The sequence below is a fragment of the Ranitomeya variabilis genome, chromosome 4 (assembly GCF_051348905.1).
Source record: "Ranitomeya variabilis isolate aRanVar5 chromosome 4, aRanVar5.hap1, whole genome shotgun sequence".
NCBI classification, from domain to species: Eukaryota; Metazoa; Chordata; class Amphibia; order Anura; family Dendrobatidae; genus Ranitomeya; species Ranitomeya variabilis.
The window spans coordinates 621,729,092-622,882,524 of NC_135235.1; the positions used below are offsets into that span (position 1 = coordinate 621,729,092).

At 44.5% G+C, this 1,153,433-nt stretch overlaps 8 protein-coding genes and 3 long non-coding RNA genes across 24 annotated transcripts; 6 read left to right on the forward strand and 5 right to left on the reverse strand.

The window, feature by feature from the left end:
• Window positions 1–2,836: 2,836 nt before the first annotated feature.
• On the reverse strand, window positions 2,837–949,753 carry LOC143766102 (coilin-like). 4 transcript variants are annotated; one of them, XR_013213533.1, is made up of 6 exons: window positions 949,629–949,753; window positions 22,978–23,187; window positions 4,308–4,383; window positions 4,164–4,231; window positions 4,006–4,088; window positions 2,843–2,915 (listed from the first exon to the last, which is right to left on the reverse strand). XR_013213533.1 is itself a non-coding variant. In XM_077253502.1 (3 exons), the coding sequence occupies exons 1-3, from the start codon at window positions 23,229–23,231 to the stop codon at window positions 15,048–15,050; spliced, it is 438 nt and encodes a 145-aa protein (XP_077109617.1). In that variant the 5' UTR covers window positions 23,232–23,629; the 3' UTR covers window positions 14,397–15,047. The 4 variants fall into 4 exon arrangements, 1 of the variants encoding a protein (XP_077109617.1); XR_013213532.1 differs by lacking the exon at window positions 949,629–949,753 and having other exon boundaries at window positions 22,978–23,349; XR_013213534.1 differs by lacking the exons at window positions 4,006–4,088; window positions 949,629–949,753 and having other exon boundaries at window positions 2,837–2,915; window positions 22,978–23,626.
• LOC143766095 (E3 SUMO-protein ligase ZNF451-like) lies at window positions 155,026–178,472 on the forward strand. Of its 2 annotated transcripts, XM_077253485.1 has the most exons (4): window positions 155,026–155,373; window positions 163,329–163,455; window positions 174,363–174,510; window positions 176,310–178,472. In XM_077253485.1, exons 1-4 carry the CDS (start codon window positions 155,297–155,299, stop codon window positions 176,357–176,359), a joined length of 402 nt encoding a protein of 133 aa, XP_077109600.1. In that variant the 5' UTR covers window positions 155,026–155,296; the 3' UTR covers window positions 176,360–178,472. The 2 variants fall into 2 exon arrangements, with proteins under 2 accessions (XP_077109600.1, XP_077109599.1); XM_077253484.1 differs by lacking the exon at window positions 163,329–163,455.
• Window positions 270,523–313,120, forward strand: LOC143766097 (uncharacterized). Of its 2 annotated transcripts, XM_077253487.1 has the most exons (5): window positions 270,523–270,740; window positions 277,026–277,063; window positions 303,384–303,701; window positions 309,910–309,974; window positions 312,694–313,120. In XM_077253487.1, the coding sequence occupies exons 1-5, from the start codon at window positions 270,694–270,696 to the stop codon at window positions 312,703–312,705; spliced, it is 480 nt and encodes a 159-aa protein (XP_077109602.1). In that variant the 5' UTR covers window positions 270,523–270,693; the 3' UTR covers window positions 312,706–313,120. The 2 variants fall into 2 exon arrangements, with proteins under 2 accessions (XP_077109602.1, XP_077109603.1); XM_077253488.1 differs by lacking the exon at window positions 277,026–277,063 and having other exon boundaries at window positions 270,538–270,740; window positions 312,694–313,000.
• On the reverse strand, window positions 312,053–355,190 carry LOC143766096 (uncharacterized). Its single transcript, XM_077253486.1, has 7 exons — window positions 355,128–355,190; window positions 333,887–333,959; window positions 322,310–322,576; window positions 317,920–317,943; window positions 315,222–315,493; window positions 313,878–313,963; window positions 312,053–312,312 (listed from the first exon to the last, which is right to left on the reverse strand). Coding segments are annotated over exons 2-7 (714 nt in total). The 5' UTR covers window positions 333,951–333,959; window positions 355,128–355,190; the 3' UTR covers window positions 312,053–312,311.
• Window positions 392,671–394,719, forward strand: LOC143769261 (uncharacterized). The gene is made up of 3 exons (XR_013214312.1): window positions 392,671–392,937; window positions 393,632–393,758; window positions 393,853–394,719. It is a non-coding gene; the product is annotated as an uncharacterized LOC143769261 (long non-coding RNA).
• On the reverse strand, window positions 396,369–464,624 carry LOC143766099 (uncharacterized). Of its 2 annotated transcripts, XM_077253489.1 has the most exons (7): window positions 464,502–464,623; window positions 410,005–410,108; window positions 408,513–408,815; window positions 405,837–406,106; window positions 401,534–401,659; window positions 401,209–401,244; window positions 396,369–399,108 (listed from the first exon to the last, which is right to left on the reverse strand). In XM_077253489.1, exons 2-7 carry the CDS (start codon window positions 410,069–410,071, stop codon window positions 399,050–399,052), a joined length of 861 nt encoding a protein of 286 aa, XP_077109604.1. In that variant the 5' UTR covers window positions 410,072–410,108; window positions 464,502–464,623; the 3' UTR covers window positions 396,369–399,049. The 2 variants fall into 2 exon arrangements, with proteins under 2 accessions (XP_077109604.1, XP_077109605.1); XM_077253490.1 differs by lacking the exon at window positions 401,209–401,244 and having other exon boundaries at window positions 464,502–464,624.
• Window positions 468,667–470,032, forward strand: LOC143769262 (uncharacterized). Its single transcript, XR_013214313.1, has 3 exons — window positions 468,667–468,804; window positions 469,663–469,722; window positions 469,814–470,032. It is a non-coding gene; the product is annotated as an uncharacterized LOC143769262 (long non-coding RNA).
• On the reverse strand, window positions 476,090–477,350 carry LOC143769263 (uncharacterized). The gene is made up of 3 exons (XR_013214314.1): window positions 477,273–477,350; window positions 476,273–476,362; window positions 476,090–476,198 (listed from the first exon to the last, which is right to left on the reverse strand). It is a non-coding gene; the product is annotated as an uncharacterized LOC143769263 (long non-coding RNA).
• On the reverse strand, window positions 501,836–557,620 carry LOC143766100 (uncharacterized). 8 transcript variants are annotated; one of them, XM_077253495.1, is made up of 8 exons: window positions 557,535–557,620; window positions 547,070–547,331; window positions 508,077–508,181; window positions 507,727–507,780; window positions 506,666–506,974; window positions 506,135–506,395; window positions 504,103–504,258; window positions 501,837–503,393 (listed from the first exon to the last, which is right to left on the reverse strand). In XM_077253495.1, the coding sequence occupies exons 3-8, from the start codon at window positions 508,147–508,149 to the stop codon at window positions 503,335–503,337; spliced, it is 912 nt and encodes a 303-aa protein (XP_077109610.1). In that variant the 5' UTR covers window positions 508,150–508,181; window positions 547,070–547,331; window positions 557,535–557,620; the 3' UTR covers window positions 501,837–503,334. The 8 variants fall into 8 exon arrangements, with proteins under 8 accessions (XP_077109613.1, XP_077109606.1, XP_077109607.1 ...); XM_077253498.1 differs by lacking the exon at window positions 507,727–507,780 and having other exon boundaries at window positions 501,836–503,393; XM_077253491.1 differs by lacking the exons at window positions 547,070–547,331; window positions 557,535–557,620 and adding an exon at window positions 518,243–518,314 and having other exon boundaries at window positions 501,836–503,393.
• On the forward strand, window positions 557,914–568,226 carry LOC143768133 (uncharacterized). Its single transcript, XM_077256820.1, has 3 exons — window positions 557,914–558,393; window positions 558,512–558,563; window positions 568,194–568,226. The coding sequence occupies exons 1-3, from the start codon at window positions 558,041–558,043 to the stop codon at window positions 568,224–568,226; spliced, it is 438 nt and encodes a 145-aa protein (XP_077112935.1). The 5' UTR covers window positions 557,914–558,040.
• On the forward strand, window positions 925,975–932,876 carry LOC143766101 (urotensin-2 receptor-like). The gene is made up of 2 exons (XM_077253501.1): window positions 925,975–927,081; window positions 927,976–932,876. The coding sequence occupies exon 2, from the start codon at window positions 928,057–928,059 to the stop codon at window positions 929,170–929,172; it is 1,116 nt and encodes a 371-aa protein (XP_077109616.1). The 5' UTR covers window positions 925,975–927,081; window positions 927,976–928,056; the 3' UTR covers window positions 929,173–932,876.
• Window positions 949,754–1,153,433: the final 203,680 nt, after the last annotated feature.

The following is a 1,153,433-nucleotide window of genomic DNA, read 5'->3' on the forward strand; positions in this document are numbered from 1 at the left end:
CCCCAGGCAGAGCACAGTGGCCCCAGGCAGAGCACAGGGGCCCCAGGCAGCATATGGGGCCCCAGTTAGAACACAGTGGCCCCAGGCAGAACATGTGGGGCCCCAGGCAGAGCACAGTGGCCCCAGGCAGAACATGGGGCCCCAGGCAGAGCACAGGGGCCCCAGGCAGCATATGGGGCCCCAGGCAGAGCACAGTGGCCCCAGGCAGAGCACAGGGGCCCCAGGCAGAGCACAGGGGCCCCAGGCAGCATATGGGGCCCCAGGCAGAGCACAGGGGCCCCAGGCAGCATATGGGGCCCCAGTTAGAGCACAGTGGCCCCAGGCAGAGCACAGGGGCCCCAGGCAGCATATGGGGCCCCAGTTAGAGCACAGTGGCCCCAGGCAGAACATGTGGGGCCCCAGGCAGAGCACAGTGGCCCCAGGCAGAACATGGGGCCCCAGGCAGAGCACAGGGGCCCCAGGCAGAGCACAGGGGCCCCAGGCAGCATATGGGGCCCCAGGCAGAGCACAGGGGCCCCAGGCAGCATATGGGGCCCCAGGCAGAGCACAGTGGTCCCAGGCAGAGCACAGGGGCCCCAGGCAGCATATGGGGCCCCAGGCAGAGCACAGTGGTCCCAGGCAGAGCACAGGGGCCCCAGGCAGCATATGGGGCCCCAGGCAGAGCACAGTGGCCCCAGGCAGAACATGGGGCCCCAGGCAGAGCACAGGGGCCCCAGGCAGCATATGGGGCCCCAGGCAGAGCACAGTGGCCCCAGGCAGAGCACAGGGGCCCCAGGCAGCATATGGGGCCCCAGGCAGATATATGGATTCTAGACTCCCGATTCTTTAGAATCGGGCTGCCATCTAGTACATAATAAGAGGGCACTATGTAATAGGGGACAATAGTATATATAATGAGAGGCGACTATGTAATATGTACAGTATATATAATCTGCAGCTTAGCCCCATAAAGGAAGGGGGCTCAAACCCATTTCATGCACAGGGGCCTCAAGCTGTTATTGTCTGCCTCTGACCCTCTTTATTATAATAACACTCCTGAACATGGGCGTACATAGAAATAACAGGCGTTCCATAGTAAAAGTCCTATGATATCATAGTCAAAGAAGGGCATATCTCGCAACTTTTTAAGAAAGGGATAAGGATATAAATTGCAGCAATTAGTTATTTTGCTCCTACTAAAGCCCCTAAGTTTCCTCACCTACTATAATACCCCTTTCATGACCCCCATAGAGTATTATCCCCCAAACAGTATGATAGCCCCACAAACCCCACTCAGCCGAGGTTGTGAGTGCCGGGATTTCTGCATCTGATGCTCATACTTCATACTGAATAAATCGAGATGTGTAGAAAGTTTCGTTTCTATTTCTTTGTCAGTTGCAGACCAATAACCTGCCTATCCATCCTGTGGTTTCTGCGACTCTTTCTTCTTAGTGTTGTAATGTGAATGCTGAGGAGTGGACATGCGCCACAATCTCCTCCTGACAGTAGACATTACTGGGTCTGCAGGGGCCGCAGCGAACATTGATTCTGCCTTCTCTTCATCTTTAAGGGGTTTTCAACAATTTCAGAAGGGAAGCAACTTATATTTCATTATTATTGAAGTGTTATTTATCTCCTCCAGGTCCCTGGATAAGATTTATTTATTAACTATTTTGTGTCACATATCTCTCTTGTTTAACAGAATATAAATTCAAAATGTGAAAATTGCGCCAAATTTCCATTTGTTTCACAAATACTAAGTACTAAGGGTACCGTCACACAGTACCATTTTAATCGCTACGACGGCACGATCCGTGACGTCGCAGCGATCGTATGATTATCGCTCCAGCGTCGTAGACTGCGGTCACACGTTGCAATCACGGCGCTGGAGCGATGCCGAAGTCCCCGGTAACCAGGGTAAACATCGGGTAACTAAGCGCAGGGCCGCGCTTAGTAACCCGATGTTTACCCTGGTTACCAGCGTAAACGTAAAAAAACCAAACAGTGCATACTTACATTCCGGTGTCTGTCCCCGGCGTTCTGCTTCTCTCCACTGTGTAAGCGCCATAGCCGGAAAGCACAGCGGTGACGTCAGACGTCACCGCTGTGCTCGCTTTCCGGCTGGCAGACGCTCACACAGTGGAGAGAAGCTGAGACGCCGGGGACAGACACCGGAATGTAAGTATGTACTGTTTGTTTTTTTACGTTTACGCTGGTAACCACGGTAAACATCGGGTTACTAAGCGCGGCCCTGCGCTTAGTTACCCGATGTTTACCCTGGTTACAAGCGAACACATCGCTGGATCGCTGTCACACACAACGATCCAGCGATGTCAGCGGGTGATCAAGCGACGAAAGAAAGTTCCATACGATCTGCTACGACGTACGATTCTCAGCAGGATCCCTGATCGCTGCTGCGTGTCAGACACTGCGATATCGTAACGATATCGCTAGAACGTCACGAATTGTACCGTCGTAGCGATCAAAATGGTACTGTGTGACGGTACCCTTAGTGCATGCACTGCCAGATTATCCAGGACCATTCTACTTTCATCTCCTTTTTCAGGTATGTGACGAGGACATCACATATGAGAATAACCTCATCGGACACCATGGGTACAATAGCATTCTGTAACCTCTGGTCACATGGTCACCTCATCACTAAGGACCTTTATCGGTTTACATCATACTATATACTGCTGCAAATTAATATTATGTTTACTTTACTCTGCAATGCCTCATGCTGACATGGACTTATTATATTTATATATCACCACTTTAGTATAGAAAAGGGAACAAAACCAAAGCAAACTTCATTTTATTTCGAGAAGCAAACATAATAAAAGTATATTTGTTGTTATTCCTCTGCTTTACAGCAATTGCATGGCTGCCTTTCTCCATCTTCATTATTGCCGCTTTGTGAATCGGTATCCGAGCTGGGGAGAAAAGAAAAATGTGATCAATATTGCCCAGTGCAGCATTCTGCATATGACCTGGTATGGCACCTCGGCGACATTGTCACCTCCTAAAATATTATACATTATATACTATAATCGAAGAGGCTTATAGGCTGTGAGTCAGATCACAATAGTAGAAGATAGCAATGGAGATAAGAGTTGAGGGGTGTACAAAAATATGCTATGTGGAGTTTGTCCATTTTATTTTATAAAAATGTAATGTCTACCCCCTCTGCATAGCAATGTTTTCTACACACCAATTCTTATCTCCTTTGTTATCTGGGAGCTTCTGAGATGTCTGTGCCTGCAATCAGAAAGGTCAAGTGCAGACAACCTGGCTGTGGAGATGTGCAAGTTTTTGTCCAACTGATTGTCTTTTTTTTTTCCCTTCATTACCTCTCTTACCACCTCCTGCCCCGTCAGTGAACAACTTTAATGTATTCTGTGCTGATAGGCTGTGTACCTTCAGAGCAAAATACATGTATTACTGCCCAAGATGGCTGATCTAGAAGTTGCTCAGGGTTCATTGTCACTTTTTTATTTTTTTTTATCAAAGGGTGGCTTTAGTCACCTGAACGACACCACTGCTCAACAAGGCTTCCTGCAGGACCCTCAATGATGTTGGAGATCAACTGATCTCTGAGTGTTAAAGGTCCTGATGTACTGCAGGAAGCCTGGGTCAGCAGTGGCAGCATTCGGGTGTTTAACCCTTTCAATGCTCCAGTAGATGATATGTGGTGAACGGTCATATACCGGAGTACAAACCTCTTCACAGTGCTAATGCACTGTTCCCCAGCCAGTGTGCTAATTAAATATTGGCCGGAGCATGAACTCAGTTGGACAAAACAACCCTGCATGATGTGAGGGACTATCGTTTAGTGTCCGGTGATTGGATGTGCACAATTGGAACGATAGTGGCTCATCACCAACTACTGAGCGACAGTTGCTTAATGGTTGTGTGTAAAGTCGCCTGATGCTAAAATCCCATTGACAATCGAGGTGCTAGATGTGGGTGATAGCATGATAAATCATCCCTTGTAAAAGTACTTTCACAGGACTCTGCACCTACACTTTCATCTGGTTTGCTTCATCCTGTTTTTCCAGGTCATCGATTATTATTGTTAGAATTCTGTACACACGCCGACTTTTGACCTACAGAAAGAGTAATATGATTAAGAGGATGGAGAACAAATGGGAACGTGGATAAATATGTGGGCAGGACATTACCTGAATGGTAAACACCTCTTCCTCACTGGAACACTTCTTTTCTTGTTCCCCATTTTCCACAGAAATAGCTGAAACCCAATATGAAATGCTAGTGAATATTGCATGTGACACCATGGCCTCATGTTCTTTTATGATTCCACCCACCTCTTTTTTTGGTCACAGGAACCAATGATTGTTGAGGAGAACGTTTGAAGAAGTCATAATTGGACTGTGCAGAATCCTAGAAAAAATAGACATCTTAACCCCTTCCCGATCTGTGGCACAGCGTATGCGTCATGAAAGTCGGTGCCAATCCGACCTGTGACGCATATGCTGTGTCACAGAATGATCATGTCCTTGCAGATCAAGTGAAAGGGTTAACTCCAATTTCACCCGATCTGCAGGGACAGGGGGAGTGGTACTTCAGCCCGGGGGGTGGGGGGGGTAGCTTCACACCCCCCCCGTGGCTACGATCGCTCTGATTGGCTGTTGAAAGTGAAACAGCCAATCAGAGCGATTTGTAATATTTCACCTATGAAAACTGGTGAAATATTACAATCCAGCCATGACCGATGCTGCAATATCATCAGCCATGGCTGGAAACCCTGATCAACCCCCCCCCCCACCGCCTCCGATCTCCTCCCCAGTCCTCCGTCCTGTGCTCCGCTCCCCTCTGTCCGCCTGTCCGCTCCCCCGTGCTCCGATCCCCCCCTCATACTTACCGAGCCTCCCGGTGTCCCTCCGTCTGCTCCATGGGCGCCGCCATCTTCCAAAATGGCGGGCGCATGCGCAGTGCGCCCGCCGAATCTGCCGGCAGGCAGATTCGTTCCAGGTACATTTTGATCACTGTGATAAAACCTATCACAGTGATCAAAATTTTAAAAATAGTAAATGAACACCCCCCTTTATCACCCCAAAAGGTAGGGACAATAATAAAATAAAGAAAATATATTTACATTTATTTTTCCACTAGTGTTAGGGTTAGGGTTAGAACTAGGGCTAGGGCTAGAATTAGGGTTAGAATTAGGCTATGCGCACACGATACGGATTTGGCTGCGGATCCGCGGCGGATTGGCCGCTGCGGTTTCGTAGCAGTTTTCCAGCAGGTTTACAATACCATGTAAACCTATGGAAAACCAAATCCACTGTGCCCATGGTGCGGAAAATACAGCGCGGCATCGCTGCATTGTATTTTCCGCAGCATGTCAATTCTTTGTGCGGATTCTGCAGCGTTTTACACCTGTTCCTCAATAGGAATCCGCAGGTGAAATCCGGACAAAAATCCGCGAAACGCAGTGCATTTTACCTGCAGATTTTTCAAAATTTGTGCGGAAAAATCTCATTAGGGCTAGGGTTGGAAATAGGGTTAAGATTAGGCTTGTGGTTAGGGGTATGCTGGGGTTAGGGTTGGGATTAGGGTTAGGGGTGTTTCGGGGTTAGGATTGTGGTTAGGGGTTAGGGTTGTGATTAGGGTTATGCTAGAGTTGGGATTAGGGTTAGGGGTGTGTTGGGGTTAGTGTTGGAGTTAGAATTGAGGGGTTTCCACTGTTTAGGCACATCAGGGGTCTCCAAACGCAACATGGCGCCACCATTGATTCCAGGCAATCTTGCGTTCAAAAAGTCAAATGGTGCTCCCTCCCTTCCGAGCCCTGACATGCACCCACACAGTGGTTTACCCCCACATATGTGGTACCAGCATACTCAGGACAAACTGGGCAACAACTTTTGGTGTCCAATTTCTCCTGTTACCCTTGCAAAATTAAAAAATTGCTTGCTAAAACATAATTTTTGAGGAAAGAAAAAAGATTTTTTATTTTCATGGCTCTGCATTGTAATCTTCTGTGAAGCACTTGGGGGTTCAAAGTGCTCACTACATATCTAGATAAGTTCCCTGGGGGGTCTAGTTTCCATAATGAGGTCACATGTGGGGGTTTCTACTTTTTAGGCACATCAGGGGCTCTGCAAACGCAACGTGACGCCCACAGACCATTCCATCAAAGTCTGCATTTAAAAACGTCACTACTTCCCTTCCGAGCCCCAACGTGTGCCCAAGCAGTGATTTACCCCAACATATGGGGTATCAGCGTACTCAGGACAACTTTTGGGGTCCAATTTCTCCTGTTACTCTTGTGAAAATAAAAAATTGAGGGCTAAAAATTTTTTCTTTCCTCAAAAATTATTTTTTAGCTTCACGGCTCTGCGTTATAAACTTCTGTGAAGCACTAGGGGGTTTAAAGTGGTCACCATGGGAGGTCTAGTTTCCAAAATGTGGTCACGTGTGGGGGAGCTCCAATGTTTAGGCACACATGGGCTCTCCAAACGCGACATGGTGTCCGCTAACGATTGGAGCTCATTTTTAATTCAAAAAGTCAAATGGCGCTCCTTCCCTTCCGAGCCCTGCCGTGTGCCCAAATAGTGGTTTACCAACACATGTGAGGTATCAGTGTACTCAGGAGAAATTGCTTAATAAATTTTAGGATCCATTTTATCCTGTTGCTCATGTGGAAATGAACAAATTGAGGCTAAAAGAATTTTTTTGTGAAAAACAAAAGTAGTTTTTCATTTTTATGGATCAATTTGTGAAGCACCTGGGGGTTCAAAGAGCTCACTATGAATCTAGATAAGCTCCTTCGGGGGTCTAGTTTCCAAAATAGGGTCACTTGTGGGGGAGCTCCAATGTTTAGGCACACAGGGGCTCTCCAAACGCGACATGGTGTCCGCTAACGATTGGAGCTAATTTTTAATTGAAAAAGTCAAATGGCGCTCCTTCCCTTCCGAGCCCTGTCGTGCGCCCAAACAGTGGTTCCTCCCCCCATATGGGGTATCGGCGTACTAAGGACAAATTGTACAATAACTTTTGGGGTCCAGTTTCTCTTTTTACCCTTGGGAAAATAAAAAAATTGTTGCTAAAACTCATTTTTGTGACTAAAAAGTTAAATGTTCATTTTTTCCTTCCATGTTGCTTCTGCTGCTGTGAAGCACCTGAAGGGTTAATAAACTTTGTGAATGTGGTTTTGAGCACCTTGAGGGGTGCAGTTTTTAGAATGGTGTCACTTTTGGGTATTTTCAGCCATATAGAACCCTCAAACTGACTTCAAATGTGAGGTGGTCCCTAAAAAAAAATGGTTTTGTAAATTTCGCTGTAAAAATGAGAAATCGCTGGTCAAATTTTAACCCTTATAAATTCCTAGCAAAAAAAATGTTGTTTCCAAAATTGTGCTGATGTAAAGTAGACATGTAGGAAATGTTATTTATGAACTATTTTGTGTCACATATCTCTCTTGTTTAACAGAATAAAAATTCAAAATTTGAAAATTGCGCCAAATTTCCATTTGTTTCACAAATAAACGCAAAAATTATCGACCTAAATTTACCACTAACATGAAGCCCAATATGTCATGAAAAAATAATCTCAGAACCGCTAGGATCCGTTGAAGCGTTCCTGAGTTATTACCTCATAAAGGGACACTGGTCAGAATTGCAAAAAACGGCCATGTCATTAAGGTCAAAATAGGCTGGGTCATGAAGGGGTTAATAAGGACAAGGAATCTGAGTCAATTTGAATTGTACATCAATCAGACCATGTGCCATTTTGAAGCCTCTCCGTAAACCGTGCTATAAATTATAGGAAGCATGCTCATCAACATATGTAAGTATTAAATGAATGGGATTCTTCATAGGGAGCTAAACGATTATATTTCTGTGGCTGATGCACACAGCCACTAGGTCTTTAACAGGGTTAGAGTACAGAGTCTCCCACAAATTTTAAGACCCCCATCGCCCTGCTGCGACTTGTGGTTCCAGAGAGATTTGCCAAAAACAGAGACCCCCCATCCAAAATGCTTCCAATGCATGTCTGTGAGAAAAAACATGCCCAAACTCTGGGGTCACAGCTCTGTGGTTGTAAGTCCTGAAAACTAGCCCTTTTAGGGGAAGAAAGCCCAGGGTCTGCCCTAAAAATAGACATCAAAACCGGGTTACTGATTTATGCACTTACAGTTTGTCTCCCAGCCATCTTTCCTCACAGGCAGTGTGAAAGCAAGTAAAGACATGCCCCATAGGCAAATCCTCACCTCAGCTTCCTCCTCTAGATTGGCGGTGCTGTCACTACTCAAGTTTAAGACCACACCCCTTAAAGAAATAGAAAAAGAAATGATATTGAATCAAACAGACAATAAAGTATTTGAACACTAGTCACTGCAAGCAAGAGTGGAAACACTACAGGCTGAGCCATCTACATTCATGGTGTAGTGCAGTGTTCCCCAACTCCGGTCCACAAGAGCCACCAACAGGTCATGTTTTCAAGATTTCCTTAGTGTTGCACAGGTGATGGAATTATTGCCTGTCCATGCCACCATTTTTGGAAGTTGGAGTGCGTCCAGCAGGCCCTTGATGGCTCCATGATGCTTCACGGTTGTTCTGCTTGCTGTGATGAAGTCCCTTGCAGCCCAGATGGGTCTAAAGTGGTGTGCTATGCCATGCGAGTACCTTGACTCGGTATATATGTTCGCAGTTTTGCCTTCTGCAATCTGGCAGGCCTTCGTCAGCGCTATCAGTTCTGCTTCCTGGGCTGACAGACTAGGCGGCAGACTTCTGGACCACAGGATTTCTTGATTGCTGGTCACTGCACATCCCGTGTGGAATCGTTCTTCATCATCTGCAAATCTGGAGCCATCCATGTAGAGGATCATCTCTGGGTTGGTCAGTGGCTCTTCTGCTACATTGGGTGGTCCTGCTGTTAACTGTTGCATGATGCTGAAGCAATCATGGTCATCCGTCCGGAGCAAATCCAGATCCATGTGGAAGGTATCATGCAGATTTTGTTCAGAATTTTGATCTGAAGGGTCCATATTCTTCATATCTGTATCCCCCCCTTGGGAGTGGGAGTAGAGTGGCCGGGTTGAGGATCGTGCATCTGGAGATGGTAACATTGTCAGGCAGGAGTAGAGAGCACTGGAGGCGAAGATGCCTGGCGGTGGAGAGATGTTTTGGCTGGGTATGGTTGGGAATTGCTGAGATGTCATACGGAGCCAGGATTTCCAGTGGATGTCCAAGAAGGATGTCAGAGGTCTTGTCCAGGAGGGCGTGTGCTGCAAATACTGCTCTCATGCAGGAGGGGGCTCCTCTTGCTACTGGATCCAGGCGAGCTGAAAAGTAGCCTAAAGGTCTCTGCTTATATGCTTGTTAGCAATAATGTTATATGAAATTTCATATATGGTAATTGATATATCTTGATGCTCTATTACATTAATCTACAGCCATGCTGCATAATATGTTTCTGAATCGCACAGCTTCATAGCCTTGATTTTATTACATATTGTTATTTTTTGTCCCAATAAAGTTTGATTTATGTTAAAGTCGTGCTCTCTTATTTTTTTTTAATGGGATTACATTATTGTATTTTTATTTTTTTTTTTTTGGGGGGGGAGGAGATACTAAAAATAAGAATACAATATTTTGGTGGCTCAATTATCGGTTATTTATGAAATGGAGTCCAGGTCAAAGATTGAGAACTTAAATTTCCCTTTTTACAGATGATATTCTCCTAACTCTCTCCAATCCTCATCGTTCTCTCCCTAATCTACACTCCATTTTATCAGAATTTGGCACCTGTCAGGCTACAAAACAAATACAACTAAAACTGAAGTTCTTTCAATAAATATACCAGATCCACAACTGAATCTTCCCCGTAACAACTTTAGATACCAATGGAGAGACACCACTCTTAACCCCTTCATGACCCAGCCTATTTTGGCCTTAATGACCTTGCCGTTTTCTGCAATTCTGACCAGTGTCCCTTTATGAGGTAATAACTCAGGAACGCTTCAACGGATCCTAGCGATTCTGAGATTGTTTTTTCATGACATATTGGGCTTCATGTTAGTGGTAAATTTAGGTCGATAATTTCTGAGTTTATTTGTGAAAAAAACGGAAATTTGGCAAAAATTTAGAAAATTTCGCAATTTTCACATTTTGAATTTTTATTCTGTTAAACCAGAGAGTTATGTGACACAAAATAGTTAATAAATAACATTTCCCACATGTCTACTTTACATCAGCACAATTTTGGAAACAAATTTTTTTTTTTGCTAGGAAGTTATAAGGGTTAAAATTTGACCAGTGATTTCTCATTTTTACAACAAAATTTACAAAACCATTTTTTTTAGGGACCACCTCACATTTGAAGTCAGTTTGAGGGTTCTATATGGCTGAAAATACCCAAAAGTGACACCATTCTAAAAACTGCACCCCTCAAGGTGCTCAAAACCACATTCAAGAAGTTTATTAACCCTTCAGGTGTTTCACAGCAGCAGAAGCAACATGGAAGTAAAAAATGAACATTTAACTTTTTAGTCACAAAAATGATCTTTTAGCGAAAATTTTTTTATTTTCCCAAGGGTAAAAGGAGAAACTGGACCACGAACGTTGTTGTCCAATTTGTCCTGAGTACGCTGATACCTCATATGTGGGGGTAAACCACTGTTTGTGCGCACGGCAGGGCTCGGAAGGGAAGGAGCGCCATTTGACTTTTTCAATGAAAAATTGGCTCCAATCTTTAGCGGACACCATGTCGCGTTTGGAGAGCCCCCGTGTGCCTAAACATTGGAGCTCCCCCACAAGTGACCCCATTTTGGAAACTAGACCCCCCAAGGAACTTATCTAGAAGCATAGTGAGCACTTTAAACTCTCAGGTGCTTCACAAATTGATCCGTAAAAATGAAACAGTACTTTTTTTTCACAAAAAAATTATTTTAGCCTCAATTTTTTCATTTTCACATGGGCAACAGGATAAAATGGATCCTAATATTTGTTGGACAATTTCTCCTGAGTACACCGATACCTCACATGTGGGGGTAAACCACTGTTTGGGCACATGGTAAGGCTCAGAAGGGGAGGCGTGCCATTTGACTTTTTGAATGGAAAATTAGCTCCAATCGTTAGCGGACACCATGTCGCGTTTGGAGAGCCCCTGTGTGCCTAAACATTGGAGCTCCCACACACGTGACCCCATTTTGGAAACTAGACCTCCCAAGGAACTAATCTAGATGTGTGGTGAGCACTTTGAACCCCCAAGTGCTTCACAGAAGTTTATAACGCAGAGCCATGAAAATAAAAAATAATTTTTCTTTTCTCAAAAATGATTTTTTAGCCCACAATTTTTTATTTTCCCAAGGGTAGCAGGAGAAATTGGACCCCAAAACTTGTTTTCCAATTTCTCCTGAGTACGCTGATACCCCATATGTGGGGGTAAACCACTGTTTTGGCACACGTCAGGGCTCGGAAGGGAAGTAGTGACGTTTTGAAATGCAGACTTTGATGGAATGCTCTGCGGGCGTCAGGTTGCGTTTGCAGAGCCCCTGATGTGCCTAAACAGTAGGAACTCCCCACAAGTGACTCCATTTTGGAAACTAGACCCCCAAGGGAACTTATTTAGATGTGTGATGAGCACTTTGAACCCCCAAGTGCTTCACAGAAGTTTATAACGCAGAGCCGTGAAAATAATAAATGTGTTTCCTTTCCTCAAAAATATTTTTTTAGCCCAGAATTTTTTATTTTTGCAAGGGTAACAGGAGAAATTGGACCCCAATATTTTTTGCCCAGTTTGTTGTGAGTACGCTGATACCCCATATGTGGGGGTAAACCACTGTTTGGGCACACGTCAGGGCTCGGAAGGGAAGTAGTGACATTTGAAATGCAGACTTTGATGGAATGGTCTGCGGGCGTCACATTGCATTTGCAGAGCCCCTGATGTGCCTAAACAGTAGAAAACCCCCACAAGTGACCCCATTTTGGAAACTAGACCCCCCAAGGAACTTATCTAGATGTGTGATGAGCACGTTCAACCCCCAAGTGCTTCACAGAAGTTTACAACGCAGAGCCGTGAAAATAAAAAATCATTTTTCTTTCCTCAAAAAAGATGTTTTAGCAAGCAATTTTTTATTTTCACAAGGGTAACAGGAGAAATTGGACCCCAACAGTTGTTGCCCAGTTTGTCCTGAGTACGCTGGTACCCCAAATGTGGGGGTAAACCACTGTTTGGGCGCACGTCGAGGCTTGGAAGGGAGGGAGCACCATTTGACTTTTTGAACGCAAGATTGGCTGGAATCAATGGTGGAGCCATGTTGCGTTTGGAGACCCCTGATGTGCCTAAACAGTGGAAACCCCTCAATTCTAACTTCAACACTAACCCCAACACACCCCTAATCCTAATCCCAACTGTAGCCATAACCCTAATCACAACCCTAACCCCAACACACCCCTAACCACAACCCTAACCCCAACACATCCGTAACCCTAATTCCAACCCTAACCCTAATCCTAACCCTAATCCCAACCCTAACCACAACTGTAACCCCAACACACCCCTAACCCTATCCGTAACCCTAACCACAAGCCTAATCTTTACCCTATTTCCAACCCTAGCCCTAATTCCAACCCTAACTCTAATTCCAACCCTAACCCTAAGGCTATGTGCCCACGTTGTGGATTCGTGTGAGATTTTTCCGCACGATTTTTGAAAAATCTGCAGGTAAAAGGCACTGCGTTTTACCTGCGGATTTACAGCAGATTTCCAGTGTTTTTTTGTGCGGATTTCACCTGCGGATTCCTATTGAGGAACAGGTGTAAAATGCTGCGGAATCCGCACAAAGAATTGACATGCTGCGGAAAATACAACGCAGCGTTTCTGCACGGAATTTTCCGCACCATGGGCACAGCGGATTTGGTTTTCCATAGGTGTTCATGGTACTGTAAACCTGATGGAAAACTGCTACGAATTCGCAGCGGCCAATCCACTGCGGATCCGCGGCCAATCCGCTGCGGATCCGCGGCCAATCCGCTGCCAAATCCGCACTGTGTGCACATGCCATAACCCTAACCCTACCTCTAACCCTAGTTCTAACCCTAACCCTAGTGGAAAAAGAAAAAAAAATATTTTCTTTATTCTATTATTGTCCCTAAGTATAAGGGGGGGAGATCGGGGCACCGGGGGGGGGGGGGCGTCGGAGCACGGGGGGTGACATAGGAGCACGGGGGGGAGCGGACAGGAGGACGGGGGAGCGGAGTACATGACGGAGGGGACTACGGGACAGATCGGTGGCTTGGGGGGGCAATCGGTGGGGTGGGGGGGTCACTTCAGTATTTCCAGCCATGGCCGATGATATTGCAGCATCGGCCATAGCTGGATTGTAATATTTCACCAGTTTTTTAGGTGAAATATTACAAATCGCTCTGATTGGCAGTTTCACTTTCAACAGCCAATCAGAGCGATCGTAGCCACGGGGGGGGTGAAGCCACCCCCCTGGGCTGAAGTACCACTCCCCCTGTCTCTGCAGATCGGGTAAAATAGGAGTTAACCCTTTCACCCGATCTGCAGGGACGCGATCATTCCATGACACCACATAGGCGTCATGGGTCGGATTGGCACCAACTTTCATGACGCCTACGTGGCGTCAAAGGTCGGGAAGGGGTTAAATATTTGGGAAGGTGGTTTGACTCACCCTTAACACACCTAGCCCCTGATGCCATAATTTTCTCAACTGCGAGATATAATCCCTGAGGTTTATCTTCTTCAGTACATGAACGTGATGCTTTACGTGGACTCAGGAATATTTGATTATTCTAACCTGAACTGTTACATACTCAGAACCTTCATAAAGAACTTCTTGGTTGATGGTGCAATGCTGCTGAGAGTACGTTATGTTTAATGATCTATTTTACTTATTGTGTTTGTTTGTTTTATCATTGAAAGTATGATTATGTCATTGATATTGTGGATGATGATTTGATGGATTATTCTGATTTTATACTGCAATGTCACATGCTTGTTATATCATTTTGTGAAATCTTTCAATAGAAAGATTTTAAAGGGACTCTGTAACCTGAATTTGGAGGGAACAATTTTCAGCCATAGGGGTGGGGTTTTCGGGTGTTTGATTCACCCTTTCCTTACCCGCTGGCTGCATGCTGGCTGCAATATTGGATTGAAGTTCATTCTCTGTCCTCCATAGTACACGCCTGCGTAAGACGAGATTGCCTTGTGCAGGCATGTACTACGGAGGACAGAGAATGAACTTCAATCCAATATTGCAGCCAGCATGCAGCCAGCGGGTAAGGAAAGGGTGAATCAAACACCCGAAAACCCCGCCCCTAGGTCTGAAGATTGTTCCCTCCAAATTCAGGTGACAGAATCCCTTTAAAAAAAAAATTAATTGTTCCCTCTTGACGGATCTCAGCAATAAAAAGGACCATGGCAACACAAGATCTACTCAATAATAAACAAAAAACGCAACACAGAATTTATTTAGTGGAAGAAAAATGGCCGTGATGTTTATTTAGGGTTAAACCAGTTAATACACAGTTTAAATAAGGTAATCATATAAACTTCCATATTTCCAAAAACACCAATACCAATCCGCCCATACCAATGGGCGATTTTCCCAAAAGCCAAGCCTCAAAGAGGCGAGGCCCCCCCAAAACCACACAGCCACTTTTTGACCATCGTTTGTAAATTTAAATTAAAAATATCCAACCTGATATCCGATAAATAGACAAAATCATTCCGAAATAGACCTGGTAAAAACCCTTCCAACTCCTCATGCCGAAAAGAAAAACCGCCAATTAACGGCAAAAATTTACTCATACTCCTATTAATTCTTTTACGAATCTTATCCAAAAATAAGAACTTAGCATCTGTCCATAAGATTCTAGGGATTATCTCAGAAAAAACAAAACCCACAGGCGGAAATGACTGTCTAAGGCTGCAAATATCTGATCTCATAAAAGCTAGTAAATCTAAAGTTCTCAATTTGCCAAGATCGTTACCGGACAGATGAAAAATCACCAAGTCTGGAAAAGGAAAAATTTAAGCACATTTTCTAAATTCAAAACTAAAATTGGACCACTTCATGCCCCGAATACTGTGCCAGAAGATCTGAACTTCAGCTGAATTAAATGATAGATTTTCAGAATAGACTCTCTGGCCCTCTTCTCTGCCCAAAATATAAACGAGGGTCCAATAATCCAGACTATGATTGGACCTGAAAAATAAATGAATAATTAGTAATCATAAAGTTATATCTATCTATCTATATATATATCTATATATACGGAGGCAGCACACCAGTAGTAGTGGAGAAAGCAGGAGCTACTTCTATTAGCCCATCTCAGCAACGTTTTGGTTCTAATAGATGTGAACCTTTTTGAAGCAATGAATAGGTGCATGTGACAAGTGTATATAGGGTGCAGACAATTATAATCTATAGGATCAATTACATTAGAGCATATTTGATCATAGATAATACATAGAACGTGCAAAATGTGACCTGTATCAATTATGTCAACATAAAGTGCAGTGCCATAAAGTGCGTATAGTAAACTTCATATAAAAACATTTCCAAGTCAGTTAACAATCAGTGTACAGCTGTATTGCATTACTGAAATCATCACAGCCATGGCTCGCCCCACTCAGAATATGTAAACACACGCGCTGCACAGTATAAAGGCACATATTCTGCCATTTCAACTATTGGCGCTGCGATAGTTATATTACGCACGCGCTTAGGGTATAATTGTTTCAAGAAGTTGTTCAGTACCTGTGTGCAAGAAGTCAGTGCAATTCTACCGCCATATCTTGCATAAAAACGCATGTCAAGTATGCAAATCCTTATATATAAGGGACCTCATAATATTGACATCCTTTATATGGTACACATATGAGGCACATATCCCGCCAAGAGGATGCACCTCGACTAGTGTTGAGCATTCCGATACTGCAAATATCGGGTATCGGACGATATTCGCTGTATCGGAATTCCGATACCGAGCTCCGATATTTTTGCGATATCTGTAATCGGAAGTTCCTATCGTGAAATTATGCAGTAAAATGAAGTGTGGGCGGTGCGTGGGCGGAGACTGCGTGCGCGGGCGGTGTCTGTGTGTGACCGTGGGGCTCTCTGCGTGTGTGCCGGGGCTCTATGCGGCGTGCAGGGTGTCTTTGTGCGGCGTGTCTCTGTGCAGCGTGCGGCGTGTCTCTGCGGCGTGCAGGGTGTCTCTGTGCGGCGTGTCTCTGCGGCGTGGGGGGTCTTTGCGGCGTGCGGGGGTCTCTGCAGCGTGCGGGGTGTCTCTGCGGCATGCGGGGGGTCTCTGCGGCGTGTCTCTGTGTGACGTTGCTTGCCTGGGACTGCGTGTTGGAGGGGCCTGCCTGGGGAAGGGGGGCTGCGTGCTGGGGGTCTCTGGGGAAGGGAGGCTGCGTGCTGGGGGTCTCTGGAGAAGCGAGGCTGCGTGCTGGGGGTCTCTGTTGGGAAGGGGGTCATGTTGCATGCATGGGGGATCTGCGTGCAGGGGGGTCTACCTGCAGATAAGTATAGTGCTACATGGGCGAACAGGGGAGGGGATGAATGATGTTGGAGATCTGAGGGATTGATATTACTTAACATGACAATCTCTGCCTGATGGTGAGGAGTCAGTCCTGTTTTTGTTTAGTTTTTTTACATAAAACGTTTTCTCATTAATATTATTGGGTACACGTGATGTCAGGTTGATGACTGACCTATGACCACTGGGAGCGAAACTGCGTAACAACAATGTCTCCAGATCCTGGGCTTTATTCTCTACTTGCACGCAGTGCTGTTTAGTATTAGCCTGGTGGCCACTGGTGTCAGCCACTACTTGTATCTAGTTTTCTGCATGATTTTTTCTGTTTTATTCTAGGTATTGTAGCTTTTCCCCATCCTGTGCCCCCCAGAGCAGTGACCCCCCTGCAGATTTCATTTCATCACTTGATTTCTCTTCACCAAGTGGAATACTGCTGCCCCCACAATCCATGTGAGGACCCAAAGGGATGACACTGTGGGCATCTGATAATGTCAAATAGATGAGTATAATTCCTAAAAAAAACCCTCCCTTTTTTCTCCATTTATATTGGCTTGCTAGGGTCTGTCCCCTTCCTGTCCTCTGTCTCCCCGTCCCGTCCGGTCCTCTGTCTCCCCGTCCCGTCCGGCCCTCTGTCTCCCCGTCCCGTCCGGCCCTCTGTCTCCCCGTCCCATCCGGCCCTCTGTCTCCCCGTCCCGTCCGGCCCTCTGTCTCCCCGTCCCGTCCGGCCCTCTGTCTCCCCGTCCCGTCCGGCCCTCTGTCTCCCCGTCCCGTCCGGCCCTCTGTCTCCCCGTCCCGTCCGGCCCTCTGTCTCCCCGTCCCGTCCGGCCCTCTGTCTCCCCGTCCCGTCCGGCCCTCTGTCTCCCCGTCCCGTCCGGCCCTCTGTCTCCCCGTCCCGTCCGGCCCTCTGTCTCCCCGTCCCGTCCGGCCCTCTGTCTCCCCGTCCCGTCCGGCCCTCTGTCTCCCCGTCCCGTCCGGCCCTCTGTCTCCCCGTCCCGTCCGGCCCTCTGTCTCCCCGTCCCGTCCGGCCCTCTGTCTCCCCGTCCCGTCCGGCCCTCTGTCTCCCCGTCCCGTCCGGCCCTCTGTCTCCCCGTCCCGTCCGGCCCTCTGTCTCCCCGTCCCGTCCGGCCCTCTGTCTCCCCGTCCCGTCCGGCCCTCTGTCTCCCCGTCCCGTCCGGCCCTCTGTCTCCCCGTCCCGTCCGGCCCTCTGTCTCCCCGTCCCGTCCGGCCCTCTGTCTCCCCGTCCCGTCCGGCCCTCTGTCTCCCCGTCCCGTCTGGCCCTCTGTCTCCACCTCTCGCCGGCCCCCTGTCTCCCCTCCTGTCCGGCCCTCTGTCTCCCCGGCCCTCTGTCTCCCCGTCCCATCCGGCCCTCTGTCTCCCCGGCCCTGTCTCCCCAGCCCGTCCGGCCCTCTGTCTCCTCGTCCCCCTGTCTCCCCGTCCCTTCCGGCCCCCTGTCTCCACCTTCCGTCCGGCCCCCTTTCCCTTACCCACGCTTGTGTCTTATAGTGTATTCAATGAGAGAGGAATTTTCTGTTAAGCACCACAATAAAATTTTTGCAGCTAAAGCACAGGGGACTTTGGTACAAAATGTGTTTTGCTTTTTTGTCATTAATGTCTTTAACCCCTTCACGTCGTGGCCCTTTTTCGTTGTTTCACTCCCCTCCTTCCCAGAGCCATAACTTTTTTATTTTTCCGTCAATATGGCCATTTGAGGGCTTATTTTTTGTGGGACGAGTTGTACTTTTGAACGACACCATTGGTTTTACCATGTCTTTCACTAGAAAACAGGAAAAAAATTCCAAGTGCGGTGAAATTGCAAAAAAAGTGCAATCCTACACTTGTTTTTTGTTTGGCTTTTTTGCTAGGTTCACTAAATGCTAAAACTAACCTGCCATTATGATTCTCTAGGTCATTACGAGTTCATAGGCACCTAACATGTCTAGTTTATTTTTTATCCAAGTGGTGAAAAAAAATTCAAAACTTTGCTTAAAAAAAAAAAAAAAGCCATATTCCGATACCCGTAGCATCTCCATTTTTCGTGATCTGGGGTCGGGTGAGGGCTTATTTTTTGCGTGCCAAGCTGATGTTTTTAATGATACCATTTTGGTGCAGATACGTTCTTTTGATCGCCCGTTATTGCATTTTAATGCAATGTCGCGGCGACCAAAAAAACGTAATTCTGGTGTTTCGGATTTTTTTCTCGCTACGCTGTTTAGCGATCAGGTTAATGCTTTTTTTTAATTGATAGATCGGGTGATTCTGAACGCAGCGATACCAAATATGTGTAATACAGCGCCGGAGCCCACATCAAAGGGGGATTCACGGAATGCGCAGTACATGTACGGCGCATGTCGTGAAAGGGTTAATGTTTAATTCGTTGTTTTGATTTTTGTGAATGTTTTTCCCAGCAATATGCGCTCCTGAAGGATGATGATGGAACTCGATATTCTTATTCAAGGATGATTTTTATTTCAAACTAAAATACAACCGGTTTCGACTTCTTGGAGTCATCCTCAGGTTTAGGCATGACATTATACCTGAGGAAGACTCCAAGAAGTCGAAACCGGTTGTATTTTAGTTTGAAATAAAAATCATCCTTGAATCAGAATATCGAGTTCCATCATCATCCTTCAGGAGCGCATATTGCTGGGAAAAACATTCACAAAGTGTTATCGCCTATGAAAGCACTGTTCAGTGCGCTCATCAGTTCCCAGATCTTTGCAGCAAACTGAGTGGAAAGAGGAATGGAGTGATCCATGGATTGAATCTATACACAGTATATCAAGACACCAAAAAGGTGAGTGGATTCACTGAGTACACACCTTTGGAAACTAACTACTACACTCAGACTTCTGCGCTTCCCATTTCTCTCCCTATAATCCCCTCCTGTTTTGATTTTTAAAACTCTTTAATATTCATTTGTATGTATGCATCTATTTATTTATCTGTTCTCTGACTGCCTCCTTGAGGGTCTCCTTCCCCTTCTTCTTGGGTCGCTATCTGTGACTTCCACCTCAGGCTGTTCTCTGACTTCTTCCTCAAGGGTTTCCTGCCTCTTCTTCTAACCTCCATATCTGGATTCTCCTTCCCCTTCTTGGGCCGCTCCCCGACTACCTCCTTCTCCTCAGGGTTCCCTTTCTTCTTGGGCCTCTGTCTCACCTCCTTTCTTGGGGGCCACCTCACCCTTAACCTTCTTGTTTGGCCTCACTGGAACCTCATGCTCCGTGGGTGACGCCTCCCTGCTGTTCTCAGGGCTCCCTCTGTGGACACGTCTTACATTCTTGAGGTCTCTGTAGTCAGTCTCCTCCACGACCATAGGACTCACCTTGGCTGTCTGTTGTAAGCTGTCCTCTTGGTGACTCTTCCCATTTCACACTGCAGACAGAAGAAGCATATTAAGAAGAGGTTGACAACACATGGCACTGCAGGGTGTGCTGCTCTGAGGGAGTGATTACATTTTATATATTATTCCAGGGAGCTCATTATTTCTGGAAGCGGACAGCATCTCTGGTGACTTATAACAGGGCTGGTCATAGATGTGGCTAGTTCTTGTAGAAAAATGTGGGATACACGACTTCTATGATACCATCGCCCCTGGAGGTCCCAGGTGGGAGATATTACTGTCATTATTCATATCACGATGTCACCTTTCTCTAGATCGGAGACGTAGCATGGATAGCATCATCCATCTGAATATTAGTTTGAGAGAGGTTGCATGGATGGCATCATCCATATGATATATTAGTTTGGGAGACGTTGTCGCTACCGCCCAGTGACATCAGACAATGTGTTACGTTCAGAGTGAAAATAAAGTCTATAGCGGTCATATTTACACTGTAACAGACTGAACTTTCAGAACTGGAGTGTGCACTTATGGAATCTGCTGGTCTCCGTTCACAATGAGACTTAAGGTGACAAAGTGTCTCCACCACTGTTTATATGAGCCCTCAGATAACCCTCTGTAATTACCTGATCACAGTGGGGGCTCCTGCTGCATAAGGGTCATGTAGAGGTTAATAGGGAGCGAGCCTTGCTCAAATATTCACTGTCATACATACCAGTACTGACACTGAGGCACAGATCTCACCATCAGGCAATGCACTCAGCTGTATGTCCTCAGAGCAGCGCTCCCCACAGTGTGACTCCAGACCTCTCATCACTCCACAGTCAGCTGTACATCCTCAGAGCAGCACTCCCCACAGTGTGACATCAGACCTCTCATCACTCCACAGTCAGCTGTACATCCTCAGGACAGCACTCCCCACAGTGTGACATCAGACCTCTCATCACTCCACAGTCTGCTGTACATCCTAAGAGCAGCGCTCCCCACACTGTGACACCAGACCTCATGACTGCAGTCAGCTGTACATCCTCAGAGCAGCGCTTCAAACACTGTGACACCAGACCTCTCATCACTGCACAGTCAGCTGTACATTCTCAGAACAGCACCCCCCGCAGTGTGACGTCAGATCCCTCGGCCCCCCGCAGTGTGACGTCAGAGCCCTCGCCCCCCCCGCAGTGTGACGTCAGAGCCCTCAGCTGTCCTCAGTGTGACGTCAGAGCCCTCAGTCCCACCGCAGTGTGACGTCAGAGCCCTCAGCTCCCCGCAGTGTGACGTCCAGGGGTGAACCTAGCCACACTGCTGCCTGAGGCGAACTTCAAAACGGCGCCCCCCCAAACACATATACAGTACTGCCCACCTATAGGGCTCCCATCTCATATACAGTCCCCCTTACATTACATGAGTGATAACTATTGTACATTCTACAATAGGTCATAAATCAGACAGTATAGTCCTCCATACAGAATAATGAGCCCCATATATTGCTCCATACAGTATGAGCCCCATATATTGCTTCATACAGTATTGTGGGCACTGCACAGCGCCCCATACAGAATAACATGCCCCATATATTGCTCCATACAGTATAATGAGCCCCATATATTGCTCCATACAGTATGAGCCCCACATGATGCTCCATACAGTATAATGGCCACACAGTGCTCCATACTGTATAATGGTCACACATTATGCTCCATACTGTATAATGGTCACACATGATGCTCCATACTGCATAATGGGCCCACATGATGTGCCATACTGCATAATGGGCACACATGATGCTCCATACTGTATAATGGGCACACATGATGCGCCATACTGTATAATGGGCACACATGATGCTCCATACTGTATAATGGCCACACAGTTACTCCCACACACACGGCTGTGCTCCGTACACCTCATACACAGCCGGCTCCGCTCCGTACACCTCATACACACCCGGCTCCGCTCTGTACACCTCATACACATGCAGCTCAGCTCCGTACACTGAACACACACCCGGCTCTGCTCCGTACACCTCATACACACCCGGCTCTGCTCCGTACACCTCATACACACCCGGCTCTGCTCCGTACACCTCATACACACCCGGCTCTGCTCCGTACACCTCATACACACCCGGCTCTGCTCCGTACACCTCATACACACCCGGCTCTGCTCCGTACACCTCATACACACCCGGCTCTGCTCCGTACACCTCATACACACCCGGCTCTGCTCCGTACACCTCATACACACCCGGCTCTGCTCCGTACACCTCATACACACCCGGCTCTGCTCCGTACACCTCATACACACCCGGCTCTGCTCCGTACACCTCATACACACCCGGCTCTGCTCCGTACACCTCATACACACCCGGCTCTGCTCCGTACACCTCATACACACCCGGCTCTGCTCCGTACACCTCATACACACCCGGCTCTGCTCCGTACACCTCATACACATGCAGCTCTGCTCCGTACACTGAATACACACCTGGCTCCGCTCCGTACACCTCGTACACACCTGGCTCTGCTCCATACAGCTCGTACACACACGGCTCCGCTCCATACATGTCGTACACACCCGGCTCCACTCCATACACCTCATACACATGCAGCTCTGCTCCGTACACCTCATACACACCTGGCTCCGCTCCATACACCTCGTACACACACGGCTCCGCTCCATACACCTCATACACTTGCAGCTCTGCTCCGTACACCTCATACACACCTGGCTCCACTCCATACACACCTGGCTCCGCTCCGTACACCTCATACACACCTGGCTCTGCTCCATACAGCTCGTACACACCCGGCTCCGCTCCATACACCTCGCACACACACCATGGCAACCAGCACAGCAGAGTCCTTCAATCCATGGACGTCCCGATGATGTGACCTCATCACAGGTCCTGTTTGCACAGAGCAGCCAAGGTGCAGGGATGACCGGCTGGTGGGTTGTGAGCAGGGGCGCGCTAGTGACTGCAAGTGTCAGGGACTATGGAGAGTCGGCACCAGGTGTTCTGACCGCCGCTCTGCCGCCCCCTGTCTTTCAGTGACGACTGCCGTCTGAAGCAAAGGGCTCAACTTGCCCCATGATAGCGGCGCCCCTGGTGACGTCAGACCTCACCTGATGGTGTCGTTGTCCCGGATGATGCGCATGTTCTCCCTGGGGTGCAACAGACGTCCGTCCAGGTACAGGGACAGCGCCCCCTGGCGGCCGTAATAGAATCGCTTCCTGATGATGGCACTCACATCGGTGACGGCCCGGCAATTCTCCGAGTCCAGCAAGAACCAAAAGTCGCTGCTCTCCGGGATCGCGGGCGGCGGGTAATCAAACCTGAGCCTGATCCGCAGCTCTGTGGGGCTGTATGGAGCCGCCATGTTCAGCGCACACTGATGACAACTGACACAACGGGTTGCTAGGAGACACAAGTCAGGTGGTGTGAGTCACGTGACAGCGCGGAAACCCCCAAGACCTGACGGCAGATCACATGACCGGCAACATGGCGAGCGGCCTACGCAGTAGCGTAGCTACTGGGGGGGGCAGAGGGGGCCATTGCCCCGGGCCCAGTCACCTGAAGGGGCCCTCCGGGAGATCCACTGCCGAGTCTAAGGTGTCAGGGAGAGAGCAGCACAATGCCGGCTGCAGAGCCTCCCTCCGTGCAGAGTGCAATGTGGTCTCACCAGAGGAATCTCTTCCTGGCTGGCAGCAGCAGCAGCTGCAGTTACTTTCTGGCTGTGCAGTCAGGGTAGATGCTAGAGTGTATGGGCTCCTTCCAGGTGTGACGTCATTTCCGGGGGCGTGTCCTATCGGGAGGGGGCGTGTTCTCCAAGGCGGCAAAGGAAAGCAGCATGACAGCTTGTGGACGCCATGGAGGTTTGTGGTTTCAGGGTGAAAAATGCTACTTGCCGATCGCTATTCGCTATTGGGGGGAGGCCCTGTGGTGGTCGACCTACTTGTCTGTGTGGGGAGTGACCCGTGGTGGGATTTTGGGGGGCTCTGCTGCTGCTGGCTATTGTGGGGGACCCCTGTGGTGGGATTTTGGTGGGCTCCGCTGCTGCTGGCTATTGTGGGGGACCGCTGCGGTGTGGTTTTGGTGGGCTCCGCTGCTGCTGGCTATTGTGGGGGATCCCTGCGGTGGGATTTTGGGGGGCTCCGCTGCTGCTGGCTATTGTGGGGGACCCCTGTGGTGGGATTTTGGGGGGTCCGCTGCTGCTGGCTATTGTGGGGGACCCCTGCAGTAGGATTTTGGGGGTCTCTGCTGCTGCTGGCTATTGTGGGGGACCGCTGCTGCTGGCTATTGTGGGGGACCGCTGCGGTGTGGTTTTGGGGGGCTCCGCTGCTGCCGGCTATTGTGGGGGACCCCTGTGGTAGGATTTTGGGGGGCTCTGCTGCTGCTGGCTATTGTGGGGGATCCCTGTGGTGGGATTTTGGTGGGCTCCGCTGCTGCTGGCTATTGTGGGGGACCTCTGCTGCTGGCTATTGTGGGGGACCGCTGCGGTGTGGTTTTGGGGGGCTCCGCTGCTGCTGGCTATTGTGGGGGACCGCTGCGGTGTGGTTTTGGGGGGCTCCGCTGCTGCCGGCTATTGTGGGGGACCCCTGTGGTAGGATTTTGGGGGGCTCTGCTGCTGCTGGCTATTGTGGGGGATCCCTGTGGTGGGATTTTGGTGGGCTCCGCTGCTGCTGGCTATTGTGGGGGACCTCTGCTGCTGGCTATTGTGGGGGACCGCTGCGGTGTGGTTTTGGGGGGCTCCGCTGCTGCTGGCTATTGTGGGAGACCCCTGTGGTGGGGTTTTGGGGGGCTCCGCTGCTGGCTATTGTGGGGACCGCTGCGGTTTTGGGGGGCTCCGCTGCTGCTGGCTATTGTGGGGAACCCCTGCGGTGGGATTTTGGGAGGCTCTGCTGCTGGCTATTGTGGGGGACCCCTGTGGTGGGGTTTTGGTGGGCTCCGCTGCTGCTGGCTATTGTGGGGGACCCCTGTGGTGGGATTTTGGTGGGCTCCGCTGCTGCTGGCTATTGTGGGGGACCGCTGTGGTAGGATTTTGGGGGGCTCTGCTGCTGCTGGCTATTGTGGGGGACCCCTGTGGTGGGGTTTTGGGGGGCTCCGCTGCTGCCGGCTATTGTGGGGGACCCCTGTGGTAGGATTTTGGGGGGCTCTGCTGCTGCTGGCTATTGTGGGGGATCCCTGTGGTGGGATTTTGGTGGGCTCCGCTGCTGCTGGCTATTGTGGGGGACCCCTGCGGTGGGATTTTGGGGGGCTCCGCTGCTGCTGGCTATTGTGGGAGACCCCTGTGGTGGGGTTTTGGGGGGCTCCGCTGCTGGCTATTGTGGGGACCGCTGCGGTTTTGGGGGGCTCCGCTGCTGCTGGCTATTGTGGGGAACCCCTGCGGTGGGATTTTGGGAGGCTCTGCTGCTGGCTATTGTGGGGGACCGCTGCGGTGTGGTTTTGGGGGGCTCCGCTGCTGCTGGCTATTGTGGGAGACCCCTGTGGTGGGGTTTTGGTGGGCTCCGCTGCTGCTGGCTATTGTGGGGGACCCCTGTGGTGGGATTTTGGTGGGCTCCGCTGCTGCTGGCTATTGTGGGGGACCGCTGTGGTAGGATTTTGGGGGGCTCTGCTGCTGCTGGCTATTGTGGGGGACCCCTGTGGTGGGGTTTTGGGGGGCTCCGCTGCTGCCGGCTATTGTGGGGGACCCCTGTGGTAGGATTTTGGGGGGCTCTGCTGCTGCTGGCTATTGTGGGGGATCCCTGTGGTGGGATTTTGGTGGGCTCCGCTGCTGCTGGCTATTGTGGGGGACCCCTGCGGTGGGATTTTGGGGGGCACCGCTGCTGCTGGCTATTGTGGGGGACCGCTGTGGTAGGATTTTGGGGGGCTCTGCTGCTGCTGGCTATTGTGGGGGATATCTGCGGTGGGATTTTGGGGGGCTCCGCTGCTGCTGGCTATTGTGGGGGACCGCTGCGGTGTGGTTTTGGGGGGCTCCGCTGCTGGCTATTGTGGGGACCACTGCAGTTTTGGGGGGCTCCGCTGCTGCTGGCTATTGTGGGGGGACCCCTGCGGTGGGATTTTGGTGGGCTCCGCTGCTGCTGGCTATTGTGGGGAACCCCTGCGGTGGGATTTTGGGAGGCTCTGCTGCTGGCTATTGTGGGGGACCGCTGCGGTGTGGTTTTGGGGGGCTCCGCTGCTGCTGGCTATTGTGGGGGACCCCTGCAGTAGGATTTTGGGGGTTGCTGCTGCTGGCTATTGTGGGGGACCCCTGTGGTGGGATTTTGGTGGGCTCCGCTGCTGCTGGCTATTGTGGGGGACCCCTGCAGTAGGATTTTGGGGGTCTCTGCTGCTGCTGGCTATTGTGGGGGATCCCTGCGGTGTAGTTTTGGGGGGCTCCGCTGCTGCTGGCTATTGTGGGATTTTGTGGGGGGGGACTGCTGCTGGCTGTTGTGGTGGACTTCTGTGGTAGGCGACCTGCTTGTGTGAGGGGGGGCTGCAGGCTATTGGGGGACCCCTGACCTGCTTGTGGGGGGGCGACCTGCTGCATGCTATTGGGGGTGACCCATTTTAGTGGGGGGTGACCTGCTTGTGGGGGGGGGGGACCTGCTGCTGGCAATTAGGGGGACCCCTGTGGTGGGATTTAGGGGTGACCTGCTTATGGGGTGACTTGTTTGGGGTGGGAGACCTGCTGCTGGCTATTGGGGTGACCCCTATGGTGGGACCCCTGTGGTGTGATTTGGGGGCGACCTGCGTGCAGGGGACCCCTTTTATTGCGGGTGACCTGCTTATGGTTGGGTTTGGGGAGGCGACCTGCTTGTTGCGGGACCCCTTTTAGGGGAGGCGACCTGCTTGTGGAGGGGTGACCTGCTGATGGCTATTGATGGGCCCCTGTGGTGGGGTTTGGGGGTGACCTGCTGGCTATTGAGGGGGACCCCTGTGGTGGGGTTTGGAGGTGACGTGCTGCTTACGGGGTGGACCCCTTTTAGTGGGGGCGAACTGCTGCTGGCTATTGGGGAGACCCTGGTGGTGGGGTTTGAGGGCGACATGCTTGTGGTCGGGTTTTGGGAGGGCGTGACCTGCTGTCTATTGGGGGGGCTCCTTGTGGTGGATGTGGGGGGAGACCTGCTGCAAGCTATTGGGGGACCCCTGTGGTGGGATGTGGGGGTGACCTGCTTGTGGTGGGATGTGGGGGTGACCTGCTTGTGGTGGGATGTGGGGAGGCGACCTGCATGTGAGGGGTGACCTGCTGCAGGCTATTTGGGGGACCCCTGTGGTCAGATTTGAGGGCGACCTGCTTGTGGGGAGGCGACCTGCTTGTCGTTGAATGTGGGGAGGCGACCTGCTTGTCGTTGAATGTGGGGAGGCGACCTGCTTGTCGTTGAATGTGGGGAGGCGACCTGCTTGTCGTTGAATGTGGGGAGGCGACCTGCTTGTCGTTGAATGTGGGGAGGCGACCTGCTTGTCGTTGAATGTGGGGAGGCGACCTGCTTGTCGTTGAATGTGGGGAGGCGACCTGCTTGTCATTGAATGTGGGGAGGCGACCTGCTTGTCGTTGAATGTGGGGAGGCGACCTGCTTGTCGTTGAATGTGGGGAGGCGACCTGCTGCTGACTATTGGGGGGATCCCGTGGTGGCATTTGGGGATGACCTGCTGCTTACAGATGGAACCCTTTTATTGGGGGGTGACCTGCTGCTTACTGGGGGATCCCTTTTATTGGGGGGCGACCTGCTTATGGGTTGGGTTTGGGGGGGGCTGAAGAGGGTTTAAGCTGGGTGGGGGGTGGACATCGAAGGGGGTGTGTGCTGGGTGGGGGGATCCACGTCCGATGGGTGTTGGACGTCCGATGGGGGTTTGTTGGGGTTGGACGTCCGAAGGGGGTGTGTGCTGGGTGGGGGGTCCACGTCCGATGGGGGTTTGTGCTGGGTGGGGGGGGGTCCACGTGTGATGGGGGTTTGTGCGGGGTGGGGGGGTCTGCATCTGGGGGTTTCTGCTGGGTGGGGGGTTCCGCGTCCGGTGGGGGTTGTACGTCCGATGGGGGTTTGTGGGGGTTGGACGTCCGATGAGAGTTTAAGCTAGGGTGGCGTTCGATTGGAGGGGGTGTCTGATGGGATTTATGGTTGGGGCAGGGGGCGTCATATTTGGATTTACGCTTGAGGGGAGGGAATGTCTGTTGGGCTTTGGATTTATCCTGTGGGGGTCCGCTGGTTAATGTGAGGTGGATGTTTCTGACTGGGGGAGCGAGGTTATGCTGTGTGGCCCGCTGGTTAATGTGAGGTGGAGGTTTCTGACTGGGGGAGCGAGTTTATGCTGTGTGGCCATCTGGTTGATGTGGGGGGGGCTAATGCTTCATTGGGGTACACAAAAAAAATATGAGTGTATGCTGCTTATGCTATGCAAAAAAATTTTTGAGGTATTTCCCTGTAGAGTAGGCCACACCACCAACTGGCACGAAGCTAATCCTTTTTAGCTTAATGTCAGTAGGAGGCAGACATGGGTCTGGACCACCCAGCCCAGTTCTGACTTAGGTTTTGGGGGGTTTTTTTATTAACGATTTTCCTTTTTCTTTTCTTTTTTTTTCAGATACGGCTTTTGAGGGCGACAGTGGAATTGTCACTCTAATCTCCCACCTAGAATTGTCACTACCGTATCATCTGTGGTCTACGAGGCAAGGCCCTAACACATCAAGAGTGTTTGTGGTTCCCCAGAGGACGGTCCATGCCACGAATCCCCCTACCCTCCGGCCCCCCCAGAGCCAGATAGAGTAGGGAGGGAAGACTAATCCGTTATGTGCCAGCCGCCGAAAGGTCTGCGTCCAGGTTATTCCATGCCCATCTTCATCATCGGTCTGTGAAGAATGATGTGTGATCTTCAGGACACATACAGGTCCTTCTCAAAAAATTAGCATATAGTGTTAAATTTCATTATTTACCATAATGTAATGATTACAATTAAACTTTCATATATTATAGATTCATTATCCACCAACTGAAATTTGTCAGGTCTTGTATTGTTTTAATACTGATGATTTTGGCCTACAACTCCTGATAACCCAAAAAACCTGTCTCAATAAATTAGCATATTTCACCCGTCCAATCAAATAAAAGTGTTTTTTAATAACAAACAAAAAAACCATCAAATAATAATGTTCAGTTATGCACTCAATACTTGGTCGGGAATCCTTTGGCAGAAATGACTGCTTCAATGCGGCGTGGCATGGAGGCAATCAGCCTGTGACACTGCTGAGATGTTATGGAGGCCCAGGATGCTTCAATAGCGGCCTTAAGCTCATCCAGAGTGTTGGGTCTTGCGTCTCTCAACTTTCTCTTCACAATATCCCACAGATTCTCTATGGGGTTCAGGTCAGGAGAGTTGGCAGGCCAATTGAGCACAGTAATACCATGGTCAGTAAACCATTTACCAGTGGTTTTGGCACTGTGAGCAGGTGCCAGGTCGTGCTGAAAAATGAAATCTTCATCTCCATAAAGCATTTCAGCCGATGGAAGCATGAAGTGCTCCAAAATCTCCTGATAGCTAGCTGCATTGACCCTGCCCTTGATGAAACACAGTGGACCAACACCATCACTGACTGTAGGTACTTGACACTGGACTTCAGGCATTTTGGCATTTCCTTCTCCCCAGTCTTCCTCCAGACTCTGGCACCTTGATTTCCGAATGACATGCAAAATTTGCTTTCATCAGAAAAAGTACTTGGGACCACTTAGCAACAGTCCAGTGCTGCTTCTCTGTAGCCCAGGTCAGGCGCTTCTGCCGCTGTTTATGGTTCAAAAGTGGCTTTACCTGGGGAATGCGGCACCTGTAGCCCATTTCCTGCACACGCCTGTGCACGGTGGCTCTGGATGTTTCCACACCAGACTCAGTCCACTGCTTCCTCAGGTTCCCCAAGGTCTGGAATCGGTCCTTCTCCACAATCTTCCTCAGGGTCCGGTCACCTCTTCTCGTTGTACAGCGTTTTCTGCCACATTGTTTCCTTCCAACAGACTTACCATTGAGGTGCCTTGATACAGCACTCTGGGAACAGCCTATTTGTTGAGAAATTTCTTTCTGGGTCTTACCCTCTTGCTTGAGGGTGTCAATGATGGCCTTCTTGACATCTGTCAGGTCGCTAGTCTTACCCATGATGGGGGTTTTGAGTAATGAACCAGGCAGGGAGTTTTTAAAAGCCTCAGGTATCTTTTGCATGTGTTTAGAGTTAATTAGTTGATTCAGAAGATTAGGGTAATAGGTCATTTAGAGAACCTTTTCTTGATATGCTAATTTATTGAGACAGGTTTTTTGTGTTATCAGGAGTTGTATGCCAAAATCATCAGTATTAAAACAATAAAAGACCTGACAAATTTCAGTTGGTGGATAATGAATCTATAATATATGAAAGTTTAATTGTAATCATTACATTATGGTAAATAATGAAATTTAACACTATATGCTAATTTTTTGAGAAGGACCTGTATTGTCACTTTTTGTAAAAAGAATAATTACACACAGCATTGTTCAGTTTTGGCCGAATTTGACTTTTACTGTATTCCAACCAGTCCCAGCTCCAACATTCCTGGAGTGGGTGGATCTAGACCGGCTGACAACCTCTGAAGGATCATGCGACTTTTGCCATTTGTTGTGTGCCTGATTTTGCCTATCGGGACTTTGCAACGCTTCGGAGCCTTCTGATGAAGATGTGGAGAGGCATCCAGAGGCCGAGATCTGCGGCGGCTCGTATGTGGTGGTATAGGGAGGAATGACTTTTAGAGGGATAGGAGAAATGTTGGCGGGAATTATTAAATGATTGGGAAGGCGTGTGGCATCTACGCTTGCGTCCGCTGTGGCTATGGGGTATGTTGGGGTAATTGAATCGGCAGCCAGGGGTGGGTTACTAGCCATAATCGGTAACGTTGTGCTGTTTAGCATTGGGGGTGTTATAGTGCTACGCTACTGTAATCAACATTATTGTTGGGATATGAAAGAGCGGGGTTAATAGAAATTCTTTATTAGCTATTTGGGCTATAGGGAATGTTGTAGGATGCCCCAAAATTGCCATAGAAACACAGCTGTGACCTAATAAAATAGTCTGTAGGAGGAAAAAGATCTACATTATTGCAGACCTATTATTGTGGCTATTTGTGTAAATACTTCTGGATTTTTTTTTATAAAGATTTTGCAAAACACGTTTACATACCTTGATAGAGATCAAACAGCCAGTAACCTGTCATTAATGCCCCAACAAGCTTTTCTCAAACTGTTTAATTATCCCCTTAGTGACAGAGCCAATTTGGTAGTTAATGACTGAGCCAATTTTTACAATTCTGACCACTGTCCCTTTATGAGGTTATAACTCTGGAACGCTTTAACGGATCCCGCTGATTCTGAGATTGTTTTTTGGTGACATATTGTACTTCATGTTAGTGGTAACATTTATTCAATATTACTTGCCATTATTAATTAAAAAAATGGAAATATGGCTAAAATTTTTAAAATTTCGCAATTCTCAAACTTTGAATTTTTATGCCCTTAAATCAGAAAGATATGTCACACAAAAAAGTTAATAAATAAATTTTTAGGGACCATCTCACATTTAAAGTCACTTTGAGGTGTGTACATGACAGAAAATACCCAAACTTAACACCCTTCTAAAAACTACACCCCTCAAGGTGCTCAAAACCACATTCAAGACGTTTATTAACCCTTTGCACAGAGCCTAATTTTAACCCCAACCCTAATTCTAACCCTAATTGCAACCCTAACCCTAATTGCAACCCTACCCCTAGTGGAAAAAAAAAATATATATTTTCTTTATTTTATTATTTTGCCTACCTATGGGGGTGATAAAGGGGAGGGGGGTATTTACTATTTTTTTTTTTTTTTATCACTGTGATAGATTGTATCACGGTGATCAAAATGTACCTGGAATGAATCTGCGGGCCGATTCGGCGGGCGCACTGCGCATGTGCCCGCCATTTTGGAAGATGACGGCACCCATGGAGAAGACGGACGGACACCCGGACTTGGTAAGTATGGGGGGGTGGGATCGGAAAGCGGGGTGGGCGCGGGCGGAGAGAAGACTGATGGCGGCGGATCGCCGCTGTCAGTCAGTGGAGGGGGCAGATCGGGGTCTCCAACCATGGCTGATGATATTGCAGCATCGGCTGGATTGTAATATTTCACCAATTCTGCTAACCCTTTCACCCGATCTACAGGAATGCGATCCTGCCATGACGCCACATAGGCGTCACAGGTCGGATTGGCACAGGTCGGATTAACTCTCTATGTACCATTTTATTATGTTCATTACTAGGGTTGAGCGAAACGGATCGGACAAATTCAAAAATCGCTGACTTTCGGCAAAGTCGGGTTTCATGAAACCCGACCCTAGTGTGGGATCGGCCATGAGGTCGGCAATCTTCGCGCCAAAGTCGCGTTTCATATGACGCGTTCAGCGCCATTTTTCAGCCAATGAAGATGGACGCAGTGTGATGACATAAGTCTCGGTCCCCACCATCTTAGAGAAGGGCATGACCGTGATTGGCTTGCTTTCTGCGGCGTCACAGGGGCTATAAAGGGGCGTGCACGCCGACCGCCATCTTACTTCTGCTGATCTTAGCATAGGGAGAGGTTGCTGCAGCATCATCAGAAGGGGTATAGTTAGGGAGGGAAGATTAACCCCAAGCAGGGACAGTGGAGGCTATATTTTTGTGCATCAGCTCTGTAGCTTATTAGGCTGCCTTATAAGGCTCCGATAGCTGCATTGCTGTTTGCACGCTGCTGTGCAAACCAACTGCTTTTTTAAAAGCAAAAATCCTGTTGCTCCTTTCTGCAGTTATCTTGTTTATTTGTCCACACTTGTGTGCAGCAGTCCTTTTTATTGCTGCCATAATTGTCCTGAGATCATTGTAGGGAGATTGAAATTGTACTACAGTCCTTGTATTTTTTCATATATCTTCCAGCCACTTACATTGTGTTGTGTTATACACTGGGCCTGAGTTTTGGTGCAGTCTCCCCCCAAAAAAGTGAGATTCAAATTGTCACAAAGTGGATGTACTTCAGTCCTGTTAGTTTGTCGTATATCAGCCAGCCACTTTCTGCCACTTACATAGTGTTGTGTTATACACTGGGCCTGAGTTTTGGTGCCGTTTTCCACCCCCCAAAAAAGGGAGATTTAAATTTTCAACAAGTTTATATACACCTTCTACCTTGCTTTACAGTACCATATAACGGTTGTTATTTTGGTTAGATTTTCCCAAAAATGAGGAAGTCCGGTGGAAGAGGCCGTGGGCGGTCATTGCCAGCTGGTACTGATGGTGGTGGTGGAGCATCTGGTGGTAGTGGGAAAAGCAAAATAGCGCCTAAGGCTGGAGGTGTTGAGCCAGCATCATCGTCTGGCTATACAAGGCCTCGAAGGCTCCTTTATCTGGGAGTAGGAAAACAGCTTTTAAAGCCGGAGCAGCAGGAAAAAGTTTTGGCTTTCCTTGCTGACTCAGCCTCTAGCTCTTTCGCCTCCTCTTCAGAAAGTTCCAAATATAAAAGCAGCGAGTCGTCAGTGGATGCTCCGGGTCAGGAACAAGTCGCTTCCTTGTGTCCTTCACCCAAACCAAAAGTGAAGGATGAGTCAGGCAACACTACAGTTTACTCCATGGAGCTCATTACACATACCGTGCCTGGGTTAGAAAGGGAAATTGTTAACTGCCCATTACAAGACGAATCGGACATGGAGTGCACTGATGCATAGCCACAGCTAGATTATTATGCTACTTTTCCTCCCTTATCGATGTTCTCCCTCACAGGTCATTCGCCTTTGATTAATGGACATCTAAGGCTACGTTCACATTTGCGTTGTGTGCCGCAGCGTCGGCGACGCAACGCACAACGCAAACAAAACCGCAACAAAACGCACGCTAAAACGCTGCGTTTTGTGACGCATGCGTCCTTTTTGGCCGAAAGTTGGACGCAAAAAAAATGCAACTTGTTGCGTTCTCTGCGCCCAACGCTTGCGGCCATGCGTCGCAAAATGCAGCACAACGCATGTCCATGCGCCCCCATGTTAAATATAGGGGCGCATGACGCATGCGGCGACGCTGCGGCGCCCAACGCTAATGTGAACGTAGTCTAAAATAGACACCTGGCCTGAATTGGCAGACTATGCATTGCAGGAGCTCGCTTGCCCTTCTGCTAGTGTGCTATCCGAAAGTCTTCAGTGCTGCTGGTTCAATACTGACCGAAAAAAAGGACACGTCTGGCTACCCGAAATGTCGATGATCTAACCTTCATTAAAATGAACCAATCATGGATTTAAAATTATTTGGCCCCACCTTCCCCTGCTGACACATAGCTTGCCTGAAAAATGTCTTGCTTTTGGCCTCCTCTTACTGACTGCTCCAATTCCTCCATTTGCAGCTGCTGAATGTCCACCATAGGCCATTTTTATACCTCTCTAAATGGGCTAACTACCCCCACAGGGCCGTGGTCACCACCTGGCGCAAGCACCCGTGCGAGTGCCGTTTGCCTGGACAGGTGGGTGTGCCCACTCTTGGGCGACGGCACTGGCACAGGGTCCCTCGTAGTACAATGAAGTGTCTCTGAAGGTGTTGGTGCACAACCGTCAGACACACCGTCGTAATATGAGGGGCCCTGTGCCAGTACCGCCGCCCACGAGAGTGTTCCCCCCAGCTAGAACAGTGCTCTACCACTTGCAATACTTACCTCTCCCTGCTCCACTGTGTAGGCTGTGCTGATAAATACTTCAATGGCACTGCCAATACAAATTTGTTGAAATGATAGATGATAGTTAAAATATACAGGGGCCCTGGCCTCCATTTAGAGCAGTTAATACTTTGCGCCTACTACCACTGTCTGCTACTCAGCAGAGGAGCCCACCCCTGTACCTAGCTATGCCCCCTGTTTATTTATGAACAATTTTTTGGCAGACATTTAGCCTACTTAATTATTTGGGCCTACTAACTGTGTCAGTCACTCATTACAGTTGTCCTCCACTGAACAAAGCAATGCCGCCTGTTTAGTCCTGTTACCACATTTGAACTGCATTTAGCCCACTTTATTATTAGGGCCTACTAACTGTGTCAGCCACTCATTACAGTTGTCCTCCACTGAACAAAGCAATGCCGCCTGTTTAGTCCTGTTACCACATTTGAACTGCATTTAGCCCACTTTATTATTTGGGCCTACTGTGTCTGCTGCTCATTACAGTTGTCCTGCACTGAACAAAGCAATGCCGCCTGTTTAGTCCTGTTACCACATTTGAACTGCATTTAGCCTACTTATTCATTTGGGCCTACAAACTGTGTCAGCCACTCATTACAGTTTTCCTCCACTGAACAAAGCAATGCCGCCTGTTTAGTCCTGTTACCAATTTTGAACTGCATTTAGCCTACATAAGTATTTGGGCCTATATCTGTTTCCTCCTCATCCTGCCCATTAGATGAGTCTGCTGGTACATTGACCCAGACCACTACATTCCCCTTGCACGCTACACAGCCAGAATCTGACCCTGCTGAAAGTCAGGTTCCCCTTCCCGCATACTATACCACCTTACACGGGGACAAAGAGGAAGGTGCAGATGAAAGTGCAGGTTCCTTCATCAGGTGTGTGTGGGGGGGTGCGGGCATACTCGTTGGCAACGTCACTGGCAGAGGGCCCCTCATAGTATGCAAAAGTGTCTCTGCCGGTGGGAGGCGCCACCCGTCAAACACACCGCCGTACTATGAGGGGCCCTGTGCCAATGAGTGGGCCCCCACTGCTTGCTCAGGATCAGAGCACTTGCAAAGTTGAAATACTTACCTCTCCCCGCTCCACTGCCGTGACGTATTCCGCGTTTCCTGGGCCCACGAAAATCTTGAGCCAGCCCTACCCCCCCAACTTTAGCCAAATGACCACCAGTTTTCAATGCCTAACTATTATTATAAAGTAAATTAAGATTGACAAGCTTCAGTAATAAGAATTGATGTTTTTGGCATTAAAATGGGTACTGTTGGTGTTCTCCTGTCCTCCACTCACTACAGACTTTTGATTCCCCATTGACTTGCATTGGGTTTCGTGTTTCAGTCGGCCCTCGACTTTTCGCAATAATCGGCCGATTTCACCCGACCCGACTTTTGACAAAGTCGGGTTTCGCGAAACCCGACTCGATCCAAAAAAAAGTAAAAGTCGCTCAACTCTACTCAATACTAAACATCGGGCTTGGTATTATCTATCTATAGATTCATCTATTATCTATCTATGTGTGTGTAAACATTCTTCAATGGAGTATATAAAGGAAAAGGTTGAACAAAAAATTACATCACTTTTTTTTGGGGGGTTAAATAATAGATCTTTATTTAGCTTACAAAAACGCACACAAAGCCGCATGAAAATCAGCATCAGATCTGCACGGATTTTTCTGCCAAGAGATGCCGAATCTGCACAGAAAATTCCACAGGCAGAACTGCAACGTGTGCACATACCCTAACGCACATTCCCCCCCCCCAAATTGGTGCGAAAACAGGGTGCATCTTATCTGAACCTTTAAAAAAAAAAAAAAAAACTTACTGAGGGGGGTTGCGGTGGTGGAGCAGTGATGCATGCCCCCTCACACCAGCCCCCTGGATGCCCCTCTACATAACCCATGCCCCCCTCAAACTATGCAACACAGCCCCCTGGATGCCCATCTACATACCCCCTCACACCAGCCCCCTGGATGCCCCATACCCCCTCATACCACCCCCTTGGATGCCCCTCTACATACCCCCTCACAACAGTCTCAAGCCCCCTGGATGCCCCCTCACCTACATACCCCATGCCCCCTTACACCAGCCCCCTGAATGCCCCTCTACATACCCCCTCACACCGGCCCCTCACACTATGCAACAGAGCCCCCCCCCGGATGCCCCTCTACATACCCCATGCCCCCTCACAACAGCCACAAGACCCCCTGGATGCCCCCCCTCACACCAGCCACGACACTATGAAACACAGCCCCTGGATGCCCCCTCACCTACAAACCCCATGCCCCCTCAACAGCCACAAGGCCCCCTAATTTCCCCATGCCCCCTCACCTACATACCCCATGCCCCCTTACACTATGCAACAGCCCCCTGGATGCCCCCCCTACATACCCCTTTCCCCCTCACACCAGCCCCCTGAATGCCCTTCTACATACCCCCTCACACCAGCCCCTCACACTATGCAACACAGCCCCCCCCCCCGGATGCCCCTCTACATACCCCATGCCCCCTCACACCATCCACACAGCACTTTGGATTCCCCATGCCCCCTCTACATACCCCATGCCCCCCTCACAACAGCCCCCTGGATGCCCCTCTACATACCCTCTCACAACAGCCACAAAGCCCCCTGGGTGCCCCTCCACATACCCCATGCCTCCTCACACCAGACAAAAGGCACCCTGGATGCTCCTCTACATACCCCATGTCCCCTCACAACAGTCACAAGCCCCCTGGATGCCCCATGCCCCCTCAACAGCCACGAGGCCCCCTGGATGCCCCCCTCACCTACATACCCCATGCCACCTTACACTATGCATCAGCCCCCTGGATGCCCCATGCCCCCCCTACATACCCCTTTCCCCCTCACACCAGCCCCCTGAATGCCCCTCTACATACCCCCTCACACCAGCCCCTCACACTATGCAACACAGCCCCCCCCCCGGATGACCCTCTACATACTCCATGCCCCCTCACAACAGCCACAAGGCCCCCTGGATGCCCCCCCTCACACCAGCCCCCTGACACTATGAAACACAGCCCCTGGATGCCCCCTCACCTACAAACCCCATGCCCCCTCAACAGCCACAAGGCTCCCTGGATGCCCCCTCACACTATGCAACACAGCCCCCTGAATGCCCCTCTACATACCCCATGCCCCCTCACACCAGCCCCTTGGATGCCCCTCTACATGACCCATCACACCAGACCCCTGAATGTCCCTCTACATACCCCATGCCCCCCACAACAGCCACAAGGCCCCCTGGATGCCCCTCTACATACCCCATGCCCTCTCACACCATCCACACAGCACTCTGGATGCCCCATGCCCCCTCTACATACCCCCCTCACATCAGCCCCCTGGACGCCCCTCTACATACCTCATGCCCCCTCACACCATCCACACAGCACTCTGGATGCCCCATGCCCTCTCTACATACCCCCCTCACATCAGCCCCCTGGATGCCCCTCTACATACCTCAAGCCCCCTCACACCATCCACACAGCACTCTGGATGCCCCATGCCCCCACTACATACCCCATGATCCCCTCACAACAGCCCCCTCGATGCCCCTCTACATACCCTCTCAACAGCCACAAGGCCCCCTGGATGCCCCTCTACATACCCCATGCCTCCTCACACCAGCCCCCTGGATGCCCCGCTACATACCCCATGCCTCCTCACAACAGAGACAAGGCACCCTGGATGCCCCTTTACATACCCCATGCCTCCTCACAACAGACACAAGGCACCTTGGATGCCCCTCTACATACCCCATGCCTCCTCACAACAGAGACAAGGCACCCTGGATGCCAGCTACATACCCCATGCCTCCTCACAACAGACACATGGCACCCTGGATGCCCCGCTACATACCCCATGCCTCCTCACAACAGACACATGGCACCCTGGATGCCCCGCTACATACTCCATGCCTCCTCACAACAGACACGAGGCACCCTCGATGCCCCCGCTACATACCCCATGCCCCCTCACACCAGCCCCCTGGATGCCCCTTTACATACCCCATGCCCTCTCACAGCAAATTATAATCTCAGAGCACTCACACTGAGTTCTGTGCCCTCATTCCCTTGTACAGCCCCTCGGTCCTCTCCTCACACGGCTCCATGCTGCAGCTCCTCGGTCCTCTCCTCACACGGCTCCATGCTGCGGCTCCTCGGTCCTCTCCTCACACGGCTCCATGCTGCAGCTGCTCGGTCCTCTCCTCACACGGCTCCATGATGCAGCTGCTCGATCCTCTCCTCACACGGCTCCATGCTGCAGCTGCTCGGTCCTCTCCTCACAGGGCTCCATTTCATTTTCCCGCGTCTCTTCTCCAGCAGCAGCCTCAGCAAAACGCAGCTTCCAGCTATCGGCTCCTCATTGGACTAAAGGAGGCCCCGCCCTTTCCGGTTACATCATGATTTCATGCAATCACTCCTCCCCCTCAAGAAATCAACTCCAATCTAGACGCTACCGAGGAAGCTGTGGATGTCATGGCGGGATACGATGCTGAAGTTGGTTTCTTATTCAGCAGTTTCTTATTCGGCTATTTTTTATTTTCTGTTTTTTTCAGGTTTTTCAATAAAAATAAACCATTCTAAGTATATAATATTATGCGGTCATGTGTCCTTTTGTGAATACACTTAAAAACAGATAAAAATATTAGAAGGCTGGCACAAAAATGGGGATCAAAGTGGGCACTGAGGTATGGTATTAAAGGTGTTAAATGGCTTTGTGCCACTGATCTGACACCTGACTTGCATACCTTGTGATGCCACACATCAAGTTCCTGTCAATCCAGCCTGGCACAAATGGGTTCTGGGCATCAGAACTGGCATCAAAGTGGGCAGAGAACCAATTTTCACACATGCGAATAAGTAACAGCTATATTTAAGGGGTTAAATGCCTTTGTGCCACTTATTAAACACGTGATTTACATACCTACTGATGCCCCACATGAAATCCATGTCACTGCAGCCTGGCACAAATGGGTTCTGGGCATCAGAACTGGCATCAAAGTGGGCAGAGAACCAATTTTCACACATGCGAATAAGTAACAGCTATTTTTAAGGGGTTAAATGCCTTTGTGCCACTTATTAAACACGTGATTTACATACCTACTGATGCCCCACATGAAATCCATGTCACTGCAGCCTGGCACAAATGGGTTCTGGGCATCAGAACTGGCATCAAAGTGGGCAAATCGTACATTTTCACTGATTTGAATAAGTAACAGCTATTTTTAAGGGGTTAAATGCCTTTGTGCCACTGATCTAACACCTGATTTACATACCTACTGATGCCCCACATGAAATCCATGTCACACCAGCCTGGCACAAATGGGTTCTGGGCACCAGAACTGGCATCCAATTGGGCAAATTGCACATTTTCACAGATTTGAATAAGTAACAGCTATTTTTAAGGGGTTAAATACCTTTGTGCCACTAATCTAACACCTGATTTACATACCTACTGATGCCCCACATGAAATCCAAGTCACTCCAGCCTGGCACAAATGTGTTCTGGGCATCAAAACTGGCATCAAAGGGGGCAAATCGCCCATTTTCACAGATTTGAATAAGTAACAGCTATTTTAAGGGGTTAAATAGCTTTGTGCCACTGATCTAACACCTGAATTACATAACTACTGATGCCCCACATGAAATCCAAGTCACTGCAGCCTGGCACAAATCGGTTCGGGGCATCAAAACTGGCATCAAAGTGGGCAAATCACCGATTTTCACAGATTTGAATAAGTAACAGCTATTTTTAAGGGGTTAAATAGCTTTGTGCCACTGATCTAACACCTGATTTACATACCTACTGATGCCCCACATGAAATCCATGTCACTGCAGCCTGGCACAAATGGGTTCTGGGCATCAGAACTGGCATCAAAGTGGGCAAATCGTACATTTTCACAGATTTGAATAAGTAACAGCTATTTTTAAGGGGTTAAATGCCTTTGTGCCACTGATTTAACACCTGATTTACATACCTACTGATGCCCCACATGAAATCCATGTCACTCAAGCCTGGCACAAATGGGTTCTGGGCATCAGAACTGGCATCAAAGTGGGCAAATCACCCATTTTCACAGATTTGAATAAGTAACTGATGCTTTTAAGGAATTAAATGCCTTTGGGCCACTGATCTGACACTTAAAATACACAGACAGTGATGCCCTGCATCAAACCCAGGTCTCTCCAGCCTGGCCCAAATGGGTTATGGGCATCAGAACTGGCATCAAAGTGGGCAGACAGTCAATTTTGGCCATTTGAATAAGTAACTGATGTTTTTAAGGGGTTAAATGCCTTTGGGCCACTGCTCTGACACTTAAAATACACAGAAAGTGATGCCCTGCATCAAACCCAGGTCCCTTCAGCCTGGCCCAAATGGGTTCTGGGCACAAGAACTGGCATCAAAGTGGGCAAACAGCACATTTTCACAGATTTGAATAAGTAACTGATGTTTTTAAGGGGTTAAATGCCTTTGGGCCACTAATACGACACTTAAAATACACAGACAGTGATGCCCTGCATCAAACCCAGGTCTCTCCAGCCTGGCCCAAATGGGTTCTGGGCACCAGAACTGGCATCAAAGTGGGCAAACAGCCCATTTTCACAGATTTGAATAAGTAACTGATGTTTTTAAGGGGTTAAATGCCTTTGGGCCACTAATACGACACTTAAAATACACAGACAGTGATGCCCTGCATCAAACCCAGGTCCCTCCAGCCTAGCCCAAATGGGTTCTGTGCACCAGAATTAGCATCAAAGTGGGCAAATATAGTGGGTTGGTGTCGGGAATGCCTTGGTTACAGCATCAAAACCCTGTTATTAACCCCTTCCCGACATGTGACGGTATAGTACGTCACATGTCGGGACCCCCGCTTTGATGTGCGCTCCGGCGGTGAGCGCACATCAAAGTCGCGACATGTCAGCTGTTTTTTACAGCTGACATGTGCGCGCAATAGCGGCGGGTGAAATCGCGATCACCCGCCGCTATTAACTAGTTAAATGCCGCTGTCAAACTCAGACAGCGGCATTTAACTACCGCATCCGGCCGTGCGGCCGGATATGAGCGCATCGCCGACCCCCGTCACATGATCGGGGGTCGGCGATGTGTCAGGAAGGTAACCATAGAGGTCCTTGAGACCTCTATGGTTACTGATTGCCGGTGGCTGTGAGCGCCCCCCTGTGGTCGGCGCTCACAGCACACCTGCAATTCTGCTGTGTAGCAGCGATCTTATGATCGGTGCTGCATAGCAGAGCCGATCGGGCTGTGCCTGCTTCTAGCCTCCCATGGAGGCTATAGAAGCATGGCAAAAGTAAAAAAAAAAAGTTTTTAAAAATGTGAAAAAAATAAAAAAAATATAAAAGTTTAAATCACCCCCCTTTCGCCCCAATCAAAATAAATCAATAAAAAAAAAAACCAACCTACACATATTTGGTATCGCCGCGTTCAGAATCGCCCGATCTATCAATAAAAAAAAAGCATTAACCTGATCGCTATATGGCGTAATGAGAAAAAAATTCGAAACGCCAGATTTACGTTTTTTTGGTCGCCACGACATTGCATTAAAATGCAATAACGGGCGATCAAAAGAACGTATCTACACCAAAATGCTATCATTAAAAACGCCAGCTCGGCACGCAAAAAATAAGCCCTCACCTGACCCCAGATCACGAAAAATGGAGACGCTACGAGTATCGGAAAATGGCGCAATTTTGTTTTGTTTTGTTTTTTGCAAAGTTTGGAATTTTTTTTCACCACTTAGGTGAAAAATAACCTAGTCATGTTAGGTGTCTATAAACTCGTAGTGACCTGGAGAATCATAATGGCAGGTCAGTTTTAGCATTTAGTGAACCTAGCAAAATAGGCAAGCAAAAAACAAGTGTGGGATTGCACTTTTTTTGCAATTTCACAGCACTTGGAATTTTTTTCCCGTTTTCTAGTACACGACATGCTAAAACCAATGATGTCGTTCAAAAGTACAACTCGTCCCGCAAAAAATAAGCCCTCACATGGCCAAATTGACGGAAAAATAAAAAAGTTATGGCTCTGGGAAGGAGGGTAGCGAAAAACGAAAATGGAAAAACGGAAAAAGCTCCGGGGGTGAAGGGGTTAATTGGGTTACTGAGGAAATTGTTCAATGGTCCTTATCTAAGTCCTTGAAGTCTGTTTCTGTTGTCTGTCGGTCTGGAAGCTATTCCGGAGTATCTGAAGGTCTTTGAAGACGTGTTCTCTGAAAGCGAAGCTGAGGTTCTACCGCCACATCCATCTTGTAATTGTGCCATCAATTTAATCTGTCTTGTCCTGAGCGGCTGGCCATGAAGGAGTATATTGCCGAGAGTCTTCGTAAGGGGCATATCCGCCCTTCTGTTTCTCTTGTGGCAGCTGGCTTTTTCTTTGTAAAAAAAAAAGATGGTGGTTTGAGTCCTTGCCTCGACTTTCGGGAACTCAACAAAATCACTGTGAGAAACACTTACCCACTTCCTCTCATTCCTGACTTGTGTAACCAGTTGTCTGGGGCCAAATGATTTTCAAAGTTGGATTTGTGGGGAGCCTATAATTGGATAAGTGTTTGAGAGGGAGACGAGTGGAAGACGGCGTTTCTCACGTGAGAAGTTCTTTTTGAGAATCTTTTTACGTCCTTCGGGCTAACAAACACCCCTGGCCATTTTTCAAAATTTTATTAATATTGTGTTTGCTGATCTGATCGGTCACTTTGCGGTTATTTACCTTGACGACATCTTGGTTTACTCCCCTGACAGTGAAACCCATTTTCACTATTCGCGTACTGTTCTTCATAGACTCAGGGAAAAACGACTTTTTTCAAAATTTGAAATGGTAATTTTTTGTACAGGAGTTATCATTTTTGGGTTTGATTGTTTCCAATGAGGGGTTTCGCATGGATCCCAAGAAGGTGCAGGCTATTAGTGATTGGGTTCAGCCCCGTGACTTGAAGGGTTTGCAACTAGTGATGAGCGAGTATACTCGTTACTTGGGTTTTCCCGAGTACACTCGGGTGGTCTCCAAGTATTTATGTCTGATCAGAGATTTAGTTTTCCTTGCCGCAGCTGCATGATTTACAGCTACTAGACAGCTTGATTACATGTGGGGATTCCCTGGCAAACAGGCAACCCCCACATGTACTCAGGCTGGCTAGCAGCCACACATTATGCAGCTGCATCAACAAAAACTAAATCTCTGAGCAGTCACAAATACTCGGGAGACCACCCGAGCGTGCTCGGGAAAGCCCGAGCAACGAGTATACTCGCTCATCACTATTTGCAACGCTTCTTGGGGTTTGCAAACTACTATCGAAAGTTCATCAAGTGTTTTTTGCAGGTAGTTAATAGTGATGAGCAAATATACTTGTTGCTCGGGAAATCTCTGAGTATTTGTGACTGCTCAGAGATTTAGTTTTTGTTGACGCAGCTGCATGATTTATGGCAATTATGGCACTTAGCCTCTCTCTTCCCACTGCCCTGTAGCGGTGGCAATGGGGTAATAGTTGGGTGGTTGATGTGACCTTTGAATTGTAAGGTCACATCAAGCCCGGCTTAGTAATGGAGAGGTGTCAATAAGACAGCTATCCATTACTAATCCTATAGATCTCCTGTAATGAATAAAAAAAAAACAAACAACAATATACCTGTCCGTTGTTCTGTCCCACGCAGTAATCCATATCTGGGGAAAATACAGTTTGCAACCAGGACTGTGCTAAGATGCTACCAGCCCAGCTGCAAACTACTGGGGAATGAGGAGATGCTGCCAGCGCAGCCTCAGTGACTAGCGGTGAAGTCACTGAGTCTACCCTCCCTGCTTGCCTGACCCGCGCTGAACTCTGGAGCGTGGGAAAATGCCAGTTCATTTTCCCACGCTGCAGAGTTCATTGCAGTTCAAGCCGGAAGGGAGGGCAGACTATGTGACATCAGCACTAGTCTCTGTAGCTGCACTGGCAGCATCTCCTCATTCCCCAGTAGTTTGCAGCCATGGCGGTTGCATTTCAGCACCGCTCCTAGTTGCAAACTGTATTTTCCCCAGATATTGATTACTGCGTGGGACAGAACGACTGACAGGTATGGTATATTGTTGGGTTTTTGTTTTTGGTTTTTTTTAATTACAGGAGAACAAGGGCGTTGTATGTATTAGCTGCATAATAAGGATGAAAAACTGTGTTTAGTGTTTTATTTCATTAAAAGACTTTATCCTGGCTGCGTCTTTATTGAACCTGTAACAACTATAGGATTAGCAATGGATAGGTGTCTTCTTGACACTTCTCCATTACTAAGCCGGGCTTGATGTGACCTTACAATATAAAGGTCACATCAACCCCCAAACTATTACCCCATATACCACCGATACAGGGCAGCGGGAAGAGAGAGGCTAAGTGCTGAAATTGGTGAATCTTAAAAATGCGACATTTCTGGGGAGGCTGAGAGCTAGTGTTTGTAGCCATGAGGGGGTCAATATCCATGGCCCCTTCCTAGGCTATGAATATCAGCCCGCAGCTGTCTGCATAGCTTTTTCTGGAATTTAATTATAAGGGTACCCCATGTCATTTTTGGGGGGCCACCCTATTTTAATAGCCAGTAAACACTAAAAATACAGCTGTGGGCTCATATTCATAGCCTGGGGAGATCCATGGGTATTAACCCCTTTTTAGGCTATAAACATTGGCCTCCAGTCGCTGGCTTTCCCTCTCTGGATTGGAAAATTATGCGGGAGCCCGCAACATTTTTTCCCCCCAAAATAATCTTTTATTAATTACATACATGTCCTCTAATTTGCACACACACTATACTAATTGTATTGATCACTGACATATACAGTACATATCTAACTATTCTGCATCTACTTAGTGTATGTAAACCATGTCTTCTATCCTGTCGGCTCCAGCAGTGATTTTAGAGAGGCTGACAAATGAATTACCGGCTATTCTTCTATGTATCTCTCTCTGCAATATAAAGACTATATATATACAGTGTGTGTATATATATATATATATATATATATATATATATATATATATATAACCATATGCAAGAAGAAAGAGAAGGCACTCACCGATCTAAATTTCCCAACTTTATTTCATCTTAATGTTAAAAAAATTCCATGGCCGGGGGAGTGAGGAGCGGAGTTCTTGTGAGCAGGGATAGACGACGGCCGTTTGTGCTTGCGCTTCCACGGGTCAGTATTTTTTTAACATGAAGATGAAATAAAGTTGGGAATTTTAGATCGGTGAGTGCCTTCTCTTTCTTCTTGCATATGGTCATGGATTTTCGTGTATTTTCAGAAGAGCACCTATGATCTTGATGCATGGCTGATGCTAGGACTATTATTCATTAATACCTGAACCCGAAATTTTTGGATAACCTCGTTTCACAGACAGTGCCGTTCGTTTTTGGTCTTCTTGGCGTTAGATATATATATATATATATATATATATATATATATATATATATATATATATACACACACCCACTAGCTATTGAACCTGTTCTACGCCCGGGTGGCGAGCATTTATATTGGTATATGGTCTCCATCCTGGTATGCGCCTCTTCCATCCTGCCCCCTAATCTTGTCATGTGCTGCTACCATCTTGCACCCCCATCCTGTCATACGCTGCTCCCATCCTGCGCCCCCTTCCTGTCATGTGCAGCCCCATCCTGCGCCCTCATCCTGTTTTGTGCGCCTCCATCTTGTCATGTGCTACTCTTTTCCTGTGCCCTCATCCTGTCATGTGCTGCTCCCATCCTGCGCCCCCATCCTGTCATGTGCTGCTTTCATCCTGCGCCCCATCCTGTCATGTGCTGCTCCCATTCTGCGCCCCCATTCTGTAATGTGCTGCTCCCATCCTGCGCCCCCATTCTGTCATGTGCTGCAACCATTCTGCGCCCCCATTCTGTCATGTGCTGCTCCCATCCTGTGCCCCCATTCTGTCATGTGCTGCTCCCATCCTGCGCCCCATTCTGTAATGTGCTGCACCCATTCTGCGCCCCCATTCTGTCATGTGCTGCTCCCATCGTTGATGGCCCCCATAAGATGCTCCATAGCATAATATGCCCCGTATGCTGATGCTGCGATTTCAAAAAAAAAAAGACAGACTCACCTCTCGTCGCTGGGCGCCGAGTGCCTAAGCAGGCGGGAACACCAGCGCACTATGGGGGTCAGGTGCTGGAGTCGCCGCTGGCTAAGGCCCCCGGTGTAACAGCATGTCCCTCCCCCGGCCTGTGTCCCTGGACTGCTATGTAATCAGGCTTGAGTCAACAACCAGAAGGGGGAGCTTTCCCTCATGGAGGGATGGATCCCAGGACACAGAACAATAGACTCATGTGTTGGCTGATTCAATTGTGTGTTGACTTGCGAAGGGCTGGGATCGTATGCTGAGGCGAGATCCTGGTGCCCGTGTGTGGAGGATTAAAAGCTGCCACGTGGAATGGTGTTGTGTCCCTCATCTGCTGGATCCAGTAAACCCATCCCAGGATTATTTTTCTTTTCCCTGGCTTCGGATTGCCAGGTGGCGCCCCCGGATCTGCTCCCTTTGTGTGGACTCATTGTAGACTAATTACGGACGCTGCAGAATTACTTTGATTTGTGTTGTCCCAGTTCCCTGTTCCGATAAATTTTATTGGATTGATTACTGGCGTGGTGTCTCTTCCTGCTCTGTCGCATGCCCCATCACACCCGGCACTTGCGATATTCACCTGTCCCTGTTCCACCGCCGCGCGCCACTCTGTCATCCGTGTCCTCTGGCTGTGACTGTTGAGGCAGGGGGCGCGCACTGACCACGTCATCGCGCCCTATGACCTGAACGTCACAGCCAGAGGATGCGGAAGACCCGGCGGTGGAACGGGGACAGGTGAATATAGCATGGCTCACCCTCCCCCTTCATACTCACCCTCCTGGTGCGTCTCTGCTTCTCCGTTGGAGATAGCGGTATGCGTTCAGTGCTTACTCATACCGCGATCTCCTGGGCCACAATCCTCCTCCCCGGATGCGTCACACTGTGGGATCCAGACTGTGCAGACGCGTCGCGCTTGCGCAGTCTATAAAGGCTTTGGACAGAGTGACGCTATCAGCGTTATAATATATATATATATATATATATATATATATATATATATATATATATATATATATATATATATATATACAATGGTGTTCAAAAGTCCTGCATAGGCGTGAAGAAAACTATATGTTTCATACTTCTGCATCTCTACAGTGAAACTGGTGGGACATATATGTTTTTGTAATCCCTCATCGTATGCCATACTCATTTTTGAATGTCCCAAGTGTATAAATTGTTATGGTATGCGCATTTTTGATAATTTTTTTTACAGCATAACCATACCTACACCAGTACAGTGTGCAGAATGGTGAACAGGTTTCTAAGTTCATTAACTTCCAATGCAAGTTCACACAGACTTAAATTTAACTTTTTAAGATTTATTATTTTTTATTTAATTCAGAGTCCTGAAAAGGGCCTTTAGAGTGCATCTTTAGCAGTTCTAATACTTTATTGGCCAGCCTTTGCTCTTGAGCACCAGCTTGCATCTCTGTGGCATTGAGTGAACAAGCTTCTGCAGATGTTCACGAGTGATGATGTGGTTCCAGGCCTGTATCAGAACCTCAATCAACTCACTCTTGGTCCTTGGCTGTTTTCTAGATATCTCTAATGATACCTTGTGCCACAAATTTTCAATTGGATTGAGGTCCGGGGACTGAGCTGGCCAGTCAATAGTAGCCACCTTGTTCTTTTTTTTCCTTTCCGTTACTGTCTTAGCTCTGTGACAAGGAGCATTATCATCCTGGAAGATGTAATCCCCTGAAAAGAGGTGTTGAGCAGAAGGAAGCATTTTCTTATTAAGGATGTCTATGTATTTTTTTGCATTAACCATACCCTCCACAATATGAAGCCTTCCAACACCATTGGCTGCCATACAGCCCCAGACCATTACTTTGATCGGATATTTCACAGAGAAGCTCAAACACTCTGGCTTGTACTCTTCATGTGGGAACCTTCTCACATAAGACTTGCCATCATTTCCTAAAATGCAAAAAGTGCTTTCATCACTAAATAGCACTTTTTCCCACTCCTCCTTCCTCCATTTTAAATATTTCAATGCCCACAGTTTTCGCCTTTGTCTTTGTATGGATGTCATCAATGGCTTCTTTCGGGCCTTGCACCCTCTCAATCCTGCTTCCAAACATCTCTTCCTAACAGTTGATGTTGCTACCTCAATATTGCACTTTTCTTGCCATTCTCGCAGAAGCTGAGGAGAGGTGAGTTTTCGATTGGCAAGGGATGTTCTTATGAGTACTCTATCCTCCCTTTTAGTTGACTTTCTGGGCCGACCAGATCTGGGCCTGTCCTGGGTAATTCCAAGCTGCTTATGTTTCTGCAAAATTCTTACGACTGTACTCTGATTACAGCCGACCTTCCTTGCGATCTGGGGGCCAGTATAACCCTCTTCATGTAGCACCACAACTCGCACACGATCCTCCGCTGACAAAAATCTGAAGGCTCCCATCATAAAACTCTACAGTATGATTCAGCTAGATAGACCAACAGATAAAACAAACAAACAAAGCAGCAGATGGGATGTAATGTGATTGGCTGCCATATCCAGGTTATGATTGGTCACAAGAACCTCATCTGTGATTGGCTAATTTTGGATCTGAAGCTGTACAATATTTAGTTGTGCTTTCAATTCCCATATTGTTGCAATAATATCAGGCAAAACTGCTTCAAAAGCTAAAAATATTACAGGGAGAGAATGCAAAATTGTATTCTGAACAAAACCATATACAGGTCCTTCTCAAAAAATTAGCATATAGTGTTAAATTTCATTATTTACCATAATGTAATGATTACAATTAAACTTTCATATATTATAGATTCATTATCCACCAACTGAAATTTGTCAGGTCTTTTATTGTTTTAATACTGATGATTTTGGCCTACAACTCCTGATAACCCAAAAAACCTGTCTCAATAAATTAGCATATCAAGAAAAGGTTCTCTAAATGACCTATTACCCTAATCTTCTGAATCAACTAATTAACTCTAAACACATGCAAAAGATACCTGAGGCTTTTAAAAACTCCCTGCCTGGTTCATTACTCAAAACCCCCATCATGGGTAAGACTAGCGACCTGACAGATGTCAAGAAGGCCATCATTGACACCCTCAAGCAAGAGGGTAAGACCCAGAAAGAAATTTCTCAACAAATAGGCTGTTCCCAGAGTGCTGTATCAAGGCACCTCAATGGTAAGTCTGTTGGAAGGAAACAATGTGGCAGAAAACGCTGTACAACGAGAAGATGTGACCGGACCCTGAGGAAGATTGTGGAGAAGGACCGATTCCAGACCTTGGGGAACCTGAGGAAGCAGTGGACTGAGTCTGGTGTGGAAAGGCGTGTGCAGGAAATGGGCTACAGGTGCCGCATTCCCCAGGTAAAGCCACTTTTGAACCATAAACAGCGGCAGAAGCGCCTGACCTGGGCTACAGAGAAGCAGCACTGGACTGTTGCTAAGTGGTCCCAAGTACTTTTTTCTGATGAAAGCAAATTTTGCATGTCATTCGGAAATCAAGGTGCCAGAGTCTGGAGGAAGACTGGGGAGAAGGAAATGACAAAATGCCTGAAGTCCAGTGTCAAGTACCCACAGTCAGTGATGGTGTGGGGTGCCATGTCAGCTGCTGGTGTTGGTCCACTGTTTCATCAAGGGCAGGGTCAATGCAGCTAGCTATCAGGAGATTTTGGAGCTCTTCATGCTTCCATCGGCTGAAATGCTTTATGGAGATGAAGATTTCATTTTTCAGCACGACCTGGCACCTGTTCACAGTGCCAAAACCACTGGTAAATGGTTTACTGACCATGGTATTACTGTGCTCAATTGGCCTGCCAACTCTCCTGACCTGAACCCCATAGAGAATCTGTGGGATATTGTGAAGAGAAAGTTGAGAGACGCAAGACCCAACACTCTGGATGAGCTTAAGGCCGCTATTGAAGCATCCTGGGCCTCCATAACATCTCAGCAGTGTCACAGGCTGATTGCCTCCATGCCACGCCGCATTGAAGCAGTCATTTCTGCCAAAGGATTCCCGACCAAGTATTGAGTGCATAACTGAACATTATTATTTGATGGTTTTTTTGTTTGTTATTAAAAAACACTTTTATTTGATTGGACGGGTGAAATATGCTAATTTATTGAGACAGGTTTTTTGGGTTATCAGGAGTTGTATGCCAAAATCATCAGTATTAAAACAATAAAAGACCTGACAAATTTCAGTTGGTGGATAATGAATCTATAATATATGAAAGTTTAATTGTAATCATTACATTATGGTAAATGATGAAATTTAACACTATATGCTAATTTTTTGAGAAGGACCTGTATAATATGTCATATTAGCATTGAAGATATTCGACAGAAAACGTTTAAAACTTGAAAAATCAATTTATCCTATACCTATGCAGGACTTTTGAACACCACTGTATATATATACTGTATATATGTATACACACACACACACACCACACATTTATTCTATGTGTATATCTCTATTCTATCGTAATCTAACCTGTCACTCTGATTAAAATGTACGTGGCTGATCATTTGCCGGCTTTTAATCTATCTATCTATCTAGAATATATATATACATTTTGAAGAATATTACGTTTTAAAACTATGTGTAAATGATTAATAACATTTCTGTATGTAAAATCTCATGTTAAAATCGCACTGCAGTCGGATGTAGATCGGGTGTTAGGTGTGAAAAGTCAGATTGTACTCACACAAAAAACGTCTGACACTCACATTGCATTCGTCAGACTTTCCTGCAATAAATAGAACAGATTTTTAAATCGCTAGTGTGTCTCCAGCCTGTGTATGTAATAGTGGTGTGAGATCAGTGGCCAAGGTCATTTAACCCCTTAAAATTCAGTTACTTATTCAAATCATTAAAATCAATGCCAACTTTTATGCCAATTCTCACGGCCAGAACCCATTTGGGAAAAGCTAAAGTGACATGAATTTCATGCAGGGCATCAAAATGCATGTAATAATGGTGTCAGATCAGTGGCCCAAAGTCATTTAACCTCTTAAAAAATCACTTACTTATTCAAATATGTGAAAATGGGCTGTTTGCCCACTTTGATGCCAGTTCTGATGCCCAGTACCCATTTGGGCCAGGCTAAAGGGACCTGAGTTTGATGCAGGGCATCACTATCTGTGAATTGTAATCGTCAAATCAGTGGCCCAAAGTCATTTAACCCCTTGAAAACACCAGTTGCTTATTCAAATCTGTGAAAATGGGCTGTTTGCCGACTTTGATGCCAATTCTGGTGCCCAAAACCCATTTGGGCCATGCTGAAGGGACCTGGGTTTGATGCAGGGCATCACTTTCTGTGTATCTTAAGTGTCAGATCAGGGGCCTAAAGGCATTTAACCCCTTAAAAACATCAGTTACTTATTCAAATCTGCGAGAATGGGCTGTTTGCCCACTTTGATGCCAATTCTGGTGCCCAGAACGCATTTGGGCCAGGCTGGAGGAACCTTGGTTTGATGCAGGGCATCACTGTCTGTGTATTTTAAGTGTTGTATCAGTGGCCCAAAGGCATTTAACCCCTTAAAAACATCAGTTACTTATTCAAATCCGTGAAAATGGGCTGTTTACCCACTTTGATGCCAGTTCTGATGCCCAGAACCCATTTGTGCCAGGCTGAAGAGACCTGTTTTTGATGTGGGGCTCCCTGTTTTATATGTATGCACTGTGGTATCAGTGGCCCAAAGGCATTTAACCCCTTAAAAACATCAGTTACTTATTCAAATCTGCGAAAATGGGCTGTTTGCCTAAATTGATGCCAGTTCTGATGCCCAGAAAACATTTGGGCCAGGCTGAAGGGACCTGGGTTTGATGCAGGGCATCACTTTCTGTGTATTTTAAGTGTCAGATCAGTGGCCCAAAGGCATTTAACCCCTTAAAAACATCAGTTACTTATTCAAATCTGCGAAAATGGGCTGTTTGCCTAAATTGATGCCAGTTCTGATGCCCAGAAAACATTTGGGCCACGCTGAAGGGACCTGGGTTTGATGCAGGGCATCACTTTCTGTGTATTTTAAGTGTCAGATCAGTGGCCCAAAGGCAATTAACCCCTTAAAAACATCAGTTACTTATTCAAATCTGTGAAAATGGGCGATTTGCCCACTTTGATGCCAGTTTTGATGCCCAGAACCCATTTGTGCCAGGCTGGAGTGACATGGATTTCATTTGGGGCATCAGTAAATATGTAAATCAGGTGTTAAATCAGTGGCACAAAGGCATTTAACCCCTTAAAAATAGCTGTTACTTATTCAAATCTGTGAAAATGTGCAATTTGCCCACTTTGATGCCAGTTCTGATGCCCAGAACCCATTTGTGCCAGGCTGGAGTGACATGGATTTCATGTGGGGCATCAGTAGGTATGTAAATCAGGTGTTATATCAGTGGCACAAAGGCATTTAACCCCTCAAAAATAGCTGTTACTTATTCAAATCTATGAAAATTGGTGATTTGAGTACTTTGATGCCAGTTTTGATGCCCAGAACCCATTTGTGCCAGGCTGTATTGACATGCATTTCATGTGGGGCATCATTAGGTATGTTAATCAGGTGTTAAATCAGTGGCACAAAGGCATTTAACCTCTTAAAAATAGCTGTTACTTATTCAAATCTGTGAAAATGGGTGATTTGTCCACTTTGTAGCCAGTTTTGATGCCCAGAACCCATTTGTGCCAGGCTGGAGTGACATGGATTTCATGTGGGGCATCAGTAGGTATGTAAATCAGGTGTTAGATTAGTGGCACAAAGGCATTTAACCCCTTAAAAATAGCTGTTACTTATTCAAATCTGTGAAAATGTGCAATTTGCCCACTTTGATGCCAGTTCTGATGCCCAGAACCCATTTGTGCCAGGCTGAAGTGACATGGATTTCATGTGGGGCATCAGTAGGTATGTAAATCAGGTGTTATATCAGTGGCACAAAGGCATTTAACCCCTTAAAAATAGCTGTTACTTATTCAAATCTGTGAAAATGGGCGATTTGCCCACTTTGATGCCAGTTTTGATGCCCAGAACCCATTTGTGCCAAGCTGGAGTGACATGGATTTCATGTGGGGCATCAGTAGGTATGTAAATCAGGTGTTATATCAGTGGCACAAAGGCATTTAACCCCTCAAAAATAGCTGTTACTTATTCAAATCTATGAAAATTGGTGATTTGAGTACTTTGATGACAGTTTTGATGCCCAGAACCCATTTGTGCCAGGCTGTATTGACATGCATTTCATGTGGGGCATCAGTAGGTATGTTAATCAGGTGTTAAATCAGTGGCACAAAGGCATTTAACCTCTTAAAAATAGCTGTTACTTATTCAAATCTGTGAAAATGGGTGATTTGTCCACTTTGATGCCAGTTTTGATGCCCAGAACCCATTTGTGCCAGGCTGCAGTGACATGGATTTCATGTGGGGCATCAGTAGGTATGTAAATCAGGTGTTAGATCAGTGGCACAAAGGCATTTAACCCCTTAAAAATAGCTGTTACTTATTCAAATCTGTGAAAATGTGCAATTTGCCCACTTTGATGCCAGTTCTGATGCCCAGAACCCATTTGTGCCAGGCTGGAGTGACATGGATTTCATGTGGGGCATCAGTAGGTATGTAAATCAGGTGTTATATCAGTGGCACAAAGGCATTTAACCCCTCAAAAATAGCTGTTACTTATTCAAATCTATGAAAATTGGTGATTTGAGTACTTTGATGCCAGTTTTGATGCCCAGAACCCATTTGTGCCAGGCTGTATTGACATGCATTTCATGTGGGGCATCATTAGGTATGTTAATCAGGTGTTAAATCAGTGGCACAAAGGCATTTAACCTCTTAAAAATAGCTGTTACTTGTTCAAATCTGTGAAAATGGGTGATTTGTCCACTTTGATGCCAGTTTTGATGCCCAGAACCCATTTGTGCCAGGCTGGAGTGACATGGATTTCATGTGGGGCATCAGTAGGTATGTAAATCAGGTGTTAGATTAGTGGCACAAAGGCATTTAACCCCTTAAAAATAGCTGTTACTTATTCAAATCTGTGAAAATGTGCAATTTGCCCACTTTGATGCCAGTTCTGATGCCCAGAACCCATTTGTGCCAGGCTGGAGTGACATGGATTTCATGTGGGGCATCATTAGGTATGTAAATCAGGTGTTATATCAGTGGCACAAAGGCATTTAACCCCTTAAAAATAGCTGTTACTTATTCAAATCTGTGAAAATGTGCAATTTGCCCACTTTGATGCCAGTTCTGATGCCCAGAACCCATTTGCGCCAGGCTGGAGTGACATGGATTTCATGTGGGGAATCAGTAGGTATGTTAATCAGGTGTTATATCAGTGGCACAAAGGCATTTAACCCCTTAAAAATAGCTGTTACTTATTCAAATCTGTGAAAATGGGCGATTTGCCCACTTTGATGCCAGTTTTGATGCCCAGAACCCATTTGTGCCAGGCTGGAGTGACATGGATTTCATGTGGGGCATCAGTAGGTATGTAAATCAGGTGTTAGATCAGTGGCATAAAGGCATTTATCCCCTTAAAAATAGCTGTTACTTATTCAAATCTGTGAAAATGTGCAATTTGCCCACTTTGATGCCAGTTCTGATGCCCAGAACCCATTTGTGCCAGGCTGGAGTGACATGGATTTCATGTGGGGTACCAGTAGGTATGTAAATCAGGTGTTATATCAGTGGCACAAAGGCATTTAACCCCTCAAAAATAGCTGTTACTTATTCAAATCTATGAAAATTGGTGATTTGAGTACTTTGATGCCAGTTTTGATGCCCAGAACCCATTTGTGCCAGGCTGTGTTGACATGCATTTCATGTGGGGCATCATTAGGTATGTTAATCACGTGTTAAATCAGTGGCACAAAGGCATTTAACCTCTTAAAAATAGCTGTTACTTATTCAAATCTGTGAAAATGGGTGATTTGTCCACTTTGATGCCAGTTCTGATGCCCAGAACCCATTTGTGCCAGGCTGCAGTGACATGGATTTCATGTGGGGTACCAGTAGGTATGTAAATCAGGTGTTAGATTAGTGGCACAAAGGCATTTAACCCCTTAAAAATAGCTGTTACTTATTCAAATCTGTGAAAATGGGCGATTTGCTCATTTGATGCCAGTTTTGATGCCCAGAACCCATTTGTGCCAGGCTGCAGTGACATGGATTTCATGTGGGGCATCAGTAGGTATGTAAATCAGGTGTTAGATCAGTGGCACAAAGGCATTTAACCCCTTAAAAATAGCTGTTACTTATTCAAATCTGTGAAAATGTGCAATTTGCCCACTTTGATGCCAGTTCTGATGCCCAGAACCCATTTGTGCCAGGCTGGAGTGACATGGATTTCATGTGGGGCATCAGTAGGTATGTAAATCAGGTGTTATATCAGTGGCACAAAGGCATTTAACCCCTCAAAAATAGCTGTTACTTATTCAAATCTATGAAAATTGGTGATTTGAGTACTTTGATGCCAGTTTTGATGCCCAGAACCCATTTGTGCCAGGCTGTATTGACATGCATTTCATGTGGGGCATCATTAGGTATGTTAATCAGGTGTTAAATCAGTGGCACAAAGGCATTTAACCTCTTAAAAATAGCTGTTACTTATTCAAATCTGTGAAAATGGGTGATTTGTCCACTTTGATGCCAGTTTTGATGCCCAGAACCCATTTGTGCCAGGCTGGAGTGACATGGATTTCATGTGGGGCATCAGTAGGTATGTAAATCAGGTGTTAGATTAGTGGCACAAAGGCATTTAACCCCTTAAAAATAGCTGTTACTTATTCAAATCTGTGAAAATGTGCAATTTGCCCACTTTGATGCCAGTTCTGATGCCCAGAACCCATTTGTGCCAGGCTGCAGTGACATGGATTTCATGTGGGGCATCAGTAGGTATGTAAATCAGGTGTTAGATTAGTGGCACAAAGGCATTTAACCCCTCAAAAATAGCTGTTACTTATTCAAATCTGTGAAAATGGGCGATTTGCTCACTTTGATGCCAGTTTTGATGCCCAGAACCCATTTGTGCCAGGCTGCAGTGACATGGATTTCATGTGGGGCATCACTAGGTATGTAAATCAGGTGTTAGATTAGTGGCACAAAGGCATTTAACCCCTTAAAAATAGCTGTTACTTATTCAAATCTGTGAAAATGGGTGATTTGCCCACTTTGATGCCAGTTCTGATGCCCAGAACCCATTTGTGCCAGGCTGGAGTGACATGGATTTCATGTGGGGCATCAGTAGGTATGTAAATCAGGTGTTAGATCAGTGGCACAAAGGCATTTAACCCCTCAAAAATAGCTGTTACTTATTCAAATCTATGAAAATTGGTGATTTGAGTACTTTGATGCCAGTTTTGATGCCCAGAACCCATTTGTGCCAGGCTGTATTGACATGCATTTCATGTGGGGCATCATTAGGTATGTTAATCAGGTGTTAAATCAGTGGCACAAAGGCATTTAACCTCTTAAAAATAGCTGTTACTTATTCAAATCTGTGAAAATGGGTGATTTGTCCACTTTGTAGCCAGTTTTGATGCCCAGAACCCATTTGTGCCAGGCTGGAGTGACATGGATTTCATGTGGGGCATCAGTAGGTATGTAAATCAGGTGTTAGATTAGTGGCACAAAGGCATTTAACCCCTTAAAAATAGCTGTTACTTATTCAAATCCGTGAAAATGTGCAATTTGCCCACTTTGATGCCAGTTCTGATGCCCAGAACCCATTTGTGCCAGGCTGAAGTGACATGGATTTCATGTGGGGCATCAGTAGGTATGTAAATCAGGTGTTATATCAGTGGCACAAAGGCATTTAACCCCTTAAAAATAGCTGTTACTTATTCAAATCTGTGAAAATGGGCGATTTGCCCACTTTGATGCCAGTTTTGATGCCCAGAACCCATTTGTGCCAAGCTGGAGTGACATGGATTTCATGTGGGGCATCAGTAGGTATGTAAATCAGGTGTTATATCAGTGGCACAAAGGCATTTAACCCCTCAAAAATAGCTGTTACTTATTCAAATCTATGAAAATTGGTGATTTGAGTACTTTGATGACAGTTTTGATGCCCAGAACCCATTTGTGCCAGGCTGTATTGACATGCATTTCATGTGGGGCATCAGTAGGTATGTTAATCAGGTGTTAAATCAGTGGCACAAAGGCATTTAACCTCTTAAAAATAGCTGTTACTTATTCAAATCTGTGAAAATGGGTGATTTGTCCACTTTGATGCCAGTTTTGATGCCCAGAACCCATTTGTGCCAGGCTGCAGTGACATGGATTTCATGTGGGGCATCAGTAGGTATGTAAATCAGGTGTTAGATCAGTGGCACAAAGGCATTTAACCCCTTAAAAATAGCTGTTACTTATTCAAATCTGTGAAAATGTGCAATTTGCCCACTTTGATGCCAGTTCTGATGCCCAGAACCCATTTGTGCCAGGCTGGAGTGACATGGATTTCATGTGGGGCATCAGTAGGTATGTAAATCAGGTGTTATATCAGTGGCACAAAGGCATTTAACCCCTCAAAAATAGCTGTTACTTATTCAAATCTATGAAAATTGGTGATTTGAGTACTTTGATGCCAGTTTTGATGCCCAGAACCCATTTGTGCCAGGCTGTATTGACATGCATTTCATGTGGGGCATCATTAGGTATGTTAATCAGGTGTTAAATCAGTGGCACAAAGGCATTTAACCTCTTAAAAATAGCTGTTACTTGTTCAAATCTGTGAAAATGGGTGATTTGTCCACTTTGATGCCAGTTTTGATGCCCAGAACCCATTTGTGCCAGGCTGGAGTGACATGGATTTCATGTGGGGCATCAGTAGGTATGTAAATCAGGTGTTAGATTAGTGGCACAAAGGCATTTAACCCCTTAAAAATAGCTGTTACTTATTCAAATCTGTGAAAATGTGCAATTTGCCCACTTTGATGCCAGTTCTGATGCCCAGAACCCATTTGTGCCAGGCTGGAGTGACATGGATTTCATGTGGGGCATCATTAGATATGTAAATCAGGTGTTATATCAGTGGCACAAAGGCATTTAACCCCTTAAAAATAGCTGTTACTTATTCAAATCTGTGAAAATGTGCAATTTGCCCACTTTGATGCCAGTTCTGATGCCCAGAACCCATTTGCGCCAGGCTGGAGTGACATGGATTTCATGTGGGGAATCAGTAGGTATGTAAATCAGGTGTTATATCAGTGGCACAAAGGCATTTAACCCCTTAAAAATAGCTGTTACTTATTCAAATCTGTGAAAATGGGCGATTTGCCCACTTTGATGCCAGTTTTGATGCCCAGAACCCATTTGTGCCAGGCTGGAGTGACATGGAATTCATGTGGGGCATCAGTAGGTATGTAAATCAGGTGTTAGATCAGTGGCATAAAGGCATTTATCCCCTTAAAAATAGCTGTTACTTATTCAAATCTGTGAAAATGTGCAATTTGCCCACTTTGATGCCAGTTCTGATGCCCAGAACCCATTTGTGCCAGGCTGGAGTGACATGGATTTCATGTGGGGTACCAGTAGGTATGTAAATCAGGTGTTATATCAGTGGCACAAAGGCATTTAACCCCTCAAAAATAGCTGTTACTTATTCAAATCTATGAAAATTGGTGATTTGAGTACTTTGATGCCAGTTTTGATGCCCAGAACCCATTTGTGCCAGGCTGTGTTGACATGCATTTCATGTGGGGCATCATTAGGTATGTTAATCACGTGTTAAATCAGTGGCACAAAGGCATTTAACCTCTTAAAAATAGCTGTTACTTATTCAAATCTGTGAAAATGGGTGATTTGTCCACTTTGATGCCAGTTCTGATGCCCAGAACCCATTTGTGCCAGGCTGCAGTGACATGGATTTCATGTGGGGTACCAGTAGGTATGTAAATCAGGTGTTAGATTAGTGGCACAAAGGCATTTAACCCCTTAAAAATAGCTGTTACTTATTCAAATCTGTGAAAATGGGCGATTTGCTCATTTGATGCCAGTTTTGATGCCCAGAACCCATTTGTGCCAGGCTGCAGTGACATGGATTTCATGTGGGGCATCAGTAGGTATGTAAATCAGGTGTTAGATCAGTGGCACAAAGGCATTTAACCCCTTAAAAATAGCTGTTACTTATTCAAATCTGTGAAAATGTGCAATTTGCCCACTTTGATGCCAGTTCTGATGCCCAGAACCCATTTGTGCCAGGCTGGAGTGACATGGATTTCATGTGGGGCATCAGTAGGTATGTAAATCAGGTGTTATATCAGTGGCACAAAGGCATTTAACCCCTCAAAAATAGCTGTTACTTATTCAAATCTATGAAAATTGGTGATTTGAGTACTTTGATGCCAGTTTTGATGCCCAGAACCCATTTGTGCCAGGCTGTATTGACATGCATTTCATGTGGGGCATCATTAGGTATGTTAATCAGGTGTTAAATCAGTGGCACAAAGGCATTTAACCTCTTAAAAATAGCTGTTACTTATTCAAATCTGTGAAAATGGGTGATTTGTCCACTTTGATGCCAGTTTTGATGCCCAGAACCCATTTGTGCCAGGCTGGAGTGACATGGATTTCATGTGGGGCATCAGTAGGTATGTAAATCAGGTGTTAGATTAGTGGCACAAAGGCATTTAACCCCTTAAAAATAGCTGTTACTTATTCAAATCTGTGAAAATGTGCAATTTGCCCACTTTGATGCCAGTTCTGATGCCCAGAACCCATTTGTGCCAGGCTGCAGTGACATGGATTTCATGTGGGGCATCAGTAGGTATGTAAATCAGGTGTTAGATTAGTGGCACAAAGGCATTTAACCCCTCAAAAATAGCTGTTACTTATTCAAATCTGTGAAAATGGGCGATTTGCTCACTTTGATGCCAGTTTTGATGCCCAGAACCCATTTGTGCCAGGCTGCAGTGACATGGATTTCATGTGGGGCATCACTAGGTATGTAAATCAGGTGTTAGATTAGTGGCACAAAGGCATTTAACCCCTTAAAAATAGCTGTTACTTATTCAAATCTGTGAAAATGGGTGATTTGCCCACTTTGATGCCAGTTCTGATGCCCAGAACCCATTTGTGCCAGGCTGGAGTGACATGGATTTCATGTGGGGCATCAGTAGGTATGTAAATCAGGTGTTAGATCAGTGGCACAAAGGCATTTAACCCCTCAAAAATAGCTGTTACTTATTCAAATCTATGAAAATTGGTGATTTGAGTACTTTGATGCCAGTTTTGATGCCCAGAACCCATTTGTGCCAGGCTGTATTGACATGCATTTCATGTGGGGTATCATTAGGTATGTTAATCAGGTGTTAAATCAGTGGCACAAAGGCATTTAACCTCTTAAAAATAGCTGTTACTTATTCAAATCTGTGAAAATGGGTGATTTGTCCACTTTGTAGCCAGTTTTGATGCCCAGAACCCATTTGTGCCAGGCTGGAGTGACATGGATTTCATGTGGGGCATCAGTAGGTATGTAAATCAGGTGTTAGATTAGTGGCACAAAGGCATTTAACCCCTTAAAAATAGCTGTTACTTATTCAAATCTGTGAAAATGTGCAATTTGCCCACTTTGATGCCAGTTCTGATGCCCAGAACCCATTTGTGCCAGGCTGAAGTGACATGGATTTCATGTGGGGCATCAGTAGGTATGTAAATCAGGTGTTATATCAGTGGCACAAAGGCATTTAACCCCTTAAAAATAGCTGTTACTTATTCAAATCTGTGAAAATGGGCGATTTGCCCACTTTGATGCCAGTTTTGATGCCCAGAACCCATTTGTGCCAAGCTGGAGTGACATGGATTTCATGTGGGGCATCAGTAGGTATGTAAATCAGGTGTTATATCAGTGGCACAAAGGCATTTAACCCCTCAAAAATAGCTGTTACTTATTCAAATCTATGAAAATTGGTGATTTGAGTACTTTGATGCCAGTTTTGATGCCCAGAACCCATTTGTGCCAGGCTGTATTGACATGCATTTCATGTGGGGCATCAGTAGGTATGTTAATCAGGTGTTAAATCAGTGGCACAAAGGCATTTAACCTCTTAAAAATAGCTGTTACTTATTCAAATCTGTGAAAATGGGTGATTTGTCCACTTTGATGCCAGTTTTGATGCCCAGAACCCATTTGTGCCAGGCTGCAGTGACATGGATTTCATGTGGGGCATCAGTAGGTATGTAAATCAGGTGTTAGATCAGTGGCACAAAGGCATTTAACCCCTTAAAAATAGCTGTTACTTATTCAAATCTGTGAAAATGTGCAATTTGCCCACTTTGATGCCAGTTCTGATGCCCAGAACCCATTTGTGCCAGGCTGGAGTGACATGGATTTCATGTGGGGCATCAGTAGGTATGTAAATCAGGTGTTATATCAGTGGCACAAAGGCATTTAACCCCTCAAAAATAGCTGTTACTTATTCAAATCTATGAAAATTGGTGATTTGAGTACTTTGATGCCAGTTTTGATGCCCAGAACCCATTTGTGCCAGGCTGTATTGACATGCATTTCATGTGGGGCATCATTAGGTATGTTAATCAGGTGTTAAATCAGTGGCACAAAGGCATTTAACCTCTTAAAAATAGCTGTTACTTGTTCAAATCTGTGAAAATGGGTGATTTGTCCACTTTGATGCCAGTTTTGATGCCCAGAACCCATTTGTGCCAGGCTGGAGTGACATGGATTTCATGTGGGGCATCAGTAGGTATGTAAATCAGGTGTTAGATTAGTGGCACAAAGGCATTTAACCCCTTAAAAATAGCTGTTACTTATTCAAATCTGTGAAAATGTGCAATTTGCCCACTTTGATGCCAGTTCTGATGCCCAGAACCCATTTGTGCCAGGCTGGAGTGACATGGATTTCATGTGGGGCATCATTAGGTATGTAAATCAGGTGTTATATCAGTGGCACAAAGGCATTTAACCCCTTAAAAATAGCTGTTACTTATTCAAATCTGTGAAAATGTGCAATTTGCCCACTTTGATGCCAGTTCTGATGCCCAGAACCCATTTGCGCCAGGCTGGAGTGACATGGATTTCATGTGGGGAATCAGTAGGTATGTAAATCAGGTGTTATATCAGTGGCATAAAGGCATTTAACCCCTTAAAAATAGCTGTTACTTATTCAAATCTGTGAAAATGGGCGATTTGCCCACTTTGATGCCAGTTTTGATGCCCAGAACCCATTTGTGCCAGGCTGGAGTGACAAGGATTTCATGTGGGGCATCAGTAGGTATGTAAATCAGGTGTTAGATCAGTGGCATAAAGGCATTTATCCCCTTAAAAATAGCTGTTACTTATTCAAATCTGTGAAAATGTGCAATTTGCCCACTTTGATGCCAGTTCTGATGCCCAGAACCCATTTGTGCCAGGCTGGAGTGACATGGATTTCATGTGGGGTACCAGTAGGTATGTAAATCAGGTGTTATATCAGTGGCACAAAGGCATTTAACCCCTCAAAAATAGCTGTTACTTATTCAAATCTATGAAAATTGGTGATTTGAGTACTTTGATGCCAGTTTTGATGCCCAGAACCCATTTGTGCCAGGCTGTGTTGACATGCATTTCATGTGGGGCATCATTAGGTATGTTAATCACGTGTTAAATCAGTGGCACAAAGGCATTTAACCTCTTAAAAATAGCTGTTACTTATTCAAATCTGTGAAAATGGGTGATTTGTCCACTTTGATGCCAGTTCTGATGCCCAGAACCCATTTGTGCCAGGCTGCAGTGACATGGATTTCATGTGGGGTACCAGTAGGTATGTAAATCAGGTGTTAGATTAGTGGCACAAAGGCATTTAACCCCTTAAAAATAGCTGTTACTTATTCAAATCTGTGAAAATGGGCGATTTGCTCATTTGATGCCAGTTTTGATGCCCAGAACCCATTTGTGCCAGGCTGCAGTGACATGGATTTCATGTGGGGCATCAGTAGGTATGTAAATCAGGTGTTAGATCAGTGGCACAAAGGCATTTAACCCCTTAAAAATAGCTGTTACTTATTCAAATCTGTGAAAATGTGCAATTTGCCCACTTTGATGCCAGTTCTGATGCCCAGAACCCATTTGTGCCAGGCTGGAGTGACATGGATTTCATGTGGGGCATCAGTAGGTATGTAAATCAGGTGTTATATCAGTGGCACAAAGGCATTTAACCCCTCAAAAATAGCTGTTACTTATTCAAATCTATGAAAATTGGTGATTTGAGTACTTTGATGCCAGTTTTGATGCCCAGAACCCATTTGTGCCAGGCTGTATTGACATGCATTTCATGTGGGGCATCATTAGGTATGTTAATCAGGTGTTAAATCAGTGGCACAAAGGCATTTAACCTCTTAAAAATAGCTGTTACTTATTCAAATCTGTGAAAATGGGTGATTTGTCCACTTTGATGCCAGTTTTGATGCCCAGAACCCATTTGTGCCAGGCTGGAGTGACATGGATTTCATGTGGGGCATCAGTAGGTATGTAAATCAGGTGTTAGATTAGTGGCACAAAGGCATTTAACCCCTTAAAAATAGCTGTTACTTATTCAAATCTGTGAAAATGTGCAATTTGCCCACTTTGATGCCAGTTCTGATGCCCAGAACCCATTTGTGCCAGGCTGCAGTGACATGGATTTCATGTGGGGCATCAGTAGGTATGTAAATCAGGTGTTAGATTAGTGGCACAAAGGCATTTAACCCCTCAAAAATAGCTGTTACTTATTCAAATCTGTGAAAATGGGCGATTTGCTCACTTTGATGCCAGTTTTGATGCCCAGAACCCATTTGTGCCAGGCTGCAGTGACATGGATTTCATGTGGGGCATCACTAGGTATGTAAATCAGGTGTTAGATTAGTGGCACAAAGGCATTTAACCCCTTAAAAATAGCTGTTACTTATTCAAATCTGTGAAAATGGGTGATTTGCCCACTTTGATGCCAGTTCTGATGCCCAGAACCCATTTGTGCCAGGCTGGAGTGACATGGATTTCATGTGGGGCATCAGTAGGTATGTAAATCAGGTGTTAGATCAGTGGCACAAAGGCATTTAACCCCTCAAAAATAGCTGTTACTTATTCAAATCTATGAAAATTGGTGATTTGAGTACTTTGATGCCAGTTTTGATGCCCAGAACCCATTTGTGCCAGGCTGTATTGACATGCATTTCATGTGGGGCATCATTAGGTATGTTAATCAGGTGTTAAATCAGTGGCACAAAGGCATTTAACCTCTTAAAAATAGCTGTTACTTATTCAAATCTGTGAAAATGGGTGATTTGTCCACTTTGATGCCAGTTCTGATGCCCAGAACCCATTTGTGCCAGGCTGCAGTGACATGGATTTCATGTGGGGTACCAGTAGGTATGTAAATCAGGTGTTAGATTAGTGGCACAAAGGCATTTAACCCCTTAAAAATAGCTGTTACTTATTCAAATCTGTGAAAATGGGCGATTTGCTCATTTGATGCCAGTTTTGATGCCCCGAACCGATTTGTGCCAGGCTGCAGTGACATGGATTTCATGTGGGGCATCAGTAGGTATGTAAATCAGGTGTTAGATCAGTGGCACAAAGGCATTTAACCCCTTAAAAATAGCTGTTACTTATTCAAATCTATGAAAATTGGTGATTTGAGTACTTTGATGCCAGTTTTGATGCCCAGAACCCATTTGTGCCAGGCTGTATTGACATGCATTTCATGTGGGGCATCATTAGGTATGTTAATCAGGTGTTAAATCAGTGGCACAAAGGCATTTAACCTCTTAAAAATAGCTGTTACTTATTCAAATCTGTGAAAATGGGTGATTTGTCCACTTTGATGCCAGTTTTGATGCCCAGAACCCATTTGTGCCAGGCTGGAGTGACATGGATTTCATGTGGGGCATCAGTAGGTATGTAAATCAGGTGTTAGATTAGTGGCACAAAGGCATTTAACCCCTTAAAAATAGCTGTTACTTATTCAAATCTGTGAAAATGTGCAATTTGCCCACTTTGATGCCAGTTCTGATGCCCAGAACCCATTTGTGCCAGGCTGCAGTGACATGGATTTCATGTGGGGCATCAGTAGGTATGTAAATCAGGTGTTAGATTAGTGGCACAAAGGCATTTAACCCCTCAAAAATAGCTGTTACTTATTCAAATCTGTGAAAATGGGCGATTTGCTCACTTTGATGCCAGTTTTGATGCCCAGAACCCATTTGTGCCAGGCTGCAGTGACATGGATTTCATGTGGGGCATCACTAGGTATGTAAATCAGGTGTTAGATTAGTGGCACAAAGGCATTTAACCCCTTAAAAATAGCTGTTACTTATTCAAATCTGTGAAAATGGGTGATTTGCCCACTTTGATGCCAGTTCTGATGCCCAGAACCCATTTGTGCCAGGCTGGAGTGACATGGATTTCATGTGGGGCATCAGTAGGTATGTAAATCAGGTGTTAGATCAGTGGCACAAAGGCATTTAACCCCTCAAAAATAGCTGTTACTTATTCAAATCTATGAAAATTGGTGATTTGAGTAATTTGATGCCAGTTTTGATGCCCAGAACCCATTTGTGCCAGGCTGTATTGACATGCATTTCATGTGGGGCATCATTAGGTATGTTAATCAGGTGTTAAATCAGTGGCACAAAGGCATTTAACCTCTTAAAAATAGCTGTTACTTATTCAAATCTGTGAAAATGGGTGATTTGTCCACTTTGTAGCCAGTTTTGATGCCCAGAACCCATTTGTGCCAGGCTGGAGTGACATGGATTTCATGTGGGGCATCAGTAGGTATGTAAATCAGGTGTTAGATTAGTGGCACAAAGGCATTTAACCCCTTAAAAATAGCTGTTACTTATTCAAATCTGTGAAAATGTGCAATTTGCCCACTTTGATGCCAGTTCTGATGCCCAGAACCCATTTGTGCCAGGCTGCAGTGACATGGATTTCATGTGGGGCATCAGTAGGTATGTAAATCAGGTGTTAGATTAGTGGCACAAAGGCATTTAACCCCTCAAAAATAGCTGTTACTTATTCAAATCTGTGAAAATGGGCGATTTGCTCACTTTGATGCCAGTTTTGATGCCCAGAACCCATTTGTGCCAGGCTGCAGTGACATGGATTTCATGTGGGGCATCACTAGGTATGTAAATCAGGTGTTAGATTAGTGGCACAAAGGCATTTAACCCCTTAAAAATAGCTGTTACTTATTCAAATCTGTGAAAATGGGTGATTTGCCCACTTTGATGCCAGTTCTGATGCCCAGAACCCATTTGTGCCAGGCTGGAGTGACATGGATTTCATGTGGGGCATCAGTAGGTATGTAAATCAGGTGTTAGATCAGTGGCACAAAGGCATTTAACCCCTCAAAAATAGCTGTTACTTATTCAAATCTATGAAAATTGGTGATTTGAGTACTTTGATGCCAGTTTTGATGCCCAGAACCCATTTGTGCCAGGCTGTATTGACATGCATTTCATGTGGGGCATCATTAGGTATGTTAATCAGGTGTTAAATCAGTGGCACAAAGGCATTTAACCTCTTAAAAATAGCTGTTACTTATTCAAATCTGTGAAAATGGGTGATTTGTCCACTTTGTAGCCAGTTTTGATGCCCAGAACCCATTTGTGCCAGGCTGGAGTGACATGGATTTCATGTGGGGCATCAGTAGGTATGTAAATCAGGTGTTAGATTAGTGGCACAAAGGCATTTAACCCCTTAAAAATAGCTGTTACTTATTCAAATCTGTGAAAATGTGCAATTTGCCCACTTTGATGCCAGTTCTGATGCCCAGAACCCATTTGTGCCAGGCTGAAGTGACATGGATTTCATGTGGGGCATCAGTAGGTATGTAAATCAGGTGTTATATCAGTGGCACAAAGGCATTTAACCCCTTAAAAATAGCTGTTACTTATTCAAATCTGTGAAAATGGGCGATTTGCCCACTTTGATGCCAGTTTTGATGCCCAGAACCCATTTGTGCCAAGCTGGAGTGACATGGATTTCATGTGGGGCATCAGTAGGTATGTAAATCAGGTGTTATATCAGTGGCACAAAGGCATTTAACCCCTCAAAAATAGCTGTTACTTATTCAAATCTATGAAAATTGGTGATTTGAGTACTTTGATGACAGTTTTGATGCCCAGAACCCATTTGTGCCAGGCTGTATTGACATGCATTTCATGTGGGGCATCAGTAGGTATGTTAATCAGGTGTTAAATCAGTGGCACAAAGGCATTTAACCTCTTAAAAATAGCTGTTACTTATTCAAATCTGTGAAAATGGGTGATTTGTCCACTTTGATGCCAGTTTTGATGCCCAGAACCCATTTGTGCCAGGCTGCAGTGACATGGATTTCATGTGGGGCATCAGTAGGTATGTAAATCAGGTGTTAGATCAGTGGCACAAAGGCATTTAACCCCTTAAAAATAGCTGTTACTTATTCAAATCTGTGAAAATGTGCAATTTGCCCACTTTGATGCCAGTTCTGATGCCCAGAACCCATTTGTGCCAGGCTGGAGTGACATGGATTTCATGTGGGGCATCAGTAGGTATGTAAATCAGGTGTTATATCAGTGGCACAAAGGCATTTAACCCCTCAAAAATAGCTGTTACTTATTCAAATCTATGAAAATTGGTGATTTGAGTACTTTGATGCCAGTTTTGATGCCCAGAACCCATTTGTGCCAGGCTGTATTGACATGCATTTCATGTGGGGCATCATTAGGTATGTTAATCAGGTGTTAAATCAGTGGCACAAAGGCATTTAACCTCTTAAAAATAGCTGTTACTTGTTCAAATCTGTGAAAATGGGTGATTTGTCCACTTTGATGCCAGTTTTGATGCCCAGAACCCATTTGTGCCAGGCTGGAGTGACATGGATTTCATGTGGGGCATCAGTAGGTATGTAAATCAGGTGTTAGATTAGTGGCACAAAGGCATTTAACCCCTTAAAAATAGCTGTTACTTATTCAAATCTGTGAAAATGTGCAATTTGCCCACTTTGATGCCAGTTCTGATGCCCAGAACCCATTTGTGCCAGGCTGGAGTGACATGGATTTCATGTGGGGCATCATTAGGTATGTAAATCAGGTGTTATATCAGTGGCACAAAGGCATTTAACCCCTTAAAAATAGCTGTTACTTATTCAAATCTGTGAAAATGTGCAATTTGCCCACTTTGATGCCAGTTCTGATGCCCAGAACCCATTTGCGCCAGGCTGGAGTGACATGGATTTCATGTGGGGAATCAGTAGGTATGTAAATCAGGTGTTATATCAGTGGCACAAAGGCATTTAACCCCTTAAAAATAGCTGTTACTTATTCAAATCTGTGAAAATGGGCGATTTGCCCACTTTGATGCCAGTTTTGATGCCCAGAACCCATTTGTGCCAGGCTGGAGTGACATGGATTTCATGTGGGGCATCAGTAGGTATGTAAATCAGGTGTTAGATCAGTGGCATAAAGGCATTTATCCCCTTAAAAATAGCTGTTACTTATTCAAATCTGTGAAAATGTGCAATTTGCCCACTTTGATGCCAGTTCTGATGCCCAGAACCCATTTGTGCCAGGCTGGAGTGACATGGATTTCATGTGGGGTACCAGTAGGTATGTAAATCAGGTGTTATATCAGTGGCACAAAGGCATTTAACCCCTCAAAAATAGCTGTTACTTATTCAAATCTATGAAAATTGGTGATTTGAGTACTTTGATGCCAGTTTTGATGCCCAGAACCCATTTGTGCCAGGCTGTGTTGACATGCATTTCATGTGGGGCATCATTAGGTATGTTAATCACGTGTTAAATCAGTGGCACAAAGGCATTTAACCTCTTAAAAATAGCTGTTACTTATTCAAATCTGTGAAAATGGGTGATTTGTCCACTTTGATGCCAGTTCTGATGCCCAGAACCCATTTGTGCCAGGCTGCAGTGACATGGATTTCATGTGGGGTACCAGTAGGTATGTAAATCAGGTGTTAGATTAGTGGCACAAAGGCATTTAACCCCTTAAAAATAGCTGTTACTTATTCAAATCTGTGAAAATGGGCGATTTGCTCATTTGATGCCAGTTTTGATGCCCAGAACCCATTTGTGCCAGGCTGCAGTGACATGGATTTCATGTGGGGCATCAGTAGGTATGTAAATCAGGTGTTAGATCAGTGGCACAAAGGCATTTAACCCCTTAAAAATAGCTGTTACTTATTCAAATCTGTGAAAATGTGCAATTTGCCCACTTTGATGCCAGTTCTGATGCCCAGAACCCATTTGTGCCAGGCTGGAGTGACATGGATTTCATGTGGGGCATCAGTAGGTATGTAAATCAGGTGTTATATCAGTGGCACAAAGGCATTTAACCCCTCAAAAATAGCTGTTACTTATTCAAATCTATGAAAATTGGTGATTTGAGTACTTTGATGCCAGTTTTGATGCCCAGAACCCATTTGTGCCAGGCTGTATTGACATGCATTTCATGTGGGGCATCATTAGGTATGTTAATCAGGTGTTAAATCAGTGGCACAAAGGCATTTAACCTCTTAAAAATAGCTGTTACTTATTCAAATCTGTGAAAATGGGTGATTTGTCCACTTTGATGCCAGTTTTGATGCCCAGAACCCATTTGTGCCAGGCTGGAGTGACATGGATTTCATGTGGGGCATCAGTAGGTATGTAAATCAGGTGTTAGATGAGTGGCACAAAGGCATTTAACCCCTTAAAAATAGCTGTTACTTATTCAAATCTGTGAAAATGTGCAATTTGCCCACTTTGATGCCAGTTCTGATGCCCAGAACCCATTTGTGCCAGGCTGCAGTGACATGGATTTCATGTGGGGCATCAGTAGGTATGTAAATCAGGTGTTAGATTAGTGGCACAAAGGCATTTAACCCCTCAAAAATAGCTGTTACTTATTCAAATCTGTGAAAATGGGCGATTTGCTCACTTTGATGCCAGTTTTGATGCCCAGAACCCATTTGTGCCAGGCTGCAGTGACATGGATTTCATGTGGGGCATCACTAGGTATGTAAATCAGGTGTTAGATTAGTGGCACAAAGGCATTTAACCCCTTAAAAATAGCTGTTACTTATTCAAATCTGTGAAAATGGGTGATTTGCCCACTTTGATGCCAGTTCTGATGCCCAGAACCCATTTGTGCCAGGCTGGAGTGACATGGATTTCATGTGGGGCATCAGTAGGTATGTAAATCAGGTGTTAGATCAGTGGCACAAAGGCATTTAACCCCTCAAAAATAGCTGTTACTTATTCAAATCTATGAAAATTGGTGATTTGAGTACTTTGATGCCAGTTTTGATGCCCAGAACCCATTTGTGCCAGGCTGTATTGACATGCATTTCATGTGGGGTATCATTAGGTATGTTAATCAGGTGTTAAATCAGTGGCACAAAGGCATTTAACCTCTAAAAAATAGCTGTTACTTATTCAAATCTGTGAAAATGGGTGATTTGTCCACTTTGTAGCCAGTTTTGATGCCCAGAACCCATTTGTGCCAGGCTGGAGTGACATGGATTTCATGTGGGGCATCAGTAGGTATGTAAATCAGGTGTTAGATTAGTGGCACAAAGGCATTTAACCCCTTAAAAATAGCTGTTACTTATTCAAATCTGTGAAAATGTGCAATTTGCCCACTTTGATGCCAGTTCTGATGCCCAGAACCCATTTGTGCCAGGCTGAAGTGACATGGATTTCATGTGGGGCATCAGTAGGTATGTAAATCAGGTGTTATATCAGTGGCACAAAGGCATTTAACCCCTTAAAAATAGCTGTTACTTATTCAAATCTGTGAAAATGGGCGATTTGCCCACTTTGATGCCAGTTTTGATGCCCAGAACCCATTTGTGCCAAGCTGGAGTGACATGGATTTCATGTGGGGCATCAGTAGGTATGTAAATCAGGTGTTATATCAGTGGCACAAAGGCATTTAACCCCTCAAAAATAGCTGTTACTTATTCAAATCTATGAAAATTGGTGATTTGAGTACTTTGATGCCAGTTTTGATGCCCAGAACCCATTTGTGCCAGGCTGTATTGACATGCATTTCATGTGGGGCATCAGTAGGTATGTTAATCAGGTGTTAAATCAGTGGCACAAAGGCATTTAACCTCTTAAAAATAGCTGTTACTTATTCAAATCTGTGAAAATGGGTGATTTGTCCACTTTGATGCCAGTTTTGATGCCCAGAACCCATTTGTGCCAGGCTGCAGTGACATGGATTTCATGTGGGGCATCAGTAGGTATGTAAATCAGGTGTTAGATCAGTGGCACAAAGGCATTTAACCCCTTAAAAATAGCTGTTACTTATTCAAATCTGTGAAAATGTGCAATTTGCCCACTTTGATGCCAGTTCTGATGCCCAGAACCCATTTGTGCCAGGCTGGAGTGACATGGATTTCATGTGGGGCATCAGTAGGTATGTAAATCAGGTGTTATATCAGTGGCACAAAGGCATTTAACCCCTCAAAAATAGCTGTTACTTATTCAAATCTATGAAAATTGGTGATTTGAGTACTTTGATGCCAGTTTTGATGCCCAGAACCCATTTGTGCCAGGCTGTATTGACATGCATTTCATGTGGGGCATCATTAGGTATGTTAATCAGGTGTTAAATCAGTGGCACAAAGGCATTTAACCTCTTAAAAATAGCTGTTACTTGTTCAAATCTGTGAAAATGGGTGATTTGTCCACTTTGATGCCAGTTTTGATGCCCAGAACCCATTTGTGCCAGGCTGGAGTGACATGGATTTCATGTGGGGCATCAGTAGGTATGTAAATCAGGTGTTAGATTAGTGGCACAAAGGCATTTAACCCCTTAAAAATAGCTGTTACTTATTCAAATCTGTGAAAATGTGCAATTTGCCCACTTTGATGCCAGTTCTGATGCCCAGAACCCATTTGTGCCAGGCTGGAGTGACATGGATTTCATGTGGGGCATCATTAGGTATGTAAATCAGGTGTTATATCAGTGGCACAAAGGCATTTAACCCCTTAAAAATAGCTGTTACTTATTCAAATCTGTGAAAATGTGCAATTTGCCCACTTTGATGCCAGTTCTGATGCCCAGAACCCATTTGCGCCAGGCTGGAGTGACATGGATTTCATGTGGGGAATCAGTAGGTATGTAAATCAGGTGTTATATCAGTGGCACAAAGGCATTTAACCCCTTAAAAATAGCTGTTACTTATTCAAATCTGTGAAAATGGGCGATTTGCCCACTTTGATGCCAGTTTTGATGCCCAGAACCCATTTGTGCCAGGCTGGAGTGACATGGATTTCATGTGGGGCATCAGTAGGTATGTAAATCAGGTGTTAGATCAGTGGCATAAAGGCATTTATCCCCTTAAAAATAGCTGTTACTTATTCAAATCTGTGAAAATGTGCAATTTGCCCACTTTGATGCCAGTTCTGATGCCCAGAACCCATTTGTGCCAGGCTGGAGTGACATGGATTTCATGTGGGGTACCAGTAGGTATGTAAATCAGGTGTTATATCAGTGGCACAAAGGCATTTAACCCCTCAAAAATAGCTGTTACTTATTCAAATCTATGAAAATTGGTGATTTGAGTACTTTGATGCCAGTTTTGATGCCCAGAACCCATTTGTGCCAGGCTGTGTTGACATGCATTTCATGTGGGGCATCATTAGGTATGTTAATCACGTGTTAAATCAGTGGCACAAAGGCATTTAACCTCTTAAAAATAGCTGTTACTTATTCAAATCTGTGAAAATGGGTGATTTGTCCACTTTGATGCCAGTTCTGATGCCCAGAACCCATTTGTGCCAGGCTGCAGTGACATGGATTTCATGTGGGGTACCAGTAGGTATGTAAATCAGGTGTTAGATTAGTGGCACAAAGGCATTTAACCCCTTAAAAATAGCTGTTACTTATTCAAATCTGTGAAAATGGGCGATTTGCTCATTTGATGCCAGTTTTGATGCCCAGAACCCATTTGTGCCAGGCTGCAGTGACATGGATTTCATGTGGGGCATCAGTAGGTATGTAAATCAGGTGTTAGATCAGTGGCACAAAGGCATTTAACCCCTTAAAAATAGCTGTTACTTATTCAAATCTGTGAAAATGTGCAATTTGCCCACTTTGATGCCAGTTCTGATGCCCAGAACCCATTTGTGCCAGGCTGGAGTGACATGGATTTCATGTGGGGCATCAGTAGGTATGTAAATCAGGTGTTATATCAGTGGCACAAAGGCATTTAACCCCTCAAAAATAGCTGTTACTTATTCAAATCTATGAAAATTGGTGATTTGAGTACTTTGATGCCAGTTTTGATGCCCAGAACCCATTTGTGCCAGGCTGTATTGACATGCATTTCATGTGGGGCATCATTAGGTATGTTAATCAGGTGTTAAATCAGTGGCACAAAGGCATTTAACCTCTTAAAAATAGCTGTTACTTATTCAAATCTGTGAAAATGGGTGATTTGTCCACTTTGATGCCAGTTTTGATGCCCAGAACCCATTTGTGCCAGGCTGGAGTGACATGGATTTCATGTGGGGCATCAGTAGGTATGTAAATCAGGTGTTAGATTAGTGGCACAAAGGCATTTAACCCCTTAAAAATAGCTGTTACTTATTCAAATCTGTGAAAATGTGCAATTTGCCCACTTTGATGCCAGTTCTGATGCCCAGAACCCATTTGTGCCAGGCTGCAGTGACATGGATTTCATGTGGGGCATCAGTAGGTATGTAAATCAGGTGTTAGATTAGTGGCACAAAGGCATTTAACCCCTCAAAAATAGCTGTTACTTATTCAAATCTGTGAAAATGGGCGATTTGCTCACTTTGATGCCAGTTTTGATGCCCAGAACCCATTTGTGCCAGGCTGCAGTGACATGGATTTCATGTGGGGCATCACTAGGTATGTAAATCAGGTGTTAGATTAGTGGCACAAAGGCATTTAACCCCTTAAAAATAGCTGTTACTTATTCAAATCTGTGAAAATGGGTGATTTGCCCACTTTGATGCCAGTTCTGATGCCCAGAACCCATTTGTGCCAGGCTGGAGTGACATGGATTTCATGTGGGGCATCAGTAGGTATGTAAATCAGGTGTTAGATCAGTGGCACAAAGGCATTTAACCCCTCAAAAATAGCTGTTACTTATTCAAATCTATGAAAATTGGTGATTTGAGTACTTTGATGCCAGTTTTGATGCCCAGAACCCATTTGTGCCAGGCTGTATTGACATGCATTTCATGTGGGGCATCATTAGGTATGTTAATCAGGTGTTAAATCAGTGGCACAAAGGCATTTAACCTCTTAAAAATAGCTGTTACTTATTCAAATCTGTGAAAATGGGTGATTTGTCCACTTTGATGCCAGTTCTGATGCCCAGAACCCATTTGTGCCAGGCTGCAGTGACATGGATTTCATGTGGGGTACCAGTAGGTATGTAAATCAGGTGTTAGATTAGTGGCACAAAGGCATTTAACCCCTTAAAAATAGCTGTTACTTATTCAAATCTGTGAAAATGGGCGATTTGCTCATTTGATGCCAGTTTTGATGCCCCGAACCGATTTGTGCCAGGCTGCAGTGACATGGATTTCATGTGGGGCATCAGTAGGTATGTAAATCAGGTGTTAGATCAGTGGCACAAAGGCATTTAACCCCTTAAAAATAGCTGTTACTTATTCAAATCTATGAAAATTGGTGATTTGAGTACTTTGATGCCAGTTTTGATGCCCAGAACCCATTTGTGCCAGGCTGTATTGACATGCATTTCATGTGGGGCATCATTAGGTATGTTAATCAGGTGTTAAATCAGTGGCACAAAGGCATTTAACCTCTTAAAAATAGCTGTTACTTATTCAAATCTGTGAAAATGGGTGATTTGTCCACTTTGATGCCAGTTTTGATGCCCAGAACCCATTTGTGCCAGGCTGGAGTGACATGGATTTCATGTGGGGCATCAGTAGGTATGTAAATCAGGTGTTAGATTAGTGGCACAAAGGCATTTAACCCCTTAAAAATAGCTGTTACTTATTCAAATCTGTGAAAATGTGCAATTTGCCCACTTTGATGCCAGTTCTGATGCCCAGAACCCATTTGTGCCAGGCTGCAGTGACATGGATTTCATGTGGGGCATCAGTAGGTATGTAAATCAGGTGTTAGATTAGTGGCACAAAGGCATTTAACCCCTCAAAAATAGCTGTTACTTATTCAAATCTGTGAAAATGGGCGATTTGCTCACTTTGATGCCAGTTTTGATGCCCAGAACCCATTTGTGCCAGGCTGCAGTGACATGGATTTCATGTGGGGCATCACTAGGTATGTAAATCAGGTGTTAGATTAGTGGCACAAAGGCATTTAACCCCTTAAAAATAGCTGTTACTTATTCAAATCTGTGAAAATGGGTGATTTGCCCACTTTGATGCCAGTTCTGATGCCCAGAACCCATTTGTGCCAGGCTGGAGTGACATGGATTTCATGTGGGGCATCAGTAGGTATGTAAATCAGGTGTTAGATCAGTGGCACAAAGGCATTTAACCCCTCAAAAATAGCTGTTACTTATTCAAATCTATGAAAATTGGTGATTTGAGTACTTTGATGCCAGTTTTGATGCCCAGAACCCATTTGTGCCAGGCTGTATTGACATGCATTTCATGTGGGGCATCATTAGGTATGTTAATCAGGTGTTAAATCAGTGGCACAAAGGCATTTAACCTCTTAAAAATAGCTGTTACTTATTCAAATCTGTGAAAATGGGTGATTTGTCCACTTTGTAGCCAGTTTTGATGCCCAGAACCCATTTGTGCCAGGCTGGAGTGACATGGATTTCATGTGGGGCATCAGTAGGTATGTAAATCAGGTGTTAGATTAGTGGCACAAAGGCATTTAACCCCTTAAAAATAGCTGTTACTTATTCAAATCTGTGAAAATGTGCAATTTGCCCACTTTGATGCCAGTTCTGATGCCCAGAACCCATTTGTGCCAGGCTGAAGTGACATGGATTTCATGTGGGGCATCAGTAGGTATGTAAATCAGGTGTTATATCAGTGGCACAAAGGCATTTAACCCCTTAAAAATAGCTGTTACTTATTCAAATCTGTGAAAATGGGCGATTTGCCCACTTTGATGCCAGTTTTGATGCCCAGAACCCATTTGTGCCAAGCTGGAGTGACATGGATTTCATGTGGGGCATCAGTAGGTATGTAAATCAGGTGTTATATCAGTGGCACAAAGGCATTTAACCCCTCAAAAATAGCTGTTACTTATTCAAATCTATGAAAATTGGTGATTTGAGTACTTTGATGACAGTTTTGATGCCCAGAACCCATTTGTGCCAGGCTGTATTGACATGCATTTCATGTGGGGCATCAGTAGGTATGTTAATCAGGTGTTAAATCAGTGGCACAAAGGCATTTAACCTCTTAAAAATAGCTGTTACTTATTCAAATCTGTGAAAATGGGTGATTTGTCCACTTTGATGCCAGTTTTGATGCCCAGAACCCATTTGTGCCAGGCTGCAGTGACATGGATTTCATGTGGGGCATCAGTAGGTATGTAAATCAGGTGTTAGATCAGTGGCACAAAGGCATTTAACCCCTTAAAAATAGCTGTTACTTATTCAAATCTGTGAAAATGTGCAATTTGCCCACTTTGATGCCAGTTCTGATGCCCAGAACCCATTTGTGCCAGGCTGGAGTGACATGGATTTCATGTGGGGCATCAGTAGGTATGTAAATCAGGTGTTATATCAGTGGCACAAAGGCATTTAACCCCTCAAAAATAGCTGTTACTTATTCAAATCTATGAAAATTGGTGATTTGAGTACTTTGATGCCAGTTTTGATGCCCAGAACCCATTTGTGCCAGGCTGTATTGACATGCATTTCATGTGGGGCATCATTAGGTATGTTAATCAGGTGTTAAATCAGTGGCACAAAGGCATTTAACCTCTTAAAAATAGCTGTTACTTGTTCAAATCTGTGAAAATGGGTGATTTGTCCACTTTGATGCCAGTTTTGATGCCCAGAACCCATTTGTGCCAGGCTGGAGTGACATGGATTTCATGTGGGGCATCAGTAGGTATGTAAATCAGGTGTTAGATTAGTGGCACAAAGGCATTTAACCCCTTAAAAATAGCTGTTACTTATTCAAATCTGTGAAAATGTGCAATTTGCCCACTTTGATGCCAGTTCTGATGCCCAGAACCCATTTGTGCCAGGCTGGAGTGACATGGATTTCATGTGGGGCATCATTAGGTATGTAAATCAGGTGTTATATCAGTGGCACAAAGGCATTTAACCCCTTAAAAATAGCTGTTACTTATTCAAATCTGTGAAAATGTGCAATTTGCCCACTTTGATGCCAGTTCTGATGCCCAGAACCCATTTGCGCCAGGCTGGAGTGACATGGATTTCATGTGGGGAATCAGTAGGTATGTAAATCAGGTGTTATATCAGTGGCACAAAGGCATTTAACCCCTTAAAAATAGCTGTTACTTATTCAAATCTGTGAAAATGGGCGATTTGCCCACTTTGATGCCAGTTTTGATGCCCAGAACCCATTTGTGCCAGGCTGGAGTGACATGGATTTCATGTGGGGCATCAGTAGGTATGTAAATCAGGTGTTAGATCAGTGGCATAAAGGCATTTATCCCCTTAAAAATAGCTGTTACTTATTCAAATCTGTGAAAATGTGCAATTTGCCCACTTTGATGCCAGTTCTGATGCCCAGAACCCATTTGTGCCAGGCTGGAGTGACATGGATTTCATGTGGGGTACCAGTAGGTATGTAAATCAGGTGTTATATCAGTGGCACAAAGGCATTTAACCCCTCAAAAATAGCTGTTACTTATTCAAATCTATGAAAATTGGTGATTTGAGTACTTTGATGCCAGTTTTGATGCCCAGAACCCATTTGTGCCAGGCTGTGTTGACATGCATTTCATGTGGGGCATCATTAGGTATGTTAATCACGTGTTAAATCAGTGGCACAAAGGCATTTAACCTCTTAAAAATAGCTGTTACTTATTCAAATCTGTGAAAATGGGTGATTTGTCCACTTTGATGCCAGTTCTGATGCCCAGAACCCATTTGTGCCAGGCTGCAGTGACATGGATTTCATGTGGGGTACCAGTAGGTATGTAAATCAGGTGTTAGATTAGTGGCACAAAGGCATTTAACCCCTTAAAAATAGCTGTTACTTATTCAAATCTGTGAAAATGGGCGATTTGCTCATTTGATGCCAGTTTTGATGCCCAGAACCCATTTGTGCCAGGCTGCAGTGACATGGATTTCATGTGGGGCATCAGTAGGTATGTAAATCAGGTGTTAGATCAGTGGCACAAAGGCATTTAACCCCTTAAAAATAGCTGTTACTTATTCAAATCTGTGAAAATGTGCAATTTGCCCACTTTGATGCCAGTTCTGATGCCCAGAACCCATTTGTGCCAGGCTGGAGTGACATGGATTTCATGTGGGGCATCAGTAGGTATGTAAATCAGGTGTTATATCAGTGGCACAAAGGCATTTAACCCCTCAAAAATAGCTGTTACTTATTCAAATCTATGAAAATTGGTGATTTGAGTACTTTGATGCCAGTTTTGATGCCCAGAACCCATTTGTGCCAGGCTGTATTGACATGCATTTCATGTGGGGTATCATTAGGTATGTTAATCAGGTGTTAAATCAGTGGCACAAAGGCATTTAACCTCTTAAAAATAGCTGTTACTTATTCAAATCTGTGAAAATGGGTGATTTGTCCACTTTGATGCCAGTTCTGATGCCCAGAACCCATTTGTGCCAGGCTGGAGTGACATGGATTTCATGTGGGGCATCAGTAGGTATGTAAATCAGGTGTTAGATTAGTGGCACAAAGGCATTTAACCCCTTAAAAATAGCTGTTACTTATTCAAATCTGTGAAAATGTGCAATTTGCCCACTTTGATGCCAGTTCTGATGCCCAGAACCCATTTGTGCCAGGCTGGAGTGACATGGATTTTATGTGGGGTACCAGTAGGTATGTAAATCAGGTGTTATATCAGTGGCACAAAGGCATTTAACCCCTCAAAAATAGCTGTTACTTATTCAAATCTATGAAAATTGGTGATTTGAGTACTTTGATGCCAGTTTTGATGCCCAGAACCCATTTGTGCCAGGCTGTGTTGACATGCATTTCATGTGGGGCATCATTAGGTATGTTAATCACGTGTTAAATCAGTGGCACAAAGGCATTTAACCTCTTAAAAATAGCTGTTACTTATTCAAATCTGTGAAAATGGGTGATTTGTCCACTTTGATGCCAGTTCTGATGCCCAGAACCCATTTGTGCCAGGCTGCAGTGACATGGATTTCATGTGGGGTACCAGTAGGTATGTAAATCAGGTGTTAGATTAGTGGCACAAAGGCATTTAACCCCTTAAAAATAGCTGTTACTTATTCAAATCTGTGAAAATGGGCGATTTGCTCATTTGATGCCAGTTTTGATGCCCAGAACCCATTTGTGCCAGGCTGCAGTGACATGGATTTCATGTGGGGCATCAGTAGGTATGTAAATCAGGTGTTAGATCAGTGGCACAAAGGCATTTAACCCCTTAAAAATAGCTGTTACTTATTCAAATCTGTGAAAATGTGCAATTTGCCCACTTTGATGCCAGTTCTGATGCCCAGAACCCATTTGTGCCAGGCTGGAGTGACATGGATTTCATGTGGGGCATCAGTAGGTATGTAAATCAGGTGTTATATCAGTGGCACAAAGGCATTTAACCCCTCAAAAATAGCTGTTACTTATTCAAATCTATGAAAATTGGTGATTTGAGTACTTTGATGCCAGTTTTGATGCCCAGAACCCATTTGTGCCAGGCTGTATTGACATGCATTTCATGTGGGGTATCATTAGGTATGTTAATCAGGTGTTAAATCAGTGGCACAAAGGCATTTAACCTCTTAAAAATAGCTGTTACTTATTCAAATCTGTGAAAATGGGTGATTTGTCCACTTTGATGCCAGTTCTGATGCCCAGAACCCATTTGTGCCAGGCTGGAGTGACATGGATTTCATGTGGGGCATCAGTAGGTATGTAAATCAGGTGTTAGATTAGTGGCACAAAGGCATTTAACCCCTTAAAAATAGCTGTTACTTATTCAAATCTGTGAAAATGTGCAATTTGCCCACTTTGATGCCAGTTCTGATGCCCAGAACCCATTTGTGCCAGGCTGGAGTGACATGGATTTCATGTGGGGTACCAGTAGGTATGTAAATCAGGTGTTATATCAGTGGCACAAAGGCATTTAACCCCTCAAAAATAGCTGTTACTTATTCAAATCTATGAAAATTGGTGATTTGAGTACTTTGATGCCAGTTTTGATGCCCAGAACCCATTTGTGCCAGGCTGTGTTGACATGCATTTCATGTGGGGCATCATTAGGTATGTTAATCACGTGTTAAATCAGTGGCACAAAGGCATTTAACCTCTTAAAAATAGCTGTTACTTATTCAAATCTGTGAAAATGGGTGATTTGTCCACTTTGATGCCAGTTCTGATGCCCAGAACCCATTTGTGCCAGGCTGCAGTGACATGGATTTCATGTGGGGTACCAGTAGGTATGTAAATCAGGTGTTAGATTAGTGGCACAAAGGCATTTAACCCCTTAAAAATAGCTGTTACTTATTCAAATCTGTGAAAATGGGCGATTTGCTCATTTGATGCCAGTTTTGATGCCCAGAACCCATTTGTGCCAGGCTGCAGTGACATGGATTTCATGTGGGGCATCAGTAGGTATGTAAATCAGGTGTTAGATCAGTGGCACAAAGGCATTTAACCCCTTAAAAATAGCTGTTACTTATTCAAATCTGTGAAAATGTGCAATTTGCCCACTTTGATGCCAGTTCTGATGCCCAGAACCCATTTGTGCCAGGCTGGAGTGACATGGATTTCATGTGGGGCATCAGTAGGTATGTAAATCAGGTGTTATATCAGTGGCACAAAGGCATTTAACCCCTCAAAAATAGCTGTTACTTATTCAAATCTATGAAAATTGGTGATTTGAGTACTTTGATGCCAGTTTTGATGCCCAGAACCCATTTGTGCCAGGCTGTATTGACATGCATTTCATGTGGGGTATCATTAGGTATGTTAATCAGGTGTTAAATCAGTGGCACAAAGGCATTTAACCTCTTAAAAATAGCTGTTACTTATTCAAATCTGTGAAAATGGGTGATTTGTCCACTTTGATGCCAGTTCTGATGCCCAGAACCCATTTGTGCCAGGCTGGAGTGACATGGATTTCATGTGGGGCATCAGTAGGTATGTAAATCAGGTGTTAGATTAGTGGCACAAAGGCATTTAACCCCTTAAAAATAGCTGTTACTTATTCAAATCTGTGAAAATGTGCAATTTGCCCACTTTGATGCCAGTTCTGATGCCCAGAACCCATTTGTGCCAGGCTGGAGTGACATGGATTTCATGTGGGGTACCAGTAGGTATGTAAATCAGGTGTTATATCAGTGGCACAAAGGCATTTAACCCCTCAAAAATAGCTGTTACTTATTCAAATCTATGAAAATTGGTGATTTGAGTACTTTGATGCCAGTTTTGATGCCCAGAACCCATTTGTGCCAGGCTGTGTTGACATGCATTTCATGTGGGGCATCATTAGGTATGTTAATCACGTGTTAAATCAGTGGCACAAAGGCATTTAACCTCTTAAAAATAGCTGTTACTTATTCAAATCTGTGAAAATGGGTGATTTGTCCACTTTGATGCCAGTTCTGATGCCCAGAACCCATTTGTGCCAGGCTGCAGTGACATGGATTTCATGTGGGGTACCAGTAGGTATGTAAATCAGGTGTTAGATTAGTGGCACAAAGGCATTTAACCCCTTAAAAATAGCTGTTACTTATTCAAATCTGTGAAAATGGGCGATTTGCTCATTTGATGCCAGTTTTGATGCCCAGAACCCATTTGTGCCAGGCTGCAGTGACATGGATTTCATGTGGGGCATCAGTAGGTATGTAAATCAGGTGTTAGATCAGTGGCACAAAGGCATTTAACCCCTTAAAAATAGCTGTTACTTATTCAAATCTGTGAAAATGTGCAATTTGCCCACTTTGATGCCAGTTCTGATGCCCAGAACCCATTTGTGCCAGGCTGGAGTGACATGGATTTCATGTGGGGCATCAGTAGGTATGTAAATCAGGTGTTATATCAGTGGCACAAAGGCATTTAACCCCTCAAAAATAGCTGTTACTTATTCAAATCTATGAAAATTGGTGATTTGAGTACTTTGATGCCAGTTTTGATGCCCAGAACCCATTTGTGCCAGGCTGTATTGACATGCATTTCATGTGGGGCATCATTAGGTATGTTAATCAGGTGTTAAATCAGTGGCACAAAGGCATTTAACCTCTTAAAAATAGCTGTTACTTATTCAAATCTGTGAAAATGGGTGATTTGTCCACTTTGATGCCAGTTTTGATGCCCAGAACCCATTTGTGCCAGGCTGGAGTGACATGGATTTCATGTGGGGCATCAGTAGGTATGTAAATCAGGTGTTAGATTAGTGGCACAAAGGCATTTAACCCCTTAAAAATAGCTGTTACTTATTCAAATCTGTGAAAATGTGCAATTTGCCCACTTTGATGCCAGTTCTGATGCCCAGAACCCATTTGTGCCAGGCTGAAGTGACATGGATTTCATGTGGGGCATCAGTAGGTATGTAAATCAGGTGTTATATCAGTGGCACAAAGGCATTTAACCCCTTAAAAATAGCTGTTACTTATTCAAATCTGTGAAAATGGGCGATTTGCCCACTTTGATGCCAGTTTTGATGCCCAGAACCCATTTGTGCCAAGCTGGAGTGACATGGATTTCATGTGGGGCATCAGTAGGTATGTAAATCAGGTGTTATATCAGTGGCACAAAGGCATTTAACCCCTCAAAAATAGCTGTTACTTATTCAAATCTATGAAAATTGGTGATTTGAGTACTTTGATGACAGTTTTGATGCCCAGAACCCATTTGTGCCAGGCTGTATTGACATGCATTTCATGTGGGGCATCAGTAGGTATGTTAATCAGTTGTTAAATCAGTGGCACAAAGGCATTTAACCTCTTAAAAATAGCTGTTACTTATTCAAATCTGTGAAAATGGGTGATTTGTCCACTTTGATGCCAGTTTTGATGCCCAGAACCCATTTGTGCCAGGCTGCAGTGACATGGATTTCATGTGGGGCATCAGTAGGTATGTAAATCAGGTGTTAGATCAGTGGCACAAAGGCATTTAACCCCTTAAAAATAGCTGTTACTTATTCAAATCTGTGAAAATGTGCAATTTGCCCACTTTGATGCCAGTTCTGATGCCCAGAACCCATTTGTGCCAGGCTGGAGTGACATGGATTTCATGTGGGGCATCAGTAGGTATGTAAATCAGGTGTTATATCAGTGGCACAAAGGCATTTAACCCCTCAAAAATAGCTGTTACTTATTCAAATCTATGAAAATTGGTGATTTGAGTACTTTGATGCCAGTTTTGATGCCCAGAACCCATTTGTGCCAGGCTGTATTGACATGCATTTCATGTGGGGCATCATTAGGTATGTTAATCAGGTGTTAAATCAGTGGCACAAAGGCATTTAACCTCTTAAAAATAGCTGTTACTTGTTCAAATCTGTGAAAATGGGTGATTTGTCCACTTTGATGCCAGTTTTGATGCCCAGAACCCATTTGTGCCAGGCTGGAGTGACATGGATTTCATGTGGGGCATCAGTAGGTATGTAAATCAGGTGTTAGATTAGTGGCACAAAGGCATTTAACCCCTTAAAAATAGCTGTTACTCATTCAAATCTGTGAAAATGTGCAATTTGCCCACTTTGATGCCAGTTCTGATGCCCAGAACCCATTTGTGCCAGGCTGGAGTGACATGGATTTCATGTGGGGCATCAGTAGGTATGTAAATCAGGTGTTATATCAGTGGCACAAAGGCATTTAACCCCTTAAAAATAGCTGTTACTTATTCAAATCTGTGAAAATGTGCAATTTGCCCACTTTGATGCCAGTTCTGATGCCCAGAACCCATTTGCGCCAGGCTGGAGTGACATGGATTTCATGTGGGGAATCAGTAGGTATGTAAATCAGGTGTTATATCAGTGGCACAAAGGCATTTAACCCCTTAAAAATAGCTGTTACTTATTCAAATCTGTGAAAATGGGCGATTTGCCCACTTTGATGCCAGTTTTGATGCCCAGAACCCATTTGTGCCAGGCTGGAGTGACATGGATTTCATGTGGGGCATCAGTAGGTATGTAAATCAGGTGTTAGATCAGTGGCATAAAGGCATTTATCCCCTTAAAAATAGCTGTTACTTATTCAAATCTGTGAAAATGTGCAATTTGCCCACTTTGATGCCAGTTCTGATGCCCAGAACCCATTTGTGCCAGGCTGGAGTGACATGGATTTCATGTGGGGTACCAGTAGGTATGTAAATCAGGTGTTATATCAGTGGCACAAAGGCATTTAACCCCTCAAAAATAGCTGTTACTTATTCAAATCTATGAAAATTGGTGATTTGAGTACTTTGATGCCAGTTTTGATGCCCAGAACCCATTTGTGCCAGGCTGTGTTGACATGCATTTCATGTGGGGCATCATTAGGTATGTTAATCACGTGTTAAATCAGTGGCACAAAGGCATTTAACCTCTTAAAAATAGCTGTTACTTATTCAAATCTGTGAAAATGGGTGATTTGTCCACTTTGATGCCAGTTCTGATGCCCAGAACCCATTTGTGCCAGGCTGCAGTGACATGGATTTCATGTGGGGTACCAGTAGGTATGTAAATCAGGTGTTAGATTAGTGGCACAAAGGCATTTAACCCCTTAAAAATAGCTGTTACTTATTCAAATCTGTGAAAATGGGCGATTTGCTCATTTGATGCCAGTTTTGATGCCCAGAACCCATTTGTGCCAGGCTGCAGTGACATGGATTTCATGTGGGGCATCAGTAGGTATGTAAATCAGGTGTTAGATCAGTGGCACAAAGGCATTTAACCCCTTAAAAATAGCTGTTACTTATTCAAATCTGTGAAAATGTGCAATTTGCCCACTTTGATGCCAGTTCTGATGCCCAGAACCCATTTGTGCCAGGCTGGAGTGACATGGATTTCATGTGGGGCATCAGTAGGTATGTAAATCAGGTGTTATATCAGTGGCACAAAGGCATTTAACCCCTCAAAAATAGCTGTTACTTATTCAAATCTATGAAAATTGGTGATTTGAGTACTTTGATGCCAGTTTTGATGCCCAGAACCCATTTGTGCCAGGCTGTATTGACATGCATTTCATGTGGGGTATCATTAGGTATGTTAATCAGGTGTTAAATCAGTGGCACAAAGGCATTTAACCTCTTAAAAATAGCTGTTACTTATTCAAATCTGTGAAAATGGGTGATTTGTCCACTTTGATGCCAGTTCTGATGCCCAGAACCCATTTGTGCCAGGCTGGAGTGACATGGATTTCATGTGGGGCATCAGTAGGTATGTAAATCAGGTGTTAGATTAGTGGCACAAAGGCATTTAACCCCTTAAAAATAGCTGTTACTTATTCAAATCTGTGAAAATGTGCAATTTGCCCACTTTGATGCCAGTTCTGATGCCCAGAACCCATTTGTGCCAGGCTGGAGTGACATGGATTTTATGTGGGGTACCAGTAGGTATGTAAATCAGGTGTTATATCAGTGGCACAAAGGCATTTAACCCCTCAAAAATAGCTGTTACTTATTCAAATCTATGAAAATTGGTGATTTGAGTACTTTGATGCCAGTTTTGATGCCCAGAACCCATTTGTGCCAGGCTGTGTTGACATGCATTTCATGTGGGGCATCATTAGGTATGTTAATCACGTGTTAAATCAGTGGCACAAAGGCATTTAACCTCTTAAAAATAGCTGTTACTTATTCAAATCTGTGAAAATGGGTGATTTGTCCACTTTGATGCCAGTTCTGATGCCCAGAACCCATTTGTGCCAGGCTGCAGTGACATGGATTTCATGTGGGGTACCAGTAGGTATGTAAATCAGGTGTTAGATTAGTGGCACAAAGGCATTTAACCCCTTAAAAATAGCTGTTACTTATTCAAATCTGTGAAAATGGGCGATTTGCTCATTTGATGCCAGTTTTGATGCCCAGAACCCATTTGTGCCAGGCTGCAGTGACATGGATTTCATGTGGGGCATCAGTAGGTATGTAAATCAGGTGTTAGATCAGTGGCACAAAGGCATTTAACCCCTTAAAAATAGCTGTTACTTATTCAAATCTGTGAAAATGTGCAATTTGCCCACTTTGATGCCAGTTCTGATGCCCAGAACCCATTTGTGCCAGGCTGGAGTGACATGGATTTCATGTGGGGCATCAGTAGGTATGTAAATCAGGTGTTATATCAGTGGCACAAAGGCATTTAACCCCTCAAAAATAGCTGTTACTTATTCAAATCTATGAAAATTGGTGATTTGAGTACTTTGATGCCAGTTTTGATGCCCAGAACCCATTTGTGCCAGGCTGTATTGACATGCATTTCATGTGGGGTATCATTAGGTATGTTAATCAGGTGTTAAATCAGTGGCACAAAGGCATTTAACCTCTTAAAAATAGCTGTTACTTATTCAAATCTGTGAAAATGGGTGATTTGTCCACTTTGATGCCAGTTCTGATGCCCAGAACCCATTTGTGCCAGGCTGGAGTGACATGGATTTCATGTGGGGCATCAGTAGGTATGTAAATCAGGTGTTAGATTAGTGGCACAAAGGCATTTAACCCCTTAAAAATAGCTGTTACTTATTCAAATCTGTGAAAATGTGCAATTTGCCCACTTTGATGCCAGTTCTGATGCCCAGAACCCATTTGTGCCAGGCTGGAGTGACATGGATTTCATGTGGGGTACCAGTAGGTATGTAAATCAGGTGTTATATCAGTGGCACAAAGGCATTTAACCCCTCAAAAATAGCTGTTACTTATTCAAATCTATGAAAATTGGTGATTTGAGTACTTTGATGCCAGTTTTGATGCCCAGAACCCATTTGTGCCAGGCTGTGTTGACATGCATTTCATGTGGGGCATCATTAGGTATGTTAATCACGTGTTAAATCAGTGGCACAAAGGCATTTAACCTCTTAAAAATAGCTGTTACTTATTCAAATCTGTGAAAATGGGTGATTTGTCCACTTTGATGCCAGTTCTGATGCCCAGAACCCATTTGTGCCAGGCTGCAGTGACATGGATTTCATGTGGGGTACCAGTAGGTATGTAAATCAGGTGTTAGATTAGTGGCACAAAGGCATTTAACCCCTTAAAAATAGCTGTTACTTATTCAAATCTGTGAAAATGGGCGATTTGCTCATTTGATGCCAGTTTTGATGCCCAGAACCCATTTGTGCCAGGCTGCAGTGACATGGATTTCATGTGGGGCATCAGTAGGTATGTAAATCAGGTGTTAGATCAGTGGCACAAAGGCATTTAACCCCTTAAAAATAGCTGTTACTTATTCAAATCTGTGAAAATGTGCAATTTGCCCACTTTGATGCCAGTTCTGATGCCCAGAACCCATTTGTGCCAGGCTGGAGTGACATGGATTTCATGTGGGGCATCAGTAGGTATGTAAATCAGGTGTTATATCAGTGGCACAAAGGCATTTAACCCCTCAAAAATAGCTGTTACTTATTCAAATCTATGAAAATTGGTGATTTGAGTACTTTGATGCCAGTTTTGATGCCCAGAACCCATTTGTGCCAGGCTGTATTGACATGCATTTCATGTGGGGTATCATTAGGTATGTTAATCAGGTGTTAAATCAGTGGCACAAAGGCATTTAACCTCTTAAAAATAGCTGTTACTTATTCAAATCTGTGAAAATGGGTGATTTGTCCACTTTGATGCCAGTTCTGATGCCCAGAACCCATTTGTGCCAGGCTGGAGTGACATGGATTTCATGTGGGGCATCAGTAGGTATGTAAATCAGGTGTTAGATTAGTGGCACAAAGGCATTTAACCCCTTAAAAATAGCTGTTACTTATTCAAATCTGTGAAAATGTGCAATTTGCCCACTTTGATGCCAGTTCTGATGCCCAGAACCCATTTGTGCCAGGCTGGAGTGACATGGATTTCATGTGGGGTACCAGTAGGTATGTAAATCAGGTGTTATATCAGTGGCACAAAGGCATTTAACCCCTCAAAAATAGCTGTTACTTATTCAAATCTATGAAAATTGGTGATTTGAGTACTTTGATGCCAGTTTTGATGCCCAGAACCCATTTGTGCCAGGCTGTGTTGACATGCATTTCATGTGGGGCATCATTAGGTATGTTAATCACGTGTTAAATCAGTGGCACAAAGGCATTTAACCTCTTAAAAATAGCTGTTACTTATTCAAATCTGTGAAAATGGGTGATTTGTCCACTTTGATGCCAGTTCTGATGCCCAGAACCCATTTGTGCCAGGCTGCAGTGACATGGATTTCATGTGGGGTACCAGTAGGTATGTAAATCAGGTGTTAGATTAGTGGCACAAAGGCATTTAACCCCTTAAAAATAGCTGTTACTTATTCAAATCTGTGAAAATGGGCGATTTGCTCATTTGATGCCAGTTTTGATGCCCAGAACCCATTTGTGCCAGGCTGGAGTGACATGGATTTCATGTGGGGCATCAGTAGGTATGTAAATCAGGTGTTATATCAGTGGCACAAAGGCATTTAACCCCTCAAAAATAGCTGTTACTTATTCAAATCTATGAAAATTGGTGATTTGAGTACTTTGATGCCAGTTTTGATGCCCAGAACCCATTTGTGCCAGGCTGTATTGACATGCATTTCATGTGGGGTATCATTAGGTATGTTAATCAGGTGTTAAATCAGTGGCACAAAGGCATTTAACCTCTTAAAAATAGCTGTTACTTATTCAAATCTGTGAAAATGGGTGATTTGTCCACTTTGATGCCAGTTCTGATGCCCAGAACCCATTTGTGCCAGGCTGGAGTGACATGGATTTCATGTGGGGCATCAGTAGGTATGTAAATCAGGTGTTAGATTAGTGGCACAAAGGCATTTAACCCCTTAAAAATAGCTGTTACTTATTCAAATCTGTGAAAATGTGCAATTTGCCCACTTTGATGCCAGTTCTGATGCCCAGAACCCATTTGTGCCAGGCTGGAGTGACATGGATTTCATGTGGGGTACCAGTAGGTATGTAAATCAGGTGTTATATCAGTGGCACAAAGGCATTTAACCCCTCAAAAATAGCTGTTACTTATTCAAATCTATGAAAATTGGTGATTTGAGTACTTTGATGCCAGTTTTGATGCCCAGAACCCATTTGTGCCAGGCTGTGTTGACATGCATTTCATGTGGGGCATCATTAGGTATGTTAATCACGTGTTAAATCAGTGGCACAAAGGCATTTAACCTCTTAAAAATAGCTGTTACTTATTCAAATCTGTGAAAATGGGTGATTTGTCCACTTTGATGCCAGTTCTGATGCCCAGAACCCATTTGTGCCAGGCTGCAGTGACATGGATTTCATGTGGGGTACCAGTAGGTATGTAAATCAGGTGTTAGATTAGTGGCACAAAGGCATTTAACCCCTTAAAAATAGCTGTTACTTATTCAAATCTGTGAAAATGGGCGATTTGCTCATTTGATGCCAGTTTTGATGCCCAGAACCCATTTGTGCCAGGCTGCAGTGACATGGATTTCATGTGGGGCATCAGTAGGTATGTAAATCAGGTGTTAGATCAGTGGCACAAAGGCATTTAACCCCTTAAAAATAGCTGTTACTTATTCAAATCTGTGAAAATGTGCAATTTGCCCACTTTGATGCCAGTTCTGATGCCCAGAACCCATTTGTGCCAGGCTGGAGTGACATGGATTTCATGTGGGGCATCAGTAGGTATGTAAATCAGGTGTTATATCAGTGGCACAAAGGCATTTAACCCCTCAAAAATAGCTGTTACTTATTCAAATCTATGAAAATTGGTGATTTGAGTACTTTGATGCCAGTTTTGATGCCCAGAACCCATTTGTGCCAGGCTGTATTGACATGCATTTCATGTGGGGTATCATTAGGTATGTTAATCAGGTGTTAAATCAGTGGCACAAAGGCATTTAACCTCTTAAAAATAGCTGTTACTTATTCAAATCTGTGAAAATGGGTGATTTGTCCACTTTGATGCCAGTTCTGATGCCCAGAACCCATTTGTGCCAGGCTGGAGTGACATGGATTTCATGTGGGGCATCAGTAGGTATGTAAATCAGGTGTTAGATTAGTGGCACAAAGGCATTTAACCCCTTAAAAATAGCTGTTACTTATTCAAATCTGTGAAAATGTGCAATTTGCCCACTTTGATGCCAGTTCTGATGCCCAGAACCCATTTGTGCCAGGCTGGAGTGACATGGATTTCATGTGGGGTACCAGTAGGTATGTAAATCAGGTGTTATATCAGTGGCACAAAGGCATTTAACCCCTCAAAAATAGCTGTTACTTATTCAAATCTATGAAAATTGGTGATTTGAGTACTTTGATGCCAGTTTTGATGCCCAGAACCCATTTGTGCCAGGCTGTGTTGACATGCATTTCATGTGGGGCATCATTAGGTATGTTAATCACGTGTTAAATCAGTGGCACAAAGGCATTTAACCTCTTAAAAATAGCTGTTACTTATTCAAATCTGTGAAAATGGGTGATTTGTCCACTTTGATGCCAGTTCTGATGCCCAGAACCCATTTGTGCCAGGCTGGAGTGACATGGATTTCATGTGGGGCATCAGTAGGTATGTAAATCAGGTGTTAGATTAGTGGCACAAAGGCATTTAACCCCTTAAAAATAGCTGTTACTTATTCAAATCTGTGAAAATGTGCAATTTGCCCACTTTGATGCCAGTTCTGATGCCCAGAACCCATTTGTGCCAGGCTGGAGTGACATGGATTTCATGTGGGGTACCAGTAGGTATGTAAATCAGGTGTTATATCAGTGGCACAAAGGCATTTAACCCCTCAAAAATAGCTGTTACTTATTCAAATCTATGAAAATTGGTGATTTGAGTACTTTGATGCCAGTTTTGATGCCCAGAACCCATTTGTGCCAGGCTGTGTTGACATGCATTTCATGTGGGGCATCATTAGGTATGTTAATCACGTGTTAAATCAGTGGCACAAAGGCATTTAACCTCTTAAAAATAGCTGTTACTTATTCAAATCTGTGAAAATGGGTGATTTGTCCACTTTGATGCCAGTTCTGATGCCCAGAACCCATTTGTGCCAGGCTGCAGTGACATGGATTTCATGTGGGGTACCAGTAGGTATGTAAATCAGGTGTTAGATTAGTGGCACAAAGGCATTTAACCCCTTAAAAATAGCTGTTACTTATTCAAATCTGTGAAAATGGGCGATTTGCTCATTTGATGCCAGTTTTGATGCCCAGAACCCATTTGTGCCAGGCTGCAGTGACATGGATTTCATGTGGGGCATCAGTAGGTATGTAAATCAGGTGTTAGATCAGTGGCACAAAGGCATTTAACCCCTTAAAAATAGCTGTTACTTATTCAAATCTGTGAAAATGTGCAATTTGCCCACTTTGATGCCAGTTCTGATGCCCAGAACCCATTTGTGCCAGGCTGGAGTGACATGGATTTCATGTGGGGCATCAGTAGGTATGTAAATCAGGTGTTATATCAGTGGCACAAAGGCATTTAACCCCTCAAAAATAGCTGTTACTTATTCAAATCTATGAAAATTGGTGATTTGAGTACTTTGATGCCAGTTTTGATGCCCAGAACCCATTTGTGCCAGGCTGTATTGACATGCATTTCATGTGGGGCATCATTAGGTATGTTAATCAGGTGTTAAATCAGTGGCACAAAGGCATTTAACCTCTTAAAAATAGCTGTTACTTATTCAAATCTGTGAAAATGGGTGATTTGTCCACTTTGATGCCAGTTTTGATGCCCAGAACCCATTTGTGCCAGGCTGGAGTGACATGGATTTCATGTGGGGCATCAGTAGGTATGTAAATCAGGTGTTAGATTAGTGGCACAAAGGCATTTAACCCCTTAAAAATAGCTGTTACTTATTCAAATCTGTGAAAATGTGCAATTTGCCCACTTTGATGCCAGTTCTGATGCCCAGAACCCATTTGTGCCAGGCTGAAGTGACATGGATTTCATGTGGGGCATCAGTAGGTATGTAAATCAGGTGTTATATCAGTGGCACAAAGGCATTTAACCCCTTAAAAATAGCTGTTACTTATTCAAATCTGTGAAAATGGGCGATTTGCCCACTTTGATGCCAGTTTTGATGCCCAGAACCCATTTTTGCCAAGCTGGAGTGACATGGATTTCATGTGGGGCATCAGTAGGTATGTAAATCAGGTGTTATATCAGTGGCACAAAGGCATTTAACCCCTCAAAAATAGCTGTTACTTATTCAAATCTATGAAAATTGGTGATTTGAGTACTTTGATGACAGTTTTGATGCCCAGAACCCATTTGTGCCAGGCTGTATTGACATGCATTTCATGTGGGGCATCAGTAGGTATGTTAATCAGGTGTTAAATCAGTGGCACAAAGGCATTTAACCTCTTAAAAATAGCTGTTACTTATTCAAATCTGTGAAAATGGGTGATTTGTCCACTTTGATGCCAGTTTTGATGCCCAGAACCCATTTGTGCCAGGCTGCAGTGACATGGATTTCATGTGGGGCATCAGTAGGTATGTAAATCAGGTGTTAGATCAGTGGCACAAAGGCATTTAACCCCTTAAAAATAGCTGTTACTTATTCAAATCTGTGAAAATGTGCAATTTGCCCACTTTGATGCCAGTTCTGATGCCCAGAACCCATTTGTGCCAGGCTGGAGTGACATGGATTTCATGTGGGGCATCAGTAGGTATGTAAATCAGGTGTTATATCAGTGGCACAAAGGCATTTAACCCCTCAAAAATAGCTGTTACTTATTCAAATCTATGAAAATTGGTGATTTGAGTACTTTGATGCCAGTTTTGATGCCCAGAACCCATTTGTGCCAGGCTGTATTGACATGCATTTCATGTGGGGCATCATTAGGTATGTTAATCAGGTGTTAAATCAGTGGCACAAAGGCATTTAACCTCTTAAAAATAGCTGTTACTTGTTCAAATCTGTGAAAATGGGTGATTTGTCCACTTTGATGCCAGTTTTGATGCCCAGAACCCATTTGTGCCAGGCTGGAGTGACATGGATTTCATGTGGGGCATCAGTAGGTATGTAAATCAGGTGTTAGATTAGTGGCACAAAGGCATTTAACCCCTTAAAAATAGCTGTTACTCATTCAAATCTGTGAAAATGTGCAATTTGCCCACTTTGATGCCAGTTCTGATGCCCAGAACCCATTTGTGCCAGGCTGGAGTGACATGCATTTCATGTGGGGCATCAGTAGGTATGTAAATCAGGTGTTATATCAGTGGCACAAAGGCATTTAACCCCTTAAAAATAGCTGTTACTTATTCAAATCTGTGAAAATGTGCAATTTGCCCACTTTGATGCCAGTTCTGATGCCCAGAACCCATTTGCGCCAGGCTGGAGTGACATGGATTTCATGTGGGGAATCAGTAGGTATGTAAATCAGGTGTTATATCAGTGGCACAAAGGCATTTAACCCCTTAAAAATAGCTGTTACTTATTCAAATCTGTGAAAATGGGCGATTTGCCCACTTTGATGCCAGTTTTGATGCCCAGAACCCATTTGTGCCAGGCTGGAGTGACATGGATTTCATGTGGGGCATCAGTAGGTATGTAAATCAGGTGTTAGATCAGTGGCATAAAGGCATTTATCCCCTTAAAAATAGCTGTTACTTATTCAAATCTGTGAAAATGTGCAATTTGCCCACTTTGATGCCAGTTCTGATGCCCAGAACCCATTTGTGCCAGGCTGGAGTGACATGGATTTCATGTGGGGTACCAGTAGGTATGTAAATCAGGTGTTATATCAGTGGCACAAAGGCATTTAACCCCTCAAAAATAGCTGTTACTTATTCAAATCTATGAAAATTGGTGATTTGAGTACTTTGATGCCAGTTTTGATGCCCAGAACCCATTTGTGCCAGGCTGTGTTGACATGCATTTCATGTGGGGCATCATTAGGTATGTTAATCACGTGTTAAATCAGTGGCACAAAGGCATTTAACCTCTTAAAAATAGCTGTTACTTATTCAAATCTGTGAAAATGGGTGATTTGTCCACTTTGATGCCAGTTCTGATGCCCAGAACCCATTTGTGCCAGGCTGCAGTGACATGGATTTCATGTGGGGTACCAGTAGGTATGTAAATCAGGTGTTAGATTAGTGGCACAAAGGCATTTAACCCCTTAAAAATAGCTGTTACTTATTCAAATCTGTGAAAATGGGCGATTTGCTCATTTGATGCCAGTTTTGATGCCCAGAACCCATTTGTGCCAGGCTGCAGTGACATGGATTTCATGTGGGGCATCAGTAGGTATGTAAATCAGGTGTTAGATCAGTGGCACAAAGGCATTTAACCCCTTAAAAATAGCTGTTACTTATTCAAATCTGTGAAAATGTGCAATTTGCCCACTTTGATGCCAGTTCTGATGCCCAGAACCCATTTGTGCCAGGCTGGAGTGACATGGATTTCATGTGGGGCATCAGTAGGTATGTAAATCAGGTGTTATATCAGTGGCACAAAGGCATTTAACCCCTCAAAAATAGCTGTTACTTATTCAAATCTATGAAAATTGGTGATTTGAGTACTTTGATGCCAGTTTTGATGCCCAGAACCCATTTGTGCCAGGCTGTATTGACATGCATTTCATGTGGGGTATCATTAGGTATGTTAATCAGGTGTTAAATCAGTGGCACAAAGGCATTTAACCTCTTAAAAATAGCTGTTACTTATTCAAATCTGTGAAAATGGGTGATTTGTCCACTTTGATGCCAGTTCTGATGCCCAGAACCCATTTGTGCCAGGCTGGAGTGACATGGATTTCATGTGGGGCATCAGTAGGTATGTAAATCAGGTGTTAGATTAGTGGCACAAAGGCATTTAACCCCTTAAAAATAGCTGTTACTTATTCAAATCTGTGAAAATGTGCAATTTGCCCACTTTGATGCCAGTTCTGATGCCCAGAACCCATTTGTGCCAGGCTGGAGTGACATGGATTTTATGTGGGGTACCAGTAGGTATGTAAATCAGGTGTTATATCAGTGGCACAAAGGCATTTAACCCCTCAAAAATAGCTGTAACTTATTCAAATCTATGAAAATTGGTGATTTGAGTACTTTGATGCCAGTTTTGATGCCCAGAACCCATTTGTGCCAGGCTGTGTTGACATGCATTTCATGTGGGGCATCATTAGGTATGTTAATCACGTGTTAAATCAGTGGCACAAAGGCATTTAACCTCTTAAAAATAGCTGTTACTTATTCAAATCTGTGAAAATGGGTGATTTGTCCACTTTGATGCCAGTTCTGATGCCCAGAACCCATTTGTGCCAGGCTGCAGTGACATGGATTTCATGTGGGGTACCAGTAGGTATGTAAATCAGGTGTTAGATTAGTGGCACAAAGGCATTTAACCCCTTAAAAATAGCTGTTACTTATTCAAATCTGTGAAAATGGGCGATTTGCTCATTTGATGCCAGTTTTGATGCCCAGAACCCATTTGTGCCAGGCTGCAGTGACATGGATTTCATGTGGGGCATCAGTAGGTATGTAAATCAGGTGTTAGATCAGTGGCACAAAGGCATTTAACCCCTTAAAAATAGCTGTTACTTATTCAAATCTGTGAAAATGTGCAATTTGCCCACTTTGATGCCAGTTCTGATGCCCAGAACCCATTTGTGCCAGGCTGGAGTGACATGGATTTCATGTGGGGCATCAGTAGGTATGTAAATCAGGTGTTATATCAGTGGCACAAAGGCATTTAACCCCTCAAAAATAGCTGTTACTTATTCAAATCTATGAAAATTGGTGATTTGAGTACTTTGATGCCAGTTTTGATGCCCAGAACCCATTTGTGCCAGGCTGTATTGACATGCATTTCATGTGGGGTATCATTAGGTATGTTAATCAGGTGTTAAATCAGTGGCACAAAGGCATTTAACCTCTTAAAAATAGCTGTTACTTATTCAAATCTGTGAAAATGGGTGATTTGTCCACTTTGATGCCAGTTCTGATGCCCAGAACCCATTTGTGCCAGGCTGGAGTGACATGGATTTCATGTGGGGCATCAGTAGGTATGTAAATCAGGTGTTAGATTAGTGGCACAAAGGCATTTAACCCCTTAAAAATAGCTGTTACTTATTCAAATCTGTGAAAATGTGCAATTTGCCCACTTTGATGCCAGTTCTGATGCCCAGAACCCATTTGTGCCAGGCTGGAGTGACATGGATTTCATGTGGGGTACCAGTAGGTATGTAAATCAGGTGTTATATCAGTGGCACAAAGGCATTTAACCCCTCAAAAATAGCTGTTACTTATTCAAATCTATGAAAATTGGTGATTTGAGTACTTTGATGCCAGTTTTGATGCCCAGAACCCATTTGTGCCAGGCTGTGTTGACATGCATTTCATGTGGGGCATCATTAGGTATGTTAATCACGTGTTAAATCAGTGGCACAAAGGCATTTAACCTCTTAAAAATAGCTGTTACTTATTCAAATCTGTGAAAATGGGTGATTTGTCCACTTTGATGCCAGTTCTGATGCCCAGAACCCATTTGTGCCAGGCTGCAGTGACATGGATTTCATGTGGGGTACTAGTAGGTATGTAAATCAGGTGTTAGATTAGTGGCACAAAGGCATTTAACCCCTTAAAAATAGCTGTTACTTATTCAAATCTGTGAAAATGGGCGATTTGCTCATTTGATGCCAGTTTTGATGCCCAGAACCCATTTGTGCCAGGCTGCAGTGACATGGATTTCATGTGGGGCATCAGTAGGTATGTAAATCAGGTGTTAGATCAGTGGCACAAAGGCATTTAACCCCTTAAAAATAGCTGTTACTTATTCAAATCTGTGAAAATGTGCAATTTGCCCACTTTGATGCCAGTTCTGATGCCCAGAACCCATTTGTGCCAGGCTGGAGTGACATGGATTTCATGTGGGGCATCAGTAGGTATGTAAATCAGGTGTTATATCAGTGGCACAAAGGCATTTAACCCCTCAAAAATAGCTGTTACTTATTCAAATCTATGAAAATTGGTGATTTGAGTACTTTGATGCCAGTTTTGATGCCCAGAACCCATTTGTGCCAGGCTGTATTGACATGCATTTCATGTGGGGTATCATTAGGTATGTTAATCAGGTGTTAAATCAGTGGCACAAAGGCATTTAACCTCTTAAAAATAGCTGTTACTTATTCAAATCTGTGAAAATGGGTGATTTGTCCACTTTGATGCCAGTTCTGATGCCCAGAACCCATTTGTGCCAGGCTGGAGTGACATGGATTTCATGTGGGGCATCAGTAGGTATGTAAATCAGGTGTTAGATTAGTGGCACAAAGGCATTTAACCCCTTAAAAATAGCTGTTACTTATTCAAATCTGTGAAAATGTGCAATTTGCCCACTTTGATGCCAGTTCTGATGCCCAGAACCCATTTGTGCCAGGCTGGAGTGACATGGATTTCATGTGGGGTACCAGTAGGTATGTAAATCAGGTGTTATATCAGTGGCACAAAGGCATTTAACCCCTCAAAAATAGCTGTTACTTATTCAAATCTATGAAAATTGGTGATTTGAGTACTTTGATGCCAGTTTTGATGCCCAGAACCCATTTGTGCCAGGCTGTGTTGACATGCATTTCATGTGGGGCATCATTAGGTATGTTAATCACGTGTTAAATCAGTGGCACAAAGGCATTTAACCTCTTAAAAATAGCTGTTACTTATTCAAATCTGTGAAAATGGGTGATTTGTCCACTTTGATGCCAGTTCTGATGCCCAGAACCCATTTGTGCCAGGCTGCAGTGACATGGATTTCATGTGGGGTACCAGTAGGTATGTAAATCAGGTGTTAGATTAGTGGCACAAAGGCATTTAACCCCTTAAAAATAGCTGTTACTTATTCAAATCTGTGAAAATGGGCGATTTGCTCATTTGATGCCAGTTTTGATGCCCAGAACCCATTTGTGCCAGGCTGGAGTGACATGGATTTCATGTGGGGCATCAGTAGGTATGTAAATCAGGTGTTATATCAGTGGCACAAAGGCATTTAACCCCTCAAAAATAGCTGTTACTTATTCAAATCTATGAAAATTGGTGATTTGAGTACTTTGATGCCAGTTTTGATGCCCAGAACCCATTTGTGCCAGGCTGTATTGACATGCATTTCATGTGGGGTATCATTAGGTATGTTAATCAGGTGTTAAATCAGTGGCACAAAGGCATTTAACCTCTTAAAAATAGCTGTTACTTATTCAAATCTGTGAAAATGGGTGATTTGTCCACTTTGATGCCAGTTCTGATGCCCAGAACCCATTTGTGCCAGGCTGGAGTGACATGGATTTCATGTGGGGCATCAGTAGGTATGTAAATCAGGTGTTAGATTAGTGGCACAAAGGCATTTAACCCCTTAAAAATAGCTGTTACTTATTCAAATCTGTGAAAATGTGCAATTTGCCCACTTTGATGCCAGTTCTGATGCCCAGAACCCATTTGTGCCAGGCTGGAGTGACATGGATTTCATGTGGGGTACCAGTAGGTATGTAAATCAGGTGTTATATCAGTGGCACAAAGGCATTTAACCCCTCAAAAATAGCTGTTACTTATTCAAATCTATGAAAATTGGTGATTTGAGTACTTTGATGCCAGTTTTGATGCCCAGAACCCATTTGTGCCAGGCTGTGTTGACATGCATTTCATGTGGGGCATCATTAGGTATGTTAATCACGTGTTAAATCAGTGGCACAAAGGCATTTAACCTCTTAAAAATAGCTGTTACTTATTCAAATCTGTGAAAATGGGTGATTTGTCCACTTTGATGCCAGTTCTGATGCCCAGAACCCATTTGTGCCAGGCTGCAGTGACATGGATTTCATGTGGGGTACCAGTAGGTATGTAAATCAGGTGTTAGATTAGTGGCACAAAGGCATTTAACCCCTTAAAAATAGCTGTTACTTATTCAAATCTGTGAAAATGGGCGATTTGCTCATTTGATGCCAGTTTTGATGCCCAGAACCCATTTGTGCCAGGCTGCAGTGACATGGATTTCATGTGGGGCATCAGTAGGTATGTAAATCAGGTGTTAGATCAGTGGCACAAAGGCATTTAACCCCTTAAAAATAGCTGTTACTTATTCAAATCTGTGAAAATGTGCAATTTGCCCACTTTGATGCCAGTTCTGATGCCCAGAACCCATTTGTGCCAGGCTGGAGTGACATGGATTTCATGTGGGGCATCAGTAGGTATGTAAATCAGGTGTTATATCAGTGGCACAAAGGCATTTAACCCCTCAAAAATAGCTGTTACTTATTCAAATCTATGAAAATTGGTGATTTGAGTACTTTGATGCCAGTTTTGATGCCCAGAACCCATTTGTGCCAGGCTGTATTGACATGCATTTCATGTGGGGTATCATTAGGTATGTTAATCAGGTGTTAAATCAGTGGCACAAAGGCATTTAACCTCTTAAAAATAGCTGTTACTTATTCAAATCTGTGAAAATGGGTGATTTGTCCACTTTGATGCCAGTTCTGATGCCCAGAACCCATTTGTGCCAGGCTGGAGTGACATGGATTTCATGTGGGGCATCAGTAGGTATGTAAATCAGGTGTTAGATTAGTGGCACAAAGGCATTTAACCCCTTAAAAATAGCTGTTACTTATTCAAATCTGTGAAAATGTGCAATTTGCCCACTTTGATGCCAGTTCTGATGCCCAGAACCCATTTGTGCCAGGCTGGAGTGACATGGATTTCATGTGGGGTACCAGTAGGTATGTAAATCAGGTGTTATATCAGTGGCACAAAGGCATTTAACCCCTCAAAAATAGCTGTTACTTATTCAAATCTATGAAAATTGGTGATTTGAGTACTTTGATGCCAGTTTTGATGCCCAGAACCCATTTGTGCCAGGCTGTGTTGACATGCATTTCATGTGGGGCATCATTAGGTATGTTAATCACGTGTTAAATCAGTGGCACAAAGGCATTTAACCTCTTAAAAATAGCTGTTACTTATTCAAATCTGTGAAAATGGGTGATTTGTCCACTTTGATGCCAGTTCTGATGCCCAGAACCCATTTGTGCCAGGCTGCAGTGACATGGATTTCATGTGGGGTACCAGTAGGTATGTAAATCAGGTGTTAGATTAGTGGCACAAAGGCATTTAACCCCTTAAAAATAGCTGTTACTTATTCAAATCTGTGAAAATGGGCGATTTGCTCATTTGATGCCAGTTTTGATGCCCAGAACCCATTTGTGCCAGGCTGCAGTGACATGGATTTCATGTGGGGCATCAGTAGGTATGTAAATCAGGTGTTAGATCAGTGGCACAAAGGCATTTAACCCCTTAAAAATAGCTGTTACTTATTCAAATCTGTGAAAATGTGCAATTTGCCCACTTTGATGCCAGTTCTGATGCCCAGAACCCATTTGTGCCAGGCTGGAGTGACATGGATTTCATGTGGGGCATCAGTAGGTATGTAAATCAGGTGTTATATCAGTGGCACAAAGGCATTTAACCCCTCAAAAATAGCTGTTACTTATTCAAATCTATGAAAATTGGTGATTTGAGTACTTTGATGCCAGTTTTGATGCCCAGAACCCATTTGTGCCAGGCTGTATTGACATGCATTTCATGTGGGGCATCATTAGGTATGTTAATCAGGTGTTAAATCAGTGGCACAAAGGCATTTAACCTCTTAAAAATAGCTGTTACTTATTCAAATCTGTGAAAATGGGTGATTTGTCCACTTTGATGCCAGTTTTGATGCCCAGAACCCATTTGTGCCAGGCTGGAGTGACATGGATTTCATGTGGGGCATCAGTAGGTATGTAAATCAGGTGTTAGATTAGTGGCACAAAGGCATTTAACCCCTTAAAAATAGCTGTTACTTATTCAAATCTGTGAAAATGTGCAATTTGCCCACTTTGATGCCAGTTCTGATGCCCAGAACCCATTTGTGCCAGGCTGCAGTGACATGGATTTCATGTGGGGCATCAGTAGGTATGTAAATCAGGTGTTAGATTAGTGGCACAAAGGCATTTAACCCCTCAAAAATAGCTGTTACTTATTCAAATCTGTGAAAATGGGCGATTTGCTCACTTTGATGCCAGTTTTGATGCCCAGAACCCATTTGTGCCAGGCTGCAGTGACATGGATTTCATGTGGGGCATCACTAGGTATGTAAATCAGGTGTTAGATTAGTGGCACAAAGGCATTTAACCCCTTAAAAATAGCTGTTACTTATTCAAATCTGTGAAAATGGGTGATTTGCCCACTTTGATGCCAGTTCTGATGCCCAGAACCCATTTGTGCCAGGCTGGAGTGACATGGATTTCATGTGGGGCATCAGTAGGTATGTAAATCAGGTGTTAGATCAGTGGCACAAAGGCATTTAACCCCTCAAAAATAGCTGTTACTTATTCAAATCTATGAAAATTGGTGATTTGAGTACTTTGATGCCAGTTTTGATGCCCAGAACCCATTTGTGCCAGGCTGTATTGACATGCATTTCATGTGGGGCATCATTAGGTATGTTAATCAGGTGTTAAATCAGTGGCACAAAGGCATTTAACCTCTTAAAAATAGCTGTTACTTATTCAAATCTGTGAAAATGGGTGATTTGTCCACTTTGTAGCCAGTTTTGATGCCCAGAACCCATTTGTGCCAGGCTGGAGTGACATGGATTTCATGTGGGGCATCAGTAGGTATGTAAATCAGGTGTTAGATTAGTGGCACAAAGGCATTTAACCCCTTAAAAATAGCTGTTACTTATTCAAATCTGTGAAAATGTGCAATTTGCCCACTTTGATGCCAGTTCTGATGCCCAGAACCCATTTGTGCCAGGCTGAAGTGACATGGATTTCATGTGGGGCATCAGTAGGTATGTAAATCAGGTGTTATATCAGTGGCACAAAGGCATTTAACCCCTCAAAAATAGCTGTTACTTATTCAAATCTATGAAAATTGGTGATTTGAGTACTTTGATGCCAGTTTTGATGCCCAGAACCCATTTGTGCCAGGCTGTATTGACATGCATTTCATGTGGGGTATCATTAGGTATGTTAATCAGGTGTTAAATCAGTGGCACAAAGGCATTTAACCTCTTAAAAATAGCTGTTACTTATTCAAATCTGTGAAAATGGGTGATTTGTCCACTTTGATGCCAGTTCTGATGCCCAGAACCCATTTGTGCCAGGCTGGAGTGACATGGATTTCATGTGGGGCATCAGTAGGTATGTAAATCAGGTGTTATATCAGTGGCACAAAGGCATTTAACCCCTTAAAAATAGCTGTTACTTATTCAAATCTGTGAAAATGTGCAATTTGCCCACTTTGATGCCAGTTCTGATGCCCAGAACCCATTTGCGCCAGGCTGGAGTGACATGGATTTCATGTGGGGAATCAGTAGGTATGTAAATCAGGTGTTATATCAGTGGCACAAAGGCATTTAACCCCTTAAAAATAGCTGTTACTTATTCAAATCTGTGAAAATGGGCGATTTGCCCACTTTGATGCCAGTTTTGATGCCCAGAACCCATTTGTGCCAGGCTGGAGTGACATGGATTTCATGTGGGGCATCAGTAGGTATGTAAATCAGGTGTTAGATCAGTGGCATAAAGGCATTTATCCCCTTAAAAATAGCTGTTACTTATTCAAATCTGTGAAAATGTGCAATTTGCCCACTTTGATGCCAGTTCTGATGCCCAGAACCCATTTGTGCCAGGCTGGAGTGACATGGATTTCATGTGGGGTACCAGTAGGTATGTAAATCAGGTGTTATATCAGTGGCACAAAGGCATTTAACCCCTCAAAAATAGCTGTTACTTATTCAAATCTATGAAAATTGGTGATTTGAGTACTTTGATGCCAGTTTTGATGCCCAGAACCCATTTGTGCCAGGCTGTGTTGACATGCATTTCATGTGGGGCATCATTAGGTATGTTAATCACGTGTTAAATCAGTGGCACAAAGGCATTTAACCTCTTAAAAATAGCTGTTACTTATTCAAATCTGTGAAAATGGGTGATTTGTCCACTTTGATGCCAGTTCTGATGCCCAGAACCCATTTGTGCCAGGCTGCAGTGACATGGATTTCATGTGGGGTACCAGTAGGTATGTAAATCAGGTGTTAGATTAGTGGCACAAAGGCATTTAACCCCTTAAAAATAGCTGTTACTTATTCAAATCTGTGAAAATGGGCGATTTGCTCATTTGATGCCAGTTTTGATGCCCAGAACCCATTTGTGCCAGGCTGCAGTGACATGGATTTCATGTGGGGCATCAGTAGGTATGTAAATCAGGTGTTAGATCAGTGGCACAAAGGCATTTAACCCCTTAAAAATAGCTGTTACTTATTCAAATCTGTGAAAATGTGCAATTTGCCCACTTTGATGCCAGTTCTGATGCCCAGAACCCATTTGTGCCAGGCTGGAGTGACATGGATTTCATGTGGGGCATCAGTAGGTATGTAAATCAGGTGTTATATCAGTGGCACAAAGGCATTTAACCCCTCAAAAATAGCTGTTACTTATTCAAATCTATGAAAATTGGTGATTTGAGTACTTTGATGGCAGACGCGGTACTGTATAAGGTGCGCGTCTCTGACTGGGGAGCACCTAGATAGAGCAGCATTAAATGATGTCAGTGCCAGTCCCCCCCTGGCATCACTCCCCCATGGTGATGCACTAATGGGAAGACCCCCGGCCGGCTGGTGGTCACTAGAGGGGAGGGGGGGGGAGCTCCTAGTTAACCCCCCTTGCATCACTCCCCCTTAGTGATGCACTGACCGGAAGGCCCCCAGCCGGCCAGTGGTCACTAGAGGGGTGGGGTCCTACGGCCACTCCTACAGGGGTTAAAGCTAGGCGTCCGGCCGGGAACTTCCTCTTTTCCTCCCGGCGGACGCCTGGAAGCTGTTGTCTGCCCCTGCAGTAGTGATGTCGGATCCCCTGTTCTAGGCCCTACAGAGGAGAGCGGCGCAGGAAGGTGAGAACTGGCTTCAGGCCCCTCTTTACCGATGTCAGGGCTCAGCTTCCTGCGCTCTCTCCCAACCCCCTGCCCACAATTCCCGTAGCTGGTCCGGCCGCGGCCTCCCTCACGCTCGCTCTCCCGGGGCCCCTTGTGGCCAGCTCACCTCTGCTGCTAACCAGCTCGCCAGCTGGGGGGAGTCCTGTGCTGCGTCCCGGGGGGACTGAGTCTAGGTCCCCTGCGCAGGACCCTCTCTGGGTCACGCAGAGAGCAGAGGGTTTCGCAGCGGCGGACATCAAGGTGGCCTCCCGGAGGCGGTGGGGGAGGGCCGGGCGCCGCACCCGCCAAACAAGCCAGCTGTTCCCCCATTGTCGCCGAGCCGTCGGCCCGCGCCGGGCGGTGTCTCCTGCTCCGGTGAGCGGCGGCGTGCAGGATGGCGGCGCCGGGCATTGCTCCCTCCCCTGGCCCGCTCCAGCTGATCTCCCAGCTGTGCGGGGTGGGCGGGCAGTCTGCCCGCTTACTCCGCACCCCGGAGCGGCTCCGGGGAGAGGGGGGGGGGTGGCGTGCAGGATGGCGGCGCCAGGCAGCGCGTTGCATGCTTCCTCCCCTGGCCGCTCCGGCGGATCTCCCAGCTGTGCGGGGGGGGCGGGCGTTCGGCCTGCTTGCTCCGCGCCCCGGAGCGGCTCCAGGGAGAGGAGGGGGCGGCATCGCCACTTTGCAGCGGCCGGCGTCTTCCTGCTCCCTCCTCCTGCTCGGTCCGGCGCTCGGAAAGCTCCGCCTACCCACTTCCTGCTCCCGGGCGCCGGTGCGGCGGAGGGGAGCAGGCGCGTCCATCTCGCCATGCTCCGTCCTCTGCCCCTCGTGCGGCTTCGGGGGGGCTCGGCGGGCGTCGCGACGGCAGAGCCGGGCGCCGCTGCCCGCCGGTGTCGGGCGCCGTGCCTCCGGTCCCTGCTCCCCGGAGCAGACCGGGGCCCGGCGCGCATGGCGGAGGCCCCGTCCACTGACGCGGGTCGGGCCCGCCGTGCCGCTCGGAGTGCAGGGCGGGGATGGGAGCGCCCACTTCCGGCTCCTCCTCCGTTCGGGCCCGGGGCGCCGGGCGGCTGCACGACGCCTCCGTGCTTTCGGCGGCAGTCCGGCTGCTCGTCAGGTCCGGGAGGCGGCGCAGCCAGTCAGCCCCGTAGGTCCCCCGCAGCTCCGGAGAGCATCCCCTCCCTGATGCCTACCTGGCACCACCAAGCCCCGCCCACTTTCGCTGCTAGCGAGCGCTAGGGTCCCCGCCCACTCACTTCAGGTCGCAGCATATCAGGGCTGTGTTCAGCCAGTTCTCCGGTACCTTCCCTGCGGGCGCATGTATGCTGCCCGCAGGGGGTAACCTGGAGGCTGGCATTAACCCCACCAGGTCCCCAGAGTCCGCTGATCGGTCACACCCGACCGATCAGCAAGCTGATTTATCACCCGGCCTGACATCCAGCCTACCCCTGGCAGACGCAGCACGGATGCCTGCAAGGGGGTATCTGGGGTCAGGTCGTAGAGGTCACAGTGCTGCTGAAGAGCGCATTGTTCGGTCCCATAGGACCGATCAAGGCGCTCAACAGCAGTACAACGGGAATCACAGCGACATATCTGTAAACGCACCAAACACGGACACATTTACACCTCTCCCCACCGCCCAAATTCCTATTAAAAATTATCCGGTTAAAGCCGCCCCGCCAATTCCCAGCGTTGGGAGTGAAAACAGTTACCTCCTAACCCCCCCCCCCCTTCTAAGTAGCACTGCGGGACCGTATTCGGTTAATAATCCCCGCAATAATGTTAGAATCCCCCCCCCCCCCCATTACACCGCGAAGCAACGGCGGACGAAGGCGGAGACGCCAAAACATCCTCCCAATCTTCCTCCGATAAACTCCCATCACCATTTGCGCTACCCCTCTAAAAGCTCCCATAGGATCCGCCGTAGACCCCGGGCCTCAGAAGGGCTGTTATCAGCAACATCTGAGGGGTCCGAGGTATCGCAGAGCCCGGATAGGAGGCTTCACGCACGGGACAAATTTTCTAAAATCACGGCACTCTCTAGGGCTTTCAGCCGGGAAGAACAATCCCCCGCGGCTTACAGCCACAACTGCCACGCAGTCACGGAAGAAAGAGCCGTTAATCCGCCACTATGTGGTTGTAATCAGGCTCCAACGCACGATACTCAGTGCATCGGCCAGCACATCGGCCAGTCCCTCGCTGTAGCAGGAGCCAGAGTTTCCCCATCCTGCGACATCACCCCGTCAACATCTACGGGGGTTCCTCCAGGATCGGAGTACACTCGTCCAGAATCACACAGCGGTGAGTGTTCCAAGGGTAACAAGGAAATGTTACACTAAGGGGTTAACTTAAAAGAAATGGAGCTAACTACAGCGGTAAAGGAGTGAATCTTACAATTATCTAATTCAAAAGGAAAAGTGGACCAGTTAAGCTGGTGGCTGAGTGGTTAAGCTCTTGGTTTACGGAATAGTAAAGTTTAGAGTTCTAGCCCAAAACATCCGGAACGTTGCTCTGAATCGTTTATATATCAGGACAGGGTTAACAGAAGAACACAGTAGAATTGGGTAGGATAGCAGGCCCCTTTAAGCCGCTCCCCTTCAAAACATGAAAATATCTCCGTTAGGCATTATACCAAATAAGGAACCCGGTAAATACCGCCTAATCCATCATCTAACTCACCCAAAGGGCGATTCGGCTAACGACGCAATTTCCCCAGAAGAAGCTTCCGTCTCATACGCGTCTTTTGATAAGGCGGTAGAGTTAGTCCGGGCAGCCGGACCTGGCGTCCTGCTAGCCAAATCCGACATTGAATCGGCATTCCGTTTATTACCCGGGCACCCCGAATGTTTCTACCTTCTGGGCTGCAAAGAGGACTAGCTCTATTACTTTGACATGTGCCTTCCAATGGGATGTTTCCATTTCATGTCACTAGTTTGAGCTATTCAGCACCTTTATAGGTTGGGTACAAAACGGGCAGTAAATCCCTAATTCACTACCTCGACAATTTCCTGTTCGTCAGCCCCAGTAATTCTAATCTCTGCTCCGAGTTACTAGAAAAATTCAAAACTATCTCACAAAAATTTGGAATGCCAATGTCACCGGAGAAAAACAAAAGGCGCTTCTCAGCCCGGCCATAGAATTAGATTCACCCGTCGCTAAAAGCAGAATCTGCTAGTATGGCAGACGTTCCTACAATCGTACAACGGGCACACGTGCGTCATGGCTAGAGAGACCGCAAGCAAGGAATTAGAGCTGACAATAGGGTGGAACAAAAACGAGGGTTTGCAGTCTATAATAACCAATGGTGCAAATTTGGTTGGCCAGAGAAATGGACGACAACAAAGTGGGGGCAAGACCCGGCCCTATGGGAATTGTTTGCGGTAGTAGCAGCAATGGAGATATGGGCCGATCAGTTGAGAAACATGAACATTCGTTTCCAAACAAAAAACGAGAAAACAGCGAAGAGATTAAATCGCATATCTTATTCAATACTTCAAAAATTGTGTTAATACTATGATACACTTCTTCCCTACAAAAAGTGGTACACAGACAGGGTGTTGGATAGAGAATGCTAATAATAATAATACTAGTACTCTGTAGAAAGGAATAATTCCTTCATAGTGCTACCTAGAAAGTAATAAATCCCCTTTTTTCTCTTGGACATACTCGCTCTTTTGCGCCAGCTAGCGCTGATATGCCTAGAAAACAATATTTGGTGTAGAGCCACCACGGTGGCGGAAGTAGATGATAATATCATTAACCCACTGTTATTTTCCAATTGGCAGGCTTTCAGAATCCAGCAGCCCAACGCGCAAACCTGGGGTATTCGGTGTCCACGGTCCCTGAGGGACCCAGTGGCCAATCATTGATGCCCTTAATACGGGCCTCCGTTTCGCCAGCTACCTGGCAGGTGTATGGTAAGGCTTGGGAGGAGTGGTGCTCACTAATTCAGGGTAGGCCAGTCGGCGAAAGTGACGGAGCACGAAGCGAGGTGACAACTGATGTTCTATTACGGTTGAGAGAAGGCGGGGCGTCGGGCACCTCGGCACAACGCAAATTTATCAGGGCGGGCATTTTTCTTTCAATTATTGGGATGGGTAGAGGTAACTAAATCCTTCTGCATAAGACAAGCCATAAAAGGTTGGAAAAGGCTTCAGCCAAGCCAAGAATGTCGCCACCCCATTTCTCTGGGACTACTGCAGGACCTGATTGCGATATCCCCGTCAGTCTGCTCATCGCAATATGATGTAGCCCTCCTGCGTAACAGCTAATCGCTACCGCGGTCAAAAAAAAAAAAAAAAAAAAAAAAAAAAAAAAAACACATGGGAAGGAGGCCTAATTAACGAGGACATAGTTATATGCAGCGACGCCCTGCGCATCAGGGTTAGAAAATCCAAATGCGACCCACCGGTAGGGGCACATGGGTCCTGGTTAACTCTACAGAGGGCCCAGCTTGCCCGTTAAAAATGGTTAAAACATACGCCGTAATAAGACACGCTGGGAGATTTTTCTTCACGCATACAGACGGGTCCCCTTTAACCAAGTACCAATTCCAGGCAAGGTTCAAGCTATGCATACAAAAAAAAAAAAATAAAAAATAAATAAATAAAAAAAAAAAAAAAAAATAAATAAAAAAAAATAAAAATAAAATAAAAAAATAAAAAAACACGGCGCAAATCAAAAGGAGTACGGAACACATTAGTTCCGGATAGGGGCGGCCATAGAGGCAGCTAAGGCAGGAGTGTCAGAGGCCGAAGTGCTGAGAATGGGGCGTTGGAAGTCCGCATGCTTTGCCCTGCTTAATTAACAGGTGTTGTCTCTTACAGAGGTTGAAGTTTGGGGTGTAGGAGATTCCTACGTATACTGGGCCAAAAAGAGGGCCAAACTGCGGCCAGGAGCAACAAATCTTCACCTCCCGGGCATAAAAGTTAACTGGAGGTGGAACAGAGGCCTTCGGTGGAAACAGGTGTTCAAGGAGATGGTTGGCATGGCAAGGAGGGCGGAACGCCCTGGGATAATGGTGTTACACCCGGGTGGCAATGACCTTGGCAAACAAAAGGTGGCCGAATGGTACAAATGGGTGACAACGGATATGGAACGGTTCAGCTGTCTGTTCAGGAACATGATACCGATGTGGTCGGAGATAACACCACGGGCCGCATGGCGCGGCGCAAGAGATAAAAAAGCCATAGAGTGAACAAGGGGTAAATTCAATGCTCGGAACGGAAAATATGTGAGAGGAAGAGGCGGTATCGTGATTCGTCACCACCTGCTACAAGGGGACAACACGCCACAATTAAGACCGGACGGAGTTCACCTGACAGACATTGGCCTCGATAATTTTTTTTTGTTGGTTGGGTTTACAGGATGGGGTTGAACAGGCCCTAAAAGTGTTGGGTGGGGTCGGAGTCCCGCGTAGGTAATACACGGGATCCTCCGTGGCGGAAGAAGCGGAGGAGGGCAAAGGTCGTAACCGCTCGTTGGGCCAATTACCCTGTCGATCACGGACAGAAGCTCAGCGCGAGCGCCCGTTACGATATGTAATTGCCTTTCTCTGCTTATTTAATTAATAAACTGTGACCGACCTGTTCAACCCACCTAGGACTGTGTGTGTTTCATTACGGGATTGATGGGAGGGGGGAAGGCACTGGTTACGACACCCAGGTCTCCACAGTCTGGCAGACGCGGTACTGTATAAGGTGCGCGTCTCTGACTGGGGAGCACCTAGATAGAGCAGCATTAAATGATGTCAGTGCCAGTCCCCCCCTGGCATCACTCCCCCATGGTGATGCACTAATGGGAAGACCCCCGGCCGGCTGGTGGTCACTAGAGGGGAGGGGGGGGGAGCTCCTAGTTAACCCCCCTTGCATCACTCCCCCTTAGTGATGCACTGACCGGAAGGCCCCCAGCCGGCCAGTGGTCACTAGAGGGGTGGGGTCCTACGGCCACTCCTACAGGGGTTAAAGCTAGGCGTCCGGCCGGGAACTTCCTCTTTTCCTCCCGGCGGACGCCTGGAAGCTGTTGTCCCACCCTCCCTTCCCTTTTAAAGGCTAATTGATGATACTAACCCGAGGGATGAGGTAAATTTGTAAATGCTATTATATTTTATATATAAAAAAAAAAAAAAAAAAAAAAATGTATATACGTATGTGATATAACCAACCATAGTAACCTTTTATTAAGTCACAGCGGAAGAAGCGGAGGAGGGCAAAGGTCGTAACCGCTCGTTGGGCCAATTACCCTGTCGATCACGGACAGAAGCTCAGCGCGAGCGCCCGTTACGATATGTAATTGCCTTTCTCTGCTTATTTAATTAATAAACTGTGACCGACCTGTTCAACCCACCTAGGACTGTGTGTGTTTCATTACGGGATTGATGGGAGGGGGGAAGGCACTGGTTACGACACCCAGGTCTCCACAGTCTGCCAGTTTTGATGCCCAGAACCCATTTGTGCCAGGCTGTATTGACATGCATTTCATGTGGGGTATCATTAGGTATGTTAATCAGGTGTTAAATCAGTGGCACAAAGGCATTTAACCTCTTAAAAATAGCTGTTACTTATTCAAATCTGTGAAAATGGGTGATTTGTCCACTTTGATGCCAGTTCTGATGCCCAGAACCCATTTGTGCCAGGCTGGAGTGACATGGATTTCATGTGGGGCATCAGTAGGTATGTAAATCAGGTGTTAGATTAGTGGCACAAAGGCATTTAACCCCTTAAAAATAGCTGTTACTTATTCAAATCTGTGAAAATGTGCAATTTGCCCACTTTGATGCCAGTTCTGATGCCCAGAACCCATTTGTGCCAGGCTGGAGTGACATGGATTTCATGTGGGGTACCAGTAGGTATGTAAATCAGGTGTTATATCAGTGGCACAAAGGCATTTAACCCCTCAAAAATAGCTGTTACTTATTCAAATCTATGAAAATTGGTGATTTGAGTACTTTGATGCCAGTTTTGATGCCCAGAACCCATTTGTGCCAGGCTGTGTTGACATGCATTTCATGTGGGGCATCATTAGGTATGTTAATCACGTGTTAAATCAGTGGCACAAAGGCATTTAACCTCTTAAAAATAGCTGTTACTTATTCAAATCTGTGAAAATGGGTGATTTGTCCACTTTGATGCCAGTTCTGATGCCCAGAACCCATTTGTGCCAGGCTGCAGTGACATGGATTTCATGTGGGGTACCAGTAGGTATGTAAATCAGGTGTTAGATTAGTGGCACAAAGGCATTTAACCCCTTAAAAATAGCTGTTACTTATTCAAATCTGTGAAAATGGGCGATTTGCTCATTTGATGCCAGTTTTGATGCCCAGAACCCATTTGTGCCAGGCTGCAGTGACATGGATTTCATGTGGGGCATCAGTAGGTATGTAAATCAGGTGTTAGATCAGTGGCACAAAGGCATTTAACCCCTTAAAAATAGCTGTTACTTATTCAAATCTGTGAAAATGTGCAATTTGCCCACTTTGATGCCAGTTCTGATGCCCAGAACCCATTTGTGCCAGGCTGGAGTGACATGGATTTCATGTGGGGCATCAGTAGGTATGTAAATCAGGTGTTATATCAGTGGCACAAAGGCATTTAACCCCTCAAAAATAGCTGTTACTTATTCAAATCTATGAAAATTGGTGATTTGAGTACTTTGATGCCAGTTTTGATGCCCAGAACCCATTTGTGCCAGGCTGTATTGACATGCATTTCATGTGGGGCATCATTAGGTATGTTAATCAGGTGTTAAATCAGTGGCACAAAGGCATTTAACCTCTTAAAAATAGCTGTTACTTATTCAAATCTGTGAAAATGGGTGATTTGTCCACTTTGATGCCAGTTTTGATGCCCAGAACCCATTTGTGCCAGGCTGGAGTGACATGGATTTCATGTGGGGCATCAGTAGGTATGTAAATCAGGTGTTAGATTAGTGGCACAAAGGCATTTAACCCCTTAAAAATAGCTGTTACTTATTCAAATCTGTGAAAATGTGCAATTTGCCCACTTTGATGCCAGTTCTGATGCCCAGAACCCATTTGTGCCAGGCTGCAGTGACATGGATTTCATGTGGGGCATCAGTAGGTATGTAAATCAGGTGTTAGATTAGTGGCACAAAGGCATTTAACCCCTCAAAAATAGCTGTTACTTATTCAAATCTGTGAAAATGGGCGATTTGCTCACTTTGATGCCAGTTTTGATGCCCAGAACCCATTTGTGCCAGGCTGCAGTGACATGGATTTCATGTGGGGCATCACTAGGTATGTAAATCAGGTGTTAGATTAGTGGCACAAAGGCATTTAACCCCTTAAAAATAGCTGTTACTTATTCAAATCTGTGAAAATGGGTGATTTGCCCACTTTGATGCCAGTTCTGATGCCCAGAACCCATTTGTGCCAGGCTGGAGTGACATGGATTTCATGTGGGGCATCAGTAGGTATGTAAATCAGGTGTTAGATCAGTGGCACAAAGGCATTTAACCCCTCAAAAATAGCTGTTACTTATTCAAATCTATGAAAATTGGTGATTTGAGTACTTTGATGCCAGTTTTGATGCCCAGAACCCATTTGTGCCAGGCTGTATTGACATGCATTTCATGTGGGGCATCATTAGGTATGTTAATCAGGTGTTAAATCAGTGGCACAAAGGCATTTAACCTCTTAAAAATAGCTGTTACTTATTCAAATCTGTGAAAATGGGTGATTTGTCCACTTTGTAGCCAGTTTTGATGCCCAGAACCCATTTGTGCCAGGCTGGAGTGACATGGATTTCATGTGGGGCATCAGTAGGTATGTAAATCAGGTGTTAGATTAGTGGCACAAAGGCATTTAACCCCTTAAAAATAGCTGTTACTTATTCAAATCTGTGAAAATGTGCAATTTGCCCACTTTGATGCCAGTTCTGATGCCCAGAACCCATTTGTGCCAGGCTGAAGTGACATGGATTTCATGTGGGGCATCAGTAGGTATGTAAATCAGGTGTTATATCAGTGGCACAAAGGCATTTAACCCCTTAAAAATAGCTGTTACTTATTCAAATCTGTGAAAATGGGCGATTTGCCCACTTTGATGCCAGTTTTGATGCCCAGAACCCATTTGTGCCAAGCTGGAGTGACATGGATTTCATGTGGGGCATCAGTAGGTATGTAAATCAGGTGTTATATCAGTGGCACAAAGGCATTTAACCCCTCAAAAATAGCTGTTACTTATTCAAATCTATGAAAATTGGTGATTTGAGTACTTTGATGACAGTTTTGATGCCCAGAACCCATTTGTGCCAGGCTGTATTGACATGCATTTCATGTGGGGCATCAGTAGGTATGTTAATCAGGTGTTAAATCAGTGGCACAAAGGCATTTAACCTATTAAAAATAGCTGTTACTTATTCAAATCTGTGAAAATGGGTGATTTGTCCACTTTGATGCCAGTTTTGATGCCCAGAACCCATTTGTGCCAGGCTGCAGTGACATGGATTTCATGTGGGGCATCAGTAGGTATGTAAATCAGGTGTTAGATCAGTGGCACAAAGGCATTTAACCCCTTAAAAATAGCTGTTACTTATTCAAATCTGTGCAAATGTGCAATTTGCCCACTTTGATGCCAGTTCTGATGCCCAGAACCCATTTGTGCCAGGCTTGAGTGACATGGATTTCATGTGGGGCATCAGTAGGTATGTAAATCAGGTGTTATATCAGTGGCACAAAGGCATTTAACCCCTCAAAAATAGCTGTTACTTATTCAAATCTATGAAAATTGGTGATTTGAGTACTTTGATGCCAGTTTTGATGCCCAGAACCCATTTGTGCCAGGCTGTATTGACATGCATTTCATGTGGGGCATCATTAGGTATGTTAATCAGGTGTTAAATCAGTGGCACAAAGGCATTTAACCTCTTAAAAATAGCTGTTACTTGTTCAAATCTGTGAAAATGGGTGATTTGTCCACTTTGATGCCAGTTTTGATGCCCAGAACCCATTTGTGCCAGGCTGGAGTGACATGGATTTCATGTGGGGCATCAGTAGGTATGTAAATCAGGTGTTAGATTAGTGGCACAAAGGCATTTAACCCCTTAAAAATAGCTGTTACTTATTCAAATCTGTGAAAATGTGCAATTTGCCCACTTTGATGCCAGTTCTGATGCCCAGAACCCATTTGTGCCAGGCTGGAGTGACATGGATTTCATGTGGGGCATCATTAGGTATGTAAATCAGGTGTAATATCAGTGGCACAAAGGCATTTAACCCCTTAAAAATAGCTGTTACTTATTCAAATCTGTGAAAATGTGCAATTTGCCCACTTTGATGCCAGTTCTGATGCCCAGAACCCATTTGCGCCAGGCTGGAGTGACATGGATTTCATGTGGGGAATCAGTAGGTATGTAAATCAGGTGTTATATCAGTGGCACAAAGGCATTTAACCCCTTAAAAATAGCTGTTACTTATTCAAATCTGTGAAAATGGGCGATTTGCCCACTTTGATGCCAGTTTTGATGCCCAGAACCCATTTGTGCCAGGCTGGAGTGACATGGATTTCATGTGGGGCATCAGTAGGTATGTAAATCAGGTGTTAGATCAGTGGCATAAAGGCATTTATCCCCTTAAAAATAGCTGTTACTTATTCAAATCTGTGAAAATGTGCAATTTGCCCACTTTGATGCCAGTTCTGATGCCCAGAACCCATTTGTGCCAGGCTGGAGTGACATGGATTTCATGTGGGGTACCAGTAGGTATGTAAATCAGGTGTTATATCAGTGGCACAAAGGCATTTAACCCCTCAAAAATAGCTGTTACTTATTCAAATCTATGAAAATTGGTGATTTGAGTACTTTGATGCCAGTTTTGATGCCCAGAACCCATTTGTGCCAGGCTGTGTTGACATGCATTTCATGTGGGGCATCATTAGGTATGTTAATCACGTGTTAAATCAGTGGCACAAAGGCATTTAACCTCTTAAAAATAGCTGTTACTTATTCAAATCTGTGAAAATGGGTGATTTGTCCACTTTGATGCCAGTTCTGATGCCCAGAACCCATTTGTGCCAGGCTGCAGTGACATGGATTTCATGTGGGGTACCAGTAGGTATGTAAATCAGGTGTTAGATTAGTGGCACAAAGGCATTTAACCCCTTAAAAATAGCTGTTACTTATTCAAATCTGTGAAAATGGGCGATTTGCTCATTTGATGCCAGTTTTGATGCCCAGAACCCATTTGTGCCAGGCTGCAGTGACATGGATTTCATGTGGGGCATCAGTAGGTATGTAAATCAGGTGTTAGATCAGTGGCACAAAGGCATTTAACCCCTTAAAAATAGCTGTTACTTATTCAAATCTGTGAAAATGTGCAATTTGCCCACTTTGATGCCAGTTCTGATGCCCAGAACCCATTTGTGCCAGGCTGGAGTGACATGGATTTCATGTGGGGCATCAGTAGGTATGTAAATCAGGTGTTATATCAGTGGCACAAAGGCATTTAACCCCTCAAAAATAGCTGTTACTTATTCAAATCTATGAAAATTGGTGATTTGAGTACTTTGATGCCAGTTTTGATGCCCAGAACCCATTTGTGCCAGGCTGTATTGACATGCATTTCATGTGGGGCATCATTAGGTATGTTAATCAGGTGTTAAATCAGTGGCACAAAGGCATTTAACCTCTTAAAAATAGCTGTTACTTATTCAAATCTGTGAAAATGGGTGATTTGTCCACTTTGATGCCAGTTTTGATGCCCAGAACCCATTTGTGCCAGGCTGGAGTGACATGGATTTCATGTGGGGCATCAGTAGGTATGTAAATCAGGTGTTAGATTAGTGGCACAAAGGCATTTAACCCCTTAAAAATAGCTGTTACTTATTCAAATCTGTGAAAATGTGCAATTTGCTCACTTTGATGCCAGTTCTGATGCCCAGAACCCATTTGTGCCAGGCTGCAGTGACATGGATTTCATGTGGGGCATCAGTAGGTATGTAAATCAGGTGTTAGATTAGTGGCACAAAGGCATTTAACCCCTCAAAAATAGCTGTTACTTATTCAAATCTGTGAAAATGGGCGATTTGCTCACTTTGATGCCAGTTTTGATGCCCAGAACCCATTTGTGCCAGGCTGCAGTGACATGGATTTCATGTGGGGCATCACTAGGTATGTAAATCAGGTGTTAGATTAGTGGCACAAAGGCATTTAACCCCTTAAAAATAGCTGTTACTTATTCAAATCTGTGAAAATGGGTGATTTGCCCACTTTGATGCCAGTTCTGATGCCCAGAACCCATTTGTGCCAGGCTGCAGTGACATGGATTTCATGTGGGGTACCAGTAGGTATGTAAATCAGGTGTTAGATTAGTGGCACAAAGGCATTTAACCCCTTAAAAATAGCTGTTACTTATTCAAATCTGTGAAAATGGGCGATTTGCTCATTTGATGCCAGTTTTGATGCCCAGAACCCATTTGTGCCAGGCTGCAGTGACATGGATTTCATGTGGGGCATCAGTAGGTATGTAAATCAGGTGTTAGATCAGTGGCACAAAGGCATTTAACCCCTTAAAAATAGCTGTTACTTATTCAAATCTGTGAAAATGTGCAATTTGCCCACTTTGATGCCAGTTCTGATGCCCAGAACCCATTTGTGCCAGGCTGGAGTGACATGGATTTCATGTGGGGCATCAGTAGGTATGTAAATCAGGTGTTATATCAGTGGCACAAAGGCATTTAACCCCTCAAAAATAGCTGTTACTTATTCAAATCTATGAAAATTGGTGATTTGAGTACTTTGATGCCAGTTTTGATGCCCAGAACCCATTTGTGCCAGGCTGTATTGACATGCATTTCATGTGGGGCATCATTAGGTATGTTAATCAGGTGTTAAATCAGTGGCACAAAGGCATTTAACCTCTTAAAAATAGCTGTTACTTATTCAAATCTGTGAAAATGGGTGATTTGTCCACTTTGATGCCAGTTTTGATGCCCAGAACCCATTTGTGCCAGGCTGGAGTGACATGGATTTCATGTGGGGCATCAGTAGGTATGTAAATCAGGTGTTAGATTAGTGGCACAAAGGCATTTAACCCCTTAAAAATAGCTGTTACTTATTCAAATCTGTGAAAATGTGCAATTTGCCCACTTTGATGCCAGTTCTGATGCCCAGAACCCATTTGTGCCAGGCTGCAGTGACATGGATTTCATGTGGGGCATCAGTAGGTATGTAAATCAGGTGTTAGATTAGTGGCACAAAGGCATTTAACCCCTCAAAAATAGCTGTTACTTATTCAAATCTGTGAAAATGGGCGATTTGCTCACTTTGATGCCAGTTTTGATGCCCAGAACCCATTTGTGCCAGGCTGCAGTGACATGGATTTCATGTGGGGCATCACTAGGTATGTAAATCAGGTGTTAGATTAGTGGCACAAAGGCATTTAACCCCTTAAAAATAGCTGTTACTTATTCAAATCTGTGAAAATGGGTGATTTGCCCACTTTGATGCCAGTTCTGATGCCCAGAACCCATTTGTGCCAGGCTGGAGTGACATGGATTTCATGTGGGGCATCAGTAGGTATGTAAATCAGGTGTTAGATCAGTGGCACAAAGGCATTTAACCCCTCAAAAATAGCTGTTACTTATTCAAATCTATGAAAATTGGTGATTTGAGTACTTTGATGCCAGTTTTGATGCCCAGAACCCATTTGTGCCAGGCTGTATTGACATGCATTTCATGTGGGGCATCATTAGGTATGTTAATCAGGTGTTAAATCAGTGGCACAAAGGCATTTAACCTCTTAAAAATAGCTGTTACTTATTCAAATCTGTGAAAATGGGTGATTTGTCCACTTTGTAGCCAGTTTTGATGCCCAGAACCCATTTGTGCCAGGCTGGAGTGACATGGATTTCATGTGGGGCATCAGTAGGTATGTAAATCAGGTGTTAGATTAGTGGCACAAAGGCATTTAACCCCTTAAAATAGCTGTTACTTATTCAAATCTGTGAAAATGTGCAATTTGCCCACTTTGATGCCAGTTCTGATGCCCAGAACCCATTTGTGCCAGGCTGAAGTGACATGGATTTCATGTGGGGCATCAGTAGGTATGTAAATCAGGTGTTATATCAGTGGCACAAAGGCATTTAACCCCTTAAAAATAGCTGTTACTTATTCAAATCTGTGAAAATGGGCGATTTGCCCACTTTGATGCCAGTTTTGATGCCCAGAACCCATTTTTACCAAGCTGGAGTGACATGGATTTCATGTGGGGCATCAGTAGGTATGTAAATCAGGTGTTATATCAGTGGCACAAAGGCATTTAACCCCTCAAAAATAGCTGTTACTTATTCAAATCTATGAAAATTGGTGATTTGAGTACTTTGATGCCAGTTTTGATGCCCAGAACCCATTTGTGCCAGGCTGTATTGACATGCATTTCATGTGGGGCATCAGTAGGTATGTTAATCAGGTGTTAAATCAGTGGCACAAAGGCATTTAACCTCTTAAAAATAGCTGTTACTTATTCAAATCTGTGAAAATGGGTGATTTGTCCACTTTGATGCCAGTTTTGATGCCCAGAACCCATTTGTGCCAGGCTGCAGTGACATGGATTTCATGTGGGGCATCAGTAGGTATGTAAATCAGGTGTTAGATCAGTGGCACAAAGGCATTTAACCCCTCAAAAATAGCTGTTACTTATTCAAATCTATGAAAATTGGTGATTTGAGTACTTTGATGCCAGTTTTGATGCCCAGAACCCATTTGTGCCAGGCTGTATTGACATGCATTTCATGTGGGGCATCATTAGGTATGTTAATCAGGTGTTAAATCAGTGGCACAAAGGCATTTAACCTCTTAAAAATAGCTGTTACTTGTTCAAATCTGTGAAAATGGGTGATTTGTCCACTTTGATGCCAGTTTTGATGCCCAGAACCCATTTGTGCCAGGCTGGAGTGACATGGATTTCATGTGGGGCATCAGTAGGTATGTAAATCAGGTGTTAGATTAGTGGCACAAAGGCATTTAACCCCTTAAAAATAGCTGTTACTTATTCAAATCTGTGAAAATGTGCAATTTGCCCACTTTGATGCCAGTTCTGATGCCCAGAACCCATTTGTGCCAGGCTGGAGTGACATGGATTTCATGTGGGGCATCATTAGGTATGTAAATCAGGTGTTATATCAGTGGCACAAAGGCATTTAACCCCTTAAAAATAGCTGTTACTTATTCAAATCTGTGAAAATGTGCAATTTGCCCACTTTGATGCCAGTTCTGATGCCCAGAACCCATTTGCGCCAGGCTGGAGTGACATGGATTTCATGTGGGGAATCAGTAGGTATGTAAATCAGGTGTTATATCAGTGGCACAAAGGCATTTAACCCCTTAAAAATAGCTGTTACTTATTCAAATCTGTGAAAATGGGCGATTTGCCCACTTTGATGCCAGTTTTGATGCCCAGAACCCATTTGTGCCAGGCTGGAGTGACATGGATTTCATGTGGGGCATCAGTAGGTATGTAAATCAGGTGTTAGATCAGTGGCGTAAAGGCATTTATCCCCTTAAAAATAGCTGTTACTTATTCAAATCTGTGAAAATGTGCAATTTGCCCACTTTGATGCCAGTTCTGATGCCCAGAACCCATTTGTGCCAGGCTGGAGTGACATGGATTTCATGTGGGGTACCAGTAGGTATGTAAATCAGGTGTTATATCAGTGGCACAAAGGCATTTAACCCCTCAAAAATAGCTGTTACTTATTCAAATCTATGAAAATTGGTGATTTGAGTACTTTGATGCCAGTTTTGATGCCCAGAACCCATTTGTGCCAGGCTGTGTTGACATGCATTTCATGTGGGGCATCATTAGGTATGTTAATCACGTGTTAAATCAGTGGCACAAAGGCATTTAACCTCTTAAAAATAGCTGTTACTTATTCAAATCTGTGAAAATGGGTGATTTGTCCACTTTGATGCCAGTTCTGATGCCCAGAACCCATTTGTGCCAGGCTGCAGTGACATGGATTTCATGTGGGGTACCAGTAGGTATGTAAATCAGGTGTTAGATTAGTGGCACAAAGGCATTTAACCCCTTAAAAATAGCTGTTACTTATTCAAATCTGTGAAAATGGGCGATTTGCTCATTTGATGCCAGTTTTGATGCCCAGAACCCATTTGTGCCAGGCTGCAGTGACATGGATTTCATGTGGGGCATCAGTAGGTATGTAAATCAGGTGTTAGATCAGTGGCACAAAGGCATTTAACCCCTTAAAAATAGCTGTTACTTATTCAAATCTGTGAAAATGTGCAATTTGCCCACTTTGATGCCAGTTCTGATGCCCAGAACCCATTTGTGCCAGGCTGGAGTGACATGGATTTCATGTGGGGCATCAGTAGGTATGTAAATCAGGTGTTATATCAGTGGCACAAAGGCATTTAACCCCTCAAAAATAGCTGTTACTTATTCAAATCTATGAAAATTGGTGATTTGAGTACTTTGATGCCAGTTTTGATGCCCAGAACCCATTTGTGCCAGGCTGTATTGACATGCATTTCATGTGGGGCATCATTAGGTATGTTAATCAGGTGTTAAATCAGTGGCACAAAGGCATTTAACCTCTTAAAAATAGCTGTTACTTATTCAAATCTGTGAAAATGGGTGATTTGTCCACTTTGATGCCAGTTTTGATGCCCAGAACCCATTTGTGCCAGGCTGGAGTGACATGGATTTCATGTGGGGCATCAGTAGGTATGTAAATCAGGTGTTAGATTAGTGGCACAAAGGCATTTAACCCCTTAAAAATAGCTGTTACTTATTCAAATCTGTGAAAATGTGCAATTTGCCCACTTTGATGCCAGTTCTGATGCCCAGAACCCATTTGTGCCAGGCTGCAGTGACATGGATTTCATGTGGGGCATCAGTAGGTATGTAAATCAGGTGTTAGATTAGTGGCACAAAGGCATTTAACCCCTCAAAAATAGCTGTTACTTATTCAAATCTGTGAAAATGGGCGATTTGCTCACTTTGATGCCAGTTTTGATGCCCAGAACCCATTTGTGCCAGGCTGCAGTGACATGGATTTCATGTGGGGCATCACTAGGTATGTAAATCAGGTGTTAGATTAGTGGCACAAAGGCATTTAACCCCTTAAAAATAGCTGTTACTTATTCAAATCTGTGAAAATGGGTGATTTGCCCACTTTGATGCCAGTTCTGATGCCCAGAACCCATTTGTGCCAGGCTGGAGTGACATGGATTTCATGTGGGGCATCAGTAGGTATGTAAATCAGGTGTTAGATCAGTGGCACAAAGGCATTTAACCCCTCAAAAATAGCTGTTACTTATTCAAATCTATGAAAATTGGTGATTTGAGTACTTTGATGCCAGTTTTGATGCCCAGAACCCATTTGTGCCAGGCTGTATTGACATGCATTTCATGTGGGGCATCATTAGGTATGTTAATCAGGTGTTAAATCAGTGGCACAAAGGCATTTAACCTCTTAAAAATAGCTGTTACTTATTCAAATCTGTGAAAATGGGTGATTTGTCCACTTTGATGCCAGTTCTGATGCCCAGAACCCATTTGTGCCAGGCTGCAGTGACATGGATTTCATGTGGGGTACCAGTAGGTATGTAAATCAGGTGTTAGATTAGTGGCACAAAGGCATTTAACCCCTTAAAAATAGCTGTTACTTATTCAAATCTGTGAAAATGGGCGATTTGCTCATTTGATGCCAGTTTTGATGCCCAGAACCCATTTGTGCCAGGCTGCAGTGACATGGATTTCATGTGGGGCATCAGTAGGTATGTAAATCAGGTGTTAGATCAGTGGCACAAAGGCATTTAACCCCTTAAAAATAGCTGTTACTTATTCAAATCTGTGAAAATGTGCAATTTGCCCACTTTGATGCCAGTTCTGATGCCCAGAACCCATTTGTGCCAGGCTGGAGTGACATGGATTTCATGTGGGGCATCAGTAGGTATGTAAATCAGGTGTTATATCAGTGGCACAAAGGCATTTAACCCCTCAAAAATAGCTGTTACTTATTCAAATCTATGAAAATTGGTGATTTGAGTACTTTGATGCCAGTTTTGATGCCCAGAACCCATTTGTGCCAGGCTGTATTGACATGCATTTCATGTGGGGCATCATTAGGTATGTTAATCAGGTGTTAAATCAGTGGCACAAAGGCATTTAACCTCTTAAAAATAGCTGTTACTTATTCAAATCTGTGAAAATGGGTGATTTGTCCACTTTGATGCCAGTTTTGATGCCCAGAACCCATTTGTGCCAGGCTGGAGTGACATGGATTTCATGTGGGGCATCAGTAGGTATGTAAATCAGGTGTTAGATTAGTGGCACAAAGGCATTTAACCCCTTAAAAATAGCTGTTACTTATTCAAATCTGTGAAAATGTGCAATTTGCCCACTTTGATGCCAGTTCTGATGCCCAGAACCCATTTGTGCCAGGCTGCAGTGACATGGATTTCATGTGGGGCATCAGTAGGTATGTAAATCAGGTGTTAGATTAGTGGCACAAAGGCATTTAACCCCTCAAAAATAGCTGTTACTTATTCAAATCTGTGAAAATGGGCGATTTGCTCACTTTGATGCCAGTTTTGATGCCCAGAACCCATTTGTGCCAGGCTGCAGTGACATGGATTTCATGTGGGGCATCACTAGGTATGTAAATCAGGTGTTAGATTAGTGGCACAAAGGCATTTAACCCCTTAAAAATAGCTGTTACTTATTCAAATCTGTGAAAATGGGTGATTTGCCCACTTTGATGCCAGTTCTGATGCCCAGAACCCATTTGTGCCAGGCTGGAGTGACATGGATTTCATGTGGGGCATCAGTAGGTATGTAAATCAGGTGTTAGATCAGTGGCACAAAGGCATTTAACCCCTCAAAAATAGCTGTTACTTATTCAAATCTATGAAAATTGGTGATTTGAGTACTTTGATGCCAGTTTTGATGCCCAGAACCCATTTGTGCCAGGCTGTATTGACATGCATTTCATGTGGGGCATCATTAGGTATGTTAATCAGGTGTTAAATCAGTGGCACAAAGGCATTTAACCTCTTAAAAATAGCTGTTACTTATTCAAATCTGTGAAAATGGGTGATTTGTCCACTTTGTAGCCAGTTTTGATGCCCAGAACCCATTTGTGCCAGGCTGGAGTGACATGGATTTCATGTGGGGCATCAGTAGGTATGTAAATCAGGTGTTAGATTAGTGGCACAAAGGCATTTAACCCCTTAAAAATAGCTGTTACTTATTCAAATCTGTGAAAATGTGCAATTTGCCCACTTTGATGCCAGTTCTGATGCCCAGAACCCATTTGTGCCAGGCTGAAGTGACATGGATTTCATGTGGGGCATCAGTAGGTATGTAAATCAGGTGTTATATCAGTGGCACAAAGGCATTTAACCCCTTAAAAATAGCTGTTACTTATTCAAATCTGTGAAAATGGGCGATTTGCCCACTTTGATGCCAGTTTTGATGCCCAGAACCCATTTGTGCCAAGCTGGAGTGACATGGATTTCATGTGGGGCATCAGTAGGTATGTAAATCAGGTGTTATATCAGTGGCACAAAGGCATTTAACCCCTCAAAAATAGCTGTTACTTATTCAAATCTATGAAAATTGGTGATTTGAGTACTTTGATGCCAGTTTTGATGCCCAGAACCCATTTGTGCCAGGCTGTATTGACATGCATTTCATGTGGGGCATCAGTAGGTATGTTAATCAGGTGTTAAATCAGTGGCACAAAGGCATTTAACCTCTTAAAAATAGCTGTTACTTATTCAAATCTGTGAAAATGGGTGATTTGTCCACTTTGATGCCAGTTTTGATGCCCAGAACCCATTTGTGCCAGGCTGCAGTGACATGGATTTCATGTGGGGCATCAGTAGGTATGTAAATCAGGTGTTAGATCAGTGGCACAAAGGCATTTAACCCCTTAAAAATAGCTGTTACTTATTCAAATCTGTGAAAATGTGCAATTTGCCCACTTTGATGCCAGTTCTGATGCCCAGAACCCATTTGTGCCAGGCTGGAGTGACATGGATTTCATGTGGGGCATCAGTAGGTATGTAAATCAGGTGTTATATCAGTGGCACAAAGGCATTTAACCCCTCAAAAATAGCTGTTACTTATTCAAATCTATGAAAATTGGTGATTTGAGTACTTTGATGCCAGTTTTGATGCCCAGAACCCATTTGTGCCAGGCTGTATTGACATGCATTTCATGTGGGGCATCATTAGGTATGTTAATCAGGTGTTAAATCAGTGGCACAAAGGCATTTAACCTCTTAAAAATAGCTGTTACTTGTTCAAATCTGTGAAAATGGGTGATTTGTCCACTTTGATGCCAGTTTTGATGCCCAGAACCCATTTGTGCCAGGCTGGAGTGACATGGATTTCATGTGGGGCATCAGTAGGTATGTAAATCAGGTGTTAGATTAGTGGCACAAAGGCATTTAACCCCTTAAAAATAGCTGTTACTTATTCAAATCTGTGAAAATGTGCAATTTGCCCACTTTGATGCCAGTTCTGATGCCCAGAACCCATTTGTGCCAGGCTGGAGTGACATGGATTTCATGTGGGGCATCATTAGGTATGTAAATCAGGTGTTATATCAGTGGCACAAAGGCATTTAACCCCTTAAAAATAGCTGTTACTTATTCAAATCTGTGAAAATGTGCAATTTGCCCACTTTGATTCCAGTTCTGATGCCCAGAACCCATTTGCGCCAGGCTGGAGTGACATGGATTTCATGTGGGGAATCAGTAGGTATGTAAATCAGGTGTTATATCAGTGGCACAAAGGCATTTAACCCCTTAAAAATAGCTGTTACTTATTCAAATCTGTGAAAATGGGCGATTTGCCCACTTTGATGCCAGTTTTGATGCCCAGAACCCATTTGTGCCAGGCTGGAGTGACATGGATTTCATGTGGGGCATCAGTAGGTATGTAAATCAGGTGTTAGATCAGTGGCATAAAGGCATTTATCCCCTTAAAAATAGCTGTTACTTATTCAAATCTGTGAAAATGTGCAATTTGCCCACTTTGATGCCAGTTCTGATGCCCAGAACCCATTTGTGCCAGGCTGGAGTGACATGGATTTCATGTGGGGTACCAGTAGGTATGTAAATCAGGTGTTATATCAGTGGCACAAAGGCATTTAACCCCTCAAAAATAGCTGTTACTTATTCAAATCTATGAAAATTGGTGATTTGAGTACTTTGATGCCAGTTTTGATGCCCAGAACCCATTTGTGCCAGGCTGTGTTGACATGCATTTCATGTGGGGCATCATTAGGTATGTTAATCACGTGTTAAATCAGTGGCACAAAGGCATTTAACCTCTTAAAAATAGCTGTTACTTATTCAAATCTGTGAAAATGGGTGATTTGTCCACTTTGATGCCAGTTCTGATGCCCAGAACCCATTTGTGCCAGGCTGCAGTGACATGGATTTCATGTGGGGTACCAGTAGGTATGTAAATCAGGTGTTAGATTAGTGGCACAAAGGCATTTAACCCCTTAAAAATAGCTGTTACTTATTCAAATCTGTGAAAATGGGCGATTTGCTCATTTGATGCCAGTTTTGATGCCCAGAACCCATTTGTGCCAGGCTGCAGTGACATGGATTTCATGTGGGGCATCAGTAGGTATGTAAATCAGGTGTTAGATCAGTGGCACAAAGGCATTTAACCCCTTAAAAATAGCTGTTACTTATTCAAATCTGTGAAAATGTGCAATTTGCCCACTTTGATGCCAGTTCTGATGCCCAGAACCCATTTGTGCCAGGCTGGAGTGACATGGATTTCATGTGGGGCATCAGTAGGTATGTAAATCAGGTGTTATATCAGTGGCACAAAGGCATTTAACCCCTCAAAAATAGCTGTTACTTATTCAAATCTATGAAAATTGGTGATTTGAGTACTTTGATGCCAGTTTTGATGCCCAGAACCCATTTGTGCCAGGCTGTATTGACATGCATTTCATGTGGGGTATCATTAGGTATGTTAATCAGGTGTTAAATCAGTGGCACAAAGGCATTTAACCTCTTAAAAATAGCTGTTACTTATTCAAATCTGTGAAAATGGGTGATTTGTCCACTTTGATGCCAGTTCTGATGCCCAGAACCCATTTGTGCCAGGCTGGAGTGACATGGATTTAATGTGGGGCATCAGTAGGTATGTAAATCAGGTGTTAGATTAGTGGCACAAAGGCATTTAACCCCTTAAAAATAGCTGTTACTTATTCAAATCTGTGAAAATGTGCAATTTGCCCACTTTGATGCCAGTTCTGATGCCCAGAACCCATTTGTGCCAGGCTGGAGTGACATGGATTTCATGTGGGGTACAAGTAGGTATGTAAATCAGGTGTTATATCAGTGGCACAAAGGCATTTAACCCCTCAAAAATAGCTGTTACTTATTCAAATCTATGAAAATTGGTGATTTGAGTACTTTGATGCCAGTTTTGATGCCCAGAACCCATTTGTGCCAGGCTGTGTTGACATGCATTTCATGTGGGGCATCATTAGGTATGTTAATCACGTGTTAAATCAGTGGCACAAAGGCATTTAACCTCTTAAAAATAGCTGTTACTTATTCAAATCTGTGAAAATGGGTGATTTGTCCACTTTGATGCCAGTTCTGATGCCCAGAACCCATTTGTGCCAGGCTGCAGTGACATGGATTTCATGTGGGGTACCAGTAGGTATGTAAATCAGGTGTTAGATTAGTGGCACAAAGGCATTTAACCCCTTAAAAATAGCTGTTACTTATTCAAATCTGTGAAAATGGGCGATTTGCTCATTTGATGCCAGTTTTGATGCCCAGAACCCATTTGTGCCAGGCTGCAGTGACATGGATTTCATGTGGGGCATCAGTAGGTATGTAAATCAGGTGTTAGATCAGTGGCACAAAGGCATTTAACCCCTTAAAAATAGCTGTTACTTATTCAAATCTGTGAAAATGTGCAATTTGCCCACTTTGATGCCAGTTCTGATGCCCAGAACCCATTTGTGCCAGGCTGGAGTGACATGGATTTCATGTGGGGCATCAGTAGGTATGTAAATCAGGTGTTATATCAGTGGCACAAAGGCATTTAACCCCTCAAAAATAGCTGTTACTTATTCAAATCTATGAAAATTGGTGATTTGAGTACTTTGATGCCAGTTTTGATGCCCAGAACCCATTTGTGCCAGGCTGTATTGACATGCATTTCATGTGGGGTATCATTAGGTATGTTAATCAGGTGTTAAATCAGTGGCACAAAGGCATTTAACCTCTTAAAAATAGCTGTTACTTATTCAAATCTGTGAAAATGGGTGATTTGTCCACTTTGATGCCAGTTCTGATGCCCAGAACTCATTTGTGCCAGGCTGGAGTGACATGGATTTCATGTGGGGCATCAGTAGGTATGTAAATCAGGTGTTAGATTAGTGGCACAAAGGCATTTAACCCCTTAAAAATAGCTGTTACTTATTCAAATCTGTGAAAATGTGCAATTTGCCCACTTTGATGCCAGTTCTGATGCCCAGAACCCATTTGTGCCAGGCTGGAGTGACATGGATTTCATGTGGGGTACCAGTAGGTATGTAAATCAGGTGTTATATCAGTGGCACAAAGGCATTTAACCCCTCAAAAATAGCTGTTACTTATTCAAATCTATGAAAATTGGTGATTTGAGTACTTTGATGCCAGTTTTGATGCCCAGAACCCATTTGTGCCAGGCTGTGTTGACATGCATTTCATGTGGGGCATCATTAGGTATGTTAATCACGTGTTAAATCAGTGGCACAAAGGCATTTAACCTCTTAAAAATAGCTGTTACTTATTCAAATCTGTGAAAATGGGTGATTTGTCCACTTTGATGCCAGTTCTGATGCCCAGAACCCATTTGTGCCAGGCTGCAGTGACATGGATTTCATGTGGGGTACCAGTAGGTATGTAAATCAGGTGTTAGATTAGTGGCACAAAGGCATTTAACCCCTTAAAAATAGCTGTTACTTATTCAAATCTGTGAAAATGGGCGATTTGCTCATTTGATGCCAGTTTTGATGCCCAGAACCCATTTGTGCCAGGCTGCAGTGACATGGATTTCATGTGGGGCATCAGTAGGTATGTAAATCAGGTGTTAGATCAGTGGCACAAAGGCATTTAACCCCTTAAAAATAGCTGTTACTTATTCAAATCTGTGAAAATGTGCAATTTGCCCACTTTGATGCCAGTTCTGATGCCCAGAACCCATTTGTGCCAGGCTGGAGTGACATGGATTTCATGTGGGGCATCAGTAGGTATGTAAATCAGGTGTTATATCAGTGGCACAAAGGCATTTAACCCCTCAAAAATAGCTGTTACTTATTCAAATCTATGAAAATTGGTGATTTGAGTACTTTGATGCCAGTTTTGATGCCCAGAACCCATTTGTGCCAGGCTGTATTGACATGCATTTCATGTGGGGTATCATTAGGTATGTTAATCAGGTGTTAAATCAGTGGCACAAAGGCATTTAACCTCTTAAAAATAGCTGTTACTTATTCAAATCTGTGAAAATGGGTGATTTGTCCACTTTGATGCCAGTTCTGATGCCCAGAACCCATTTGTGCCAGGCTGGAGTGACATGGATTTCATGTGGGGCATCAGTAGGTATGTAAATCAGGTGTTAGATTAGTGGCACAAAGGCATTTAACCCCTTAAAAATAGCTGTTACTTATTCAAATCTGTGAAAATGTGCAATTTGCCCACTTTGATGCCAGTTCTGATGCCCAGAACCCATTTGTGCCAGGCTGTGTTGACATGCATTTCATGTGGGGCATCATTAGGTATGTTAATCACGTGTTAAATCAGTGGCACAAAGGCATTTAACCTCTTAAAAATAGCTGTTACTTATTCAAATCTGTGAAAATGGGTGATTTGTCCACTTTGATGCCAGTTCTGATGCCCAGAACCCATTTGTGCCAGGCTGCAGTGACATGGATTTCATGTGGGGTACCAGTAGGTATGTAAATCAGGTGTTAGATTAGTGGCACAAAGGCATTTAACCCCTTAAAAATAGCTGTTACTTATTCAAATCTGTGAAAATGGGCGATTTGCTCATTTGATGCCAGTTTTGATGCCCAGAACCCATTTGTGCCAGGCTGCAGTGACATGGATTTCATGTGGGGCATCAGTAGGTATGTAAATCAGGTGTTAGATCAGTGGCACAAAGGCATTTAACCCCTTAAAAATAGCTGTTACTTATTCAAATCTGTGAAAATGTGCAATTTGCCCACTTTGATGCCAGTTCTGATGCCCAGAACCCATTTGTGCCAGGCTGGAGTGACATGGATTTCATGTGGGGCATCAGTAGGTATGTAAATCAGGTGTTATATCAGTGGCACAAAGGCATTTAACCCCTCAAAAATAGCTGTTACTTATTCAAATCTATGAAAATTGGTGATTTGAGTACTTTGATGCCAGTTTTGATGCCCAGAACCCATTTGTGCCAGGCTGTATTGACATGCATTTCATGTGGGGTATCATTAGGTATGTTAATCAGGTGTTAAATCAGTGGCACAAAGGCATTTAACCTCTTAAAAATAGCTGTTACTTATTCAAATCTGTGAAAATGGGTGATTTGTCCACTTTGATGCCAGTTCTGATGCCCAGAACCCATTTGTGCCAGGCTGGAGTGACATGGATTTCATGTGGGGCATCAGTAGGTATGTAAATCAGGTGTTAGATTAGTGGCACAAAGGCATTTAACCCCTTAAAAATAGCTGTTACTTATTCAAATCTGTGAAAATGTGCAATTTGCCCACTTTGATGCCAGTTCTGATGCCCAGAACCCATTTGTGCCAGGCTGGAGTGACATGGATTTCATGTGGGGTACCAGTAGGTATGTAAATCAGGTGTTATATCAGTGGCACAAAGGCATTTAACCCCTCAAAAATAGCTGTTACTTATTCAAATCTATGAAAATTGGTGATTTGAGTACTTTGATGCCAGTTTTGATGCCCAGAACCCATTTGTGCCAGGCTGTGTTGACATGCATTTCATGTGGGGCATCATTAGGTATGTTAATCACGTGTTAAATCAGTGGCACAAAGGCATTTAACCTCTTAAAAATAGCTGTTACTTATTCAAATCTGTGAAAATGGGTGATTTGTCCACTTTGATGCCAGTTCTGATGCCCAGAACCCATTTGTGCCAGGCTGCAGTGACATGGATTTCATGTGGGGTACCAGTAGGTATGTAAATCAGGTGTTAGATTAGTGGCACAAAGGCATTTAACCCCTTAAAAATAGCTGTTACTTATTCAAATCTGTGAAAATGGGCGATTTGCTCATTTGATGCCAGTTTTGATGCCCAGAACCCATTTGTGCCAGGCTGCAGTGACATGGATTTCATGTGGGGCATCAGTAGGTATGTAAATCAGGTGTTAGATCAGTGGCACAAAGGCATTTAACCCCTTAAAAATAGCTGTTACTTATTCAAATCTGTGAAAATGTGCAATTTGCCCACTTTGATGCCAGTTCTGATGCCCAGAACCCATTTGTGCCAGGCTGGAGTGACATGGATTTCATGTGGGGCATCAGTAGGTATGTAAATCAGGTGTTATATCAGTGGCACAAAGGCATTTAACCCCTCAAAAATAGCTGTTACTTATTCAAATCTATGAAAATTGGTGATTTGAGTACTTTGATGCCAGTTTTGATGCCCAGAACCCATTTGTGCCAGGCTGTATTGACATGCATTTCATGTGGGGTATCATTAGGTATGTTAATCAGGTGTTAAATCAGTGGCACAAAGGCATTTAACCTCTTAAAAATAGCTGTTACTTATTCAAATCTGTGAAAATGGGTGATTTGTCCACTTTGATGCCAGTTCTGATGCCCAGAACCCATTTGTGCCAGGCTGGAGTGACATGGATTTCATGTGGGGCATCAGTAGGTATGTAAATCAGGTGTTAGATTAGTGGCACAAAGGCATTTAACCCCTTAAAAATAGCTGTTACTTATTCAAATCTGTGAAAATGTGCAATTTGCCCACTTTGATGCCAGTTCTGATGCCCAGAACCCATTTGTGCCAGGCTGGAGTGACATGGATTTCATGTGGGGTACCAGTAGGTATGTAAATCAGGTGTTATATCAGTGGCACAAAGGCATTTAACCCCTCAAAAATAGCTGTTACTTATTCAAATCTATGAAAATTGGTGATTTGAGTACTTTGATGCCAGTTTTGATGCCCAGAACCCATTTGTGCCAGGCTGTGTTGACATGCATTTCATGTGGGGCATCATTAGGTATGTTAATCACGTGTTAAATCAGTGGCACAAAGGCATTTAACCTCTTAAAAATAGCTGTTACTTATTCAAATCTGTGAAAATGGGTGATTTGTCCACTTTGATGCCAGTTCTGATGCCCAGAACCCATTTGTGCCAGGCTGCAGTGACATGGATTTCATGTGGGGTACCAGTAGGTATGTAAATCAGGTGTTAGATTAGTGGCACAAAGGCATTTAACCCCTTAAAAATAGCTGTTACTTATTCAAATCTGTGAAAATGGGCGATTTGCTCATTTGATGCCAGTTTTGATGCCCAGAACCCATTTGTGCCAGGCTGCAGTGACATGGATTTCATGTGGGGCATCAGTAGGTATGTAAATCAGGTGTTAGATCAGTGGCACAAAGGCATTTAACCCCTTAAAAATAGCTGTTACTTATTCAAATCTGTGAAAATGTGCAATTTGCCCACTTTGATGCCAGTTCTGATGCCCAGAACCCATTTGTGCCAGGCTGGAGTGACATGGATTTCATGTGGGGCATCAGTAGGTATGTAAATCAGGTGTTATATCAGTGGCACAAAGGCATTTAACCCCTCAAAAATAGCTGTTACTTATTCAAATCTATGAAAATTGGTGATTTGAGTACTTTGATGCCAGTTTTGATGCCCAGAACCCATTTGTGCCAGGCTGTATTGACATGCATTTCATGTGGGGTATCATTAGGTATGTTAATCAGGTGTTAAATCAGTGGCACAAAGGCATTTAACCTCTTAAAAATAGCTGTTACTTATTCAAATCTGTGAAAATGGGTGATTTGTCCACTTTGATGCCAGTTCTGATGCCCAGAACCCATTTGTGCCAGGCTGGAGTGACATGGATTTCATGTGGGGCATCAGTAGGTATGTAAATCAGGTGTTAGATTAGTGGCACAAAGGCATTTAACCCCTTAAAAATAGCTGTTACTTATTCAAATCTGTGAAAATGTGCAATTTGCCCACTTTGATGCCAGTTCTGATGCCCAGAACCCATTTGTGCCAGGCTGTGTTGACATGCATTTCATGTGGGGCATCATTAGGTATGTTAATCACGTGTTAAATCAGTGGCACAAAGGCATTTAACCTCTTAAAAATAGCTGTTACTTATTCAAATCTGTGAAAATGGGTGATTTGTCCACTTTGATGCCAGTTCTGATGCCCAGAACCCATTTGTGCCAGGCTGCAGTGACATGGATTTCATGTGGGGTACCAGTAGGTATGTAAATCAGGTGTTAGATTAGTGGCACAAAGGCATTTAACCCCTTAAAAATAGCTGTTACTTATTCAAATCTGTGAAAATGGGCGATTTGCTCATTTGATGCCAGTTTTGATGCCCAGAACCCATTTGTGCCAGGCTGCAGTGACATGGATTTCATGTGGGGCATCAGTAGGTATGTAAATCAGGTGTTAGATCAGTGGCACAAAGGCATTTAACCCCTTAAAAATAGCTGTTACTTATTCAAATCTATGAAAATTGGTGATTTGAGTACTTTGATGCCAGTTTTGATGCCCAGAACCCATTTGTGCCAGGCTGTATTGACATGCATTTCATGTGGGGTATCATTAGGTATGTTAATCAGGTGTTAAATCAGTGGCACAAAGGCATTTAACCTCTTAAAAATAGCTGTTACTTATTCAAATCTGTGAAAATGGGTGATTTGTCCACTTTGATGCCAGTTCTGATGCCCAGAACCCATTTGTGCCAGGCTGGAGTGACATGGATTTCATGTGGGGCATCAGTAGGTATGTAAATCAGGTGTTAGATTAGTGGCACAAAGGCATTTAACCCCTTAAAAATAGCTGTTACTTATTCAAATCTGTGAAAATGTGCAATTTGCCCACTTTGATGCCAGTTCTGATGCCCAGAACCCATTTGTGCCAGGCTGGAGTGACATGGATTTCATGTGGGGTACCAGTAGGTATGTAAATCAGGTGTTATATCAGTGGCACAAAGGCATTTAACCCCTCAAAAATAGCTGTTACTTATTCAAATCTATGAAAATTGGTGATTTGAGTACTTTGATGCCAGTTTTGATGCCCAGAACCCATTTGTGCCAGGCTGTGTTGACATGCATTTCATGTGGGGCATCATTAGGTATGTTAATCACGTGTTAAATCAGTGGCACAAAGGCATTTAACCTCTTAAAAATAGCTGTTACTTATTCAAATCTGTGAAAATGGGTGATTTGTCCACTTTGATGCCAGTTCTGATGCCCAGAACCCATTTGTGCCAGGCTGCAGTGACATGGATTTCATGTGGGGTACCAGTAGGTATGTAAATCAGGTGTTAGATTAGTGGCACAAAGGCATTTAACCCCTTAAAAATAGCTGTTACTTATTCAAATCTGTGAAAATGGGCAATTTGCTCATTTGATGCCAGTTTTGATGCCCAGAACCCATTTGTGCCAGGCTGCAGTGACATGGATTTCATGTGGGGCATCAGTAGGTATGTAAATCAGGTGTTAGATCAGTGGCACAAAGGCATTTAACCCCTTAAAAATAGCTGTTACTTATTCAAATCTGTGAAAATGTGCAATTTGCCCACTTTGATGCCAGTTCTGATGCCCAGAACCCATTTGTGCCAGGCTGGAGTGACATGGATTTCATGTGGGGCATCAGTAGGTATGTAAATCAGGTGTTATATCAGTGGCACAAAGGCATTTAACCCCTCAAAAATAGCTGTTACTTATTCAAATCTATGAAAATTGGTGATTTGAGTACTTTGATGCCAGTTTTGATGCCCAGAACCCATTTGTGCCAGGCTGTATTGACATGCATTTCATGTGGGGTATCATTAGGTATGTTAATCAGGTGTTAAATCAGTGGCACAAAGGCATTTAACCTCTTAAAAATAGCTGTTACTTATTCAAATCTGTGAAAATGGGTGATTTGTCCACTTTGATGCCAGTTCTGATGCCCAGAACCCATTTGTGCCAGGCTGGAGTGACATGGATTTCATGTGGGGCATCAGTAGGTATGTAAATCAGGTGTTAGATTAGTGGCACAAAGGCATTTAACCCCTTAAAAATAGCTGTTACTTATTCAAATCTGTGAAAATGTGCAATTTGCCCACTTTGATGCCAGTTCTGATGCCCAGAACCCATTTGTGCCAGGCTGTGTTGACATGCATTTCATGTGGGGCATCATTAGGTATGTTAATCACGTGTTAAATCAGTGGCACAAAGGCATTTAACCTCTTAAAAATAGCTGTTACTTATTCAAATCTGTGAAAATGGGTGATTTGTCCACTTTGATGCCAGTTCTGATGCCCAGAACCCATTTGTGCCAGGCTGCAGTGACATGGATTTCATGTGGGGTACCAGTAGGTATGTAAATCAGGTGTTAGATTAGTGGCACAAAGGCATTTAACCCCTTAAAAATAGCTGTTACTTATTCAAATCTGTGAAAATGGGCGATTTGCTCATTTGATGCCAGTTTTGATGCCCAGAACCCATTTGTGCCAGGCTGCAGTGACATGGATTTCATGTGGGGCATCAGTAGGTATGTAAATCAGGTGTTAGATCAGTGGCACAAAGGCATTTAACCCCTTAAAAATAGCTGTTACTTATTCAAATCTGTGAAAATGTGCAATTTGCCCACTTTGATGCCAGTTCTGATGCCCAGAACCCATTTGTGCCAGGCTGGAGTGACATGGATTTCATGTGGGGCATCAGTAGGTATGTAAATCAGGTGTTATATCAGTGGCACAAAGGCATTTAACCCCTCAAAAATAGCTGTTACTTATTCAAATCTATGAAAATTGGTGATTTGAGTACTTTGATGCCAGTTTTGATGCCCAGAACCCATTTGTGCCAGGCTGTATTGACATGCATTTCATGTGGGGTATCATTAGGTATGTTAATCAGGTGTTAAATCAGTGGCACAAAGGCATTTAACCTCTTAAAAATAGCTGTTACTTATTCAAATCTGTGAAAATGGGTGATTTGTCCACTTTGATGCCAGTTCTGATGCCCAGAACCCATTTGTGCCAGGCTGGAGTGACATGGATTTCATGTGGGGCATCAGTAGGTATGTAAATCAGGTGTTAGATTAGTGGCACAAAGGCATTTAACCCCTTAAAAATAGCTGTTACTTATTCAAATCTGTGAAAATGTGCAATTTGCCCACTTTGATGCCAGTTCTGATGCCCAGAACCCATTTGTGCCAGGCTGGAGTGACATGGATTTCATGTGGGGTACCAGTAGGTATGTAAATCAGGTGTTATATCAGTGGCACAAAGGCATTTAACCCCTCAAAAATAGCTGTTACTTATTCAAATCTATGAAAATTTGTGATTTGAGTACTTTGATGCCAGTTTTGATGCCCAGAACCCATTTGTGCTAGGCTGTGTTGACATGCATTTCATGTGGGGCATCATTAGGTATGTTAATCACGTGTTAAATCAGTGGCACAAAGGCATTTAACCTCTTAAAAATAGCTGTTACTTATTCAAATCTGTGAAAATGGGTGATTTGTCCACTTTGATGCCAGTTCTGATGCCCAGAACCCATTTGTGCCAGGCTGCAGTGACATGGATTTCATGTGGGGTACCAGTAGGTATGTAAATCAGGTGTTAGATTAGTGGCACAAAGGCATTTAACCCCTTAAAAATAGCTGTTACTTATTCAAATCTGTGAAAATGGGCGATTTGCTCATTTGATGCCAGTTTTGATGCCCAGAACCCATTTGTGCCAGGCTGCAGTGACATGGATTTCATGTGGGGCATCAGTAGGTATGTAAATCAGGTGTTAGATCAGTGGCACAAAGGCATTTAACCCCTTAAAAATAGCTGTTACTTATTCAAATCTGTGAAAATGTGCAATTTGCCCACTTTGATGCCAGTTCTGATGCCCAGAACCCATTTGTGCCAGGCTGGAGTGACATGGATTTCATGTGGGGCATCAGTAGGTATGTAAATCAGGTGTTATATCAGTGGCACAAAGGCATTTAACCCCTCAAAAATAGCTGTTACTTATTCAAATCTATGAAAATTGGTGATTTGAGTACTTTGATGCCAGTTTTGATGCCCAGAACCCATTTGTGCCAGGCTGTATTGACATGCATTTCATGTGGGGTATCATTAGGTATGTTAATCAGGTGTTAAATCAGTGGCACAAAGGCATTTAACCTCTTAAAAATAGCTGTTACTTATTCAAATCTGTGAAAATGGGTGATTTGTCCACTTTGATGCCAGTTCTGATGCCCAGAACCCATTTGTGCCAGGCTGGAGTGACATGGATTTCATGTGGGGCATCAGTAGGTATGTAAATCAGGTGTTAGATTAGTGGCACAAAGGCATTTAACCCCTTAAAAATAGCTGTTACTTATTCAAATCTGTGAAAATGTGCAATTTGCCCACTTTGATGCCAGTTCTGATGCCCAGAACCCATTTGTGCCAGGCTGGAGTGACATGGATTTCATGTGGGGTACCAGTAGGTATGTAAATCAGGTGTTATATCAGTGGCACAAAGGCATTTAACCCCTCAAAAATAGCTGTTACTTATTCAAATCTATGAAAATTGGTGATTTGAGTACTTTGATGCCAGTTTTGATGCCCAGAACCCATTTGTGCCAGGCTGTGTTGACATGCATTTCATGTGGGGCATCATTAGGTATGTTAATCACGTGTTAAATCAGTGGCACAAAGGCATTTAACCTCTTAAAAATAGCTGTTACTTATTCAAATCTGTGAAAATGGGTGATTTGTCCACTTTGATGCCAGTTCTGATGCCCAGAACCCATTTGTGCCAGGCTGCAGTGACATGGATTTCATGTGGGGTACCAGTAGGTATGTAAATCAGGTGTTAGATTAGTGGCACAAAGGCATTTAACCCCTTAAAAATAGCTGTTACTTATTCAAATCTGTGAAAATGGGCGATTTGCTCATTTGATGCCAGTTTTGATGCCCAGAACCCATTTGTGCCAGGCTGCAGTGACATGGATTTCATGTGGGGCATCAGTAGGTATGTAAATCAGGTGTTAGATCAGTGGCACAAAGGCATTTAACCCCTTAAAAATAGCTGTTACTTATTCAAATCTGTGAAAATGTGCAATTTGCCCACTTTGATGCCAGTTCTGATGCCCAGAACCCATTTGTGCCAGGCTGGAGTGACATGGATTTCATGTGGGGCATCAGTAGGTATGTAAATCAGGTGTTATATCAGTGGCACAAAGGCATTTAACCCCTCAAAAATAGCTGTTACTTATTCAAATCTATGAAAATTGGTGATTTGAGTACTTTGATGCCAGTTTTGATGCCCAGAACCCATTTGTGCCAGGCTGTATTGACATGCATTTCATGTGGGGTATCATTAGGTATGTTAATCAGGTGTTAAATCAGTGGCACAAAGGCATTTAACCTCTTAAAAATAGCTGTTACTTATTCAAATCTGTGAAAATGGGTGATTTGTCCACTTTGATGCCAGTTCTGATGCCCAGAACCCATTTGTGCCAGGCTGGAGTGACATGGATTTCATGTGGGGCATCAGTAGGTATGTAAATCAGGTGTTAGATTAGTGGCACAAAGGCATTTAACCCCTTAAAAATAGCTGTTACTTATTCAAATCTGTGAAAATGTGCAATTTGCCCACTTTGATGCCAGTTCTGATGCCCAGAACCCATTTGTGCCAGGCTGTGTTGACATGCATTTCATGTGGGGCATCATTAGGTATGTTAATCACGTGTTAAATCAGTGGCACAAAGGCATTTAACCTCTTAAAAATAGCTGTTACTTATTCAAATCTGTGAAAATGGGTGATTTGTCCACTTTGATGCCAGTTCTGATGCCCAGAACCCATTTGTGCCAGGCTGCAGTGACATGGATTTCATGTGGGGTACCAGTAGGTATGTAAATCAGGTGTTAGATTAGTGGCACAAAGGCATTTAACCCCTTAAAAATAGCTGTTACTTATTCAAATCTGTGAAAATGGGCGATTTGCTCATTTGATGCCAGTTTTGATGCCCAGAACCCATTTGTGCCAGGCTGCAGTGACATGGATTTCATGTGGGGCATCAGTAGGTATGTAAATCAGGTGTTAGATCAGTGGCACAAAGGCATTTAACCCCTTAAAAATAGCTGTTACTTATTCAAATCTGTGAAAATGTGCAATTTGCCCACTTTGATGCCAGTTCTGATGCCCAGAACCCATTTGTGCCAGGCTGGAGTGACATGGATTTCATGTGGGGCATCAGTAGGTATGTAAATCAGGTGTTATATCAGTGGCACAAAGGCATTTAACCCCTCAAAAATAGCTGTTACTTATTCAAATCTATGAAAATTGGTGATTTGAGTACTTTGATGCCAGTTTTGATGCCCAGAACCCATTTGTGCCAGGCTGTATTGACATGCATTTCATGTGGGGTATCATTAGGTATGTTAATCAGGTGTTAAATCAGTGGCACAAAGGCATTTAACCTCTTAAAAATAGCTGTTACTTATTCAAATCTGTGAAAATGGGTGATTTGTCCACTTTGATGCCAGTTCTGATGCCCAGAACCCATTTGTGCCAGGCTGGAGTGACATGGATTTCATGTGGGGCATCAGTAGGTATGTAAATCAGGTGTTAGATTAGTGGCACAAAGGCATTTAACCCCTTAAAAATAGCTGTTACTTATTCAAATCTGTGAAAATGTGCAATTTGCCCACTTTGATGCCAGTTCTGATGCCCAGAACCCATTTGTGCCAGGCTGGAGTGACATGGATTTCATGTGGGGTACCAGTAGGTATGTAAATCAGGTGTTATATCAGTGGCACAAAGGCATTTAACCCCTCAAAAATAGCTGTTACTTATTCAAATCTATGAAAATTGGTGATTTGAGTACTTTGATGCCAGTTTTGATGCCCAGAACCCATTTGTGCCAGGCTGTGTTGACATGCATTTCATGTGGGGCATCATTAGGTATGTTAATCACGTGTTAAATCAGTGGCACAAAGGCATTTAACCTCTTAAAAATAGCTGTTACTTATTCAAATCTGTGAAAATGGGTGATTTGTCCACTTTGATGCCAGTTCTGATGCCCAGAACCCATTTGTGCCAGGCTGCAGTGACATGGATTTCATGTGGGGTACCAGTAGGTATGTAAATCAGGTGTTAGATTAGTGGCACAAAGGCATTTAACCCCTTAAAAATAGCTGTTACTTATTCAAATCTGTGAAAATGGGCGATTTGCTCATTTGATGCCAGTTTTGATGCCCAGAACCCATTTGTGCCAGGCTGCAGTGACATGGATTTCATGTGGGGCATCAGTAGGTATGTAAATCAGGTGTTAGATCAGTGGCACAAAGGCATTTAACCCCTTAAAAATAGCTGTTACTTATTCAAATCTGTGAAAATGTGCAATTTGCCCACTTTGATGCCAGTTCTGATGCCCAGAACCCATTTGTGCCAGGCTGGAGTGACATGGATTTCATGTGGGGCATCAGTAGGTATGTAAATCAGGTGTTATATCAGTGGCACAAAGGCATTTAACCCCTCAAAAATAGCTGTTACTTATTCAAATCTATGAAAATTGGTGATTTGAGTACTTTGATGCCAGTTTTGATGCCCAGAACCCATTTGTGCCAGGCTGTATTGACATGCATTTCATGTGGGGTATCATTAGGTATGTTAATCAGGTGTTAAATCAGTGGCACAAAGGCATTTAACCTCTTAAAAATAGCTGTTACTTATTCAAATCTGTGAAAATGGGTGATTTGTCCACTTTGATGCCAGTTCTGATGCCCAGAACCCATTTGTGCCAGGCTGGAGTGACATGGATTTCATGTGGGGCATCAGTAGGTATGTAAATCAGGTGTTAGATTAGTGGCACAAAGGCATTTAACCCCTTAAAAATAGCTGTTACTTATTCAAATCTGTGAAAATGTGCAATTTGCCCACTTTGATGCCAGTTCTGATGCCCAGAACCCATTTGTGCCAGGCTGGAGTGACATGGATTTCATGTGGGGTACCAGTAGGTATGTAAATCAGGTGTTATATCAGTGGCACAAAGGCATTTAACCCCTCAAAAATAGCTGTTACTTATTCAAATCTATGAAAATTGGTGATTTGAGTACTTTGATGCCAGTTTTGATGCCCAGAACCCATTTGTGCCAGGCTGTGTTGACATGCATTTCATGTGGGGCATCATTAGGTATGTTAATCACGTGTTAAATCAGTGGCACAAAGGCATTTAACCTCTTAAAAATAGCTGTTACTTATTCAAATCTGTGAAAATGGGTGATTTGTCCACTTTGATGCCAGTTCTGATGCCCAGAACCCATTTGTGCCAGGCTGCAGTGACATGGATTTCATGTGGGGTACCAGTAGGTATGTAAATCAGGTGTTAGATTAGTGGCACAAAGGCATTTAACCCCTTAAAAATAGCTGTTACTTATTCAAATCTGTGAAAATGGGCGATTTGCTCATTTGATGCCAGTTTTGATGCCCAGAACCCATTTGTGCCAGGCTGCAGTGACATGGATTTCATGTGGGGCATCAGTAGGTATGTAAATCAGGTGTTAGATCAGTGGCACAAAGGCATTTAACCCCTTAAAAATAGCTGTTACTTATTCAAATCTGTGAAAATGTGCAATTTGCCCACTTTGATGCCAGTTCTGATGCCCAGAACCCATTTGTGCCAGGCTGGAGTGACATGGATTTCATGTGGGGCATCAGTAGGTATGTAAATCAGGTGTTATATCAGTGGCACAAAGGCATTTAACCCCTCAAAAATAGCTGTTACTTATTCAAATCTATGAAAATTGGTGATTTGAGTACTTTGATGCCAGTTTTGATGCCCAGAACCCATTTGTGCCAGGCTGTATTGACATGCATTTCATGTGGGGTATCATTAGGTATGTTAATCAGGTGTTAAATCAGTGGCACAAAGGCATTTAACCTCTTAAAAATAGCTGTTACTTATTCAAATCTGTGAAAATGGGTGATTTGTCCACTTTGATGCCAGTTCTGATGCCCAGAACCCATTTGTGCCAGGCTGGAGTGACATGGATTTCATGTGGGGCATCAGTAGGTATGTAAATCAGGTGTTAGATTAGTGGCACAAAGGCATTTAACCCCTTAAAAATAGCTGTTACTTATTCAAATCTGTGAAAATGTGCAATTTGCCCACTTTGATGCCAGTTCTGATGCCCAGAACCCATTTGTGCCAGGCTGTGTTGACATGCATTTCATGTGGGGCATCATTAGGTATGTTAATCACGTGTTAAATCAGTGGCACAAAGGCATTTAACCTCTTAAAAATAGCTGTTACTTATTCAAATCTGTGAAAATGGGTGATTTGTCCACTTTGATGCCAGTTCTGATGCCCAGAACCCATTTGTGCCAGGCTGCAGTGACATGGATTTCATGTGGGGTACCAGTAGGTATGTAAATCAGGTGTTAGATTAGTGGCACAAAGGCATTTAACCCCTTAAAAATAGCTGTTACTTATTCAAATCTGTGAAAATGGGCGATTTGCTCATTTGATGCCAGTTTTGATGCCCAGAACCCATTTGTGCCAGGCTGCAGTGACATGGATTTCATGTGGGGCATCAGTAGGTATGTAAATCAGGTGTTAGATCAGTGGCACAAAGGCATTTAACCCCTTAAAAATAGCTGTTACTTATTCAAATCTGTGAAAATGTGCAATTTGCCCACTTTGATGCCAGTTCTGATGCCCAGAACCCATTTGTGCCAGGCTGGAGTGACATGGATTTCATGTGGGGCATCAGTAGGTATGTAAATCAGGTGTTATATCAGTGGCACAAAGGCATTTAACCCCTCAAAAATAGCTGTTACTTATTCAAATCTATGAAAATTGGTGATTTGAGTACTTTGATGCCAGTTTTGATGCCCAGAACCCATTTGTGCCAGGCTGTATTGACATGCATTTCATGTGGGGTATCATTAGGTATGTTAATCAGGTGTTAAATCAGTGGCACAAAGGCATTTAACCTCTTAAAAATAGCTGTTACTTATTCAAATCTGTGAAAATGGGTGATTTGTCCACTTTGATGCCAGTTCTGATGCCCAGAACCCATTTGTGCCAGGCTGGAGTGACATGGATTTCATGTGGGGCATCAGTAGGTATGTAAATCAGGTGTTAGATTAGTGGCACAAAGGCATTTAACCCCTTAAAAATAGCTGTTACTTATTCAAATCTGTGAAAATGTGCAATTTGCCCACTTTGATGCCAGTTCTGATGCCCAGAACCCATTTGTGCCAGGCTGGAGTGACATGGATTTCATGTGGGGTACCAGTAGGTATGTAAATCAGGTGTTATATCAGTGGCACAAAGGCATTTAACCCCTCAAAAATAGCTGTTACTTATTCAAATCTATGAAAATTGGTGATTTGAGTACTTTGATGCCAGTTTTGATGCCCAGAACCCATTTGTGCCAGGCTGTGTTGACATGCATTTCATGTGGGGCATCATTAGGTATGTTAATCACGTGTTAAATCAGTGGCACAAAGGCATTTAACCTCTTAAAAATAGCTGTTACTTATTCAAATCTGTGAAAATGGGTGATTTGTCCACTTTGATGCCAGTTCTGATGCCCAGAACCCATTTGTGCCAGGCTGCAGTGACATGGATTTCATGTGGGGTACCAGTAGGTATGTAAATCAGGTGTTAGATTAGTGGCACAAAGGCATTTAACCCCTTAAAAATAGCTGTTACTTATTCAAATCTGTGAAAATGGGCGATTTGCTCATTTGATGCCAGTTTTGATGCCCAGAACCCATTTGTGCCAGGCTGCAGTGACATGGATTTCATGTGGGGCATCAGTAGGTATGTAAATCAGGTGTTAGATCAGTGGCACAAAGGCATTTAACCCCTTAAAAATAGCTGTTACTTATTCAAATCTGTGAAAATGTGCAATTTGCCCACTTTGATGCCAGTTCTGATGCCCAGAACCCATTTGTGCCAGGCTGGAGTGACATGGATTTCATGTGGGGCATCAGTAGGTATGTAAATCAGGTGTTATATCAGTGGCACAAAGGCATTTAACCCCTCAAAAATAGCTGTTACTTATTCAAATCTATGAAAATTGGTGATTTGAGTACTTTGATGCCAGTTTTGATGCCCAGAACCCATTTGTGCCAGGCTGTATTGACATGCATTTCATGTGGGGTATCATTAGGTATGTTAATCAGGTGTTAAATCAGTGGCACAAAGGCATTTAACCTCTTAAAAATAGCTGTTACTTATTCAAATCTGTGAAAATGGGTGATTTGTCCACTTTGATGCCAGTTCTGATGCCCAGAACCCATTTGTGCCAGGCTGGAGTGACATGGATTTCATGTGGGGCATCAGTAGGTATGTAAATCAGGTGTTAGATTAGTGGCACAAAGGCATTTAACCCCTTAAAAATAGCTGTTACTTATTCAAATCTGTGAAAATGTGCAATTTGCCCACTTTGATGCCAGTTCTGATGCCCAGAACCCATTTGTGCCAGGCTGTGTTGACATGCATTTCATGTGGGGCATCATTAGGTATGTTAATCACGTGTTAAATCAGTGGCACAAAGGCATTTAACCTCTTAAAAATAGCTGTTACTTATTCAAATCTGTGAAAATGGGTGATTTGTCCACTTTGATGCCAGTTCTGATGCCCAGAACCCATTTGTGCCAGGCTGCAGTGACATGGATTTCATGTGGGGTACCAGTAGGTATGTAAATCAGGTGTTAGATTAGTGGCACAAAGGCATTTAACCCCTTAAAAATAGCTGTTACTTATTCAAATCTGTGAAAATGGGCGATTTGCTCATTTGATGCCAGTTTTGATGCCCAGAACCCATTTGTGCCAGGCTGCAGTGACATGGATTTCATGTGGGGCATCAGTAGGTATGTAAATCAGGTGTTAGATCAGTGGCACAAAGGCATTTAACCCCTTAAAAATAGCTGTTACTTATTCAAATCTGTGAAAATGTGCAATTTGCCCACTTTGATGCCAGTTCTGATGCCCAGAACCCATTTGTGCCAGGCTGGAGTGACATGGATTTCATGTGGGGCATCAGTAGGTATGTAAATCAGGTGTTATATCAGTGGCACAAAGGCATTTAACCCCTCAAAAATAGCTGTTACTTATTCAAATCTATGAAAATTGGTGATTTGAGTACTTTGATGCCAGTTTTGATGCCCAGAACCCATTTGTGCCAGGCTGTATTGACATGCATTTCATGTGGGGTATCATTAGGTATGTTAATCAGGTGTTAAATCAGTGGCACAAAGGCATTTAACCTCTTAAAAATAGCTGTTACTTATTCAAATCTGTGAAAATGGGTGATTTGTCCACTTTGATGCCAGTTCTGATGCCCAGAACCCATTTGTGCCAGGCTGGAGTGACATGGATTTCATGTGGGGCATCAGTAGGTATGTAAATCAGGTGTTAGATTAGTGGCACAAAGGCATTTAACCCCTTAAAAATAGCTGTTACTTATTCAAATCTGTGAAAATGTGCAATTTGCCCACTTTGATGCCAGTTCTGATGCCCAGAACCCATTTGTGCCAGGCTGGAGTGACATGGATTTCATGTGGGGTACCAGTAGGTATGTAAATCAGGTGTTATATCAGTGGCACAAAGGCATTTAACCCCTCAAAAATAGCTGTTACTTATTCAAATCTATGAAAATTGGTGATTTGAGTACTTTGATGCCAGTTTTGATGCCCAGAACCCATTTGTGCCAGGCTGTGTTGACATGCATTTCATGTGGGGCATCATTAGGTATGTTAATCACGTGTTAAATCAGTGGCACAAAGGCATTTAACCTCTTAAAAATAGCTGTTACTTATTCAAATCTGTGAAAATGGGTGATTTGTCCACTTTGATGCCAGTTCTGATGCCCAGAACCCATTTGTGCCAGGCTGCAGTGACATGGATTTCATGTGGGGTACCAGTAGGTATGTAAATCAGGTGTTAGATTAGTGGCACAAAGGCATTTAACCCCTTAAAAATAGCTGTTACTTATTCAAATCTGTGAAAATGGGCGATTTGCTCATTTGATGCCAGTTTTGATGCCCAGAACCCATTTGTGCCAGGCTGCAGTGACATGGATTTCATGTGGGGCATCAGTAGGTATGTAAATCAGGTGTTAGATCAGTGGCACAAAGGCATTTAACCCCTTAAAAATAGCTGTTACTTATTCAAATCTGTGAAAATGTGCAATTTGCCCACTTTGATGCCAGTTCTGATGCCCAGAACCCATTTGTGCCAGGCTGGAGTGACATGGATTTCATGTGGGGCATCAGTAGGTATGTAAATCAGGTGTTATATCAGTGGCACAAAGGCATTTAACCCCTCAAAAATAGCTGTTACTTATTCAAATCTATGAAAATTGGTGATTTGAGTACTTTGATGCCAGTTTTGATGCCCAGAACCCATTTGTGCCAGGCTGTATTGACATGCATTTCATGTGGGGTATCATTAGGTATGTTAATCAGGTGTTAAATCAGTGGCACAAAGGCATTTAACCTCTTAAAAATAGCTGTTACTTATTCAAATCTGTGAAAATGGGTGATTTGTCCACTTTGATGCCAGTTCTGATGCCCAGAACCCATTTGTGCCAGGCTGGAGTGACATGGATTTCATGTGGGGCATCAGTAGGTATGTAAATCAGGTGTTAGATTAGTGGCACAAAGGCATTTAACCCCTTAAAAATAGCTGTTACTTATTCAAATCTGTGAAAATGTGCAATTTGCCCACTTTGATGCCAGTTCTGATGCCCAGAACCCATTTGTGCCAGGCTGGAGTGACATGGATTTCATGTGGGGTACCAGTAGGTATGTAAATCAGGTGTTATATCAGTGGCACAAAGGCATTTAACCCCTCAAAAATAGCTGTTACTTATTCAAATCTATGAAAATTGGTGATTTGAGTACTTTGATGCCAGTTTTGATGCCCAGAACCCATTTGTGCCAGGCTGTGTTGACATGCATTTCATGTGGGGCATCATTAGGTATGTTAATCACGTGTTAAATCAGTGGCACAAAGGCATTTAACCTCTTAAAAATAGCTGTTACTTATTCAAATCTGTGAAAATGGGTGATTTGTCCACTTTGATGCCAGTTCTGATGCCCAGAACCCATTTGTGCCAGGCTGCAGTGACATGGATTTCATGTGGGGCATCAGTAGGTATGTAAATCAGGTGTTAGATCAGTGGCACAAAGGCATTTAACCCCTTAAAAATAGCTGTTACTTATTCAAATCTGTGAAAATGTGCAATTTGCCCACTTTGATGCCAGTTCTGATGCCCAGAACCCATTTGTGCCAGGCTGGAGTGACATGGATTTCATGTGGGGCATCAGTAGGTATGTAAATCAGGTGTTATATCAGTGGCACAAAGGCATTTAACCCCTCAAAAATAGCTGTTACTTATTCAAATCTATGAAAATTGGTGATTTGAGTACTTTGATGCCAGTTTTGATGCCCAGAACCCATTTGTGCCAGGCTGTATTGACATGCATTTCATGTGGGGTATCATTAGGTATGTTAATCAGGTGTTAAATCAGTGGCACAAAGGCATTTAACCTCTTAAAAATAGCTGTTACTTATTCAAATCTGTGAAAATGGGTGATTTGTCCACTTTGATGCCAGTTCTGATGCCCAGAACCCATTTGTGCCAGGCTGGAGTGACATGGATTTCATGTGGGGCATCAGTAGGTATGTAAATCAGGTGTTAGATTAGTGGCACAAAGGCATTTAACCCCTTAAAAATAGCTGTTACTTATTCAAATCTGTGAAAATGTGCAATTTGCCCACTTTGATGCCAGTTCTGATGCCCAGAACCCATTTGTGCCAGGCTGTGTTGACATGCATTTCATGTGGGGCATCATTAGGTATGTTAATCACGTGTTAAATCAGTGGCACAAAGGCATTTAACCTCTTAAAAATAGCTGTTACTTATTCAAATCTGTGAAAATGGGTGATTTGTCCACTTTGATGCCAGTTCTGATGCCCAGAACCCATTTGTGCCAGGCTGCAGTGACATGGATTTCATGTGGGGTACCAGTAGGTATGTAAATCAGGTGTTAGATTAGTGGCACAAAGGCATTTAACCCCTTAAAAATAGCTGTTACTTATTCAAATCTGTGAAAATGGGCGATTTGCTCATTTGATGCCAGTTTTGATGCCCAGAACCCATTTGTGCCAGGCTGCAGTGACATGGATTTCATGTGGGGCATCAGTAGGTATGTAAATCAGGTGTTAGATCAGTGGCACAAAGGCATTTAACCCCTTAAAAATAGCTGTTACTTATTCAAATCTGTGAAAATGTGCAATTTGCCCACTTTGATGCCAGTTCTGATGCCCAGAACCCATTTGTGCCAGGCTGGAGTGACATGGATTTCATGTGGGGCATCAGTAGGTATGTAAATCAGGTGTTATATCAGTGGCACAAAGGCATTTAACCCCTCAAAAATAGCTGTTACTTATTCAAATCTATGAAAATTGGTGATTTGAGTACTTTGATGCCAGTTTTGATGCCCAGAACCCATTTGTGCCAGGCTGTATTGACATGCATTTCATGTGGGGTATCATTAGGTATGTTAATCAGGTGTTAAATCAGTGGCACAAAGGCATTTAACCTCTTAAAAATAGCTGTTACTTATTCAAATCTGTGAAAATGGGTGATTTGTCCACTTTGATGCCAGTTCTGATGCCCAGAACCCATTTGTGCCAGGCTGGAGTGACATGGATTTCATGTGGGGCATCAGTAGGTATGTAAATCAGGTGTTAGATTAGTGGCACAAAGGCATTTAACCCCTTAAAAATAGCTGTTACTTATTCAAATCTGTGAAAATGTGCAATTTGCCCACTTTGATGCCAGTTCTGATGCCCAGAACCCATTTGTGCCAGGCTGGAGTGACATGGATTTCATGTGGGGTACCAGTAGGTATGTAAATCAGGTGTTATATCAGTGGCACAAAGGCATTTAACCCCTCAAAAATAGCTGTTACTTATTCAAATCTATGAAAATTGGTGATTTGAGTACTTTGATGCCAGTTTTGATGCCCAGAACCCATTTGTGCCAGGCTGTGTTGACATGCATTTCATGTGGGGCATCATTAGGTATGTTAATCACGTGTTAAATCAGTGGCACAAAGGCATTTAACCTCTTAAAAATAGCTGTTACTTATTCAAATCTGTGAAAATGGGTGATTTGTCCACTTTGATGCCAGTTCTGATGCCCAGAACCCATTTGTGCCAGGCTGTAGTGACATGGATTTCATGTGGGGTACCAGTAGGTATGTAAATCAGGTGTTAGATTAGTGGCACAAAGGCATTTAACCCCTTAAAAATAGCTGTTACTTATTCAAATCTGTGAAAATGGGCGATTTGCTCATTTGATGCCAGTTTTGATGCCCAGAACCCATTTGTGCCAGGCTGCAGTGACATGGATTTCATGTGGGGCATCAGTAGGTATGTAAATCAGGTGTTAGATCAGTGGCACAAAGGCATTTAACCCCTTAAAAATAGCTGTTACTTATTCAAATCTGTGAAAATGTGCAATTTGCCCACTTTGATGCCAGTTCTGATGCCCAGAACCCATTTGTGCCAGGCTGGAGTGACATGGATTTCATGTGGGGCATCAGTAGGTATGTAAATCAGGTGTTATATCAGTGGCACAAAGGCATTTAACCCCTCAAAAATAGCTGTTACTTATTCAAATCTATGAAAATTGGTGATTTGAGTACTTTGATGCCAGTTTTGATGCCCAGAACCCATTTGTGCCAGGCTGTATTGACATGCATTTCATGTGGGGTATCATTAGGTATGTTAATCAGGTGTTAAATCAGTGGCACAAAGGCATTTAACCTCTTAAAAATAGCTGTTACTTATTCAAATCTGTGAAAATGGGTGATTTGTCCACTTTGATGCCAGTTCTGATGCCCAGAACCCATTTGTGCCAGGCTGGAGTGACATGGATTTCATGTGGGGCATCAGTAGGTATGTAAATCAGGTGTTAGATTAGTGGCACAAAGGCATTTAACCCCTTAAAAATAGCTGTTACTTATTCAAATCTGTGAAAATGTGCAATTTGCCCACTTTGATGCCAGTTCTGATGCCCAGAACCCATTTGTGCCAGGCTGGAGTGACATGGATTTCATGTGGGGTACCAGTAGGTATGTAAATCAGGTGTTATATCAGTGGCACAAAGGCATTTAACCCCTCAAAAATAGCTGTTACTTATTCAAATCTATGAAAATTGGTGATTTGAGTACTTTGATGCCAGTTTTGATGCCCAGAACCCATTTGTGCCAGGCTGTGTTGACATGCATTTCATGTGGGGCATCATTAGGTATGTTAATCACGTGTTAAATCAGTGGCACAAAGGCATTTAACCTCTTAAAAATAGCTGTTACTTATTCAAATCTGTGAAAATGGGTGATTTGTCCACTTTGATGCCAGTTCTGATGCCCAGAACCCATTTGTGCCAGGCTGCAGTGACATGGATTTCATGTGGGGTACCAGTAGGTATGTAAATCAGGTGTTAGATTAGTGGCACAAAGGCATTTAACCCCTTAAAAATAGCTGTTACTTATTCAAATCTGTGAAAATGGGCGATTTGCTCATTTGATGCCAGTTTTGATGCCCAGAACCCATTTGTGCCAGGCTGCAGTGACATGGATTTCATGTGGGGCATCAGTAGGTATGTAAATCAGGTGTTAGATCAGTGGCACAAAGGCATTTAACCCCTTAAAAATAGCTGTTACTTATTCAAATCTGTGAAAATGTGCAATTTGCCCACTTTGATGCCAGTTCTGATGCCCAGAACCCATTTGTGCCAGGCTGGAGTGACATGGATTTCATGTGGGGCATCAGTAGGTATGTAAATCAGGTGTTATATCAGTGGCACAAAGGCATTTAACCCCTCAAAAATAGCTGTTACTTATTCAAATCTATGAAAATTGGTGATTTGAGTACTTTGATGCCAGTTTTGATGCCCAGAACCCATTTGTGCCAGGCTGTATTGACATGCATTTCATGTGGGGTATCATTAGGTATGTTAATCAGGTGTTAAATCAGTGGCACAAAGGCATTTAACCTCTTAAAAATAGCTGTTACTTATTCAAATCTGTGAAAATGGGTGATTTGTCCACTTTGATGCCAGTTCTGATGCCCAGAACCCATTTGTGCCAGGCTGGAGTGACATGGATTTCATGTGGGGCATCAGTAGGTATGTAAATCAGGTGTTAGATTAGTGGCACAAAGGCATTTAACCCCTTAAAAATAGCTGTTACTTATTCAAATCTGTGAAAATGTGCAATTTGCCCACTTTGATGCCAGTTCTGATGCCCAGAACCCATTTGTGCCAGGCTGTGTTGACATGCATTTCATGTGGGGCATCATTAGGTATGTTAATCACGTGTTAAATCAGTGGCACAAAGGCATTTAACCTCTTAAAAATAGCTGTTACTTATTCAAATCTGTGAAAATGGGTGATTTGTCCACTTTGATGCCAGTTCTGATGCCCAGAACCCATTTGTGCCAGGCTGCAGTGACATGGATTTCATGTGGGGTACCAGTAGGTATGTAAATCAGGTGTTAGATTAGTGGCACAAAGGCATTTAACCCCTTAAAAATAGCTGTTACTTATTCAAATCTGTGAAAATGGGCGATTTGCTCATTTGATGCCAGTTTTGATGCCCAGAACCCATTTGTGCCAGGCTGCAGTGACATGGATTTCATGTGGGGCATCAGTAGGTATGTAAATCAGGTGTTAGATCAGTGGCACAAAGGCATTTAACCCCTTAAAAATAGCTGTTACTTATTCAAATCTGTGAAAATGTGCAATTTGCCCACTTTGATGCCAGTTCTGATGCCCAGAACCCATTTGTGCCAGGCTGGAGTGACATGGATTTCATGTGGGGCATCAGTAGGTATGTAAATCAGGTGTTATATCAGTGGCACAAAGGCATTTAACCCCTCAAAAATAGCTGTTACTTATTCAAATCTATGAAAATTGGTGATTTGAGTACTTTGATGCCAGTTTTGATGCCCAGAACCCATTTGTGCCAGGCTGTATTGACATGCATTTCATGTGGGGTATCATTAGGTATGTTAATCAGGTGTTAAATCAGTGGCACAAAGGCATTTAACCTCTTAAAAATAGCTGTTACTTATTCAAATCTGTGAAAATGGGTGATTTGTCCACTTTGATGCCAGTTCTGATGCCCAGAACCCATTTGTGCCAGGCTGGAGTGACATGGATTTCATGTGGGGCATCAGTAGGTATGTAAATCAGGTGTTAGATTAGTGGCACAAAGGCATTTAACCCCTTAAAAATAGCTGTTACTTATTCAAATCTGTGAAAATGTGCAATTTGCCCACTTTGATGCCAGTTCTGATGCCCAGAACCCATTTGTGCCAGGCTGTGTTGACATGCATTTCATGTGGGGCATCATTAGGTATGTTAATCACGTGTTAAATCAGTGGCACAAAGGCATTTAACCTCTTAAAAATAGCTGTTACTTATTCAAATCTGTGAAAATGGGTGATTTGTCCACTTTGATGCCAGTTCTGATGCCCAGAACCCATTTGTGCCAGGCTGCAGTGACATGGATTTCATGTGGGGTACCAGTAGGTATGTAAATCAGGTGTTAGATTAGTGGCACAAAGGCATTTAACCCCTTAAAAATAGCTGTTACTTATTCAAATCTGTGAAAATGGGCGATTTGCTCATTTGATGCCAGTTTTGATGCCCAGAACCCATTTGTGCCAGGCTGCAGTGACATGGATTTCATGTGGGGCATCAGTAGGTATGTAAATCAGGTGTTAGATCAGTGGCACAAAGGCATTTAACCCCTTAAAAATAGCTGTTACTTATTCAAATCTGTGAAAATGTGCAATTTGCCCACTTTGATGCCAGTTCTGATGCCCAGAACCCATTTGTGCCAGGCTGGAGTGACATGGATTTCATGTGGGGCATCAGTAGGTATGTAAATCAGGTGTTATATCAGTGGCACAAAGGCATTTAACCCCTCAAAAATAGCTGTTACTTATTCAAATCTATGAAAATTGGTGATTTGAGTACTTTGATGCCAGTTTTGATGCCCAGAACCCATTTGTGCCAGGCTGTATTGACATGCATTTCATGTGGGGTATCATTAGGTATGTTAATCAGGTGTTAAATCAGTGGCACAAAGGCATTTAACCTCTTAAAAATAGCTGTTACTTATTCAAATCTGTGAAAATGGGTGATTTGTCCACTTTGATGCCAGTTCTGATGCCCAGAACCCATTTGTGCCAGGCTGGAGTGACATGGATTTCATGTGGGGCATCAGTAGGTATGTAAATCAGGTGTTAGATTAGTGGCACAAAGGCATTTAACCCCTTAAAAATAGCTGTTACTTATTCAAATCTGTGAAAATGTGCAATTTGCCCACTTTGATGCCAGTTCTGATGCCCAGAACCCATTTGTGCCAGGCTGGAGTGACATGGATTTCATGTGGGGTACCAGTAGGTATGTAAATCAGGTGTTATATCAGTGGCACAAAGGCATTTAACCCCTCAAAAATAGCTGTTACTTATTCAAATCTATGAAAATTGGTGATTTGAGTACTTTGATGCCAGTTTTGATGCCCAGAACCCATTTGTGCCAGGCTGTGTTGACATGCATTTCATGTGGGGCATCATTAGGTATGTTTATCACGTGTTAAATCAGTGGCACAAAGGCATTTAACCTCTTAAAAATAGCTGTTACTTATTCAAATCTGTGAAAATGGGTGATTTGTCCACTTTGATGCCAGTTCTGATGCCCAGAACCCATTTGTGCCAGGCTGCAGTGACATGGATTTCATGTGGGGTACCAGTAGGTATGTAAATCAGGTGTTAGATTAGTGGCACAAAGGCATTTAACCCCTTAAAAATAGCTGTTACTTATTCAAATCTGTGAAAATGGGCGATTTGCTCATTTGATGCCAGTTTTGATGCCCAGAACCCATTTGTGCCAGGCTGCAGTGACATGGATTTCATGTGGGGCATCATTAGGTATGTAAATCAGGTGTTATATCAGTGGCACAAAGGCATTTAACCCCTTAAAAATAGCTGTTACTTATTCAAATCTGTGAAAATGTGCAATTTGCCCACTTTGATGCCAGTTCTGATGCCCAGAACCCATTTGCGCCAGGCTGGAGTGACATGGATTTCATGTGGGGCATCAGTAGGTATGTAAATCAGGTGTTAGATCAGTGGCACAAAGGCATTTAACCCCTTAAAAATAGCTGTTACTTATTCAAATCTGTGAAAATGTGCAATTTGCCCACTTTGATGCCAGTTCTGATGCCCAGAACCCATTTGTGCCAGGCTGGAGTGACATGGATTTCATGTGGGGCATCAGTAGGTATGTAAATCAGGTGTTAGATCAGTGGCACAAAGGCATTTAACCCCTCAAAAATAGCTGTTACTTATTCAAATCTATGAAAATTGGTGATTTGAGTACTTTGATGCCAGTTTTGATGCCCAGAACCCATTTGTGCCAGGCTGTATTGACATGCATTTCATGTGGGGTATCATTAGGTATGTTAATCAGGTGTTAAATCAGTGGCACAAAGGCATTTAACCTCTTAAAAATAGCTGTTACTTATTCAAATCTGTGAAAATGTGCAATTTGCCCACTTTGATGCCAGTTCTGATGCCCAGAACCCATTTGTGCCAGGCTGGATTGACTTGGATTTCATGTGGGGCATCAGTAGGTATGTAAATCAGGTGTTAAATCAGTGGCACAAAGGCATTTAACCCCTTCAATACCATACCTCAGTGCCCACTTTGATGCCCATTTTTGTGCCAGCCTTCTAAATTTTGTATCTGTTTTTAAGTGTATTCACAAAAGGACACATGACCGCATATTATTATATACTCAGAATGGTTTATTTTTATACAAAAACCTGAAAAAAACAGAAAATAATAAATAGCTGAATAAGAAACTGAACGAATAAGAAACCAACTTCAGCCTCCTGACTCCGACAGTCTCTCTCTTCTCAGTATCCCTGCCCTGATTTAAGCCCCGCCCCTCCCCGCTCAACAGAAGAGGGGAGAAAAGCTGAGCTTCTGACAGCAGCCCCCTGCATTGCCTGGTATAACATAGGGTGGGGGCAGGATCTCTACCGTCTCTCTCCCTCCCCCGGGTCTCTGGCTAGGATGGGGGGAGGGAGGCTCAGCACAGCCATTTCCCTGAGCTGCACTAGATGCTGCTGGAGCCGCTCACTGCAGTAAGCCCCGCCCACCAGCTGTGACCGGGTCAGGCGGCGGGAGCGCGGGAGAGCTGTGTGCCGCCACTGCTGAAGGAACAGAACATGGCCTCTTTCCCACGCTGCTGTCGGCACGGTCAGGAGGGGGAGGGGAGCTCCAGAGGACACAGTGCTGACCTGAAGTGAGTACTGGAGCTTCCTGTTTAGGTCTCTGTCCTCCACCCCACAATAGCTGTTTTTCCCGTTTGCCCCACACATCTGCGCTCTCCCTGCCCCCTCTGCCTTCTAGTTGCTGATATGTCTCCCCCACTGCTGTCCTGTGATGGTGACAGGAGATCCCCATCTTCTTCACAGCGAGCTCCATCTCTCTTATTTCTGTGTGTATAAGGCTATGTGCACACATTGCTGATTTTGATGCGTTTCCGCAGCGTTTTTGGATGCGCGGCATTGCCTCAAATCCGCAGTGCGTTGTGCACACAATGTTAATCAATGGGAAATCCATAAACGCTGTACACATGCTGTGGAAAAAACGTGCGGAATCGCTGCAGGTTTTTTTCCGCAGCATGTCAATTCTTTGTGCGGAAACGCAGCCTTTCTGCACCCATTGACTATAGACTGAGTAAGGCAAATCCGCACATCAAAAAACGCATAACAATCCGCAACAATTCCGCATGACATCCACAAGCATTTTGGCCTGCATTTTCTGCAAGAGAAGCAGATTCTGTGCGGGAAATTCCACAGGCCAATCCGCAACGTGTGCACATACCCTAAATGTATACACACATGCACACCTATACACTATATAAATAAGTGCAATGCATGTATGTAAGTGAATGTGTATACAATATATTTGCCATTTTTAGTGATGGATTCAGACATAAAAAAGCATATATGCTCTAGTTAAACGCGCCACAAAAAAATGCTCATGTACCTTTAAAAAAACCTTGCACTTTTAAATGCAGAATGAATAATATATCTATAATGTTATTTATAGCAAAAATATAATAGTAAAAAAAATTACCAAGGGTTGTCCCATTTTAAAAATTACTTCATAATCTTCAGGGTATAAAAAAAAAAAAGGTAAAAAACAACTGAGTTTTAGGCTGTGTGCCCATGTTGCGTTCTTTATACATTTCTGCCGCGTTTTTGCTGCAGCGGAAACACTTAAAAAACGCATTCCCATGCAATCCTATGGGATTCCGCAGTTGCTGTGCCCATGCTGCGGATTTTCCCGCTGCGGAATCACATAGCGCTAAAATCCGCAGCATGTTTATTATTTCTGCGGAATCGCGGCGATTCCGCCACCATAGGATTGCACTGAAACGCTCACTTTACGCATGTGGCTTTGCCCACCATGTTTACAGTGAGCGCTTCATGTGCAGATGGTACCCAGGGTCTGGAGGAGAGGAGACTCTCCTCCAGGCCCTGGGTACCATATTCATGTAAAAAAAAAAAAAGAATTATAATAAAAAATAGGGATATACTTCTCTTCTGATGGCCCCCGAGTCCTCCCGACTCTCAGCGGTGCACGCGGCCGCTTCCGCTCCCAGGGATGCATTGTGCGAATCACCTGGGATGACGTTGTGGTCATGCGACCGTGACGTCACAAAGGTCCTTCGCGCAAAGCATGCCTGGGAACAGAACGTACTGGGAGCGCCGCTGAGGAGATCGGGGGCCGTCAGAAGGTGAGGATAACCATATTTTTTTCATTTTTTTAAAATTATTTTTAACATTCTATCTTTTACTATTAATGCTGCATAGGCAGCATCAATAATAAAAAGTTGGTCACACTTGTCAAGCACTATGCTTGACAAGTCTGACCAACCTGTCAATCACTTTTCCAAGCGATGCTTCAAATCGCTTGGAAAAGCGCAAGAATTCTGCAAGCTAAAAACGCTTGTAAAACGCTTGTGTTTTGTGGGAAAACAGCAGGGATTTGCGGAAATGCGGACATTTCCGCAGCATTTCTGCAACGTGGGCACATAGCCTAACTTTTTAGCTTTGTTGATTGGGTGCAGCTGTGAAGTTGTCTGCTGCGCTGAGGTCAATCACTGAACTCAGTGTCTGATGATGACGTCACAATCTACTGAGTTCGGTGATAGATTACAGCACAGTAGACATGAGTCTCATTAGAGGCGAGAACAGCGGAAAAAGGCCTCGCTGGACCCCGATAGTGACCTTATGTACACACGGTGTCTTTTTCAGGATTACCGATAGTTTGTTTGGAAAACACCTGAAAAAATGATAAAAAATAAAATGATCCACAGTGTAAAAATGACTTGTACATAAGTTCACTCTTTTTCAGCTTCTTCTAACAGCTTTAGGTTTTCAAAGATGAAAAATGGCTGAAAGAAGGCAGCAAGAAGCTCACTATTAACACTCATAATAATAATAAGAAGAATAATAATGCCTGTTAAAAAAAGAAAATCTTAAAGGGAACCTGTCACCCCAAAAATCGAAGTTGAGCTAAGCCCACCGGCATCAGGGGCTTATCTACAGCATTCTGGAATGCTGTAGATAAGCCCCCGATGTATCCTGAAAGATGAGAAAAAGAGGTTAGATTATACTCACCCAGGGGCAGTCCCGGTCCTGGTCTGGTCCGATGGGCGTCGCGGTCCGGTCCGGCGCCTCCTATCTTCATCAGATGACATCCTCTTCTTGTCTTCACGCTGCGGCTCCTGCGCAGGCGTACTTTGTCCTGTTGAGGGCAGAGCAAAGTACTGCAGTGCGCAGGCGCCGGGCCTCTCTGACCTTTTGCGGCACCTGCGCACTGCAGTACTTTGCATTCCAGAATGCTGTAGTTAAGCCCCTGATGCTGGTGGGCTTAGCTCACCTTCGATTTTGGGGGTGAAAGGTTCCCTTTAAGGCTGTGTGCACACATTGCGTTTTTTTTGCATTTTTTTTTTGCTATAAAAATAAGATAAAAATGCATACATATGCATCCCATCAATTATAATACATTCTGCAATTTTTGTGCACATGATGCTTTTTTTTCAGCAAAAAAAATGCATTGCGGTAAAAAAATGCAGCATGTTCATTCATTTTGTGGATTTTTTGCGTTTTTCCCACTATTTAATGCATTGGGAAAAAACGCGGAAAAAAAACACGAAAAAAACGCATGCGGATTTCTTGCGGAAAATGTCCGGTTTTCTTCAGGAATGTTTTGCAAGAAATCCTGACATGTGCACATACCCTAAAAGATGCTTCAGGAAAAACAGCTACAGTGGGGCAAAAAAGTATTTAGTCAGTCAGCAATAGTGCAAGTTCCACCACTTAAATAGATGAGAGGCGTCTGTAATTTACATCATAGGTAGACCTCAACTATGGGAGACAAACTGAGAAAAAAAAATCCAGACAATCACATTGTCTGTTTTTTTATCATTTTATTTGCATATTATGGTGGAAAATAAGTATTTGGTCAGAAACAAACAATCAAGATTTCTGGCTCTCACAGACCTGTAACTTCTTCTTTAAGAGTCTCCTCTTTCCTCCACTCATTACCTGTAGTAATGGCACCTGTTTAAACTTGTTATCAGTATAAAAAGACACCTGTGCACACCCTCAAACAGTCTGACTCCAAACTCCACTATGGTGAAGACCAAAGAGCTGTCAAAGGACACCAGAAACAAAATTGTAGCCCTGCCCCAGGCTGGGAAGACTGAATCTGCAATAGCCAACCAGCTTGGAGTGAAGAAATCAACAGTGGGAGCAATAATTAGAAAATGGAAGACATTCAAGACCACTGATAATCTCCCTCGATCTGGGGCTCCACGCAAAATCCCACCCCGTGGGGTCAGAATGATCATAAGAACGGTGAGCAAAAATCCCAGAACCACGCGGGGGGACCTAGTGAATGAACTGCAGAGAGCTGGGACCAATGTAACAAGGCCTACCATAAGTAACACACTACGCCACCATGGACTCAGATCCTGCAGTGCCAGACGTGTCCCACTGCTTAAGCCAGTACATGTCCGGGCCCGTCTGAAGTTTGCTAGAGAGCATTTGGATGATCCAGAGGAGTTTTGGGAGAATGCCCTATGGTCTGATGAAACCAAACTGGAACTGTTTGGTAGAAACACAACTTGTCGTGTTTGGAGGAAAAAGAATACTGAGTTGCATCCATCAAACACCATACCTACTGTAAAGCATGGTGGTGGAAACATCATGCTTTGGGGCTGTTTCTCTGCCAAGGGGCCAGGACGACTGATCCGGGTACATGAAAGAATGAATGGGGCCATGTATCGTGAGATTTTGAGTGCAAACCTCCTTCCATCAGCAAGGGCATTGAAGATGAAACGTGGCTGGGTCTTTCAACATGACAATGATCCAAAGCACACCGCCAGGGCAACGAAGGAGTGGCTTCGTAAGAAGCATTTCAAGGTCCTGGAGTGGCCTAGCCAGTCTCCAGATCTCAACCCTATAGAAAACCTTTGGAGGGAGTTGAAAGTCTGTGTTGCCAAGCGAAAAGCCAAAAACATCACTGCTCTAGAGGAGATCTGCATGGAGGAATGGGCCAACATACCAACAACAGTGTGTGGCAACCTTGTGAAGACTTACAGAAAACGTTTGACCTCTGTCATTACCAACAAAGGATATATTACAAAGTATTGATATGAAATTTTGTTTCTGACCAAATACTTATTTTCCACCATAATATGCAAATAAAATGATAAAAAAACAGACAATGTGATTTTCTGGATTTTTTTTTCTCAGTTTGTCTCCCATAGTTGAGGTCTACCTATGATGTAAATTACAGACGCCTCTCATCTTTTTAAGTGGTGGAACTTGCACTATTGCTGAATGACTAAATACTTTTTTGCCCCACTGTATGTTGTGTTCCTGAAAACACTTCCGGTAACAAAATCAATGTGTGCAGGCTGGCGTCTAAAAGACATGTGCACAACCTAGGAGCTCAGTTTTTTTGTTTTATTTGTTTTTGTGTCCCTAAGCCTACAATAATCTTTTATGTGGGACCACCCGTTTCAATGATATATATGCATCCTCTGTTGACAGCATTGTCAAAATCAAGCCCTTATACAAACTTAAAAATAGAAAAAGATTGATCTCTGGGAAACTAAAAAAAAACAAACTAAATCTTGACAGCTTAAAAGTGAACGGGTGTAGCTAAGGATCACATTGGTATTCAGGTTTTTTTTCTTTGTATTGTTATAGTAACAGAAAAATTAAACTAAGGCCATGATCACCCGCTCAGTATTTGGTCAGTATTTTACCTCAGTAAAGGTCCTTGAGACCTCTATGGTTACCATACAAGAAGCATATACAGTACATATAAATAATAGTATATGACCTATTGTACTTAGGCTGCCCAAATCCCCTAAGGGTTAATGCCTCTAGTGCACCAGTGTGCTTAAACGCCGTAGGTATCCATGAGATAACATATACATGTAAGTAAATAAGTGGTGTACGACCTGATTAGGCTGTCCAAGTCCCCGACGCGCGTTTCGCGTGCAGCTTCTTCAATGGGGGTTTCATGAAAGCCTATACTATTATTTGTACGTATATGCTTCTTTACTCTGATACCTAAGGATACTCAAGGTGCCGAAGCACACTGTTGCATTCATGACTCATGTTACTGTGGCACTTTCTTTATATGATGGGACCTATGTACTATAGATTTAAGCACTATGCACTTTATTCAGATCTAATTAATTAGGATTTATACTGAGTAAATAGCGGTGAACATCAGTAAAGTTACCTATGTGGTATTGAGATGCAATATACTGACATTAGTCTACTATGGGCGCTTAGATGATCTAGCACTTTTTTTTATGTGTATTAAAAATTGATTATCCTCTTGGCATAGGTATATGTATATTATCAGATATTACTTTAGCTTGAGATGCAGATTAATCTACTTGCCACAAAAGGGCCATTAATGGATTTTTATTGAGAATTTGAGGGATAAGTTGCTCATTATGATATTTGTTACCTGTGGGTGTACTATGTGACTGGGCAGTCCTATCTGTATTGTATCTCCATCTTTTACTTGGTCGTGTACCATTTTAGATTCTTGTGTTAATAAAATTGATGTATTTTACTTCTTGGCATCTGCTTCTGCTTTCTATTTGGATTTTTTACTAGGCTGTTAATTGCAGGTTCAATAAAATCAGTGTTTTATCAGCAGAGTATTATCACTACAGGACTAGTTGTCGCATGGCATGTAGTCTCCTTCTGCTCTGTAGAACCCCACGCCTACCACTGATTGGCAGCTTTCTGCCTATGCAGTGTACAAAGCTGCAAGTCAGTGGAGTGAGTGGGATTATACGAGCTTAGCATTCAGACAACTGCTAGAGGCAGCCCAGTAATGATACATCCCTGGAATCAAGGTCTCTGCCTCTACATCATGCTGATCTCAGATTACATAACAAACACCTGCTGTCAGATTTTCTATACCTTTCACAGCATTTAGCCTTTTTTTTGTAATTGGACACCTTGGACCCTCCACTCCTTGTTCGCGTAAAGGAAATGGACTGCGTGGCTCATGCATCGGTTATTTTTCCCAAGACCAGTTTTGGCAGGAATTAACCATTGTATACAAAGGACGGCATACAAGACCTGTAATTTTGGAAATATTCTGGCCCTGTCTTCTAACCATCATAATTTCGCCCTTGTCATAGCCACTCAAGTTTTTACTCTTGCCTATTTTCTTGCTTCCAATGCTTTTTATTTAGTTTTTTTTTTCTTATTGCCCATAGAAGAAAGGGGAAAAAACTAAATTTTCTTTTTACACATCTTTGATATGATTGTTCCAACCAGCATGAAATTGTTTTATTTTTGTGAAAAATGAATATTCTGACTTAATATTGTCTGGAAACTAATGTTGATCACATATATGGTCTTTATTTTAAGATTATTTGTCACAGTCTTTTTTTTTTTTTTCTTTTTTCTTTACATAAAATATATATATATATATATATATATATATATATATATATATATATATATATAAAATCAGCTACCGTATTTTTCGGACTATAAGACGCACTGTACTATAAGACGCACCCCAAATTTGGGGTGAAAATTGCAGAAAAAAAGATTTTTTTATAAGATGGGGGTCCGTCTTATTGTCCGAATTTAAGATTTCTTACCTGAGGGCAGGCAGTGGCAGAGCAGGGTCACAGGAGGCATGGTGGTGGCAGAGGTGAGGTGATGCTGAGGTGTGGTGGGCGGAACGGCGTGCACCTGAGCAGGGTCCCATCCTGCTTAGGTGGGCGACGCCATGGCCTGGTGTCCATGGGGAGGTTGCTGTGGCGGTGGCAGATGTGCGGTCACTTCCTCAGGTGGCGGCGGCCAGGGTCCCTTCCACATTTGAGGTGACGCCACAGCAGTAGTGAAGGAGAGCAGCAGAGCTGGGTGAGTCACGGTTTTCCTGGTGGTGGCAGGCTTACCGGCATTGTGGCGGCGACAGAGGTGCGGGGATGATGTGGCGCGGTGAGCTGTATGGCGTGAGCAGGGTCCCGTCCATATTTGAGGTGAATCCGCGGCCCGGTATTGATGGAGAGCAGCAGAGCAGGGTGAGTTAAGGATTTTTCCGGTGGCGGCGGCCATCTTGCTGAGGCCGCGGGTGCGCAGATTCACTACTCTGCGTCCCAGGGCTTCAGGAAAATGGCCGCGGGTGGCCGCGCGTGCGCAGATGGAGATCGCGGCGGCCATTTTCCTAAAGCCGAGATCTGAATCTGCGCACGCGCGGCCTCAGCAAGATGGCCGCCGCCACCGGAAAATACCGTAACTCACCCTGCTCTGCTGCTCTCCATCAATACCGGGCCACGGATTCACTTCAAATGTGGACGGGACCCTGCTCACGCCATACAGCTCACCGCGCCACATCATCCCCGCAACTCTGTCGCCGCCACAATGCCGGTAAGTCTGCATTCCAAATATAAGACGCACCCCCCATTTTCCTCACAATTTTTTGGGGGAAAAAGTGCGTCTTATAGTCGGAAAAATACGGTAATTGTGTTGTGAGGGGTAAAATATTAAAGGGGCTCTTCCCTTTTAGTAACTTTTTGTTTCTAAATGAACCTCACACACAATGTGAACGTACCCAATTATAAGGGAATTGGGCGTCATTTGCCATAGGTCGTTCATTAACCATTACCATATTCTTTTTCCCAAGGTTCGACCATTCCCCCTGCGACCCCTCCATTGCTCTTCATGGTGTATGTGACAACTCCTATGCCTGTCTTCTATGTGTCAAGCTATTTGGAAGCATTCAAGCGAATGATGATTATGTTGCAGAAAAGGTTCGTTCTATCACACAAATGGAAATCCTCAGTTTTGTGGATTGGACTAACATTTTCTTTTTGATGATAAAAAAAAGACTGTGCTACTAAACAAAGTAATATAAACCCTTTATTGCTTAAGACCTGTTCAGATGGCCATATCTACGGTAAGAAAAAACCCACATGGCAATATGTGATTGTGATCTCCCCTCTGTACAGCTCCTTGTGCATGTCACTGATTAGCCACCTCATGCCATCATGCATGCTGGGTGCCACCAATGGATTACCCTCTATCTGCTGAAATTACAGCATCCCTATATAATGCGGTATCCTAAGGAGCTCCTCGGAGCCCAACTGTCAGTTGCCCTGTTCAATCACGTGCCCTAAAGAAGCTTTGCCATCAAACTTTTTATCCTTTTAATGTATTGCAGTCAACATGTCATACTGCACTGTGTACTTACCATTGCTCATTTTGCTTTTCTACCCAGTTAATTCTTCTCTTTTCTCCTCTCTATGTAGAAACAGGAAGTCTCTCGTCCCTGCATGAGTCATCACCCCCCCCCCCCTTCAACTCCTGACCCAGGTGCTCCCTCCTCTCACCTGCCATGGGTTTTACAGTGATGACTCATGCAGGGAAGAGACTTCTGGTTCCTACATAGAGCTTAGGGGGGGTTCAGCTAGTTAGTGTTTAACCCCTTCACGACTTACGACGTATTCCTGTCATTGGTCGTGTCCCTGCATTCCATGCGGGCTGCGGTCCTGAGTCCTCATGTTTTCAGGCACATGTGTTGTGAACTCTGTTCTCGAGCTCCCTCCTGTGGTCAGGAATGGTATTTCTGTGAGTTCTGTCCGTGGGTTCCCTCTGGTGGCTGAAAGTGGAGCTGCTGGTCTGGAGGTGGCTTCCTCAGCTGCATCGTTTAAGACTGGGCTGGTTCCTCTATTTAACTCTGCTCAGATCGTTACCTGATGCCAGTTGTCAATGTATCTGTACTGGTTCAGATCTCACTTGGATCTCCTGATGACCTGTCTACTTCAGCAGAAGCTAAGTCCCTGTTAAGCTCATTTGTTGTTCATTTGTGTGCTGAATATATTTCTGAGTACCTGCTAAGTTTTGTCCAGCTGGCTATCATGATATTGTCTCGCTAGCTGGAAGCTCTGGGTTGCAGAGTGGCACCTACCGTGCCGTGAGTCGGCGCGGGGGGTTTCTTGCTCACTCTGCGTGGCTTTTTGTAGTTTTTTGTGCTGACCGCAAAGATCCCTTTATCTATCTTCTGTCTATTTAGTAAGTCGGGCCTCCTTTGCTGAAACCTGTCTCATTCCTGTGTTTGTGCCTTCCTCTTAACTCACAGTCAATATATGTGGGGGGCTGCTCGTTTCCTTTGGGGAATTTCTCTGAGGCAAGGTGAGGCTATATTTCTCTTTAGGTGTAGTTACCTCTCAGGCTGTGTAGAGTCGTCTAGGCAGAGTCGGGTACGATCCACGGCTAATTCTAGTGTGTGTGATAATAGATTAGGGCTGCGGTCAGCAGAGCTCCCACTTCCCAGAGCTCGCTCTATTTTGCAGTTTTGACTATCAGGTCATTCCCGGTGCTCCTAACCACCAGGTCCAGCCATAACACACATGACAGCTGATTTGAGGAGGAAGAGGCCTAGAGTTCTAGTCCTCTTCCTCTCTGAAGAGACAATTTGAAGGGTCAACAGAAATTTCTGCAGTGTAACCCCCTTTGCGACCTATGACGTGTATATATACACCATAGGTCATGTACCCCCCCTTGGATGCGGACTCATGCGCCATGCCCACATCTTTTCCAACTCATGACAGCTGATTTGATCCTCTGTCATGTGCCCCTAACAACTGCAGGTGTAATCTCGAGCCACCCGCAGCTGTTAACTAGTTAAATGCCCCTGCCAATCTCTGACAGCGACATTTAACTTGCGCTTACCAGAAGCACGTCACTAATCCCGCCCATAGGTCCCTATGTCACATGATCATGGGGTGCTGATTGGTTGGCATGACAACCAGGGGGTCTGCATTGTGCTTGACATTGTGTATCTGCGTTCACAAACGCCCGATCTGTCAAGATATAAAAAAATTAATCAGATCGGTAAACGGCATAATGAGAAAAAAATCAAAATGCCAGAATTAATGTTTGTTTTTTTTTTGGTTACCGCAGCATTGCTATAAAATGCAATACCGGGCGATCAAAACACTGTATCTACCCCAAAATTGTATCAATAAAAATGTCAGCTCATTGTGCAAAACGTGAGCCCTCAACCAGCCCCAGATCCTGAAAAATAGAAATGCTACAGGTCTTGGAAAATGGCGGGGTTTTGTTTCTAAACTTTGGATTATTTTTTTTCACCACATAAATAAAACAAGAACCTATACGTGTTTGGTATCTGAGTACTTGTATTCACCTGGAGAATCATAGTGGCAGGTCAGTTTTAGCATTTGGTGAACATAGTTAATAAAAAAAATCCGAAAAAACATTTTGGAATTGCACTTTTGCAGTTTCACCGCACTTGGATTTTTTCTTTCCTGTTTTCCAGTACGCTATATTGTAAAGTCAATGGTGTCGTTCAAAAGTACAACTCATCCTGCAAAAAGCAAGACCTCGTAGGGCCATATTGATATTGAAATAAAAAAGTTATGGCTCTGGGAAGAAGGGGAGCAAAAAACAAAAATGCAAAAAGTGTAAAATCCCAAGATCAAGAAGGGGCTAAGAGACTGCAGACTGCCCAATCATGACAGTGTGCGCACACCACTGCGATTTTCCTCCATTTTCTGCCGCTTTTTTCAACAGCGCTATTGAGAGGAGCTGATGAGCCTAGTTGGCACATGACCACAACTACGCACTCAGTGTGACCGCTCACTCCACCTGAAGATGGGGTATAGTGTTGTTAAAGGGAACCTGTCACCCCCAAAATCGATGGTGAGGTAAGCTCACCGGCATCAGGGGCTTATCTACAGCGTTCTGTAATGCTGTAGATAAGCCCCCGATGTTACCTGAAAGAGGAAAAAAAGAGGTTATAATATACTCACCTGGGCGGTCCCGCTGCTGGTCCGCGGTCAAATGGGTGTCTCGGGTCCGCTCCGGCGCCTCCCATCTTCATTCCATGACGTCCTCTTCTGGTCTCCTCGCCGCGACTTCGGCGCAGGCGTACTTTGTCTGCCCTGTTGAGGGCAGAGCAAAGTACTGCAGTGCGCAGGCGTCGGGCCTCTCTGACCTTACCAGCGCCTGCGCACTGCAGTACTTTGCTCTGCCCTCAACAGGGCAGACAAAGTACGCCTGCGCCGGAGTAGCGGCACGAAGACCAGAAGAGGACATCATGGAATGAAGATAGGAGGCGCCGGAGCGGACCGGAGACACCCATCCGACCGGACCGCAGCGGGACCGCCCCTGGGTGAGTATAATCTAACGTCTTTTTCTTCTCTTTCAAGTAACATCGGCGGCTTATCTACAGCATTACAGAATGCTGTAGATAAGCCCCTGATGCCGGTGAGTTTACCTCACCATCGATTTTGGGGGTGACAGGTTCGCTTTAAGGGAAATGGATGAGAATCTAGTTTGTGACCTCCCACCCGTGCTGGATAAGGAGCCGAAACCGGACAGTGTGCGCACAAATGATCACTTTACTTTTCCATTGCTAACTAGTGAGTGGGCTTACTTCTTGACGTGCTGGTTTCATATTTACTTTCTTCTAGGCAAAGTTGGCTGATGGCCATGAAACACGCATACCCTCGCTGCATAGCCAAAGTTTTGCCTGTCCGAGCTGTTTTCTGCTGTTTTACCAGAGGGATGAATGCCTGAAACACATGTCTGCCAGGAATCACTCGAAGCGATCAATTGTCATTAAAGGGAACCTGTCACCCCGTTTTTTCAGTATGAGATAAAAATAGCGTTAAGTAGGGCCTGAGCTGTGCTGGACAATAGTGTATTTTTTGTCCCCTGATTCCCCACCTATGCTGCCGAAATACCTTACCAAAGTCGCCGTTTTCGCCTGTCAATCACGCTGGTCTGGTCAAAAGGGCATGGTGAAATGGCTTTTTCTCCCCCACCTCTTGCTTATCTTCCCGGCGTTGGCGTAGTGGTTCGCGCATGTGCAACTGCCGAACGCACTGCGCAGCGGCAGACAAAGTGCGCGATCTGCGCTATTCACTGGCTTTTCCGTGGCGGCGGCCATCTTCCTGAGGCCGCGCGTGCACAGATGGAGTCCTCTGCTTCCCGGGGCTTCAGGAAAAAGGCCGCGGGATGCCGCCCATGCGCAGATGGAGATCACAGCGGCCATTTTCCTGAAGCCGAGTTCGCATCTCTGCTTCAGGAAAATGGCCGCCGCGATCTCCATCTGCGCACGCGCGGCCTCAGGAAGATGGCCGCCGCCATGGAAAAGCCGGTGAATAGCGCAGATCGCGCTCTTTGTCTGCCGCTGCGCAGTGCATTCGGCAGTTGCGCATGCGCGAACCACTACGCCAACGCCGGGAAGATAAGCAAGAGGTGGGGGAGAAACAGCCATTTCACCACGCCCTTTTGACCAGACCAGCGTGATTGACAGGCGAAAACGGCGACTTTGGTAAGGTATTTCGGCAGCATAGGTGGGGAATCGGGACAAAAAATACACTATTGTAAAGCACAGCTCAGGCCCTATTTAACGCTATTTTTATCTCTTACTGAAAAAACGAGGTGACAGGTTCCCTTTAAAGGTGTGCTGCCGAGATGTCACGTCACTATCACAGCTGAACGGACGTCCATGGAAATGTTCCTATTGTTTTGTAATGTGCAATGCTCATTGTATGTGAAAGGAATAAGATTACAAGGCAGAGGCTGCCCCATCACTAAGCACACCGCTGAGAAGTGCGCCCTTCATAGAATTCAGAGGAACTTTTAGAGACAGTGAATATACTTTCACATATCCATACAGGTGGGCTTCCCAAATGTCAGATTATTTGAGGATCTGTCGGCTCTCCAGACGCTTCTGTGCTAGCAAATACTTGTATTCTCCATTTTTTAGAATTATTTTTTCTTAAAGGGATTGTGCCACCTTAAAGAATACACTTAAGTAAGCAGAAAAGGTGGAAATAAATGGTTTAGCAATTTACAGTTATTAAAAGTGATGCTCCATTCAAAAAATAGCAAACTTTCATCTTCTGAAGTATGCTCCCTGGCTTTATTCCATTGCATCCTCCCAGGAGCCGATCAGCTGGCCGAGCATGCGCTGTTCCTGTCATCATAAGTTCCCCAACCTCTCCACCCCCAGTGTGCGCAACCAGTGGCGTAACTAAAAAGTTATGGGCCCCGGTGCGAACTTTCAAATGGGGGCCCCCCCCCACCGTGCCAAAATATTTTCTACCCAAATTCACATTTTCCCTGTTCATTTTGCACACCATAGCTTTGTTGCAATGTTGTATAGTCTGACCTCGTAACTATCCGGTGCCCCATCCTGGTATATATTTGTCCCCCGTACTGCCGTTGTTATGTAAGGTATAAAAGAAAATAAACCATTATACTCATCAAGGGCTTACATAGAAGTCATGGGGATCCATATAAGAAGTATAATGCACCCCCATTGTTCTCCTTATAATATAATGCACCCCCATAGTCCTCTATATAATACTCTGCACAGTTCATAGTCATCGATGTAGTATAATCAAATGCACCTCCATAGTCATCCATAAAGTATAATGCACAGCTCATAGTCCTTGATAAAGTATAATGCACCCCATAGTACTTCATAGTAGTAAAATCTACCTCATAGTCCTCCTATAAAGTATTATGCACCCCATAGTCATATATAGTATAATGCAGCAGCCCCATAGGAGTATAAAATGCAGCAGCCTCATAGCAGTATAATGCATCCCCTTCCCCTCCCATAGTAGTATAATGCACCCCCATACCAGTATAATGTGCCCCATACCGAGGCTTTACAAGAAGAAAAAAAAAGTCTTTCCTTACCTGGCCGAGCTCCAGCGATGTCCTCACCCACGGTTCTGCTTAGGCATGCTGCGTTCCAGCGTATGACAGTACAGTGACATTATACGTTGGCGACATGCGCGCTGACGTCAGCTGCCGGCCTGTGATTGGCCGGCGGCTGTTAACTGTTGCCAGAGGTGTATCTAGGTTTTCTGGCACCCGGGGCAAGAATTTAGTTTGGTGCCCCCTCCCCTAAGCACATATGCGATTGGCACACTTGGTCACGTGATGGCGAGCTGCTCTCCCTAATTCAATGTTCAGTTAAAAACTGAGAGAAGCAGGAAAAGAAGCTCGTTGTTACCCAACAGTATGAAAATCACATGAGTGAAGCGGCGATGTGATGACTGCTGGAACCTGCGAGCAGAGCTGAATCCTGACAGTGAGTATATTTCAGGCTGCTAGGATTGGCTGCAGGGCTTCTTTTTATAATTAAAGGGTGCGTCCAGGTTTGAGATGAAAGTCTGCAGTCACTATATGTGGCTGCAGGCTTCGGAATTCTCACAGCGCAGGCACTGCACGCATTTAGGATTCTCCTTTGCACAAGTATGTGATTTGGATACTTATGGCCACTAGACGTGCCCGGCCTCTCTCAATTCATTTTCATAGAGTGAGGCCACATATGTCTTGTCAGCACGTGACCACATGCATGCCAATCACCAGCACCAGAGAGTATGCAGTGTGTGCACTGTGAGAATTCAGAAGTCTGCAGTCACATAGAATGACTGCAGACTCATCACAAACTTGGACAACGCCTTTAATATCCCTAACATAAATATAAATATGAGAATTAGTCAGTATAACAAAAAACATGTACATCCAAGGTACCTTATAAATTATGTCATCTCTGCAGTCGTTCTCTTTCTTTTCTTCATCATCTTGTCCAGACTCCATGACTTTTCTCATCCACAGCTGTCTGCAGACTTCCATCTTCTCCGGTCTTGTGCAGCACCTCCCCACATGACGCCCTTAAAGATAGCAGTGTCATTATAATGCTCCTGAATAAAAATATCTGCCTTACCTTGAGCACCTGAATAAATAATTGCCCCTTACTATATGCCCTGCACAGAATATGACCCAACACTGTCCCTCTTATGGTGCATGCTCTCCACACTGCCCTCTCCTTTCCATACTTCACGCTGATCTCTCACACTGAGTCACCCCTATAGGGCCTAGTCTCTATACTGTGCCCCATTAGCACAGTCCCCCTCCTTGGTATACTGTTGCCTCCTGGCTATGCCCTTACACTGTTCCCCAGGCTACACACTGCTCAGTCTCTATTCTGTGCCCACTCACACTTTTCCCACCGTACTGTCTCCTTGCATGTTTCCTCCTCATACATTTACCTTCTTACTTTACATACTGCCTCCACACATCCTTCCGACTTCCCATATCATGTCTACACCCATCCCATCACCCTCACTTCCCATACCTTGTCCTCATACATTTTTCCCTCGCTCCTCATGCTGTATCCACACCCATACCACCACTCACTATACTGTGTCTGCACTCATCCCCCATACGTGCCCCCGTCTCATACCTTCCTCCTCATATTGTGTCTTCAAATTTCTCTCGCTCCCCATATTGTGTCTGCACCTGTCCCTTGATTTTTTTCCCCAAATTTGTATCCTCAAATCATACCTCGTTACACAAAATCTCACCCAGCCCAGCTATACTAAATACCCCCATCACAGTAAATCTCCTTCTGCGTGTTACAGTAAATACCCCATCACACATGCAGTAAATATACACACAGAGTAAATACCCCCTCATACACACAGTAAATACCCCCCCCACACACAGTAAATACCCCCTCATACACACACACAGTAAATACACCCTCATACACACACAGTAAATGCATCCCCATACACTAAATACAACACACACACAGTAAATGCACCCCCCCAGTAAACACCACCCACATCCAGTAAATACAACACACACAAACTAAATAGCTCGCCGCACACAGTAAATACACATAAACAGTAAACCCCCCCCCCCCCCCCCCCCGGGAATGAGGGAATAAAATACCCCTGCGCAGCTCTACTAAGTGGAGCACTTGCCACCAATCTGCGACCCGGCAGGCAGTGCTTCAATTGTACACGCTTCTGTAAGATGCGAGTGCCACAGAGAACAGCCGACTCCTGGGGAGGAAAAATGCAGCCGCCGCATTAGGAGGCCCGACTGCACCTCCCTGCCGGCACATGCCATGGCTGCCCCCCTCCCGCTAGATATGGAATCTCCTGCTCTGCAACATGGTGTCGGGTGCCTCTGGCCTGATGGGCCCCTGACCTGCCAGGCCCGGTCGCAGTAGCGACCGTGGTAGTTACGCCACTGTGCGCATCGTATGTAAAGCACTGACATCTAGGTGAGACAATGTCTGCAATCGCACTCACAGCTCTGACTGCGCTCATATGAAGCAGAGCGATCTCACCCAGATGTCAGAGCTATGTGAGCGCACAGGGAAAGATCACTGCACACACTTTTGTGCTTCTCTGCATTCTGCATCCTGCGCACTCTGGCAGTGCTGTGTGAGTGGAACGCCCGCCAGGGCCGTGGGGTACTCGGTACCGGGTCCGGTACTTAAAGGGATGTGTCATGGCGGCGGTGACCCGGTCCGTGGCCCTGGGCGCCCATGTAAAAGGGAATGTCTTTTAAAGGGGGTTTGTCAAATAACAGTTCATGACGCCACTTGTGGTATTCTGTCAGGGATGACCGACGCTGCATAAAGGGGTCCACTGGGGTGATGTTATGAAGCTGGGTCCCCAGGGCTCCCAGTGTAGTAGATAAAGATGGTGAATGATGTAGCAAGAAACGGAGGACACAGGGTTGCAGTCTCTTTGCCTTTTTACTGAAGGCTCAGGCAGCCACAGTCCAGGGTACCAGATCACAGATGCAGGTGTGGTCCGGCCGGCTTGGAAGCGAATCTGGAATCCCCCTTACCAGGTGGGGTTGGAAGCCTTCCTACTAGCGCTGTGGTGTTGTAGTCCCTTGCTGCCTTAGGCCTCACACAAGGTCCTCACGTTATGTCTCTGTCCCCCTAGGTAGGACACTACCCATACAACAGGTAGCTTGAGCCTTTTTACAGGATCTCTATCACGACCCGGGCTCTATTTGCTACTGTGTCTTCAGGTGTCAATGGTGGACAGGAAACTTGCAATCTGCTGTCCCGCCGGTTTCTGCTGTGAGACGTAGAGTACTGCACAACCTCTGTCTTCCGGCTACCGGTATCCGCGCTCAGCATGGAGGAAGCCCAGTCACAGCTTCTCTCTCCTGCTCTTCACTTCGCCTTTACTTCTTTCCTCCTTCACGCTCTCTACAAACTGTTCCTTTCTTTTCCTTCCTTTCCAGGAGCTGTAGCACCTCACGTGGCTGCACGGCCCCTCTGACTTCCTGTCTCCTCTGTCACTCTGACAGACTGCTCTGTGACAGACTACTCTACTTTCCCTCCAGTCAGAATATATATAGGGGAGCCACCCACAAACTGGATCAGAGCTCCCCCTTCTGGCATGGAGTAAGAACATGTTGCATGTTTGTGATTACCAGGTAAAAGGAATCCTTCCTCACTTCCAAGCGTGACATCACTCTCCCTGTAAGGAAAGCAATGCCACTGTAACACTGGGGGTGGAGAGGTTGGGAAACTTACGATGACAGGAACAGCGCATGCTCAGCCAGCTGATCAGCCTCTGGGAGGACGGAATGGAATAACGTCAGGGAGCATTCTTCAGAAGATGAAAGTTTGGTTTTGTAATTTACAATTATTAAAAATGATTCTCTGATCAAAAATAACATTTATTTTGATGTTTTCTGTTTAAATGTATTCTTTATGGTGGCACAACCCCTTTAACTATACATTGTGTTGTTTCTCCAAGACATGGATGCTACCAGTTGAGGGGTGTTCTTAAACACTTTGATACTAGCACTATCTGGATAATATCAGACTGAGTAGTGATGGGCCCCTTTAATAAGGGGAATGGTAATTTACAGATTGAATTTTGGTCCCAAATACTTTGGCAAAAAGCAGACTTTATAGTGGAACTGACAGGCCCCTTTAGACGGTATATCTTTAAATTACCATTAATCTGTTTCATGATCTGATGTTTTTCAGATCTGCACATTAACCGCTTATCTTGTTGAGATATATATATAGATAGGTAGATAAATAGATTACAAGGGTTCAGTAACTAGCTGTTATTAATCTACAACTCCTAGTGTGCCCTGACAGCCTGCAGCTGCACAGCATGCTGGGATCTGCAGTTTCTCAAAAGTTGGTGTGCTGTGGAATTCCTTTTATGAGATCAGCCGTGAGTGCATTGAGAACGTAGACGATTGCTTATTTTACAGCTTCTGCTTTCTGTGAGGTAAAACCAAACAAAATATTTTACCTCACAAAAAGAATCAGCTGTGATCCTGTGCTGTCTGTATACTCTCTTTTGCTTCCTCCACTGCCCAGGAGCTGTGGTATCATCAGTCTATGTTCCTGCACAGACACAGCCATTACACAGTACACAGCAGGGGCACATTTATAAGATTATCTCAGCACGGGAACATTTTATTTTTAGCACATCCAATTGTGGAAATTATTATTATTCCAAGATCTATGGATTAAAGTGTACTTTGTTCTTGGGAAAACCCCTTTAACTGATATCAAAACTGCACCAGTTATCATGCTACTTTTTTACCAGTTACTGCCAGAACAACATGGTGTCAGTGCAAGAAAAGCCAGATAGCTAGATAGGGGCCTAAAAAGACACAAAAAAGAGCAACATGATGGTTGTCACTTTATGTATTTTTATTTTTTGCTGCAAAAATGCCCCAAACTGACTTAAACAATGCCAATATCTTCATTAAAAAACCTTCTCGATTTACCAATCTGTGGCACGTTTTGTAATGTCTGGGGTCTATAGCGCTACATGCCAATATTTTCCTACATTTACATTGTTTCCTGTGTTTCTTTCAGACCAGCAGGGCCCAGCATATCCTATACCTATGCCAGCATATGCGAGAAATGTCCTTATTGGCCCATGTAAAGATGTTCACTTTCAGATTATTTGTGCATCGTGTCGTCTGGAGCTGCACTCTTACACCGAACTCAAGGCTCATTTTAGGTGCGTGTCTTATTCCTATCGAACATTAGTATGTAATTTGCCTTGAAACTTTTAGGTACATTTAGTAATGCAAAAATCAATGGCATCTATGTGCTGTACTGGAGGCAAAAGTAGTGTCAGCTGAAGTGTTATTGATCTGCCTGCTTCCCTGCCTTGATCTGCCTGCTTTCCTGCCTTGATCTGCCTGCTTTCCTGCCTTGATCTGCCTGCTTCCCTGCCTTGATTTGCCTGCTTCCCTGATTTGATCTTCCTGCTTCCCTGCCTTGATCTGCCTGCTTCCCTGCCTTGATCTGCCTGCTTCCCTGCCTTGATCTTCCTGCTTCCCTGCCTTGATCTTCCTGCTTCCCTGCCTTGATCTTCCTGCTTCCCTGCCTTGATCTTCCTGCTTCCCTGCCTTGATCTTCCTGCTTCCCTGCCTTGATCTGCCTGCTTCCCTGCCTTGATCAGCCTGCTTCCCTCTCCAGTCTTATTTAAGATGATAAAAGCTTTGAACTGAAACTTTTATGATTGGGGTGAGCCAAAATTGATTTTGGTCCCACAGTTTGCATATTGTTGCCATCACACTTATAATGGTGCTGCCACCCAATCCTTTGGCTGTTTATAAAGGTATTTTGATTACTCGTCCTTCTGTCTCTTATGTTCTGAGCATTGTCATTGCTAGTTATATTATCAGCTCTTAGCTCTGTGTAATCTCTTTTGGTAACAAATATGTATATCTGATGTATTGCCCCTCGAATGGGAACAGAAAACTGGTAATGTCCCCTGACTGAGGTGTTGGAGAGAACACAATTCTCAAGCCAGCTTTAGATCTGACTACAGATGTGTGCACAGCACTCGACTGCCGTCACTGAATGACCGACGATCAGCTACTTGTTTGCTGATTGAATCGGCAGCCATTTAGTATTTTTACGCAGGCAGACTGCATTTCATATGTGCACAGAATGATCAGGAATAGATCGTTCAGGGCACGTAGCCTGTCATTGTTCTCAGCAGCACAGAGCAATTTTGCTGCCAAGAACGATGATCTTTTAAGAAAACCAAAAGATCATTGTACCTGGCGACTGAGCATTTTGTTCATTTGCTGGGTGATTGGCAGCCTTTTTATACTGCTTAATTATCCGTAAAAAAGTGTTTCTTAGCAAGCTTTTTCCCAGTATTTGTGCAGTGTAAAAGCGCCTCAGGGAATTATCACTAGGTTACTGCTACCCCATCTGTGGGGACAGAGACCATGCATCCAGTGATGGATCACTTAATCAAAACTGCAGTAAAGGAAAAATTGATTTGCTGCAGATCTACCAGTTTTTTGAATGCTGAGTTCTGTATAACCACACTGCCAGCTTTCTATGTTCAACGTGCATAGGCAGAAGGCTGCCAATCACTTTTTTGGGGCAGCAGGCCCAGTAGCCCTCCAGTGATAATCTGCTGATTAAACAGTGACTTTATAAAACCTACACTAAGCAGGCCAGTAACAATGCTGGAATCAGTGTCTCTGGCCTAGGCAGTCTCTGAGCTCAGCAGCTCATGCTTTGAGATCAGCATTGCGCATTTTCAGCAATTCACGAGCACTGAGCGCGCTGCTCTTGTGATGACACCCCTCATCCCAACACTGGGGCCACGGCAGATGAGTTTATTTTATGTACAGTACTTTACACACTTAGGGGACCACTCTATCGAAGCGGGACATTTCCTTTTTAATATGCCTAAATATTTTGTATACTTGTGTAAAAGTGTATTTGCAATCTGTCGTCATGTGTGTTTTGTTTATTTATTTATGTTTATATTCATTCTGTTTAATTTAGAACCTGGTGCAGAAAATCCGGTCCTGTCTCCCTTTCTGATAAAAGCATAGCAGATGTGGCTGCACTATTCCACCTGAAGGCCTATTGTCCATATTGTAGACAAGCCCTAAATACTGACACTCACATTGTAAAGCACGTGGCCAAAAATCCTCATAATATAAAACGTATTACTTCCATAGAAGAATCTATACTGGCCTTCTGTTACATCAATGAAAGAACTAAAACTCCCTCTGAGATCTGTTTGTCCGCAGCAAACGCTAGACTTAAACCCTGCATACTTAAAAGGACTTTACCAGAGATTGACACTTACCGCTCGGAAAAGTACAAAAAAGAAAGCGACACGGCCACAATTGGCGCCAGCCGGGTGAAGAGTGAGCAAGATGTACCAGTAAAGGCATGGTTCTGTGAATGTGTTGCGCAGTTCCCATCTGAGCAAGCCGCTAAAAAGCATATAATGATGGCCAATAGAATTTTTCACACATGCATGGTGTGTGGCAAGATGGCCGAAGACTTGGGCATTATTCAGCTTCATATGAGCAGATTCCATGGTGGGGCACATCTGAGTAATTTCCGCTTCTGGTGCCAAATATGTCACACAGAACTGGTGAGAATTGAACATGTCATGATGCACCTTTCCGATTGTCATGGAGGTCATTCATTTTATTATGAAGATGATATTTTGGAGCAGCCATCTACATCTACTGAACCACAGATGACTCCTATGCCACTGGAAAAAAAATCCCAGCTGTGCCACCCCAGCAGTCTGCTAGACCTGCCTGCTTCCCTGATTTGATCTTCCTGCTTCCCTGCCTTGATCAGCCTGCTTCCCTGCCTTGATCAGCCTGCTTCCCTGCCTTGATCTTCCTGCTTCCCTGCCTTGATCTTCCTGCTTCCCTGCCTTGATCTTCCTGCTTCCCTGCCTTGATCTTCCTGCTTCCCTGCCTTGATCTTCCTGCTTCCCTGCCTTGATCTTCCTGCTTCCCTGCCTTGATCTTCCTGCTTCCCTGCCTTGATCTTCCTGCTTCCCTGCCTTGATCTTCCTGCTTCCCTGCCTTGATCTGCCTGCTTCGCTGCCTTGATTTGCCTGCTTCCATGCCTTGATTTGCTTCCTTTCCTTCCTTGATCTGCCTGCTTCCCTGCCTTGATCTTCCTGCTTCCCTGCCTTGATCTTCCTGCTTCCCTGCCTTGATCTTCCTGCTTCCCTGCCTTGATCTTCCTGCTTCCCTGCCTTGATCTTCCTGCTTCCCTGCCTTGATCTGCCTGCTTCCCTGCCTTGATCTGCCTGCTTCCCTGCCTTGATCTGCCTGCTTCCCTGCCTTGATCTTCCTGCTTCCCTGCCTTGATCTGCCTGCTTCGCTGCCTTGATCTGCCTGCTTCCATGCCTTGATTTGCTTCCTTCCCTGCCTTGCCATTTTTGTGAAGAAGCGAAACAATCCAGCGACAATAGTTTTGTTATAAAGTGCAGCATTTGCCCAAAGTTCTTCTCCGATGTTGATGGTGCCCAAAGCCATTTTCATAAAAAGCATTGTTTCCTTGAGACACCTCACATTACTATCAAGCCTTGGGAATCCAAGAACGAGGTGTTTAACTTCACAGCGAGTGCTCCTGTTTCTAAGAAGTCATTGATGATGGAGAATGAACACCCTCCCGTTAGTGAAATCTCAGGGGGGGCGCATGATAACATGGCCACCATGAAAACAATCTATTTTTTACATGTTTGATGGTACAGCATTAGTTCCCTACAAAGGGTTAATTTATTTCTCTGGTAAGCTGTGTGACACACGAGCAGGTTATTTCTGGCATAAAACGGTTTCTCTCAGGTGTTCTTCCCGCAGTTTTTATGGACTCTGGTTAAACGGCTCTGAGCGGGAAGAATTTGGATCTATAAATACAGCTGTTCGGGGGCGCTGAGCGCAGTTACTTCAAGCAAGTTTTGAAGATCCCACCCTCCCTCCCCTTTTTATTGGTTCCATACTTTTTTGTCGTGTTGTTTATTTTGTGGGAAAAATCGCCCGGATTTGGGTGGATTTGGACATTCTATGGTGAAGTTTATATTGTTTTATGGTAATATTATAAAGGTTATCTTGGTTATTCATTTTATTAAATTAAGTTCCTGTTTGGTTACCTAAAAATAAACGCCGCGGCCAATCTTTATTCCAAAGTAATTACTGTGTTCTGTGTCTTTATTTTATGGGTGATGTGTGGGGATTGTGTTACCATGTACCTACCAAGAAGTTACATTCTGAAGCGCTTGGTAGATCTCTAGAGGTCCATAAAGATCTGCCAGGGTCATCCTCTGTAAACACTGAATATGGAACAGAGTTTATGGATTTTATCCCTGCAGAAAAATGTATTTTACGTTTCATTTTATCACATAAAAAAATATATTTCTCCTTCGCCTCATTGGGGGGACACAGGACCATGGATGTTATGCTGCTGCCACTAGGAGGCTTACACTAAGTAGGCACAAAAAAAATTAGCTCCTCTGCAGTATACACCTCACACACTGGCTCCAGCTGAACCAGTTTAAGCTTAGTGTCAGTAGAAGTCACATGTGTTCTTCAGAACACATCTATAGGTTTTTTATTTTAGTCTTATTTTTATTCTCAAAAGATTTTTTCCCTTAGGCTGTGTGCACACGTTCAAGTTTTCTTGCGTTTTTTTCCACATTTTTCCGCTATAAAAACGCTATTAAAATGCAAAAAAAAACTTGCTTACCTTAAGCATTCTATTTACTAGAATGCAATCTGTAATTTTAGTGCAAATGCTGCTTTTTTTTCCGGAGCGGAAACACATTCTGGAAAAAAACGCAGCATGTTCATTATTTTGGGGAATTGCGGCGATTCCGCACACATAGGCATGCATTGTTCCGCTTACTTCCCGCATGGGGTTATGCCCACCATGCGGGAAGTAAGCGGATCATGTGCGGACGGTACCCAGGGTGGAGGAGAGGAGATTCTCCACGGACTGGGTCCCATATTTTGTTAAAAAAAGAACTAAAATAAAAAAATATTGATATACTCACCTTCCGATGGCCCCCGGAGTCCTCCCGCCTCAGCGGTGCACGCGGCGGCTTCCGTTCCTAAGGATGCTTTGCGCACAGGACCTGCGATGACGTCATGGTCACGTGACCGTGACGTCACAAAGGTCCTTCACGCATAGCATCCTTGGGAACGGAAGCCGCCGCGTGCACCGCTGAGGAGATCTGGCGCCGTCGGAAGGTGAGAAAAACAATTTTTTTATTATTTTTAACAGTCTTTTTACTATTGATGCTGCATAGGCAGCATCAATAGTAAAAAGTTGGTCACACTTGTCAAGTGTGACCAACCTGTCAATCAGTTTTCCAAGCGATGCTACAGATCGCTTGAAAAACGCTAGCATTCTGCAAGCTAATTACGCTTGCAAAATGCTAGTGTTTAGCGGGAAAACGCATGCCAATTTCGCATGCGTTTTACCCGTGGCAAGGAGTCCCGGAATTGCCGCGGAAATTTCCGCGGCAATTCCGGACGTGTGCAAGTAGCCTTAAGGGCTCCGATCTCTCTAAACCTACATCAGGCGGAAACATGGAGTGTCGCCTCCACGTACCCTGTCCTGCATCATTACTACGTTATGCCTGAGATCGACAGGGCACCGTTCTCCCCACACCAAGAACAGATGGAAACATGGAGTGTCACCTCCATGTACCCCCCTCTGTATCCAGGGTTATTACAGCCGGACCAACGGCCCTGTCCCATCCTGGGGGAGTTAACCCCTATGATGTGTAGAGGCATTTATGGCTTCCATGCGGCTCCCACTGCATCACCACTGATAAACTGTGGTGATGGAAGGAGGCGGACGGTCCCTCCACCTGGGATAATAAGATGGCGGATGGAGGGTCCGTGCACCGCCCACGCTACAGCACCCTGCGGCCAGCTGACCTGTAAGCAGTGTTCATTGCCCGGGTAGTGCGCTTCATCTCCTGTGGAGGTTCCATGCCGGGACGCACACTGTGGTTAAGTGGGGACCTGGACACAAAAGGGTTAGCAACCCCAGCGGAAGGCTCCTGCAAGGGCACTTTAAGCGCTATCCCTCACGGGCTCCCCTCCCGGACGCATTCCGGCTGATGTAAACAAAATTAGGCCCTGACTTCAGTCTATTCTCGGCCGCAACTCAGAAGCTCCGACCAATTTCCAGCAGCGGTTCTGCCCACGTTTTCGCACTTCTCGCTCACGGCGAGATTCTCTTGGACAAATCCTGGCGGCTATCTAAAGTTACTGGCTGCCTCTCCTCATGTGCTGCTGACTTCCACAGCACAGTGAGACTTCTCTATCCCACGCTTCTCTCGACCACGCTCCATCAGCAACTCCTGGTGGACATCGCCTGTTCAGAGGAGCACAGTGCACTGAGAGGACCATTCCACAGGGCCACAGGACCCGGGTAAGGTTTCTGAGTTGCGACAGAAACACTCATTGGCCCTTCTCTGCAGTAGTCACCGGGGTAGTCACCGGGGCAGTCACCGGGGCTTACAAGTCAATCCTCACTATTGGAGCATAACAGCAGGAATTGGGGACATACTAGGGTACCCCATGCCACTCTCTAAGACATCCAAGAAGGCTAACAAGCCACATACAGTGTTGTTCACCTCATGTACCACCTGCCAGACTGCCTTGCCACGGGGACAGAGTACGCCACTTTGCAAAACCCGTGATCTCTATTGCGCTCAGGAGCCCTCTGCCGACAAAAACCCAGTGTCCCTAGCCCCCATGAGTGGGCTTCGACACTGTTGCAGCCATTGGCTTCTCTGACTAAAGCAATTGAGTCCCTCCAAGACACCTCCATGGGTCGGGGCATTTGTCTGCCTGTCTTAGAAGGTTCCTCTACCTCATGGGAACCGTCGGCCAGCAGGGGCCATTCTCAGTCAAAAACGCCACAGGCGTCTAGGAAACGGGTGCATAGCATGTCCCCCCCAGGCCTTCTCACGCCTCGGTGTCTGTGAGCTTCATTTCCCACTCCCCCGAACCCGAGATTCACAGTAAACAGGACTCTGAGTCCGATATGCCGCTTGATCTTGACTCATGGGATTATCAGGCGAAGGTGGATAGTCTCATTGAGGCAGTCAACCAAACTTTCAAGATTGATGATGACTCTAATTCTATCCCGGATCATTCGGTGTCCTTTAAGAGGACCATACGCTCTCATAGGGCTTTTCCCAGCCATCCTGAGTTTCAGGACATAGTTCGGCGGCATAGGGAGCGACCGGACAAACGCTTCGCAGGTCAGAAGCCATTTGAGGCGAGATACCCATTTTCAGCGGATCTGCGGAAGGAATGGGCATAATCCCCTCCAGTTGATACACCTGTATCACACCTGTCCACCAAAACCCTCCTATCCTTGCCAGATGGTTCTTCCATTAAAGACCCCACGGACCATCAGATAGAGAATCTTTCCTGTACAGTTTTTGAAGCTTCGGACTCGGCACCCTCCCTCTTTCGCCGTGGCGTGGGTAGGTAAAGCTATGGTCTTTTGAGCAGATACCCTGACCAGAACCATTCAGGATAGTGACATTCCCCCAGAGGCAGCGGATATGGCATATCAGATATCCTTAGCCGGGGACTATTTGGTGCACTCTTACCTGGATTCGGCCAACTGCGCCAATCTTGCAGCCTCAAACGCCATCTCCATTAGACGGGCACTGTGGCTCAGGTAATGGCGAGTGGACTCTGAGTAAAAAAAAATCCCTAGCGTTGCTGCCTTACCAGTTTATTCAGAGAGAAGCTGGATCAGCTTATCTTGGACACCACAGGAGGGAAAAGTAAATTCCTCCCCCAGCAGAGGACTAGGCAACCTTTTTGTTGGCAACAGCAGATGCATTTCCGATCCTTTTGCAGCAATCTCGGTTGGTCCAATACGACCACCTCTTCTGGATCGGGATGCTCCTCTCATGGTGACAGAAGCCCCCAGGTTTCTTATAAGTCCAACCAGCCGTGGAAGAACCATCCCAAGCAATCCAGATCTAAGGGAGCCAGTTCCCATAGATTCTCGGCTCAATGACTCGCGGCATTATCCGGCCGACACCAGCAGAGTAGGCGGTCGTCTACTCCTATTTTGTTATATCTGGGTCTGCGTCGTTCACGATGAATGGGTCAGGTACCTGGTGTCTTCCGGATACAAGATAGAATTTTCTTCCTGCCCTCCAGCACGGTTCTTCCAATCTGGCCCCCCCAAAACAGAGGCGCAGGTGTAGCGCCCCCACTGCCGCAGGGCCGAGGGGTACCCGGTACCGGGCCTCTGAGTCTCTGCTTCTGGGGTTGTCACGGCGGCTAGGCCCCGGTCCGTGACCCTGCCGTGGGGCGCACAGTGAATGTTCGGTGTGGATGTCGGTGCAGTTGTGGGGTGCAGGTCGCGGTAAATAACGAGGACACCAGGTTGCAGTCTCTTTACCTCTTTACTGGAGATCTCTGAGTCCTCAGTCCAGAATACGGTTCACCAGGCTGCGCAAGTCCGGCCGGTCCAATGGCACTTCCAGAGTTCTCTTCACAGGTGGAAATCGGTGCCTTCCTTCTTAGCGCTATGTGTTGTAGTCCTCCCCTGCTGTGCTTACGGAAAGTACCCCACAACTGTTGTGTCTGTTTCTTAAGTTCCCTCACAACTCGATTAAATGATGTTCTTCTAATCGTCCGTCCCTCCCTGATGTTACGGTTAGAACGGCACCCGTTTGTCGGGTAGGCCTGGAGTTCTTCCGGGACCCTAGAGACGCCCCTCTCCCGCAATTGCCTCCCAAGACTTCATAGGTGATATGTGTTAGACAGCCCGCCTTAAACTGACTGTCCTGCCGCTGTTTGGAGTATTGCTTGAAGCTGAATGTTATTCTACTCCCTCGGCGTTCCGGCCACCGGTAGTGCGCCTCAGTAGGGTGTTGCTTCAGTCTTACAGCACGACCCCTACTGGAATTCTCCTATTGCTTGATCTCGTTTCTCACTCAGCACAATCTATCTCGCTTCTAGTCCTTTCTTAGGGCACCGCCGCTATTCTGAGCAGGCACGGTCCCGTTACGTTCTTTCCAATGCCAAGCCTCTGCCAGGATCCCACCCCTGGCAGAGACCCTACTGTCTCTTCCTCCACAACACCCTCTGCCACAAGGTGTTGCTTCGTTCAATCCAGTCAGCTTTCTGATCTAACTTCCTGCCTGACCCCCGGTTTACCCACTATGGTGGGGAGTGGCCTAATGAATAGCACCCTTGGCTCCCCCCGGAGGCCCTGCGGTGAAATGTATTGGTGTCTGTGATACCTGATCAGATGAACTCCTTCAGTGCCATCGAACGCACCATGGCTCCCCATAGTGGCGGAGCCACAGTACTGCAACGACCAGGACTCTGGGGCGCTGCACTCCCCCCTGGTTAAACACAGTACTCCGGGACTGGGAAGAAAACAACAATACAAGTTAGCAAAAAGACATACAATTTTGTTGAGTGCAAAACAATAAGTATACTTGAACAGGCTTCCCTTTATGGGAGGTGAGGACACTTTAACGTTACAAACATAATTAAATATCATAGCAACATGCTATAATTAGCTTTTCTTACCCAACCGGGTATTCTACTAAGTGCAAACATTATTGACCAATAATTTAACTTTGCCTTTAAGGATATACACTCTTAATCCGCTAAAGACCTTCCTATAATCACATTATAAGGTATTTTAACTTTTACATTCTCCTACTTTGAATCTGCAGGACCGCCTGTCCCTATGGCACCAGACCTACTGCCTCTCCTTTCTTTTACAGGACCGCCCCGTTCAGCCAGGGCCTACTGCCTTTCTCTACTATACATGGTATAGACATAACATTCCTTTCAATTAGAGAACATGGAGCCGGCTCTACTTGGCTCCTATTAGGACTCACTCACTAACCCCTACGGGTCCACTTTCTGTCCTTAGTAACACATTTCTAACTTTCTATGGGGACTCAGGGCTTACCTTCTATCCTCACCTTCATTATTACTTTCTTACTTTCACTTTAGCAGAACTCTAAATCTACCCCTACGGGCTTTCTGCATCTTTCCTTTTAAAGAACATTATCTAGGTTTCACATCTTAAACAAATTGAACACACACAACTTTCCTATATGCAAAGCAGTTACATTTCTTCCAGAGCATCATCATCAGCATTTCTTCACATTTAACTAGTTAAAACACATACAACTTTTCTCATTCCAACATTACCATGGCATTACTGTTCTTAAAACAGTATCTCTCGTAAGTACGCTGTTGGACATCCCTTTTAAAAGAGGATCAAGTCTTTCTGAGGTAGCTCGTCTTCTCAGCCTACCAGTCTTTGTTCAGCAAAGGTTCCAGAATGGTATCTTCGCAAAGAGTCTTTAAATAAAACCAGTAGGAAGCGCCTTTAATAAGGTGCAAACTATTTACAAGAAAGTTTGGATCATGCACTGTTCATGATTTCTCAGTTTGTAAAACTTGTAGAAAAACAAACAATAAGGATCCCGGGTCAACTAAGGGATCCATAAAGAGTTAACCCTGGACGGGTTTAGCAACAACAATCAGGAACAGTAACTATTTACATTTTCAGAAGCATTAAAATCTCAGAATCCCCCACGAGGCGCCACCTGGCGGGGGAACCCCTGCAATACAGGCAGTTCAGGTCCCAGGTTCACTCCCACGGCCAGGTACACCCCATGGGTGCGGGTCTGTTGCACAACCAGATCGTGTGCGGTGATGAGGGTCTGCGTTCCTACTTCCTTCTGCGCTGGTACATCAGGAGCATCAGTTACTTGAAAAGACACTTCTTTGGCCGCTGCGGTGGTTGCGGGGGTCATGTGGCAGATCGCAGGTTCCGTGATCAGACAGGTGGGGGTGACCAGGGTGGTTGCAGATCGGTCACACGGGGGCACTTTGGCTACAGGGGCTGGTTTCTCTTTCTTGTAGACGTTCAGAGCGAACCACCCCTTTTCCCCAAAATGCCGGGTGTAAGTAACGCTGTCCCCCGGGTAGAGGTCTCGATCGGGGTGGCCCTCTCTGAGGTGCGACTCGACATCCCGTCGGTTAACAAAGACCTCCGCGTACAGCCCCGGTTCTTTAATAAAGCCCCAGCCTCCTCGGAGTTTAAAGGTGGTGACGATGCCCTGCCTGCGCGGGGCCTGGTGAGTGGTGGGGTCCTTACGGGCCCGGTCCTTAACCGCCAAATCCTTTTGATGGTGGGCCTCCCGCCCAGCCTGATGTATTTTCTCTTCCTCTCGCCACCGTTGTTCTAGCTGGACCCGGTATTCTTCCCAGCTTAGGGCCTGTACCATCTCCCCCTTCTGGGTCTCCACCCCGGGGAACCCCATAAGATTGGATCCGGGGTTCACCCAGCGGCACACCGTGCGCTCCGCATGGACCTCACACAGCAAGGGAGTAGGGGTGATTGGGGCTCGCATACGGTGTTCCATGCCCGTGGCTTCCTCCCATGGTAGTAGGCGCTGGAGTCTATGGGTTCCCGGGAGAGGTGGTGCCGCTACGGGACCCACTAACACACCCTCGGCTGGCGGGGCAGGATCGGCGGACTCACCAACTGGTACAAGTTCACTTTCTGCAGCAGGTCCTGCTGGTTCTTCCGGTGAGAACTCCGATGTCCGGGAACCCTCTGCCGGCACCACCGGGTGCGGAGCCTGGACTCTCACATTCAGTTGGAGGAGCTGGTTATATAAGTCCTCCATCTCGGCTCTCAGGAATCTGGTGTTATCCACGGAGGACGGGTTGCTGGGCTCATCCAGGTAGTCGGGGGAGACTTCCACTTCAACCCCACTGTCGGGTTCGGAGCTGCTGGCCATAGCGTCCTCCACGTGGGTCACTTCCTGGTCTTTTTCCCGCTCTCTCCTTCGGGAGCGGTTTCGTTTTCTCTGCCTCCGCCCCCCATTAAGGATTAGGAGGCGGATCTCTGCTGCTGACGGACACGTCCTCACCGTGCAGAAATATTTAGACTGGGCGGCCATTGCTGTTCGCGCTCTCCAGCTTGCCTACGCCCCCTTCACGCCCCTCTTCTCTTCCTGCGCTCTCCTCAGCGCTACAATGGCGGCGGATTTTGGCGGCAAATGGCACAACACACAGTCCTCTTAATAAAGTACAGTCCAAGCACAACAAATCACAGTCTCCAGGCACACATGACCTGATTCTTCAGGCTTAAGTAGATCCTGTTCGTGACGCCAAGTTTGTAGCGCCCCCACTGCCGCAGGGCCGAGGGGTACCCGGTACCGGGCCTCTGAGTCTCTGCTTCTGGGGTTGTCACGGCGGCTAGGCCCCGGTCCGTGACCCTGCCGTGGGGCGCACAGTGAATGTTCGGTGTGGATGTCGGTGCAGTTGTGGGGTGCAGGTCGCGGTAAATAACGAGGACACCAGGTTGCAGTCTCTTTACCTCTTTACTGGAGATCTCTGAGTCCTCAGTCCAGAATACGGTTCACCAGGCTGCGCAAGTCCGGCCGGTCCAATGGCACTTCCAGAGTTCTCTTCACAGGTGGAAATCGGTGCCTTCCTTCTTAGCGCTATGTGTTGTAGTCCTCCCCTGCTGTGCTTACGGAAAGTACCCCACAACTGTTGTGTCTGTTTCTTAAGTTCCCTCACAACTCGATTAAATGATGTTCTTCTAATCGTCCGTCCCTCCCTAATGTTACGGTTAGAACGGCACCCGTTTGTCGGGTAGGCCTGGAGTTCTTCCGGGACCCTAGAGACGCCCCTCTCCCGCAATTGCCTCCCAAGACTTCATAGGTGATATGTGTTAGACAGCCCGCCTTAAACTGACTGTCCTGCCGCTGTTTGGAGTATTGCTTGAAGCTGAATGTTATTCTACTCCCTTGGCGTTCCGGCCACCGGTAGTGCGCCTCAGTAGGGTGTTGCTTCGGTCTTACAGCACGACCCCTACTGGAATTCTCCTATTGCTTGATCTCGTTTCTCACTCAGCACAATCTATCTCGCTTCTAGTCCTTTCTTAGGGCACCGCCGTTATTCTGAGCAGGCACGGTCCCGTTACGTTCTTTCCAATGCCAAGCCTCTGCCAGGATCCCACCCCTGGCAGAGACCCTACTGTCTCTTCCTCCACAACACCCTCTGCCACAAGGTGTTGCTTCGTTCAATCCAGTCAGCTTTCTGATCTAACTTCCTGCCTGACCCCCGGTTTACCCACTATGGTGGGGAGTGGCCTAATGAATAGCACCCTTAGCTCCCCCCGGAGGCCCTGCGGTGAAATGTATTGGTGTCTGTGATACCTGATCAGATGAACTCCTTCAGTGCCATCGAACGCACCATGGCTCCCCATAGTGGCGGAGCCACAGTACTGCAACGACCAGGACTCTGGAGCGCTGCACAGGCACGGTCTTTCTACCGAGCCATCGATTTGCTACTCCAAAACAGAGTTATTATTTTGGTCCCAGAAAATGAGAAGTTCGAGGGGTTCTACTCGAACTTATTTGTGGTTTTGAGGAAAGACGGGATGGTGCGGTCCATTCTGGATCTGAAGCTCCTAAACAAGTTTGGCAAAGTCAGGCACTTCAGGATGGCATCCCTCCATTCTGTCATCACTTCGATGGAGAAGGGGGAGTTACTAGCATCTATTGACATCAGGGATGCATACCTTCATATCCCAATCTTTCCCCCTCACCAAAGGTTCTTGCGCTTCGCTGTCCATGAGGAACATTTCCAGTTTACAGCTTTTCCTTTCGGCCTAGCCACCATTTCCAGAGTGTTCACGAAGGTCATGACGACCGTCATGCCCATTCTGCGCTCTCAGGACATGGTCGTTTTGCCATTCTTGGACGACCTTCTAGTCCATAGCCCATCTTTCTAAGCCTGTGCGGAGTGCGGCCGTATCACTTTGGATACACTGTCTCGCCTAAGCTGGTTGATAAACAGACAAATCTTCTGTCCCAGCTCAGCAGATTTCCTTTTTAGGAATGACCCTGGACACCTCCCGAGTGTTGTATATTCTCCCTCGAGACAAGGTCTTATGGCTTCAACAGGAAGCCCGGGCACTTTGTCGCCCATGTCCTCACTCCATTTGATTCGGCATGGGGGTCCTGTGCAAGATGGTGGCAGCGATGGAAGCTGTTCCCTTCGCCCAGCTACATCTTCGGCCTCTACAGTATGCACTTCTAGCAGCTAGAGACAGGAACCTGTTCTCTCTTGACTGGCTGTGCCGCTGGTCTCCTCGGGTCAAGCAGGTGCTCAGGTGGTGGATATTGCCTTCGTCCCTCATCCAGGGGAAATCCTTCCTTCCAGTCCAATGGCTGGTGGTCACCACTGACGCCAGTCTTCTTGGCTGGGGGACTGTCTTTCGACATCACACTGTCCAGGGGTGCTGGTCACATCGGGAGGCACTTCTCCTGATCAACATTCTATTCAGTTAACCCTGCGGCGGTTCCATCACCTCCTGGTGGGTCGCCACATCCAAATACAATTGGACAACGCCACAGCTGTGGCATATATCAACCATCAGGGCGGCACCCGCAGCAGGGCGGCAATGTGTGAGGTGACGCACCTCCGCTGGGCCGAGAAGAACCACTCCGTCATCTCAGCAGTTCACATCCCACGTGTGGAAAACTGGGCAGCAGACTTTCTCAGCCGCCAGGGTCTTGCTTCCGGGGAGTGGTCACTGCATGTGGAGGTCTTTCAGCAGATTTGTCATTGCTGGGGACTCCGGACATGGATCTGATGGCATCAAGACTAAACGCCAAGGTGCTCGAGTTCATAGCTCAGTCTTGGGATACAGATACGATTGGAGCGGATGCACTGGTCATTCCGTGGCATCAGTTCTGTCTTCCGTACGTGTTTCCCCCACTTCCCTTGCTCCCAAGGGTCATCAGGAAGATCAATATAAAACAGAACCCGGCACTCAACTTTGTGTTAAGGTTTAAGGCGATTTTATTCAATCCCAATTAGTATTAAACGTTTCGGTCCCAACAGGAGACCTTCGTCAGTTACTGTAGAAATACACATAGATATAGAACATATCAATTGTACAGAAGGGATAAACCAAAACAAACCATATGGAAAGCAATGTATATACAAGAAAATATACATATATATTTTTGTATATTTTCATAATAGCAAACAGGTGAATAAGGATGGTGCTGGTGTAGAAGAATATATACCGAGGCACAGTCAAAGTATATGTATAAAGACAAGATACCGTACTAAGGGCTATGGTATAATGCACAGTTATACCGAAGTCAAAGGATCTAGTAGCAGAAAAATGCCTATAACAAGAATCGAATGCTCCAAGTTAGTGCGCGGTCATAAGAGGTGTACTGAGTGGGGAAGGTGAGAACCTACCAATAGTCTAAATTATAGTCAGACAAATACCATCTGTGCAGGGTGGGTGCAGCCTGGATAAAGACAGATATGGTCTGAAATAAGGAAGACAACATCCGCAATGTGCGGGAGAACGAGGGTACATTTTTACCTGGAGAGTTGCTGATGCGGCATCCACCGCTGGTCTAGGGCAGTGTTGTAAGAGCAGCATAATGAGGCCGGCCATAAAGTCGGATATCTTCTGCATGTCAGGCTGATTGCTAGCATTCCAGCGCTGTAGGCAGGAAGCGGAAGTGACGTAATTAATATGGCCGTGCGTTCCACCAATGCATTCCATGCGTACCACTCATTAAATAGCAGTGACCGGGTATAATGTGTGTGAACTCGAAAATGTGAAACCACACTTGTATGGTATGGACGATCTGATTATGAGGACACATTGTCTTATAGGAGAAGTGGCCAAAAGAAGTGAACATGATAGTAGTGCAAGAATAGTTGAGACAGGAGCACAAAAACTATCCGGAGCAGGGTGATGGTGTAATATTCGTTAGGATATAAAGGTGCTCGTGACAAACTGTGTCCGGTGGTCAGTAGAGGCGACTCTAGGAAAATAGAGATAATAGTATTAGTGACAATATGTATCAACATAAACATGCATTTATATAAATGCCATAAGTTCGTAATCTCTTTTCAGTCCTTTGGGAACAAGTATCTCCAACGTATGGATCCAGTTCGCCTCTTTTCTTCATTAAGGAGATCCTGTCACCACCTCGTCTGGGTGGTGGTGCATAATCAATCACCTGATATTTAAGTTGTGACACTGAGTGACCCTGGGAGTGAAAATGGTTAGGAATTGGCAAGAGTAAATTTTTACAGCGTATAGTGGACTTATGTTTAGAAATCCTATATCGTACTGACTGAGTGGTTTCGCCAATATAAAGTAAACCACAGGGACATTTAATAAGACATACAATGAAGGATGATTCACAGGTGAAAAAAATCTTTGATGTGAAAGCTTTTGCTGGACCTTGGATGTTGTTAGGTGCTACCTTTTTGAACATTGCTACATTGAGCACAATGGAGGCACGGAAATCTGCCAGATTTTGGTCTGGATAAAAAAGTTGTTTGTGGGCCGATAGAGCCAATGTCAGCTCTAACTAGATTGTCCCTCAAATTAGATGGTCTTTTGAAGCACGGTAAAAAGGGTTCCTTGAACTACGGTATATTGGGGTGTGAGGTGGATAGTAAATGGTAGTGTTTCCTGATTGATTTGTGTAAAATAAAAGAAAAAGGATGGTAGGAGTGAACAAAAGGGATAGGTTTACTGGGGTCCCTTTTCTGAGTATTGGGCGGAGGATCCTTAGATTTCTCTAGGATGGTAGCAGGATAGCCGCTCTTAGAAAATTTAGAAGATATGTCATGAAGGCATTGGGTACAAAGAGTGTCGTTTGAGACAATACGTTTAACCCGTTGAAACTGCGATATAGGTATCGAATGTTTGACTGAGGAGGGGGGTGAAAACTATGATAATGTAGCATGCTGTTCCTATCCGTAGGTTTAATATAAAGATCTGTGGTCAAAAATCCCTCAGAGTCCTTGAGGACCATAGTGTCCAAAAAATTAACAGCATCTAAATTGTGGGTCATAGTGAACTTTATTCCTGGCCAGGCGTCGATGAGAAAATAAAAAAACTGCTGCAAGGACTCCAATGAGCCACGCCAAATACAAAAAATGACATCAATACAGTATAGCTTTTCCATAGGAAAATATTATTGATGTAAAGTGGATGCTTGTAAATGACAGAACTCTCAATCTCTGCCATGTACGTGTTAGCATAAGGGGGCGCTACATTGGAGCCCATTGCGGTCCCCTGGGTCTGAAGAAAAAAGCTATCTTGGAAAAGAAAAAAGTTATTAACCCCTTCACCCCGAAGCCTGTTTTCGACTTCCTGACCAGGTCATTTTTTTCAATTCTGACCACTGTCAGTTTGAGGTGATAACTCTGAAACGCTTCAACGGATCCTGGTGATTCTGAGATTCTTGTCTCGTGACATATTGAACTTTATGGTAGTGGTAAAATTTCTTCAATTTGACTTGCTTTTATTTGTGAAAAAAATGGAAATTTGGCAAAAATTTAGAAAATTTTGCAATTTTTAAGCTTTTAAGTTTTATGTCCTTAAATTAGAGAGTCATATCATACAAAATAGTTAATAAATAACATTACCCACATGTCTGCTTTACATTAGCACAATTTTGGAAACATAATTTTTTTGTGTTAGGGAAGTTATAAGGGTTAAAATTTGACCAGCGATTTCTCATTTTTACAATAAAATTTGCAAAACCATTTTTTTTTAAGGACCACCTCACACTTGAAGTGACTTTGAGGGGTCTATATGAAGGAAAATGCCCAAAAGTGACACCATTCTAAAAACTGCACCCCTCAATGTACTCAAAACCACATTCAAAAAGTTTACTAACCCTTCAGGTGCTTCACAGGAATTTTTGGAATGTTTAAAAAAAATTGAACATTTAACTTTTTCACAAAAATTTAATTCAGATCCAATTTGTTTTATTTTACCAAGGGTAACAGGAGAAATTGGACCACAAAATTAGTTGTACAATTTGTCCTGAGTATGCCGATACCACATATGTGGGGGTAAACCACTGTTTGGGCGCATGGCAGAGCTCGGAAAAGAAGGAGCGCCATTTGACATTTCAATGTAAAATTTGCTGGAATTTAGATCGGACGCCATGTCGCGTTTGGAGAGCCTCTGATGTGCCTAAACAGTGGAAACCCCCCACAAATGACACCATTTTGGAAAGTAGACCCCCTAAGGAACTAATCTAGATGTGTGGTGAGCACTTTGAACCTCTAAGTGCTTCACAGAAGTTTATAATGTAGAGCCGTAAAAAAAAAATCATTATTTTTCACAAAAATGATCTTTTCGCCCCAAATTTTTTATTTTCCCAAGGGTAACAGGACAAATTGGACCCCAAAAGTTGTTGTCCAATTTGTCCTGAGTACGCTGCTACCCCATATGTGGGGGGGAACCACCGTTTGGGTGCACGGCAGAGCTCGGAAGGGAAGGAGCGCCGTTTGGAATGCAGACTTAGATGGATTGGTCTGCAGGCGTCACGTTGCATTTGCAGAGCCCCTGATGTACCTAAACAGTAGAAACCCCCACAAGTGACCCCATATTGGAAACTAGACCCCCAAGGAACTTATCTAGATGTGTTGTGAGAACTTTGAACGCCCAAGTATTTCACTACAGTTTATAACGCAGAGCCGTGAAAATAAAAAAATATTTTTTTGTTCCTGCCTGAGTGTGAGTAGTTATATCGCCTCGCTGCAGCGTGCCCAATAGCCAGTACCTAGCAGGCAGCCTTTCTGGTGACTAATTACTCTAGGTGCAGTACCTTGTCTGACCTGAGGGTAAGGGGGGCGCCAGAGAGCTGCAAGTTTTCAAGCAGAACTGTAGAGCGGGATATACATAAATCCCTGCAGTTCGTGGTATATTGTAGAGCAGTGGGATAACTAAAATAAGCCCCTGCTGTAAATCGATAGGTCAGTAGCCTTGTGTGTGTTTTCATCACAGTGCAGCAGTGGAGGGATAACTAAGATAAGGCCCCCTGCACATGTGATAGCCGTCTGTTGTCCTAAGGTCACCCCGATCAGTGACGTAGGGGTGACAGTAACCGTGTGAACCGTGACAAATTGTATTCAAAATTTAAAAAAAAAGGTTTCATGCAGGGACCCAAAATAAAAGAGCCCCGAATTTTGCAGTATTGCAGCACAAGGTGGATCTTTCAATGAAAAACGCATGAGGGTGGGTGACATGTTACCTTTTTATTACATGTTAATTAGTACGTTTTAATCATGGGAAATCAAACAAAATAAAAAAAAAATTCATAATTACAAAGCTATTGTTTTTTTATATTTTTTGTTTCTGAAGCCATATTACTTTATTTTTTGGAAATCCTTGTGTATCTTTAAATTTTATTTTTTTTGTTTGTTTAAAAACAAATTTTGTTACATTCATAAAACAAAACATTCTTAAATGAAATGACAAAAAAAAAAAAACAATACAAATGTAATGTCCATTATTTTTCAATCGCATTTCTCAATCAATTTTTTGGGGGGGATTTCAGTCTTTATTTGACGAGGAAGCACATCATGTTGATAATTGTACCGAAAATTTGACTTTGGATAATTAAGTAACTAACTCAATTGCTAATATTTCGTTAGAAAATGCTGAAATGAACTTGGAGCAAGCATATGATAGTGATGAAGAGGTATGTCTAACTACATTATAACACTATATAATGTACTAGATGGTGCCCGGATTCTCACGCATTGCATATTTTAGAATATGTATGTAGTTTACTTATGAAGATTTTGTAATAATACATTGAATACACAGGATTCGGCCGGGGCACGACCAATTTGTGAAGCGTGGTTTGAATCCCGCGCCAATTTGCGTCCGGACTGTGACTGTCGCTGATTGTTTGCATCCGGCGACGTAGTATATAGCACAGCCACGTAGTATATAACAGCCCACGGAGTGTATAGCACAGCCACGTTGTATATTGCAAAGCCACTTAGTATATAGCAATGTGGGCACCATATCACTGTTAAAAAAATAATTAAAATAAAAAATCATTATATACTCTCCATCCGACGGCCCCCGGATAGAGCCCATGCGTTCAGTGATGCTCCGATCCCAAGAATGCATTGCGGTCTCGTGAGAATATAACTTTTTTTTTTTTATTATTATTATTATTTATTATTATTATTATTATTATTATTACATCTTTTTACTATTGATGCTGCATAGGCAGCATCAATAGTAAAAAGTTGTTCACACAGGGTTAATAGCAGCGTTAACGGACTACGTTACACCGCGGTGTAACGCATCCATTAACTCTTTGTGAGCGCTGACTGGAGGGGAGTATGGAGGGGGTACTGACTACGGGAAGTAAGTAGCGGTCATTTAGCTGCCGGACTGAGCCCGTCGCTGATTGGTTGCGGCCTCGGGGCGCGTCCAATCAGTAACGTGGGATTTCCGTGACAGACAGAAAGACAGACAGACGGAAGTTACCCTTAGACAATTATATAGTAGGTTTGTATGGGGTAACTTTTTTGTCTCTTAAATTTGCATATACATTTACACATAATTTGTAACCATCTTATTCAACATAATTTTAAGTATTGAAATACAAATAATATTTATATACTCTGTTGCAATTAAAGGAACAGCTTTATAAAAAATTTGCCTGTATTGTATCCCCATGGCAGTGTATGTTGCTAGATCACGCAAAATGATTGTACCATTAACCAAAAAACAAACCTTAAAGGGAACCTGTCACCCCCAAAATCGATGGTGAATTAAGCTCACCGTCATCAGGGGCTTATCTACAGCATTCTGTAATGCATTCTGTAATGCTGTAGATAAGCCGCCAATGTTACCTGAAAGAGGAGAAAAAGACGTTAGATTATACTCACCCAGGAGCGGTCCCGCTACGATGGGTGTCTCAGGTCCGGTACAGCGCCTCCCATCTTCATTCCATGACGTCCTCTTCTGGTCTTCACGCCGCGGCTCCGGCGCAGGTGTACTTTGTCTGCCCTGTTGGGGGCAGAGCAAAGTACTGCAGTGCACAGGCGCCGGAAAGGTCAGAGAGGCCTGGCGCCTGCGCACTGCAGTACTTTGCTCTGCCCTCAACAGGGCAGACAAAGTACGCCTGCGCCAGAGCCGCGGCCTGAAGACCAGAAGAGGACGTCATGGAATGAAGATGGGAGGCGCTGTACCGGACCTGAGAGACCCATTTGACCGGACCGCAGCGGGACCGCCCCTGGGTGAGTATAATCTAACCTCTTTTTCTCCTCTTTCAGGTAACATCGGGGGCTTATCTACAGCATTACAGAATGCTGTAGATAAGCCCCTGATGATGGTGAGCTTACCTCACCATCGATTTTGAGGGTGACAGGTTCCCTTTAAGTTATATAGTACTATCATAGTCTAGACCTTACTTTTTTTCTGTTTCTTTGACAAAAAATTAACTGTACGCTATAACTTGGCATAAAATAAAAACATTGCAAATTTTAAGGACTCTAGCAATGGTAAGCCATGAGTGCACCATACTACAGTTTTCTCTAATAAAAAACGTTGTGTACAGACCATAAAACACTTAAAACAAAAAAAAAAGGTTTGAAACATTATATATTACAGCAGTGTGAGAGTTCTAATATATATATATATATTTTTAAATAGAATTTTTTGAAATATAAACATAATTAATTAGCTTATGATGTCCCTTTAAGCTGAACAGCGAGTTAACATGCTGGCTGGACTTCAACATAATCACCTCTAAATGCTTTATCAACGTCAACGCCCCTGCGATCAACCCCCTTTGCCACTTTAGCCTTTAGGGTTAGTGGTACAATTAGGGTGAGGGTTATGGATTAGGGGTATTGGTAGGGTTAGGGGTATTGGTAGGGTTAGGTATTGATTATGGTTATGGTTTGAGTTAAAATTGGGTGGTTTTTAAAACGTAGGGCTCATACTCACTTGTGCGAAACTATGATGAGTCTCGCACAGCAAAACCCGGCTCTGCACCGCGAATGGAGGAGCGGAGCAGAGGGCTGCATGAATTCCTATGCGTCCGCAAGCTCCGATCTGAGTGCCGCCAGCAGTGCCGGGTATTGCGGTGCGAGACTGATTCGAGTATCGTGCAAGTGAGTATCAGCCTCCCCATATACAGCATGAGCCCCACACAGCCTCCCCATATACAGCATGAGCCCCACACAGCCTCCCCATATACAGCATGAGCCCCACACAGCATCCCCATATACAGCATGAGCCCCACACAGCATCCCCATATACAGCATGAGCCCCACATAGCCTCCCCATATACAGCATGATCCCTACACAGCCTCCCCATATACTGCATGAGCCCCACACAGCCTCCCCATATACTGCATGAGACCCACACAGCCTCCCAATATACAGCATGAGCCCCACACAGCCTCCCCATATACAGCATGATCCCCACACAGCCTCCCTATATACTGCATGAGCCCCACACAGCCTCCCTATATACAGCATGAGCCCCACACAGCCTCCCTATATACTGCATGAGCCCAACAGTCTCCCTATATGCAGTATGAGCCCCACAAAGCCTCCCCATATACTGCATGAGCCCCACACAGCCTCCCCATATACAGCATGAGACCAGCCTCTCATCTCCTCTCAGCAGCCTCCCCTCTCCTCACCAGCCTCTCATATCCTCCCCTTAGCAGCCTCGCCTCTCCTCACTCACATCAGCAGCCTCTCATCTCCTCACCAGCCTCTCATCTCTCCTCAGCAGTCTCCCCTCTCCTCAGCAGCCTCCCCTCACCAGCCTCTCATCTCCACTCCTCAGCTGCCTCCCCTCACCAGCCTCTCATCTCCACTCCTCAGCTGCCTCCCCTCACCAGCCTCTCATCTCTCCTCAGCAGCCTGCCCTTACCAGCCTCTCATCTCCTCTCCTCAGCAGCTTCTCATATCCTCCCCTTAGCAGCCTCTCCTCTGCAGCCTCCCCTCTCAGCAGCCTCTCATCTCCTCAGCAGCCTCCCCTCACCAGCCTCTCATCTCTTCTCCTTACCAGCCTCTCATCTCTCCCTTCCAGCCTCTCATCTCCTCTCCTTACCAGCCTCTCATCTCCTCTCCAGCCTTTCATCTCCTCTCCTTACCAGCCTCTCATCTTCTCTCCTCTCCAGCCTCTCATCTCCTCTCCTTACCAGCCTCTCATCTCCTCTCCTTTCCAGCCTCTCATCTCCTCTCCTTTCCAGCCTCTCATCTCTCCTTTCCAGCCTCTCATCTCTCCTTACCAGCCTCTCATCTCCTCTCCTTGCCAGCCTCTCCTCTCCTTACCAGCCTCTCCTTACCAGCCTCTCATCTCCTCTCCAGCCTCTCATCTCCTCTCCAGCCTCTCATCTCCTCTCCAGCCTCTCATCTCCTCTCCTTACCAGCCTCTAATCTCCTCTCCTTACCAGCCTCTCATTTCCTCTCCTTTCCAGCCTCTCATCTCCTCTCCTTTCCAGCCTCTCATCTCCTCTCCTTTCCAGCCTCTCATCTCTCCTTAGCAGCCTCTCATCTCCTCTCCTTAGCAGCCTCTCACCTCCTCTCCAGCCTCTCATCTCCTCTCCTTAGCAGCCTCTCATCTCCTCTCCTTAGCAGCCTCTCATCTCCTCTCCTTAGCAGCCTCTCATCTCTCCTTACCAGCCTCTCCTCTCCTTAGCAGCCTCTCATCTCTCCTTAGCAGCCTCTCATCTCCTTAGCAGCCTCTCATCTCCTCTCCTTTCCAGCCTCTCCTCTCCTTAGCAGCCTCTCATCTCCTCTCCTTATCAGCCTCTCATCTCCTCTCCTTAGCAGCCTCTCATCTCTCCTTTCCAGCCTCTCTCCTTTCCAGCCTCTCCTCTCCTTTCCAGCCTCTCATCTCCTCTCCTTAAAAGCCTCTCATCTCTCCTTTCCAGCCTCTCATCTCCTCTCAGCAACCTCTCATCTTCTCTCCTTAGCAGCCTCTCATCTCCTCTCCTTAGCAGCCTCTCATCTCCTCTCCTCTCCAGCCTCTCATCTCCTCTACTTAGCAGCCTCTCATCTCCTCTCCTTACCAGTCTCTCATGTCCTCTCCTTTCCAGCCTCTCATTTCCTCTCCTTACCAGCCTCTCATCTCCTCTCCAGCCTCTCATCTCCTCTCCTTACCAGCCTCTCATCTCTCCTTTCCAGCCTCTCACCTCCTCTCCAGCCTCTCATCTCCTTACCAGCCTCTCATCTCCTCTCCTTTCCAGCCTCTCATCTCCTCTCCTTTCCAGCCTCTCATCTCCTCTCCTTTCCAGCCTCTCATCTCCTCTCCTTAGCAGCCTCTCATCTCTCCTTAGCAGCCTCTCACCTCCTCTCCAGCCTCTCATCTCCTTACCAGCCTCTCATCTCCTCTCCTTTCCAACCTCTCATCTCCTCTCCTTTCCAGCCTCTCATCTCCTCTCCTTTCCAGCCTCTCATCTCCTCCTTAGCAGCCTCTCATCTCCTCTCCTTAGCAGCCTCTCACCTCCTCTCCAGCCTCTCATCTCCTTACCAGCCTCTCATCTCCTCTCCTTTCCAGCCTCTCATCTCCTCTCCTTTCCAGCCTCTCATCTCCTCTCCCTACCAGCCTCTCATCTCCTCTCCTTTCCAGCCTCTCCTCTTCTTTCCAGCCTCTCATCTCCTTTCCAGCCTCTCATCTCCTTTCCAGCCTCTCCTTTCCAGCCTCTCATCTCCTCTCCTTACCAGCCTCTCATCTCCTCTCCTTACCAGCCTCTCATCTCCTCTCCTTAGCAGCCTCTCATCTCTCCTTACCAGACTCTCATCTACTCACCAGCCTCTCATCTCCTCTCCTTAGCAGCCTCTCATCTCTCCTTTCCAGCCTCTCATCTCCTCTCCTTACCAGCCTATCCTCTCCTTTCCAGCCTCTCATCTCCTCTCCTCTCCAGCCTCTCATCTCCTCTCCTTAAAAGCCTCTCATCTCCTCTCCTTAGCAGCCTCTCATCTCCTCTTTAGCAGCCTCTCATCTCCTCTCCTTACCAGACTCTCATCTCCTCACCAGCCTCTTATCTCCTCTCCTTACCAGCCTCTCATCTCCTCTCCTTACCAGACTCTCATCTCCTCTCCTTACCAGACTCTCATCTCACCAGCCTCTCATCTCCTCTCCTTAGCAGCCTCTCATCTCCTCTCCTTAGCAGCCTCTCATCTCCTCTCCTTAGCAGCCTCTCCTCTCCTTAGCAGCCTCTCATCTCCTCTCCTTATCAGCCTCTCATCTCCTCTCCTTAGCAGCCTCTCATCTCTCCTTTCCAGCCTCTCTCCTTTCCAGCCTCTCCTCTCCTTTCCAGCCTCTCATCTCCTCTCCTTAAAAGCCTCTCATCTCTCCTTTCCAGCCTCTCATCTCCTCTCAGCAGCCTCTCATCTTCTCTCCTTAGCAGCCTCTCATCTCCTCTCCTTAGCAGCCTCTCATCTCCTCTCCTCTCCAGCCTCTCATCTCCTCTACTTAGCAGCCTCTCATCTCCTCTCCTTACCAGTCTCTCATGTCCTCTCCTTTCCAGCCTCTCATTTCCTCTCCTTACCAGCCTCTCATCTCCTCTCCAGCCTCTCATCTCCTCTCCTTACCAGCCTCTCATCTCTCCTTTCCAGCCTCTCATCTCCTCTCCTTTCCAGCCTCTCATCTCCTCTCCTTTCCAGCCTCTCATCTCCTCTCCTTTCCAGCCTCTCATCTCCTCTCCTTAGCAGCCTCTCATCTCTCCTTAGCAGCCTCTCCTCTCCTCTCCAGCCTCTCATCTCCTCTCCTTAAAAGCCTCTCATCTCCTCTCCTTAGCAGCCTCTCATCTCTTTAGCAGCCTCTCATCTCCTCTCCTTACCAGACTCTCATCTCCTCACCAGCCTCTTATCTCCTCTCCTTACCAGCCTCTCATCTCCTCTCCTTACCAGACTCTCATCTCCTCTCCTTACCAGACTCTCATCTCACCAGCCTCTCATCTCCTCTCCTTAGCAGCCTCTCATCTCCTCTCCTTAGCAGCCTCTCATCTCCTCTCCTTAGCAGCCTCTCCTCTCCTTAGCAGCCTCTCATCTCCTCTCCTTATCAGCCTCTCATCTCCTCTCCTTAGCAGCCTCTCATCTCTCCTTTCCAGCCTCTCTCCTTTCCAGCCTCTCCTCTCCTTTCCAGCCTCTCATCTCCTCTCCTTAAAAGCCTCTCATCTCTCCTTTCCAGCCTCTCATCTCCTCTCAGCAGCCTCTCATCTTCTCTCCTTAGCAGCCTCTCATCTCCTCTCCTTAGCAGCCTCTCATCTCCTCTCCTCTCCAGCCTCTCATCTCCTCTACTTAGCAGCCTCTCATCTCCTCTCCTTACCAGTCTCTCATGTCCTCTCCTTTCCAGCCTCTCATTTCCTCTCCTTACCAGCCTCTCATCTCCTCTCCAGCCTCTCATCTCCTCTCCTTACCAGCCTCTCATCTCTCCTTTCCAGCCTCTCATCTCCTCTCCTTTCCAGCCTCTCATCTCCTCTCCTTTCCAGCCTCTCATCTCCTCTCCTTTCCAGCCTCTCATCTCCTCTCCTTAGCAGCCTCTCATCTCTCCTTAGCAGCCTCTCACCTCCTCTCCAGCCTCTCATCTCCTTACCAGCCTCTCATCTCCTCTCCTTTCCAGCCTCTCATCTCCTCTCCTTTCCAGCCTCTCATCTCCTCTCCTTTCCAGCCTCTCATCTCCTCTCCTTAGCAGCCTCTCATCTCTCCTTAGCAGCCTCTCACCTCCTCTCCAGCCTCTCATCTCCTTACCAGCCTCTCATCTCCTCTCCTTTCCAGCCTCTCATCTCCTCTCCTTTCCAGCCTCTCATCTCCTCCTTAGCAGCCTCTCATCTCCTCTCCTTAGCAGCCTCTCACCTCCTCTCCAGCCTCTCATCTCCTTACCAGCCTCTCATCTCCTCTCCTTTCCAGCCTCTCATCTCCTCTCCTTTCCAGCCTCTCATCTCCTCTCCCTACCAGCCTCTCATCTCCTCTCCTTTCCAGCCTCTCCTCTTCTTTCCAGCCTCTCATCTCCTTTCCAGCCTCTCATCTCCTTTCCAGCCTCTCCTTTCCAGCCTCTCATCTCCTCTCCTTACCAGCCTCTCATCTCCTCTCCTTACCAGCCTCTCATCTCCTCTCCTTAGCAGCCTCTCATCTCTCCTTACCAGACTCTCATCTACTCACCAGCCTCTCATCTCCTCTCCTTAGCAGCCTCTCATCTCTCCTTTCCAGCCTCTCATCTCCTCTCCTTACCAGCCTATCCTCTCCTTTCCAGCCTCTCATCTCCTCTCCTCTCCAGCCTCTCATCTCCTCTCCTTAAAAGCCTCTCATCTCCTCTCCTTAGCAGCCTCTCATCTCCTCTTTAGCAGCCTCTCATCTCCTCTCCTTACCAGACTCTCATCTCCTCACCAGCCTCTTATCTCCTCTCCTTACCAGCCTCTCATCTCCTCTCCTTACCAGACTCTCATCTCCTCTCCTTACCAGACTCTCATCTCACCAGCCTCTCATCTCCTCTCCTTAGCAGCCTCTCATCTCCTCTCCTTAGCAGCCTCTCATCTCCTCTCCTTAGCAGCCTCTCATCTCCTCTCCTTACCAGACTCTCATCTCACCAGCCTCTCATCTCCTCTCCTTAGCAGCCTCTCATCTCCTCTCCTTAGCAGCCTCTCATCTCCTCTCCTTAGCAGCCTCTCATCTCCTCTCCTTACCAGTCTCTCATGTCCTCTCCTTTCCAGCCTCTCATTTCCTCTCCTTACCAGCCTCTCATCTCCTCTCCAGCCTCTCATCTCCTCTCCTTTCCAGCCTCTCATCTCCTCTCCTTAGCAGCCTCTCATCTCCTCTCCTTAGCAGCCTCTCATCTCCTCTCCTTAGCAGCCTCTCATCTCCTCTCCTTTCCAGCCTCTCATCTCCTCTCCTTTCCAGCCTCTCATCTCCTTTCCAGCCTCTCCTCTCCAGCCTCTCATCTTTTCCCCTTAGCAGCCTCCCCTCTTCTCACTCACATCAGCAGACTCCCGTCTCCTCTCTCACCTCACTCCTCTCTGCAGCTTCCTCTGAGTCCTCACACACTGCCCGCCTCCTCTCCCTGCTCACCGCCGACTTCAGTATCTTCTCCCACAAACATGACCTGCTTCTCTGCAGTCGGCTCCAGTGCTCCTACATTAAAGGGAACCTGTCACCTGAATTTGGCGGGACCAGTTTTGGGTCATATGGGCGGGGTTTTGCCTTGCGCTGGCATGTACTCCGGAGGACAGAGAATGAACTTCAATCCAATATTGCGGCCAGCATGCAGCCAGCAGGTAAGGAAAGGGTGAATCAAACACTCGAAAACCCCGCCCATATGACCCAAAACTGGTCCCGCCAAATTCAGGTGACAGGTTCCCTTTAAGAAGAGCGCGCAGCGTGTCACATGACCGGAGTCAGGACCATGATGCACTTGGGCCTGTTGCTGCTTAAAGGTACAGCACCCATTTCTGCCCCATACAGTAGTCAGGAGAGTAATGCCCTGATGGCGGCCCTGCGCACGAGACTCCCTCCCCCCGCAGCAGCCGGGAATGAGGTGGGTAGGCGGGGCGACCCCGGACTTTTAAAAAAAAAATAATTAATTTTTTTAAAACTTGCTCAGGTGCCGCACCCCCCCCCCCCCCCCCGCATCATCCTGCCCTAGCCATGTGCCCTCAAGTGCCTAATGGCAAATACGGCCCTGTACCAGTCATTTATGTGGTTTGGTCCCCAGCGCCATTTACAGTACCGTATATACTCGCGTATAAGCTGAGATTTTCAGCCCATTTTTTTAGGCTAAAAGTGCCCCTCTCGGCTTATACTCGAGTCATTGTCCCAGGGGGAGCGGCGGCTGTCACATCATACTCCCCTGCTCCAAGCGCGGTCCCTGCTTCTCAGATGGTCTCTTTTGCCGGCAGCTTGTTCCTGTGCTCAGCGGTCACATGGTACCGCTCATTAAAGTAACGAATATGGACATGACTCCACTCCCATAGGGGTGGAGCAAAGTAACGAATATGGACGCGACTCCACTCCCATAGGGGCGGAGCGCATATTCATTACTTTAATGAGCGGTACCATGTGACCGCTGAACACAGGAACAAGCTGCTGGCGCCAGAGACCATCGCATCGGAGAAGCAGGGACCGCGCCAGGAGGGTGAGCCAGGAGGGTGAGCCAAGAGATATTCTCCTGTCCCCTTTCCACCACCAGGCTCCATTTTCGGCATCCTCTGGCTGTGACGTTCAGGTCAGAGGGCGCGATGATGTGGTTAGTGCATGCCCTCTGCCTGAACAGTCACTGCAGAGACCCGGAAGACACAGCAGCACGCGGTGGTGAAACAAGGACAGGTGAATATCGCAAGTGTCGGGGGCCTGAATGACGAGAGGTGAGTATGTCATTTTTTTTTTTTTAATCGCAGCTGCAGCAGCATATGGGGCATAATGTGCTATGGAGCATCTTATGGGGCCATCAACCTTTGTGCAGCATTATATGGGGCTTAATACTCTATGGAGCATCTTATGGGGCCATCAACCTTTGTGCAGCATTATATGGGGCATAATATTCTATGGAGCATCTTATGGGGTCATCAACCTTTGTGCAGCATTATTTGGGGCATAATCTATGGAGCATTTTATGGGGCCATCAACCTTTGTGCAGCATTATATGGGGCTTAATACTCTATGGAGCATCTTATGGGGCCATCAACCTTTGTGCAGCATTATATGGGGCATAATATTCTATGGAGCATCTTATGGGGTCATCAACCTTTGTGCAGCATTATTTGGGGCATAATCTATGGAGCATTTTATGGGGCCATCAACCTTTGTGCAGCATTTTATGTGGCATAATACTATATGGAGCATCTTATGGGGCCATCAAACTTTGTGCAGCATTATATGGGGCATAATATTCTATGGAGCATATTATGGGGCCATCAACCTTTATCGAGAATTATATAGGGCATAATATTCTATGGAGCATCTTATGGGGCCATCATTAACCTTTTATGCAGCATTATATGGGGCATATTTTAATATGGAGCATCTTATTGGGCCCATCATGATCTTTATGGACCATTATATGGGGCGTATTTTGTATGGAGCATCTTATGGGGCCCATCATAAACTTTATGGAGAATTATATGGGGCGTATTTTGTATGGAACATCTTATGGGGCCCATCATAAACTTTATGGAGCATTATATGGGGCGTATTTTGTATGGAGCATTTTATGGGGCCCATCATGAACTTTATGGCGCATTATATGGGGCTCCTGGTTCAATATGGATATTCAAAAACACTTAACCTACTGATGTCTCAATCAATTTTAATTTTACTAAATTTTACTGGTATCTAATTTTATTTTTGAAATTTACCAGTAGCTGCTGCGTTTCCCACCCTAGGCTTATACTCGAGTCAATAAGTTTTCCCAGTTTTTTGTGTCAAAATTAGGGGTCTCGGCTTATAATCGGGTGGGCTTATACAAGTATATACGCTATGTTGTTCTCTGATGCACCTCAGCGTTTCAGGATCAAACATACCTAGCTGAGATCATACAGCCAGCGGCTGATACATGCTGTCTGATCCATTGGTAGCATGTATCAGCTGTCATGTTCTCTTTAATATGTTAAGTGTTACATGTATGTGTATATCTTAGCCACCGCAAGGCGTTGCTTCATTATTTTATGTCTTTGCATTATAGGATTTCTACCTGCTACTTTGTTAGCACCTTCTTTTTGCATAGGTCAAAAAGAGCCATTTTTCTTTCTGTTGTCCAGCTTTGTGCAACACATTTGTCATTTGTTTTAATGCTGCCAAGGCTTGTTCTAGGCAGGATGACTAATGTAAAAGAGTTCCTATGAGTGCCCTCCCTCTCACAGACAAGACCCATGGGAATCTTTGATTTATGGAGGAGATTTAAAAGGCAACTACAAGGGTCTTTTTTTTCCTTGTTATTTTAACCCCTTAAAGACCGCCAATACGCCTTTTAACGGCGGCAGTTAAGGGTACTGAAACCACAGTGCCATTAAACAACGGCGCTGTGGAAAAAGTGAATAGCGCCCCCCAGAGTCGGATTTTCTCTGGGGTCTCAGTTGTCGGGGGTAGCCGGGACCCCGGAGAACATGATTCGGGGGGTTTTCACCGACCACCGGGTTGCGATCACCGGTAATTAACCGTTTACCGGCGGTCGCAAAAAACCCACCAAAAAACCCAATTTCCCATTTAATTTCTCTGTCCTCCGATGTGATCGCACATCATAGGACAGAGAAATGGGGTCCCCGATAGCCCCGCGATACTAACCTGTCTCCCCCGGTGCTCCTCGTGGCTCCCGATGGGCGCCGCCATCTTGTTCCGGCCATCATGTGAGTTGAGATAAGATCTTGCAATGTGGACTAATCTTGCTATTGTCTTAACAAGTTTTATCCAATTGGAGAAGCATTCAAGGTGCTGGCAACCAAGGGTGGAGGTTGGTTTAGCTTTCGTGGCTAGAGCACTGACCTCGGAGCGGACTTCTGGATCATCATCCGGATCCTGGATGCTGAAGACTTCCTGGTCACATTCACTTCACTTCTGTTTCAGCAGAAACTTTGGACCTGAAAGTCAAGAAGAATTAGCAAAGGAATTTATAGACATAGGTTTAGTGGCATGGCCGGCTGGATTAAGTTCAGATGGGATATAGTGCCACTGTTCAGGTTTGGAAGACCTTCTTATTCTCTCAATGCGGTTACTGACGTACACATAGAAGTGCCTCGTTTGTTTGTAGATGTAACCTAAGACAACTTTACTGTCACTGTAGTATTGTACGTCATCTATGTGAGTGTCCAGCTCATGCTGAATAAAGTCGGCAAGTTCTACTGCAAGCACGGTCCCACAGAGTTCAAGCCTGGAAATAGTGTGGTCAGGCTTGGGAGCCAACTTAGCTTTGCTGAAAGCGAAACCAACGTGATCTTGATAGTCGGATCCCGTCACCTTCAGGTAGGCAACAGCTGCAATGGCCTCCGTGGATGCATCCGAAAACACATGGAGTTCCATCCTAGTGCTAGCAGCAAGTGAGATTCCGGCATAGCATCTCGGTATATTGATTTTATCCAAGGCACACAAAGACTGCTTCCAGGTTTCCCATTTTGGTTCCTTATCAGGAGGTAGTGGGGCATCCCAGTCCTTAATGGTTCCGGATAGCTGTCTCAGAAGGGATTTACTTTGTATGGTAATTGGTGCTACAAATCCCAGTGGGTCATATAGGCTATTTACCACTGACAGGACACCACGTTTAGTGAATGGTTTGTCTGCACAGTTGATTTGGAAACTGAAGGTGTCGGCTGAAAGGTTCCACCTCAGGCCTAAGCTTCTCTGCACAGGTGGACGGTCTGGTCCTAGGTCTATGTCCTTGAATCTAGGTGCGTGGTCACTTGACTCAAAGGCTCTCATGACAGCCAGGCTGTTTGAAGCAATTTTGTGCAGTCTAAGCTTAGCTCGGTACAGCATATGTTGTGTCCTTTTAAGTAGGTCAATTGCCACTTCTGTGGGAAGAGATTTTAGTCCATCTTCTACGTAGAAGTCTTTCTCTACAAAGTCTCTGGCATCTGTTCCATACTCGGACTCTCCTTTTTGTGCAGTTCTCCACCATCTCTTTGCTGGGGTAATTGTCCTTGTACCACAGGAACCTGAGGAAATTCCTGTGGTCCTCTCTGACTATGAAATAGTGAAACATCTGTACAATTTCGGCAGTGATGGCGATGGGCTCTTTCCTGAACCTCATCAACACTCCTACTAGGTTGTTTGTCAGATTAGGACCTGTGAGGAGGACATCATTGAGAGATACGCCTTGATGTTTGGCGCTTGAATCAAAGACAACTCTAATTTGCTTAGGTTTCTTTGGGTGATATACTTCAAATGAGGGTAGGTACCAGAACTCCTCGTTTTCCTTTAAGGGAGGCACTGGCTCCGCATGGTTGTTATGGAATATTTTGCCCATAAAGGTGACGATGTGTTCTTTCATCTCCGGTTTATTGCTTAGTGTGCGCTGGAGAGAGTTGAATCTGGACAAGGCTTGTTCACGATTGTTCGGGAGCCTTACCCTGGTAGCTCGGAAGGGTAGGGGAAAAACCCAGTGATTAGTCTCATTTTTAAGGAACTCATTGTCCATTATCCTGACGAATTCCTTGTCTTCCATATATGGGGCTACTTTGTTGTCATCCTTAGTGGTACGAAACACCGATCTTCCCAGTTTGTCTGCATAGGGAGAAGGGATAACATCAGACAGCTGTACAGGATCTGGAAGCTTTTCCTTCACCTCATAGTGATGAGGACATGGTTTGCAGAATTTAGTGCGCCCGTCTCGGCATACGTAGGTCTTAAAGGAATGGACTCCTGTTCGATCCAAGCATACATTTCCTATGACTACTCACACCAAGTCAAGTCTCTGGGCGTAAGGGGCGTAGTCAGGACCATTACACTGTTGGCGGACCTTATGTATACTCAAATTGTCTCTGCCGAGCAGAAGTAGGATTTCAGCATCTGTGTCCAAAGGTGGGATAACGCTGGCTAGGTGCCTTAAGTGTGGTTGGTGGAAAGCAGCTTCCGGGGTAGGGATGTCATCCCTTTGGTCTGGTATTTGATCGCATTTGATTAGCATAGGTAGGGGTATTTCTATGTCTTCATTGACAGGAGAAGCAATGAAACCTTGTGCTCTTCTGCTGCTAGTCTGTATGCTCCCTGAGCAAGTATTCAGAGTGTAGGGCATTGCTGGTCCCTTGATTCTAAAGGCTTCAAAGAACTTAGGTCCAGCTAGGGATCGATTGCTCTGATCATCAATGATGGCATACATTTTTACTGCCTTCTCTGGTTGCCCTTCTGGATAAACTCTGATTAGGCATATCCTGGCACAGCATTTAGCACTTTGATTCTCCCCACATACCTCTGAGCATGAGCAGGAAACAGCTGTGGTGGACTTGGCGTGATTCTGTGGCTCCCCGCCATGGCTTGTAGCGGGACTAGAAGTAACTGCGACTGCTGGATCGCTGGTGGCTGAGGCTGGGTGCAAGGCTGATGGGTGTCTGTCGCTGTGACACTCTTCACACTTAATGGCAGATTTACATTCCTTGGCCATGTGTTCTGAGGAAGCGCAGCACTTGAAACAATACCCCAAGTTCGCTGAGGATTTTCTTGTGCTCCTGCATGGTTTTCGACCTGAAGCCTCTACATTTGTTCAGTGAGTTTGGTCTTTTGTGAATGGGACACTCACGATTGAAAGACTTATCCCTCGATGGAATAGTGTACTGCTTATTGGCAGGTACTGCTGGTGATGGCAGGTTAGTCTTTCTGACTCTTACATTGTTCCTCGAGTCCTTGCGTCTATGTGCGACGCTTTCATACCTTGATGAAGGTGTTGCTGGAGCTGCAGTGTTAGACTCCAGGAAGGCAAGGCTAGCGTCGTTCCTCATTTGGGCTTGTTCGTCAATGAACTTGCAGAACTGAATAAATTGAGGAAAGGTGACGTCATGTGACCTTTTATACCTGGAGACGCACACTGCCCACTTCTCTTGCAGACTATGTGGCAGCTTTGAGACGATTGGGTTCACCCCATGGGCAGTGTCCAGGTAGCTCAGTCCAGACAGACGAGGGTCTCTTTTAGCAAGTTCCAGCTCCATAAGCAGATCACTTAAGTCCAGAAGTTTGTGGGCTTCCTTAAGGTTGATCCGTGGAACGTTCTGCAGTCTCTTGAATAAGGACTTCTCTATGGTTTCAGCGCTGCCGTAGGTTCTTTCGAATCTCTGCCAGGCAGCTGCGAGTCCTGCTTCAGCTTGCCCCACATAGACGGTCCTAAGACTCTTGATACGGTTTGTGGATTCAGGACCCAACCATTTTACCATGAGGTCAAGCTCCTGCTCCGCGGATAGTTTGAGATCAGCAATGGCAGCCTTGAAGGTTGCTTTCCAGGCTCTGTAGTTCTCTGCACGGTCGTCGAATTTTGAGAGGCTAGTGCTGATTAGCTCCCTGCTCACCATGAACCTGGCAAACTCGGACATGTCCGATCCTTCACTCCTTGTTACCGTATTAGCTTGTGGTGCCCCTTGGGCGTATAAGCTGTGTGGCATGGAAGGGTGAATTGTTCCGGGTAAAATGATGTTGCTGCAGGGTTGAGCTGTGGTTTAACCTCTGGAGATTCTGATGACTGCTGCTTGAACTGTGGAGGCAGGCTGGAGTGTGCCTTGCGGACGTCTTGCGGTGATGACTGCTCCTGAGGGTGTGCATCACGGCGTTGGTCTTGGGTCTCTGTAGGGGCTTTGGGCGATACTTGCACCATAGGTCGGGCTGACTTGGACGTTTCTGCAATGTTGGGTTGAACGTTGCTGGAGAAGGTGTGTGCTGCAGGTATCTGTTTCTGCACGTAGTCGCTGGTACGAACAGCTGGGTCGTCTTCTTTCTGTGGGGCAGGCAAATCGGGTCGAGGTTTTGCTTCAATGCTTGCTCGAGTATTTTTACTTCGGCTAATGCGATTTCTTCCTCCATTTCTGTTTAAAGAATCTTTGCTTGAGCCTCTGCTTCTGCTCTCTTCGCTTCTGCTTCTGCTTGAAGAATCCTTGCTCGAGCCTCTGCTTCTGCTCTCTTCGCTTCTGCTTCTGTTTGAAGAATCTTTGCTCGAGCCTCTGCTTCTTCTTTCCTGGCCTCTGCTTCTGTTTGAAGAATCCTTGCTCTAGCCTCTGCTTTCTTTTTTGTGTATGAACGTCTTAGTTTGGACTGCTCTGCATTTAAACGGGCCTCTAGAATTCTGTCGCTGAGGGCTGAAGTTCTTGAGCAGGATGAGTTGTATGATCGAACAGAGTGTTTAGACGAGGCTGACCTGTGTGATCTAGTTTCTTGCAGATGGGCGATACGAAGCTCCGCTTTATCTTTGGCAACTGGCACGGCGGCATCCCTTTCTCTGTCTGTGGAGTCTGCCTTGCTTAACTCTGATAGGGCTTCGTCGATTTTAGAGTCTTTTAGGAAGGCAGCATACTTTGTAGACAGTCTCTTGTATCTGCCGTGGGCCACGTCTAGCTGTCTTATTGTGTCCTGTAAACTCACTGCATCATTTTTGTTGCGTTGGAATGCTTGACATGAGGGAGGCGACTCGTTCCCATAGGTCGTCCAGGTTGTCATTGAACTCATCCCTTGTGGAACGGTAATTCTCAAGGACCTTTAATGTTGGCTTGAGGGAGCGTACTGGTCGTGCATCTGGGTCTGCTGCGGAAGCGGGCTCCGCTTCCTGGTCTTCATAATGGGCCGTATCATGTTGTATTTGCTCTGTTTCAGCATTGGGGAACTGCGTAAGGTCCTTTTCAGCCATTTTGATTTAAGGTGCGCTGTCCCTTTAAGAAACTGAACTTTTGAATTAGGGACTGGAAATCACGGTGCAGCTTAGTTGCGACCCCCTGATAAGATTCTCAAGGTGTTTTTGGAGAATTGTGGGGTTCTGCAGTCCAACAATCTGCAGCGATGTGGTATAATACACAGAGAGTCTTTATGCACAATGTGGTCTGAGGTGATGCTGCAGGAGATTTCTTAGCAGAGCAGGGCTGCAGTATGTGAGCAGGCAGAGCGTGGGCACATGGATAGGGATGTAAGGATGATTCTGGCCGGGCTTCAAGACAGTCTTTCGACTGTTCTGTCCCCACATGAGGCGAATGGAGGTATGGTTGATTAATAAGCATTGTGAGAGAGAGAATCGTACCTTCAGTATTTCCTTGCTATAGGGCAGACAGGACCGATGCTGCTCAGTGTCCGGAGAGATAATGCACACCAGGGATTGTGCAATCCAGACTTGTTTATTTGGAAATCTGGACATACAGAGTGTAACTGGTAATACAGTACTTTCTCCAGAAATGCTGGTGTAGACCAGGTACAGTAAGATGTAGCACCAAGTATGACTGCAAGTGTGAACAACAAAAGGTCGAAAGACTGATGCCTTCCTAAGCCCGGTTAAAGCGTGTCCTCTCACAACAGCATGAAACTGAAATGGCTGCCAGAGGAAGAGAAGACTTGACCCCTGAACCGGAAGTGGAAGACATGCCCAAATGAATAATTAATAACAAGCTGCCATACGGAAAAAGGCCATTGGGTGGCAACAGAGTAAAATATAACAACATACATAGAAACTGAAGAACATAACTTACACGGAACAGCACAGTTAGGCTATGTCTCCACGTTCAGGATGGCCGGCGGTATCGCCGCAGCGGCGAAGCCGCTCGGCGCTAAGCCCCGCCCCCTTTCTGGGACTCGATCATGCCGGATGTGTTAACTCTTCACATCCGGGATGATCGCTCTCTCCCATAGCGCCCTGTGATATGCCTTGTGGGGACGCTGCGTCCCCGCAAGGTGTACGGACATGCTGCGATCTGAAAAGACGCGCAGCATGTCCGTAGTCGCAGGGCCGCCGCGTGCGGGTTTCCACGCATAGTGGAGACGGGATTTCATAAAATCCCCTCCACTATGCTGGAACATCTGGACGCTGCTTGTTTGACGCTGCAGCTCTGCGCAGCGTCAAACAAGCAGCGTTTCCTGACCGTGGAAACATACCCTTAGGCCTCTTTCACACTTTGGGGTCTCTCCACCGGCGGGATCCCCTTTTCCCTCCCCCCCTTGTTGCATGGGTAAGCATATTTTTGACTTTATTTCTGTTGTGCCTTGGGTCATTACTTACAATTAATTAGTGCACTTGCCTTAGACTGTCTGTTGTATACTGGCACAGCGGTTACTCTTTTCTCTGCTTCCTATGCAACTATTATCTTGTGCTATATGGTGTTTACCATCCACCTTGGATTATCCCCTATAGCGGCTGCTATATGGTGGATACTATCCATAATTATTTACACAACTATTCCCTATAGCGCTGGGGCTTTTGAGGGTTAGGGTTTATTTTTTCTTCCCCCGCCATGTATTGTTGTGGTATACCTGTCATGGTAATTTATGTCCTGATTTTAATATTGTGTATAAATAAAGACTTTTCCATTTATATATTTATATGTCTGGCTCCCTTTTCTTCGTTTTTCTGATATCTAATGTTTGGAGCGGTGATTTGAGTAATCCGGGTTATTACCTTACCCACACTAGTGCTTTTTCCCGGATTAGTTTATTATGTATTCGGATTCCTGTTTATTATTAACTCTTTCACACTTGTGTCGGTACAGGGCCGTCGCAATGCGTCGGCTCGACGTACCGACGCATGTTGTGAAAATTGTGCACAACGTGGGCAGCGGATGCAGTTTTTCAATGCATCTGCTGCCCAGTCTATGTCCTGGGGAGGAGGGGGCGGAGTTACGACCACGCATGCGTGGTCGGAAATGGCGGATACGACGTACAAAAAAACGTTACATTGAATGTTTTTTGTGATGACGGTCCACCAAAGCACAACAGATCCAGTGCACGACGGACGTGACGTGTGGCCATCCGTCGCGATCCATCGGCAATACAAGACTATGGGCAAAAAATGCATCCTGCGGGCACATTTGCAGGACCGTTTTTATTTCCAAAACGATGGATGCGACGGATGCCACACGATGCAAGTGGGAAAGTAGCCTTAGAGCTAGGGTTAGGGGCTAAAGTTAGGGCTAGGGTTAGGGTTGGGCTAGCATTAGGGTTGGGGCTAAAGTTAGGGCTAGAGTTAGGGTTGGGGCTAAATTTAGGGTTAGGGCTAGGGTTAGGGTTGGGGCTTAAGTTAGGGTTAGGGCTAGGGTTGGGGCTAAAGTTAGGGCTAGCGTTGGGGCTAAAGTTAGGGCTAGGGTTGCAGCTAAAGTTAAGGTTAGAGTTGGGGTTAGGGTTTGGATTAGGGTTGGTATTAGGGTTGGGATTAGAGTTAGGGTGTATTGGGATTAGGGTTGTTTTGGGGTTAGGGTTGTGATTAGGATTATGGATCGGGTTGGGATTAGGGGTGTGTTGGGGTTAGGGTTGGAGTTAGAATTGGGGGGTTTCCACTGTTTAGGTACATCAGGGGGTCTCCAAACACGACAGACAGTTTTGCGCTCAAAAAGTCAAATGGTGCTCTCTCCCTTCTGAGCTCTGCCGTGCGCCCAAACAGTGGTCCCCCCACACATGGGGTACCAGCATACTCAGGACAAATTGGACAACAACATTTGCATTATAAACTTCTGTGAAGCACTTGGGCATTCAAAGTTCTCACCACACATCTAGATACGTTCCTTGGGGGGTCTAGTTTCCAAAATGCGGTCACTTGTGGGGGGTTTCTACTGTTTAGGTACATCAAGTGCTCTGCAAACGCAACTTAAAGCCCGCAGACCATTCTATCAAAGTCTGCATTCCAAAACGGCACTCCTTCCCTTCCGAGCTCTGCCGTGCGCCCAAACAGTGGTCCCCCCACACATGGGGTACCAGCATACTCAGGACAAATTGGACAACAACTTTTGGGGTCCAATTTCTCTTGTTACCCTTGTTGAAATAAAAACTTGGGGGCTAAAAAATCTTTTTTTGTGGAAAAAAAATATTTTTTATTTTCACAACTCTGCATTATAAACTTCTGTGAAGCACTTGGGCATTCAAAGTTCTCACCACACATCTAGATAAGTTCCTTGGGGGGTCTGGTTTCCAAAATTGGGTCACTTGTGGGGGGTTTCTACTGTTTAGGTACATCAGGGGCTCTGCATAACATAACACCTGCAGACCATTCTATCAAAGTCTGCATTCCAAAACGGCACTCCTTCCCTTCCAAGCTCTGCCATGCGCCCAAACAGTGGTCCCCCCACATATGGGTATCAGCCTACTCAGCATAAATTGCACAATAAATTTTGGGGTCCAATTTCTCCTGTTACCCTTGTGAAAGTAAAAATTTGGGGGTGAAAAGATCATTTTTGTGGAAAAAATGATTTTTTTTATTTTCATGGTTCTACATTATAAACTTGTGTAAAGCAGTTGGGGTTCATAGTGCTCACCACACATCTAGATAAGCTCTTTGGGGGGTCTAGTTTCCAAAATGGGGTCACTTGTGGGAGGTTTCTACTGTTTAGGTACATCAGGAGCTCTGCAAATGCAACATGACGCCCACAGACCATCCCATCAAAGTCTGCATTCCAAGCGGCGCTCCTTCCCTTCCGAGCCCCGATGGGTGCCCAAACAGTGCCCCCCCCACATATGGGGTATCAGTATACTCAGGATAAACTGGTCAAGAGATTTTGTGGTCCAATGTCTCCTGTTACCCTTGAGAAAATAAAAATTTGGGGGCAAAAAGATCATTTTTGTAGAAAAAATGCGATTTTTTATTTTTTATTTTCACGGCTCTACGTTATAAACTTCCGTGAAGCACCTGGGGGTTTAAAGTGCTCACCACACATCTAGATAAGTTTCTTAAGGGGTCTAGTTTCCAAAATGTTGTCACTTGTGGGGGGTTTCCACTGTTTAGGCACATCAGGGGCTCTCCAAACGCGACATGGCGTCCGATCTCAATTCCAGCCAATTCTACATTGAAAAAGTAAAACGGCGCTCCTTCTCTTCCAAGCTTTGCGGTGCACCCAAACAGTGGTTTACCCCCACATATGGGTTATTGACGTACTCAGGAGAAATTGCATAACAAAAGTTATGGTTAAATTTCTGTTTTTACACTTGTGAAAATAAAAAAAAATGGTTCTGAAGTAAAATGTTTGCAAAAAAAAGTTAAATGTTCATTTTTTCCTTCCACATTGTTTCAGTTCCTGTGAAGCACATAAAGGGTTAATAAACTTCTTGAATGTGGTTATGAGCACCTTGAGGGTTGCAGTTTTTAGAATGGTGTCACGCTTGGTTATTTTCTATCATATAGACCCCACAAAATGACTTCAAATGTGATGTGGTCCCTAAAAAAAAATGGTGTTGTAAGGCCATGTGCACACGTTCAGAATTTTTCGAGTTTTTTTCGAGTTTTTTCGCTATAAAAACGTGATAAAAATGAAAAAACGCAAAAAACCCGCTAACATATGCCTCCTATTATTTACAGGGTATTCCGCATTTTTTGTGCAAATGCTGCATTTTTTTTCTGCGAAAAAATCGCATCGCGGAAAAAAAAGCAACATGTTCATTAAAATTATGGAATTGCGGGGATTCCGCACACCTAGGAGTGCATTGATCTGCTTACTTCCCGCACGGGGCTGTGCACACCATGCGGGAAGTAAGCGGATTATGTGCGGTTGGTACCCAGGGTGGAGGAGAGGAGACTCTCCTCCACGGACTGGGCACCATATAATTGGTAAAAAAAAAAAGAATTAAAATAAAAAATAGTCATATACTCACCCTCTGATGGCCCCCGGATTGTTCCCGCCTCTCCGATGCATGCTGCCGCTTCCGTTCCTTTAGATGGTCTGTGTGAAGGACCTGCGATGACGTCGCGGTCTTGTGATTGGTCGCGTGACCGCTCATGTGACCGCTCACGTGACCAATTACAAGCCGCGACGTCATCGAAGGTCTTTCACACACACACCATCTATAGGAACGAATGCCGCCGAGGAGATCGGCTGTCTGCAGGTGAGTATAACCTTTTTTTTTATTTTTTTAATTATTTTTAAACATTCTATCTTTTACTATTGATGCTGCATAGGCAGCATCTATAGTAAAAAGTTGGTCACACTTGTCAAACACTATGTTTGACAAGTGTGACCAACCTGTCAGTCAGTTTTCCAAGCGATGCTACAGATCGCTTGGAAAACTTTAGCATTCTGCAAGCTAATTACGCTTGCAAAATGCTAAAAAAAAAAACTTAAAAAAAACGCAAAAAAAAAATGCGGATTTTCCGGTTTTTTTCAGGAAATTTCTGCAAGAAATCCGGACGTGTGCACATACCCTAAGAATTAGAAATTGCTGGTCAACTTTTAACCCTTATAACTCCCTAACAAAAAAAAATTTGTTTCCAAAATTGTGCTGATGTAAAGTAGACATGTGGGAAATGTTATTTATTAACTATTTTTTTGTGACAATTTTCTCTGATTTAAGGGCATTAAAATACAAAGTTTGAAAATTGCAAAATTTTAAAAATTTTCGCCATATTTCCGTTTTTTTTTATAAATAATCGCAAGTAATATCGAAGAAATGTTACCACTAACATGATGTACAATATGTCACGAAAAAACAATTTCTGAATCAGCGGGATCTGTTAAAGCGTTCCAGAGTTGTAACCTCATAAAGTGACAGTGGTCAGAATTGGAAAAATTGGCTCAGTCATTAAGTACCAAATTGGCTCTGTCACTAAGGGGTTAATGTGCAGCCTGTTGTACTGAATGTTATGTGGTGGGAAAATCTGCTCTCTCTGGACTTGTATATATAAATAGGAGAACAAAAGAGTTTTACTGAACATATAATTTATTGAATTCAAAGAAAAATAACAAATTTACATAGTAAAAATGGATAATACATAATGCGAAATGCAAGAAAAGTGAACTACCCAGGTGAGTATAACATGACCTATGGGCCACACAGGAAATCAAGACAAAACCTGCTTGTGCACAATAATAATATCCCAATGTCTCAATGTGATATGTGTGATTGGACCTTACACCTATCCCTAAACGTTATTCTGGTAGGCCACTCATCACTACATTACAACCATATTGCATTGGCAAATGTCCATATAAAGATATTAATCATAATATTTACCCATGTGGTGTTTGTCAGATTCCTGTGTGGGCCTCAGTCTCCCCAACGCGCGTTTCGCGTGCTATCAATAGCCTCGCGTTTAGGGATAGGTGTAAGGTCCAATCACACATATCACATTGAGACATTGGGATGTTATTATTATTGTGCACAAGCAGGTTTTGTCTTGATTTCCTGTGTGGCCCATAGGTCATGTTATACTCACCTGGGTAGTTCACTTTTCTTGCATTTCGCATTATGTATTATCCATTTTTACTATGTAAATTTGTTATTTTTCTTTGAATTCAATAAATTATATGTTCAGTAAAACTCTTTTGTTCTCCTATTTATATAAACTATGTATGAGTAATCTGAAATGATTGGATAGTATTTTATAGCTGGTACTCTTTTCAATGATCTCTCTGGACTTGGTAGCCAGTGGGAAGTCTGAAGTCAGAGGTTCTAGGTCAGCGCTGTGAGTATGGGTATTGAAATAAGCAGGGATGTGCTTACATAATTTTATTCCTGTAATTTTTCAATTTTGTTTTTATTTAAGCACTTGACACTTTTTCAGGAACACCCTCTTTGGTACCAGAACCTGTTTCAACAACTAGCAATTGCAAAATGGAAAATAATGAAAACCTATGGAAATAGATGTTGTATTTTTTATTTTATTTTTATAACAAACAAAATGTTTTCTAGTCATATATGTTGTAAAATATCATGTAAGGCTTACGGTATGTTCACATTTGGCAAATCAAATTTGATGCTGAAAAATGCTCCATACTTATAAATGTGGTTGTTTCTGCAAACCACATTCAGATACACTTTACATTTGCACCTGTCTCTACACCAAATCTGCTGGGTGTGAATATCACCTTACAGATACTGCAGTCCCCGGATTGTTGTCATGAGAGATGCAAGGTAAATAAATAGCCAGCGGTTTGAGTTTGATTGCCGGATCCTGAGGATCAACAGCTAACCAATGTATATAGACACTTTTAATGTTGGACATAGCAGCAGAGGAAAACACTTGTACATGGCAGACCAGAGAGGAAAGAGAGATGCTCCGCTTCCAAATTCTGAGTTAGGGCTGATCATAAAGGCTGTGGAAAGGGAGGAAAGCACAGGGGGAGGGGCTGGGTCACATGCGCTGTTCACAAGTACAGCGCGAAACAGAGCACTGTCCTCCACAAGAGGAGAGAATATTGCATACTCCTCAGTATCTGTTAGCATGGAGGAGAGGAGACCGTCCATGGGTTGGAGAAGAGTGAAACTAGTACTTACTCCCTGATTCATCAAAGCAATTATGACAGAATTATGGTGTAAACCGCTTTGAAAAGTCACATTTTTGCACAAAGCTGATTTCCAATAAAATGTTGTGACTTTTGGCATTGTCAAAGAGCTGGGGCGGTACAGAGACATGACTCCACCGTTTGTCTAATTGCCCAAACATCTTACTCCAGTCTTTGATTCTCCTGCTTGCCACTTGTCAGACACTCTAAATTCATTAAGAAGCATCCACCTATATCCGGCGTCTGACTCGATACACCTCTTCTTCAAGACCATCCACCTATATCCGGCGTCTGACTCGATACACCTCTTCTTCAAGACCAGCGCGAACATCGCCATCGTCTTGATTCTGGGCTTTAGGGTACGTACCCATATGCGAGAAAAAAAACTGTCTGATTTCCGGACCGAAAAAACGGACGAGTGCTATGCGAATGTAATGCGATTTTTTCATGGAACATCCGTATGACATGCGTATGCAATGCGATTTTAACATGAGGTTTTACATATATCAGTTCTCTGTATGTAAAAGCTCATGTTAAAATAGCATTGTAAAATACAACTGTACACGTCGTTTTAAAAACAAATAATCTTCAAAACATACATACAGTACAGACCAAAAGTTTGGACACACCTTCTCATTCAAAGATTTTTCTGTATTTTCATGACTATAAGGCAAGAAATCCCACTTATAAAACCTCTTATTACACCTGTGAAGTTTAAACCATTTCCGGTGACTACCTCTTGAAGGTCATCAAGAGAATGCCAAGAGTGTGCAAAGCAGTCATCAAAGCAAAAGGTGGCTACTTTGAAGAACCTAGAATATACGACATAATTTCAGTTGTTTCACACTTTTTTGTTAAGTATATAATTCCACATGTGTTAATTCATAGTTTTGATGCCTTCAGTGTGAATGTACAATTTTCTAAGTCATGAAAATACAGAAAAATCTTTGAATGAGAAGGTGTGTCCAGACTTTTGGTCTGTACTGTATATATATTTTATATATATATATATATATATATATATATATATATATATATATATATTATAGATAGATAGCAAAAAAAAAAAAAAACAGTACAAAAATACATATATAAAAATTTTTTACTTTAATGCCCAATGGCGTGGCGACGTTTCAGGTAGATAGATCTATAGATAGATAGATAAATAGATTAAATAGATTAAAAGCCGGCTGATGCCGCGTACAGAATAGGATAGAATAGATATATACACATAGAATAGGTATATATATATGTGTGTATGTATGTGTGTGTGTGTGTCAATGACATTATATATATATATATATATATATATATATATATATATATACATATATATATATATATAATGTCATTGACACACACATACACACACATATACATATATATATATATATATATACTAGATTGTGGCCCGATTCTAACGCATCGGGTATTCTAGAATATGCATGTCCCCGTAGTATATGGATAATGATTATTCCAGAATTCGCGGCAGACTGTGCCTGTCGCTGATTGGTCGAGGCGAATTCTCGGCAGACTGTGCCCGTCGCTGATTGGTCAGCGAATGAATAAACGGGACAGACAGAGAGACAGACAGAAAAACACTTAGACAATTATATATATAGATATACACATCTCTTTATATTTCATACACTCCCTGACAGAATTTATGTCGCTTATCCATGTTATGTAAATAAAAGCTTATAACCTGACGTTAAATTCATCCATTGGTGTATAAATTATTCTTTTGAAGGCTGAAACCCTCCGAAATGTGGTTTAGGTTAAGAAAACAAATTGGCATCAATGCAACTTTGTAATGTATTTTATTGGGGAAATCCGCTTCTTTCTCCTCCTGGACTAATCGTTCATTCGCAACTCCCAGGGTAAAATCTGTGTTGCCAGCGCGGGTACAGTCACCACTGTGGGTATGGAGAGCTGCGACTGTAACCACGCCCCATCACTGATTGTCAAACAAAGACAAACAAAAGATGTCTTAATCTCTTAACGACAGCCAATATGCTTTTTAACGGCAGCAGTTAAGAGTACGTATTCCTGAGCGCCGTTTTTTAACGGTGTTCAGAAATAAGGGTATAAAGCCCCCCAGCGTTGGAAAATCTCTGGGGTCTCGGCTACCACTGAACATGATCAGGGCTGTTTTTTACGGTCCTCTGTCACATGATTGCTGTTATTCACCGAGTAACGGCGATCACAAAAAAAGTCCCAATTTACAAATAATTCTTATAGTAACATATTTAGCAAGGCCGAAAAAAGCCATTTGCCAACCAGTTCAGCATATATTCGGTCAGAATAAATCCCCAGATCTATGTCCTTCTAATGAACCTAATAACTGTAAGATACAATATTGTTACGCTCCAGGAAGACATCCAGGCCTCTCTTGAACCCCTCAACTGAGTTTGCCATCACCACCTCCTCAGGCAAGGTATTCCAGATTCTCACTGCCCTAACAGTAAAGAATCCTCTTCTATGTTGGTGGACAAACCTTCTCTCCTCCAGACGCAAAGAATGCCCCCTTGTGACCGTCACCTTCCTTGGTATAAATAGATCTTCGGAGAGATATTTGTATTGTCCCCTTATATACTTATACATGGTTATTAGATCACCCCTCAGTCGTCTTTTTTCTACATTAAATAATTCTAATTTTGCTAATCTCTCTGGGTATTGTAGTTCCCCCATCCCCTTTATTAATTTTGTTGCTCTCCTTTGTACTCGCTCTAGTTCCATTATATCCTTCCTGAGCACCGGTGCCCAAAACTGTACACAGGACTCCATGTGCAGTCTAACCAGGGATTTGTACAGAGGCAGTATAATGCTCTCATCATGTGTATCCAGACCTCTTTTAATGCACCCCATGATCCTGTTTGCCTTGGCAGCCGCTGGCCGGCATTGGCTGCTCCAGGTAAGTTTATCATTAACTAGGATCCCCAAGTCCTTCTCCATGTCAGATTTACCCAGTGGTTTCCCGTTCAGTGTGTAATGGTGAAATTTTTTTTTGTTTTAAATCAAATACTTTTTATTGAGGAAAGCAGAAAGGATAACATTACATGCATAAGCTTGCATTAGAGTACAAATGATAATACTTTCCCCATTTTTAAATAAATTTAAATACACCAAACACATCCCTCCCCCTGCCCATAACAAGAACCCCCCCCCCCCCCCCGTCACGCTTCTACAATCCTTATCCATGTATTACAATGTTGTACACTCTTTTATTCTTTTATAACCCTAATATCCTATTTTTGAGGAGTTCTGCGGAAGCCAATCCGGTAAAGTCCAACCAGCCCCCCAGATATTTTCATAGTGGTTCATCTTGCCTCTTTTCATGTGTACGCTTTGCTCCGTAAGGATTACAAAATTAACTCTATTTACAAATTCCTTCCTAATAGGAGGATTTTCATCTAACCAGTGCAATGTGATAGTTTTCCTTGCAACATAAAGCAGTCTGGTTACTGCCAGCCTGCCCCATTCATTCAACGCCACGTCCTCTACATGTCCTAAAATACACGTCAATGGATCTCGAGTAATGGTTGCTTCTGTCACTCTTTCCACTAAATTTAGGACCACAATCCAAAATGCCTGTAATCTCGGACAAGACCATAGCATATGAAGAATATCTGCTTCATCCATCGTACATCTCGGGCATCAAGAGTCCGCCCTTAGTCCAGCCTTTTTCATCCACACAGGGGTCCTGTATACCCTATGTATAGTGAATAACTGCGACACCCTCCCAGATTCACTTATAGATATTCTAGGGACATATTGTAAAATCGACTCCCACTGATCATCCGATATGTCTCCCAAATCCCTTGTTCATTTGGATCTAGCCATCAATGGGTGTCTATCCAAAAACGTATCCAGCAATCCCCTGTAAATTAGCGATATAAGACCCCTAGTACCCCTCTGTGGACCAAGTATATTCAACATACTGTCACTCTGTATCACTATTGGTGACCTTCTTCACTGTCTAGAGAGTGCGTGTCGCAACTGCAGATACTGGTAGAACATAGTATGCTCCAAAGCGAACTCCTTCCTGAGTGTTTCAAATATTTTAAATGTTTCACCATCTAGCAGCTGCGACACATACCATATACCTATTCTTCTCCACTGTCCAAAATTCCGTAGACTTAGCAGTTCAGTCAGCCGGGGATCATACCAAATGGCTGTGTATCTTGTGTATTCCCCTATACCCCTCCATAGCTTAAAGTTGGAAACCTTTTAGGATTCAGACAAAATTTACCCGCCTCCAGAGCAGCCAACAGCGGACCCCTCACCACCACATGAGAAATAACCTTCCCCACTGAGCCTACAAGATCATGAACCCCCCATCCCACCAAATGCTGGCATTCGGACCCAATATAATACAGCCATGGGTTGGGAACCGCCAAACCTCTATCATCCTTTGGACGCTGCAACAGTTCTAACTTAATACGTGCTCGACCTCCTTTCCATATCAAATCACGGAAAATGGCGTTAATTTTATAAAATCTATTTTGAGGCAGCCAAACCGGTGCATTGTGTAGCACATACAAAAGCTGAGGCATAAGTATCATCTTTATTAAGTTAGCACGTGCGGCCATTATTATAGTGCTTTGGAACAAAGCACTATACTGTTATTCCACCGTGGTAAACTTCTTCTTATTCTTATTATTCAGTCCGCACGTAATGCGGCCCGAACCGCTAAACTCACAGACTCCAGTGAGGTGTCATTTCGAAGCCAGCGTTCCTGAGAGGTGTGCTAAGTATTTTTCGTGTCGATCGGATTTGTAGTTTTTGCGCAATTTGTGTTTGAAAAAAGTCTTTCAATGCGTTTCAATGGAGAAATTTTCCTATACGTTTATAATGGGCTGGTTTCTGAGGCAATTTCTAAAAATAACTGCCACCTGGCTGATTAGCTCATTGATATGCGCAGTCAGACCCAGTTACTATGCCAACTCCTATGAAATCTACATCAGCTCACCAGGTCACAAGTTTTGTCAGATAATATCAGCTCTTAAAGTGACAGTACAGCACAATTCCAAACCACTATCCGTAGTCTTATGATTATTAGACTGTGGCCCGATTCTAACTCATCGGGTATTCTAGAATATGCATGTCCACGTAGTATATTGCACAGCCACGCAGTATACAGTGCAGAGCCGTGCAGTACACAGCGCAGAGCCGCGCAGTACACAGCGCAGAGCCGCGCAGTACACAGCGCAGAGCCGCGCAGTATAAAGCGCAGAGCCGCGCAGTACACAGCGCAGAGCCGCGCAGTACACAGCGCAGAGCCGTGCAGTACACAGCGCAGAGCCGCGCAGTATAAAGCGCAGAGCCGTGCAGTACACAGCGCAGAGCCGCGCAGTACACAGCGCAGAGCCGTGCAGTACACAGCGCAGAGCCGCGCAGTATAAAGCGCAGAGCCGTGCAGTACACAGCGCAGAGCCGCGCAGTACACAGCGCAGAGCCGCGCAGTACACAGCGCAGAGCCGCGCAGTATAAAGCGCAGAGCCGCGCAGTACACAGCGCAGAGCCGCGCAGTACACAGCGCAGAGCCGTGCAGTACACAGCGCAGAGCCGCGCAGTTTAAAGCGCAGAGCCGTGCAGTACACAGCGCAGAGCCGCGCAGTACACAGCGCAGAGCCGTGCAGTACACAGCGCAGAGCCGCGCAGTATAAAGCGCAGAGCCGTGCAGTACACAGCGCAGAGCCGCGCAGTACACAGCGCAGAGCCGCGCAGTACACAGCGCAGAGCCGCGCAGTATAAAGCGCAGAGCCGCGCAGTATAAAGCGCAGAGCCGCGCAGTACACAGCGCAGAGCCGCGCAGTACACAGCGCAGAGCCGTGCAGTACACAGCGCAGAGCCGCGCAGTATAAAGCGCAGAGCCGTGCAGTACACAGCGCAGAGCCGCGCAGTACACAGCGCAGAGCCGTGCAGTACACAGCGCAGAGCCGCGCAGTATAAAGCGCAGAGCCGTGCAGTACACAGCGCAGAGCCGTGCAGTACACAGCGCAGAGCCGCGCAGTACACAGCGCAGAGCCATGCAGTACACAGCGCAAAGCCGCGCAGTATAAAGCGCAGAGCCGCGCAGTATAAAGCGGAGAGCCGCGCAGTACACAGCGCAGAGCCGAGCAGTACACAGCGCAGAGCCGCGCAGTAGACAGCGCAGAGCCGTGCAGTACAGAGCGCAGAGCCGCACAGTATAAAGCGCAGAGCCGCGCAGTATACCGCGCAGAGCCGTGCAGTACACAGCGCAGAGCCGCGCAGTACACAGCGCAGAGCCGCGCAGTACACAGCGCAGAGCCGCGCAGTACACAGCGCAGAGCCGCGCAGTACACAGCGCAGAGCCGAGCAGTACACAGCGCAGAGCCGCGCAGTACACAGCGCAGAGCTGCGCAGTACACAGCGCAGAGCCGCGCAGTATACAGCGCAGAGCTGCGCAGTACACAGCGCAGAGCCGCGCAGTACAGAGCGCAGAGCCGCACAGTATAAAGCGCAGAGCCGCGCAGTACACAGCGCAGAGCCGCGCAGTACACAGCGCAGAGCCGCGCAGTACACAGTGCAGAGCCGCACAGTACACAGCACAGAGCCGCGCAGTACACAGCGCAGAGCCACCCAGTATACAGCGCAGAGCCGCGCAGTACGCAGCGTAGAGCCACGCAGTATGCAGCGCAGAGCCGCGCAGTATACAGCGCTGAGCCGCGTAGTATACAGCGCAGAGCCCCGCAGTATACAGTGCAGAGCCCCGCAGTATACAGCGCAGACACGCGCAGTACACAGCACGGACACGCGCAGTACACAGCGCAGAGCCGCGCAGTACACAGCGCAGAGCCGCGTAGTATACAGCGAAGAGCCACGCAGTATATAGCGCAGAGCCGCGCAGTACAAAGCGCAGAGCTGCGCAGAGCTGCGCAGTATACAGCGCAGAGCCGCGCAGTATACAGCGCAGAACGCGCAGTACACAGTGCAGAGCCGCGCAGTACACAGCGCAGAGCCGTGCAGTACACAGCGCAGAGCCGCGCAGTACACAGCGCAGAGCCACGCAGTATACAGCGCAGAGCCGCGTAGTATACAGCGCAGAGCCGCGTACTATACAGCGCAGAGCCACGCAGTATACAGCACAGAGCCACGCAGTATACAGCGCAGAGCCACGTAGTTATACTGCCCAGTCACGTAGTATATTGTCCAGTCACATAGTATACTGCATATCCCTGTTAAAAAAAAAAAGAATTAAAATAAAAAAGTTACATACTCACCTCCTGGAGCGGCCGGTATCTGATGGTTGTTGCACCTCCTAGAGCGGCCGGTACACGATGCTTGTTGCACCTGGAGTGGCCGGTACCCGATGCTTGTTGCGCGCTCCGGTCCCAAGAGTGCATTGCGGTCTCACGAGATGATGACGTAGCGGTGTTGTGAGACAGAAAGACGGAAGTGCCCTTAGATAATTAGATAGTAGATTACCCCGCTCACCAATTCGGAACCCGAGAGGCCCGGCCCACCAAATCGGACCCCGAGGGGCCCGGCCCACCAAATCGGACCCAGAGTGACCCCGCCCCCTAAATCAGACCCAGAGTGACCCCGCCCACCAAATCGGACCCAGAGTGGCTCCGCCCACCAAATCGGACCCAGAGTGACCCCTTCCACCAAATCAGACCCAGAGTGACCCCTTCCACCAAATCGGACCCAGAGTGACCCCTTCCACCAAATCGGGCCCAGAGTGACCCCGCCCACCAAATCGGACCCAGAGTGACCCCACCCACCAAATCGGACCCTGAGGTGCCCAGCCCACCAAATCAGACCCTGAGGTGCCCAGCCCACCAAATCGGACCGAGTGACCCCACCCACCAAATTGGTCCCTAAGGTGCCCCGCCCACCAAATCGGACCCAGAGTGGCTCCGCCCACCGAATCGGACCCAGAGTGGCCGCGCCCACAGAATCGGACCAAAAGTGACCCCGCCCACCGAATCGGACCTAGATTTACCCCGCCCACAAAATCAGACCCAGATTGACCCAACCCACCAAATCGGACCGCCTGAGGGGCACCCAAGTGTGAAAGTCTTGCAGGGGCAGCCCGGGCACCATTCCAAAGCACTATCTGTAGTTCCTTCAGGAAATACCCATCTAGTTCTTATTATTATTATTCAGTCCGCACGTAATGCGGCCCGAACCGCTAAACTCACAGACTCCAGTGAGGTGTCATTTCGAAGCCAGCGTTCCTGAGAGGTGTGCTAAGTATTTTTCGTGTCGATCGGATTTGTAGTTTTGGCGCAATTTGCGTTTGAAAAAAGTGTCTCAATGCATTTCAATAGGGAAATTTTCCAATACGTTTATAATGGGCCTGATTTCTGAGGCAATTTCTAAAAATAACTGCCACCTGGCTGATTACCTCATTGATATGCGCAGTGAGACCCAGTTACTATGCCAACGCGTATAAACTCTACCAGCCCACCAGGTCACAAGTTTTGTCAGATAATATCAGCTCTTAAAGTGACAGTACAGCACAATTACAAAGCACTATCTGTAGTCTTATCATTATTGCCCCGCTCACCAAATCGGACCCAGCCCACCAAATCGGACGAGAGTGCCCCCGCTTGCCAAATCGGACCCAGAGTGCCCCCGCCCGCCAAATCGGACCCAGAGTGGCGCCGCCCGCCAAATCAGACCCAGAGTGGCGCCGCCCGCCAAATCGGACCCAGAGTGGCGCCGCCCGCCAAATCGAACCCAGAGTGGCGCCGCCCGCCAAATCGGACCCACAGTGGCGCCGCCCGCCAAATCGGACCCAGAGTGGCGCCGCCCGCCAAATCGGACCCAGAGTGGCGCCGCCCGCCAAATCGGACCCAGAGTGGCGCCGCCCGCCAAATCGGACCCAGAGTGGCGCCGCCCGCCAAATCGGACCCAGAGTGGCGCCGCCCGCCAAATCGGACCCAGAGTGGCGCCGCCCGCCAAATCGGACACAGAGTTGCGCCGCCCGCCAAATCGGACCCAGAGAGGCGCCGCCCGCCAAATCGGACCCAGAGTGGCGCCGCCCGCAAAATCGGACCCAGAGTGGCGCCGCCCGCCGAATCGGACCCAGAGTGACCCGGGCCGCCAAATCGGACCCAGAGTGACCCGGGCCGCCAAATCGGACCCAGAGTGACCCGGGCCGCCAAATCGGACCCAGAGTGGCGCCGCCCGCCAAATCGGACCCAGAGTGGCGCCGCCCGCCAAATCAGACAAAGAGTGGCGCCGCCCGCCAAATCGGACCCAGAGTGGCGCCGCCCGCCAAATCGGACCCAGAGTGGCGCCGCCCGCCAAATCGGACCCAGAGTGGCGCCGCCCACCAAATCGGACCCAGAGTGACCCGGGCCGCCAAATCGGACCCAGAGTGGCGCCGCGCGCCAAGTCGGACCCAGAGTGGCGCCGCCCGCCAAGTCGGACCCAGAGTGGCGCCGCCCGTCAAATCGGACCCAGAGTGGCGCCGCCCGTCAAATCGGACCCAGAGTGACCCGGGCCACCAAATCGGACCCAGAGTGACCCGGGCCACCAAATCGGACCCAGAGTGACCCAGGCCACCAAATCGGACCCAGAGTGACCCGGGCCACCAAATCGGATCCAGAGTGACCCGGGCCACCAAATCGGACCCAGAGTGACCCGGGCCACCAAATCGGACCCAGAGTGACCCGGGCCACCAAATCGGACCCAGAGTGACCCGGGCCACCAAATCGGACCCAGAGTGACCCGGGCCACCAAATCGGACCCAGAGTGACCCGGGCCACCAAATCGGACCCAGAGTGACCCGGGCCACCAAATCGGACCCAGAGTGACCCGGGCCACCAAATCGGACCCAGAGTGACCCGGGCCACCAAATCGGACCCAGAGTGACCCGGGCCACCAAATCGGACCCAGAGTGACCCGGGCCACCAAATCGGACCCAGAGTGACCCGGGCCACCAAATCGGACCCAGAGTGACCCGGGCCACCAAATCGGACCCAGAGTGACCCGGGCCACCAAATCGGACCCAGAGTGACCCGGGCCACCAAATCGGGCCCAGAGTGACCCGGCCCACCAAATCGGGCCCAGAGTGACCCGGGTTGACCAAATCGGGCCCAGAGTGACCCGGGCCACCAAATCGGGCCCAGAGTGACCCGGCCCACCAAATGGGACCCAGAGTGACCCGGCCCACCAAATGGGACCCAGAGTGACCCGGCCCACCAAATGGGACCCAGAGTGACCCGGCCCACCAAATGGGACCCAGAGTGACCCGGCCCACCAAATCGGACCCAGAGTGACCCGGCCCACCAAATGGGACCCAGAGTGACCCGGCCCACCAAATGGGACCCAGAGTGACCCGGCCCACCAAATGGGACCCAGAGTGACCCGGCCCACCAAATGGGACCCAGAGTGACCCGGCCCACCAAATCGGACCCAGAGTGACCCGGCCCACCAAGCCTCAACCCTGAGGGCTACAACTACCAAACCAGCGCCTGAGGGGCACCCAAGTGTGAAAGTCTTGCAGGGGCAGCCCGGGCACCATTCCAAAGCACTATCTGTAGTTCCTTCAGGAAATACCCATCTAGTTAAATTTAATTTCCTTCATGCCGTAATCTTATGTTTAAATTTACCTAGCAGCGGTATTAGTCTTTCATAATCTTCAATATTATTTGACACCCTAATGCCTGGGTAAGTGAATTCTGTAACCACTTGAACCGGAGTTGGCTGATCTCCTACAACAAGAGTCCCACAATCCAGCGGTAACAAAACGGACATCCCAGTTAATGCAGATCCCCGATATACCAGCATATTCGTCTAGAACCTTCATCACCGTCCCCAGGGAACCCACCGCATCTCCCAAAAATAGCAACATGTCATCAGCATAGAGTGCCACTTTTTCCTCATGTATCCCATATTTAAATCCTACAATATTTTGATCCCTTCTAATCACTGCCGCCAGTGGCTCTATTGCTATAGCAAACAATAAAGGAGATAATGGGCATCCCTGTTTTGTGCCTCTAAACAAGGAAAACCCCTCAGACATTCGCCCATTAACACGTACCTTGGTCCTAGGAGCAGTATACAACAACTGAACCCATTTGGTAAACACTTCCCCAAAGCCCATGTGCTGCAACGTAGCCCACAAGTATTTCCACTCTACGCTATCAAATGCCTTGGCCGCATCCAACGACAAGATCGCTCTATGCCCTTCACTTGCATGTTAATAAAAACTCTCCTCAAATTCGTCGCTGTGGATTTGTTAGGCATAAAGCCCACCTGATCCCCATGCACTATAGATGTTATAACTTTATTAAGACAGTTAGCCATCATTTTAGCCAGAAGTTTTGCATCCGTTGTTAGCAGTGAGATTTGGCGATACAAGGCCGGCTCAGTAGGGTCCTTGCCTTTCTTAGGGAGCACAACAATAGTTGACTCCCGCATGGACCGTGGGAGTTCACCTCTATCCAACCCTGCCTTATATACTTCCAGCAAAGCAGGTAGCAAAAATTTCCCATATTTTTTGTATACTTCATCGGGCAAACCACCCCCCCCCCCGGAGCCTTTTCATTAGCCATAGAGGCCAGCACTATCTCCAAGTCCTCCAAGCTAAACGGTCTATCCAATAATTGCTGACTCTCTACAGACAATCTGGGAAGCTCAGCTCTGACCAAAAAAATCATTAATCTTTGTATCTGTCGGCTGTGCCTGTGATCTATATAGATTAATATAAAAGGCCTCCATCACCTCCAGTATGCGTGCAGTATCTCTAACCTCCTGCCCATGCTCACCAAGTTGTCACGGGGTAATATGGGTAGACTAAGGCTGGTTACCAGGGCCTCTGCAATATCCATCAGACTAGGGAAAACCCTGTCTGTCCCTCTCCCAGAATTTACACTAATGGTGTGCTTGTCTGGGCCACCAGGCCTGACCCTGACTCCTGTTTCAGCCCTATGCTGAAACCACCACCCGCCACCCAGTGAAGAGACCACGCACCAATCCCCACATAAAGCACAGACAGGGTAAACTGAAAAAACGCACCACGTCGCAGATACACAGGAAAACACTAAAATGTGCACAGGGCAAAACAAATACAAATATAGGAAGGAGAAATATGACAAAGGATAATACACCACCAGATACGATATTTCTACACCAAGACCTTCACTCCAGACCAGAAACACCAGGTGCGAGGCACAAGCTATAATCGGCGACGCCCAAAGTCCAGAATGACTATTTAAAGGCCACGGGCGTGACCCAGCCTCCAACCCGATTACCAGCTAGATTAACCCTGGAAACCCTGGATAAAATCTAGCTGGCGCCACTAAGCATATAGTGGACGAATGTGGAATTACCGCTTTCTGAGGGACGCCCTAGTGTGAATAGCATCTGACATGACACAAGTACGACATACACTGGAGAATGGTCAGAAACCGTTCTAATCAAATATCCCACATCTGTCACAAGTCATCCCCTAACGCCAAATTGATCCTCGACAAGGAAGAAAAAGTCACTGAGAAGCATGAGAATCTATGCACCCCGGGGTTACGGACCCTCCGGAGATCAATCATAGATGTTTCTCTCAATAAAGCACCAAATGAAGTACACTTACCCCCGGTTTTATGTCCTCTCCCTGTCAGGACTCTGAACATTTTTTACCTTTTGTGCATTACTGCCCTTTTCCAAGATGGCGTCTTTGGTCTCATGTGCACTGTGTCTTCCTGCTATAAAACTCCACCCCAGCCTTCAGTCTGTGCTAGAGTATTCTGCCTTGCATCCAGTTCCTGACCTCTGATTACTCCCTGGCTATATACCTGCTCCTGTGAACCTGTGTGGTGATCCTGCTACTCTGCTCTGAGTTCCTGCTGCATACACCAGTTCTAGTAATCCTCCTTCATCTGCTGCTCGTGTTTACTTCCATCTGCATTTGCTGGACATGTAAATTGTTGCTGCTCTGCAAAAACCTGAGACTATTAACCAGGCCTCCCTGGTTGAGCTAAGATATGATTTGAACTGCCTTATAAGCTTATCTATCTGTGTTTGGACTAAGACAAGGATTTATTCGTGTCAAGTATCCTCAAGAATAACTGTGCTTCATAGACTTTCTGATTGATTGCATTTTCCCCTGAAGTTTCCTATAGACTGCTAAGCTGCATTTAAAATTTACACCAAGTGTTGTGGACTTGAGTTTCTCTCTGCACCTGTTTGAATCACCGTGTGATAATATAGACTTTACCACTTATAAAACTGTGTCCTCTAGTAGTCTTGTTCCACGCAAAGAGTCTCCTGAGTTATCCCCTATAATTATTACAGGATACTCTAGCCTAAAAAAAAAAAAGGAGACCGCTGGAACAATGACTGCAGAAAGCAGATTAGAGCAGGTGTTTTCCATAATTAGATCACTGCAGAAAGATGTGGAAGGTCTGCAAAATAAGTTTGGAAGCTTTGAACACAATCAACAAGTGTTTGGACAAACTTTGCAGGACTTAAGCAACCGCATGGCAGCCCAGGAAAACAATTGCTGGCATAGAGTCCCAGTATGGACGGGCTTTTCAGGACATAAGCACGCAAATAGCTGCACAAGTGACTTTACCCTCTGGGCAACCGCCACCAGCTAGCCCTGCTAAATTGCCCCCATTCAGATTTAGTGGTGATCGCGACAAATTTTGTGGCTTTGTGAATCAATGTATGCTATATTTTGATGTGCATGCTGACCATTTTTCTACTGATAGATCCAAAGTATTGTGCGTAATAATGCTACTGACCTCACGAGCGCTCGCCTGGGCGAATCCGATGATTGAGTCTCGCGACCCACGGTTAAATGACTTGGATGATTTCTTGGCTGCTATGGCATTATTGTTTGATGACCCTAATCGCCGTGCAACCGCTGAATCTGCTTTGTTGTCTTTACGCCAGGCTAAACGTTCTGTTATTGAGTATGCCACTGAATTCAGGAGATTAGCCGTAGATACCAATTAGGGCAGTTATGCACAATTGCCTATTTTTAAATGGGGTCTGCCTAGTATTGTAAAAGATGAACTAGCTCGCTCTGAGTCACCACAAGAGCTAGAGACATTTATACAGCATTGTGTGCGCATAGACATTCGCCTTACTGAGCGTAGGCAGGAGAAATTTGCTGCATATAACCGTATTTCTAACTTTACCCTTCCTTCCAAAGAGCCTGCAGGTAAAACCTCTCAGGAGGTGGAGGAGGTGCCCATGCAAATTGATTCCGTCTAGAGGCGCGAGATCAATGAGTGCCGGGAGTATCGCCTTCGTGAAAGTCTATGTTTCTACTGTGGCCAGTCTGACCACTTCTTGATCAATTGTCCTAAGTGTCCTAGACAGCCTAACAAGGTGCTAGCAGCAGTAGGGGAGTATGACAACTGTGATGATGAATCTGACATCTCTGAATGTAGCCTGCCTTTAAACGCTGTATTCCATTCACTTTCTATGACTTCACCCCCCAAGAAGCTGAAGGAGAAGAACTCTCACTGTTTTCTCCCTATTAAGATCCTGTGTTCAGGACAGTGGATTTCCAGTGCAGCTATGATTCACTCTGGTGCATGTGGCAATTTCATGGATATCGCATTTGCCAAGGAACATGGTATTGAAATTCAGCAATGAGCCTCTCCAATTACCATGGAAACAGTGGATGGGTCACCTTTAATCTCTGGGCCTGTGGATCAGGAGACCGTACCCCTTGAAATTTTGTTGGAGCCTAATCATCAGGAGCAACTTTCTTTCTTGCTAATTTCTTCTCATTTTCCTGTGATTTTAGGCATTCCTTGGTTGCGTTCTCAGAACCCAATTGTCAACTGGGAGACCAAGGAGATTATCTTTCCAACAAGGAGCAACTCAGCGTTAACAGAAGCTGTCCCTGAGTCCACGGCTACGGAACCACATGTACAGGTATTTTCTTTACCTCCAGCTTATAAAGAGTTCTCTGACATCTGTGACAAGAAGAATGCAGATCAGCTTCCTCCACACAGGCATTATGATTGTCCCATTGAGCTGCTTCCTGGGGCAGCTATTCCTTTTGGTAACGTATACCCTTTGGTGGCACCTGAGCTTCAAGCTTTAAAGAAGTATATTGATGAAAATCTGGCCAAAGGCTTCATACGTCCTTCTTCCTCACCAGCAGGGGCACCTATATTTTTTGTAAAAAAGAAGGATGGGACCCTGAGACCCTGTGTTGACTATCGGGAACTCAATAAGGTAACCGTACGAAACCGTTACCCTTTGCCTCTGATTCCCGAATTACTGGAAAGAGTCTGCCATGCTAAGGTGTTCTCTAAGCTGGATCTTTGTGGAGCTTATAATTTGGAGCGTTTTCGTCCAGGGGATGAGTGGAAGACAGCATTCAGATGCCGGTATGGACACTTTGAATATCTTGTGATGCCCTTCGGGCTTTATAACGCCCCTGCAACGTTTCAAGACCTTGCTAATGACATTTTCAGAGATTTGTTGGATCAGTTTGTGGTGATCTGTTTGGACGATATATTAATCTTTTCTGACTCTACAGGAACATGAAGAACATGTCAAAACTGTTTTAAGACGTCTAAAAGAGAGCCATCTGTATATTAAGCTGGAGAAATGCGAGTTCCATCGTTCTGAGATTCAGTTCTTAGGTTATATCATCTCTCCCCAGGGGTTGAACATGGAATCTGGTAAGATTCAGGCTATCCTTGACTGGCCGGTACCCAAGAACGTTAAGGAGGTCCAATGTTTTATTGGTTTTGCAAATTTCTACAAACGCTTCATTCGAAATTTTTCTGAGATTGTCCGTCCCATTACTTCCTTGACAAAGAAGGAAAAGCCCTTTAAGTAGTCGTCACAGGCTCAAGAAGCTTTTGATCGGCTTAAGATCTGTTTCACATCAGCACCGCTGTTGATACACCCAGATCCAACACTTTCTTTCATTGTGGAGGTGAACGCTTCTGATAATGCTTTGGGGGCTATTCTCTCCCAAAGAACTGGGGAGAAGGGTCTGCTACATCCTTGTGCTTTCTTTTTCCGTAGACTAACCTCAGCAGAGAAGAATTACGACGTGGGAGGCAAGGAATTGCTGGCTATTATTGCGGATTTCAAAGAATGGAGGCATCATCTGGAAGGAGCTGCACAACAGATCATAGTGCTAACTGACCATCGCAATTTAGAGTTCCTTAGATCCGCTAGATGTCTTTGTCCTCGTCAGGCTCGTTGGAACTTATTTTTAAATCATTTTAACTTTGTTATCTCGTACCGTCCAGGTTCTCGTAATGGGAAGGCTGATGCTTTATCCCGAATCCATGCTTCGGATTCCGTACCTGGAGCCCTGTCCAAGATCATTCTATCTGATGCCAATTTCATCGGCGTTATCCATGATCAGGACTTGTGGAAGGAGTGCAGGGTGGCCTATGACGGTGATGTATTTCTGGCCAACCCACCTGTGGATATTAATCTTGTCTTTAAGGGTGGCATGTGGTTCAGAGATTGACGTATCTACGTCCCTGGAGTCGTCCGTCTGCAGATCCTCAAGTTGGTATGCAGTGTCCCAGAGTCCTGGTCGTTGCAGTAATGTCATTCTTCCACCAGGGGGAGTGATATTACGTCTGAAGGTAATAAAGGAGTCCATCCTTCCAGGTATCACCAAACATACACCACATTTCACACTCCAATCCACCAGGGGGAGCCTTGCTCCTATCTAGTAGGGCACTCCTCACAGAAGGGTAAAACTGGTTTGAATAGAAAGTTAGTGAGACGCTGCCTGGGTTTGACCCAGAGAGGACCTGTCAGGCAGACAGGGGGAGAAGGAGAAACATCTGAGCTGCAGACAGAGGGTCCCTGCCAGGAGTGGGATCCTGACAGAGGCCTAGCGGGATAGAAAGCTACGGAGCTGCGCCTGCCCCATGTGCGGCAGCATCCAAAGAAAGGACACGAAGAGAACTGTGCTGTAGAGAGTGAGAAACGAGATCACAGCACAAGGAGAAAACACCGGGAGGAGTTCAGCCCTGAGATAGGTTGCCTCCTTCTGAGGCGCGTAGCCGGTGGCCAGAACACCGAGGGAGTAATTGACTCTACGCATTACTTCAGAGACCGGCAGGACAGTCAATTCCAAGTTGGCTGCCCGACCTTAATACCTATGAAGACACAGTGGCAAATTGTGGGGGTCGGGGCATCTCTAGGGTCCCTATAAACAAGCCTCAGGCCATCAGTCAAATGGGTTTGTCCTACCCACACCACCTGGGGGACAGAGAGGAAGACATCAGAAACATCCACGAAAGTTGTGAGGACCTTACCGAGTTGCTCAGCAGGGAGGTACTACAATACACAGGTGCTAGTAGGAAGGCTACTGATTTCCACCTGGATAAGGGGACTCTGGACGTGCCTTCAGACTGGCTGGACTCTGCCTACCCTGTGGTCTGTACCCTGGACTGCGGATGCTGAAACTTCCAGTAAAAGGTAAAGAGACTGCAACCTTGTGTCCTCGTTATTCACTGCGCCTTACATCTTCTACCATCATCATCTACACTTCAGGGAAGCCCTGGGGATACACTTCACCTGTGGGAAGGTATACCATCCAGCTGCCATAACATCACCCCAGCGGACCCCTAAGCAGCGCCAGTCACCCTGACCGAATACCACAGGTGGCGTCACGAACACCGTACAAACCTACACCTTTAATTGGGCGCCCCTCAAAGGGCCACGAACCGGGTTGGGCCACCATGACATTCCCCCGAACCAAAGGACCCGGTGCCGAGTACCCCATTGCCCTAACGTGGGGGCACTACAAATTCTTGGCGTCATGAACAGGATCTACTTAAGCCTGAAAATCGGGTCATGTGTGCCTAAGAACGGTGCCAGAATTGTGATTGGAACTGTGACTTGCTTAGAGACTGTGTATTGCCATTTGTCACCAAAATTCCCACCAAAACTGCCGGCATTACAGCGCCACGAGGAGCACAGGAGAAGAAGAAGGGCATGGAGTTGTGGGCGTGAATGAACTGAGAATGGCCGCCCAGTCTAAATATCTCTGTACCTTGAGGACGTGTCCATCAGCAGCCGAGATCCGCCTCCTGATCCTCAATGGTGGGCGGAGACAACAAAAGCGAAACCGCCCCAGAAGGAGAGAGCGGGAAAAAGACCAGGAAGATGCCAGCCACGTGGAGGACACCATGGAGAGCTGCCCAGAACCAGAGCATGGCGTCGGAGCAGAGGACTCCCCCAGCTACCCGGAGGAGCGACATGACCAGGCCTCCACCGCTGATGCTGTTGTTCTGCAGTCTGGAGTGGATGAGCTAATTGACCAGCTTTTGCAGCTGCGGATAAAGACCAAATCCCCGCACCGGACCATGCCTGCGGAGGATCTACTGGTACAGCCATTGCTCCCTATACCGCTGCAAGAGTCATTGTCAGCACCGCCACAGATGCCGCCGCCTTTGGAGCCAGTCGACACCGAGGATACCGCTGCAGCAGGTAGGAACATTGACCCTGCCCCGATGACGGAAGACCTCCTGATAGGCCCCGTCGCAGCGCCACCTTCTCCTGGCACTCACCGCCTGCAGCGTCTCGAACCTCGGGACCGGGCCACGGGGATGGAGCAGTTCATGCTGGCCCCAATCGTGCCCACCACCCTGCCGGTTGAAATATACGCAGAGCGGACTGTGTGCCGCTGGGTGAGCCCCGGACCAGACTTCATGGGGTTTCCCTGTGCAGACACACAAAGAGGGGAGACAGTTGAGATTCTGAGTTGGGAGGACTACCAGGCCCAGCTTGCCCGTCAGTGGGAGGAGAAGGAAGAGAGACACCAGGCCCAACGCAAGGCCCATAACGAACGTGATCTGATGGTCAAGGACCAGGCCCACAAGGACCGCGCTACTCACCAGGCTCCGCGCAGGCAATGTGCCGTTGTCACATTCAAACTCCGAGGGGGATGGGGCTTCATTAAGGAGCCAAGCTTGTATGCAGAGGTTTTTGTGAACCGGAGGGATGTGGAGTCCCACCTCTGGGAAGGCCACCCAGACCGAGACCTTTACTCAGGAGACACCGTTACCTACACCAGACTTTTCGGTGAAAAGGGCTGGTTCGCCTTAAATGTGCACAAAAAGAGGGACATCCTACTAAGGCACCAGTTAAGTTGTCTCCTGTAGCAGCGGTGCCACCCTGTGCCCAGGTCACTGCTACCACCAAGACCACGACTGTCACCCCGACCTGTACTATCATCCGGACCACCACATGCACCGTTGCAACTACTACCCTTGTAGCAACTAAAGAACTGACCCCAGTGATGGCCTGTGCTTTGACTGTTCCTGAACGAAGAACAGTGAGTACGCAGACTCCTCAACGGAACGAGGGACCCCCTATGTAGTACCAGGCGGTAGCCAATACCCGAAAGGACTACCCCCGCCAGTACTACCTCCGGAGTGGTTTAAATAAACCTCGAAAACCTGAAAGATGTACATAGTTAACTGTTTGTTCCTGCTGCTAAAACCCGTCTAGGGTTAACTCTTAAAGGGATCCCTTTGTTTACCCGGGATCCCTATTGTTTCCAGTTTGCACAAAGTTCATGACTGTTTTAAAGAACTGCAGAACCATGGATGGTGAATGATTCACAAACTTCTTGTATATAGTTTGCACCTTCTTAAAGGTGCTCTCTACTGGTTTTACATAAGAGGCTTTTATAGAGACTGCCTCTTAACAGAAACTGCTGTAAATTATGCTTTGCCTTACAGACCTGAAGAAAAACCCGTTGGTGTGGCCGAATTCCAGGGCAGAATTACACGTCTTGTAGCCCACCCAAGACCAACGTTCGGGGGTTCGTAACGGGTCCCTCATCTTGCATCACGTCACCTTTAACCCCTTCACCCCCGGAGCTTTTTCCGTTTTTCCGTTTTCGTTTTTCGCTCCCCTCCTTCCCAGAGCCATAACTTTTTTATTTTTCTGTCAATTTGGCCATGTGAGGGCTTATTTTTTGCGGGACGAGTTGTACTTTTGAACGACATCATTGGTTTTACCATGTCGTGTACTAGAAAACGGGAAAAAAATTCCAAGTGCAGTGAAATTGCAAAAAAAGTGCAATCCCACACTTGTTTTTTGCTTGCCTATTTTGCTAGGTTCACTAAATGCTAAAACTGACCTGCCATTATGATTCTCCAGGTCAGTACGAGTTCATAGACACCTAACATGACTAGGTTCTTTTTTACCTAAGTGGTGAAAAAAAATTCCAAACTTTGCAAAAAAATAAATAAATAAAATTGGCCCATTTTCCGATACCCGTAGCGTCTCCATTTTTCGTGATCTGGGGTCGGGTGAGGGCTTATTTTTTGCGTGCCGAGCTGGCATTTTTAATGATAGCATTTTGGTGCAGATACGTTCTTTTGATCGCCCGTTATTGCATTTTAATGCAATGTCGTGGCGACCAAAAAAACGTAAATCTGGCGTTTCGATTTTTTTTTTCATTACGCCGTTTAGCGATCAGGTTAATGCTTTTTTTTTATTGATAGATCGGGCGATTCTGAACGCGGCGATACCAAATATGTGTAGGTTGGGTTTTTTTTTTATTGATTTATTTTGATTGGGGCGAAAGGGGGGTGATTTAAACTTTTATATTTTTTTTATTTTTTTCACATTTTTTTTTACTTTTTTTTTTTACTTTTACCATGCTTCTATAGCCTCCATGGGAGGCTAGAAGCAGGCACAGCCCGATCGGCTCTGCTACATAACAGCGATCATCAGATCGCTGTTATGTAGCTAAAATGCAGGTGTGCTGTGAGCGCCGACCACAGGGGGGCGCTCACAGCCACCGGCGATCAGTAACCATAGAGGTCTCCAGGACCTCTATGGTTACCTTCCTGACTCATCGCCGACCCCCGATCATGTGACGGGGGTCGGCGATGCGCTCATATCCGGCCGCACGGCCGGATGCGGTAGTTAAATGCCGCTGTCTGAGTTTGACAGCGGCATTTAACTAGTTAATAGCGGCGGGTGATCGCGATTTCACCCGCCGCTATTGCGCGCACATGTCAGCTGTAAAAAACAGCTGACATGTCGCGACTTTGATGTGCGCTCACCGCCGGAGCGCACATCAAAGCGGGGGTCCCGACATGTGACGTACTATTCCGTCACATGTCGGGAAGGGGTTAAACTGACTTGCATATTGTTAATGTGATCATTTTTGCACTACCTCGAAAAGACTTGGGTTTTCCCTTAAAGGGGATGTTATTAAACAATGTTGCCTTAAGCAGTTTAATAGTAATAATGTTTTTACATAGCTGATAGTATGTAGCCAAGAATAGGAAAAGTTAATAAATAAATAAAAGAAACTGAAGAAAAATGCAGTGGGCCTGTGAGGGGTAGACAGATAGTCCTGCATGTGAAAGGAAAAAATGTTAAATTGCACTTTGAAGTTTAATAGCATACCCTTAGGGGGTACTCGCACTTGAATAAAGAAAGACACCGTTTATACTTGCACTTAATAGATAGTATACCCGTATGGGTAATGGTCGTTCATAGTAAGTCAAATTTAATAATTGTTATTTAAAGTCATGTGCACAATGTAAATATGTTTTTGTTTGCAACTTTCAAGTGTTCTCACCTCCCATAAAGGGAAGCATTGTTATACTGTTCTGTTATACAGCATTCCAAAAAATTGTATGTCTTTTTGCTGATGTATTGTTGTTTTCTTTTCCCAGCCCAGGAGTGCTGGACTTAACGGGGGGGGGGGGAGTGCAGCGCCCCAGAGTCCTGGTCGTTGCAGTAATGTCATTCTTTCACCAGGGGGAGTGATATTACGTCTGAAGGTAATAAAGGAGTCCATCCTTCCAGGTATCACCAAACATACACCACATTTCACATTCCACATTCCAATCCACCAGGGGGAGCCATGCTCCTATCTAGTAGGGCACTCCTCACAGAAGGGTAAAACTGGTGGTTTGGATAGAAAGTTAGTGAGAAGCTGCCTGGGTTTGACCCAGAGAGGACCTGTCAGGCAGACAGGGGGAGAAGGAGGGACATCTGAGCTGCAGACAAGGGTCCCTGTCAGGGGTGGGATCCTTACAGAGGCCTAGCGGGATAGAAAGCTACAGAGCTGCGCCTACCCCACGTGCGGCAGCATCCAAAGAAAGGACACGAAGAGAACTGTGTTGTAGAGAGTGAGAAACGAGATCACAGCACAAGGAGAAAACACCGGGAGGAGTTCAGCCCTGAGATAGGCTGCCTCCTTCTGAGGCGCGTAACCGGTGGCCGGAACACCGAGGGAGTAATTGACTCTACGCATTACTTCAGAGACCGGCAGGACAGTCAATTCCAAGTTGGCTGCCCGACCTTAATACCTATGAAGGCACAGTGGCAAATTGTGGGGGTCGGGGCGTCTCTAGGGTCCCTATAAACAAGCCTCAGGCCATCAGTCAAATGGGTTTGTCCTATCCACACCACCTGGGGGACAGAGAGGAAGACATCAGAAACATCCACGAAAGTTGTGAGGACCTTACCGAGTTGCTCAGCAGGGAGGTACTACAACACACAGGCGCTAGTAGGAAGGCTACTGATTTCCACTTGGATAAGGGGACTCTGGATGTGCCTTTGGACTGGCCGGACTCTGCCTACCCTGTGGTCTGTACCCTGGACTGCTGATGCTGAAGCTTCCAGTAAAAGGTAAAGAGACTGCAACCTTGTGTCCTCGTTATTCACTGCACCTTACATCTTCTACCATCATCATCTACACTTCAGGGAAGCCCTGGGGATACACTTCACCTGTGGGAAGGTATACCATCCAGCTGCCATAACATCACCCCAGCGGGCCCCTAAGCAGCGCCGGTCACCCTGACCGAATACCACAGGTGGTGTCACGAACACCGTACAAACCTACACCTTTAATTGGGCGCCCCTCAAAGGGCCACAGACCGGGTCGGGCCACCGTGACATTCCCCCGAACCGAAGGACCCGGTGCCAAGTACCCCATTGCCCTAACGTGGGGGCGCTACAGGTACATGACTCCAAGTTGGCTGGTCACAGGGGGGTACAGAAGACACAAGAGTTCCTGAGCCGATTCTGGTGGCCAACTTGCCTGAAGGATACCAAGGACTATGTTCTCTCTTGCGAGGTATGTGCTCATTACAAGACTCCTCCTGTGGCACCTACGGGTCTTCGACAACCATCACCTGTTCCGTCCCGCCCTTGGGGGTCTATATCAATGGACTTTATTGTGGAGCTGCCTACATCGGGGGGCATGAATACAATCATGGTGGTAGTTGATCGCCTGACTAAAGCTGCTCATTTTGTTCCGTGACCGGCCTCCCCTCAGCTAAAGATACAGTGAACTTGGTTATACAGAATGTCTTTCGGTTGCATGGGGTTCCGGACGAGATCATCTCTGATCGTGGAGTACAGTTCACTTCAAGATTCTGGAAGGGGTTTTGCTCTGCACTCAATATTAATGTCTGTCTCTCTTCTGCTTACCATACCTAGACAAATGGTCAGACTGAGCGTACCAACCAGACGCTGGAACAATATCTAAGATGCTATGTCAGCCATCTCCAGGATCATTGGTTGGAGTTGCTGCTGTTAGCTGAATTTTCATATAACAATTCTCAGAGCGCCTCCACTAAATTTACACCTTTCTTTGCCAATCTGGGTTATCATCCATGTATCTTACCTAGGTCTCCAATTAATTCTCCGGTTCCGGCAGTGGAGGAAAGGCTGACTGCGATGAGGCAAAATCTGGAGGTTCTGAAGGAATCCCTGACCACAGCTCAAGAACGTTATAAGAGATTGGCTGATTCCGTAAACCTGCACCCATGTTCAAGGTAGGAGATTCCATGTGGTTAGCAACTAAGAATCTGAAGTTAAACGTTCCTTCACAAAAACTTGGACAGAAATTCATTGGCCCTTTCAAGATCAAAGGTATTGTTAGCTCTGTGGCCTGCCAGCTGAAGCTGCCTAGGACTATGAAGGTACACCCAGTTTTTCATGTATCTTTACTAAAGCCTGTATCTCCTAATACCTTCAAGGGACGTGTTGTGCCACCTCCGCAGCCTGTGGTGATTGATGGGCAGGAACAATTTGTGGTGGAGGAAATTGTTGATTCCAGGATTCGCAGGAATCAGCTCCAATATCTGATAAGATGGCAGGGATATCCCCCTGAGGAAGACTCTTGGGAACCTGTGGAAAACATCAATGCCCAACAGAAGATTTCTCATTTTCATCAGAGATTCCCTGAGAAACCAGGTCCAGGATCATCCTGAGGCCGCTTCTGAGGAGAAAGTAATGTCAGAACTCTGAACATTTTTTATTAGATTTTGTGCATTACTGCCCTTTTCCAAGATGGCGTCTTTGGTCTCATGTACACTGTGTCTTCCTGCTATAAAACTCCACCCCAGCCTTCAGTCTGTGCTAGAGTATTCTGCCTTGCATCCAGCTCCTGACCCTGGTGACTCCCTGGCTATATACCTGCTCCTGTGAACCTGTGTGGTGATCCTGCTACTCTGCTCTGAGTTCCTGCTGCATACACCAGTTTCCAGTAATCCTTCTTCATCTGCTGCTTATGTTTACTTCCATCTGCATTTGCTGGACATGTAAGCTGTTGCTATGCAAAAACCTGAGACTATTACCCAGGCCTCCCTGGTTGCGCTAAGATATAATTTGAACTGCCTTATAAGCATAGCTATCTGTGTTTGGACTAAAACAAGGACTTATTCGTGTCAAGTATCCTCAAGAATAATTATGCTTCATAGACTTTCTGCGTGATTGCATTTTCCTCTGAAGTTTCCTATAGACTGCTATGCTGCGTTTAATATTTACACTAAGTGTTGTGGACTTGAGTTTCTCTCTGCACCTGTTTGAATCACCGTGTGATAATATAGACTTTACCACCTATAAAACTGTGTCCTGTAGTTGTCTTGTTCCATGCAAGAGTCCCCTGAGTTATCCCCTATAATTATTACACTATGAGAAATAAGATTCTCTGGTCTGATGAGACAAAGATAGACCTTTTTGGTGAAAATTCTAAGCGGTATGTGTGGAGAAAACCAGGCACTGCTCATCACCTGTCCAATACAATCCCAACAGTGAAACATGGTGGTGGCAGCATCATGCTATGAGGATATTTTTCAGCTGCAGGGACAGGACAACTGGTTGCCATTGAAGGAAATAAGTACAGATATATCCTGGATGAAAACCTCTTCCAAAGTGCTCTGGACCTCAGACTTGGCCGAAGGTTCACCTTCCAACAAGACAATGACCCTAAGCACACAACTAAAATAGAAAAGGAGTGGCTTCAGAACAACTCTGACCATTCTTGACTGGTCCAGCCAGAGCCCTTATCTAAACCCAATTGAGCATGTCTATAAAGACCTGAAAATGGCTGTCCACCAAAGTTCACCATCCAACCTGACGGAACTGGAGAGGATCTGCAAGGAAAAATGGCAGAGGATCCCCAATTCCAGGTGTGAAAAACTTGTTGCATCATCAAGAAGACTAATGACTTATGGCTTACAAGCTCAAAAGGTGCTTCTACTCAATACTGAGCAAAGGGTCTGAATACTCATGACCATGTGACATTTCAGTTTTTCTTTTATAATAAATTTGCAAAAGTTTAGACATTTCTGTTTTCTTTCAGTCAAGATGGGGTACAGAGTGTACATTAATGAGAAAAAATGAACTTTTTTGAATTTACTAAATGGCTGCAATGAAATAAAGAGTGAAAAATTTAAAGGGGTCTGAATACTTTTTGTACCAACTGCAATTGTCTGATGTAACCCTCTGGCTTAGTTTCGGCCTCCGTTGGTAAATTAGATTAGCTAGTCAGGATAAAATGTAATCTCATATAATAGGAAACAACACTCCATGATATATATACAGCAACACTTTGTGTAGGTTGTATCAGGATTACTGAATAGAATGATGCTAGATATAAAATTATATCCTGAATTGTTACAAGGTTAGGACCGAGGCGTAGAAGGGGTACAACTTTTAAGCTAATATGAAATCAGCTTCCTGCAATTGTTTTCAAGAGACCTAGATGACACAGGAATAGATGATATTTTGGGCTTATGGGGTGATGGAATCTTGCTGTATTGAATTACTCACTATTCACGTAAAGTTCCATTGTGTACATAAGAAATATTAATATAGTAATATTGAAAAGTGAACGTGATTATGAAAGATTATATGTGTTCCTGGACTGTAAAATCCACGGGGTTAAAGCACACAGACCTCACATCCAGCCTATGTTACTGGGAGGGGCATACAAACCTCACATCCAGCCTACATTCCTGGAATGGACACACAGACCTCACTTACAGCCTATATTACTGGGAGGGACACTCTTATTGGAGAAAAATCTGAAACTTAAAACTAGCTGCAAACTGTAAGGAAGACGAAATGAAGATTGCAGACTGAAAATTGCCATTTTTATTAACTAGAAGTAACCACTAACATGAACCATATATTTTCCATGTACAATGACGTTATGTTATTAACTCATTTAGAAATCCGCAAAATCATTTTTTATAACACTCTCCATGTTCATGGTGATTAGAGTAGACCCAAGCTTTCAAAAAAACCTAAACTACAGGCAACTTTATATGTAGTTGGTGCTATTTTGTATCTTTATGAGTTGGAAACATTCTTTGTACTCATTAACAATAACCTATTAGCATTGATATGAGGCTATTATCAGTACTCCTGCTGTGAATTATTTTCCTTCATCTCTTTGTGCATTTGTATTACTGTCTATTACAAAGACTAAGAATAAGGACTCATGTAGACATCAGTGGATTTCAGACTGAAATGCACAGACTGTCAGCGGGTCTTGGCTTCATGAAAATATATGAATCTGTCATACTCGGATTTGGAGAGCTGTGGCCAGTCCTTGCATTAGCAATCCTTTGCCGGTCACATTGGCATGGACGTCTGAATGAGCCCTTACTCTGTATATCCAAAATTTAGTTCACATACAATTACAGGTGCTTCTCACAAAATTAGAATATCATCAAATAGTTAATTTATTTTAGTTCTTCAATACAAAATGTGAAACTCATTGTTAGGGCTAGCGGAACGCACCAAATAATTAGAAAGATAGAGTAAGGTGTATTCGCAGCCCGGGGTCCACCGTGCAGAGATGGAACCTGCTAAGTAATGACAGACTATATGGCGGTACAATGTGGATACACACACGGGTTAACTTCACCCTGTGTGAAGGAAGCAAACCCTGTTGCATCACAGGGCCGCCGTACCGCACCAAGAGTGCAAGCAAGGAGTCTCAGAACTCAATCCCAAGACACAGGATTTGAGTTCAAATAGACCTCTTGCGCTCGACACCGCAACTTGGGTGTCAGAGTGAAAGAAATAATATTAATAAAGATGCACGAGAGTGCGTGTGGTGCCGCACTGGCGGACACCACTAACTACCCAGGCTTGGGTCAGGAAAGCGCTGTAAAAGCGCACAGCGCCGCACTGGCGGTCACAGCAATAGACGCTGTTTTATGTGTTACGTGCTGATGGCTAAGTCAGGCGCTAGATAGCAATCATCCACCTTTACGCGAGCAGTCATACAATAGGGATGGGATATTTAAGGACGACTTGCACTCATCAACACACACACGAATACAAATGTACACTAGAGCATGGCTGTGCCGTCATGCGAAACTTTTATAGCTGCAGCATGTACCGGACCTTCCCAGAAGGACCAATGGGAGGCTGCCACAGAAGTTGAGCACCTTCAGGACCTTCCTGGAGGACCAATGGGATCTGCTGCAATATCTGAGCATGTGACCTTCAATCTCTAATGGGAGATCTTGCCCTGGGCATGCTCAGAAGGGGAAAAGCAGAACTTAGTCGCAAAAGCGTCTGCTCGCCTCTGCCCGGCACTGGCTTCAATGGCAGAAGCTGGAAAAGCAGCAGGAACCCTATGCACAGAGTGAGACTTAGCAAGATGCTGGGACTGACATCTCCACTGAGCAGACTCCACTGCGGCTGGAGAAGAATGGGAGACCACAGCGGAGATGGTTCGAGAATCTCCCCGTGCAGAGGTGGGAACTCGACACCCAACATTACCCCACCTCCATGGACCTCGCCATGCTCGAAGTCAGCAATGAGCCGCGGAGCTCGAATGTGTCCAGCAGGCTCCCAGGACCTGTTCTCTGGGCCATAACCCCTCCAATCCACCAAATAGAATTTTTTGCCATGTACCACCTTGCACCCCAAAATAGCGTTCACCTCGTAATCGTCCGTAGGAGAACCCGATGTCCCGGCAGATGACTCAGAAAACTGGGACATGTATACGGGCTTCAAGAGGGACACATGAAGGGTGTCGGTGATACCCAGGGGTGGAGGAAGGGCCAGACGGTAGACCACAGGGTTAATCTGTTCGAGGACCTTGAAAGGGCCCAAGTAGCGAGGTGCAAACTTAGTGGACTCAACACGCAGCCTGATGTTACGGGGGGAGAGCCACACTAAGTCGCCAGGAGCAAAGGTCGGAGCGGGGTGCCGATGAGCATCGGCGGAGGACCTCATTCTCTCCTTGGAGGCCCGAATGGCATCCGGAGTGCGGTCCCAAATGTCCCATGCCTCCACAGCTCAGTCTGCCAACCCATTCGTCTCGGGATGATATGCCGAAGAGAGATTCAACTCAATACTGAGTAGACGACAAAGCTCTCTCCAGAATCGAGACTCAAACTGGGGACCCCGGTCACTGACAATTTTATCCGGCATACCGTGTAGGTGAATGATATGTCTGATGAACAACGCAGCCAGAGCCCATGCAGAAGGTAGCCGTGGAAGAGGCACCAAGTGCACCATTTTTTGAAAAATGGTCGATGATCACCCAGATAATGGTGCAGCTACGAGACTCGGGTAAGCCCACCCCAAAGTCCATCCCGACCATCTCCCAGTGCCTGTCCACCACCGGCAGGGGGTAAAGCAACCCAGCTGGCCGTTGCCGAGACTTGTTCATGGCGCAGGAGACACACGCCCGAACATAGTCTGCGATGTCACGAGCCATATGCGGCCACCAGTACGTCCTCGCCAAGAGCTCAGATGTCCTCTTGGTCCCAAAATGTCCACCCACCCTGGACGAGTGAGCCCAAGAGAGAACCTCCGGTCGCAAATTAGATGGAACGAAAGTCTTGCCTGGGGGCACAGACTCTAGCGAAACCAGAGCCACAGTTCTCAGGCTCTCTGAAGGGACATCAAGCCGAGGCTCCTCCTCCTCCTCCTCTGATGACACTACAGAGCGAGAGAGAGCGTCGGCACGAACGTACTTCGAAAGAAAATGGAGGGTGAAATGGAACCGGGAGAAGAACAGGGACCATCTAGCCTGACGAGAATTTAGCCTCTGGGCTGTCTGTAAATACACCAAGTTATTGTGAAAGCGAGCTCCCTCCAGAAGATGTCTCCACTCTGAGAAAGCCAACTTTATAGCTAGCAACTCCCTGTCCCCGATGGAATAATTCCTCTCCGCTGGTGAAAAGGTCTTGGAGAAGAAGAAGCAAGGATACTTCTGACCTTGAGCATCCTTTTGGAAGAGGACTGCTCCAGCACCAACGGATGAGGCATCCAACTCCATAATAAATGGCTTATCTACATTGGGGCGATGTAGGATGGGAGTGCTAGCGAAGTGTGACTTAATCGAGAGAAAGGCCTTGGAGACCTCCTCCGACCACAACTTGGGATTTGCTCCCTTCTTGGTGAGGGCAACCAAGGGAGCTACCAAAGTTGAGAAGTGTGGGATGAACTGGCGATTGTAATTAATGAACCCCATAAAGCGCTGCACTGCTTTAAGAGAATGGGGTTCTTGCCAGTCCATCATAGCCTGTAGCTTGGCAGGATCCATAGCCAATTCCTGGGCAGAGATGATATAGCCAAGGAAAAACTTGGCGTAGAGGGAGTTTGTCTGTAAGAGGTCAAAAACTTTGCGAACATCTCTCCGATGGGAGTCAATATCTGGAGAGTAGATGAGAATATCATCCAGATAGACTACGACCGAGGTGGTGAGCATCTCCCGGAAGATGTCATTCACAAAGTCTTGGAAAATGGCTGGGGCATTACAGAGCCCGAAGGGCATAACCAGATATTCATAGTGCCCATCCCTGGTGTTAAAAGCCGTCTTCCATTCGTCCCCCTCACGGATGCGAATCAGGTTGTAAGCACCCCACAGATCTAACTTAGTAAATACCCTTGCTCCCCGTAGCCTATCAAAAAGCTCAGATATCAGGGGTAGTGGGTATTTATTCTTAACGGTGATGGCGTTAAGTCTCCTGTAGTCTATGCATGGACATAGTTCTCCATTCTTCTGCACGAAGAAGAACCCAGCCCCTGCAGGTGACACTGACTTCCTAATGAATCCTCTTGCCAAATTCTCTTGAATGTACTGGGACATTGCCTCCTTCTCTGGGAGAGATATCGGATAGACTGGACCCCGGGGAGGCTCTACACCAGGCAAGAGGTCAATAGAACAGTCATAGGGGCGGTGAGGTGGAAGGGTCTCCGCAGCCCTTTTGGAGAACACGTCCGCATAGGACCAATAGTGCTTGGGGAGAGGGGAAAGATCTGCGGGTACCTCTGTAGAAGCTACCTGAACGCACTCCATCTGACATCTACCCTCACATGATTTACTCCATCCCAAAATTTTCCCTGAAGACCACTCTATATGAGGAGAATGATAGCTAAGCCATAGTATCCCCCAACAGAACCTCATCAATTCCCTCAGGAATGTCTAATAGGGAGATAATCTCCTGATGTGATGGAGACATAGAAAGAGTAAATGGAATGGTCTGATGTGTAATCTGTGAGGGTAGTGTCGACCCATTTACCACTCGAACGGTCACAGGTTTGGCGAGCATCACCAGGGGTATTGCGTGATGCTGGGCGAAAGCAGATGACATGAAATTGCCTTCCGCCCCAGAGTCCAGGCAAAGCTCTACCATAAGAGTGGATGGGCCTATGGTTTTTGTCCCCTTGAAGGACAATTTAGAGGAAAACGTCTCCGTGTCTAGTGTACCTCCTCCAACTACCACTAGACGCCGACGTTCCCCCGACCGCTGAGAACACTTGGAGGCAAGATGTCCTGACTGTCGGCAAACATGACAGACCATAGGTGCACGAGCGGTCCGGGACTTAGATCCAGCACGCAACGCCTCTATGGCCTCATGTGACTCGGACACCTGGACCCGAGATTCCTGAGGTTTGGCGAAGGTGGGAGCCAGCCGAAACCTCTGCCTACACTGGGCTTGCTCCAACCTTTGCTTGTGAAAACGAAGGTCGATGCGGGTTGATATAGCTATGAGCTCCTCCAGTGTGGCGGGAATCTCCCTAGTGGCCAAATCGTCCTTCACATGGTCAGCCAGCCCTCTCCAAAATACCAGGATAAGGGCTTTATCCGACCATTCCAGATCAGATGCTAATGTCCGGAAAGGCAGCAGTAACCCTTTGCACAGAATAAGACTGAGCGAGAGACTGAGCGAGACACTGGGACCAACGCCTCCGCTGAGCAGGCTCCACTGCAGCTGATGCAGAATGGGAGACCGCAGCAGACATGGTTCGAGATTCCCCCCTGTGCATCGGCGGGAACTCGACTCCTAACAACTTGTTGTGGGATCAGTGATTTAACCTCCAAGCAGTAATTTTAGTACAATTCTATTTCACACTTTGAAACCCACCGATATGTGCATATTTCTCCAATGAATTGACTTTTATTGCAATTTGTCTTTGAGAACTCCAAAGTATTTTGAAATACAGTTACATCCATATATGTTTCAACAGAGACAACATTTTTCTAATTTTGGTTATAGATATTACCACAATTAATTGAGAATGATATAACGAGGGGATTGCCCACACCTGTCCATGAAATAGGCTTGGAGTCAATTGGCCAATTACTTTTGATCCCTTTAAAAACAGGGTGGCACATGTTAAGGAGCTGAAACTCCTAAACCCTTCATCCAATTTTAATGTGGATACCCTCAAATGAAAGCTGAAAGTCTGAACTTCAACTGCATCTTAATTGTTTTGTTTAAAATTCATTGTGGTAATGTCTATAACCAAAATTAGAAAAATGTTGTCTCTGTCCAAATATATATGGATGTAACTGTATATGCAGAATAATCTAAAGCGCATGGTGATATGAAACTTTTTTTTTTTACAATGAGCCCCTTTATATGGCGATATTTTTGCCCTTTTGTGTAGCAATGTTATCTTCCCCTTTGTAAGGCCATTTTATGTACAGCCTGGATGGGTCTACTTCTTAGTTATTTTTGCCTGTTTGTTTCTATAATTAAGCCAACGAATTTAGCTGCAGCCAATGGCCACCAGGGGCCAACATCAACCCTTTAAGGTGAGGAAAGCCAAATGTCCCCGAGACGTAGCTATAGAGGTTGCATAACTTGCCACCACCAGAACCAGCCACTCTTGACCGATCTTCTTCTTGGAACCAATCAGTATCACCTTTTTATCACGCCTCTTAAAGTTTACCATCACTTCTTTACCATCAGCTTATTGTGTTTTTCAATAACACATTTAGCGACTTAAAAGGTTATTTGCCTAAGGCTGTTTGTGTCATCTGAAATTTGTTATATTTGGCCACTTGCCGGGATGTCACCATGAAGGAACACTGTAGTCATGAAATAACAGATGTGGAGGTTGAGTTACTTTTCTAGTTTTGCAGGTAGCTGGGCACATAAAACAGCTCTGAAGGAAGGAATTGAGGAACCCGCCAAAAAGCTCCTCAACTCTCAGTTTTCTATGAGTAGGACTTGGGTGAATGAGGGAAATTGGTTGCACTGGCTTGCTACTATCGCAAAATTATTGTTAGTTTTTATATGATAGTATTATGACCCCCAGCAATCGACTGTAATCTAAGGGGGACCCTAGCAGCAACTATTCAAGTTCTCCAAGAGTCACACCATAGGAGAAATGAAGCAATACATGATGTCCATTGAGAGTTAGGTTGGCTTCATACATCTCAGTTTAAAGGACTTTGATTTCCTGTCTGGTCTTCGGTCTCCTAACCTGAACTCAACAGTCTCATATACTGTTTGTCTAAGAGTCTGGTAAGTCCTGGTCCGGAGACCTGTGCCCAGTCTGTAAATTGTGGTCTCAGATATATGAAATTATGATTAATCGATTGAGGTTTTCACTGACAATTTGTCCTCGAGGAGGCATCATAGCAAAGATCAAAATCATATAAAAATCAGCACTACTGCGCTTCTATATACCGCTTGTACCATACAATTGGCATAAATAGTACACAGTATCTCCCTTACCCTACTAAGGAGTAATCGTTAATTTTTATTTTTATTTCTTAAATCAATAGTGCACATGAAAATAAGCAACTGTGTAATATATCTTATCAGAAAAATCAGCTTCTGTCTCCTCCTGGACTGATCTTTCATTCTCAATTTATGAGCAAAATCATCATTCAGTGAAGACACATTTCCCAATACTGAGATAAAAGGTGACACTTGGTGCTTTAAAAATTCTATGGAGGGGAGGAGCTAGACACAAGCCGACACAGACTTTCTGCTGCAAGTTCTCCTGAAACAACAGTTACAGTTTTCCATACAACTTTATGAGCACCAACTGCCATCTCCTATCTCAGTAATAGCAAAATCTGCAATCACTGAAAAGAGATTTTACTTATGAATTGAGAAATTTGAGAAAGTACAATCAATTCAGGAGAAAAAAAGCAGATTCCAAAATCACTGACAGATTGAAACAGGTTTTGCTCTAGAATATCACTGTATTTTGCACCATCAATCTAGGATCATTTTCCCCTGTCCCTGCTGCCGAAAAACATACCCACAGCAGGATGCTGCCAGCACCATGTTTCACTGTGGGTATGGTGTTCTTAGGGAGCTGTGTTGGTTTGGCACCAGACATTACCTTGTGGGCAAAAAAATTCAATTTTGGTCTCATCTGAGCACCTTCCTTCCAAATGTCTTTTGTCAAACTCAAAATGAGCCTTATAATTTTTGTGTGTAAATAAAGGCTTTTTTTCTACCCACTCTTCCATAAAGTCCACCTCCAGGGCTTTATGTCAAAAGGGGTGATATGCATATGCCAATTTTTAGTTATTTGAACCCTTAAATTTAATTTATGTCAATATTTTTCTCACTACACTTCACCAACTTAGATTATTTAGTGCTGATGCATTACACACAAATCGGATTACAAAAATATTTAAACACAGGTTGTAATTAGTGATGATCGAGTATATTCGTTGCTCGGGTTTTCCCGAGCACGCTTGGGTGATCTCCGAGTATTTATAACTGCTCGGAGATTTAGTTTTCATCGCCTCAGCTGAATGATTTACAACTAGTTGCCAGGCTGAGTACATGTGGGGGTTGCCTGGTTGCTAGGGAATCCCCACATGTAATCAAGCTGGCTAGTAGCTGTAAATCATTCAGCTGCTGTGATTCTGGAAAACCCGAGAAACGAGTACACTCACTCATCACTAGTTGTAATGTAACAAAATAGGTAAATAGCAAAGGGGTGAATATTTTAACTCAAAAATGTTTTTTTTTCTGCTTTTATTTGTTTTAGTAATTATATGGTAAACTAAATGGCTGCATTGCAAATTACATCTTAGCACGCAGAAAAAAATCCCTGATATTTATCAATGGGGAAATATTAGTGATGAGCGAACATGTTCGGTGACTTTCGGATATCACCCAAGTATCTGAAAGCTCGGATATGCTTGGCACCTTATTGCCTATTACACAGCCAATAAACATTTGGGGATTGTCTGCCAGTCACTGTAATCCCATAGCCATCTTTGTAGTGACGTGATTGGCGGGCCTCATTACCTCATCAGAGGTCATAAAGGGACTGGCACCACCATGCTCGGTTCACTGACGTCATTACACGGCTCAGGGACAGCTGTGATTGGAGGGAGAGCGTGTTTGTTCAAGCCTTTTTTTTGCAAATCCTCTAGTGGTGCTACTGGTGCAAATGCTGACCCATCACACTCAGTAGTGTAACTACTGGAAGTACAGAGGGAGCAGTCACCGCGGGCCCCAGGCTCTGAGGGGCCCATCCGGAGCTACGCTATTGTAACTGTATCAGCATGCACAGCATATCCATACAGTTACACCCTGTGGCAGAGCAGAGACTCGATCCCCTGTACTGCCACTCGACCGCTATGGGGCCCTTGGGCAGGAAGCACCAGGCCCTCCACCCATCATCGCAAGTTCAACTGTATTGGCTGCAGTTGATAGCAATGATGAGAGAGGAAGCTTCACACTGAGATTTGTCCTGAGATGTGTGGATGCTCGGAGCAGCAGTGGAAAGAGGAGGAGAGGTGAGTAATGTAGTTATTTATTACTTTTTGCACAGGGCAATAATATATTCTAGAGATTTGTTTTACCATTTAGAGGACAAACAGTACCACACAGCAGGTGCAATAATAGGGACACATATGGCAGCAGCTCAGTATTGGGGTATTAGGTGCAGTAATAGGGACATATGGCAGCAGCGGCTCAGTATTGGGGTATCAGGGGCAGTAATAGGGTCACATACGGCAGCAGCGGCTCAGTATTGGGGTATCAGGTGCAGTAATAGGGACACATACGGCAGCAGCGGCTCAGTATTGGGGTATCAGGGGCAGTAATAGGGACACATACGGCAGCAGCGGCTCAGTATTGGGGTATCAGGGGCAGTAATAGGGTCACATACGGCAGCAGCGGCTCAGTATTGGGGTATCAGGGGCAGTAATAGGGACACATACGGCAGCAGCGGCTCAGTATTGGGGTATCAGGTGCAGTAATAGGGACACATACGGCAGCAGCGGCTCAGTATGGGGTATCAGGGACAGTAATAGGGACACATACGGCAGCAGCGGCTCAGTATTGGGGTATCAGGGGCAGTAATAGGGTCACATACTGCAGCAGCGGCTCAGTATTGGGGTATCAGGTGCAGTAATAGGGACACATACGGCAGCAGCGGCTCAGTATTGGGGTATCAGGTGTAGTAATAGGGACACATATGGCAGCAGCGGCTCAGTATTGGGGTATCAGGTGCAGTAATAGGGACACATACGGCAGCAGCGGCTCAGTATTGGGGTATCAGGTGCAGTAATAGGGACACATACGGCAGCAGCGGCTCAGTATTGGGGTATCAGGTGCAGTAATAGGGTCACATACGGCAGCAGCAGCTCAGTTTTGGGGTATCAGGTGTAGTAATAGGGACTAGGGTTGAGCGACTTTTATTTTTATAGGGTCGGCTTTCACGAAACCCGACTTTCTCAAAAGTCGGGTCGAGTGAAATCGGCCGATCCTATAAAAAAGTCGGGGTCGGGGTCGGCCGAAACACGAAACCCAATGCAGTGCAATGGGATACTATGGTTCCCAGGGTCTGAAGGAGAGGAAACTCTCCTTCAGGCCCTGGGATCCATATTTAAGTGTAAAATAAAGAATTAAAATAAAAAATATTGATATACTCACCCTCGGACGCAGCCTGGACATCGCCGCTGGTAACCGGCATCTTCCGTTCCTAATAATGGCGCTTGAAAGACCTTTCGATGACGTCACGGCTTGTGATTGGTCGCGGCGGCCCACGTGACCGCTCAGCGACCAATCAGAAGCCGTGACATCATCCCTCAGGTCCTAAATTCCTCATTCTAGGAATTTAGGACATGAGAATTACGTTAAGGCTTGTGATTGGTCGCTGAGCGGTCACGTGGGCCGCCGCAACCAATCACAAGCCATGACGTCATCGAAAGGTCCTTCACGCGCTCATTCTTAAGAAGGAAGGCTGCCGGAAAGAAGCCGAGGGTGAGTATATTCCTATTAGGTATATACTCACCCTCGGACGCGCCATGCTTCTTTCCGGCAGCCTTCCTTCTTAAGAATGAGCACGTGAAGGACCTTTCGATGACGTCACGGCTTGTGATTGGTCGCGGCGGCCCACGTGACCGCTCAGCGATCAATCACAAGCCGTGACGTAATTCTCATGTCCTAAATTCCTAGAATGAGGAATTTAGGACCTGAGGGATGACGTCACGGCTTCTGATTGGTCGCTGAGCGGTCACGTGGGCCGCCGCGACCAATCACAAGCCGTGACGTCATCGAAAGGTCTTTCAAGCGCCATTCTTAGGAACGGAAGATGCCGGTTACCAGCGGCGATGTCCAGGCTGCGTCGGAGAGGTGAGTATATCAATATTTTTTATTTTAATTCTTTATTTTACACTTAAATGTGGATTCCGATACCGATTTCCGATATCGCAAACATATCGGAACTCGGTATCGGAATTCCGATACCAGATTCAGAAGATCGCCGACCTCATGGCCGACCCCACACAGGGGTCAGGTTGGGTTTCATGAAACCCGACTTTGCCAAAAGTCGGCGACTTCTGAAAATGGCCGACCCGTTTCCCTCAACCCTAATAGGGACACATACGGCAGCAGCGGCTCAGTATTGGGGTGTCAGGTGCAATAATAGGGACACATACGGCAGCAGCGGCTCAGTATTGGGGATCCAGGGGCAGTAATAGGGACACATACGGCAGCAGCGGCTCAGTATTGGGGTATCAGGTGCAGTAATAGGGACATATACGGCAGCAGCGGCTCAATATTTGGGTATCAGGGGCAGTAATAGGGACACATACATCAGCAGCGGCTCAGTATTGGGGTATCAGGTGCAGTAATAGGGACACATACGGCACCAGCGGCTCAATATTGGGTATCATGTGCAGTAATAGGGACACATACGGCAGCAGCGGCTCAGTATTGGGGTATCAGGTGCAGTAATGGGGACACATACGGCAGCAGCGGCTCAGTATTGGGGTATCAGGTGCAGTAATAGGGACACATATGGCAACAGTGGCTCAGTATTGGGGTATCAGGTGCAGTAATAGGGACACATGGCAGCAGTGGCTCAATATTGGGGAATCAGGGGCAGTAATAGGGACACATACGGCAGCAGCGGCTCAGTATTGGGGTATCAGGTGTAGTAATAGGGACACATACGGCAGCAGCGGCTCAGTATTGGGGTATCAGGTGCAATAATAGGGACACATACATCAGCAGCGGCTCAGTATTGGGGTATCAGGTGCAGTAATAGGGACACATACGGCACCAGCGGCTCAATATTGGGTATCATGTGCAGTAATAGGGACACATACGGCAGCAGCGGCTCAGTATTGGGGTATCAGGTGCAGTAATGGGGACACATACGGCAGCAGCGGCTCAGTATTGGGGTATCAGGTGCAGTAATAGGGACACATATGGCAACAGTGGCTCAGTATTGGGGTATCAGGTGCAGTAATAGGGACACATGGCAGCAGTGGCTCAATATTGGGGAATCAGGGGCAGTAATAGGGACACATACGGCAGCAGCGGCTCAGTATTGGGGTATCAGGTGTAGTAATAGGGACACATACGGCAGCAGCGGCTCAGTATTGGGGTATCAGGTGCAATAATAGGGACACATACGGCAGCAGCGGCTCAGTATTCGGGTATCAGGTGCAGTAATAGGGACACATATGGCAGCAGCGGCTCAGTATTTGGGTATCAGGTGCAATAATAGGGACACATACAGCAACAGTGGCTCAGTATTGGGGAATCAGGGGCAGTAATAGGGACACATATGGCAGCAGCGGCTCAGTATTGGGGTATCAGGTTCAGTAATAGGGACATATACGGCAGCAACGGCTCAGTATTGGGGTATCAGGTGCAGTAATAGGGACACATACGGCAGCAGCGGCTCAGTATTGGGGTATCAGGTGCAGTAATAGGGACACATATGGCAGCAGCGGCTCAGTATTGGGGTATCAGGTGCAATAATAGGGACACATACGGCAACAGTGGCTCAGTATTGGGGTATCAGGTGCAGTAATAGGGACACATATGGCAGCAGTGACTCAGTATTGGGGTATCAGGTGCAGTAATAGGGACATATACGGCAGCAGCGGCTCAGTATTGGGGAATCAGGGGCTGTAATAGGGACACATACGGCAGCAGCCGCTCAGTATTGGGGTATCAGGTGCAGTAATAGGGACACATACGGCAGCAGCTACTCCGTATTGGGGTATCAGCAGGATGAGGAGTTTGTGCAGGTTGGGGATAGATGGGGCGGAGCAGGAAATGTGAGAAGTTAAATGGGTCTTTGTTGTAATTTCTGCAGATGAGTTCTGGCTGGAAGAAGTTGTCATGTCGGTCTGGGCCAGATGGAAAAGACGGTAAAAGTGAACGATTCCATCAGAAAGAACGTCATCTGTAAGTCACTATCTGTAACCGTACTGTAATCATTTATATGTTCCGTAGGACAGGTATCCACTACTATATGGTCACCATATGGCGGTAATATCAGTGTTGGTCTTTGTATAGAGATTATTTTCAGTAACAGCGCGGTCATCTGGTCAGGTTCTCATACATCCACTTGTAATCAAGGTTAGCTGATTACGGGCCCAAGTAGAAGTATGCTCCCCTCCAATCAAAACCCTAGCTATGCCTCTGATCATACTAAAAGTCCTTCTGAGGCCTAATCTTGTACTTTTTCTGTTTCTATGTGATACATTTTGCATTTAGGCTAGGGACAACTGCTGGAGCAAAGAAACTGTCTGAATATAGCCATTAGCAAATAGATCAATGGCTGCACTCAAAATTTACTGTGCTAAGGCAAGGAAATGTGCAATACATGAAATGTGAATAGCATAATGGCTTGGAAAATTTATGAAAACACACATGAGATTCTTAGCACAAGATTTGGCCAAAAGTTGTGAGCCCATCCACCAAACATCAAGGTAATCTCAAAACGGATGGGTACCTGAGCTGACTGCCTAGTGTGAACACTTACCTATGGCTAATAACATGGTAAAGCCTGCTTTTATAGGAAGCTCAGAACCAACTGTGTCTGGATGTAGTTAAAATCACAGCATGGTGAAGGGCGGGGCATTCAAGTCAGAAAAAATAGTACATAGTAAATATAAGAAAACTGACTGATGGGCTCACAACTTTTGGCCAAATCTTGTGCTAAGAATCTCATGTGTTTTTTCATAAATTATGCTATTCACATTTCATGTATTGCACATTTCCTTGCCTTAGCACAGTAAATTTTGAGTGCAGCCATTGATCTATTTGCTATATGACTTTTCTGGTTATGCACCAGCTCAGACTATATTGCTGTTCAGTCAGTTTTCTTATATTTACTATGTACTATTTTTTCTGACTTGAACGCCCCACCCTTCACCATGCTGTGATTTTAATTACATCCAGACACAGTTGGTTCTGAGCTTCCTATAAAAGCAGGCTTTACCATGTTATTAGCCATAGGTAAGTGTTCACACTAGGCAGTCAGCTCAGGTACCCATCCGTTTTGAGATTACCTTGACGTTTGGTGGATGGGCTCACAACTTTTGGCCAAATCTTGTGCTAAGAATCTCATGTGTTTTTTCATAAATTTCCCAAGCCATTATGCTATTCACATTTCATGTATTGCACATTTCCTTGCCTTAGCACAGTAAATTTTGAGTGCAGCCATTGATCTATTTGCTATATGACTTTTCTGGTTATGCACCAGTTCAGACTATATTGCTGTTCAGTCAGTTTTCTTATATTTACTATGAATATAGCCATTAGGCAGTGCTTAGGGCTTTGTAGTCCGCTGCTAAATATATAGCTGCTGCAGGTGACACTTTCTATTTGGGTGAAAAAAATTGACTGTATTGTCATTATTGGAGTTTAACGCGCTTTGTACAAGATTATGGTGGTTTAAAATTTTTAAAAACCGCTTGGCCCGATACAGCGCACAATTTTTTTTTCAAAAAATTGACTATTGTAATTTATACAGTTGAACTTGCTTTGTGTAAAATTACGGTGGTTTAAAATGTGCAAAAACCGCTTGGCCTTATATAGTTCACAAAATATTTTTGCTCCAAACATTGACTATTGTCATCCATACAGTTTAATGTTCTGTGTGTAAAATTACAATGGTTTAAAAATTTTTAAAACTGCTTGACCTGCTACAGGTGACCATGTTTTTTGATCCAAAAATTGACTGTTGACATTCATACAGTTTAATGTGCTTTTTGAGAAATTACAGTGGTTTGAAATTTTCAAAAACAGGTGACAATTTTTTTTGTAATTAAAAATTTTGTAGCTTCAATTAATCAAGGAAACTTGGTTTCCAGAAACCTAACAATTACAAAATTCGTAAGGTGTGTGGTAATGGACGGGAAAGTGGAAGTGCTGATGATGGTACGTGCAGACTATGAGACCGTGGGGAAGTTGCTACTGCACCTGTTGCTGGAGCACAAGCAACACGCCCATCCACGACACATAGCTTCCTGTTCCACTTTGCAGGGAGGTATGGGACACCACTTCTGCAGCCACACCAGTGCAAACAGGTGGTTGGTTGGAGGGCAGATAATGCTTCCAGCATGCTTGCCAGCACCACTCAGTCTTCCACAAGGTCCAGTCCCACCTCCCAAGACTCTGAATCACTTAATCCTCACCCTGATCCTCCTTCCTCCCACCATGTCACGTCTCAGGAGACCAGTGATCCCACACTAGGACACTCCAAGGAGCTCTTTACATCCTCATTTCTTAAATGTGGCCTCTCATGCTGCATGTTCCAAGAGGGAAAGGAGGACATGCTGTTTAGTGATGCATGAAACTTAGAGCAGCCACGGTCACAAGAAGATGATGGTAGGAAATGGCAAATTTTTTCTGAGGTAGATGAAGATAAAACAGTTGCCGATAAGTCAGGTTGTTGTTAAGTCACCCAGTCAGGTGGACCAGGGTGCGGCAGTGGAAGACGAGGTGGTGGATGATGCCGTCACTGACCCAACACAGAAGTGTTGAGAGGTAGGGATCAGCAGCACTGAAACAGGCAGGATGAGGCAGTGGCGTGACCAGAGGGAGAAGGCGGTTAAATGTTCCGCAGAGCACCGACACTCGTCAAATTCTCCGTCAAAGAGTTAGGTGTTCCCCAGTCTGGGACTTTTTTAAAGAGAGTTCTGAGACCAAAAAAATGGTCATTTTCAACCTGTGTCATGGCAAGATCAGCAGGGGCCTGACTACTTAGAACCTAACCACCACCAGCATGATCAGGCACATGTCATATAAGCACCCGACTCGATGGGCCGAACGTCTGGGTCCACAATTGGTGCCAGCGCATGACACTACTGCCTCTTCCCCGGGCTACATGCTTGCCAATGCTCTGTCCATGACATTGGTGCAAATGCCTCCCGCCCTGCACCTGTCCTTCCACATTCTGAGTCACCATCATCAGGCACTTACAAATCCTTTCCCCAGCATAATGTCAGCTGGCCTTGCTACCCCAGGCCTCGGAGCAAAAAAACACAGCACACAGCTAAAATAACAAAGGAGTGGCTTCAGGACAACTCTGTGACCATTCTTGGCTAGCCCAGCCAGAGCCCTTATCTTCCATAAACCCAATTGAGCATCTGGAGAGACCAGAAAATGTCTGTCTACCAACATTCACCATCCAAACTGATGGAACTGGAGAGGATCTGCAAGGAAGAATGGCAGAGGATCCCCAAATCAGGTGTGAAAAACTTGTTGCCTCATTCCCAAGAAGTCTCATGGCTGTACTAGCTCAAAAGGGTGCTTCTACTCAATACTAAGCAAAGGGTCTGAATACTTATGACCATGTGATATTTGTTTTTATTTTTTAATTAATATGTAGAAATTTCTACCTTTCTTTTTTTTCAGTCAAGATGGGGTGCAGAGTGTACATTAATGAGAAAAAAATGAACTTTTTGAATTTACCAAATGGCTGCAATGAAACAGAGTGAAAAATTTAAAGGGGTCTGAATACTTTCCGTTCCCACTATATGTCCCTACTTGTTGGTGCATTACATTTTGAGTCCATTTACATTTTTGTTAATGAAAACCTGTTGCCCTACATGTCTTACCATGTAAACATAAATCGATTATTGATTTGCACCAGGGTGATATTGTATGCTGGAACATTGGGTGTCAGAAGAAATGTATGTCTTTATCTGTCTAAAGTCATGCCCAGTGGATTACCTGCCCCAGGTAATTTTGCTATTTTTCTTATGTATCGGAATAAGAAAAATTACCCACACACAAAAATGATCATTTCCCCATTGACCTGGTATAAAGATTTAATCTCCCAAGAGTGCACTATATAATATTTCTGGTGTAGAACATCAGGCCATGAAAAATTATATACAGTAGCAGATAGCCTGCAACATGGGTTCATCAACTGTCCTCGTCACGAGCAGGTGTAGGTTTCTTTTTTGGCATTAAAAAAGATTGTAGTTTCAGACATGTATTGACTATTAGAAATTAACAAAAGAGAGACAGAAGAATCAGTATCCTTTGCCACTCCTCCGTCATCTCTATAACCAGCTGTTGGGTGCCCGTTGGTTACCCAAACTTGATCTCAAAGGTGCATATAACCTGATCCATATAAGAGAAGGAGACAGGTGGATGACGTCATTTAACTTACCTGAGGGTCACTATATGAGTATCACGTGATACTTTTGGACTACGTAACGCCTTAGCTGTTAAGCCAAATTTTGTCAATGACATATTCAAAGATTTAAGTGGTTAATATATAATGACCTATCTGGAAGACATCTTGGTTTATTCAACTGATTATGAGTCTCACATCTAACATTTGCACCCTGTACTCCAAAGATTCAGAGACAATTTTTTGTTTGCTAAGCTTGAAAAATATATTTTACTTGTTCGAGTATATCTTGTCTGTAAATTTATTAAACATTTTTCTAAAGTTGCCAAACTATTAATTGACTTAACTAAATAAGGAGCAGACGTGGTTTGCTGGAGACCTGAGGCGGCCCATGTCTTCACTGAGCTGAAGGAATGCTTCACATAAATTGTTGGCTTCATTTCTTAAACAGTGCTAGGCATAAAGTCACTGAAGAAACAACCAAACAACTCAACCTCAGGCCAGCGAGATGGGATTTGTTCTTTTGTAGCTTTAATAATAATAATTACAATAATAATAATCATAATAATTTTATTGATATAGCGCCAACATATTCCGCAGCACTTGACAATTAGGTGGGGAGCTTTGACTTTGACATTCAGAATTGGTGATAAAAACAAAAGCCAATGTGATCTCAACAAAGTTCTCTCTGTCCTTAAACAAGTTCCTATTCTTGCTTTTTCTCTAGATCTGACTGAAGAAATCTATAGATCTCAAGATCTAGCCCTGTACAATTCTCTCACCTTAAAATTGTTTATTCCTTCTCATTTCCTTCTGCGAGTCCTATCGAAATCACATGACTCAATTTTCACAGATCAGCCTAGGATTAATTATACTCATGGACTGGAAGCCAGGTATTTTTGGTGGCAAGCTATAGTTCGGGAGTGTAGGAAATGCGTGGTTTCATTAGGAATCTGCTCAAATTTTAGAGATATTAAAAGCATATGTATGATAAAGCTGAAAATGTACCTGTTCTGGACTGACTAAGGTTCTTTGTGCCAAGCTGATTCCAAAATGTATTGCTTCATATAAAATAATTGAGTTCATTTACCCTGTATCTTTACATTTGATACTTCCGATGTAATTTAAGAAACCAAACGTTTTTTACAGGTTCATTCTCAAGGTAAAGTGTTCACCTGTTCACCCTTTCAAAGATCCTTCTCCTCACGTAATAATCAAAGGCAACTTGGAGTAGCTACATAGAATTTTAGATTCATGTATAATGAGGAGCTCATAACAATATTTGGTTATCTGGAAGGGGTTATGGTCGAGAGGAGAGATCCTGGGTTTCCGTTGAGCAACATTAATGATAACAACCTAAATAGATTTCATCTATTGCTCCAGGATGAACCTAGGGGTCCAAAGAGGCCCCTCTTAAAATGAGGTTTACTGCCACATCTCCACCAGAACATGCTCCTGCAATGTCTTGTTCTGTCACCAGGCGCCTCTGTATTCATTATGTTGGTGATGCTGGTGATGGGGGACATGTCAGGGCCAGAAGCTCTGACGATGCAAGATCTATCCACCAAGAGCTATAGTGTCCCAGTGTGTGCTGTCCAGCAGGAGTAATCAGCTTCCTGTTGTGGCCAGTGATATAGCACCACACCCTAATTAAACTTCCAGCATACTGCTAGTAGGTGCCAGTTATAGTTTATACTTGCACTGGTTTTCTCCTGCTATTTAGCTTGTTTGTTTTCAGTTTCTGACCTCGACCCATGTTTAGACTATCAGTCTGACGATTCTCTTCCTGTCTCTGACCTCCTGGAATTGGAGTGACTACCCTCTGCCAGGTCGCTCTCTTGTCTCTTGGCCAGCATCCATTCCTTACTGCTTTGTAAGTCCAGATATCGGTATAAGAGTTAAAGGGTGAAGGCCAGGGTATTGCTTGGGATCTGTTAGATGGCATGGCAGTGCAAAGTCTGTCTGTGGAAGTACTTTTTAGAGGTGCCAGCCTTTCATTGACAGTGCTCCCTAAAATTCATTATATCAATCATCTGATCAGCATGCTGATGCAGCCGTGCACATTGTAATCCAAATTGGCTGTTACAATTAGACAATGGGCAAAGGAAAAAAGATCTTTCTAGGAATGTTCTTTCAAGTAATGATTTTTCATGGAGCAGTGACTATTGGAAAAATGTTAAACATGACTATTCTTGATGATGGAGGTTTGCTGTCGATTGACTAAGTAATTGCTCATTGTTACATCTCACATTACAAATAATCATTTTGGTTGAGATTGTTGTTTCCAATCATAGAATTATGTATTTGACCAGCCTTATGTTTGACTCTTTCTGGTCAGACACAAACATAGTAATCTGCTTCTAATGCAATTCTGTAAAAAGTTGGCTCATAATTAATTCCCTTAATGGCTGATATAGCACACAATAGAGTGGATATAACAGAATGAAAGAGATTGAACAGGATTAAGGAAACACTTGAACAGCAGGTGCCAGTTGTTACATACAGTTAACACCCTGATGCAACTACCCAAGTCATTGCTAGTACTAGTTGAACCCTTCACCCCCCGGAAAAATTTTCATTTTTTTTCTTGTTGTTTTTTCCTTCTCCTTCTTCCAAGAGCCCTGAGCTGTCTTCTTACTGATATCATTTTGGGGTAGATACAATGTTTTGATTGCCTCATTGCATTTGATAGCAATTTTGCAGAGGTCAAAAAACTTTATTTCAGGTGTTTTAATTTTTTCTTCCATTCTAAGCTCAACCGTGTGTCCAAGCAGTTGTATGTGGCCTGATATAGGGTACTGCCTTACTAAGGAGAAGTTGTACAACGAACTGTATGGTGTTTTTTCTCCTAAATTTTACTGTTAATTCCCGTGAATCACCTAAAAGGTGAACAAACCTCCTAAACACAGTCGGTCTCCGTAAGGAGAAACGATACTACTTGGATCCCAGTCAGACGCCTCTCACACAGCCAAACGAAATCTCCGCTTTGCACTGACGAGGGGCAGTACCCCGAAACACAGTGTCTGCAAATTGAGATTCTGGTTTGGCTATTATCCTAAGTCATGTGACAAGGCTCGTTAAAGGGTCAACATTGACTTGTAGGATTGCTACCTTCCTATAGGTGGCACTAGAGTTCTAGCTCTCTTCCTCTCTGAAGAGACAATTTGCATAATTAGCATATTACCCAGAGGAGCATTGCAGCTTTAAGTCTCCTCATCTCGGCAAGCTTAGCATGTCGGTCTCCGTAAGGAGAAATGATACTTCTTAGATAACGGTCTGACGCCTCTCACATAGCCAAACCAGATCTCCTCTTTGCACTGATGAGGGGCAGTACCCCGAAACACAGTGTCTGCAAATTGAGATTCTGGTTTGTCTAATATCCTAAGTCATGTGACAAGGCTCGTTAAAGGGTCAACATTGACTTGTAGGATTGCTACCTGCCAATAGGTGGCACTAGAGTTTTAGCTCTCTTCCTTTCTGAAGAGACAATTTGCATAATTAGTATATTACCCAGAGGAGCATTGCAGCTTTAAGTCTCCACATCGCGGCAAGCTTAGCATGTCGGTCTCCGTAAGGAGAAATGACACTTCTTGGATAAAGGTCTGATGCCTCTCACATAGCCAAACCAGATCTCTGCTTTGCACTGACGAGGGGCAGTACCCCGAAACACAGTGTCTGCAAATTGAGATTCTGGTTTGGCTATTATCCAAAGTCATGTGACAAGGCTCGTTAAAGGGTCAATATTGACTTGTAGGATTGCTACCTTCCAATAGGTGGCACTAGAGATCTAGCTCTCTTCCTCTGAAGAGACAATTTGCATAATTCCCTTGTATGTAGTAATATTCGGTCACTGTATGGTCTGGTCATGGTGTGGTCTGGTCATGGTGTAGTTGTATTACTTCCTGTATGTGGTGGTATTTGTCTTAGTATAGGACATTGTATTGGTGTTATGTATGGCAGTAATTCGTTCTCTCTGATATTAATTAGGAGAAGATTCTTTATTTCCATTAAGGTACCGTCACACTGAGCAACTTTCCAACGAGAACGACAGCAATCCGTGACGTTGCAGCGTCCTGGATTGCGATCTCGTTGTGTTTGACATGCAGCAGCGATCAGGATCCTGCTGTGACATCGCTGGTCGGAGCTAGAAGTCCAGAACTTTATTTCGTCGCTGGATCACCCACTGTCATCGCTGGATCGGTGTGTGTGACACCGATCCAGCGATGTGTTTGCTTGTAACCAGGGTAAACATCGGGTTACTAAGCGCAGGGCCGCGCTTAGTAACCCGATGTTTACCCTGGTTACTATTGTAAATGTAAAAAAAAAAAAAACAGTACATACTTACATTCCGGTGCCTGTCATGTCCCTCGCCGTCAGCTTCCCGCACTGACTGTGAGCGCCGGCCGTAAAGTAAAATCAGAGCACAGCGGTGACGTCACCGCTGTGCTTTACGGCCGGCACTGACACAGTCAGTGCGGGAAGCTGACGGCGAGGGACGTGACAGACACCGGAATGTAAGTATGTAGTGGTTTTTTTTTTACATTTACAATGGTAAACAGGGTAAACATCGGGTTACTAAGCGCGGCCCTGCGCTTAGTAACCCGATGTTTACCCTGGTTACCCGGGGACTTCGGCATCGTTGGTCGCTGGAGAGCTGTCTGTGTGACAGCTCTCCAGCGACCACACAATGACTTACCAACGATCACGGCCAGGCCGTATCGCGCGGTCGTGATCGTTGGTGAATCGTTTAGTGTAACGGTACCCTTAGAGATTAGATACTTGGAACACAGCAGCAGAGATGCACTTCCAGGGGTTTCCTGTGGGAAAAAGTAATCACCTCTCCACAGGATAAGTGATAACGTATTGATTGGTGGGGGTCTGACTGCTTAGACCCATTCAGCAAAATGTGGAACTTTTTATCCCCATTAGACTGGAGTGGCATGTCTGACTAGATCACTGATCTATTCATTCTCTCAGTGGCTGCACTTGTTTTTTTCTAGAAGCCCCAAAGAGAATGAATGGAGCTGCTGTCAGATATTCCACCTGCCGCTCCATTTTAACCCTTTCACCCCCGGAGCTTTTTCCGTTTTTCCGTTTTCGTTTTTCGCTCCCCTCCTTCCCAGGGCCATAACTTTTTTATTTTTCTGTCAATTTGGCCATGTGAGGGCTTATTTTTTGCGGGACGAGTTGTACTTTTGAACGACATCATTGGTTTTACCATGTCATGTACTAGAAAACGGGAAAAAAATTCCAAGTGCAGTGAAATTGCAAAAAAAGTGCAATCCCACACTTGTTTTTTGCTTGCCTATTTTGCTAGGTTCACTAAATGCTAAAACTGACCTGCCATTATGATTCTCCAGGTCAGTACGAGTTCATAGACACCTAACATGACTAGTTTATTTTTCACCTAAGTGGTGAAAAAAAATTCCAAACTTTGCAAAAAACAAAACAAAACAAAATTGCGCCATTTTCCGATACTCGTAGCGTCTCCATTTTTCGTGATCTGGGGTCAGGTGAGGGCTTATTTTTTGCGTGCCGAGCTGGCATTTTTAATGATAGCATTTTGGTGCAGATACGTTCTTTTGATCGCCCGTTATTGCATTTTAATGCAATGTCGTGGCGACCAAAAAAACGTAAATCTGGCGTTTCGATTTTTTTTCTCATTACGCCGTTTAGCGATCAGGTTAATGCTTTTTTTTTATTGATAGATCGGGCGATTCTGAACGCGGCGATACCAAATATGTGTAGGTTGGGGTTTTTTTTTATTGATTTATTTTGATTGGGGCGAAAGGGGGGTGATTTAAACTTTTATATTTTTTTTATTTTTTTCACATTTTTTTTTACTTTTTTTTTTTACTTTTGCCATGCTTCTATAGCCTCCATGGGAGGCTAGAAGTAGGCACAACGCGATCGGCTCTGCTATGCAGCAGCGATCATAAGATCGCTGCTACACAGCAGAAATGCCGGTGTGCTGTGAGCGCTGACCACAGGGTGGCGCTCACAGCCACCGGCGATCAGTAACCATAGAGGTCTCCAGGACCTCTATGGTTACAATGTACAAGCATCGCCGACCCCCGATCATGTGACGGGGGTCGGCGATGCGCTCATATCCGGCCGCACGGCCGGATGCGGTAGTTAAATGCCGCTGTCTGCGTTTGACAGCGGCATTTAACTAGTTAATAGCGGCGGGTGATCGCGATTTCACCCGCCGCTATTGCGCGCACATGTCAGCTGTAAAAAACAGTTGACATGTCGCGACTTTGATGTGCGCTCACCGCCGGAGCGCACATCAAAGCAGGGGACCCGACATCTGACGTACTATAACGTCAGATGTCGGGAAGGGGTTAAAATGGGGATAATTGTCCTATCAGCGATAAAATTTCCTAATTTTTCCGATCGGTGCAGTTTGTAATGGTCAGACCTAAGTGATCACCTATCCTGTGGAGCCCATGGATCTGTGATAACTTGTTTTAACCAAAGAACCCCATTAATGTAAACTACCATAATTATACATCCCATGTATGGGGGCGCACAGTAGATGTGCAGGAGCCCCCTGTGTTTTACAGCCGATGCACCACTATAATGGGGATAATGACTGACAGATATTTGCATTTAGCTGTACCCACCCTGGACTCCAGGTGGGCCCCAGACACCCCAGTCCGACCCAGCATTTAGGCCTCACAGGCTGTTCACAATAGCACAAGCAACATACAGCCTAGGGTTGTCATGTTGAAAAATGACTCCTTGGACGCTTTGGAGAAATGGCAGTTCCACTGGTTCCATGATTGATCCATTATGTACTGCAAGGGAAATTTGACATTACATATCAATATAATTACACACTAATGTCCCAATGATATTCACCCGTATCAATTTTGGGTGAAGTACCCCTTTAATTCATTAATTCCATCACACAATGTTACCAGACCTCATATTAATCATTAGTAACACAAGGTACTATAAAAACGGTAATATTTTATTGAAAATTACAGAAATAAGAAGACAAAAATATGAAAGGTGCTGAGTTATAAAAAATGGAGACACAATGCCATAGGATACCTCAAAGACCAAGCTTATTACAAAAAAGTATAAACATAGCTGCCCTGAACACGTTTTTTAGTTATGATGCAAAGGAACACAGCAAATGCAACATAAAACAAAATACATGTTTTTGTGGCTACATAAACGGCTGTAATAACAACATGCCATATATAAAGTGCCTAAACACGCATTATTAAATAGCAAATAGAATGTGCGAACACTGCTGTCCTACTGATAAGTATATATAAAGTGCAAATAAGGAAGAGGGCATACATTACCTATAAAAGTGTATATATGTGGATACCCCGGGCGTCCCTCTGCCCCGACGCGTGTTTCGCTCTGCTTCTTCGATTACATATCAAGATATGATTACATATCAAGTCTAAGGCATCAAACAGAGTCTACACAAACCATCAGAAGGCAATTGCATTACATTTGGCTGACGTCCAGCTACACATGTTCAATTGACCTTGTAAGAAGAGGGACTGGACCGGGGGTACCTTTCTTGCGCCGGTTCCGGAACTGTCGGTACTGTCCACCTTTGTTGTTGGGGGAAAGCTTAGAGACCCGGACCAGCCTTTGCACTCGACAGCAGGGGGCGTAGCTAGGATAAAAAGGACAAAAAGGAGAGGAAACTTGGCAGGAGCATGCAGCATGCAGCAGGGGAAGTTTGGTGTTCCGTCCTCTGAGCACTGTGACAGTGCAGGTCCGACCTATGTTGTCCCTGCTGCCACTTACAAAGACTGTGACCAGAGAATTGTATTTTGCCCTCTGGCTCCCGCAGCTCAAGGTACACAACGCTGCTGGTCAGTAAATAACGCTTGCGTGCTGCCTGAGAAACACCAGGTGACTTGCCGAGAACTGTTCCCTCTCTCACCCACATACTTCTGCCGAGCCTCGTCAAGCCCCGGCAGTGTTGAGATTGCTCTCTGCTCTGCAACCCATATCCTGGACTAAGGTCCCCATGCAAGACGTCATGGACTCATCATCACTGCCAGGAACCGGATCATCAAGGCCTGCAGGACGACACCAGATTCATCACGTGCTGAACACGTCGGCACCACCGTTAGAACCTAAGACTCTGCAGTCAGGAAGCCGTCAGACTTATAACTTTACCCTTAATGAACAGGTGTTATACTTATTGCCCTCATTACCTCTCTCAACACACCAATTGTGCTCATATCACCTGCCATATCTCTGCCTCTACTTTTCCCTCCCTGCGTGGAGTATACCCCTGTTATAGTAAAATTAACTTTAACCCTTGCTTTGCCTCCTGTCAGTTACTGCAACCTGCTCACAACCTCACTCCACAGCTCTCAAAGGCTGTCATGGTGCAGGGCAAGATGGCAGTGGAGGCTGTAGTAAAGGTCTATCGTTTTCAGCAATGAGTTTTTGTCTTGGATGCAATGATAGCTGGAAATTGGTCTAAAGACCACTTTGGGTACCAACATGAAGAGGCCTTCATGAGGGAGCGTAATACTGGTCATATTCCTGGGATCATGGTGTGGAGTGGCACAATGGACAGAAACTACACCCTTTAAGTCTTCATTCCAGGTACACTAACAGATTAGCATTACATTGATTTGATCGTGGAACTAGTGGTACTGCCATTTCTCCAAAGTGTATTTCAACATGTCACGTCAACCAGGCCACATGTTTCTTATGCTAGTGTGAGCAGCCTATGTGGCTTAAACATACTATCAACGCCTGCAGTGTCTCCAGACTTGTCTCCCATTGAGCACATCTGGGATGCCATTGGTCAGAAATTGTGATGGAAGCTGCCAGCAGTGGATCTTGATGATTTTCATTTCCAAGTGCATTCCGATAGGCAGAACCTTTCTCAGATGACCATTAATAACCTTATCAATAGCAGTCAAGGCTGGAAGTGCGGGGATTTCTGTACATGGCGCTTGTACTCAAGACTGAATAGGACCAAATTTTATTTCTACTTTTTCATCATTGGCATATTATTAGCATGTCTGTCCATCCTGTAATTTCCATAATTCCACAACTTTTCCTTCTTGGTGTTGTAATCTCAATGTTCAAGAGTGTATTAAGTGATTATGTAAAAGAAAGTTCTGTACATTGCAGTTTTCACATTGGCCACTAGAGAACCCCATTTTAACTTCATGTCTTGGGAGTAATTCTTAACTCTGGTAAATTCAGGAAATAGGGAAGGTTACCGGATTCTTCCAAAGGAATGGATTTCCTGCGCCATCAGAGTATAGCAGGAGTTCATCTATACAGTCATCATTTCTTCAAGGAGTTCGCAAGGAGTTGGATACAATGATCCTGTCTTCTTTGCTATGTCTTTACATCTTGCAGATTTCGATGGTAGCATCATGCACGTTAGGTAGGTGATTTGTTTTTCTTTATACTGTTTATTTTCTGGATGAAAAGCTTTTTTGTGTCGAGACTTGTTTTGCCTTGAACGGAGACATACCAGCTGTATTTATACGCAGTTGGGAAGTTCCACGCTCACATCGTACTGCTGTTTAGGTATTTAGAGTAAAAAATGAGAGAAACTGATATATTTACCTAATTTTTTTTAAAACTTGTATTATTTCACATTTTCATTCTTTTTTTTTCATATTGTAAGAAGTTAGAAAAGACTAAAAGTGTCACAATTAGAACTTTGTTGGATTTATTTTCTCCCAGTAACTGATAGCCAACTGATTTCTTGAGATGACAGCTGTTATGTTGCAGTACAACATCTTTTACAGTGCAGGACAAAACCATTCAGTAAGGGGTTACGTAGATGTTATTATTATAAAAAGTTCTTATCACTAGCATGATTATAATCAAGTGAATGTGAATGTAATCCAAAAATAATTATTTTTGATAATCCATTTCCCGAACCAGAACGACAAAACTGCGGATATGAGTTGTGTCCTCGGCATCTGCAGGAGGGTGACAAATAAGATACAGCTGACGTGCTGCTGCGATGCTTAGGAAAGAATACTACCCTGTTTAACCACATAGATGATGTGGATGTACATGTTATTTCTTGATTGCCTTCTGTTCCATTATTTTGGTAGGAGGATGAACAAACTCGTAAATTCTATAAAAATAATGTAATATTTTTATAGATCGGGTTGGTAAGGATGTGGAAATACTATTTTTTTAAAAAGAAATCTCATAGAACAATGGTTTAGGGGAAAGGGCAATCTGATTTTTTTTTTTCCAATTTTTATTTTTATTTTTACTTTAGTCCCATTAGTGGACTTGAACTCGGCTGAGTCCGGACACAGATTCAATGAAATGCTTCTGTATAAAATTGACATGAATCATGTTGTATTTCTGTTAAAGAAGTAGCGCAAATATGGCAGTCATAGGGGCAACACATCATTGCCCTTCCCTTGTGAGCTGATTAGTTGAGAGACAGAGCCCCGTCTTCCTAAACTTACAAGGATCAGTGTTCTCCCAGATTTCTGCAGTCTTTGCAGTATCAGGAGCCTGGCTATATGTGTCAACCTGATCTAACAGATGCCACTCTCCCACTTCCAGTCTCAATAGGTGCTGCCAGTGGCATACCATGGTTTGCCTGTTTTCCGGTCAAGCGTTTTGTGCCTCATAACTTGTAGACCATTAGCTTTCCCAGAGTAATTTTAATATTAAAAAAATATAGAGTACATTCTTATAGTACTTTTTTCCTTTATTTTTCATTACATTTTGGGTTTTTTATATAGCGATTGTGTTATCCTTGCCCTAGCAATATCCCTAGTTCTAACACTAACCTTAGTCATATTCCTAACTCAAGTTCTATCCCAAACCTTAGCTCTAACCCCAGTCTTAAGCATAGTCTTAACCTTAGTTAAAAATTGCATAGGTAGTGTTTTTTTGTTTTGTTTTTTTTTTTACAGGGGATGCTTTTTAACATTTGGCAGAGCTCCCCCGGCTATTTTAATAAATTGTCTCTAAACCTAACCCTAGCCAAAGTCCTAACACTAAACATAGTCATTTCCCTAACTCAAGTCTAAACCCAAACCCAAGCCCTATCCCTAATACTAACCCTAACCATAGTCTTAAACCTTGGTTAGGGTTACAAAAAACAAAACACACAGTATAATTAAATTTTAGTTTTTGCATACTTTTTCATACAGGATACACTTTTTTACATTTGAGACAGCTCTCACAACAGGATTCTATCTCTCCTTTCACAAAATTATAAGTGAGAGGAGAAGCAAAGAACTGTGGGAAAACACAATGCAGCCTTTCTCATTATTATAGTCTTTTTAACTTTATTCTTTATTAACCTTTGCGTATTTTTTAATATGACTAATTTATTAATTTGGCTCCAAGTTTAACCCCAGCAATATCTCTAACCCTTGTCTTAACACTAAACCTATCAAACCCAAATCCTAACCCAAACTGTAACCCTACCTCTAAGGCTACTTTCACACTAGCGTCGGGCACTGCACGTCGCAATGCGTCGTTGTGGAGAAAAAACGCATCCTGCAAAGTTGCCCGCAGGATGCGTTTTTTCTCCATAGACTTTTATTAGCGACGCATTGCGACGCAGTGCCACACGTTGCAACCGTTGTGCGACGGTTGCGTCGTGTTTTGGCGGACCGCTGCCACAAAAAAAGTTACATGTAACTTTTTTGTGCATCGAGACCGCCATTTTCGACCGTGCATGCGCGGCCGAAACTCCGCCCCTCCTCCCTGGACCTTACAATGGGGCAGCGGATGCGTCCTAAGACTGCTTCCACTGCCCACGTCGGGCATTTTTTTCACAGTATGCGTCGGTACGTCGGGCCGACGCTAGTGTGAAATCAGCCTAACCCACGTCCTAACCCAAACCTTAACCCTAACTCTAACCCACGTCCTAACCCAAACCATAACCCTACCTCTAACTCACTTCCTAACCCAAACCGTAGCCCTAACTCTAACCCACATCCTAACCCACACCGTAACCCTAACTCCAACCCATGTCCTAACCCTAAACCGTAGCCTTATCTGAAGCCCTACTCCTAACCCTAACCATATTCTTAAGCCTTGTTAGGGTTAGAAAAAGTATGTAAAATCTTAAAATTTATTTTATTGCCGATGTGTTTTTTTTCCCAAGCACAATTTTTTAAATTTAAGACAGCTCCACCAGCAGGTTCCTGTCTCAGGTTTCACAAAATTACAAGTGACTAGAAAGGCAAGGAGCTGTGGGAAAGCAGAATTCAGCCTTTGTCACCCTTATAGTTTTTTTTAACTCTCTATCTTTTATGAAATTTTTGTTTTTTTTTTATATATATATAACTATTTTATTAACATGGCCCTATACCTAACCCTAGTATTATCGCTAACTGTTGTCCTAACCCTAAACCCTAAATATACAGCTCTGGCAAAAATTAAGAGACCACTGCACAGTTTTATAAAAATCAGCTTTTCTACATGGCTGACAGCCATTCCATTCCAGTGTCAGATGAATTCCAACCAGAGTACACCTCATTCTACTTAATGTTCTTCTGATTAGGTGATCACCTGAACCAAATCTTATTTAATGAAGGAAAGTATAAAAAACCCTGCTGTGGTGTTCACAATCCTCTTGCAATAGGACAAGCTGGATGGCAAAACAAGCGCTAGAAATATCCCAAAAGAAATAGGAATGGAAAAAATAACTTTTAACCATGCCAAAGAGGAGTTGAAAAGAAAAGTCTTGAGTGAGGAAAAGAAGGGCTCAATTCTGGCTTTACTAGCAGAGGGACACAGTGAGCATCATGTTGCCTCCATCCTTAAAATTTCTAAGACGGCAGACCATTACAACAAGGTCAGGCAGCAGACATTAGGAACAACAAAGCTACAGACCGGCAGAGGGCGAAAACGACTGACCGGGATGACCATCATCTTCTTCGAATGTCACTCAATAACCACAGGATGACATTAAGTGACCTACAAAAGGAATGCAAAAGGCATTTGGTGTAAAGTGCAAGGCAGAAACATTTCGTAATAGGCTCCTAGAGGCAGGACTCAAGTCATGTAAAGCTAGAAAAAGCCTTTCATCAATGAGAAGAAAATGAGAGCCAGGCTGAAGTTTTCCAAAGACCATAAGGATTGGACCATAGAGGACTGGAGTAAGGTAATCTTCTCTGATGAGTCTAATTTTCAGCTTTGTCCAATACCTGGTCGTCTAATGGTTAGACAGAGACCTGGAGAGGCGTGCAAGCCACAGTGTCTTGCACCCTCTGTGAAATTTGGTGGAGGATCGGTGATGATCTGGGGATGCTTCAGCAAGGCTGGAATTGGGCAGGTTAATCTTTTTGAAGGACGAATGAATCAAGCTGCATAAAAGGTTGTCCTGGAAAAACAGTTGATTCCTTCTGCTCAGGCAATGTTCCCCAACTCTGAGGACTGTTTTTTTCCAGCAGGACAATGTGTGGATAAAGGACCACCACAAATCCCTGTCATGGGCAGCCCAATCTCCAGACCTGAACCCCATTGAAAACCTCTGGAATGTAATCAAGAGGAAGATGGATAGTCACAAGCCATCAAACTGCTTAAATTTTTGTACCAGAGGTGGCATAAGGTTACCCAAAAGCAGTGTGAAAGACTGGTGGAAAGCATGCCAAGATACATGAAAGCTGTGATTAAAAATCATGGTTATTCACAAAATATTATAATACAAACACTGGCGCTCACCCAAAAAAAGACTAGCGGTCTTCAGCTGCTGGCATCAATCAGGGTAGTGCCCCCCTGTGTAGCAATATAAATCAGTGAAAAACAAATAGATGCCGCGCTTGAAGATGCAAAAACAAATACCAAATGACACGAGGTGGAAACCTTGAAAGCAAGAAATAAACAGCCTCTACGTGGATTCCCAGTACCAAGGGCTCCCTAAACAGGAACAGGTATTCCCCTCACAAACACAGTAACATACCAGCCACACAGTCTGTCTAACAATTATTCAGGTGCCGATACCTCTAGCTTACCTATTGTGAGACTGTCACAGCTGAGTGTGGGTCCGCACTGATTAAGGATAGATATTCCCCTGTCCGGTATGAGCCACCGGGGTTTCGGCGTGGTAAGTATCAGCTGTGACAGTCTCACAATAGGTAAGCTAGAGGTATCGGCACCTGAATAATTGTTAGACAGACTGTGCGGCTGGTATGTTACTGTGTTTGTGAGGGGAATACCTGTTCCTGTTTAGGGAGCCCTTGGTACTGGGAATCCATGTGGAGGCTCTGTTTATTTCTTGCTTTCAAGGTTTCCACCTCGTGTCATTTGGTATTTGGTCTTGCATCTTCAAGCGCGGCATCTATTTGTTTTTCACTGATTTAGGGCTGTCCCACACGTCCAGATAATTCCGGTACCGGAATAAATCGGTAACGGAGTTATCCGTGTCCGTGTGCCTGGGAACTCACGGAGGCCATACGTGCGGCACACGTGTGCCGCCCGTATGGCGAGTGGGTACCACACGGAGCGTGTGGTACCCACTCTGCATGGTGCTGAAGCTGCTGAAGCTGCGATTCATATCCTCTCTGCAGTAGCGTTTGCTGCAGAGAAAATATGAAGAATAGTGTTAAAAATAAAGATTTAGGTGTCCGCCGCCCCCCCACCCCCTGTGCGCCCCCCCGCTGGTCAGAAAATACTTACCCGGGTCCCCCGTCGGCTGTCGCTCCTTCCTGGTCTGGCCGCGGCTTCTCCTGCATGCGGTCACGTGGGGCCGATCATTTACAGTCATGAATATGTGGCTCCACCTCCCATAGGGGCGGAGCCGACTATTCATGATTGTAAATGATCGGCCCCACGTGACCGCATACAGTAAGCCGCGGCCAGACCAGGAAGGAGCGAGGGAGCGGGTGAGTATTTTCTGACCAGCGGGGGGGCGCACAGGGGGTGGGGGGGCGGCGGACACATGGATCTTTATTTTTAACACTATTCTTCATATTTTCTCTATAGCAAACGCTGCTACAGGGAAGATATGAATACCGGCTTCAGCACCATGTGGGGGGGACAGCGCTTACTGTAGCGCTGTCTCCTGCACGCACACGGACCCCAGACGGAGAATGTCCGTGTGAGGTCCGTGTTTTACGCGGACCCATTGACTCTATTGGGTCCGTGTAATACGTGCGCTCCCACGAACACTGACATGTCTCCGTGTTTGGCACACGGAGACACGGTCCGCAAAAAATCAATGACATCTGAACAGATGCATTGATTTTTATGGGTCTACGTGTGTCAGTGTCTCCGGTACGTGAGGAAACTGTCACCTCACGTACCGGAGCCACTGACGTGTGAAACCGGCCTTATATTCACAAAATATTGTTTTCTGAACTCTTCCTGAGTTAAAACATTCGTATTGTTGTTTCTAAATGATTATGAACTTGTTTTCTTTGCATTATTTGAGGTCTGCAAGCAATGCATTTTTTTTTGTTATTTTGACCATTTCTCATTTTCAGAAAAAAAATACAAAATTTATTTCTTGGAACTTCGCAGACATGTTATCAGTAGTTTATAGAATAAACCCTCATGACTAAGGGTGCTATGTCACCAGAAACGCGTAGATAGTGTTTTTAATTATATTGTGCTGTTGTTTTATCCTCTATTTTTTGATATGAAGTGAATAAAGTACCTAGACTTTGCTTTTTCACCACCTCGTTGAGCTGGATTTTTTTCTATTTCCTGCATTCCTCACGCCTTGACACAGTGTTTCCGTGCTCCGAGCCTCCAGGGACTACAACTATGGTGAGCTGGATTTTTTCTTTTGTCTTTAGAAAAAGTATGCAAAAACGTATAATTTATTTGTATAGATACTGTTTTTTTTGTTTTTTTTTACAAAAAACAGCAGGTTTCTGTCTTGCATCTCGCAAAATTACAAGTGAGAAGAAATGCAAAGGCATGAGCTGTGGGAGAGCGGAATACAGCAGTTAAAAAGAGTTAGTCATCAGCAGCTGTACTCTGCATAGGCAGCCACTGAGATGATAAATCTCACTTCATGATGATTGATGCCTTTGCAAAGCACAGCAACTGATGACAAACTCCTCTTAACTTAACTGTTGTGATTTGAATAGAAACCTTTAGTCCTTTGTCACTGATTTAGATATAAAGTATTCTCTTACTTTTTTAACCCAGTAACGACCAGAATTTTTTTTGTTTTTGTTTTTTGCTCCCGTTTTTCCAACAGCAATAACTTTTTTTATTTTTCTGTCAAAATGGCCATGTGAGGGCTTGTTTTCTGCAGGACGAGTTGTACTTTTGAACTTTAACATATCGTGTACTGGAAAATGGGAAAATAAATTCCAAGTGGTGTGAAATTGCTAAAATAGTGCAATTCCACAATTGTTTTTGCTTTTTTTTTTTTTTTTTTTACCATGTTGACTAAATGCTAAAACTGACCTGCCATTATGATTCTCCAGATCATTACGAGTTTGTAGACACCAAACATGTCTAGGTTCTTTTTTATTTAAGTAGCGAAAAAAAATCCAAAGTTTGTTAAAAAAAAATAAATAAAATTGCGTAATTTTCCAAGACTTGTGGCATCTCCATTTTTCGTGATCTCGGGCTGGTTGAGGGGGTATTTTTTGTGCGCTGAGCTAACATTTTTATTAATACTATTTTGGTGCAGATATGATCTTTTGATCACCCGTTATTGTATGTTAATGCAATGTTGCAGTGACCAAAAAAACTAACTTCTGGCGTTTTGACTTTTTTTCTTGTTACGTCGATTAGCAATCGAATTAATTCTTTTTTAATATTGATAGATCGGGCGATTCTGAACGCGGCCATACCAAATATGTGTATGTTTCATTTTTTTTATTTGTTTTATTTTGAATGGGGTGAAACGGGGGGCGATTATAATTTTAATTTTTAACTTTTTTTTTATATTTTTAAAAACTTTTTTTTAACTTTTTGCATGCTTCAATAGTCTCTATGGGAGACTAGAAGCTGCACAGTACTTTGATAGACTCTGCTATACACAGGCGATGATCAGATCGCCTGTGTGTAGCAGAAATGCTCATTTGATATGAGCGCCGACCACCTCTGGTTGCCTTGCTGACCCATTGGTGACCCGTGATCGGATTTCTGATGCGCTTCCGGTAAGTGAGCACATATCAGCTGTATAGATCAGCTGACATGTGCCCGGAATGGTGTGGGCTCCGGCAGGGGGAGTCCGACGTGGGTGTATTATTACCCCCAAGGTTGGACAGGGGTTAACCATTTAGTTCACTAGCTGTGGGTGGGTATTCATTGACCCCCTGTGCAGCTCCAAGAAGAAACAGCAGTGTTCTGGCAAATTAACATTTACACCTCCATAGAATACAGTGCCTGGGGCAACCGTCCCTCTGGCCACCTCCAAGCTATACCACTGAGTGCTGCAATTACTATTTACCAAAAAATGGAGTTATCTTCAATCCTGTCTTAAAGGGATTGTTCGATACTAGTGCAACCCTTTCTCAATCTGAATGTTTGCTCCAGTTATAATAAAAACACCTATACTCACCTCCTCGGCTGGTGCCTTTCGGGCGGTAATGGCATTTGTGTTCCCGGGGCTCACGTGAGGTTGTTACAAAAAGCGCCGGCTTTGCTGTCCCAGTGTTTAGACCAAGTAATCAACAGGAAGTCAGAGCCGCTGACTTCCTCTTGAATACTCATACACCTGAAGATGTGGACAGTGAAGCTAGTGCTGATTGGCCTCAAGGCTGACGTGACATAAAAACCTCCCATGAGCCTCAGGAATGTGAGTGCTGACACTGCTGGTACGCAGTAAGTGAATATATATGTTTTAGTTGTAATTAGGGCAGACAATAAGATTGAGAAGGGGTTGCCCTAGTAGTAGAAAACCTTTAAGAAGATGTCAGCTGCATACAACCATGCTACTGCAACCATCTCCTGCTTTATGGCATTGGCATCACAATACCCTTAATGGTATGGTTTAGTGATGAGCGAATATACTCGTTACTCGAGATTTCTCAAGCATGCTCGGGGGTCCTCCGAGTATTTTTTAGTGCTCAGAGATTTCGTTTCTCTTGCCGCAGCTGAATGATTTACATCTGTTAGCCAGCATAAGTACATGTGGGGGTTGCCCGGTTGCTAGGGAATCCCCACATGTACTCATGCTGGCTAACAGATGGAAATCATTCAGCTGCGGCATGAAAAACTAAATCTCCGAGCACTAAAAAATACTCTGAGGACCCCCGAGCGTGCTAGGGAAATCTCGATTAACAAGTATATTCGCTCATCACTAGTATGGTTGTTTCCTGGAATAAGGAGCTAAAGAATGTAAAGTGTTAAAGATAAAGAAATTTCTTGAATATCCTTGCACAAGGTAGTACAAAAGGAATTAGGGCTGGCCCCTCTCTGGGTAAACATTTGTAGCAACACTTAAGGCCCCGTCTCACTAAGCGATTTACCAACGATCACGACCAGCGATACGACCTGGCCGTGATCGTTGGTAAGTCGCTGTGTGGTCGCTGGGGAGCTGTCACACAGACAGCTCTCTCCAGCGACCAACGATCAGGGGAACGACTTCGGCATCGTTGAAACTGTCTTCAACTATGCCGAAGTCCCCCTGCAGCACCCGGGTAACCAGGGTAAACATCGGGTTACTAAGCGCAGGGCCGCGCTTAGTAACCCGATGTTTACCCTGGTTACCAAAAAAAACAAACAGTACATACTCGCCTTTCGGTGTCCAGGTCCCTTGCCGTCTGCTTCCTGCTCTGACTGAGCCGCCGTACAGTGAGAGCAGAGCGCAGCGGTGACGTCACTGCTGTGATCTGCTCTCACTGTATGGCCGGATCTCAGTGAGAGCAGGAAGCAGACGGCAAGGGACCTGACGGACATCAGAAGGCGAGTATGTACTGTTTGTTTTTTTTTACATTTACGCTGGTAACCAGGGTAAACATCGGGTTACTAAGCGCGGCCCTGCGCTTAGTAACCCGATGTTTACCCTGGTTACCAGTGAAGACATCGCTGGATCGGTGTCACACACACCGATTCAGCGATGTCAGCGGGGCCTCAACGACCAAAAAAAGGTCCAGGCCATTCCGACACGACCAGCGATCTCGCAGCAGGGGCCTGATCGCTGGTACGTGTCACACATAGCGAGATCGCTACTGAGGTCGCTGTTGCGTCACAAAACTAGTGACTCAGCAGCGATCTCGCTAGCGATCTCGCTATGTGAGACGGGGCCTTAAGGAGGATTTGTTAGATCCAAGGAATTTAACTCTGCTGGGTATGACTGGCCAACAGTGAAGAAACCTTATTAGTCAGTTCTATAAATTATACATACATGAGATCAACCTTTTGTAATATTATTAACTTTCTGATTATAATAGCTGCACAATAAGGAGTGAAACATATTTTGCTTAGATGAAAAAGGTAATAAACAAAAATATAAAAAATATTTTTTGTCCTTAAAAAAAAGTTATATAAACAAAAAGGATCACATAGTTTTTAAAAATTAACCAAATGTTAAAGTTTTTAACCCCTTTACCCCCAAGGGTGGTTTGCACATTAATGACCATGCCAATTTTTACAATTCTGACCACTGTCCCTTTATGAGGTTATAACTCTAGAACGCTTCAATGGATCCTGATGATTCTGACACTGCTTTCTCATGACATATTGTAATTCATGATAGCGGTAAAATTTCTTTGATATTACCTGCATTTACTTGTGAAAAAAATGGAAATTTGGCAAAAATTTTGAAAATTTAGCAATTTCCCAACTTTGAATTTTTATGCCCTTAAATCACAGAGACATGTCACACAAAATACTTAATAAGTAACATTTCCCACATGTCTACTTTACATCAGCACAATTTTGGAACCAAAATTATTTTTGTTAGGGAGTTATAAGGGTTAAAATTTGACCAGCAATTTCTCATTTTTACAACACCATTTTTTTAGGGACCACATCACATTTGAAGTCACTTTGAGGGGTCTATATGATAGAAAATACTCAAGTGTGACACCATTCTAAAAACTGCACATCTCAAGGTACTCAAAACCACATTCAAGAAGTTTATTAACCTTTCAGGTGTTTCTCAGGAATTTTTGGAATGTTTAAAAAAAAATGAACATTTAACTTTTTGTCACAAAAAAATTACTTCAGTTCCAATTTGTTTTATTTTACCAAGGGTAACAGGAGTAATTGGACCCCAAAAGTTGTTTTCCAACTTGTCCTGAGTACGCTGATACCCCATATGTGGGGGTAAACCACTGTTTGGGCGCATGGCAGAGCTCGGAAGGGAAGGAGTGCCATTTGACTTTTCAATGCAAAATTGACTTGGAATTGAGATGGGATGTCATGTCGCGTTTGGAGAGCCCCTGATTTGCCTAAACATTAAAACCCCCCACAAGTGGCACCATTTCGGAAATTAGACCCCCTAAGGAACTTATCTAGATGTGTGGTGAGCACTCTGACCCACCAAGTGCTTCACAGAAGTTTATAATGTAGAACCGTAAAAATAAAAAATCATATTTTTTCACAAAAATGATCTTTTCACCCCCATTTTTTATTTTCCTAAGGGTAACAGAAGAAACTGGACCCCAAAAGTTGTTGTGCAATTTGTCCTGAGTACGCTGATACCCCATATGTGGGGGTAAACCACTGTTTGGGCACATGGCAGAGCTCGGAAGGGAAGGAGCACCATTTGACTTTTCAATGCAAAATTGACTGGAATTGAGATGGGACGCCATGTCGCGTTTGGAGAGCCCCGATGTGCCTAAACATTGAAACCCCCTACAAGTGACACTATTTTGGAAAGAAGACCCCTCAAGGAACTTATCTAGATGTGTTGTGAAAACAGTGAACCTCCAAGTGTTTCACTACAGTTTATGACGCAGAGCCGTGAAAATAATTTTTTTTCCACAAAAATTATTTTTTTAGCCCCCAGTTTTGTATTTTCCCAAGGGTAACAGGAGAAATTGGACACCAAAAGTTGTTGTCCAATTTGTCCTGAGTACGCTGATACCCCATATGTGGGGGGAAACCACCGTTTGGGCGCATGGCAGAGCTTGGAAGGAAGGCATGACGTTTGGAATGCAGACAGATGGATTGGTCTGCAGGCGTCACGTTGCATTTGCAGAGCCCCTGATATACCTAAATAGTAGAAACCCCCCACAAATGACCCATAATGGATACTAGACCCCCAAGGAACTTATATAGATGTGTTGTGAGAACTTTGCACCCCCAAGTGTTTCACTACAGTTTATAACGCAGGGCCGTGAAAATAAAAATTCTTTTTTCCCACAAAAATTATTTTTTAGCCCCCAGTTTTGTATTTTCCCAAGGGTAACAGGAGAAATTGGATGCCAAAAGTTGTTGTCCAATTTGTTCTAAGTATGCTGATACCCCATATGTGGGGGGAAACCACCGTTTGGGCGCATGGCAGAGCTTGGAAGGGAAGGCATGATGTTTGGAATGCAGACTTAGATGGATTGGTCTGCAGGCGTCACGTTGCATTTGCAGAGCCCCTGATATACCTAAATAGTAGAAACCCCCCACAAATGACCCATAATGGATACTAGACCCCCAAGGAACTTATATAGATGTGTTGTGAGAACTTTGAACCCCCAAGTGTTTCACTACAGTTTATAACGCAGGGCCGTGAAAATAAAAATTATTTTTTTCCCACAAAAATTATTTTTTAGCCTTCGGTTTTGTATTATTTTTTAGCCCCCAAAAGTTGTTGTCCAATTTGTCCTGAGTACGCTGATACCCCATATGTTGGGGTAAACCCCTGTTTGGGCGCACGGGAGAGCTCGGAAGGGAAGGAGCACTGTTTTACTTTTTCAACGCAGAATTGGCTGGAATTGAGATCGGACGCCATGTCGAGTTTGGAGAGCCCCTGATGTGCCTAAACAGTGGATACCCCCAAATTCTAACTGAAACCCTAACCCAAACACACCCCTAACCCTAATCCCAACCATAACCCTAACCACACCCCTAACCCTAATCCCAACCCTAATCGTAATCCAAACCCTAACTTTAGCCCCAACCCTAACCCTCACTTTAGCCCCAACCCTAACCCTAACTTTAGCCCCAACCCTAACCCCAACCCTAACTTTAGCCCCAACCCTAACTTTAGCCCCTACCCTAACCCTAAATTTAGCCCCAACCCTAAACCTAACCCTAACGTTAGCCCCAACCCTAACTTTAGCCACAACCCTAACCCTAACTCTAACTTTAGCCCCAACCCTAACCCTAATGGGAAAATGGAAATAAATACATTTTTTACAATTTTATTATTTTTCCCTAGCTAAGGGGGTGATGAACGGGGGTTTGATTTACTTTTATAGCATTTTTTTGGCTGATTTTTATGATTGGCAGCCGTCACACACTAAAAGACGCTTTTTATTGCAAAAAATATTTTTTGCGTCTCCACATTTTGATAGCTATGATGACTTTTCCATATTTTGGTTCACAGAGTCATGTGAGGTCTTGTTTTTTGCGGGACGAGTTGACATTTTTATTGGTACCATTTTCAGGCACGTGACATTTTTTGATCGCTTTTTATTCCGATTTTTGTGAGGTAGAATGAACAAAAACCAGCTATTCATGAATTTCTTTTGGGGGGGCGCTTATACCGTTCCACATTTGGTAAAATTGATAAAGCAGTTTTATTTTTTATTTTTTTATTTTTTACTTTGCCCCAGGGGGGACATCACAGTAAAGTGACAGATCGCTGATCTGACACTTTGCTGTGCACTGTGTCAGATCAGCGATCACACAGGCACAGCAGGGAGGCTTCCCGGCTCCTGCTCTGAGCAGGCGCTTGGAAGCCACCTCCCTGCATGACCCGGAAGGCCCCCCGCAGCCATTTTGGATCCGGGCCTGCAGGGAGGAGGTAGGAGACCCACGGAGCAACGCGATCACATCGCGTTGCTCCGAGGGTCTCAGGGAAGCCCGCAGGGAGCCCCCTCCCTGCTCGATGCTTCCCTATGCCGCCGGAATGCAGCGATCATCTTTGATCGCAGTGTGCCGGGGGTTAATGTGCCAGGAGCGGTCCGTGATTGCTTCTGGCACATAGTGCCGGATGTCAGCTGCGATAGCTGACACCCGGCCCCGATCGGCCGTGCTCCCCCCGTGAGCACTGCTGATCGGTGATGACGTACTATCCCGTCGGTGGTCATACGGACCCATACCACCTTGACGGGATAGATAATCATATGTCAAAAAGAGGTTACATCAGCACTTCTGTAACTATACCAGTTTATTAAGTGATTTTTGGTTTGGTGGCAAACAACCACAAGTTTTTCTGAAGTCCCTCCAAAAACTGTTAACATTAAGGATATGTGCACACGTTGCGGATTTTTATGCGTTTCCACAGCATTTTTTGGACGCGCGGAATTGCATCAAATCCGCAGTGTAGTGGACAAGCAATGATAATCAATGGAAAATTGAGAATTCTTGTGCACATGCTGTAGAAAAAAGCATGTGGATTTGCAACATTTTATTTTCCGCAACATGTCAATTCTTTTTGTGGATCTGCAGCGTTTCTGCACCCATTGACTACCATTGAGTCAGTCAAATCTGAAGCAAAACTGCAGGTTTAAAAAGTTCTGCAGTTTTGCTGCGGAGTTGCCTGCAAAAAATGCTGCAGATTGGAAGGTGGAAGAGTGTGTGGGCGGAGTGTGGGCAGAGACTATGTGTGTGGGCGGAGACTGTGTGTGTGCGGAGAAGATGTGCATTTCTGTGTGCGGGTGTTTGTGTGTGTCTGCGGGGCTGTGTGTGTGTGTGTGTGCGGGTCTGTATGTAGGCAGGAATCGCCCGATGGGACTACTAGTCCCATCTGGCTATGCCTACCACAGTGACAGCTAGCCAATGATGGGACAGCAGTTATCCCATCATCTTGCTACTGTGTAAAAGAACAAACAATAAAAACCAACCACATATACACACACAGTATAAACTCACCAATTACCTAGTCCCTGACACCCTTGATCACCTGTAAAAAAAAAAATTATAAACCAACAGTATACTCCCTATTCCAATGTAATCCATTTAATAACGAGTGTCCCACGATGATCGCCCATGGACAGCTGTCACATCGGCAGATGTGACCGCTCTCCGGGGGCTCCGGTGATACAGTGACAGGAGATAATCCTCTGCATTATATCCCTCTTCCACTGTGAGTTCAGCAGAGTTCATACTGTCACTTGCAGCACCGCTGCATGGGAAAATTCTAATACAGGAGTGCCGTAAAGTGAGAGTATGAACTCATTGAACCCTCAGTGATAACACTGCAGCCATTGTCTCCTGTCAGTGTGTCACTGGAGGCCTATAGAGTAGTCACATCTCCTTCTCTGCAATCAATCCACTATGCAAAAAGATCCAATGAAAATAGAAAAAGAAGGCACCACTCCTTTCTTTAGGTGAAAAACTGTGGTTCTTGAGAAAGGCTCAACAGGAGCCGAAACGTCGCCTGCCATGTGGGTCTGAATTAAACCACAGTTTTCACCTAAAGAAAAGAGTGCTGCCTTCTTTTTCTATCTATAGATATATCTATCTATTTATCTATAAATATATCTATCTATATATCTGGCAGGACTCTGAACATTTTTTACCTTTTGTGCATTACTGCCCTCTTCCAAGATGGTGTCTTTGGTCTCATGTGCACTTGTCTTCCTGCTATAAAACTCCACCCCAGCCTTCAGTCTGTGCTAGATTATTCTGCCTTGCATCCAGCTCCTGACCTCTGATTACTCCCTGGCTATACACCTGCTCCTGTGAACCTGTGTGGTGATCCCGCTACTCTGCTCTGAGTTCCTGCTGCATACACAAGTTTCCAGTAATCCTCCTTCATCTGCTGCTCGTGTTTACTTCATTTGCATTTGCTGGACATGTAAGCTGCTGCAGCTTTGCATTAACCTGAGACTATTAACCAGGCCTTCCTGGTTGAGCTAAGATATGATTTGAACTGCCTAATAAGCATATCTATCTGTGCCTGGACTAAGACAAGGATTTATTTGTGTCAAGTATCCTCAAGAATAACTGTGCTTCATAGACTTTCTGCTTGATTGCATTTTTCTCTGAAGACTGCTAAGCTGCGTTTATTATTTGCACCAAGTGTTGTGGACTTGAGTTTCTCTCTGCACCTGTTTGAATCACCGTGTGATAATATAGACTTTACCACTTATAAAACTGTGTCCTGTGGTTGTCTTGTTCCACGCAAAGAGTCTCCTGAGTTATCCCCTATAATTATTACAATATCTATGTATCTATAGATAGTTATATCTACAGATAGATAGATGGATCGATATATCTATAGATAGATGGATAGATCAATCTAAAGATAGATAGATAAATAATAGATAGCTAGATACACTCACCGGCCACTTTATTAGGTACACCATGCTAGTAACGGGTTGGACCCCCTTTTGCCTTCAGAACTGCCTCAATTCTTCGTGGCATAGATTCAACAAGGTGCTGGAAGCATTCCTCAGAGATTTTGGTCCATATTGACATGATGGCATCACACAGTTGCCGCAGATTTGTCGGCTGCACATCCCAAAGATGCTCCATACAAGGCAGGATGGATCCAAGCTTTCATGTTGTTTACGCCAAATTCTGACCCTACCATCCGAATGTCGCAGCAGAAATCGAGACTCATCAGACCAAGCAACGTTTTTCCAATCTTCTACTGTCCAATTTCGATGAGCTTGTACAAATTGTAGCCTCAGTTTCCTGTTCTTAGCTGAAAGGAGTGGTACCCGGTGTGGTCTTCTGCTGCTGTAGCCCATCTGCCTCAAAGTTTGACGCACTGTGCGTTCAGAGATGCTCTTAGGCCTACCTTGGTTGTAACGGGTGGCGATTTGAGTCACTGTTGCCTTTCTATCAGCTCGAACCAGTCTGCCCATTCTCCTCTGACCTCTGGCATCAACAAGGCATTTCTGCCCACAGAACTGCCGCTCACTGGATTTTTTTTCTTTTTCGGACCATTCTCTGTAAACCCTAGAGATGGTTGTGCGTGAAAATCCCAGTAGATCAGCAGTTTCTGAAATACTCAGACCAGCCCTTCTGGCACCAACAACCATGCCACGTTCAAAGGCACTCAAATCACCTTTCTTCCCCATACTGATGCTCGGTTTGAACTGCAGGAGATTGTCTTGACCATGTCTACATGCCTAAATGCACTGAGTTGCCGCCATGTGATTGGCTGATTAGAAATTAAGTGTTAACAAGAAGTTGGACAGGTGTACCTAATAAAGTGGCCGGTGAGTGTATATCTATAGATAGATAGATAGATATATTGATAAAGTTCAAAAAAGAAGGCAGCACTCCATTTTTCTTAATAAATGTGCAGGATTTAATCAGACCCACGTGTGAACTTTATGGACTTTGGATAACCAGTGGACAGGTTACTTGGAGGCTTTGCACCCAGAGTTAAGTAGAAGTGTTGTGCTGTTCCTTTTTTCTTATGAATAGATATATTGATAGATAGATAGATAGACAGATCTATCTATCTATCCATCTATATATTCATCTATCTATTTGTGTGTGTAAACATTATTCTTCAATAGAGTATGTAAATGAAGAGGTTGGATAAGGAAATTACACAATTCTTTTTTTCTGTTAAATAATAGATCTTTATATAGTTTGCAAAAACGCAGACAAATCCGCATGAAAAAAAAGCATGAAAATCCGCATTAAAAAAACGCATCAAATCCGCTGATTTTTCAGCTGGTTTTTACTTGCGTTTTCTGCCAAGAGATGCAGAATCTGCACAGAAAATTCCACAGGCAAATCTGCAACGTGTGCACATGCCCTAAAGGCAAAATATGATGTAAAATAGTAAATGGCTATGGGAACCTAGGGAAATAGTGCAATTTCACCCCACTTGTCCTTTTATACATTATTTTGTGTCTGTAATATGTATCCCAGTGTTAGCAAGCTCTCCTCCCATCAAATTTTTTTATCCTCTTAATACATTGCAATTGTTATATTAACCCCTTCAAGTCGCGGCCCTTTTACGTTTTTGCGTTTTCGTTTTTCACTTCCCTCCTTGCCAGAGCCATAACTTTTTTATTTTTCCCTCAATATGGTCATGTGAGGGCTTATTTTTTGTGGGACGAGATGTACTTTTGAATGACACCATTGGTTTTACCATGTCTTTTACTAGAAAACAGGAAAAAAATTCCAAGTGGGGTGAAATTGCAAAAAAAGTGCAATCCCACACTTGTTTTTTGTTTGGCTTTTTTGCTAGGTTCACTAAATGCTAAAACTAACCTGCCATTGTGATTCTCTAGGTCATTACGAGTTCATAGACACCAAACATGTCTAGGTTATTTTTTATCCAAGTGGTGAAAAAAAATTCAAAACTTTGCTTAAAAAAAATAAAATAAAATGCCATTTTCCGATACCAGTAGCGTCTCCATTTTTTGTGATCTGGGGTCGCTTGAGGGCTTATTTTTTGCGTGCCGAGCTGATGTTTTTAATAATATCACTTCTGTGCAGATACATTCTTTTGATCGCCCGTTATTGCATTTTAATGCAATGTCGCGGCGACCAAAAAAACGTAATTCTGGCGTTTCTAATTTTTTTCTCACTACGCTGTTTAGCGATCAGGTTAATGCTTTTTTTAATTGATGGATCGAGCGATTCTGAACGCGGTGATACCAAATATGTGTAGGTTTGATTTTTTTTTAATTGATTTATTTTGATTGGGGCGAAAGGGGGGTGATTTAAACTTTTATATTTTTTTTTATTTTTTTTCACATTTTTTTTTACTTTTTTTTTACTTTTGCCATGCTTCAATAGCCTCCATGGGAGGCTAGTAGCAGGCACAGTGCGATCGCCTCTGCTACATAGCAGCGTTCTGCTGTTCGCTGCTATGTAGCAGAAAATCAGGTGTGCTGTGAGCGCCGACCACAAGGTGGCACTCACAGCTGTCGGGGATCAGTAACCATAGAGGTCTCAAGGACGTCTATGGTTACAATACTGAAGCATCGCCGACCTCTAATCATGTGACGGGGGTCGGCGATGCTATCATTTCCGGCCGCCCGGCCGGATGCGGTAGTTAAATGCCGCTGTCTGCGTTTGACAGCGGCATTTAAGAATAGCAATTTCACCCGCCGCTATTGCGCGCACATGTCAGCTGTACAAAACAGCTGACATGTCGCGACTTTGATGTGGGCTCACCGCCGGAGCCCACATCAAAGGGGGTGACACGGCATGCACAGTAATAGTACGGCGCATGTCGTGAAAGGGCTAAATAGCACTGTTTACTTACAATTGTTAATTTTGCCCTTTTGACCAGTTATTTCTTCTCCTTCTCATTAGGTCTATGACATCACATCACTAGCTGAATCCCTCAAAGCTCTATGTATAAAAAGGAAGTCTCTTTTTCATGCGTGAGTCATTATTAGAACTATAATTCTACATCACTGCAAAGTCCTTGCCAGGGGGAGGAGCGGGGTAGCCAAGTCATGAATTAAACAGGGGGTGCAGCTGGGCTGCCAATGACTTTGCAGTGATGTAGAATTGTAGTTCTAATGATGACTCATGCACTTCCTGTTTCTACAGTTGTGCTCAAAAGTTTACATACCCAGGCAGAATTTTTGCTTTCTTGGCCTTTTTCCAGAGAATATGAATGATAACACCAAAACTATATCTCCACTCGTGGTTAGTGGTTGGGTGAAGACATTTATTGTCAAATACTGTGTTTTCTCTTTTTAAATCATAATAACAACCCAAAACATCCAAATGACCCTGATCAAAAGTTCACATACCCTGGTGATTTTGGCCTGATAACATGCACAGAAGTTGGCACAAATGGGTTTGAATGACTACTAAAGGTAACATCCCAACCTGTGACCTGTTTGCTTGTAATCAGTGTGTGCGCATAAGAGCTGAGTGAATTTCTGGGATCCAGACAGACTCTTGCATCTTTCATCCAGCCGCTGACATTTCTGGATTGTGAGTCATGGGGAAAGCAAAAGAATTGTCAATGGATCTATGGGAAAAAGGTAATTGAACTGTATAAAACAGGAAAGAGATACAAAAAGATATCCAAGGAATTGATAATGCCAGTCAGCAGCGTTCAAACTGTGATTAACAAATGGAAAATCAAGTGCTCTGTAAAATCAAAACCATAGTCAGGTAGACCAACAAAAATTTCGTCCACAACTGCCAGGAAAATTGTTAGGGATGCAAAGAAAAACCCACAAATAACATCAGCTGAAATACAGGACTCTCTGAAAACTAGTGATGTGGCTGTTTCAAGATGTACAATAAAGAGGCACTTGAAGAAAACTGGGCTGCATGGTCGAGTCGCTAGAAGAAAGCTATTACTGTGCAAATGCCACAAAGTATCTAATCTCGCCTACAATATGCAAAACAGCACAGAGGCAAGCTTTCTGGAACAAGGTACTTTGGAGTGATGAGACCAAAATTGAACTTTTTGACCACAACCATAAACGTTACATTTGGAGAGAGTTCAACAAGGCATATGATGAAAGGAACACCATTCCTACTGTAAAGCATGGAGGTCGATCGCTGATGTTTTGGGGATGTGTGAACCACAAAGGCACAGGAAACTTGGTCAAAGTTGAAGGAAAGATGAATGCAGCATGTTATCAGCAAACACTGAAGGCAAATTTGCAATGATCAGCCTAGAAACTGCGCATGGGATGTACTTTGATGTTCCAACATGACAACGATCCAAAACACAAGGCCAAGTCGACCTGTCTACAGCAGAACAAAGTAAAGGTTCTGGAGTGGCCATCTCAGTCTCCTGACCTCAATATCATTGAGCCACTCTGGGGAGATCTCAAGCGTGCAGTTCATGCTAGAGAGCCCAGGAATTTTTGCCAAGAAGAGTGGGCAGCTTTACCATCTGAGATAAAAAAAAAGCTTATCAACAACTACCACAAAATACTTCAATCTGTCATTGATGTTAGAGGGGGCAATACACGGTATTAAGAAATGGGGTGTTTGGGGTCGAGTTCCCGCCTCTGCACAGGGGGAATCTCGGGCCACCTCCGCTGCGGTCTCCCATTCTCCGGCCGCAGTGGAGCCTGCTCAGCGGAGACGTCGGTCCCAGCGTCTCGCTCAGTCTGACTCAATGCAAAGGGTTACTGCTGCCTTTCCAGCTTTGCCATTGTAACCAGTGCTGGGCAGCGGTGAGCAGACGTTTTTGGGACTAAGTCCTCCTTTTCCACTTCTGAGCATGCCCAGGGTGAGATCACTCGTTGGAGATCAGGGGTCACATGCTTAGATACTGCAGCAAATCCCATTGGTCCTCCAGGAAGGTCCTGAAGGTGCTCAACTTCTGTGGCAGCCTCCCATTGGTCCTTCTGGGAAGGTCCTGCACTTGCTGCAGCTATAAAAGGTTCGCATGACTGCACGGCCATGCGCTAGTATCAATTCATGTGATGAGTTTTGCGCCAATGTGGTCATTCATGTGTGTGTATATTCAGGGCCCCGGCTGAAATAAGCCACTAGAATACCGGCACCTCCGGTGAGGAGATTGTGTGTATGCATTCAGGGCCCCGGCTGAAATAAGCCACTAGAATACCGGCTCCTCCGTTGAGGAGATTGTATGATTGCCTCTTTGACGGTGTGACCACAAACTGCTATCTGCTCGGCAGTTGCTGTGTACCCCTGTGAGCTAAACAGGACACAGTGCTTTCTTTATAGGCGACTCTGTGAAGTAACAGAGTTCGCTTCTACCGCCATATAGGGCTGCCATTTGCCAGCAGCAGGCTCTCTCCTGCACGGTGGACCCCGGGCTGTGAATGCATCAAATATCATCTCACTATTTACTCAGTGTGTTCCGCCAGCCCTAACATGGGGTATGTGAACTTTTGATCAGGGTCATTTGGATGTTTTGGGTTGTCATTATGATTTAAAAAGAGAAAAAACAGTAGTTTCACAATAAATGGCTTCACCCAACCACTAACCATGAGTGGAGAAAAAGTTTTGGTGTTATCATTCTGCCGGGGTATGTAAACTTTTGAGCACAACTGTATATACAGCTCTGGAAAAACTTAAGAGACCACTGCAAAATGTTCAGTTTGTCTGATTTTTCTCTTTATAGGTATATTTTTGAGTAAAATGTAAATTGTTCTTTTATTCTAGAAACCTCTGACAACATGTCTCCGAAGTTCCAAGCAAATACATTTTGTATTTTTTTTCTGACAAAGAAAAAAGGTCAAAATTAATAAAAGCCTAGTGCTTTCAGACATTAAATAAGGCAAAGAAAACAAGTTCATAATCATTAAGAAACAACAATACTAATGTTTTACCTTAGTTCAGAAATCAATATTTTGTGGAATAACCATGATTTTTAATCACAGCTTTCATGCATCTTGGCATACTTTCCACCAGTCTTTCACACTGCTTCTGGAGCAAAAATGTAAGCAGTTCTTTTTTGTTTGATGGCTTGTGACTATCCATCATCCTCTTGATTACATTCCAGAGGTTTTCAATGGGGTTCAGGTCTGGAGATTGGGCTGCCCGTGACAGGCTTTTGATAATAATAATCTTTATTTTTATATAGCGCTAACATATTACGCAGCGCTTTACAGTTTGCACACATTATCATTGCTGTCCCCGATGGGGGCTCACAATCTAAATTCCCTATCAGTATGTCTTTGGAATGTGGGTGGAAACCCACACAAACACGGAGAGAACATACAAACTCTTTGCAGATGTTGTCCAAGGTGGGATTAGAACCCAGGACTCCAGCACTGCAAGGCTGCAGTGCTAACCACTGAGCCACCATGCTGCCCAATGTTGTGGTTAATGTGGTGGTCTCTTAATTTTTGCCAGAGCTGTAGAACTTAGAATGATGCAGCTGTTCAATTTTTAACCCCTTTCTGACCTTGGACAGGATAGTACGTCCAAGATCAGAACCCCCACTTTGATGCGGGCTCCGGCGGTGAGCCCGCATCAAAGCCGGGACATGTGAGCTGTTTTTTACAGCTGACATGTGCCCACAATAGCGGCTGGTGGATTCGCGATCCACTCACCGCTATTAACTAGTTAACTGCTGCTGTCAGACGCTGACAGCGGTATTTAACTAGCGCTTCCGGCCATTGGGCCGGAAATGTGCACATCGCTGATCCCCGTCACGTGATAGGGGGTCAGCGATGCATCAGCATGACAAGCAGAGGTCTGGACGGCGCTCATAGAAATGCAGTAATTCAGCTACATAGGAGCGATCTATGCATCGAGCCGATCGAGTTGTGCCAGCTTCTAGTCTTCCATGGAGGCTATTGAAGCATGGCAAAAGTAAAAAAAAAAAAGGTTTAAAAATATGAAAAAAATAAAAAATATATAAAAGTTTAAATCACCCCTCTTTCGCCCCATTCAAAATAAAACAATTAAAAAAAAATAAATATATACATATATTTGGTATCTCCGCATTCCGAATTGCCCGATCTATCAATAAAAAAAAGGATTAACCAGATTGCTAAACGGCGTAGCGAGAAAATTTGAAACACCAGAATTAAAATTAAAATGCAATAACAGGCGATTAAAGGAATGTATCTGTACCAAAATGGTATCATTAAAAATGTCAGCTCGGCACGCAAAAAATAAACCCTCACCCAAACTCAGATCATGAGAAATGGAGACGCAACGTGTATTGGAAAATTGCGCAATTTTTTTTTTTTTAGCAAAGTTTCAAATTTTTTTGTACCACTTAAATAAAAAATAACCTAGACATGTTTGTTGTCTATGAACTCGTAATAACCTGGAGAATCATAATGGCAGGTCAGTTTTAGCATTTAGTGAATCTAGCAAAAAAGCCAAGCAGAAAACAAGTGTGGGATTGCACTTTTTTTGCAATTTCACCACACTTGGAATTTACATGATATGCAAAACCCAATGGTGTCATTCAAAAGTACAACTTGTCCCGCATAAAAATAAGCCCTCACATGGGCATATTGATCTAAAAATAAAAAAGTTATGGCTCTGGGAAGGAGCGGAGCGAAAAGCGAAAACGCAAAATCGAAAAAAGCTGGGGGGTCGTGATGTGATGTCATAGGCCTAATGGAAAACAGAAGAATTAACTTGGTAAAAGGGCAAAATGAGCAATTGTAAGCACATAGTGCCATATTGTATGATGATTGCAATATATTAAGAGAATAAAAGCTTTGTTGGGAGGAAGGCTTCTTTAATCACATCAATAGAGGAGGACCATGGACATGTGTTTACTCCTGGTTTTGGGTTCCCTTTCATTTTTTCTCAAGTGCTTACACCAACCTTAATTCATCCCATGAGGAAAGTAACTTGAAAAGTATGGGTCTCATGGTAAACTTGTGACAGATTGCGCACAATTTGGGGCTGCACATAGGAAGAGGGATGACCCAGAAAAAGGAAATAGAGCACCAGCTTAAAAAAAGTCTCAACTGATTTTCCCGATCTATTGGTATTTTAGGCCGGTTTCACATTTGCGGTTGTGTCCGCAGCGTTTCTTCCGCAAATATCCGCATGCGTTGTGTATTCCTATATTTAACATTAGGGACGCATGCGTCTGCGATCGTTTGCGTTTTGCCGCGTTTGACGAAGCATGCGTCGTTTCGTCGTCTGCGGTTTGGCGCGGTAAACGTTACATGTAGTAATTTTAGAGGCGTCAATTTGCCGCCTGGAAACGTATGCGGTCGATTGCGGCAAGAATGCGCCCAAAAAACGCATTGCTGTCTATATGAACTCATGCGTTCACAAACACATGCGTTTGCTTGCGTTTGTGAATGCATGCGTTACACCACAGAAAAACATGTCTAGACACTAATTAGTCACCCCCCACATACAAGGTGATAAAGGGAGGGAGTGGACATTTGCAGGTCACTACTCAGCAGACACTGAAGCAGACGAGACGCAGGCTACATCCTTGGAGGAAAACAAGACACTGAACAATGTGAGTATATCCTATCCAATGCCTTTATTTTCTATTTTCTGTCTCTACATGTCCTAATTTCTGCCATTTCTTTCTTTCTGCATGCATCAGAATGTCTTCTTCTTCTTCTGATGAGGATCAAACGCCTGGGCCTGCACAAGCGGAAAATGTCAGCGAAGTGAGAACTCACCTCCTCAGATTGGTAAGTATTCACTGTCACATCTACCCATATGACAATTTTTGTTTTTCATTTTTTTAGGGCTCTTCTTCTACTGCGGCAGAGACTGGGCAGGAGGAGCGGGGTCACGGTCGGGTGGCACGGCGGCAGCGTGTAAGTATACCTGGCTGACTGTTTATTGTATCCTCACTTTACAATTCTTGAATCTTCATTTCTTTACTTTTCTCTTTCTTTCCCTTTTGCTTCTGCACTAATTTTTTTTTTTACTTTCAATATTTATGCCATTTCTCTGCTTCTGTTTTCTTTCTTCCTTATGTTAATGTCTCCAACATTAATGTCCTTTTTTTTTTTAGGTTCCAGAACGGGATGAGGACCTCATAGATAATGACCACCTCATCTCCCTGGTCCATGAGCGAGTCCCATTGTGGGACACCCGGGATCCACTGCACTCCAACAACGTGACGATCTGGCGCCTATGGAATGAGGTGGCCACAGCGTTGTGGGATGGCTGGGACAATGCCCCGACTCGGGTCCGAACTGCATTTGGTAAGTATTGCAATGCAGTGTGATGCAGCCAAGACCTTGGCCGTGCTCACACAACTGTGTATGATGAGAGAAAGTGATGAAATTTTCTCTCAGCACACACAGTTGTGTGAGCACAGTCAAAAGACCATTGCCTAACCATTATGTTTTGTTTTTTCAACAGTGGCCAAAGTCAAAACACGTTGGCGATCGATGAAGGACCGCTTCAACAAGGACCTGCGCCAAGAGAGCCGTGTTCCCAGTGGTTCTGGAGCAAGGATCCGAAAATACAAATACCACCGCATCCTTGCATTTTTGAGACCGGTCCTTGCACAGAGAACGTAAGTATATTGTTGGTGAAAAAAAAAAGATGTTTTGTAATGCATTTGGCTGCCGTCACACTAGCATTTTTTGGTCACTATTTTGCATCAGTATTTGGAATCCAAAATCAGGAGTGATTGATAAATGCAGAAGTGGATATGATTTTATTATACTTTTCATCACATAGTTCCACTTCTGTTTTTGGCTTACCAATAGTGATGTAAAATACTGACCAAATAATGTTGGTGTGACAGCAGCCTACACAACAGATCTATAGTCATCAAGTCAGGTGTCAGAAATAATGAATTCATGATGCACAAATAAATGGCTCATGAATTCATTATTTCTGACACATGTCCTGGTGAGTAATAGATATGCTTTGTATCACCTCCATCGTCCCTTCATATTTTGCATCAGTATTTGGAATCCAAAACCAGGAGTGGATGATTAATGCAGAAGTGGTGCATATGTTTTTATTATACTTTTCCTCGTACTGTAGTACTCCTGATTTTAGCTTGCAAAGTCTGATGTAAAACTCTGTCCAAATACTGCTAGTGTGACCTCAGCCTTAATCTCTATGTTTATATTCCACAGGACTTTGCATTTTGTAAATGTTTGGTCTTACATTTTTTTCATTCTTTTTTCACAGCACATGGAGCACCACTGTTGGCCCAGGTTCTGGAGCGGTCCTTCATCAGTCAGCCATGGACCCGTCCTAGCCATCCTCCAGCGCTGCAGCAAGTGGGCCTGCCACATTAACTGGAGACCAGGAAGCTGGTCCATCAGGTGATCTCCTTCCCCAGTCCTCTGCCTCTACCCATTTTTTGGGGGGCTCCTCCCGGCAGCGGCAGAAGGCCGTGGACAGGTCACTCATGCCTGAGTTTTTGCACTTGAGCTCGGTCTTCCACGAGGGACTCAAGGCGATGGGTGACCGAATGGATACTGCCATTAGCCATATGAGTACACGTATCTATGAGGTTACCACAGCTCTTACCCAAGTGAAAGCCGACCTCCAGAGGCCAGCACATCATTTTTTTAATCAAATTGAACAGGGCATGTCGGAACACCTTACTCCCGATCTCCAGATTAGTGTTATGCAGGCCTGCAATGCTGCTTACGTGCAGGCTATGCAGCAGAGTCGGTATTTTCAGCAGACAGTGGGGGCATTTCCACCTGTGCCCACACTGTCATGCTTTACCTCAATGCCGAGCTCTGCTGCATACCACTGCATGGCCACCTCCATTCCAAGCACTGCCGGACACCACTGTAGCACCACCACCATGCCGAGTGCTGTAGGACAGCCTACCACCATGACAATCGCTGCTCCTGCTTGGACCTCCTCCAGTGCCACCACCATGTGGCAGCCACAGGACCCTGCCCTGGTGTTCCCAGCCACAACAGCAATGCCGCTGCTGGACGCTGCCCTGGCGTTCCCAGCCACCACAACAGCAATGCCGCTGCGGGACCCTGCCCTGGCGTTCCCAGCCACCACAACAGCAATGCCGCTGCCGGACCCTGGCCTGGCATTCCCCTCCTCTACCACAACAGCAATGCCGCTGCCAGACCCTGCCCTGGCGTTCCCTGCCACCACAACAATGCCGCTGCACAGGCACACGGACCGTGACAGGTCGGCCACCACGGCCAGGCCAATACCAATGAGCCCAACGAGGCTCCCAGGACAGCTGTGCCGATCCAAGAAAGGGAAAGGCAAAAAAACAAACAAAAGACAATAGCTATCCCTTCCCCCTCACCTCCCAATGTGTCTGTAATGTCTGGTTTGTCTCACCCTTCCAGTGTGTCTCTGCCCTCTCATGTGACTAGTCCAATCCCCGAATTTCCAGACCCCAGTAATTTTATAGCACCTTCTCCAGCCACCCCTGCGTTGTCCACAGTTAGCCAGCCCTCACAGCTCCACACCCCCCAATTTCGTCAATCAACCCCAAGCAGGCGCAGTTAATTTTTTATTTTAGTTTGTTTTGTTAAAATAAATCTTTTTTTTTGCCCCCAATAAGGTTTGGTTAATTGTGTATTTCGCCGCCGGCAACACACACCGTGGGCCAAATCCATAAATGCGCCGAACACTTTTTTTTGGACCACCTCCTAGCTCCAGTAATTAGTTAGTACAACACTGAAGCTTTGTGTGTGTTTGGTATACAGATGAGTTTGCCCCCCCCCCAAAAAAAAAAGTATTTTCTCCAAAACCTCTTCTTTCTGTTTACTCTGAGAATTTTTGTCACAGACTAAAGACAAAATGGTGGTAATACACAGCAGAACTATACTCAACAGGTCGTGTCTTCAAAAAATCATTAGTTATGACACCTGACCTGGTGAGTTGAGAAATGCCTTGTATTACCTCCATTTTATCTTCTTTGTACATTAAATCTATTTCACACAAAGTGAAGGAACGATGGAGGTGATACAAGGCATATCTATACTCACCAGGACATGTGTCAGAAATATTGAATTCATGAGTAGTGTTGAGCATTCCGATACCGCAAGTATCGGGTATCGGCCGATACTTGCAGTATCGGAATTCCGATACCGAGATCCGATACTTTTGTGGTATCGGGAATCGGAATCGGAAGTTTCCAGTGTATGGTTCCCAGGGACTGAAGGAGAGGAAACTCTCCTTCAGGCCCTGGGATCCATATGAATGTGTAAAATAAAGAATTAAAATAAAAAATATTGATATACTCACCTGTCCGGAGGCCCCTGGACATCACCGCTGGTAACCGGCAGCCTTCTTTGTTTAAAATGAGCGCGTTCAGCACCTTCCATGTCGTCACGGCTTCTGATTGGTCGCGTGCCGCTCATGTACCGCCACGCGACCAATCACAAGCCGCGACGTCATCCCTCAGGTCCTCAAATTCCCTTCTAGGAATTTAGGACCTGAGGGATGACGTCACGGCTTCTGGTTGGTCGCGTGGCGGTCACATGAGCGGCACGCGACCAATCAGAAGCCGTGACGTCATGGAAGGTGCTGAACGCGCTCATTTTAAGCAAAGAAGGCTGCCGGTTCACTGCGGTAAGGTCCAGGCTGCGTCGGAGAGGTGAGTATATCAATATTTTTTATTTTAATTCTTTATTTTACACATTAATATGGATCCCAGGGCCTGAAGGAGAGTTTCCTCTCCTTCAGACCCTGGGAACCATCAGGGATACCTTCCGATACTTGAGTCCAATTGACTTGTATTGGTATCGGGTATCGGATCAGATCCGATACTTTGCCGGTATCGGCCGATACTTTCCGATACCGATACTTTCAAGTATCGGACGGTATCGCTCAACACTATTCATGAGCCATTTATTTGTGCATCATGAATTCATTATTTCTGACACCTGACTTGATGACTATAGATCTGTTGTGTAGGCTGCCGTCACACTGTCAGCATTTGCTCAGTATTTTACATCACTATTGGTAAGCCAAAACCTGGAGTGGAACAATGTGAGGAAAAGTATAATAAAAACATATGCACCACTTCTGCATTTAACAACCACTCCTGGTTTTGGCTTACAAATAGTGATGTAAAGTGCTGAACAAATACTGCGAATGTGACGGCACCAAACAGCCATCGTTTCTACAGTCTGCGTCAAATAGCTACTGGTGAACCGAGTCAGGACGCAATGACGTCAACAACCTAAGCCCAAAAACCCAAAGTGGTTTGTAAAGGAAATACAGTACAGACCAAAAGTTTGGACACACCTTCTCATTTAAAGATTTTTCTGTATTTTCATGACTGTGAAAATTGTACATTCACACTGAAGGCATCAAAACTAGGAATTAACACATGTGGAATTATATAATTAGCAAAAAAGTGTGGAACAACTGAAATTATGTCTTATATTCTAGGTTTTTCAAAGTAGCCACCTTTTGCTTTGATGACTGCTTTGCACGCTCTTGACATTCTCTTGATGAGCTTCAAGAGGTAGTTGCCGGGAATGGTTGTCACTTCACAGGTGTGCCCTGTCAGGTTTAATAAGTGTGATTTCTGCCTTATAAATGGGGTTGGGACCATCAGTTTTGTTGTGCAGAAGTCTGGTGGATACACAGCTGATAGTCCTACTGAATAGACTTAGAATTTGTACTATGGCCAGAAAAAAGCAGCCAAGTAAAGAAAAACGAGTGGCCATCATTACTTTAAGAAATGAAGGTCAGTCAGTCCGAAAAATTGGGAAAACTTTGAAAGTGTCCCCAAGTGCAGTGGCAAAAACCATCAAGCGCTACAAAGAAATTGGCCCACATGAGGACCGCCTAAGGAAAGGAAGACCAAGAGTCACCACCTGACTTATCCGAGTCACCAGCCTCAGATATGGCAGGTTAACAGCAGCTCAGATCAGAGACCAGGTCAATGCTACACAGAGTTCTAGCAGCAGACACATCTCTACAACAACTGTTAAGAGGAGACTTTGTGCAGCAGGCCTTCATGGTAAAATAGCTGCTAGGAAACCACTGATAAGGACAGGCAACAAGCAGAAGAGACTTGTTTGGGCTAAAGAACACAAGGAATGGACATTAGACCAGTGGAAATCTGTGCTTTGGTCTGATGAGTCCAAATTTGAGATCTTTAGTTCCAACCACCGTGTCTTTGTGCAACGCAGAAAAGGTGAACGGATGGACTCTACATGCCTGGTTCCCAACGTGAAGCATGAAAGAGGAGGTGTCATGGTGTAGGGGTGCTTTGCTGGTGACACTGTTGGGGATTTATTCAAAATTGAAAGCATACTGAACCAGCATGGCTACCACAGCATCTTGCAGCGGCATGCTATTCCATCCGGTTTGCGTTTAGTTGGACCATCATTTATTTTTTAACAGGACAATGACCCCAAACACACCTCCAGGCTGTGTAAGGGCTATTTGACCAAGAAGGAGAGTGATGGGGTGCTACGCCAGATGACCTGGCCTTCACAGTCACCAGACTTGAACCCAATCTGGAGCTGGACTTGCAGAGTGAAGGCAAAAGGGCCAACAAGTGCTAAGCATCTCTGGGAACTCCTTCAAGATTGTTGATAGACCATTCCTGGTGACTACCTCTTGAAACTCATCAAGAGAATGTCAAGAGTGTGCAAAGCAGTCATCAAAGCAAAAGGTGGCTACTTTGAAGAACCTAGAATATAAGACATTATTTCAGTAGTTTCGCACTTTTTTGTTAAGTATATAATTCCACATGTGTTAATTCATAGTTTTGATGCCTTCAGTGTGAATGTACAATTTTCATAGTCATGAAAATACAGAAAAATCTTTAACTGAGAAGGTGTGTCCAAACTTTTGGTCTGTACTGTACATAGGAGACATGGGGAAGATAATAAAACACAATTATTTTATTACAAGAAACATTAACATTTAAAACATAACTGTTACAGACCTGAAGCCAACAGGACATTTTACACCATATTGTCCTGCCATGCCACACGTCCAATGTCAGAATCAAAAAAGGCAGCAAATTGGTCCCGCATGTGGCCAACTTCAACAGTTGACCGCAGCGGATGATGCCGGTAATCAGGCAAAGGGTTTGCAACTTGTTCATCAAGTTCAATGGTGGGTTGCTCCTTAGCCAGAATGTAATTGTGGAGAACCACACAGGCTTTTACCACCTCATCAACTGTCTCCATTTTATGATTTATGGCTGTTGCAAGAACACACCATTTGGACACCATAATCCCAAAGGCACACTCTACTGTTCTGTGGGCCCTGGTTAGTCTGTAGTTATAAATCCGTTTTGTGCGGATTAAGTCCCGACTTGAATAGGGCTTCAGTAGATTTTCACTCATCTGAAATGCCTCATCCCCAACCATTACAAATGGCATCGGTGGGCCTTGAGTGTTGGGGAGAGGTCATGGCTGTGGAAAATTAAAATTTTTGCCATAAACACGTCGGCCCATATCCGAGTTTTTGAAAGTCTGTGAATCGTTGCCATGGCCAAAAGCACCAATGTCCACGGCAATGAAGTGACAGTCCGCATCGGCTATTGCCATGAGAACTACTGAAAAATATTTTTTGTAGTTGAAGAACTATGATCCCGTTCTGGCTGGTTTGATAATCCGGATGTGCTTCCCATCCACCGCACCCAAACAGTTGGGGAAATCACACACAGTCCAGAATTTATCAGCTATTTCCATCCACATGTCCTCGGTGGGTATGGGTATAAATTCTTTACGGAGAACATTCCACAGAGCCCGGCAGGTGTCAAAAACTGTTCCAGACAGGGTGGAAATTCCAAGGCTGTACTGGAAGTGGAGGGATGACAAGCTCTCTCCAGTTGCAAGAAATCTGTAATAAAATAAAGAAAAAATAATTTACAAAAATGCAAAGAATACATGTCAGACCAACAATAATTATGACTGGCATTTGTTTAGAATTATTACGTACCTTAAGGTAATCAGGAGACGTTCCTCTGATGGAATTGCTCTAAGGAGCTGGGTGTCCTGTCTCCTGATGACTTCTTGAACACGAGCAAGCAACTCCAAAAAAGAGTCTTGCGACATCCTGGTATATTCCGGGAATTTGTCCGGGTTGTCATTGAGTTCGCCATACAGTGTGTGATATGCATCACGGCAAAACGCACAGGCAATAAAAAGCTTGATGCTTAGATCCAGGTTGAAGTAAAAGCTATCCATGTGAAGATCCATCATGACACAGTATACATGACATATCATGAAAAGATACAGTAGCACACTGGTAAGATTTCAGCAGTCCGAGGGTCTATATATAGAGATCCCATAATACACGCCCTCTGTAGTCCCATTGGCGGGGTCTGGTTATCTAGTTTTTTCTCCTGTAAAATTTTACACCATGCACACTAAAACGCAAACGCATGAAAAAAATGCATAAAAAAGCATGTAAACGCAGCGTTTTAAAGCCGCATGCGTTTACGCATGTGCATAAAAACCGCTGCATTTGTACGCGCTTTTATGCGTTTTTCCTGTACTTGCATTTGCGGATTAAACGCTGCGGATTCTAACGCAAATGTGAAAGTAGCCTTAATAAGCAGACATGAAGTGGGATAGGAAATTTTTGGTGGACTACTAGATCTCCAATATCATAGAGGTCACAGGAGACTTTTCCTATGTGTTGTCTCTATTATCCAGCCTTGAGTAGAGTAGTTTGACTGGTATGGACCTTGAGATGGATTAAATATATCTTGATCAACTTTTAATGACATTCACTTTTTTTAACATGATTTCTGTTTCCCCTGTAGAAATTAACCAGAAACCGGATAAGATAAATAATGTTCCCCTAAGAAGTCAAGTCAAATTCACCTGCACCACTCAAGGCACGTGTGATGTTGACTTCATATCTATAGAAATAAGCAAAAACCTGCCAGCGTTGATGAAGCGGAACTCCACTAAATACTTCATTGAAAATCCAGACATCACTTTTAAAGGAACTTTAACCGATTACACAATTGAAATGAAAGTCAACAAGTCAAATGATTACTACTGTGTGGCAATAGCGCAAAGAGATGGCATTTCAACCCGTTTTCAATCTAAAGGAACCCAAATAATTGTTGCAAATGGTAATTTTGATCTATATTAATATTTTTGCACATATATTTTGATGCCTTTAAAAAACTGGGCATTGTGTTTTAGACTACATGGGGGGAAAAATTGGCCTAACCTCTCAATATAGGGGGAATTAACGAACGATCCAGTTCGCATGTCCGGCCTCTGACTGTGCTCCTGGGGATTGGGCATGCTGGATTCTAGATACAAATAATAGGATTAAAATATAACTTTTACTGGATTCACATAAAATACTATATTTAATAAAAGTGCAAAAAAGATCAAACAAACAAACAAACACAGCGTGGGTGGCGCTCTTGGACAAAGGCTATAGTATTGCCTCAAAAAGTCATAGCATTCCATCCACCAAAGTACTACTACTGTAGCCAGGTATATGTATATTCGCCACTTAAATCACAGCCTGGCATATGTAATGTACGGTACTTAAATGCGCCAATATGCGCTACCAGGTTCATTTACACCTCTATAGGGGTATCGATCCTAAATCCTTCATAGGGCCCCTTAATGTGAAACAGAACACTGGGATTTAATACAATAAATACTCTCCTGCCATATCACATAGCGTCTAGCCCACAGGAATTAAATACTGTATATCGTCATCGTATACCCATAAACAAAGCTTGGACATATACAAGGAACGGTCTCACCCGGAGCTGTATCAGTCACTTTCTTTCAGCTCTCCTCATAGCGGTGGACCTCCTCCCCTCCTCTTCCCGACGCGTTTCGATATTTCTCATCAGGGGATAGCGTTGGGGTTAGCTCATATCTAGCGTCCAATCGACGCTGCCATACCTGTGCGCAGTAAGTTTGCTCTTTTTTGAAGTCGCGCCTGGTGTGCCTACATCCGGTCCGGGTGACGCGCTCCGTCGTCCACGTGACCGGAAGTGAGCTAATGGTAACACACCAGCTGACTGAAGCCTCGACCTGCCGTATGCTAAACCTCCACTGGAGCGCCGTGGCTTGCACTGCGCCTGCGCTCCACAGTGGACTAGTAAGAAGGGATTCAGAGACACATTATCAGTTATCCAGAATTCTGACCTATAGTTTAGTGCATCTCTCCCCACATTGGGCGCATGGCTTTATTGCTACTAAATCAAAAGCAAATATCTCCATATGTCCCCACTTTTTACCACTATTATTATGTGCAGGTTCACAATCTTTTGGTAAGACATCTCAATAAACTCAAAAACGGAGACCAAAGCTGACAGTGTTGGAAAATACAGAAAAAAAACAGAAAAAATATACCCTCACAGAACGCTAGATTTTTAGCCAGATTATATTGAATTTTTACATAGATGTTGTGTATATTACGGACAACGATGAGGACAACCTCAGGAGATCGACGGCTGGAAATTAAAGAAAAGAGTAAGAAAAAGGGGTGACCATAGAGGAAAGCCTATTAACGATCTAGGGTGCCCTATTCTTGCTGTCCCCTGCCTAACGCGGAGGTTGGCACCCTAAGACCTACGCAGCGGCGCCCCCACTCGTCGGCGGCTGCCCCTAACTACACACCCTGGCTCACCCTACATCAGAGGAAGGAAGCAAAGGAGAGCTGGTCATTAAGACCGAATGGATGAACCGTATTTAACCAGAAAATCCATTTACATTCTCTCTGCAAGATGATTTGATCCCAATTGCCTCCTCTCGTAGGGGGTTTGACTCTGTCAATGCCAATAAATTTGATCTTCTTTTCATTACCCTCATGCTGCCTATTGATGTGGTTAGATATAGCTGTATCCCTCTTATTCTTGATGTCACGTATATGTTCTCCTATTCTTATACAGAAATTTCTCTTCGTCTTTCCCACATATTCAATGCCGCACTCACATGTAGCTTTGTATACTATGCCCTTTGTTTGGCAGTTGATAAAATGCCTTATCTGATATATCCTGCCTGTATTGTTACTGACAAATGTCTTACTTGTCTGTAAAGAGGCACATGCTTTACATTTGCCGCATTTATAGCAGCCTACTGGTTGCGTACCAAGCCACATGTGACTCTTCGGACCTTGGTAGTGGCTATGGACAAGTCTGTCTTTTATGGATTTTCCTTTTCGGAATGTAATTTGGGGTGTAGAGCTGACACTGTCTTTTATGTCTGGGTCCATACACAAAATTTGCCAGTGCTTCTGAAGAATTTTTCTAACCTCTTTTGCTCCATTTGAAAAGCGTGTTATGAAGCATGTAGTACCCTCCTCCAATTTGGGGGGTTGTTGTACCAGGAGATCTGTGCGTTCCTTACCAAGTGACGATTCATAGGCTTCATTCAATATATGGTCAGGATACCCTCTTTCACGAAACCTCTCCCTAAGGTCATCCGCTTGCTCCTTAAAGTTGTTAAGGTCGGAGCAATTGCGGCGCAATCTTAGATATTGACCTTTTGGTATACCTCGTTTCAGAGGTCTGGGATGATTGCTCTCCCATCTTAGGAGAGAGTTCGTTGCAGTGGGTTTACGGTAGTTTTTCGGCACAATCTCTCCATTCGTACTTTTTTGGACCAGTACATCGAGAAAGGACAAGCTGTTCTTATCCATCTCACATGTAAAGTGTAGGCCCAGACAGTTGATATTCAGATTATCAACGAATCCCCGAAATTCGGATTCGTCACCCCTCCATATTACAAAGATGTCGTCTAAGTATCTTAGCCATAGCGCCACCTTGTCTTCCAAGTCACTTGGCATATCGTTAAATACGATACATCTGAGTATAGATCACTATGTATGAATTTGCTCGGGGACTCTGATGGGTATGAAATCTTATCTCATGTCATGATCCGAGTAGAACCATTATGAGTAATCTCACCAGTATGGTGAATGAAGGATTTGAGTTAGGGGTGATAGACAAGAATGAGAAAGATTTTTTGACCCCACTTTATCCGGTAATGGCTACTTTTTACTGCTTACCAAAAGTCCACAAAGGGGTTAATCCCCTTAAAGGGAGACCCATAGTGGCCGGTATTAATAGTATTACACAAAATCTGGGTCTATATATTGACAAAGTACTCAGACCATTTGTTTTATCACTTAATTCATACGTGCGTGACACGACGGACTTCCTCAGGAGATTGGACGGCATTTGTATGGAGACAGGCATGATTCTCTGTAGTATTCTTCTATCCCCCATGATGTTGGTCTCAGAGCTGTAGATCATTACCTACAGACAAGGGGTGTACAGTACAGGAGACACAGCGAATTTATACTCAGAGCTCTACAGTTCTGCCTGACGAATAATGTTTTTCTGTTTGACGGGAAGTACTTCCACCAGCTCAGGGGCACTGCAATTGGGAGCCCCTATGCACCAACTTATGCAAATTTGCTCCTGGGCTGGTGGGAGGAAAAAATCGTCTTTAACGATATGCCAAGTGACTTGGAAGACAAGGTGGCGCTATGGCTAAGATACTTAGACGACATCTTTGTAATATGGAGGGGTGACGAATCCGAATTTCGGGGATTCGTTGATAATCTGAATATCAACTGTCTGGGCCTACACTTTACATGTGAGATGGATAAGAACAGCTTGTCCTTTCTCGATGTACTGGTCCAAAAAAGTACGAATGGAGAGATTGTGACAAAAAACTACCGTAAACCCACTGCAACGAACTCTCTCCTAAGATGGGAGAGCAATCATCCCAGACCTCTGAAACGGGGTATACCAAAAGGTCAATATCTAAGATTGCGCCGCAATTGCTCCGACCTTAACAACTTTAAGGAGCAAGCGGATGACCTTAGGGAGAGGTTTCGTGAAAGAGGGTATCCTGACCATATATTGAATGAAGCCTATAAATCGTCACTTGGTAAGAAACGCACAGATCTCCTGGTACAACAACCCCCCAAATTGGAGGAGGGTACTACACGCTTCATAACATGCTTTTCAAATGGAGCAAAAGAGGTTAGAAAAATTCTTCAGAAGCACTGGCAAATTTTGTGTATGGACCCAGACATAAAAGATAGTGTCAGCTCTACACCCCAAATTACATTCCGAAAAGGAAAATCCATAAAAGACAGACTTGTCCATAGCCACTACCAAGGTCCGAAGAGTCACATGTGGCTTGGTACGCAACCAGTAGGCTGCTATAAATGCGGCAAATGTAAAGCATGTGCCTCTTTACAGACAAGTAAGACATTTGTCAGTAACAATACAGGCAGGATATATCAGATAAGGCATTTTATCAACTGCCAAACAAAGGGCATAGTATACAAAGCTACATGTGAGTGCGGCATTGAATATGTGGGAAAGACGAAGAGAAATTTCTGTATAAGAATAGGAGAACATATACGTGACATCAAGAATAAGAGGGATACAGCTATATCTAACCACATCAATAGGCAGCATGAGGGTAATGAAAAGAAGATAAAATTTATTGGCATTGACAGAGTCAAACCCCCTACGAGAGGAGGCAATTGGGATCAAATCATCTTGCAGAGAGAATGTAAATGGATTTTCTGGTTAAATACGGTTCATCCATTCGGTCTTAATGACCAGCTCTCCTTTGCTTCCTTCCTCTGATGTAGGGTGAGCCAGGGTGTGTAGTTAGGGGCAGCCGCCGACGAGTGGGGGCGCCGCTGCGTAGGTCAACCTCCGCGTTAGGCAGGGGACAGCAAGAATAGGGCACCCTAGATCGTTAATAGGCTTTCCTCTATGGTCACCCCTTTTTCTTACTCTTTTCTTTAATTTCCAGCCGTCGATCTCCTGAGGTTGTCCTCATCGTTGTCCGTAATATACACAACATCAATGTAAAAATTCAATATAATCTGGCTAAAAATCTAGCGTTCTGTGAGGGTATATTTTTTCTGTTTTTTTCTGTATTTTCCAACACTGTCAGTTTTGGTCTCCGTTTTTGAGTTTATTGAGATGTCTTACCAAAAGATTGTGAACCTGCACATAATAATAGTGGTAAAAAGTGGGGACATATGGAGATATTTGCTTTTGATTTAGTAGCAATAAAGCCATGCGCCCAATGTGGGGAGAGATGCACTAAACTATAGGTCAGAATTCTGGATAACTGATAATGTGTCTCTGAATCCCTTCTTACTAGTCCACTGTGGAGCGCAGGCGCAGTGCAAGCCACGACGCTCCAGTGGAGGTTTAGCATACGGCAGGCCGAGGCTTCGGTCAGCTGGTGTGTTACCATTAGCTCACTTCCGGTCACGTGGACGACGAAGCGCGTCACCCGGACCGGATGTAGGCACACCAGGCGCGACTTCAAAAAAGAGCAAACTTACCGCGCACAGGTATGGCAGCGTCGATTGGACGCTAGATATGAGCTAACCCCAACGCTATCCCCTGATGAGAAATATCGAAACGCGTCGGGAAGAGGAGGGGAGGAGGTCCACCGCTATGAGGAGAGCTGAAAGAAAGTGACTGATACAGCTCCGGGTGAGACCGTTCCTTGTATATGTCCAAGCTTTGTTTATGGGTATACGATGACGCTATACAGTATTTAATTCCTGTGGGCTAGACGCTATGTGATATGGCAGGAGAGTATTTATTGTATTAAATCCCAGTGTTCTGTTTCACATTAAGGGGCCCTATGAAGGATTTAGGATCGATACCCCTATAGAGGTGTAAATGAACCTGGTAGCGCATATTGGCGCATTTAAGTACCGTACATTACATATGCCAGGCTGTGATTTAAGTGGCGAATATACATATACCTGGCTACAGTAGTAGTACTTTGGTGGATGGAATGCTATGACTTTTTGAGGCAATACTATAGCCTTTGTCCAAGAGCGCCACCCACGCTGTGTTTGTTTGTTTGTTTGATCTTTTTTGCACTTTTATTAAATATAGTATTTTATGTGAATCCAGTAAAAGTTATATTTTAATCCTATTATTTGTATCTATTGGAATTTGAGGATTATACCACAGCTAAGTCAAATGCTGGATTCTAGAACTTAGCCAAACCATTTGCTGGACTCGGACTGAGCGGTCATGTTGGTAGCCTGTGGCTGCCGGACAAGAGCATTGCGAACATCCTACTTCCTACAGGATCTCTAGTGCCTCTTCTGATTAATACACACCATGGTGTTATTACATTGGGTCAGGGGACCCTACTCATCAGAAGTGGTCCTGTGGATGCAACAGGTATTAGGAGTCTTGTAGTGCGTTAGTCCAGCAGATAGAGGCTACCAGCTGCGGGCACTTGACCAGTGCCCTTGACATTTTTTTACTTGACTGTTATTCATACTTTTTTATTTTGCAGCTGCTGTAATGACCGCCTCTATGCTGCTTCTCTTCTTATCTCTTCTATCGCTGGTCTGTATCCATGTAAGTAGAGATATTATATGTTATAACACAATAGAAGATGATATTTGAGAATGTCTGGGGGAAAAACTTGGACATTCTCACTCCACAGCAACAATGTGACTTATACTTATCGAATCTTATTATTATTTGTCACATTCTAAACAATCAGCATAAAGGCTAATCAAAGACTTATGTTCACACTCTAATTAACTAAGGAAATAAGAACTTGCTTGGATTTACCCAAGGTCATTCTCACACTATGAAAAGTCTCAGGCATTGTATTCGCTAATCTTCAATTTGAGTGGGATTGAATATGTCCACACTGCAGATGTCGCCATCTCTCCTCCAGATGAGAAAAAGATTATAAAAATGTATTACTTAAGACTGGATCTAACTGAAGAAGCCTCCCCCATGTCGGCCATGTTTGCATATCTATGAAGCCTAGCCTGTGTCTAAGCTTCATAGGAGATCTGTAATGTTAGAATATAATTCAATATCACTGTATTGCAGTGTACCGTACAAGCGATCTAAGGCTCAATTTCCAAAGGGGGACTAATAAAAAATGCTATATCTATAATGCTCAGTATAAATGAGTACACCTCCTTTGAAAAGTAAGATTTAAATCAATATCTCATTGAATACAAGAACAAGTTCCTAAATTTTGACAAGACTGAGATGCATAGAGCATTTTTAACCCATAACATGAAAGTAAGGTTAATAATATAACTTGCTACAATTTTTTTTAGTTTTACTCAAATTAATTGATGCAAAACATAGATACAACCCACATCAAAAATTACTACATCTAGTTTTTTGTATGACCTGCAACATTTATAAGGACAGCATCAAGTGTTATAGGCCTGAAATGAACTAGTTGGTGGCATATTGCAACATCACTCTTTTTCCATTCTTCAAGAACAAACTTTTTAGAGTCTGGATGGAGAGAGATGACAACTTGTCTCTTCAGAATTCCCCATAGGTGTTCGGTTGGGTATTAAGCCATTGACTATTGGGTATAAATAAAAGTAGAATTTTCTTCTATTAGGCTTTAATCATCCCTAGATAATTGTGAAATGACAGCCTAAGGTTTAACAAAAGTCAAAGACATGACCCGTGAGGATGCCTGTTAGAAGACCCTGTGCTGGACTATACAGAAATTCCAGAAATTCCAATACAGTAGTTAAATAATGCTGCTAAACGTCATAAATTTAAGGTAAAATAGGACCAATCTCTTAAACCATCTCTTGAGAGGGAAGCTTTAACAGTCATATTGGGCATAGAAGTATAGCTTCTTTATAAATTGTAAAAGAGCTAGCACTCCATTCCAACCCTTTGCTCCATGACCCCACGCTGTGATGTAGCTACGTCCTGTGGAGTGATCAGTGGGAAAAGTTTATAACAGAGTGTAATGATTATAAGTCCTTCCTGTCTACAAAGAACTACACAGAGCGAGGGTTTAGTTGGGACAGAGCCAAATACCAGATATGAATAGGGTTTATTGTGACAGGTGTAGAATCTATGGTTATGGTAGACATATGTTCCGCATCGCGGCGCAATGTGCAACGCAATGCATTCACTTGCATCGCTGTGTGGTCAGCCCATCATCCCAGAATTAATATTGGCCACATGAATAAAGTTGTATATGCCATGCCTCATATGTATAGAAAGCTAAAATGATGATCAGAAATATGGCATTAATATCTCCCGCCTGGGACCTCCAGTGGGACAAATATCTTTCAGATCAGTGATCTTCTAATTTTTGGTACCTGGAGTCTCATGAGGCCACACATCACCAGTAACAAGCGACCAACTGGCCTGTAATAAACAATTAGTGGTGGCAGCTTGTTTTTCGTTGATTATTGTGAAGCTAGGTAGCGACCGTACAGAGGTGTATATATAACCATGTGTCAAAATCGGATGTGAATATGCTATACATTCACTGGGAAGCTCTCAATAACCTGCATAGTAGTAATAGTAGGCATTGCCTCGTTCATCAATCATCAGTAAATGGTGTGATTGTCAGGACGACGAATTGGAGGCAGCAGTGTGCTGTTTTCTGACAAAGAAAAATATACTAAATTATTTTTCAATATATTCAAAAACATAAAAAAGAATGAGTACTATTTGTTTTATTTTTTTTCCATTAAACAATTATAATCTTAAAAAAACACATATTGTATATCTGTACCTCCAAAAGTGTACCAATCTATAAAATTATTTTAGTTACCATAACAGCGTCTTTTTTTTCTTGCAGTCCCTTACAAAAAATATCTAAAAATTCAGTGCAAACTTTAATGTAAACCAGTAGATGAAAACACTTTCTCATTGAGATTTCCTTCATTCTTGCAGCTTTGGTCATCTAAAAGAAATGCCAAAAAGGAAGCTTAGAAAAATAACCAAGACATTCCCAGATAGGAAGTGTAGAATAAATTCCATTCATAATCAGCCCTTATTTATGGAGAAAGCCGCTCTTCAATGAATGAACTTCTGTATTTATGAAATAGCTCCAAAAACAGCATTGGACATTTAGTGGTAGAAATACTAATTTTTGTAAAGCATTTCACACACACACATCATATTAATAAAAAATAATAGGGGTGGGGGGAGATGGGTAAATATATTAAATATTAAAACATTATTTGATATAAAATATATATTTTATATATTTTTTTAATATATACAAAAATCATTAGTTTTGACTTTTCATTCTTATGATACTTGTATATTTATTCTTTTCTAGGTTGGAATATAATTTACATCCCGATCTTAGCATACTGACGATCCGAAGTCTCAAAGTCTTAAAGGATTGTAATTTTTTTGTTCAACTAATTAAAATCTTTACTAACAAATTTTGCTAAATGTTTTAATTTTTTTTGGGGGGGTAGTTGTTGCTTTTTTATTTTATTGATTTTCATTTTTTATTATTTACTGAAAATAAAAGGCATAATAGGCCTCTTGACTTTTGTGGGAAAGTGAAGTGAGCATGCTCATTTTTATGTGCAGTGGCACAACGGAGAGAGGGTGGAGGACAGAGAAGGAGCTTCCTTATTGCCTTATTCCAGTCTGAACTTTAGGACCACATCTCCTGGCCTCCAGGACCATTGCGACCTGAACTTGTAATGACCTGGAGAATCATAATGGCAGGTCAGTTTTAGCATTTGGTGAACATTGTATTAAAAAAACAGTTGTGGGATTGCATTTTTTTTACATTTTTTTTACAATTTCACTGCACTTGAAATTTTTTTCCCGTTTTCAGTACAAGATATGGTAAAACCAATTGCGTCATTCAAAAGTACAACTCGTTTTGCAAAAAACGAGCCTTCACATGGACATATTGACCGAAAAATAAAAAAGTTATGGCTCTGGGAAGCAGGGGAGCAAAAAAACAAATGCAAAAACGAAAATGGACTGTGGCGTGAAGGGGTTAAATTTACGGGATCTGGTCGAAGGTCTGTATTTGTTTAGGGGTCTGGGTTAGGTTTGTATTCATTCAGAGGTCTCAGGCACTCAATTTGGTGTGTTTTCACAGGAGTTATATTAGGCTCTTCTTGAAATCCTATAGCTACTGCTATATTGCATGTATAGTGGACAATAAAAGGATTGTCTCTAGGTATTCTACCCTTATGCAATTAATGTCCCAGATAAGGCAACCCTTTTAACCTCAGTGAAAGCTGTATAAATGGGTGCATAAACCAGCTTTCCATAATGTCAACGGCAGGGATTTGCAATGACAGTGTCACAAGGAGCAGAGGCACAGTTCAGCACCAGGTCCCCTTAAGCTATGGGCTTCCTAGCTGGTGTAGGTAGACCCATGAGTTGGGTATGATTGTGGTCACTCTACATAGAAATCAACTGGAAATAATAATATGAAAACAGGAAGAATGGCACCAACACATTACATCTGATTTACAGTACAATACTTACCAAGGCCAATAAAATAAAAATATAGATGCCAATGCCACGACAAATGCCAATCCCATATTGCCAGTGTATATGCCAATTCCATGATCCTAAGGAGGACAGAATGTTAATCCATCAGACGGCAGTGCTAACAAACAGGTGTTAGAAACCTAAAGTAAAATACTAATTACGATGATCAACTTGACCCATGCTATCTTCTATATAGATTCCAGAGATTGTTTTGGACCCTCCTTTCTGGTGTTGGCTCATGCCACCACATTTTTAATTCTGGCATAGAAGATCCGGATGCTTCTTTGATCCACCCTATTTCATTATCCACTACCGCTTTGCCCCAGTGCAGGTCACAACCCTCAATTCAAGTGGGAGGTAGAGTCAATCTTGACCCCTTATCTCATAGAGTCATCTAGATGTTACAAAGCTACCACAAAAGTAGAAATGCCAGTTTAAAGGCAGTACAAATGTAGAATCAGACTACAAAGATTTGCTTAAGGTACCTTCACACTAAACGACGCTGCAGCGTCGCTGTTTGGTCGCTGGAGAGCTGTCACACAGACCGCTCTCCAGCGACCAACGATGCTGAAGTCCCCGGGTAACCAGGGTAAACATCGGGTTGCTAAGCGCAGGGCCGCGCTTAGTAACCCGATGTTTACCCTGGTTACCAGTGTAAAATGTAAAAAAACAAACAGTACATACTTACATTCGCGTCCCCGGCGTCTGCTTCCCTGCACTGACTGAGCGCCGGCCCTAACAGCAGAGCGGTGACGTCACCGCTGTGCTGTGCTTTCACTTTACGGCCGGCGCTCAGTCAGTGAAGGAAGCGGACGGCGAGGGACGTGACGGACATCAGAGGGTGAGTATGTAATGTTTGTTTTTTTTACTGTTACGATGGTAACCAGGGTAAACATCGGGTTACTAAGCGCGGCCCTGCGCTTAGTAGCCCGATATTTACCCTGGTTACCATTGTAAAACATCGCTGGCATCGTTGCTTTTGCTGTCAAACACAACGATACACGGCGATCTGACGACCAAATAAAGTTCTGAACTTTAACCAACGACCAGCGATATCACAGCAGGATCCTGATCGCTGCTGCCTGTCAAACTCAACGATATCGCTAGCCAGGACGCTGCAACGTCACGGATCGCTAGCGATATCGTTTAGTGTGAAGGTACCTTTAGTCTTTTACATTGAGACTCATTTATATGCGCAAAACGGTAGTATATTTTTCATTAAAACTATGGGCAAAATTAGTCCTTTTCTGAAACAATTACACAAATGGTAGTAAAAGGGGAAGCGCTCTTATGTGTAATTTTAAAAAGCGATCATATATAGGCCGTCATTGTACTTACTCTGACGGTAAGAAAAGTAGGCGTTCCAATTAACTCTTCTTCTATGCCTTCTGCTTTTCCTGTGCATTCATATGAACCAGTATCCTTTTTATTCAGATTATTCAGTGTTATTTTGAGATTCAATAAAGTACCAGAGATATTTATGCGACTGCGATTATCTCCGGACTTTATCCAAAAAGATGCAATTTGCTCAAGTCCATTTTTAAGAAATAAGAAGGTTGAGTTCTCATTTGGTAAAGGGCAGTCAATCTGGTTTGCTCCTTCACGTCTCTCTATTATGGAAAAAAAATCAATGACTATTACAATTTTAACAGAAATTGTAATTCTAATTTCACAACCATTGGAAAGCTACAGGTTGGGGACTAAAATGATACCTTCGTATTTGTGATCTGGTGTTTTGTTCCAGAGAAATCCACGTTTTTCATAATATGTAAATAAGCTGTTAAGATCTATGGGCTGGACATAGATCTCCCCGAGAATCTGCCTCTGGAGCTTATTATAAATGAAAGGTGGCGTTACCAGTGGGAGACATGTAGATCATGAGGGCGGACTGTCAGTCATTGCATGTCTCACCATTTCATGTAAAATATTACATATTAAGAAAAAAGATGATTTCTCTGGAATAAGACATCGGACTGCAGACACTAAGGTATCATTTTATTCAGCTTCCTATGACCTACATATAGACAGCTTAGAAGGCTTGAGCCTACTGACAGCGTCCCTTATGTATGGCAGTGGTGACATAACAGTATAGGTGCTTGTCATCCAATAAATATGATACATTATTTTTAGAGATCTGATGTACCAATCTTAAGAAACGAGGAGTAAAAGTCACATGCAAATAAGACAGAAAGTGCAATGGGGGTGTGATAATGTTCTTGGACTTCTCCCGTTCACTTCCTGCCTGACTCGCATATGGCTTCTTTGTTAGATTATTCGTGACTGGCATATTGGATTTCTTCAAAAAAGGTATACTTTCTATTAGGAGATGAGGAACTTTACAACCATACTATGACTTATAGATGTAAAACATGCTGACAGGTTCCCTTTCAGTGGCATTACAAATAATGAATCAATCTTCAAATGTATGGCATATTCATTCACATTTAAATTACAGGTAATGTCCTGATATTTATCATCTCATCATAGCCACCTCCTACTTAAAGCGGTATTCTCAACTTATTAAATTGCATTAATCAGTTAAACAGCATGGAGATAAGCAAATTTGAAATTGATTTACTTTCACCATTTATTTTCATTTTCCTGCAATGCTATTATCTTACATGATGAACAGATTGTTTCCATGGCGCTCGACCACTAGAGCCTGGCCAGGACAGGAGTTATCTCCAAACATATCAGTCAGTTCTCTCCAGCCATTATTTTCTATACTGCAGTTAGCCTCTCATCTTCCTCCCCTTCTTTTCAACTCCTGACAAGCTGCTCTTATCAGTCCTGTAGAATCACATTCCAGTTCCCTGCGCACAATGTCACAGCTCTTAAGGTACCGTTACACTAAGCAACTTACAAACGATCACGACCAGCGATCGTGATCATTGGTAAGTCGTTGTGTGGTCGCTGGGGAGCTGTCACACAGACAGCTCTCTCCAGCGACCAACGATCAGGGGAAAGACTTCGGCATCGTTGAAACTGTCTTCAACAATGCTGAAGTCCCCCTGCAGCACCCGGGTAACCAGGGTAAACATCGGGTTACTAAGTGCAGGGCCGCGCTTAGTAACCCGATATTTACCCTGGTTATCATTGTAAAAGTAAAAAAAAAAACAGTACATACTCACCTTCTGATGTCTGTCACGTCCCCCGGCGTCCACACTGCTGCCAAGAGCTTCCTGCACTGACTGAATGTGTCAGCTCCGGCAGCAGCGGTGACGTCACTGCTGTGCTCTGCTTTACGGCCGGCCGGCGGTGACACAGTCAGTCAGTGCAGGAAGCTCTCTGCAGCAGTGTGGATGCCGGGGGACGTGACAGACATCAGAAGGTGAGTATGTAGTGTTTTTTTTTTACTTTTACAATGGTAACCAGGGTAAATATCGGGTTACTAAGCAAGTGATAACCGTGTAGAAGAAAAACCAATCATAGAACTTGTGCAGAGCTTTATAGCTCTGCTAAGGCTACTTTCACACTAGTGTCGTACGACGCACGACGAATTATGTCGTTGCGACGTACCGACGCAAGCAGTGAAAGCGCCGCACAATGGGGGCAGCGGATGTTGTTTTTCAATGCATCTGCTGCCCCATTGTGAGGTGCGGGGAGGCGGGGGCCGATGCACCAAAAAACGTTACATGCAACGTTTTTTGGTAGCGATGGTCCGACGCAACACGACGCAACCGTCGCACGACAGTTGCGACGTGTGGCAATGCGTCGCTCTGCATCGCTAATGCAAGTCTATGTAGAAAAAAGGCATCCTGCAAGCACTTTTGCAGGATGCGTTTTTTCTACAAAATGACGCATAGCGACGTGCAGTGCACGACGCTAGTGTGAAAGTAGCCTAATACTACAGCTCTGCTGCTCACCAGAACTATTACTCAAGGAGAAGAGCCCCTCCAAGAGAAAAGGAAGTTAGGAGACTGCAGAGTCCTTAGCTGCTCAAGAGATAACTTGAAAATAACCCTTTAAGAGTTGACTGGACTGAAAACAGAATATTCATTATACAAGATCACAGGAAATCTCTGTTTTAACATACCTAATTTCTCCAACTCATTCATTTCTAAAAGAATAAGAAAAGAGTTAGAAGCAATTCTATGTCTATTTATTACAACACCGCCACCCTCCTCTCTTCTACTATTGCTAATTTTAAAGCTAGCATGAAAAAAGCTGAAAAAGTTGGCAAAGTGCTACATGACAGTGATTTGGTCAACAAGTTTTAGATTTACTAACACCTTAAAACCCAGGGACTATATATATATATATATATATATATATATATATATATATCTAATATATAAAGCTGAATGTGTGTGTGTGTGTATGTATGTATGTATGTATGTATGTCCGGGATTGGCATCTGAACCGTAGCAGCTACAGCCACAAAATTTTGCACAGTCACACGTCTGGACCCCGAGAGCGTCATAGGCTATGTTGTGAGGTGAAATTTTAACCCCGCGCTTTCCAATTCACCAAACAATTTTGCCCCTATCTACATAATGGGGAAAAAGTGAAAGGAAAAGTGTTGGAGGCGTCGCAGCTACAGGCACAAAATTTTGCACAGTCACACGTCTGGACCCTGAGAGCGTCAAAGCTATATTGTGAGGTGAAATTTTAACCCCGCGCTTTCCAAGTCACCAAACAATTTTGCCCCTATCTACATAATGGGGAAAAAATGAAAGGAAAAGTGTTGGAGGCAAATTAACAGCTGCCAGATGTGAACAAGGGGGACTTAAAGAATGACAGCGATGGCACCAAAGAGTATATACTGTACAGTTGCTAAGGTGGGGCCCCAACATGGGATAATCACACCACCACGGGGATATGAACACACACACAAAATGCGCCACACACTACCACGTGCTCGAACACATATACCACCCTCAGTGCACATTTCACCACACATACACCAACCTCGCCACATAAAAGTAGAAACACAAAAGTCGCCGCTCAAAACTCGCCACGCGCAAAACTCTCCACATGCAAAACTCGCCACACGTGCAAAACTCGCCACACGCAAAACTTGCACACGCAGAAAAATTGCCACACGCAGAAAAATTGCCACATGCACAAAAGTTGCAACACATGCAAAAGTTGCCTCACACAAAACTTGCACATACTCAAAAGGCACCACACATAAAACTCGCCACGCGCAAAACTCGCCATGCGCAAAACTTGCTGCACACAACTTGCTACACTAACCTGTCACATGCAACTCGACACACAAAAAGTTGCTACACGCATGTCGCCACACAAAACTCATCTCACAAAAGTCCCTACATGCATGTCGCCACACGCAACTCAACACACACAACTTGACACACGAAACTCGCCCTAAAACACACACAAGTCTGGTATCCTTCAAAAATAAAAATCTGATTAATAAGCAGACAAACTACAAGAGCAACAAATGTACCATATAGGAATCCGGCAGCTGTCAGTCACATGACCAGTCTATTATGTGTATGTGTGAGCTAATATATACTGCCAGGGGGTGGGCTTACTGTTGGCTGGGGATTTATCAGGCTGCCATTTTAGCTTACAAATACTGAGGTAAAAATACTGACCAAATAACGTGTGAACGAGGGCTAATACAGGAGGAGATGGCATACAGCTATATACTATATACAGGAGATGACACACAGGTATATACTATTTACAGGGGAGATGACACACAGGTATATACTATATACAGGAGGAGATGACACACAGATATATACTATATACAGGAGAGATGACACACAGGTATATACTATATAGAGGAGGAGATGACATACAGGTACATACTACATACAGGAGGAGATGACATACAGGTATATACTATATACAGGAGGAGATGACACACAGGTATATACTATATACAGGAGCAGATTACCTACAGGTATATAGTATATACAGGAGGAGATGACACAGGTATATGCTATGTATAGGAGGAGATGACATACAGGTATATACTATATACAGGAGATGACACACAGATATATACTATATATAGGTGAGATGACACACAGGTATATACTATATACAGGAGATTACATACAGGTATATCTAATATATAAAGCTGAATGTGTGTATGTATGTATGTGTGTATGTCCGGGATTGGCATCTGTACCGTCGCAGCTACAGCCACAAAATTTTGCACAGTCACACGTCTGGACCCCGAGAGCGTCATAGGCTATGTTGTGAGGTGAAATTTTAACCCCGCGCGTTCCAATTCACCAAACAATTTTGCTCCTATCTACATAATGGGGAAAAAGTGAAGGGAAAAGTGTTGGAGGAAAATTGACAGCTGCCAGATGTGAACAATGAGGACTTAAAGAATGAGAGCGATGGCGACAAAGAGTATATACCGTACAGTTGCTAAGGTGGGGCCCCGACATGGGATACTCACCACACACGGGGATATGAACACAAACACAAAATGCGCCACACACTACCACGTGCTTGAACACATATACCACCCTCAGCACACATTTCACCACACACACACACCAACCTCGCCACATAAAAGTCGAAACACAAAAGTCACCACTCAAAACTCGCTACATGCAAAACTCGCCATATGCAAAACTAGGCTCACGCAAAACTCGCCACACGTGCAAAACTCACCTCATGGAAAACTCACCTCATGCAAAACTTGCACACACAGAAAAATTGCCACATGTACAAAAGTTGCACCACATGCAAAAGTTGCCTCACACAAAACTTGCACATACTCAAAATGCACCACACATAAAACTCGCCACGCGCAAAACTCGCCATGCACAAATCTTGCTGCACACAACTTGCTACACTAACCTGTCACATGCAACTCAACACACAAAATGTTGCTACACGCATGTCGCCACACAAAACTCATCTCACAAAAGTCGCTACATGCATGTCGCCACACGCAACTCAACACACACAACTTGACACATAAAACTCGCCCTAAAACACACACAAGTCTGGTATTGTCCTTCAAAAATAAAAATCTGATTAATAAGCAAACTACAAGAGCAACAAATGTACCATATAGGAAATACGGCAGCTGTCAGTCACATGACCTGTCTATTATGTGTATGTGTGAGCTAATATATACTGCCAGGGGGGAGGGCTTCCTGTTGGCTGGGGATTTATCAGGCTGCCAATAGCAACCAATCACAGCTCAGCTTCTATTTTGCTACAGTTAATTAACCTGAGCTCTGATTGGTTAATATAGGCAACAAAGACATTCTCAGTATAACAAAGCTAATATATGTTGTGAAATGCTTCTATTTGCTTAGTTTTTGCCTTTTAATAATTACATTTCTATCTATTTGTTTTGTGGTTTTTGTGTGCAGAATAAATTTTTGTTAACACATTCTATTTTGCTAACAGCAGTCATTAACCCGGGCGAAGCCGGGTAGTACAGCTAGTATATATATAATTTTTAAATGAGTGAATGTTATGTCCTGCACCATTTAACACAAGCAATCAGTGCTTGATATGATAATTTTGGGATTAGAGATGAGAAAATTATCCATGATGAACCTAATTCATCACGAATTTCCTCAAAATGTGAGTTTCTGGGAAATTTTGTTTTTTTGAAGATTTTGATTTGTATGATTCCAGATGTTTTTTGAGGGCTGAGAAGTGGTTAAAATACTAAAATACCTAACACTCACCTATCCCAAGCCCTTCCCTGTCCGTATGTAGCTCCTCGGGTTTTCTACTCAGGTCTTTGATTCTTCCATTACTCCTTTCAAGGAGTGACTCCAGTGATTGACCTCACTCAGTCCTATGGAGGGGTCATCATTGCCCCAAATTAATGTGCGCTGCTCTTTCCCCCCTCCCATTTGGCCTTAGCACTGGAAGGGAGCACCTGAAGAACCAAAGATTTGCATGGTAGACCGTGAAATGTCGTAGTGGCTGGTGAGGCATAAGGATAGGTGAGGACCCATTACAGGTTAGTATAGTATGTTTTAATATTTTTTAACCCTTTTTCTCCCCTCCCTTTATTATGGGGTTTGGAGAGACCTTAGAACTTAATAAGCGTCTTTCCACGTCAATCAGGGCATTTTCAATTTAGATCTATTTAATTTACACCAAGTCATAGCTCTGGGATTAATCGACTGAAACTGCCCAAAATGAACTTGGGGGATTTGCTCATCTCTAATTTTGTGTTTTGATACATACCCACTAATGCCTCCATTTAACGTCAAGAGTACCTGATACTTTTTAACCACCTACTACTACTACTTCTGTGTAGAAGAAGGGCTGGGCAAAGCCATCACAGTTTTTCAGCCTGAAGCTACTTATCAGCCAACTCTGATCCTGACATGGTTTACCATTTCGGAGGGTCTTCATAGTGGTGGAATTCTTATGACAAATGCCCCTTGAGGCCTTCTATGAATGGCTCTGTTTTTTTACCATAATATTAAACAAATCTTCCCCCAACTTTGATTTACCTGTTTTATCGGTACACACATATGAACTTGAATTTTCTTCTTTTATAGTCCAAAGGAACTTTTCAAAGTAACCAGAAAAGCTCAATTTGGAGGTAATACCATTTTTGTCCATTGTCAGATTGAGAAACTTTTCCTTGGTTTTAGATGCCCCGAACTGTAATTCTCTGATGTCAATAGGCTCTGTAATGATGCAGGAGAATGTGGCCGACTGTCCGACTTTTCGGTCAAGGTTGGGTGGTGATCCATTAATGTAACTAATAGGCATCACTGCAATTCAATAATATGAGAAAATCAGAGTTCACTGAGACAAGTGTAATACCTCATTCCACCTGGTGTGACACTGTGAGCAAATCAAGCACTCGTTTAATGCTTCAGAGCTGATCAGTGGTGATCACAGAATCTGGACTCCTGACCCTATGATCAGGTTACTGTCAGGAGACCTTTCAAATTTTAAGGCTTTGCCAAAAAGGAGCAACAATTGAATGTGGATGATTAGAAGATGCTATATGATAATGTATATTATGCAAATAGTATTGTTTTATGAAAAAGCGTATAGGCAAGAGTCTTCTTACATGCAGGAAAAAGTAGCTTTATGCTATACAGCTGTAATATGTGGCTTCCACTTTGTTCTTCTTGATCATGTTATCTATCCATACCCATCAACAACATACTATACAGTATATCCATAACCCTTATTTCGCTCTCTGGCTCTTTAAATAATAACAACACAAAATCCACTAGATGGCGCACTTATTCTAGCAATTCTGAGCTCCTAAGTGTTATTTTCTGTGTGAACATTTTCACTTTCATGGATGGTTTGTATTCTTTGTACTAGTTTTTCTATGGTTATGTTATTGCAGAACTTAGAACAGACACCACTTCTAGGGAAATTTCAGACTAATGAACTAAGTTAAAGAGAACCTGTCATGTCCCCAAATGCTATTAACCTGCAGATATAGGGTTAATCTGCAATAAATAGTGTTATAATGCTATTCGTTCATCTTATTAAAAGTCCAGCTATCGGGGGAAAATTAACTTTATTCCTCCTGGGAGCCGCAGACTTTCAGTCCTACAGATGGGGCGGCGCAGCTACAGTGACCACTCAGAACACAATGAGCAGTGGCTGTCAGTGCGCCCCAACACTGCGAATGACATCTCTGCAGCACATCTATGCAGAGCAAGCTGTCAATCAAAGTGCCAGGGCGTACTTACTTCTGTGGCTCACAATGTTGTGAGCGATGACTGTAGTTGTTCTAGGCACTCCTCTATGACTGAAAGCAGCCAGCTCCTGCGAAGAATAAAGTTAATTTTCTCCCAGAATCCACAATTTCAGTACTGCAGCCAATTAACTGCTGCAGCCAATCAAATGTTGCTGATTGGCTGCAGCAGTCACGTTCTGGCTTAGCAGGATGTAAAAAGAGCAATGAGACTGTTTCTTCTGGCTCAGACAAAACATCATCGACCTCCGGTTGACTGCAGGGATCACCTAACATCCTATGCCAGGAAGTCCAAAGAACAGCAGGGACATCAGCAGCAGCACTGAGGAATGACCAGGTTTTTGTAGGGCCCATTTTAACTAAAAACATATAGTGGACAACTCATCTAATTTCTTCAAATATGTCTCAAATGGCTTTGATGAAGTTGGTGCTGTGGATATCGCCTATAGGGATTTCTGAACAGCCTCTTATTAAGTCCCAAATGTCTTGCAGAGTATTTGTCACTTTCTCAAAAAATTGAGTTAAATATCTTATAAAAATCTCTGGGCTCCCCTGAGTTGGCTGCACTTTTCTATATTGGTCTGCGTGGCTCAATTGCAGAATTATTCACATTTGATTCTTCTGAGGGCAGTATGTGAAATTTTTGCTTGCAGTCCAACTGGATTTTATTTTGATTTTTTTCTAGGAGTGTGTGCTTTCACCCCCTCCCTTCCAGATGCTGCAAATCACAGCTCGGAGGCTGATCTAGCAATCTTAGAGGCTGCCAAGCTGTGATTGCGATTGGCTGTATCTGTGAGGGAGAGATGAAAGAGTACGTCCCAGAGAACACTCTGAAGAAACACCCAGTTAAACTGCAAAGCAGAGATTTCACATAGTGTGCTCCAGAAGAAATACAGGGATTTTTAAAAGGTATATAACTTGATTATTTTGAGCAAGTAACAGGTTCTCTTTAGCTAAACTGATTAAATTGAAGCATGATGAGAAGAAATTCCCTGTCCCAGGATCACATTGGTAGTTTTGTTTAGATTTAGGGATACTAAATTTTGACAGTTTTCTAAACACTGATAAAATAGAACAAGTCCAAAGATGGGCTACAAAAGTGGTTAAATGCCTCAAGTTAGACAAGCCACCATCAAAGATGTCTGTCAGCAGCTGTCTTTTAGGAAACACTGGAGTAGTCAAGAGAGATAGTCGTTGGCTGAATTTTTGACCAAACCCATTATTCAGCCAACAGCTATCTAATGTGTATTGGGAATGCCTAAGGGAATGAAAACTAAATACATCAGGTGGTTCAGAAGCCACTTGGAGCTGCGGCTCAAGTTGATAAGCCCAGGGCTCTTCAATATTTTATTCTCTGGGTAGAATAGCTCCTCAGGGGTGTGGCACAACAGGTATTTAAACATGTATACTTGGCGCTGGAACTTTTTAATGCACTGCAGGCACTTGTTCATAATTTCCCTGGTGTTGGATGAGACTCAACACTGATTGCGCTCAGCAATATTGTGCGACATAGTAGGGTAAGCGTGAGACAATACCTTGGGTCAAGGTACTTCCGTACTAAGCATGTGCAGCTGCATCTCCGATCTAGCCAGCCCAAGATGGGCCTCTCTTCAAGAAAGACATCTATCAAACATTTTTTGGAATATCCTTTAGATATAAGGATCTGAGGTGGGGAAATCCTACCATTGTGCAAACTAAACACATTGACAGCAGGAAATAATTGACGTAGAAAGATGTTAAAATATGACTTTCTGGAAATCGTTCCCTTCCAAACATTTTTTAAAAATTATGCATAATGGATTCATATCTGTACTTGTTTTTTTATTATGTATACCCCTCCTCACATGTAAAGCGCGATGGAATAAATGGCGCTATAATAATAAATAATAATGATAATATCTCGTTTAAAAAAATATTATGAAAGTGTCCCTTTAAAGAAATTAATTTATCTTGAGGAAAGAACTGAGGGGCATACGACAAAAACATTTACCTGAGGTTGTAAATATGTTTCCTAAGCGTAAATTTATGTTGAATTATATGGACACTTTTAGGAACAAACTTTTTAATTCATTTTTGGCAACAAAAAAAAAGATGCAAAAAACAAGATCAATTTTGCATTTGGGTTTAATTAAAAAATATATTATATAGCCTCTGTGTTGCACTCATTATTTCAGGCTGCAGATTGAGTTAACTGATAATCTATCAGAGCAAATTTAAAACTCTTATTAACACATGAAAGTTAAGCCGAATTTTGAGGTCTTGAATGAGCTTAGAGGAGCTTAAAAAAAGAATATAATAGTTATAAACTCTTCCATCAAAACAAGCTCAATGACAGGCTCTCAGTTAAGTTATTTTGCAGCCAGTAATTAACAGTGCAACGCATAGTCTATAGATGACAAACAGTGGAAATTATTTAATAAAATCCAATTGCATAAAATATTTTTAGTCAAAATACATGCATTTAAAGAGAACATGTGACTAGGTCATAAATGGCCAATTCTAGCTCTTTTTTTTATTCCCACTGCTCCCCTGAGTACTTTTTATTTAAAATCAACCTTACAGTTCTAGAGATGTTGGCCTTTTATTTAGTGCTATTTTTTATGGTCTTTACTAATGGAACGTGGCTCACAGGGTAATAACATAGAGCAGCTTAAAGACACGCCCCAGAGGATCCTTGTGTGCAACACCCATTTGGTAAAGACTATACAAATTAGCACTGAATTATAAGGTCCATATCTTTGGAATTGTAGGGGAGATTTTGAAAAAACAAAAAACATAATATTCAAGGGAGCAGATGGAAAGGCAAAAACTGATGACAGGTCCTCTTTAACAAACTATTGCCCTCAAAGGTGTCCACACAATATAATGTAATGCTATTTTCTGCTTTTAGGTGAAATATACAATGGTGATTATTTTGTATAGAGGACTATTAGAGTGATAAGTAAAAGTCTCATTCCAGTCTGTCCATTATTTTGGTGTGGTTTCTGACAGCATCACTAACCAACAATGCTGTGAACAGATCTCTGAACCTATCGGATGTCCTCTGTCTTTTGCTGCTCCTTCTCCCCTCTCATAACACACACACAGTTACATAGAAACAGCGAGGGCCTTCAGCTTCACAAACAGTATGGCATCCACAAATTGCAAACATGCTTTTCAGGTGGGCCTCCTTGCCCATACTGCTTCTTAAAGAAGATATATATATATATATATATATATATATATATATATATATATAGTACAGACCAAAAGTTTGGACACACCTTCCCATTTAAAGATTTTTCTGTATTTTCATGACAATAAAAATTGTAAATTCACACTGAAGGCATCAAAACTATGAATTAACACTTGTAGAATTACATACTTAACAAAAGAGTGTGAAGCAACTGAAAATATGTCTTATATTCTAGGTTCTTCAAAATAGCCACCTTTTGCTTTGATGACTGCTTTGCACACTCTTGGCATTCTCTTGATGGGCTTCAAGAGGTAGTCACCGGGAATGGTTTTCACTTCACAGGTGTGCCCTGTCAGGTTTATATAAGTGGGATTTCTTGCCTTTTTAATGGGGTTGGGACCATCAGTTGTGTTGAGCAGAAGTCTGGTGGATACACAGCTGATAGTCCTACTGAATAGACTATTAGAATTTGTATTATGGCAAGAAAAAAGCAGCTGAATAAAGAAAAACGAGTGGCCATCATTACTTTAAGAAATGAAGGTCAGTCAGTCCGAAAAATTTTGAAAACTTTGAAAGTGTCCCCAAGTGCAGTTGCAAAAACCATCAAGTGCTACAAAGAAACTGTCTCACATGAGGACCGCCCCAGGAAAGGAAGACCAAGAGTCACCTCTGCTTCTGAGGATAAGTTTATCCGAGTCACCAGCCTCAGAAATCGCAGGTTAACAGCAGCTCAGATTAGAGACCAGGTCAATGCTACACAGAGTTCTAGCAGCAGACACATCTCTACAACAACTGTTAAGAGGAGACTTTGTGCAGCAGGCCTTCATGGTAAAATAGCTGCTAGGAAACCACTGCTAAGGACAGGCAACACGCAGAAGAGACTTGTTTAGGCTAAAGAACACAAGGAATGGACATTACACCAGTGGAGATCTGTGCTTTGGTCTGATGAGTCCAAATTTGAGATCTTTGGTTCCAACCACCGTGTCTTTGTGCAACGAAGAAAAGGTGAACGGATGGACTCTACATGCCTGGTTCCCACCGTGAATCACGGAGGAGGAGGTGTGATGGTGTGGGGGTGTTTTGCAGGTGACACTGTTGGGGATTTATTCAAAATTTAAGGCATACTGAACCAGCATGGCTACCACAGCATCTTGCAGCGGCATGCTATTCCATCCGGTTTGCGTTTAGTTGGACCATCATTTATTTTTCAACAGGACAATGACCCCAAACACACCTCCAGGCTGTGTAAGGGCTATTTGACCAAGAAGGAGAGTGATGGGGTGCTATGCCAGATGAGATGGCCTCCACATTCACCAGACGTGAACCCAATCGAGATGGTTTGGGGTGAGCTGGACCGCAGAGTGAATGCAAAAGGGCCAACAAGTGCTAAGCATCTCTGGGAACTCCTTCAAGATTGTTGGAAGACCATTTCCGGTGACTACCTCTTGAAGCTCATCAAGAGAATGCCAAGAGTGTGCAAAGCATTCATCAAAGCAAAAGGTGGTTACTTTGAAGAACCTAGAATATAAGACATATTTTCAGTTTTTTTCACACTTTTTTGTTAAGTATATAATTCCACATGTGTTATTTCATAGTTTTGATGCCTTCAGTGTGAATTTACAATTTTCATAGTCATGAAAATACAAAAAAATCTTTAAATGAGAAGGTGTGTCCAAACTTTTGGTCTGTACAGTATATATATATTAAATTAAAAGGGTTATTCAGGATTCATGGCTTTTTACCTATTTTGTTACAACCTGTGTTTAAATATTTCGGTAATAGGATTTGTCTGTGATGCATCAGCACTAAACAGTCCAAGTTGGTGAAGTGAGAAAAATATAGGCATAAATTAAATTTTTGGGATCAAATAGCTAAAAATTAGCAACTGCATATGTACTGGCCCCTTTTGCGATGAAGAACCTAAAACTTTCTGGTGCAAGAAATTCCCTTCATAAGTCACATGCTTAGTGAAAGGAAGTCCACCTGTGTGCAATCTAAGTGTCACTTTTGTGTCAGTATATAAACTTTACCTTTTCTGAAAGGCCACAGAGGCTGCAACACCATTAACAAGAGGCACCACTAACCAAACAACACCATGAAGACCAAGGAGATCTCCAAACAAGCCAGGGACAAAGATGTTGAGAAGTACAAGTCAAGGTTGGGTGATAGAAAAATATATCAATCTTTGAAGATCCATTGGAGCACCATAAATCCATTACACTGGGGAACACAATTTTTTAAGAGTTAGGTCAGACAACTGTTCTTAATTAATTTTTGGATGCTGAATCCAGAAATGATCTCAGTTTTTCTCTATCACGTCAAGTTTTTGAACTATAGGATTTTTGTCTTCTCAAAACTATGTAAACTACTGTACCTAAAAAGTGTTTTGTTTTTTTTTAAATAGTACAAATATGAACAAAAAATGAAATATATAAGAAATAGGCATGACAAAGTAGTGACTACTCTTACAAGTTGCCACGTAGCTCTATATGAGTCGAATTGTAATCAGATAACAAGTCTTATTACAGATATCAGTGCAATTGTGCTTCTCTGGCAGGTAAGTTGTGTAGGAAAAACTTGACGTGCTAGAAAAAAACTGACTACATTTTTGGAATCAGCATGCCAATTTTAGTATAAATCAGCTCAAAAACCTAACTCAACAGAAATTTTTTTCAAATTGTTCCCCTGTGTTATCAAATGGAAAGAATATGGTATCACAACAAACCTGCCAAGAGAGGGCCGCCCACCAAAACTGTCAGCACTGGCAAGGAGGGCATTAATCAGAGAGGTAGCATAGAGACCAACGTTAACCCTGAAGGAGCTGCAGAGTTCTCAAGTAGAGACTCAAGTAAGTGTCTGTCCGTAAGACAACAATAATCTGTATACTCCATAGAGGTGGCCTTTATAGAAGAGGGGGCAGAAGAAAACTTTACTCACACACAAAAAATTATAAGGCACATTTTGAGTTTGCCAAAAGACATGTGGGATATACTCCCTAAATGTATGGAGGTAGGTGCTGTAGTCAGATGAGAACAAAATTGAACTTTTTGTCCACCAAAAGGTAAATCCTGTGTCTGGCACCAAACCAACACAGCTCATCACTCCATTAACACCATCTCTACAGTGAAACACAGTGGTAGGAGCATCATGCTGTAGGGATGTTTTTCATCAGTAGGGACAGGTAAAATGATCCGAGTCATGGTTAGGATGGATGGTGCGAAGCATAGGGACATTTTTGAGAAAAAAACTTGTTTCAGTCAGCCAGTGATTTGAGACTGGGATGGAGGTTCACCTCCCAACCAGACAATGACTCAAAGTATACTGCTAAAGAAACACTCGAGTGGTTTAAGACGAAATGTGTAAATGTTTTAGACTTTCCTAGTTAAAGCCCAGACCTTAATCCAATTGAGAATCTGTTTTTAGACTTGAAGATTGCTGTTCACCAGTGTTACCCATTTAACTTGAAGAAGCTGAGGCAGTTTTGCCTTGAGAAATGGACAAAAATTCTAGTGGCAAGATTTGTAAATATTCAGAGACTTATCCAAAGCGACTTGCCGTTATAATTGCTGCAAAAAGAGGCTCTACAAAGTACTGACTTTAGTGGCCTGAATAGTAATGCACACCAAAGTTTTCAGTAATTTTCTCCTATTTGTTGTATGATTCACAAGAAAAAAATCAATCAAATGTTCAGAGTTGTAGGCATATTCTTTACATGAACTGAAGCAAACCATAAAATAACAGTGAAATTCCAGGTTGTGAGGTAGCAAAAAGCAAAAAATGCTAAGAGTGGTGAATAATTTCACAAGCCACTGTATATCCTTTCAATAGAATGGAGTTGCAATAGCAAATACAATACATGTAAGGCCGGCCTCACACTGGGCGTAAGACAATACGCCACGTATTATACGTCCGTACTACGGCCGTAATACGGAGAAATGTTCCCAAAATATTGATCCGTAGTCAGGGTGTGTCAGCGTATTTTGCGCATGGCATCCTCCGTATGTAATCCGTATGGCATCCATACTGCGAGATTTTCGCGCAGGCTTGCAAAACCGACATCTAATGGATTTATGTGCTCAAATGTTCGGGAAAACATATATACAGTATATATATATATATATATATATATATATATATATATATATATATATATATATGTCATTGAGACACATATATATATATTCTGTATTTAGATTTCATTCAGCGCGATATCTGTGAACAGCCGGTAATTCAATTGCCGGCTTCTCATTTCTCCTGCACAAACCCGACAGGATATGAGACATGGTTTACATACAGTAAACCATCTCATATCCCCTTTTTTTTTGAATATTCCACACTACTAATGTTAGTAGTGTGTATGTGCAAAATTTCAGCGCTGTAGCTGCTGAAATAAAGGGTTAAATGGCGGAAAAAATTGGCGTGGGCTCCCGCGCAATTTTCTCCGCCAGAATGGTAAAGCCAGTGACTGAGGGCAGATATTAATAGCCAGGAGAGGGTCCATGGTTATTGGCCCCCCCTGTGGCTAAAAACATCTGCCCCCAGCCACCCCAGAAAAGGCACATCTGGAAGATGCGCCTATTCTGGCACTTGGCCACTCTCTTCCCACTCCCTGTAGCGGTGGGATATGGGGTAATGAAGGGTTAATGCCACCTTGCTATTGGAAGGTGACATTAAGCCAGATTAATAATGGAGAGGCATCAATTATGACACCTATCCATTATTAATCCAATTGTTGGAAAGGGTTAAAAAAACACACACACACATGATTTAAAAGTAGTTTAATGAAATAAACACAGCGGTTGTTGTAATAATTTATTGTTCTCTCAATCCATCAGGAACACCCTCGCTTGGAAAAATAATAAACGCACAAGATACATACCTTCTGGTGAACCGTCTCGTCCCACTAAATAATCCATCTGAAGGGGTTAACTAATATTACAGGCAGGAGCCCTGCTAAATGCAGCGGTGCTCGTGCTTGTAATAACCCGGCGAATGAATGAAATGTAGGTCATTGACCTACATTTCCTTCAGTCGCGGTGATGCGCCCCCTGGTGGATGTCCTCATATGACCTGGAGCGTGGGAAAAAGTTCCCAGGCTGCAGTTCATGAGAACATCCACCAGAGGGCGCCTCACCGCGACTCAATGTAAGTACAGATCCTGCTTTCCTTTCAGCACCCGGGGATTACAGGCACGAGCGAGTGGTTTATCGCAGCTCGTGCCTGTAATATTAGTTAACCCCTTCAGATGGATTACTTCGTGGGACGAGACGGTTCACCAGAAGGTATGTATCTTGTGCGTTTATTATTTTTCCAAGCGAGGGTTTCCTGATGGATTGAGAGAACAATAAATTATTACAACAACCACTGTGTTTATTTCATTAAACTACTTTTAAATCATGTGTGTGTGTGTTTTTTAACCCTTTCCAACAATTGGATTAATAATGGATAGGTGTCATAATTGACGCCTCTCCATTATTAATCTGGCTTAATGTCACCTTCCAATAGCAAGGTGGCATTAACCCTTCATTACCCCATATCCCACCGCTACAGGGAGTGGGAAGAGAGTGGCCAAGTGCCAGAATAGGCGCATCTTCCAGATGTGCCTTTTCTGGGGTGGCTGGGGGCAGATGTTTTTAGCCACGGGGGGGCCCAATAACCATGGACCCTCTCCTGGCTATTAATATCTGCCCTCAGTCACTGGCTTTACCATTCTGGCGGAGAAAATTGCGCGGGAGCCCACGCCAATTTTTTCCGCCATGTAACCCTTTATTTCAGCAGCTACAGCGCTGAAATTTTGCACATACACACTACTAACATTAGTAGTGTGGAATATGCAAAAAAAAAGGGGATATAAGATGATTTACTGTATGTAAACCATGTCTCATATCCTGTCGGGTTTGTGCAGGAGAAATGAAAAGCCGGCAATTGAATTACCGACTTTTCACTAACACCGCTGCGTATTTCTCGCAAGTCACACTGCAGGTCCGTGTGGAATCCGTATTTTTCTCGCCCCCATAGACTTTCATTAGCGATTTTTTTGTGCAATACGCTGACAAAAGCAGCATGCTGCGATTTTGTACGGCCGTAGAAAGCCGTATAATACTGAACCGTAATATACGGCTAATAGGAGCAGCCCCATTGAGAATAATTGTGCCGTTTATTTTGCGAGTTTTACGGACGTAATTTCTGCGCTCTTACGTCTGTAAAACTCGCTAGTGTGAGGCCGGCCTAAGGGAGTGGCACCTATTTCTAAAATAAGCTGACATATTTTTTCTTTAAATCATAGATAACCCCTTTAATTGGGCATTAGAAAGTAACCAGAACTTATTGGTTACCAATAGTGTTGAGCATTCCGATACCGCAAGTATCGGGTATCGGCCGATACTTGCGGTATCGGAATTCCGATACCGAGTTTCGATACTTTTGTGGTATCGGAAATCGGAATCGGAAGTTCCCAGTGTATGGTTCCCAGGGTCTGGAGGAGAGGAGACTCTCCTTCAGGCCCTGGGATCCATATTAATGTAAAAAATAAAGAATTAAAATAAAAAATATGGATATACTCATCCCTCCGGTGGCCCCTGGACCTTACCGATTGTAACCGGCAGCCTCCGTTCCTAAGAATGAGGAGTTTAGGACCCTCGATGACGTCACGGCTTGTGATTGGTCGCGTGAGAGGTCACATGAGCGGCACACGACCAATCACAAGCCGCGACGTCATCAAGGGTCCTAAACTGCTCATTCTTAGGAACGGAGGCTGCCGGTTACAATCGGTAAGGTCCAAGGGCCACCGGCTGGGTGAGTATATCCATATTTTTTATTTTAATTATTTTTTACATGAATATGGATCCCAGGACCTGAAGGAGAGTTTCCTCTCCTTCAGACCCTGGGAACCATCCAGGATACCTTCCGATACTTGAGTCCCATTGACTTGTATTGGTATCGGGTATCGGTATCGGCGATATCCGATATTTTTCGGGTATCGGCCGATACTATCCGATACTGATACTTTCAAGTATCGAAAAGTATCGCTCAGCACTAGTTACCAAATGTCAGAATATCTCCCTTTGTCCATAGCAATCCATAGAACTATAAGCATCCAAGAAGGATTTTTTTTGTACACCGATGATGCTCAAAGTAGCATCAAACGTGCCAATCTACAAATAAAGTCATTAGTATAGGACTTACCTTCACCAGGAACCAGGATGAAGATTAGTAAGACTGGGACCAATGAACTCACAAACATTTTCATGTCTTCTTCCTGTTGACAATCCACAAGGTTTCATAATTAGTGCTCATGTTGTAAAGATATGCAGCTTATTTGGCCAGGACACTGTCATCAACATTTCTAGTGTAAAAGTATGGTCACACCAGTGTCCATTACCCTACTCGACCCTTCTAGGAGGTTCCTAAAATATAATTTACCAAAGGTAAGACAATTAACAGGAGCAAGGTCAATTAAAAGTCTATGATTCTACTCCTTTTTATTAATACATCTGTAAGACAACTTGCGCCAGCAGAATCCCTTCTCTGCTGTTCTGTCTGTAATAGGAAAATTTGACTATTGGCTAAGTCTTACCTCTGGGCTTTTCCATAATTTTATCTCTTGAATTCAGATATTAATATAAAAATATTTAGAATTGAGAGTCCTCAGTGGTTGATACCTTTTAATGGCTAACTGAAAAGATGGTAACAAATTGCAAGCTTTCGAGACTACATACGTCTCATCTTTGCCTCTCACAAGATCTCCTTCTCTACTCCCCTCTTATCTCCTCTTCCCACAATCGTATACAAGATTTCTCTCGCGTATCACCCCTACTCTGGAACCCTCTACCACAACACATCAGACTCTCGCCTACCATCAAAATCTTCAAAAAGAATCTGAAGACTCACCTCTTCCGACAAGCCTACAACCTGCAGTAACCACCAATCAACCAAACCGCTGCATGACCAGCTCTACCCTCACCTACTGTATTCTCACCCATCCCTTGTAGATTGTGAGCTTTCGCGGGCAGGGTCCTCTCTCCCCCTGTACCAGTCGTGACCTGTATTGTTTAACATTATTGTACTTGTTTTTATTATGTATACCCCTCCTCACATGTAAAGCGCCATGGAATAAATGGCGCTATAACAATAAATAATAATAATAATCTTTGCCTGATGAAGAGACGTATGTAGTCTCGAAAGCTTGCAATTTGTTACCATCTTTTCAGTTAGCCATTAAAAGGTATCAACCACTGAGGACTCTCAATTCTAAATATTTTTCTATCTACTGGCTAACACGGTACCAAGATATATTTCTTTCCGATATTAATATAATGCTTCTCACCTCGTGTGGATAGGTGATAATTTATGATCCCTCAACAATCCAAAACAGACAGCTCTGAAATGCCCCATTATAATGACGCTGAGGACCACTTTGGAACGTTATTTCCAGAAGTCCCGAACACAACTTTGTTTTTTGACAAGCAGTTGGACGCCCACTGATCATCAAGTGACTTACCAAGTGGGGAATAACCCTTTGACTGCCACTCTTATTGGCTGTTGTAAAGTAGGTGCTAAGATCGAGCTGGAAATTATTCAAAGGGCCAATGATGTTGGTGGACTGAGTGGTCTCTATTCCTGAAATATTTTATTTGGTAGCACAAATACAAGGCTTATCGTAAAGAAAAATAAAATACAGACCATCTATATAAGTGCTTAGGCTATGTGCACACATAGTCTTTTTGCAGAGTTTTTAGAGCATAAACTGAGCAGTACCTTCAAGTTTTTGAATCATAGAATCCTAGAATATTAGAGTTGGAAGGGACCTCCACGGTCATCCCCCTGCTCAATGCAGGATTCACTAAACCATCTCAGACAGTATCTGCTTCCAAACCTTCTAAAAAAAACTCTGTGTACAAACCTTTCCATTATTTGGGTATGTGCACACGTTCAGGTTTTTTCGCATTTTTTTTCGATATTAAAAACATACATTATGCATCCTATCATTTAGAATGCATTCTGCATGTTTTGTGCACATGGTGTGTTTTTTTCCACGAAAAAAACTCATTGCGGTAAAAAAAAGCAGCATATTCATTAATTTTGCGGATTTTCCGCGTTTTTCCCGCAATTCTATGCATTTGGAAAACATTGCACAAAAACGCATGAAAAAACGCGAAAAAAACGCATGCAGATTTCTAGCAGAAATGTCCGGTTTTTGTCAGGAAAATTTCTGCTAGAAATCCTGACGTGTGCACATAGCCTCTGTCAAACAACTGACATTCGTTGTGGGGGGCGGAATTGGAAGCCGCAGGGGGAGGACTATGTATATCTTTGTACAGGATACTGCCTTTCTGGTGGAACTGTTAGGACAGTTGTAAAATATGAGAATATGTTACGCTCGCACATTTTATCAGAGATAAAAAGAAAAATGTTCACTTTTGCAATCTGAATTTTCTTTTCCTTAAAATCATTTTAAGATTTTTTTTTCAGTTTTGTTAATTTCCTTCCACTTTCTGAGAAAAACGTGAATCCTATTGGAAAGGGAACTAGTTAGGAGAACCGAATGCTGGAGATAATCCTTAGTCTGTCGTGTTGAGTTTTGCACTTACAAGTGATTCTCTTGGACTTCTTTATTGTTTTTGTGATATCAGTGCTTGTGATTCACCCTTATGTCTCAGATATAAAATAATGAAAGCAGACCTCAAACATATGACTGGCCGTGTCCAGACCTCCTCTATTAGTAACCATAAAAATTAAACTGCACATGACAAAATGAAAAAAAAATTGCATATATTAGGTAAATGATTTTTTTTTAAAAGCTGACATTGCAATTGCTTTTTTATTGACCCAGGTGCCGGAGCCTGGAGTGGGCTTACTAATTAACAAATTATGCTGTTCAAATAATCAGCGTACGGTAATCATATGAGTTATTGACAAGTTGCCAAAAGGCAAATAAACCCTAACTAAAGACCATAAAATGTAACTTTTATTAAAACTATTAAAGGATTAAAACTTTTAAAATCTGCATAGTCAGTATATGTCTGTGAACATAGGTATACTGCTTATTCTATTAGAGTCATAATGACTGACTGATTGCTCTTTCCGCTTAATGAATTATGTACTGGAGTATGAAAAGCAAAATCTAGTAAAAATAAATATACAGTTAGAGAAGGAAGTACATGAGATATGTCAATTGTCAACACACCCTGATTTTGCCAAATTGGAATTAAACTTACAAAGACATCTAGAAAATTTCAAAAGGGAAATTAAGGAACTTGAACATAACAAATATATAAAGGATCTGGGGGACTTTGAAACAGGACAGGTCTACACCCAAATGTATGGGGGACCAAGATATAACAATTCTAGAGGACCAAAATACAATAATCCCAGGTCTACTGATATCTCCGAGACTGATTTTTCCCAAGCTGATAGTTCCACCGGTGGAACATCTACAGTATTTCTCCGTGGGGTACTAAGAGGAAGAGTGACTCTAGGACAAATTATAAACAAAGGAAGAAATCTTTTTCTAAATCATGGATGAATTTACTGGTGGAAAATCCACATCCAAAAATAAAAGCATTTTCATCAATAGATGGGTCTTCCTCCTCTTTATGCTCCTCTCTTGTGGGGTCCAGAATGGATCCGATGCAACATTGTTACAGATAGGAAATCTTGTGGGTATGGGTCAACCAACAGTACTACCTAAAGAGGGAAGGTAGATTCAGCTTACCACGCCGTATAATGCAAAGTCTCGGTTGAAAGTTCTCTCTGGAGGGTGCTTGTCCTGACCGTGATTGCAGCCAAATGGAAGCAAGGAAGGGAGGGAGGAGCGAGCTCAGCACCGCCGTCCAGGTAATCATAAGAGTAGTTTTATTCAGTTCTTAAAACATAGTACCTCTCAGCAGGATTGTGCAAAGTAACCTACAGACAGTGTCAGATCGGCGCCGTTATACTGATTGAAATGATACCTCGGTTAATGAAATCCATCTTGTGGTTGTTGTTTAATCTTTATTTTCAACTTTGAGTTAATGATATGCTTGTGCTCTAGGGCGGCCTGTGGGGGGGTCTTCATGTGATGCTCTGATTAGGTATTCATCAGTATGGCTTCTGACAGGTCACTGATCCCTCAGTGACCTGCCCCCTAGTTTACATAATGAATATTATATATATATATACAGTACAGACCAAAAGTTTGGACACACCTTCTCATTTAACCCATTTACCCCCCAAGGGTGGTTTGCACGTTAATGACCAGACCAATTTCCATCATCATCAGTGTCTGTAATCATGGGCATGTACACAGTCCCAACGGCAGGAATCAGGTTAAATGGCTCCCTCATGGAATCGTTCCAAATATTTAATGGAACGAGACAGTGCTGTCCCTTGTCCCCGCTACTCTTTGTTTTATCCCTTGAACCCCTTCTACAGGCTATACAACAAAATTTAGAAATCAAAGGTCTGCAAATACAAGGCACACATTACAAAACAGCAGCGTTTGCAGATGACATCTTGTTAGTAATAACCAAACCCTTAAGCAGTATACCCGCGATATTAAAAGTTCTGGAAAGATACAGCAAATTAGCCAATTATAAAATCAACTAAACCAAATCTGAGATACTAAATTTAGGCCTACCTAAGGATATAGTGGGGAAGCTCAAGACCACCTTCCCCTTTCCCTGGCAACCTAAAAGTTTGACCTATCTGGGTATCCAGATAAGTGCTTCCCATAAAGACCTCTTTGAGCTTAATTTTAAAAAGTTATTTCAGACAGTGTCCGCTAGCCTTTGTACCTGGAAGGATACCTTTCTATCCTGGATAGGTAGGAAGAACATATTAAAGAGCCTTATACTTCCAAAATTTCTCTATGTTTTCAATATGCTCCCAATACAAATACCCACCTCCTTCCTAACTAAAGTCCATTCCCTTTTCTTTAAATATATATGGCAAAAATGCAAACCACGTATCAACTCTAAATCCCTTACCTTGCCAAAAGACATGGGTGGAATGGGTGCCCCGGATATAGTTAAATACTATCAAGCTGCCCATTTAGCTAGAACAATATACTGGATTAGAAACTCAGAAAATAAGCAATGTCCCCTCACCCTCTACGCACTATTATGTTAGGACATAATAAATTACAGAACCTAACCGAATACAAATGCAGCGCCCCAGAGTCCTGGTCGTTGCAGTACTGATGGTCCGCCGCTAAGGAGGGCTATGGTACGTCTGATGGCACTGAAGGAGTTCACCTGACCAGGTATCACAGACACCAATACACTTCACAGTCTGGCCTCCAGGGGGAGCTAAGGGTGCTATGTATTAGGCCACTCCTCACAATCTGGTAAAACTGGGGGTTGGATAGGAAGTTAGGAAGACGCTGACTGGGAATCGAACAGGCAACACCCTGTGGCAGAGGGTGTTGCGGGGAGAGACTCAGGGGGGTCCCTGTCAGGGGTGGGATCCTGACAGAGGCCTAGCGAACAGAGAGAACGTTACGGGACCGCGCCTGCACCTGATCACGGCGGTGCCCTAAGAAAGGACAAGAAGTGAGGTATATTGTGCTGAGTGAGAAACGAGATCAACGCAACAAGGAGAAATACCAGTAGGAGTCGTGCTGTAAGACGAGGCAACATTCTACTGAGGCGCGTAGCCGGTGGCCGGAACGCCGAGGAAGTACTAGGCTCCAAGCAATACTTCAAACCTACGGCAGGACAGTCAGCTATAGGCGGGCTGTCTCACACAAATCACCTACGAAGAAACAGGGGGCAACAACAGGAGAAGGGCGACACTAGGGTCCAGGAAGAGCTCCGAGCCTACCCGTCATACGGGTGCTTCCTAGCCATATCATCTGGGGGACGAAGAAGAACATCAGAATCGAGTTGTGAGGGAACACGAGAAACAGACACAACAGTTGTGGGGACTATCCCGTAAGCACAGCAGGGGAGGACCACAACACACAAGCGCTAGAAGGTAGGCACAGATTTCCACCTGCAAAGGGAACTCTGGAGGTGCCATCGGACCGGCCGGACTTGCGCAGCCTGGTTAACCGTATTCCGGACTGAGGATCCTGAAGCCTTCAGTAAAGAGGTAAAGAGACTGCAACCTGGTGTCCTCGTTATTTACTGTGACCAGCACTGCACCGCACTACCACCACCATCCACACCTTTCATTGGGCGCCCCTCAGCAGGGTCACGGACCGGGTCTAGCCACCGTGACAACCCCAGAGCAGAGACCCAGAGGCCCGGTACTGGGTACCCCTCGGCCCTGCGGCAGTGGGGGCGCTACAACTTGGCGTCACGAACAGGATCTACTTAAGCCTGAAGAATCAGGTCATGTGTGCCTTGGAACTGTGATTTATTGTGCTTGGACTGTGACTTAGTGCAAAGACTGTGCACTGCCATTTGCCGCCAAAACCCGCCGCCATTGCAGCGCCACAGAGAGCGCAGAGGAAGAAGAAGGGCGTGCCTTGGGAGGAGATTACCAAAGCGGCGCCAAAAGCAGTGACCGCCCCCTCCGACTTCTGCTGCGAGATGATGACCTGCCCAGAAGCAGAGGAGAACCACCCCCTGATTTGCAACGGCGGGAACGAGGCGAAGAGGGAGCTCGACCTTGGAGAAATGGCGGAGCCAAGTGTATGCGGTGCCGCCGAATGCCGGACAGCGACGATGAGCAGCAAGTGCCCGAGCGACGGCGAAGTATTCCCGGCTTGTCCTCACCCACCGGAGACGGACCCGAATCCACCGCAGCTGAAGGACTCGAACTCCTTGGAGCCGTCGGCGGAGGAGCCGAGCCTACCTATCCCAACCACGGAGCCATGGAGAGCGGAACCACATCAAGAGGCCACCGTGGAGGAACCGCGGTCCGGGTTGCGGCCGATTCCAGTGTCCTTGTCAGCGGAACGGATCGACATCGGTGGAATCACATCAGGCGCAGGTATGGAAGACGCACCTGCTCTCCTGACCGATCCTGCTCCCCTGACAGATCCCGCTCCCGCGACCGCTCCTCACCCCAACAATAACCGTTTCCTCTCGGCGGGGTTGGCGGTGCTCACCTCGGCGGGGTTGGCGGTGCTCACCCCCGACACGATGGGGAAGCTGATACCTCCACTACCGACCACGATGGGGGAACCCATAGATGTGAGCCCAGAAGGGGTGATCCTCCAGTGGGACACTCCCTGGACCGGGCCAGAAGGAGCGCGGGAAGAAGGCCTCACCCATGCTGTGCTCACTTGGGAACAATATAAACAAGGCCTAATCCTACATTGGAAAAACCGAAAAGACGCAGAACAAACTAATGCGCCAAAAGTACAACGCCCGAAGCCTGCGTGCGGCAGGAAAGACGTGGTAAAGCGGGGAACTGTGCTGGCCTTTCACCCAAAGCGGGGTTGGGGCTCCATACAGGAACCGGGACTACCGACTGACATCCTCGTTACCAGTTACGATGTGAAGTCTCCCTTCCGCAACCGATATTGTGACCCATTATTACAAAGGGGGGACCAGGTGACCTACACCCGCCACCGGAGTGCGCAAGGATGGTGCGCTCAGAACGTCCAACGATGTGGGCCTGAGAGGGTGTCACCTGTTGCCCCGACCATGACCGAGCCAGACTTGACAGATCTTGTTACTATCGCCACTGTACGCCTTGTTGCGGCTACCGAGCTTGCAGCCAGGGTTAGCCTTCGAATCCAGACACCGGGTGATCTGACTGCACCCGAGAGACCAACCATTGACACTGACACTACATCAGCCGCAGACCAGGGGCCGAAGCTTGAACGGTCGAGGTGTCCACTATCGGCTGATGTCTTGCAACTTACTATGAAGCCCTAAATGCTTTACAACATGTAAATAGTTAACTGTTTGTCCTCTTGCTGCTATGACCCGATCAGGGTAACTCTTAAAGGGATCCCTTTGTTTACCCGGGATCCCTTCTTCTGCTTTTGTTTTTGTTTCCTGTTTTATCATTGTTGAAAGAACTGCTGGATCATGAACACTGCATGATTACAAACTCCTTGTAAATAATTTGCACCTTCTTAAAGGTGCCCTCTACTGGTTTTATAAAAGAAAAGGACTCTTTGCGAAGAAACTGTTCCTGGAAGCAGTACCGGAGTCCTTGCTGTGTATGGACTTGCAGCTTGAGAGTTGCACTACCTCATAGAGACTTGGTTCCTTCTTAAAGGGAACGTTCATCGATAGCTCTTAAAGAATGATGATGCTTTAAAAGAAAGTACTGATAATGCTTACGTATAAAAAGTTATCTGTAGTGAGCTAGTTAATTGTGAGAAATGTTTAATGATGTTGCTAGCAGAGTGAGGACAGGAAGTGAACCCATATGGGGTTAATCGGTGAGTCCTCCTAGGAGCCATACAGAGATGGCTCGGTGATCCTGAACTGAGAGATGGATGATACGTTCTATACTGTGTATAGTAGCAGAAAGGCAGTAGGCCCGGGTGGAAAGGGGCGGTCCTGCAACAGAACGAGAGGCAGTAGGCCTGGGGCAGATAGACAGGCGGTCCTGCAGCTGTAAAGATGGAAAATGAAGGAAAAGTTGATTAGCCTTATAGTGTTTTATAAGAAGGTCTTTAGTGGATTCAGCGTGTATGTCCTTAAAGGCAACGTTAAATTATTGTTCAAAATTTTGCACCTAGTAGAATACCCGGTTGGGTAAGAAAAGTTATTTATAGTATGCTATTTAAAGTATCCAACCATGTTTGTAACGTTCAAGTGTCCTCACCTCCCATAAAGGGAAGCTCTGTTCAAATTTACTTATTGTTATTGCATTTCAAAATTGTATGTCTTTTTGCTGACATGTATTGTTGTTTTCTTCCCAGTCCAGGAGTACTGGATTTAACCGGGGGGAGTGCAGCGCCCCAGAGTCCTGGTCGTTGCAGTACTGATGCTCCGCCGCTAAGGGGGGCTATGGTACGTCTGATGGCACTGAAGGAGTTCACCTGACCAGGTATCACAGACACCAATACACTTCACAGTCTGGCCTCCAGGGGGAGCTAAGGGTGCTATGTATTAGGCCACTCCTCACAATCTGGTAAAACTGGGGGTTGGATAGGAAGTTAGGAAGAAGCTGACTGGGAATCGAACAGGCAACACCCTGTGGCAGACGGTATTGCGGGGAGAGACTCAGGGGGGTCCCTGTCAGGGGTGGGATCCTGACAGAGGCCTAGCGAACAGAGAGAACGTTACGGGACCGCGCCTGCACCTGATCGCGGCGGTGCCCTAAGAAAGGACAAGAAGCGAGGTATATTGTGCTGAGTGAGAAACGAGATCAACGCAACAAGGAGAAATACCAGTAGGAGTCGTGCTGTAAGACGAGGCAACATTCTACTGAGGCGCGTAGCCGGTGGCCGGAACGCCGAGGAAGTACTAGGCTCCAAGCAATACTTCAAACCTACGGCAGGACAGTCAGCTATAGGCGGGCTGTCTCACACAAATCACCTACAAAGACACAGGGGGCAACAACAGGAGAAGGGCGACACTAGGGTCCAGGAAGAGCTCCGAGCCTACCCGTCATACGGGTGCGTCCTAGCCATATCATCTGGGGGACGAAGAAGAACATCAGAATCGAGTTGTGAGGGAACACGAGAAACAGACACAACAGTTGTGGGGACTATCCCGTAAGCACAGAAGGGGAGGACCACAACACACAAGCGCTAGAAGGTAGGCACAGATTTCCACCTGCAAAGGGAACTCTGGAGGTGCCATCGGACCGGCCGGACTTGCGCAGCCTGGTTAACCGTATTCCGGACTGAGGATCCTGAAGCCTTTAGTAAAGAGGTAAAGAGACTGCAACCTGGTGTCCTCGTTATTTACTGTGACCAGCACTGCACCGCACTACCACCACCATCCACACCTTTCATTGGGCGCCCCTCAGCAGGGTCACGGACCGGGTCTAGCCACCGTGACAACCCCAGAGCAGAGACCCAGAGGCCCGGTACCGGGTACCCCTCGGCCCTGCGGCAGTGGGGGCGCTACACAAAAATGATCACACTCTAGCCATGATCAAAATTTGGAAGAAATTTGGTTCTGCCCTGGTTCCTGCTCTTTCACCTCTAACCAAAATCACTGATATATTAGACTCTCTTCCTCTCCAAGCCACCCATGTTCCGATAGAGCAACTGTTTGAAAATGGGACACTTCTCCCATTACAGGAATTACGCAAGATTCCTGGGTTGTTGGGCCTCACATTCCTCCAGCATGGAAAACTTTCCCACATTCTCTGCCAACGATCCCATTCAGTCGACCTGGACAGAGCTCTATCTCCCTATGAGATCTTATGCCCCAGATTGAAGCCCCTACTAAAATTCTCTCAACGATTTACCAACTCCTACTCAAAATAGATACACCTCTGAAGAGGGCATACTTAGCCCGTTGGGAAAAAGACATAGGCACAACTCTCTCTGAGAAGCAGATAAAACAAATATATAAAAACTCGCACAGTCCTTCAAACTGTGTACGTATCCAGGAAAAATCTTACAAAGTCATTACTAGATGGTATATCACACCAAAACAGATTCAAAGTTGGAACCATAGCTCAAACACTGATTGCTGGAGATGTGGAACTAGTGTAGGTGACTATAAACACATCTGGTGGTCTTGCCCACATTTAAGTCCATTCTGGAAAGAGGTGGCCTCGGTTATAAGTAAGTTGCTGGGGAAAGGTATCACTCTGAAGCCAGAAAATGTTTTCCTAAATCTGCCAATCTGGCCTAATGATGTTTGTGCCACTAAGCTAGCTCAATTCATTCTTGCAGCTGGGAAATTTTTGATTCCGATTAACTGGAACTCATCAACAACACCCACGAGCCAGCAACTGTACTCTAAAATCGATCAATTATTTCAGGTGGAGGCGTTAGCGGCAAAGGTTAACCACACCGTCAATGCATTCCTTAACGTTTGGGCACCATGGTCCCAATTTAGGTCTCAGTCAACCCATCTTGAGACAATCTCATCATAATCACGTCCCATCCCAAGGTGTCTTCTTAACCCCCCATCTCTCCTTCTCTCCTTACCCTCCCTTGCTACCACCTTATATCCTATAACTAGAGGTCTTTCTATATTTTCTTCTTCTCTTAATTTGAAGTTGTAAAATATGTTTGTAAACAAAAAGATTACTGTAAATTATAATAATACAGGATTCGGTGGAATAATACTTGACATACGATGATTTCTAGGCCTGTATTATATTTAGTTGACAATAACTTGTTACAGTTATTTCATGAAAAATTTGTATTACGCTGATTAATTCTTAATAAAAAGAACATTGAAAGAAGAAAGACAAGGCCAATTTTTACAATTCTGACCATTGTCCCTTTATGAGGTTATAACTCTGGAATGCTTCAACGGATCTAGGTGATTCTGACAAAGTTTTCTCGTGACATATTGTACTTCATGATAGTGGTAAAATTTCTTTGATATTACCTGCGTTTATTTGTGAAAAAAACAGAAATTTGGGAAAAATTTTGAAAATTTCGCAATTTTCCAACTTTGAATTTTTATGCCCTTAAATCACAGAGATATGTCTCTGTGATTTCCCACATGTCTACTTTACATCAGCACAATTTTGGAACCAAAATTGTTTTTTGTTAGGGAGTTATAAGGGTTAAAAGTTGACCAGCAATTTCTCATTTTTACAACACCATTTTTTTTAGGGACTACATCACATTTGAAGTCACTTTGAGGGGTCTATATGATAGAAAATACCCAAGCGTGACACCATTCTAAACACTGCACCCCTCAAGGTGCTCAAAACCACATTCAAGAAGTTTATTAATCCTTCAGGTGTTTCACAGGAATTTTTGGAATGTTTAAAAAAAAATAAACATTTAACTTTTTTTCACAAAAAATTTACTTCAGCTCCAATTTGTTTTATTTTACCAAGGGTAACAGGAGAAATTGGACCCCAAAAGTTGTTGTGCAATTTGTCCTGAGTACGCTGATACACCATATGTGGGGGTAAACCACTGTTTGGGCGCATGGCAGAGCTCGGAAGGGAAGGAGCGCCATTTGACTTTTCAATGCAAAATTGACTGGAATTGAGATGGGATGCCATGTTGCGTTTGGAGAGCCCTGATGTGCCTAAACAGTGGAAACCCCCAATTCTAACTGAAACCCTAATGCAAACACACCCCTAATCCCAACCACACCCCAAACCCCAACCACACCCCTAACCTCAACACACCCCTAACCCTAATCCCAACCATAACCACACCCCTAACCCTGACACACCCCTAACCCTAATCCCAACCGTAAATGTAATCCAAACCCTAACCCTAGCCCCAACCCTAGCCCTAGCTATAACCCTAGCCCTAAGCCTAACCCTAGCCCTAATCCACATGTGTTAATTCATAGTTTTGATGCCTTCAGTGTGAATGTACAATTTTCATAGTCATGAAAATACAGAAAAATCTTTAAATGAGAAGGTGTGTCCAAACTTTTGGTCTGTACTGTATATTTCTTGGAAAAAAAACCTTCTGCAGGCAGGCGCTGTCGGTGGAGCCTACGCTGCAGTATGATCGCATATGTAATGTGTATATAATCACCGTGTTTTGTGGATTATAAGACGCACCCCAAATTTTAATATTAATATCAATAATAATCTTTATTTTTAATAATCTTTATTTTTATATAGCGCTAACATATTCCGCAGCGCTTTACAGTTTGCACACATTATCATCGCTGTCCCCGATGGGGCTCACAATCTAAATTCCCTATCAGTATGTCTTTGAAATGTGGGAGGAAACCGGAGTACCTGGAGAAAACCCACGCAAACACGGAGAGAACATACAAACTCTTTGCAGATGTTGTCTTGGGTGGGATTAGAACCCAGGACTCCAGCGCTGCAAGGCTGCTGTGCTAACCACTACGCCACATTTTTTTAATTTTTTTTTTTTTTTCCCTAACAAAGGGGGTGATGAAGGGGGGTTTGATTTACTTTTTATAGCGGGATTTTTAGCAGATTTTTATGATTGGCAGCCGTCACACACTAATATTTTTTGCGTTACCTGTTATGATCCTACTGGCAAGGATCGCAGGTCGGACTAGCTAAGTAACTGAACAGACTACTAGCTCTGGGGAAGTGGTAACTAGATTGACCGCAACCTGATCCTATCCGCAAACAACTATAGGCAGCCGTGGAACGTTACCTAAAAATCCTAGACGTCTCGTCACGGCCTGAGAAACTGACTATTCCTGGAGGGAAAGTAAGTCCTAACTTGCCTCAGTGGAATACCCCAAAGATATAGAATAGCCCCCCACAAATATTAACGGTGAGTTAAGGGGAAAGCACAAACGCAGAGATGAAGTCAGATTTAGCAAATGAGGCCCGCTAATACTAGATAGCAGAAAATAGGAAGGAAACTGTGCGGTCAATAAAAAACCCTATTCAAAATATCCACACAGAGATTGCTCGAGCCCCCGCACCAACTAACGGTGCGGGGGAAGCAACTCCGTACCCCAGAGCTTACCAGCAAAAAGAAATCACATGTTAACAAGCTGGACTAGACTCATCATACACAGAAATCATATTGCAGGCAGATGAGCAAAAAATATTCAAACAGAACTTAGCTTATCCCGAAGAGGCAGAAAACGAGATAATCAGGAGTAATCAGAATAGCACTGAATACATTGACAGCCGGCAACAAGTGGAAGTGAAGCAGAGCTAAATAGGAGCCTCCCTGGTGAATAACGAGGCAGCTGATCCAGCAGACCCGCAGGATAATAAACCAAACCACCAGGGGGAGCCAAAAAACCAAAGTCACACAATACCATCTGTGACCACAAGAGGGAGCCTGAAAACGGAGTTCACAACAGTTACCACATTTTGAGAGCTATACGTTTTCCATATTTTGGTCCACAGAGTCATGTGAGGTCTTGTTTTTTGCGGGACGAGTTGACGTTTTCATTGGTAACATTTTTGGGCACGTGACACTATTTGATCGCTTTTTATTCCGATTTTTGTGAGGCAGAATGACCAAAAACCAGCTATTCATGAATTTCTTTTGGGGGGTGGGCGTTTATATCGTTCCGCGTTTGGTAAAATGGATAAAGCAGTTTTATTCTTTGGGTCAGTACAATTACAGCGATACCTCATGTATATTTTTTTTTATGTTTTGGCGCTTTTATACGATAAAAACTATTTTATAGAAAAAATAATTATTTTTGCATCGCTTTATTCTGAGGACTATAACTTTTTAATTTTTTTACTGAAGATGCTGTATGGTGGCTCGTTTTTTGCAGGACAAGATGATGTTTTCAGCAGTACCATGGTTATTTATATCCGTCTTTTTGATCTCGTGTTATTCCACTTTTTGTTCGGCGTTATGATAATAAAGCATTGTTTTTAGCCTCGGGTTTTTTTTTTTACGGTCTTCACTGAAGGGGTTAACTAGTGGGACAATGTTATAGGTGGGGTCGTTACGGACGCAGCGATACTAAATATGTGTACTTTTATTGTTTGTTTTTTTTTAGATAAAGAAATGTATTTATGGGAACAATATTTTTTTTTATTATTATTATTATTTTTTTTTTTACACATCTGAATATTTTTTTTACACTATAACATTACCCCAAGGGGGGGCATCATGTTATAGTGTAAGATCGCTGATCTGACACTTTGCACAGCACTGTGTCACATCAGCGATCTGACATACAGGGCTGCAGACTTACCAGCGCTTGATCTGAGCAGGCGCTGGTAAACCACCTCCCTGCAGGACCCGGATGCAGCCCCATAGCCATTTTGGATCCAGGGCCTGCAGGGAGGAGACGCTCGCTACAACGCAAGCACATCGCGTTGTACCAAGGGTCTCAGGGAAGCCCGTAGGGAGCCCCCTCCCTGCGCGATGCTTCCCTATGCCCCGGAACACTGCAATCATGTTTGATCGCAGTGTTTCAGGGGTTAATGTGCCAGGGGCGGCCCTTGACCGCTCCTGGCACATAGTGCCAGATGTCAGCTGTGATAGTCAGCTGACACCCGGCTGCGATCGGCTGCGCTCTCTCGTGAGCGCGGCCGACCGCTATGACGTACTATCTCGTCGGTGGGCATACGGGCCCACCCCACCTCGACGGGATAGTACATCACATGTCAGAAAGGGGTTAAAGATTTTTCAAGATTTTTCAAGACTACCTCTTGAAGCTCATCAAGAGAATGCCAAGAGTGTGCAAAGCAGTCATCAAAGCAAAAGGTGGCTACTTTGAAGAACCTAGAATATAAGACATAATTTCAGTTGTTTCACACTTTTTTGTTAAGTATATAATTCCACATGTGTTAATTCATAGTTTTGATGCCTTCAGTGTGAATGTACAATTTTCATAGTCATGAAAATACAGAAAAATCTTTAAATGAGAAGGTGTGTCCAAACTTTTGCTCTGTACTGTATATTTCTTGGAAAAAAAAACCCTTCTGCAGTCAGGTGCTGTCGGTGGAGCCTACCCTGCTTTATGATCGCATATGTAATGTGTATACTGTATAATTACCTTGTTTTGCGGATTATAAGACGCACCCCACATTTTGAGGAGAAAAATAGGAAAAAAAGTTTTTTTTTAATAAAGATGGTGATGATTCTTATAATCCATGCATCTTATTGCTTATCGGGGTGGTGGCTGCGATGAAGTGGGGAACCAGGGTCGCTGCTGGAGGAGGCAAGTGTGGAACGCTGAGGGTGTTCGGTGCTGTTTGGGCTCTGCCAACATTTTGTGAAAGCCCAGAGCCCCCACAGTTACATGGTTTCCTCTGCAGTGAACTGCAGGAAAATGGCTGCCGGAGGCAGCGCATGCGAAGATGAAGATCTCGGCACCAAGATCTCGGGAGATGAGATCTCAGCACTGAGACCTCATCTCCCGAGATCTTGGTGCCGAAACCTCCATCTGACAATGCGCCGCCCCCGGCAGCCATTTTCCTGGAGTCCACCGAATAGGAAACCATGTAACTGTGGGGGCTCTGGATTTTCACAAAATGATGGCAGAGCCCCCACAGCACCGAACACCCACAGCGGTGCACATCCGAACACCCCTTCATCCCAGCCTGCGGGCCTGCAGCAATGCTTCACTATTGCCTCCTCCATCAGCGACCCTGGGACCTTGCTCCACCGCGGCCGGTAAGCTATATCCGCATTATAAGACACACACCCATTTTCCCCAAAATTTTGGGGAAAAAATTGCATCTTATAATCCGAAAAATACGGTAATTTGTTTGATGTAATCCTGATATTCATCTAAAAAAATCTGTTTGAAAATGGTGCCGGCTGCATTTGCGCAGTAGCCACTATCGGTGATCCGATAGCGGCTACTGCTCAGGCATCATCTTGGAGGAGGAAATAGAGATTAAACAACCACAAGATAGATTTCATCAACCAAGGAAATATTTTAATCAGTAAAAAGGTGCTGACCTGACACTGTCTGCAGGTTACTGTGCACAATCCAGCTGACAGGTTCCTCACAACTTGTGATTTGTTCTCATTGATGAAAATGCATTTCTTTTATAATTTCTTCTAGGGTCACTCTTCCTCTTAGTACCCCACTGAGAAATATATGTTCCACCGGTGGAACTAGCCGATTGGGAAAAATCAGTCTCGGAGATATCAGTAGACCTGGGATTATTGTATTTTGATCCTCTAGAATTGTTATATCTTTGTCCCTCAGACCTTTGTAGACCTGACGTGTTTCAAAGTCCAACAGATCCCTTATATACTTCTTATGTTTACGTTCCTTAATTTCCCTTTTCAAATTTTCTAGATGTCTTTGTAAGTTTAATTCCAATTTGGCAAAATCAGGGTGTGTTGACAATTGACATATCTCATTTGCTTCCTTCTCTAATTGTATATTTATTTTTGTTAGATTTTGCTTTTCATACTCCAGCACATAATTCATTAAGCATAAAGAGCAATCAGTCAGTCATTATAACTCTTACAGAATAAGAAGTATACCTATGCTCATAGACATATGCTGACTATGCAGATTTTAAAAGTTTTTTTCTTTAATAATCTTATTAAAAATTAAATGTTATGGTCTTTAAGGTACCGTCACATTAAGCGACGCTGCAGCGATATAGACAACGATGCCGATCGCTGCAGCGTCGCTGTTTCGTCGCTGTGTGGTCGCTGGAGAGCTGTCACACAGACCGCTCTCCAGCGACCAACGATGCCGAAGTCCCCGGGTAACCAGGGTAAACATCGGGTTACTAAGCGCAGGGCCGCGCTTAGTAACCCAATGTTTACCCTGGTTACCAGTGTAAATGTAAAAAAACAAAACACATACTTACATTCCGGTGTCTGTCCTCCGGCGCTGTGGTTTCCTGCACTGACTGTGAGCGCCGGCCGGAAAGCACAGCGGTGACGTCACCGCTGTGCTTTACGGCCGGCCGGCGCTCACAGTCAGTGCGGGAATCGGGAAGCTGACGGCGAGGGGACAGACACCGGAATGTAAGTATGTACTGTTTGTTTTTTTTTACATTTACAATGGTAACCAGGGTAAACATCGGGTTACTAAGCGCAGCCCTGCGCTCAGTAACCCAATGTTTACCCTGGTTACCAGTGAAGATATCGCTGGATCGGTGTCACACACACCGATCCAGCGATGTCAGCGGGAGATCCAGCGACGAAATAAGGTGCTGGCCTTCTAGCACCGACCAACGATGTCACAGCAGGATCCTGATCGCTGCTGCGTGTCAAACACAACGATATCGCTATCCAGGACGCTGCAACGTCACGGATCGCTAGCGATATCGTTGTTAAGTCGCTCAGTGTGAAGGTACCTTTAGTTAGGGTTTATTTGTCTTTGGCAACTTGTTAATAACTTATATGATTACCCTACGCTGATTATTTGAACAGCATCAGTTGTTAATTAGTAAATCTAATGGAGTCGTTAGTTAACTCCATCTAGTCTGTTCTTAATAGCATAGCAGGTTTCCTTTCACAAAAACAGAATTTAGAGGGATTGTTATTGGAGGCTACACAGATTTTCTCAGCTACGATTAAAGATTCAACAACAACCACAAGACGGATTTCATCAACCAAGGTATAATTTTAATCAGTATAACGGCACCAACTTGACACTGTCTGTAGTTTACTGAGCACAATCCAGGTTCCCTTTGAAACATGGGTGGAGACAATTAGATTAGTTAATGCAGATATGGTGTGTAGTATCAGGAGTATTTGAAATTGTCTAACTGCAGGAGAAAACAAAAAGTGGAGAATAAAAACACATGTAAGATACTATGAATATACTGTATTATGATTGTACAAAAACTAGAGAGTGTCCCATATATGTATTTTATACAGCCAGCAATGTCATCAGCTGGTCAGTCTAATATATTTAATAGAGGTCATTTATATAGTTCATACCTCTTGGATACTTAGTATCCAAGTGAAGAATCCAATAAACTTCGCGTAAAGTTAGTTTATTTTGCCAGTTACCTCCACGAATTGAATTAGTAACTTTCTCAACTCCGAAGAAGGAAAACCTACATGGATCCCCCTGGTGAATTAAAGAAAAATGTTTTACCACCCCAGAATAGGTGCTGTTGTTACTCTTAGTATTGGCATTATGTTTAGCAATTCTTTTTTTCAGTTTTCTTGTTGTGCATCTGATGTATTTCATGTCACAGGTGCGACACTCAATGCAGTCTACTATATGATCGGAATCACAGTTAATAAATGAATTGATATTGTGTGTGTGACCACGGGGGGAACAAGGTTTTCTTTTTATTATCAGCAAATATACAGACGTCTCAATGATCTCCAGCACACTTGAAAAACCCTATGCTTGATAGCCAAGTGGAAGGAGGACGCGCCGTTGTGAATGTGCTGGGAGAAAGTATGTTACCGAGTGACATGCCACTTCTGACTACACATCTAACCCCATTATCCAATATTTGTCGCAGTATGTCACCTTGGTTTGATACAGGTAAATATTAAAGAATAATTATTTTAATGTCATTGAATTGTTTGCTGAAAGGAGTGGAAAAAGTGATGGGTGCACTAGATTCGCAAGTGTTAGTATCAGGGAATCTCTTGTTTCTGTTATGGAGTAAGTTGGTGCATGTTTTCTTATTTTTATCTTTGAAGGCTCGATTAATGTAGGTTGTTTTCTAACCCTTTTCCATCAAGCTGTTTTGTATGATGTGTGCTTCTGAGTGAAATGCTTTGTCATTGGAGCATATTCGTCTTGCTTTGGTGAATTCGCCATAAGGGATAGCAGCACATATAGTGTGCCGTGGGTGTGAACTGGCAAGGAGGGAGGTACTGCCTGCATTTTCTTTTCTGAAGACTGAAGTTGCTATTTAAGATGAAGCAGGATTGCCGCTTATTAGAATGTCCAAAAAACTGACTTGGTTTGCAGCATGATTGAGGACAAAATTCAGATTGTATACATTATTGTTTAAATAGTTGTTGAATTTTGGCACTAATTGGACGATCCCTCTCCAGACAAGGAGAAGATCGTCCACAACAGTACTACCATCTTCTGGCAACTCTATAGCGAGTACCTCTGTAATATTAGGTATGAGCAATGTAGCACCACCAGCTACCCTTCTCGGAGCCATGATCAGCCTTATTAAACCTGTCTCAATACGAAGGTGGCCGACTTACAGATCTTTACTTGTCATCACAAGTCTTGAATGAGGCACATGTTTCCCTTTTGAAGAAGGGCCTCTCCTTTACTCCTATTCCTTGTTTTGATTCCTTTAGTTGGACTAAGGATCATAATTTGTTCGCATGCAAGTTGGCGTTGCATAATTATCCAACTAATAAAAACAAAGATGGAATGGATTTAAATAGGAGGGAGATGGAAGTGATCCAGATATTAGAAGAACTGGAGTACGATCATCCTAACATACAGTTTCTTCGCCTTTTTCCTCTCTGAGACCTAAGAGCAAAAACACTCCAGCCTTTTCTCAGTACCATAACATAGACATGTTTGTCAGCATGGTAGAGCAAGATATAAGGAAGTTGTCAAGGAGTTAGGGGATTAGATCTACTAATCTGAGTCGAGAGGAAACTATCGCCTTAAGGGAGTTACAGGACATTAAGAGTTTAATCATTAGGCCCTCCGATAAGGGGGGCAACATAGTCATGATGGATGTGGCAGACTATGTCTGAGGATGAATTTAAGAAAATAATCCACACCCTACAATTGCAACCTTTTATGCCTTGCCAAAGGTACACAAATAGATTAGACCTATACCAGGAAGACCTATAGTGTCTGGTAATAATTCATTGACAGAGGGTGCCAGTCAGTAGCTAGATGAATTATTATCTCCTTTTGTTCTGACTCTGCCATAGGGCCATAGGGCAGAGCAAAGTACTGCAGTGCGCAGGTGCCAGGAAGGGTCAGAGAGGCCCAGCGCCTGCGCACTGCAGTACTTTGCTGTGCCCTCAACAGGGCAGATAAGTACGCCTGTGCCGGAGCGCGATGTCAGGGAGCCATGAAGCAAACAGGAGGGCGGCATCGCAAGAAGATGGGAGGTGCCGGACCCGGACCTGCAACACCCATCGGACCGGACCGCCACCCAGGTGAGTATAATAAAAGTTATATTTCTTCTCTTGCATGTCGGATCGGGGGCTTATCTACAGCATTATAGAATGCTGTAGATCAGCCCTGAAAGGTGGTGGCCGTATCTCATATCGGCCAAACGTAGTGACAGGTTTCCTTTTAAGTATTTGATGTTTTTTTTTACCTCAGTATTTGTAAGCCAAAAGCAGGAGTGGAGCAGTCAGAGGAAAATTATAATAGAAACACGTCACCACTTTTGCAGTGTTCACCCACTCTTGGTTTTGGCTTACAAATACTGAGGTAAAAAACTCACCATATACTCAATGTGTTCACATGGTCTAATGGTCTAACAGCTTTCAAGGTTGTCTTTAAAGAACAATGCCACGTATTGTAGAACTTTTGGAGTTTGTTGCCCAATGCATTTTTTTCTGCTTCCTTCAGCTCTACAGAGAATTGGGTCAACATTTGCATTTTAAAACATTTTTCAGACACTGAATTATTTCAGCACCAATATCTGTAAATTGAGAAACTTCTATCAGTAATTACACTTTTATGATGATTTCAGGATTTGCTTACATATCCATAACAACTGTTGGGTGTGATATCCCTAAAGAAAATCACTAATTATGGCAAAAGGACGTAGTCAACAGGACAGAATTGGACAAAAACGTTAACGTTTCAGACAAAACTGTCTAACAACATATGGTCTCAATGTAAAATTAGTTTCAGGGCGCCTGGAAACTGGACCATTGTCTCTTCTTGCATGGAAGCGAGACTACTAAGGCTCCAGAGAAAAGGAATGACTTTTATCCCATCATCCACTACAGCTACACCCTCGAAAACAGCAACATCATACAATGTGTTGCTTTTTTTATATAGGACTGAGAGCTTTATACAAATGTACATATATAAGCTTTAAAAGAAATAAATAAGTCCTCCGCTCTTACCTAACAGTTAGATCTTCAGAGACTTTTTCTTCTGAACAAAGTCCCAGATGGTGAAAGCTTAAGATGCATTTTCATTTCCTTTTTGAAACTTTTTGAAACTTCCTCTTTTGAAGCTTATGATATAAAATGAATACCAATGGCAGCAGTACGTACAGACCACAAATGCAGACTGTGCAGCCGTGGTAAGGCCTTTATCAAGAGAGGGCTCAGACATTCACATTCATCTAGTGTCCATGCATGCAACTTTGCTATATTTTCGATTCAGGACTCAGGAGGTATCCAAAGTCACAACTGATAACAATGACAGGTTTAGTTTTGTCATGGGGTACAGACGTTTGGGTAAAAAATAGTGGTGAGTGGTTGGATGAAATTGGCAGGTTGCTTGAATTGAAGTTAGTATATGCAAATCTCATGTTACTTATCATGCTTTGGAGTCTCGCCAGGACCCCAGATTTTAGTAATAAGAGAGTATAAAAAAAATTGATCCCTTACTATTTACCTATCCTACACCAATCTAGCTCACATCTGGATCCTACACCAATCTAGCTCACATCTGGTACTCCTTTTTGCCTGGCCTCTTCTTTGCTTTAGCGCACAACAATCTTTTAACATCCAGTCCAGTTCCTTTCCCTTCTGTTTCCACTTCGGCGCAGATGACAAGGGGTAACGTTGCGGCAGTCCTGTTTAATTCCTGGAACTTTTGTTGCTGCTCAGTCAGGGAGCTATGACATTAATTCTGGCTGTTTAGAAGCCTCATTTCTGTGAGCCCTGGGTGGGATTGTCTTCGATTAAAACTCCCACTGTCGATTAAAAGTTTACTATGGTTCGGTCACGTGCTTTCAAATCCTGTTTATTTTGTTTGTACTCTTGTTGCCTTATTGTGGTATGCATATTAACCTTCTTTTGCCATCTAATTTGTATCGACTGCCCTCCTGTTTCTGATCCGGCAACCTGATCACTCCTGTCAACCTGCATCATGGTAAGCAGCTGACTCCATTCACCACAATCCAGAGGCCCCTATGTAAGTTCAGATCCATATACATGGCTAGAGAGTAAAGTCCAAGGAACCCATTGGATCTGGTAAACGGAGTAGAATACTCCCCTAATTCTGTCCATCACTGTCATTCTTAGAGGTGACCACTGACAGGACCACGTTACAGTCCTCTTCAGGGATCTTCACTCAACACTGTGCATCACTGTAAGCATAGTTAGGCTTCAGGTGTTACATGCGTTGTGACGTCTACTTGGCACTGGAAGCCCAAACACACAGAGAAGATACAATCAAGATAAAGTTGTTCAGCACCTCAATAATATATAATTTCCCTTTATTTTAAATAATTTAAAAAAAAGGAACAGTGGTCCTCATAATCTTTTTTAACGCATTTCACAATTTTTATAATTGATAAACAGTATGATATATTACTAGTTGGTTTTCTTAGCTACCTTAGATAAAGATGCATCTTCTTTGGAAGGGGTATTTAGTGGGTTGTAATTGGACCCTTCTGCTATATTGATTGCAATATATCAGCACTAATGTGCTTAGTGCTAGGTGTTGTTAAATGCAGTAGGGTTTGCCTTTTTGTATTGCAAATAATCCTTGTAACTTTTGTTGCAAAGAAATATTTAAGCAACTTAAACAAAAACAGGAGCTGAGCGAATTAGTTCCCTAAAATGTCATCATAAATATACACTGCTCAAAAAAATAAAGGGAACACTTAAACAACAGAACAGAATATAACTCCAAGTAGATCAAACTTCTGTGAAATCAAACTGTCCACTTAGGAAGCAACACTGATTGACAATCAATGTCACATGCTGTTGTGCAAATGGAATAGACAACAGATGGAAATTATTGGCAATTAGCAAGACACCCTCAATAAAGGAGTGGTTCTGCAGGTGGGGACCACAGACCACATCTCAGTACCAATGCTTCTGGCTGATGTTTTGGCCACTTTTGAATATTGGTTGGGCTTTCACACTCGTGGTAGCATGAGACGGACTCTACAACCCACACAAGTGGCTCAGGTAGTGCAGCTCATCCAGGATGGAACATCAATGTGAGCTGTGGCAAGAATGTTTGCTGTGTCTGTCAGCGTAGTGTCCAGAGGCTGGAAGCACTACCAGGAGACAGGCTAGTACACCAGGATATGTTGAGGGGGCTGTAGGAGGGCAACAACCCAGCAGCAGGATGGCTACCTCAGCCTTTGGGCAAGGAGGAACAGGAGGAGCACTGCCAGAGCCCTGCAAAATGACCTCCAGCAGACCACAAATGTGCATGTGTCTGCACAAAAGGTTAGAAGCTGACTCCATGAGGATGGTCTGAGTGCCCGACGTCCACAGATGGGGGTTGTGCTCACAACCCAACACCGTGCAGGACACTTGGCATTTGCCACAGAACACTAGGATTGTCAAATTTGCCACTGGTGCCCTGTGCTCTTCACAGATGAAAGCAGGTTCACACTGAGCACAAGTGACAGATGTGACAGAGTCTGGAGATGCAGTGGAGAGCAATCGGCTGCCTGCAATATCCTTCAGAATGACCGGTTTGGCAGTAGGTCAGTAATGGTGTGGGGTGGCATTTCTTTGGAGGGCTGTACAGCCCTCCATGTGCTCACCAGAGGTAGCCTGCCTTCCATTAGGTACCGAGATGAGATCCTCAGACCCCTTGTGAGACCATATGCTGGTGCTGTTGGCCCTGGGTCCCTCCTAATGCAGGACAATGTCAGACCTCATGTGACTGGAGTGTGTCAGCAGTTCATGCAAGATGAAGACATTGAAGCTATGGACTGGCTGCCTGTTCCCCAGACCTGAATCCAATTCAACACATTTGGGACATCATGTCTCGCACCATCCACCAACGTCATGTTGCACCACAGACTGTCTAGGAGTTGGGAGATGCTTTAGTCCAGGTTTGGGAGGAGATCCCTCAGGAAACCATCTGCCGCCTCATCAGCAGCATGCCCAAGCATTGTAGGGAGGTCATACAGGCACGTGGAGGCCACACACTACTGAGCATCATTTGCTTGACTTGAGGCATTTCCACTGAAGTTGGATCAGCCTGTAACTTCATTTTCCACTTTGATTTTGAGCATCGTTCCAACTCCAGACCTCCGTGGGATATTAGTTGTGATTTACGTTGATCATTTTTAGGTTTTATTGTTCTGAACACGTTCCACTATGTAATGAATAAAGATTTACAACTGGAATATTTCATTCAGTGATATCTAGTATGTGGGATTTTAGTGTTCCCTTTATTTTTTTTAGCAGTGTATATAGAAGGTTTCCTCTGATCATTTGTGGAACCAACTTCCTTTTTTTATCTTCTACTGGCAATTATGACTCCGCTTGTAGAGAGCTACGATAACTACTTGCGGAATTCAAGCTTTCAAATGCAGTCAAGATAAAGTTTTTTTCAGAACCTCAATAAAATATCCTTTTCTTTTTCTGTAGGTGGTTAAAATGTGGTACAGTGGTCCTTACCATTTCTGATCATGCGTTTCGAGCGCAAAATGTTCTGAATCTTAGAATATCATATGCTGACCAGGTACTGCTATTTAAAAACTATGAATAATAATGAATCCACCCCATGTATATGTATGTAATAGGTCTGGCTTCTTCTACCTGTGTGACCATGTAACTCGTATACCTGCGTTGTTAACCCTATAGGGGTTAACTTTTACATACCTAAGAGACTTTCTGTCGAAAACACATCTAAGGCACTTCTATATATTTAATAATAACACAGGTCAACAAAAAAAAAATTTTTTTCTGGTGTCCAAAATATTTTAATGAATTTGGGGTATTTTTGGGGTGCTGATTCTGAATATGCTATCAGTTTTGCCAGATTGGCTCAAGTTTTTGAGATTTTTGGTATCTTATTTATAGCACTTGTTGGTAAATGCGACGCATCATCTCATTAATTTCTTTGGATTAGTACTTGAACTGAGCAGTTCTCAATATAGTTTTGTGTTAATTAGTGTTCTAAAAGTTTGTTCATAGCTTGACTTTTGCACTAACTTTATGTTGTTGTCTGTTTTCCAGTGAAAAGCATGAACTCATCAAGAAGAAGTTGTCTTAACGATCCAGACTCATTCTGTTACATTTGTGGTGAATACACACTGCCAAAACATAGAAGAAACATAACAGACTTCGTAAAAAAAAGTGTATTTTGCCTATTTTGGGGTTATGCTTGGGGACCAAGACAAGTTTTGGGCACCACACATAGTGTGCAAAGCATGTATCGAATTATTACGAAAATGGAGCAAAGGACAAAGAAAAAGCTTCAAATTTGGTGTTCCAATGGTGTGGAGAGAGCCAAAAAATCATCATGATGACTGTTATTTCTGTGCAGTGCAAGTGCAAGGATTCAATAAGCATAAGAAACGAAAATGGGAGTAACATGGAATCTGCAAGAAGGCCTGTCCCTCATTGTGAAGATGTGCCTGTACCTGTGTTTACCATAAATAACAGTCATCATGATGATTTTTTGGCTCTCTCCACACCATTGGAACACCAAATTTGAAGCTTTTTCTTTGTCCTTTGCTCCATTTTCGTAATAATTCGATACATGCTTTGCACACTATGTGTGGTGCCCAAAACTTGTCTTGGTCCCCAAGCATAACCCCAAAATAGGCAAAATACACTTTTTTTACGAAGTCTGTTATGTTTCTTCTATGTTTTGGCAGTGTGTATTCACCACAAATGTAACAGAATGAGTCTGGATCGTTAAGACAACTTCTTCTTGATGAGTTCATGCTTTTCACTGGAAAACAGACAACAACATAAAGTTAGTGCAAAAATCAAGCTATGAACAAACTTTTAGAACACTAATTAACACAAAACTATATTGAGAACTGCTCAGTTCAAGTACTAATCCAAAGAAATTAATGAGATGATGCGTCGCATTTACCAACAAGTGCTATAAATAAGATACCAAAAATCTCAAAAACTTGAGCCAATCTGGCAAAACTGATGACATATTCAGAATCAGCACCCCAAAAATACCCTAAATTCGATGAAATATCTTTGGCACCAAAAATGCTGTTGACCAGTGTAATAATAATAATAATAGTAATAATCTTTATTTTTAATAATAATCTTTATTTACTGCATTGACCTTTTTTTTTTTTTTTTTTTAGAAGATCATCTCTGTAGGTAAGGCCATGTGGTAATCTGGCATTCAGAATAAAAAGCCAATGTTCTTATCATGTAATTTTTTACTCCAATTTCCACCCCTATGTGTTGTGAATATATTGTTTGTAATAGAATTAAGCAATTGGAATTAGGTAAAAAAAAACCCACAAAAACTAATACTCACCTAACTATTCACCACTAGGGTTGAGCGAAACGGGTCGATCATTTTCAAAAGTCGCCGACTTTTGGCTAAGTCGGCGTCTCATGAAACCCGATCCGACCCCTGTGCTTGTCGGCCATGCGGTACGCGACTTTCGCGCCAAAGTCGCGTTTCAATGACGCGAAAAGCGCCATTTCTCAGCCAATGAAGGTGAACGCAGAGTGTGGGCAGCGTGATGACATAGATCCTGGTCCCCACCATCTTAGAGAAGGGCATTGCAGTGATTGGCTTGCTGTCTGCGGCGTCACAGGGGCTATAAAGGGGCGTTCCCGCCGACCGCCATCTTACTGCTGCTGATCTGAGCTTAGGGACAGGTTGCTGCCGCTTCATCAGAAGCAGGGAGAGCGTTAGGCAGGGTCCACTAACCACCAAACCGCTTGTGCTGCAGCGATTTCCACTGTCCAACACCACCTTCGGTGTGCAGGGACTGTGGAAGCTATTTTTTTTTTTTTTTCCCCTCAGCGCTGTAGCTCATTGGGCTGCCCTAGAAGGCTCCGTGATAGCTGTATTGCTGTGTGTACGCCACTGTGGAAACCAACTGCTTTTTTCAAAGCACATATCCTCTTGTTCCTTTCTGCACAGCTATCTTTTTTGTTTGTCCACACTTTTTATTTAATTTGTGCATCAGTCCACTCCTATTGCTGCCTGCCATACCTGGCTTACATTACTGCAGGGAGATAGTAATTGTAGGACAGTTTTTTTTTTTTTTTTGTTTTTTTTTTGTGGGAGATTAAGATTGGCATTTCTGCTACAGTGCCATCCCTGTGTGTGCCATCTCTCACTGAGTGGGCCATAGAAAGCCTATTTATTTTTTCCGTGATTTGTGTTCTAAAATCTACCTCAACACAAAAACACTACATCAATCAGTGGGAGAAAAATATTGGCCTCAGTCAGGGCTTGTGTGCCACTGCTGTGTGTGCTATCTCTCATTCAGTGGGCTATAGCAAGCCTATTTTTTTTTTTTTTTTTTTTTTTAATATTATTTGGTTTCTAATTCTCCCTGAAAAAAAAAAAAAAAACCTAAAAAAACAGTGGGAGAATAATATTGCCCTTTCAGCTTGTGTGCCAGTCTTGACTCCTGGGTGTGCCACCTCTCTCCCTCTCATTCAGTGGGCCATAGAAAGCCTATTTATTTTTTTTTTTTAATATTATTGGGTTTCTAAAGTCTCCCTGAAAAAACAAAAAATACATAAAAAAACAGTGGGAGAGTAATATTGCCCTTTCAGCTTGTGTGCCAGTCTTGACTCCTGGGTGTGCCACCTCTCTCCCTCTCATTCAGTGGGCCATAGAAAGCCTATTTATTTTTTTTTTTAAATATTATTGGGTTTCTAAAGTCTCCCTGAAAAAACAAAAAATACATAAAAAAACAGTGGGAGAGTAATATTGCCCTTTCAGCTTGTGTGCCAGTCTTGACTCCTGGGTGTGCCACCTCTCTCCCTTTCATTCAGTGGGCCATAGAAAGCCTATTTATTTTTTTTTTTTAATATTATTTGGTTTCTAATTCTCCCTGAAAAAAAAAAAAAAAACCTAAAAAAACAGTGGGAGAATAATATTGCCCTTTCAGCTTGTGTGCCAGTCTTGACTCCTGGGTGTGCCACCTCTCTCCCTCTCATTCAGTGGGCCATAGAAAGCCTATTTATTTATTTTTTTAAATATTATTGGGTTTCTAAAGTCTCCCTGAAAAAACAAAAAATACATAAAAAAACAGTGGGAGAGTAATATTGCCCTTTCAGCTTGTGTGCCAGTCTTGACTCCTGGGTGTGCCACCTCTCTCCCTTTCATTCAGTGGGCCATAGAAAGCCTATTTATTTTTTCCGTGATTTGTGTTCTAAAATCTACCTCAACACAAAAACACTACATCAATCAGTGGGAGAAAAATATTGGCCTCAGTCAGGGCTTGTGTGCCACTGCTGTGTGTGCTATCTCTCATTCAGTGGGCTATAGCAAGCCTATTTTTTTTTTTTTTTTTTTTTTTTTTTTTAATATTATTTGGTTTCTAAAGTCTCCCTGAAAAAAAAAAAAAACCTAAAAAAACAGTGGGAGAGTAATATTGCCCTTTCAGCTTGTGTGCCAGTCTTGACTCCTGGGTGTGCCACCTCTCTCCCTCTCATTCAGTGGGCCATAGAAAGCCTATTTATTTTTTTTTTTAAATATTATTGGGTTTCTAAAGTCTCCCTGAAAAAACAAAAAATACATAAAAAAACAGTGGGAGAGTAATATTGCCCTTTCAGCTTGTGTGCCAGTCTTGACTCCTGGGTGTGCCACCTCTCTCCCTTTCATTCAGTGGGCCATAGAAAGCCTATTTATTTTTTTTTTTTAATATTATTGGGTTTCTAATTCTCCCTGAAAAAAAAAAAAAAAACCTAAAAAAACAGTGGAGAGTAATATTGCCCTTTCAGCTTGTGTGCCAGTCTTGACTCCTGGGTGTGCCACCTCTGTCCCTCTCATTCAGTGGGCCATAGAAAGCCTTGTTTTTTTTTTTTTTTTTAATATTATTTGGTTTCTAAAGTCTCCCTGAAAATAAAAAAAAAATACATAAAAAAACAGTGGGAGAGTAATATTGCCATTTCAGCTTGTGTGCCAGTCTTGACTCCTGGGTGTGCCACCTCTGTCCCTCTCATTCAGTGGGCCATAGAAAGCCTTGTTTTTTTGTTTTTTTTTTAATATTATTTGGTTTCTAAAGTCTCCCTGAAAATAAAAAAAAAAAAAACATAAAAAAACAGTGGGAGAGTAATATTGCCCTTTCAGCTTGTGTGCCAGTCTTGACTCCTGGGTGTGCCACCTCTGTCCCTCTCATTCAGTGGGCCATAGAAAGCCTTGTTTTTTTGTTTTTTTTTAATATTATTTGGTTTCTAAAGTCTCCCTGAAAATAAAAAAAAAATACATAAAAAAACAGTGGGAGAGTAATATTGCCATTTCAGCTTGTGTGCCAGTCTTGACTCCTGGGTGTGCCACCTCTGTCCCTCTCATTCAGTGGGCCATAGAAAGCCTTGTTTTTTTGTTTTTTTTTAATATTATTTGGTTTCTAAAGTCTCCCTGAAAATAAAAAAAAAATACATAAAAAAACAGTGGGAGAGTAATATTGCCATTTCAGCTTGTGTGCCAGTCTTGACTCCTGGGTGTGCCACCTCTCTCTCTAATTGTGGGCCATAGAAAGCCTTTTTATTTTTTTCCTTCATTTGTGTTTTAAAATCAACCTCAACACAAAAACACTACATCAATCAGTGGGAGAAAAATATTGGCCTCAGTCAGGGCTTGTGTGCCACTCCTGTGCGTGCCATCTCTCATTCAGTGGGCCATAGAAAGCCTTGTTTTTTTGTTTTTTTTTAAATATTATTTGGTTTCTAAAGTCTCACAGAGAAAAAAAAAAAAAAAAATTAGGTGGGAGATTAATATTGACATTAGTGCTTGAGTGACAGTCCTGCGTGTGTGTCATCTCTGTGATTTGGTGTCACAGAAAACAGAGTGTGTAACATTGTGCCTGATTTTCCTTGTGGTCTCACCAACCTGTTAAGGGATATTGAAATCATACTGAAGTTATAGCTCACCGTGTAAGTTGTTTGACAGCAACAAATAAAGTTAGTTTGGTTACGATTTTTAAACAATGAGGAAGTCTGGTGCAAGAGGTCGTCGTGGGCGTTCATTGTCAGCTGGTAATGATGGTAGTGGTAGTGGAGCATCAGGTGGTCGTGGGGATAAAAATATTCCACCTAAGTCTGGAGCTGTGGAGCCAGTTTCGTCGTCAGGCTACACAAGGCCTCGAACGCTCTCTTTTCTGGGAGTAGGAAAACCGCTTTTAAAGGCTGAGCAGCAACAGCAAGTTTTGGCTTACATTGCAGACTCAGCCTCTAGCTCTTTTGCCTCCTCTTCCGAAACTGGTAAATGTAAAAGCAGCGCGTCGCTTGTGGATGTTCACGGTCAGGGACAAGTCGCTTCCTTGTCCTCCTCAGCAAAAACTACAACAAGAGAGAAGGATGCAGCAGGCGACACAACGGGTCACTCCATGGAGCTCTTTACACATACCGTCCCTGGCTTAGAAAGTGAAACATTTAACAGGCCATGCCCATTACAAGTAGATTCTGACATGGAGTGCACTGATGCACAGCCACAGCCAGAGTACTATGCTGCTCCTTTGACTCAGACCACCACATTGCCCTCTCAGGGTACAGATCCACAATCAGACCCTGATGAGACTATGTTGCCCCGCCACGAACGCTATACCACCGACCGACACAGTGACACAGACGAAGTTGCACACGAGCTCGAAGAGGAGGTAATAGATGACCCAGTTATTGACCCCGATTGGCAGCCATTGGGGGAACAGGGTGCAGGCGGCAGTAGTTCAGAAGCGGAGGTGGAGGAGGGGCCGCAGCAGGCATCAACATCGCAACAGGTTCCATCTGCCGGGCCCGTATCTGGCCCAAAACGCGTGTCAAAGCCAAAACCTGTTGGAGGACAGCGTGGCCATCCGGTTAAAGCTCAGTCTGCAATCCCTGAAAAGGGATCCGAGTCTAGGAAGAGTGCAGTCTGGCATTTTTTTAAACAACATCCAACTGATCAGCGCAAAGTCATCTGTCAAAAATGTTCAACTAGCTTAAGCAGAGGTCAGAATCTGAAAAGTCTAAATACTAGTTGCATGCATAGACACTTAACCACCATGCATTTTCAAGCCTGGACTAACTACCAAACGTCCCTTAAGGTTGTAGCACCCTCGGCCAATGAAGCTAGTCAGCAACGCAACATCCCTTCCGTCACTGTAAGGCCACCATTTTCCGCACCACCGGCAGTATCTGTGCAGGTTTCTTTGCCAGCCAAAAGCAGTCAGGGTCAGGGAATCACCAGTTTAGTAGGAGGAAATATTGCATCTAGGGCACCGGCGGAAACAATACCGTCTCCAACCGTCTCTCAGTCTGCCATGTACACCGGCACACCCGAAAGTTCCACGATCTCCTGCTCTCCAGTCCAGCTCACCCTACATGAGACTCTGGTTAGAAAAAGGAAGTACTTATCCTCGCATCCGCGTACACAGGGTTTTAACGCCCACATAGCTAGACTAATCTCGTTAGAGATGATGCCCTACCGTTTAGTTGAAAGCGAAGCTTTTAAAGCCCTGATGGAGTACGCTGAACCACGATACGAGCTACCTAGTCGACACTTTTTTTCCAGAAAAGCCATCCCAGCCCTGCACCAGCATGTTAAACAGCGCATCGTCCATGCACTTAGGCAATCTGTGAGTACAAAGGTGCACCTGACTACAGATGCATGGACCAGTAGGCATGGCCAGGGACGTTATGTGTCCATCACGGCACACTGGGTGAATGTGGTGGATGCAGGGTCCACAGGCGACATCAATTTAGGGACAGTTGTGCCTAGCCCACGGTCTAGGAAACAGTTGGCTGTAGGCGTTCGCACCCCCTCCTCCTCCTCCTCGTCCTCCTGCAGAAGCTACAGCTCTTCCACAGAACGCAGTCGGCCAACCACTCCATCGGCAGATGACACTGTTGCACACCAGTTGTCCCATTATGGGCCAGCTACTGCCAAGCGTCAGCAGGCTGTATTGGCTATGAAGTGTTTGGGCGACAACAGACACACCGCGGAAGTTCTGTCCGAGTTCTTGCAACAAGAAACGCAGTCGTGGCTGGGCACAGTAGATCTTGAGGCAGGCAAGGTAGTGAGTGATAACGGAAGGAATTTCATGGCTGCCATCTCCCTTTCCCAACTGAAACACATTCCTTGCCTGGCTCACACCTTAAACCTGGTGGTGCAGTGCTTATTGAAAACTTATCCTGGGTTCTCCGACCTGCTCCTCAAAGTGCGTGCACTTTGCTCACATATCCGACGTTCGCCTGTACACGCCAGCCGTATGCAGACCTATCAGCGGTCTTTGAACCTTCCCCAGCATCGCCTAATCATAGACGTTGCAACAAGGTGGAACTCAACACTGCACATGCTTCAGAGACTGTGCGAACAGAGGCGTGCTGTTATTTATTTGTGGGAGGATACACGGGCAGGCAGTAGGATGGCAGACATGGAGTTGTCAGGTGTGCAGTGGTCGAAGATACAAGACATGTGTCAAGTCCTTCAGTGTTTTGAGGAATGCACACGGCTGGTTAGTGCAGACAACGCCGTAATAAGCATGAGCATCCCCCTAATGCGTCTGCTGATGCAAAGTTTGACGCACATAAAGGAGCAGGCGTCTGCACCAGAGGAAGAGGGAAGCCTTGATGACAGTCAGCCATTGTCTGGTCAGGGCAGTGTACAGGACGAGGTAGCGGGCGAAGAGGAGGTGGAGGACGAGGAGGATGATGGGGATGAGTATATTTTTAATGCGGAAACTTTCACGGGGGCACAGGAAATTGGTTGCGTGTCACGGCCGGGTTCTGGTTTTTTGAGGGACACAAGTGACGTAGATTTGCCTGCAACTGCCCCTCAACCAATCACAACCGGAGATTTGACAACTGGAACTTTGGCCCACATGGCGGATTATGCCTTACGTATCCTAAAAAGGGACACACGCATTACGAAAATGATGAACGATGACGATTACTGGTTGGCCTGCCTCCTTGATCCACGCTATAAAGGCAAATTGCAAAATATTATGCCACATGAGAACTTGGAACTAATATTAGCAACCAAACAATCAACTCTTGTTGACCGTTTGCTTCAGGCATTCCCAGCACACAGCGCACGTGATCGTTCTCACACAAGCTCCAGGGGGCAGCAGACTAGGAGTGTTAGGGGTGCACACATCAGAAGTGGCGTTGGACAGAGGGGTTTTCTGACCAGGTTGTGGAGTGATTTTGCTATGACCGCAGACAGGACAGGTACTGCTGCATCAATTGAAAGTGACAGGAGACAACATTTGTCCAGTATGGTTACTAACTATTTTTCATCCCTTATCGATGTTCTCCCTCAACCGTCATTCCCATTTGATTACTGGGCCTCCAAATTAGACACCTGGCCAGAATTGGCAGAATATGCATTGCAGGAGCTTGCTTGCCCGGCAGCAAGTGTCCTATCAGAAAGAGTATTCAGTGCTGCAGGTTCAATATTAACCGAAAAAAGGACTCGTCTGGCTACCCAAAATGTTGACGATCTAACATTCATTAAAATGAACCACAACTGGATTTCGAAATCTTTTGCCCCACCTTGCCCGGCCGACACCTAGCTTTCCTATGAAAAGCTCTTGCCTGTGAATTACTTTTCTAATGTCTAATTTGCTGCAGCTGATTGTACAGCATACGACATGTTTACACCTCCCTAAATGGCAAAACTCCCCACACGGGGCCGTGGTATCGCGACTTGGCGCAAGCACCCGTGAGACTGCTGTTTGTCTGAAGAGGTGGGTGTGCTCGCTTTTGGTTGACGGCATTGCTACTGGGTCCCTCATAGTACAATGTAGTGTCTCTGGCGGTGGTGGTGCGCACCCAACGTCAGACACACCGTTGTAACATGAGGGGCCCTGGGGCGGTCCCGCCGGCCTCAAGAGAGTTCCCCCCTACCCCAGCTCAAAATGTGCTCTACCACGTGCAAAATTATGTCGCACAGCTCCACCAATCTTTAGTCTATTCGCTGACATCATTCAATGTCTGGCACTGACAATACAAATTTGTAGACATCTATGATGCAACTTAAAGTAGTCTGTGTCTGTGTCCTATATTGGCACCATTAAATAGTTACTGCCAAATTACTATGTCAGAAACTCAGTAGATGAGCCCACCCCTGTACCTAAGTATGCCACCTTTTTTTTTTGTTTTGGTTGTTTTGCGAGACATTAACATCTATTTATATTTTGGGAGTACTGGGACAGACACTCCTTGCACTACTCCTCCACTCACCACCAAGCTGCCTGTGTATCCATGTAACCGCTGTAAAACTGCCATGAGCCTATTGTTTGTTATTTTAGGCCTTTGATAGCCTGTCTGCGGTCCCTACTTTAAATACTCCTCCACTGACCACCAAGCTGCCTGCCCGTGTATCCATGTAACCGCTGTGAAACTGCCATGAGCCTATTGTTTGTTATGTTAGGCCTTTGATAGCCTGTCTGCGGTCCCTACTTTAAATACTCCTCCACTGACCAGACCACTGCTGCCCGTGTACCCCTGGAACCAATTATAAAGTGCCTACAGCCAGCCCATTTTCTTATGTTAGGCCTTTGAAGCCTGTCTGCGGTCCCTACTTTAAATACTCCTCCACTGACCAGACCACTGCTGCCCGTGTACCCCTGGAACCAATTATAAAGTGCCTACAGCCAGCCCATTTTCTTATGTTAGGCCTTTGAAGCCTGTCTGCGGTCCCTACTTTAAATACTCCTCCACTCACCACCACCAAGCTGCCTGCCCGTGTATCCATGTAACCGCTGTGAAACTGCCATGAGCCTATTGTTTGTTATTTTAGGCCTTTGATAGCCTGTCTGCGGTCCCTACTTTAAATACTCCTCCACTGACCACCAAGCTGCCTGCCCGTGTATCCATGTAACCGCTGTGAAACTGCCATGAGCCTATTGTTTGTTATTTTAGGCCTTTGATAGCCTGTCTGCGGTCCCTACTTTAAATACTCCTCCACTGACCACCAAGCTGCCTGCCCGTGTATCCATGTAACCGCTGTGAAACTGCCATGAGCCTATTGTTTGTTATGTTAGGCCTTTGATAGCCTGTCTGCGGTCCCTACTTTAAATACTCCTCCACTGACCAGACCACTGCTGCCCGTGTACCCCTGGAACCAATTATAAAGTGCCTACAGCCAGCCCATTTTCTTATGTTAGGCCTTTGAAGCCTGTCTGCGGTCCCTACTTTAAATACTCCTCCACTGACCAGACCACTGCTGCCCGTGTACCCCTGGAACCAATTATAAAGTGCCTACAGCCAGCCCATTTTCTTATGTTAGGCCTTTGAAGCCTGTCTGCGGTCCCTACTTTAAATACTCCTCCACTCACCACCACCAAGCTGCCTGCCCGTGTATCCATGTAACCGCTGTGAAACTGCCATGAGCCTATTGTTTGTTATTTTAGGCCTTTGATAGCCTGTCTGCGGTCCCTACTTTAAATACTCCTCCACTCACCACCAAGCTGCCTGTGTATCCATGTAACCGCTGTAAAACTGCCATGAGCCTATTGTTTGTTATTTTAGGCCTTTGATAGCCTGTCTGCGGTCCCTACTTTAAATACTCCTCCACTGACCAGACCACTGCTGCCCGTGTACCCCTGGAACCAATTATAAAGTGCCTACAGCCAGCCCATTTTCTTATGTTAGGCCTTTGAAGCCTGTCTGCGGTCCCTACTTTAAATACTCCTCCACTCACCACCACCAAGCTGCCTGCCCGTGTATCCATGTAACCGCTGTGAAACTGCCATGAGCCTATTGTTTGTTATTTTAGGCCTTTGATAGCCTGTCTGCGGTCCCTACTTTAAATACTCCTCCACTCACCACCAAGCTGCCTGTGTATCCATGTAACCGCTGTAAAACTGCCATGAGCCTATTGTTTGTTATTTTAGGCCTTTGATAGCCTGTCTGCGGTCCCTACTTTAAATACTCCTCCACTCATCACCAGCTGCCTGCCCGTGTATCCATGTAACCGCTGTAAAACTGCCATGAGCCTATTGTTTGTTATTTTAGGCCTTTGATAGCCTGTCTGCGGTCCCTACTTTAAATACTCCTCCACTGACCACCAAGCTGCCTGCCCGTGTATCCATGTAACCGCTGTGAAACTGCCATGAGCCTATTGTTTGTTATGTTAGGCCTTTGATAGCCTGTCTGCGGTCCCTACTTTAAATACTCCTCCACTGACCAGACCACTGCTGCCCGTGTACCCCTGGAACCAATTATAAAGTGCCTACAGCCAGCCCATTTTCTTATGTTAGGCCTTTGAAGCCTGTCTGCGGTCCCTACTTTAAATACTCCTCCACTGACCAGACCACTGCTGCCCGTGTACCCCTGGAACCAATTATAAAGTGCCTACAGCCAGCCCATTTTCTTATGTTAGGCCTTTGAAGCCTGTCTGCGGTCCCTACTTTAAATACTCCTCCACTGACCAGACCACTGCTGCCCGTGTACCCCTGGAACCAATTATAAAGTGCCTACAGCCAGCCCATTTTCTTATGTTAGGCCTTTGAAGCCTGTCTGCGGTCCCTACTTTAAATACTCCTCCACTCACCACCACCAAGCTGCCTGCCCGTGTATCCATGTAACCGCTGTGAAACTGCCATGAGCCTATTGTTTGTTATTTTAGGCCTTTGATAGCCTGTCTGCGGCCCCTACTTGCAATACTCCTCCACTGACCACAATGCTGCCTGGAGTGCCTGCCTGTGTATCCATGTAACCGATGTAAAACTGCCATGACTGCCTACTGTTTGTTATTTTAGGCCTTTGATAGCCTGTCTGCAGCCCCTACTTGCAATACTCCTCCACTGACCACACCAATGCTGCCCGTGTACCCCTGGAACCTATTTAAAAGTTCATAGAGCCTAGTTATATATTTTATTTACTATTAATAAGGCCATGATGGACTACGCTGTACCACGCTACAAGCTAACCAGTCGACACTTCTTTTGCGAGAAAAGCCATCCCAACCCTCCACCAGCATGTAGAAGACCGCATTGTCCATGCACTCTGGCAATCTGTGAGTACAAAGGTGCACCTGACAACAGACGCATGGACCTGTAGGCATGGCCACGGAAGATTACGTGTCCATTACGGCGCAATGGGTTAATGTGGTGGATGCATGGTCCACAGGGGACAGCCTACTAAGTCTGTCTGCAGTCCCTAATTCAAATTGTCCTCCACTGTCTAAATCGGAACTTCCACCTTCTGGCTTTCGGCCTATAGTATCAGAAATTAAACTGCATTTGGCCTTCAACTTTGGTTAGGGCCTACTAACGGCTTCTGCCCCTCCCTGGTGTTGTCCTCAACTAAATAAAGCTGAGCTTCAACCTTCCGGCTCTCATTATGTGGTTTTAAAAAAAAAAATGGTGGTTAGGGCCTACTAACGGCTTCTGCCCCTCCCTGGTGTTGTCCTCAACTAAATAAAGCTGAGCTTCAACCTTCCGGCTCTCATTAAGTGGTTTTAAAACAAAAATGGTGGTTAGGGCCTACTAACGGCTTCTGCCCCTCCCTGGTGTTGTCCTCAACTAAATAAAGCTGAGCTTCAACCTTCCGGCTCTCATTATGTGGTTTTAAAAAAAAAAATGGTGGTTAGGGCCTACTAACGGCTTCTGCCCCTCCCTGGTGTTGTCCTCAACTAAATAAAGCTGAGCTTCAACCTTCCGGCTCTCATTAAGTGGTTTTAAAACAAAAATGGTGGTTAGGGCCTACTAACGGCTTCTGCCCCTCCCTGGTGTTGTCCTCAACTAAATAAAGCTGAGCTTCAACCTTCCGGCTCTCATTATGTGGTTTTAAAACAAAAATGGTGGTTAGGGCCTACTAACGGCTTCTGCCCCTCCCTGGTGTTGTCCTCAACTAAATAAAGCTGAGCTTCAAACTTCCGGCTCTCATTAAGTGGTTTTAAAACAAAAATGGTGGTTAGGGCCTACTAACGGCTTCTGCCCCTCCCTGGTGTTGTCCTCAACTAAATAAAGCTGAGCTTCAACCTTCCGGCTCTCATTATGTGGTTTTAAAAAAAAAAATGGTGGTTAGGGCCTACTAACGGCTTCTGCCCCTCCCTGGTGTTGTCCTCAACTAAATAAAGCTGAGCTTCAAACTTCCGGCTCTCATTATGTGGTTTTAAAAAAAAAAATGGTGGTTAGGGCCTACTAACGGCTTCTGCCCCTCCCTGGTGTTGTCCTCAACTAAATAAAGCTGAGCTTCAACCTTCCGGCTCTCATTAAGTGGTTTTAAAACAAAAATGGTGGTTAGGGCCTACTAACGGCTTCTGCCCCTCCCTGGTGTTGTCCTCAACTAAATAAAGCTGAGCTTCAACCTTCCGGCTCTCATTAAGTGGTTTTAAAACAAAAATGGTGGTTAGGGCCTACTAACGGCTTCTGCCCCTCCCTGGTGTTGTCCTCAACTAAATAAAGCTGAGCTTCAACCTTCCGGCTCTCATTATGTGGTTTTAAAAAAAAAAATGGTGGTTAGGGCCTACTAACGGCTTCTGCCCCTCCCTGGTGTTGTCCTCAACTAAATAAAGCTGAGCTTCAACCTTCCGGCTCTCATTAAGTGGTTTTAAAAAAAAAATGGTGGTTAGGGCCTACTAACGGCTTCTGCCCCTCCCTGGTGTTGTCCTCAACTAAATAAAGCTGAGCTTCAACCTTCCGGCTCTCATTATGTGGTTTTAAAAAAAAAAATGGTGGTTAGGGCCTACTAACGGCTTCTGCCCCTCCCTGGTGTTGTCCTCAACTAAATAAAGCTGAGCTTCAACCTTCCGGCTCTCATTAAGTGGTTTTAAAAAAAAAATGGTGGTTAGGGCCTACTAACGGCTTCTGCCCCTCCCTGGTGTTGCCCTCAACTAAATAAAGCTGAGCTTCAACCTTCTGCTCCAAATTACCATTTTAAAAAATGCAATAGGCTTTTCCGGCCTACTAAAGGTGTCTGCCACTCCCTGGTGTTGTCCTCAACTGAACAAAGCTGAGCTTCCACATTCTGGCTTTCGCCCTATACTATCAGATATTAAACTGCATTTGGCCTACTAGTGTGGTTAGGCCCTTGAAACAGTGTCTGCTGCTCTTGGGTTTGCTACTCCACTGAACAAAGCAATGCCGCCTGTTTAGTCCTGTTACCAATTTTGAACTGCATGTAGCCTACTTTATTCTTTGGCCCTATATCTGTTTCCTCCTCATCCTGCCCATTGCCCAGCCACTGCTAAATGAGTCTGCTGGTACATTGACCTAGACCACTACATTCCCCTTGTACTCTACACAGCCAGAATCTGTCCCTGCTGAAAGTAAGGTTCCCCTTCCCGCATGTTATACCACCTTACACAGGGACAAAGAGGAAGGTGCAGATGAAAGTGCAGGTTCCTTCATCAGGTGGGGGGGCATACTCGTTGGCGACGTCACTGGCACAGGGCCCCTCAGAGTACGCAAAAGTGTCGCTGCTGGTGGGAGGCGCCCCCGCCATGCAAACACACCGCCGTACTTTGAGGGGCCCTGTGCCAGTGGCAATGCGAACGAGTGGGCCCCCCCCCTGCTTGCTCAGGATCACAGCACTTGCAACTTTTAAATACTTACCTTTCCCTGCAACACCGCCGTGACGTAGTCCGCATTTCCTGGGCCCACGAAAAACTTGAGCCGGCCCTACTCCCCCCACAACTTTTGCCAAATGACCCCCAATTCCCTATGCCCAACTATTATTATAAAGTTAATTAAGATTGACAAGCTTCAGAAACAAGAATGGATGTTTTTGGCATTAAAATGGGCACTGTAGGTGTTTTCCTGGCCTCCACTCACTGCCGACTATGCTTCCCCATTGACTTGCATTGGGTTTCGTGTTTCGGTCGATCCCCGACTTTTAGCGATAATCGGCCGACTGCACTCGACTCGACTCTGGACAAAATCGGGTTTCCCAAAACCCTACTCGATCTTAAAAAAATGAAAGTCGCTCAACCCTATTCACCACTACTGCCTTTTCCGTTGCTCGCTTTGCACCATATGGTCCTCAGCACCTACATGGTCACACATGTAGAGTGAACCACTCTTAATAGAGGCCCATACATTGAATGGGAAGATTCTTTTTTTAAATATATATGTATATATATATATATATATATATATATATATATATATATATATATATATATATATATACTGTATATATCAGCACTTGGTTGGTATGTTAAAGAGGACATTTCAACAAATTTTTCATGTTGAACTGGAAAGACAATGTAAATAATAGTGGTTGCAAAGCAGAAAAAAATATTTTTCTTTTTTGCTTGTTTTTTAATTTTCACCATTATGTTGTGGAGATAGTTGCCATCAAAGTATTTGGTACCTACTGAGTTAATTTTCATTAAGTACAAGTAGACAGGATCATATAGTTTTCACTGGGGGTGGGTACTTCTTTCCCCTGCATGACTTTGTCCAATGAAAAGCAGACACCAAAACTCAGGTGTAAAAGAACACACTTATGAGCAAATGAGCAACGAATTTAAAGCTAAACATTTAGTAGAATAATAAAAATGTAAAATTACATAATACATAAAAGACATACAAGAAACCAGAGACCAAACAGACCTGTCTATAATTACAGGCTGGTTGGTGTAAATGTTGCAGTAAAGAGGGTATTAAATGATTTAAACAGAACTAATCCCATTAACACTTTTCCAACATTAAATGGATATTGTAGGACCAAGGTCTAATATCTCAATATAGATAAGATAAGGCAGGATATGCTGAATTTCAGTATTTAAATGACAAGGAAAAGGAATGGTCTCACCCAAATGTAAACGGAACACTCACAGGCATCCGACACCAGTCCTCAGGATTCCTAAGGGATGTGGGCATGAAAAGTGGCCATCTGTCATCCTGTACCAGGAAAAAAGGGACCATCATGGGAGGGTGGTCTTTAGTCCCTTTTTCCTGGTACAGCCTTGCTATACAAAGGGGGCCAGGCAAACCATATACTGTGGAACTACCTTCCCAAAGTTATACTGACCCAAATACCAATCAGACAAGCCTAATAAAAGACATGGGTCAAGATAGATAAGCGGATCTGGCAAGATTCAAATTTGCCAAATCCAACAGATTTTACTGGGAAATTCGATTTACTGCAAATTATTGTCTGAAAACTGAATGTTCCTTATAATGCTCTGGGGTCTACAAAGACCCTATGGCGTAATATTTGTAATTTGTAGAAAAAGAAGACAAAAAATAAACAACCAAATATCACCTCACCGGTCACCTCGCTGTTCATTGTCCAGTATATTTCCGCATGGTTGTTTGCTGTCCGTAACCATGGAGTCACATAGGTCTGCGGGAGAGCTGTAGATGCAAAATGGTAAAGTCACTTAATTTTATCGAATTAGAAAAATAAAAATGTAGTGAAAGTGGACATAGCTTTTAAGGAATGGAAGTAAGGATAAAGTAATGTTACGTGTAGGGTTGAGCGACTTTCATTTTTTTAAGGTCGAGTCGGGTTTTGTGAAACCCGACTTTGTCCAGAGTCGAGTCGAGTGCAGTCGGCCGATTATCGCTGAAAGTCGGGGATCGACCGAAACACGAAACCCAATGCAAGTCAATGGGGAAGCATAGTCGGCAGTGAGTGGAGGCCAGGAAAACACCTACAGTGCCCATTTTAATGCCAAAAACATCCATTCTTGTTTCTGAAGCTTGTCAATCTTAATTAACTTTATAATAATAGTTGGGCATTGGAAATTGGGGGTCATTTGGCAAAAGTTGTGGGGGGTAGGGCTGGTTCAAGGTTTTAGTGGGCACAGGAAACGTGGACTACGTCACGGCGGTGGAGCAGTGAGAGGTAAGTATGTCAAGTTTGCAAGTGCTGTGATCCTAAGCAAGCAGGGGGGCCCACTCGTTGGCATTGGCACAGGGCCCCTCAAAGTACAGCGGTGTGTTTGCACGGCGGGGGCGCCTCCCACCAGCAGCGACACTTTTGCGTACTCTGAGGGGCCCTGTGCCAGTGACGTCGCCAACGAGTATGCCCCCCCCACCTGATGAAGGAACCTGCACTTTCATCTGCACCTTCCTCTTTGTCCCTGTGTAAGGTGGTATAACATGCGGGAAGGGGAACCTTACTTTCAGCAGGGTCAGATTCTGGCTGTGTAGAGTGCAAGGGGAATGTAGTGGTCTGGGTCAATGTACCAGCAGACTCATCTAGCAGTGGCTGGGCAATGGGCAGGATGAGGAGGAAACAGATATATGGCCAAAGAATAAAGTAGGCTAAATGCAGTTCAAAATTGGTAACAGGACTAAACAGGCGGCACTGCTTTGTTCAGTGGAGTAGCGAACCCAAGAGCAGCAGACACTGTTTTAAGGGCCCAACCACACTAGTAGGCCAAATGCAGTTTAATATCTGATAGTATAGGCCGAAAGCCAGAAGGTAGAAGCTCAGCTGTATTCAGTTGAGGGCAACACCAGGGAGGGGCAGACACCGTTAGTAGGCCCATAACCACCAATTTTTAAAAACACAGCACTTAAAGAGAGCCAGAAGGTAGAAGCTCAGCTTTATTCAGTTGAGGACAACACCAGGCAGGGGCAGACACCGTTAGTAGGCCGGAACCACCAATCTTTTAAAAAACAGCACTTAATGAGAGCCAGAAGGTAGAAGCTCAGCTTTATTCAGTTGAGGACAAACACCAGGGAGCAGCAAACAGAGGTATTAGGCCCCATCCAGCAATTAAAAAAAAAAAGAAAAAAAAAATGCTTAATCAGAGCCAGAAGGTAGAAGCTCAGCTTTATTCAGTTGAGGACAACACCAGGCAGGGGCAGACACCGTTAGTAGGCCCTAACCACCAATTTTTAAAAACACAGCACTTAATGAGAGCCAGAAGGTTGAAGCACAGCTGTATTCAGTTGAGGACAAACACCAGGCAGGGGCAGACACCGTTAGTAGGCCGGAACCACCAATCTTTTAAAAAACAGCACTTAATGAGAGCCAGAAGGTAGAAGCTCAGCTTTATTCAGTTGAGGACAACACCAGGCAGGGGCAGACACCGTTAGTAGGCCGGAACCACCAATCTTTTAAAAAACAGCACTTAATGAGAGCCAGAAGGTAGAAGCTCAGCTTTATTCAGTTGAGGACAACACCAGGCAGGGGCAGACACCGTTAGTAGGCCGGAACCACCAATCTTTTAAAAAACAGCACTTAATGAGAGCCAGAAGGTTGAAGCACAGCTGTATTCAGTTGAGGACAAACACCAGGCAGGGGCAGACACCGTTAGTAGGCCGGAACCACCAATCTTTTAAAAAACAGCACTTAATGAGAGCCAGAAGGTAGAAGCTCAGCTTTATTCAGTTGAGGACAACACCAGGCAGGGGCAGACACCGTTAGTAGGCCGGAACCACCAATCTTTTAAAAAACAGCACTTAATGAGAGCCAGAAGGTAGAAGCTCAGCTTTATTCAGTTGAGGACAAACACCAGGGAGCAGCAAACAGAGGTATTAGGCCCCATCCAGCAATTAAAAAAAAAAAAAAAAAGCTTAATCAGAGCCAGAAGGTAGAAGCTAAGCTTTATTCAGTTGAGGACAACACCAGGCAGGGACAGACACCGTTAGTAGGCCCATAACCACCAATTTTTAAAAACACAGCACTTAAAGAGAGCCAGAAGGTAGAAGCTCAGCTTTATTCAGTTGAGGACAACACCAGGCAGGGGCAGACACCGTTAGTAGGCCGGAACCACCAATCTTTTAAAAAACAGCACTTAATGAGAGCCAGAAGGTAGAAGCTCAGCTTTATTCAGTTGAGGACAACACCAGGCAGGGGCAGACACCGTTAGTAGGCCGGAGCGACCAATCTTTTAAAAAACAGCACTTAATGAGAGCCAGAAGGTAGAAGCTCAGCTTTATTCAGTTGAGGACAAACACCAGGGAGCAGCAAACAGAGGTATTAGGCCCCATCCAGCAATTAAAAAAAAAAAAAAAAAAAAAAAAAGCTTAATGAGAGCCAGAAGGTAGAAGCTCAGCTTTATTCAGTTGAGGACAACACCAGGCAGGGGCAGACACCGTTAGTAGGCCCTAACCACCAATTTTTAAAAACACAGCACTTAAAGAGAGCCAGAAGGTGGAAGCTCAGATTTATTCATTTGAGGACAACTTGAATTAGGGACTGCAGACAGACTTACCAGGCTGTCCCCTGTGTGGACCATGCATCCAATACATTAACCCATTGCGCCACAAAGGACACGTAACCTTCCGTGGCCATGCCTACCGCTCCATGTGTCTGTTGTCAGGTGTACCTTTGGACTCACAGATTGACAGAATGAAAGGACAATGTGGTCTTTAACATGCTGGTGGAGGGGTGGGATGGCTTTTCTCGCAAAAGAATTGTCAACTGGGTAGCTCATAGCGTGGTACAGCGTAGTCCATCATGGCTTTATTAATATTAAATAAACTAAAAAAATAGGCTCTATGCACTGTAACATTGGTTCCAGGGGTACACGGGCAGCAGTGGTCAGGTCAGTGGAGGCCTAGTGGAAGGAGGGACCGCAGACAGGCTTCCAAGGCCTAACATGCTAAAATGGGCTGGCTGTAGTCACTTTATAATTGGTTCCAGGGGTACACGGGCAGCAGTGGTCAGGTGAGTGGAGGCCTAGTGGAAGGAGGGACCGCAGACAGGCTTCCAAGGCCTAGCATACTAAAATGGGCTGGCTGTAGGCACTTTATAATTGGTTCCAGGGGTACACGGGCAGCAGTGGTCAGGTGAGTGGAGGCCTAGTGGAAGGAGGGACCGCAGACAGGCTTCCAAGGCCTAACATACTAAAATGGGCTGGCTGTAGGCACTTTATAATTGGTTCCAGGGGTACACGGGCAGCAGTGGTCAGGTGAGTGGAGGCCTAGTGGAAGGAGGGACCGCAGACAGGCTTCCAAGGCCTAACATACTAAAATGGGCTGGCTGTAGGCACTTTATAATTGGTTCCAGGGGTACACGGGCAGCAGTGGTCAGGTGAGTGGAGGCCTAGTGGAAGGAGGGACCGCAGACAGGCTTCCAAGGCCTAACATACTAAAATGGGCTGGCTGTAGGCACTTTATAATTGGTTCCAGGGGTACACGGGCAGCAGTGGTCAGGTGAGTGGAGGCCTAGTGGAAGGAGGGACCGCAGACAGGCTTCCAAGGCCTAACATACTAAAATGGGCTGGCTGTAGGCACTTTATAATTGGTTCGAGGGGTACACGGGCAGCAGTGGTCAGGTGAGTGGAGGCCTAGTGGAAGGAGGGACCGCAGACAGGCTTCCAAGGCCTAACATACTAAAATGGGCTGGCTGTAGGCACTTTATAATTGGTTCCAGGGGTACACGGGCAGCAGTGGTCAGGTGAGTGGAGGCCTAGTGGAAGGAGGGACCGCAGACAGGCTTCCAAGGCCTAACATACTAAAATGGGCTGGCTGTAGGCACTTTATAATTGGTTCCAGGGGTACACGGGCAGCAGTGGTCAGGTGAGTGGAGGCCTAGTGGAAGGAGGGACCGCAGACAGGCTTCCAAGGCCTAACATACTAAAATGGGCTGGCTGTAGGCACTTTATAATTGGTTCCAGGGGTACACGGGCAGCAGTGGTCTGGTCAACGGAGGCCGATTGTAATGAGTGTCTGCCAGTTAGTAGTCCAAAACAACAAATAAATGTGAATGTCTCGCATTAAAACAAAACAAAAACACTAAAGGGTGCAATCATTAGGTTCAGGGGTGGGATCCTCTGCGTTGTTTCAGACCTACTAATTTAGCGCAAAGTATTTACTGTGGTAAATAGAGGACACTGCCCCTGACTATGTTAAGTACCATCATACATGTCAACACAATGGTATTGTCAGTGGCAGGTATGGAAGGATGTCAGCGCATAGACTAAACATTGGTGGAAGTGTGAGAGATAACTGTGGAAGTGGTAGACCAATGTTTGACCTGGGGGTGGGTGAACTCTCTTGTGGCCGGCGGTACAGGCCCAGGGCCCCTCATGTTACAACAGTGTGTCTGACGTTGGGTGCGCACCACCACCGCCAGAGACACTTTATTGTACTATGAGGGACCCAGTAGCAATGCCGTCAACCAAAAGCGAGCACACCCACCTCTTCAGACAAACAGCAGTCTCACAGGTGCTTGCGCCAAGTCGCGATACCACGGCCCCGTGTGGGGAGTTTGGCCATTTAGGGAGGTGTAAACATGTCGTATGCTGGACAATCAGCTGCAGCAAATTAGACATTAGAAAAGTAATTCACAGTAGTCCACAGGCAAGAGCTTTTCATAGGAAAGCTAGGTGTCGGCCGGGCAAGGTGGGGCAAAAGATTTCGAAATCCAGTTGTGGTTCATTTTAATGAATGTTAGATCATCAACATTTTGGGTAGCCAGACGAGTCCTTTTTTCGGTTAATATTGAACCTGCAGCACTGAATACTCTTTCTGATAGGACACTTGCTGCCGGGCAAGCAAGCTCCTGCAATGCATATTCTGCCAATTCTGGCCAGGTGTCTAATTTTGATGCCCAGTAATCAAATGGGAATGACGGTTGAGGGAGAACATCGATAAGGGATGAAAAATAGTTAGTAACCATACTGGACAAATGTTGTCTCCTGTCACTTTCAATTGATGCAGCAGTACCTGTCCTGTCTGCGGTCATAGCAAAATCACTCCACAACCGGGTCAGAAAACCCCTCTGTCCAACGCCACTTCTGATCTGTGCACCCCTAACACTCCTAGTCTGCTGCCCCCTGGAGCTCGTGTGAGAACGATCACGTGCGCTGTGTGCTGGGAATGCCTGAAGCAAACGGTCAACAAGAGTTGATTGTTTGGTTGCTAATATTAGTTCCAAGTTCTCATGTGGCATAATATTTAGCAATTTGCCTTTATAGCGTGGATCAAGGAGGCAGGCCAACCAGTAATCGTCATCGTTCATCATTTTCGTAATGCGTGTGTCCCTTTTTAGGATACGTAAGGCATAATCCGCCATGTGGGCCAAAGTTCCAGTTGTCAAATCTACGGTTGTGATTGGTTGAGGGGCAGTTTCAGGCAAATCTACGTCACTTGTGTCCCTCAAAAAACCAGAACCCGTCCTTGCCACGCAACCAATTTCCAGTGCCCCCGGGAAAGCTTCCGCATTAAAAATATACTCATCCCCATCATCCTCCTCGTCCTCCACCTCCTCTTCGCCCGCTACCTCGTCCTGTACACTGCCCTGACCAGACAATGGCTGACTGTCATCAAGGCTTTCCTCTTCCTCTGGTGCAGACGCCTGATCCTTTATGTGCGTCAAACTTTGCATCAGCAGACACATTAGGGGGATGCTCATGCTTATTATGGCGTTGTCTGCACTAACCAGCCGTGTGCATTCCTCAAAACACTGAAGGACTTGACACATGTCTTGTATCTTCGACCACTGCACACCTGACAACTCCATGTCTGCCATCCTACTGCCTGCCCGTGTATGTGTATCCTCCCACAAAAACATAACAGCCCGCCTCTGTTGGCACAGTCTCTGAAGCATGTGCTGTGTTGAGTTCCACCTTGTTGCAACGTCTATGATTAGGCGATGCTGGGGAAGGTTCAAAGACCGCTGATAGGTCTGCATACGGCTGGAGTGTACAGGCGAACGTCGGATATGTGAGCAAAGTCCACGCACTTTGAGGAGCAGGTCGGAGAACCCAGGATAAGTTTTCAATAAGCACTGTACCACCAGGTTTAAGGTGTGAGCCAGGCAAGGAATGTGTTTCAGTTGGGAAAGGGAGATGGCAGCCATGAAATTCCTTCCTTATCACTCACTACCTTGCCTGCCTCAAGATCTACTGTGCCCAGCCACGACTGCGTTTCTTGTTGCAAGAACTCGGACAGAACTTCCGCGGTGTGTCTGTTGTCGCCCAAACACTTCATAGCCAATACAGCCTGCTGACGCTTGCCAGTAGCTGGCCCATAATGGGACAACTGGTGTGCAACAGTGTCATCTGCCGATGGAGTGGTTGGCCGACTGCGGTCTGTGGAAGAGCTGTAGCTTCTGCAGGAGGACGAGGAGGAGGAGGGGGTGCGAACGCCTACAGCCAACTGTTTCCTAGACCGTGGGCTAGGCACAACTGTCCCGAAATTGATGTCCCCTGTGGACCCTGCATCCACCACATTCACCCAGTGTGCCGTGATGGACACATAACGTCCCTGGCCATGCCTACTGGTCCATGCATCTGTAGTCAGGTGCACCTTTGTACTCACAGATTGCCTGAGTGCATGGATGATGCGCTGTTTAACATGCTGGTGCAGGGCTGGGATGGCTTTTCTGGAAAAAAGTGTCGACTGGGTAGCTCGTATCGTGGTTCAGCGTACTCCATCAGGGCTTTGAAAGCTTCGCTTTCAACTAACCGGTAGGGCATCATCTCTAACGAGATTAGTCTAGCTATGTGGGCGTTAAAACCCTGTGTACGCGGATGCGAGGATAAGTACTTCCTTTTTCTAACCAGAGTCTCATGTAGGGTGAGCTGGACTGGAGAGATGGAGATCGTGGAACTTTCGGGTGTGCCGGTGGACATGGCAGACTGAGAGACGGTTGGAGACGGTATTGTTTCCGCCGGTGCCCTAGATGCAATATTTCCTCCTACAAAACTGGTGATTCCCTGACCCTGACTGCTTTTGGCTGGCAAAGAAACCTGCACAGATACTGCCGGTGGTGCTGAAAATGGTGGCCTTACAGTGACGGAAGGGATGTTGCGTTGCTGACTAGCTTCATTGGCCGAGGGTGCTACAACCTTAAGGGACGTTTGGTAGTTACTCCAGGCTTGAAAATGCATGGTGGTTAAGTGTCTATGCATGCAACTAGTATTGAGACTTTTCAGATTCTGACCTCTGCTTAAGCTAGTTGAACATTTTTGACAGATGACTTTGCGCTGATCAATTGGATGTTGTTTAAAAAAATGCCAGACTGCACTCTTCCTAGCATCGGATCCCTTTTCAGGGATTGCAGACTGAGCTTTAACCGGATGGCCACGCTGTCCTCCAACAGGTTTTGGCTTTGACACGCGTTTTGGCCCAGATACGGGACCGGCAGATGGAACCTGTTGCGATGTTGATGCCTGCTGCGGCCCCTCCTCCACCTCCGCTTCTGAACTACTGCCGCCTGCACCCTGTTCCCCCAATGGCTGCCAATCGGGGTCAACAACTGGGTCATCTATTACCTCCTCTTCGAGCTCGTGTGCAACTTCGTCTGTGTCACCGTGTCGGTCGGTGGTATAGCGTTCGTGGCGGGGCAACATAATCTCATCAGGGTCTGATTGTGGATCAGTACCCTGAGAGGGCAATGTTGTGGTCTGAGTCAAAGGAGCAGCATAGTACTCTGGCTGTGGCTGTGCATCAGTGCACTCCATGTCAGAATCTACTTGTAATGGGCATGGCCTGTTAAGTGTTTCACTTTCTAAGCCAGGGACGGTATGTGTAAAGAGCTCCATGGAGTAACCCGTTGTGTCGCCTGCTGCATCCTTCTCTCTTGTTGTAGTTTTTGCTGAAGAGGACAAGGAAGCGACTTGTCCCTGACCGTGAACATCCACAAGCGACGCGCTGCTTTTACATTTACCAGTTTCAGAAGAGGAGGCAAAAGAGCTAGAGGCTGAGTCTGCAATGTAAGCCAAAACTTGCTGTTGCTGCTCCGGCTTTAAAAGCGGTTTTCCTACTCCCAGAAAAGAGAGCGTTCGAGGCCTTGTGTAGCCAGACGACGAAACTGGCTCCACAGCTCCAGACTTAGGTGGAATATTTTTATCCCCACGACCACCTGATGCTCCACTACCACTACCATCATTACCAGCTGACAATGAACGCCCACGGCCATGACCTCTTGCACCAGACTTCCTCATTGTTTTAAAAACTTAACCAAAGTAACTTTATTTGTTGCTGTCAAACAACTTACACGGTGAGCTATAACTTCAGAATGATTTCAATATCCCTTAACAGGTTGGTGAGACCACAAGGAAAATCAGGCACAATGTTACACACTCTGTTTTCTGTGGCACCAAATCACAGAGATGCCACACACGCAGGACTGTCACTCAATCACAAATGTCAATATTAATCTCCCACCTATTTTTTTATTTTTTTTTCTCAGGGAGACTTTAGAAACCAAATAAGATAAAATAATTTTTTCAGGGACAATTTAGAAACCAAATAATAATAAAAAAAAAAAAAAAAGTGGCACACAAGCCCTGAGGCCAATATTTTTCTCCCACTGATTGATGTAGTGATTTTTTTTCAGGTAGATTTTAGAACCCAAATCAAGCAAAAAAATTAATAGGCTTTCTATGGCCCACTGAGTGAGAGATGGCACACACAGGAGTCAGGAGTGGCACACAAGCCCTGAGGCCAATATTTTTCTCCCACTGATTGATGTAGTGATTTTTTTTCAGGTAGATTTTAGAACCCAAATCAAGCAAAAAAATAAATAGGCTTTCTATGGCCCACTGAGTGAGAGATGGCACACACAGGAGTCAGGAGTGGCACACAAGCCCTGACTGAGGCCAATATTTTTCTCCCACTGATTGATGTAGTGATTTTTTTTCAGGTAGATTTTAGAACCCAAATCAAGCAAAAAAATAAATAGGCTTTCTATGGCCCACTGAGTGAGAGATGGCACACACAGGAGTCAGGAGTGGCACACAAGCAGAAAGGGCAATATTAATCTCCCACTGTTTGAATTTTTTTTTCTTTTTTCAGGGAGACTTTAGAAACCAAATAATAAAAAAAAAGGCTTTCTATGGCCCACTGAGTGAGAGATGGCACACACAGGAGTCAGGAGTGGCACACAAGCCCTGACTGAGGCCAATATTTTTCTCCCACTGATTGATGTAGTGATTTTTTTTCAGGTAGATTTTAGAACCCAAATCAAGCAAAAAATTAAATAGGCTTTCTATGGCCCACTGAGTGAGAGATGGCACACACAGGAGTCAGGAGTGGCACACAAGCCCTGACTGAGGCCAATATTTTTCTCCCACTGATTGATGTAGTGATTTTTTTTTCAGGTAGATTTTAGAACCCAAATCAAGCAAAAAAATAAATAGGCTTTCTATGGCCCACTGAGTGAGAGATGGCACACACAGGAGTCAGGAGTGGCACACAAGCCCTGACTGAGGCCAATATTTTTCTCCCACTGATTGATGTAGTAATTTTTTTTCAGGTAGATTTTAGAACCCAAATCAAGCAAAAAAATAAATAGGCTTTCTATGGCCCACTGAGTGAGAGATGGCACACACAGGAGTCAGGAGTGGCACACAAGCAGAAAGGGCAATATTAATCTCCCACTGTTTGAATTTTTTTTTTTTTCAGGGAGACTTTAGAAACCAAATAATAATAATAAAAAAAGGCTTTCTATGGCCCACTGAGTGAGAGATGGCACACACAGGAGTCAGGAGTGGCACACAAGCCCTGAGGCCAATATTTTTCTCCCACTGATTGATGTAGTGATTTTTTTTCAGGTAGATTTTAGAACCCAAATCAAGCAAAAAAATTAATAGGCTTTCTATGGCCCACTGAGTGAGAGATGGCACACACAGGAGTCAGGAGTGGCACACAAGCCCTGACTGAGGCCAATATTTTTCTCCCACTGATTGATGCAGTGATTTTTTTTCAGGTAGATTTTAGAACCCAAATCAAGCAAAAAAATTAATAGGCTTTCTATGGCCCACTGAGTGAGAGATGGCACACACAGGAAGCAGGAGTGGCACACAAGCAGAAAGGGCAATATTAATCTCCCACTGTTTGAATTTTTTTTTTTTTTTCAGGGAGACTTTAGAAACCAAATAATAAAAAAAAAGGCTTTCTATGGCCCACTGAGTGAGAGATGGCACACACAGGAGTTAGGAGTGGCACACAAGCCCTGAGGCCAATATTTTTATCCCACTGATTGATGTAGTGATTTTTTTTCAGGTAGATTTTAGAACCCAAATCAAGCAAAAAAATTAATAGGCTTTCTATGGCCCACTGAGTGAGAGATGGCACACACAGGAGTCAGGAGTGGCACACAAGCCCTGAGGCCAATATTTTTCTCCCACTGATTGATGTAGTGATTTTTTTTTCAGGTAGATTTTAGAACCCAAATCAAGCAAAAAAATAAATAGGCTTTCTATGGCCCACTGAGTGAGAGATGGCACACACAGGAGTCAGGAGTGGCACACAAGCCCTGACTGAGGCCAATATTTTTCTCCCACTGATTGATGTAGTGATTTTTTTTCAGGTAGATTTTAGAACCCAAATCAAGCAAAAAAAATTAATAGGCTTTCTATGGCCCACTGAGTGAGAGATGGCACACACAGGAGTCAGGAGTGGCACACAAGCAGAAAGGGCAATATTAATCTCCCACTGTTTGAATTTTTTTTTTTTTTTCAGGGAGACTTTAGAAACCAAATAATAATAAAAAAAAGGCTTTCTATGGCCCACTGAGTGAGAGATGGCACACACAGGAGTCAGGAGTGGCACACAAGCCCTGAGGCCAATATTTTTCTCCCACTGATTGATGTAGTGATTTTTTTTCAGGTAGATTTTAGAACCCAAATCAAGCAAAAAAAATTAATAGGCTTTCTATGGCCCACTGAGTGAGAGATGGCACACACAGGAGTCAGGAGTGGCACACAAGCAGAAAGGGCAATATTAATCTCCCACTGTTTGAATTTTTTTTTTTTTTTCAGGGAGACTTTAGAAACCAAATAATAATAAAAAAAAGGCTTTCTATGGCCCACTGAGTGAGAGATGGCACACACAGGAGTCAGGAGTGGCACACAAGCCCTGAGGCCAATATTTTTCTCCCACTGATTGATGTAGTGATTTTTTTTCAGGTAGATTTTAGAACCCAAATCAAGCAAAAAAATTAATAGGCTTTCTATGGCCCACTGAGTGAGAGATGGCACACACAGGGATGGCACTCTAGCAGAAATGCCAATCTTAATCTCCCACAAAAAAAAACAAAAACCAGGGACTGTCCTACAATTACTATCTCCCTGCAGTAATCTCAGCCAGGTATGGCAGGCAGCAATAAGGAGTGGACTGATGCACAAATTAAATAAAAAGTGTGGACAAACAAAAAAGATAGCTGTGCAGAAAGGAAGGAACAAGAGGATTTGTGCTTTGAAAAAAGCAGTTGGTTTGCACAGCGTCGTACACACACAGGCACAGCAACGCAGCTATCAGGGTCAGGGAGCCTTCTAGGGCAGCCCAATGAGCGACAGCGCTGAGGAAAAAAAAATGTAGCTTCCACTGTCCCTGCAAACAAAAGGTGGTGTTGGACAGTGGAAATCGCTACAGCACAAGTGGTTTGCAGCTTTATGTACCCTGCCTATCACTATCCCTGCTTCTGAAGAAGCGGCAGCAACCTCTCCCTACACTCAGATCAGCAGCAGTAAGATGGCGGTCGGTGGGAACGCCCCTTTATAGCCCCTGTGACGCCGCAGAAAGCAAGCCAATCACTGCAATGCCCTTCTCTAAGATGGTGGGGACTGAGATCTATGTCATCACGCTGCCCACACTCTGCGTTCACCTTCATTGGCTGAGAAATGGCGCTTTTCGCATCATTGAAATGCGACTTTGGCGCGAAAGTCGCGTACCGCATGGCCGACCCCGCACAGGGGTCGGATCGGGTTTCATGAAACCCGACTTTGCCAAAAGTCGTCGACTTTTGAAAATGAACGACCCGTTTCGCTCAACCCTAGTTACGTGTATGATCTTGGTTAAATGTGTAAAAGATGTATCTGGATTCTAGTTGCTGAGTGTTGAGCTTCGTATATGGATATCAGGCTGCAGTACCCTGCAGTGCTGCCACATATAGAGAAATAAGAGTCTTCGGGCTGTTAGCAATATGCAGAAAAATTGTTTTATTGTCATACCATTTTTGCTAGAATTAGACAGTGTAACAGCAAGTTATATACAATGCTGTTTATGCTGCCTGTAGCAACCAATCAAAACTCTGCTTACATTTTACCAAAGCAGTTTAAGAGATGAATGCTGAGCTTTTATTGGTTGCTATGGGCAACAGAGACATATTTTCTTTCATTCAGTCCACTGAGGCCTACGACACTTACAGTAAGCCTTGCCATTTTGAATTGTGCAAGTGGGTTCACTCACGGTATTATAGAGTGCAGCCATTATTTGGGCTGTTGTAGTGGACGTGTCAGCTCACCCGGTTTTAGCAGGAGTCATACATTTTTTTAAGGCACCTGTTAAATAGTTGTTTTCCAACCTCATGACTACATTTTTTGTCTAACAAACAGGCAATCCCCACATGTATTCAGGCTGCCTAGCAGCCGCAAATCATGCAGCTGCATCGACATAAACAAAATCTCCGAGCACGCTTAAATACTCGGAGACCACCTGAGACTCCTCCTGATCACTTTTGCTTCCTTTACTCCAGATCTTGCTATCCACTGCCTCGGTCTCCACTCACATCAGGGACACCCACATCACGCGGCTCTGCTGACTAGTCTGCTTCTCTTGAACACTGGGCCTTATCTCACTTTTTGACAGGAAACTGTCTCTGTCCCTGCACCTTACCCCTTCCCACTCTGGGCTAGTCCCAATCATTAACCCTAACTTTCTATTTTTTTTGTCAAACTACAGCGTCATCACTAATAATGCATGTCACAATACACATTACAGATCATAATAATACGCGTGTCTTCAAGGGGAACATGGGCAAGATGTCCATCTTGTTACAAGTGTGTCATCAAGTGTGTGTACCATTATCTACTGTGTGGGAAGCAGAGCGCACAATAGGGTGATACCCTATGGAGGGAGAGTAGGTGAGTGCTGGTTATGCTCACCTGATGTAGTTGTGATAGGCACAATTCCTATGTAGGCATGAAGAAAACTAGCTCGTGCTGCCCTGTGGCTGGTGGATAAATCCTCCATATAGGATATTGGATACAGTTGTATGGACACATAGGTGGGTTGCACTGCTGGAGTGAATCAATTCTTCAGAAATGATGATGTGGAAAAGGCTTTTTATTCACAACGCGTTTCACCGCCATATCGGCGTTGTGCAAAGAAGAATGGGCAAACATTTCAGTCTCCCGTTGTGCAAAGCTGGTGGAGACATGCTGTACCCCAAAATACAAATACAGTAATTACAGCAAAGGAAAAGGTGGTCCTACAAAGTATTAACTCACAGGGGGCAAACACAAATGCACGTCACAATTTTCAGATTAATATTTTTTAAACAATTAGGAAACCATGTATACTTTCCCTTACATGTCACAAATACTTGCCACTGTGTGTAGGTATAGCACATAAAATCTCAATAAAATACATTTAAGTTAGTTGGTGTAAAGTGAAAAAATATGGAAAAGTTCACAGGGCATGAATACTTTTTCAAGGCACTGTATGGTTGCAGATTTGCTGCGTTTGTGTGTGATAGGGACATTTGCTGATTTGACTAATAATAATTTCTATCCTGTAAACTTCCTTTTCTTTTTATTGTACAACTCTGTCATGTTGTGCATTTGTCACATGCTGTGCGTCTTCCATGATATTTGATATATGACATCTATATACATGTATGATTATAACACTTGCTTTATTGCTTTATTATGGCCTTTTATACATCTCTAGTCGTGTGCCCTTTTTTACCTTTCACCATATTTACATGAGATAATAATAAACAATTGCCATATACATATTAGATTGTAATTAACTAGTGCCTTATTCACATAAAATTATACTTATTACTACTTACTGAATATATGTGTGATGATTATAACTAGTGATGATTGAGTACTAAAATGCTCAAATGATCGGTACTCGAAGCGAGCAGATCGGACGCTCGGCCGGGCTCGACTCGAGTGCTAAGTATAATGGAAGTCAATGGGAAACTCGAACATTTTTCCAGAAGACCCTAACAGGAGGGCTCAGGAGGCAGGAAAATAGCTGAAATGGATGCACACAGCGCTCATATGGAAAGGGTATAGCATGGGGAAGACGCCTGAATGGATCTCTGGTTAATACGATTAATCCCCAATCCCCACAGTTTTAAGCGTGGCTTAAAAACGCATTTCTTCAGACTGGCCTACCGCCTCAACACATTAACCTAGCTATCCCTGTGTTGCCTATTCAAAATTTTTACCATAATCAGGTTCCTCGCATCATGTTCTCACACGCTTTATGCAGTTAATAGCCTCTGTGTCTGTACTGCTACATACTTAGGCAGTTAACTGGTTCGTGCAGCTTTACATGAACACCTGAGCCTTACACTATGGCTGGTCCAAATAACTAAAGCAATTGTTACCATCCACCTCTCGTGTCTCCCCTTTTCCTCATAGATTGTAAGCTTGCGAGCAGGGCCCTCACTCCTCTTGGTATCGGTTTTCATCTGTGTTTATTGTTATGCTGTAATGTCTATTGTCTGTACAAGTCCCCTCTAAAATGTAAAGTGCTGCGAAATATGTTGGCGCTATAGAAATAAAATTATTATTATTATTATATTATTATCTCTGACTCCCAGGTCGCTGATGGGAACAATGTTGTCAGAGTATTACTCCACTTTTACGGATTGACAATAAAACAAGAAAAAAGATAAAATGGATTTTAGATGAAAATAATGACTTGTATTTAAGGCAAAACTATAAAGAGAAAAAACTTCTCCACCACCCCTTAATAGCCGGGGCATCTCTCAATATATTTCCCCATAGCATATGATTACAGTAGATGATATAGTGCAAGCACTCCAGACAAGTAAACAAATACAAGAAAAGTGTAAAAAGGTACATGATAGCACCAATCACATCACACAATACCCTATAATTATAGCAGTATAGTGGTAAGTATGCATATAATATACTAAATATATCAGACAATGCAACAAAACGAGAGACCTGAAGTGTAACACATGGGCATCAAAGAGAAGAGGTATAGTCACCTAGGAATGGTAAATGTGGGGACCCACCACACCCGATGCGCGTTTCGCTGGAAATGCTTCGTCCAGGGATGGTTGGATACTGGCCAGATACGTATTTATAATTTTGATAGCCAATCAGCTTACTTTCAGTCAGGTGTCCCTTGTTCCCACTTACTATTTGTATAGGTTTTCTGCCAGTTTCCACTTCCTTACCTGCCGTGCTGAAACAGTACATCAATGGAGTACTGTATATCGTTGGAGACATTTCCTGCACATTCTACTATAATATGCAGGATGTGTTGACAAAGATACCGAAAAAATCACAATATTTTATTGTAATGGATGAAAAAAAATTTTTTTATATAACTTAAAATGTCTAACTAATTTTTTTTATATATTATTAATATGCACTTTCTAATACATATTTGATTAATATTTGTTTATATATTGGGTTTGTTCTGATATCACATGAGCAATTTTTATATTATTTCTCTAGTAACATGTTTTGATTATGTCGTTATTTTACTTCTTTCAGTCTTTGCCATTATTAATAATCTTTTTTGTAAGTATAACTCGTATTATGGTATTCTTTAGTTTTATTTTCAATGTTTCCACAGTAATAACGCTTTTTGTGTTTTCCCACCTACTTTGTGTGACCATGTGATGGACATCCTCACTGTAGTACTTTATTCACTTATTTTGCACCTTTATACTTACCGTACGTTTACTGTTATGTTTTTTCATTAATTTCTGTTAAATAATCCACCCTTGGTATAGCCTACTTTAACTACCACACAGCCCATGATGATTGATAACTGAGGCGTGCAAACACAATTTGACCGGCACTGTGAACAACATCAGTGATGCCACCTGGTAACCATGAAGTGACGTATCGAGAATTCTCACTCCGGTCACACAATGGCGCACTATCGCAGCACACTTCTTCTGCCACGACAACGTGGTACGTCAACCAGGCAACCCCACATGTACTTATGCTGGCTAACAGATGTAAATCATTCAGCTGCGGCAAGAAAAACTAAATCTCCGAGCACTAAAAAATACTCGGAGGACGAGTATATTCGCTCATCACTACTTACCAGGCTTTTCCACTACCATTTTTTCTGGGTGTACCCACCTTTCGTTCCTTGATACCTGTGGTAATTTGTCTGACTTTTATGATTCTTTTATATGAAATGTTTAATAAACTTGTATCTTTTAATTGTTACTTTGGCCTTTGTTAAAGTGTTTTTCTTTTACTTCTACTCATGTTCTTGCTTTATGGCTTAGTAGATAGGATAATTTTGGTGTGTCAATGATAATAAGGTGCAGCAAGGACCGAACAGGTGTGGTGAGGAAGAAAGGTGTCGGAGGTGAACGGTAGAGTGAGCATTGGTATTTTTTATATTTTATGTCTTATATTTATTGTGCTCTGGGATAAATTCCTCTTAAGATCCACACAAATAGACAATTTCGAACATTTGCCTGATCCGCTGATGTTACAGCCTCTCATCAGCAAAAATAATTTCCGAGGTCAAAGATGCATCTAAATATTAATGGAAATCTAAGATCATGGACTTTACTAATACGATCTTCTCACATATATTTGAGACCTATCCGAAGATTGTTTTGACCTTTTAGTAAATAAATGGCGAGGACACGATTTCTTAAGTATGTGAAAACTTGTGCAGCCAGTTAGACAACACTAGAGCTCTACTTAGCTACTTAAGGCTATTTGGGGTCAATTATACTTCATTTGTCAGGATGCCACTGCTGACTCCTGCACATTTCTGAATAACTTAAAAAATGTCAAAAAGTATATACCTGTTGTGCTGAATGTTTATAATTACAGAGCACACAGGGTGACAACCACAAATCTACATAGCCTTGTGCTTTCAGTAAATGATATTAGGCCTTTGTCAAACCAGTCATCTTTAACCCTCCCTACAGTAGGCTAAGCTTTGTACATTCACTCCCTGACGAAGCGGCAGCGAAACGTGCGTTGGAGAGGTGTGTGCGGGGGCAGCAGTGCGTCATACCGGTTGGTATTTGTGGCTGTTTTTTTTTATTATTTTGTCTCCCTGTTCATAGTATTGCACCTTTATCAGGAGAGGTTTTATGCCCTGGCACTTTCCTAATGGATATCACTATTATTTTTTTGGTTACACATATATGAATATTTTATACATGTGTGTATATATATATATATATATATATATATATATATATATATATATATATATATATATATATATATTCCCTTCCTTATATGTGCACTCTTGTTTTTTATGAATTGTTTATGGGTAATATTGCACTTTATTTAATTATTTAGTAATAGTGTGTTGTATTCATATAAATATATTTAATATATTTTTAATACCAGTCATCATTTAAAATAAGAAAACTTCTAATATCTAACATCTAATATATATACGTTCTTTATAATTGGATGTATTTTTTTATTTTTTTTTATTTTTTATCAATTGGTCTGACGTACCCTGCCCTCCGCATACAGGTCCTATTATTTTTCTTTGTATTTTTGTTTTTAAAGTATTTTAATAAAATTCCTTGTTTTTATTATATTTTTTCTTATGTATTGTGGTGCCATTTGTGCCTTATATGCTAATAAAATAATTTTTACGTGCTTGATGAATATTTTCTTAGGTTTATATGTTTTATTTATATTCATTAATTTTATATTTATTAGATATTTTTGGTATTTCTTTTCTATGTAGGATTAAGCTTTGTACATTGCCTGTGACATGCATGCTGCTGCATTAGGCACAGTCCGGAGCCTTTCCTGTGCATTAGCATACTGGAGGCAAAATGAACCTGATAAAAGTGGCAGGACTGGCTGACCAGGTAATGTATATTTGGGTGTCATGACTTTTCCCTGTCAGGCAACAGAAGAATAAAGCCATTAGACTTAAACATGCCTTATCCTTTTGTTTTCAAGGAAGAACAGTTGCGAACAGAGGTCTAGCAGCATCTTCCTCCCCTTTCTCCATTTTTAACATATTTGGCCAACACCAATCTAAAGAGTATAACCATCAATAGATATGTGGTTTTCCAGCTTCTGGCTCACAATTAGTGAAAATCTCTTTAATTATATCTTCTGTTCTTTAGTTTCTCCCCAGTTGATATCTGGACAATGTACCAAAGCTACTGCCTACAGGCAGCAATCTTACAGTCAAAATGGAGATCGTATAGTCTTAAAAACAATTGCGAGGTGGTTTTGAAGTTGAAGCAATATCACAATGAGGGGGTTAATAAAGTGGTCATAAACTCATAATTACTTCTTGTAGCTGCTTGAGCTTCTCTTCAAGATGAGGACAAGTGCCTACTGACTCATGGTATGTTACCTTCGCCTAGGTCAACGCTGCAATCCTACAGGTTAAACTAGAGGAGTTTGAGTTCTTTTTATGCCCCATCTCCAGGACTGGAGCAAAACCACCCAATTTTAAGTGAAGTTTACATAAACTCTTCCTCTTTTGCTCCTATGGGTCTTTATTGTGGCTCATATTAAGGAGGAGACATCATATGTGACTTTCAGGTCTTTTGGGCAGTTCAGTAAGTGGAGGAACTGGGAAAGGGGCACAAGATCAGAAAGCAAAACCTTACAGACCTCACACACACAGGGGGAAAGCAGTTACGTGATAGGCTTACTAATGATCCTCCAGGGGAGAACGCTATTAGCTGTGTAAAAATAGTCTGCTGATTGAATTGAATATAACTTTGAAAGACCGGATAAGCCCTTTAGCGTAAGCAGGATATTTAACCAGCTTCCTGAAAAAAGGAGACAATACAGAATATCTGCTGCTGAATAATATTGGGAACCTAAAGTCATTGTTATTCATAGTTCTACAGAAATGTCAAAAAATGTTGTGAAAATCGAAAGTGAAAGAGGTTGTAATTAGCTAAAGTACTTGTGTCTAAGGATACGAAAGTTATTTTTTTTTAATATAGATGTTGGGTGATTTTCCATTACATAACTGATAACTCAGACAATTTGAAGTTTTACAATAATGTATACTCCATGGCTACTTTATGATATAAATGTCATGATCTAGGTCGGGGTTTGCTTCTTGCTTTTCTTTCCCTGGCCTGGTTACGGAGGGGTTAACCTTTCCTGCCTCTCTTTGGTTCGTGGGTGGCTATTTATTGGTTCCAATTATTAGGAAGTTGTGTCAGTAATAGTTCCAGTCTCTGGCTTTGAGTAGTTGACCCATATGTCCTAGCGATCCTTCTGCCTCTGACTACCCATATTTGTGCCTGACCCGTTCCCTGTCCCTGACTTAGTGTGTGTTTGGTGGTTCCCTACAGTGTATGACCCAGCTTGAATTCTGAACCCAGCCTCCTGCTTTCTGTCTCTGTTACTACATTTCCCATCTGGCTTTGACTCTTTGGCTCGTACCCTGACTACGTCTTCTGTCTCACGTTTTGGATCCCGAGCTCCCATCTGGTTCCAATTTCTGACTTGTCTCTGACCACGTGCATTGCTGTGACCTCTGGTTCTTCGTCTTCCTGTTTGTTGCTGACTGGCCTGTCTGACTACTCTGCCGCCTCCTAGTGGCACTCCATGCTTTACACTGTGGTGCTACCCAGTTAGTGCTACCTTTTTCCCCTTACCTGCGCCCCCTGGTGGAGGTTGCGTGCAACTGCCTTGCAGTTGCATTACAATAAAACAGCTCTTTTGTACTGACCAACATTAATCCTGCCCTCAGGACCACCATGGTAAAATCCTTCAAGAATGTTCTAAATTTTTTTCTGAAATTTCGGTACAGTCCTGGCAATTTCAGGACAGTTGGCAATGTTGCAATAAGAAAAAAACTCTAGTCATGGCCACCATCAGTGATGGACAAAAACGGTAAAAGGCATCTCATGATAGAGCAACTGTTTTATCTCCAAAACTGTGTACAGACATTGCCGAAAATGTTGGCACCCTTGAGTTTATTCCAGAAAATGAAGTATTTCTCCCCTAAAATTATTGCAATTACACTTATTTTGTTACACACAAAGTAACTAAACATGTGTTTATTGGAACAACACAAAAAAACAGAGAGAAAAAAGGCAAATTGTACATCATTTCGCAAAAAAACCAAAGATGGGCTGGTCAAAATTGTTGACACTTTTTTAAAATTGTGGGTAATCAACTTTGTTTGTGATGCTCATTCAAACTTGTCTGTGTCTAAAGACTTGAGAACCAGAATTGTTGAAAAATGTCAACAATCTCAAGGTTGCAAGTCCATCTCCGAAGATCTTGATGTTCCTTTGTAAACGGTGCTGCACATAATCAAGAAGTTTACAACCCATCACGCTTGTAGCTAATCTTCCTGGACGGCAGAGGAGAAATTGATGACAGTGGACCCCTAACCTATTGAGCCCCTGAGTGCAGAGGTTGTACCGATGGTATGTCCACCCTGGCCACCATGATTTTTAAGGAAATGTGAAGACGAAAAAAATGAAAACACATAAAATACTTAGCTTTATTCAATACAATTCATATTCAGTAGAAAAAAAATATACGCAAACATTTTGGATGTGAGATTGCTGACATACGTGTGCATGATTATACAAATTCACTATACAGTGTATATACATGTACATTAAGTGCTCAATATTAATCATTTACCCGTAACCTGTTTGATATTGGACTTATTTTAGGAGACTTTTTCTAATTTCTTACTATTTTTGAAAAAATAATGTTCCTAAATTTTTTATAGACATTTTTCCAGAGTACTTCTTTACACAAAAATTCACATTTTGGGATTCCTATACTTATATATCCTATGCCTGCTACCACGTGCAAACTTTCAGGGTTATTTACAGTGGAATAACTATATTGTCCTATTACACGATTTACAGATATGTCTGCCATTACTTGTTCTTTGGGAGGCTGGTGGCTGACAAATCAATCGCAGGCATTCATCAAAACAATGTATATCTAGTAGTGATGAGCTCGGATGTGACGTTGTCTGAGCATGCTTGTGTGCTAACCGAGTGTATTCAGCGTGCTCGAAAAATATGTTCAAGCCTAACTAACAGGCAATCCCTACATGTGTTAAGGCAGTCGAACAGCCGTGAGACATGCAGCCGCGGGGACTCGAACATATTTTTTGAGCACTCAGCACCTTAGCATGCTCGGATAACGCCTTATCCGAGCACGTTCTCTCATCACTAACAGCCATTAAAAAAATGTATATGTCAACGTATACCTTTTTATAACATGGGACCTTTGGGGTGATGGATGGCCAATAGATGGCATCCATTGGACGTATTTGATGGCATGAATCTCTAGATTAGTCAGGTTTAGAAACAAATTAAGGAAAGCATGTCTGTAGGTCCTATTATAAGCATCCATGAGCTTGTACGCTACAATAACAGCAGGGGTGGGCATACAATTGGTGCAACCAGTACAGCTGCACAGGGGCCTAAGAGATAAAGGGGCCATTTCCATCTCGAAAGGCGCAAGCAAAGACACTTAAAGGGGCCCATGTACTGTTCTTGTACAAAAAGCCATTTTCAGCCCGTGTCCAGCACTGAATAACAAGGTCGTGTAGCTACACTATTTGCATAACACACTAGTGATGAGCGAGTATACTCGTTGCTTGGGTTTTCCCGAGCATGCTCAGGTGATCTCCGAGTATTTTTTAGTGCTCGGAGATTTAGTTTTCCTCACCTCAAGCTGAATGGTTTACAGCTATTAGCCAGCTTGATTACATGTGGGGATTCCCTAGCTACCAGACAACCCCCACATGTACTCAGGCTGGGTAGTAGCTGTAAATCATTCAGCTGTGGTGATGAAACCTAAAGCTCCAAACACTAACAAATACTCGGAGACCACCCGAGCATGCTCGGGAAAACCCGAGCAACGAGTATATTCGCTCAACACACCAATGCACTATGCTATTAACTGTGAACGCCAGCTACATCTGTTAATTCATGAGCCATCTATTGAGTCCCAAGGCTACACCCTTTATAAATTGATATTATTTAATATTAAAATGTAAGATACTTTTTTTTAATCTTGTGATACATGACTGAGTCACATAACATACGTGACTTTAGTTTATAAAACCATTTCATGGCATACAGATACTGTACATAATATGTAATTGAGGCAAGATTCTCTAATTTTATGGGAAAATGGGAAAACATACATCTTATGAATTAAGACCAGCAGACACTAGATGTATTGCCAAATATGAAAACTAATGCAAAACTAAGGCATCATAATGTAATACTTCAGACTACTTTGATGCCCCACTATTCTATGTATGATGGCAGGTAGGTACTAAATGAATATGTGCTGATCAGCCTGATTCACGTTAATAAAAATGAGCTGAAACACCTGACACAGCCCATGAACAGAAGTAACAGTGTTTCTAGGAAAAAAAGGAAATTTTTTTTTTTTTTAAATCCCGGACCTACCCCCAATTTATCAGATTGAGCAGTTTGACACATTTCTGCTGGGTATGTTGGACGATTTGATGGTGGTATTCTATTTTTCTCGTTATGGAGATATGGTGGAGGTGCTTTCTTTTCAGGACAGGAGGCAGAAAAGCTTAAAGTAGCTCTTCAATGAAAATAAGTTATCACCTATCCACAAGATAGAAGATATCTTGCTGATCGGACCTCCCCGACCAGAAGAATAGGAGGCTTTTTTCCCTGATAGAGATGAAGGAGCAGGACAGGGGCTCTCTGAAAAAGCTGAGGTTGAATGAAGAGCTCAACAGCCTCATAGGGAATGAATGGAGTGCAGGTCGCATTTGCGCACTGCTACACATTCTAACAGGGACAAAAAGTCTCTCATTCTGCCAATTTATGCAGATCTCAGCACTTGGACCTCCACCAGTCAACAAGTAGATAGGTGAAAACTGTTTTTTTCAAAGGACAGCCCCCTTAAACCATCGGATTACTAAAGAGGGTGGATGAAGGTGACTCCTTTAGATAACAAATGTAAAATATGTCTTTACAAAAAGTAGAGATGTATCAACCTCATGGAATAGGTTACATCATTTAAGATCACCAGTCCTATGATTTTCTTTAGTCCAGTGTAAAGTGCCCATTTTCTACCAACTTAACATGGGTCACACATGGTATTTTATTAAAGTAACCACGGTTCTTCTTTGATTCCTCACACGTTATTTCCCTTAAACAGTTTGTGGTTGCAGTAATGGTGGTATAGGTGTGTTCCCTTCTTGCAGGACTTCTGTTTAAAAAGAAAAGAAAATACCATTTAGGAAAGTGATATATAACCCGAGCTGCCTCATGGGTGACACAGAGTATTGTATGGTAAGATTCATTGATCACATATAACCATATTTTTTTTCAATGATCCCGTCTTGACAGGTGTTCTCCATGATTTGAAGGATTTTTGGAAAATCATCCAAACCAGACCTGAGCAAAATGTGGGCCACATCCAGTCCTTTCGTTGTTCCTGTGCGACCCTTGGGACAGAATAGCCCTCAGAATAGGATAGCCAAAGGACTGAAAATAGTGGCCCATGGGCTGCACTATTCAGTTGTCCTCCACTGCCCCATGTCTCAATTTCACCAATATCGAGATTTTTAGGATCCAGATATTGATGTTTATAATTGTGGAGCAGGCAGTGCAGGCTCCTTCTTCCACTATTTAGCATGTGTAACTGAGTCGTGGGCAGGAGAAGCGATGACGTCACTAGATGGCATCTATTATACGGAGCCTCAGTGCACACAGCAAAGACCCGTGAATAGTGCCAGGGGAACATGAGCAAGGCTAGTTTATATTTTTTCTAATTGTCAGTAACTTAAGGGTGAATATGTGAGATCATAATACTGTGGGATGGGTGTGCGGAGGACTGTGCATAGGGCTGCTGTGAGGACCATGTATGGTGAGCTGTGAGGACTATCATACCATGTGTGTTGAGCTGTGAGGACCATCATACTGTGTGTGGGGAGCTGTGATGACTGTATCACCGTGTGTGGAAGGCTGTAGGGACTGTTATACCATGTGTGGGGTCTGTGAGGACTGTCATACTGTGTGTGGGGCTCATTATACAGGCTGTGGGGGTCATCCTATTGTGTAAGAGACTGTGCGGTCATCATTAAAGGGAAGGCTGAGGGGATCATACTTTTTGAGTGGCTGTGAGGACCATCATACTGTGTTTGTGAACCTGTGGGGTTTATCACTCTTTGTGTTGGGGGACTTTGTGTTGGGGGACTTTATGTGAGGGGCTATGTGGATCATACAATGTGAGGGGCTATGAGGACCATCATAACATGTATGGGTGGCTGTGAGAACCATAATACTGTGAGTATGGGGGGCTGTGGGGGCCATCATACTGTCTGTGGGGAGTTGTAAGGGCTACCATACTGTGGGCTGCTGTGGGAGCCATCAGACTGTGTTTGGAGGCTATGGGGGCCATCACACTGTGTTGGGTGACTGTGAGGGCATCAAACTGTGAGTGGGGGACTGTGAGGTCCATCACACTGTGTTGTAGACTGTGTGTGTGGGAGGACTGTGGGGATATCATACTGTTTGGGGGCTTGTGTGAGCATCATATTGTGTTGGGAGAGCTACTGATTATGGTACAAAGACTGAATAACACGAGCATATGATTTATAAACTTTTTAAAAAGCAGTAAATTATATGGTTCTGATTAGCAGCTACTGGTAAGAACACAAGGTACAATTAAATCTATCATAATATATAGTATCAACAGTATCAGCTATATTAAGCAATGACATGAATATTAATATAAAACAATTATATGTAATATATTAATATTAATATTGAGAGGAATCAATTTTAGCCAATTGCTTCAGCCATGCACAACAATTATGGTTTCTCATGTGGCCCCTCAGGAAAATTAACTGCCTATCCTTGCTGCAAACAATGGGACATTTGGCATTGGACTATAAAGCTGGGGTCATAAATTGTCTGGCTTACCCTTAACAAAATTGGCTGTCTTCCAGGGCTGGACCTTGACCAATTAGGTGAACAGCCATGGCCGATGTAAATGTAGGATACCAAAAGTAATTTTTTAGAACCTATTAATTGATATCTTCTCATCTCTCCACTACTCAAGAGACGTAGCTTTTAATTATTTTAATAAAGCTTTAAAATATTTCCCATTAATCTAAAAATTTACAGGTAAATTTAAGTTTTTGGGTCATCCACATATGTCAATTTGGTTGTTTTTCTTAGTTATTTGGGTTTTTGAGAAACCTATGTATTCCCATCTGTGTGCTTACTGTAGTGTGGGGGGTCTTTTTTGCCCCAATTGTTCTTTGGGAAGGTGAAAATTAATTTTATTAACTGTGGTACTCACCTTGCCCCAGGAGGGATGCTATTGAAAGACGTTGAGCTAGAAGGAATTAAAATACTCTGTGAATGATATATAATAGTTATAATAAAGCTCGTAATTTTATTTTTAATTTTTTTAGTGGATTTTACTTGTTGCAACTTTTTTTTTTTTTTTTAATCAATCTGATTGGTCAGGTTGCTTGGAATTAAACCATCATAAATCAGGTAATGATGGCCTTACTTAAGGGAGGGCCATTCATTTTATAGAAAATCTCTTAAAATTAATGAAAGCTTGTTGGTATAACAGTTTAAATCATTTCAAAATTTTGTGAACTGTAGAATATATTTACCTCTCAAAATGATCCTATTTCGCCTTTTCATTAAGTAACCAACTCCAGCAGCGACCAAAGCAACAACTACAAATATGGCGACTATTGAGACAGTAGAATTCTTGCTGTTTAATGGGGATAGTATTGCTGAAAAGAAAGGTTCAGGTTGTTTAATACATTTTTCTATTCACTATAGTCCATTGGTCTTAATAGTAAGAGACTATTTGATATAGTTATTTGTTCACTACTGCTAATACTTGAGTATTGTATGGTAGTGTGGCAATTAGAGATGAGTGGATATTTTGAAATTCGAATTTTTATATTTCCCTGAATTTTCCCTCAAAAATTAGATTTGCGGTGAGTAAAGTTGTGTGAATCTCAATACTGTAAAGATTGTAATTGTTCAGAAAAACACATGGGGAGAGGAGAGAGAGAACCCTGCAGATCTGCTGACCATAAGAGATTACTGACTACGAGAGAAAGATTGTGAGAGGACCCTGCTGATCATAAGAGCTTGCATTCTACAAGACAGGACCCTGCTGACCAAAAGTGCTTACACTCTACAGGAGACAGAGAGGACCACACTGTTAAGCGCTTACACTCTACAGGAGAGAGAGAGAGAAAGAAAGAGATGATCCCGCTGACCATAAGAGCTTACATTCTATAAGAGAGAGAGTAGACCCTTCTGACCATAAGAGCTTACATTCCACAAGAGAGAGAGGACCCAGCTGACCATAAGAGCTTCCATTCTACAAGAGAGAGAGAGGACCCTACTGACCATAAGAGCTTCCATTCTACAAGAGAGAGAGGACCCCGCTGACCATAAGCGCTTACACTTTACAGGAGAGAGAGAGGACCCCGCTGACCATAAGCGCTTACACTTTACAGGAGAGAGAGAGGACCCCGCTGACCATAAGAGCTTACACTCTACAGGAGAGAGAGAGGATCCCGCTAACCATAAGAGCTTACATTCTACAAGAGAGAGAGAGAGGACAATGCTGACCATAAGTGCTTACAGTTTACAGGAGAGAGAGAGGACCCCGCTGACCATAAGAGCTTACACTTTACAGGAGAGAGAGAGGATCCTGCTGACAATAAGAGCTTACATTCTACAAGAGAGAGAGAGAGGACCCTGCTGACCATAAGAGCTTCCATTCTACAAGAGAGAGAGTGGGAGGACCTGTTGACCATAAGAACTTATACTCTAAAGGAGAGAGAGACTTAGCCAGTGCATATGGAGATGGAAACTGTGCTCCACTGGGAGCCGCTGACGTCTGATGGCCCAAGTACAAACCACCATTGTACAACATACGATAATCCACAAGATGTCATAGCTGTAGGGCATTATGGTGAGGTCACTGCGGCCACGCAAAATTACATTTGTCCACTCTCTGCTTCAGCAGTGTGGGACATGGTGCCAGGCTAACTTGTTTTTGTGAACAGCTAAACGAATTTCAAAATATTCAAATTTGAGTGAAACTGTGATTTTTAGGAAATTCAACTCCAACTCGATCTTCCAAAGATCAATCTCTCTCATCTCTAGTGACAATGTTACTTATGGTGTTAAGCACTGTGCAGTTTATGAATTTTTTTTATTTCGACAGCTGTATGGAAGTATTATTTGTTTATTATTTGGCACTATAATTTGGACACCATACTGTAGTATGTTTTTACTTCGGTACTGTTTGGTCCTACTAATAACCGCATTATATTAGTGTAACACAATACTGTTAGTTTTTGTTATATATTATCGCTTCCCCCTAAATCCCTTTCCTTTGTGTTGTTTCCTAATGAAGTGAAATATTTCTCGACTTTACCTTGATCCCCTTTCCCTCTTTCACCTGTTTATGTTGAAAATTTTAATAAAGTTGTTTGAAAAAGGTACTGTTTGGTATGGTTATTTTGCACTGTATGTAGATATTTGAGCACTGTATGGTATGATTTGCATAGACAGTCTGTGAAAATTGTACAATATATCACTTTAAGGCTAAGTTCACACTGGCCGTTTTTTGCTGCGTTTTTTATGTTATTTTTCAGCTGCTTTTTACAATACCAGCAAAGCCTATGAGATTTCATAAATCTCATGCACACACATTGGTATTTTGCACTTTGCATGTTTTTTTGGACATCGAGCGTGTCACATCTTTCAGCGTAGTATCATTTTTTGTAGCGTTTTTGATGCAGAAAAGTCAATGACTGCAGGATGAGACCTCACAGCTCTGCTACTTGTAGATGGCAGGCTGCATGGTTGATGGTTGCATGATGCGACCATACAGCCTGTCATCCAGCAGAGACATTGAGCAGCATTTGCTATCGCAGCTCAGTGTCTCACGGTAAACTCCTATAACCTTCCTGACAGCACCTTGACGCCTCTCCATTACTAACCTCTGGGCTTGATGTCACCTGACAATACAAAGGTCACATCAAGCCCCCCCCAACTATTACCCCACTTGCCCCCGCATCAGGGCAAGTGGGAAGAGCGAGGCTAAGTGCCAGAATTGGCACATCCTATAGATGCGCCTTTTCTAGGGTGGCTGAGAGCTGATGTTTTTAGCCTGTGGGAGGCCAATATCCATGGCCCCTTCCTAGGCTATTAATATCAGGCCGCAGCTGTCTGCCTAGCCTTTGCTGGTTATTAATTATAGGGGGACCCTATGTCATTTTTTTGGGGGGTCCCCCATCTTAGTATCCAGTAAAGGCTAAGTATACAGCTGTTAGCTGACATTAATAACCTGCGAAGCTCCATGGGTATTACCCCCATCTCAGGCTATTAACATCTGCCCCCAGCCGTCGGCTTTCCCTGTGCTGGTTAAGAAAACTATGTGGGAGCCTACACCATTTTTTCAGAAAAATAATCTTTTAATAATTAAATACATGTACAATAGGCTGCACACACACGGTACTAATTGTATATGTCACTGACATCTATATATAAATCTATTCTATGTGTATATACTGTATGCAATCCATCTTTTCTATCCTGTTAGGTCCTGCTGTGATTTTACTGTACACGGCAGCTGAATTGCCGTGTACTATCTATCTATCTATCTATTTATCCCATATCTATCTATCTATCTCTCTCATATCTATCTATCAGTGTCACTGTCATCTTTATATCTATCTATCTATTCTATGTGTATATACTATATGTAATTTATTCTTTCTTGTCGGGTCACGCTGTGATTTTACTGTATGCGGCTGCTGAATTGCTGGCTTTTCAAAGGACATCAGTATGTAAAAATCAAGCAGCACTTGCATGGTCCAAGAGCTATGCAATTTTTTTCCAGTCCGATCATGATCTACAGGCATGGTTGTACAGAAAGTATTTTTTTTTCTCTGGGGGCACTAAACTTTATAAGCATGCACAAAGAAACACAAGTTAGCCCAAAAAACGCATGAAAAAAACTCACCAAAACTGCAACAAAAAATGCTCCAAAACATGCGCTTTTGCAGCAGCTTTTTTCCTGCCAAGAAATCAGGTTTTGTTGCAGAAAAAAATGCAGCAAAAATGTCCAGTGTGAACTTAGCATTACAGTGTATAGTAGTGATCTCAGCATTAATATTTTAACAACTACTGTATATTATTTGGTCAATGGATGACACTGCTTGGACACCATAGTCTATGGTATAAACAAAAGATATCACATAGGGATCATTAAAAAGAACCTGTTAGCAGATTTTGTCGCCAAAAAATGCGGCCACTGCCTTTTGGGGCTTATCTACAGCATTCTATAATGCTGCAGATAAGCCCCCTGGTCCAACCTGCAAGTGAAGAAAAATAAGTTTTATTATACTCACCCAGGGGCTGTCCCGTCCTATGGGTGTCGCAGGTCCGGGTCCAGCGCCTCCCATCTTCTTGCGATGCCGCCATCCTGCTTCATCATCGCTCCCGGGCATCGGCACTCCTGCACAGGTGTACATCTCTGGGCGCTGGGAAAGGTCAGAGATGCCCAGCACCTGCACACTTTAGTACTTTACTCTGCCCTCAACAGGGCAGAGAAGTGTGCCTGCGCAGTAGCACGATGTCGGGAACAATGAAAAAGCAGGTGGGTGGCGTCACAAGAAGATGAGAGGCGCCGGACCCAGACTTGCGACACCTATCGACCGGACTGCCCCACGATTGAGTATAATAAAACTTATTTTTCTTCACTTGCAGGTTGGATCGGGGGCCTATCTACAGCATGATAAAGTGCTGTGCAGTGGCTGCACCTTATAGCGGCAAAATCTGCTGACAGGTTCCCTTTAAATGTATGTTTCGGTCTAGTTTTTTATTTCTCTTCACAAGACTCACGTCACAGAACAATCAAAATGTAGCGGTATTCACCTGATGTTTTTGGAAAGCATACTTCTTTCTCTTTATATAAACCATCTGAGGCAGCACAGCATAGTTTGTTATCTTCCATCTCAATCTCCTCCGTCAATTTCAGAGTACTCCTTAGCTTATAACCTTGAGTTAATTTTTTGGTTGTTTTGTTCATCTTGTACACATATCTATGATCATTCCTCCAGATTATTGATGAATTACTTTCACTCTCTACTTCACATACAAGCTCTTTTGTTTCAAGGATTTCAGAAATCTTTGGCTCACACATACCTGGGGAGAACAATGAAATATATAGACATGTTAGATAACTTGCACTGGGGTAGTGCCAGGGGTACAGTCCTTCTGTTTTCCCTGCTTTTTTAGAAAAATACAAACTTTCCTGAAAAATCCAGGAGATTGTTAGAGTTGGCAAATCTCCCAAGTGTATGCTAAAATCTCCCAGATAATGTGTTTTCTATTTGTCACCGGTTCTTCCACATTCTTATGGCCCTTGAGTGAAAAGGCTTGGTGGACCGCAATGCTCAGTAGAGCCCCCAAACTTTACTATTGTTGCAAATGAGCTTGACAGGTGTCCAGGCAAGCAAGCAGAGAGTAATGGTGAGCATTGTGGTGGTGAGATCTGTCTCGCAATGTTGGTGAGAGACAACAAGGCAAAAGTCCATAAGAAATGTGCTTGCACCAAGGAATGTTTGTGTGAGTTTCTAGGAGGCCCAAGCGATACTGCACAAAGAGAGAGACTTGGGTATTTCTACCATGAGGGCACCGCTGAGCTCAAAGAAAGGGAGGACTGTAAGGCCCAGGGTCACACGACCGAGAAAATTGGCTCGATTATGGTAGTGACACTCGTTTCAAACTCTGATCCGAGTTTGATCACAGGATCAGTTTACTGTGATGTGATCCTCTTGAACGAGAGAATTGCAGCACACGTGCTGACTGCTGAGGAGACTGAGAACTTAATTTTTCCATCTTCTTCATTGTCTGTGTCTGCGTAAATTGTTTTACACAAACCCATAGACTTGAATGGGTGCATGTCATCTGATTTGTGGAAGAAATTGCAGCAGCGATTTGGTCTGTGGGAAAAAAATGCAAATCTGCAATGCCTCGTTGTATTACATTTAGTGATGAGCGAATATACTCGTTACTCGTGATTTCCCGAGCATGCTCGGGTGTCCTCCGAGTATTTTTTACTGCTCGGAGATTTAGTTTTCCTCACCTCAGATGAATGATTTACATCTCTTAGCCAGCTAGATTACATGTGGGGATTCCCTAGCAACCAGGCAACCCCCACATGTACTTATGCTGGCTAACAGATGTAAATCATTATACGCAGCATCAGTAGTAAAAAGTTGGTCACACAGGGTTAACAGCTGCATTGACGGAGTGCATTACACCGCGGCATAACGCGGTCCGTTAACGCTGCCATTAACCCTGTGTGAGGGCTGACTGGAGGGGATTATGGAGCAGGCACTGACTGCGGGGAGGAAGGAGCGGCCATTTTGCCGCCGGACTGTGCCTGTTGCTGATTAGTCGTGGCAATGGTCGTGAGCATTTTGCTACGACCAATCAGCGACTTGGATTTCCGTGACAGACAGAGGCTGCGACCAATGAATATCCGTGACAGACAAAGAAAGAAAGAAAGAAAGAAAGAAAGAAAGAAAGACAGAAGGACAGACAGAAAGACGGAAGTGACCCTTAGACAATTATATAGTAGATTATCCCAACATTAAACATTTTTTTAAACACGTCCAATGTGGAACTTATTATTATTCCAAGATCTATAGTTTTGTGAGTGGACTTCTGTGTCCCATGAGGAATTGTTATAGGATCTGGGAATGTTTGGCTTGCAGAAACCTTTTTGACAGTGAGGGTGATCAATGAGTGGAACAGTCTGCCACGAGAGGTGGTGAGTTCTCCTTCCATGGAATTCTTTAAGAGGCTGGAGAGACATCTGTCTGAGATGGTTTAGTGAATCCTGCATTGAGCAGGGGTTGGACACAATGACCCTGGAGGTTCCTTCCAACGCTAACATTCTATGATACTATGATTAAAATGAACTTGGTTTGTAGGACAAGCCCTTAAAAAAGACTGCACATATGCACCTCAGTGTAAAAACAACCTGCTGTGCACGTTCATTCTTTTTTAATGTCTTTTAACTGCTCCACTTTTGTAGAGGTGTGAAGCTGTTAAAAAGCAGTGACCGATCCATTCTTCAGGACACTCACTAGTGGAAAAAAACAAAAGCCGGTGGCAAAGCCATTAACTACACAAGTAGAAAGACACACAAAAAAAAGATGCTTCAAGAACAAGTGACCCAGCTTTTTTTTTTTTTTGAGAAACTCATTGGGTGTGTGGACATTTTAAAAAGGTCACCATGTGGTTAGGGTTTGCCTTGATTTTGCTAGCCTTATTAGGGAGAGTGACTGAAAGCTGATCTGAGATCTAGAGAGGACCCAGTAGTCCCAGTCTCATAGCGTGGAGAACTCATTACGACTTGGCTGGCACTTATGTACAAACACCAAATGCTTATGGAAATTATCAGTTTTTCTATGAGGGCAGCATTTTCTAATTCTATGGGAGGCAGCACTTTCTAATATGCACGGCTAAAAGGTCATATGGCCAAAGCAGAGGGCTGAACAAACAAATTCTTCTTATTACTATAGTAAAAAAAATTCTTACCAGAAACTTTGAAATCAATGTATTGTGTTTGAAATCCTGAATCTGCGGACAGATGCAGAACATATTTGTGTATATCAGAAAACGTAACTTCGGAGATGGTCACCATCACTTTGACATCTGTCCATTCAATAGAAATCTTTCCATCTTCTGGCTTCTTCTTTGTAAAGAAATCACTTTGAAGAAATGTCTCTTCAGTGTCTTCATTTTGTACTTTGATGTTCACAAGCTTATCGTTCAGGTCACAAGTGATGGTCACGGATTCCCCACATGGACAAATCTCACTTCTGCAATTGGCATTAAATACTAGTAGAAAGGAGAAGGAGGAGACATGTTAATGTCCTATTTGTTAAAGGGTACCCATCTTGTTGAAGACACAGTCCAATTTTTTGTCAGCACGTTAAAGAGCTGTGTAGACTGATGTATGTTTTTGTTCTAAAATATTTAGTACAAATGATAATTTATTCATTAAATATCTGCATATTCACAGTTTAGGAGTCCAGTAGGTGGTCCTACTCAGTGACTGACAGTCCACTGGACTCCTAAGCAAAGAATAATCAGAAGTTTAAATTAACTTACTATTTCTACTAAAACTTTACAAAAAATATATAGCATGATATTTTCAGTGAATTTAGCTCTTAAACATGGTGTTTGGTGGTATGCTGATCATCATAGGTTCGCTTTAAGTTTCTGCTGCATAGAAGAAGTCAGACAGTACTGTACTTTTGGGTTTACAGCAGCACAATACAACATATCCTTACATGAGTAAGGATCTCATGTGCATGCTCTTCACAGATATAGTTGATTTAGTAAGGGTCTCATGTCCAGATCTTCAGTGTACAAAGTACTAATGTCTCCACCAGAAGGTTGAAAACTGTCTATCTAATGCCCCCTGTAGGTGGGTACAATACCCTGTAAGTCAATGCCCAAAATTTGAAAAAGCTATGTCAGAAATTTCTGCTCCTCAACAGGACAGGGTTGGGTTCTGGTTGGCTGTGTATCAAGGCCTTCTGAAAAGTCAAATACGGAATTACAGAATAACCCCGTATAGAAGGAGCTATGGAGTTTTCTTCATTCTGGTGAGGAGGAAAATTTCAACCCATTAAGTATGAAAATGTGACATTTAATTGGGCATGGGCATTTTTTTTAAATCACCTAAACAGTGCCAACTCAACATGTCCCAAGAGTAGTGCTGTGTGAGTGTGTCACCAAACATTGTGTAGAAAATTAAAGAGACACTTCAGCCAGTAATATAGAGGATCAGCAATTTAGGGGCTCCCAAAAAGCTATACCAGATCTACCTCATTTTTAGATATGTCCCCCTGCATAGGTTCTAATATTATCAAAATTTTACACCATGATTATAACATGCCCGTGTATTGTTCCATGTCTGATTATGCACAAGATACAAAATTAGTTCCCATGAGACACCTGGCGCCACCACATGTAACCCAAACCTCAGCACCTTCTATAGCTGTTCTGGAAGCATACTTACGATCACGGCAGGATACTCCATGGATGATGAGCAATAGCACAAGTGATCTTGTTTGATCCCAAACCATTTCAGATGTTTGTTTTTTTTTATTTGTAGGCAAGGACCTACAGAGAGAACAAAAAAAAACCCACAAAACATTTCAGTGATGCTGCACAGAACAAAATGTAAATACTTTGAGTAGACATGAACACTGGGTGAATATTACTGATGGCATTAGCACATAATTAACATTACTTACTGAGCTTAGCGGGGGCCCAGTGAGATCAGGGTAAATAGGTAAGAGGGTACATAGAGATAAGGAAACACACCTAAAGGTACCGTCACACTCAGGGACACTGCAGCGATATAGACAACGAGCCGATCACTGCAGCGTCGCTGTTTAGGTCGCTGTAGAGACGTCAAACACAGCAGCTCCAGAACGATGCAGGAGCGATCCTGTGATGTAACGGCGACTCACTTATCGTTCTCGCAGGTCGTTAGCTCCATGTAAAACATTGCTGGCATCGTTGCTTTTGCTGTCAAACACGACAATACACGCCGACCTGACGACCAAATAAAGTTCTGGACTTCTAGCTCTGACCAGCGATATCACAGCGGGATCCAGATCGCTGCTGCGTGTCAAACACAACGATATCGCTATCCAGGACGCTGCAACGTCACGGATCGTTGTCGTTCTCGTTGTAAAGTTGCTGAGTGTGAAGGTACCGTATTTTTCGGACTATAAGACGCACCGTACTATAAGACGCACCCCCAAATTTGGGGTGAAAAATGCAGAAAAAAAGATTTTTTATAAGATGGGGGTCCGTCTTATTGTCCGAATTTAAGATCTCTTACCTGAGGGCAGGCAGTGGCAGAGCAGGGTCACAGGAGGCATGGTGGTGGCAGAGGTGAGGTGATGCTGAGGTGCGGTGGGCGGAACGGCGTGCACCTGAGCAGGGTCCCATCCTGCTTAGGTGGGCGACGCCATGGCCTGGTGTCCATGGGGAGGTTGCTGTGGCGGTGGCAGACGTGCGGTCACTTACTCAGGTGGCAGCGGCCAGGGTCCCTTCCACATTTGAGGTGACGCCACAGCAGTAGTGAAGGAGAGCAGCAGAGCTGGGTGGTTTTCCTGGTGGCGGCGGGCTTACCGGCATTGTGGCGGCGACAGAGGTGCGGGCATGATGTGGCACGGTGAGCTGTATGGCGTGAGCAGGTCCCATCCATATTTGAGGTGAATCCGCGGCCCGGTACTGATGGAGAGCAGCAGCGCTGGTGAGTTACGGTATTTTCCGGTGGCGGCGGCCATCTTTCTGAGGCCGCGCGTGCGCAGATTCACTAGTCTGCGTCCCAGAGCTTCAGGAAAATTCCCTTCACTGGCTCCCCATTGCCCAGAGACTCCAGTACAAAACCCTAACCATGACGTACAAAGCCATCCACAACCTGTCTCCTCCATACATCTGTGACCTCGTCTCCCGGTACTTACCTACACGCAACCTCGATCCTCACAAGATCTCCTTCTCTACTCCCCTCTTATCTCCTCTTCCCACAATCGTATACAAGATTTCTCTCGTGTATCACCCCTACTCTGGAACCCTCTACCACAACACATCAGACTCTCGCCTACCATCGAAGCCTTCAAAAAGACCCACCTCTTCCGACAAGCCTACAACCTGCAGTAACCAATGATCGACCAAACCGCTGCATGACCAGCTCTATCCTCGCCTACTGTATTCTCACCCATCCCTTGTAGGTTGTGAGCCTTCGCGGGCAGGGTCCTCTCTCCTCCTGTACCAGTTATGACTTGTATTGTTTAAGATTATTGTACTTGTTTTTATTATGTATACCCTTCCTCACATGTAAAGCGCCATGGAATAAATGGCGCTATAACAGTAAATAATAATAATAATAGTGAGTGCAGCTCTGGGGGTATAATACAGGTTGTAACTCAGGATCAGTATGAAGATAAATAATGTAATGTATACACTAGCCAAGTCTACCAGTACATACAGTATATCCTATGTCTATTCATGCACTGCTCTAAGTATTTAAAAAATTATGAGAGTGTTATTACAAAAGCTAAAATTGTAGGTTTTATTGACTTCTGCTTCTAGGTAATATTTTAGTCTTTGACCTGAGATATATTTTCTGAGACTCATCATAATATACAGCATATTATACAGCATAATAGTTCACCAACATATTTCCTAGTAAATTCCTCCCCAAAGTATGGATATTAATGAGTGTTTTCATATGGTGGTCTCCTTTTTGGCTAATAAATGTAAACTAGGAAATCTACTTTATCGGATTATCCTTGCTATTGAAGGTTCTAGGGTGAGATAAATGCCTTTTCAGCTCCTACTTTATAATTACTAGCCTCCATTGTATCTACGTTGTATTAAACCGTTAATTATGGGGGGTGAGTAGGACTGTTGTGGGTTGGTTCTATCGAAAAGAGAAAAGAAAGCTCCTCATAGCATCATCGAAGAGCCATAGGTTGCAGTATGGGTCTCTCACCTTAAGGTTGCCGTCACACTAGCAGTATTTGGTCAGTATTTTACATCAGTATTTGTAGCCAAAACCAGGAGTGGAACAAATAGAGGAAAAGTATAAAAGAAACATATGCACCACTTCTGCATTTATCGCCCACTCCTGGTTTTGGCTTATAAATACTGATGTAAAATACTGACCAAATACTGCTAGTGTGATGGCAGCCTAACTCTTCTGAACCAGCATGGATATCTGGAGAACTGGGAAAAGTCCCAACTAAGTCCATGTACCAAAATAATTCTTGGTATGATGGACCCCATATTCTTGGGCTCCATAAAAAAGTTTGCAGACATGACTTTTTCTTTGTCTCCAGACAGAATTCTGAATCTGGAGACAGCACTGAAGAATGCAATTCGTCATCCATATCTGTCAATAAGACCAGTCATGAAGCTGCTGGAGATATTAACATCTTCGCTAGAAGCTGTCCACTGAACACAAGCCCACTTCAGGAAAGTTCAATATAATATTATTCTCCAATAGTCCAGACACTCTATTTGTCTTGATCATATGATTAGACTCCATTATGAGACAATCCAAAATCTAACAGGGGCTAAAGCTAATTTTCAGAGCAAGAATTTTCAGGCCATGTAGGTGCAGCGCCCCAGAGTCCTGGTCGTTGCAGTACTGTGGCTCCGCCACTATGGGGAGCCATGGTGCGTCTGATGGCACTGAAGGAGTTCATCTGATCAGGTATCACAGACACCAATACATTTCACAGCCGGGCCTCCGGGGGGAGCTAAGGGTTCTATTCATTAGGCCACTCCCCACCATAGTGGGTAAACTGGGGGTCAGGCAGGAAGTTAGATCAGAAAGCTGACTGGATTGGACGAAGCAACACCTAGTGGCAGAGGGTGTTGTGGAGGAAGAGACAGTAGGGTCTCTGTCAGGGGTGGGATCCTGACAGAGGCTTGGCATTGAAAAGAACGTAACGGGTCCGCGCCAGCTCCGGGAAGCGGCGGGACCCAAGAAAGGACTAGAAGCGAGATAGATTGTGCTGAGTGAGAAACGAAATCAAGCAATAGGAGAATTCCAGTAGGGGTCGTGCTGTAAGACCGGAGCAACACCCTACTGAGGCGCACTACCGGTGGCCGGAACGCCGAGGGAGTATTATAACATTCAGCTTCAAGCAATACTCTAAACAGCGGCAGGACAGTCAGTTTAAGGCGGGCTGTCTAACACATATCACCTATGAAGTCTTGGGAGGCAATTGCGGGAGAGGGGCGTCTCTAGGGTCCCGGAAGAACTCCAGGCCTATCCGACAAACGGGTGCCGTTCTAACTGTAACATCAGGAAGGGACGGAAGATTAGAAGAACATCATTTAATCGAGTTGTGAGGGAACTTAAGAAACAGACACAACGGTTGTGGGGTACTTTCCGTAAGCACAGCAGGGAAGGACTACAACACATAGCGCTAAGAAGGAAGGCACCGATTTCCACCTGTGAAGTGAACTCTGGAGGTGCCATTGGACCGGCCGGACTTGCGCAGCCTGGTGAACCGTATTCTGGACTGAGGACTCAGAGATCTCCAGTAAAGAGGTAAAGAGACTGCAACCTGGTGTCCTCGTTATTTACCGCGACCTGCACCCCACAACTGCACCGTTACAACACCACTTATTGCACCGGACGTCCCCCACTGACAGACAGGGCCACGGACCGGGTCTAGCCACCGTGACAACCCCAGAGCAGAGACCCAGAGGCCCGGCTCCGGGTACCCCTCGGCCCTGCGGCGGTGTGGGGGCGCTCCAAACTTGGCGTCACGAACAGGATCTACTTAAGCCTGAAGAATCAGGTCATGTGTGCCTTGGAATTGTGATTTATCGTGCTTTGACTGTGCTTTATTACAAAGACTGTGTGCTGTGCCATTTGCCGCCAAAAATCCGCCGCCATTACAGCGCTGAGGAGAGCGCAGGAAGAGAAGAGGGGCGTGAGGTGGGCGTAGACAAGCTGGAGAGCGCGAACAACAATGGCCGCCCAGTCCAAATATTTCTGTGTCTTGAGGACGTGTCCGTCAACAGCTGAGGTCCGCCTCCTGATCCTGTTTGGAGGGTGGAGACCATGGAGACGGGGCCGCCCACGAAAGAGACCGCGGGAAGAAGACGCGGGAGAAGAGACAAAGATGGCAGCGCCAGAAACCCCGCATGAGAAAGATCGGGCGCGGAGAGAGGTTGGGCAGCCCGATGTAGCCCGGGGTACACCGTCACCGTGGGAGCTGACCCTTGCCGGGCCAACGGTGGGCCGACCTCCCCGGCCGCCGTTGGAAGAAAGCATGGCCACGGCAGAGGCCCGGCAGATTGCTGCCCGCCTGGAGGCCGACGCCCGCGTGATTGCTAGGCTGGGCCAGCCCACAGAGATCTGCCTGGTTCCAGTGCCCCCTGCTTCTCCCAACCTGGCCGCGGCTGAAGGTGCGCCGCAGGCATCGGGCCTAAAGATCACGCCTGAGGCCGAACACCTGCGGCGCTTGATGGCTGCATGGCGAACCCGACCTCGGCCGGCCGTGCAGGTGGACCTGACCCCACCGCGGAGGTTCCCTCATCCCACTGGGGGGTCGTGATTTCTTTTAACCCCCAATATGGACGCGGGGTTATCCAGGAAATCGGGGAGCCGCTACAAATCCATGTGGATCGGGAAGAGGTGGAGCCCTGCAGCGGAAGATTCCCCCGCGACCTAGAACCCGGTGACGCGGTGACCTACACCAGATGGAGGAGGGCTACGGGAGAGGCTGGCTGGGTAGCGTGGGGCGTGCAGCGATGTACTGCCTTCCAGGCTGCTGCCGGAACACCGGAGGAAGATGATCCCGTGGGGAAAGCAGCAGAGCCCGGCCCCGCGGAACCTCGAGAAGCCCGGTCTCGCTGTGCCCCGGAGGGACGTGTGCGTCTGCCAGTGAGAAGGGCCTCCCGGCGAGGGATTTTATCACTGCTGGGACCGGAACGGCGTCCTGGCTCACCAGTGCGATCTGTTGGCCTGGTGAGACCGGATAGGAGACCCCCACAGTAAGATTTTACTGCATTTCTTTTACTGTAAATAGTTACTGTTTTATTGCTTTTATGTTGCTGATAAACCCGTTCAGGGTAAACTTCTAAAGGGATCCTTTTGTTGACTCGGGATCCCTATTGTTTTTAGGTTATTTTCTATTTTTCCTACGTTTTTCAAAAAAGACTGAGAAATCATGAACTGTGCATGATCCGAACTTCTTTGTATATAGTTTGCACCTTATTAAAGGCGCTCTCTACTGGTTTTACTTAAACAAGGACTCTTTGCGAAGATACCGCACTGGAACCTTTGATGAGTATAGACTGGTAGCTTGAGAAGATGTGCTACCTCACAGAGATTTGGTCCCCTCTTAAAGGGGATGTTCATTTGTTGCACGTAAATGGTGATATTGCTTTAAGACCGGTAGCAATAATGTCAATGGAAGAAAATGCTGATAATATTTACATGTAAAAGTTATATGTATGCCATTTGTTAATTGTAAAGGAATGCTGATAATGTTCTCTGAAAGAAAAAGTAAAAGGAAGTAATGAGAAAGTTTAATGTTGTGAAAAGAAGATAGTTGATAATGTTGATAAGAAAAGGGGGGGGATAGAAGGTAAACCCTGCGTTCCCCATCGAAAGTTAGTAATGTGTTACTAAGGACAGAAAGTGAACCCGTAAGGGTTAGTGGGTGAGTCCTTATAGGAGCCAAGTATACCCGGCTCAGTGTTCTCAAACTGAAAGAAAAGTTATGTTCTATACTGTGTATAGTAGTTGAAAAGGCAGTAGGCCCTGGCTGAACGGGGCGGTCCTGTAACAGAAAGGAGAGGCAGTAGGTCTGGTGCCGATAGGACAGGCGGTCCTGCAGATCCAAAGTAGGAGAATGAAAAAGTTAAAGTGCCTTATAATGTGATTATAGGAAGGTCTTTAGTGGATTTAGAGTGTGAGTCCTTAAAGGCAATGTTAAATTATTGTTCAACAATTTTGCACTTAAGTAGAATGCCCGGTTGGGTAACAGAAGTAAATTATAGCATGTTGCTATGATATTTTTGCCATGTTTGTAACGTTCAAGTGTCCTTACCTCCCATAAAGGGAAGCCTGTTCAAGTATACTTATTGTCATTGCACTCAACAAAATTGTATGTCTTTTTGCTAACTTGTATTGTTGTTTTCTTCCCAGTCCCGGAGTACTGTGTTTAACCAGGGGGGAGTGCAGCGCCCCAGAGTCCTGGTCGTTGCAGTACTGTGGCTCCGCCACTATGGGGAGCCATGGTGCGTCCGATGGCACTGAAGGAGTTCATCTGATCAGGTATCACAGACACCAATACATTTCACAGCCGGGCCTCCGGGGGGAGCTAAGGGTTCTATTCATTAGGCCACTCCCCACCATAGTGGGTAAACTGGGGGTCAGGCAGGAAGTTAGATCAGAAAGCTGACTGGATTGGACGAAGCAACACCTAGTGGCAGAGGGTGTTGTGGAGGAAGAGACAGTAGGGTCTCTGTCAGGGGTGGGATCCTGACAGAGGCTTGGCATTGAAAAGAACGTAACGGGTCCGCGCCAGCTCCGGGAAGCGGCGGGACCCAAGAAAGGACTAGAAGCGAGATAGATTGTGCTGAGTGAGAAACGAGATCAAGCAATAGGAGAATTCCAGTAGGGGTCGTGCTGTAAGACCGGAGCAACACCCTACTGAGGCGCACTACCGGTGGCCGGAACGCCGAGGGAGTATTATAACATTCAGCTTCAAGCAATACTCTAAACAGCGGCAGGACAGTCAGTTTAAGGCGGGCTGTCTAACACATATCACCTATGAAGTCTTGGGAGGCAATTGCGGGAGAGGGGCGTCTCTAGGGTCCCGGAAGAACTCCAGGCCTATCCGACAAACGGGTGCCGTTCTAACTGTAACATCAGGAAGGGACGGAAGATTAGAAGAATATCATTTAATCGAGTTGTGAGGGAACTTAAGAAACAGACACAACGGTTGTGGGGTACTTTCCGTAAGCACAGCAGGGAAGGACTACAGTAAAGAGGTAAAGAGACTGCAACCTGGTGTCCTCGTTATTTACCGCGACCTGCACCCCACAACTGCACCGTTACAACACCACTTATTGCACCGGACGTCCCCCACTGACAGACAGGGCCACGGACCGGGTCTAGCCACCGTGACAACCCCAGAGCAGAGACCCAGAGGCCCGGCTCCGGGTACCCCTCGGCCCTGCGGCGGTGTGGGGGCGCTCCATAGGGGCCAAATAGATACACCAAAGATGGAAGTCTCAAGATTGAGCCATCTCTACACATCTCATAGGAATCAGTCTGGCTTTGCATTGCTTACAGAGTCTTCTTTACAAACAGGAGGATCTAGTACAAATGGACAATCTATCTGTGTCCTTCTACATGAACAAGTAAGTTGGAGTAGGGAGCAAATCTCTATCCAAAGAATGTGCTTGATCATTCTACATGAACAAGTAAGGGAGGATAGGAACCAAATCTCTATCCAAAGAATGTGCTTGATCCTTCTACATAAACAAGTAAGGGAGGATAGGAACCAAATCTCTATCCAAAGAATGTGGTGAATAATGTCTTGGGCAGTGATGTATCAGAGGGACTCCAAATATGAGAGAGGACAGTTTGGGTTGGAATGTTATCAGACCACAAGAGACCAGTTCCAACTCCTTCCATACATATTATTGGAACCAAATTCAGCAGTGAGATTCCAAGTTTTTGCTCTTTCCAAAAATTGGACAATTCTATAGCCATAGACAGTCTAACCATCTATTGGGTAAACCAGTTCATTTATCTGTTCTCTCCATTTCTCTTCAGTCCAAACATTCTGCAGAAAATCAAGAAAGGGCAACAGCTATCATGGTTGATCCCTTTTGGCACCACATGGCTAAGCTCCCTCTCTAATTCAATATTTGGATTGAGGAGAAATTATCTATGGCTTCTGGTCCAGTCAGATCTGCTTATGTAAGAGAATGTATTTTACCCAGACACAGCTTGTCTTCTGCTCACAGCCTGGAAACTGAAAGGAAGAGTTTAATCAACTCAGACTTCTCGGAAGAAGCAATTTCCACCATTCTTGGTGCTCATTGTCCCTTTACTACTAAAATATATAGTGGAATTCAAAGGATCTTTCCTGCTTGTTATTCTGACAAGAAAGTTTCCACACTTATGATGCCAAATGTTCTTCAATTCTATATAGAAGGATTTAATAAAGGCCCTAATGTAAGTGTAATACTCAAAATTCAGTTTTCTGCGATTTACTTTGCATTTCCTGGAAATTTGCCAGAACTATTTGGTCACAAAATTATTTTAAGCCATGCCCAACCTTCGTCTAGCAATTCATTTTTCAACTCCTTCGCTGGATTTGTAAGATGGTGGTTGAGGACTACTCCGTTGTTTTACAATGTGTGAATGTGTTTTATATTAATCTATAGTGTGGTAGTATGTTTATAGGTCAGCAGATGGCAGTGTTGATTTAATTGTCATCTTTGAGTCACAGTCTCTGTGGGGTTTGTATAGAGGGTTAAATGTAAGTCCGGCCCAGACTGGAGTTTGTGGGTTAGTGCCAGGAATAAGAAGTTAAAGCAGTTAAAAGGGTTTTCCACTACTAGGGCAACCCCTTCTTGATCGAAATGCTTGCCCCCCTCAAAAACTAATAAAACCTATATTCATCTCTCGTGCCAGCGCCATTCCCACATTGTTGGCACTCAGAGTTCTCATGCGGTGTTGTGACACGTGAACATCAGTGCCCAATCAGCGCTGGCATCACTGTCGCCTTCTTGCAATGTTTAGAGCATGAAGAGGAAGTCCGGGCAGCAGCTAAACTCTGACTTCCTCTTCCTGCTCAAAATATCCGAAGGCAGGGACAGCGACGCCATCACTGATTGGTGCCCTTGTCACATATCACAACACCGAAGGACAGCCCCGGGAGAATGAGAGCCTGCACTGCGGGAACAGTGCTCACATGGGAGGTGAGTATACGCTTTATTATATTATTGGGGCCAAGCGAGGGATATGAGAAGTTGTCTAGTGTTAGCAAGGCAAGTACAGAATACCCTCAGTAAAGAAGAAGATCATTCTTGGGTGTATGGGAATTAGGGACAAAGGAAGCAAGTGTCCTCAACAACATTGGTGGCAGTGTTCAACCTGGCACAGGCAAGTTGGGGAACCTACAGTGAGAGAAAAGAGGAACATCTCTAAGAGACTTGGTGAGAATGGCTCTAGCACTGGACTGGCCTGAGTGAAACGGTGTCAGTGGGTCTGGGCACGTATAGGAAAAAGATAGTGGGAGAATCTCTCTTTACTTCTGTTTCCAAGGAAAGATTGGTCTGAGTGCAGTTCCACAGTGAAACCGTCGACCCGGGTAGCGCTACCCTAGTAATATGGATGTCCTTTGCTTAAACTGTAAACTTTTAGCAACGTTTATCCAGTAGTAACATGCCTCTGGTGCAGAAGTGAACAAGGGTAAATCCTGCTACCTTTCTATGCCGGTTGTTTGAGTAATAAAATATACTTTGTTTTTTAACAAACTGTCTGGTTTCCTTGTCATGGGAATGGAAGCATCAGGTGCCACATAGACTGTGGCATGGAACAACCTGAAGGTATCTAAGGTAACCGCATCACACACACACCCAATGATCCTGTTTTTCTGTAACGTGTCGGGTTGTTGGACTAATGACACTTGCCTACGGCTACCGCCCTGGACACGTTTACAGATTTATCATTAATTCTCAAATAGCTTCTCCTTCCATCATCTGAAGCATAGGAAGATGGTAGGTTAAGTTGTTTTTCTTGAAAGGCAGCATTTTTGTGACAATTGCTTCAGCAAGATGGTGAAAGCGCTATCATCTAAAGCCACTTATTTTAGAGATTTTAAAGATAGTCTGGGGGTGAGAACGATAAGTCACTTCTTGCCATAGATGTATTCTGATCTTTGAATTATTTTTCTAGGTCTTCATTTCTTTGACTTTCAAGATCAATGTGTTCATTGGTTGGATGTACAGTAAGGAGAATCCTTATATACTGAGGGAAGGTGGCCAGTTTGAAGAAAGGAGAAGCTTTATTCTTTTAAGACTTTGATCTCAATAAAGGAAGAATAGTATGCACATCTACAGCTGCTTCTCACAAAATTAGAATATGATCGAAAAGTTCATTTATTTCAGTTCTTCAGTACAAAATGTGAAACTCATATTATATAGAGTCATTACAAACAGAGTGATCTATTTCAAGTGTTTATTTCTGTTAATGTGGATGATTATGGCTTACAGCCAATGAAAACCCAAAAGTCATTATCTCAGTAAATTAGAATAAATAACAAAAAAAACCTGCAAAGGGCTCCTAAGCGTTTAAAAAGGTCCCTTAGTTTGTTTCAGTAGACTTCATAATCATGGGGAAGACTACTGATTTGTCCAGAAGGCAGTCATTGACACACTCCACAAGGAGGGTAAGCCGCAAAAGGTCATTGCTAAAGAAGCTGGCTGTTCACAGAGTGCTGTATCCAAGCATATTAATGGAGAGTTGAGTGGAAGGATAAGTGTGGTAGAAAAAGGTGCACAAGCAACCGGGATAACCGCAGCCTTGAAAGGATTGTTAGGAAAGGGCCATTCAAAAATTTGGGAGAGATTCACTAGGAGTGGACTGCTGATGGAGTCATTGCTTCAAGAGCCACCACACACACACACACAGACGTATCCAGGATATGGGGTACAAGTGTCGCATTCATTGTGGCCACTCATGACCCATAGACAATGCCAGAAGCCTCTTACCTGGGCCAAGGAGAAAAAGAACTGGACTATTGCTCAGTGGTCCAAGGTGTCATTTTCAGATGAAAGTAAATTTTGCATTTCATTTGGAAATCAAGTTCCCAGAGTCTGAAGGAAGAGTTGAGAGGCACACAATTCAAGCTGCTTGAGGTCTAGTGTGAAGTTTCCACAATCAGTGATGGTTTGGGGAGCCATGTCATCTGATGGTGTAAGTCCACTGTGCTTTATCAAGACCAAAGTCAGTGCGCAGCCGTCTACTAAGAAATTTTAGAACACTTCATGCTTCCCTCTGCCGACAAGCTTTTGGATATGGATATTTCATTCTCCAGCAGGACTTGGCACCTGTCCACACTGCCAAAAGTCCAATACCTGGTTTAAAAACAACAATATCACTGTGCTTGATTGGCCAGTAAACTCACCTGACCTTATCCCCACAGAGAATCTATGGAGTATTGTCAAAAGGAAGATGAGAGACATCAGACTCAACAATGCAGATGAGCCAAGGGCTGCTATCAAGCAACCTGGGCTTCCATAACATCTCAGCAGTACCACAGTCTGATCGCCTCCATGCCACGCCACATTGATACAGTAATTGACGCAAAAGGAGCCCTTACCAAGTATTGAATGTTTTTACTGAAAATACATTTCAGTAGACCAAAATTTTGTATTTTAAAATCATTTTTCAAGCTGTGTTATTTAAGTATTCAAATTTACTGAGATAATGACTTTTGGGTTTTCATTGGCTCTAAGCCGTAATCATCAAAATTAACAGAAATAAACACTTGAAATAGATCACTGTTACTGTTTGTAGTGGCTCTATATAATATATGAGTTTCATTTTTTGTATTGACGAACTGAAATAAATTAACTTTTCGACCATATTCTAATTTTGTGAGAAGCATCTGTACATTGGCATAGGTGGATCAGCACTATAAGGCCCATCTTCTGCTCTTCAGATTAAGGCTCATTCCACATCAGCATTCTAGGCTGAATCTGGTAATCCATCTTTGAACTAGATTTGTAAAGCAGTAACTTAGTTGTCTCCGCTTAACTTCACCAAATACTGCAGGCTGGACATTTTCCTGTCCGAAATTTCCTTTTCCTGTAGTCCAAAGGCAAGTCAACTTTCACTTCTTAAATACATTTAACACAAGAGCATAACACAATAGTGTCAGGAATCTTCTTTCCTTTAATAAAGTGTTATTTGTCACTAGATGGTGGCCCGATTCTAACGTATCCGGTATTCTAGAATATGTAGGTAGTATATAGCACAGGCTACGTACTATATTGCACAGTGACGTAGTGTATAACACAACCGACAAAGTATATAACAGAGCTACGTAGTATGTAACACAGCGTGCGTAGTATATAGCAGAGTTACGTAGTATATAACACAGCCACGTAGTGTATTGCACAGGTATGTAGTATATTGGTCAGCCATGTAGTATATAGAAAACTAAGCTAGTACACAAAGGAAGTAGCTCTTGTAGCATCGATACGCGTGGGGCTTCATTCCCTCCCAGCACGAGCACCTTGTATTGCATTTTCTCATCCCTACCCGGCACTTTTTTTGAGCCTCAGGTCTCTTGGACTTGTCCTTATCTTTGGGTTCTGGGCTATATGCCTCTGCGTAAGTGTATGGTCGCCTCTGTGTGGTATTCCTTGATTTAGAATGGAATTATCCTAGTCCCAGGCTTCTGGGCAGTGCTATACACATTTTGGAAGCACTGATAAGGTTGCACAAAAGCTGTAATTTAAGCCCATAGAGTATAGCTGGCAGTGGATGAGTTTGCATATCTGAAATTGTATATATGTGCATTGTTTTGTATTTGATATTAGACTTTGTGTGGTGCTCATTGGCATTTATTTCCTTCTGTCTGGGGGGGTAGCATGTGGCTTACTGGCCATATGCTGTTCTTTGGGTTTTTTAAATTTTTTTAAATGTATGTCTTGTTTTGATATGCCTTGTATTAATAAAGTTGTTGTTTATTTTGATGGTTGATCCCAGTGTTATGCATATCCTTTTTTCTTAGCGTTCTTTGAATGTACTGTTCTATATGCATATGGTTGATCCCTCATTTATTTATAGCTGTGGTGCCCGCTACTTCCTTTGTGTACCATGTAGTATATAGCAGAGCCACGTAGTATATAACATAGCCACGTAGTATATTGTAGAGCCACGTAGTATATTGCACAGGCACGTAGTATATTGCACAGCCACGTAGTATATAACACAGTCACGTAGTGTATTGCACAGCTACGTAGTGTATTACACAGCTATGTAGTATATTGGTCAGCGACGTAGTATATAGCAGAGCCACGTAGTATATAACATAGCCACGTAGTATATTGTAGAGGCACATAGTATATTGCATAGCCACGCAGTATATTGCACAGTCAACGTAGTATATAACAGAACCTACACAGCCACATAGTATATTGCACAGCTACGTAGTATATAACACAGAGCACGAAGTATATTGCACAGCCACGTAGTATATTGGACAGCCACGTAGTATATTGGACAGTCACGTTGTATATTGCACACAGTCACATAGTATATAGCACAGAGATGTAGTATATAACACAGCCCATGCAGTATGTAACACAGCCCACATAGTATATAGCAATGTGGCCACTATATGCGTGGTTAAAAAATACTTAAAATAAAAAATAAACATATACTCACCTTCCGAAGGCCCCTTGAAGTACTGGCGCCTGTGTGCGGTGCACGTGGCAGCTTCCGATCCCAGGGTTGGTAAGAGCGCAGAACCTGTGATGACGTTGCGGTCACATGACCGTGACGTCATGTCAGGTCCTTCTCGCATAGCATCCTTGGCATCGGAACCTGCTGCTTGCACTGCCGGGGACAGCACGCAACGTCGGAAGGTGAGAATAACCTATTTTTTTTTCATATTATTATTATTTGTAACATTAGATCTTTTTACTATTGATGCTGCATAGGCAGCATCAATAGTAAAAAGTTGGTCACACAGGGTTAATAGCTGCGTTAATGGAGTGTGTTACACCGCGGCATAACGTGGTCTGTTAACGCTACCATTAACCCTGTGTGAGGGCAGACTGGAGGGGATTATGGAGCGGGCACTGACTACGGGGAGGAAGGAGCGGCCATTTTGCCACTGGACTGTGCCCGTCGCTGATTGGTCATGGCTGTTTTACCGCGACCAATCAGCGACTTGGATTTCCATGACAGACAGAGACCGCGACCAATGAATATCCGTGACAGACAGACAGAAGGACAGACGGAAGTGACCCTTAGACAATTATATAGTAGATTACTCATTAATTTGCATTCCTAATTGTTCTGTTCCTCTGTCCAAAAGGGCCACACCCTAGCTTAACCCTTAGTCTGCTGCCTCTTTCTTGGTACAGGCAAATATTATAGTAGTCTATTAGTAGTTGTATTCTTGTACGCAGGGGCAGTATTCTAGTAGTTATATTTTGTACATAAGAGGCATTATTAAAGTAATTATATTCCTGTACATTGGGGCAGTGTTAAAGTCATTATATTCCTGATCATACAGGAAGTATTACAATAGTTATATTCTTGTACATAGGAGTCGTAATATAGTAGTTCCATTCTTGTACATAGGGGACAGCATTATAGTAGTTATATTTTTATACATAGGGGCAGTGTTATAGTAGTTATATTCTTGTATATAGGAAGAGTATTATAGTAGATATATTTTTGTACATAGGGGCAGTATTATAGTAGTTATACTCTAGTAAATTGGAGGCAGTATTATAATATATTCTTGAACATACAGACAGCATTATAGTAATTATATTCTTGTACATAGGGGCAGTATTATAGTAGTTATACTCTGGTAAATAGGAGGCAGTATTATAATATATTCTTGTACATGCAGACAGTATTATAGTAATTATATTCTTGTACATAGGGGCAGTATTATAGTAGTTATATTCTTGTACATAGGGGCAGTATTATAGTGGTTATAATCTTGTACATAGGGGCAGTATTATAGTAGTTATATTCTTGTACATAGGGGCAGTATTATAGTAGTTATATTCTTGTACATAGGGGCAGTATTATAGTAGTTATATCCTTGTACATAGGGGCAGTATTATCTATATATATAATTGTCTAAGGGTTTTTCCGTCTGTCTGTCTGTCTGTCTGTCTGTCTGTCTGTCTGTCTGTCTGTCTGTCCTGGAAATCACTCCATATAAGGTATGGTCTACAAACAGGATACCTTATATGGAGTGGTCGGCGGTTTGTAGACCATACCTTATATGGAGTGGTCGGCGGTTTGTAGACCATACCTTATATGGAGTGGTCGGCGGTTTGTAGACCATACCTTATATGGAGTGGTCGACGGTTTGTCGGGCGGCCTCGACCAATCAGAGATGGGCACAGCATGGCGACGATGATGTCATAATGGTTGCCATGGCGACGATGATGTCATAAAGGTTGCCTCGACCAATCAGCGACGGGCACAGTCTGCCGCGAATCACATACTACGGGGACATGCATATTCTAGAATACCCGATGCATTAGAATCGGGCCACAGTCTAGTAGTAGTTATATTCTTGTACATAGGGACAATATTATAGTAGTTATATTCTTGTACATAGGGGCAGTATTATAGTAGTTATATTCTTGTACATAGGGGCAGTATTATAGTAGTTATATTCTTGTACATAGGGGCAGTATTATAGTAGTTATATCCTTGTACATAGGGGCAGTATTATAGTAGTTATATTCTTGTACATAGGGACAATATTATAGTAGTTATATTCTTGTACATAGGGGCAGTATTATAGTAGTTATATTCTTATACATAGGGGCAGTATTAAAGTAGTTATATTTTTGTACATAGGGGCAGTATTATAGTAGTTATACTCTTGTAAATAGGAAGCAGTATTATAGTATATTCTTGAACATACAGATAGTATTATATTAATTATATTCTTGTACATAGGTGCAGTATTATAGTAGTTATATTCTTGCACATAGGGGCAGTATTATAGTAGTTATATTCTTGTACATAGGGGCAGTATTATAGTAGTTATATTTTTGTACATAAGGGCAGTATTATAGTAGTTATACTCTTGTAAATAGGAAGCAGTATTATAGCATATTTTTGTACATACATATAGTATTATAGTAATTATATTCTTGTACATAGGGGCAGTATTATAGTACATATATTCTTGTACATAGGGGCAGTATTATAGTAGCTATACTCTTGAACATAGGGGGCAGTATTATAGTAGTTATATTCTTGTACATAGGGGCAGAATTATAGTAGTTATATTCTTGTACATAGGGGCAGTATTATAGTGGTTATATTCTTGTACATAGAGGCAGTATTATAGTAGTTATTTTCTTGTACATAGGAGCAGTATTATAGTAGTTATATTCTTGTACATAGGGGCAGTATTATAGTGGTTATATTCTTGTACATAGAGGCAGTATTATAGTAGTTATTTTCTTGTACATAGCGGCAGTATTATAGCAGTTATATTCTTGTTCAGTTGGGTGAAGAAGCACTCATCCTCCGCAAGCGCAGTAATTGTAAAAATGTACACTGTCTACAGGAAAAATTTCACTACAGGAGAAACATGAGATAAGTAACACAATGGAGAGAAATAAAATGTACTAACAGATACAGGATAATTACTCTCTATCTCATATCTATCTGTCTTTTTCTGTCTACTATCTCTCATATCTACAATCATGGTCAAAAGTGTTGACACTCTTGAAACTGTGTTGGCTACTAAATCATTACCTTTTCTATTAGGCTGAGTTCACACGTAGCAGAATTGCCGCGGAAATTTCCGCGGCAATTCTGCGCCTCCTGCCGCGGGTATATCGCATGCAGAATTTGCATGCATATACCCGCAGAAAACTAGTGTTTTGCAAGCATAATTAGCTTGCAGAATGCTAGCGTTTTCCAAGCGATCTGTAGCATCGCTTGGAAAACTGTTTGACAGGTTGGTCACACTTGTCAAACATAGTGTTTGACAAGTGTGACCAACTTTTTACTATAGATGCAGCCTATGCAGCATCTATAGTAAAAGATAGAATGTTAAAAAAAAAAAAAAAAAAGGTTATACTCACCTCAGCGGCTTCCGTTCCTAATGCTGTGTGTTCAGGACCTTCCATTGACGTAGCGGTCACGTGACCGCGACTTCATCGCGGTCATGTGACCGCGACGTCATCGCAGGTCCTTCACACACACCTCGGAAGACGCTGAGAAGGTCGGGCCGCCAGAAGGTGAGTATATCGCTATTTTTTATTTTAATTCTTTTTTTTTTACCACTTATACGGTGCCCAGTCCGTGGAGGAGAGTCTCCTCTCCTCCACCCTGGGTACCAACCGCACTTGATCTGCTTACTTCCCGCATGGTGTGCACAGCCCCGTGCGGGAAGTAAGCAGATCAATGCACTCCTATGTGTGCAGAATCGCCGCGATTCCACAATTTTAATGAACATGCTGCGTTTTTTTCTGGATTGCGATTCCGCTCAGGAAAAAAATGCAGCATGTGCACAAAAAATGCGGATTGCATTCTATTACATAGGATGCTTAATGTTAGCGTTTTTTTCGCGGTTTTATAGCGTTTTTATAGCGAAAAAACGCGAAAAAACGCAAAAAATCTGCTACGTGTGCACACAGCCTTATTCCAATTAGTGTGCTGCCTCCATTTTTATCTATCTTCTATCTCTGTATCTATCTGTATATCTATTATAGGGAAGTAAATGTTTCTAAAGGTACCTTCACACGAAACGACTCTACAACGAGAACGACAACGATCTGATCGCTGCAGCGTCGCTGTTTACATCGCTGTAGAGATGTCAAACACAGCAGCTCCAGAACGACGCAGGAGCGATCCTGTGACGTAGCGGTGACGCACTTATCGTTCTCAAAGGTCGTTAGCTCCATGTTTAACATTGCTGGCATCGTTGCTTTTGCTGTCAAACACGACGATACACGCTGATCTGACGACCAAATAAAGTTCTGGACTTCTAGCTCCGACCAGCGATATCACAGCAGGATCCAGATCGCTGCTGCGTGTCAAACACAACGAGATCGCTATCCAGGACGCTGCAACGTCACGGATCGTTGTCGTTCTCGTTGTAAAGTCGTTTCGTGTGAAGGTACCTTAAGCCATGAAGTTGTGCAAACAAAACAGTTACGGTAAGTCATTTGCCATCTGGCAAGTTTTGTTGTGGTGGACACATTGTCATGTCTGTGGGGGAGGGAACAGAGATTATAATGCTAACTAGAGCTAACTAGTAGTGTTGAGCGATACTTTCCGATATCGGAAAGTATCGGTATCGGAAAGTATCGGCCGATACCGTCAAAATATCGGATCCAATCCGATACCGATACCCGATCCCAATGCAAGTCAATGGGACGAAAATATCGGAATTAAAATAAACCCTTTATAAACTTGTAGGTTCATTCTACATGAAGGAAAACAACTAAGAATAATGTAGGATGTATTGGGGGACGTGGCGGAGATATTAAAGGGACAGAGGTTTCGCCCAATGTAATAGAATAGCATGATTTTTAATTTTTTTTTATGAAGTTCGGCGTTAGAAAGAATTTGACTATGTAATTTTTTTTTTTTTTTATGTCAGATATTGATGTTTCACTACTTCCACGCCCTTCACCTTCTTTTTTACTTCTCCCACGCTTTCTTCTTAATTATCCTCATCATCAGCTTCTTTGACATCAACTTCTTCACCTTATTCATCTTCTTCTTCATCTTCTACCTATTATTTTTTGGGTTACATTGTTCATATTCTTTTTATTTTACTATTATCTTCATCATATTCAACTTCTTCATCATATTCTTATTTGTGACAGGCATTCCCGTAGTTGTTATCTATAAAAGTTTGAAGATTACACCTTCCGTTCTGCCTGTCACAAACCAGTTACATTTGTCCGCGTTCAGTTTGGCCTGCAGCATCAGGCTTTATCCAGGGGCACCACGAGGAGGAACGGACTCACCCCCATACACTGCTTAGTCTTCTTCTGCTTATAATTTACATAATATTTTTTTGCTCTGATATTTTGTGTTATGCTTAATGTCCTTCTGCTCTTTGTTCTGCAGCCTCTTGTTCTTCTGCTTCTCGGTCTTCCAGGTCGTCGTCGTCTCCAGGGTCGTCGTCTCCGGGGTCGTCGTCATCGGGGTGGTCTCCGGGGTCGTCGTCATCGGGGTGGTCTTCAGGGTCATCGTCTCCAGGGTCGTCGTCATCACGGTGGTTGTCGTCTCTGGTGTCGTCGTCATCTTAGGGGTGTTCTTCCGGGTCATCGTGTTTAGTCTCTTGAACTTGGAAATGTAGCAGAAGGTACAAGAAGGCTGAGAAAATGCCGAGAACCAGCTGATGGAACTGGAACTCGGATGGCTACCCGAAGGTCCAAGAGCCAATGGAACTACCGAGGACCAGCTGACGTTACTGGAACCCGGTTACTAAGCAGGAGGTACCCGTGCCTGAAAGCACTACCAAGGACCACCTGACGTTGGTGGAACTCGGATACCCAGAGGGAGGCACCTAAGCCAAAGGCTCTGCCCGGAACCAGCTGACGGTACTGGAACCAGGATGGGGAGCAGAAGGTACAAGAGCAAAAGACACTGCCGAGAACCAGCTGACGGTGCTGGAACCCGGATGGGTAGCCGAAGGTCCAAGAGCCAATGGAACTACCGAGGACCAGCTGACGTTACTGGAACCCGGTTACTAAGCAGGAGGTACCCGTGCCTGAAAGCACTACCAAGGACCACCTGACGTTGGTGGAACTCGGATACCCAGAGGGAGGCACCTAAGCCAAAGGCTCTGCCCGGAACCAGCTGACGGTACTGGAACCAGGATGTGGAGCAGAAGGTACAAGAGCAAGTGTCTGCGTGGCTTTTGCAGGACACGTTGCCGGCTGCACAGCAGGGGAACAGCTGGCGGTGCTGGACCCCACTGACACATTGGCGAGGTGTTTGGCTCTGTGCAGCCAGCACTTCCGGACAGCAACGAGCGGTGTTGTAGCCCGGGCTCTGCAGGGGGAGCAGAGTGTAGGCCGAAGCCTACTTGAACCAATTTCAAAGGTAACCTTTAACCCCCCCTCAGGGGTTAGAAAGTAGAAGAGCCACAGCTTATGCAGCAGTAGTGCTGCACAAGTCAAAGGTTGCTCTTTTAATTTCGCTCCTTGCACACGCTGAATGAAACACGTATAACATTTAGCCCTTTATACAGTCAAACTGTGTTGGAGGCGCGAGTTCCCTTTGTAATGAGACGCAGCACAGATGTCAAGAATCCCACCTTGGTGCTGGGTGCAGCCTCCTGAGCGTTGTTATTTGCTGTACAGGAGTCTGCGCTGTCGTGTTATCCCCTGGCCTAGCGCTGTTAGCGCTGCCCATCTTCTGACCTCATTTAATGTTGGCCGGTGCGGTTCGCGATGCCCATGAATCCCAGCCCCGCAGTGTATTGACATAGTTTAAACACTGCGGGGCTGGGATTCATGGCCTGGCGCAGTACATATGTTCGCCTCTCGCTTGGGTTCTTACACCTGCTTCAGACTATGTGGCGTCAGCTGATCCCTTATCGCATGCCACGGCCATGAAGCCGCACAGTCCGAAGAAGGCGGAAGGAGATGAGGGACAGGCGAAGTGATGCACTGCTCCTGCCCATCAAACACACCCTCGCAGTCCCAATAAATAAGACACCGAGGGGCGTTGTGTGGGTCAGGGCGGCCGCAGAGGCGCAGGCAGCCAAACAATGATGCCAGAAGACGGGCAGCGCTACCAAGGGGGTTGCAGCGTGTCATTACAAAGGAAAGTCACACCACCGGGACGGTTAAATGGTCACACAGAGGACACATTGCAGACGTGTTTTCAGTTCCACATGTGCGAGGAGAATACGTTTCTGAGCCACCTTGCACACATGCAGCATTACCGCTGTACAAGGTGGCTGGATAACGTAAAAATGCCTGGGGGAGGGGGGACAGGTTCCCTTCAATTTCAGTTCTTGTGTCTGCGTGGCTTTTGCAGGACACGTTGCCGGCTGCACAGCAGGGGAACAGCTGGCGGTGCTGGACCCCACTGACACATTGGCTGGTGTTTTTCTCTGTGCAGCTAGCACATCTGGGCAAAAACTGGCGGTGTGTTAGAGCCCAGGGACAGCAGGAGGAGGAGCAGGAGGAGGAGGAGCAGGGGGAGGGGAGTGTAGGCCGAAGCCTGCACAGGCGGCAGCTTTGGGTGTGTTGTGTCTGCGTGGCTTTTGCAGGACACGTTGCCGGCTACACAGCAGGGGAACAGCTGGCGGTGCTGGACCCCACTGACACATTGGCGAGGTGTTTGGCTCTGTGCAGCCAGCACTTCCGGACAGCAACTAGCGTTGTTGGAGCCCGGGCTCTGCAGGTGGAGCAGAGTGTAGGCCGAAGCCTAATTGAACCGATTTCAAAAGTCACCTTTAACCCCCCCTCAGGGGTTACAAAGTAGAAGAGCCACAGCTTATGCAGCAGCAGTGCTGCGCAAGTCAAAGGTTGCTCTTGTAATTTTTCTCCTTGCACACGCTGAATGGAACACGTATAACATTTAGCCCTTTATACAGTCAAACTGTGTAATGGAGGCGAGAGTTCCCTTTGTAATGAGACGCAGCACAGGTGTCAAGAATCCCACCTTGGTGCTGGGTGCAGCCTCCCGAGCGTTGTTATTTGCTGTACAGGAGTCTGCGCTGTCGTGTTATCCCCTGGCCTAGCGCCGTTAGCGCTGCCCATCTTCTGGCATCATGTAATGTCGGCCGGTGCGGTTCGCGATGCCCATGAATCCCAGCCCCGCAGTGTCTTAACATTGTTAAAACACTGCGGGGCTGGGATTCAGGGCCTGGCGCAGCACATATGTTCGCCTCTCACACTCGGGTCCTTACACCCGCTTCAGACTGTGCGGCGTCATCTGATCCCTTATCGCATGCCACGGCCATGAAGCCGCACAGTCCGAAGAAGGCGGAAGGAGAGGAGGGACAGGCGAACTGATGCACTGATCCTGCCCATCAATCACACCCTCGCAGTCCCAATAAATAAGACACCGAGGGGCGTTGTGTGGGTCAGGGCGGCCGCAGAGGCGCAGGCAGCCAAACAATGATGCCAGAAGACGGGCAGCGCTACCAAGGGGGTTGCAGCGTGTCATTACAAAGGAAAGTCACACCACCGGGACGGTTAAATGGTCACACAGAGGACACATTGCAGACGTGTTTTCAGTTCCACATGTGCGAGGAGAATACGTTTCTGAGCCACCTTGCACACATGCAGCATTACCGCTGTACAAGGTGGCTGGATAACGTAAAAACGCCTGGGGGAGGGGGGACAGGTTCCCTTCAATTTCAGTTCTTGTGTCTGCGTGGCTTTTGCAGGACACGTTGCCGGCTGCACAGCAGGGGAACAGCTGGCGGTGCTGGACCCCACTGACACATTGGCTGGTGTTTTTCTCTGTGCAGCTAGCACATCTGGGCAAAAACTGGCGGTGTGTTAGAGCCCAGGGACAGCAGGAGGAGGAGCAGGAGGAGGAGGAGCAGGGGGAGGGGAGTGTAGGCCGAAGCCTGCACAGGCGGCAGCTTTGGGTGTGTTGTGTCTGCGTGGCTTTTGCAGGACACGTTGCCGGCTACACAGCAGGGGAACAGCTGGCGGTGCTGGACCCCACTGACACATTGGCGAGGTGTTTGGCTCTGTGCAGCCAGCACTTCCGGACAGCAACTAGCGTTGTTGGAGCCCGGGCTCTGCAGGTGGAGCAGAGTGTAGGCCGAAGCCTAATTGAACCGATTTCAAAAGTCACCTTTAACCCCCCCTCAGGGGTTACAAAGTAGAAGAGCCACAGCTTATGCAGCAGCAGTGCTGCGCAAGTCAAAGGTTGCTCTTGTAATTTTTCTCCTTGCACACGCTGAATGGAACACGTATAACATTTAGCCCTTTATACAGTCAAACTGTGTAATGGAGGCGAGAGTTCCCTTTGTAATGAGACGCAGCACAGGTGTCAAGAATCCCACCTTGGTGCTGGGTGCAGCCTCCCGAGCGTTGTTATTTGCTGTACAGGAGTCTGCGCTGTCGTGTTATCCCCTGGCCTAGCGCCGTTAGCGCTGCCCATCTTCTGGCATCATGTAATGTCGGCCGGTGCGGTTCGCGATGCCCATGAATCCCAGCCCCGCAGTGTCTTAACATTGTTAAAACACTGCGGGGCTGGGATTCAGGGCCTGGCGCAGCACATATGTTCGCCTCTCACACTCGGGTCCTTACACCCGCTTCAGACTGTGCGGCGTCATCTGATCCCTTATCGCATGCCACGGCCATGAAGCCGCACAGTCCGAAGAAGGCGGAAGGAGAGGAGGGACAGGCGAACTGATGCACTGATCCTGCCCATCAATCACACCCTCGCAGTCCCAATAAATAAGACACCGAGGGGCGTTGTGTGGGTCAGGGCGGCCGCAGAGGCGCAGGCAGCCAAACAATGATGCCAGAAGACGGGCAGCGCTACCAAGGGGGTTGCAGCGTGTCATTACAAAGGAAAGTCACACCACCGGGACGGTTAAATGGTCACACAGAGGACACATTGCAGACGTGTTTTCAGTTCCACATGTGCGAGGAGAATACGTTTCTGAGCCACCTTGCACACATGCAGCATTACCGCTGTACAAGGTGGCTGGATAACGTAAAAACGCCTGGGGGAGGGGGGACAGGTTCCCTTCAATTTCAGTTCTTGTGTCTGCGTGGCTTTTGCAGGACACGTTGCCGGCTGCACAGCAGGGGAACAGCTGGCGGTGCTGGACCCCACTGACACATTGGCTGGTGTTTTTCTCTGTGCAGCTAGCACATCTGGGCAAAAACTGGCGGTGTGTTAGAGCCCAGGGACAGCAGGAGGAGGAGCAGGAGGAGGAGGAGCAGGGGGAGGGGAGTGTAGGCCGAAGCCTGCACAGGCGGCAGCTTTGGGTGTGTTGTGTCTGCGTGGCTTTTGCAGGACACGTTGCCGGCTACACAGCAGGGGAACAGCTGGCGGTGCTGGACCCCACTGACACATTGGCGAGGTGTTTGGCTCTGTGCAGCCAGCACTTCCGGACAGCAACTAGCGTTGTTGGAGCCCGGGCTCTGCAGGTGGAGCAGAGTGTAGGCCGAAGCCTAATTGAACCGATTTCAAAAGTCACCTTTAACCCCCCCTCAGGGGTTACAAAGTAGAAGAGCCACAGCTTATGCAGCAGCAGTGCTGCGCAAGTCAAAGGTTGCTCTTGTAATTTTTCTCCTTGCACACGCTGAATGGAACACGTATAACATTTAGCCCTTTATACAGTCAAACTGTGTAATGGAGGCGAGAGTTCCCTTTGTAATGAGACGCAGCACAGGTGTCAAGAATCCCACCTTGGTGCTGGGTGCAGCCTCCCGAGCGTTGTTATTTGCTGTACAGGAGTCTGCGCTGTCGTGTTATCCCCTGGCCTAGCGCCGTTAGCGCTGCCCATCTTCTGGCATCATGTAATGTCGGCCGGTGCGGTTCGCGATGCCCATGAATCCCAGCCCCGCAGTGTCTTAACATTGTTAAAACACTGCGGGGCTGGGATTCAGGGCCTGGCGCAGCACATATGTTGGCCTCTCACACTCGGGTCCTTACACCCGCTTCAGACTGTGCGGCGTCATCTGATCCCTTATCGCATGCCACGGCCATGAAGCCGCACAGTCCGAAGAAGGCGGAAGGAGAGGAGGGACAGGCGAACTGATGCACTGATCCTGCCCATCAATCACACCCTCGCAGTCCCAATAAATAAGACACCGAGGGGCGTTGTGTGGGTCAGGGCGGCCGCAGAGGCGCAGGCAGCCAAACAATGATGCCAGAAGACGGGCAGCGCTACCAAGGGGGTTGCAGCGTGTCATTACAAAGGAAAGTCACACCACCGGGACGGTTAAATGGTCACACAGAGGACACATTGCAGACGTGTTTTCAGTTCCACATGTGCGAGGAGAATACGTTTCTGAGCCACCTTGCACACATGCAGCATTACCGCTGTACAAGGTGGCTGGATAACGTAAAAACGCCTGGGGGAGGGGGGACAGGTTCCCTTCAATTTCAGTTCTTGTGTCTGCGTGGCTTTTGCAGGACACGTTGCCGGCTGCACAGCAGGGGAACAGCTGGCGGTGCTGGACCCAACTGACACATTGGCTGGTGTTTTTCTCTGTGCAGCTAGCACATCTGGGCAAAAACTGGCGGTGTGTTAGAGCCCAGGGACAGCAGGAGGAGGAGCAGGAGGAGGAGGAGCAGGGGGAGGGGAGTGTAGGCCGAAGCCTGCACAGGCGGCAGCTTTGGGTGTGTTGTGTCTGCGTGGCTTTTGCAGGACACGTTGCCGGCTACACAGCAGGGGAACAGCTGGCGGTGCTGGACCCCACTGACACATTGGCGAGGTGTTTGGCTCTGTGCAGCCAGCACTTCCGGACAGCAACTAGCGTTGTTGGAGCCCGGGCTCTGCAGGTGGAGCAGAGTGTAGGCCGAAGCCTAATTGAACCGATTTCAAAAGTCACCTTTAACCCCCCCTCAGGGGTTACAAAGTAGAAGAGCCACAGCTTATGCAGCAGCAGTGCTGCGCAAGTCAAAGGTTGCTCTTGTAATTTTTCTCCTTGCACACGCTGAATGGAACACGTATAACATTTAGCCCTTTATACAGTCAAACTGTGTAATGGAGGCGAGAGTTCCCTTTGTAATGAGACGCAGCACAGGTGTCAAGAATCCCACCTTGGTGCTGGGTGCAGCCTCCCGAGCGTTGTTATTTGCTGTACAGGAGTCTGCGCTGTCGTGTTATCCCCTGGCCTAGCGCCGTTAGCGCTGCCCATCTTCTGGCATCATGTAATGTCGGCCGGTGCGGTTCGCGATGCCCATGAATCCCAGCCCCGCAGTGTCTTAACATTGTTAAAACACTGCGGGGCTGGGATTCAGGGCCTGGCGCAGCACATATGTTCGCCTCTCACACTCGGGTCCTTACACCCGCTTCAGACTGTGCGGCGTCATCTGATCCCTTATCGCATGCCACGGCCATGAAGCCGCACAGTCCGAAGAAGGCGGAAGGAGAGGAGGGACAGGCGAACTGATGCACTGATCCTGCCCATCAATCACACCCTCGCAGTCCCAATAAATAAGACACCGAGGGGCGTTGTGTGGGTCAGGGCGGCCGCAGAGGCGCAGGCAGCCAAACAATGATGCCAGAAGACGGGCAGCGCTACCAAGGGGGTTGCAGCGTGTCATTACAAAGGAAAGTCACACCACCGGGACGGTTAAATGGTCACACAGAGGACACATTGCAGACGTGTTTTCAGTTCCACATGTGCGAGGAGAATACGTTTCTGAGCCACCTTGCACACATGCAGCATTACCGCTGTACAAGGTGGCTGGATAACGTAAAAACGCCTGGGGGAGGGGGGACAGGTTCCCTTCAATTTCAGTTCTTGTGTCTGCGTGGCTTTTGCAGGACACGTTGCCGGCTGCACAGCAGGGGAACAGCTGGCGGTGCTGGACCCCACTGACACATTGGCTGGTGTTTTTCTCTGTGCAGCTAGCACATCTGGGCAAAAACTGGCGGTGTGTTAGAGCCCAGGGACAGCAGGAGGAGGAGCAGGAGGAGGAGGAGCAGGGGGAGGGGAGTGTAGGCCGAAGCCTGCACAGGCGGCAGCTTTGGGTGTGTTGTGTCTGCGTGGCTTTTGCAGGACACGTTGCCGGCTACACAGAAGGGGAACAGCTGGCGGTGCTGGACCCCACTGACACATTGGCGAGGTGTTTGGCTCTGTGCAGCCAGCACTTCCGGACAGCAACTAGCGTTGTTGGAGCCCGGGCTCTGCAGGTGGAGCAGAGTGTAGGCCGAAGCCTAATTGAACCGATTTCAAAAGTCACCTTTAACCCCCCCTCGGGGGTTACAAAGTAGAAGAGCCACAGCTTATGCAGCAGCAGTGCTGCGCAAGTCAAAGGTTGCTCTTGTAATTTTTCTCCTTGCACACGCTGAATGGAACACGTATAACATTTAGCCCTTTATACAGTCAAACTGTGTAATGGAGGCGAGAGTTCCCTTTGTAATGAGACGCAGCACAGGTGTCAAGAATCCCACCTTGGTGCTGGGTGCAGCCTCCCGAGCGTTGTTATTTGCTGTACAGGAGTCTGCGCTGTCGTGTTATCCCCTGGCCTAGCGCCGTTAGCGCTGCCCATCTTCTGGCATCATGTAATGTCGGCCGGTGCGGTTCGCGATGCCCATGAATCCCAGCCCCGCAGTGTCTTAACATTGTTAAAACACTGCGGGGCTGGGATTCAGGGCCTGGCGCAGCACATATGTTCGCCTCTCACACTCGGGTCCTTACACCCGCTTCAGACTGTGCGGCGTCATCTGATCCCTTATCGCATGCCACGGCCATGAAGCCGCACAGTCCGAAGAAGGCGGAAGGAGAGGAGGGACAGGCGAACTGATGCACTGATCCTGCCCATCAATCACACCCTCGCAGTCCCATTAAATAAGACAACGAGGGCTGTTGTGTGGGTCAGGGCGGCCGCAGAAGCGCAGCCAGCCAAACAATGATGCCAGAAGACGGGCAGCGTTACCAAGGAGCTTGTTGCGTGTGTCAATACAAAGTCAAATCACACCTGAGGGACGTTTTAATGGTCACAGAGGACACATTTTAGACGTGTTCACTTCAACATGGGCAAGGAGAATAAGTTTCTGAGCCACCTTGAACACATGCAGCATTACTGCTGTTCAAGGTAGCTGTAAAACATAGAAACACCTGGGGGAGGGGGGACAGGTTCCCTTCAATTTCAGTTCTTGTGTCTGCGTGGCGGTCGCAGGACACGTTGCCGGCTACACAGCAGGGGAACAGCTGGCGGTGCTGGACCCCACTGACACATTGGCTGGTGTTTTTCTCTGTGCAGCTAGCACATCTGGGCAAAAACTGGCGGTGTTAGAGCCCAGGGTCAGCAGGAGGAGCAGGGGGAGCGGAGTGTAGGCCGAAGCCTGCACTCGAGCAAGTTGAAAGGAAACCTTTAACCCCCCCCCCCCCAGGCGTTTGTAGCTGAAAGAGCCATTGTGTACAGCACTAATGCTGGAAAAGGTAAACTTAGCTCTTTTAATTATGGTCCTTGTACATGCGGAACCTAACATTTATGAAATGTGTCCCCACACAGCGTTAAACCGTCCGGTAGGTGGAACTTTCCTTTGTCGTGTGACGCAGCACAGCCATCATTTTTACCCCCTTGTCGCCGTTCGCCCCCTCCTCAGCGTTGTTTGAATCTGTCCCGGAGCCTGCGCTGTTAGGTTAGCCCATGGCCATGCACACATGTTGCGCTGCCCGTCTTCTGACCTCATTTGGTGTCAGGCTGGCTGCGCCTGTGCGGGTGCGCTGGCCGAGATCCCGCCTCGCAGTGTCGTCTAATGTAATCCCACCGCAGGCCTGTGATCCGTGCCCGTGCGCAGTGCATATCCTCTCCTCTCACTCCCCTCCCTACGGCTTTTTCAGACTGTGCGGTGTCACGGCCGTGGCATGCTATTAGGGACCAGCTGACATCGCACAGTCTGAAGAAGCCGTAGGGAGGGGAGTGAGAGGAGAGGATATGCACTGCGCACGGGCACGGATCACAGGCCCGCGGTGGGATTACATTAGACGACACTGCGAGGCGGGATCTCGGCCAGCGCACCCGCACAGGCGCAGCCAGCCTGACACCAAATGAGGTCAGAAGACGGGCAGCGCAACATGTGTGCATGGCCAAGGGCTAACCTAACAGCGCAGGCACCGGGACAGATTCAAACAACGCTGAGGAGGGGGCGCACGGCGCCAAGGGGGTAAAAATGATGGCTGTGCTGCGTCACACGACAAAGGAAAGTTCCACCTACCGGACGGTTTAACGCTGTGTGGGGACACATTTCATAAGTGTTTGGTTCAGCATGTGCAAGGAGCATCACGAAAAGAGGCACTTTTTCCCTTTGCATCATTACTGCTGCACAAGGTGGCTCCTTCAGTAACAAACGCCTGGGGGGGGGGGGGTCAGGTTCCCTTACATTTAACTTGTTGTGCCTGCGTGGCGGTCGCAGTACACGTTGCCGTATACACAGCAGGGGAACAGCTGACGTTACTGAACCCCAATAACAGAGGAGGGACTGTTGACTGTGCGTACAGCACTTCTGGACGGCAACTGGCGGTGTTGGAGCCCAGGGACGGGTGGAGGAGGAGGAGGTTGGAGGAGGTTGGAGGAGGTAGGAGGGATTGCCACACACACAGCAGGGGAACAGCTGACGTTACTGAACCCCAATAACAGAGGAGGAACTGTTGACTGTGCGTACAGCACTTCTGGACGGCAACTGGCGGTGTTGGAGCCCAGGGACGGGTGGAGGAGGAGGAGGTTGGAGGAGGTAGGAGGGATTGCCACACACACAGCAGGGGAACAGCTGACGTTACTGAACCCCAATAACAGAGGAGGGACTGTTGACTGTGCGTACAGCACTTCTGGACGGCAACTGGCGGTGTTGGAGCCCAGGGACGGGTGGAGGAGGAGGAGGTTGGAGGAGGTTGGAGGAGGTAGGAGGGATTGCCACACACACAGCAGGGGAACAGCTGACGTTACTGAACCCCAATAACAGAGGAGGGACTGTTGACTGTGCGTACAGCACTTCTGGACGGCAACTGGCGGTGTTGGAGCCCAGGGACGGGTGGAGGAGGAGGAGGTTGGAGGAGGTTGGAGGAGGTAGGAGGGATTGCCACACACACAGCAGGGGAACAGCTGACGTTACTGAACCCCAATAACAGAGGAGGGACTGTTGACTGTGCGTACAGCACTTCTGGACGGCAACTGGCGGTGTTGGAGCCCAGGGACGGGTGGAGGAGGAGGAGGTTGGAGGAGGTAGGAGGAGGTAGGAGGGATTGCCACACACACAGCAGGGGAACAGCTGACGTTACTGAACCCCAATAACAGAGGAGGGACTGTTGACTGTGCGTACAGCACTTCTGGACGGCAACTGGCGGTGTTGGAGCCCAGGGACGGGTGGAGGAGGAGGAGGTTGGAGGAGGTAGGAGGGATTGCCACACACACAGCAGGGGAACAGCTGACGTTACTGAACCCCAATAACAGAGGAGGGACTGTTGACTGTGCGTACAGCACTTCTGGACGGCAACTGGCGGTGTTGGAGCCCAGGGACGGGTGGAGGAGGAGGAGGTTGGAGGAGGTAGGAGGGATTGCCACACACACAGCAGGGGAACAGCTGACGTTACTGAACCCCAATAACAGAGGAGGGACTGTTGACTGTGCGTACAGCACTTCTGGACGGCAACTGGCGGTGTTGGAGCCCAGGGACGGGTGGAGGAGGAGGAGGTTGGAGGAGGTTGGAGGAGGTAGGAGGGATTGCCACACACACAGCAGGGGAACAGCTGACGTTACTGAACCCCAATAACAGAGGAGGGACTGTTGACTGTGCGTACAGCACTTCTGGACGGCAACTGGCGGTGTTGGAGCCCAGGGACGGGTGGAGGAGGAGGAGGTTGGAGGAGGTTGGAGGAGGTAGGAGGGATTGCCACACACACAGCAGGGGAACAGCTGACGTTACTGAACCCCAATAACAGAGGAGGGACTGTTGACTGTGCGTACAGCACTTCTGGACGGCAACTGGCGGTGTTGGAGCCCAGGGACAGGTGGAGGAGGAGGAGGTTGGAGGAGGTAGGAGGGATTGCCACACACACAGCAGGGGAACAGCTGACGTTACTGAACCCCAATAACAGAGGAGGGACTGTTGACTGTGCGTACAGCACTTCTGGACGGCAACTGGCGGTGTTGGAGCCCAGGGACGGGTGGAGGAGGAGGAGGTTGGAGGAGGTAGGAGGAGGTAGGAGGGATTGCCACACACACAGCAGGGGAACAGCTGACGTTACTGAACCCCAATAACAGAGGAGGGACTGTTGACTGTGCGTACAGCACTTCTGGACGGCAACTGGCGGTGTTGGAGCCCAGGGACGGGTGGAGGAGGAGGAGGTTGGAGGAGGTTGGAGGAGGTAGGAGGGATTGCCACACACACAGCAGGGGAACAGCTGACGTTACTGAACCCCAATAACAGAGGAGGGACTGTTGACTGTGCGTACAGCACTTCTGGACGGCAACTGGCGGTGTTGGAGCCCAGGGACGGGTGGAGGAGGAGGAGGTTGGAGGAGGTAGGAGGAGGTAGGAGGGATTGCCACACACACAGCAGGGGAACAGCTGACGTTACTGAACCCCAATAACAGTGGAGGGACTGTTGACTGTGCGTACAGCACTTCTGGACGGCAACTGGCGGTGTTGGAGCCCAGGGACGGGTGGAGGAGGAGGAGGTTGGAGGAGGTAGGAGGGATTGCCACACACACAGCAGGGGAACAGCTGATGTTACTGAACCCCAATAACAGAGGAGCGACTGTTGACTGTGCGTACAGCACTTCTGGACGGCAACTGGCGGTGTTGGAGCCCAGGGACAGGTGGAGGAGGAGGAGGTTGGAGGAGGTAGGAGGAGGTAGGAGGGATTGCCACACACACAGCTGGGGAACAGCTGACGTTACTGAACCCCAATAACAGAGGAGGGACTGTTGACTGTGCGTACAGCACTTCTGGACGGCAACTGGCGGTGTTGGAGCCCAGGGACAGGTGGAAAAGCAGAGGAACACAATGTAGGCCGAAGCCTGAGAAAGTCGAAAGGGAACCTTTAACCCCCCCCCCAAGGCGTTTGTAGCTGAAAGAGCCAGCTTGTGCAGCACAAAAGATGCAAAAGGAAAAGGTGGCTCTTTTCATCATGCTCCTTGCAAACACAGAACTAAACACTTATAAAATGTGTCCCCTGCAACCGTAAAACCGTCCCGGAGGTGGGACTTTCCTTCGTAATGTGACGCAGCCCAGCCGTCATTCCTACCCCCCCCGGCGCCGCGCACCGGCTCCTCAGCGTTGTTTTATTCCGTCAAGGAGCCTGCGCTGTTATGTTATCCCGTGGCCAGGCACACTTAGCGCTGCCCGTCTTCTGGCATCATTTGGTGTCTGGATGGCTGCGCCTGTGCGGCCGCGCTGGCAGAGAGCCCGCCTCGCAGTGTCTTCTGATTTAATCCCACTGGGGGCCTGGGATCCATGGACATGCGCAGTGCATATCTGAACCTCCACCTCTCACTCATCTCCCTATGGCTTCTTCAGACTGTGCGGTGTCACGGCCGTGGCATGCTGTTAGGGACCAGCTGACACCGAACAGTCTGAAGAAGCCATAGGGAAATGAGTGAGAGGTGGAGGTTCAGATATGCACTGCGCATGTCCATGGATCCCAGGCCCCCAGTGGGATTAAATCAGAAGACACTGCGAGGCGGGCTCTCTGCCAGCGCGGCCGCACAGGCGCAGCCATCCAGACACCAAATGATGCCAGAAGACGGGCAGCGCTAAGTGTGCCTGGCCACGGGATAACATAACAGCGCAGGCTCCTGGACGGAATAAAACAACGCTGAGGAGCCGGTGCGCGGCGCCGGGGGGGTAGGAATGACGGCTGGGCTGCGTCACATTACGAAGGAAAGTCCCACCTCCGGGACGGTTTTACGGTATCAGTGGACACATTTTATAAGTGTTAAGTTCTGCGTGTGCAAGGAGCTAAACAAAAATAGCTACCTTTTCCTTGGGCAGCATTACTGCTGCACAAGGTGGCTCTTTCAGTAACAAACGCCTTGGGGGGGGGGGGACAGATTCCCTTACATTTCAGTTGTTGTGTCAGCGTGGCGGTCGCATGACACATTGCCGGCTACACAGCTGGGGATCAGCTGACGTTACTGAAACCCAATAACACTGGGTCGTATGTTTTGACTGTGCAGACGGCACGTCTGAGCCTCAACTGGCGGTGTTGGAGCCCAGGAATTTAAGTTCAGGTGGTAGAAAGATGAACACAACAGGAGACCTGGATAACGTATACAGTGACCTAATTATTCAATCAGGAGGAGGAGTGGCAAATTCCGGCGAGATCCAGGCCTTGTTCATTTTCAGGAAAGTAAGCCGGTCAACGTTATCGGAGGATAGTCGCATGCGACGGTCAGTTAGTACACCACCTGCAGCACTAAAGACACGTTCCGATAATACACTGGCCGCAGGGCAAGACAGCACCTCCAATGCATACTGGCTTAGCTCTGGCCATGTATCCAGCTTTGAGACCCAAAACTTGAAAGGGGAAGAGCCGTCTGGGAGTACAGCAAGAGGGCAAGACATGTAGTCTGTCACCATCTGACGGAACCGTTGCCTCCTGCTGACTGGAGCCGTCTGTGATGGTGTAGACTTTTGTGGCGGGCACAGAAAACTGTGCCACAGTTGGGCCATACTGGTCTTGCCTTGGGCAGAGGCACTGCTTCTGCTCCCTCTTTGTGCAGAGCCTCCACCACGGCCTGGACGCACTGAGCTGCTTTGGAATGCACTAGCAGCACTTCTCTCAGTTGGAATGGAGAAGATGATGGAATTGACCAGTGTGTCTTGGTACTCCCGCATTTTTCGCTCCCGGTTCAACGGTGTGATGAGGCTTTCTACGTTGTCCCGGTAGCGAGGATCGAGGAGGGTGAACACCCAATAATCAGACATGTTGAGAATGTGGGCGATGCGGCGGTCGTTTCTCAGGCACTGCAGCATGTAATCCACCATGTGCTGCAGACTGCCAACTGCCCAAGAAACGCTGTCCCCTGCTGGAGGCGTGATCTCTGCCCGCTCGTCATCACCCCACCCTCGCTGTACACACTGAGTACTGGACAATTGTGTAACTCCCTCCTCTGGACGGATGTCTTCCTCCTCCATTGACTCCTCCTCATCCTCCTCACAAACGGTCCCCTGCCTACGCGTTTGTGAGGAACCACGTGGCGCTGACTGTCCAGAAGATGATGGAAATGGTGAATCCTCATCCTCCACCTCTTCCACAACATCATCCCTTAGCGCTTGCAGTGATTTTTCAAGCAGGCAGATAAGGGGGACAGTCATGCTGACTAGTGCATCATCTGCACTCGCCATCCGCGTGGAATAATCAAAGGGACGCAAAACCTGGCAGACGTCATTCATAGTGGCCCACTCTGTGGTTGTGAAGTCTGTACGGCGCTGACTGCGACTTTTTTGCGCCTGAAGCAGCTGGTACTCCATTACAGCTTGCTGCTGCTCACACAACCGCTCCAACATATGTAACGTGGAATTCCACCTGGTAGGTAGGTCACATATGATGCGATGTTCCGGCAGGCGGTGTCGGCGCTGCAGAGCCGCAATGCGCGCTTTTGCCGTGCTGGAACGCCGCAAGTGAGCACACTCTAGGCGGACCTTGTGCAGCAGTGCATCAAGATCCGGATAGTCCCTCAAAAAGCTCTGCACGACCAAATTGAGCACATGTGCCAGACATGGGATGTGAGTGAGGTTGCCGAGGCCCAGAGCTGCCACCAGATTTCGGCCATTATCACACACTACCATGCCTGGCTGGAGATTCGCTGGCACAAACCACACATCGCTCTCCTGCTTGATGGCATTCCAGAGCTCCTGCGCTGTGTGGCTACGATTCCCCAAGAAAATTAATTTCAAGACGGCCTGTTGACGTTTGGCCACGGCTGTGCTCATGTCGGTCGTAACAGGTACACGTTCATCACGGGTCCATGTGGAGGTGGACTGTGACGGCTCCTGCAGCGATGATTCTGAGGAACTGGTGTAAGAGGAGGAGTCAATGCGTACAGAATGGATTCCTGCAATCCTTGGAGTGGGCAGGACACGTCCTGCGCCACTCGCACGGTCTGTACCCGGCTCAACGACATTAACCCAATGGGCAGTGAGGGAAAGGTATCGCCCCTGTCCATGTTGACTGGTCCACGCATCGGTGGTGAGGTGGACCTTGCTACTGACGGCGTTCAGTAGCGCGTGTTTTATGTGTCCCTCCACATGCTTCTGCAGGGCAGGGACGGCTTGCCTGCTGAAGTAAAAGCGGCTGGGCACATTGTACTGTGGGACTGCCAATGACATCAAGTCACGGAAGCTGTCAGTCTCCACCAGCCTGAATGACAGCATTTCCAGTGACAGAAGTTTGGCAATGCCTGCAGTCAGAGCCTGTGCTCGTGGGTGGTTTGACGAGAAAGGCCGCCTTTTCTCCCATGCCTGTACTACCGATGGCTGTAGACTGGGCTGGGAGTGTGTGGATGACTGGGAAAGTGGCGCTGCGGGTGGAATTACAGCGGGTCTCTGGACAACAGGGGCAGAGGTTCTTCCACGGCGATCCTGGGAGGACGCCGAACCAGCTGCGTGTGAGGTAGAGGAAGAGGCAACACGAGCTGAAGAGGTGGTAGCTGCCGCTGTTGGTTGGCCTACCTCTTCAGTGTGTTTTTCTAACTCCGCCGGGTGCCTGTTGCGCACATGTTTCCACATGTTGGAGGTATTGAGGTTGCTGACATTTTTCCCTCTTTTGACTTTTTGATGACACACGTTGCATCTGACATAGCAAATGTCATCTGCAACTGTGTCAAAAAAGGACCAGGCACTGCAAGTCTTGGGAGCGCCCTTTTTGGCTTTTGGAAGAGACATGCTCCTAACGGGTGCCAAAGCGGAGGCTGCAGGATCCGCAGTCTTCCCCCTCCCTCTCCCTCTTTGGGCCGTACGGGGAATCTCTTCCTCAGAGCTGCTCCCACCACCTTCCTGTCCCTCACGCCAAGATGGGTCGAGGACCTCATCATCTACACTACCCTCTGCCCCCAACTGCTCCTCCTGGGTAGTCTCAGCAGCAGAGCACGCACCAGTAAGTGGCACCTGAGTGTCATCATCAGCTGATGCGGCCTGCGATGTGGTGACCGGAGCCACTGGCCCACCCGCCTCTTCAGAGGAAGACAGAAAAAGCTGTTGGGCATCACTGCACCCTGCCTCTTCTTCCATTTCTCCAATGCTGCTTGGCTGGCCCCCTGTTTCCAAGCCAAGAGATTCAGAGAACAGAAGTAGAGACGGCTCCTGTCCTGGGCTCTCTGTCTGCCTGGGCAATTTGGCAGGTGGTGAAGAGACAGATGGCTGCTCTCCAGTGCTCTGTGTCTGAGAGGATGTGGCACTAATGGAAGTTGATGCATTAGCTGCCATCCATCCGACAACAGCTTCAATTTGTTCTTCACGCAGCAGCGGTGTACGGCGCTCGGACACAAAGCTTCGCATGAACGACTGTTGCCTGGTGAAAGTGGGTGCTGATGAGTCACCGGTGCCCGCAGCAGGCACAGAATCCCCACGTCCCCTCCCTGCTCCGCGACGGCTCCCACGCCCCCGTGCCTTACTCACTGCCTTCTTCATCTTGGTTGACTGATAAAGATAAGCAGAAAAGTACTAACGGATTTGTGTGCTTATTCCTGAGCAACTCCTCCTAACAGGTATAAGAAGCACTAATTATCTAAAGTGTGGACTAGACTTTAATATGAGCTAATGTGGCCTACAGAAATGTAAAGTGGTGTAACTGGTGTGTTTGGTGAACTTTATTATTTATTTATTTTTTGGGGGCTGAGCTGACAACAGATAGAGCTGCAGTCACACGGAGACCGTGCAGACAGACGTAAACGGCGCTACAAGGCCCAAAAACCCTCCTCTACTTTATCCTATGTAGTGTTTTTCCACAAATTAGCTGGAGACGGGTGGAAAGACACTAATAGGATTTTTTTGAATAAATTAGCAGCAGACTACACTATTTGGAAAAAAAAGAAAATTGATTTGGCGGTATGACGCAGTGAAAAACCCTGAGCTGGAGACAACCAGGCTATAGCTGCTCACAGATTACAGGGCGAGCTGCAGTCACACGGAGACCGTGCAGACAGCCGTAAACGGCGCTGCAAGGCCCAAAAACCCTCCTCTACTTTATCCTATGTAGTGTTTTTCCACAAATTAGCTGGAGACGGGTGGAAAGACACTAATAGGATTTTTTAAAATTAATTAGCAGCAGACTACACTACTTTGAAAAAAAAGAAAATTGATTTGGCGGTATGACGCAGTGAAAAACCCTGAGCTGGAGACAACCAGGCTACAGCTGCTCACAGATTACAGGGCGAGCTGCAGTCACACGGAGACCGTGCAGACAGCCGTAAACGGCGCTGCAAGGCCCAAAAACCCTCCTCTACTTTATCCTATGTAGTGTTTTTCCACAAATTAGCTGGAGACGGGTGGAAAGACACTAATAGGATTTTTTTAAATTAATTAGCAGCAGACTACACTACTTTGAAAAAAAAGAAAATTGATTTGGCGGTATGACGCAGTGAAAAACCCTGAGCTGGAGACAACCAGGCTACAGCTGCTCACAGATTACAGGGCGAGCTGCAGTCACACGGAGACCGTGCAGACAGCCGTAAACGGCGCTGCAAGGCCCAAAAACCCTCCTCTACTTTATCCTATGTAGTGTTTTTCCACAAATTAGCTGGAGACGGGTGGAAAGACACTAATAGGATTTTTTAAAATAAATTAGCAGCAGACTACACTACTTTGAAAAAAAAGAAAATTGATTTGGCGGTATGACGCAGTGAAAAACCCTGAGCTGGAGACAACCAGGCTATAGCTGCTCACAGATTACAGGGCGAGCTGCAGTCACACGGAGACCGTGCAGACAGCCGTAAACGGCGCTGCAAGGCCCAAAAACCCTCCTCTACTTTATCCTATGTAGTGTTTTTCCACAAATTAGCTGGAGACGGGTGGAAAGACACTAATAGGATTTTTTTTAATAAATTAGCAGCAGACTACACTACTTGGGAAAAAAAAAAAAAAAAAGGAACAGTATGAGGCAATGAACCACCCTCCCTGAACTGAATACAACCAACTATGGATGGCCTATGTGGCTGCACTCAGACTGGAGACTGGGCTGCACTCACACACACACACACACAGACCCTGCAGATCGCTGTGAAAACAGCGCTACAAGGCAAAAGCAAGGTGAATAGTAGGTGAACACAGCGGTTGCTAAATTAGCCTTTGGAAAGCACAAAGAAGCAAATCGCTATCTCTAAACTGTCCCTCAGTCAGCAAACAGCGTCCTGTCACTAACTGAATTCACAGCAGAGTGATCGCAAAATGGCGCCAGCGACTTTTAAACTGCATCATGACATCATTACACCAGCCAATCACAGCCTTGCCAGTAGTTTCATGCCCTCCATGCTAAACAGGATGTGCCCACACTTGGAATCAATCTCATTGGCTGAATTTCTGCTTTTTGAATCTTAGAACTTCCGATTCCGGTATCCGATACGCGGCAAGTATCGGAATCCCGGTATCGGAATTCCGATACCGCAAGTATCGGCCGATACCCGATACTTGCGGTATCGGAATGCTCAACACTACTAACTAGAGCACTTACTTTGCAAACAGACCTAACAATAAATGTATTGTATTAAGATTGTTGTTTTTGTATTGAAGTATTGCAGTCAATCACATGCAGTATATATGGGGAATAAAAGATTAAGTGAAAACTAAAAACAAAACAAAAAACTTCTAAAATAAAATCAAAAATAAAAAGTTTGAATTGCTCCTCTTTTCCTTCATCCCAAAGAAAAAAAATAAAGGAAGAAAGAAATAAAGAAGATTTGCATTATCACTGAATCTATAAAAGTCCAATGGATCAAAATATAAAACTATTTAGGCTGTAAAAGAAAAAAAACTGAAACATCCGAATTAACCCCTTTCTGACATTGGACGTACTATCCTGTCGAGGTGGGGTGGGCCCGTATGACCACCGACGGGATAGTATGTCATAGCGATCGGCCACGCTCACGGGGGGAGCGCGGCCAATCGCGGCTGGGTGTCAGCTGACTACAAAGTAAAAAAGTGTATGCAGCTGACATCCGGCACTATGTGCCAGGAGCGGTCATGGACCGCCCCCGGCACATTAACCCCCGGCACACTGTGATCAAACATGATTGCAGTGTTCCAGCGGTATAGGGAAGCATCGCGCAGGGAGGGGGCTCCCTGCGTGCTTCCCTGAGACCCCCGGAGCAATGCGATGTGATCGCGTTGCTCCGAGGGTCTCCTACCTCCTCCGTCCTGCAGGCCCTGGATCCAAAATGGCCGCGGGGTTGCATCTGGGTCCTGCAGGAAGGTGGCTTACCAGCACCTGCTCAGAGCAAGCGCTGGTAAGCCTGCAGGAGTGCACGTCAGATCGCTGATCTGACACAGTGCACAGCAAAGTGTCAGATCAGCGATCTTACACTGATGATGCCCCCCAGGGGCAATGTTATAGTGTAAAAAAAAAAATATTCACATGTGTAAAAAAAAAAAAAATCCAAAAAAAACCAAAGTTCCCATAAATACATTTCTTTATCTAAATTAAAAAAATAACAATAAAAGTACACATATTTAGCATCGCCGTGTCCGTAAGGACCCAATCTATAAAACTGTCCCACTAGTTAACCCCTTCAGTGAACACCATAAAAAAAAACGAGGGAAAAAACAACGCTTTATTATCATACTGCCAAACAAAAAGTGGAATAACACGCGATCAAAAAGACGGATATAAATAACCTTGGTACCACTGAAAACGTCATCTTGTCCTGCAAAAACAAGACCTCACATGACTCTGTGGACCAAAATATAGAAAAATTATAGCTCTCAAAATGTGGTAACGCAAAAAATATTTTTTGCAATAAAATGCGTCTTTTAGTGTGTGGCTGCCAATCATAAAAATCTGCTAAAAAACCCACTAAATGTAAATAAAAACCTCTACATCACCCTCTTAGAGAAAAATTAAAAAATTAAAAAAATGTATTTATTTCCATTTTCCCATTAGGGCTAGGGCTAGGGTTAGTGTTATGGCTAGGGCTAGGGTTAGGGTTATGGCTAGGGTTAGGGCTAGAGTTAAGGCTAGGGTTAGGGCTAGGGTTAGGGTTAGGGTTAGGGCTAGGGTTAGAGCTAGGGTTATGGCTAGGGTTAGGGCTAGGGTTAGGGTTGGGGCTAAAGTTAGGGTTAGGGTTGGGGCTAAAGTTAGGGTTAGGGTTTGGATTACATTTACGGTTGGGAATAGGGTTGGGATTAGGGTTAGGGGTGTGTCAGGGTTAGGGGTGTGGTTAGGTTTACTGTTGGGATTAGGGTTAGGGGTGTGTTTGGATTAGGGTTTCAGTTATAATTTGGGGGTTTCCACTGTTTAGGCACATCAGGGGCTCTCCAAACACGACATGGTGTCCGATCTCAATTCCAGCCAATTCTGCGTTGAAAAAGTAAAACAGTGCTCCTTCACTTCAGAGCTCTCCCGTGCGCCCAAACAGGGATTTACCCCAACATATGGGGTATCAGCGTACTCAGGACACATTGGACAACAACTTTTGGGGTCCAGTTTCTCCTGTTACCGTTGGAAAAATACAAAATTGGGGGCAAAAAAATAATTTTTGTGGAAAAAAAATGATTTTTTATTTTCACTGCTCTGCGTTATAAATTGTAGTGAAACACTTGGGGGTTCAAAGTTCTCACAACACATCTAGATAAGTTCCTTGGGGGGTCTAGTTTCCAAATATGGGGTCACTTGTGGGGGGTTTCTACTGTTTAGGTACATTAGGGGCTCTGCAAATGCAATGTGACGCCTGCAGACCAATCCATCTAAGTCTGCATTCCAAATGGCGCTCCTTCCCTTCCGAGCTCTGCCATGCGCTCAAACTGTGGTTCCCCCCCACATGTGGGGTATCAGTGTACTCAGGACAAATTGCACAACGACTTTTGGGGTCCAATTTCAACTGTTACCCTTGAGAAAATACAAAACTAGGGGCTAAAAAATAATTTTTGTGGGAAAAAAAGGAATTTTTATTTTCACGGCTCTGCGTTATAAACTGTAGTGAAACACTTGGGGGTTCTAAGTTCTCACAACACATCTAGACGAGTTCCTTAGGGCTCTACTTTCCAAAATGGTGTCACTTGTGGGGGGTTTCAATGTTTAGGCACATCAGTGGCTCTCTAAACACAATATTGCGTCCCATCTCAATTCCAGTCAATTTTGCATTGAAAAGTCAAATGGCGTTCCTTCCCTTCCGAGCTCTGCCATGCGCCCAAACAGTGGTTTACCCCCACATATGGGGTATCAGCGTACTCAGGACAAATTGTACAACAACTATTGTGGTCCAATTTTTTCTCTTACTCTTGGGAAAATAAAAAATTGGGGGTGAAAAAATCATTTTTGTGAAAAAATATGATTTTTTATTTTTACGGCTCTGCATTATAAACTTCTGTGAAGCACTTGGTTGGTCAAAGTGCTCACCACACATCTAGATAAGTTCCTTAGGGGGACTACTTTCCAAAATGGTGTCACTTGTGGGGGGTTTCAATGTTTAGGCACATCAGTGGCTCTCCAAACGCAACATGGCGTCCCATCTCAATTCCAGTCAATTTTGCATTGAAAAGTCAAACGGCGCTCCTTCCCTTCCGAGCTCTCCCATGAGCCCAAACAGTGGTTTACCCCCACATATCATGTATCGGCGTACTCAGGATAAATTGTACAACAACTTTTGGGTTTCAATTTCTTCTCTTACCCTTGGGAAAATAAAAAAATTGGGGCCGAAAAGATCATTTTTGTGAAAAAATATGATTTTTTATTTTTACGGTCTGCATTATAAACTTCTGTGAATCACTTAATGGGTCAAAGTGCTCACCACACATCTAGATAAGTTCGTTAGGGGGTCTACTTTCCAACATGGTGTAACTTGTGGGGAGTTTCAATGTTTAGGCACATCAGTGGCTCTCCAAACGCAACATGGCGTCCCATCTCAATTCCAGTCAATTTTGCATTGAAAAGTCAAACGGCGCTCCTTCCCTTCCGAGCTCTCCCATGAGCCCAAACAGTGGTTTACCCCCACATATCGTGTATCGGCGTACTCAGGATAAATTGTACAACAACTTTTGGGTTTCAATTTCTTCTCTTACCCTTGGGAAAATAAAAAAATTGGGGCCGAAAAGATCATTTTTGTGAAAAAATATGATTTTTTATTTTTACGGTCTGCATTATAAACTTCTGTGAATCACTTAATGGGTCAAAGTGCTCACCACACATCTAGATAAGTTCGTTAGGGGGTCTACTTTCCAACATGGTGTAACTTGTGGGGAGTTTCAATGTTTAGGCACATCAGGGGCTCTCCAAACGCAACATGGCGTCCCATCTCAATTCCAGTCAATTTTGCATTGAAAAGTCAAACGGCGCTCCTTCCCTTCCGAGCTCTCCCATGAGCCCAAACAGTGGTTTACCCCCACATATCGTGTATCGGCGTACTCAGGATAAATTGTACAACAACTTTTGGGTTTCAATTTCTTCTCTTACCCTTGGGAAAATAAAAAAATTGGGGCCGAAAAGATCATTTTTGTGAAAAAATATGATTTTTTATTTTTACGGTCTGCATTATAAACTTCTGTGAATCACTTAATGGGTCAAAGTGCTCACCACACATCTAGATAAGTTCGTTAGGGGGTCTACTTTCCAACATGGTGTAACTTGTGGGGAGTTTCAATGTTTAGGCACATCAGGGGCTCTCCAAACGCAACATGGCGTCCCATCTCAATTCCAGTCAATTTTGCATTGAAAAGTCAAACGGCGCTCCTTCCCTTCCGAGCTCTCCCATGAGCCCAAACAGTGGTTTACCCCCACATATCGTGTATCGGCGTACTCAGGATAAATTGTACAACAACTTTTGGGTTTCAATTTCTTCTCTTACCCTTGGGAAAATAAAAAAATTGGGGCCGAAAAGATCATTTTTGTGAAAAAATATGATTTTTTATTTTTACGGTCTGCATTATAAACTTCTGTGAATCACTTAATGGGTCAAAGTGCTCACCACACATCTAGATAAGTTCGTTAGGGGGTCTACTTTCCAACATGGTGTAACTTGTGGGGAGTTTCAATGTTTAGGCACATCAGGAGCTCTCCAAACGCAACATGGCGTCCCATCTCAATTCCAGTCAATTTTGCATTGAAAAGTCAAACGGCGCTCCTTCGCTTCCGAACTCTGCCATGCGCCCAAACAGTGGTTTACCCCCACATATGGGGTATCGGCGTGCTCAGGACAAATTGTACAACAACTTTTGGGGTCCATTTTCTCCTCTTACCCTTGGTAAAATAAAAGAAATTGGAGCTGAAGTAAATTTTTTCTGAAAAAAAGTTAAATGTTATTTAAGCATTCCAAAAATTCCTGTGAAACACCTGAAGGGTTAATAAACTTCTTGAATGTGGTTTTGAGTACCTTGAGGGGTGCAGTTTTTAGAATGGTGTCACACTTGGTTATTTTCTATCATATAGACCCCTCAAAATGAGTTCAAATGAGATGTGGTCCCTTAAAAAAAATGGTGTTGTAAAAATGAGAAATTGCTGGTCAACTTTTTAACCCTTATAACTTACTAAAAAAAATTTTGGTTCCAAAATTGTGCTGATGTAAAGTAGACATGTGGGAAATGTTACTTATTAAGTATTTTGTGTGACATATCTCTGTGATTTAATTGTATAAAAATTCAAAGTTGGAAAATTGCAAAATTTTCTAAATTTTCTCCAAATTTCCATTTTTTTCACAAAAAAACGCAGGTAATATCAAAGAAATTTTACCACTATCATGAAGTACAATATGTCACGAGAAAACAGTGTCAGAATCACCAAGATCCGTTGAAGCGTTCCAGAGTTATAACTTCATAAAGGGACAGTGGTCAGAATTGTAAAAATTGGCCTGGTCATTAACGTGCAAACCACCCTTGGGGGTAATTAGGGAGGTTTGCAGTGCCGCCCTAATAAATACATTAAAACGCAATCAACACATACTGTATGTTTCTAGAATTGTATCAATAAAAACACTAACATTTGCTGAACTAAACCATGGCTTATCGATGCAAAAATCGATATAAAAATGGTGACACAAACCATTTCTTTTTTTTTTCCTTTTATAAATTTCTGATTACACTGAGCTGAAAAATATATTATATATTATAAAAACAAAAGCTACAAAACTATGCCGAAATTCCTTTTTCTCTCACCATTTCATTGTTTTCAGTAGATTATAAAGTAAAATGAATGGTGTAATTCAAAACTACAGCCTGTCCTGAAAAAAAAAAATCAAGCTCTCATACTGCTAAGTTGATGGAAAATTTTAAAAAAGTTAGGACTCTGGGAAGAAGTAAATGAAAGGAGGACTCTGGGAAGAAGTAAATGCGGATGGAAGAGTCGTAAGATTACGCTGCATATATAATTAGACCCTAGTGATCTACATTGTATCCTCATGATTATAAATTACCGTACTTTTTGGACTATAAGACGCACTTTTTGCGCCATGGGCGTGGAAAGGAGTGATTTATTTTTGTTTAATAGGGTACACACTGTTAGCCTCAGCAGCCGGCTTCTTGCAGCTGCCAGGCGTTCGAGTGTGCCGGATACTTAAGGCAATGAATATTCACTGCATTCCACTCCCATAGGCAATGAATATTCCTTCCCTTTAGTAGCGGGGACATGTGAAAGCCCGGCAGCTGCAGTAAACCGGCAGCTGTGGCGGACACTGTGCTCGCTAAAAAGCAGTAAATACTTAATGCGCTCCACGCACATAGTTTGGGTGTGTAGAGCAGTGAGTATTCCGGCAGCTGTCCTCTGTGGCTTGTAAGCAGCGCATTACTTCCCTGCCATGCGCTGCTTACAAGCTGCTGCTGGGGGGCCATCCATGTTAGGATGGGGAAGGGGGCAATCATACCAGGATAAGGATGGGGCCATGCATACCAGGACGGAGATGGGGTCCCTGCATACCATGATGGGGATGGCGGCCAATCATATCAAGATAAGGATGGGGCCACGCATACCAGGATTGTGATGGGGGCCAATCATACTAGGATAAGGATGGCGCCCTGCATACCAGGCCAAAGATGGTGTCCCTGCATATCAGGATAGGGATTGGGGTCATGCATACACGGAGGGAGATGCGGGCCATGCATACCAGGGTAAGGATGGGTCCCTGCATACCAGGATAAGGATGGGGCCATGCATAACAGGACAGAGATGGGGGCCCTGCATACCAGGATTGGGATGAGGGGGCCATGCATACCAGGTTAGTGATATAGGAGCCATGCATACCAGGATGGGGGAAAGGATGGGTCCCTGCATACCAGGATAAGGATGGGGCCATGCATAACAGGACAGAGATGGGGGCCCTGCATACCAGGATTGGGATGAGGGGGCCATGCATACCAGGTTAGTGATATAGGAGCCATGCATACCAGGATGGGGGATATTAGGTATAGAATTGACCACATTTTTTGCTTCAATTTTTTTTCTAATTTCCTCCTCTAAAACCTAGGAGTGTCTTACGGTCCAGTGCATCTTATATTCCGAAAATACGGTATGTAATGAGTCAACATAAAAAAAGAAAAATTTAAAATTTTATCTAATTTCAATTTAATAAGCCAATGGGCAAACTCAAACTTTGTTTCCCTTTTTGTGCTGATATCAGTCAGCCAAGACTGAATTGTGATGACGGGTCATTCTTATACACAACATGATAAAAGGAAAAGCTGACTCCAGCAACAAATCATTTCGATAAGGAAACATAGCAAATGGGACAATACTTTCTGTTATTTATTTACATTCTGTCTGTTTTATTGATGCCCGTACGCCTGAGTAAGCTTTCACTGTACATGTACTTATCCATCTCCTCTTTGTAATGTTCCTTGCATTAATGAGTCACCTATTATAAAGCTTTGCAATCATATCATTATTGGATACATACACTAGTAGGTACATAAACTTTCATGCATTGTCTCCTTTTATAAAAATACAGCAGGTGCCAAGAGGAGGCGAAACTTGAAACTCCAATTAAAAAATGTGTAACAGAGCTCCCCTCTATAAAACTGGTGTTGTCTACCATCACATCTAGTTACTCCTCTACTGATTCATTATAACAGAGAATGGTTGAACTTGATGGACTTAGGTCTTCTTTCAACCTACAGTTGAAGGTGAAGGCTCTGGAGTGGCCATCTCAGTCTCTTGACCTCAAAATCATTGAGCCACTCTGGGGAGATCTCAAGCACGCAGTTCATGGTAGACAGGCCAGGAATTTACAGGAACTGGAGGTTTTTTGCCAAGAAAAATAGGCAGCTTTACCATATAAGAAAATAAAGAACCTCATCCTGAACTACCAGAAAAGACTTCAAGCTGTCATTGATTTTAGAGGGGGCAATACACGGTATTAAGAAATGGGGTATGTGAACTTTTGATCAGGGTCATTTGGATGTTTTGAGTTGTCATTATGATTTAAAAAGAGAAACACAGTAGTTTGACAATAAATGGCTCCACCCAACTGCTAACCATGAGTGGAGAAAAAGTTTTGGTGTTATCATATTCTGTGAAAAAAGACCAAGAAAGCAAAAAGTCTGCCGGGGTATGTATACTTTTGAGCACAACTGTATGTAAGATACAGCAGGTGCCAAATAAAACCCCACTTATTACTCTGTGCCACTTATGCCTTGAGAAGCTATCATCGAGAACACATCTATGCAATGCTTACTGAAACCTATTACATCCAATTACAAGTTGATATTTAGGCAGGGTAAAGCATTAGTGAACTGGCACCCATTATATTAATACCAGGACTTGGGTGCAATTGCTACCTTGTACCCTTATACCCTGGTGCCAACCAAACCCTTGTCTTCTGCAAATCTTTTGCTATGATCTAGGGTGTTGCAAATTACTGGTAATGGCTCTTCTTAATTTTGTGTCTCACATTATTATTATTATTTATTTATATAGCACCATTTATTCCATGGTGCTGTACATGAGAAGGGGTTACATAAAAATTACAGACATCACTCACAGTAAGCAAACTAACAATTATAGACTGATACAGAGGGGCGAGGACCCTGCCCTTACGGGCTTACATTCTACAGGATTATGGGGAAGGAGACAGTAGGTTGGGGGGTTGTGGCAGCTCCGGTGTTGGTGAGGGGGTAGCTCCGGTGGTAGTGAGGAGAGAGCGGGGTTATTCGAGGCTGTAGGCTTTCTTGAAGAGGTGGGTTTTCAGGTTCCGTCTGAAGGATCCGAATGTGGTTGATAGTCGGACGTGTTGGGGCACAGAATTCCAGAGGATAGGGGATATTCAGGAGAAGTCTTGGACGCGATTAGGTGAGGAGCGAATAAGTGTGGAGGAGAGAAGGAGGTCTTGGGAGGACCGGAGATTACGTGAGGGAAGATATTGGTAGATTAGGTGAGAAATATATGGAGGAGACAGGGTGTGGATGGCTTTGTAGGTCATTATCAGTAATTTGAACTGGGTACATTGAGTTTCCATTAAAAAAAATTGTGTAAATATTTAGATGTTGGCAAGCTGGCTCCTATTGTATCAGTGAATTTCAGTCCAAATCTTTAGGTCCACAGTCTATCAAGCGCAAATATTAGTGGTGATTCAAATCAATTCACAGGATCTGACTGAGTGGTCATTTTAGTAATCTCTGGATGTCAGATAGGAGTCCTGTGAACTGCCACTTCCTAAGGTACCGTCACATTAAGCGACGCTGCAGCGATATAGACAACGAGCCGATCACTGCAGCGTCGCTGTTTATGTCGCTAGGAGACGTCAGACACCGGCAACAGCAGAACGATGCAGGAGCGATCCAGTGACGTACTTATCGTTCTCGCTGGTTGTTTGCTCCAGTTCGCTCCATGAAGAAACATTGCAGGCATCGTTGCTTTTGCTGTCAAACACGACAATACATGCCGATCTGACGACCAAATAAAGTTCTGGACTTCTAGCTCCGACCAGCGATATCACAGCGGGATCCAGATCGCTGCTGCGTGTCAAACACAAGGAGATCGCTATCCAGGATGCTGCAACGTCACAGATCATTGTCGTTCTCGTTGGAAAGTTGTTTAGTATGAAGGTACCTCTACGTGATTACCCATCCTGACGTCAACTCAATGTTGCAGTGAAAAGCACATGTGATGATGCACCAGGCCGCGGATGCTTGTAGGTAGTACTAGGTTCTAAAACCTTCCATCTGATGTCTACAAATTACTGATGTGGCCACTAATAATAATAATAATAATTTTTATTTATATAGTGCCAACATATTCCGCAGCCACTGGACAAGTTCCTACAAATCAATTTGCACCAATTCTATCAAGTATCTAGATTATGGTGTATATTCACTGCCATTTCCTCAGAAATTCTTTATTACCAGATACAGTGCCTTGCGAAAGTATTCGGCCCCCTGGAACTTTTCAACCTTTTCCCACATATGATGCTTCAAACATAAAGATACCAAATGTAAATTTTTGGTGAAGAATCAACAAGTGGAACATAATTGTGAAGTTGAACAAAATTTATTGGTTATTTTAAATTTTTGTGGAAATTATTGAAACCTATTTCATCCTAAGAGAAATTGATTGCAGATTTAAAAAGTGTCAATTATCAAAATGGTATCCATTTTATCTCTTTTTGCAAACCCTCTTGAAATGTCAGGGAGGCTTCTGCAAAGGAGAGACACCTCCTACAGTGCTGGAAGAGTTGGAAAATCTCCTGGACCATGATGAAACCTTGAGGAAATAAGAGTTTTACATGGGTTTTTTTGTATCCCAGCTTATCAGGAGGACCAGGTCTAAGGGGTAAGGTTTCTCCTTGTGGAAAGTGACATACCAGCTCTGGCTCGTCAAGGTAAAGAGGCTAATTCACTGTGCAATGCTCCTCTGAAAAATTTAATATGCAAATTGCCTCTTCAGAGAAAAAGAGGACTTGAACTCTATAGCGTCACCTATTGGAAGTAGCGATCCTACAAGTCACAATCAACCCTTTAACGAGTCGTTGGCAGGGTTGGAGAATATGAAAGTGAGGTGGCAGAACGGACATTGAGGAGTGTAGAATAGGCTTGCTGGAGTCATCGCAGCTTAGAATTCCTGGCAGGGCTCTTTGGTTTATGTAATATTGACTGGCTTCATGATGCCAACTTTCAAAGTTGGAAAGCATGTAACCATTATTCTATCCTTAATGCATTGACCCCATTTTTCATTGCTCCTGTATTTGCACAATTTATCAGCCGTCACCATATCTCGTTTCTGACAGGTCCTACCTTTTCTCGGAAGATCTGTCACATATTTAGTAAAGGTGTGTCATCATCATTATAGTCTCTCTTGGTTTTCACAACTGAGTTTATCTGGGTTATGTAAGGTAATCATGCCGTGTACATAGGACCTCGAGGGCCCCTGTGAAGACTCTGCACTGGGGCCTCGGAGCTTCAAGTTACACTATGAACTATGCATTCTTCATTGAGCCCTATTGTAACCAATCATAAAACGTTGGCTGGTTTCAAAGGGGCAACTTGGTGACTTAGCACCCATTATATTAGTGACAATACTTTATACTTAACGCCTTGAGCTTGTATTTCTTTGCCGTTTATTACCATTGATCATCATGGCCCATGCCTATCTTTACTTTGAAGACCTGCAGGATATTTACTAAAGGTGTTGGCGACTTGGCACCAGTTATATCAATAGCTCATTTTCGATTCCTTATGCCTTCAGCTTGTTTTCCTTTGCTCTTATTTTTATTTACTACATGCCTATTGCCATACCTCATTCTTACCCATTCCTACTTTTTTAAAAAAACCTGCCAGATATTTACTAAAGGTGTGGCAGCTTTAATATACCGGTAGTTCCTTTAGGATATCTAGATTTCTTTCAATAGTTACTAGCACAGAATATGACAAACTAAGTAGACCACAAAAAGTTTTGATGCCTTTCTAGATTCCCAGATTTGCAAGAAAAAGTGGAAAAAATCTCGAGGAAAGTGGGGCCTGAGGTCTCCACACAAAGTTGGAGAAGTGGTGGCCACCATCATATTTCTTACTCATTGTAAACACAGTGAAAAGACAAGAAGTTCCTTGGAAATCAATGTTCATAAATGACCCTAAGTCGAAATTGACAATGCCTTAGCTCATCTGTAAATGCTTACCTCCTGCTGGTTCAGTGGTTGACCATCAATGCTGCTAGTTTAGTGAATGTGGTGCTCTACCTAGTAGGAGCTTCTAATGAGTAGTAAATATGCATGAAGGGCAGGTCTTTGTCTATTATAGCAATCATCTCACACATCGGAACTGCCCAGAGTGCCAAAAATTACATACCGGTATACAAAAATTCCCCTAGGTGCCCACATAAAGGTAGGAAAGGTTCCCAGGATATTTCAATGCTATGATGCAACCTGCACACAATGTAGGATCATGGCGTAATAGTGATAATATTACATCTGAATTATTTTTGGCAATGTATCATATTGTTTAAGCGGTGTATGGCTGTATTAGTTGGGCACTATTCGGTAATTTTAATAATTGGGCAATGTATAGCAGCATTGTTTTACGATATATTGGCTATATTATTTGGGGACTATTTGGTCATATTATTTAGAAACTGTAGCAGTAGGGCAATGTATGGTAGCATTATTTGGGGATTCTATGGCTGATTTATTTGGATTCTATTTGGGAATTGTAGTAGTTGGACAATGCACAATAAGTTAGTATTACTTTATGTTTATATGGCTGCATTATTTATATCATTTGGAAATTATTATAGTTGGGCAAAATATGGCAGTATTATTGCAGATTATATTACTTGGGTATTCTGCAGCATTTGGAGGAGCAGGTCGTAGTAGTTGAACAATATATGACAGCATTATTTTGGGATTGTCTGTCCATCTTAATTAGGGGATGCATGAAGTATCATTTACACATTGTACGGCAGTATAATTTGGTCGGTGCTTATCAAAATCAGTTAAACGGCAGATTACCTAATTTTGGATCTTCTGTGGAGTGTAATATTGTATCTATATGTTGCAAAGAGTTGAGGATTAAATGTCATTTTTTTCAGTGTATAGTAGTATTGTCACTACACAATATTATTTTGTGATTATGTAGTCATTTAACAAAGTATGAGCATTAATATAATTAGTGCTGTAAAGTACAGCACATTCTGCTCAAATGTTATCTTTACATTCACACTACAAATTATATTATAAGGACTAGAGCTGCAATCATATAGAGATGTACAGACTTTTTATACATTTTACTTTTATCTTTACTTTTTTTCAAGAATTCTATTCCCATTATAATCTAATCACATTCATTGGCAATACAATCTGCTGGTGCAGTCACTGTGTACATACATTACATTACTTATCCTTTACTGATCCTGAGTTACATCCTGCATTATACTCCAGAGCTGCACTCACTATTCTGCTGTGCAGTCACTGTGTACATACATTACATTATTTATCCTGTACTGATCCTAAGTTACATCCTGTGTTATACTCCAGAGCTGCGCTCACTATTCTGCTGGTGCAGTCACTGTGTACTTACATTACATTACTTATCCTTTACTGATCCTGAGTTACATCCTGTATTATACTCCAGAGCTGCACTCATTATTCTGCTGGTGCAGTCACTGTGTACATACATTACATTACTTATCCTGTACTGATCCTGAGTTACATCCTGTGTAATGTTCCAGAGCTGCACTCACTATTCTGCTGGTGCAGTCACTGTGTACATTACATTACTTATCCTGTACTGATCCTGAGTTACATCCTGTATTATACTCCAGAGCTGCACTCGCTATTCTGCTGGTGCAGTCACTGTGTACATACATTACATTACTTATCCTGTACTGACCCTGAGTTACATCCTGTATAATACTCCAGAGCTGCACTCACTATTCTGCTGGTAGAGTCACTGTTAATAATAATAATCTTTATTTTTATATAGCGCTAACATATTCCGCAGCGCTTTACAGGTTGCACACATTATCGTCGCTGTCCCCGTTGGGGCTCACAATCTAAATTCCCTATCAGTATGTCTTTGGACTGTTCACATACATTACTTATCCTGTAATGATCCTGAGTTACATCCTGTATAATACTCCAGAGCTGCACTCGCTATTCTGCTGGTAGAGTCACTGTTCACATACATTACTTATCCTGTACTGATCCTGAGTTACATCCTGTATAATATTCCAGAGCTGCACTCACTATTCTGCTGGTGCAGTCACTGTGTGCATACATTACATTACTTACCCTGTACTGATCCTGAGTTACATCCTGTATTATACCCCAGAGCTGCACTCACTATTCTGCTGGTGCAGTCACTGTGTACATACATTACATTACTTATCCTGTACTGATCCTGAGTTACATCCTGTATAATACTCCAGAGCTGCACTCACTATTCTGCTGGTAGAGTCACTGTTAATAATAATAATCTTTATTTTTATATAGCGCTAACATATTCCGCAGCGCTTTACAGGTTGCACACATTATCGTCGCTGTCCCCGTTGGGGCTCACAATCTAAATTCCCTATCAGTATGTCTTTGGACTGTTCACATACATTACTTATCCTGTAATGATCCTGAGTTACATCCTGTATAATACTCCAGAGCTGCACTCACTATTCTGCTGGTAGAGTCACTGTTCACATACATTACTTATCCTGTACTGATCCTGAGTTACATCCTGTATAATATTCCAGAGCTGCACTCACTATTCTGCTGGTGCAGTCACTGTGTGCATACATTACATTACTTACCCTGTACTGATCCTGAGTTACATCCTGTATTATACCCCAGAGCTGCACTCACTATTCTGCTGGTGCAGTCACTGTGTACATACATTACATTACTTATCCTGTACTGATCCTGAGTTACATCCTGTATTATACTCCAGAGCTGCACTCACTATTCTGCTGGTGCAGTCACTGTGTACATACATTACTTATCCTTTACTTATCCTGAGTTACATCCTGTATTATACTCCAGAGCTGCACTCGCTATTCTGCTGGTGCAGTCACTGTGTGCATACATTACATTACTTACCCTGTACTGATCCTGAGTTACATCCTATATTATACCCCAGAGCTGCACTCACTATTCTGCTGGTGCAGTCACTGTGTACATACATTACATTACTTATCCTGTACTGATCCTGAGTTACATCCTGTATAATACTCCAGAGCTGCACTCACTATTCTGCTGGTGCAGTCACTGTGTACATACATTACATTACTTATCCTGTACTGATCCTGAGTTACATCCTGTATTATACTCCAGAGCTGCACTCACTATTCTGCTGGTGCAGTCACTGTGTACATACATTACATTGCTTATCGTGTACTGATCCTGAGTTACCTCCTGTATTATACTGCAGAGCTGCACTCACTATTCTGCTGGTGCAGTCACTGTGTGCATACATTACATTACTTATCCTGTACTGATCCTAAGTTACATCCTGTATTATACTCCAGAGCTGCACTCACTATTCTGCTGGTGGAGTCACTGTGTACATACATTACATTACTTATCCTGTACTGATCCTGAGTTACATCCTGTATTATACCCCAGAGCTGGACTCACTATTCTGCTGGTGCAGTCTAGAAGGAAGGCCAATACAATGCACTGTATGAAATGGTTGATACCAGAGAACACAGTGCATCTGTGTTAAGCATATACGTATTTGATGAGTGGTGGATTTATGTAGCATTAGTATACACAAACTCTTAAAGGGAATCTGTCAGCAGGATTTTATTCCCAAACTATTTACATATGCATGTAGGGCTTTATAGTAATAGAGCTGGAGTGACAGAAGCTGCAGATCTACCATACACTGATTTCTCAGTAATGGAGGAACGGACTGGCCATGTAAAGCTATTTCTGGACTTGTCTTTGAACGAGTTACGTGTGCTTATAAATAGTTTGAGGGGAGAAATCCTGCTGACAGATTCCCTGTGAGGGTCTGTCGTTTCCTGGGGAAGCTGGGTGAAGAGCATTATTATGCATCGTCACAGCTTTCCAGGATCATTATAAAATATTATTCCGCGCTGCCATCCTAGTACACAGCCAGGCAGACTTTGGAACTAACATAATTTCAGCCATGTTGCTTTTAACCAGCTGTCACAAATCACAGAAACAAATATGACCGAGGGTGTCGTGCCATCCCTAAATGTCTTCTTCCAGCTGAAGTAGTATTTAGTCACGTTGTATGTGCAAATAGGTGAGTCCTAAAATGTCAAATTGTCCACAAAATGCAAACTTGAATAAGAACAGCTGATAACAGAGGTCAATAGCTCGCATGCAGAATATATAGGGAGAAGACGGCGGGATTAGTGGACTAGGAGCACGGTCAGCTCTCAGGGTGGTGAGTATTATTGGATACCAATAAGCTGATCTTCCAATAACCATTTTCTGAAGACCCATACTGAGCTGCGGCTAGTCTCTCTGCAGGTCTAGTGTCCTCACTGCAAAGTCACAATCCATGTATCTTACCTGAGATGTGTGTGGTCAGTGCAGGCGGGAGGGCGTGGGATTTACTTCTCCCTTGTGGGGTCTGTTGCAGGATTACACAGGAGCTCTGCAGGGGATAAAGTCCCGTCACCAGACTGGTTTGTGTTCTGAAGTCCTCGGTGTATTAAATATTGCAATACTACTTTCACTTTCCTCTTGATTCCGATCACAGTGTAACAGCCCTCACATATCAATGTGGAATTCAGTCTGGGGCTTTCTCCTGTCCTACGGCATTTAGAAATGGAAAGTTGTCACATTCTAATCGAAATACTTCACCTCACAATACCTAGATTGGGGCTGTAACCCCAAATTCTCTCAAAGCCAAAGATTGCCCTATACATCTCTTAGCTATGGAAGCCCTATAAATACCTCAAGAATATATAGGCTCCATACTACCTTCACCCTAAAAGGTTTACATATGCGTCCCAGCCAGAAATATGTCCATAAGTTCTCAGCCAAGAAGAAAATTCCCATAAATGGAGATGTCTCATGGCCAAAAATGCCCTCAACCGACGACCCTTATAAGCGACTCGGTCATGGATGCCTGCTAACCCCAGCTACAAATCCCCTTTTTAGCATCCCAATTGGGAAAGTGCTTATGAGTATGTCGCTCAAATGATCCTCTAAAATCTCTAGCCACAATAGTGCCCATACCTTTGTCTTCAAAGTGCCACAACCCTCCAAATGGGTCAGTCACAGTTATAAGGACCTCAGTAACAGATGCCCTTATAAGTGATTAAGCTATAGATACCCCCATAGTTAGCTAAGCCATAAATACTCCCAAATGGAAATGTGCTCATAAGTGCCTCAGCCAAAAATGCCCCTTCAAAAGTTCACAGCATAGAAGTGCCTATAAGTGGCCCAGACACAGACACCTCCAGATGCATCCCAACGTCAGCCACAAATGCCCCCTTAGCATCAGATGTAACCACACATGCCACAGCCGCATTTGCCTCCTCCATGGGTACTTTGGTCATAGAGATGTGCTCCAAGCCTTCGCCATAGATGTCTCCATAAGTAATCCAGCCATGGTAGCTTCATACTGTAAATGCACCATAAGTACCTCAGACACAAATGTCTATGTAAGTGCCTCATGTAGATAGACCTCCATAAGGGTCTCAGCCATAGCTGTGCCACAAGTGTCCCTGACACACTTGCCTTAATGTACGTCTCACATGTACCACAGCCGTACAGTCAGTACCCGACCCATAGATGCTCCGTAAAGTGTAAAAGTGAGGTGCTAAGTGCACCTCTACACTAGTCCACACATCTACACTAAACTTCTTGCTGCCACTAGGAGATTCTTACTTTGGGGAACACACCAGTACTCGTATGTGCACTCGGGTCCATGGCATCAAACACGTCTGCTTCTTGCCTGCCGGATACAGAGAGTTCCATGGTTGGGGTGGACACAAATTGAAACGGATCCCTGTGCCGGAACGGTCAGTGTGACCTTTGCAGTTCAATAATGTTTCTGAGACTGAAAGTATTGGATGTGGAAGTAGCCCCCAAGGGCAGGTTGTAAAGGTATGTCCGCCCGTGCGTCTAGGCTACACTTACTAATTTGAAGAGTTAATTAATAAACATACGATCCTTGGGAAGGTAATAGTCATGCAGATGTTATCCGAATATTCAATTGTGTTTTTTCCTACAAATAGAACACTCCTTACTACGCTCTGGGGGTTAGTGACACATAAAATGAAAAACAAAACTAATTAAAAAAGGTTGCACAACAAAAGTCAAATTTATGTCATATTTTCCAAACAAGAAGATAAATTATCCTTAATTCAGAATGATAGTAAAGTGGCTCTGCCCTGTATTTTATACTGCAAACTATTTTACACTGCATTGATAAGTAGATCTTCTAGTCCTGATGAGACTGATCTCCTTACTCTGAAACTTTGAGTCAGAATAATTACATCAATATTTATGAGAGTTTAAAGGGAACCTGTCACCCCCCTCAGGCATTTGTAACTAAAAGAGCCACCTTGTGCAGCACTAATGCTGCATTCTGACAAGGTGACTCTTTTAGTTATGCTCCCTGCACACGCTGAAATAAAAGCTTATAAAATGTGCCCCCTCATACCGTGAAATCGTCCCGGGGCGGATCTTTCCCCCCTAATCAGACGCAGCACAGTTGTCACTCCGGGCCTGTGCGCGCCGGACGCTGCCTCCTCTTGCTTCATTAGCGTGCCTGGCGCCTGCGCTGTAAGTTCGAAGGGCAGCGCAACTGCGCATGCCCGGAAAAAAATACTTACGGCGCAGGCACCAGGGACGCTAATGAAGTGATGTCTTGAGTCTGGAGGAAGTGTGTGGGCGGAGAGTAGAAAAAATGGAGTCGTACCGTCGCATGGGGATAGATGTGAGGCGTCTGGTAGAAATGGTAAATATAGTGTCTGTGTGTGTCTGTGTTTCTGTTTGTCTGTGTGTCAGTCTGTCTGTAGTGACTCATTGTAGTCATTCGTCGGCTGGGACTACTTCTCCCATCCAAATATGATGATGGGTTAAAAACACAAACACACATTAACATACAGTACATACAACATAGAACATGTAGTACATACTCACCACATACTCCCCGAAGGCCACCCTCGATCATCCATTAAAAATGAAAAAAAAAAATCCATTAATAGGCTGTCCCACGACGACCTCCGGTGATACACTGCAAGAGTTAATCGCTGCTGCAGTGTATCTGAGCTGCCCAGTTGTTTGCTGGAGTTTAATGAACTCTGGGATCTCACTTAATGCCACTTGACCTGCTGAGAAATTTTCTCACACAGCAGTGTCATTAAGTGAGAGTCCCTGAGTTCAATGAACTCCGGTAAACTCTCGAACATGCGCTTTTGCTCCTGTCAGTGTGTTTTGGAAGCCGTGGAGAGCAGTCACATCTCCTGATGTGATTGTTCTCCACGGCAGATCGTTGTGGGACACTCGATATTAATGGACTACGTCGGAAAAGACTACAGCTGATTGAGGGATTTGTAAGTATGGTAAAACATAGAATATTAAAATACTTTTTTCTGTGTCTTTTTTTTTTACTCTCTCACTACTTTTGGATTAGTAATGGATAGGTGTCTTATTGACGCCTCTCCATTATTAACCCAGCTTAATGTCACCTTACATTAGTAAGGTGACATTAACCCCTTATTACCCCATTTCCCACCGCTACTCGGGAGTGGGCAGAGAGAGGCTAAGCACCAAATCTGGGGCAGCTGTGTGCTGGTATCTGTAGCCGGGGGGGGGGGGGGGGCAATATCCATGGCCCCTCTCTAGGCTGTGAATATCAGCCCGCAGCTGTCTGCGTAGCCTTTTCTGGCTATAAAATATAGGGGGACCCCATGTCATTTTTTTCTGGGGTCCTCCTATTTAATAGCCAGTAAAGGCTACGCAGACAGATGTGGGTTGATATTCATAGCCTGGGAAGATTAACCCCTTCCCAGGCTACAAAATATCAGTACACAGTCGCTGGCTTCCCTTTCTGGACATGAAAATTGGGCATGAACCTACGCCATTTTTTTTAGGATTAATAATGGATAGGCGTCTTATTGACGCCTCTGCATTATTAACCCGGCTTAATGTGACCTTACAATGGCAATAGTAATTACAACATTTGCCACCGCTACCAGGCAGTGGGAAGAGAGGGACTAAGGCCTGGATCAGGCTGGTTTCACACTTGCGTTTTTATCTACATGCGTTTTTTTAAAAACGCATGTGTGAAAAAACGCATGTAAACGCGGTAAAACGCATGCGTTTTTTAGACGCATGCGTTTTTATAGAAAAACCCAAGAAAACAAGAAAAAAACAAAAAACCCTAACCCTAACCCTACCCCTAACCCTACCCCTAACCCTAACCCTAACCTGAAATGCGTGGCACTGAAATATGTTTATATGCGTATATACGTATATATGTATACTAGATTGTGGCCCGATTCTAACACATCGGGTATTCTAGAATATGCATGTCCCCGTAGTATATGGACAATGATGATTCCGACTGTGCCCGTCGCTGATTGGTCGAGGCAACCTTTTTGACATCATCGTTGCCATGGCAACCATTATGACATCTACGTCGATACTGAGCCCGTCGCTGATTTTTGTCTTTTAGACTGAGATTTTTGTCTTTTAGAGCCGTCTGTATTAATGATGATTGGCACATCACGAACGATCACCAGAGCAAGCACCACCTGTCGTGCCACCTTTCACCACGGATACGTGTTCTTATGTGAACGGCACCTCGGTCACGGACTTTTCCCACTCTCATATGTCCATTTCCATAGACCACTAGGTACCGCACAGCACGTACGCATCACGTTCAATACTCCACAGGCACTTTAAGTACATTACGTATAACACCCTATACTCTTTAGTCTATCTATCCCAGTGGATGCCTACTCCTGTTTATCTTACACTCCTCCCCCATGCTCCTCCCATTCCAAGTCCCCTCCCGCCCCCGAGAAATAACTATACTTTTTACATAAAAACATACACTACACATGCCCACAGCCACGGTTTTATTTACAACGTGCCCACACATATTAAATATACTTTTACAAAGGGCAACGCTACAGCGCTGTCACAGTGGAACGCATATCCACAAGGTGAAACGCACGGCCATGCACTTCCGCCCTGACTGGACGCTAGAACGTCACATCTGGTCTCGGCGCCCTAATACGGCGCATGAGCGGTATTTAAATAGCGCGTACTCCACAGACACCACAGACTAGCGGTGGACACCGCGTCTGAGAGGATAACTGACACACAAGTCGAGGCGGCTCCCCTCCAGGTATGTTCTGACACGCTCAAGCGTTACATATGCATTTGGCTTTATTGAGACTGATGGATTTTATTGCATTCCCCCCTAGCCCCCACTTCTATGCTGGCAACTCCCCTCCAGGTATGACCTGATACGCTGTTACACAGCATTTGTAAGTAGCTTCATATATACAGATAATCCTCTTTGTTACATTCCTCATAGCCTCTACCTAAGTGCTGGCCCTCCCCATTGAGGCCACTTCCTCTAACAACATATATGACATATATGAGGTAATAACTTTCAAAAGGGGTGATGACGGAATATAGACCCAATATAATATATAATAAACCTACATGAACCTCTCTCCTCCTCTGTTATTTTCAATTCCAGCTCCTATGCACTTTGCATACCACCAATATACACCACGTTATCACAAGGCAGCCATCTACTGTGAGTATTCACTCCATTCTGTTTGGGCTACAACACATATAGCCCCTGCTATACTATGACACAATTCTGTCCTCTTCTTATGCTCCATTAGGCACAATTCATGATCTGTATTCTAACTAAAGATATGGTTAACACACACTAAAAGGCACAGCACGGTATGTGTATTCTTTGAGTTAATAAAGTATCGGACTAGAATGTATATGCGCGTACCCACTGCAATACTATATCTATGATGTTTTTTGCATATTTGGCTACTGTTGGATCCTATGAAATTATGTATATACTTTTGTTTTTTTATGTATTTTTTGGTTTACACACTGTATACTTTTTATTTTGAATATTGTAGTGACTGATGAAAGCTCGTTAAGGGCTGAAACGTTTCCAGTGCTACTCCAATACCATTAAATTTATCAATCTAAAAGATTTAAGTTGAGTGCGAGACTTCTTTATTATTTACTGTATGGTTTGGGAACCTAGTCTCTGCACCGAAAATACAGCTGTGCGCACGGCGTTTATATATACATAGACAGCAATGCATTTTTTTTGCAGCGAAAAAAAAACGCATGCGTTTTTTCGCGGCAAAAAAAACGCGCAAGAAAATGCTACAGGTTGCATTTTTGAAAATGAACGCATGCAGAAAAAAACGCATGCGTTTACAAACGCGACCAAACGCGTACAAAAAACCGCATGCGTTTTCAATGTTAAAGATAGGGAAAAAAACGCATGCGTTTTTTGTGCAAAAAACGCTGCAGACAAAAACGCAAGTGTGAAACCAGCCTCACACATGCGATAAACATGGCCGATTCTCGCCTGTTAATACCCGGCATTGCCGCCGTTACTCATGAGCGGAGCGTGCGGCCTCAGAGTAATACATGGAGCTGTACGCTATGCTCCGGAGTGCATGTGGCAAGGCCGGGTATTAACATGCACAACTTGGCCGTGCTTCTCACATGTGTGATCCCGGCCTAAGGGGCATGTTACTTCTGTGCCTTTTCTGTGTTGTCTGGGGGCCGATGTTTTGAGTCCTGGGATTTTCCAAAACCATGCTACCTTTTTTGGCTCATATCTCCCCTCACTCATCTATCGTATACATATGTGCTAGAATATACACTCACTGGCCACTTTATTAGGTACACCTGTCCAACTTCTTGTTAACACTTAATTTCTAATCAGCCAATCACATGGCGGCAACTCAGTGCATTTAGGCATGTAGACATGGTCAAGACAATCTCCTGCAGTTCAAACCGAGCATCAGTATGGGGAAGAAAGGTGATTTGAGTGCCTTTGAACGTGGCATGGTTGTTGGTGCCAGAAGGGCTGGTCTGAGTATTTCAGAAACTGCTGATCTACTGGGATTTTCACGCACAACCATCTCTAGGGTTTACAGAGAATGGTCCGAAAAAGAAAAAAAATCCAGTGAGCGGCAGTTCTGTGGGCGGAAATGCCTTGTTGATGCCAGAGGTCAGAGGAGAATGGGCAGACTGGTTCGAGCTGATAGAAAGGCAACAGTGACTCAAATCGCCACCCGTTACAACCAAGGTAGGCCTAAGAGCATCTCTGAACGCACAGTGCGTCGAACTTTGAGGCAGATGGGCTACAGCAGCAGAAGACCACACCGGGTTCCACTCCTTTCAGCTAAGAACAGGAAACTGAGGCTACAATTTGTACAAGCTCATCGAAATTGGACAGTAGAAGATTGGAAAAACGTTGCTTGGTCTGATGAGTCTCGATTTCTGCTGCGACATTCGGATGGTAGGGTCAGAATTTGGCGTAAATAATATGAAAGCATGGATCCATCCTGCCTTGTATGGAGCATCTTTGGGATGTGCAGCTGACAAATCTGCGGCAACTGTGTGATGCCATCATGTCAATATGGACCAAAATCTCTGAGGAATGCTTCCAGCACCTTGTTGAATCTATGCCACGAAGAATTGAGGCAGTTCTGAAGGCAAAAGGGGGTCCAACCCGTTACTAGCATGGTGTACCTAATAAAGTGGCCGGTGAGTGTATATACGTTATATATCAATATATAACATACGGTATATAGGTGTGTCTAAATTTAATTTATTTTTTTAATACATTTTTTGTATGTTAACCTAATAAATATGAGTATGTTATTTAATTACATATTGGTATCCATTCTAGATAAGGGACATGCCAGCCATCTGGGACCCGGCCGATGAGGCCTACAAAGACAAATTTGCAAGGGATAACTGCTGGACAAGATTATTCCAGGACCTATTTCCTGATTATGATGGCTACAACAGTGCCCTGCTGCAGAAGATTAGTAATTTTTTTTAATGGCCTTTAAACATTGCTAACAATCATTTTTTAATGGAATGTAATGATCATATTTTTTTTTTTTCAGATAAAGGTGCCAAACAACGGTGGAGGTCGGTGTGAGATCGTTTCCAAAAAATCCAGAACAACCTTGGGAAGAGTGGATCTTCACCGGCCAAAGTGAACTTTACTCTATATGAAGATTTGAGATTTTTGGTCACCAGCAGGACTTTGAGGAGGTGATTTGTTATAAATAATTTGAATGTAGTAATGATGAATATAAATTGATTTAAGAGTGAAGACTTCTTTTTCTTTGCTTTCACAGCACTGAAGGGAACATTTCTGCTCCTGAGCCCGCAGACGACGCCACCCAAGAGACGTCAGGAACATCACAGTTGACAGATGATGGCTCTTCATTTGGCGGACCTGCCTCACAATCTTCCCCAATTGTAGCTAGAACTTCTGCTGCATCATCTTCAGGTTCCGCATCTTCAGGGACGGCATCTGCTTCTGCGGACCAAAATTATGCCACCCCAAACACACAAAAATCTGTCAATCCGGTGCCATTAACTGAGCCTCCACCCCCCCCAAAAAAAAGCAAATCCAAAGAAAAGATCATACAACTGAAAGGGTAAGTGACACCATAGATCTCCTTAACAAGTCAGCCAGGGAAGATTATATGGATTTATTCGGCTCTAGTATATCCAGCAAGGCTGTTATTGGCTCCGGATAGACAGACAAAGTTTATGACCAGTGTGCATGCTCTGCTGTCTGCCTTTGAAGACCCTGCACCAATCGCACCAATAGCGGACATGATGGGGATGTGATGGGGGTCACGCAGAGTGTGCGGGCAAAACCACCACCACCACAACCGCAGCATGACCGACGTTATCACCGGCCTCCCAGCAATTATTACTACTCTGATTCAAACTCAGAAAGCTTTTGTTATAGCCCTGACTACATTATTTTAAATTAGTTAAAAGTGTCGCAGACAAGTTATAAAGCAGGTCCATGTTATTACCATCTGCAACACAGTTTATGGTTGCCAACACCAGACCTGGTTCTCTAACAAGAGACAAAGCACCTTATTGTTCTAAAGACAACATTCTTGTTCTTTATTTAAAGTAATAAGTTATTTTGAAAAAAGCTGATTTTCAATTTTGATATAAGCTAAGAAATGACTATGTTTGTCATAAAGTGTTTCTACGTTTTTAATAAAGTTATATTTTCAACATTTCATGGCGTATTTAATCTACATTAACATAAGGGGTATATACCATTGCTCTTAGTAAAAATGAAAACTTTTTTACACAACTCCAGAAAATTTCCTGGAGTGGTGATTCAAATGTATTCTGTGACCTATTGAAGATATGAGATTAAAATATCTGCCTAGGGCCACACCTCCTGACAGGGCCCCGATGAAGCCACTATGGTTACCCTCAGGTCACGCCACCGCAAACACCACCCCACAAAACAACAATTGGCCCTCAGCATCATATAAGATGATCAACCAAAAAGTGATTGAGAAGAGACAGTAATGTGACACTCTCTCTCCCATCACTCATAATTATACTAATATAAAAATAACAGTATAATTTAAAAAACAATATAACAAAGTAAGATGAGTAATGTTTTTTAATAAATGAAAATATAATACAAAGTTTTGCACAAAAAATTGAATTATTTTTCTTGGTCTTCGGTTTAGTTTTCTTCCCTTCTCTGCTGGTCCGGCTGCACATCACCGATACAGGAGTATTGCCAGTGCACGGCACCTTCTGGACTCAAAGTAGTCAACAAAGGTTTCTCTCACACACGTACCAGAGCTGGATGGTCTTCCCTGAAACACGTTGGTCACTGGATTAAATACTGGCTGCTGGTACTCCAGTGCTACGTCAGTGCTGTAGTCACGAACATAGTTGTGGAGTACACAGCATGCCTTAATCACAGCGTCAACGGTATCAGTATCCAAATGGATGGGTGTGTGAAAGATCCTCCACTGACTACTCATGATCCCGAAGGTGCTTTCCACATATCTTCGTGCACGACTCAGCCGATAATTAAAAATCCTCCGTCGGGCATCCAGTCCCCTTCATGGGTATGGGCGCAGCAGGTTGGTCATTAAGGCAAAGGCCTCATCCGATACCATCACAAAGGGCACTGAATGTGTGGAACTCGGCAAAGGTTGTGGGGCTGGGAGCATTCCGCCATCTTGAAGAATTTGCGACGTTCGCAACACCCGAGTATCCCCAGTACTACCATAGACACCAACGTCAATGGCAACAAATTTGTAATGGGCATCAGCCACTGCCATCAGGACCACAGAAAAATACTTCTTATAATTAAAGAAGCGTGATCCTGATCGTGGTGGTTGCTGAACCCTTACAGGTTTACCATCAACTGCACCTATTTGGTTTGGGAAATTGGCCACAGACTGAAAGCCTGCTGCAACCTGCAGCCAAGTCTCCTCGGTTGGGGAAGGCATCATGATGGGCTGCAACTTCTGCCAGATGACGATACATGTGCACCTCACAATTTGAGAGATGGTGGATTTACCAACGCTAAGGCTACTTTCACACTAGAGTCATTTGCTGTACGTCGCAATGCGTCCTTTTGGCGAAAAAACGCATCCTGCAAAGTTGCCCGCAGGATGCGTTTTTTTCTCCATAGCCTTGCATTAGCAAAGCATTGCGACGTATGGCCACACGTCGCATCCGTCGTGCTATGGATGCTTCGCGTTTTGGTGGACCGTCGGCACACAAAAAGTTACATGTAACGTTTTTTTGTGCGTTGTGCCCGCCATTTCCGACCGCGCATGCGCGACCGGAACTCCGCCCCCTCCTCCCCGGACATTACAATGGGGCAGCGGATGCATTGAAAAACTGCATCCGCTGCCCCGTTGTGCTATTTAACACACTGTCCGTTGGTACGTCGGGCCGACGGTTTGCGACGGCCCGTACCGACGGACTAGTGTGAAAGTAGCCTAAATTGGAGGTGTAGGGATGTATAGCTCTCTCCTGTGGCCAGAAATCTGCAAGGAAAAGAAAAGATGATTAGTAATGTCATCCTAAAATTAAAGGTAACCTGTCAGCAGTTAGGACCGCTATGCCAACAAAAATAATTTAGAGCTGACTTACCTGCGGGGAACTGACCAGTCAGATGGGTTTTGCAGGTAGTTGTCCAGCGCCTCCCCGACGCCATCTTGCTATGTTCATGGTTCTACTGCGTAGCCGTACTTATCTTTCTTGTTAAGGGCAGAGCAAATTCCTGCAAAGCACGGGAAAACTTAGGAGTCCCAGCACATGCGCACCTCCGTACTTTGCTCTATCCTCAGCAGGGCAGAAAAGTACGCATGCACATTACAACAATGAAGCAAGCAGGAGAGTGGCATCGCAAATACATAGGAGTCGCGTGAGCTAGACCTGAGTCACCCATCCAAGCATGCAGACCCACAGGTAAATATGACAAAAGTTATTAATCTTAGCTTGGTTGTTTGACCTGGGTGGCTAAACAATCTATTTAACATTGCAGTAGATACGCCCATTGTCCACATGTTATATAGCAGCCAAAAAGGCTGACTGGTTTGTTTCGCACGTCACAATATTAACGGTAAAGAAAAATCCTTACCAGAGATATCTGTGTACAGGTGTGTAACTATGTGTGTGATCCATTGTTAACACATGGATGGCCACCATGGAAGAAGCAAAGTGCTGTTCACCGGCAGCAGGTGATAAAGAGGTCATGGGCTGAGCCGGGGAGAATAATGAGATCCTCTTCATCACCTTCCGCCGGGGAACAGCGCTTACTGTGGAGCTTTTGTAACCGCGCCAATGTGTGTCACACGGAGGACATCCATGTGTGTACGTGTGTGTGACGGTTTGTGAACCATGTGCCCCGGAAAAAAAATTAACGCAGATACACACTATCCATGAAACCACGCTGACATGTGCATAGACGCAATTATTTGAATGGGTCTCTACGTGTGTCAGTGTCTCCAGGACATGGGAAAACTGTCACCACACATACCAGAGACACTGACGTGTCAAAGAGGACTTATGACATACAAAACAAAAAATCCAAAATTACTTACCGCAAGGTGATGAGCAGCCTTTCCTCAGCAGAGATGGACTTCCTCATCACTGTGACGGTCAAAATCTGAGATGGTGAGCCGACAAAAGGACACAAATTTCTCTGGATATCTGGAAAAAAGGAGTAAGGTTCGGTCAGACATGGATAATTTTACCGGAACACATTTTACATAAGAAAAATTTACCTCCTCAAATCTTGGTATAGAACCCTTTCCAGTCCGTTCGGCAACAATGAGGTGGACCCACATTTTTCGGGTTCTCCTTCTGGACTGCGACTAAGATAAAAATATGGGTTAGGCTAGTTTCACATTTGTGTTTAAAAGCGCAGTGTTTCTAACGCAAACGTATGTGGTGAAAAAACGCATGTAAACGCGTGCAAACGCTGCGTTTTTTAGACGCATGCAGAAAAAAAACGCGGCGTTTTGCCGCGTTTACATGCGTTTTTTCCTGCGTTTGCGTTTTTGAAAAACATGCTGAGAAGTGTGTGACAGCTGCCAATCATCAAAATCAACAAGAAAACCCACTATAAATAGAAATAGCTAGGGTTAGGGTTAGGGTTAGGGTTAGGGGTAGGGTTAGGGTTAGGATACCTAGGGTTAGGGTTAGGGGTAGGGGTAGGGTTAGGGTTAGGATCCCTAGGGTTAGGGGTAGGGTTAGGGTTAGGATACCTAGGGTTAGGGGTAGGGTTAGGGTTAGGGGTAGGGTTAGGGTTAGGATACCTAGGGTTAGGGGTAGGGTTAGGGGTAGGGTTAGGGGTAGGGTTAGGGTTAGGATCCCTTTATCACCTTGATGGTGGGGGGTGGCTTATAAGTGTGTATTCTTGTTTTTTTCTATAAAAATGCATGCGTTTTTAACGCAAACAAACGCATGTGCTTAGAAACGCATGCGTTTACATAGACAGCAATACGTTTTTTTGCCGCAAAAAAACGCCTCTAGAAATTACTACATGTTGCATTTCCCCAACAAAACGCAAGCATGAAAAAAACGCATGCATTGTCAAACGCGGCAAAACGCATGCAAAAAAAACGCATGCGTTTTTAATGTTAAACATCGGGGAAAAAAATGCATGCGTTTTTTGCGGAAAAACGCAGCGGCAAAAAACGCAAATGTGAAACCAGCCTTAGTGCACAACACAGTCAAAAAACAAAAACATGTAAATATTATTTTACACATAGTGTAGCTTACCTGGAATCTTTGCTGATTCATATAATCGAGCAATACTCCCAACATCTGGAGGCGTTGTGGCCTGCGTATACGTAAATTACTTTCCACACGCTCTTCTCCATGCTGTGGGGTCCGTTGTTCGCTCCCCTGTGCATTAGCATGGTTACTACTCATGGTGATGAAGGCTTTCACAAAGTGTGCTATGATGCTTTCCAAAATGGAGATTGAGAAGAGGTTGGACTAGGAAATGACATCACCTTTTTTTTTTAAGTTTGTCAAGTTTGTCTCTTTATTTAGCTTTACATTAACGCTGACAAATCTGCATGAAAAACGCATTGAAAACCGCATAAAAAAACGCATAAAATCCGCATAGAAAACCGCACAAAAAATGCATCAAAAACACATTGAAAAAAATGCACTAAAAACGCATAAAAAACGCATAAAATCCACAGGAAAAGTTGGTAAATCCGCAGCTGCGTTTTTTGCCAGGAGATGCAGATTTTGTGCAGAAAATTCTGCACCCAAATCTGCAACGTGTGCACATAGCCTTATGGTGCTTTATATGTTTGCTCTTTATTATATTCACTATGTAGGTATTGTCTGGCAGTATTACATGTGCACTGTTTGGTTGCAATATGTTGATACAGTATGTATGGTTCTGCATACAGTATGTTTCCAGTATATTGCATTCACTATTATGGACTATTATATTGGGTTCTATATAGCAGTATTATATGTGCACAATTTGGCAGTATAACTTTAATACAATATATTTCATATCATACTTACGTGCTGGACTATTATATCTAAAAAAAAAACCTCGAGAACACAGAAAATAGAAACAAAATGAACATATACCATGCTGTAAGTAAAAAGCAATAGTCCATATAAGTAACATAGGGGACTTATCAAACACTGCTTTTATTTAAAAAAAATAATAATAAAAGAAAACCCATCCTACCAGTGCCAAGGTGTACCCAACTGGGACTGTCCTAACCTCTAGTATTAAAACCGTCCAATGTGTCAATAATTATCTAAATGTGAATAAGGGCCGAGCAGGACCAGGGTCCAACTGTGGACATCTAGCAATGGGAATATATACTGTATAAACGTTAAACACAGATAAAAAAAAGAAGGTCACACCATTACTGCACTGAGTGTAAGAATCTAAAGCAAAACCGAAAGAAATGAACTGGAGTTGGTATGCATGCAATGTGTAGGAGCATGTTAACACAGGCTATTAGACAGACAGATAGAAACATGAAAAACATATACCCTGCTGTAAGTAAAAAATGTTTTTGATCACAAAAGCATAAAATCCATCCCATCGCTTAAAGGTGTACCCCAATCAGGATGGTCCTAACCTCTAGTATTAAAACCATAGCTCCCCATAGCTGGGTGTCCACATTTGGGCCCCGGTCCTGCACCAGCCCCATTCACATTCAGATAATTTTTGACACATGGTAAGGTTTTAATACTAGAAGTTAGGACCATCCCAGTAGGGTCACCTTGACGTGGTGGCATGGCTTTTGAGCTTCTTTTTTTTAATCAATAATAGTGTTTACTAAGTACCCTATGTTATTTACATGCACTATTACGTTTTACTTACAGCAGGGTATATGTCCATTTTGTTTCTGTCTTAGGTTTTGTCTGTTTAATGGCCAGTGTGTATACCATGTTGCATGTATACCAACTAATACTCCAGTTCATTCCTTTCAGTTTTACTTGATGTATTATCTTACAATATGTTTTCCCTATAGTATATTCACTATATTGGACTATTAAGTATGTACAGTATGGTGGTGTGCACTGTTTGGTTGTATTTTTTGACTCCTTATATATCAGCATCCTATAGCACTGTATATCTTTACTGTGGTATACATATGATACTGAACTTCAGCGTTATGTACAGTGTGGTGCAGTGCTCGTATATGGCACTGTATGGATTCACTATTTAGGCATTGTATGGATTATACCAGAAGTCTTCGTATAAAAGACATTTCAGATTTCATCACTCAGTCATGTTTGGATACGTTAGTTGCTACCATGGGGACACATGCAAAAACTCTGCTTCAGCCTTATAGACAATGCAAGAATATTGGTTGGAGTAAATCCCTTATTGTTCTCAGTGTTGTGTATATAAGGACAGGACAACCGTCTTTTGATGGATGCAAAGACCTGTGGACATGAGAGAGAAAACCATTGTACTGAGGAACAGAAATGGGGGATTAAGGGAACTAAGCATTAACCCCTTCACCCCAGAACCTGTTTTCACCTTCCTGAAGCCAGGTCAAATTTAGCAACTCTGACCACTGTCACTTTATGTGGTAATAACTCTGGAACACTTAAAGGTATCCCACTGATTCTGAGACTGTTTTCTCATGAAATATTGTGCTTCATGATAGTGGTACAATTTGTTTGATATGACTTATTTGCGAAAATATCAGAAATTTTGGCCAAATTTTTAAAATTTAGCAATTTTAAAACTTTTAATTTTTATGCCCCTAAATCACAGAGATATGTCACACAAAATAGTTGAAAAATAACATTTCCCACATGTCTATTTTGCACCAGTACTATTTTTGAAATATTATTTTTTTGTTAGGAAGTTATAAGGGTTAAAAGTTCATCAGTGATTTCTCAATTTTCTAACAAAATTTTCAAAATCATTTTTTTAGGAACTTTCTCACATTTGAAGTGACTTTGAGGGGCCTATATGACAGAAAATACCCATAAATGACACCATTCTAAACACTGCACCCCTCAAGGTGCTCGAAACCACATTCAAGAAGTTTATTAACCCTTCAGGTGCTTCACAGGAAATAACAGAATGTGAAAGGGGAAAATTAACATTTAACCTTTTTTCACAAAAATCTTTGTGAATGTTTTTCCCAGCAATATGCGCTCCTGAAGGATGATGATGGAACTCGATATTCTGATTTAAAGAAGATTTTTATTTCAAACTAAAATACAACCGGTTTCGACTTCTTAGAGTCTTCCTCAGGTATAATGTCATGCATATAAACAGATCTATCTGAACACATTTTATAGCAGATATCCCTGCATGTCAATTTGGGTGGGGGCTGACAGATTTTTTTTTTTTATTTTTTTATTTTTTTTCCTTCTCCTTCTTTCCTCCCTCTTCTCTTCCCACACAAGGAAGAAAAAAAAAAAAAAGTGTTAAAAAATTCCACACTGAAAAAAAAAAAAAAAAAAAATGTACCCACAAATTCTTCACTAAAATGATTTTTTCTTTTCTAAAAACACTATAAATATAATTATGCTATATATAAAATTTCTTTTAAAATGTTATTAAACATACTAAAATGTGATTTCATACTAAAATGTAAAATCCTAGAAACATGTTTGAAGCATAACAAAACATTCAATATTTCTGTAACCCCGTTGGAGCAAATACCTGTGAATTGTACTAATAGAGTACAAAAGTTAAACTGGAAAGAATCATATTGGATCTTCCGTCTGGGTACATTATACCCAGATGGATTAAATGATGTTATAGAAGGTATATGATGTACAAAGCAAATAAATTGACAGGTACAAAATTGCATATTAGTTTTTTCAGTTTTGATATGAATGAAATTTCAAAAATTTGTATTTGGCATTTGGAAATAGTCCCAATATGAAAAAGGGAGTTGTTTTTTGTTTTTGTTTTTTTTGTTATTATGTATATAATTTAAAAAAATAAAAAAAAAATAAAAATCTGTCAGCCCCCACCCAAATTGACATGCAGGGATATCTGCTATAAAATGTGTTCAGATAGATCTGTTTATATGCATGACATTATACCTGAGGAAGACTCTAAGAAGTCGAAACCGGTTGTATTTTAGTTTGAAATAAAAATCATCTTTGAATCAGAATATCGAGTTCCATCATCATCCTTCAGGAGCGCATATTGCTGGGAAAAACATTCACAAAGTGTTATCGCCTATGAAAGCACTGTTCAGTGCGCTCATCAGTTCCCAGATCTTTGCAGCAAACTGAGTGGAAAGAGGAATGGAGTGATCCATGGATTGGATCTATACACAGTATATCAAGACACTAAAAAGGTGAGTGGATTCACACTGAGTACACACCTTTGGAAACTAACTACTACACTCAGAAGTCTGCGCTTCCCATTTTTCTCCCTATAATCCCCTCTTGTTTTTCACAAAAATGTTACTTTTGACCCAATTTTTTCTTTCTCACGATCGCGGTGACATCAAACATAACTTCATAGCAACATATTGTGATTGTGTCTAATTGTGTTTGCCAGTCTGCCAGTGTTTGCCAGTTTGTGTTTGCCAGTTTGCCAGTGTTTATGTCTGCATACATGCATTTTTTTTATCATGCCCAGGGATGCCAGACTGTTGGAATTTTACTGTTTAATAATTGAAGTTGTTCATTGATATTGAATGCATCTTAAGTAAAGCATTTCCTAGAACTGGTATTAGAATGACTTCTTCTAAATTATTAGGAAATTCTACCTGCTGAATGAAAAGGATTATGTCTTTAAAAGAAATATTCATTTGGTGCCAAAATGTAAAACACATTGAGTAAAGCCATACAATCATGATTCTTAAGAAATATACACTGCTCAAAAAAATAAAGGGAGCACTAAAATATCACATCCTAGATATCACTGAATGAAATATTTCAGTTGCAAATCTTTATTCATTACATAGTGGAATGTGCTGAGAAAAATAAAACATAAAAATGATCAATGTAAATCAAAATGAATATCCCATGGAGGTCTGGATTTGGAATGATACTCAAAATCAAAGTGGAAAATCAAATTACAGGCTGATCCAACTTCAGTGGAAATGCCTCAAGACAAGGAAATGATGTTCAGTTGTGTGTGTGTTGCCTTCATGTGTCTGTATGACCTCCCTACTAAGCCTGTGCATGCTCCTGATGACGCGGCAGATGTTCTCCTGAGTGATCTCCTCCCAGACCTGGACTAAAGCATCCACCAACTCCTGGACAGTCTGTGGTGCAACGTGACGTTGGTGGATGGTGCAAGGCATGATGTCCTGGATGTATTCTATCGGATTCAGGTCTGGGGAACGGGCGGGCCAGTCCACAGCTGCCTTCATCTTGAAGGAACTTCTGACACACTCCAGCCACATGAGGTCTGGCATTGTCCTGCATTAGGAGGAACCCAGGGCCAACCGCACCAGCATATGGTCTCACAAGGGGTCTGAGGATCTCATCTTGGTACCTAATGGCAGTCAGGCTACCGCTGGTGAGCACATGGAGGGCTGTGTGGCCCTCCAAAGAAATGCCACCTCACACCATTACTGACCCACTGCCAAACCGGTCATGCTGAAGGATGTTGCAGGCAGCAGATTGCTCTCCACGGCGTCTCCAGACTCTGTCACGTCTGTCTCATGTGCTCAGTGTGAACCTGCTTTCATCTGTGAAGAGCACAGGCGCCAGTGGTGAGTTTGCCAATCCTGGTGTTCTGTGGCAAATGCCAAGCATCCTGCACGATGTTGGGCTGTGAGCACAATCCCTATCTGTGGATGTCGGGCAGTCAGACCATCCTCATGGGGTCGGTTTCTAACAGTTTGTGCTGACACATGCACATTTGTGGCCTGCTGGAGGTCATTTTACAGGGCTCTGGCAGTGCTCCTCCTGTTCCTCCTTGCACAAAGGCTGAGGTAGAGGTCCTGCTGCTGGGATGTTGCCCTCCTATGGACCCCTCCACTTCTCCTGGTGTACTGGCCTGTCTCCTGGTAGCGCCTCCAGCCTCTGGACACTACACTGACAGACACAGCAAACCTTCTTGCGACAGCTCGCATTGATGTGCCATCCTGGATGAGCTACACTACCTGAGCCACTTGTGTGGGTTGAAGAGTCCGTCTCATGCTACCACAAGTGTGAAAGCACAACCAACATTCAAAAGTGACCCAAACATCAGCCAGAAAGCATTGGTACTGAGATGTGGTCTGTGGTCCCCACCTGCAGAACCACTCCTTTATTGAGTGTGTCTTGCTAATTGCCAATAATTTCCATCTGTTGTCTATTCCATTTGCCCAACAGAATGTGAAATTAATTGTCAAACAGTGTTGCTTCCTAAGTGGATGGTTTGATTTTACAGAAGTTTCATTTACTTGGAGTTATATTCTGCTGTTTAAGTGTTCCCTTTATTTTTTTGAGCAGTGTATTTCAGTGTAATTCAATTCTACTTGAATATTATGAAAATTCACATTCATCAAAATGATGGTTTCAAGGGTTGATCCGGAGTATCAGAAGTAGAGAAACATGGCTGCTTTCTTTCAAAAAGCAGTGGCACAGCCATTCAATTTTTATACACTACCACATACAATCCATGGACAAATATTTAAAGATATTTATTTCTAATGCTGAACAACACAAGGGTTACAAAATTCTGAAAACACATTTTGGAGACACATTATGGAAACAAATTCTGGAGAGTAGAAAATAACAGAGATGAGCTTATCCAGGAATAGTGAAGGTAAGTATTGTATGCACTCAGATCAGACCAGAGTTCATTACATACATAGATACAGGGTACAGTATTCAGGCAAAGGTCCATAAGCACAAGATACACCCCCTGATTCTAGGCAACGGAGCTGAGAACACAGTGACACCTTAATACTTAGTGATCAGATGGTGCCCGGGGTCCAAACCCACATTGAAGAGATGCAAAGGACAAGGAATAGGGAGAAAGGTGTGGCCTAAAAAGTGGGCACGGCTATGGTGTCTTCAGGAACGGCATCCAAAATCTCAAAGGTTCACCAATATCTTGAAATGGCAATTTTAACAACAATAAGGTCAACATGACTAACTGAGGTCAGTTATTAGGTATCATAGACATGTGTCAGGGCAATATACTGTATTGTGGATGGTCTCCCTCTCATCTTAAAGTCAGGGAAAATGGACCAGAGAACCATGGGGCTAGCATAGGGTTAATCAGGGCAGAACCATAACTTGCAGCTCATGGGACACAAATGTGAAATCTGTATCAGGTTTCTTTCCCATATACCTTTTATGATTCTGGAGTCTTGAACCATCTCAGACTCCATACCTTGGTACAATTGTTTCTTCCACATGCCCTAAAGCTACACCCTTAAATGTGGAACTGGAAAGAAAAGTACAGCATTTTAATTAATATCACTTTCAGCGGCATACAGTGGGGAAAAAAGTATTTAGTCAGCCAACAATTGTGCAAGTTCTCCCACTTAAAAAAATGAGAGAGGCTTGTAATTGACATCATAGGTAAACCACAACTATGAGAGTCAAAATGAGAAAACAAATCCACAAAATCACTTTGTCTGATTGGCAAGATTTATTTTGCAAATTATGGTGGAAAATAAGTATTTGGTCACATAAAAACATGCAAGATTTCTGGCTCTCACAGACCTGTAACTTCTTTAAGAGGCTCCTCTGTCCTCCGCTCATTACCTGTAGTAATGGCACCTGTTTGAACTTTTTATCAGAATAAAAGACACCTGTCTACAACCTCAAACAGTCACACTCTAAACTCCACTATGGTGAAGACCAAAGAGCTGTCAAAGGACACCAGAAACAAAATTGTAGCCCTGCACCAGGCTGGGAAAACTGAATCTTCAATAGCCAAGCAGCTTCATGTGATGAAATCAACTGTGTGAGCAATAATAAGAAAATGGAAGATATACAAGACCACTGATAATCTCTCTCGATCTAGGGCTCCATGCAAGATCTCAACCCATGGGGTCAAAATAATCACAAGAACGGTAAGCAAAAATCCCAGAACCACATGGGGGATCTAGTGAATGACCTGCATAGAGCGGGGACCACCGTAACAAAGGCTACCATCACTAACACACTACGCCGCCAGGGACTCAGATCCTGCAGTGCCAGATGTGTCCCCCTGCTAAAGTCAGTACATGTCCAGACCTATGTAAAGTTTGCTAGACAGCATTTGGATTATCCAGAAGAGTGTTGGGTGAATGTCATATGGTCTGATAAAACCAAAGTAAAACTGTTTGGTAGAAACAAAACTCACCAGGTTTGGAGGAGGCAGAATGCTGAGTTGCATCCAAAGAACACCATACCTACTGTGAAGCATGGAGACATCATGGCAACATCATGCATCAAGGCTATTTCTCTGCAAAAGGACCAGGAAGACTAATCCGTGTACGTGAAAGAATGATTGGGGCCATGTATCGTGAGATTTTGAGTACAAACCTACTTCCATCAGCAAGGGCATTGAAGATGAAACTTGAATGGGTCTTTCAGCATGAGAATGGTACTGGAGTGGCCTAGCCAGTCTCCAGATCTCAACCCCATAGAAAACATATGGAGGGAGTTCAAAGTCTGTGTTGCCCAGCGACAGGCCCAAAACATTACTGCTCTAAAGAAGATCTGCATGGAGGAATGGGCCAACATACCACCAACAGTGTGTGCCAACCTTGTGAAGACTTACAGAAAACGTTTGATCTCTGTCATTGCCCACAAAGGATGCATAACAAAATATTGAGATTAACTTTTGTTAATGATCAAATACTTATTTTCCATCATAATTTGCAAAATAAATCTTTCACAATCAGACAAGGTGATATTCAGGATTTGTTTTCTCAATTTGACTTTCACAGTTGTGGTCTACCTATGATGTCAATTACAGGCTTCTCTCATCTTTTTAATTGGGAGAACTTGCACAATTGGTGGCTGACTAAATACTTTTTTCCCAACTGTATAAGTGGCTGCTTTATAGCTTCAAGAGATGGAGACATTGATTCTCAGGACCACGGTCCAGCAGCCAGGTCAGTATTCTGTGACTGCTGGATGGGAGCCCTGTCAACCGCCTCTTACGTGATAGCATCCATAGCACCTGTTCTAATTACCTAGGCTTGCGCAACATCATGTATGTACGCATAATCCGGCAGAGCAGCATGGGTGATCAAAAGGAGAGCCGTGGATGCCATGGGCGAGGTACCCGTCTTCTGTGCCTCGGCATGCTACAGAAAAATGGGGTGCGGAAATGTTTCAATACCTCCCAGCTCTGGTCTGAGTCTCTTGGTGTTTCTTGAGGTTTCTGCTGTCTTCGCCCAAACACACACCAAGCAAAGATCACCTTTTTTGAGGGTGCCGTGCCCTAACTTCTTTCTCTCTCTTTCCTAACTGACTACAGAAACTGAAAGTTAACTCTTGTCACACCTGACGTGGAGGCACTACAGCCTAACAGGAATATGACAATAAACCACAGTACATTTTGTGCAATTTCTCATGAGTTTGCCAATATTCTACATGTGGTCGGAAACTACTTTATAGGCACAGTGCAAAGCTCAGAAGAGAAGACGTGCTATATTGAAATGACGATATTGCTGGAATGCTTTGCCGGTGCCATGTCACATAGACAGAGCCCCTAAGGTACTAAAACAACAGAACCCTCTATGAGTGACCCCATTTTACAAACAGCACCCCTCTGTGACTACATAACATATAGTGATGCAGTGAGGATATAGACACCACAGGTGTGTCACAGAGTTTTGCACCATTGAGTGATGAAGAACTAATAATTACATTTTTATCACTAAAATACTGTTTTAGCACCAGATTTTTCATTTTCACAAGGAGAAATGGGTAAAAAGGCACCATAATTTGTTGCAAAATTTCTCCTAAATGTGGCAATACCTCGTATAATGCTGTACAGTACTGTTAGACAACATGTTAGAGCTCGGGAGGGAAGGAGCGCTATTTGACTTTTGAGGAGCTGATTTTTACAGAATAGTTTGTGGACTCCATTTGCAGAGTCCCTGATGTGGAATCCCCCCTCAACTCACCCCTTATTTGAATTTTCACCCCTTATTGTACTATTGTACAGGTGTAGTGATGATTTTGACTTTCTGGAGGTTTTCCAGAAACAAACACGCAGTGGAAGTTGCAGAGTGAAAATTTCAAATATGCCAATGTAGTGCCAATAAATTTTAGTGCCCATACATGGATTTACACAGAAACCCCGGTCTAAGCGCAGAGCACAGGATAAATGTATAAATGTTAGCCGAGTCTTACTGCAATCTTTTGTAGGCAGAGTAAACAAATCAACAGCAGGTCAAGAATTGGTTTTATTCATTTTTACACTTTTGCTCTTGCAGTATCAGTAATTAGATGACTTTATTATTCGGATCATTGTGATTACAGCAATGACAGATAGTCATAGAGAAAAATTGTAAAATCTATAAAGACCTCTTCGGTGAGGGGACTAATAATATCACCAGAACAGAGACCATATCAATGTATATACATATAACATGTACCCTGCGCCTAATCATAAGGCCTAATTATAAGGACCTAATAGATCACTAGATAAGGACACTCCAGAACTAAAGTAAATGCTGAAAATAAGAAGTAAAATGTCCAGAATATATTGCAAAAACTTTTATCAAACTTACAATAGGCATGTACATATACATACAGTGCCTTGCGAAAGTATTCGGCTCCCTGGAACTTTTCAACCTTTTCCCACATATCATGCTTCAAACATAAAGAATACCAAATGTAAATTTTTGGTGAAGAATCAACAAGTGGAACACAATTGTGAAGTTGAACGAAATTTATTGGTTACTTCAAATTTTTGTGGAAAATCAAAAACTGAAAAGTGGGGCGTGCAATATTATTCGGCCCCTTTAACTTAATACTTTGTTGTGCCACCTTTTGCTGCGATTACAGCTGTCAGTCGCTTGGGGTATGTCTCTGTTTTGTACATCAAGAGACTGAAATTCTTGCACATTCTTCCTTGGCAAACAGTTCGAGCTCAGTGATGTTTGATGGAGATCGTTTGTGAACAGCAGTTTTCAGCTCTTTCCCTAGATCCTCTATTGGATTGAGGTCTGGACTTTGACTTGGCCATTCTAACACCTGGGTATGTTTATTTGTGGACTATTCCATTGTAGATTTTGCTTTATGTTTGGGATCATTGTCTTGTTGGAAGACAAATCTCCGTCCCAGTCTCAGGTCTTTTGCAGACTCCAACAGGTTTTCTTCAAGAATGGTCCTGTATTTGGCTCCATCCATCTTCCCATCAGTTTTAACCATCTTCCCTGTCCCTGCTGAAGAAAAGCAGGCCCAAAGCATGATGCTGTCACTACCATGTTTGACAGTGGGGATGGTGTGTTCAGGGTGATGAGCTGTGTTGCATTTACGCCAAGTATATCGTTTGGCATTGTTGGCAAAAAGTTTGATTTTGGTTTCATCTGACCAGAGCACCTTCTTCCACATGTTTGGTGTGTCTCCCAGGTGGCTTGTTGCAAACCTTAAATGACACTTTTTATGGATATCTTTGAGAAATGGCTTTCTTCTTGCCACTCTTCCATAAAGGCCAGATTTGTGCAGTGTACGACTGATTGTTGTCCTATGGACAGACTGTCCCACCTCAGCTGTAGATCTCTGCAGTTCATCCAGAGTGATCATGGGCCTCTTGGCTGCATCTCTGATCAGTCTTCTCCTTGTTTGAGATGAATGTTTAGAGGGATGGCCGGGTCTTGGTAGAATTGCAGTGATATGATACTCATTCCATTTCAATATGGTCGCTTGCACAGTGCTCCTTGGGATGTTTAAAGTTTTGGAAATCATTTTGTATCCAAATCCGACTTTACACTTCTCCACAACAGTATCACGGACCTGCCTGTTGTGTTCCTTGGTCTTCATGATGCTCTCTGTGCTTCAAACAGAACCCTGAGACTATCACAGAGCAGGTGCATTTATATGGAGACTTGATTACACACAGGTGGATTATATTTATCATCATTAGGCACTTAGGACAACATTGGATCATTCAGAGATCCACAATGAACTTCTGGAGTGAGTTTGTTGCACTGAAAGTAAAGGGGTCGGATAATATTGCACGCCCCACTTTTCAGTTTTTGAATTTCCACAAAAATTTAAAATAGCCAATACATTTAGTTCAACTTCACAATTGTCAATTGTGTTCCACTTGTTGTTGATTCTTCACCAAAAATTTACATTTGGTATCTTTATGTTTGAAGCATGATATGTGGGAAAAGGTTGAAAAGTTCCGGGGAGCCGAATACTTTTGCAAGGCACTATATATATATATATACTAGCTATTGAACCCGTTCTACGCCCGGGTGGCGAGCATTTATATTGGTATATGGTCTCCATCCTGGTATGTGCTGCTCCCATCTTGCTCTCCCATCCTGTCATGTGCTGCTCCATCCTGCGCCCCCATCCTGTCATGTGCTGCTCTATCCTGCGCCCCCATCCTATCATGTGCTGCTCCATCCTGCGTCCCCATCCTGTCATGTGCTCCCATCCTGCGCCCCCATCCTGTCATATGCTGCTCCATCCTACACCCCCATCCTGTCATGTGTGTGCCCCCATTCTGTCATGTGCTGCTCCCATCCTGTCATGTGCTCCCATCCTGCGCCCCATCCTGTCATGTGCTCCCATCCTGCACCCCCATCCTGTCATGTGTGCGCCCCCATTCTGTCAAGTGCTGCTCCCATCGTGCGCAATCATTCCGTCATGTGCTGCTCCCATCCCGCGCCCCCATTCTGTCATGTGCTGCACCCATTCTGCCTGTTCTGAGTGCGGGCGGCTGTGCGTGGCGGTGCCGAGTGCGGGCGGCTGTGCTGAGTGCGGGCGGCTATGCGTGGCTGTGGTGAGTGTGGGCGGCTGTGTGTGGCGGTGCTGAGTGCGGGCGGCTGTGCTGAGTGCGGGCGGCTGTGCATGGCTGTGGTGAGTGCGGGCAGCTGTGCATGGCTGTGGTGAGTGCGGGTGGCTGTGCGTGGCTGTGCTGAGTGCGGGCGGCTGTGCGTGGCTGTGCTGAGTGTGGGCGGCTGTGCATGGCTGTGGTGAGTGCGGGCGGCTGTGCGTGGCTGTGGTGAGTGCGGGCAGCTGTGCGTGGCTGTGGTGAGTGCGAGCATCTGTGCGTGGCTGTGGTGAGTGCGGGCGGCTGTGCGTGGCTGTGGTGAGTGCAGTGGCTGTGCGTGGCTGTGGTGAGTGCGGGCGGCTGTGCGTGGCTGTGGTGAGTGCGGGCGGCTGTGCGTGGCTGTGCTGAGTGCGGGTGGCTGTGCGTGGCAGTGCTGAGTGCGGGCGGCTGTGTGTGGCTGTGCTGAGTGTGGGCGGCTGTGCATGGCTGTGGTGAGTGCGGGCGGCTGTGCGTGGCTGTGGTGAGTGCGGGCAGCTGTGCGTGGCTGTGGTGAGTGCGAGCATCTGTGCGTGGCTGTGGTGAGTGCGGGCGGCTGTGCGTGGCTGTGGTGAGTGCGGTGGCTGTGCGTGGCTGTGGTGAGTGCGGGCGGCTGTGCGTGGCTGTGGTGAATGCGGGCGGCTGTGCGTGGCTGTGGTGAGTGCGGGCGGCTGTGCGTGGCTGTGGTGAGTGCGGGCGGCTGTGTATGGCTGTGCTGAGTGCGGGCGGCTGTGCTGAGTGCGGGCGGCTGTGCGTGGCTGTGCTGAGTGCGGGCGGCTGTGCGTGGCTGTGCTGAGTGCGGGTGGCTGTGCGTGGCTGTGCTCAGTGCGGGCGGCTGTGCGTGGCTGTGCTGAGTGCGGGCGGCTGTGCGTGGCTGTTGTGAGTGCGGGCGGCTGTGCGTGGCTGTGGTGAGTGCGGGCGGCTGTGGTGAGTGTGGGCGGCTGTGCGTGGCTGTGCTGGGGGCCTGAGCAGGCGGGGACACCGGCGCGCTGTGGGGGTCAGGTGCCGGAGTCGCCGCTAGCTCAGGCCCCCGGTACTTGCTATATTTTCCTGTCCCCCGTTCCATCTATGCGCGCTGGTCCATCCACCACATCCTCTGGCTGTGACTGTTCAGTCAGAGGGCGGCGCGCATTAAGCGCGTCATCGTGCCCTCTGAACTGAACGTCACAGGCAGAGGATGTGGAGGACAGAGCAGCATGCATCGATGGAACGGAGGACAGGTAAATATTGCATGCTCACCCTCCTGGCTCGTCCCTGCTTCTCCGTTGGCCTCGACCAATCAGCGACGGGCACAGCATGGCGACGATGATGTCATAAAGGTTGCCTCGACCAATCAGCGACGGGCACAGTCTGCCGTGAATTCGCCTCGACCAATCAGCGACGGGCACAGTATCGACGTAGATGTCATAATGGTTGCCATGGCGATGATGATGTCATAAAGGTTGCCTCGACCAATCAGCAACGGGCACAGTCTGCCGCGAATTCTGGAATCATCATTGTCCATATACTATGGGGACATGCATATTCTAGAATACCTGATGCATTAGAATCGGGCCACAGTCTAGTATATATATAACTCATTTTTATATATATATATATATATATATATATATATATATATATATATATATATATATATATATATATATATATATATATATATATATATATATATATAATGAGTTAATCTGTTGCAGTGTCAATTATAGCAAAGGTCAGGTAGAAAAGAGCATGTACATCTCTGACTGGGGGAACATGAAGTGCAAATTATAAACGGTGCATAGTGTTAGGTGCCAGGATTCTCCTGCTGTGCAGGGTAGATCCAAAGCCTTGTCTGCCTCTGCGGTCTCCCATTCTGTTCCGGCCGCAGTGGAGGCTGCTCAACAAAGATGTCAGTCTCAACATCTTGCTCACACTCGTGTTGTTTGCTTGGTTGCTGTTGGTCTTCCAGCCAAGTCTATGGTAACCAGGAATAGGGGCAGCAGCGAACAGATGCTCTGGAGGCTAAGTCCAGAAATCACCCTACTGCTCGTGTGACGACCTCTCATTGGTGGTCTGTGGTCAGCTGCTCTGGTGATGCAGCAGTTCTGGATTGGCCCACAAGCTAGGTTCTGTGTGACTGGACATAAGCGGAGGATATAAAGGGGTCCTTGGGGCGCACATCGGCGCGCTAAGATTTTTTATGCTAAGTGTGTGTTTGTGGATATGTTACCACTCCTTGTACACGTGTGCTGCCTCTAGCATGGGGACTGTGTGTCTACGCAGGCAGTGTATGGTGGGATCTCCCGCTTGGCTCAGCATCTGACTCCGGGCATCCTAAGTCGCGTGTGCCATTAGCACAGCCGAGTGTCAGAGCAAGCACAACCACCAGCCTAGATTTCCCTGGGGGGAAGCTATAGGGACCCCCAAGTAGTGTTATTATCTGCTGTACAAGAGGACGGTATCCAGAGCCTTCCAACGGGCTAGAAGTCTGAATCAAACCTCTCTTCTGACAACACACCCTCAATCGCAGGAAACCACTGTGAGGTTTATCACGGAATTTAGTACCAACTGGCACCAGGTGAGACACATTGTTGCTAAAAACTGGGATATCTTGACCTTGGATACCCAGACATCAGCATGTGTGAGCCCTAAACCCTTAATGACGGCCAAAAGGGCTCCCAATCTACGTGACATATTAACAAAGTCATTTCTCACGACCAGTCACTAGATTGATCGGGGTATCCGCCTCAGGGGATCGTTTCCTTGTGGCGACTGTACCATTTGTTCGTATATGCCAACCACAAAAAATCATTTTATTAGTCCTCTTGATGATCAGGACTTCCCACTTTATCACTATATCAATTGTAAAACAAGCTCTGTGGTTTATGCTATTGTTTGCCCATGTCATAAAATTTATGTTGGGCAAACTTCGCAGGAACTTAGACGACGTGCGCAAAAACATCTATCTACAATTAATTTGGCCCGCTCTGATTCTAAAAAGGGCAAAGTCCTGACTCCCGTAGCAACCCACTATCTTCATTGCCATGATGCTAAACCTACTAACACACGTTTCTTCGGTCTACAGAGGATTTTTACAAATGAGAGAGGTGGTGATCGGCACAGGCTACTGCTACAGAATGAAGCCCGTTGGATTTTTCGTCTCAAATCCCTCTCGCCTATAGGCCTGAATGAGGAACTTGTGTATACAGGCTTCCTGGGATAATCTCGAGAATCTTGGAAGTCCAGGATTTATCACCATCCAGTGGAGACTCCAGGATAACTGGATTGGGTCCGCCTACATCAGTATCACTTTATTGTTGACGTCGACTTTGAGTGTTCTCACATGAACTATTGGGTTTCCTTTGAGGATATAGAAATGACAACATTCGTATGGATATGAGCCCTGGGACTAATTTTGTGATGGGGACTGTATAGTCTTTTCAAGGACTGAGTAGATATTGATATATATGTAATTATCCCAAAAGTCCTAAAAAAATGATTATTTTTGGGAAATATGGATATTATATTATTCTATTTCTTTTTCATTGTTAATATTTATGGACTATTTAGATTTGAAATATACCCCCCTATAAATATACAGCAGCTTGCTGAGTTACATTCCTGCATACATGGCTTTAGCTGTTTGGGACCCCCATGTTTTCTGTATTTTATATAGGTGATTATGTATTATATATTAACCTTTTGATGTAACATATGGCTATACTATACCATCATGCATGCTTTGATTGAGATATATTCATCTGTATGCTATATTACTGTCCGGATACATTATACAACTAATACTATGATTGCTGGGTATAGTCATATCTTTTATGTTACCATATGTTTAATACAGGATCCATGCTGGTTTTCCTTATATGCTTCTGGGATCTCCCCAGATCCTTTTGCCTTCTTTATCCTCTCGGCATATGTAGTGCCCTTCACCTTGAGGGTGCATGCGCTCTGCCTTCTAATTCTGTACGGCCGCACACAGCGCTCATTCTGAGCGCTCTCTCTCATTCCTGTTATTCTGCGCAGGCGCCATTCAATCTATCCAGCAAGCGCTATTGCGCCCGTATCCCTGACTTCCCTCCCTCACCTCCTATCTGATGTCAGCAATTGCAGACACCGGTGAGTCTTCATTTTCTTGGTATATAAGACAGGACACCTTTTGTAAGTACGCACTTTCCCTGACGAAGCCGCCCAGGAGCGGCGATATGCGTGGGATTCATCCACACCCTCCTTCCTTCTTCCCTCCCTCCCTCCCTCCCAGTCCTCATACTGGAGCCGGATCATCCAGAGACTTTCTCTGCACACCACCAAAAAAAATTTGTCCTTTCTCATTGCGGACTCTGGGATCCAGGAGTGCTCTGCACTAGGACAGGCTGGTTTGTATTGTATGCCTAGTCCAATTGTCTCATGCAGAGACCACTGAATTTCAACACGGGTGTATCCCATAGGTCCTTTATTCACCATATACAACTCTGCAGCATGCTTTTTCTATGACTCCAGTAGGGACTTCATTTATATCTACTTTCCCTCATACTTACATGGGTTGTGACCACTGTCCTTCAGCAAATTTGGGGACGCCCTTATTTTGCTCTCTCACACAGTATTAGGGATTTGGTCATTTATATATTAGGGTATAATTGTTTGGGTACACCCTCTTTGGGGGGAGTTTGTGTACATATGATTGTTATTTCAGCACAATTTGGATTATTTTCCTGCGAAGTGCAATTCTAATATGTATGTATTTAGAGGGCATTATATTGTACATCTTTATATGGGGAAGGGTGTATTGTTGTGGTTTTAATTGGTTTTATATTTTTGTGTCTTTTTGGTGTTCATACAAATAAATTTATACATTTTCAGTATTTTTGGAACAGGTGTGCACATTTTTATGCATGGGCTTTCTTCTTTTGTTTGACAGTGCTTACGCATACCGCGATCTCCTGGGAGCGTCACTCTGTGGGGTCCAGAATGCGCCGGCGCTTGCGCAGTCTATAAAGGCTTCGGACAGAGTGACGCTCCCAGCGTTATATTATAGATATATATATATATAACTCATTATATATATATATATATATATATATATATATATAATGAGTTAATCTGTTGCAGTGTCAATTATAGCAAAGGTCAGGTAGAAAAGAGCATGTACATCTCTGACTGGGGGAACATGAAGTGCAAATTATAAACGGTGCATAGTGTTAGGTGCCAGGATTCTCCTGCTGTGCAGGGTAGATCCAAAGCCTTGTCTGCCTCTGCGGTCTCCCATTCTGTTCCAGCCGCAGTGGAGGCTGCTCAACAAAGATGTCAGTCTCAACGTCTTGCTCACACTCGTGTTGTTTGCTTGGTTGCTGTTGGTCTTCCAGCCAAGTCTATGGTAACCAGGAATAGGCAGCAGCGAACAGATGCTCTGGAGGCTAAGTCCAGAAATCACCCTACTGCTCGTGTGATGACCTCTCATTGGTGGTCTGTGGTCAGCTGCTCTGGTGATGCAGCAGTTCTGGATTGGCCCACAAGCTAGGTCCTGTGTGACTGGACATAAGCGGAGCATATAAAGGGGTCCTTGGGGCGCACATCGGCGCGCTAAGATCTTTTATGCTAAGTGTGTGTTTGTGGATATGTTACCACTCCTTGTACACGTGTGCTGCCTCTAGCATGGGGACTGTGTGTCTACGCAGGCAGTGTACGGTGGGAACTCCCGCTTGGCTCAGCATCTGACTCCGGGCATCCTAAGTCGCGTGTGCCATTAGCACAGCCGAGTGTCAGAGCAAGCACAACCACCAGCCTAGATTTCCCTGGGGGGAAGCTATAGGGACCCCCAAGTAGTGTTATTATCTGCTGTACTCCTGTGACATCTAACAGGGTATAGCTCCGAGTGCTCTCTGTATTTTACCACTCTGTGGAGCAACCGAGCAGGTACTTTGCACTCTCTCCACATGGAATTACTTTTAACTCCATGTGTTTACTACGGTGCTTGTACACAGCTTCGTTCCGCCATTGTTCTCCAGCTGCGGTTTAACATCACTGCACGGTGGACCCCAGGTTGCGATCGCACTTCATCATAATTTATATTTAGTGCGATCCGCAAACCCCAACACATAGTGATTATGTAAACTTCATAGTCACGTATCTCAGGGATTGCGGGGATAGCAAAGTATGACTACATAGTATAAGAACAATTCATTTAACACATATGCTGTAGACTGAATTTTACACTGACACCATCCCAACATACACACTGAGAGACTCTTACCCATATTCAGTCATAGATGATGGCACCCGCACAGCCCTAACCCGCATTTCATGTTGGCTTCCTCAGGGGGCCATGATCTCTTGTGGCACACTCACTGAGATATGTGACTATGAAGTTTACATAAGCACTATGCAGATTTTTATAAATTACACTTTGTATTCCACCAGTCAGAGATATACAGTACCTGCTCTTTTCTACCTGACCTCTGCTATAATTGACTCTGTAACTGATTACCTCATTTTTTATATATATATATGTATGTACATGCCTTTTGTAAGTTTAATAAAAGTTTTTGCAATATATTTTGGACATTTTATTCGGTGAGGGGACATACCACCCTCATATTGAACATATTGGATTAATTATAACTGGTGAAGTGAGCAAGAGCTGACACTTAAACCTCCCTCTATTGAAGTAGGACCTCCTGCCGTAATTAAGTAATTGCAACAAGGGATCTGCTGAGAACTAGCCAACAAGTCTAGGATTTGTATACTCAGAGGAGCAGTATATTGGCTTCCTCTGTTTAAAGAAAATATCTCAGACTCTCTGGAGCCAGTGGTCATTGATGAATATTGGAGTCTGCATCTATCCTAAATTTATGGAAGATATATTTTTATGCTTCGTAACAAAGGGACGAACATAACGCATTCACTCACATCACCGTAAGGCCGGCTAAACACTTCCAACTAAATGGAAGATACTATCCACATCCATATGTTTTATCTTTATAGAAAGGTAAAATCTTGATAATAACATGACAACAATATCTCCTGCCTGGGAACTCTATGGATGAAGATATCCTGAAATTTGGGTATCACATAAACTTCTAAAAGACGTTGCACATCCCACAACCAGCCCTCCATATGAGCTCACCAAGGGGAGGTATGTGGGCGTAACCTTGATCTAATAAAAAAAAACAGTTTATGGATTTTTGTCATTGGTCAGTTCTTGAAGACACAATATTCAGTGGTTCTGTCTGTTGCTCTAAGAGGAGTTCTAAGAAGTGTTTCCCTCCGCAAAGCTCTGATCCATTTCCATGACACATGTTTAGTACTTCTTCTTTTGTTTTCCCTTTTATTCCATGTGATTCCTTATACCGTATTGTTACGTTCCCATTTTGGTGCGAGGTTATATGCATTCAGTGATGGCTGTTATTGATGACCACTGACCAGCACTATTAGTATCCCTGGACATTGAAGTTACTTATTTTCTCGAGCCTCTCACACACACTGGTGTAGTAGTTTTTATTAAGTGAGGGATGTATGTCCTTTATGGAGTGTTCCAGGGGTTAAAGATTGAGCGTCGCTTAATTATACACATATCAGCCACCCTGGTAGATTGGTGTCTGCTCCCCATACTAACATCTTATATACTATAGGGAGACAGTGTTGGGCCTGCACGTTTCGTATTTACATGGTGGTATTTGTATTGTGACCTATGCCATTTTCCCCATTTTTTGTTCCATCGTTGTCTATATATTTTATAACATTTGTATTTAATAAAGAGCTGTTTTTATTACTTATAGTTCTTCCGTATGGTCGTTTTTTTGTGGATTCCACATCTCTCCTATATCATCCAGCGCAACTGGGGTGGTAATAGTCCGGCAAGTGAGCAGCAGTGAGTGCTTGTACTCTTCTAACTCACGTTATGTTGCCATATAGTATCGCCATCTGGATATTACGTTCCCATTTTGTAACATCCATGTGTATATTTTTTTATAAACACTGCCTACCTTTCCGGATTCATTATGTAAAATGTAATAGTTCCATTTCTCTTACTCTGTAAATAGCACCCCTGAAGCAATATGCTACCTGTAATTGGTGTCCAAGCAGCCTGTATAAATGATTGCTGGTTGCAGCTAGTTGTTCCTTTTGTTATTGTGCAGTTGGCAGGGATCTATGGGGGTATATGCATATATATAGTATATATATAATACTTTTGGTTTTGCTCCCATTTTTCATGAGCCGAACTTCTGACTTTTCCTTTGTACACAAAAGGCCTTTCTCTCTCAAATATTCACACTTTTGTCTAAATCTGTGATAGTGAGCACTTCTCCTTTGCCGAGATCATCCATCCACCTCACAGGTGTGGCCTATCAAGAAGCTGATTAGACAGCATGATTATTCCACAGGTGTTTTCCTTAGGGTGGTCACAATAAAAGGCCACTCTAAAATGTACAGTTTTACAATATTGGGAGGTCCAGGGGGGGTTCTGAAAAGATGTTGGTATCTGATGTAACTCCCATTTGCCTCACACAGTGCAACACATCCCCTTCGCAAAGAGCTGATCAGGTTGTTGATTGTGGCCTGTTGAATGTTGGTCCACTCTTCTTCAATGGCTGTGCGAAGTTCTTGCATGGCCAGCATACTCACCAGACATGTCACCCATGGAGCCTGTTTGGGATGCTCTGGATCGGCATATGCATCTGTGTGTTCAAGTTCTTGCAAATATCCAGCCACGTCGCACAGCCATTGATATTGATTAAAATGTTAATTAAAATTAACTTTGTTCTTGGGAAAAACCCCTTTTAAGTTGAAGAAAACTTGCCCAACCAGTTAGACACCACTAGGACTCTTCTTAGCTACTCATGCTACTTTTATTTGGCTGTCAACTATGTTTCATTTGTCCCCAAAAACCATATGACTTCTGATCTGTAATCACGATGAGATGAAAACCTAAGATAGACAGAAAATGAGCCAAAACCCACCTGTACTGTAAGTAAAAATAGTACATATATGTAAAATAGGGTACTTAGCAAACATTGTTTTTGATCGACAAAAGCTTAAAAGCCATCCCACTACGACAAGGTTCGAACATGCTCCTGTATATTGCATGCATACCAACTTACGCACCTGTGTCTACTGCCTCATGATATTGTGTTACTTTCATGTAGGTCACCAATGGAAAGCTATTGGTTAAACTAGAGGTGTTTAAGTCCTTTTTAAGTCCCATCAACAGAACTGGAGCAAAACCAACCAATTTTGGGTGGGATTTACATAAACTCTGCCACTTTTGCTCCCATAAGTCTAAATGATGGCTTACAGAGAGAAGATGTAATGTGTGAATTTCAGGTCTTGGGGCACTTCGGGCAGATGAGGAACAATTACATAATTAGTGACATTTTGGAGTGTTGGTAAAGGGGCGCATGATCAAAAAGCAAAACGTTACTGACCAGCAGCGCACATATCGAGATAGTAGACATGTGGTAGGATTACAAAGCATCGTCCAGACAGGAACGCTAATAAAGACATAAAAATGGTTTGACAGTTGAATTAAATATAATTTTAAAAGGCAGGAGAAGGCCTTTAGCATAAGGAGGATATTCGGAGGAAAGCATTTAACCAGCTTTTGGAAAAATGGAGACAAGAGGGATATCTGCAGCTGAATAGGAATGTGAACCACAAGTAATTGTTAATTATAGTTCTAAAGAAATCTTGAAAATCGAATTAAAAATCGAAAATGAAAATCTAAAAGTACAGTTAGCTACAGTACTTGTTACAAGGGGCAATGAAATGTTTTTTCTTAATATGGGTACCTGGTGATTTTGTCTTTATATAACTGATAACTTCGCCAACATTGTCTCAATTTATATTTTGTTTAGAAGCAAATTAGAAGTTTTACAAATGTCTATACTAAGTTGTTACTTTATTATATACTGTGTAACAGCTCCTTCATACTCACCAACATTGGTCCTACCCCCCAGGAACGCCCATTTTCTTCCCCAAAAATGAAATACAGTCCTGGTAAATTCAGGACTGTTAGCAACAATGCTATTAAAAAAAACCTCAATCATTACCCCCATGATTTTTAAAGAAATGTGAGGAAGAAAAAAATGGAAACAAATAAAATATTTCATTTTATTCAATGCCTATTCAGTAGAAAAATATATACAAAAGTTTTGCTTGTGAAATTTCATATATCTGTGTGTCATTGACCCATTGATTTTGAAAAACCCATCTTTATATATTTGACTTATTTTTTGACTGTTATTCCACCCTAACAATTTTTTTTTATAGAATATATAATATATATATACATATGTATATATATATATATATATATATATATATATATATATATATACACAGTCATGGCCAAAAGTATTCACACCTCTGCAATTCTGTCAGATAGTACTCAGTTTCTTCCTGAAAATGATTGCAAACACAAATTCTTTGGTATTATTATCTTCATTTAATTTGTCTTAAATGAAAAAAACACAAAAAGAATTGTTCTAAAGCCAAATTGGATATAATTCCACACCAAACATAAAAAAGGGGGTGGACAAAAGTATTGGCACTGTTCGAAAAATCATGTGATGCTTCTCTAATTTGTGCAATTAACAGCACCTGTAACTTACCTGTGGCACCTAACAGGTGTTGGCAATAACTAAATCACACTTGCAGCCAGTTGACATGGATTAAAGTTGACTCAACCGCTGTCCTGTGTCCTTGTGTGCACCACATTGAGCATGGAGAAAAGAAAGAAGACCAAAGAACTGTCTGAGGACTTGAGAAACCAAATTGTGAGGAAGCATGAGCAATCTCAAGGCTACAAGTCCATCTCCAAAGACCTGAATGTTCCTGTGTCTACCGTGCGCAGTGTCATCAAGAAGTTTAAAGCCCATGGCACTGTGGCTAACCTCCCTAGATGTGGACGGAAAAGAAAAATTGACAAGAGATTTCAACGCAAGATTGTGCGGATGTTGGATAAAGAACCTCGACTAACATCCAAACAAGTTCAAGCTGCCCTGCAGTCCGAGGGTACAACAGTGTCAACCCTTACTATCCATCGGCGTCTGAATGAAAAGGGACTGTATGGTAGGAGACCCAGGAAGACCCCACTTCTTACCTGAAAAAGCCTAAAACATTTTGGAATAATGTTCTCTGGTCAGATGAGACAAAAGTAGAGCTTTTTGGGCAAAGGCATCAACATAGAGTTTACAGGAGAAAAAAAGAGGCATTCAAAGAAAAGGACACGGTCCCTACAGTCAAACATGGCGGAGGTTCCCTGATGTTTTGGGGTTGCTTTGCTGCCTCTGACACTGGACTGCTTGACCGTGTGCATGGCATTATGAAGTCTGAAGACTACCAACAAATTTTGCAGCATAATGTACTGCCCAGTGTGAGAAAGCTGGGTCTCCCTCAGAGGACAGGGGTCTTCCAGCAGGACAATGACCCAAAAAACACTTCAAGAAGCACTAGAAAATGGTTTGAGAGAAAGCACTGGAGACTTATAAGGTGGCCAGCAATGGATCCAGACCTGAATCCCATAGAACACATGTGGAGAGATCTAAAAATGGCAGTTTGGAGAAGGCACCCTTCAAATATCAGGGACCTGGAGCAGTTTGCCAAAGAAGAATGGTCTAAAATTCCAGTAGAGCATTGTAAGAAACTCATTGATGGTTACCGGAAGCGGTTGGTCGCAGTTAGTTTAGCTAAAGGTTGTGCAACCAAGTATTAGGCTGAGGGTGCCAATACTTTTGTCTGGCCCATTTTTGGAGTTTTGTGTAAAATGATCAATGCTTTGCTTCATTCTCTTTTGTGGTTTTTCATTTAAGACAAATTAAATGAAGATAATAAAACCAAAGAATTTGTGTTTGCAATCATTTTCAGGAAGAAACTGAGTATTATCTGACAGAATTGCTGGGGTGTGAATACTTTTGGCCATGACTGTATATATAAAATTTGTAAGAATATATTTATTTATTTATTTTTTTTACTGTTTTATAGACTACTTTTTTATACAAAAGTTCACATCTTGGATTCCTATACTTATATGTCTTATGCATACTACAATGTCCAAGCCTTCAGGGTTATTTACAGTGGGATAATTATGTTGCCCTATTGCGTGATTTATAGATCTGTCTGCCGTTAACGTTTCTTTTATTTTGTAACGTTAAAAAATTGGATTTGATACTATCTTGCTCCACTCAATCAAAAAAAAATATATACATCAATATATGTGCTTTATTTAATTTTTTTAAGGGAGCCTATGGGAGGCCAGTGATAGAGAAATGGCATCCAGTAGAGGCATTCATCAAAATGATGTACATCTATCTTTTTATAACATGGGAGCTTTTGGGTGATGGATGGCCGATAGATGGCATACATTGGACGTATTTGAGGGCAACCATCTCAGGTTTAGGAACAAGTTAAGGAAGGTAGGTACGTCTGTTGGTCCTATCATACGTACTTGTTGGCTGCGGTTAGCTACAATAACAGGTTTACGTTGCTAACACATTTATATGGCGAGACTTGAGCCCAAGAAAACACCCTTTCACGTTCACATTATTAATATTAATATAAAAAATATTGGTCTCACTTTTGTAATACATGAAAAATAATGATATATCACTTCAGTTTATAAAACCATTTAATAACATTACGATACTGTATGTACTATGTAATTGAGACAAGATTCTATAATTTTGGGGGGAAATCCTACATCTTATGCCATCATATTGCAAACACCAAGTGATCAGCAGACACTAGATATATTGCCAGATATGAAAACTAATGTAAAAATAAGGCATCATCATGCAATATTTCACAGTACTTCGATTAACCACTATGCTATGTAACTTTTATCCCGAATGGGGAAATTTTATTCTCAATCCAATATCAGGTCATATGTCCGACCATGACTCCATTCATTCTCTATGGGGTAAGCAGTAAAAAAGCAAGCTCAGCCCTTGGAAGCCCCATAAGAAATGAATGGTGCACAGGTCGCACTGCTACTTAATTATAACAGGGAATAAAAATTCATAATTCTGCAAATCAATGTGCCTCTGAGCAGTAGACCCCCAACAATCAACATTCTAGGGATCAGCTGTAGACCCCCAACAATAACCATCCTAGGGATCAGCAGTAGACCCCCAACAATCAACATCCTAGGGATAGGTAATAACTTGTTTTCACCAGATAACCCCTTTAAACCATTGTGTCGCTAAAGAGGGTGGATGAAGGTGGCACTATGAGAAGACAAATGGAAAATGTGTTTTCTTTTACTAAAAGTAGAGATGTATTGGCCTCATGGAAATAGGTTGCACCATTTAGGGTCACCAGTCCTATGTATTTCTTCTTGAGTCCAGTGTAATATGGATATATTCTGCCCATTTGGCATGCGTCATACTTGTCATATCTTAGAGTAACCACATTTCTCCTTTGATTCCTCACAGGTTATCTCCATTAGACAGTTTGTGGTGGCAGTAATGGTGGATTGGTTTTGCTTTCTTCTCCAGGCACATCTGTTTAGAAAGGAACATATCATTAGGCAAGTGAGAGGTAACTTGAGCTGCCTTACGGGTGACAGAATATTATGCGATTGAGTCATCATTCAGTCACTTATAAGCATCATTTTTTGAATGATCGCCTTACTTATCAGGTGTTCCTCATGGTTTGAAAGATTTTTTTTGGAGAATCCCCCAAAACATGAGGCATTTGGTTATGGACACCAAAAATGGGGTCGTGAATTGCTAATTTGACCGCTACAGAGTTCATGTCTAGTTTATCCTTACAAAATTAGCTGTTTACTGTAGATAGACCAGCAGCAATCAGGTGAACACAATGACATCTCCAATGTAGGGGGGTCTTTTTTAGCCCACTTGTTCTTTGAGGGGTGAAAGTATATGTTATTTGTGGTACTCACCCATGAGGGGTGCTTGTGAAAGACAACGAGCCAGAAGGAATTAAACATAATAGTGATTATAAAGGAAGTAAAAAATGTGCATTTTTGTAGTGGATTTTACTTCTTGCAACATTAATTTTTTGGAACTTTTAAATCAATATCTAATTGGCCCCGGATGTCGGAAATTAAACCAGCATCAATCAGGTAATGATGGCCTTACCTAAGGGAAATCCATTACTACTATAGAAAATCCCTTAAAACCATTGAAAGCGTATTAGAAATAAAGTTTGGAACATTTCAACATTTTGTAAAATGTAGAATATATTTACCTCTGATAACGATCTTATTTCGCTTGTATATCAAGAATCCAAGTGCAACAGCGAACAAAGGAACAACTAGAAATAACTTGACTATTGAGGAAGTTGAATTCTTGGTCTTTGATGCAGATGGTGTTGATGAAAAACTTTTTAACGGAGATGGTGTTGCTGAAAAGAAAGGTTCAGTTTATTTAATACCATTATCTATTCACTATAGTCCAGTGGTCTTAATAGTAAGTAACTATTTGATATGGTTATTTGTTCTCTATTGGTATCTCTTGAGTACTGTATAGTAGTATGGCGCTGTTACTTATGGTACCAAGCACTGTGCAATGTATGCAGGTGGTGGTAATATTTAGCATTTTTAAAATTTAGACAGCTGTATGGAAGTGTTATTTGTCTGGATTATGGCATTTTTATTTGGGCAAAATACTGTAGTATGTTTCTACTTACAGTTTGTGCAAAGTAATAACAGTCTAATATCACTAATGTGTTTATGTCATGCCTCAGTTTTGGGACTTGATGGTGACTTTTTGCTGGGTGGTCGGTTTTCCTTTCTGCTAAGCTACAGCCTGTTTGGTCTCTGTCCAACTGCTGATGGTTCTTTCCTCCTTTCTTTAGTTTGCTTCTATACATGTGTTTCTCACTTCCCTATTTAGTTTTGTCTTACTACTTCTTGGAAGTTTCTATTTATACTCACCTTTATACTCGTCTGCCTTTTTTGCAGGCTATACTTCAAGGTAGATTGTGTTTGGAGTTGCAGCTCCTAATCTAGTGATTATTTTTCCTGGTTAAGCGCTTTTCCTGTGATTTGTTTGTGAGTCTTCCTTCCCAGCACCTTTTCCTTTCTTTTACATTTAGAGTCTATGAGATTTCCACATCTTTCATTTGCCTTTTTTGGTTCTTCTTATCTTCCTCTGTCTTTCCTGTGTGACTATGTGAACTTTTTCATAGACCTGTGCCTCATCCTCTAATTTATGTGTATTTAATGTTATAGTTACACTTGTTTTTGTGTTGAACATTATCTATAAAGAGGGTGCACTTAAGGATACTCAGGGTCAGTTGACACTAAGTAAGGACACCATTTTGTAATCTTAGGGTGTCAACCTCTGTGGTCAGGCAGGGACAGATGAGGGTCAGATTAGGGACTTTCTTAGTCTGAACAGAAATCTGTGTGCAATTGTTGCCTCTCCCCTGGTTAATATGTTACACATGTGAGTGTGTTGGCACAGTGATAACAGTTTAATTATTGTTTTTGGCAGAAAAGATCATACATCATGGGAAGAACTTCAAGACTAGATGTAGGCGAGTAATAGGCAACTAACAGAATCAACAGTTATGACATGCACACTGCTTATTGGGTTATACTGACACATTTAATGAATGGGGGTGTTCTAATTAAGAGCAGTGTGGAGTTCAATTACTGAGGTCATTCTTTCTGTGAAGAAGCATGTGTCAATTATGGCCCTTATCTAAAGAAGAAGGGCTGAAAATGTTGTACCTGCTGGTTTTAGCCCTTGTTCCGTGAATAAAATGGGTTGTTCATGACATTGTACCAAAGGAGAAAGAACTTTGATCAAGAAGTTGATTGGAGAGGGGAAAACATATAAAGAAGTGCAGAAAATTCTTGGCTGCTCAGCTTAAAAGATTTCCAGTTGTTTAAAATGGCAAACAAAACCCAAAACATGTGGTAGGAAAAGAAATACTATCATTCACATACATCATAGAACCACAAAAATGGCAAAGAAGCATCCAATATCAGTTCGAGGGAGATCAAAGAAGATCTTCAGCTACTTGTGTGCCCTCCAACCATGAGAAGATGCCTACGTGAAGCCAAACTAATTGGAAGAAACCCTCTTAATGTACAAATGCTTTAAAAAGACGTGTTGAAAAGGCCGCTCCCAGTGCCTTTTTGTATATGGAGATAAATGCTATTATGAGGATTTAGCACTGCTTGGTCACCATAGTGTATGGTATAAACAGAAGATATCGCATAGGGAAACATGGCATGTATGTCTGGCTCTAGTTCCTTATGTCTTCTCACCTTCACCTAAGCATTTCTTTTTTTCTTCATATACACCATCTTTATTGTATGAAACAACACAACATATGTCCATGTCCTTGTTCTCAGTCAAGTTCAGAGAAATCCGTGACTTTTGTTCAGAAAGTTTTTCTCTTTTGGTCGGCTGGTACACATGACTATGATTAACCATCCAGTGCATGTTTGCATTCGGTGACATACTCTCTGCTTCACATATAACCTCATTTGTATCGTTGTTTTTAGAAATCTCTGGATTACATATACCTTGGGGAGAAAAAGGAAACAAATGAACGACATGATAGATAATTTGCACTTGGGTAGTGCCAATGGTGTTAAGGGAGAAAGCTTCACATTTTCCCTCTTTCTGAGAAAATTATCAACTTTCAAAAACTTTCACAAAATGCTCATGGACATTGTCAGTCTTTCTATGGGGGCAGCACTTTCTAATATATCCTGTTAAATGGGCATGAAGTCCTGGTAGACAAGATCCTCTTAGTTTGAGGGTAAGGTAAAAAAAAAAAATAGGATTCTTACCAGAAACACTGATGTTGATGAATTTGTAGAGATAATTGGAGTTAACTGAATCCAGAAACAGCCAATATTCCTTTACATCAGAAAACCGAACTTTGGAGATGGTCACCATCACTTTATCTTGTGTATACAGAATAGAAAGTGTTCTATTTTCTGTGGTCTGAGCTTTCTTTGTAAGCAAATCCCATTCAAGGATAGGAGAGCTCTTATTATCTTCCAAACTGATTTTCCCAAGTTTGTGTGTCACATTACAAGTGATGGTTACGGATTCCCCACAAGAGCAACTCCCTGTACTGCAACTGGCTTCAAGAACTGGGAAAAAAAGGAGACGGAGGAGAAACATTAATGTCCTAATGGTTAGGAATGATAATCCATCTTGTTTAAATTGCAGTCCTCTTTTCAGGCAGCAAATTACAGAGCTGAGCAGCCCGGTGGGTGGTCCTACTCAGTGACTGAGCATCAACTGGAGTCCTAATCCCAGAAAAATCAGATATTCAAGTACATTTATGACCAGTTTTGCTAAACCTGTACCCACAATATATATATCAAATTTTCAGTGCATCTAGTTTCTAAATTTGATGTTTGTAAAGTGCATGGTATTTTCAACATTTAGGTTCCCTTTAAGGAGCCACCACATAACAGACGTCAGAAACTTGTTTAGGCGTGAATATCTGCTGCTGCCGTCCTGAGGCTGGAGGCGATATCTTCCAGGTGTGTATTTACCAGAATGCAGAAAATCACCTTAGGCGGGCTGAGCCGCGGGAAATGAGGAGCCTTGGCGCTTCAGATAAGGTATTTATAAGTACCAATGCATTTCAGTGCTGGACTGGCGCCTTTTTCAAGGTCCAAAAACCAAATTGAAATGTCTGGTGCTGAAACGCGTTGGTACAAATAAAACCCTTATCTGAAGTTCCAAGGTTCCTCATTTGCCACAGCACAGCCCACCTAACATGATTCTCTCCGTTCTGGAAAAATAAGAATGAAAACTATCTCTTTAGTGCCCCCTATAGGTGGGTCCACTGTACGTCAATGACCAAAACATGAAAAAGCTTTGTCCCACTCACATTTGTACTTCTCCCAATGATAGGGTTGAGTTCTGGTTGGCAATGTCTCAGGACCTGTTGAAAAATTGAAAAATCTGTTCCTTTTTTTAAATTTTCGAAGCAGTGCCTATGTTCATCACAGGCTCCATCCGGTAATGCAGTTTAGCCACATTCAAATGAATAAAGCTGAACCCAACATGTCTAATATTATCACATACTTGCACCGTTACCATAATATTGTAACTCAATCATTGCCCATATCTTGGTCCTGCTATGCACCAGATACACAATTAGTTTCCTTTAGACACCTGGCACCACATACAACTCCAACCTCTGCCATTTCTATAACTGTTTCACAGAAGCATACTTACGACTAATGCAGGATACTCCATGGATGATGATGATGATCAGTAGCAGAAGTGACCTTGTTTGACCCCAAAACATTCCAGATGTTTTTTTGATTTGTAGACAAGGAACTGAAAAGGGAACACAAAAAAACCCACAAAACATTCAGTGATGCTGCACAGAACAAAACGTATAGGCTGGGAGTAGAGTTGGTGTGATTTCTATTAGCACGTCCCAGTCCACTGGTCACGATAAAGGACAGAGGCCACAGGATGGGAGCAGAAGAACAACCTCTTAGCTGAAAACATCGGCAACACTTCTTTTGATTAGCTGGCCTGGTGAGACATCATTGCTGCAGCAGTAAGCACAAGTGATATTGTGCCAGGCTGGGTAATCAAAAGAAGAGCCATGGACCGACAGATAAGAGGTGTCCAGAGCCCACTGACCTCATTTGTGGACGAGGGACTGGGACGTGCAAATCGATTTACACCAACTCTAACTGAGACTTGTACAATGGGTAAATATAAAAGAATATCATCACCTGACAAACCTTGGCGAGTGCTCAATCTCATTGGGTTTAGACGGGGGCCCAGTGGGATTTGGCTAAATACCCAAGAGGGTACAAAAGGAATTGATAGGGGGACTGAACATATCAGACATACTGAGATAATGCATGGCACTGGCCACCTCTTCATTCAGATAAATGTGAGTCCCATAGATGACATTTACGGCACAGCGTTTGTATGACAATGTACCATATAGAAGAATGTCTTGCCTATTTACCAATTTCTATCTATCTTAGGCTATAAGCCATGGCTCTAACTGCAATAATTAACCGCAATCATTAGGTGTGTGAGGCAGGTTAGAACCTGGTGTGAATGTGCCTTTCAAAGACCCTACAAACATGACCTATTTTCATAGTGATCTATTTTGTTATTGTAACTTTGAACATGTCTACACATACAGTATATCAATCACTTATTAGTGAAGCTTGACTCTTAGAAGGGAGTTATAACATTTTTCATAGATTCATAGAATGATCCACTTATCCATCGATTAAGATCTACCAGCAGAATAGTGAGTGCAGCTCTGGAGTATAATAAGGGATGTAACTCAGGATCAGTACAGGATAAGTAATGTAATGTATGTACACAGTGACTGCACCAGCAGAATAGTGAGTGCAGCTCTGGAGTATAATACAGGATGTAACTCAGGATCAGTACAGGATAAGTAATGTAATGTATGTACACAGTGACTGCACCAGCAGAATAGTGAGTGCAGCTCTGGAGTATAATACAGGATGTAACTCAGGATCAGTACAGGATAAGTAATGTAATGTATGTACACAGTGACTGCACCAGCAGAATAGTGAGTGCAGCTCTGGAGTATAATACAGGATGTAACTCAGGATCAGTACAGCATAAGTAATGTAATGTATGTACACAGTGACTGTACCAGCAGAATAGTGAGTGCAGCTCTGGGGTATAATACGGGATGTAACTCAGGATCAGTACAGGATCAGTAATGTAATGTATGTACACAGTGACTGCACCAGCAGAATATTGAGTGCAGCTCTGGAGTATAATACAGGATGTGACTCACGATCAGTACAGGATAAGTAATGTAATGTATGTACACAGTGACTGCACCAGCAGAATAGTGAGTGCAGCTCTGGAGTATAGTACAGGATGTAACTCAGGATCAGTACAGGATAAGTAATGCAATGTATGTACACAGTGACTGCACCAGCAGAATAGTGAGTGCAGCTCTGGAGTATAATACAGGATGTAACTCAGGATCAGTAGAGAATAAGTAATGTAATGTATGTACACAGTGACTGCACCAGCAGAATAGTGAGTGCAGCTCTGGGGTATAATACAGGATGTAATGTAATGTATATATAGACTTACCCAAGTCTGTATACAGCTTATGTCAATTAGTACATGTTTATAGGTGGATTTATTCTTCGGCTGTGTTTATTGTGAAACTTGTTCTAAGCATAAGAAAATTGATTAATGTGTAATTGTAGGTTTTAATCACTTTAGCTTTTAGATAGTATTTTATTATTTGACCCAAGATATCTTGCATGAGATACTTGATAATCAAACCACATTATACAGGCTAATACTTCACCAACATAGCAAATTCTTCCTCAATGTATGGATATTAATGGGTTCCTTTATAAGGTGGCCTCTGCTTTAGCTAACTGCTGTGATCGAAATGCGTCGCTCTGTCTGCATATGTGTCATCTAATGTCCCGGATTTTCACATGCAAGTTTTAATAATTTTCTAAATAAAGGAGCGTTCATTTTTTATTCAAGGAGCTGGAAGAATTCTTTCTTATTTGTCACTTGAGGAAACTTTAGATTCATATTTTTCTCCATCAGTCTATACACCCTCTTGGCTTGGATTCGATTTCATAATGTGTTCCCATTATGAGATGATCCAAGATCTTACATGGTGGCTAAGGCTAGATTTCAAGGTTCAGCTTCTTCAGTCCCCAACTCCAGTAATCTTCAAAAAGTATGAGTCAAACTGAGGTTGGAGTGCCCATGTAGGTACCAAATGGGTGTAGCAGAAATAGAAACAAGATCTATCCATCTACTCACATCTCAAAATCCTTGGAGCAATCAGGCAGGCTTGCATCACTTTTAGGATCTTCTTTACAGGAGGGTCCTAGTATAAATGGACAATCTATCTATCTGCCTCCTTCTACCTGAACAAGCAAGGAGGGAACAAGGAACAAAACACTAGCTAAGGAATGTGCTATATTACTATCTTGAGTACAGAAGAATCTAATCCTTCTAAAAGCAGACCATATCAAATTAATCTTCCAATATGAGAGAGGACTGGTTGAGTTGGTGCAGCGCCCCAGAGTCATGGTCGTTGCAGTACTGACGCTCTGCTGCTAAGGGGAGTGATGGTACGTCTGATGGCACTTAAGGAGTTCACCTGACCAGGTATCACAGTCACACACTACATTTCACACTGTGGCCACCAGGGGGAGCAAAGGGTTCTATGTACTAGGCCACTCCTCACAATCTGGTAAAACTGGGGGCTGGATAAGAAGTTAGTCAGAAGCTGACTGGGTTGGATCCAGGCAACATCCTGTGGCAGAGGGTGTTGCAGGGGAAGATTCAGGGGGGTCTCTGTCAGGGGTGGGATCCTGACAGTGGCCTAGCAAACAGAACAGAACGTTACGGAGCCACGCCTGCACCCGTTGCGGCGGCATCCTAAGAAAGGAAACGAAGAGAAGTTTATTGTGGAGAAGTGAGAAACGAGATCACAGCAAAAAGGAGATAAAGCCAGTAGGAGTTGTGCCGTAAGATCGAGGCAACATCCTACTGAGGCGCGTAGCCGGTGGCAGGAACGCCGAGGAAGTATTAGGCTCCAAGCATTACTTCAAACAGCGGCAGGACAGTTAATTTTAGGTTGGCTGTCTCACCTAAATCACCTAAGCAGACATAGGGGGCAATTGTGGGAGAGGGGCGTCGCTAAGGTCCCTGAAGAACTCCAGGCCTACCCGTCATACAGGTGCGTCCTATCCATATCATCTGGGGGACGGAGAAAGAACATCAGAATAGATACGAGTTGTGAGAGAAGAACATCAGAAACAGACACAACAGTTGTGAGGACTATCCCGTGGTGCTCAGCAGGGAGGTACAACAACACACAGGCGCTAGAAGGTAGGCACTGATTTCCACCTGCAAAGGAAACTCTGGATGTGCCTTCGGACCGGCCGGTCTCAGCCAGCCCTGTTAGCAGTGCTCTGGATTGAGGATCCTGAAGCCTTCAGTAAAGAGGCAAAAAGACTGCAACCCTGTGTCCTCATTATTCACTGCGACTTGCACCACGCATCACCATCACATCTTTCATTGGATGCCCCTTAGCAGGGTCACGGACCGGGTCTAGCCACCGTGACAACCCCAGAACTGAGACAGAGAAGCCCGGTACCGAGTACCCCGCGGCCCTGCGTCTGGGGGCGCTCCATTGGAATGTCATCAAACTAAGAGAGCGGACCCTGAAAAATAAGATCTCCTTTTTAATCACATCCAAGATGAGTACTCCTTCCATGGATTGTTTTGCAACCAAACAGCAGTCAACCTCCCAAGTTGTTGTTCTCTCTAAAAATTGGATAATCCTATAGCCCTAGGCGGTCTAACCATCAATCGGACAAACCAGTTAATTTATCTGTTTCCTCCATTTCTCTGAATCCTCATTCTATAGATTCTGCATAAAATCAAGAAGGAAATCACAAAAGCCCTCATGGGTGCTCCTTTTTGACCATTTAGGGTTTGGTTTCCTTTATTAGCTTTTTTGAAGGGAAATATCGGTGGTGGTCCAGCCAGATAAACTAATACAAAATAATTTGCTTCATGCAGGCATAGTTCATCTTTGGATCACAGTCTGGAAAATGAAAGGAGGAATTTAATCAACCTAGGCTTCTCAGAAGAAGCAATTCCACCATATTTGCTGATCATCATTCCTCTGCCACTTAAGTATAAGAATTCAAGGGATCGTTTCTGCCTGATGTTCTGGCAAGAAAATGTCATTATTATGTAAAGAAGGACTTAATACTGGACTTAAATATAATACTATTGAAGTTAACATTTTTTTTGCAATTTTCTCAGCATTTCCAGGAAATGTTACCTTTAACTGTATGGTCAGGAAAACTTTTTAAATCCATTCATAACTTTGTCTGTTCATCCTCCAGCTCCTTTGTAGAATTTATCAATAGTTCTCAAACAGCTTCTCCTGACTCTATTTTAAACTTTGGAAGATGTTGGCTTAAAATATGTGTCTTGGAAGGCAGTATTTTTGGTGGAAATCATCTCAACGAGATGCGTGAGTTGCAAGCCCTAGTATGTATAACCCCTTATTTTAGAGATTTTAAAGTTCTTATTCATCTGGTGTGACAAACCATGACTTCATTCTTGCCAAAAGTGCCTTCTTATCTTTCTTTGGATCAGGATTTTTTTCCAGTTCTTTATTCAGATTGCTCTGACCCCCAAGATCAGGATGAGCATCCTGTGGATGTGAAGAAAGTAGTACTTATATTCCCGGAGAAGGTGGCCAGTTTCAGAAAAACAAATGCTCTAGTCTATTCCTTCACTACATTGGTCCCAATAAAAAAAAATCCAGCAAACTTACATTGGCTTATGAGGCTCATATTCTGTTCTTCTGATTAAGGTCTATTCTATGTGTTCCACTTGAATTTTCTAATCTGAATCTACTAAACCATCTTTGGACCAGATTTGTTAAGCAGCAACTGGTTTGACTCCTCTTACCTTTCCCAAACACGACAGGCTGGACATCATGACTGAAGAATGTTTTGACTAACCCAAAAGAAAGCTTGGAGAACCTAGTTCCTGTCAATCCCTTTAAATGTCTTATTGCTTCTTAATTCCCTTTGTTTGCTGTCTCAAAGATGTCCAGAAAGAATATGGACCTGTCCGAAATTTCTTTTTCCTGTAGTTCAAAAGCAAGGCCACTTTCACTCCTTAAAAAATATTAATGCTGATCATAAATGATCATCAATGATTAAGATGCACGTTCTTGCATTGAAACGCGTATGATTTTAATGTCTGGACTATGAATTGTTTTTATTTGAAGCTATGGATTAAAAGAAAATGGATTTTATGGACATACAGAGCTGGACTTATTTCTTTCAAGTTCAGTATAATAGTAGTTATATTCTTGTACATATGGGGCAATATTATAGTAGATACATTCTTGTACATAGGGGCAGTATTATAGTTGTTATATTCCTGTACTTATTGGACAGTATTATATTAGTTATATTCTTGTACGTAGAGATAGTATTATAGTAGTTATGTTATTGTACATAGGAGCAGTATTATAATAGTTATATTCTTGTATATAGGGGACAGTATTACAGTAGTTATATTCTTGTACATAGGGAGCAGTATTATATTATACTCTTGTAACATACGGCATAGGGAAGTATAGTGTTTGACCAGCTCAGTTGGCAGTAGTTAGCGTTCACGTAGGCACTGGATTGTTGTATCAGAACAATGTGATGTTTATTTTTCACTGGTTGCACAGTACCACACAAAGCCATAAACATAAATCCATAGCCTTGTCCAGGCACTAACTAAACAACACAGACCCTGACTACTCATACATGGCTGAGCTAGTCCCAATCTGGGCAAACAAAACAGCTATTGTCCATAGCAACCTCTGATATTTGCAGTTTGACACAAACATCCTGTAGAGTCTCATTTTAGAGACATTCTGGCTTGTTTCTCTCTTCAGCTCCAACACAAATCCACTCTGGTCAACTGAACCAACTGACTGACTAAGGTGATCACCTTGCCTTGTTATATTCAGAGTAAGCTAAGTGCAAATAAACAGAGCCTGTAGAGTTAGGATATAACCTTAGCCTACCTGGCTTTACTACAGCGGTGTTATGGTAGTTATAATCTTGCATATTGATGGTAAAATTATAATAGTTATAGTATATTCTGTTACATGGGGCCAACTCCTAATCTTTAGCAAACAAATATTATAATTATATTCTTGTATATAGGACCAGTATTATAGTAGTTATATTCTTGTACATAGAAGACAGTATTATAGTAGTTATATTCTTGTACATAGGAGGCAGTATTATAATAGTTATATTCTTGTACATAGGGGCAGTATTATAGTAGTTATATTCTTGTACATAGGAGCAGTATTATAGTAGTTATATTCTTGTACATAGGAGCAGTTATATTCTTGTACATAGTATAGTATTATAGTAGGTGTATTCTTGTACATAGGGCAGTATCATAGTAGTTATATTCTTGTATATAGGGGCAGTATTATAGTAGTTATAGTCTTGTACATAGAGACAGTATTATAGTAGTTATATTCTTCTACAAAAGAGCAGTAGTATAGTAGATACATTCTTGTACATAGGAGACAGTATTATAGTAGTTATATTATTGTACATAAGGACAGTATTGCAGTAGTTATATTCTTGTACATAGGGGCAGTATTGCAGTAGTTATATTCTTGTGCATAGAGAGCAGTATAATAGTAGTTATATTCTTGTACATTGGGACAGTATTATATTAGTAGTTATATTGTTGTACATAGGAGCAGTATCATAGAGGGAAATATAGAATCCGCTCTATATAACACCACAATAGCTGTAGCTTTGGAATCTCTTGCCCCTCTCACACATACCAAAGCTCACAAAATCAACAGACAGCCCTGGCACACCAGCCTGACCAAAGAACTGAGGCGAGCTTCCAGGGCTGCTGAGCGCAGATGGAAAAGATCCAACTCCAACGATCACTTCATCGCATTCAAACAGTCCCTCACTACTTTCAAGACCACACTCGTGACAGCAAAACAAACCTACTTCTCATCTCTCATATCCTCCCTGTCTCACAACCCTAAACAGTTATTCAACACCTTCAATTCTCTCCTCCATCCCCCAGCACCTCCTCCCTCCCCACTCATCTCAGCTGAAGACTTTGCCTCATTTTTCAAGCAGAAGATTGAGAACATCAGAGACAGTTTTAGTCGACAACCCTCAGAGCCCTTCCTCCCAACTACCCAGCCCTCCACCTCCAAAATCAACTTTTCCACCATTACAAAAGATCGACTCTCCATTCTACTCTCAAGATTGCATCTCACCACCTGTGCACTTGACCCGATCCCTTCCCACTTCATCCCAAACCTCGCCACAGTCTTCATCCCAACCCTAAACCCATCTCTTTAACCTATCACTAACAACTGGTGTTTTCGCCTCAAGCTTTAAACATGCCTCAATCACACCTATGCTCAAAAAGCACTCTCTTGACCCATCCTCTGTATCTAGCTATCGCCCTATATCACTTCTCCCCTATGCCTCAAAACTACTGGAACAACACGTCCATCTTGAACTGTCCTCCCATCTATCTTCCTGCTCTCTCTTCGGCTGCTTACAATCAGGCTTCTGGTCACACCACTCCACTGAAACTGCCCTAACTAAGGTCACAAATGACCTATTAACTGCCAAGAGCAAGCGACACTACTCTATCCTCCTCCTCCTGGACCTGTCCTCTGCCTCTGACCCGGTGGACCATTCCCTGTTGCTGCGGACACTCTCATCCCTTGGCATCACAGACTTGGCCCTATCCTGGATCTTGTCATACCTAACTGACCGGACATTCAGCATCTCCCACTCATACACCACTTCCTAACCTCACCCCCTATCTGTCAGAGTCCCGCAAGGTTCAGTTCTCCCGCCTCGACTACTGTAACCTCCTTTTCTGTGGCCTCCCCACTAACACTCTTGCACCCCTCCAATCTATTCTAAACTCACCTGCCCGACTAATTCACCTGTCCCCCCACTATTCCCCGGCCTCGCCCTCTGTCAATCCCTGCACTGGCTCCCGATTACCCAGAGACTCCAGTACAAAAGCCTAACCATGACATACAAAGCCATCCACAACCTGTCTCCTCCAAACATCTGTGACCTCGTCTCCCGGTACTTTCCTGCGCGCAACCTCCGATCCTCACAAGATCTCCTTCTCTACTCCCCTCTTATGTCCTCTTCCCACAATCGCATACAAGATTTCTCTCGCGCATCACCCCTACTCTGGAACTCTCTACCACAACACATCAGACTCTTGTCTACCATCGAAACCTTCAAAAAGAACCTGAAGACTCACCTCTTCTGACAAGCTTGCAACCTGCAGTAACCACTGATCTACCAAACCGCTGCACGACCAGCTCTATCCTCACCTACTGTATCCTCATCCATGCCTTGTAGATTGTGAGCCCTCGCGGGCAGGGTCCTCTCTCCTCCTGTACCAGTTATGACTTGTATTGTTCAAGATTATTGTACTTGTTTTTATTATGTATAACCCTCCTCACATGTAAAGCGCCATGGAATAAATGGCGCTATAATAATAATAATAATAATCCAGCTCACTTGCATGCACTATTTGAAGATCTGGAGCAAAAGAAGCCTCTGTGCTTTGGATGAAAATAATTGTAAGGAAAGAAAATCCAGCTCCAGGAGAATCCAGAAACTCTTCTTTATTGGTGTGAATAGAAAACACTCCAGCTGGTTAGTTAAAATGCCATGGTAGTGAAGCCCTTAATCATGACAACGGTCAACAAAACAGATTTCTCTCTGAAGTCCCCCATACACAGAAATGCTGGGCTTCTTTGTTCTTTATGGCAGTGGCTAATTGCCCAGAGAACAAAAGAATTACCATAGCTTTTGAAAATCCAACAGGCTGGAGAAGTCTCTCCTTTGATATCTGTTGGGGGAGAGTGGACGCCCCTGTACACTTTACAGTAGAATAAAGTAGCCTGGACCCACTGATAACAATGGCATGAGCTTAGGGCCCCTTCACACTGTGCAATCAAAGTCTGAACGAGCGTTCGATTTGTGACGTTTATCCGTCCTCGTTCCGAGGTTGCAAAGTGTGACATGGCGTTACGATTTGCGACGCAGCCCAGCATCGTACGATGTGAAAGAAAGAGCAGAACTTTCTTTCGTCGTAAATGTCCCGCTGTGGCGGTCGAAATCGTAGTATGTGACGGCGGTCATACGAGCTCGTAATGCGACTACGTGGGTTGGGCTTCCGCATACCTGTCTCCTGATTGGGCGTGACGTTTTAGCACGCCCATGCTGGTAATACGTCACGCTCGGAGTCGTAGGACTATGGCGGTGTGAAGGGTAGCGTACGATTGCGACGCGTGACGTTCACATCGCAACTACGTCAGAAAAAGCGTTAACATCGTAGAGTGTGACCGCTGGCTACGAGCTCGTACTGCGATGTCGAATATGACGCAAATGCGTCGTAATCGTAGCAGAATCGACCAGTGTGAAGGTACCCTTACTTTACTTTAGTCTAAAGTGTATATGGGTTTTGAGATTGTCAATGGAAGGCACATATTATTCTATTATTACTATTCGGTGTAGGGTTCAAGGACTTTGGATAGTAAAGAGAGTATAGCCATAAAATATTATGTGCTGAAAAGGCAATAATCATCCTCCACATAGAGTAACATTGTATAATGTCTAGAGTAAAAACTGTGTCAATACAATATCTCATTATCTATCTCATATCTATCTATCTACAAAAAGAGAGCACAGCAGCACTCTATAAAGGCCAAAGTATATGCAAACACTGAAGACATGATATCTGAAATGTATTGTTGCTTAATAAAATGTACTTACAAAAATAAAGGTTCTTAGCGCATAAATTGGCCAATTCATGTGTGCCCATCAACCATGGCAAGGTGACCTCCGTCTGATGGGTAACTAACTACTTATGAAACATGCCTCTCCTGGGCTATAGGCCTACATTTTAAATGGGCAGGTAGAAACCAAGACCAATTAAAGGCACCCTTGGGCTAATGGGAGGAGTGCAGAGTCAGAAAAGGAGGCAGTCACCACCTCCAATAGTAAACTACAGACAAAAAAACCTGACCAGCACCTCCATACAATGTGAATAGGTGCTATCTATCTATCTATCTATCTATCTATCTATCTATCTATCTATCTATCTATCTATCTATCCAATATCTATCTATCTATCTATCTATCTATCTATCTATCTATCTATCTATCTATCTATCTATCTATCTATCTATCTATCCCATATCTATCTATCTATCTATCCCATATCTATCTATCTATCTATCCCATATCTATCTATCTATCTATCTATCTATCTATCTATCTATCTATCTATCTATCCCATATCTATCTATCTATCTATCTATCTATCTATCTATCTATCTATCTATCTATCCCATATCTATCTATCTATCTATCTATCTATCTATTTATCTATCCCATATCTATCTATCTATCTATCTATCTATCTATCTATCTATCTATCTATCTATCCCATATCTATCTATCTATCTATCTATCTATCTATCTATTATCTATCTATCTATCTATCTATCTATCTATCCCATATCTATCTATCTATCTATCTATCTATCTATCTATCTATCTATCTATCTATCTATCTATCCATCTATCTATCCATCTATCTATCCCATATCTATCTATCTATCTATCTATCTATCTATCTATCTATCTATCTATCTATCTATCCATCCATCTATCTATCCCATATCTATCTATCTATCTATCTATCTATCTATCTATCTATCTATCTATCTATCTATCTATCTATCTATCTCCCATATCTATCTATCTATCCCATATCTATGTATCTATCTATCTATCTATCTATCTATCTATCTATCTATCTATCTATCTATCCCATATCTATCTATCTATCTATCTATCTATCTATCTATCTATCTATCTATCTATCTATCTATCATGAGGATGTACGGTAAATGTTTTTAGGTTTCCACTAATTTGCACCATGGAGTTGTAGAAACAGATTAGTCCGATGCTGTCTGACAAGTTTTGTTGTTGGGGCAGATTGTCATGTTTGTGGGGGAGGGGAGAAAATAAAATGCAAATTACTGCGCTTCCTCTTCACACAGACTTAACATTAAAGGTACCTTCACACGAAACGACTCTACAACGAGAACGACAACGAGCCGATCGCTGCAGCGTTGCTGTTTAGGTCGCTGTAGAGACGTCAAACACAGCAGCTCCAGAACGATGCAGGAGCGATCCTGTGACGTAGCGGTGACGCACTTATCGTTCTCAAAGGTCGTTAGCTCCATGTTTAACATTGCTGGCATCGTTGCTTTTGCTGTCAAACACGACGATACACGCTGATCTGACGACCAAATAAAGTTCTGGACTTCTAGCTCCGACCAGCGATATCACAGCAGGATCCAGATCGCTGCTGCGTGTCAAACACAACGAGATCGCTATCCAGGACGCTGCAACGTCACGGATCGTTGTCGTTCTCGTTGTAAAGTCGTTTCGTGTGAAGGTACCTTTAGGTATTGCGATGAGATTCTACCTGCCGTGTGATAATGTGCCGATTGCTGTGAGCTTAATAAGAGATTGTTATTTGTATACTTAGACTTTGCAGTATATAGTAGAATAAATAAATGCAGTCCTTTTAGGGACTAGAAAAATAAAGGGAAATGTAAAAAATACAAAATATATATAAAAAATTTTTTTGGATGACTTCTCTTTTCCCCATCCAAAAACAAAGAAATTAAAGGAATAAATAAAAAATGAGGATATTCAGTATAGCTGCATCACTAAACTGAATCTATCACCAGGCTTTTGCTATGTAAAGAGAACAGCATGATGTAGGGACAGAGACCCTGATTCCAGTGATGTTTCATATAAAAAGCTGCTTACTGTAGGTTCAATAAAATCAGTGTTTTATCAGCAGGAGATTATCACAGTTGTCTTGTACCATATTGTCCCCTGCTCTGTGTAACCTCACCCTCACAATTGATTCTCAGTTGTCTGCCTATGCACAGCGTACACAGAAAGCTGCCAATCAGTGGTGTGGGTGGGGTTATACAGAGCTCAGCATTCAGAGTGCTGCTAGATCTGTAGCAGAGAAAACTGGGATTCTATCAAAACTCCACCAAGCAGCCCAGTAAGTGACAGATCACTTGAATCAGGGTATCTGTCCCTACATTATGATGCTCTCAGATAAAACAGCAAAACCCTACTGACAGATTCCCTTTAAAAGTCCAATGTTTCAAAATATTAAATTATTTAAGTAAAGAAAAAATTGAAAACAACAAAATTGTTATTTTTTAGGTTGTAGCGCCTCAAAAAAAAATATGGACGGTATTTTTAAACTGTGCCAATAAAAATTACAGCTGACACATGCTAAAAAAAAGCCCGCACAGCTCAGTCAGCAAAAACAAATTTGTGGGTCTTAGAAGTTGGTAACACAAACCTGTTTTTTTTGTTTTTTTTTATATATACTTTTTTTTTTCAACACTTAAATAAAAATGATCACACTTTATACTTTTTACTGAAAAGTGAAAGTAAAGCCCATGAAACAATGGCGAAACTCTTTTTTTTTCCATTGTTTCATCTCACTTTTTTCCCTGATTTCCAGTACATTATATGGTAGAAAAAGAAAAAACAAAAGTGAAATTAGCCGCTGAGGGAAAAGGTTAAAAAGAGAGTTAATAGACTAAACAACTAAAAATTAGACCTGTTACCTACATTATATCTTCACAAGTATTGTTTGTGAGTGAATGAAAAGTAAAATAGAAAAGGCATTTCTTACTAATTGCAATTTAACAAACCAAACTGCAAACCCATACTTTTGTTCCCCTTTGTGCTGGTATCAGTCGGGTCATTCTCATAGACAACATAATAAAAGAAAAAGCTGACTCCAGCAACTGAACATTCCGATAGGGAAAGATAGCGAAGAGGAAAGTACTTTGTGTTATTTATTTACATACTGTGATTTATTACCTCGCTGTATGCCTGAGTAAGCTTTTCACTTATTGTCTCACCTTATGGGAGTGCATGTGTCAGGTCACCTCCTGCACAACCTGTTTAGACTTTCACTACGTCCCAGTCATATGCTTATTTATATCTCCTTGTTATGACATTGCCTCCATTAATGTGTCACCTATTGTACAGGTTTACAGTTGCATCCTTATGGGATACATTACTAGATACATAAACTGTCATACATTATCCACTTTTACAAAAATAAAGAAACTTAAAACTCAAGGAACACCAATATAAAATGTGTATCTATAATACTTGGTATTCATATAAAGTAAAAGAAAAATGCGGCACTCACCCTTTAGTTGCTGTGCTTGCGTGTTCTTTATTGGATGAGGAAAAAATTAATCACAAACGTCCATTAGGACTACAGATGAGCGAGAGGGTGCGGGAGTGTGGACGACGGCCGTTTCGCACCAAATGTGCTTCGACGGGTCCACATTTGGCACATTTGGTGCGAAACGGCCGTCGTCCACACTCCCGCACCCTCTCGCTCATCTGTAGTCCTAATGGACGTTTGTGATTAATTTTTTCCTCATCCAATAAAGAACACGCAAGCACAGCAACTAAAGGGTGAGTGCCGCATTTTTCTTTTACTTTATATGAATATCTAGTCTATTATTCTATGCTGAGCACCATATACCCAATCAGCTCGTGTTCCCTGCACAACAGTGGTTAATCTACTCAAGACTGAGAAATTTTGCACGCTTCTAGTGCCGTCTGACTCTTGTCTCATGGACTGAATCTATAATACTTGGGATGTCTACTATCGCACATCCCAATTACTCCTCTACGGATTCTTATCACAAAGATACAGAAGGTGCCAAGTAAAAAAAACGACTTATTAGTTGGCGCTACCTGTGCCTCGAAAAACTGTAATCAAGAACACATCTATGTAATAGCACATTGGTAGCCGATTGATAAGGGTTTAATTTTCGACCTAACAACCTTTCTATATACCAGGACTTGGATATCTTTGTACCCTGGCACCAAGTATGCCCTTGTCTTCAGCTAAACCTTTTGGTAGGATCTAGGGTTTTGCAAATTAATGACTACTGTTAATTTTCCGTCTCACATTGAGTTTCCATGTATTGTCAATTTTTAGCAGCTGGTAAATTGCTAATATTTAGGTCCAACCCATGTTCATATAATTAAGTCCAAGAGTTAGCGATGGTGCGAATCAATTTGCAGCGATCTGTGGCTGTCAAAAGGGAGCTATTACGTGATGGCATCCTTAGCTCGTCTTTTGGTTATCTAGTCTAGCGTGACCTCATTGTTGGGACATGACGCACATTTGACGTTGCACCAGTTCATAAAAAGAAGAGCCACAGATGCTGCCAGGTAAGAGGAGATTCCCAGGAGATTTGGCCATTTATTGCCATTTGCCAATTCATTCCTTATTACCATTTGCTGTAGCTGGAGTTAACAGTTGGCATAATTTGCTTCTGCTGTGGTCAAATGGCCCCTTTGCCATAAAACAAGATGCCAGTATAATAAAATGCACAAGGTAGGTGGAACAGATCTTTCACGAGGCCCCAGGAACTTTGAGATTCACCTAAAGACAAACCGATTATAGGTTTTAAATAGTTCCAACTATCCACCTGGCATCTGTTATATGCCTACTTGCCAATTCTCTTGAAATTTCTGGGAGGCTCCTAAAAAAGGTACACTTCTTTAAATTCTAGAAGAATTGGCAAATCTCCCAGACTCCGATGAAACCTTCAGAAAATAAGATATTCTAGATGTTTTTTTGTGTCCTGGCTTCTCAGGGGGCCAGGACTGAGGTTTTGAAGTGTAAAGAATATGTAAGGGATGGGGGGAATACACATGGAGGGGAAGAGAATAGGCATGTTGGGTCTGTAGCCAACCACAATTCCTGGCAGGGCGCTTTTAGATTCTGTGATATGGACTGGTTTCTTCTAAAAGTCAGAAAGCATGTAACCATTATTCTATCCCTAATGCATTGAACCTGTTTCTTGGTGCTCCTATATTTCATAGTAACATAGTTACCAAGGCCGAAAAAAGACATTTGTCCATCCAGTTCAGCCTATATTCCATCAGAATAAATCCCCAGATCTACGTCCTTCTAGAGATCCTAATCACTGTAAGATACAATGTTGTTCTGCTCCAGGAAGACATCCAGACCTCTCTTGAACCCCTCGACTAAGTTCGCCATCATCACCTCCTCAGGCAATTTCCACTAGTTACCACCTGTCACAATATCTCGATTCTGCCAGTTCCTACCTTTTCTTGGAAGATCCATCAAATATCTAGTAAAGGCTTGTTGTCATCATTATAGTCTCTAGATTTTCATACAGTTTATCTGAGTCATGTAAGGGTACCTTCACACTGGTCGATTCTGCTACGATTACGACGCATTTGCGTCATATTCGACATCGCAGTACGAGCTCGTAGCCAGCGGTCACACTCTACGATGTTAACGCTTTTTCTGACGTAGTTGCGATGTGAACGTCACGCGTCGCAATCGTACGCTACCCTTCACACCGCCATAGTCCTACGACTCCGAGCGTGACGTATTACCAGCATGGGCGTGCTAAAACGTCACGCCCAATCAGGAGACAGGTATGCGGAAGCCCAACCCACGTAGTCGCATTACGAGCTCGTATGACCGCCGTCACATACTACGATTTCGACCGCCACAGCGGGACATTTACGACGAAAGAAAGTTCTGCTCTTTCTTTCACATCGTACGATGCTGGGCTGCGTCGCAAATCGTAACGCCATGTCACACTTTGCAACCTCGGAACGAGGACGGATAAACGTCACAAATCGAACGCTCGTTCAGACTTTGATTGCACAGTGTGAAGGGGCCCTAAGTTAATCACACCGTGTACATAGGACCTTGAGGGCCCCTTCACAGACTCTGCACTGGATCTCCACCTTCTCTAATTATTTCTAATAGAGATAAAGCTGGTGCTAAGAATAAATCTTCTTATTACTCAGTGCCACCTTCCAGCCCGTGCTCATCTTTTCTTCGAAAACCTGCAGGATATTTACTTAAGGTGTTGGCAACTTGGCACCAGTCATATTAATAATCATTCTTTATGCCTTGATCTTGCTTCACTTTGCTATTGTATTTACCACCTCTCACATTTCTCATCCTTGACCACACTTACTTTTTCTAAGAAGATCTGTCAGATATTTAGTAAGGTGTATCCATCACCAGGATAGCCTGTGCACTCGTTGGTTTGAGGGCACCATTACAGATTCTGCACTGAGGTGGGTCCAGGAGCTTCATGATACGCATGTGCTAATTCTTTATAATATCAATAGGTAAGAAGCACAGGATTAACACATATATCCCAGTGTAGAAAAGGAAAATGATGGTTTATCTTGACTCGTTTCAAAGTAATAAGCTACTTCTTCAGGAAAAATCACATGCATAACGAGTCAGAAGGGGTATCACACATATCTATAATATAACGCTGGGAGCGTCACTCTGTCCGAAGCCTCTATAGACTGCGCAAGCGCCGGCGCAGTCTGGACCGCACAGAGCGACGCTCCCAGGAGATCGCGGTATGCGTAAGAGCTGAACGCACACCGCGATCTCCACCGGACAAGCAGGGACGAGCCAGGAGGCGGAGGGTGAGTATACTTACCTGACCCGTTCCACCGACGCGCTTCCGGGCCGTGACTGTCCCCCTGCTCCCGGAATCGGCGCCTGCGCAGTCCGCGCTTTCCGGCGCCATTTTCTTGAAGACACATTGCAGTGTCTTCAAGAAAATGGCGCCGGAAAGCGCGGACTGCGCAGGCGCCGACTCCGGGAGCAGGACCAAGAAAATGGCCGCACCCAGCACAGCCGCCGCGCCCAGCACAGCCACGCACAGCCGCCCACAGCAACGCACAGCCGCCGCACCCAGCACAGCCGACCATAGCCGCCCACAGCCACGCACAGGCGCCCACAGCCACGCACAGCCGCCGCACCCAGCACAGCTGCCCACAGCCACGCACAGCCACCCATAGCCACGCACAGCCGCCGCACCCAGCACAGCCGACCACAGCCACGCACAGCCGCCGCACCCAGCACAGCCGACCACAGCCGCCGCACCCAGCACAGCCGCCCACAGCCACGCACAGCCACGCACAGCCGCACCCAGCACAGCCGACCACAGCCACGCACAGCCGCCGCACCCAGCACAGCCGCCCACAGCCACGTACAGCCACCCATAGCCACGCACAGCCGCCGCACCCAGCACAGCCGACCACAGCCGCCGCACCCAGCACAGCCGCCCACAGCCACGTACAGCCACCCATAGCCACGCACAGCCGCCGCACCCAGCACAGCCGACCACAGCCGCCGCACCCAGCACAGCCGCCCACAGCCACGCACAGCCCACAGCCACGCACAGCCGCCGCACCCAGCACAGCCACCCACAGCCGCCGCACCCAGCACATCCGCCGCACCCAGCACAGCCATGCACAGCCGCCACAGCCACGCACAGCCGCCTAAAGCCACGCACAGCCTCCCACAGCCACGCACAGCCGCCCACAGCCACGGACAGCCGCCGCACCCAGCACAGCCGCCGCACCCAGCACAGCCGCCCACAGCCACGCACAGCCGCCGCACCCAGCACAGCCGACCACAGCCGCCGCACCCAGCACAGCCGCCCACAGCCACGCACAGCCGCCCACAGCCACGCACAGCCGCACCCAGCACAGCCGACCACAGCCACGCACAGCCGCCGCACCCAGCACAGCCGCCCACAGCCACGTACAGCCACCCATAGCCACGCACAGCCGCCGCACCCAGCACAGCCGACCACAGCCGCCGCACCCAGCACAGCCGCCCACAGCCACGCACAGCCGCCGCACCCAGCACAGCCACCCACAGCCGCCGCACCCAGCACAGCCGCCGCACCCAGCACAGCCATGCACAGCCGCCACAGCCACGCACAGCCGCCTACAGCCACGCACAGCCTCCCACAGCCACGCACAGCCGCCCACAGCCACGGACAGCCGCCGCACCCAGCACAGCCGCCGCACCCAGCACAGCCGCCCACAGCCACGCACAGCCGCCCACAGCCACGCACAGCCGCCGCACCCAGCACAGCCACGCACAGCCGCCGCACCCAGCACAGCCGCCCACAGCCACGCACAACCGCTGCACCCAGCACAGCCACCCACAGCCGCCGCACCCAGCACAGCCGCCGCACCCAGCACATCCGCCGCACCCAGCACAGCCGCCGCACCCAGCACAGCCACGCACAGCCGCCGCACCCAGCACAGCCACGCACAGCCGCCTACAGCCACGGACAGCCGCCGCACCCAGCACAGCCACCGCACCCAGCACAGCCGCCCACAGCCACGCACAGCCGCCGCACCCAGCACAGCCACGCACAGCCGCCTACAGCCACGCACAGCCGCTGCACCCAGCACAGCCACCGCACCCAGCACAGCCGTCCACAGCTGCCGCACCCAGCACAGCCGCCCGCACCCAGCACAGCCACGTCACATACAGCCGCCCGCACTCAGCACAGCCGCCCGCACTGATGGGGGCGCAGGATGGAGCAGCACGTGATAGGATGGGGGCGCAGGATGGGAGCACATGACAGGATGGGGATGAGGATGGAGCAGCACATGACACGGTGGAGCAGCACATGACAGGATGGGGGCGCAGGATGGAGCAGCACATGACACGGTGGAGCAGCACATGACAGGATGGGGATGCAGGATGGAGCAGCACATGACACGGTGGAGCAGCACATGACAGGATGGGGGCGCAGGATGGAGCAGCACATGACACGGTGGAGCAGCACATGACAGGATGGGGGCGCAGGATGGAGCAGCATATGACAGGATAGGAGCAGCACATACCAGGATGGAGACCATATTCCAATATAAATGCTCGCCACCCGGGCGTAGAACGGGTTCAATAGCTAGTATATATATATGTGCAAAAGGAAAAAAAAAAAAGAGCATGAACCGCACATCCCAAAATCATACGTTGATCTAAAGCCGCTAGGCAAAAATTTAAATACTGAACATGAGGTTTTCAGTTTAACATTCTGATCAGACTGTATGAAGCCCACTGCCCCTTCACGGCAAACCTCGTAGTGGGTCCTAACGCCCTAACGGAGCGGAGCCGTGCGGCGACCACCGCCGCAGCGGCCATGCACCAGCAGGGCGGACGGCCTGTTGCCCCACAGCACCCATGCTGCGAGACTGAGCCCCCAAGACTCCAGACCGCGCCGCCCCACCAGCACAAAGCCACAGCAACAATGGCCGCCACACAGCACCAGCACCAAAATGAAAAGGAGTATTTAACCCTTGTCAGGCTGCATAATTTTACAACCTTAACAGGCTGCATAGGTACAATTGTACCTTCACATATACCTCCACTGTGGGAAGACTTTACTTGGTTTCAGAAACTAAAGTTCATTCAGCTACAAATGTTATGCTGATATCTATTGTTCAGTGTTGTTACTGGTCACTTATGTTGCTGTCAATTAAGTTAATTCAAACTGGGAGTGGCTTCTACTTGTCTTCCTGCCTCCCTCCTCTCATTAGCCATTTTGCTGTTCATCTCATTGCTGTGAGCACACATTTCTAGGCTTGTGAAGTCTTCAATTTCTTGGAAACGAAGGTAGGAAAGTCTCACAGCATCTAACAGCCAGTTATACCTTTATTCTCATTATGTGGGGACAGAACAGTCAAATTGTCTTTCAGCCTGGACTTGGCTTACATATATTTTGTATGAAACTTATCACTATAGGTATAATTTTTATACGAAAAATGGATAATAATTAGTATCTACATATTGTTTTACGATGTTTTATTTATATTCAGCACAAAATACGAAGCCAAAATTCATCTAGCAAGTCATCATGAGTGATAGTAATGCTGGATCTAGTTTCCGCCATAATCCAAGAAAACGTGTTTGCAGGTTAGTATAATTTTGTGAAAAGCCAATAATGTAGTATTTCGGAAAATTATTTATTTTACATTTTTTCATATTTACAGATTTACGTCTGACGAAATAATGCGAATGCTAGAAGAATCTGATTCTGAGCATGAGGATGAACCATATGTTGCATCTGATGATGAAAACTATGTACCACAAGTGGATGTTACTGAAGAAGATTCAGACATTGAACAAGAAATGGTCATAGAGCATGAAAATGAATACGAATCAGACGAAAGTGTTGAGGATGATTCTGTGCCTCAAAGTGCAGGCGACATTTGGACTGCTAAGGATGAAACTCAATGGTGCAGTAATCCACTGCCAAATGCACAAACAAAATCTCGTAATGTCCTACGACAAAGAGGTGGCCCTGCAGCAATCAGCAACCTATATACAGCAAAAGAGCTATTCAAGTCCATCATGACTCCCGAGATGTGTGACATCATATTACGGGAAACGAATCGAAAGGCCAAGAGAGTTTGTGATGCTTACAACAACGAACTGGTACAACGTTTTCCTGATTCTTCCAAACGGCCACCACAAAAAACATTCAAGCAATTTACTGAAACTGAACTTCATGCATTTTTGGGCATACTGATTGCTGCTGGTGTGCACAGAGCCAACAAAGAGAATCTGGAGGAAATGTGGAATGTTGCTGCTCTGCCTCTTATACGTGCAGCCATGTCTCGTGACCGCTTCAAGATGATACTCAGATTTATCAGGTTTGACAACGAAAATACACGTGCAGAACGTGTGCAAACAGATAAAGCTGCACCAATACGGGACATCTGGACAATGCTGAACAGTAATCTGGAGAGAGCCTACAAGCCATATCATTGTATCACCGTCGACGAGCAATTATTTCCATTTAGAGGTCATACTAAATTTACCCAGTATATACCTTCAAAACCAGCTAAATATGGCATAAAGATTTTCTGGGCTTGTGACTCATCAAATGCCTACCCTTTACAAGGTCAGCTCTACACTGGGAAACCAACTGATGGTCCTCGACAAGTAAACATTGGAGAACGAACAGTATTGGACCTAGTGAGCTCGTATAAAGGCTCTGGAAGAAATGTCACCACCGATAACTTCTTTACAACCATGTTACTAGCTAAGGTATTGAACTCCTGGAACATGACACTAGTTGGTACAGTGAGAAAAAACAAAAGGTTCCTACCTAACAACATGCAGCCTGCCAAAGAAAGGCCTGTAAACTCGACAAATTTTGCCTACAATCATGATGCAACAGTCTGTTCATATGTACCAAAGAAGAACAAATCAGTCGTGCTTCTATCATCTATGCACATGACGGGAGAAGTTGAAGAGACACTAGCAGCCAAGCCAGAGATAATAAAATACTACAACATAACAAAAGGTGGCGTTGATGTTATGGATAAAATGTTGGGAGAGTACACTGTGAAACGACGAACATCACGTTGGACTTTGGCATTTTTCTACAATATGATTGATGTCAGTGGGTTAGCATCCTACATCATCTACAGAGAACACAATCCAAGCTTCAGGGCAAAGGATCAACGAAGAAAGTTCCTGAAAGATCTCGCAAATCAGCTGTGTATGATTGCAATTGAAGATCGTAGTACAAACAAAATGATAATGAGAAACCATTTTCTTCGAGGTGCAGTAGAAATGGTGCTTGGACGATGCATTGTGGTAGCATCGCAGCCAGCAGCTGGCCCCAACATACCTCATGGTAGTCGTGGACCCTCCCCTGTTGTTGGTAGTTGCTATGTCTGCAGAGACCTGAGGCGAAAACAACGCAAGACTAGAAAGTCTTGTGTGGTTTGTGTGAAACCCATTTGCGATGAACACTCTGTAGCAAAGCCAACATGCATTACTTGCAAAGAAAATCAATAAAAAAAAGTTTCTTACATTTTCTTTTATAATGTAAATGAACAGTTTTTTACTTGTTTATAATAGTTAAATAGCATTATCATTAAAAAAAAATTTATGCTTTTTCCCTTGCATTATCTTCATTCAAAATATATGAGGTACATTTGTACCTATGCAGCTTGTTATGGATGCAAAAAGATCTCGACCCCTTATCTCGGAAGCGGGTGGAGATATTTTATTGAAATTTGGCCAATATATTCTGGACCAAAAATGTAGAGATGTCACGAAATTTCAGCCCTCTACGTCTTTTCAAAAAAAAGTTATTGCAATTTTAAAACGGAATAGTTACAATTGTACCTATTCAGCCGGATAAGGGTTAAACTCACCATATATATATATATATATATATATAGGTTAATATTTTGAATGTGAGTGCCAAAAAAATGAAACACGTGACCACATGTCATAGCTCAGTCAAGTCCCACATGATGTGGCACATGACATATAAAGACATTAGTGAAATTCCGTATAATACAATCACGCCATTTAAAACTCTACAATATAAAAATTGATTTTAATAATAGGAATCACAATTGGGTTTCCTATTATTTAAATAATTTTTAATAAAGGTACAAATTGGCCACCTGGCACCCAATCTATCAGTAGCAAATGCTCCATACCTAATGCCTTAATCCGGCTTTATTTTGCTTTTGTACTTAAGACTTATCACCATGTATTCACCTTTCTTCCCCTGTGCCCATCTTTTCTTAGAAAACCTGCAAGATATTTGCTAAAGGTGTTAAAGGCAACTTATCGCCAATTATATCAATAACCAATTTTCTTTTCCTTATGCCTTCAGCTTGTTTCCTTTGCTGTTTTTATTTACAACCTGCCTGTCGCCATATGTCATTCCGGCCCTTTTCTACCTTTTCTTGTAAAACCTGCCGGATATTTACTAAAGGGGTGGTGGCCTCAATATAATTTATTTTAGCACTGTTTTTCTGGGTCATGGGAGTCTGGTATAAATACATTGACAACACAATTATTTGTGCTACCTACTACCTGCAAAATAATACATATTTTTGGAGTATCTAGGTTTCTCTCCATAGATATTTCCACTGAGTATGACTAACTAAACGGGAAAAATTATTGATTTTTGACACCTTACTAGATACTCAGATTGGCCAGAATAAAAAGTGGAAATAATCTTGAGGAAAGTGGAGTTTGCGTTATCTATGCTCAGTTGGAGAAGTGGTGGCCACCATCATAATTATGGCCCAATGAACCCAATGAAAAGACAAGAATTTCCTTAGAAACTAATGTTCCATACATGACAATAAGTCAAAATTGACTATGTCTTAGCTCAACTGTTAACGCTTACCTTCTGCTGGTTCAATGGTTGACCATCAATGTTTAGTGAATCTGATGATCTATCTACAGTACAAGGAGCTTCCAATGGTTGGTGAATATGTATGAAGGGCAACTCATGTCAATTATAGCAATCATCAAAATGGCCCTGAGTGCCAAAAATTACATACAAGAATTCCCCTAGGTGCCCACATAAAGGTAGAAAAGGTTCCCAGGATATTTCAATGCTATGGTGCAACCACTAACGCAATGTAGGACCATGCAGTGATAGAGATAATATTATATCTGCATTATTTGGGCAATGAATCATATTGTATGGCTGTATTATTTAGACATTACATAGCTAAATTACCGTATATACTCGAGTATAAGCCGAGATTTTCAGACCAAATTTTTGGGCTGAAAGTGCCCCTCTCGGCTTATACTCGAGTCACGGTCGGCAGCAGGGTAGGCGGGTGAGGGGGAGAGAGGTCTGAGGCATACTTACCTGCTTCCGGGGCTCCTGGCGCTGTCCCTGCAGTCCCACGGTCTTCGGGTGCCGCAGCTCTTCCCCTGTTTAGCGGTCACGTGGGACCGCTAATTGAAGTCATGAATATGGACTCCACTCCCATAGGGGTGGAGCCGCATATTCATTTCTCTAATGAGCAGTGGCAGTGACCGCTGACAGAGGAAGAGGCTGCGGCACCCGGAGACCATCTGTCCGGGAGAAGGAGCCAGGGACGCCGGGAGCAGGTAAGTATGTCATAGTTACCTGTCCGCGTTCCACACGCCGGGCGCCGCTCAGTCTTCCACGTCTTCTTGCTCTGACTGTTCAGGTCAGAGGGCGCGATGACGCATATAGTGTGCACGCCGCCCTCTGCCTGAACAGTCAGTGCGGAGAGATGCCGAGATGGGACGCTGAGGAGCTGCGGGCGGCAAGAGAGGTGAGTATGTCATTTTTTTTTTTTTATTTCAGCAGCAGCAGCATTATAGATGGGGCACAGCTTTCTATGGCACATCTATGGGGCAACAATGAACGGTTCAGAGCATTGTATATGGGGCACAGCTTTCTATGGCACATCTATGGGGCAACAATGAACGGTGCAGAGCATTGTATATGGGCCACAGCTTTCTATGGCAATTCTATGGGGCAACAATGAACGGTGCAGAGCATTGTATATGGGGCACAGCTTTCTATGGCACATCTATGGGGCAACAATGAACGGTGCAGAGCATTCTATATGGGCCACAGCTTTCTATGGCACATCTATGGGGCAACAATGAACGGTGCAGAGCATTGTATATGGGGCACATCTTTCTATGGCACATCTATGGGGCAACAATGAACGGTGCAGAGCATTCTATATGGGGCACAGCTTTCTATGGCACATCTATGGGGCCATAATGAACGGTACAGAACATTGTATATGGGGCACAGCTTTCTATGGCACATCTATGGGGCCATAATGAACGGTGCAGAACATTGTATATGGGGCACAGCTTTCTATGGCACATCTATGGGGCAACAATGAACGGTGCAGAGCATTGTATATGGCACAACTTTCTATGGCACATCTATGGGGCCATAATGAACGGCGCAGAGCATTCTATATGGCACAGCTTTATACGGAGCATCTATGGGGCCATAATGAACGGTGCAGAGCATTATATATGGCACAGCTTTATATGGAGCATCTTATGGGGCAATAATGACCGGTGCAGAGCATTATATATGGCACAGCTTTATATGGAGCATCTATGGGGCATAATGAAATGTATGGAGCATTCTATATGGCACAGTTTTATATGGAGCATCTATGGGGCCATAATGAAATGTATGGAGCATTATATGTGGCACAGCTTTATATGGAGCATCTATGGGGCCATAATGAAATGTATGGAGCATTCTATATGGCACAGTTTTATATGGAGCATCTATGGGGCCATAATGAAATGTATGGAGCATTATATGTGGCACAGCTTTATATGGAGCATCTTATGGGGCAATAATGAATGGTATGGAGCATCTATTTTTATTTTTGAAATTCACCAGTAGCTGCTGCATTTCCTACCCTAGGCTTATACTCGAGTCAATAAGTTTTCCCATTTTTTTGTGGCAAAATTAGGGGGGTCGGCTTATACTCGGGTCGGCTTATACTCGAGTATATACATTTGGAAATTATAACAGTTGGGCAACATATGATGGTATCACTAGTGGATTATATTATTTGGGCATTCTACAGCATTTGGGGAAGGAAAGAGTTGTAATATTAGGGCTCATTTCCACTTGCGAGGAAAACGGACGAGTGCAATCCGATAAAAAAATCGGATTGCACTCAGACCAATGTTATTCAATAGGTGTGTTTTCATTTGCGATTTTTTTCTCAGCCGAAATCGGACTGAGAAAAAAATTGCAGCATGCTGCGTATTGCTGCGATTCTCGGACGAGACTCGCCAATGCAAGTCAATGGTTGCGAGAAAAAAAATCGCACAGCACTCGCACCATGCGAGTTCTGTCCGATTTTTACGCACCGGTGTCCTTTGAAAAGCCGGCAATTCAGCGCGGTGTACAGTAAAATCACACTGACAGGTTAGAATAAACTAGATATATACACATACAGTGGGGCAAAAAAGTATTTAGTCAGTCAGCAATAGTGCAAGTTCCACCACTTAAAAAGATGAGAGGCGTCTGTAATTTACATCATAGGTAGACCTCAACTATGGGAGACAAACTGAGAAAAAAAAATCCAGAAAATCACATTGTCTGTTTTTTGATCATTTTATTTGCATTTTATGGTGGAAAATAAGTATTTGGTCAGAAACAAACAATCAAGATTTCTGGCTCTCACAGACCTGTAACTTCTTCTTTAAGAGTCTCCTCTTTCCTCCACTCATTACCTGTAGTAATGGCACCTGTTTAATCTTGTTATCAGTATAAAAAGACACCTGTGCACACCCTCAAACAGTCTGACTCCAAACTCCACTATGGTGAAGACCAAAGAGCTGTCAAAGGACACCAGAAACAAAATTGTAGCCCTGCACCAGGCTGGGAAGACTGAATCTGCAATAGCCAACCAGCTTGGAGTGAAGAAATCAACAGTGGGAGCAATAATTAGAAAATGGAAGACATACAAGACCACTGATAATCTCCCTCGATCTGGGGCTCCACGCAAAATCCCACCCCGTGGGGTCAGAATGATCACAAGAACGGTGAGCAAAAATCCCAGAACCACGCGGGCGGACCTAGTGAATGAATTGCAGAGAGCTGGGACCAATGTAACAAGGCCTACCATAAGTAACACACTACGCCACCATGGACTCAGATCCTGCAGTGCCAGACGTGTCCCACTGCTTAAGCCAGTACATGTCCGGGCCCGTCTGAAGTTTGCTAGAGAGCATTTGGATGATCCAGAGGAGTTTTGGGAGAATGTCCTATGGTCTGGTGAAACCAAACTGGAACTGTTTGGTAGAAACACAACTTGTCGTGTTTGGAGGAAAAAGAATACTGAGTTGCATCCATCAAACACCATACCTACTGTAAAGCATGGTGGTGGAAACATCATGCTTTGGGGCTGTTTCTCTGCAAAGGGGCCAGGACGACTGATCCGGGTACATGAAAGAATGAATGGGGCCATGTATCGTGAGATTTTGAGTGCAAACCTCCTTCCATCAGCAAGGGCATTGAAGTTGAAACGTGGCTGGGTCTTTCAACATGACAATGATCCAAAGCACACCACCAGGGCAACGAAGGAGTGGCTTCGTAAGAAGCATTTCAAGGTCCTGGAGTGGCCTAGCCAGTCTCCAGATCTCAACCCTATAGAAAACCTTTGGAGGGAGTTGAAAGTCCGTGTTGCCAAGCGAAAAGCCAAAAACATCACTGCTCTAGAGGAGATCTGCATGGAGGAATGGGCCAAAATACCAACAACAGTGTGTGGCAACCTTGTGAAGACTAAGGGTACCGTCACACAGTGCAATTTTGAACGCTACGACGGTACGATTCGTGACGTTCTAGCGATATCGTTACGATATCGCAGTGTCTGACACGCAGCAGCGATCAGGGACCCTGCTGAGAATCGTACGTCGTAGCAGATCGTTTGAAACTTTCTTTCGTCGCTGGATCGTTGTGTGTGACAGCGATCCAGCGATGAGTTCGCTGGTAACCAGGGTAAACATCGGGTAACTAAGCACAGGGCCGCGCTTAGTAACCCGATGTTTACCGTGGTTACCAGCGTAAAAGTAAAAAAAAACAAACCGTACATACTCACCATCTGATGTCTGTCAGGTCCCTTGCAGTCTGCTTCTTGCTCTGACTGTGAGCGCCGGCCGGAAAGTGAGAGCAGATCACAGCGGTGACGTCACCGCTGCGCTCTGCTCTCAGTGTACGGCCGGCACTGTCAGAGCAGGAAGCAGACTGCAAGGGATCAGATGGTCAGTATGTACTGTTTGTTTTTTTTTACTTTTACGCTGGTAACCACGGTAAACATCGGGTTACTAAGCGCGGCCCTGCGCTTAGTAACCCGATGTTTACCCTGGTTACCAGCGAACCTCGGCATCGCTCCAGCGCCGTGATTGCAAAGTGTGACCGCAGTCTACGACGCTGGAGCGATAGTCATACGACGCTGCGACGTCACGGATCGTGCCGTCGTAGCGATCGTAATTGCACGGTGTGACGGTACCCTTACAGAAAACGTTTGACCTCTGTCATTTCCAACAAAGGATATATTACAAAGTATTGAGATGAAATTTTGTTTCTGACCAAATACTTATTTTCCACCATAAAATGCAAATAAAATGATCAAAAAACAGACAATGTGATTTTCTGGATTTTTTTTTCTCAGTTTGTCTCCCATAGTTGAGGTCTACCTATGATGTAAATTACAGACACCTCTCGTCTTTTTAAGTGGTGGAACTTGCACTATTGCTGACTGACTAAATACTTTTTTGCCCCACTGTAGAATAGGTATACTGTATATACATATATATATGTCAGTGAGACACCTACAGTGGGGCAAAAAAGTATTTAGTCAGTCAGCAATAGTGCAAGTTCCACCACTTAAAAAGATGAGAGGCGTCTGTAATTTACATCATAGGTAGACCTCAACTATGGGAGACAAACTGAGAAAAAAAAATCCAGAAAATCACATTGTCTGTTTTTTATCATTTTATTTGCATTTTATGGTGGAAAATAAGTATTTGGTCAGAAACAAAATTTCATCTCAATACTTTGTAATATAGCCTTTGTTGGCAATGACAGAGGTCAAACATTTTCTGTAAGTCTTCACAAGGTTGCCACACACTGTTGTTGGTATGTTGGCCCATTCCTCCATGCAGATCTCCTCTAGAGCAGTGATGTTTTTGGCTTTTCGCTTGGCAACACGGACTTTCAACTCCCTCCAAAGGTTTTCTATAGGGTTGAGATCTGGAGACTGGCTAGGCCACTCCAGGACCTTGAAATGCTTCTTACGAAGCCACTCCTTCGTTGCCCTGGCGGTGTGCTATGAATCATTGTCATGTTGAAAGACCCAGCCACGTTTCAACTTCAATGCCCTTGCTGATGGAAGGAGGTTTGCACTCAAAATCTCACGATACATGGCCCCATTCATTCTTTCATGTACCCGGATCAGTCGTCCTGGCCCCTTTGCAGAGAAACAGCCCCAAAGCATGATGTTTCCACCACCATGCTTTACAGTAGGTATGGTGTTTGATGGATGCAACTCAGTATTCTTTTTCCTCCAAACACGACAAGTTGTGTTTCTACCAAACAGTTCCAGTTTGGTTTCATCAGACCATAGGACATTCTCCCAAAACTCCTCTGGATCATCCAAATGCTCTCTAGCAAACTTCAGACGGGCCCGGACATGTACTGGCTTAAGCAGTGGGACACGTCTGGCACTGCAGGATCTGAGTCCATGGTGGCGTAGTGTGTTACTTATGGTAGGCCTTGTTACATTGGTCCCAGCTCTCTGCAGTTCATTCACTAGGTCCCCCCGCGTGGTTCTGGGATTTTTGCTCACCGTTCTTGTGATCATTCTGACCCCACGGGGTGGGATTTTGCGTGGAGCTACAGATCGAGGGAGATTATCAGTGGTCTTGTATGTCTTCCATTTTCTAATTATTGCTCCCACTGTTGATTTCTTCACTCCAAGCTGGTTGGCTATTGCAGATTCAGTCTTCCCAGCCTGGTGCAGGGCTACAATTTTGTTTCTGGTGTCCTTTGACAGCTCTTTGGTCTTCACCATAGTGGAGTTTGGAGTCAGACTGTTTGAGGGTGTGCACAGGTGTCTTTTTATACTGATAACAAGTTTAAACAGGTGCCATTACTACAGGTAATGAGGGGAGGAAAGAGGAGGCTCTTAAAGAAGAAGTTACAGGTCTGTGAGAGCCAGAAATCTTCATTGTTTGTTTCTGACCAAATACTTATTTTCCACCATAAAATGCAAATAAAATGATAGAAAAACAGACAATGTGATTTTCTGGATTTTTTTTTCTCAGTTTGTCTCCCATAGTTGAGGTCTACCTATGATGTAAATTACAGACGCCTCTCATCTTTTTAAGTGGTGGAACTTGCACTATTGCTGACTGACTAAATACTTTTTTGCCCCACTGTATATATATACAGTTATATGAAAAAGTTTGGGCACCCCTATTAATCTTAAGCTTAATGTTTTATAAAAATTGTTTTTTTTTCAACAGCTATTTCATTTTCATATATCTAATAACTGTTGGACACAGTAATGTTTCTGCCTTGAAATGAGGTTTATTGTACTAACAGAAAATGTGCAATCTGCATTCAAACAAAATTTGACAGGTGCATAAGTATGGGCACTTCACCAGAAAAGTGACATTAATATTTAGTACATCCTCCTTTTGCAAAAATAACAGCCTCTAGTCGCTTCCTGTAGCTTTTAATGAGTTCCTGGATCCTGGATGAAGGTATTTTTGACCATTGCTCTTTACAAAACAATTCCAGTTCAGTTAAGTTTGATGGTCGCCGAGCATGGACAACCCTCTTCAAATGATCCCACAGATGTTCAATGATATTCAGGTCTGGGGACTGTGATGGCCATTCCAGAACAGTGTAATTGTTCCTCTGCATGAATGCCTAAGTAGATTTGGAGCGGTGTTTTGGATCATTGTCTTGCTGAAAGATCCATCCCCTGCGTAACTTCAACTTTGTCACTGATTCATGAACATTATTGTCAAGAATCTGCTGATACTGAGAGGAATCCATGCGTCCCTCAACTTCAACAAAATTCTCGGTGCCGGCATTGGCCACACAGCCCCAAAGCATGATGGAACCTCCACCAAATTTTACTGTGGGTAGCAAGTGTTTTTCTTGGAATGCTGTGTTTTTTGGCCGCCATGCATAACGCCTTTTTGTATGACCAAACAACTCAATCTTGGTTTCATCAGTCCACAGGACCTTGTTCCAAAAAGAAATTGGCTTCTCCAAATGTGCTTTTGCATACCTCAGCCGACTCTGTTTGTGGCGTGCTTGCAGAAAAGGCTTCTTTCGCATCACTCTCCCCATACAGCTTCTCCTTGTGCAAAGTGTGTTGTATAGTTGACCGATGCACAGTGACACCATCTGCAGCCAGTTGATGCTGCAGCTCTCTGGAGGTGGTCTGAGGATTGTCCTTGACTGATCTCACCATTCTTCTTCTCTGCCTTTCTGATGTTTTTCTTGGCCTGCCACTTCTGGCCTTAACAAGAACTGTACCTGTATTCTTCCATTTCCTTACTATGTTCCTCACAGTGGAAATTGACAGGTTAAATCTCTTAGACAACTTTTGGTATCTTTCCCCTGAACAACTATGTTGAATAATCTTTGTTTTCAGGTCATTTGACAGTTGTTTTGAGGAGCCCATGATGCCACTCTTCAGAGGAGATTCAAACAGGAGAACAACTTGCAAGTGGCCACTTTAAGTAGCTTTTCTCATGATTGCATACACCTGGCTATGAAGTTCAAAGCTCAATGAGGTTACAAAACCAAAAAAAGTGCTTTAGAAAGTCAGTAAAAAGTAGGTAGGATTATTTAAAACAAGAAAATGATAAGAGTGCCCATACTTATGCACCTGTCAAATTTTGTTTGAATGCAGATTGCACATTTTCTGTTAGTACAATAAACCTCATTTCAAGGCAGAAACATTACTGTGTCCAACAGTTATTAGATATATGAAACTCAAATAGCTGTTGCAAAAAACAATTTTTATAAAACATTAAGCTTACGATTAATAGGGGTGCCCAAACTTTGTCATATAACTGTATATATATTTATATTTAATGCAGCGCTAGATATCATAAAAGCCGCTAATTCAATTGCCGGCTTTTGCTCTCTCCTTCACAAACCCGACAGGATATGAGACATGGTTTACATACAGTAAACCATTTCATATCCCTTCTTTTATTACATATTCCTCTTCACTAATGTAAGAAGTGTCTGTGTGTCAAATTTGGGGGCTCTAGCTATTAAATTAAAGGTATATGAAGAGACCAGCGATATAAAAAAAGTTACATCTATCAACTCAATATTAACTAAATTAATTTAAACAGCACCTGAGTTGTTTTTATAAAAGATATTTTATTAGACACATGTATTAAAAATATACCACACAGGGTAATAGTGACAAAGAAATATACATTAGGACACAAAACGAATGTAGTAACATGGACTTAATTGTATGTATGTGAAAAAAATCCCAAGTAATGTGCTATAGAACACACAGCGGTCCAGAAATCATGTAGCAGCAAAAAGTACATATGGATATAAAGGCATCAAATAATACTACCAAAAATGGCGCTTGCAGGAGACACCCTCATAACTATGTAACAATAAAGGTACCTTCCGCACCTAATAAAACAATTCAATGGGGTGTCACCGTGTGCCCATATCAAAGAAAGTGCTGCTGCTAAAGAATCACAGTTAAATAGTAAAGAGTCAATAGTTAATTACCCATATAATCTGTGAGATGAAGAGGGACCGGACCGCTGTTCCCCAAACAGCGGTCCGGTCCCTCTTCATCTCACAGATTATATGGGTAATTAACTATTGACTCTTTACTATTTAACTGTGATTCTTTAGCAGCAGCACTTTCTTTGATATGGGCACACGGTGACACCCCATTGAATTGTTTTATTAGGTGCGGAAGGTACCTTTATTGTTACATAGTTATGAGGGTGTCTCCTGCAAGCGCCATTTTTGGTAGTATTATTTGATGCCTTTATATCCATATGTACTTTTTGCTGCTACATGATTTCTGGACCTCTGTGTGTTCTATAGCACATTACTTGGGATTTTTTTCACATACATACAATTAAGTCCATGTTACTACATTCGTTTTGTGTCCTAATGTATATTTCTTTGTCACTATTACCCTGTGTGGTATATTTTTAATACATGTGTCTAATAAAATATCTTTTAGAAAAACAACTCAGGTGCTGTTTAAATTAATTTATTAAATTAAAGGGTTAAATCGCAGAAAAAATTGGCGTGGGCTCCCGCGCAATTTTCTCCCACAGAGTGGTAAAGCCAGTGACTGAGGGCAGATATTAATAGCCTAGAGAGGGTCCATGGTTATTGCCCCCCCCCGGCTACAAACATCTGCCCCCAGCCACCCCAGAAAAGGCACATCTGGAAGATGCGCCTATTCTGGCACTTGGCCACTCTCTTCCCACTCCCGTGTAGCGGTGGGATATGGGGTAATGAAGGGTTCATGTCACCTTGCTATTGTAAGGTGACATTAAGCCAGATTAATAATGGAGAGGCGTCAATTATGACACCTATCCATTATTAATCCAAAAGTAGGAAATGGTTAATAAAACACACACACATTATTACAAAGTACGTTAATGAAATAAAGACACAGAGTGTTGTAATATTTTATTATTCTCTTAATCCACCTGAAGACCCTTGTTCTGTAAAAAAGTAAAAATAAAAAATCAACAATATCCCATACCTTCCGATGATCAGTCACGTCCCACGATGTAAATCCATCTGAAGGGGTTAAATCTTTTTACAGCCAGGAGCTGTGCTGATGCAGTCACTCCTGTCTGTAAAATGTTGTGAATGAATGGAATGCAGGGGAATGTACTGTAGTTACCTTGAGTCATGGTGATGTGCCACCTGCTGGATGTCCTCATATGAACTCGAGCGTGGGAACTTTTCCCAGGCTCGAGTTCATATGAGGACATCCAGCAGGGAGCGCATCACCACGACTCAAGGTAACTACAGGACATTCCCCTGCTTTTCATTCATTCCCCGGGGTTTTACATCCACGAGCGCTGCATTAGCAGAGCTCCTGGCTGTAAAATGATTTTTTTAAATCATGATAATGAATGATTTCATTAAAGTACTTTGTAATAATGTGTGTGTGTTTTATTAACCGTTTCCTACTTTTGGATTAATAATGGATAGGTGTCATAATTGACGCCTCTCCATTATTAATCTGGCTTAATTTCACCTTACAATAGCAAGGTGACATTAACCCTTCATTACCCCATATCCCACCGCTACACGGGAGTGAGAAGAGAGTGGCCAAGTGCCAGAATAGGCGCATCTTCCAGATGTGCCTTTTATGGGGTGGCTGGGGGCAGATGCCAAGAGTCTGCAAAGCAGTCATCAAAGCAAAAGGTGATTACTTTGAAGAACCTAGAATGTAAGACATAATTTCAGTTGTTTCACACTTTTTTGTTAAGTATATAATTCCACATGTGTTAATTCATAGTTTTGATGCCTTCAGTGTGAATGTACAATTCTTATAGTCATGAAAATACAGAAAAATCTTTAAATGAGAAGGTGTGTCCAAACTTTTGGTCTGTACTGTACATATATTTGCATTTTTCAGTGAGAAATAAGTGTTTGATCCCTCTGGCAAACAAGACTTAATACTTGGTGGCAAAACCCTTGTTGGCAAGCACAGCAGACTTTTTTTGTAGTTGATGATGAGGCTTGCGTACATGTCAGGAGGAATTTTGCTCCACTCCTCTCTGCAGATCATCTCTAACTCATTAAGATTTTGAGGCTGTCACTTGGCAACTCGCAGCATCAACTCCCTGCATAAGTTTTCTATGGGATTAAGGTCTGGAGACTGGTTAGGCCACTCCATGACCTTAATGTGCTTCTTTGTGAGCCACTCCTTTGATGCCTTGGCTGTATGTTTTGGGTCATTGTCATGCTGGAAGACCCAGCCACGACTCATTTTAATGTACTGGTGGAGGGATTTTACAGTACATGGGTCCATCCGTTCTCCCATTAATGCGGTGAAGTAGTCTTGTTTCCTTAACAGAGAAACACCTCCAAAACATAATGTTTCCACCTACATGCTTGACAGTGGGGATGGTGTTCTTAGGGTCATAGGCAGCGTTTCTCTTCCTCCAAACATGGCGAGTTGCATTAATGCCAAAGAGCTCAATTTTTGTCTCATCTGATGACAGCACCATCTCCCAATCAATCACAGAAACATCCAGGTGTTCATTGGCAAACTTCAGATGGGCCTGCACATGTGCCTTCTTGAGCAGGGTGACCTTGCAAACACAGCAGGATTTTAAACCTTTATGGCCTAATGTGTTTCAAATGGTTTTCTTGGTGACTGTGGTCCCTGCGGCCTTGAGATTATTAACAAGTTCCCCCTGTGTAATTTTAAGCTGATCTCTCACCTTCCTCATGATCAAGGATACCCCACGAGGTGAGATTTTGCATAGTGCCCCAGATCGATGTTGATTGACAGTCATTTTGAATTTCTTCCATTTTCTTACTATTGCACCAACACTTGTCTCCTTGTCACCCAGCATCTTACTTATGGTTTTGTGGCACATTCCAGCTTTGTGCAGGTTTATGATCTTATCCCTAACATCTTTATAAAGCTCTTTGGTCTTACCCATGTTGTAGAGGTTAGAGTCTGACTAACTGAGTCTGTGGACAGGAGTCTTTTATAAAGGTGACTATGTAAGACAGCTGTCTTTAATGCAGGTAACGAGTTGATTAGGAGCGTCTAACTGGTCTGTAGGAGCCAGAACTCCTAATGGTTGGTAGGGGATCAAATACTTGTTTCTCTCTGCAAATGCAAATAAATTTATATAATTTATACAATGTGATTTTCTGGATTTTTTTATATTCCATCCCTCAATGTTAAAATTAATCTACCCTTAAAATTACAGACTCTTTATGTCTTTGTCAGTGGGCAAACTTACAAAATCAGCAAGGGATCAAATACTTATTTCCCCCACTGTATATGAAATAGGAGTTGCATGAAGTATCATTTGCACTTGGTATGGCAGTGTTATTTGGAGGGTGCTTATCGCCATTACTATTAAGGGAGTTAAATGGCAGAGTAATTTGGGGGTTGATTGACTTTTTCCTATGTGGAGTGTAGTATCGCATCTATGCATTGCAAGGCAATGATCATCACAGCTGTATTCCATGTGTACTACGGTAGTATGGCGTCACTCTATGGAATATTACTGTGAGATTGTGTATTGATTTAACACCTTATGAGCCATAATACAAGAGTAATAAATGCTGTACAGTACAGAACATTCTACTCAGAAATGTTATCTTTACATTTACACTGTGAAAATTGTGTTTTATAGACCAGAACTGCAATCATGTAGAGATGTAGACTTTTATACCTTTTACTTCTACCTTTAACAGTTCAAGAAGACTATTATCACGATAACGTAAGTGTAGTCTTTGGACTTTGGACTCTAAGCACAGAATAATCTATATGGGGGTTTCCAGGAGCTCAACTAGCAGCCAATTTGGACTGAGAACTTTAATATAGTCTACATGATCTGCATAGGGGCAGAAGTCACTTTTTTGTCGTGTTACATTACTGATTCTGAGCTACATCCTGTTTGACACTCCAGAGGTGCAGTCACTAATACTGCACTCACTATCCAGTGGAGTCACTGTGTGCATACATTACATTATTTATCCTCTACTGATCCTCCTGAGTTACATCCTGTATTATACTCCAGAGCTGCACTCAGTATTCTGCTGGTGCAGTCACTGTGTACATACATTACATTACTTATCCTGTACTGATCCTGAGTTACATCCTGTATTATACTCCAGAGCTGCACTCACTATTCAGCTGGTGCAGTCACTGTGTCCATACATTACATTATTTATTCTGTACTGATCCTGAGTTACATCCTGTATTATACTCCAGAGCTGCACTCACTATTCTGCTGGTGCAGTCACTGTGTACATACATTACATTACTTATCCTGTACTGATCCTGAGTTACATCCTGTATTATACTCCAGAGCTGCACTCACTATTCAGCTGGTGCAGTCACTGTGTCCATACATTACATTATTTATTCTGTACTGATCCTGAGTTACATCCTGTATTATACCCCAGAGCTGCACTCACTATTCTGCTGGTGCAGTCACTGTGTACATACATTACATTACTTATCCTCTACTGATCCTGAGTTACATCCTGTATTATACCCTAGAGCTGCACTCACTATTCCTCTGGTGCACTCACTGTGTACATCCATTACATTACTTATCCTCTACTGATCCTGCATTACATCCTGTATTATACTTTAGAGCTGCACTCACTATTCTGCTGGTGGAGTCACTGTGTACATACATTACTTATCCTGTACTGATCCTGAGTTGCATCCTGTATTATACCCCAGAGTTGCACTCACTATTCTGCTGATGCAGTCACTGTATACATACATTGCATTACTTATCCTGTACTGATCCTGAGTTACATCCTGTATTATACTCCAGAGCTGCACTCACTATTCTGATGGTGCAGTCACTGTGTACATACATTACATTACTTATCCTGTACTGACCCTGAGTTACATCCTGTATTATACCCCAGAGCTGCACTCACTATTCTGCTGGTGCAGTCACTGTGTACATACATTACATTACTTATCCTGTACTGATCCTGAGTTACATCCTGTATTATACTCCAGAGCAGCACTCCCTATTCTGCTGGTGCAGTCACTGTGTACATACATTACATTACTTATCCTGTACTGACCCTGAGTTACATCCTGTATTATACTCCAGATCTGCACTCACTATTCTGCTGGTGCAGTCACTATGTACATACATTACATTACTTATCCTGTACTGATCCTGAGTTACATCCTGTATTATACTCCAGAGCTGCACTCACTATTCTGCTGGTGGAGTTTTTAAGGGAAGCCTGTACAATGTATTGTACGCTCCTTAGTATAAAATAGTTGACTGCTCTAAATGCATCTGTGTTAAGTATATATATATATATATATATATATATATATATATATATATTGGATGAATGGTGTATTCATGTAGCATTACCAGGCTTAAAAGGGGTTGTCCAGCTTTGACATAAACGTCTGCAAACACTTTATACTACTGGACACTTCTGAATTGTGACAGCGTGTTGTGTGCGCACTGTCAGGATTCCCTGGTTTTGCTGTTGCAAGTGAACAGACCTGTGACCGCATTCATGTGATTTGCATATTTGTGGACTCAAGCCTGTAAAAATTGTTAAAGGGGTTTTCCCACGTACAAAGTTCATTGTAATCATTAGATCTTGAACTAAATATTAGTTCCACAACTGAATGTATTAAAAAAATGTTCCTGTGCTGAGATAATCTTATAAATGTGCCCCTGCTGTGTATTGTGTAATGGCTGTGTTTGACCGCACAGGACATGGTCTGATCATATCACTCATACTGAGCTGCGGATAATCTCTCTGCAGGTTTAGTGTCCGCACTGCAAAGTCACAATCCATGTATCTTAGGCCTGTCCCACACGTCCAGATAATTCCAATACCGGAAAAATTGGTACCGGAGTTATCCGTGTCCATGAGCTCACGTAGGCCATCCGTGCGGCACACGTGCGGCAGCCGTGTGCCGCCCGTGTGCCGACTGGGTACCACACGGACCGTGCAGGAGACAGCGCTAGAGATAAGCGCTGTCCCCTGCATCTGGTGCTGAAGCCGCCATTCATTTCTTCTCTCCAGCAGCGTTCGCTGGAGAGAAGATATGAAAAATCCTTTTTTTTTTTTTTTCGTGTTTAAAATAAAGATTCCTGTCACAGCGGGCGGGTGCAGAGGGGGTGGGAGGGGGTGGGGACAGGGATCTTTATTTTAAACACGAAAAAAAAAAAAAAAGATTTTTCATATCTTCTCTCCAGGCTGCTGGAGAGAAGAAATGAATGGCGGCTTCAGCACCACGTTGGGGGGACAGCGCTTACTGTAGTGCTGTCTCCTGCACTGCACACGGACTGCACACGGACAGCATCCGTGTGCGGTACGTGTTTTACACGGACCCATTGACTTTAATGGGTCCGTGTGATCCGTGCGCTCCCACAAACACTGACATGTCTCCGTGTTTTGCACACGGACACACGGTCCGCGAAAACACGCTGACATGTGCAGAGACACATTGATTTTAATGTGTCTACGTTAGTCAGTGTCTCCGGTACGTGAGAAAACTGACACCTCACGTACCGGAATCACTGACGTGTGAAACCGGCCTTACCTGAGATGTGTGTGATCAGTGCAGGCAAGAGGACGTGGGATTTACTTTTCCCTTGTGGGGTCCGTTGCAGAGAGCAGGATTACACAGGAGCTCTGCAGGTGATAATTTCCGGTCACCTGACTGGTTTGTGTTCTGAAGTTCTCAAAGTATTAAATGTTCTACTACTGATTTCACTTTCCTTCTTGGTTCTTCTGCGTGTCATAACACAGTGTAACAGCCCTCACATATTTCTGTGGATTTTATTCAGGGATTTTCTTCTGCCCTAAAGCATTTAGAAATGGAAAGTAGTTACATTATAATCCCAATACTGCACCCCAGAATGCCCCATAGGTGCTGTAATCAAAACTTCTTTCAAAGCCGCAAATAACCCTATAAGTACCCAAGGCATGGATACTCCATAGGACCCTCACCCCAACAGGTTTACATATGCACATTGTGCACAATTCGGCCAGGGGTGTGTAACATTTTTTCTGGTTGAAAAAAATAATTGTTGCAGAATTTTAACTTCACTACCCATGTCTGCGAGAACCAGCTTTTTTCAAACGGTGTTGGATAACCCCTAGCATTAAAATGTGATCCCATTTCTGCCAGTGTATGTTCACACAATATTGGGTCAGTAACAATTCTCTGGATCCTTGGGATTTAGGTATTGCCCTTTTTAATAAATACAGCTGCTCACTATTGAAGTGTAGCAAACTAGTTTTATCTGTACTTCTTTTCAAAAGGTCAGTATTGAACCCATTACAGTTATTCTTAACAATCATGGTACTTTAAAAAAAAAAAACAGGTGTAAAGTAGTGGCGAGCAGAAAATGTGGGTAATCAACGTTATACAGTACTCACTATCGAATGTCACCATCTGCTGATCGAACCGAGCAGGCCGGAACTGAAGGATGGGGAAAGCATCCCCGAAGGGAAGAATTTGAAGGGAATGCCAGGTCAGGTGATAGTTGTGGCCCAGATGTTAAATATGAAAGTCTGGGGCGACGAAGTGGGAAATCAGTCAACGCCAGCATGTGAAAAGGATAGGAAACATGAATAGTAGTGAAATAGTGTTCCACCCAGAAGCAGAGCAACTGAAGAGTGGTTTGATACTGAGGCAGGTGAGAGGTAGTTGCTCAAGTTGGTGAAGCCCAAACTTCGCCAGTCAAAACCCATGGCCGAGACTTTGTTGGTCAAGACCTGAAGTAGTAGACAGGACCTGCTGCATCCGGTACGTAAAGTTGATCCATCTGACATCCCAATGATCATTGGTACTTATGATAATCAATTGAGGACTATGTACAGTACCATCAGGAGACACTGGGGAGTCCTTAAAGCTGACCCTGACTTAAAGGACTACCTACCACCTGTCCCCAAAATAACCTAAAGGAAGGGTAGATCAATACAGGATTGGCTGGTCCACAGTTTTTTTTCAAAGGCCCGCTCAACCAGGTGCTTCGCTGGACTGTAAACCCTGTGGGACATTCAGGTGCGGTGATTACAAATTCTGTACCTGGATCAGAACATGCAAGCCCTTCTCAGGAACTACCTGTGGGAGAGTCTATAACAGCAGAGATTTTTAGCAAAAGTTATATTTTAAAAGCTTTTTTTGTAAGTTAGCTGTTTATATACACCTTATTCAGATAAGTACTTTTGATAGCTCATCAAGACCTGAAGCCCAGACTTCACCAGCTAAAACCCAACATCTAGTCTTCGCAGGTCAAGCACCAAATATCGGACCCTGATCTTTGGACAAGACAGGACTTCTGCTGTGCTGAAGAGAATTCCTGAGTGAACCGGGCCGTTACTTTCAGAGCAGATGTATGGTATAGGGTGTGGGCCGTGAGCGCGTGTCAGTAAATGAAGCGTCGAGTAAAACGAACACACGGGGTTACCAAGTGATTCACATATTGATGACTTTCGGCCTAATGGGAAGTACTAGTGACGTCTGTTAGTGCCAGTGTAATGACCAAAGGCGCTTGTAGAGAATATGACAGCATCGGGCCTAGCGTTATAAGTGAAGCCAGTTGAGTTAAGATGGAAAGACATCAATATTATTTTATATAGGGACAGTATATGCAAATATAATGTTGTATAAGATATAGCATTTAGTGTAGTAAGTGTTGAAAAGTACTGTACTGCTCTTATTGTTAATACTCCTAAACATTGTGTTCACCAGCCTACGTCTGTATGTATGCAGCGCCCCAGAGTCCTGGTCATTGCAGCACTGAAGCTCTGCCGCTAAGGGGAGCTATGGTACGTCTGATGGCACTGAAGGAGTTCATCTGACCAGGTATCACATACACCAATACATTTCACAGTCGGGCCTCCAGGGGTAGCTAAGGGTTCTATTCATTAGGCCACTCCCTCACCTGGTGGGTAAAACTGGGGGTCAGGCAGGAAGTTAGAGAGAAAGCTGACTGGGTTGGAACCAGGCAACACCTTGTGGCAGAAGGTGTTGTGGGGGAAGATTCGGTAGGGTCCCTGTCAGGGGTGGGATCCTGACAGAGGCCTGGCAACGAGAAAGAACGTTACGGGACCGTGCCTGCTCAGCATAGCGGCGGTGCCCTAAGAAAGGATAAGAAGCGAGATATATTGTGCTGAGTGAGAAACAAGATCAAAGCAAGAAGGAGAATACCAGTAGGAGTCGTGCTGTAAGACCGAGGCAACATCCTACTGAGGCGCACAGCCGGCGGCGGGAACGCCGAGGAAGTATTTATATATCTAGCTCTAAGCAATACTTCAAACCAACGGCAGGACAGTCAGTCACAGGCGGGCTGTCTCACCTAAATCACCTAAGAAGACATAGGGGGCAACCTGTGGAGAGGGGCGACTCTAGGGTCCCGGAAGAGCTCCGAGCCTACCCGTCATACGGGTGCGTCCCAACCGTAACATCAGGGAGGGACGGAGGATTAGCAGAACATCATCTAATCGAGTTGTGAGGGAACACGAGAAACAGACACAACAGTTGTGGGGACTTTCCGTAAGCACAGCAGGGGAGGACCACAACACATAGCGCTAGCAGGAAGGCACAGATTTCCACCTGCAAAGAGAACTGTGGAGGTGCCATTGGACCGGCCGGACTTGCGCAGCCTGGTTAACCGTATTCCGGACTGAGGACCCAGAAATCTTCAGTAAAGAGGTAAAGAGACTGCAACCTGGTGTCCTCGTTATTTACTGCGACCGGCACTTCACAACTACACCACCATTCACCACCCTTGCACCGGACGTCCCCGCGCAGGCCCCGCGCTGGACCGGGTCTAGCCACCGTGACAACCCCAGAACAGAGACTCAGAGGCCCGGTACCGGGTGCCCCTCGGCCCTGCGGCAGTGGGGGCGCTCCATGTACATCTTTATGCTTCTATAGTTAGATTCTCATTCTGTGATAGAAAAATAAATAGTTTTGGTTGACTGCTTCGGCATCTTCGTTATCTGCTTCCAAGTACCTTGCTCACACCGGGATGTCCGGGACTTGGTCCCGGCCAAAAGCTCCAACTAAGAGAGAGAGAGCCAGAAATGTGATGTGCAACAGTGAAAGGAGATGCACGGAGGACCAAACGGAGAGCAGCGGACGTGGCCAAAAAAGTGAGCGGAGAGGTGAGTATTCGTTTTTTTAACTTTTTGCTGTCCCTCTATGATGCTGATTGCAAAAAAATCCGTAGTCTGATGAATAATATTTTTGTAAAATTTGAGAATTCAGTTTCACCCAAATAAATCTGCTCAGCTCTGATGAAATGGGATAAAATGAAGAAACTTCTTACTAATCAGAATAACCAGAGATGTGAAATTTGGACAGATCTATTATCCTGCTAACATCTCTTGGGTCAGACCCTTGAGTGGCGTTAAAGGGAACCTGTCAGCAGGATTGTGCACAGTAACCTACACACATTGTCAGGTCGGCGCCGTTATACTGATTACAATGATACCTTGGTTGATGAAATCCGCCGTGTAGTTGTTCTTCAATCTTTATTTTCAATTTGTAGTTAATGAGATTCTCATGCCCTAAGGCGGGGATGGTGTATGTGGTGCTCTGACTAGATATCTATAATGCAGACTGCTAACAGGTCACTGATCCCTCACTTACCCGCTTCCTAGATTGCATAATAAATACGTAACATACTGAAGAAAGAGACAAAACAAAGCTTCTGCAGACAGGTGCCGGCCATGGCAATAATATATTTCCTTGATGTTATCCAGCTAGGGGAAAAAAAAAACAATTTGAAAATGGCGCCCACCGTGCCTGAGCAGTAGCTGCTATCGCTGTCTATAGCAGTGATTCAATAGCTACTACTGCACATGCGCCGGTGGCGCCATCTTACTGGAGAAGAAAAAAAGGTCCTCCTCCAAGATGGCACCGCCGGCACCTGGGCAGTAGCACCTCTCGGATCACAGCTAGACACCAAGAGCTGCTGCTGCACAGGCGCTGGCGACGCCAACTTGGAGGAGGAATATATTTTTTCGTCTCCAGTAGGATGGCGCCGCCTACGCATGGGCAGTAGCAGCTCTCGGTGTCTATAGCTGTGAGCTGAGAGCTGCTACTCTGCAGGCGCGGGCGGTGCCATCTTTGAGGAGGATTGTTTTTTCTTCTCCAGTAAGATGTCGCCGCCGGCGCATGTGCAGTAGCAGCTATCAGATCACAGTTATAGACACTGACAGCAGCAGCGGGTGCCATTTTCATATTTCAACATGCGATTATGCTGCAGAGCAGGGACCATGGCCGGCACCTGCCTGCAGAAGGGTTATTTGTCTCTTTCTTCAGTATGTTAGGTATTCATTATGCATACTAGGGGGCAGGTCAGTAAGGAAGCAGTGACCAGTCAGCAGTCTGCATTATGAATATATAATCAGAGCACCACCTATACCAACCCCACCTTAGGGCACGAGAATCTCATTAACTCCATCTGATTAACTACAAACTGAAAAGAAAAATTAAAGAACAACCACAAGACGGATTTCATCAACCAAGGTATCATTTTCATCAATATAACGTCGCCGATCTCACACTGTCTGTAGGCTACTGTGCACAATCCTGCTGACAGGTTCCCTTTAAGGATCCCAACCAGACCTGTTTACCTTCTTCTATTGCCAGGTGAGAGGCGGATTGTCTAAAAGACAAGAATGTTGCAACTGCGAATCGTAGCTTATGTCATATTTTCCACACAAGAATCCACTAGGAGTGTAATATACTGGCATCTTCTCAAGCATATTTTTACCAGCCCAAGCCATACAAATATAAATTATTCATTTAGGCTGATATTAAAGTGAATCTGCCCCTGCATTTCACACGACAAAATGCATTGCTAAATACACAGTATTCAAGTCCTGATGAGCTGGACTCCTTACTCTGGAACTGCAAGTAAGATTGGCTTTATCATTAATTATGAAAGATTAATCTCAATCTACACCCTCTTAGCCTCATTGATATGTTTGTCACTTTCCCTCCACCCTACTGATGAATGTCCAAATATCTAGGTTGACTGACAACTCCAAAGTGTCCCTCCTCCCTGCTGTTGCTGCTGAATCTCCACCCTACAAGGTTTGATTGAAATCTCCTTAGTGCCCTTCCTCCCAGATGCCACTGAATTTCTGCCCATTGAGCTTGATTGACACGTGGTCAATGTCCCTTCTCCCTGTTGCTGTTGAATTTCTGCCGGTCTATCCTGATTAACTCATTTAGAAATGAATGGCAGCAACACATCTCAAAACAGTTGGTACAGGGTTAACAAAAGGCTGGAAAAGTAAATGGTACTAATGAAAAACAGCTGGAGGGTCAATTTTCAAGTAAGTCGCATTACTATTTTCGAGAAGATCATGCTAGAGGCAGAGTCTCTCAAAAGCAAAGCTGGTCAGAGTTTTATGAAGACGAACAACTTGTGTTAAAAAATTGAGGAACAATTTCAGAAAAATGTTTCTCAATGTAAAATGAAAAAGGCTATGATTGTCCCACCATCTACAGCACGTAATATCATCAAAACATCGGATTCTAGAGAAATTCATGTACACAATGGACAAGGCCAGTAGTCAAATAATAGATTCTTGTGATCTACATGTAATTAGGTGGTGCTGCATTGAAAACAGTCATGATTCAGTTGTGCAAATCACTAAATGTGCTCAGGGATACATCCAGAAATCATTGTCTGTGAACTGTGAGTTGTGTTCCAGATTCTGTTGGGAATACAATTTACATATAAGAGATTTCTAAATAATTGCATTCTTGCTTTCGTTACATTTTACACAGCGTCACAACTTTTTGGGAATTGGGATTGTATAAACATGGTACATTTTGAAGTGGTGTCCTCTTTGTGTCTTGGTTGGCTCCCTCTGCTCTTTTCCACTTGGGTTTCCATGACCAACCTGGTGTGCTCCTGTGATATCACTTTCTCAGGCTGGCTCTGCCTGCAGGACACCACATGAGTATTCAGGTAGGTGGTATTCTGAACCTTAGTTTTTTGGATTTTGAAAAAAAACAGCTTTGTTAAATCGCTGGGTAATCCTGCTCTTTTGACCCAAAGGCTTTGAATATGCATCTCTCCAGGTGAGACACGACACCTTTACTCTCCAAACAAGGTCACCTGTGTAGTTACAAACAAATTTACATTAAGTAAAAAATGGTTCACTCTTTAACCAGAGACTTTTGTGGCCACCAATAATGGCACAATTGAGGTCGGTCCTCATTGCTGCCCCTTACTTGCCCTTCCTTGTTATCCATTTACTTCCCTCCTTCCTTTATTACTTTCATCTCCACTATCTGAGAGCATTCTTCACCATCAACGCATTTTCATACAGAAAGAGGAGTCTTCTTGTAGTGGTTATTATCCAACCTACCATTGTATATCCACAACAGGAGTGCACATAAGTATGAGTGGGCTCCAAAACGAAGAATGAAATGAACCCCCTTTCTTCTGCTTCTCACCTCAATGCTCCTAATCAGACGGAGGTATTACTTAGAAATGTACATTGTTACAGAAGTTGTCCTCTTTTATCATTTTTTTGCGAGTTGCTATCCAATAAGGCAAATATTACAGCTCCAAAAGGTGCAGAGTCATTTGCAATGGGTGATAAACTGGGAAATTTCCTAGTAAGCTCCCAGGAGCAACTTCAGTTTACCCATCAACTCCTCTACTGCCTCAAGCCACCAGTGGTTTATTCAACAATCTGTTTATTGCCTGGGTTGGGCATTCAATAGAATCAATATTTGGCAATGGTTGAAGTATTTTTGTTTTATCAATGAAGTAAAAATTACATATTCAATAAATCTGTGTTAGATGTGTAGAAAATTGTCTTGGCCTTCATTTTCTATAAATATGTTCCCCGTTTTTCAGCTCGAGCTCCAAATATGAAGTCGCACAGCGTGATGAAACTTTTCTGTTCAAGGTGCAGGAAACCACAGTGGCTAATTGTACTGTGGGGCGGGATGTTGTGAAAGCCATGAGGGTTAGTTATTAGACAAAAACAATAAATGCATCATGGAATGCAATTATTATACAGTGTATCTGTCTATACTCGTCTACAACATGTTTTTCTATGCTTGCCTGTAACTTTCTGTTACTGCTTGCTTAAATGACTTACTGTGCACTTTCTTCAGGATAATAACATCTAAGAAGAGACTATGGGCACCATATGGTGCACGGGTTTACATACCGTAGCAACTGATGGGAATAAATATTGCTATTAAAATGCCACAGGGTATATGAACAGAAAGAGAAATATCTTAGTGTTGCGTTATAGGCAGAGAAAGAGAGGATATGACACAAGGGATGGAGATGATCAGTGTAATCATAATCGTCTGATCTGTAACTGATGGTGGTCGTGGTCAAACCATGTCCCATCCCACTTAATTCAAAGTACCATACAGAACACCCATCAGTCCTAAAATAAAAAAGACTAAATGGTTAAAAATGGGAAAAGATGGGTCACGGCCTACTGTGCATGTGGTGAGGACGTGTCTCCAGAGAGATCCCGATGTACTCATCCCATAAGGCACATCCTGAGCTGCAATTTCGGGGAGAAAAGACTTCTACCCAGTGGCTGACGGGCCCTGGAGGCTGGAGGTTCTTTTTCCAAACTGTGGTGGTGAACATGATATGAAGCAGAAAGATCAGGGAGGACGGAGCGGCACCATCAGACATCCAAGATGGCAACCACGCATCCTGTGTTCAGAGGCAGAGAAATATAGAAGTCCATCCAGACTGGAGCAATACGCTCATAGAGCATTCACCCACAGCCTACAGAAGCTGAAGTCAGTGACAGGCACTCAGGGGAACAAAAAAAAGGATCTAGATTTGCTGCATTAATTCTAGAGGAGAAGGAGGAGGAGGAAGAGGAGAAGGGGAAGGAAGAGTTGGAGGCAGAGGAGGAGGATGTCCCTCATGACACAGCATCAAACTCCCAGGTGCACATTAATGTAGCGCTGACTTCCAAGCACACATAGAGCACCCTTGGTGTCCTTAGGTGAATCCCCATCTTTGGAAGTCCAACACAAAAGATGCGCGTACATAGACACTAGAAGAAGTATGAGGACACTTGGGCTGCAATATTCCATGATTTACCCATCGAAGCTGCAAGTGATTGTTCTGGGTTCCACTTTTGTCTTTGATTCCCCTAAACAACTCTGAGCTGGCTTTACTGTCATGATCGGCAAATCCTACAGGAGGCTCTAAAAGTTAAAAGAGCTGAACTTACTTAACCCTTTGAAAGTACTGGTGGTTTGGTGACTAAAATGTGTGGTGATGAAGGCTATGTCACATAAACTTTCTCCCTGACAGGTTCAATGTGGAAGTTGCGAGTCATAGTGTGTTATGGTCAGGGTTTTAGATAATTTGGGGCCCTGGGCAAAATTTAAATTGGGGCCCCCAATCCTGAAATAGCCCAACAACACTGTTTAGGCCCCCTTCACACTTTTGTAGTAAACACATATATGTTACGCCGGTACCGGTGTCATCGGTGTTTTGAATCAGTGTGCCGTCCATTTTTCTGGTATGAATACTGGAAATTAAATTACAAAGCTTCTCATATACTTTCAATATTAAACATGTACAGGATATGGACGGCACATGGATGGCACACGGACGGCACACGGATGGCACACGGACGGCACACTGATGTCATGTTTACACAGATCCATAGACTTGTATTGGCCCTTGCCATCTGTGCTTCCGGGAAAACACCGACATGTGTGCAGCACCATAGGTTAAAATGGTGCTTGTGGCATCTGTGAAAAAATGTTACACGTGCAGACACTACACGTACCGGAAAAACGGTAGAGTGAAGGGGGCCATACAGTCACATTATAGAAAACATTAGCAGAATTGCCGTCTTGTTTTACATCCTACCTCACAAACGGCAGAATAAAAAGCGATAAAAGCTGTCCTATATGCCCCCCAAACCCTGCTAAATCCCCTCTGGCTTCGGTGCCAATGCTCCAGTGTTCCTTATGGTTATTATGCATTTTGCAGCTATAATATAAGGTGCAGCAACAAGACCCCTGCAGCCCAGTGCTAAGACTAGCAGAGACCACCAGAGCATCACTGCCGGAGCAGTGGGGATTTATAATTTCATTATTTTTACATTCTAGTGTATGTTCACACGTGCCGTTTTTGCTGCGGATTGTTCTGCATAAAAAAAGAGTGTTGGGAGGTAAAATTCAACTTTTTTTTTTGCAGCTTTCTCACTTGCATTTTTGATTCCCATTCATTTGAATAGGGAATACAAGCTGCAAAAATGTTGAAAAACTTGACATGCAACAGATTTTTTTTTAAAAAGTGTCTTCTGGCCGGTGTCTGTGTCAGACATGAGACATGCAGACATCAGACATGCTTAGAGTCCATGCTTATTATGGCAACACTACAATTACAGAACTATATATGCAGCACATTACAGATATACACTATACATGTACATACATATTTTATATATACTCTATACATATATGAGCATACACTATATACTGTATATATATAAATAGATATAGACACATACAGTATTCACAAATACATATATAAAGTATATACACACAGAAACACAAATTCAGTTTATACTTATATTTACCCAATATACTGCCTATGTGCACACATACAACATACAGTGCACATACATATAATATATATATATATATACACACCAGATATACACAATCAAACTATATACTGTATCACCAACACCAGAGTTACTGCAACCCTCAACCTACTGTCTCCATCCCCACCATCCTGTAGAATGTAAGCCCGCAAGGGCAGGGTCCTCACCCCTCTGTATCAGTCTGCCATTGTTAGTTTGCCTACTGTAAGTGATATCTGTAATTTGTATGTAACCCCTTCTCATGTACAGCACCACTGAATCAATGGTGCTATATAAATAAATAATAATAATAATATTTTTACACTTACAAACACATAATATATACACATATACCAACACACACAGTGTATACTGCAGAAGTACACACACAGATATATATATATTATTTATATATATATATGTATACTTACCAGGTCCTGCTGCTTCACTTGCTCAGATCCCAGGAAAGTGATTTAGGGGCAGCCAGGATGAGGAGGAGGGGACACATACAGGGCTGCAGGCATCTTCCTGCCCATCCCCCACCCATTGTCTAAACTTTCTGCAAGACGGCCCCTCCCCCTCACTCTCAAATTCTAACTGGACACTCTGCACTCAGTAGGCTTCCTTCACACTTCAGTTGTTTGGCGTCAGTCACCTCCGACATCGTGACGGATCGACGGATCCGTCAAAATGGTTAGGAAAACGGTTCCGACGGATCCGTTTTTTTGACGGATCAGTTATATTAATCCGTCACAAAAACGGATCCGTCGGAACCGTCACGTCCGTTTTTTCATCCGTTGGATCCGTTTTTTGACTGATCCGTTTTTTAGAAGGGGAGGATCTCAATGTGATTGGCTACTGGAAACTACTGGAAAACTATATATACTGTGTATTTACATCACATCTTTGAAAGGGTTTATTAGAGAAAGTGGCAGCGATGGAGCAAGTACTGGCAAACATAGCGAAGATATGTGCGGATTTTACTTTTGAGGCAAATCAGTTGGCAGTCATCGTTCGGGACAAGGAGGAGGAAAGCATGCGGATCCTGCGGCAGCGGCGGAAGAGAAGGCTGTGGATCCATCCCATCACAGCCCAACGCATGACCCGTGGTGTTTATTCAACACTTTACCTTGAACTGAGGGAAAACCCTCAGAAGTTCTTCAACTATGTGAGGATGAAGGCTGAAAATTTTGAAATTTTATTGGGTCATGTGGAAGACTCTATACGGAGACGAGACACCCAGATGCGCTTCTCCATATCACCAGCGGAGCGTCTCATGGTGACTATTCGGTAAGTTATTTTTTTATTTATTTTTATTTTTTTTTATTATTCTCATTCATCAGACTTATAACTGTAATGATGTTTTTTGAAGTTTTTATTAATTATTGTCTTTTCGTTTTGTTAACAGATTCCTTGCAACTGGAGAGTCGTTCTCATCGCTACATTTTCAGTTTAGGCTTGTGATATCCACCATCTCAGGGATCATCAGAGATACCTGTCGGGCATTGTGGGAGTGCTTACAAGCGGAATATATTCCAGAGCCATCACAGGAGAGGTGGCTGGAGATTGCACAAAATTTTCTACAAATATGCCAGTTCCCAAATTGTGTCGGCGCAGTTGATGGGAAACATATAAGGATCGTCAAACCTTCTGGCTCTGGATCAGAATTCTACAATTATAAGAAGTACTTTTTAATTGTTTTGATGGCCATAGCCGACGCACACTGTAAGTTCATCGCTGTGGATATCGGTGCGTATGGACGCGCAAATGACTCACAGATTTTTAAAAGTTCACCAATGGGGCGTCGGTTGTATGGAGAGACATTTGATTTTCCGCCCCCTAGACCTCTCCCTGGAACCACCGGTCCACCGTTACCATTTGTTTGTGTTGGAGATGACGCTTTCCAGCTTTCCCCACATTTGCTTAAACCCTTTGGAAGTAGTGGACTGACCCAGAGGAAGAAAATTTTCAATTACCGTTTAACCAGAGCACGCAGAGTAGTGGAATGTGCTTTGGGCATCCTAACTGCCAAATGGAGAGTGCTACTGACTGCCATTAAACTGCAGACTGAAACTGTCGATGATGTGGTGAAGGCTTGCGTGGTACTTCACAATTTTGTTTTATCAAAAGAACATGTTTCCCTGGAGGATAATTTTTCAGAAAGCAACTTGCGGGATTACGACAACACAACTTTTCGCAGTCCAGTAGCAGTCTCCAGAATGCGGGACAGTTTTGCAGACTACTTCATGTCTCCTGCAGGATCAGTTGACTGGCAGTATCAAATGGTTTAAAAAATTTTTTTCAAACTTTTAAAAATACCATTTTTTTGTTTGGTTAACCTTGCTGTATTTTGTATGTTTTGTACCGGTACCCTTTAAACATTTTGTAATGTTTACTATTACCATAACCTTGGTGGTTTTAATACAGTTTTTTTTTTTTAAGAAAAAAAAAGACAGACAATAAAATTGTTTTTAAACCACAAAAAGTTTTATTTATTTACATATAGTTTTAAAGGTTCTCATAATTTGGGGTGGAGATAGTAGCGGAGGGGCTGACAGGGCGGGCCACGTCGATAGGGGGGGACAGGACATCACGGGGAGGAACAGAAGTGGAATGGGTGGTGAAAACATGAGGTTGGGCAGGGAGTTGAGTTACAGATGTGGTTTGTGGGAGGTATGGTGAAGGTGTTGGCGGGATTGGGAATGGTGAAGTTAAAGGGGAAGAATGGAAAGGGGAAGGTAGGAACTGGGAAATACTGATGGGGAAGAAAGGTATGGCGAAGGAGTAGGATGGACGGGAGGAGGATGGACGGGAGGAGGATGGACGGGAGAAGGATGGACGGGAGAAGGATGGACGGGAGGAGGACGGACGGGAGGATAGATGGCGACTTGAGAGGGGAAAGGTGTTGAAACATGAAGGGTGGGTGGAGGGGCTTGGGACATCGCCTGCACTAGAGCAGTGTGGCAGCCTTGCATCACATGCATCTGCAGGTCAGGAGTTAGATTCTCCATGTGCCTGAGGACTGACTGAAAAAAGCAGTGTCTTGGTGACTGGTTTGCATCTGACTGCAGTCTATCCAGACGACTGCTGAGTTCCAATATGCATTTGTGAAGCATATTGTACCCAGCAGACGTTTGCTCACCCAAAAGCTTGATGGCATTCTGGAAGGCTGCATTCAAATGCAAAAATTCAGGCGCATAGCTCCTTTCCTGACCTCTCTGGCGCTGCCGTCCTGACCCCAAAGGTGGTCTAGATGTTGCGGCAGTGTCAGAGGGGTGGGGTAAAGGGAACTCCATCTCATCACCTGCAGCTTCAAGTGACGAAGTCCACCCTGCTGCTCCAGCGCTGGTGGATGGGGCCGAGGGATCACACAAAAGGGAAGGTGCAGACACAGAAGGGTCGACGTGGTCCCCGGTGGCGGACCCCTGAGGGATCGCTCCAGAGGGGTGCAACTCTGATGCAGGCTCCCGAGTGCTGCTGACAGTACTGTTAAAGAAGAAACAAACAAAAAAATTAGTATCTTGATATTACAATTGCCCTTGCTGCCAAAAAAAAATAGAAGGTTACACATTTTAACAGTTTGACTGAAAACTTGTGGTGTTGAATATTTACCTTCTGCTCAGCAGCGTCGACCGGAGGAACGACAGGGCTCTGGAATGCTTATACCTGCTCCTGCGTCCTCTAGATCCACTCGGGGCCTGCATCTCCTTATTGAACTCCCTCTTAAAGCGATCCCTCAGTGACCGCCACCGCACGATTACCCTGTTACCTGGAAAGAGAAATCAAAAAAAGGTTACTATACAACACATTAAATCATGCTAACACACGTTAATGAACTGTGAATACTTACGTGCTAGATCCTGGGCCCCAGCATCGAGTTCCTCCCAGTTATCAATGACAGCATTGCACACTTCCTCCAATAGCCGTCGGGTGACGTACTGGTCAGCATGGCGGCGGTCCGACATCTTCCATAGCGGCTCCCGACTTTGGACCGCTTGGATGAGGGTGTCCACGTCTATGCCCTCGTCCTCTTCCTCATCCTGTTCGGGAGCACGCTGTGAAGCCTTTTAACAAAAAAAAAAAAAGAATAAAAAGGGAAAGATTATAACACATGAATTTTACAGTTTGCTAAACACCAAACCAAAAAAGGAACTTACTCTGCGGTGACTGCCGCGCCTAGCATTCCGACGGCTATGGTAGGTGCTCTGAGGAACTCTACGTCGAGCCCCGGATTGTGAAGACTAATAAAAAAAAAAAAATAATAAATAAATTATGTGCTTGGATGGAAGCATATGTACCGTGTGTGTGCTGTGCTGAATTTTTGTGTTGAGTGTAGTGTGTTTTATGTGAGGATCTGTATCTGCAAAACTTACACTATGCGCTCCCGCTCCTCTCATTTCTCCACCCTGCCCGTCTCCTTCATGAAGCTGCTCCTCTGCTGCTGCTGCTGCTGCTGCTCCTCCTTCTTCTTCCTGTGAAAACAGAATAAATACATATAGGGTTTAAAAACATTACCAGAGATGTAACAAAAAAAATTTAGGAATAAAAAAAAACAAAACCTCAGGTGCCTGACGATGTGAGGGGGGGCTCTCAGATGAAGACATTGTTATTCTGCCTGAGTCTGTCTTGGTCCCTAGAATCTGCAAGTATAAAGAGAGTTCTAAGCTACTATACAAAAGGATAGACGCAGCTTTTCGGGACTTTATACTTACATGTTTTCAAAACTTTGGGGGTTCTGCCTGCGTCGTCTTGGTCCCTAGTTCCTTGGTCCCTAGAATCTGCAAGTATAAAGACAGTTCTAAGCTACTATAAAGTGTAACTACAAAGTTATGGGCCCCGGTGCAAACTTCCAAATGGGGCCCCCCCGCCAAAATATTTTCCACCCAAATCCACATCCTGCCCCATCCATCTCCACATTCTGCCCCATCAGGTTTGCATTCTGCATTTAGATATAGAACCTCAAACACCTTTATTGAATGTAGACCAGTTTTAAATTTATCTTGAAATCATACTACGGACAGTTTTGTGTAATTTTTATTACAAATTTTTTTTTTTTCATTTTTTTTTTTGTTTGGACAGTAGGAGCTACACTGCTCTTTATTTGAAATACCAGTACAGTATGTTAATGTATGAAAAATCACCAAAAAAATGCAGAACACATCACACAGCATTTACAAACACACACACACACACACACACACACACACACACACACACACACGTCACATCACAGCCATTAAAAATACCAGCAGAGTATGAAAAATAAAACACATGTCAGGCAGGCAGGCGGTCTGGCACACATCACACGGCATACACACACACACACACGTCACATCACAGCCATTAAAAATACCAGCAGAGTATGAAAAATAAAACACATGTCAGGCAGGCATACACACACACGCTGGATGGCAGTACTCACATAGCAGTCTCTGGCAGGGTCTCTCTTGCTGGCAGGATGTCTCTCGCTGACAGGATGTCTCTTGCTGGCGGGATCTCTCTTGCTGGCAGGATGTCTCTTGCTGGCAGGATCTCTCTTGCTGGCAGGATGTCTCTTGCTGGGATCTCTCTCGCTGGCAGGATGTCTCTCGCTGGCAGGATGTCTCTTGCTGGCAGGATGTCTCTTGCTGGCAGGATCTCTCTTGCTGGCAGGATCTCTCTTGCTGGCAGGATGTCTCTTGCTGGGATCTCTCTCGCTGGCAGGATGTCTCTCGCTGGCAGGATGTCTCTTGCTGGCAGGATGTCTCTCGCTGGCAGGATGTCTCTTGCTGGCAGGATGTCTCTTGCTGGCAGGATCTGTGTTCTCTCTTCATGGCACATTGAAAAATGAGGCCCACCTGTCCTGTTTATATAGTTTTGGGGTTGTCTGGGAAAAGTATCAACTTTTTGGAGCATGCTCAGTTGAAAAAAACGGATTGGGGCGACGGATCCGCCAAAAAACGGATCGCGACGGATCCGTCGTCCATAGGCGCCCATTCTATAAAATGACGGACGCGACGGATCCGTCGCGGACCGTTAATTAGGCGGCGACAAAAAACGTTACAAAGTCCGTCGATGTCTAGACAACGTCCGCCAAATTTCGACGGATCCGTCGCATGACGGATAGAACGGATGGCCATCCGTCACAATCCGTCGTTAATGCAAGTCTATGGGGAAAAAAACGGATCCGTCGAAAATAAAAACGGATCCGTTTTTTGAGGAAAATGGCGGATTTAGACTGACGCCAAAAAACTGAAGTGTGAAAGAGGCCTTACCTGTATTAATTGCACTTGTTTGAACTCGTTACCTGTATAAAAGATGCCTGTCCACAAGCTCAATCAGCCACACCTCAAACCACTTTACCTTGGACAAAAACAAAGAGCTGTCTAAGAACAAAAGGGACAAAATTGAATACCTGCACAACGATGGGATGCGCTACAGGTCAATAGGCAAGCAGCTTGTTGAGAAGGTAACAACGGTTGGCTCAATTATTAGAAAATGGAAGCAACACAAGATGACTGTCAATCTTCCTCATAGGGTAAGGATGATTCTTAGAAAGGTCAGGAATCAGCTCAGAGCTACCTTGAAGGACCTGGTCAATGACCTGAAGAGAGCTGGGACCACAGTCTCAAACATTACCATTAGTAACACACTATGCCATCAAGGATTAAAATCCTGCAGGGCACACAAGGTCCCCCTGCTCACGCCAGCACAGGTCCAGGCCTTTTTGAAGTTCACCATTAACCATCTAGATGATCCAGATGCAGTATGGGAGAAGGTCATGTGGTCAGATGAGACCAAAATATAACTTTTTTGTATCGACTCCTCTTGCCGTGTTTGGGGGAAGACGAAGAATGAGTACAACCCAAATACACCGTCCCAACTGTGAAGCATTATGGGAGAAACATCATACTTTGGGGGTGCTTTTCTGCAAAGGGGACAGGATGACTGCCCTGAATTGAAGGAAGGATGAGTGGGGTCATGGATCGCAAAATTCTGGCCAACAACCTCCTTCCCTTGGTAAAAGCATTGAAGATGGGTCATGGCTGGGTCTTCCAGCATTAAAGAGGACCCAAAACACATGGTCTAGGTAACTAAGAAGTGGCTCCATAAGAAGCATTTCAAGTTTCGGAAATGGCCTAGCCAGTCTCAAGACCTGAACCCAATAGAAAATCTTTGGAGTGAGAGGAAACTTAATGTTGCCTAGCGACAGCCCTGAAACCTGAAAGATCTGGAGAATATCTGTATGCAGGAGTGGGCTAAAATCCCTGCTGCAGTGTGTGCAAACTTGGTCAAGAGCTACAGGAAACGTCTGACCTCTGTAATTGTAAACAAAGGGTTCTGTACCAAATATTAAGTTGTCTTTTTCTATTATATCAAATACAAATTTCTGGCAATAACATGCAAATTCATTATGTTAAAATCATACAATGTGATTTTCTGTATTTTTTGATGCTTGTAAGTGGCTTCAGGCCCCATCCCTTACTGCTAGGGAAGGGGGGTGTTTGTTAGTTTGGTTGGGGGAAGAGAATGCCTATCTGCTGGGCAAACCTGCTAAAGTCTGGATTGTATGTATGGTAGGTAAAATAACTCTCAGAATGTTCTCAGAAGGAGACTCCATATGGTTACTCACGGTCAGCGGCAGGCACAAGCATTAGAATTTCTGTGCCTGCCACTGAAAGGGAGTGGACTATGAAATCTCATTCTGAGAACTTTCTCAGAACGAGACTCCATAGGATTCCATGGGCGTCATGGGACATTTCATTATTTGATTACTGTAGGAACTGGATTTATTTTTAATTAACTAATGGGTAAACGAGGGAGTGTGGGGTAGTCTTTATTCAAATAAAGTATTTTTTTCTGTGTGTTTATTTATTTTTACTGGTAGGTTAGTAATAGGGGCAGAGTTGGACTGGCCTTGCGGGATATCGGGGAAATCCCCGATGGGCCCTTGTCTCTGGGGGCAGGAGAGGAAGAGAAGGAAAGAAGAAAAAAAGTGTCTGCGGTTTTTAGGGGCGTGGGCCCTTTAAAAGCGCAGGCAGAGTATATGCAAGGATGCGCGCATGAATTTCTATCTCCAAGGGGCCAGGATGGCGACACATGAGGGGGGGACCAGGATGGAGACGCATGGGGAGGGGGGACCAGGATGGAGACACATGGGGAGGGGGGACCAGGATGGAGACACATGGGGAGGTGGGACCAGGATGGAGACACATGATGAGGGAGGGACCAGGATGGAGACACATGATGAGGGAGGGACCAGGATGGAGACACATGGGGAGGGGGGACCAGGATGGAGACACATGGTAAGGGGGACCAGGATGGAGACACATGGGGAGGGGGAAACCAGGATGGAGACACATGGGGAGAGAGGACCAGGATGGAGACACATGGGGAGGGGGGACCAGGATGGAGACACATGGAGGGGGGACCAGGATGGAGACACATGGGGAGGGGGACCAGGATAAAGACACATGGGGAGGGGGGCCAGGATGGAGACACATGTGGAGGGGGGACCAGGATGGAGACACATGGGGAGGGGGGACTTGGATGGAAACACATGTTTGGGGGACCAGGATGGAGACACATGGGGAGGGGGGACCAGGATAGAGACACATGTGGAGGGGGGACCAGGATGGAGACACATGGGGAGGGAGGACCAGGATGGAGGCACATGATGAGGGGGGACCAGGATGGAGACACATGGGGAGGGAGGACCAGGATGGAGACACATGGGGAGGGGGGACCAGGATAGAGACACATGATGGGGGGACCAGGATGGAGACACATGGGGAGGGGGGACCAGGATGGAGACACATGGGGAGGTGGGACCAGGATGGAGACACATGATGAGGGAGGGACCAGGATGGAGACACATGATGAGGGGGGACCAGGATGGAGACACATGATGAGGGGGGACCAGGATGGAGACACATGGGGAGGGGGGATCAGGGTGGAGACACATGATCAGGGGGACCAGGATCGAGATACATAGAGGAAGGGGGACCAGGATGGAGACACATGGGGGGAAACCAGGATGGAGACACATGGGGGGAACCAGAATGGAGACACATGGGAGGACCAGGATGGAGACACATGGGGGGACAAGGATAGAGACACATAGGGGGCCAGGATGGATATATGAGGTGGCAGGACATGTGGCCAGGAAGGATACATATGGTAGAGCCAGGATGTATATATATATATATATATGGGGGGCCAGGATGGATTTATGGTGGGGTGGGGCAGGACAAGGGACCTGTATGCATGTATTTGGGGGGCCAGCATGGATACATGGGGGGCCAGGATAGATATATGGGGGTGCCAGGATGGATATATATGGGGTAATATCAACAAAAGTCCCTACATGTACCAACAAATATGGCACTTCATACAATGCACTAACACAAGTGGACATACTACAGCAGTAGTCCAAAGAAGCAAACCATAATATAAAAAAACAAGTTTTTATTTGAAATCATAAAATATACAGGACAAAAAAATAAAGAAACAGGAATGTCCAATAAGGTAAGGGGGGGGGGGCTCTAAAACGGCATCAATAATATATTAGATTAGATATTATATATATACTAGATGGTGGCCCGATTCTAACGCATCGGGTATTCTAGAATATGCATGTCCACGTAGTATATTGCCCAGCCACATATTATATTGCACAGCCACGTAGTATATTGCCCAGCGATGTAGTATATTGCACAGCCCACGTAGTATATAGCACAGGCCACGGAGTATATTGCAGAGCCCACGTAGTATATAGCACAGGCAACAGAGTATAGTGCAGAGCCCACGTAGTATGTAGCACAGCCCATGGACTATAATGTCCAGCCACGTAGTATATAGCACAGGCCACGGAGTATATTGCACAGCCCATGGAGTATATTGCACAGTCCACGTATTATATAGCACAGCCCACGGAGTATATTGCACAGCCAAGTAGTATATACTCACCTTCCGTCCGCAGCTGTCACCACCGCATGTGCTGCGCTGCTTCCTGCTGTCGCAGCCGTCATCACTGACCGCGGCCGTTAATTTAGTCCCTGGCTTTTGGCCGCGGTAGGCCCAACAGCACCCATGGTCCCGGCCGGCTCCGCCTTCCTCACAGCGACTCCACCCCCTTTGCAGTGCTTCTGGCTGGGCCTGTACGGAGTGGGCGAGGACTCGCTCTGCATACTTCCTGGCCTCCCCTGCCCTTTTGTCTCTGCTCACTGGCTGGCCGTGACCCACAGCCGCTAATTTAGTCCCCGGCTTTTGGCCGCGGCAGGCCCAACAGTGCCCATGGTCCCGGCCGGCTCCGCCCTCCTCATGGCGACTCCACCCCTTTGCAGCGCTTCTGGCCGGGCCTGTACGGAGTGGGCGGGGACTCACTCTGCATACTTCCTGGCCTTTCCTGCCCACTGGCTGGCCACGACCAATGAATATCCGTGACAAACAGAAAGACAGACAGAAAGACGGAAGTGACCCTTAGGCTACTTTCACACACAGCGTATTTGCTGCGTATTTTTACGCGCGCGTATTTTGCTGCTGCTTTACCTGCGTTTTTTTACGCAGGCAAAAAACGCAGCTGCTTTCACACACTGCGTTTTTTGCTGCGTTTTTTGCAGCTGCGTTTTTTTCAGCATTGTGTACTGAAAATAAAGTTTGTTTGAAAAAAAAAAAAAAAAAAGGGGAAAAAAAAAGAGTCATTGAGGTCATTTCCTGTCTTTATGACTCAGAATACAATACATAATTTGGTGGATTAAAACACACTTTATCGAATAATATGAATTCTTCCCTTAATTTCTTGTTCAATTTGTCGCAGAACTCGCTCATCAATTTGTCTATAGACGCTATAGTGAGAGCTTTTGTTTCTTCAACGTTCGGTAATTCCAATATGGGAACTTCCCCCCCCTTATCAAAACAAACATCAGGGCTCTGCAATTGTACACTGTCTATTTTTAAGCCTGTATACAGTGCACCGTCTGGTTTGGCTGAGATTGATTTCGGGCTGGCAACTTTTAGCCCCTCCATCTTCTGAGTAATGGGATGGGGCACAAATTCTGGGGCATCATAGTTCAACGCTCTTTTAATTGATTTTTCCCCTGCATCCCTAGATGCAGCAATCATATTACAAGCTGCGTGCATAGTGGGCGGAGTCTCATCATTTCCCCTGCTCCCCCTCCCCGCCGGCACAAATGCAACTGCTGATATCTTAGGAGATGTGCCGGTCTGGGGGGCCAGGACAGGGTGATTAAGGGGCTTCAGGATAGGTGACGCTCGCTTTAAGCGCTCACCTGAAATTGCATTTCCATCTGCAGCAATCCTCTCTTCTCCGGGAGCGGTACCGCCGCTAGCGGTGGGCGGAGCCATGGGTGGAGCCTCCTCCCTGTCTCCTCTCCCCGGCTTCTTCACTGTGTGAGTAAACGCAGCTACAGTTCCGGTCCCCAATATCGCGCCGGACTGTAAGCTGCAAGCTGAGGATCCCGGGAGTCCTGCAGCTCTGGGTAAGTGAGGCATCGGCTCACCTGTCTTCGCCGCTGAATGGTTGTGGCTCTGTCCTCTGTGAGCGGCGCCGCTGCGCAACGTGGGCGTGGATGGCTCTGTGGGCGTGGTCACCTCACCTCTCCTGCTTCCTAGGACGCCCGATGTCTTCACCGCTGGCTGGATCCATCACGTCCGGTCCTGGGTGTCAACCCCTCCGTACAAAGACGCCGACACCCAGGACAAAGGCGCTGTGTGTGGACGGTAATATGGGGCCCTATGGGGATACGCAGACACGCCGCTGCGTAAAGAATTGACATGTCAATTCTTTTTACGCCGGCGTGTTTGCAGACAAAAGCGCCGCGTTTTTTTGCGGTGTGTCTGAACGGCAAAGTGAATTTCTCATTCACTTTGCCGGCAGACGAAAATGACATTGCGCATTTTTGAAAAGCGCCCGCAAAATAGCGCTCAAAAATGCGCTATGTCTGAAAGGAGCCTTAGACAATTATATAGTAGATTATTCTAGAATATGTATAGTAGTATATAGCACAGGCCACGTAGTATATAGTACAGCCCACATAGTATATAGCAAAGCCCATGCAGTATATAACACAGCCCACGTAGTATATAACACAGCTACATAGTATATCGCCCAGCCACGCAGTATATTGCACAGCCACGTAGTATATAACACAGCCACGTAGTATATAACACAGCCCACGTAGTATATAACACAGCCACCTAGTATATTGCCCAGTCACTCAGTATATTGCACAGCCATGTAGTATATAGCACAGGCCACGTAGTATATAGCACAGAGACGTAGTATATAACACAGGCCACGCAGTATATAACACAGCCTACACAGTATATAGCAATGTGGGCACCATATCCCTGTTAAATAAAGAATTAAAATAAAAAATAGTTATATACTCACCTTCCGTCGGCCCCCAGATCCAGCCCAAGTGTTTAGTGATGCTCCTCGCGACGCTCCAGTCCCTAGAATGCATTGCGGCAATAACACGTGATGATGTAGCGGTCTCGCGAGACCGCTACGTCATCTCCGGTCATTGCCGCAATGCATTCTTGGGACCGGAGTGTCACGAGGAGCGGTAAAGGCGCCAGAAGGTGAGAATATAATTTTTTTTATTTTTGCTATTATTTTTAACATTATACTGTACGTTTTTACTATTGATGCTGCATAGGCAGCATCAATAGTGAAAAGTTGGTCACACAGGGTTATAGCAGCGTTAGCGGACTGTGTTACACCGCATTATGCCGCGGTGTAACGTAGTCCGTTTAACGGACTGCTAAAACCCTATGTGGCCGCTGACTGGAGGGGAGTATGGAGGGGGCACTGACTGGAGGGGAGTAGGGAGGGGCCAATTCGCGGCCGAACTGTGCCTGTCGCTGATTGGTCGCGGCCAGCAGTTCGTGACCAATCAGCGACCCGGGATTTCCGCGACAGATAGATGGAAGTACCCCTTAGGCAATTATATATATAGATATAGTATATTTACTATTAAATATCAAATTATCAAATTATGCACGTCCACATCATTTTGAGTGATTGCCATGAGTTGCCCAAGGTCACTGAAGTCATCTAGACATTTCTGTGTGTGGGCACTGCCCATCCACTCCCCAGGCATGCGCACTGACTCTGGGTGGACAGCTCCAGCTTCATATCAGATGTGTGCATGCTCTAGAGCGCAGAGTGGAGGGGACACAGTGGCGTGCAAAGCATGCGCAATCACACGCCATATAGCCTCTGACTCACAGCGGATTTGGAGTGTGCGCACATCTGACATTAAGCTGAGGCTGTACACCCAGAGTCAGTGCGCCTGCCTGGGGACCGGATGGACAGTGCGCGCACGCGGGATTTGCCAGGTGCTTGCCATGACGTCGGCAACTCACGGCAATCAATCGAAATGATGTGGATGTGCATAATTTGTAAAAATATAAATATAATTTGGCCTGCACTCTAAATTTAGATCGGGGTGCTGGTGAGACAGACCGTAAGGTCTAGTATCAGTATTATTGAAATCCACCGCACTCCCTGTGTGGGATATCTTAGAAACAAAAGGATTTTTTGAAACTTGCTAATTTATTCAAGTAAAAAACAGAAATCAATCAAATGTAACAGATCAAATAGTAGGCACTTGTTAAACAATCGTACAAGCGACTCAGTGATTTGACGTTTCGACCCTCCCGGGTCTTACTCTAAAGTCGCACTTAATCCAGGATTTATGAGTGGTTCTTATGGTAAAGAGGATGTTGTCCCTGTAGTGTCAAGGGGCAGGTACAGTCTTTTTGATACCAAGTATGGCCTAATAGTTGATTTTTCTCTGAGTATGACCTTGCTGAGGAATAGCAGCAGTGTATCAGTGTCTTGCTGCTGTTTGCATATGTGATTCAAATAGAAAGTTGGTATGTCACTGGAGACAACCTTTTTTGCAGGTGCCAATGTATCAGCCTTAAATTGCTGGTAAGTTGTATGTAGTTTAATGGATTTGTCAGTTCTGGATAAAGCCTTGTAGAGGGGTAACAGCGGCGCATCTGCGTCTTGCTGGTGGACATGTAGGCTTAATACCCTTAGTGGATGGGGGATAGCGCTCCTGCGTCCTGTGGACGCTGGTCTGGTCATATGGGCGTGGTGACAATGCTGTTTCTCCCCCAGATCCTGCTCATCATTCCGTTGGTGGCGTAGTGGTGTGCGCATGTCCAAAAGGCGAATCCACTGCCCAGGTGATGAAAAAGAGCGCGATCTGCGCTATTCTGCCGTTTACCGGTGGGCGCGGCCATCTTTCTGTGGCCGCGCGTGCGCAGATGGAGCGCTCTGCTGCCCGGGGCTTCAGGAAAATGGCCGCCACGATCTCCATCTGCGCACGCGCGGCATCCCGCGGCCATTTTCCTGAAGCCCCGGGCAGCAGAGCGCTCCATCTGCGCACGCGCGGCCACAGAAAGATGGCCGCACACCACTACGCCACCAACGGAATGATGAGCAGGATCTGGGGGAGAAACTGCGTTGTCACCACGCCCATATGACCAGACCAGCGTGAGTGACAGCCCAAAACGGCGACTTTACAAAGGTATTTCGGCAGCATAGGTGGGTAATAAAAGCACACAAAAGACACTACTGTAACGCCCAGCTCTGCCCCTATTTAACGCTATTTTTATCTCATCTTCAAAAAACGGGGTGACAGGTTCCCTTTAACACATAAATCATCTACTTGCTCTCGTTTTCATGAGTCTGATTAAAAATTGCTGTCTTTGTTGTAGAGAGTTTCAAATCGCCTACACTCTAGTTTCCCTGAAGCAAATCCCATGTGTTGGCGATGTGGAAACGAGGAAGGTGATCTGATAGATATTTTTTTGGTCATGAAAGCTCCTTACTCCTTTTTGGGTGAAGAATAGTTGCAACTAGTCTTGTACATCTCCATCATTGTGACATTCCCAAATAAAAACATATAGGCAGGCACTCTATATTAAGACATTTAATTGCGACTGCTCCAGCATGTATTCCTCTGTTGTGGAAAAAAGACTATTCCAACAGTTTCCCTCTGGTTTTCTAAAATGAATGAAGTGATGTTAATGGAGGAACTGAACTCTACTGTCAATAATTCCTAAGATCGTTTTTACAAAACCTAGTTTCATTGGCTGGAATTCAGATCCTCTGTGGAATACCGGGTCCTTATTAGGGAGAATTGAATTAGCAAGTACAGGTCATCATCATGCCTGCTCACCTCCTCTCACTCCAGCTCTTCTTCTGCCTTTTGCTTTTCTCTGCTTTCCTCTTTTGTTAACCTTATTATGGCTATGATCTCTTACTGTCTTGGACTATCCTGATGGTTTTACAGTTCAGACATTAATTCCTGTTCTTTATTATAGTTTTTATTAATGCTACAAAATTTATTTTATTTTTCTGTTGTTTTGCAATCTTGGCATATTCATTGCCTTGTGATTGTATTACTTCTGTCTTAAAATTCAATAGATAAAGATAAATTAAAAAAAATAATAATCACAACTTGTCTCTGAAAAGAACAAGCCCTCATACGATGAAGAAAAGAGGAATAGATCGCTATGAGCACAAAAATCTAAAAAACAACTGTATTCTTAAGAAGTTAAGGGGAACCTGGCAGCTTCCCTAAGACCCCCAAACCGCCACCATGCATTGATTACTATCTTAAAACCGTTCCGAACGAGCCCTTTTTATTTTCTTATTAATTACTGCATATGCTAAAACCTACTATAAAACAATACAATTTTTTTGTGCTACTTTGAGAAACTTGGATCGGGTTCATCCATTGAAGAGAACTGAAAATAGAATGATTACAGCTTTATACAAATGAGTGAAATGAGGAATGCCAGTATAAAGATATAAGGGTATGTGCACACATCAGGATTTCTTGCAGAATTTTTCCTGACAAAAAAACGGAAATTTCTGCCAGAAATCCGCTTGCGGTTTTTTTTGCGTTTTTTGACGTGTTTTTGACGCGTTTTTGATGCGTTTTTTGTGTGTTTTTTCCCAGATGCATAGATTTGCGGGAAAAACACAGAAAATCCGCAAAATTAATGAACATGCTCATTTTTTTTACCGCGATGCGTTTTTTTCGCGGAAAAAAACGCATCTATGTGCACAAAACATGCAGAATGCATTCTAAAGGATAGAATGCATAATGCATGCGTTTTTAATGAGTTTTTATAGCGTTTTTTAGCGCGAAAAAAAGCTAAAAAACCTGAACGTGTGCACATAGCCTGACAGTAGATTTTTTTACTTATCATCAGTATACTCATCTTGAAATTAAAAATCCTTTTCTCATATGATAAATATTTTTTTTTTAATAGTTTTTGAGCAATTCCTGTTACATATCTATGCAGACATTTTCTTACAGGATATTATTTATCTTTGGGAAACATACATTTTAGAGTTAACAATTAATCTTTCATTTTGTGTACTATTTTCTTTTTCCTGTTTTGTTTTTGGATTTTTTTTTCTTTTTTCCTCCCTCTCCTTTTTTTATTCTCTTTTCTCCTGTGTATACATAGTGTTAACAATTAATATTAATATTATTATTATTTATTTGTATAGCACCATTGATTCCATGGTGCTGTACATGAGAAGGGGTTACATACAAGTTACAGATATCACTTACAGTAAACAAACTAACAATGACAGACTGATACAGAGGGGCGAGGATCCTGCCCTTGCCGGCTTACATTCTACAGGATGGTGGGGAAGGAGACAGTAGGTTGAGGGTTGCAGGAGCTCCGGTGTTGGTGAGGCGGTAACTGCGGTAGTGATGAGGAGGCAGCGGGGTCAGTGCAGGCTGTAGGCTTTCCTGAAGAGGTGGGTTTTCAGGTTCCATCTGAAGGATCCGAATGTGGTTGATAGTCAGACGTGTTGGGGCAAAGATTTCCAGAGGATGGGGGATATTCGGGAGAAGTCTTGGAGGGGGTTGGGTGAGGAGCTGAAAAAGTGTGGAGGAGAGAAGGAGGTCTTGGGAGGACCGGAGATTACGTGAGGGAAGATATCGGGAGAATAGTTCAGAGATGTATGGAGGAGACAGGTTATGGACGGCCTTGTAGGTCAGTATTAGTAATTTGAACTGGATACGCTGAGGGAATGGGAGCCAGTGAAGAGATTTGCAGAGGAGGAAGTGGAGGAGTAGCAAGGAGAGAGATGAATTAGTCGGGCAGCAGAGTTAAGGATGGACTGGAGAGGTGCAAGGGTGTTAGCACGGAGGCCACAGAAAAGGAGTCACATCTGTGATTTGCCTATTCCACATCTACTTTCTACGCTATATATTTTCATAGCTCCTGCATGAAAAGCGTCGACTTTTGCGCTATCGTGTTTTTTAAACTTTACTTTTTCATGTTTTAATCTACAAATAAATGTGATGTTTTAATGAATTTTGTGATTGCTGGATTTTCCCCTTTTTTCCATGCTAAAAAACAATTTTATAACTGCAGTGGCAATATACTACTTGGTGGGGGACATTGTTTTCCCCGAACTAGTCATCCTACTAATCATGTGGGGGTGAGTAACATGATTTACAAAAGCAGCACCACCACTGGCTTTTTGTAAATCCCTATAGCTCTGACAATGCGCACTAAGTTGGATATACGCACCCTGGCTTCAATGCACGTGGCCAGGGAGGCAACGGTGACGCCGAACTCAGACTGCCGTTACCACCAACTCGTTGCAAATTTCTGCCTCCTGACAATGTGAAGTAAGTCAAGTTTTCCCCTCCTGCTTCTTCAGCGCACTGAGCATGCTCAGAGAGGCAGTGGTTACGCAGGACTTACCCAACCATTACTGCTAGCTCTGCAAATCTCATGGATGGTTGTGTCCTATGTCACAGCTACCTCCTTGGGCATGTGCAGTGTGCCAACGAAGCAGGGGTGTGTATACCGGACTCACTGAGCGTAGTCAATGAGGAAGAGATTTGCAAAGAACCGGTGGTGATGCAATTCTTGCATGCCACAATGTTCATGCACACAGGGTGTAATAGCATGATTAGTAGAAGGACAACAAAGAACAAAAAGACAGCGCCACGTGTGCTTGATAAAGGTCTGTTGACCGAAACGTCGATACAGGAGGCAGAATAAATGTAAGCTCCTATTTTTTCACCATCCATTGTGGCGCTGTCTTTTTGTTCTTTGTGGTCTTGATACTGGCCAGGATGGGCTCCCTGGTTTTGGATGTGCGCCCTTGTGTCCGCTGAGACCTTCAATTTATATATGAAAGGGTGCGGTTTTTACTTTCTTTTGTTTTGACTCTGATAGTAGAAGGACAAGTCTAGGGAAAACAAGACCCCCACTACTAGTAATCCACTAATTAGCATGTCACCACTACAGTTCTAAAATAGTTTTTTACATTTGAAAATATCAATAAGACAAAAAAAGAGCTTGTAAGAAAGGGAATAAAGATAAATACAGTACATGCTGTGGGTTTCGGGAATCTGGGAAACCTGTAAGATTTCCTTTTAGTAAGTGTTCTCTCTGGCTATGTGTTGGTGTTGACCCTTAGTAAATTAAAGACGTCATTTCATCTTGGCCTCATTCTTCCTTTCAATTTCTCTTGATTTTGATGTTGGATTGGATCCTAGTCACGTAACACTCTTCTACTCTTGGATTGGATCCCAGATTAGATATTAACCATTATTGTGTTGTTGTTTTTTTCATTTTTTCAGATATAAAGGTAAAAAAACAAAAGCATACAAACCCAAATCGAATATACAAGCAATTTGTAGTCTGACTTGTGGCCCCATAAGAAGGATAACTCCCTCTACATACAGTGGGGCAAAAAAGTATTTAGTCAGTCAGCAATAGTGCAAGTTCCACCACTTAAAAAGATGAGAGGCGTCTGTAATTTACATCATAGGTAGACCTCAAATATGGGAGACAAACTGAGAAAAAAAAATCCAGAAAATCACATTGTCTGTTTTTTTATCATTTTATTTGCATATTCTGGTGGAAAATAAGTATTTGGTCAGAAACAAAATTTCATCTCAATACTTTGTAATATATCCTTTGTTGGCAATGACAGAGGTCAAACGTTTTCTGTAAGTCTTCACAAGGTTGCCACACACTGTTGTTGGTATGTTGGCCCATTCCTCCATGCAGATCTCCTGTAGAGCAGTGATGTTTTTGGCTTTTCGCTTGGCAACACGGACTTTCAACTCCCTCCAAAGGTTTTCTATAGGGTTGAGATCTGGAGACTGGCTAGGCCACTCCAGGACCTTGAAATGCTTCTTACGAAGCCACTCCTTCGTTGCCCTGGCGGTGTGCTTTGGATCATTGTCATGTTGAAAGACCCAGCCACGTTTCATCTTCAATGCCCTTGCTGATGGAAGGAGGTTTGCACTCAAAATCTCACGATACATGGCCCCATTCATTCTTTCATGTACCCGGATCAGTCATCCTGGCCCCTTTGCAGAGAAACAGCCCCAAAGCATGATGTTTCCACCACCATGCTTTACAGTAGGTATGGTGTTTGATGGATGCAACTCAGTATTCTTTTTCCTCCAAACACGACAAGTTGTGTTTCTACCAAACAGTTCCAGTTTGGTTTCATCAGACCATAGGACATTCTCCCAAAACTCCTCTGGATCATCCAAATGCTCTCTAGCAAACTTCAGACGGGCCCGGACATGTACTGGCTTAAGTAGTGGGACACGTCTGGCACTGCAGGATCTAAGTCCATGGTGGCGTAGTGTGTTACTTATGGTAGGCCTTGTTACATTGGTCCCAGCTCTCTGCAGTTCATTCACTAGGTCCCCCCGCGTGGTTCTGGGATTTTTGCTCACCGTTCTTGTGATCATTCTGACCCCACGGGGTGGGATTTTGCGTGGAGCCCCAGATCGAGGGAGATTATCAGTGGTCTTGAATGTCTTCCATTTTCTAATTATTGCTCCCACTGTTGATTTCTTCACTCCAAGCTGGTTGGCTATTGCAGATTCAGTCTTCCCAGCCTGGTGCAGGGCTACAATTTTGTTTCTGGTGTCCTTTGACAGCTCTTTGGTCTTCACCATAGTGGAGTTTGGAGTCAGACTGTTTGAGGGTGTGCACAGGTGTCTTTTTATACTGATGATAACAAGTTTAAACAGGTGCCATTACTACAGGTAATGAGTGGAGGAAAGAGGAGACTCTTAAAGAAGAAGTTACATTCTACAATCTTGATTGTTTGTTTCTGACCAAATACTTATTTTCCACCAGAATATGCAAATAAAATGATAAAAAAACAGACAATGTGATTTTCTGCAATTTTTTTTCTCAGTTTGTCTCCCATAGTTGAGGTTTACCTATGATGTAAATTACAGACGCCTCTCATCTTTTTAAGTGGTGGAACTTGCACTATTGCTGACTGACTAAATACTTTTTTGCCCCACTGTACATGTCTGTAGTCTAATGCAACATTCTGGTCTGGGGTAGGTATAAATATAGGAGTTCAGTATAGGATTTGTATCCTTCTGTAATGTGGTCTAAGGTCTCTCTCACTTTAGGGGATCTAGTCACTAAGATTATCTAGGGGTTCTGATATGTATTTGTCTGGAGGATCTGGTCTAGGGTCATTATTTATTTTTTAGTCTGGTCTTCAATCTGTATTAGTTTAAGGAAGGTGGTGACTTGTGATAATTTATGGGATACGGTCTGGGGTCTGATAAGGGATCTAGTCTTTGGCCTGTATTTATTTTACAGTATGGTCCGGGGTCTGATTTAGTTTGTGGGGTCTGATGACTGGTCTGCATTAGTTTATGTGGTGTGGTGACCGTGATCATCTATTGGATCTGGTGTGGGGTTTGTGTTTGTCTAAGGGGTCTGATCTACGGTCTGCATTAATTTTAGGGTCGGTTTGGGGTCTGTATTAGTTCAGAGTATCTGGTGACTGCGATTATGGGATCTGGTCTGGGGTCTTTATTAGTTCAGACTATCTGGTGACTGTGATTATCTATTGCACCTGGTCTTGGGTTTGTATTAGTTTACAAGTCTGGGTTATAAATTTATTAGGGGTCTGCAGGAAACCTGCAACATCAAGCCTCATGTATTTGCATAGAAGAAAGTAAAGATATCTGTCTAATATGCATACTGTTCATTTTCTGTGCCGCTCTAGTTAGTCCAACCATAAAATCCACCCTTGTTGTCAAACCCACACATATTTAACGATATAGCAGTAACACAAACAGTTGTAGTAAAGCTGAAGTTGTTTTGCAAGTGATTGTGAAATTCCTCCTCCCTTAAGAATAGCCGTCTTTTTATATTTCTTGAGTCAATAGTGCAGTACATAGGAAAGATATATATCTTTGTACCGTGTTAGCCAGTAGATAGAAAAATATTTAGAACTTGCTGAAGAGCCCGGCATTGCCCGAGCATAGTAACTAACTTAGGTTAGTTATAACAAATTATAATAATTATCCTCAGGGCCGGACTGGGACTAAAATTCAGCCCTGGCATTTGAAGTTACACAGGCCCACTTGTCACATGGTGACTGTATAATATCTTTGTACACTTGTAGGCAGGGCCGGTTTTAGGCAAAGTGGGGCCCTAGGCAAAGTTTAAAATGGGTCCCCAAATGCTAACATATTGCACATCACACAGAAGCCTTTCTGTTGTATTTACGTGCGCTGAGTTCAGGCCGCTAAACGAGTTTGATCGACAATACTGAAGTTGTTCAACGCTTGTTTCCCGGCCTCTTTCCACCAGCTGAGGAATAATGATGAGACAGAACGATCACTAATAGATCACCATACAGTATCATGTTTTCAGCAGCACATCTACAGTTTACACTGGCAATGTGCTGCTGACAACAAGGCTTTTTGTTCCAGCAAAAACAATCCGAATATGCAGCATTTTACTTGTTTAGTAAAATACACCCCATAGTCCTCCATATATTATAATGTGCTCCATAGTCCTCCATATAGTATAATACACTCCCTATAGTCCTCCATATATTAAAATACACTGCTCAGTCCTCCACATAGTATAATACACTCCTCATAGTCCTCCATATAGCATAATACAATCCTCATAGTCCTCCATATAGCATAATACAATCCTCATAGTGCTCCATATAGTATAATGCACCGCCACAGTCATCCATGTAGTACAATTCACTTCCCATAGTATAATGCACCCCATAGTTCTTCATATAGTATAACGTATTCCCCATAGTCCTCGATACAGTATAATGCAGCCCACATATAGTATAATGCAGCCACCCCAGAGTATAATGCAGCCACCCCAGAGTATAATGCAGCCACCCCAGAGTATAATGCAGCCACCCCACAGAGTATAATGCAGCCACCCCAGAGTATAATGCAGCCACCCCAGAGTATAATGCAGCCACCCCACAGAGTATAATGCAGCCACCCCAGAGTATGTAACCCCCATAGAATATAATACAGCCCACCTCCCCATAATATATAATGTAGCCCCCCATAGAATATAATGCAGCCCCCCATAGTATATAACGCAGCCTCCCCCATAGAATATAATATACCCCCACAATAGTATATAACACAGCCACATAGTACATAACATGGCCTCCCCATAGAATATAATATACTCCCCATAGTATATAGCAAAGCCCGCATATTATATAGCACAAACCGCATAGTATACAGCACAGCCTGCATACTATAGCACAGCTCGCGTAGTAGATAACACAGCCCACACAGCAGTATTCAGCACAGACCACACAGTAGTATACAGCACAGACCACACAGTAGTATACAGCACAGCCCACGTAGAAGTATACAGCACAGTCCACACAGTAGTATACAGCACAGCCCACAGAGTAATATATACAGCACAGCCCACAAAGTAATATATACAGCACAGCCCACAAAGTAATATATACAGCACAGCCCACAGAGAACTATATACAGCACAGCCCACAGAGAACTATATACAGCACAGCCCACAGAGAACTATATAAAGCACAGCCCAGAGTACTATATACAGCACAGCCCAGGGTACTATATAAAGCACAGCCCAGAGAGTACTATATACAGCACAGAGAGTACTATATACAGCACAGCCCAGAGAGTACTATATACAGCACAGCCCACAGAGTACTATATACAGCACAGCCCACAGAGTACTATATACAGCACAGCCCACAGAGTACTATATACAGCACAGCCCACAGAGTACTATATACAGCACAGCCCACAGAGTACTATACACAGCACAGCCCACAGAGTACTATATACAGCACAGCCCACAGAGTACTATATACAGCACAGCCCACAGAGTACTATATACAGCACAGCCCACAGAGTACTATATACAGCACAGCCCACAGAGAACTATATACAGCACACAGTAGTATACAGCACAGAGCACAGCCCACAGAGAACTATATACAGCACAGAGCACAGCCCACAGAGAACTATATACAGCCCACAGTAGCATACAGCACAGAGCACAGCCCACAGATAACTATATACAGCCCACAGTAGTATACAGCACAGAGCACAGCCCACAGAGAACTATATACAACCCACAGCAGTATACAGCACAGAGCACAGCCCACAGAGAACTATATATAGCACAGAGCACACAGTAGTATACAGCACAGAGCACAGCCCACAGAGAGCTATATACAGCCCACAGCAGTATACAGCACAGAGCACAGCCCACAGAGAACTATATACAGCCCACAGTAGTATACAGCACAGAGCACAGCCCACAGAGAACTATATACAGCACAGAGCAGTATACAGCACAGAGCACAGCCCACAGAGAACTATATACAGCCCACAGCAGTATACAGCACAGAGCACAGCCCACAGAGAACTATATACAGCCCACAGCAGTATACAGCACAGAGCACAGCCCACAGAGAACTATATACAGCCCACAGCAGAATACAGCACAGAGCACAGCCCACAGAGTACTATATATAGCACACAGCCCACGGTAGTATACAGCACAGAGCACAGCCCACAGAGAACTATATACAGCCCACAGCAGTATACAGCACAGAGCACAGCCCACAGAGAACTATATACAGCCCACAGCAGTATACAGCACAGAGCACAGCCCACAGAGAACTATATACAGCCCACAGTAGTATACAGCACAGAGCACAGCCCACAGAGAGCTATATACAGCCCACAGCAGTATACAGCACAGAGCACAGCCCACAGAGAACTATATACAGCCCACAGCAGTATACAGCACAGAGCACAGCCCAGAGAACTATATACAGCCCACAGCAGTATACAGCACAGAGCACAGCCCACAGAGAACTATATACAGCCCACAGCAGTATACAGCACAGAGCACAGCCCACAGAGAACTATATACAGCCCACAGTAGTATACAGCACAGAGCACAGCCCACAGAGAGCTATATACAGCCCACAGCAGTATACAGCACAGAGCACAGCCCACAGAGAACTATATACAGCCCACAGCAGTATACAGCACAGAGCACAGCCCACAGAGAACTATATACAGCCCACAGTAGTATACAGCACAGAGCACAGCCCACAGAGAACTATATACAGCCCACAGTAGTATACAGCACAGAGCACAGCCCACAGAGAACTATATACAGCCCACAGCAGTATACAGCACAGAGCACAGCCCACAGAGAACTATATACAGCCCACAGCAGTATACAGCACAGAGCACAGCCCACAGAGAACTATATACAGCCCACAGCAGTATACAGCACAGAGCACAGCCCACAGAGAACTATATACAGCCCACAGTAGTATACAGCACAGAGCACAGCCCACAGAGAACTATATACAGCCCACAGCAGTATACAGCACAGAGCACAGCCCACAGAGAACTATATACAGCCCACAGTAGTATACAGCACAGAGCACAGCCCACAGAGAACTATATACAGCCCACAGCAGTATACAGCACAGAGCACAGCCCACAGAGAACTATATACAGCCCACAGCAGTATACAGCACAGAGCACAGCCCACAGAGAACTATATACAGCCCACAGCAGTATACAGCACAGAGCACAGCCCACAGAGAACTATATACAGCCCACAGCAGTATACAGCACAGAGCACAGCCCACAGAGAACTATATACAGCCCACAGCAGTATACAGCACAGAGCACAGCCCACAGAGAACTATATACAGCCCACAGTAGTATACAGCACAGAGCACAGCCCACAGAGAACTATATACAGCCCACAGTAGTATACAGCACAGAGCACAGCCCACAGAGAACTATATACAGCCCACAGCAGTATACAGCACAGAGCACAGCCCACAGAGAACTATATACAGCCCACAGTAGTATACAGCACAGAGCACAGCCCACAGAGAGCTATATACAGCCCACAGCAGTATACAGCACAGAGCACAGCCCACAGAGAACTATATACAGCCCACAGCAGTATACAGCACAGAGCACAGCCCACAGAGAACTATATATAGCACAGAGCACACAGTAGTATACAGCACAGAGCACAGCCCACAGAGAGCTATATACAGCCCACAGCAGTATACAGCACAGAGCACAGCCCACAGAGAACTATATACAGCCCACAGCAGTATACAGCACAGAGCACAGCCCACAGAGAACTATATATAGCACAGAGCACACAGTAGTATACAGCACAGAGCACAGCCCACAGAGAGCTATATACAGCCCACAGCAGTATACAGCACAGAGCACAGCCTACAGATAACTATATATAGCACATAGCACACAGTAGTATACAGCACAGAGCACAGCCCACAGAGAGCTATATACAGCCCACAGCAGTATACAGCACAGAGCACAGCCCACAGAGAACTATATACAGCCCACAGCAGTATACAGCACAGAGCACAGCCCACAGAGAACTATATACAGCCCACAGCAGTATACAGCACAGAGCACAGCCCACAGAGAACTATATACAGCCCACAGCAGTATACAGCACAGAGCACAGCCCACAGAGAACTATATACAGCCCACAGTAGTATACAGCACAGAGCACAGCCCAGAGAACTATATACAGCCCACAGTAGTATACAGCACAGAGCACAGCCCACAGAGAACTATATACAGCCCACAGCAGTATACAGCACAGAGCACAGCCCACAGAGAACTATATACAGCCCACATCTCTTCTCTTCCTCCCCTCACCTCCTCCGAGAATGGCCCCACAGTCCAGAAAAAAAAAAAAACTCTCCTCACCTCTCCTCATGCCCAGCGTTGCTTCCTGGTTCCTGCTCCTGTCTCAGCAGCTGCAGTCTGCCCGGGACACAGCAGGTACGTGATGATATGACATCATCGCGCACCCGCAGTGTCAGAGGCAGAGCGGGGAATGATGGGAGAGGAGCGTCTGTAGACGCTCTCTCCTCCATCATTGCATTCAACTGTACCGGCGTCTATACGCCGGTATAGTTGAATGCGACGGCGGGGGCGGCGGATTGAGCGGCCCACCACTGGCACCGGCCCTTCTGGCATTTGCCAGAAGTGCCCTATGGCCAGTCCGGCCCTGATTATCCTCCATCCCATAGTCCTGTGCCCATATACCCATAATACATATCCTCCATCCCATAGTCCTGTGCCTATATACCCATCATACATATCCTCCTTCCCATAGTCCCGTGTCCATATACACATCAAACCCATCCTCCATCCCATAGTTCCATGCCCATATACACATCATACGCATCCTCCATCCCATAGTCCCGTGCCCATATACCCATCATATATATCCTCCATCCCATAGTCCCGTGCTCATATACACATCATACGCATCCTCCATCCCATAGTCCCATGCCCGTATACCCTTCATACACATCCGCCATCCCATAGTCCAGTGCCCACATACCCATCATACATATCCTCCATCCCATAGTCCCATGCCCATATACCCATCACACATCCTCCATCTCATAGACTCCTGTCTGTTAATTTATCCCATTCTTTAAATTGTCCTACCTGTCTCCCTGTGTCTCCATCCTTCTGTTCACATGTGGTACCTTTCATATACAATTAAAGACATAATAATAATAATCTTTATTTATATAGCGCCAACATATTCCGCAGCGCTTAGACATAGGTCTATGCGTGCATCTTCTTAAGTGCAGCTTTTCAGTTCACATTAGAAATATACCAGAAATGTCCCAGAAGTGACCAGAAGAGCTATAACTGTTTATTAGCTGTGCTTTCCCCTTCATTATTATTATTATTATTATTATTTATATAGCACCATTAATTCCATGGTGCTGTACATGAGATGGGGTTACATCAAAATACAAATATCACTTACAGTAAACAAACTAACAATTACAGACTGGTACAGTCACTTACTTTTCACCATGCTATTTTATGCCCTTAAAGTTTTTGCTCCACTAATACACTACTTCACTATCCCCAAACCCCAGCAGTTTCCAAACAAATTTTTATCTCACCTTCCCTCCTACCTCGTCACCTGACCTTATCTGCAGACCTCCTCCTTAACCTCATATGGCTTCTACTAAAACACAAGACAAGTCAGCCCCTCTGCTTCTCCCACCTCCAATCCCTCTCTCCTTCTCCTTCCTGCTGACGATATATGCCCAATCCTGGACCTCCACAGCTGATACTCCTTCCTATCACTTCCCACCTACAAGACACCACCACAATATCTGCAATTTTAAACCCATTCCTTTGATCCCCCACTCCACCACACATCCCCTCTGCCAGGGCCGTGGTCCCTTAAGTTGGCATCCTGTAGAATCCAAATCCGTGTCCCCCTTGATGGAGCCATGTTGTCCTGGTAGAGTGTTCCTTTATGGAGTCATGATGTCCTGGATGTTGTTCTGTCAAGTCACTGTTAGTACAGAGGCATATCCACTTTATATAGTTCACAACTGTCCTTAAAACCATAATCAACAGGTCAAGGGGAAGGTGAGATTATCTGGCATTGCTCGAGTATTTAATCAATCTGCCTAATTTTTCCTCCTCTGTTTTGCAGGGCAACAAACTAACTGGCCTTGTACATTGTGTAATCAACATATTCACAAATATTTATTGTTCAATAACCTTATGTCCCTGTCCCTCTAAGATAGCAGACAATGAGTTGCAGCAACCAGCAACTCAAAAGTCAGTATCCAGGCTAATACGAACAATAGTCTGTGTTTCTTGACCAATTAAAGAAAAAGACACATAGTCAACATTCAGACAATGGCATGTTTTCTCCTGGCCTAATCAAAATAAATGTCTAGATAACTAATATTAAATGCTGCATCACAGGTCATCAAATTTGTTGAAATATTTTGAAAATGTATTATTGCTGTAAATTTGTTTTGTTTTAGGTTTTTTTTTACCACCGTTGAAATGGTTTGTAAGAACTAGGGGTGCATTTGGCCCCCATAGCAGTCCCACAAATCCTCCATCAGAAAGTTGTCTTGTTCATATGATATTATCGTATTTTTGGCCCTCTTGACTACTCTTTGAATTGTACATTGGAAACTGATGGACAGTCGAGAACCTCATTATAATTTAAAACAACTATTCTTTATTGGTACTGTATACATTAAAATTTATGGTCCAATATGATCTGTGTTTCAAGAGTCACCACTGATACTGTATGTTCTACATATTCTCATGTACATTGGCACTGCCATGACTTTGAAAACTTCTTCATACCCATTCCAATAGTAGTAGTACAAACCACGGCATTGGCTGAACAGAAATACATACAATATTTATTTGTAGCACTGAGGACCTGCTTTCCAAGAACAACATATTGTAATTGTGTAAAATTGTGTATGCACGTGTATAGCTATTTATTTAGGCATGCAGGCTTTTTTTTAAAAAAAAGACCAATTATTTTAAGCTCCTGCAAAGTTGGGACTCTTTCCCAAAAATCAACATATATTATGTATAATAATCATTTCTAATAACCACATAGTATAAATATTTTGAAAATGAATTGTTGCTGTTAATTTAAATGTGTTCATTACACCTTTGATGAATGATGGCAAAGTAGGGGCATATTTGGCCCCCATAGCAGTTCCACAAAGATAGTTGTCTTGTTTATATTATGTAATATTCTTGGACTCCCTTGACTATTGTTGCTTTAATGCAATTGAGGCACTGATGGAAGTCCAGAACTTCATTATTATATAAAGCTATTCTTCATTATCTTAACAGTTATAAAGAGTCACTACTCCTACACAAAGATAACTGATATATATCAGACAAGTTAAAGTACATTGGTACTGAAATCCCTATAACAATATTTCCACATCAATGTCAATGACTTATAGCAGCAGCATTTAACTCGCACTTACGGCAATCGCGCCGGAAATCCAGCCCATCGGTGACCCCGTCATGTGATTGTGGGTCACCGATGGCTTGGTATGACAACCAGAGGTCTCCAGCAGACCTCTATTGTTGTCACTGCCAGATTGCTATGAGCGCCGCCGCTAGTCGGCGCTCATAGCAAGTCAGCATTTCTGCTACATACAGGCAATCTGAGCATTGCCTGTATGTAGCAGAGCCGATCGGGATATGGCATCTTCTAGTCTCCCATGAAGGCTATTGAAGCATGCCAAAATTTAAAAAAATGTTTTTAAGAATATTAAAAAAATAAAAATATAAAAGTTCAAATCACCCCCCTTTCGACCCGTTCAAAATAAAATAAAAAAATACACATATTTGATATCACCACATTCAGAATTGCCCGATCTACCAATATAAAAAAAGAATTAACCCGATCGCTAAACGGCGTAATTATTTTTTGGTCACTGCAATATTGCATTAAAATGCGATAACGGGCGATCAAAAGATCGTATTTGCAGCAAAATTGTATCATTAAGAACATATTCAGAAAGACTTGGCACTCAAAGGAATTGTGTTGAAAGGAAAAGTTCCATTTTATTTTGCATATAGAAGTTTGAACGTTTTCGGTCTGAACTTAGACCTTCATCAGAAACTACTGTATTTTCTTTACTGGTCTGAAATATTTTTACAAGCTGCAGTGATCACATCATTTCATTTCATTTCATCATCTCATCAATAGAACACACATGACCGCTGCAGCCAGTCAATGAGTTCCGCAGCTATGATTAAAGTTGCTGAACCCAATGATTGGTTGAAGTGATCAAGTGTGTTGCAGTGGGGACATCACCACCGCAGCCTGTAAACATAGCCAAGAGGCATCGCTGGACCTGGGTCGATGAGTAACTATGATTTTATTCATTCTCTCTAGTGCAAGTCTATTGACAAACTGTATAAAACATTAAAATGGAAAACCCCTTTAAGTGGGGTGGGACCATACACAGCTCTATATCTGAATGGAAACATCTATTTGGCATATCCTCTGGATATTTTCTATAAATGTATTTTACGGAAATACCCTTTTGATAATATATTTACAAAAAAATGTCAGAAATTACCTTGAAGGGATACTAATTTCAAAATATGACAGAATACGACAAATTTGTTAAAAATAAAATAAAATGGAAAATAATTTTCTGTTCTATAGATTGAAAAAGACATTGTGAAATATTGTAGTTATTCACAAAGTACTGACATCCAGAGGCCAAAGAAGCCGTCAGTCTTCAAGGAAGGAAGCCGTCCTCAGTCTTCTACCAGCATCCAGTGAATAGAATTAGGAGATTAGAGGGAATATGTTTAAGAAAAAAATAAAAGAAATAATGAGTAAAGAGAATTAAGCACTGATAAGTGTTTATTATGGTGAACGTTGACATAGTAAAAAAAAATCTTTACTCATCAATTGAAACCTCAGCAGCTCCCGCAATGATGTTTCGGTGATGTCTACTGACTTTGTTTATTTTCCTGCAGTGATGACATCACGTACATGCATGTGACCATGGCATCCAATCACTAGCCTCACTACATCCATGTGACTGCAGCAGCAACCAATCAATCTCACCAAAGATGCTGCCAAAAATGGTACAAAAGGAAATAAGAGACCATTGATGACTACTGGAGCTTTGGCTCTAGAGCATAGGGGACACTAATCAGAGTTTTTTCAATTTCATTTTTTTATGCAATTTTTCTGCTTGACTTTTTGAAATGCCAAGCCACTCCCTGTAATATGCCTCTTTGAAAGATTTCTTACAACTGTATTAGTTTAAGGAGCTCTAGAAGATTAACAATCCCTGGGGGCTAGGGCTGGTGATATTACTGTACCTCTCACAATTTCCAAATTCTTTTGACTTGAAAAAGAAATCTCTTGTGCTATGAAAACATTGTGCTGAGCATTTGTCTTAAAATGATAGTCTCATTAGAAAATTATCTCAAATTTACATCAACTTTTTAGTTGAATCATATTTTACTGTAATAAAAAAATATTTCCTAGTCCACGGATCTGGTCTAGCTTTCAGTATTAAAAATACATGGCTGCTTTTTCCTGAAAATGGATCTAGATCTGTCAATGGGTTACCTCTGGTATTGCAGCTTAGTTTTATGTATGGCAAATGTTGGGTGAGCATGTGCAGGAAGATGGACTGGGCTAGTGGTCCTGCTTGCGTATCTGGGCCGGAACTGTCGGGGCTGTCACCATTGTTGCCGGGGGAAAGACTTTCTGACCGGAGCAGACCTTTGCACCTGACTGTTGGGGTGGATCTGACATAAAAGGGCCTGAGCGTGCGAGAATGGGGCTTTTGGCGGGCACTCAGTGTGTGCTGCAAGAGAAGGTTGATTCCCTCTCTGCTGACCGATGCCAACTGACAATGCCGAGTGATTCGATTACGGCCCCCACTCCGACAGACTGTGTATCTCAAGGGAACATTTCCACACCACCCTCTGACCTCAACAGCACTATGCAGTCTGTACCGCTGACAACTTCAGACACGCAACACAGTACCGATCCTACGGTGCACGCTGAATGCAGTAGCGAGACTGCGGCCTCCGCTCCGGGACATTGTACATCACCTGCGGTGCTTCAGACTTGCTTGTAGACAGCACCCCATTCCAGGACAAGGAGACCACGTGTAGGAAGGTCAGGATACTTCACCGCCGTGCAGAGACAGTGCTTCACTTATCTTCAGAGAAGCAAGGAACCTTAGTTCTCGCGTCACCTACGGCGCCATCATGGGATTTTCCAGCCTCCACCATCCAGGAAGCAGAGACTGATAAGTTAACTTGTTATTTGACCCTCTGTTATTTCCCTGTTACCGTTAACACTTTGTGTTTTCTACATATTTTCACACCCCATACTCCCTGCGTGGAGTTTTACTGCTGTATTAACTATATATAAAAAACCCGTTAACTCTTGCTCGGTCTGCTGCTTGTCACTGCATCCCGTGTGCCTGCTAGAACTTTACACATGTATGGAGCTGAGCCTGCACCACACAAAGCAGGGCTTTGATAATATAGGAGGCACCTCTCTCTGTAAGCAGCAATAGGATATTGCTCCAGTCCATGCTATTTAACAATTTAAATGCCACTTTCAATTCCTGATGGGGACATTTAAGTGTTGTGATCTGGGGCAAGGAACCTTACTGATGCCCATTGGCATCCACAAAATGTGATTGCAGAATTCAAAGGATTGAAGCCTTCATACAGGTCATCGATGGAAAAGTAGAAAAGTAATGGTGACACAAACCAAATGTTTTTTTAAGAAATTAGTTTTTTTTCCAACAGTAAAGTAGTAAATAAATTATAAAAGTTTGTTATTGTTGTCATCATAATGTCCTGGAGAAGCATGTTGCAAGGTCATTGTAACAACACATTAAACAATTTAAAATTGACTTTAGCATCCCCTTTGGATAAAGTTAAAGGGAACCTGCCCCAGCCCCCGATCTGACCCAAAAGATAAGAAAAATAAATTATATTATACTCACATGGGGGGGGGTCCGGTCCAATGGGTGTCGCAGGTCCGGGTCCCGGCGACTCCCATCTTCTTGTGACATCGCCCTCCTGCTTCTTCACCGGTCCCCGGCATCGGCACTCCTGCGCAGGCATACTGATCTGTACTGTTGATGGCAGAATAAAGTACAGCAGTGCGCAGGCGCTGGGTCTCTCTGACCTTTCCCTGTACCTACGCACTGCAGTACTTTACTCTGCCCTCAACGGACAGCATTTAAAAATGGAACGTTTAAAATGCAGCGTTTGAATAGTCCAAATGACGTTGGAAGCCCAGCCAATCACAGTAATGCCATACCAAAGATGGCTTCGGCATTACCGTGTTTGGCAAGCCAGCCCAGCATGTTCATTGGCTACAAATAAAGCTCCAAATATGCTTGGCGGGTCACTGGAATATACCGAAGCGAATACGTAATTACTCGCCGAGTAACGAATAGCCCGAATACCATACTATTCGCATGAGTATGTATTCGCTCATCACTAATGGTATTCACCTTTCAGATTATGGCAAAATACACAGCAGAGAATGCGGCAAAATCCATCTCTGTGAAATGATGGTGAGATAAAAAAACAACCTGAGTAAGGAAAATGGTAATACACTATAAATACATCTATATAAATGTACAAGCACAGTCTAGACATCAGAAGGAAGTCAAGCTACGCTGGATGACACCAGCAAGAAAAAAAAAGAATATGGTAAATTACTTTGAAGTGACGTTGTTTTAATAGATGCTGTTGACTTGGTTGTAACCGCCATCCTACTCACTGCTCTTCAGACTGTGTAACCATCTGGCTGAGCACTGCTACATTCTCCAGTTGCTGGAGAGTCTCCATGATAGGGAGGCACGGCCAGATTCTGCATGAATTTAATACCACTGTGTTTTGCAGAGTTTTGCTTCCCTGGCCTATCTCTTCCAGGGGTGGATCAGTAAAGCAGCTCCTACCTTTGACGGTGGCATGTAATGGTGGACATGGTGGCCGAGGGCTGACTAAAGGCCTATGTCACTGTTTAGTACTCCTGTAGCTGGGCTCCAAAGAAAATCGGTATAGAACAAGGGATAACTGTTCAAGTTCCTTAAGGAAACTAACAAAAGATAAACTTTAAAAGAAATTGTACAAAATAAATAAAAGTTTAACACCATAAATAAATCAAAAGGTCAGTAGTGCGGTTTTTTGGTACCAATAAAAACAACAGTTTGCCATAAAAATAACAAGTTCTTACGCAGCTCCATTGGAACATTAAAAAGGTTTTGGATCCCAGAAAATTAAGACACAAACCAACATCTTTTTTTTTCATAAAATTCACAATGTTTGTCATCACCATGAAAATGTTTAAAAAATCATGACATTTTTTTTTATTACCGCTATTATACTGAGCTGGAGAACGAAGTTACTGGTTCTTTTTTAATTGCATACAGAAGACTTTAAGAACTCACCTGTAGTAAATGTTTGAGGTTCTATTGTAGCGCCCCCACTGCCGCAGGGCCGAGGGGTACCCGGTACCGGGCCTCTGAGTCTCTGTTCTGGGGTTGTCACGGTGGCTAGACCCGGTCTGTGACCCTGCTGAGGGGCGTACAATGAAGGGTGTGGATGGAATGATGATGTTGTGGTGGTGCGGTGCAGGTCGCAGTAAATAACGAGGACACCAGGTTGCAGTCTCTTTACCTCTTTACTGAAGGTCCCAGGATCCTCAGTCCCGAATACGGTTAACCGGGCTGCGCAAGTCCGGCCAGTCCGATGGCACCTCCAGAGTTCCCTTTGCAGGTGGAAATCCCGGCCTACCTTCTAGCGCTTGTGTGTTGTGGTCCTCCCCTGCTGTGCTTACGGGATAGTCCCCACAACTGTTGTGTCTGTTTCTGAAGTTCCCTCACAAATCGATTATGATGTTCTTCTTCGTCCCCCAGATGATATGGCTAGGACGCACCCGTATGACGGGTAGGCTCGGAGTTCTTCCGGGACCCTAGAGTCGCCCCTCTCCTGTTGTTGCCCCCTATGTCTTCGTAGGTGATTTGTGTGAGACAGCCCGCCTATAGCTGACTGTCCTGCCGTAGGTTTGAAGTATTGCTTGGAGCCTAGTACTTCCTCAGCGTTCCGGCCACCGGCTACGCGCCTCAGTAGGATGTTGCCTCGTCTTACAGCACAACTCCTACTGGTATTTCTCCTTGTTGCGTTGATCTCGTTTCTCACTCAGCACAATAAACCTCGCTTCTTATCCTTTCTTAGGGCACCGCCGCTATCTCGTGCAGGCGCGGTCCCGTAGCGTTCTCTCTGTTCGCTAGGCCTCTGTCAGGATCCCACCCCTGACAGGGAGCCCCCTGAGTCTCTCCCCGCAACACCCTCTGCCACAGGGTGTTGCCTGTTCGATTCCCAGTCAGCTTCTGTCTAACTTTCTGCCTAACCCCCAGTTTTACCAGATTGTGAGGAGTGGCCTAATACATAGCACCCTTAGCTCCCCCTGGAGGCCAGACTGTGAAGTGTATTGGTGACTGTGATACCTGGTCAGAAGAACTCTTTCAGTGCCATCAGACGTACCATAGCCCCCCTTAGCGGCGGAGCATCAGTACTGCAACGACCAGGACTCTGGGGCGCTGCACTCCCCCCCAGTTAAATCCAGTACTCCTGGACTGGGAAGAAAACAACAGTACATGTCAGCAAAAAGACATACAATTTTGAAATGCAATAACAATAAGCAAGTTTGAACAGAGCTTCCCTTTATGGGAGGTGAGAACACTTGAACGTTACAAACATGGTTAAATACTTTAAATAACATACTACAAATAACTTTTCTTACCCAACCGGGTATTCTACTAAGTGCAAATTTTGAACAATAATTTAACGTTGCCTTTAAGGATGTACACGCTGAATCCACTAAAGACCTTCTTATAAAACACTATAAGGCTAATCAACTTTTCCTTCATTTTCCATCTTTACATCTGCAGGACCGCCTGTCTATCTGCCCCAGGCCTACTGCCTCTCGTTCTGTTGCAGGACCGCCCCTTTCCGCCCAGGCCTACTGCCTCTCTGCTACTATACACAGTATAGAACATATCATCCATCTCTCAGATCAGGATCACCGAGCCATCTCTGTATGGCTCCTAGGAGGACTCACCGACTAACCCCGTATGGGTTCACTTCCTGTCCTCGTTCTCTGACACATCATTAAACATTTCTCACAATTAACTAGCTCACTACATATAACTTTTTTATACGTAAGCATTATCAATACTTTCTTTTAAAGCATCATCATTCTTTAAGTGCTATCAATGAACGTTCCCTTTAAGAAGGAACCAAGTCTTTATGAGGTAGTGCAACTTCTCAAGCTGCAAGTCCGTACGCAGCAAGGACTCCGGTACTGTTTCCAGGAACAGTTTCTTCGCAAAGAGTCCTTTCTTTCATAAAACCAGTAGAGGGCACCTTTAAGAAGGTGCAAACTATTTACAATGAGTTTGTAATCATGCAGTGTTCATGATCCAGCAGTTCTTTCAACAATGATAAGACAGGAACAAAAACAAAAAGCAGAAGAAGGGATCCCGGGTAAACAAAGGGATCCCCTTAAGAGTTACCCTGATCGGGTCATAGCAGCAAGAGGACAAACAGTTAACTATTTACATATGATGAAGCATTCTTGCTTACTCAGCTCCTGGCTGCCCCCACCGAGGTTTGACCTGGCAGGTGGCCCTCTACGGCTGATGTAGTGTCAGTGTCAATGATTGGTCTCTCGGGTGCAGTCAGGTCACCCGGTGTCTGGATTCGAAGGCTAACCCTGGCTGCAAGCTCGGTAGCCGCAACAAGGCGCACAGTGACAATAGTAACAAGATCTGTCAAGTCCGGATCGGTCATGGTCGGGGCAACAGGTGACACCCCCTCAGGCCCACATCGTTGGACGTTCCGAGCGCACCATCCTTGCGCACTCCGGTGGCGGGTGTAGGTCACCTGATCCCCCCTTTGCAATAGTGGGTCACCATATTGGTCGCGGCAGGGAGTCTTCACGTTATAACTGGTAACGAAGACGTCAGTCGGTAGCCCCGGTTCCTGTATGGAGTCCCAACCCCGCTTTGGGTGAAAGGCCAGCACAGTTCCCCGCTTTACCACGTCTTTCCTGCTGCACGCAGGCTTCGGGCGTTGTACCTTTGGCGCATTAGTTTGTTCCGTGTCTTTTCGGTTTTTCCAATGTAGGATCAGGCATTGTTTATATTGTTCCCAGGTGAGCACAGCAAGGGTGAGGCCTTCCTCCCGATCTCCTTCTGGCCCGGTCCAGGGGGTGTCCCACTGGAGGATCACCCCTTCTGGGCTCACATCTATGGGTTCCCCCATCGTGGTCGGTAGTGGAGGTCCCAGCTTCCCCATCGTGTCGGGGGTGAGCACCACCAGCCCCACCGAGAGGAAACAGTTATTGTTGGGGTGAGGAGCGGTCACGGGAGTGGGATCGGTCAGGGGAGCAGGATCGGTCGGGGGAGCAGAATCGGCCGGGGGAGTAGGGGTGCCTTCCATACCTGCGCCTGATGTGATTCCACCGATGTCGATCCGCTCCGCTGACAAGGACACTGGAATCGGCTGCAGCCCGGACCGCGGCTCCTCCAAGGTGGCCTCTCGATGTGGCTCCGCTCTCCATGGCTCCGCACCTGCTAGCTCCGTGGTCGGGATAGGTAGGCTCGGCTCCGCCGCCAGTGGCTCCAAGGAGTTCAGATCCTTCAGCTGCAGTGGATGCGGGTCCGCCTCTGGTGGGTGAAGGCAAGCCGGGATCTCTTCGCCGTCGCTCGGGCACTTGCTGATCGTCATCGCTATCCGGCATTCGGCGGCAACGCATGCACCTGGCTCCGCCATTTCTCCAAGGTCGAGTTCCCTCTTCACCTCGTTCCCGCCGTTGCAAATCAGGGGGCGGTTCTCCTCTGCTGCTAGGCAGGTCGTTGTCTCGCAGCAGAAGTCGGAGGGGGCGGTCGCCACTTTTGGCGCCGCTTTGGTAGTCTCCTCCCATGGCACGCCCTTCTTCTTCCTCTGCGCTCCCTGTGGCGCTGCAATGGTGGCGGCTTTTGGCGGGAACTTTTAGCGGCAAGTGGCAACACACAGCCTTTGCAATAAGTCACAGTCCAATCACAATAAATCACAGTTCCAAGGCACACATGACCTGATTCTTCAGGCTTAAGTGGATCCTGTTTGTGATGCCAAGTTGTAGCGCCCCCACTGCCGCAGGGCCGAGGGGTACCCGGTACCGGGCCTCTGAGTCTCTGTTCTGGGGTTGTCACGGTGGCTAGACCCGGTCCGTGACCCTGCTGAGGGGCGTACAATGAAGGGTGTGGATGGAATGATGATGTTGTGGTGGTGCGGTGCAGGTCGCAGTAAATAACGAGGACACCAGGTTGCAGTCTCTTTACCTCTTTACTGAAGGTCCCAGGATCCTCAGTCCGGAATACGGTTAACCGGGCTGCGCAAGTCCGGCTGGTCCGATGGCACCTCCAGAGTTCCCTTTGCAGGTGGAAATCCCGGCCTACCTTCTAGCGCTTGTGTGTTGTGGTCCTCCCCTGCTGTGCTTACGGGATAGTCCCCACAACTGTTGTGTCTGTTTCTGAAGTTCCCTCACAACTCGATTATGATGTTCTTCTTCGTCCCCCAGATGATATGGCTAGGACGCACCCGTATGACGGGTAGGCTCGGAGTTCTTCCGGGACCCTAGAATCGCCCCTCTCCTGTTGTTGCCCCCTATGTCTTCGTAGGTGATTTGTGTGAGACAGCCCGCCTATAGCTGACTGTCCTGCCGTAGGTTTGAAGTATTGCTTGGAGCCTAGTACTTCCTCGGCGTTCCGGCCACCGGCTACGCGCCTCAGTAGGATGTTGCCTCGTCTTACAGCACGACTCCTACTGGTATTTCTCCTTGTTGCGTTGATCTCGTTTCTCACTCAGCACAATAAACCTCGCTTCTTATCCTTTCTTAGGGCACCGCCGCTATCTCGTGCAGGCGCGGTCCCGTAGCGTTCTCTCTGTTCGCTAGGCCTCTGTCAGGATCCCACCCCTGACAGGGACCCCCCTGAGTCTCTCCCCGCAACACCCTCTGCCACAGGGTGTTGCCTGTTCGATTCCCAGTCAGCTTCTGTCTAACTTTCTGCCTAACCCCCAGTTTTACCAGATTGTGAGGAGTGGCCTAATACATAGCACCCTTAGCTCCCCCTGGAGGCCAGACTGTGAAGTGTATTGGTGACTGTGATACCTGGTCAGAAGAACTCCTTCAGTGCCATCAGACGTACCATAGCCCCCCTTAGCGGCGGAGCATCAGTACTGCAACGACCTGGACTCTGGGGTGCTGCACTATACTCACACTGGCTCTTTATGCATATATGGTGGCAGTGTGATGTATTTAACTTGAATCTTTCACCATTTGTTACATCATGATAAAGTGGTTCAATATCTGAATAAAATGTACTTTATTTTGCCTTTTTTTACATCTCTTTAGCAGAGATATTTGCTTGTAAACCATATATGCTAATGTCTACTATAATAGAGCGGGCATAAGCACAGATTCCTCTCCAGGGTTGTTACCTTTTCACCTGCATGAAACTGCCCAATCACAATATTGTCAGTGGCATACAGGGAAAAACTCCCATAGAGAAAGTCAGAATAGGCTTCCTAAGTAGAGATGAGTGAACTTGTTCAGAAAATGTTCCCTGGCCTACCCCTGCCAGCGATGGATAGGTTAAGCAGCTTCTACCTCCACACCTTACCTGAGCTTAAGTCCTAGTTGCAGTTTGTTTTTAGCTCCCAGTCAAGGTACTTTATTGTTTAGTCTCTCCTGTTACCAACCCGGCTTGTTTTTTCATTTTGTCTGACCTCTCCGCTCCTGATCCTGGCTTGGTATTCTGAACCTGTGCTGCCAGCCCCAATCTCGGACGTTCTGACCAAGTCTCCGTCTTTGCCGTCGGTTCTGCCCTGGAGTGGAACCTGGTGACCACCCTAATGGCTAAGTCTATTCTGACCATCAGAGGTTCTAGTGAGGACCAGGTAGTCACTTAGTTACGTACCTCCATGGTAAGCCCGGCTAGTGGTGCAGTGGGTCCACACCCGCCGCCATAACAGCCGTAAGCAGCAGAATCATGGGCAGGAGTGGTACGTGACCACTCTGAGCTGGGAAAAAATTGGCACTGAGCAGAACGGGCAGATAGTTCATAACTACCTGCTAGTAAGTGTTCGCCCCATAGAAAAAAATCCCAAAGTCTCAGTAATCTGCCTGGAGTAATAAATTACAAAAATATCTGCATTCTGGATAGTATGGATTCTGATAAAATTTGAGCAGAATTAAGTTCCACTAATTCACCGATCTCTACCTGTAATATGCCTCTTTTCTCAAAGATTAATTAAAAGTTTGTTTATTTTCAGAGCTGTTGAAGATTGACAATCCCTGGGGGGATGAGAGCTCATAGTTTTACTGCGCCTCTCACAAATTCCAAATTCTATTGACATCATGAAAAAAAACAAAAACAAAACCCTTTTGCTATGCAAAAATTGTGAAGAGCAGTCCTCTTAAAGGGAAAGTATCCTCAGAAAATTAGCTTTAATTTTCATAAACTTTTTTTTTCCATTCAGCACATTTTCAAAGACTGTATTTTTATTTATATTTTTTCAAATTTCGTGCTACTTCATATAATAAAAAAATATTCCTAGTCCAGGGTGGGTGGAGTCTCATGAACCCTTTTGTCCAGAAACAGTGCCACATTCGTCCATGGGTTGTCTCCAGTAATACAGCTTAGTTCTAGGTATGAGTGATATTGGTGCCTGTGTATAACGCAGGGTCAGGAGCTGAGCCCACACCATACGCGGTGTGTGCCAGTTGTTATACTGCTGTTGCCTGAGCTACAGTAGCTACGATTGCTGCTGTTTAACCACGTATATGCCATTATCAATCTCTGACAGTGACATGTAAGTGTTGTATACCAAGATGGTGGTTATGGCAGCCGAGGGTCACTGCTTTGTACTCCTGTGTCTGGGCTCCATAGGAAATCGGTATAGTACAAGAGATCAGATGTTCAAATTCCCTAAGGAAATTTAAAAAAAAGAGTAGCTTAAAAAAAATTTAAAAAAATAAATAAAAGTTTAACATCTTAAAAAAATCGAAAGGTGAAAACTGACAGTTTACCATGAAAATATCAGGTTCTTACTCAGCTAATTGCTAACTTCTAGTATAATAGAGGGGTGCATAAGCAGATATTCTTCTCCGGTGTGGATACTTTTTCACCTGCATGACACTGCCCAATCGACACTTATAACACTTGATGATGTCACACGGCCAGCCAATCACATTAATGCCACAACCAAGATGGCTACAGCATTACATTGACGCACAGGCAAAAATGCGAGGCGAGGATTCAAATTTTACATAGAGCGCCACCCATTACTCGCCGAGTAACAAGTACATCCAAGCACTGTGATACTCGAGTGATAACCGAGTCGAGTATTACCGAGCACATTCGCTCATCCCTATTTACTAGCCCTGCAGTGAGGAGGAGTTTTGGGAGTAAATAAGGAGTTTCTTCCTGGTTAGAAGAGTCCGCAGTTATTAAAGAAGTGAAGTGACTGAAACCAATCACAGGGAGTATGACAGACTAAGGGTACCGTCACACATTGAAATTTCCATGGCTACGACGTTACGATTTGTGACGTTCTAGCGATATCGTTACGATATCGCTGTGTCTGACACGCTACTGCGATCAGACACCCTGCTGAGAATCGTACGTCGTAGCACATCGTTTGGAACTTTCTTTCGTCGCTTGATCACCCGCTGACATCGCTGGATCGTTGTGTGTGACAGCGAACCAGCGATGTCTTCGCTTGTAACCAGGGTAAACATCGGGTAACTAAGCGCAGGGCCGCGCTTAGTAACCCGATGTTTACCCTGGTTACAAGCGTAAACGTAAAAAAACAAACCGTACATACTCACCCGTCGGTGTCCTTCAGGTCCCTTGCCGTCTGCTTCCTGCTCTGAGTGCCGGCCGGAAAGTGAGAGCAGATCACAGCGGTGCTGCGATCTGCTCTCACTGTACGGCTGCACTCAGAGCAGGAAGCAGACGGCAAGGGACCTGAAGGACACCGACGGGTGAGTATGTACTGTTTGTTTTTTTACGTTTACGCTGGTAACCAGGGTAAACATCGGGTTACTAAGCGCGGCCCTGCGCTTAGTTACCCGATGTTTACCCTGGTTACCCGGGGACTTCGGCATCGCTCCAGCGCCGTGATTGCAACGTGTGACCGCAGTCTACGACGCTGGAGCGATGATTATACGACGCTGCGACGTCACGAATCGTGCCGTCGCAGCGATGAAAATTTCAATGTGTGACGGTACCCTTAGCCACATACTTGGTGTGTGAGCAAGGAATAGGATTTTTGAGATAACTGTACTAGATAAAGTGGCAGTCTGGATCTTAATATGATATACCGTACATAAGAACCAAAGAAAAGAGCTTTAAATTCCCAAATATAACTCAATAGTAATAAATAGTTAATCACAAATGTCCAAAACGATTTTTTCCATACAAAATATATCTTTATTGGTAAGTAAATACAAACAGGGCAAAGCAGTGCTTACAATAAAAAAGCAAGAAATACTGGACCGATCTATGAACAATGATGCTAACTGGCAGGGGCAGGCAATCCATAAAAATGAGAGCACTCAAAATAACCCCACATGTGTGCGTATAAAGGGGAGAGTGGCCACATTGAAAGCTTAATAAGAGATGGGCTGGATATATAATACCCCTTAAAAGGACATGCTTATTATTCAGTATAGGGTAAACAAACATCCCCACATTCCTTAAGGGTTAAAAGTAAAGTGCATAAATATCCAAGGTAAACAAATCTCACCCATAGGATGCCGAACGCCGCTGCACAGGTACCCCAACGCGCGTTTCGCTGCTGCTTCTATGGGGGGCAGTGCATAAATGTGCCATTCTACAGGTTTAAATATCCCACTATGAGGCCGGGAACCAATCCCTCGCAGGGGGACAGATTAACACCGGCCGCGTCTGACGAGCTCATGGGGGTGAGACCAACATCAACCCATCATCACGCATGGCGTCACGGAGCAGTGAGTGCTGGGAAAAGGTTCCCATAGCAACGTGTATACTCAATGCCTCATATAGACACCATTTGGGATAGAGGACGGTGAAGGTAACCGCGTGCATGCGCTACCCGCGGCAGGAAGTAACCTGGTGCCAGGGGGCAGAGAGTGCTAGGAGCATGAAAGGGACGATCATGCGCCTGTGCTGCCCGCACCAAGAGGTAATCAAATAGCCATATTTAATGTGGGCAGCAATAAAAGGTGAAACACATAATGGAAAGCAGATACATCAATAAATCCCCAGAAATAAACATTATCAAAATACAAAAATAAAAAAGGGGGCAGAGTAACTATATAACAATTAATGATAAAGACATAATAATAATGTTCCAGTGTCTATGATGTTCTGCAGACTCCAAAAAAGGTTCACCAGAAATCTTAATATGACCAGAACATCCAACATCCTGGCAAGTGGAAGAGACAAAAGGAAGGAGAGTTCAGCTCCAGTGAGTATGACCAGGAGCCCTAGGAGATAGAGGAGTAGGTTGTGGGTAATGTGTAGGGCAGACCTGGGAGTGTTATTGAAGAAATACTGAGCTTGCCAGTCTGAGATATAGACACTGGTGAAGAGAGATGTGCCGATAAAAAGAATGGAGTATTCAAGTCGAGTTTTTTTTTAACATAGAACAAGAACAATTAAATATTGCATGTCTTAGATCTTCAACAACAAAAATGGAGGAAAGTCTTGGTGCTACAGATCTAGTGATCCCAGGTAAACTGTGTGACCTCCAGTTATAACGAATACAACCCTATGGTCACAGAAACCAGACCATTGTTATCGTTTTAGGGAGGGATGAATGAATTTATCACATTAATCCCTATGAGGAATGGCTGTTTGATCCTCTGCCTAAACTTTACATAGACTCTACCCTATCAAAATCTTCCTCACTCTCTAGCCTGCATATCCATAGTTACGTGGGTTTATGCCTAGTGTCTGGGGCCTGGGCTACATTCTTTTTTTATTTTATAGTTTCTAGTTAAGAGAAGCCCTTATCAGGAAACTACTAAGAGATAATATGTTGTCTGAGAAGGAGTGGATTAGGTTACAAACATGGAAAAATATCTTCTTCTAAAGCCCCACACAGCAGAAAGGCAATGGAAGCTTATGATATAACTTGGAGACGGTCATATAAGATTATAAAAAAAGACAATTATCTTTTTTATAGCCATGGACAGTACCTATCTGACGATGATGTATGCCTGCCAAATGATAGGATTTGGAAATTGCCTATCAACAAAACAGCGGTGACATATTACATAAAGACGTTTCAATAAAAATACCTCACACAGCCCCCTTACCCAGTCACCAGACATATCTATCCAGCCTGTGTAAAAGTAGTGGTGTCAACAACCTAAATGTTTGAAGTTTTGAAAAGCGAAGAAGATACTCACATTTTTTCGTAAGTGGCAAATGATGTTTGGAATTTGGAAAAGGTTTGCTCAGCATCCGACCTCTCAAATATTTTAGATGTTCTTACAAGTTGTGTAAATATAAATCTGGCAGAATATTTCCAAAATCCAATTTGGGCCTCTGAAGCACTATTATGTATTGTTATACTATCTGACGTGCTTTGGATTGTGATCATTGAATTTTGGCACCGTTTTCTTCCTGATCATTTTTCTTGATAAATCCCTGGATGCCTTCTGTGGCTTGACCTTTGACTGTCTTGCTATTCTGTTTGCCTGACCTCCTGGACTCTGACCTGGCTATTCCTAACTACATTTTTTAATCAAATTTCATCCTTTCTTCTGATTTTGATTATAGTTTTGAGTATGCTACACTGGTCAGCAGCTACTTTGCAGACACAACCTGCGGACCCAGCATCGGAGACTAGTTTCTTGTGTAGGGAGTCTCTTTGGCTCTGCTAAACAAAGTGTCCAGCACCGAGCTTGGCAATAAAGTGTCCCTTTTAAGAGCAGTACAGAAATCTTGCTACATATTTATGTAAGGCCCCCAGATACATTAGGCTAAAGATGTACGAACCGGCTGATATCAGTGTGATCTCAGCCAACGATCTATTTGTGTATGTTGGCAAATGATGTTGAAGGAGGGAAAGATCCAGCACTTTGCTTTTCCAACGGATGATCGTTTTGATCTCTGGATGATAAGGCACCACCTGAGTTTTTCAGTCCTTGCTTTATATGGGGGAGTCAGGAATGATGGCTGTCGGCCAACCAAACATTTGGTCAAGAGTTATCTAATGTGCATGGAGGATTTTATATGTGTTAAATTTTGCGGAAAGCACTTTCTTGCTGATCTAATGTCTTTGTTGATACAGCTATTTCCACCATGATTGTGTAAGGAGAAGACCCGGATCAGGCGTACCTACTCCGTGATGGATCCGGAACTGTCGGGGCTGTCACCCAGGTTGCATGGGGGAAAACATAAGGCTCCAGACCGACCTTTGCACCCGGGTGTAGGGGGTGCGGCTAAGTTAAAAGAGCTGCAGCACACGGGAAAGCAGTCAGAGCGAGAACGCACAGCGCGCAGGAGGGCAGTGTCAGGGCTCTTGCTGTTGAACCTCCAGAAAAAACAGACCACAGTTAGACGGGTCTGCGAGCCGTGACCAGATACTGCCGACAAGGACGTATCCGGTCCCCTCTTACAGCATTGACCGTGAGTGAACTGCCCCGTAGTCAGGGCGTAGACGCGCGCACTTCGGGGAAATCGGGACACCTGCCGTGAGAGGTTTGCCATTACACCTTCTTAAAAACCAGTTACTGCCTGTGGACTCTGACAAGACAAAGTACTGTGTTCCTTCCTGCTTACCACTTCTAGACCCACCAAACACAGACCGGACCACAAGGATTCCCCGCCGCCGCCAGGATCCAGAACGCCATCTTCTCCAGGACTACACCGGACTCCTCATGCGCCAGGGCCTTGGCGCCAATGTACAGTGCTCAGAAACTGTGTTCTAAAGTCGTCAGACTGATAAGTTTTGCCATACTTGAACTTTCTATCATATCCCCTACACCTGATTACCCTGAGCTCCAAACCCCTTATTCTTTATGCTGTTTCTTACATTTTCTCCCTGCAAGGAGTATATCTGTTAAAGTAAACCCCACGTTAACCCTTGTTCTGCCTCCGACCATTTACTGCATCTTGCAACCTGCTCACATTTGTAGGGTCTGTCTCTTATACCTCTGCTTCCATTATATTAGGACTGTTATTCTTCCTGGATCTAAAAGTCAATAAAACTTTTTATCTACTGTGTAGATCCAGGAACCACCCCAGAAAGTGGTTTCTGGATAATTTGACTTCTACTCTCTTTTTGATAATCATGATTTTCAGGCCACTGGCAGATAAAACATATATGCTACATATGTGAATAATTCTGCTAATTTGTATGGGAAAGCAACTTTCGTGCTAGCACTTGATAGATATAAAGACCTGTTCAAAGGTATGAACTCCTTTTGGGTTACTACCTTGTAAAATGAAGTCTCATTTCATGTAAAAATTCCCAGCCTAAGACTTCTGAATTCACCTCATCATTATTGGTGGTCCTCATCCAGTAGATAAGTGTTAGGCCGGTTTCAGATGGCCATATTTCATGGTCTGCATAAGGACCACAATTAGTGGACTGAACGTGGGTTTGCCAACATTAGCCTCAAATGTGCCTGTCAGGCTGTAAGTATGGATTGCGAGACCTACATTCAGCCTGTGCATTGCAGTCCATATACAGGCTGTAAAATACGACCGTCAGACCCCAGCCTTAAGGCACCCATAAACAATAGACTCAAGGGTTGGCCGAACATACCGATATCAATGGGTTCATCCAACAATCTAATGTGCCTGGGGGCGCCATCTGACTGATCACCGGGGAGATGTAGATTGCATATGTCCAATCTCAGACTGATGATCGCATTGTTCTCCCACTGGCTGACATGTCGGCCTGTCGACCAAGCGCTTTTGTGTATGGGAGAGTCAGCCCAGATGGCTGTTAGCTTAGTTTGGCCAACAGCCATCTAATGTGTATATGGGCCTTTACTCTGTATTCTAACCAAGTATAGCTCTGTTACGCCGCTTCCTTATACTTACCTGTCCGGCCGGCGTGCTCTCGATGCTCCCTCCTGCTCTCCGTCTTCCAGCTTCTCTGGCGCTCGTCCCTTTGGCAGTCCGCGCATGCGCAGATGCGCTCCTTTCGTCGCTGGGGCTTCTGGGAGGTCGTGACCCGGCAGCTCTGCCTCCAATATGGCGGCGCCCGTCCGGTACTTCTTCCCAGCGCCTGCCCTGCTAAGATGCCTTTGCGTCTATTGCGTTCGCTGGCTTAGTGCCAGCGTCACCTTAGGTTCCTAGGCTTCGTTCTTTGTATCTTAGCCTGTGACTCTGACTGTCTCTGTTTGCCGTCCCTGCCAGTCCTGTGCTCCTGCCATGTCCTGCCTGTCCAGTGTTCCTGCCGTACCTTGCCAGCCCTGTGTTCCTGCCGTTTCCTGGCAGTCCCATGTTCCTGCCGTACCTTGCCAGCCCTGTGTTCCTGCCGTTTCCTGGCAGTCCCATGTTCCTGCCGTACCTTGCCAGTCCTGTGCTCCTGCCAGTCCCATGTTCCTGCGGTACCCTGCCAGTCCTGTGTTCCTGCTGTATCCTGCCGGTCCTGTGTTCCTGCCGTGCCTTCCAGTCCTGCGTGCCTGCCGTTCCTGCCAGTCTAGAGTCTCCTTATTTCCATCTTACGTGTGCTTCCATCCTACCGGTCAGTACTTTGTCTTTGCTGCCTCCATCTGTCCAGTACCTCCGCCATTCTAGTCTCTTCAGTAGCTCCGTCTTTCCCCGTCTTCCATTGTCTCTTTGTTCTATCTTCAGTCGTCCCTTTCGCTCCGGCAGTTGCGACTTCACCCTCCTTGGGCCTGTCCATAACTCTCCCTGTATAGGGGGTGGCATCATCTGGTTCACTCGTCCTTGGGGGCTCTGAAGCCGTGACCCAGAGGGTCCACTTCCTTAGTCCTGATAGTCTGTACATAAACATAATTTAATTATTGGAAATCCAATGAATACAAGCGTGAAGTTCACATGCAGGCCAAGCCTTCTGTGAAATATTAGACCACATGTAAGAAGATGACAGGTATTTTTGACTAAAGCCCATACACACTATGAGGTTTATAGTGTTTAACATGGACATCAAAGCCACAAATATAGTTGCTCATAGGGCTGTAAAGTGTAAAGACAATGGTTACAATTCTGGGGGCTCTTTAGTCCACTACATGACTTTATGGTAGGTCCACCACAGCAAACCAAAGTCATGACCCAAACTGAACCATTCATTGAGCTCACAGCAGAGAATAGAGGCTTGTAGTAGGCAACACAATTCCATATACCAAACACTTGAGGTCTGAAATTGGTTCCCCAAAAATATTTTATAGTATCTTTTTTTTCCCCAAGATTTTCATGAATTTGCTTCAGTTGAAGTAGTTTATTGATTCATATTGGAAATTGCTTTTTTACTGCAGGTACTGTATATCTGTTGGTTATAGGGTTTAGTGCTTATCACCATCTCACTGTTGTCTCTTAACACCCAAGGTCATGTAATTTCTGTAATCATAAAAGGCAAATACAACAACAGTTTTAGATTAGGTGCACCACCTCCACAAGAAGAAGGAACTCCACTTCTGTAGTAGGGACTGATAGCGACTTTGGTAACTCTGTTTATTATCAGTAGAAAAGTAGCTTCCTGGTTCAATAGCCGTAAAATCAGTCACCATTAGTGTTGAGCGATACTTTCCGATATCGGAAAGTATCGGTATCGGAAAGTATCGGCCGATACCGTCAAAATATCGGATCCAATCCGATACCGATACCCGATCCCAATGCAAGTCAATGGGACGAAAATATCGGAATTAAAATAAACCCTTTATAAACTTGTAGGTTCATTCTACATGAAGGAAAACAACTAAGAATAATGTAGGATGTATTGGGGGACGTGGCGGAGATATTAAAGGGACAGAGGTTTAGCCCAATGTAATAGAATAGCAGGATTTTTAATTTTTTTTTATGAAGTTCGGCGTTAGAAAGAATTTGACTATGTTATTTTTTTTTTTTTTTATGTCAGATATTGATGTTTCACTACTTCCACGCCCTTCACCTTCTTTTTTACTTCTCCCACGCTTTCTTCTTAATTATCCTCATCATCAGCTTCTTTGACATCAACTTCTTCACCTTATTCATCTTCTTCTTCATCTTCTACCTATTATTTTTTGGGTTACATTGTTCATATTCTTTTTATTTTACTATTATCTTCATCATATTCAACTTCTTCATCATATTCTTATTTGTGACAGGCATTCCCGTAGTTGTTATCTATAAAAGTTTGAAGATTACACCTTCCGTTCTGCCTGTCACAAACCAGTTACATTTGTCCGCGTTCAGTTTGGCCTGCAGCATCAGGCTTTATCCAGGGGCACCACGAGGAGGAACGGACTCACCCCCATACACTGCTTAGTCTTCTTCTGCTTATAATTTACATAATATTTTTTTGCTCTGATATTTTGTGTTATGCTTAATGTCCTTCTGCTCTTTGTTCTGCAGCCTCTTGTTCTTCTGCTTCTCGGTCTTCCAGGTCGTCGTCGTCTCCAGGGTCGTCGTCTCCGGGGTCGTCGTCATCGGGGTGGTCTCCGGGGTCGTCGTCATCGGGGTGGTCTTCAGGGTCATCGTCTCCAGGGTCGTCGTCATCACGGTGGTTGTCGTCTCTGGTGTCGTCGTCATCTTAGGGGTGTTCTTCCGGGTCATCGTGTTTAGTCTCTTGAACTTGGAAATGTAGCAGAAGGTACAAGAAGGCTGAGAAAATGCCGAGAACCAGCTGATGGAACTGGAACTCGGATGGCTACCCGAAGGTCCAAGAGCCAATGGAACTACCGAGGACCAGCTGACGTTACTGGAACCCGGTTACTAAGCAGGAGGTACCCGTGCCTGAAAGCACTACCAAGGACCACCTGACGTTGGTGGAACTCGGATACCCAGAGGGAGGCACCTAAGCCAAAGGCTCTGCCCGGAACCAGCTGACGGTACTGGAACCAGGATGGGGAGCAGAAGGTACAAGAGCAAAAGACACTGCCGAGAACCAGCTGACGGTGCTGGAACCCGGATGGGTAGCCGAAGGTCCAAGAGCCAATGGAACTACCGAGGACCAGCTGACGTTACTGGAACCCGGTTACTAAGCAGGAGGTACCCGTGCCTGAAAGCACTACCAAGGACCACCTGACGTTGGTGGAACTCGGATACCCAGAGGGAGGCACCTAAGCCAAAGGCTCTGCCCGGAACCAGCTGACGGTACTGGAACCAGGATGTGGAGCAGAAGGTACAAGAGCAAGTGTCTGCGTGGCTTTTGCAGGACACGTTGCCGGCTGCACAGCAGGGGAACAGCTGGCGGTGCTGGACCCCACTGACACATTGGCGAGGTGTTTGGCTCTGTGCAGCCAGCACTTCCGGACAGCAACGAGCGGTGTTGTAGCCCGGGCTCTGCAGGGGGAGCAGAGTGTAGGCCGAAGCCTACTTGAACCAATTTCAAAGGTAACCTTTAACCCCCCCTCAGGGGTTAGAAAGTAGAAGAGCCACAGCTTATGCAGCAGTAGTGCTGCACAAGTCAAAGGTTGCTCTTTTAATTTCGCTCCTTGCACACGCTGAATGAAACACGTATAACATTTAGCCCTTTATACAGTCAAACTGTGTTGGAGGCGCGAGTTCCCTTTGTAATGAGACGCAGCACAGATGTCAAGAATCCCACCTTGGTGCTGGGTGCAGCCTCCTGAGCGTTGTTATTTGCTGTACAGGAGTCTGCGCTGTCGTGTTATCCCCTGGCCTAGCGCTGTTAGCGCTGCCCATCTTCTGACCTCATTTAATGTTGGCCGGTGCGGTTCGCGATGCCCATGAATCACAGCCCCGCAGTGTATTGACATAGTTTAAACACTGCGGGGCTGGGATTCATGGCCTGGCGCAGTACATATGTTCGCCTCTCGCTTGGGTTCTTACACCTGCTTCAGACTATGTGGCGTCATCTGATCCCTTATCGCATGCCACGGCCATGAAGCCGCACAGTCCGAAGAAGGCGGAAGGAGAGGAGGGACAGGCGAACTGATGCACTGATCCTGCCCATCAATCACACCCTCGCAGTCCCAATAAATAAGACACCGAGGGGCGTTGTGTGGGTCAGGGCGGCCGCAGAGGCGCAGGCAGCCAAACAATGATGCCAGAAGACGGGCAGCGCTACCAAGGGGGTTGCAGCGTGTCATTACAAAGGAAAGTCACACCACCGGGACGGTTAAATGGTCACACAGAGGACACATTGCAGACGTGTTTTCAGTTCCACATGTGCGAGGAGAATACGTTTCTGAGCCACCTTGCACACATGCAGCATTACCGCTGTACAAGGTGGCTGGATAACGTAAAAACGCCTGGGGGAGGGGGGACAGGTTCCCTTCAATTTCAGTTCTTGTGTCTGCGTGGCTTTTGCAGGACACGTTGCCGGCTGCACAGCAGGGGAACAGCTGGCGGTGCTGGACCCCACTGACACATTGGCTGGTGTTTTTCTCTGTGCAGCTAGCACATCTGGGCAAAAACTGGCGGTGTGTTAGAGCCCAGGGACAGCAGGAGGAGGAGCAGGAGGAGGAGGAGCAGGGGGAGGGGAGTGTAGGCCGAAGCCTGCACAGGCGGCAGCTTTGGGTGTGTTGTGTCTGCGTGGCTTTTGCAGGACACGTTGCCGGCTACACAGCAGGGGAACAGCTGGCGGTGCTGGACCCCACTGACACATTGGCGAGGTGTTTGGCTCTGTGCAGCCAGCACTTCCGGACAGCAACTAGCGTTGTTGGAGCCCGGGCTCTGCAGGTGGAGCAGAGTGTAGGCCGAAGCCTAATTGAACCGATTTCAAAAGTCACCTTTAACCCCCCCTCAGGGGTTACAAAGTAGAAGAGCCACAGCTTATGCAGCAGCAGTGCTGCGCAAGTCAAAGGTTGCTCTTGTAATTTTTCTCCTTGCACACGCTGAATGGAACACGTATAACATTTAGCCCTTTATACAGTCAAACTGTGTAATGGAGGCGAGAGTTCCCTTTGTAATGAGACGCAGCACAGGTGTCAAGAATCCCACCTTGGTGCTGGGTGCAGCCTCCCGAGCGTTGTTATTTGCTGTACAGGAGTCTGCGCTGTCGTGTTATCCCCTGGCCTAGCGCCGTTAGCGCTGCCCATCTTCTGGCATCATGTAATGTCGGCCGGTGCGGTTCGCGATGACCATGAATCCCAGCCCCGCAGTGTCTTAACATTGTTAAAACACTGCGGGGCTGGGATTCAGGGCCTGGCGCAGCACATATGTTCGCCTCTCACACTCGGGTCCTTACACCCGCTTCAGACTGTGCGGCGTCATCTGATCCCTTATCGCATGCCACGGCCATGAAGCCGCACAGTCCGAAGAAGGCGGAAGGAGAGGAGGGACAGGCGAACTGATGCACTGATCCTGCCCATCAATCACACCCTCGCAGTCCCAATAAATAAGACACCGAGGGGCGTTGTGTGGGTCAGGGCGGCCGCAGAGGCGCAGGCAGCCAAACAATGATGCCAGAAGACGGGCAGCGCTACCAAGGGGGTTGCAGCGTGTCATTACAAAGGAAAGTCACACCACCGGGACGGTTAAATGGTCACACAGAGGACACATTGCAGACGTGTTTTCAGTTCCACATGTGCGAGGAGAATACGTTTCTGAGCCACCTTGCACACATGCAGCATTACCGCTGTACAAGGTGGCTGGATAACGTAAAAACGCCTGGGGGAGGGGGGACAGGTTCCCTTCAATTTCAGTTCTTGTGTCTGCGTGGCTTTTGCAGGACACGTTGCCGGCTGCACAGCAGGGGAACAGCTGGCGGTGCTGGACCCCACTGACACATTGGCTGGTGTTTTTCTCTGTGCAGCTAGCACATCTGGGCAAAAACTGGCGGTGTGTTAGAGCCCAGGGACAGCAGGAGGAGGAGCAGGAGGAGGAGGAGCAGGGGGAGGGGAGTGTAGGCCGAAGCCTGCACAGGCGGCAGCTTTGGGTGTGTTGTGTCTGCGTGGCTTTTGCAGGACACGTTGCCGGCTACACAGCAGGGGAACAGCTGGCGGTGCTGGACCCCACTGACACATTGGCGAGGTGTTTGGCTCTGTGCAGCCAGCACTTCCGGACAGCAACTAGCGTTGTTGGAGCCCGGGCTCTGCAGGTGGAGCAGAGTGTAGGCCGAAGCCTAATTGAACCGATTTCAAAAGTCACCTTTAACCCCCCCTCAGGGGTTACAAAGTAGAAGAGCCACAGCTTATGCAGCAGCAGTGCTGCGCAAGTCAAAGGTTGCTCTTGTAATTTTTCTCCTTGCACACGCTGAATGGAACACGTATAACATTTAGCCCTTTATACAGTCAAACTGTGTAATGGAGGCGAGAGTTCCCTTTGTAATGAGACGCAGCACAGGTGTCAAGAATCCCACCTTGGTGCTGGGTGCAGCCTCCCGAGCGTTGTTATTTGCTGTACAGGAGTCTGCGCTGTCGTGTTATCCCCTGGCCTAGCGCCGTTAGCGCTGCCCATCTTCTGGCATCATGTAATGTCGGCCGGTGCGGTTCGCGATGACCATGAATCCCAGCCCCGCAGTGTCTTAACATTGTTAAAACACTGCGGGGCTGGGATTCAGGGCCTGGCGCAGCACATATGTTCGCCTCTCACACTCGGGTCCTTACACCCGCTTCAGACTGTGCGGCGTCATCTGATCCCTTATCGCATGCCACGGCCATGAAGCCGCACAGTCCGAAGAAGGCGGAAGGAGAGGAGGGACAGGCGAACTGATGCACTGATCCTGCCCATCAATCACACCCTCGCAGTCCCAATAAATAAGACACCGAGGGGCGTTGTGTGGGTCAGGGCGGCCGCAGAGGCGCAGGCAGCCAAACAATGATGCCAGAAGACGGGCAGCGCTACCAAGGGGGTTGCAGCGTGTCATTACAAAGGAAAGTCACACCACCGGGACGGTTAAATGGTCACACAGAGGACACATTGCAGACGTGTTTTCAGTTCCACATGTGCGAGGAGAATACGTTTCTGAGCCACCTTGCACACATGCAGCATTACCGCTGTACAAGGTGGCTGGATAACGTAAAAACGCCTGGGGGAGGGGGGACAGGTTCCCTTCAATTTCAGTTCTTGTGTCTGCGTGGCTTTTGCAGGACACGTTGCCGGCTGCACAGCAGGGGAACAGCTGGCGGTGCTGGACCCCACTGACACATTGGCTGGTGTTTTTCTCTGTGCAGCTAGCACATCTGGGCAAAAACTGGCGGTGTGTTAGAGCCCAGGGACAGCAGGAGGAGGAGCAGGAGGAGGAGGAGCAGGGGGAGGGGAGTGTAGGCCGAAGCCTGCACAGGCGGCAGCTTTGGGTGTGTTGTGTCTGCGTGGCTTTTGCAGGACACGTTGCCGGCTACACAGCAGGGGAACAGCTGGCGGTGCTGGACCCCACTGACACATTGGCGAGGTGTTTGGCTCCGTGCAGCCAGCACTTCCGGACAGCAACTAGCGTTGTTGGAGCCCGGGCTCTGCAGGTGGAGCAGAGTGTAGGCCGAAGCCTAATTGAACCGATTTCAAAAGTCACCTTTAACCCCCCCTCAGGGGTTACAAAGTAGAAGAGCCACAGCTTATGCAGCAGCAGTGCTGCGCAAGTCAAAGGTTGCTCTTGTAATTTTTCTCCTTGCACACGCTGAATGGAACACGTATAACATTTAGCCCTTTATACAGTCAAACTGTGTAATGGAGGCGAGAGTTCCCTTTGTAATGAGACGCAGCACAGGTGTCAAGAATCCCACCTTGGTGCTGGGTGCAGCCTCCCGAGCGTTGTTATTTGCTGTACAGGAGTCTGCGCTGTCGTGTTATCCCCTGGCCTAGCGCCGTTAGCGCTGCCCATCTTCTGGCATCATGTAATGTCGGCCGGTGCGGTTCGCGATGACCATGAATCCCAGCCCCGCAGTGTCTTAACATTGTTAAAACACTGCGGGGCTGGGATTCAGGGCCTGGCGCAGCACATATGTTCGCCTCTCACACTCGGGTCCTTACACCCGCTTCAGACTGTGCGGCGTCATCTGATCCCTTATCGCATGCCACGGCCATGAAGCCGCACAGTCCGAAGAAGGCGGAAGGAGAGGAGGGACAGGCAAACTGATGCACTGATCCTGCCCATCAATCACACCCTCGCAGTCCCAATAAATAAGACACCGAGGGGCGTTGTGTGGGTCAGGGCGGCCGCAGAGGCGCAGGCAGCCAAACAATGATGCCAGAAGACGGGCAGCGCTACCAAGGGGGTTGCAGCGTGTCATTACAAAGGAAAGTCACACCACCGGGACGGTTAAATGGTCACACAGAGGACACATTGCAGACGTGTTTTCAGTTCCACATGTGCGAGGAGAATACGTTTCTGAGCCACCTTGCACACATGCAGCATTACCGCTGTACAAGGTGGCTGGATAACGTAAAAACGCCTGGGGGAGGGGGGACAGGTTCCCTTCAATTTCAGTTCTTGTGTCTGCGTGGCTTTTGCAGGACACGTTGCCGGCTGCACAGCAGGGGAACAGCTGGCGGTGCTGGACCCCACTGACACATTGGCTGGTGTTTTTCTCTGTGCAGCTAGCACATCTGGGCAAAAACTGGCGGTGTGTTAGAGCCCAGGGACAGCAGGAGGAGGAGCAGGAGGAGGAGGAGCAGGGGGAGGGGAGTGTAGGCCGAAGCCTGCACAGGCGGCAGCTTTGGGTGTGTTGTGTCTGCGTGGCTTTTGCAGGACACGTTGCCGGCTACACAGCAGGGGAACAGCTGGCGGTGCTGGACCCCACTGACACATTGGCGAGGTGTTTGGCTCTGTGCAGCCAGCACTTCCGGACAGCAACTAGCGTTGTTGGAGCCCGGGCTCTGCAGGTGGAGCAGAGTGTAGGCCGAAGCCTAATTGAACCGATTTCAAAAGTCACCTTTAACCCCCCCTCAGGGGTTACAAAGTAGAAGAGCCACAGCTTATGCAGCAGCAGTGCTGCGCAAGTCAAAGGTTGCTCTTGTAATTTTTCTCCTTGCACACGCTGAATGGAACACGTATAACATTTAGCCCTTTATACAGTCAAACTGTGTAATGGAGGCGAGAGTTCCCTTTGTAATGAGACGCAGCACAGGTGTCAAGAATCCCACCTTGGTGCTGGGTGCAGCCTCCCGAGCGTTGTTATTTGCTGTACAGGAGTCTGCGCTGTCGTGTTATCCCCTGGCCTAGCGCCGTTAGCGCTGCCCATCTTCTGGCATCATGTAATGTCGGCCGGTGCGGTTCGCGATGACCATGAATCCCAGCCCCGCAGTGTCTTAACATTGTTAAAACACTGCGGGGCTGGGATTCAGGGCCTGGCGCAGCACATATGTTCGCCTCTCACACTCGGGTCCTTACACCCGCTTCAGACTGTGCGGCGTCATCTGATCCCTTATCGCATGCCACGGCCATGAAGCCGCACAGTCCGAAGAAGGCGGAAGGAGAGGAGGGACAGGCGAACTGATGCACTGATCCTGCCCATCAATCACACCCTCGCAGTCCCATTAAATAAGACAACGAGGGCTGTTGTGTGGGTCAGGGCGGCCGCAGAAGCGCAGCCAGCCAAACAATGATGCCAGAAGACGGGCAGCGTTACCAAGGAGCTTGTTGCGTGTGTCAATACAAAGTCAAATCACACCTGAGGGACGTTTTAATGGTCACAGAGGACACATTTTAGACGTGTTCACTTCAACATGGGCAAGGAGAATAAGTTTCTGAGCCACCTTGAACACATGCAGCATTACTGCTGTTCAAGGTAGCTGTAAAACATAGAAACACCTGGGGGAGGGGGGACAGGTTCCCTTCAATTTCAGTTCTTGTGTCTGCGTGGCGGTCGCAGGACACGTTGCCGGCTACACAGCAGGGGAACAGCTGGCGGTGCTGGACCCCACTGACACATTGGCTGGTGTTTTTCTCTGTGCAGCTAGCACATCTGGGCAAAAACTGGCGGTGTTAGAGCCCAGGGTCAGCAGGAGGAGCAGGGGGAGCGGAGTGTAGGCCGAAGCCTGCACTCGAGCAAGTTGAAAGGAAACCTTTAACCCCCCCCCCCCCCAGGCGTTTGTAGCTGAAAGAGCCATTGTGTACAGCACTAATGCTGGAAAAGGTAAACTTAGCTCTTTTAATTATGGTCCTTGTACATGCGGAACCTAACATTTATGAAATGTGTCCCCACACAGCGTTAAACCGTCCGGTAGGTGGAACTTTCCTTTGTCGTGTGACGCAGCACAGCCATCATTTTTACCCCCTTGTCGCCGTTCGCCCCCTCCTCAGCGTTGTTTGAATCTGTCCCGGAGCCTGCGCTGTTAGGTTAGCCCATGGCCATGCACACATGTTGCGCTGCCCGTCTTCTGACCTCATTTGGTGTCAGGCTGGCTGCGCCTGTGCGGGTGCGCTGGCCGAGATCCCGCCTCGCAGTGTCGTCTCATGTAATCCCACCGCGGGCCTGTGATCCGTGCCCGTGCGCAGTGCATATCCTCTCCTCTCACTCCCCTCCCTACGGCTTTTTCAGACTGTGCGGTGTCACGGCCGTGGCATGCTATTAGGGACCAGCTGACATCGCACAGTCTGAAGAAGCCATAGGGAGGGGAGTGAGAGGAGAGGATATGCACTGCGCACGGGCACGGATCACAGGCCCGCGGTGGGATTACATTAGACGACACTGCGAGGCGGGATGTCGGCCAGCGCACCCGCACAGGCGCAGCCAGCCTGACACCAAATGAGGTCAGAAGACGGGCAGCGCAACATGTGTGCATGGCCAAGGGCTAACCTAACAGCGCAGGCTCCGGGACAGATTCAAACAACGCTGAGGAGGGGGCACACGGCGCCAAGGGGGTAAAAATGATGGCTGTGCTGCGTCACACGACAAAGGAAAGTTCCACCTACCGGACGGTGTAACGCTGTGTGGGGACACATTTCATAAGTGTTTGGTTCAGCATGTGCAAGGAGCATCACGAAAAGAGGCACTTTTTCCCTTTGCATCATTACTGCTGCACAAGGTGGCTCCTTCAGTAACAAACGCCTGGGGGGGGGGGGGGTCAGGTTCCCTTACATTTAACTTGTTGTGCCTGCGTGGCGGTCGCAGTACACGTTGCCGTATACACAGCAGGGGAACAGCTGACGTTACTGAACCCCAATAACAGAGGAGGGACTGTTGACTGTGCGTACAGCACTTCTGGACGGCAACTGGCGGTGTTGGAGCCCAGGGACAGGTGGAGGAGGAGGAGGTTGGAGGAGGTAGGAGGGATTGCCACACACACAGCAGGGGAACAGCTGACGTTACTGAACCCCAATAACAGAGGAGGGACTGTTGACTGTGCGTACAGCACTTCTGGACGGCAACTGGCGGTGTTGGAGCCCAGGGACAGGTGGAGGAGGAGGAGGTTGGAGGAGGTAGGAGGGATTGCCACACACACAGCAGGGGAACAGCTGACGTTACTGAACCCCAATAACAGAGGAGGGACTGTTGACTGTGCGTACAGCACTTCTGGACGGCAACTGGCGGTGTTGGAGCCCAGGGACAGGTGGAGGAGGAGGAGGTTGGAGGAGGTAGGAGGGATTGCCACACACACAGCAGGGGAACAGCTGACGTTACTGAACCCCAATAACAGAGGAGCGACTGTTGACTGTGCGTACAGCACTTCTGGACGGCAACTGGCGGTGTTGGAGCCCAGGGACAGGTGGAGGAGGAGGAGGTTGGAGGAGGTAGGAGGGATTGCCACACACACAGCAGGGGAACAGCTGACGTTACTGAACCCCAATAACAGAGGAGGGACTGTTGACTGTGCGTACAGCACTTCTGGACGGCAACTGGCGGTGTTGGAGCCCAGGGACAGGTGGAGGAGGAGGAGGTTGGAGGAGGTAGGAGGGATTGCCACACACACAGCAGGGGAACAGCTGACGTTACTGAACCCCAATAACAGAGGAGCGACTGTTGACTGTGCGTACAGCACTTCTGGACGGCAACTGGCGGTGTTGGAGCCCAGGGACAGGTGGAGGAGGAGGAGGTTGGAGGAGGTAGGAGGAGGTAGGAGGGATTGCCACACACACAGCAGGGGAACAGCTGACGTTACTGAACCCCAATAACAGAGGAGGGACTGTTGACTGTGCGTACAGCACTTCTGGACGGCAACTGGCGGTGTTGGAGCCCAGGGACAGGTGGAGGAGGAGGAGGTTGGAGGAGGTAGGAGGGATTGCCACACACACAGCAGGGGAACAGCTGACGTTACTGAACCCCAATAACAGAGGAGCGACTGTTGACTGTGCGTACAGCACTTCTGGACGGCAACTGGCGGTGTTGGAGCCCAGGGACAGGTGGAGGAGGAGGAGGTTGGAGGAGGTAGGAGGAGGTAGGAGGGATTGCCACACACACAGCAGGGGAACAGCTGACGTTACTGAACCCCAATAACAGAGGAGGGACTGTTGACTGTGCGTACAGCACTTCTGGACGGCAACTGGCGGTGTTGGAGCCCAGGGGCAGGTGGAGGAGGAGGAGGTAGGAGGAGGTAGGAGGGATTGCCACACACACAGCAGGGGAACAGCTGACGTTACTGAACCCCAATAACAGAGGAGGGACTGTTGACTGTGCGTACAGCACTTCTGGACGGCAACTGGCGGTGTTGGAGCCCAGGGACAGGTGGAGGAGGAGGAGGTAGGAGGAGGTAGGAGGGATTGCCACACACACAGCAGGGGAACAGCTGACGTTACTGAACCCCAATAACAGAGGAGGGACTGTTGACTGTGCGTACAGCACTTCTGGACGGCAACTGGCGGTGTTGGAGCCCAGGGACAGGTGGAGGAGGAGGAGGTTGGAGGAGGTAGGAGGGATTGCCACACACACAGCAGGGGAACAGCTGACGTTACTGAACCCCAATAACAGAGGAGCGACTGTTGACTGTGCGTACAGCACTTCTGGACGGCAACTGGCGGTGTTGGAGCCCAGGGACAGGTGGAGGAGGAGGAGGTTGGAGGAGGTAGGAGGGATTGCCACACACACAGCAGGGGAACAGCTGACGTTACTGAACCCCAATAACAGAGGAGGGACTGTTGACTGTGCGTACAGCACTTCTGGACGGCAACTGGCGGTGTTGGAGCCCAGGGACAGGTGGAGGAGGAGGAGGTTGGAGGAGGTAGGAGGGATTGCCACACACACAGCAGGGGAACAGCTGACGTTACTGAACCCCAATAACAGAGGAGCGACTGTTGACTGTGCGTACAGCACTTCTGGACGGCAACTGGCGGTGTTGGAGCCCAGGGACAGGTGGAGGAGGAGGAGGTTGGAGGAGGTAGGAGGAGGTAGGAGGGATTGCCACACACACAGCAGGGGAACAGCTGACGTTACTGAACCCCAATAACAGAGGAGGGACTGTTGACTGTGCGTACAGCACTTCTGGACGGCAACTGGCGGTGTTGGAGCCCAGGGACAGGTGGAGGAGGAGGAGGTTGGAGGAGGTAGGAGGGATTGCCACACACACAGCAGGGGAACAGCTGACGTTACTGAACCCCAATAACAGAGGAGCGACTGTTGACTGTGCGTACAGCACTTCTGGACGGCAACTGGCGGTGTTGGAGCCCAGGGACAGGTGGAGGAGGAGGAGGTTGGAGGAGGTAGGAGGAGGTAGGAGGGATTGCCACACACACAGCAGGGGAACAGCTGACGTTACTGAACCCCAATAACAGAGGAGGGACTGTTGACTGTGCGTACAGCACTTCTGGACGGCAACTGGCGGTGTTGGAGCCCAGGGGCAGGTGGAGGAGGAGGAGGTAGGAGGAGGTAGGAGGGATTGCCACACACACAGCAGGGGAACAGCTGACGTTACTGAACCCCAATAACAGAGGAGGGACTGTTGACTGTGCGTACAGCACTTCTGGACGGCAACTGGCGGTGTTGGAGCCCAGGGACAGGTGGAGGAGGAGGAGGTAGGAGGAGGTAGGAGGGATTGCCACACACACAGCAGGGGAACAGCTGACGTTACTGAACCCCAATAACAGAGGAGGGACTGTTGACTGTGCGTACAGCACTTCTGGACGGCAACTGGCGGTGTTGGAGCCCAGGGACAGGTGGAGGAGGAGGAGGTTGGAGGAGGTAGGAGGGATTGCCACACACACAGCAGGGGAACAGCTGACGTTACTGAACCCCAATAACAGAGGAGCGACTGTTGACTGTGCGTACAGCACTTCTGGACGGCAACTGGCGGTGTTGGAGCCCAGGGACAGGTGGAGGAGGAGGAGGTTGGAGGAGGTAGGAGGGATTGCCACACACACAGCAGGGGAACAGCTGACGTTACTGAACCCCAATAACAGAGGAGCGACTGTTGACTGTGCGTACAGCACCTCTGGACGGCAACTGGCGGTGTTGGAGCCCAGGGACAGGTGGAGGAGGAGGAGGTTGGAGGAGGTAGGAGGGATTGCCACACACACAGCAGGGGAACAGCTGACGTTACTGAACCCCAATAACAGAGGAGCGACTGTTGGGACTGTGCGTACAGCACTACCAGGCAACAACTAGCGGTGTTGGAGCCCAGGGACAGGTGGAAAAGCAGAGGAACACAATGTAGGCCGAAGCCTGAGAAAGTCGAAAGGGAACCTTTAACCCCCCCCCAAGGCGTTTGTAGCTGAAAGAGCCAGCTTGTGCAGCACAAAAGATGCAAAAGGAAAAGGTGGCTCTTTTCATCATGCTCCTTGCAAACACAGAACTAAACACTTATAAAATGTGTCCCCTGCAACCGTAAAACCGTCCCGGAGGTGGGACTTTCCTTCGTAATGTGACGCAGCCCAGCCGTCATTCCTACCCCCCCGGCGCCGCGCACCGGCTCCTCAGCGTTGTTTTATTCCGTCCAGGAGCCTGCGCTGTTATGTTATCCCGTGGCCAGGCACACTTAGCGCTGCCCGTCTTCTGGCATCATTTGGTGTCTGGATGGCTGCGCCTGTGCGGCCGCGCTGGCAGAGAGCCCGCCTCGCAGTGTCTTCTGATTTAATCCCACTGGGGGCCTGGGATCCATGGACATGCGCAGTGCATATCTGAACCTCCACCTCTCACTCATCTCCCTATGGCTTCTTCAGACTGTGCGGTGTCACGGCCGTGGCATGCTGTTAGGGACCAGCTGACACCGAACAGTCTGAAGAAGCCATAGGGAAATGAGTGAGAGGTGGAGGTTCAGATATGCACTGCGCATGTCCATGGATCCCAGGCCCCCAGTGGGATTAAATCAGAAGACACTGCGAGGCGGGCTCTCTGCCAGCGCGGCCGCACAGGCGCAGCCATCCAGACACCAAATGATGCCAGAAGACGGGCAGCGCTAAGTGTGCCTGGCCACGGGATAACATAACAGCGCAGGCTCCTGGACGGAATAAAACAACGCTGAGGAGCCGGTGCGCGGCGCCGGGGGGGTAGGAATGACGGCTGGGCTGCGTCACATTACGAAGGAAAGTCCCACCTCCGGGACGGTTTTACGGTTGCAGGGGACACATTTTATAAGTGTTAAGTTCTGCGTGTGCAAGGAGCTAAACAAAAATAGCTACCTTTTCCTTGGGCAGCATTACTGCTGCACAAGGTGGCTCTTTCAGTAACAAACGCCTTGGGGGGGGGGGGACAGATTCCCTTACATTTCAGTTGTTGTGTCAGCGTGGCGGTCGCATGACACATTGCCGGCTACACAGCTGGGGATCAGCTGACGTTACTGAAACCCAATAACACTGGGTCGTATGTTTTGACTGTGCAGACGGCACGTCTGAGCCTCAACTGGCGGTGTTGGAGCCCAGGAATTTAAGTTCAGGTGGTAGAAAGATGAACACAACAGGAGACCTGGATAACGTATACAGTGACCTAATTATTCAATCAGGAGGAGGAGTGGCAAATTCCGGCGAGATCCAGGCCTTGTTCATTTTCAGGAAAGTAAGCCGGTCAACGTTATCGGAGGATAGTCGCATGCGACGGTCAGTTAGTACACCACCTGCAGCACTAAAGACACGTTCCGATAATACACTGGCCGCAGGGCAAGACAGCACCTCCAATGCATACTGGCTTAGCTCTGGCCATGTATCCAGCTTTGAGACCCAAAACTTGAAAGGGGAAGAGCCGTCTGGGAGTACAGCAAGAGGGCAAGACATGTAGTCTGTCACCATCTGACGGAACCGTTGCCTCCTGCTGACTGGAGCCGTCTGTGATGGTGTAGACTTTTGTGGCGGGCACAGAAAACTGTGCCACAGTTCGGCCATACTGGTCTTGCCTTGGGCAGAGGCACTGCTTCTGCTCCCTCTTTGTGCAGAGCCTCCACCACGGCCTGGACGCACTGAGCTGCTTTGGAATGCACTAGCAGCACTTCTCTCAGTTGGAATGGAGAAGATGATGGAATTGACCAGTGTGTCTTGGTACTCCCGCATTTTTCGCTCCCGGTTCAACGGTGTGATGAGGCTTTCTACGTTGTCCCGGTAGCGAGGATCGAGGAGGGTGAACACCCAATAATCAGACATGTTGAGAATGTGGGCGATGCGGCGGTCGTTTCTCAGGCACTGCAGCATGTAATCCACCATGTGCTGCAGACTGCCAACTGCCCAAGAAACGCTGTCTCCTGCTGGAGGCGTGATCTCTGCCCGCTCGTCATCACCCCACCCTCGCTGTACACACTGAGTACTGGACAATTGTGTAACTCCCTCCTCTGGACGGATGTCTTCCTCCTCCATTGACTCCTCCTCATCCTCCTCACAAACGGTCCCCTGCCTACGCGTTTGTGAGGAACCACGTGGCGCTGACTGTCCAGAAGATGATGGAAATGGTGAATCCTCATCCTCCACCTCTTCCACAACATCATCCCTTAGCGCTTGCAGTGATTTTTCAAGCAGGCAGATAAGGGGGACAGTCATGCTGACTAGTGCATCATCTGCACTCGCCATCCGCGTGGAATAATCAAAGGGACGCAAAACCTGGCAGACGTCATTCATAGTGGCCCACTCTGTGGTTGTGAAGTCTGTACGGCGCTGACTGCGACTTTTTTGCGCCTGAAGCAGCTGGTACTCCATTACAGCTTGCTGCTGCTCACACAACCGCTCCAACATATGTAACGTGGAATTCCACCTGGTAGGTAGGTCACATATGATGCGATGTTCCGGCAGGCGGTGTCGGCGCTGCAGAGCCGCAATGCGCGCTTTTGCCGTGCTGGAACGCCGCAAGTGAGCACACTCTAGGCGGACCTTGTGCAGCAGTGCATCAAGATCCGGATAGTCCCTCAAAAAGCTCTGCACGACCAAATTGAGCACATGTGCCAGACATGGGATGTGAGTGAGGTTGCCGAGGCCCAGAGCTGCCACCAGATTTCGGCCATTATCACACACTACCATGCCTGGCTGGAGATTCGCTGGCACAAACCACACATCGCTCTCCTGCTTGATGGCATTCCAGAGCTCCTGCGCTGTGTGGCTACGATTCCCCAAGAAAATTAATTTCAAGACGGCCTGTTGACGTTTGGCCACGGCTGTGCTCATGTCGGTCGTAACAGGTACACGTTCATCACGGGTCCATGTGGAGGTGGACTGTGACGGCTCCTGCAGCGATGATTCTGAGGAACTGGTGTAAGAGGAGGAGTCAATGCGTACAGAATGGATTCCTGCAATCCTTGGAGTGGGCAGGACACGTCCTGCGCCACTCGCACGGTCTGTACCCGGCTCAACGACATTAACCCAATGGGCAGTGAGGGAAAGGTATCGCCCCTGTCCATGTTGACTGGTCCACGCATCGGTGGTGAGGTGGACCTTGCTACTGACGGCGTTCAGTAGCGCGTGTTTTATGTGTCCCTCCACATGCTTCTGCAGGGCAGGGACGGCTTGCCTGCTGAAGTAAAAGCGGCTGGGCACATTGTACTGTGGGACTGCCAATGACATCAAGTCACGGAAGCTGTCAGTCTCCACCAGCCTGAATGACAGCATTTCCAGTGACAGAAGTTTGGCAATGCCTGCAGTCAGAGCCTGTGCTCGTGGGTGGTTTGACGAGAAAGGCCGCCTTTTCTCCCATGCCTGTACTACCGATGGCTGTAGACTGGGCTGGGAGTGTGTGGATGACTGGGAAAGTGGCGCTGCGGGTGGAATTACAGCGGGTCTCTGGACAACAGGGGCAGAGGTTCTTCCACGGCGATCCTGGGAGGACGCCGAACCAGCTGCGTGTGAGGTAGAGGAAGAGGCAACACGAGCTGAAGAGGTGGTAGCTGCCGCTGTTGGTTGGCCTACCTCTTCAGTGTGTTTTTCTAACTCCGCCGGGTGCCTGTTGCGCACATGTTTCCACATGTTGGAGGTATTGAGGTTGCTGACATTTTTCCCTCTTTTGACTTTTTGATGACACACGTTGCATCTGACATAGCAAATGTCATCTGCAACTGTGTCAAAAAAGGACCAGGCACTGCAAGTCTTGGGAGCGCCCTTTTTGGCTTTTGGAAGAGACATGCTCCTAACGGGTGCCAAAGCGGAGGCTGCAGGATCCGCAGTCTTCCCCCTCCCTCTCCCTCTTTGGGCCGTACGGGGAATCTCTTCCTCAGAGCTGCTCCCACCACCTTCCTGTCCCTCACGCCAAGATGGGTCGAGGACCTCATCATCTACACTACCCTCTGCCCCCAACTGCTCCTCCTGGGTAGTCTCAGCAGCAGAGCACGCACCAGTAAGTGGCACCTGAGTGTCATCATCAGCTGATGCGGCCTGCGATGTGGTGACCGGAGCCACTGGCCCACCCGCCTCTTCAGAGGAAGACAGAAAAAGCTGTTGGGCATCACTGCACCCTGCCTCTTCTTCCATTTCTCCAATGCTGCTTGGCTGGCCCCCTGTTTCCAAGCCAAGAGATTCAGAGAACAGAAGTAGAGACGGCTCCTGTCCTGGGCTCTCTGTCTGCCTGGGCAATTTGGCAGGTGGTGAAGAGACAGATGGCTGCTCTCCAGTGCTCTGTGTCTGAGAGGATGTGGCACTAATGGAAGTTGATGCATTAGCTGCCATCCATCCGACAACAGCTTCAATTTGTTCTTCACGCAGCAGCGGTGTACGGCGCTCGGACACAAAGCTTCGCATGAACGACTGTTGCCTGGTGAAAGTGGGTGCTGATGAGTCACCGGTGCCCGCAGCAGGCACAGAATCCCCACGTCCCCTCCCTGCTCCGCGACGGCTCCCACGCCCCCGTGCCTTACTCACTGCCTTCTTCATCTTGGTTGACTGATAAAGATAAGCAGAAAAGTACTAACGGATTTGTGTGCTTATTCCTGAGCAACTCCTCCTAACAGGTATAAGAAGCACTAATTATCTAAAGTGTGGACTAGACTTTAATATGAGCTAATGTGGCCTACAGAAATGTAAAGTGGTGTAACTGGTGTGTTTGGTGAACTTTATTATTTATTTATTTTTTGGGGGCTGAACTGACAACAGATAGAGCTGCAGTCACACGGAGACCGTGCAGACAGACGTAAACGGCGCTACAAGGCCCAAAAACCCTCCTCTACTTTATCCTATGTAGTGTTTTTCCACAAATTAGCTGGAGACGGGTGGAAAGACACTAATAGGATTTTTTTGAATAAATTAGCAGCAGACTACACTATTTGGAAAAAAAAGAAAATTGATTTGGCGGTATGACGCAGTGAAAAACCCTGAGCTGGAGACAACCAGGCTATAGCTGCTCACAGATTACAGGGCGAGCTGCAGTCACACGGAGACCGTGCAGACAGCCGTAAACGGCGCTGCAAGGCCCAAAAACCCTCCTCTACTTTATCCTATGTAGTGTTTTTCCACAAATTAGCTGGAGACGGGTGGAAAGACACTAATAGGATTTTTTTAAATTAATTAGCAGCAGACTACACTACTTTGAAAAAAAAGAAAATTGATTTGGCAGTATGACGCAGTGAAAAACCCTGAGCTGGAGACAACCAGGCTATAGCTGCTCACAGATTACAGGGCGAGCTGCAGTCACACGGAGACCGTGCAGACAGCCGTAAACGGCGCTGCAAGGCCCAAAAACCCTCCTCTACTTTATCCTATGTAGTGTTTTTCCACAAATTAGCTGGAGACGGGTGGAAAGACACTAATAGGATTTTTTTAAATTAATTAGCAGCAGACTACACTACTTTGAAAAAAAAGAAAATTGATTTGGCGGTATGACGCAGTGAAAAACCCTGAGCTGGAGACAACCAGGCTACAGCTGCTCACAGATTACAGGGCGAGCTGCAGTCACACGGAGACCGTGCAGACAGCCGTAAACGGCGCTGCAAGGCCCAAAAACCCTCCTCTACTTTATCCTATGTAGTGTTTTTCCACAAATTAGCTGGAGACGGGTGGAAAGACACTAATAGGATTTTTTAAAATTAATTAGCAGCAGACTACACTACTTTGAAAAAAAAGAAAATTGATTTGGCGGTATGACGCAGTGAAAAACCCTGAGCTGGAGACAACCAGGCTACAGCTGCTCACAGATTACAGGGCGAGCTGCAGTCACACGGAGACCGTGCAGACAGCCGTAAACGGCGCTGCAAGGCCCAAAAACCCTCCTCTACTTTATCCTATGTAGTGTTTTTCCACAAATTAGCTGGAGACGGGTGGAAAGACACTAATAGGATTTTTTTGAATAAATTAGCAGCAGACTACACTACTTGGGAAAAAAAAAAAAAAAGGAACAGTATGAGGCAATGAACCACCCTCCCTGAACTGAATACAACCAACTATGGATGGCCTATGTGGCTGCACTCAGACTGGAGACTGGGCTGCACTCACACACACACACACACAGACCCTGCAGATCGCTGTGAAAACAGCGCTACAAGGCAAAAGCAAGGTGAATAGTAGGTGAACACAGCGGTTGCTAAATTAGCCTTTGGAAAGCACAAAGAAGCAAATCGCTATCTCTAAACTGTCCCTCAGTCAGCAAACAGCGTCCTGTCACTAACTGAATTCACAGCAGAGTGATCGCAAAATGGCGCCAGCGACTTTTAAACTGCATCATGACATCATTACACCAGCCAATCACAGCCTTGCCAGTAGTTTCATGCCCTCCATGCTAAACAGGATGTGCCCACACTTGGAATCAATCTCATTGGCTGAATTTCTGCTTTTTGAATCTTAGAACTTCCGATTCCGGTATCCGATACGCGGCAAGTATCGGAATCCCGGTATCGGAATTCCGATACCGCAAGTATCGGCCGATACCCGATACTTGCGGTATCGGAATGCTCAACACTAGTCACCATCATTGTCTTTGTGTGATCACACCACTGTAAATGTAAGATTTGTGAAGTTTAAGGGCATATGACGGCAAATCATTTGGGGGTCTCCCATTTAGGGCCGTTTTACATTGTGATTGAATGAAGAGAACAGCTCCTGCAATATGGAGTTGAAAGGACACCTTGTAATGCCACATTAATCTGGCAGGGTCCTTACAATGTTTTGGTGGTGTTCTCCTTTGCATTTCTTTTTGTACTCATTTGTTTATCCCCTATCTCCCTTTCTTTTGCCCAGAAGGGTTTCTGTCTCGAAATTTCCACAAGGACCCATGGTGACACAAAGCAATTTACTGATGCATGGGCAAAGCAGGTTATGGTAGAGTGTAGCCTCTCATAGTCAAATAGATGCACAGAAGGACAGGCTGTGAGCCATCAGTCACTTTGACACAGCCCAACTTGGTGCGAAAAAACCTTGCTCAACTTCAATGTCTATGTCGTTCTGGGGACACCATCTTACAAGTTTGTTGGAGAGGTGACTATCTGGATAGTCTAGTCTGTCCTGTATTAATTTTATGTTGCTACTAAGGAAGCCATATGTATTATGAATATACAATGTATGGACAATAGTAATTCACAGCTTAAAAATATTTCCAGAATCCGTCCTTTCCTCAACCCTCAAACTACTAAAATGCTTGTGCATGCCCTCATCATCTCCCGCCTTGACTACTGCAACATGCTTTTCTGTGGCCTCCCTGCTAACACCCTTGCACCTCTCAAGTCCATCCTTAACTCTGATGCCCGACTAATTCATCTCTTTCCTCGCTACTCCTCCGCTTCCCCCATCTGCAAATCTCTTCACTGGCTCCCATTCCCTCAGTATATCCAGTTCAAATGACTAATACTGACCTACAAAGCCATCCATAACCTGTCTCCTCCATATGTCTCTGAACTAATCTCCAGTTATCTTCCCTCATGTAATCTCTGGTCCTCCCATGACCTCCTTCTCTCTTCCACACTTATTCGCTCCTCACCCAACTGCCTCCAAGACTTCTCCCGAATAACCCCAATCCTCTGGAATTCTTTGCCCCAACACGTCCGACTATCAACCACATTCAGATCCTTCAGACGGAACCTGCAAACCCACCTCTTCAGGAAAGCCTACAGCCTGCACTGACCCCGCTGCCTCCTCACCACTACTGAAGCTACCGCCTCTCCAACACCGGAGCTCCTGCAACCTTCAACCTATTGTCTCCATTCCCACCATCCTGTAGAATGTAAGCCCGCAAAGGCTGGGTCCTCACCTCTCTGTATCAGTCTGTAATTGTTGGTTTGCTTACTGTAAGTGATATCTATAATTTGTATGTAACCCCTTCTCTTGTACAGCACCATGGAATTAATGGTGCTATATAAATAAATAAAACCCATAAGAGGAAAAAAAATCAAGACAAAAAACCATTACACAGGCAGAGATGCTTACCTGTCTGAGGCCTCCAACCAATTACACTAACCAAAGTGCAGCGGACCCAAGTTAAGATGGTGGATGACAAATGCACAGGTGCAATAATACCAATACTGCAAGCCAGCCTACAATCAGGATTTGGCCGCCTGGCACACCTGTGCAAAAATGATCTGTATGTGGCATGTTCACACAGAAATACAAAGCATATGGCTCAGGCCTATTAGTAACGCCATATAGCGGGCCAGCCATTGCTATCATGCATCCTGTGCGAACAGAGGCCACAGTATACAGAGCCATCTAGGGCCCAGCTGCACCCTGAAAAAATGACGTGTCCAAAAACATAACAATGTATGTAAGGTATTAGTTGGTATTATGGCCACAATACTTAAGCCGGCAACCCACGTCAAGGGTCCTCACATATTGCCGGTCCTAATGCTAACAACAAGAAAAAAAACCCATAAGAGGAAATTTTTTTATATATAAATAAATAATAATAATAATAATTGACACATATCTTAATGATTGTATTCGAGTATTTCATTCTTTTTGCCCCCACGCTATTGGCAATAGTTGGAAATTATGCCCTAGACTGTACACACATGGAAATCACCTTTATGGCCACATAAATTACAGTCATATATTGTTATCTTATCAATTATATTCCACTTCTACACCTGCTGAGAGTTTACATATGCAATGTTTTGACTTTATATTTGTATTACTTTTTTTTTTAAGTTTGAGCAATTGAAAGTGAGTAGTATTAGAGAAAACACTTTTCTTCTACTATGACTTTCTGCTGAAAAACTGTGCAGTGGTCTCAAAATATCAGGTTTCACTTCCCGAATTATTCTGGGGTCAAAATATTGTATACAAAGATAAAGTTGTTGATCTACAGTATATGGTAACATCACAGAAATGGCACTAAACTCCGGCATTCATAGCTATGGAGCATGCCAGGGCAAAGAATACAGGAACTGCTGGACGTTTCACTGAGTGGGAGGAAGGACATGAATGTTTGTTTCATGGAGAACACTTAACCATCTCTTTAAAATACCCATCTCTTAGTGTCACTAGAATGATTTCCGGACTCTCACATAAAAGTTTTCCATTTGTTATTTTTCTTCTGCGGGGGGGAAAAAAAGGAAATTGGTTTGATCTTTGATCTTATTGCAAGGGATTATGCTAAACGTGAGCCCAATCTTTACAGAATGTTACACATTATAAACAGTGGAAGATGTTTGTGTAGTACTGAAATACTAAATATCCAATTGTTCTTGCTAGCAAGAGAATGAAATCCATGTGCCCCTTTCACAGGTCTTAATTTTCCACTAGGCACCAGAGGTTGTGGGGTAGTAGTGGGGCATTGGCATGATAAAGGATTTTTTTTAATGAATATATACTGTTGAAATGCGTTAAATACACTAAATTACACTGGTTAAATAAATTACTGAATGTGTACCTGTATAGCTAGGTAGAGCACACTTTCTTCTGAATGTGCTGATATCCAATATCATCATCATAGAAACTACTATTTGGAGAAATGGAAGGGAAGAAGCACTTTTTTACTTTTATAGAATAGAATAGAAAAAACCTTAACCCCTTCACCCCCGGGGCTTTTTCCGTTTTTCCGTTTTCGTTTTTCGCTACCCTCCTTCCCAGAGCCATAACTTTTTTATTTTTCCGTCAATTTGGCCGTGTGAGGGCTTATTTTTTGCGGGACGAGTTGTACTTTTGAACGACATCATTGGTTTTAGCATGTCGTGTACTAGAAAACGGGAAAAAAATTCCAAGTGCAGTGAAATTGCAAAAAAAGTGCAATCCCACACTTGTTTTTTGCTTGGCTTTTTTGCTAGGTTCACTAAATGCTAAAACTGACCTGCCATTATGATTCTCCAGGTCACTACGAGTTCATAGACACCTAACATGACTAGGTTATTTTTCACCTAAGTGGTGAAAAAAAATTCCAAACTTTGCAAAAAACAAAACAAAACAAAATTGCGCCATTTTCCGATACTCGTAGCGTCTCCATTTTTCGTGATCTGGGGTCAGGTGAGGGCTTATTTTTTGCGTGCCGAGCTGGCGTTTTTAATGATAGCATTTTGGTGTAGATACGTTCTTTTGATCGCCCGTTATTGCATTTTAATGCAATGTCGTGGCGACCAAAAAAACGTAAATCTGGCGTTTCGAATTTTTTTCTCATTACGCCATTTAGCGATCAGGTTAATGCTTTTTTTTTATTGATAGATCGGGCGATTCTGAACGCGGCGATACCAAATATGTGTAGGTTGGGGTTTTTTTTTATTGATTTATTTTGATTGGGGCGAAAGGGGGGTGATTTAAACTTTTATATTTTTTTTTTTTTTTCACATTTTTAAAAACTTTTTTTTTTTACTTTTGCCATGCTTCTATAGCCTCCATGGGAGGCTAGAAGCAGGCACAGCCCGATCGGCTCTGCTATGCAGCAGTGATCATAAGATCGCTGCTACACAGCAGATTTGCAGGTGTGCTGTGAGCGCCGACCACAGGGGGGCGCTCACAGCCACCGGCAATCAGTAACCATAGAGGTCTCAAGGACCTCTATGGTTACCTTCCTGACTCATCGCCGACCCCCGATCATGTGACGGGGGTCGGCGATGCGCTCATATCCGGCCGCACGGCCGGATGCGGTAGTTAAATGCCGCTGTCTGCGTTTGACAGCGGCATTTAACTAGTTAATAGCGGCGGGTGATCGCGATTTCACCCGCCGCTATTGCGCGCACATGTCAGCTGTAAAAAACAGCTGACATGTCGCGACTTTGATGTGCGCTCACCGCCGGAGCGCACATCAAAGCGGGGGTCCCGACATGTGACGTACTATACCGTCACATGTCGGGAAGGGGTTAAGTGACCTCATTTTGGAAACTGCTCCCCTCAAGGAACTCACCTAGTGCACAGTGAGCATTTTTAACTGATAGATGGTTCACAGAATTTTACAACATTGGACTGAGAAATTGAAAAAAAAATTGTTTTCTTGAATTTTTTATTTAGCATCACCTTTTTAGTTCCTCTACAATAACAGGAAAAAATAGACTCACAATTTGTAACAACATTTCTCCTGAGTACACCAATACCCAATCTGTGACTAACAACTTTCGATCACAAGATAGGGATCGGATAGGAATATCACAATTTGGCTTTTGGAGGTCAGTTTTTGCTAGAATTGATCATAGATGCCATGAGGTTATTCACTCGATCGTATAATGAGTAATTTGACATTGGAATGAATACAAATTTAGGGTAAAAAATGTTGATTACTTTTTAACATACACATCATATACCGTACATGACATATTTTTTGTAAATAGTACATGACACTGAGGTTGTGTGCACACGTTGCTGATTTTTCACGATTTTTCACGGTTTTTCCCCATAAAAATGCTATAAAACCGCAAAAAAACAGCATACAATATGCATCCCATCATTTAGAATGAATTCCGCATGTTTTGTGCACATGATGCCTTTTGTCCGCGAAAAAAACGCATCGCGGTAAAAAACGCAGCATGTGTTAGGGCTAGCGGAACGCACCTAATGAAAGTATATATTTTATTATGATAGATGCGTTCGCAGCCCGGGGTCCACCGTGCAGGAGAACCTGCTGCTAGCAAATAGCGGAACTAATGACGGTGTTAGCTAACTCTGTTACTTCACAGAGCAGCCGTGAACTCAAAGCACTGCGCCCTGTTAGACTCCACAGAGGCACAGGCTAACTGCCTAAACAAGAGCAGTCAGTGGTCATCCATGCACACGAAACTCCTCGCCAGAGGTGCCAGCATTTAAGGGGCTTATTTCGGCCAGGTCCCTGAATACCCAAGCATACAAACTCCTCGCCAGAGGTGCCAGCATTCTAGGGGCTTATTTCAGCCGGGTCCCTGAACACACTCATACAAGACCACACTGGCGCAAAGTACATAAATAAAGAGCAATACTAGCGCATGGCCGTGCGGCCATGCGAGCCTTAAATAGTAGCAGCAAGTAAAAGACCTTCCTAGAAGGACCAATGAGAAGCTACCATACCTGAGCATGTGACCCTAGATCTCCACTGAGAGATCCTGCCCTGGGCATGCTCAGTGTGTGCAAAGCAGGACTTAGTCCTAGCACCTACAGGACCTTCCTGAAAGGACCAATGGACTTAGCTGCAGTATCTGACCATTTGACCCTCGATCTCCACTGAGAGATCTTACTCTGGGCATGCTCAGAACGAGAAAAGCAGGACTTAGTCCCAGAAGCGTCTGCTTGCCGCTGCCCAGCACTGACTTCAATGGCAGAAGCAGGAAAAGCAGCAGTAACTCTTTGTACAGAGTGGGACTGAGCAAGACGCTGGGACCGACGTCTCCGCTGAGCAGGCTCCACTGCGGCAGGAGAAGAATGGGAGACCGCAGCGGAGATGGCCCAAGATTCCCCCTGTGCAGAGACAGGAGCTTGACCCCTAACAGCATGTTCATTAATTTTGTGGGGTTTTTGCGGATTTCCCACTATAAAATGCATTGGGAAATGTCCAGAAAAAAACGCATCAAAAACGCATGCAGATTTCTTGCAGAAAATTTCAGATTTTTCTCAGGAATTCAGGAATTTTCTGGAAGAATTCCTGAACGTGTGCACATAGCCTGAGAAAAAGCACAAAAAAATGTATTGGTCTATTTCTCTAGTGTTCAAATATACCTCCACTTAGGGCATAACTAGGTGCTTGGCCAAATCATTAGGTCCAAAAGAACACGAGCTTCCTGGAGATATGACATTTGCCTGTAATTACTATGTCATGCCAACAAAGCAGCTAACCAACAAATGGATCAGCCTGCCGCTAGTGTTGAGCGATACCGTCCGATACTTGAAAGTATCGGTATCGGAAAGTATCGGCCAATACCGGCAAAGTATCGGATCTGATCCGATACCGATACCCGATACCAATACAAGTGAATGGGACTCAAGTATTGGAAGGTATCCCTGATGGTTCCCAGGGTCTGAAGGATAGGAAACTCTCCTTCAGGCCCTGGGATCCATATTAATGTGTAAAATAAAGAATTAAAATAAAAAATATTGATATACTCACCTCTCCGACGCAGCCTGGACCTTACCGCTGTGAACCGGCAGCCTTCTTTGCTTAAAATGAGCGCGTTCAGCACCTTCCATGACGTCACGGCTTCTGATTGGTCGCGTGCCGCTCATGTGACCGCCACGCGACCAATCACAAGCCGTGACGTAATTCTCAGGTCCTAAATTCCTAAAATTAGGAATTTAGGACCTGAGAATTACGTCACGGCTTGTGATTGGTCGCGTGGCTGTCACATGAGCGGCACGCCACCAATCAGAAACCGTGACGTCATGGAAGGCCATAAACGCGCTCATTTTAAGCAAAGAAGGCTGCCGGTTACCAGCGGTGATGTCCAGGGGCCTCCGGACAGGTGAGTATATCAATATTTTTTATTTTAATTCTTTATTTTACACATTAATGTTGTTTTGCTACCGATTCCCGATACCACAAAAGTATCGGATCTCGGTATCGGAATTCCGATACCGCAAGTATCGGCCGATACCCGATACTTGCGGTATCGGAATGCTCAACACTACCTGCCGCTGTTAAAAAATGGTAGGGAAAAATTATTGAAAGCGCATGACTAAAGAGCGATGTAACAAGATAGTATTGGTTGCACAACATCCAAATCAATCCCTGTATATGAGGGACAAACATGTTACTTGTCGCTGGTTCACCATAATAGAGACCTGCCTATTGGTTTAGTTTTCAAACATTCAGAAATACCCCGCTGGTGGGTCCTATGGCATATTTTTACTACTAGTGAATCTCATATTGTCAGTTCATGTTTGCAAAGGCCTGGAAGTAATGGAGACAAATAAATTTATTTGTGTATATATATGTATCTATATATATGAGGCATCGTGATTACTCGCTAATCCCGCCCCCTGCACAGTAGCTCCACCCCCACACATCACCACACACAATCCCGCCCCCACCACATTACCACACACAGTCCCACCCCCCACCACATTACCACACACAATCCTGCCCCCACCACATTACCACACACAATCCTGCCCCCACCACATTATCACACACAGTCCCGCCCCCCCACCACATTACCACACACAATCCCGCCCCCCCACCACATTACCACACACAATCCTGCCCCCACCACATTACCACACACAATCCTGCCCCACCACATTACCACACACAGTCCCGCGCCCCCACCACATTACCACACACAATACCGCCCCCCACATTACCACACACAATCCCTCTCCCCACCACATTACCACACACAATCCTGCCCCCACCACATTACCACACACAGTCCCGCCCCCCCACCACATTACCACACACAATCCCGCCCCCCCACCACATTACCACACACAATCCTGCCCCCACCACATTACCACACACAATCCTGCCCCACCACATTACCACACACAGTCCCGCGCCCCCACCACATTACCACACACAATACCGCCCCCCACATTACCACACACAATCCCTCTCCCCACCACATTACCACACACAATCCCGCCCCCCACCACATTACTACACACAATCCACCCCCCCCACCACATTACCACACACAATCCTGCCCCCCCACCAAATTTCCACACACAATCCCGCCCCCCCACCACATTACCACACATAATCCCCCCACCACATTACCACACATGATCTCGCCCCCCCACCACATTACCACATAATCCCGCCCCCCACCACATTACCACACACAATACGGCCCCCCCACCACATTACCACACATAATCCCGCCCCCCACCACATTACCACACACAATACCGCCCCCCCACCACATTACCACACACAATCCTGCCCCCCCACCAAATTTCCACACACAATCCCGCCCCCCCCACCACATTACCACACATAATCCCCCCACCACATTACCACACGTGATCCCGCCCCCACCACATTACCACATAATCCCGCCCCCCACCACATTACCACACACAATCCCGCCCCCCCACCACATTACCACACATAATCCCGCCCCCCACCAAATTTCCACACACAATCCCGCCCCCCCCACCACATTACCACACATAATCCCCCCACCACATTACCACACGTGATCCCGCCCCCACCACATTACCACATAATCCCGCCCCCCACCACATTACCACACACAATCCCGCCCCCCCACCACATTACCACACATAATCCCGCCCCCCACCACATTACCACACATAATCCCGCCCCCCACCACATTACCACACACAATACCGCCCCCCCACCACATTACCACACACAATCCCGCCCCCTCACCACATTACCACACATAATCCCGCCCCCCACCCCAGTACCACACACAATCCCGCAGCCCCACCACATTACCACACACAATCCCACCCCCCACCACATTACCACACACAATCCCGCCCCCCCACCACATTACCACACATAATCCCACCCCCCCACCACATTACCACACATAATCCCGCCCCCACCAAATTACCACACACAATACCGCCCCCCACCACATTACCACACACAATCCCTCTCCCCACCACATTACCACACACAATCCCGCCCCCACCACATTACTACACACAATCCACCCCCCCACCACATTACCACACACAATCCTGCCCCCCACCAAATTTCCACACACAATCCCGCCCCCCCACCACATTACCACACATAATCCCCCACCACATTACCACACATGATCCCGCCCCCCACCACATTACCACATAATCCCGCCCCCCACCACATTACCACACATAATCCCGCCCCCCACCACATTACCACACATAATCCCACCTCCCCACCACATTACCACACATATTCCCGCCCCCACCACAATACCACACATAATCCCGCCCTGCCACCACATTACCACACATAATCCCGCCCCCACCACATTACCACACAAAATCCTGCCCCCCACCGCATTACCACACATAATCCCGCCCCCCACCACATTACCACACATAATCCCGCCCCCACCACATTACGACCCAAAATCCCGCCCCCCACCACATTACCACACATAATCCCGCCCCCACCACATTACTACACATAATCCCACCCCCCACTACACCACACATAATCCCGCCCCCCCACCACATTACCACACATAATCTCGCCCCCACCACATTACCACCCATAATCCCGCCCCCCACCACATTACCACACATAATACCGCCCCTCACCACATTACCACACATAATCCCGCCCCCCACCACATTACCACACATAATCCCACCCCCCACCACATTACCACACATAATCCCACCCCCACCACATTACCACACACAATCCAGCCCCCCACAACATTACCACACATAATCCTGCCCCCCACCACACATAATCCCACCCCCCACATTACCACATGAGGCTCTGTCCCCACACATTACCACATGAGGCTCCGTCCTCACACATTATCACACGAGGCTCCGTCCTCACACATTACCACACGAGGCTCTGTCCCCACACATTACCATATGAGGCTCCGTCCCCACACATTACCACACGAGGCTCCGTCCCCACACATTACCACACGAGGCTCCGTCCTCACACATTACCACACGAGGCTCTGTCCCCACACATTACCATATGAGGCTCCGTCCCCACACATTACCACACGAGGCTCCGTCCCCACACATTACCACACGAGTGTTGTGATTTTGCTTTTTGCTCCCTCTAGTGGTCATTAGTGATTTGACTCTGGAGCGTCTGTCTTTTTCTATATCCTCACCGTTATTATTTGTGGGGGGCTTGTATCTTGCTTTGGGGTCCCTTTCTCTGGAGGCAAGAGAGGTCTTTGTTTTCTTCTCCTAGGGGTAGTTAGATTCTCCGGCTGGCGCGAGTCATCTAGCGATCACCGTAGGCATGATCCCCGGCTACTTCTAGTGTTGGCGTTAGGAGTAGCTATTTGGTCAACCCAGTTACCACAGCCCTATGAGCTGGATTTTTGTATCTTGCAGACTTACACGTTCCTCTGAGACCCTGTCCACTGGGGTCATAACAGTATGCCAGGCCCGTATTAAATGTTTAATGCATTGCAGAAGTGGGATTATAAGAAAGAAAATTTTGAGTTTTTTTTTCCCTCTCTCATTTTTTTTTTTTCTTTTCCCCTTTACCTCAGAGTGGCTTAAGCTTGCTGCAGACATGAATGTCCAGACCTTGATTACAAGTGTGGACCAGCTTGCCGCTCGTGTGCAGGGTATACAAGATTATGTTACCAGAAATCCTAGGTCTGAACCCAAGATTCCGATTCCTGAACTGTTTTCAGGAGACCGATTTAAGTTTAGGAATTTCAGGAATAATTGTAAATTATTTTTGTCCCTGAAACCTTGTTCGTCTGGAGACTCTGCTCAACAAGTAAAAATTGTTATTTCATTCTTACGGGGTGACCCTCAGGATTGGGCTTTTTCGTTGGCGCCAGGAGATCCGGCATTGGCTGATATTGATGCGTTTTTTCTGGCGCTCGGTTTACTTTATGAGGAACCCAATCTTGAGATTCAGGCAGAGAAAGCCTTGCTGGCTATGTCTCAGGGCCAGGACGAGGCTGAGGTGTATTGCCAAAAATTTCGGAAATGGTCCGTGCTGACACATTGGAACGAGTGTGCACTGGCCGCTAATTTTAGAAATGGCCTTTCTGAGGCCATTAAGAATGTTATGGTGGGTTTTCCCATTCCCACAGGTCTGAATGATACCATGTCCCTGGCTATTCAAATTGACCGGCGGTTGCGGGAGCGCAAAACCGCAAATTCCCTCATGTTGTTGTCTGAACAGACACCTGATGTGATGCAATGTGATAGAAAAACCGCAAATTCCCTCATGGTGTTGTCTGAACGGACACCTGATTTGATGCAATGTGATAGAATCCTGACTGAAAATGAGAGGAAAATTCATAGACGCCGGAATGGCTTGTGCTACTACTGTGGTGATTCTACACATGTTATCTCAGCATGCTCTAAACGTATATCTAAGGTTGTTAGTCCTGTCACCGTTGGTAATTTGCATCCTAAGTTTATTCTGTCTGTAACTTTGATTTGCTCACTGTCATCTTATCCTGTCATGGCGTTTGTAGATTCAGGTGCTGCCCTGAGTCTTATGGATCTCTCATTTGCTAAGCGCTGTGGTTTTATTCTTGAACCATTAGAAAATCCTATCCCTCTTAGGGGTATTGATGCTACGCCATTGGCAGAAAATAAGCCGCAGTATTGGACACAGGTTACCATGTGCATGACTCCTGAACACCGCGAGGTGATACGTTTTCTCGTTCTACATAAAATGCATGATTTGGTTGTTTTGGGGCTGCCATGGTTACAGACCCATAATCCAGTCCTTGACTGGAAGGCTATGTCAGTGTCTAGTTGGGGCTGTCGTGGTATTCATGAGGATTCCCTGCCTGTGTCTATTGCTTCTTCTACGCCTTCGGAAGTTCCGGAGTACTTGTCTGATTATCAGGATGTCTTTAGCGAGTCCAGGTCCAGTGCATTGCCTCCTCATAGGGAATGTGACTGTGCAATAGATTTGATTCCAGGCAGTAAATTTCCTAAGGGAAGACTGTTTAATCTGTCGATACCTGAACATACCGCTATGCGTTCATATATCAAGGAGTCTCTGGAGAAAGGACACATCCGTCCGTCTTCTTCCCCTCTTGGTGCGGGATTCTTTTTTGTGGCTAAAAAGGACGGATCTTTGAGGCCTTGTATTGACTATCGGCTTTTAAATAAGATCACTGTCAAATTTCAGTATCCTTTGCCGCTGTTGTCTGACTTGTTTGCCCGGATTAAAGGTGCCAAGTGGTTTACCAAGATAGACCTTCGTGGTGCGTACAACCTTGTGCGCATTAAGCAAGGGGATGAATGGAAAACCGCATTCAATACGCCCGAAGGTCATTTTGAGTACTTGGTGATGCCTTTTGGGCTCTCTAATGCCCCTTCAGTTTTTCAGTCCTTTATGCATGACATTTTCCGGAACTATCTGGATAAATTTCTGATCGTTTATCTGGATGATATTCTGGTTTTTTCTGATAATTGGGACTCGCATGTGGAGCAGGTCAGGATGGTCTTTAAAATTTTGCGTGAAAATTCTTTGTTTGTCAAGGGCTCAAAGTGTCTTTTTGGTGTACAGAAGGTTCCCTTTTTGGGGTTCATTTTTTCCCCTTCTGCTGTGGAGATGGACCCAGTCAAGGTCCGAGCTATTCTTGATTGGACTCAGCCCTCGTCAGTTAAGAGTCTTCAGAAGTTCTTGGGTTTCGCTAACTTCTACCGTCGTTTTATCGCTAACTTTTCTAGCATTGTGAAACCTTTGACAGATATGACCAAGAAGGGCTCCGATGTGGTTAATTGGGCTCCTGCTGCCGTGGAGGCTTTCCAGGAGTTGAAACGTCGGTTTACTTCGGCGCCTGTTTTGTGCCAGCCTGATGTCTCGCTTCCCTTTCAAGTTGAGGTGGATGCTTCAGAGATTGGAGCAGGGGCCGTTTTGTCACAGAGAGGCCCTGGTTGCTCTGTTATGAGACCTTGCGCCTTTTTCTCTAGGAAGTTTTCGCCTGCGGAGCGAAATTATGATGTGGGCAATCGGGAGTTGTTGGCCATGAAATGGGCATTTGAGGAGTGGCGTCATTGGCTCGAGGGTGCTAAGCATCGTGTGGTGGTCTTGACTGATCACAAAAATCTGATGTATCTCGAGTCTGCTAAACGCCTGAATCCTAGACAGGCCCGCTGGTCATTGTTTTTCTCCCGTTTTGACTTTGTTGTCTCGTATTTACCAGGTTCAAAGAATGTGAAGGCCGATGCTCTTTCCAGGAGCTTTGTGCCTGATGCTCCTGGAGTCGCTGAACCTGTTGGTATTCTTAAGGATGGTATTATCTTGTCAGCTATTTCTCCAGATCTGCGACGTGTGTTGCAGAGATTTCAGGCTGATAGGCCTGATTCTTGTCCACCTGACAGACTGTTTGTGCCTGATAAGTGGACCAGCAGAGTCATTTCCGAGGTTCATTCCTCAGTGTTGGCAGGTCACCCAGGAATTTTTGGCACCAGAGATCTGGTGGCCAGATCCTTTTGGTGGCCTTCCTTGTCTAGGGATGTGCGGTCATTTGTACAGTCCTGTGGGACTTGTGCTCGAGCTAAGCCTTGCTGTTCTCGTGCCAGCGGGTTGCTCTTGCCCTTGCCTGTCCCTAAGAGACCTTGGACACATATCTCCATGGATTTCATTTCTGATCTTCCGGTGTCTCAGGGCATGTCTGTTATCTGGGTGATATGTGATCGCTTCTCCAAGATGGTCCATTTGGTTCCTTTGCCTAAGCTGCCTTCCTCTTCCGATCTGGTTCCTGTGTTTTTCCAGAACGTGGTTCGTTTGCACGGCATCCCTGAGAATATTGTGTCAGACAGAGGATCCCAGTTCGTTTCCAGATTCTGGCGATCCTTTTGTAGTAGGATGGGCATTGACTTGTCGTTTTCGTCTGCTTTCCATCCTCAGACTAATGGACAGACGGAGCGAACTAATCAGACTTTGGAGGCTTATTTGAGGTGTTTTGTCTCTGCTGATCAGGACGATTGGGTGACCTTCTTGCCGTTAGCTGAGTTTGCCCTTAATAATCGGGCTAGTTCCGCCACCTTGGTTTCGCCGTTTTTCTGCAACTCTGGTTTCCACCCTCGTTTTTCTTCGGGTCATGTGGAACCTTCTGACTGCCCTGGGGTGGATTCTGTGGTGGATAGGTTGCAGCGGATCTGGAATCTTGTGGTGGACAACTTGAAGTTGTCACAGGAGAGGGCTCAGCGCTTTGCCAACCGCCGCCACGGTGTGGGTCCCCGACTACGTGTTGGGGATTTGGTGTGGCTTTCTTCCCGCTTTGTTCCTATGAAGGTTTCCTCTCCCAAATTTAAACCTCGTTTTATTGGTCCTTACAAGATATTGGAAATTCTTAATCCTGTATCCTTTCGCCTGGATCTTCCTGTGTCGTTTGCTATCCACAACGTGTTTCATAGGTCCTTGTTGCGGCGGTACGTTGTGCCTGTGGTTCCTTCTGCTGAGCCTCCTGCTCCGGTGTTGGTTGAGGGCGAGTTGGAGTACGTGGTGGAGAAGATCTTGGATTCTCGTCTCTCCAGGCGGAGGCTTCAGTACCTGGTCAAGTGGAAGGGCTATGGTCAGGAAGACAATTCCTGGGTGGTCGCCTCTGATGTTCATGCGGCCGATTTAGTTCGTGCCTTTCACGCCGCTCATCCTGATCGCCCTGGTGGTCGTGGTGAGGGTTCGGTGACCCCTCACTAAGGGGGGGGTACTGTTGTGATTTTGTTTTTTGCTCCCTCTAGTGGTCATTAGTGATTTGACTCTGGAGCGTCTGTCTTTTTCTATATCCTCACCTGGGCCGTTAGTTCAGGGGCGTTGCTATATAAGCTCCCTGGACCTTCAGTTCAATGCCTGGCATCGTTGAAATCAGAGCTAATCTGTTGTGCTCTTGTCCTCTGATCCTGGTTCCTGTTTTTCAAGCTAAGTCTGCTTCTTTGCTTTTTGCTTTTGTTTTGTTTGGTATTTTTGTCCAGCTTGATTCTATCTGTATCCTGACCTTTGCTGGAAGCTCTAGGGGGCTGGTGTTCTCCCCCCGGACCGTTAGACGGTTCGGGGGTTCTTGAATCTCCAGCGTGGATTTTTATAGGGTTTTTGTTGACCAGATAAGTTATCTTGCTATATTCTGCTATTAGTAAGCTGGCCTCTCTTTGCTGAACCTGGTTCATTTCTGTGTTTGTCATTTCCTCTTACCTCACCGTTATTATTTGTGGGGGGCTTGTATCTTGCTTTGGGGTCCCTTTCTCTGGAGGCAAGAGAGGTCTTTGTTTTCTTCTCCTAGGGGTAGTTAGATTCTCCGGCTGGCGCGAGTCATCTAGCGATCACCGTAGGCATGATCCCCGGCTACTTCTAGTGTTGGCGTTAGGAGTAGCTATTTGGTCAACCCAGTTACCACAGCCCTATGAGCTGGATTTTTGTATCTTGCAGACTTACACGTTCCTCTGAGACCCTGTCCACTGGGGTCATAACACACGAGGCTCTGTCCCCACACATTACCATACAAGGCTCCGTCCTCACACATTACCACATGAGGCGCCGTCCCCACACATTACCACACGAGGCTCTGTCCCCACACATTACCATACGAGGCTCCGTCCCCACACATTACCACACGAGGCTCTGTCCCTCCACATTACCACACGAGGCTCCGTCCCCACACATTACCACACGAGGCTCTGTCCCCACACATTACCATATGAGGCTCCGTCCCCAGACATTACCACACGAGGCTCCGTCCCCACACATTACCACACGAGGCTTCGTCCTCACACATTACCACACGAGGCTCTGTCCCCACACATTACCGCTTGAATCCAGTTTGCTTTTGATTTTACACTGTGAATAAAATGTATTAGCATTATTCCGATTTTTAATTATTATTATTGTTATTAACTTCATTTTAAGTTAATTTACCACCTGCGTAAGAGCTATTGAATGTTGCCATTATTTACTTTAGTTTAATCACTAGCAGCGTTAATTAGATAGCAATGAGCATGCCGAGCATTAGCTGGCTGGAAACAGCTATTATATATATATATATATATATATATATATATATATATATATATATATTTACATTACATCATTTATTTTTCAACAATGACCCCAAACACACCTCCAGGCTGTGTAAGGGCTATTTGACCAAGAAGGAGAGTGATGGGGTGCTACGCCAGATGACCTGGCCTCCACAGTCACCAGACCTGAACCCAATCGAGAAGGTTTGGGGTGAGCTGGACCGCAGAGTGAAGGCAAAAGGGCCAACAAGTGCTAAGCATCTCTGGGAACTCCTTCAAGATTGTTGGAAGACCATTTCCGGTGACTACCTCTTGAAGCTCATCAAGAGAATGCCAAGAGTGTGCAAAGCAGTCATCAAATCAAAAGGTGGCTACTTTGAAGAACATAGAATATAAGACATAATTTCTGTTGTTTCACACTTTTTTGTTAAGTATTTAATTCCACATGTGGTAATTCATAGTTTTGAAGCCTTCAGTGTGAATGTACAATTTTCATAGTCATGAAAATACAGAAAAATCTTTAAATGAGAAGGTATGTCCAAACTTTTGGTCTGTACTGTAAGTCACACAAAATACTTAATAAATAACATTTTCCCCATGTTTAATTTACATCAGTACAATTTTGGAAACAAAACATTTTTATGTGAGGAAGTTATAAGGGTTTAAAGTTGACCAGCGATTTATAATTTTTCCAAGAAAATTTACAAAACCATTTTTTAGGGACCACCTCACGTTTGAAGTGAGTTTGGGGGGTCAATATAACAGAAAATACCCCAAAGTGACACCATTATAAAAACTGCGCCCCTCAAGATGTGCAAAACCACATTCAAGAAGTTTATTAACCCTTCACGTGCTTCATGAGAACTAAAGCAATGTGGAAGGAAAAAATGAACATTTTACTTTTTTCACAAAAAATTTACTTTGGAACCAATTCTTTTTATTTTCACAGGAATATCAGGAGAAAATGGACCACTAAATTTGTTGTGCAATTTCTTCTAAGTACCGTATATACTCAAGTATAAGCCGAGATTTTCAGCCCAAATTTTTGGGCTGAAAGTGCCCCTCTCGGCTTATACTCGAGTCACGGTCGGCGGTGGGGTCGGCGGGTGAGGGGGAGAGAGCGCTGAGGTATACTCACCTAGTCCCGGCGATCCTGACGCTCCCCCTGCCTGTCACACTGTCTTCGGGTGCCGCAGCTCTTCCCCTGTTCAGCGGTCACGTGGGACCGCTCATTAGAGAAATGATTATGGACTCCTCTCCCATAGGGGCGGAGCCGCATAATTAATTTCTCTAATCAGCGGTGCCAGTGACCGCTGAACAGGGGAAGAGCTGCGGCACCCGAAGACAGTGTGACAGGCAGGGGGAGCGCCAGGATCGCCGGGACTAGGTGAGTATTTTATATTCACCTGTCCACGTTCCACACGCCGGGCGCCGCTCTGTCTTCCCGTCCTCTTGCTCTGACTGTTCAGGTCAGAGGGCGCGATGACGCATATAGTGTGCGCGCCACCCTCTGCCTGATCAGTCAGTGCGGGGAGACGCCGGGCCGGGACGCTGAGGAGCTGCAAGCAAGAGAGGCGAGTATGTGTTTTTGTTTTGTTTTTTATTGCAGCAGCAGCGTTATATATGGCACAGATTTATATGGCACATCTATGGGGCAACGGTGCAGAGCATGACCCTGGTATTGTCGAAGGCGCTTTATGGGAAAGAGGGAAAAAACCTCCTACTCAGCACCGTTCGTTGACCCTACCTCTTCATCCCAACCCGACCCCTCGACCACCATTTTCCCCGATTAAAGACAGAGACAGATATTTCTTTGGAATTATTTAGGCCACAGCAGCCTTTTTATTAAAATAAACAACAGTTAACAATGAATATAAAAGCATAACATTTCAAGACTAGGAGAAGTCCTTGGAGCCCACAAGAATCTGGTGATTTAACCATACCGTGAACATAACTTAAAACCATATTTTACTCCCAGCCGATGTAACCCTGGCTCGGGAGCACCAAAAACCCCACAAGAGGGTTCACTGTTCACGGTAATAAACTGGAGATCCGACCACCCCTGCCGGAACTCCCCACCACCATTCACCAGATCCGAAAAATATTAAACTCCAAAACAGAGGAGCCATATACCGATGGACCCCCCAAACCAATTTCCACCAACTCCAAGGACTCCCCCAGCCGCCCCGGCCGCAATGACCCAAGCAAACAACCATATGTATAATACCATAACACCCGCTCACCGCGAGCAAATATAACCCCCAAAAACCACAAATAAAGGGCGGGAGGGAGGGATGCTTCACAGAGAGGTGAGCGGGAACTGAACGCCCCCGCCCCCTAACTCCTCTCTACCCCTCCGACCACTAGCCCCACCCCTCCCTAATTAACCTATTCCGCCCACTCCCCTCCTCTCCAACCCATTGTCATGCTGGCCTTCGCTTAGGCCGTGGGGGGAGGGGACGGCTCGCTCCGGCCTGTCCTTGACCCTGGTATTGTCGAAGGCGCTTTATGGGAAAGAGGGAAAAAACCTCCTACTCAGCACCGTTCGTTGACCCTACCTCTTCATCCCAACCCGACCCCTCGACCACCATTTTCCCCGATTAAAGACAGAGACAGATATTTCTTTGGAATTATTTAGGCCACAGCAGCCTTTTTATTAAAATAAACAACAGTTAACAATGAATATAAAAGCATAACATTTCAAGACTAGGAGAAGTCCTTGGAGCCCACAAGAATCTGGTGATTTAACCATACCGTGAACATAACTTAAAACCATATTTTACTCCCAGCCGATGTAACCCTGGCTCGGGAGCACCAAAAACCCCACAAGAGGGTTCACTGTTCACGGTAATAAACTGGAGATCCGACCACCCCTGCCGGAACTCCCCACCACCATTCACCAGATCCGAAAAATATTAAACTCCAAAACAGAGGAGCCATATACCGATGGACCCCCCAAACCAATTTCCACCAACTCCAAGGACTCCCCCAGCCGCCACCACGAGAGGCCTTTGAACACCTTAAAGGCCCGAGGCCCCACCCGACCGAAAAGCTATGGCCCGTTCAATGCCCTCTTGAAACCTGAGAGCCCAAAAATCCACCCACAGCATTCAAATGAACTCAGTCCACCAACCAACGCTCCCCTTTTTCAAATTCCAACTCGGAATGTCCAACCACCACACCGCCGTTCCTAGACACCAAGGCGGACACTGCCCTATGAACCTTTATGCGGGCCTATATCAAATTTTCACCAAAGACCGCATGTACTTCCACCGATTTCCCGGCACAACTTCCGACCAAACGACACACAACCCCGGGTAGAAAAACCCATAACCGCAAACAATCTTGCTTTATGTCTACGAACCAACTCCCGAAAAAAAGGTCAGACCCCCAAGTCATTGCCCCCAACATGCAAAAACCCAAACGTCCGAAGCTCGATCCAAGCTCGCGCTGTTATTGATCTCCCGCAACACTCGATTCCAGGCCATTCCCCGAGCCAGCGGATTACTGCCACACCGTGGTCAAAACCAAGCTGCCTGCCCTCCGTCCGAACATCGGCGTGCAGAGCTCCCCAATGCCCGTACGAATGTCCGAGAATCCACACCAATAAAACCTGGCGACCCGGAACAACAAAAACACAAACTCAACAAATGTTACCAACTAAAGAAAAGCCACTCCAGCAAGACCTATAAAAACCCCGTCAGCAACCCCCTATGGCCGCACATAACTCCGAAAGCGGTTAGAGCGCCACCTGCCAATCCTGCGACTAGCGGAAGCACCCAACCCCCCAATTGCCGCCTCAGTTGCAGCTCCTATCCGAAAAGAGTGCGGGGCAAAACAAGCTCCATCCAAACCCAATAAAGCAATAGCTTTTTGAAAATCGCCGTGAACTGGTAGCGGGACAAGCAGGAGCCGTCTTGATGACATAACAAAGACCGATCACGCCTAGGCTGAAGGCCCCAAAGACTGTTAGGCAAGAGACCGGACACATAATAGCACCCGCACGGAACCCAAAACAATTCTGCTACCCCGACCTTCCTGATCCGACTTTGAACGCCGCAACCATAGCTCCACCCGACCGTCAGCCAACAACACACTCCTGGCCAACAAGCCCCCCGTCCCCTTTCTGCTAGGTGCCACCAAGTCACCCACTCTAAAAGCCCCACAAAGGCCAACGAAAGGGCCAGCCGAAACAAACAATGCTCAAAAACCGAGAAACACAATGATAACAACACCTCACCCCTTTTTTTTTTTTTTTTTTTTTTTTTTTTTAAACGTTGAAGGAAACCGGCCGCCTCTAACCCTTTCTTCGAGGCCGCCGCCTGAAACCTTTTATAGCCCTCTACCCAAAAAAGAACTTGGCGATGACATCCTGACCCCGCAATTTACAACCAAATGCCAAAGCCGCCATGACTCATAACACCTTAGAAGACGACCAACAAACCGATGCCCCCCGACTTAACCATGACAACACGATACCCACCTGATCCTGTTGGCTCCACCCACGAGACGCTGCCCCTAACAAATTCTCCCACTCACGCCAAATCGTCTGATAAGCCTCCCAAGTTCTGGGAACCGACGACGCCTTAATCAACGCCTCAGCGTACCGGATACCACTAGCCAGAGTTCCGGAGGGAACTCCAACCCGACCATCTCTGCCTCCGGGGCCCACGACCGAAAACGATCGAAGAGTAAAACGAGAAAGAGAGTCAGTGATGGAATTATGACTCCCGCACATGTGACGCTGTGACAAGTGCGTTCAAGTTCAACACAACAACACCAACTGCCGTAACACGCACACCACCGGAGGCGATGATGCGGACAAACTGTTAATCGCGCAAACCACCCGCAAATTATCGCAGTGAAACCGAACTCGCCTGTTCCGAAAAATCCCGTGCCACAAATGCACCGCTACCAGAATAGGAAAAAATCTCCAGAAGCGCAATGTTCCGACCCAAACCAGAAGAAATCCAACTCGCCAGCCATTTTGACTCACACCATTGCCCCTGAAAGTACGCTCCACAACCCGAACCTCCGGCGGCATCGGTAAATAACTCCCAAGACTCATTAACAATCACGCCCTCGATAAACAAAAACCTGCCGTTATAAGTCTTCAAGAACTCACTCCAAACTGCCAAATCCTCCTTGTGCTCAGCCGATAACAGCACGCAATGATGAGGAGCCTTAACTCCCGCCTTAACACTAGCCGACCTCCTAGAAAAACTCGGCCCCTCGGCAAAACTCGACAAACGAAATTAAATTTGCCTAGCAGTGATTGCAACTCTTGCAAAGGCAACTTGCACAGGCGACCAGCCCGCCCAACGTCTTCCCGCAGGCCCGCCATTTTTCGTCGGGCAACCGAAACCCCCACCGAACGGTATCAATGATGATACCTAGAAAAACACAAACATGTACTCGGGCCCACCGTCTCACCAGGGGCCAGCGAAACACCGAAACGAAAAAACCACACCTTCCATTGCGCTCAAAATCCCTGAACAACAGTCAGACCCCGCTGGGCCGACGCCCAAAAATCGTCCGAGTAGTGCAGAACCAAATCACAACCAGAAACATCCCACACCGCCCATTCCAAAAAGGGCACAAGATAATGAACCACCCATGTGCAAACATCTAACGACAAAAACCGATCCTCCCGAAAACAACCAAAAAGTCTAACCTAGACAGGTGAACCTGCAACAATCTTAGCATTTTTACGCCCAAACCACCGCCTCGTCAAACGAAGCGTAAACCACCAAACTCAACTCGGGATCAATGCCACCGTTTACCGACCTACACCTGGGGTACTACAGGTGCTGAATCAGACAAAATTTTTTCCCACCTCCTTCTTAGGGACAACCCCCCCCCCCCAGGGGGGAAACAATTAAACCCTCAAACGGAGCATGCTCAAATGGGCCCGTCATGCGGCCCAACGCCACCTCCTTGCGTAACCTCCCCGCAACCACTTCCGCATGCAACCAAGCTGAACGCAAATTTTTAAAACAAAAGGAAACGCAAATGAAAGGGCCGGAATAACAAAACTTTCCGTAAAGCCTAACAACAACAAGGCCGCCTTTTCCCTATCCGGGTATCTATTTAGATAAGGGACCATCGTTTTCACCTTCACCGGAATCTCCCCCATGGGAATTACCTGAACCTGATTTTGCCTTGCCCTTCTTAAAACATTTTGCGGCTCCGTGGGAGGAACCACTGCAGTGGGAGCACAAACGCTTAAACTTACAATTGCCTCCAATTAACACCGTCCCTCGTTAAATTGCCAGCAGACGCCCAACTTCTGTCCGCCCGCCTGACCCGCGTTACCTGAGGTACCCACCGCACCGGACTGTGAACCATGGCCGGAACTACCGGCCCCCCCCTTTAAAGGGATGGCCGAACTTGTACTGCGCCATCACCCGCAACCAGAAACCAACATCTTTTTGGTCCCACCTAATGGCCGGCCGAACCGCTTTTCTCGCTCTGAACTGCTCGTCGTACCTAAGCCATGCCTGACCGCCATCCACCCTGTGAGCCTTGCTGATAGAATCCATGTAACCAAATAACCCCGAGCAATTCTCAGGAGCCTTCTCACCAATGACACTGGCCAAGATGGCGAAAGCCTGAAGCCAATTAGCAAAAGTCTGGGGAATCAAACGCCAACACCGTTTTTCTTCCTCTTCCTTTTTAGTATCCTCCTTCTGCACCCTTTTCCCCCTCAGTCTGCCCATAAACGGAAACCGGTTCCGTGGCCTCAGCCTGCCCCGCTGCTGCACTACCAAGTCTGCGCCGTGAGCCCGACCAAGCCCCCAAAAACCCCTGCGGACCCACATCGCGATCCTGTCTAGCCAGCAAGTTCTGCCCGCTAACCAAAAACTCCCGAACCCCTGCCGCTTCACCGTCGCCTGCCACCCATGCCGCAGCTACACCGCTAAGCGCCCCCTGCCCACCGCTAACCGCAGGCGAACATGCATCAGAAAGACAAAAACAAGACACAGACGCATACTCACCGGGCTGCAAGGGATCTGTGGTCCCTCCAGCCGGGGTGCTGGTATCCGGACGTCCACGGACTGCCCAATCCGCCACCGACCCATCCACCGTTGTACCCTGGAGCTGCCCGACAGACCCGCTGATCCGGAACGACGCCGACACGAGGGCACAGGATTCGGACTCAAGACGTCAAGGGATGATGCTGTCTGGGCTGGTGAAGGTCCGTCTCGCTGCCCGATGCCAGCCGCGCTCCTGGCCGCCGCAGAAGGCTGTCCACACCACAGCCCTGGAGCAGGGAGACCCCCCGCCGCCGCTGAAGGAGCCGGCCCGGCGCGGTCCAGCCTCGGGCCGCCCGGCCCTCTGCCATCCACTGATCCTCCGGACCCAGCTGCAGCTGCCGAGGCAGGCCGCGCGGCAGGCACATCACCACCGCGGCCTCCCGATGTTCTAGGCCCCAGACGCTGACCGGCGCGTCTAGGCTCCTCCCCCACCACGCCACGAGGTGAGGGCCTCGCTACCGCCGCTGTGCCCCGCCTGGCCGTCGGATTCCTCCCAGGTCGGGGCCTCGTAATCGCTGCGCTTACCGGCGCCCGGCCTGGAGGGTCCCGGGAGGGGGCTCCTGCGCCTGTGGGGGGCACGTAGCCCAGAATCCGGCGACAGTCACTCGGGGGGCCGTGACCGCCGAGCTCTCCGCTCCAGAGGGGGGGACCGCCGACAAGGATCCGCACCGCCGCCGTCCACCCGGTGAGCCACCTGCACCTCCAATGGTCCAGGAGGGCGAGAAGCTGCAGGCGCCGTCAGGCTCTCTAGGACAGCATCCGCGCTGGCCATGCTTCACAGAGAGGTGAGCGGGAACTGAACGCCCCCGCCCCCTAACTCCTCTCTACCCCTCCGACCACTAGCCCCACCCCTCCCTAATTAACCTATTCCGCCCACTCCCCTCCTCTCCAACCCATTGTCATGCTGGCCTTCGCTTAGGCCGTGGGGGGAGGGGACGGCTCGCTCCGGCCTGTCCTTTATATATGGCACTGCTTTATATGGCACATCTATGGGGCAACGGTGCAGAGCATTATATATGGCACAGATTTATATGGCACATCTATGGGGCAACGGTGCAGAGCATTATATATGGCACAGATTTATATGGCACATCTATGGGGCAACGGTGCAGAGCATTATATATGGCACTGCTTTATATGGCACATCTATGGGGCAACGGTGCAGAGCATTATATATGGCACAGATTTATATGGCACATCTATGGGGCAACGGTGCAGAGCATTATATATGGCACAGATTTATATGGCACATCTATGGGGCAGCGGTGCAGAGCATTATATATGGCACAGATTTATGTGGAGCATCTATGGGGCAACGGTGCAGAGCATTATATATGGCACAGATTTATATGGCACATCTATGGGGCAACGGTGCAGAGCATTATATATGGCACAGATTTATATGGCACATCTATGGGGCAACAATGAACAGTGCAGAGCATATATGGCACTGCTTTATATGGAGCATCTATGGGGCCATAATGAACAGTGCAGAGCATATAATGCACTGCTTTATAAGGAGCATCTATGGGGCCATAATGAACAGTGCAGAGCATATATGGCACTGCTTTATATGGAGCATCTATGGGGCCATAATGAACAGTGCAGAGCATATAATGCACTGCTTTATAAGGAGCATCTATGGGGCCATAATGAACAGTGCAGAGCATATATGGCACTGCTTTATATGGAGCATCCATGGGGCCATAATGAACAGTGCAGAGCATATATGGCACTGCTTTATATGGAGCATCTATGGGGCCATAATGAACGGTGCAGAGCATTATATATGGCACAGCTATATATGGAGCATCTATGGGGCAATAATCAACGGTATGGAGCATTATATATGGCACAGCTTTATATGGAACCTCCTTTGGGGCAATAATGAACGGTATGGAGCATCTATTTTTATTTTTGAAATTCCCGGTAGCTGCTGTATTTTCCACCCTAGGCTTATACTCGAGTCAATAAGTTTTCCCAGTTTTTTGTGGCAAAATTAGGGGGGCCGGCTTATACTCGGGTCGGCTTATACTCGAGTATATACGGTACATTGATGCCCCATATGTGGGGAAAAGCCACTGTTTGTGTGCATGGCTGGGCTAAGAAGGGAGGGAGCGCCATTTGACTTTTTGAATGCAAAAGTATAATGCAACCCCACACACACAGTATAATGCAGCCCCCTCATATATTATAGTGTAGTACCCTCATAGAGTATAATGCAGCCCCCTCAAAAAACAATGCAGCCCCCTCAGAGTATAATGCAGCCCCCTCAGAGTACAATGCAGCTCCCTTAGTGCATAATGCAGCCCCCCACACTATAATACAGCCCCCTCTGAGTATAATGCAGTCCCCACAGAGTATAATGCAGCCCCCACACACACAGTATAATCCAGCCCCCCCACACACAGTATAATGCAGCCCCCCCACCACACACAGTACAATGCAGCCCCCTCAGAGTACAATGCAGCCCCCTCAGAGTACACTGCAGCCCCACACACAGTATAATGCAGCCCCCAGAGTATAATGAGCCCATTCAGAGTATAATGCAGTCACCTCAGAGTACAATGCAGCCCCTCAGAGTACAATGCAGCCCCCTCAGAGTATAATGCAGCCCCATGCACACACAGTATAATGCAGCCCCCCACAAAGTAAAATGCAACCCCCACAGTATAATTCAGCCCCCATCATACAGTATAATGCAGCCCCATGCACACACAGTATAATGCAGCCCCCCACAAAGTAAAATGCAACCCCCACAGTATAATTCAGCCCCCATCATACAGTATAATGCAGCCCCAAACACAGTATAATGCATCCCTCCCACAGTATAATGCAGCCCCCACCACACAAACAGTATAATTCAGCCCCCACCACACACATTATAATGCAGCCTCCCCCCACACACAGTATAATGCAGCCAAAACCATACACACAGTATAGTGCAGCCCTCCACCACACACTCACAGTATAATGCAGCCTCCCCCACACACAGCATATTGCAGACCCCCACCACAAACACACACAAATATAATGCAGCCACCCCCTCCCCCACACACACAAAGTATAATGCAGCCACTGCTCCCCACACACAGTATAATGCAGCCCTCACCATACACACAGAATAATTCAGCCTCCGCCCCACACACAGCATAATTCAGCCTCCCACCACAAACACATGCAGTGTAATGCAGCCACCCACACACACACACACATACAGTATAATACAGAAACTCCCACACAGTGTATTGCAGCCCCCTACCAAACACACATACAGTATAATTTAGCCCCACACACTCACAATATAGTGCAGCCCCCACACACACACCAAAATGCATAAACACACACTATAATACACAAACATTAATGCAGACATACACAATTACCTACCTCTCCTCGTTCCCCGCACTGCTCCAGGTTCTGCTCCGGTGTCATCAATTCCACTGCTGGCACAGCATGGCGCATGATGAAGTGATGTCATCATGCATCCACTGAGTCACAAGCAGAGGGGGAATGATGGGAGAGGGAGCATTGCCTGACGCTCTCTCTTCCATCACTGCTTTCAACTGTATTGGCATCTATGATGCCGATAAGTTGAACGCCTGATGTGGGAGGGTGGCGCTGGGCCCCTCTTACCTACCCCATAACAGCCGCGAGATGTGCTGCTATTAGTGACATGCCACTGGCAGGGGACCCCTGAAGAATGGGAGGCCCTAGGCAGATGCCTACTCTGCCTGCCCCTAATGCCGGCCCCATTACTGCCAGACAATCAAAAGGTCACATACTCTCTGAAGGGCTATTTGATTCTTTTAAGGTACCTTCACACGAAACGACGCTGCAGTTATAGCGACAACGATGCCGATCGCTGCAGCGTCGCTGTTTGATCGCTGGAGAGCTGTCACACAGACCGCTCTCCAGCGACCAACGATGCCGAGGTCCCCGGGTAACCAGGGTAAACATCGGGTTGCTAAGCGCAGGGCCGCGCTTAGTAACCCGATGTTTACCCTGGTTACCAGCGTAAAATGTAAAAAAAACAAACAGTACATACTTACATTCGCGTCCCCCGGCGTCCGCTTCCTGCACTGACTGACTGACTGAGCGCCGGCAGTAGCAGGGCACAGCGGTGACATCACCGCTGTGCTGTGCTTTCACTTTCACTTTGCGGCGCTCAGTCAGTGTGGGAAGCAGACGGCGGGGGATGCGAATGTAAGTATGTACTGTTTTTTTTTTTACATTTTACACTGGTAACCAGGGTAAACATCGGGTTACTAAGCGCGGCCCTGCGCTTAGTAACCCGATGTTTACCCTGGTTACCAGTGTAAAACATCGCTGGTATCATTGCTTTTGCTGTCAAACACAACGATACACGGCGATCGGACGACCAAATAAAGTTCTGAACTTTATTCAGCGACCAATGATATCACAGCAGGATCCTGATCGCTGCTGCGTGTCAAACTAAACGATATCGCTAGCCAGGACGCTGCAACGTCACGGATCGCTAGCGATATCGTTACAAAGTCGTTTCGTGTGAAGGTACCTTTAGAGCAGGAGTCTCAAACTGCATTCCTCGAGGTCCTCAAACCATGCGTGTTTTCAAGATTTCCTTCTCATTGCACAAGGTGCTAGAATCATTCTGTGCAGGTGATTAACTTATCACCTGTGCAATACAAGGAAATTCTGAAACCAGGACCTGTTTGCGGCCCTCGAGGAATGCAGTTTGAGACCTCTGTTTTAGAGCGTATAAGGTCAAACTTATTAAAGACTTTAAGGCTCAATATTCAAATATACAGTGCTTACAATAAATAAATAAAAAAGGTAAACATAAACGACACACAAATATACAAAACAGTTATAAAATAACAAGGGATGAATAACAGAAATACCTAAATGTTTCCATCTACAGTTATTATCCGTTTTCCTGAGGGAAGAAGAAGTGAATCACGAAGCACATCAGCTTCACAGGCTGCCCTCACATGTTAATACTTCTCTTTGTGTCACCCAGCTGTTTATAGTCCTGATCATAGGTTCATATTTCCTGATGACTTGGATTGGCCCTTTTAAAGGATGCTCTTTGTAAGTGGACGACTGGCTAAGCTTTGGCTTTTCAAATCTCTTGTGTTTCCCTATACAGACAATAGGAAATATTCTGCCTAGTATAGACCATTTGCTAACCCCCCTAGAAGTTCAGGATCTAAGAGCTAAGGTGCCATATTTGAAACCTCCAGCAAAAGCCTCTTTGTGCTTACAATACTGGTATAACCAGTTTCACTATTTCGTGAACTAAATGTAAATCTACTGCTGCTTTTTCCTTATGGATTATATATTTCCTTCACACCTCCCCCCTTTTGAACGTGCATGGGAGTTTGACTTATATGTCAGCTCCTTAGCACGTCTCCAGTTCTGGTCCCCTTTGTCGAGATAAACCATCAGCATTACCATGATCAATTCCTTTCTTATGTTGAATTGTAAAATCACATTTCTGCAAAATCAGACTCCATCTGAGCAATTTGCCATTATCTCCTACAGCTCTGTTGAGCCAACTCAGTGGGGTATGATCTGTGATAATGGTGAAGTTGCGCCCATAGAGGTATGGCTGTGATTTCTGCAGAGCCCATAAAATTGTTAAACATTCCTTTTCAATTGTGGCATAAGTAACCTCTCTGGGAAGGAGTTTTCTGCTTAGGTAGAGAATTGGTATGTCCAGCATGGCTATCTAACACTTCCTTTGTTTAACAGCCAGACTTACTGTGTTAAATCTCTGCAGCAGGTCACTCCCCTCCTCAGGCATGCTACAGATTGGTAAAATACACTCCCTGTCATGATGAGCTTTCAGCATATTGACATGACTAAGTTTTCAAGGTTTTCTAAGTCCATCCAGAGTCACAACATAGTTAGGCCTCTTTCACACTTCCGTCTTTTGTCTCACGTCGAAATCTGTCGATTTTTGAAAATGCAGGATCCTGCATTTTCCTATAGACTTGTATTAGCGACGGATTGTGACGGACGGCCATCCGTTTCATCCGTCGTGCACTGGATCCGTCGGAAAATAGCAGTCCGTCGTGGAGAGAAAACGTTCAGAGGAACGTTTTTTCTGCACGTCGGAAAATCGGTCAGCGACGGGTCCTGTGCTGTCTGTCGTCGGCTATAATGGAAGCCTATGGGCGCAGGATGAATCACTGATCGTCACACACAGGAATCCAGCGACGTATCCCGTTTTTTCCCTCTGAGCATGCCCAGAAGGATTTTCAAGCCAGGGGAAAATCTTCTCTCTCTCTCGTCCCCGGAATATATATTCCCATATCTACACCGCAAAAGCTCAACCGACGCATCCGTCATAACACTGGATGCGTTCCCTCTGTTGTATCACTACTTTATCGATATCCAACGACACGTCTTCCCGACGCATTAAGACGGGACACTGCCGCCGGAAGTGTGAAAGAAGCCTTATCCTCACTTAAACAATTAGTTACAGTGTACGGTCCCTCCCATGCAGCCTGTAAATTGTTCTGCAACACAGGAACAAACACCAAAACTTCATTCACACCTGGTTGCACTTAGCTGAAGATATATTCAGATCCATGAGTCTGATTAAGACTTTAGTCTTATCCATGAATCTTTCCAATTACATAGTAACATAGTTATTAAGGTTGAAGGAAGACTTTAAGTCCATCTAGTTCAACCCATAGCCTAACCTAACATGCCCTAACATGGTACATCTTTCAAAGTACAGCTTTCTAAGTACAATACTTTGAATTCGACTAGAATTCGACTAAAATTGACTGTAAAGTAATGAAATAGAAAACCACTACAATGTTTCTGTTTCTTTGCACTTTCATCCCCATACTACTTTATTTCTTACTATCTCCTGTAATCCCTCCACCTAGTAAGGAACTAGTCATATCTCCCTCCATCCTCCCCAACGATCTCACCTCCTTCTCTCAACTGTTCCTCCACATACAATCCTTTTTCTCCAGACACACATGGCCGCATCATGTCCTATCCTGCTCCCACCTTCTAACGCTCTGTCTGCTACTCCTCATTGCTGGTGACGTATCCCCAAATCCTGGCCCTTCTCAACACATCCCCACACTCATTTCTAACACCCTGCCATGATCCTCTATGAGTTTTCCTAACTATGATAACCTCATACCCATTCATCCAGCCCCCACTCTCCCAGTCCGCCTACCTGGAGCACTATGGAACGCATGCTCTGTCTGCAACAAACTGACATATATCCATGACCTATTTACCACTAACAATCTCTCCTTCCTTGGCATCAATGAAACCTGGCTCATCCCCTCTGACTCAGCCTCTCCAGCTGATGGCAGATTCAGTCTCTCTCACACCCCTAGCCCCTGCAACAAACGTGGCGGAGGAGTTGGTTTGCTCCTGTCCGATACCTGCTCCTTTACGACAATTCCACTACCACCCTCTGCTACTCTTCCATCGTTTGAGGTGCACTCCTTCTGCATCTACTCCCCTTCCAACCTCCAACTGGCTGTCATCTACTGCCCCAGAACTAGCCATCCCCACCTTTCTTGACCACTTCGCCACTTAGCTACTTCATTTACTTTCTGCTGACATTATCACTATCATCATGGGTGACTTCAACATCCCCATTGACACTTCCACCTCAGCTGCCCCCAAACTTTTATCACTGACTGCCTCCTTTGGCCTAAAGGTACCGTCACATTAAGCGACGCTGCAGCGATATCGACAACGATGCCGATCGCTGCAGCGTCGCTGTGTGGTCGCTGGAGAGCTGTCACACAGACAGCTCTCCAGCGACCAACGATGCCGAAGTCCCCAGGTAACCAGGGTAAACATCGGGTTACTAAGCGCAGGGCCGCGCTTAGTAACCCGATGTTTACCCTGGTTGCCATTGTAAATGTAAAAAAAAAACAGTACATACTCACCTTCTGATGTCCGTCAGGTCCCTGGCCGCCTGCTTCCCGCACTGACTGTGAGCGCCGGCCAGCCGTAAAGCACAGCACAGTGGTGACGTCACCGCTGTGCTCTGCTTTTACTTTACGGCCGGCGCTCACAGTCAGTGCGGGAAGCAGACGGCCAGGGACCTGATGGACATCAGAAGGTGAGTATGTACTGTTACATTTACAATGGTAACCAGGGTAAACATCGGGTTACTAAGCGCGGCCATGCGCTTAGTAACCCGATATTTACCCTGGTTACCATTGTAAAACATTGCTGGCATCGTTGCTTTTCCTGTCAAACACGACGATACACGCCGATCTGACGACCAAATAAAGTTCTGGACTTTCAGCAACGACCAGCGATATCACAGCGGGATCCAGATCGCTGCTGCGTGTCAAACACAATGATATCGCTATCCAGGACGCTGCAACGTCACGGATCGCTATCGTTATCGTTGCAAAGTCGCTAAGTGTGAAGGTACCTTAACTCAATGGTCCTCCGTGGCCACTCACAAAGATGGCCTCACGATGGACCTTATCTTCACCCGCCTCTGTTCCCTTACTAATCTCACTAACTCTACCCCCTCCCTTTCTCACCATAACCTACTAACATTCTCTTAACTCTCCTCTCCTAGTGCGCAACCCCCACTCCACAAACTCACTCACCCTAGCAGGAATCTCCAACACCTCCATTCACACTCACTCTCTTGAGTTCCTTCTCAGTCTTACAGACCTAGCTTCCTTACATGGCACAGATGCTGCTGCCCCTTTAGATAACACTACAATAACAGCAAACCTCGATTTGGCTGCCCCCTCACGCACAGCAAAACTCGTACAATCAACAGGAAACCCTCGCTGACCAGACTGACCAAAGAACTGAGATGGTGTTCCAGGTTTGCTGAGCGGAGATGGAAGAGATCCCGTTCTGCTGAGCACTTTATCACATACAAACAGTCCCTCGCCAGCTTCAAGTCCACACTCACAGCTGCAAAACAGATCAAAATAATAAAAAAAAATTAATTAATTGCAACCACCATCATCACAAGCATTCTGTAATTAACCACATGATATATAATAGAATTCATTTTTGAATATCCACATCATCTTCTAGACTTCCTGATGAACTGCAACAGCGGGGAAACGCGTCGGGTTGAAACCTGCTCATGATAATTCTGATTATATTATTGAGCTTGTGAGTGACTTTAGAAGCATAATCTAGCCTCGATCCATCAAGTGGGGCAATTCTATTATATATCATGTGGTTAATTGCGGAATGCTTGTCATGATGGTGGTTGCAATTAATTGAATTTTTTTGGATTATTTTTCTGTTATCTGTCTACAAGAATCCTGCAGAGGAACCCTTATAGGTATTGCATAATTATTTTTTATCTTCTGTTTTTTCAGCTCTGTTCTATCAAGATATTGTTTTCCCACCTATATTGATAGGGAATAATTAGGGGAGAGAGGGTCAGTCCTCATTGAGTGGGGGCGCCAAAAAATCGTCTTGTAGGGTGCCAACCTCCACAGCCAGGCAGGAAAAAATAGGCCTATTGCAGGGTGATTGTAGTTTGTTTTGTGGTCTTTTTTCTATTGTTGGTATTGAACCAATTTTTTCACTGGGTAGGTGTTTTTTAAGATTGTATTATTAAAAGCTGTTTTTCAAGGGAGTATATGTTCACAATATTTTGGGACTGGGTCACATTCTCATGAACTAGGTCGCTCTGTTTCAGCATTCTCTTAGAGTCTCAGTACATACTCAACCACAAAGACTCCTGGAGTTTTAGGGTCACCATCCCAGCAGTCCTTAATTAAATCACAAGACACCCTAACTCTTCTCCCCTAAACAAGTTCAAAGGGGGACAATCCTGTAGAAGCTTGAGGTACCTCTCAGTATGCAAACAAGAGATGAGGGAGATAACGCTCCCAGTCTCCACCACGATCTTGAGCACTTGTTTTAGCGTATGTGCACACGTTCAGGTTTTCTCGCGTTTTTTCGCGATAAAAACGCTATAAAAACTCATTAAAAACGCATACATTATGCATCCTATGTTAGGGCTAGCGGAACGCACCGAGTAAATATAGAGGTTTTATTATAATTGATGCGTTCGCAGCCCGGGGTCCACCGTGCAGGAGAACCTGCTGCTAGCAAATGGCGGAACTATATGGCGGTATTGCAGCGCCCCAGAGTCCTGGTCGTTGCAGTACTGTGGCTCCGCCACTATGGGGAGCTATGGTGCGTCCGATGGCACTGAAGGAGTTCATCTGATCAGGTATCACAGACACCAATACATTTCACAGCCGGGCCTCCGGGGGGAGCTAAGGGTGCTATTCATTAGGCCACTCCCCACCATAGTGGGTAAACTGGGGGTCAGGCAGGAAGTTAGATTAGAAGCTGACTGGGTTGGAACCAGGCAACACCTTGTGGCAGAGGGTGTTGTGGGGGAAGATACAGTAGGGTCTCTGTCAGGGGTGGGATCCTGACAGAGGCTTGGCAACTTGAACGAACGTAACGGGACCGTGCCTGCTCAGGATAGCGGCGGTGCCCAAGGAGGGATTAGAAGCGAGATAGATTGTGCTGAGTGAGAAACGAGATCAAAGCGATAGGAGAATACCAGTAGGAGTCGTGCTGTAAGACCGAGGCAACATTCTACTGAGGCGCACAACCGGTGGCCGGAACGCCGAGAGAGTATCATAATATCCAGCTTCAAGCAATACTCTAAACAGCGGCAGGACAGTCAGTCTCAGGCGGGCTGTCTAACTCAAATCACCTATGAAGTCTTGGGGGGCAACTTGTGGAGAGGGGCGTCTCTAGGGTCCCGGAAGAGCTCCGAGCCTACCCGTCAAACGGGTGCTGTTCCTACCCGAACCTCATGGAGGGACGGAGGATTAGCAGAACATCATCTAGTCGAGTTGTGAGGGAACTTAAGAAACAGACACAACAGTTGTGGGGACTTTCCGTAAGCACAGCAGGGAAGGACCACAACACATAGCGCAAGCAGGAAGGCACAGATTTCCACCTGTGAAGAGAACTCTGGAGGTGCCATTGGACCGGCCGGACTTGCGCAGCCTGGTAAACCGTATTCTGGACTGAGGACTCAGAGATCGTCAGTAAAGAGGTAAAGAGACTGCAACCTGGTGTCCTCATTATTTACCGCGACCTGCACCTCACAATTGCACCATCATCACCACTTATTGCACTGGACGTTCCCCACTGACAGACAGGGCCACAGACCGGGTCTAGCCACTGTGACAACCCCAGAACTGAGACTCAGAGGCCCGGCTCCGGGTACCCCTCGGCCCTGTGGCGGTGTGGGGGCGCTCCAGTATGAGCTAACTCTGTTACTTCACAGAGTAGCCGTGAACTCAAAGCACTGCGCCCTGTTTGACTTCACAGTGGCACAGGCTATCTACTCAACTGAGAGCAGTCAGTGGTCATGCATGCACACAAACTCCTCGCCAGAGGTGCCAGCATTCTAGGGGCTTATTTCAGCCAGGTCCCTGAATACATTCACACAAAATCTCCTCGCCGGAGGTGCCAGCATTCTAGGGGCTTATTTCAGCCGGGTCCCTGAACACAAACTCACATGACCACACTGGCGCAAAGCACATAACATAGAACAATACTAGCGCATGGCCATGCGGCCATGCAAACCTTAAATAGTTGCAGCATGTACAGGACCTTCCTAGAAGGACCAATGAGAGGCTGCCACAGAGCGTGAGCACCTACAGGACCTTCCTGAAGGACCAATGGCCTTAGCTGCAGTATCTGATCATGTGACCCTCGATCTCCACTGAGAGATCTTACTCTGGGCATGCTCAGAACGAGAAAAGCAGGACTTAGTCCCAGAAGCGTCTGCTCGCCGCTGCCCAGCACTGACTTCAATGACAGAAGCAGGAAAAGCAGCAGTAACTCTTTGTACAGAGTCAGACTGAGCGAAACGCTGGGACCGATGTCTCCGCTGAGCAGGCTCCACTGCGGCAGAAGAAGAATGGGAGACCGCAGCAGAGATGGCCCGAGATTCCCCCTGTGCAGAGGTGGGAACTTGACCCCTAACATCCTATCATTTAGAATGCATTCTGCGTGTTTTGTGCACATGGCGCGTTTTTTTCCGTGAAAAAAACGCATCACGGTAAAAAAAAGCAGCATGTTCATTAATTTTGCGGATTTTCCGCACTTTTCCCGCAATTCTATGCATTTGGAAAAAACGCACAAAAAACGCGTCAAAAACGCATGAAAAAACGCGAAAAAAACGCATGCGGATTTCTAACAGAAATGTCCGGTTTTTGTCAGGAAAATTTCTGCTAGAAATCCTGATGTGTGCACATAGCCTTAGAGTTCCATTCAAACATTTACATAGCTTGTTGGTCTGAGGATGATAGGGACTGGCTGAAAGATGCTGCACGTTTATTTTCTTGCAGAGACTTTCCATCAGGTTAGGCATAAATTGGGTACTCTGAGTAGTTACTATTTCACTGGGAAACCCAACATGATAAATACAGTCCGTAGTGCATCGGCCACTCTATCATCTTGCATGGAAGACAACGCCACAGCTTCTGCATAGCAACAACTGTAACAATAGAGCAAATGCCTGGGCTGCTAGGTATTGCAAAGTGGCCCTACGATATCCACAGCCACTCGTTGGAACGACTAATTAATCTTTGGGAGCAGTATAGAGATGGGCTTTTAGTCTTTTGTATTCCAAGGTGTCCAGCAACAGGAATCTCATGAGCAATCCTTAATAGCTGTTCCCTGAATAAATAGGGGACAACGAGATGCTTCTCTCAGCCCCCATAGCTCAACAGATGGGTCTCTTTATGCCTTCCCTGGTTCAGGTATATTCTGTCCTTGTGAAACCCAGCAGGGGTTGGTCTGCAAGACATCTCAGCTTCTCCAGTCTGGCATCAGTTAACAGGGCTTTTTGAAAGATCTGAATATCAGTCTGTAGGCTTCTGGCCTAGTGGGAATATCAGAACCTGGTCAGAGACTAAGTCTGCTATTGGGGACCTCAGTAGGTCTGCCATATGAGAAGGCTCCTGGGACAAAACAGAGCCCTCCAATTCTGGCAGTTCTTCCTGAGGCTCATCCTTTCATTCTTGGGTTTGCATTTTAAGCGCAGCCTGACTGCAAGTCACAGCTGCCTCATAAGTATATTACTGCACATCAGTGCATTTTCCTGAATCACACAAGCTCTCAGGTGGGTCACTGTCTTTCAATTTCTCCATGACATTCATTTGCAAAGCAGCGACATAGTGGGATACCATCCTGCCCAGATCTGTGCCCAGCAACACATTGGTAGGGATGGTGTCTGATACACGTACTTACCTCAGTCCTCAACCTGCTCCCCAGTCCAGATACACAAAGGCCATGGGTACGGCAGGACTGACTACCTCCCAACTCCGGTCATAGACATTGTGTTTCCTGGAATTATATCCATAGGGGTCATCATTTCTGGACACACCAGGTTTTACTTCTGCTCCAGTGTCTCTGAGGCCAATGGTAACTTTACTGCCCACAGTATCACTTTGACAGTTCTCATTATTCCTCACATCAGAGCTAGCCCCAAACAAGACGGAAGGCCAGGGCCACGGCAGCTTAGTGGTCATACTGGGGCATTTCGTCCTACCGGGGCAAGCAACAATAACGTGTCCCACTTTGTAAAACGTAAAGCATCTATGTGTATCAACAAAAGAATGTCTGATCCCGGGGGTCCCAGAGGAAGTAGATGTAGAATGCCCTGGGGACTGGCTTGCAGAGGTGCTGAATCCCAATGGCTTATGGGCTTCGGGCAGATTGTTGGCCGCATAAGAGTCAGCAATCTTTGCAGCCTAATCAGCAGTCTTTGGCTCTCGATCGTTCACAAATCATTGCACGAACATGGGACATATGTGGAGGAATTGATCCTTAACCATAAGATCCACCAATGGAATCATTGCATCCATTGACAGAACGAGGTCCTCAAGGTGCTAGACAACTGACATCCGCATATGTGTCAGTTGTTCCTTGCTGTATATTCTGGAACTTTCTCAGGTATACCTCTGGGGTGAGGTTGTATTTCCTGACCAAAGCTTCTTTTATAGAGTCATAGTTCCTATCTACACCATATTCCAAATTATTATACAAATTACATTTTTCTCGGATTTTCCCAAATGATCTGTTTAAATGACAGTCAGTCTAATAGAAGTCATCACCTGTTAGAGTATACATCAAATTTTATTGAAGAAACCTCCCAATGGTAACAGTATAATGTCCAAAATGAATAAAAACTCAAAATGCACTGTTCTAAATTATTAGGCACAGTAGAACTTTTAAACATTTGATATGTTTTAAAGTACTGAAAATGCTCATTTGTGGAATTTGCAGCATTAGGAGGTCACATTCACTGAAGAAAAAAACTATTTTACTCCAAAACATCCTAACAGGCCAAGTTACATGTTAACATAGGAACCCTTCTTTGATATCACCTTCACAATTTTTGCATCCATTGAACTTGTGAGTTTTTGGAGAGTTCCTGCTTGTATTTCTTTGCATGAAGTCAGAATAGCCTCCCAGAGCTGCTGTTTTGATGTGAACTGCCTTCCACCCTCATAGATCTTTTGCTTGATGATGCTCCAAAGGTTCTCTATAGGGTTAAGGTCAGGGGAAGATGGTGGCCACACCATGAGTTTATCTCCTTGTATGCCCATAGCAGCCAATGACTCAGAGGTATTCTTTGCAGCATGAGATGGTGCATTGTCATGAATGAAGATGATTTTGCTCCTGAAGGCACGTTTCTGCTTTTCATACCATGGAAGAAAGTTGTCAGTCAGAAACCCTATATACTTTTAGAGGTCATTTTCACACCTTCAGGAACCTTAAAGGGCCCTACCATCTGTTTCCCCATGATTCAGGCCCAAAACATGACTCCTCCACTTCCTTGCTGACGTCACAGCCTTGTTGGGACATGGTGGCCATCCACCAACCATCTACTACTGCATCCATCTGGACCATCCAGGGTTGCTTGACACTCATCAGTAAACAAGACTGTTTGAAAATTAGTCTTCATGTATGTCTGGGCCCACTGCAACCGTTTCTGCTGATGAACACTGTTCAGGGGTGGCTGAATAGTAAGTTTATGAACCAAAGCAAGCCTTTGAAGGATCCTACACCTTCAGGTTCGAGGGACTCCAGAGGCACCAGCAGCTTCAAATATCTGCTGATTTGTAATGGCCATTTAGCAGCCACTCTCTTAATCCAATTAACTTGCCTGGCAGAAACCTTCCTCATTATGCCTTTATCTGCATGAACTCTGTCTGTGCTCTGTTTCAGTCACAAATCTCTTCACAGTATGATGATCACTCTTAATTTTTCGTGGAATATCTAATGTTTTCATACCTTGTCCAAGGCATTGCACTATTTAATGCTTTTCAGCAACAGAGAGATCCTTTTTATTTCCCATATTGCTTGATATTCTTAAAGGGCCGTTATTAAACAGTGGGTCTCCTACAGTTATATGGAAAAGTTTGGGCACCCCTATTAATCTTAAGCTTAATGTTTTATAAAAATTGTTTTTTTTGCAACAGCTATTTCAGTTTCACATATCTAATAACTGTTGGACACAGTAATGTTTCTGCCTTGAAATGAGGTTTATTGTACTAACAGAAAATGTGCAATCTGCATTCAAACAAAATTTGACAGGTGCATAAGTATGGGCACCTCACCAGGAAAGTAGCGTTAATATTTAGTAGATCCTCCTTTTGCAAAAATAACAGCCTCTGGTCGCTTCCTGTAGCTTTTAATGAGTTCCTGGATCCTGGATGAAGGTATTTTTGACCATTCCTCTTTCCAAAACAATTCCAGTTCAGTTAAGTTTGATGGTCGCCGAGCATGGACAGCCCTCTTCAAATGATCCCACAGATGTTCAATGATATTCAGGTCTGGGGACTGGGATGGCCATTCCAGAACAGTGTAATTGTTCCTCTGCATGAATGCCTGAGTAGATTTAGAGCGGTGTTTTGGATCATTGTCTTGCTGAAAGATCCATCCCCTGTATAACTTCAACTTTGTCACTGATTCATGAGCATTATTGCCAAGAATCTGCTGATACTGAGAGGAATCCATGCGTCCCTCAACTTTAACAAGATTCCTGGTGCCGGCTTTGGCCACACAGCCCCAAAGCATGATGGAACCTCCACCAAATTTTACTGTGGGTAGCAAGTGTTTTTCTTGGAATGCTGTGTTTTTTTGCTGCCATGCATAACACCTTTTTGTATGACCAAACAACTCAATCTTGGTTTCATCAGTCCACAGGACCTTCTTCCAAAAAGAAATTGGCTTCTCCAAATGTGCTTTTGCATACCTCAGCCGACTCTGTTTGTGGCGTGCTTGCAGAAACGGCTTCTTTCGCATCACTCTCCCATACAGCTTCTCCTTGTGCAAAGTGCGTTGTATTGTTGACCGATGCACAGTGACACCATCTGCAGCAAGTTGATGCTGCAGCTCTCTGGAGGTGGTCTGAGGATTGTCCTTGACTGATCTCACCATTCTTCTTCTCTGCCTCTCTGATGTTTTTCTTGGCCTGCCACTTCTGGCCTTAACAAGAACTGTACCTGTGTTCTTCCATTTCCTTACTATGTTCCTCACAGTGGAAATTGACAGGTTAAATCTCTGAGACAGCTTTTTGTATCCTTCCCCTGAACAACTATGTTGAATAATCTTTGTTTTCAGATCATTTGACAGTTGTTTTGAGGAGCCCATGATGCCACTCTTTAGAGGAGATTCAAACAGGATAACAACTTGCAAGTGGCCACTTTAAGTAGCTTTTCTCATGATTGCATACACCTGACTATGAAGTTCAAAGCTCAATGAGGTTACAAAACCAAATAAAGTGGTTTAGTAAGTCAGTAAAAAGTAGGTAGGAGTATTTAAAACAAGAAAAGGATAAGGGTGCCCATACTTATGCACCTGTCAAATTTTGTTGGAATGCAGATTGCACATTTTCTGTTAGTACAATAAACCTCATTTCAAGGCAGAAACATTACTGTGTCCAACAGTTATTAGATATATGAAACTGAAATAGCTGTTGCAAAAAAAAACAATTTTTATAAAACATTAGGCTTAAGATTAATAGGGGTACCCAAACTTTTTCATATGACTGTATGCTGTTATTGCCTATGCAGTGAGTGGCTGGGCTGCCAAGAGTTACAACACACCCCAATACCCCTTTAATGAGAGATACATGAGGGTCTTCTGAACAAAATATTTCATTGAATGCAAGGCCTGCCCTGCTACCAAGTCATATGCACCCCAATAAGCCTTTGAACCCAGGTACTGGATAGCCACAGGAAAACCCACTTCACATTCTTCAGTTGGTCCTGCCATACTGTTTTCTTATGTATTAACTGCAAGGCCTGCCCTGCTACCAAGTCATATGCACCCCAATAAGCCTTTGAACCAGGTACTGGATGGCCACAGGAAAACCCACTTCACATTCTTCAGTTGATCCTGCCATACTGTTTCCTTATGCATTGAATGCAAGGGCCGCCTTGACCCAAATTTGCACGCACCTCAATCCCCCTTGGAAGAAACATGGAGGAGGGCCTCATAAAAAACTGTCCCATTACAAAGGAGCGGGTCTCCTAGACTTGTAATGCCCATACACTAAGTGTATGGGCTGACAAACACTTCCCCATGGGGGATACATTTTTTAAAAATATACTATGGGCATCATAGACACCCTTGCCAAAAAATTGACTGTCTGTAGCAGCACGGAACACGTGAACCAGTGGCGGACACTGACAGCTTTGGGCCCCTGTGCAAGAAATGTGTCTGGGCCCCCCTCCCTGCCCAGCATCATACCTCCCAAATTTTGAAGATGTGAAAGAGGGGTAAAGCTTGCGTCGCGCAACGCGCGCCGTGGCAAATTTTAGGCCACGCCTCTGGCCACACCCATTCATAACTAGTCACACCCATATGCACGTCCCAACCACACCCATTTAGCACTGCTGATCACACTTTCATAAAGAATAATTATAAACAAAAAAATATGGCCACACAGTGCTCCATACTGTATAATGGCCACACATGATGCTCCATACTGTATAATAACCGCAGATAATGCTCCATACTGTATAATGACCGCACATGATGCTCCATACTGTATAATGACCGCACATGATGCTCCATACTGTATAATGGCTGCACATGATGCTCCATACTGTATAATGACCGCACATGATGCTCCATACTGTATAATGACCGCACATGATGCTCCATACTGTATAATGACCGCACATGATGCCCCATACTGTATAATGACCGCACATGATGCTCCATACTGTATAATGACCGCACATGATGCTCCATACTGTATAATGGCCGCACATGATGCTCCATACTGTATAATGACCGCACATGATGCTCCATACTGTATAATGACCGCACATGATGCTCCATACTGTGTAATGACCGCACATGATGCCCCGTACTGTATAATGGCCACACATGATGCTCCATACTGTATAATGGCCACACATGATACTCCATACTGTATAATGGCCGCACATGATGCTCCATACTGTATAATGACCGCACATGATGCTCCATACTGTATAATGACCGCACATGATGCTCCATACTGTATAATGACCGCACATGATGCTCCATACTGTATAATGACCGCACATGATGCTCCATACTGTATAATGACCGCAGATAATGCTCCATACTGTATAATGACCGCACATGATGCTCCATACTGTATAATGACCCCACATGATGCTCAATACTGTATAATGACCGCAGATAATGCTCCATACTGTATAATGACCGCACATGATGCTCCATACTGTATACTGACCGCACATGATGCTCCATACTGTATATACTGTGCACTGTACTATGTGCACATATATAGTGTTATGTGCACTGAGCACTGACCAGGCTGCAGGAAGTCACATTATTATAATATACTATATTATAATGTGAGTTCCTGCAGCCTGGTCAGTGCTCAGTGCATATAACACTATATATGTGCACATAGTACAAATATATATCTGATATATAATGTGGGATGTCCTGGAGCCGGGCTCAGGGTCACACAGTGCAGGGTGAGGATCACTGTGACTTAAGGCCCCGTCTCACATAGCGATTTACCAACGATCACGACCAGCGATATGACCTGGCCGTGATCGTTGGTAAGTCGCTGTGTGGTCGCTGGGGAGCTGTCACACAGACAGCTCTCTCCAGCGATCAACGATCAGAGGAACGACTTCGGCATCGTTGAAACTGTCTTCAACGATGCCGAAGTCCCCCTGCAGCACCCGGGTAACCAGGGTAAACATCGGGTTACTAAGCGCAGGGCCGCGCTTAGTAACCCGATGTTTACCCTGGTTACCAAAAAAAACAAACAGTACATACTCGCCTTTCGGTGTCCAGGTCCCTTGCCGTCTGCTTCCTGCTCTCTGACTGAGCCGCCGTACAGCGAGAGCAGAGCGCAGCGGTGACGTCACTGCTGTGCTCTCACTTCTCACTGTACGGCCGGGAGTCAGTGAGAGCAGGAAGCAGACGGCAAGGGACCTGACGGACATCAGAAGGCGAGTATGTACTGTTTGGTTTTTTTTACATTTACGCTGGTAACCAGGGTAAACATCGGGTTACTAAGCGCGGCCCTGCGCTTAGTAACCCGATGTTTACCCTGGTTACCAGTGAAGACATCGCTGGATCGGTGTCACACACACCGATTCAGCGATGTCAGCGGGGCCTCAACGACCAAAAAAAGGTCCAGGCCATTCCGACACGACCAGCGATCTCGCAGCAGGGGCCTGATCGCTGGTACGTGTCACACATAGCGAGATCGCTATGGAGGTCGCTGTTGCGTCACAAAACTAGTGACTCAGCAGCGATCTCGCTAGCGATCTCGCTAGCGATCTCGCTATGTGAGACGGGGGCTTTATTGCTGCAGCTTCAGCTTACATGCAGATCGGGTGACGCTGGAGCCGGGACCTTATCTGTATGTAAACTTAAGGTGGTGCAATAAATCTCACAGTACAGAGAGATCCTCTACAGGAAGCAGATAAGAAAGCAGGAGTGAGATGAAGCCCGTCACATACCTCCTGCCCGGGACTCCATGGCTTTCTACTAACTTCATCTCTCCTCTCCGGCGCGCAGGTGACATCAGATCAGCAGACACACAGGCTCCTGCTGTGTCTGCAATAGGAGGATGCCGGCCGGCACTTGTACACTGCTAATACAGTGCGGGGCCTGCACCCGTGCACCGACCCACTGCAGCAGCAGAAAGCCGGGCCCCTGTATGCCCCTGCCTGCAAGGGCCCCCCTCCACCTCCGGGCCCCGGTGCGGCTGCACCGGTCCACCCCTGACGTGAACCCTGGTGATCTAGTGGTGGAAAATGATGAGAGGTGGAGGAAGGCCTCATTAAAAACTAGGCAGTGCATGGGCTGACAAACATTTCCCCAAGGGGGATACATTTTTAAAAAATATAATATGGGCATCATAGACACCTGTAACAACTCTGCTGGCATCACGGCATGGCCTCTCATCTCTCACACTATCTTACCCACTGCTCAGGTCATGTTGTGGTTTCTGTTTCAGCTCCATATTCTGTGCCTCTGCTCTCTGCATGATTCCTGGCTGTGTGCATAAGGGGTTGGCGCCTGAACTCTCTGGTTCTTATAGCAATCAGGTGCACCTGTCTAATCTGTTTCTGACAAATTACCAAGGGGCCTCCAGTATTTAGTGCAGTTCCACCAAGTGGACTGGGCCAGTGCAATGTGATAGCTCAGTTTGTGTTTTGCTTCTGAGCTGCCAGGCCTTGCTTTGTGTCTTGCCTTCTCTGAAGGCTCTTTTCCTTGCTTTGCCTTGTATCTTGTTTGTCTGCTCTCCAGGAGGCTGAATATCCTGGTCCCTGTGTCTTTGTTCTTGTACTTTGTATAGTTCCATTACCTTGTCTGAACTTTGTCCTATCTCTGTCTCCTCGTCTGTGGTTTCCTTCCCTGCAGTGCCTCTCTGCTCTCGGCTCCGCACTCTGCAACCTTGCTTTGCTCTTGCTCTGCACTCTGTGCCTTTGCTTTGCACTTGACTCTTGGCTCTGCACTCTGTGCCTTCACTCTGCTCTTGGCTCTGCACTTTGTGGTTCTACCCTTGTCTCTCTTGTCTCTCTGCAGCTTTACCTCTGCTCCGCACTCCTGCGGTTCTGCTCTGTTCTACTCTGCTCCAGTTGTTGCAGTAATCTCTTGCTGCAGCTCCTCTCCGCATTCCTTGCAGTTCCTCTCTGCTTAGCTTCTGTTGCTGTGCTATCTCTTGCTGCTCTACCGCTCCTATCCACAGCCTTGCAGTTCTCTTCCTGTGTGAACAGGTCCCAACCCGTTCCTTCATACTCTTTTCCTTCCGGCTTGTTTACGTACCTGCATCTCCTGTGTGAACAGGTCCCAACCTGTTCCTTCATACTTCATTCCTTCCTGCTTGTTTCCTTACCTTCACCTCCTGTGTGAACAGGCCCCAACCTGTTCCTTCATACATTATATCCTCTGCCGTACCTGCCAGCCCTGTGTCTCTGCCGTACCTGCCAGCCCTGTGTCTCTGCCGTACCTGCCAGCCCTGTGTCTCTGCCGTACCTGCCATCCCTGTGTCTCTGCCGTGCCAGCCTACTCGTCTGAGTTTCATTCGTGCTCATCTGCTAGTCCTGCCTGATGCCCGCACCAATCCTGGTGATCCTGTTTCCCAAGTAGGATCAGCAGCCACAGCCAGACACCACCCTGGAATAGCACCTGGCAGCTGCCTGCTGCACAAGCCTTACCTCACCATCAGAGGCTCCAGTGAAGACCAAGGCAGCTGTCATAGTCACACCCCTTCCAGGGTAGTCTGGTTCATGGCACAGTGGGGCCACAAACCCCCCGAGCTCACGCCCACCAGTCAGGGTGTGAGCGTGACACTACTCTTGCCAAAAAATGGACTGCCTATAGCAGCACAGAACACCTTCAGCGTGGTGATCTTGTGGGGGAGAATGAGGAGACATTGCTGAGGGCCTCATTAAAAACTAGGCCCAATGTAAAGGAGTGTGTCTCCTAGACTTGTAATGCCCATACACGCAGTGCATGGGCTGACAAACATTTCCCCAAGGGGGATGTATTTAAAAAAAATATACTATGGGCATCATAGACACCCTTGCCAAAAAATGGACTGCCTGTAGCGGTTCAGAAGACATTAAGCCTGGTGATCTAGTGGTGGAGAATGAGGAGACATTGCTGAAGGCCTCATTAAAGGGAACCTGTCACCACGTTTTTGGAAGATGGGATAAAAATAGCGTTAAATAGGGGCAGAGGTGGGCGTTACATTAGTGTGTGTGTTATGCGTTTATTACCCACCTAAGTTGCCGAAATAACTTTGCAAAGTCTCCGTTTTCGCCTGTCAATCAGGCTGGTCAGGTCGCATGGGCGTTGTCTTCCCCCAGATTTGGCGTAGTTTTCCGTTGGTGGCGTAGTGGTGTGCGCATGCCCAAAGTCCGGAATCCTCTTCCAGGGGATTTAAAATAGCGCGGTGTTCGTTATTGCATTGGTGATCGGTGGGCGCGGCCATCTTCCTTTGGCCGCGCGTGCGCAGAAGCGGCGCTCTGCTGGCCGCGGCTTCAGGAAAATGGCCGCCGCGATATCCATCTGCGCACGCGCGGCATCCCGCGGCCATTTTCCTGAAGCCGCGGCCAGCACAGCGCCGCTTCTGCGCACGCGCGGCCAAAGGAAGATGGCCGCGCCCACCGATCACCAATGCAATAACGAACACCGCGCTATTTTAAATCCCCTGGAAGAGGATTCCGGACTTTGGGCATGCGCACACCACTACGCCACCAACGGAAAACTACGCCAAATCTGGGGGAAGACACCACGCCCATGTGACCTGACCAGCCTGATTGACAGGCGAAAACGGAGACTTTGCAAAGTTATTTCGGCAACTTAGGTGGGTAATAAACGCATAACACACACACTAATGTAATGCCCACCTCTGCCCCTATTTAACGCTATTTTTATCCCATCTTCCAAAAACGTGGTGACAGGTTCCCTTTAAAAACTAGGCCCAATGTAAAGGAGTGTGTCTCCTAGACTTGTAATGCCCAAGCACTCAGTGCATAGGCTGACAAACATTTCCCCAAGGGGGATACATTTTTAAAAAATATACTATGGGCATCATAGACACCCTTGCCAAAACTTGGACTGCCTGTAGCGGCACAGAAGACGTTAAGCCTGGTGATCTAGTAGTGGAGAATGAGGAGACATAAATTTAAATCATAATGAAATCAAACAAATAAATAAAAAATGTAAATCCAGCGATGAAAGTAAATAAGAAAAGGGAGGGGCGAACACAGGTTCATAGATTTGAAGCCAGAATGTGTCCAACGAGATATGTTTGTCTCTAGCAACAGCTCAGAGACAGGGCTATAAATAAAAATATATAAATGTCTTTGAATAATTTTCTATTGTAGAGGTATACACTACCTCATTAGAGGACTATCCAGAGATAAGGAAAATGGAAAATATAAGAATAAATGGGAATAATAGACGTACATCTGTTTTTTATGACATTTCTCCCTGTGGGAGTAACATTTGTTTTGGTTTCCAATTAGTAACGGGCATCATAAAAATACCCTTGCACAAAAAAATGTGTGACTTTGGCATCACGGAATCCACTCACCCTGGTGTTCTACTGCTTGTGGATGATGAGGATGAGGATAAGGAGGAGGATAACAATAAACAGACCAAATCTGGAAGCGTATACCCATGTGTGGTTGTGAAGAGGTGCATCAAAATACATCTCCTCGAAAAAGAGAATGTGTTAGAGGTTATGTTTCGCTGTTTTCGCTTGGTGGTGTACAGAAGTTTTGCCCAATTCAGCCCTTGTTAATTTTTATAAGAGTCAGCCTGTCAGCATTTTCAGTTGACATGCGAATGCACTTATCTGTTATAATTCCACAAGCGGCACTAAAAAAAAACGCTCTGACAGAACGCTAGCAAAAGGGCAGGCCAGGACCTCCAAGGCATAGAGAGCCAGTTCATGCCACATGTCCAGCTTGGATACCTAATAATTAAAAGGCACAGAGGAATCCCGGAGGACATTTGTATGATCTGCAAGGTACTCCCTCAGCATCTTCCCAAACATTGCACTTCTTGTGACAGCACCGCTTGCCTCTATGCCAGCACGATGGGAGGGTCTGAGCAAACTGTCCCAGAACTTTGACATTGTTCTCCTGCCTGAGCTGGATTGTACTTCTGTCTCTCTCGCTTGGACTCCTTGGTTGTACAACAAACTCTGACGTCTGCTGAAAGCGTTCTCACATGGGAATTTTCTAAGTAATTCTGCTACAAGGGTCCTCTGGTACTGCATCATTTTAGTACACCTTACTGCCTCTGGCAGAAGAGATTGAAAGTTCTCCTTGTAGCGTGGGTCTAGACTTGTCCCCAACCAGTAATGAGTGGCACCAAAAATGTTTATAATGCGAGGGTCACGTGAAACGTAGTGCAACATAAAGTCAGCCATGCATGCCAGACTGATAACAGGTAGTGATGCTAATTATGGCATCATCGCCGCTCACCATCTTGGTGCAGTCCTCAAAGTTCTGGAGGATGGTACATATGTCTGACATCCATGTCCACTCCTGAGGTCTTATGTGTGGAGTCTGAACTGACCTTGTTGATGTTGGTAGTCAACAACTGCCCTCTTCTGCTCACAAATCCTTTCCAACATATGCAGCGTAGAGTTCCAGCACATGGGGACATCACACACTAGTCGGTGAGCCAGAAACTGCAAATGCTGCTGAAGCACGGCAAGGGTGGCTGAAGCTGTAGCTGACTTTCTAAAATGGCCAGACAGACGAAAGCTCCGGGTAGCTTTTCAGAAAACGTTGAACCACGAGGTTAAGCACATGGGCCAGGCAATGTATGTGTGTGAGCTCACTTTGCCTCAGAGCCACCACCAGGTTCCATCCATTGTCACACACGACCATGCCTGGCTGTAGGTTCAGTGGTGTCATCCAAATATCTGACTGCTCTTTCTGCGCCGTCCACAACTCTTCTGCATTGTGCAGTTTGTTACCTATGCAGATTATCTTCAGCACAGCCTGTTGCCGCTTGGCTGAGGCAGTGCTGCAGTGCTTCCAGCTTCTGACTGATGTGTTGATTTCAGAGATGGAGGCTGAAGAGGAGGAGGAGGTGCAGGAGCTTAATGCTGTGGGGACAACCCTGATTGACGTAGGGCACACAATTCTTGGCATGGAGAGGATGTGTTCCATCCCAATGTCCGACTGGGTCCCGGCTTCCACTATGTTAACCCAGTGTGCCATCAGTGAGATGTACCATCCCTGGCTACAAGCACTTGTACACGTGTCAATGGTTAGGTGGACTTTCCCAGTAACAGCATTGTTGAGGGCACGGTGTTGTGAATTTGCTTTTTGCTCCCTCTAGTGGTTACTAGTTTTTTGACTCTGGTTTTTCTGTCATTCCTTTTATCCGCACCTGGGTCGTTAGTTAGGGGTGTTGCTATATAAGCTCCCTGGACCTTCAGTTCAATGCCTGGCAACGTAGTTATCAGAGCTAGTCTGCTGTGCTCTTGTCTACTGATCCTGGTTCCAGTTATATCAGCTAAGTCTGCCTTTTGCTTTTTGCTATTTGTTTTGGTTTTGTATTTTTGTCCAGCTTGTTCCATATCTATATCCTGACCTTTGCTGGAAGCTCTAGGGGGCTGGTGTTCTCCCCCCGGACCGTTAGACGGTTCGGGGGTTCTTGAATTTCCAGTGTGGATTTTGATAGGGTTTTTGTTGACCATATAAGTTACCTTTCTTTATTCTGCTATCAGTAAGCGGGCCTCTCTGTGCTAAACCTGGTTCATTTCTGTGTTTGTCATTTCCTCTTACCTCACCGTCATTATTTGTGGGGGGCTTCTATCCAGCTTTGGGGTCCCCTTCTCTGGAGGCAAGAAAGGTCTTTGTTTTCCTCTACTAGGGGTAGCTAGATTCTCCGGCTGGCGCGTGTCATCTAGAATCAACGTAGGAATGATCCCCGGCTACTTCTAGTGTTGGCGTTAGGAGTAGATATATGGTCAACCCAGTTACCACTGCCCTATGAGCTGGATTTTTGTATTCTGCAGACTTCCACGTTCCTCTGAGACCCTCGCCATTGGGGTCATAACAGTTTGCCAGGCCAATATTAAATGTTTAATGCATTGCAGAAGAGGGATTATAAGAAAGAAGATTCTGAGTTTTTTTTTTCTTCTTCCCCTTTACCTCAGAGTGGCTATGCTTGCTGCAGACATGAATGTCCAGACCTTGATTACAAGTGTGGACCAGCTGGCTACTCGTGTGCAGGGCATACAAGACTATGTTATCAGAAATCCTAGGTCAGAACCTAAAATACCGATTCCTGAACTGTTTTCCGGAGACAGGTTTAAGTTTAGGAATTTCGTGAATAATTGTAAATTGTTTTTGTCCCTGAGACCCTGTTCATCTGGAGATTCTGCTCAGCAAGTAAAAATTGTTATTTCGTTCTTACGGGGCGACCCTCAGGATTGGGCTTTTTCGCTGGCGCCAGGAGATCCGGCATTGGCTGATCTTGATGCGTTTTTTCTGGCGCTCGGTTTACTTTATGAGGAACCCAATCTTGAGATTCAGGCAGAAAAGGACTTGCTGGCTATGTCTCAGGGGCAGGACGAGGCTGAAGTGTATTGCCAAAAATTTCGGAAATGGTCCGTGCTGACACATTGGAACGAGTGTGCACTGGCCGCTAATTTTAGAAATGGCCTTTCTGAAGCCATTAAGAATGTTATGGTGGGTTTTCCCATTCCCACAGGTCTGAATGATACTATGGCACTGGCTATTCAAATTGACCGGCGGTTGCGCGGGAGCGCAAAACCGCAAATTCCCTCATGGTGTTGTCTGAACAGACACCTGATTTAATGCAATGTGATAGAATCCTGACTAGAAATGAGCGGAAAATTCATAGACGCCGGAATGGCTTGTGCTACTACTGTGGTGATTCTACACATGTTATCTCAGCATGCTCTAAACGTATAGCTAAGGTTGTTAGTCCTGTCACCGTTGGTAATTTGCAACCTAAATTTATTCTGTCTGTAACTTTGATTTGCTCACTGTCATCTTATCCTGTCATGGCGTTTGTAGATTCAGGTGCTGCCCTGAGTCTCATGGATCTCTCATTTGCTAAGCGCTGTGGTTTTACTCTTGAACCATTAGAAAATCCTATACCTCTTAGGGGTATTGATGCTACACCATTGGCAGCAAATAAACCGCAGTATTGGACACAGGTTACCATGTGCATGACTCCTGAACACCGCGAGGTGATACGTTTCCTGGTTTTACATAAAATGCATGATTTGGTTGTTTTAGGGCTGCCATGGTTACAGACCCATAATCCAGTCCTGGACTGGAAGGCTATGTCAGTCTCAAGTTGGGGCTGTCGTGGTATTCATGGGGATTCCCTGCCTGTGTCTATTGCTTCTTCTACGCCTTCGGAAGTTCCGGAGTATTTGTCTGATTATCAGGATGTCTTCAGTGAGTCTGAGTCCAGTGCACTGCCTCCTCATAGGGACTGTGACTGTGCTATAGATTTGATCCCAGGCAGTAAATTTCCTAAGGGAAGACTGTTTAATCTGTCGGTACCTGAACATACCGCTATGCGTTCATATATCAAGGAGTCTCTGGAGAAAGGACATATTCGTCCGTCTTCTTCCCCTCTTGGTGCGGGATTCTTTTTTGTGGCAAAAAAGGACGGATCTTTGAGACCTTGTATTGATTATCGGCTTTTAAATAAGATCACTGTCAAATTTCAGTATCCTTTACCGCTGTTGTCTGACTTGTTTGCCCGGATTAAGGGTGCCAAGTGGTTCACCAAGATAGACCTTCGTGGTGCGTACAATCTTGTGCGCATTAAGCAAGGTGATGAATGGAAAACCGCATTCAATACGCCCGAAGGTCATTTTGAGTACTTGGTGATGCCTTTTGGGCTCTCCAATGCGCCTTCAGTTTTTCAGTCCTTTATGCATGACATTTTCCGGAAGTATCTGGATAAATTTTTGATTGTTTATCTGGATGATATTTTGTTTTTTTCTGATAATTGGGATTCGCATGTGGAGCAGGTCAGGTTGGTCTTTAAAATTTTGCGTGAAAATTCTTTGTTTGTCAAGGGCTCAAAGTGTCTCTTTGGTGTACAGAAGGTTCCCTTTTTGGGGTTCATTTTTTCCCCTTCTGCTGTGGAGATGGACCCAGTCAAGGTCCGAGCTATTCTTGATTGGACTCAGCCCTCGTCAGTTAAGAGTCTTCAGAAGTTCTTGGGCTTCGCTAACTTCTACCGTCGTTTTATCGCTAATTTTTCTAGCATTGTGAAACCTTTGACGGATATGACCAAGAAGGGCTCCGATGTAGCTAACTGGGCTCCTGCTGCCGTGGAGGCTTTCCAGGAGTTGAAACGCCGGTTTACTTCGGCGCCTGTTTTGTGCCAGCCTGACGTCTCACTTCCCTTTCAGGTTGAGGTGGATGCTTCGGAGATTGGGGCAGGGGCCGTTTTGTCGCAGAGAGGCCCTGGTTGCTCTGTTATGAAACCTTGTGCCTTTTTCTCTAGGAAGTTTTCGCCTGCCGAGCGAAATTATTATGTGGGCAATCGGGAGTTGTTGGCCATGAAATGGGCATTTGAGGAGTGGCGTCATTGGCTCGAGGGTGCTAAGCATCGTGTGGTGGTCTTGACTGATCACAAAAATCTGATGTATCTCGAGTCTGCTAAACGCCTTAATCCGAGACAGGCCCGCTGGTCATTGTTTTTCTCCCGCTTTGATTTTGTTGTCTCGTATTTACCAGGTTCAAAGAATGTGAAGGCCGATGCTCTTTCTAGGAGCTTTGTGCCTGATGCTCCTGGAGTCGCTGATCCTGTTGGTATTCTTAAAGATGGAGTTATCTTGTCAGCTATTTCTCCGGATCTGCGACGTGTGTTGCAGAGATTTCAGGCTGATAGGCCTGAGTCTTGTCCACCTGACAGACTGTTTGTCCCGGATAAGTGGACCAGCAGAGTCATTTCCGAGGTTCATTCCTCGGTGTTGGCAGGTCACCCGGGAATTTTTGGCACCAGAGATCTGGTGGCCAGGTCCTTTTGGTGGCCTTCCTTGTCAAGGGATGTGCGGTCATTTGTGCAGTCCTGTGGGACTTGTGCTCGAGCTAAGCCTTGCTGTTCTCGTGCCAGCGGTTTGCTCTTGCCCTTGCCTGTCCCTAAGAGACCTTGGACACATATCTCCATGGATTTCATTTCTGATCTTCCGCTATCTCAGGGCATGTCCGTTATCTGGGTGATATGTGATCGCTTCTCCAAAATGGTCCATTTGGTTCCTTTGCCTAAGCTGCCTTCCTCTTCCGATCTGGTTCCTGTGTTTTTCCAGAACGTGGTTCGTTTGCACGGCATCCCTGAGAATATTGTGTCAGACAGAGGATCCCAGTTCGTTTCCAGGTTCTGGCGATCCTTTTGTAGTAGGATGGGCATTGATTTGTCGTTTTCGTCTGCTTTCCATCCTCAGACTAATGGACAGACGGAGCGAACCAATCAGACTTTGGAGGCTTATTTGAGGTGTTTTGTCTCTGCTGATCAGGACGATTGGGTGACATTCTTGCCGTTGGCTGAGTTTGCCCTTAATAATCGGGCTAGTTCCGCCACCTTGGTTTCGCCTTTTTTCTGCAACTCTGGTTTCCATCCTCGCTTTTCTTCGGGTCATGTGGAGCCTTCTGACTGTCCTGGGGTGGATTCTGTGGTGGATAGGTTGCAGCGGATCTGGAATCATGTGGTGGACAACTTGAAGTTGTCACAGGAGAAGGCTCAGCGCTTTGCCAACCGCCGCCGCGGTGTGGGTCCCCGACTACGCGTTGGGGATTTGGTATGGCTTTCTTCCCGCTTTGTTCCTATGAAGGTCTCCTCTCCCAAATTTAAACCTCGTTTTATTGGGCCTTACAAGATATTGGAAATCCTTAATCCTGTATCTTTTCGTCTGGATCTTCCTGTGTCGTTTGCTATTCACAATGTATTTCATAGGTCCTTGTTGCGGCGGTACATTGTGCCTGTAGTTCCTTCTGCTGAGCCTCCTGCTCCGGTGTTGGTTGAGGGCGAGTTGGAGTACGTGGTGGAGAAGATCTTGGATTCTCGCCTCTCCAGGCGGAGGCTTCAGTACCTGGTCAAGTGGAAGGGCTATGGTCAGGAGGATAATTCCTGGGTGGTCGCCTCTGATGTTCATGCGGCCGATTTAGTTTGTGCCTTTCATGCCGCTCATCCTGATCGCCCTGGTGGTCGTGGTGAGGGTTCGGTGACCCCTCACTAAGGGGGGGGTACTGTTGTGAATTTGCTTTTTGCTCCCTCTAGTGGTTACTAGTTTTTTGACTCTGGTTTTTCTGTCATTCCTTTTATCCGCACCTGGGTCGTTAGTTAGGGGTGTTGCTATATAAGCTCCCTGGACCTTCAGTTCAATGCCTGGCAACGTAGTTATCAGAGCTAGTCTGCTGTGCTCTTGTCTACTGATCCTGGTTCCAGTTATATCAGCTAAGTCTGCCTTTTGCTTTTTGCTATTTGTTTTGGTTTTGTATTTTTGTCCAGCTTGTTCCATATCTATATCCTGACCTTTGCTGGAAGCTCTAGGGGGCTGGTGTTCTCCCCCCGGACCGTTAGACGGTTCGGGGGTTCTTGAATTTCCAGTGTGGATTTTGATAGGGTTTTTGTTGACCATATAAGTTACCTTTCTTTATTCTGCTATCAGTAAGCGGGCCTCTCTGTGCTAAACCTGGTTCATTTCTGTGTTTGTCATTTCCTCTTACCTCACCGTCATTATTTGTGGGGGGCTTCTATCCAGCTTTGGGGTCCCCTTCTCTGGAGGCAAGAAAGGTCTTTGTTTTCCTCTACTAGGGGTAGCTAGATTCTCCGGCTGGCGCGTGTCATCTAGAATCAACGTAGGAATGATCCCCGGCTACTTCTAGTGTTGGCGTTAGGAGTAGATATATGGTCAACCCAGTTACCACTGCCCTATGAGCTGGATTTTTGTATTCTGCAGACTTCCACGTTCCTCTGAGACCCTCGCCATTGGGGTCATAACAGCACGGGTAATGTTGTGACACACATGCTGGTGTAATGCCGGTATGGCACACCGGGAGAAATAGTGGCGACTGGGGACCTAGCACCTTGGGACGGCTGCCGCCATCAGGTTGTGGAAAGCTTCCATCTTAACGAGCCTAAAAGGCAGCATTTCAAGTGCAAGCAGAAGAGAAATGTTAGAATTTAGGACTATGGGGCGTTGGCTAGGTATTTCCGCTTGTGATCCAAAGACTGGGGTATAGACAAATTAACGCTGTGCTGGGACAAGGATGTGGATGGGCTTGATGATGGTGCTGCTTGACTGTGGGCAACAACAGGTGCAGGGCTAGAGGCATCTTCAAATGCATGGTGGACTTGGGATTTGCTTCTATGCAAAACAGTGGAAGAAGCAATGGTGTCACCTGCAGACAGTGTTCTAGGAGCCTGGGGTTCGGCCCACAAAGTCAGGTGCTTTGCTGCCATGTGCCTGATCATGCTGGTGGTGGTCAGGCTGGTGGTTTTGCTACCCCTGCTGGTGTGGGCATGGCAGGTGCTGCAAATGGTCTGTTTGGGATTATTGGCTGAGTCTTTAAAAAATAAACAGACCCTGGAAGATCTAACAGTTGGAAAGGCAACTTCCCGCATGTTGGTGTAACGGAGAACGGATGCACGCCTTCTATCTGTGGCCACCACACTGCTTCTTCCTGCCTGTTGGGGTGATATGCCTCCTTCCATATGTGTGCTGCTGTTCTTGCTCTGCATGTCCTCCTGCCAGGTTGGGTCAGTCACTATGTCATCCACCACCTCGTCTTCCACATCCACACCCTGCTCCTCCTCCTGACATTCTGGCAATTGTGTCTCATCATCATCCACCTCTTGTGACACTTTCCCACTATCGCCTTCATGTGACCGTGGCTGTTCAAAGCTTTGGGCATCGCTGCATGCGATCTCATCTGGCCCCAATTCAAGTTGACGGCCGAGAGTCCAGAATCTTTAAAGGGAAAACTGAACAGCTCTTCGGAGTGTCCAAGTGTGGGATCAGTTGTCTCAGGGCACTCAGCATGGTGGGAGGAAGGAGGATCAGGGTGAGGAATATCCGGTCCACACTCACGGCTACTCAGACTTGACCATGTGGAAGACATGGTGGTGGTTGTGGTGGCTAAGTGACTGGAAGCATTATCCGCTATCCAATCAACAACCGTTTCACACTGCTCTGGCTTCAATAGTGGTGTGCTGCAGTCCCCTAGAAACTGGGACAGGAAGGTCAGGCTAAATTGTGGGTCTTTGTTGTGGCTCACTTTCAGCTTGGCCACGTCCTCATCCTCTGCATGCACCATCAGCATCAAGTTCACTTCCCCATCCCTTGCCTTGCCCTTTTTAAATGGACTACTGCACTATTTCAAAAGCTCATCACAAATGTATTTATTTTGAGCTAAATTATATCTGATCAGTATGCCTGCAAAGCTACGATTTTTCTAACACAGAAACACCAGGCCTCAGCCTGACATAACAGACTGTATTAAATTTTTCTTTGGTTTTTGGTGAATTTAAAAAAAAAAGAGTGGCTCAAGGCTAGGACACAGAACTATGCTACATATGCCTGTGGAAATACCATTTTTCAAACACAGAAACACCAGGCCTCAGCCTGACATAGACTGTATACATTATTTTTTTTTACATTAGTGAATTTAAGAAAAAAAAAATTGACCAACGCTAGCACACAGAACTATGATATGTATGCCTGCAGAAATATGAGTTTTCAAACACAGAAACACCAGGCCTAAGCCTGACATAACAGACTGTATTAAATTTTTTTTTGCTTTTTGGTGATGTAAAAAATAAAAAAAAAGAGTAGAACAAGTCTAGTACACAGAATTATGCTACGTATGCCTGTGACAATATGATTTTTCAAACACAGATACACCAGGACTCAGCCTGACACAGACTGTATAAATTATTTTTTGTTTTTTGGTGAATTTAAGAAAAAAAATTGAACTAGGCTAGCACACAGAACTATGCTACGTATGCCTGCAGAAATACAATTTTTTAAACACAGAAACAGCAGGCCTCAGCCTGACATAACAGACTGTATACATTTTTTTTTGTTTTCTGGTAAATTTTTGAAAAAAAAACAAAACAATAAAAACTGCAGCTAGGTATATAGTAAATAATCATCAGCAGACGGTTATGGAGCTTTGGGAGTTATGCAGTGAGAGCTATGTACGCACATACAGTGCCTGCAGGGCTTGCACTGATATGGATATGCAGTGCCCCAGAGTCCTGGTCGTTGCAGTACTGTGGCTATGGTATGTCTGATGGCACTGAAGGAGTTCATCTGACCAGGTATCACAGACACCAATACATTTCACAGTCTGGCCTCCAGGGGGAGCTAAGGGTACTATTCATTAGGCCACTCCTCACAGTCTGGTAAAACTGGGGGTTAGATAGGAAGTTAGACAGAAAGCTGACTGGGTTGGAACCAGGCAACACCTTGTGGCAGAGGGTGTTGTAGGGGAAGATTCAGAGGGGTCCCTGTCAGGGGTGGGATCCTGACAGAGGCCTAGCAACCAGAGAGAACGTTACGGGACCGCGCCTGCACGACATAGTGGCGGTACCCTAAGAAAGGACAAGAAGCGAGGTTTATTGTGCTGAGTGAGAAACGAGATCAACGCAACAAGGAGAATACCAGTAGGAGTCGTGCTGTAAGACGAGGCAACATCCTATTGAGGCGCATAACCGGTGGCCGGAACGCCGAGGAAGTATAGAGCTCCAAGCCAAACTTCAAACCTACGGCAGGACAGTCAGTTACAGGCGGGCTGTCTCACCCAGACCCAGGAAGACACAGGGGGGTAACAACAGGAGTGGGGCGACGCTGGAGTCCCGGAAAAGCTCCGAGCCTCCCCGTCATACGGGTGCGTCCTAACCGTAAGATCAGGGGGACATAGAGGGAGAACATCAGAATCGAGTTGTGAGGGAACACGAGAAACAGACACAACAGTTGTGGGTGCTATCCCGTAAGCACAGCAGGGGAGGACCACAACACACAAGCGCAGGAAGGTAGGCACAGATTTCCACCTGCAAAGGGAACTCTGGAGGTGCCATCGGACCAGCCGGACTTGCGCAGCCCTGTTAACCGTATTCCGGATTGAGGACTCAGAAGCCTTCAGTAAAGAGGTAAAGAGACTGCAACCTGGTGTCCTCGTTATTGACCGCGACCGGCACTACACTTCACCATAACATCAGCACCATACCACTACCTTTCACTGTGCGCCCCTCAGCAGGGTCACGGACCGGGTCTAGCCACCGTGACAACCCCAGAGCAGAGACTCAGAGGCCCGGTACCGGGTACCCCTCGGCCCTGCGGCAGTGGGGGCGCTACAGATATGTGCACATAGACTCCCCTGCCTACCTAGCGCTGAAATCTCGGGACCCCCGAATTAGCCCTATAAAGGACTGTTGGTTTCTCAGGGGTTGTGGACTGAACAGTTGCAGACCTACACTAAATATTAAAAGGACGATTCTGACCCTATCTCAGCAGCAGCTCTCCCTACACTCGCTAAGTCCAGAGCAGAATGCAGCGAGCAGGGCGGCGCCAGGTATCTTATAGACCCGATGACGCTGTGCAGCCAGCCAATCACTGTAATACCACAACAAAGATGACTGCGGCATTACAGTGCATGGGTGACAATCCCTGCACTGTCACTGGCGCTTTAAAGAGCGCCAGAATTGCAGGGCGGAGACCCGAGTTCCCGCCGAATAATCGGTGCTCGCTGAGTACACCGAGCATAGTGATACTCGGGCGAGTATCGAGTAGTAGTGAGCACGTTCACTCATCGCTAGTCTCTAAGTCTCCATCTTTCTCCTTCACAGGGAGGTTTTTCCAAGTGTGGTCTCCTTGGGTTTATATCGTTGAATAACATAGCTGAGATCTGTTACTCCCTAGTATTTGTGCCATCAGAAGCTTGAAATTTCTCAGCCCTACGTTCTGCTGCAGCAGCCTCTCTCTCTGCCTGGACTTTAGCAGTCTGTCGGTGCTGTTGAATAAGCTGCAGGTGCAAATTGGCATCTCATTATCTCAGCTGTTGTACGGCCTTTTCCAAAGAAAAGAAAAGTCCATGCTTGCCTCACAGGCATTGTTTGTACCCCCAGAAGTTGTTTCTTGGAGAAGGTCCATTGCTTGGCTCCTCTGAGTTGGTCTTTCACTTTAATCACATGCCATAATTCTCTGCTCATAGTCCTGCTCCATTAAGGCACCAGTCATCAGATCTTTGGATTTGTTGTCTCTCTCTGTTCCTCTATGCTCACAAAGGTCAATCAGAGCCTCCTTACTCTGCTTCTTGTATATGGCTGCCATATCAGTAAACAGCCTTTTGTCAAAAAAAAGATAGGAAAGAAAAACGGGAAGGGGAAACTGTTTGCAAGTATGTCTACATAAGCACTGAGTTGAACTTTGTAGAACTGGTAAATGGTAATCTTCTCACAAGGATACCAGTCCTTTTGTACAGGCAATAATTGCTTAAACCAAATACTAATGCTCTAATAGAAATAAGAAGAAAGAAAAACTCTATCCCACTGCTTGCCACCAAGATGTCACATATCCACTGCTCAGCACGTGATGTAGAGTGTGCTGCATGGGTTAATTTATCTCCTCTCACTCAATTCAGCGCTGAACCTCTGTTTAAGGCTATAAAGTGAGCGTAAATCACACCCCAACACATTCAGCACATCCTGATTTCTTAACTTGAGACCACCACTCACCAAACACCTAGGGTGATGAGTCCCCAGAATATGTTACTGTCAACCAAACAAAAGGTCAGACTCTCACTGAAGGGCTACTGGATTCTTTTAGAGCATATGGAGTGCCTGCTGGGGTACTCGGTACCGGGTCGGCATAGTTCTTAAAGGAGTGGTCACGGCAGCAGTTACCCGGTCCTTGGCCCTGGGCATCCAAATTAAAGGGTAAGCTCTTAAAGGAAAATGGAATAAAGTCTAATGTAGTAATGTTTGTGATGCCACTTGTGGTATTCGGCCAGGGGTGGCCGACGCTGCTTAAAGGGATCCTCTGGGGCTGATGGTTTTGCAGCTTAGATGGTATAGCTCCTCACAGGTAGAGCTTGGTCCCCAGGGCTGTTAGTGATGCGGGTGACAATGTTGCTAGGGACAGGTAGAGGTGCAGAGTAGGTGATGCCGGAAAGAAATGGAAGGACACAGCATGTTGCAGTTTTCACAGTTTTACTCACAGTTCGGGCTCCCATCCGGGGTGCTGTGTCCTCCAGGTAAGAAGTCCAGGAAACTCTCCAGCAAGTCAGGCACCTGTCCAGAACTCCTCTTATATATATGCCTCTCCTGGCTGTCTTTCTGCACTTGCTATCACCTCTCCTGCCCTGCGCTTGCCACCCAGTGTCCCAAGCCAGTGAACGCGGGCCTTGTCGGGCGACATACTCTCTGTCCTCTGGACCCAATGTGTTCAGCTTTTCGGCGAGTAGGTGCAAATGTGGCTGCTGCACCTGCAATCACAGCAGCCTCCAGATTCTTAGCTGGAGCCTGGAGTGTTCCCACTAATTCAGGGGCCGGATTCCCTTACAGTGGCCACTGTAGCTGGTCAGCCTGGAAACGGATCCCACGGTTGGCCTCCGCACTTCCCGTGTCCCTGGAACCCCTTCTTTCTGGGAGCATCTTCTCCTTCCTTTCAATTCTCTTGCTTTTTCTCTGTCTCTATCCAGCTCCATTTCCTTTTCTTCCCCTCCACAGACGTCCTTCTCCTTTGGTCTCTCAGGACCAACTGCCCTCTCACACTCCTCCCCAGCTTATTAGCTCCTCCTCTTTTTCCTATCTTCTCCATCCACTCCCCAACATGCTTTTCCTGTCTAGACTGGGTTGAGGCCATCCTTCCTTAGGGTTCACCCAGATGCCTCGTCTAAACTGGTGTGTGTTGGGTGTGAGTGTTAGAGTTCTGTACAATGTTCCCTTTTCACCAGAGAGTTGGGATACTACTGCAGCGCCCCAGAGTCCTGGTCGTTGCAGTAATGTTGTTCTTCCACCAGGGGGAGTGATGTTACGTCTGAGGGCAATCAAGGAGATCTTCCTACCAGGTATCACAAACCATACACTACACTTCACACTCCAAAACACCAGGGGGAGCCTTGCTCCTATCTACTAGGGCACTCCTCACAATTAGGTAAAACTGATGGGCTGGATAGAAAGTTAGCCAGAAGCTGGCTGGGCTTCACCCAGGTTGCATCCTGTGAGGCAGAAGCTGACTGGGCTTCTCCCAGGCAGCACCCTGTCAGGCAGACAGAGGTGGGTTCCTGTCAGAGGTCTAGATAGAGGGCCACGGACCTGTGCCTGCCCCATGTGTGGCAGCATCCTAAGGAAGGAGACGAAGAGAAATGTATTGTAGCGGGTGAGCAACGAAGTTTTAGCACAAGGAGAGAAAACCAGAAGGAGTTCTGCCCTGTAAAAGGCTGCCTCCTTCTGAGGCACAGAGGCTGGTAGCCAGAACACCGAGGGAGTAATAGTCTCTACGCTTTACTTCAGAGACTGGCAGGACAGTTAATTCCACGTTGGCTGCCCGACCATATACCCAGGAGGCACGGTGGCAACTTAAGGGGGCTGGGGTGTCTCTAGGGTCCCTGTAAAAAGCCTCAGGCCACCAGTCATACGGGTTTGTCCTATCCATACCATATGGTGGACAGAGAGGAAGACATAACATCTAGAACAGCTACAACAGTTGTGAGGACCTTACCGAGAAGCTCAGCAGGGAGGTACTACAACACACAGGCGCTAGAGGAAGGCTACTGATTTCCACCTGGATAAGGGGACTCTGGATTTGCCTTCAGACCGGCCGGACTCTGCCTACCCTGTGGTCCGTAACCTGGACTGTGGACACTGAAGAAGCCTTCAGTAAAGGTAAAGACTGCAACCTTGTGTCCTCATTATTCACTGCGCCTTACATCATCCACCATCCACCATCTACACTCTGGGAAGCCCTGGGGACACACTTCACCTGTGGGAATGTATGCTATCTAGCTGCCATCACATCACCCCAGCGGACCCCTAAGCAGCGTCGGTCACCCTGACTGAATACCACAGGTGGCGTCACAAACATTATCCCATAAAAACTCTTCCCTTTATTGGATGTCCCTCAAAGGGCCACGGACCGGGTTGGGCCACCGTGACATCCCCCGAACCGAAGGACCCGGTGCCGAGTACCCCATTGCCCTTATGTGGGGGCGCTCCACTACACCTCTGGCTGAGATGCAGTACCTCTGTAGCATCTGGACCTTCAGGGGCGCCACACATATGGAGCGCCCCCACTGTCGCAGGGCCGAGGGGTACCCGGTACCGGGCCTCTCTGTCTCGGTTCTGGGATGGTCACGGTGGCACCTCCAGAGTTCCCTTTGCAGGTGGAAATCTGTGCCTTCCTTCTAGCGCTTGTGTGTTGTAGTCCTTCCCTGCTGAGCACCACGGGATAGTCCTCACAACTGTTGTGTCTGTTTCTAATGTTCCCTCACAACTGATTCTGATGTTCTTCTCCGTCCCCCAGATGATATGGCTAGGACGCACCCGTATGACGGGTAGGCCTGGAGTTCTTCTGGGACCCTAGTGTCGCCCCTCTCCCACTGTTGCCCCCTATGTCTGCTTAGGTGATTTAGGTGAGACAGCCCGCCTATAACTGACTGTCCTGCCGTTGGTTTGAAGTAAGGCTTGGAGCCAGTACTTCCTCAGCGTTTCCGGCAACCGGCTACACGCCTCAGTAGGATGTTGCCTCGATCTTACAGCACGACTCCTACTGGTGTTTTCTCCTTGTTGCTCTGATCTTGTTTCTCACTCTTCACAATAAACCTCGCTTCTTGTCCTTTCTTGGGGTACCGCCGCGATGAAGTGCATCGTTCTTTCTGTTCGCTAGGCCTCTGCCAGGATCCCACCCCTGACAGGGACCCCCCCCCCGGAATCTTCCCCTGCAACACCCTCTGCCACAGGATGTTACCTGGTTCCAACCCAGTCAGCTTTCTGTCTAACTTTCTATCTAACCCCCAGTTTTACCAGATTGTGAGGAGTGGCCTAATGCATAGTGCCCTTTGCTCCCCCTGGAGGCCAGACTATGAAGTGTATTGGTGTCTGTGATAGCTGGTCAGGTGAACTCCTTCAGTGCCATCAGACGTACCATCACTCCCCTTAGCGACGGAGCGATGTTACTGCAACGACTAGGTCTCTGGGGTGCTGCACATACATGGTCAAACTTGGTAAAAAAAAGTAAGCTTTAATATGAAAATATACAGTGCTTAAAATATATAAAAAGGTAAAAAATAAAACAACACACAAATATGCAAAAGTTATAAAATAATAAGGGAGAAATAAACCGAAATGTTTCCGTCTACGGTTATTGTCTGTTTTCCTGATGTAAGGAGAAGTGAATCATGCAGCACATCAGCTTCACAGGCTCCCCTCACATGTGAACACTTCTCTTTGTGTCACCCAGTATTTTATAGTCCTGATTAAAGGCTCATATTTCCAAAATGATCTGGATTTGCCCATTTAAAGGATGCTCTTTGTAAGTGGATGACTGGCTAAGCTGTGGCATATATCCTGTATCTCCCTATACAGACAAAAGGAAATATTCTGCCTAGTACAGACCATTTGTTAACCTGCCTTGAAGCTCAGAATCCAGGGGCTAAGGTGCCATGTTTGACATCTGCAGCAAAAACCACTTTGTGCTTACAATACTGGTATAACCAGTTTTACCCTTTTGTCAACTAAATATAACTCTACTGCTGTTATGCTTTTCCCTTATGAATTATATATTTCTTTCACATATGACCCATGTTCGCACAACATTAGTATCTTCTGTATATAATTATGTATATACAATTGATGTTACCTTGGTATCTGCTCTATATAATTTATTATAAATGCATAAATAAAGCAAAATCAATTATTAAATTACACTGGAAAGGGTGATTGAGACTACAAATTCTGACGTTTCGACCCCTCCAGGGTCTTAATCATAAGTCGCTTAATCCAGATGTAATGTATACGTACAGATCAGAGATAGAAAAGAGAAATCCTTGTGGAGTTCAGGGGCTAAATAGTCCTGATGTCAAAGCACAAAGGTATGAGATGCCTATTCTGGCTGTGGGCCTTGTGTATGTAGCGTGGCTGAGCGGCGCTCCGGCGCCTAGCTAATGCTTTGACATCAGCACTATTTAGCCCCTTAATAATTGATTTTGCTTTATTTATGCATTTATAATAAATTTCTGAAAGATATTCCTCTAGGAGTGTGCGGTGAATTCTAACTTCATTATACTTATATATGTACAGCTGGTGTAACCTGAGTATCTCCTGTATATAATTATATATGCACAGCTGGTATAACCTGGGCATCTTCTATATATAATTTTATATGTACAGCTGCTATAACCTGGGTATCTCCTTCATATTATTATATATGTACGGCTGGTATAACCTGGGTATCTCCTTCATATTATTATATATGTACAGCTGGTATAACCTGGGCATCTCCTTATTGTAATTATACATGTACAGCTGGCATAAGTTATATATCATCATATACATAGTCCTGTCTTTTTTGCTTGAGAAGTCGCTAAGAGGAGTAAACACAGTGGGTTTCTGTGAAGTGGGATGAGGGTCATCTAGTGGAAGGAACTGGTCAGTGACTGGTTTGACAATTTGATTTAGTTAACTTGAAATTAGGTGAGGTGGAAAAACCTGCTTTCTTACTTTATCTTGCTATTTTTTTTCGAGAATGTACTTTGTCTTCATTTTATCACTTTGCTCTTTTTATTATATTCTTGAAGAAAGTTCAGTTTCAGGTTAAACTTTCAATAGAATTTAGCGAATCTGTCAAATTGCAAAATCAAATTTATTCGATGGGAATAAAATGAGTTCAGAATGCATTTAAAAAAAGTTGTTTATTATGTTCTAAGTTCTCAAAACCTGGATGGGGTTAAAGATAATAAAAAATCATGTTCTCCAGTAATTGGGGCTGGTGGAGAGTGAAGAAGAGAGATCTGAGCCAGAGAGGGCGGCTTGAAAGCCAACAGATAACCGGTGATGAGCTGCAACGGCTGGGACAAGTTATGGGCTAGGTGAGCATGATTTTTTATTGGGCAGCTATGCCCTCCATAAATAAGGATTGAGCACCAAAATAAATGAAAATCATATCATATCCATCACAATGACGCAGATTATCATTAAATAAAGTTATTATTGCCACTGATGTAAAATTCCTTCATCTTGACAGTGTCTCCTGTTTGAGGATAGTGGAATCTATCACTCGAGCTCTATGTACACTGCAAACAAGGAAATGTGCCCAAAAATGCTTGTTTGGCTTGAATTTTGTCCCTGCGCATACTAACCTATTCTGAAATTCTTCGACTTAAGGATAGAAAGGAGATACAGGTGCTTCTCACAAAATTAGAGTATCATCAAAAAGTTAATTTATTTCAGTTCTTCAATACAAAAATTGAAACTCATATTATATAGTCATTACAAACAGAGTGATGTATTTAAGTTTTTATGTTTATTTCTGTTTATATTAGTGATTATGGCTTACAGCTAATGAAAACCCAAAAGTCTTATCTCAGTAGATTAGAATACTTTATAACATCAGCTTGAAAAATTATTTTAAAATCCAAAATGTTGGCCTACTGAAATGTATGTTCAGTAAATGCACTCAATACTTAGTTGGGGCTCCTTTTGCTTCAATTACTGCATCAATGAGGTGTGGCATGGAGACGATCAGCCTGTGGCACTGCTGAGGTGTTATGGAAGCCCAGGTTGCTTTGATAGCAGTCTTCAGCTCGTCTGCATTGTTGGGTTTGGTGTCTCTCATCTTCCTCTTGACAATACCTCATAGATTCTTTATGGGGTTAAGGTAAGGTGAGCTTCCTGGCAATCAAGCACAGTGATGCTGTTGTTTTTAAACCAGGTACTGGTACTTTTGGCAGTGTGGAAAGGTGCCAAGTCCTGCTGGAGAATGAAACTTCCATTTCCGAAAAACTTGTTGACAGAGAGAAGCATGAGGTGCTCTAAAATTTCCTGGTAGTCGACTGCGCTGACTTTGGTCTTGATAAAACACAGTGCACCTACACCAACAGATGACATGGCTCCCCAAACCATCACTGATTGTGGAAACTTCACACTAGACCTCAAGCAGCTTGGATTCTGTGCCTCTCCACTCTTCCTCCAGACTCTGGGACCTTGTTTTCCAAATAAAATGCAAAATTTACTTTCATCGGAAAACACCTTGGACCACTGAGCAACAGTCTAGTTATTTTTCTCCTTGGCCCTGGTAACACACTTCTGGTGTTGTCTAATGGACATGCGTGGCTTGACACAAGGAATGTGACACTTGTAGCCCATGTCCTGGATATGTCTGTGTGTGGTGGCTCTTGAATCAATGACTCCAGCAGCAGTCCACTCCTTGTGAATCTCCCCCAAATTTTTGATTGGCCTTTCTTTAACAATCCTTTCAAGACTGCGGTTATCTGGGCTGCTTGTGCACCTTTTTCTACCACACTTTTTCTTTCAACTCAACTTTCCATTAATATGCTTGGATACAGCACTCTGTGAACAGCCAGCGTCTTTATCAATGACCTTTTGTGGCTTTCCCTCCTTGAAGAGTGTGTCAATAACTGCCTTCTGGACATCTGTCAAGTCAGCAGTCTTCCCCATGATTGTGGAGCCTACTGAAACAGACTAAGGGACCTTTTTAAACACTTAGGAAGCCTTTGCAGGTGTTTTTTGTTAATTATTCTAATTTACTGAGATAATGACTTTTGGGTTTTCATTGGCTGTAAGCCATGATCATCAACATTAACGGAAATAAACACGTGATATCGATCACTCTGTTTGTAATGACTCTATATAATATGTGAGTTTCACTTTTTGTATAGAAGAACTGAAATAAATTAACTTTTTGATGATATTCTAATTTTGTGAGAAGCATCTGTACTCCAGTGACGTTTAATGGATTAGTCGACTCAGTATGACCATGGGTGGTATTCATTAACAAAATAAATCCTTCTATTATCCTCTGGGCCTCCTCATCTGTAATTGTGTGCATGTTTCTTTCTGAAGTACATTAGTTTCATAGCCCCAATGTTGTTGTTTACTAGTCATTTCACCCACTTTGACTTCAAATGGCTCCTGGCTGAGTCACAATACACCTTACCTCTGAAAGTAGCGATTTCTTTTCTAGTCATGAATTTTAAATGGTAAAATTAGAAATGATGTACCTATCAGTATTTTTTGTGCAGAGGTCTGTTGTGAATTTGGTTTTTGGGCTTCCCCGGTGGTCACTGGTGGTACTGGACTTGTGTGCTTCACTTTCTCTGTTCACCTGTTTCCATCTGGATATGGGTGTATCCTATTTAGCCTTGCTGCTCAGTTATTCTAGTGCCGGCCATCAATGTAACCAGAGCCTTTCTGTTGCATGTTCCTGCTTCTAGACTACTATCAGCTAAGTTGGACTCTTAGTCCTAAGTTTGTTTTGCATTTTTGTTCCAGTTCACAGTTATGTTATTTTTCTGTAGCTGGAAGCTCTTGTGGGCCGAAATTGCCACTCCGGTGTCATGAGTTGACACATGAGTCTTAAAGTAATTTCGGGATGGTACTTTAATAGGGTTTTCAGCTGACCGTGAAGTTCCCTATTGTATCTTCTTGCTATCTAGTAAGCGGACCTCGCTTTGCTGAACCTACCTTCATACTACGTATGTCTTTTCCTCTGAACTCACCGCCAATATATGTGGGGGGCTTCTGTCTCCTTTTTGGGGGAATTTCCCTAGAGGTAAGCCAGGTCTGTCTTTTCCTCTATTAGGGTTAGTTAGTCCTCCGGCTGGCGCTAGGCGTCTAGGGATAAAACGTAGGTACGCCACCCGGCCACTGTTAGTTGTGTGGTAGGTTTAGCTCACGGTCAGCTCGAGATTCCATCACCCAAGATCTGTTCTGTTATTTATGTTCTCTGACGTTCCCTTGCCATTGGGAACCATGACAGTATGGCCGGCCAAGGGTTAAAACCGTTGGCAGAAGAAAGGAGAGAAAAAGAAGTCTGCAGATTTTTTTTTTTTTTTTCCTTCTGAGCTTGCTTTTTAGTTGACTCAGTTGCATTTCTGCTCTAAATTGCAGCCTTTGTCTCTCTCTCTCCTTCTAATCCTTGAATGGCTCTGATCTCACCTGATTAAAATGGATCCTCAGAGTATGGCTACAGGTTTGAATAATCTTGCTATGAAGGTTCAAAATTTACAGGATTTTGTTATTCATGCTCCTATATCTGAACCTAGAATTCCTATACCAGAATTTTTCTCCGGGGATAGATCTCGTTTCCTGAATTTCAAAAATAATTGTAAATTATTTCTTTCCCTGAGATCTCGCTCTGCTGGAGATCCCGCACAGCAGGTTAAGATAGTAATTTCCTTGCTGCGGGGTGACCCTCAAAACTGGGCATTTGCATTGGCACCCGGGGATCCTGCGTTGCTCAATGTGGATGCGTTTTTTCTGGCTTTGGGGTTGCTTTATGAGGAACCTAACTTAGAGATTCAGGCTGAAAAAGCCTTGATGGCCCTATCTCAAGGGCAAGATGAAGCTGAAATATACTGCCAAAAATTTCGTAAATGGTCTGTGCTTACTCAGTGGAATGAGTGCGCCCTGGCGGCGAATTTCAGAGAGGGTCTCTCTGATGCCATTAAAGATGTTATGGTGGGGTTCCCTGCACCTACAGGTCTGAATGAGTCCATGACAATGGCTATTCAGATTGATCGGCGTTTGCTGGAGAGCAAACCTGTGCACCATTTGGCGGTGTCTTCTGAGAAGGCTCCAGAAAATATGCAATGTGATAGAATTCTGTCTAGAAGCGAATGGCAGAATTTTAGGCGAAAGAATGGGTTGTGCTTCTATTGTGGTGATTCAACTCATGTTATATCAGCATGCTCTAAACGTACTAAGAAGGTTGATAAGTCTATTTCAATTTGCACTTTACAGTCTAAGTTTATTCTGTCTGTGACCTTGATTTGTTCATTATCGTCAATTACCGCGGATGCCTATGTCGACTCTGGCGCCGCTTTGAGTCTAATGGATTGGTCCTTTGCCAGGCGCTGTGGGTTTGATCTAGAGCCTCTGGAAGTTCCTATACCTCTGAAGGGTATTGACTCTACACCATTGGCTAGTAATAAACCACAATATTGGACACAAGTGACTATGCGTATGAATCCAGACCATCAGGAGATGATTCGCTTCCTTGTGTTGTACAATCTACATGACGTTTTGGTGCTCGGATTACCATGGTTACAATCTCATAACCCAGTCCTTGACTGGAAAGCTATGTCTGTATTAAGCTGGGGATGTCAGGGGGTTCATGGGGACGTACCTTTGGTTTCCATTTCGTCATCTATTCCCTCTGAGATTCCGGAATTTTTGTCTGATTATCGTGATGTTTTTGAGGAGCCTAAGCTTGGTTCACTACCTCCTCACAGAGATTGCGATTGTACCATAGATCTGATTCCGGGCAGTAAATTTCCAAAGGGTCGTTTATTTAATCTATCTGTACCTGAACATGCTGCTATGCGAGAATATATTAAGGAGTCCCTGGAAAAGGGACATATTCGTCCTTCTTCATCTCCCTTAGGAGCCGGTTTTTTCTTTGTATCTAAAAAAGATGGCTCTTTGAGGCCGTGTATTGATTATCGACTCTTGAATAAAATTACAGTCAAATATCAGTATCCTTTGCCACTGCTGACTGATTTGTTTGCTCGAATAAAGGGGGCTAAGTGGTTCTCTAAGATTGATCTCCGTGGGGCGTATAATTTGGTGCGAATTAAGCAGGGGGATGAGTGGAAAACCGCATTTAATACGCCCGAGGGCCATTTTGAGTATTTAGTAATGCCTTTTGGTCTTTCAAATGCCCCTTCAGTCTTTCAGTCCTTTATGCATGACATTTTCCGTGAATATTTGGATAAATTTATGATCGTGTATCTGGATGATATTTTGATTTTTTCGGAGGACTGGGATTCTCATGTCCAACAGGTCAAGAGGGTTTTTCAGGTTTTGCGGGCTAATTCCTTGTGTGTGAAGGGTTCTAAGTGTATTTTTGGGGTTCAAAAGATTTCTTTTTTGGGGTACATTTTTTCCCCCTCTTCCATTGAGATGGATCCTGTTAAGGTTCGGGCTATTTGTGATTGGACGCAACCTTCTTCTCTTAAGAGCCTTCAGAAATTTTTGGGCTTTGCTAATTTTTATCGTCGATTTATAACTGGTTTTTCTGATGCTGCTAAACCTTTGACTGATTTGACCAAAAAGGGTGCTGATGTTGCTGATTGGTCCCCTGCTGCTGTGGAGGCCTTTCGGGAGCTTAAGCGCCGCTTTTCTTCCGCCCCTGTGTTGCGTCAGCCTGATGTTACTCTTCCTTTTCAGGTTGAGGTCGATGCTTCCGAGATCGGAGCTGGGGCGGTCTTGTCGCAGAAAAGTTCCGACTGCTCCGTGATGAGACCTTGTGCGTTCTTTTCTCGAAAATTTTCGCCCGCCGAGCGAAATTATGATATTGGTAATCGGGAGCTTTTGGCTATGAAGTGGGCTTTTGAGGAGTGGCGTCATTGGCTTGAGGGGGCTAGACATCAAGTGGTGGTATTGACCGATCACAAGAATTTGATTTATCTTGAGTCTGCCAGGCGCCTGAATCCTAGACAGGCGCGCTGGTCGTTGTTTTTCTCTCGGTTTAATTTTGTGGTCTCATACTTACCAGGTTCTAAAAATGTGAAGGCGGATGCCCTTTCTAGGAGTTTTGAGCCTGATTCCCCTAGTGATTCTGAACCTACAGGTATCCTTAAGGATGGGGTGATATTATCTGCTGTTTCCCCAGACCTGCAACGGGCTTTGCAGGAGTTTCAGGCGGATAGACCTGATCGTTGCCCGCCTGGTAGACTGTTTGTTCCTGATGATTGGACCAGTAGAGTCATCTCGGAGGTTCATTCTTCTGTGTTGGCAGGTCATCCCGGGATCTTTGGTACCAGGGATTTGGTGGCTAGGTCCTTCTGGTGGCCTTCCCTGTCTCGAGATGTACGAGTTTTTGTGCAGTCTTGTGATGTTTGTGCTCGGGCCAAACCTTGTTGTTCTCGGGCCAGCGGATTGTTGTTATCTTTGCCTATTCCGAAGAGGCCTTGGACTCACATCTCTATGGATTTTATTTCTGATCTCCCTGTTTCTCAGAAAATGTCTGTCATCTGGGTGGTGTGTGACCGTTTTTCAAAGATGGTCCATTTGGTGCCCTTGCCTAAGTTACCTTCCTCATCCGAGTTGGTTCCTCTGTTTTTTCAAAATGTGGTTCGCTTGCATGGTATTCCGGAGAATATCGTTTCTGACAGGGGGACCCAGTTCGTGTCTAGATTTTGGCGGGCGTTCTGTGCTAGGATGGGCATTGATTTGTCTTTTTCGTCTGCGTTCCATCCTCAGACTAATGGCCAGACTGAGCGAACTAATCAGACCTTGGAGACTTATTTGAGGTGTTTTGTGTCTGCGGATCAGGATGACTGGGTTGCCTTTTTGCCGTTGGCGGAGTTTGCCCTCAATAATCGGGCTAGTTCTGCCACTTTGGTTTCTCCTTTCTTTTGCAATGCGGGGTTTCATCCTCGTTTTTCTTCCGGTCAGGTGGAGTCTTCGGATTGTCCTGGAGTGGATACTGTGGTGGATAGGTTGCATCGGATTTGGGGACAGGTGGTGGACAATTTGGAGTTGTCCCAGGAGAAGACTCGGCATTTTGCTAACCGCCGTCGTCGTGTTGGTCCTCGTCTTCGTGTTGGGGACTTGGTGTGGTTGTCTTCTCGTTTTGTCCCTATGAGGGTTTCTTCTCCTAAGTTTAAGCCTCGGTTCATCGGCCCGTATACGATTTTGGAGATTCTTAACCCCGTGTCCTTTCGATTGGACCTCCCAGCATCTTTTTCTATCCATAATGTCTTCCATCGGTCATTATTGCGCAGGTATGAGGTACCGGTTGTGCCTTCCATTGAGCCTCCCGCTCCGGTGTTGGTTGAGGGTGAATTGGAGTACGTTGTGGAGAAGATCTTAGACTCCCGTGTTTCCAGACGGAAACTTCAGTATCTGGTCAAGTGGAAGGGCTACGGTCAAGAGGATAATTCTTGGGTGACAGCCTCTGATGTTCATGCCTCTGATTTGGTCCGTGCCTTTCATAGGGCTCATCCTGATCGCCCTGGTGGTTCTTGTGAGGGTTCGGTGCCCCCTCCTTGAGGGGGGGGTACTGTTGTGAATTTGGTTTTTGGACTCCCCCGGTGGTCACTGGTGGTACTGGACTTGTGTGCTTCACTTTCTCTGTTCACCTGTTTCCATCTGGATATGGGTGTATCCTATTTAGCCTTGCTGCTCAGTTATTCTAGTGCCGGCCATCAATGTAACCAGAGCCTTTCTGTTGCATGTTCCTGCTTCTAGACTACTATCAGCTAAGTTGGACTCTTAGTCCTAAGTTTGTTTTGCATTTTTGTTCCAGTTCACAGTTATGTTATTTTTCTGTAGCTGGAAGCTCTTGTGGGCCGAAATTGCCACTCCAGTGTCATGAGTTGACACATGAGTCTTAAAGTAATTTCGGGATGGTACTTTAATAGGGTTTTCAGCTGACCGTGAAGTTCCCTATTGTATCTGATTGCTATCTAGTAAGCGGACCTCGCTTTGCTGAACCTACCTTCATACTACGTATGTCTTTTCCTCTGAACTCACCGCCAATATATGTGGGGGGCTTCTGTCTCCTTTTTGGGGGAATTTCCCTAGAGGTAAGCCAGGTCTGTCTTTTCCTCTATTAGGGTTAGTTAGTCCTCCGGCTGGCGCTAGGCGTCTAGGGATAAAACGTAGGTACGCCACCCGGCCACTGTTAGTTGTGTGGTAGGTTTAGCTCACGGTCAGCTCGAGATTCCATCACCCAAGAGCTGTTCTGTTATTTATGTTCTCTGACGTTCCCTTGCCATTGGGAACCATGACAGAGGTCAGTATATAGAAGATCCTCTGGTTATTTTAAATCCCATGTTTACAAAAAACTGACTTTTGTCATGTCATGGTGTAAAGTAATACTCAGTTAAGACCACATGGAATTCAGAAACTAAAAAATATAAAACCGATCACAACGTCAGTAATAACATAAATCATAAATAGAAAAAATGCAAAACACTTTATTAGATGTGTGTAATGGTTTAAAGAATGGAAGCGGATGCACAGTGTAAATGCAGTGTAAATTCGTTTATTGCTATTTTAGTGGAACCACTGGACCACGGCCCGGGGGGCCCAAAGGGGACGTGACTATGTGAGCCCCAGACACCAATAGTAAGACCCTTCAAGCTGAGTCAGATTGGAATGTCCAAGGGACACAGGTGTTACCTCCAGTTAGACCCCAGACACGTGGCAGCTGGTCTAGCAGAACAGGTGGACTAGATGAGACAGCAGGTAGCGGTGGGCTAGACCGACCGCAAGCAGCTGAGCAAGATGGAAAAGCTTTGATTCTGCACTTAAAGAACACTATTGCTTCATTACATGCATCTGCGGCGCGCCCCCACACCGCCGCAGGGCCGAGGGGTACCCGGAGCCGGGCCTCTAGGTCTCAGTCCTGGGGTTGTCACGGTGGCTAGACCCGGTCCGTGGCCCTGTCCGTCAGTGGGGGACGTCCGGTGAAATAAGTGGTGCTAATGGTGGTGTAGCGGTGCAGTTGTGGGGTGCAGGTCGCGGTAAATAACGAGGACACCAGGTTGCAGTCTCTTTACCTCTTTACTGGAGATCTCTGAGTCCTCAGTCCAGAATACGGTTCACCAGGCTGCGCAAGTCCGGCCGGTCCAATGGCACCTCCAGAGTCCTCCTCTCAGGTGGAAATCTGTGCCTTCCTTCTAGCGCTATGTGTTGTAGTCCTTCCCTGCTGTGCTCACGGAAAGTGACCCCACAACGGTTGTGTCTGTTTCTTAAGTTCCCTCACAACTCGATTTGATGTTCCTCTGTAATCCACCCCTCCCTGTATTCAGGTTGGAATGGCACCCATTTGTCAGGTAGGCCTGGAGTTCTTCCGGGACCCTAGAGACGCCCCTCTCCCGCAATTGCCCCCCAAGACTTCATAGGTGATATGTGGTAGACAGCCCGCCTGAGACCGACTGTCCTGCCGCTGTTTGGAGTATGGCTTGAAGCTGAATTCTAATCCACTCCCTCGGCGTTCCGGCCACCGGTATTGCGCCTCAGCAGGGTGCTGCCTCTTTCAACAAAACCCCTGCTGGTATTCTCCTTCTGCTTGATCTCGTTTCTCACTCAGCACAATCTGCCTCGCTTCTAGTCCTTTCTTGGGCACCGCCGCTAAGCTGAGCAGGCACGGTCCCGTTACGTTCTCTCAATGCCAAGCCTCTGCCAGGATCCCACCCCTGGCAGAGACCCTACAGTCTCTCCCTTCACAACACCCTCTGCCACAAGGTGTTGCTCCGTTCAATCCCGTCAGCGTTCTCTCTAACTTCCTGCCTGACCCCCAGTTTACCCACTATGGTGGGGAGTGGCCTAATGAATAGCACCCTTAGCTCCCCCCGGAGGCCCTGCTGTGAAACATATTGGTGTCTGTGATACCTGATTGGAAGAACTCCTTCAGTGCCATCGAACGTACCATGGCTCCCCTTAGTGGCGGAGCCACAGTACTGCAACGACCAGGACTCTGGGGCGCTGCACTCCCCCCTGGTTAAACACAGTACTCCGGGACTGGGAAGAAAAACAACAATACAGATTAGCAAAAAGACATACAATTTTGTTGAGTGCAAAACAATAAGCATACTTGAACAGGCTTCCCTTTATGGGAGGTGAGGACACTTTTAACGTTACAAACATAGTCAACTTTATAAATTACAGGCTATACATAACTCCTGTTACCCAACCGGGTATTCTACTTAGTGCAAATACTGGAACAATAAATTAACATTGCCTTTAAGAAACATACACTCTTAGTTTACCAAAGGCCTTCCTATAATCACATTACAGGGTAGGGTAACTCCACATTCTCCTACTTTGAACCTGCAGGACCGCCTGTCCCTATGGCACCAGACCTACTGCCTCTCCTTTCTTTTACAGGACCGCCCCGTTCAGCCAGGGCCTACTGCCTTTCGCTACTATACATAGTATAGACATAACATTCCTTTCGTTTAAAGAACTCTGAGCCAGCTCTACTCGGCTCCTTTAAGGACTCACTCTCTAACCCCTACGGGTTCGCTTTCTGTCCTTAGTAACAAAGTAACTTTCTATGGGGACGCAGGGTTTACCTTCTATCCTCACCTTCATCATTACTTCTTTACTTTCAACTATGCAGATCTCTACTTCTACCCCTGCGGGCTCTCTGCATCTTTTCCTTTCACAAAACATTATTTTCAGATTTCACAATTCAAACAATTTAAACACATATAACTTTTCATGTAAAACAGTTACATTCTTTTCAAAGCATCATCATATTACTGTTCTAAACAGTATCGCTTTCAAGTTCAATTCCACGCATCCCCTTTAAGAGGGGACCAAGCCTTTCTGAGGTAGCTCGTCTTCTCAGCCTACCAGTCCACGCAAAGGCTCCGGAATGGCATCTTCGCAAAGTGTCTTTTAACTAAAACCAGTAGGAAAGGTATCTTCGCAAAGTGTCTTTTAACTAAAACCAGTAGGAGGCACCCTTAAGAAGGTGCAAACTATTTACAAGGAAGTTCAAATCATGCACAGTCCATGAATTCACAGTTTGTGTAACTTTTGTGCAAAACTTCAAAGAAACAGCAATAGTGACCCCGGGTCAACAAAGGGGTCACCTTTTAAAGTTTACCCTGGACGGGTTGTAGCAGCAAACAATCAGGAATAGTTAAAACAATAAAATAGCAACTATTTACATTTTCTGACAGCAATGTCTTACTGAGGTTCTGCGGAAGGTGATCTCTTTTCTGGCCTCACCAGAACAACAGATCGGCCCGGTGAGCCAGGACGCCGTTCTGGTCCCAGTAAGGATAAGATTCCCCTCCGGGGGGTCCTCCTTGTCGGCAGGTGCACACGTCCCTCTGGAGTGCGGCGAGGCTGGGCTCCTTGCGGTTCCGCGGGGCCGGGTTCTGCTGCCTTTCCTCCGGGACTATCCCCTTCTGGTGTCCCCGCCGCAGCCTGGAGGGCGATGCATCGCTGGACCCCTCGAGCGAACCAGCCCGTCTCACTGGCGTCCCTCTTCCACCTCGTATAGGTGACGGCATCTCCTGGCTCCAGGTCGCGATCAAACCCCCCGCGGCAAGGTTCCACCTCTTCTCGGTCTACCCGAACTTGTACTGGCTCTCCAATTTCTTGGATCACTCCTCTCCCATATCGGGGATTAAAGGCCACCACCACACCCCAGTGCGAGGTCGGAATCTCCGGCGCGCCAATCAAATCAATCTGCTCCGCCGGCTGGGGTCGGCTCCGCCAGGCGGCCATCAGACGCCGGAAGTGTTCGGCGTCCGGAATTATTTTCAGGTCCGGAGTCGGTAGCGTACCTTCAGACGCGGCCAGGTGGGACGGAGCGGGGGATACTGGGGACAAGCGGATCTCCGTTGGTTGACCCATCCGAGCAAGCACACGGGCATCCTCTTTCAGCCGGCGTGCTAACTGTCGGGCCTCGGCTGCAGCCGCGCACTCCGCGGACATCGGTACAGGGGGTCGTCCCATCTGTGGCCCTGCGAGGGTCAGACCCCGCAGTGTTGGTATCTCTGGGGCTACCCCAGGCTGCGCAGCCTCAGGCCGGGCCGGGTCAGCTCCGCATGGTGCTCCGGGTGTCGCCATCTTTTTCTCCTCTCCCGCGTCTTCTTCCCGCGGTCTCTTCCGTGGGCGGCTCCGTCCCCATGGTCTCCACCCTCCGACCAAGATCAGGAGGCGTACCTCAGCTGTTGACGGGCACGTCCTCAGGACACAGAAATACTTAGACTGGGCGGCCATTGTTGTTCGCGCTCTCCAGCTTGCCTACGCCCACTTCACGCCCCTCTTCCCATTAGATGTAGCAATGGCGGCGCCTTTTGGCGGGAACTTTTGGCGGCTAATGGCGCAGCACAGTCTTACAATAAAGTACAGTCCAAGCACAGTAAATCACAGTCTCTAGGCACACATGACCTGATTCTTCAGGCTTAAGTGGATCCTGTTCGTGACGCCAAGTTTGCGGCGGGCCCCCACACCGCCGCAGGGCCGAGGGGTACCCGGAGCCGGGCCTCTAGGTCTCAGTCCTGGGGTTGTCACGGTGGCTAGACCCGGTCCGTGGCCCTGTCCGTCAGTGGGGGACGTCCGGTGAAATAAGTGGTGCTAATGGTGGTGTAGCAGTGCAGTTGTGGGGTGCAGGTCGCGGTAAATAACGAGGACACCAGGTTGCAGTCTCTTTACCTCTTTACTGGAGATCTCTGAGTCCTCAGTCCAGAATACGGTTCACCAGGCTGCGCAAGTCCGGCCGGTCCAATGGCACCTCCAGAGTCCTCTTCTCAGGTGGAAATCTGTGCCTTCCTTCTAGCGCTATGTGTTGTAGTCCTTCCCTGCTGTGCTCACGGAAAGTGACCCCACAACGGTTGTGTCTGTTTCTTAAGTTCCCTCACAACTCGATTTGATGTTCCTCTGTAATCCACCCCTCCCTGTATTCAGGTTGGAATGGCACCCGTTTGTCAGGTAGGCCTGGAGTTATTCCGGGACCCTAGAGACGCCCCTCTCCCGCAATTGCCCCCCAAGACTTCATAGGTGATATGTGGTAGACAGCCCGCCTGAGACCGACTGTCCTGCCGCTGTTTGGAGTATGGCTTGAAGCTGAATTCTAATCCACTCCCTCGGCGTTCCGGCCACCGGTATTGCGCCTCAGCAGGGTGCTGCCTCTTTCAACAAAACCCCTGCTGGTATTCTCCTTCTGCTTGATCTCGTTTCTCACTCAGCACAATCTGCCTCGCTTCTAGTCCTTTCTTGGGCACCGCCGCTAAGCTGAGCAGGCACGGTCCCGTTACGTTCTCTCAATGCCAAGCCTCTGCCAGGATCCCACCCCTGGCAGAGACCCTACAGTCTCTCCCTTCACAACACCCTCTGCCACAAGGTGTTGCTCCGTTCAATCCCGTCAGCGTTCTCTCTAACTTCCTGCCTGACCCCCAGTTTACCCACTATGGTGGGGAGTGGCCTAATGAATAGCACCCTTAGCTCCCCCCGGAGGCCCTGCTGTGAAACATATTGGTGTCTGTGATACCTGATTGGAAGAACTCCTTCAGTGCCATCGAACGTACCATGGCTCCCCTTAGTGGCGGAGCCACAGTACTGCAACGACCAGGACTCTGGGGCGCTGCACATCTTTTCCCATCATACCTTAAATAGAAAAAACGCATCATAAACCACATAGTTCAACAGAGGGCAGGAGTTTTCAAGAAATCACATCAACTTTTCTTGGACTGTTAAACGCAGCAGATTTTCTGCACAACAATTATTCCATTCCAAACCTAAATTATTGCCCACTACCAGTGGCGTAACTTGAAGCTCATGGGCCCCGATGCGAAAGCGCTAACGGGGCCCCCAAATATTTTAAATCCTTAATAGCAATCGTCTTTTTCTATAGGCCAAAGGGACTTATAGGCCCCCCTAGGCTCCAGGGCCCGGGTGCGATTGCAACCCCTGCACCTGTTGTAGTTACGCCCCTGCCCACTACCAATATGCAATTTATATCCACGGCTAACCGTAATTACCTATCTAAAGTTAAAGGTGATCTGTCAGCAATTTTTCACCTCCCAAACTATTTATATGCACATGTACAGTAGCTGTTCAAAGACAAGTCCAGCAATACCTTTACATGGCCAGTCCATTCCTCTGTTACTGAGAATTCAGCATTTGAGTTGATATGCAAATGAGGCTGAAGAGCTATGGTAGCTCTGAAGCCTCTGCCACTCAGGCTCTATCCAGTGCCACCTTCTCCTGCTTGACTGACAGCATCTATGCTGTGTGACTTCATGCAAAGTAGCTGTCAATCAAGCAGGAGGAGGCAGTTGGAGTGACAGAGGTTTCAGTGCATGTTTCAGTTTCATATCAATGCAAATGTTAATTTCTCAGTAAGAGCAACAAACTGGCCATGTAAAGGTATTGCTGGACTTGTCCACTGGCTTGAGTGCCCGCTCTCCTTTTACCGTGAGCATAATACTATATAGACAACACAGGCTGAGGTTAAAACTTTATTGAACCGCAAAACAGGCAAATAACACATAGAACAGTCCCAGTAAAATACCCGAGATGGTGCAAATTACAGAGTCTCACCCTTCCGCTGACTAGGCGGGATTAGAGCCACTTCCAGGGCCGACTTCCCCCACCAGCCGCACCCCGCTTTTGAAGAGCACCTTCAGAGAGGGTCTGAGGATGTCATAGCTGGATAGCAAGTGAGCATTTTTGGTACAAAGAGCAGGGCTTAATCCCTGCTCTGTGTAGCACAAGTAATCGGATGATTGCAGCTTCTAGTCTCCCATGGAGAATATTGAAGCCAGTAAAAAGTAAAAAAAAAAATGTTTTAAAAAAATATATAAATTTTTTTTTGAAAGTTTAAATCAACCTTATTTGCCCCATTCAAAATAAAACAATAAAAAATACACATATTTGCTATTGCCAAGTTCAGAAATGCCCGGACTATTAATCCAATCTGTAAACAGCGTAATGAGAAAAAATCAAAGCGCCAGAATTACGTTTTTTTTAGTCGCCGCAACATTGCATTAAAATGCAATAATGGGAGATTAAAATATCATATCTACACCAAAATGGTATCAATAAAAACATCAGCTCGGTACACAAAAAATAAGCCCTGAACCAGCGCCAGATCCCAAAAAATGGAGACGCTACGGATCTCGGAAAATTACACATTTTTTTTTAACAAACTTTGGATTTTGCTTCACCACTTAAATAAAAAAGATCCAATACATGATTGGTATCTACGAACTTGCAATGATCTTCAGAATTATAATGGCAGGCCAGCTTAAGCATTTGAGGAACATGGTAAAAAAAAATGTTGTGGAATTGCACTTTTTTTGCAATTTCACTGCAATTAGAATTTCTTCCCCGTTTTTCACTTCACTCTACTGTATTGTAAAATTAATGGTGTCGTTTAAAAGTACAACTTGTCCTGCAAAAAACAAGCCCTCACATGGCCATCTTGACGGAAAAATAAAAAGTTTTGGCTTTGGGAAGAAGAGGAGCAAAAAATAAACTCAAAAACGGAAAATGGCCTGGAGGTGAAGGGTTGCCATATGCAAATTAATTTAGTAGTAAAAATTAAAAAAAAATTAACATTTCATCAGCATATGCTGTAAATAATTAAATAAATAATTCATAAATTCATTTATATGACCTTTAAAAAGAGCCAAGTCCACCCAGCATTAGCTGGGCAACTATACCAAGCGCCATCACTCACTAGACGCATGCTCCCCCCCCAAAATAAATATCGCAGTCAAATATCCACAGCATTTGTAGCCCTACGTTAAAGATATTTATACCTACATCAGATACATGAATACCTGAATGCCTATAAGAAAAACCTCCTAGAAGAGGAAGACATTTTTCCATAGCCCTATTGACCCTTCTCCTTATCTTATCCAGAAAAAACGAGGCCAGGACCGGACCAAAACAATCTGGACCACTTTCTGAAAAAAACTAAATCAGAACTAGGAAAATAAATTTTCAGGAGAGAAACATCATTCTTAATTTTCCAAACCAATTCTAGGATGTTTACTTTCCCAATGTCGTTACCACCTGTGTAATAATGAAATTTGGGTTAGGCCATTCTAAACTTAAATTCTTTAATTCTCGAACAATTGAAACCCCCTTTAGGCCTCATTCACCAGACCAGAATAACCTGCAAACCTTGAAGCTCTCTTCTGGACCCAGAAAATAAGAGTGGCCCAGAATCCATCATGTTTGGAGGGAACAGGTTATAGATAGACAACCTTGTATGGTATGCTTAGTATTTTGAGCTTAATTCTCTAAGCAATGAAGAGCAGTGAAGGGCCTGACAAATGGAGAAGGTGTATCGAGAGGAGAGGTGCGGTAATAGGGAAACATGGATAAGTTTGGATTGGATAGGTGAGATAGTTCTAGATGGGAGTCCACAGAGAAGAATGTTGCAGGTTTTAGGGCAGAGATGATGACAGCAAGCCCTGACACTTTTCTGTTTTGTTTTTGAGCAAAGAGAGGATTCAGTGAATATTTGTAAGTTGGAAACATCAGGAAGTAAAGCATTTCACACAACAGCTCAGTGTGTTAACTATTTATGGATTAATCACTTTATTACTTTTGCAATTCATTATTCCTGCATCCTATACGGGCAAGTTAGACCTGGGGTAGTTCTTCTGCAAAATATATTGATTTACATATTGCAAATGTCTTGCATCACACATTCATTGGATCTGTCCCACACTTGTTCGCACATACACATGAACACATGGCATACATTATCACAACATCTGTTTTGTATGAATCTGATAAGCAGAGTAATGAAGTAAATGAAATCTGAAAAAGTCGAATTGAGTAATCTGTAAGAAGGAAATACTATAAGGTTGAAATAGGGTGATCGCCATCTAGCGGAAGGAACTGTTATGATCTAATTTCCCGGTAAAAGAAGTTTATTCTGGGAAAGATTTTTTTTTTCCTTTATTTACTTTACCATTGCCCAGTGAACAGGTTAACAAAATAAAGTCTTAGGTTTGACATGGCTTAAAATGACTAGCAATTTAATTGACACACCTGCATACTTACTACATTTCCAGTGTCTTCCAATATTTTTCTGTATTTTTTTCCATTTACATTTACAAGGGATTTAGTTTCTTGAGTATCTAATTTTTTCATTGTGCTTATAGGAATTTTTCCTTTGCTGTCATCTGCAGCGCCCCAGAGTCCTGGTCGTTGCAGTACTGTGGCTCCGCCACTATGGGGAGCTATGGTGCGTCCGATGGCACTGAAGGAGTTCATCTGATCAGGTATCACAGACACCAATACATTTCACAGCCGGGCCTCCGGGGGGAGCTAAGGGTGCTATTCATTAGGCCACTCCCCACCATAGTGGGTAAACTGGGGGTCAGGCAGGAAGTTAGTCAGAAGCTGACTGGGTTGGAACCAGGCAACACCTTGTGGCAGAGGGTGTTGTAGGGGAAGATACAGTAGGGTCTCTGTCAGGGGTGGGATCCTGACAGAGGCTTGGCAACGAGAACGAACGTAACGGGACCGTGCCTGCTCCGGGTAGCGGCGGTGCCCAAGAAAGGATTAGAAGAGAGATAGATTGTGCTGAGTGAGAAACGGGATCACGCAAAAGGAGAAATACCAGTAGGAGTCGTGCTGTAAGACCGAAGCAACATCCTACTGAGGCGCACTACCGGTGGCCGGAACGCCGAGGGAGTAGAATAACATTCAGCTTCAAGCAATACTCCAAACAGCGGCAGGACAGTCAGTCTCAGGCGGGCTGTCTAACTCAAATCACCTATGAAGTCTTAGGAGGCAATTGTGGGAGAGGGGCGTCTCTAGGGTCCCAGAAGAACTCCAGGCCTACCCGTCAAACGGGTGCCGTTCCTACCCGAACCTCAGGGAGGGACGGAGGATTAGCAAAACATCATCTAATCGAGTTGTGAGGGAACATCAGAAACAGACACAACAGTTGTGGGGTACTTTCCGTAAGCACAGCAGGGAAGGACTACAACACATAGCGCTAGGGGGAAGGCACAGATTTCCTCCTGTGAAGAGAACTCTGGAAGTGCCATTGGACCGGCCGGACTTGCGCAGCCTGGTGAGCCGTATTCTGGACTGAGGACTCAGAGATCTTCAGTAAAGAGGTAAAGAGACTGCAACCTGGTGTCCTCATTATTTACCGCGACCTGCACCCCACAACTGCACCGTTACAACACCACTTATTGCACCGGACGTCCCCCACTGACAGACAGGGCCACGGACCGGGTCTAGCCACCGTGACAACCCCAGGACTGAGACCCAGAGGCCCGGCTCCGGGTACCCCTCGGCCCTGCGGCGGTGTGGGGGCGCTCCACATCTATGCCTGTATATAAATATAAATGGGCACAGATGCACCCAGTAGGGGGAAAGCTTTATTTTGCCTTCTCCACCTCTATTTTTCCATCTTTGATTTTCTGACATAAAGGTATTTTTACTACATTATTTTTACTTATTCATTTTACTTGCTTACATAGCTCCATTAATTTCTGCAGCGCTTTACAGACATCATTACTGCCATAGGTGTATTTAGGAGGGCAGGATGGGCATTTGAGGTGTGTCCAAGGCAGAAACATTTTACCAACCGCTGGAAGTGGAATTCAGAAGTGGAATTCTACACGTTTTGTCAACCACTGTGGGGGAGAGCATGAAGGGAAAGTATAGGAATAATAGTGTGAGGATAAAGTATGGATGGGAAGTGTGGGGGGACAGTATGGGTGTGTGTGTGGAAAGGGTATTAGGGGAATAGTGTGAGGGGACAGTATGGGGTTGAAAAGTGTGAGGGGACAGTGTTGAGATAATGTGAGGGGACAGTATGAGGCAGATGTGTAAGGGGACAGTATAGAGATTAGGTAGTGCTGGAAATGCAGGGTGGAGAGACATTGTGATGGCACAGCAAGGAGAGGACAATATGCAGAGATGGGCAGTGTGAGGAGCTGGCACAGTATAGAAAGTGGGTAGCATGGAGAAAGACATATTGTTAGGTGACAAGAGGGGTCAAGTATGGAAAGAGGGCAACCTGGTGGGGGACATGTTATATAGATCCAATGTGGTGGGAACACCTAAAATAGGAACATAGTGGTGTTTATAGCTATTTAGAGTAGACAGCGTGTTGGTTATAGCTAAGGGTGGACAATGGCGGACCCCATTTTAGAGATTCAAAATTAAAAATCAATTGTCTCTGAATTTTGCTAAAAAAATTGGACTTGCCCAAATCCAAGTTTTTTGGCCATTTGTTTCTTTTCAAATCAGCAAAATGGCTGTCAGTCATCATTTTGTTGGATTCTAAATGATGGAGAAAAGGTTAAAAAATATATATGAATCACTATTAGTCTACCTGGTAATTGCTCAACTTCGATAGACTTCGTTTACAGCTACTGTAAATAGCAATCACAGTTGGTTAACCATTAGGGTATTTTCGATATAATTAAGGATGCACTATTCCTCTGAGCTCATTGAAGTCACATCGGGACGTGAGAGAGATATCTGGCTGGAGGATAGAGGTAATAGATTGTAAACTGTTGTGTTATACCGCAGGTGAGCCCATACATTATGCTCATATAATTGTCCCAATTCTCAGGGTTTAACAGGCAACAGGGGGCGAGTTTAGACAGGTACGTTAGTAGGTAGATTTGAGACTGTAAAGGGAGTTGGTGGACAACATTCCGCGCTGCCGACAGAAAGGAGATGTATATCCCAGTAAGGTACCACCACCTTACTGTAGCTTACTGGGATACAGATCTCCATTCTGTCGGGAGCGCAGAATATTGTCCACCAACTCCCTTTACAGTCTGATGTCTGATGGTCACTTGCTGATCCATGGATCCGCTGCAGCTGATTTTCCACATTATATGCCTCTTTGACAGATTGAACAGGCGAGTTTAATCTGAGTGCTAAACTAACTGGATTTCTCGGATAAGACCCTATTTGCACTAATTTCTCCTACAGTTTGTTAGTAGGTAGATTTGGGAATTCGAACAGGCATTCCCAAGACATGACGCTGACATTGGGTGTGCTACCGCTATTGAACATTAAATCCCTACCCGTGATGCTACACCAATCCTAGAACGGTGAAAGATATGGTAGCCAGCATATTGGAGAATCAGGTGATCCAGGAGAGCCAAAGTCCTTGGGAAGGATAAGTCCATCCGGTTCTGTGTGGACTACTGGAAATTATATACCAAACATGGAGAAAAGAAGTGTGCATGGAGTGGTAAGGGTCACCAAAAATATATGAAAAATAATACAAATAAGTTTATTTATTGGAAAAAACAAGATAGACAACACAATACAACAAATGGAAGTTCATGTAAGGATAAACCAACCTCCTCCACTGTGTATACAGGTGGTGAGCCAGGTGAGACACAGAAGCCAAAATAGTCCTAGGAACACAGATGTTATACCAAAAGGTGAAACATGGAACAGATATGCAGTGGGGAAAAAAAGTATTTAGTCAGCCATAAATTGTGCAAGTTTTCCCACTTAAAAAGATGAGAGAGGCCTGTAATTGACATCATAGGTAGACCACAACTATGAGATTCAAAATGAGAAAACAAATCCAGAAAATAACCTTGTCTGATTTGGCAAGATTTATTTTTCAAATTATGGTGGAAAATAAGTATTTGGTCACCTAAAAATATGCAAGATTTCTGGCTCTCACAGACCTGTAACTTCTTTAAGAGGCTCCTCTGTCCTCCACTCATTACCTGTAGTAATGACACCTGTTTAAACTTGCTATCAGTATAAAAGACACCTGTCCACAACCTCAAACAGTCGCAATCCAAACTCCACTATGGTGAAGACCAAAGAGCGATCGAAGGACACCAGAAACAACATTGTAGCCCTGCACCAGGCTGGGAAGACTGAATCTGCAATAGGCAAGCAGCTTGGTGTGATGAAATCAACTGTGGGAGCAATAATAAGAAAATCCAAGACATACAAGACCACTGATAATCTCCCTCGATCTGGGGCTCCACGCAAGATCTCACCCGTGGGGTCAAAATGATCACAAGAACGGTGAGCAAAAATCCCAGAACCACACAGGGGGACCTAGTGAATAACCTGCATAGAGCTAGGACCACCATAACAAGGACTGCCATCAGTAACACACTGCGCCACCAGGGACTCAGATCCTGCAGTGCCAGACGTGTCCCTCTGCTTAAGCCAGTACATGTCTGGGCCCATCTGAAGTTTACTAGAGAGCAATTGGATTATCCAGAAGAGTATTGGGAGAATGTCATATGGCCTAATGAAACCAAAGTAGAACTGTTTGGTAGAAACAAAACTTGTCTTGTTTGGAGGAGACAGAATGCTGAGTTGTATCCAAAGAACACCATACCTACTGTGAAGCATGGGGGTGGCAACATCATGCTTTGGGGCTGTTTTTCTGCAAAGGGACCAGGATGATCCGTGTACATGAAAGAATGAATGGGGCCATGTATTGTGAGATTTACATTGCAAACCTCCTTACATCAGCAAGGGCATTGAAGATGAAACGTGGATGGGTCTTTCAGCATGATAATGATCCCAAGCACACCGCCAAGGCAATGAAGGAGTGGCTTTGTAAGAAGCATATGAAGGTCCTGGAGTGGCCGAGCCAGTCTCCAGATCACAACCCAATAGAAAACCTTTGGAGGAAGTTGAAAGTCCGTGTTGCCAGCAACAGGCCCAAAACATCACTGCTCTAGAGGAGATCTGCATTGAGGAATGGGCCAACATACCACCAACATTGTGTGCCAACCTTGTGAAGACTTACAGAAAATGTTTGACCTCTGTCTTTGTCAACAAAGGATATATAACAATATATTGAGATTAACTTTTGTTAATGACCAAATACTTATTTTCCACCATAATTTGCAAAATACATCTTGCAAAATCAGACAAGGTGATTTTCTGGATTTGTTTTCTCATTTTGACTCTCATAGTTGTGGTCTACCTATTATGTCAATTACAGGCGTCTCTCATCTTTTTAAGTGGGAGAACTTGCACAATTGGTGGCTGACTAAATACTTTTTTTCCCCACTGTATATGGTCAAAAACTAATATTTGGGCACATGGCAAAACTCAAAGAGCACAATTTAATTTTTAGAATGCAAACTTGAATACTTGAATACATTTGGGGAGCACCTGAGGTGCCAAAAAAGCAGAAACACCCACAAGAGACCCCATTTGGCAAACTAAATAAGGAATTCATTTATTGGTGTTGTGAGCATTTTTCAGCTTCAAACTGCATCACAGAATTTTATAAGATTGGGCCATAAAAACAAGAAAAGTTTGGGGGTTTTCCGCTAAAATGTTACTTTAGCCTCAAAGTTTTAATTTACAGAAGGGGTAACAGGAAAAAGTGAACAGGACAATTTGTTATGCGATTTTTACCAAATGTGGCAGTGCTTCATATGTGGTCGTATGCTACTCTTTGTGTACATGGCAGGGATTGGATGGGAAGACGCGCTACTTGGCTTTTAGAATGCAGATTCCATTTGAATAGATTGCGGGCTCCATTAGCAGAGCCCTTGAGGTACCAGAACAGCAGCAAGACCCACAAGTGACCCCATATTGGAAACTTTACTATTTATTTAATCTTGAGGTATAGTCAGGATTTTGAACCCACAGATGCTTCACAGGGTTTTACAGCATTGAAAGGTGGAAATATAACATTTTAATGGAAAAATCAAATTTTATTTATTAGCTGCAAATTTTTCAGTTACACAAGACTTAATAGGTGAAATTAGACCCCGCAATTTGTTGCGCAATTTCTCCCAAATGTGGTGTTCTCAGAAACTACTGTTAGATAACATGGCAGGGCTGAGAAGGCTGGAGTGCTATTTTGCTTTTGGAGCACAGATTTTACCAGAATAGTTTGCGGGTGACATTTCCGGTGCCAAAAGAGAAAAATCACCAAAGTGACCTCATTGTAGAAATTACACCTCTCATTTAAATAATCTACGGCAACCCCACATGTGTTTTCAATTTGTGACAACCATGCCATACTTTTTTTTTCTGGAGAATGGCAAATATGCCAGCTTAGTGCTCATATATTGTGCCCAGCTTGTGCCACTTAGTCCTACTGTGGGACATGAATATTTTTCATTTTGATTGCTGGTCTCAAAGAATGCAGTACTCATGTACTACACTGCATGAGACCTGACAGATTTTCACTGACACAGCCTGTTAGACTCTGCTTAGAGCAGGGTCTAACTGACCACCATACCTTGGGATTATCAGATGACCTCGGTATGTGATGGCAACAATCGACACCTGCGATTACGACTGCGGGGAGTTGATAATTTTATAGAGGGAGTCCTCTCCCTTTTTTAGCCATTTAGATGCCGTTGTCAAAATTAGAGGCATTTAAGGGGTCAAGGCCTATGTCACAGGGTGTCAGCTGTCATATATACAGGTAAAACCCACAGGTTTTTTGCCCATTTGGGGGCGTTACACTCTTATTCCTCAACGCCAAAGTTAAAAAGTGGTATTGAGGAATAATGCTTTTTACAGCCACTGTGAAAAAGCATTATCGCTGGTCATTAAGGAGTTAAGAAAACTTTTAAATTCTTAAAGGGATTATCCGGTTTAGTTATCACCTATCGACAGAATAATGACTTATGATGAAAAATCATGGAGGACAAAAAGTTAAGATTGAATTCATTATTCCAATGAACATTTTCTTATTGTTCTATGTCTGGTTTACTTACAGTTATATGAAAAAGTTTGGGCACCCCTATTAATCTTAAGCTTAATGTTTTATAAAAATTGTTTTTTTTGCAACAGCTATTTCAGTTTCATATATCTAATAACTGTTGGACACAGTAATGTTTCTGCCTTAAAATGAGGTTTATTGTACTAACAGAAAATGTGCAATCTGCATTCAAACAAAATTTGACAGGTGCATAAGTATGGGCACTCTTATCATTTTCTTGTTTTAAATACTCCTACCTACTTTTTACTGACTTACTAAAGCACTTTTTTGGTTTTGTAACCTCATTGAGCTTTGAACTTCATAGCCAGGTGTATGCAATCATGAGAAAAGCTACTTAAAGTGGCCACTTGCAAGTTGTTCTCCTGTTTGAATCTCCTCTGAAGAGTGGCATCATGGGCTCCTCAAAACAACTGTCAAATGATCTGAAAACAAAGATTATTCAACATAGTTGTTCAGGGGAAGGATACAAAAAGCTGTCTAAGAGATTTAACCTGTCAATTTCCACTGTGAGGAACATAGTAAGGAAATGGAAGAACACAGGTACAGTTCTTGTTAAGGCCAGAAGTGGCAGGCCAAGAAAAACATCAGAAAGGCAGAGAAGAAGAATGGTGAGATCAGTCAAGGACAATCCTCAGACCACCTCCAGAGCGCTGCAGCATCAACTTGCTGCAGATGGTGTCACTGTGCATCGGTCAACTATACAACGCACTTTGCACAAGGAGAAGCTGTATGGGAGAGTGATGCGAAAGAAGCCGTTTCTGCAAGCACGCTACAAACAGAGTCAGCTGAGGTATGCAAAAGCACATTTGGAGAAGCCAATTTCTTTTTGGAAGAAGGTCCTGTGGACTGATGAAACCAAGATTGAGTTGTTTGGTCATACAAAAAGGCGTTATGCATGGTGGCAAAAAAACACAGCATTCCAAAAAAACACACTTGCTACCCACAGTAAATTTGGTGGAGGTTCCCGTTGTGAATTCTGTTGTGGGTTCTGCTCTTGGGCTCCCTCCGGTGGTTATAAGTGGTAGTGCTGCTGTTTGTCCTTCACAACAGTCATCAGCTGCTTCCACTTTGGACGGGGCTATTTAGTCTGGCTCCTTCCTTTAGTGAGTGCCAGTTGTCCATTGTTTTCTAGGGATCCACATCTCTGCTTGGTTTCTCCTTCTGGATTGTCCAAATCATCAAAGATAAGTCCTGGCTCTGTTTTTGCAGTCCACATGCGGTGGACTTAATAGTTCTGTGAATTGCTATGTTTTTTCTTGTCCAGCTTTGTCTGTGTAAAGATTTATTCAGCCAAGTTGGAAGCTCTGGAGTCACAGAGTTACACTCCATGCCTTTAGTTAGGTGTGGAGATTTTTGTATTCTCTGTGGTGGATTTTGTAGTATTTTTTTATACTGACCGCACAGTACTCTGTCCTGTCTTTTCTTTCTAGGTAGCGTGGCCTCCTTTGCTAAATTCTGTTTTCAGTCTGCGTTTGTAATTTCCCTCTTCTCTCACAGTCAATATTTGTGGGGGGCTGCCTTTCCTTTGGGAATTTTCTCTGAGGCAAGATAGTATTCCTGTTTCTTTCTTTAGGGGTAATTAGTCCTCCGTCCGTGACGAGGTGTCTAGGGAGTGACAGGAACATCCCACGGCTACTTCTAGTTGATGTGTTAAGTTCAGGGTCTGCGGTCAGTATAGAGGCCACCTACTCCAGAGCTCGTCCATGCTGCTCCTAGGCCACCAGTTCATAACAGTACATCTGGCCCACAATGAGTTAACTGCATCTCAAAAGAAGGGAAAGAAAGTGCTGAGCCATTTTTTTTTCTGTACTCTGTTGTGTTTTTTTTTCCCTCTTCACTTCTGGGTGGCTCAAGAGTTAGGCGTTGACATGGATGTTCAGGGACTAGCTTCTCGGGTGGATCAACTTGCTGCTAGAGTACAGGGTATTTCTGATTATATCGTGCAGACTCCTGTTTTAGAGCCTAGAATTCCTACCCCCGATCTGTTCTGCTGGGACAGGTCCAAATTTTTGAGCTTTAAAAATAACTGTAAACTGTTTTTTGCTCTGAAGCCCCGTTCCTCTGGTGATCCCATCCAGCAGGTAAAAATTGTCATTTCTCTGTTGCGTGGTGACCCGCAGAATTGGGCATTTTCCCTGGAATCTGGGAATCCGGCCTTGCTTAATGTAGACACCTTTTTTCAGGCGCTTGGGTTATTGTATGATGAACCTAACTCTGTAGAGCATGCTGAGAAAACACTTTTGGCCCTGTGTCAGGGTCAAGAAGCGGCAGAGTCATATTGCCAGAAATTCAGAAAATGGTCTGTGCTTACTAAGTGGAATGAGGATGCTTTGGCGGCAATTTTCAGAAAGGGTCTTTCTGAATCTGTTAAAGATGTTATGGTGGGGTTCCCCACGCCTGCAGGTCTGAGTGATTCTATGTCTCTGGCCATTCAAATTGATCGGCGCTTGCGTGAGCGCAGAGTTGTGCACACTATGGCGTTGTCTTCCGAGCGGAGTTCTGAGCCTATGCAGTGTGATAGAATTGTGTCTAGAGCGGAACGCCAAGGATTCAGACGTCAGAATGGGTTGTGCTTTTACTGCGGCGATTCTGCTCATGTTATTTCTGATTGCCCTAAGCGTGCCAAGAGAATCGCTAATTCCGTTACTATCAGTACTGTACAACCTAAATTTCTGTTATCTGTGACCCTGATCTGCTCATTATCGTCATTCTCTATCATGGCATTTGTGGATTTAAATTTAATGGACTTAGAATTTGCCAGACGTTGTGGTTTTTCCTTACAGCCTTTGCGGAGTCCTATCCCTTTGAGGGGGATTGATGCTACACCATTGGCTAAAAATAAACCTCAGTTTTGGACACAGTTAACCATGTGCATGGCGCCAGCCCATCAGGAAGATTGTCGCTTCCTGGTGTTACATAATTTGCATGATGCTGTTGTGCTGGGGTTTCCATGGTTACAGGTACATAATCCGGTGTTGGATTGGAAATCTATGTCTGTGACTAGTTGGGGTTGTCAGGGGGTTCACGATGACATTCCTCTGATGTCAATTTCCTCCTCCCCCTCTTCTGAAATTCCTGAGTTTCTGTCAGATTTCCAGGATGTTTTCGATGAGCCCAAGTCCAGTTCCCTTCCACCGCATAGGGACTGTGATTGTGCTATTGATTTGATTCCAGGCTGTAAGTGTCCTAAGGGCCGACTTTTCAACCTGTCTGTGCCTGAACATGCCACCATGCGGAGCTATGTAAAGGAGTCTTTGGAGAAGGGGCATATTCGGCCATCTTCTTCTCCATTACGAGCAGGGTTTTTTTTGTTGCCAAGAAGGATGGCTCCTTGAGACCCTGTATTGATTATCGCCTCTTGAATAAGATCACGATCAAGTTCCAATACCCTTTGCCTTTGCTTTCTGATTTGTTTGCCAGAATTAAGGGGGCTAGTTGGTTTACTAAGATTGACCTTTGAGGGGCATATAATCTGGTTCGTATTAAGCAGGGTGACGAATAGAAAACTGCGTTTAATACGCCCGAGGGCCATTTTGAGTATCTTGTGATGCCATTCGGACTCTCTAATGCCCCATCTGTGTTTCAGTCCTTCATGTATGATATTTTTCGGAATTATCTTGATAAATTCATGATTGTATATTTGGATGATATTTTGATTTTTTCAGATGATTGGGAGTCTCATGTGAAACAAGTTAGGATGGTATTTCAGGTCCTTCATGACAATGCCTTGTTTGTGAAGGGGTCTAAGTGCCTCTTTGGAGTACAGAAGGTTTCTTTTTTGGGCTTCATTTTTTCTCCATCATCTATAGAAATGGATCCGGCTAAGGTTCAGGCCATTCATGATTGGATCCAGCCCACATCCGTGAAGAGCCTTCAGAAATTTTTGGGCTTTCCTAATTTTATTTCGCCGTTTCATTGCCAACTTCTCCAGTGTGGTTAAACCCCTGACTGATTTGACGAGGAAGGGCGCTGATGTGGCTAATTGGTCCTCTGAGGCCGTTTCTGCCTTTCAGGAGCTTAAGCGCCGATTTACTTCTGCCCCTGTGTTACGTCAGCCGGATGTTTCTCTTCCTTTTCAGGTTGAGGTTGACGCTTCTGAGATTGGGGCAGGGGCCGTTTTGTCTCAGAGGAATTCTGATGGTTCCTTGATGAAACCGTGTGCCTTCTTTTCTTGAAAGTTTTCACCTGCGGAATGCAATTATCATGTCGGCAATCGTGAGTTGTTGGCTATGAAGTGGGCATTTGAGGAGTGGTGACATTCGCTTGAGGGGGCCAATCACCGTATTGTGGTCTTGACCGATCATAAGAATCTGATTTACCTCGAGTCTGCCAAACGGCTGAATCCTAGACAGGCCCGATGGTCCCTGTTTTTCTCCCGTTTTGATTTTGTTGTCTCGTATCTTCCAGGTTCTAAGAATGTTAAGGCTGATGCCCTCTCTAGGAGTTTCTTGCCTGATTCCCCTGGGATTCTTGAGCCGGTTGGTATTCTTAAGGAGGGGGTGATTCTTTCTGCCATCTCCCCTGATTTGCGACGGGCTCTTCAGGAGTTTCAGGCTGATAAACCTGATCGCTGTCCAGCGGGGAAACTGTTTGTTCCTGACAGATGGATTTCTGAGGTTCACTGTTCTGTGTTGGCTGGCCATCCTGGGATTTTTGGTACCAGAGATTTGGTTAGTAGGTCCTTTTGGTGGCCTTCTTAGTCACGGGATGTGCGTTCTTTTGTGCAGTCCTGTGGGACTTGTGCGCGGGCCAAACCATGCTGCTCCCGCGCCAGTGGGTTGCTTTTGCCTTTGCCGGTCCCTGAGAGGCCTTGGATGCATATTTCTATGGATTTTATTTCTGATCTTCCTGTTTCCCAGAGGATGTCTGTTATCTGGGTGGTCTGTGACCGGTTTTCTAAGATGGTTCATTTGGTACCTTTGCCTAACTTGCCTCCTCTTCTGAGTTGGTTCCGTTGTTTTTTCAGCATGTGGTTCGTTTGCATTGCATTCCGGAGAATATTGTGTCCGATAGAGGTTCCCAGTTTGTTTCTAGGTTTTGGCGGTCCTTTTGTGCTAAGCTGGGCATTGATTTGTCTTTTTCTTCCGCATTTCATCCTCAGACAAACGGCCAAACCGAGCAAACTAACCAGACTTTGGAAACTTATTTGAGATGCTTTGTGTCTGCCGATCAGGATGATTGGGTGGCTTTCTTGCCATTGGCCGAGTTTGCCCTTAATAATTGGGCTAGTTCTGCTACCTTGGTGTCACCATTCTTTTGTAATTCTGGGTTTCATCCTCGTTTTTCTTCAGGGCAGGTTGAGTCTTCTGATTGTCCTGGGGTGGACTCTGTGGTTGACAGGTTGCAGCAGATTTGGGCTCATGTTGTGGACAATTTGGTGTTGTCTCAGGAGGAGGCTCAGCGTTTTGCCAACCGTCGTCGGCATGTGGGTTCCCGGCTTCGGGTTGGGGATTTGGTCTGGTTGTCTTCTCGTCATGTTCCTATGAAGGTTTCTTCCCCGAAGTTCAAGCCTCGGTTTATTGGTCCTTATAGGATTTCTGAGATTATCAATCCAGTGTCTTTTCGTTTGGCCCTTCCAGCCTCTTTTTCCATCCATAATGTTTTTCATAGATCTTTGTTGCGGAAATATGTGGTGCCCGTGGTTCCCTTTGTTGATCCTTCTGCCCCGGTGTTGATTGATGGGGAGTTGGAGTATGTTGTGGAGAAGATCTTGGATTCTCGTTTTTCTAGACGGAGGCTTCAGTATCTTGTCAAGTGGAAGGGTTATGGCCAGGAGGATAATTCTTGGGTTGTTGCCTCCGATGTTCATGCTGACGATTTGGTTCGTGCCTTCCATTTGGCTCGTCTGGATCGGCCTGGGGGCTCTGGTGAGGGTTCGGTGACCCCTCCTCAAGGGGGGGGTACTGTTGTGAATTCTGTTGTGGGTTCTGCTCTTGGGCTCCCTCCGGTGGTTATAAGTGGTAGTGCTGCTGTTTGTCCTTCACAACAGTCATCAGCTGCTTCCACTTTGGACGGGGCTATTTAGTCTGGCTCCTTCCTTTAGTGAGTGCCAGTTGTCCATTGTTTTCTAGGGATCCACATCTCTGCTTGGTTTATCCTTCTGGATTGTCCAAATCATCAAAGATAAGTCCTGGCTCTGTTTTTGCAGTCCACATGCGGTGGACTTAATAGTTCTGTGAATTGCTATGTTTTTTCTTGTCCAGCTTTGTCTGTGTAAAGATTTATTCAGCCAAGTTGGAAGCTCTGGAGTCACAGAGTTACCCTCCATGCCTTTAGTTAGGTGTGGAGATTTTTGTATTCTCTGTGGTGGATTTTGTAGTATTTTTTATACTGACCGCACAGTACTCTGTCCTGTCTTTTCTTTCTAGGTAGCGTGGCCTCCTTTGCTAAATTCTGTTTTCAGTCTGCGTTTGTAATTTCCCTCTTCTCTCACAGTCAATATTTGTGGGGGGCTGCCTTTCCTTTGGGAATTTTCTCTGAGGCAAGATAGTATTCCTGTTTCTTTCTTTAGGGGTAATTAGTCCTCCGGCCGTGACGAGGTGTCTAGGGAGTGACAGGAACATCCCACGGCTACTTCTAGTTGATGTGTTAAGTTCAGGGTCTGCGGTCAGTATAGAGGCCACCTACTCCAGAGCTCGTCCATGCTGCTCCTAGGCCACCAGTTCATAACAGGTTCATCATGGGGCTGTGTGGCCAATGCTGGCACCGGGAATCTTGTTAAAGTTGAGGGACGCATGGATTCCTCTCAGTATCAGCAGATTCTTGACAATAATGTGCATGAATCAGTGACAAAGTTGAAGTTACGCAGGGGATGGATCTTTCAGCAAGACAATGATCCAAAACACCGCTCCAAATCTACTCAGCCATTCATGCAGAGGAACAATTACACTGTTCTGGAATGGCCATCCCAGTCCCCAGACCTGAATATCATTGAACATCTGTGGGATCATTTGAAGAGGGCTGTCCATGCTTGGCGACCATCAATCTTAACTGAACTGGAATTGTTTTGTGGTCAAAAATACCTTCATCCAGGATCCAGGAACTCATTAAAAGCTACAGGAAGTGACTAGAGGCTGTTATTTTTGCAAAAGGAGGATCTACTAAATATTAATGTCACTTTTCTGGTGAGGTGCCCATACTTATGCACCTGTCAAATTTTGTTTGAATGCAAATTGCACATTTTCTGTTAGTACAATAAACCTCATTTCAAGGCAGAAACATTACTGTGTCCAACAGTTATTAGATATATGAAACTGAAAAACCAGTTGTTATAAAACATTAAGCTTAAGATTAATAGGGGTGCCTAAACTTTTTCATATAACTGTATGGGGATACCCTGTGCTTGGCTCAAACATGGGTCAACACTCTAATTAATTGTTTACTAGAGATGAGCAAACCTTTCAAGTTCCCGGAACAGTTTGTTGAACATTTCGGAACCTCATTGAATTTAATGGGAAGCAAAACCAAACGCATAGACAACACCTTCAAGAGGGCCAAAAAGCTGCCAAAACAGCTCAAATTATGGGCAGAGACGAGGAACAGTGGCATTAATTGACCCAGAGTAGAAATAGTATAATAGCGCAGCATGGATGCATGTGACAGGGAGACGACCAGCATTTCTAGCTTAAACATTGATCAGTAACAGGTGGATGAGTGACAGGCATAGGCCTGGTGGTCTGAGAGCCCTGCCAAATTCAGGCAACACACATAAAGGAGACCCAACTTAGAGTCCAAACATTTCCAAAAATTAGGGCAGATACCAGGAAAAAGGGCATAAATTGAGCAACAGTAGAAATTTTATAATGACACATTAGCAGTCAGTCATGAGCCATTTATGAACCAGTATCTGGGCCAGCATTTAAGGTATTTGCCCACGATCAGGAACTGCCGCCGCTTTGACGCTGCATATTTATGCAGCATCAAACCGCAACGGTCAGCTGTGACAGCATAGTAGATGGGATTTCTAGACTAGAAATCCTATGTCCACTATGCGTGCACAATCGCCTGCGGATCACCCGCGGACATTGACATTCGGCGCGTCTATCGAGATTGCAGCATGCCAATTTCGTTTGCGGAGACGCTAGTCTCCACAAGAGAAACTACATCATTAGAAATTAACTGCAATCAATAGAAGGCAGTGCTTTTGCCGCAGCGAACATGCGCTGCGTCCAAAGCACTGCTAGTTCCAGATCGTGGGCACCCGGCCTTACAGCTCTGAATTTAACTTATAAATTTAGAGGTGGGTAAGGGACCGATGAAGGGATGCTGTGCTGGGAGCCCTGATACCTTATGCAACAGCTTAAACTGCTTTTCTGCTCAGCCATTCTCAGGTGGCACACATATCAGCTTTGTAGACTACTATTGTTTAAAAAATGTAAGGATAGTAACACAGGTAGTTGACTGAAAGTAAGTGCAGTCCTGCTGGTCTGGAAGCCCTACTGCTACAGGCAACACACATGAAGGAGACCAAACTTGGAGTCCAAACATTTCCAAAAATTAGGGATAGACATCACTACAGTTGCATCAATTTCTCCAGAGTAGAGATAGTATAATGGGGCTCTGACACCCTTTCCACTACATGTAAAGTAAGCTGCGGAGACACCATCACGTGTTTCTCAACGCAAGCAATGAATAGCCAGGCCTTTCTCCGGGAAGGGCAGCATCCAATAAAGGAGAATATCCAATAAAGGAAGACCACCTATGCCAAGCATGGTATCCATCCACAAACAGCTGTTTCGGGGTTTTTGCCCCTCATCAGTGTGGAGTCTCCGCAGCTTAGTTTACATGCGTTTGCATATTTCCCATAAGGGATGGGGGCAGTGTTCTGGATCACTGCATTGAGAAACACGTGATGGTGTCTCCGCAGTGTTGGATGTTTTGGTCTCCCCGAGGTCATTCATCTGTTCCTTCATAGCCTTTCACCAGGCACTGCTCCTAATAGCCAGTTTCCTACTCCACACTGATGAGGGGCAAAAACCCCGAAACAGCTGTTTGTGGATGGATACCATGCTTGGCATAGGTGGTCTTCCTTTATTGGATATTCTCCTTTATTGGATGCTGCCCTTCCTGGGGTTGTTCCTTCCCGGAGAAAGGCCTGGCTATTCATTGCTTGCGTTGAGAAACACGTGATGGTGTCTCCGCAGCTTACTTTACATGCGTTTGCATATTTCCCATAAGGGATGGGGGCAGTGTTCTGGATCACTGCGTTGAGAAACACGTGATGGTGTCTCCGCAGTGTTGGATGTTTTGGTCTCCCCGAGGTCATTCATCTGTTCCTTCATAGCCTTTCACCAGGCACTGCTCCTAATAGCCAGTTTCCTACTCCACACTGATGAGGGGCAAAAACCCCGAAACAGCTGTTTGTGGATGGATACCATGCTTGGCATAGGTGGTCTTCCTTTATTGGATATTCTCCTTTATTGGATGCTGCCCTTCCCGTGGTTGTTCCTTCCCAGAGAAAGGCCTGGCTATTCATTGCTTGCATTGAGAAACGCGTGATGGTGTCTCCGCAGCTTACTTTACATGCGTTTGCATATTTCCCATAAGGGATGAGGGCAGTGTTCTGGATCACTGCGTTGAGAAACACGTGATGGTGTCTCCGCAGTGTTGGATGTTTTGGTCTCCCCGAGGTCATTCATCTGTTCCTTCATACCCTTTCCACTACAGGCTACCCACCAGATGGAGACACAACTTGGAGTCTCCACATTTGAAAATATTGTTAGTAGCAACAGCATCAGTAGCAACAGCAGGCACAGAAGCCATGACAAAGGTGTCATAGGCTGCAATAACACGCGATCAATGCAGCACACTAAAACTACGCCATCACCTATTCTGCCCAGTCTGTGACTGTGGTGCAAAAGTCATTAGAGGTCCATGACTTGATCATCTTGATGAAAGTAAGGAGGTCTACACTTTCAGGGGCCAGCTGGCTGCGCTTATCCATCAGGACACCACAAAGAGCGCTGAAGACAAGTTCTGAGACAACGTTGGCTGCCAGGCATGACAAAACTTCCAAAGCATGACAGGCGAGCTCAGGCCAGCAGGTGAGGATGTGAGCTATGCAAGGCACGTGTGTGAGGTCGCCCCAGCATAGGGCCACCACAAGGTTTGCACCATTATCACACACAGCCTTCTCTGCCTCCAGGTTCCGTGGAGACAGCCAGTGCTCAAACTCAGCCTGGAAAGCTGTCCACAACTCTTGAGCTTTGTGACTGCGATCTCCAAGGCATATTAATTTAAACACTGTCTGATTGCCATGAGCCCTGGCTGAGCAGTGCAGATGTGGGGGGATTTTCTCTGCAATGTTGGAATGTGTCTCATTAAGGGAGAGGTTGAGGGTGCAGGTGGAGGCCCTAGAGGAGGTGGAAGAGACAGAAACAGTGGAGGAAGTGTTAGATACAGAGGTTTGCCCCACAAGCCTTGGGAATTCTAAGACTTGGTTTCTGGTGACACCTTGGTGTCTAGTGGTTTAGTTTACCATCCCTTGGTGTGTAGTGGTTTAGTTCTCCATCCCCTTGTGTGTAGTGGTTTAGTTCTCCAACCAGGGGATGATATTTCCCTACTTTCTACAGCCCTAACTGCATAGGCTATTCTACTTTAGGGTATTTTTACCTACTTGTTCTTAAATAATATTCAATAAAGGTTATATTTAGTGTTGAGCATTCCGATACCGCAAGTATCGGGTATCGGCCGATACTTGCGGTATCGGAATTCCGATACCGAGATCCGATACTTTTGTGGTATCGGGAATCGGAATCGGAAGTTCCCAGTGTATGGTTCTCAGGGTCTGAAGGAGAGGAAACTCTCCTTCAGGCCCTAGAATCCATATCCATGTAAAAAATAAAGAATTAAAATAAAAAATAGGGATATACTCACCCTCTGACGCGCCCTGGTAGTAACCGGCAGCCTGCTTTGCTTAAAATGAGCGCGTTCAGCACCTTCCATGACGTCACGGCTTCTGATTGGTCGCGTGCCGCTCATGTGACCGCCACGCGACCAATCACAAGCCGCGACGTCATCCCTCAGGTCCTAAATTCCCTTCTAGGAATTTAGGACCTGAGGGATGACGTCACGGCTTCTGATTGGTCGCGTGGCGGTCACATGAGTGGCACGCGACCAATCAGAAGCCGTGACATCATGGAAGGTGCTGAACGCGCTCATTTTAAGCAAAGAAGGCTGCCGGTTCACAGCGGTAAGGTCCAGGCTGCGTCGGAGAGGTGAGTATATCAATATTTTTTATTTTAATTCTTTATTTTACACATTCATATGGATCCCAGGGCCTGAAGGAGAGTTTCCTCTCCTTCAGACCCTGGGAACCATCAGGGATACCTTCCAATACTTGAGTCCCATTGACTTGTATTGGTATCGGGTATCGGTATCGGTGAGATCCGATACTTTGCCGGTATCGGCCGATACTTTCCGATACCGATACTTTCAAGTATCGGACGGTATCGCTCAACACTAGTTATATTACATTACTGTTTTTTTTTCCTGTAAACCTGTCTAGTGGTTTAGCTCACCATCCCTTGGTGTGTAGTGGTTTAGTTCTCATCCCCTTGTGTGTAGTGGTTTAGTTCTCCAACCCTAGGTGTTAAGTAGTTTAGTTCTCCAACACCTTTCGTCTAGTAGTTTAGTTCTCCATCTTCTGGTGTGTAATGGTTTAGTTCTCCATTCCTTGGTGTCTAGTGGTTTAGTTCACCATCCCTTGGTGAGTAGTGGTTAAGCTATCCAACCCCAGGTATTTAGTATTTAAGTTCTCCAACCCATGTTGTCTAGTAGTTTAGTTCTCAATCATTTGGTGTGCAGTGATTTATTTCTCCAGCCCCAAACACCCTGCAAGCCTTGGGGATTTCAAGACTTGTGGAGCACACCCTTTCCGCTTGCCTCCCACAGCCACCAGAGTCACCCAGTGCCCAGTCACGGAGATGTAACGCCACTGTCCATGCTTGCTTGCCCAGGTGTCAGTGGTGAAATGCACTTTGGGAGACATAGGTTTTTGCTGCGCAATTATACTATTTGTACTCTGGGTCAATTATTGCCATTTTTCCTGTTGTCTGTCCCTAATGGAGCGGTTTTGCCAGCTTTTAGCCCCCCTTGAAGGTATTGTTTGGTTTTGCCTCCCATTGAATTCAATGGGGTTCGGATATGTTTGATGAACTGTTCAGCGACCATCGGGACATTCGCCAATCTGAACCAAGCCTAACCTTGAAAGGTTCGCTCATCTCTAGTCACCAAATGAGTTATTAAAATAGTAAGTGGAGGCCGGAGAGGGTGGGTTATACTTTTCTTGACTTACCTTTTATTTTACTTTGACATTAATGGGCACTAGAGATATCTGGTGGTGGCTTTTCTATCTGACACTCCATGGACTTAAAGGGATTGTACACTCTTGTCCATTGGTTGTGTTTGAAATTGTAGTTCATTTCCTTTGGAGTGGATAGGGCTGATCTGCAATGCCACACAAAACCTGTGAACTGGGACTAAATTAGCACCGAAAAACCCCTTCAACATATTTGAGTCACATCTTGAATTTAAGAAAGTAAGTAAAATACACTCTTGGGTTGATTTATACTTTATTTCTCTTCCTTCCAAATCTCACAATCAATAATTAGAAAGAAATATGGTGATTCACAAAAGATGATGGAGCAAAATGATTAGAGGGGAAATACTTCCTGAGGACTTGTAAGAATGTTCCGGTCAGGAGTTCTATAATTTAAAAAAAAATTAGAAAAAGAGTTTTGCATTACCTATTTAAACTGAGAACAACTATTTGGTTCAGACTGTGGGCGTAATGTGTCCAATATTCTGCCCCATGGCAGATCATTATTAATTTTCCAGCATGTCCTCAATGAGTAAGGGCAAGGCCAGCTTGGCTGATGATATGTATAGAGTCTTCTATTAATACCATCTCATCTTATAGTGTACCATACAGTACCCAAATAATAGTTACTGCAATAAACGAAATGGGTCAATGTCTCCCATTTCTGATATCTGTTGGGAAACTGGCAGTTGAACCTCCAGCTTTCGAAAGAACATGGGTCCCTTGTCTTCAGTTTACTGGGGCAATTACTTGCATAATTCACCGCAGAATATGTAGGTGTCATTGGAACAGTGGTGACATATGCTCAGTATTTTATCATTCACACATTTATTCACTTTTGATGAATTTCTTTGTGGCTATGCTCATCTCAATAGATTATAGGAAAACAATTGTAGGCTGATTGTTCTATGTTTTCTACCTGCAAAGTGATCCTGCAATAATGATGTACTATCACTTCAAAAGGTGAGTGCCTTGGATCACTTGGGTTTCCTGTTTTTAGAATTGCTAGTGGTACATAAGACCTTCAACATACCACCCTAAAATAAATACAGACCTCAGATCCTTTAAAACAATATAGACCCCATGCCAAATCTCCTAAGTCAGACCCAGTGGCGTAACTACAAAGTTATGGGCCCCGGTGCGAACTTCCAAATGGGCCCCCCCCCTGTAGCCCTGCCATACAACTCAATGTAACCCCCATAGAATACAACGCAGCCCCCCTCATAGTATAATGCAGCCCCTCCCCTCCATACAGGGGCAGTGAGAAAGACACGAGCAAATGGTGACGAGGGGGCAGGGGAGAGGGCACAAGGGGGCTAGGGGAGACAGGCACAAGGGTAACATAGGGGGCTAGGGAGCGCGGAAGACAGGCACAAGGGGACACATGGGGGCTAGGAGGCAGGGGAGAAGGTTACAAGGGGACTAGTGGGCAAGGGAGACTGACACAAGGGGACAAGGGAGACTGACACAAGGGGACTAGTGGGCAAGGGAGCCTGACACAAGGGGCACACGGGGACAAGTGTGCAAGGGAGACTGACACAAGGGGACACAGGGACAAGTGGGAACGGGAGACTGACACACAGGGACTAGTGGGCAAGGGAGACTGACACAAGCACAAGGGGACAAAGGAGACAGGCACATGGGGACACACAGGGACTAATGGGCAAGGGAGACTGGCACACGGGGACAAGGGACACAAGCATAAGGGGACAAGGGAGACAGTCTCAAGGGGACACACGGGCCCCTGACCTGCCAGAGCCGCTTGGAGCGGCGACCGCTGCAACTGTGGTAATTATGCCCCTGCCTCACACACACACACACTACAGATATCACACACACACACTACGATATCACACACACACACACACACTACGATATCACACACACACACACACACACACACACACACACACACACACACACACACACACACACACTACAGATATCACACACACACATATACTACAGATATCACACACACACCTAGAGATGCTGGAAAAGCGTGCGTTGTTGACTGATCTGAGTTGGCTCGATTCTCTCCGATGAGAGAGTATACACTGGTGTGACCCATGCCTAAAGCCAAGTAGAGGGTCTGGCTATCTCCAGCAGCTCCATAGACGCATGGAGCGGAGGTCGAGCACCTGCACCTCCACTCAAGCCAGGGCGAGCCCAGCTCCCAGCCCATTCTCTTGTATCACTTAGGGGCCCCAGCAGTCGGACCCCAGTGATCAGTGATAGGATAGGGGATGACTTCCTTTCTTCTTGGGAATAACCCTTTAACTATAAACTCACCTTTGCCTTCATTCCTGATTCTTGTTGAACTATTCCAGTCATAGGCAGTAAGAGGACTGCGACCTGCAGGTCCAGATGTGAAGCAGAGGGGCAATACTAGGGTGCAGTATGGCCCGTCACAGCCCTATTATCTGCAGGTTTGGGGCACTAGTGGGGAATGTGTGGGCACCATGGAGCTGATGATGCACAGTGCAGGTATTTCCCCCTAGTGTGGGTGATGCAGCAGATCGTGCCCATGCTATTTGTTCCCTCTGATGACATGGGCTATTTCCAGGTCCCCTGTGTATATATACATGCCACGGTCCGGGCCGGGGACAGCCGCACACAGCTCCTCCTGCACCATGCCCGCCCTCTCCTACCTTCCCCAGGCACACGGCAGCGATCACACCCACTTCAGACCCATGTCCAGCCCGGAGAGGATCGTGCCCATCCACCTCTTCCAGCCAAGTTTTGGGGGGCCGGGGCACAGCATGCAGTTCTCTGCACCCCAACTCCAGAAGAGCCAGGAGCCGCCGCCGTCCTCCTCCCCTCCGGACCTGCGTACATGGCTGAGCGACATGGTGCAGCAGCAGAGGCGTAGCTAGGGTTTCAACTTAGGGGGGGCGAAACATCTGAGTGGGCCCCTAACCAGCTAACCCTAGTTACAGTTACGGTTGCGCACTCTAATTGTGAATATAGTGGAACCTCAGAACATGACCGCACAGTTATAGAAAATAAATCTATATACAAAAACGAACATTGATTTTACCGCCATATTGTGACGATATACAACTTTGATGGTCGCAATACTATGAGTGCCCCTATAACAACACAGTAATGCTTAAGTGCCCACTTTACATTTAATAATGTCCCCTATGTTCCCTCATGTACTGCTCCATTATACACAGTATGATGATTCTATAACTCCCTGATACACCTTATGATGTTCTCATGGCTCCCCTTTACACAGTATAATGCTGACAGAGCTCCACTATATACAGTGTAATGGGCCAACAGCTCCCATATGCACAATATGCCTTCACAGTTCCCTATACACAGTATGGTGGGTCCATAGCTCCCTTGTAAACAGTATGATGTCCCTCACAGTTCCCCTGTACACAGTATGATGGGGCCACAGCTCCTTATACACAGTATGATGGGCCCACAGCTCCCTTATACACAGTATGATGGGCCCGCAGCTCCGTTATACACAGTATGATGGGCCCACAGCTCCCTTATACACAGTATGATGGGCCCACACTCCCTTATACACAGTATGATGGGCCCGCAGCTCCCTTATACACAGTATGATGGGCCCGCAGTTCCCTTATACACAGTATGATGGGCCCGCAGCTCCCTTATACATAGTATGATGGGCCCGCAGCTCCCTTATACACAGTATGATGGGCCCGCAGCTCCGTTATACACAGTATGACGGGCCCACAGCTCCCTTATACACAGTATGATGGGCCCGCACTCCCTTATACACAGTATGATGGGCCCGCAGCTCCCTTATATACAGTATGATGGGCCCGCAGTTCCCTTATACACAGTATGATGGGCCCACAGCTCCCTTATACATAGTATGATGGGCCCGCAGCTCCCTTATACACAGTATGATGGGCCCGCACTCCCTTATACACAGTATGATGGGCCCGCAGCTCCCTTATACACAGTATGATGGGCCCGCAGCTCCCTTATACACAGTATGATGGGCCCGCAGCTCCCTTATACACAGTATGATGGACCCGCAGCTCTCTGTCATGATTTGGCAGTCTGCAGTCACATAATGTGACTGCAGACATTTATTCCAAGCCTTTATCAACTTTATAGTGCTAAATAGCTTATTATTAAATTATTAAAGCACCACTCTAGCAGGGGTTTTTTCCACCGCTGGAGTAGTGTTTTAAGCGCAAGTCCCCGTCCCCGGTCATTTACTCATCCTCCGGCGTAATCACTATTTTGGGGCCCTGCTGTAGTCCCCTGCTCAAACTTGTGAGCGCAGCTTCTGACTGGCCAGAAGTTAGAAGCTATGTCACAAGCGCTCAATGTAAGACTATGAGGCTATGTGCCCACGTTGAGGATTCGTGTGCGGATTTTTCCTCACCGTTTTTGCAAAATCCACAGGTAAAACGTGCTGTGTTTTACCTGTGGATTTCCCGCAGATTTCCTGCCTTTTTTGTGAGGATTTCGCCTGCGTATTTACACCTGCGCAATCCTATACAGGAGCAGGTGTAAAACGCTGCGGAATCCACACAAAGAATTGACATGCTGAGGAAAATACAACGCAGCGTTTCCGCCCGGTATTTTCCACACCATGGACACTGCGGATTTGGTTTTCCATAGGTTTACATGGTACTGTACACCGCATGGAAAAGTGCTGCAAATCCGCAGCCAAATCCGCAACGTGTGCACATAGCCTGAGAGTGAGAAAGAGGCCAGAACGAGGCTCCCATAGGCTCACATTGATTAGTGACCTCTGCGCTGCTCCATAAAACACTGGAGCAGCGGACAGGTCACAAACTGTAGGAGACGGAGCCGAGCGGAGACTAAAACAGATGAAAACGCCAGAAGGTGAGTATCAGACAGGGGTCAGGGGACGGGGATTTTCAGCACCGCTCCAGCAATGAAATAAAAGATAATGCTGGAGTGGTGCTGTAAATGTGATGCAGCTCTTGGTTACTGTATGCGGGCTCCTTATACTAATACTCATAAAGACCCAGGTGGTACGTATCAAAAGCCCCCTACCCCCCATCTCCAGCCTCCCCAGACAGCAAATATTACATGTGATGGAGTACATATAATATCATAACAAAACATTATAATATTCAGCCCCCAGTGACCTCCTGTCCCCCCCTCCCCCACTTCAGCCCCAATACCCCCATCAACTCACATCCACCCCCTCAGTGCCCTGTCCCACCTCACCCACCTTCAGCCCCCACAACACCCCCATGGTCTCACATTTACCCCCCAGTGCCCTGTCTCCCCTCCCCCACAATACCCCCATGGTCTCACATTCACCCCCCAGTGCCCTGTCTCCCCTCCCCCACTTCAGTACCCAATACCCCCATCATCTCACATCCACCCCCTCAGTATCCTGTCCCTCCTCACCCACTTTCAGCGCCCACAATACCCCAATGGCCTCACATTCACATCACAGTGACATACCTGAATTTAATAAACCTAAAATGTTCCATCCCCAGCACTTACTGATAAAGTTTGCAGGCAGGACCAGGAAGTGTCTAGGTGAACTGCAAAGTGTGGGCACTAGGACCCAGCGTGTCTGAGCCAATCCCAGCGTGCACAGACTGAAGAAAACTGCAGCCATGGGAAAAGCTTCATGATCAGGTCAGACGGGCAAAACCATTCACTGCAAGAGGGAGACTGCAGCCGGCCACTGTGCTAGTCACAGTCAGCGTGCAGAGTCCCCGTCAGATGGGAGCAGACAATATACTACTCTGCTCCTATGTGGTGTTCTGCCTCTTCACAGAAGTGGCCCTGCCCTGGCTCCCGGTGGGCCCCTTCATGTGACAGGGCCCGGGGCTATGGCCCCCTCTGCCCCCCCCAGTAGCTACGCTACTGTGCAGCAGGAAAGCATCAGGCCGGCATCGCTGGAGGAGAGTGGCCAGTACTGGCTCCCTAGCCCCTCCGATCAGGGCCCCTGGCACCCCCGCATTGTGCCGCCCCCCCCCCGCCCCCCCCTTCCTACGCCACTGGTTGCCGTGCAGGAGGAATCTCCTGCACTGCAACATGGTGTTGGGTGCCTCTGACCTGCCGGCCCGGGCCCCTGACCTGCCGGGCCCGGTCGCACTGGCGACCCCTGCGCCCGCTGTAGTTACGCCCCTGGTCAGACCTCAAACTAATACAGACCAGACTTCCTAAATATAGATAGATGAATAATGATAGACGCTAGACCCACTGAACAAATACAGATCCCTCAGACAAGATATACTAAACAAGTGCAGTCTCTGGCGCAGAACACTTAAAACAAATATACACCCAGGACTAGAGTCCCTAAATATAGACCTCAGACCTAACTTCTAAATGCAGACCAAAGAATAGACTCCTGAGTCCTGGCCAAACCCCTAAACAAATATAGACCCAGACAAGATCAACTATGCCAGACCCACTAAATAAATGCAGACTTTAGAGTAAAACTTCAAACTAATCCAGAACCAAGACCACACTCGCACAATGTAGATCTCCAGACCAGACTGCTACACAAATACAGAACCCATAAAAAATACATATCCCACACCAGAATTCTCTACAATGTAAAGCCCAAGCCAGATTCCCCTATAATGTAGACCCCACACAAATTCTACTTTAATAAACTCTCTGTGTTTTGGAGCATCTTGGAGTCATATGACTGATATCAAGTGCGATCAGTGATCTGGAGTTCGTAGTTTATCTTTACAGATTGTAGATTGCAAAATAACCTAGTATTTCTGAGCAGCTTCTCCATCCCCAGGCAGGATCATGAGTCTGGAGACTTGATATGACATTACAAACCTATGAGAACACGGGGAAAATCTGCACATTACATATAAATATCGCCTTTTAACCCCTTAACGGTTAATCTATTTCCCTTAGGGTACTGTCACACAGTGGCACTTTGATCGCTACGACGGTACGATCCGTGACGTTCCAGCGATATCCATACGATATCGCAGTGTCTGACACGCTACTGCGATCAGGGATCCTGCTGAGAATCGTACGTCGTAGCAGATCGTTTGAAACTTTATTTCGTCGCTGGATCTCCCGCTGTCATCGCTGGATCGTTGTGTGTGACAGCGATCCAGCGATGCGTTCGCTTGTAACCAGGGTAAACATCGGGTTACTAAGCGCAGGGCCGCGCTTAGTAACCCGATGTTTACCGTGGTTACCAGCGTAAAAGTAAAAAAAAAAAAAACGTACATACTCACATTCCGGTGTCCTTCAGGTCCCTCGCCGTCTGCTTCCCGCTCTGACTGACTGCCGGGTCGGAAATTAAGAGCAGATCACAGCGGTGACGTCACCGCTGTGATCTGCTTTCACTTTACGGCGGCACTCAGTCAGAGCGGGAAGCAGACTGCGAGGGACCTGAAGGACACCGGAATGTGAGTATGTACGGTTTGTTTGTTTTTTACTTTTACGCTGGTAACCAGGGTAAACATCGGGTTACTAAGCGCGGCCCTGCGCTTAGTAACCCGATGTTTACCCTGGTTACCCAGGACCCCGGCATCGTTGGTCGCTGGAGAGCGGTCTGTGTGACAGCTCTCCAGCGACCACACAACGACTTTCCAACGATCACGGCCAGGTCGTATCGCTGGTCGTGATCGTTGGAAAGTTGCAGAGTGTGACAGTACCCTTACACTTTTATTTTTTTACTCTATTATGTCAGCCTCATATTGAGCATAGAAGCATGGCTTGATAATAAATTGTGAAAGAGCTAACACTCCATTCCAACCCTTTGCTCTACGCCCCCCCGTCCCCGCTTTGATGTAGATACCGTCTGTGAAGTAATCAGTGGGAATAGTAAAGGACAGGCTTGAATGGTGATAAGTCCTTCTTGGCTTCAAAGCAACATAAGGCCAACGATGGCAGATGGAGATTCTGTGGTTATGGGAGACATATTTTCGGCATCTTGGCGGAGTGCCAAACGCATTCACTTGTGTCGCTGTTCAGTCTGCGAATAAGCCCAGAATTAACATCGGCCACGTGAATAAAGTTGTATATACAATAACATGTCTCAAGTCATATGTATATAAAACTAAAATTGTAGTAGGAAATACAGCAATCATAGATCCTGCCTGGACCAACGGGGATGCACATATTCTTAGGATCGGGGATCTCCTAATTTTTGGTATCTAAGCCGCATCTCATTTACTGGCACTCAGCTGAGGTCACCAAGGGTAGGGTAGGTAGGAGTGACTTATACCAGGTAAAAGCTGGATGTGACCTACAACCATTGATGAGTGCTGCTGTAATCGTGCTGTAAGGACTGTACCATTATTGTAGATGGCGTGTTCCCCATTGCAAGATCTGTGCCATTTCCATGACATCAGGTCTAGTAACTTTCTTTTGTTTATCCCTTTCATTTCAAGTGACTTTGTATACTGTATTGTTTTGTCCTCTTTGTAACATCTTTTGTATATTTTTATAAGCACTGCATAATTGTTGAATTAAATATATTACATTGAATAGCTTTATGCCTCTTGCGCTATAAACTGCACCCCTGATACCTCCTGAGGCCCCATTTCAGCAGTAACGGGTGTCCAATCGGTCTGTATAAACCATTGGTGATGGCAGCTAGCCTTTCTTTGGTTATCGCGGTGACAAAATATATATTTACCCTTGTGTTGGAATCAGATGTGTATATAATATGCATTCACTGGGAAGCACCCAATAACCGGCCTAGTAGCAAAAGCAGCCATTACCTTGTCCATCAATCGTCAGTCAATTGTATTTTTGTCCTGACAATTGTTCTGAAGTGTTGTGCTGTTCGTGACATTCTCCTACCGAGTATCATAACTTTTTAAATTATACATCAAGATAGCCATTCGTGGGGTTGTTGTTTTGCAGGACAAGTTGTAGTTTTTAAAGATATTATTCACTTTACTATACAATGTACTGAAAAATGGGGGGAAAAATCCAAATAGGGTTGAATGGTGAAAAAAAAGAACACAATACCACCACTATTTTTTGGGTTTCCTTTTTAGGGCATTCAAGGGGTAAAATTATCTGGCAATATGATCAATACAGTTCCAGAAATACTAAACTATTTTTTTAAGTAGTAACTAAACTTTCATTGTTTTAACATGGAAAGTTTTAAAACTTTGTAAATAACTTTGCAGCACCCCAGGGTCCTGGTCATTGCAGTAATGTCATTCTCCTCTAGAGGGGAGTGATGTTACGTTTAGAGGCAATAAAGGAGAACTCTTTGTCAGGTAACACAATGCATGCAACATGTTCACACTCCAGACCAGAAGGGGGAGCTCTGGAGGGAAAGGAGTCAGTTCCTGTCAGGAAGACAGAGGGGTAGGAAGCAGAGGAGCCCTGTGGCCTGAAGTGCCACAGCTCCTGGGAGAGAAATCGAAAGCATAACATATTGCAGCAAGCGTAAAGGAAGTCGTAGCAAAGGAGTGGATATCAGAGGAGTTCTTCCCTGCACAGGCTGCCTCCTTCTGAGGCGCAAGATCCCGGTAGCCGGAACACCGAGGGAGCAACAGTCCTTTATGCCTTGCTCCAGAGACCGGCAGGACAGCTAATTCCACGTTACCTGCCCGCCCTATACCCAGGAGGCAAGGTGGCACCCACGAGAGGCTGGGGCATGATTGAGTGCCTGTAAAAAGCCTCAAGCCACTGGTAATACGGGTTTGACCTATCCATCTGGGGGACAGAGAGAGAGACATAACATCTGTAGCATCTTCAACAGTTGTGAGGACCTTATGAGAAGCTTAGCAGTAAGGTACTACAACACACGGCGCTAGAGGAAGGCTACTGATTTCTACCTTTATAAGGGGACTCTGGATTTGCCTCCAAACCGTCTGGACTCTGCCTACCCTGTGGTCTCGTACCCTGGACTGTGGATGCTGAAGCTTTCAGTAAAGGTAAAGAGACTGCAACCTTGTGTCCTCGTTCTTCACTGCACCTCTCACCATCCTCCATCTACACACTGGGAAGCCCTGGGGACATACTTCACCTGTGGGAAGGTATAACATCTAGCTGCCATAACATCACCCCAGCGGACCCCTTAAAGCAGCATCAGTCATCCTGACCGAATACCACAGGTGGCGTCACGAACATATCCCTTTAAAGACCTTTCCCTTTTTCAACGGACGTCCCGAGGGCCACGGACCGGGTCAGCCACCGTGACATCCCCCTTGAGAACCGAAGGGACCCGGTACCGAGTACCCCATGGCCCCATGGGGGCGCACCAACTTTATTAGAGTTTTGTCTTCATTCCTATGAAAAAAATGCATGTAAGTGGCTTATAATCCCTGGCTTTTTCCCCAGGCTGTTTGCCTGACTTCCGCAGTGGTGTGGCGCATTTTCAATTGGCTAATTTAAACAGTTGTGCCAAAACAGACCTACACAGTTAAAAGTCTCAATTTACTATAAATTTATTTATTTATTTTTTTCAAAGCAAACTAAAGCCCCCTAGCCAAAAATGACGATGTCACATCAAGTGCCAGGGAGGCACAAGGATTCCAAATGCCGACAAAGACCACAATATAGATTTGGGGTGTACAGTTGTTAAACTGGACTAATACAAAAGGTATGCAAAAATTAAAAAGTGTTTCATTTTTTTTATTTCAAATAATATTCTACCCCCTCCCATACAAAAAGCCATAATCAAGAATGAGGTCAGCAGGTAGGTTCATGTATGGAAAGAAAACTGACATCAGCACACAGTATTGTGAGGTGTACAGTTGCTAAAATGGACTAGTAAAACAGTTATGCCACAAGTTAAAAAAGCAGGTTGTTTCAATTTCTAATTTGCCAGCTTTGCCAAATTTAAAAATAAAAATATTTAAATTTTATGTGAATTACAATACTGAAAAGCTTCTAATTGCAGGTAAAATACATGTATAATAATCATAGGTCCCCAGGACTTTATTGAACTGCTTTTGAGCTTTTCATCGCAAACACAGGCTTATTAATGTTCAAGTGACCTTGTCTTAACTGGGTAAGAAAAATGAAAGGTAACCATTATGAACTAACAGTCTGTTCAACAACATACTGTAGTATCATAGTTTTAGGCTACTTAAATTGTAAAAACAATACAAAAGTTATCCCTTTTTGGGAAGCCTACCTTGGCATTGTTGATACACAGGTGGAAATGGAGGGTTTTACTCAAATTGTTCAAAAATTATCCCTTTAATTAGGGACACAAAACAGGTGAACTGTTTTGAACATAAGGATGTTATTGCTTCTGAACTATGATTAAAACTTCTCTTTTTTGGGGTACACAACTGGCTTGCTAATCACAAAACAAGTAGCCAAGTACAAAATTATTTTCTCATGCAGGCCAAAAATTATCCCCTTTTGTAGGGCGCCTAAGGAAGAATATTGTTTTCAAAGTGAATAAGATATAACTTATTGACCTCAAGCTTTCTTAAAAATTAGCCCAATTTTGGGAGCTGTTTCAAGTTTGGGTACCCTCAAAAGAGCACATTTCCTAGCATTAGTAGTACTGTCTAACACTATGAAACACTGTGGCCAGGCAGTAGCTGTGCAGCTGGTGTAGTCGTGCAGTGGCTTTGGCAGTAGCAGCAATGTAGAGAGCCAGGATGAGGCAGGAAAGGAGATGTGTAGCAGTTTAGTGTCAGCAATGGTAGCCCGTGGGCCACCAGTACTTCGGAATAGCTGACATGATGGACTGGGAGTAGATGCCCGGCTGAGCAGAATGGTGTAGAAAATAAACAGACAGTAAGGCAGGCAGATGATAGACAGGCAGGTAGCTGAATGAAAGTCTGCACTGACTTTGGCAATTTGGCAGATGTTAGGTTTTCCATGCTCGATTGATTGTGACAAAACCACTGGCTACATTGAACACTCTTTCTGACAATGCACTGGCGGCTGGGATTAATGGTACACCCATAGCAAATTGTGCCAGTTTTGCCACTTGTCCAATGTGTTGACCTAGAAGCTATAGGATTCAAGCTCAGGGTATCAACACTGCTTATGTGCATCAGTTGGTTGCAGTGGCAGATAAGCTATCTTGCTGGTAGTGCTACTCCTACTGCAAGCAACCACTGCACACCCACCATGCCAGCTACACATCTTTTGACTGTTCACTGTTCACTGTGTTTCGTAGTGCTAGACAGTATTACTGATGCTGGGAAATATATTTTTCTTGAGCGTACACAAACATGAAAGATTTCCCAATATTGGGGTTAATTTTTTAAGAGGCTTGGTGAAAACAAGTCACAGCATCCACTTTCAAAACAGTACTTCTGTTGCATCCCTAAAAAGAGGGATAATTTATGGATGGCTTGAGAAAAAGCCTAATCTTCTAATCACTTTGTGATTAGTAAACCAATTGCAGACCCTATAAGGGATCATTTTTGCAATCTTAATTGAAAAGCAATAATTTTACTTCCAAAATAGATTTACTGTTTTGTCTCCCTAATTAAAGGGATAATTTTTGGATAGTTTTTGCAAAAAGCCTCTGTTTGCACCTCCTGTTTATAAACAACAAGGCAGGTATCTTCCCCCCAAAACACATTATTTTTGGAGTATTTATGCAACATAAGTAGCATGCAAATTCTGATAGTCAATGCAGTTCTAGTTGGCCAATTTCTCCTCATAAGGAAAATATGTTCAAGCATGGCTGATTTTGAGTCTCAGGCAATGGAAATGAAGGCCTGGTTTTTGCAGAGGAGTTATAGTAGGAGATCAATAAAAAGAGCATATAATCGTGCTAGAAATATGGATTGGATCGTCATCAACTCCTGTATTCCATCAACAAAAAAGAACCAACTAATCAGGTAAGATTGGTGACAACATACAATTCTCAATGGAGTATATTATTTGAAATTGTAGAAAAACATTGGCCGATTTTATTGGCGGATCCAGTACTAAAACAATATCTGTCCCAGAAACCCTCACTTACAGCCCAGCGTTCGAAGAATTTGCGAGATATCTTGGTCAGAAGCCATTATGTGCCAAAAGAGCGGCCTCAATTATTCTCTTCTACATTGAGTCAACATCCAAAATCTCCGTGCGGGTGTAAGACATGTGGGAAATGTGTGGCATGTCCCAACATGGACTCAGCAACAGATTTTACATCATCTGATGAATGTACTTTCAAAATTACGCACACCATAACATGTACAACTAGTACGGATGTCTATTATGCTTTTTGTACATGTCCAAAAGTCTATATAGGTTTAACAACAAGAGCTTTGAAAGTACGTGTTAGGGAGCATGTTAGGGATATTCTGGCCGCCCAAGAGGAAGAAAATTTTGAATTGTTAAAAAGCATCCCCAGACATTTTAAACAACACCATTCGTGTGATCGTTCTGCCCTTCGGGTAAAGGGCATTGATTGTGTTCCGCTGAATCCACGGGGTGGAAATGTTAGCCGTATCTTGGCCCAAAAAGAATCCCGTTGGATTTGGGAATTAAGTACTCTCAAACTGCAGGGTTTGAATGAAACTTTGAGTTTTGCGCCTTTTCTCTAATTAGTCGTCTTTTAATTATTGGCTATGGCTTCGTTGGTTTTTAATTATTTTTATTGTATTTTATATGATTTTAATTGATATTTGCTGTATTTCAGCTACCAGTTTTCTCCCTTTTGAATCGTGGATGACTTTTGGCTATAAAATGAAGATTGGTGCTCACAGACTGGGAATATCTGAGTCTTCTTGTAGTTGTACTATGTATGTGTTTCTCTGTCACATACTTCCTTTTTTTTCTCCATAACTATGTTTATATGAGTTTTACACGAGTTTATACATATGTGGCACACGTTAGAATTCACAGAATCTGTACCTATATGATTAGGATTATAGACTATTATATTTTACACGACGATGCTTACGTTTATTATCTTCACATTTGATATAAATTATATTTTAATCATGGTATTATGCCTTTTTAGTACTGTTGGAAAAATGTACACTTACTGTATTATTTTAGTAGCACTTGGCACTTTGTGATATATATGAACACTTATTTATTGTATTTAATATGTATACGTGGTTTTTGTTATCTTCAACAGCATTGCAATATTGTCTTGTCTTGAAATTGCGGTGCGCTCCGTCAATTGCTTCTTCCTATGCGCGTGCACGCCTCTCGCTGTCTTGCTGGATGCTGCTGGCGTCTCCTTTGGATGGTGCGCTCACGGGATGGGCGGTGCTCTCCGATGACGCCGGCGGTGATGCGGGCATCTCGGCGATCGACGACTTATGCGCCGAACATGGTGGCGGCATTATGACGCAGTGGATGTCTTGTATTCTCATTGAGTAACCTTAGTATTTAATGTGTACCTGGATCTAATGATGCCACTCCCCCGGAAGAAGGCACACGCAGCCGAAACGCGCGTAGGGGCCGTGGCACCATCAGACCAGAGGTAAATAGTATTATATCTTATGTATTGACACTATGCCATCTTCTTACCGATCCCATGTGGTTTTCTTAAGTGATTAAGCCTGGTTATGGCATGGGATACTGATTAGCCACTTGGTATATGGATATTCTGGCGGTAGGAGTCAGAATTTGTTTGACATAATTATCCTCTGGTCTATGGTGTCCTGTTTCTTTTGGTACCATTCACCATTAGTAATATTATTCATGATTTTAAATGTTATTATTAATAAAATTTATATTTTTTCTGATTTGAGTTCTGGTGTGCAAAATGTATTTATAGGTTCATACCACTCCATACAAAGTAGATGTGTTTCAGCAGCAGAGCTGAGTTTGTCATTTGGCATCGTTGTGACACTACACAGCACAGTGCTTGGCTATCTCCAGCAGTCCCATAAACAATGGATGGAGCGCTGGGCCATGTGTGACACATTTTAACAGGACATTTCAGAGACTTGTTCAATTGCGCCCACATTGATCATACAGTTATCATTAACTGCTTAGTGAGATGGAAATTACCATTTAAGGGATAAAATAGAAGGGTTTTCAAACGTTGACGGCAACGTTTTATGGTCACTTACATAGTAGACTGGGATGATGGGTCTGCTTCTGACAGAGATTCCCTGAGCAAATATTAAAAATGAGGAGATGTCATTGTATCATATTTACAATCCCGACAATCATTAGATTACTCGTCGATTGGCGCCAGAGAAACCTGGGTGAAGGGCAGCATAATAGAAAGCCTCTCTACAATAATGAACGCACTTACCAAAGAAGCTGGCAACGACTACCAGGAGGAGAAGAGTAGATGCCTTCATGGCAGAAAAGACTGGGTTTAAGGCTTTGTCCAAATAATCTCAAGTCAAGAAGTCTACCCTACCTGGGGTGATGCCGCATTACACGTGAAGCGCTCAAGTTGTTTGCAGTTTTCCTCATATAATATTTATCTTTCTGTTTATTTTTTAACTGATCTTGACAGCAATTATGGTATACCTTTACATAGTCTACAGACTTCATATATCAATTCTGCTGCAGCCAATTTTCATTTTTGCACATTCGTTCTTTCCTCCACTTTTTCTAAGAGCCATCTTTTTTTTTTTATTATTCAGTCAACATTGCCAGACAAGGACTCATATTTTTATGCGATGAGTTGTAGTTTTGAATTACCGCTGCCGTTACTCTATGCTTCTTGGTAACGACTCTCTACTTAATCATTGAGTATAGGAACAAAAGTAACATTCTGTTAGGGCTGGCGGAACGCACCAAATATATATATGCTATTAAAGGTGCGTTCGCAGCCCGGGGTCCACCGTGCAGGAAAGGAACCTGCTGCTAGCAATTGGCGGCACTATATGGCGGTATAAGCGAACTCTGTTACTTCACAGAGTCACCTAGATAGGAAAACGCTGTGCCCTGTTAACCTCACAGAGGATCACAGCTACTTAACAGAGCAGAAAGCAATCAGTGGTCATGCAGTCAGCTTAACAAACAAACAACTCCTCTCCGGTGGAGCCGGAATTCTAGTGGCTATACGCCTGCCCTGAATTCAAACACACAAAACTCCTCACCGGAGGTTGCCGGTATTCTAGGGGCTTATTTCAGCAGAACCTGACCACAAGCAGACATGACCACAAAATAGCAAAGCTCATAACATAAGTTGATACTAGCGCATGGCCGTGCGGCCATGCAAACCTTTCATAGCTGCAGCAGACAAGGACCTTCCTAGAGGACCAATGGGAGTTGCTACAGGACCTGAGCGTGTGACCCTCGACCTCCAATGAGAAGTCTTCCTTTGGGCATGCTCAGAAGGGGAAAAGCAGGACTTCGTCCCAGAGGCATCTGCTCACCGCTGACCAGTACTGGCTACAATAGCTGACCCTGGAAGAGAAGCAGCAACCTAGCGCAGAGTATCTGCCTGAGCCAGACACTGGGACCAATGTCTCCGCTGAGCAGACTCCACTGTGGCTGGAGAAGAATGGGAGACTGCAGCGGAGGTGGTTCGAGATTCCCCCTGTGCAGTGGCGGGAACTCGACACCTAACACATTCCAAGGCAGCTTGGACGTATCCAGAAAAAAATGTCTTTTTACATGATGATTACAAAAAAGCAAAGTGACGACGTTTTGGCCATAAATTACATTTTTTTCAACCAAACATATAGAATAAAAAAGTACCAGAAAACATACTACATGTCTGCAGGGTTCTTTATCGAAAATGGGCGTAGCGACCATTCCTATTCCTCCACCTTCTGGTCACGCTCCATTCACAAGTTAACTGGAAACAACCATTGTCAATACAGATTAAAAATATGATATTACACAATAAAACAACATTAATCCCTTCAACCATTTTTCATTTTTGTGTTTTTTTTGTTCCCCTTCTTCCCAGAGCCATATCTTTTTTATTTTTCCATCAGTATGGCCATGTGAGGGCTTGTTTTTTGAGGATGAGTTGTAATTTTGAACAACACTATTGGTTTTACCATGTCATGTTCTGGAAAGAGGGAAAAATATTCTAAGTTTGGTGAAATAGCAAAAAAAGTGCAATTCCACATTTTTTTTACCATGTTCACCAAATACTAAAACTGACCTGCGATTATCATTTTCCAGGTCATTTTGAGTTTGTAGACACCAAACATGTCTAGTTTCTATTTTATGTAAGTGGTGACAAAATTTGTTAAAAAAAAAAATTGAGTCATTTTCCGAGACCCGTAGTGTCTCCATTTTTCGTGATCTCAGGTTGGGTCAGGGCTTATTTTTTGTGCACCGAGCTGATGTTTTTAATGATACCATTTTGGTGCAGATATGTTCTTTTGATCGCCCGTTATTGAATTTTAATGCAATGTTGCGGCGACCCAAAAAAAACTTTAATTTTGACGCTTTGATTTTTTTTCTCGCTACGCCGTTTAGGAATCAGGTTAATCCCATTTTTTATTAACAGATCGGGCGAATCTGAACACGGCGATACCAAATATGTGTAGGTTTTTATTGTTTTATTTTGATTGGGGTGAAAGAGGGGTGATTTGAACTTTTATAATTTTTTTAATTTTTGTTATATTTTTAAACGCATTTTTTTAAAATTTTGGCATGCTTCAATAGCCTCCATGGGAGGCTAGAAGCATGCAGTACTCGATCGCCTCTGCTACATAGAGGTGAAGTACAGATCACCTCTTTGCAGCAGAATTACAGCATTGCTATGAGCGCTGACCACAGGGTGGCGCTCATAGCAATCTGCCATCAACAACCATAGAGGTCTCGAGGAGACCTCTGGTTGTGATGGCAATGCACCGATGACCCCCGATCACATGACAGAGGTCAGTGGTGCGAGTACATCCGGCCACACGGCCGGCAGCACATGTTAAATGCCGCTCTCAGAGTTTGACAGCGGCATTTAACTAGTTAATGGGCGTGGGTGGATCGCGATTCCGCTTGCTCCCATTGTGGGCACATGTCAGCTGTTGAAAACAGCTGACATGTCACGGCTTTGAGGTGGGCTCACCACCGGAGCCCACCTCAAAGTGGGAGATACTGCCAGCTGACGTACTATTCTGTCAGCTGGCGGAAAGGGGTTAACAATGATTATAGGGAACTAGGAGAGAAGCTGAAAGCCAGGACCTCCAAGGTGGTGTTTTCGGAAATGCTTCTGGTGCCACGAGCATCTCTAGAAAGACAGTGGGAGCTTAGTGGCTTAGTGGCTAAGCAGGAAGGAAGGGTTTGGGTTCATGGAGAACTAGGTCGACATCTCTGTCGCTACAGGCTCTGCAGTAGGGATGGGCTGCATCTCAATGGGAAGGGTGCAGCTTTGCATGGTGAAAAAATGGTCAGATGGATGGAGGAGCTTTTAAACTAGGATCTAGGGGGAGGGAGGGTAGTTGTGCTAATTAGGGGAGAGATAGAGTAGACAGAATGAGGCAGCAGAGGTCAATGAGGATTTAGGGGTGGCTGGGACCTGCAAGGAATGTAAGGAGCTGACAAATGTGCTAATAGTATTAAATGTCTGCTGGCAAATGCAAGAAGTCTTGCAAGTAAATGAATGGACCTCATACTTAGGCAGTTAACTGGTTCATGCAGCTTTACATGAACACCCGAGCCTTACACTATGGCTGGTCCGAACAACGAAAGCAATTGTTACCATCCACCTCTCGTGTCTCCCCTTTTCCTCATAGGTTGTAAGCTTGCGAGCAGGGCCCTCATTCCTCCTGGTATCTGTTTTGAACTGTGATTTCTGTTATGCTGTAATGTCTATTGTCTGTACAAGTCGCCTCTATAAGTTGGAAAGCGCTGCGGAATATGTTGGCGCTATATGAATAAAAATTATTATTATTATTATTATTATAATGGACTGAAGACTCTTATGACAGTCACAGAATACGATGTGGTGGGCATTATGGAAAACTTGCTGGATGAAAGCCATGACTGGGTATCAAACGTAGAGGATTACACTTCATTTAGAAAGGACAGGAAAGACAGAAAAGGTGGAGGAGCCTGTATTTTCGTAAAATCCAACTTAAACCTGTGCTCAATAACGACATTGGGGAGAGCTGCGACAACGTAGAGTCACTATGGGTAAATGTACATGGGGATGGAAATAATGGAAGCTGCTAATTGCAGTTTGCTACAAACCTCTTAATATAGCTGAACATGTAGAGGATGAAATTCTGGAAAAGAAAATAAAAGGCAGCAAATAATAATAGGGACCTGTATGGGGGATTTTAACTATCCAGACATTCAATGGGACATAGAATCTTCTTATCCACAGTTGAGGACAATCACCTCTCTCAGATGGTAGATGACCAACCAGGGCAGATAATCTGCTGGATCTCGTCCTGTCAAATAAACCAGATACAATTTCAGATCTATGAGTCAGGGACTATTTGGGAAGCAGCAACCATAACATGGTAAGTTTAAATGTTCAGAAACATGGAAGACAAACAAATTATAGAAGTTGTGATAAGCGGAAAGCCCTGATGAGACAAGAATGGGCGGTCATCAGTCAGGATTAAGGCCAGAATCGGATATCAAACTGCCGGGACAAAGGGCAGAAGTCTGGAGTAATAAGGGTTGACACTGTAAATATTGAGGCTTTCCATAAACTTGATGTTTTTGTCAATATAAGTGTAAAAACTTATGAAATGTTGATAACTGTACTTTGGTAACCAGAGAAACATCTGACTAAAACTGCGTGAAAATCAAATTTTGTGTCAGTCTCAAAACTTTTGGTCACGACTGACATACCTGATGAACCGTGCTACTTACAATTACGGTATATGAACAAGTAAACAAATGTTCTCCCTTTAAGGGGAGGTCAACTACTGGATGACACCAAGCTTTCTGAACTCCAGTTAAAACAAAAACAATTGATACCTCCTGCAGCAGAGTCATTACAGCAATGTTGGCTCAGCTGTTCCCACAGAATGACCTGACATTGTTGTCGCCCACATCACTGATTGGCAGATTTCTGTGTATATTGACAAAAAGATGCTAATCAGTGGTGGGGGCGTGGCCGGACTAGGAGGCACAAGACAGCTAGTCCTGTAGTGATAATCTCACAGTCTAGTAAGGGACACATCCCTAGAATCAGGCTTTCTGCAACTATATCATGCTGCTTTTATATTTCATAGCAAAAGCCTGCTGACAGATTCCCCTTAAAGAGCAACCATACATTTTTTTTAATAAATCAATAATACACATGAAAATAAGAAAAAAAAATTGCAATATATTTTAGTAAAGATATTTACTTATTTCTCCTCCTGGACTGATCATTCATTCGCTATATTTTCAATTCACCTATATAATGTGAAATAGTGAATTAGAGTTTCCCATTACTGAGATAGGAGATGACAATTGGTGCTCATAAAGTTCTTTGGAGACTGTAACTGTCATTTCAGTAGAATGTCTGCCTGTTTCGGCCTCTAGCTCCTCCCTTCTCCATAACATTTTTAAAGCACTAACTGTCATCTCCTATCTCAGTAATGGGAAAATCACTGAATACAGATTTTACTAGAGATGAGCAGATTGAGCAAAATTTGAATTTGCCTGTTTGCACGTTTTTCTAGAAAATTCAACACAAATTTTGATTTTCACATTTTGCCTCTTTAGGGTTTTTCGATCATTTATTCAGATGCTTCTAATGGTTATTGAAGTACAATTATAAACATTTCATAAGTTTTTAAACTTTTAGTGAAAAGTACATTAAATTTAAGGAAAAACTCAATATTTACAGGGTTGACCTTTATTCTCCAAGAATTCTGCCCTTCGCTTTGACAGCTGGATATCAGCTTTTGAACAAAATCCTGTTTGATGACTGCCCATTCTTGTCTCATCAGTGCTTGGGTAGCTCTACTTTAGGTAGCTCAAACAGCCAAGCCAATCTATGGAGACACCTATTCAATTACCTATATATTAAAATAGGACCAATTATATAAATTAGGGAGTGGAAACCTCCAGATCCAGCAAAAGAAAAGGGTTTTGATAATATTAAAAACTATGTTTTTCTTCTAGTGGAGGACCTAAGAACAGGGATGGTGGCACTTCTTGACCTAATTTTAAGCAATAGGCCACTTAGGTAATAGTGATTACAAAATGGGTTTTTAATTATGTATTAATAAGATGTTTAATAGAGGAGCTACAAAAACACAAAACTTTGAAAAGGTCAATACCAAAATCTGGGACAGGGTCCTGAAAACTAAAAGTACACAAAGAAAATGGTCCACTTTTGATATCATCCTCAACAGGATCTGTGAATGGAAATAAAACAAAAGGGTCGTGACGGGAAAACAAGAGGGTCCTGATTAGGAAATAACAAGACAGTATGGACAAAGTAAAAAATACAAAAGGGTCATGATGAAGAAATAAGAGGGTCGTGAAATGAGAATAAAACTGGAGAGTCATGAAGAGTAAAAATATGAAAAGAGGATCGTGATGAGAAAATAAACAAGAGGGTCGTGACGAGGGAATAAAAGGGTTGTGATGTGGTATTAAAAATGTTAAAAAAAAAATAAAAATTGTGTAGGAAGTAAAAATTAAAAAATTTGCTTCAGCTACATAAATAACAAGAGACTTCAACAGTTTTTTGTTCTTTATTGATTATATATTCGTAAGTCAATAGGACAATTTAGGATAAGATACTTATCTTATTTCTTCTCTTGGATTTATCTTTCACTCAGCTCCATCAACGGTAAAATGAAAAAGTTATGGGTTGCAGAAATTAGCAAAACAAACCAATTGTTTTTCCCACACAGCTCTGAATTTTCTTAAACTACTAAAATAAAGAAAAACTATTGAAGTTTGTCATTGTCCAATTATACTGACCTATGGAATCATGTTACCAGTTCTTTTTAACTAAACACTGAAGTCCATAAAAACAAAACCCTCAAAACAATGATGGAATTATGATTCACCATTCCAGCGCAGTTAGATTTTTTCCCCATATTTCAGTAATATATGCTAAAACTGATGGTGTAGTTCAGCACTGGAAATTATAGGCTGGTGAGTTTAGCCTCTATTGTGGGCAAAATATTAGAAAGTTTTCTAAGAGATTCTAACCTGAAGTAGCTTACCTTAAAACCCATTATCAACATGGGTTTATGAAGGATTGCTCCTATCAAACTAATCTGCTCATCTTTAAAATGGAGGTGAGGTCTAGACTGGACCAGAGTAAGGGTACTATCACACTCTGCAACTTTCCAACGATCACGACCAGCGATACGACCTGGCCGTGATCGTTGGAAAGTCGTTGTGTGGTCGCTGGGGAGCTGTCACACAGACAGCTCTCCAGCGACCAACGATGCCGAAGTCCCCGGGTAACCAGGGTAAACATCGGGTTACTAAGCGCAGGGCCGCGCTTAGTAACCCGATGTTTACCCTGGTTACCATTGTAAATGTGAAAAAAAAACCACATACTCACATTCCGGTGCCTGTCACGTCCCCGGGCGTCCGCTTCCCTGCACTCCTCCTGCATCCTGTGTAAGCACGGCCGTAAAGCAGAGCGGTGACGTCACCGCTGTGCTCTGATGTACGGCCGGCCGGCGCTGACACAGGATGCAGGAGGAGTGCAGGGAAGCGGAAGCCCGGGGACGTGACAGGCACCGGAATGTAAGTATGTACTGTTTGTTTTTTTTTACATTTACAATGGTAACCAGGGTAAACATCGGGTTACTAAGCGCGGCCCTGCACTTAGTAACCCGATATTTACCCTGATTACCAGTGAAGACATCGCTGGATCGCTGTCACACACGCCGATGCAGCGATGTCAGCGGGTGATCCAGCGATGAAATAAAGTTTCAAACGATCTGCTACGACGTACGATTCTCAGCAGGGTCCCTGATCGCAGTAGCGTGTCAGACACTGCGAGATCGTAACGATATCGCTGGAACGTCACGGATCGTGCCATCGTAGCGACCAAAGTGCCACTGTGAGACGGTACCCTAAGGCTATGGATGTCCTCTATCTGGACTTTTCAAAAATGTTCGATACTGTACCACAGAAAAGGTTGGTACATAAAATAAGAGCAATGGGACAAGGAAGTAAATATGTGTAAATGGGTTATAATCTGGCACAATAATGGCATACAAAGAGTGGTTATTAATACAATCTGATTGCGTCACGGGTAACAGTAGGATACCACAGGGGTCAGTAGTGAACGAATCACACTGACCATGGGTCAGTATTAGAACAGTCACAGTTATTAGTGGGGAACCATAGGGGTCAATACTAGTGGAGTCACCAGTAACAGTGGGGTACCAAAGAAGGTCAATACTGGAGGGGTCATAGTAAATAGTGGGGGTATTACAGGGGTCAGCATTGGACCCTCTTCCCTTTTAATACATTTATTAATTACCTTGTTAAGGGCATGCAGAGTTCAATATTTCCAGATATTAAGCTCTGTACAGCAATAAAAAGGCTCACTGCACACAAATGTCCTGTGTTTCTTTGAGCGCTCTGAGATGTCATTGCATGTCCATTTCACCAGAGAAACAGCAGGATTTTTGCTGCTAGGCTTACTACCAAGCTTTTAACAAATGTACATCCTTCCAATGTCATTATTTCCCTATAATTCAACAATCACTGACTTTCCCATTTGGTCCAGTTCTTTCTAAACTACTCCCACACTCTTGTCCATGTCTTGATGATAATTGAACATAAAATGTCTTGGTGGACACGTAAAGAGCGCCTATCCACGTCATGTCAGTAAAATAAAAAATTGGCCCTCATCTGATGATTTCATTCATAATTAATGTTGTGATCATGTTCACAGGGACTATTCTGTCTTGATGCTGACCTTTTCTTTGTCATACTCCTAAATGGTTGATATCAAAGAGCAACAATGATTTGTCAACACTCGTCAATTTGTGAAAAACAAAAGAATCCAAAGGAAAAATGAATAAGGAAAATGTTCCTGCATTACCAGCAGATGGTGCTCCTGTACAGGGAATCATGCTGATCAGAGTTTTAGCTTAATTTAATTTTGTCTTGAAGGACTAGAAATTCATGACAATTGTATTAACTTAGGAAAGGATATTTCTATAGCTCAGTAATTAATATAAATGACTGTTAATATAAATGTACATAAATGACAATGTGTGCTGATACATGTTGGGGTCAGCTGCTATCCCTACTAATGTTGTTAGACTCAATAATGGGTCAACATTAGCTTGCAGGGTACTTACCTATGGGTGACACTAAAGAGAAAGTTTTCTTTTCTCCTCCAAGAGCTAATTTGCATAATTTTCATATGAAGGATTACTAATAGAGATGAGCAAATGTGCTCGGATAAGGTGTTATCCAAGCATGCTCATTGTGGAGACACCGCATTATATCTTAATTAACCAGATGACTATTTTTAGCAAGCCAGAAAGGATTAACTGTTATCTATATGTGGACTTTTGAATTTGTGTTTCTTTCTGGTTGGTCAAGAAAACAGACTTTTGCTTGTGTAAGCCTGTAATATTGACTTGTAAGTTGACATTTAGTATAACATATTGTGCTCTTATCATTGATGACTAGTGATGTTTACTGATATGCTAATTATACATTCTCCATGCCAGCCAGTTTGTTGGCATTCCAAACAGTGGAGGAAGATATATGCAAATAGATTACATAACCAAACATTTGGTCATCACAATTTTTCCCCTTCTCTGTGATGCTGGACTGAAGGACACTTGTTAATTATAATAATAGGTTACATGCCTCTTTATAGAGATATATAGAGAGAGAGACTGAGGTTCAGGCAAGACATCCAAACATTGAGGGGACTCTACAGGACTCTGGTCAAGACATCATGACTCCATTGCGAGGGACACAGATTTATTATTCTACAGGATGCTGGCTTAGGGGACCTCGGCCCCGGCTGTAAGAATACAGATCTGCTCCATTGACCATCGCTGAACCATGGATATATTTGTGAAATCCAGTTTGGGACTATTCGGTTACCTGGAACCTATGGATGTTTGTGGAACCCAGGTTGGGACCATCTGGTCACCTGGCACATATGGATACGTTTGTGAAAGCCAGGGTGGGACCATCCAGTCACCTGGAACCCTATGGATATGTTTGTAGAAACCAGGTTGGGACCATCCAGTCAGCTGACACCTATGGAAATGTTTGGGAAACCAAGTTGGGACCATTCGGTAACCTGGCCACATACCTCGATGGATTGTCATCTTTCTGAGCTTGTTGATACCTTCTCTCTGTGCGTGCCACAGGTGGGGTAATCGACCCTGGAAGATGAAGCCAGCTTGTGACCCTCTGATCAACTGGCCTTGTACCTGAATGGACTGTCATCTTCCTACGCTTGTTATTACCTCCTCTCTGTGTGCATGCCACAGGTGGGATAGTCAACTCTGGAAGCTCTGAAGTAACAGCTGTTCCTATCCCGGTGAGTCAGCGGAAGGGTGAGACTGTAATGAGCTCCATCTTGGATACTGTGCTGGGACTGTTCCACATGTTATCTGCCTGTTTTGTAGTTCAATAAAGCATTGCTACACTTGTTTTCCTCACCCTGTGTTGTCTGACTAACATTATGCCCACATTAAAGGGAACCTGTCACCCCCAAAATCGAAGGTGAGCTAAGCCCACCAGCATCAGGGGCTTATCTACAGCATTCTGGAATGCTGTAGAAAAGCCCACAATGTATCCTGAAAGATGAGAAAAACAGATTAGATTATACTCACCCAGGGGCGGTCCCGCTGCGGTCCGGTCCGATAGGCGTCGCGTTCCGGTCTGGGGCCTCCCATCATCTTACAATCCTCTTCTTGTCTTCACGCTACGGCTCCGGCGCAGGCGTACTTTGTCTGCTGTGTTGAGGGCAGAGCAAAGTACTGCAGTGCGCAGGTGCCGGGAAAGGTCAGAGAGGCCCGGCGCCTGCGCACTGCAGTACATTGCTCTGCCCTCAACAGGGCAGACAAAGTACGCCTGCGCCGGAGTCGCAGCGTGAATACAAGAAAAGGACGTCATCATAAGATGGGAGGCCCCGGACAAGATTGTGATGCCCATCGTACTGGGACCACCCCTGGGTGAGTATAATCTAACCTCTTTTTCTCATCTTTCAGGATACATCGGGGCTTATCTGCAGCATTCTGGAATGCTGTAGATAAGCCCCTGATGCTGGTGGGCTTAGCTCACCTTCGATTTTGGGGGTGACACGTTCCCTTTAAAAGGAAAGCAGGCGAGTATTGGGCCGATCCCTGGTCCATGTGGTTTCAGCTAGAGGACCAGGGTGCCTGCCGACCCCCCATGTCTCCACACTTGTGTGCTATCTGAGTGTCTTTGGCGTGCTCAAAAAATATGTTCTAGTCCCTGCGCCGGCATGTCTTGTGCTGTTAGGCAATCCCTGCATGTGTTGCAGCTGTCGAATAAACAGACAATCTCTGCATGTGTTGCTGCTGTTGAACAGCTGTGAGACATGCAGCCATGGGGACTCAAACATATTTTTCGAGCACGCCGAAGACACTTGGTTAGCACCCGAGCATGCCCGGTTAACACCTTATCCGAGCACGTTCGCTCATCACTAATTGCCAATAAGACTAAATTCTTTTTGGTCTCCTTAAGTGAAGCCAAAACACCTGAAAACTTTTATTAAAGGATCACTCTTTGATATTGATTATCTATAATACTGATATTGGATCGGTTGTGGTCCGACACCTAGCATCTTCAGATCAGCTACAGGGCTGATGACCTATGCTATTCAGCTAGGCAACTGCAAACATCCAGCCGCTAACACACTGAGAACAGTGGATTTGATATTGATATTTTAATAGCTCTTGAAATCTCCCCTATGAGGGTCACGAGGGTGTCTCGTCCCCCTGGAAGACCTGGATGGTTACGTGGGGTAATTAATCGCAGGTCTTCTTTGGAGATTATGTGATTTGATGCCCCATATTAAATGGATTTAGTTTCCGCTGGTGCTAAAGAGGTTAATGACCCTTTCTATGCTGGTCAGAAACATGCAGCTCCATTTCAGCTGCTTCTGATCTGGTCATTACCTCTTTCTATAAAACTGGCCAGATCTTCTAGTCCCTGCCAGTAAAAGATTTGTCTTTCTGTGCTGTGTGGTAAAGCTAAGTGGTTGGAGTGGAGTTGTTGTGGAGTTGTATTAGTAATCTGTGGTTTTCTGTAGCTCGTGTGTATTTATTTCCTGATTCCTGTACCCATTTAGTTTAATCCTCTCTGTCCCTATCCTCCTCCCTATTGTTGATTAGTGCTTTTGTGTGACAGAGTGTTATCCCTGTTTTGTCTTTGTGTCTCATTTACCTTGCATTTCTGTCCCATGCCTGGTATGGCCGTTACATAGATGATCTCTATCGCTACTAGACTTATAAACGCAGATATATGAACAATAATACTTCTTACCTCCATTTTATACATAGTTGTAATAGGAAAGAATTAGAATTTTTTGATCTATTTCTTGCTGTTATATGTGGAGATGAGTACTTAAACCCATAGATGACAACATTATGTGTGCAATGATGGCATTATGGTAATTCCTTTGGGGTTACGCTAATGTGAAACTGTTCTACTACAAAAGTTTTTTTTATATAAGAAGTATCCTATTAAGCATAGATTACAGATAAATGGACCTGAATCAGGCAAGATCGTGGAGAGTAGTTGAAAAGACTTGATGGGAAATTAGAAAAGAAGTAACAGTGGCAACTACTGTGAACCTTTGTTGCCACATGTATCTGGGAATTTTATTGTATCCCATACAAGTGCCTGGCTCCCTGTGCTCACTTCTGTGGGATTTTTAAAATGGGTGATTGAGCAGAAAATTTTTGTAACTGCCATAGAAACAACCCGGTTTCGTCATTTTACTCTCTACTGAAACTGCCCTCACTAAAGTCTCTAATGATATGCTATGATCTAATGGTCACTACTCCTTGCTTATTCTCCTGGATCTATCAGCAGCATTCAACACTGTGGATCACCAGCTTCTCCTCACTATGCTCCGCTAGGCCTCAAGGACACTTTTCTCTCCTGGCTCTCCTCCTATTTCTCTGACCACTCCTTCACTGTATCTTTTGCTGGCTCCTCCTGCTCTCCTTTCCCTCTTACTGTTGGGATTCCGCAAGGATCAGTCCTAGGCCCCCTCCTCTTCTCCTTGTATACTGCCCCTGTTGGACAAACAATCAGTAGATTTCTAGCACCATTTCTATGCTGATGACACTCAATTATACACCTTTACTCCTGACATCATGCCTGCATTATTACAAAATAGAGTTGGGGGGGCCAGGGAGCACCACACTTGGGCAACAGTATTACTGCATACCAAATACAAGATACATAATAGTGAGGGGTGCCGCTCACTGCAGGGCTAAAGGGATAATGCATGAAAAAACAAGAAAAGAAGCCATGCACACGGAGCGCACACCCAGAGAAAATACAGTCTAAATAGAGAAATATATAAATTTATTAAACATGGAGACAAGTGCACAAGAATAAAAACATATTAAAAAACAACAACAAACACACCACCGGTCCTGTAATGGACATTTGGATGGGAAGACGGCCCAAATGCAGATGGTAGATAACAAGGCAAAAGATACACCACCAGTATGCTCTTTAAATAATTTATGCATTACATAAGGAAAACCTACGGTGTAGAGGGTGGAAAGCCATGCATACTATATATAAGTAGGCATGGTATGCCCCCTGATTAAATAACCAACAGATGGCAATATAAATATGAGTAGATATAGCAAATCTGGGCGTCCCCAGATAAGGATGAAATAAAATAAAATAAAGTACCCTTACACTGTTGGATATGATAGGCCACCAGCACGGCCCCAATAAGCCAGAAAAAAGGGGGTGGCAAAAGGACACAAAACCGCCTCACCAAAATAAGGTTGCCAAAAGGATGAAAGTATATGGCATAAGGTAGACAGAGAAAAGAAAGAGGGCAAAGGGAAAGTCACCCAGTAGGTAGTCCTGTGCGTGGTGTGGGCCGTCGACCGTCAGCAGTCAGCAATGGGAGAAGATGATCCCAGGATCCAAGTGGTGTGGGGGAGGCCCCACGCGTATCGCTGCTAACCGCAGCTTCGTCAGGGGAAGTGCAGGGTCATAGGTCTTAGAATCTTAAATAGCGGTAGGTTAATGAGAAGGTTACCAACAGGTGGGCGAGGAACGCCCGGATACATACCATAAGTGGCGCCGATAGAAGCGCTGTGTACATCCACCTGCGCAGGAAATGTATAATCGCAGGGGAAAGCGAAAACGAAAGTACGCGCATGCGCACAATATCCAGTCCCTAACAGCAAGGCGGCGCGTGCGCACTGGACACCGCCCGGAAAAAGGCTAAAGTGACGTGTGCCGGGCTGAATCAGCCCGCAGACAGAAAACAAGCGTAGAAGGCGCATATATACAGCGCAACTGTACCATCAATTGAGGAGAGGCAAGAGCCCAACGAATACTGTGCCCTGATGTACCACCAATGGAAGGAGGCAATCAGAAGGGAATAAGTGAGAAAAATGCCAATAAGACTAGATAGTTATCCATTGATTCTCACCCAAAGAATAAGCAAAGCTATGATGTCTCAGTATCGTAATATGGTGCAAAGAATAAGCACCACAAGGATAACTGGTTATTGCCCAATCCAATGGGAAAGGGCAAGATAATACAGCATGCTTCACAATAATTTACAATGCTTTAATAATGACATAGCAAATATGCACAGATGATCATTTATTACTCTTTGTTTAAGCATCCACATTAGGGCCAGACTAAGGGCCGTCACGGGTGGTATCCAAGGCCAGGGAACCCCCAAAGTTATCACCTCAGGGGAAGAAAACAATACCAGTGAGGTGTAGTCCTGGGGGTAAATTAGAAATATATATATATATATGAATCATCAGGCCTGGTGTCAAACCCCTGAGGGAGTAGATACAAAACATATAGAATGCTTCGCATTTTTTAACTGTCCATGGTGGTTCCTCTGCTCATATTTTATTTTTTGGTTTGCAGAAAATCTTTCCCAGCACTAGGGGTGGCGACCATAAGAAACGGTTACTCCAAATCGAATCCCGATGGATCTTCAATCTACGGAGCCTTTCTCCCACCGGGCTAAATGAAGAATTGTTATTTTCAAGTTTTCTGGGATAAATACTTCATTGGACTTACATACCTGACTTTGGGCCATACTGGATGAAGTGGAGACACCATGGGTGCTCTTGGAACTTATACAACGACATTGCCCTGTTTGGACATTATACATTTTCTCTTGTTTGATTTTTTCTATATGATTTTTTCTATATGTTTTGTATCTACTCCCTCAGGGGTTTGACACCAGGCCTGATGATTCATATATATATATATATTTCTAATTTACCCCCAGGACTACACCTCACTGGTATTGTTTTCTTCCCCTGAGGTGATAACTTTGGGGGTTTCCTGGCCTTGGATACCACCCGTGACGGCCCTTAGTCTGGCCCTAATGTGGATGCTTAAACAAAGAGTAATAAATGATCATCTGTGCATATTTGCTATGTCATTATTAAAGCATTGTAAATTATTGTGAAGCATGCTGTATTATCTTGCCCTTTCCCATTGGATTGGGCAATAACCAGTTATCCTTGTGGTGCTTATTCTTTGCACCATATTACGATACTGAGACATCATAGCTTTGCTTATTCTTTGGGTGAGAATCAATGGATAACTATCTAGTCTTATTGGCATTTTTCTCACTTATTCCCTTCTGATTGCCTCCTTCCATTGGTGGTACATCAGGGCACAGTATTCGTTGGGCTCTTGCCTCTCCCCAATTGATTGTACAGTTGCGCTGTATATATGCGCCTTCTACGCTTGTTTTCTGTCTGCGGGCTGATTCAGCCCGGCACACGTCACTTTAGCCTTTTTCCGGGCGGTGTCCAGTGCGCACGCGCCGCCTTGCTGTTAGGGACTGGATATTGTGCGCATGCGCGTACTTTCGTTTTCGCTTTCCCCTGCGATTATACATTTCCTGCGCAGGTGGATGTACACAGCGCTTCTATCGGCGCCACTTATGGTATGCATCCGGGCGTTCCTCGCCCACCTGTTGGTAACCTTCTCATTAACCTACCGCTATTTAAGATTCTAAGACCTATGACCCTGCACTTCCCCTGACGAAGCTGCGGTTAGCAGCGATACGCGTGGGGCCTCCCCCACACCACTTGGATCCTGGGATCATCTTCTCCCATTGCTGACTGCTGACGGTCGACGGCCCACACCACGCACAGGACTACCTACTGGGTGACTTTCCCTTTGCCCTCTTTCTTTTCTCTGTCTACCTTATGCCATATACTTTCATCCTTTTGGCAACCTTATTTTGGTGAGGCGGTTTTGTGTCCTTTTGCCACCCCCTTTTTTCTGGCTTATTGGGGCCGTGCTGGTGGCCTATCATATCCAACAGTGTAAGGGTACTTTATTTTATTTTATTTCATCCTTATCTGGGGACGCCCAGATTTGCTATATCTACTCATATTTATATTGCCATCTGTTGGTTATTTAATCAGGGGGCATACCATGCCTACTTATATATAGTATGCATGGCTTTCCACCCTCTACACCGTAGGTTTTCCTTATGTAATGCATAAATTATTTAAAGAGCATACTGGTGGTGTATCTTTTGCCTTGTTATCTACCATCTGCATTTGGGCCGTCTTCCCATCCAAATGTCCATTACAGGACCGGTGGTGTGTTTGTTGTTGTTTTTTAATATGTTTTTATTCTTGTGCACTTGTCTCCATGTTTAATAAATTTATATATTTCTCTATTTAGACTGTATTTTCTCTGGGTGTGCGCTCCGTGTGCATGGCTTCTTTTCTTGTTTTTTCATGCATTATTACAAAACACCAATGATTGACTTACCACTGTCTCCAACATCATGTCCTCCCTCTATCTGAAACTGAATCAGTCAAAAATGGAACTCCTTGTGTTTCCTCCCTCCACTAGCCTACCTATGCCCGCCATTGCCATTTCCGTAGGTGGTTCTACCATTACTCCCCAGCAACACGATCACTGTCTTGGGGTCTTACTTGATTCAGATCTTTTATTTACCCCCCACATTCAATCACTGACTCGCTCTTGTCATCTACACCTCAAAAGCATTACAAGAATTCGACCTTTTCTTACTTCTGACTCTGCAAAAACTGTTACGGTAGCTTTTATTCATTCTCATCTGGACTATTGTAACTCCTAATCGGTCTCGCTCTTACTAAACTCTCCCCTCTCCAATCTATCTGAATGCTGCAGCCAGGATCTTATTCCTCACCAACCGCTAGACAAATGCCTCAACTCTGTGCCAGTTATTGCACCGGTTACCCATCCACTCCAGAGTTCAATATAAACTTATCATTCTCACCCACAAAGCGCTCCACAGTTCAGCACCATCCTACATCTCCTCCCTTGTCACAGTCTAACACCCTTCCCCTGCCCTCCGTTCTGCTAATGACATAAGATTAACATCCTTAATAATCTGAACCTCCCACTCCCATCTCCAAGACTTCTGGCGTGCTGCACCAATTCTTTGGAATGCACGACCCAGGACAATTCGATTAATCCTCCATACCCACAGTTTTAAGTGTGCACTGAAAACGCATTTATTCAGACTGGCCTACCACCTCAACATATATATCTAACTATCCCTGTGTTGCCCATTCAAATTTGTCTTCATAACCAGGTTCATTGCATCATGTTCTCACACGCTTTATGCATTTAATAGCCCTCTGTGTCTGTACAATTACACATAATTGTTGGTTACCGGTTCATGCAGCTTTACACGAACACCCTATTTATTGGCTGGTCCGAACAATGAAAGCAATTGTTACCATCCACCTTTTGTGTCTCCCTTATTTCCTCATAGATTGTAAGCTTGCGAGCAGGGCCCTCATTCCTACTGGTATCTGTATATTTATGTGATTATTGTAATTCTGTAATATCTGTTATTGTCTGTACAAGTCCCTTATAAAATGTAAAGTGCTGCGGAATATGTTGGCGCAATAGAAATAAAATTATTATTATTATTAGAAGTGAATAGAAAGAAATGCACCTGCATAGGCAGCTTTTCAAGAGACATTTTCAAAAACTTACTGGTGTGTACATAAGGGTCTAAGTTAGAGACTGGTAATTTCTGTTTTACATATTGACTTGTCTGTTAAGTCCAGAAAGATTATGCTGTTTCCAGTCTCCACTTCTTTAGCATTGAAAAGAGTAAACACTTTCCAAGGGATTATTGCTTGCTCACATGATCCCCCAAACTTTATAGATACGCTTAGTTTCATTCCTCCTCTCTTTCACAGTTTGTTCACTCCAATGTTTTGAATTCCATTCTGTTCCATTTTAGGCAAGGACAAGAAGTGACTGCAGCCCCCTACAGCTAAACCCTTTCAATTTGCCCAATCTCATAGACCACAGAGAGAGAAAATGTCATAATTTCAAGTAATAGTTAAGACAGTCATTAGATGGCAGTGCTGTAACATCACCCCTGGCACTCCTAGCGTAATAATATTATATTAGTTCTATAATAATCAGTTCAGAACTTAATGAAAATCAACTTGCAGCATTACAAATAGGTTGCAGATTAATTCACACTTTCCGCGTAGCTTCCTCCGTAAATTATTCCAGGAGGACAGGACTACTTAGCGCCATTGTTTACGTTTGTAGCTCAGAGCATACGATGTTTTTCTATAAATCTTAAAGACAAATCTATAATCTGACTAGACATGATAGGAATTTCCTATGGATGTAGAGATGGAGACTTCAGATGTGTGACTACTAGAGATGGCGAACCTGAACAGTAAAGCTCGTGCTCTGTACCAAACACCAAGTGTCCATGCACGGACCCGGAACATCAGCTTCTCCAGGAAGTCTGTGTTACTGTTCAAGTTTGGCACCCTGAACATGGCCTGCTTCACACGCTGTCATCTCTGTGACATCTGTGTCAGATGACAGCGTGAGCCAACAGCTGTGACCGGCGATAAAAAGGTTACCGCCGGTCACAGGCACCGGCTGATGAGAGAGTACTACTATCATCAGTGTACATCTGCTGCCATTGATAACAGCGAGAGCAGGTGTCACTGATGGGAATATTTATCAGCCGGCACCTGTGCTATAAATAAATAATTTTTTAAAATAACGTGGGACCTCTTCTATTTTTGATAACCAGCACTGGCAAAACCAATAGCTGTGGGCTGCAAATCTCAGCTGTCAGCTTTATCATGGCTGGTTATCAAGAATAGGGGGGGTCCCATGCCGTTTTTTAATTTAAATAAATAATAGAAAAAAAACTTTGAGGTCCAGCCCCATTTTTGACAACCAGCCAAGCTAAGGCAGACAGATGGGGGCTGGTATTCTCAGACTGGTAAGGGGCCATAGATACTGGCCCTCCCAGCCTAAAAATAGGAGCCTGCAGCCACCCCAGAAAAAGCGTATTTACTAGATGCGCCAATTCTGGTGCTTTGCCGAGCCTTGGTGTGGTGGCAAGTGGGGGTAATATTGGAGGGGCTAATGTTGCTGTATTACGGCCCCTGACATCAAGCTTAGGGGTTAGCAATGGAGAGGTGTCTATAAGACACTCTCATTGCTAACCCCATAAATTAGAGTGTAAAAAAACACAGCCAGAATAAAATCTTTTAATTGAAATAATGACACAGACTCCTTTACTTGAAATAAAAATAAAAAAGCAAAGTTATATTCATTGTTATGCCTAATCCACTGAAGCCCATCTCACCTGTAAAAGACAGATAATAATAAACAACCATAATATTCACTTTTACGCCTAATCCACTGAAGCCCATGTGTCCTGGAAAAGAAGAAAAATAGTAAACAACCATATCCATCAACTGTCCAACGTGATAATCCATATCTGTCCCACAAAGATCCAGATGATTTGGAAAGCGGTTACATCAGTGATGCGACCGCTATCCACGCCAGTCTGTTCACACTGAGACAGGAGCGTAATCACGCTCCTGCATTGTGTAGCGCTGAGCTACCATGAGAAAGGTCACCGGAGTACATAGCTGATGAACCCTGGTCATTTCACTCATGGCTCCCCTCACTGTGTGAGAACTGCACGTGAACACCCCCCCCCCCCCCCCCCCCTTACGAAGGCTATATCACAAAATGCACTTTGGAACCTGGCACCATTCCAACAGGAGGAGATGAAAGCAGGTAAACTTATATATACCCCTCTAACTTATTTACCCACTGAATCTATTGTTCTAAAAGTTTTTGCAGCCACATAAATATTTTACTGGATTTTTAAGCTATTTATTAATCATTTGTGCTGCTTAATACACTCTGTGTACTATATCTACCTCATCCCCTCTTGTTGATATGTGTTGCCACTAGTGTTTGCTCAAAGTGCCTTTACTTTTAAATCATGTTTACCCTTATATGTTTAATAAAGTTTATATTTTTGTGATCCTTTTGTTTGGTTGTACGCTGATGAGAGTAGTACTCTCTCATCAACCGACACCTGTGATCGGCGGTAACCTTCTTACCACCGGACCCATCTGCTGGCTCACATGCTGTCATCTGTATGACAGTGTAGGATCTGCAGCGCTCTGACCACTAGTAATGATCTTACCGCCGATCAGAGCCCGTGTTTGCCGTGCTGTTACGCAGATGATAGCATGGCAAACAATGAATGTTCAGGCCCCCCATTCATCCATTCTGTTACCCGAACCAAACTTTTTTTAAATGTTTGGCCGAACGTGCCTGACCCAAACATCCACGGATTCGCCCATCAATAGTGACTACTAGTGCAACATCTACATCTCTTCCACCTCATATTTTTAATAGTAGCAAATGCGATCACCTAGCCCTCATTGTAGCCCTTACTTCAATGACAGAAGTGTATCCAGAGGAAGATGTAAGAAGACGTGACTGCCGGGAGATGTTCACAATATTATGTAAATCGTATGCAGCTTTTCTCTATGAATGAACACAGATCTGCTAGGGCAGCACAATGGATGGCCACGTACAAAGCAAACCACTGTGTGCATCACACTGACACATCCTGAGCAGTCTCATCTTCCTGTGCAAGAGGGAAATGATGGATATTCCACAGAGATCAATTACTATATAAATAGTACAAAAGTAATGTGTTATTTATACAGCATTAACATATTTTGCAATACTAAAACCACGGGCATGGTATAATACATTTACCTATGTGGAACGCCCACCAGGGCCTAGGGGTACTCGGTACCTGGTCCGGTACTTAAAGGGGATGTCACGGTGGCGGCAACCCGGTCCATGGCCCTGGGCTCCCAAGTAAAAGGGAATGTCCTTAAAGGGGCTTTGAATAAAGTTTGTGTTCATGACGCCACCTGTGGTTCTCGGCCAGAGGTGACGACACTGCTTAAAGGGGTCCACTATGGTGATGTTATGGCAGCTAAGATGGTATAGCTTCCCACAGGTGAAGCTGGGTCCCAAGGGCTCCCAATGTGTAGATGGAGATGGTGAGCAATGTAGAAAGAAACAGAGGACACAGGATTGCCGTCTCTGTAACTGGTTTACTGAAGACTTCAGGCAGCCACAGTCTGGGTCACCAGATCACTGGAACAGGCAGGATCCGGCCGGCTTGGAAGCGAATTCAGAGTCCCCTTTACCATGTGGAGTTAGAAGCCTTCCTATTAGCGCTGGGGTGTAGTCCCTTGCTGCCTGTGGCTTCTGTCAAGGTCCTCACTGTTCTCTTTGTCCTCCTTAAAGGTGGGACACTAACCCGTATGACAGGTGCCTCGAGCCTTTTTACAGGGTCTCCATCACGACCCGGGCTCTATTTGCCACTGTGTCTCCAGGTGTTAGGGAGGACAGGTGACGTGTAGTCCAGCTGTCCTGCCAGTTTCTGCTGCGAGTCTTGGAGTCACTCACAACCTCAGTCTTCCGGCTACCGATGTCTGAGCTCTGTAGGAAGGTAGCCCAGTCGCAGCTGTCCTCCCCAGTTCTCACTCTCCTGCGCTTCACTTCTCCAACACGCTCTCTACAATCCTTTCGTCTTTCTCTTTTCCTAGGAGCTGCAGCACTTTCTCGTGGCTGCACGGTCCCTCTGCTTCCTTCTCCTCTGTCTCTCTGACAGATACTCTCTGTCAGACTGGCTGACTTTCCCTCCAGACCAGAATATATATAGGGGAGCCACCCAGAAGCTGGATCAGAGCACCCCCTTCTGGCCTGGAGTGTGAACATGCAGCGCCCCAGGGTCCTGGTCGTTACAGTAATATCATTCTCCTCTAGGGGGGAGTGATGTTACATTTGGAGGTAATAAAGGAGATCTCTTTACCAGGTACCACAAACATGCAACACATTTCATACTCCAGTCCACCAGGGGGAGCTATGCTCCTATTTATTAGGGCACTCTTCACAATTAGGTAAAACTGGTGGTCTGGATAGGATGTTAGGCAGAAGCTGGCTGAGCATTGCTCAGGCAGTTGCTATCTGAGCTCCACTCAGGTAGTTGGTCCCTGACAGGGGTGGGATCCTGTCAGAGGCCTAGACAGAAGGACAAGGAGCTGCGCCTGCCCCACGTGCGGCAGCCCCTAAGAAAGGACACGAACAGAGAACTGTATTGTAGAGGGGGAGAAACGAAGTCATAGCAAAAGGAGTGGAAACCAGAAGGAGTTCTGCCCTGCTCAGGCTGCCTCCTTCTGAGGCGCAGGATCCGGTAGCCGGAATACCGAGGGAGCAACAGTCCTTTATGTCTTGCTTCAGAGACCGGCAGGACAGCTAATGTCAAGTTACTGATCTGGCCTATACCCAGGAGGCATGGTGGCAATTCGCGGAGGCCGGGGCGTGCTAGAGTCCCTGTAAAAAGCCTCAGGCCACCAGTCATGCGGGTTTGTCCTATCCATCTGGGGGACAGAGAAAGAGACATAACATAACATCTAGAACATCTACAACAGTTGTGAGGACCTTATGAGAAGCTCAGCAGTAAGGTACTACACCTAGGCGCTAGAGGAAGGCTACTAATTTCCACCTGGTTAAGGGGACTCTGGATTTGCCTCCAAACCGCCTGGACTCTGCCTGCCCTGTGATCTGGTGCTCTGGACTGTGGATGCTGAAGCCTCCAGTAAAAAGGTAAAGAGACTGCAACCTTGTGTTCTCGTTCTTCACTGCGCCTCACACCATCCACCATCCACTATCTACACTCTGGGAAGCCCTGGGGACATACTTCACCAGTGGGAAGGTATACCATCTAGCTGCCATAACATCACCCCAGCGGACCCCTAAGCAGCGTCGGTCAACCTGACCGAATACCACAGGTGGCGTCACAAACATTTCCCCTTTAAAGACCTTTCCCCTTTTATAACGGACGTCCCTAGGGCAACGGACCGGGTCAGCCACCGTGACATCCCCCTTGAGAACCGAAGAACCCGGTACAGAGTACCCCACTTATTGTATGCTTGTGTGTACCTGATAGAGAAGATCATCCCTCGCTTCCAAGCATGACATCACTCTCCCCGTGCGGAAAGCAGTGCCACTGGGTCAACCAGAAACCTGGGGTGTCAACCCCCCCACCCCTGGGGTGTCACATATGTGTATAAGGAGCTGTATTATAACAGTTATACTCTTGTACATAGGTGATAAACATATAACCCAGGCCCATTTTCCTACACATAGGGTGTGCAACACTCCATTAAATGTTTAGACATACTGACCATTTGGCCATTAATCCAAATTAAATCAAGAAGTGTCTTTTATTTTTTCATTAAAAAAGATCAACTTTTATTTACATATTTGTTAAAAGATTTACATATAACAATAAAATAGTGCCTCCAAACCAATGACTACAATTTATTATAGGTCAGCTGAACCATGTGCACATCAAAACAAAGGAAGAATTGGGACCAGAAACCCTCTTATACTGCTCCTATATTTAATACTAAAATGCCAGTTAGCAATCTTACAGACATTTGCAGAATTTAAATATGTCTCATAAATTATTCAGAAAAAGTCCATATTAATACAATCAACAACCTAAATAAGCTGTTTGTTTAAATACAATCATAAGGAGCAAAAAACAAGGGAGACCTCAAGGAAAGCATTAAATGTGTGACACAGATATAAGCTAACTAGCTATTGAACCCGTTCTACGCCCGGGTGGCGAGCATTTATATTGGTATATGGTCTCCATCGTGGTATGTGCTGCTTCCATTCTGCGCCCTAATCTTGTCATGTGCTGCTACCATCTTGTGCCCCCAACCTGTCATGTGCAGCCCCCATCCTGTTTTGTGTGCCCCCATCTTGTGATGTGCTACTGTCTTCCTGAGCACTCATCCTGTCATGTGCTCCCATCCTGTACCCCAATCCTGTCATGTGGTGGTCCCATCCTGTACCCCAATCCTGTCATGTGGTGCTCCCATCCTCCACCCCAATCCTGTCATGTGCTGCTCCCATCATGCACCCCCTTTCTAGTATGTGCTGCTACCATCCTGCGCCCCATCCTGTCATGTGCTACTCTCTTCCTGAGCCCTCATCCTGTCATGTGCTCCCATCCTGCGCCCCCATGCTGTCATGTGGTGCTCCCATCCTGCACCCCCATGCTGTCATGTGCTCTTCTCCCATCCTGCGCCTTCATCCTGTCATGTAGTGCTTGCATCCTGCACCCACATGCTGTCATGTGCTGCTCCCATCCTGCGCCTCCATTTTGGTATGTGCTGCTCCCATCCTGCGCCCCATCCTTTCATGTGCTGCTCTCATCCTGTCATGTGCTGCTGCCATCCTGCTCCCCCATTCTGTCATGTGCTGCTCTCATCCTGTCATGTGCTGCTGCCATCCTGCGCCCCCGTTCTGTCATGTGCTGCTCCCATCCTGCGCCCCCGTTCTGTCATGTGCTGCTCCCATCCTGAGCCCCGATTCTGTCATGTGCTGCTGCCATCCTGCGCCCCCATTCTGTCCTGTGCTGCTCCCATCCTACCCTCCCGTTCTGTCATGTGCTGCTCCCATCCTATGCCCCCATGCTGTTGCAGCGCCCCAGAGTCCTGGTCGTTGCAGTACTGTGGCTCCGCCACTATGGGGAGCTATGGTACGTCTGATTACACTAAAGGAGTTTCTCTGAGCAGGTAACACCTCACTACACTTCACACTCCGGCCACCAGGGGGGGTGGTCCTATCTAGTAGGCCACTCCTCACACTCTGGTAAAAACTGGGGGTTGGACAGGAAGACAGAGAGAAGTAGCTGGGAAGAGCTAGTGAGAGGACCTGTCAGGGATGGGATCCTGACAGACTCCTCAGAGCAGAACTAACCAGTGCACAACGGGAATACAGTAAAGAGGAATTGGGACCAGAAGGAGTCGTGCTGTTAGACCGAGGCAACATCCTTCTGAGGCGCAAACAGTCGGTGGTCGGAACGCCGAGCAAGTAAGAGACTTTAAGTACTACTGCAAACCACGGCAGGACAGCCAATTACAGGTTGGCTTTCTCACTTAACACCTAAGCAGACAACGGAGGCAGCTGTGGGAGAGGGGCGACTCTAGGGTCCCGGAAGAACTCCAGGCCTACCCCGTCATACGGGTGCGTCCTACCATATCACCTGGAGGACGGAGAGAACGAACAAGATAGACAGAACCAGTTGTGAGGACTATCCCGGGAGCTCAGCAGGGAAGGACTACAACACCCAGCGCTAGAAGGTAGACACTGATTCCCACCTGTAAAGAGAACTCCTGATGTGTCTTTAGACCGGCCGGTCTCTGACAGCCCTGGTAACAGCGCTCTGGACTGAGGACCTTAAAACCTTCAGTAAAGAGGTAAAGAGACTGCAACTTGGTGTCCTCGTTATTTACTACAGCCTCATCACCATCATCCGTTATACCTATTACACTGTGCGCCCCACGACAGGGTCACGGACCGGGCCTAGCCACCGTGACAACCCCGGAGCAGAGACTCAGAGGCCTGGCACCGGGTACCACTCGGCCCTGCGGCAGTGGGGGCGCTACAATTTGGCGTCACGAACAGGATCCACTTAAGCCTGAAGAATCAGGTCATGTGTGCCTTAGAACTGTGATTTATTGTGCTTGGACTGTACTTTATTGCAAAGACTGTGCTGTGCCATTTACCGCCAAAATTCGCCATTGCCGCGCACGGAGGGAGGAGCCTTAGCTTCGTGGGCGGAACCAGCCAAAAGAAGCGCGGAACGGAAAGCGCAGTAAGGCGCCAATCCCGGAAGAGGAACTCCGACCTCCAGCAGGTTAGTGGGAGGAAGGGACAGCCATGTCCGAGTCGGGAGGAGAGGAGGTGGCGGCCGCAGCCGCGGACGCAGGGGCAGCTCCGGTCCCCGCAGCGAGTGAAGCCGCGGCCCTAATACCACCACCGGTTGCCGCAGAACCCGCTGTCCCCCTCAGCCAGTCGGACACTGCCGCTAACACAAAAGCCATAATGCCCTTCTCCATGCCGTACCTGCCCGGAGCGGCCTGGCTCCCACGATACTCTGGGGAGTCGCATACATTCACTGACTTTAAAGAAGGGCTCTGCAGCCTGCTCGAGTTCTATCCCCTGACAGAGCCTCAGAAGGTTCATATGATAACCGGCCAACTCTTTGGGGCGGCTCTGAGAGAATTGAAGTCCTGGCCCGCCGAGGATAAGGGAACTGCACAACAGATTTTTGCAAAGCTTAAAGCCACCTTCGATACTCGCACTGCTACAGAAATTAAACTGACTTTCTATGGATGCAAACAAAGGCCGCAGGATAGCTTACGGGACTATGCCCTTAATCTCCAAGAGGCGATGCGGGCCATTAAGCAGAGTGACCCCAGCAGCATGCAAGATGAGGATAAACTTCTGAAGGAGCGGTTCATTGAGGGGCTCCTGTGCAGTCACCAGCGGGGCCAATTGCACTTCCTGGCCATGCAAAATCCAGACTTGACTTTTGCGCAATTTAAAGATAAGGCTATCCAGGCATTGCAGGAGCGACAGCCCAGCCGCGCAATACCACCCAGGCGCCCCGCTCTCACATACCACCAGGAGGTGGCATCGGATACCCCAGTTGCCACGGAGGCCGACGCCCAGAGCTTCGAGGACGACTCCCCTGCAGGACTTCGCCTCCAGATGCAAGAGCTAACCAAGAGCGTTGCTGCCCTAGCCCGGACGGTGCAGTCCCTACAGGAGGCCCCCAAAGAACAGATCCAGCTAGCCTCCAGACCAGAAGATGTCCCCTGGACGCGACAGAAGAGGACCCCACCGACCAGAGGCCGGGACAGCGATCGCTTCCATCAGGACGGACGACCCATCTGCCGCCGATGTCACCAGGTGGGCCACCTTGCAAGGTACTGTCCTTTAAACGAGCAACCCCTGGGGCAAAGGGCCAACCCCCAGGAGTAGGACGGTCAGGCCCGCAGCATTGGAGAACCAAGTATATTGGAGGACGACCAGTTCTCCCTGTAGTGATTGATGGAATCCCCTTGAACGCCTTGCTGGACACCGGTTCTCAGGTGACGACTATACCTTACGTGCTTTATAAACGGTATTGGGAGGATGCTGATATTACTCGTGGCCCTGACGATGATTTCACCATAATAGCCAGTAATGGTCAGCCGTTGCCACAAGTGGGGTATAAGGAGGTCACCATCAAGGTGGGGCGGGTGGAATTGAAAGCCCAAGGGATTGTGATTGTTGATATTGATCATCGAGAATGTAATCCCATGATGACTCTTGGTACTAATGTTATAGAAAATTGTTTTGCAGAAGTTATTGTTTTGTTGCAACAGGTGGCAGAAACCGCTGGCCACAGTGAGCAACGTGCTCTGCAGAAGGAAATCAGAGCTCTGATGCAGAGACAGCAGGTAGAGCTGACTGGTGGTGAGATTGGTCGTGTCACTGTGAGTGATTCAAACCCCATCGCGATACCCCCCAGGAGTGAGATGTTAATATGGTGTCGGGCAGCCATAGGCCTCAGGGGTAAGGACTACCAGGCCTTGGTAGAACCCGTATATTCAGACAATAGGCCTACTGTTCTGACAGCCTGGGGGGTGGTCGACGTCCGCCAGGGGAGAGTGCCCGTACGTGTCCTCAATTGTGGGGAGGAAGAGGTTCACCTCACCAAGTATACCACGCTCGCCAAACTGTTCACTGTCAATAATAGTGTGATACAGACACCTGAACCCTTGGTCCCGTCAAACGTGGCGGAGAACAAAGGTTCTGCAGAGCACTCGAAAGACTGGTGTCGGGAATTGCATGTGGGCACTGACTCTACCCCATCCCATCAAAAACAGGGGGCCTACAGGGTGGTACACGAGTACGAGCAGGTATTCAGCAAACACCCCTTAGATTTTGGGCAGGTGAAAGGGATCCAACATCACATCCCCACGGGAGATCACCGACCCATAAAAGAGAGATATCGCCCTGTACCCCCAGCTCATTACCAGTGTGGCAAGGACATGTTGCGGGAAATGAAGGAGGCTGGGGTGGTGAGAGACAGCTGTAGCCCCTGGGCAGCTCCGTTAGTCCTTGTTAAAAAGAAAGATGGTACAATGAGGATGTGTGTTGATTACAGGCAGTTGAATCGCATTACACATAAGGACGCATACCCACTGCCCAGGATAGAGGAGTCTCTGGCTGCCTTAAAATCTGCTAACTACTTCTCTACCTTAGATCTCACCAGTGGGTACTGGCAGGTTCCTGTAGCGGAGGCGGACAAGGAGAAGACGGCCTTCACGACACCAATGGGTCTCTGCGAGTTCAACTACATGCCCTTCGGATTGTGCAATGCTCCCGGGACATTCCAGAGGATGATGGAGTGCTGCCTAGGACACATGAACTTTGAAACTGTGCTGCTGTATTTGGATGATGTCATTGTCTTCTCTAAGACCTACGAAGACCATCTGAAGCACCTGGCCGAGGTGTTTGAAGCCCTGTCCAACTTTGGCTTAAAGGTGAAGCCGTCCAAGTGTCATCTGCTGAAACCTAAAGTGCAGTACCTGGGCCATGTGGTGAGCGCTGAAGGAGTGGCCCCAGACCCCGACAAGGTCACAGTGATCAAGGACTGGCCAAAGCCCAGTGACCTCCACGAAGTCCGTCAGTTCCTCGGGCTGGTAGGCTATTACCGGAGGTTCATTAAGGACTTCACCAAGAAGGCCGCACCCTTGCAAAACCTGTTGGTGGGCCAACCAAAGAAGACCAAGGGGAGGAACACCCCCTTTGATTGGAACGAGGAGCTGGAGGAATCCTTCACCTGTTTGAAGTCGGCACTGACGGGAGAAGAGGTACTGGCTTACCCCGAATATGACCAACCGTTTGTGCTGTACACAGATGCCAGCAATGTGGGATTAGGAGCCGTGCTGTCTCAGGTCCAGAAAGGCAAAGAAAGGGTGATCGCTTACGCCAGCAGGAAACTCCGTCCCACGGAAAGGAACCCTGACAACTACAGTTCCTTTAAGCTGGAATTCCTTGCCATTGTCTGGGCAGTGACAGAGAGGTTCAAACACTACCTGGCCTCCGCGAAATTCACCATCTTCACGGACAACAATCCGCTAACGCATCTGGATACTGCCAAACTCGGGGCCTTGGAACAGCGATGGATGGCCCGGCTGTCCAACTACGATTACACCATCAAGTACCGGGCAGGACACGAGAATGCCAATGCCGATGCCTTGTCCCGAATGCCCAATTAGCCAGAAGCGGGAGAAGACCCGGAGGCACTTGAAGAGGTGGAGCTGCCTGCATTCCATCGCCCCAAGGCCACTCAGAGCTCTCATCATGTGAAGAACAGGCACAAGAACCAACCGGATGACACGCTGAATCCCCTGCCCCATCACGGGTGGGCGGAAACCCAGGATGGTGACCCCGCGGTCCGTCGGGTGAAAGAGCTCTTGACGCAGGCAGGGTCGCACCCTGGCCCAGATGACCCACAAGAGACCCAACAGCTGTGGAAGGGGAGAAGCAAACTGTTTATCCATGATGGCAAGTTGTGCAGGAGGAGCATCGACCCACGTACTCATGAATTAGTGTGGCAGATAGTGGTGCCAAGGCGAGATGCGCCCATGGTTCTGGGAGCCTACCATGATGGAGCCGGACACTTCGGATGGAGGAAGCTAGAAAGGCTACTCCGAGGGAGGTACTATTGGATTGGCATGAAGAGAACCATTGAGAAGTGGTGTCGGGAGTGTGGTCCATGTAGTCTGCGCAGGAAGGACCGTGACAGTCAACGGGCTCCCCTGCGGCCTATCATCACCAAACGGCCGCTCGAACTGGTCGCGCTGGATCATGTGAAGCTGACACCTAGCCAGTCGGGCTATATCTACGCCCTTACCATCGTGGACCACTACTCCAGGTTTTTGGTGGTTGTACCTGTCAAGGATCTAACGGCCAGGACTGCAGCCAGGGCCTTCCAGCAGCACTTTTGTAGGCCCCATGGCTACCCAGAGAAGGTACTGACTGATCAGGGACCTGCATTTGAAGCGGAAGTGTTCCAAGAATTCTGTCAACTGTACGGATGTAAGAAGATCAGAACCACACCGTACCATCCTCAAACCAACGGGATGTGTGAGAAGATGAACCAAGTGGTAATCGATTTATTGAAGACCTTGCCTGTGGAGGAACGGAACCTGTGGCCAATAAAGTTGCCTGACTTGGTGGATATGTACAATCACATCCCAGTAAGTTCCACCAACTGTACCCCAGTGTACCTGATGCGAGGAAGATCTAGTCGGTTACCCGTTGATTTGGACATGGGGGTCCTAGTACCCGAAGATACCTCGCCGGATGCCGACTGGGATGCAGAAAGGCAGCGAAGGTACCGCGAGGTACAGGAGTGTGTAGAAAGAAGTCTCGCCCAGGCTAGGCAAAAACAAGAAAGGGACTACAACCAACACGCTCCTGCGATTCCCCTGTCCCCTGGTGAACAAGTACTTAAACGAAAGAGGAGATTACACAAGCTCGATGACCAATGGGAAGCAGAACCGTATACCATCCTGCCATCCGACTTCGATAACACGAAGGTCTGTCTCATCAGCAAGGACAGAGGGGAGACTTTGACAGCGGTATCCAGGGATCACCTTAAGGTCTGCCCCGATAAGTTGAGAGAGAGGGACATGGCCCCGGAAATCTCCCCGCCGGTGGAAAAGGAGAAGATGATCCATACCGTCCTTGGTGACTTTCCCCAGTCCTGGACTCAGATAAATCAAGCCATCGTGGTACCTGTTCTAATGTTTCCACAGCCGGACCCACCAGAAACAATGGTGGTACCAGATCATCCGGTCCCGCAACCTCAACAAGCCTTACCTGAAGATGCCATGCCGACCGCTGAACCGGCAAATCCTCCCTCTGCTGTCGGTGAACCTGCTGTACCCACTGTTGATAGCAGCAGCTCTGAGAGCCCCAACCTGCCAGTGCTACCCAGACTCACTAGAAGTGTAGCTAGAAGACAGTGCACTACACCAGCGGTAGCAAGCAAAGCGGGCCCTGTTAGGCCAATAGCAACCCCTGCGCTGCGAAGGTCCACACGCAGCACTCAAAATCAAACTCCCCTCCGCTACAAAACTTGGAGGTATTAATAAGGGCTGCTATTCAGTTGAAATTGTTTGTGTGCATATCTTTTGTTACAGGTTTTAAAATGGACAATAGAGTAATGGACGGTGAATTGCTCAAAAACTTTCAAAAAGGGGGGCCCTTTGTTTACCCGGGGTCCCCGCTGTTTCAACCACTGAACTGAGAGTCATAAACTGTGCATGACCTAATTTTCGCAACGTTCAAGAGTTCTCACCTCCCATAAAGGGAAGCACTGTTATGTTTAATTGTTTATGCTATTTAAAAATTTTGTGTGTTCCCTGTTAACATGTATTGTTGTTCTTGTTTTCCCAGTCCCGGAGTACTGGATTTAACCGGGGGGGAGTGCAGCACCCCAGAGTCCTGGTCGTTGCAGTACTGTGGCTCCGCCACTATGGGGAGCTATGGTACGTCTGATTGCACTAAAGGAGTTTCTCTGAGCAGGTAACACCTCACTACACTTCACACTCCGGCCACCAGGGGGGGTGGTCCTATATAGTAGGCCACTCCTCACACTCTGGTAAAAACTGGGGGTTGGACAGGAAGACAGAGAGAAGTAGCTGGGAAGAGCTAGTGAGAGGACCTGTCAGGGATGGGATCCTGACAGACTCCTCAGAGCAGAACTAACCAGTGCACAACGGGAATACAGTAAAGAGGAATTGGGACCAGAAGGAGTCGTGCTGTTAGACCGAGGCAACATCCTTCTGAGGCGCAAACAGTCGGTGGCCGGAACGCCGAGCAAGTAAGAGACTTTAAGTACTACTGCAAACCACGGCAGGACAGCCAATTACAGGTTGTCTGTCTCACTTAACACCTAAGCAGACAACGGAGGCAGCTGTGGGAGAGGGGCGACTCTAGGGTCCCGGAAGAACTCCAGGCCTACCCCGTCATACGGGTGCGTCCTACCATATCACCTGGAGGACGGAGAGAACGAACATCAGAGATAGACAGAACCAGTTGTGAGGACTATCCCGGGAGCTCAGCAGGGAAGGACTACAACACCCAGCGCTAGAAGGTAGACACTGATTCCCACCTGTAAAGAGAACTCCTGATGTGTCTTTAGACCGGCCGGTCTCTGACAGCCCTGGTAACAGCGCTCTGGACTGAGGACCTTAAAACCTTCAGTAAAGAGGTAAAGAGACTGCAACTTGGTGTCCTCGTTATTTACTACAGCCTCATCACCATCATCCGTTATACCTATTACACTGTGCGCCCCACGACAGGGTCACGGACCGGGCCTAGCCATCGTGACAACCCCAGAGCAGAGACTCAGAGGCCTGGCACCGGGTACCCCTCGGCCCTGCGGCAGTGGGGGCGCTACACTGTCATGCGCTGCTTCCATCTTGAGCCCCCATTCTGTCATGTGCTGCTCCCATCCTATGCCCCAGTTCTGTCATGTGCTGCTACCATCCTGCGGCCCCATTCTGTCATGTGCTGCTCCCATCCTGTGCCCCCATTCTGACATGAACTGCACCCATCCTGCGCCTCCTTTCTGTCATTTGCTGCTCCCATCCTGCGCCCCCATCCTGTCATGTGCTGCTCCCATCCTGCGTCCCCGTTCTGTCATGTGCTGCTCCCATCTTTCGCCCCCACTCTGTCATGTGCTGCTTCCATTTAGTCCATGAGCCGGGCCAGATATCGGTACCACCCGGAGTGACTAATTTTCTTTGGTATTTTTAGGTAGATGCATGTCTGTAGTTTATTTTTTGATATGATAGCCCTTACATATACGTAGCTTATTAACCCCTTCAGCCCTAGGCCTATTTGTACCCAAGTGCCTAAGCCAATCTGACCTGTGCCACTTCATGGGCTAATAACTTTGGAACGCTTTCACCTATCCAAGCCATTCTGAGATTGTTTTCTCGTGACATATTGTACTTCACGTCAGTGCTAAATGGGAGTCAATATATTTTACCTTTCTATATAAAAAAATGCTAAATATTCGGAAATTTTGGAAAAATCGGCAATTTTTTAACTTTGAAATTCTCTGCTTTTTACAAAAATACTGATACCCCCCATAATAGTTATTAATTTACACTCCCCACATGTTTACTTCATATTGGCATCATTTTGAAAATGAAACCTTATTGTTTTACGACGTAATAGGGCTTATAGTTTTATGCGCAATTTTTCACATTTACAGCAAAACCCACTTTTCAAAGGACCAAGTCACTTCTGAAGTCACTTTAAGGGGCTTACATAACAGAAACCACCCATAAATTACCCCATTTTGCAAACTACACCCCTCAAGCTGTTCAAAACTCATTTTTAAAAACTGTTAACCCTTTAGGTGTTCCACAGGAATTTTAGCAGAATGAAGGCGAAATTTCAAAATTTCATTTTTTTTCCAGATATTACATTGTAATCCAATTTTACCTGCAACCTAGCAAGGGTTAACGGCAAACCCAAACTTGGTTACCCTAATTCTGCAGTTTATAGAAACACCCCACATGTACTCGTAAACTAAAGTATGGGCACACAGCACAGCTCAACACGGAAGGAGCGCTATGTGGTTTTTGGGTGGCGGATTCACTGGAAGAAATCTAGGGGGCCATGTCACATTTGAAGGCTGCCTGAGGTACCCCCACAGTGGAAACCCCAAAAAGTGACCCTATTTTGGAAACTACACCCCCAAGGAATCTTTTAGGGGGTATAGTGACCACTTTGACCCAACCAGTGTTTCACAGTAGTTGGAAACACTTGGTTGAGAAAATGGAAAAAGTGCATTTTTTACATGAAGGTGTCATTTTAGGCTCATTTTTTTATTTTTAAGAGGTGTACCAGCAAAAAATGCACCCCACTATTTGTTCACCAATCTCTCCCGAACACAACAACACCCGATATGTTGTCGTACACTGCAGTATTGGGGAACGGCAGGCCTCGGAAGGGAAGGAGCGCCAAATGACTTTTGGAGTGCAAATTTTACTGGAAGAAATCTAGGGGGCTATGTCACATTTGAAGACACCCTGAGGTGCCCCAACACACGCACACACACTGACACATACACGTTCTGTGCTGAACATCAGTGTGTCGCAGGGATCCTTCGAAAAGCTCTTGGATAATGAATCTTGCACACTTACCCTGAAGCTCTTTCAAGTTTATCTTGAGACCCTCAGAAATGAACAACTCTCAGCATTCTGGATGTCATACTTGGACATGGTCGAGACCATGCTGGCCCTGGTTCGAGCTTCAAGAGAAGGCAACTGGATGCTTCACCTAGGAGCAATCCGACAGATGATACCATGGTGTTTTGCCTATGACAAGGTCAACTATGCCCGATACCTAACCTATTACTATGCCACAATGTCTCGGCTGCCCATAGAACACCCAGAGGTCCATGAATACTTCATGCAAGGTGGCTTTTCGGTCCAGATCGGTAGCAAGAATCCTTTTGGACGAATTCCTGTGGACCAGACCATTGAAGAGACAATCAACAAAGACACCCAGACACCAGGGGGCACAAAAGGCTTCAGCCTCAAAGTTGGAGCTGTTTCCAGGTTCTACCTGACATCAGAGTACCGCAGTATGTACTTGAGGCAGCTGAGGGCCCTGGTAGGCCAACAATATACTGACTTCAGCCATTCAGACCTACAGGTGTCTAGGATTAGAAGAGATGAAGCCGATGTCCAATCTTTCGTTCAACTGCTGGAGACAGGTTGGGTGAACCCCTTCAACAAAGAGCATAATGGTGAACTTATCAGTTTGTCAACAGCGACTGTAGCACCACCAGATGTAGCCAAAGACCTTCAAGGGGCATACAGTATAGGAGAGGATGCATATCAAACATTCAAGGATGAGCGTTTGGGTACCGATAAGCCAACTACATTGTTTCATGACAAGATGACGAAGAACAAACTTAAAACGTTCTCTAACATCCAAATGAAGACACGCAGACAAGGTCTTGGCAAGGAGGTAATTTTGAAGGCTGACAGAAACCTATTTGGCCAGATGATACTTGTAGCTGAGAACAGAAAGCTACAAATGAGTGATGTCTTGACTCATCCCCTGGGTCCATTGCCATGGGCACTTGCCAATGGTGATGGGTCTATCCGCAAGACCAACAAGGCTGCCCTCGCAAGGGAGTTGGAGAGGAATGCTCGTCCTGCAGAAGTGATCCCCGAGCCCTCTGCAACCATCATTGATGGGATGAGCCTGGTTCAGAAACTGAAGGGAAACAATGCAACATTTGGCCAGCTAGCAGGCACAGCAATGAGTCGCGCTATCCATGAGGGTGCTAAGAGCAAGCGCATTGATATTGTCTTTGACGTCTACAAGGAGACATCCATCAAAGATACAGAAAGAGTCAACAGATATGAAGGCACAGGGATCCATTTCAAGAACATTCAACATGGGCACAACATCCAGCAGTGGAAAAAGCTTCTAAGTAGTTCCTCCAACAAGGCAAGTCTCATAAAGTTTCTGGTAGAAGAATGGAAGGCGAAACACCACAGGGAGAAGCTTGAGGAGAAGGAGCTGTATGTCACATGTGAGCAGCTCTGCTTTAAGATCACCAAAGAACAGTGGGAAGAGGCTGCTGACCTTAAGTCAAATCAAGAAGAAGCAGACACACGCCTCCTTCTCCATGCTCTTCATGCAGCAGAATCTGGTTACAAGTCGGTCATCATCACTTCGGAGGATACTGATGTCATGGTCCTGTGTCTGGGCATGTGCCACAAAATCCCATCCCACCTGTTCCAGAAATGCGGTACACAGAACCGGACAAGATTCCTGGATATCACCACTCTGAGCCGAACATTGGGAGGCAGCGTATGTGATTCATTGATTGGTATGCATGCATTTACAGGCTGTGACACCGTCAGTGCATTCGCTGGCCGTGGGAAGATGACGACACTCAAGCAGTTGAAGATGAACAAGACATACCAGGATGCCTTTCAGGAAGTTGGTCGTTCATGGGAAGTGTCTACCGAACTTTTTGAGAAGTTACAGGAAATCACCTGCCACATGTACCTGCCAACTACCCAAACAACTGAGGTAAACAGGCTCCGTTATCAGCTGTTCTGTGCCAGACGTGGAGTGGTAGAGTCAAGTCAACTCCCTCCTTGCCAGGACTGCCTTTTCATGCATGCACTGCGTGCAAACTACCAGGCTGCGATCTGGAGGAGAAGTCTGCAGAGCCAGCCATGGGTTGCAAACCCAACAGACTGCGGTTGGATGATAGATAACGACGGAAAGCTTGTTGTCAAGTGGATGCAAGGGGCACCAGCACCAGAAGCTATTATACAGCTACTGTCCTGCAAGTGTGTGCGGTCATGTGAACTTCCTCAGTGTACTTGCCTCAGCAATGGCCTGAAGTGCACAGACATGTGCAGATTACAGACATGCCAGAACAAGGGTACTGAAGACGAGCCAGTAGAACAACAGTCAGATTCAGAGTCCGATGTTGAAGATATTATGGAGTAACATATATATATATATATATATATATATATATATATATATATATATATATATATATATATATATATATATATATATATATGCACATGACATGTTCAGTGTGTATTTACATAACTTGGATTAAATTTTGTTACAAATACTACATCTAGTCACTCCGGGTGGTACCGATATCGTCATATTTGGTTCTTGGCTCATGCTAAAATTCCTGTGGAACACCTAAAGGGTTAACAGTTTTTAAAAATGAGTTTTGAACAGCTTGAGGGGTGTAGTTTGCAAAATGGGGTAATTTATGGGTGGTTTCTGTTATGTAAGCCCCTTAAAGTGACTTCAGAAGTGACTTGGTCCTTTGAAAAGTGGGTTTTGCTGTAAATGTGAAAAATTGCGCATAAAACTATAAGCCCTATTACGTCGTAAAACAATAAGGTTTCATTTTCAAAATGATGCCAATATGAAGTAAACATGTGGGGAGTGTAAATTAATAACTATTATGGGGGGTATCAGTATTTTTGTAAAAAGCAGAGAATTTCAAAGTTAAAAAATTGCCGATTTTTCCAAAATTTCCGAATATTTAGCATTTTTTTATATAGAAAGGTAAAATATATTGACTCCCATTTAGCACTGACGTGAAGTACAATATGTCACGAGAAAACAATCTCAGAATGGCTTGGATAGGTGAAAGCGTTCCAAAGTTATTAGCCCATGAAGTGGCACAGGTCAGATTGGCTTAGGCACTTGGGTACAAATAGGCCTAGGGCTGAAGGGGTTAATAAGCTACGTATATGTAAGGGCTATCATATCAAAAAATAAACTACAGACATGCATCTACCTAAAAATACCAAAGAGAATTAGTCACTCCGCTTGGTACCGATATCGTCAAATTTGGTTCTTGGCTCATGGACTAATTCTGCACCCCCATTCTGTCATGTGCTGCTGCCATCCTGCACCCCCTTTCTGTCATGTGCTGCCCTATTCTGTCATGTGCTGCTCTATTCTGTCATGTGCTGCTCCCATCCTGCGTCCCCAATCTGTCCATGTGCTGCTGCCATCCTGCACTCCCATTCTGTCATGTGCTGCTCTATTCTGTCATGTGCTGCTCCCATCCTGCACCACAGTTCAGTAATGTGCTGCTCCCATCCTGTGCACCCCACTCTGTCATGTGCTGCTTGCATCCTGCACCCCCGTTCTGTCATGTGCTGCTGCCATCCTGCACCCCCGTCCTGTCATGTGCTGCCCTATTCTGTCATGTGCTGCTCTATTCTGTCATGTGCTGCTCCCATCCTGCGCCACCGTTCTGTAATGTGCTGCTCCCATCCATATGCCCCATACGCTGCTTCATAAAGGTTGATGGCCCCCATAAGATGCTCCATAGTATATGCCTCATATGCTGCTCCATAAAGGTTGATGGCCCCCATAAGATGCTCCATAGTATATGCCTCGTATGCTGCTCCATTATGGTTGATGGCCCCCATAAGATGCTCCATAGTATATGCCCTGTATGCTGATCCATAGAGGTTGATGGCCCCCATAAGATGCTCCATAGTATTATATGCCCTGTATGCTGCTGCAATAATAAAAAAAAAATAACATACTCATCTATCGTCGCTGGGCGCCGAGTGCTGGGGGGCCTGAGCAGGCGGGGACACCGGTGCGCTGTGGGGGTCAGGTGCTAGCTCAGGCCCCTGGCACTTGCTATAGTCACCTGGCCCTGATCCACTGCTGCGTGTCGCTCCGTCTTCCGGGTCCTCTGGCTGTGACTGTTCAGTCAGAGGGCGGCGCGCATTAAGCGCGTCATCGCGCCCTCTGAACTGAATGTCACAGACAGAGGATGTGGAAGACAGAGCGGCACGCAGCGGTGGAACGGGGACAGGTGAATATAGAATATACTCACCCTACTGGCACGTCCCTGCTTCTCCTTCGGAGATAGCGGTATGCGTTCAGTGCTTACGCATACCGCGATCTTCTGGGCTGCGTCACTCTGTGGGTCTATAAAGGCTTTGAACAGAGTGACGCTCCCAGCATTATATTATAGATTATAACGGAATCCTAAGTAAGTATAGCAAATTCACTACACAACTGGTTCCACTCCCAAAGCCCTAAATGCACTGTGACCACGCCGATCATGAACCATGTCAGACAGCTCACTAAGGTATAGTAACCCCAATCAGTCCACTATTAGATTATAGCAGTGCATCACATCATCATAAATCATAAATGCTGCTGAACAGCTCGCTAAAAAATAGGAATCCCAATCAATACATGTTACCTGGATGACTGCACGGGTTCACAAATAAAGTGCCGAGTGACACGCCGAACCTTACGATGACCGATGCGCGTTTCACGTTATGCTTCCTCCTAGGGGCGTCAATCTTGTACATAGGTGCAGTAATACAGGAGCTATATTCTTGTACATTGAGAACAGTATCATAGTAGTTATATTCTTGTACATAGGGGTAATAATACAGTAGTTATATCCTTGTACATAGAGGACAGCTTTATAGTAGTTATATTCTTGTACATAGGAGCAGTATTGTAGTAGTTATATTCTTGTACATAGGACGAGTATTCTAGTAGTTACATTCTAGTACATAGGGGTAGTATTATAGTAGTTATATTCTTGTATGTAGGGAGCAGTATTATAATAGATATATATTCTTGTATGTAGGGAGCAGTATTATAATAGTTATATTCTTGTACATAGGGGTAGTATTATAGTAGTTATATTCTTGTATGTAGGGAGCAGTATTATAGTAGCTATATTCTTGTACGTAGGGGTAGAATTATAGTAGCTATATTCTTGTACGTAGGGAGCAGTATTATGGTAGTTATATTCTTGTACATAGGGACAGTATTATAGTAGTTATATTCTTGTACATAGGAGGCAGTATTATAGTAGTTATATTCTTGTACATAGGGAGAAGTATTATAGTAGTTATATTCTTGTACATAGAGAGCAGTATTAAAGTAGTTATATTCTTGTACATAGAAGCAGTATTATAACAGTTATATTCTTGTACATAGGGACAGTATTATAGTAGTTATATTCTTGTACATAGAGAACAGTATTATAGTAGTTATATTCTTGTACATAGGGGCAGTATTACATTAGTTATATTCTTGTACATAGAGGGCAGTATTATAGTAGTTATATTCTTGTACATAGAAGCAGTATTATAACAGTTATATTCTTGTACATAGGGACAGTATTATAGTAGTTATATTCTTGTACATAGAGAACAGTATTATAGTAGTTATATTCTTGTACATAGAGAGCAGTATTATAGTAGTTATATTCTTGTACATAGAGGGCAGTATTATAGTAGTTATATTCCTGTACATAGAACCAGTATTATAATAGTTATTTTCTTGCACATAGAGGCTGTATTATAGTAGTTATATTCTTGCACATACAGGGCAGTATTATAGTAGTTATATTCTTGTACATAGGGGCAGTATTATAGTAGTTATATTCTTGTATATAGAAGCAGTATTATAGTAGTTATATTCTTGTACATAGGGAGCAGTATTATAGTAGTTATATTCCTGTACATAGAGCCAGTATTATAATAGTTATTTTCTTGTACATAGGAGGCAGTATTATAGTAGTTATATTCCTGTACCTAGAGAGCAGTATTAAAGTAGTTATATTCTTGTACATAGGAGCAGTATTATAATAGTTATATTCTTGTAATTAGGGGCAGTATTACAGTAGTTATATTCTTGTACATAGGGGCAGTATTATAGCAGTTATATTCTTGTACATAGGAGGCATTATAATAGTTACATTCTTGTACGTAGGGAGCAGTATTATAGTAGTTATATTCTTGTACGTAGGAGACAGTATTATAGTAGTTATATTCTTGTACATAGAGAGCAGTATTATAGTAGTTATATTCTTGTACATTGAACCAGTATTATAATAGTTATTTTCTTGTACATAGGAGCAGTATTATAGTAGTTATATTCCTGTACATACGGGACAGTATTATAGTAGCATTGCTCCTGAAAATAGTGACCAGCATTATAGTAATTATATTTTTGAATATGGGAGGAGTGTTATAGTAGCGATTTTCTTTCACATAATATTATACAGTGAAGTTTGTGGACCTATTTATACATGACTCATTATTGTCCTGACTTCAAGACAGATTTCAAATTACATCTTCATTTAACTGTGAATTTTCAAGCCTTTGAAGAGTAAAATTATATTTCCAGAAGCTTGGCTATCAGCCATTTGCAATTACATTGTTAGTCACTGACTCTGAAAGGATATAATTTTCCTACATTTTCATATTTTTGGACCAGTGGAAACTATTTTGTGTCAGTGCAGAAGTTATTCTCATTCATTATTTAATTGGCTTTTGACTATACAACTGTATAGTTTTTTTTTAGCCAGAAGAACTTACTTTGCTTTTCATCCTTGTGTACTAACCCTCCATCTATGCAGGGCCGGCGTTAGGGGCAGGCAGACTAGGCAGCTGCCTGGGGCCCCCGCTGCCCTAGGGGCCCCCAGCCAGGGGCAGACATACTGTTGATGGCACTGCTCCAGGGCCCAGAGGTGGAGGGGGGCCCCTGCAGGCAGGCCCGGTATCATGCAGGGTCGGGCCCCTCTCACCCCCTCCTGTAATCATGGAACACCGAGTGTCGGGGAGAGAGCGGGGCGCGAAGTGCAGGAGATCAAAAAGGGGGCGTGTCATGCAGGGAAAGACGCTGGCCAATGAACGCTTTCCTTACCTCACAGTGACCAGACTGAGGAGAGCGCTCACTGGCTGCCGTCTGTCCCTCTGCATGGAGCGTCCCAATCGTGAGTACTCGCCTACAGTCAGGGGCCCCGGCTGCACAGCACATAGGGACATCAGTGGAGGAAGAGCAGGACTTACAGGGGGTCTTCTGCTCCCTCCACTGTTCTGTTCAGAGCAGGCTGCAGCGTCTCCTCACAGAGAAGAGGTGGGGGAGGAGCTCACTGCAGGGGACAGCACGGCAGCAAAATGTATGCTGTGAAGTGACCTGAAAAGTAATGTGCAGTTATAGTGCTCTTTATAACTTATCTCTTTATAATTTTAGTCATGGAACTTTTTGAATTTGAGTCTTTTCCTCCCTTACTGGGAATTTATCATCAGGTGCTGTCTGCTCTGTGCCCCATCCCCCACAGTGGGGTCTGCAGCCTTCTCCAGCTGAACTGACCTGCAGGGCTCATCTGATCACCTATACAAGATTAGTATGTGTGTATGTATATGCTTGTATATGTATGTGCGCATCTGTGTGTATCTATGTGTATGTTTCTATCTGTGTGTGTGTGTGTGTGTATGTACAGTATATGTGTGTATGTATGGTATAGTTGTATGGCTGTGTGTGTGCATGTACAGTATGTGTGTATCTGTGTTTGTGAAATAAATTTGTATGGATATATGGTATATATGTATGTTTATGTGCATGTACATACAGTATATGTATATGTGTGTACGGTATGTGTATACTATGTGTATATACTGTATGTGTGTATGTACGGTACGTGTATGTGTATCTGTATGTTCGGTATATGTGTGTGTATGCATGTACGGTATATGTATGTATGTACGGTATGTGCATTTGGGTGTATTTTATATGTATGTACGGTATGTTTGTACTATATGTATATAACTGTATCTGTGTATGTACGGTATATGTGTGTATCTGTGTGTATGTACGGTATATGTGTACGGCATTTGTGTGAATGTACGGTATATGCATGTGTGCATGTACGGTATGTGTATGTATGATGGTATATGTATGTGTATCTGTGTGTACGTACGGTGTATGTATGTGTATTTGTGTGTATGTATGGTATATGTATGTACGGTATGTGTATACTATCAGTGTATATAACTGTATGTGTGTATGCATGTAAGGTGTATGTCTGTGTATGTACGGTATGTGTATCTGTGTGTATGTACGGTGTATGTATGTACAGTATATGCCGGAACAAAAATCATTGTTCTCATCAGCACATCGCCCAGTTAAAACTGCAGATATTCTGCTAAGATGATACTGTATGGGGACAGATTGATTTACTAGTGATCATTCTCTCCCCAGCCAGTGTAAAGAGGCTAGAAACAAGTGGCGAATGACTTCAATATTGTTGATCACGCTCGTTTAGTGGCCTGAAATCAGCGCATGTAGCTACAACCAAAATGTTTCTGTTGGTGCAATATGTTAGCATTTGGGGCCCCATTTTAAACTTTTGCCTAGGGCCCCACTTTGCCTAAAACCGGCCCTGCATCTATAAGTCAGAATGGAGAGCCACCGAGGAAAAGCAGCTCCTTTTCTATGTAATACTGCACTTTACCTGTAGTTGCTGCTACAGGAGAGGGGTTTTCATGTAGAGAAAATGGCAGAAATGTGTGCCGGCCCCTGACGGAGGTACGTTAGCTGTGGAGCATGAGGTGGAGATATAATAAATAACTTCTGGCCCTGTTAATTTTTAACCTTTGCAATATGTCTTCGTATAAAATGGGATGAAGGATGAACAGAATTTCAGGGCATATCATATTACTATTAGAGATGAGTGAATATTTTGAAATATCACTTCGATTAATTTTTTAAAGAAATCAATCTACCCTGAATCACAAGTACTGTAAAGCCTCCAATTGCCCTCAAAAGACATGTGTAGAACTCTGAGGACTCCGAGGTCTGTATTAAACCTCTTTCAATTTATTTAACACAAACACATACAGTGCCTTGCAAAAGTATTCGGCCCCCTGGAACTTTTCAACCTTTTCCCACATATTATGCTTCAAACATAAAGATACCAAATGTAAATTTTTGGTGAAGAATCTACAACAAGTGGAACAAAATTGTGAAGTTGAATGAAATTTATTTGTTATTTTAAATTTTTGGGGAAATTCAAAAACTGAAAAGTGGGGTGTGCATTATTATTTGGCCCCTTTAACTTAATACTTTGTTGAGCCAACTTTTGCTGCTATTACAGCTGCAAGTCACTTGGGGTATGTCTCTATCAGTTTTGTACATTGAGAAACTGAAATTCTTGCCCATTCTTCCTTGGCAAACAGCTCGAGCTCAGTAAGGTTTGATTGGGAGCGTTTGTGAACAGCAGTTTTCAGCTCTTTCCACAGATTCTCGATTTGATTGAGGTGTGGACTTTGACTTGGCCATTCTAACACCTTAATACGTTTATTTGTGAACCATTCCATTGTAGATTTTGCTTTATGTTTGGGATCATTGTCTTGTTGGAAGACAAATCTCCATACCATTCTTTTGCAGACTCCAACAGGTTTTCTTCAAGAATTGTCCTGTATTTGGCTTCATCCATCTACCCATCAATTTAACCATCTTCCCTGTCCCTGCTGAAGAAAATCAGGCCAAAACCATGATGCTGCCACCACCATGTTTGACAGTGGGGATGGTGTGTTCAGGGTGATGAGCTGTGTTGCCTTTACGCCAAACATATCGCTTGGAATTGTGTCCAAAAAGTTTGATTTTGGTTTCATCTGACCAGAGCACCTTCTTCCACATGTTTGGCGGGTCTCCCAGGTGGCTTGTTGAAAACTTTAAACAACACTTTTTATGGATATCTTTGAGAAATGGCTTTCTTTTTGCCACTCTTCCATAAAGGCCAGATTTGTGCAGTGTACGACTGATTGTTGTCCTATGGACAGACTGTCCCATCTCAGCTGTAGATCTCTGCAGTTCATCCAGAGTGATCATGGGCCTCTTGGCTGCATCTCTGATTCTTTTCTTTGTTTGAGATTAAAGTTTAGAGGGACGGACGGGTCTTGGTAGATTTGCAATGGTATGATACTGTGAGGCCCTAGGTTCCTGGTTGTCACAGTGGGATTGCTTTCCTCATGGGGAGAGTGATGTCATGCTTGGAAGCGATGGAGGATTCCTTTTAAAAGATAATTAGCACATACTACACCATTCTGACTCCAATGAACCAATGAGAGAAAAAGCACCAGGAGAACCAAAAGTAAAATATGGTAACAACTTTATTAACCCCTTCCCGACCTTTGACGCATACGCTGCGTCATGAAAGTCGGTGCCTTCCCGACCTGTGACGCAGCGTATGCGTCATGGAGGGATCGCGCTCCTGCAGATCGGGTGAAAGGGTTAACTCCAATTTCACCCGATCTCCAGGAACAGGGGGAGTGGTGCTTCAGCCCAGGGGGGTGGCTTCACCCCCCCGTGGCTACGATCGCTCTGATTGGCTGTTGAAAGTGAAACTGCCAATCAGAGCGATTTGTAATATTTCACCCAAAAAAACGGTGAAATATTACAATCCAGCCATGGCCGATGCTGCAATATCATCGGCCATGGCTGGAAAACCTAATCTGCCCCCACCCCACCCCACCGATCGCCCCCCCAGTGCTCCGGTGCGCGGTCCGCCCCCCTAATTCGTTCTGTCCGCTCCTCCGTCCTCCTGTCCGCTGCCCCCGTGCTCCGGTGCCCCCTCCCTGTGCTCCGGTCCCCCCCCCCTGTGCTCCGGTCCCCCCCCTGTGATCCGATCACCCCCCCTTCATACTTACCGGGCCTCCCGATGTCCGTCCGGCTTCTCCATGGGCGCCGTCATCTTCCAATATGGCGGGCGCATGCGCACTGCGCCCGCAGAGTCTGCCGGCTGGCAGATTCATTTCAGAAGTATTTTGATCACTGCGATATAGCCTATCGCAGTGATCAAAATGAAAAAAAAAGTAAATGACCCCCCTTTATCACCCCCATAGGGACAATAATAAAAATAAATAAAATATTTTTTTTTTTTCTGCTAGGGTTAGGGTTAGAATTAGGGTTAGAATTAGGGTTAGAATTAGGGGTAGGGTTAGGGGTAGGGTTAGGGCATGTGCACACAGTGCGGATTTGGCTGCGAATCCGCAGCGTATCGGCCGCGGATCCGCAGCGGATCGGACGCGGATCCGCAGCGGATCGGCCGCGGATCCGCAGCGGATCCGCAGCGGATTGGCCGCGGATCCGCAGCGGATTGGCCGCTGCGAATTCGTAGCAGTTTTCCATCAGGTTTACAGTACCATGTACACCTATGGAAAACCAAATCTGCTGTGCCCATGGTGCGGAAAATACCGTGCGGAAACGCTGTGTATTTTCCGCAGCATGTCAATTTTGTGCGGATTCCGCAGCGTTTTACACCTGTTCCTCAATAGGAATCCGCAGGTGAAATCCGCACAAAAAAACACTGGAAATCCGCTGTAAATCCGTAGGTAAAACGCAGTGCCTTTTACCTGCGGATTTTTCAAAAATGGTGCGGAAAAATCTCACACGAATCCGCAAAGTGGGCACATAGCCTTAGGGTTAGGGTTGGAATTAGAGTTAGGGTACCGTCTCACAGTGGCACTTTGATCGCTACGACGGTACGATCTGTGACGTTCCAGGGATATCCATACGATATCGCTGTGTCTGACACGCAGCAGCGATCAGGGACCCTGCTGAGAATCGTACGTCGTAGCAGATCGTTTGGAACTTTCTTTCGTCGCTGGATCTCCCGCTGTCATCGCTGGATCGTTGTGTGTGACAGCTATCCAGCGATGCGTTCACTTGTAACCAGGGTAAACATCGGGTTACTAAGCGCAGGGCCGCGCTTAGTAACTCGATGTTTACCGTGGTTACCAGCGTAAAAGTAAAAAAAAAAAAAACGTACATACTCACATTTCGGTGTCCTTCAGGTCCCTTGCCGTCTGCTTCCCGCTCTGACTGTCTGCCGGCCGGCAAGTGAGAGCAGAGCGCAGCGGTGACGTCACCGCTGTGCTGTGCTCTCACTGTACGGCGGCGCTCAGTCAGAGCGGGAAGCAGACGGCAAGGGACCTGAAGGACACCAAAATGTGAGTATGTACGTTTTTTTTTTTACTTTTACGCTGGTAACCACGGTAAACATCGGGTTACTAAGCGCGGCCCTGCGCTTAGTAACCCGATGTTTACCCTGGTTACCCGGGACCTTGGCATCGTTGGTCGCTGGAGAGCGGTCTGTGTGACAGCTCCCCAGCGACCACACAATGACTTTCCAACGATCACGGCCAGGTCGTATCGCTGGTCGTGATCGTTGGTAAATCGTTATGTGAGACGGTACCCTTAGGGTTGGAATTAGAGCTAGGGTTGGAAATAGGGTTAAGATTAGGCTTGTGGTTAGGGTTAAGGATAGTGTTAGGGTTGTGTTGGGGTTACAGTTGTGGGTAGGGTTGGGATTAGGGTTAGGATTAGGGTTGGATTTAGGGTTACGGGTGTGTTGGGGTTAGGGTTGTGGTTAGGGGTGTGTTGGGGTTAGGATTGTGATTAGGGTTATGGCTACAGTTGGGATTAGGGTTAGGGGTGTGTTGGGGTTAGTGTTGAAGTTAGAATTGAGGGGTTTCCACTGTTTAGGCACATCAGGGGTCTCCAAACGCAACGTGGCGCCACCAATGATTCCAGCCAATCTTGCGTTCAAAAAGTCAAATGGTGCGCCCTCCCTTCCAAGCCCCGACGTGCACCCAAACAGTGGTTTACCCCCACATATGGGATACCAGCGTACTCAGGACAAACTGGGCAACAACTATTGGGGTCCAATTTCTCCTGTTACCCTTGCAAAAATAAAAAATTACTTGCTAAAACATAATTTTGAGGAAAGAACAATTATTTTTTATTTTCACGGCTCTACGTTATAAACTTATGTGAAACACTTGGGGGTTGAAAGTGCTCACCACACATCTAGATAAGATCCTTTTGGGGTCTAGTTTCCAAAATGGGGTCACTTGTGGGGTGTTTCTACTGTTTAGGCACATCAGGGGCTCTGAAAATGCAACGTGACGCCCGCAGACCATTCCATCAAAGTCTGCATTTCAAATGTCACTACTTCCCTTCCGAGCCCTGACGTGCGCCCAAACAGTGGTTTACCCCCACATATGGGGTACCAGCGTACTCACAACAAACTGGGCAACAAACATTGGGGTCCAATTTCTCCTGTTACCCTTGTGAAAATAAACAATTGCTTGCTAAAACATCTTTTTTGAGGAAAGAAAAATGATTTTTTTTTTTCACGGCTCTACGTTGTAAACTTCTGTGAAGCACTTGGGGGTTGAACGTGCTCACCACACATCTAGATAAGTTCCTTGGGGGGTCTAGTTTCCAAAATGGGGTCACTTGTGGGGGGTTTCTACTGTTTAGGCACATCAGGGGCTCTGCAAACATAACATGATTCCCGCAGACCATTCCATCAAAGTCTGCATTCCAAATCGTCACTACTTCCCTTCCAAGCCCCGCCATGTGCCCAAACAGTGGTTTACCCCCACATATGGGGTATCAGCGTACTCAGGAGAAACTGGACAACAACTTTTGGGGTCAAATTTTTCCTGTTACCCTTGGGAAAATTAAAAAATTCGGGGCTAAAAAAATATTTTTGAGGAAAGAAAACACATTTTTTATTTTCACGTCTCTGCGTTATAAACTTCTGTGAAGCACTTGGGGGTTCAAAGTGCTCACCACACATCTAGATAAGTTCCCTTGGGGGTCTAGTTTCCAAGGTGGGGTCAATTGTGGGGAGTTCCTACTGTTTAGGCACATCAGGGGCTCTGCAAACGCAACGTGACGCCCGCAGAGAATTCCATTAAAGTCTGCATTTCAAAACGTCACTACTTCCCTTCCGCTCCCCGACGTGTGCCAAAACAGTGGTTTACCCCCACATATGGGGTATCAGCGTACTCAGGAGAAACTGCACAATGACTTTTGTGGTCCAATTTCTCCTGTTACCCTTGGGAAAATAAAAAATTGTGGGTTAAAAAATAATTTTTGAGGAAAGAAAAATAATTTTATATTTTCATGGCTCTGCGTTATAAACTTCTGTGAAGCACTTGAGGGTTCAAAGTGCCCACCACACATCTAGATTAGTTCCTTGGGAGGTCTAGTTTCCAAAATGGGGTCACTTGTGTGGGAGCTCCAATGTTTAGGCACACAGGGGCTCTCCAAACGCGACATGGTGTCCGCTAATGATTGGAGCTAATTTTCCATTCAAAAAGCCAAATGGCGTGCCTTCCCTTCCGAGCCCTGCCGTGCGCCCAAACAGTGGTTTACCCCCACATATGGGGTATCATCGTACTCAGGACAAACTGGACAACAACATTTGGGGTCCAATTTCTCCTATTATCCTTGGGAAAATAAAAAACTCCGGGCTAAAAATCATTTTTGAGGAAAGAAAAATATTTTTTTATTTTCATGGCTCTGCGTTATAAACTTCTGTGAAGCACCTGGGGGTTTTAAGTGCTCACTATACATCTAGATTAGTTCCTTGGGGGGGGTCTAGTTTCCAAAATGGGGTCACTTGTAGGGGAGCTCTAATGTTTAGGCACACAGGGGCTCTCCGAACGCAACATGGTGTCCACTAACGATTGGAGCTAATTTTCCATTGAAAAAGTCAAATGGCGCGCCTTCCCTTCCAAGCCTTGCCGTGCACCCAAACAGTGGTTTACCCCCACATATGAGGTATCGGCGTACTCAAGAGAAATTGCCCAACAAATTTTAGGATCAATTTTATCCTGTTGCCCATGTGAAAATGAAAAAATTGAGGCTAAAAAAATTTTTTTGTGAAAAAAAAGTACTTTTTCATTTTTTACGGATCAATTTGTGAAGCACCTGAGAGTTTAAAGTGCTCACTATGCATCTAGATAAGTTCCTTGGGGGGTCTAGTTTCCAAAATGGGGTCACATGTGGGGGAGCTTCAATGTTTAGGCACACAGGGTCTCTCCAAACGCGACATGGTGTCCGCTAACGATGGAGATAATTTTTCATTCAAAAAGTCAAATGGCGCGCCTTCCCTTCCGAGCCTTGCCGTGCACCCAAACAGTGGTTTACCCCCACATATGAGGTATCGGCGTACTCAGGAGAAATTGCCCAACAAATTTTAGGATCCATTTTATCCTGTTGCCCATGTGAAAATGAAAAAATTGAGGCTAAAAAAATTTTTTGTGAAAAAAAAGTACTTTTTCATTTTTACGGATCAATTTGTGAAGCACCTGGGGGATTAAAGTGCTCACTATGCATCTAGATGAGTTCCTTGGGGCGTCTAGTTTCCAAAATGGGGTCACTTGTGGGGGAGCTCCAATGTTTAGGCACACGGGGGCTCTCCAAACGCGACATGGTGTCCGCTAAAGATTGGAGCCAATTTTTCATTAAAAAAGTCAAATGGCGCTCCTTCGCTTCTGAGCCCTGCCGTGCCCACAAACAGTGGTTTACCCCCACATATGAGGTATCAACGTACTCAGGACAAATTGGACAACAACTTTTGTGGTCCAGTTTCTCCTTTTACCCTTGGGAAAATAAAAAAATTGTTGCTAAAAGATCATTTTTGTGACTAAAAAGTTAAATGTTCACTTTTTCCTTCCATGTTGCTTCTGCTGTTGTGAAACACCTGAAGGGTTAATAAACTTCTTGAATGTGGTTTTGAGCACCTTGAGGGGTGCAGTTTTTAGAATGGTGTCACTTTTGGGTATTTTCAGCCATATAGAACCCTCAAACTGACTTCAAATGTGAGGTGGTCCCTAAAAAAAATGGTTTTGTAAATTTTGTTGTAAAAATGAGAAATCACTGGTCAAATTTTAACCCTTATAACTTCCTAGCAAAAAAAAAATTTCTTTCCAAAATTGTGCTGATGTAAAGTAGACATGTGGGAAATGTTATTTATTAACTATTTTGTGTCACATAACTCTCTGGTTTAACAGAATAAAAATTCAAAATGTGAAAATTGCGAAATTTTCAAAATTTTCGCCAAATTTCCGTTTTTTTCACAAATAAACTCAGAAATTATCGACCTAAATTTACCACTAACATGAAGCCCAATATGTCACGAAAAAACAATCTCAGAACCGCAAGGATCCGTTGAAGCGTTCCTGAGTTATTACCTCATAAAGGGACACTGGTCAGAATTGCAAAAAATGGCAAGGTCATTAAGGCCAAAATAGGCTGGGTCATGAAGGGGTTAAATACAAGAATGTAGACATATAAAAACACAGAAAAAACACAGGATAGATGACAGGGAACACACCATAAAGGTGGCACCACAGGAACCAGCAGGCAAACCACAGTACAAAAGCATCAATAAGCCTAAATCATGTGCACCCAAATAAGGTAAACATACATGTATCCCAATATGTTTGGACAAATGCCAATAATGAGGGGCACCAATAAGAAGTGACTGTATCCAAAAGAGGACATGTAGAGATGCAAAAGAGTAACAATAAAAAGGATAATACCTGCGGGACCGTGATGCCACCCACCCCAACGCCGCGTTTCGGCCTCGTGCCTTCTTCCGGGGGTATGGCATCATCAGTAAGTGCCAGCGTTTTAAAGGTTATGATAACCAATCCAGATCGCCGTAACAATAAGGCCCATGTAACGGCGCATGCGCAAATCGGCTGCATCCAGAAGACAGGCCGACACCGAGGGCGTCAAGCAAGGCCGAGGACCGCGTCACCAAGGACCGCCCACATGGAATCACGTGAACAGCGGCGACGTCAGACCCCAGACAAGCCTGTGAGACGCCATCAGCATCGCCTGGCAACAGAGCGCCGACGCGCATGCGCACTGGGTCAGGTAAGTATAGTAAGAACGGCACCCCAACAAAAACCACTGGCTGAGAAACCCAAATGAAAAAAAAAATATATATATAGGTAAAAAACATTGCGGACATAAGAACAAGAGGGATCAACCAGTAGATATAAAGTGCAATAATAATAATAAAGTGCAAAGTGCAAAAATGTGAATGTAAAATTAACCCCCACACAAAAAGAGGGGGAAAAAAAGAAAATATTGCAAAAACTAGATTGTGCAAATGAGTAAAAAAGTTTATAAGAAACAATTACTGGAAGAGATAAATGACAGTGATCATAGTTATAACAGTGCTACAGAATAAATACACGTGATTAATAAATAGCATACAAAAATAAGTAATTCCTAAATCAGTCACTGTGATCTTCATAAAAGGTTGATATCCCACATAGTTCTAAGAGAAAGGTACAGAAGCAAGGAGCCACAATGATGAGGATCCTGAGGACCCCGATCTAAAAAGAATAAAAAAATATAACACAACAAAAGGGTTAAAAAATATATATAACACGAAACAAGATGCCAATTAAAAAGTGTGACTAAGATGATCAGAGGAATGATCTACTCAGAGGAATGAGGCGAAACTAAGGCTTTCATTGAGACCCAAAGGGTGCAAATGTCTGGAGTCTCCATATCCAACGCGCCTCTTTCTGCGCTAGGTGGCGACTCAATCTACCGCCACGTAAATCAACAATCAGATGGTCAATGCCCTTAATCCTAAAGCCGGAGGGGTCACAGGAGTGGTATAACTTAAAATGTCTAGGAATAGTTTTTAGACACTCTGCATTCTCCACCTTGGCAGCCGCCAAAATGTCACATACATGCTCCCGTGTCCTGACCTTTAGGGTGCGTGTTGTAAGCCCAATGTATATTTTATTACAAGGGCATGTCCCATGATATACCACCATTGTAGTCTGACAATTGATCGTATGTGTTATGGTGAATTCACAGCCGTCTGATGACAAGAATTGCGTAGCAGAATCAATGTTGGGGCATGCTATGCAGTTCCCACATGGTCTGCAACCCCATCGAGAACGATTAGGTACATTGGAAAAAATTGGAGAAGGTGATGCCGGTTTAAGATAACTCCTAACAAGGTGATCCCCCAAGTTTTTTAGATCTCCGTGCCGTGACAGATGGATATGAGGGCAAATATTGTCTTAGAATGGGATCCGCAAGCAAAATGGGCCAGTGCTTAGCCAAGATGTTAGACATCTCCCCCCACCTAGAATGGTATTGTGTAACGAATCTGACCTGATTTGTAATTTTGGTCGGTTTAGAAGAAAAAAGAAGTTGATGGCGATCTGAATACTTCGCCCTGTTGTACGCTTTTTTAATGCTTCTTTTGCTATAGCCGCGATCCATAAAGCGGTTTTTCAAATCCTCAGCTTGGATTTCAAAAGACTCGTTGGTGGTACATATTCTTTTCAGACGAAGAAATTGTCCAGTGGGGACCGCTCTTATCACATGGGGTGGGTGGGAAGATGAAGCATGAAGTACTGCATTCACAGCTGTCTCTTTACGGAAAACACTGGTCAAAAGCAAGCCATCCACACTCCTCTCCACCAAGACATCTAGAAAATCAATGCGGAAAAAATCATATTTATAAGTGAGATGAATATTCAATTGATTGTCATTCAGCTCCTGCACAAACGACCGTAATTCAACTGGAGTCAATCGCCAGATCAAGAATATGTCGTCGATGTAGCGGGCCCAAAATACGACCCGCTCCATCGACGAACCATGGTCTGACGAGAATAGATCCCTCTCCCACAGCCCCAGGAACAGGTTCCTGACTCCAGGCCAGAAGGGGGAGCTCTACACCCGACTTCAGGGGAGCTGCTCTCTCTGGTCGGGAGGAGGAGCTATTTGCTATGCAGTTGCTTGGCAGTTGGTGAGAGTTAGACTGTTTTTCCCAGACAGCAGACTGGAGCAGTCTGAGGCAGAAGGACGGGTGAGGGGCCGTACAGCCTGAGGCTGCAGAAACCAAGAGAAAACAGAAACTAAGGCTAGCAGAACCAGAGGCACCAGCACTGCACAAATAACACACACAGAAGACAAAGCAAAGCACCAAGCTAGAGCTCAAGCAGATTAACACTGATGTCCAGCAAGGACTGTGAGGCAGGTGCTGGTTAATAAAGAGTGATACAAACACCTGACCCAAGACAAACCCAGCACCAGAGGAAAAAGACCAGCAGCCAGAACTCCACAAGAAAATGGTGGATAGTCACAAACTAAACAGATTCTAACAGTACCTCCGCTTTAACGAGGATCCCCCGGATCCTCTAGGCTGGGCCTTATTCGGAAATCTCCTGTGAAAAGTCTTAATTAACCTTGAGGCTGAGACGTCCACAGCTTTCACCCAGGAATTGTCCTCGGGACCGAAACCCTTCCAGGACACAAGATATTGTAACCCTCCTCTATGCCACCTGGAATCAAGAATGCATGAAATCTCAAACTCACAGTCCTCATCAATTGGAGGAGCAGACGGCATAGCCACCTTATCAGGCGTGTCATTCTTCTACAGCAAAGATACATGAAAAACTGAATTAATTTTCCTGGACGAAGGAATGTCTAATCTCACTACTGCCGAGTTGACAATGTGAACCCCTTTGAAAGGTCCTAAAAATTTTGGCCCCAACTATTTAGAAGGAATCTTCAAACGCAGATTCATAGAGGACAATCAAACCATGTCCCCAACAACAAACCTCACCTCCCTTCTTCTCTTGTCAAAATATTTCTTAGACCTCCTATTAGCCTGTTTAAGATTATGGTGCACACTGGTCCAAACCCTTTCCAAATTTCCAGAAAAACTCTCCTCCTCAGGCACTGCCGCAACAATACTAGAAAAAGGACCGAAAGATGGATTCTTCCCAGTACAACAAAAGAAAGGAGAACACCCAGGCGAATAATAATAATAATCTTTATTTTTATATAGCGCTAACATATTCCGCAGCGCTTTACAGTTTGCACACATTATCATCAGTGTCCCCGATGGGGCTCACAATCCAAAATTCCCTATCAGTATGTCTTTGACGTATGATTATTGAGAGCAAACTCAGCTAATGGTAGATATTCTGACCACATCTCCTGATTGTCTGCTACAAAACATCTCAAAAACTGCTCAACGTCCTGGTTCTTCCTCTCGGGCTGTCCGTCTGACTGCGGATGATAGCCCGACGAAAATGACAAATGAACCTTAAGTCTGTCACAAAAGGCACGCCAAAAGCGAGCCACAAACTGTGGTCCCCTATCGGAGACAATGTCCATGGGAACACCATGGAGTCTAACAATCTTTTTCACAAATGCAAGTATCTTAGTGCAGGGTAATTTATTGAACGGGACCAGATGACACATCTTACTAAACCGGTCCACAACAACCCAGATAACAGAAAAACCCTCAGAGACCGGCAGGTCGGTGACAAAATCTATTGCAAGATGTGTCCATGGAGAACTAGGAACCTCTAATGGGCAAAGCAACCCTGCCCCCGGAGCATGAGAAGTCTTAGACCTAGCGCACACGGTACACTGACGCACCCACTTGAAAATTTTTCTTAGCCACCCCAGCCACCAGAAACTTCGACCGATCGACTTTCTTGTTTCGGCAATCCCTGGATGACCAGCCAAACAAGACTCATGACATTTCATAAACAAAGCTCTCCTCAGGGCTTTAGACACAAATAATTTCCCATACGTAGTGTTAGTTGGTGCCGCATCCTGGGCTTTAAAGAATGCTATTTTCCAAATCAGAACCTAATGCTGCAACCACCACCCCACTCTGCAGAATAGATTCTTCCTTTTCAGTATTAACCGCTGGGGAGAAACTTCGAGACAAAGCATCAGCTTTAGCATTTTTTGTCCCAGGGATATATGTCACAGAGAAATGGAACCGGGCAAAAAACAATGCCCACCTAGCTTGACGGGCATTCAAACGTTTAGCAGCATCCAGATAGATCAAGTTCTTATGATCAGTAAAGACTTGTATAGGATGTCTAGCGCCCTCCAAAAAATGTCACCAATGCTCAAACGCAAGCTTAACAGCCAGGAATCCTCGATTCCCAACATCGTAGTTGAGCTCCGCCTCTGAAAATATCCTAGAAAAGAAAGCACAGGGATGCACCCCATCCTCTCCCTCCTGGGACAGAACAGCCCCCACTCCTACTGATGAGGCGCCCACCTCTATCAGAAAGGGCTTAGTCTCATCTGTCTGGATCAAAACAAGAGCAGAGCTAAAACTCTCCTTGAGATGCTCAAAAGCCTTAGCCTCAGGGGACCCATTGGACAGTATTGGAACCCTTCTTAGTAAGATCAGTAAGTGGGAAAACTGACCCTGCACTATGACTAGGCTGAAACCCTACAATGGAGTGGGTGACCCATTCCTTGTGAATAGACCCACTGACGATCCTAGGTTAATCTCAAGTGAAGACCTCTAGTTAAGGGGAAGGGGTTCCCTAAAAGAACTAAGGACTGGGTACAAAAACAGGTCACCTCCTAATAGAAAACACAGAGATGGCTGCAGAAACCAAGAGAAAATAGAAACTAAGGCTAGCAGAACCAGAGGTACCAGCACTGCACAAATAACACACACAGTAGACAGACAAAGCAAAGCACCAAGCTAGAGCTCAAGCTGATTAACACTGATGTCTAACAAGGACTGGGAGGCAGGTGCTGGTTAATAAAGAGTGATACAAACACCTGACCCAAGACAAACCCAGCATCAGAGGAAAAAGACCAGCAGCCAGAACTCCACAAGAAAATGGCGGATAGTCACAAACTAAACAGATTCTAACAGTAGCGAACGTGCCTGAGAGCAAAGCACAGGAGAGTGACAACAAGGGAGAATAGCAGCGACTGGGCTACCTCCCTGACAGAGCGCAGATACCGGTAAACGGAAGACCAAGATTGTGTCATACTCTAGGAGGCACAGCAGAAACCAGTAGGACAGCTAGACTACGCGTAACTTGTCCACCCTAACACCCAGGAGACACAGTGACACATAAAGCCCGGGTCGTGATAGAGACACTGTAAAAAGGCTCGAGTCACCTGTCATATGGGTTTGTGTCCCACTTCAATAAAGGACAGAGATGACTGAGGGGACCTTGCTAAGAAGCCATAGGCAGTAAGGAACTACACCACAGCGCTAGAAGGAAGGCTTTTACCTCCACCTGGTAAAGCTGAACTCTCAACTCGCTTCCAAGCCAGCTGGATCCTACCTATACCTGTGATCTGGTGCCCTGAACTGTGGCAGCCTGCTACCATCAGTAAGCCAGGTAAAAAGACTGCACAACTGCGTCCATTGTTCTTTACTGCACCACTCACCATCTTCCATTTATTCACCGGGAACCCTGGGGACCTACTTCACCTGTGGGAAGTTATACCATCTGGCTGACATAACATCACCCCAGAGGACCTCTTTAAGCAGCGTTGGTCATCCCTGACCGAATACCACATGTGGCGTCACGAACACTTATTATTTTACAAATCCCTTTAAAGACTATCGCTTTAACATGGGAGTACAGGGCCACGGACAGTGTCGCTGGTGCCATGACACATCCCTTTAAGTACCGGCCCGGGTACTGAGTACCGCAAGACCCTGACGGGCATATCAATACTCCTTCCATTTCAATATGATCGCTTGCACAGTGCTCCTTGGGATGTTTAACGTTTTGGAAATTATTTTGTATCCAAATCCGACTTTAAACTTCTCCACAACAGTATCACGGACCTGCCTGTTGTATTCCTTGGTCTTCATGATGCTCTCTGTGCTTCAAACAGATCCCTGAGACTATCACAGAGCAGGTGCATTTATACGGAGACTTGATTACACACAGGTGGATTATATTTATCATCATTAGGCATTTAGGACAACATTGGATCATTCAGAGATCCACAATGAACTTCTGGAGTGAGTTTGCTACACTGAAAGTAAAGGGGCCGAATAATATTGCGCGCCCCACTTTTCAGTTTTTGAATTTTCACAAAAATATAAAATAACCAATAAATTTAATTCAGCTTCACAATTGTGTTCCACTTGTTGATTCTTCACCAAAAATTTACAATTGGTATCTTTATGTTTGAAGCATGATATGTGGGAAAAGGTTGAAAAGTTCCAGGGGGGCCGAATACTTTCGCAAGGCACTGTAAATGGCTATGGGTAAACTGATGGAGTTTGTGCCTGAAGTCACTGGAGTCTTCTGTGGCTAATGCAACTTTCTGTCTTTGCTGGAATGTTTTTGATGATTCGTGCAAATCAAATTACAAATTGTTCATTTCAGAAATTATTTACTAAAAATGTTTTAAAAAACTTGAGTCGCATCACATAGATATGCTCATCTCTAATAATAATTATAATAATTATTATTCTATTTTTTTAAAGTTTCATGGCCCTTTTTGCATAAACTATTATGTAGGTTGTATATATCGGGGTTTTTTGTCATATGTGAAAAACAGTACATGTTTTTTTCAGTGAGGTGGTTGCAATTTTAATCTGTGTTTCTATTTTTACAATCCGTGGTGCAACCGTTTTTCTCACATAAATAAAAAAAAATTCTTAGCTTCTCCTACCCATCATACTGTAAAATATATATATGTGTCATTTGATTATTTAATGAGGCCATTAGTGATTTTGATCTGAAACATGGATCAAAGTATTACTAATCTGCAGGGTATCCCTTCTATGTCCAATTAGAGTGTGTCTTAGTCTGACCACTGTGACTCCCACAAAAACTAAGTCGGCAAACAAAGTGTCTCGATCATAGACTTAACTTGAAACTTTCTGACCCGAATGCAAAATTTGTAAGGCTAGTTTCACACTAGCGTTCGGTAGGGCTGCGGACGAAAGCCTTCTTCCTCTGTGAAGGCCCGCCCACTGCCGCACCTCTTCCTTCAGCTCCGCCTACGTCTGCATGCGTCCTGCGTACCCTATCTTTAACACTGGGTACGCAGCCCTGCTGAATGCTAGTGTGAAGCTAGCCTAACTCTCACATACCATTAGTTTCTTAAATACTGTTGACTTGAAATTGGGTCCTTTATACCTCTCCAGGCATCAAAACCTGGTTTGGACTGCTATTTCACCAGTGTGTATAGCTATATTCCTGAGCACAGACCTTTCTTACTTCTTGTGATTGGCAGTGGTCTTCAGATCTTAGGAACCAAAACAACTTTTGATTCACGATAGTAAAAACTCTACTCATAAGATAGTTATTGATCGAAATCTCATCTGATCTATCCCTACCACCCCACATAGTTGCACGCTTTTGTTACTCCAAGTTTATGTGTTTTGTTCAGTATGGGATGAGTGAGGGTCCTTGCTTCTTGAGATACCTGCCATTGGTTAGTAATAGGAGGGAAGCTCCCATATATATGACATATCGGTAGAATCCATGAATAGTCAGTTTTTGAGATTGAATCCTAATTAATAAGCCTTGAAGTTGCATTTCTTGAGTTTTCTCCAGAATGGTGATGAGTCTGGAATCTCCATATTGGAATATTGTCACATGGAATATACAGTGGGCACGGAAAGTATTCAGACCCCTTTAATTTTTTCACTCTTTGTTTCATTGCAGCCATTTGGTAAATTCAAAAAAGTTCATTTTTTTTCTCATTAATGTACACTCTGCACCCCATCTTGACTGAAAAAAACAGAAATGTATAAATGTTTGCAAATTTATTTAAAAATCATCAAAAAACAAAATCATTCACAGAACAATATCACCCATAGAAGACCATATTACAGGTTAGCCCAGACACCCCACGCGTTTCGCTGTGGAACACTGCTTCATCAGGAAAAGTTTCCACTGTATCTGAGTTCGTCTTCTGTGTCTTCTCCACTTCACCAGACTTGGTCGAGAATGTTCTGGCCGTATTAGGCTACTTTCACACTTGCGTCGTTTGGAATCCGTCGCAATGCGTCGTTTTGGGAAAAAAACGCATCCTGCAAATGTGCCCGCAGGATGCGTTTTTTTCCCATAGACTTGTATTGCCGACGGATCGCGACGTATGGCCATACGTCGCGTCCGTCGTGCACTGGATGAGTCGTGTTTTGGCAGACCGTCGGCACGAAAAAACGTTCAAGGGAACGTTTTTTCGTACGTCGAGTCTGCCATTTCCTACCACGCATGCGTGGCCGGAACTCCACCCCCTCCTCCCTGGGACTTTACAATGGGCAGCGGATGCGTTGAAAAACTGCATCCGCTGCCCATGTTGTGCCAAATTTTCACAACGTGCGTCGGTACGTTGCGCCGACGCATAGCGAAGTGTGAAAGTAGCCTTCCTCTGCCACTAGGTCCAGTTACAGAATCTAGCTATCTCTTTTCTGCTTCTTTCCTTCACACACTCCTCCCTCTGGCCTAGTCTGTCACACTCCCTGCGATTGGTTTTACTTCTACTAATTACTGATACACTCCAACCAGGAATCAGCTCTCTTCTACTCTTCTCCCATCTTCAGGGCTGTCTGACTAGCTCTTTCTATTCAATGCAGTTTTACCAGGAGACATTTATTTAAATTCAGCATTGAAAGGTGTTCAACACTAATACAAGTTTCCAGGGAGGGTGTAAGACATCTTTTTTTACTTCTTTACCCACAATCCACTGTTTAATGATTGCCGTCCTTGGAAATCCAGGACCTGTAAATTATAAAGCAGCACAAACGACAATATACTTCGGCAACATGCTCAGCGTTTTTCCTTCTTTAGTTCATGGCAAGGTATAAAACACATCATAAAGCATCGCTGATGCTATAAGCCGCCTTAAGTTATGTTTTTTGTCCTCCTTGCACAAGGATAAAAAAGCAGTTCTTTAGAAAGGATACAGTCGATGCTGGAAAAGGGGTAATAAACTTGTATTTGCTCAGGATAGTAAAGAACACTGTCCATATGTATCAGGACAACATTTCAGTCCTTTTATTTGCACAGTCCTTGGTGAATGCAGCTCAATGTTTAGTTTAGGGTGTAGGACCCTCCATTTGCACAAGCGTCCTTTATCCAGTACAATACGCTAAAAAAAAATATATAGCGCTAAGGTCCACACTTATCAAAAAAGATTCTTGCCATCCCCAGCACTCCTCCCAACCCCGCCATATCACCATACAGTAACTAGTAAAATCTTCTGGCTCTGACACTGTATGCCCTTGTGCATGCCCAGAAGATCCTACCAGTCTGGTCACTTGCGTAATAAATGTGTCTAACATAAAATATATTTTTTATAGCATGAAGTAAGTTTTATTTAGAAAGGGATTTTTTTAATGCATTTCTTGACTTGCGATAATTTTGTATTCTTTAATTTTTAACATATACATTTGAAATAGAAATAATGACAGGGTTGTGGAAGTGATAGGTCATCTTTAAACGGTAAGCTCCTCCTAGTGGTAGTTGCAAGCCTCAAGAATTATTTTATTTCATATTTATTTATTATGCTTGCTTATATAGCGCTATCATATTCCACAGCTCTTTACAGATATTGTCATCATTGTCCCCATTGTGGCTCACAATCTATATTCCCTATCAGTTTGCCTTTGGAGTCTGGGAGGAAACCATAAAACAACCACGCAAACATGAGGAGAGCATACTGTACAAACTGCTTATAGATGTTTCAACCCAGGACTCCAGCGCTGCAAACAGTGCATACCACGTAGCCATCGTGCATGTTATGAGTGAAGGATAGCAGTGGATTTAGGGTCCTGTATCAGAAAAACAGTGTTCTCGCCAGGCATGAATATTCTTCTACCATATTACTATTATTTAAATTCTCGTCATAGGTTCATGATAAGCTTAGGCTTCATTGATTACAATTGCACATGCTATGCTGATCTTGGAATAGAATTGAGGAGAGATCTATGAGGTTACTGTCCTTAATGAAGGAGTATCACTGGCCCCAATGGCCCTGGTATGTTGCTGATTGTTATATTGATGTATTTACTGCAGTTTTACAGTATAAATGTTATAATAGGTAGCTGAACGGAAAAAAAAGTGATTTCGTACCGTGTTAGCCAGTAGAAAAAAGAAATAGTGCTCTCAGTGGGGGAACCAAAATAGGAATCTTGTAGGTGTGAAACCTTTTAATGGGTAACAAAATATAGTGAATGATGTTACAAAGCAAGTTTTCGAGACTGCTTACGTCCCTTCATCAGGCTGGTAGGTAGCTGGACACACATGTACCTGGGATGAGTTTTGGGAGCAAAACGAGGATGTGACCTGGTTAGTGAGAGGTTTGCTGCTAGTGGGAAACTGAGATGCACAAAACAAGGCAGCACAAAGTGTGTGTGTTAGGAGCAATGAAAATAGCATGCTTGACAATCCAATTTTAATACTCATATGTGGCTGATAATCTGAAATGTACTGTAGCTGGCAGAACCTGGGGCCAGGACAGAAGTCTGGGAAAAGTGAGAAAGGAACAACTTCAATGATACTGAACCAGAGGTCCAGGAAGGTAGTTCTGCACTGTGGGGGCCCTGAGACAGCAAGAGTCACAGGGACAGAGGCTACGTGTTGGTTGGACCTGAAATTTAGAGGAGAATGTCTGGTAGCCAAACTGGGACATGGATTGTACACTGAGAGTAGGAAAAGAATTCACCATGAGGAAAATTATTTTGATCTAGAAAAAAACTTACTTGAATTCGTTAAAGAGGTTGCCCAGGACTTTAACATTGATTGCCTATCCTTAGAATAGGTCATTAATGTCTGATCGGTGGGGGTGGGACACACGGCCTCCCCGCTGATCAGTTGTTCTCGGTGTCGACAGTGGCTGGAACTGCTCAGTTACGGAGGTGCACAGCACATCTCAGTCAACTGCATAGTGGCTGTGACTGGATATTGCATATCTGCCCCTATCTAAATCAATACTGAGTGGATTTACAGTACCTTTGCAGTACCTGACCATGGCCACTGTTCCGTCAACAATGCTGTGCAGCTCCGTAACTGAGGAGTTCCAGCCAAACAGCTCATCAATGGATAGGCATTGTGTAGTTTCTGATGTTTGTCTTTTGATACTTCCCCTCTTCCAATTTTGATGGTGTACTTTAGTTATGTTATTGCATTGGAGGCAAAGTATGGGCTTGAATTTTTTAGTTTTCACTTTACAGCAAATTTTTCTCATTGTATCATACACAAATTCAATATGGGCTAATAATTATGTGTTTATTGGAGACAACATGTACCCCAACACATTTCTAGCACCCCGACTCACATGCCACCAAATGGAAAAATCAATTTAGGTGACTGGTATTTGTCCACTTCCCTTAGCTTTCCAATGACCATATGTTCTGGTAGAACCAATAAATATGCACCCCGTCACCTTTACTATTCAAGCATGATCTCCATTCATGTATGAAGGTCAATACATCTAACCTTCTGCAAAGCAATTATCTCAAAGCAGAATTACAATGGAAAACTCCATGCCAGAAAAATAAAATTCCTTTGATGATTTGATGGTTAAGCATAGGTTTGATAAATCATTCTGCGGTATGAACACAGGGAGGATGTGTGAGCTATCTTTAGGAAACAATTCATGTTCAATAGAGCAAGACCTACCAGGAGATGATTTATCAAAAATAGCAGTACCTGCAATGGAGGCTGAACTGTGGACAAAGTATCACTGCACTCAGATCCCTGGGTAATATGTCACGCTGTGGGCGATTGCCAAGACAAGGGCTTGACTAGGTCCCAGATCACTGCTGTCAGTATCAAGTAAATTTGTACATCCCTTCACTAAAACCTCATAGCAAAACTTTTTTTTTGCAATAAACCCTCTTTAAAACCTCCGAAAATTGTATTAAAAATGATCTTCTGAAAAGGTGATAGTCACAAAGAAGACAATCAGTATGTGTAATGTATGATTATCGATTAAACTAAAACTAAGTTATAACAGGAAATCTGGCCTAGATTAAAGGGAATCTGTCAATAAGATCAACCCCCCTTCACCCCACACTCCTGCAGGTCTTTAAAAGCTAAATTCATTCATTCTTTTATATCTTCTATCACATGCTGCATTCGTTAAAACTCAGCATTTTATTTCATATGCAAATTAGGTGTTTAGTGCTTTGGGTGTGACCAAGCACTTCTGGAGCCTCTTCTTCCCAAAAGATGTTTCCCTGCCCAGCCTTTTTAGCTCCATTTATAGATCACTGCCTGTTTGCCATCAGGTAAGTAAATCCGACAATGAGCTATCAATCAAGCTAAAGAGGTAGCTGCTAGGCATGAAAACATCCTCAAGATTCAGAGGCTTAGGAAGTGCTCTGTCACACCCAAAGCACTTAACGCTTTGTTTGCAAGTGAATTTAATGTTTATTTCTTGGGAATGCAGCAACAGAGCTTATGAATAACGGTGGATGTGTCCTTCTGCTGAAGCCAGGATGGGTGGCGCCTGTGCCGTCTGGTGCCAGAGTTAGCGCGGGCGCACACAGCACTATGGTGCCATTTAATTGAAGACACTGTGTATGTGAATTCGCAGACACAGTGTCTTCAACAAAATGGTGCAGGATACTGCAAGATGCGCACGCGCTGACTACGGTGTCATTTTACTAAAGAATTCTACTACAGCATCAACATAGCAGTGCGCACGCGCCGGTCATCGCCATTATGGCTGGCGCATGCACACTGTTATGTTGACGTTGGAGTCCATTACTTCAATAAAATGGCGCCAGATATCACAATATGCACATCATTGAAGTAATGTACTACAACATCAATAAAGGAGTACACAAGCGCCAGGCATAGGCGCGGTATGCGCACATCTTTATTGTCTTTATTTCAAATAAAGGACTTTATACTTGCTGTGTCTTTATTTACAATACAACTATAGGATTAATAGTAGAGAGGTGTCTTATAGACGCCTCACCATTAGTAATCTGTGGGCTTGATGTCACCGCACAATACAAAGGTGACATCAACCCCACAAATATGAACCCCACTTGCCACTACCACAGGGCGAGTGGGAAGAGCTGAGCAAACCTCCTCTTTCACTAACCCTTTTTTCTCTTTTGAATCTTCTTTGGATATAAATTCTTACTTACTTGTTTAATTGAGTAAGTTATAACTATAATTCCGTCCACAAAAATTGTTAAAAAATCCCCCAAATAAAAAGAATATTGTTGAGAAGTCTTCTTCAGCACACCTGTGGAAGACCATCATAGCTTGATATTTCACAAACTGGTTTTTGTATGAATTTTGAATATTGTCTCCATTTCTTGAGTTCTTAGTAAATACTGGAATTTTACTCTCCCTGTATGTGTCCTGAGGATGTAATAATCAAGAAAGATAATGGCGTCTACAATCTGAAGGACTCTATAGGGGCATGAAAAAATGCAGAATGTACAATATAGGTTAGAGACAAGTATAGCAAATATGGAACACATGAAGGTGACATAGAGGAATAAGATGTTCCCAGCCACGGGACATAGAAAAAGAGAACAGCATAGGCATTGAGGGGAACTGAACTAGCATAAGCAGCATAACATTATCGTCTGTAGGCCTCATTTAATAACTTGTCAGGATTTACAGCGAGCTCATTTATTTCACTAGAGGTGACCTTACATCATTGTCATCGTTCATATGTACACTAATTTATGTATACACGCAATGTATGCAGGTAACACTACAGAATATACTGAACATGTTCTATAACATAACAGGATTGTGTTCTGTATTACACAAACATTAACATGGATTAGTTATTATAGCAGTTATATTCTTGTACATCGGGGCAATATTATAGTAGTTATGTTCTTGTACAATGGGGCAATATTATAGTAATTATATTCTTGTACATAGGGAGCAGTATTATAGTAGTTATATTCTTGTACATAGGGGCAGTATTATAGTGGTTATATTCTTGTACATAGGGGCAGTATTATAGTAGTTATATTCTTGTACATCGGGGCAATATTATAGTGGTTATATTCTTGTACATAGGGAGCAGTATTATAGTAGTTATATTCGTGTACATAGGGGCAGTATTATAGTAGTTATATTCTTTTACATAGAGGTAGTATTATAGTGGTTATATTCTTGTACATAGGGGCAGTATTAGGCCGGAGACACACTGGTGGGAGATACGGCCGAGTCTCGCTGGTTAAAAGCAAGCTGTTGCACCGGCACTCCGAAGCGGAGCGTGCGGCTCCATGTATTGCTATGCAGCTGCACGCTCCGCTCTGGAGTGCCGGTGCCACAGCTTGCTTTTAACCAGCGAGACTCGGCCGTATCTCGCACCAGTGTGTCTCCGGCCTTATAGTGGCCATATTCTTGTACATCGGGGCAATATTATAGTAGTTATATTCTTGTACATAGGGAGCAGTATTATAGTAGTTATATTCTTGTACATAGGGGCAGTATTATAGTGGTTATATTCTTGTACATAGGGAGCAGTATTATAGTGGTTATATTCTTGTACATAGGGAGCAGTATTATAGTAGTTATATTCTTGTACATAGGGCCGGTATTATAGTAGTTATATTCTTGTACATGGAGGTAGTATTATAGTGGTTATATTCTTATACATAGGGGACAGTATTATAGTAGTTATCTTCTTGTACATAGGGGCAGTATTATAGTAGTTAAATTCTTGCACATAAGGGCAGCATTATAGTAGTCATATTCTTGTACATAGTGGCAGTATTATAGTAGTTATATTCTTGTACATTGGGGCAGTATTATAGCAGCTATATTCCTGTACATGGGGGTAGTATAGTGGTTATATTCTTATACATAGGGGGCAGTTTTATAGTAGTTATATTGTATAAAGGGGCAGTATTATAGTAGTTATACTCTTGTATATTGAGGGCAGTATTATAGCGGTTATATTCTTGTACATAGAGGGAAGTATTATAGTAGTTATATTCTTGTATGTGGGGGTAGTATTATACTGGTTATATTCTTATACATAGGGGGCAGTATTACAGTAGTTATTTTCTTGTATATAGGAGCAGTATTTTAGTAATTACATTCTTGTATGTAGGAGCAGTATTAGAGAAGTTATATTCTTGCAAATAGGGGCAGTTTTATAGCAGTTATATTCTTGTGCATTGGGGCAGTATTATAGTAGTTATATTCTTGTATATAGGGGGCAGTATTATAGTAGCTATATTCTTGTACATAGGGGGCAGTATTATAGTAGTTATATTCTTGTACATGGGAGCAGTATTATAGTAGTTATATTGTACATAGGAGCAGTATTATAGTAGTTATATTCTTGCACATAGGGGCAGTATTATAGTAGTTATATTCTTGTTCATAGGGGCAGTATTATAGTAGTTATATTCTTGTTCATAGGGGGCAGTATTATAGTAGTTATATTATTGTATATATGGACAGTGTTATAGTAGTTCTATTCTTGTACATAGAGGCAGTATAACAGTAGTTCTATTCTTGTACATAGGAGCAGTATTGTATTAGTTATTTTCTTGTATATAGGGGCAGTATTGTAGTAATTAATATTCTTGTACATGGGAGCAGTACTATAGTATTTATATTCTGGTATATATAGGGAACAGTATTGTAGTAGTTATATTCTTGTACATAGTGGCAGTATTACAGTAGTTATATTCTTGTGCATAGTAACCTATTTATAGTAATTATGTTCTTGCAGATAGGAACAGTATTATAGTAGTTATATTCTTGTACATAAGGTGCAGTATTATAGTAGTTATATTCTTGAACATAGGACGCAGTATTATAGTAATTATATTGTATATAGGGGCAGTATTGTAGCAATTATATTCTTGCATATAGGAGCAGCATTATAGTAGTTATATTCTTGCACATAGGAGCAGTACTATAGTAGTTATATTATTGTACATAGGGGCAGTATTATAGTAGTTTTATTCTTCTAAATGGGGCAATATTATAGTAGTTATATTCTTGTACATAGTAGTATTATTGTAGTTATATTGTATATAGGGGCAGAATTATAGTAGTTCAATTCTTGTATATAGGAGCAGTATTATAGTAGTTATATTCTTGTACACAGGAGTAGTATTATAGAAATTCTATTCTTATATTATATTAGTTATATTTTTTCACATAGGAGCCGTTTTACAGTAGTTATATTCTTATACATAGGGGACAGTATTATAGTAGTTATATACTTACAAACAGTGGGCAGTATTATAGTAGTTATATTGTATATACTTGCATATAGAAGCAGTATTATAGTAGTTATATTCTTGTTCATAGGAGCAGTATTATAGCAGCTATATTCTTGTACATAAGGGCAGTATTATTGTAGTTATATTCTTGTACATAGGGGCTATATTATAGTAGCTATATTCCTGTACATAGGAGTAGTATTTTAGTAGTTATATTCTTGTACATAGGGACAGTATTATAGTAGTTATATGCTTGTACATAGGAGCAGTATTATAGTAGTTACAGTATATTCCAGTACATAGGGGTAGTATTATAGTAGTTATTATCTTGTAAATAGAGGGCTGTATTATAATAGTTATATTCTTATATACAGGGGGCAATAGTATAGTAGTTATATTCCTGTATATAGGACTAGTATTATAGCAGTTATATTCTTGCACACAAGAGTAGTATTATAGTAGTTATATTCTTGTACATAGGGGAGCATATTATATTATTATAGTTATATTCACGTGCATAGGGTCAGTATTATAGTAGTTATATTCTAATCCCTTGCAGATAACATAGAAAGAGTTGTTGGAGTTTGGACCTATGTAGATGCTAAAAATGAAAATATGAACCTTCTTGTTCAGGACAGAGATCTCCACAATTTAGACAATCAAAACTCCCTTTTTGATATATTTATTATGAAGTCATGGAAATTGGAAGGAATTCCCATTATACTTGTCTTTAATTACCATGTGTTGTTAAAATATGTTGTGTTATAATATGTCTGTAATAACAATGGACACCAACAAACTAGTGTCTGGGGAAATTATATTCATTAGTATGTTGATTCCCTAGAATACCAAGTTGCTGCCTGTGCTAATAACAGAGGGGATTCTTAGACACCACTACAAGGTTCTCAGAATTGATAAGAAAGCCATCCAAGAACTTTGACTGCTCTGCAGTATGCCACCTCTCTTGTAAATATCCTTAATTTAGGTAAGAATTCAGTGTTTTCTATGGGTTTATAGTGATTAATCATCTCTAGGATAGTCCATGAATGTGTAATAGTTGAAGGTCCAACCACCAAAGTCCTAGTTATCTGCAAATGTGTGTATCACTTGACTAAGCTGAGCTAAAATACCAGACATAGTTACATATATGTCCACAAGAATTCCATTGCTGATGGGTGGCCATCCTGAGGGCTCAACCTTTAGCAATCTTTGAGGGGTTTTTTAAAATGTCTTCCTCTTAAGGTTGTTGTCTGGTCTAAAATGATAAGTCTGCAGTCATTCTGTGTGACTTCAGACTTATGAATCCCCTCAGTGCACGCACCGTGCACTACGGGGATTCGCCCATTTCGGAGTCAGGATCAGAAGGTACATATGTGTTATGCATATTCCCATCTAGAACCCATCTAGTGGGCGCGGCTTTAATCAATACACGTGTATGGAGCGAGGCCATGCCTACTAGTCGTTTTCTGGCCGGTATGTATATCGCATTAATCACCACCATTCCCAGCTCAGAAACCAACGAATCCTCGCAGCACACAGTGCGTCTGCTGGGAGGAATTCTTAAGTCTGCTGTGACACAGACCGGACAACCCCTTTTAGAACTATACTGTTACTAAATGTGTATTCATTGAAATGGATTAGCCAAAAATTTCCATATAACTTGGGATAAAAGCAAAAACAGAATCACTATTTGCAGACATGTTTCGGAGTGTTGCCCCTCCTCAGGGAAAAGCAAGACACCTGATCTGGCTGTATGGGAGGCCACTGATTGGGGTCAATTGAGTAAGATATCTCCTTTTGGAGAGTGACATGCCAGATGGATCGCCCCCACGCGTAAGGGCAATGAGGTACTTGGTACCGGGTCCTTCGGTTCGGGGGATGTCACGGTGGCCTGACCCGGTCTGTGGGCCTTTGAGGGGCGTCCAATTAAAGGTGTAGTTTGTATAATGTTCGTGATGCCACCTGTGGTGTTCGGTCAGGGTGACCGACGCTGCTTAGGGGTCCGCTGGGGTGATGTTATAGCAGCAAGATGGTATACCTTCCCACAGGTGAAGTGTACCCCCAGGGCTTCCCAGAAGTGGCGATGGTGATGGTGGATGATGTAAGGCGCAGTGAATAACGAGGACACGAGGTTGCAGTCTCTTTACCTTTTACTGGAAGCTTCAGCATCCACAGTCCAGGCTACAGACCACAGGGTAGGAAGACTCCGGCCGGTCCGAAGGCAAATCCAGAGTCCCCTTATCCAGGTGGAAATCAGTAGCCTTCCTACTAGCGCCTGTGTGTTGTAGTCCCTCCCTGCTGAGCAACTCGGTAAGATCCTCACAACTTTCATAGATGTTCTAGTTGTCTTTCTCTCTGTCCCCCAGATGGTATGGATAGGACAAACCCGTATGACTGATGGCCTGAGGCTTGTTTATAGGGACCCTAGAGATGCCCCGACCCCCACAATTTGCCACTGTGTCTTCTTAGGTATTAAGGTCGGGCAGACAACTTGGAATTGACTGTCCTGCCGGTCTCAGAAGTAATGCGTAGAGTCAATTACTCCCTCGGTGTTCCGGCCACCGGCTACGCGGGGCAGAACTCCTCCCGGTGTTTTCTCCTTGTGCTGTGACTTCGTTTCTCACTCTCTACAATACACTTCTCTTCATGTCCTTTCTTAGGATGCTGCTGCACGTGGGGCAGGCGCAGCTCCGTAGCTTTCTATCCCGCTAGGTCTCTGTCAGGATCCCACCCCTGACAGGGACCTTCTATCTGCAGCTCTGATGTTCCTCCTTTTCCCCCTGTCTGCCTGACAGGTACTCTCTGGGTCAAACCCAGGCAGCGTCTGACTTTCTATCCAAACCACCAGTTTTACCCTTCTGTGAGGAGTGCCCTACTAGATTGGAGTGTAGCTCCCCTGATGGATTGGAGTGTGAAGTGTGGTGTTTGATTTGTGATACCTGGAAAGATGAACTCCTTTATTACCTTCAGACGGAATATCACTCCCCCTGGTGGATGAATGACATTACTGCAGCAACCAGGACTCTGGGGCGCTGCACTGACATGCCAGTGTAAGGAGACTTATTGGCCATGCAAGGCTCCTCTAGAAAATTAAAGATACAAATTGCCTATTCAGAGAGGAAGAGGACTTTAACTCTAGTGCCATTTACTGGAAATAGGACACAGAAAAGTAAATACTCAGGGCTCCAAAGCAGTACTGTCAATGATTGGAGATAGAATAGTTTCATACAATTATTTTCTTTATTTAAGCCACGCATTGGAGAGCTGGTCTAGCTCCTTCCTCATGCTTATAGAGACAAATAATACACCCTCACTTTTATATCATCCAAAATGACATCACAAATCAGGTTAATTAGATGCCACATGTAATACAACATACTGAAAAAACATCAAAAATTTATGTCAGATATGTTAATATCAATAGGAATATAAAATATGTGCACAAAAGCCAGCTACTGGAAGAAGCAATCCTAAAGGTCAATATCAAACCTTTATTGAGTTTTGCCACAGGACGGGCACAGGCGTTAAATTCCTATTCCGCTCTAAAAAGTCAATTTGTATATTTAATTTCCTAGAGGAGCATTACATGGCCTATAAGTCTCCTTACACCGGATTGTCAGACATATTACTCGACACAAGGAGAGAAGTTACCCCTTATACTTCGGTCAGAGGCCTCTCATATAGCCAAACCATATCTCTTGCTTTGTACTGAGGAGGGGCAACACCCTGAAACATTTGTCTGCAAATGCCAATTCTGGTTTGGCTTTGATCCTAAACTAGATCGTGTCCCGATTCTAATGCATCGGGTGTTCTAGAATATGTATGTAGTTTATTTATGAAGATTTAAGAATAATGCAATGAATACACAATATTCGGCTGGGCGCCACCAATCAGAGAAGCATTGTTCAAATCCCGTGCCAATTCGCGTCCTGACTGCGCCTGTTGCTGATTGGTCTCGCCAGGCCGGACGCGACCAATCAGTGAAGCCAGGGCCGGCTCCAGGTTTTTGAGGGCCCGGGGCAAAAGATTCTCAGTGGGCCCCCCTTTAACACATACCACAATTCATGATGCACAGATACAGCTGAGAAATATAGCACAGCCACGTAGCATATAACACAGCCCACGTAGTATATAACACAGCCAACGTAGCATATAGCACAGCTACGTAGCATATAACACAGCCCATGTAGTATATAACACAGCCCATGTAGCATATAGCACAGCCACGTAGCATATAATACAGCCACGTAGTATATTGCACAGCCCACGTAGCATATAACATAGCCCACATAGTATATAGCACAGCCACATAGTATGTAACACAGCCACGTAGTATATAGCACAGCCACATAGCATATAACACAGGCCACGTAGTATATAACACAGTCCACATAGCATATAGCACAGCCACGTAGCATATAACACAGCCACGTAGCATATAACACAGCCACGTAGTATATTGCACAGCCACATAGTATATTGCACAGCCCATGTAGCATATAACACAGCCCACGTAGTATATAGCACAGCCAAGTAGTATATAGCACAGCCCACATAGTATATAGCACAGCCCACATAGTATATAGCACAGCCCACGTAGTATATAGCACAGCCCATGCAGTATATAACACAGCCCACATAGTATATAACACAGCCACATAGTATATTGCAGTGTGGGCACCATATCCCTGGTAAAAAAAATTATTATAATAAAAAATAGTTATATACTCACCTTCCGGCGGCCCACGGATCCAGTCCAGGCCTTTAGTGATGCTCCCGCCAGGTCCATTCCCAGTGATGCTTTGTGGCAATAACCCGTGATAATGTAGCGGTCTCGCGAAACTGCTATGTCATCTGGTGTCATTACCGCAAAGCATTACTGGGACCGGAGCATTGCAAGGAGCTGGAAAAGCTGCCGGGACGCCGGAAGGTGAGAATATCACGATTTTTTAAATTATTTTTAACATGATATCTTTTTACTATTGATGCTGCATACATATGCATATAAGGTTTTCTATAGGGTTGAGATCTGGAGACTGGCTAGGCCACTCCAGGACCTTGAAATGCTTCTTACGAAGCCACTCCTTTGTTGCCCTGGTGGTGTGCTTTGGATCATTGTCATGTTGAAAGACCCAGCCACGTTTCATCTTCAATGCCCTTGCTGATGGAAGGAGGTTTGCACTCAAAATCTCACGATACATGGCCCCATTCATTCTTTCATGTACCCGGATCAGTCGTCCTGGCCCCTTTGCAGAGAAACAGCCCCAAAGCATGATGTTTCCACCACCATGCTTTACAGTAGGTATGGTGTTTGATGGATGCAACTCAGTATTCTTTTTCCTCCAAACACGACAAGTTGTGTTTCTACAAAACAGTTCCAGTTTGGTTTCATCAGACCATAGGACATTCTCCCAAAACTCCTCTGGATCATCCAAATGCTCTCTAGCAAACTTCAGACGGGCCCGGACATGTACTGGCTTAAGCAGTGGGACACGTCTGGCACGGCAGGATCTGAGTCCATGGTGGCGTAGTGTGTTACTTATGGTAGGCCTTGTTACATTGGTCCCAGCTCTCTGCAGTTCATTCACTAGGTCCCCCCGCGTGGTTCTGGGATTTTTGCTCACCGTTCTTGTGATCATTCTGACCCCACGGGGTGGGATTTTGCGTGGAGCCCCAGATCGAGGGAGATTATCAGTGGTCTTGAATGTCTTCCATTTTCTAATTATTGCTCCCACTGTTGATTTTTTCACTCCAAGCTGGTTGGCTATTGCAGATTCAGTCTTCTCAGCCTGGTGCAGGGCTACAATTTTGTTTCTGGTGTCCTTTGACAGCTCTTTGGTCTTCACCATAGTGGAGTTTGGAGTCAGACTGTTTGAGGGTGTGCACAGGTGTCTTTTTATACTGATAACAAGTTTAAACAGGTGCCATTACTACAGGTAATGAGTGGAGGAAAGAGGAGACTCTTAAAGAAGAAGTTACAGGTCTGTGAGAGCCAGAAATCTTGATTGTTTGTTTCTGACCAAATACTTATTTTCCACCATAATATGCAAATAAAATGATAAAAAAACAGAATGTGATTTTCTGGATTTTTATTTCTCAGTTTGTCTCCCATAGTTGAGGTCTACCTATGATGTAAATTACAGACGCCTCTCATCTTTTTAAGTGGTGGAACTTGCACTATTGCTGAATGACTAAATACTTTTTTGCCCCACTGTATATAGATTATGTGTCAAGGGTTGTTAAGGGGTTGATATTAGCTTTTAGGACTTCCAATAGGTCATACTAGAGTTCAAGTCCTCTTCCTCTCTGAAGAGGCAAATTGTATAAAATATCTTTGCAATGATGACAACTTAAGTTGGGAAAATTTATTCAAGTGGATTTAAATTCTACTTGAATTTTGCAAACATTTGAATTTTCCAGAATGAGATTACTTGTACTTCACTTTACATGAATTCACAGGCTGCCATTTTGCCGAACCATAGAGGATAAGCAAAAGGTTGAAAAAAATAATTCTCAGAAAACCTCTGCTAATCGCTCTCGATCGTACGATCCTTGAAGCATCTTCTTACTGCTTTGTGCTGCATATTCACACTAGGCCAGGACTTGCAACAGTAACTAAGCCAGGAGTGACCCTGTGCATGCTGTGGCTACAAGTCCTGGCCAAAGCGTGCATCTAAGGTCATGGTGGACGTCATCACTACCTTACAACGCTCATGGGTAGGGCTTTCCCGGGCTTATTAGCAGCCAGAAAAAACAGCCTAGGATGAAGATACAGCGCAAGGCAGTGGTAAGGCGATACAAAGAGGACCATATGGGGGAGAAAGAGCAGCGGACATGGGCGAACAGGTATTACTTGATTTTTGTACATCATACATTTATTACTCCTTGGAGTCTCTCCAGACCCCAGAGCATCATTAGGTATATTCAATTCTCAGAGATTAAATTTGCTGTGAAACAAATTTCCTGGGAAATTTGTGTGATTTGGCAAATTCACATCTCATCAGATCCCCTTAACTCTATGCAAGACCTCAAAAAGAAGTAAAAAAGTTGAGACTAAGATGGACCTTCGGTCTACTCATTTTCATCCACTTTTAACATCTCCCCTTACTATTTCCATCCCTTTAAAGCCTTAGGTCTATTATTACCAATGTTTCGTGCTGATTGTGTTACTAATCGTCCTTCCAAGAACGTAAATTTGATATGAGTGTGACATAAAAAACAGAAAAATTAAACACTTATAGTATTCATATGGAGCATTTCATGAGTAATGTCCAGGGTGTAGAGTCACATTGTCCGTTCAGCTCTTTTGCCATGAAATCTCTATGGTCACCACTAATTCTCTGTCTCACACATCAAAGGTTAATTAGAACCAGCCCCCATTTGACAGATGAAAACTAAGAAATTAATCACATTCATTAGTAAGTGCACTGCAGAGGAGTCATTGTAGGAGACAAGGGAGCGGCCAAAAACACATTAACACACAACCGGTTGTCCTCTGCTCAAAACCGTCAGATGGAGCCTCAATCTGCTGGCTGGGTTTTAGTGCACAAGCCTTAGGTATCTAACAAGTTAAAAATGTCCGGCAAAACATGACATGGTGTGTGGTTGACTAAGAAGCCTGCAGTTATTATGAGCAATTAAATTCATATGACAAACATCTCGAAGCGTGACAGTAATGAGAGTCATTTGTAGACTTCATTAGACCCTGCTTAGAAGTGCAGTAAGATGTGAGTGACAGCAGATCTGTTGGGATAAAAGCAAAAACAGCTGTCACCTAACAATATATGAAGATTGTGCAGAAGAGGAGTCCCTTATAGTGTTACTTAAAAATGGTTTATTAGGTAACATGACGAATAACGTGTAAAAATCTTCATTCTAGTCTTAGACTTCTATGTTTAACAAGGAAAAATGTATAATACTGTCCCCTATGTACAAGAATATAACTACTACAACACTACCCCCTATGTGCAAGAATATAACTACTATAATACTGTCCCCTATGTACAAGAATATAACTACTATAATGCTGCCCCTATGTACAAGAATATAACTACTATAATGCTGCCCACTATGTAGAAGAATATATCTACTATAATACTGTCCCTATGTACAAGACTATAACTACTATAATACTGTCCCCTATGTATAAGAATATAACTTCTAAATTACTGCTCCTGTGTACAAGGCTATAGCTACTATAATACTGCCTCAATGTACAAAAAAAAATACTATAATACTGTCCTCTATGTACAAGAATATAACTACTATAATACTACCCCTATGTACAAGACTAAGACTATAACTACTATAATACCATCCCTATGTACAAGAATATAACTACTAATACTGCTCCTATGTACAAGAATATAACTACTATAATACTTCCCCCTATGTACAAGAATATATCTACTATAATACTACCCCTATGTACAAGAATATAACTACTATAATACTGCCTCTATGTACAAGAATATAACTACTAATACTGCTCCTATGTACAAGAATATAACTACTATAAAACTGCTCCTATGTACAAGAATATAACTACTATAATACTGTCCCCTATGTACAAGAATATAACTAGTATAATACTGTCCCCTTTGTGCAAGAATATAACTACTATAATACTACCTCCTATATGCAAGAATATAACTATTATAATACTGTCCCCTATGTACAAGAATATAACTACTAATACTGCTCCTATGTACAAGAATATAACTACTATAATACTGCCCCATGTACAAGAATATAACTACTATAAAACTGCTGCTATGTACAAGAATATAACTACTATAATACTGCCCCATGTACAAGAATATAACTTCTATAATACTGTCCTCTATGTACAAGAATATAACTACTATAATACTGTCCCCTTTGTACAAGAATATAACTACTATAATACTACCCCCTATGTACAAGAATATAACTACTATAATGCTGCCCACTATGTAGAAGAATATATCTACTATGATACTGTCCCTATGTACAGGAATATAACTACTATAATACCATCCCTACAGTTGTGGCCAAAAGTATTGACACCCCTGCAATTCTGTCAGATAATTCTCAGTTTCTTCCTGAAAATGATTGCAATTACAAATTCTTTGGTATTATTATCTTCATTTAATTTGTCTTAAATGAAAAAACACAAAAGAGAATGAAGCAAAAAGCAAAACATTGATCATTTCACACAAAACTCCAAAAATGGGCCAGACAAAAGTATTGGTACCCTCAGCCTAATACTTGGTTGCACAACCTTTAGCCAAAATAACTGCGACCAACCACTTCCGGTAACCATCAATGAGTTTCTTACAATGCTCTGCTGGAATTTTAGACCATTCTTCTTTGGCAAACTGCTCCAGGTCCCTGATATTTGAAGGGTGCCTTCTCCAAACTGCCATTTTTAGATCTCTCCACAGGTGTTCTATGGGATTCAGGTCTGAACTCATTGCTGGCCACCTTAGAAGTCTCCAGTGCTTTCTCTCAAACCATTTTCTAGTGCTTTTTGAAGTGTGTTTTGGGTCATTGTCCTGCTGGAAGACTCATGACCTCTGAGGGAGACCCAGCTTTCTCACACTGGGCCCTACATTATGCTGCAAAATTTGTTGGTAGTCTTCAGACTTCACAATGCCATGCACACGGTCAAGCAGTCCAGTGCCAGAGGCAGCAAAGTAACCCCAAAACATCAGGGAACCTCCGCCATGTTTGACTGTAGGGACCGTGTTCTTTTCTTTGAATGCCTCTTTTTTTCTCCTGTAAACTCTATGTTGATGCCTTTGCCCAAAATGCTCTACTTTTGTCTCATCTGACCAGAGAACATTCTTCCAAAACGTTTTAGGCTTTTTCAGGTAAGTTTTGGCAAACTCCAGCCTGGCTTTTTTATGTCTCGGGGTAAGAAGTGGGGTCTTCCTGGGTCTCCTACCATACAGTCCCTTTTCATTCAGACGCCGACGGATAGTACGGGTTGACACTGTAGTGCCCTCGGACTGCAGGGCAGCTTGAACTTGTTTGGATGTTAGTCGAGGTTCTTTATCCAACATCCACACAATCTTGCGTTGAAATCTCTTGTCAATCTTTCTTTTCCGTCCACATCTAGGGAGGTTAACCACAGTGCCATGGGCTTTAAACTTCATGATGACACTGCGCACGGTAGACACAGAAACATTCAGGTCTTTGGAGATGGACTTGTAGCCTTGAGATTGCTCATGCTTCCTCACAATTTGGTTTCTCAAGTCCTCAGACAGTTCTTTGGTCTTCTTTCCTTTCTCCATGCTCAATGTGGTACACACAAGGACACAGGGCAGAGGTTGAGTCAACTTTAATCCATGTCAACTGGCTGCAAGTGTGATTTAGTTATTGCCAACACCTGTTAGGTGCCACAGGTAAGTTACAGGTGCTGTTAATTACACAAATTAGAGAAGCATCAAATGATTTTTCGAACAGTGCCAATACTTTTGTCCACCCCCTTTTTTATGTTTGGTGTGGAATTATATCCAATTTGGCTTTAGAACAATTCTTTTTGCGTTTTTTCATTTAAGACAAATTAAATGAAGATAATAATACCAAAGAATTTGTGTTTGCAATCATTTTCAGGAAGAAACTGAGTATTATCTGACAGAATTGCAGGGGTGTCAATACTTTTGGCCACAACTGTATGTACAAGAATATAACTACTAATACTGCTCCTATGTACAAGAATATAACTACTATAATACTGCCCCATGTACAAGAATATAACTACTATAATACTGCCCCATGTACAAGAATATAACTACTATAATACTGCCCACTATGAACAAGAATATACCTACTATAAAACTGCTCCTATGTACAAGAGTATAACTACTATAATACTGTCCCCTTTGTACAAGAATATAACTACTATAATACTACCCCTATGTACAAGAATATAGCTACTATAATACTGTCCCCTATGTACAAGAATATAACTACTATAATACTGCTCCTATGTACAAGAATATAACTACTATAATGCTGCCCACTATGTAGAAGAATATATCTACTATGATACTGTCCCTATGTACAAGAATATAACTACTATAATACTGCCCCCTATGTACAAGAATATAACTACTATAATACCATCTCTATGTACAAGAATATAACTACTAATACTGCTCCTATGTACAAGAATATAACTACTATTATACCATCCCTATGTACAAAAAATCCAGACACTTGATTGGATTGGTGAGAACCAATTATTTTACCTTTAGACTAACTAACACATAGCAGCTTGTCACCTTTTGTATGTAGCTAGTTGTAATTATGAAAGGAGCATCATTTTTATGGAAACCGTACATTCTCTTGAACATATACTGGCCATTAGCCCACTTGGTATGTATCCAGCGTTTCTTTGTAGTTTCACCTTTGTCTTATGCTGACTCAAAGAAAGTTCTTCAATTCTCCTTGATCTAACTTTTGACTCAGAGATTAATAAAACTGCTCAAAGTGCATCTAGCATCCTCAAAATAGAAACTGGGGCTCTATTAACCCATGCATTCGGTAATCTGTTTGGCTAAAGGTTTATTTAGTAGGCAAATAAACATTCCTAAAATATGTGTTAACACCAAATGTTTTTTTAAAGCTCAAAAGTTAAACTCATAATGAGATACAGTGAGATGTAAAAGTTTGGGCACCCTCCATCAAAATTACTATTATTGTGAGCAGTTAAGCAAGTTATTGATAAAATGATCTCTTAAAGGCCTTAAATTAAAGACAACAAATTTCCTTTGTATTTTAGGCAAAAATACATATATTTTCAGATTTTACATTTTAAAAATTACAAAAAGAAAAATGGTCCAATGCAAAAGTTGGTTAGTACCTAGTAGCACCCCCCTTTTGCAAGTATCACAGGTTGTAAATTCTTTTCGTAGCTAGCCAAGAGTTTTTCAATACTTGTTTGAAGGATTTTCACTAGTGATGAGCGAGTATGCTCGCTACTCGAGTTTCTCCAAGCATGCTAAGTTTGTCTCCAAGTATTTTGAAGTGCTCGGAGATTTAGTTTATGTCAATGCAGCTGCATGATTTGCGGCTTCTAGACACCTTGAATACATTTGGGGATTGCCTGTTTGTTAGGCAATCCCCACATGTATTCAAGCTGTCTAGCAGACGCAAATCATGCAGCTGCGTCGGCATAAAATAAGTCTCCGAGCATGCCGAAATACTCGGAGACCACCCGAGCATGCTCGGAGAAGCTAGAGTAAAGAGCATACTCGCTCATCACTAATTCTTATCCATTCTTCCGTGGAAAATTCTTCCAGTTCTGTGAGATTCCTGGGTACTCTTACATTCACTGATATTTTGAGGTCTAGCCACAGATTTTCAATGATGTTCAGATCAGGGGACTGTGAAGGCCATTGTAAAACCTTCAGCTTGCACCTTTTGAGGCAGTCTATTGTAAATTTTGAGGTGTGTTTAGGATCATTATTCATTTGTAGAAGCCTTCCTATTTTCAACTTTATCTTTTTTACAGATGTTGTTATGTTTGCACCAAGAATTTGTTGAAATTTCACTTATTCCATTTTTCCCTCTACCCATGAAATGTTTCACGTGCCTTTGGCTGCAACACAACCCCAAAGCATGATTGATCCACCCTCATGATTAATAGTTGGCGCGATGTTATTTCCTTAATTTCTGTGCCACTTTTTCTCCACACATACTGTAGCTTTGATCATTGTGACCAAAGAGTTTTATTTTAACTTCATCTGTCCACAGGACTTGTTTTCAAAATGCATTAGGCTTGTTTAGATGTTCTTTTGCATACTTTTGATGCTGTATTTTATGATGAGTATGTAGGAGAAGTTTTCTTTTGCTGACTCTTCCATGAAGTCCATACTTGTGCAGGTGTCTCTGAACAGCAAAACAATCAACCGCAACTCCAGAGTCTGCTAAATCTTTCTGAAGGTCTTTTGTAGAGATGAGCGAACCTTTTAAGGGTAAGTTCGGCTATGTTTGCTGAATTTCCCGATGTTCACGTAACAATTCATCGAACAGTTCGCCTAACATAACCGAACATAACTGAACAGCATTGAATTCAATGAGAGGGAAAACAAAACGCATAGACAACACCTTCAGGGGGCCCAAAAGCTGCCAAAACAGCTTAAATTAGGGGCAGACACAGGAAAAGTGACATCAGATGACACATCAAATGTGCTATAAATAATTTTTTTAAAATGACGTGGGTTCAACCCTCAGTAGTCAGCTGTACAAGGTTGGTTATCAAGAACCACGCTGTTTTATTAATTATTTAAATAAACAATTTAAAAAAGCGATGTGGGGTCCTCCCATGTTTGACAATCAACCAAGGTAAAGCTGACAGCTGGGATCTGGTATTCTCAGGCTAGTAAGGGGCCATAGATATTGCCCTCCCCAGCCTAAAAATAGCGGCCCTCAGCTGCTCCGAAGAAGGCACTTATATTAGAAGCGACAATTCTGGTGCTGTGCCTGACTCTTCCCACTTGCCATGTGGCGGTGGCAAGTGGGGTTCATATTTGTGGGGTTGATGTAGCTTTTGTATTGTCCAGTGACATCAAGCCCAGAGACACCCCCATTACAAACCCCGTAGTGATATTGTAGAAAAAAACACACACCCAGAGTAAAGACTTTTATTTGAAATAATATCACAGACTCCTTTATTGACTCTAAATTAAACCATACTCATTTCATCGCCCAGTCCACTGAAGCCAATGTCCCCTGCAAATGAATTAAAATAATAAAAAACCATATTCCTCACCTGTACAAAGTGAAGAGATAATCCATGATGAATGATCTTGATGACTTTGAGAGCAGTCACTAATGTGACTGCTCCACTTGACAGACTGCAACACACTGACAAGAGCGTGTAATCACTCCTGCAGTGTGTAGCGCTGAGCTGCAGTGAGAAAGTTCACTGGAATTCATCAGCTGATGAACCCCAGTGATCTCCCTTACAGCACCTCTACTGCCTGAGAACTTTCAAAAACTTTCAAAAAGTAACAAAAATATAGCTACTATAATACCGCCCCTATGTACAAGTTTATAACTATAATATTGCACCTAGTAGAAAAATGTAATATTGCCTCCAAAAGTACAAGAATGCAACTTCTATAATACGAATTCTCTGTACAAGTATTTAACTAATATAACACTGCCTCCTACCTATAAGAATATAACTACTATAAAACTGACCCAATGTACAGTTATATAACTACAGTAATACTGCCTTCTGGGTATAAGATTATAAATACTATAATACTGTTCCCTATGTACAAGAATATGACTACTATAATACTGTCCCTATACAGTATACAAGAATATAATTACTGTAATACAGCTCCTATGTACAAGAATATGACTAATATAATACTGCCCCTATGTACAAGAATATAACTACTATAATACTGCCCCTATGTACAAGAATATAATTACTATAAACCTGCTCCTCTGTACAAGAATATAATATAATGCTGCTAGTATGTACAAAAATATAACTACTAAAAGACTGCCCCCTATGTACAAGAATCTAACTACTATAATACTGATCTGCTATTTACCAGAATATAACCGGTATAATACTGCTCCTATGTACAAGAGGATAACTACTATAATGCTGCCTCTTTGTACAAGAATATAACTACTATAATTCTGCCCCTACACACAAGAGTATAACTACTATAATTCTGCTCCTATGTGCAAGAATATAATTACTGTAATGCTGCTACTATGTACAAGACTATGACTACTAAAACACGTTCTATACATGTACAAGAATCTAACTATTATAATACTGATCTGCAATTTACTAAAATATAACTGCTATAATACTGCTCCTATGTACAACAATGTAACAACTATAATACTGCTCCCTATGTACAAGACTATAACTACTATAATACTGTCCCCTATGTATAAGAATATAACTACTAAATTACTGCTCCTGTGTACAAGGCTATAGCTACTATAATACTGCCTGAATGTACAAAAAAAAATACTATAATACTGTCCTCTATGTACAAGAATATAACTACTATAATACTGCTCCTCTGTACAAGGCTATAACTACTATAATACTGCCCTATGTACAAAAAATAACTACAGTAGTGTTGCTCCTATATACTAGGATATACCTACCTTCAATAATACTGTCCCTATTTAGAAAAATCTAAATACTATAATACTGTCCCTATGTACAAGAATATAGCAACTACAATACTGCCCCTATGTAGAAGAATGTAACTATTAGAATACTGTCCAGAATGTACAAGAATATAGCTACTATAAAGTTGTACATTACATAGTTGTATACATTACAGTATGTATATATTTTTTTTTGATGGCTAGCTGTTAGGGCTGGCAGAACGCAGCGAGTAAATATTAAGATAGTATAGGTGGGTTCGCAGCCCGGGGTCCACCCTGCAGGAGTGGAACCTGCTGCTAGTAAATGGTGGCACTATATGGCTGCACTGCGCCTGAATAGACACGGATTCCGTCACCCGGTCTGTAGAGGAGCGAACTCTGTTACTCTGTTAACTTCACAGGGGATCAAATTTCACTAACGGAAAAGGTAGCATACAGTGGTCGTACAGTCAGCAACAGCACTCAAACAACTCCTCTCTGGAGGTGCCGGAATTCTAGTGGCTATACGCCAGCCCTAAATTCATACACACAAACTCCTCTCCGGAGGTGCTGAAATTCTAACGGCTTACAGCTGACCCTGAGCACATGCTGACACAGACCACGAGGTAGCTAAGCTCATACACACATGAACATAGGTTGATACTAATGCATGGCTGTGTGGCCATGCAAACCTTTTATAGAGGAAGCTCTCCAGGACCTTCCTAGTGGTCCAATAGGAACTGCTTCAGGACCTGAGCATGTGACCCCCGACCTCCAATGAGAGGTCATCCCTTGGGCATGCTCAGTAGAGGAAAAGTAGGACTTAGTCCCAGGAGCATCTGCTCATCGCAGAACAGTGCTGGTTACAATGGCTGAGCCAGGAAGATCAGCAGTAACCTAGCGCACAGTATCTGCCTGAACCAGATGCTGGGACTGACGTCTCCGCTGAGCAGGCTCCACTGCGGATGAAGAAGAATGGGAGACCGCAGCGGAGGTGGCTCGAGATTCCCACTGTGCAGCGGCGGGAACTCGACACCTAACATTACCCCCCCACCTTGGGCCTCGCTACGCTCGAAGGCAGCAATGCGTTGCGGAGCACGAATGTGCTCAGCAGGCTCCCAGGACCTGTCCCCTGGGCCATAGTCCTTCCAATGCACCAAATTAAATAAATTTTTTGCCACGTACCACCTTACACCCCAAGATAGCGTTCACCTCATAATCATACATAGATTAACTCGATGTCCCGGTGGATGACTCAGAAAACCGGGACAAGTGAACGGGCTTTAGAAGAGACACATGAAAGGTGTCAATGATACCTAGGAGTGGAGGAAGCGCCAGACGGTAGACCACAGGGTTTACCTGTTCCAGGACCTTGAAGGGACCCAAGTAGTGAGATGCAAACTTAGTGGACTCAACTCGCAGCCTGATGTTACGAGCGGAGAGCCACACTAAGTCGCCAGGAGCAAAGGTTGGAGCGGGGCGCCGATGTACATCGGTGGAGGACCTCATTCTCTCCTTGGAGGCCCGGATGGCAACCTGAGTGTGGTCCCAAATGTCACGTGCCTCCACAGCCCAGTCTGCCACCCTGGAATCGGCGGAAGACACGGGCATAGGCACAGGAACCCGCGGATGCTGGCCGTAATTAAGGAATGGAGGAATGGGGTCTGTCCAGTGGAGTCAGCTATGGTGTTGTTTAGCGCAAACTCCGCCTACGGTACCAAGGATGCCCAGTCACCCTGCGTAGCAGAAACAAAATGTTGCAGATATGTGACCAAGGTCTGTTTGGCCCTCTCTACCAACTAATTCATCTCGGGATGGCATCCTGAAGAGAGATTCAGCTTGATGCTGAGTAGACGACAGAGCTCTCTCCAGAACTGAGACGCGATCTGGGGACTCCGGTCACTGACAATTTTGTCCGGCATACCATGTAGGTGGAAAATATGTTTTATAAACAACGCTGCCAAGGCCCGTGCAGAAAGTAGCCGTGGAAGAGGCACCAAGTGCACCATTTTAGAAAAATGGTCGGTGATTACCCTAATGATGGTGCAGCCATGGGACTTGGGTAAGCCCACCACAAAGTTTATCCCAACCATCTCCCAATGGCTGTCTGCCACCAGCAGGGAGTAAAGTAACCCAGCTGGCCATTGTCAAGGAGACTTATTCATGCCCGAATATAGTCTCCAACGTCACGGGCCATATGCGGCCACCAGTACGTCCTTGCTCAGATGTCCTTTTGGTCTCAAATTGTCCATCCACCCAGGACGAGTGAGCCCAAGAGAGAACCTCTGGTCGCAAATTTGATGGCACAAAAGTCTTGCCCGGGGGCACAGACTCTACCGAAACTGGAGCCACGGTCCTCAGACTCTCAGAAGGGACAATAAGCTGAGGTTCCTCCTCCTCCTCCGCTGATGATACTACGGAGCGGGAGAGAGCGTCAGCACGAATGTTCTTCTCCCTGGAGAGAAAATGGAGGGTGAAATGAAACCGGGAGAAGAGCAGGGACCATCTGGCCTGGCGAGAATTTAGCCGCTGGGCAGTCTGAATATAGAACAAATTCTTGTGGTCGCTGAAAACATGGAAGGGAAATCGAGCCCCCTCCAGGAGCTGTCTCCATTCAGAGAAAGCCAACTTCATGGCTACCAACTCCCTGTCCCCGATGGAATAATTTCTCTCTGCTGGTGTGAAGGTCTTGGAGAAGAAGAAGCAAGGATGCTTCCGACCTTGAGCATCCTTCTGGAAGAGGACTGCTCCAGCACCGATGGAAGAGGCATCCACCTCCATTATTAAAGGTTTATCAACATCGGGGCGATGTAAAATGGGAGCGCTAGCGAAGTGTGACTTAATTGTGAGAAAGGCTCTGGAAACCTCCTCCGACCACAATTTGGGATTTGCACCCTTTTTGGTGAGGGCAACCAAGGGAGCTACCAAAGTTGAGAAGTGGGGAATGAACTGGCGATAGTAATTGATGAACCCCATAAAGCGCTGCACCACTTGGAGAGAATGGGGTTCTTGCCAGTCCATCACAGCCTGTAGCTTGGCAGGATCCATAGCCAATCCCTGGGCAGAGATGATATAGCCAAGGAAAGGCAAGGACTCCTGCTCAAACACACTTCTCCAACTTGGCGTAGAGGAAGTTTGCCCGTAGGAGGTCGAAGACTTTGCAAACATCTCTCTGATGGGAGTCTATATCTGGAGAGTAGATGAGAATATTATCCAGATAGACTACGACCAAGGTGGAGAGTATATCCCGGAAGATATCATCCACAAAGTCTTGGAAAACAGCAGGAGCATTACAGAGCCCGAAGGGCATCACCAGGTATTCATAGTGCCCGTCCCTGGTGTTGAATGCCATTTTCCATTTGTCCCCCTCACGGATGCGAATCAGGTTGTAAGCACCCCGCAGATCTAGTTTAGTAAATACCCTCACTCCCTGCAACCTGTCAAATAACTCTGATATCAGAGGCAGAGGGTATTTATTCTTAACGGTGATGGCGTTAAGACCCCTGTAATCAATGCATGAATGTAGTTCTCCGTTCTTCTTCTGCACGAAGAAGAACCCTGCCCCTGCAGTTGACACTGACTTCCTAATGAATCCTCTTGCCAGATTCTCCTGGACGTATAGGGACATCGCCTCCGTCGCCGGGAGAGACGGGATAGACTCGACCCCGGGGAGACTCTGCACCAGGCAAGAGGTCAATAGGACAGTCATAGGGGCGATGGGGTGGAAGGGTCTCCGCAGCCCTCTTGGAGAATACGTCTGCATGGGACCAGTAGTGTTATGACCCCAATGGCGAGGGTCTCAGAGATATCAGCAAGTCTGCGAAGTACAAAAATCCAGCTCATAGGGCAGTGGTAACTGGGTTGACCATATATCTACTCCTAACGCCAACACTAGAAGTAGCCGGGGAACATGCCTACGTTGGTCGCTAGATGTCTCGCGCCAGCCGGAGAGCTAACTACCCCTAGAAGAGGAAAACAAAGACCTCTCTTGCCTCCAGAGAAAAGACCCCAAAAGTAGGATAGAAGCCCCCCACAAATAATAACGGTGAGGTAAGAGGAAATGACAAACACAGAGATGAACTAGGTTTAGCAAAGAGAGGCCCACTTACTAATAGCAGAATGTAGAAAGATAACTTATATGGTCAACAAAAACCCTATCAAAAATCCACACTGGAGATTCAAGAACCCCCGAACCGTCTAACGGCCCGGGGGGAGAACACCAGCCACCCTAGAGCTTCCAGCAAGGTCAGGATACAGATTATATACAAGCTGGACAAAAATGCAAACAAAAACAAATAGCAAAAAGCAAGAAAGCAGACTTAGCTTAATCAAACAGGAACCAGGATCAGAAGACAAGAGCACTACAGATTAGCTCTGATATCAACGTTGCCAGGCATTGAACTGAAGGTCCAGGGAGCTTATATAGCAACACCCCTGACCTAACGACCCAGGTGAGCATACAAGGGATGAATGACATACCCAGAGTCAAATCACTAGTAGCCACTAGAGGGAGCCAAAAGGTAAATTCACAACACAGTAGTGCTTGGGGAGTGAGGAAAGATCTGTGGGTACTCAGTAGTAGCAACCTGAACGCACTGCCTTAGACATCTGCCCTCACAAGATTCACTCCATTCTAATATTCTCCCTGAGGACCACTCTATATGAGGGGAGTGATAAGGTAACCAGGGTATCTCTAGCAGGATCTTGTCTATTCCCTCGGGGATGACAAAGAGGGAAATAATCTCCTGATGGGATGGAGATATAGACAATGTAAATGGGATGGTCTGGTGTGCTATTTGTGAGGGCAGTGTTGACCCATTCACCACTTGGACAGTCACTGGCTTGGATAGCATCACCAGGGGTATTGCGTGGCATTGAGCGAAGGCTGAGGACATAAAATTCCCCTCTGCCCTGGAATCCACGCAAAGCTCTACCATAAGAGTGGATGGCCCTATGGTAATTGTCCCCTTGAAGGACAGTTTGGAGGGAAACGTCGCCGTGTCTAGTGTATCTCCTCCTACATCCACTAGACGCTGACGTTTTCCCGACCGCTTGGGAACATCTGGAGGCAAGATGTCCTGACTGCCGGCAAACATGACAGACCTTGAGTGCACGAGCGGTCCGGGACATAGATCCCGCTCGTGACAACTCCATGGGCCAATGTGACTCGGACACCTGGACCGGAGATTCCAGAGGTTTGGCGAAGGTGAAACCTCTGCCTACACTGGGCTCGCTCCAACCTTCGCTCGTTAAAACGAAGGTCAATGCGAGTTGATACAGCTATTAGCTCCTCCAGTGTGGCAGGAATCTCCCTGGTGGCCAAAGCATCCTTCACATGGTCAGCCAGCTCCCTCCAAAATACAGGGATGAGGGCTTTATCTGACCACTCCAGCTCAGATGCTAAAGTCCGGAAGTGGACGGCAAAATGGCTGACCATGGACAAGCCTGTCATGATCTCAATGGCAAGAGATCATAGCATAAGCATATATAGGAACTAGCTCTTGGAAGATGGGAACTGAGCTGACCATGAACTAAACCTAACACACAACTAGCAGTGGCCGGGTAGCATGCCTACGTTGATTCTAGATGCCCAGCACCAGCCGGAGGACTAAATAATGCTAGCAGAGGAAAATATTAGTCCTAGCTCACCTCTAGAGAAATACCCCAAAAGGAGACAGAGGCCCCCCACATGTATTGGCGGTGAATTAAGATGAAATAACAAACGTAGGATGAAAATAGGTTTAGCAAATTTGAGGTCCACTTACTACATAGCAGAAGACAGAAAGGACACTTTCATGGTCAGCTGAAAACCCTAATCAAAAACACCATCCAGAAATTACTTTAAAACTCTGTCATTAACTCATAACACCAGAGTGGCAATTCCTGTTCACAAGAGCTTTCCAGACACAGTAACGAAACTACAGCTGTGAACTGGAACCAAAATGCAAAAACAAACATGGACAAAAGTCCAACTTATCTAGTAGTTGTCTAGGAGCAGGAACAAGCACAGAGAGGCATCTGATAACATTGTTGACCGGCAAGCAACTAACAGAGCAGCAAGGTTATATAGCGACTCCCACATCTTGATGGGAACAGGTGAACAGAGAAGATGAAGACACCAGTTCAATTCCACCAGTAGCCACCGGGGGAGCCCAGAATCCAAATTCACAACAGTACCCCCCCCTCAAGGAGGGGGCACCGAACCCTCACCAGAACCACCAGGGCGATCAGGATGGGCCCTATGAAAGGCACGAACCAGATCAGAGGCATGAACATCAGATGCATTCACCCAAGAATTATCCTCCTGGCCGTATCCCTTCCACTTGACCAGATACTGGAGTCTCCGTCTGGAAACACGAGAGTCTAAGATTTTCTCCACAACGTACTCCAACTCACCCTCAACCAACACTGGAGCAGGAGGCTCAACGGAAGGCACAACCGGTACCTCATACCTGCGCAACAATGACCGATGAAAAACGTTATGAATAGAAAAGGATGCAGGGAGGTCCAAACGGAAAGAAACAGGGTTAAGAATCTCCAATATCTTATACGGGCCAATGAACCGAGGCTTAAACTTAGGAGAAGAGACCCTCATAGGGACAAAACGAGAAGACAACCACACCAAATCCCCAACACAAAGCCGAGGACCAACACGACGGTGGCGGTTGGCAAAAAGCTGAGTCTTCTCCTGGGACAACCTCAAATTGTCCACCACCTGCCCCCAGATCTGATGCAATCTCTCCACCACAGCATCCACTCCAGGACAATCCGAAGATTCCACCTGACCAGAGGAAAATCGAGGATGAAACCCCGAATTACAGAAAAACGGGGACACCAAAGTGGCAGAGCTGGCCCGATTATTGAGAGCGAACTCCGCCAATGGCAAAAAAGCAACCCAATCATCCTGGTCAGCAGACACAAAACACCTCAGATATGTCTCCAGGGTCTGATTAATCCGCTCGGTCTGGCCATTCGTCTGAGGATGGAAAGCGGACGAAAAAGATAAATCTATGCCCATCCTAGCACAGAATGCCCGCCAAAATCTAGACACGAATTGGGTCCCTCTGTCAGAAACGATATTCTCAGGAATACCATGCAAACGAACAACATTTTGAAAAAACAGAGGAACCAACTCGGAAGAAGAAGGCAACTTGGGCAGAGGAACCAAATGGACCATCTTAGAGAAACGGTCACACACCACCCAGATGACAGACATCTTCTGAGAAACAGGCAGATCTGAAATAAAATCCATCGAGATGTGCGTCCAAGGCCTCTTAGGAATAGGCAAGGGCAACAACAATCCACTAGCCCGAGAACAACAAGGCTTGGCCCGAGCACAAACGTCACAAGACTGCACAAAGCCTCGCACATCTCGTGACAGGGAAGGCCACCAGAAGGACCTTGCCACCAAATCCCTCGTACCAAAAATGCCAGGATGACCTGCCAACGCAGAAGAATGAACCTCAGAGATGACTCTACTGGTCCAATCATCAGGAACAAACAGTTTATCAGGTGGGCAACGATCAGGTCTATCCGCCTGAAACTCCTGCAAGGCCCGCCGCAGGTCTGGAGAAACGGCTGACAATACCACTCCATCCTTAAGGATACCTGTGGGCTCAGAGTTACCAGGTGAGTCAGGCTCAAAACTCCTAGAAAGGGCATACGCCTTAACATTCTTAGAACCCGGTAGGTATGACACCACAAAATTAAACCGAGAGAAAAATAATGACCAGCGCGCCTGTCTAGGATTCAGGCGCCTGGCGGTCTCAAGATAAATCAAATTTTTGTGGTCAGTCAATACCACCACCTGATGTCTGGCCCCCTCAAGCCAATGGCGCCACTCCTCAAAAGCCCACTTCATGGCCAAAAGCTCCCGATTCCCAACATCATAATTCCGCTCAGCGGGCGAAAATTTACGGGAAAAGAAGGCACAAGGCCTCATCACGGAGCAGTCAGAACTTTTCTGCGACAACACTGCCCCAGCTCCGATCTCAGAAGCGTCGACCTCAACCTGAAAAGGTAGAGCAACATCAGGCTGACGCAACACAGGGGCAGAGGAAAAACGGCGCTTAAGCTCCCGAAAGGCCTCCACAGCATCAGGGGACCAATCAGCAACATCAGCACCCTTCTTAGTCAAATCGGTCAATGGTTTAGCAATATCCGAAAAACCAGCAATAAATCGACGATAAAAGTTAGCAAAGCCCAAAAATTTCTGAAGACTCTTAAGAGAAGAGGGCTGCGTCCAATCACAAATAGCTTGAACCTTGACAGGATCCATTTCAATGGAAGAGGGGGAAAAAATATATCCCAAAAAGGAAATCCTCTGTACCCCAAAAACACACTTAGAACCCTTCACACACAAAGAATTAGACCGCAAAACCTGAAAAACCCTCCTGACTTGCTGGACATGAGAGTCCCAGTCATCCGAAAAAATCAGAATATCATCCAGATACACAATCATAAATTTATCCAAATAATCGCGAAAAATATCATGCATAAAGGACTGGAAAACTGACGGAGCATTTGAAAGACCAAAAGGCATCACTAAATACTCAAAGTGGCCCTCGGGCGTATTAAATGCGGTTTTCCACTCATCCCCCTGCCTGATTCGCACCAAATTATACGCCCCACGAAGGTCAATCTTAGAGAACCACTTGGCCCCCTTTATGCGAGCAAACAAATCAGTCAGCAACGGCAATGGGTATTGATATTTAACAGTGATTTTATTCAAAAGCCGATAATCAATACATGGTCTCAAAGAGCCGTCCTTTTTTGACACAAAGAAAAAACCGGCTCCTAAGGGAGATGACGATGGACGAATATGTCCCTTTTCCAAGGACTCCTTTATATATTCTCGCATAGCAGCATGTTCAGGCACAGACAGATTAAATAAACGACCCTTTGGGTATTTACTACCCGGGATTAAATCTATGGCACAATCGCACTCTCGGTGCGGAGGTAATGAACCAAGCTTGGATTCTTCAAAGACGTCACGATAGTCAGACAGGAACTCAGGAATTTCAGAGGGAATAGATGATGAAATGGAAACCACAGGTACATCCCCATGAGCCCCCTTACATCCCCAGCTCAACACAGACATAGCTCTCCAGTCGAGGACTGGGTTGTGAGATTGCAGCCAAGGCAATCCTAGCACCAAATCATCATGTAGATTATACAGCACCAGAAAGCGAATAATCTCCTGGTGACCCGGATTAATACGCATAGTTACTTGTGTCCAGTATTGTGGTTTATTATTAGCCAATGGGGTGGAGTCAATCCCCTTCAGAGGAATAGGAGTCTCCAAAGGCTCTAAATCATACCCACAGCGATTGGCAAAGGACCAATCCATAAGACTCAAAGCGGCGCCAGAGTCGACATAGGCGTCCGTGGTAGTAGATGACAAAGAGCAAATCAGGGTCACAGATAGAATAAACTTAGACGGTAAGGTGCAAATGGAAACAGATTTACCAAGTTTTTTAGTGCGCTTAGAGCATGCTGATATAACATGAGTAGAATCACCACAATAGAAACACAACCCATTTTTCCGTCTAAAATTCTGCCGCTCGCTTCGGGACAGAATTCTATCACACTGCATACTCTCTGGCGATTTCTCAGTGGACACCGCCAGATGGTGCACTGGTTTGCGCTCCCGCAAACGCCTATCGATCTGAATAGCCATTGTCATGGACTCATTCAGACCCGCAGGCACAGGGAACCCCACCATAACATCCTTAATGGCATCAGAGAGACCCTCTCTGAAAGTCGCCGCCAGGGCGCACTCATTCCACTGAGTAAGCACAGACCATTTACGGAATCTTTGGCAGTAAATTTCCGCTTCATCTTGCCCCTGAGATAGGGACATCAAAGTTTTTTCTGCCTGAAGCTCCAAATGAGGTTCGTCATAAAGCAACCCCAAGGCCAGAAAAAACGCATCCACATTGAGCAACGCAGGATCCCCTGGTGTCAATGAAAAAGCCCAGTCTTGAGGGTCGCCCCGGAGCAAGGAAATCACAATCCTGACCTGCTGTGCAGGGTCTCCGGCAGAGCGAGATTTCAGGGACAAAAATAATTTGCAATTATTCCGAAAATTCTGAAACCCAGATCTATTCCCCGAGAAAAATTCCGGCAAAGGAATTCTCGGCTCAGATACAGGTGCATGACAAACAAAATCTTGCAAATTTTGTACCTTCGTGGCGAGATTATTCAAACCTGCAGTTACACTCTGAAGATCCATTACAAACAGGTGGACACAGAGCCATTCAAAGGAGAGAAAAAAAAAAAAAATATCAGCAGACTACTTATTTCTCTCCTTTCTCAGCCAAGGATTTTAACCCTTTAGTGGCCGGTCAAACTGTCATGATCTCAATGGCAAGAGATCATAGCATAAGCATATATAGGAACTAGCTCTTGGAAGATGGGAACTGAGCTGACCATGAACTAAACCTAACACACAACTAGCAGTGGCCGGGTAGCATGCCTACGTTGATTCTAGATGCCCAGCACCAGCCGGAGGACTAAATAATGCTAGCAGAGGAAAATATTAGTCCTAGCTCACCTCTAGAGAAATACCCCAAAAGGAGACAGAGGCCCCCCACATGTATTGGCGGTGAATTAAGATGAAATAACAAACGTAGGATGAAAATAGGTTTAGCAAATTTGAGGTCCACTTACTACATAGCAGAAGACAGAAAGGACACTTTCATGGTCAGCTGAAAACCCTAATCAAAAACACCATCCAGAAATTACTTTAAAACTCTGTCATTAACTCATAACACCAGAGTGGCAATTCCTGTTCACAAGAGCTTTCCAGACACAGTAACGAAACTACAGCTGTGAACTGGAACCAAAATGCAAAAACAAACATGGACAAAAGTCCAACTTATCTAGTAGTTGTCTAGGAGCAGGAACAAGCACAGAGAGGCATCTGATAACATTGTTGACCGGCAAGCAACTAACAGAGCAGCAAGGTTATATAGCGACTCCCACATCTTGATGGGAACAGGTGAACAGAGAAGATGAAGACACCAGTTCAATTCCACCAGTAGCCACCGGGGGAGCCCAGAATCCAAATTCACAACACAAGCCCTGGGTCAATGCCTGCTGTTGGAGCGCCGTATCATGGGTGACTCGACGTCCTAAAAGACCTGTTTCAGAGTGCTCAGAAACAGCGGAGCACTCTGCACCACATGATCATTGCGCTCCCACAGAGGCGTAGCCCACTCCAACGACCTGTCCGACAGGAGGGGTATAATGAATCCCACCTTTGCCCACTCTGTGGGAAAATGTGCAGCCAGGAGCTCGAGGTGTATAGCGCACTGGCTCACGAATCCCCTACATGACTTGCTATCACCAGAGTATTTATCTGGCAGCGGGAGGCGGGATAAGGTCGGAACAGGGGTGGCAGTGGACAAACTTTGCTGCAGCCATGCTAGCAGCCTGAACAGCTACTGCGGTAACATCCACAGCTGAGGTTGTACGCTCGAGAGCCACCAACCTGCCCTCCAGCTGCTGGATGTACTGCTGCAGTCGCTGTTCGTCCGCTATTAGTAGCCAGATTTGGCTTTTATCCTAAGTCATATTGCACGACTCGTTAAAGGGTTGATTGTGACTTGTAGGATCGCTACTTCCAACAGATGGTGCTATAGAGTTTAAGTCCTCTTTTTCTCTGAAGAGGCAATTTGCATATAGCCAGACTCTGGCGCTGGTATACTGTTAAGGCTAGCGTAACGCACCGAATAAATATTGAGATAGCAGAGGTGCATTCGCAGCCCAGGGTCCACCGTGCAGGAGTGAAACCTGCTGCTAGCAAATTACGGCACTATATGGCAGCACTATATGGCGGCACTACACCTGAATAGACACGGGTTCTGTCACCCAGTCTGTACAGGAGCGAACTCTGTTACTTCACAGCGTCACCAGGACTAAAGAAGACGCTGTGCCCTGTTAACCTCACAGGGGATCAAAGCTCACTAGCGGACCAGGTAGCATACAGTGGTCGTACAATCAGCAACAGCACTCAAACAACTCTCCGGAGGTGCCGGAATTCTAGTGGCTATACGCCAGCCCTGAATTCATACACACAAAAAGAGGTGCCAGAATTCTAATGGCTTACAGCTGACCCTGAGCACATGCTGACACAGACCACAAGGTAGCTAAGCTCATACACACATGAACATAGGTTGATAGTAGCGCATGGCCGTGTGGCTATGCAAACTGTTACAGTTCTGGTGGTTAGGAACACATGAACTGACCTGATAAGTAAACCAAAATAAGGACAAGCTCTGGGAATGTGGGAACTTTACTGACCGCAATCCTGATCCTATCAAACACACTATAGGCAGCCGTGGAGCGTACCTGACTCGGCCTAGACGCCTCTTCACAGCCTGAGAAACTAGCTACCCCTAGAGAGAAACAAAGCAACACTTGCCTCAGAGAAATTTTCCCCAAAGAATAGGCAGCCCCCACAAATAATAACGGTGAGTTAAGGGGAAAACACAAACATAGAAATGAAAATAGGTTTTAGCAAATGAGGCCCGCTAGTAACTAAATAGTCAGAAGATAGCAAGGAATCTGTGCTGTCAGTATAAAATACTTCAAAAATTATCCACGCAGAGAATACAAAAAGACCCCCACACTGACTCACGATGTGAGGGGCGCAACTCCGCACCCCAGAGCTTCCAGCTAGCAATCAAATAGCATATAAGCAAGCTGGACTGAACTCATCATATACTGAGAAACATTTTCAAAAAACAATGAGCAAAAATGGACTAGTATGAACTTAGCTTCTCCACGAGGAGACAGGTCACAAGGGAAGTACCAGAGAGATCTGAACCAGTACTGAATACAACGACAGCAGGCAACAAGTAAAGGTCCATGTGGAGTTAAATAGGCAGCAAGCCTAGCAGGAAATGAGGCAGCTGGAGTCCAGCTACAGACCAGCCGTAACACTCAAAGCCACCAGAGGGAGCCCATGAACAGAACTCACAAAGCACCACTCATGACCACAGGAGGGAGCCCAAGAACGGAATTCACAACAGTACCCCCCCTTGAGGAGGGGTCACCGAACCCTCACCAGAGCCCCCAGGCCGATCAGAACGAGCCAAATGAAAGGCACAAACCAAATCGGCAGCATGGACATCAGAGGCAACAACCCAGGAATTATCCTCCTGACCATAGCCCTTCCATTTAACCAAGTACTGAAGCTTCCGTCTCGAAATACGAGAGTCCAAGATCTTCTCCACCACATACTCCAATTCTCCCTCGACCAACACCGGAGCAGGAGGATCAACAGAAGGAACCACAGGCACCACATACCTCCGCAACAATGACCTATGGAACACATTATGAATGGCAAAAGATGCTGGGAGGTCCAAACGAAATGACACAGGATTGAGGATTTCTGAAATCTTATAAGGACCGATGAAACGAGGTTTAAACTTAGGAGAGGAAACCTTCATAGGAACGTAACGAGATGACAACCATACCAAATCCCCCACACGAAGTCGGGGACCCACACAGCGACGGCGATTAGCAAAGCGCTGAGCCTTCTCCTGTGACAACGTCAAATTGTCCACTACGTGGTTCCAAATCTGCTGCAACCTATCCACCACAGAATCCACCCCAGGACAGTCAGAAGGCTCAACCTGACCGGAGGAAAAACGAGGATGAAAACCAGAATTACAAAAAAAAGGCGAAACAAAAGTAGCAGAACTAGCCCGATTATTGAGGGCGAACTCAGCCAATGGCAAAAAAGTCACCCAATCATCCTGATCAGCAGAAACAAAATATCTCAGATAAGCTTCCAAGGTCTGATTAGTTCGTTCGGTTTGGCCATTCGTCTGAGAATGGAAGGCCGAAGAAAAAGACAAATCAATGCCCATCTTAGCACAAAAGGACCGCCAAAATCTGGACACAAACTGGGATCCTCTGTCAGACACAATGTTCTCCGGAATACCATGCAAACGAACCACATTCTGGAAAAACAGCGGAACCAAATCAGAGGAGGAGGGCAACTTAGGCAAGGGCACCTATGGACCATTTTAGAAAAACGATCACAAACCACCGAGATGACAGACATCCTCTGAGAGACTGGAAGATCCGAAATAAAATCCATGGAAATATGCGTCCAAGGCCTCTTCGGGACAGGCAAAGGCAAAAGCAATCCACTGGCACGAGAACAGCAAGGCTTGGCCCGAGCACAAATCCCACAGGACTGCACAAAGGAACGCACATCCCGCGACAAGGAAGGCCACCAAAAGGACCTGGCCACCAGATCCCTGGTACCAAAAATCCCAGGATGACCCGCCAACACCGAAGAATGAACCTCGGAAATAACTCTACTGGTCCATCTATCCGGGACAAACAGTCTCTCCGGTGGACAACGGTCAGGTCTATCGGCCTGAAATTCCTGCAGCACCCGCCGCAAATCAGGGGAGATGGCAGACAAAATCACCCCCTCTCTGAGGATACCAGCCGGCTCAGAAACTCCCGGAGAGTCAGGCACAAAACTCCTAGAAAGGGCATCAGCCTTCACATTCTTTGAGCCCGGAAGGTACGAAACCACGAAATCAAAACGGGAGAAAAACAGCGACCAACGAGCTTGTCTAGGATTTAACCGCTTGGCAGACTCGAGATAAATCAAATTCTTGTGATCCGTCAAGACCACCACGCGATGCTTGGCTCCCTCAAGCCAATGTCGCCACTCCTCGAATGCCCACTTCATTGCCATCAACTCCCGACTACCAACATCATAATTCCGCTCGGCAGGCAAAAACTTTCTAGAAAAGAAAGCACATGGTCTCATCACCGAGCCATCAGAGCTTCTCTGTGACAAGACAGCCCCTGCTCCAATCTCAGAAGCATCAACCTCGACCTGAAAGGGAAGAGAGACATCAGGCTGACGCAAGACAGGAGCCGAAGAAAACCGACGTTTCAGCTCCTGAAAGCCCTCAACGGCCGCAGAAGACCAATTCGTCACATCAGCACCCTTTCTAGTCAAATCCGTCAAAGGTTTAACCACACTAGAAAAATTAGTGATGAAGCGACGGTAAAAATTAGCAAAGCCCAAGAACTTCTGAAGACTCTTCACCGATGTAGGTTGAGTCCAGTCATAGATGGCCTGGACTTTAACTGGATCCATCTCGATAGTAGAAGGGGAAAAAATAAAGCCCAAAAAGGAAACCTTCTGCACTCCAAAGAGACATTTAGAGCCCTTCACAAACAAGGCATTGGCATGCAGGATCTGAAACACCATTCTGACCTGCTTCACATGAGACTCCCAATCATCAGAAAAGACCAAAATATCATCCAGGTACACAATCATAAATCTATCCAGATACTCTCGGAAGATGTCATGCATGAAGGACTGAAACACAGAGGGGGCATTAGAAAGCCCAAAAGGCATCACCAAGTACTCAAAATGACCTTCGGGCGTATTAAATGCTGTTTTCCATTCATCGCCCTGCTTTATACGCACAAGATTATAAGCTCCTCGAAGATCTATCTTGGTGAACCAACTAGCCCCCCTAATCCGAGCAAACAGATCGGACAGCAGAGGCAAAGGGTACTGAAATTTGACCGTGATTTTATTTAGAAGGCGATAATCTATACAGGGTCTCAGAGAACCATCCTTCTTGGCCACAAAAAGGAACCCTGCACCCAAAGGTGACGAGGACGGACGAATATGCCCTTTCTCCAAAGACTCCTTTATATAAGTCCGCATAGCGGTATGTTCTGGTACAGATAAATTAAAAAGTCGACCCTTAGGGAACTTACTACCAGGAATCAAATTTATAGCACAATCACAATCCCTATGAGGAGGTAGGGCACTGGATTTGGGCTCATCAAATACATCCTGGTAATCCGACAAAAATTCAGGGACTTCAGAAGGAGTAGAAGAAGCAATTGACACCAAAGGAACATCGCCATGTACCCCTTGACAACCCCAACTTGATACAGACATTGCTTTCCAATCCAGGACTGGATTATGAACCTGCAGCCATGGCAGACCCAACACAACAACATCATGCAAATTATGTAACACCAGAAAGCGAATAACCTCCTGATGTGCAGGAGTCATGCACATAGTCACTTGAGTCCAGTACTGAGGCTTATTCTTGGCCAATGGCGTAGCATCAATTCCCTTTAGTGGAATAGGGAATTGCAATGGCTCCAAGATAAAACCACAGCGCTTGGCAAATGACAAATCCATCAAATTCAGGGCAGAGCCTGAATCCACAAAAGCCATAACAGAGTAGGATGACAGAGAGCAAATCAAAGTAACAGACAAAATGAATTTAGGCTGTACAGTACCTATGATGACAGACTTAGCTAACCTTTTTGTGCGCTTAGAACAGTCAGAGATAACATGAGTGGAGTCACCACAGTAAAAGCACAACCCATTCTGACATCTGTGATTTTGCCGTTCAATTCTGGTCAGAATCCTGTCACATTGCATAGACTCAGGCTTCTGTTCAGAAAACACCGCCAGATGGTGCACAGGTTTGCGCTCCCGCAAACGCCGATCAATCTGAATGGCCAAAGACATTGACTCATTCAGACCCGCAGGCGTGGGGAACCCCACCATAACATCCTTAAGGGCTTCAGAAAGACCCTTTCTGAAAATCGCTGCCAGGGCACACTCATTCCATTGAGTGAGCACAGACCACTTCCTAAACTTCTGACAGTAAACCTCTGCTTCATCCTGACCCTGAGAGAGAGCCAGCAAAATCTTTTCTGCCTGGTCCACTAGATTAGGTTCCTCATAAAGCAATCCAAGCGCCAGAAAGAATGCATCCACATTTAGCAATGCAGGATCTCCTGGCGCCAGGGAGAATGCCCAATCTTCAGGGTCACCACGTAACAAAGAAATAATAATGTTAACTTGCTGAGCAGGGTCACCAGAGGAACGAGGTCTCAGAGAAAGAAACAATTTGCAATTATTTTTGAAATTCAAAAACCTAGATCTATTTCCAGAGAACAGCTCAGGAATTGGTATTTTATGTTCAGACATAGGACTGTGAATTACATAATCCTGAATGTTTTGTATCCTTGTAGCGAGCTGATCCACACAAGAGGACAGACCTTGAATGCCCATATCTGCAGCTGAGTCCTGAACCACCCAGAGAATAAGGGGAGGAGAGAGGCTAAACACACTGCAGAGGAAAAAAAAAAAACTCAGAGCTTCTCTTATCCCTCTTTTGCGATGCATTAACACTTTACGGGCCTGCTGTACTGTTATGGTTCTGGTGGTTAGGAACACATGAACTGACCTGATAAGTAAACCAAAATAAGGACAAGCTCTGGGAATGTGGGAACTTTACTGACCGCAATCCTGATCCTATCAAACACACACTATAGGCAGCCGTGGAGCGTACCTGACTCGGCCTAGACGCCTCTTCACAGCCTGAGAAACTAGCTACCCCTAGAGAGAAACAAAGCAACACTTGCCTCAGAGAAATTTTCCCCAAAGAGTAGGCAGCCCCCACAAATAATAACGGTGAGTTAAGGGGAAAACACAAACATAGAAATGAAAATAGGTTTTAGCAAATGAGGCCCGCTAGTAACTAAATAGTCAGAAGATAGCAAGGAATATGTGCGGTCAGTATAAAATACTACAAAAATTACACCCCAGAGCTTCCAGCTAGCAATCAAATAGCATATAAGCAAGCTGGACTGAACTCATCATATACTGAGAAACATTTTCAAAAAACAATGAGCAAAAATGGACTAGTATGAACTTAGCTTCTCCACGAGGAGACAGGTCACAAGGGAAGTCCCAGAGAGATCTGAACCAGTACTGAATACAACGACAGCAGGCAACAAGTAAAGGTCCAGGTGGAGTTAAATAGGCAGCAAGCCTAGCAGGAAACGAGGCAGCTGGAGTCCAGCTACAGACCAGCCGTAACACTCAAAGCCACCAGAGGGAGCCCATGAACAGAACTCACAAAGTACCACTCATGACCACAGGAGGGAGCCCGAGAACGGAATTCACAACAGCAAACCTTTTATAGAAGAAGCTCTCCAGGACCTTCCTAGTGGTCCAATAGGAACTGCTTCAGGACCTGAGCATGTGACCCCCGACCTCCAATGAGAGGTCTTCCCTTGGGCATGCTCAGTAGAGGAAAAGCAGGACTTAGTCCCAGGAGCATCTGCTCGCCGCAGAACAGTGCTGGTTACAATGGCTGAGCCAGGAAGATCAGCAGTAATCTAGCGCACAGTATCTGCCTGAACCAGACGCTGGGACCGATGTCTCTACTGAGCAGGCTTCACTGCGGCTGAAGAAGAATGGGAGAAAGCAGCGGAGGTCGCTCGAGATTCCCGCTGTGCAGCGGCGGGAACTCGACACCTAACACTAGCTAATAACAGATGGCCGAGAATAACTTATCTTCTGGAAAGAGGTAGCAACTTGTTTCATGTCTACACTTTCTATTTCCAGTAATAAAATGTAAAGGGCTTTGAATCCCAGGAGGAGAACACAACATGAATTTCGTGATATTTTCATTTTTATACTTCTGGAGGTGCCAGTAATCAAAATAGTTATCTGACTAAAATAAAAAACCTTAATTGGGAGTTAGCTGTGTAATATAGTAAGTTACTAATTCCTCTTAAGTTATTTTTCTTTGTCCCATCACTCCTGTAGTCCTTATTGTAGGGATAACTCTATTAGTTATGGAGAGCAATGGTAGAAAGACAGAAACCAAGGGTGTTGAATAGCTGTCACACATTGATGTGCAGAGAGGATCCACAGTTCCTCCATCAAATATGAAGACACCAGTCCTGCATATTCATGATAGGTCATGGTAGGGCTATTATTTTCTATAATGAATAAGGGGACCATCCTTACCTCTTCTCCAATGTCTGAGGACCTATAAGATGAATTAACATAAAACAGATCGAGAACATTAAAATCTCAGCAAAATGAGGACCATGATCGCCGGGTCTAGGACCAAATGTCTAGTGTGCTATAACTGGGCCAGGAGCCAGGAAAGGGGTCTTATTTGCAGGAGTCAGAACTGGGGCCTTGTCCCTTTGGCATTTGAAAAAGTATATAATGACATAATAGAGCTATAAACCTGACAGTTTACCTTTGAGAAACTTGTACATGTACGTTAAGAAATTTCTCTCTTGTCCTAGTGATTTATTCATTATCAGAAGGTAGAAAAGAAGACAAGGTTTATATTCAGTGTTTTAATTTAAAACGTAAGACTTATTCAGACTTGTATAAAATGTCAGCCAAACCAATAATGAAGAAGCCCAAATAGTGGTCAACGGTAGGTGATTATAAAAACATTATTGAGCACATGACAATGGGTATTCATGATGCCCGTGAGTTTCACTAAAAATTGACCATTAAACTTTAATCTCTGCTGACTACCAGCCCCCCCGCGCTCTTTTGCCCTGTACCCCAATAATTACACAACAAACGTTCGTTTGGATAAATTGGCCACATCAGCCTTTTTATTAACATTCAAACATAACAGTTTATTAACATTAGAACCCCAGGGAAAGGCGGTCCTCGAAGCCCCAAGAATCAACCAACTTATATCCAATCTCCATAATTTGGCCTCCAGGTCGTGTCCTTGCCTCTAGCCGCTAAGCACCAGCTCAGAGACGCTTAAAGACTCGCCCGGCCAATAACCGCCAAAACCCCAAGGCACCAGTCTTCTCGACTGTATAACCACCATTTATCATTTAATTCTCTAAGCCACACCAGGGGGAGTCCAGGATCTCACACATCCCCCCCTCCAAGCCGCCATTTCTTATCACCACCAACTTCGAGGACATCTTTCCCCCCCCCCGCCACCAACACCAATGTACTGACTCCTCAGACATTTGTGTCCCGCCACACCAGCAGCCCTTTCTCGATACCCTCCTGTACTGCTAGACACCATAGGTCCAAGCCGATGGCATTCAAATGGACACCATCCTTTCTCCAATACTCGCCCGTCCCCGACTCCAAATCCAAATGGCGAATTACAAGGGCCCCGTTCCGCACCATAAAACGGGAAACCACCCTGTTAACTTTTATTCTGGCCCTGTTGATACCCTGTACCGACCGTGCCCCGAACCAGACTTTTCTAGGAACGATATCCGACCATATTACCGACAAGCGCGGGAACATAGCCCACAACCTTAAGACATCAAACTTAATATCGTTGATCAATTCTCTACAAGGGCGTTTACCAAGATCGTTGCCCCCCCAAATGGATCACCAATAAATCCGGCACCCGGTCCAAACGCCCAAACTTGTGAAATTTTGGCAGAAGCTGCTTCCAGTACATTCCACGTTTACCGATCCAACGTATGACTGCCGAAGACTTTTCCACACTGAGCTGTCTCCCTTCAGGGCGAACGTCCGCTCGCACCGCTGCCCAAAAGACAAACGAGTGGCCCATAATCCATGCGAGTAAAGGCCTGTTCCCTGAAAAGAAAAAAGGACAACAAACCAAAACATAATAACCGCGAAGCACAACCCATTCAAATCAACTCCCAATTCAAAAAACACCCTTCAGACCAAGGACGGGCGAATATACGACCTAAACCTGCTGGATTCCCAACGACCGATCCTTCGCACTACGTCCTCCCCTAAACCTCGTCTGGCTGCTTCCGTAGCTGCACCTATTCTGAACGAATGCCCCGAATAATTCTCTGCCGAAATGCCCCCTCACGTCAAGCAGCGCTTAAATATAGTAACGAACTGATATCGAGATAAAAACGACCCATCTCCGTGTAACAACAATGGCTCACCATCCCAGACCTCTCCCTTTGAAAATTCACTAAAACATAATACGGGGCACAACGGGGAACCCACAACCTCAAAGAGCACAATTTTACACCCTCTCCCGACCAAATCTGTTTTCGATTGACGCAGCCAAATCACCAACCTATCCCCGTGCAAAACTACATTCCGGCCCAGCAACCCCCCTTTTTTATGCCTGGAGGGGCTGACCAACTCACCCAAACGAAAAGCCCCAAAAAATGCCAGAGCAAATGCCAGCTTGAACAGGATAACCTCCGATTGGTTAGAACAAACCCCTGGCAATTGTTCGCCTATCCGCAGTAAAATCTCATAAGAGACAGGGCGTCGTCCATCTAAACTTTTCCAACCCTTCCGCCACCCTTTCATCACCTGAAGAACCATAAATGACTTAGTCACGTCACGTAACCCCCTAAATTTAAATCCAAATGCCAAACCAGCCAAAAATTGACTAACCTTAGATACCGACCATCCTGAATCCCATTTCTGACCCAGGAGCAACAGCAATTTTTCGTCGTCGTGCACGTCTGTGTCCAGCGACGACCCCCAATCCACCCAAGTATTCCATGCCTTAACATAGTGTGACCAAGTCCCTGGCGCCAGTGACCTAGACAATAACCCTCTTACTGTCCCAACGGAAGCTTCCATAAGTCCTCTGGGCAGACATTCCATTGCGCCCGTATCAATCTCGATGCCCAAAAAACTCAGACACGTTACCGGACCAACCGTCTTGTCAGCAGCTAACGGAACGCCGAACCTTCTCGACACACTCTCCATTGAGTGAAGCAAAATTGAACAATCGGCGGAATGCGCTGGACCCACAAATAGAAAATCATCCAGATAATGGATGCAGGACCGGAGTCCAGATACATCTTTCACCGTCCATTCCAAAAACGTACTGAACATTTCAAAATATGCACACGACAGAGAACAGCCCATCGGCAAACAACGATCCACATGAAAACCCCCGTTCCAGAAACACCCTAACAAATGCAAACTATCTGGATTAACGGGTAACAAACGAAACGCGGCCTCAATATCGGTTTTAGCCAACAAGGCTCCCTGCCCGCAATGCCTAACCCATTCCATAGCTGTGTCAAATGACGTATAAAGAACCGAGCACAGCTGTGGGTCAATTCCATCGTTAACCGACAAACCTTTTGGGAACGAAAGGTGGTGAATTAGCCTAAATTTGTTAGCCTCCTTTTTGGGCACTACCCCCAATGGGGACACTCTCAAGCCCTCCATAGGGAGGGACTGAAAAGGGCCGGCCATTCTTCCAAGTGACACCTCCTTGTTCAACTTTTCTGTTACTACTTCAGGAAATTCGTAGGCCGATTTTAAATTCTTTTTAGACAACTGCACCTTAACGTCCACAAAAGGTATTGAAAAACCATCCCTAAAACCATTTTGTAAGGTTAACGCTGCTTTTTTATCAGGGTATCTATTTAGGAACCGTTCCATCTCTGCTAGACGCACCGGCGTCACCCCTTTTATCAAATCCGTCTGACCCTTTCTGCTTCCCTCCCTTAAAACATCTTGCTGCCCCGTGATTATCTCCACATGAGGAACATTCGTGCTTAAATTTGCACTTTGCCCCAAACCTGCAAGTCCCTTCGTTAAAAGCGAAACACAGTCCCCTCTGTATGACCACCGAGTGCCCTGACTGTCCTGAACCCCCGGTGCCTCCAAGAAATGACTGAGTTCCCTGACTTAACCTGACCGGTGCTGTCACCCTCATCTACAAAGAAATATCCTTGTGGTCCCACCGGATATTTGGATATTTCCGCTTTTCGTTGGCGGAATTGCTCGTCATATCTAATCCAGCCTTGGCCCCCATAAACCCTGTAGGCCTCCCCGATGATATCTAAATAACAAAACAAGGGGGCACAAGTCTCCGGCGATTTTTCCCCTATTACGCTAGCAAAAATTGCAAAAGCTTGTAACTAGTTAGAAAAAGTACGTGGGATCAACCTAAACCGTATCCTCTCCTCATCTTCCTTTTTAGAATCATCCCTACGTGCCTTATCTAAATTGAAACGCTCTAACGGGAGCAGGGAAAATATTTCTACGTACTCCCCTTTTCAAATTCTGTCTTTCACTTCAGGTTTCAAATGCGCCCCCAAAGGCCCCTCAAAACATACGTACACCTCCCCTCTAGCCGAATCATCTACCCGTACTGACTCGTCTTTTTCTTTTTCCCCACTTTCCGCCGGTGCCGTGATTGCCTGCTGCAATACCTCGCTACCTCCCACCGATGCCACCCCAGTCGCCAATGGAGCCCCCTGCGAAATACTAGATCCTGACCTGAATGAGTCCCCAACTCCCTCCGCCTCTAGGGCCCCCCTCTCTCTAACGTTACCCAGCCACGCCGATAACGGCGATGATTCAATCTGTCTACCCCTCGTCTCCCACATTTGGAATAAATCCTTTAACCCTTGCATTAAAATACCCACACCAAGACTAACCCCCCCACGGAAACCTCCCCTCTACACAAATCAACATTAGGGGCTAGTGATGGCATTATAAAAGAAAAAACGGCACTCTCACCTGGCTGCCTGGGTGCTGTGTTCCCAGCAGCTGCTGATCCTGTGTCCAGATGCGATCCGTCAGTTCGCGGTCCTCCTTGATGGTGCGGGCTCGCCGTTTCACGGGCTTCCAAGGGCCAGTCTTGAGATGCCGCCGCGCTGATAGGACCCACGGAGTGGTCCCGCTCCACGGATGGGGGCCACGGCGGTTCAAGGCACGCAGCGGGACGACCCTGCTCCGCTGACCTGCCCCCCCTTGATGAATCCTCCCCTCTGTGCTCTAGTGCCCTCAGCCCCTCTGTAGCCCACATTACTCCTGTATGCACCCCCCCTGGCTAGATCCCCATGAAACTGGAGGATCCCCAGCGCTTCCTGCGCTGAAAGAGTTAATATCAGCAGCAGCCAGTGAGTGGGCGGAGCTAAGCCAGCACCCATCACTGACTGCTCTGTGTTCTGGGGCCTGTGCTGCTGCCGCCTGGGAGACTCTCACATCACGCTGAGCGGCGGCCCGGATGGATGGGCTCACCGCCACTCCTGCACCTGGCTCCTGTTCACCGGCCGTCTCCGGTAAGTGTGCAGCCCTCCCACGCCGCACCGCTGGTGGAGGCGCCCGCCATGCAGGCCCCCGACCGCTCCTCTGCACCGACCATCGCTGCTGAGCCGGGCCCGTTCCTGGATGGGCACCGGCCGCTCCCCTACCCGGATCCTGTGGTGCAGACGTTCCTTCAGATGAAGGGGAGGCCGACACCTCCCCCCGCTGCAGGCCCTGCCGATTTGTGTGATTCCTCCCGGCTCCGCTATAGCCGCGGCCAGCTGCTGAAGCCGGAGGGTCCCCTGAGGGGCTCCTCATACGGCGCCGGGCCCTGGGGGTGACCTCGGGGCTCAAGCGCTCCGGAGGCCGAGACCTCCGAGGCCGGCGGCCCTCAGTCAAGGAAGGAGATGACCCAGATCCCCCTTCAGGAAGCAGGCCTTGTAGGGACGCCTGCAGCCAGCCTGCACCCCTGGTTCTAGCTGCATCACGGAGGTGCTGTAAAATTGCTTCCACCTCCATTATCTCTAAACCCACAGAGCTTACTATCTTGCTCAGAGGGGCACCAAAATGGTTGCTCCTCTAAGATGGGTGCCCCCTTTTATAGTCAACCCCCCCATCACCCCCTCCTTCCTGCCCATTTCACCCCCAACCAATCCGTAAGCCCCGATTCAAATAATATCCTCTCCTCACTCCACATTATCGCCCCCTCCTTTCTGCTCACTCCCTATAGGCCCAGTCAACCCTGTCATGTCGTCCTCCCTTAAAGGCCTGCGGCCTAGTCCGTCCTCACTTGATGAATATTCACAATCTAACAGTGAATACAAAAATTTTGGTACACAGATAACGATATGACCAAGGTAAAAGTGTAAGCAAATATGTCTCCAAGTCAAACCATGTATATAGAATTAATTGGAATATAAAGCCTGAGAAAAAGGAGGGTATATGCCTCAGGTAAACATGCAGTTATATCCTTAGTCATGCTGAAGTATGACAGAATCCATGGGCGGACATACCACCGGTTTAACCGGTACGGCTGCATCGCGGCCCGGAAGCTCTGTGGGGCCCCTGCAGGGGGCTAATAATGAGGGTAATCTAGCCAGGTTATCCGGCCACGAGGCTCTGGGGGGCCCCTGGCCAGATTGCCCTCATGTGCGGAGGGCAGGAAGCAATTCCTGCCCTAATCAAAGTCATTTTATGTTTGTGTAGCCCATTCACTATCTCCATCTACCCCCCACCCCCTGAAGATGGCTGGACCATCATTGTAAATACATCATTGTAAATACACACCTGTACTTTGTATCTCCCCCACCTCATTGTAGATTGTAAGCTCTCACGAGCAGGGTCATCTTATTTTGCTTTATTACTGTATTGTTAACGTTGTTACCTATGACTGTTGTGTTTGAAACTGTTAAACTGTAAAGCGCTGTGGAATATGTTGGCGCTATATAAATAAAGATTATTATTATTATTATTATTATTATTAATTCCTGCAGCTCTGCTGCCTGCAAGAGAAAATGGCAGCGGTGCGGAGCTGCAGGGAATGGATCTGTCCTGCTTCCTGCCCATGCTTCCTGTCCCACACAGCAGCTGCTGAATGACATCATAAGCGCCGTGGCTGTGCGAGACAGGAAGCTGCCGGCGATGGTCAGCTTCAGGATACCGTGCGCAGATGTGAGGAGAGGTTTGTGTGTGTATGCGCGCATGTGCGCATGTATGCAGAGAGGTGAATAGTGCTGTGTGTGTCTGTGTGTGTGTATGTGTATGAAGAGAGGTGAATGGTGCTGTGTGTGTCTATGTGTGTCTAAGTGGAGGAGAGGACAATGATGGGGGTGATGGGGCTGAAGGCAATGATTGGGTTGACAGAGACGGAATGATGGGGGTGATGGGGCAGAAGGCAATGATTGGGTTTACGGAGAGGGCAATTATGGGAGCATTGGGGCAGAAGGCAATGATTGCATTGACGGAGAGGGCAATGATAGGGGTGATGGGGCAGAAGGCAATAATTGGGTGAACAGAGAGGGCAATGATGGGGGTGATGGGGCAGAAGGCAATGATTGAGTTGGGGAGAAAGCAATGATGGGGTGGTGGAAAGGGCAATAAAGGGGGTGGTGGGGAGGAGAAAATGATGGAGGTGGTGGAAAGGGTTATGATGGGTTGGTGGGGAGGAGGAAATGATGAAGGTGGTAGAAAGGGTTATGAGGGGTTGGTGGGGAGGAAGAAATGATGAAGGTCATGGAATGGGTAATGATGGGGTTCGTAGGGGAGAAGACAATTATGATGGCGGTGGAAAGGACAATGATGGGGTGGTGGGAGAGGAGGAAATGATGGAGGTGGTGGAATGGGTAATGATGGGGTGGTGGGGAGAAAGCAATGATGGAGGTGGTGAAGAGGGCAATCATGGGGGTGGGGGAGAGGTCAATAATGGAATGCAGGGGGAGGAGGACAATGAGGGGTGTGGGGGAACGGGATGGGAGGAAGGGGGATTTATAATGGATTTAGGAACAGGGGGAGGTGGAGGAAGATGTTATTATCGATTATTATGTCTAACACAGTCCCTTAGTATAAAGTGTACTCATTTATTATGTATAGCACAGTCCCTTAGTATATAGTGTACTCACTTATGTATAGCACAGTCCCTTAGTGTATAGTGTACTTACTTATTATGTATAACACCATCCTTAGTTACATTCCATCCTCTGTAGTTATATATTATGCCCTAAGTTATTATATAGCTTCCTCTGCTGTTATGTACAGTGCTGTCTCTTACATAGTGTATTCTTGTTATTTTTGTTAATCACAGAGCCCTATTTTATTACATAGTCCCCTCTCTTGTTAGATATAAAATGACTACTGATGGAGGAGCCGGTGACTAGACTACGAGTCCATCAGCTCCTCCTTTAGAAAAGAAGCTTTCCCATGCTCCATCAGCCATCATTGTATTATACAGCTAACAAGACAGGATGGTATGTAATAAAAAACAGGGCTCTATAAAATCGGTATGTAATAAAAAACAGGGCTCTATAAAATCCAATATGTAAGGGATGGTACTGTACATAACAAGAGAGGGCACTGTATAATAAGGGACGGCAATATACATACTAAAGGAGACTATGTAATATATACATGTATGCTGTGTGGCTATCTATCTATCTATATATACTGCTCAAAAAAATAAAGGGAACACTTAAACAACAGAATATAACTCCAAGTAAATCAAATTTCTGTGAAATCAAACTGTCCACTTAGGAAGCAACACTGTTTGACACTTAGTTTCACATGCTGTTGTGCAAATGGAATATACAACAGATGAAATTTATTGGCAATTATTAAGTGTAGAAGGGAAGTGCTCCAAAATGTATATCTTTATGTAGAGATGTGTTTAGTGATATATAATTTCCCCACATTTGCTCAGTAGCCCCCTCCTCAAGCTGGTATATCAGGTTTCATTTAGGACTTAGGCCAGTGGACAATAGACTTGTGACCTAATCCCCACACACCTGGGGCTGGACATACCTCTTCAAGACACATGTGCTCTATCTCTATTTGCTTTCATTTGCTGTGCCTGCATGCTGGAATGATCATGGATCCACATGGTGGATGAGTATATCTGTATCCCCTTTTCTTACTAGGTCCTGTAACCTCTTTGGCCTTAGTAAGCTGTAGATGGGAGGGCTGATATTGCATGTGTGATTTGGGTAATCGGGCAGTTACTTGTGGGTTTTTATATTGTGGTGATATTGTTGTGATATTACTGGATATTGTGGGTTATTACTGTGTGATACTGTTGGGATATCACTGTATACTGTATTGGTATTACTGTATTAGAGTTGTAATATCCGTATATTGTGTGTGTATATATATATATATATATATATATATATATATATATATATATATATATATATATATACACATACATATGAAAAAGTTTGGGCACCCCTATTAATCTTAAGCTTAATGTTTTCTAAAAATTGTGTTTTTTGCAACAGCTATTTCAGTTTCATATATCTAATAACTGTTGGGCACAGTAATGTTTCTGCCTTGAAATGAGGCTTATTGTACTAACAGAAAATGTGCAGTCTGCATTCAAACAAAATTTGACAGGTGCATAAGTATGGGCACCTCACCAGAAAAGTGACATTAATATTTAGTAGATCCTCCTTTTGCAAAAATAACAGCCTCTAGTCGCTTCCTGTAGCTTTTAATGAGTTCCTGGATCCTGGATGAAGGTATTTTTGACCATTCCTCTTTACAAAACAATTCCATTTCAGTTAAGTTTGATGGTCGCCGAGCATGGACAGCCCTCTTCAAATGATCCCACAGATGTTCAATGATATTCAGGTCTGGGGACTGGGATGGCCATTCCAGAACAGTGTAATTGTTCCTCTGCATGAATGCCTGAGTAGATTTGGAGTGGTGTTTTGGATCATTGTCTTGCTGAAAGATCCATCCCCTGCGTAACTTCAACTTTGTCACTGATTCATGAACATTATTGTCAAGAATCTGCTGATACTGAGAGGAATCCATGCGTCCCTCAACTTTAACAAGATTCCCGGTGCCGGCATTGGCCACACAGCCCCAAAGCATGATGGAACCTCCACCAAATTTTACTGTGGGTAGCAAGTGTTTTTCTTGGAATGCTGTGTTTTTTGCCGCCATGCATAACGCCTTTTTGTATGACCAAACAACTCAATCTTGGTTTCATCAGTCCACAGGACCTTCTTCCAAAAAGAAATTGGCTTCTCCAAATGTGCTTTTGCATACCTCAGCCGACTCTGTTTGTGGCGTGCTTGCAGAAACAGCTTCTTTCACATCACTCTCCCATACAGCTTCTCCTTGTGCAAAGTGCGTTGTATAGTTGACCGATGCACAGTGACACCATCTGCAGCAAGTTGATGCTGCAGCTCTCTGGAGGTGGTCTGAGGATTGTCCTTGACTGATCTCACCATTCTTCTTCTCTGCCTTTCTGATGTTTTTCTTGGCCTGCCACTTCTGGCCTTAACAAAAACTGTACCTGTGTTCTTCCATTTCCTTACTATGTTCCTCACAGTGGAAATTGACAGGATAAATCAGGATAAATCTCTGAGACAGCTTTTTGTATCCTTCCCCTGAACAACTATGTTGAATAATCTTTGTTTTCAGATCATTTGACATTTGTTTTGAGGAGCCCATGATGTCACTCTTCAGAGAGAATTCAAACAGGAGAACAACTTGCAAGTGGCCACTTTAAGTAGCTTTTCTCATGATTGCATACACCTGGCTATGAAGTTCAAAGCTCAATGAGGTTACAAAAAAAAAAAAAAGTGCTTTAGTAAGTCAGTAAAAAGTAGGTAGGAGTATTTAAAACAAGAAAATGATAAGGGTGCCCATACTTATGCACCTGTCAAATTTTGTTTGAATGCAGATTGCACATTTTCTGTTAGTACAATAAACCTCATTTCAAGGCAGAAACATTACTGTGTCCAACAGTTATTAGATATATGAAACTGAAATAGCTGTTGCAAAAAAAAAACAATTTTTAGAAAACATTAAGCTTAAGATTAATAGGGATGCCCAAACTTTTTCATATAACTGTATTTATAATCGCTAGCTTGGGTATAAATATATATGTATGTTATAGACTGCAGACTTGTGTGTGTAATAAATACCCTTTATTGTTACACTGTTTTGTCTCAGTTAGTATATAATATAAGGAAAAAATAACGTTGAGGCGTATTTAGTGGATATTCATTATTAATAGTCAAGTTTGGCGATAATAGTTAATATCGGACCTCAATAGAGGTGTAAGGAGAAATCCTGCTTTGATAACCATAAGGTTTGATATCTTGATCTTTTAATATTAAGACACAATAAAGGAGTGGTTCTGCAGGTGGGGACCACAGACTACATCTCAGTACCAATGCTTTCTGGCTGATGTTTTGGTAACTTTTGAATGTTGGTTGTGCTTTAACACTCGTGGTAGCATGAGACGGACTCTACAACCCACACAAGTGGCTCAGGTAGTGCAGCTCATCCAGGATGGCACATCAATGCGAGCTGTGGCAAGAAGGTTTGCTATGTCTGTCAGCGTAGTGTCCAGAGGCTGGAGGCGCTACCAGGAGACAGGCCAGTACACCAGAAGACATGGAGGGGGCCGTAGGAGGGCAAGAACCCAGCAGCAGGATGCTACCTCAGCCTTTGTGCAAGGAGGAACAGGAGGAGCACTGCCAGAGCCCTGCAAAATGACCTCCAGCAGGCCACAAATGTGCATGTGTCTGCACAAACGGTTAGAAACTGACTCCATGAGGATGGTCTGAGTGCCCGACATCAACAGATGGGGGTTGTGCTCACAGCCTAACACCATGCAGGAGGCTTGGCATTTGCCACAGAACACCAGGATTGGCAAATTTGCCACTGGCGCCCTGTGCTCTTCACAGATGAAAGCAGGTTCACACTGAGCACATGTGACAGATGTGACAGAGTCAAGGAGATTGATCTGCTGCCTGCAGCATCCTTCAGCATGACCGGTTTGGCAGTGGGTCAGTAATGGTGTGGGGTGGGATTCCTCCATGTGCTTGCCAGAGGTATCCTGACTGCCATTAGGTACCGAGATGAGATCCACAGACCCCTTGTGAGACCATATGCTGGTGCGGTTGGCCCTGGGTTCCTCCTAATGCAGGACAATGCCAGACCTCATGTGGCTGGAGTGTGTCAGCAGTTCCTGCAAGATGAAGGCATTGAAGCTATGGACTGGCCTGTCTGTTCCCCAGACCTGAAAAATACATCTGGGACATCATGTCTCACACCATCCACCAATGTCACGTTGCAACACAGACTGTCCAGGAGTTGGCGGATGCTTTAGTCTAGGTCTGAGAGGATATTCCTCAAGGGGACCATCTGCCTCCTTATCAGGAGCATGCCCAGGCATTGTAGGGAGGTCATACAGGCACGTGGAGGCCACACACTACTGAGCATCATTTCCTTTTCTTGAGGCATTTCCACTGAAGCTGGATCAGCCTGTAACTTCATTTTCCACTTTGATTTTGAGCATCATTTCAACTCCAGACCTCCGTGGGATATTACCTGTGATTTACGTTGATCATTTTTAGGTTTTATTCTCAAAACATTCCACTATGTAGTGAATAAAGATTTACAACTGGAATATTTCATTCAGTGATATCTAGGATGTGGGATTTTAGTGTTCCCTTTATTTTTTTGAGCAATGTAGATACAGTACAGACCAAAAGTTTTGGACACCTTCTCCTTTAAAGATTGTTCTGTATTTTCATCACTATGAAAATTGTACATTCACACTGAAGGCATCAAAACTATGAATTAACACATGTGGAATTATATACTACTGAATAGACTGTTAGAATTTGTATTATGGCAAGAAAAAGCAGCTAAGTAAAGAAAAACGAGTGGCCATCATTACTTTAAGAAATGAAGGTCAGTCAGTCTGAAAAAATGGGCAAACTTTGAAAGTGTCCCCAAGTGCAGTGGCAAAAACCAACAAGCGCTACAAAGAAACCGGCTCACATGAGTACCGCCCCAGGAAAGGAAGACCAAGAGTCACCTCTGCTTTTGAGGATAAGTTTATCTGAGTCACCAGCCTCAGAAATCACAGGTTAGCAGCAGCTCAGATTAGAGACCAGGTCAATGCCACACAAAGTTCTAGCAGCAGACACATCTCTACAACAACTGTTAAGAGGAGACTTTGTCCAGCAGGCCTTCATGGTAAAATAGCTGCTAGGAAACCACTGCTAAGGACAGGCAACAAGCAGAAGAGACTTGTTTGAGCTAAAGAACACAAGGAATGGACATTAGATCAGTGGAAATCTGTGCTTTGGTCTGATGAGTCCAAATTTGAGATCTTTGGTTCCAACCACCGTATCTTTGTGCGACGCAGAAAAGGTGAACGGGTGGATTCTACATGCCTGGTTCCCACCGTGAAGCATGGAGGAGGAGGTGTGATGGTGTGGGGGTGCTTTGCTGGTGACACTGTTGGGGATTTATTTAAAATTAAAGGCATACTGAACCAGCATGGCTACCACAGCATCTTGCAGCGGCATGCTATTCCATCCGGTTTGCGTTTAGTTGGACCATCATTTATTTTTCAACAGGACAATGACCCCAAACACACCTCCAGGCTGTGTAAGGGCTATTTGACCAAGATGGAGAGTAATGGGGTGCTATGCCAGATGACCTGGCCTCCACAGTCACCAGACTTGAACCTAATCGAGATGGTTTGGGGTGAACTGGACCGCAGAGTGAAGGGAAAAGGGCCAACAAGTGCTAAGCATCTCTGGGAACTCCTTCAAGATTGTTGGAAGACCATTCCTGGTGACTACCTCTTGAAGCTCATCAAGAGAATGCCAAGAGTGTGCAAGGCAGTCATCAAAGCAAAAGGTGGCTACTTTGAAGAACCTAGAATATAAGACATAATTTCAGTTGTTTCACACTTTTTTGTTAAGTATATAATTCCACATGTGTTAATTCATAGTTTCGATGCCTTCAGTGTGAATGTACAATTTTCATAGTCATGAAAATACCGAAAAATCTTTAAATGAGGTGTGTCCAAACTTTTGGTCTGTACTGTACTGTATATATATATATATATATATATATATATATATATATATATATATATATATATATATATATATATATAGCTTTGTCGCCTTAAAAGGAGTGGGCCCAGACACATTTCCTGCACAGGGGCCCCAAGCTGTTTGTGTCCACCCCTGAAAGAATCCACATTATAGCATGTAGAGCTACTGACAACAGAATTTCCTGTCAAAAAATGGGAGTTGTATAAACTCACTGATGTAGAGGTAGCATACTATGTATACCTATATTGCACATGGTCATTCAGATACTGACACAGTCCATCACTAGTGTTATAAGTATCTACTATGAATTGAATATATGGAGTGGTGATGGAGAGTGTATGCGGAGTTACCTGGATCTGATGGGATCCTGCATGGAGTGCGGCGCTCACCCCGATGCGCGTTTCGATGCGTACCTAATGAAAGACTTAGCTGATATTGTTTCAATGTTTGTTTCTTTAAAGATACTTTAAGTTAAAAAGACTGATTCTGAATGTCGTAAAAATGATTCATGAAACATTTTTTTTTTTAATATCTGTTTTAATTTACTGTTGTATTTATAACTCAGTACATCTACTAGGAAAAAAGAAGAGAAAGAAAAAAAAATCTTAAAAAAAAGAGCAAACATAAAACCATCATGCTTCTTCTTTGCTTTTAATTGTGAAATCATATAATTTTGTGAATAACTTGTTCTTGCCAAAAGATCTATAAAATATATTATCTTGGGGATGTTTTTATCTGATGTCCTTGACGAAACGAGACAATTATTAAAGTCACTTCATAGAGTCTTTTAATAAAGTTTTTATTGTCACACTTTAAGCTATCGTTATTCCTCTTCTTGTAGTCATTGTCCTCAAGTTCTCAGAACCTTGTAGTCTAATGGCATCTTTTCTCATTCCCCTGGGCCTCCATGCAGAATTTCTTGGTTTTTTTTGTTCCTATACTGGACCAAGCCATGTATAAGAGGCAATAAAAGTTCAGACAACTCTGCAATATTAGATCATAACTCAAAAGGAATTCAGAAACCAGGCCAGACTCCTAAATAAATATGTACCCAAGAATAATAGATTAGATCACCAAACCAGCCAAACAATTAATAAAGTCTGAAGCTCCAAGTAAGATTGCACTTGCAGATCAGATCTTAAAAGTAATTAAGAAAGACCTCCAACCTGTTATTAATTTTTCCCAGCTCCTGGTCCTTTGACTGTTATGGACAGCTATATCTGCTTTTGTGCATGCACCTTCTATGACACTCGCTAAGGTGGCTGCATGCAGTTAGAGTGTATGCTGCTGCTGCTACCAAGCTGGGCTACACTATCTACCACTAACAATTTACCTCCTGTTAAATCACTGAGCTGTGCTACATTGCTACTTGTCCGTCTTTTGACAAACCTAGTTCTGATACGTTGCTGACTTCTTCTACATAGCTACTTGTGAGTTTCTTGATAAACACAGCTCTGCTATATTGCTGGGCTCTGCTACACCACAAGTGAATTTCCTATCTTATCCTGTGCTGTTGTTCACTGGGCTCTGTGACTGTGCCCAACTTTGTGGAGTCTCCAACTACATTGTGGTCCACTTCAGTTTCCTACCTCCAGCTGCCATCCAACCCCTGCAGCATCCATTGCTTGGTCGGTTAACCTCACTGCATCATCATCATCAGCCTGTCCTGCATTCCGTCTGCTCCTCCAGACTGAGGGCTTCGAAGATCCACCTCAACAAGTGAGACATAACATAATCAGACCTCAAAACTGAATCCAGAAAACATTATTGACTTATTCCTTATACTCCAAAAAAAATTAATTTCCCAGACTAGACCCTAAAATGTAGATTAGGCCTCAAAATTAATTCATACTCCAGACCAGCCTCAAAACTAATCAAGACTCAAGACCAAACCACAAAATACGGTAAATATATATGTTAGAAGGGTGCCCAAATGCCATATGGTAAATTACAACCGCAAAAAAAATCAGTTCAGATCCCTCCATTTACTGGCGTTTCCCACTCTGGATTCTAGTCCCCAGCATCTCTGGTAACTTCCGCACTGAAGGTGTAATGACACCAGGACAGGTGTAGTGGTACCTAGTGATATAGAGTGTTATGTCACTTGTTGGATCCTCAAAGCTCTTGGTCCAAGTGAGCAGGTGTTAGGCAGTATGGACAGATGGCGTTGGTACAGTGGGAAGAAACAGTAACAATAGGCTAATTAGTCTAAGCAGGAACTATGGCAACTGAAGTAGCAGAGCTGAGTATCAAAAGAGGTACAAGGTAGCAGAGCTGGTAGTTAGTACAGCAGAGCTGACCTGTACCAAAGATACAATATAGCAGAGTACAAAGTCATAGAACTAGTCCAGTGATATAGCAGAGCTTAGCTTGTCAAGGTGGAACTGGCTCATCAACAAGGGAGTGATGTCCAGCGACATAGCAGGCTGGGTTTGTTACAAAGTCCAAGGCAGTATTGGATAGCGGAATGGCAGAATTGCCAAGCAATATAACAAAGCTGGATTTGTCACAGAGTCCAAGGCAGGCTTGGCCAGTGGTATAACAGAGTTACCTAGCGATATTGTAGCCGTGGGTTTGCCAAGAGGGTCTAAGAAGAGCAGGGAAGCTGTTGATGGCGGCATCCTTGACACCAGCTACCTGAATACTTGTAAGGTTTGAGAGAGTGACATCAAAGCCAGTTGAGACAGGTTGAAGACGCTGGATCCAGGACAATAAGAACAAAGAGGACCAAGAATGGAAGGCCCTGGAGTTATGGTAATAACTGAAGTCTGTGAAGCCTCACCAAATGGAGATGACACCAGATGCTCCAGGCTGCCATTACTAGAGTCACACCACACCTCTATAGAAATCATTCTATGTACTTAATAACAAAAAATGACATCTAGTGAGCACCTACATGCCTGTAACATACTCCTCAATATTTAAATCACTAAGATCGGGACATTTTTGATCCACCCCTGTAATTTCCCTCCTGATCAGCTACTATACGTGGGGTTTGCATAAACTTCTTTTGTGATTCACTTTGCAGGACTGTAATGTTCATTCACAATGTCCAGCAGCTGACATGACTGATGGAAACAGGACAAGATGGTCCCTCACTCCCCCATAAAACAAATCATAAGTCTGGTAAACCTCAACTCTTATAAGTACATAAAACACGTGAGTTTGAATATCAAAATGGCCACAGCTTTATTTAAATCACAGGATTATACAACCGTAGTTGGAAGTGAGGTGGAGTCCTCGGTCACACAGATTCCCTGATAGTGTGATATCCCAGCTGTCTGACCTACTTTACCAAACCGAATAGCCAAAAGCGTTACCATACCACATCCTTCAGGCTGGCCCCCCATAGCCAAGCCTATTCACCACCATGAGATTTTACATCCTTTATCAGATCAGATTAGTCCACCATAACTTCCTACAACTTCCACTTGATTCCTTAACCACAGGTGTGGTAGACCATGATTAAGACTTTTGTGTCGAAACGTGTAGGTCTTAGAACTCCTTGTTCCACTGCCATATTGCCAATAATTTTGCCTGGAGAATTTTTTACATGGCTAACAAAAGCTAAGTTTTATTAATATGAACTTATAACTTCCTCATTGAATCTCTCTTACCTTTGGCGGCACAGCTGTGACAATTCACATAAAATATAAATTTAAAGCCATATTAGACACTTCTATTTATTTTTTTTAATTCAATGGGGTGAACATATAAACTAGAGCCCCTGCATACATTATAATAAGGCTCTTACACATTACTGACCTCCAACTCACACAGAGTCATCCTTCCATGCTCTGGAGAGGAAAAAACCCCTGTGGAGGAAACCTCTAGAGAACCATGACTGAAAGATTACCCTTCCCTAGACGTAGAATGGTTTGGCAAATTTTGCTGTTTATATAATAGAATCAGATATGGAACAAGATACATAGCTGTTAATGCAACAAATACAATAAGACATGCATTGCCATACAAGTAAGGCTGAAATAATAACTGTAGAAATAATTGTAACAGGGCGGTCAAGAGGGAGAATGTATCCTGGTATCCTCCAGGTAAAAAAAAGGAGGGAACATAGAGAAAGCAAAAGGAATTCCACCCCCTGATAAACTCCCCTCCTACAAAAATGCAACAAGCACACTTTCTGTGCTCCACCCTACAATGCAGGTTTCCCTTAGCTAAAAAAAAACTACACAGCTGTGAAACTTAAAACTTCAACAGTTAATTATATTCTTTTCCCTCCTACAGTCATGTTCCACCCTGCGCTGATGGGCTCTGGGGAGTCTTTGCAAGAGGGAATTTAAGATTTTTGTAGTTTATAATATTTTGGTTTTCTTTTAAAAAAGTGAAGCTTTCTTTGTGTACCTGGGTGAAAATTAAAGACTTAGACAGAATCTCACTCATTGTACCTCTTATACAGTGGGGCAAAAAAGTATTTAGTCAGTCAGCAATAGTGCAAGTTCCACCACTTAAAAGTATGAGAGGCGTCTGTAATTTACATCATAGGTAGACCTCAACTATGGGAGACAAACTGAGAAAAAAAAATCCAGAAAATCACATTGTCTGTTTTTTTATCATTTTATTTGCATTTTATGGTGGAAAATAAATATTTGGTCAGAAACAAAATTTCATCTCAATACTTTGTAATATATCCTTTGTTGGCAATGACAGAGGTCAAACGTTTTCTGTAAGTCTTCACAAGGTTGCCACACACTGTTGTTGGTATGTTGGCCCATTCCTCCATGCAGATCTCCTCTAGAGCAGTGATGTTTTTGGCTTTTTGCTTGGCAACACGGACTTTCAACTCCCTCCAAAGGTTTTCTATAGGGTTGAGATCTGGAGACTGGCTAGGCCACTCCAGGACCTTGAAATGCTTCTTACGAAGCCACTCCTTCGTTGCCCTGGCGGTGTGCTTTGGATCATTGTCATGTTGAAAGACCCAGCCACGTTTCATCTTCAATGCCCTTGCTGATGGAAGGAGGTTTGCACTCAAAATCTCACGATACATGGCCCCATTCATTCTTTCATGTACCCGGATCAGTCGTCCTGGCCCCTTTGCAGAGAAACAGCCCCAAAGCATGATGTTTCCACCACCATGCTTTACAGTAGGTATGGTGTTTGATGGATGCAACTCAGTATTCTTTTTCCTCCAAACACGACAAGTTGTGTTTCTACCAAACAGTTCCAGTTTGGTTTCATCAGACCATAGGACATTCTCCCAAAACTCCTCTGGATCATTCAAATGCTCTCTAGCAAACTTCAGACGGGCCCGGACATGTACTGGCTTAAGCAGTGGGACACGTCTGGTACTGCAGGATCTGAGTCCATGGTGGTGTAGTGTGTTACTTATGGTAGGCCTTGTTACATTGGTCCCAGCTCTCTGCAGTTCATTCACTAGGTCCCCCCGCGTGGTTCTGGGATTTTTGCTCACCGTTCTTGTGATCATTCTGACCCCACGGGGTGGGATTTTGCGTGGAGCCCCAGATCGAGGGAGATTATCAGTGGTCTTGTATGTCTTCCATTTTCTAATTATTGCTCCCACTGTTGATTTTTTCACTCCAAGCTGGTTGGCTATTGCAGATTCAGTCTTCCCAGCCTGGTGCAGGGCTACAATTTTGTTTCTGGTGTCCTTTGACAGCTCTTTGGTCTTCACCATAGTGGAGTTTGGAGTCAGACTGTTTGAGGGTGTGCACAGGTGTCTTTTTATACTGACAACAAGTTTAAACAGGTGCCATTACTACAGGTAATGAGTGGAGGAAAGAGGAGACTCTTAAAGAAGAAGTTACAGGTCTGTGAGAGCCAGAAATCTTGATTGTTTGTTTCTGACCAAATACTTATTTTACACCATAAAATGCAAATAAAATGATAAAAAAACAGACAATGTGATTTTCTGGATTTTTTTTTCTCAGTTTGTCTCCCATAGTTGAGGTCTACCTATGATGTAAATTACAGACGCCTCTCATCTTTTTAAGTGGTGGAACTTGCACTATTGCTGACTGACTAAATACTTTTTTGCCCCACTGTATGTCATCCGTAAAGCACAGATATGCAAGACCCCACTTTGATGACAAGGGGATCTTTATATAGGCAGAATTTTCAGATTTTAGGTAAGTAGCTCAATGCAATCTAGTTATTTTGCCTGTGTTTTGTTTATTTATGTATTTTATCCCTAGTACAATATATTATTATAAATCTTATACTGTACTAGGGTGTATATTATACTACATAAAGGCTATACTAAAGGGTGTGCAGCTATGTAACACAAGGTGTGGTCATCAAAACCAGTCCATGGCGGATGCCAAAAAAATAAACATCCTGGAAAGGATTATGAGATATCTAAGGAAACTGATGTATAAAGATTATCCCTATAGAACAAAATATATACTGAGGTCACTGCATATATAGCCATCGAGAGTCTGCATTGGAAGAGTTAAAGGTGGACAACCCATGAGGAACTTTGTCCTTCAGAGAAAAAAATGTCTCTACTTTCTGGCTCATGGAGATCTTTCTTGATAGTCGACACCTTCTATTACATTTATATACCCTATTAGCGATAGTCTGCTATAAATTTTCTAAGTAGGGTCCATTTTAAATTTGTGTTTAAGGTTGCTCCCTTTAAGCCACACTAGCTATTTGTTCTAGTAATAAATGAGAAATCCATTCATCTTTTATTAAAGGACCAAACAACTCTGTTTGTCCACAGGTGCCGTCTTAAGTCCTGTTTTGATCCCACTTAAAGTTGCTGTTTAGGGAAAGATACATAAAAGGTGACTTTGAGGATTAAGTGCAATATGAGCGGTTGTTCAAGACTCCACTTAAAGATGAATGTAGCTTCATGAAAAGATCTATTTCGATTAGTTGCTGCAAGATACTGAAGTATTACTAATTGTAAATTATGAGAAATTTAAAGATGTTCATGCCTGTGGTTGGATGATTCTATATAGAGGGCATCATCTTACTAATCCAAACGTTGCACATTAATTCAAAACTTGGCAACTCTCCTGGAATATTTGAGAGCTGTCCTCCAAAAGGAAGGCCTCCTCCACTCCCGAAGAAATTGCCAAACCTCCTGGGTGTTGCCAAAGACGTCTGAAACTTCAAGGAAAGCAGTTATCAGGAAACTTTGACTTTGCCCAAATTAACATTAAAGGGCACGGAAAGGATATGTACAAGGACAAAACTGGGACATTGATGAAATGTCGAGTTGTATAACTAAAAATAGAAAAAATGATTACATGGAAACAATATTGTTTCCATCTGAATGACAACCATAGGAAGTTGTCAAGAATTATTACGATACAATACACTTTATTGATCCAGGTTGAAATGACCATATCTTTCAGGTCATCCTGCAGTACGACAGCGTGTAGGCTATCCTTTGGAAACAGATTACGTCATTGCTATAGTCCTTAATGAGGGGGCTCGAATTTTCTAAAACCTTTTACTATTGGGTGAAAAACCTTGTACATGACTCTCCTCATCATAGATTCTGGCATTTTGTCTCACATGGTGAGGTGGGAACTCGAAGCTCTTTATTCCAGGTGAGAAATTCTGTGGCAGCACAGACAGATGGTATTGGCACAGCGGTACAATCCAGGACACTTGGCAACTGAACAAGAAACACTGGAAAAAGGGAAACAAATGAAGCAGAGTGAAAGCCTTGGCAACTTGTGTAGCAGTGTTGGATAGCGATATAGCATAGTATAGCGGAGGCAAAATGAATTCAACGTAAAGATGAGCAAATCTTTTGAAACTCACCGACTTTGCCAGATTTCCCCCCAAAATGTATGTTGCAAATAAATATTTGAGCTAATTTTAATACCAAAAAGCTTGTAATTGCTTGGAAAATATTCATCGGAAAGTGAAGAAAGAGATAGGGGACCCTGCTGAGCAAAATACCTTACACTCTACAGGAGAGAAAGAGGACCCTGCTGATAAGAGCTTACCGTCTACGTGAGAGAGGACCCCGCTGACCATAAGAGCTTACATTCTACAGGAGAGAGAGGACCCCGCTGACCATAAGAGCTTGCACTCCACAGGAGAGGGGACCCCGCTGACCATAAGAGCTTACACTCCACAGGAGAGAGGACCCCGCTGACCATAAGAGCTTACACTCTACAGGAGAGAGAAAACCCCACTGACCATAAAAGTTTATATTCTACAGGAGAGAGAGAGGACCCCACTGACTATAAGAGTTTACACTATACAGGAGAGAGGACCCCACTGACCATAAGAGTTTACACTATACAGGAGAGAGGACCCCACTGACCATAAGAGTTTACACTCTACAGGAGAGAGAGAGGACCCCATTGACCATAAGTGCTTACACTCTATAAGAGAGAGAACAGGCGCTGACCACAAGAGTTTACACTGGGAAATGGTGCCAGGTCTTTATTGTAAACCGTGAATTGAATCTCAAATTGTCTCAAATGTTCGAATTCATGTGAAACAACAAATTTCAGGAAATTTGAAACACACTTGAACCTTCAATGATCAATAGAGATGTCTAGTTCAGCAGTATGGATGAATTAACTCATCTAAGTAACAGAACTGAGTTTGTCACAGAATCAAAGTCTGAACCATCTGACGGAGAGTTGAGCATTGGCAGGTGCAGCTAGCTTCGCTGCCGTTGAGTAGAGCACTGGCAAGTGCAGCTGGCTCAGCTGCCATTGAGGAGAGCACTACCGAGTGCAGCTGGCTCAGCTGCGTTGAGATGAGCACTGGCGGGTGCAGCTGGCTCGGCTGTCGATGAGGTGATCACTAGCGAGTGCAGCTACCTCAGCTGTCATTGAGGTGAACACTGGTGGGTGCAGCTGGCTCAGATACCATTGAGGTGAGTACTGGCTGGTGCAGATGGCTTGCCTGCCGTTGAGGTGAACACTGGTGGGTGCAGCTGGCTCAGTTGCGGTTGAGGTGAGCACTGGTGGATGAAGCTGGCTCAGCTGCCATTGACGAAAGCACTGGCGGGTGCAGCTGGCATGGCTGCCGTTGTAGAAAGTAGCAGGCGCAGCAGGCTAAGATACAAGTGCTGGGACCTGAGAACTGACAAGTATGTTAGGAACAAACTCACAACATTGCACAGGCACCTCCATGTTGGAGGAGGCACTTTAAATAGTAAGTGACCTCCAGCTATTACTTTAGAGGAACGCCCCTTTAAGAAAGAGGAATTGTGCGCACGCGTACCCTAAGCACAGTGCCTGGAGACCTGTAGGAGTACACGCACCCCGGGCTGCAGCAGACCCAGAAGGAGCAGGACAGGGGCCGTTGTGGTGAGTACACTGGTGTCTCTGCAGGGAGAGAGGGACTGCAGGCAGATATGTGGGCACTATAATACGAAGAGGAGGAGTAGTAATAAATGTGCTAATAGTATTAAATGTCTGCTGGTAAATACAAGAGGTCTTGCAAACAAAATGAATTAATCGGAGACTTACTGTATGTCAACCACAGAATACAATGTGGTGGGCATTATGGAAACCAGGCTGGATGAAAACCATAACTGGGTGACAAAAGGCAGAAAGGGTGGAATGGTGTGTATTTTCATTAAATTCCACTTAAGACGTGAGTCAGTGTGGGTAAATGTACATAGGGGTGCCATTAATGGAAAGCAGCTAATTCGAGTTTGCTACAAGCCTTCTAATACAGCTGAACAGGTAGACGATAAAATGCTGCAATTAATTGAAAAGGCAACAAATAATAATAGGGTCTTTATTATGGGGGGTTTTAACTATCAAGACATTCAATGAAACATAGAATCTTCTGGTTGTGCTAAAAGCTGCAAGTTCTTTTCCGAAACTCAAGAAAATTACTTCTCTCAGCTGGTAGATGAACCAACTAGCTGGATCTGGTTCTGTCAATTAGTCCAGATACAATTTCAGATCTACAGGTCAGTGAGTATTTTGGAAGTAGTGACCATAATATGGTAAATTTAAATCAAACATTCAAAATTGGAAATGCAAAAATTAAGGAAAGAGCTTAATTGTGTAGACTGGGACCATGTCATAACTGGGGATGCAGTACACAAATGGGGAATGTTTTAGGATATACTAATAGTATTTACTGGAAAACTTATAATTTATAAAATGTCCAGGCATAAAGATAAACCATTATGGATAAACAAGACAGTACAAAGTTTAACCCCTTTCTGATGATGGGCATAAATTGAACAGCTGACATGTGCCCAGAATAGCCGCAGGTGGATAACTCATTAAATGCCACTGTCAAATTGTAAGGGGGTCCAAAGGCGGTGCTATTCCCCCCTCACACTCGTACCATCATGTTTTATTGTAATACAAGGTCTGACTGTTGTTGACTGTTGACTGTTGACTAGTTAACCCCTTCATGACCTTGGGATTTTCTGTTATTCCGTGTTCGTTTTTCGCTCCCCTCTTTCCCAGAGCCATAACTTTTTTATTTTTCCGTCAATATGACCATGTGAGGGCTTATTTTTTGCGAAACAAGTTGCACGACATCATTGGTTTTAGCATGTCGTGTACTAGAAAACGGGAACAAAATTTCAAGTGCGGAGAAATTGCAAAAAAAGTGCAATCCCACACTTGTTTTTTGTTTGGCTTTTTTGCTAGGTTCACTAAATGCTAAAACGGACCTGCCATTATGATTCTCCAGGTCATAGCAAGTTCATAGACACCTAACATGTCTAGGTTATTTTTTATCTAAGTGGTGGAAAAAAATTCCAAACTTTGCTAAACAAAATTGCGCCATTTTCCGATACCCATAGTGTCTCCATTTTTCATGATCTGGGGTCGGTTGAAGGCTTATTTTCTGCGTGCCGAGCTGGCATTTTTAATGATACCATTTTGGTGCAGATACGTTCTTTTGATCGCCCTTTATTGCATTTTAATGCAATGTCGCGGCGACCAAAAAAACGTAATTCTGGCATTTCAAATTTTTTTCTCTCTACGTCGTTTAGCGATCAGGTTAATCCTTTTTTTTATTGATAGATCGGGCAATTCTGAAAGCGGCGGTGCCAAATATGTGTAGGTTTGATTTTTGTTTTATTGATTTATTTTGAATGGGGCGAAAGGGGGGTGATTTAAACTTTTATATTTTTTTATTTTTTTCACATTTTTTTTAACTTTTTTTTTTTTTACTTTTGCCATGCTTCAATAGCCTCCATGGGAGGCTACAAGCTGGCACATCTCGATCGGCTCTGCTACATAGCAGCGATCATCAGATCGCTGCTATGTAGCTGAATTGCAGGTGTGCTATGAGCGCCGACCACAGGGTGGCGCTCACAGCTAGCTGGGATCAGTAACCATAGAGGTCTCAAGGACCTCTATGGTTACTATGCAGAAGCATCGCTGACCCCCGATCATGTGACGGGGGTCAGCGATGCGCTCATTTCCGGCCAGATGGCCGGAAGCACCGGTTAAATGCCGCTGTCAGCGTTTGACAGCGGCATTAACTAGTTAATAGCAGTGGGTGAATCGCGATTTCACCCGCCGCTATTGCAGACACATGTCAGCTGTTCAAAACAGCTGACATGTCCCGGCTTTGATGCGGGCTCACCGCCGGAGCCCTGCATCAAAGCGGGGTATCTGACCTCGGACGTACTATCCCGTCCGAGGTCAGAAAGGGGTTAATATAGGAGGGGCAACTGTGGAATAAGTTAAGAGGGTTTCCTGGTTGGGGGTCAGAGAAGCTTGGGAGCTGAACAGCTCAGGAGGGCCTGAGTGCCCAGTCAGTCCCTATGGGCTTAATGCCCGGTACCGCACAGTGACTACGTAACGTTAAGAGGGAAGCCTATCCATCCAGGGCCAGCGGGCCAGACCAGTAGCAGATCAGCAGCAGAACAGCAGCAGTGACAACATTAGAATAGAATAGGAGCAGGTCGCTCACCATGTGGCAGATCATTGCATGGGCTGATGCCCTCAGATCCGGGGCAAAATGGCTGAAGGAGCCCCCAAGCACAGAGAGTCTGAACAAGGAGGACGCTGAGGAACCTCATGATGACACGGTCCGTCCCGGGCACATGCTGTGTGACAAGGAGAAGTGTACAGGGAAAGAGGAAGAAGCGTGTAATGTGGAATCTGTTGTTGATGTTAAGGAAAAGGATGTGCTGCCAAAACATGAAAGTAGCAGTAGCAGATCAGCAGCAGAACAGCAGCAGTGACAATGTTAGAATAGAATAGGAGCAGTCACAGCAGTAATGAAGAGCAGGTCGCTCACCATGTGGCAGATCATTGCATGGGCTGATGCCCTCAGATCCGGGGCAAAATGGTTGAAGGAGCCCCCAAGCACAGAGAGTCTGAACAGGGAGGACGCTGAGGAACCTCATGATGACACGGTCCGTCCCGGGCACATGCTGTGTGACAAGGAGAAGTGTACAGGGAAAGAGGAAGAAGCGTGTAATGTGGAATCTGTTGTTGATGTTAAGGAAAAGGATGTGCTGCCAAAACATGAAAGTAAAATTTTGCCTTTGAAGTTTGAAATGGACTCTGTGTCTTTAAATGGAACAACAGTAGCAGTGGAACTTTGGTCAGCCCGATGGGACCTTGATGGTACAGAAGGTGAAGTGGAAGGTATTTTGCAGTGGGGACACTATATGTATGTGAAGGGAGAACAAGGCATGCTAACGCATGTGCTCTCGGCCATGACTACGGCCCTGTCTCTGCCTCTCACACTTGGCGTAGTGCGACAGGATTCCGCAACCGTGCCACGTGTCAATGCCGTGGAAGATGATGTGACCATAAAGAGTAAACAGGAAGATGGTTTGGATGTTACTGAAAAACTGGATGTGACTGATATACTGGATTTGTCTCGAACCTCAAATGTGACTGACATGGTGATGGAAAAGATGGCGGCTCTAAAGATGGCGGAGGTTCGTGCCAAAAATGAAACACCAACTTTTATAGCCTCCTTTGCTGAACGAGTCGGGCCAGCAAGAAAAAACTGTGTTCTGCTGCGCGGTGCTATTATGAGGCATGGCACCGGCAGCAATGCACCACTCTTACACCCGTTACTGTTGGGGAGTAGGCCGCATGGAGTTAAAATGGTGGCAGGAAGAGGAGAGGACACCACCCGAATGAGCGAGGGGAGTGTCAGATGAGTTTTGGACTGACCGCTTTCCAGAGCTTCCCCAGGAGCAGAGCTGATGACTGCCAGAGCCGGAGTGTCACCAGGAGACGGAGCCTCCTTATGTAGAGATAGAACTTCTTTGCCAGGACCCGGAATGACATCATCGTAAGCTGGGAGCAGACAGACCGCAAACATTGACCGCCCCGGAGGAACACGTACCGGAAGTGATGGTCCAGCCGGGACTTCATCATCGGGTGCTGGAATGCACAGCGGCATCCGTGGAAGGATCCACCAATTGCAGGACGAGTGCTGTCGGACCACTGAGGACAACAGTGGTGAGTGCACCTTGGTCCTTGGCACCGGAAGGTTGGTCCTCACCGCAGCCTTCTACTCCGCCAGGCCAGACTGCCCCTCATCTTCCTGTTTCTGGGCACGAATCTCTTGATCAGACCCACAGCCATCAGGAATGGGAGACCAGGCCCACGTCTGGCGCAGGCTCAGTTCTGGGCACTTCCCATTTCCATAAGACCTTGGAGAGCCCTTTCCCATCTCCCAGTCAGTCCGCCTGGATTACAGGAGTTATTACAGAAAAGAAGCAGTGGTAGAAAGAAATCTGGGCCCAGCTGTGCCAACACGGAGAAGGCGCTATGGCCGGGCGCCGCTCTCGCGGGCAGTTGGTCCACACTAACATTGATGAAGGATATGGTTTTATACAAAAGGCAGGGACTAATGATAAGGTTTATGTCAATGCCGCCTCTATCAAGTTCGGGAGACCCCTAGTAGAAGGAGACTGGGTCTCCTTCTTCAAAGAGGACTGCCCCAGGGACTATTTTACGTTGGCAGTGACACTGTGTACTGAGGATGATGACCCAGAACTACGCGGGCCCAAGGCGTGAACGGTCAGTACCCCATGCTTCATCCACCTCTACCTCCAGTACTGCCTCTGTTGCATCCTGGCAGAGTCCTCCACAGCTCATATGCGGGCATGGAAGAGTTGTGATAGGGTGGCACGGGACACGTGCTGTTGAACTTTGACTTTGTACTGGAAGAAAGGATGTTGTGCTTGTTGCACCGTACTAAGTTTCGGGACTGTTTAATGTCCCTATGGGCAGCTGAAGCCCTGACGACCCCAAAGAATGAGGGGTAGTGAGACCGGATTGGGTTATAAAGGACATGTTGATGAAACATTTTTTAATTGTTTTTGTGGCACCTGTTGTGCCCCTTCTGCTGGAAAGCAGGAATATGACCCCAGGACTACGTGCAACTGCAGCAACAAACTGTACCTTGGACAGGCAGTGCACCTAACATTTAAGGGCAGTACTCAGTTCAAAGGGAGGAGGCGCCTCCCTTAAGAAGAAAAAAACTGTTGACCTTATAGAAAAAGTCATATGCTTGTAAAAAACGTTGATGTTCATACTGCGGGTGTCTCCTAGAGGACTATATGCCAGGCACTCGATTTAAAAGAAGTGGACATTCATTTCAAATGGACTTGGCTCATGTTAAGCTACTACACCTACCTCGTTTGCATGTTGGTCGCCCTGCGTGGAGTATTATCTGTACAAAGTAAAGTTTGAAGCACTATATGGTCAGGGATGACCATAATTAAAGGAAGGAGGAATGTAAGGGGGTCCAAAGGTGGTGCTGTTCCCCCCTCACACTCGTACCATCATGTTTTATTAATATACAAACCAAAACAATATATAATAAATAGAATGCATCCACTCAATACTATTCTACCTATAATTATGATGCACAACTCCAATATTTATAGAAAATCATAATTTATTAAATCAAAATTATATAACAAATAATAATACAGGGGAAAACAAAACAGACAAATATAAAAGCAGGTTGTCACAGGATATGTATAAATTACCACACCATTACCAAATATAACATAAATTCAAACCATGTAGGTAAATTTGCAGAAATTAATGTTATGTGGATAAAAAAAACATATTTAATCTATCTCCTGTTAAGTAACCACATAGCATAATATGACCTCCAAAGCCTATAATAAGGTAATGGCATATAGGATAAATAACATTCAAAAAATATTATCTATATTAATATCTAATCTCAAAGAAAGTGCAGTGCATACTGAGATAAATAAATAAATAATGTCACCCATATATAAGTACCTAATTACAAACATAGAGAAATACTCCTAAAAAGACAAAGTGTCATAGTGCCATAAGGTGCAATAAGGAGATCAAGTGGAATACCAACCAGTAGGAGAGCCCGTGGCAGCCTGCTACTGCCCGACGCACGTTTCGCCTGAGCTTTGACGAGGTAATGACTGACTGAAGATTTGGAGCAGCATTTAACTGAGAAGGGACCAATCGGTGTAGCGACCGTGATTAAACAGCTGCGGCTGTGCACATAATATACCATGCATGCTAGCGCCGGAAGCCACCTCCTCCCTCATGAAGCGTCTCCATGGAGCGCATCACATGGGGGAAGCCGACACCGGTGTGCGTTCCAACCTGGACCGCAAGTGTGAACCGGAAGTGACGGGTGTTCTAATGCTCTTGCACAATGTATATTTGTGTATGTTTTCTGGCTAGTGAAAGCGTAGTTACCTAATAGGTTCACTAGAGGGAGCAACTTATAGTTTAGCAGCCAGTACCCTGTACATAGTTAATATAGGAGGAGCCACTGTGGAATAAGTTAAGAGGGTTTCCTGGTTGGGGGTCAGAGAAGCTTGGGAACTGAACAGATCAGGGACCCCTGAGTGCCCAGTCAGTCCCGATGGGCTTAATGCCTGGGCTGGGACCGTGCAGTGACCACGTAACGTTAAGAGGGAAGCCCAGCCATCCCAGGCCAGCTGGCCAGATCAGCAGGAGAACAGCAGCAGTGACAGCGTTAGTAAGAATTGGAGCTGCAGAAGCAGTCACAACAATAACGAAGGGCAGGTCGCTCACCATGTGGCAGATCATCGCATGCCCTCAGATGCCCTCAGATCTGTTGTGAAATGGCTGAGGGAACCTCCAAGTGCAGAGAGTCTGAACAGGAAGGATGCTGAGGAATTGTATGATACGGTCCGTCCCGGGCACATGCTGTGTGACAAGCAGAGGAATACAGGGAAAGAGGAAGAAGCGTGTAATGTGGAATCTGTTGTTGATGTTGTTAAGGAAAAGGATGTACTGTGTTGTGAATTCCATTCTCGAACTCCCTCCTGTGGTCATGAATGGTACTTCGGTGAGTTCTGTCCGTGGACTCCCTCTGGTGGCTGTGAGTGGAACTGCTGGCTCTGAGGTTGCTTCATCAGCTGACCTCGTTTGCGGCTAGGCTGGCTTTTCTATTTAACTCCACTCAGATCGTTACTTGATGCCAGCTGTCAATGTATCAGTACTGGTTCAGATCTCTCTCGGATCTTTCTGATGACCTGTCTACTCCAGCAGAAGCTAAGTCCCTGCTAGTTCATTTGTTGTTCATTATGTACTGAATATATTTCTTAGTACTGCTAAGTTCTAGTCCAGCTTGCTAATATGATATTGCCTTGCTAGCTGGAAGCTCTGGGGTGCAGAGTGGCACCTCCTCACCGTGAGTCGGTGCGGGGGTCTTTTTGCACACTCTGCGTGGCTTTTTTGTAGTTTTTTGTGCTGACCGCATAGATCTCTTTTCTATCCTCAGTCTATTTAGTAAGTCTGGCCTTCTTTGCTGAAACCTGTTTCATTCCTGTGTTTGTGATTTTTCCTCTTAACTCACAGTCAATATTTGTGGGGGGCTGCCTTTACCTTTGGGGAATTTCTCTGAGGCAAGGTAAGGCTATATTTTCTATCTTTAGGGGTAGTTAGCTCTTAGGCTGTGAAGAGGCGTCTAGGGAGAGTTAGGTACGCTCCACGGCTATTTCTAGTGTGTGTGATAGGATTGGAGTTTGCGGTCAGCAGAGATTCCACTCCCCAGAGCTTGTCCTGTCGTCTAGTTTAACCATCAGGTCATTCCAGGTGCTCCTAACCACCAGGTCATAACAGTACAGCTGGCCCACAAAGTGTTAATGCATCTCAATAGAGGGATAAGAGAAGTTCTGAGACCATTTTTTTTTCTGCAGTGTGTTTTGCTTTCTTTTCCCCTTAATCTCTGGGTGGTTCAGGACTCAGGTGTAAATATGGATATTCAAGGTCTGTCCTCTTGTGTTGATCAACTCACTGCAAGGGTACAAAGCATTCAAGATTATGTAGTTCAGAATCCTATGTTAGAGCCTAGAATTCCAATTCCTGATTTGTTTTCTGGGGATAGATCTAAATTTCTGAATTTCAAAAATAATTGTAGACTGTTTCTTGCTTTGAAACCCCGCTCCTCTGGTGACCCCATTCAGCAAGTGAAAATCATTATTTCTTTGTTACGTGGCGACCCTCAAGACTGGGCATTCTCCCTTGCGCCAGGAGATCCTGCATTGCTTAATGTAGATGCGTTTTTTCTGGCGCTTGGATTGCTTTATGACGAACCTAACTCTGTGGATCAGGCAGAGAAAATCTTGCTGGCTTTGAGTCAGGGTCAGGATGAAGCGGAGGTATATTGCCAGAAGTTTAGAAAGTGGTCTGTGCTTACTCAATGGAATGAGTGTGCCCTTGCAGCAATTTTCAGAAAGGGTCTTTCTGAAGCCCTTAAGGATGTTTTGGTGGGGTTCCCCACGCCTCCTGGTCTGAATGAATCAATGTCCTTGGCCATTCAGATCGATCGGCGCTTGCGTGAGCGCAAGGTTGTGCACCATTTGGCGGTATCCTCTGAGCAGAGGCCTGAGCCTATGCAATGTGATAGGACTTTGACCAGAGCTGAACGGCAAGAACACAGACGTAAGAATGGGCTGTGTTTTTACTGTGGTGACTCCACTCATGCTATCTCTGATTGTCCTAAGCGCACTAAGCGGTTCGCTAGGTCTGTCACCATTGGTACTGTACAGCCTAAATTTCTTTTGTCTGTTACTCTGATTTGCTCTTTGTCGTCCTACTCTGTTATGGCATTTGTGGATTCAGGCGCTGCCCTGAATTTGATGGACTTGGAGTTTGCCAGGCGCTGTGGTTTTTTCTTGGAGCCCTTGCAGTATCCTATTCCATTAAGGGGAATAGATGCTACACCTTTGGCCAGGAATAAGCCTCAGTATTGGACTCAGTTGACCATGTGCATGGCTCCTGCACATCAGGAAGATATTCGTTTTTTGGTGTTGCATAATTTGCATGATGTGGTCGTGTTGGGTTTGCCATGGCTACAGGTCCATAATCCAGTATTGGATTGGAAATCTATGTCTGTGTCCAGTTGGGGTTGTCAAGGGGTACATGGTGATGTTCCGTTGTTGTCAATTTCTTCCTCTACTCCTTCTGAAGGCCCTGAGGTTTTGTCGGATTACCGAGATGTATTTGATGAGCCCAAATCCAGTGCCCTACCTCCTCATAGGGATTGTGATTGTGCTATTAATTTGATTCCTGGTAGGAAATTTCCTAAGGGACGACTTTTCAATTTATCTGTGCCGGAACACGCCGCTATGTGGAGTTATATAAAGGAGTCCTTGGAGAAAGGGCATATTCGCCCGTCGTCGTCACCATTGGGAGCAGGGTTCTTTTTTGTGGCCAAGAAGGATGGTTCTCTGAGACCTTGTATAGATTACCTCCTTCTCAATAAAATCACGGTCAAATTTCAGTACCCTTTGCCTCTACTGTCTGATTTGTTTGCTCGGATTAAGGGGGCTAGTTGGTTCACCAAGATAGATCTTCGAGGGGCGTATAATCTTGTGCGTATTAAACAGGGCGATGAATGGAAAACAGCATTTAATACGCCCGAGGGCCATTTTGAGTACCTGGTGATGCCATTCGGGCTTTCTAATGCTCCATCTGTGTTTCAGTCCTTTATGCATGACATCTTCCGAAAGTATTTGGATAGATTCATGATTGTATATTTGGATGATATTTTGGTCTTTTCGGATGATTGGGAGTCTCATGTGAAGCAGGTCAGAATGGTGTTCCAGGTCCTTCGTGCTAATTCTTTGTTTGTGAAGGGGTCTAAATGTCTTTTTGGAGTTCAGAAGGTTTCCTTTTTGGGTTTCATTTTTTCCCCTTCTACTATCGAGATGGATCCGGTTAAAGTTCAGGCCATTTTTGATTGGACTCAGCCTACATCTGTGAAGAGCCTTCAGAAATTCCTGGGCTTTGCTAATTTTTACCGTCGCTTCATCGCTAATTTTTCTAGTGTTGTTAAACCGTTGACCGATTTGACTAAGAAAGGTGCTGATGTGGGGAATTGGTCCTCTGCGGCCATTGAGGCTTTTCAGGAGTTGAAACGTCGTTTTTCTTCGGCCCCTGTGTTGTGTCAGCCAGATGTTTCGCTCCCTTTTCAGGTCGAGGTTGATGCTTCTGAGATTGGAGCAGGGGCTGCTTTGTCTCAAAGAAGTTCTGATGGCTCTGTGATGAAGCCATGTGCTTTCTTTTCTAGAAAGTTTTCGCCTGCTGAGCGTAATTATGATGTTGGCAATCGGGAGTTGTTGGCTATGAAGTGGGCATTCGAAGAGTGGCGACATTGGCTTGAGGGAGCCAAGCATCGCGTGGTGGTCTTGACGGATCACAAGAATCTGACTTATCTCGAGTCTGCCAAGCGGTTGAATCCTAGACAGGCTTGATTGTCGCTGTTTTTCTCCCGTTTCAATTTTGTGGTTTCTTACCTTCCGGGTTCTAAGAATGTGAAGGCCGATGCCCTTTCAAGGAGTTTTGTGCCTGATTCTCCGGGAGTTTCTGAGCCGGCTGGTATTCTCAAGGAGGGGGTAATTCTGTCTGCCATCTCACCTGATTTGCGGTGGGTGCTGCAGGAGTTTCAGGCTGATAGACCAGACCGTTGTCCAGTGGAGAAACTGTTTGTCCCTTATAGATGGACTAGTAGAGTTATCTCTGAGGTTCCTTGTTCGGTGTTGGCTGGTCATCCTGGGATTTTTGGTACCAGAGATTTGGTGGCTAGGTCCTTTTGGTGGCCTTCCTTGTCACGGGATGTGCGTTCTTTTGTGCAGTCCTGTGGGACTTGTGCTCGAGCCAAGCCCTGCTGTTCTCGTGCCAGTGGGTTACTTTTGCCCTTGCCAGTCCTGAAAAGGCCTTGGACGCATGTTTCCATGGATTTTATTTCAGATCTCCCTGTCTCTCAAAGGATGTCGGTCATCTGGGTGGTTTGTGATCGCTTCTCTAAGATGGTCCATTTGGTATCCTTGCCTAAATTACCCTCCTCCTCTGATTTGGTTCCATTATTTTTCCAGCATGTGGTTCGTTTGCATGGCATTCCGGAGAACATCGTGTCGGACAGAGGTTCCCAGTTTGTTTCAAGGTTTTGGCGGTCCTTTTGTGCTAAGATGGGCATTGATTTGTGTTTTTCTTCGGCTTTCCATCCTCAGACAAATGGCCAAACCGAACGAACTAATCAGACTTTGGAGACCTATCTGAGATGCTTTGTTTCTGCTGATCAGGATGATTGGGTGACCTTCTTGCCATTGGCTGAGTTCGCCCTTTATAATCGGGCTAGCTCGGCTACTTTGGTTTCGCCTTTTTTTTGTAATTCTGGTTTTCATCCTCGTTTTTCTTCAGGGCAGGTTGAGCCTTCGGACTGTCCTGGTGTGGATTCTGTGGTGGACAGGTTGCAGCAGATTTGGACTCATGTGGTAGACAATTTGACGTTGTCCCAGGAGAAGGCTCAGCGTTTCGCCAACCGCCATCGCTGTGTTGGTCCCCGACTTCGTGTTGGGGATTTGGTTTGGTTGTCGTCTCGTTATGTCCCTATGAAGGTTTCTTCTCCTAAGTTTAAACCTCATTTCATTGGTCCTTATAAGATTTCTGAAATTCTCAATCCTGTCGTTTCGTTTGGCCCTTCCAGCTTCTTTTGCCATCCATAATGTGTTCCATAGGTCGTTGTTGCGGAGATGTGTGGCGCCTATGGTTCCCTCCGTTGACCCTCCTGCTCCGGTGTTGGTCGAGGGGGAGTTGGAGTATGTGGTGGAGAAGATTTTAGATTCTCGTATTTCGAGACGGAAACTTCAGTACCTGGTCAAGTGGAAGGGCTATGGTCAGGAGGATAATTCCTGGGTTGTTGCCTCCGATGTCCATGCTGCCGATTTGGTTCGTGCCTTTCATTTGGCTCGTCCTGATCGGCCTGGGGGCTCTGGTGAGGGTTTGGTGACCCCTCCTCAAGGGGGGGGTACTGTTGTGAATTCCGTTCTCGAACTCCCTCCTGTGGTCATGAATTGTACTTCGGTGAGTTCTGTCCGTGGACTCCCTCTGGTGGCTGTGAGTGAAACTGCTGGCTCTGAGGTTGCTTCATCAGCTGACCTCGTTTGCGGCTAGGCTGGCTTTTCTATTTAACTCCACTCAGATCGTTACTTGATGCCAGCTGTCAATGTATCAGTACTGGTTCAGATCTCTCTCGGATCTTTCTGATGACCTGTCTACTCCAGCAGAAGCTAAGTCCCTGCTAGTTCATTTGTTGTTCATTGTGTACTGAATATATTTCTTAGTACTGCTAAGTTCTAGTCCAGCTTGCTAATATGATATTGCCTTGCTAGCTGGAAGCTCTGGGGTGCAGAGTGGCACCTCCGCACCGTGAGTCGGTGCGGGGGTCTTTTTGCACACTCTGCGTGGCTTTTTTGTAGTTTTTTGTGCTGACCGCATAGATCTCTTTTCTATCCTCAGTCTATTTAGTAAGTCTGGCCTCCTTTGCTGAAACCTGTTTCATTCCTGTGTTTGTGATTTTTCCTCTTAACTCACAGTCAATATTTGTGGGGGGCTGCCTTTACCTTTGGGGAATTTCTCTGAGGCAAGGTAAGGCCATATTTTCTATCTTTAGGGGTAGTTAGCTCTTAGGCTGTGAAGAGGCGTCTAGGGAGAGTTAGGTACGCTCCACGGCTATTTCTAGTGTGTGTGATAGGATTAGAGTTTGCGGTCAGCAGAGATTCCACTCCCCAGAGCTTGTCCTGTCGTCTAGTTTAACCATCAGGTCATTCCAGGTGCTCCTAACCACCAGGTCATAACAGTACTGCGAAAACATGAAAGCAAAGTTTTGCATTTGAAGTTTCAAACGGACTCTGTGTCTTTAAATGGAACAACAGCAGCAGTGGAACTTCAGACAGCCCGATGTGGGGACACTATATGCATGTGAAGGGAGGCCAGGGCACGCTAACGCATATGCTCTCGGCCATGACTACGACCCTGTCTCTGCCTCTCACAAAATGCTGACAGCGGAATTTAACTCAATTTCAGGCCATAGGGCCAGAAATCCACCCACCTGTGACCCCTCTCACATTATCGCGGGTCACCGGTTCGCTGGCTTGACAATCAGAGGTCTCCAGGAGACTGCCGGCTTGCTGTGTGCACCACCCGGTGGTCGGCGCTCAAAGTAAGTGAATAATTCTACTACATAGAGGCGATCAGATCATCGCCTCTATGTAGCAGAGCCAATATGGTTGTGGCAGCTTCCAGGAAGCACATCGGAAATCCCACCCGTCGGTGACACCATCACATGATCGCGGGTCACCGATGGGTTGGCATGACAACCAGAGGTCTCCATAAGACCTCTATGGTTGTCATAGCCAGATTGCTACTAGCACCGCCCAGTGGTTGGCATTCATAGCAAGTGAGCTTTTCTGCTACATACAGGCGATCTGATCATGGAGACTATTGAAGCATGCTAAAAGTTTTTAAAAAATGTTTTTAAAAATATTTTAAAAAAATCTAAAAGTTCAAATCACCCCCCTTTCGCCCCATTGAAAATAAAACAATAAAAAAAGAAACACACACATATTTGGTATTGCCATGTTCAGAATTGCCTGATCTATCAATAAAAAAAGGATTAACCTGATTGCTAAATGGTGTAGCAAGAAAAAAAGTAAAAACGCCAGAAATAAAAAAATTTTGTTGCTGCAACATTGCATTAAAATGCAATAACGGGCGATCAAAAGATCATATCTGCACCAAAATGGTATTATTAAAAATTTCAGTTCAGGATGCAAAAAATAAGCCCTCACCCTACTCGAGGTCATGAAAAATGGAGACGCTACGAGTATCGGAAAATGGTGCAATTTTTGTTTTTTTTTTAACAAAGTTTTGATTTTTTTTTCACCACTTAGATAAAAAAGAACCTAGACATGTTTGATGTCTATGAACTCATAATGTGCTAAAGTAAAGCGTGAGCACTACTGTAAAGGGTGCACAGGTAGGTTCCCACACCGTGTGTATAGATAAAGAGAACCTGGCACTCAACATGTTGAGTGCCAGGTTCTCTTTATCTATGAACTCATAATGACCTGGAGAATCATAATGGCAGGTCAGATTAGCATTTAGAGAACCTAGTAAAAAAGCCAAACAAAAAACAAGTGTGGGATTGCACTTTTTTTTCAATTCCACCTCACTTGGATTTTTTTTTCCTGTTTTCTAGTACATGACATGGTAAAACCAATGGTGTCGTTCAAAAGTACAACTCGTCCTGCAAAAAACAAGCCCTAGGGCTACGTTCACATTAGCGTTGTGCGCCGCAGCGTCGGGCGCTGCAGCGTCGCCGCATGCATCATGCGCCCCTATATTTAACATGGGGACGCATGGACATGCATTGTGTTGCGTTTTGTGACACATGCGTCTTTTTGGGCGCATGCGTCAGGGCGCAGAGGACGCAGCAAGTTGCATTTTTTTGCGTCCAAAATCATGCAAAAAAGGACGCATTTTGCATGCGTTTTGCATGCGTGGTGCGTTGCGTCGCCGATGCGTCGCCGACGCAACACACAACAACGCTAATGTGAACGTAGCCTAATATGGCCATTTTGAACAAAAAATAAAAAAGTTATGGAAAAAGGGGAGCAAAAATTGAAAATGCAAAACAAAAAATACCTCTGGTCGTTAAGGGGTTAATAAGGCAAAAACAAAGGGCATTCAGAATCCTGGAGGCCGAGAATACAGAAATGATATTTCAGGAGTATAAAGATCTCAATAAGAAATGTAAACAAAGAAATCAAGCTAGCAAAGTAATCTACAAAGAAACAAATCGCCAGTGACATTAAGATAAATCCCAATTTTTTTATAAATACATTGTGACGACACAGCATTTTATCTTAGTTAACCAGATGTCTATTTTCAGTAAGTCAGGAGGCATAGACTGTTATTTTTATGTTGACTTTTGAATTTAAGTGTGTCTTTCTTTGGTTGATCAAGAGCCTGAAATGTTGACTCTTCTTGTAGGTTAAATTGATATTTGTAAATTGATGAATGGTTGTTATTCACCTCTTATATCAGCTCCTACAGTTTATTGTACTGTTATGTTTGTAAAACAGGGATGCAGGGTCACTGAACAATGATATTTGTTAATATGTTGATTAGACATTAAACCATGCAATGCAGTTTGTTGACTTGCAAACATTGAAGAATACACTAAATAATCAAACAATGCTAGTTAATCTCCTCATCCCTTCCCCTTGACCTGTGAATAATGGCTTGAACAGTTGTTAACTATAAAAAGGAATGCGGTCCAGTCGTGTTGGGGGGCTACCTGGTTGATCCTGCCAGTAGCATATGCTTGTTTCAAAGATTAAGCCATGCACGTAAGTACACACGGTCGGTACAGTGAAACTGCGAATGGCTCATTAAATCAGTTGTAATGTAACTGCGAATGGCTCATTAAATCAGTTGTAATGTAGTTGTAATCTGTAATTATATACATCCAGTCATCCAAGAGATCCAGATAACCACACTCTACATGATAGCTGCCAGATCATGGCTCCATCAAGAGGGACACAGATCTGACATTCTACAGGACGCCAGCTTAGGGGACCATGGCCCCTGCTGAAAAAATACAGATCTGCTGCATTGACCATCACTGAACCCATGGATACATTTGGGGTAGTCAGAATTTGGACCCACTGGTCACCTGAGCTGCATGAAAAAGTTTGAGAAAGGAATGGGACTCACCAGTCATCAGGCTCCATGAAGATGTTTGGAGAAGCCAAGTTTTGACCCTTTGGTCACCTGGCCTTGGACATCAATGGACTGTCAGGTTCCTAAGCTTGTCGTTACCTCCTCTCTGATTGTGCCACAGGTTGGGGTAGTCAGCCCTGGAAGCTCTGAAGTCACAGGTGCTCTTATCTCATCGAGTCAGCGGAAGGGTGAGACTCTGTAATTTTGCACCATCTTGGGTATTTTGCTGGGACTGTTCTATGTGTTATTTGCCTATTTTGTGGCTCAATAAAGTATTGCCACAATGTTTTACCCTCACCTTGTATTGTCTGAGTAGTATTTTGCCCACGGTAAAAAGAGAGCGAGCGTTCAGTGGGCTGAGCCCTGGTCCATGCGGTTTCATCTAGTGGACTAGAGCACCCGCTAACCCCCGTGTCTTCACATAAATCAATGCCAAAAAGAAAGAAAAAGGTGGTATATGCCCCTTAAAAGATGATAATAACAAGCTAATTAAAGAGAACAAAGAAAAGCTGAGATGTTAAGCAGGCACCTCTCTTTCATCTGTGTTCACCAATGAATTGTCTGTTCCAGGGATCTTTCAACAAGGTAAAAATCAAAGTTCACCACCTGTTATAACTAGGTTAATACAAGAAGTATGCTTGTGTTTGGGCAAATTAAACATTGACAAATCCCCTAGTCCAGATGGCATTCATCCATGGATACTGAGGGAATTGACAGGCCGCTGTGTCTCATATTCTTAGACTCTCTTGTATCAAGGTTGGAGGATGACTGACGTGGTACCGATATTTCAGAAAGGTAACAAGGTGGATCCAGGCAACTACCATCCAGTAATTCTGACATCAGTAGTGTGCAAAGATTTTGAGGGAAATATAAGAAATGACCTGCAGAAATAGATTGCAGAGAATATTATAATAAATGACAACCAGCACGGATTCATGAAGAATAAGTTATGTCTGACTAACATGTTGGATTTCTATAAAGAGCAGGGATGAGCAAGGGTGCTCGGTGATGCTTGGATATTATTCAAGTATCTGGGTGCAGGAATATGCTTGGCACTCGTGAAGCATAATCTGGTGCTCGGTGCCGCATTTTTGGCACCTGTTACACAGCCAATAAACATGGGGGGATCGCCTGCCAGTCACTGTAATGCCATAGCCATCTTGTTAGTGGCCTTACTGTGATTGCCTAGCCTTATTACCTCATCAGAGGTTATAAATCACAGATGCAGCCAAACTCCGCACACTGACACCATTGCACAGCTGAGGACCAGTTCGTATTTGAGGGAGGGAGTGTTAGTTCAAGGCTGTGTGCAAAACCTTTATGAGGGTAGAAGTGCCATAACTACACTTTCTTATTTTGTTATGAGGCACTACAATTGGTGCCTAGAAGGGTGTATGGATGACCATGCTTGTATTTTTTTGCAGGCTTTGCAATGTGTTCATAGCTTTTATGACTGTAGAAGTACCACTTTTTTCACTTTGTTCACAATATTTGAATGAGGCAGCACAGTTGGTGCCTTGAAGGGTCTATGGATGACCCTGCTTGTAGTTTTTGGCATACTTTGCACAGTGTGTAGAGCTTTTATGAATGTAGAAGTATCATAACTACACTTTGTTTACAATATTTGAATGAGGTTCTACAGTTCTCGTAGATTGTAAGCTTGCGAGCAGGGCCATCATTCCTCTTGGTATCAGTTTTGATCTATGTGTTTATTGTTACGCTGTAATGTCTATTGTCTGTACTAGTCACCTCTAAAATGTAAAGTGCTGCAAAATATGTTGGTGCTATAGAAATAAAATTATTATTATTATTACAGTTGGTGCCTGAAGGGTGCATGGATGACCTTGCTTGGAATTTTTGGCAGGCTTTGCACTTACTGCATAGCCTTTATGAGTCTGGGAGTATCGCTAGATAACAATATGATCAGAATGTGTATGAAACCCTCCTAATACCTAGTCCCTTTGAGTCCCTAATTTTTGGCACTTCTTGCTGCCTTCATAAATTACACTGAAATTTCCAATTTTTTTTAAATCAAAAATTCAATTTAGGCTTACTTAAATAATATTTTTAAAAAAATATTTTTTACATTTTGCCTTATATACAAGTTATAATAAAGTAAAAAGTTTCCTAACATTTTTTCCCTGTAAATAACAAGTTCTCTTCAATTTTGAGTAACGAGTACCTAAGCATTTTAGTGCTCACTCATTTCTAATGAGGAGGTAAGTGCAAATCTGAATGTTGCTAATACGGCTGATGTGATTTATCTGGACTTTGTAAAGGCATTTGATACTGTACCACATAACAGTCTTATACTAAAGCCACAGATGCAAAGACTGGGGAAACTATGTGCAGATTGGTAAGGAATTGTCTAAATGACCAGAAAGAAAAGTCATCATAAATATTACGTTCTCTAAATGGGATATAGTCAGCAGTGGGGACCGCAGGAATCTGTGCTAGGACTGATTCTTTGTAACCTATTTATTAACGACCTAGAAGATGGGATTGAGAGTAAAGTGTCAGTCTTGGCTGACTACACCAAACTATGTAGATTATTAAAAACTGACTTTGATAGTACAATACAACAAAACGGTCTGGATAAGATGACTGAATGGGCAAATACTTGACAAATGAGATTTAATGTAGATAAATGTAGAGTAATGCACCTAGGACGGAGTAATCCTATTGCTGCATATACATTAAATGGGAGTATAATCGGGACTACAGAACGGAAGAAGGACTTAGGTACTCTGGTTACAACTGCATGGGTTCTTCTAACTGCGCAGGTATAGGTTCACTCCCGATCCTTCCCTCCAACACTGTGATCTTGTCCCGGAAAGAGGGCTTAGAAGCAGGTGGTCTTACACATCTGTCCTGCAGGTGTCTGTGCTCCCGAATAGCCAATGACATGGCAGCCTCCAGTGAAACAGGAGTTTCATAAACTGCAAATGCGTCCTTTAACCTTTCAGTGAGGCCCTGAAGGTATTGGCTTCTGAGAGCCGGTTCATTCCATTTGGTATCAGTTGACCACCTGCAGAATTCAGAGCTATAAGTCTCTACTGAACGATTCCCTAGCTGAAGGCAACAAATCATAGATTCAGCCAAGGAAATATGGTCAGAATCTTTATAGATCATGGCCAGGGCCCTGAAAAACTCCTACACAGACTGAAGGCACATAGAATCCTATGGCAGAGAAAAAACCCAGGACTGAGATTTCCCCTGCAACAGTGAAATAACAATTCTCCAGAGGAGTAAGGACAAAGTTTAAAGTACAATTTGCATGCCTCCTTAAACACAAAAAAATTGTCCCTATCCACAGAAAACTTGTCCGGGAGGGCAATTTTGGGTTCAAGCTGGACTGGCCAACCCACAGAGTCCCCCAAAATAGGAGCCTGCAGCCGCTGCCATTCCTGCTGTACCTCAGAATGAAGGTCAGTCACCCCCAGTGACAACTTCTATAGCTGCTCTGCCAGCACAGAAACGGGATCCATGAACCCAGTAAAAGGAAAAAAAACACACACAGAAATAACACACCAAAAAGAAAATACGTGTCAGTTGATTTTAAATCCCTTTTACAAATGTGAATGGCTAGTGATAATTTCACGCACAGTGTAGGAAAGACTAAGTGCAAGACGAAGGGATAAGGGGAAGGAAACCCAACAATAGGAAAGGGGGAGTGGAGACCTCTAGGCAGATCTAACGTCACCCTGTCTGCCCTAAGCGTCCCTTTATAGGTTCTGCACCTAATGCCGAGCAGGATACCTAACCCCTGCCTGACTTTGCCAATAAGCCCTGCATAGGGAAGGACAGGATACCCACTAGTCAATCCCCACTACCACTAAAGACAAATGGGATACACAAACGAGGGGAACACAAATGCTTGAGTAGACACAGAAAGATTCGCAGATGTCCTCCAAACACCAAAGAGGAAGAAAGCCAACTGCTATAGCTCCAAGGCTCAACAGGGAAATGGAAAAGGAAATATCACTGGCAACTAACAGCAGCAAGCTGGGAGTTATAAACACCCCAGTCCAGGTGTGTCAACTAGAGCTTGGGGAAGGTTGCCACTGAGTCCTAGAGTCAGAAGGACCAAGAAGAAGTCTGCAAAGCAAACTGCGGAGACCTTCCATAGCCAGATGCAGTGCGATGGTCTGCAGCCTCTGACACACCCATGACAGTGGAGCAGCAGAGTTACCCAGTGATGTAACAGAGCTTGGTTTGTCATGATGTTGCAGTGCTGAAACATTCTATGGTGGTGGCATGGCTACCAACTACAGATTCCTGCTGTTTGGTTTGGCCGAGAAGACTCAGGAGCATGCCCTAACAGCAGGGCTCCAAGTTGCCATATAGACCCAACATAAAAAGAGCAGAAGGAGCCAGAAATGTTGGAGGAGGACACAGTTTCTTGCACTGGTGCCAGCACTGGTAACAGTGGTAAGTAATATCTGATAGTTGATAGTGAAAAGTTGCACCTAACTATTTTATGCCTGCATTCTGCTGGTGGTGATGAGTCCAGATGCTCAAGTCCATCAGCAATCCAGATAAAGATGCCCTTCTTAATGAAGCATTCCTTGTCCCATCAACGTTTTTATGCTCTTAATATATGGCAATCATCATATTATATAACACTGTGTACTTACTATTGCTAATTTTGCCTTTGTACCTGCTAATTCTTCTCTTTTCTCTGCTCTTTGTAGAAATAGGAATTCTATTGTGATCAAATTCAAACTGGATACTGTCACGCTAAACAGCTAGTGAATGAACATGGTGGGGGGCGACGTGCAATGATAAATATATCAATATGAAGTGTATGTATTAAGGTATTTTTGATCAATACCTCTGTATAAATAGAAGAAACAACAATTTGTGGTGTTTATGCTAACCCGGAAATCTAGTGTTTGGACGATAGATCTTACATAGAGTATAATAAACTAATCTCTTTCTAATAAAAAAAAAAGTGTCAGTTTTGAATGCTACAAATAGTTACCAAGGCAGACATCATTTTTCAGCTAACAAACATGCATGTGGAACATAAGAAGGAGTAACAAAAATACCATGCAGTTTGCTGACATAGCCTCCTTGGAGAAGTTCACTGGAGGATTGGGGGGTTATCCTTGTACCTGTGAGTGCTCCTGTGTGTACTGGTGTCCACTGTAGGGATTTTGTATCCAGAAGAAATTAAAAATGGACGTGGTGCAGCAAGGCGCTGTAAGTCCTCTGGTAAGTCTAACAAGTCTGTGCGACTAGGGTGCTCTGACCAGTAGCGTCCCTAATAAATGAGCAGGAGAATGATGGAGCAGCTACGAAGTTAAAAGGTGTCCACAACTTATTCGTTTCGAGAAAATCTCAGTCTATTCTCTATTGTCCCTGCAGTTAAAAGCTCCTATTCAGCTCCTGACCCAGCTGCTCCTCTTCTCCTCCCTGCCAGGAACTTTTGCAGTGACTCATGTCTTGTGCAGAGAAAATTGACCTCCTGTTCCTACATGGAGCTCAGAAGGATTGAGCTGGTCAGGTTTTAATCACATGATCTCATAGACGTATAATATGATGATTGCAATATATTAAGATAAAAACTTTGATGGGAGGAGGAGTGCTGCTTTAACCCAAGTATAGATTTCAAAAGACACAATGTCAACCATGAATCTGTCACATAAACCCAGAAATGACCTTGAGAAAAGGACAGGGTTTAAGAGAGGTTATACTAGTATTTTCCAAAATCTACAAATTTTAGCATATAATGGTTGTATTATTTCAATAGCTACAAAGCAGCAGTTTGCAGAACTTTGGTCTACACTGATACACTGCAACAAAACCTTCAGCTGTGAAAGCTCTGAACTGTTTTAGCTTTCACTTTTACCATCCACTAGTAACAAGCAGAGATTTATTAAATAGTCTGTAATTGAAGCATAAAGTGCATGAGAATTGTAGAACTTTTCATTACACACTGATTAGACCCTTGTCTTTGTTTTATGCACTGTTTTCTCTTCTCTCTTGTGCTGTGAGTTACTAGATGTTAACAACTTCCAGATGTTGCCGCCTCAGTATGTGCAATTGCTCCATAGTACGGTGATTCTAAGCGTGCGTCTTTTTATAGCCACGGTTATTGCTGAGTAGCTGCAGCTTTACAGTTTTCTGAGCACTTTAGTATTAGTGAAGGGCATAAATTTACACGTCCCATCACTGACTCCATTACCAGCCAACAAATAAAAGCAGAACTATTTTTGTCTTTCTCTTCTATGCAAAAGCGTAAGAACCCAGATAGAGCGCTTCACTCCCTATAACTACAGTCAATAACATTTTATAACATAATATACTTAGTACCAACATTATTGTTATATATATATATAGTTATATTCTTATAGATAGGGGGCAGTATTATAGTAGTTATATTCTTGTACATCGGAGCAGTATTATAGTAGTTTTATTCTTGTACATAGGGACAGTATTATAGTAGTTATATTCTTGTATATAGGGGGCAGTATTATAGTAGTTTTATTCTTGTACATAGGGACAGTATTATAGTAGTTATATTCTTGTACATAGGGGCAGTATTATAGTAGTTATATTCTTGTACATCGGAGCAGTATTATAGTAGTTTTATTCTTGTACATAGGGACAGTATTATAGTAGTTATATTCTTGTATATAGGGGGCAGTATTATAGTAGTTATATTCTTGTACATAGGAGCAGTATTATAGTAGTTATATTCTTGTACATAGGAGCAGTATTATAGTAGTTATATTCTTGTACATAGGAGCAGTATTATAGTAGTTATATTCTTGTACATAGGAGCAGTAGTATAGTAGTTATATTCTTGTACTTAGGGGCAGTATTATAGTATTATATTCTTGTACATAGGGAACAGTATTATAGTATAAGCAAAAGAATCTGAAGACCCACCTCTTCCGACAAGCCTACAACCTGCAGTAACCACCGATCAACCAACCGCTGCACGATCAGCTCTATCCTCACCTACTGTATTCTCACCCATCCCTTGTAGATTGTGAGCCCTCGCGGGCAGGGTCCTCACTCCTCCTGTACCAGTTATGACTTGTATTGTTCAAGATTATTGTACTTGTTTTTATTATGTATACCCCCCCTCACTTGTAAAGCGCCATGGAATAAATGGCGCTATAACAATAAATAATAATAATAATAATAATAGTAGTTATATTCTTGTACATAGGAGGCAGTATTATAGTAGTTATATTCTTTTACATAGGAACAGTATTATAGTAGTTATATTCTTGTACATAGGAACAGTATTATAGTACTTATATTCTTGTACATAGGGGGCAGTATTATAGTACTTATATTCTTGTACATAGAGGCAGTATTACAGTCAAGGGTGGATTAAGGGTAGCCAGGGCCCCGGGCTGTTCAGACACTGTGGGCCCCCCGGTCATGTGACGGGGTCATGTGACGGGGTCATGTGACAAAGATTTTGTAAGCCGCCACCATAACACTGTAGACACTTTTGGCCGGGTCCTACTCTACTGTAACCTATTAAATATTTGTTAAAATATGCAATACAATTTAAGTATATTTTGATTTATTTTTCAATTTTTAAAATGACCAATAATATCACATACAAGGAACAAATACCACCGCACCATGACCAGACCACATATTACAACCACTTGGTGACCAAATAGCACATACAAGGGACAAATACCGCAACACCATTTCCAGACCACATGTTACCACCACATAGTGACTGAATACTACAATACTGATCAGTGATAAAAAAACAAAAAAAACACAATACTATCACCATAAGTGCCAGTATTCACAGGAGATCTGTACTTAGTATGCAGTGTCTGTGTAGAGGTTATACAGTGATCACTGGTGACATTATAGACAGGACCTCTGTATATAGTATACAGTGTATAGTATCAGTGTATAGGTAACACTGACTCACCAGTGACGTCTCAAGGTGAAGTCCTTCATCTTTCATCCAGCACAGACCGCCATCATTTCTTCCAGCCAGGGCTCGTCTCTGCAGGAAATAACACAGTTATCTAGAGCTCCGCTTGCAGAACACATTACTTAATTTTTCCCGTCTACATTACACCACATGAAGAAAAAAAGGTGATATAGTGTCACTCTGCAAAGTAACAGGACTGCCCCCTCATTTAAAACAATATACTCAAAATAAAATAAACACATCACTGCAGTAATAATATCCCTTAATTAGCCCCTATGGTAATAATATTCCCCATCCTGCCCCATGTATCTCATTCCTGGCTCCAGCCATATGTTCTCGCATCCTGCCCTCATGAGTATCCATTCTACCCCATATGATCTCCCCATCCTGCCCCATCTGTCTCCATCGCATCCATCCTGGCCCATGATCTTATCCTGCCCCATGTCTTTCATTCTGCCCTGTGTCTCCAATCATGCCCCATATCTACATTCTGCCCATGCCTCCAGTCCTGCCCCCAGTGTGTCCAGCAATCTGCCCCAGTGTGTCCAGCATATTACCCCCAGTGTGCCCAGCAATCTGCCCCAGTATGTCCAGCATACTGCCCCCAGTGTGTCCAGCATTCTGCCCCAGTGTCTCCAATATTGCCCCCAATCTGTCCAGCAATATGCCCCCAGTGTGTCCAGCATTCTGCCCCAGTGTCTCCAATATTGCCCCCAGTCTGTCCAGCAATCTGCTCCAGTGTGTCCAGCATATTGCCCCCAGCGTGTCCAGCATTCTGCCCCAGTGTGTCCAGCATTCTGCCCCAGTGTCTCCAATATTGCCCCCAGTCTGTCCAGCAATCTGCTCCAGTGTGTCCAGCATATTGCCCCCAGTGTGTCCAGCATATTGCCCCCAGTGTGTCCAGCATTCTGCCCCAGTGTGTCCAGCATTCTGCCCCAGTGTCTCCAATATTGCCCCCAGTCTGTCCAGTAATCTGCTCCAGTGTCTCCAGCATATTGCCCCAGTGTGTCCAGCATTCTGCCCCAGTCTGTCCAGCATATTGCCCCCAGTGTGTCCAGCAATCTGCCCCAGTGTGTCCAGCAATCTGCCCCAGTGTGTCCAGCATATTGCCCCCAGTGTGTCCAGCAATCTGCCCCAGTGTGTCCAGCAATCTGCCCCCAGTCTGTCTAGCAATCTGCCCCCAGTCTGTCCAGCAATCTGCCCCCAGTCTGTCCAGCAATCTGCCCCCAGTCTGTCCAGCAATCTGCCCCAGTCTGTCCAGCAATCTGCCCCAGTCTGTCCAGCAATCTGCCCCAATCTGTCCAGCATTCTGCCCCAGTGTGTCCAATATTGCCCCCAGTGTGTCCAGCATATTGCCCCCAGTGTCTCCAGCATATTGCCCCCAGTGTCTCCAGCATATTGCCCCCAGTGTGTCCAGCAATCTGCCCCAGTGTCTCCAGCAATCGGCCCCAGTGTCTCCAGCATATTGCCCCCAGTGTCTCCAGCAATCTGCCCCCAGTGTGTCCAGCATTCTGCCCCAGTGTCTCCAATATTGCCCCCAGTCTGTCCAGCAATCTGCCCCAGTGTCTCCAGCATACTGCACCCAGTCTGTCCAGCATTCTGCCCCAGTCAGTGTCTCCAATATTGCCCCCAGTCTGTCCAGCAACAAAGTTCTCCTCACCTGACCTGTGCGCTCCAGCGGCGCGCTCCCTCCAGCAGCTCGCACTCGCCGGTGACTGACAATGACGTCAGACGCCGGCGACATGTGAGCTGCGCCTGCGGCAGACTTCAGCTGCCAGCCTCTAATTGGCTGGCGGCTGTTGTTAACTAGTGACGTGCGGGCGCGCGCCCGCACATCAATAGGTGAAACTGCTGCAGCGCCGGTAGGGGCCCGCTGAGCAGATGAGAAGGGGCCCAATGCGGCCCCCTCTCTGCCCACCGGGCCTATACCCAGTCAGGGCAGTGATGCCCTGACTGGCGGCGGGCAATCTGAGCGGTAGCCGAGGGCCCCCCCACACCGCTGGGCCCTGGGCTACCGCCCAGATTGACCCTATTATAATCCGCCCCTGATTACAGTAGTTATATTCTTGTACATAGGGGCAGTATTATAGTAGTTATATTCTTGTACATAGGGGCAGTATTATAGTAGTTATATTCTTGTACATAGCAGCAGTACTAAAAAAAACAAACAACTTTCCCCCTCTATATTGTAATAATATCTCCTTACTTCCTGGTACAAAGTTCCTCATAGAGTAGTAATGTTGCTATTCCCCATCCAGTAGTAATGTGCCAATTCCCCATCTGGTAATAATGTCCCATTCTCCATGCAGGGCCTGTCCTGTATTATATGTCCCCCACCCAGGGCCCGTCCTGTAATTTATGTCCCCATCTAAGGTCCATCCTGTAATTATGCTTTGCTATTCTCTAACACATTTGAAAAAAAACAAAACATTCTACTCATCGTCCTCTGCTCCCACACAGCTTGAGGTCCTCTTCTGTAGCCCATGAAGGAGCCGAAATGACATGACATTGTTATGCGTCGCTATGTGACTGGCACAATGATGTCAGCTGCCGGCCTCTAAATGTCCAGCTACGTATATTATGGAGCAGAGACTGGGACGCACATACAGGTGAATTAGGCGCCAGTGTCTGTTGACCACCCTCCAGCCCAGGCCCAGTCGCTGTCGCACCCTCTGTGGCCGCGATGGATACGTCCACTCTTGAGTCAGCCAAAAATCTAAATTCCAGACAAGCTAGATGGGCTTTGTTCTTTTCTAGGTTTGATTTTGTAGTGACATTTAGACCTGGTACAAAAAAACATGAAAGCCAATGCTTTCTCCCAAAGTACCTGTCTATCCCAAACTGAGGACTCAGAACAAGTCCCCATTCTAGCTAAAGGTATCGTTATGTCCGTGGTTTCTCTAGATCTTGTTGAGGAGATTTGTAAAAATCAATAATTAGCCCGACAATACTCCTTCTCAAAATTTATTCCTCCCCAGTTTAATCTATGAGTACTCCTGGAGTCTCAATATTTTGTCCTTGTAGATCACCCTGGGATTAACAATACTATCCGACAAATAACTAGGAATTTTTGGTGGCCAACATTGTTCAAGATTGAAGAGAATGTGTTAATGCTTGCAAAATTTGGACCCAAACAAGAACACTCCGAACCCAACCAGCAAGACTTCGTCAGTCCTTACCCGCTCCAAAAAATTCATTGGACCCACCTCTCCATGGATTTCAGTACAGATATCTAACCATCAGAAGGGAAAACTGTAATTTAGGTAGTGGTAGACAAGTTTAGCAAACTGAGTCATTTTGTTCCTTTGTTTCGGTTACCTAACTCCCAAACTTTAAGTACCATATATACCCGAGTATAAGCCAATCCGAGTATAAACCGAGGTACCTAATATTACTTAAAAAACCGGTAAAACTTATTGACTTGAGTATACGCCGAGAGGGGGAGATGCAGCAGCTGCTGGGTCCATGAGTCTCCCCTCTCCCCGTGAGTCTCCCTATCGGTCGGTGAGTCTCCCACAGGGGTGTTTCTTACTCACTTCACAGCAGCGGCAGAGCAGCACCATCCTGTCATGTATGGAATTCGGAAGGTAGCGGTGTGCCGGTAACATAAGGAGCAGTAGTAGCAGTCGTGGAGGCAAGTGGTAGCCATACGGCAGGTGAAGGTTGCAGGTGGCCTGTATTTTCACTTCGCACACTTCACTTACGGTCCCGCTTATTATGACTTATGAATATTTGTGATGTCACAGGAAGTGAAGAGCAAAAAACAAAGATAGAAGTAGAGGTCATGCAAAAATGGGGATCACCACACGATGGGTTTAGCAAAAATAGACATAATTTTATTAATGCAATACAATACATAGGAAACAAGCTATAAAGAAAACACACATTAAAAACAATTAAAAAGGAAACATACTTGTTCCTTAAGAACAAAGCCCATAATGGGGCTTACACCCACGCCAAAACAGGAAGTGAAGAGTGCGGCACTGAAAATACAGGCCGTCCGCAACCTCCACCTGCCATATGGTTACCGTTTGCTCCTTACGTTACCGGCATGCCGCTACCTCCGGGTCTCAATACATGCTAGGATTGCGCTGCATCACCGCCGCCGCTGCTGCTGTGAAGGAGTAGGGTAAGAAACACCCCCGGGGAAGAGAGAAGGACCGGGGAAGAGGGGAGACAGACCAGCGGGGGTGACTCGAGTATAGGCCGAGATGGGCATTTCAGCCTAAAAAAATGGGCTGAGAATCTCGGCTTATACTTGAGCATATACGGTAAGTTACTTATCAAGCACATAGTGTGTCTACTTTGGATTCCAGAAAGTATTGTTTCCGATAGAGAAACTCAGTTTGTTTCTAAATTGTGAAGGGCGTTCTTTAGTAAAAACTAATATTAAATTGTTCTTTTCATTAGTTTATCACCCAGAAATCAATGTTCAGATTGAATGTGCAAACAAAACACTTGAGCAATTTATTTGATGTCATGTCTCTAACCATCTGATTGGGTAGAACACTTGCTGTTAGCTAAGTTTGCCATAGATAATCAATTTAAAAAATCCATTAAGGCATCTCCATTCTTCTGTAGTCTTGGGTATCATCCCTGTTTTGGTTCCTTTGCAACCTCTGAAGTTGACTGGTAAATCCGCTGACAAGTTGAAGCTTGTCAGGTCTGAGATCAGAGAAATAATGAGAAGGGCACAGAGGAGACAGATCTCATCTGCTAGTTTTGCTATTGCAGACAAGGTGGAATTATCTACTAGAAATATCAAACTCAAGGTTCCCTCTACTAAGCTGGGTCCCAAGTTAATTGGTCTTTATGAGATTATTGAGGTGAATCAATCCAGTAGCCTTCCGTTTCAAACTTCTCCCCTCATTCCGGATTCCCAATGTCTTTTAACAAATCTTTGTTAAAGATATATAATTTTCCAGTATGCCCTTTTGACAACCTTCCTCCAACTGTGTTGGTTGGAGACAGCCTTGAATATGAAGTGGAAAAAATCCTTGATTCCAGAGCAGTGAGGTGACCCTTGCAGTACCTTGTTCATTGGAAAGGCTATGGACTAATGAAATAATAATAATAATAATAGACTTTCAGTAAATTTGGTTCTTAAACTTTCTTTGGAAAAATGTGAGTAAATACAGCAAAACATGATGATTTATATTAACGCATCTTCTGTACCTGTAATAAAAGCAGCAGTGCATTTTTCAGAAGATAGCTATTGACAGAGATCAGGTCTGTGTCCTTGAGTTCCCTCGTCTCTGTGAGATATTTTATTGGTACTCTTGATTCCTCAACTTCCCTGCTGCTATTTTCATTCATACGATTCCAGGCTTCCAAAAATAAGAATCTGTTTCATAACTTGTGCATGTGTGCCAAGTGCCATCTATTGACAGTGCCATTTTTTTGTCTGCCAGCAAATGCTAACTCTGTGTCAGGATGTCTAGATGTGTAACTAACATTAAGATGACAAATTTCCTTCTTTTCTTCGGTTTCTAAAACTTCTCTTCTGCAGTCAGACATATTTCTTTTACTTTTGTGACAAGGAAAGTCAACACTTGATTTCAGATGAGGTATATAAGCATAGCCTAAGGGGCCCTTAGACTCTGAGAGACCTAAAAACAAGTCATTTTAACTACTACTGGTTTTGGGCTCTCATGGAGAACCTAACTACCCTACTGCAAACTAGCTTTGAAGGCTTAAATGACCCGATCAAGTGCACTTGAAAGTTCCCAGAAGAGAGTGAATTTTGCCATCCCACTTCTGGTTAATGCCACCATGCCAGGGATTGTGATCCCTCATATTACGGTACCTTTCATCCAATAGAAATATTATTAAGACCTTCCCCCTGAATATTTTCACATGCCCAGCCAGTAAGGAAATATGGTAAAAAAGAACTAATTTCTAACTCAGGGTCATGCTCACCTTGGTCCAGTAGACTTGTGAGAACATGAAATTAGGGGCAATCAGGGATTCAGAAAATGTAACAAAAATTCTGATTTCTAACTCAAGGTCATTCTCACCTTGGTCCAGTTGGTAATGCGTGTGAGAATAGTCTGGGGTTATCGGTCTGTGAACATGAGATTATGGGCAATCAAGGATTAAAATTGAAGCTCTCTTTAGGTAAATGTCTAAGGTGGCTGAAAAATGATCCACCAGTGTCCACCTTATTACAAACAAAAATGCATACTAGATAGTTTTATGTCCTGGACTGTCATATCTTTTAATGGTTGCTGTAGTAGTGGCCCCATTGCAGTGTAGATACCACCTAGTTTCCGAAAACATGGTATTGCTATTTAACTGGTCAAGAGAATGATGTAATGCCAGTAGAGGGCAAGAGTTTTGTACGATATGTCTTAAAAGTTAAATGTCCAGTAGACCACAGGTGATACACCTAAGTTTTTTGGAAGGTCATCGCACCCCTGGTAGCATTTTAGAGAGAATAAAAGAAAGACCGCATAAGACCAAAACAAAAGGATTTTGTGCAGATAAATGCCAGCGCTATAGATAGCTAGATAGTGGGTGTGAGCAAGCACCTGCTATTAATGTGCGCCAACTTAGGACTTAGATAGTGCTACAGCATAGCAATAACACTCCAGCCTTAAATATAGGCATGTGGGGTCAGTTCAACATGCATATTAGAGAGTTGACATTAGAAGTGGTGAAGATTGTCATGCAGAGGGGACCAGTGAGAATTATCACTGACTGTGTAAAGACAACTACACCAGATGAGTCTGGAATCTGCTACCTGAGTGTGAGAAGGATTCCAACAAAAGAGACATCTGAAGACTGAAGCTTTTGCATGTGATGTTAATGCAATGTGAAGCCTAAGAGGAGTCTTTAACAGGAGGTATCCAATATGGGGGTTGTGACTTAGGTTACATGCACATGGACTTTTGGGACAGTCAAAAATGATGCGTTTTCTAGCAGACACCATTTCAGGAAACGCTCCTTCTTTGAGTAGTTTTATGTGTTTTTTTTTATTCAGATGCAAAACCTGAAGTGGAAGAAAAGCGCTCAAAAGAAGTTTGTTTAACCAATTTTTTCAGTGATTTTTTTTCGGAACGGAACTGCTTTAAAAAACGCCGCAAAAACTTCTGTATGCACCTATCCTAACACTGTGAGTATGTGCATTGCTCCAGAAGTAACACAGAGACTATTGTGAGGTAACGGAGGTGCTGCAGAAGGAAATGCCAACTAATTTGTTTGTAACCCAACTCGATGCCTCGAGTCAATGATGATGTGTAACCAACAAGCTTATTGCCTCCGTGTGAGTAATGCTTTTCAGTGACCTTCATGTACATCTGCCCCCATGAGAGAGGAGGCCCTCTACCACCAAGGGTGACTACTGTATAACCTACATACAGCCATGGCCGAAAGTGTTCGCACCCTTGAATTTGTTCCAGAAATTATTTCTCACAGAAAATTATTGCAATTACACTTGTTTTGTTATGCACATGTTTATTTCCATTGTGTGTACGGGAACAACAAAAATAGAGGAAAAAGGAAAATTGGATATAATTTCCCAGAAAACCCCAGACAAAATTGTCACCTTTGCAAAATTTCAAGGGTGCCAACACTTTCGGCCATGAATATGTATTTAAAGGGGCTCACCCTCCTACCTCATCATATGAACATTTTTTTTTTTTAAAAGAAGTCCTGATTATGCTCCAGATATCATTCTCCGCAGGATCTGCTTTTTTTTAGTCTCCTAGAGTGGTAAACTGTGCAGGACTCAGAAGGCTCAAACTCTTGAATTTCATGCTAAATACATTCTCCAAATTGCAGCAGAACGACGTAAACACGCTTTTTCCTGCACTTTACCCAAAAGTTTTCTCTTGTTGTAGAGAGGCTCATTTGCATCTTTATTTTTGGTTCGGGAGAGGAACATTGTCCTTCCATCTGTACTCATTGTTCTAGTCGGGCTGTACAAATTATATCAATTGTCGGTGTGAGATTTATGGCACCTTATTAAATATGCCTCTGGCTATATACTCGCAGACATTTGATTAATGACCATTTTTGAGACACTTCTAAGCTGTTTGAGCTAAATGCTACCGTGCTCCTCAGAAACCCCAGACAGGGAAAACCGTAATAGCGTATTTATTGTATTGTCATTCCATATATACAGTAAATCATCAAATCATTCTTGGTTGATATTTCTTAATATATTTACATCTTTTAAAGCTTGGTGATCATGGGTATCCGAGACCACCGCTTTATTTAATTGGGGCATAGGGATTGGCCCTGTTCTCCCTGGTGGTCACAGATAGTGAAGGGCCCCCTGTGCAAAAACAATATATTACCTGTTATGATCCCTAGTGGCTGAGGATCACAAATAGATAAGCAAGTGATTAAACTAAGGACAAGCTCTAGGGAGATGGTAACTGGACTGATCGCAAATCTGAACCTATCCAAAACAACTAGAGGTACCCGGTGAACGTGCCTAAAAAATTCCTAGACGTCTCGAGCCAGCCTGAGGAACTAGCTACCCCTAAAGAGAAAGAAAGACCTCGCTTGCCTCCAGAGAAATAATCCCCAAAGATATAGAAGCCCCCAACAAATATTAACGGTGAAGTAAGAAGAAGGCATATACATAGGGATGAAATCAGATTCAGCAAAAGAGGCCCACTAGTACTAGAAAGCAGAAAATAGAGCAGGGGTCTATGCGATCAATAAAAAACCCTTACAAAATATCCATCCTGAGATTTCAAGAACCCACACACCAACTAACGGTGTGTGGGGAGAAACTCAGCCCACTAGAGCAACCAGCAAGCGAGGGAATTACATTTTAGCAAGCTGGAACAGAAAACATGATAAACACTGCTGATCAAAAAATGAGCAAACAAAACTTAGCTTATCCTGGATGTACTGGGAGCAAGGTAGTCAGAAGGAATCTGAGTAGCACTGATTACATCGACAGCCGGCAACAAGTGGAAGTAAAACAGAGCTATATAGGAACCTCCCAGAGGATAACGAACCAGCTGATAGCCAGAGACCAGCAGGATAACAGGCAAAGCCACCAGGGGGAGCCCAAAGCAAAAGTCACACCATACCACCAGTGACCACAAGAGGGAGCCTGAACACAGAGTTCACAACAATTACCCTTAGCAGCCCAAGAGCTCATCATGATGCACCATTCCATCTGCTTAGGAGGTGCAATAGGCTCCCTTACCTCTTGGGCCCCTGTGCAACAAGTTGCACCATCAATATGTCCCCCTCCTGTTCTAGTGATTATGATAATCCAGCAATCATACATTTCTCAAAAAATTTATAAATACATTTAAAAAGTAAGAAAAACATTTTCCAGACCTCTGCTTTTAAAGGAATATGATGGCGGAATAGAAGCAAGCATAATAAATAAATAAGATAAACAAACACCTGTGCATACCTACTATATATATTAAAGCCAATGGCTTATTAATTCATATCCAGTTTATAAAATTTTCTGCTAGATAAATGCATTAGCAAGAGAGAGAAGAAGGCGCAAAGAATGGTGCACACACCTTAATTCAAATGTGAAAAAAGCTTTATTAAGTGAACAAGTGCAAACGTTAAAAACATTTAAAATCACATAAAAAGTGAAGCATGGTGGAGACTCACAGTAAAGACATAAATATAAATGTATTACAATAAAGAAAACCTCTAGGCCTGGGAGTGGCAATACTACAATAAACCCAATATATGAACTGGGGAATTGGTATAAATACCAGAACATGCATCAATGGATGAATAAATTCAAGCACATGTATATGATATCAGAACAAGTATGTATACAATTGTTCAAAGAAGAATACATGATAGTATATAGTAAATTATTAAATTACCACATGCATTGAAAATAGTATATAAAGCCTTGATTTAATCACCCCAAATGTTCGTTTGTCAACATGCAAGGTAAAATAAAGACAGAAAGAATAATTATTTTGTAATGCTAATGAGCAAGGATAATACCTGTCAAATGAATAGTGAGGGCGAAAAAATACCATGTCTCTGTAATAAGATCATGATACCCTTATAAACCCATCAACCAATAATGGTGAAATTCATATTGAAAAAACTTACTTACCGAGGCCAATAGGAGGTAAGATATATGTCACGTCCCAACGCGTGTCGCTATGCCATGTAGCTTCGTCAGGGGCAGTTAGTACTGTCTGTGTCTGGTCTCGTATAAATAGAGGTAAGTGCACTTATATTTGTTAACCAGATCGCCGACATCTGAGTCAGCATTCCGGGAACACATGTGGAGCAGTCAAAAGGAAATATATGGTGTGCCTTCATCGTCGGTCAGCGTGCATGCCAGGGATGTCACTGCATCTCCCATGTCTAAGATCGATGAAAATGAAATGAGTTGTCTTCAATTAATTAATTAATTTATTTTTTTTAATTCACATAAAACCTAAATTAAAAATGTAAACCCACGAACAGAGACAAAAATAGATGAAAAAATATATTTCTATCAAATTAACCTGCTTTTCTGTCTGTTTTTTTCCTCGGGGATTTAGCATTTTAATTTAACGGTTTACAGTTACGCCCACAGAAGCAGAAAATCCTGAGCCCTTTCTCTACCAGAACTCTCTGGAGACTCTCTCATTAGTGTATGGCCGTGACTATTGGACCACGTAAAGAAGTAGATGAAATAATTAAGTCAATTATCTGCTTGACCTATGATTCTGAACCATTGATTTTTTTTATTGGATAGGGTTTTTTTTAATGGGCTGGGATTTTGGTGTTCAGGTTTTAGGAGCGACCAGATGGGACTTGTTGCTCCCATACCTTCACTCCAGGACTTGAAGGACTTATTTAAGGCAGCTGTGCTACCTCAATGGGGTTGTGCGTGGAGGTGGAAGGACCTATTGTATGCTAGTGAGCCCCAGACTGTACTTAATTTTGAACAGGTGAGCCCGCTTTGTGATCCCATACTGCTGTATGGACTGTTTGTTTATTTGTTTTGCTTACATTTATGCCAGAGCAAAAACGATTTGTTTTCCTTTATGCTGGAGATTTAGAAATCTACCTGTTTTACACCAAGAAACTTTGTGGCTGTGTATACAGTTGCTTTCGAAAAATATTCGGTCCCCTGGAACTTTTCAATCTTTTCCCACATATCATGCTTCAAACATAAAGATACCAAATGCAAATTTTTGGTGAAGAATGAACAATAAGTGGAACACAATTGTGAAGTTGAACGAAATTTATTGCTTATTTTACATTTTTGTGGAAATTCAAAAACTGAAAAGTGGGGCGTGCAATATTATTCGGCCCTTTTACTTTTAGTCCAGCAAACTCACTCCAGAAGTTCATTGTGGATCTCTGAATGATCCAATGTTGTCCTAAATGCCTAATGATGATAAATATAATCCACTGTGTGTAATCAAGTCTCCGTATAAATGTACCTGCTCTGTGATGGTCTCAGGGTTCTGTTTGAACCACAGAGAGCATCATGAAGACCAAAGAAAACAACAGGCAGATCCGTGATACTGTTGTGGAGAAGTATAAAGCTGGATTTGGATACAAAATGATTTCCAAAACTTTAAACATCCCAAAGAGCACTGTGCAAGCGATCATATTGAAATGGAAGGCGTATCATACCGCTGCAATTCTACCAAGACCCGGCCGTCCCTCTAAACTTTCATCTCAAACAAGGAGAAGACTGATCAGAGATGCAGCCAAGACGCCCATGATCACTCTGGATGAACTGCAGAGATCTACAGCTGAGGTGGGACAGTCTGTCCATAGGACAACAATCAGTTGTACACTGCACAAATCTGGTCTTTATGGAAGAGTGGCAAGAAGAAAGCTATTTCTCAAAGATATCCATAAAAAGTATCGTTTAAAGTTTGCAACAAGCCAACTCGGAGACACACCAAACATGTGGAAGAAGGTGTTCTGGTCAGATGAAACCAAAATCGAACTTTTTGGCAACAATGCCAAACGATATGTTTGGCGTAAAGGCAACACAGCTCATCGCCCTGAACACACCATCCCCACTGTCAAACATGGTGGTGGCAAAATCATGGTTTGGGCCTGATTTTCTTCAGCAGGGACAGGGAAGATGGTTAAAATTAATGGGAAGATGGATGGAGCCATATACAGGACCATTCTTGAAGAAAACCTGTTGGAGTCTGCAAAAGACCTGAGACTGGGACAGAAATTTGTCTTCCAACAAGGCAATGATCCCAAACATAAAGCAAAATCTACAATGGAATGGTTCACAAATAAACGTATCCAGGTGTTAGAATGGCCAAGTCAAAGTCCAGACCTCAATCCAATCGAGAGCTGAAAACTGCTGTTCACAAACGATCTCCATCAAACCTCACTGAGCTCGAGTTGTTTGCCAAGGAAGAATGGGCAAGAATTTCAGTCTCTCGATGTAGAAAACTGATAGAGATATATCCCAAGCGACTTGCAGCTATAATCACAGCAAAAAGTGGCAGAACAAAGTATTAAGTTAAAGGGGCCGAATAATATTGCACGCCCAACTTTTCAGTTTTTGAATATCCACAAAAATTTAAAATAAGCAATAAATTTCATTCAACTTCACAATTCTGTTACACTTTCTGTTGATTCTTCACCAAAAATTTACATTTGGTATCTTTATGTTTGAAGCATGATATGTGGGAAAAGGTTAAAAAGTTCCAGGGGGCCAAATACTTTCGCAAGGCACTGTACCTGAAGCGCTGTCAGAAAGGGAGTGATCCTTACAAAATATATATTTACTAGATGGTGGCCCGATTCTAATGCATTGGGTATTCTAGAATCTGCATGTCCACGTAGTATTTTGCCCAGTCACGTAGTATAATGCTCCATGCAGTTATGGCCCCATAGATGCTCCATATAATGCTCCATGCAGTTATGGCCCCATAGATGCCCCATATAATGCTCCATGCAGTTATGGCCCCATAGATGCCCCATATAATGCTCCATGCAGTTCTTTATGGCCCCATAGACGCTCCATACAGCATTGTGCCACATGTAATGCTGCTGCTGCTGCAATAAAAAAAAAAAATCACATACTCACCTCTCGTCGCTGCTCCTCAGCGTCCCGTCTCTCTGCACTGACTGTTCAGGCAGAGGGCAGCGAGCACACTAATACGTCATCGCGCCCTCTGACCTGCACAGTCTCTGCAAGAGGATGGGAAGATGGAGCGGCACCCGGCGGATGGAACGCGGACAGGTCCTTGTGCTCCTGACGCTGTCCCTGCCTGTCCCATGGTACCGCAGCTTCTTCGCGCCTGCGCGAGAAGGACCTGCCATGACGTCACGGTCACATGACCGTGACGTCATGCCAGGTACTTCTCGCGCAGGCGCGCAGGGCCTGTGATGAAGTCACGGTCACATGACCGTGACGTCATGGCAGGTCCTTCTCGCGCAGGCGCGCAGGGCCTGTGATGAAGTCGCGGTCACATGACCGTGACGTCATGGCAGGTCCTTCTCGCGCAGGCGCGCAGGGCCTGTGATGACGTCGCGGTCACATGACCGTGACGTCATGGCAGGTCCTTCGCGCATACCATCCTTGCCACCGGAAGGTGAGTAAATAATGATTTTTTTTTATTATTATTTTTAACATGAGATTTTTTTTACTATTGACGCCGCATAGGCAGCATCAATGGTAAAAAACTTGGTCACACAGGGTTAATAGCGGCGGTTACGGAGTGCATTACCCGTGGCATAACGCGGTCTGTTACCGCCGGCATTAACCCTGTGTGAGCGTGACCGGAGGGGAGTATGCGGTCGCCGGGCACTGAGTGCGGGGAGTAAGGAGCGGCCATTTTCTTCCGGACTGTGCGCGTCGCTGATTGGTCGTGGCAATGGTCGTGGGCGTTTTGCCACGACCAATCAGCGACTTGGATTCCATGACAGACAAAGGCCGCGACCAATGAATATCCATGACAGACAGAAAGAAGGACAGACAGACGGAAGCGACCCTTAGACTGCCTAAATGGCAGCTGTTCTATTCCATGATATCTACTATATAACTAGATTGTGGCCCGATTCTAATGCATCGGGTATTCTAGAATATGCATGTCCCCGTAGTATATGGACAATGATGATTCCAAAATTCGTGGCAGACTGTGCCCGTCGCTGATTGGTCGAGGCAACCTTTATGACATCGTCGCCATGGCAACCATTATGACATCTATGTCGATACTGTGCCCGTCGCTGATTGGCCAAGGCCTGGCGGCCTCGACCAATCAGAGACGCGGGATTTCCATTATGACATTATCGTCGCCATGCTGTGCCCGTCGCTGATTGGTCGAGGCCTGGCGGCCTCGACCAATCAGACGCGGGATTTCCAGGACAGACAGACAGAAAGACAGACAGACAGACGGAAAAACCCTTAGACAATTATATATATAGATATCATGGAATAGAACAGCTGCCATTTAGCAAACATTCTGTCAGGGAAACCAACGGCTGTCATTTAGCAATCACTCTATCTGGCCAAGGAACGGCTGTCATTTAGTAACCGCTCTTTTAGGGAAAGGAATGGCCGTCATTTAGCAACCACTCTGTTGAGGAAAGGAAATGCTGTTATTTAGCAACCACTGTGTCAGGGAAAGGAATGGCTTTCTGTTAACAACAAATCTATGTCAGCAAATGGAACGGCTGTCATTTAATAACCACTCTATAATGGAATGATATCAAGACATTATGGGCTCGATTCATTATTATATTTTCGCCACTTTCGTTGTGGTGTTTTTGCACCTTATTTTTGCTTATACTCAATTCATTTTTTATGTGTTTGGATTTTTCTTTGTTTTTTTTTAGTTTGCCAATGTGGGTGTGGTTTATTGAATGGAGCAGCTGTGATTTAACAATCATCTTATCTTTATCAGACACTGTAATTTAGGCTGTCATATATCAAGGTCACTTAACACCTGATCCTTTTTTTGTGATAAAAAGTCCACAGAGAATGAACTGCTATCATCTGCTGTCATTTTATCTCATTCAGGTCATAAAACAGCTCTCAATCAACAGTTGCTCCATCAGCACATGGATGGGCTATTTTTTTAGAAACTGGAAAACAAGCAAAATAACTTTTCTATTTTATAAAAACTTTTATTGTAACTCCGAAAGCTGCATTTCTGAAATAATACTGGTCTACAATATCAAAATACCACCTCGATACAGAATCCTAGTGATTATACCCTACTAGATGGTGGCCCGATTCTAACGCATCGGGTATTCTAGAATATGCATGTCCACGTAGTATATTACCCAGTCACGTAGTATTTTGCCCAGTCACGTAGTATAATGCTCCATGCAGTTATGGCCCCATAGATGCCCCATATAATGCTCCATGCAGTTATGGCCCCATAGATGCCCCATATAATGCTCCATGCAGTTATGGCCCCATAGATGCTCCATATAATGCTCCATGCAGTTGATTATGGCCCCATAGATGCCCCATATAATGCTCCATGCAGTTATGGCCCCATAGATGCCCCATATAATGCTCCATGCAGTTCATTATGGCCCCATAGATGCCCCATATAATGCTCCATGCAGTTATGGCCCCATAGATGCCCCATATAATGCTCCATGCAGTTATGGCCCCATAGATGCTCCATATAATGCTCCATGCAGTTATGGCCCCATAGATGCTCCATATAATGCTCCATGCAGTTATGGCCCCATAGAGGCTCCATATAATGCTCCATGCAGTTATGGCCCCATAGATGCCCCATATAATGCTCCATGCAATTATGGCCCCATAGATGCCCCATATAATGCTCCATGCAGTTATGGCCTTATAGATGCTCCATATAATGCTCCATGCAGTTATGTCCCCATAGATGCCCCATATAATGCTCCATGCAGTTCATTAAGGCCCCATAGATGCCCCATATAATGCTCCATGCAGTTATGGCCCCATAGATGCCCCATATAATGCTCCATGCAGTTCATTAAGGCCCCATAGATGCCCCATATAATGCTCCATGCAGTTATGGCCCCATAGATGCCCCATATAATGCTCCATGCAGTTATATCCCCATAGATGCCCCATATAATGCTCCATGCAGTTCATTATGGCCCCATAGATGCCCCATATAATGCTCCATGCAATTATGGCCCCATAGATGCCCCATATAATGCTCCATGCAGTTATGGCCCCATAGATGCTCCATATAATTCTCCATGCAGTTATGGCCCCATAGATGCTCCATATAATGCTCCATGCAGTTATGGCCCCATAGATGCCCCATATAATGCTCCATGCAGTACTTTATGGCCCCATAGACGCTCCATACAGCATTGTGCCACATGTAATGCTGCTGCTGCAATAAAAAAAATCACATACTCTCCTCTCGTTGCTGCTCCTCAGCGTCCCATCTCTCCGCACTGACTGTTCAGGCAGAGGGCGGCGCGCACACTAATACGTCATCGTGCCCTCTGACCCGCACAGTCACTGCAAGAGGACGGGAAGATGGAGCAGTGCCCGGCAGATGGAACGCGGACAGGTGAATATGAAATACTCACCTGCTCCCGGCGCTCCTGACGCTGTCCCTGCCTGTCCCATGGTACCGCAGCTTCTTCGCGCCTGGGCGAGAAGGATCTGCCATGATGTAACAGTCACATGACCGTGACATCATTCCAGCTCCTTCTCGCACAGGCCGTGTGATGACGTCGCGGTCACTTGACCGTGACATCATGGCAGGTCCTTCTCGTGCAGGCACGCAGGGCCTGTGATGACGTCGTGGTCACATGACCGTGACATCATGGCAGGTCCTTCGCGCATACCATCCTTGCCACCGAAACCTGCCGGCAGAAGGTGAGTATATAATGATTTTTTTTTTATTATTATTATTTTTAAACATTAGATGTTTTTACTATTGACGCTGCATAGACAGCATCAATAGTAAAAACTTGGTTACACAGGGTTAATAGTGGCGGTAACGGAGTGAGTTACCCGCGGCATAACGCAGTCCATTACCGCCGGCATTAACCTGTGTGAGCGGTGACTGCGGGGAGTATGGAGCGGGCGCCGGGCACTGACTGCAGGGGACTAGGGAGGGACTAATCTGACTGGCCATCGCTGATTGGTCGCGGCAGCCATGACAGGCAGCTGGCGAGACCAATCAGCGACTTGGATTCCATGACAGACAGAGGCCGCGACCAATGAATATCCGTGACAGGCAGAAAGACAGACAGAGAGACGGAAGTGACCCTGAGACAATTATATAGTAGATTAACACTGCCATATATTTATTGCTCACACAATAGTGCAAAAAATATAGCGTTGAATCTCCAAATGATATCGCCACATGAAGAACAAATTAATACTGCCATAGAGTATATGTTTAATACCACCATATAGACGAGTGCAGACTAGGAGACAAAGAAGACTTCATAGCTATGAGTTAGTGGCTACAAATATCTTTTATTCTCAGTCAGATCACTGTCAATTAATGTTTTTGTTTCTGGGGATCCTTTGCTCATGGACTTCTAGGAAAAAGGGGTATTTGCTCCGACCCTGAAACCAGACATGTTATCACATTATCAGGGAATGAAACAACTGTTTTTTACGGTCTGTTCAAACAGATTAGCAGGCATAGCCTAATAAAAGATAGGACTAAAGGCCCCGTCACACACAGCGACGCTGCAGCGATACAGACAACGATGCTGATCGCTGCAGCGTCGCTGTTTTGTCGCTGTGTGGTCGCTGGGGAGCTGTCACACAGACCGCTCTCCAGCGACCAACGATGCCGAGGTCCCCGGGTAACCAGGGTAAACATCGGGTTGCTAAGCGCAGGGCCGCGCTTAGTAACCCGATGTTTACCCTGGTTACCAGCGTAAAATGTAAAATAACAAACAGTACATACTCACCTTCGCGTCCCCCAGCGTCCGCTTCCTGCACTGACTGAGCGCCGGCCCTAACAGCAGAGCGGTGACGTCACCGCTGTGCTGTACTTTCACTTTACGGCCGGCAGTCAGTCAGTGCGGGAAGCAGACGGCAAGGGACCTGACGGACACCGGAATGTGAGTATGTACTGTTTTTTTTTTTTTTTACATTTACGATGGTAACCAGGGTAAACATCAGGTTACTAAGCGCGGCCCTGCGCTTAGTAACCCGATGTTTACTCTGGTTACCAGCGAAGACATCGCTGAATCCGTGTCACACACACCGATTCAGCGATGTCAGCGGGACCTCAACGACCTAAAAAAGGTCCAGGCCATTCCGACACGACCAGCGATCTCACAGCAGGGGCCGGGTCGCTGGTACGTGTCAAACATAGCGAGATCGCTACTGAGGTCGCCGTTGCGTCACAAAACTTGTGACTCAGCAGCGATCTCGCTAGCGATCTCGCTATGTGAGACGGGGCCTTTAGTTCTACCCTGAAGGTGTACCAGAGGTTTCCCAATGGGTACTGGCATCCAATCCGAGGGTCCTCTTTCACCATGAGAGAAAGGGGTGGCAATGGGGGAAAGCTCACCCCTGCAACCATAGGATGTTGTGGCATATTTGAGCACTATGAAGGAGCCCATAGCTTTCCCTAAGTAATAGGAAGTATATTGGCTATAATTACATATTGAGTGAAGTATTATATTTTATTTTCTCTTTTCTGCTCCTTTTTTAATTTCTTTACTGTTTCCTCCAAGTTTTGACATTTTTCTTGTAAGTCTTCAGTTCAGCACAGAGATCTCCCTGCGACAAGCAGAATAGAGTTATCTATCCCCACAAGACTTAAAAGTCGTGAATCTGCAATTTCTATGACACAGACTGAACATGTTCAGTGTATATACAGTACCGCTACTGCAATGCAGGTGTAGGCATTCTCAGCGGACTTAACCCTTTGCTTCCCACTAAAGATTACACTTCTCCCCCTCCTCCTCCACTTTCCATGCCTGTACTGTTTCCTATCTTCTCGTTATTTTTAATTATTCTGGACATTCCCACACATTTGGTTTATTTCTTGAAAATTCTATATTTACATGGAATTACATTCATGGCACTGATCAAAACCAGAAGAAGATGGCCCTCATTAACGTCAGTGTAAACAGGGTTTTGCTTTCCAGGGTATAGTCGATGTGGAGATGAAATTTTCAGTGATTGTTAGTATTGTAACTAAACAAGGCATAGTTATATCATACGCTCATACTATATCTATACATGTAGGTATATGTCAATCAGACTGGGGCACAGACAGCGGCATTGTAGAGTAAAAGAAATGCCAAATTATCAAAAAATGACATATATACGGATTTTTATAGAAAGGTGTCATGGGCCACTAGTGATGAGTGAACGTGCTGGGATAAGGTGTTATCCCGCATGCTCGCGTACTAACCAAGTAACTTCAGCGTGCTCAAATAATATATTCGAGTCCCCGTGGCTGCATGTTTCACAGCTGTTAGGCAATTCCTGCATGTGTTGTGGCTGTCGAAGACACTCGGTTAGCAGCCAAGCGTGCGGGATAACACCTCATCTAAGCACGTTCACTCATCATTATGGGCCACCAAAGATTTGATATATATAGCCACTGCCCTGTACCATTTGCCAGAGCCAGTTTTAGCGTAATATATAAACTTAGCCCTGAGCAACAAGCAAATAGTCATCTCTCATTCTTGCAATTTTAAATCATGTTTCTGGAGCTCCCCGCCAGGGCCGTGGGGTACTCGGTACCGGTCTTAAAGGGGATGTCATGGTGGCTGCGACAAGGTCCGTGACCCTGGGTGTCCAATTAAAGGGAAGGGTCTTTTTAAGGGAATTTGTAATGTCTATTGTTCGTGACGCCACCTGTGGTTTTCGGTCAGTGAGGACCGACGCTGATTTAAGGGGTCTTCGGGGGTGATGGTATGCAGCAAGATGGTGACGCTTCCCACAGGTGAAGTGGGGTCCTCAGGGCTTCCCAACTGTATGGCAAGATGGTGTAAGCCGATAAATGAGCAAAGAACGAGGACACAGGTTTGCAAAGTCTTTACCTGGTTTACTGATGGTACTCATAGTCCTCAGTCCAGGGTACCAAGTGCAGGGTTGCTGTGGTCCGGCCGGCTTGGAGGCAATAGGAGATCCCTCTCCCAGGTGAGGTCCGTAAGCCTTTCCTACTTGCGCTATTTAGTTGGTTAGGTCCCTGCCGCTTGAAGCTCAGTGCAAGTCCCCTCTCTCCTGTCCTAAGACAGATGTCTGTAAGATAGGCAGTTCGAGCCTGTTTATAGGGACGTTATCATGCCCCGGGCTCTAAAGTTACTGCTTCACCTCAGATTTGATGCAGGCATTCGACATACAGTCCTATGCCCTACGGTTCTGCTAAGTGTCCTAGAGTCCCACTATAGCCTCGGGCTCTCGGTACCCGGTTCTGCGCTCTGGCTCCCAGGGTGTCCTTCTGCTGTTCCCCTGCTGAGCCTCTTCCTCCTCTGTGCTTCTTCCCACTAAGCTTCTCCACAATTCAACTGCTCACGATATCTCTCTTTCCAGGGGTAGCAGCTCCCTCGTGGCTGCTCAGCCCCTACGTCTGCTCCAGACATCCTTCTCCTCTACCGGAGACCAACTGTCTCCCTCCACTGTCTCCCTCAGACTAACTGGCTCCTCCTCCAGACCAGGATGCATAAAATGTAAGGAAGCTCCCCTGAATCCGGGTCCTGTGCTCCCCCTCCTGGCCTAGATTCAGATGTGTTGAATGTGAGTGCCTTACCTGATAGAAAGAATCTCCCTTGCCTCCAAGCATGACATCACTCTCCCCAAAATGAAGTCAACATCACTGCAACAACCAGCTACCTGGGGTGTTGCATTTCTCCCCACATAATACCACCATATAGAAAATATTACCATCTACAGCCTACACTGCCATAGAGTGCAAAGACAATACTGCTTAGGAGAGCCAACATTATACTGTCATATAGTACCAAAAAATATTGCCATCTGCTGCTCACCTAACACAGCCATATAGTGCTAAAAAACTGCCATCTGGAGCTTGCATAATACTACCATATAGTACCAAGAAAATAGTGCCATCTGTAAGCCATCTGACACTATCATAAAGTGCTACAAAATAAAGTAATCTACAGTCCACGTATTGTAGTGGTGCTTAGTCAATCTAGTGCCAACTTAATACTGCCTTATAGTGTCACGAAAGTATTACCATCAATAAGTCACATAAAATTGCCTTAAGGGTAAGTTCACACTAGGCGTTTTTTATTTTTTTCAATGCAAGTATTCAACTGCATTTTAAAGTACCAGTTATATCTATGAGGTTTCAGAAATTTCATGCTCACAGCTTGTTTTTTTTCTCATCAGTATTTTGTGCTCTCCATGGTTTTTCGCACAATAGAGCATGTCAATACTTTCTTGTTTTTTTCAGTGTTTTTCACCCAATGACATGAATGTGTGGTGAAAAAATGCTGAAAATCTGCAGCAAAATTGCAGGTATCAGGTTTTGCTGCTTCTTTTTTATGCCAAAACCTGATTCTGTTGAATAGGACATTTTTTTTGTTGCATTAAACTTTATCAGCATTCACAAGAGACAAATCTAGCATGCCAAAACTGCAGCAGAAAAACCTAGGAAAACATGTGTGGCACCCCAGGGTCCTGGTCATCACAGTGGCATTGCTTTCCTCACGGGGAGAGTGATGTCACGTTTGGAAGCGATGAAAGATCTTCTTTATCAGGTAATCACAATGCAAACAACATGTCCACACTCCTGGCCACAAGGAGGAGCTTTTGATCCTATTCCTAGGTGACTGCCTTATATATAGTGGTTTGGAGGGAAAGAGAGATTAGATTCTCAGAGAGACAGAAGAGAGCAGACCGACATAGAGTGTCAGAAGGTCTGAAGGGGTTGTGTAGTCTGAAGTACTACAGTCCCTGGAGAAAGGGACATACAGAAGGAAAGAACATCGTTCAGTGAGCGTGAAGGAGAGCGAAGCACAGGAGAGTGATATCAGGGGAGACCAGCTGTGAAGGAGCTGCCTCTCTCTGAAGCACAGATAACCGGTAGCTGGAACACCGAGGTTGTAAGGGACTCTACGACTTACAGTAGAGACTGGCAGGACAGCTGAACTGCAAGTTACCTGTCCGTCACACACACCTGAAGACACAGTAACACATAGAGCCCGGGGCGTGATAGAGTCCCTGTAAAAAGGTTTGAGCTACCTGTCATACAGGTATTGTCCTATCCTATATGGGGACAGAGAAGAACTGAGAGGATCTTATCAGAAGCCATAGGCAGTAAGGGACTACAACACCACCGCGCTAGAGGAAGGCTTTTAACTCCACCTGGTAAAGGGGAACTCTGGATTCGCTTCCAAGCTGGCCGGACCCTGTCTGTACCTGTGATCTGGGGCCCTGGACTGCGGCTGCCAGAAGTCTTCAGTAAACCAGGTAAAGAGACTGCAAACCTGTGCCCTCGTTCTTTACTGCACCCTTCACCATCATCTTCCATCTACACACCGGGAGCCCTGGGGATATACTTCACCTGTGGGAAGTTATACCATCTAGCCACCATAACCTCACCCCAGAGGACCCCTTAAAGCAGTGTCGGTCCCCATTGACCGAATACCACAGGTGGAGTCACAAACATAAACTTTATTCAATTTCCCTTTTACATGGGTGCCCAGGGCCATGGACCGGGTCGCCACCATGACATCCCATGAGAATACCGGACCCGGTACCGGGTACCCCACGGCCGTGGCGGGCGACTCACATGCTTGTTTTCTGCAGCTTCTTTCCTGCCAAAAGATCAAGTTTTGCTGCAGAAAATAAATGCTGAAAAAATGCTTTGTGTGAACTTACCCTTAGGGTATGTGCACTTTGAGTATTTGCTGCAGAAATGCAGCGTGTTTTTGAAGTTTTTTGTTTATTTTTTGTCTAGCTTTTTCCATGTGTTTTTGTTGCAAATTTTTCCCCATTTATTAGTATGGGTGAAATTTGCAGCAAAAACGCTGAGAGACTTGACATGCTGCAAATCTGCAAGTTAAAATTAAGCAGCATGTGCATGAGACTTCAGGATTCTCATTCACTTTACTGGCACTAGGATAGGAAATTCTTCAGGTTTTGTGACAAAACTGCGCAGAAAAACAGCGATACGAAAACGCACTGCGTACACAGATTCTTAAAATCTGATATTGAAATCTACAGCTTAAATAATACTGCTATATAGTGAAAAGAAAGTATTTCACTCTGCAGCCTACATAATACTGCCTCATAGTACCAAGAACGTATTACCATCTACTGCCCACGTAATATTACCACACAGTATAAAAAAAATTGCCATCCAAAGCGCACATAGTACAACTATATAGTGCCAAGAATACTGTATATTGCCATCTATAACCCTCATAATACTACTATATATACTAAGAAAATAAAGATACCTACTATCCACATAAAACAGCCTCATAGTACAAAGAAAGTATTTATAGCACACATAATACAGCCATATAGATCAGCGAAAATATTGCCATCTATAATTCACTTAATACTGCCATAAAGTGCATGGAAAGTATTTCCATCTACAGGTTATATAATACTGCTATATAGCACTATGAAAATATTGTCATCTACAGCCCATAAAATACTGAAATGGTGCAAAACAATACAAAACATCTAGAGCCAACAGAATACAATCATTTTGTGTCAAGAATATGTTACCCTCTACAACAAACATAATTGTGCATTATATTGCTATACTGCCATTTACAGCCCAAATAGTGCTACGACAATACTCCCAAATTGACAAGAACCATATTGGTTGCAGGCTCTCCTTATCATAATTATAATAATGGGATGGCATCAAGAGAACAAGACTTCTGGAAAATATTAACCCTTCAAGACTCCACAATCTTCCAGACGCTAGAGGTGCTATAATAGCAGGGTGCTTGAAGTTGCATCACATATTTTTCAACTAGCATGACAATGGTGATGTCTTGAGTGGACTCCGCTTCATTCTTGGCCCTTGGGCTCCAGTATCAGAAGTGGTTGGGGCTGTAGAGGTACTTTGGAACTACAGGCGCTTCTCACAAAATTAGAATACCGTCAAAAAGTTAATTTATTTTAGTTCTTCAATACAAGAAGTGAATCTCATATATTATAGAGTCACTACAAACAGAGTGATCTATTTCACGTGTTTGTTTCTGTTAATGTTGATGATTATGGCTTACAGCCAATGAAAACCCAATCCATGGGTCTGATTCATTATTGCATTTGCATTTTTTGTCATTTTTGTCGCCATTAGGCCTCGCTCACACTGGCATATAATACGGAGGAGTCCACTCACATTGCACTCTGGCCAGTGTTATCCAATGAGACAGAAAAGATCTGGATTTTTTTTCTCATTCTGATTCAGCATGAGAAAAAAATTGCAGCATTGTGCGATTGGCAGCGTATCTTGGACAGTGTGCACCCATTCAAGTTAAAGGATGAGTGCAAAACATCGGAATGCACTTGGATGCCAACCGAGTGCAGTCCAATATATGCCAAGACAGGCAATGGAGAAGATGGAGAGATTAATCTCTCCTTCTTCTCCTCACCTGAGATCCGATTCTCACATGCGAGATGATTGGATCACAAAAAAATGACACTCAGATCATGCTTGAGCCTAGTGTCATTAGCATATCACATCCAATGATCTAGGCTAATGTGACCCCTTAGCCTGTTTTTCATGGATGCTTAATTCTTCTTTTAAATTGCACCTTTAACAACAATTTATGTTATATGTCGTACCCCTGCCTTTCATACAGGTTCTCACGTGATAGTTGATTTCCTTGCACATGATAGTTGATTTAACCTCTTTCTGATGTTGGGTATAATAGTACACCCACGTCGGGCGCCCTCCCTTTGATGTGAGCTTCAGCGCCAAGCCCACATCTTTCCCGGCATGCCAGCTGTTTTGAACAGCTGACCTGTGCCTCTAACAGCCGTGGGTGGAATCACGATCCACCCACAGCTGTTAACCCGTTAAATGCCGCTGTCAGTCTCTGATAACAGCAGGTAACTCATACTTCCAGGAAGCATGCCGGAAATCCCATCGGTGACCCCATCACATGATCGCAGGTCACCGATGGGTTTTCATCACAACCAGAAGTCTCCAAAAGACCTCTATGGATGTTATAGCCAGATTGCTACTAGCACAACCCGGTGGTTGGCGCTCATAGCAAGTGAGCATTTCTGCTACATACAGGCAATCTGAACATCACCTGTATGTAGCAGAGCCGATCGGATTATGGCAGCTTCTAGTCTCCCATTTTCTTCAAGTCCCCTAAATAGAATATTAAATACAGAAAAAAGTAAATAAAGTTTTAAAAAATATGAATATGAAATATAAAAGTTCAAATCACTTTTCTTTTGCCCCATTAAAAATAAAACAATAATAAAAATAAATAATTAACAAAAAACCCACATACAGCACAGACCAAAAGTTTGGACACACCTTCTCATTTAAAGATTTTTCTGTTATTTTCATGACTATGAAAATTGTAAATTCACGCTGAAGGCATCAAAACTATGAATTAACACATGTGGAATTATATACTTAACAAAAAAAAGTGTGAAAACTGAAATTATGTCTTATATTCTAGGTTCTTCAAAGTAGCCACCTTTTGCTTTGATGACTGCTTTGCACACTCTTGGTATTCTCTTGATGAGCTTCAAGAGGTAGTCACCGGGAATGGTCTTCCAACAATCTTGAAGGAGTTCCCAGAGATGCTTAGCACTTGTTGGCCCTTTTGCCTTCACTCTGCGGTCCAGCTCACCCCAAACCATCTCGATTGGGTTCAGGTCTGGTGACTGTGGAGGCCAGGTCATCTGGCGTAGCACCCCATCACTCTCCTTCTTGGTCAAATAGCCCTTACACAGCCTGGAGGTGTTTGGGGTCATTGTCCTGTTGAAAAATAAATGATGGTCCAACTAAACGCAAATCGGATGTAATAGCATGCCGCTGCAAGATGCTGTGGTAGCCATGCTGGTTCAGTATGCCTTCAATTTTGAATAAATCCCCAACAGTGTCACCAGCAAAGCACCCCCACACCTCCTCCTCCATGCTTCACGGTGGGAACCAGGCATGTAGAGTCCATCCGTTCACCTTTTCTGCGTAATGTATGAGATTAAAGTAATAAATTAGTTTGATATGGGCATTGATGCAAGGTCATAGAGAGATCTATATGTTTTGATATTGTATCTATGAACCTTCATACACTTTATTCATTTGACTTATGCACTTTTGTCTAGTTTCTCTATGATGGCTTTTAATGTTATTCACATTGGTGTATATGCTGTATATGTATGCAAGTTGGTGTCCTTGTCCTGTACGCGCTGTACGTGCTCGCTTCCTCGGCACTGCCGCTGCTGGTGTCACTATATGGGGGTGGAGCCTGTTCGGCTTCCCCTCCATGTGACGCCGGCGCTTGTTGTTGTGGTGCCTTGGTGATGGGGCGCCTCACTTCTGGACTGGGAACGCAACTTCCGGTTAGCGCCGTTCACTGCATTGTGAATGGGCCAGTATTAGTCCGGTCAGGCCCCTTGAGAAAGGAGAGGTCCAAAACATGCGTCGGGGCAGACGCACTCGCCTGGACAACGGTTGTGCCCCTTAAACTCCCGGCTGCCACTTATTGGTAAATATAACATGAGCTCTTGGCAGGGTCATCCGGTATTATGGGAGACATTGTGGCGGTAACATTTAGCCGGTGATGTGAATGGGGTGGGACCTCTATCCATGTATAGGCTGGGAATATTGGTGACATTATAATCACTGGTAAATGGTCGGGCCTATATATACATATAGCCATAGTTTGCATTTTTGCTAGATTTATCAATATCTGTGGATAGAGGTAAAGCTGTGCTCATACTGTTATATACTATTACAAGTATGTATGATTAATGTTAACCGTTAGCCCAGATGTAGGGGTCGCTTTATATGTAGCACACTATGTGAACATGTTGTTCTATTTTCACCCTCTTCCCCTATTGGTTGTATGGTTTTTAAAGTTTGTGCTTTAATAAAATTTATATGGACTTTTTGACAAAAATTGACCTATTGATCATCGTTTTTTGGTTTAGTTGTATGTGATAATTGATGATAGGGCTATAATCCTATGGACACATGGGGAGGCTATACGATTGAGGATTAATTTGCACCATGTGTCCTGGTCATACTTGCTATTCTATGTTTGGTATCTGTGTACTCTCACTGACCTGGAGAAACATATTTGTCAGGTCAGTTTTACCGTATAATGAACACGGTAAATGAAAAACCCCAAAACCAATTGTGAATTTACACATTTTTTGCACTTGGAATTTTTTTCTAGTACACTATGTGATAGAATTAATGGTGTCATTCAAAGTACATCTCGTCCCGCAAAAAATTTGCCCTCATGCGGCTATGTGGAAAGAAAAATAAACAAGTTACGACTCTTGGAATAAGGAGAGGAAAAAAAATGAATAATGGCTACATCATGAAGAGGTTAAAGTCACTTTTTATGTGTTTGTTGTTTTTTTTTTAGTTCATCATTGTGGGTAGGTCTTCAGGTTTCAGACATTTTCCCTTGATTCATTATTTATGACTTTTCGAAAAGTGGCACATCTTTTTTTATATGAATGGTCTTCAGTTCGTCCCTGGAGCGACTTTATGTACCCCAACATTTTTGTGATTTTTTTTGCAAAATGTGAAGACCAAAAATAAAGATAATTTTTGATTTTATGCAAAATTGTCTGAACCGTGTGCTTCATTTTGTAGAATTAGGTGCAAAAAAAATCAGCGAATACCACAACACAGAAAAAGAAAGGTGACTTAACCCCCCCCCCAGAAAAAACAGCAAAACAAGGCAGAGATGCTTACCTGCCTAGGCCTTCAAACAAATGCACTATCAGGATGCAGTGGACCCATGTGGCTATGATAGAAAAAACACAGGTGTAGCATAACCGATGAGGCAGCCACTCACAACCTGCCAAATTAATTAAAGGGGTGGCTGCTTGGCACATTGCTGCACATAAAAGACTTGTCATGAGCTTCCGTATTTTGACCAAAATATTAACTAATAACTCACATAGAAATGGTTTTTTTAATGTGTTTTTTGCACTTTTTCCAGGGTGCAGTTGGGCCCATTTTTGTCTTGTAAACTGTGGTGTCTGTTCACATGGGGTGCATTTGGATAGCGCTGGGCAGGCCCGACTGATCTAATAGAAGGGTGTCACTACTAGGCCTGCCTGGATGCTGTGCATTTCCATTGTGTGAACAGCGCCACATACAAGTCTTTTTTGTGCAGCAATATGCCAAGCAGCCACCCCCTCCATTAATTTGGCAGGTTGTGAGTGGCTGCCTCAAAACAAGAAAAAGCATCTAAATTTGGAAATATTGTACCTCCCCGGCCCGTTAATGTGTCACTTATCTCCCAAAAATTTTGAGGAATTGTTATTTTCTACCATTCTCCTCTTGAAAGAAACTAAAAATGAATAAACAGTTTTTCAATTTTTTCATATATATTCTATAATCGTGGCTTTCAAAAAATAAACTTCATGCCATCGTGTGGCTATGCTGGAGGAAGATAAAAATGTGTGCATGAAAGATGTGCTTGGTCCAAAAGCTCAAAATAAGATCAGCACAATCCTCTCTTGAAATATTCTATGCTGCTTGGAAGTTCCCAGTTTGTGACTCCCAGTTGTCTTTTTAGTCCTAGTTACATATTTTTGGAAAGCTGGGTGACACACAGGCAAGATAAGAAAGTGAAGGGTCATAGTCATGGTGTAGGTGGGAACATGTTTTAATGTGCATGCTTATCTGTCTGCTAATTCATTAAACAGAGAAGCGTGGAGCTACGCAAGATTGTTCCATACATAATTCATCACCACAATGTACCAGGGCAGGGACGTGATTAGCACCAGCGGTTGCACCCCGTTGTATTATATAGGATTATTGTTAAATTTTAAAAGCCAACTCCTGCCCTATATAGTATTAAAAAATATAAATATACATTTTACACACCCTGCTTTTCCTGAATTTAAAATAAATAACAAAAATAAAAGAACTACACATATTCAGTAACACCGCATCTATGAATATCCAATCTATCAAAATATAATATTATTTAATCCATATAATTATAAAGAAAACAATTTTTAGAATGGCCATTTTTCAGTCTCTGCACACCTCCCAAAAATGCAATAAAAAGTGATCAAAGCTTTGCATGGACATTAAAATGGTATTGATCCAAGACCACTGTGGCACACAAAAAATACGTGCTCGTATGGCTCCATCAATAGAAAAATAAAAAACTATACAGGTCAGAAAAAATGGAGACACAAACAGTGGAAGAGTGTGAGGACATATTATGGAGGGGGCAGCAAGCAGAGGGGAGAAAAGTGTGAGGAGGGGAAACAGTACAAAGATTAGGCAGTATGTGAATAAAAGCTCAAAGGGACAGTGGGAAGAAGGGACCAACAAGGAAAGTGGGTAATATGGGGGGACACTTAAAATAGGTACAGTGTGACAGTTTTAGCTAATAAGGGCAGTGTTATGCTGCTGCAGTGCAGTATTGCGCAACCTTCACCAGGGGATGCTGGTGAGGGAAGAGAGGTTGCATACACAGCGCAGCACTACAGGGCAGCAGCACAAGGCGCCACCAGGTGGTGAAAGCCGAGTAAGCAACAGTCGGGAACAGAAGTACCAGATGTCACAGCAATACACGTGGTCAAATACAAGCCAGAAGTCAGAGCGAGATGGAAGCAGAGATAACCGATACCTGAGACAGTAAAACAGGTCAGAAGACAAGCCGGGTCACATACCAAGAGGTACAAGCACAGGGAGCGAACACTAAGACAAGTGGGATGGCAGGAAAGGGAAGTCACGGGAACAGCGCAAACGGGCAGAGGACAAAACACGGTATCAAGAGGTCAGCTGCTCTAGCCTGGGAGCATGAACTATCACTGACATTGGACTGCAGGCCAGAGCAGACTGAAATAGCCACACCCAGAGCAAGGCAGAGTTGGTTAACCCCTGCATGACCACACCTATGAGAGAGTAGCAAGAAACAAACCCCGGCCTGGATTATGACAAGCAAACAGTGTAGCTAATAAGGGCAGACAATGTAGAAGGTATAGCTAATAAGGGCAGACATTGTGGCAGTTATAGTTTATAGTGTGTTGGTTATAGTTCAGAAGGGTGAACAGTGGCGTCATAGTTCATAAGGGGGGCAGATTATAGCAAACAAGGGAGGATGGTGTGGAGAAAATATTTTATAGGAGCGGATAATGTGGAGGCCATGTACCATAGAAGGGAAATTGTGAAAGTCCTGTGCAGGGAGTACAGTGAGAAGCACAGATAGCACAGAATAGGGTAGAATTTGTTATTCACTGACATTATAATGACAATGTTGTTTTTAAGGGGCCATGTGCTGCAGAAAACCGGAGAAGATGGAAGTTTACAGAGTTGAACTGTTATCATAGCTTATGGAAAAGATGGAGAAGAAGAGAACAACTCAAATCAGAGAAGATGTCACTTATAACGTACCTGGATAGAAATGTTTATTTGTGATACTGACTTTGACTCATCAGTACTGTGGTTCCTGTTCGGTCCACTGTCTGATGATGGCTATTAGCAACAACTCAGATCACTTTTTATCACCACTGTAAAGGACATACTGGAAGTTGTAGGTTCATATGATACAATCGTATACGGAGCTAACTTTACATTGCAATCTACCACTATACTAAGCTTGGTGCTGCATTCATGTATTGATGATTTTTCTGGTGTTGTATTCATGTATTAGTGGTTCTGATTTATATTCATGTACTGAGAGTGCTGCTTCTAGTAATGAATCCATGAACAGATCATGGTTCTTATGATGTATTCATGTACTGATGGTGGTTCTAGTGATACATTCATGTACTGATGGTGGTTCTGGTGCTGTATTGATGTACTGATTATGTTTATGGTGATGCATACATGTACTGTTGTGGTTCTGATTATATATTCATGTACTGATGGTGCTTCTGGTGCTGTGTTCTTGTACTGATACTGATTCTGGTATGTTCAATTTTCTAGTAATAGATTTGCGCAGAATGAGTCCTGGAAGAGAATAGTGTGTATCCACAGTAATATCAGAAGGATGAGCAAATATTTTGATAATAAATAAGTGCTAGATGTGACCTGACGTGTAAGACGTGTTTACTGGGGGTAATACTTGAGACTGTCAGCACGGGAAAAAACGACCAATAAACAGATTGCACTATGCCCATAAGATAATTGCACTTAGCCCAACTTGGTTCTAGCACCTTGCTCAGCTGTGGATGAAAAAATTATTATTATACGTTCAAGCATTTAAATAGCCAACGATGGTTAATAGCCACCTGGAAGAAATTGTTAGGGGACCTGCAATAAAGAACCTGCAATAAAAAATGCTTCTATAGAACAATAGGACAATAACATCAGCAATGCTATGAAAGTCTTATAAAAAGTCCATAAGTTATTAATAGACTCTTATTGAAAAAGTTCTCACTCCTTTATGCTGCGGGACCCTCGAGGTCCTTGATGAAGATTCTCATAAAGTCGCTACTGAAACATGCATGTGATTGCTGTAGTTGAACATGTAGAAGATTCCCCGGCCGGTGGCAGCGCTTTTACTGGGAAGATGATGCAGCGCGCTTGAGACAGATTAGGCGGGTCGGAAATCTGCTGTGTGCACGCCACTGTTACCTTGCGTGCCTCCTCGTGGTAAGCGATGGTGAGGACAGGACCTGGCGTGACGTAGAAGATCACATGGGACCTCTCGGTGTTTTCTGATTGTCGACTATGCGGGTAGCAGGAAGGACCAATCAATTACTACGCATTTCGGAAAGAACGCTTTCCTTCATCAGTGATCCCTGATGAAGGAAAGCGTTCTTTCCATCGCTTACCGCAAGGAGGCAGTGACCAGCATCGGCGTCCGGGATTCACTTCCCACCGCCGGATACTGTCGCCGTCTGTACCATTGAGAAGGAAGAAGCGGCATCGTCGTCACAGGAGCTCCACGCAAGGTAACAGCGGAGCGCACATAGCAGATTTCCGACCCGGCTAATGTGTCTCAAGCGCGCTGCATTATCTTCCCAGTAGAAGCGCTGCCACCGGCCGGAGCATCTTCTACATGTTCAACTACAGCAATCACATGCATGTTTCAGTAGCGAATTTATGAGAATTTTTATCAAGGACCTCGAGGGTCCCGCAGCATAAAGGAGTTGGAACTTTTTCAATAAGACTCCATTAACAACTTATGGACTTTTTATAAGACTTTCATAACATTGCTGATTTCATTGTCCTATTGTTCTATAGAAGCATTTATTATTGTAGGTTCTGTATTGCAGGTCCCCTAACAATTTCTTCCAGGTGGCTATTAACCATCGCTGGCTGTTTAACTGCTTGAACGTATAATAATAACTTTTTCATCCACAGCTGAGCAAGGTGCTAGAACCAAGTTGGGCTAAGTGCAATTATCTTATGGGCATAGTGCAATATGTTTATTGGTAATTTTTTCCCATGCTGACAGTCTCATGTATTACCCCCAGTAAACACATGTTTTTCTTCTAGGTCTCATCCAGCGCTTATTTATTATCAAAATATTTGCTTATCCTACTGATATTACTGTGGATACACACTATTCTCTTCCAGGTCTCATTCTGCGCAAATCTATTACTAAGAAATTGTTTATCCTATTGGCAACATGGTGGTTATTATCTAGATTGCAGCAATAGGAGACCATTTATACTAGCGCCGCTGTACCATATATATATTTTGGTTCTGGTATGTATTCATGTACTGATGTTGCTTCAGAGGATGTATTCATGTACTGATGATAGTTCTGGTACTATATGCATGTACTTATGATAGTTCTGGTACTGTATTGCTGTATTGATGGTGGTTCTGGTGCTGTAATGATGAACTGTTATTGGTTTTAATCCTATACACATGTAATGTGATGGTGATGTATTTATGTGCTGATGATAATTCTGGTGCTATATTTATATATAAGTGATAGTTCTGGTGCCTTATTCATGTACTGATGGTATTTCTTGTGATGTATTAATGTACTGATGGTGGCTATGTTGATGCATGCATGTATTGATGATGGTTATGGTGATATATTCATGTACTGATGGTGGTTTTGGTGATGTGTTCATGTACTGATGGACGTTCTGCTGCTGTATTCATATATTGATGTTGTTTATGTTGATGTATTCATGTACTGATGATGGATCTATTGCTGATTTCATGTACTGATGTTGGTTCTAGCGATGTATTCATGTACTAATGTTGCATCTGTTGATGTATTCATCTGCTGATGATGGTTATGCTGTTGTATTACTGTACTGTTGTTGGTTTTGATGCTGCATTGCTGTAATGTTATTGATTCTGATCCTGTCCATTACTTGTCATATATTGTGCTATATGGCTATGTTAATAAAGTATTGTACCATCTAACAAGTAAAGGATTACTACATCTGTATTTATGTTTTGTGTATTAATTCCAAAATTAAGCATTGTAGCATGCCAAATCCTATACTTACTGTCAGAATTCAGTTCTGCTTGCCAATTACAGCAGCCATCACTTGACCGCTTATATGCAATTATCAGAATTACAGTCACTTACCAACTAGCTTCTCTTCCTGCTTCTCTCAATGAAGCTGTGGCTGTACGTTTTCACTGAACATTGAGAATGAGGAAGAGCACGGGACTGTAAATTAAATACAATTAATCCCCAATCCCCACAGTTTTAAGCGTGCACTAAAAACTCATTTGTTCAGATTGGCCTACCGCCTCAACGCATTAACCTAATTATCCCTGTGTGGCCTATTAATAAAAAACAACAACATAATCACGTTCCTCCATCATGTTCTCATACACTTTATGCAGTTAATAGCCTCTGTGTCTGTACTGTTACATACTTAGGCAGTTAACTGGTTCATGCAGCTTTACATGAACACCCGAGCCTTACACTATGGCTGGTCCAAATAACTAAAGCAATTGTTACCATCCACCTCTCGTGTCTCCCCTTTTCCTCATAGATTGTAAGCTTGCGAGCAGCAGGGCCCTCATTCCTCCTGGTATCTGTTTTGAACTGTGATTTCTGTTATGCTGTAATGTCTGTTGTCTGTATAAGTCCCCTCTATAAGTTGTAAAGCGCTGCGGAATATGTTGGCGCTATATAAATAAAATTATTATTATTATTATTATTATTAAATAGCATATGAGCAGTCCCATGACAACTACTCAAACTGCTTACGCTGTGTATAGAAGAGCACGACAAACAGGATTTTTACCTTGGTTGCAGGAAAACCTAGATTCGCATCTGACATTCGCTTTGGATGTGAACGGAAAAAAAAAGCATCAAAGATTCAAGACATTTTCTCCCTGGACTGTGATGTCAGAGCTGTGCTGGCCAATCAGAGTTCTGCTGTTCTTCACACTCACTTTACGCTGGTTAAGTAAAACACTGACTGCAGCTGCAGTGATTAAAGGGTTACCGTATCCCACAAACATGTGTCACCAATCCCTAATGTAGGTCAGAAATGTTTGATTTGTGTCGGACCCTTGGGACCCCATCTGAGAGTGATGGGACTCCCAATCAATCACAAAAATGGGGGTGTTTAGGTTTCCTGTATAATTGGAGCTGTGTGATCAAATCTCAAATCACTGGTATGGACGCAGTGCAGCTCTCTTATAGACCCATTTTCGAGATCAGTGGGTCTCTCATTGGTTAGACCCCCACAGACCATACATTTATGCTTTAGTATCTAAATAATATGTTGCTCATGGCATAGCCCCTTTAAGGGGTTGAGATTGCAGCAAATCCCCAATCAAGTGACCAGGGATTAGTTGCATTACCCAACATGGCCTAGAAGTGGTGGTGGGGCTGTTTCTGAAAAAAAAAATCTTTTTGATGTCATGCACCCCCTTCATCGAAATATTCTGTGTCTAATCAGATACAATCGGATTGCAAATTTCCCCAACCATTAGTAAAAGATATGTAAAACTGGACGTGTTATTTCCCAGGTGCCTTCATCTGATCAGTCCAAGTGCACAGTGCGTAATTTGTACATTTCTAATTTCTGTTAGAGCCTAAGGGTTCTGTTACTGCTGATCTCGATCCAATCTCAACTCCCTTGGCACCTACGGCCTCCCCTGTAATCTCATCATTGCTACAGAGACTCATTACCTTCCCTTACCTGAACATTCTCACTTGGAATGACGCTGACATCTGCAAAATTTAAAGGGATAACAGCAATTTTGTAAAATTTACAGATTGTAAAGATCCGCCCAGTGAATGAAACAATGTATCTATTAATTCAGAGTGTGATTTATTTACGTTTTTAAATATTTCTATTCTGATGGTGGCGCTGTTGCATTTAAATTTATAGAACAGAGTTGCTTGTGGCATAGTGGTGAGAAGTGGTATTGCGGGAGGAGTGCTCCAAAGTGACGAGTCTGCGGAGAAAAAAATGAATTTGATATATTCTGTAGTGTAGTCATTTCTGCAGGGAAATCTGACTGCAAATGGTTAACGCCTCTACAGCGCCACCACAGGAGAAATGAAGTGAGGCTGATTTCTCATTGACTGCTAGTCTATTACATGGGCAGGTAGTGTCCTGAAGCAAAAAAAAAATGCTTTCTGCTCTGATTAGAGAAGAAGAGGGAGTGTTAACATAGATAGAAGATGGATAAGGAAAAGATAGAGGAAAGAAAGAAGAATGAATTGTGATAGAAGAAAGTAGGAAGAGAAAGGTAAAATAAAGAGAGAAGAAGCGAAGAGAAAAGGAAGAGAGACATAGATAGAAAGCGAAAATACACAGAGAAGGAAGGAAAGCAGTAAGGAGACAGTGGAAGAAGAGACAGAAGAGTCCAGAAAGGAAGAAGAGAGAAAGAGAGAAGGAGGGATAAAGAAACATGTAGGAGACTGCAAGAGGAAAGACTGGAAAAAAAAGAGAGAAGAGAGTCCAAGAAAGAGGAAAAAAGATTGGTTGTAAAGAGACACAGGAAGAAGAAGAGAGAAGGGAAGAGATTCGCATGAGAGAGTAGGAAGAGTTCAAGACAATAAAAGAGGAAAGATAGAGGTAGGAAGAGGAAATAATTCACACACAGAGGGAAAGAAATTAGTACGAAATAGTAAGAAGAGGAGAGAATGGAGGAGAGGAGATTGGTTGAGAAAAGACAGAAAGCAAAAGAGAGAAGGGAAGAGTTAGAATGAGAGAAGGAAAAGTTCAAGATAGGAAGAAGGATTAAAGAGAAAGGTAGGAAAAGGGAAAGATTTGACACAGAGGAGAAGGAGATTGGTAGGGAGGAGGAAGAGAAAGGATAGGAAGAGAGAAATTAGTCAGCGCAGAGATGGAAGTGAGACAGGAGAAAAAGAAGATTGAAACAACATACTGAAAGAAGATGTCTAAAGAAGCGACAGAGGAAAAAGAGGAAAGAGGAAAGGAGTTTGGGAAATGAGGAGAGAGGAAAAGAGTGTCAGGAAAAAAGATAGGCTAATAATAGGAAAAATAAAGAGGAAGACGAGAATAATGAAAGAGGCTAGAATAAGAGAAAATAGGAAAAGTCCAGTATAGGAAAAAACAGTGAGAGGAGGGAGAAATACGTAAAGAATTGACACAGTGAAGGAAGGACATTGATTGACTGTGAGAAGAAGAGAGTTGGGAGAGTTGACAGAGCAGGGAAGGTAGAGTGATGTGGGGCAGAGAGGAAGATTTAGAGAGGAGATCTGTAGGGGAGAGGCAGAGGAAGAAGAAGGAAGAAGAAAAAGGAGACTAGGTGAGTGTGGGGAGAGTAGGAAGAGTGTGGGAAAAGTGGAATCAGAGGTAACAAGAGAGTGAGTGAGTAAACACAGAGTTAAGCGGGGATTGGTGAATAGGAGGCAGGAGGAAGAGGGAGGAGGAGAGAGAGAAAGTAAGAGGAAGAGAACTAGTTAGAATTGTAGAAAATAGATAGAGAGTAGGAATGGTCCAATAAAGGAGGAGATAGGAAGGAGAAAGAACAAAAACAGTGTAGGAAGGAGATAGGTAAAGAGAGAAAAAAACAAATGTCACGGTACAAGCTGCATACATTAATAAATACATGTCGTAGAAATGATGAGACTGGTGTAGAAACTGTGAAAAATATATTTTATAATAGATTTTATAATCATTTTTTTTAAATGTCTCTACTTAATATTAAAATGAGCAGTTGCTGATTTTAATATCATGATTATGCAGACATTCAGTTTCTAAAGTAAGTACACCAGCCTCCTCAGGTCTAAGAGAAGTTTTGAATAAAGTATAGAGTTTGTAATATATGGTGAAAGACCCCTTTAACAAATTGACAGGGAGAAGGCAGAAGAAGAATTGTAGAGTGTATCTTAGAGTTGGAGTGGGTAAGAAGGAGGAAATATAGTAATTTGATGAGACAGATTATACAGAGTGGGGATCATCAGTAGAGAAGACCCAAGAGTGGAAAAAGAGACAGTATGGTAGAGAGTAGAACAATTGAGAGAGATCAAGGTAGGAGAAAGAAAAAGGAGAGTGTGAGAGGAAAAGGGACTTCATGTGAGGGTGAAGCCAAGAGGAAAAATGGAAAACTGACAACGAGAGGGAAAGAAAAGAGCTTACAATGGGAGAATGGGAGAGAATAGGGAATGTGAAGGAAAAGCGAGAGGTAGGAAGAGAGAAGTACAAACAGAAAGGATGAGGGAGAAAGAACAGGTACAGTATGGGAAAGGGTAGAAGGTGGTGAAAAGAAAGACAGGCCTGAAAGAGAGAAGAAATTAAAATAATAGGAATTAGAGGAAAGAGTGGGAGAGACAAACAATAGAGCGTGAGAAGTGAGAGGGTGAAGAAAGCAGAAGAAAGGGTGAGAAGAAGGATACAGGACATGAGGAAAAAGGGGAAGAGAGAAGATAGTGGAGAGAGGGAAAAGAGAGGAGGGAACTAGAAATGAGGGATAGGAGAGAAGGGAATGGAAAAAAGGAGGAAGAGAGAAGATGAAAGGGGAAGATAAAGAAATATACAGAAGAAAGATAAAACCTAGGAGACAAGAGAGATGTGGAGAATACAATGGAAAAATACAACAGAGTGTAGCAAAAAGTGAGAGAGAAGTAGAAGAAGATAGGTAGGATATGAGAATGTGAGAGAAAAAGACGGTAAGAGGAGGGAGAGACAATGAGAACAAGAGGTAAAGAGGAGAGTGAGACAGGGAGAAAGATAGAGTTAAAAAGAGAGTGAGGGAGGAGAGAGAGTCAGTATGAGAGAGATAAAGAGACCATGATGGAGAATCAAGAGTGAGAACTAGAGAGATAGAAAGTGAGAGAGTGAAAGAGACAACTAATTAAGACAGGAGAACGTGAGCGATAGTGAGTTAGTAAAAAAAGAAGGAAATAGTGTGAAAAACGAGAGAATGAAAAAGACAGGAGGGAGAGTGAGAGAAGGAAAGCGAGAGAGAGAATTGGACAGAAAAGAAAATGAGAGAGAGAGAGTGAAAGAGAGATGGGGAGAGAACCTGATAAAAAATAAGTGACACAGAGAGACAGAATGAGAGAAAGAGCAAGAACCAGACAGCAGAACAGTCAAGAGCAATATAGTGAGAGACAGAGAGCGACAAAATGAAAAATATTAATAGGAGAAACAGACAGAACGGGAAAAGGGAGAGAGAGAGAGAGAAAGCTAAAGAAAAAGAGAGGAAAAGAGAGATAGAGAGAATGAGAACTAGACACAGAAAGAGAGAAAGAGAGGAAAGGAGGGAGAGCGAGAAAGAGACACAGACAGACACACTGAAAGAAAGTCATAGAGAGTGAGAGTGAGAGAGAAAGAGAGTGACAGACAGAGGAAGCCAGAGAGAGAGTAACAGGATGGAGGCGAGGAGACAACTGACTGAACATTACCTGATTCTGCTCAGTTCTGACTGCACAAAAGGTTAAAATAAAATAAAAGCGCAGTGTGAAGCCATCCTCGGCTTATGACAACTCTCATCTTGAAGCAGCGGCCCAGGGAATATCCAGACAATCACATTGTCATTTACCAAGAGAATTGCAGCAATTATTAACCCCTTCCTGCCCATTCCCTCTCTCCCCTCTCTCTCCTCCACTGGGCTGCTCCTATCCAGGAGGAGGTGGTGAGGCTGGAGGGAGGTAGGAGGGATTCCACAGGGCATATTAATAAAAGTAACCACTCTAAATACATCACTTTGCTACTGACTGAGCTTCACAAGTGATGGGCACAACAGACTTGGTCAATAGAAGCTTCTTAAGGAGGAGTCTATCTTTCCAGATGCTCCAGTGACATCATTAGGTATCTAACCAGACAGCTATTCCAGAGGCTTTAAACATGTTCTCTGCAACCATTCGTAGCCTGCACCGATGCTCAATACTGTGGAGAGAGGGGACAAGTTCTTGTGGGACCTCCCAGGAGAAGGGTAAGGAGGAATTCAAGATGTTTATTGAGATTGCTCTATCACCTCAGACTTTGCGTGTCTAGATAGACTTATTTCCAAGGTTAGAAGATCCAGTTATGGTCTACAGGTTCCTTTTCTTAAATGTCTTAATAACTGTAGGTCCTTGAAGATGGGGTTGGGATATATTGGTGCAATATTAATAAAGGATATGACTATAGTTCTCAGATGAGGTCCCGTGAGATGTTCATTCATCCTCATTACTGAGGTAATGTAGATTTTAGAGAAGACCACTTTGAAGAGGTCATTGGTCTTGATTTGATTAATATAGTCTCATGAAGGGTGAGGGATTCAAGGTGCAAAACTTTGTGCTTCTGCAGATAAAATGACTGATGCGACTTAGTGACCAGTTGACTTGATGGATGGGTCCCTGTAGGGTTTTTCAGTATCATTGACCTTTGGAATATCTTGTTAATGACCTCTAGTTGATGGCTGGTTAATGCAGCTCATTTGAGTTGTGTAATATTGACAAGAGGGACATTGTATCAATGGTTGAAGTAGCAACATTCTCAAAGCTCAAGTCAGTCCAAGCAGGTAGACCGTAAAGTCATTGTCAGTAATTTTATGCAGTCGATCCTGGTCTATACATAGTTCAGTGACACATTGACAAGTAGATGCCACCTGCAGATCAATCTCATTTTTGAGTAATTACAAGCAATAGTGCAGAGGGTCTTAATTGTAGCATAATAGTAGATTTTGCAGTCTCCCACATTAGACAGAGATGGATTTTGATGCATTTGATAAATGAGAATCATGCAGCTTGAAGAGAAACTCTACTAAGGTAGACTGCTTTATAACCAATGCCTTTTTCTGTCACTAACCGAGCACTAACCAAAGACTTCTGATCATTTTCTATAGGAAACTCCTGAAATGGCACCATATAAAATGTCTTAATGGTCTGTGGCCACTGTTTGAAAAAGAACAGCCTTAGACATCAAAATGTCTTTCCATGAAGAGCCACAGGGGAGATTATCTCTGTCCACAGACATGCCCATAAAGACCAATATCACCAACCCAATTAACACTACATGGGATGTCCCACCTTCTTCAGGAAACACGGAGGACATGATAGCCACATTTACCATCGGGGTGATTTTGTCCCTTATGTGTGTGATTGGAGTAGCGGGAAATGTCTATACTTTGGTGGTGATGTGCCAGTCCATGCGTACTGCAGCTTCCATGTACATCTATATAATCAACTTGGCCCTTGCTGACCTCCTCTATCTTCTCACCATCCCATTTATAGTGGGCACCTACTTCATTCGGGAATGGTACTTTGGAGACATTGGCTGCCGCATCCTTTTCAGCCTTGACTTCCTCACCATGCATGCTAGTATATTTACCCTCACCATCATGAGCACCGAACGCTACTTTGCTGTTTTGAAACCCTTAGACACAGTCAAGAGGTCAAAAAGCTACAGAAAATGCATTACCATCATCGTCTGGTTGGTGTCTCTTCTTATAACGTTGCCCATGTTGATTATGATTAAGCTCGAAAAGAGGGATAACAAGAGTATCTGTCTGCCCACATGGAGTCGGATGTCCTACAAGATCTATCTCACGGTCTTGTTTTGCACAAGTATCATAGGTCCAGGACTCATTATAGGCTACCTGTACATAAGACTAGCCAGAACTTACTGGGTATCTCAAACAGCTTCCTTCAAGCAAACCAAGAGGTTACCCAACCAGAAAGTACTATATCTGATTTTTACCATTGTTCTGGTATTCTGGGCCTGTTTTCTGCCTTTCTGGATTTGGCAGCTCCTCGACCAGTATTGTGAATTCCTGCCCATTTCACCCAAAGCCAAAAAGAACATCAACTATCTGACCACATGTTTGACATATAGCAACAGCTGTATCAACCCTTTTCTCTACACCTTACTGACAAAAAACTACAAGGAGTACCTGAGGAACCGGCAGAGGTCCTGGAGCAACAGTGGCTACTTCAGGAACCGTTTCCAAAGGATATCTGGAAGGTCCATGTCCACCAGTAGTCAGCAGTGCACCGAAAGTTTTGTCTTAGCACAATGTCCTGGTGGCAACAATGGGTCTTGAAGGTATCAAAATAAGACTTCTGAGACCTCAATGATCCTGGGTGTAGAACATAATGCTTGCATCTATGTACTGCTGTTGTACAAATCGAGAATAATGTGATAAATGGGTATTTTGAAATTTGGTTTTGCCAATCAACATGTTATACAGAAGTGTCCTTCCTTACATTTCCTCTTGGCTCGAAATATGTCAAGATGACAAATGACCAGCTTTAGCGTTAAGCTGACGAAAATCAGTCCTGCTATATATACAGTACGTTTTTGTGAAAACATATTACATTGATATTGTCAGAAAGGTGAGCTCCTCTCAAAATTCAAGGATGGGTAAAGGTGGACAGATCTGTAATAGTGATGAGCGAGTGTGCTTGCCACTCGATCATGCATAGGGGTGCTCGGTACACCAAGTATCGTGGGTGATCGAGTCCCATGCTCAAGTCCCCGCATGTTTTGTGGCTGTCTAAAAGCAGAGAAAAATACGGGGCGAGGATTAGAGCATGGCAGTAGAGTATTCACGATACTCGATGCGTACCCGGGCACCCCAATGCACGATCGAGTGGCGAGCATGCTCTCTCAACACTAATCTGTAGATATTTGCGTCCTCTTCCGATCATTGGTAAAGTCAATAATCGACTTGGTGAATTGGTTCTTCTCATCTCATCTTTTCATCAATTTGATCTTCTTGTCTCGTCATTAAAATGTAAATGTGGCCGTCTTATTATCTGTGGTGCTCATATTCCATCCTTCCAGCTTTTGTAAATGTTGATTGTAGCCAACTAACTGAAATTGGCCGCCCAGTAATGGCTTCCAATTTTTTATGGTCTCCTTGCTTCCAACAAGATGGAAAGGACCTTTTGTAGGTAAGATCTACCCCCTCCTTAAAGTAAATCTGTCAGCCCAAACAGACAGCAGAAAATAAGCACATAACCTTGTAGGAAATTTAGCTGCTACAAAAATTACACCTTTTATGTTGTAATCACTGTTTCCATTCTGGAGAAACTAAAATTTGGTCAAACATGTTAAATGTGATCCCTGCACCCTTAGTGTGACCAAGGGGCTCAGTACACTAGTTTTGCATATCCCTGCTTCACTGCCTGGTGATTAGTGTGCTTTCTCAGCAAACAGTGCTCACGCCATGGATAAGAGCACTAGCAATCTTCAGTGAGAATTGCAGAGACATGTAAAACAAGTGAGCTGAGTGGTGCACTGAGCCTTTTGGCCACACCAAGGGTGCACTGAGCTCCCTATTGAGCATTTTTTATTTAATTTCAGTATCTGCAGAAGGAAACAGTGATTAAAACTCTAAAATTGTAATTTTTTATAGAGGGCTATATCCCCAAAAAGACAATGTGCTTAGTTAATACTTAGTTTGGACAGACTGTAAAAAAAAAAAAAAAAAAAAGAAGCCTTTTGACGTCTTCACATTATGATAGCAAAATTACATTGCCTATAGCAGTAAATATACCCTTCCCCCAGCATTTGATTTGTTGCTTTGTAAACGTTTGGAATTCTTTATATTTTTTACAAACTGACCCTGTGAAAGAGACATGACTGAAAGCTCCAGAAATCCAATGCAAATCTGTATTGGGCCCCAAACTTTTGGACATGCCATTTTAAATACTCGCATCTTTATTTATGTCATATGGAGCTTTGCAGGCATTGTACTACTGTTACCTCTACACCACTCCAGCTACATCCGCTTTTACCTACTGGTATAGCCAAAATTTGGAAACAACTAGTAGTTTTGAGACTACATGTGAGAAATTTCCACATGTTTACATTTTTACGGTTTTCTTCCTTCTGCATCCTTTTCTTTTAGACAGCTTACCTTCTGCCCAAAAGGTTGAGACCATGAAAAAAATTAACAACTGATCTTGGCAAAAATAGTCACGTAATTCTTCCTTTCTAGCAATGGCTTTTTTTTTAACAATGTCGAGCAATCGTCTAGAACCCTTGGTGGGAAGCAACAAGTGTCTGATCAACACAGCTGTGTAGATGACTATCACGCAAGGCAAATCACGAAGAAAACAAAAACATTTTGGGTTCTGCAGACCCTAAAGCAGATCTAAGGCAGCCGTAAGTCTGATTTAGAGCATATTTTTCTATATTTTTGGCATCTGTGAGGTATGCACATTAATTTTACAACCTCATGACTGTAAATAAATATCTTTCTGGCCATGATAAAGATTTTTAAGCTGCGTGGAAAATGTACCTCCAACATCATGCTGTTCCTGAATTTGATGCCTTCCAAGAAAAATGTGCATGTCTATTGCGATTGTTTCAATTTTTTAGTTTTTATTTTACAATTTTGAGTTCTGTTGAGATGAAAGTCCCTCACTTGGACCTGTATGGTCATATTGTGTCACATCTCTGCACCATTAGAAGTCAGGAACCCTGAAAACTTTGTCAAGCCTAATTGATTATTATCTCCACAAAGAAAAGTTGCAGTGGGGAGGGGGGAATGAACAAAGACATGCTGTGAGTTTAGTACCTTGGTTGGAACAAATAGTCCAGACACCGCTATAGTAGGACTGACAGGATGAATGAGACATTAGGTGACATCCCAGAAGCTACCTTATCAAGATAATAGAGATGAGCAAATTTTTTAAAATTCTAATTCATCGGCTTTGCCATATTTCTCTCCAAAATTTGATTCATGGCAAATCAATTTGCCACAAATCAGCACTCTGAGGTCTGCTTGAACTGTATGCAACCCACTTGAAGCTGTTCATGCAAGCATGAACTTAGTAATGTCAAAGTGACCTCAACATGGCTTTTAGAATCAGTGGTAACCCAACAGCCACTTCCTCACACACTAATCTTCTCTGTGCTGCTACACACTATATGTACATTTTTTCCAGTGTTTTATGATTTTCGCTTATTATGTATGCGGATGCGTTGCTTTGACTTGCCCACCGACCGCCGGACACACGCAGAATTATGCGGAAGTAGGGCTTAACGGAGGACGTACGCAGCCCTCCGCAAAGCCCCAGTACGCAAATGTGAACCCGGCCTAAGAGGGGCTTTAAGCCTTTTAGAAGAAGTCATTGAAGCTGACCCATCTAATTGTCTTAAGTGGGTGTCGTGAGCTCCACTAGGCGTCTATACATTAGAACCATTTTTATGGGTGCAGCCACCAGAATATTAATGTCTTTACTGTAGTCTCCTTCACCATGTAGAACTAAAGAATGTCAAGTTTTGTCACATCAAAAGGAGAGATATGAGGAAGCAACAAAACAACACAGGTAGCGATGGGAGTTAAAGGAAGTAGCCGGGGGGGCCAAGAAGCTAATCTACAATGACCACAACATTTTCAATAGAGATCTAGGCAACAAAATTAATCTTTGCTCCAGTTAAAAGAAAGCTAACCTAAAACCTTGTAAAAATTTGCCCCAAACAGAAGCTCTCAGATCTTAAAAATTATAGTTGCTAAGTTATATGACGATTAATATTGGTAATAGTCGTTATTGTTACAGTGCAGCATGTTTTGCTTAGGGGTGGGAATCTATACATTTCTCAATGCTTTTTGGGGTTCAGCTAGGCCAAGCATGGTGGCTTTCACTTTAAGAAGTAAAACATGGAAAAAAGATAAAAAAAGATGATACTGTAATATATGAGCCCTGGTGAACATGTTGGCACTTCACAGCATAATACTAATGAAACTTTACAGTTATGAGAAATGTCCATTTCTGACAAATAAAATTGATGTAACTATCATCCATGGGAATTGCTTGGTTTGTTCATGATTGTCTGTCTTAGAAAAGTCTAAAGAAGGCCCTTAGGTATGAAAGCATAAAAGTGTCCCATTGCTACCTAAACCTAATCATCCAATATGTAAGTCAGCTTTTAGATCCTAAGGTTAAATCTAAAAAATCTCTGAGCTCCCCAAATTCTGCTGCTTTTCCCATTTTGCGCTGCGTCGCTCCATTGCAGAGATTATCAAATTTGTTGATTTTGGAGCACAGTATGTGAAACCTCTACTTGGAGTCCAACTTGGCATGATCAAAAGGGGTATGGTCCATAGTTCAAAAGTTAGATAAATGAGAAAAAAATTGGACTGGCCTAAATCTAGAACACCCATTTGAGTTCCTGTGCCTCAACCCATATCAATGATGTTTATGTTCTTATAGAAAGTTCAGGCTTACAGAGGTGTCACTTACTGAAAACATTGGAGTTTAATACCTAGCAATACCTTATAAAAATCTCTGTGTTCCCCTGATTATGGCAGTTTTTACTGTTTTACTCTACGTCGCTTCACTATAGAAATATTCCTGTTTGTTGCTTTTAAAGCACAGTATGTGAAATCTCTTCTTGCAGTCCAACTGGGCATTTCTTCATAGTTTTTTTCTGAGAGCATGCACTTTATCCCCTCCCTCCATGATACTGCTAGTAACAGCTCGGCAATGCGGCAGTGTCTTAGACTGCTATATCAGCTGCTGAGCTGTAATGTGCTGTGTCTGGGAAGGAGGGATGAAGGTGTATGTGCATACCCCCAGAGAAGACTTTGAAGAAACACCCAGTTGGACTGGAAGCAGAGATTTCATATACTATGCTACTAAAGCAACAACTGTGAATATCTCTGCAATGGAGAAACAGCACAATATGGAAAAGAGCGGCAGAATTAGGGCAACTCAGAGATCTTTACAAGGTATTTAGCTCAATTTTGAGAGAGACATGCTATTTAAGGCTGAACATTCCATAGGGACGCAAACACTATTTGCATAGATTGAGGTGCGGGAACCCAAATGGATATTCTAGCTTTAGGCCAGTCCAATTTTTTTTCTTAATGATCTGACTATTGAACTCTGGGCCATACCACTTTTGGACAATATTATCCTACTTTTCATGATAAGTAAGACAGTTATCAATGGTATTCTTGCCAAAAGAGAAGGCCTTGTTGCTATCTTTGAACTTTGGAACTTTGAGGACCATCTGAGCTTTGAATTCTCCAAGCTATGGATTGTGATTTTGAAATTTTGACTTGGCAGGGGAGCATTTTGTCCCCAAGTTCTTTTTTTTCTCTGCTATAAGATGTACTTATCCTTAACAAGAATAGCCTATGTGACCTACACAAAGCAGAAGGGGCAAACAGTTACTGCCTTGCACCACCACTTTGTAGAGTTCAGATTGCCTAGAAGACCCCCTCCTTCTTGCTACATACCTCTATGATGATTTTAGGTCTGTTAAATAATCTATTGACAATTAAATTTATCATGTATCCATAAACATGTCCTATGGGCAGACACAGAGCAGAGCCCATAGGAATATCGAACACAGACCCTCTCTCAGTACTCAATTCTGCCATCTTTCTTTTACTTGGCTTGGTAACTGTCAACCCTTCTACTCAACTTTTGCAGAACAATATTAACGTATAGCCCCTGTGATTTTTTCCCCTTTCCTTATTTTCTAACATGGAGGTCCGTGAAAGATGTATCTTGTGCTAACTCACACTGTTTGATGTCCATAGAAAAGAAAAAGTAATTTGATAAGGTTCCCCTTGCTCTATTGGCACTATAACAGTCAGCATGACTTCTTACATAGTACGTACGCCCTGGAGAACCATTGTATTATTTTTACACAAGATATAAAATTGCAATTAACTACAGTGCAGCAGTATAATAATTTAAAAAATGAATCATATCTATCTTTGATGGCCACATGATTTGTAAAACCATTGCCCTGAGATAGCAGGATGCAGTAATTAACATTTTTGTGGATCTTTTCAAGTCCCCAGATGTTTCATTTGCATACTCCTTCCATCGCATAAAGCAATGGTGACCATGGTGTGTGACAATGTATCACATAGCACTGAGCTGTCTATTACAAGCCGCAAGACAGACGAGAGTATTCAGATGGGAGGGATGGATTACTCAGAAAAGACGTAAGAAAGAATTAAATAAATGGTCTTGGCAGGCAGGAAAATAGGGCTGCATCTGGCAATGCTTAAAATGACATGATAGGATTTATCTTCAAAGTTATATTTGTAAAAAAGTGAGACTTAAAACACTGAAAAGCAATTTTAGAAGATCATTGGTGGGAGATCTATGGGGCACTCAACCCCTTGAGATAAAGGACGCAGATATTAAATCTTCTGACATGACCATTCAGGTTGATGTTCCACCATCACTTATGGATTGATTCGAGACATATTGGGATTATATTGAATTCAAGATGGGTCACAAAGAAACTCGAAGGGTTATTGGTAAGCAAGAAACAACCTTATTGTGGTAGATAAACCTCAATAATGGTAGACCTTGGAGTTCTTCTTTTAGGTAAAAGTACTTTGGCCAAGTTTATGCAATGTGTCCATGGGATGGGATCTTCAAAAAAAAAAAAAAAGCAGGGCCATAGGATGAAAAATTGAGCACTAAGGTCTCAAAGATGCAAGTGTAGTGACGCATAGATTTTGAGACATTAAGAGGGTCCTGAAGTGAAGCTAGTGGTGTAATGGACAGTAGAAGCATGGTGTAAATGAGTCATAATACGTAATACTAAATGCTGTCTAACCCTTTCCTAACGATTTTTTGCTTTTGCAATTTTATTTTTTCCTCCTTTTCTTCCAAGAGCTGTATTTTTTTATTCTTCAGTCCACATAGCCATATGTGGGACGAGTTGCAGTTTTGAATGGCGCCATTCATTTTACCATTCAATGTAATGGAAAATTGGAAAAGAATTTCAGGTGCAATGAAATTGCACAAAAAAATAAATTCTAGAAATGTTTTTTTTTTTGGGGGGGGGGTTTGACATTCATTGTGCGGTAAAAATGACCTGACAATATTATGCTCTAGGACAGTACAGTTACGGTGATACCAAACTTGTATATTTGTACTTTGCATTAAAAAAAATCATAGATAAAGCAAAAACATTCGCTTGTGTCACCATTTCCTGAGAACAATTTTTCAGTCGATGGAGTTTGGGCAATGTTTCACATACATAGCCAGCAGCTTTTGTTTTGCCCAAAATATTTGTTAAGCCTGCCATCATAACAAGGTAGACTCTTTTGGCAGGGCCCTACTTTAAGCTATTAAATATTTCTTAAAATATCCAATGCTCTCTTTAGGAATATATATATATTTTTTTCATTAATGGAATGTGGCACATACATTTTTTTAAATGACCAATAATACCACATAAAAGGGATAAATACCATCACACCATAGTCAGACCACATATTACCAATATATAGTGACTGAATAATATCACATACAAGGAATAAACACTGCAACACACCATGAGCAGATCACATATTACCACCACATAGTGACCGAATAATACCACAAACAAGGAACAAATACCACCAAACCATGACCAAATCACATATTACCACCACATAGTGACTTAATAATACCACATGCAAGGAATAAATACTGCCACAGCATGACCAGACCACATATTACTACCACATAGTGACTGAACACTACAATACTGATCATTATAAAAAAAACACATTACTAATATTACCATAAGTGTCATTATATACAGAAACTCTGTACATAGTATACAGTGTAATCAAAAGGTGTGATCCATATGTATAATGTTCTAAGAGAACACAGTAAAACAGTCTGAGTCACAGAGTCTCTTTGAATGGAAAGAGACAAAGTGGCCAGAAAAAGCAAAAAAAATATATTTTTTAAATATATCAAATGCAATTTTTATTAATATCCAAAATATTACACAAAAAATACAGAATAATATAAAACAAATGCCTCTAATGTGAGAGACGCTAATAGATAGGGAACATTCACTAAAGGGAAGTACGGTATATCATGCAGGCTATGAAGGAATCAATAAATTCCTTGTTGCTAAATTCAGGTGATGAGGCTAAGTATATACAGTGGGGAAAAAAAGTATTTAGTCAGACACCGATTGTGCAAGTTCTCCCACTTAAAAAGATGATAGAGGCCTGTAATTGATATCATAGGTAGACCACAGCTATGAGAGTCACAATGAGAAAACAAATCCAGAAAATCACCTTGTCTGATTTGGCAAGATTTATTTTGCAAATTATGGTGGAAAATAAGTATTTGGTCATTAATAAAAGTTGAAAAAACTGACCGTCACATCCATACATAGACTAAGTGTGAACAGGTGCTGAACCTAGAGTAACCAACTCATATATATAGTCAAGTAATAAAGGCAGCACACTGCAGCGCTAAAACATGCAAACATGAAACATGAAAACTGAACTGCAATACTGCACTAGAAATATGAAAAATGAGAGCGTTTAGCGCATAAAAATGGCCAATTTTATGTGTACCTGATAGCCCCTTTACGGCATCTCTCGTATATCAGGTCCTACGCTTGCCTACCTCGCTGAGAATAAACGTCTCCATGTGAATAGGTGCCTGTGAAAACCTCTTCCTAGACTCACATTCTCTCTCTCTGTGGAGGGGTACCGGACCTGCTGCGATTAAAACACCTGGGCTAGGAGGCGGAGTGCTCAGTCAGAAGGCTAAATAATATATTTGAAAAAACTGACCGTCACATCCATACATAGACTAAGGGTACCGTCACACAGTACCATTTTGATCGCTACGACGGTACGATTCGTGACGTTCTAGCGATATCGTTACGATATCGCAGTGTCTGACACGCAGCAGCGATCAGGGACCCTGCTGAGAATCGTACGTCGTAGCAGATCGTTTGGAACTTTCTTTCGTCGCTTGATCACCCGCTGACATCGCTGGATCGTTGTGTGTGACAGCGATCCAGCGATGTGTTCGCTTGTAACCAGGGTAAACATCGGGTAACTAAGCGCAGGGCCGCGCTTAGTAACCCGATGTTTACCCTGGTTACAAGCGTAAACGTAAAAAAAACAAACAGTACATACTTACATTCCGGTGTCAGTCCTCCGGCGTCTCAGCTTCTCTCCACTGTGTGAGCGCCAGCCGGCCGGAAAGCGAGCTCTGCTTTCTGGCTATGGCGCTTACACAGTGGAGAGAAGCAGAACGCCGGGGGACAGACACCGGAATGTAAGTATGTACTGTTTGTTTTTTTTACGTTTACGCTGGTAACCAGGGTAAACATCGGGTTACTAAGCGCGGCCCTGCACTTAGTTACCCGATGTTTACCCTAGTTACCCGGGGACTTCGGCATCGCTCCAGCGCCGTGATTGCAACGTGTGACCGCAGTCTACGACGCTGGAGCGATAATCATACGATCGCTGCGACGTCACGGATCGTGCCGTCGTAGCGATTAAAATGTTACTGTGTGACGGTACCCTAAGTGTGAACAGGTGCTGCACCTAGGTTCAGCACCTGTTCACACTTAGTCTATGTATGGATGTGACGGTCAGTTTTTTCAAATATATTATTTAGCCTTCTGACTGAGCACTCCGCCTCCTAGCCACAGGTGTTTTAATCGCAGCAGGTCCGGTACCCCTCCACAGAGAGAGAGAATGTGAGTCTAGGAAGAGGTTTTCACAAGTACCTATTCACATGGAGACGTTTATTCTCAGCGAGGTAGGCAAGCGTAGGACCTGATATACGAGAGATGCCGTGAAGGGGCTATCAGGTACACATAAAATTGGCCATTTTTATGCGCTAAACGCTCTCATTTTTCATATTTCTAGTGCAGTATTGCAGTTCAGTTTTCATGTTTCATGTTTGCATGTTTTAGCGCTGCAGTGTGCTGCCTTTATTACTTGACTATTAATAAAAGTTGATCTCAATATTTTGTTATATATATCCTTTGTTGGCAATGACAGTGGTCAAATGTTTTCTGTAAGTTAAGGTTGGCGCACACTGTTGGTGGTATGTTGGCCCATTCCTCCATGCCAGTGGCGTAACTACAAAGTTATGGGCCCCGGTGCGAACTTCCAAATGGGCCCCCCCACCCCCCATGGGCCCCACCCCCCACCACCACAGTGATCGAATAATATCAAATACAAGGAACAAATACCACAACATCATGACCAGACCACATATTACCACCACATAGTGACTGAATACTACAATACTGATCAATAATAAAAAAAACAACACAATACTATCACCATAAGGGCTCATTTCCACATGCGAGGCACACGTCCGTATCTCGCATGTGGAAACCAAGCTGTGGCGCCGGCACTCCAGAGCGGAGCGTGCGGCCGCATAGGAACACATGGAGCTGCACAGCTCCGCTCCAAAGTGCCGGCGCCAGAGCTTGGTTTCCACATGCGAGATACGGACGTGTGCCTCGCATGTGGAAATGAGACCTAAGTGCCATTATACACAGGAGATCTGTACTTAGTATGCAGTGTCTGTGTACAGGTAATACAGTGATCACCAGTGACATTATACACAGGAGCTCTGTATATAGTGTATAGGTAATCCAGTGATCACTGGTGACAATATACACAGGACCTCTGTATATAGTATACAGTGTATAGTGTCAGTGTATAGGTAACACTGACTCACCAGTGACGTCTCTAGGTGAAGTCCTTCATCTTTCATCCCGCACAGACCGCCATCACTTCATCCAGCCAGGACTCATCTCTGCAGGAAATAACACAGTTATCTCGAGTTCCACTTGCATAACACATTAATTTTCCCAACTTCTACATTACACGACATGAAGAAAGCGACATAGTGTCACTCTACACAGTAATAGGACCGCCCCTCCATTTAAAACAGTGTACTCAAAAAATAAAATAAATACATCACTGCAGTAATAATATCCCTTAATTAGCCCCTATGGTAATAATATTCGCCATCCTAGCCCCCGTGTGTCTCATTCCTGGCTCCAGCCATATGTTCTCCCATCCTGCCCTAATGAGTATCCATCGTGCCCCATATGATCTTCCCATCCTGCCCCATCTGTCTCCATCGTATCCATCCTGCCCCATGATCCTGCCCCATCTGTCTCCAATCCTGCCTCCAGTGTCTCCAGTCATGCCGCCATGTCTGTCATCCTGCCCCCTGTGTCTCCAATCATGCCCCGTTTCTCCATTCTGCCCGTGTCCAGCGTTCTGCCCCAGTGTCCAGCGTTCTGCCCCAGTGTCCAGCGTTCTGCCCCAGTGTCCAGCGTTCTGCCCCAGTGTCCAGCGTTCTGCCCCAGTGTCCAGCGTTCTGCCCCAGTGTCCAGCATTCTGCTCCCGTGTCCAGCGTTCTGCCCCCGTGTCCAGCGTTCTGCCCCCGTGTGCAGCGTTCTGCCCCCGTGTGCAGCGTTCTGCCCCCGTGTGCAGCCTTCTGCCCCCGTGTGCAGCTTTCTGCCCCCGTGTGCAGCTTTCTGGCCCCGTGTCCAGCGTTCTGGCCCAGTGTCCAGCGTTCTGGCCCAGTGTCCAGCTTTCTGCCCCAGTGTCCAGCGTTCTGGCCCCGTGTCCAGCTTTCTGCCCCCGTGTCCAGCTTTCTGCCCCCGTGTCCAGCGTTCTGCCCCAGTGTCCAGCGTTCTGCCCCAGTGTCCAGCGTTCTGCCCCAGTGTCCAGCGTTCTGCCCCTGTGTCCAGCATTCTGCCCCAGTGTCCAGCGTTCTGCCCCAGTGTCCAGCTTTCTGCCCCCGTGTTCAGCGTTCTGCCCCAGTGTCCAGCGTTCTGCCCCAGTGTCCAGCGTTCTGCCCCTGTGTCCAGCGTTCTGCCCCTGTGTCCAGCGTTCTGCCCCTGTGTCCAGCGTTCTGCCCCTGTGTCCAGCGTTCTGCCCCAGTGTCCAGCGTTCTGCCCCAGTGTCCAGCGTTCTGCCCCAGTGTCCAGCGTTCTGCCCCAGTGTCCAGCGTTCTGCCCCTGAGTCCAGCGTTCTGCCCCAGCGTCCAGCTTTCTGCCCCCGTGTTCAGCGTTCTGCCCCCGTGTCCAGCGTTCTGCCCCCGTGTCCAGCGTTCTGCCCCAGTGTCCAGCGTTCTGCCCCAGTGTCCAGCGTTCTGCCCCCGTGTTCAGCGTTCTGCCCCAGTGTCCAGCGTTCTGCCCCAGTGTCCAGCGTTCTGCCCCTGTGTCCAGCGTTCTGCCCCTGTGTCCAGCGTTCTGCCCCTGTGTCCAGCGTTCTGCCCCTGTGTCCAGCGTTCTGCCCCTGTGTCCAGCGTTCTGCCCCTGTGTCCAGCGTTCTGCCCCCCTGTGTCCAGCGTTCTGCCCCCCTGTGTCCAGCGTTCTGCCCCTGTGTCCAGCTTTCTGCCCCCCTGTGTCCAGCTTTCTGCCCCCCTGTGTCCAGCTTTCTGCCCCCCTGTCCAGCTTTCTGCCCCCCTGTGTCCAGCTTTCTGCCCCCCTGTGTCCAGCTTTCTGCCCCCCTGTGTCCAGCTTTCTGCCCCCCTGTGTCCAGCTTTCTGCCCCCCTGTGTCCAGCTTTCTGCCCCCCTGTGTCCAGCTTTCTGCCCCCCTGTGTCCAGCTTTCTGCCCTGGGCCCCCCGGATCGCCGCTCTCAATAAAAAAAAAAAAAACAAGTTCTGCTTACCTGACCGCGATCCTGCTCTCTCTGGTTATCGGTGGGGGCGGCCATCTTCCTGAGGCCGCGCGTGCGCAGGTGGAGTGCTCTGCTACCCGGGGCTTCAGGAAAATGGCCGCGGGATGCCGCGCATGCGCAGATGGAGATCGCGGCGGCCATTTTTCTGAAGCCGACATGCGAACAGGTAAATTCTGTGCCGCCGGCGACCCACCCCCCGCATTGTGCCGCCCCCCGCATTGTGCCGCGCCCCCCGCATTGTGCCGCCCGGGGCGGCCCGCCCCCCCCCCGGCATTCCTACGACTCCGACCTGCCGGCCCTGGGCCCCTGACCTGCTGGGCCCGGTCGCAATCGTGACCGCTGCGACCGCGGTAGTTACGCCCCTGCTCCATGCAGATCTCCTCTAGAGGAGTTATGTTTTTGGCCTGTCGCTGGGCAACACAGTGTTAGGGTTGGTGGATTGCACTAAATAAATTTAATGAGGAAGTGCTATCACAACCTGGGGTCCACCGTGCTGAGATGTAAAACTGCAGCTAAAGTGAACAATGACAGAGAACGCAGTGAGGGATTGCTAGCTCTCACTGAGGTAGACGTCACTCAGTGAACAGTACACCCAATAGTGTCACTCGCACACAGTAACGGAGCAGATTCTCTGCAATAGAACTGTGTCATTCGCACACAGTAACGAAAGATATGACGCTAGACACGATCCCTGTTAACCTCGCAGAGGATCGAAGCTCACTAACGGAGCAGGTAGCATACAGTGGTCATACAGTCAGCAACAGCACTCAAAGCAACTTCTCTCCAGAGGTGCCGGAATTATAGTGGCTATACGCCAGCCCTGAATTCATACAAACATTCTCCTCTCTGGAGGTGCCGGAATTCTAACGGCTTACAGCCGACCCTGAGCACATGCTGACACAGACCACACAGTAGCAAAGTTCATACACACATGAACATAAATTGATACTAGCGCACTGGTGTGCATCTCTGAAAACCTTTTTTACGTACAGCTCAAGTCCAGTTGGACAGGACCTTGCCAGTGGACCAATCCAGAGCTGTCACATCACCAGAGCAGCTGACAACTGACCACCAATGAGACATCATCACATCATGAGCATGCTCAGTAGGGTAATTTCTGGAGTGTTCACTCGTCGCTGACTACCGCTGGTTACCATAGGTTTGGCTGAAGAGCCAACAGTAACCAGATGAATAGCATGAGTCTGAGCAAGATGCTCAGCAGCACCCGCAGCGGTCAAAGCAAGATGGGAGACCGCAGATGCAGGCAAGGCTTGGGATCTAAAGAGGGGAGAAGCCAGCACTGCTTATGGTCTGAACGCAATACATAAGGTGCACATACTAATTTCTAACTGTATTTCAAAATGAGACATTTAGCAAACAATTGATCAATTCTTTGAGCTACCCCACCACGTCACAGCGTTCTCATAATGGGGCAGTCCTACTCTACGTTTTTTATATTCGCTGTGCCATAAAGGCGGGAGAATCCCGGTGGCTAACACACAGACTTTCAATTCCCTCCAAAAGTTTTCTATGGATTTGAGATCTGGAGACTTGCTAGGCCACTCCAAGACCTTCATATGCTTCTTACAAAGCCACTCCTTCATTGCCCTGGCGGTGTGCTTGGGATCATTATCATGCTGAAAGACCCATCCACGTTTCATCTTCAATGCCCTTGCTGATGGAAGGAGGTTTGCACTCAAAATCTCACAATACATGGCCCCATTTATTCTTTCATTTACACAGATCAGTTGTCCTGGTCTCTTTGCAGAGAAGCAGCTCCAAAGCATGATGTTGTCACCGCCATGCTTCATAGTAGGTGTGGTGTTCTTTGGATGCAACTCAGCATTCTGTGTCCTCCAAACACGACAAGTTTTGCTTCTTCCAAACAGTTCTACTTTGATTTTATCAGACCATAGGACATTATCCAAAAACTCTTCTGGATAATCCAAATGCTCTCTAGCAAACATCAGACAGGCCCGGACATGTACTGGCTTAAGCAGGGGGACATGTCTGACACTGCAGGATCTGAACCCCTGGCGGCATAGTGTGTTACTGATGATAGCCTTTGTTACAGTGGTCCCATCTCTATGCAGGTCATTCACTAGGTCCCCCCGTGTGGTTCTGGCATTTTTGCTCACCGTTTTTGTGATCATTTTGACCCCACGGGGTGAGATCTTGCGTGGAGCCCCAGATCGAGTGAGATTATCAGTGGTCTTGTATGTCTTGCATTTTCTTATTATTGCTTCCACAGTTGATTGCATCACACCAAGCTGCTTGCCTATTGCAGTGCAGATTCAGTCTTCACAGCCTGGTGCAGGGCTACAATTCTGTTTCTTGTGTCCTTCGACAGCTCTCTGGTCTTCACCATAGTGGAGTTTGGAGTGTGAATGTTTAAGGTTGTGGACAGGTGTCTTTTATACTGATAACAAGTTCAAACAGGTGCCATTACTACAGGTAATGAGTAGAAGACAGAGGAGTCTCTTAAAGAAGAAGTTACAGGTCTGTGAGAGCCAGCAATCTTGCGTGTTTTTAGGTGGCCAAATACTTATTTTCCATCATAATTTGCAAAATAATTCTTGGCAAATCAGACAAGGGGATTTTCTGGATTTGTTTTCTCATTTTGACTCTCATAATTGTGGTCTACCTATGATGTCAATTACAGGCCTGTCTCATCTTTTTAAGTGGGAGAACTTGCACAATTGGTGGCTGACTAAACACTTTTTTTCCCCACTGTATGTCTTACAATGTTTTCCCAAAGGTAAAGCGAATCAAAGGAGTATAAATAGGGAATGTATGGTGGTCAATATCCTAGATAAAGCAAACGAACATCCTAGAGAAATTGCATACTACAACAAGACTCCGCGCTAACAATAGATAAAGACAACCAGCATCCCCAATATATAAAAATAAGACAGCCAAAAACCACCATATGTTTTTCTATATGCAGGATTTAAGCCCATGCAGTGAAACTTACTATCAATGCAGGGTCCGTGCCATATCCCTCCACCCCAACGCCCGTTTGTTCACACTCCTTCAGAGAGCGCGTGACACAGAGTGGAGGGACGTGGCATGGACCCCACATTCATAATAAGTTTCACTGCATTTACTATAGTATACCGTGTGCAGTGTACAGGTAATACAGTGATCACCAGTGACATTATAGACAGGAGCTCTGTATATAGTGTCAGTGTACAGGTAATACAGTGATCACCAGTGACATTATTCCATTACACACATGAGCTCTGTATATAGTGTCAGTGTATATAGTGTTCATGGGAATACAGGGATCACCAGTGACATTAATCACAGGAGATCTGTATATAGTATATAGGTAATACAGTGACATTATAGAAAGAAGCTCTGTATATAGTATATAGGTAATACAGGGATCACCAGTGACATTATACACAGGAGCTCTGTATATAGTCTCAGCGTACAGGTAATTCAGGGATCACCAGGGATATTATACACAGTAGCTTTGTAAGCAGTATATATTATATAGTGTATAGTTTAAGTATACAGTTAACACACTGACTTATCGGTGATGTCTCTAGTTGAAGTCCTATAGCAAATAGATCAATGGCTGCACTCAAAATTTTGAATTAAATTTTGAGTGCAGCCATTCATCTATTTGCTATATGACTTTTTTTTGGCTATGCACCAGTTCATATTATATTGCTGTTCAGTCAGTTTTCTTATATTTAGTATATACTATTTTTCTGGCTTGAACGCCTCGCCCTTCACCATGCTGTGATTTTAATTACATCCATACACAGTTGGTTCTGAGCTTCCTATAAAAGCTGGCTTTACCATGTTATTAGCCATAGGTAAGTGTTCACACTAGGCAGTCAGCTCAGTTACCCATCCGATCTGAGATTACCTTGACGTTTGGTGGATGGGCTCACAACGTTTGGCCAAATATTGTGCTAAGAATCTCATGTGTTTTTTCATAAATTTCCCTAGCCATTATGCTATTCACATTTCATATATTGCACATTTTCCTTATCTTAGCACAGTAAATTTTGAGTGCAGCCATTGATCTATTTGCTATATGACTTTTTTTTTGGCTATGCACCAGTTCATATTATATTGTTGTTCAGTCAGTTTTCTTATATCTAGTTGAAGTCCTTCATAATCCCTTTTCTTCTTCATGCAGCGCAGACAGCCATCACTTTTTCCAGCCAGGACTTGTTTGTGCAGAAATTCAAACACAGTTATGTAGTGCACCGCTTCCAGAGCACATTCCCCACTTTGTCCCCAACTTTTACACTACGCCAGATGCTGAAAAACGCAACATAATAAGACCCTGCACAGTAATAGGACCTCCCCCCATTGAAAACAGTATCCTCAAAAACAAAATGTATCACAGCAGTTATAATATCTCTAAATTAGCCCCTACAGTAATAATGTCCCTTATCCTGGCTCCTTCCAGTAATAATATCTCACTTCCTGGCCTCATATGTCTCTTTCATTGCCCCTTGTGTCTCATTTCTGGCCCTCTTGTGTCTCATTCCTGGCCCCCATGTGACTCATTCCTGGCCCCCATGTGTCTCATTCCTGGCCCCCATGTGTCTCATTTCTGGCCCCCATGTGTCTCATTTCTGGCCCCCATGTGTCTCATTCCTGGCCCCATGGGTCTCATTTCTAGACCCCATGGGTCTAATTTCTGGGCCTCATGGGTCTCATTCCAGGCCCCCATGTGCCATTTCTGGCCACCATGTGTCTCACTTCTGGCCCCTGTATATATCTGTTCTCCATACCTGGCCACGGTCCATCGGAGTCCTCTTCCTTTTTGATAGGCGGCACGGATGTGCTGGAGCATGGCAATGACGTCATATGTCGGCAACATGCGCTCCAACATCAGCTGCCTTCCTCTGATTGGCTGGCGGCTGTTAACTACTAGCCAATGGCTTACTGCATGGCAATATATTTAAACTGAATGTGCGCCCAGCATTCTGTTGAATACTAAACTGGCCCAATCCACCTCTGCCCCTGGAGCCCGGTAAGCAGAAGCACAAAGAGGGGCCCGGCCTGTCTCTTCCAGACACCAGTAAGAACAGTAATGCCCTGATGGTGGCCCTGGCTGCGCCCTCTAAATGTCGCTGTCCAATAGCGCATCATAGTGCACAATTCCACCTGCTTTGGAGGTGGTAATTAGCTCCCTTACCTCTTGAACCCTGTGCTACTACACAGGTTGCACCAATGATATATCCACCCCTGGTGGACAGAGCTAAGCTCTAATGTTGGCTGTTTGAGGTAAATGATAGCGGAATATCACATGATTGGATTAATCTGACAATGTGTTCAATTTCTCCACAGCGCCACCACTGGAGAAATGGAGATATTACACAGTGCTCATTCATATGATTTATTTGCTTGCAGGACAGGACTGATTTTAAAACAATTTAAACCACCCAAAGTGGCCAAGAGATAAGGATCCTAAATCGAGGACCTCCTCTGTTAAAAAATTACCCAGTAGAAAACAATAAAGAAATGATTTACCTGGCCGCCATTCTATGCCCCAGGGAGACCCACAAGTAATACTTCATGAAATTATTATTAATCCTTATATTGCTAATAATGTGCCAAACGACAGACTCATCTCTGCCACACTGACAAGCCCAAGCAACGAGGGCATTTGTGTAATTTGCTCTTGAGCTATAATCCCAGATTGCGAGCTCTGAACCTGCCGGCTAAATGTGCAAATGAGAGCAGCACTGCGCTACATTCCTCACCACCACATGAAGCCCTCAGAAATCCATTTGCAGAGAGGTGAGGAGTCAGGTGTGAATGAAAATGAAGCACTTTACACCTAAATCAGCTTGTCTTTGGCAATAAACAAGCCGGGGCTTTCATAGCTGGATTTCATATAAACAATTTGTGATGATTCCTTGTCTATTTCTTAAGATGATGCAGCAAGAAGATTTAAGAAGCCTGAGCAATTATAGTATAAATCCTACATACAGGTGCATCTCACAAATTTCAAATATCATCAAAAAGTTAATTTATTTCAGTTCTTCAATACAAAAAGTGAAACTCATATATTATATGAAGTCATTACAAACAGAGTGATCTATTTCAAGTATTTATTTCTGTTAATGCTGATGATTATGGCTTACAGCCAATGAAAACCCAAAAGTTTATCTCAGTAAATTAGAATACTTTAAAACACTAGCTTGAAAAAATAATTTTAAAATCCGAAATGTTGGCCTACTGAAATGTATGTTCAGTAAATGCACTCAATACTTGGTCGGGGCTCCTTTGGCATCAATTACTGCATGAATGCAGCGTGGTATGGAGGTGATCAGCCTGTGATACTGCTGAGGTGTTATGGAAGCCCAGGTTGCTTTGATAGCAGCCTTCAGCTCGTCTGCATTGTTGGTTCTGGTGTCTCTCATCTTCCTTTTTACAATACCCCATAGATTCTCTATGGGGTTAAAATCAGATTAGTTTGCTCACCAATCAAGCAAAGTGATAATGTTGTTTTTAAATGAGGAATTGGTACTTTTGGCAGTGTGGACAGGTGCCAAGTTCTGCTGGAGAAAGAAATGTCCATCTCCAATAAGCTTGACTGTAAAGGGAAGCATGAAGTGCTCTAAAATTTCCTGGTAGACGGCTGCGCGGACTTTGGTCTTGATAAAACACAGTGGATCTACACCAGCAGATAACATGGCTCCCCAAACCATCATTGATTGTGGATACTTCACACTAGACCTTGGAAATCAAGGTCCCAGAGTCTGGAGGAAGAGTGGAGAGGCACACAATCCAAGCTGCTTGAGGTCTAGTGTGAGGTTTCCACAATCAGTGATGGTTTGGGGAGCCATGTCATCTGCTGGTGTAGGTACACTGTGTTTTATCGAGACCAAAGTCAGCGCAGCCGTCTATCAGGAAATTTTAGAGCACTTCATGCTTCCCTCTGCCGACAAGCTTTTTGGAGATGGAAATGTCATTCTCCAGCAGGACTTGGCATCTGTCCACACTGCCAAAAGTACCAATACCTGGTTTAAAAACAACAGTATCACTGTGCTTGATTGGCCAGCAAAGTGGCCTGACCTTAACCCCATAGAGAATCTATGGGGTATTGTCAAGAAGAATATGAGCGACACCAGACCCAACAATGCAGAAAAGCTGAAGGCTGCTATGAAAGCAACCTGGGCTTCCATAACACCTCAGCAGTGCCACAGACTTATTAGCAAACCACATTGATGCAGTAATTGATGTCAAAGGAGCCCCGACCAAGTATTGAGTGCATTTACTGAGTATGCATTTCAGTTGGCCAACATTTCGGATTATTATTACTTTTTCATTATATTCTAATTTTGTGAGATGCATCTGTACGATTGGGTAGCATTAAAGACTTGTTCCTATAATATTTTTAAAAGGCCTGTTACACTATTTTCTAAAATTGGCTGCCATTTTTTTTCATCAGATGTAACAATATTGGCTTTGGGGCAATTTTAATTCCCATCGATTGCAATGGTGCTGCATACCTCATGAGTGATGTCAAGTCTAAATCAAGCGCTTGAATGATTAGCTAGGAGTTTGGTTACACTGGTGACTTATAGACCCCTAGTCAAAACATTTATATTGACAAACCCCCTTCAGTTCCATATTGACTGTTGGTAAACATTGGCATTGGTTGGTTGCAGCTGATGAGCTATCTGTGGTGATCTTCTGAAAAGTAGGGTTGTCTACAATCAGCCCTTTCCGTTCATGGTTAAGTCTGTTACAGTCAATATAACATGTCATGAGATCCTCATTGAATGAGCTAAACCAAGAATGAAAAGTTCAATAACATGTGTTAAGGAATGTTGTATGCAGGGCCGTTTCTTCAACAGGGCGGGCAGGGCGGCCACACGGGGCGCCGTGGGGCCGGGGGGCGCAGGAGAGGCCTCGGGCCCCGGTGGTCCCCTGCCCGCTGCTGCTGCTGTTTAAGGGCTGTCAGGGGCGCGGATGCCGCGCTCAGTGCTGAGCGCGGGCGCGCCCTGCCCGAACTCAGCTGCAAATCTGACAGCTGAGCGGTCAGATCATCGCCTCGCGTCGCCGCGCCCCCCCCCCCGCACCGCACATAATGGTTGCGGCCACCTCGGCGCCGCCACTCACCCATACCTCCCAACCGTCCCGATTTCAGCGGGACAGTCCCGCTTTGGCACCGGGGTCCCGCTGTCCCGCTTCGGGCATTTAAAATCCCGAATTTGCGGCCGCCGGTGAAGCCCCGCCCACTTCCGGGACGTAGAGAGAGCCTGTTTTTTTTTTTTTTTATATAAAAGCTGCCTCCTGACCACCCGCGCAACACCCCCCCCCCCCTCCCGCCCCCTGTGCGGCGCTGCCACGCTGAAGGAGAGAGCCTGCAGCAATCAAGAAGAAAGGTCAGCGATTCACTACCTCTGGCTGTGTGTGCACGGAGCTCCGGCTTCTGCTCTTAGCTGCTATCCCGGCAGAGAAGGAGAGACGGGGGAGGTGCCGGGATAGTGCAGAGCTGTGAGCAGGAGACTGAAGACTTCAGCAGAGAGCTGCACATGGACATCAGCCGCCCCTGCATCACAGAGGAGATTGTGTGTGTGTGATGTGTGTGATGGCTGCGTGTGTGTGTGTGTGATGGCTGGGTGTGTGTGTGTGATGGCTGTGTGTGTGTGATGGCTGCGTGTGTGTGTGTGTGATGGCTGCGTGTGTGTGATGGCTGCGTGTGTGTGTGTGATGGCTGTGTGTGTGTGATGGCTGCGTGTGTGTGTGTGTGATGGCTGCGTGTGTGTGTGTGTGATGGCTGCGTGTGTGTGTGTGATGGCTGCGTGTGTGTGTGATGGCTGCGTGTGTGTGTGTGATGGCTGCGTGTGTGTGTGTGATGGCTGCGTGTGTGTGTGATGGCTGCATGTGTGATGGCTGCGCGTGTGTGTGTGTGTGTGATGGCTGCGTGTGTGTGTGTGATGGCTGTGTGTGTGATGGCTGCGTGTGTGTGTGATGGCTGCGTGTGTGTGTGTGATGGCTGCGTGTGTGTGATGGCTGCGTGTGTGTGATGGCTGCGTGTGTGTGATGGCTGCGTGTGTGTGATGGCTGCGTGTGTGTGTGATGGCTGTGTGTGTGTGATGGCTGCGTGTGTGTGATGGCTGTGTGTGTGTGATGGCTGTGTGTGTGTGATGGCTGTGTGTGTGTGATGGCTGTGTGTGTGTGATGGCTGTGTGTGTGTGATGGCTGCGTGTGTGTGTGATGGCTGCGTGTGTGTGTGATGGCTGCGTGTGTGTGTGTGTGTGATGGCTGCGTGTGTGATGTCTGCGTGTGTGTGTGATGGCTGCATGTGTGTGTGATGGCTGCGTGTGTGTGTGTGTGTGATGGCTGCGTGTGTGTGTGTGATGGCTGCGTGTGTGTGTGTGTGATGGCTGCGTGTGTGTGTGTGTGATGGCTGCGTGTGTGTGTGATGGCTGCGTGTGTGATGCATTTGTGTCAAAGCTGCATGTGTTTGTGAGCTGCGTGCGTGTGAGCTGCGTGCCTGTGTGTGAGCTGCGTGCCTGTATGTCATTATACAGTATGGAGCATCATGTGTGGTCATTATACAATATGGAGCATCATGTGCGGTCATTATACAGTATGGAGCATCATGTGCGGTCATTATACAGTATGGAGCATTATGTGTGGCCATTATACAGTATGGAGCATCATGTGCGGTCATTATACAGTATGGAGCATCATGTGCGGTCATTATACAGTCTGGAGCATCATGTGCGGTCATTATACAGTCTGGAGCATCATGTGCGGTCATTATACAGTCTGGAGCATCATGTGCGGTCATTATACAGTCTGGAGCATCATGTGCGGTCATTATACAGTCTGGAGCATCATGTGCGGTCATACAGTATGGAGCATCATGTGTGTTCATTATACAGTATGGAGCATCATGTGTGGCCATTATACAGTATGGAGCGTCATGTGTGTTCATTATACAGTATGGAGCATCATGTGTGGCCATTATACAGTATGGGGCACTGTGTGGCCATATTTTTTTGTTTATAATTATTGTATATGAAACAGTGTGATCGGCAGTGCTAAATGGGTGTGGTTGGGATGTGGATATGGGTGTGACTAATTATGAATGGGTGTGGTCAGAGGCGTGGCCTAAAATTTGCCGCGGCGCGCAAAGCGCGCCGCAAACTTTGTCCCTCTTTCCCATCTTCAAAAGTTGGGAGGTATGACTCACCTCCGCTCCGCGCTGGATGAACAGCGAGAATGAACAGCCAGGATGAGGCAGCTCGGCCACTCCCACACTGATAGCAGGGGCGCCGCGCTCTCGGCTGAGCACGGGCGCTCCCTGAGACAGTGATCAAAGAGCTAAGCACACACACTATCACTGTCAGACTAGGCTGCCTGGCTGTTGCCAATTTCAATGCTGGACAGGACAGGCTGCAGTCTAGTCTGACAGTGGTAGCAGTATAGCAAAAATGCCCACCCCCTGCCTATGGATTAGTCCTTCCCTTCCCAGCAGCCCCATTTAGCAGTCTGAGCGCGCTCAGACTCAGAGGGCAGAGGGCACTGACACACTGAACAGGTGAGGGGGTCTGAGGGATGGGATGGGTTGGGCTAGCCTTTTTTTTTGGATGGGGACCCCCACACCTGCCCCCCCCCCCAACCACCCTTGGGGCATGCTGATTTGGCATGCCCCACAGCATGAAACCCGGGAGGGGGCCCAGCTGACTTACCTCATCTTTGGCAGTCTGGTGGCATCCTCACCCAGGCGAGAAGTGTTGGAAAGAGTTATGGCAGTAACTGTATACCTGGCAACCAATAATTTAGCTTTTCGAGGATCGTCAAATACATTGTTTACACCAAATAATGGACATTTCCTTGGGCTTATAGAGCTTCTTGGAAAATTTGAACCAGTAATGAGAGATCATTTAAAACGAATTACTTCCCAGGAAATCCATACACATTACTGTGGAAATTTAATTCAAAATGAAATTATCTGCTTGATGGCCTCTCAGGTGAAGAAATGTATTCTAGAAAAAGCCAAAAGATCTAAGTATTTTTCAATAATGTTGGACTGCACACAAGATGCAGGTCACACTGAACAGTTGTCATACACCTTAAGATTTGTTGATATAGATGATGATCACGTAGCAATAAAGGAACATTTTATTGGCTATCGTCCTGCTACTGATACATCTGGGGAAAGTCTCGCCAATCTCCTTTTAGAAGAGATTAGTAAATGTGACCTGGAATTAGAAAATGAACTGGCAGAAAAGCTGAATTATTCGGAAGCTATTAATGCTTTTGCAGCGGCTAAATCTAGAAGAGTCAGTTTCTCATAAATCTGCAACCTACAATTTTTAGGATCTGTTTCCAAAATAATTAATAGATATTATTTACCTACAACTTTGTTCTCACCGTTAATAATTAGCATACTTGTCCCTTTTCCCCAAGTTCTATATAAGTTAAAGGCAAATTATAATTTATTAAAAAAAGGGAAGATACAAGCCTGCTCTCTATTTATTACTCAAGCCCACAAAAATAATGTTTATTATTTTCGGTGCCGGGGGGGGGGGGGGGGGGGGGAGAAATTTCCTACTCTCGCCCTGTGTCATTTTTGGGCTAGAAACTGCCCTGGTTGTATGACTACATGACCTTTCCTGAGCTGTCCAAATCATGTCATTTGTGACAAAGTTTTATGTCTAAACCTCCACATGCCCTGCCTCACAGCTGATCAATGGAGATCTCACCACTAGGAAGGCAACTACAAGACATCCATGCAGCCATAATCAGACATACTGTAAGTGTTGTACAACTCTCCCAGATACATTTTTTTATCGATGATATTCCTTATTCTTGAATAGAATTGAAACCTGATACAATATCTCCATTTGGGAAGGATGACCTGCCTCCAAATCTGGAAGTTAACAAAACCTCCATTAAGGTGGCCATGCACAACAAACTATAGTCAAACATATCTTGTTAATTTTGGTGCAACCACTTTACCATTTACTGTGCGTGAGGGTGTACTTACTATAGATGACTTAGCAGCTCTCTGGAAGAGAAGGATCGGGCTGTTCGAGTTTATCATGCCAAATTAAAGATGAGTGAAATGAATCTAAACTAATCCAATTCTCCTCAAAAACTCTGATTCTAGCTAATCCAAATTTTAAGGAGGGTAATTTCTGTGATTCCAGCAAAATGGTAGCCAGTTGGATTCTGCAGGACGGGAAAGAGTAAAAAAACAACAATAAACTTTTATACTCATCTCTTCTCATCCCTCCAACCACCACCTCTCCTCTTACCATACTTCAATTGACTTGGCTCATCTTCCTTTTTCTTGTCATTGTGGTGTTCCATTGACAAGTGTCACATATGACTGAGTGAATAAGCTGCAGTGCCCACCAGAAGACCAAAAGGAAATCTATTCAATTCAAATCAAATTTTCCCTATTGATTTGAATTTTAAGCAATTCACTCAACTTTATGTACAATCCACTTTTTTGTCAGGGAATATAAGAGGCCACTAGAGTTGTCTAACAACGGCTTTCTTCCTTCCATTAGAAGCTCATGCACTTATAGTTAAACTGACCATGCATGTGTATGGTAGGGTCTAAACTCAGGGTGCACAACAATTTTTGGTCCAAGGGCCACATTGCCATACTGAACCAATCTCAAGGGCCGCAAAAAATGTAAAGGGTTACTTATATAAGTTAATCACCAGAACCAAAGAACCAAGTTTTGAGTATTTGAGGAGGATTTGGAGAGTTTCTGCTCCCAAAAAATATAAGTGTGAATGCACACTAACTTACACTGAGGTTTTTTTAGCAAAAATTCACTAAATCCTCCTCATAATTTCAAATCTCTACGTTTTAAGGATTTTGAAGTTTTAACATAGCCATGAAGCATGTCATGAATTGGTACATGTGTACAAGATCATAATCATTGTCAGCACATGAATGCAACACCAGAACCACCTTCAGTACATGAACGCAGCTAAAGAACCACCGTCAGTAGATGAATGCATTGCTAGAAACACCGTCAGTAAATGAATGCAGCACCAGAACCACCATCAGTACATGAATGCAGCTCCAGAACCACTGTCAGTACATGAATGCATCAGAACAACCATCAGTTCAAGAATGCAGCATAACCATAGTCAGTACATGAATGCAGTGCCAAAACTCCAGTCAGTACATGAATGCAGCACCACAACAACCATCAGTACATAAATGTAGTGCCAGAAACACAGTCAGTACATGTATAAAGCACCCAGCTTAGTACAGCGATCAATTGTAATGTCAGGTCAGTGCCATATATAATTGTATTGCATGAAACTACAATTCCCAGTATGTCCTTGATAATGGCAAGGAGATGCTGAGAGTTGTTAACAGCTATTTACATGCAGGTATAGGCAACATCTCCTCTGATTGGAGTCATTCCCATCCCTTTTGTCTCCTTATTGTACATACGTCATGATGAGATTTCACCCCCGGAGCTCATCTTTCCATACTTCCCTCTTCTCCTGACTTCTGCAGCACTTCCTGACAAGGTGCTACTAAAAGTATGAGTATACTGCCCCAAAAATAGAAATATCTCCCATGCTGCACCCCTGAATAAATAATTGTCCCTTTTTTGCTTTTTCTGTACAAAATATCTCCCCACACTGCCCCTCTCCATAATATTCCTCCACACTGCACTTCTCCATAATATCCCCCCACATTGCCCCTCTCCATAATGGTCCCCCACACTGCCCCTCTCCATAATATTCCCTCCATATTGTCCTTCTCCATAATGTTCCTCCCTCACTACCCTGGCCCCTCCATAATTTTCCTGGCAGACTGAATCTCTCCATAATATTCCCTCCACACTGCATCTCTACATAATTTTCCCGACACTCTGTCATCTCCATAATATACCCCCACACTGCCCCTCTCCTTAATTTCCCCCAATAGCATTCCACTCCCACACTACCACTCTCCATAATATTCCCCACCCTGCCCTTCTGCATAAAGTCATCCCTACTAAAATTCCTCTCGCCATACTGTGCCCCCTTTCACAAGCAATGCATCATTACTCAATAATGTTCCCCATTGCTCCATAATGTACCCTATAGTAACACTAAAACTCTCCCTCATCTAAAATAATTTAATCTTTAATTATTTAATGTTCATTTCCTCCAAGGAGCGCTTGCCGGTGCCCGAGCACACTGTGGAATGAGCAGCGAGAGTGTGATGACTTCGGCAGCCTGCTGACTTGCTGCACATCAGGGCTGGGGCTGACAGTGCTGCTTTGCCCCTCAGCCAGTGGCGAAGTGTTCAAATGTATTCGCTTCTAAAAGAAGAGAATACATTTGAATACAGGAAGAAGCAAACGGCATCCCGTGTGTCCTGCGGGCCGAGAATGTGAACCCCGGGAGACATCATAGAATTATAAACATTAGTAAACAGAGGTCATAACACTCAGTGGCAGAGTCTCCAATCACATACCTACTGTATTGGCACCGCAGGGACACACGCACTCTCCCACCCTCCCCGACGCGCGTTTCGGAAGTAGGAACTTCCTTCCTCAGGGGGCCCCCTGAGGAAGGAAGTTCCTACTTCTAAAACGCGCGTCGGGGAGGGCGGGAGAGTGCGTGTGTCCCTGCGGTGCCAATAGGTATGTGATTGGAGACTCTGCCACTGAGTGTTATGACCTCTGTTTACTAATGTTTATAATTCTATGATGTCTCCCGGGGTTCACATTCTCCCTCACCGCCGTTTTGTGTAGTGGTTGGATTTGTCACTTTTTAGCCATGTGTTCTGCCATTTGATCTTTTGTAATTAATTAATAAACTTTGCAATATACCTTATGTCATTGTTTGACGTTATTACACTGAATAGTGTTTGTGGTATTTTCCAGTTGGATTTCAGTGTGTCCGTACGTGTCCTGAGATATACTATGGGTTATATACATGGTTATGTTAAATAATGCCAATATGCTGCAGCCTCATAGTTGTATGTGTTTTTCCGTTTAAAATTCTTCGGTGGGCAACATACACCCAGCGGGCTGTATGTTGTGCATGCCTGGTTTAAACGAATATCCGTCAGAAAAACCTTTAAATAAAGTGACTTAGCTTTTTCAACTGTCCTCCTCAATGTTGGCTGGAAGGAGGTGCAGTGGTAGCAGTCATACTCAAGCCCTGGTGCCTTAGGGAAGGAGTGCAAAAATGCCAGGAAAATGACTTGTAGATGGCACCAGAGAGACAATCTTCTTTCTTTTGGAATAGAACTATTTTGCATACTTTTTCCCCAAGAAGCATTGCTCTACCAGCTGGATCTCCACAAGTAGATACAATACCTGCCAAAAGCTAATTATATTAGTATTGCATTCTTACCTTCCAGGTATGCAAGACTGAATTAGTTACATAGTTCATCATCTCAAGCCCCTACCAGGGGTGTAACTATAGTGGGTGTAGGGATTATAATTGCACCTGGGCCTGGAAACTAGGGGGCCAAAAATGTGTTTTTTACTCATATGAATCAATATTAATAAAAAACCTGCCATAATTGGGGATCCCGTTGGAGATTTTGCACTGGGGCCCACGGGTTTCAACTTACACCACTGACCCCTACCATGATCTTAAGCCCCTATCTAGAAGGACAAGATTATATGTCTGAGAAGCCCTGGTGTCCCATTCAGCTCCCGCCTTCCAGTAGAAGTTATATTTGCTGCACACACACTAATAGAAGGATTACTCTCGGTGGTTATTTTCAGGTTTGATTTTCTCGGTTTGGTCAGTAGTAGGATAGACTGCATTAGTGTAAGTGTGTGATTACTGCAAAGAATCCTGGAAGACAGGAGAAATTTATGTTGTACATAGAGTAAAATGGAATGGAGTGCACCAAATCTACTGCGGGAACCTCTTCAGAAACCATTACATCAAAATTGCCCTGACATATGTCGTATGTCATGAAAAATCTAGATTTGATAATGTTTCTGTACTTGGAAGGTTACGAGCCCATGGAAAGGACATAAAAAAGCAATGCCTGCACCTACAATACAGCGTTTACCCCATAACAGCTGGGGCCAAATCTCTCAGCCAAATCTACAGTGGGTACGGAAAGTATTCAGACCCCTTTATATTTTTCACTCCTTGTTTCATTGCAGCCATTTGGTAAATTCAAAAAAGTTCATTTTTTCTCATTAATGTACAATCTGCACCACATCTTGACTGAAAAAAAAAACTAGAAATTTTTAATTTTTTTGCAAATTTATTAAAAAAGAAAAACTGAAATGTCACATGGTCATAAGTATTCAGACCCTTTACTCAGACACTCATATTTAAGTCACATGCTGTCCATTTCCTTGTGATCTTCCTTGAGATGGTTCTACTCCTTCATTAGAGTCCAGCTGTGTTTAATTAAACTGATAGGACTTGATTTGGAAAGGCACACACCTGTCTATAAGACCTCACAGCTCACAGTGCATGTCAGACCAAATGAGAATCATGAGGTCAAAGGAACTGGCCAAGGAGCTCAGAGACAGAATTGTGGCAAGGCACAGATCGGCCAAATCGTTCCTAAGAGCACTATGGCCTCCATAATCCTTAAATGGAAGAAGTTTGGGACCACCACAAGTCTTCCTAGACCTGGCCGTCCGGCCTAACTGAGTAATTGTGGGAGAAGAGTCTTGGTGAGAGAAGTAAAGAAGAACCCCAAGATCACTGTGGCTGATCTCCAGAGATGCAGTAGGGAGATGGGAGAAAGTTCCACAAAGTCAACTATCACTGCAGCCCTCCACCAGTCGGGCCTTTATGGCAGAGTGGCCCGACAGAAGTCTCTCCTCAGTGCAAGACATATGAAAGCCCGCATGGAGCTTGCTAAAAAATACATGAAGGACTCCCAGACTATGATAAATAAGATTCTCTGGTCTGATGTGACGAAGATAGACCTTTTTGGTGATAATTCTAAGCGGTATGTGTGGAGAAAACCAGGCACTGCTCATCACCTGCCCAAGACAATCCCAACAGTGAAACATGGTGGTTGCAGCATCATGCTATGGGGTGTTTTTCAGCTGCAGGGACAGGACGACTGGTTGCCATTGAAGGAAACATGAATGCGGTCAAGTACAGAGATATTCTGGATGAAAACCTCTTCCAGAGTGCTCTGGACCTCAGACTTGGCCGAAGGTTCAGCTTCCAACAAGACAATGACCCTAAGCACTCAGCTAAAATAACAAAGGAGTGGCTTCAGAACAACTCTGTGACCATTCTTGACTGGCCCAGTCAGAGCCCTGACCTAAACCCAATTGAGCATCTCTGGAAAGACCTGAAAATGGCTGTCCACCAATGTTCACCATCCAACCTGATGGAACTGGAGATGATCTGCAAGGAAGAATGGAAGAGGATCCCCAAATCCATGTGTGAAAAATGTGTTGAATCATTCACAAGAATACTCATGGCTGTACTAGCTCAAAAAGGTGCTTCTACTCAATACTGAGCAAAGGGTCTGAATACTTATGACCATGTAATAATTCAGTTTTTCTTTTTTAATAAATTTGCAAAAATTTCTATCTTTTTTTTCAGTCAAGATGGGGTGCAGAGTGTATATTAATGAGAAAAAAATGAACTTTTTTGACTTTATCAAATGGCTGCAATAAAACAATGAGTAAAAAATTTACAGGGGTACTTTCCATACCCACTGTATATCTGGTTCCAAGACATAATTGGCACCAAGGTGATGATGAAGGCAGGGTACAAGATGGGCACAAAAGTCACCTGCCCAATAGCTGCCACTTTTAACAATATGCAAATCGCATACTTGAGGATACATGATAGCTAGCTATCAGTGCCTGCACCAGACAATCCTGACAGTACGTGAACCATGAGGATTCACAATTCTGACAGCCATGTAGAGTGACTGCAGATTTAAGTACCTAAGCCTGGGCAACCCCTTTAGATATGTGGTATCCAAAATAATACACCAAACTAAAGGCCCGGAAAATACACTGACTTTACCATGGACTGGAAATAATTTACACATTTGAATCTAGTGCTGAATGCAACATGCTGAACTCTTATCTTGTTCCTACACTAATGTGCAAAATCGTGTCTGGTGCCAAACAGGTATGCTAAACTATATCTGGTGCCGAATGTAATATGCTGTATTTTATTCGGTATCTAAACTCTAACTTGTGCCACACATAATATGCTAAACTGTATGATATCTATTGTAAAAATATCTACCTGGTGCCAAATGTTTTGTGGTGTGAAGTGTTCTATCCATTGGGTAAGACAATGTGCTCAATTCTATCTGGTGCCAAATGGTATAAGGGTACTGAACTTCATGTGATATCAAGACTAATATGAAGTTTTATAGTGTGCATCTTTCTCTCTAGTGCAAAATGTCATATGCTAAGCCTCAGGGTTACCACCAGGAGTTTCAGGGCCACATACTGGCAACATTTTTGGGCCCCCTTGATGTGAGTCGACCGCCAGGGCCGTGGGGTACCGGGTCCGGTGTTCACAGGGGGCCCTGGGCGCCCATGTAAAAGGGGAAAGTCTTTAAAGGGATTTGGTGAATAGAATTTGTTTGTGACGCCACCTGTGGTATTTGGTCAGTGGGGACAGATGCTGCTTTAAGGGCTCCTCTGGGGTGATGTTATGGCAGCTAGATGGTATAACTTCCCACAGGTGAAGTATATCCCCAGGGCTCCCGGTGTGTAGATGGAAGATGATGGTGAATGGCGAAGTCAAGAACAAGGACACAGGTTTGCAGTCTCTTTACCTGGTTTACTGAAGACTTCAGGCAGCCACAGTCCAGGGTACCAGATCACAGGATAGGCAGAGTCCGGCCAGCCTTGAAGCAAATCCAGAGTTCCCCTTTACCAGGTGGAGATGAAAGCCTTCCTCTAGCGCGGTGGTGTTGTAGTCCCTTACTGCCTAAGCTGTCCTGCTGGTCTCTGCTGTAAATCGTAGAGTCCCTTACAACCTCGGTATTCCGGCTACCGGTTATCTGCACTTCAGAGGGAAGCAGCTCATTCGCAGCTGGTCTCCCCTGATATCACTCTCCTGTGCTTCACTCTCCTTCACGCTCACTGAACGATGTTGTTTCCTTCTGTATCTCTGTACAGGAGCTGCAGCACTTTCTCGTGGCTGCATGGCTCCTCATACGTTCTTCCTGCCTCAGACTGCTCCAGTCTGCTCTCTGGCACTATCTGACTAACTTTCACTTCAAACTACAACATATATAGGGGAGCCACCTAGGAATAGGATCAAAAGCTCCCCCTTGTGGCCTGGAGTGTGAACATGTTGTGTGCATTGTGATACCTGATAAAGAGATATATTTCATAGCTTCCAAGCATAACATCACTCTCCCTGTGAGGAAAGCAATGTCACTGTGACAACTAGGACCCTGGGGCGCCACAGATGTGCCGCCCAGGCTCCACCCCAGCCCCGTCTTCACTCCTCGAACCTTCTACAGTCCCACCGCCCAGTTTTGGAAAAACACCACCTTCTACAAGGAACAAATACCACCAGACCATGACCAGACCACATCTTACCAGCGCATAGTGACCGAATAATACCATATACAAGGAACAAATACCGCCACACCATGATCAGACCACATATTACAACCAGAGATGAGCGAACATGTTCAGAGAACGTTCGCCAATCTCAATTTCGACACGAATGTAGAACATTCGGATTCGCGTTCACTTTCATGAGCATTTTTACTCAAATTCGGCAAAAGTCAGCCACAGTTCGGTAAATCATTGCGTTTCCACTAATGCTTTTGTTATTACTTTGGCTATGATAGTGGTCCTGTATGATGAGCCGCGTGTACGGGAGGAAGAGTTTGATGAGGGGACGGAGTGTGTCTAGGTCAGAGGAGCATGTGAAGAAGTACAGCATTGGCTCATGCTTTTTTTTTTCTCTTCCATTAACTTTGTGTGTGGATTCCGGCAACCAATCAGTGTTCAGAAACCATCCACAACGCAAGGTCTTCAGTGATTAAGTTGCTGAAGTCACATGTCTCTGGCCATATAAAAAGCGGACATCTTGTTTTTTCTGGCGCCATTTGCTCAGAATCACAGTGCAGAGAGGCCCCCTTGAGTCAGTGCTCGTACTGAAAGTGAACTTGCTTTGTGTGAAATCGATCTTTCAGCATCAAAGTAGATTATGCAAAAACTGTGTGGCAGTCTCCGGAAGCCCCATTAGCTACTCCAAATCATTTGTGCTAACACTGTGTTTCAGTGGCAAATCAGGAGGCCAGATTTCCAAAAAATCATTAGACCCAGTAGTGTAGCTCTTGGGAGGGCAGAGGGGGCCATCGCCCCGGGTCTCATCTTATGAAGGGGTCCACCAGGAGCCACTGCCACTTCTGTGATGAGGCAGAACACACACAGCACAGGAGGAGAGTAGCAATATGCCTACTCTTGTCTGATGGAGACTGCACGCTGGCTAGCACAGTGGCCAGTTGCAGATTGTCACTCCTGCAGTGTACAGTGCTGACTGCCCTGAGGAGCTTCCGCCAGGCTGCAGTTTGTTAAACACCATGCATGCTCTGATTAGCTCAGGCACGCTGGGTCCTAGTGCCCACTTTGCATTTCACTCAGGCACTTCCTGGTCCTGCCTGCAAACTTCTTCAGTAAGTGGGGATGGAATTTATTAGATTGATTAAATATGTAGGCATGTCATGGTCACTGTGGGGTGAATGTTAAAGGATGAGGGTATTGTGGGGGAGGGGGGCAGGGCACTGGGGATGAACGTGGGAGGATGGGGGTATTGTGAGAGCTGAAATGGAGGGGGACATGGCACTGGGGGTGAATGTGAGAGGATGGCGGTATTGTGGGGGGGAGAGGGACAGGGCACTGGGGGTGAATGTGAGATGATGGGGTACTGTGGGGGCTAAAGTAGGGTGAGGGGGCAGGGCACTGGGGGGTGAATGCTAAAGGAAGAGGGTATTGTGGGAAGTGAAGTGGAGGGGGGACAGGGCACTGGGGGTAAAGGTGAAAGGATGGGGGTATTGTGGGGGGCTAAAATGGGGTGAGGGGGCAAGGCACTGGGGGGTGAAAGAGGATGAGGGTATTGTGAGAGCTGAAGTGGAGGGGGGACAGGGCACTGGGGAGTGAATCTAAGAGGATGAAGGTATTGTGGGGGCTGAAGTGGGGAGGGGGGACAGAGCACCGGGGGTGAATGTGAGAGGATGGGATATTGTGAGAGGAGGGGACAGGGCACTGGGGGGTTAATGTGAGAGGATTGGGGTATTGTGAGGGGAGAGGAACAGGGCACTGGGGAGGAGAATGTGAGAGGATAGGGGTATTGTGGGGGCTAAAGTAGGGGTGAAGGGGCAGGGAACTGGGGGGTGAATATAAAAGGATAAAGGTATTTGGGAGGTGAAGTGGAGGGGGGACAGGGCACTGGGGTGTGAATGTGAGAGACTAGGGGTATTGTGAGGGCTGAAGTGAGGGAGGGAGACAGGAAGGTGGTGGAGGGGGGCAGGTCACTGGGGGTGAGTGTGAGAGGATGGCGGTATTATGGTGGCTATTATGGTGGCTAATCTGGGGTGAGAAAGCAGGGCACTGGGGGTGAATGTGAGAGGATGAGGGTATTGTGGGAGCTGAGGTGGTGGAGGGGGAAGAGAGCACTGGGGATGGATGAGAGAAGATGGGGTATTGTGAGAGCTGAAGTGGAGGGGGGACAGGGCACTGCGGGTGAATGTGAGAGGATGGGGTATTGTGAGGGCTAAAGTGTGGTGAGGGAGCAGGGCACTGTGGGGTGAATGTGAGAGGATTAGGATATTGTGGGAGCTGACGTGAAGTGGGAACAGGACACTGTGGGTGAATGTGAGAGGAAAGGGGTATTGTGAGGGAGCAGGGCACTGTGGGGTGAATGTGAGAAGATTAGGATATTGTGGGAGCTGACGTGGAGTGGGGTCAGGGCACTGCTGGTGAATGTGAGAGGATGGGGGTATTGTGGGGGCTAAAGTAGGGGTGAAGGGGCAGGGAACTGGGGGGTGAATATGAAAGGATAAAGGTATTGTGGGAGGTGACGTGGAGGGGGGACAGGACACTGGGGTGTGAATGTGAGAGAATGGGGGTATTGTGAGGGCTGAAGTGAGGGAGGGAGACAGGGAGGTGGTGGAGGGGGGCAGGTCACTGGGGGTGAGTGTAAGAGGATGGGGGTATTATGGTGGCTATTATGGTGGCTAATGTGGGGTGAGAAAGCAGGGCACTGGGGGGTGAACGTGAGAGGATGAGGGTATTGTGGGAGCTGAGGTGGTGGAGGCACTGGAGGGGGGAGAGAGCACTGGGGATGGATGAGAGAGGATGGGGTATTGTGAGAGCTGAAGTGGAGGGGGGAAAGGGCACTGGGAGGTGAATATGAGAGCATGAGGGTATTGTGGGAACTAAGGTGGTGGAGGGGAAACAGGGCACTGGGGATGAATGGGAGAGGATGGGGTATTGTGGGAGCTGAAATGGAGTGGGGACAGGGCACTGCGGGTGAATGTGAGAGGATGGGGATATTGTGAGGGCTAAAGTGTGGTGAGGGAGCAGGGCACTTTGGGGTGAATGTAAGAGGATTAGGATATTGTGGGAGCTGACGTGGAGGGGGACAGGGCACTTGGGGGTGAATGTGAGAGGATGTGGGTATTGTGGGGGATAGAATGGGGGGAAGGTGGCAGGGCACTGGGGGTGAATGTGAGAGGATGAGGGTATTGTGGGAGCTTAGTTGTAGGTGGGGGAGAGGGGACAGAGAGCTGGGGGTGAATGTGAGAGGATTAGGGTATTGTGGGAGCTGAAGTGGAGAGGGGACAGGGCACTGGGGGTAAATTTGAGTGGATGGGGGTATTGTGGGGGATAAAGTGTGGGGAAGGTGGCAGGGCACTGGGGATGAATGTGGAAGGATGATGGTATTGTGGGATCTTAGTTGGAGATGGAGGAGGGGGGACAGGGCACAGGATGGGAGATTATTACAGGACAGGGCCAGAAAAGGGGTCATTAATACAGGATAGGGACATTATTACTGGACGGAGAACATTATTACAGGATGGGGGCCATTATTGGAGGAAGGGGGCCAGGAAGGAGGACATTAATACAGGATTGGGGTCAGCAATGGGGGGACATTATTACAGGATGAGAGACTTTATTACAAGATTGTTGCCAAGAAGGAGCACATTTTTACTGGACAGCAAACATTATTACATGATAGGGGCCAGGATGAAAGACCTTATTTCAAGACGGGGTGCAGGATGAAGGACAATTATTACAGGATGGGGGACATTATTATAGGATGGGGAAAATTATTACAGGATGGGGGTCATTATAACATCATTCTAGACATTGTTACAGGAAGGGGGTATTATTAGAAGCCGGGGGACATTACTACTAGATGGGGACCAGGATGGGAGGCATCACTATAAGATGGGGGACATTTTTACAGGATGGAGTATTTCAGGGACTTGTACATTTGATTAACATGCTGGTTGAGGGGCCAGGTCCATAGTTTGCACCAAGACCCACATACGACTAGTTATTCCGTTGAGTGTGAGTTCTATCCAGTGCCAAAAACTAAAGTGCAACTTTAACTCAGGTTATGGTGCCAATTGTAATATACTAAATTCTATCAGGTACCTAGGCTAATATGCACATTAATATTTGGTGCCAAGCTTCATCTGTTTCCTAGACTAACGAGTACATTTCTATCCTTTTTTAAATGTAAAGTCATGAACCTTATCTATTATCTAGACTAATGTGAAATTCTAATTTATTCCTGGTGCTGAGTATCATTGATATAAGCATACTTGGAACTACATGTAGGACTATGGCTAATATCTACATTTACGTGTATGTTCAGGTTCATGGACCATACAAAAAATTGTATCTGGTGCCATAATGAGTGTATTTACATCTGATGCAAGTTTTGAAATGCAGCTATATCTGATATTAGTCCGGAAAAGGAATAGCTTCCCTATCGTGTATATTAATTATATAGTGATATATTAATTATTCCAGTCACCAATAAAACCAGAGTTGATAAATTTAATGCAGAGGCTACAGAAATTTTTGGATGGTATGGCCAGAAGGGGTTAAAACTCCCTGCCGCCATGCGTACCACGCTTTACACAGGGTTTCATCTATAAAGAACATCCTAAGGCTTAATTAGCGCCGGTGATGGGGAGAAAGCTTTACTTGTTAGCCGCAGAAGCCTCTCTCTGCTGGAAAGCATTCTCCTATTTTCCATGTTTGGGATTTCAGTCTAACAAGACTGTAATTTCATCAGCTTCTCTCTGCGCCCCTTTATAGGCTTTATAATAATATCCATCCTAATCCCTCTTCAGTAATGAAAATAAGCTTGTTTCCTAGAGTCGCTCTCCTGTCTTAATGGGACTGATTAACACTGCCGTCCATCGCTTCTGTTTTATTGTTATAGAGTTACTAACTCCAGATACATTTCTGGAAGACATCAATTAATTACTGCGGTGATACAGTCACTCTCGCTGGCTGCAAGGGAAATGGGGGGGTAAAACAGGCAGGGGAGGGAGAGCGCAATGGAGATTGATAGAAGGGAGAAGGAAAAGGTAAGGAATGGATGAAGAAATCGCAATGAAAAACAGCGTTTAATTAGGTTCAAAACACATTTTTTTCTAGCGGTCGGATCGGTCACAGGCGTATGGTCCTTAGTAGACACAGCTGTGATGACCTAAAGGAGCTGCAAAGGAATGGGGGAGTGAAAAGGAACAAAAGGACAATAGAATGAAAATTGATAAAAGGGAAAAGGAAAAGGTAAGGAATGGACAGTGAAACGGAAATGAAAAATAGCATTTAATTAGGTCCAAAATTCATTGATTTCTTGTGGTTGGAGAACTCACAGATGTATGATTATCACAAGACATGGCTGTGATGACCTCACTGTAACAGGCTGTGCACCTCCAAGTTAAAAAATGAAAGATCTTGCAAACTATTGGTATAAAGAATGTAAAAAAAAATAGTACAATCTGAACATTACTTTATCCCCTGGAGATGCTGACATTTTTTTTAATTTGCTTTCCTTTACCTTGTTCCTAGAGCCAAAGTTGTAGTTTTTAATGATGTCAGGAAAATTTGGAAAAAAATGGGGTGGAGGTTTAAAAAAAAAATTTTCTCAAAATTCTTTTGCAACCTTTACTTTCTGATAAATAATGACCTGGTGACTGTGTTATGGGTCAGTACGGTTTTGGTGATATCAAATTCATACAGTTAAGATTTTTTCCTACTTTAAAATAATAAAAGACTTGCAAAAAAATGAAGGTTTCAGTTTCCATATTCTCAGATCCATCAGATCCATAACTCCTTTATTTTTGTGGTCGATAGTCTAGTCTTGTATGACGGTGGGGCAACTTGCATTTTTATTCTATTTTATGATTTCTTTTTTATTTCTTTTTTTGGGGGGGATCCACGTTGAGATGCTGCAGCAGCTGGATTTTGTAAGGGTGCCATTTGTGAGCAGCTAATGTCCGCCGAAAGGATGTTTGACTGATGCCAGATCAGCACACTGAATTTGCAGAATGGGCAAAACAAAAATTGGAACAGGACCCTCAGTTTACACAGAATATTAGGTTCAGTGATGAGGCAAACATTTTTGGGTGGGCCATTTATATGGCTATACCTAAATCAAATGGGAATGGTGACAGTTTTCTTGCGTAGGATGTCTTGCATTGAAATCTGCTGCAATGACCCGGGTACTGCGTTCACCAGAGATCAACACAATTTCCATCCACTCCGCAAGTGTTAACGTCTGCGACATGTCAATGGCTGTAAACAAAGAGAAACTTGTAAATAACTGATGAAAGAATAAAGTTACGTTAAAACCAAGCACACAATTGTTTTTCTTGTGAAATTCTCAATAGTTTGATGTGCCACATGACCCTCTTTCCATTGGAAAAAATAAAGTTGGATCCAAAATGGCCGCCATGGTGACCACCCATCTTGAAAAGTTTTCCCTCTCCCATATACTAATGTGCCACAAACAGGAAGTTCAAATCACCAACCATTCCCATTTGATATAGGTGTATCCATATACATGGCCCACCCAGTATATTAAGAGGATAAAGATTTTATGGGAGTGCTTATTTAATGAAGCCAAACAAATTGCCCCTGTCAAGGTCACAATTGAGCTAATCATAGTTTCCAAATGGGGTGTCGTTCTGATGTTTTTTATGCAATCTCGTCTATTAAGAACAAGTGAAAGGTCTATACTCACTAGCGTTCATGGATGCCCCTCAGAGCACAAACATTTTCCCCTTGACCAGGTCTCTTTCACTCCTCTTCAACTATTCGTCATACACCCTAAATGGGCATGTGCACCTCTGTCATTCGATCCATAGATAAAAAACCTTTCAGATGCATTGCTTGTGGGAGGATTAGGGTCATTTTGCCTGGCATCTGGGAAATTTGACAGCTTTTTTGGGAGGTCGCTCCTGTTTAAAGAATCCTCTATCACTTCTTGGGAGATCTGGCAAGTGTGAAGAATCCTTATATTCCAGAGCACAGAAATAGGAATTTTAACCTAGCCTTGGTTTCTTCTGAAAACCCATATGGAACCAGGGCCTCTCTATCACATTGTAGGATGCCAGTGTGGCACCCCAGGAGTTCGGGTAGCACATTGGTGCTGCCTTCCTCTCAGGGAGGGTAATGCCATGCCTGGAGACAGGAGTGATCCCTTTGGCAGGTAATCTCACATTCAACACATTCTGACTCCAAGCCAGAAGGGGGAGCTCAAAACCCGGTTTAAGGGAAGCTTCCCTGATATACACCCTTGTCTGGAGGAGGAGTTAGACAGTCAAGTGCAGACAAGCAGAGAGTAAGGGAGAACGTAGGAACATAAGAGCTAAAGGAGGGCTGTGATTGGGCCTCCTTAAAGCAAGAGCGCAGAAACCTGTCACCGGGAGCCCGAAGTCGTGGGGAACTTTAGATCCTACGGCAGAACCGGAGTGTAAGAAGCTAACAGCGACTTGCCCACTTTAAACCTGAGGTACAGCAGTATTCCAGAACCCAGAGTCACCAAATAAAGAGACCCCAGAGAAACAGCTCAAGCCTCCCACCATACAGGTACTGTCCCAGGACAGGCGAGAAGTGTACCTTGTCAGACAACCACAGGTAGCACGGGACCAGAAACCAGCGCATAGTGGAAGGATCCCAAACTGGCCTGTCAAAGGGATTCCCACTTGTTTCCGAGCATATCAACACCTGTTGCCGGTACCCTGGACTGAGGCTGACTACAACTTCAGTAAACCAGGTAAAGACTGCAATCCCGTGTCCTCCATTTATTTGCCAGCATTCACCATCCCTGCCAAACACCCCGGGAACTCTGAAGACCTACTTCACCTGTGGGAAGTTATACTATCTAGCTGCCATAATATCACCCCAGAGGTCCCCTTTAAGCAGCGTTGGTCCCCACTGACCAAACACCACAGGTGGCGTCATGAACACAAACTTTATTAAACCCTTAAAAGACTTATCCCCTTTTAATTGCATGCCCAGGGCCACGGACCGGGTCGCAGCCACCGTGACATCCCCTTTAAGCATGACCAGACCTGGTACTGAGTATCCCCATTGCCCTGGTGGGTGACTCACCAGTATTAAAAAATATCACATGACGGTGGTTGTTATCGATGTTGCATTGAGAGCCAGAAGCGCAAAGATCAATGAGTTAATGGGACTTCACTATTTGGACCTATTGGTGCCTCTACCTGGCCATATTCAGTTACATTGTATATCTATTATTTAAGAGTTTTGTCTAAAAATAATGGATCATTCAGGTTCAACAAGTTTACATGTCTTCATTAGTTTCGAGGTCGTATTAAACTATTATGAAGGACAATGGTAGAATTCCACTGTTCATCGCTCTCTGTGCTTTCACGTAAGTAATGGATTATTCAATGAGAAATGAAAGGATGACTAATGGAATGAGAAGGGAACACAGAACCAAGGTTCAAGGGAAGAAATGAAACATTAAAAAAGCCGATATAGAATGAAAAAAAAACATTGTGAAAGTAAAATTACTACATGCGTCACAGGTAGCTAAAGTTTCCCTCCGTCCTTCAGTAAAGGTCTTATTGCATCCTATCTTGAGAGAGTCCAAAAGTTTTGAAACTTTACCGGTGTCTTAAAGTAGCTGTTGTCCCCAAATATGATGATCCTAAAATTTTAGACAGAGTGCACTGCGGCATCAGGTGAGGTGTTTTGGAACAGCTTGAGTATCGGTGGATTGTCACCTTGGGCACAATGGTTCTGTTTGGTCTCAACGAGAAGCTTATCTTCACCTCTTTTCTATAGAGGGTTCTTGTTACCCCCCTCTTTTTTTCTAATTTTTCTCTTTTGTCTCTGTATTTTAATTGAGTGTTTTTTAATTTGTTTTGTATTAGTAGTTCGCCGTCTGATCCATGGCCGGGATACTACAGACGTGTGGCTTAGTTCATTCAATCTGGAATGTTTTGTGGGTGTATATACAGTGCCTTGCGAAAGTATTCGGCTCCCTGGAACTTTTCAACCTTTTCCCACATATCATGCTTCAAACAGAGATACCAAATGAAAATTTTTGATGAAGAATCAACGACAAGTGGAACACAATTGTGAAGTTGAACGAAATTTATTGCTTATTTTAAATTTTTTGGGAAATTCAAAAACTGAAAAGTGGGCGTGCAATATTATTCGGCCCCTTTACTTTCAGTGCAGCAAACTCACTCCAGAAGTTCATTGTGGATCTCTGAATGATCCAATGTTGTCCTAAATGCCTAATGATGATAAATATAATCCACCTGTGTGTAATCAAGTCTCAGTATAAATGCACCTGCTCTATGATAGTCTTAGGGTTCTGTTTGAAGCACAGAGAGCATCATGAAGACCAAGGAACACAACAGGCAGGTCCGTGATACTGTTGTGGAGAAGTTTAAAGCTGGATTTGGATACAAAATGATTTCCAAAACTTTAAACATCCCAAGGAGCACTGTACAAGCGATCATATTGAAATGGAAGGAGTATCATACCACAGCAAATCTACTAAGACCCGGCCTTCCCTCTAAACTTTCATCTCAAACAAGGAGAAGACTGATCAGAGATGCAGCCAAGAAGGCCATGATCACTCTGGATGAACTACAGAGATCTACAGCTGAGGTGGGACAGTCTGTCCATAGGACAACACTGCACAAATCTGGCCTTTATGGAAGAGTAGCAAGAAGAAAGCTATTTCTCTAAGATATCCATAAAAAGTGTTGTTTAAAGTTTGCAACAAGACACCTGGGAGACACACCAAACATGTGGAAAAAGGTGCTCTGATCAGATGAAACAAAAATCGAACTTTTTGGCAACATTGCCAAACGATATGTTTGGCGTAAAGGCAACACAGCTCATCACCCTGAACACATCATCCCCACTGTCAAACATGGTGGTGGCAGCATCATGGTTTGGGCCTGCTTTTCTTCAGCAGGGACAGGGAAGATGGTTAAAATTGATGGGAAGATGGATGAAGCCAAATACAGGACCATTCTTGAAGAAAACCTGTTGGAGTCTGCAAAAGACCTGAGACCAGGATGAAGATTTGTCTTCCAACAAGACAATGATCCCAAACATAAAGCAAAATCTACAATGGAATGGTTCACAAATAAATGTATCCAGGTGTTAGAATGACTAAGTCAAAGTCCAGACCTCAATCCAATCGAGAATCTGTGAAAACTACTGTTCTCAAACGTTCTCCATCAAACCTCACTGAGCTCGAGCTGTTTGCCAAGGAAAATGGGCAAGAATTTCAGTCTCTCGATGTACAAAACTGATAGAGACATACCCCAAATGACTTGCAGCTGTAATCGCAGCAAAAGGTGACACAACAAGGTATTAAGTTAAAGGGGCTGAATAATATTGCACGCCCCACTTTTCAGTTTTTGAATTTCCACAAAAATGTAAAATAAGCAATAAATTTCGTTCAACTTCACAATTGTGTTCCACTTGTTGTTGATTCTTCACCAAAAATTTACATTTGGTATCTTTATGTTTGAAGCATGATATGTGGGAAAAGGTTGAAAAGTTCCAGGGAGCCGAATACTTTCGCAAGGCACTGTATATGTATTTTTGAAGCTGACACATATATTATTTTGTCACTATCATCTTTAATTATTCATACTTAGTATTACTTTTTTAGATTTTTATTATTCTTATTATTTAATTTTTCCTTATTGTTTTTTATTTGTGGGTTGTTTTAACATAATTTTTTTATGTCTATTATATTTACTTTTATTTTTATTATTTATTTTTTTGGGCCCCTCCCCCATTTTAAAATACTCCTTCCTTTTCCTTAACATTAATCTTTATTTCTTTGTCTCCTTTTCTCCTTTTCTTTCTTCCTTCTTTCCCTTTCTTTTCCTATTTTTGCGTCCTCCACAGTGACATTGTGTGTGTTTTTTCTGCTTTTTTTTCACACACAAATCACTTTCCAGCGTTTTTTTTTCTACTGTCCCATCCCTATATATTGTTTCCATACTGGAAAGGCCCCCTTCACATGATTTACTTTTATTGTCATTTCTCCTTACACATTTAATACTTAACATATTTGTCTACACTTGTTCCCTTATGCAAAATGGCCACCTCTGTGCGTGCATGCGTGTCGGCATTCCAGTTTACCCGCGTCTCTGAAGGTATCCATACGGGACAGAGTGGGTCTCTGATGTTACAGGATATGTTTCCTTGACCCGCGCTGTCACCTGAAGTGAGGATTACCTGAAGTGAGGTGACCGCATCTGAAGCTCTGCCTCCATGTGCCCAATTACCGCAGCTGAGATTACACTCACATACTGGGAAATATATATAAAATCAGCACCTACACACAGATCCACACAGTCCCCAGAGGAAGCCCATGCGAAACGCCCGTCGGGTTGTTTACATGCACCGAGACAATTTAATTCATGGGTAAGCTTATGAATTGTATATATTTGATTTTTTTTTCCATTACAGTGGTCAGCATGTTTGGACTCCTGTGACCCTATTTAACACTGGGATAAAACCATTATGTGAATAATTGTGATCTTACTTTATCGCTTTATGTGCCCATATTACAGCAAAATCTGTAATGCTGTGGATAAGCCCCCGATGTATCCTGAAAGATGAGAAATAATGTTAGATTATACTCACCCAGGAGCTTCCCGCTGCGGTCCGGTCCGATGGACGTCGCGGTCCTGGTCCAGCACCTCCTATCTTCATTCGATGACGTCCTCTTCTTGTCTTCACGCAGCGGCTCCGGCGCAGGCGTACTTTGTCTGCCTTGTTGAGGGCAGAGCAAAGTACTGCAGTGCACAGGCGCCGGGAAAAGGTCAGAGAGCCGCAGCGTGAATACAAGAAGAGGATGTCATCATAAGAAGATGGGAGACGCTGGACCTGGATCGCGACGCCCATCGGACAGGACCGCAGCGGGACCGCCCCTGGGTGAGTATAATCTAACCTTTATTTCTCATCTTTCAGGTAACATCGGGGGCTTATCTACAGCATTACAGAATGCTGTAGATAAGTCCCTGATGCAGATTTGGGGTGACAGACTCCCTTTAAAGTAGCTGTTGACCCCAATATAATGGCTTATAATTTTTGTAAAATGGACCACTGGGACTTGTATATCCATTAGATTGAAGCGGATGTGCACATGCCAGACAGCTTCTTTAATATGGGACAGCCGAGCACTGCCGAGCCATTCTAGAAGGATAAAGATACCTGTTCCGCCAATTTGTTTGAGCCCCAACAGTTGGACCTCCTCGATTCATTTGTGGACAGGTGATAACTTATCTTCACTGGTCAACTCCTTTAAATTAGATTCACCCATGCAGGTTTGGATCAAAATCTGTGGAGTCTCCAGACATGGACTCTTGGTACCATCAATAACAGCCCATGGAGCATGGCTGTAAAGCAAGAATACTCAATCAAGAACATATGTTCCCTAAGAGTTATGTGCCTAGTGTCCAGGGTGTAGACATCAGACATTCAAATTATTTCGAACTTGAAAAATTGTGGAGAAATATAGTTTTTTGTTGACACATTTATCCCCAAAAAATGTTAGAAGACTGCAATTTAAAAAAAAAATAATTGACTAAACATTTCGGTTTTGTTGCCATCTTTCCAAAATTATACACCCAAAAGAAATGCTGAGAGTGGCTTCTGCCATGTAAGTACAAAGTTGTTAGTTTTGCAAAACCATGGTAAAAAAAAGTTACAAAACCACAGCGTTTTAATACAGCTTTTGAGGCATTAAAAGGGGTTCCCTACCACAGGGTTATGCTTCATCATCTCTGACATTAAGAGATGCCCCTGCAAGTTGGTCTGGACTGTTAAAGGATAGAGTCAACATGGTGGCAACTGTCTAAATCATCAGCATCAACATCTACAAATTGTCAGAATGGGACTTTATTGACACTTTTCACTTTTCACATGAATTGCTTGACTGACCTTGGAGTCAAATAAACATTTTTTATAAGCTGCCGTCTAGCTTGTAAGCATTGCGGTAAAGCTGGCCACAGGATTGGTAGGTAACAGTGCCCTCCAGTGCTTAGGAGCACAAAAGAAAATAGCTTGTAAGCACTGCATTTGTTTTGCTGTCTGTGGTCTGTCTCCAAAGCAACTAACTGTAAACAAAAGTATTAATATCTCAAGAATGGCTGCAAATTTTAATGAGGAAAAAAATATAAACTTTACAAGCTCTATGTGACAATATCCTTCTGCGAAGATAATAATAGCCTTTTAAAGCAACGTCTGAAAGCTCTGATGGACCATTTTTCTACAAGTTACCCTATCATTTAATGGCCAAGATATATTGAATCCTGGTCATGTGATGCCCTGAAGGTACAAGGAAATTATACCATGTTCATTGTAGATGCATATAATTCTTGCTTGTTGTATTTGTTCTCTAAGTAGAATTTTAAATGGTAGACTAGGGGTATTCAACCCAGACCTCCATATTCAATCAAATTTGAGGGAAAAAATGTTTTTTGGCATAGCATATCCTTTTTTCAGGTCCAGTTAAGTTTTTCATCTTATTTTTCAATTCCATAATGGCAGGCACCTCCGGATCCAGATTGTCATATGCCAGAAGTTTACGTGTCTGAAAAAGAATCTGTGATATACCCATTGATTCATGGTACTTTAAATCATTGTCATCATCCAACATGCCTAAAATGCAAACCCTTGTATCAGTCTGGAATTTTATGAAATACACCTTTCCTATTAAGGATATGACATTCATCCACGAAGGCACAATCGCATAGTATAAGGATTAAGTGAATTTCCTAGTAGATACTTCTTGGACATGTTGCATCCGACAGTACCTCAATTATGAGAAAAAGTTGTAATAGTCTGTGAGATCAAGGATAGTCTAGGTATGACCTCCAGTATCTCGCCTCATTGCTCTTCGGTGAATTCGCCCACATTTTGCTCCCGCTTGCTTTTTACTTGCAAATGGAACTTGTTCAGATATGACAGTAGCAAGGACTTGTAGATAATGAAAAGTAAACGTTTTGCAATGCCCACAACAGGCAGTGTGGCACTGCAGGCAAGACTTGGCAGGCGGCCTGAGGATCAATGATTACCAGCACAGCAGAGTATGCGAGGCGGTAGGAAAAACAGCAAGAAGCAGGAAACACTAAAAGACACGGAGTCAAAAGTATGGATATACACAGAAAAAGTAGATGTATAGTCAGTCTAGGATTTGTAGTAAACAAAAGGCTAATGGCAGAGCTGTGTGCTGTCAGTAGACTGATGGTTAATGGCAGTAATGTAGGCAACCACAATTTAAAATAATAAACTGGTATACTGGATATTTCCTTAAAGAAAAGATGACACACCGTTGCATCAGTGTTGTAGTGTGAACAGCACCAGTATAGCAGAGAAAAGTTTGCTATACTTACAGCAGACAAATGGTTAGCTGCAGGTCTGAGCAGAAATGTAAGAGCAGAAAGATGAAAAGCAAGCAAGAGTTTCCTGAAGAGATGATTAGCCAGCTGAAATAAAATGGATGATTACGTGAACTCCAAAGCTATGTGCATGCGTTGCGGATTTTGCTGGGTATTTGATGCTGCGGATATGCAGCTGTTTTCCATGCATTGTACAGTACCATGTAAACCTATGGAAAACAAAATCCACAGTGCACATGCTGCGGAAAAAAAACGCGTGGGAACACAGCGGTGTTTTTTCCGCAGCATGTCAATTCTTTGTGCAGATTCAGCAGCAGTTTACATCTGCTCCTCAATAGCAATCCGCAGGTGTAAAACCGCAGGTGGAATCCGCATAAAAACCGCGGTAAATCCGCAGTGTGGGTTACCTGCGGATTTTGCAAAAACAGTGCGGAAAAATCTGCACACCAATCCGCAACGTGTGCACATAGCCCAAGAGTACACATAGCACTAAATGCAAAGCTAGTGGAATGCTCAGTCTTAATTAGCCTTAAAGACCTTGAGTAATGATGTCAAAAGTAGTTGCTGAGTCACAGCAGTAACCAGTCATGGACTTATGCAAAGAAAATGGAACCAAGAGCCAACTCAGATCAGTAACAAAACTGACTTTCTATATTTAATCTTTTTTTCTCTGTATTGAATGCATTTCAGAGCTGTAGTGAAATAACCAATGGGGTAGTAGGAATTCAGACTGAAGTTGGTCGAAGCTTTTAAATACCCCAAACCCTGACAATTATTTCAATAGCTAGTAATTCTAGCAAAGGGTCTGAATACTTATGACCATGTGATATTTCAGTTTTTCTTTTTTAATAAATTTGCAAAAAATTCTACATTTCTGTTTTTTTTCAGTAAAAGAGTGTACATTAATGAGAAAAAAAAAGATTTTTTTTTTAATTTACCAAATATCTTCAATAAAACAAAGAGTGAAAAGTTTAAAGGGGTCTGAATACTTTCCGTACCCACTGTAAACAAAGAAGGTGGTTAGCTCTGTTTTTTCTACATTTGAGTTGTATTGAGGTGTTAACATGTCTATGTATTTTTGAGTGCTGAATTTTCTGCATCATATCACGGATCAAACTCAATAGTTCAAATCTATGGGTTCATAAAAAAAAATCGGACAGCACTTGGATCCGTGCTATCCATGTGCAATCCGTGTGCTATCCAATTTTCATGTTTGAAAGAAAAAGCTTGAGAAAATTTCTCATACGCAAAAAAAAATATCCTGATTAAAATCTCATGGCAAAAACGGACACACTAACTACTGATGAAAATATGATCTGAAAAGATTATGAAAATATGATGCAAAATGAAAATCAGTCAGTCTTTTTTTACGTATGATAAAAATCCCAGACATCTCAATGAGGTCTAATTATGAAAACAATACAGCAATTTGACACATGAGCGAAAAATGATCTCAAACACCTTTTCACCCAGTGGAGCCCATAAATAATTCCACTTGACGCTATCAAATGCCTTGGTATGTGAAAGACCTGCACCCCAAATTTATTGAGCTCAGCGGCAGCTTTAAGAAAGGCCACTCCAGGTTAATTGCCGTAGAGCTTCAAGGCAGAAAGTCCATTTGATCTTCATGGCTCTCATCTCACGGACCAAGGAGACATTCATTGGCGGTCAAGAACCGAAGAGGTCCTGAGGACATCCAGCCAGAAACCCAAGTCTGGGCTGGTGATCGGAGGCGACGCGTGAGATGGGCTGTCACTTTCAGTAGAGACTTACGGAATTGCGTAGTTTGCAAAATAATTTTGTACTAGGAGTGAGTGGCCTTGTTATATAGTTAATAGTTTTTACTGGGGGTAGGTGGTGGCATTAATTGTACTGAAAGTAAGTGGCAGCATTAATTAATTAATTAATTAGTGAGTGGTGGAATTAATTGACCTTGGGGTGAGTAATTGCATTTATTGAACTTCACATAGGTGACAGCATTTTTTATACTAAGAGTGGGTGACGTTAACTGTACAGTGTTGTGTTAGTGTTGCAGCACTAATTATGCTGAGTGTGTCTAGATTGCAATATTAGTTGTACTGAGGATAGTGGCACTAAATGAGCAATGGCAGTATACGATACAGTACTAATCAGACTCTCAATAGCATTAATAATCGATTAACAATTATCTTGGAAATATTAATTGAGCACTATAACTGGGTAATAATTAGATATTGTATTGCGGTATAAGGGAAGACAATAACGTTCACGCGTTGCTTTTTTAGTTTATTATACTTTTCTATTTGCGGTTCTCTTATGGATGAATTTGCATTAACATACCGTTAAGATTGTGATGGACCATCATCCTGGGTGTACTTGGTTGCAATTTCTTTGATTGTAGGAAAGGTTGAGAAACGCAGTCATACCATACCGGAGAAATTGTAGTCTCCACATAATAACCTTATAGTGCTGAAAAGTGAGCACATACTACAAAAAAGTAGCAAAATAATAAAGCTATGAAAGTTTCCGATGTATGCCAAATCTAGTAGTGTAGAACATGCCAGTGTGTAACCAAAATTAGTGTATTTCTGTTGGCCAATGCTATAATCTAAGCTTGTGGATACATACACGTATTTGTCAACACTATTAAGCACTTACTACCCAATATTGTCCATAGATAACACAGAAAAAGGATGATGTTAGGAACTGGATTTGTGTCTGTAAACATCCTTTCCTTCTTCTCCTGCGTGTTGTGTACATGAGCACGGTGTCAGCTACAGTCAAGAATTTGCAAGTTTTCCTTAGGTCAAAGTTCTGTGAGAATTCATTAAATCTTAATCTTGCAAAACTGTTATTTATGCTCCCGCCAATGCCCTATATACACAAATAACCATGAATTATGGACAGTAAAAGGTGATAAGTCAGAAGAAGCCGGGTTCATACAAAATGTATTCTACAACATGATGGCCTCAAGGCCTCAGTAGATGTTTTCCATTCCTGTGTCTTGGAAAAAGAGTTAGAGGGGTCATCCAGGTAATAAGCCGCATAGGGGGGTTGGGAGAGGGGCATTGTCCAGGCTCTGCTTCTCTTGATCATAGTGAAGAGTGGTTACAAAGAGCGGGTCCTGCTCGGGAGGACTTCTCCTATCCTGTGTTTTAAAGACTGAATAAGCCCTGCGTAATTCTTCATTTGTCCTTTTGGGGCAGCGCATGGAGATTGATCACCACGTTTCCTCACAGATTACAGCTGATCACTGGAGGTCTAAGAAGAACACATTATTGTCAAGAGATTCATATAAGTAGGGATTGACCAAGAACAGTCCTGGTCGCAAAAAAATATGTCACACTGAGAATTACTCTTTTTTTTAAGGTTCAGAACTGTCCGTCATCTTCTCAGCTGTTGACATTTTGCTGCATTCTCTTTCAAAATGGTCTCTTCTTATCCCTGTGATGATTTTTTTTCTCTCTAATCTTGACCTGTTGAAGTCAATTTAGGTGGACTACTTAGAAGGAAGCACTCCTTAAAACCTCACACTTACTAGCCCCCTCGGCTTAGACACAAGTCATTGTCCAGAAAGCCGGCGGGGAAGGGGGAGCGGCAGGGCAGCAGCAGGAGCCGGTGGCTGTGGCACAGTGACAGCTGCAGCTGCCGGCTTCCAGAAAACATCATACTCACCCTCCTCACGCTGTCTCTGCATCTCTGTCCCTGCATATCAGTACTGGCCGGCAACTCTTCCTCTGCTGAGTAGTCACGTGGTACCACTCATTAAGGTAATTAATATGCACGCATCTCCACTCCCATAGGCATGGAGCGCATATTCATTACTTTAATGAGAGGTACCACGTGACCGCTCAGCACAGGAGAGCTGCTGCGCCAGGACAACGGACGTGCAGCGACGGCACGAAGAGGGTGAATAGGACGGGGAAGGTTGAGCCATGCATACGTAACACCCCAGGTAACCGGTTGTTACAGTGATGTTGCCTTCCTTTCGGGGAGTGTAATGTCATGCCTGGAGGCAAGAAGGAGTCCGTTTAACAGGAAATACACCTACATGCAACACATTCTGAATCCAGGCCAGAAGGGGGAGCTCTGAACCCAGATTCAGGGGAGCTTCCCCCAGATATATGTATTCTGGTCTGGAGACGGAGTTCGTGAGTTAGAGTTAGTGAGTTGATCCAGGGAGTTGGAGGAGAGAGGAGTGTGAGCAAAGAGTGGGGCCATGCAGCCATGTGTGGTGCTGCAGCTCCAGGACAGAAGAGAACCAGACGGGTTGCATGGATAGCAAGTGTGAGAGGGGAGAAGCAAAGGAGAACAAAGGAGTTTGGAGGGGAACTGTGACTGGGCACCCTCTGAGCTAAAGAGCAGGCTGTGTAGTACTTCACTTCCCACAGCAGAACCGAAGGGCAGAAGACTTTATGTAGTCTGTCTGCACCCACACCCAAAGGTGCAGCAGTACACAGAGTCCGGGTCGTGATAGAGACCCTGTAAAAAGGCTTGCGTTGCCCACCATACGGGTACTATCCCAGGACAGGAGAAAGAGGATTTTGTAAGGGAGCCACAGGCAGCAAGGACCTCACATAAGAGAGCGAAAAGGCTTACAAACTTTACCTGGGAGAGGGATCCACCATTGCCTCCAGGCCGACCGGACTGATACTATCTACATCAGTAAACCAGGTAAAGAGACTGCAACCCTGTGTCCTCTGTTTATTTGCGGCACCACAACATCCTTGTCAAACACATCAGGAGCCCTGGGGACCCAGCTTCACCTGTGGGAAGCCATACCATCCCTGCTGCCATAATACCACCCCAGAGGACCCCTTTAAGCAGCGTCGGTCACCCCTGACCGAGTACCACAGGTGGCGTCACAAACCCCTTTAAAGACTGTCCCTTTTATTTGGGCACCCAGGGCCATGGACCGGGTCACCACCGCCGTGACACATCCCTTTAAGTACTGGACCCGGTACCGAGTACCCCACGCCCTGGCCGGCATTCCACATACAACAATGGGACCAGGGAGCCATGCATACAACGACGGAACCAGGGGAGCCATGCATACAAGAGGAGAGCCACACATAGCAGGACAGTATGGGGGAGCCAAACATATCAGGACAGGATGGGGGAGCCACACATAGTTTATACTCGAGTCAATAAGCTTACCCAGTTTTCCGAGGCAAAATTAGGTGCCACGGCTTATACTCGGGTCGGCTTATACTCGAGTATATATGGTATTTTTGCATATCTGGATATCCGGTTATGGATTTTGCTACATGATAACTTTTACTTCTGACCTGCAAATATATGCCTCGAACCTTCAATACATAATGACTTTTACATCTGACCTTCAAATATATGCCTCAAAACTTTGCGGTTCACCCCATTCCTAGTTTGACGCACCAGCTACAATGGAGTCTCCTAATGAGGCAAAGTCCCAGATAAAACACAAGCACCTGGGTGCAACTTATACCTTCATAATTTCTTTAGCTAGCAAAACGTGTTGAACAATTACAATAATGTCCTTATGCAAATTGCCTCTTCTGAGAAAAAGAGGACTTAACTCTATAGCGCCACCTGTTGGAAGTAGCGATCCTACAAGTTACAATAATGTCCTTATCTTTTGGCTATGCTGCCTTATATGATCACTGGAACATATTCCACCTCTGATTACTTACCTTCCTGGTAAAGATTTTGCTTATTCTAACCTAAGCATCTATATTTATTGCCATGGCCATACTTCACAACTTCTCCAGGGATCACAACCAGGAAAGTCCATTCCTTATGAAGTCTTCTTGGAATTTGTACCTTTCTCATTGGCAACTTGTGACTACCTGAACAGCCACAACATTGGAACTGACTGGGTTTAACACGGTTCTGTCTGAGGTCAAAGCCGTAAATAGGTTTCCACGGACTGGCTTTGTGCTAGCTACTCCGACTGTCAGGTTTCAGGGGAGACTTGGCCTTCACCCTTTAGTCTCTGTACAGGAATGCAGACTTACAGAGCCCTGGGTTGAGTCCTTGGAGTAACTGCTGACTGGTGGAGCAGGCTTGCATAAAAGGCCAGGTAACCGGTCAGGGAGCTGATTACTCCAGATAGACCACAAACACACATATACTGCAAGACTTGATGGTACAACAGTTTCCAGGCATCCTAGTGTCAGCGGCTGGACAGAGCATGTGCCACCCCGAGATTCTAGTTTTGGCATCTCCACCATCACTAGCGCCACCCACAGCATTAATATGGTGACTCCTGGTGAAAGAAGCTGACATCACACTAGCAGATCCAGGAATAGATGTGAGATAATTCCACACTCTGGCATGTCGAGTAGTCTATCTTTGTGATTTCTGTAACATTGATAGGTGTAGCTGAGATACAGAATGGAAATGACCACTGCAGAGCCACCCCCAAAAATTCATATTGTTGAAAAACAAATGTAGCTTAAAAAAATGGAAATCCCAGAGTCCCTTTAAATTAAAATGGATGTATTTTATCTAGGTCAAACAGGATTTTTTTTTAATTAAAACTATTTAAACTTTATGATGAACATAATTATAGGAGCAGTAAATGATGAGATGCGACTAATAATGGAGTAAATTATAAAGCTATCATAGTTAAAGGGACAGTTATAATGAACGGTTTTAACAGTAGGTATATGATGAGTATCGGTAATAAAGATGGAAATTTTACATTTAGAGATAAATAAACTTTAAGGAAAATAAGATGAAATTACTGGAAATTATGAGAAGAGAAGCTGGAGGATAGGAGTAGTAAAATTCACTAGGGAATAATCTTAGAGGGTAATTAAGAAAGTTAGCATTAAATTTCTACTACAAATGTTGTCAAAGGATCTGAAGTATATACACTGCACAAAAAAATAAAGGGAACACTAAAATCCCACATCCTAGATATCACTGAATGAAATATTCCACTTGTAAATCTTTATCCATTACATAGTGGAATGTGTTGAGAACAATAAAACCTAAAAATTATCAACAAAAATCACAACTCATAGCCACGGAGGTCTAGAGTTGGAATGATGCTCAAAATCAAAGTGAAAAGTGAAGTTACAGGCTGATCCAACTTCAGTGGAAATGCCTCAAGACGAGGAAATGATGCTCAGTAGTGTGTGTGGCCTCCAAGTCCCTACAACACCTGGGCATGCTCCTGATGAGGAGGCGCATGGTCTCCTGAGGGATCTCCTCCCAGACCGGGACTAAAGCATCCGCCAACTCCTGGACAGTCTATGGTGCAACGTGACGTTGGTGGATGGTGCGAGACATGATGTCCCAGATGTGTTCAATCGGATTCAGGTCTGGGGAATGGGCGGGCCAGTCCATAGCTTCAATGCCTTCATCTTGCAGGGACTGCTGACACACTCCAGCCACATGAGGTCTGGCATTGTCCTGCATTAGAAGGTAACCCAGGGACAACCGCATCTGCATATGGTCTCACAAGGGGTCTGAGGATCTCATCTCAGTACCTAATGGCAGTCAGGCTACCTCTGGCGAGCACATGGAGGGCTGTGCGGCCCTCCAAAGAAATACCACCCCACACCATTACTAACCCACTGCCAAACCGGTCATGCTGAAGGATGTTGCAGGCAGCAGATCGCTCTCCACATCGTCTCCAGACTCTGTCACATGTGCTCAGTGTGAACTTGCTTTCATCTGTGAAGAGCACAGGGCGCCAGTGGCGAATTTTCCAATCCTGGTGTTCTGTGGCAAATGCCAAGCGTCCTGCATGGTGTTGGGCTGTGAGCACAACCCCCATCTGTGGATGGCGGGCACTCAGATCATCCTCATGGAGTCGGTTTCTAAATGTTTGTGCAGACACATGCATATTAGTGGCCTGCTGGAGGTCATTTTGCAGGGCTCAGGCAGTGCTCTTCCTGTTCCTCCTTGCACAAAGGCTGAGGTAGCGGTCCTGCTGCTGGGTTGTTGCCCTCCTGGTGTACTGGCCTGTCACCTGGTAGCGCCTCCAGCCTCTGGACACTACACCAACAGACACAGGAAACCTTCTTTCCACAGCTCGCATTGATGTGCCATCCTGGATGAGCTGCACTACGTGAGCCACTTGTGTGGGTTGTAGAGTCCGTCTCATGCTACAACGAGTGTGAAAGCACAACCAACATTCAAAAGTGACCAAAACATCAGCCAGAAAGCATTGGTACTGAGATGTGGTCTGTGGTCCCCACCTGCAGAAACACTCCTTTATTGAGTGTGTCTTGATAATTGCCAATAATTTCCATCTGTTGTCTATTCCATTTGCACAACAGCATGTGAACTTGATTGTCAAACAGTGTTGCTTCCTAAGTGGACAGTTTGATTTTGCAGAAGTTTGAGTTTTGAGTTTTACTTGGAGTTATATTCTGTTGTTTAAGTGTTCCTTTTATTTTTTTGAGCAGTGTATAAGATATGGACAGAAGTTACCTCTATGATATCTACTACGTTTCATAAATATCTATTTTTTTCTGTGCCTGGTGTAAATTCTCCTGAATCCGAAGTTGTTTTTCTTTTGTTCCTACACCTCTCCGTTCTTGAGATATGACATCCTCTTCTCTGTATATAAATCTAGTCTTGTTAGTCAAGTGGGTGTGATATTCAAGAAGATGCCCCCTGAGAAGAGTTGATGACCACTCCTACCTGGTTACCAACACTAGATTTATATACAGGGAAGAGGTGGCCATATCTCAGGAATGAAGAGGCACAGGAAAAAAAGGAAAAACATCGCCAGAGTCAGAAGAACAGCAGCATTTACACCTGGTAAAAATATACATATTTATGGCAAGAGACAGATCCTCTTGAAATTACAGGTTTTATATAACTTATGATTTTTTGTTCCAGCGCACCCTTCTTACTGTTATTATATTTTGCAATCTCCTCCTGTTCCTTGATGCCTAATGAGAGCGTCAGACTCTTTTCTCTCAGAGAGACAGTCAAAAGTAAATAGAGCGTCCTGTGATTACTCCAGCATATGTACACATGTACCGGAATGGTGGTCGCCCATACGGGAAGAAAACTGATTGCTAGGCAACCTGGACTAAGATAGTCTGAAAATTCACTCGAGGGGAAGAAATAAACATCCTATAATAATGGATTTGTACTGTGATCACATAAGAAAGGCGTAAAGCATCCAAAACGTCTCCGACGAGCAAATATTTCTGGTCGCTGAAACCGCAATTGCTACTTCTAACATTACATTTTCTGTTACGTCAAAATTCCTGAATAAATCCGGTTTATTTTTGTTATTTTGGAAGTGCAATTCCAATAAGTAGATATTCAATTTCAGCCATGAAGAAAAATTTCCATTCTTATTAAAATAGATTTAGGGAAAAAGTACAGTAAATGTGCATCGCGGATGGAGCATCTGGGTTATTAAAGGGAAAAAGCAAAGAAGTATTCCAGCGCAGTTCTTTGTGTATGTCCCCTCTCGCTCCTCCAGTCCACCTCTGAACATCTGCCACTTCTCATCACTACTTTCCTGCTTGCGCTGCCCCTTCTTGACATTGAGCAGACAGTAATACAGTAATCCTAATGCATATAGTTCTCTTTCATGTGCAGCTAGGATTCCTAGAAATGTTCATTCAAATAATAGATAAGAACTATTCTCTGAAGATAATGGATGAGAAGAGAAGGAGCGTGGGTCTGGCGCTTACTTAACATGTATACATTGCATGTATGAGAAGAAAATCAGACCAAATTAGGTCATCCATTTTCTTGTATAGCTCCAACATATTCCACATTGCTCTCATTGTCTCTCTTAAAGGGTGCTGCTGGTCTTTATGCTTAGGAAAGCAATCAATGAGTGACAAGTTGGGGTTCTGACCTTTAAAACTCCCACTGATAAGTACAGTGAGTGGGGTCAATACACTTTGGTGTCATTCATGTTCTCACCTTTGGGGATTTAGACAATATATCTGCTCTACAATGTCCAGTGTACAATGTCAACAACATATCTTGTTGTATCAGCGAAGTGTTAAAAGGGAACCTGTCACCAGTCTTTTGGCTTCCAAACCCTGTACATCACCTTTAAGGGTAATAAAGAAATTAATGTCAGAATCCTCCTGTTGTGAATTTGGTTTCTGGGCTTCCCCGGTGGTCACTGGTGGTACTGAACTTGTGTGCTTCATCGCCTCTGTTCACCTGTTTCCATCAGGATGTGGGAGTTGTCTATTTAGCCTTGCTCCTCAGTCATTTCTATGCCGGCCAACAATGTTACCAGAAGCCTTTCTGTTGCATGTTCCTGCTCCTAGACTACTATCAGCTAAGTTGGACTTGTAGTCCTAAGTTTGTTTTGCATTTTTGTTCCAGTTCTCTGTGTTTGAATATTTCTGAGGCTGGAAGCTCTTGTGAGCTGAAATTGCCACTCTGGTGTCATGAGTTGATATTAGAGTCTTAAAGTAATTTCAGGATGGTGTTTTGAAAGGGTTTTCAGCTGACTGTGTAGTTCCCTTTTCTGTCTTCCTACTATCTAGTAAGCGGACCTCAATTTGCTAAACCTATCTTCATACTTCGTATGTCAATTTCCTCTAAAATCACCGACATTATATGTGGGGGCTACTGTCTGCCTTTTGGGGAAAATTTCTCTAGAGGTAAGCCAGGTCTGTATTTTCCTCTGCTAGGGTCAGTCAGTTCTCCGGCTGGCGCTGGGCGTCTAGGGATAAAACGTAGGCACGCTACCCGGCCACTGTTAGTTGTGCGGTAGGTTTAGCTCACAGTCAGCTCGAGTTCCCATCTTCCAAGAGCTAGTCCTTTTGTATGCTTTACTACGGTCTCTTGCCATTGAGAACCATGACAGTTTGGCCGGCCAAGGGTTAAAATAATTGGCAGAAGAAAGGAGAGAAAAGAAGTCTGCAGAGAAATTTTTTTATTTTTTTTTTTCCTGAGTTTGCTCATTAGTTGATTCACTAGCATCTCTGCTTACTGCAGCCTTCGTCTCTCTCTCCTTCTAATCCTTGAATGGTTCTGATTTCACCTGATGAAAATGGATCCTCAGAGTTTAGCTACAGTTTTGAATAATCTCGCTATGAAGGTTCAAAGTTTACAGGATTTTGTAATTCATGCTCCTATATCTGAACCTAGAGTACCTTTGCCTGAATTATTCTCCGGGGATAGATCTCGCTTCCAGAATTTCAAACATAATTGTAAATTGTTTTTGTCTCTGAGATCTCGCTCCGCTGGAGATCCTGCACAGCAGGTCAGGATTGTAATTTCCTTGCTCCGGGGCGACCCTCAGGATTGGGCATTTGCTTTGGCACCAGGGGATCCTGCGTTGCTCAATGTGGATGCGTTTTTCCTGGCTTTGGGGTTGCTTTATGAGGAACCTCATTTAGAGATTCAGGCTGAAAAAGCCTTGATGGCCCTGTCTCAAGGGCAAGATGAGGCTGAAATATACTGCCAGAAATTTCGTAAGTGGTCTGTGCTTACTCAGTGGAATGAGTGCGCCCTGGCGGCGAATTTCAGAGAGGGTCTCTCTGATGCCATTAAAGATGTTATGGTGGGGTTCCCTGTGCCTGCAGGTCTGAATGAGTCGATGACAATGGCTATTCAGATTGATCGGCGTTTGCGGGAGCGCAAACCTGTGCACCATTTGGCGGTGTCTACTGAGAAGGCGCCAGAGATTATGCAATGTGATAGAATTCTGTCCAGAAGCGAACGACAGAATTTTAGGCGAAAAAATGGGTTATGCTTCTATTGTGGCGATTCAACTCATGTTATATCAGCATGCTCTAAACGTACTAAGAAGGTTGATAAGTCTGTTTCAATTGGTACTTTACAGTCCAAGTTTATTCTATCTGTGACCCTGATTTGCTCTTTATCGTCTATTACCGCGGACGCCTATGTCGACTCTGGCGCCGCTTTGAGTCTTATGGATTGGTCCTTTGCCAAACGCTGTGGGTTTAATTTAGAGCCTCTGGAAGTTCCTATACCTCTGAAGGGTATTGACTCCACGCCATTGGCTAGTAATAAACCACAATACTGGACACAAGTAACTATGCGTATTAATCCGGATCACCAGGAGATTATTCGCTTCCTGGTGTTGTATAATCTACATGATGTGTTGGTAAATCACCCGAAAAGAACGGTCCTATTAATTTATTGTGTTATACTACACTTAGAATCCAAAATTGAATCACAAATTGCCTCAACGCAACAAGACTCAAAACACAATTTCCACTGAATTTAAATATTGTGATGTTTATTCATAATTATAACATATATTAAATCATAATTATAGCAGTAAAAAATCTCCACTGTAGAAAAGGAACGGATACATACACATAACATCAATTTAGATACCTATATGTGAGCAAAAATTTCCAATATGTACATATATAAATAAATCACCCCTATCTCTGAGAGACAACAACAGTCTCACAATCAATAGCAGCCTATTATTAGTATGCCCATGGATCCTTATATATATACAAAATGCATCTGGAAGCTTTAAACGAGACTTAAACTTAATTTTACTGCCATCCAGCATGTATATCAAAAGTGCTCGGTGCTTCCTTAATCTTTAGCCAGAGCACTATGAATCAAATAATCGGGCAATCAAAAAGAAGGGGATCATTACTCACATAAGGTATGATGTCCGTGCCACCGTTCCTGAACCCCGACGCGCGTTTCGTAACACTTCCTCAGGGGGCTTGATGTGTTGGTGCTTGGATTGCCATGGCTGCAATCTCATAACCCAGTCCTCGACTGGAAAGCAATGTCTGTGTTAAGCTGGGGATGTCAGGGGACTCATGGGGACGTACCTTTGGTTTCCATTTCGTCATCTATTCCCTCTGAGATTCCGGAATTTTTATCTGATTATCGTGACGTTTTTGAGGAGCCTAAACTTGGTTCACTACCTCCGCACAGAGATTGCGATTGTACAATAGATCTGATTCCGGGCAGTAAGTTTCCAAAGGGTCGTTTATTTAATCTATCTGTGCCTGAACATGCTGCTATGCGGGAATATATTAAGGAGTCCTTGGAAAAGGGACATATTCGTCCTTCGTCATCTCCCTTAGGAGCCGGTTTTTTCTTTGTATCTAAAAAAGATGGCTCTTTGAGGCCGTGTATTGATTATCGGCTTTTGAATAAAATCACGGTTAAATATCAGTATCCTTTGCCACTGCTTACTGATTTGTTTGCTCGAATAAAGGGGGCCAAGTGGTTCTCTAAGATTGATCTTCGTGGGGCGTATAATTTAGTGCGAATTAAGCAGGGGGATGAGTGGAAAACCGCATTTAATACGCCTGAGGGCCATTTTGAGTATTTAGTAATGCCTTTTGGTCTTTCAAATGCCCCTTCAGTCTTTCAGTCCTTTATGCATGACATTTTCCGTGAATATTTGGATAAATTTATGATTGTGTATCTGGATGATATTTTGATTTTTTCGGACGACTGGGACTCTCATGTCCAACAGGTCAGGAGGGTTAATTCAGGTTTTGCGCTCTAATTCCTTGTGTGTAAAGGGTTCTAAGTGCGTTTTTGGGGTTCAAAAGATTTCGTTTTTGGGGTACATTTTTTCCCCCTCTTCCATTAAGATGGACCCTGTCAAGGTTCAGGCTATTTGTGATTGGACGCAACCCTCTTCTCTTAAGAGCCTTCAGAAGTTTTTTGGCTTTGCTAATTTTTATCGTCGATTTATAACTGGTTTTTCTGATGTTGCTAAACCGTTGACTGATTTGACTAAGAAGGGTGCTGATGTTGCTGATTGGTCCCCTGCTGCTGTGGAGGCCTTTCGGGAGCTTAAGCGCCGCTTTTCTTCCGCCCCTGTATTGCGTCAGCCTGATGTTACTCTTCCTTTTCAGGTTGAAGTCGACGCTTCAGAAATCGGAGCTGGAGCGGTTTTGTCGCAGAAAAGTTCCGACTGCTCCGTGATGAGACCTTGCGCGTTCTTTTCTCGTAAATTTTCGCCCGCTGAGCGAAATTATGATATTGGTAATCGGGAGCTCTTGGCTATGAAGTGGGCTTTTGAGGAGTGGCGTCATTGGCTTGAGGGGGCTAGACATCAGGTGGTGGTTTTGACCGACCACAAGAATTTGATTTATCTTGAGTCTGCCAGGCGCCTGAATCCTAGACAGGCGCGCTGGTCGTTATTTTTCTCTCGGTTTAATTTTGTGGTTTCTTACCTACCGGGTTCTAAAAATGTGAAGGCGGATGCCCTTTCTAGGAGTTTTGAGCCTGATTCCCGTGGTAATTCTGAACCTACAGGTATCCTTAAGGATGGAGTGATATTATCTGCTGTTTCCCCAGACTTGCGACGGGTCTTGCAGGAGTTTCAGGCGGATAGACCTGATCGTTGCCCGCCTGGTAGAATGTTTGTTCCTGATGATTGGACCAATAGAGTCATCTCGGAGGTCCATTCTTCTGCGTTAGCTGGTCATCCTGGAATCTTTGGTACCAGGGATTTGGTGGCTAGGTCCTTCTGGTGGCCTTCCCTGTTGCGAGATGTGCGAGGTTTTGTGCAGTCTTGTGATGTTTGTGCTCGGGCCAAGCCTTGTTGTTCTCGGGCTAGTGGATTGTTGTTATCTTTGCCTATTCCGAAGAGGCCTTGGACTCACATCTCCATGGATTTTATTTCTGATCTCCCTGTTTCTCAGAAGATGTCTGTCATCTGGGTGGTGTGTGACCATTTCTCTAAGATGGTCCATTTGGTCCCCTTGCCTAAATTGCCTTCCTCATCCGAGCTGGTTCCTCTGTTTTTTCAAAATGTGGTTCGCTTGCATGGTATTCCGGAGAATATCGTGTCTGACAGGGGAACCCAATTCGTGTCTAGATTTTGGCGAGCGTTCTGTGCTAGGATGGGCATTGATTTGTCTTTTTCGTCTGCTTTCCATCCTCAGACTAATGGCCAGACCGAGCGAACTAATCAGACCTTGGAGACTTATTTGAGGTGTTTTGTGTCTGCGGATCAGGATGATTGGGTTGCCTTTTTGCCCTTGGCGGAGTTTGCCCTCAATAATCGGGCTAGTTCTGCCACCTTGGTTTCTCCTTTCTTCTGTAATTCGGGGTTTCATCCTCGTTTCTCTTCCGGTCAGGTGGAGTCTTCGGATTGTCCTGGAGTGGATGCTGTGGTGGAGAGGTTGCATCAGATTTGGGGGCATGTGGTGGACAATTTGAAGTTGTCCCAGGAGAAGACTCAGCATTTTGCCAACCGCCGTCGTCGTGTTGGTCCTCGTCTTTGTGTTGGGGACTTGGTGTGGTTGTCTTCTCGTTTTGTCCCTATGAAGGTTTCTTCTCCTAAGTTTAAGCCTCGGTTCATCGGCCCGTACAAGATATTGGAGATTCTTAACCCTGTGTCCTTTCGTTTGGACCTCCCTGCATCTTTTTCTATTCATAATGTCTTCCATCGGTCATTGTTGCGCAGGTATGAGGTACCGGTTGTGACTTCCGTTGAGCCTCCTGCTCCGGTGTTGGTTGAGGGTGAGTTGGAGTACGTTGTCGAGAAGATCTTGGACTCCCGTGTTTCCAGATGGAGACTTCAGTATCTGGTCAAGTGGAAGGGCTACGGTCAGGAGGATAATTCTTGGGTGACAGCCTCTGATGTTCATGCCTCCGATTTGGTCCGTGCCTTTCATAGGGCTCATCCTGATCGCCCTGGTGGTTCTGGTGAGGGTTCGGTGCCCCCTCCTTGAGGGGGGGGTACTGTTGTGAATTTGGTTTCTGGGCTTCCCCGGTGGTCACTGGTGGTACTGAACTTGTGTGCTTCATCGCCTCTGTTCACCTGTTTCCATCAGGATGTGGGAGTTGTCTATTTAGCCTTGCTCCTCAGTCATTTCTATGCCGGCCAACAATGTTACCAGAAGCCTTTCTGTTGCATGTTCCTGCTCCTAGACTACTATCAGCTAAGTTGGACTTGTAGTCCTAAGTTTGTTTTGCATTTTTGTTCCAGTTCTCTGTGTTTGAATATTTCTGAGGCTGGAAGCTCTTGTGAGCTGAAATTGCCACTCTGGTGTCATGAGTTGATATTAGAGTCTTAAAGTAATTTCAGGATGGTGTTTTGAAAGGGTTTTCAGCTGACTGTGTAGTTCCCTTTTCTGTCTTCCTACTATCTAGTAAGCGGACCTCAATTTGCTAAACCTATCTTCATACTTCGTATGTCAATTTCCTCTAAAATCACCGACATTATATGTGGGGGCTACTGTCTGCCTTTTGGGGAAAATTTCTCTAGAGGTAAGCCAGGTCTGTATTTTCCTCTGCTAGGGTCAGTCAGTTCTCCGGCTGGCGCTGGGCGTCTAGGGATAAAACGTAGGCACGCTACCCGGCCACTGTTAGTTGTGCGGTAGGTTTAGCTCACAGTCAGCTCGAGTTCCCATCTTCCAAGAGCTAGTCCTTTTGTATGCTTTACTACGGTCTCTTGCCATTGAGAACCATGACACCTCCATGGTCTTTGAGAAGTGATGGGTTAAAAATTAGGTTCCCTAGTGTTCCTAGTCAGTGAAGGGATAATGACATAATCCCAAGTTGCACAAGGCACAAAAGGGGTTACTTTTTGCATCTCCTGTGGTCTAAGGCAGTGAAGAGATTAATTGTGAGAAATTGAAGGTAAGGAAAAGGATTCATTTTTAGAATCTATGATTGTGTATATGGAAGTAAAGGGTTTAGTGTCAGAATCCATGATGTTCTAAGGCAATGATTAGGTAAATTTCAATATCCCTGGTGGTGAAGTACAGTGAAGGGCTTAATTTTAAGATCCATGGTCGTGTTGGGTCAACCACCACCCTCGTATTATAACCAATGGCTCCAGTTCCATCATTATATTCAATGGTGCCTGCATCCTGAAGGTGATTATTCCCTTGAGATCAGAACTCTCGGCATAAGGTGGGGTAATATTTGGCACCAGGACCCCTCAGCTCATGAGCCCCAAAGTGGCCTTTGTGGTCTGCAGCTATAGGTGGAAAGCCACTGGCCTGGTGTTGGTGGATCTGGAGAGTGGATGATGGATAAACTCCATGACCAGTCAGGTACTATTCAATAAAGCAATCTTTGAGAAGAATTATACAGACCTGGTGACAGAGAGAGCTCTATCCTCTCTGCGATCAGACAGATCAATTTAGGAGCGCTATGACCAATCATTAAGGGTGGAGCTCAGAGAGTTTTGCGCAGGAGCAGACTTTCCCTTATGGTGCCCTACTATGCAGCTTAAGGGAACAGTGCAACCCATGAAGAACTGTTCTACTGTGTCTAGAAATAATTAGACTTATTCTTATCTTTGACAACCTCTTTGGTTATTTGTCTTTTCGATGTTTACAGCAACATTCGCATCTTATAATATTGCCTTGAGTACATATCACAATTTGTATTAATCATAGTCTCCTTTCAGTTGTCGTTGTCCACCGCCTGGCCGGGTGTAGATAATTTCAGTATTACAAGCCATGTTCCGGAAAGATTATTTTCTCATTTACGAATCATTTTATCCTCTGAAGGGTTCTCCTTGATATTAAACCTTCTTATAAATAAATTGTATCAGACATGAAGAAGGTTTCACAAATCATCTTCTAAGGAAAACATGTTTGAATAAAGGAGTCTCCTGTGACTGTGCAATACAAATGAGGTTAATCTTTTTATACATAACACATTATTGGTCTAAAGTATAAGCAACCATCCCGACTCCATTAAAGTATTACTGCATTGAATATGACAGACCTTGTAAGGTAAAGGAAGTGATGGGCAGACACCACAGGCCCTTCTAATCACAGATGGAAGGAAGGAGATGGTTGAACAAGATATATTAGTCTTTCAAGATGGGTTGACGAAGGGAACCTGGTAGCTACATGTAGCCATCCAACTGCATCATATACATATATATTTTTAGCTCAACATGCCCATATCCTATTTTCCTTGTCTTCTGTAGTTGGAGGAGAGTCAAGCACTATTTCATGCTGGTGTGTGTTATTCACCTGTTTCAGCTCTAGCGCTGGGCTCTGCACCCTTCTCCTATGGCTGAAGCCCTTAGCTAGGCTTCTCAGGTAGCCCAGTGAGCTCCTCATTAATCTTTGGTTCCTGAATTACATAGAAAAATCTTAAATATTAAAATGTGAGAGTCCTCAGTGGTTGATACCTTTTAATGGCTAACAGAAATCTTCTCGATTTCAAAAACTTAACATAGACAAAATAGAATTAATCATTTTTCCCCCATCTCACTCAACCCCCTCCAACAGACCTATCTATTAAAGACAATGGCTGCTCACTCTCCCCAGTTCCGCAAGCTCGCTGTCTTGAGGTAACCCTTGACTCTGCACTCTCCCTCAAACCACATATCCAAGAACTTTCCAACTCAAAAATATTAAAAATATGGTAATAATATAACAAAAAGATGGTAATAAATAACAAGATTTTGAGATTACTCAGGTATCTTCATCAGGCATAGTACCTGAAAAGACCTGAGTAGCCTTGAAAGCTTACTGTTTATTACTATCTTTTCAGTTAGCCTTTAAAAAGAATCAACCGCTGAGGACCCTCAAATTTTAATATTTTTCTATCTACTGGCTAACCCAGTACAAAGATATATTTTTCATGGGTTGCATAAAATGACATAGCTAGGTTTCCTTCATTCAGGATCAAAGATCAGTTTGGTTCCTCCATCCACGTATTAAAATGTTATGGCCAAGACAAATTAAGAAAACAAGAAATAGAAAATGAAGGACTCCATACCAAGTTTTTCAATAAGCCAAAACAATAGTAAACAGCACAGACAATTTCTACCTTAAACCCTAGAATCCCTTGGGCACAGCTCTGCGCTACTCTTTCACCAGGCTCATGTCATGTTGAGCACTTTCCTGATGGTACACAGGAGGTTTCCAAAGTGGGGATTTGGGCTGTGGCGGTGTGGGTTCTCTTTTTTGTGTGGGGTATTTTTGCACCTCCAGGGTCCATGTACCATATTGGGCATTGGGACAAATGGTCTCAGCCTGCCCACAAGCCTCTCTTTGACATCATAGGCGATGGGTGCTTTCTGTTTTCCCAGTAAGTAGAAATACTCAGTGGGGTATGGGCCATCACACCTGAGCCTGGAGAAGTGAGCTGCACTTCTGGGAAAATTGGACGTAGGGAGCCTGGGGGAAATTGGACAGCACATTTTTTCAGTGCCATATCCAATTTCAGGGCACTAATTGGAAGTACATGGGTAAATGTAATGATCACTTTATTTTCATAAAACATTCACAACAGGTGGTCGGGGACCTCTGGACCAACTGGACCTTAGAACCAGGTCACAACTGCGACCACCATGCCCCGGTGGCCCCACTCATCTTTGTCCCATCAGGTTCTAGCTTAGGCTTTTAAGAGTTGCTTAGCTGTCTAACTGTTCAGTCTACCCAGATATTTCGATTGGCCATAATATGGTCTTATTTAGAAATATCTCGGGCTACAAGCAATTTTCTCCAAGGAAGGAAATGTTATAAGAAGATTCTAAAACAAATGCAGTGATGAGCCTATAACAAGATAACAAGCTCTATTAGCTTAAATGAAACTCTCACAATTACTGTCGGGAAAACTTACATATCAGCATATGTAACCGGCAATAAACATAAAAGAAGAGTAATGCTGCTGAATAAGGAGATACGTCCAGATTCTTCATTTGTATAAGATGGAAAACCAATCACTGAAGACGTAAAAAAAGTAAAAGTCTTTCAAAGGAACAAGAAACTTTTTCTTGTAGTATATAGAGACCAATGTATTGCTAATATCACTGTGTAGCCTCACGTTTTCTAGGTAAATACAAAAAAAAGTCTACCCCAAATTGAGACAGGCGTATCCAGATTATTGACTCTCCAAACCTAGTATGTACTGGTATTTTGCTCAGAAGTTAATTTCAAAAGTGACATAATTTCACCAGGGTGTCCATATACAGTACAGACCAAAGGTTTGGACACACATTCCCATTTAAAGATTTTTCTGTATTTTCATGACTATGAAAATTGTAAATTCACACTGAAGGCATCAAAACTATGAATAAACACTTGGAATTATATACTTAACAAAAAAGTGTGAAACACCTGAAAATATGTCTTATATTCTAGGTTCTTCAAAGTAGCCACCTTTTGCTTTGATGACTGCTTTGCACACTGTTGGCAGTCTCTTGATGAGCTTCAAGAGGTAGTCACCGGAAATGGTCTTCCAACAATCTTGGAGTTCCCAGAGATGCCTAGCACTTGTTGGCCCTTTTGCCTTCACTCTGCGGTCCAGCTCACCGCAAACCATCTCGATTAGGTTCAGGTCTGGTGACTGTGGAGGCCAGGTCATCTGGCGTAGCACCCCATCACTCTCCTTCTTGCTCAAAAAGCCCTTACACAGCCTGGAGGTGTGTTTGGGGTCATTGTCCTGTTGAAAAATAAATGATGGTCCAACTAAACGCAAACCAGATGGAATAGCATGCTGCTGGAAGATGCTGTGGCACCCAAGCTGGTTCAGTATGCCTTCAGTTTTGAATAAATCCCCAACAGTGTCACCAGCAAAGCACCCCCACACCATCACACCTCCTCCTCCATGCTTCACAGTGGGAACCAGGCATGTAGAGTCCATCCGTTCACCTTTTCTGCGTCTCACAAAGAAACGGTGGTTGGAACCAAAGATCTCAAATTTGGACTCATCAGACCAAACCACAGATTTCCACTGGTCTAATGTCCATTCCTTGTGTTCTTTAGCCCAAACAAGTCTCTTCTGCTTGTTGCCTGTCCTTAGCAGTGATTTCCTAGCAGCTAATTTACCATGAAGGCCTGCTGCGCAGTCTCCTCTTTACAGTTGTTGTAGAGATGTGTCTCCTGCTAGAACTCTGTGTGGCATTGACCTGGCCTCTAATCTGAGCTGCTATTAACCTGCGGTTTCTGAGCCTGGTGACTTGGATAAACTTATCCTCAGAAGCAGAGGTGACTCTTGGTCTTCCTTTCCTGGGGCGGTCCTCATGTGAGCCAGTTTCTTTGTAGCGCTTGATGGTTTTTGCAACTGCACTTGGGGACACTTTCAAAGTTTTGCCAATTTTTCGGACTGACTGACCTTCATTTCTTAAAGTAATGATGGCCACTCGTTTTTCTTTACTTAGCTGCTTTACTCTTGCCATAATACAAATTCTAACAGTCTATTCAGTAGAACTATCAGCTGTGTATCGACCAGACTTCTGCTCCACACAACTGATGGTCCCAACCCCATTTATAAGGCAAGAAATCCGACTTATTAAACCTGACAGGGCAAACCAGTGAAGTGAAAACCATTTCCGGTGACTACCTCATGAAGCTCATCAAGAGAATGCCAAGAGTGTGCAAAGCAGTCATCAAAGCAAAAGGTGGCTACTTTGAAGAACCTAGAATATAAGACATGTTTTCAGTTGTTTCACACTTTTTTGTTAAGTATATAATCCCACATGTGTTAATTCATAGTTTTGATGCCTTCAGAGTGAATTTACAATTTTCATAGTAATGAAAATACAGAAAAATTTTTAAATGAGAAGGTGTGATCAAACTTTTGGTATGTACTGTATTTTAAAAAGAACATGTGGAAATAGAATTTGGTACCTAGTACCATTTGTCACCTCGAACAGAAAGTTGATTTTGGGGTGGAAGAAGCCAACCCTGCTTTCCACCCTATGAGTTTTGCAAAGTCTAAGAGCAGAGCATCCTTCTAGAAACCTTCCAGAAGAGAGCGCCAGAGAAATTAACCAACTCTTGCACGAGTAGGGAACATCTCTCCTTTTTCCGAGGGCCTCAGGAATGTTTCAGAAGAGTTGGCAAATATGCCGTAGCATGCGTTGATATTACATCATAGATTTTGCCCCCTTCTCAATACTATCTCAGCATTAATTCAAGAGCACTGAATTATTTACAGGAAAATGCAAAATGGTGTCCTCCATTGCTCAGTTAAAGTGGGCCCTTGGTTAGTAAATGTATTCAACCCCCAGGAACAATTTGGCTTAGTTTTAGATACTCGTGTTACAAACTATGGACTTTTGGTGTAATGGCCCTTTTAATGTCCCAGTCTCAAACTCCTCTGCGGCTCATAGCAATTCTCTGTTTTTTGATAATATGTTCTCTATGGTGATATAAGGGATGATTTTTTTCCCTCCGAGCTGTGAACAGGAGGATGAAAGGGATTTATATATAGATGTGAGTGTCTGATTGTAAGAGGTTTAGAGATTTGCTTGGTAGAATTGGATTACATAGCAGAGGGGTTTAGTTACAGAGGAAGATTTATCAGAAAACATATACTGTATATCGGACATGGGGAATGATATAATGAAACAATGGTGGACAACAGAACACTACAAATGTTTACATATCTAAGGAGTATCCTATACTGCAGGACATTAGGGACAGAGTGGTATGTCGTGTTATGTCTAACACAAGGCTCAGTAGCCATGATGAATTATGACACTCTTTGATTGGTGATTTGTGAAAAGTATGTATCCATGTAATAAAGAAGTACAGTGTTGAAATGGTGTATCTTCTGACACTAGGAACCAGTTTATAAAGCACATACGGTACCTCTATTTAGCGGATTTTCTTTGGCCGCTCCTTTTCCCCTCTAACAGCATGAATCTCACAGACAGACAAAAGTAAACATAGTAACACAGTTAGCAAGGCCAAAAAAATACATTTGTCCATCAGCCTATATTCCGTCAGAATAATTACCCAGATCTACGTCCTTCTAAAGAACTTAATAACTGTAAGATACAATATTGTTACACTCCAAGAAGACATCCAGGCCTCTCTTGAACCCCTCGACTGAGTTCACCATCACCACCTCCTCAGGCAAGGAATTCCCGATTCTCACTGCCCAAACAGTAACGAATCCTCTTCTATGTTGGTGGAAAAACCTTCTCTCCTCCAGACGCAGAGAATGCCCCCTTGTGACCGTCACCTTCCTTGGTATAAACAGATCCTCGGAGAGATATTTGTATTGTCCCCTTATACACTTATACATGGTTATTAGATCGCCCCTCAGTCATCTTTTTTCTAGATTGAATAATCCTAATTTTGCTAATCTCTCTGGGTATTGTAGTTCCCCATCCCCTTTATTAATTTTGTTGCCCTCCTTGTACTCGCTCTAGTTTCATTATATCCTTCCTGCGCACCGGTGCCCAAAACTGTACACAGTACTCCATGTGCGGTCTAACCAGGAATTTGTACAGAGCCCATATAATGCTCTCATCATGTGTATCCAGACCTCTTTTAATGCACCCCATGATCCTGTTTGCCTTGGCAGCTGCTGCCTGGCACTGGCTGCTCCAGGTAAGTTTATCATTAACTAGGATCCCCAAGTCCTTCCCCATGTCAGATTTACCCAGTGGTTGCCCGTTCAGTGTGTAATGGTGATATTGATTTGTTCTTCCCATGTGTTTTGTTATTATTATTATTATTATTGTTATTGATTTGTTCTTCCCATCCTTACATTTATCGTTGTTAAACCGCATCTGCCACCTTTCGGCCCAAGTTTCCAACTTATCCAGATCCATCTGTAGCAGAATACTATCTTCTCTTGTATTGTCTGCTTTACATAGTCATCTGCAAATATCAATATTTTACTGTATAAACCATCTACCAGATCGCTAATAAATATGTTGAAGAGAATAGGTCCCAACACCGACCCCTGTGGTACTCAACTGGTCACAGCAACCCAGTTAGGCTGGTTTCACATTTGCGTTTTTTGCCGCTGCGTTTTAGCGCAAAAAAACGCATGCGTTTTTTTCCTATATTTAACATTAAAAACGCATGTGTTTTTTTGTATGCTTTTTGCCGCGTTTGACGACGCATGCGTCTTTTCTATGCTTGCGTTTTGTTGCAGAAATGCAACATGTAGTAATTTCTAGAGGCATTTTTTTGCCGCAAAAAAACGCATGCGTTTTTTTGCGGCAAAAAAACGTATTGCTGTCTATGTAAACGCATGCGTTTTTAAGCACATGCGTTTGGTTGCGTTTTAAACGCATGCGTTTCAATAGAAAAAAACAATTGGATTAATAATGGATAGGTGTCATAATTGACGCCTCTCCATTATTAATCTGGCTTAATGTCACCTTACAATAGCAAGGTGACATTAACCCTTCATTACCCCATATCCCACCGCTACACGGGAGTGGGAAGAGAGTGGCCAAGTGCCAGAATAGGCGCATCTTCCAGATGTGCCTTTTCTGGGGTGGCTGGGGGCAGATGTTTTTAGCCAGGGGGGGGCAATAACCGTGGACCCTCTCCAGGCTATTAATATCTTCCCTCAGTCACTGGCTTTACCACTCTGGCGGAGAAAATTGCGCGGGAGCCCACGCCAATTTTTTCCGCGATTTAACCCTTAAATTTAATAGCTACAGCGCCGAAATTTTGCACATACACACTACTAACATTAGTAGTGTGGAATATGCAAAAAAAAGGGGGATATGACATGGCTTACTGTATGTAAACCATGTCTCATATCATGTCGTGTTTAGGCAGGAGAAATGAAAAGCCGGCAATCGGCTTTTCTGCTATATCGCGCTGAAGTAAATATATATATATATATATATATATATATATATATATATATATATATGTGTCTCAATGATATATATACAGTATATATATATATATATATATATATATATATATATAAACGAAACCCGACTTTGCCAAAAGTCGGCGACTTTTGAAATTGGCCGATCTGTTTCGCTCAACCCTAATTTTGATGATTGGCAGCTGTCACACACTTCTCAGCATGCGTTTCAAAAACGCAAACGCAGGAAAAAACGCATATAAACACGTCAAAACGCCGCGTTTTTTTACCGCATGAGAAAACGCATGTGTCTAAAAAACGCAGCGTTTGCACGCGTTTACATGCGTTTTTTCACCACCTGTGTTTGCGTTTTAAACGCTGCGTTTTTAAACGTAAATGTGAAACTAGCCTTAGAGAATATACCATTTATAACCACCCTCTGCTCAGTTACTTACCCATTTACACACATTTTCCCCCAGACCCAGCATTCTCACTTTGTGTACCTACCTCTTGTGTGGCAGGGAATCAAACGCTTTGGAAAAATCAAGATATACCACGTCCAATGACTCACCGTGGTCCAGCCTATAGCTTACCTTTTCATAAAAACCGATTAGATTGGTTTGACAGGAGCGATTCCTCATAAACCCATGCTGATATGGAGCTAAACAATTATTCTCATTGAGATAATCCAGAATAACATCCCACAGAAACCCTTCAAATATTTTACCAACAATAGAGGTTAGACTTACTGGCCCATAATTTCCAGGTTCACTTTTAGAGCCCTTTTTGAATATTGGTACCACATTTGCTATGCATCAGTCCAGTGGAATAGACCCCGTTGCTATAGAGTCCCTAAATATAAGAAATAATGGCTTGTCGATTACATTACTTAGTTCTCTTAGTACTCATGGGTGAATGCCATCTGGACCCGGAGATGTATCTATTTTAATCTTATTAAGCCGGTTTCGCACCTCTTCTTGGGTTAAATTGGTGACTCTTAATATAGGGTTTTCTTTGTCTCTCGACATTTCACCTAGAATTTTATTTTCCACTGTGAATACCATGGAGAAGAAGGTGTTTAATACTGTATATTATCTGTTTCCTTATCATCTACAACCATTTTTTCCTCACAATTTTTTAAGGGCCTACACTTTCACTTATGATTCTTTTACTATTGATATAGTTGAAGAACAGTTTGGGATTAGTTTTACTCTCCTTAGCAATGTGCTTCTCTGTTTCCTTTTGGCAGCTTTAATTATTTTTTTTAGATAAAGTATTTTTCTCCCTATAGTTTTTAGAGCTTCAATGGTGCCATCCTGCTTTAGTAGTGTAAATGCTTTCTTTTACTGTTAATTGCCCCTCTTACTTCTTTGTTTAGCCACATTGGGTTTTTCCTATTTCTTGTCCTTTTATTCCCACAAGGTATAATCCACTTACAGTGCCTATTTAGGATGTTCTTAAACATTTCCCATTTACTATCTGTATTCTTATTTCTGAGGACATTATCCCAGTCAACCAGATTAAGGGAATCTCTCAGCTGGTCAAACTTTGCCTTCCTAAAGTCCAGTGCTTTTGTGAGTCCCTAACGAGTCCCCCTAGCAGTAGGGTAGCTACCGGGGGGGCAGAGGGTGCGGGCGCCCCGGGCCCGGTGCTCTGAGGGGGCTCACCCAGAGCTACGCTACTGTAACTGTATTGGCGCGCGCAGCACGCCTATACAGTTACCTTCTGCGGCAGAGCAGGGAGAATCTATCTCCCTGCTCTGCTGCTATGGGGCCCCTGAGCAGGCGGGGGGGGCTCGGTACCAGCAGTGGGCACCCCACCTGTCATCGCAAGGTCAGCTGTACCGGCATTTAGCCGATACAGCTGACCGCAATAATGAGGATAGGAGTGCTGTGCTTTTTTTTAAGGGGTGCTGCCTTATATTACAGAAGCTGCCTATGGGGGGGGTCTGCCTAATACTACAGGGTATGCCTATAGGGGGTCTGCCTAATACTACAGGGTCTGCCTAATACTACAGGGTCTGCCTATGGGGGGTCTGCCTAATACTATAGGGTCTGCCTAAGGGGGGGTCTGCCTAATACTACAGGGTCTGCCTATAGGAGGGTCTGCCTAATACTACAGGGTGTGCCTATGGGGGTCTGCCTAATACTACAGGGTCTGCCTATGGGGGGGTCTGCTTAATAGTACAGGGTCTGCCTATGGGGGGTCTGCCTAATACTACAGGGTCTGCCTATGGGGGGTCTGCCTAATACTACAGGGTCTGCCTATGGGGGGTGTCTGCCTAATACTACAGGGTCTGCCTATGGGGGTCTGCCTAATACTACAGGGTCTGCCTATGGGGTCTGCCTTATACTACAGGGTCTGCCTATGGGGGTCTGCTTAATACGACAGGGTCTGCCTATGGGGGGTCTGCCTAATGCTACAGGGTCTGCCTATGGGGGGGTCTGACTTACACTACAGGGTCTGCCTTTGGGGTGTCTACTTTATACTACAGGGTCTGCCTATGGGGGCTCTGCCTTAAACTACAGGGTCTGCCTATGGGGGGTCTGCCTTATACTACAGGGTCTGCCTATGGAGGTGCTGCCTTATACTACAGGGTCTGCCTATGGGGGTGCTGTCTTATACTACAGGGTATGCCTATGCGGGTGCTGCCTTATACTATAGGGTCTGCCTATAGGGTTGCTGCCTTATAGTACAGGGTCTGCCTATAGGGGTGCTGTCTTGTACTACAGGGTCTGCCTATAGGGGTGCTGCTTTATACTACAGGGTCTATCTATAGGGTGCTGCCTTATACTACAGAGTCTGCCTATGGGTGCTGCCTTGTGCTATAGAGTCTGCCTATGGGGGGTGCATTACACAATATAGAGTAGGCCTATGGGGAGTGCATTATACTATATTGAGGACTATCTGGTACATTATACTATATTGAGGACTATCTGGTGCATTATACCATATTGAGGACGATCTGGTGCATTATACTATATGGAGGCTATCTAGAGGTGCATCATACAGTGTGGGGATTACAGTGTTGGAGCCATCAGTTTGGAGGCTACTAAGGGATCAGTATACTGTGTATAAGAGAGCATCATGCTGTGTATAGGGGAGCTGTACAGGGGGAGACTCGGGACATTATTAAATGTAAAGTGGGCACTTATTGTTATAGGGGAACTCAGGTTACTGTGACTATCAAAGGGGCACACAGGGCAATATTACTTTCTAGAGGGCAAAATATGGGCACTGTTTTCTAGGGCACTTGCACCTGGCATTACTATATTATAGAGGGGTGCCTTAGAATTAAGAGGGCACACAGAAACACACAGCAGGGGCAGTAATAGTAGGGACACATACGGCAGCAGCGGCTCAGTATTGGGGTATCAGGGGCAGTAATAGGGACACATACGGCAACAGCAGCTCAGTATTGGGGCATCTACTGCAGTAATAGGGACACATACGGCAGCAGCGGCTCAGTATTGGGGTATCAGGTGTGCAGTAATAGGGACACATACGCATACCTCCCAACATTTGAAGATGGGAAAGAGGGACAAAGTTTGCGGCGCGCGAAGGGCGCCGCGGAAAATTTTAGGCCACGCCTCTGACCACACCCATTCATAATTAGTCACACCCATATCCACGTCCCAACCACACCCATTTAGCACTGCCGATCACACTGTTTCATATACAATAATTATAAACAAAAAAATATGGCCACACAGTGCCCCATACTGTATAATGGCCACACATGATGCTCCATACTGTATAATGAACACACATGACGCTCCATACTGTATAATGAACGCACATGATGCTCCATACTGTATAATGGCCACACATGATGCTCCATACTGTATAATGACCGCACATGATGCTCTATACTGTATAATGAACACACATGATGCTCCATACTGTATAATGACCACACATGATGCTCCATACTGTATAATGAACACACATGATGCTCCATACTGTATAATTACTGCACATGATGCTCCATACTGTATAATGGCCACACAGTTCTCCATACTGTATAATGATCCCACATGATGCTTAATACTGTATACTGACCCCCCTCCTGTATGCATGGCTCAAATTCCCCCCTGTATGCATGGCTCATATTCCCCCCCTCCTGTATGTATGGCTCATATTTCCCCCCCCTCCTGTATGCATGGCTCATATTTCCCCCTCCTGTATGCATGGCTCATATTTCCCCCTCCTGTATGCATGGCTCATATTCCCCCCCTGTATGTATGGCTCATATTCCCCCCCTCCTGTATGCATGGCTCATATTCCCCCCCCCCCTGTATGTATGGCTCATATTCCCCCCCCTCCTGTATGCATGGCTCATATTTCCCCCTCCTGTATGCAAGGCTCATCTCTCCACCCCCCTCCCGCCCCCCCCGCTCCTGGGGCGGGGGAGCGGGGGCGGGCGGGTTTGGTGACCCAACTTTTATAAAAAAAAAAACAGCCACAAACCTTGCTCAGGTGCCGCCCCCTGCATTGTCCCCAACCTAGGCACGTAGTGCGGGACAACTAATGTCCCGCCCGGGATCGCAGGGCTGACTGTCAAAATCAGGACAGTCCCGCGGGATCCGGGACGGTTGGGAGGTATGCATACGGCAGCAGCGGCTCAGTATTGGGGTATCAGGTGTGCAGTAATAGAGACACATACAGCAGCAGCGGCTCAGTATTGGGGTATCAGATGCAGTAATAGGGTCACATATGGCAGCAGTGGCTCAGTGTTGAGGTATCTGGTGCAGTAATAGGGACACATATGGCAGCAGCAGCTCAGTATTGGGGTATCAGGTGCAGTAATAGGGACACATACGGCAGCAGTGGCTCAGTATTGGGGTATCGGGCAGTAATAGGGAAAACATACGGCAGCAGCGGCTCAGTATTGGGGTATCAGGTGCAGTAATAGGGACATATACGGCAGCAGCGGCTCAGTATTGGGGTATCAGGTGCAGTAATAGGGACACATACGGCAGCAGCGGCTCAGTATTGGGGTATCAGGGGCAGTAATAGGGACACATACGGCAGCAGCGGCTCAGTATTGGGGTATCAGGTGTAGTAATAGGGACACATATGGCAGCAGCGGCTCAGTAATGGGGTATCAGGTGTAGTAATAGGGACACATACGGCAGCAGCGGCTCAGTATTGGGGTATCAGGTGCAGTAATAGGGACACATATGGCAGCAGCGGCTCAGTATTGGGGTATCAGGTGCAGTAATAGGGACATATACGGCAGCAGCGGCTCAGTATTGGGATATCAGCAGGATGAGGCGTTTGTGCAGGTTGGGAATAGATGGTGATGGGGCTGGAATGTGAGAAGTGAACCGTGTCTTTATTGTATTCTCTGCAGCCCAGTCCTGGATGGAAGAAGTTGTCATGTCGGTCTGGGCCAGATGGAAAAGACGGGAAAAGTGATGACTCCATCATAAAGAATGTCAGCGGTAAGACATTATCTGTAACTGTGCTGTGATCTCTTATAGGTTGTGTAGGGCTGGTATCTACCACTGACCATATGGCGGTAATATCCATGTTGGTCATTATATAGAGATTATCTTCAGTAACAGTGCGGTCATCTGCTGAGGTCCTCCTCCACTATTAGGGCGCGTCACCGAGTTGTAATCAAGGTTACCTGGTTAGTGGCCCACTCAGAAGCTTCGCCCCCCCTGAGCCAAAACCCTAGCTACGCCTCTGCCCCCTAGCGAAAGCCAAGTGAAACTGAACAATATTGTGGTCGCTATTTCCTAGATATTGCAGCAGCATCTCCCTCCTCCTCTTTCTTCTCATCCATGTATAGAGAAGAAGACAGAAGTGTAACTTTAGGAAGTGCAGAGGAAACATGTGCCCTGTTATCGATTTAGCATTGGGTTGAAGAGCTTCAATTACAGCACTGACTGCAGACAAGCTTTTCAGTTATTCAATAGATGTGTTCCCCAGTGGCCACTAAAGGAGAAATGTGAGGTCGAACAAAGCTTTCTCTGGAGAATTGCCCGTCACCAACAGTTCCATGGTGATAACCTAGTGCAAACAGACCCTCTTTAAAAAGTAGTTTCCCTAATAAGATAACCCTTTAAATATAATAAAATGGCCATCGTCATGTAATGCAATCGAAAGCGCACGGGGCTGTGACATTCAAAATTTTCTCCTTGGCTGACTGAGCGCAAAGGATTTTTTTTCTCCAGCCTCAGTTCTCTGCGAGCACTTAGCCAAGGACAGGATTTATTTCTTCTCCTGGGTCAGTCCTTTTTTTTGCAACTCACCAGTATGTGTTGTGTGTTTATAGTACAGCTCCTCTGTCAGATGAGGCACAGGTCTCCAGCACTGTTTCTTCACACTGCAACTTGTCCAAAGATGTGACCAGGATCACCTGGTGTTTGAATTACATGATGGAGGCCATTTTGTTACATTCTTGGAAAACCCATCTAAAGATCTGAAAATCCAATAATCGGAAGCCACTTGCACATTCTTGTTTATGGGTCCATGAAAAAAAAATTAGATGACATCTGATCCGAGTGCGGTCCAATTTTCACAAACTGATATAATGGTGAAGTTGCAGAAATGTTTCTCTCCCACTCCAAGAAAATCGAATCACACTCTGATTAAGCACTGATCAAACTTTGATCAGAGTGTGATTAACATAATTGGACAAATTTTCTTGGATGTAGAGAAAGTGGTTGTCTGGACCTGTCCTTAGAGAGAGATCCTGTTAAAAAGTCTATGCTGTGTAGAGGAACTGCTGTGAAGGCTGTATCCTATTATACTGCGTTAGTGCATATACATTTTTGTGCTCTTTGCATATGTAGAAACTATGGAGTGTTATATGCATCTGCTGTAAAGGCTGTATCCTATTATATAGTACAAGTGCATGTATATTTTTGTGCTCTTTGCATATGTAGAAACTATGGAGTGTTATATGCGTCTGCTGTAAAGGCTGTATCCTATTATATAGTACAAGTGCATATACATTTTTGTGCTCTTTGCATATGTAGAAACTATGGAGTGTTATATGCGTCTGCTGTAAAGGCTGTATCCTATTATATAGTACAAGTGCATGTATATTTTTGTGCTCTTTGCATATGTAGAAACTATGGAGTGTTATATGCATCTGCTGTAAAGGCTGTATCCTATTAAATAGTACAAGTGCATATACATTTTTGTGCTCTTTGCATATGTAGAAACTATGGAGTGTTATATGCATCTGCTGTAAAGGCTGTATCCTATTATATAGTACAAGTGCATGTATATTTTTGTGCTCTTTGCATATGTAGAAACTATGGAGTGTTATATGCATCTGCTGTAAAGGCTGTATCCTATTATATAGTACAAGTGCATGTATATTTTTGTGCTCTTTGCATATGTAGAAACTATGGAGTGTTATATGCATCTGCTGTAAAGGCTGTATCCTATTATACAGTGTAAGTGCATGCACATTTTTGTGCTGTTTGCATATATAGAAGCTATGGAGGGCTACATGCATCTGCTGTAAAGGCTGTACCTTATTATACAGCATGAGTGCATGTATATTTTTGTGCTCTTTGCATAGATAGAAATTTAAGGAGTCATAGTATACATGCATCTGCTGTAAAGGCTGTATCCTATTATACAGTACTAGACTGTGGCCCGATTCTAATGCATCGGGTATTCTAGAATATGCATGTCCCCGTAGTATATGGACAATGATGATTCCGACTGTGCCCGTCGCTGATTGGTCGAGGCAACCTTTTTGACATCATCGTCGCCATGGCAACCATTATGACATCTACGTCGATACTGTGCCCGTCGCTGATTGGTCGTGGCCTGGCGGCCTCGACCAATCAGAGACGTGGGATTTCCATTATGACATCATCGTCGCCATGCTGTGCCCGTCCCTGATTGGTCGAGGCCTGGCGGCCTCGACCAATCAGAGACGCGGGATTTCCAGGACAGACAGACAGACAGACAGACAGACAGAAAGACAGACAGACAGAAAGACAGACAGACAGACAGAAAGACAGACAGACGGAAAAACCCTTAGACAATTATATATATAGATAATACAGCCCTCCATAGAATATAATGTAGCCCCAGAAAATATAATACAGTCCCTCATAGGATATAATGTAGCCCCAGAGAATATAATATAGCCCACCTCCCAATATAATATAATGTAGCCCCATCAAAGAGTTTGATGCAGTCCTCTGTCATAGAATATAATACAGCCTCCCAGAGGTCCCCGTAGTACATGGACAATGATGATTCCAGAATTCACGGCAGACTGTGCACGTCGCTGATTGGTCGAGGCAACCTTTAGGACATCATCGTCGCCATGGCAACCATTATGACATCTACGTCGATACTGTGCCCGTCGCTGATTGGTCGAGGCCAGGCGGCCTCGACCAATCAGAGACGCGGGATTTCCAGGACAGACAGACAGACAGACAGAAAGACAGACAGACAGAAAGACAGACAGACAGACAGACAGAAAGACAGACAGACAGAAAGAAAGACAGACGGGAAAAACCCTTAGACAATTATATATATAGATAAGTGCGTATACATTTTTATGCTATTTGCATAAATAGAAACTATGGAGTGATACATGTGTCTGCTGTAAAGGCTGTATCCTATTATATAGTATAAGTGCATGTACTTTTTTTTCTCTTTGCATAGAGTGATACATGTGTGTGCTTTAAAGGCTGTATCTTTCTTTTTTTTTTTTAGTAAATGTACTTTAAATAAATACATGGTCTTATTTACAGATCAATAGAATTTACTGAACCTGACTACCTCAGAAATAGATACAGCCTTCTGATTTACATTTGCTATCCCCAGATAACCTGTTCTCATCGTCAGAGGGACTGATCCGCTCACGATAATACAAATAATATGGCAGAACATCGCTCCCACAGGAGCAGGAAGAGTTTTACCAGTTCAGAATGAAAGCTCTTTCCATCACACAAATAATCTATGAAAGTTACTTCATCGCAGAAAGACAAATGTGAAATGAAAGGCGACAGACACAGTAATGGTGATGAATAATCAGGGTTGCAAAGGATGAGTTGATTTAAAGAAACATGTGCCTAATTTCCATATAAAGTATACATCAAATTATTATTGTACTCATTTCTCAATGATGATGGTTTTATGTAATGTTTCTATAATCCAGGTTTATACGGTGTCACCAGTTAATTTTGTAGCCAGAATTAAATACAAATAGGAAGAAAAGTAAAAAGATTTATTATTTCTCATTTAATGGTGGACAAACATAGTACAGTAATTTGTGAACTCAGCCTTAAAGGGCTTTTCTAGGATTAGAAAAATATTGTGCTATTGCAAATGAACTTCATCGAAAAAAATGAGGCTGAGCTGCAGTACCATACACAACCTGTAGACAGGTGTGGCACTGCTTTCTTTGAGAGAAAGCTTTAGAATTCTAATCAACATCTTTAAATTTCAGTTTACCATTCAAACCAAATGATTTGACTATTAAACTATAGAATGATTTATAGAAATTCATTCTCCAGAGCTATAATCTCCCAGTATTCATTGATTGTCCAGTGTCTACAAAAAGCTTCCTGTGGTGATTTTCATTCTGGGAAGTATCATCTCTACTTCATTGTATGTTCACCTGAAAACTTTTTACTGTATTATAACAGACCGTTTAAGCTGTTGAGAATAATCCTATTAGTAGCAGCCAGCAGAATTGTGAATGCAGCTCTGGGGCTACCTTTTACTGTTCATTCTCATGCAGCCTCCAGTGGAAACCAAATGCCATCGTGTCCCAATCAAGGGGCAACTATATGAGTAAAAGGTGTAAAAGGAGCCTCATAAATTAGAGAGTTTAATGGCCCCATATCAAGGTCCAAAAATGCAGATATTCCTGGGGCATGGTGTGGGCATAAGGCTCAAAGGACCTTATTGTTCCAAAGGATATTTTGGGAATTATGCTGTGACCATTCCCAGTTGACCCAGTGGTGCATTGTCAAGTCCTTACCTAACAAATAGTAAAGGAAATAGTAAACCATACTGACCAAGTGGTTCAGCAACTAGTACTCGTTAATCCAATGATGCTATGACCAGTCTCTGGTGACCCAGTGCTTTGTCGCCAAGTAATCGTTGACCCAGTGGTACAGTGCATGTCTCTGATGAGCCAGTCAGTAGTGCAGTGCCCAGTCCCTTGTGACCCATTAGGTGCAATACCTAGTCCTTGGGGATGCTTTTGGTGGCTGATTCTAGTGATAAAGTGAAGAAATATCGGGTCCCTGGTGACCAAGAGGTTTTAATGTCTGTACAAATCCCCGTGTTCACTGAAAGGTGCAACATATCAGATACATGTGTACGTACCCTCTATCTGAATATCATATAACAGTTGCAAGGGGGCTGTCGGACACCTAGTAGATGGAAGATAAACCTGGAGTAATTCTTTAGTACATATAGGATTAAAAAGGGTTAATTGGCCATGGCAGGTTGATTATGAGCAGCTCAACAGTTGGGAGAGACGGCTGCTCACCATCAGGGCCCGTGTTAGGGGCAGGCAGACCAGGCAGCTGCCTAGGCCCCCCGCTTCTCCAGGGGCCCCCAACCAGTAGACCTTATGGGGCCTGAGGCCGCCCCCATCACTCATTCAACTTATCGGCATCATAGACGCCGATACAGTTGAAACCAGTGATGAAGAAGAGAGCATGAGATGACGCTCCGTCTTCCATCACTCCCCCTCTACTTGTGACTCAGCGGGCGCGCAATGAGGTTACTTCATTGTGTGCCCTGCTGTAGAGGCAGTGGAGCCGATGAGACCAGAGCAGAGCCTGGAGCAGCCCGGGGAATGTGGAGGAGGGGTGAGTATTGTGTGAGTGTGTGTATGCATTAGTGTGTGTGTGAGTGCTGGAGCTGCATTGTACTGTGTGTGTGCATGTCTGCACTATACTGTGTGTAGGAAGGGAGCTGCAGTATACTGTGTGTTTGGGAAGCTGCACTTTACTGTGTGTTGGGGAGAAGCTGCAATTTACTGTGTCTTGGGGGAACTGCACTATAATGTGTGTTGGGGGAGCAGCACTATACTGTTTGTTGGGGGGAGCTGCACTCTACTGTTTATTGGGGGAGCTGCACTGTACTGTGTATTGGGGAGCTGCACTGTACAGTGTGTGGGGGGAGCTGCACTTAACTGTGTGTAGGGAGTGGCACTATACTGTGTGTAGTGGAGTGGCACTATACTGTGTGTGGGGGAGCTGCACTATACTGTGTGTGGGGGATCTGCACTATACTGTGTGTTGGGGTGCTGCACTTTACTGTGTGTTGGGGAGGAGCTGCAATGTACTTCGTCTTGGGGAACTGCAGTATAATGTGTGTTGGGGGAGCTGCATTATACTGTTTGTTGGGGGAGCTGCACTCTACTGTGTATTGGGGGAGCTGCACTGTACTATGTATTGGGGAAGCTGCACTGTACAGTGTGTGAGGGGAGCTGTACTATACTGTGTGTAGGGGAGTAGCACTATACTGTGTGGAGGGGAGTGGCACTATACTGTGTGTGTGGGGAGCTGCACTATACTGTGTGTGGGGGAGCTGCACTATACTGTGTGGGGTAGCAGCACTATACTGTGTGTGTGGTGGCTGAATTATACTGTGGGTGGGTTGGCTTTATTATACTGTGTGTGGAGGGGCTGCATTATACTGTGTGTGGGGGGCTGCATTATACTGTGTGGGGGGACTGCACTATACTGTGTGTGTGGGGGCTGCATAATACTTTGTGTGTGTGGCTGCAGCATACTCTGAGGTGGGCTGCAGTATACTCTGAGGGGGGCTGCAGTATACTCTATGAGGGGGGCTGCAGTAAACTCTATTAAGGACTACGGGGATCTGTGCCCATCATTCTTCCTCAATCGGTGTAAAGAAACTCGGGAACAAGCGTCGAATGACTTCATTATTGTCGATCACGCTCATTTAACCCCTTAACGACCGCCGATACGCCTTTTAACGGCGGCCGCTAAGGGTACTTAAACCACAGTGGAAAAAGTGAATAGCGCCCCCCAGAGTCGGATTTTCTCTGGGGTCTCGGTTACCGGGGGTAGCCGAGACCCCAGAGAACATGATTCAGGGTTTTTTTACCGACCCCTGAGTTCTGATCACCGGTAATTAACCGTTTACCGGCGATCGCAAAAAAAAAACAAAACGCGATTTCCCATTTAATTTCTCTGTCCTCCGATGTGATCGCACATCGGAGGACAGAGAAATGGGGTCCCCGGTCGCCCCCGATGCCCCCCGATACTCACCTGTCTCCCCCGGTGCTCCTCGTGGCTCCCCATGGGCGCCGCCATCCTAAAAATGGCGGGCGCACGCGCAGTGCGCCCGCCGGCCGGCATCTGGGAGATCTTTGGGGTCTCGGCTGCTGGGGGTACCCCAAAGAACATGATCAGGGTCGGTTTTTACCGACCCCTGTTTTGCAATCGCCGGTAATTAACTGTTTACCGGCGACCGCAAAAAAAAAAAAAAAAAAGTGATGTGTAATTCTCTGTCCTCTGATGTGATCGCACATCAGAGGACAGAGAAATAGGGGGATTCGGGGACCCTATCATACTTACCGGTGTCCCTGGGTCCTCCTGTGTCTTCTCCTGGCCGCCGGCTTCTTCCTATGAAAAGAAAATGGCGGGCGCATGCGCAGTGCGCCCGCTCTCTGCTGCCATCTGCCGGCCGGCAGGAGAGAAGAGTTGGGGCTAAAATTAGGGTTAGGGTTAGGGTTAGGGCTAGGGCTAGGGCTAGGGTTAGGGCTAGGGTTAGGGTTAGGGCTAGGGTTAGGGTTAGGGCTAGGGTTGGGGCTAAATTTAGGGTTAGGGTTGGAGCTAAATTTAGGGTTAGGGTTGGGGCTAAATTTAGGGTTAGGGCTGGGGCTAAATTTAGGGTTAGGGTTAGGGTTGGGGCTAAAGTTAGGACTAGGGTTGCGGCTAAAGTTAGGGTTAGGGTTGGGATTAGGGTTTGGATTAGGGTTGGCATTAGGGTTACGTTTGGGATTACGGTTAGGTTTGGGATTAGGGTTAAGGGTAGGGTTGGGATTAGGGGTGTATTGGGATTAGGGTTAGGTTTGAGGTTAGGGTTGAGATTAGGATTAGGGGTGTGTTGGATTTAGGGTTCTGATTAGGGTTATGGTTGTTTTGAGGTTAGGGTTGCGATTATCCTTAGGGTTGTGATTAGGATTATGGATCGGGTTGGCATTAGGGTTAGTGTCATGAATCCCCAATGGCTAGGGATAGCACAGGACAAGCAAAGTACAATAAATAACGGACGAGCTCTAGGGTGATGGAACCTGGGCTGACCGCTGCCCTACGCCTGACAAACGCAACTAGAGATAGCCAGGGAGTGTGCCTACGTTGGTTCTAGACGCCACGCACCAGCCTAAGAGCTAACTAGTACTGCAGAGAAAATAAAGACCTCACTTGCCTCCAGAGGAATGAACCCCAAAAGATATAGTGCCCCCTCACATGTATTGACGGTGAAATGAGAGGAAGGCACACACATAGAGATGATATATATAGATTTAGCAAATTGAGGCCCGCTGTAAACTAGAAAGCAGAACGATACAAAAGGGGACTGAGCGGTCAGCAAAAAACCCTAATCAAAAAAACCATCCTGAGATTACAAGAACCCATGTGCCAACTCATGGCACATGGGGAGAACCTCAGTCCACTAGAGCTACCAGCTAGCATAGAGACATAATAAGCAAGCTGGACAAAAAACCAAACAACTGAAAATCAGCACTTAGCTTATCCTGAAAGATCTGGGAGCAGGTAGGCAGGAACCAAACAGAGCACATCTGAATACATTGATAGCCGGCAAGGGAATGACAGAAAGGCCAGGTAAAATAGGAAACACCCAGCCTCTGATGGACAGGTGGAAACCAAAGGCCGCAACCCACCAAAGTCACCCAGTACCAGCAGTAACTACCAGAGGGAGCCCACAAACAGAATCCACAACAGTACCCCCCCCTTGAGGAGGGGTCACCGAACCCTCACGAGAACCCCCAGGGCGATCAGGGTGAGCTCTATGGAAGGCGCGGACCAAATCATTCGCATGAACATCGGAGGCGACCACCCAGGAATTATCCTCCTGACCATAACCCTTCCACTTAACCAAATACTGGAGTTTGCGTCTGGAAACACGAGAATCCAAGATCTTCTCAACAACATACTCCAATTCTCCCTCCACCAGCACCGGAGCAGGAGGCTCAACCGAAGGAACAACGGGCACCTCATACCTCCGCAACAACGACCGATGGAACACATTATGAATAGCAAACGATGCTGGGAGATCCAAACGAAAAGATACAGGGTTAAGAATCTCCGAGATCCTATAAGGACCGATGAACCGAGGCTTGAACTTAGGAGAAGAGACCTTCATAGGGACAAAACGAGAAGACAACCACACCAAATCCCCAACAAGAAGTCGGGGACCCACGCGGCGACGGCGATTAGCAAACTGCTGAGTCTTCTCCTGAGATAACTTCAAATTGTCCACCACCTGATTCCAAATCTGATGTAGCCTGTCCACCACCATGTCCACTCCAGGACAATCCGAAGACTCCACCTGACCAGAGGAAAAACGAGGATGAAACCCCGAATTACAAAAAAAAGGAGAGACCAACGTGGCAGAACTAGCCCGATTATTAAGAGCAAATTCGGCCAGTGGCAAAAAAGCAACCCAGTCATCTTGGTCAGCAGAAACAAAACACCTCAAATAAGTTTCCAAGGTCTGATTAGTTCGCTCCGTCTGGCCATTCGTCTGAGGATGGAATGCAGACGAGAAAGACAAATCAATGCCCATCTTGGCACAAAACGTCCGCCAAAATCTAGACACAAACTGGGATCCCCTGTCAGAAACGATATTCTCCGGAATCCCATGCAAACGAACCACGCTCTGAAAAAATAAAGGGACCAACTCAGAGGAGGAAGGCAACTTAGGCAAGGGCACCAAATGAACCATCTTAGAAAAGCGGTCACACACAACCCAGATAACGGACATTTTCTGTGAAACCGGGAGATCAGAAATAAAATCCATGGAAATGTGCGTCCAAGGCCTCTTCGGGATGGGCAAGGATAACAACAACCCACTGGCCCGAGAACAGCAAGGCTTAGCTCGAGCACACACTTCACAAGACTGCACAAAGGTACGCACATCCCTAGACAAGGAAGGCCACCAAAAAGACCTGGCCACCAAGTCTCTAGTACCAAATATTCCAGGATGACCAGCCAACACAGAAGAATGGACCTCGGAGATGACTCTACTGGTCCAATCATCCGGAACAAACAGTCTTTCTGGTGGACAACGATCCGGCTTATCCACCTGAAACTCCTGCAATGCACGTCGCAAGTCTGGGGATACGGCGGACAATATTACCCCATCCCTAAGGATACCAGTAGGCCCAGAGTCTCCAGGAGAGTCAGGCACAAAACTCCTGGAAAGAGCATCTGCCTTCACATTCTTTGAACCTGGCAGGTATGAAACCACGAAATTGAAACGAGAAAAAAACAACGACCAACGAGCCTGTCTAGGATTCAAACGCCTGGCAGACTCAAGGTAAATGAGATTCTTGTGATCAGTCAAGACCACCACACGATGTTTAGCACCGTCAAGCCAATGACGCCACTCCTCAAATGCCCACTTCATGGCCAAAAGCTCCCGATTACCCACATCATAATTGCGCTCGGCGGGCGAGAATTTTCTAGAGAAGAATGCACATGGCTTCGTCACCGAGCCATCAGAACTTCTCTGTGACAAAACCGCCCCCGCTCCAATCTCGGAAGCATCAACCTCACCCTGAAAAGGAAGTGAAACATCTGGTTGACACAACACAGGAGCAGAAGAAAACCGGCGCTTAAGTTCCTGAAAGGCCCCCACAGCCGCAGGAGACCAATTAGCAACATCAGCACCCTTTTTAGTTAAATCAGTCAAAGGTTTAACAATACTGGAAAAATTTGCAATGAACCGACGATAAAAATTAGCAAACCCCAAGAACTTCTGTAGGCTCTTAACAGATGTAGGTTGTGTCCAGTCACAAATTGCCTGAACCTTAACGGGATCCATCTCAATAGTAGAAGGAGAAAAAATGTACCCCAAAAAAGAAATCTTCTGGACTCCGAAGAGACACTTTGAGCCCTTCACAAACAGAGAATTGGCCCGCAGAACCTGAAACACCTTCCTGACCTGTAGAACATGAGACTCCCAGTCATCAGAAAACACCAAAATATCATCCAAATACACAATCATAAACTTATCCAGATATTCACGGAAAATATTGTGCATAAAGGACTGAAAGACTGACGGAGCATTGGAGAGTCCAAAAGGCATTACCAAATACTCAAAATGGCCCTCAGGCGTATTAAATGCGGTTTTCCACTCATCACCTTGTTTTATCCGCACCAGATTATACGCACCGCGAAGATCTATCTTAGTGAACCACCTAGCCCCTCTAATGCGAGCAAACAAGTCAGTCAATAATGGCAATGGATACTGATATTTGACTGTAATCTTATTCAGAAGGCGATAATCTATACAAGGCCTCAGGGAACCATCTTTTTTTGCCACGAAAAAAAAACCTGCTCCCAGAGGGGACGAAGATGGACGAATATGTCCCTTTTCCAAGGACTCCTTAATATAATTCCGCATAGCAGTATGCTCTGGCAGTGACAGATTAAATAAACGACCCTTAGGGAACTTACTGCCAGGAATCAATTCTATAGCACAGTCACAATCTCTATGAGGAGGGAGCGAATTGAGCTTAGGCTCCTCAAAAACATCCCTATAGTCAGACAAAAACTCAGGGATCTCAGAAGGAGTAGATGAAGCGATAGAAATCGGAGGTGCATCATCATGAACCCCCTGACATCCCCAGCTTAACACAGACATTGTTTTCCAGTCCAGGACAGGATTATGAGTTTGTAACCATGGCAGACCCAGCACTAGTACATCATGTAAATTATACAGTACAAGGAAGCGAATCACCTCCTGATGAACGGGAGTCATGCGCATGGTCACTTGTGTCCAATACTGCGGTTTATTCATAGCCAATGGTGTAGAGTCAATTCCCTTCAGAGGAATAGGGACTTCCAGAGGCTCCAGACTAAAACCGCAGCGTTTAGCAAATGACCAATCCATAAGACTCAGGGCAGCGCCCGAATCCACATAGGCATCAACGGAAATGGAAGACAGTGAAAAAATCAGAGTCACAGACAAAATGAACTTAGGCTGCAGAGTACCAATGGCAAAAGATTTATCAAGCTTTTTTGTGCGTTTAGAGCATGCTGATATAACATGAGCTGAATCACCACAATAAAAACACAATCCATTTTTCCGCCTATAATTTTGCCGTTCACTTCTGGACTGAATTCTATCACATTGCATAGTCTCAGGTGCCTGTTCAGAAGACACCGCCAACTGGTGCACGGGTTTGCGCTCCCGCAAACGCCGATCAATCTGAATGGCCATAGCCATAGACTCATTCAGACCTATAGGCGTAGGGAACCCCACCATAATATCCTTAATGGCCTCAGAAAGACCATTTCTGAAGTTTGCAGCCAGGGCGCACTCATTCCACTGAGTAAGCACCGACCATTTCCGAAATTTTTGACAATATGTTTCCGCTTCATCATGCCCCTGAGAGAGGGCTAATAAAGCCTTTTCAGCCTGAATCTCCAGGTTGGGTTCCTCATAGAGCAATCCCAATGCCAGAAAAAACGCATCCACACTGAGCAATGCAGGATCCCCTGGTGCCAATGCAAATGCCCAATTCTGAGGGTCGCCCCGCAGGAAAGATATTACAATCTTGACCTGTTGAGCAGAGTCTCCAGAGGAGCGAGATTTTAAAGAAAGAAACAATTTACAATTGTTCCTGAAATTCAGGAAGGTAGATCTATCTCCAGAGAAGAACTCTGGAATAGGAATTCTAGGTTCAGACATGGGAGTGTGAACAACAAAATCCTGTATGTTTTGAACTTTTGCCGCGAGATTACTCAGGCTGGAAGCCAAACTCTGGACATCCATGTTAAACAGCTAAGATCAGAGCCATTCAAGGGTTAAGAGGAGGTAAGAAGCAGCTAGACAGCAATTAAGGGCTAGGCAGCAAAACTCTGAAGGGAAAAAAAAAAAAAATTTCCCTTAAACACTTCTTATTCTCCTGCTTCAGCCCAAACAATTAACACTTTGTGGGCCGGCTATACTGTCATGAATCCCCAATGGCTAGGGATAGCACAGGACAAGCAAAGTACAATAAATAACGGACGAGCTCTAGGGTGATGGAACCTGGGCTGACCGCTGCCCTACGCCTGACAAACGCAACTAGAGATAGCCAGGGAGCGTGCCTACGTTGGTTCTAGACGCCACGCACCAGCCTAAGAGCTAACTAGTACTGCAGAGAAAATAAAGACCTCACTTGCCTCCAGAGGAATGAACCCCAAAAGATATAGTGCCTTCTCACATGTATTGACGGTGAAATGAGAGGAAGGCACACACATAGAGATGATATATATAGATTTAGCAAATTGAGGCCCGCTGTAAACTAGAAAGCAGAACGATACAAAAGGGGACTGAGCGGTCAGCAAAAAACCCTAATCAAAAAAACCATCCTGAGATTACAAGAACCCATGTGCCAACTCATGGCACATGGGGAGAACCTCAGTCCACTAGAGCTACCAGCTAGCATAGAGACATAATAAGCAAGCTGGACAAAAAACCAAACAACTGAAAATCAGCACTTAGCTTATCCTGAAAGATCTGGGAGCAGGTAGGCAGGAACCAAACAGAGCACATCTGAATACATTGATAGCCGGCAAGGGAATGACAGAAAGGCCAGGTAAAATAGGAAACACCCAGCCTCTGATGGACAGGTGGAAACCAAAGGCCGCAACCCACCAAAGTCACCCAGTACCAGCAGTAACCACCAGAGGGAGCCCACAAACAGAATCCACAACAGGTTAGGCCTCTTTCACACTTCAGTCTTTTGGCATCAGTCTGAAACCGCCATTTTCATCAAATAGCGGATCCGCCATGTTTTTTGGCGGTTCCGCTATTTTCCCATAGACATGCATTAGCGACGGATTGTGGCGGATGGTCGTCCGTTCCATCCGCCATGTGACGGATCCGTCGAGATTTGGCGGACGTCATCTAGACATTGACGGCCATTGTAACGTTTTTTGTCTCCGCCGAAATGGCGGTTCGCGACGGATCCGTCGCGTTCGTCATTCCATAGAAGGGCCGCCTATGGGCGACGGATCCGTTGTTACCGTCATTTCGGCGGATCCGTCGCCTCAATCCGCTTTTTCAATTGCGCATGCTCCAAAAAGTAGATACTTTTCCCAGACAACCCCCAAGTAATGGATCCGTCAAAAAAACGGATACGTTAGAACCATTTTCTCAACAATTGTGACGGATCCATCACTATGTCGGAGCTGACTGACGCCAAACAACTGAAGTGTGAAAGAAGCCTTAGGGGTGTGTTGGGGTTAGGGTTGGAGTTAGATTTGGGGGGTTTCCACTGTTTAGGTACATCAGGGGGTCTCTAAACGCCACAGCCAATTTTGCGCTCAAAAAGTCAAATGGTGCTCCCTCCCTTCCGAGCTCTGCCGTGCACCCAAACAGTGGTTTACCCCCACATATGGGGCATCAGAGTACTCGGGATAAATTGGACAACAACTTTTGGGGTCCAATTTCTCCTGTTACCCTTGTGAAAATAAAAACTTGGGGGCTAAAAAATCTCTTTTGTGGAAAAAAAATTTTATTTTCACAACTCTGCATTATAAACGTCTGTGAAGCACTTGGGCATTCAAAATTCTCACGACACATCTAGATAAGTTCCTTGGGGGCTCTAGTTTCCAAAATGGGGTCACTTGTGGGGGGTTTCTACTGTTTAGGTACATCAGGGTCTCTGCAAACGCAACATAATGCCCGCAGACCATTCTATCAAAGTCTGCATTCCAAAATGGGGTTCCTTCCCTTCCGAGCTCTGCCATGCGCTCAAACAGTGGTTCCCACCACACATGGGGTATCAGTGTACTCAGCACAAATTGGACAACAACTTTTGGGGTCCAATTTCTCTTGTTACCCTTGTCAAAATAAAAATTTGGGGGCTCAAAAATCTTTTTTGTGGAAAAAAATTTTTATTTTTATTTTCACGACTCTGCATTATAAACTTCTGTGAAGCACTTGGGCATTCAAAGTTCTCACCACACATCTAGATAAGTTCCCTGGGGGGTCTAGTTTCCAAAATGGGGTCACTTGTGGTGGGTTTCTACTGTTTAGGCACATCAGGGGCTCTGCAAATGCAACATAACGCCCGCAGACCATTCTATCAAAGTCTGCATTCCAAAACAGCGCTCCTTCCCTTCTGAGCTCTGCCGTGCACCCAAACAGTGGTCCCCCCCCCACACATGGGGTATCAGTGTACTCAGGACAAATTGGACAACAACTCTTGGGGTCTAATTTCTCTTGTTCCCTTGTGAAAATAAAAACTTGGGGGCTAAAAAAATCTTTTTTGTGGAAAAAAAATATATTTTCCAGCCAATTCTACATCGAAAAAGTAAAACGGCGCTCCTTCTCTTCCAAGCTCTGCAGTGCGCCCAAACAGTGGTTTACCCCCACATATGGGGTATCAACATACTCAGGAGAAATTGCACAACAACTTTTGTGGTCTAATTTCTCCTGTTACCCTTGTGAAAATAAGAATTTGTGGGCGAAAAGATCATTTTTGTGTAAACAAATGCGATTTTTTATTTTCACGGCTCTACTTTATAAACTTCTGTGAAGCACTTGGGGGCTCAAAGTGCTCACCACACATCTAGATAAGTTCCCTAAGGGGTCTAGTTTCCAAAATGGGGTCACTTGTGGGGGGTTTCCACTGTTTAGGCACATCAGAGGCTCTCTAAACGTGACATGGCGTCCGATCTCAATTCCAGCCAATTCTGCATTGAAAAAGTCAAACGGCGCTCCTTCTCTTCCAAGCTCTGCGGTCCGCCCAAACAGTGGTTTACCCCCACATATGGGGTATCGGCGTATTCAGGAGAAATTGCACAACAACATTTATGGTTAAATTTCTGTTTTTACACTTGTGAAAATAAAAAAAAATGGTTCTGAAGCAAAATGTTTGCAAAAAAAAGTTAAATGTTCATTTTTGCCTTCCACATTGTTTCAGTTCCTGTGAAGCACATAAAGGGTTAATAAACTTCTTGAATGTGGTTTTGAGCACCTTGAGGGGTGCAGTTTTTAGAATGGTGTCACACTTGGTTATTTTCTATCATATTGACCCCACAAAATGACTTCAAATGTGATGTGGTCCCTAAAAAAAAAATGGTGTTGTAAAAATGAGAAATTGCTGGTCAACTCTTAACCCTTATAACTCCCTAACTAAAAAAAATTTTGGTTCCAAAATTGTGCTGATGTAAAGTAGACATGTGGGAAATGTTATTTATTAACTATTTTTTGTGACATATCTCTCTGATTTAAGGGCATAAAAATCCAAAGTTTGAAAATTGCTAAATTTTAAAATTTTTTGCCATATTTCCATTTTTTTCATAAATAATCGCAAGTAATATCGAAGAAATGTTACCACTAACATGAAGTACAATATGTCACGAAAAACAGTCTCAGAATCAGCAGGATCCGTTGAAGCGTTCCAGAGTTATAACCTCATAAAGTGACAGTGGTCAGAATTGTAAAAATTGGCCTGGTCATTAAGTACCAAATTGGCTCTGTCACTAAGGGGTTAACGGCCTGAAATCAGCACATGTAAATACAACCAAAATGTTTGTGTGATGTGGAATATGTTAGCATTTGGGGCCCCACTTTAAACTTTTGCTCAGGGCCCCACTTTCTCTAGAACCAGCCCTGCTCATCATATCTTCACCCCTGGGTGTGGTTCACATTGTAAAATGAGATCTGTTTGTCTCATAACTGTATTTGTCTCATAGATACCCTTTCTGACCATGGAAACAATAAAAAACCCTCACTGTTGCCCTGATCCACTCTTGCCTTAACTACTGTAATGCTCTATTAATTGGCCTCCCCTTCACTCGACTTTCCCCTCTCCAGTCCATCCTTAGTGCAATGCCAGTCATTGCACTGGCTACCCATACATTACAGAATCCAATTTAAACTGCTTGTTCTCACCCACAAAGCTTTCCACAGTGTTGGTTGTTCATCCCAGGTTGTGGTGACCAGGATCCATGTCTTTTCTAATGTACTACTATACCGAATAAAAGTTTTTTCATATTTTTTCATATTTTTTTTTTACAAAAAAGATAACTTTCCTTCTTGATTTCATCTCTGGAGCAGGGCCGGCGTTAGGGTCAGGCAGACCAGGCAGCTGCCTGGGGCCCCCGCTCCTCCAGGGGCCCCCAGCTAGAGGCAAGTCACGCAGCCGCTATGGGGCCCCTGTGAGACAGGGGGCCCGCCTGCCGCCAGCGCCGACTCCCCCGCCGCACTGAACTATGAGGAGTGTATTATACTATATGGAGGACTATGGGAAGTGTATAATACTATGTGGAGGACTATGAGGAGTGTATTATACTATATGGAGGACTATGGGGCACATTATATTATATGGAGGCCTATGGGGTGTGCATTTTACAATATGGAGGACTGTGGTGCACATTATAATATATGGAGGACTATGGGGTGTATTATACTATACAAGCAAAATGCTGCATATTCATTGGGTGATTGGATTGTTTATGCCGGAATAAAAAGGACATCGCCAGTGTAAACTGTAGATGTGCTGCTGATATCATGATACTGTATGGTGATCTGTTAGTGATCTGTTAGTGATCATTCTGTCCCCTTCATTCTTTCTCAGACGGTGGAAAGAGGCCGGGAAACAAGCGGCAACGACTTCAGTATTGTCGATCACACTCGTCGACCTGAGATCAGCGCATGTAAATACAACCGAAATGCTTCTGTATGATGTGCAATATGTTAGCATTTGGGGCCCCATTTTAAACTTTGCCTAGGGCCCCACTTTGCCTAAAACCGGCCCTGCTCTGGAGGTTTCTTCCCCCAACTTTTTCTGTTCCCTAATCTAACTCCTTTTATATATAGCCCATTCACTACTTCTCTGAACATAACTTTCCATCAAACTCCACCGCACCCAAAAGATTTACAAATATTGGCTGGTGGTGACCAGCTCATGCTGCCTTTATCTATCCCCCACTCCCTCTAGATGGCTGCACCATCATTGTAAATAAGCTCCTGTACTTTGTGTCTCCCCCACCTCATTGCAGATTGTAAGCTCTCATGAGCAGGGTGGTCATCATCTTTGCTTTAATTATTGTATCACCCTTATATTTGTTACCTATGACTGTTGTGTATGAACTTTTGAACTGTAAAGTGCTGCAGAATAAGTTGGCGCTACATAAATAAAGATTATTATATTACTATTATATCTGTCTGTGTGTATGGAGATGTGCATATTTCCTGGAATTAGTCCCTTTGCTAAAGGACTAAGAAGCTGGACTCTTAGAAGCTGCATTATTGTATGGACATTATGTTAACTTTGTGCCGGACAAGGGCTGTATTCGAATTTCCTGTGATGTGATTTATGAGGACTGAAATAAACCAGACGATCTTTAAATAGGAACGGTTCTTGTAATATATCAGTTCGCTCCCAAGAGCATTGCTACACAGTATTCGACTTGGAGCATCTGATCCTTTGCACCACCATATTGCATTGTATTTCATCAATAAAACTAAATAATTTGAAAAATAAAATATAAAATGAGTGGGTATCGACTGCCTTTGAGGTTTGGCTCACCCACTCTTCATTTTCTGAACCGTTACACTCACAGTAATAATTATAATAATAATTTTATTTCTATAGAGCCAACATATTCCGCAGCACTTTACAATTAACCACTTAATGACCCCAGCTTTTTTCAGTTCTGCGTTTTCGTTTTTCGCTCCCCTCCTTCCCAGAGCCATAACTTTTTTATTTTTCCGTCAATTTGGCCATGTGAGGGCTTATTTTTTGCAAGACGAGTTGTACTTTTGAACACCATCATTGGTTTCAGCATGTCGTCTACAAGAAAACGGGAAAAAAATTCCAAGTGCGGTGAAATTGCAAAAAAAGTGCAATCCCACGCTTGATTTTTGTTTGACTTTTTTGCTAGGTTCACTAAATGCTAAAACTGACCTGCCATTATGATTCTTCAGGTCATTACAAGTTCATAGACACCTAACATGACTAGGTTATTTTTTTATCTAAGTGGTAAAAAAAAATTCAAAACTGCTAAAAAAAACAACAAATTGCACAATTTTCCATTACCCATAGTGTCTACATTTTTCGTGATCTGGGGTCGGGTGAGGGCTTATTTTTTGCGTGCCGAGCTGACGTTTTTAATGATACCATTTTGGTGCAGATACGTTTTTTTGATCGCCCGTTATTGCATTTTAATGCAATGTCGTGGCGACAAAAAAAACGTAATTCTGGCGTTTTTAATTTTTTTCTTGCTACGCTGTTTAGCGATCAGGTTATTTTTTCTTTATTGATAGGTCGGGCGATTCTGAACACAGCGATACCAAATATGTGTAGGTTTGATTTTTTTTTATTGTGCTATTTTGAATGGGGCAAAAGGGGGATGATTTGAACTTTTATATTTTTTTTTTACTTTTCTCATATTTTTTAAAACTTTTTTTTTACTTTTGCCATGCTTCAATAGCCTCCATGGGAGGCTAGAAACTGGCATAGCCTGATCGGCTTTGCTACATAGGAGCAATGCTCAGATTGCTCCTATGCAGCTGAATTACAGCAACAACCATAGAGGTCTGCAGGAGACATCTGGTTGTCATGCCGATGCATCACTGACCCTGTCACGTGATCGGGGGTCAGTGATGCATCGGCATGACAACCAGATGTCTCCTGCAGACCTCTATGGTGCGTGTATTTCTGGCCCGATGGCCAGTATCGCTACTTAAATGCCGCTGTCAGAGTTTGACAGTGGCATTTAATTTTTTTTTTTTTTCAGCAAGTAGTCAAATCAAAACTGCTAGCAAGTAATATTTCATTCTGGATTAAAAATCAATTCTTTATTTCAATTGCTAATAAAAACAGTACCACGACAACAATGCCAGTTCAGAGGCATGCGGAGGATAAGATAGCGCTATGGCTACGCTACATAGATGATGTCTTTGTCATTTGGAGGGGCACTGAAATTGATTTCGGCAATTTTGTCAGGGGTATGGATGTTAATGATCTAGGCCTACACTTTACATATGAGGCTCATGCCTCTGAACTGGCATTTTTGGATGTTTTGATACAAAGGGGTGAGGAGGATGAAATTGTCACAACTAATTTTAGGAAACCCACGGCCACCAATTCCCTCTTGAGGTGGGAAACTAATGACCCCATACCTCTTAAAAGAGGGATACCGAAAGGTCAGTACCTCAGGATCTGACGTAACTGCACAAATTTAAAACATTTCAAACTACAGACAGATGATTTAAGGGGCAGGTTTCATGAGAGAGGGTATCCGGATAGGATACTACAAGAAGCCTATGAATCACCCCTTACTAGAAATCGGAAAGATCTCCTTACACCCACTTCATCGAATGTGGAGGATCATACCTCACGGTTTGTGATGAAGTTCTCGAATGGGGCATGGGAAGTAAGAGAGATTCTCCAACGCCATTGGCAGTTATCGCGTGTGGATGCGGACATTAGAGACACAGTGGGCCCTCACCTAGTATCATTTTCTGGAAGGGCAAATCCTTAAAGGACAGGTTGGTCCACAGCCATTATCACAGCCCAAAGACACAATCCTGGCTAGTTCAACCTGCAGGATGCATGTAGAAAAGCCACGGAGACACCATCACGTGTTTCTCAACACAAGCAATGAATAGCCAGGTCTTTCACCGGGAAGGAATAACCACAGGAAGGGCAGCATCCAATAAAGGAAAACCACCTATGCCAAAACATGGTATCCATCCACAGACAGCTGTTTCGGGGTATTTGCCCCTCATCAGTGTGGAGTAGGAAACTGGCTCCGTGGCTTTTCTACATGCATTTGCATATTTCCCTTTAGGGATGGGGGCAGTGTTCTGGATCACTGCGTTGAGAAACACGTGATGGTGTCTCCACGGTGTTGGGTGTTTTGATCTCCCCGAGGTCATTCATCCTTATGTTTATAGTCTTTCATCCTGCAGGATGCTATAAGTGTGGTAAATGTAAAGCGTGTAATGCTCTACAGAGTAGCAAAACTTTTACAAGCAGCAATACAGGTAGGACCTATGTAATCAGACAGTTTATTAATTGCCACACGGAAGGGATAGTATACAAGGCCACTTGTGAATGTGGACTGGAATATAACGGCAAAACAAAAAGACCTTTTTGCAGAAGAATTAGGGAACACATACAAGATATTGCCAACAAGAGAGATACGTCTATTGCTAACCATGTACATAGCCATCATCAGGGTAACTCTAATAAGATCAAGTTTGTGGGTATCGAGAGAATAAATCCCCCAATTAGAGGAGGGGATTGGGGTAAGATGATCCTTCAAAGGGAATGCAAGTGGATTTTTTGGTTACAGAAAGTCCACCCGAAGGGTCTGAATGACCAACTTTCCTTTTCTTCCTTCTTGTAGAATAGGGGGGTTTAGGGACTATAGAGAGGGACAGTCTCCATTGAGTGGGGGCACCACTGCGCAGGTCTAGGGTGCCAACCCCCGCGTGAGGTAGGAATGAGATAGTATAGGGTACCCTAGGGGCTGTGCAGGCTTTCCCACATTACTTAGTCTCTTCCTTCCTCTGTTTTTTCATGTTTTTTCATTTGTTTCATGTGTTTGAGGCCCCATTTGGGGGGTCGGCAGTTGTCATGCACGTGCGGTTTCCTGATGAATATAACCTGAAATGCCACATGATTAAATATGAATGGTCTACTGTAGAAATAATATGGGTTATTCTCCTTTTTTCTCCTTTTTTTCTGTCCGATTTGAAGCCTTTTCTCCCATATATGTCTAAAAACTCCACGGAAAAAGAACCTGCACATAATCCAGTGGTGTCGCATCGTTACCTGTTTTGGTCGGTATGGATGCAAAGTTAAACGCCCTAGAATAAGCTATGTTTGGATATTGCTATAATGAAAAGGGCTTAATGTGGGTAACGCTTTATCTGATATGTATGTGTAGAAAACGTACACGCATGCTCAGAATATAGATGGCGCCTAGCGTTTCCATAGTGGCGCTTGCGTTCCACAGAATGCCCTGTGACGGAGCTCCTTCGCTTCCGGTTTGGAACTGTGGCTCACAGGGCGCACTTCCGGGCCGTGCACGCGATTTGAGAGGCGGAAATGACACGTGGCGGTGACTGGAGGTAAATTGCCTTCATTTTGCAGGGTGTGCTGCCATGGCCGGACGGCTGATTGATTTACCACATATGGCGATAGCGGTTTGGTAACACGGTTTGCTAATGCCACTATGATGCTGGCCCCATATTAATCCCCTGATGAGCAGAGCGAAACGCGTTGGAAAGGGGTCTGATGGGATCCACCACGTGTCTCTGAGATGAATATGATTTCCTGAAGGACCTGGACGCGGGTGAGATCCTTCCAGTTTTCTACTATACGCCTACCGTTTTTAGGAGTGTCAACCTTTATACTAAATTAAGAAGTAAGCGGTGACAATTAACCTATAAATATGACTAAGCTATAGAGTTGGGTTACACCATAGTTGTTGATACATCTGATGTTAACCTTATCATTTTTTTGACCGTAAGTGATATTGTCTGGGTCTATTGATAAAGGTTCTCGTTGGTGGACGATATTTTGGACCCTAAGGGTATGTGTCCACGGTCAGTAGACGCTGCGTGTTTGACGCTGCAGCGTCAAACACGCAGCGTCCAGATGTTCCAGCATAGTGGAGGGGATTTTTTGAAATCCCGTGTCCACTATGCATGGAAACCCGCACGCGGCGGGCCTGCGACTCCGGACATGCTGCGCGTCTTTTCAGATCGCAGCATGTCCGTGCTACCTGCGGCGACGCTGCGGCGCCGCAGGTAATATCACAGGGCCCTATGGCGAGGGGTGCGATGATCCCGGATGTGTACAGTACACATCCGGCATCATCGCGTCCCAGAAAGGGGGCGGGGCTTAGCGCCGAGCGGCTTTGCCGTTCCGGCGATACCGCCGGCCATCCTGATCGTGAACACGCAGCCTAAGAAGGGAGAGGGTCCTTATATCTATGAAAGTCACTCCAATAGGGGTATTGATATACTGTAGGCTTAGTTTCTGTTGAGTATCGATGCATTAAATATGGAGTTGGACTAATTTTGGATGTGTGGAGGTAGCACAAAAGTGGTATGATTATAGATTGATATTCTCCTTTTATTTTGCTTCACGGAGGAACTCTCTATGTACCCAACACCAGTAATCTTTTGAGTAAACTGGTAAGTAGGGTTTTTGAACCACAGTAATCGGTTTTGTTTTGTTTTTTCATTTCTTACCCCATCGTGATAGTGCATACGCCACATTCATTTTCAGCGCTGTCTGTTCCATGTACCTTGCACTTAGTTTATGTATTTGTATTGGTATGTTGTCGTGGTACTGTTTTTATTAGCAATTGAAGTAAAGAATTGATTTTTAATCCAGAACCATATATTACAATGGCATTTAACTAGTAAATAGCGGCAGATGGATCCCGATTTCACCTGCCGCTATTGCGGGCACATGTCAGCTGTACAAAACAGCTGACATGTCCTGGCTTTGATACGGGCTCACCTCCGGAGGGGTTTTGTCCTCAGACGTACTAGGACAGGAGAGGACAGAAAGGGGTTAAGCAGGGACATATACTGACAATAAAAACATTACAGAATAACACAAAGTTTAACAGTTACAGGAGTAGTGAGGGCCCTGCTCTCAACTTTACAATCTATAAAGACAGTACTAAAGGCAACAAATCATCAGCATCCTGTCTGTAATGCTGTTCTCCAACCCATTGCACTAACACTTATTTACAAAAAAAATCATTAGTCAAAAAAAAATATATCTATTGCAGCTTCACATCAAAGAAATCTGTTTAAAAAGAAAGAGGAAAGCATTATAATTATTTGCGTAGATGAGTGGAAAAATATATAGATGAGTGGAAAATAATGTATGCTAATTAGCGATACTAATAATATGACACTAATGTGCAAAAATATAACTGATAAAATACTGCCCCGATGTACAAGAATATAACTACTATAATACTGCTTCTATGTACAAGAATATAACTACTATAATACTGTCCTTATGTACAAGAATATAACTACTGTAGTGCTGCTTCTATGTACAAGATTATAACTACTATAATACTGCCCCCTATGTACAGGAATATAACTACTATAATACTGCCCCGTGGACAAGAATATAACTACTATATTACTGCTCCTATGTACAAGAATATAACTACTATAATACTGCCACCTATGTGCAAGAATATAACTACTATAATACTGCCCCTAATATACAAAAATATAACTACTATAATACTGCCCCTATGTACAAGAATATAACTACTATAATACCGTCCTCTTTTTACAAGAATATGACTAAAATAATACTGCCCATATGTACAAGAATATAACTACTATAATACTGACCCCTATGTAAAAGAATATATCTACTATAATACTGCCCTCTATGAGCAAGAATATATCTACTATAATACTGCCCCTATGTACAAGAATATAACTACTATAATACTGCCCCCTATGTACAAGAATATAACTACTATAATACTGCCCCTATGTACAAGAATATAACTACTATAATACTGACCCCTATGTAAAAGAATATATCTACTATAATACTGCCCTCTATGAGCAAGAATATATCTACTATAATACTGCCTCTATACACAAGAATATAGCTACTATAATACTGTCCCTATGTACAAGAATATAACTATTATAATACGGCCCCTATGTACAAGAATATAGCAAACTCCAACAAGCATCCAGGGTCACGGAGCGGCGTTGGAAACAAGCACGCCTGTCAGATGACTTCACTGCTTTCAAACAAGCTATATTTGCCTTCAAACTAGCCCTCACTTCTGCTAAACAGATCTATTTCACTAACCTTATATCTTCATTATCATACAACCCAAAACAACTGTTCAGCACATTTAACTCTCTCCTCCGCCCACCACTGCCACCTCCAACTCCCCTCATCTCTTCTTAGGAGTTTGCCACCTACTTCAAAAACAAGATCGATCAAACAAGGCAAACCTTTACTGTTCCACCACCCCAACCACTCCATATACCTGACCTCTGCCCTTCCCTAATAACTTCCCTCTCCAACATCACTGAAGGAGAACTTACTCACCTCCTTTCCAAATCACACCTCGCCACCTGTGCACTTGACCCCATCCTTTCCCACCTGCTCCCCAACCTCACTAACATGCTCATTCCAGCCCTAACCCATCTCTTCAACCTATTGCTATCTTCTGGTACCTTCCCCTCTGCCTTCAAACATGCCACCATCACACCCATCCTCAAAAAATCTAACCTTGACCCAACTGCTATGCCCAGCTATCGCACCATATCACTGCTCCCGTTTGCTTCCAAACTCCTTGAGCAGCATGTCCATTCTCAACTTTCCTCCCACCTCTCATCTACCTCTCTTCTTGACAACCTCCAATCTGGCTTCCCCCACCACCACCACTCCACCGAAACTGCTCTGACCAAAATTACTAATGACTTACTCACAGCCAAAGCTAACAGACAGTTCTCCATCCTCCTTCTTCTTGACCTATCCTCTGCTTTCGACAGAACCGGCCACTGCCTACTGCTACAGATTCTTTCTTCCCTTGGCATCAAATGCCTTGCCCTGTCCTGGATTGCTTCATACTTTTCCAACCACACATTTAGCGCTTGCCACTCTCACACTACCTCCTCATCCCACACTCTCTGTGTTGGAGTCCCTCAAGGCTCTGTCCTAGGGCCCCTACATTTATCCATCTATACCCTTGGCCTAGGACAACTCATAAAGTCCCATGGCTTCCAGTACCACCTGTATGCGGACAACACTCAGATCTACCTCTCTGGCCCAGATGTCACCTCTCTGCTATCCAGAATTTCAGAGTGTCTATCAGCTATATCCTCCTTCTTCAACTCTCACTTCCTAAAACTCAATGTAGACAAAACCGAACTCATCATCTTTCCCCCATCTCGCGTATCCCCCCTACCTGATCTATCTATTATGGTAAACGGCATCACGCTCTCTCCTGCACCTGAAATCCACTGCCTCGGGGTAATTCTCGACTCTGCCCTGTCATTCAAACCGCACGTCCAAACTCTTGCCAACTTCTGTAACCTCGAACTCAAAAATATTGCTGGAATCCGTCCCTTCCTCAGCCCAAACGTTACTAAAACTCTTGTGCATGCCCTCATTATCTCCCGCCTCTATTAGTGCAACTCCCTCCTCTGTGGCCTCTCCGCTAGCTCTCTTGCACCACTCCAGTCTGTCCTCAACTCTGCTGCCCGGCTAATCCACCACTCTCCTCACTACTCTCCTGTTTCTCCCCTCTGCAAATCCCTCCACAGGCTCCCAATTCCCCAACGAATCCAGTTCAAACTACTAACACTGATCTACAAAGCCATCCACAACCTGTCCCCTCCCTATACCTCTGACCTTATATCCCAATATCTTCCCTCGCGTAATCTTCGATCTTCCCAAGACCTCCTACTCTCCTCCACACTTATTCGTTCCTCACACAACCTCCTCCAAGATTTCTCGCGAATATCCCCCATCCTCTGGAACTTCAGACAGAACCTGAAAACCCATCTCTTCAGGAAAGCCTACGGCCTGCAATAACCATTCTGCCGCCTCACCACCACCCGAGCTGCCGCCTCACCAACCACCTGAGCTGCCACCTCACAAATCACCCGAGCTGCCGCCTCACCAACCACCCGAGCTGCCGCCTTACCAACCACCCGAGTTGCCGCCTCACCAACCACCCGAGTTGCCACCTCACCACCACTCAAGCTGCCGCCTCACCAACCGCCAGAGCTGCCGTGTCACCAACCGCCAGAGCTGCCGTGTCACCAACCGCCAAAGCTGCCGCATCACCAACCGCCAGAGCTGCCACGTCACCAGCCGCCAGAGCTGCCGCTCCCCTGACCTTCTGTCTCCTCCCCATTATCCCATAGAATGTAAGTCCGCAAGGACAGGGTCCTCTCCCCTCTATACCAGTCTGTCATTGTAAATTTGTTTACTGTAAACGTTATCTATAACCTGTACATAACCCCTTTTGTCATGTACAGCACCATGGAATTAATGGCGCTATATAAATAAATAATTATAATAATATTACTACAATACTGCCCCCTGTATACAAGAATATTATGTTTAGGAATATACAATGCAGTGGTACAGATGTTGCTAGTTAGTTATATTATTAGTATTGTTTATAAAGGTGGCGCCATCTCTTCCTTTACTAGACAGTGCAAGTATTGTGGATGACTGCAGGATTTTTGAAGTCAGCTTATTTTAAATGCTTAGAAATGAAAATATATGGTGAATCCCCACAGAGGAGTCATTACGAGGGAAACGATCTCATGGTAGACAGGTTTGTTTTTACAGGACTCTTAGGTTAAGCTGTGGTTACATTACCTGTGTACTCAATCCTCAGGATCTGTACTTGCTCTGTATTCACGAAATTTATACGTGCGCTGATTCTGCAACTATTATCTGTCTATTCACTGACTGTAAATTTGCAGCTCCCCACGATAGGAGCTGGAAATATGAATCTGGCCAGTAGCTGATTTTATGGGGGTCATTGTCTTCACTTTGAGTCTTAGGTTTTCTAGTTACTTGGCTGATTCTATGGTGTGATTCTATATAATGTGTATGGGGGACAGATAATGTCAAGAAAGAAAAAGATTGGGTAAGTTGTATTTATACTTTATGATCCAAAGTTTTGCTGTTTTCCCTGGTAGTTAAATAGTTGGCTTACAACATCATTCACCCAGTGAGTATGGCTACTGTGTTGAATAAAGTTTTGTCTCACCAGGTGAGGTGGATCGACGAAACCCCCAGTCTGGAAGAGCTGTATTACAAAGGCTATAGCGACATGAAAGCAGTCTGAGAAGTAGAGCAGTAGTAAAAGAGCAGAATATATCAGAAGACTGACTGAAGAGTTCTAGCAGAGTCCAGTGATGTAGCAGAGTATGTCAGAAGACTCACTGCAGCAATGTAGCAAAGAACATAAATGAAGCAAAATTGACAATGCCAAGGGGCATGCTGTGGCAATGTAGCATATCCCAGGGAGAAGCAAAGTCGTATCTATCAGTAGTCACACAGAGTCAATGTAGCAGAGCCCTGCAGTGTAGCAGAGCTGGGTATGTCCCGAGACACTAAGTGACTAAGGAGAAAAGTCCAACTACATAGCAAGTGTAAGCAGGTTGCGGGATGCAGTGACGGACAGGAGGCAGAGCAAGGGTTAACAGTTTTACTTAACAGGGAATACTCCACGCAGGGAAGCAATGGGTTAAACAGTTAAAGGGGGGACGAAAACAGTTCAGATGCAAAAAGATGTGCAAAGTCAATGAAAACAAGGGAAAAGATAGTGGCAGTTCGTGTTAGTTCAACTTAGCCTGTGAGTCGTCTTCCAGACCATGGCAATTACGAAGCAGGTGATGACGCCAACAATGGCTGGCACGGTGCTGTTCCAGTGGGGTCCTGCAAACAACGGTCTGTCTTCTGGCGGCAGTGGTTGGTGTCTGGTACTTTCCACTGAGCCCCTAGTTCATGAACATATGCGGCCGGGGCAAACAAGGCCGCAGCACAATCAGGGTCTTCCGTGGGCGGTAAAGTATATGCTGGTAAGGTGGGTTACAAAAGTCTATCCAGTACTCGGTTCTCTCTTTGCGGCACATCCACTGTCCTCATGGTCACGGAGCACACGGCACCTCGATCTTTGTGAGCTACAGGGCACTTGGCTCTTTTCTCTCTATGCTGCGTGCTGCCTGTTCCCGCCAAGACTCAAGCACTGAGAAACTGCCCAATGCTGCGCGCTCTTTTAATTATAACCACACCCCCAGTTTCCGAGTCAGAGCCCCAGTCCGCTCCTTTTTGCCTTCCCCCAGGAAACAAGGGGCGCATCCTCAGCAGTTCCGGACCCGGGCAATACAGGTACTTGCAGTCTGGTCTTCCTTCTTACATGGGTGTGACTAAGTGCAACATGGCTAAGGTCAACTTAGTAGAGCAGGGTATGTCAAGAGGCACACATAAAATAAATCCAAAAGAGGTGAATCCAGCTCAACAGATTTCAAATCTTCAAAATTTATTTCAAACTATTAAAAAGATTGAAACAGATTCACAAAATCCACTGATCATCCACTCAGATCAATGCATTTCTGGTGCGTTAACCACCTTTGCTCATGGTGTATTTAGAAATAGTGTAAAAATTTAACAAAGCTGGGTATGTCAGGAAGCACATAATAGTAATACAGGATTATCAGAGGGGAGTGGTGGAAGACTGGAGCAGTGGCACATGCCAGCTGCCTGATTTCTTAGACAGTGTCACACGAGCACACCAGGTTGCCTTGTCACCCAGTGTTGCCCAGCGTTGCACAGAGAGACCCAGCTGTTGCAGCGGGAGGATGGAAGGTACATCACAGGATCCATAAGGAGACATTAACTGATTTTAGCAGTCAAGATTAATGATAAGGGTATTTTATATCAATTGGTCGACCTGTTGGCATATATCATTCATGACCTATGGGCCATATTTACTGCTCTCGAATTATTCAGCCATGCTTGATGATCAAGTTTCTATCCCTGGTAAACCAGCACCTTCATCCTTTATGACACAAGGTCCATAACTAATGTTCAGCTATTAGTAACCATACCTGATGATTGATTATCCATACTTGGTAATCAAGTGGTTAAAGCCTTTTAAACATGCTAATCATCTGGAATTCAGTAGCAACTAATTGAGCTGAAGCCTTTGACCTTGATTCTCCACAGACAATATCTAGTGTTGTGGAATTTACCTACCATGGTTGAAGAATAGGTTTCTATATCTAGTAATCTAGTGTTTGTATAATGATTCAATGACCATGACAAGTATAATGGAATTTAGAAGCCATACTTAATAATCCTGGAATGTTCTCTACGTGGATGGTCGACATTCATTTTTGGTCAACCTTTGATTATATCTAGTTTTCTTGCATTCAGCAGCAATGACTGATTATATCAAAGTTTGATCACTGGTGGCCCAGTGGTGGCCTTCAACATTGATCACACATGGCCCATTATTAGTATTATAGAATTTGGTTTTCTATGTAGTTTATTGTTATTATGGAAATCTTTGGTAGTCTAACCCAGTTCCAAATATGGCAGGAGGATCCAAAGAACACAGAGAGACTATGTTCAATGTCATCAACCTATATAATAAAAAGGAATATGAACAACCTTTAATTAATCAGACATGTAACCTAATCCTCCCAGGGCCTATGTTCCTGTATTGTGTGTCTTCATGATAATCGAGAAGCTGTGGCCTAGAGAAGACAAGAAGCATTCTAGAAGGATATTATAGATTCAGAAGGTCACCATTCCATATAACAGACCCAGTGACGTCAAGAGTTAAATTTGTAGGGCTGAAGTATATTTTACTACAAGCAAAGATTTCACCTTCTTTCACCAGTACATTTATTTTTGGTGTCAAGTTTTCAAGTCTGTTCACTTTCAAATACCTAAAATCTTGACAGGACCTCCCAATATTTGAATGAAAAAATATGACAGATTGCGTTCTCCTATAACATATTTCAGAGTTCACTTTTTAAACAGTTTTAGATATTGGCTTCATTTGGTGGTTGAGTCCCTTAAAAAAATATACCACCGAAGCCATATAGACAAATATGTAATACAATATACGATAGATGATGAACACTGAAGAAGGCTCAAAAAGAACAATGGCCACGCATAGAAAATACAATGTGGGCACCACAAGGGTTTCAGCAATGTATGTTATTAAAAGGAATGATCATCAAAATAGACTCTTTTTAGCATTTATAAGTGGGCACCATGATGCTCATACTTGGCTCCCTAAAGTGGTAAGATATAGTGGGGGAAATAAGTATTTGATCCCTTGCTGATTTTGATTTTGTAAGTTTTCCCACTGACAAAGACATGAACAGTCTATAATTTTAAGGGTATGTTAATTTTAACATTGAGAGACAGAATATAAAAAATAACATCCAGGAAACCACATTGTATAAATTATATAAATGTATTTGCATTTTGCAGTGAGAAATAAGTATTTGATCCCCAACCAACCATTACAAGTTCTGGCTCTTACAGACCAGTTAGACGCTCCTAATCAACTCGTTACCTGCCTTTATAAAAGACTTCCGCCCACAGACTGAATTAATCAGGCAGACTTTAACCTCTACAACATGGGCAAGACCAAAGAGCTTTATAAGGATGTCAGGGAAAAGATCATAGACCTGCACGAAGCTGGAATGGGCTGCAAAACCATAAGTAAGACACTGGGTGAGAAGAAGGCAACTGTTGGTGCAATAGTAAGAAAATGGAAGAAAAATTAATACAAAATGACAGTCATCGATCTGGAGCACCATGCAAAATCTCACCTCGTGGGATATCCTTGATCATGAGGAAGGTGAGAGATCAGCCTAAAACTACATGGAGGGAACTTGTTAATGATCTCAAGGCAGCTGAGACCACAGTCACCAAGAAAACCATTGGTAGCACATTAAGCCATAAAGGTTTAAAATTCTGCAGTGCCCGCAAGGTCCCCTGCTCAAGAAGGCTCATGTGCAGGCCCATCTGAAGTTTGCCAATGAACACCTGGATGATTCTGTGAGAGATTGGGAGAAGGTGCTGTGTTCAGATGATACAAAAATTTAGCTCTATGGCATCAACTCAACTTGCCGTGTTTGGAGGAAGAGAAATGCTGTCTATAACCCAAAGAATGTCGTCCCTGCTGTCAAGCATGGAGGTGGAAACAGTATGTTTTGGGGGTGCTTCTCTTGTAAGGGCACAGGACTACTTCACCGCATCAATGGGAGAATGGATGGAGCCATGTACCGTAAAATCCTGAGTGACAACCTCCTTCCCTCCACCAGGACATTAAAAATGGGTCGTGGCTGGGTCTTCCAGTAAGACAATGACCCAAAACATACAGCCAAGGCAACAAAGGAGTGGCTAAAAAAGAAGCACATTAAGGTCATGGAGTGGCCTAGCAAGTCTTCAGACCTTAATCCCATAGAAAACTTATGGAGAGAGTTGAAGATCTGAGTTGCCAAGTGACAGCCTCAAAATCTTAATGATTTAGAAATGATCTGCAAAGAGGAGTGGACTAAAATTCCTCCTGACATGTACGCAAACCTTGTCATCAACTACAAGAAACGTTTGACTGCTGTTCTTGCCAACCAGCGTTTTGACACCAAGTATTAGGTCTTGTTTGCCAGAGGGATCAAATACTTATTTCTCTCTGCAAAATGCAAATAAATTTATATCATTTATACAATGTGATTTTCTGGATTTTATTATTGATATTCTATCTCTCAATGTTAAAATTAACATACCCTTAAAATGATAGACTGTTCATGTGTGTGTCAGTGGGCAAACTTAGCAAGGGATCAAATACTTAGTTCCCCCACTGTATTTACCACATATGGGACTTTCTCTGACAGGCAACTGAGTCGAGAGGGTTCACGTGAACATAAACTTAAGGTACCGTCACACTAAACGATATCGCTAGCGATCCGTGACGTTGCAGCGTCCTCGCTAGCGATATCGTTGTGTTTGACACGCAGCAGCGATCAGGATCCTGCTGTGATGTCGCTGGTCGCTGAATAAAGTCCAGAACTTTATTTGGTCGTCCGATCGCCGTGTATCGTTGTGTTTGACACCAAAAGCAACGATACCAGCGATGTTTTACACTGGTAACCAGGGTAAACATCGGGTTACTAAGCGCAGGGCCGCGCTTAGTAACCCGATGTTTACCCTGGTTACCAGCGTAAAAGTAAAAAAAAACAAACAGTACATGCTCACCTGCGCGTCTCCCAGCGTCTGCTTCCTGCTCTGACTGAGATCCGGCCCTAAAGTGAAAGTGAAAGCACAGCGGTGACGTCACCGCTGTGCTGTTAGGGCCGGAGCTCAGTCAGTGTCAGGAAGCAGAGGCTGGGGGACGCGCAGGTGAGCATGTACTGTTTGTTTTTTTTACTTTTACGCTGGTAACCAGGGTAAACATCGGGTTACTAAGCGCGGCCCTGCGCTTAGCAACCCGATGTTTACCCTGGTTACCTGGGGACCTCGGCATCGTTGGTCGCTGGAGAGCGGTCTGTGTGACAGCTCTCCAGCGATCAAACAGCGACGCTGCAGCGATCGACATCGTTGTCGCTATCGCTGCAGCGTCGCTTAATGTGACGGTACCCTTAGCTTCATCAAGACATCTTATAGTTATCCCAAATTGAGAAAGTCCATTTGGTGGCATACTGAGTTTAAAGTGGACATACACGGATTTAGGGTTTGAAGCATGAGTCACTCAATGATCTTCCAAAGAAAATAAAATGTGTACACCTATAAGGTTCCAGCACTTTTTATTATTTAAAAGGAATGGTCATTAGACATTTTGTGGCTTCATGTGCTAAGTATTCTCAATTTTTTTTTATTTTCTAGAGCAGTAATGCAATTCATTTTTCATGTATTTGATGTTTTCATGCTATAGCGCTTCAGAGTGAGACTTTATTTGTTGATTACACACCTATTTTCGTTTGGAAGTGACAGTCAGTCTTTTGTTATTTGTATGCATAGGCTCACTGACTGAGCACTCCACCCATGATACTCTGGCAGTTTTAATCATAGCAGGTTCCGATCTACCTACATAAATACAGGCTACATCCTAGGAGAGGATTCACATTAGATAGGTTCCCAGCCACGAGAAACGAGAATCACCTTATCGCAGCTGCTGGGAATTTATGAATTGGCCAACTTCTGTGCTAATTATTCTCAACATTTCATATATTCTAAAGCAGTAATACAATTCATATTTCATATATTTCATGTTTTCATGCAATAGCGCTACAGAGTGCAACTTTATTTGTTGATTTTGTGGCTTCATGACTGGGCACCATTGTGTTTATATGCATCTCTGTGAAGTGGGAAAATATCTACCATACTTGGGGCCTTCTCTGGCTGGACAAGATGGCTCCAATGATACACTTAGTAGAAACTGTAAGTTTCTTTCTTTTCAAGGCATTTTATAGCTATTCGTAACTAAGAAAATTCATTTGATTTCATTTAGTTTAATGTGGTCATACGAGGGTTTACAGTAAGTCTTAAAGCTCACGTTGTAAGTCTATGTATGACCACATCCTAGGCTTCCCGACTGATCATAGCAACGTTGCATTGTTATGTCAGAGCTTAAGTCCACCAGTAGATCCTCTGGTATTCTGGTGCAGAAGTTTAGCTTGGGCATGTCAACCTTGTACTTAGTGGCAAAGGGGAAACCAGAAAGCCATTTTGACTTCGCCAGGATCTTATAATCAAAGTTGGGGCAGCAAACTCAGTCTTTGCCTAAGTAAGAAAAAAAAAAAACAAGTCCAAGCTACACTTATGCTCTGATTGACTAACAACTCAGCTGGGCGTAAAGCCGGTTTCACACATCTGTGTTTCATGATCAGAGTATGGATTGCGCGTCTCGAAGCCTGAACTCAACAGGTATATATAAATGAAGGTATTGAGTTTGAGTCAGCAGATTAGCATCTATTCTGTACATTGTAGTTTCTCTTGGGTGTATGAAACCGGCCTTATAAAGATACTCAACCACCTATGAAAAATTGGTGTCTGCTTACGGGTGATTATATTTTTCAAAACCGCGCCCTTTACTTCCATTCCAGAACCCTTTCCCTGACTCTTAGGCCGGTTTCACACGTCAGTGTCTCCAGTACGTGAGGTGACAGTTTCCTCACGTACCGGAGCCACTGACACACGTAGACCCATTAAAATCAATGCATCTGTGCAGATGTCATTGATTTTTTGCGGACCGTGTCTCCGTGTGCCAAACACGGAGACATGTCAGTGTTCGTGGGAGCGCACGTATTACACGGACCCATTAAAGTCAATGGGTCCGTGTAAAACACGGACCTCACACGGATGTTCTCCATGTGCGGTCCCTGTGGCGTGCAGGAGACAGCGCTACAGTAAGCGCTGTCCCCCCCACATGGTGCTGAAGCTGCGATTCATATCTTCTGTGCAGCAGCGTTTGCTGCATAGAAGATATGAATAATAGTGTTTAAATGAAAGATCTATGTGTCCGCCGCCCTCCCACCCCCTGTGCGCCCCCCGCTGTTCAGAAAATACTCACCCGCTTTCCTCGTTGGCTGTGGCTCCTTCCTGGTCTGGCCGCGGCTTCTACTGTATGCGGTCACGTGGGGCCGCTCATTTACAATCATGAATAGTCGGCTCCGCCCCTATGGCACTCTTGAATGCCAGGGCTCCTTATAAAGACATAAATACTAGAAACTTTCTCACGAGTCAGATTTGCTAATTTTATCATAATTCTTCCTTTTTTCAGGAAGATCTCTGATATTTTGAAAGAGTTGGAAAGTTTGGTTTTATAGTACGTGCAAATTCAATTCTAACTAACAGTGCATGGTCCCTGAGTTATATGGACATACCTTGTAACGAAGTCCATTTAAATCACCTAGTTATGTAATGAAAAAGTAGTCTTTTAGAATTTTATCGTTATTTATGGGTAATTTGGATGCGAGCGTTGACTCTGGGGATGCACACAGCTTACAGACTCTTTTAATTTTATGTTCCATGAAATGCTTTGTGAAATGGTCGAGTTTTTCATTTTTATGTGTCTGCAGTGTCTAACTTTAGCCGGGTTTTACAGTAGTTTTTATATATTATGATCCCAAAATGTACTTCTATTTTATAGCAGCTGCTTTTTTTGCTTCTTTTTTTGAGCAAATGTTTCCTGCCTGTCATTGGGGAAAACATTGTGATGGATGTAGGCAGCAATTTACAATAAGAGAATGCTATGTAGAAGGTGTCGGCAAGGCAGGAATGTGGATACCGGTCTCATTGTAAATCATATGCCAACAGCGGGAATGGATCATCTGTATCAAGGGTTATGCTGATATACATATCTATAGAAACCGTTGCACTCAATCAAAATATTCTGTGTGCCACATTTAGAGGACGATTCCCCGGGAATTGATTCTGAAGTTGTATGATATATCCCTGAAATTTAAACCACAAGTTGAGTCTTCAGCTTATTGTCATCACCATCTGAAAACTTTGATGGAGCTGACGCATTTCAGGCTCACAAGTGACTTTAGAAACGGAAATGGAGATCCTGAAATGCGTAAGCAATGTTAATATTTAGAAAGGTTTATTTTAATATAAATTACCTTAAGACTTTACAGTGTTCCATAGTCAGAGAGCAGGAAGCTTAGGGGAAATTACCTGGACATAAGTTTCATTTGTAATTTTAATGTTTTTAATAATATGACAGAAAACTGATTGTATATGTTTACATACAGTATGATTCACAGAGCCACTTGCTTAATATGCAAGCGAACACTAAAATGCCACCTCCTACATATCACTGCATGAAATATTCCTGAAGCAAATCATTATTCATTACATAGTGGAATGCGTTGAGAATAATAAAATATAAAAATTATCAATGTAAATCAAAATTAATATCCCATAGAGCTTTGAATTTGGAATGATACTCAAAATGAAATAACAGTCTGATCCAACTTCAGTTGAAATGACAAAAGACAAGGAAATGATGCTCAGTAGCGTGTGTGGCCTCCACACTCCTGTATGACCTCCCTACAATGCATGGGCATGCTCCTGATGAGGCAGCAAATGTTCTCCTGAGGGATCTCTTCCCAGCCCTGGTTTAAAGGATCAGTCAACTCCTCGACAGTTTGTAGTGCAACGTACAATTGGGGAGTGGAAAGAAACATGATGTCTCTGATGTGCTTGATTGGATTCAGGTCTCTGGAACAGGTAGGCCAATATATAGCATCAATGCCTTCATCATGCAGGAACTGCTGACACACTTCAGCCACCTGAGGCCTAGCATTGTCATGCATCAGAAGGTACCCAGGGCTCACTACATCTACATATGGTCTCATAATGGGTCTGAGTACCTAATGTACCTCTGGCGAGCACATGAAGGGCAGTGTGGCCCTTCAAAGAAATGCTTCCCCACACCATTACTGACCCACTGTCAAACTGGTCATGCTGGATGATGTTGCAAGCAGCAGAACATTCTCTACAGCGTCTCCAAACTCTGTCACATGTGATCAATGTGAACCTGTTGTCATCCGGAAAGAGCACAATGCACCAATGTCGATTCTGCCAATCTTGGTGCTCTCTGGCAATGAGTCAGGATCTAAATCCCATTTTTTTTAAATCCCAAACTTATGCAATTTAATTACACAGTGTTCCAAATTATTATGCACAAAGAGTTTAGGAGTGATAAGGTTAGAATTTTTTTGTTTGTCATTTAAACTCATTGATGGTGATGTGTGTCAGGGCTCTTTATATCACTGAAAGCAATTGCAGATACCTGTGCAAATTAGTTTGGCAGGTGTGTCCAAATAAAGGCAAGACTACAAAAGAAGGCGGTTCCACATTATTAAGCAGCCTACAATTTGGCCAAAATGGGGAAGAAAAAGGATGTGTTGGCTGCTGAGAAGCAACAAATTGTGGAGTATTTAGGTCAAGGCATGACTACAATCAACATTGCCAAGACACTTCATCGTGATCATCGCACAATCAAGAAGTATGTAGCTGATTCCCAGCACACGTGTACGTGCTGATAAGGAAAAATTGAGGACTCTTTCCAACAGGCAATTGCGTAAGGTTAAAAGAGCAGCTGCAAAAATGCCTTGTCATAGCAGCAGACAAGTCTTTGAAGCTGCTGGTGCCTCCAACGTCCCCAGAACAACAAGATGCAGGGTCCTTCAGAGGTGCGTAAGCCATCCTGTCGACCACCTCTATCCACTGCACACAAGCAGAATCAGCTCCAGTGGGCCAAACGATACATGAAGACTGACTTCCAAACTGTTTTGTTCACCGATGAGTGCCGTGCAACGCTCGATGGTCCAGATGGATGGAGTGGAGGATGGCTGGTTGATGGACACCCCATGAAAACACGGCTAAGGCGCCAACAAGGAGGAGGTGGAGTAATGTTTTGGGCTGGAATCATGGGGAGAGAGATTGTCGGCCCCTTTATGATCCCTGAAGGGGTAAAGATGAACTCCATAATCTATGTGGAGTTTCTAAAAACACTTCCTGTCATGGTTCAAGAGGAAGAACCGTGCTTTCCGCAGCAAGATCATTTTCATGCATGATAATGCACCGTCTCATGCTGCAAAAAACACATCTGCATCTCTGGCTGCTATGGGCATAAAAGAGGACAAACTTATGGTGTGGCCACTATCTTTCCCTGGCCTCAACCCCATTGAGAACCTCTGGAGCATCATCAAAAGGAGTGTCTATGATGGCGGGAGGCAGTTCACATCTAAGCAACAGCTCTGGGAGGGTATTCTGTCCACATGCAAAACAATTGAAGCAGAAACCATCCAAAAACTGACAAATTCAATGGACGAGAGAGTTCAGAAGCTTCTTTCGAACAAGGGGTCCTATGTGCAAATGTAACATCACCTAGAATAAAGTTTTCACTTGAAAACTGTTTGATTTCATTTTGTAATAAGCTGATAATGCTTATAACTTCACAATTGACCATTTTTTTGTTCAAAATAAAATAAAAAAGGTTGAAAAATCTGCTGTGCATAATAATTTGGAACATGCATTTTGAGTGTTTATTTTTTAAAAAAGATACTGTTTTTTCATAGGCAGTTTGTTCCAAAACATTGCAATTATACTAGAATAGTAGATGACTGGAAAATAACTGACTGCAATTCAGATAGGTAATTTAGAGAAAATATGAGGAAATATTATTTGAATAATAATTTGGAACACAGTGTATGCAAAAATACTTCAATGTGATTTTTCTGTTTTTTTTTTTTTTTTACTTTTAGATTCTGTCTCTCACAGTTGAAGTGTAACCAACGAAAAAAATTATAGACCTCTCCATTCTTTGTAGGTGAGAAAATGTGGAAAATCAGCAGTGTATCAAATACTTATTTTTCCCACTGTATAACTGTAAACTCTCTAAACCTAATTGTCTAAGGTTAAAAGTAATTAATTTTACCAGTGGCCAATTATATTTTAAAGACTCATAACAGTGTCACTTCTGTGTTGTCTTTACAAGAGTTGTCCAAGTTAACATCATATGAAGCTAGTGTTAGTGTTACTTGCTTATTACCTGGCCAAGCACTAAGACCAAGTGATAGCTTTTTCAATTTCTAACAATACAAAATTGGCAAAGAGTAAGAAAAAGTGACACCAAAATAAAAGACCCGGGGAAGAGATGAGTAAATAAATTAGAAGTAAATCGAATTCACTTTGATTTTCGTAAAAAAAATTGGATTTGCCAGAATTCAATTTTTTTGTGATTCAATTTATTGAATCCAGCAAATTGGTGCGCAGCCGACTCCACTTTACTGGATTCTTTTTATAGTCAGGAGACAGTAAAAAAAAATACATCTCCCCAGCTTTCACCTGTCAATAGTCACTGGCTAAACCTCACATGACATCATGATGTTGAGAGGACTGGTCATCGCCGACGACACTAATATCCCTGTAGAGCCGAAGAGAGGTGCATGGCAGGACAGATGAGTGTCAGGGAGAGGTATTACCGTATATCTGTTTTAGTTTCAACCCTTCGTTTATTATGCTCTGGGGTCTGGAAAAGCCTCAGAACATATGAAACATTTTAAAATGGCAAATGTGATTCCCAAACAATAAATTCGACGTAACTCCAACTTTCCGGCCAAATTCATGCTAAATTTCTGAATTCAAATTTCGGAACCATTGCTTGACTTTCGTATGGAGCTCAGCAGGTCCTCCTAGCTTTCTTGATAAATGTTTTCTGCTTCTAGAGAAAACAGTTAACATGTAGTCTCAGTCCACAGTATTTTAAATATTTCAAGTTTTGAGCTTTTGTCCAGAGGCTTGCGAAACTCATTAGGAAAACATTGTTCTAGATGATTTTACCATGTGTGTTTGTCTGGATCCATAACGCTGAACTATCTGCAACCCTAAGTTTATGTATCTTTATGTCAAAAAAACACTCAGAGCCACAGAGCTGACAATCTAAAGTATTATTCCTACATCTGAGCTGAGTGATGTCATAGTCCCACACATACCATGTGCCATGTATAATAATAGTGTCTCCTTATATCTCTTTTAGTCACACCAGGACTCAAACGCGGCTGCTACCTCTGCATCCTGCCCGCCTCACAATGACCAACATCCAAATTTTCTAATTTCACTATAGTTAAGAATAAGGTAATGTTGTAGTATACATCATGGTTTACCAAAGCAGATTTCGCATTCTTGCTAGGAGGCATGATACAGCCATATTGGATTAGCAATAGTCAAAAACAAGTTGTTTTGATATATTCCTTGTCTATGTGTTACACTTTACAAACCACTTAGGGTATGTGCACACATTGCGGATTTGCCTGCGGATTTTTCTGCAGAGAATCCGCATCTCTTGGCAAAAAAACGCAGGATAAAACACTTGCGGTTTTCCAGTGGAATTGATGCGGATATCTTGTGGGTTTTTGTGCTGAATAGATGCGGATTTCAGTGCGTTTTTGCTGAGAGAGAGAGAGAATGTTTTTTTCATATGCCAGAATGTAAACCGCTACTGCGTATCCGCAAAAAGAATTGACATGCTGCGGAAAATAAAGCGCTGTGATTCAGCGCGGAATTTTCTGCAGCATGTGCACAGCGTTTTTGTATTTCCCATTCATTAACATTGTGTGCACTCTGTACTGTGGATTTGAGGCAATTCCGCGCGTTCAAAAATGCAGCGGAAACGCATCAAAATCCGCAACGTGTGCACATACCCTTAGTGTGTCATCGTGTAGAATGTCCTCCTATCTAATGGCAGCCAGTGGTTGATCAGTAAAAGAACTGAAGTTGCCTGACGCAAACTGCATAATTTCTGTGTTCTATCTTCTCTGCCTCCTGCTTGTGAAATGTTTCATTCCATCATCTCTTACATGAAGGAGGCAGGGAAGTGCAATGAATAACTGCATTACATAGCAATAACCAGGAAAATCTGCACTCATTTACACACTGTATAGATAGGCATATGTAAATCATGGGAGTTTTGTAACTCTACACCTAATCATTGTACAGATTCATGTTTCCGTACAGCCACTATTCCGATGCCTCACCCCTGTGCCAGTTATTGCAGTTATTTCCCGTCCACTTCAGAATATAACATAACCTTATCATTGTCATCCAAAAGGTCAGTTCTGCATCTCCTTATATCGCCTGCCCCATCTCTGTCTTTCAGCCTTCCAATGCCCTCTGTCCTGTACCCTCTAAATTGTAAATTGCTGCAGATTATATTGTCTCTATATAAATACAATTTTTATTATTAATATAATATCTTTAGCTTAATGGGGACATACAAAGGCGCAAGATGTCGGAGAGCTTCCAGGAGAGATCTGATTGGTGATTTTGTCACCCTTCATTTCACAGGAAGTGAGAAACTGACTTCCTTTCCACACAGAAGAGAATTAGAGGGTTCAAGAAGGTAGGAGGATCCTGTGATGTTCTAGAAGATACAATATATCTATCACTAAAGGATCCACCAGCAGTTCATCTTGAAATCATGTTGCATTCTGGGAACTAGTCAAACAAAAAAGACATTGTTTAAAGGGATTACTCCTTTAAAGGGGGTGTCTGCTTTTGAAAGGACTGAGTAATCTGAAGGCCAACCTGGATGAATGTATTCAATTTCTCTGCAGTGTCATCACAGTACAATGTATGCATAAGACTGCTCTGATTGACATTACAGGCTACCCTGTATGTAACCCCTTTTCACATGTATAGCACCATGGAATTAATGGTGCTATATATATAAATAGTAATAATAAATATTATACCATATGAGGGGGCTGCATTATACCCTATGAAGCAGCTGCATTATACTCTATGGGGGGGCTGCATTATATTCTATGGAGAGCTGCTTTATACTATATTAGGGGGACTGTATTATATTCTATGGGGAAGTCTACATTGTACCATATGAAGGGGCTGCATTATACTCTATAAGGGGGCTACCTTATATTCTATGGGGGCTGCATTATACCCTATGAGGGGGCTGCATTATACCCTATGAGGGGGCTGCATTATACTCTATGAGGGGGCTACATTATATTCTATGAGGGGGGCTGCATTGTATTATATGAGGGCACTACATTATATTCTATGAGGGGGCTACTTTATATTCTATGAGGCAGGCTGCCCCAACCCCTGCTATATCAGTAAGATGTGTACTACCTTAAATTATACCCTGATATAGTGGGACCCAAGAATAATTTTCTCTGGTGGGCTGAAGGTGCTCTAGTCTGATGCTGGTTATGGGCATGTAGGCCATAGAAAGCTGAATAAAATGATACCTTGATATCTACAATCCGATGTCTTACTGCAGAGATGTCCACTTTATTTTCAATATGTAAATGAGCTGTGAAAATATATGGGCCGGACATAGATCTCACTGAGAGCCTACCTCCAGATGTTATTTGAAATTAAGGGGTCGTTATCAGTGTGAGACATGTAGATAAGGAGAGCAGACTGTCAGTCATTACATGTCTCACACTGGTAACTCCCCTTTCATTTAAAATATCTTCTGAAGGCAGAGTCTCAGGGAGATCTATGTCCCACCCATAGATCTTAACAGCTCATTCACATATTAAGAAAAATGTTGATTTCTCTAGTATACAATGTTGAAGTGCAGATATCAAGTAATCTTTTTATTCAACTCTATTTCCTGCAAGTCCATATAGACTGTAAAGGAGGGTTGTTTCTACTAATTTATGCCCTTTAAAGTTTCATGGAACGTGGCTATTACGTAAAGATCAGATTAAGCAAAGCTTGACTTTACCTATAACTCCAATACATTTCGCCATGCAAAAGTGGCCACATCTTCACTGCCATCTGAAAGTCAAGTGGGATATGATGGACCCCCATTCTGTGAAAGGGTCAGGGTATCAGAGGTGAGATATGTAAAACAGAAATTAATCTTTCAAGAGACACTTCTGTCAAAATATTTCCCTATGTAAAGTATCTCCCCATATAGAGAGTGTCTAGAGATACTGTATAATATGTCAAACACTCAGTGCAGAGTGTAAAAAATTACCAACATCCGCCAAGATCAAGTGTTATTATAAGGAATTACATCCCAGAGGCCACTTAATCCTTCTAAAAATAACAAAGAGTCGGTCAATAAAACATCAAACTTGAAGAAATAAAGAACATCTGTAGGGGGATACTACATTCCCCAAGGTTCCAACTCAAATTTGTAATGCCTATTTCGACTTGCACCAAAATCGCTAATTGAGATAACTAATAAATTAGTATAGATCTTCTCTTTGACTGCCTACACTTTGCAAAAATTCTTGTGCGTAGAGGGCAGTATTATAGTAATTATATTCTTGTACATAGGGGGCTGTATTATAGTAGTTATATTCTTGTACATATATGCAGTGTTATAGTAGTTATATTCTTGTACATAGAGGTAGTATTATAGTAGTTATATTCTTGTACATAGGGGCAGTATTATAGTAGTTATATTCTTGTACATAGGGGGCAGTATTATAGTAGTTAAATTCTTGTACACAGGGGCAGTATTATAGTAGTTATATTCTTGTACATAGAGGTAGTATTATAGTAGTTATATTCTTGTACATAGGGGCAGTATTATAGTAGTTATATTCTTGTACGTGGGGACAGTATTATAGTAGTTATATTCTTGTACATAGGGGGCAGTATTATAGTAGTTATATTCTTGTACATAGGAGCAGTATTATAGTAGTTATATTCTTGTACATAGGAGGCAGTATTATAGTAGTTATATTCTTGTACATAGGAGGCAGTATTATAGTAGTTATATTCTTGTACATAGGGGCAGTACTATAGTAGCTATATTCTTGTACATAGGGGCAGTATTATAGTAGTTATATTCTTGTACATAGAGGGCAGTATTATAGTAGTTATATCCTTGGACTTAGGAGCAGTATTACACTAGTTATATTCATGTATATAAGAAGCAGTATTATAGTAGTTATATTCTTGTACATAGGGGCAGTATTATAGTAGTTATATTCTTGTACATAGGAGCAGTATTATAGTAGTTATATTCTTGTACATAGGAGCAGTATTATAGTAGTTATATTCTTGTACATAGGAGGCAGTATTATAGTAGTTATATTCTTGTACATAGGAGGCAGTATTATAGTAGTTATATTCTTGTACATAGGGGCAGTATTATAGTAGCTATATTCTTGTACATAGCGGGCAGTATTACAGTAGTTATATTCTTATACATAGAGGCAGTATTATAGTAGTTATATTCTTGTACATAGGGGCAGTATTATATTAGTTATATTCTTGTACATAGGGGCAGTATTATAGTAGTTATATTCTTGTACATAGGAGCAGTATTATAGTAGTTATATTCTTGTACATAGGAGGCAGTATTATAGTAGTTATATTCTTGTACATAGGAGGCAGTATTATAGTAGTTATATTCTTGTACATAGGGGCAGTATTATAGTAGCTATATTCTTGTACATAGGGGCAGTATTATAGTAGTTATATTCTTGTACATAGAGGGCAGTATTATAGTAGTTATATTCTTGGACTTAGGAGCAGTGTTACACTAGTTATATTCTTGTATATAAGAAGCAGTATTATAGTAGTTATATTCTTGTACATAGGGGCAGTATTATAGTAGTTATATTCTTGTACATAGGAGCAGTATTATAGTAGATATATTCTTGCACATAGGAGCAATATTATAGTAGTTATATTCTTGTGCATTGGGGCAGTATTATAGTAGTTGTATTCTTGTACATAGGTGGCAGTATTATAGTAGTTATATTCTTGTACATAGGGGCAGTATTATAGTAGTTATATTCTTCTACATAGGGGCAGTATTATAGTAGTTATATTCTTGTACATAGGGGCAGTATTATAGTAGTTATATTCTTGTACATAGGGGCAGTATTATAGTAGTTATATTCTTGTACATAGGGGCAGTATTATAGTAGTTATATTTTTGTACATAGGAGGCAGTATTATAGTAGTTATATTCTTGTACATAGGGGCAGTATTATAGTAGCTATATTCTTGTACATAGCGGGCAGTATTACAGTAGTTATATTCTTATACATAGAGGCAGTATTATAGTAGTTATATTCTTGTACATAGAGGGCAGTATTATAGTAGTTATATTCTTGGACTTAGGAGCAGTGTTACACTAGTTATATTCTTGTATATAAGAAGCAGTATTATAGTAGTTATATTCTTGTACATAGGGGCAGTATTATAGTAGTTATATTCTTGTACATAGGAGCAGTATTATAGTAGTTATATTCTTGTACATAGGAGCAGTATTATAGTAGATATATTCTTGCACATAGGAGCAATATTATAGTAGTTATATTCTTGTGCATTGGGGCAGTATTATAGTAGTTGTATTCTTGTACATAGGTGGCAGTATTATAGTAGTTATATTCTTGTACATAGGGGCAGTATTATAGTAGTTATATTCTTCTACATAGGGGCAGTATTATAGTAGTTATATTCTTGTACATAGGGGCAGTATTATAGTAGTTATATTCTTGTACATAGGGGCAGTATTATAGTAGTTATATTCTTGTACATAGGGGCAGTATTATAGTAGTTATATTCTTGTACATAGGAGGCAGTATTATAGTAGTTATATTCTTGTACATAGGGGCAGTATTATAGTAGCTATATTCTTGTACATAGCGGGCAGTATTACAGTAGTTATATTCTTATACATAGAGGCAGTATTATAGTAGTTATATTCTTGTACATAGGGGCAGTATTATATTAGTTATATTCTTGTACATAGGAGGCAGTATTATAGTAGTTATATTCTTGTACATAGGAGGCAGTATTATAGTAGTTATATTCTTGTACATAGGGGCAGTATTATAGTAGCTATATTCTTGTACATAGGGGCAGTATTATAGTAGTTATATTCTTGTACATAGAGGGCAGTATTATAGTAGTTATATCCTTGGACTTAGGAGCAGTATTACACTAGTTATATTCTTGTATATAAGAAGCAGTATTATAGTAGTTATATTCTTGTACATAGGGGCAGTATTATAGTAGTTATATTCTTGTACATAGGAGCAGTATTATAGTAGTTATATTCTTGTACATAGGAGCAGTATTATAGTAGATATATTCTTGCACATAGGAGCAATATTATAGTAGTTATATTCTTGTGCATAGGGGCAGTATTATAGTAGTTGTATTCTTGTACATAGGTGGCAGTATTATAGTAGTTATATTCTTGTACATAGGGGCAGTATTATAGTAGTTATATTCTTCTACATAGGGGCAGTATTATAGTAGTTATATTCTTGTACATAGTTGGCAGTATTATAGTAGTTATATTCTTGTACATAGGGGCAGTATTATAGTAGTTATATTCTTATACATAGGTGGCAGTACTATAGTAGTTATATTCTTGTACATAGGAGGCAATATTATAGTAGTTATATTCTTGTACATAGGGGCAGTATTATAGTAGTTACTTTCTTGTACACAGGGGCAGTATTATAGTAGTTATATTCTTGTACATAGGAGGCAGTATTATAGTAGTTATATTCTTGTAGATAGGGGCAGTATTATAGTAGCTATATTCTTGTACATAGGGGCAGTATTATAGTAGTTATATTCTTGTACATAGAGGGCAGTATTATAGTAGTTATATTCTTGTACATAGGAGCAGTATTACACTAGTTATATTCTTGTATATAAGAAGCAGTATTATAGTAGTTCAGTTTTTATACGTATTTCTTTTGTAAAACATACAGACCTCAGAAAGATGCAGCAGAATTACCGCCACAGAATAGTACAGATAAATAATATTATCATGCTGGACATTAGTACCCGAGACACATTCACCGTACCTATAAATAGTGATGCAACCCATCATGGGAAACGGATCTGTCAATCATTATTTGGCTGCTTCATGAGATTTACACTGCTGCATGATGAAATGTGGTTGCAGGGCTGACTCCATGTAAGATGAATTGTCCTAGAGTCAGCAAAAAGATGTGACCTCTTCCAAGGTGCCTGAAGGTAGGACAGTGAAAGAGCCATCAAATAGACTAAGATGCTCTTTCTGTGATATTAGGCACTCTCGCACTATGCATCAGTTCTTACAGGAGCACCCTGGCACTGTTTATAGGTGCACTTATACTGATAGTGGAGAACTCTGACACTCTATAGCGGTCATTACAAGAGCACTTTAGCAGTATTAATGGAGGCACTCTGGCACTGTTTATGGTGACTGGTTGTTGTTATTGAGCTGTGATCAATTTATGGTGGTGGGGCTTATTTCCATGTTGGAAACTATCCATCGGTTTCCTGCTCAGGATTTAGTTTTTCTTGCCGCAGCTGAATGATTTACATCTATTAGCCAGCTTGATTACATGTGGGGATTCCCTAGCAACCAGGCAACCCCCACATGTCCTTATGCTGGCTAACAAATGTAAATCATTCAGCTGCGGCAAGAAAAACTAAATCTCCGAGCACTAAAAAATACTCGGAGGACGAGTATATTCGCTCATCACCAATTCCTATGCATTTAAAGAAGAAACTACCCCAGTATTTAGTACTCAGAGTGGAAAGGTATATCCAGAGATTTAGTATTCCAGAGGGCCGCCCTGCCCGGTAATAATTATGTCTACCTCTGCTATCAGCATTAAGGCAGATGCTGAATGTCTCCCTTTATCACCCGACGAGAATAAAATTCCATTTATTCTCTCTTTTTACCTTGCAAAATGTCAAAGCTGGAGATCTCGGCCTCCCCACTCCGCCTGTAACTTCACAGGGAACTCAACCTGCTTCTTTTTTTTAATGTGAACGCATCGGTCTCTTTTCGTCAAAGCGCTTTAAGGTTTCCAATGGCAACGTCATGCCTGTACCCCTAGCGAATTCTGCTGGGTGAGATAAGATCCTGTGAAGTGGCCGGTCACTGCCAGCTGCATTTCCCAGGAGGGCGGACTATTCCGTTTACGCTATTCCTATGGGAAATGGATTATTATAAAAATGAAGGCGACTGCATTCAGAGATGTCATAAGAATCCTTTCAGCCCCTAAATCTGTTTCTTTGTAACCCTATTATTCGGGACCAGGACGCTTTTTCATATATTAAGGTGCAACATTGTAGGCTGAGGGGGGGTCTTCAAATTTTGCTAAATTTAGGTGCTGTTCCACATTTCACCATAGATTCCAGCTAATAATTTCCAAAGAGACCAATGCAACAGCGCCCCCCATATCAATCAGGTTCACATTGTATCCCTCTTCTAGAAGTGAGGCTCTTAGGCGTTATATTTCAGGGCTGTCCAGATACCAGAAAACTAGAGGTTTCCAATATGGTGCAAAATCATAGTGCATGGGCCAATGCATTGATCAGTACCAGGCTCTTACATACTCGGTGCCGCTGAAGCCTTACTGCTCCTTAGTTCATTATTTTGCCCCTGTCTTTTACAACTCTGTCCACATCAACATTATCACAGGAGTGGACATTAATTGACCCCTACCCCTTTCACAAAATTAGCATGCTTCTCTGCTGAAATACTCTGTGCTTCTGTGATTCAGTGTCCTTTCTCTATTTAACCCTTTGCTGGTGACCTACTACTTTTCTTAATATCATGACACAGACCGCCCATTACACGAAGTCCTGTCCTCATTAACGTCACCCCATAAGTAGTCCCTGCTCTCCTAAAATACTCTGTGCTGCTGGCACTATTTTTTATATGATGAAAGACACAGTCCCTGAACTGTTGCATAGTTTGGTCGCAGAAAAAACTTGTTGAGAGTAGATTATATGGGGTAATTCAAGTTTTATCTACACAGAACATGAGGTACATGCATCAGTTTCTTAATACAGCATAACAGGAAGTCTCAAGGACCTTTTACCAGAAAGTGAAACCAAAGTACAATAAGTATATGCATTACATTCAACTAAGCATATAACAGTAACAACATCGCCATCTACTGTCAGAAAAGTGTAAACTCTGCCAACATGATCTTCCTCATCTTCAGTCCGCTCCTCGCATCAGGACACTTCCCCTGTCACATGCTGTTCTGTCCTCACTAACATCATCAAGTGGACACTAGTTTCCTAAAATCCTCTGTGCTGCGGTTGACCCTGCTCCTTTGGCCGGATTCAAACATCTGTGTTTCGCGGTCCAACCAATGAAGCTCTTGTGTTTGTGTCAGGAGGCTCACAGCTTCTTTTGGAGCACACAATCTGCTCCTTAAACCCTCTGCGCTGCTTTCATTTATGCTCATTAACCAATTCATTTCCTAAATTGCATACCATCTCTCCCCATTTTATACATTAGCGCAGCAAAACTACTACTCCCAGCATGCCCTGACACCCAGATGTCGGAAACCGATGCTGTACACTAATAAGATCAGTCCCCTTAATTAGCACTCTCCTGAAATACTCTGTACTGCTAGTATGTAAATTGTGACAGCCTCTGCCTCTCAGCCAATGTATTTCCATAGTGTCTAAATATAACTGTACTATTATAACGAGATGCATTATCATGTCTCACCGATGCGGGATGGAAATGTGACTTCATATATGTTATGCATATGAGAACCTGAATGTTGGCATTTTACCAGGCATTTAACCCTTCAAGCACCATTGGTAGGTATGATTTAAAAAGTAAATTCCGGATTCCGCCCATCCCTATATTATCTGCTCAGTCAAACCATAAAAAAAATGATTTGGGTTCCTCTGTTATTCCTCTTGGAAATGTGGAAATTAATGAATAAGGTGTTCTACCATTCTACCGCTTGTCAAAGGAGCGTGTCCTTACAAAAATCACCACTGATTGGACAGTGTCAGAGCGTCCAGGGACACGCCCCCAACTGGTAGCAGCCAGATTAATGGTGCATTTCACGGAGGAATAATAGAGGGACGGCTCAGTCTTCGAGATCATTGGATCATTGCTTTTTGTTTGTTTGTTTTAAAGCTATAATGTACAAATACAAAAAAAAATGGATGTAGATTCACTTTAACACCTTCATCTCCGGGCCCTTTTTTGTTTTTGGGGGTTTTATTTACTGTGTTCACTATATGGTAAGACTGACTTTTCAGTATGGTTCCCCAGGTCAGTACGAGTACAGAGATACCAAATATGCATAGATTTTTTTTTTAGATATTTAAGTGGTGATAAAAATTTGGAAATTAAAAAAAAAGATTTTGCCTTTGTTGCCATTTTCTTCGAGATCGGCAACGCTTTCAATTTTCAGGAAATGGGGCTGGGTAATGGCTTAAATTTTATTGCAATGTGGCGGCATCTAAAAAGGTAATTCTGGAGTTTAGATTTTTTTTCTTATTGTTACATCATTTAACAATCGGTTTAATTTATTTTATATTTTGATCGGACATTTACAAACCAAATATATGTATTTTTTATTTTGCATTTTTAATGGGGGGATATTGTGGGTGAATTGAATTTTTATTTATTTATTCATGGATTTATTTATTTTCATATTTTTAAAAACATTTTTTTCACTTTTACTGTATTTAATAGTCCCCTTAGTGGACTTGAAGCTGTGATCATCTGATCACTTGTGCTACACATAGCAGTGTTCAGCTCCGTTCCACCCGCAGCTGTTAAAGGCAGATGATGGCTGCATTATTCAGCTATCATCTGCAGGTACTTGACATATCACATATACGCGTATAAGGTACCCGACATTTGACATATATGGGTATCAGGGACCCGACATACGACATGTACAGGTATCAGGGACCCGACATATGACATATACGAGTATCAGGAACCTGACATATGACATATATGGGTATCAGTGACTCGACATATGACGTATACGAGTATCAGGAACCTGACATATGATGTATACGAGTATCAGGGACCTGACATATGACGTATACGAGTATCAGGAACCTGACATATGATGTATACGAGTATCAGGGACCCGACATATGATGTATACGAGTATCAGGACCCTGACGTATGACATATACGAGTATCAGGGACCTGACATATGACATATACGAGTATCAGGAACCTGACGTATGATGTATACGAGTATCAGGGACCTGACATATGATGTATACGAGTATCAGGACCCTGACGTATGACATATACGAGTATCAGGGACCTGACATATGACATATACGAGTATCAGGACCCTGACGTATGATGTATACGAGTATCAGGGACCTGACATATGACATATACGAGTATCAGGAACCTGACATATGACGTATACGAGTATCAGGAACCTGACATATGATGTATACGAGTATCAGGGACCCGACATATGATGTATACGAGTATCAGGACCCTGACGTATGACATATACGAGTATCAGGGACCTGACATATGACATATACGAGTATCAGGAACCTGACGTATGATGTATACGAGTATCAGGGACCTGACATATGATGTATACGAGTATCAGGGACCTGACATATGACATATACGAGTATCAGGGACCCGACATATGACGTATACGAGTATCAGGAACCTGACGTATGATGTATACGAGTATCAGGGACCTGACATATGACATATACGAGTATCAGGAACCTGACATATGACGTATACGAGTATCAGGTACCTGACATATGATGTATACGAGTATCAGGGACCTGACATATGATGTATACGAGTATCAGGACCCTGACGTATGACGTATACGAGTATCAGGGACCTGACATATGACATATACGAGTATCAGGAACCTGAAATATGACGTATACGAGTATCAGGAAGCTGACGTATGAAGTATACGAGTATCAGGGACCTGACATATGACATATACGATTATCAGGGACCCGACATATGACGTATACGAGTATCAGGAACCTGATGTATGACGTATACGAGTATCAGGGACCTGACATATGACATATACGAGTATCAGGAACCTGACATATGATGTATACGAGTATCAGGGACCTGACATATGATGTATACGAGTATTAGGAACCTGACGTATGACATATACGAGTATCAGGGACCTGACATATGACGTATACGAGTATCAGGAACCTGACGTATGAGGTATACAAGTATCAGAGACCTGACATATGACATATACGAGTATCAGGGACCCGACATATGACATATACGAGTATCAGTAACCTGACATATGACATATACGAGTATCAGGGACCTGACATATGACATATACGAGTATCAGGGACCTGACATATGACGTATACGAGTATCAGGGACCTGACATATGACGTATACGAGTATCAGGAAACTGATGTATGACGTATACGAGTATCGGGGACCTGACATATGACATATACGAGTGTCAGGGACCTGATATATGACATATACAAGTATCAGGGACCTGACATCTGACGTATACGAGTATCAGGGACCTGACATATGACATATACGAGTATCAGGGACCTGACATATGATGTATACGAGTATCAGGGACCTGACATGTGATGTATACGAGTATCAGGACCCTGACGTATGATGTATACGAGTATCAGGGACCTGACATATGACGTATACGAGTATCAGGAACCTGACGTATGAAGTATACGAGTATCAGGGACCTGACATATGACATATACGAGTATCAGGGACCTGACATATGACGTATACGAGTATCAGGAACCTGACATATGACATATAAGGCCAGGAGGCCTGGCCAAGAAGGCCAGGAGAGGTATGTCAGTGACTGGAAGAATGATATCAACAACTCACAGAAACTGATCATGTACCGGAGCCTACAGAGAGACTACAGACTGGCCCCATATCTGGAGAAACTCCCGGACCCCAGAGATCGCAAGATCCTGAGCCGATATAGACTCAGTGCCCACAGTCTGGCCATCGAATGTGGCTGACACAGGCAGAACTACAAGCCCAGGGAGGAAAGACTGTGCCAACACTGTGATCAGGAGGCCATAGAGGACGAAACCCACTTCCTGCTACACTGCTCCAAATACTCAGCAGTGAGGGACACTCACTTCAGGAGACTCTCACATCTCTTCCCGGACTTCATCACCATGAAGGAGGAAGAGAAGACATATATCCTGCTGGGAGAAGAAGAGAGAGCAGTGGAGATCGCAGCGCGGTATGTGAGCGAATGTCATAGACTGCGAGAAAGACAGCCATGATGCCATGGACTATAGCCCCCACAATTGATCTGCCCCCATCCACGTTCCCTATGCCATGGACTATAGCCCCCACCCTGGATCTGCCCCCATCCACCTCCCCTATGACGTATACGAGTATCAGGTACCTGACGTATGACATATACGAGTATCAGGGACCTGACATATGACATATACGGGTATCAGGAACCTGACGTATGACGTATACGAGTATCAGGGACCTGACATATGACATATACGAATATCAGGGACCTGACATATGACATATACGAGTATCAGGAACCTGACGTATACGAGTATCAGGGATCCGACATATGACATATACAAATATCAGGGACCCAACATATGACGCATACGGGTATCAGTGACCAGGCATATGACATATACAAGAAGACACAAAAAAAGCACAGTAAAACCAAAAACGCACTGTTGCAAAAAAATCACAGTGAACAGCAAGTTCTAGTAAAAATATGGAAAAAAAAGGGTATTTGGTTGATACGTTTTTTGCAAAAAGTGTATACTAAGCCGCTCTACCAAACATCAAGGTATACCCGCATCAGAGCAGCACATTATGAAGTGAGGGGGACTGCAAATAATGAAGTGAGGGGGGAGGGGTACTGTAAATGATGAAGCGAGTGGGAGAGGGGGCTGCAAATGATGATGTGAGGGGGACTTCAAATTATGAAGTGAGGGGGAGGGGACTGCAAATTACGAAGTTACGGGGGAGGGGGACTGCAAATGACGATGTGAGGTGGACTGCAAATGATGACATGAGTGGGGGAGGGACCTGCAAACGATGAAGTGAGTGGGCAGGGTGACTGTAAATGATGAAGTGAATGTGGAAGGGGATGGCAAAAGATGAAGTGAGAGAGGGACTGCAAATGATGAAGTGAGGGATATTGCAAATCATGAAGTGAAGAGGGGTGGGGACTGCAAATGATTACGTGAGTCAGGAGAGGAAGACTGCAAATGATGAATTGAGTGGGGGAAGGGGGACTTCAAATGATGAAGTGAGGGGGAGGGGGCCTTCAAATGATGAAGTGAGGGGGACTGTAAATGATTAAGTGAGTGGGGGAGGGGGACTGCAAATGATGAAATGTTTGGGGGAGGGGGATTGTAAATGATAAAGTGAGTAGGGGAGGGAGACTGCAAATGTTGAAGTGAGTGGGAGGGGGGCTGCAAATGATGAAGTGAGGGGGGAGTTCAAATGAAGGATGGCTCTTAAAGGATAAAGCTGAAATAAGCCAGAAAAATAACCCCCCTGCTATATATGCTTCATTATTATTATTAATATGCTTCACTATTACTATCAATCTGACAATTGATCTGCTTCATCCTCAGGTATGTCCACTGGCAGCAATACCATCACCCATCTTTTCTGACCCCACTTACCCTCTATCTGTCTGCTATTACTGGATTTATTTTTTCCCCTGCATGTTTTCTCACCTTAATTCCTTGATGCCAACACACAGTTGGCTTTATCTGTCCATTTGGATCTGACTATTTCCTGTTTGTATTTTTGCTTCAGACTTCGAATTAATCCCTTCCTGTGTCTGTGATCAATCTCCCTGCTGCCCCTCCCTCCTTAACCACTGTTAATAAATGTATTAAACCTCTTTTCCTTTCCACCACACTTACTCATCATGCTGACATATGCTCTAACAGCCTTGGCTCCATTACTCCTCACTCTCCTTCGCTATCCCCAAACCCAGCACCCTCAAGCCAAGTAATAATCTCTCCATCCCTCTTGCCCCCTCACCTGACCTCCTCCGCTGACCTGCTCCTCAACCTCAGATCTCTCCTAATAAAACACAAAACAAACCGCCCACTCTCCTTCTCCCACCTTCTCTGTCTCTCTCTGCTTCTTCTCCTCCTTTGTTCATTCTGCCTCCCAAAAATTGGAATAGAAAGTGATCAAAAAATGTCATGAGCCTGAAAATGGTACCAATGGTCCTGCATAAGACAAGCCCTCACATGACTCTTTCAGCCGAAATATGAAAATTTATAGCTCTCAAAATAAGGTGTTGTAAAATGTAGTATTTTCTATGAAAAGAGTCTTTTAGTGTGTGACAACAGACAAACATAAAAACCCAATATAAATCTGGTATCGCTGTAATTGCACCGACCCGAAGAATAAAGTAGTTTAATCACTTATACCGCACGAGGAATGGCATAAAAAATAAGTAAAAACAATTATTCACCTGCTGTTGATTTGTTCATACTGGCTCACACTTATCCTTTCCTCTATGCAGAGCGCTTACACCGGGGTTTCCATGTAAATATTTGAAATACGTTTTTCATTCAGAACCTCCGGCGTAAGATTCCCTATAATGAGGAAGATTGAGGCACTGTGGCCGCTGTTTGGTCGCCTATGACCCTGTGGTGTCAATGCTAAACAGAGGCCAGAGTAACTCTACTGCCACATTATAGTGAATAGATACCTCGGGGTATCATCTTAATCACGTCACTCAAAGATTTACACGTAAACCACGATGTATGGTAAGTACTCAGAGTAGAGCGCAGGATAAATGTGATCCGAAATGTTATCTAAAATGTTCCCAACAAAAGCTTCAACTCAATCCACAAAAAAAGCAAGTCCCTCTCAGCTCCATCATTTGTTATTGGAAATATAAGGGGCTTCCATGCTACTGGTAGCACAAAGGTTCTGGAAAAACGCCCCCAAAAGAAATTCAGCAAATGTTGCGCTCCCAAATCCAAATGCCCCCCTCCTTTCTGAAAACCAGCGTGACTAAACCACATATAGCATCTACATGTTAAGCATTTCTCTAGTGATGACAGCCAGCCTAATTTACAGGTGCGTGTCTCCAAAGCATGAGCTTGGAACCACATCATACTGGTCAATACAACGTACTGGTAACTACAATGTACAGGTCATTACAATGGAAGTTTGCACTCAGCAACATCCAGTGCTGTTTTTTTCTGGAAAACACACATGGAGTAACAATCATCACTGCACCTGTAAGTAAATTCCCAAAAGTGGTATAATTTCCCAAATGGGGTCACTTGAGGGAGGATTCTGCTCTTCTAGCCCTTAGGGGCTCTTTATATGGAAACTGTAAACTACTCTGCGCTCCAGGAGAAAAATACCATTGTCTTTGTGTATGAATAACATTTGATGAACCTATGATCACTCAGTGTTGCAGGGAGGTAAACCCATCCAATACCCTTGTTGGTATTTCTAATTAACATAGCTATATTATTGATCAGCAATCATTGATTTTTTTTTTTCACTTGGTTTTTATCATAAAATGTGTCAATGAGATAAAATCATCCCATGCCCTTGGAGTCCATGAAGAGTGGTCTAAATAGGCCCACTAGAGAAAAATGACAGTGGTGTTTCCCTTTAAGAGAGTGAAATATGTTGATCTGCTGTGCTTTAAAAGCCCTTAAGTTGCCTACGGTGCCAATTAACAAACTCGGCTCCACTATATTCTTCTGAGCAGACAGATCAAAAGCAGTGAGGTCACCAGTAGGGTAACCAATATGAGAATAACTTCTCTTTTGGATTGTTCATTTATACACCATGTATTCATCTGTAGGAGATACGCCTGATTCCAATTATATCTGGACCAAACCAAATCTCTTGGGAGAGGCATGACACTCATTTATTTCAAGGATTATTTCATTAAAAGATATTGCTTGATCTCCTAGGGAAAAAAAAACCTCTTGCTACCTTACTCCAGTGTCCATCACCAGTGTGTGCACATTATGACACTACCACTCCTTCATGGACGTAGTTCAGCTTTGTCGTGAGAGTCACAGTCTGCATCCTAATCACCAACTTCATCAATGTCAATGGTCACATAAAGATATAGACTTCCTTAGCTTTCTTCTTGATATGACATATTCCAAGAAAAGTACCATTAGGGTATGTGCACACGCTGCGGATTACTCTGCGGATTTTTCCAGACTGATTTTGGTAAATCCGCAGGTAAACCGCACTGCGGAATTACCGCAAATTTACCGCGTTTCTTTGCGGATTTTGTGCGGATACCACCTGCGGTTTTACTCCTGTGGATTCCTATTATGGAGCAGGTGTAAACCTCTGCAGAATCCGCAAAAAGAATTGACATGCTGCGGAAAAAACAACGCTACGTTTCCGCTCGTTTTTTTCCGCAGCATGCACTGCGGATTTTGTTTTCCATAGGTTTGCATGGTACTGTAAACTCAGGGAAAACTGCTGCGGATCCACAGCAAAATCCACAACGTGTGCACATACCCTGAATTGACCAAAAAAATACACATGAATTTGTGATACTCTGTTAGGAGTTTTTTATGCTATATGGGGCCACCCAGTGGCTCTGATGTGAATGGCAGCCTGATTAGATTGTTGAAAGAATAGCAATATTGTGACATTTACACATGAAGTCCTTAATTAGTCACTTACCAAAAATTACAAATCAATTTATAAATTGTGTTGTCTTGCCACTAAAAATCAACCTTCACTTCTGGCCGCTAGATGTCGCCCTACTAAATTGTTTCCCACTGCTTGTTGTTCAGTGTAATTCTACACAAAGACAAGCTACAGGAAGTAGGGGCGGGTCTATGTTTCTATACAGGAAGTCAGGATGAGTCTTTATATCCCTATAGGAAGTCGGAATTTGGCTTTACCTTTCTACAGGAAGTGGGAGCAAGTCATTGTCGCTATGCTGGAAGTGAGGAGGTCTTTGTCTATCAACAGGAAGTGAGGGTGGGTCATTATCTTTACACAGGAAATGGAGCATGTCTTTGTCTCTCTGCAGGAAGTGGAGGTGGGTCTTTATTTTTATACGAGGAAATGGAGGCTGTCTTGATCTTTATATAGGAAGCGGGGGCAGGCCTTTGTCTATGCAGCAAGTGGAGGCAGGTGTTTATCTTTTTACAGAAAATGGAAGTGGAGCGCCCCCACACCGCCACAGGGCCGAGGGGTACCCGGAGCCGGGCCTCTGAGTTTCAGTCTTGGGGTTGTCACGGTGGCTAGACCCGGTCCGTGGCCCTGTCTGTCAGTGGGGGACGTCCGGTGCAAATAGTGGTGTTGTAACGGTGCAGTTGTGGGGTGCAGGTCGCGGTAAATAACGAGGACACCAGGTTGCAGTCTCTTTACCTCTTTACTGGAGATCTCTGAGTCCTCAGTCCAGAATATGGTTCACCAGGCTGCGCAAGTCCGGCCGGTCCAATGGCACCTTCAGAGTTCACTTCACAGGTGGAAATCGGTGCCTTCCTTCTTAGCGCTATGTGTTGTAGTCCTTCCCTGCTATGCTTACGGAAAGTACCCCACAACCGTTGTGTCTGTTTCTTAAGTTCCCTCACAACTCGATTAAGTGATGTTCTTCTAATCTTCCGTCACTTCCTGATGTTACAGTTGGAACGGCACCCGTTTGTCGGATAGGCCTGGAGTTCTTCCGGGACCCTAGAGACGCCCCTCTCCCGCAATTGCCTCCCAAGACTTCATAGGTGATATGTGTTAGACAGCCCGCCTGAGACTGACTGTCCTGCCGCTGTTTGGAGTATGGCTTGAAGCTGTATGCTATTCCACTCCCTCGGCGTTCCGGCCACCGGTAATGCGCCTCAGTAGGATGTTGCTCCGGTCTTACAGCACGACCCCTACTGGTATTCTCCTATCGCTTGATCTCGTTTCTCACTCAGCACAATCTATCTCGCTTCTAGTCCTTTCTTGGGCACCGCCGCTACCCGGAGCAGGCGCGGTCCCTGTTCGTTCTTTCTCGTTGCCAAGCCTCTGTCAGGATCCCACCCCTGACAGAGACCCTACTGTATCTTCCCCCACAACACCCTCTGCCACAAGGTGTTGCCTGGTTCCAACCCAGTCAGCTTTCTGATCTAACTTCCTGCCTGACCCCCAGTTTACCCACTATGGTGGGGAGTGGCCTAATGAATAGCACCCTTAGCTCCCCCCGGAGGCCCAGCTGTGAAATGTATTGGTGTCTGTGATACCTGATCAGATGAACTCCTTCAGTGCAATCGGACGCACCATAGCTCCCCATAGTGGCGGAGCCACAGTACTGCAACGACCAGGACTCTGGGGCGCTGCAGAAGCAGGTCTTTATCTTTATATAGGAAGTGGGATATGGTCTTTGTCTCCGCAGGAAGTGGGGGTGGGTCTTTATACATGAAGTGGGATCTGGTCTTTATCTTTATATATAGGAAGTGGGAGCAGGCCTTTCTCTCTGCTGAAAGTGGAAGCGGGTCTGTACCTTTATACAGGAAATGGGGGCTGATCTTTGTCTCTGAAGCAAGTGGGGGCAGGTCTTTATCTTTACATAGAAAGTGGGATCCATTCTTTATCTTTATATAGGAAGTGAAGGCAGGCCTTTGTCTCTGCAGGAAGTGAGGGTGGGTCTTTTTACAGGAAGTGGGATCGGGTCTATATCTTTATACAGGAAATGGGGGCTGGGCTTGGTCTCTGCAGGAAGTGGGGGTGGTCTTTATCTTTATACAGGAAGTGTTGGCGGTTCTTAATTTTTATACAGAAAGTGAGAGCAGTCCTTTATCTTTATATAGGAAGTGGGAGCAGGCCTTTGTATCTGCAGGAAGTGGAGGCTGGTCTTTATCTTGAGACAGGAAATAGAGGCTGAGCATTGTCTCTGCAGGAAGTGTTGGTAGTTCTTTATCTTTATATAGGAAGTGGGAGTGTGGCGCCCCTGCGATTCGACTGCCACAATGGTATCGCCTCCCTAACCGGTGGTGATATCATGTCTGGAAGTAAATGGTGCTCCCTACACTGAGTAAATCACACATCCACACACAAGTCTGATCCCTGACCAGAAGGGGGAGCACAAGCCCCTAGTTTGTAGGGTGACTGTCCTTTCTGGCTGGGGGGAGGAGTTAGCGCAGAGTAGTGCAGTGTAGTGTGAGGAAGGGAAGAGTGAGCATATGGAGGTTCCAGGGGTTGGAGCTATGGAAAGCTCATCCTAGGATTACAATGAGAACAGGGCACCAGAGCCCTAGGCTACCACGGATTGCAAATCCTGGGAGCAGAATCTGGAGACCGGAGGGACTGCAGTTCCTCTGGTCACCCAGCACCAGAAGCAACACATTACAGAGAGTTCAGAGCTGGAACCGAGAGTACAGCTTCCTAAAGGGGCTCGCAATGTATGCTGGCTGGAGCTGCTGCAAAATAGACAAGCAGGGAGAACAGATGAGCTCACAAGCTGCGGAATCTCCAAAGAGACAGACATAGAAAGGAAGGCTCATTCTACCCATGTAGTGGTGTGGACTCCAGTATCTTCCAGAACGACCGGAGCTTGTACTTAGTGACTAATACCCCTGGATTCAACCTGCATCTGCAGCGCCCCGGAGTCCTGGTTGCTGCAGTAATATTATTCCTCCACCAGGGGGAGTGATATTACGTCTGGAGGCAATAAGGGAGATCTCCTGTTCAGGTATCACAACACACCACACACTTCACACTCCAGCCACCAGGGGGAGCAAAGGTTCTATCTATTAGGCCACTCCTCACAGTTAGGTAAAACTGGTGGGTTGGTTAGGAAGTCAGAGAGTTCCTGGCTGGAGACCGAGAGAGAAAGGTCTCCAGACCGAGCTGGCTGGAGCAAGGTCCAGTCAGATCCAGACTACGGTCTGAGGAGGACGAGGGTCCATGGAGCTGCACCTGCACCCCATGCGGCAGCATCCTAAGAAAGTTGTAGTGAGTGAGAAACGAAGGCATAGCAACAAGTGGATACCAGAGAGGATAGTAGACGAGAGGAGCTGCATCCTTCTGGTGCGCGTTCTGGTAGCCAGAATACCGAGGGAGTAAAGTGCTCTACACCATTGCTTCAGAGACTGGCAGGACAGTCAATTCCAAGTTGGCTGCCTGACCTAAAATACCTAAGAAGACAGGTGGCAACTTGTGGGGATCGGGGCATCTCTAGGGTCCCTAAAAACAAGCCTCAGGCCATCAGTCATACGGGTTTTGTTCTATCCTACCACGGGGAACAGAGAGAAGAGTAATAACAGTGAGGACTTCATTAGAGCTTAAGCAAGTGAGGACCTACTGTGTTACTGTGCGCATAGGAAGGTGTTGTGATTCTCAATGGCGAGAGAACATAGCCCAGCATATATGAGAACTAGCTCTTGGAAGATGGAAACTATACTGACCATGAACTAAACCTGCCGCACAACTAGAAGTGGCCGGGTAGCATGCCTACGTTTTTTAACCCTAGATGCCCAGCGCCAGCCGGAGAACTACCTAATCCTAGCAGAGGAAAAGACAGTCCTGGCTCACCTCTAGAGAAATTTTCCCAAAAGGCAGACAGAGGCCCCCACATATATTGGCAGTGATTTAAGATGAAATGACAAACGTAGTATGAAAATAGGTTTAGCAAAATCGAGGTCCGCTTTCTAAATAGCAGGAAGACAGAAAGGACACTTTCATGGTCAGCAGAAAACCCTATCAAAACACCATCCAGAAATTCCTTTAAGACTCTAGCATTAACTCATAACACCAGAGTGGCAATTTCCGATCACAAGAGCTTTCCAGACACAGTAACGAAACAGCAGCTGTGAACAGGAACAAAAAGCAAAAACACACAAGGACAAAAGTCCAACTTAGCTGGGAGTTGTCTAGTAGCAGGAACAAGCACAGAAGGCTTCTGATTACATTGTTGACCGGCAAGAAACTGACAGAGGAGCAAGGTTATATAGCGACTCCCACATCCTGATAGGAGCAGGTGAACAGAGGGGATGATGCACACAAGTTCAATTCCACAAGTGGCCACCGGGGGAGCCCAGAATCCAATTTCACAACAGTACCCCCCCCTCAAGGAGGGGGCACCGAACCCTCACCAGAACCACCAGGGCGATCAGGATGAGCCCTATGAAAGGCACGGACAAGATCGGAGGCATGAACATCAGAGGCAGTGACCCAAGAATTATCCTCCTGACCGTATCCCTTCCATTTGACCAGATACTGGAGTCTCCGTCTGGAAACACGAGAGTCTAAGATCTTTTCCACAACGTACTCCAACTCACCCTCAACCAACACCGGAGCAGGAGGCTCAACGGAAGGCACAACCGGTACCTCATACCTGCGCAACAATGACCGATGAAAAACATTATGAATCGAAAAGGATGCAGGGAGGTCCAAACGGAAGGACACAGGGTTAAGAATCTCCAATATCTTGTACGGGCCGATGAACCGAGGCTTAAACTTAGGAGAAGAAACCCTCATAGGGACAAAACGAGAAGACAACCACACCAAGTCCCCAACACAAAGCCGAGGACCAACACGACGACGGCGGTTGGCAAAAAGCTGAGTCTTCTCCTGGGACAACTTCAAATTGTCCACCACCTGCCCCCAAATCTTATGCAACCTCTCCACCACAGCATCCACTCCAGGACAATCCGAAGATTCCACTTGACCGGAGGAAAATCGAGGATGAAACCCCAAATTACAGAAAAACGGGGACACCAAGGTGGCAGAGCTGGCCCGATTATTGAGGGCGAACTCCGCCAAAGGCAAAAAAGCAACCCAATCATCCTGATCCGCAGACACAAAACACCTCAAATATGTCTCCAAGGTCTGATTAGTCCGCTCGGTCTGGCCATTAGTCTGAGGATGGAAAGCAGACGAAAAAGACAAATCTATGCCCATCCTAGCACAGAATGCCCGCCAAAATCTAGACACGAATTGGGTCCCTCTGTCAGAAACGATATTCTCAGGAATACCATGCAAACGAACAACATTTTGAAAAAACAGAGGAACCAACTCGGAAGAAGAAGGCAACTTAGGCAAGGGAACCAGATGGACCATCTTAGAGAAACGGTCACACACCACCCAGATGACAGACATCTTCTGAGAAACAGGCAGATCCGAAATAAAATCCATCGAGATGTGCGTCCAAGGCCTCTTCGGGATAGGCAAGGGCAACAACAATCCACTAGCCCGAGAACAACAAGGCTTGGCCCGAGCACAAACGTCACAAGACTGCACAAAGCCTCGCACATCTCGTGACAGGGAAGGCCACCAGAAGGACCTTGCCACCAAATCCCTGGTACCAAAGATTCCAGGATGACCTGCCAACGCAGAAGAATGAACCTCAGAGATGACTCTACTGGTCCAATCATCAGGAACAAACAGTCTACCAGGTGGGCAACGATCAGGTCTATCCGCCTGAAACTCCTGCAAGGCCCGCCGCAGGTCTGGAGAAACGGCAGACAATATCACTCCATCTTTAAGGATACCTGTGGGCTCAGAATTACCAGGGGAGTCAGGCTCAAAACTCCTAGAAAGGGCATCCGCCTTAACATTCTTAGAACCCGGTAGGTACGACACCACAAAATTAAACCGAGAGAAAAACAACGACCAGCGCGCCTGTCTAGGATTCAGGCGCCTGGCAGACTCAAGGTAAATTAAATTTTTGTGGTCAGTCAATACCACCACCTGATGTCTGGCCCCCTCAAGCCAGTGACGCCACTCCTCAAAAGCCCACTTCATGGCCAAAAGCTCCCGATTCCCAATATCATAATTCCGCTCGGCGGGCGAAAATTTACGGGAAAAAAAAGCACAAGGTCTCATCACGGAGCAGTCGGAACTTCTCTGCGACAACACCGCCCCAGCTCCGATTTCAGAAGCGTCGACCTCAACCTGAAAAGGAAGAGCAACATCAGGCTGACGCAACACTGGGGCGGAAGAAAAGCGGCGCTTGAGCTCCCGAAAGGCCTCCACAGCATCAGGGGACCAATCAGCAACATCAGCACCCTTCTTAGTCAAATCAGTCAATGGTTTAACAACATCAGAAAAACCAGCAATAAATCGACGATAAAAGTTAGCAAAGCCCAAAAATTTCTGAAGACTCTTAAGAGAAGAGGGTTGCGTCCAATCACCAATAGCCTGAACCTTGACAGGATCCATCTCGATGGAAGAGGGGGAAAAAATGTATCCCAAGAAAGAAATCTTTTGAACCCCAAAAACACACTTAGAACCCTTCACACACAAGGAATTAGACCGCAAAACCTGAAAAACCCTCCTGACCTGCTGGACATGAGAGTCCCAGTCATCCGAAAAAATCAGAATATCATCCAGATACACAATCATAAATTTATCCAAATAATCGCGGAAAATGTCATGCATAAAGGACTGGAAGACTGAAGGGGCATTTGAAAGACCAAAAGGCATCACCAAATACTCAAAATGGCCCTCGGGCGTATTAAATGCGGTTTTCCACTCATCCCCCTGCTTGATTCGCACCAAATTATACGCCCCACGGAGATCAATCTTAGAGAACCACTTGGCCCCCTTTATACGAGCAAACAAATCAGTAAGCAGTGGTAACGGATATTGATATTTAACCGTGATTTTATTCAAAAGTCGATAATCAATACACGGCCTCAAAGAGCCGTCTTTCTTAGACACAAAGAAAAAACCGGCTCCTAAGGGAGATGACGAAGGACGAATATGTCCCTTTTCCAAGGACTCCTTTATATATTCTCGCATAGCAGCGTGTTCAGGCACAGACAGATTAAATAAACGACCCTTAGGGTATTTACTACCCGGAATCAAGTCTATGGCACAATCGCACTCCCGGTGCGGAGGTAGTGAACCAACCTTGGGTTCTTCAAAAACGTCACGAAAGTCAGACAAGAATTCAGGAATCTCAGAGGGAATAGATGATGAAATGGAAACCAAAGGTACGTCCCCATGAGTTCCTTTACATCCCCAGCTTAACACAGACATAGCTCTCCAGTCGAGGACTGGGTTATGAGATTGCAGGCATGGCAATCCCAGCACCAAAACATCATGTAGATTATACAGCACCAGAAAGCGAATAACCTCCTGGTGATCCGGATTAACACGCATAGTCACTTGTGTCCAGTATTGTGGTTTATTACTAGCCAATGGGGTGGAGTCAATCCCTTTCAGAGGTATCGGAGCCTCCAGTGGCTCCAAATCATACCCACAGCGTTTGGCAAAGGACCAATCCATAAGACTCAAAGCAGCGCCAGAGTCGACATAGGCGTCCGCGGTAATAGATGACAAAGAACAAATCAGGGTCACAGATAGAATAAACTTAGACTGTAAAGTGCTAATTGAAACAGACTTGTCAGGCTTCTTAGTACGCTTAAAGCATGCTGATATAACATGAGTTGAATCACCACAATAGAAGCACAACCCATTTTTTCGGCTAAAATTCTGCCGCTCGCTTCTGGACAGAATTCTATCACATTGCATATTTTCTGGCGTTTTCTCAGTAGACACCGCCAAATGGTGCACAGGTTTGCGCTCCCGCAGACGCCTATCGATCTGAATAGCCATCGTCATGGACTCATTCAGACTCGCAGGCACAGGGAACCCCACCATAACATCCTTAATGGCATCAGAGAGACCTTCTCTGAAAATCGCCGCCAGGGCGCACTCATTCCACTGAGTAAGCACAGACCATTTGCGGAATTTTTGGCAGTATATTTCAGCTTCATCTTGCCCCTGAGACAAGGACATCAAGGCCTTTTCCGCCTGAAGCTCTAAATGAGGTTCCTCATAAAGCAACCCCAAGGCCAGAAAAAACGCATCCACATTGAGCAACGCAGGATCCCCTGGTGCCAATGCAAAAGCCCAGTCTTGAGGGTCGCCCCGGAGCAAGGAAATTACAATCCTGACCTGCTGTGCAGGGTCTCCGGCAGAGCGAGACTTCAGGGACAAAAACAATTTGCAATTATTTTTAAAATTTTGAAAGTGAGATCTATTCCCCGAGAAGAATTCAGGCAAAGGAATTCTAGGCTCAGACATAGGTGCATGAACAACAAAATCTTGCAAATTTTGTACCTTTGTGGCGAGATTATTCAAACCTGTAGCTACACTCTGAAGATCCATTTGAAACAGGTGAACACAGAGCCATTCAAGGATTAGAAGGAGAGAAAGAGAGGAAGGCTGCAGTATAGGCAGACTAGCAAGTGATTCAATTAAGAGCACACTCAGAACTAGAGGAAAAAAAAAAAAAAAAAATTGTAGCAGACTTCTTTTTTCTCTCCTTTCTCAGCCAGTAATTTAACCCTTTTTTGGGCCGGTCAAACTGTCGTGATTCTCAATGGCGAGAGAACATAGCCCAGCATATATGAGAACTAGCTCTTGGAAGATGGAAACTATACTGACCATGAACTAAACCTGCCGCACAACTAGAAGTGGCCGGGTAGCATGCCTACGTTTTTTAACCCTAGATGCCCAGCGCCAGCCGGAGAACTACCTAATCCTAGCAGAGGAAAAGACAGTCCTGGCTCACCTCTAGAGAAATTTTCCCAAAAGGCAGACAGAGGCCCCCACATATATTGGCGGTGATTTAAGATGAAATGACAAACGTAGTATAAAAATAGGTTTAGCAAAATCGAGGTCCGCTTTCTAAATAGCAGGAAGACAGAAAGGACACTTTCATGGTCAGCAGAAAACCCTATCAAAACACCATCCAGAAATTCCTTTAAGACTCTAGCATTAACTCATAACACCAGAGTGGCAATTTCCGATCACAAGAGCTTTCCAGACACAGTAACGAAACAGCAGCTGTGAACAGGAACAAAAAGCAAAAACACACAAGGACAAAAGTCCAACTTAGCTGGGAGTTGTCTAGTAGCAGGAACAAGCACAGAAGGCTTTTGATTACATTGTTGACCGGCAAGAAACTGACAGAGGAGCAAGGTTATATAGCGACTCCCACATCCTGATAGGAGCAGGTGAACAGAGGGGATGATGCACACAAGTTCAATTCCACAAGTGGCCACCGGGGGAGCCCAGAATCCAATTTCACAACAGGAAGGCTATTGCATTCCACCTGGATAAGGAGACTCTGGATTTGCCTTCAGACCGTCCGGACTCTGCCTACCCTGTGATCCGGTGCCCTGGATTGTGGACACTGAAGCCTTCAGTAAAAGTAAAGAGACTTCAACCTTGTGTCCTCATTCTTTACTGCGCCTCTCACCATTCATCAACTACACTCTGGGAAGCCCTGGGGATACACTTCACCTGTGGGAAGGTATACCATCTAGCTGCCATTCCATCACCCCAGCGGACCCCTAAGCAGTGTCGGTCACCCTGACCGAATACCATAGGTGGCGTCACGAACTACCCCTTTAACGACCTTTCCCATATATGAACTCTTTTCCTGGTCACCCCTGAGGGCCAAGGACCGGGTCAGTCACCGTGACATCCCTACCGAACCGAAGGACCCGGTACCGAGTACCCCATTGCCCTTGCGTGGGGGCACTCCACATCCATCATCAGTAAAGGTAAGGACTGAATTCATTTGCCTCCTTGCTTCTTTCTGCTGTACTGCTCACTACAACTCCCATCATTGCCCCAGGGGCATGCTCCTGCTGAGGGGAGTGATCCATCTTGCTGCATTACCATCTATCCCCTGGGGACCCCACTTGCAGCGCTGGCCATCCCTGGCCAGACACCTCAGATGGCGTCATGATACAACCATAAACTATTATCTCCTGTAAATATTCCCCTTTTCATTTGTCCAGTCAGGGCCATGCTACTGGGCACTGTGACATCCCTGATAGACTACCTGCCTGGCTACTGAGTACCCTGGCCTGCGCGACCATGGCAGGAGCTGGTTTTTATCACTCTACCATAAGTGGTGGTCTTTGTTTTTCTGCTCCTCCTCTCCTGTCTGTCATACTGCATACAGGCAGAACAGTGAGTCAGAACACAAGTTCAGGGCAGACAACCATTGGACAATGGCAGGTGCAATGTATGCTGGGAACGGAAGGTCATGCACCTAAAGTGCTGGCAGAATTCTGATGAAGAGGAAAAAACATCTCCAAGGGATATTACTTCATAAATTAATGGAATATCACTGGATATGCTCCAAATGCCTGAAAGTCCTCTATACATTTCTTACTGCTGTTGGCCAGTTAATGGAAAACTCAAATAATTCAAGTCACTTACTCATCTCTTTTGCTGACTTGGATGGGATAGATGTTAAATTACCACATAGGATATTAGAAATGTGTGTAACAGATCATTTTATTGCACTGCTTAATTATTACCTTTTACAATGCTTTGAAAAATATTTCCACATTTTTTCACATTGCACTCACGGATGTAAATGTTTTTTATTGGGATTTTATGTGATATTACAATACAAAGAAGCAAGTGTTTGTGAAGTATAAAGGAAATTATACATAGCCTTCTAATTACTTTAAAAATATAAATGTAGTATGATACCCCTAAATAAAATTCTGAGTGACTAATTGCCTCCAGAAGTCACATAATTAGTAAATTGAGTACACCTGTGTGTAATTTTTCCTCAGTATAACTACACCTTTTCTGTGAAGGTTTCAGAGATTTGTTTGAGAACATTAGGAATCAAGCAACATCACGAAAAGCAAGGAACACATTAGACAGGTCAGGGATAAAGTTGTGGAAATAGTAAAGTAGGGTTAGGTTATTAAAACATAGCCCAAGCTCTGAACATCTCATGGAGCATTGTTCAATCCATCATCCAGAAATGGAAGGAGCATGACACAACCGAAAACCATGGCAAAGGTATGGCCGACCACGTAAACTGACATCCCAAGCAAGGAGAGCATTATAAAGAAGCAGTCAAGAGGCTCATGGTCACTCTGGAGGAGCTGCAGAGATCCACAGCTCAGATGGGACAATCTGTCCACAAGACAACTATTAGTCTCTAGACTTTATTCATCAGCTCTGCAATGCACGGAGCTGGATAGACTACACCGCACCTCTATTTATAAAGAAAAAAAAAACATATTAAAGTGAACCTGTCAGTATGAATGGGCTAGGAAAGCTGAGGTACTGAAAGATAGGGCAAGAAAACATAACTCTGAGTCTTGACTTAAGCCTATGCAAAGGCTTACAAAAGCACCGCAAGACATATCCGTGCACTTGTGGTTCTCATCTCCTCTTCGCTTCTCCCCGCCGGTACCAACCCTGTTCTTGATCGACAGTGGAGACCTGATGGTCTGATGCAGAACATCACCTCTGCTCTCCACTGTCAATCAAGAAGTAGGTACAGTGCCGTCGAGAAGAGGACCGATGACCACAAGCGCACTGACATGTCCCAGAGTGTACCGTAAGTATAATTTGCATAGGATTTAGACATGAGTATCGGTGCAACCAAGCCCTGGGTAACAATTAAATAGGTATCATCGGAAATATTTACACAGCCTTTTGGCATGAACTGTACAGTAGATTAAGAACCATAACTGATAGTACATGCAACTTTATTGTCCAGTCAAATAAATACCAGTGTTAGATCTTAAAATCTTGTCCATATACATTTCCATTGAGGTATGCAGGGGGCTTCATTGTTCACTTAATGGAGGACCTGTGACTTAAAAATAGTTTTTGAAATCATAAACTTGTGGGGTTTACAAATCAAAAAGGACTAACTAGAAAAAACCCGAAAATTAATTTGATATACAAGATAAAATTTAACTTTTAATACATCCAATTAAAAGACCAAAGACAAACAACAATCACCGAACATGTATACCGTGCTCTCTACGTCCACCCTGCAATAAATCCTCTAAACTTCGAACCTGCCTGTCTGTGGAGGTTGGCACTCTAAACTGATAAACCCGCTCCTCGATGGCTGCCCCTAAATGTCCTAGATGTCCCTGTGAGTCAGGCAAACAAAAATCCTTCCAGGTGCATGAGATAAGAACAATAGGGTGCTATGTCAGGAATGAGATATAGACAGACAAATAACTCATTCGGATCATCAATGTATCTTACCTCCAGATGATCCACATTTGGCATTTGGTAAAACGCTTAGGGTACCGTCACACAGTACAATTTTGATCGCTACGACGGCACGATTCGTGACGTTCCAGCGATGCATTTACGATATCGCTGTGTCTGACACGCTACTGCGATCCGGATCCCCGCTGAGAATCGTACGTCGTAGCAGATCGTTTGAAACTTTCTTTCGTCGTCTAGTGTCCCGCTGTGGCGGCATGATTGCATTGTGTGACACAGGTTGTATACGATGTGCGCACAGTAACCAACGGCTTCTACATCGCAAATACGTCATGAAATTATCGCTCCAGCGCCGTGTATTGCATCGTGTGACCGCAGTATACGACGCTGGAGCGATACTTATACGACGCTGCAACGTCACGAATCGTGCCGTCGTAGCGATGAAAATGGCACTGTGTGACGGTACCCTTAGAGGTCACAGAATTTCGTCCACAATTTCCAAGACCAGTAGGGGGTAGAACCACAATGTCTGGCAATTTTGTCCTGAATTTACCACTGCAAAGAAGTTCAGCACAGCTTGCGTCTGTTGTAATATGAGGAGCCAAAAGAACACATCACAGTTCCATATTACTAGTCTCTACTAAAAATGAGCACATTTATTTGAGAGAAATTGAAATCTCTTCATATTTTACAAAAATGCATAGCCTAATTTTCAGAAAACAGATTTTTTGTAATTTGCTCTGCACACGTTCAAACTTGGTAGGTAAAAAACTAATAATACTCAAATTGCTGTTTGCATGTCCTGCCATCCATAGAGATATCAAAGACTGACCGTCACTTCCAAACAGAGAACAGGTGTGAACAGGTGCATACTAAGAGAAGCCACCTCCATACATAACTAACCATCCATGCAAACTGTTGTCTGGTGCTCTGCGTCTCTTATTTCCCCCTTTTGCAGATTTTCTTCAGCCACTTTACTCTAGTCCAGGTCTTCTGTCATGACCAGGCTTCTGGTGTCTCTGTGCAGGACATGTTGTGACATCAGAAGTTAAAACGTCACCCGAGTAATGGCCCAACGCACAGACACCTAAGGCCAGGTTGTGGCAGAAGACATGGCTTATAATAAAGAGGCCGAATGAAATTTGCACAATGGGGGAAATGAAAAAGAAAAGGCATGAAGATCCAGATGACACACAGCGGAGACGGCGCAACAGATGAGCAGTGAGAATTTATTTTCAAGTATTATGCTCTGGGGTCTGGAGAGACCCAGATCATTATAATGAAGCTTCAATTTGTAGAGAATAAGTTCACTGCAAATTGAATTTCTCTGAAAAATCTGCATAATTTGCCAAATTAGAATCTCATCAGATCTGCTCATCTCTAGTCTCTTTTCTCCAAGTGAGCAATTTATGAAGCTTTCAACGGAGTCCAGTTCTGATGTTATTCTCCATCAGCTTTTGGCCAATATGGGTCTGTTTGTCGATGTTCAATGGAATTTGACTTAAATTCATCCTTAAATTTTTTGGAAGTGAAATGCGTGTCATTATCTCTAATAATGAGGAAAACCATGAAACGCAAAGATACAGATTAACCCATCAATTGCAGAAAAGGAAGTGGCTTTAGTGAGTATCAATCCACAACCACTAACAGGTGATGTCCAGATGGAACATCACACAGATCAGTAGACAGATCTTCCCATGGATCACAAGGAAATGGACTTGGTTTGGTTTTGGTTTCGTGCCCACCAGATGACAGATCCAACATAACAAGATTACGCATTATAAATCCATGTCAGTTCCTGATCAACAAACCTTTTTACTTAACCGTTGTTTGGTGTGCACCATATCCTGATGTCCCTCGTGAGCTAATGGCACGGTTTGTTGTTGTAATTTTGGTTTCCACGCAAAACTAATGTAACAACCCTGCCGGCATCACTGCATGGCCTTCCATCCCCCACCTGCCTGTTATATCAACTCACTCACCCAGTGCCATGCTGTGAGATCTGTCTGCTGCCGGTTCCATGCCGTGTGCTTCATGGCCGCTTACTCTGTGTACACTTCCTGGCTGTGTGCATAGAGGGGCAGCGCTGGCAAATCCGGATTCTTATTGAGACTGTGTGCACCTCCCTAAGGTGTTCCTGGCCAATAGCCTAGAAGCCTCTGATTCTTAAGGCATCCTCCTCCATTGGAGGACGCCTGAGCAAACTATTTCCCTCAGATAGCATTTGCTATTGAGCTGCCAGGTCGTGTCTGTTTCCTGTCTCTGAGGGCTGCAATCCGCAGGCCAATATCTGTGTCCAGTTCATGTATCTGTGTTCGTTCCTGTCTGAACTCTGGTTTATGTCTGTTCCTGTTCCTGCTTTGGTTGTTGCCATTCCCACTCTGCTGTGTGTATCTCTGTGCTATCTCTCCGCTCTGCTTGCCACTATCTGTGGTTCTGCACTTCTCTGCTCTGGTCGCCACTACCCGTGGCTCAGTGCTTCTCTGCTTTGCTTGCCACTACCTGTGGCTCTGTGCCTCTTTGCTTTGCTCACCACAACTTGTGGCTCTGTGCCTTCTGGCTCTTGGCTCTGCCTACAGCAGATCAGCTCTTGGCTCTGCGTCCAGTGGCACAGCTCTTGGCTCCGCCTCCAGCAGCTCAGCTCTTGGCTCCGCCTCCAGTGGCTCAGCTCTTGGCTCTGCCTCCAACGGCTCTGCTCTTGGCCCCACCTCTAGCGTCTCCGTCCTTAGCTCCTCCCTCTCCTTCTCTGCCTTCTCCTTCTTTACTTTTAGTTTCGCCTTCCTCTTCTCTGCTCTTAGCTCTGTCTTCTCCTTCTCTGCTCTTTCCTGCGTTTGTGCTTCGCTCTGCCTCCTGCTCTTAACTCCATCTCCTGTGGTTCTGCTTTGCATCCGCTCCTGAAGTCTTGCTCTATCTCTGTTCTGCAACTTACCGTACAGGTCTCTACCTGTTTCTTTATATTCACCAGTCCGAACAGGTCCCTACCTGTTCCCATATACCCTCCAGTCTGATCAGGTTCGTACCTGTCTCCATACACCCGCCTGTCTGCCAGAGTGCCAGCCTGTCTGCTAGAGTGCCAGCCGTGCCCGTCTGCCTGCCAGTGTCTCTGTCAGGCCAGTCTGCCCATCAGGGCCTCTGCCGTACCCGTCCGTCAGCCAGTGTCACAGCCGTGCCTGCCTGTGTCCTGTCCCCCGGTGGGATCAGCATCCACAGTCAGACTCCACTTTGGAGTGGTACCTGGTAGCTACCTGCCGCACAAGTCTGACTTCACCATCAGAGGCTCCAGCGAACACCTAGGAAACTACTTAGCTACGCCCCTTCCAGGGAAGTTCGGTCTGTGGTCCAGTGGGGCAACACCCCCGCTCCAACCAGTCTGGGCGCGAGCATTACAACTAGGCTAAGTGCACACGTTGCAGAATTGCCGTGGAAATTTCTGCGCCAATTCCGCAACTCCTGCCGCGGGTATATCGCATGCGGAATTGGCATGTGTATTCCCGCTAAACACTAGCGTTTTGAAAGAGCGGGAAAGCTGAGCTGGAAAGCTGCGCGGGTCGCTGGAAGGTGAGAATATCAATATTTTTTATTTTAATTCTTTTTTTTAACAAGTATATGGTTTCCAGGGTCTGGAGGAGAGTCTCCTCTCCTCCACCCTGGGTACCAACCGCACATGGTCCACTTACTTCCCGCATGGTGGGCATAGCCCCATGCGGGAAATAGTGGATCAATGCATTCCTATGTGTGCGGAATCGCCGCGATTCCGCACTTTAATGAACATGCTGCGTTTTTTTCCGGAATGCGATTCCGCCGCAGAAAAAAATGCAGCATGTGCACAAAAAATGCGGAATGCATTCTAAAAATAGGATACTTAATGTATGCGTTTTTATCGCGTTTTTATAGCGAAAAAAAAATGCTAAAATTCCTAAACATGTGCACACAGCCTTTCTCCGCAATAGATTGCTTATGTTTAACTCCTGGATAGGTTGGATCACAATGACTCCATGTCTCCAGCTTTAAACATTATCATAAGTGAGAAATTTTAGGATCTGCTGCTGAAAATTCTTCAGCTTCACATGGTATAATTGCAGGATCTTCAGCAGCAGTAAGTATATATTTACCTCTTCTTGAAAGTGCTTCTGCCGTATTTATGGATCCAGGCATTGGTGTAGCATGGATTGTCAGCACCATCAGGCAAGGCAAAGATTTTACGCCCACTAACCCGTGGACCATTAGCACTCACTAAATCCATTACCATTGCACTATTGAACATGTTGTCCCCCAAGCACATTGAACATTCAGAGAATACTGATGTGACTATAGGTTGCCCTTTGACCCTCTGGGTAATTTCTGCTTTTTGCTGAAAACTAACACAATGTTGCAAATGAAAAGTTATACATTGTTATCGTGAATTATTTTTTTATTACGTTTGTGTTTTTTATTTACCTATTACTCTGTATGCAGAGATCAAGATGACAAAGTTCACTTCATCATGCTGAGAGCTATATCATCTCAGTCACTGCCTATGAAGCGCACAGTGGCAAATGTAAACCTCTTCTTAATTACAGCACGCTTCATAGGAACCCACACTGACTGAGATGTGAAAGCAGCACCTGCAATGCTGCATCACTCTAAGAAGGGCAGTGGGAGTGGCGTAGAACTAGATGCCCATGGTCTCCACCCTTATGGCCCTCCAAGCTATGCTACGTGGGCCATGTACTTGTCTTACTTTAAATCCATATGGTAACAGACAAAAACACCATCTTTTAGTTTTGGGGAGGATCTCGATGATCGTAGGAGCTTACACTCTATAGAAGAGAAAGAACCCAGCTCAAAAGCTTAAACTCGATAGGAGAGAGAAGACCCGGTTGACCATAAGAGCATACACACCACAGGAGACAGAGAGGACTCCGCTGATCATAAGAGTTTACAGTCTACAGGAAAGAGAAGACCCTGCTGACCATAGCATCTTACACTCTCCAGGAGAGAGAAGACCCTGCTCACTATAAGAGCTTACACTCTACAGGAAAGAGAGGACCTTGCTGCCCTTAAGAGCTTGCACTCTTCAGGAGAGAGAGGACACTGCTGACCATAAGAGCTTACACTCTACAGGCGTGAGAAAGAGGACCCTGCTGACCATAAAAGCTTACACTCTATAGGAAAGAGAGGACTCCGCTGACAGTAAGAGCTTACACTCTGCTGGTGAGGGAGAGAGAAAGAAAACCCTGCTGATCATAAGAGCTTACATTCAACAGAAGAGAGAGACTTACCCAGTGACTCTGGAGATGGAAAATGACTCTGCTGTACAAACTGTGCTTCACTGTGAACCGCTGATCTGTGAAGTCCCAGGTACTGACCACCACTGTACAAGTTATGATAATCCGCTAGATATAGCTGCAGCGCTTTATGGGGAGGCCAGTGTGGCAAAGCAAAATAATGGTGGCCGCTCTCTGTTTCAGCAGTGTGGGAAATGGTGACGGGCTATATTTTTTTTTTTTACAAACCGCGAATCAAATTTCAAAGTGTTTAAATTCATGTGAAATAAATAAAATTCAGGAAATTTAATCTTCCCCGAATCAAACCACCCATCTCTAGTGCTACAATCTTAGTAATTTTCCACTAATCTACAATCTCAGTAATTTTGCTCTAATCTTGGGGTGCATCCAGGAGGCCCAATTTGCTAATCCAAATTGTTTGGGATAAAAATTTGTTTCAGTGAGAAATCAGAAGGCCACATTTGCTCATCAAAATTGTTAGGTATAACAGTATTGTTCAGGCACACTAAGAAAATAAATAGTGATTGTTCATTTAGTGATAGGTCTGGGCCTAAGGTTGTGAAACAGCAGGTTAAAAGAGGGGAAGTGTACATACAATGTGAGAGGGAAAAAGCAAAGTCGTGGTGGAAGGGGGGAATAGGATTGGTGACTCTCAAGGCGAGGAGTGATAGGACAGAGAATATGACGATGGGGTTGTAGATCTCACTTGGTGTGAACCCAGAGGTACGCAGCTGAGTAGCTCAGCAGAGAAGGTGGAGGAGGAAGAGGACGAGACAGTTACGTTGTGGCTTCCCACACAAACACACAGACATGCCTGCTGTTTTTGCATCACCTAGCACAACACATCTTTCTCAAGCCACTATAACACCTCTGCCTGCACCACACTCACGGTCCAGCAGTCTGTCCTGTTCTCCTTACCTCACCCTCTCTCAGCACAGCAGCCAGCCCTCAGTCTCACAGCTGTGGTCACATAAAAGAACTTTTTTTATACACATGCCAAAGCTAAGAGCTTGAACTCCACCATCTCCAATCTGTTGTCCACAGAAATGCTGCCTTTCCGCCTGGTGGATACAGACGGTTTCAAAAAGTTGATGGCCGTCACAGTTCCCCAGTGCCAGTTGCCCAGTCACCATTACTTCTCTAACAGAGTTGTGCCTGCACTACACCAGCATGTCGCAGACAACATTACCTGTTCCCTGAAAAAAATCTATGTCAGCCAGGGTGCATTTCACTACTGACACCTGGGCGAGCAAAGATGGACAGGGGCACTACATTTCGCAGATTGGGAACTGGGTTACTCTGGTTGCTGTGGGGGCAGTTGGTCAATGGGCTGCTCCACAAGTTTTTGAATCCCCAAAGCTTGTGGGACAAACCTCTGTATCCAACACTTCCTCTATTGCTCCTGACTCCTCCACCTCCTCTAGGGCCTCCACATGTGCCCTCAACCCCTCTCTTTGTCAGACACGTGTTCCAACAGCGCAGATAGAATCGGGGGGGACTGCGTAGCCATGGCTCACCACAATCAGGTAGTGTTAAAATGAGTATGCCTTGGAGATCACAGTCACATAACGCTATCCAGGTTGAGTTAGAACAATGGCTGTCTCCACTGAACCTGGAGCCAGGGAAGGCTGTGTTAAATAACAGTGCAAACCTCATGGCTGGGGCAACCTCACACATGTGCCTTACATGGCTCACGTCCTCAACCTGGTGGTACAGCAATTTCTCCGCCACTATCCCAGCCTGGATGCGCTACTGGTGAAAGCAAGGTCAGTGTGCTCACTTCCGACGTTCGCACCCTGCAGGTCATTGACTTGCATCGCTACAGAGGTCTTGTAGCCTACAGATTAAACGTTTGATTTGTGATGTTCCGACATGGTGGAATTCTACTCTGCACATGTTGCAGTGACTGTGGCAGCAACGACGAGCCCTGGTGCAGTATGTCCTTTTGCATAGCCAGGGCCAACACAGTCCGGTCGTGGTGCAAATCACACTTGTGGAGTGGGCACAGATAAAGCACCTCTGCAAACTTCTGCACAGCTTTGAAATGGCTACTAAGATGGTTAGCGCTGATGATGCCGCCATCAGCATCACTATTCCAGTCATCTACATGCCAGAGCACACTTTGAATAGTCTGCATGAGAAGGTGATGGTCCCAGAGGAATAGGTGGAAGATGAACAGAGTACAAGTTTGACACATTGTGAACGACTGGAGAGGATGGTGCAGGAGTATCTGGAGCTCAATATCAATGCCATCGGGGGAGTTTGGATGCGGTTTCATTTTGGTCTTCAAAAATGGAAGTGTGGCCTGAGCTCGCCTGTCATGCCTTGGAGGTTTTGTCATGCCCGGCAGCCAGCGTTCTCTCAGAACGTATCTTCAGCGCTGCTGGTGGTGTCCTGATGGATAAGCGCATCTGGCTGTCCCCTGAAAGTGTAGACCACCTAACTTTCATAAAAATGAACAAGTCATGTATCTCCAATAACTTTTGGTTATCGTTTTGGTGTCGTTTTCAGTGCCATGCATTGATCTCACGTTATTGTAGTCTGTGACACCTTTGTTGTGGCTTCTGAGCCTGTTGTGGCTACTGCTGCTGATGTTACAAAAATTTTTTGAAATGTGGAATCTCCAAGTTGCGTCTCCATCTGGTGGGTTGCTTGTAGTAGAAGGTGTGTCAGAGGCCTATTATACTATTTCTCCTCTGTGAAAATAGATGCCACTTTAATGGTGTGTGACAACAATTTTTTGAAATGTGGAGACTCGAACTTGGATCTCCATCTGGTGGGATGCATGTGGTTGAAAGTGTGTCAGAGGCCTATTATAATATTTCTACTCTGTGGAAATTTATGAGACTTTAGTGGTGTGTGACAATAATTTTTTGAAATGTAGAAAGTCCAAGTTGGGTCTTCATCTGGTGGGTCGCCTGTGTAAGTAGGTCTCCTAGATAGACAGGTGTGCACTTACTTTCAGTCAACTACCTGTGTTACTTTTCTTACATTTTCTTACAAGTATCAGAGCTCCCAACTAAGAAGGCTTACATCGCTCCCTTAACCACCAGGTCCTCATTGAAACTTCTATTCAAAGCTGTAAATGCTGGCCCAGACCATGGTACATCATGCATCACCCATGGCTGACTACTGCTCTGCCATTTGCAAATTTCTACTGTTTGTCAATTGATGCCATTTTTCATGATGTCTACCCTAATTTCTGTTTAGGAATCTTTTTGTCACTCGTTAAGGTGTTGTGTTTTCGTTTGGCTTGGCCTCCCATTGAATTTAATGGGGTTTGGGTACGTTTGTTGAACTGTTTGGTGAACGTCTAAACGTTTGGTAAATCAAACCAAACCGAACCTTGAAAGGTGTGCTCATCTCTAGTAAGGACCCTAGAAGCTGAAGTCAATTCAATTGGCTTGGAGGAAGTTAAAACCTTCCTCGACCCTCTCCATACCTGTCCTGACAAGGTGGGTCCTCCGATCAGCTCTTCTATTTCCTTTCTAGATGGCCTCACCCAAGAAAATTCTAATCGCCTCTGACCTTCCTCCATGCTGCCCCTACTGTTAAGTGATTGTCATCTGCAAGTGCTGCTTCTTCTTGGATTAGTGTAGTGCCTGTCCTCCGAGAGATGTTCATGTAAAGAGCAGCAGTCGGGATGAGTTTGTCATAGGCTGCTATACTCTGCATAGGCAGCAATCCAAATAACAAAGCTTGGTATAATGAAGGGAGTTTGTCATCCTCTTTGCTGCCTATGCAGAGCACATCAGCCTTTGATAAGCCCATCTTGACAGCCTGCACACAACATAGGCAGCACGTGTATCGTACTACTTCCCTCTTCCCATGTAACCACTTCTGTCCCATCTCTGGCTTCAGCAGTAAAAGAACCAAGGACCTGCGCAGAGGACCTGGGAGCAGGGGAGGCGTACGGACAACTGAGGGCTCAGATGAGAAGATTGTGTTTTATTATTTTAATACCTTCTTGGCACATCAAATACCAAAAGTAACAGATTTATTAGTATCTGAACTTTTAGGGAAATTAATGACAACATTGACTGGTTACGGAGTGATTCACTCCCACGTTTCTTTCTAGATCACCAAGAGTGGCATTCCTCCTTTCCGAAGCATATCTCACATTTTTGCAAATTATGTGAGGCAGAATACGTATCCCCCTCCTTGATCTGATACATTTTTACAGCTCTCATATGGGAAACTATTCTTGGCACAAGCATTAAACAGACAGAAATGTCAAATTTGTAGGGAGGATATTAAGGGATTACGACTGAGCTGCGTCTTCCTGTTTAATACGAATTGCTGGGGGGTTGCGTTGACTCCTTTGTAGCCGTGTCACGAGAAACTGGCAGCTTAGTTTACGGACACTTGGGAGGAATGAGGGATGTTTCCCAGAAAGAGGGGATTTGGAAAAATATTTCCCAGGGGTGAATTGTGGGGTAGGGGGAGGAAGGTGCAAAAAATCTCAGAGGAGGGTTGGAAGTCCCATAAATTATGTGAAATATGTTTTGTGTATGAGTCGGAAATACTAAAAGATTATAAAAGAGATTATCATCATATGGAACTTGACTAGATGTCATCATGAAGATCTTTATGTGTTGGAGATGATGGGGGCCAAATGTTTCACATGACGGAGGATTTAGAATCCAAACGGAAGTTCTCAGTAGACTCCCATTTCATATCTGCTCCCCATATACTCATTCCTATTAACACATCTTAAGTAGGATATGTAGACATCAAATTGTGAAAGTCCTGTCTTGTCTATTGACTAATTTACTTTCAAAAAAGTAAAAGGAGCCAGGACTTACTTGTGACTCCTTGCATTTTTGGGTGTTGTGTACACCAGACCCAAAGACAGCGGGTTGTCTCCACCTTAGTCCACCCAAGTAATCAACAGTTTAAAAAGGTCCAAGGCACCACCAATATGTTCGCTTCTTGCTTTATGGTTGCTCACATATAAGTTTTCAACGTTTCAACACACTGACTTCTTCAGGCTGCATGAGCATATGCATCTTGTGAAAAGCCTATATGTCAAAACGTTGATGACACACACAGAATTGTGGGCCCACTATGCATGGTGGCGTGATACTGCCATGTCTCATAACTAACTAAGACGCTCGGGTTTGTCTGATAAGCTCACCAGATGGCGCTGGCCTCAGCTCAATTTTTACTATTGACACCTGCGTTGGACCCGTCTAGCAGTTGATGACAATTGCTATATCTATAGAACAAGTGAGGCAAGCTCTCTAGATATTCAAGCAGATGTTTGAGTATCTGACTGCAACATTGGTTGGATGGTCAGTAGCCCTTTTAATTCCTCCATGTTCCTCCCCCCATGCAACTCTAGTTGGGTCCACCGACTCCTGAAGATTCTCTATCAACTTAATTTTCACCTATCCAACCCACTCTTTGCCTGTCCCTTTCTCAGGGACATAAATATTTATAGTGTATGGGTTGCAGAGTAGCACCTAGCCCCGAAACATAAGGAGGCCCAAAAGATCCTTTTGGCCCACATGAGAAGACCCACACAATTAAAGACACATGAAAGCTGGGAGTCCCGATGAAGATTTTGGATTCAAGTTATCCAATTGCCTTGCCCTACAGACATAGCCGGTCTTAATCACACAAAGCACATCAACGACTCCTGATGACAGGAACACTCAGGTTGGCCTGTAAGCTCCAGATTGGTAACCAGTGTTATCAGGTTACTTTATATAGGAACTGTTATTTGGCATAACTTAAGCACTGTATGACAGTGTTTAACATGGCTTTGTGTGGCACTACTAATCAATCACCCATGATAGAGCTGCATGAATAACATTTGCACTTCCTCTGGCACTTTATCCTCCGCTTTTCCGTCTGATCAATTCCTATGACATAGCACATAATATAACAAAGGAGACTATGTACTCAGCTACGTCCACCTTGGGACACAGTGCGAACATGACAGTACCCTTCTTAATGTGACAAGATACTGCTAACTCTACAAGGCACAGCGGACTTGGCAGAGAAGAAGAGAAGATAATGAGAGGCGCCGTCTACACGACCTTGTGTTATTTGCTGCCTGAATGCTAATTATAATATCCCGTACTGTTATCAGATCTGTTTAACAAACACTCCGACTCCAGTGTCTGCAAATCATGGCACAAGGCTGAGACGGAGGAAGAAACCGATACACCAAGCAATAGAGAAATCAGAAGATCTCAAGGACGTCCAGACAATGATAGAGATAAAGGAGACAACACGGGAGTCAATTATAGGAAAGGAAATGGAATTCAGTGTAGTCAGAAACATGCTAAAGACAAGTAAACTGTATTTCCATCCTAAATCAATAACTTTAAAGGGTATCTTCACCTCTAGGTGAAAATCTGATATGTTGACATGTGAGGTCTGTTGCATAGAGCTAAAGCATGTTGGAGCATTGTGAGCCAATGGAAGTTTGAAGAGACAAGGAGATACACGCTTTGACGTTCTTCTGGATAGATTAAGGGGAGCTGTTGAAAGCAATGTTGGGTCTACCGGGTGCCGAACCCATACTGTGCTCAAGCAAAGTTGTCTTAAGGCCCCGTCTCACATAGCGAGATCGCTAGCGAGATCGCTGCTGAGTCACTAGTTTTGTGACGCAACAGCGACCTCAGTAGCGATCTCGCTATGTGTGACACGTACCAGCGACCAGGCCCCTGCTGTGAGATCGCTGGTCGTGTCGGAATGGCCTGGACCTTTTTTTGGTCGTTGAGGTCCCGCTGACATCGCTGAATCGGTGTGTGTGACACCGATCCAGCGATGTCTTCACTGGTAACCAGGGTAAACATCGGGTTACTTAGCGCAGGGCCGCGCTTAGTAACCCGATGTTTACCCTGGTTGCCAGCGTAAATGTAAAAAAAAACAAACAGTACATACTCACCATCTGTTGCCCGTCAGGTCCCTTGGCGTCTGCTTCCTGCTCTGACTGCCGCCATAAAGTGAGAGCACAGCAGTGATGTCACCGCTGCGCTCTGCTCTCACTGTACGGCGGCACACAGTCAGAGCAGGAAGCAGACGGCAAGGGACCTGACGGACATCAGATGGTGAGTATGTACTGTTTGTTTTTTTTGGTAACCAGGGTAAACATCGGGTTACTAAGCGCGGCCCTGCGCTTAGTAACCCGATGTTTACCCTGGTTACCCGGGTGCTGCAGGGGGACTTCGGCATCGTTGAAGACAGTTTCAACGATGCCGAAGTCGTTCCCCTGATCGTTGGTCGCTGGAGAGAGCTGTCTGTGTGACAGCTCCCCAGCGACCACACAGCGACAAAACAGCGACGCTGCAGCGATCAGCATCGTTGTCTGTATCGCTGCAGCGTCGCTGTGTGAGACGGGGCTTTTAGACAAAATGTGGTTATTTGTAAAGTTAAAAGACAAAAAGTTACACACAATACACAAAAAAGGTTGCACTCTATCATGCTAAAGCATGTCAATGTGAAATATATGTAATATGAATAGCAATACGGCTTTTGAATATTAGGGGAAAAAAATGAGACACTCAGCATAAAATTTGGCCAAATTATATTTGCCCATCAACCATCGTCCAGGTGGTCTCAAAGACTGATGGGTAGGGACGTGTGTGAATACCTCTCTAAGGCCAGGTTCACATTGCACTAAAGCAGCCCGTTCAACTCATAGCGTTGATGGGCTGCGTTAACGCTATAGCATACACGCCATCGCGTTATGCTATACCGCTAGCACAGATGATTCATCTGCGCTAGCGGTGACGGAGCCCAGATGCTGGAGCTCACGTCCGAGGCTCCGTCACTGAATGACAGCACATCGATAGCACATGCCGATTATGGCATGCGTTGGTGATGCGCCCGATAATAGGTGTTAACCCCTTCACCCCGAAGCCTGTTTTCGCCTAAGTGACAGGTCCAATTTTTACAATTCTGACCACTGTCACTTTATGAGGTCATAACTCTGAAACGCTTCAACGGATCCTGGTGATTCTGAGATTGTTTTCTTGTCACATACTGTACTTTATGATAGTGATAAAACTTCTTCGATATGACTTGCATTTATTTGTGAAAAAAATGGAAATTTGTCGAAAATTGCGAAAATTTTGCAATTTTCAAACTTTTAGTTTTTACACCCTTAAATTAGAGTTATATCACATAATATAGTTAATAAACAACATTTCCCACATGTCTGCTTTACACCAGCACAATTTTGGAAACATAATTTTTTGTTGTTAGGGAGTTAAAGGTTAAAAGTTGACCAGCGATTTCTCATTTTTACAACAAAATTTGCAAAACCATTTTTTTAGGGACCACCTCACACTTGAAGTGACTTTGAGGGGTCTATATGACAGAAAATGCCCAAAAGTGACATCATTCTAAAAATTGCACCCCTCAAGGTACTCAAAACCACATTCAAAAAGTTTATTAACCCTTCAGGTGCTTCACAGGAATTTTTGGAATGTTTAAAAAAAATTGAACATTTAACTTTTTTCACAAAATTGGACCACAAAAGTCGTTGTACAATTTGTTCTGAGTACGCCGATACCCCATATGTTGGGGCAAACCATTGTTTGGGCACATGGCAGAGCTCGGAAGGGAAGGAGCACCATTTGACTTTTCAATGCAAAATTTGCTGTAATTGAGATCAGACACCATGTCGCGTTTGGAGAGCCCCTGATGTGCCTAAACAGTGGAAACCCCCCACAAGTGACACCATTTTTGAAAGTAGACCCTCTAAGGAACTAATCTAGATGTGTGGTGAGCATTTTGAACCTTCATGTGCTTCACAGAAGTTTATAATGTAGAGCCGTAAAAAAAAAAATCATATTTTTTTTCACAAAAAAATATCTTTTCACCCCAAATTTTTTATTTTCCCAATGGTAACAGGATAAATTGGATGCCAAAAGTTGTTGTTCAATTTGCCCTGAGTATGCTGATACTCCATATATGGGGATAAACCACTGTTTGAGGGCATGGCAGAGCTCGGAAGGGAAGGAGCGCCGTTTGACTTTTCAATGCAAAATTGGCTGGAATTGAGATCGGAACCCATGTCGTGTTTGGAGAGCTTCTGATGTGCCTAAACAGTGGAAACCCCCACAATTGACCCAATTTTGGAAAGAAGACCCCCTAAGGAACTTATCTAGATGTGTGGTGAGCACTTTTAACCCCCAATTGTTTCACTAAAGATTAGAATGTAGCGCCGTGAAAATTAAAAAAAAATTTTTTTCTTTCCACAAAATAATGTTTAGCTGCAATTTTTTTTTCCCAAGGGCAACAGGAGAAATTGGACCACAAAAGCTGTTGTCCAATTTGTCCTGAGTACGCTGATACCCCATATATGGGGAGGAACCACTGTTTTGGCGCACAGCAGAGCTCGAAAGGGAAGGAGCGCCGTTTGAAATGCAGACTTAGATGGATTGGTCTGCAGGCGTCACGTTGCATTTGCAGAGCCCCTGATGTACCTAAACAGTAGAAACCCCCCACAATTGACCCCATATTGGAAACTAGACCCCCCAAGGAACTTATCTATATGTGCTGTGAGAACTTTGAACCAACAAGTGTTTCACTACAGTTTATAACGCAGAGCCGTGAAAATAAAAAATATATTTTTTTCCACGAAAATGATATTTTAGCCCCCAAATTTTTATTTTCCCAAGGGTAACAGGACAAATTGGACCCCAAAAGTTGATGTCCAATTTGTCCTGAGTACGCTGATACCCCATATGTGGGGGAGAACCACTGTTTGGGCACACGGGAGAACTCGGTAGGGAAGGAGCACTGTTTTAGTTTTTCAGCGCAGAATTGGCTGGAATTGAGATTGGACGCCATGTCGCGATTGGAGAGCCCCTGATATGCCTAAACAGTGGAAACCCCCCAATTCTAACTGAAACCCTAACCCCAACCCTAACCCTAGCCCTAACCCCACCCCTAACCCTAACCCTAGACCTAACCCTAGCCCTAAACCTAACCCTAGCCCTAACCCTAGCCCTAACCCTAACCCTAATGGGAAAATGGAAATAAATACATTTTTTAAAATTTTATTATTTTTCCCTAACTAAGGGGGTGATGAAGGGGGGTTTGATTTACTTTTATAGCTTTTTTTGGCGGATTTTTATGATTGGCAGCCGTCACACACTAAAAGACGCTTTTTATTGCAAAAAATAGTTTTTGCATCACCACATTTTGAGAGCTATAATTTTTCCACATTTTGGCCCACAGAGTCATGTGAGGTCTTGTTTTTTGTGGGACGAGTTGACATTTCTATTGGTAACATTTTTGGGCATGTGACATTTTTTGATCGCTTTTTATTTCGATTTTTGTGAGGCAGAATGACCAAAAACCAGCTATTTATGAATTATTTTTCGGGGGGGGGCGTTTATACCATTCCACGTGTGGTAAAATTGATAAAGCAGCTTTATTCTTCAGGTCAGTACGATTACAGTGATACCTCATTTATATAATTTTTTTTATGTTTTGGCGCTTTTACACAATAAAAACTATTTTATATAAAAAAATAATTGTTTTTGCATCGCTTTATTCTGAGAGCTATAACTTTTTTATTTTTCTGCTGATGACGCTGCATGGTGGCTTTTTTTTGCGGGACAAGATGACGTTTTCAGCGGTACCATGTTTATTTATAGCGGTACCATGTTTATTTAAATTCGTCTTTCTGATCACGTGTTATTCCACTTTTTGTTCGCCTGTATGATAATAAAGCGTTGTTTTTTGCCTTGTTTTTTATTTACTTTTTTTGCGGTATTCACGGAAGGGGTTAACTAGTGGGATAGTTTTATAGAGCGGGTCGTTATGGACGCGGCGATACCAAATATGTGTACTTTTATTTTTTTTTTTTAATTTACATAAATAAATGGATTTATTGGGAATTTTTTTTTTCCTTTATTTGGGGATTTTTTTTTTTATACATTCTATTTTTTTTTTCACTTTCTACCATTGTCCCAGGGTGGGACATCACTATATTAGATCAGATCGCTGATCTGACACTGTGCATAGCACTGTGTCAGATCAGTCATCTGACAGGCAGTGCAGGAGGCTTTCCTGCGCCTGCTCTGAGCAGGCGCCGGCTAGCCACCTCACTTCATGACCCGGAAGGAGTCCCGCGGCCATCTTGGATCCGGGGACTCCTTCCAGATCACCAGAGTAACGCAATTGCATCGTGTTGGTCCGGTGGGAGTGCGCAGGGAGCCCCTGTCCCTGCGTGATCCCCCTCTATGCCGCTGTCACTACTGACAGCGGCATCAGAGGGGTTAAATGCCCGCGATTGGTGCTAGCGCCGATCGTGGGCATTGCTGCGGGGTGTCAGCTGTCATATACAGCTGACACCCGCACACAATCACTGCGGCGCTCAGCGCGTGACCGCAGTGATCGGTGCGCCGTACTAGTACTGCAGCTGGCACAATTGCAGTTGGCACGAAGGGGTTAATGGCAGCGTTAACGGACTGCGTTACACCGCGTTATGCCGCGGTGTAACGCAGTCCGTCTAACGGACTGCCATAACGCAATGTGAACGCAGCCTACGGCTGATGACTGAATTCCTGGGTGAATGTGGACACCTCTGTCAGCAATGCCTGCATTAATGGGTAAGTAGGAACCTGCTGTAATTAAAGGGACTCTGTCACCTGAATTTGGAGGGAACAATTTTCAGCCATAGGGGCGTGGTTTGTGGGTGTTTGATTCACCCTTTCCTTACCCGCTGGCTGCATGCTGGCTGCAATATTGGATTGAAGTTCATTCTCTGTCCTCCATAGTACACGCCTGCGTAAGGCAAGATTGTTCCCTCCAAATTCAGGTGACAGAGTACCTTTAAAATCACCACCTGGTGGAAGGCGGAGTGTTCGGTCAGTAAGCTAACATACAAAAGACAAAAAACTGACTGGCACATCCAGACTAGGGTACTTCCCAGCACAGTCTTTTGAATTCTGTTGCTATTTCACACTCAGTTCTGCTGATACAAGTAGCTGTTACCAGACCTAATCTATGCTAAGGGTACTGTCACACAGTACCATTTTGATCGCTACGACGGCACGATCCGTGACGTCGCAGCGATCGTATGAATATCGCTCCAGCGTCGTAGACTGCGGTCACACGTTGCAATCACGGCGCTGGAGCGATGCCGAAGTCCCCGGTAACCAGGGTAAACATCGGGTAACTAAGCGCAGGGCCGCGCTTAGTAACCCGATGTTTACCGTGGTTACCAGCGTAAACGTAAAAAAAACAAACAGTACATACTTACATTCCGGTGTCTGTCCCCGGCGTTCTCCTTCTCTCCACTGTGTAAAAGCGCCATAGCCGGCAAGCACAGCGGTGACGTCAGACGTCACCGCTGTGCTCGCTTTCCGGCTGGCAGACGCTCACACAGTGGAGAGAAGCTGAGACACCGGAGGACAGACACCGGAATGTGAGTATGTACTGTTTGTTTTTTTACGTTTACGCTGGTAACCACGGTAAACATCGGGTTACTAAGCGCGGCCCTGCGCTTAGTTACCCGATGTTTACCCTGGTTACAAGCGAACACATCGCTGGATCGCTGTCACACACAACGATCCAGCGATGTCAGCGGGTGATCAAGCGACGAAAGAAAGTTCCACACGATCTGCTACGACGTACGATTCTCAGCAGGATCCCTGATCGCTGCTGCGTGTCAGACACTGCGATATCGTAACGATATCGCTAGAACGTCACGAATCGTACCGTCGTAGCGATCAAAATGGTACTGTGTGACAGTACCCTAAGACTTGCGCTGTTCACACCTTGGTCTCTGCAAGAAAGGTACATGATTATTATTCATTTCTGAAATAATATGCTGCATAAGCTCACAACCCTTTTATTCCTGTGTTTTAATCGCATGTCTGGAACCAAGTTACCAGGTTGCCTATATGTCTATTATTCCTATGTGTAAGCACATCTTTGAAAACAAGTTACCAGATTGCCTATATACAGTATTTTTTATTTCTGTGTGTAACAACATCTCTGCAAGAAAGTTACCAGATTGCCTATACAAATTCTGTTCCCTTCAGTATTCTCATACTTTTTTCTGCTTAATCTCATGCTTCCTGTTCCGCTTTTATGTCTACAGTTCTGCATACCCTACTGTCTTGGTCCTTGAGGATCCAAGACATGCTCCACAACATCCTTGCCTCTGATCTGTGCTGCTCACCCTCACTTATGGTTTAGAGGTGAGTCTTTAAGACCATATTCGTGCTACCTTTAAAGTAATAATGCCCCCTTTGTGCTCCCTAAAAAAGCAACATAACATCAAACCATAATTCCCCTCTCCACTAGTGATTCTCCTAAAATTTTACAAAAAAATTCATGTTTTCCTGAATTTTGATTTTTTGTAATTCGCTCCGGAAGAATTCAGCAAAATGGCAGCCACTTTCTGAACCATAGAGGGCCAGAAAAAGGTTAAAAGAAAACATACCTTATTGCTCACTTCTCCAACCACTTCCACTGCTTGCTCTCCCCTCTTAGTCCTCAGTGCATCTTATCACCATGGTGAAACCCATAGCCTCCTCATGCTGGGTCGGCACTTCGGGTTGCAACCAGTCCCAGGATGTCCTGGGAATGTGCACCGTGACTTACTACGCTCATTCTAATCTGGGACCTCCCTGACTATGCGTGTCGTAAGGTTGCAACGTTGTAAAGTCCTGGCCTAGCACGAACAGCCCTGGCATTTCAGTGGTAAGTGCTGAGGGCTGGAGACGTGAGGGTGAGGTGTATATTACTTTTTTTTTTTACATTATTTTCATTTTCGATCCCCTCCCCCCCCCCCCCCCTTCCTCCAAGAGCCATAAGTTTTTACATAGAAGTCTGATGGCTTATTTTTTTGCAGGACAGAAAGTACATTTGAATGAAACTATTCATTTTATTATGTGAAGCACTGTAAAGCAGGAAAAAAAAATTAACTTGCAAAAAGTGCAATTCCTCAGTCAGTATGATTATGCAGATACCAAGCATGTATAGTTTTTTTTATTTATTTATTTAAGTGGTGAAAAAAAAATCTGAAATTTGTAAAAACAAATATTTTGCTTGTGTAATGCTTTCAGTTTTCAGAATATGAGGTTGAGTGAGGGTTCATTTTTTGGACCCTAAGCTTTTGTTTTTACTGATACCGTTTTGCAGTAGATGATGGTATGATTGCCTTTTATTGTATTTTCTTGCAATCTCTCGCTTTTTTTCATTATGCCGTTTAATATATTTTAGATTTTGATAAATCGAACTTTTACAAATGAAGTGATACCAAATGCGGTAGGTGTTTTTTAAATTTTTTGTAATTGTCTTATTTTTAGTAGGACGAAAGGGATTGGTTTGAAGTTTTGTATTTTTTAAAAAAATTTTTTTTAGTTTTTATTGTTGTTAATAGTTGAAACTGCGATCCTCTGATCGCTTGTACAATACAAAGCAGTGCTACAGCACTGCTATATATAGTGAAAATCACAGTCTCCTATAAACGCCAGCTAACTGCTGGCTTTCACAGGAAAATCATCATGACAAACATGGAGATATTCAGGAGACACATGGCTGTCATGGCGACCCATTGACACTGCAACACTGGGAGAAGGGGTAGGAAAGGTAGGCACCTGTCTAGGGCTCTACCTCTTGCCTACCCAAGGAGGATGCACTTCCCACATTCAGAGCAGTGATAGCCTGGGTGCAGGCACACAAGGGAGCAGTATCAGTCACTGACATGGCTCACCCCTCTCTCTGCCTACGCCCCAGGCATCACTTCCCCTGTATTTGCGTCTGAGGGGCTGTGCTGGGGGGTCATATAATGAGGGGATGTGCAGGAGGGTGCATAAAATGAGGAAGCTGTGCATGAGTGGGCATATAATGAGGGGGCTATGCAGGGGGGCATAAAATGGGGTGTTATGCATGGTGCATAAAATGAGGGGCTGTGCAGGGGAGAGCATAAAATTAGGGACTTTGCGAGGGTGCATATAATAAGAGGCTATGCAGGGTTGGAGCATAAAATGAGAGGCTGTGTGGGTGGGACATAAAATGAGAGGCTGTGTGGGTGGGGGCATACAATGAGGAGCTATGCAGGGGGCATATAATAAGGGGGCTCTGCATGGAGGCATAATATGAGGGCCTATGTACAGGGCATAAAATGAGGCTCTGTGCAGGGGGCATAAAATGACGGGCTGTGCAAGGGGGCATCAAATGAGGGGCTGTTCAGGGGGGCATAAAATAAGGAGCTGTGCATGGGGTATGAAATGAGGGGCTGTTCAGGGGCATAGTATGAGGGACTGTGCATAGGTTATAAAATGAGGGGCTGTGTAGTTGGAATATAACGGGGGTTTTGCAGAGGGAGGCATAAAATGAGGGGCAGAGTGATGGGCATATAAAGAGGGGATGTGCAAGTGGGACATAAATTGTGGGGCTGTGCAGGGTGGGTATAAAATGAGAGGCTTTGCAGGAGGAGTCATATTATGAGAGGTCTATGTAAGGAGCTATAAAATGAGGGGCTGTGCATTGTGCATAAAAAGAGGAGCTGTGCAGGTAGGCATAAAGTGAGGGGCTGTGCAGGTTGGCATAAAGCGAGGGGCTGTGCAGGTTGGCATAAAATGAGGGGCTGTGTGCAGGAAATAAGGACTGTGCGGGGGGCATATAATGAGGGGCTATGCAAGGGGTTCGAACGCCCGCCAGGGCCATGGGGTACTCGGTACTGGATCCGGAACTTAAAGGGATGTGTCACGGTGGCGGCTACCCGGTCCGTGGCCCTGGGCACCCAAGTAATAGGGACGGTCTTTAAAGGGGTTTGTTGGATAAAGTTTGTTCGTGACGCCACCTGTGGTATTCGGTCAGTAAGCTTAACCTTTACTGTGGGTAAAATCCTGGAGGGCATTCTAAGAGATGCTATGCTGGAGTATCTGAGGAATAACCTCATGACACAATATCAGCACGGGTTTACTAGGGACCTTTCCTGTCAGACTAATCTGATCAATTTCTATGAAGAGGTAAGTTTCGGACTGGACCAAGGGAACGTAGTGGACGTAGTGTATATGGACTTTTCAAAAGCTTTTGATACGGTGCCACACAAGGTTGAATAATGGGGATAGGGGAAAATATGTGTAAGTGGGTTAAGAGCTGGCTCAGGGATATTATTATTATTATTTATTTATATAGCACCATTAATTCCATGGTGCTGTACATGAGAAAGGGGTTACAAACAGGGTTATAGATATCATTTACAGTAAACAGGTTTACAGTGACACACTGGTACAGAGGGGAGAGGACCCTGTCCTTGCGGACTTGCATTCTATGGGATAGTGGGCAAGAGACAGAAGGTAGGGGTGAGGCGGCGGCGGCTCTGGCGATGGTGAGGCGGCGGCTCGGTTATTGTAGGCTGTAGGCTTTCCTGAAGAGATGGGTTTTCAGGTTCCGTCTGAAGGATCCGAGGGTGGTGGATAGTCGGACGTGTTGAGGCATGGAATTCCAGAGGATGGGGGATATTCGGGAGAAATCTTGGAGGCGATTGTGTGAGGAACGAATAAGTGTGGAGGAGAGTAGGAGGTCTTGGGATGAACGAAGATTACGTGAGGGAAGATATTGGGAGATTAGTTCAGAGATATAGGGAGGGGACAAGTTGTGGATGGCTTTGTAGATCAGTGTTAGTAGTTTGAACTGGATAGGAAACAAAGGGTGGTTATTAATGGAGCACACTCGGACTGGGTCGCGGTTAGCAGTGGGGTACCACAGGGGTCAGTATTGGGCCCTCTTCTTTTTAACATATTTATTAATGACCTTGTAGGGGGCATACAGAGCAGAATTTCAATATTTGCAGATGACACTAAACTCTGCAGGGTAATCAATACAGAGGAGGACAATTTTATATTACAGGATGATTTATGTAAACTAGAAGCTTGGGCTGACAAATCGCAAATGAGCTTTAATGGGGATAAATGTAAGGTCATACACTTGGGTAGAAGTAATAAGATGTACAGTATAACTATGTACTTAATTCTAAAACTCTGGGCAAAACCGTCAATGAAAAAGACCTGGGTGTATGGGTGGATGACAAACTCATATTCAGTGGCCAGTGTCAGGCAGCTGCTACAAAGGCAAATAAAATAATGGGATGCATTAAAAGAGGCATAGATGCTCATGAAGAGAACATAATTTTACCTCTATACAAGTCACTAGTTCGACCACACTTAGAATACTGTGTACAGTTCTGGTCTCGGTGTATAAGAAAGACCTAGCTGAACTAGAGCGGGTGCAGGGAAGAGCGACCAAGGTTATTAGAGGACTGGGGGGTCTGCAATACCAAGATAGGTTATTACACTTGGGGCTATTTAGTTTGGAAAAACGAAGACTAAGAGGTGATCTTATTTTAAGATATAAATATATGAGGGGACAGTACAAAGACCTTTCTGATGATCTTTTTAATCATAGACCTGAGACAGGGACAAGGGGGCATCCTCTACATCTGGAGGAAAGAAGGTTTAAGCATAACTACAGACGCGGGTTCTTTACTGTAAGAGCAGTAAGACTATGGAACTCTGTCATATGCTGTTGTAATGAATGATTCATTACTTAAATTTAAGAGGGGACTGGATGCCTTTCTTGAAAAGTATAATGTTACATGTTATATATATTAGATTCCTTGATAGGGCGTTGATCCAGGGAACTAGTCTGATTGCCGTATGTAGAGTCGGGAGGGAATTTTTTTCCCCAATGTGGAGCTTACTCTTTGCCACATGTTTTTTTTTTTTTTGCCTTCCTCTAGATCAACATGTTGGGGCATGTTAGGTTAGGCTATGGGTTGAACTAGATAGACTTAAAGTCTTCCTTCAACCTTAATAACTATGTTACTATGTTAAAGGGGTCCCCTGGGGTGATGTTATGGCAGCTGAGATGGTAAGGCTTCCCACAGGTAAAGCTGGGTCCCCAGGGCTCCCGGTGTAGTAGGGACAGATGGTAGATGGATGGTAGAAACAGAGGACACAAGTTGCAGACTCTTTACTGTAGAATTCAGGCAGCCACAGTCCAAGGTACCGGATCACAGGTGCTGATATGGTCCGGCTGGCTTGGAAGCAAATTGGGAACCCCACTGACCAGGTGGGGTTGGAAGCCTTCCTTCTAGCTCTATGTTGTAGTCCCTTGTTGCCCTTGGCATCACACAAGGTCCTCACATTTTCTCTGTCCCCCTTTAGGTAGGACACTACCTGCATGACAGGTAACTCAAACCTTTCTACAGGATCTCTATCACGACCCAGGCTCTATATGCTGCTATGACTTTGGGTGTTAATGGTGGAAGGTAATTTGCAATCTGTTGTCTGCCGGTTTCTGCTGTGGGGCATAGTTACCCCCCCACAACCTCGGTCTTCTGGCTACCGGTATCTGCGCTCAGCGTGGAGGAAGCTGTGGCAGCGTATCCCCAGCTCTCAACTCTCCTTTGCTCCTTTTTCTCCTTCACGCTCTCTACAGCTTGTTCTGTCCTTTTCTCTCTCTTTTCCAGGAGCTGCAGCACCTCACGTGGCTGCACAGCCCCACACTTTCCTCACAGGAACTGCAGAGCTGCCCCTTTCCTCTGTCTCTCTTACTGACTACTTTCCCTCCAGCCAGAATATATATAGGGGAGCCACCCACAAACTGGATCACAGCTCCCCCTTCTGGCCGGGCATGTTTGTGAATACATGATAAAGGGATTCTTCCTCACTTCCAAGCATGACATCACTCTCCCCGTGAGGAAAGCTATGCCACTGTAGCAACCAGGAACCTGGGGTGTTACAGGGTCATAAAATGAGAAGCTGTGTATGGGGACATAAAATGAGGGGCTGTAAGAGGGGCATAAAATGAGGGGCTATTACCGAGTGGTTACAGTTGCACCTGGATGTTCGGGTCCGGCTGTTCAGCCTAACAGTTACAAATTGTTAGGGTACCAGAACAGTGATATGGAGATGAAAGGAAAGAGTCGAGTACAGAGAAGATGACACCTATAAGATACATGGATGTAAATGTTTATTTTTGATACTGACTGTCTCATCAGTATTATGGTTTCTGTATGTTCCACAGTCTGTTAATAAAAACTCCCAATATCTCCTTACCATTGTTAAGAACATGCCGGAGGTTGTAGGGATGTAGGTTCATGCAATACAATTGTTTATTTGACTGACTTGACATTACAATTGATTGCTGTACTAAGCTTCGTTGTTGTATTCAAGTATTTTTGGTTCTGATTATGTATTCAGGTACTTATGGTGGTTCTGATGACATAGTCATGCACTGATGGTGGGTCTGGTAATGGATTCATGTACTGATGGTGGTTCTAGTGATGCATTCATGTACTAATGGTGGCTCTGGTGATGTGTTCATGTACTGATAGTGGTTTTGGTGATGTATTTATTTGCTGATGATGTTTCTGGTGCCATATTCATGTCCTATTGATGGCTTTCATGCTCTAATTTTGTACTGATGATTTTTGTTTTGTATTCAAACACTGATGATTGATCTGGTGATGATGATGATGATGATGAATTCATCAACAAAATAATCATCACTTCATAAATATAGCACCAGTACAAACATCACTACATGGATATGTCACCAGAACCACCTTCAGTACATGAATACATCATCAGAACCACCATCAGTTTTCTGCAAGCAGTATTTGCTGCATGATGCACTCAAAAACCATCAGATGTTGCCCTTTATTTATATCGAGAGTCTGTTTATTTTCCATTAGAGTATCTGCCAAATGCTGGACACTTTAATTTAAACCAATAGACACTGGAAAATACATGCAATTTGGCGAATTCAAATAGAGTCCAAAAATGTGGGCAATCTATTGAATGAAGAAATTATCAAGGGAGTCAGCTCACCACGTTATCAGAATGCAAGTCTCACACGGAAAGCCTGGAAACAGGCAAATGAAAATTAAAATCATAGTTGTTAGGTGTCGAGTTTCCACCTCTGCACAGGGGGAGTCTCTAACCATCTCTGCTGCGGTCTCCCATTCTTCTCCAGCCGCAGTGGAAACGTCGGTCCCAGCATTTAGCTCAGGCTGATACTGGACGACTGGTTACTACTGCCCTTCCAGGCTCTATCCTTGTAGCCAGCAATGTTCAGCAGCGGGTAGGTCTTTCTGGGACTAAGTCCTGCTTTTCCCTTACTGAGCATGACCACGGGATGACCTCCCATTGGAGGTCGGGGGTCACATTCTCAGGTCCTGCTGCGGCTCCTATTGGACCATCTGGAAGGTCTTGTAGCACTGCTATGAAAGGTTTGCATGTCCGCTCGGCCATGCACTAGTGTACACTTGTAAACGTGTGTGTTGACATGTGAAAGTTGCTCATTAATTATCCCCTCCCTTGTGTATGACTGCTCGCGTAAGGTGGATGATTGCTATCTAGCGCCCGACTTGCTATCAGCACGTGACGCACAAAACAGAGTCAAATTGCTGTGACCGCCAGTGCGGCGCTGTGCGCTTTCACAGCGCTTTCCTTGCCCAAGCCTGGTTGGTTAGTGGCATCCGCCAGAGCGGCACCGCACGCACTCCCGTGCATTTAAATTATTGTTTCCGTTACGCTGATACCCCAGTTGCGGTGTCGAGCGCAAGAGGTCTAGTTGTACTCTAATCCCGAGTCTAGGGGTAGAGTTCTGTGACTCCTTGCTTGCGCTCTTTGTGCGGTACCGTGGCCCTGTGACGTAACAGGGTTCGCTTTCTTCGTACTGGGTGAAGTTAACCCGTGTGTGAATCCATATTGTACCGCCATATAGTCCGTCATTACTTAGCAGCAGGTACCATCTCTGCATGGTGGACTCCGGGCTGCGAACGCACCTTACTCTATCTGTCTAATTATTTGGTGCGTTCCGCTAGCCCTAACAATAGTTGAGGCCATAATTATGGTTGAGGCTTCCTAAGACGAAACACGTTGGTCAGTGTGCCCCTGTTGGTTCCACCATTATATTTTAATTTTTTAATCAGTAAAGTTTTCCTTTGGATTTTACTACATCTGTCTCACTAGAATACCACTCCCTTTTTCAATCTATTGAATGGGGGCAAAGGAAGTTGATGGTACATTTTGGGGGGTTCATTATTAATAGGAAACTATGCCTGAGGATTGTATTTTCAGTGATTGCGTTTTTTAGAAACTTTTATGATCAATTACATTGAATTCACTTTATCTTGGGAGGTTTATATCATGTATTATTTATTATATTGGTACGGGCATAAATGAATCATTCGTATTATCTCTGAAATGAGGCATGAATTAGACATTATTATTTATGGCACTAATAAATTTACTTGCAGTGCATGTCCCTTTATTCCTCGCTGCCGGTCTATGGAATATTAATGAATCACTGTAGAAGTGATTTTATTACTGTTTCAGTATTTTACTCTTTTTCTGTGCTGCTATTTGTTACTTTATACAGGGTGGGCCACAAAAACAGCCTGTTTCCTTTGCATGGATTGTAAAAGATGACGTTTCTCCGACCTCATTCATCAGAACTGTCCTTACAGAAAAACAGCCTTTGTTGTTAAGAAATGAACGAGCTCCATCGTTATCCTTCCTGTCAGTTGTGGTTCTCTACAGAGGGTAGTGCAGCTAGTGCTAATGTGAATGGCTGTCCAACATGGCTTTTTGTGAGAGTATAGGCCGAGGTACACACATGATCAGTCACAAAAACACAAGGCTGTTCTACTGGGCATTTTTCCAGAACTTTCCATTCCAGAAAAAGCAGAATACGTTTGGTTTGATTTTGATGTCAAAGTGCAATAACATGGGATCCAATGCCAAAAAAAATATGGATCGCCCCCAGAGTAGGGCAATGGGGTACTCGGCACCGGGTCCTACAGTTCGGGGGATGTCACGGTGGCTGACCCGGTCCGTGGCCCTCAGGGGTGTCCAGTAAAAGAGTTTATATATGGGCAAGGTGCAGTAAGGAACGAGGAGACAGGTTTGCAGTCTTTTACCTTGTTTACTGAAGACTTCAGATGGTATCCTCAGCCCGGAGCGCCAGATGACAGGGCAGGCAGAGTCCGGCCGGTCTGAAGGCAAATCCAGAGTCCCCTTATCCAGGTGGAAATCGGTGGCCTTCCTACTAGCACCTGTGTGTTGTAGTACCTCCCTGCTGAGCTTCCCGGTAAGGTCCTCACAACTCTTGTAGATGTCCTAGATGTTATTTCTTCCTCTCTGTCCCCCAGATGGTGTGGATAGGACAAACCCGTATGACTGATGGCCTGAGGCTTTTTATAGGAACCCTAGAGACGCCCCGGCCCCCGCAAGTTGCCACTGTGTCTTCTTAGGTATTAAGGTTGGCAGCCAACTTGGAATTGACTGTCCTGCCGGTCTCTGGAGCAAGGCTTGGAGACAGTTTCTCCCTCGGTGTTTCTGGCTACCGGCTTCTGCGCCTCAGAAAGGAGCAGCTTGTTCCTGGTTGATCTCCCTCTGGTATTCCTCTCCTGTGCTCTGCTTTCCTGCACACTCTCTGCAGCATGTTCACCTTTTAGTGTCTTTTCCCAGGAGTTGCAGCACTTCATGCCAGCAGAGCTCCTCTCCTTCTCTCTGCCTAACAGGAACTGAACCCTGAGCCCCTTTTCCCTCCAGATCAGGATGTTAAATAGGGGAGTTCACCCTAAACAGGCTTAGAGCTCCCCTTCTGGTCTGGAGTGTGAACATGTTGTATGTGTGTGATACCTGAATGTGGTTGTCTTTCATTGCCTTCAGACATGACATCACTTCTCCCCTGAAAGGATAATGACATCACTGCAATGACCAGGACACTGGGTGCAAATACAGCCCCATGTTCAAAGTCGAATAATTTTTGCAGACGTCCATTTGAGGATTATGAGAAGCCCCAGGAAATCAATGCAAAAGTGACCTGCCCAGCAGAACAGCTTGTTGCCGTCTACTAAAATCCTTTCACCTGAAGACACCAAGTTGCTCTCAGTGCTAGACTTTAAGGAAGTGTGCAACGTGTAATTGACCACTGGATACGATCATAGATGGAATCTTGAACTTCCATCAACTCCTGGAACCAGTCAGCATGTCGTTTTCCTGTAAAGACCACAAAAAACAAAGATGGCTCTTCCTCTATTAAGTCTCCCTTTGTAAACAGTAGATTGGATTTTCTTCCATTCTAACAGCCCAACATATTAGTATTTTCCACCAGTTATTTTTCACTAGTTTGGCACACAGGTGTAGAACTGTTTTACCAGAGTGTTCATTCAGATTCAACAAGCTTTGTTGACTTTGCCTCACAGATTTGTAACTGAAAACGGTCCTCAAGAAAATAAGTGCTATAATACTGCCCCCTATGTACAAAAATATAACTACTGTAATAATGTCCTCTATGTACAAGAATATAACTACTATAATACTGCCCCTATGTACAACACAAATAACTGCTATAATACTGCTCCTATATACAAGAATATAACTACTATAATACTGCCCCTATGTACAAGAATATAACTACTATAATTGTCAGGACTCTGAACATTTTGATTACCTTTTATGCATTACTACCCTTTTCCAAGATGGCGTCTTTGGTCTCATGTGCACTGTGTCTTCCTGCTATATAACTCCACCCCAGCCTTCAGTCTGTGCTAGAGTATTCTGCCTTGCATCCAGCTCCTGATGACTCTCTGGCTTTGCACCTGCAACCGGAACCTGCTCCTGTGAACCTGTGTGGAGATCCTGCTACTCAGCTCTGAGTTTCTGCTGCATACATTGGTTTCCAGTAATCCTCCTCCATCTGGCTGCTTGTGTTTGTTTCTGCATTTGCTGGACATGTAAGCTGTTGCTGCTCTGCTTAAACCTGAGACTTTTACCCAGGCCTCCCTGGTTGTGTTAAGATATTATTTGAACTGCCTTATAAGCATATCTATCTGTGTTTGGACTACCAAGGACTTATTCGTGTCAAGTATCCTCAAGAATAATTGTGCTTCATAGACTTTCTGCGTGATTGCATTTTCCTCTGAAGTTTCCTATAGACTGTTAAGCTGCGTTTAATATTTACACCAAGTGTTGTGGACTTGAGTTTCTCTCTGCACCTGTTTGAATCACCGTGTGATAATATAGACTTTACCACTTATAAAACTGTGTCCTGTAGTTGTCTTGTTCCATGCAGAGTCTCCTGAGTTATCCCTTATAATCATTACAATAATAATGTCCTCTATGTACAAGAATATAAATACTATAATACTACTCTTATGTACAAGAATATAACTACTATACAGTTGTGCTCAAAAGTTTACATACCCAGGCAGAATTATTGCTTTCTTGGCCTTTTTTCAGAGAATATGAATGATAACACCAAAACTTTTTCTCCACTCATGGTTAGTGGTTGGGAGAAGCCATTTTTTGTCAAACGAATGTGTTTTCTCTTTTTAAATCATAATGACAACGCAAAACAATCAAATAACCCTGATCAAAAGTTCACATACTCCATTTCTTAAAACCCTGTATTGCCCCCTCTAACATCAATGACAGCTTGAAGTATTTGTGGTAGTTGTGGATGAGGTTCTTTATTTTCTCAGATGGTAAATCTGCCCACTCTTCTTGGCAAAAAGCCTCCAGATCCTGTAAATTCCTGGGCTGTCTAGCATGAACTGCGCACTTGAGATTTCTCCAGAGTGGCTCAATGATATTGAGATCAGGAGACTGAGATGGCCACTCCAGAACCTTCACTTTGTTCTGCTGTAGCCAATGACAGGTCGACTTAGCCTTGTGTTTTGGATCATTGTCATGTTGGAACGTCCGGGTACGTCCCATGCGCAGCTTCCAGGCTGATAAGCGCAAATTTTCCTCCAGTATTTGTTGATAACATGCTGCAGTGATCTTTCCTACATCTTTGACCAAGTTTCCTGTGCCTTTGTAGCTCACCCCCCCCCCCCCAAAACATCAGCGATCCACCTCTGTGCTTTACAGTAGGAATGGTGTTCCTTTCATCATGGGCCTTGTTGACCTCTCTCCACATTTATGGCCAAAAAGTTCAATTTTGGTCTCATCACTCAAAATTACCTTGCTCCAGAAGTTTTGAGGCTTGCCTTTGTGCTGTTTTGCATATTGTAGGTGGGATAATGGCTTTTTCTCAGTCGCCCATGACAGCACTACCAGAGAGAGAGGGAATCCGCCCGTCAGGGACAGGACACTGTCATGAATCCCCAATGGCTAGGGATAGCACAGGACAAGCAAAGTATAACAAATATCAGACGAGCTCTAGGGTGATGGAACCTGGGCTGACCGCTGCCCTACGCCTGACAAACGCAACTAGAGATAGCCAGGGAGCGTTCCTACGTTGGTTCTAGACGCCACGCACCAGCCTAAGAGCTAACTAGTACTGCAGAGAAAACAAGACCTCACTTGCCTCCAGAGGAATTAACCCCAAAGGTATAGTTGCCCCCCACATATATTGACGGTGAAATGAGAGGAAGGCACACACATAGAGATGATGTATATAGCTTTAGCAAATAGAGGCCCGCTGAAAACTAGAAAGCAGAATGATACAAAAGGGGACTGAGCGGTCAGCAAAAAACCCTAATCAAAAAAACCATCCTGAGATTACAAGAACCCATGTGCCAACTCATGGCACATGGGGAGAACCTCAGTCCACTAGAGCAACCAGCTAGCATAGAGACATTCTAAGCAAGCTGGACCAAAAACCAAACAACTGAAAATCAGCACTTAGCTTATCCTGAAAGATCTGGGAGCAGGTAGGCAGGAACCAAACAGAGCACATCTGAACACATTGATAGCCGGCAAGGGAAATGACAGAAAGGCCAGGTAAAATAGGAAACACCCAGCCTCTGATGGACAGGTGGAAACCAAAGGCCGCAACCCACCAAAGTCACCCAGTACCAGCAGTAACCACCAGAGGGAGCCCACCAACAGAATCCACAACAGGACACCTACAGGATAAAAAGGGCGGTACCTCTCTCCTGCCTCAGTTTTGTCTCCTGTCCCTGACAGGGGAACCCTCAGGATCGGTACCTGTGATCCGGAGCCAACCAGTGGAGGTATGACGGCGGGGAGTGTTATGGTTTCCAATGGCAAGGAAACATCAGAAGCATAGAATAAACGGACAAGCTCTCGGGTGATGGAAACTAGAGCTGACCGCAATGCTAAACCTACACACCACACTAGAAGTAGCCAGGGGGCATTCCTGCGTTGTCTCTAGATGCCGCGCGCCAGCCTGAGAACTAACTACCCCTGGTAGAAGAAAACACAGTCCTGGCTTGCCTCCAGAGAATGTCCCCACAGGAGATAGCGGCCCCCCACATATAATAACGGTGAGAGCAGATGAAAAGACACACGTAGTATGAAAGCAGATTTAGCACAGAGAGGCCCGCTAACTAAATAGCAGAAAGATACAACAGAGGACTTCGCGGTCAGCTGCAAAACCCTTCAAAACACCATCCTGAAATTACCTTAACTCATGTGACAACTCATGCCACTGGAGTGGTAATTTCAGCCCAACAAGAGCTTCCAGCTGCAGAGATTCACATAAGTGCAAACTGGACAAAACATACAAAAATAGACTTAAGGACTAAAGTGTCCAACTTAGCTGAGCAGAAAACTGGGAGCAGGAACATGCAACAGAATCACTCTGGATACATTGATGGCCAGCATTAGAATGACTGAGGAGCAAGGTTAAATAGGATACTCCCACATCCTGATAGGAACAGGTGAACTGAGAAGGCAAAGTGTTGTGAATTTGGTTTCTGGGCTCCCCCGGTGGTTTCTGGTGGTACTGCACTTGTGTGCTTCATCTCCTCTGTTCACCTGTTTCCATCAGGATGTGGGAGTTGTCTATTTAGCCTTGCTCCTCAGTCATTTCTATGCCGGCCAACAATGTTACCAGAAGCCTTTCTGTTGCATGTTCCTGCTCCTAGACTACTATCAGCTAAGTTGGACTTGTAGTCCTAAGATTGTTTTGCATTTTTGTTCCAGTTCTCTGTGTTTGAATATTTCTGAGGCTGGAAGCTCTTGTGAGCTGAAATTGCCACTCTGGTGTCATGAGTTGATATTAGAGTCTTAAAGTAATTTCAGGATGGTGTTTTGAAAGGGTTTTCAGCTGACTGTGAAGTTCCCTTTTCTGTCTTCCTACTATCTAGTAAGCGGACCTCAATTTGCTAAACCTATCTTCATACTTCGTATGTCAATTTCCTCTAAAATCACCGACAATATATGTGGGGGCTACTGTCTGCCTTTTGGGGAAAATTTCTCTAGAGGTAAGCCAGGTCTGTATTTTCCTCTGCTAGGGTCAGTCAGTCCTCCGGCTGGCGCTGGGCGTCTAGGGATAAAACGTAGGCACGCTACCCGGCCACTGTTAGTTGTGCGGTAGGTTTAGCTCACAGTCAGCTCGAGTTCCCATCTTCCAAGAGCTAGTCCTTTTGTATGCTTTACTACGGTCTCTTGCCATTGAGAACCATGACAGCAAAGCTTGCAGGACACCAGTACCACAAGAGACCACCGGGGGAGCCCACGAACTGAATCACAACAGTACCCCCCCCCTTAAGGAGGGGGCACCGAACCCTCACAAGAACCACCAGGGCGATCTGGATGAGCCCTATGAAAGGCACGGACCAAATCAGAAGCATGAACATCAGAAGCTGTAACCCAAGAATTATCCTCTTGACCGTAGCCCTTCCATTTCACCAGATATTGAAGTCTCCATCTGGAAACACGGGAGTCCAAGATTTTCTCCACCACGTACTCCAATTCACCCTCAACCAGCACAGGAGCAGGAGGCTCAACAGAAGGCACAAGTGGTACCTCATACCTCCGCAATAATGACCGATGGAAGACATTATGGATAGCAAAGGATGCTGGGAGGTCCAAACGAAAAGACACAGGGTTAAGAATTTCCAAAATCTTATAAGGACCGATGAACCGAGGCTTAAACTTAGGAGAAGAGACCCTCATAGGGACAAAACGGGAGGACAACCACACCAAGTCCCCAACACGAAGACGAGGACCAACACGACGATGGCGATTAGCAAAACGTTGAGTCCTCTCCTGGGAAAACTCCAAATTGTCCACCACCTGCCCCCAAATACGATGCAACCTATCCACCATGGTATCCACTCCAGGACAATCCGAAGACTCCACCTGACCAGATGAAAAACGAGGATGGAACCCTGAATTGCAAAAGAAAGGGGAGACCAAAGTGGCAGAACTGGCCCGATTATTAAGGGCAAACTCAGCCAACGGCAAAAAGGAGACCCAGTCATCCTGATCAGCAGACACGAAACACCTCAAATAAGTCTCCAAGGTCTGATTAGTACGTTCTGTCTGGCCATTTGTCTGGGGATGAAATGCAGACGAAAAAGACAAATCAATGCCCATCCTGGCACAAAACGCCCGCCAAAATCTGGACACAAACTGGGATCCCCTGTCGGAAACGATATTCTCCGGAATACCATGCAGCCGAACCACATTCTGAAAAAACAGGGGCACCAACTCAGATGAGGAAGGCAGCTTGGGCAAGGGCACCAAATGAACCATCTTAGAAAAGCGGTCACACACCACCCAAATGACGGACATCTTCTGAGAAACAGGGAGATCAGAAATAAAATCCATAGAGATGTGTGTCCAAGGCCTCTTAGGAACAGGCAAGGGCAACAACAACCCACTAGCCCGAGAACAACAAGGCTTGGCCCGAGCACAAACATCGCAAGACTGCACAAAAGTACGCACGTCCCGAGACAGGGAAGGCCACCAGAAGGACCTAGCCACCAAATCTCTGGTACCAAAAATTCCCGGATGACCTGCCAACGCAGAAGAATGAACCTCCGAGATGACTCTATTGGTCCACTCATCCGGCACAAACAATCTACCAGGCGGACAACGATCAGGCCGATCCGCCTGAAACTCTTGTAAAGCACGTAGCAGGTCTGGGAAGACAGCAGACAATATCACCCCATCCTTAAGTATACCCGTAGGTTTAGAATCACCAGGGGAATCAGGTTCAAAACTCCTAGAAAGGGCATCCGCCTTCACATTCTTAGTACCTGGCAGATACGAAACCACAAAATTAAACCGGGAGAAAAACAACGACCAGCGCGCCTGTCTAGGATTCAGACGTCTGGCCGACTCAAGATAAATCAAATTTTTGTGATCAGTCAAGACCACCACCTGATGTTTAGCACCCTCAAGCCAATGACGCCACTCCTCGAATGCCCACTTCATCGCCAAAAGCTCCCGATTACTGACGTCATAATTTTGCTCGGCGGGCGAAAATTTTCGAGAAAAGAACGCACAAGGTCTCATCACTGAACAATCTGAACTTTTCTGCGACAAAACCGCCCCCGCTCCGATCTCGGAAGCATCAACTTCCACCTGAAAAGGAAGAGAAACATCAGGCTGGCACAACACCGGAGCAGAAGAAAAACGGCGCTTAAGCTCCCGAAAGGCCTCCACAGCAGCAGGAGACCAATCTGCAACATCAGCACCCTTTTTAGTCAAATCAGTCAAAGGCCTGACAACGCTAGAAAAACCAGTTATGAATCGACGATAAAAGTTAGCAAAGCCCAAAAATTTCTGAAGGCCCTTAAAAGAAGTCGGTTGCGTCCAGTCACAAATAGCCCGAACCTTCACAGGATCCATCTCAATAGAAGAGGGGGAAAAAATGTACCCCAAAAAAGAAATCTTCTGAACCCCAAAAACACACTTTGAACCTTTAACAAACAGAGAATTGGTCCGCAAAACCTGAAAAACCCTCCTAACTTGTTGAACATGAGATTCCCAGTCATCCGAAAAAATCAAGATATCGTCCAAATACACAATCATAAATTTATCCAGATATTCACGGAAAATATTATGCATAAAAGACTGAAAGACCGAAGGGGCATTTGACAGACCAAAAGGCATCACCAAATACTCAAAATGGCCCTCGGGCGTATTAAATGCGGTTTTCCACTCATCCCCCTGCTTAATTCGCACCAAATTATACGCACCGCGAAGATCAATCTTAGAGAACCACTTCGCCCCCTCAATGCGAGCAAATAAATCTGTCAGCAATGGCAAAGGATACTGATACTTGACTGTGATCTTATTCAAGAGTCTATAATCAATACAAGGTCTCAAAGAACCATCGCTTTTAGCTACGAAAAAGAACCCCGCTCCAAGAGGAGACGAAGAAGGACGAATATGTCCCTTTTCCAAGGACTCCCTAATATACTCTCGCATGGCAGCATGTTCAGGTACAGACAGATTGAATAGACGACCCTTAGGAAATTTACTGCCAGGGATCAAATCTATGGCGCAATCGCAATCTCTGTGAGGATGAAGAGAATTAAGAGTAGATTCCTCAAAAACCTCACGATAATCAGACAAAAACTCAGGAATTTCAGAGGGAATAGATGAAGCAATGGAGACCAAAGATGTGTCCCCATGATTTCCCTGACATCCCCAGCTTAGTACAGACATTGTTTTCCAGTCAAGGACTGGGTTATGAGTTTGCAACCATGGCAATCCCAGCACCAACACATCATGTAGATTATACAGTACAAGGAAGCGAATCACCTCTTGATGGTCTGGAGTCATACGCATAGTCACTTGTGTCCAGTATTGTGGTTTATTACTAGCCAATGGTGTAGAATCAATACCCTTTAAAGGTATAGGAACTTCCAGAGGCTCTAGATCAAACCCACAGCGCCTGGCAAAGGACCAATCCATAAGACTCAAAGCGGCGCCAGAATCCACATACGCATCCGCAACAATAGAAGATAACGAACAAATTAGAGTTACAGACAAAATAAACTTGGACTGCAAAGTGCCAATAGCAGAGGATTTATCAACTTTCTTTGTTCGTTTAGAGCATGCTGATATAACATGAGTAGAATTTCCACAATAGAAGCACAAATGATTTTTGCGCCTATAAATCTGTCGTTCGCTTCTGGACAGAAAGCTATCACATTGCATACTCTGTGGTGCCTCTTCAGAAGACACCGCCAACTGGTGCACAGGTTTGCGTTCCCGTAAACGCCGATCAATCTGAATTGCCATTGTCATGGACTCATTCAGACCAGTAGGCGCAGGAAACCCCACCATGACGTCTTTTACAGCATCAGAGAGACCTTCTCTGAAAATTGCCGCCAGAGCGCACTCATTCCACTGAGTAAGCACAGACCATTTTCGAAATTTTTGGCAATATATTTCGGCTTCATCTTGCCCCTGAGAGAGGGCTATTAGGGCTTTCTCAGCCTGAATCTCCAAATTTGGTTCCTCATAAAGCAACCCCAAAGCCAGAAAAAACGCATCCACATTGAGCAACGCAGGATCCCCTGGTGCCAATGAAAATGCCCAATTTTGGGGGTCACCCCGCAGTAAAGAAATAACAATTTTTACTTGCTGGGCAGGATCTCCAGCAGAATGAGATCTCAGCGAAAGAAACAATTTACAATTGTATTTAAAATTTAGAAAACAAGATCGATCTCCAGAAAAAAACTCCGGTATAGGAATTTTAGGTTCAGACCGAGGAGCATGTAACAAAAAATCTTGTATATTCTGAACTTTAGAGGCAAGATTATTCAAATTGGTAGCCAGACTCTGGGGATCCATATTTCAACAGATAAAGTCTGAGCCATTCAGGGGTTAAGAGGAGAGGAAAACAGGAGACTGCAATTAAAGCTGGAGTGCAACTTCAGAGGAAGGAAAAAAACAAAACAAAAAAAAACAAAAAGGTTTCACACAGTTCCTTTTCTCTCCTGCTTCAGCCTATAGATTAAACATTTTGGCTGGCCATACTGTTATGGTTTCCAATGGCAAGGAAACATCAGAAGCATAGAATAAACGGACAAGCTCTCGGGTGATGGAAACTAGAGCTGACCGCGATGCTAAACCTACACACCACACTAGAAGTAGCCAGGGGGCATTCCTGCGTTGTCTCTAGATGCCGCGCGCCAGCCGGAGAACTAACTACCCCTGGTAGAAGAAAACACAGTCCTGGCTTGCCTCCAGAGAATGTCCCCACAGGAGATAGCGGCCCCCCACATATAATAACGGTGAGAGCAGATGAAAAGACACACGTAGTATGAAAGCAGATTTAGCACAGAGAGGCCCGCTAACTAAATAGCAGAAAGATACAACAGAGGACTTCACGGTCAGCTACAAAACCCTTCAAAACACCATCCTGAAATTACCTTAACTCATGTGACAACTCATGCCACTGGAGTGGTAATTTCAGCCCAACAAGAGCTTCCAGCTGCAGAGATTCACATAAGTGCAAACTGGACAAAACATACAAAAATAGACTTAAGGACTAAAGTGTCCAACTTAGCTGAGCAGAAAACTGGGAGCAGGAACATGCAACAGAATCACTCTGGATACATTGATGGCCAGCATTAGAATGACTGAGGAGCAAGGTTAAATAGGATACTCCCACATCCTGATAGGAACAGGTGAACTGAGAAGGCAAAGCTTGCAGGACACCAGTACCACAAGAGACCACCGGGGGAGCCCACGAACCGAATCACAACAGGGGAGGCCCCTGTCACCGCTGGTACGGTGTCCGACGCCGCCGCTTCTGGGTCCGATGGGGCTGCAGAGCGTGCGGAGGGGAGCGCGGCTGCCTCCCCGGATTGGGGTAGGGGCTTCAGGGACCCGGCGTGCCTTTGCAGCAGAGGCCTGGTCCGGAGCGGCAGCTCGGTGTGTGGGAGCACCAAGATGGCCGCCGCACCAGATATAGACGCTGTCTACTTCCGGGTCCCGGGGAGCGCGCGTGCGCACTGGGGACCAGCGCTTCCCTGCAACGCAGCCTGGAGGAGGGGTGATCGGCGCACTATTTAAAAAACAGCTGTGAGAGCGCCCTTTGCTGCATGCAGTCCCAATATGGCAGACAGCGATCAGCAGCTCCAGCCGGCGCAGCCCTTACAGCCACCGCCGCAGCAACAGCAGCGACACCACCAGCGCAAGCCAGGCGAGACAAAGAGAAGGACCTCTGCAGGCACCCGAAGTGCCCGCTCCAGGAGCCATTCCACAACGTAGAGTAAAGCCTCCAATATGTCCAGCCAGCCGACACCTTCTACTTCGGGTCTCATACAAGATCCCGTGCCTCCTCCAGAACTGGTACCTGTAGCTGCGCAAGATGGGTGAGTGATCTTCGTGAAAGTTCACCAAATAATTAGGGTCCCCTTTTCCGTTTATTTTTTAGGCAAGAAAAAAAAACGGAGAAAACTAAACATAGAGACTGTCTCTTATGTGGAGAACCCCTGTTACAGAACTGGGATAAGAAATTATGCGGTTCCTGTATAGGACAAGTCCTTTGTGAAGAAACCCCTAGTTTTGCCTCTGAATTACGTTCAGTAATAAGATCAGAGGTAGAAACGGTGTTCAAATCCCTTAAAGGGGAGGGGGTTAAGGAGAGAACACCTGTCCCCCTTTCTCACTCCGATCCTTCTAGTTCTGATGAGGATATATCAGACAGGAAAGGTTCCTCTTCCTCCTCAGACTCTGAGAGTGGAGGCCGTCACTGCTTCCCCTTAGACGAAGTAGATGCCCTTGTCAAGACCGTAAGATCTACAATGGGTGTCCTAGACCCACGTCCTGACAAAACGTTACAGGACATTGTTTGGAGGTCTGGGCCAGAAAAACGTAGAGTTTTTCCACTTAACGAAAACGTGCAGGCCTTAATTAAAAAGGAGTGGGAGAAACCAGAAAGAAAAAATTCATCTGTACCCTCTCTTAAAAGGAAATATCCTTTTGCGGAAGATGATTCTACACCATGGGACAAAGCCCCTAAACTTGACGTGGCAGTTGCTAAAGCGTCAAAGAAGTTTGCACTGCCCTTTGAGGACATGGGAACACTGAAAAACCCCCTTGATAAAAGAGCCGACACCTTCCTAAAAGGGGCCTGGGAGTCAGCGGGGGGATGTTTAAGGCCCACAATAGCAGCCGCTTGTACTTCTAGATCTCTAATGATTTGGATAGACAATTTAGAGAAACAGTTAAGAGATGGAGTATCCAGACAAAAAGTAATGGAATCAATTCCCATGATTAGGGGGGCGGCAGCTTTCTTGGTCGACTCTTCGGCGGATGCTATTAAACTCACTTCAAAATCAGCAGCCCTGTCTAATGCAGCTCGTAGAACGCTGTGGCTGAAAAATTGGCCAGGTGACCTACAGACAAAACAAAAACTCTGTTCAATCCCATGTGAGGGAAAATTTCTATTTGGAGAAACCCTAGATGACATTCTACAAAAAGCAGGGGATAAGAAGAAGGGATTCCCTAACCTGGCCACGCCATACGTTAGGCGGCCCTTTCGGAACAGGAAATTTTTCCGCAGACTCCCCCCTAGAGAACAGAACAGGTGGGAGGATGAGAGAAATAGAGATAGGGGCTTCTAGCTCTTTGGCAATTCCCCAAGAAATAAAAAAAACCCTAAGTGACACCTCCCCCAGGGTGGGAGGGAGACTGTCTCAATACCTTCCGGCCTGGGAAAAAATCTCTTCCAGTACTTGGATTTTAAACCTGATAAAGATGGGACTTCAAATAAACTTTACCACCCTTCCTCCCCAACACTATGTGGTCACTCCATTGAAACCCTCATGGCGGCAACAACAGGCTTTGGAACTAGAGATCTCAAAACTCATAGCCAAAGATGTGATCCGAGAAGTTCCCTTACTGGAAAGGGGGAAAGGATTCTTTTCCCCACTTTTTCTCATTCCAAAACCGGACGGTTCCTTCCGCACAATAATAAATCTACGGAAATTAAACAGTTATGTAAAGAATCAGACCTTCAAAATGGAATCGATAAAATCAACAATAAAAAACCTGTTTCCAAATGGTTTCATGGTAGTGTTGGATCTCAGCGACGCGTACTATCACGTCCCCATCCACAAAAACTCACAGAAATACCTCAGACTAGCAGTAGTCATGGAGGGAGTAGTAAAAGAATACCAGTACAAGGCCCTCCCATTTGGCATTTCAGTAGCGCCCCGTGTTTTTACCAAGGTGGTAGCAGAAATGATGGCCCACATAAGGGAAAAAGATGTTATTATAATACCATATCTAGACGACTTCCTAATTGTCAGCAACTCAGCCCAACACTGCCAACAACAATGCAGCAGAGTAATAAAAACTCTAACGGAATTAGGTTGGCTCATAAACCTCCAAAAGTCAAAACTGGAACCGACCATGGTACAAGAGTTTCTGGGCCTAACTCTGGACTCGGTTTTACAGGAATGTCGCCTTCCAGACCAGAAGAAACAAAAAATATTAAGTATTGTGTCTGGAGCTCGCTCAAACCCTCATATGACCTTGAGAGGAGCGATGTCACTGCTGGGGTCCCTTTCTGCTTGTCTCCCGGCAGTACAGTGGGCTCAAATCCACACGAGAGACCTCCAGTAGGATGTCCTGAAAAATCAGGTTACACTGAGGGGACACCTAGAAGGTCACATGACTCTAAGTTCAGACACTATTCGTTCCCTAGACTGGTGGCTAGATCCCAACAATCTATCAAAGGGAGTTCCGTGGGTGATAGATGCACATCGAGTAGTTACCACGGACGCCAGTCCCATGGGGTTGGGAGCTCACCTGGGAAACAGTGTTACTCAGGGGGTATGGACAGATCAAGAATACCAGGTATCCTCAAATCAAAAAGAACTCTGTGCAGTGAGCCATGCCCTGTCAATTTTTCTTCCCAAACTACGAGGTCATCATGTCCGGGTTTTTTCGGACAATCAGGTAGTAGTAGCCTACCTGAACCACCAGGGCGGGACCAGATCCCAAGCCCTGATGAAAACTACTTCCCAAATCTTCGCCTTAGCCGAACATCACTTCCTATCCCTCTCGGCGTTACATATAAGGGGCGTAATGAACAAAAAAGCAGACTTCCTAAGCCGTACCCAGCTGAAACAGGGGGAATGGGCTCTGAACCAAAGAGTCTTCGATCAGATCACCAAAGTCTGGGGGGTCCCAGTAATAGACCTATTTGCCAGTATAGAGAACAGAAAAGTAAAGGAATTTTGCTCTCTAAACCACAGGGGAAACCCCCATGCACTGGATGCATTCTCGATCCCCTGGACTCAGTCTGGCATATGCCTTTCCCCCTCATATACTTATTCCGGCAGTTCTACGGAAGATAAGACAGGACAGGGCGAGAATCATCCTAATAGCCCCCTTCTGGCCCAAAAGGGCCTGGTTTTCCTGGCTGAGAATTCTATCGGTCACCGATCCCTGGGTCCTTCCGGATCTTCCGGACCTCTTATCACAGGGGCCGGTGCTCCACCCTCAGTCGGCAAATCTACACTTGACAGCGTGGAACTTGAGAGGTCACTGCTAAGGGCAAAGGGCTTCTCAGATAATTTAGTGTCCACACTATTAAAAAGTAGGAAGACAATAACAACTAAAATCTATGGTAAAACCTGGAAAAAGTTTCTGTCCACCTCCGGGGTAAAAATACAAGATGGGGTTCCAGTAGTCAAAATATTAGAATTCCTACAGAAAGGCTTGGATATGGGCCTATTGGTGAGCACCTTAAAGGTGCAAGTAGCGGCCTTAGGGGCGTTATATAATGATAGTATTGCCACTAACCCATGGGTAACAAGATTCATTAAAGCCGCTGTACGTTCTAGGCTGATAAAAATCAAAAGTCCTCCATCTTGGGACTTAAATTTAGTACTTTCAGCTCTGACAGAACCCCCGTTTGAACCCATAGATTCGATACCACTTAAAATCTTATCTCTCAAAACGGCCCTTCTTACAGCCCTAACATCTGCCCGTAGAATTAGTGACCTCCAGGCTCTATCTGCGAACCCTCCCTTCACACAAATCATGGAGGATAGGGTAGTATTGAGAACAGACCCTGCTTATCTACCCAAAGTTGCTTCCAATTTCCATAGATCCCAGGAAATAATCCTTCCTTCCTTCTGTCCAAACCCGAAAAATCAAAAAGAGGAAAAATTCCACACCTTAGATGTGAGAAGGTGTCTAATACACTACCTAGAATCCTCCCGACAGTGTAGGAAGGAAGGCTCTCTTTTTATCTGTTTTCAGGGACCTAGGAAAGGACTCAAAGCCTCCAAGAGCACTATAGCTCGCTGGGTTACTGATGCGATAGCCCTGGCATACTCGTCCACGGGAAACGCAGTGCCTGAAGGACTCAAGGCACACTCTACAAGGGCTATGGCGACCTCCTGGGCCGAAAGGTCGGAGGTACCAATAGATAAAATCTGTAAAGCGGCCACCTGGTCAACACCTTCAACCTTCTTTAGGCACTATCGCTTAGACTTAGCCTCTTCGTCGGACTTAACCCTCGGAAGAAGGGTCTTGCAGGCTGTGGTCCCTCCCTAAAGCAATAATCTCTGCAATTCTCTCTGGTAGTGCTGTCATGGGTGACTGAGAATAGTGTAGTTACTTACCGATAACGGTATTTCTCAGAGCCCATGACAGCACCTGCTTATTCCCCCCCTTATCACGTGTGCGGTGAGCACCTTATTAAACGAAATGTGTGTTTGATTTAGACACGGTGTAATCTTCATAAGTATTTTGCTAAAAATATGTATATTTCTTGTTGTCACTAACCTGGAGGACCTCTGATGCTCCGTAAACCAAACTGAGGCAGGAGAGAGGTACCGCCCTTTTTATCCTGTAGGTTTCCTGTCCCTGAAGGGCGGATTCCCTCTCTCTCTGGTAGTGCTGTCATGGGCTCTGAGAAATACCGTTATCGGTAAGTAACTACACTATTTCTGGTGACTCATTCATGCAGCCCATTTTCCTTCAAGTGCCTCCTTATTGTGCATCTTGAAACAGTCAGGCCACTAGTTTTCAGAGAGTCCTGTATATCAGCTTTTGTTGTTTGTGGGTTTTTCTTTTCATCCCAAACAATTTTCCTGGCAGTTGTGGACAACATTTTTGTTGGTCTACCTGACAATGGTTTTGTTTTTACAGAGCCCCTGATTTTCCATGTGTTAATCAGAGTTTGAATGCTGCTGACTGGCATTATCACTTCTTTGGATATTATTTTGTATCCCTTTCCTGTTTTATACAGTTCAACTACCTTTTCCCGTAGATCCGTTGACAATTCTTTTGCTTTCCCCATGACTCACGATCTAGAAACTTCAGTGGCTGGATGAAAGATGCAAGAGTCATATAACAACTATAATACTGCCTCTATGTGCAAAAATATAACTACTATAATACTGCCCCATGTACAAGAATATGACTGCTATAATACTGACACTATATAATAGAATATAACTACTATAATACCGCCCCTATGTACTAAAATATAGCTACTATAATACTGTCCTCTATTTACAAGAACATAACTACTATAATACTGACCCTATGTACAAGAATATAACTATAATACTGGTCACTATGTAGTGGTAAAATGTGGTCTGGTCATGATGTGTCTGTATTTGTTCCTTTTATGTGGTATTATTCGGTCACTATGTGGTAATGTGTGATCTGGTTATGGTGTGGTGGTAGTTGTTCCTTGTATGTGGTATTATTTGGTTACAATGTGGTGGTATTATGTGATCTGGTCATGGTGTGTGTTGTGAACTCTATTTCTGGGCTCCCTCTTGTGGTCACAAGTGGTACTGTGTGAGTGCTGTCTTTCTGCAGGTTTGTGACTGGCATCAGCTGTCTCATTATCTGTGGGCTGGTTTTCTATTTAAGCTCACTTGGACTCTCAGTCTATGCCTGCTGTCAATGTATTCAGTGCTATTCTGATTCCTTCTGACTACCTTGCTCCCAGTCTCTTCAAGAGAAGCTAAGTTTCCGTTTTGTTCATTTTTTGATCATCAGTATTCTATATGTTTCTTGTCCAGCTTGCTAATATGTGATTTCCCAGCTTGCTGGTAGCTCTGGAGGGCTGAGTTTCTCCCCCCACACCGTTAGTTGGTGTGGGGGTTCTTGATTTCTCAGCGTGGATATTTTGGTAGGGTTTTTTACTGACCGCACAGTTCCCTATCTGTCTTCTGCTATCTAGTATTAGCGGGCCTCATTTGCTGAATCTGTTTTCATTCCTACGTGTGTCTTTTCTCCTTACCTCACCGTTATTATTTGTTGGGGGCTTCCTATATCTTTGGGGTTATTTCTCTTGAGGCAAGTGAGGTCTTGCTTTCTCTTTAGGGGTAGTCAGTTTCTCAGGCTGCCTCGAGACGTCCAGGATTTTAGGCACGTTCACCGGCTACCTTTAGTGTGTTTTGTTTGGATGGGATCAGGTTTTGCGGTCAGTCCAGTTACCACCTCCCTAGAGCTCGTGTCTATGTTTAGTTACTTAGCTAGTATTTCCTGTGATCCCCAGCCACTGGGATCATAACAGTACAGCAGGCCAAAAAAAAAAGTGATTAATGCATCGCATGAAGTGGGATAAAAAAAAGTCCTGAGTACAATTTTTTTTTTTTTTTTCCTCCTTTGCTGCAGTCTGTCTAGCTTCTATCATCCCCTTAATCTCTGGGTGGTTTTGAGCTCAGCTGCAGACATGGATATTCAGAGTCTGACTTCTAGTGTGGATCATCTTGCTGCAAGGGTGCAAAATATTCAGGATTTTGTTGTTCATAGCCCTATGTCTGAGCCAAAGATACCTATTCCTGAGTTGTTTTCTGGAGATAGATCTAGGTTTCTGAATTTTAGGAATAATTGTAAATTGTTTCTATCTTTGAGACCTCGTTCCTCTGGTGATTCTGCTCAGCAAGTTAAAATTGTTATCTCCTTGTTACGCGGCGACCCTCAAGATTGGGCTTTCTCTCTGGCGCCAGGAGATCCTGCATTGCTGAATGTGGATGCGTTTTTTCTGGTGCTTGGACTGCTTTATGAGGAACCTAATCTTGAGAACCAGGCAGAAAAGGCTTTGCTGGCTATCTCTCAAGGTCAGGATGAAGCTGAGGTGTACTGTCAAAAATTTTTGAAATGGTCAGTGCTTACTCAATGGAATGAGTGTGCCCTGGCTGCAAATTTCAGAGAAGGTCTTTCTGAAGCCATTAAGAATGTTATGGTGGGGTTCCCCACGCCTGCAAGTCTGAGTGATTCAATGGCTTTGGCCATTCAGATTGATCGGCGTTTGCGGGAGCGCAAATCTGCGCATCCTCTGGCGGTGTTCTCTGAACAGAGACCTGAGTCAATGGAATGTGACAGAATTCTGACTAGAATTGAGCGACAAAGTCATAGACGTCAAAATGGGTTGTGCTTTTACTGTGGTGATTCTACTCATGTTATCTCAGCATGCTCTAAGCGCTTAAAAAAAAATCGCTAAACCTGTCACCCTTGGTACTATACAGCCTAAGTTCATTTTGTCTGTTACTTTAATCTGTTCTTTGTCATCCTACTCGGTTATGGCTTTTGTGGATTCAGGTGCTGCCCTGAATCTTATGGATTTGTCGTTTGCCAAGCGCTGTGGTTTTGTTCTGGAGCTTTTGGAATTTCCTATTCCACTGAGGGGAATAGATGCTACACCATTGGCTGAGAATAAGCCTCAGTATTGGACTCAAGTGACCATGTGCATGACTCCTGTACATCAGGAGGTGATTCGCTTTCTTGTGCTGCATAATTTGCATGATGATGTAGTTTTGGGTCTGCCATGGCTGCAGGCCCATAATCCAGTTCTGGATTGGAAAGCTATGTCTGTGTCAAGTTGGGGTTGTCAGGGGATTCATGGCGATGTCCCTTTGGTGTCAATTGCGTCTTCCACTCCTTCTGAGGTCCCTGAGTTTTTGTCGGACTACCAGGATGTATTTGATGAGCCCAGATCCGGTGCCCTGCCTCCCCATAGGGATTGTGATTGTGCTATAAATTTGATTCCTGGCAGTAAGTTCCCTAAGGGACGACTTTTTAATTTGTCTATACCAGAACATGCCGCGATGCGGAGTTATATAAAGGAGTCTTTGGCGAAGGGACATATTCGCCCATCCTCCTCCCCTCTTGGTGCAGGAATCTTTTTTGTGGCCAAGAAGGATGGTTCTCTGAGACCTTGTATAGATTATCGTCTTCTAAATAAAATCACGGTCAAATTTCAGTATCCTTTGCCATTATTGTCTGATCTGTTTGCTCGGATTAAGGGATCCAGTTGGTTCACCAAGATAGATCTTCGTGGTGCGTATAACCTTGTGCGTATCAAGCAGGGGGACGAATGGAAAACAGCATTTAATACGCCCGAAGGCCATTTTGAGTACTTGGTGATGCCTTTTGGACTCTCTAATGCTCCTTCTGTGTTTCAGTCCTTTTATGCATGACATTTTCCGAGAATATCTGGATAAATTTATGATTGTGTATCTGGATGACATTTTGGTCTTTTCTAATGATTGGGAGTCCCATGTGAAGCAGGTCAGGATGGTGTTTCAGGTCCTGCGTGCTAATGCTTTATGTGTGAAGGGCTCAAAATGTCTCTTCGGAGTACAGAAGGTTTCCTTTTTGGGTTTTATTTTTTCTCCTTCTACTATTGAGATGGACCCAGTCAAGGTCCAGGCTATTCATGACTGGACTCAGCCTACATCTGTAGAGTCTTCAGAAGTTCTTGGGTTTTGCTAATTTTTACCGTCGCTTCATCGCTAATTTTTCTGGCATGGTTAAGCCCTTGACGGATTTGACCAAGAAAGGTTCTGATGTGACTAATTGGTCTCCTGCGGCAGTGGAAGCCTTTCGGGAGCTGAAGCGCCGGTTTTCTTCAGCTCCAGTCTTATGTCAGCCTGATGTCTCTCTTCCTTTCCAGGTCGAGGTGGATGCTTCTGAGATTGGAGCAGGGGCTGTTTTGTCGCAGAGAAGCTCTGATGGCTCTGTGATGAAGCCTTGTGCCTTCTTTTCAAGAAAGTTTTCGCCTGCCGAGCGGAATTATGATGTTGGCAATCGGGAGTTGTTGGCTATGAAGTGGGCATTTGAGGAGTGGCGACATTGGCTCGAGGGAGCTAGGCATCGTGTGGTGGTCTTGACTGATCACAAAAATCTGATTTATCTCGAGTCTGCCAAGCGCCTGAATCCTGGACAGGCTCGTTGGTCGTTGTTTTTCTCCCGTTTCGATTTCGTGGTCTCGTACCTGCCTGGTTCGAAGAACGTGAAGGCTGATGCCCTTTCTAGGAGTTTTGTGCCTGACTCTCCGGGTGTTTCAGAGCCGGCTGGTATCCTCAAAGAGGGAGTGATTTTGTCTGCCATTTCCCCAGATTTGCGACGAGTGCTGCAGAAATTTCAGGCTGATAGACCTGACCGTTGCCCACCAGAGAGACTGTTTGTCCCAGATAGATGGACCAGCAGAGTTATTTCCGAGGTTCATTCTTCGGTGTTGGCAGGTCATCCTGGGATTTTTGGTACCAGAGATTTGGTGGCTAGGTCCTTCTGGTGGCCTTCCTTGTCGCGGGATGTGCGTTCCTTTGTGCAGTCCTGTGGGATTTGTGCTCGGGCTAAGCCTTGCTGTTCTCGTGCCAGCGGTTTGCTTTTGCCTTTGCCTGTCCCGAAGAGGCCTTGGACGCATATTTTCATGGATTTTATTTCAGATCTTCCAGTATCTCAGAGAATGTCTGTCATCTGGGTGGTGTGTGATCGTTTTTCCAAAATGGTCCATTTGGTGCCCTTGCCTAAGTTGCCTTCCTCCTCCGATTTGGTTCCTTTATTTTTTCAGAATGTGGTTCGCTTGCATGGCATCCCTGAAAATATTGTGTCTGACAGAGGATCCCAGTTTGTGTCCAGATTGTGGCGGATTTTTTGTGCTAAGATGGGCATTGATTTGTCTTTTTCGTCGGCCTTCCATCCTCAGACGAATGGCCAAACCGAGCGAACTAATCAGACGTTGGAAACTTATTTAAGATGTTTTGTTTCTGCTGATCAGGATGATTGGGTGACTTTTTTGCCATTGGCCGAGTTTGCCCTTAATAATCAGGCTAGTTCTGCTACTTTGGTTTCGCCTTTTTTCTGCAATTCTGGTTTTCATCCTCGTTTTTCCTCGGGTCAGGTTGAGCCTTCTGACTGTCCGGGGGTGGATTCTGTGGTGGATAGGTTGCAGCAGATTTGGAACCATGTGGTGGACAATTTGAAGTTGTCACAGGAGAAGGCTCAGCGCTTTGCCAACCGCCGTCGCGGTGTTGGTCCCCGACTTCGTGTTGGGGATTTGGTATGGCTGTCTTCTCGGTATGTTCCTATGAAGGTTTCCTCTCCTAAATTCAAGCCTCGCTTCATCGGTCCTTATAAGATTTTGGAAATCCTTAACCCGGTGTCTCTTCGTTTGGACCTCCCAGCATCGTTTGCCATTCATAATGTGTTCCATAGGTCTTTGTTGCGGAGGTATGTGGTGCCTGTGGTTCCTTCTGTTGAGCCTCCTGCTCCGGTGCTGGTTGAGGGCGAATTGGAGTACGTGGTGGAGAAGATCTTGGATTCTCGTATTTCCAGACGGAGGCTTCAGTATTTGATGAAGTGGAAGGGCTATAGTCAGGAGGATAATTCCTGGGTTGTCGCTTCTGATGTCCATGCGGCCGATTTGGTTCGTGCCTTCCATGCGGCTCATCCTGATCGCCCTGGGGGTCTTGATGAGGGTTCGGTGACCCCTCCTCAAGGGGGGGGGGTACTGTTGTGAACTCTATTTCTGGGCTCCCTCTTGTGGTCACAAGTGGTACTGTGTGAGTGCTGTCTTTCTGCAGGTTTGTGACTGGCATCAGCTGTCTCGTTATCTGTGGGCTGGTTTTCTATTTAAGCTCACTTGGCCTCTCAGTCTATGCCTGCTGTCAATGTATTCAGTGCTATTCTGATTCCTTCTGACTACCTTGCTCCCAGTCTCTTCAAGAGAAGCTAAGTTTCCGTTTTGTTCATTTTTTGATCATCAGTGTTCTATATGTTTCTTGTCCAGCTTGCTAATATGTGATTTCCCAGCTTGCTGGTAGCTCTGGAGGGCTGAGTTTCTCCCCCCACACCGTTAGTTGGTGTGGGGGTTCTTGATTTCTCAGCGTGGATATTTTGGTAGGGTTTTTTACTGACCGCACAGTTCGCTATCTGTCTTCTGCTATCTAGTATTAGCGGGCCTCATTTGCTGAATCTGTTTTCATTCCTACGTGTGTCTTTTCTCCTTACCTCACCGTTATTATTTGTTGGGGGCTTCCTATATCTTTGGGGTTATTTCTCTTGAGGCAAGTGAGGTCTTGCTTTCTCTTTAGGGGTAGTCAGTTTCTCAGGCTGCCTCGAGACGTCCAGGATTTTAGGCACGTTCACCGGCTACCTTTAGTGTGTTTGGATAGGATCAGGTTTTGCGGTCAGTCCAGTTACCACCTCCCTAGAGCTCATGTCTATGTTTAGTTACTTAGCTAGTATTTCCTGTGATCCCCAGCCACTGGGATCATAACAGGTGTGGTGGTATTTGTCCTTTGTATGTGGTATTACGATTTGTCTCTTGTACGTGGTATTATTCAGTCACTATGTGGTGGTAATATCTGGTCCAGCCATGGTGGAACTGTGCAAAGTTTGAGGGGTGGAAGCAGAGCTGGGGTGGAGCATGGATGGAGTCTCAAGGGGGCCCAAAAAATGTTGCCAGTATGGGGCGTTGAAATTCCTGGTGGCAGTCCTGATACTGCCTCCTATGTAAAAGAACATTACTATTAAAATAATTGACTCTAAGTACAAGAATATAACTACTATATTACTGCTCCTATCTACAATATTACAAGCAATATAATATTGCCTCCTATGTACAAGAACATGACTACTATAATAATTCACTCTATGTACCTGGAGCTTGTATGTTCTCATGTTTGTGTGGATTTCCTCCGGATTCTCCGGTTTCCTCCCACATTTCAAAGGCATACTGATAGGGATTCTAGTTTGTGAGCCTCACTGGGGACAGTGCTGATAAGGTCTGTAAAGCGCTGTGGAATTAATGGCGCTATTTCAGTGAGTAAAATAAATAAATATACAGTATGTACAAGAGCATAACAATTATATTCCTGTTGACAATAAAATAACTTTTTTACTAATATGAAGTGCTTAGACTGCAGACCAGATCATTTAGTGTAGGTAGGTGGTGTTGTTTCTTCTGGGGAACATGCACAATGTGTAGTAATGATGTGTTTGGTCTCTATAATGATGGCAATTCCATTTATTAGATTGATGGATTTTCATATTTCTTTCACATGATAATTTATAGATGAAATGAGTAGAATGATTTAGTCTCGATTTTGATAAACATTGCAGAATTGATTTTTCAGGTTAGTAAATGATTTTATTTTACACAATAACTCATCCATCTTCAGGAGACCAATTGCCGATATACAGTGACTTGAAAAAGTATTCATAAGCCCATGAATATTTCCACGTTTTTTTTTTTGCATTACTCCCACGAACATAACTGTATTTTATTAGGATTTTGTGTGCTATACCAAGACAAAGTAGCAAGTATTCGTGAAGTGTAAAGAAAATGATACAAGGTTTTCTAATTATTTTGAAAATATAGCTCTGAAAATTGTGACATGCATTTATATTCATCCCCCCTGTTGTCTGATTCCCCTAAACAAAATCCTGAGTAATCAATTGCCCTCAGAAGTCATATAATTAGTAAATTGAGTCCATCTGTTTCATTTAATCTTAGTATAACTACAACTGTTCTGTGAAGGCCTCAGAGGTTTTTTTTGAGAATATTAGGGATCAAACATCATCATGAAAACAAAGGAACACACCCGAGAGGTCAGGGATAAAGTTGTGGAGAAGAATAAAGCAGTGTTATGTTATAAAAAAAATAGCAGGGTACCAAATTATAAAAAGACAGAACCTTAACAACTTAGGCCTCTTTCACACTTCCGTTTTTACAATCTGCACAGGATTCGTCAAAATGTTGAAAAGACGGATCCTGTGCAGATTGTAAAATACGGGTGCACTGGTTCCGTTTTTTTGACGGACCCGTCGAGGCTATGTGCAGCAGTTTTCCGCTGTGAAAACGCATACACAACACAACCCATGTTAAAAATAATTTTTAAAAAAATCGTGTTAGTCTTACCTTCCGGCGTCACCCGCAGCCTTCCCGATGCTCGTGACGCTTGCTATGCTCCCATTCCCATTAATGCCTTACAAAAGGACCCGATGACGTAGCGGTCTCGCGAGACCGCCACGTCATCTGGGAACGGGAGCATCGCAAGTATCGGGAAGGCTGCGGGTGACGCCGGAAGGTGAGAATATCAAGATTTTTATTTTTTTAATTGTTTTTAACATTATATCTTTTTACTATTGATGCTGCATAGGCAGCATTCATTGTAAAAAGAGAGAGCGAGCGAGAGAGAATTTCCCTGACTGGATGCATGCTCAGTTTCAAAAGAAAGAACCCGTCGCTGGATTCCTGCTTTTGACAGTCAGCGACGGATCCTGCGCCCATAGGCTTCCATTATAGCCAATGACGGACAGCGCAGGATCCGACGCTGAGCGATTTTCCAACGTGCACAAAAAGCGTTTCTATGTACATTGTCTCCGGACAGCGATTTTACGATGGATCCAGTGTACGACGGATGAAATGGAAGGCCATCCATCACAATCCATCCCTAATACAAGTCTATAAGAAAAAAACATTTGCTGGATCCATTTTTTTCACAAAACGACGCATTGTGACGAAAAAAGAAAGACTGAAGTGTGAGAGAGGCCTTACGAAGCAGCAAACCAAAAGACTCTTAAAAGAAAACTTTTATTAAAATATTAAAAGCATGAAGGACTCATACAACAAAGACACAGTCTAAAATGAACTTTCAGCTGTGTAATTAAGGTACAGCATCCAAAGCTTGTGAGATGGTAGTCTATGTAAATTAAGGTAGGGTATATAGGACCCTATCAATTCCCTATTATTCAGTCATTTGCCCTACCTTGTCATGGAGGTTGGCACCCTAATATTAGCGTCGGTGTCCCCGAATGCCCTAATAAACACCCTAACTATACAGACATTTGAATAGCACAGACAATGAAAAAAGGCAATGAAAATTAATAAAAGAAATACGTGTGTATATCAAAATATGTCAACTAGAGATAACATATTTCAATTAGAAATAGATATGGCCTTGGGTTTGTACAGCTCAACAAACCATAAGAGCCATAAGATATAACACCATATAGTAATATAACTACAGTACAATACATCAACAGACACATACAGCTCAAAGCACCATCTCTTCTGAACCAGTCTCCAAAAAGAAAGTAGACTTGCCAACTATAGACAGTTCTTATGCTACAATACAATTCCTAATGCTCTGCATGTCTCATAGTCAGGAGCCTGCATACATAAGCCCATCAATATGGAGGTCACCAATAGTCAGTGAACAAAATTGATATTCATCACTGTAGTGTATGGGTAATTGTCCCGATGCGTTTCCCTCAGCATTACTCAGGGTTCATGAGGGGACTGGTGGGAGACACCAATCTCTCTCCATATGGCTAATATGATAAAATATGCTGTGCACATTATTAAAAAAAAAAACTAAACCAAGCTCTAAACATCTTCATGGTCCAATATTTAATCAATCATGCAAAAATGGAAGAATTATGACACAACTGCAAACCTCCCAAGACATGGCTGCCCAACTAAACTGACATGCCAAGCAAGGAGAGCAGTAATTACAAAGGCAACCTAGAGGCTCATGGTCACTCTGGAGGATTTGCAGCTCAGGTGGAAAAATCTGCTCACAGAAAAACTATTAGTCATATTCTCCACAAATCTGTCCTTTCTGGAAGAGTGGCAAGACTAAAGCCATTTCTGAAAGTAAGCCATAAGAGGTTCCATTGCAGTTTTCTAAAAGCTATGTAGGGAACACAGCGAGCATGTAGACGATAGTGCTCTGGTCAGATGAGACCAAAGTAGAACTTCTTGAGCTATATGCAAAACGCTGTGTGTGACAGAAAACTTAAATTGCGCATCATCCTGAAAACACCATTCCCATTGTCACACATGGTGGTGGCTGCATCATGGTGTGGGGATGCTTTTTCTCAGCAGGAACAGGGAAGCTGAACAAAGTTGTTGGAAAGATGGATGGAGCTAAATACAGGCAATCCTGGAGGAAAACCTGTTAGAGGCTACAAAAGACTTTAGACTGGGCATAGACTAAACTTCCAGCAGGACAGCAGCTCTAAACATACTGCCTGTCCTACAATGGAATGATTTAGATCAAAGCACATTCGTGTGTGAATGTCCCAGTCACGATCCAGACCAAAATCCCACTGAGACTTTGTGGCAAGACTTGTAAATTGCTGTTCACAGACGCTCTGGAATGGGAAAACATTTCAGTTTCTAGATGTGCAAAGCTGGTAGAGGCAGACCCTAAAAGACCTGCAGCAGTAATTACAGTGAATGGTGGTCCTACATAGTATTGAGTCAGGAGGTGAATACAAAAGCACATCACAATTTTCAAAATTAAATATTTTTAAATATTTAGAAAACATGGTATAATTTCCTCTACATTTCAGGGATCCAATGGGTAACATTTCTCCTTGCGGAGAGCGACATGTCAAGCCTGATATGCCAAGGTAAGTACACTTTTAAGCCACAATGCTCCTCTGGTAAATATGCAAATTGTCCCTTCAGAGAAGAAGAGGACTAGAACTAAAGTGCCACCTATAGGAAGTAGCAATCCTAAAAGTCAATATCAACCCTTTAATGAGCCTTATCACATGACTTAGGAAAAAAACAATACCAAATCTCGATTTGCAGACACGGTATTTCAGGTACTGACGCTCATCAGTGGAAAGTGTGAGATCTGGTTTGGCTGGGTGAGAGGCGTCTGATGGGATCCATGAAGTAACGTTTCTCCTTGCAGAGATTGACATGTCAAGCCTGACATGCCGAGCTGAGGAGACTTTTAAGCTGCAATGCTCCTTCACAAATACTTGCTATTTTGTGTTGGTATATTACCTAAAATACAAATAAAAAACTTTTACGTTTGTGGGTGCAGCGTGAAAGGATGTGGAAAAGTTCATGGAGTATGAATACTTTTTCAAGGCTCTATATACAGATATCATATCAACTGGAGAAAAAAAGCTGAGCTCCTTTTACAACCAGTTTCTTCTATGTTAATAGTTGGTGTTATACCATAGAGGCAGCACATGTGGCTGGTATGTGCCCCCTGATGATGTTGGGTTCCATTCAATCTTTCTAATGATCAAAAACTTATGCAGGCACTCCTCTCTTCAAATAAACTGTTCTGTTAGCACATCTTGAAGAAGTGGAATTGCTCCATGGGTCATTATGGGTAGAACACAGAAAGGAATCAACTACTGCATCTTTCTGTTATAAGTAGCCAAACTCAACTCTATAATGGGGGTCCTTCAGTCTTGGTCATCTTGGCCAGCCAAAGCCAAGACAGAAATCATATTGTACTTTTTGTTTAGCTATGGGTATGTGGTAGGAAACATCAATGCAGTTACTTGAGAAGACGATTTTCTAGTTTGTGACAGGTCAACACCACTACATAATATTCTATACTTTGTTGGGATGCATGCTCAGATGTTGGGTGACAAGAAGGTTTTTGGCATCTTTACCCACCAATTGGTTCTTGACAAATGGTACTAACTTGTAAATCTAGATCAAGAAACGTATCATGTTCCACTCGCCTCTAGCTATCTAATTTCATGGGTGAAATGGAGATTGAAGCCAGTCCCAGAAATTTGTATAAAAACACGCAATTTTCACACAAAGAGGCAATCAACTGTTATTCTGTCCAGCGAAGCGAGAGTCTCAACTAGAAGCAACGTGGACTGCATGCAACTTGTGGGCTGTGAGTTTTACATCTCCGATCCAGAAGATATCCAGGGAAAAATACAACCGGACAGCACAATTTTATCAATAGTTCTCCTTCAGCTGACCCCAGGTCCTATGCCTATTCTGGTAGTTATTTACCTAGTAATATTACCTGATGAGTTACAAGTCAAAAAATAAGAGTGACTGAAAGTGAGGTTTCTAAGAGCAAAGGCAAATAAAAACCTATTCCAATAAACCAGGAAGAGTGGTAAGGGAAGATCTTGAAGTGTGGTAAGGGAATGTAGAAATTGGCAACAGTGTTACGGCAGAGACAGATGTGATTCCTGGTAAAGATAAGAGAAGTGAGGAAGCTAAGACTGTAGAAACAGAAATTAAGCAGGGTCAGGTCTGAAATACCATAGTGGGAGTCAGGAGAGTGGTCAAACAAGCCAAGAATCAGTATCATTGATATAGCAAATCTATAGTTGAGACAGGTCAAACTCTTAACAGTAGTCAAATTACCATGAGTGAAATATTATGAACTAAAAAGCCCTGGTATTGGGCAGTATCTTAGCATTTGTGCCACCCAGTATCCGTAGCAGCAAGAGATGAGAAGAACAGGCAAAATTCAAATTCGCCCATTTGCACAAATTTTCCTAGGAAATTAAATTTGCAGAGAAGGTATTCTTCGCAAATTTAATCTCCATTAACCCCTTCACGACCTTGCCCTTTTCCGTTTTTGCGTTCTCGTTTTTCGCTCCCCTCCTTCCCAGAGCCATAACTTTTTTATTTTTCCGTCAATATGGCCATGTGAGGGCTTGTTTTTTGTGGGACAAGTTGCACTTTTCAATGACCTCATTGGTTTTAGCATATCGTGTACTAGAAAACGTTAAAAAAATTCCAAGTGCGGTGAAATTACAAAAAAAGTGCAATCCCACACTTGTTTTTTGTTTGGCTTTTTTGCTAGGTTCACTAAATGCTAAAACTGACCTGCAATTATGATTCTCCAGGTCATTACGAGTTCATTGACACCAAATATGTCAAGGTTACGTTTTATCTAAGTGGTAAAAAAAAATTCCAAACTTTGCAAAAGAAATAAAAAATTGCGCAATTTTCCGATACCCATAGCGTCTCCATTTTTTGTGATCTGGGGTTGGGTGAGGGCTTATTTTTTGCGTGCCAAGCTGATGTTTTTACTGATACAATTTTGGTGCAGATACGTTCTTTTGATCGCCCGTTATTACATTTTAATGCAATGTCGCAGCGACCAAAAAATGTAATTCTAGCGTTTCTAATCTTTTTCTCGCTACGCCGTTTAGCGATCAGGTTAATCCTTTTTTTATTGATAAATCGGGCGATTCTGAACGCGGCGATACCAAATATGTGTAGGTTTGATTTTAATCAGCTGTTAAATGCCGCTGTCCGAGTTTGACAGCGGCATTTAACTGGTTAATAGCGGCATGTGAATCGCGATTTCACCCGCCGCTATTGCGGGCACATGTCAGCTGTTCAAAACAGCTGACATGTCCCGGCTTTGAGGTGGGCTCAGCGCCGGAGCCCACATCAAAGCAGGGGACCCGACCTCCGCAGTAATAGTACGGCGGAGGTTGGGAAGGGGTTAATATGCTCTGGGGTCTTTACAGACTCCAAAGCATAATAAACGCAAAATATGTGAAAAAAAGAAAAATCCTTCTACTCGCCTTTCCACTCGTCTCTCCGCTCCTCACTGTCACCCATCGGCGCATCTTCTGAACCATGTGAAATCCCACACTGAAATGAGACTTATGACACTGATAAGGTGCAGGAGCAGGGGTATAACGACAACAGGTGCAGGGGTTGCAATCAGACCCAGGCTCTGGAGCCTAGGGGGCCCTAAAAGTCCCTTTGGCCTATAGAAAAAGACTATTACTATTAAAGTATTAAAAATTTAAAATATTTGGGGGCCCCGTTGGAGCTTTCGCATCGGGGTCCATGAGTTTCATGTTACGCCACTGCCCAGGAGGGTTCTGTGCACGATAGGTTACAATGTGTAATTTTACACACGCATTTGCAGAACCATCCCAGGCCTCATCAGAACCAAAAGTCCTCCCACAATGTGAAAAGCCTGTTTATTTCAGTGCTCGCAGTGGGAATCAGGAGATGCACAAAAGACTGGAGCAGGTGACAGTGAGGAGCTGAGGGGCCAGAGAGGTGAGTGGAAAGGAGTGTATATTGATTTTTTTATAACCTTTTGATGACTCTTTAGAGTGCCTACCATTTTGCTAAATCTGCACGGAAGCTAGTTTACAAAAAAATCCTCATTTTGGCACAAATTTGTAAAATTCAAGTAGAATTTTACTTCAACTTTTTCGCTAATCTCTAATAGCAGCTCATGCCGAAATGTTTATTGCGTCAGTTGGAGGAACAAAGAGTGCAATGGTGAAATAACTGGAAAAGAAAACCGCCTTCTTGATCCAAAAATTTAGAACCATGATACTTTGTGGTTTGTGTTATGTTTTGAAATTTGTCCTTACATCGATGGTAGACGTTGCCTAAGGGTACCGTCACACAGTGCCATTTTCATCGCTACGACGGCACGATTTGTGACGTTCTAGCGATATCGTTACGATATCGTTGTGTCTGACACGCTACTGCGATCCGGATCCCCGCTGAGAATCGTACGTCGTAGCAGATCGTTTGAAACTTTCTTTCGTCGTCTAGTATCCCGCTGTGGCGGCATGATTGCATCGTGTGACACAGGTTGTATACGATGTGCGCACAGTAACCAACGGCTTCTACATCGCAAATACGTCATGAAATTATCGCTCCAGCGCCGTGTATTGCAACGTGTGACCGCAGTCTACAATGCTGGAGCGATAATTATACGACGCTGCAACGTCACGAATCGTGCCGTCGTAGCGATGAAAATGGCACTGTGTGACGGTACCCTAAGTTGTCTGGTAAGTAGTAGCTTACAGATTGCTCAGGTAATACCCCCGATATGTCAATAACACAATTCTGGAGTTCTTCATTATTCCATGACCTGAAAAGCCAAGCTCACGTAGGGATAAAATGTGTCTCTCCAGAGAGGCTCAAATGAAAATCGGGTTCTGCACGTGCGCTGTAAACATTGCAGTCATGTGTATTCTGGCAGTGTGATCTATTCCACAGCCCTTGGGATTATAAATGGCATCAATCGATAAGAAGTCCCGAGAGTTTGCTGAGGAAAAGCTAATGCTGTCTCTTCCGTAGCGTGTAAAGGACATTAACGTGTCATGCTGCATCGGTGGACCATGCTGGGAGAAGATAGCAATCTGAAAAAGGCTTAACTCCTTCTATCGCGAAGGGAAATAAAACAGTGTAATCTTCTATTCAATGTGAACAGTCAATCTCATCCACTACACAGTATATAGGCAATCTTATCTTCCACACACTTTGGAACCATCAACCTCATCTCCCACTTACTGAGGAAAAGGCAATTACCTGTGGATGGAATGTGACCAACAGGAGAGATAGATCCACGGATTCGTTACTGGGTTGAGTTTGATCTAATCCAGGGAGCAGAGTTTACAGGATTATACATACTTCAGCCTTAACGTTTGTAAATGGAAATAGACTTTTTCACAGATAATTTCCAGGTTGCAAACCCTGGAGTATTCTCCTTTAGAAACAGCTGGCACAAGAGAGGTCTTCAGACACCTAGTTGGAGTGTCAACAGACATTAATCGTACTCAGACAGGGAATGGGTTAAGGCTGGCACATTTTGGTATACAGTAAACAAGCAGTGGTCAGGAGAGGCGAACGACAAGAAAACATGACCAAGCACTCAAGCCAAATGGAACAGAGACAAATATTTCTTAAGACTTCAGGAAGCAAAGGGATCTCATTGCCCAGTCAAGGAGAGATGGGGAAAGAATACTTAAAGGGAACCTGTTATCTCCAAAAAACACTTTGAACACTAACTACAATAATTGTGGTAATCTGCAGATTAATAGCGTTTAAAGGTTTTTAGACTCTAAACCATTGCCATCTATATAAGGCAGTGGAAATGAAATGGGCAAAATGGTGGCTCAGTGGTGAGCACTTTTGCTTTGCAACCCTGGGGTCCTGGGTTCCACCAAGGACAACATCTTCATAAAGTTTGTATGTTCTCCCTGTGTTTGCGTGGGTTTCCTCCCATGAGTGAAAGAAATACTGATAGGGAATTTACATTGTGAGCCCCATTGGGGACAGTGTTGATAATGTCTGTAAAGCAATGTGGTGTTAATGGTGCTAAATAAGTGAGTAAAATAAATTAATTAAGTAATGTTGATGATGTCCATACCTTTGTAATTAGGCTCATATATGCTCAGTAAGGGCCTGATGACATTGCAATAGTCAGACTATTGATCTGCAAATGCGCCATACCCAAGTAATGACAGCACCTGTGAGAGATCTTGGGCAGTAGATCAGGTCACAGAAAAGAGTGGCCTGCTGTCAGTCACTGACAGGAGGAAGAGGGGTCGAGACTGGAGGGCTATAACTGCTGGCCACACCCCATCCAATTTGTATAAATATTAATCGATGGACTTCTAGAAAACCTCCCAGCTCAGAAATGGGAATGTCTGCCTTCACTGAATACAGATTTTACCTCAGAATTGCAAATTTTGATCAAGACTGATCAGTTTTGGCGGAGAAAGAAGCTAATTTTTCTGATAAGATATATTACAACATTGCTTATTTTCATGTGTACTACTGAATTATGGAATAAAATATATATATAATATTTACCTGCAGATTAACACTATATCTACATGTAAAAAGCATTTTTAAAGGTGATGGGTTCCCCTTAAGAAGCATTGGGGACTTGGACATTCAGTGTGTTTTGGATCTTTAAGAGACTGTAAGGCAGCAAAAGTTCTTCCCATGACTAGAACAGTGCAAAACAGCAGTAGGCTAGTAGCACAACGTTGGGCACCAACTATCAACATCGCCATCTCTACACTGTGGAGTAGTAAAACTCATTCCCTACACATTGTGAAACGTCAACCCCATCCTATACAACATCATCGTCTCCCCCCACTGAATGTCATCTTATACACATTGTGGAGCAATCTACTTCATCCTATACACAGTGCGAAACAGTGAACTTTATCTTCTATACACTGTGAAAAAGTCAAATGTAACCTGTGGAACAGTCAGTGTCTACTTCTACATATGATGAAGCCATATACTTGATCCTTTACAGACTGTGGCGCAGTCAACTTCATTTACACAGTATCCTATTAATCAAACCAACATACACAATTTGTACCACTGGACAAGGGAACAATGTATAGGGGTGCAAGGATGTATGGAAAAGGTTCAGTGCCACAACAGTGAAAATCATATAAAGAAAAAAAGCACCAAAACGAACCAATATACAAAAAATACAAAGCTTTCTTAAATAACAATAAAATCCAAAAGTAAATACACGAAAAAAGGATAATCACAGAGAAGTGACAATGGAAAGCCAAAACAAAGGTGGGCACCACAGTTATATACAGGTAATGAAACCCAATGGCAAAAAAATAATAATAATTATACAGGTATACTCAACAAGTGCATTGTGCTATCAGCATTTGTCAATTAGGAGTTCAATGAATGTAAAATATATTAAAAAGTACAGGTACACTCAGGTGACAAGAAGAGTACATAGGGTCAATAACCACAGTGGTAAAGGAGAGCAAAGACCATGAAACCAGAGTAAAAAATTATCCCAGGAATTCACCTGAGGAACCATGGTGCCACCCACCCCAATGCGTGTTTCGGCGCAGTGCCTTCTTCTGGGGAGTCCTTTACACAGTGTGGAATGTCAGCCTTATTTTCTACACACAGTAGAGCAGTCATCTTCATCTTTTACACAGTGTGGAACAGCCAACCTCAGCTTCTAAATACTGTGGAACAGTCAACCTCATCTTCAACACAGTGTGTAAGAGTCAACCTCACCTTTTACACACTGAGGAGCAGTTATCCTCATCTCCTAAACACTGTGATGCAGTCAACCTCATGTTCTTCACACCACAGAACAGTCATATTTCCTTCATTTTGTGGAACAGTCAATCCTCTAGGTCAAATAATCAACCTCCACTACTACACATGTTCAGTGGTCAACCTTATCTTCTGAATCATTCTGCCTCAATCTCTACATGTTAAGAATCACTGAACATCATATCTTATACATTACAGATTAATCCAACTCATCCGTAACAATATAAAATAGAAAAGTCAACCTTATCCCCGTACACCAGTGGTGAACATCTAGCAGGATGTATACCTCATACCACAAGAGTTGACTCCTTGTAATACAGTACATGGACACCAGAATTGAGCAAATCTCCCAAATAAACTCCTTTCCTTTCTTGGAAGGGGCAAGAAAACAATAAAATCATATACTTGCCTCTCCTCAGTCCTTCCCATACCTATCCCATGGCCACTGCTCCCTACTCAGTTCTTCAAGTAGCTCTGTTACAATGTTATTCTTCTGGATATTCCAGCAAGCTCCACCAGTAACTAGACTCCACACAGTCATGTTGGGTTCAATGTAGGTTGAAGAGAAGCCTCTCCCCCTACATGGTCTACCAGAGGATATGGTATCAGGACATGTATGGGGTGGAGCAAAAAGAGGTGAGCATGATGATTTATTGTAATATATTATGCTGGATTTGAAAAAAATGAAATTTCACAAAATTAGAATTAATTAGAATCAAAATTTTGGGGAAAATTCGCAAAAATTTCATTTTTTAAGAATTGATCCTTTCATCATGAAAGGACATTTTGCCCTCAGGTAACCATGTTAGAGTACCTCATTATGACTCACTAACAATCCAGTAAAAATTGTGAGTCATTACTAGGGATGGGTGAACCCATGGATGTTCGGGTCTGTCAGCTGTCGTCGAACCTTATAAAAAAGTTTGTTTGGGGTACAGAATGGTTCACAAACTTGATCCCGAACCCAGACCTATTCAAGTGAATGTGAGACCCAAGCATCCGGAGATGTACGCTGTCATCTGTGTGACACCATGGGAAACACTGACTCTGACCATTGATAACCTTACTGAAGTCACCGCAGGTCAAAGCCGCTGGGTATTGCGGGCCGCTGCAGTTTCCCCACTGTCACACAGAGTACAACCTGTAAGCCAGCAGCTGTGACTGACGCTGAAAAGGTTACCGCCGGTCCGGCGTCAGCTAATGACTACTTCTTTCATCATTGTGCGCCTGGTCTTGCATATATCAGTGACAGCAGGCGACAGTGATGAGAGTATTCACCCGCTGACGCTTGTGCATAGTAAGAAATATGTCAGTGAGATACATAATTAATGCAGTGCATGCATAGCTTACTGTACATGTTTTAAGCTAATAAAGAAATAAAAGAAAAAAATGGTGTGGGGTCTCCCTTATTTTTTAATCTCCCAACTGAGGGAAAGAAGACTCCTGGTGGCTGGTGTTCTTATTCTGGGAAGGGGGCAATAAACATGGAGATTCCCAAGCTATTATCATCAGCTCACAACTGTCTGCGTAGCCTTTACCGCTTATTAAGAAACAGGACACCCCATAAAGATGGCATGGGGTCCCCCTACTTTTATTAACCAGCAAAGGCTAAGCATGCAGTTGTGGGTTGATATTAATAGACTGGAAAAGGGCCATCCATTAGATACACCAATTCTGGCACTTAAACTTGGCTTTTCCAGCTTGCCTTGATGCATTAGCAACCAGAGTAATGGCTTTGAGGTTGATGTCCGCTTTGTAATGTCCGCTGACATCAAGCCTACGGGTTAGTAATGGAGAAACATCTATAAGACACCCCCATTACTAACCTCATAGTCAAAAATAAAATTATTACCTTCAAAAAGTAAAATAATCCAAAGGGGTCCACTGTAAATCCATACAACATCCCATGATGATCCCCAACTCTGCTACATCCATAAGCAGTGCTAAGCGGTGACATCAGTAATGTGACTGCTCACCAAGGCCGCAGGAACACATATATCCATGGACCTTCCCAGATTAGAATACCTGCCCCCAGCTGTCTGCTTTACCTTGACTGGTTATCAAAAATAGGGGGACCGCACACTGTTTTTTTAAATTAGTTATTTAAATAATTTAAAAAACCAGTGTGGGGTTCCCTCTATTTTTGATAACCAACCAATATACGGTAAACCAAACAGATATTGTGCCAGCCAATCACGGCCATGCCAATAATTGGCATGGCTGTGATGGAGCCAGAAGTGCCCACACGGAAAAAGCTTATTGATTGGCTGCACTGCAGCCTTTCAACAAGTTTTTCTTTGGGCTGCCAAACTGTAAACAGTAACCGACTAGGTGTCGGGTCCAGACCCTGAACTTTATTGCTCGAGTTCACCCATCACTAGTCATAACCTTCTAAGTCCCAGAAGAGTTCACTCTGTGGCTTTCGCATGCCTTTCTGAACTCTACTTTGTGCCATTTCACACATATTTGCATCTTGAAGGCTTAATAATTTAGATAAACTTAAGAACATACAGTAAATTTAACAAAGTATGCAATGCCAGCTGAATTTATTTATCACACCAACATATCAAAGCTATGAGATCTAAAAGCTTCTACTCAACATATAATTTAGCATAGCTCCATGGCAAATTATAAAGTCGCAATTAGAGAAGATTTTTGAAAATGTATTTATGCAGCTGTAAATGACTTAGTACACGCAGCCCGTGTGATTGCTGAATGTGAGCAGGGCATTTATAAGCAGGTTCTTTCAAATTTCATATACTCAGTGTGCCACATCTGGGACCATTACAGCCGTGAAATCGGCAATCCTCATCAACAACACATAATTAGACAATTAATATTTTATGGAAGAGGCTAAAATATTTATGGTGAAAAGTTAAAGAAATGATAAAGTACAACCTTCAAATGATCCCACAGTCATATAAGGGAAACACCTAACACAATTAATATTTATGGTAAAGTAATTATGCTAAGAATTTGTCAATGTCACTCCGATATTGTCAGATTCTGACAAATATAATCCTGCCCCCATCTACTGTAAAAGTATATAACTACTGTAATACTGCCTCCTATGTGCAAGAATATAACTATTATAATACTGCTCCTATGTACTAGAATATAGCTACTATAATACTGCCCCTATGTACAAGAATATAGCTACTATAATACTTCTCCTATGTACAAGAATATAGCTACTATAATACTGCCCCTATGTACAAGAATATAACTACTATAATACTGCCCCTACGTACCATAATATAACTACTACAATACTTCCCAAGAATATACTGTAACTATTATAATATTGCTCCTATATATAAGAATGTAACTATTATAATACTGCCCATATGCACAAGAATATAACTACTATAATACTGACCCCTATGTGCAAGAATATAACTACTATAATACTGCCCCTATATACAAGACTATAACTACTATAATGCTGCTCTGATGTACAAGAATATAAGTACTATAATACTGCCCCCTATTTGCAAGAATATAATTACTGTAATACTACTATGCCCTATGGACAAAAATATAACTCCTATAATACTGCTCCTATGTACCAGAGTATAACTACTATAATACTGCCCCACTGTACAAGAATATAACTACTATAATACTGGTTTCCTCTATGGACAAAAATATACTGTAACTACTATATTGCTTCTTTCAACATACAAGAACAAAATTACTTTAATTCTGCTCTTTTGTACAAGAATGTAGCTACTATAATACTGCCCCCTATGTGCAAGAATGTAATTACTGTAATACTACTCTCCCCTGTGGACAAAAATATAACTCCTATAATACTGCCCCTATGTACAAGAATATAACTATTATAATACTGCCCCTATGTACAAGAATATAACTACTATAATACTGCCCCATGTACAGAAATGTAACTACTATAATACTGCCCCTACGTACCAGAATATAACTACTACAATACTTCCAAAGAATATACTGTAACTATTATAATATTGCTCCTATATATAAGAATGTAACTATTATAATACTGCCCATATGCACAAGAATATAACTACTATAATACTGACCCCTATGTGCAAGAATATAACTACTATAATACTGCCCCTATATACAAGACTATAACTACTATAATGCTGCTCTTATGTGCAAGAATATAACTACTATAATACTGCCCTTATGTACAAGAATATAACTACTATAATACTGCCCCCTATGTACCAGAGTATAACTACTATAATACTGCCCCACTGTACAAGAATATAACTACTATAATACTGGTTTCCTCTATGGACAAAAATATACTGTAACTACTATATTGCTTCTTTCAACATACAAGAACAAAATTACTTTAATTCTGCTCTTTTGTACAAGAATGTAGCTACTATAATACTGCCCCCTATGTGCAAGAATGTAATTACTGTAATACTACTCTCCCCTGTGGACAAAAATATAACTCCTATAATACTGCCCCTATGTACAAGAATATAACTATTATAATACTGCCCCTATGTACAAGAATATAACTACTATAATACTGCCCCATGTACAGAAATGTAACTACTATAATACTGCCCCTACGTACCAGAATATAACTACTACAATACTTCCAAAGAATATACTGTAACTATTATAATATTGCTCCTATATATAAGAATGTAACTATTATAATACTGCCCATATGCACAAGAATATAACTACTATAATACTGACTGACCCCTATGTGCAAGAATATAACTACTGTAATACTGCCCCTATATAAAAGACTATAACTACTATAATGCTGCTCTTATGTGCAAGAATATAACTACTATAATACTGCCCTTATGTACAAGAATATAAGTACTATAATACTGACCCCTATGTGCAAGAATATAACTACTATAATATTGCCCCTATATACAAGACTATAACTACTATAATGCTGCTCTTATGTGCAAGAATATAACTACTATAATACTGCCATGTACAAGAATATAACTACTATAATACTGCCCCCTATTTGCAAGAATATAATTACTGTAATACTACTCTCCCCTATGGACAAAAATATAACTCCTATAATACTGCTCCTATGTACAAGACTATAACTACTATAAGGCCGGCGTCACACTAGCGTATTGCATCCGATGCGAGATCATCGGATGCGATATGCTAATGACACTCAGCTCCTGCTCGCAGCAGAGCAGGAGCCGAGTGTCATGCGTCTGTGCTTCGATTCTCTCGCACAGGGAGGTTCGGAGCACAGCTGCGGAGGAGGCGGAGAACTGAATTTCTCCATCTCCTCCATTGCTGGGGTCCGCTTATAACGCACAGCACTCGGATGATATCCGAGTGGTGTGTGCTGTCTCACTCGCACCCATAGGCTTATATGGGTGCGAGTGAGCCGAGAGTTTTCCTCGGTCCGAGACAATCGCAGCATGCTGCGATTGTCTCGGACCGAGGAAAACGGACGACAAAAAGTCAGCTGGTGGGAGCTGCCCCATAGCTGAACATTGGTCCGAGTGCAATGCGATTTTTTTATCGCATTGCACTCGGACGTTTAAAACGCCAGTGTGACGCCGGCCTAATACTGCCGCTATGTACCAGAGTATAACTACTATAATACTGCTTTCCTCTATGGACAAAAATATACTGTAACTACTATATTGCTTCTTCCAACATACAAGAACAAAATTACTTTAATACTACTCTTTTGTACAAGAATGTAGCTACTATAATACTGCCCCCTATGTATGTGCAATAATGTAATTACTGTAATACTACTCTCCCCTGTGGACAAAAATATAAGTCCTATAATACTGCCCCTATGTACAAGAATATAACTATTATAATACTGCCCCTATGTACAAGAATATAACTACTATAATACTGCCCCATATACAGAAATGTAACTACTATAATACTGCCCCTACTTACCAGAATATAGCTACTACAATACTTCCCAAGAATATACTGTAACTATTATAATATTGCTCCTATATATAAGAATGTAACTATTATAATACTGCCCATATGCACAAGAATATAACTACTATAATACTGACCCCTATGTGCAAGAATATAACTACTATAATACTGCCCCTATATACAAGACTATAACTACTATAATGCTGCTCTTATGTGCAAGAATATAACTACTATAATACTGCCCTTATGTACAAGAATATAACTACTATAATACTGCCCCCTGTGTACCAGAGTATAACTACTATAATACTGCCCCACTGTACAAGAATATAACTACTATAATACTGCTTTCCTCTATGGACACAAAATACTGTAACTACTATATTGCTTCTTCCAACATACAAGAACAAAATTACTTTAATACTACTCTTTTGTACAAGAGTGTAGCTACTATAATACTGCCCCCTATGTGCAAGAATGTAATTACTGTAATCCTACTCTCCCCTGTGGACAAAAATATAACTCCTATAATACTGCCCCTATGTACAAGAATATAACTATTATAATAATGCCCCTATGTACAAGAATATAACTACTATATTACTGCTCCTATGTACAAGAATATAACTACTATAATACTGCCCCTATGTACAAGAATATAACTACTATAATACTGCCCCTATGTACAAGAATATAACTACTATAATACTGCCCCTATGTACAAGAATATAACTACTATAATACTGCCCCTATGTACAAGAATATAACTATTATAATACTGCTTTCCTCTATGGACAAAAATATACTATAACTGCTATATTGCTTCTTCCAACATGCAAGAATAAAATTACTTTAATATTACTCCTATGTACAAGAATATAACTGCTGGAGGAAAGGGAAATAGAAGTGCAGCCAGATAGATGTTGGTGGCAGGGGACTCTATAATTCGAAGAATAGACAGGGTCATCTGCAGCTAAGACCGTGAATGCCGAACACTGTGTTGTCTGCTGGGTCCTCAGGTTTTACATGTTGCTGATTGGATAGACAGATTGCTGAGTGGGGCTGTTGAAAACCCAGCGGTACACATTGGTACCAATGACAAGATTAGAGGGAGCTGGAAGGTCATTAAAAATGATTACAGGAAACTATGAGAGAAGCTGAAGGTCAGGACCACCAAGGTCAGAAATACCACGAGAGTCACTAGAAACACAGCGGAAGCTTAGAGAGCTTAGAGAGATAAATTAGTACCTTAGAAAGTGTTGCAGGAAGGAAGGGTTTGGGTTCATGGATAACTGGGCAACTTCTCTGTCATCTACATGCTCTACTGTAAGGACAGGCAGCAATTGAATGGGGAGGGTGCACCTGTACTGGGGAAAAAAATGGCCAGGCAGATGGAGGAGCTTTTAGGGTATGTGCACACGTCCGGATTTCTTGCAGAAATTTCCTGAAGAAAACCGGAAATTTTCTGCAAGAAATCCGCATTTTTTTTTGTGTGTTTTTTTTTCCGTTTTTTTCCCGGTGACCACGCCCCCTAGAGGAAGCGAGAATCTTTCTTGCAAAACACGCGTCGGGGAGAGTGATCGCTCCCAGGTCTGACATCTTTAAGCATGGGTAAATAACTCTGATATTTAACTACTTTATATGTGCGGTTCCTTATTTGATTATAAGTGTGATACTTACCGTCACTAGATTAGCGCTGTTAGGATTACTACATCCTGACTTCAGCCACACTTATATAAATAAGAGCATTTGTTGCTACTTTGTACACGCCAATTTGGCAGTTGGTAATTGTTTGAATCTTGGCACATTGTCAGCCCTTCGTTAGTGATCACGCTGCGCTATCACCGAGTTGGATCATTTCTTTTTCAATACATTTGACATATTGTCTTTATACTATTGTAATGATGAATATTTGTTAATATCATATTTTTATATGTAATGAAATATATATATTTTTATACGCAAAAACTCTTGATTTCTCCTTATTATTAAAAATTAATGGAAGAGCTTAATCTTGTTGTCTGGGACCATGTTATGGTAACTGGGGATATTGAACATAAATGGGGCATGTTTAGGATTTACTACCAGAATCCTGTGGAAAACTTATACCCTCTGGTAATAAAATTTCCAGGAATTAAAAAAAAAACAATTATGGATAAATAAGACAGTACAAGGTTTAATTAGACAAAATCAAAGGGCTTTCAATATCTTTAAGGCGGAGAACACAGAAAGCATTTCAGGAGTATAAAGATCTCAATAAGAAATGTAAAAAAGAAAACAAGCCAGCAAAGTTATCTACAGAGAAACAAATTGCCAGCGACATTAAAATAAAGCCCCCCAAAAAACGTTAAGTACATCAATGCCAAATAGAAAAAATGGATGACGTTGGCCCCTTAAAAGATGATAATAACAAGATCATTATACAGGACAAATAATAGGCTGAGATATTAAACAGACAATTCCTCTGTCTTCACCAATGAACTGTTACAAGGATCTTTTAACAAAGCAACAATCAAAGTTCACCACCTGATATAACTAGTTTAACAAGAAGTAGTACGCCTGCATGTGAGCAAATTAACATTGATAAATTCCCCAGTCCAGAGGCCATTTATCCACAGATATTGAGGGAATTGAGCTCTGTAAATGACAGACTGATCATCTTCTACAACTCTCTTGTAACAGGGTTGGTGCCACAGGATTGGAGGATAGCTGATGTGGTGCAGATATTTAAGAAAGGAAAGAAGGCGAATCCAGGCAACTACCGTCCAGTAAGTCTGACATCAGTAGTGTGAAAAGTGTGCATCAGTAGTGTATAAGTCATGCCAGACTAATCTAATTTCCTTCTATGATGTAATCACTGACTGGGTGGATCAAGGAGATGCGGTAGATATAGTATTTTTTGACTTCAGCAAAGCATTTGATAAAGTATCTCATACTATCCTTATTGAAAAAAAATGACCAAGTATGTGATTGACAAGGCTACGGTTAGGTGGAGTCATAACTGGCTCAGTGATTGTACTCACAGAGTGGCAATAAATGGTTGCACATCCAATTGGAAGAGTGATTCATGTAGGGTACCACAAGGCTGAGTCCTGTCCCCACTGTTCAATATTTTTATAAATCATCTAGATAAGGGAACTGAAGGCAAACTAATCAAATTTGCAGACGATGCAAAGCTAGGAGGAATAGCTAACACTAAAGAAGACAGAGAAAGGATTCAGAAGGATCTAGATAACCCTGAGCAATGGAGAGCGACTAATAGAATGGTATTTAACAGAGAGAAATGCAAGATTCTACATCTGGGCAAGAAAGACGAAAATTAAATTTACAGAATGGAAGGAATAGAACTAAGTAACAGCACATGTGAAAAGACTTAGGTATACTAATAGATCAGACTGCACATTAATCAACAGTGTGGTGCAGCAGCAAAAAAGGCCAACAGTTCTAGGATGCAGAATATAAATAAATAAATTTAAAAGGCACATGGTCCCCTCCATTCTTGATAACCAGAGCAAAAGTGTAACACTATCACTGGTTTCAGCTTTTTTGGGTCTACGATGTACCCTGTGGCTTATCTGTTATGATACTAGAACTAGAAGTAGCCGTGGGGTGTGCCTAACATGAACCTAGACACCTCGACACAGCCGGAGGACTAAATACCCCTATAGAGGGAAATAGGAATGCTACCTTGCCTCAGAGCAGACCCCCAAAGGATAGGCAGCCCCCCACAAATAATGACTGTGAGTAGGAGAAGAATAGACACACGCAGGTAGAAACAGGATTTAGCAAAAGAGGCCACTCTAGCTAAATAGGAAAGGATAGGACAGATTACTAGGCGGTCAGTATTAAAACCCTTCCAAAAATATCCACAGCAGATAATACAAAAAGTTCCACAATCTAACTAGACATGGAATGTATATCTGCCACTCCAGAGAATCCAACAAGACTGAGAAAATACTGACACAATCGAAGCTGGACAAGAAAACACAAAGAATAGCACTGAATTGTGAAGCACACTGCATGTGTGCCACAGGAAAAAAAAAACAGACACTTATCTTTGCTGATTTGGCAGAAAGGCAGGAGGAACCAGGCAGAGGTCCATAACCTCCCAAGAACAATTGACAACTGGCAAGGACAAATGAATCCTGCACGCCTAAATACCCCAGTCAGAACTGCAATCAGCAGATACACCTGACCAGGGCTGCAACTCAGGGGCAACTGCATTACCACCTACAACCACCGGAGGGAGCCCAAAAGCAGAATTCACAACACTTATCTGGTGGAGTAGTTGCAAAATCTAGGTCTGGAGGTGGCAGACCTGCGTTCTGTGACATTGCAGCAACCACCTCTGATCCCAGGTTTAGTGTTTGCTGCTCCCAGACAGCTCCCATCTGAGCCTAGACTGGTTATGCTGGATAGGTTCTCAGGAGGCAAGGACAAGTTTGTGGCTTTTAAGGAGGCCTGCAAACTGTACTTTAGGCTGTGACCAAATTCCTTGGTTACCGAGGAACAGCGAATGGGGATAATAACCTCCCTTCTCCAGCGGGATCCCCAAGTCTCTGCTTTCTCCCTTCTGTCCAGTTCTCAGAAGCCCCAGATGGTTGAGGAATTTTTTAGTGCTATGGGATGCCATCATGATGATCCCGTCTGTTTCACAGCTGAGGAGTTCTGCTCTGAGTCCTACAGATGGTCCACAGACACCAGGTGGAATGATCCCTCTTTCTGGAGTCAATTTTGTCAAGGTCTTTCCAAGATTTTAAAAGCTGCTTTTGTCCTGCATGAGACCCATGTTTCTCTGGATGCCACCATAACTCTAACTATCCGTATGGACCACCGTCTCTGAGAAAGACAAAAGGAGACATCACTATTTATGGGGTCTTGTGCCTAATAAACTTAGGCCTGAGTCCACTAAGCACCAGTTGAGGGGGACAATTCGTTGCACCAGTACTCCACCGAGAAAGAGGAGTTTGTTTTTTGTGGTCGTAAGGGTCATTTTGTAGGTACAAGCCACTCAATACGTAACCGCAAACAGCTGCTGGAAATTTAAAGAGCACAGGTTGTTTGGAGGACAGCCACTTGGCTGTGCATATCTCCTCCGTTGGTAGGTCGCAATTCTTTCTGCCCACCGAGATCCTATTATGTCTAAGAAAGGTGTTAATTTCTGCCTTTTTGGATAGTGATGCAGGGTTTAATCTGGTTGACACTCAGTTCATTTAGGCCCAGAGCCTAGTAACGGCACATACGTTGCCTAAACTTATTCCCATAATCACTATAGATTCTGCACCCTTGAGCCAGGGATATTTTACTCAAGACGTTCAGGATATACATCCTTTTAAATTATTTTTTTAAATAATTAAAAAAAATGGCATGGGGTACATCTTCAGGTAGGGGCTATGCACACTGAATCCATCAATTGTCATGAATTAGAGGGTTTGCCCTACTCTGTGGTTCTAGGCCTATCTTGACTGACAGTATACAATCCTGTTGTGGGTTGGCAGGCAAGGAAGGTAGTGAAGTGGAGCAATTACTGTCTACATAAGTGCATGAGCGCCCGTATTTCCATGGTTGCTACCAAGTCCCTGATGGAGTATTTGACTAATTTTGAGGATGTTTTTTCAGAAAAAGGGTGTCAGGAACTGCCACCTCACTGCCTTTATGATTGCTCAATCAATTTAATTCCTGGGGCCAAATTGCCAAAGAACAGGCTATATAACATTTGAGGTCCTGAGTGAAGTCTATGAAAGATTATATTACTGAGAGGCTTGCCAAAAGACATATTAGAAACTCATAATCTCCCCTGGCAGCAGGGTGTTTCTTTGTTAAGTAAAAAGATGGGGAGCTGTGCCCCTGCTTGGACTTGCGAACTTACAGTGGGTACAGAAAGTATTCATACCCCCTTAACATTTTTCACTCTTTGTTTCATTGCATCCGTTTGGTAAATTCAAAAAAGTTCATTATTTTTCTCATTAATGTACACTCTGCACCCCATCTTGACTGAAAAAAATGTAGTAATTTTTGCAAATTTATAAAAAAAAAAGAAAAACTGAAATCTCACATGGTCATAAGTATTCAGACCCTTTGCTCAGTATTGAGAAGAAGCACCCTTTTGAGCTTGTACAGCAATGAGTCTTCTTGGGAATGATACAACAAGTTTTTCACACCTAGATTTTGGGATCCTCTGCCATTCTTCCTTGCAGATCCTCTCCAGTTCCGTCAGGCTGGATGATGAACATTGGTGGACAGCCATTTTCAGGTCTCTACAGAGATGCTCAATTGGGTTTAGGTCAGGGCTCTGGCTGGGCCAGTCAAGAATGGTCACAGAGTTGTCCTGAAGCCACTCCTTTGTTATTTTAGCTGTGTGCTTAGAGTCATTGTCTTGTTGGAAGGTGAACCTTCGGCCAAGTCTGAGGTCCACAGCACTCTCAAAGAGGTTTTCATCCAGGATATCTCTGTACATGGCCACATTCATGTTTCCTTCAATGGCAACCAGTCATTCTGTCCTTGCAGATGAAAAACACCCCAATAGCATGATGTTGCCACCACCATGTTTCACTATTGGGATTGTATTGGGCAGGTGATGAGCAGTGCCTGGTTTTCTCCACACATACTGCTCATAGTCTGGGAGTCCTTCATATGTTTTTAGCAAACACTATGCGGGCTTTCATAAGTCTTGCACTGAGGAGATGCTTCCCTCGGACCACTCTGCCATAAAGGCCCGACTGGTGGAGGGCTGCAGTGATAGTTGACTTTTTGGAACTTTCTCCCATCTCCCTACTGCATCTCTGGAGTTCTGTCACAATGATCTTGGGGTTCTTCTTTACCTCTCTTATCAAAGCTCTTCTCCCACAATTGCTCAGTTTGGCTGGACAGCCAGGTCTAGGAAGATTTCTGGTGGTCCAAAACTTCTTCCATTTAAGGATTATGGAGGCCACTGTGCTCTTAGGAACCTTGAGGACTGCAGGAATTCTGTTGTAACCTTGGCCAGATCTGTGCCTTGCCACAATTCTGTCTCTGAGCTCCTTGGCCAGTTCCTTTGACCTGATGATCCTCTTTTGCTCTGACATGCACTGTGAGCTGTGAGGTCTTATATAGACAGGTGTGTGCCTTTCCAAATCAGTTTTTAATTAAACACATCTGGACTCCAATAAAGGAGTAGAACCATCTCAAGGAGTATCACAAGGAAATGGACAGCATGTGACTTAAATATGAGTGTCTGAGCAAAGGGTCTGAATACTTATGACCATGTGATATTTCAGTTTTTCTTTTTTATTAAATTTGCAAAAATTTCTATGTTTCTTTTTTTCAGTAAAAAAAAGAACTATTTTGATTACTTTTTTGAATTTACCAAATAGCTGCAATGAACCAAAGAGTGAAAAATTTAAAGGGGTCTGAATACTTTCCGTACCCACTGTAATTACTGATAAGGATCCATATCTTCTCCTTCTCATCCCGGATCTTGTTAATCGGGTCATTGGGCTAAATGGTTTTCTAAACTGGATCTTAGGGGGCCCTATAATCTTATCCGTATTAAAGAGGGGCATGAGTGGAAAACTGCATTCAATACCTCAGTTGGGGCATTCTGAAAACCTTGTCATGTCATTTGGGTTGACCAATGCTCCTGCTGTTTTTCAGCATTTTGTAAATTACATTTTCCGACATCTGGCAGGTAGATTTTTTGTAGTCTGTTTGGATGACATATTAATTTACTCACCTGAACTTCAGTCACACCAGGTACATACGAGGCAGATTTTACAAACTAAATAAACTATGTTAAAGGGAACCTGTCACCACGTTTTTGGAAGATGGGATAAAAATAGCGTTAAATAGGGGCAGAGGTGGGCATTACATTAGTGTGTTTGTTATGCGTTTATTACCCACCTAAGTTGCCGAAATACCTTTGCAAAGTCTCCGTTTTCGCCTGTCAATCAGGCTGGTCTGGTCAAAAGGGCGTTGTCTTCCCCCAGATTTTGCGTAGTTTTCCGTTGGTGGCGTAGTGGTGTGCGCATGCCCAAGGTCCCGAATCCTCTGCCAGGGGATTTAAAAGAGCGCGCTGTTCGTTTTCATTGGTGATCGGTGGGCGCGGCCATCTTCCTTTGGCCGCGCGTGCGCAGAAGCAGCGCTCTGCTGGCCGCGGCTTCAGGAAAATGGCCGCCGCGATATCCATCTGCGCACGCGCGGCATCCCGCGGCCATTTTCCTGAAGCCGCGGCCAGCAGAGCGCCGCTTCTGCGCACGCGCGGCCAAAGGAAGATGGCCGCGCCCACCGATCACCAATGAAAACGAACAGCGCGCTCTTTTAAATCCCCTGGCAGAGGATTCGGGACCTTGGGCATGCGCACACCACTACGCCACCAACGGAAAACTACGCAAAATCTGGGGGAAGACAAGACGCCCTTTTGACCAGACCAGCCTGATTGACAGGCGAAAACGGAGACTTTGCAAAGGTATTTCGGCAACTTAGGTGGGTAATAAACGCATAACAAACACACTAATGTAATGCCCACCTCTGCCCCTATTTAACGCTATTTTTATCCCATCTTCCAAAAACGTGGTGACAGGTTCCCTTTAAGTCAGAAAAATGTATGTTTGCTGTTCAGTAAATTCCATTTCTGGGGTATCTATTGTCATCCACTGGTTTTCGTATGGATCCTGTGAAAGTCCAGACGGGTCAGGATTAGGATCTTCCTGAAAACTTGAAGGCTTTACAGCGGTTTCTGGGTTTCGACAACTATTACTGGAGGTTCGTCAATAATTTTTCGATAGTAGATAAAGTGATGTTCTAAATCGGCCCGTGAAGCATTTGCTTTTTTGAGAAATGTTTAGCTTCAGCTCTGATCCTCATACAGTCTGACATTACCCAACCATTCACTGTGGAGGTAACTGCATCAGAGGTAGGGGTAGAGGCTGTATTGTGACAGGGTTTGTCACCAAGTAAATGGCATGCATGTGCCTTTTTCTCTGAAAATTGTCATACGCCATATGGAATTATGATATCAGCAATAAGGAACTTTTGGCAATAAAGTTGGCTTTCAAGAAATTGAGTAATTTTTTGGAGGAGGCAGTACATGTGGTCATCACAAAAATGTATCGTAACTGGAATCAGCTAAACGACTTACTCCTAGACAGGCAAGGTGACTTATTGATCGGTGTATAAAAATGTTAAAGCTTATGCATTGTCCAGTTGTTTTCTGAGGGAAAGAAGTGGTAGTGAGCCTTTTCTCATTTTGCAGAAAGGAGTAGTCATTGATGCAATATGTTCAAATCTAGAGAAGGAAGCCATAGAGGCACGGGGGACACCCCTGCCACATGTCCTCCAGGTAAACTATTTGTTCCTGTAAACCTACGGCTTAGAATATTAAGTGAACATCATGTTTCGGTAGTAAAACCACCACGGATCTGCTCTCTCATTGTTTTTTGGTGGTCAAGATTGCAGCAGGATGTTTCGGGATTATATTTCATCTTGCAGTACTTGTGCATGTTCAAAGACCCCCATACTAGTCCATCCAAAATCATCTGTTGGTGGATTTTATCACTGCTCTGCCTGTGTCCGCAGGTAACATTAGTGGTGGTGGATAGATTTAGCAAAATGGCTCATTTTACTACGTTACCTTTACTATGGTGCCTTACGAATGCCCAAAACTTTAGCACAAGTTTTCATTAATAAGATTGTTAAACTCCATGGGATACCCTCTGATATTGTTTCTGATAGTGGGACCCAATTTATGTTGAGGTTTTACCAAACTCTCCCCACTCCAATCTGTCCTGAATGCTGCAGCCAGGATCATATTCCTCACCAACCGTTACACCGATGCCTCTACCTTGTGCCAGTCATTACACTGGCTACCCATCCACTCCAGAATCCAGTACAAAACTACTACCCTCATCCACAAAGCACTCCATGGCTCAGCACCACCCTACATCTCCTCTCTGGTCTCAGTCTACCACCCTACCCGTGCCCTCCGCTCCGCTAATGACCTCAGGTTAGCATCCTCAATAATCAGAACCTCCCACTCCCGTTTCCAAGACTTTACACGTGCTGCGCCGATTCTTTGGAATGCAATACCTAGGTTAATACGATTAATCCCCAATCCCCACAGTTTTAAGCGTGCCCTAAAAACTCATTTGTTCAGATTGGCCTACCGCCTCAACGCATTAACCTAACTATCCCTGTGTGGCCTATTAAAAAAAACAAACAAAAAAAAAAACCTTAAACCATAATCAGGTTCCTCGCATCATGTTCCCATACACTTGAGTTAATAGCACTCTGTGTCTGTACTGCTACACACTTAGGCAGTTAACTGGTTCATGCAGCTTTACATGAACACCCGAGCCTTACACTATGGCTGATCTGAATAATTAAAGCAATTGTTACCATCCAACTCTCGTGTCTCCCCTTTTTCCTCATAGTTTGAAAGCTTGCGAGCAGGGCCCTCATTCCTCCTGGTATCTGTTTTGAACTGTGATTTCTGTTATGCTGTTATGTCTATTGTCTGTACAAGTCCCCTCTATAATTTGTAAAGCGCTGCGGAATATGTTGGCGCTATATAAATAAAAATTATCATTATTATTATTATTATTATTATTATTATTATTACCAGCTCCTGATGTTCATGCGATCAGATTGGGTCAGTCTTTTCATGCCTCACATCCACATAAACCTGGTCCTGAGGGTCCGAAGTCCCTTTTTGAAAGGGGTATACTGTCACTGGGATGCTGTGACAGAGAGGGGTCAGAAGAGTGCGGCGTCTGCTACACTTGCACCTACACTGGTTGGATTTGCTTTGCCTTCCAGTTAACTGTCCAGATTTCCTTTGCTCAGTTGTTGCAAGGGTTAAACAGTTTTATGTTTCTCCTAGAGCTCTCTTCCTGAGTTGTCTCAGCTGTTCTGATTTCTCCACTCCCCTCTGGTATAAAGACTCACCTCTTAGCTTGGTTTGCTGCCAGTGATAGCATGCTATAATATGGTTTAGAGCTGGAGGTGTGAGCTGTGGGAACAGAGGTTGTCTTTCAGTCACCTGTGGAGATATCTATTTGGAAGTTTGTTTGAGTGTCCTCCTTTACCTTATGTCCCATTTGGTTTGTCTCACCTTGTCCTTCCCCTTTCTGTAGTCTGAGAGCGTGTTGATTGATGCTGTTTCTTTTTTCCTTGTTTGTTTCCATTTTTGTCTGTATGTTAGAGCAGGGCAAGCATTCCTGCTGCCCTATGCATCAGTCAGGGTCGTTCTCATGGTAAAACAGGGATAGTAACTTGATCACCACATGGGGTAAAAGATCCCGTTTGGGGATGCTAGGGAGCTTAGGGTTGCACAGGGCAACTGTCAGGGGTGACCCACTTTAATCTTTCCCTAGTGGCGGAGCTCCTCTTCCCTTCCGCATCACCATGCGCAGTCTTGCTTCTGGCAAAACATGACAGCACAGGAATATACAGTGGGGAAAATAAGTATTTGATACACTGCCGATTTTGCAAGTTTTACCACTTACAAAGAATTGAGAGGTCTGTAATTTTTATCGTACACTTTAACTGTGAGAGACATAATCTAAAAATGAAAAGCAGAATATCACATTGTATGATTTTTAAATAATTAAATAGCATTTTTTTGCATGAAATAAGTATTTGATCACCTACTAACCAGTAAGAATTGTGGCTCTCACAGACCTGTTAGTTCTTATTTAAGAAGCCCTCCTACTCTGCACCCCTTATTTCCATTAATTGCAACTGTTTGAACTTGTTACCTATATAAAAGACACGTGTCCACACATACTCAATCATACTCCAACCTCTCCAGCATGGCCAAGACCAAAGAGCTGTCTAAGGACACCAGGGACAAAATTGTAGACCTGCACAAGGCTGGTATGGGCTACAGGACAATAGGCAAGGAACTTGGTGAGAAGGCAACAACTATTGGTGCAATTATTAGAAAATG

Bases quoted from the DNA above. Each gene is read 5' to 3' on its own strand.
- LOC143766101 (XM_077253501.1), top strand. From the start codon at position 928,057: ATGTCTTTCCATGAAGAGCCACAGGGGAGATTATCTCTGTCCACAGAC.
- LOC143766102 (XM_077253502.1), bottom strand. From the start codon at position 23,231: ATGGCGGCTCCATACAGCCCCACAGAGCTGCGGATCAGGCTCAGGTTT. The intron at 19,890-22,977 runs GTGAGGTCTGAC...TTCTGTCTGCAG, and splicing joins CGGGACAACGACACCATCAG to TGTGAAATGGGAAGAGTCAC. The intron at 15,182-19,839 runs GTGAGTCCTATG...TTTATTTTTCAG, and splicing joins GCTTACAACAGACAGCCAAG to GTCCAATCATAGTCTGGATT.
- LOC143766099 (XM_077253489.1), bottom strand. From the start codon at position 410,071: ATGGTTTGGGATCAAACAAGATCACTTGTGCTATTGCTCATCATCCAT. The intron at 406,107-408,512 runs GTAAGAATTTTT...TGTTCTCCCCAG, and splicing joins CATTGATTTCAAAGTTTCTG to GTATGTGTGAGCCAAAGATT. The intron at 401,245-401,533 runs GTAAATATATTC...AATTCCTTCTAG, and splicing joins AAATAGGATCATTTTGAGAG to CTCAACGTCTTTCAATAGCA.
- LOC143768133 (XM_077256820.1), top strand. From the start codon at position 558,041: ATGGAGCAAGTACTGGCAAACATAGCGAAGATATGTGCGGATTTTACT. The intron at 558,394-558,511 runs GTAAGTTATTTT...TTTTGTTAACAG, and splicing joins CGTCTCATGGTGACTATTCG to ATTCCTTGCAACTGGAGAGT. The intron at 558,564-568,193 runs GTGATATCCACC...CTGCATCCCTAG, and splicing joins TACATTTTCAGTTTAGGCTT to ATGCAGCAATCATATTACAA.
- LOC143766100 (XM_077253491.1), bottom strand. From the start codon at position 518,291: ATGGGCACACATGAATTGGCCAATTTATGCGCTAAGAACCTTTATTTT. The intron at 508,182-518,242 runs GTAAGTACATTT...TTCCCTTTTCAG, and splicing joins CGCTAAGAACCTTTATTTTT to TTCCTTGTCTACAAATCAAA. The intron at 506,396-506,665 runs GTAAGAATCCTA...TTTCTCCCCAAG, and splicing joins CATCAACATCAGTGTTTCTG to GTATATGTAATCCAGAGATT.
- LOC143766096 (XM_077253486.1), bottom strand. From the start codon at position 333,950: ATGAAAATGTTTGTGAGTTCATTGGTCCCAGTCTTACTAATCTTCATC. The intron at 317,944-322,309 runs GTAAATCAAAGT...TTATTCTTTTAG, and splicing joins TGTGTGTACCGATAAAACAG to AAATGAATGAGTTGGAGAAA. The intron at 315,494-317,919 runs GTATGTTAAAAC...TTTCCATAATAG, and splicing joins GAATGAGTTGGAGAAATTAG to AGAGACGTGAAGGAGCAAAC.
- LOC143766097 (XM_077253487.1), top strand. From the start codon at position 270,694: ATGTCTTTACATCTTGCAGATTTCGATGGTAGCATCATGCACGTTAG. The intron at 270,741-277,025 runs GTAGGTGATTTG...GCCTTGACACAG, and splicing joins GGTAGCATCATGCACGTTAG to TGTTTCCGTGCTCCGAGCCT. The intron at 277,064-303,383 runs GTGAGCTGGATT...TTTCCCCTGTAG, and splicing joins CTCCAGGGACTACAACTATG to AAATTAACCAGAAACCGGAT.
- LOC143766095 (XM_077253484.1), top strand. From the start codon at position 174,392: ATGCCAGCATATGCGAGAAATGTCCTTATTGGCCCATGTAAAGATGTT. The intron at 174,511-176,309 runs GTGCGTGTCTTA...TGTTTAATTTAG, and splicing joins GAACTCAAGGCTCATTTTAG to AACCTGGTGCAGAAAATCCG.